At 36.4% G+C, this 1,073,224-nt stretch overlaps 1 long non-coding RNA gene, 2 other non-coding genes and 1 pseudogene across 3 annotated transcripts; 2 read left to right on the top strand and 2 right to left on the bottom strand.

Annotated features, from left to right (window-relative positions):
* The first annotated feature begins 97,927 nt into the window (after positions 1-97,927).
* On the top strand, positions 97,928-97,999 carry TRNAC-ACA (transfer RNA cysteine (anticodon ACA)). Its single transcript has one exon. It is a non-coding gene; the product is annotated as a tRNA-Cys (tRNA).
* Positions 98,000-107,390: 9,391 nt separating this feature from the next.
* On the bottom strand, positions 107,391-970,542 carry LOC139183923 (uncharacterized). Its single transcript, XR_011567418.1, has 4 exons — positions 970,431-970,542; positions 764,765-764,808; positions 419,019-419,170; positions 107,391-107,672 (listed from the first exon to the last, which is right to left on the bottom strand). It is a non-coding gene; the product is annotated as an uncharacterized lncRNA (long non-coding RNA).
* LOC109561121 (mitochondrial adenyl nucleotide antiporter SLC25A23 pseudogene) lies at positions 631,673-671,534 on the top strand (annotated as a pseudogene).
* TRNAC-ACA (transfer RNA cysteine (anticodon ACA)) lies at positions 640,691-640,762 on the bottom strand. Its single transcript has one exon. It is a non-coding gene; the product is annotated as a tRNA-Cys (tRNA).
* Positions 970,543-1,073,224: the final 102,682 nt, after the last annotated feature.

Here is a 1,073,224-nt window from a genome sequence, read left to right as displayed (position 1 = left end):
AAAAGAGATTCCATTTCTCCACATCCTAACCAAGACTTACTATTTCCTGTTTTGCTTTTAAAAAAAATTAAATAGACATCTAAATATGTGTGAAGTAGTATCATTGTGTCTTTGATTTGAATTTCCTTAATGATTAATGATACTGATTGTCTTCATGTTATTATTGATTATTAGTATATCTTCTTTGGATAAATGCCTATTTGCCATTTTAAAAATTTCTTTGGTTGTTTACTGTTGTTGAGTTATAAAGAGTTCTTTATATATTCTGGATACTAACCCCTCATCAGATGTAACTTGCAAATATTTTTCTCCCATTCTGTAGGTTGTCTTTTCACTTTATATTAGTGTTCCTTAACACATAGGGCTTCCCTCATAGCTCAGTTAGTAAAGTATCCACCTGCAATGCAGGAGACCCTGGTTCGATTCCTGGGTTGGGAAAATCTGCTGGAGAAGGGATAGGCTATCCACTCCAGTATTCTTGGGCTTCCTTTGTGGCTCAGATAGTAAAGAATCCTCCTACAATGTGGGAGAGGCCTGGGTTCAATCTCTGGGTTGGGAATATTCCCTGGAGAAAGGAAAAGTTATCCACTCCAGTATTCTGCCCTGCAGAATTCCAAGGACTATATAGACCATGGAATCACAAAGAGTCGGACATGACTGAGTGACTTTCACTTCACTTCTTTAACATATAAAAGGTTTCAATTTTTCACTCTAGTAGTTTTCCCTCTGTTTCTTGTGTTTCTTGTTTCATAGTAAAAAAAACCACTGACAAATCCAATATCATGAATCTTTTCCCTTATGTTTTTTATAGCTTTAACTCTTCAGATCTTTGACACATTTTGACTAAATTTTTCTAGGTGGTATAAGATTAGAGTCCAACTTTTACTCTTTTGCACATGAATATCCAATTTTCCGAATACAACTGGTTGAAAACACACTGTTCTTTCCACGTTGAATGGTCTTGGTACCCATGTTAAAAATCATTTGACCATTCAGATATGAGGGCATATTACTAGGCTCTCTATTTTATTCCTAAAGTCCACATGTCTGTCTTTATGTCAGTGCCACATTGTTTGATTTCTGTAACTTTTTTCTTAAGTTTTGAAATCAGGAATGTGAGACTTCCAGTTTTATTCTTCTTGAAAATTACTTTACATCTAATATTACATTTATGTGTATTACCACCTTATAATTTTCCTGGAGTCTTCAACTCTCTAAATTTTAAACACTATAACTAGAACAGAGCAGATTATTTAGAAGTGGTCATCAGGTATCTGACTAACTCAGTAACTTTCATCCCAAATTTAATTTTAAATTAAATCTTAATTGCACATGTCTGTTTTTCTTAGTACGTTCTTTAATGAAATGTCATTTTTATGTTTATTTTGCAAATTTATACTTTTCAGCTACCTAACAACAGACTGGTTCCAAATAGAGAAAGGAGTCCATCAAGGCTGTGTTTGTCACCCCGCTTATTTAACTTCTATGCAGAGTACATCATGAGAAAAACTGGGCTGGAAGAAGCACAAGCTGGAATCAAGATTGCCGGGAGAAATATCAATAACCTCTGATATGCAGATGACACCACCCTTATGGCAGAAAGTGAAGAAGAACTAAAGAGCCTCTTGATGAAAGTGAGGAGAAGAGTGAAAAAGTTGGCTTAAAGCTCAACATTCAGAAAACGAAGATCATGGCATCTGGTCCCGTCACTTCATGGCAAATAGATGGGGAAAGAGTGGACAGTGTCAGACTTTATTTTTCTGGGCTCCAAAATCACTGCAGATGGTGATTGCAGCCATGAAATTAAAAGACGCTTACTCCTTGGAAGGAAAGTGGTGACCAGCCTAGACAGCATATTAAAAAGCAGAGACATTACTTTGCCAACAAAGGTCCATCTAGTCAAGGCTATGGTTTTTCTAGTAGTCATGTATGGATGTGAGAGTTGGACTATAAAGAAAGCTGAGCACTGAAAAATTGATGCTTTTGAACCGTGATGTTGGAGAAGACTCTTGACAGTCTCTTGTACTGTAAGGAGATCCAACCAGTCCATCCTAAAGGAGATCAGTCCTGGGTGTTCACTGGAAGGACTGATGCTGAAGCTGAAACGCCAATACTTTGGCCTCCTGATGTGAATAGCTGACTCATTTTAAAAGACCCTGATGCTGGGAAAGATTGAAGGCAGGAGGAGAAGGGGACGACAGAGAATGAGATGGTTGGATCGCATCAACGACTCAAGGAGATAAATTTGAGTAAACTCCAGGAGTTGTGATGGACAGGGAGGCCTGGCGTGCTGCGGTTCATGCGGTTGCAAAGAATCAGACATGACCGAGTGACTGAACTGAACTGAAAAACACTGACTACGTTATTTCATGGTTAATTATTTGTTTTAAGTAAGTCATTGACATCATGAACTAAAGCTAATTAATTATATGCATATTTAATATATTATCATCTTTGGGGTCAGTTAAATAGAATATTTATATTGATATTAGAAAACATTAAGGCCAAAAAAAAATCATTCATACAATGTTAAAATCCCTAGTAGGGAGGAGTTAAAATATGTGAGGCAAGGAAGAAGAGAATATTTTTAGCTGAGTTTTAAAGAGTGTTAATGGAATGGAATGTCCTGGAAGTCTGTTCTAGGTGGCAGATGGCCGATGGCAAGAGCTGCAGAGCTGTCCTGATACAGTCCTGGCTGTGACGTTAGTTGAGGGAGTTGGGGTTGGAAGAGAAGCTGGGGAAAAGTAGTGATTCCAGAGTTTGAAGTGGTTTCAAAAGTGTATCTGTAAAGTTCTATGAAATTCTATCATGCTATCAATAAAAAGCAAAACCCTCCTGGTATATTCTCACATGAAAAATTGTCCAAAAATATGATATCTTGTCCATAGTGTCAGAAGTCATAAAATATTAATAGATGACTTCATTGTATGCTTAGTATATTTGAGGTATAGAACTAATGACTTTCTAACAATTTCTTTTTCAGCTAGGAAATGGTGGAGGTAGACCCAGGTCTGTCTCAGTCTTTTGACCTCTCTCCTGTCACCCCTCTCAGATATTTGTGGGCAATGTAACAAAGAAAAGACCAAAGACTCTTCTCCTTATCCTTATTTACTAATTTTTCCTATTTTTTTCTATTTTTAAAGTTAATAGAAATAGGTCACTCTTATTCATCTTAAGAGTTTACATAGGGAATGCACAGAAATAAGAATAAAAGGCAAAATATACACTTGACTATATTTTAGGACAACGTAACTGAAAACATTCCTAGTCTAACTTTTTTTTTTTTGGTCTTTAAGAACTCATATTTTGAAAAGGGAATATTAGAATAAATTTGTTATTATATAGAACTAAAGAGCTAGGCTTTCTTTTTTATTCATAGTCTATTTTCAGATATTCTTTTTCTCTAAATCTGAATATGTCTATTTTAATATTAGGAAACAAATTCAAGAGTAATGATCATTCTGGGTCTTTCTAGTGTTACTGTATCATTTTTGATTCCCTTTTTCCTAATTAGACCATAGTTTGTCTTGTTGGGTGCTTGCAATGATCATGTGGAGCTGTCATTGTGCAGGGCACTCTACTCACTGCTATGGGAGTACAGAGTCTAAGAATAATTCTTGCCCTATGATTGAGTTGAGTGCCTGAGACATAATTTTTTTAAAAAAGGTAAATTGATAAATGTATGATGCAAATGAAAATGTTTTGAATATGGGGTGGAAAAAAATTCACTGTGGCTTTCTCCTCTCTGATGCCTAAAATTTTGAGAGGCTTCTCTTTGTATGTTGCATGGGGGTGTGTGTGGGTGTGGGGGTTGTGGGTGTGGGTATGAACATTTTGGTGATAAATTATATATTTTACTAAGGAGCTCAGAAACTTTGTGCATCCAATTCTTATATGTTATTGAGAACTAGTATTGGAAATTCGAAACAACATATATCTCAGAATGTAGGCCTCCTTCCTTGCTACATTCTGTCATTTTTATTTTTGGCTTTCCTTCCTTAAATGGGAATTTGGAAAATATTCTTATCCTTACTTTCTTAATATAGATCTGACTTTGTCTACTTGTATATGACATGAAGATAAAGAAATAAGATATGATACATTTTAAAATAAGATACCTTTGAATAGAGACTGAATGTATGTTTCTATTCAATAGTCACATTGATTTATACTAAGATTATTTTCAAGTGGATTTCCCACCTATGTGTTATATAATTATTAGCCTTCATTTAGTGAATTAAGTTCCATTATAGAATTGCTCTAGGGTCTGATGAGGCAGTATTCTTTTTTCTGTTTCATGACTGGTATAGTGTAGGCTACTGCTTGATTTAAAAAAAAATGGTAGTCAGTGTGTATAAAATCTGGATGTCACTATGAGTACTTTTGTGGGTATTTCAAAAGTATATAATCTCCCAAAATTTAAAATATAAAAAGTTTATACCTTATATACCCTTTCCAGAATGGAAACAAGTTATAATTTGTTAGTTTTTTTTTTTTGTCTTTTTTTTTCCTATTTTGTCTTTTTTTTCCCTAATGGCAAAGCAGATTGGGCAGGTCAAAACCAAATCCTAGAGTCTGTGTGATTTATTTGGCTATATCTTTAGAGTAACCTCATCAGACATACTCCCACACTACTACATAAAGTCAGTTTAGACCAGAAATCAGGACATTAATCTTGGTATCAAGACCCAACCGGGAATTGACACTAACTAGACAAATGTCCTTGAGCAAGCAACACTTTTTATGGGTCTTAGTTCTGTCACTTATAAAATAAGGGCACTAGATTATGCAATATATAAGCACCACATACTCAGTGGTTCCCCTGGGCAAGGACTTTAAGGAAATAAATGCATTGCTGAAGTATGAGATGGAAGGTAAAGAGTAGGAATTTAAAAAACATATACCATTCTCTATTATTTGACTATGTTAAAGCAAGCGTGCTAATTTCTAAAAACAAAGAAACAAAAAAATAGGAGTTTCAAAGAAGAAAGTAAATACAATTTAAAGTTTTTGAGACTGTTTTTTAGTGTTAGATGATTCATATATATATATTTAAAGTATTATTGGATACTAATGATAAATAAAATGTTCTAGATATAAAACTGAAGCTATGTAAAGAAAATTGAAAGGAAAACTTTATGTTGTCATTTACTGACTAATACAAAATTTCCATTCATTCCTTGGAGATTTTGGTACCTGGTTTACTGTTACTCTCGCCTTTGTTCTTGAATCATTTTAATAGTCACACAGATAATCCTTCCAAATTCCTGGTTCTCAGTTCCTTAAATTCTTCTTTTTGAATGAGTATCCTCTACCTCATGATACACTGTGATATTATCCAATAGCTTTTAGTCTTCTTTTTTCCAAACATTTGTTACATTTTCTCCTTTACCTTCATTTCAGACATTCTATTATTTTCCAGACATCATCTTCTGTCATTCAAGATCGTTTTATTAATTTCCCAGCTGCAACAATTACCATTCCATCTTAGAACTGTAAGCCATTATTCCAGCACATTTCCACTGTTTTTCACACTTTCATGTCCTAACTTCATAATGAGCCAGTTTGAATACCACAGTCCATCATCCCATTTCTAACCTCAACTCTAACACCACCCCCTGTCACTCATAATTGCCTGGAAATGCCCAAACACTGGTTCAATTTAATTCTCCTTTTATTCTGCTATCTCTGTACAGATGAGTAAGGCAGGAGCAAATGCAACCCTGTTGGCTACAGATTCCTACTGAATACAAAACAGTATGATTTGGTATAGATCAAGTGTCATGTTAGAAACTCAAGGATATAGCACCAACATATTTCTCTTCTAAACCATTTAATTGCCCTCTTTACTGGATCATTATGATTAAAATACTACATTATCAGGCCATCCAACATGGCTTTTCTCTTGCTCTCTGAATATTGCTTGCTTCCCATACAACTCCTCACATGACTGATCTTCCCTCTTGTTTTTTACATAAATCAATTATACTCCATTTATAGTTATTATGAAAATTTGACTATATCCCCTGTATTGTGCAATATATCATTATACCTTATTTTATACATAATAGCTTTTCCTTCTTAATTCCCTACCGCTATATTAATTCTCCCCAGTTTCTTCTCCCTACTGGGGACTACTACCTTGCTCTCTCTCTACCTGGGAGTCTGCTTCTTCTCTGTTGTATTTATTAATTTGTTGTATTTTTAAGATTCTGCATATAAGTGACATCATAGAACACTTTTCTTTTTCCATCTTACCTATTTCACTTAGTAAAATGTCCTTCAAGTTCATCCATGTTGTTGCAAATGGCAAAATTTCATTCCCTTTTTATAGCTAAGTAGTATTCCAGTGTGTGTATGTGTGTGTGTGTGTATCACATCTTCTTTATTTGTTGATGGATACTTAAGATCAGTTCATATCTTGACAACTGTTAATAATGCTCCTATGAACATTGGAGTGTATGTCTCCTTTTGAATTAAAAAAAAAATTTTTTTATATACAACACAAACAACAAATGTTGGCAAAGATGTTGAGAAAAGGGAACCCTCTTACACTATTCAGTTCAGTTCAGTCACTCAGTCATGTCTGACTCTTTGCAACCCCATGAACTGCAGCACACCAGGCCTCCCTGTCCATCACCAACTCCCGGAGTTCACCCAAACCCATGTTCATCGAGTTGGTGATGCCATCCAGCCATCTCATCCCCTGTCGTCCCCTTCTCTTCCTGCCCCCAATTTTTCCCAGCATCAGGGTCTTTTCAAATGAGTCAGCTCTTCACATCAGGTGGCCAAAGTATTGGAGTTTCAGCTTCAACATCAGTCCTTCCAATGAACACCCAGGACTGATCTCCTTTAGGATGGACTGGTTGGATCTTCTTGCAGCCCAAGGGACTCTCAAGAGTCTTCTCCAACACCACAGTTCAAAAGCATCAATTCTTCGGTGCTCATCTCTCTTTATAGTCCAATTCTCACATCCATACATGACCAATGGAAAAACTGTAGCCTTGACTAGACGGACCTTTGTTGACAAAGTAATGTCTCTGCTTTTGAATATGCTGTCTAGGTTGGTCATAACTTTCCTTCTAAGGAGTATGTGTCTTTTAATTTCATGGATGCAGTCACCATCTGCAGTGATTTTGGAGCCCAGAAAAATAAAGTCTGACACTGTCCACTCTTTCCCCATCTATTTGCCATGAAGTGATGGGACGGATGCCATGATCTTAGTTTTCTGAATGTTGAGCTTTAAGCCAACTTTTTCACTCTCCTCTTTCACTTTCATCAAGAGGCTCTTTAGCTCTTCTTCACTTTCTGCCATAAGGGTGGTGTCATCTGCATATCAGAGGTTATTGATATTTCTCCCGGCAATCTTGATTCCAGTTTGTGCTTCCTCCAGCCGAGTGTTTCTCATGATGTACTCTGCATATAAGTTAAATAAACAGGGTGACAGTATACAGCCTTGATGTACTCCTTTTCCTATTTGGAACCAGTCTGTTGTTCCATGCCCACTTCTAACTGTTGCTTCCTGACCTGCATATAGGTTTCTCAAGAGGCAGGTCAGGTGGTCTGGTATTCCCATCTCTTTCAGAATTTTCCACAGTTTATTGTGATCCACACAGTCAAAGGCTTTGGCATAGTTAATAAAGCAGAAATAGATGTTGTTCTGGAACTCTCTTGCTTTTTCGATGATCCAGTGGATGTTGGCAATTTGATCTCTGGTTCCTCTGCCTTTTCTAAAACCAGCTTGAACATCTGTTAGTGGGAATGTAAATTGGTGGAGCCACTATGGAAAACAGTATGGGTGTTTTTCAAAAAGCTAAAAATAGAGTTACTATATGATTGATTCTTCACAAACTGAGCTATGAGGGAAGTCCAGCCAGTCCATCCTAAAGGAGATCAGTCCCAAGTGGTCATTGGAAGAACTGATGTTAAAGCTGAAACTCCAATAATTTGGCCACCTGATATGAAGAGCTGACTCATTGGAAAAGACCCTGATGCTGGGAAAGATTGAGGGCAGGAGGAAAAGGGGACAACAAAGGATGAGAAGGTTGGATGGCATCACTGACTCAATAGACATGAGTTTGGGTATACTCCAGGAGTTGGTGATGGACAGGGAGGCCTGATGTGCTGTGGTTCATGGGGTTGCAAAGAGTCGGACACGACTGAGTGACTGAACTGAAGTGAACTGATATGATTGATCTCCCTCTTAGCCATAGAGCTTAATCGCTTGCTACCTATGTGCTCCCTGCCCTCTTCCTCCTAGCCTCTGCCACTCTAGTCAGTGATTGCTCTAAATTTAGACCAGTATGGTTCCACTATAGGAGTTCATCACAGGGAAAACATCTGCCACATGTTGGCTGTTAATGCCAGGGGCTATGAGGTGGCTGGTTTTCCTGGTAAATAATAAGCCAACCTGACATCATTGCCATTTTGCCCTAAACTGGTAACCTACCCTCCACATCTTCTCCCATAAAGAAGCCTTGGTTATCCAATTGTCTACTCATCCTCTCCCTTTGGAAATCTCATCCTTAACCTATTATCTCCAAGGAATCAGTCAACAACAAATTCATCTTTCAGTTGCTCAGATTAGAAACACTGCCTTCATTTTCAACTTTTCTTTTTCCCCTCCACACAGCTCATATCCATTAGCAATTTCTGCTATCTCTACCTTTGAAGTACACTTTAGCTCTGATAACTTTCAATCCTTTTTACCTTTGTCATGCTAAGTGCAGTTGCTCAGTCGTGTCCGACTCTTTGTGACCCCATGGACTGTAGCCCACCAGGGTCCTCTGTCCATGGGATTCTCCAGGCAAGAATACTGGAGTGGGTTGCCATTTCCTTCTCCAGGGGATCATCGTGAACCAGGGATCAAACCTGGATCTTTGGCATCCAGGCAGATGCTTTACCCTCTGAGCCACCAGGGAAGCCCCTCTGTCATGCTAATCTGAGCCATTATCACTGCTCCCTTGGTATTGTTGCAATAGCCTCTTAACTTGCTTCCTTGTTCCATCCACCCCCACTTGTAATCTAGGTAAAGCAAAGCAGCCAAAATTATTTTTACAAAGTTTGTCATACATTGTATTATTAACAACTAAGGCAAGAATAAAGGCAAGCCATATTTGTAATAAATAATTCAAATAATTATTTAATATATTAGGAAAAATAAAGCATATTTTTCCTAATATATTAAAGGTTACTGAAATTAAGAAAAGAGCCATCAATCTAATTTTAAAAATGATCAAAGGGAATAAAAACAAAAGAAACATAATTGTCCCATATGTATACAAAACAATGCACAACGTAATTCCCAAAAAGATAATTCAAATTATATCTTATGTGATGGCTAATGAGTATAAAGATGATGCAAGTCCAAAAAGGAATCTAGCATTTTTTATCAAAACTATATATCTGTAACCTCACAGAAAAACCTCAGCTCTGAGTACATATTCATTTGTAGGAATATAACTACTGTACATGTAAAAAATTAAATAGTTTTTCTGCACCATTGGTAAAATAGCAAAAATTGAAAACAAGATTATTTATAATAGCAACATTATTTATCATAATAAAAACTTGAAACAACTGAAGTGGACAGAAATAGGTCAATGATGATTAAAGTGGTACATCCATGCAATGGAATAGTATACAGCTGTAAAAATGAAAAAATGGTGATTTTTATTTATCCATGTAAAAGTCTGTAGAACACACAGTTAAATGAAAATAGCAAGAAATGGTAGATAAACATTGGTATAAAAATTGAGATAATGGTGATAGAAATATATGTGTAAATATTTTTATTTGCCAGAAAATAAACTTACATGGGTTTGGGTAGACTCCGGGAGTTGGTGATGGACAGGGAGGCCTGGCATGCCGCACTTCGTTGGGTCGCAAAGAGTCGGACATGACTGAGTTACCAAACTGAACTAAACTGAACTGAAACTTGTACAAGCTAATAAAAATGGTTCTGAAAGTGCAGACAAACAACCTACATGTGTTGCCTATTCAAAAATAAATAAATAAATACCATAACTTCAACCACTTCCCTAGTTAAACCTCTCCATTAACGTTGTACCTCACTCAGAGAGAGAGAGAAAAAAAAAGTAGAAGTTTGTATATTGGTTTACAAGATGTTCTGCATTTTCACCTCCACTGCCTCTCTCATCCCATCTGCGACCACTACCCTCTTTGTATTAATCTGCTCAAAACAGACTAACTCCCCTACTCCTCCCAAACATATCAAACACATTTCTACCTCCAGAATTTTGATTATATTGCTTCTTTTCCTTTTAAGACTAATTTTAAATATAATCAAAGGAAGTAAAAAACAAAGAAACACAATTGTCCCATGTGTATATGAAACGATGCTCAATGAAATGCCCAAAAAGGTAAATTCAAATTATATCTTATGTGATGGCTAATGAGATGGCTAATGGTGATGCAAATATTACCCCAGGTATCCTTGGTGCTCCTCCTGTTCTCCTCCTTCTGGTTTCTGTTCACATATCATCTTATCAGTGAGGCCCACATTTACTACTCTACATAAAGCAGTCTGTGGAAAACACTCTACCTTGGCACTTATATTACTTTGATATTGCTTTATTATTGTTTCTTCTTCCAGAGATCAACATTTGATATAGTTTCACTTTTTGGTCATCTTTTTTCCCTCTACCTCTTTAAGATGTAAACTCTAAGGGACTCCCACAGCCTGCCTGGAGATTTTTCAGGGCCTTCAACAGTACCTAGAACATAGGAGGAACTCCAAAAAACACTTCTGTTTTTTTCTTGTTTTTCCCAAAAAAATACTTCTTAAATGAATGAATGTTACATACTTAATAAAGCATAATATTCCCATATGCTCTATCAAAACAGTTCATTTATATTTCCACAGCAATGCATTTATTCTACTCATGTATGTGGCAGTCATGGGCCTCAAGATCTTTGGAAGCACTACATAGAGTAAAAATAGTGAGAAAAAAGGATTTTTTACTTTCCTCCCCCAGCTTGAACCTAAGGAGCACCTATGCTCCTCACATGGGAGCACCATACAAGCCCACATTTGTAGGAAAGAACCGAGTGAACAAATATGAGTAGAGGATCTAGATTAGATCCCCTATCCATGTTTTACCTCTTAGAACAGAGTTTGGCTAGCTCCCAAATACTGAACAACTGTTCCTGAAAACACCACCCGAATGTAGTCATCTAAATTGAGTTTTTCTTTTCTGAAAACTCACAGAATCTTGAGCAAAACAGTCAAATAATTCTATCAGGATAACCCAAGGTAATCATTAACCATTAATGATTAATATAGAAATATTAATATAGAAATCTTACAAGTGTATACATATAATTGTGTTAAGAAAACTGTTTCAAAATACATGTACTTTGTGTATATCATTTAACCATAGACTTTGAAAAAAGTCTCATTGTTGTTCTCTGCCTCATGAGTGAGTTAAGCTATATGCTAAATAAGAAAGGCAGATTTCTCTCCTTCTCCTGGTGGCTCCTACTGTTAGACAATATCTTATTTTTGTGATTTAACTTTAGTTTGAGAAGCAGGCAGACAATCCTTTTCTTTCACTTTCCATTCCAAATGAAAGTGTGACTGTGCCTTAAACTGCCTCTTATCTTCAACTCTATCTGCATGACATTGCCCAAAACTTGCTTCTGCCCTCCCTCCCACTTCAGATCCCTATCTGTTGTACCTGCAGACACCAAGTGTCTTTAGAAAGTGTATGTTCTGTGTAAGTCCTGGGAGTCCTTTCATATGGGGTCGCCTGTAGTTTTCTGACAATCTTGGCTCCCCTGCATTTTGTCCTAGGCCTAGAGTCTTCCTTCTTTGCTTGCTCCTTTCAATTTTCTTTTCTCTTCCAGTCTTTTGTTCTTCATTGGCATGATGGGATCAGAATTCAGATTCTTCATTTCTAGTTTCCCTCTTCTCCTTGGCCCCACCCACTCAGATAGTCACCATACCTTCTTTACTTTTGCTGTTGCTGTTCAGTTGCGAAGTCACGTCTGACTTTTTGTGACCCCATGGACTGCAGCTTGCCAGGCTTCCTTGTCCTTCACCATCTCCCCAAGTTTGCTCAAATACATGTCCATTGAGTTGGTGATGCTATCTAAACATCTCATCCTCTTCTCCTCCTGCCTTCAATCTTTCCCAGCATCAGGGTCTTTTCCAATGAGTTGGCTCTTCCCATCAGGTGGCCAAAGTATTGGAGCTTCAGCTTCAGCATCAGTTCTTCTAATGAATATTCAGGGTTGATTTCCTTTAGGATGGACTGGTTTGATCTCCTTGCTGTCCAAGGGACTCTCAAGAGTCTTCTGCAGTATCACAGCTTGCAAGCATCAATTCTTCAGTGCTCAATCTTTGTTATGGTCCAACTCTCATATCTGTACATGACTACTGGAAAAACCATAGCTTTGACTATATGGACATTTTTTGGCAAAGTGATGTCTCTGCTTTTTAATATGGTGTCTAGGTTTATACCTTCTTTGTTCCCCATGAACTACACTTCCAAGAGTAACTCAAAATGGCACAGGGCTAAGAAGCATAACTAAATTTGGGCCATGTAACCTAAGTTACTGGATCCAGAGGAAGACAAATTTGTACTGCTTTTGATTCTTTGAATGGGACTTTTTTTTTTTTTTTATCTTTGGGCCTTTTAAATTATTCTTTTTACATAAATTACTCTTCTTTCAGCTCTTCTCTTGCTCACTCGTATTTGCAGAAACCAGCAAAGAATAAGAACTATTACCAAAGTCAACTACCCAGATCTCGAGAGAGAAAGGTAAAACTTTACGTTGTCCCTTCTATTCCAAATTCAGGTTAGCAGACAAAACACATTTGTAAGACTTAGATCTTTGAACTATGACTTAAGAATTTACTTTTGCCTACCCATTGATTGCTCATTCTCTTCCAGAGATAGCTATGGCCTTCTTGTTTGTCTTTTGTGTCCTGAGAACTTGGCTTGACAATTGTTAGGTTGGGGGATCCAAAAATATGCCAAGACAAAACTATGGGTCACATCCTAATTGTGGCTAAGGTCCTACTGACTGCTGCCAGTTCTTGAGGGACTTGTCTGAGTCTTTCTTTTGGCTCTCTTAGGGAGTGATTCTGGATGTTGGGAGGGTAGAATCTTTTGCAACATATCTGGGGATGCCTCTGGTGTCCAAAGTGATGTTCAATACTGCCAGAAATATTTATTGTGTGTCCCAGCTGAAACGTGACAAGATATGTGAAAGGATCTTTGCTGGATCATAATTCTAGTTTTAACATTGTGACTATCTGCTGTGTTGTTTTCCACAGCATCTGTACCATTTTTCCACTTAATGGTGCCCAAGTGTTCCAATTTCTTTACAGTCTCACAAACATTTGTTATTCTGCCTCTTTGTCTATTTTTGTTTTTGGGGTAGTAACTGTATTAATGGGTATGAAGTGGAAATTGCTTTGTTGTTTTTACTTATATTTCTCTACTAGTGATGGTAAGCATTTTTTCATGTGCTTATTAGCCACCAGTATATCTTCCTTGGAAAAATGTCTTTTCCTTTGTCCGTTTTAAAATCAAATTGTTACTATTATTATTGAATTTTAGGAGTTCTCTTTATGTTCTGGACATTAATCTCTTACTAGATATATGATTTTCAAATATTTCCCCCCATTCTGTAGGTTCTCTTTTTACTCTGTTGATAGTTTCTTTTGATTCAAATTTTAAAATTTTCAAAACAATCTAATTTGTCAATGTTTTCTTTTGTTGCCTGTGTATTGAAAGTAATTTACAAGTTGATCTTCTTTAAAACTTACAACATAGTAAAAGCATCAGTTCAATTATTTAACTATTCAACTATTTCTCTTAATAACAATTAATTTACACTTTTCTCCATCAGATTTAAAAAATTTATTGTCTAATAAAGACAACTTTGGTTATTATTATGCAGAGATTCTTCTAAATTGATCTTGTTTAGTATGACATGAATGGAAAGTATTTCACTTATAACTGAAGTTTAAATCCTATTTGTTAGTGGAAAAGGAAATGGCAACTGACTGCCATATACCAGGTAAATACTAAGACTTTTAGTTATCATATATATTTTTTACTGTCCACACTTCATTGCTTTGGATGAAATATGTTTAATGTTACAGCAGAATTCAATTTAAAGCATATTTAAATATAATTATCATTTAAAATAAACTTATTAACAGTATAATTAGTGCTCATGATCTTGGTATTTTCATATGCTGACATTACAGTGTTTTGGCATCTTGTATTTCTAGCACTTAAATACTGTTTGGGAAATTTAACAAAATATCAGTCGGATATGGAGATCTGTGGTCTCTGTTTAACAAAGTTAAAGGTTAGAAGTTGTTTCCCCATCTTCTACAAATACCTGCAAAAACTTAACAACTTAAAGGACAAGTGATGCTTTAAGTATATTATATAATACATCAAATAGAAGCTGTTTTTGTTATGTATCCCATATCTGACTCACAAAGTAATTCTATAGTTTTCATTATTGACCTTATTAAAGATGTATTAGGATTTTTTATTACAATTGACTTTTTTCAGGGAATTATCATTTTAAATGGATTTGGGAATCAATGTGTTCGTTTCTAAAGTAAATTAAAATTTCTTTTGGCTCATCTTTCCTTCATTGAAAAATGCTATTTTTAAATTAACCACCTGGAAATTGTTTTGTTTTGTTTTTATAGGAAGATACAAAGTATATTCCTATCTATGTTGCCTTTAACATATAGCTAATGTATATCATTTAATAATGTTGAAAATAGAATATACTTACAAAATTCAGATTCTTTGACATCTCACAGAACAGGCAACTACCGTATGTGTCAGTGGAATGGTTAAAAACACAGGCTTGAATTTTAGTTTTGTCATTTCTTAATGAATTCTTTTTAAAAAATGCAATATTTCTATAGTTTCTTAACTGTTAAATGTTTTCACTCCACGAAATTGTCCCAAGAATTACATGAGGTAATGCATAGCAAGTCACTTGGCCCACAGCCCAGTACACATCAAAACACTTGGCTATTGTCTTTACTAGTAGTATTGATACAGTTACTATTAAATTCTAGTGGTAGTTCCTAAAGAAATATATTTAATAAAAAAGCCTCTCCTTATCTTTCTAATTTAGTCTGTGTGTGTAAAGTTGGCCATCTGAAGGTTTTGTTTCCCATGTAACTGCTCTGTTTGTTAAGTGTGGCAAACTTAATAACACTGTTGAGTTCCCTATTCCTAAATTCAGTTTAACACAGATGTTTATTGCTTTCATACTATTTTCAAGACTCAGAGGTAGGTGGTTTGGGGGGATACAAAGACGAACAAGCCACAGTTACTTTGTTGAGGGAGCATCAAATCTAGTGGAAGAGCTAAAATGTTCTCAAATAACTATATTAGAAAACATAATGAGATAGTAACAACCACGGAGCCACAGAGAACCTCAGGCAGATAGAGGGACGCGCTCAACTGTTGAGTGTTCAGGGCATACAGTGCCAGCAAATAAAAGCTCGAGCAACTTTTTCTATTTGAAGATGACTGAGTCCTGTTACGAGTTGAAAGATGCTGGCTGCTTCCCAACCCCCGAAAGGAGAAATTTGGACACAGAAACAAATATGTACAGGATGAAACAGTACAAGGGAGGAGATGTTCATGTGACCAGCGTGCCAAACCCACAAGCCAAGGATGGTCAGCAAACACCAGAAGCGGCCAGGAGGATTCTCCCCTAGAGTCGTCAAAGAGAGCGTGGCTCTGCAGCCACCTTGATGTCAGATTTCTGGCCTCCAGTAATTTGCGGTGATACATTTTTGTTGTTTAAGCCACCCATTTTTCATCATTTGTTAGGGCAGCCCTGAGAAACTGATAGAAGTCCCCAGCTCAACCTGATACTAAAGAAATAGAAAGGTAGCTGGCACCAGGCAGGGACTACCTGTGGCGGATTCATTTCCATATTTGGCAAAACTAATACAATATTGTAAAGTTTAAAAATAAAATAAAATTAAAAAAAAAAAAGAAAGTACTGACAGTATTCTAACTATATTTAAATCTAATGTTAAGGCCTTTTAAAGATTCTGAACTGTGGAAGTAAAGAACTGTTCAAGACCCTTAACATAAGGTGCTGCTGCTGCTAAGTCGCTTCAGTCGTGTCTGACTCTGTGCAACCCCATAGATGGCAGCCCACCAGGCTCCCCCATCCCTGGGATTCTCCAGGCAAGAACACTGGAGTGGGTTGCCATTTCCTTCTCCAATGCAGGAAAGTGAAAAGTGAAAGTGAAGTCGCTCAGTCCTGTCTGACTCTTAGCAACCCCATGGACTACAGCCTACCAGGCTCCTCCATCCATGGGGTTCTCCAGGCAAGAGTACTGGGGTGGGGTGCCACTGCCTTCTCCTAACACAAGGTAGTTTTTAATATATACCATTTATAGCATCTATCAGCCACACTACTATCTCTACCAGAATTCAAACTATCTACTGCTTATCTGCTTTTTTGCTTTCACATACAAAAACCAAACAAAGAAAAACTTCTCATATTTGCAGTGCAGTACAAATGGTAGGCTTTGAAAATTGTTTTTTGTCAATTAACTCATAAAATTAGAGGAGGAAATGGCAACTCACTGCAGTATTCTTGCTGGAGAATCCCATGGACAGAGGAGCCTGGCGGGCTATGGTCCATAGGGTCACACAGAGCCGGACGTGACTGAAGAGACTTAGCATACAAGTCACAAAATAGCATAAATTATTTAGTAAAACACTAGGGAAATGTACAAAGTATTATGATTACTGAGCAATTTAATGCACAAAAATTATATATTCTTTAAAATGTATATTTACTTTAAATATTGACCATATCTTTAAAAAGGTATTTACTTGAAAATTAAATCATTATTGACTAAGATTCACTTGCATGATTTCTCTTTGTGTGTATCTAGTTTTCACTAAAGAAACCTACTATTACTTGGAGGAGAAATTTGTTCTGATATGAATAAAAGAAAAAAAAAAAAAACAAGATAAAAATGTCAGAGACTAAGATGCAGAGAATAACAGGATGCAAATAAAACTATATTTCTCTGTTACTTACAGAGAAATATTTGATTTACCTGAGGTTTGCATTAATCACATCTCAAAAAACTCAGGAAAAACAGGACAAAAATCTAGAAGAACAAAATAAGGGACTATTGATTTTCTTTGTTTCTCTGGTTAGATAAGAGTTGGATACCTATGCTCCACTGTGAATTATTTATTCCAATTTGATTCAATGAGTATAATGTACAAATTCTTCCCTAGGTTAGACATTTGAGGAAAGCACTAATAAAACTTGACTCCCTCTATCATTACATGGGCTAATTATAAAGAAGTGTGTTTGTTTGTTTATTTGGTAGATAAAAACTCAGTCACTTTTAATCTATGGTAGAAAACTTGAATCTTGAACTCTTGGAACTCTGGAACCAATTGGTTCCCCTTATATGATGTCTCTGACAATCACACCCCGACTCCTTGTCTTCCTCTTTTTCTATACAATTACTTCCAAACATGCAATCACCTTAGCTTCTGTCCTAAATATTTATAAAAATAACCAGTTTAGCCATCACTAATTACTGTCTCTATTCCCCCATCTTGTACATGTTCCCCTTCTCTGTGTTCACTTCTCTTTCGAGGAAAATCTAAGGTGAAACCGAGCTTTCTTCTGAGAGCAGAGCACCCTTTAGAACAGATGGCCTCTTCTCTCCAGCCCTCATATGCCTGGCTAAGGAAGTGAGATTGACATATTTTTGGAACCCCTTACTCAATTCTAGATAATCACACAAAGTTGTACCAGAAATAGTAGGTAAATAGTGGCACGGTATGGTTAGTTGGCCCCCAAAAATCATTATGTTCTTCCAAAAACTGGTTCTTTTTTATTTCTATACCTTGAAGGGAAGATATATAGTTTAATGGCTAACACTGAGACAGTTTTACATTTTCTGGTGACTCTTGATCAATGTATTTAAATTGTCAGGAGAAAACAAAAGTAGTATATTAGAAGAAAAAATTAAGAAAGGGATTCAGGGCAAAATTTTATCACTAATATATTGCTGGCAAAGAAAATTGGGAGAATAATAATTTTTACACGAATCTTGAAAAGGGTTCAGAGAATTTGTTTTATTTCTATGTGGGCTGAATCTAAGTCTGTCTAAGATATTGCAACATCTGGTAATTTAAGCCCTATGAACACTTAATGTAGCAGGAAATATATATTTGTGTGTGTAATTTATATGCTGTTTTAGTCATTGCATAATGTTTTTTATTTACATGATTTTTTTGAGACCTGGGTTTACAATAGATACAATAGAGAAAGAGATATATTGATATATAGCAATTCTATCTTCCCAAAAACATACCACACAAGTCCTAAGAAGTAATACTTACTTGGTTATTCAAACAGTTGTACAATGAGTAGGTCTCAAAGTACACATTGGAGTTTGTTTAAAAAAATTAATAATAATACAACTAATAGCCACCACAATAACCCAAGAAGTAAAAGTAATTTAGACCCACCAAGCTTATGTTAGGTGCTAACAGAGGAAATTAATTGCCAAGTTGGCATCCTACACAGTTATTTAACAAAGATATCTTGATAATTTGTGTATCTCTCTAGACTGCACTTGAGATTATTGGAATGTGTAGCTAATATTTCTTATATTCTCAATGCATTGAGCTTACTGGTTCCTGGATTAATTTAACAGTTTATTAATGACAAATAGTTATCAAAAAAATAAAATAAAACTATTTGCCAGCCATCAGTCTCTGTGCTAGATAAATGGTGTCAATTAGCCCTTTTAAAAGTCCTAGGAAGTAGTACTTATCTCCATTGGTTTATTTCCATTTATGCAAATGATAGGACTTTAGTTGTCAGCATAAACAAACAAATAACAGCAAACATGATTCCGGAAAGGAAGAAAAAAGGAATAAGTGGTGGCAAATACCGTGCAAGGTCACACAGCTTGGTAGTCACTTAAAAATGCCATTGTTTTCCCAGGTGTTTTGGCATTGTAGAAATTTAAGAAAAAGTATCCAAACTTGAATGAATGTACATAGAGACAATATAAGGCATTAGGCTGAAGTGAGAAAGAACAGGGGAGAGGGTGCAAGAGGAGGCCAAAAAAATGAAGGCTTGCCCGGTGCCTGATATAAATGAATAACAAAGCAAATGGGCTTTTCACTTTTGCAAAATTTAAAGACAGAGCTATCTTTCAGGAGAGAGCTCATGAAGTACTTCCACTTTGTGACCTCTCAAAGTCCCTTTTATCTCATGTAGTCTCTGATTCTATAATGACTGCTGCTACAAATAATATTAGTAGATAGATAAGAAACAGACAGGGGAAAAGAAGGGAAATCACCTCAAACAGCGATAACAGAAGGTGGAATTAAGTCATTGTTATACATGGCAGTTCTGCCTTTCAAGACATCATTTTTGTAAAGCTCCTGAGAGAAAAGGGGATTTATAAAAATATTTCATATTAATTAAATTCCATATTGCATCAACCCATCATCCAGTGTATTATGATCATATTACGGGAAACAATTTGTCATTCAAGAACTTGCTAGCAATCTCAATAGCAATGGTCTCTTAGAAACAGATCTTAGGAAGGTGAATAACAACAGGCACGTGCTGCTTGGGAACAGAAGATTTTTCATTTCCCCCACTAGTCTGAATAGCTAGTTGATTTATTTAGGAACAAAAGCAAAACATTCAATATCTTATGAAAGACACCTACATAAAACCCTTTAAAAACTAATGATTTCTAGGTATAATTTGAAAGATGTGTTCAAGTACTAAACCAAAGTATAAAATCAGCCACTTTATCAATTCATACTCGTGGTTAGCCGTAAAAATTAAATGGAATAGTAGGAGGCAGAAAGAAGGCGAAAATGTCTTTAGGGAATAAAATGTCTTTGTGGAAGAAAAACTATGTGTAAATCCTCAAGGGTAGAAACTGGGGAGGAAGGCATGAAGGGGTACTGAAATGTGGACCAGTGTGTAAGAACAAGTGATTTGTAAGCCACAGACACCCAAGTGAATAACAGTTCTTATTACTTTACATATGAATTCTATTCTAATTCAGAAACTTCACTTGAATCATTTTCAGATCTTGCAAAAGGAGGAGTACTGAGTGATATGGGTCTAGAGGAGAAACCTAGAAATCATATGGATCCGTGAACTCCTTCTGATTGTGTGTATGCGGTAAGTTTTCTGGCCTCACCCAGCACTTTGGCACCATGGTTAGGACAGTGTAACAGTGGAGTTACATTAGCTGTGTTTAAAAATCCTGATCCTGGGGCTACACTATTTTTAGCATTGTAGAAATTTATGCATTATACCACTAATGTACTTGTTATGGTTTAGTAGTGTGTTGGGGGGAAGGTACAATTGCAAACCTCAAGGAGGTTCTAGTGGCTTCTAGGCACTTTAGCACTGTGGGCCCCTGGGTCTTTCTGTCTCTCTCTCTATATATAAATACACACACGCGCAGTCTTAATACAATAAAATTACATTTTACAATCATGTTGCTATAAAATGACTACTAACATGTTAAGACATTTTAATCAACCTAAAAATTCATATTTTTCTTCTGATTTTTAAATAAATTAGAACTTTTTTCTTTGAGTCCTAGGTACTGTGCTCACTGTACCTAGTGGAGAAGCCAGCTCTATTTGTCAACTATTTGTCAAATACTATTTGTCAAATACTATTTGTCAAAGGTTAATGCACCCTTTGGCAACTTACCCAAGTCCCTGTGGCTCAGCTTTGTCATCTGTAAAATGGGAGGATAGTGCTAGTATCTAAACACTGGATTGTTGGAACCGAATACAGAGCCCATCTCCAAAGATGGAGGGGGCACAGACTGGAGCAGGGATGAGGACTGATAAGTCTGAGAAGTGTGAGAAACTAACTTGTTAGATAAGGTTAGGGAAAGGGAGCAGAGTGGTCTCAGAGAGGTTAGAGTTTCTAAGTACCATAAGTATCTTGCCCCTTGACTGTGTTTTGGCCATCTAGGCAGCATATTAAAAAGCAGAGATGTTACTTTGTTAACAAAGGTCCGTCTAGTCAAGGCTATTGTTTTTCCAGTGGTCATGTATGGATGTGAGAGTTGAACTATAAAGAAAGCTAAGCGCAGAAGAATTCATGCTTTTGAACTGTAGTGGTGGAGAAGACTCTTGAGAGTCCCTTGGACTGCAAGGAGATCCAACCAGTCCATCCTAAAGGAGATCAGTCCTGGGTGTTCATTGGAAGGACTGATGTTGAAGCTGAAACTCCAATACTTTGGCCACCTGATGTGAAGAGCTGAGTCATTTGAAAAGACCCTGATGGCTGGGAAAGATTGAAGGCAGGAGGAGAAGGGGAAGACAGAGGATGAGATGGTTAGATGGCATCACCGACTCAATGGACGTGTGTTTGGGTAAACTCTGGGAGTTGGTGATGGACAGGGAGGCCTGGTGTGCTGTGGTTTATGGGGTTGCAAAGAGTCAGACATGACTGAGTGACCGAACTGAACTGATGCTCATGTTTTTCAAATATAGCTACCATCGAGTTAAATAAAAGTTCATTCAAATACGTTGTTAACTCAAAGTTATTGACTCATAGTTAATATAAATATGTATTGACTATATACATTTTATCATAGTACATTTTATCAACCAACCCTAAATAAATCAATTACTAATATGAAATTTACAGAAAAAGTTTATAGTAAAACAGGTAATCATGGGTAGGATGGAGATTAGTTGGAGATTAAAGAGTCAAGTTGATAAATAAAAATTTAGAAATTTAGAACTAAAAGAGACCAAGACTTTTTAATGTAAGCCATACATTTTGCAGCTGATATAACTGAGTCTCAGAGAAGTTTGCATATACCATAAATTAAGATTATAACCCAAGCCCTTGATGCTTCTCCTCAGGGTACCACCTGACTCCACACCAAAGGTGAGGCAGTTCTGACAATGATTTACAAAATGGCACTCATTACAAACGAGGGACTTCTGATAGTAAAGCAAAGAGTTTTCATTAATTCAGAAATATTTATTGCACTAGTGATGTGCCTGTTAATGTTTATGTAATTGAAAAGAACATACTACAACCTTTAAGAAATGTCTTGTTTAGTCAGCAGAATGCACGTTCAATAAATCATTGAAGCAATATCAGTGTCACTGTAACCATATTATGTTCTAGGAAAGAGAAATAAAGTCTTCCAGAAAAGCAGAAAACAGGAGCACATAATGTGAATGAAGTGTTCAGGAAATTCTTCCAAGAGAAAACAAAAACAAAAAGAATAGGATGAGACCCGAAGGTTGAATTTAGGCAAAGAAAGTAAGAGGAGGTATTCCAGGCAGAGATTAGGAAGATGCTTCAAAGTGGGAAAGGGAAAGTCACTCAGTCAGTCTGACTCTTTGCAACTCCATGGACTATACAGTCCATGGAATTCTCTAGGCCAGAATACTGGAGTGGGTTGCCTTTCCCTTCTCCAGGGAATCTTCCCAACCCAGAGATCAAACCCAGGTCTCCTTCACTGCAGGTGGATTCTTTATCATCTGAGCCACAAGGGAAGCACAAGAATACTGGAGTGGGTAGCCCATCCCTTCTCCAGGGAATCTTCCCAACCCAGGAATCCAACCCAGATCTCCTGCATTGCAGGCAGATTCTTTACCAACTGAGTGATCAGGGAAGCCAACTGATGGTGGGAAGGTACTCAAAATCATTCCAGAGGCAGAAGGGAAATCATTTTGATTGGAACCTAGTGAATGAGGAATAGAGTGGGGAGGATGAGGTTGGGGCAGGGATGCTGAATGAGGGCCAGATCATGCAGGCATTTATAGAATCTTAGAAGGATTGTGTGGTTTATGCTAATTGTCATGGGCTGCTGGTGAGTATGAAAGATTTTGAGAACAGAAGACAAATGACAGTAGTTGGTGATAGGATGGTAACAGTAGTGGAGATGAAGAAAGAGAAGAAATTAAAATATTTTTAAAGGTAAAATATATAGAACTTGTTTTCTGATTGAAAGGGGTGAGCAGTGTAAAGGAGCTATCAGTTATGACTGAGGTTGTCTGATACAAGTAACTAATGGGTCAGGCTACCTTTTTTTAAAGAGAGTTGACACCATGGTAAGAAGAAGGATTAGACATCTTCTAGTTCATCCTATAAAGTTAGTTTAATAGGATTAGAAGATTCAAGCAAACCTAAGATAGAGTCTAGAAAAACAGGGATAGAATCAACTAGATTAATAATAATTTTCAACAACACTAGCTTGTATTTACTGGTATCTGCTCTTTGTCAAGCCCTTATCTAAGCTAGTTATGTGAATATCACATTTATATTTACTTATCTAAATCCTTAATCAACATGAAGTTAATACTGCTTTTAGTCTTATTTTATGGAGGAAGAAACTATTCAGTTCAGTCACTCGGTCATGTCCAACTCTTTGCGATCCCATGGACTGCAGCACAACAGGCTTCCGTGTCCATCACCAACTTCTGGATCTTGCTCAAAGTCATGTCCATTGAGTCAGTGATACCATCCAACCATCTCACTCTCTTTTGTCCCCTTCTCCTCCTACCTTTAGTCTTTCCCAGCATCAGGTTCTTTTCAAATGAGTCAGTTCTTCACATCAGGTGGCCCAAGTATTAGAGTTTCAGCTTCAGCATCAGTCCTTCCAATGAACACCCAGGACTGATCTCCTTTAGGATGGACTGGTTGGATCTCCTTGTTGTCCAAAGGACTCTCAAGAGTCTTCTGCAACACCACAGTTCAAAAGCATCAATTCTTCAGTGCTCAGCAGGCTTTATGATCCAACTCTCACATTCCTACATGACTACTGGAAAAACCATAGCTTTGACTAGATGGACTTTTGCTAGCAAAGTAATGTCTCTGCTTTTTAATATGCTGTCTAGGATAGACATGGGCTTCCCTGGTGGCTCAGACGGTAAAGAATCTGCTTGTGATGCAGGAGACCTGGGTTCGATCCCTGGGTTGGGAAGATCCCCTGGAGGAGGCATGGCAATCCACTCCAGTATTCTTGCCTGGAGAATCCCCACGGACAGAGAAGCCTGGCGGGCTACAGTCCATGGGGTCACAAAGAATCAGACCCGACTGACTAAGCATAGCACAGAATAGCAGGATAAACATAACTTGGTCATAACTTTTCTTCCAAGGAGCAAGTGTCTTTTAATTTCATGGCTGCGGTCACCATCTGCAGTGATTTTGGAACCCGCCCCCCACCCCAAATAAAGTCTTTCACTGTTTCCATTGTTTCCCCATCTATTTGCCATGAAGTGATGGGGCCAGATGCCATGATCTTAGTTTTCTCAATGTTGAGTTTTAAGCCAACTTTTCACTCTTCTCTTTCACTTTCATCAAGAGGCTCTTTAGTTCTTTGCTCTCTGCCATAAGGGTGGTGTCATCTACATATCTGGGGTTATTGATATTTCTCCTGGCAATCTTGATTCCAGTTGTGCTTCATCCAGTCCAGTATTTCTCATGATGAACTCTGCATATAAGTTAAATAGGTAGGGTGACACAGGGTGACAATATACAGCCTTGACGTATTCCTTTCCCAGTTTGGAACCAGTCTGTTGTTCCCTGTCCAGTTCTAACTGTTGCTTCTTGATCTGCATATAGTTTTGTCAAAAGGCAGGTCAGGTGGTTGTTATCCCCATCTCTTTAAGAGCTAAGGCATGGAGAGTTCAAATAATTTAAACAGTGTGGAAATGATGAATTTTAAGTTCATATATCAGGTATCGCTGCCTTTCTTCATAGGCCCCTGTAGTTTAACCTCACACTAGAGATGTAAAGGAGGCCTTAAACATCCACCTAGGCTCAAATCCAATTTCCTGAGGTTGGGTAAGTATTTGAAGCTGAAATCCTACATAACACAAAACGTGGTATTGTCCCACTGTCCTCTTGGGAACCAAGAAGCAATGCAGTAAGTCTTCAGGTAGGATTGACTGGAAATTGAGAGATGTGTTACTGGCTTTAGTTCTCATAATAAATGCACCCAAGGTGAACACTTGCAATTTTTTTTCAGTCCCTTAGCAACTGCTTTGCCATTTAAGAGCCCTCAGTTTTATGACACAGAAATATTTAGGCATAAGTACAAGAATGAACTTGCTTCTTATGAAGAAATAAGATATTATCTTTATATTTGAAAAAATGTTGAAAAATCATTACTCCTGCTAAAGCATGAAAAGCAGAGACCCATGATCTCCGTCCTCTGCTCTAGAAACATGAAACTTGAGCTTGCTTAGAAGAATAGTGATGTCTTAAGGTACCAAATGGTAAAATTTTATTACCACATGAATTCCACATAATCAGTTCTTAGCACAGCACTTTGCCATAATACGTTTCATGGTTCATTGACAAAAATGATCCTTCAACCCAGGTAAATAATAGCTTATGTCATATATGTGTTATCTGATTCTGAGTCAAGCTTTGAACACCAGAGGTAGTTAAAATTTTAGTAGGGAATGTAATTCATAAATCAGGTCTTTAAAAAGTGTCTGAGTAATATGTCTGCCTACAATATCCTACACTGTTCTTACAACCTGTGAAAATACTAAGTGAAGAGAATGTAGATTGAAGAATGCACCCATGAACAGTGCTGAATCCTTTCTTGTTAAAACCGCTTTTAATGCAATAGCTCATCACCAATTACCAGGTACAAGGCACAATTTAAATGAACCCTATCTTTAATGTATGTTATTTAGCTTAACTTAGAGATTATGGGAAAATGTATCTGACATGGAACAGCATATTTTAGTGACTGCTGATAAAAATCCTAGTATGACCTTACAGTTTGCAGAAATCTGTCTCAGAAGGACAAAACCTTTCCTGTCATGATTGCAACTCTCATTGCAAAATGAGAAAATTAAATCACTTGGGAATGCTAGAAAAGACAGAAAACTTTTTAAACTAAATGCCATTCATAACACTAGAAAGCAGGAATAAATGATGTGTTGGCTTTGATACAGGAAAATATCTGTGACATTATCATTAAGTCGAAAAATCTGTCAGGTATGTTTTTCTTACAGTGATGGTGTGTGTTTTTTAACTTTTAATTTTTAAATTTTTTTTCAAACTAAGTCTGGGATTGAGCTATTTAAATAATAATTGGCACATGTATCAATTTTAAACACACTTCTTAACCCACCTGTAAAACTTAGACCAATAAGAATTTCAAAAGTCTATATCCATCAGCTATTTTCAGGGTGACTTAAAAAACCTAAATAAACCTTCTGTCCCACCTCAGTTCACACCAGCCAATGGTCTCCAGTCTACACATTACCTCAGAAGTTTCCATTATTATCAACCAGTTAGTAGTAACCTTTCCAATCATAAAAGGTAGCATAAGTTCATGGATGCAATAGGAATGAAATTTATTTGGAGAAATAATGGTGCTTGTGGTCAAGTATATATATTACATATATATCATTTTGTGTACACATTCTTAAAAAGTTTAAAATCTTTAAACTTTTTCCAAATTTAAACTTACTTCCAAATTTAACTACATCTGACTGATGTTGAAGCTGAAACTCCAATACTTTGGCCACCTGATGCGAAGAACTGACTCATTTGAAAAGACCCTGATGCTGGGAAAGTTTGAGGGCAGGAGAAGGTGACAACAGAGGATGAGATGGTTGGATGACATCACCAACTCAATGGACATGGTTTTGGGTGAACTCTGGGAGTTGATGATGGACAGGGAGGCCTGACGTGCTGCAGTTCATGGTGTTGCAAACAGTCGGATACAACTGAGCAACTGAACTGAACGGACTGAAATTCAGTTCAATTCTGACAGAATGTGGTCCACTGGAGAAGGAAATGGCAAACCACTTCAGTATTCTTGCCTTGAGAACCCCATGAACAGTATGAGAAGGCAAAATGATAGGATACTGAAAGAGGAACTCCCCAGGTCAGTAGGTGCCCAATATACTACCGGAGATCAGTGGAGAAATAACTCCAGAAAGAATGAAGGGATGGAGCCAAAGCAAAAAGAATATCCAACTGTGGATGTGACTGGTGATAGAAGCAAGGTCTGATGCTGTAAAGAGCAATATTGCTTAGGAACCTGGAATGTAAGGTTCATGAATCAAGGCAAATTGGAAGTGGTCAAACAAGAGATGGCAAGACTGAATGTCGACATTCTAGGAATCAGTGAACTGAAATGGACTGGAATGGGTGAATTTAACTCAGATGACCATTATAGCTACTACTGCAGGCAGGAATCCCTCAGAAGAAATGGAGTAGCCATCATGGTCAACAAAAGAGTCCGAAATGCAGTACTTGGATGCAATCTCAAAAACGACAGAATGATCTCTGTTCATTTCCAAGGCAAACCATTCAATATCACAGTAATCCAAGTCTATGCCCCAACCAGTAACGCTAAAGAAGCTGAAGTTGAACGGTTCTCTGAAGACCTACAAGACCTTTTAGAACTAACACCCAAAAAAGATGTCCTTTTCATTATAGGGGACTGGAATGCAAAGTAAAGAAACACCTGGAGTAACAGGCAAATTTGGCCTTGGAATACAGAATGAAGCAGGGCAAAGATTAATACAGTTTTGCCAAGATAATGCACTGGTCATAACAAATAGCCTTTTCCAACAACACAAGAGAAGACTCTACACATGGACATCACCGAAATCAACACTGAAATCAGATTGATTATATTCTTTGCAGCCAAAGATGGAGAAGCTCTATACAGTCAACAAAAACAAGACCAGGAGCTGACTGTGGCTCAGATCATGAACTCCTTATTGCCAAATTCAGACTTAAACTGAAGAAAGTAGGGAAAACCACTAGACCATTCAGGTATGACCTAAATCAAATCCCTTATGATTATACAGTGGAAGTGAGAAATAGATTTAAGGGCCTAGATCTGATAGATAGAGTGCGTGATGAACTATGGAATGAGACTGAAAATTACATATTAGATATCAGGCAGTAAGTTGTCCTGAAGATATGTTCTGCTAGGACAATAAGACCCATTTTTCCTCTAATTTTTCAAATACCAAAAATTACTTTTATAAGTACTTGTTGTCTTTGTTCCTGGCACCTGTTTTTTAAAATAGCATGTTAAAAAGCTATGATTTAGATCTATCAGAAAAGCTGAAGGTTCAGCAAAGTTAACTGATGGAACAAGAAAAAGAAATATAGAAATTGGAGTGCTCCTTTAAAAAGTTTTCTCAAAGTATTGCAAGATTTGAAACATTCACATAGAAATGAATATATGTGTTATACATGTGCTTTCCCTAAATATCAGACTGCCATTCATGTTTGCCTACGGGGTCAACAAAGGATAGAAGTGGTATGGACCTAACAGAAGCAGAAGATATTAAGAAGAAGTGGCAAGAATACACAGAAGAACTGTACAAAAAAGATCTTCACGACCCAGATAATCATGATGGTGTGATTACTCACCTAGAGCCAGACATCCTGGAATGTGAAGTCAAGTTGGCCTTAGGAAGCATCACTACAAACAAAGCTAGTGGATGTGATGGAATTCCAGTTGAGCTATTTCAAATCCTGAAAGATGATGCTGTGGAAGTGCTGCATTCAATATGCCAGCAAATTTAGAAAATTCAGCAGCAGCCACAGGACTGGAAAAGGTCAGTTTTCATTCCAATTCCAAAGAAACGCAATGCCAAAGAATGCTCAGACTCCCGTACAATTGCACTCATCTCACATGCTAGTAAAGTAATGCTCAAAATTCTCCAAGCCAGGCTTCAGCAATATGTGAACTGTGAATTTCCAGATGTTCAAGCTGGTTTTAGAAAAGGCAGAGGAACCAGAGATCAACAGAAAAACATTTATTTCTGCTTTATTAACTGTGCCAAAGCCTTTGACTGTGTGGATCACAATAAACTGTGGAAAATTCTGAGAGAGATGGGAATATCAGACCACCTGACCTGCCTCTTGAGAAACCTGTATGCAGGTCAGGAAGCAACAGTTAGAACTGGACAGGAACAACAGACTGGTTCCAAATAGGAAAAGGAGTACGTCAAGGCTGTATATTGTCACCCTGCTTATTTAACTTACATGCAGAGTACATCATGAGAAACGCTGGGCTGGAAGAAGCACAAGCTGGAATCAAGATGGCTGGGAGAAATATCAAGAACCTCAGATATGCAGATGACACCACCCTTATGGCAGAAAGTGAAGAGGAACTCAAAAGCCTCTTGATGAAAGTGAAAGAGGAGAGTGAAAAAGTTGGCTTAAAGCTCAACATTCAGAAAACAAAGATCATGGCATCTGGTCCCATCACTTCATGGGAAATAGATGGGGAAAGAGTGGACAGTGTCAGACTTTATTTTTTTGGGCTCCAAAATCACTGCAGATGGTGACTGCAGCCATGAAATTAAAAGATGCTTACTCCTTGGAAGGAAAGTTTTGACCAACCTAGATAGCAACTTAATAGCAGAGACATTACCCTGCCAACAAAGGTCCATCTAGTCAAGGCTATAATTTTTCCAGTGGTCATGGATGGATATGAGAGTTGGTTGTGAAGAAAGCTGAGCACCGAAGAATTGATGCTTTTGAACTGTGGTGTTGGAGAAGACTCTTGAGAGTCCCTTGGACTACAAGGAGATCCAACCAGTCCATCCTAAAGATCAGTCCTGGGTGTTTATTGGAAGGACTGATGCTGAAGCTGAAACTGTAATACTTTGGCCACCTCATGCGAAGAGCTGACTCTTTGGAAAAGACCCTGATGCTGGGAGGGATTAGGGGCAGGAGGAGAAGGGGACGACAAAGGATGAGATGGCTAGATGGCATCACCAACTCAATGGACATGAGTTTGGGTAAACTCTGGGAGTTGGTGATGGACAGGGAGGCCTGGCGTGCTGCAATTCATGGGGTCGCAAAGAGTTGGACACGACTGAGCGACTGAACTGAACTGATGAAATGCTCAGTTAAGAAGTTTCAAATGGAAAAATTTCTATGATGACAAGTCATTATTTCTAAGTGAAATAATGATCTATATCTTGATAAGTGTTCTTTGATTCCTCTAAATAATACGATCAATCCAGTCAATAATAAAAAAGTAGATGTCTCAGGTGATGGAACACCCTTAATCTATATATAGAGAGTATCACATATGCCTCTATATGCTGTACTTAATTTTATTAATATGTTCATTTAATTCTATCACAGAATTTATTCACAGACATACCATCCTGAAATATCATTAGGATTTCTTTTTATTCCTTGTTGGTTTAAAATGGCTAATCGTTATAAAGAAATAAAAGGGCCTCTGTCTAGAGGCTGGGGTCTCACCTATTTTTCATGGTTAGAACCCATGTTCCCCCTCTACTCAGCATCATACCATGGTGGGCAGAGGGGTAACCCTCAAAGGACAACTGGAGGGGCCTAGGCCTGCTATTCCTTCTCACTATCCCGTTTTTGGCATGTGATGAGAAATGTTGCTTTTTGGATTGTCTCCTGGTCTTTATCTGTTTAAAACCATAGGATTCTGATCTCCTTTAAATTTTCCACTTTTCTTTGGTGCTTTAAAATTATTTTTTTCTTTCATTGCACATGCATTTTAAGGAATAATTAGATGTTATTGTGTAAAGAAGGGAGAATTAAATAACTTAAAATAAAATGTGTATAATTATATTTGTAAATGCTTCATTGCAATTCAAGCAAGTAAATTTCTTGCAAAATCTAAATGATGCCAAATTTCTAAAGAGCTATCTCTGCCTGCCGTGTTAATACTTCTGAAAGTATTTTGTTTAAATGGTAAAGAACAGAACTCTTGAACTGTGCTATGCTTAGTCACTCAATCATGTCTGACTCTTTGCAACCCCATTGACTGTAGCCTGCCAGAATCTTCTGTCCATGGAATTCTCCAGGCAAGAATACTGGAGTGGGTTGCCATTTCCTTACTGAGGGGATCTTCCCAACCCAGGGATCGAACCCAGGTCTCCTGCATTGCAGGCAGATTCTTTACCATCTGTGCCACCAGGAAAGCCTAGATGGACATAAGTAGATATAGAAAAAATTTTAATGAACCTACTTTTAAAAACAATTACTGAGGATAATCAGGTTTCTCTGCAAAAACAAAACTATAGGACAGTTTTTGTGGGACAAAGAATAAGGTTCTCTATTATCACAAGATTTTCATCAAAGCTCAGCTAAGTCATAGTTGGCCAGAATACAGAAGTAGTAGAGTAAACCATTGCAAAATCAGATGCTTTTTTTGTAGTCAAGGAACGTTATCTCCTGGACCATATTGATAGAAATCTCAGTATTTGGAGGTGTCCTATTATATGGTTTGCCCATCAATAAACCAATGACTGCTGCTGCTGCTGCTGCTGCTGCTGCTAAGTCGCTTCAATCGTGTCCGACTCTGTGTGACCCCATAGACGGCAGCCCACCAGGCTCCCCCATCCCTGGGATTCTCCAGGCAAGAACACTGGAGTGGGTTGCCATTTCCTTCTCCAATGCATGAAAGTGAAAAGTGAAAGTGAAGTCACTCAGTCATGTCCTACTCTAGCGACCCCATGGACTGCAGCCTAATGACTAGTGCTGGTTAAAGCAAAGTTAAACAGTTTCTCTATTTGACAATTTAGAATTCTCATTCAACTTCTCATTCAACAACTCATTTTTTTGACTTCTCCAGTGGTTGGCAAACTGCCTGCCGATGCAGGGGACGTGGTTTCTATCTCTCATCCAGAAAGATCTCACATGCTGCAAGACAACTAAACCTATGTTGCACAACTCCTGAAGCCCACCCGTTTAGAGCCCATGCTCCAACATCAAGAAAAGCACCACAATGAGAAGCCATGCACCATAGCCAGAGTAACCCCTGCTTGTTGCAACTACAGGAAACCCATGCAGAGCAAAGAAAGCCCAGAGCAGCCAAAAATAACTAACTAGACAAAAAATTACCAAAAAAAACCCTCATTTTCTCCTTTCATCTCTAATAAACAAAGATTATATGATACATAATGCTAACAAATAGAAATTATAATCAAATATTTTAATATCATATAAACAATAGAAAATATTATTTTTTATGCTTTATACAAACTGTAATTCCAAAGCAAGAGAAATAATAATTTGAAAAATTGATACAATTTATACAGCATTTATGCTATACCAGAGTGTGCTTTAAGATATATAAAGTTAGAAAGGTAGATATAGACACAGATATAGATATTACTAAATGGCACCCCACTCCAGTACTGCCTGGAAAATCCCATGGATGGAGGAGCCTCGTAGGCTGCAGTCCATGAGGTCGCTAAGAGTTGGACATGACTGAGCGACTTCACTTTCACTTTTCACCTTCATGCATTGGAGAAGGAAATGGCAACCCACTCCAGTGTTCTTGCCTGGAGAATCCCAGGGACGGGGGAGCCTGGCGGGCTGCCGTCTATGGGGTCACACAGAGCTGGACACGACTGAAGTGACTTAGCAGCAGCAGCAGCAGACCACCTTGTGTGTGTACTCAGTTGTGTCTGACTCTGCAACCCCATGGACTGTAACCCATCAGGCTCCTCTGTCCATGGAATACTTGGGGCATGAGTACTGGAGTGGGTTGCCATTTTATACTCCAGAGGATCTTTGTGACCCAGGGCTCAAACCCGCATCTCTTGCTTCTCAAGCCCACTATATCACTATCTGTTTCTACTGAACAATCTAGACATACATTTATAAGCACATACATACATATACATATACAAATTTATATGTATAAATAAGCTTTCTTAATCCTCAAAATAACTCAGTAAAGCCAATTCTAATATTATGATATGCATTCTGTAGATGTGGAAATTGAGTCCCTGGGCATAGATTTTCCATGTTCCAGGGCTACTAATTGGCAAATTCAATACTGGAACCCAGGTAGTCCATGCTACTAATACGATTTTCACTATGTTACTGATTAAGCTTTCTTGTTCTTTTTTTTCTCCTGTTCCCAAACCTTAATCTCATTAAAAATATTATCTCAAAAGCAATACTCAAAAAATTTTCCTAAACTAGATCATAAAGCTTTTAAAATTTCATATAAAAGTGCTTCCTTATACATCAGAATTTATGACAAAACGATGCCTGTTTTGGGAGGTGATCACTGTTCACACATATATCTGCTAAGATTCTTTTCAAGTATACTTACCCCTCTTGCTAGCAGAGCTACTCAAAACACTTTTTAAAAATTAAAATGGCTTGAATGAATCAGCAAATTAGTCATCAGAACCAAATGTTTATTATTCCCTGGCTCTTTATCAAAAAGAGGCAAATCATGAGAAAAGGAGCATATACATCTTTTCCAAACAACTAAATGGCAATGCATGTTCTAGAGTCAATATACATTTTAGATCAATTATCTCTGACTCCTTTCAGTTAAAGCAGCAAATTTATATAACTAAAACAACCCTTCCCTCTATGTTTTCCAATTAATAGGCTTTTAATATGTTTAGAAAATATCTTGTTGAATTCAGTGAAATATCCAATTATAAACCAGGTGTTTCAATTGTATAAATAGTCTAAGATGTGGACTGCATTAATTATGGCAAGTCTTTATCTCAGCTCCGAAGCATCCTACTGAAAATGTAATAAAGACTTCTGCAAATTTCCTCAATATATCCGGATTCTGTTTTAATGTCTCATTATATTTTTAAAGGATAGAATCAAGATCTCTAAGGCATATAGAGTTCCTGGTAATTATAAATACAAGATAGTATTAATAATAAACTTTTATTTCCATTCATTTTTCTCATTAATTCATTCTTCTAAATTTTGTATATTGCAATGGGATTCTTTTTCTCCCTGTGTTACAGATGTTTGGATTCTGTAATCCCCTGAGGTATCAGGAGCCTGCATATCCCATCTGCAGTGATAAACATATCTGGTGATTAGAATTTCATACAAAGCAAAATACTAATACATCATTAAGTCTACAAAATATTTAGTCCTCCATATGTTGTTTGTGCTTCAGATTTCTCAAACATTTTGCTATAAAATACAATTCAGAATAAATAATAGATAAAAGTAAAGTCAAGGAAAAGTAAAGTGCATGTGGGTTTTTTAACTACTTTGTTTTATATTTTATTTGTATAAAGTATACTATTCAACTCTCAGTACACCTAACTTCCTTGAAATGAAGTCTGAATATTCAGAGTGTATGAGGTTTGCAGAAGATATACATTTGGCATTAAACTGAGCTTAATTTAAGATGCGAAAGTTGTTCAGTGGTGCCCAACTCTTTGTGACTCCTTGGACTACAGAGTCCAAGGAATTCTCCAGGCCAGAATACTGGAGTGGGTAGCCTTCCCCTTCTGCAGGGGATCTTCCCAACCCAGAGATCAAACCCAGGTCTCCTACATTGCAGGCAAACTCTTTACCAGATGAGCCACAAGGGAAGTCCATTTAAGATGGGTGGGAGAAATTCATTAGAAATTTCCTGATTGGGCATTAATTGCCAATCATCTTATATAAAGTAAACTCTGTATTTTCCACTGTTTGGGCAATGGAGGAAAGATTCTGTTTGCTATACAGTTTAAATGCAATGTCATGTCTTGCTGCAACACTTAAGAAATAAATCAATTGTTAAGCAAAACCTAGATATAGTTTATCACATATAATAAGACAACAGAGCTCAAAGGTAAAGGTTCAACAGAAAGAGAGAAAAAAAAAAACCAAAACAGTTCCTTTGATAGCTCAGTATTTGCTATACCTTGCAACTGGGCTAAACAAGAAATGGGGGAAACTACATCCATTGTATGAAACAAGACTATAGGATCAATTCTAAGATTTGGATTGTCTGGTAATTATCCACAGGTAATGTGTTAATTTTTCACTTCAGCATTAGAGTCATTTACTTTTCCACTAGCTTCCTTGACTACCACCTTACATACATCCTACTTACTCCTTCTCTCTGCTGAGTTTATTTCAGCTAGGATTACTTTAGTCTGGGGCTACACTAGAGGGACAAAACAAGCCAGTCTCCTCCAGTGAATAATATAATATTTCACCCGACCGACAAAGAACTGGGTCCAACAGAGCTTGGACCTGCGTATTTTAGTTTGTAATATAAACATAAATATGACCCTGGAGATTAAACAATTTAATATTTTTCACATTTAATGAAGACTGGGGGCCTCCTGAGTGTTTCCTGAGTATAAGCATCTTAGAAGCATATTTTTCATAAAACCAAATTAACCAAAAATGAGAAAGACCTTTCAGGTCAGTCAGACCATCCCCTGGAGACCTCAGAGGGCAGTTGCCTAGAATAAATACTCCAGTGTTTGGTCCCCTTGAGTGTTAGAGTTCCCTAGTGTTAGGCCAGCTTCTGACCTTTTATTTACAGTGTTATTTATTATTCATATTTTATTAAATATTTAAAATGCCACCTATTGTATTTGATAACTATTATAAGAAGAAAAGGTCTCTGTTCTTCAGATCTACCTAGTTAATATCCTGGACTTGGCATTAATTATCTGGCACTTCCTTTCAAAAATTCCTGAAGCTCTGTGTTTCTATTTAACAGCCAGCAGTTGCAAACCCTTTTGGCAGAAACCAAACATAGCCTAGAAGATGGCCAGACTCAGTAATTAGTTCCTTCTTCACCTCTTCTTTCAAACGAATTCATCATTTCTTTCACTTCTCCAGGAGTACCACTGATAACTGATATTAGCAAGCATATACAATAGGCGAGAAGGAGAATTTGCTTAAAGAAAAAAAGGAATTTTCAAATTCAGTATTGGTTCTTTTAGAGGAGTGATTTTTAGGCATAGGAGAAGGAAATGGCAACCCACTCCGGTGTTCGTGCCTGGAGAATCCCAAGGATGGGGGAGTCTGATGGGCTGCCGTCTATGGGGTCGCACAGAGTCGGACACCACTGAAGCGACTCAGCAGCAGCATGTCTTATACAGAATTTATTAAACCAATAGAAGCTTGTGCTTGTCTGTATCTGTCTATCCCATGTCTTTCTCTCTCTCTTCCTCATGGTGTGGGAATTTGAAACTAAAGGGACAGGGTACAGTATCCTGATTCTTTTACAGCTTATCTCCTAAACCAAGTGTCTGGTTCTTCATGCAAAACTCTATATCCTCAAATTAAGAAAAAGTAGAAAATCTCCAAACTTTATCTGAGGAAGTTAATCCTAGGGCTGTGCATAAGAATTCTATAAGGAAAGACAATCAGTTGAGTGAACAATTAATCAGCAACAGAAAACAAAACCTAAAGAGAAAAAAAAGAAAAAAAACACCACAGAACTTTTCTGTCAGGCCAGGAATCAACTTAGACTAGCTACAGAGAAACAAGGGGCTTCCCAACTGGTGCCAGTGGTAAAGAATCCGCCTGCCAATGCAGGAGACAAAAGAGATGTGGGTTTTACCCCTGGGTCAAGGAGATTCCCTGGAGGAGGAAATGGAACCTCCTTGGACATGACTTAGCGACTAAACCACCGCCACCCCCACCAGTATTCTTGCCTGGAGAATGCCATGGACAGAGGAGACTGGCAGGGTATAGTCCATGGGATCACAAAGAGTTAGACACTACTGAGTATCTGAGCACACAGAGAAACAGAGGTGCCTGGATGAATTTACTGCATTTTTCAGATGCAGAGATGCACCTGGCCATGAAGATAAAGTTCGCAAGCAAGGCTGATAACTGGTTGTATAAGGGACCGTGGCATAGCTATAAGCTTATGCAGTAGGTTGAATGTATTTTCTGAAAGGTACCCTGCCTTACTATTGCCATAAAATTTTGTTAAAAACGAGTCTGTCCTCAGTTATGTTCTACATGGTGCCGGAAAGGTCTGGTAGGAGAGCAGCAATATCATCATAGCAGATGCTATGACGTGGAACACATGTAAGAGATCACAAAGAAGAAAATGGCAACGAAGGGAAGACCAGAGGAAAAGCAGCAGATAAAAGAGTTAATTAGTATATGTAGCCTTATGAAAACTTGAACAGGGACTATTTTCCCCTCACCTCACCCCCCAAAAATGTTCATGAAAGCTTATGCCATCATGATCTGAATTATGTAAAATCTCTTCTTGCTGCTTATTGCTAATTCTCATTTCTCAAAACCTTTCTAAATGCCTCCCCAAAATTATCTTATGTATTGTCCCCCACTTTATTTTCTTCCTTACTCCACATCCCTCAACAATTTCAGAGGCTCCTAAGTAACATCAAGTTGGATTTCTGATTCAGTAGAGAAGACATGTTAATAAAATAAACTGGACTTCCTGGGATTAAATCTGAGATCCACCACTGATTATTTGTCTAACCTTGGAGAAAAGAAACTCATCTGCAACTCTGATTCTTCATATACAGCATGTTAAAAAAACAAAAAAAAGTACATACATATAATTGATGTTTTTGAAGAGTAAATGGAGTTACTTGGGAAAATTACTTGGCAGAGTGCCTGGCATAAAATATACCTATATTAGCTCCAATTATTATTAATTATAATTAGTCAGGTGACATTCCTTTTTTTTTTTTTTTTTTGTTTTGTTTTTGGTCTCACCGTATGGCTGGTGGGATCTTAATTCCCTGACCAGGGAGGGAACCTGCACCCCTTGTAATGAAAGCTGAAATCTTAAACACCGAACCTCCAGAGAATTCACCAGGTGATTTTAAATGTGTATCTCAATACATTCGGTTCTTTTATTATAGCTCCATTCCTTATTTCCATCTTTTTTTGTTGTATCTTACTATCACTGAATATTAAGTATTTGTTAAAACTAAACTCATACTGTTTTTTTTTCAAACTAAGCTATTTCTTTATGCTATTATCACATTTTCCTCTATCAGTCTAATCAGTTATGAAAGTCTCCACCTACTACCTATACATCTTGAGCATTCTTTCACTGCTTTTCATTTCCAAAGTCACCACTCTAGTAGAAATGCTCAACCTCTGCCTCTGGTATAACTACTGCCTCCTACCTTTGCTTTCCTTTTCTAATAACTCCCTACTCCAATCACTTGTAACTCTACAGAAATCAATATTCCTAATCACAGATCCTAATCTATAGACAGTTGAAGTTTACAGTAGTTTGAGCCCATTACAAATTTTGTTCCAACCTTCACACTCAGTGTTTACTAAGGATTCGCTAAGTCTTGTCCGACTCTGCAACCCCATGGACTATAGCCCACCAGGCTCCTCCGTCCATGGGATTCTCCAGGCAAGAGTACTGGAGTGGGTTGCCATTTCCTTCTCCTACTTTCATGCAAAAGCTTAAGCTCTGATAAAATATATTTCATTTCTGTTATCTGAATATTCCACAAATTTCTGTCAATATTTATTCTTTCTGAAATACATTTATCATTGAATTTCTGTGTTAAATAATATATGCATTTCAAGGGTCATTTTTAATGAAATATCATGTATAGAACTTTTCTTAATTATGACATTATCTTGACCAAGACTTCTAGGATTTGATTTAAATATTTCCCCTGCCATTTCTTTGTAGCATGAGAAATAATATGTGTTTATATATCTTGTTGCCTCTTTCTTTCATCTCCACTAGGCTTAAGGATCCTTGGAAAAGCTTTCTAGGCATAATTCAGTCTTACATTTATATTAGTGCTCTGCATAATGTGCCTGGTTGACATTCAGATGTATGATTAACTTAACAGCACTTAGTCATTTTAAAAAGGGACACAAAAATAATTTCTTACATCCAGTTAAAATTACTACTCAGTGAGAAGAAAATATTTATTCATTAGTTTTATTATGGATATTAACTCCAGGTAGTAATCTAGCCCAAAGCTTATTAATTTTTATTTCTTAAACAAAGGATTATTTAGGTCAAAGGGAAATTCATTTTTTTTAAACAAAACAGAGTATCTTGAAGATGCAAACATATACATATACTCACATCATGCTTATAAATTTAAAATATCAAAGCTTAATGGTAGAGATTCTGATTCTGGATAGCCAAAAATTATTCCACCAGATCTCACACTCCTATGTATAACAACCACAAAATCTGAGGAAATTTTTAAAATAGCAATGAGCTGAAGATCTTGTAGAATGAAAAGAAAAAAACAATATGTGGAGAAGAGTTGAGAGTTGACACTTGTAAAAAGATATCATCATGCAGTGAGATATTTAGCCTGAGGGTAGATTACTTCCAACCCTATGCAGGGTGGCAAAAACTCTAATAATAGCACACAGATTTTGGGGCATAAACATAAAGCATTTGTGGCAATCAGAGAATCTGAAAAAGGATCCTCGGATTAAGATCCAGAGATTCAAGAACCAAATTTTGTGCACAGACTGTGCAAAATTCTTAGCTGCTCTCTGAAAAATGCCATCATGCATTAGGCTTGGAGATGACTGAAAACAACCTACCTAAGAACAAATTAGCTGAACTGAGATTTGAGCTGCTTTTCTTAGAGACAGAATTTGAAATGTATGTCCAACAAAAATAACTACCTGGTAAAACCACACCAAAAACCAAAAATCAATATTTTCCAGAGAAATGTAACTGAATCTAGAATCTACACAAAATACCACCAATATATCTAACATATAATCTAAAATTACATGGCATATGAAGTACCGGGAAAATGTTAACAATTTTCAAGCAAAAGACAATATGAGATAAATCTTGAGATGACCTAGATATTGGAATCATTACTACACTCAAAAATGCAAAGAATAAGAGGTTTGCAGTGAATAAATGACAACATTTCAGCAGAAAAATTAAAATGGTTTAAAAAATGGAAAATTCTAAAAATTTGAAATTTAAAAATTGCTGAATGTGCTTAGTAATTGTTGTCAAAAATTGTTGAATGTGCTTAACAGCCTAGTAGAGATAACAGAGGAAGAGTCAAGGAATGTGTAGACATGGTAATAGAAATTATCTAATTTAAAGAAAACAGAAAAAAAATATTGTAAAAAACAAGAACAGCTTCAGACCTGTGGAAAAATATTAAAAGGTCTAAATTATGTGTAATTAGAATCTCAGAAAAGAAGAGTAGAAAAGTATTTTAATTTAATGAAAGGTATAAGTTTAAAGTTTTGAGAAACTCAGTGAATGTCAAACAGGAAAAAAAAAAAAGCCTTAAGTGCATGATATCAGAGTCGTAAAAATCAAAAGATAAACTCTTAAAAGGAGCCAGAGAAAAACAATACCTTAATTACAAGAGAACATTTGGATTTTCACTAACTTATCAATCCTCTGGAGTAGGAAATGGCAACCCACTTCAGTATTCTTGCCTAGAAAATTCCATGGACAGAGGAGCCTGGCAGGCTACAGTCTATGGGGTCACAGAGTCAGACATGACTAACTGAACACACACACACAATCAGAAACTGTGGACATCAAAAGACAGTGAAACAAATTTAAAGTGTAAATTTAAAAAAATCTGTTAACCTAGATATCTATATTTAGGAAAAATTTCAAGAATAATAGATAAATATATTTTTCAGATTAAACAAATGTGAAAATTCAATGCCAAAAGTCATGAAATACAAGAATAGCTAAGGAAAGGATACACAGATGTTTAGGAAGGAAGAAAGGATTGGAAATAGTAAATACCTGAACAAATACAAAATACTTTTTCCTCATTGTTTTAAAATAAAATATTAAATTGCCTCATCAGTTTTTTAATATAGAGAGATATTACATAAGTCAAAACTGTAACAAAGAGGAAAGGGGTTAATTAGACTATAAAATTCTCTTGTTTTATAAGTAATGATATAATATTATTTCTATTTTGATTATGAAAATCAAGAAATTATACTATAATTCCAAAATCAATCACTTGAGTCCAAATATAAAACTTATAGCAAAAAATAGATAAATTAAAATGGAATTGTTAGAACATACTTAATTTAAAGAGAAATAAGAATAATCAAAAATTAGAGGGGGAAAAATAAAGACAAGTAGCAAAATGGCAAAACTAAGTCCAACTGTGACAAAATTACCCAGAATGGTCATGAACTATACACTCCTAGTAAAAGTAAGAGATTGTCAAAGAAAAAAAAAAATGACTCAATAATAAGCCTATTCTTCCTGATCCAGGAATCGAACCAGGGTCTCCTGCATTGTAGGCAGATTCTTTACCAGCTGAACTAACAGAGAAGCACATTTAGTACAAATATAATTTCAATAAAAAGACCATAGGTTAAGGGCAAATGAATTGGAAAAGACATACCAGCATAATTCTAATATGAAAATCTGTGAAAGACACTGATGATAATAAAATTATATACCTCTATTTTTCATGTATATAGATGAAGTTATTTCAAATTATTAGAAAGTTTTATCTAGCAATATATACTAAGAAAATACAGCAAGACCTAGCAGAGTTTATCAGAAAATAAAGTTGATTTCAATTTTGAAAGATAATGCAGTTTACTCTATTAGCAGAATAAAGCATTAAAACCGTGTGATCAAAAAAAATAAATAAATAAAACCGTGTGATCAATACATACATAAAATATATTGACAAAATTCAATACCCATTTATGATTAACAATGATGCCAAAAACACACCTCTCAGCCAATTAGTAATAGGAAGAAATTTTCTTAATCTGATAAAAGGCATCATTTATTAATAAAAACAAAACGAAACTACAGCTGCTGCTGCTGCTGCTGCTAAGTTGCTTCAGTCGTGTCCGACTCTGTGCGACCCCATAGACGGCAGCCCACCAGGCTCCCTCGTTCCTGGGATTCTCCAGGCAAGAACACTGGAGTGGGTTGCCATTTCCTTCTCCAATGCATAAAAGTGAAAAGTGAAAGTGAAGTTGCTCAGTCATGTCCGACTCTTAGCGACCTCATGGACTGCAGCCTACTAGGCTCCTCTGTCCGTGGGATTTTCCAGGCAAGAGTACTGGAGTAGGATGCCATTGCCTTCTCCAAACTACAGCTCATAAGTCCCTGAAATCAGGAACAGAGCAAGAATGCTTACAGTATCACCAGTCCTGGCAACATCGTGCTAGAGATCTGAGATGCTAAAATCCAGGAATGCATTAAAGGAAATAAAAATTCTAAAGCTTACAAAGAATAAAATGAAATGTCTCTATTTGCTGATGAAATACATGTTTATATAGAAAATCCTAAGGAATTAACAATCCCTCTGTCCATGGGATTTTCCAGGCAATGATACTGGAGTGGGTTGACATTTCCTTCTCTAGGGGATCTTCCCAACCCAGGGATCGAACCCAGGTCTCCTGCACTGCAGGCAGATTCTTTACTGACTGAGCTACAAGCTTATACAATTCTCAAAAATAATTCAACAATTTAATTACAAAAGCTTAAACTAGTTGGGACAGGAAACCATGGAAAAGAATCTTCATGACTTGGGAGTAGGAAAATATTTTTACATAGGTCATATATATATGTCAGATACTAGGAAATGTAAACTAAGCTTTATAAAATAAAAAAAATAAAGAAAAACTGTGCTTCTCAAGAGACATTATTAATGAAGCTAAAAAGTAAGCTTTCAACTTGGAGAAATTATGTGCAAGGCATGGATCCCTGATACAAAAACAACATTCACAACACAAAAATAAAAGGAAACAGTCTCTCCCCAAAATAACCCAAGCATTTTAACAGCCTCTTCACAAAGAAAGACATCTGACTGGTCAATAAACACATGAAAATAGCTCAATATTGGTAATTAGGGTATTGGAAAACAAAATCACAAAGACATAACTTCATACCAATCAAAATCACTAAAACTGAAAAGATTCTCACAACAAAGTAACAGGAAAGGGACACAAGCCTAAGTTTTTATTAATAGGGATTTAAAATGATACTGACAGTTTTTTACCCAAGAAAAATATTAAAAAGCATGTCCACAAGTAAATTGTATAATAATTTTCATAATAGGTTTATCTTAATAGCCAAACATTATAAACATCTTGGGTACACATCAACTTCTAAATCTATTGTATATTCCTATGCTGTGCTTTGTTGCTCAGTCATGTCTTACTCTTTGTGACCCCATGGACTGTAGCCCACCAGGCTCCTCTGTCCTTGGGGATTCTCCAGGCAAGAATACTGAAATGGGTTGCCATGCCCTCCTTCAGGGGATCTTTCCAACCCAGGGATCAAACCCAGGTCTCCTTCATTTCAGAGAGATTCTTTATCATCTGAGCCATCAGGGAAGCTATCCTATAGTGGGATACTATTCAGCAAGAATGTGAAGGGGAGAGTGAAAAAGTTGGCTTAAAGCTCAACATTCAGAAAACAAAGATCATGGCATCTGGTCCCATCACTTCATGGCAAATACATGGGGAAGCAGTGGAAACAGTGTCAGACTTTACTTTTTTGGGCTCCAAAATCACTGCAGATGGTGATTGTAGGCATGAAATTAAAAGACGCTTACTCCTTGGAAGGAAAGTTATGACCAACCTAGATAGCATATTGAAAAGCAGAGATATTACTTTGCCAACAAAGGCCCATCTGGTTAAGGCTATGGTTTTTCCAGTGGTCATCTATGGATGCAAGAGTTGGACTGTGAAGAAGGCTGAGCACCAAAGAATTGATGCTTTTGAACTGTGGTGTTGGAGAAGACTCTTGAGAGTCCTTTGGACTGCAAGAAATCAAACCAGTCCATTCTAAAAGAGATCGGTCCTGGGTGTTCTTTCGAAGGACTGATGCTAAAGCTTAAACTCCAGTACTTTGGCCACCTCATGCAAAGAGTTGACTCATTGGAAAAGACTGATGCTAGGAGGGATTGGGGGCAGGAGGAGAAGGGGATGACAGCGGATGAGATGGCTGGATGGTATCACCGACTCGATAGACATGAGGTTGAGTGAACTCTGGGAGTTGGTAATGGACAGGGAGTGCTGCCATTCATGGGGACGCAAAGAGTCGGACACGACTGAGTGACTGAACTGAACTGATTCAGCAAGAAACGTGAAAGAACTATTAATATCAATAGATCCAACAGCTTGTGTATATATATGGTAAACAATGGCACCCCACTCCAGTACTCTTGCCTGGAAAATCCAATGGACAGAGGAGCCTGGTAGGCTGCAGTCCATGGGGTTGCTAAGAGTCAGACACGACTGAGCGACTTCACTTTCACTTTTCATTTTCATGCATTGGAGAAGGGAAACGGCAACCCACTCAAGTGGTCTTGCCTGGAGAATCCCAGGGACGGGGGAGCCTGGTGGGCTGCCGTCTATGGGGTCACACAGAGTCAGACACCACTGAAGTGACTTAGCAGCAGCATATACTGTATATAATTAAAATGTCAAGTGATAACAGCATTTCCAGTACGAGTACATAATGCATGCTTTAATTTATATGAAATTCCATAAGAAGAAAAGTTGTTTTATGTTGAAAAAATAAACCAGAACAATATTTTTCTTGGAGAGGAGCTGACAGAGATGGGACATAAAGAAACTCCATAGGTTGATGTTAAGGTTCTGTTGTCTGATAGAAGTTTGGGTTGTATGGTTTATTGATACCTGGCAAAACTCAGTGCATCTATACATAAGAGTCAACCAATACTTGTTCTTTTTACTGTATGTAAATTTTAATTTAAAAGGTAAAGACTGGAAAATGAAAATGAAAAATTCTAAATTCTCAACTTGTATGAAATCTTCATTTTCCATTCATAGTGGCAAATAAAATTGATAGAGGAAGATGTTTCCAAAAAAAAAAAATAAATAAATAAAAGGTAAAGACTGTACACAAATCTTGGACTCTAGTTAATGATCTGCCACATGAACAAGTTAAATTTACTTGTCTACTAATAAGTCTAGTGTCTGAAATTTAGTTTGAAATTCACCAGAAATACAGTGAATAAATAGATGAAGAGAGAGATGAACACATAGGTAGATATGTGGTTTATAAAAAAAAAAAAAGAATAGCATTAAAATTTAATGGTAAAATTTTGGAGGTGAATGTGCAGATTCACTGTAAATTTTTTCAACTTTGATATGTTTTTTAATATTTCATAGAAATATATTGGGAAAAATGAAAGAAATCAATGATAATAGACATTTATATATTAATGTTGGTGCCAGTAGTAAAGAATCTGCCTGTAATGAAGGAGACCCAGACTTGATCCTTGGGTTAGGAAGTTCCCTGGAAGAGGGCATGACAACCCACCCCATCCTTCTTGCCTAGAGAATCCCATGGATAGAGGAGCTTAGTAGGCTACAGTCCACAGGGTCACAGAGAATTGGACATGCCTAAAGCAACTTAGCATGCACACACACACATATATATGTGTGTATATGTGTGTGTATGTGTGTGTGTGTGTGTGTGTGTGCCTGCACATTTAGGAAAAAGGAGCTTGCATAGCCAAACCTTCCAACTTAGAACACTCTTGGAAGCCCTAACAAAAGCAAATAAACAAAAGCAAATAAAACAGTTGGTGTAGCTATTGAGAACATCCTGAGACTATCCAAGGCAGCCAGGACTTAAGGAGTTTCCAAAATAAAATTAAAAAAAAAAAAAAGCCCTGAAAAGAGCCTAGTTTCATTAGTTTTTGAATCAACCTATTTACTGAGCCTTAATTTGTTCAGGATGAGGGACCAGACAAAAGTAGCAGTTTAGAGCTTTTTGTGACCTCACAGGGATTCAGGGACAAAAATTGTATTTCACGTTTACCAAGGAAGCTATGTCTTGAGGGGCCAAGGTTCAAGAGAAATAAAAGATTGTAGAATTTTGCATTATTTTCCCCTCAAGCTGTTTGCGAATTTCTAATTCATTGGGAAAGAGATTAAGAATACAATGAGAAAATGGCATCTAAGAGGGAGGGAAGAATAACAGAGCTTTTGGTGTTCTCACTTTCCTGTGATCATAAAAGTTGGAGTTCAGGAAACTGCATAAAGGAGAGAATCTGCTAAACACTTTGCTCCTCAGCTTTCAGTAGGGAGCCCTGAGGGCTAAGATCAAGAAAGAAGCATGTGCAAACTGGAAATAGTTTAGTCCTCAAAAGACTGAAACACAGAATAAACTATATTAAAATCTGGTTGCCTTTACTCTAAATGCTTTCCAGATGAAAACTAAAGTCTGCTTTGGAGGAAAACATCATAATCAAGATGTGTATATATATATATATATGTGTGTGTGTGTGTGTGTGTGTGTGTGTGTGTATTAATACATGTTATCCAAAAATTGTTTTAAATATACCAGATACATCACTTCCATTCAGAATCTTACTAGTGTTACCCACTGAATAAAACTACAAGGAGAAATCAAGAAAAAATAACACTTAAAAAAATAACTGTCATTATTCCCAGATGAAATGATTATGTGCATAGAAAGTCTAAAGGAATCTAACAATTAATAGTAAGTGTGTTCATTTAGCAAGTATGCGAAGGAGAATGTTAATAATTGAAAATGTACGTCTATATACTAGCAGCTAACCGTTAGAAATTGAAATTAAAAAAAAAAAAAAACGTGTGCACAGATATATTTTAGATTAGTTAAAATATTCTGTACAATACCATAATGATGGATATATACCATTACACATTTGTCTAAATCCATAGACTGTACAATACCAAGAGTGGACCATAAAATTACAGTGTGTCAATGTAGGATCATCTATTCAAAAAATCTGGTGGTAGATATTGGTGATGTGGGAGGCTATGCATGTGTGGGGTCACAGGGTATAAGGGAAATCTGTACCTTCTCTTCAACTTTGCTTTCAGCCTAAAACTGCTCTAAAAATATAGTTTAAAAATTTTACAATAGTATAAAACTTCAGACATCTAAGAAAAAAATTTTGCAATAGATATGAAAAAAGACCTCTATATGGCCTTCTACAAAATATCACTGAAAAAGCTTTAAGATTAAAATACATTGCTGCTGCTGCTGCTGCTAAGTTGCTTCAGTTATGTCCGACTCTGTGCGACCCCATAGACGGCTGCCCACCAGGCTCCCTGCCTGTCCCTGGGATTCTCCAGGCAAGAACACTGGAGTGGGTTGCCATTTCCTTCTTCAATGCATGAAAGTGAAAAGTGAAAGCGAAGTCACTCAGTCGTGTCCGACTCTTAGCAACCCCATGGACTGCAGCCTACCAGGCTCCTCCCTCCATGGGATTTTCCAGGCAAGAGTACTGGAGTGGGGTGCCATCACCTTCTCCGAAAATACATTGAGTATTAGCTAAAATAATTTTGAAAAAGATGACCAAATTGGGCAATTTAACACTATCAGATATCAAGCCTTACCTTACTATAAAACCAGCTATTAAAACTGTGTTGTTTTTATAAAATCATTGTAAGAAAAAAATTCCAGAAATAGACAAATATAAGCACAAGATTGTATTTTCTTTCTTTTTTTTTTTTTTAACAAAAATACAACTGCAGTAAGATGGGAAAAGTATGGTCTTTTGAACAGGTGGTACTGGGTCAAATGGAAAGCAATAAGAAAATAAATCTTGTAGTTTATTTTAAATTATACACAAAAGTAAATTACAGATAGGTCTTGGATCTACATTTGAATGAAACAATGAAATTTATAGAAAATAACAAAGGAAACTACATAACTGTGACATGAGCAGATATTTATTAGCAAAGTAAAAACAGACTAGAAGAAAATAGCTATATGTGACCAACTAACCAGCAATGGCTTGTGGCCAGAATATATAAATCTTTTCTACAAATCTATAGGACAGAATCAGGAAAACCAATTTTAAAACAAAGGGACAAAAAACATCAACAAAATATAGCCAATGAATGAAAAGGACTCAACGCAATTATCAGAAAGAGATAAATTAAAACTTTAATGGAAATATTCACTAGAATAGCTAAAATGTAAGTTTGACAATATCAAGTGTGGATAAAAGTATGGTTCAACTGGAACACTTATGCTATGCCAATGTTAAAGTTAACTGGAAAAAAAAACAAACAACTGATGTATATCCCACAATTGTACTCTTAGGTATATACAAAACATGTGAGCACCATAAGACATATATAAAGATATCAATAGCAGTGTAATTCACAATACATAAATGATAATATATAACTGTTAATAAACAATAGAATCCATAAGCTGTGGCATATTTATCTAATGGAACTCCATAAACAAGTAGAAATGAATGAAATTGCTTTATACTGTAACCTGCATGAATTTCAAAACTGTAATATTAAGAAAGGAAGTCAAACAAAATGATTATTTATTTTCAATAAAAAAAAATGAGAATTTCCTTGGTGGTCCAGCAGCTGAGAATCCCTGCTGCTAATGCAGGAGGTAGAGGTTCAATCCCTGATCAGGAAACTAGATCCCACGTGCCTCAGCTAAGAAATCCACACGCCACATGCTGCAACTGAAAGCTCCCATGTGCCTCAACTAAGACCTGGCACAGACAGATTAATAAATAAATGTTTAAAAAACACATATGAAACAAACCAAGTGGAAAAGGGTCAGGAAAGTGGTTAGTAACAGGATGAGGCTCTCAAGACTGATAGGGGACATGGGTGAATTTCTGGGCTTACTGGAACACTCCATTTCTTCAATGAAATTGTAGTTAGACAAGTGTGCTCACTTTTCAAAAGTTATTGAGGTAAATGAATATGGTCTGTGTAACTTTTCAATAGATGGATCACATTTCAATAAAAAAGTTTTCTTACAAACAGTGGTATAAACTACACAGGTAAATATATAGCCTTTAAAATAAGATTCCCTATTTTCTATTCACTGCAAGACAGAATAGTTTGAATGTCCAGTCATCTGTCTTGTAGTTTCCTTTTAGTCTATATAGATTAAATAAGTTAATATAATGATTTTGGTATATCCTGTAATCATTCATATTTTTCTTGCCTATATATGTTCGTATACCATCTAGGGATCCAGATTTTCTGCTTGAGAATCTGGTCATTTAAAAATATTAATAAAATTCATAGTAGGCACCTGTAAACTTGGCAAGTCATAAATATTCTACAGGTGCTGTCTGAATGGGTATAACAAAGAAGGTATGGTTTTAGAATGGAGCTTTTCTGATAAATCTGAACTGGGGAGAAGAGACCTCTCTTGAGAGAAACTATAAGAAGACATGTTCATTGCCTTGTGTAGATATGTTCCAGCTAATTAGATCTTGCATTTTTAAACATATTTTAAATTGTAACACGGAGAAGGCAATGACACCCCACTCCAGTACTCTTGCCTGGAAAATCCCATGGATGGAGGAGCCTGGTGGGCTGCAGTCCATGGGGTTGCTAAGAGTCGGACACGACTCAGCGACTTCACTTTCACTTTTCACTTTCATGGATTGGAGAAGGAAATGGCAACCCACTCCAATGTTCTTGCCTGGAGAATCCCAGGGATGGGCAGGGGAGCCTGGTGGGTGGCCGTCTATGGGGTCGCACAGAGTCGGACATAACTGAAGTGACTTAGCAGCAGCAGCAGCAAATTGTAACAAAGTAATATACCATTTTGTCCAAATTTAATATATGCTCAACAATGCAACAGTGTGTAGATGCATTACCACATGTATGTATGTGTATATGTATATACATGTGTACTTTATATATATACCTGTTTATATATGTATATTTCTCTCTTCTTAGAATATAGTATTATGCCATACTATAAGTAAAAAAAAAATTTTGGTTTTGAGACTATACAATTAAAAACTCAAAATACAGAGTATCAAAAGCTAAACAATTTGGCCTGGTTAAAACTATTATTCAGTCACTCAGTCATGTCCAACTTTTTGTGACCCCATGGACTACAGCCCACCAGGCTTCCTGTCCTTCACTGTCTCCCGGATTTTGCTCAAACTCATGTCCATTGAGTCAGTGATGCTATCCAACCATCTTATCCTGTCATCCCCTTCTCTTCCTGACTTCAATCTTTCCAATGAGTTCTTCGCATCAAGTGGCCAAAGTATCGGAAGCTTTAGCATCAGCGAAGTCATTCCAAAGAATATTTAGGGTTGATTTCCTTTAGGATTGGACTGGTTTGATCTTTCTGTTCAAGGAACTCTCAAGAGTCATCCCCTCTTTATTTCATATTCTCTCCTTAAATAACTTGTAAGGTATGATATTGGAACACAAATTATCATTATTAGTAGTATATTTATCTATTTTCATTTTTATTTTTTGCTTATTTCCAAGCACAGGGAAATTAGGTTAATAGTGATGCTACCTACGGTTAGGAGTGACTGGTGATAGCCAGGCTCCTGGAGTATATTATTACTACATTTGTGATGTGATTTGTAATGAGAAAAAATAAATAGCAAAAGCATATGATTATTTCTGTAATTTAACTTACATTTTCTAAAACCAGTAATAACCAGTGTAATTTAGATCTCATAAAAGAAACAGAGATGCTCTACTGAATCTAAAATCAAAGCCCATGAAAACCTTTTATATACAATGTAAACAGACATGTTTAATATAAGCATCTGCCAATCTAATCTGATAATTTTGCTCATGTTGTATTTTTTGCCCATTTGGCATGTTTTTATGCAGCAATTTATATACAACACTGTATCAGCATATATGGGGGTATACAACCAGCTGTGTCCTATTATATAATTTGCAGGAAAAAAAAATGTTTGACAAAGAAAATTGCTTTCTAATGAAACAAGGGGTGGGGGTGTGAAAGTCTAAGATGAGAAGAAACCTGTTGACCTATTTTCCAAGAGCATATCCGGTACCAAACCTTGGACTATAATGTTGACTGCCCTTGATCAGATTGGTATATCTACTCCAACGCAAAACTCACACATTTGCTTTACAAAGCAGTCTGTCACTTTTGAAGTCAATCCTTTGAAAAGATAGGAAAGAACAGCATGCATTTTACTCCCCAAAAGGGAGTTGTTTCTGGAACTTTTTTTTTTTTCTTCCCAATCAGAAAATTGTAATTAGTAGTAAACAGAATAAACAGTGGTGGTGAGTAACAATGCACAATCAGAAACATGCATGGGATGAGCAGCTGCCAGTAGTTAGCATAGTTTTTGTTCAGTTTGCCAAAGCACTGTTTATATTACAAAGGGGAAAAAAATCAAGGGAATAAAATTGTAAGAAAGAAATATGGGTCTTAATCCTCCTATCATTGTTGTTCCTCCTATCTTCCACCTCCAATTAATTTTTCCTATTTGTTTTTTCGGAAAGTTTTCCCAAGTAAGAATCCTTTGATCTACTATTAGTTAGCCAGGTATATTTGCTTGCAGACATCTTAGGTTTCAGTAGTCCAGTGACTTTGAATATTACAGACACCTTGACAAGATTTTTCTCTTCTGAAATATGACCACAAAAGGATTAACTTTTCTTAAGACATGTAATTCTTATCTTGTCTAACCCTCTTTATTTTTATCTAAGACTCATCAGTTAGTTTTCTTATATTTGGTGGCCATTGTCTATACACAGAACATGGAGTTTCCTCCTCCTGTTACTGCTGTCTGTGTCCAGATACCTGAAATTAGTAAAAGTGATTTGAAAACATTCCAAGGTGTTTCAGACGCACATTCTATCCATTTTGAATCATAGATATGATGGGCAAGGATGTATATGCTTAATAGACATCTAGTGTTTTGGGTTCCTGGCAGTGATTTGCCTGGTGGATTAATACATCTGCTTCCTTTTATGAATAAAGGCCTTGCCTGGTTGCTCAAATGGTAAAGAATCTGCCTGCCTGTGAAGGAGAGACAGGTTTGATCTGTGGGTTTGGAAGATCCCCTGGAGAAGAAAATGGCAATCCACTCCAGTATTCTTGCCTGCGAAATAACTGGTGGGCTACAGTCAGTCCATAGGGACACAAAGAGTCAGACATGACTGAGTGACTAACGCTTTCACTTTCTTTCAGTTTGATCATAATGATTCAGTGGTGATCATGGTGATGTATTTTTCTTCATGGTGGTTGACCCTATAGTATATTAACATATTTGAATTCTGAGATTTGCTTCTTATGAGCAAATTGTTTCTTTTTAAGATTTGCTTCTTTTGAGTCTGCAAGGCTTTCATAAGATAGGATCAGATCCTGAATCATAAAACTCTCATTGACATAGTACTTCTGAGTCATTGTCCAGCTTTTCATAATCTTGCCTCATCTGAAACCACCACAATCCCATCTTCTTACTGTCAATAGATAAACTCTCAAATAACTGTCCTTTCTATAAAAATCATCAAGTGTCTATGAAGTTATTCTTAGATCATGGGACAGGGTAGCACTAGACTTAGTGCCCTTGTCCAGTTATCTAGTTCTCCTATAGTTCAGTTCAGTTCAGTCGATCAGTCATGTCCGACTCTTTGCGACCCCATGAGTTGCAGCACGCCAGACTTCTCTGTCCATCACCAACTCCTGGAGTTCACCCAGACTCACGTCCATCGAATCACTGATGCCATCCAGCCATCTCATCCTCTGTCGTCCCCTTCTCCTCCTGCCCCCAATCCCTCCCAGCATCAGAGTCTTTTCCAATGAGTCAACTCTTCACATGAGGTGGCCAAAGTACTGGAGTTTCAGCTTTAGCATCATGCCTTCCAAAGAAATCCCAGGGCTGATCTCCTTCAGAATGGACTGGTTGGATCTCCTTGCAGTCCAAGGGACTCTCAAGAGTCTTCTCCAACACCACAGTTCAAAAGCATCAATTCTTCAGCGCTCAGCTTTCTTCACAGTCCAACTCTCACATCCATACATGACCACTGGTAAAACCATAGCTTTAACTAGATGGACCTTTGTTGGCAAAGTAATGTCTCTGCTTTTGAATATGCTATCTAGGTTGGTCATAACTTTCCTTCCAAGGAGTAAGCTTCTTTTAATTTCATGGCTGCAGTCACCATCTGCAGTGATTTTGGAGCCCAGAAAAATAAAGTCTGACGCTGTTTCCACTGTTTCCCCATCTATTTCCCATGAAGTGATGGGACCGGATGCCATGATCTTCGTTTTCTGAATGTTGAGCTTTAAGCCAACTTTTTCACTCTCCACTTTCACTTTCATCAAGAGGCTTTTGAGTTCCTCTTCACTTTCTGCCATAAGGGTGGTGTCATCTGCATATCTGAGGTTATTGATATTTCTCCCGGCAATCTTGATTCCAGCTTGTGTTTCTTCCAGTCCAGCGTTTCTCATCATGTACTCTGCATATAAGTTAAAAAACAGGGTGACAATATACAGCCTTGACGTACTCCTTTTCCTATTTGGAACCAGTCTGTTGTTCCATGCCCACTTCTAACTGTTGCTTCCTGACCTGCATACAAATTTCTCAAGAGACAGGTCAGGTGGTCTGGTATTCCCATCTCTTTCAGAATTTTCCACAGTTTATTGTGATCCACACAGTCAAAGTCTTTGGCATAGTCAATAAAGCAGAAATAGATGTTTTTCTGGAACTCTCTTGCTTTTTCCATGATGCATTGGATGTTGGCAATTTGATCTCTGGTTCCTCTGCCTTTTTTGAAACTAGCTTGAACATCAGGAAGTTCACGGTTCGCATATTGCTGAAGCCTGGCTTGGAGAATTTTGAGCATTACTTTACTAGCGTGTGAGATGAGTGCAATTTTGCAGTAGTTTGAGCATTCTTTGGCATTGCCTTTATAGTAGTCTCTGCCTTTTCAGGATCATGCCCTTTTCCAGTTATCTAGTTCTCCTATAGTAGTCCCTGCCTTTACTACTACTAGTGCCAAAAATGTGATCATTAATATTTTTATTATAAAAAAGAATAAAGTTGAAGTTAAGAGTTTGAACTATTCACTCTGTCCAGGAACTGTATGTGTTAAACACTTTCCACTATTTTATTATAATTGCCACAAAATCCTCTAAGGTAGGTTCTATTGGGTTCTTGGACCCAGTTCTACTATAGCAGGGGATGAGTGGTGTCCCTCATAAGTAATAAGTAATTCTCTGGACACCAGCGAGGTAGTCTTACAATTCAAATCAATTCTGACACTGCCCACCAAGACATAACACCTGAGTCCACAGGTAAGGGGCTTCCCTGATAGCTCAGATGGTAAAGAATCTGGCTGTAATTCAGGACACCCTGGTTCAAATCCTGGGTTGGGAAGATCTGCTGGAGAAGGCAGTGGCTACCCACTCTAGTATTCTGGCCTGGAGAATTCCATGGACTGTATAGTTCACAGGGTCGCAAAGAGTCAGACCTGACTGAGTGACTTTCACTTCACTTTCCACAGGTAAAAGTTTCAAGCCTTCAAGATCACCCTGTTTCCCACTCTAGATGCCAGTCACAAGCCTATGTTATCACCTGTACTTCTGAACTATCACAAGCTCTGTATCAGAAGTTCCAATGACCCCCTCCTTGGGTGTTTCAACTACAAATTGGCACTTGCCAAGGGCATTTGACATCTGCCTCTGCAGGGACTGAATCCTGTGCTGCTGCAGCTGTTAACCTTTGTCATGCCCTGAAGGGAGTTCAGGGTTGAGAACAGAAATGTGGCGTCCACTCTGTGCTCCAGGAAAACTGGTGAGACAGGTTTGGATAGTTAGATATTTTCAGGAACTGATTTTGTGAGCCCAAATCCTTAAATCTCCTCATATGTAGAAGAGCAATAAATCCCTTCACGGTGACAGCTCATCCCTTCAGCTCATCATGACTAGAAGAAAACCTACAGATACGTGCTTGATTGCATGAAATTGTCCTTCAGCAAAATCACAGATATTGACCTTCCCCTCCACCTGTTTGGAGCAGTTTCCCAGTGCTCTCTGAGATTCTGTCTTTGGGGCTACAGTCCTCATTTTACCCCAAATAAAGGTTGGCTCACCACTCTCATGTTGTGCAAGTTTTTCTTTATTTTTCATTTCTTTCTTTTTTTTTAGTGGACAGGTTTCAGACACCATCAGTAGAAAGCCCAAGTTGTCACCTGTACTTTTAACCAATTGAATATGAATCGAAGTTTGCCATGATCCCCATCTCAGGTTTGATTAAATTGTTAGAGCAGCTCTCAGAACTCAGAGACATAGTTTACTTAGCAAATCACTGCTGCTGCTGCGTTTATTATAAAAGGATATTAAGGGAGGGCCAAATAGAAAAGAGTCATAAAGCCTGTGTAGAGAAAGGGTACAGAGTTTCCATGCCCTCTCCAGGCCCACTGTTTTGGGGATTTCTTATGGAGGCCTTATTACATAGACCTAGTTGATTAAATCATTGGCCTTTGTTGATTGATTTCAATCTCCGGCTGAAGACAGCTCCTCTCCCTTCCCTGCGCTTCCCAAGTGGCTCAGATGGTAAAGTGTCTGCCAGCAACGCGGGAGACCCAGGTTCACTCCCCGGGCTGGGAAGATCTGCTGGAGAAGGAAATGGCAACCCACTCCAGTTTTCTTGTCTGGATGGAGGGGATTCCAAGGACGGAGGAGCCTGGTAGGCTACAGTTCACGGGGTGGCAAAGAGTCAGACACGACTGAGTGACTTCACTCACTCCCTTCCCTAGAGGTCAGGAGGTGGGACTAAAACTTCTAACCCTCTAATCACTTGGGTTCTGGAGGCAAGAATTATGGTGTGGAGAAGACTCTTGAGAGAAATTTGGACAGCATGGAGATCAAACCAGTCAATCCTAAAAAATCAATCCTGAATATTCATTGGAAGGACTGATGCTGAAGCTGAAGTTCCAATAGTTTGGCCACCTGATGTGAAGAGCTGACTCACTGAAAAAGACTCTGATGCTGGGAAAGATTGAAGGTTGGAGGAGAGGGGCAACAGAGGATTACCGACTCAATGGACATGAGTTTGAGCCAACTCTGGGAGATAGTGAATGACAGGGAAGCCTGACGTGTTGCAGTCCAAGGGGTTGCAAAGAGTTGAACACAACTTAGCCACTGAACAATCTCTGCAAGCAACCAGCTCCCACCCTTAGGTGGTCCCAAAGTCATCATTAACATAACAAAAGACAACTTTGCTAATCTCAACAAGGAAAATTCCAAGGGTTTTTTGAGTTCTCTGTCAACAACAGCAACAAAGTCCTAATACATCACAAATATAATTATAAATCACGATATCACATATGTACTATCGTTTTTTCCTATTTTAAGGGTTGAGGCACAGAAAGATTAAGCAAATTTCAGGAAGTAATATAAACTGGCATGTCTAGTCTAGGTTTTCTTATACACAGCACAGTTGTGCTGAATCACTAGGTGATTTTACTAAGCAACATACTCAAGGTTAACGTGCTACTGTTCACAAAGAGACTCTGAGACTATGTCTTGGTTTGTTGTGAAGGAGGAGACCGTAGGGCCTGGACTCCAGTGTAGGCCTGTTCAGTGCTGGACATGCTCAGTCACCTTTTCCATGGACTCTGAACTCTGTGCCCAGTGCCTATGGAAACGACACACCAGCAGAAGGGTAAGACCCCCTCCGGACAAAGGACCCCTGAGAGTCGTATCTAGGTTACTCATCACCTAAGAGAAAACATATACTAATCACCCCTGTCTCTGGACAGGTCATACATTTTTCTCTGTACTTACCAAAGTGTAACCTTGGACTTCTCGATTACTGACCAATTGTTTAACTGTTTAAGCACATGACACATGAGTGATGGGGATATTGTGATTGTATCTACCTTTCTTTGTTTATGCAAGTTTCAAGGAATTTGGGGAGATGGGTTTGAGCATGTACACATAGGATAAAAGATTTTCACAGAAGCTGGTCAGGGTCCTTGGCTAAGAGACTCTGCCTTGGGCCCGCCGGTGTAATAAACTGCTCTTCACTATCTGTGCCGTCCTTCTGAGTGAGTTTGTTTCCCAGAATGTGTGGCTACAACAGTTGTTGCTTAGTCACTAAGTTGTGTTCAACTCTTTGCAACCCCTACAGGGTTATAGCTTACAGGGCTCCTCTGTCCAAGGGATTTCCCAGGCAAGAATACCTGAGTTGGTTGCCATTTCCTTCTCCAGGGGATCTTCCAGACCCAGGGATAGAACCCACATCTCCTGCTTGGCAGGTGGATTCTTTACCACTGAGCCATCTGGGAAGCCCCATGTTAAAGGAAAGGGGCATTTGGTATTGCTGGAAGGTCAGAAAACTGTGTGTCTGGAAAGCCTCCTGGAAAGTAGTAAGTATTAAATAAACAGGATTACTAGTCACATAACCTTGTTATGTTAAACTGTTGGCCTAATTTAAATTCCCAGTATATGAATCCAGCCATATGAAGTGATTACCATGCAGGGAATTAAAATACCATTTTGTCATTCCCCCATAGGAAAATAACAATTCTTCCGATATCTATTATCATGGAGTACTCACTATGCACCAGGTACTGTCCTAACTATATTTTAGCTGCACTTTGAAAATTAGTGTTTGGAGAAAATGGTTAAGGCTCACTAATAATAGTAGATAGACTCTTGAGAATTAAGCTAGTAAAATCCACATAGAGGTATATGACGGATCTTCCTCACAAATGCATAATGAAACATTCAGGAATATTCATAATTCTAACACAAGGAAAACTGGAAAAAAATATTCAAGGATACAGCACAGGAATGTTATCACAAGGGAGTAAGCAGATATCAAATCATACATTATGCCCTGTTCAGAGAAGGTTATGATCGGACAGAGGAAAGACGAGGTTGGTTCAGCCAATGAGCTTAAATAAACACACAAGCAAAACAGCAACCATAGTGACACAAACAATGGCAAGCCCCACCCAGCTACCAAGTAAGGGATGTGGTGGCCTGTGACCAGCCCCCTTGAATTGCTACCCACTGGACATAAATCCCCATTACAGAGATTGATTCATCGATCCATCAAAGGACAATACATTTGAATCATATAAATAGCATCTTTCTTCGGAGAAGGCAATGTCAGCCCACTCCAGTACTCTTGCCTGGAAAATCCCATGGGCAGAGGAGCCTGGAGAGCTGCACTCCATGGGGTCGCGAAGAATTGGACATGACTGAATGACTCCACTTTCATGCACTGGAGAAGGAAATGGCAACCCACTCCAGTGTTCTTGCCTGGAGAATCCCAGGGACGGCGGAGCCTGGTGGGCTGCTGTCTATGGGGTCGCACAGAGTCGGACATGACTGAAGTAACTTAGCAGCTGCAGCATCTTTCTTTCTGATTCTAAATTTAGGATTACCATTTTTTTTTTTTTTTTTTTTACCATGTGACTTTCTTTTAAGAGAAAATGTGCTGGTAGGACTGATGCTAGCATCTGGTATGTTTGATGGTTGTTTTTCCTATTGTTAATAATACACTGCTTTACTGACATGTCTATAGAGTTATAGCTGTAAAAGTACACAGATTTAGATCAATAATGTGAGTCAACCCATGGGTGACCACTGTGAAGGAAAGCAGTCTCTCCAGCACAACAGCTGGTCAGATCTGTTACTAGAGGCAATGTCGTTCAGTGAGGCATACTGGCTTGGCCATCACTTGGTTAAGACTCCTCCTGCAGAAGTGGGTTCTACTAACCATTGCATTTTAACGTAATGTTTGCTAATTATCCTTGTGTACAACTCATTCATTTTGCTTTTTAAGATGAGCAAGCTGAGACTCAGAGAGGTGAAATAACTTCCTCTACGTTACTCAGTAAGTACAGAGCTGAGTACTGAATACAGAACTGTATGGCTGAAAATTCCAAGTTCTTTGGACTACTAGCCCGGGTGCATTCTCTGAAATAAATATACTTACACATCACTGATGCCATGGGGAGTATGCCTTAAAAAGGATTCATTGTGAAAACCCCAGAAAAAGCCAAGAGCAACCATTAGTCAGAGAACTTAGCTAATATGGTTTTGGAAGCTTTCACTTCTTTTCTTACTTTTTGTCAATTTTCAGGAGGATAAGAAAAGCTCAAAGCTGTGTCCATGACAGACACCCATGGGGGAAACTCAGTGTCACTCACTGTTCTCACAAGTAGGTTTACTGTATTGGAAGGCTATTGCCTAAATAAAAAAATGCAAGTTGAGGTCCCCTTCTCATATCTGATACCCTAAATTATTCCAGAAGTAGGCGAGAAGCAACAAATTGGCAAGAAACTCAAGGAAAAATACATTTGTAAGAAGAGATTATTCATTATACTAAATTGCGTTTGTCTCTCATGATGAGAGAGAGAGTATTAATATCAGAACTCAAATGACTCTCCCTTCACATAAAAACTATTTTTCAGATGTTTGAGCTAAATTGCACTGTCAGAGAATCGCTCCAAATTTCATAACCATTATTATGACTCAGGAGCAGTACAATCTACTTAAAGTAGAGTTTGCCTTAGGCACAATTGTGAAGTGAGTGGAATTTATCTTCTGGGTCTTTAGCTTTTTTTTCTCTATATTCCACCATCTCTTCTGGTGCAGCCTGCTGTTGTCCCTGTTTTATTTTTCTTTAATGGAAGAGTTAGAAGTCATTTACACTTTAGTATGAATGTATTTTAATTAGCATAATTAGCATGTTTACTCAATTAGTTTACACTCATTTTAAGAATTCTTTAGCTGTGAAACAAAAGGCTGTATTTAAAAAACATGTGAGACATCAGGGAGACGATGGAAGGGCTCTTGAGGAAATTAGTAAGAAAATTTTCGTACAGTTTCGGTAATGATATTATAAAGGCAATCACCTACAGAAATGATAAATAATTGGGGAATATTTTAACCATAATATTTCTTGGGAAAAAATCAATCTTTATCTAAAACTAAAAATTGAAAGGACAGATAAAAGCAGTGTGATGAATTACTTTCTTTCAATAACAGAATTTTAGATCAGACAGAATGTTAAACTCATCTTTTGAAATTTCTATTTTCCATCTTTGCCCCTTCTTCTTCTTTTTTTTCTTTTTTAGGTCTTTACACAATTTGTTACAATATTGCTTCTGTTTTAGGTTTTGGTTTTTTGAGCATGAGGCATGTGGGATCCTAGTTGCCCAACCAGGGACGGAATCCCATATACACTTCATTGGAAAGTGAAATCTTAGCCACTGGACCACCAGGCAAGTCTCTGATTTTACCTCTTTTGCTCGAAGCGTGGAACACTTTCTATCCACATTCCACACACAGTTTCTGTCTCACAAGGCATTGCCCAGAGATTTACAATTATCTCTCATTCTCAGTGATACATTCCTCACAAGCCAAGATTTCAACTTCTCAGTAATCTGTTTCCAACCAATGACTATGTTAGATAGTAATCTGATAAATTAATATTTACCATAATGTGCATGACTCAAAACGGCCTCAAGTTTCAGTCATCCCATACTCCTAAATGTGTTTTCTTCTAAAAATGATTTTGTTAACCGAATGGAAGGTGGTCCAACTTAATTATAAAATTTAAACCATAGGCATATGGCAGATATTAATTAACAGGTGTGCAGGCAGGCGACCCAACTTCATACCAGCAACAAAAATAGCAAGAACAATAACAACAATAGCAAGAGCAGTGGTGAAGCAACATCGCCAACCATTAATACAGAGTGGGCAATTTTCCCCTCTGGATGTGCATAAGGTTGAACCCACCTTGTTGAGACTCTGGTAAGAATGGCATTAATTACAAAGTCTGTCACAAAGAGTTTGATTTGGGAGGAACCTGTCTTCTATGAACACCTTTGAAGCATCTGTTCATTAGGAGTGTTAGAGGATGCAGAGGTGAAGATCATTATCAAACAGCACTGGAACAATTGCATTCACTGGCATCCCCCACCTAGCCATTACAGTCGTTGCTTTAGATTTATTCTGATCGCATTTTAAGTTCCATTAGCGCTAAAGCCTTCCTGGAACAAGCCCTAGGATTCTACGTCTCTCCTAGTAGATATATTGTCTCTCTCTTCCATAACTCCACAATATCTAGAGCTTTTGATCTCTACTGCTGAAAGGAAGTTTGGATTAAAATCTTTAAGCAGTGATAGAAAATAAAGTGAATCCTTCTCTTATACAGGCATAACAAAAAGGAGCTGTGTGCATGCAGATACAATTCTCTTAGTTTGGCAGTTCAGATCCCATGGCCATTTCTCTTTGATCTTCCTCGTGGTCTTGCTATCACTTTGAAGCAGCATGGCACGCACTCTGGGTACCAGCTTATTAAATACAGGTTATTGTTGAAAGAAACTTCCAACTGAGACTGAGCTGATTCATGTATGGTCTCCCTTGTTTACCAAGAATACTTTTGACTGGAAAATATTGAAAGGCAGCTTGCTTTTCATTTTTTTAAGAAGTTTTAACTCCCTTTTATTTAGAAAAAAAATCTTTGAAGTAAATTTTCATCAGTTACTCCCCAAATTTGTTTAATCCCAAAGCCTTTGTGCTTAAAGATATTTCTGCACACAAGTGACTCAGTTAAATATATATCCTACTGTCCCATTAACTAATATTGTCATTTTTTTTTTTTTTTTTACTGGAAAACACTGGTTGCACAATGTAGGTGTTGTTGGAATGAGTGAGATTTGGAAAAGATGGTATAAGGTTTTATAGCTTATATTTTTTTCAGAAGTGTGGCAATTACATGCAATTATTATTAAACTATGACCTTTTTCAAATTCCCAAATATATAATTATTAAATTAAAATCATATTACATACATAGAAAACAATGTGTGCATATATATAACATATATATATATATATATATATACACATATACATGTATTATATATAATGCATGCACTTGTGGAAGTTTGGGTTACAGATTTTTGAATAAAACAGACTGGGGTGGGTTTTATGCATTTTATACCCTGACTTGAGAATGTTTTGTAAATTTTCTGATCTCCATTTCCTCATCTACAGCAGGATTGCTAAAATTCATCTTGAAAACCTGTTGTGAGGGTTGGAAATTGCGAACAATGACTGCAGGAGTACCTGACACCAAACGGGGTCATAGGTTTCCATAAGCATCTGAAGTTAGAACTAACAAAAATAACAACAGTAGCATGCTTATTGGAGAAGGCAATGGCACTCCACTCCAGTACTTTTGCCTGTAGAATCCCATGGACGGAGGAGCCTGGTGGGCTGCCGTCTATGGGGTCGCACAGAGTCGGACACGACTGAAGCGACTTAGAAGCAGCAGCAGCAGCAGCAGCATGCTTATTAATCAGGCATGATTGTAAGGGATATACATATTCAATCCTTCTAACAACCATATGCTGCTGTTGCTGCTAAGTCGCTTCAGTCGTGTCCGACTCTGTGCGACCCCATAGACGGCAGCCCACCAGGCTCCTCTGTCCCTAGGATTCTCCAGGCAAGAATACTGGAGTGGGTTGCCATTTCCTTCTCCAATGCATGCATGCATGCATGCATGCAAAGTCGCTTCAGTCGTGTACAACTGTGCAACCCCATAGATGGCTGCTTACCAGGGTCCCCTGTCCACGGGATTCTCCAGGCAAGAATACTGAAGTGGGTTGCCATTTCCTCCTCCACTAACAACCTTAGAGGATAGGTAATACTATTTTCTCAATTTTTTTCTGATGAGGAAACTGTGGAACAGTGATCCCACAACTAGCAGGAGTGATATTGATATTCACACTCAGGGAATCCACGAAATCTGAGCAGTTAATCTCTGCCAAAGGCAATGCATAACATTTCTGAATGATGTATAGCAAATGAATAAATGAGGTGCATAGAACATAGACTATTTTTAAAGTAATTTTTTCTGCATAGAGTATTAGAGTCAAACACAAGAACTTTACATATAATTTTAAATTAATGTCCCTTTGGAAAGAGAAACAAGTATTTATGATTCTGTCTCACTTTCTATGTTGAATCAGTAGTTCTGCTTCTATACATAGGAGCGTATTATTACACTGGTACCAATTCCAATATGTTCCCTACTATGCACTCAGGCACTTGTTTCTAGCTTCTATTTAATGTACAAGCAGTTCAAATATGAGCAAGTCATTCAACAGAAGAACCATTTGGAAATATTATAATTTATTAAGAGAAAAACTAAGCTTAGTACTAAATTTGAGCGTTCATGTTCTCCTTTTCCAACACTACAGAGGATACAGTACATCTAGCTTAATAAATTTTAGGATAATTAAATCCAGTAATACAATGCATAAGAAATATCAGTTCTAATGAAATGTTCCACTCTCCAAATTTACTTAGTCCGAGATACTGTCTATAAAATGCCAAATTTCTGGAAACAAACTGAAAAAAGTCATCCACCACCTGAATATTTTGTCTACTTTAAATTGAACACTGTGTTATTTATAAATTAGAAAGCTGAGATTTTTTTTTTACCTAGAACCCAGAATATTTGGCAAAGACACTAAGTCAGTGAAATCTGACTCCTTTTGGGTAGAGTAATACTGCCGACCGCATTCTTCTTCCCCTAGCATTTTGCCTAGGTATGTTTGAAATCACAACATATTTCACTACATCTAAATTGGCTTTGCATTGATGTTGTACCTAATTAAAAAGTACATTAGAAGTATTGTTTAATAGGTTAATTAATGATGAATTATACAAAATGTGAATTTTCTTTGCATAACTATTTTGGAAGCTATTTGGCAAGGTAAAGCAGTGCGTGCCTGTGTGCTAAGTTGCAGTCCTGTCTGACTCTTTGTTACCTATGGACTGTAGCCCGTCAGGCTACTCTGTCCATGGGATTCTCCAGGCATGAATACCCGAGTGGTTTGCCATTCCCTTCTCCAGGGAATCTTCCCTAAGGAGATTAAATCTCTAGATAAACATCTTTTATTGGTCTTCTACTTTTATCCCCAAAACTTAGTGTTAATTACAAAATAATCTCTTCATAAGCATCAAATACTTATCTTTATCTTTGAAGCACTGTTAAATTTTATAAAAAAAAATAGTCTCTTTAGAGTCCAGACATACAGGAGAACAAGTTCTTGCTGTAAGGAAGTAAGGAAAGTCAGTTATAGTAATTTCTGTGAACAATGATAGTGATGCACCCAATCTGTTAAGAGTATCATATAATATGAGTAGCTGGGTTTCTTTCATTTGTAGTTATCAATAATTGATTTTTTTTGGGAGCCATTATCATATATAAAGAACATTGCTGGTTATTTAAATTTACTTCAAGATATTATTTTCTGAGGTGAACACTAGTGAAATTTTGAGAACCTAAATGAGGCATTCAATGCAAGTGGAAGTAAATTCTCTCGATATAACTTCCAAATGAAATATAAAACTAAAGATATATATATCCTTCAAGATTTCAGAAAGTATGTTTCATCTGCTAATCAATGTCATTGCTTAGTCTTCTATTGTCAGAGAGTCAATCTGAAACAGATCTCGTGGACACTGAGACCTTATATTTGCAAAAAAAAAAAAAAGAAAAAATGAATTATTTAACATATAACCCCCGGCCTGATCATGACATTAATTTATGGTTTCCTTCCTCTCTAATTAAGATAACCATTAGAAAAGTATGAACAAGAGTCTGCTTTTTTTTACTTTGACAATTTAAGAGTTTGGGAAATATTTGACTAACTTAAAACCTAAGTATACCCATGGTTGATTCATGTCAATGTATGACAAAAACCACAACAATATTATAAAGTAATTAGCCTCCAATTAAAATTAATTAATTAATTTTCAAAAACCTAACTATTTAACTCTGCATCAACTGAAGTATCTTCAAAAAAAAATGATCCTTGTAATTCCTGAAAACATACTTTCCCTAAATATATGGTAACATGTAAATGAATAAATGAACTCATCTCCCTTTTAAATACCACCTACTACCTCCATAAATGGAAATTATACAACCAAGAATGTTAGTTTTTATGTCAGCATATAACTTGATTTAAAGCAAAATTGTGATAACCAAATACTGGTAATTTTTTTTTTTTTTAAAGCCTCAAAGTCATTGACAACAATTGCTAATTCATCATCATAATTTCCTATTGTTCATTTTGCAAAAGGTACAGTGAAATATTTATAACAATTTTAAAATTAAAGTGAGTACAATAAGTCTGGGACCAAAAGTACATGGTTTCTTTAATCATTGATTTTCCTTTTTTACAAAGTGAATTCTAAGTAATTAGAAGAAAATTTCTCTGGCACTTCTAAACAGTATATTTAAAAAATTCACTTCAGAAATCAAAATTATATGTCTATTTCAATTTAAATCCTTTTGAATTAAGAAAATATGAGCAAGCACAAATAAATAACAAGTGGGAGATAGAGTTCAATCAGATACTACTGTTAATAATAATAAGTTAATTGGGAAAATCATGGCCAAATAGCAATACATTAGCAACTTTAAATTTAAAAGTTTGAATTTTTTATCTTCCAAATAATTCTAAGTTTGAGAGTGTTTCATTTTTCTCCTGAAGAATAATACTTACATTGACAAATAGCCATTTTCATCATTATATAATATATATTTATCTGAGCTGAATAATATTTTAAGAGATGATGGACATTTTTATTAAAAAGTTTGAATAGCTGTCTAGGGATAGGTGAAGAGACAAAGATAGCTCAAAGTTATATTCAGGGGTAGTCAACCCCAGCTAGTGGTCATTCACCTTATAACACATTTCATAGAGAGAACACTGATTAATATTTCCAGAAAGTGTCCATACCAGAGATTTTCTGTCATTCATGCAGTTGAAGGAGAGAACAACCTTATTTTATAAGTCATCTGAACAGCTTCCTTGGTGACTCAGATGATAATCTGCCTGTAATGCTGGAGACCTGAGTTCAATTCCTGGGTTGGGAAGATCCCCTGGAGAAGGGCATGGCTACCAAAATGACAGGGTGTTTAAATCAAATTTAAGACAGAGGGCATTTAAATGTTCTCTTTTAACACAACAATATTCAGAATATTTCTCTCTTGGTCTTAATTCTATAACTGTTTCGAAAATTAAAAAATACCACTCATATTCACCTTCCTGGAGTTGTCTCATGTAGGAATCAGCCTCATTTGTAGTAGATGTCTTTGGAGTCTTATCCCAGATAAGGCCTTCTCTATGAGATCTGTAGTCCCACATGCAAGATGGGCTCCCAGCAGCCCTATTTTCACTATTGAGTTGGCCAAAAGTTCATTTTCATAACATCGTATGGTAAACCCAAACGGACTTTTTGGCCAACCGAATACATTATCCTGCTCCCTGACAAGACTCTGCTGGACTAGAAATGGAAACCTGGCCCAGGCTGGACCATTCATATTTGTTCTTTCAGAGTTGGAATTGGACTAGGATAAGCAGATCAAGCTCTAATACTTCCATGAACAAAAGGCATGCTATTTGCAAGTGTGGGATGGATTTTTGCCCCAAAAGTACAATGTAGAAAGCAGAGAAATGATCGAGTGAAGATGCAAGATCACGCATCTTAAAGGAGTCTGAAACTCCAATACTTTGGCCACCTGATGCGAAGAGCTGCCTCATTTGAAAAGACCCTGATGCTGGGAAAGACTGAGGGCAGGAGGAGGAGGGGACGACAGAGGATGAGATGGTTGGATGGCATCGCCGACTTGATGGACTTGGGTTTCGGTGAACCCAGGGAGTTGGTGATCAACAGGGATACCTGGCGTGCTGCGGTTCATGGGGTCTCAAAGAGTCGGACACAACTGAGCGACTGAACTGAACTGATCATTTCAGGTGAACAGCGAAGGTATATTTAACTTTCTTATTCTAATTGGAGTATAGAGGCATATTGACCATTAGAAAGACATTCCAGAGCCTTTTTTGGGTAAAAGTCTAATTAAGATGATATTGCCTCATTCCAATCAAGACAGTAATTACTGTCACAAACTGTATTTCCATCAGTCAATCAGTTGTAGTAAGCTAGTTAATAGTGAACAGAGTACCTAGTTAATTAACCATGAACAGTTATGAAGTAACTAGTGTATAAGAAACACTAGGCTTAGGCACGGTAGAGGTAATATTAAAAAATAAAACTTCGTTCAAGGACTTTTAGGGGAAACTGAACAAGCACAAGTGGGACATGGTTAAATATAAGTAGTTTTCTAACATCATTAAATGGTAGCAAATCCTGCCATGTGTGAGGATTGTAACAGGCCAGTCACAAAGAGGAGGAATCCAAGATGGTCCAGCATACAGAAATAGGGAGTAGAATGGTGGTTCCATGGGATATGGGCAGGGGGAATGTGTATAAAGTTTGTAAGTTTATGCAAGATGTTTTGGAGATCTGATGAATAACTATATCTACAGAGAACAATATTACATTGTGCACTGAAAACTTCATGCAGTAGATAGATCTCATGCTAAGGGCTCTTAACAAACACACACACAGTAAGAAAACGTCTTGAAAGTCATCTATGGTCAATGGAATTCTCCAGGCCAGAATACTGGAGTGGGTAGCCTTTCCCTTCTTCAGGGGATCTTCCCAACCCCAGGATAGAACCCAGGTCTGCCGCACTGCGGGCAGATTCTTTACCAGATGAGCCACAAGGGAAAAACGCCTTAAACCTGCACAAATTCAACTAGGAGCCTGTAACAAACTTATCTGCCCATCTGTGCGGGGAAACGTGCCTATGTCCATGAATGAACAGAACACAGCAGAGAACTGCTCATTATTGCTCTGTTGAGACAAGAGGGAGTTGACTGGTGTGTGCTCATATCATCCCTGTTCCGGGTGTCAGCTGGTGACAGCCCCGCGCCTCGGTGGCAGCAGCGGTGGTGGGGTCTGAGCGTTTCCCAAGCAGCCACCTGCGAGCGCTGCCTGGAGCGCCGGGTGCTGTGCGACGCACCTCCTCTCCTCGGTGGGTCTCTGGCAGCTATTCAAATGCAAGCTAACTATGTTAGGACTGGCTTGCAAAACAGCTCTAAGCAAGAACTCCCACTGAATCGTAAAATGGAAATTCTGCTCTCAGGAAACCTCCAGAATTAGGTTTTATTTCTGACACCTCAGATAACAATAGAAAAAATTTGTCTTCATACATTCAAAGTGCTTCACATATATTATTTACACTTCTACATCCGTGAGGAGTTGGGGGAAAAAAAAAGAAAGAAAGTAAAAAAAAAAAACGAGAAGATCTAAAGCACAGAAATGCTCAGGGATTCTCCGAAGCTGTATTGCTAACAACAATAATTTCCCCTACAAGTGCTACCCCTGCCACTAATACCGCTAGCTCCTACAAAACTTACGATGTTACATGCCAAGGACAATGCAGAACACCTCAGATAGCCTTTCCCTTGATTTTTATGGCATCCCTGGAGGGGCTCTGTCACCCATTTTGTGGTGAGGAAAGTAAGGCTCATAGAGGTAAGTAACTGTGCCTGAGCACACACGCTACAAAGAGGTAAAAGGGTTTATTTGATGCTGAAGCCCACATTTTGAACTACTACACCACCACCAGTCAAGATTTCACAGAAGGCGTTTCCATACAGTCATCCTGTTCTTATGCTTCTATATGTTTATGAATTATACTCAGAATTACTGTACATTTTTTATTCTCACATAGCATGCATACAACTAGCTCTTCAGCAATCCTTTAGTACTATTTCAAATGTCAAACACATGTCCCAGTGCTTCTTTGAAGCACTTACTGTGACATGATATTCAGAGATATACAAATGTGCATGTTTCTTTCTTGCATGTCTTCCTCTTTAGAATGTAAGGTCGATTAGAACAGGAACTTTCTGTTTGAGTCATTATTCTAGACTCTAAGCCCAGAACAGTGTTCACATTCAATAGTATATACATATAGGCATACGTTGAATGAATAACTCATAATCCAGACCCCAAATATCAGGACTATCTCTACTATTATAGATGAAAGTTATAATTACTTTTTATATGCACACATTGTCAACTTATTAGAAATATTCTTACTTGAGCTATTTAACCAGATTCTATAAGGATCACACTATGACGGAGGATGCATGCAGTTGTTGGAAACTGTTGAATAAACAGTTCTTTAAGTAAAGAAAAAATGAACTAGGAGAATATTCAAGAAGCAACACCATGGGGAAGAGATAAATCAAGCTTTGAAATTCCTCAAAATGAAGTTGAAGTCCTAGCTCTGTCACATAATGTAAATGTATCTTTATGTGTAAAAATGGGAAGTAATTAAGATTACATATAGGAATGACTATGAGGATGACATGAGATAAAACAGTCTGACTTTTCAAACATAATTTTCCTGACTTCCTCTAAAAATACTGCAAAACAGCAAAGTATTCTATTTCAAACAATTGCAAATCTCTCGACCAAGTCATCTGCAGCAACAAAACAGAAAGGAGAAAGAAGAAAGATGCTGCAAGGCCCTCAAAGACCTGGAGGTCAACTGAGAAAACATCAGACAGAACATGGCATCCTGGGTGATACCTCAACAGAATGGCAAAGCCGAGAGACTAAAGAAGAGGCATGAAAAGCGGCACAGAAAAGAAAGTGGACAACGTGCCTTTAGAACTCAGAACTGCGTGGGGGGCAAACTTCAGAAGCAGCTTAGTGTGATGGCAAGATAGTGAATAGAACTAAATTCAGACTAAAAAGCTAGAGCTTTTCATTTCAAAGAGAGGGACAGAAGGGATAGACTGGCTTATGTTTCAGGAAAGCACCAAAGAACTTCACAATCCTTGGGAATTCCCCAGGGTGTAAAAGTTCAATAAAAGAAAATTGGATTAAAGCACTCAGCACTAAGTGAACACCTCAAGATTAGTTAGGTAGTCCGCTTCCCTCTCCTCTTAGATCTTTGGACTGGACACAGAGAAAAAATCAGAAACAAAACTATATAGTACTCAAGGAGACAGAAAAGTTTATGGAGTGAAGACTGTGTGAAAACCTCATGATGAGATTATAAACAGAGTTTGAGAGAATCCCCCTCCTCATTCCTGAAAGATAATATTTGAGGTAATGAGCATATAGAACATGGTAGATGGAGATAAAATTAAAGAAAGTTATTCTCTTCTGTGCTTTCTTTCCAGGATTGTACACTTTTGTTTTTCTAGGCCTGGGCAACTTACAAAGAAAAAAAATGCAAGTGGAAGTTTTGTAATTATCCAAGAGATTTGAATACATAGAAAAGTCAGTTTGGAGAATGTCCCTCGACATCATTAGCCATTTTTTATTTATGTTTCTTGAAAGCTGGAGTTTTATCTAACAGCTTAATAAATATTGTTAAGATATTTAAGACAGCAGGGAGTTAATCTTTCTTACAGTGTTTGGACTTTGAGTTAAAAATCTTTAGGCAGAGAAGATATATAACATGTGGATTATTCTCAGAAGGTCCTAAATGAAACACTGTGGTCCATAATCATGTTTTCCATAAACTCTAAGGTACATATTTTTTATTAAAAAATCAAGCAGGACTTCCCTGGTATTACAGTGGATAGGAAATCCACATGCCAATGCAGGGAATGCAGGTTTGATCCTTGGTTCTGGAAGATTCCACGTGATGCAGAGCAACAAAGTTCATGAACTACAAGCGCTGAGCATGCACTCTAGAGCCCATGAGCCCCAACTACTGAGCTTATATGTGCTGCAGCTACTGAAGCCCCTGTGCCTACAGCCTGTGCTCTGCAACAAGAAAAGGCACCAGGATGAGAGGCCCAAGTACCGCAGTGGAAAGTAGCCCCATTTGCTGCAACTATAGAAAGCCCAGAAATGAAGTATGATGTTCCTATGACTGTTTTTAGTGATTTGCATATATTGAAATACTTAATTTGTAAGCAATCCTTTAAGGTAAGAATGACTATACCCACTTTACAGAGGCAGAAACTGAGGTAAGATAGGTTATATAAACTTCAACTGATAAGCTGCAGAGATTAGGTTCAAACAGAGATTTGAGCTATAGATATGTGCTTAAGTATAAACTATACTGACCTAAATCAAATCCCTTATGATTATACAGTGGAAGTGAGAAATAGATTTAAGGGCCTAGATCTGACAGAGTGCTTGATGAACTATGGAATGAGGTTCATGACATTGTACAGGAGACAGGGATCAAGACCATATCCATGGAAAAGAAATGCCAAAAACAAAATGGCTGTCTGGGTAGGCCTTACAAATAGCTGTGAAAAGAAGAGAAGTGAAAAGCAAAGGAGAAAAGGAAAGATATAAACATCTGAATGCAGAGTTCCAAAGAATAGCAAGAAGAGATAAGAAAGCCTTCTTCAGCGATCAATGCAAAGAAATAGAAGAAAACAACAGAATGGGAAAGACTAGGGATCTCTTCAAGAAAATCAGAGATACCAAAGGAACATTTCATGCAAAGATGGGCTTGATAAAGGACAGAAATGGTATGGACCTAACAGAAGCAGAAGATATTTAGAAGAGATGGCAAGAATATATAGAAGAACTATACAAAAAAGATCTTCATGACCCAGATAATCATGATGGTGTGATCACTGACCTAGAGCCAGACATCCTGGAATGTGAAGTCAAGTGGGCCTTAGAAAGTATCACTATGAACAAAGCTAGTGGAGGTGATAGGATTCCAGTTGAGCTATTCCAAATCCTGAAAGATGATGCTGTGAAAGTGCTGCACTCAATATGCCAGCAAATTTGGAAAACTCAGCAGTGGCCACAGGACTGGAAAAGGTCAGTTTTCATTCCAATCCGAAAGAAAGGCAATGCCAAAGAATGCTCAAACTACCGCAAAATTGCACTCATCTCACATGCTAGTAAAGTAATGCTCAAAATTCTCCAAGCCAGGCTTCAGCAATATGTGAACCGTGAACTTCCTGATGTTCAAGCTGGTTTTAGAAAAGGCAGAGGAACCAGAGATCAAATTGCCAACATCTGCTGGATCATGGAAAAAGAAAGAGAGTTCTAGAAAAACATCTATTTCTGCTTTATTGACTATGCCAAAGACTTTGACTGTGTGGATCACAATAAACTGTGGAAAATTCTGAAAGAGATGGGAATACCAGACCACCTGACCTGTCTCTTGAGAAATTTGTATGCAGGTCAGGAAGCAACAGTTAGAACTGGACATGGAACAGCAGACTGGTTCCAAATAGGAAAAGGAGTTCTTCAAGGCTGTATATTGTCACCCTGTTTATTTAACTTCTATGCAGAGTACATCATGAGAAACACTGGACTGGAAGAAACACAAACTAGAATCAAGATTGCCGGGAGAAATATCAATAACCTCAGATATGCAGATGACACCACCCTTATGGCAGAAAGTGAAGAACTCAAAAGCCTCTTGATGAAAGTGAAAGTGGAGAGTGAAAAAGTTGGCTTAAAGCTCAACATTCAGAAAACTAAGATCATGGCATCTGGTCCCATCACTTCATGGGAAATAGATGGGGAAACAGTGGAAACAGTGTCAGACTTTATTTTTGGGGGCTCCAAAATCACTGCAGATGGTGACTGCAGCCATGAAATTAAAAGACGCTTACTCCTTGGAAGGAAAGTTATGACCAACCTAGATAGCATACTGAAAAGCAGAGACATTACTTTGCCAACAAAGGTTCGTTTAGTCAAGGCTATGGTTTTTCCTGTGGTCATGTATGGACGTGAGAGTTGGACTGTGAAGAAGGCTGAGCGCCGAAGAATTGATGCTTTTGAACTGTGGTGTTGGAGAAGACTCTTGAGAGTCCCTTGGACTGCAAGGAGATCCAACCAGTCCATTCTGAAGGAGATCAGCCCTGGGATTTCTTTGGAAGGAATGATGCTTAAGCTGAAACTCCAGTACTTTGGCCACCTCATGTGAAGAGTTGACTCACTGGAAAAGACTCTGATGCTGGGAGGGATTGGGGGCAGGAGGAGAAGGGGACGACAGAGAATGAGATGGCTGGATGGCATCACTGACTCGATGGACGTGAGTCTCAGTGAACTCCAGGAGTTGGTGATGGACAGGGAGGCCTGGCATGCTGCGATTCATGGGGTCGCAAAGAGTCGGACACGACTGAGCGACTGACCTGATCTGATACTGCCACTTGTACCTTTTTTGATGAAGTTCAGCAGAAAGTAGCAGAGGAGATGTCTGTCTGCTGTTGACAGGACAATAAAATCTTTAAATGGGAATATTCATACTATCCAGGGCTTCCCAGGTAGCTCAGTGGTAAAATACCTGCCTGCCAGTGGAAGAGATGCAGGGGACGCGAATTCAATACCCAGGTCAGAAAAACCCATGGAGAAGGAAATGGCAACTCACTCCAGTATTTTTACCTAGAAAATTCCATGGACAGAAGAGCCTGGCAGGTTATGCAGTCCATGGGATAGCAAAGAGTTGGCTGAGCACCAGTATGATATATACCATCTTCACAATGGGGTATAACATTTACTCTCCTCTCAGATGCATCTTTTCCCCCATTTCTGTTTTTTTTTTTTTTTTTTTTTTACCAAACAACAATATTCATAACCATTCTTTGTCACTTATTTAATATTCAGTTCTTTCTTTCTTTATTTTTATACAAGTGGATGACTTAACCTATGAAAGACTTAATCTATGAATCAATGGATGTAGGGATCCAAGGAGACTGGACGTGAGACTGGAGAATTAGATCAAACAGTAGTACCATGACTGGAAATGGGGTTTGAAGGCATTGAGAGAATGTTCAGGAGACACAGAACTGAGCAGAGCAACTGAAGGAAAGCAGGAGAGGAGAACAGCAGAAAGTACAGGCTCTGAGAGTGCCCTAGGTTGAAATCTCAGGTGATTTTTTGACAAATCACTTATCTCTGTTAAGTTTCTACTTTCTTCATTCTGTAAAGTGGGAACAATCGTGGGAGGTCTTTTATGGTGTAGCACCACAGGTCGTAGCCATAATTAACACTATATATTAGAAATGAGATAAGGGATAAAGACTTATATTTGATTAAAAAAAGATTTAATAAATCAATAAATTGTACCCTGTAAGAAATTGAAGGCCACCTGAGAAGTTGATATAACCCTCCAAATCAGAGAAATACAGATGTTAATTACGTTTAAGAACAAAACTGCTTCGTAATTAATTCAAGTATGCCTGGCAAATTAAAAGTGAAACATCATAATAGTTAAACTATTACAAGTCTTTATGTAACCTTAAGTCAATCTAGATTTTTTTTTTTATGGTGAGGAAATATATGAGCATCTATTTGGAAAATAACATCTGCCTAGATACAATTAATCAGTTTAATATTTTATTCTACAGCTATAATTTCATTTTTGTACACAATATTTTAGTATATACAATTTTCAATTGAGATCTTCATGATGAGTTTTATGAAGATTTTTACTTTTAATTTTTAAATGACCTTGCTCAGAATTTATAGTAAATGTATACAAAATATTTAAGAGTTCTTGTCTTTGTGAACAGCTTAATCAAAGGATAACCTAGAGATACATGACTTCATACCTAGAGTTCTAAGTTGATGTTTAAAAACATGTAGAATGGATCATCTCATGATATGTCCGTAAGTGATACATGAAAAATGTTTTAGTAGTTTTCTACTTATTTATATCTCAAAATTATTATTTTCTTTTAAAGCAGGAATACGAAGTTTTTATAAATAATTTTTAATTTTAAAATGTAAATTTTTAAAACTAAATTATCTGAAAAGTACAGTACAACTATTACATAAATGATATTAAAATCCACAAATAATAAATTAGGAAAATGTTGAAAAATATTAAGGATTTAAACTTTAAGTCTCCTCCAAGTTTCTTTTAACAATATTTTGTATTATATAATCTATCATATCTCAAAAGTTTAACAGAAACACAACTATTACTAATTGAATAAAAAATTTCAGTTGACTATTCTGTATTATGTAGGCAAATATGACCTGATTACCTGATTTTCTTTGCACATGTCTTTGTGTGTGTGCACTTGTGCATGATCTTCAGCTAGTATTTAAAGAGATATAGACATTAACTGCAGTCCAACTACTGTCCGCTATTAAAATGATAACCAGCTGTGTCTTTCCATTTTCCCTTTTGGACTACAGGAAATCAGGAAACAACTAAGTTAAGAAGGAAAATTAAAACTACTAGAAGATTTTGTTATTTGAATTTAAAATATTTTACTTCTCTTATGCCAACACTACTTCTGCGGACATGTATTTCTAAAGCAATAGAAGCACATACATCGTATACACACACAACACACTCAAAACACTACCTTGCTCCAGTGGTTCCCCACTTCTAATTAAAAGCCACATTTTGTTAAGCAAATTAGGAGTTACAATAAAGTGGAGGGAGCATGTGAAATGAATAATTAACGTTTTATAGACTTCAGCATCATAATTAAGATTAAATGCTGCATATATTCAAACTAGATTAGCACAGCCATTGAAAGCAGTGATGTGCTCAGTAGGAGAGTATGCTTTTGCTAAATAATGTTTTATGAAGAGTATTCTAAAAACATTAAGCATAAGGTTGTCATATATAAAATGATTAAAGTTTTATACAAAAGAAGCTGTAATTCCGGTAAATGAAGTAATTTCATTTTCCTGCTGTTTTCACCTTTAGGAACATACTGTAAATGGAAAGGAACGCCATGTGATATCTTATTAAATAGAGTATGAATCCCCTTGTTTGAAATGAAAAAACTCTCACTACATAAATTTGGAGTAAAGGACAGTTTCAGGTACTTAACCTCCCTTCTTTCTTTGCTGTTTCTTGGAAAGATTCATTTTGTTTAACTTGTTTATTATATCCCTCAATCTTGCTAGCAAGATTTTTGGGGGTCATTACTCAAGATAAACTTCCATTTAATTTTTCTTTAACTGAAATCTTTCCTGCATTTTGCCGTAATTCTGGAAACTCTTCTTGGCAATGTATATTAATATTTTCCTTGTATGTGCATTTCACTCATGTTGACACCTTTTATGCTGAGATTTGACTTGATTCTGAGCTACTTTCATTCAACTCCTCTCTTGCTTCTTTTTCACAATATTTTAACAAACTAGAATTTTAAAATAAATACAAAGCAAAATGTGATTTTTATGCTAGTTTATTTTATTAGTTACAGTTCTTTCCTGACTAACCTCTCCACTGTTTTTAATGATCTAAAACTGTTTAAAAAGAAAAAAGTAAAAAAGTTCTCTTAAATCTAATTCCATGATAAACCTATACCTTTAATGAGAAAAATCATTGCTCAGAGTGATCACCTAATGAAGAAATAATCTAGTGCATTTATGCATATATATAATTGTAAGCATATCCTTATTTTAAGATCTCACTATTTTGGTATCTATTGACTTGAGAAAAAGTTCATCTTATGTGAAAACCCAAACAAACTTTTTGGCCAATCCAATTAAAAACAAAAATCTCAAAATTAATAAGATAAAAATAAAAGCTATGCTATTGGGATATAGTGGTTTAAGAAAAAGATATATATATATATATATATATACACACACACACACCCACATACATACATACACACACACACACATATACACACACACACACACACATATATATATAAATATCTTGCTTGTTTTTATTTTGGGGAAGTGAGTCTTTTCCTATAGTTACATACACATATTGCAGTGTAAAATATTTCAAACAGTTTTTGGGGAGTATCAATTCAGGGATTGCATTTTATTTTCTAGGTAAGTTTTTGTGGAGTGGGTGGAGTGGAGTGGGAGAAAGAAAACAAAGTATTCCATAAGAGGACAGTATGATCAGATAGGTTGTTATCATTTAAAACAGAGAAGAATTGCAGGTTTTATTCATGTTATGCAAATGTCTGTTTTATCAAAATCATACTATGAATTTGATTTAGCATGGGATGGTTCCTATAAACTGAGGGAGGGACTTTAACTTGTAGATGAATTATTCTCAGGAAATAGCATTCACTACTCTAAAAATAAAGCAAGTTAAAAGAGAGAAAAAGATTTTAAATGCCAAATAAAAAGTTGACTGCTACTGTGGCTAAGTCACTTCAGTCGTGTCCGACTCTGTGTGACCCCATAGATGGCAGTCCACCAGGCTCCCCCGTCCCTGGGATTCTCCAGGCAAGAACACTGGAGTGGGTTGCCATTTCCTTCTGCAATGCATGAAAGTGAAAAGTGAAAGTGAAGTCGCTCAGTCATGTCTCTTAGAGACCCCATGGACTGCAGCCTACCAGGCTCCTCCGTCCATGGGATTTTCCAGACATACAAATAAGCCAAGGGGAAATCCTGAAATATTATCTCAAATATATATCAGGTAAATATTTAGGAAACTCGTATTATGGGTGTATCAAGAAATCCACAAGGTTTATTATTTATGTATTTATTTATTATCAGCTAATGCCAAGGAAATCTTAAACAGAGTGGAAAAAAATAGGTACCAACAAAAACACAAAAAATTGAGATAACCAGTTCTGAAGAGGGTAAAAAAATCTACAACTAGTATCCTTGTCAATTCAACAAATTATTTTTTTAAAATATTACATTAGTCACCAGTTTTTTGTGTAAAAAAAAAAAATCACTGCTTTATGGATTTGAGGTTTGAGATGAAACAGAATTACTGTAACTGTAAATTACATTTATAGCAACATAATTGCAGACCCTACAAGTAGGTAACACTAGGAACTTATCACAGTGCCATAAACATTGTTTATAGCAGTATAAATATTGATAATAATGTAATCAAAAATCAATAGTGGTTATTCAAAGTGTCATGCAAAATATAACTAACTTAGATGAAATATTTAACTTTAAATCTTTGTGGGATGTATATTGCCATAGAAGGAAACTCTGTATGTCAAGTCTAATCAATCTTAAATACTGATTTAAAGTGAAAAGAAAAATTGTTATATTCACTGGACATCCTGGATATGGCAAAGTTTTTATTTTATGAAATGGCCTCCTTAAAAAATGGTATATTTTATTAAGATAGAAAAGCAGCTGGTATACATGACAGTAGTTTGTATGAGTTTCATGTAGCAATCAAAGTCAAGCATCATATTCCATTTTGTTCCTGGAAAAAAGTAACTTGAGAATAGGAGTACAAGTATTTATCAGGGTTCTTATGGAAAGTGTCTACTTAATTCTCTGTTAGACAGAATTCTAAGACTCCAAAATTCCTGCCCTGGGGTGTGCATGCCCTGTAAATCTACTGCCTGTCTCTGAAGGGAGAAGTCAGGGTTTTTAAACTGGAGAGGATGCATTTATGTATGGCATGTTTTAGAGAGAAGCACAGAGCACAGAAGGGCAGGCTGCCTCTAGAAATTGAGAACAATGAGCAGCAAGTATCGGCCCTCATCTCCCAACTTGTGGATAGAATTACCAACATCAGCACTTCATTTGAAAACATTATAATGGTAACATCCTTAACTGCGTAGTCTAGAAAGAAACTCCACATCTGCCATCCCCAGTACCTACAACTCACAGATACCACTGGAAGCAAATGAATTCTGTTAATAACCAGTGAGGATGCAAGGGATTTGTGAGCCTCAGAGGAAAGTATAACTCCAAACAACACCATGACTACAGCCTAAAGAAACCCTGAGTAAGACCGAGTTAGCCTACATTCAGACTTCTGACCTACAGAATGGTGAGATAATATGTTAGTTTATTATACAGAAATATAATTAGAAAGCTAATATAGCTGCTTTAACCTTTCTGTCCAAAAATCTAGGTATTTACTTTGCTATCTGTTCTAGCCTCAAAGCAATTGAAAACTTAAGAACAAAACACACCCCCTCCCATTTTCCCTAAACAAAACAAAAAAACCCATTGTTTTCCCTGATCCTTCACACTAGTTCCAGCTCACAGGGAACATCTAAGACTCCATGCCTCAAATGTGAAATGAATATGCACATGCTGATGGTACCATAAGCATCTATAAGCACCTATGTGACGCTCATATGCAGTAACATAAACTTCATTGGTATATATGCACAGAGGCATTTACCTTTCAAAGGATCAAGTTGTATGGACAGTATAAAACCTAGGAAGACTTCAAAGTCAAGTCCAAATTGTAAGAACAAACCAGCTGTGTGTCACCATATTAGTGGGTAAGAGAATACATGAATAGCTTCAGAACTCGAATAGGATGGCCCATCTCAAATTCAAGTCCTGAGAGAAGGGAGTTCTAGTCCCCAGTTTCACCTACACATTAACATCGTCTAGAAGTACTGAACTCCGGGAGTTGGTGATGGACAGGGAGGCCTGGCGTGCTACAATTCATGGGGTCGCAAAGAGTCTGACATGACTGAGCGACTGAACTGAGAAGTATTATTATTTCAAGCAAACAAGGGAAACTTAAACTTATTATCCTCATATGCCATGTACAGACTGGAAGCTTTTACTTTTGAGATCATTTAATTATCTGCCACATTTTTAGAGCAATTAGAAAGAGATAGTAACAGCAGCCTGAAAGTCAGGTAGTACAAAGCGTGTGTGAATCAAGCAGACACATATAAGAAGAAATGGTATAGAAAGTGGAAAACTGAGGAGTGCCTGCCTACTTAGTATCCAGTTTTTTGTTTTTTAAATAAAAATATCTTCTGATTACCAATTAAAACACTGCTTCCATACACTTGCAAGAAAAGAGAGAGAAATGGTAAGGAAACCAAAGTAACTTATGCTCTGGGACCCTTGTTAGTAAACTACCTAATCTCTCTAGGCCTTACTTTCCTTAACTTTAAAATGAAACACAACACTGTTTGTTCTTAAATTGTCATAAGGATTAAATTAGATAATGCACTGAGAATAACAACCTTAGTATATGTGGTAGCAAGTAATGGAAATAGTGGTGATCAAGTAGGAATATCAATTTGTTCAACTCCAATCATTTTCTCTTCTATTACCAGGCATTCTATCTACATATAATGTAGTAAAATCCATGTACATAAGTAAATGTTTATATATAAATTGGGAAAGTCATGTTAAAATATTAATTGTTGGCTTTTTTTTTCTTTATAAAAGAAGATTAACATTTAAAAGTAGATATTCAATTCCATGGTGATTCCCTGGTGACTCAGATGGTAAAGACCTGCCAGCCAATGCAGGAGACACAGATTCAATTCCTGGGTCAGGAATATCCCCTAGAGAAGGGAATGCCTACCCACTGCAGTATTCTTGCCCAGGAAATCCCATGGACATAGGAGCCTGCAGGGCTGCAGTCCATGGGGTTGCAAAGAGTTAAACACGACTTAGTGACTAAGCAACTACAATAACAAATCCTATGGAGCAAAATTCAAAAGATATAAATTAAATTCAGTGAAAAACAAATCTCCATCACATCCTTGTACCTTAAGCACGGTATTGTTCTCTGGAGGACTCTTGTTACCAGTTTATTGTGTCTATTTACATCCAAGATTTTCTCTAGATTTTTTCCACTTGGGCGTTGAATGGAGGTGTAGAAGATTTTGGATGCAATTTTTCTAATGGTGGCATTCAATGGCTGCCTAACTCTCCCATAACCATATTACTGAGAAGCTAACAGTGAAAATAAATTTAGGAAAAACGATACTTAAAAAGTAGTGTTTGAGTTGATACCATTGTTTCTCACCTCAGTGCCCTAGAGGACACTGATGTTAGAATTGAGTATATTGAAAATGTTTCATTGTTTATAGAGATAAATTGAATAGTTATGTTAGGGGAAGCACACTGATTGAAACCGCCCACCCTGGCCAGGCGCCATAGCAACCATTTGCATGAGTTGTTTTATGACAGGAGATCCTGATAAGGAATACGGAACTAATAAGCCACCACCAACCAGAAGAGTTCAGGAAAGGTTGAAAGGAGACACTGGTTGTCCGTCCACTTCCCAGAATCCCTCTTGCTAGCATCCATCTTGGCTGAGCGATGTGTGTGACACCAGGAAAGACTCTGAATTAGAATGATTGGCCAAAGACCACCGGGAAACTAATCCCATCACCATAAAACCCTAGACTGCAAGCCACGCGGCAGAGCAGTTCTCCTGGGTTCCCTTACCCTGCTGCTCTCCACCCGGGTGCCCTTTCCCAATAAAATCTCTTGCTTTGTCAGCACATGTGTCTCCTCAGACAATTCATTTCTGAGTGTTAGACAAGAGCCTAGTTTTGGGCCCTGGAAGGGGTCCGCCTTCCTGCAACGGTTACATTCATCCAGGCATTATATTTTTTTTCTAGAAAAATCTCAGTGAGTCTTGGAAATGTCCATAGCAATTTTAGATTTTTAAATAAAACATTTTTTTTTCAGTCAAAAGATACTTCATAATATTTCTGGTATTATCTAAGCACTAACATATCCAGAGACTTGAGAGTTCTTCTACCTTCTCAACCTTCTGTTCTAGAGTTGTATCTAGATGTTACTTTTTACAAAGCTGAAACATCTCATTCTTTTAAGACATTTCGGATTAAGTTACCTTGTAATGAAGAATTTTGCCCAATCACACTAAATAGCATTCACTTATTAATTATTTGGAAAATTGAATAAGAATTCATAACATAACTTTCCACTTAAACAACAGAAACAATTTCCCATATACTGTGGTGCTTTGTGAATGCATTTGCTGTAGGTGAATATTCTGTATTGCCGTTGTGAACATTATAACAAACAGAAACCACAATTTAAAATAGAGTTGGGAACCCAGAAGGGGAAGCTGCCATGCCCTGCAACAATGGAAGAATCCAAGAGGAAGAAGGAAGACTTCTTGCCTGACAAGACCTCATTTATAAGAGGCTGTCACAGAAAGTCAGTGAAAAGCCACTACACACTTTGAACTCTAAATTTTCCCAGAGGACTCTTTTCTGCTCCCCCCACCCCCAACTTCCTTTTACCCTCTTTAAAAGAGTTCTCCTCTCCTTGCTATGAGGGGATTTACATGTGGTTCGCTTTGGTTGCAGATTCCAAAAGGCCAATTCTTGGCTAATCTTGAATAAACCTATCTTCTGCTGGAGAAATAACTAGTCATCTGTTTGTTTAAAGTCAACGCCATCTAGCTTAGGGAATTGCTATGAAAATTCTTTTTGTTTGAAACAATTTAATGTCCTCTCTATAGCTCACTGTTGCAATTTAGGCAACTTCCCTTAGTACATGTTGGATTGAGGCCTAATTCCTACTAAAATGACTTTGCACCCACATTTTTAATGACTAAATAATTGGTATGTTGGTGGGTACTCCATGCACATGATTTTGAAACATTAAATATAAAAGGACATTCTAATCACCCTTGAACAAGATTTTTTTAAGTGATATTTTCCATTATAATAAGTGTTAAAAGTGCAGGGAAGTTAAACAGCAGTTAATAACAATCAAGTAATTTATGCTAGCTTCATATTTAGGGTTAAGTACTCTAGCAAAAGCACTTGTTCACCTTGGAGATTATGTTTCATTTCCAACATAATCCTCAAATTAGAAAGATATACATGTTGGCATGAGCCCTCTTTTCTATGCACAGTAGCTCCCATTGTCCTCAAGGGTCCTCTTGGGTTATTTTGCTATGGAAGCAGTTAATTTTTTCCCCCCACATTTTAAACCTGAAAATTACATAGCTGTAAATCAGTAAACAGCTCTGCATATTTAGCATGTTTAATTACAGACTCAAAAACTGTAAGGCAGTGGGGTCACGATTATCCCAGAACAATCATCAAATTGACAAAAGTGGGGCTTCATGACTTTGAAGTAATCCATAATCTCATTTAGGCAACTCATTTAGATATAAATACAGAAAATGGTCTAGATACAGCCTTCTTATAGCATGCCAAGATTTGGCCAAGAAGAAAATAGCAGGCTCTTTTACTAAGATTCCTAGTCTGGGGCCATGTTAATGTTCTCTTTAGAAATCTACAGGGAGGTTTAACCTTCAGATTAACTTGAATACCCAGTGGTATCCAGGCTGTCAGGAAAGGCTGTGGAAAGACTCTCTTAATAAGCATTCAAGAAGGTTATTTACATAAGCTGTCTTCCTTAAACTAAGTATTAAAAAATGATATTGTTGCACAAAGCCAAAGCAGTAAGCAATAAACGTCTGAACCCAGAATTTCCTTTGCTATTATTATTCCATAAACAAAAAGAAACAGTTGTCTCCAATTCTTGCTTCAAGTGAGAGGGCTCTGGATCCAAACAATTGGAACTGTGTACCCAGAATACAAACAGGAATTTGTTACTCAGACCTCAACAGGATAAGGTCTGCGTACTGGTTTAGTAGTACTGCCATACAAAGTACTACAGACATGGGTGGCTTAAACAAGAGAAACATGTTCACATGTTCTCTCACAATTCTGAGGACTAGAAGTTAGAAAAAAAAAAATCAAGCTATCAGCAAGGTCAGTTTCTTTTGAAGCCTTTAGGTGACCATCTTCTCCATATGTTTTAATATTGTCCTGTGTCTGTCTGTGCCCTAATCTCCTCTCATAAGGACACCAGTGACATTGGAATAGGGCCCATCAACGGAATTCTTTGTAACTGAATTAGCTCTTTAAAGATCCTATCCCTAAAACAGTTACATTTGAGGTGCTGGTGATTAAGACATCAACATATAAATTTTGAGAAAACTCAACTTAGTCCATAGTAGTACATAAGAGTGGACAGTAATAACTGAAGATTGAAGTTCAAAGATGTTTTTACCCTGGTGATTCTGCTTACAATGTGCACATTACTTCTACCTTTGCTTTGTCTCATTATCACATAATATATAAAAAAGTGAACTGAACGTATTAGTTGCTCAGTTGTGTCCATCTCTTTGCAACCCCATGGACTGCAGCCTGCCAGGCCCTTCTGTCCATGGAATTCTCCAGGTATGAATAGTGCAGTTGGTAGCCAGTCCCTTCTCCAGGGGATCATCCCCAACCAGGAATAGAACCCAGGTCTCCTGCACTACAGGCACATTCTTTACAGTCTGAGCCACCAGGGAAGCCCAAATAATATATAAAGTGTTTTTCTATTAAAAAAAAAAAAAATCCACTGATAACCTGGCCTTCTTTCCCAGTAACCTAAACACTGAATCTTTCTTAAAGGCCTGTTAAGATCTTTTTTTCTTTTTCTTTTTTAAACAGGCTCCCCAACAGGAATATTTATTTCAGACCAAGATATTTGGACAATAATCCTGCCAAAACATTTTTTATTTTCTGGTTATAACTCCAAGGCTGTAAAACTCTAGATGTATTCGTGATGATACTACACCTCTGATATCATAACTGAGGCAGGACAAAGCTGCTATGGTACACATTTTATTCAGGAGCAAATCTCCTTTAAATTTTCAATGAAGCTGTTTGGTGATGCCCAGGACAAAAAATCAGCCCTTCCCTGCTGTATAGAGAAAATCATTTGGCTCTGAGGGCATTGAGTTAATTGGCAACTACAAGAAAACTTTGTCTCTACTTGCCAGGTACCTCAAGGGTGTGTGTATATATATATATATATATATATATATATATATAGTAACTGACAGACAAAAGATTTACAGATCTGATATTCTAGAAACTTTCTTGAGAATATACCTTGAGAATATTCTTAGTTATACCTACTGAGTAAAATAAAAATAAATATGAAAGCTATTGTCCCCATTATTTCTAAATACCAAACCAAGCTTGTTATAGTGGAATACCTTGCTTCATGTGACTATAGTTAATGATCAAATTGCTATTTGTGTAACAAAAAATAAATGAAGTTAAATCATATTTAGATGATTTAATAGATAATTATATATTTTTAAATTATTAATGCAAATATAATACCAGGAAAAGGTAAATAATTAATGATATGCTTATAAATAATTTCTATTAGTGAAATAGATTAAGAAAATGATTTGTCCTTACCAGTGGGTTCATAAATAATTAACAATAACTACAACTGACATCTTTTAGATTCACCTCAAAACCCTAACATTTAACCCTCTATTTATAATATAAAGTGCAGTTTTAAATGAAAAATAAAATATACTTATGTATAATCTTTATTTACTTCAGATCATTTTAAACATTTTTAAATGAGGGATGTAAACAGCATTACTAACGTGTTTATTATTCATAAAGATAGGGCAATTTTTCTTTTAAATTTTAAATCTGGAAGAAGATGTATGTTTGTTGAAACATAAGTTAATTTTATAGTTCTAATCCATGGCATGCTCAATTTATATACTCCCTAACTTTATATATTGTGTTAAAGAAAAAATAAATACATTTCTGGAAGAACTTTATGGACTTCATTTTCCAGAAGTATGTTTCCAACAGACCCTTCAATATATGTCCAGGAATCAGTTCAGTTCAGTCTCTCAGTCACGTCTGACTCTCTGTGACCCCATGAATCGCAGCACGCCAGGCCTCCCTGTCCATCACCAACTCCCAGAGTCTGCCCAAACTCATGTTTATCAAGTCAGTGATGCCATCCAACCATTTCATCCTCTGTAGTCCCCTTCTCCTCCTGCCTTCAATCTTTCCCAGCAATAAGGTCTTTTCCAATGAGTCAGTTCTTTGCATCAGGTTGCCAAAAGTATTGGAGCTTCAGCTTCAGTATCAGTCCTTCCAAAGAATATTCAGGACTGATTTCCTTTAGGATTAGACTGGTTTGATCTCCTTGCAGTCCCAAGGGACTCTCAAGTCTTCTCCAACACCACAGTTCAAAAGCATCAATTCTTCCGCACTCAGCTTTCTTTCTGATCCAACTCTCACATCCATACACAATTAGCTTTGATTAGACGAACCTTTGTCAGCAAAGCAATGTCTCTGCTTTTTAATATCTCTAGATCTCCCACATTGCAGGCTGATTCTTTACCAGCTGAGCCGCCAGGGAAACCCTGTCTGGGAATGGGGTAGCACATTTGGGTAGGTTACCTACAGTTCACCCATTCAGATAGTAAACAAGCAGAGATGGCTGGTGTGGTTAAGTAGCAGTTTTTTGCAACAAAAGAACAGTTATGATGTAGCCAGCTCCTTAATAACAGTAACTACTTGAAGAGCCAGATGTCCTCACTAATGACAAAGTCCAGCTGGCATCCTTGAATTAGGAGGTCTCTAAAACATCTACTTCTGCTTTATTGACTATGCCAAAGCCTTTGACTGTGTGGATCACAATAAACTGTGGAAAATTCTGAAAGAGATGGGAATACCAGACCACCTGACCTGCCTCTTGAGAAACCTATATGCACGTCAGGAAGCAACAGTTAGAACTGGACATGGAACAGCAGACTGGTTCCAAATAGGAAAAGGAGTACATCAAGGCTGTATATTGTCATCCTGCCTATTTAACTTACATGCAGAGTACATCATGAGAAACGCTAGGCTGGAAGAAGCACAAGCTGGAATCAAGATTGCTAGGAGAAACATCAATAACCTCAGATATGCAGATGACACCACCCTTATGGCAGAAAGTGAAGAGGAACTCAAAAGCCTCTTGATGAAAGTGAAGTGGAGAGTGAAAATTTGGCTTAAAGCTCAACATACAGAAAACGAAGATCATGGCATCCAGTCCCATCACTTCATGGGAAATAGATGGGGAAACAGTGTCAGACTTTATTTTTTTGGCTCCAAAATCACTGCAGATGGTGACTGCAGCCATGAAATTAAAAGATGCTTACTCCTTGGAAGGAAAGTTATGACCAACCTAGATAGCATATTCAAAAGCAGAGACATTACTTTGCCAACAACGGTTCGTCTAGTCAAGGCTATGGTTTTTCCTGTGGTCGTGTATGGATGTGAGAGTTGGACTGTGAAGAAGGCTGAGTGCCGAAGAATTGATGCTTTTGAACTGTGGTGTTGGAGAAGACTCTTGAGAGTCCCTTGGACTGCAAGGAGATCCAACCAATCCATTCTGAAAGAGATCAGCCCTGGGATTTCTTTGGAAGGAATGATGCTGAAGCTGAAACTCCAGTACTTTGGCCACCTCATGTGTAGAGTTGACTCACTGGAAAAGACTCTGATGCTGGGAGGGATTGGGGGCAGGAAGAGAAGGGGACGACAGAGGATGAGATGGCTGGATGGCATCACTGACTCTATGGACATGGGTTTGGGTAGGCTCCGGGAGTTGGTGATGGACAGGGAGAACTGGTGTGCTGCGATTCATGGGGTCACAAAGAGTTGGACACGACTGAGAGACTGAACTGAACTGAACTCCATAGTGGGGCATGCATGCTTTAACAGTTTCTGAATCTTTACATTTAAAGAGACCTGTGTTCCTTAAATGGGTCTGTTCTTTTTTCTACCAATTAACATTAACTTTTTGATGATCACATAATATATGCATGGATCTATATAAATAATACACAAACATTTACTTAAGTCTCCATTGCATAAGTAAGTCTATTAATATCTATATAAGTATACCCAAGTGTTTATTATATATAAATCTTATTAATATACATTATATAAATTCATATAAATATACACAAATCTTAAGACACACATATCAATCTCCTCCATATTCTTTTCTTTTCAAATCTCACTTTGATAACTACTTGTACTTCTTGATGTGATCAGTTTCTCAGTCGTGTCCAACTTTTTGGGCCCCATGGACTATAGACCACCAGTCTCCTCTGTCCATGGGATTTCCTGGGCAAGAATACTGGAATGGGTTGCTATTTCCTGCTCCAGGGGATCTTACTGATTCAGGGATCAAACTTGCATCTCTTGAGTCTCATGAATTGGCAAGCATATTCTTTATATGCACCATCTGGGAAGCCTGTACTTGGTAGATTTCTTAACATATAATGGTCACCTGTTATCTTCAGTGTATATGTCCCAAGATCCCCAGTATATACCTGAAATTGCATATAGTACACAGCCCTACACATACTGTTTTTTCTTATACATACATATCTATGATAAAGTTCTAGGTAGTAGTTCTACATCTAGTTCTGCTTTATTGACTACACCAAAGCCTTTGACTGTGTGGATCACACAAACTATGGAAATTCTTAAAGAGATGGGAATACCAGACCACCTGACCTGTCTCCTGAGAAATCTGTATGCAGGTCAAGAAGCAACATTTAGAACTGGACATGGAACAAAGGGCTGGTTCCAAACTGGAAAGGAGTATGTCAAGGTTGTATATTGTCACCCTGTTTATTTAACTTCTATGCAGAGTACATCATGCAAAATGCCAGGCTGGATGAAGCACAGCTGGAATCAAAATTGATGGGAGAAATATTAATAACCTGTGGTGGATTCATTTTGATATTTGGCAAAACTAATACAATTTGTAAAGTTTAAAATAAAATAAAATTAAAAATTTTAATCAAAATAAAATAAAATAAATTAAAAAAAAATAAAAAGAAAGCAAGAGAAAAAAAAAGAAATATTAATAACCTCAGATATGCAGATATTACCACCTTTATGGCAGAAAGTGAAGAGGAAGTAAAGAGCCTCTTGATGAACGTGAAAGAGGAGAGTGAAAAAAGCTGGTTTAAAATTCAACATTCAGAAAACTAAGATCTTGGCATCCGGTCCCATCACTTCATGGCAAATAGATGGGGAAACAATGGAAAGAGTGGCACACTTTATTTTGGGGGCTCCAAAATCACTGCAGATGGTGACTGCAGCCGTGAAATTAAAAGATGCTTGCTCCTTGGAAGAAAAACTATGACCAACATAGACAGCATATTAAAAAGCAGGGACTGTACTTTGCTAGCAAAAGTCCATCTAGTCAAAGCTCTGTTTTTTCCAGTAGTCATGTATGGACATGAGAGTTGGACTATAAAGAAACTGAGCACCGAAGAATTGATGCTTTTGAACTGTGGTGTTGGAGAAGACTCTTGAGAGTCCGTCAGACTGCAAGGAGATTCAACCAGTCCATCCTAAAGGAGATCAGTCCTGAATATTCATTGGAAGGACTGATGCTGAAGCTAAAACTCCAATACTTTGGCCACCTGATATGAAAAACTGACTCATTTGAAAAGATCCTGATGCTGGGAAAGATTGAAAGCAGGAGAAGGGGATGACAGAGGATGAGATGGTTGGGATGGTTGGGGCATCACCGACTCAATGGACATAAGTTTGAGTAAGCTCCGTTTGTTGGTGATGGACAGGGAAGCCTCGTGTGCTGCAGTCCATGGGGTCGGAAAGAGCTGGACACAACTGAATTACTAAATTGGACTGATGATAAAGTTAACTTATAAACCTGATGCAGTAAGAAGCCATCGGAATTGCCAGCATTACTACTCTTCTGGTTTGGGACAATTATTAAGTCTCAGCACAAATCAAGATGGACAAAATATAAGTAAGGATGTAACAGCAATTAAGATAAGTATAGAGATGGAAAATCTGAACACAGTCATTACAATAGATCTTAATAATATATTTTGAAATTTATACCCTTATAATGGAGGCTCCATCTTCAAGAGAAATAGACCTTTCACTGTAAGTGGTCATGTACTAGAGTCACACTGAATATATCTCTAAGTCACACAATAGAAATAATATAAACAACTCTCTGACCACAATGCAATACAATTATAGAATATGAACAAAACTAAAAAAAAAATCTTTCAGTTAAAAGTTAAGACTAAATGAAAGTTCTATTAAAAGACCTGAGCAAAATAAAATATAAAATATACATTGAAATGATATAACTTCTAAAAATACAAAATGTGTTCCACTTAAAGAAGTAGGAGAAGAAAATTCATAGCACTTAATAGTTTTATCAGGATAGATTAAAAATGAAATACTTAGCTTAAAAAATAAACACAGAAAGACTAAGGAATAGCAAAATAAACCAAAAGAGCACATGAAGGGAAGTAAAGGTAAAAGATTAATCAAAAAAACAATACAAAAACAGTCACCTAATTTTTAAAGTCCTGTTATCATGATATATTAAAAAAAAGACAAGTCAGTAGCAAATCTGATCCAAGAAAATGGGGGTGGGGGGTGGGAATCACACCTATAAACTAATAGGAGAAATTACTGAAAGTGAAAACATTTTTTTTAATCTTGAGAATAATTTATGCATAATTAAACAAATGAAGGAAACAATAAAGCAGAGAGAAAAAAGTGAAACCTGGGAAAAATACATAATTTTCTACGCAAAAAGATTATTATTAAAAAATGACCCCATGAGAGGTAGAAAGCTTCAACAGACCAATTTTCATAGTAGAAATAGAGCATGTTACTAAGGAACCACTTTGCAAACAAAGCACCAGGGCCAGATGCTTTCTCAGAGGAATTCTACCAGCCCTCCATACACTGGCGAGTTTCAGTGCTTTGCTGTCCAAACACTGAAAATGAAAAAAAAAAAATTAATTCATTTTATGAAGCTAATATAACATCAACATGGAATCTTATAAAGATGGTACAAAAAAGAAAGCTGTGTTTCTTTAAAACATCAGTGCAAACATACCCAATGGTGTGTGTGTGTGTGTGAGTCGCTTAGTCATGTCCAACTCGGTGACCCCAAGGACTGTAGCCTGCTTGGCCTCCTCTGTCCAAGGATTCTCCAGGCAAGAGTACTGAAGTGGGTTGCATTTCCCTCTCCAAAATGAAAGGGTGAACCATTCTAATGCTTTGTTAAGAAAATGATACACCATCACTAAATAGAATTTACTCCAAAAGTATCACTAATCCAACATTAAGAAATCCATTGATACTGATATTATACAGTTATTAAAAACAAAAGAAGCCCAAAATGAAAGTTGTCAATGCCCATATCACCAAACTTAGACTTTACTACAGTTTCAGCTCTTCCAGAAATGGTTTAAACCACTCTATCAGGAATTGCTTAATTAACATTAATTAGGTAATCAGCCTAATAGACCCCAGTAGCCATGTATGGATGTGAGTGTTGGACTATAAAGAAAGCTGCTACTGCTAAGTCACTTCAGTCGTGTCCGACTCTGTGTGACCCCATAGACAACAGCCCACCAGGCTCCCCCGTCCCTGGGATTCTCCAGGCAAGAACACTGGAGTGGGTTGCCATTTCCTTCTCCAATGCATGAAAGTGAAAAGTGAAAGTAAAGTCGCTCAGTCATGTCCAACTCTTAGCGACCCCATGGACTGCAGCCTACCAGGCTCCTCCATCCATGGGATTTTCCAGGCAAGAGTACTGGGTGCCATTGCCTTCTCTGAAAGAAAGCTGAGCACCGAACAATTAATGCTTTTGAACTGTGGTGTTGGAGAAGACTCCTGAGAGTCCCTTGGACTGCAAGGAGATCAAACCAGTCAATCCTAAAGGAAATCAGTCCTGGATATTCTTCGGAAGGACCGATGCTGAGGCTGAAACTCCAGTACTTTGGTCACCTAATTTGAAGAACTGACTCATTTGAAAAGACCCTAATGCTGGGAAAGATTGAAGGCAGGAGGAGAAGGGGATGAAAGAGGATGAGATGGTTGGGTGGCATCACCGACTTGATAGACTTGAGTTTGGGCAGGCTCTGGGAGTTGGTGATAAACAGGGAAGCCTGGCATGCTGCAGTCCATGGGGTTGCAAAGAATCGGACATGACTGAGCAATTGAACTGAACTGAACTGAGACCCCTGCCATGTTCTAAAGTAAGTGACTTTTCATTAACTGACCTGTTGCCTATGTTCCCCCTCTCTTCTCCTTATAAAAGGCATTTATTTTTAATATTATAATAAAATACAACTCCTCAGAACCCCTTTCTGTTTGCTAGATTAGATATTGCCCTACTAGAATTAATTTTTACTCAAATTCTTAGTTTTTAATTTGCCTCAGTTTATCTGAGTACATGTTTATATATCCATCATTAAAATATTTTAAGAATCATGATTATCTCAACTGATGCTAAAAAAAGCCATTGATAGAACTAAACACTCATCCTTATTTATAGAACACTCAAGAAAATACACACTGATAGATATGTTAACACATTATAATGTTAATTTTTAGCTCAAAGCTAGTATTTTATTTTATCCAGAACAGTAGAACATATTCATTAAGACCAGGAGAGAAGCAAAAATGCCTGATATTGCCATATTCAAGAAATGACAAAGATATAAAATTGATAAGAATATTCTATTTGCAGATATATGATCATACACCTAAAAAAAAAAAGAAAAAACTAATCAGTGATGAAACTAACAATCAAAAATTCATTATGGTAACAGGATTTTAGTTTCTACATTTAGATTTAATTGATGTAAGGAAACTGAGTCAAGTCCATAGATCCCTTTGGGGACTTCATGTACTGCACTGATGACATCTATGCTGCAATATTCATTTAGAACTGAAAATTTCATGATTCTAATGTAAGTCTTCCCATTGTATGTCACAGAGCAATGTTTTAGATCATCAGTTGAAACAATGGACTTGAAATACTTAGTAAAGGAAGCAATCATTTTATTGTTTGTTGAAGTATGGATTGAGTAGTCTACTTGACAACTTATTAAGTTTACCCTAGTAAATAAAATTTTTATATTCTTCCTTTCATGAGCTTATTATCATAAAAGGGAAGAGTAGAATAAGACTCCTGAGTTTATAATAATCATAAAATGGACATTAATGATCAACTATGTAATTCAAATATTTTCACCTACATAACAGACAAAAAGTATGTATTTCAACTAGTTCAAATATCCAGTCCAACATAATGAAACTTTGAGTTCTCTTTGTATAAATTTGATTTTCTCCTTATAATTGTAATGGTACAGCATTACCATTACAGGCATTTCAGGGATCCATGAAGGAGCCCAGACTATTTCTTCTCTATTAGCCAGAAAGGGACTGAATTATTTTAACACAATTTAATCATGTTTCTTCCACAGTTCTGTGGATGATTTCCATGTCAACAGGTCTAGAACCTGCTCACCAGATACTGAGGTGGAAATAAAGTACTGACTCTTGAATGGCAAGACAAAGGCTGTGAAAAGACCATAATAAGAGAGAACGTACTTTCATTCTCTGCTAAATCTTGTTCTATTGCCTACTTTTTTCTCCTATCTACTAGGCAAATCATTGCCCCTCGATATAACTCATGGGTTTCAAAGAGCATTATTTGCTATTGACAAGTAAACAACAGGAGGCTTGTAATCTTCTGAAGAAACAGCACTCAATATAGTACTATAGCTTACTGATGACTTTTTTAAATTGATATTTTCTCAATAATTTGCTGTTAAGAAAATATGGGCATTTCTACATGGTACTGATTTAACTGTGATTATAAAAAACGTATGTACACATTCATTAAAAAAAATGAGCAAAGTGTGTTGCTGCTGCTTCTAAGTTGCTTCAGTCGTGTCCGACTCTGTGTGACCCTATAGACGGCAGCCCGCCAGGCTCCCTTCTCCCTGGGATTCTCCAGGCAAGAACACTGGAGTGGGTTGCCATTTCCTTCTCCAAGGCATGAAAGTGAGAAGTGAAATTTAAGTCGCTCAGTCGTGCCCAACTCTTAGCAACCCCATGGACTGCAGCCTACCAGGCTCCTCCGTCCATGGGATTTTCCAGGCAAGAGTACTGGAGGCGGTTGCCATTGCCTTCTCCAAAAGTATGTGCTAGGTAGAGGGTATACCAGGGTAACAAAAAAGAAGCAATCTTCATTTTCAAGTGAATTTTACAATCTTATGCATAAAGGTAAAAAATAAATAAGTATGGAAATATGTAAATACAACTTGAAAGGGGAAAGATCACTCTTAAGGTGATGAATATAATCTGAGAAAGCAGTATTTGAGAGACATTAGAAGGATCTATCCATGTGATATTTGGGTATTGTTTTCCAGGCCAATATAACAGCATTTGAAAATGCTCTAAGAAGTATTCTAGAAATTGATAGAAGTTTAGACATGATGCAAGGCAATATCTATGAAAAGAGTAGTTTTATTCATGGTTGGGACTACAGATGATGTGGATTCTCATAAGCTGTGATGTAGAGCTTTTATGTTTTCCTATAATGCAATAAAGTAAAAGTGGTGGGTTCTAAGCAGGTCACCATAATGATCTAATTTATGATTAAAATTTTGACTGCTTTGTGAAACACAGATTAAGTGAGACAAATAATGGAATGTGAAACAATACTCTAGATGAGAAATAGATTACATTGGCCTGGATTAGGTTAGAGGAGATGCTGCTGCTGCTGCTGCTAAGTCGCTTCAGTCGTGTTCGACTCTGTGCGACCCCATAGACGGCAGCCCACCAGGTTCCCCCGTCCCTGGGATTCTCCAGGCAAGAACACTGGAGTGGGTTGCCATTTCCTTCTCCAATGTATGAAAGTGAAAAGTTAAAGTGAAGTCGCTCAGTCGTGTCCAACCCTCAGCGACTGCATAGACTGCAGCCTTCCAGGCTCCTCCATCCATGGGATTTTCCAGGCAAGAGGAGATACAGAGAAGTGTAATTACTCAAGACACTTTGGAATTATAAGTAACAGGACTTGCTTTTAGTTTGGATGCTGTGAATTCAGGAGAAGAAATTGTCCAGCATTATTCCAAGATTCTGAATTAAGCAATGTATCTGTAGCAGTATCAATTCCTGAGATTGATTCCTCTAAATGTCATTAAAGAGAAAGTAGATTATTTTGAGTTTTATTAATTGCTTTCCCATCCTGTAAAATCTCATGAAAATGGCTAACAAGCATAAAAACATAGCTCATTATCTTTAGTTACTAGAGAAATGCAAATCAAGACCACAATCTCTAGGATAGCTATTTAAAAAGAAGAAAAATAGTATATGTTGCCACAGATGTAGAAAAATCAGAATTCTCATGCATTACTGAAGGAAAGGAAAGTGGCTCAGCCCTTGCAATATTCCTTAAGAAGTTGAATATAGGATTACCAAATAATCCAGTAATTCTACATCTAGGAATATATTCAAAACAATTGAAAACAGATACCCAAACAAATATATGCACAGACACATTCACACCAGCACTGTTTCTAAAAGCCAGAAGGTTAAAAAGGCCCAAATGTCCATCAACGGGTGAACTGACCAATTGTAGCATGTACATGCAATAAAAATTTATTCAGCCATAAAGATTTAAGTATTGTGGCATAGTACAACGTGTATGAAATTCAAAAACATTATGCTAAGTGAAAAAAGTCTGACATAAAAGATTACATATTATTTCATTAATATCTAGAATAGGGAAGCTCAGAGAGAATGTAGGTTGGAGCTAGAGGCAGAAAAGAGCAATTTCTTAATGCGGATAGAGTTTCCTTTCAGAGGGTTGAAAATGTTTTAGAACTAGATCAAAGCGATGGTTGTATAACACTATGAGTGTGCTAAATGTCACTGCACTGTTCACTGCAAAACTGTTACTTTTATGTAAGTTTCACCTCAATTAAAAAATATGCAAATGTGATTTTTACATTTTGAGATAAAGCTAATTTCCAAAGGAACATACATAAAGATAGATATTCTTGAGAACAATAAAAAGCTTTAAAAGGCTAACAAGCCATCAAAACATCACTTATTCAACCATTTAGTCAATGAACAAATATTTATTAAGATTTTATCACATGCTGGCTCCTACTAGTTCTAAGTATACATCGACGTATAATCTGCCTTTAAAGAATGGATTGCATAGTAGGTGGAGTAATTATTTTCTAGTCTGTCAATGGAATACAGACATCTACTTCACTGATTTTTGTGGATCAGATGAGAAGACAGGCAAACACAGTAGAGAATCCATTGGCTAGTGCAGTGGTAGATGCTCCATAAGAGCTGTTTGCCATGGCATTTTCCTCTTGTTAATTCCCCATTCATATCCATCAATGGGTAATTTCTAGCTTTAAACTGATAAACACATGGTGTATTATCACTGGTGGTCATTTCTTTGATATATGGTCTTTTATCCCCACCCCTTCTGTGGTTCAAATTAGTCTCACCTTTTTAAAATATAGAAGGCTATTAGAGGCTATTAGAGGCTATTCATTCAGCTGTATTCTACAATTGGAAGAAATTAAAGGTTGCAGAACATATAAGTGGCCATTCTTTACAGTGCTAGTTAATCTGTCCTTCAGCCAAGACCCCTGGGCATCTGCTCAAGGTCTAGTGCTATCATGGTATCCCACATTTTGATTCAAATATGCGAGTTTCTAGTTATGGAGGTGAAATAGTCAGACTATCAGAGGGCCAAATCTAATGTTTTAAGTCTGGAATTCTAATTGTCATTACACGCTACTAATCATCTAATTCTTTATATATATGTTTTTAAGCCTCTTCATGTTTCCAAAGAAATTTTTCTCTGAATTAAAAAAAAAAAAAAGTAGTAGAAAATGCAAATGACAAATGGGTAGGAATAAGAGAAAAGAATTCTATATTAAATTAAATAGCATATACATTGACCTCTAACAACGATAAAAATTACTACAACTCTGTATTCAATGTGCAAAACTTATACTTGAAATCACATTGTGTTGTCCAAACAAATAATTATATTTTAAAATTATAAAACAAGTAAAAGAAATGTCTCATTTTATTTTATTATGTTTTAAGTGAGGTTGTTTTATTTAATGTAAACACTTTATTTTTTTTCTGCCATGTGGCTTGCGGAATTTTAGTTCACCAACCAGAGATAGAACCCATACACACAGCAGTGAAAGTGTGGAGTCTTAATCATTGGACCACCAGGGAATTCCCCCCAAAATGCCTCATTGTAGAAAAATTTGGAAATCTATAAAGAAAGGCAAAATTTTAAAGAAGTGGCTGCTTATGGCATTTAGATCTATTTCCTGTTTTTCTCTTATTATAGTTTATCTTTTGAGTTGCAGCTCTGGGGTAAATTAAGTACAGTTTGATCCAGTCTGTACTCCATGCCTCAGTTGGAACTTTTAACAAAAACCAAAAGATAAAACTAATCCTTAACACATCTGGCCTCTAGGCACTCAGATTTTAATTCCATACTCACAATGATAATTTTACTAAAAATAGATGACCTAATCCTTTGGCTTCTCCCCCTCTTCTAGATGTACCAACCCTCTTGCTGGCATCCCTGGGCTATTAATTAAATGAATGAATATAGATGAGCATACATCTCTAAATGATCTCTATGGTCTTATACTCCAGGGATGGCAAACCCAGATATTACAATACTTCCTACTGTGGAAGATAGGAGTAGAGTGAAAAAGGTATTTTGGGGTTCAACATTCAACTGGCCATTCTAGAATACTGAATAGGAACACTGGGGCTCTGCTGGGTTGTGGGCCTAAGAAGAGTGGAGTCTTGCCCAGTGCATCACTCAACTTGGTTGGGAAAAAAAAAAAAAAATCAAACCAATGACAGCTACATCAGTAAGTAGAATGATGATCTTGAAGAGGCAGAGGATTCTAAATGGAAATACTAAAGATTAAACAGATGTTGGAAGGTGAAGAGATGGAAGGGGAGAATGGTGTGAGTATTCCAAATAGAAAGCAGACAGTCAGGAGACCTAGACAGTATACAAAGTCACATCCTAGGACCTCTATAAGAGTTCACAATTGCAGAGCATAGGATACAGGTTAAAGGAACAGAATATCTAGAGATGAGTCTGAGGGATACAAATAAGACCATGTAAGGACTTGAGAGCTGGCTAAGAAGTCTGAACTTGAACCTTATAATTAGGTTGTTGAGTGCTCAGATTGATAGAGGAACATGAGAGAGGAAGGGAGGGACAAAGGGAAAGAATTGGGGAACAGCAGCCACTCTGACAAGGGCTATCCTCTGCTTTTTCTCCCGATCCCCTGGCTTGGACCCAACTGTTAGTTCCTTTATACTCAATAAGTATTTCTGGAGCACCAATTTTGTGATGAGGATGGTTCCCAAGAGGAACAAAAGACACAAGTAGCATCTGTGTCCTTACCTGGGGCTTAGAATTTATTAGTAGAGCAGATAAATCTATCAACAATTACAAAACAATGTGGTTAGGGCCTAGAAGAGGGATAGAGGGGGTTATGTGAAAACAGGGAAGAGAGAATTCAATATGGCTTGGGTGGAATGAGAGGTTGACAGGAAAGGCTTTGAATAGGACATTGAAGCTTTGGATTAAACATTGTAAAGACAAGAATATCACCAGCAAAGGGATAGGTACAGAAAGGTCAAGGGGTGAGAGCAGAAGGTGGGTGAGAGAGGTTTAGTAGAGACTGAAGGAGCTATTTCAATAGAGCTGCAACTATGAACAGAGCAGGACCCACTCTCCAGGAGACCTCCCAGAGATCTAGCCCAGTCATAGTACAGCCTGGGGTAGGAGGAGGGCCCCAGGGACTGTGCAATGGGCAAGGAAGCCAGAATCAAAGAGTCTGAACATATCCCTTCCACCTACCCACCTGTCTGGTGGGGCTCCTTTGTCCTCTTGTAAATCCTTCCTCCCCTCTGGCCTCCCTTTCTTCCTGCCTTAGTTCTTATTCCCTGACTGCACCCCAGCTTTGTTTCTCTGTCCCTGTACTTCTCTCTTCAGTAAGACAGACCAGATAGTAACTGTTATCTATCACTTTTTAAAATAACTTATTTATAATCCTGAACTCCTTTTTAAGGGAAAAAAGTGGGAAATAAACAGTTTAGTTATACACATATAATGGGCTTCCCTGGTGGCTTAGATGGTAAAGCATCTGCCTACAGTGCAGAAGACCCAGGTTCGATCCCTGGGTTGGGAAGATCCCCTGGAGAAGAAAATGGCAACTCACTTCAAGATTTTTCTCTTGCCTGGAAAATCCCATGGATGGAGGAGCCTGGTAGGCTACAGTCCACGGGGTCACAAAGAATTGGACATGACTAAGCGACTTCACGTCACTTTGTATACATGTACTTTTTTTTTTCAAAATAGGGGAGGGTTGCATAATTTTCCCCCCATATGGCTCTGCACTGATTTTTTTATGCAAATTGAGAATGGGAAAAAACATGGAAAAGAAAAAAGTGTTTTCCTAACTCTACCCCTTAGGTAGCTGTGCTCTGTGGTTTGTGCCCTGACTTTAGTAACAAGAATTTAGTGATGTTACAAATAGTCTCTTTACTGTTCTTATTAGTAATGCCAGTCAATATATTTTATAATTTCAAGGTCACTTAAAAGGAAACTATTAGCAAGGTGAAAAGACAGCCTTCAGAATGGGAGAAAATAATAGCAAATGAAGCAACCGACAAACAACTAATCTCAAAAATATACAAGCAACTCCTACAGCTCAACTCCAGAAAAATAAACGACCCAATCAAAAAATGGGCCAAAGAACTAAATAGACATTTCTCCAAAGAAGACATACAGATGGCTAACAAACACATGAAAAGATGCTCAATATCTTTCATTATCAGAGAAATGCAAATCAAAACCACTATGAGGTACCATTTCACACCAGTCAGAATGGCTGCGATCCAAAAGTCTACAAATAATAAATGCTGGAGAGGGTGTGGAGAAAAGGGAACCCTCTTACACTGTTGGTGGGAATGCAAACTAGTACAGCCACTATGGAGAACAGTGTGGAGATTCCTTAAAAAACTGGAAATAGAACTGCCTTATGATCCAGCAATCCCACTGCTGGGCATACACACTGAGGAAACCAGAAGGGAAAGAGACACATGTACCCCAATGTTCATTGCAGCACTGTTTATAATAGCCAGGACATGGAAGCAACCTAGATGTCCATCAGCAGATGAATGGATAAGAAACCTGTGGTACATATACACAATGGAGTATTACTCAGCCATTAAAAAGAATACATTTGAATCAGTTCTAATGAGGTGGATGAAACTGGAGCCTATTATACAGAGTGAAGTAAGCCAGAAGGAAAAACACCAATACAGTATACTAACGCATATATACGGAATTTAGAAAGATGGTAACAATAACCCGGTGTATGAGACAGCAAAAGAGACACTGATGTATAGATCAGTCTTATGGACTCTGTGGGAGAGGGAGAGGGTGGGAAGATTTGGGAGAATGGCATTGAAACATGTAAAATATCATGTAAGAAACGAGTTGCCAGTCCAGGTTCGATGCACGATACTGGATGCTTGGGGCTAGTGCACTGGGATGACCCAAAGGGATGGTATGGGGAGGGAGGAGGGAGGAGGGTTCAGGATGGGGAACACATGTATACCTGTGGCGGATTCATTTTGATATTTGGCAAAACTAATACAATTATGTAAAGTTTAAAAATAAAATAAAATTAGAAAAAAAAAAAGTGTTTGCTTAACATATGAATCACTGTTAGGGTTTTGATATATGATAATATTTTCATGGTTAAATCCCATACAAAGCTGCCCGTTTCCTAAGGATGTGCTAAAATACATGTAATGTGGGAAGGAGGGATATCTGGTAAAAAGAGCTTAGATCAGGCCCCAGAGAGATTTGCAGATAAATTACATTCCTACTGGTTACCAGTTTTGCCATTTTGGGCAGGTTTCTTGACCTCTACAAGCTTCTTCCTGAATCAGTGAAATGAAGATAATTCTTTCCTTGAAGGTTTTCTTGCACCTACCTGACCAGTCTGTGAGGCTGCTTTCTTCTCTCTCTTCCTTCCCAACTATCCAGTGATCAGTAAACAGGTCCTGTCTAGAAAACTAGCTTGATGCCAAGTTTAAATGAGCTATAAAAAGCTCTTGTTCTAGTACTGATACATCATCAGTACCTAACAGAGGTCAATTATTTTATTATTATTGCCCATGTGGGTGCATGCTCAATTGCTTAGTTGTGTCTGACTCTTTTGTGACCCCTTGGATTGTAGCCTGCCAGGATCCTCTGTCCATGGGATTTTTCCAAGCAAGAATACTAGAGTGGGTTGCCATTTCTTCCTCCAGGGGATCTTCCCAAACTAGGGACTGAATGGATCTCTTGCATTGGCAGGTGGATTCTTTATCCCTGTGCCACCTGGGAAGCCCATTATTGCCCAGATGGTGTGTCAAATAATTTACCAAGCAAACAGCTTTATAACTTCTGAAAAGTGATGAATGCTTTCCTTGCTATGAGTGTTATTTACTACTGCTGCTGCTAAGTCACTTCAGTCGTGTCCAACTCTGTGCCACCCCATAGACGGCAGCCCACCAGGCTCCCTCGTCCCTGGGATTCTCCAGGCAAGAACACTGGAGTGGGTTACCATTTCCTTCTCCAATGCATGAAAGTGAAAAGTGAAAGTGAAGTCGCTTAGTCGTGTCCAACTCTTAGCGACCCCATGGACTGCAGCCTACCAGGCTCCTCCGCCCATGGAATTTTCCAGGCAAAAGTACTGGAGTGGGGTGCCATTGCCTTCTCCGACAGGTTGCCTAAGCTGGATACTATTTTCATTTATTACTATAGATTCTTTAGCTATAGAACTATATTTGTATATATATAGAAATAGATATAGAAAAATTCTATTTATATATATAGATATAGAACTATTCTATACCTATAGTTAATTAGCAATACATTTTAGAAGCTAAGAATAAATTGGCACAGACTAATGACTTTTCACCTATAGAATGTACCACATTAGAAATTTTAAAAATATATTCTTGGCTAATTTCTAAACGATAGAGGTAAAGATCCTTATTAAACTAGAGAAGGGTGGAGCAGACAAAATTTTAAATCATTGCCTTTTAATGTAGTAGTTCAGTCTTTAATGTTTACTGCAAAGTCAACATAAAAATGGCATACATCAGTCTAAATGATGAAATTGTCATTATGACCTTCATGGATTTTTGTCTAGCCTAAGTAATCCCAGTAAACCCTCCAGACGGAAGAATGAATCTTCAATCATTTCACTGCTTTTGCCCTTGATTGTAGATTTTTTAAAAAAAAAATCTCACTAATACATCTTTTCTTTCTTTCTGAAAAGAATGACATTAAAATGGGAGGTTTAAAATAAAAGTTTGTGATTTGTCAACAGCCTGGCTTAGAACCTGATACTATCGATTTTACTTGTTTCAATTTTATTGAATATGTCTAGTGTGTGCTTTGTTGTTTTAAAAGAGTCAGCATCTCTTATTTGGAACGATTTACAGTTTAAGAAATTTATTGTTGTAAATTTTGTCATGCAAATTTCTGTTTGAAGGAACAGACTGGCAAGGAACTAAAATTAAAGTGACCCTATTTCTGGACAATATACCTGAGATTAATGTGAAATCAAGAATGAGCCATGGAATGAGAACAGAAAGAAAAAAGACGTCTAAGGGCCTGACTACGTCATTTTCTGCCTGTATGCCTAGCAAACAAAGATCTCTGATTTTCTTATCCATCTACCAGTATACTATGACCTCTGACCCAGCAATAGGAATGCAATTCACTTCACAACATACTAAAAAAGTGGAGGAACATGGAGAAAATATAGTGTGTTCAACTTGGACACTGGTAGTAATGCAAAAGTCTGCAAGACCGTAGAAGTGAAACATCATTTATTTCCTAGAAAGGGATCTATTAAGGACACTGAGTTATTTAGATTCTGAACATTAAGTTAGGTAGTAAAGATGTGAAGAGAATGAGAAAGGGGGGAATTTAGTAGGGTTATGTGGCACCAGAGGGCACTGAAGATGCTGATGAGGCAGTGACAGGGAACCCCCAAACCAAATCGCACCTACTTGGCAGTTTTGCCAGAGGCCAATCCTATAGTTTAGAAAATAGAAAGAATCACTGCCCCCACCCCTATTGTCCAGGCATGCATTGCCTGCCCCAAAGCAAGCCAAATGGTCTACCTCTCCAACCCAGCGCAAGTCACCATCTGACTTCCAAAAGAGAAGTCTAGTTATCCAAAGAAGAATGGAAGACAGAAATTCAGGCAGCTGTGGTGAAAGAGTTTCTAATTTTGAGTAGGGGGCCACTGCATGTACAGCAAGCCAGCATTGCTAGAGGGCTGCCTTCTGTTCTTGTGGAAATGTATATAGCTGACACTTGAGTGCTACTCCAAATGCATTAGTTCTTCCAAACCTCAGTCATTCTCCCAAAGTTGGCTTTGATACGGAGACTGGAGGTAGGAGGAAGAAGGGGTCTAACTCCTGTCTGAGTCAAGGGCTACCTGCCATTGTACATTCATAGGAGGCATTGTTTTCAGAGCTGGCTTTCTTTTGTAAATACTTCATCAACTGCTCAGCATAAAAAGCTACTTCGTAAGAAGATTCTTACTGTTACTACTATAGTACTAATAATTGGGACTCCCCAGAGAAGCAGAGATATTTAGAAGAGAAAAACCATTTCAACTGGCCATGTTTGTAGCAAAGGTAATAGGAAGTCACTAATGAGTTTTAGTAATTTATTTGTATTGATTGCATATTCTGCATGTGCATGAAATGCAGCACTAAATACACTGTGTTTCCCACCTTCAAGATCATGATCCCAAGGAGCAGAGGTAAGTGTGTCACATGGCCTATGTCCTACAGGACTCACACTTTTATTTAGGAAGATCACCCAGGCAACACTTCACTTACAAAATCTATCATTTCCACCAATAGCCAGGACTGTGATGTGTTCTAATAGCAAATATTCCAGAGAGATCACTTAATGGCTGGAGCTAAACCTCTGTAGATTTATAGTTTTTTATTTGAGGCAGGGACAGGAACTTGGGTGAAAGAAGAACAAAAAGATGCTACTTTCTGCTTGAAGAGGAACAGATATCAGGACTTGATGACAAGAGACCATCAGCTAGGACTCTCCATGGCAGTGCCTGGGCAGTGAACGCCAAAGCAAAGATGACTGATACCCAATTTAAGTCTGTCTTTCTGTTTAATTCTCTCTGGCACCCTCAGATAGTGAATCAAGTTTGCAAAGCAGTGCAGAGTAGGGTCTGCTTTGTCTTAGCTAGGTTTAGGGGAGGAAAGGGTGGAGCTGTGAACACATTTGAGGGTAAAGTGAGTGCAGAGAGCAGAGCAGCTAGAGGTGGTCAAGCATCTTCTAGGAACTGCCCAGCTAGGATATGGGCGCCATCCCAGGAATGTATTTTCTCAAGGTCATATAATAATCAAGGAGCAAAACTAATTCATACCTAGATCTGCCTTAACTTTTAATCATTATGATGTACAAACTTTAGCAGTACAAACAATTTATGAATTTTTGCAGTTTTCTCATGAGAGAAAATTAAACACCATTTATTCCCAAGACAATCCTAAATTGGCCATTGAGTAGGTCAATCCCCAATTCATTTAATTCCTGCCTTCCACTTCAAAGTATAAAGACAAAGGTCATGTATCAAATCGCTGCAGAAGATGAGAGCCTGTGAACCCAATGCGTGACCAAGGCTGAGTTGCAGTTTCCTTCTTAGATATTATTAAATGGCTGCATGTATGCTTAGTCGCTCAGTCATGTGTGCCTCTTTGAGACCCTTTGGACTGTGGCCTGCTAGGCTCCTCTGTCCTTGGAATGTTTCAGGCAATGATACTGGAGTGGGTTGTCATTTCTTTCTCCAGGGGATTAAATGGCTACATGCTATTAAAATTTGCTATTTCCTATAATAACAGATCATTCATGATGCCTCTTGTATAAAGGATGTTAGCAGCAAATAGTAATTCCACAACTCCCAAGCAGTTCAACCGTCTAATGGTACATTTATGCAACTCTGATTAATGCTTTTATTTCAATGATCTTCAATAGTTTCAAGCAATCATTATTTACTAGGAACAATCTGAACAATGTATTTCTAAGGCAAATGTTTTCTGAAATAGAGCTTTCCTCCATTATCTCATGTATTAATGAATAGCACTTACAGAAAGGTATTGTTTAAATATCAACAAAAATACTGAGAGGTTACAGAGATTGTCCCAATTATGGTAAACATCAGATAAAGAGACTAATAAACAAATAGTGGGTTTAAAGGCCATGATAAATTAACAAGGTCTTTGGTGGGGGCGAGAATTATGAGAGAGAGGAAATGGGTCAGAGAGAGAGGGAAGGAAAAAGAGAGGAAGAGAGAATTAACCAGAGAATTCTAAAATAATGGGTTGCTTCCCTTTTCTACTTTACCCTTAACAAATGTCCATTCAGAATTCTTGCCTTTCTACATGTGGATAAAGACCTTTATGTTCTTTTCAAAACTTTTTATGTTTATCAGTTTTATTTTTCCCATTTAGCCAGATTTAAAGTTTGAAATCTTGCTTTGATTTCATTTTTGCTATACCCAAAGTGGCTGGATGTAATGTTAAAAAATACTATTTATTAGAGAAAAAAGCTAATTTAAAAAGCCAATGATAAGAATTATAATTACTTTTCACTAAGATATAATTACACATAGATAACTTCCCATTACAGAAATAGAGGAGAGGCGGGAAGAAAAAAAAAAAAAAAAACTCAATGCATCCAACAATTATTTTCTCAATGACTGTAGATACTCAGGTCCTTTGAGATTGTGTGAATCAGAACTTTCTTGGATTTGCAGATAATTCTGTAAGTATATATATATATATATATATATATATATATATATATCTCCTAAAATGAAAGTGCAAATAAAAGAGAGTCACAAATGCTGGGTTAAAAATTCTCATTCTCTCATTCTAGTGGGTATCTTTAGATTTAAGACTTTGCACTGTACCTCTCCTGGTCAGAGGGAGCATGTGTTTGTATCTGACCACTATATTCTTAGCTGCAAAGAGAAACATATGCTAAACTCTAATAGATATTGTTGGAGAATATTTAATATTTTGCTGATCGATAAAAGGTACTAATGTTCTAATAATTTATTGATATAGCTTGCATATTTTATCTATTTATGAAATACAATACTAATAGGCCATATTCCCTTGCCTGAAAAATCATACCAGCAAGGAATAGAGAAATATGTGTTTGTAAAACTATGTATGTTTACATTTATATTTATATAAAATGGCCTACATCCTACAACACTCATTTTGTGTGTGTGATTTTTTTTTCTTGAGTAGACTGAAATTTACACAGCAGGTGATGTGCAATTGATGGATGATTTCAAATTAAATGATCAAAATATATTTCCATTATTTTGTTACATAAAGTACACTCAAGCTATTGGCAAATATTTAATTTCCAAATCAATAAGCTTCTTTTTCAGACTTTTAAGTCCAATGGACTTTTAAGCTTATGGAATTCATGCTTACAAATGGAGGACTGACCTAAAAGGCTTATTTATGTTTCTGTTTTCCTCTCTTTCTTTCCCAAGTCAAATAATAGATATTTTAATTGAAAATACTGTTTACCTTAACAACCTAGATCTGACTACATATTCACTGCAACCTACTGCATGTGAGAAAGATTTCAGTCATAGGACCAAGGCAGAGTGGCTACTATCATCAGGTCAAACAATATTAATCTGCCATGAATTAAGGGAACATCAAAAATGATGACTGTTATTTTTTAAACAATCACAGCCCAAATGATAGCATTTGTTCTGAAATACATTTCTTCTACTTCCTAAAAAATTGATATATTTTAAAAGTATTAGTGTTGGAGTGACAAAGAATCACAAATGGATGAACCCTCAGAGATGATCTTCAAATATTTCAAGTGGTATAAAACCAGAAAAGTGAAAGTGAAGTCGCTCAGTCGTGTCTGACTCTTTGCGACCCCATGAACTGTAGCCTACCAGGCTCCTCTGTCCATAAAACCAGAAGAAAATGCATTTGTAAAGTTGTGGCCTTTAAAATTATCCTTTCATGATTGATGTGAAGTGTCTAAACATGTAACTTCACTTGAACAATTTTCTGATCACATTCAGCCACTAGCCTCAGCTCTTAGGGCAACTCATCTTTAAAATTAGGGCATCCTCTAAGATGATGAGCTAATGATGATTAGCATGACCATGTGAGGTATCTTAGGGACTGCTTTTGTAAACTTTGACTATGAAACGTTTCAAATATGTTGATAAAGAGAGTAATTAGAAGAATACCAATATATACACTTTCAACCACCCATCTCCAACCACCATCAGTTTTCTGCTTCATATCCTCCTCCAATCACCACTCTCTCCACTACACCCAGTGCATGTGCTTGCACACACACATACCCTTTTCGTTTGCTTCGTACTTGAGTACATGAAGGAAAATCTCAAGCATATTACTCCATCTTTAATTACTTTTGTGTTTATCTCTAAAGACCTAAACTAAGATATTTCTGCATCCAAGAAAATGAAAAATTTACAATAATCATATAATATCCAAAATATTTGAATTGTCTCCAAATGTCTTTTTCCAGATACTTTGAGGGTAACAGAAATTACACTCATAGAGGAAGAAGTGAAATTGAGCTGAAGCTTTTATATTTTAAACAAGTTTGAAGCTATTCAATATATTGCCACCAAGTCATCTTATATGAGAAACAGCGCTGAGGATCCAGTGAAAATAAGGTAGAAATCACCCAGCACGTAATCTAAGAAGCCACAAAGTGCTGACTCAGTAAGTTCTGTTTAAATTTGGTCTTAGCTGTAGTCAAGATCCTTTGAATGTCTCACCCCAGGGAGCTTCACTTTCATTTTAAAAGTTGTTCAAATTCCCTCTTCCATTAGATCTCCTCACTTTCCATCTTCCCAGATTACAGGCCATAGTCAAGCATGATACTTCCTCTACATACATCCTTCTGTTCCATGATCTTCAACTTTAATGTAAAGCTTCACAAAATCACATCAGAATAAAATTCAATATTCTACCTACTCCACCGCTGCACCCATGAAGCTGACAGAGCCTAAAGGAAAGGTCATATTACTAATTGGTTTCACTTTAAATTCAAACTAGACAACTTCAAAGTGAGTCCTTAATGCTGTGAAGCAAACATCAGATGGGCTTTCCTGGTGGCTCGGTGGTAAAGAATTCTCCTGCTAGTGAAGGAGATGTGCAAGATAGATTCAATCTCTGGGTCAGGAAGATTCTCTGGAGAAGGAAATGGCAACCCACTCCAGTATTCTTGCCTGGGAAATCCCATGGACAGAGGAACCAGAAAGGCTACAGTCCATGCAGTCACCAAGAGTTGGACATGACTTAGTGACTCAACAACCACAAAAATGTCAGATAACTTCTCAACCTGCTCACTCTATTTCTCTTATTTACAACTATTGTCCACCTTCATTCCTTAAACCCCTATCATCTCCTCCCATATATCTTCACTTTCCACTGGTGACCTTGCCCCAAATTTCACGAACCAAGTTAGAGTAACATGAAGAGGACTTCTCCAAACTACCACCACCACATCCACCTATACTGGGATGTGCACATTGTTACTCTACATTCTCTCATTGTTTCTTTCCTCTCCAATCACTTAACATTACAGAACTCCAGGACCCAGTCTTTGAAACTAGCTACCTTCATTCTTTTGGTGATCTCTTCCATCCTCTTTGTTTTCAAAAGTATCAACATGCCAATTCCTTGATTCACAGCTCCAACCGGGACCTCTCCCCAGATTTCAGCATCAGCCACCTATAAAGACAAATCAACACCAAAGCTGAACTTCTGATCTTACACCAAAAACTGTTCTCCTAATGTCCATCGCTAGCTCAGCAGGTGTCATCCTTTCAGCTGTTTATACAATTCTTCCCTTGTCCTTCTCTCTCATCCCATATGATCCAATCCGTCAGAAGATCTCATTGTCTTTAACTTCAAAATGCATGCAGAATTCAACAGCTTCAGAGCCCCACTCTCAGGTCCACTCTGCTCTGAATCAGCATATTCTCTTGTCTAGACACTTCATAAGCCTCCTTTTCTCCTCACCCTTTCTCCCCTCACCCATCCACCAGGAATCTATCACTTTTAAAACTTAAAAACATTTCACTGTTCAGTCCAAGTTTGCCAGAAAGTCCCCATATCCCTCAGATTAGAGGCCAAATAGACAAGAAAAAAATAGGTATTGAATAGGCTATGGGGGAAAAAAAGGAACACTTGAACACAGTTGATGGGAATGTAAATTGGTGCAGCCACTATGGAGAACAGTATAGCAGTCTCAAAATACTAAAATAGCCTTATCATATGATCCAGAATTCCACTTCTGGGCATATATCTGTGCAAAATCATAATTCAAAAACATACATGCATCCCAATATTCATAACAGTGCTATTTCAAAAGCCAGGATGTGGAAGCAACCTAAGTGTCCAAAAACAGAGGAATGGATAAAGATGACGTGTGCATGTATGTATACCTGTGTACATGTGTATCTAAGTATACACACAATGGAATGCACACTACACAGCTATAAATGATGAGAAAATCCTGCCATTTGAAACATCATGGATCGACCTAGATGGTATTATGTCAAGTGAAATTAGTCAGACCAAGAAAAACAAACGCTTGATTATTTCACTTCCAAAGTAGAATCTATATACAAAACATAAACAGAAATGGACTCACAGATACAAAGAACAAACAGGTGGTTGCCAGAAGGTAGGGTTTTAGGGGACTGACAAAATATGTGAAGGGGATTAAGAAGAACTTCTAACTATAAAACAAATACATCAGGGGAATGTATTCTACACAGAGGGAGTACACTCTTTAGTACTGTGACAACTTTGTATGGTGACAGATAGTAACTAGGGCTTCCTGGGTAGCTCAGCTGGTAAAGAATCTGCCTGCCATGCAGGACACCCTGGTCGAACTCCTGGGTCAGGAAGCTCCCCTGGAGAAGGAATAGGCTACCCACTCCAGTATTCTTGGGCTTCCCTGGTGGCTCAGTCTGTAAACCATCTTCCTGCAGTGCTGGGGACCTGGGTTCAATCCCTGGGTTGGGAAGATCCCCTGGAAGAGGGCATGGCAACCCACTCCAGTATTCTTGCCTAGAGAATCCTTCCCTATGGACAGAGGAGCCTGATGGGCTACAGTCCATGGGGTTGCAAAGAGTCGGACACAAAGAGTATGTAAGCACAGAGAGTAACAGGAATTATTGAAGTGATCATTTCATACTGAATAAAAATATCAAATCACTATGTTATACACCTAAACTAATATAATATTGCATGTTAATCATAACACAATAAAATTTTAATTTCTTTTTAAAATGGCAGACAGACATCAGAACTATCGATGATCTGCCCCAGTACCATTTATACGCTCATGAGTTGTGATCCTATTTGCTCACAATGGCCTCTTTCTTTTGGGACATGTCAAGCACACTTCTCACTTGAGGGCCTTTGCTTTAGATCTTTCTCTCCCAGGACTGATTTTCTCCCAGATTTCTTGCTAAGTAAACTCCTTCACTCTTCTTGGTTTTGTTTGTTTGTCTTTGTGGCCATGGAAAAGCTCTGCCTCAAGGCAACAAGCAATCCTCCCCATCAACCTCTTCAGGTTGGCAAATGGTCTCTGCTTGTCCTGAATGAACAGTTATCCAGGCTAAGGTGCCAGTAATATTGCTTTTCTTTCCCATTTGTCACTGTGAATATGCAGTTTTGGTGGCAACCATCATAACAGCCTTCATTTATTAGAGAAACTTGCACTTTGCATACATTATTCCTGATTCTGATAGCATTCCTATACGGTTTTAGTTTAAGTATTCTTTTTTTTTTTTTTTTTAGAGAGAGCTATCAGAAGAGAGAGACACATAAAGAGAAAATCACAGCTAATATCCCACAATATGGATAAAATAGTGAGTCATTTGTGTCTGGCTCTTTGCAACCCGTTGGACTGTATGTAGCTCACCAGGATCCTCTTTCTATGAGATTCTCCAGGCAAGAATACTGGAGTGGATAGCCATTCCCTTCTCTAGGGGATCTTCCTGGCCCAGGGATTGAACCCAGGTCTCTTGCATTGCAGGCAGATTATTTACTATCTGAGCCACCAGGAAATTTTTGCATTACCCCTTAATTATGAAATTATCTGTGATTATTTATTTCATTTTTTCTATTTCCTAGTTACTATATATTCCCAAATGTTTTTACAATTAGAAAAAATAAAATCTTAAAATTGTTGCTTAAATCAGTATAGAAAGTCCAGTCACCAGGACAACATACTCTAGATTCTAGCAGTTTCAATTATATTGATTAAAAATAGGTTCCAGTATACCTGCTGCCACAGGACTCCAACCATTCCCTTAGATTGTCTTAGAAACTTCTACATAATTGCCCAAATTTTCAACTACCAATTGGAGCTAATAATTGTAAGGATTTTCTCTGGAAGGGAAGGTTGCAAGCAGAGGTCGAGAGTCAGACTTCAGACACAATTTGTCACTGACTTTTTGGGTAAATCACGTAATCCTGTTAGGCCTCCTGTGTCTCATCTCAGAGAGTTAAGACAAGGTGATTCCCAGACTTCCTTCCAGCTCAAGTCCATGAAATAATAGTAGCTTTTTCTGCCCTATCCATGTTGTCCCAGGAGGTCACCAATGAGTAAATTACATTTGGGATGTGTTAAACCTCAGTTGTTCTGGTTGGAAGAGAGGCCAGTAACTAAAGGACAAGAAGGGCCAACTACACACATTCTGGCCATTCAGCAGTTATCTTTCCAGAAGCCTCATCCCCTGGCTTCTGGGCCCAAACAACACAATCTGCTTAGAGTTCTGCTGTCCTCACAAGGTATGGTTTATCATTGCTATAAATTTTTCAATTTATTTAAAATGAAAAAAAAAAACCACAGTTCATCCATTTCTCCCATCTCCCTCACCCCCATCCTCTGGCAACCACCAATCTATTCTCTTTATCTGTAAGCTTGTTTTTTGTTGTTTTAAATTCCAAATATAAGGGAGATCATATGGCATTTGTTTTTCTGTCTTATGGCTGAATTGTGTGTGTGTGTGTGTGTGTGTACACAAAAAGGGAGAGAGGGGATAGAGGGGAGAGAGAAGACCTTTCCCACTCCGCTAGCATTTTAAAATCCCCTTTCTGTGCTCCACATCTCTTTTCCTTCCACAGCGTAGTCTTATTATTGTTATTACACTCCCATTCCATAATATATACTCAAGAAGAGCAGAACCATTAATTTTTCCCAATAGTCACATTTCTACTATCTAGAACAGAACCTGGAATATATCAAGATCTCAACAAATATATTTGAATAAACTTTCAAATATTTATCTATTTGCTGTTTTATTTGTAATCTATTATGTAATCAAATTTTCTAAATGAGAACAAATATTTACACAAATAAACATACTAAGACTTTGCAATACCCACATTTGTTTTAGCGGTCAATACTGCCCTTTAATTGCTGGCAGAAACTCTCAATTTCCATAATAGAGTTAAAAAAAATAAAAAGACTTTAGATTTGTGAGTCAGTAGCTCATTACCTTAGGTATTAAAAGAGGACATAAATTGAAATTAAATAACTGCTATGTTTTCTAGTGTAAGAGCTTTCTCTAGTTGTTTTACTATAGAAGGTACTAAGAAATTTAAGAAAAACAAACAAAATTACATCTTATGTTTCTTATAAACACAGTGAGAAATCAGCAGAGAAGGCTTGAGCTGATGACTTAATGCACTCTTGGGTGTGACTTTTGACAATTAATAATCTTTAATTAATTTAGTCACTGTTTGTCCTTCAAGATAAAAATGGATATCTATTCATTCTTAGGCCATTATTTTATTTAACACGATGAACTTAAGTTGAAACTCTTCAGAGTGGCAAACTTTATTACAATTATATCCACTTTAAATTAATAACATCTCACACAAGGAGACTTGAAGATATGTAGAGGCCCCAAGCAATGAAATATCATGGCCTCATTATTCCCCCAATCTTATATTTAGTTCAAAATAGAAACCTATTAAGTTTAAATTAAGTATGAGAAATTTGAAATATTTTCATCATAATGGCTAATGTTTTTAAATTACATTGAAAAAATAGGTAATTTCACGTATCACAAAATTTTAGCACTGAATTGAAGAAGTTACCTCAAAAACTTGTAACCGAAACCCCAGATTTCAGTCTTATTTATCTCCTCTTATACAGTCAGCCTACTCCTCAGAGGATGGACAAGAGTTTTACGCATGCTTCTCAAGAGGTTATTGGCTTTCTTGGGAGAAACACACAAGGCTCTTCCATTTCAATTTCTTTTGGGCATATCCAGCCTCTCTCCCTACTCACACAGAGGTCAAACAAGACTTGCTCTCACACCAGCATGCACAATGAAGTGGTTCATGAGATATTTTTGCTCTGCACACCAATCTCCCCAGTTTGGGAAACCTGATGCTTTATACAGGAAAATTGATGTCCTCCCAAACCAAAGTTACCAAACATGCTACTGCTGCCGCTGTTGCTGCTGCTAAGTCATGTCAGTCGTGTCCGACTCTGTGCCACCCCATAGACGGCAGCCCACCAGGCACCCCGTCCCTGGGATTCTCCAGGCAAGAACACTGGAGTGGGTTGCCATTTCCTTCTCCAATGCATGAAAGTGAAAAGTGAAAGAGAAGTCACTCAGTCGTGTCCAACTCTTATCGACTACATGGACTGCAACCTACCAGGCTCCTCCATCCATGGGATTTTCCAGGCAAGAGTACTGGAGTGGGGTGCCATTTCTTTCTCCAATGCATAAAAGTGAAAAGTGAAAGTGAAGTCACTCAGTCGTGTCCGACTCTTAGCGGCCCAATGGACTGTAGCCTAGCAGGCTCCTCTGTCCATGGGATTTTCCAGGGAAGAGTATTGGAGTGGGGTGCCATTGCCTTCTCCAAAACATGCTACTAAACTTGAGTAAATTTCCTTTCAGCAGCAATCCTCTTTCCTTCCTCCAGAACAGCACCTTCCTTCTGAACTCGGGTAAAACACCTCTATTAGCAGCACATCATAGCCTTTGTTTGTAACACCTGGAGATTATAGTCAATTAGCTACCCACTGAATGCCAGGCAGGTCAGGTGTGTTTTATAACTTTAAGTTCCATGCCATGATGAAAAGTATATTTTTTCAGCTGACTGGAGCAAAACTGGAGGCTGATGAGGGAGAAAAAAGAAAAGAAAAAGACACTGTTTTTAATGGTTCCACTGTCCTGTAATAAGTAATGGCTGCAACTCTCCTGCATCCCCATAGTTGAAATGAAAACTAGTGGAGCACTCAGCTTCATTTCAACCTGATGTTCCAGAGGGTTTTAGGAAAAGGTATAATACACATTCTTATTTAAAGAATTTTTAAAGGCATGAAATATAATCTCTGAATTAACTTCAAAGAAACTGAATCCTGATACAGATAAGAGGCACCAAGCTTTAGCAGTCAGTTGGCTCTTTGAAGACCTTCTGCTGTATTTCATGTGCTGTACCCACCACTTTCCTACTTGGGGAAAGAGAAAAGGGGAAAATGATGAACATTTTCTACCTGCATTTTTACCTACAAGAACTAAGATGATGTCTAAGATATTCATGAAGATAATGAACTATTATTTAAGGTTGGTGAAACTTACTCAAATATCAAAGGACTCAGTGACACAAAAGAATGACTGAGGGTGTGTATTATCATACATTTTACTATTTTACCTCTATTACTCTGGCCCAAGCCTATTTTTTTTCCCTCTCTCATTAAATAAGAATCCAGCATCACTATTAAGCTTTAAAAAATTACTTTGTTGATTTCATAATAAGAGACTTTGGTTTCTTATTATGCCTTTCCGGTCTCTGTGATACTTAGACTAAAAAATTTATTGCTTCTTTGCATTTTCAGATCCTGGAAAAAAAATATATAAGGGCTTATGCAAATAAGATGGGGAAAAATGGTTTGTTGTTTGTAGGCCACACACAATCCATTGATTAAGCTACTTTATGTGATAAAGTAATTTTATGTCAAAATATTACCTTCAATGCAGCTGAAATTTAAGTATTTCCCTCACCTCCAAAATAATAGAATCAAATGGGAAAAGAATGCACACATATTTGTCCTTTAATTAAAAACACAATCAGAAACACAACTGCAGACTATCACCTATGAATTAAAATGCTAATTCTTTCAAAAGAAGAATATATTTGATGTCCCCCTTTGAAATATAAGAAATACACAACAAAGAAAGGAAGAGAAAAATGCCATAGGAAGTCAAACACACATTTGCAAAGCTAATTGAGCAAATGCACCACCATTTGACATTTTGCTGAAAGAAAAGCAGCCTTGCAGCCAGATAAAAGAACAATGCAAACAAAGCCAGAAAAATACACAGTCTAAATTGATCTGTTGAACCCCAAAGCACCAAGATAGCCTTGTACAAAGTGTGAAATTGAACTGTGAGCCACAGAGAAAATTTTTGTCCTAACACTTCCCAAGATCAGAGGGAATTGTAGGTGATCTTCCCTTCTTCTTTTATTTTCCTTTGTAAGAAACTAACCCATCTGAAGGACATGAGTCTTAAATCCGGAACCCTCATCAGAGTTCACAAATGAAACACACAAATGAGGATTAAGAAGATTTCCCACCAGGAACATTACAAAGGAGAGTTAGGAATGGGGTGTAATGGGGAAGTCCAAGAGCGAGTACAGACTTAATTACCTTTCCAGCCCATAATAATGCAGTGCACAAATTTGCTAGATTTGGCTTGTTTCTGAATCTAAAACTTTCGCCAAAATTTCACTTTCAAGGGAAACCGAGAAAATCAAATTCTTATTTTGTGTTTCTTATTAAGAACTGAGCCCCTCTGACATCTTTGCACAGCCCTGTTTCCACTCAACCCATTACTGAAATGAAAATGCTATGATTTACATCCTGATTCACACTGGCATGGAGCACATACTGCACTAGGAATGACAGAACCTCATGGAAAATAAAGAATTTCTTATAAGCTCGGCACGGGATGCCAAACAGCTGCCAATTGAGAGGGCCAATCATACTCCCCCTCTGCAAACATCCCCTTGGACCTCATCAAATTCCAAAAAAAAAACAAAACCCACACTGAATCTATAATAGATAGGAACCTGGCTTCAGGTGATACTGTTAACCTCCTAAGGTACTTATAAGACCTTTTCAATTTAACCCATATGTCCTGCAGGTTCTCTCCAGTATCATTGGAAAAATAATGGTTCTTTCCTTTAAAAATGTGGCCTTGGGCATGGACAGCTGCCTGGTGTGCTTACAAAGTTACCTGTCTGCTTTGATACTGGCTTCTTCTTTAATTGCAGTGGTGTTGTGGAGAGAAAAGCCACAGCAGGATTTTTCCCTTTCATTGGCCTGATGAGCACTTTGGGGTCTGCCTTAATAAAGTCCTGTAGGAATATTTTCACCACTGTTCAGAGGAAATGGGGATATCTTGTTAAATTAGTTTCACTCCACAGTGAGGATTTGTGGGGAGGAGGCAGAACAGGAGATGTTTGCCCGGAAAGAACTGTTTCTTGATTCGGCTTCTCCATACATACGGGCCCGGGTGGCCTGTGTACTTTCCCTCTTCATCAGTACCTCCGGGGAGACTTTCCCACACCTCCTGGCAGGGGGAGAGCAATGAAGGCACAGTCTCCTGTGGATCTTGCTTCCTGTGTCAGTGCAGCTTCCCCCTTCCCGATACCCATGTCAGAGTACATTAAATTCAGAAAGGTAGATTGACTTAGCTCAAGATGCAGTGGGGAGGCTGCACACAGAAAACAATACCAACAGCGTACAAGGGGCCCCTTCAAAGAAGTAAATTAACTCAACAACCAGCTGCGTGCAAAGGAGTCGTGTTTGCAGAGCCATCACAATCCTGCCACCAAGGCTTGATTAATATTAAAATAATAATTATGCATATGTAAGATTTCGGAACAAGGGATCCCTCCCATTTCTGAAATCTCCTCAATTTTTTTTTTCCTAACAGCTACTCTGCCTTTTTCCTCCTAGAGTCTATTGGTTAGAGCCAGAAAAAAAGAGGAGTTCTATAGGGAACCAGGTTCTTTGTAGAATTGTAGACTTCTTATGCAGCAAATCCCAGTAGCCAGGAAGCAGTGATTTCACGATTTATTAGCATTCAAACAAACTCTGTATAGATTCTCTCCTTCCCAGTTTCATCCTTAATATTCTATACCAACTCCAATCTTGTACGTGTCTGGGTTTCAGCCTGAATACAGATCCATATGTGAGTCTCTCAGACCCTACAGGCTCACTGTGAAGGTACGTTTTATTTTTACATGGTCAGCTCTGCATTTCACCAAGCAAAACTGATAAATTATTAAGCAAATATAGCATTAAAAGGGAAATGTGGGAACTCAAGAATACATAAAAGAGGGAAAAAAAAAAAAACTTCCCTTATACATCATGAAATGAAAATGTTCACCAAAAATCCTTTTGATTCAGGAAAAAGTACTTGAGAACCAACTGTGTGTCCACTGAACACTAAATTGCATTCCTAAATTATAAATTAAAATTTCATTAACTATTTCCATTCAAATGAGAACTCTGCACATTGAAAATTTAATTGACTTTTCCAAGGTCACTCAATTGATAGAGCAGGAGAGTTCAGACTGAAACCAAATCTCCTTATTCCCCATCCAATTTCCTTTCAACTCCACCACACTCCTTACATCTCAGTGTCTAATTTCCACGTCCAGGTTTTAGAAAGTCCGAGGACAGAACACAGAGGCTTTGATTGTGACTGAACGTCTCAGTTGTATTGTCAGATTCTCTCGGGGAATTATAAATCTCCCCAAGTGCTTAACCAATTACCATTTCTCCCCCCTCATTTTCAACAGGCATAGTCTTTGGAGAAAACACTTGCACTAAATTACTCGGGTCGTTTATATGGAATGACAACTTCTCTCCTAGTCAATTCAGTCTCCTTTTCCAATCACCGTCCTTTCAGGTGATGGATAATTCTTCTATTCTTTCTAAGGAGACATCTCACTCAAGTATTTTATTTTTCCTCCTGAGCTATATCTCTATTATCACTTCAGTTTTGTCTGGGGTCCCTTTTTTGCCCTGAAATGTAAACAGAAGATTCCATTAAAAATATTTTTAAGGGCCTCGTTTAAGGAGAGCCATTTTCTGTGACTATTTAGACCCCCCCCATCTAGATTTATATTGCTTTTTCCCACAAAGAGAAAAGCTGACTGCCTAGTGATAGTTCATATAGGTTCCTTCTTTTAAATGAGAGCTTTCTGAAAAGTGCCACTGATCTACAAACTTTATGGCAAAAGTATTTGGTTTGAGACTAGATAATTACAAAATTAAATAGAGATAGGTGGATAGATAAAAATCTGTGATGTTTAATGTTTAATCTGCTGTCATTAATTAATTAATTTTAAGATATTAGCCATTTGTAAACATTTGACATGCTCATTTTCATTCCAAATATAATTGTCAACACACACACACACAGATACACAATTTTTTTATCTTCCAAAATAGTCAAATTATCTTAAATTCATTATTCTCTAAGAAACAATCACTTATAATTTTTTAAACTATCATTATTTAATACTTTCTACATTCATGCCTCTTGTATTTCTTATTTTTACAAATATATTCTAAGGAAATCCTCATGGATACATAATAAGATTTTCTAGAAGACTGTATAACACAACACTGTTTTAGCAAATTGTTGAACAATAAATGTGAAACACCCAAAAATCAAATAAATATATTATGCTATCTTTTATGTAATTTTAACCATAGACATTTAAAATTATGTGATAGAAGACTGTAAAGATTCTCTTGATTTATTTTGAGTGGAATAAAATAAGAACTACCACACACATCATGATGTCATTTTGGTAAAAGAACACATAGATGGACAAAAGACTTAAAGCATATGCATTTAATATGGTGCATTGTTTTTAAGAATCTATCAACACTATCTTGGTTAGTCTTGCAATCCTGCAAATAAAGCTGGTCTGAGGAAGAGAAGATTACAAGCTCTTATATATGAAATTTGAGTTTTAAGAGTTTGTTCCCTAGTAGGCTCTCTGGCTTCTCTCTTTCCTCTTCTTCATCTTGCAACTCCACAAATGTATGCTTTTATCTTAAGCGTAATGTCATTGTTATCACCAAAATAACAAATACTTCTGGCTAAATAAAGTTATATTTTGTTAGTCATTTATATATTAATGAAACTGAGTTCACCAGAATTTTTCCAAGGAAAAAAGGATTCATAAAGAAGGCAGCAGAGGCATAAGTAACTGGGTACACACCAGTTGAATCTCTTTATTCCATTGAATATCAATTTCCCCTTCAGGGATGAGATCAGACTATGATGGGAGGTGATGTGTATCAAAGGGAGAAAGAGACATAAGAAAGAAAAAAAAAAAAAAAAGGAGCCCAGAGGATCTCTCAACTAGAGGCTATTTTATTATAATGGTTTCCAAATATATATGCCCATCCAAATCATCATCACGAGTGCTTGTTAAAACTACCGGCCTTCCTTTCTGATCCCATCTATCTAAACTTGGATTTTAGTGTCCATATTTTGAAAATCTTAAGTGGCCTTAACATAGCAGGAATGTGAAACAGTGTTTGGAAACCATTGGTCAAGGCAGAATGCGCTAAGCATATTACTTTCTAGCTTAGACTAGTCAGGTAAATAGGATAAGTAATAAAGCATTTGATCAACTTACTGTTTTTGCATCATTGTTTCTCACCCCTTCTATGAAGAAAGGTGGAAAATGCAAGCAAGCTAGAAATGCTATTTGACTAGAAGTATAGAACAATTTCGCCACCATGTTTTGAAAACACTGTTATTCATAGCCATGTCTCAATAAACATTTTCCACTAAGGGTCATAGAGTTAAAAGGCTCTTTGTTAAGTTGATAAGGCACTGAATTACTTAATATTATATCTGCTGAAAAATCTCAGCTTTTAATGTGACCATTACACATAGAAGAAATCAATGATTTCATCAGCTTATTAGGGCCACTGCTCCTGTGTTCAATTCATTATGTGGAACTACAATGGTTGCCAATGGATATGGCTTTGAACATTTCAAACAGATTCATTTTTAGTTTCTGATTCAAAATTCAGTAGATGTTCTGGAAAGGCTGCAGTAGGTAATGAAAAATATACATCAAAATTTTATTTAAAAAAATAAGCTGAAATAGAGTAAAAACAGGGGAATCTAGTCTGGTGATTAAAATCTTGAGCATTAAAAAGGCAAGTGCCTCTGACCTAGCCTCTATTTTTATTTGGGGACAACTGTCATTAAATTTGGAGAAGGCAATGGCACCCCACTCCAGTACTCTTGCCTGGAAAATCCCATGGATGGAGGAGCCTGGTGGGCTGCAGTCCATGGGGTCGCTAAGAGTCGGACAAGACTCAGCAACTTCACTTTCACTTTTCACTTTCCTGCATTGGAGAAGGAAATGGCACCCCACTCCAGTGTTCTTGCCTGGAGAATCCCAGGGACCAGGGAGCCTGTGGGCTGCCGTCTATGGGGCTGCACAGAGTCGGACACAACTGAGGCGACTTAGTAATAGTAGTAGTAGTCATTAAATTGTTGTTGTTCAGTCATGTTGTTATTAAGTCACGTCCAACTCTTTGTGACCCATGGACTGCCGTATGCCAGGCTTCCCTGTCCATCACCAACTCCCAGTGCTTGCTCAAATTCATGCCCATCGAGTCAGTGATGCCATCCAACCATCTCATCCTCTGTCACCCCCTTTTCCTCATGTCTTTAATCTTTCCCAGCATCAGGGTCTTTTCCAGTGAGTTGACTCTTCACATCAGGTGGCCAAAGCATTGAAGCTTCAGCTTCAACATCAGTTCTTCCAATGAATATTCAGGGTGGGTTTGCTTTAGGATTGACTAGTTTGATCTCCTTGCCGTCCAAGGGACTCTTGAGACTTTTTCCAGCACCACAATTGGAAAACATCAGTTCTTCGGTGCTCGGCCTTCTTTATGGTCCACCTCTCACATATATACTTCCCTGGTGGCTCAGATGGTAAAGCGTCTGTCTACAACGTGGGAGACCCGGGTTCGATCCCTGGGTTGGGAAGATCCCTTGGAGAAGGAAATGGCAATCCACTCCAGTACTATTGCCTGGAAAATCCCATGGACAGAGGAGCCTGGTAGGCTACAGTCCATGGGGTCACAAAGAGTTGGACACGACTGAGAGACTTCACGTTCTCACATATATACATGACTACTGGAAAAATCATAGCTTTGACTAGATGGACCTTTGTCGGCAAAGTGATGTCTCTGCTTTTTAATACTCTGTCTAGGTTTGTCATAGCTTTCCTTTCAAGGTGCAAATGTCTTTCAATTTTGTGGCTGCAGTCACTGTCCACAGTGATTTTGGAGACCAAGAAAATAAAATCTGCCACAGTTTCCACTTTTTTCCCACCTATTTGTCATGAACTGATGGGATTGGATGCCATCATCGTAGGTTTTTAAATGTTGAGTTTTAAGCCATCCTTTTCACTCATTAAATTAACCTTCCTTATTTCATTTTTGCCATAAACATATAGAACTCAAACTTGAAATAACTTGTCTTTTTGGTAGCTCGAGGGTAGAGATTAGTCATGCAAATCTAAGCTCATTCTCACGGCAGGCTATGATATGAGAAGCACTGGGGTTAGGTTGTCCATTGCAACCTATGAAGTGGTGAGTGGGTGTATCTGATTTAGAGGAGAAATACCGAAGCCGAATGACCTCACAAATCAGCCATATCCTCAAATTTACTAGCCTCCCAGTTTACCAATAATAAAATCGATATGTTGATTTTTGCCTCTCTAAATTGTATGCCTACTTTTAGTTGATCTAAAGAGAGAAAGGAGGGTTTTATTCAGGGACCCCCATAAAATCCCACTTAGGGCATGCATGGAAGGATTTTGGGGCCCTCTCCAAATTATACAGAAAACCTCTACTTCAAGAACCAGAACTGATTTTTCTAATTCCAAACTTCCTGTATCTACTCTCTTACTCGTGGATACCTTAGGATTCAGCTACAGGTCCTTGTCCAAAAACAAAACCAACCCCAGAGAATATCTTCATAGAAAATGACTTAAAATTTGCAGAGGTAGTTTAACTTACTGGTGAATAGGGTTTGATGGCTATATATATATATATATATATATATATTTTTTTTTTTTTTTTAATATACATTTTCTGGTAATGTGCTGCTGCTCCCACACCTCACCTGGGAATGGGCATGCAGGCCTGGCAAAGGTACAATTAACTGTTCAGAGATGGATATCCAGGGCTCCCCCACCAGGGCCATTTCCACAGATTTGTGTTGTTGTTGCAGCTAGTGGAGAAGATATTCCTTTTGCGTCTCAATTTTAAACTTAATCTCAACCTTAATTTTAATTTTGATTTTAATTTCAGTATGACTTTAATTTCTTTAATTTAAGACAGTATGAGTCTGGAGGCTTTTAGGAGTTATGTTTTCTATCTCTTTTGGAGAAAGTTTTCCTGAAATACAAGATATAAGACCAAATGGAAAGGGCTGTGGCATTTTTGGCCTTTTCGCAAAACAGCTGCACAATCTAATGCAAACTTTACTTTCCTTAAGCCAATATGAGTTGAGCATCTGTGTTAGCAACTGAGTCCTGTGTAAAGCGAGAGGCATATAAACTTAAGATAACTTTTCTCCCACATATGTAATATACACTTAACGACCTTGAAAATTAAGATAATACAGAAACATAAAATACTCGACTGAGGTTAAAATGTTGATGTACATTTTCTTTCAGTATTTCCTACACTTTTTACAAAACATATCTCTGCATGCATGCATACAAATGTCCACTTTTCTTTACTAAACAATTTGTCATGAAAAATTACTTGATACATTGTAATTTGCATGCAGCAGAACTTACTATACAGCAAAGACTGGCTCTTATCCTTCCTTCCACCTTTTTTGCCTTCTTTCCAATGAATATTTGAACCTTACAAGGTTCCAGGAATTGTCCTCTGCACTAAGGATACAATGATGAGCAAGAGAGGTCGGGTTCCTCTTTTTATATGAAAATTAATTTTTGGTGGGTTAGACTATATTAACAAAATAAATGAAATAATCCCAGATAGTATAAATAGTCCTAGAAAAACAAGATGGTGTGATAAAAGTAACAGGGAGGGGAGGAGACAATATTAGGTATGATTGTGAGGTCAAGGTCCTTGGAGAAGGTGAGATTTGAGCTTGAAATTGATGAGAAGAAATAGCCAGTCATTTAATCTTGGGTTGGGAATTTTGCAGGCAGAATGAAGAGCCAGTGCCTGGACTCTGCAGTGGGGATGAGCTGGCTGGGTCTGAGGAATGGAAGAAAGGGGTGGTACCCATGTATAAGGAGTGGAGGGAGCAACAGAAGAACAGGTAAGAAAAAGAGTCTTAGGCAAGGACATACAGGACTTTGGAGGTTGTGCAAAGGAATTTGTATTTTCTTCAAAAAAAAACACATTGCAATGCTTTAAAAAGACAGGTGAAACAATCTGTTTAGGATGTTAATTCACTGGAGACACCCACAGCTTACATGATTGATGCTGGTGGCGGTTGAGATGGAGAAGAGTAGATACATTTGTGTACATTTCTAGGAACCAACAAGACGTGAATTTAGGCATTGGGAGATGCACATCCCGAGCCTCCATCCTTCAGCTAGAAATTGAATCAGAAGTATTAAATGATTCTTGGACTGCCTTCCATGGTCTCTGTCATGCTTCTAGCGAGAGCATAAACATTTTAATCGTACTCTGATCCACAGAAAATTGTGAGAAGGTACGCTGTTTACTTTTTTCCCTTGACATCTGTTTAGTTTCTGGAAAATCACAAGGGTGGAAGGGGAAATGACTGGTGAAGCTGAACTCTTCTGCAGAGAGGCTGCCGGGTTGGAGGGTGGAGAGTTGGCTTAGTGGGTTGAGCAGCTGGTTCAAACATTTCCAATCCCTGTGCTCAGAAGCTCAGATCTCAGCAGGACTCACTCGGCCATTCATCCTTCCAAGGTAGATAAATTGAGTGCTGCACAATTTAGAATGTGTGCGTCTTTCAGATAATGCCTTAAAAGGCAAATTCTGTGTGAACATTAAAGTCTACATAGCACTGTAGAGGAGCAGGGGCCACCCTCGTGTCCTTGGCCTAAATTTCTTCCTTTCTGCAATGCGGTAGGGTGAATGGTTTCACTTATCAATATTTTACTGTTGCTAAATCCAGGTTATTTCTGGCTCTTTGGGATTCCTCAGAAAGAAATGAGTTTTATTAACAAAGAAACTGTTTTGACTTTACTATGAGTACCTCCAAAGTTGACTGTAGCCTCTCTGCTTTTTAATGATGTCCCCATCACAGGGACTCCAGCCCTCTCAGACTGGAACAAACACATTTTGGAGGTGAAAGGTAGCTTGATCTTTCCTATAGGAGGTCTGTAGTCATGTTCTGATACTGGGGGAAGTTCCACCACTGAGGTCTCTCTGCCCTGAAGATAACCCAGCTGAAGGTACTGCAAGCTGTGGAAGAGGACACCGGGAACAGATGACAGGCAGGAAACCCTGGCACAGTCACCAGACTACTGTACCTTTTATATGTTTTTTTTTTTTTTTCCTTTTGCAGATGACCAGACTCTGCAATGAATCTAATAGGTCTCAGTTGGATAATTAACACTGAAATCTCGGTCACTTATCTGGCCATAAGAGCTAATGGTTTAAGATTTTTTATAAGTAAGTCTTTAAACAGTATATTATACATTTTTTTGTTAAAATTATGTAAAATTTTCATCCCTTCAATAGTAATAATAGCTATATATATAGTAATATATGATTACATACAAATGGTGGAAGCCTCATATCTGTATATATATGTGTGTGTGTGTGTGTGTGTGTGTGTGTGTGTTCTTGTCCCTCAGCTCCTTACCTCCACCTGACTCTATTTCTTATTACCTAGTGAGCCATTTTTTTCTAAGAACTTAGTCAAGTGGATACCATCACCAGACAGTCATTCCAAAGAAGTGAGGATTCATATTCTTAACTTTTGAGTTTCAAAAGGTGAATTTAAAGTGTGAAGCAAAAAAGACTCGGAGAAATATTTATTCTGATAGAATAAGTTCTTTCTGCCCCTGGCTTCTAGGGAAAATTGACAGAGCTGATGAAGGGAGAAGGAGGTGAGATGGAGTGATAATAAGGAAAAAGTGAAACCAGAGTTTCATGCAACAGGATTTGAAAGAAATAAGGCCAATATCCACAAATATCTCATTATCTTCTTCAGTGAGCCATGGAGAGTCACACAGAACCTGAATCAGTCTTTAAGGCCAATACATAATTCATTCATTCTACTAGATTTTATTGGGTGCCTTCTATGGGGCCAAACATTGTATGAAGGGATTTACAAAAGAAAAAAAAATGTGGATACAGAACTAACTCTGAAGAGATTCAGATTTGAGTGGAGAGACAAATATAATCATTATAATACAAATAAAATAATCTAAGAAATCTGAGAAGGTTATACTGATTTGAGGACTGCGGTTTATCTGAGACAAAATTTTGGAAGGGTCTCTCTTTAGACACCATAACATCACCTGTACAAGAATTGTGTTTATTCCAAACATAGAACCTCTTTTGGACTGCATGTTCAAAAATAGCATAAGATTATCTCTCACCCTTGCTCCTTTTCCCAATTAAATAGAGAAATTGAAACAAGTAAACTTTGTGTAATGATGGGACACAGATGGAAGGTGTATCATGAAGAATGATTATGCTTTCTTAAAGTGCCAGAGAGAATATGTGATTTTTTAAAAACTGTGGATCACATGAGAATGCAAGCTGATACATTAAGCATTTTGGGGTGTTCTAGGACCTGAATTTATGGGATGTTCTTGGGTGTGGGGTACAATTTCCCTACATCAATTCTTGGACATCCTGCTGGTATCGAAGAAAGCCTAATTCCAGCACTGTTTACCAAGAAACAGCATCGGATTTGACAGGTTAAAATTTCCGCCCTCTGTGATCACATATGGATACACACTCACACACACACACACACACGCACACCCCTTCCTAGTTTAGAAGCCAATTGCAAGCCCAGTTTGTTACCTGTGCTTCTGACTAACCTATGACAGATTGAAGGTGTTTACCACTTACACTCCTTGCTATTGACATACTCCCCAAGCTACATAAACATTTAAACTATGACCTCTTCCCTGAACTTCTACACAGTCTATTTAGGGTTGTTGTTTAGTCGGTAAGCTGTGTCTGATCCTTTTGCAACCCCATGGACTGTATCCCACTAGGCTTCTCTGTTCATGTGATTTCCCAGACAAGAATACTGGAGTGGGTTGCCATGTCCTTCTCCTGGGGACCTTCTCAACCCAGTGAACCCACGTCTCTTGCATTGGCAGGTGGATTCTTTACTACTGAGCCATCAGGGAAGCCCCTATTTAGGGATACATGACCAAAATATATCAAATATCAAATAATAAATATCTAAGATTGCATTAATAATTGTTTAAATTACAAAAACAAAAAAATTTCGGCAAGTAGGACACCGTATGGATGGTTAGAGACAGATGAAATGTGGGGAAACAAATGGGCAGAAAGCTTAGTAATTAAAGGTCTAGGCTCTTATGGCAAATCCACAAGAATCTAAACACTGACTCTTTCAATTACTAATAGTTAAGTCCATTACTTACATATTTATCATCTCAGTTTCCATACTGGTGAAATAAGAGTTATGAGACTTCCACAGTTTTTTGCAGTATTTGAAAATGAAATTAATATCACATAAGTAGTACTTAATGAAAGTTCACTATTATTGCCTATTAAATAAACATTTTCAAAGTGACAACAACTCAATGGGAGAATTAATAAATAAATATATTTAAAGAATTGATAAATAATTACTAGTGCTCCAATGATATATATTAATGGCTTTTGTGCAAAACTGGAGGAATAAAGAAAAGTATAAGATTTCCTGAGGCTATACCTCAAAGAATAAACAAAGTCTTTCAGGTCTAAATTGTTATTACACATGCTATTACACATTAGCCAATTCTTTTAGCCAATATCATGCTAAGATATTTCATGCATGCAATTCAATTTAAACTTCACAACAAACTGTGAGTCAGTAATAGTACTACAATTTTATAGATGAGAAAACTATCCAACAGAAAGTGAAGTGATATTTTTCCAATATTTGTGGGAGGAAAAAAAAAGATTAGAATTTGGAGCCCCTGAATTACAGCCTCAGATTTTTTGATGTATATCCTCCTCATTAAAGAAGGACAGACAAGCAACAGAATATATGTATACATATTTTTTACCATAAAAAATGGGTAAAGGTCTCTATATAAGAGACGGAGCGAATCATCCTAAGATAGAAAATAGAGTGCAGGCCCACCAACAAAACGAAGCTGAGTTAATACAAAAGAGAGAATGCATGCAAAATTAAAATAAAAAAAAAGTCCTCCAGGTAAGAGGCTAGTATATATGAATAAGATTGAAAGGCCCTAGGCAAACGCAGCATATTTTGTCATCAGGTGAAGAGCCACATGTTCGGAAATACAGTTTTCAAATGTAAAGGATAATGATTTTTATGGATAGAGTCACATTTGCTTAGAAGAGTCTGTTATAACCAGTTGTTTAGTGGTATTAAGGAGCATGTCCACTCAAACTGCTTCAGGAGAAATGCTTTTAATAAGAATAGACATGTCTTAAAACTTGTCAGAACCCTCGAGAGCAGCCTTTTTCTGTCATGGCATTTCTGCTTTTCCTTGCACACATCCTCTATCTGCCAACTTAGTTAGGTAACCATTGATTATTTCACCTCCTGTGTCATCACTGGTCTTTCACATGGAGAGTTGGTTTGCCTGGTCAGCCACACTCAAATTCAAGGCATTCTTATTGATTATGTTCCCCATTTCTACCTGGTAAATGTGGTGTTGGAGTCAACTGTTTGGTTATTTGTTTGTTATCAAGGAGATTTAGGGATAGCTTTTGCCAGTAATTTTCCTTTAAAAACAAACAAAAACAATGTTTGAATGGGTTGGGTAAATCACACAATGTAAAACAGATTTATTTGGGCAGTAACAATTGTGTTTCAGTAAGATTGCTTTAGACACCAGTATATGTGAGGCAGGTTATTATATTCTTTAAATCTTGTGTCAGGTAGAAAAGAAGAATATAGCATCTAGAGGAGTTCACTATGTCATATAGATGGAGACTGTATTACACATAATGCAATGATTTTAGCAATGTGTGTTATTTTAAAAAATAGTCACAGGTTTAAGGTTTATAGCAGAAGTCAGATGAATATTAACTGTTGGCATTTATCCCCAAGATGCCATGAAGTCTCAATGAAATAAAACTCAAACAATTTTCCTTTTTAAGAGTAGTTTCAAATATATATAAATTTATAAATATATATATATATTTATATATGTATATGTACACATATATAAAGGCATATAAGTCACATTAGAGTGAACTATATGCTGATTTATAGTTACTACCTTGTGAGGGGAGGGGCATTTAAAAAAAATTGATGTTAGGAAATTCAGAATTATCTCTAAATGATGATACCAGGCATCCTAGGAGAGTTATATAATGTTTTCTTCCTTCTTTTTTTACTTTTCTTGGCATGCAGTTCAGATAAAAGAAATAAAATACTGTTCCCATCAATAATTTGACTCAACTGTATTGTACTATTTGTTTTTCCTTCTGAAGCAAGCTATGCAACTGGAAACATTCAGAGCGGAAGTACAGTTGATAGGAGATCTTGCCCTCACTGACACATGTTACACAGACCATTTGTCTGCATGACCATTTCCTATAGCTTATCACAGCTAACCTACATTCTTATTCCTCTTGTTGGTAGTATTCTTAAAGGCATAGTTCCTGTTCTGTTTTGCCCTGCAGCCTTGTTTGTGCTGCATGCCAGACCCTTTTAGCTTGAGCAAGACACTAACTATTCACTGGTTGCAATCCCAAGGTCATTTCATGAACTATTTTGGATTTACAGATGTCCATCCTTAATCGAAGACTATTCAATTCAAATAAAACAAACAGTGAAGATGTCTTTATCAGTTTTGACTTGTCTAAGTTATATTTTACTTGATATGTAACTGTAAGCAAGCCACCGAAAATTTAAACCAATTTCAGGTGAAAATTATTTAATTTCAATCTGTAAAAAGTAAAGAATCCTCCTACTTAAGAAGTTCTTCAGTCAATAACTGCAGTTCGTTTGCTAGGAGACTTTGAAATATACCAGAAAACAGGCTGGCTGGCAGGTTGGTTTGTGCTGCAAGATATTCTGACAACCTGTCAAAGTTCCACTTTTCTCGCATTCTACCAACTTCTCTTTTCTAAAGAAAGCATGAAATGTCAAAATGACAGGTGCCGAAGCGCAGCAGCATCCAGCTTCTGGGCCTATTATCTTAGGAAGGAAAGAGTTGAAAAGTTGTGCAAGTGACATATGCTGAAGAGTGATATAATTTGCCAGGTAAAGGAGTGGCTTGATGCTGCTTGTGTTAACCCTTTGGATCTGACTAATTTGTGTTACATCCTCTGGGGAGAATTTCCAGGGGTAGCTAGAGAAAAAAAAAAAAAAATATATATATATATATAGCTTTTGGGCAATAATTCCAATAAGTGATTGGGACCATTTTCTTTCTCTAGCTAATTCACTGAATGCAATCAATACTGCATAGTTACAAGGATCTGGTATTAGAGTTGTGTTATCTTTTAAAAGTATGGGTGGAGCAATATGCCAGAAGAAAGATTAAAACACAGAAAACTATTCCAATTACATCTGTATGAAATCCATTTGTTAATGTATGTGTATGTGAATATGTGCCTGCCTGTCTCTGGGCATGTGCTGTTTGTGTACATAACCATGGGGAGATTTAAATATGACTTGATTATATCAGTTAGAGAAAAGTCAACCTAAATTAATGGGCAAGACTGAGTTATGGATTAGAGTTTAACAGTTCTGTTACTTTCAAGTTTAGATCCTATCTTATGAACAGCTATGACTAACTGGAAACTCTCAGTTGTATTTCATTATAATGTACAAAGAAATTAAAAAAGACAGAATTTCCCCTAAATGATGAAGAGAGTTCTTAATTATTTGTTTATCATTGCCATTTTATGTAGTAAACAGTTGTGTTTGAGGACAATTTTGAAGTATATAAGTAATAATATTGTAATCATACGGTTTGCCAGGAGAGGAATGGCCAAAAAAATTTTATAAAAGTGAGAAATGGTTGAAAGGAGGGAAAAAAATGATTGAAATTCCCAGAGAAAGGTGGGAAGGGCTTACATTGATAAGGATGAGACTAGGAAAGGATGCTTCAGGAGAGAGATAAAGATAGAGATAGAGAAGGTGAGAGAGGGAGGGAGGGAGAAAGAGTTATTTTTAGGTTCTGGGAGAAAACAAGATTTAATGGTAGGAGTCTGGAGATGTAATCCTATCTGTACTCTGAGAAGTAATACCATGCAGCAGTTGGGAGTTTAGACTCTGCAGTTGTACTGCTTAATAACTCTGTGAGTTTGTCTCTGCTACTCAATTCAAGTAGTCCACAATTTATCTACCTGCAAACAGAGGTACTTGAAGTATTTACCTCACAATATTCTTATGAAGAATTAAATGTGATCCTGAGTGTAAAGTAGGGCTTCCCAGGTGGCGCTAGAGATAAAGACAGTGAAAGTGAAAGTGAAAGTGACATTTCTCAGTTGTGTCCACTCTTTGCGACCCCGTGGACTGTAGCCCACCAGGCTCCTCTGTCCATGGGATTCTCCAGGCAAGAATACTGGAGTGGGTTGCCATGAGATAAAGAACCTGCCTGCAAATGCAGGAGACCTAAGAAACTCTGGTTTGATCCCTGGGTCAGGAAGATCCCTCTGAGGAGGGCATGGCAACCCACTCCAGTATTCTTGCCTGGAGAATCCCATGGATAGAGGAGCCTGGTGGGTTCCAGTCCATAGGGTCACATACTTGCAGGTATGCAACTGTGTGTAAAGTAGCAGTTATTCTATGCTTGTACCTTTGGGAAACAAGTTTTAAAAGACTTTCCTTCCTATGTCTTCAGAAGTTAAAGAATAATATTCCATTACATTAGAGTTATATCTCAGACAAAGAGAATTTTAGACTAAGGGGAGTTCAGATCAGATCAGATCAGTCGCTCAGTCGTGTCCAACTCTTTGCGACCCCATGAATCGCAGCACACCAGGCCTCCCTGTCCATCACCAACTCCCGGAGTTCACTGAGACTCACGTCCATCGAGTCAGCGATGCCATCCAGCCATCTCATCCTCTGTCATCCCCTTCTCCTCCTGCCCCCAATCCCTCCCAGCATCAGAGTCTTTTCCAATGAGTCAACTCTTCGCATGAGGTTAGGGCTCTATTAATACAAGAGAAAAGGGCTTTAATTAAACAATCCATTATTGTATATCTTGATTATCTTTATACCATAGTAGTTATATGCACTTATAGCAGTTAGAGAGGCAGTTACTTATATATGATATTGCTGGAGAAGAGTCACAATGAGCAACAACTAGTAATTAGACAGCATTTCTGTGAATTGTCAGGTCACGAATTAAGAGTTAAAAACTACCTGAGTAGGTTTCACATGAATACATTACCATGTGTAGAAGAGATAGCTAAATGGGAACCTGTAATACAGCACAGGGAGCTCAGCTCTGTGCTCTGTAATGTCCTCGAGGGGTGGAATAGGGTGTGGAAGGGACATCCAAGAGGGAATAGATATATGTTCAACATATATAATTATATAACTATAATGTAATTATATAAATATAACAATTATATTCCCCCCAAAATAAACTCTAACCAAAAAAAAAAAAAAACAAAACCCTACATGCAATATGTTACTCACCCCCACACATAACCCACATGAAAATGCTTTGCCAGCAGGTGTCTAGCTTATCTTCTAGCAACGAAAGTTATGCAAATTAGACTGAAAGGTGAAAGCCAGGCAGAAGCGATATTGTTGCTACTCCAGCAGCAATAAGCAGGTGGGTAGATTCAAATGTGAAAATTTGCAGGAACCCTTCAGCAAATCATCTGATTCTAGGCTATAGCATACAGTGATCATTCCTTTAACTTCTAAAATTTCTTGGCATTCTGGATAAAATTAAAAATGAAAATTCATAGCAAATAGGAGATACTGGCAGTTTCCCTGAACTTTACCTCTTCACTCTTGCCAACTGCCCCATAAGCACCCAATTTCCTGTGCTATACTCCATCCATTCCTCTGGGAATACCTAGAGGGCTATATGGTTTTGTTCTGATCAGTCTCAAATACAATATTTGTAACCAGAAGTAATTCTAGAAAAGAAACTTTAATCATGGTGATGCAGGATGGTTATTCTTTAATGGTAAGGTTCAAGGAAGTGTCCACAATATTTCAGAGCAGAAAATAAGATAGTGATGCTCCATAGCATTCAGTGTTAAGTAGCTATGTAAATTATTACCTATAGAAGCCTTAAAAGAAACAGATTGAGTAGCTCCTACAACAGTAGAGTGTAGGTTGTGAGGCACTCAAGGGTTGTAAAGTAGCATGGCTAATTCTGATTGCACTGGAGAGCATTCAAGAAGAAAATGTCAAGACCAGTACTTTCAGTTTTCAGCTCCCGATATGGTCAGAAAATCATATAGAGCTTTTATGACTTTCCTAAATAAATATTTCCTTTTATAACTATGGGGTTGATCTATCTGAAAAATAGAAGTCAACTTTTGATTCTGCAGGTTGGGAAATAAATTAATTCATAGATCCACCAGGTCTCCTATGAGAGCTAGGCCACAGTTTGAAAAGGGTTGTACCTAGAGGATTAGAATGGGGATATGTGGGTAGATGTAGATGATTAAAAACTCTAAATCTCATTGGACATCCTTTACAGCACTCCTGCATCCTCATCTGAAGAGACAACATAATTTGCTCAAATACCTTTAATTCAAGGCAGTACATTTTTAAGAGGATGTTAATTCTTTCAATGCCCAATGCTAGTACCCAACTTTGCTTCCAGACTTTGACTAGAATCAGAGTCCAGATTTCCAGTTTAAGGAAAGGACTTCAAAGACCTACACAGAAAGAGCATATATATATGTTGCTAAGTCACTTCAGTCATGTCCAACTCTGTGCGACCCCATAGACGGCAGCCCACCAGGCTCCCCCGTCCCTGGGATCCTCCAGGCAAGAACCCTGGAGTGGGTTGCCATTTCCTTTTCCAATGCATGAATGTGAAAAGTGAAAGTGAAGTCGCTCAGTTGTGTCCAACCCTCAGCGACCTCATGGACTGCAGCCTTCCAGGATCCTCCATCCATGGGATTTTTCAGGCAAGAACACTGGAGTGGGGTGCCATTGCCTCCTCTGATATATATATATATATATATATACACACACATACATATATATACACATATATATGTATATATATATATACACACACACACATACACACACATACATACATATATATTATGTATAACTCTTTATATATGAGGGTTTCAGCATTAAGAAGTATGAGATTATATCTCTATATAGATCATTCTCTATATTGATATATAAGTATATTCTAAGAGTGCTAGATTATAAAATAAGGAAGATTGCAATGGGCTTATCTGAATCCATAATAACTGTGCATATACCAGAGATTCAGAACTTGAGGCCATGGTTCTCACAGTTTCCTACAGAAACTAATACGGACTCATTGTTGACTGACTTTGTAATGTAAAGAATCCAAAGTCTTAGGAGAACAGGAATGCTGGATTAATCTGTACATTCTTTTTACTCACTCCTCACTATGTTCTCTGGAAGGACCCCAAAGAATTTCTTTTCACCAAAGCATTGGTAATTATGTTTCTTAACCCTGTAAGAATCTTTATAACCATCTTCTTATTTGGGGTTACAGTCACACTATCATTTACTAGCAGTGTCCCCTGGGTCAAATAATTAAAAATCTCTGAGACTCAGTTTCCTTAACTCAGGAAATGTAAAATGAGAATAATGATGACCACTTTGTTCAGTCATGATAAATTTGGCACAACATAATTGTTAATGATTTATTGAGTGTTCTCTATATCTATATAATGCAATGCCAAAACTCCACATGCATTATAGTATTTAAACCTCTGATCCAAATGAGGTATGTACTTCGTCTAGTCCCCATCTACAGGTAAGACAACTGATGCTTAGCTAGGTCATGGTAAACCTGGGGTTTGAATTAAGGTAGTTTGACTTTAGGACTTGCATTTTTTAACCACTATTCTCACCTACCTACAGTAAGATAAGTGTTAGTCACTCAGGTGTGTTCAGCTCTTTGCAGCCTCATAGACTGTAGCCCACAAGGCTCCTCTGTCCTTGGGATTCTTTAGGCAAGAACACTGGAGTGGGTTGCCATTTCTTTCTCCAGAAGATCTTCCAAACCCAGGAATGGAACCTAGGTCTCCTGCATTGTAGGCAGATTCTCTACCCTCTGGGCCACCAGGGAAGCCCACCTACAGTAAAGTATCTTAAATACAAATCATTATTAGCATCATCCTTAAGGCCATCATGATCATCAGCATCACTACTAAATGATCATATATCCTTACATACAGTTATACTTTTACTACAATAAAGTGCTTTTGATCATTGACATATGTGTGAGGGTTTTAAATAACAAACAATTGATTAACAGAATATAACCAGAGCCCCAATTCATAACTTTTATGGACTGCCATTTCCTGATCCTAAAAGGAAGATGTATAATTGCATGCGTCCTAAGATCCCTTTTAGTTCTAGTAAGCAAGTTTTAGTAAAATCAGTCTTTGAATGCTGTCAGCTCATGATGCATGGGCATATGTTCATAGCTTCTGTCATAAGAATCATTGGTGGTGGCAATAGCAAAGCCCCTCACTAATATTAATATTAAGTTAATGCAAAGAAATTCATCACAGGGCTCCTAGAGACTTGTCAGAAGCCCAGAGTATGTGATTTTTGTTTTCATTTGATTACAAATAGATTCTTCCTAGAGGATACCCTTCTACCTAGTCAAAGCTATGTGGCCATACATTTTTTTTTGTTTCCATAAAATTTTATACATTAACTGAAATATTGTGTATATATATATATATATATGTATGCTACATATATGCTACACATATATGTATATACATTAACTGAATTTTATACATTATACTGATATTACATATCAGTTAATTTTATACATTAACTGAAATTATGTATATATACACATATGTGTATATATATACATATATGTGTATATATATGTAAAGAATCAGTGGTAAAGAATCTGTCTGCCAAGCAGGAGATGCAGGTTTGATCCCTTGGTTGGGAAGATGTCCTGGAGAAGGAAATGGCAACCCACTCCAGTATTCTTGCCTGGAGAATCCTATGGACAGAGGAGTCTGGCAGGCTACAGTCGATGGGGTCACAGAAGAGTCAGACACAATCTAGTGTCTAAACAACAATTGTGTATATAAAGAATACTGCTGACCCGAAAAATCAGAAGTATGATATTTCCTTAATTTTTATGTAGTGATTTCCTCTACAACCTGAAAGAGAATTTCTTAGATCTATTGGGATATTGTAGCACTTTCTGAAAACTCATAACAGGTGTTTGTTTGAAAGTTTTTGCTTACTTCATTTAAATGTAAAATGATAGAATAGCACAATAAAATGCAGGTTTAAGGAACATAATCTCTTTTATCATTTAGACATCTGATAACTTAAATTAGGTCCAGAATTTTAACTAAATGCATTATAAAATTCAACTTTTAGCATTAATTATCATCACCCCAAAATGCATAAGATACCATTTTTCTAATTATTATAAAACATAGATAATAAAAAGAAAAGAACACATCTTAGTCCCAAAATTTACCAAATGAAAAGACAATTACAAGAGCCTCTTAGATTCTGAATCAGACCAAATCAGTCAGCTGAAGAAGGAGTAATTCATCCAGGAAGTTCATTGTTTGGTGGACACAGTGCCAATTAACTAACTTGACCTAATGCAATTAATAAGTAGGACATTTATTTATTTGTAATGAATTGACTGCCTTGGCTTCTTGTTTCAGTGTCATGTAGATATAGCAGCAGATATCAGTAACAATATTGAACTGAGAGGTTAAGTGATTTAATTTTGAAGACATCACTGTTGCAGAGGCCACATTTAATAAATCAATGTGTTTGAGATGCTTGGAGATCTATGGATTAAAGATTACTTTGCTGGTAGACTGCCTAGTAATCATTATACATTGCAAACTCATGCACAACACTAAAAGCCTGTCTTTCTTAGTTGTCAATAATATGTATCTCCAGGTAGGCCCAAACCTCCTCTCCACACAACACTAACTAGCTTTCTTTAACAGATATTATCCACTTCTATGGTAATAGATCAAACTTCACACCTCCCTGCCTTAGCTTTAATTAAGGGTGTTTGGCTATTTAGTTTAGAATATCAATACAAAAATTATATTAAGCAGTACACAAGTCATTCATTATATAAGCCTAAGACAATACTGTGTTTTGGATTATTTTTCTGCAACCAAGCTGAGTCATTCGTGTGGATGAAGAAAAAAAAAAAAATCAAACGTTTACCATGCAGAGAAATGCAATGTCAGTGCAGACCTCCTGGCCCTGTAGGCAACTATTCAGCACTACTCATTGTTAACTTGCAGGTTATTACATTTATTGTTCCAAAAAGACAAATATTATAGTCCATCTTGTCAATCAATACATTTTGTCAGTCATTTTTCAAAATGAATTCTAGTGGAGAAAAATCTGAACATTTAATTTGAGTGAAATATCAGGAATAATGATAGTAGTCCCAGGATCATCAAATAATGGAATATATGATATGGATAAGAACTTAGAAAACATCTAGTTCAAATGTGATGAAAGTACTAAAGTTTAGGGACTTAGGATTGATTACAACCTCACTGGGAGCAAAACTGAGTCTAGACTTGATTTCTTTCTTCAGTGGTCTTTCTAGGGTCTTTCCCCACCATGCTCTGGAATTATTTTAAAATGTGGGAAATTTCATAGCCAGAAATGACTTTTGCTTTCTGCCCAGAATCTAGTTGTGTGGTGTCACACTTCAGGATAAATCCAAAGTAATTCTGTTCAAAGTGTTCTTCCTCCACTACTTGATCCATTTAAGCAATCATATCCTTCTGTCCTTGGACTTCACCTTGATTAATCATGGCTTCCCTACCCTTACTATTTGATAGAAACTCCATAAAGCCAGAGCCTCTATATTCTGTGTTGCCAATTATTAATCTAAAGAGTATCCAAGTAAAGAGAAAGTGCCGAATAAAAATGAGTTGATTGAATTAAATACTCCAATATCCTGACTTCCATGTTAGCACTCTCCCTTCACATGCTATTGTCCTTTGACATATATATGAGATTTTGTTAAGACAATCTGATAACCCACCCATTCCCATTCCCACCCATACAAGGTGTTACATAACAAGTTTTACTTTCTTGTGAATCAATAGGGAGTGTTTTTGTTCCTCAGAGAGCTTAGAAAGAGCACCAGTGAGAGCATTAGCAACTTCAATGGAAAGAAGCCATTTAATCCTATCATTTTTAATGCAATCTTTAAGGCCTTTTTTGAAAATACATCTGGAGGACATTTCTGTCCTAGTGAAGCTTTCAATGTGATGTAAATTTTTTATTCACAAAATGAGATAACAATATCACCAGATGTCTACGTATTGCTTTTTATACAACTCAAAACAGCTCCTGCAATTTAGTCCATCAGGTCTGATATACAGTCCCCTGTCCCCACTGTTTTATTTGATTCAATTACAAAGAAGCAGTTTTTCTAACCCCAATGCTCTACTAATAATCATTCTGCCCAAATATCACAAGGCAAAGTGTCCTCCTGAAAGCAAATTTGGAAAAGAATGAGACCCCATGTTTGCCATCTATCCTACACAATAATCACAAAGTCTTCTGTTTGTGGAGCATTCTATACAATTTCCCCATATGCTACCACCTTTGAGGTCATAAAGACATTGTGTGGCAGGCAGAGCAGCTCTGATTCTCCCCATTTGGCTGAAGCTGTGGGGCCTCAGATAAGGCAGATGATTACACAGACCAAGGTCACACAACTGAAATGAAGCAGAGTGGGAAGCCATATCCCAGATTTCTAACCACATCTGTTTTCTTGCCTCTGCTTTCTCTGCATTTCCTCAAAGCTATGTGGGTCTGTATGCCAGGAAGGGCATGGCAACCTGCTCCAGGATTCTTGCCTGGAGAATCCCATGGATGCAGGAGCCTGGTGGGCTACAATCCAGGGGGTTGCAAAGAGTCAGACACGACAGAGCAACTAACACATGCCAGGGAATACAGGACATCACTGGATCAACATGGTGTATTCTATACATTGTACATTTTCTCCAGATATTGAGAGGAAACAATTTTACATTAAAATAAACATATGTATGTTAGAAAGGAGCAAAACTTAACCATAAATATATGAAGTACTATAGTTAAAATTTCTCTCTTCAGTTTACATACATGAACCCATGGTTACAAGTTTATTTTCTGTCATGTGGCATGCTTAAGTATTAATACATAAGCAGTCAGGGGCAGGGGACTGCCTCACAAGTGTGGCAGCAAGTCCTTCCATCTTCCTGTCTGTGTTCTCCATTGATTCATTCAGAAGGATGCCGACTTGGAAAACAAAAGACTACTGACAATATCAGGAGGCATGAGGGTTGCTTCTGATCACAGAATGAATCACATGGGAATTAAATCACATGGATATAACTATATAACCCTTCAAGAGAAAAAGGCCCACTGGTTTAGCAACAACAGGTTAAACAGGGGTAAACAGTGGTCTCTACTGTAGAACTTCTCAGGGACTAAATGGACTGCATGCCTGATGAATCCCCTAGAAAGAATAACATGTACTAGTATTGCATTATATTTTGTTTAAATCAAGTATTCTGACTCTTGCTATATTGATAAGGAAAACTTTATTCAAGATTTGTACAGTAGGGTTTTTGCAATTGGGCTCAACTTTGAATCCAGGAAAGAAATCTTGGAATTTATAGCCAGAGAACAGAGGGAAGGGGGTACATAGATGGAAAAGTACTAAAAGGAGACACCAAGGGTGAAGATTTTAGCTAAACTGATTTAAAAGGTGATCACATATCAATAGTGGCAAATTATTGCTAAAGTGACTTAACAGGATTCTTGCTACAACTGGGTTAGGCAGGGTGAAAATAGCCCTGGGGGCTGGGGAGTGGAGAAGGGAGCAAGGTTAAGGCCTAGTAGAGAAGAGGGCTCAGAAAAGGATGGCTAAAGAGAGTTCATGGAGAGTCTATGTCAATTTACTTGATGCACAGCACTTCTGGTGGGTCACTTCACTGGACTAGCTGCCACAGAAGACATTTCAGAAGGCTCTGTCCTTCTACTCCGTGCTTGGTGTTACAGTCTATTTATGATACTACCAGACACATCCTGCAAATTGCTCAGCATTAATTTAATTTGACACACCAACCATGGAAAAGTCAATCCCATCTTACAGAGGTAACTATGCTTGGGTCAAAATATGGAATTATTTTGGTAGAGAAAATAAAGAATGGATTTAGTCCTCCTCCTATTCAGTCTGAGTTTCATTCTAAAATAATGTTTTCACTCATTCTCTGAAAAACTTTGGGTAAGCCACTTAACCTCTGGGTCTTCAATTCCTCATTGGTGCAATAAAAAGGGTTTAACTGAATGATCTCTATGCCCTTTCCATCATAAGAAAAAAAAAATACCTATTAGGTTTTCTGTGCTTCTATGTATCCAATTAATGTTTTACAAAGAATAGATTAAAATGACCAGTGTTCACTGCCCTGGGCTGAGGAAAGGAACAGAAAATTTTAGACAGGAGCAGAAGAAAGCGTCAGTTTCTAATACCTTTTGACAAAAAAAAAAAAAAAAAGTTTTCATTTTAGTTTTAGAGAAATCCTCCACTCCTCCCCCCGCTCCCCCACCCCCCACTCCAAAAAAAAAAAAAACTGGTATTTTAAAAGTAGAAAAACTTCTGTTTCAGGATATAAAACTGAGCCACAAGCATTAAATATAAATTCCAAATGCGCTCTAAAGAGGGAATATTCACCTTCCCCAGTGAGGAGCAACCTCTGCTTCAGAGCTGAAATCTTGTGGCATTAATTCACCACAATAGAAAAGGATATTGACAGGTAAAGACCTATATAAATAAAGGTGTAGACACTTAACAAACTACATTTGCTGGGCAGGCTTACTTGGAGGATGGTGAGTGAATTCCTTCCAAGAAGGCTAACCTTTTGTCTTTACATTTACACAATCAGCATCTCACATTTAGATTTGGTAATCTCCTTCTTTGTCCTAATTTTAAAATTAAAAGTGAGAAAAAAATCATTCAAATATTTATTTCACAGCAGTATATGGATATAGAAATAGAAAGAGATGGATTTTAACTCAGAAGGAAGACTTGAACAGCAGACATTTAAATTCACATCTTCCCTTGTTTTTGTATTTTACAAATGTTACAATTTGATTTTTAGAGTGAGATCCAGAGTTACACTTGGAAGAGACCTTCAAAATCATCTGCTCTAATCCCTTCATTTTACAGAAAGAGCACAGAGCCTCAGAAAGAGGAAGCCTGCAGCTGGTGAGTGGCTGAGTCGGGTCCAGAACTCAGGCTTCCTGACTCTGGGCTCAGAGTTGTTATTTTCTTTTTTTTCCCACTACCAGGAACCAAAGAGGAATTAGGCAAGCGATTCAGGAGGCCTAATACAGGGCTCGCTTGTGGAATCAACGTGCATTTGTCCCATGGAATTTGTTATCTCCAATTGTGTTCCTGTTATGGGATTTGTTGTTCTGTTTTCTGACTCTGCACTTGATTTGCGATTCTGGGCCACAGCAAGATGTTTCCCCAGAGTACTGAGCAGTGGTCAGTGAATTTAATCTGTCACACACTGTGATCTGTGAGCTAAATTGTTACAGCTCCACCTAGTGGGAAAATTCACCTAGAGGGGAATTGTAAAGGCGTCTTGGCCCGCAGAGGACGAATCTGCAGGCAAGGGGACAGACTGCATCAGGCAGAGGTAAAAGCTGCAAAAAGTTGTCTTGAAGACCGGCAGTAAACTAAAGACTGTTATGGAGAAATCAAAGTATAATTATTGGAGATGGAAAAAAAAACCATCAGCTTTCTCATTACTTCAAGGACCTCTAGAGATTTTTATAGCTTCTGAAGGATGCTGTTAGGTATGAAGAGAGACGAGGCAGAGGATGGAATTAATAGAACTCACAAGTGAAAACTAATTCTTGAAATCTTCCTAAAAGTGCACACAGACAAATGCACTCAGTCTTCGGAATCTGATTCCCCCCGCCCCCCAAGATCCCTTAAAACCTAAACAGAAAGGTATGTCCTGGGTCACAATTAGATAAACAACCCTACCTGCCCTCCCAGGTTTGTAACAACAGTACTATGCTTGGTTCAGAGGAGCCCTCACTAGTTTGTATATACCACCTGCCTTTTGCTCTCTTTCTAAAGAAGTGTGGCCAGAAATCAAAGGATACAGTTAATGTATAATGCTCTCCTGAGAATAGACCAGTGCTGTCTCTGAGAAACAGATAGATCTCCAGACATAGTGACACGTGTACATATACACTGGAGGGACAGACAAGAAATTAACCATCATTCAAGATAATTGTCAGCATCACTGCCTTCCCCTTTGCCCCTCTACCCTTTTCGTACATCTTGGGCTTGTGTTACTGAGAATCCGAGTAGCTTCTCCTGCATTGATTTAGTCTCTATGCAAACATCCCTGGGACATTTTGCTCTACATTAAGTGCAACCGCTTTCCGAGAAGAACTGACAAAACAACTGCTGCTGATTTTCTTTTATTCAAATCAAGTTTATTTTTTTCTTTTTATCAACATCCATATAGCATATTCAGAATACTTTTGCATTGATAGCAATTTTAAGAATGTCCTTGACATTAACAGTTTCTATATTTGAGACACAGCCTCTTCTGCAGAAAGTGTATAATGCTCTAAGGCTGAGTTGGCACAAACCCTGCAGAATCACAGGTAAATGACACCTGGCATGTAGCATGCATTCAACGAGTAGTCCTTGAATTGAATTGGAAAGGCAGTTTGTATTCTAATAGGTTTTATTTGACATGGTTCCTGACGCAGCTGGTTGAGCAACTGAAGTGAGTTACTCAGAGGGCCAGCACCTATAGCTTCATCCTAAAGATTGTGGGGTTTGTGAATGAGAGCTGAGATCAAGCCAGTCTGCCCCTTGCTTGCTGGGCAAGTTACCTGAACTCTCTGTGACTCAATTTATCTGATTAAAAATTATCAGTGGTAGGAATACTGTTTAATTCAGAAATTTCCAGTGATGATGCAGAAAGATATATAAAGTCTTTAGCACAGGGTTAGGCGCAATGTAGCAAGTGCTTGAATCCTGGCAATTTGTGCCATACTGAGAAATTAATTTTTTAAATCAAGTGTGTCTTCCATTAAAAGGCTTCACTTAGAAAGGTTTGGGAAAATAATGAGAACAGAGGTAATTGACCAGGAATTATGTATTATTCAGCTAATTATAAAGTACTCTGAAGAACTTCTTTTTTAAGCAAATCTTTATAACTGACATGAGTTTGAGAAAACTATTAGGCAAATATGAACAAAACTGCACTAGAAACTGAAAGAAGCTGAAGAGGCATAGCCTGCACTTTATTCTTGGGAAGCTGCTCGGGTTGGAAAAGAAAGAAGGAATCACACAGCAAATTAGCAAAAGGCCCACATCACAGAGAGATTAAGAGACCCACTAACAGCTGATATTGGGCAAAAAGAAATATGCCCCAGATATTAAGCAGAAGATGCTGATAATACAGACATCTGGAATAAGTGGAGTGGAATGAGATTGGGATGTCAGTATTGGAGCCAAAAGAGTTACCCAGAATGGTAAAGAGAAGACCAAAGGATATTTGGAGATGTCTGGAAACATGGAGACATGTTGATTATAGAAGTGGGCTGACTGAGATCAATAAGAAAGTTCATCTAACTTGCAATTCCATACTCATATAGTTTCTGCTTTTGTAAGTCAGACATTGCTGTCAGTAAAAGGAAAAAAAAAAAAATTAAAGTTCTGAGTTGGTCAGGATGGTAGGCAGAATAACAGCTTCCCCAAAATGGCCAAATCCTAATCTCCAGAATCTGCAACTACGTTACATTATATGTCCAAGGAGATTAAGGTTGCAGATGAAACTAAGGTTGCTAATTAGCTGGCTTTAAAATTAGGAGATTATCCTGGGTTGTGTTCCATCCAATGCAGTCATAAGGGAAGAGAGACACAGAAAACTTAGTGTCCAGCTGATGATATTTGAGAAATCATCTATTGCTGGCTTTGGAAATAGAAGAGAATGATGAGCCAAGGCATGCAGGTAGCTTCTAGAAGCTGGAAAGAGCAAGAAACAGATTTTCCCCTACATCCTCGAGATAGGAGTAAAGCCCTGCTGACACCTTGATTTTAGCCCAGTGATACCTCTGTCAGATTTCTGACTTCCAGAACTGTAAAATAATAACATTCACATTGTTTTAAACTTCTCCATTTATGGTGCTTTGTTACAGTAGCAATAGGAACTGACACATTCAGCTTTCTGCTTCTAGGAGGATGAACGCGGGAACTTCACACCATGGACGTATAGTCGTAGCAAAATACCGAGAGAGGGTTTGAAAGTGAAGAGGAACTAGAGCAGAGATAATCCATTTTAACTGCTAAATATCGAGGTAGTTCTATTTCTCCAGAAGCATCCTTGATGTCCCTAAGGACAGGCTTTCTAGGAGAGGCACGATCAGACACTCTCACTGTGTGCTCTTAGTGATCCAAGATTTAACTGGGGCAGATAGTTTTCACAGAGTGCAACCAGAGAGGTTAGCCATGGCAGCAGTAGGAATAGAGGCTCACAGTAGCAGAAGGATGTAATAATGAATTCCATACAACATGCAAATTATAGGGAATAAGGAAAGAAAAATGGAAAAATCCTTGGAGAACAGGACCAATGACTTTTGCCTTTATAAGGAAAGGTGCCCCACTCCTGCATATACAGAAATTTCAAGAAAATAAAAACAAAACAAGTAAATAAACAACAATGAAGAAAGACAATTCATGCTGAGTTAAGTCTTAGGGAAATAAAGTGACCGGGTAGAGTCAATTAAGAGTCCTACTCTAAAACTATCATTCTTAGGTTTTTATACTCATAAATTCACTGATCTATCCTCTTGATTCTTAGGTGGGCTATTAAGCAAAGTGGAACTAACAAGAAGATCTATGTTGTATCATTATTTTGAGAATTGTACCATGTCTCACAATGAGTATAGTATCTAGAACATAATGAAAGTGAAAGTGAGAGTCACTCAGTCATGTCCGACTCTTTGCAACCCCATGGACTATATAGTCCATGGAATTCTCCAGGTCAGACTACTGGAGTGAGTAGCCATTCCCTTCTCCAGGGATCTTCCCAACCCAGGAATTGAACCCAGGTCTCCCGCATTGCGGGCAGATTCTTTACCAGCTGAGCCACCAGGGAAGTCAGCTATTGTTTAATCTCTCAGTCATGTCTGACTTCTTTGTGACCCTGTGGACTGTAGCCCATCAGATGCCTCGATCCATGGGATTCCCAGGTAAGAATACTGGAATGGGTTGTCATTTCCTTCTCCAGAATGAACTATTACTATTATTGTTGTTAGATCAAGCTAACAAATTATCATAGATACACTCAAAAGGAGTAGTTTAAGGTTAAAGTTCTACTTATAGGTGTATAGCTTTTTATACCTCTATAGCACCCACAGACTAAAACAAGATTTTTCAGATTCTACAAAATGAAGCCAGGCAAAGGCTAACAGAAATTTGCCAACATAACACACTGGTCACAGCAAACACCCTCATCCAACAAAACAAGAAACTACTCTGCACGTGGACATCAACAGATGGTCAACACCAAAATCAGGATTATATTCTTTGCAGCCAAAGATGGAGAAGCTCTATATAGTCAGCAAAAACAAGACCGGGAGCTGACTGTGGCTCAGATCATGAACTCCTTATTGCTAAATTCAGACTTGGATTGTAGCAAGTATGGAAAATCACTAGGCCATTCAGGTATGACTTTAATCAAATGTTTTATGATTATACAGTGGACATGACAAATAGATTCAAGGGATTAGACCAATAGACAGAGTGTCTGAAGAACACTGTACAGGAGACAGTGACTAAAACCATCCCAAAGAGGAAAAAAAATGCAAGAAGGCGAAGTGGTTGCCTGAGGAGTGTTTAAAAATAGCTGAGAAAAGAAGAAAAGAAAAAGGCATGGGGGAAAGGGAAAGATATACCCAACTGCAACACAGAGGTCCAGAGACTAGCAAGGAGACATAAGAAGGCCTTCTTATGAACAATACAAAAAAATATAGGAAAACAATAGAATGGGAAAGACCAGAGATCTCTTCAAGAATGTCGGAGATACCAGGGGAACATTTCATACAAGGATGGTCTTGATAAAGGACAGGAACAATAAGGACCTAAAAGAAGCAGAAGAGATTAAGATGGCAAGAATACACAGGAAAACTGTATAGCAAAAGATCTCAATGACCCAGATAACCCCGATGATGTGGTCACTCACCTAGATCTGAACATCCTGGAGTGTGAAGCCGAGTAAGCCTTAGGAAGCATTATAACGAACAAAGCTAGTGGAGGTGATGGAATTCCAGTTGAGCTATTTCAAATCCTGAAAGACGGTGCTGTGAAAGTGCTGCACTCAGTATGCCAATACATTTGGAAAACTCAGCAGTGGTCACAGACCTGAAAAAGGTCAAGATTAATTCCATCCCGAAGAAGGCCAATTTCAAAGAATGTTCAAACTACAACATAATTGCACTCTTTTCACATGATAGCAAGGTAATGCTCAAAATCCTTCAAGTCAGGCTTCAGCAGTGTATGATCTGAAAACTTCCAGATGTACAAGCTGGATCTAGAAAAGGCATAGGAACCAAAGGTCAAATTGCTAACATCCAAGCAATATAGAAAAAGCCAAGGAGTTCCAGAAGAACATCTACTTCTGCTTCACTGATTATGCTAAAGCCTTTGATTGTGTGGATCACACCAAACTGTGGAAAATTCTTAAAGGGATTGAAATATCAGACCATCTTACCTGCCTCCTGAGAAACCTGTATGCAGGTCAAGAAGCAACAGTTGGAACCAGACATGGAACAAGAGACTGGTTCAAAATTGGGAAAAGAGTACATCAAGGCTATTTGTTGTCACCCTGCTTATTTAACTTACATGCAGAGTACATCATGTAGAATGCTGGGCTGGATGAAGCACAAACTGGAATAAAGATTGCCAGGAGAAATATCAATAACCTCAGATATGCAGATGACACCATCCTTATGGCAGAAAACAAACAGCCTTCATAAAGAGCCTCTTGATGAAGATGAAAGAGCAGAGTGAAAAAGTTGCCTTGAAACTCAGAATTCAGAAAACTAACATCATGGCATCTGGTCCCATTACTTCATGGCAAATAAATGGGGGAAAAAATGGAAACAGTGACAGACTTTATTTTCTTGGGATCCAAAATCACTGCAGATGGTGACTGCAGCCATGAAATTAAAAGATACTTGCCCCTTGGAAGAAAACCTATTGCAAACTTAGAGTATTAAAAAGCAGAGACGTCACTTTGCCGACAAAGGTCCATATAGTCAAAGTTATGATTTTTTCCAATAGTCATGTACAGATATGAGAGTCAGACCATAAAGAAGGCTGAAGGCTGAAGAACTGATGCTTTTGAACTATGGTGCTGCAGAAGACTCTTAAGAGTGCCTTGGACAGCAAGAAGAGCAAATCAGTCAATCCTAAAGAAAATCAACCCTGAATATTCATTGGAAGGACTGATGATAAAGTTTCAATACTTCAGCCAACTGATGGGAAGAGCCGACTCATTGGTAAGATCCTGATGCTAGAAAAGATTGAGAGCAGGAGAAGGGGGTGACAGACGATGTGATGGTTGGATGGCTCAATGGAAATGAGTTTGAGCAAACTCCAGGAGAAAGACAGGGAAGCCTGGCATGCTGCAGTCAGTTAGGGTTGCAAAGAGTTGGACATGACTGCATCACTGAACAAGAATAAGAAAGCATTTAAAACACTGGAGAACTTGTTAAAACAGATTGCTAAGCCCCACCTCCAGGATCAGATCAGTCGCTCAGTCGTGTCCGACTCTTTGCGACTCCATTAATCGCAGCATGCCAGGCCTCCCTGTCCATCATCAACTCCCAGAGTTCACTGAGACTCACGTCCATTGAGTCGGTGATGCCATCCAGCCAGCTCATCCTCTGTCGTCCCCTTCTCCTCTTGCCCCCAATCCCTCCCAGCATCAGAGTCTTTTCCAGTGAGTCAACTCTTCGCATGAAGTGGCCAAAGTACTGGAGTTTCAGCTTCAGCATCATTCCTTCCAAAGAAATCCCAGGGCTGATCTCTTTCAGAATGGACTGGTTGGATCTCCTTGCAGTCCAAGGGACTCTCAAGAGTCTTCTCCAACACCACAATTCAAAAGCATCAATTCTTTGGCGCTCAGCCTTCTTCACAGTCCAACTCTCACATCCATACATGACCACAGGAAAAACCGTAGCCTTGACTAGACGAACCTTTGCTGGCAAAGTAATGTCTCTGCTTTTGAATATGCTATCTAGGTTGGTCATAACTTTCCTTCCAAGGAGTAAGCGTCTTCTAATTTCATGGCTTCAGTCACCATCTGCAGTGATTTTGGAGCCCAGAAAAATAAAGCCTGACACTGTTTCCACTGTTTCCCTATCTATTTGCCATGAAGTGATGGGACCAGATGCCATGATCTTCGTTTTCTGAATGTTGAGCTTTAAGCCAACTTTTTCACTCTCCACTTTCACTTTCATCAAGAGGCTTTTGAGTTCCTCTTCACTTTCTGCCATAAGGGTGGTGTCATCTGCATATCTGAGGTTATTGATATTTCTCCCGGCGATAGGGCCAGTCTAAGATTTTGAATTTCAAACAAGTAGCCATGTGACACTGATGTTAATGGTTCAGCCATCACCCATTGAGAAAACCTGGACTAGACTATACATCTTGAATGTTCACTATGAATTCCTCTGTGTTATCCTCAAATTAGCCCTTTTAGTTTAAGATCCTATAGCAGGTAATTTTACATGTCATTGTAAAGCTGGACAAAGTGAGGGAGGAAAGAGTTCACACGGCTATTTCCATTCAATGAATTTAGAGAGAAAGTAATTTTTACTTGCAGACTAATTCAAAAGCCAATGTATAACTCTCAAGAAGCTTTAACCTTCTTTGGTCAGTGCCAAGGAAGAAATCTTGGGGACATTGTGCTCCAGATGGTATATCTATCCAGATGAAGGGCTATTACTAGCTTGGGTTTTTGAGCAATGACCCTATACTTACCCAAAGAAACATGTAATAAGAATGAGATATAGGCTTTCACCTACTGCTCAACAGCGATGTGACATTCGTATAATCCTCCCCTTGCTAATCTCAGTGCTTTCTACCTAGCAGGGGCCCAAGCATGCTTTATTTTACAGACAGACTATCTTATTTGAAAATGTGCCATAGTAAATGGATATACCTATGTTAGATTTCATAAATGTACACACACACACACACACACACACAACATCCATGCTTATTTTGATACACATCACATTTGCCTTTCTCTTGCTCTTCTGTCATTCACTTTTCTTTCTTTCCTTGAAAAGAAACCTAACCTTAACCCTAACAGTTCCTTGAGAACTGTTGTCTTCTCAGAAGAAAATAGAGAAGCTAATTAGAGAGGGTAGAGACAAGATATCAGACGACTGTGGAGCAACCCTGACGAAGTATTTGCCTGGATTCATTAGTAAATGGAGTCTGTGACACTGAGTCCTTCAGTAACTTACTTTTCTATTATTAATCACTATGAAGATTTTCTAATCTCAACTCCAAATGATCCCTATTAACATTCTCCAGATGTTGCACATACCTGTCCAAAGTTTCAGTCACACAGATGTACAATATGTTTTCCAGAGCTGATTTAAGGCAAACGATGGAAAGAATCAAGAAAAGTGCAATTATTACAGTGCTTATTAAAATATTTATAAAAATTACCATTTGAAATCTGTTACATTCACTTTGTGTGAGATGGTATCACTACCGAAAAAAGAAAATAGTTGGAATCTCTCTTTCTTAGAATCAAAAAAGCAAGTGTTCTATATAAAGTACCCACAGACACACACACACACACCATAGAGTTCTGTGAACCTTTATTCTCATGATACACTTTAATAAACAGAAATCTAAAAATTCTAGCTTAAAATATTTACAAGACTTAGAATATCCTTCTTTTTCCCAATTCACTGGTCTAATTTTTAGACTCTTCTTAAAAAAAAAAAAAAACAAAAAAAAACAACTTCCTTACAGTTATTTTCCCAAAGAAGCCTCTCTCCTTCAGGAGCTGGAGGAAGGTGCACTCACAAGTAATCAAAATCCCTTTGTGTAGTGTTTTGATTCATGTATTGTATGCTTTTACTTCCCCTTTTCTTAATGTCAAGTCTGCTTTCTGCTCTAGATTGTAATTTGCTTGAGGGCAGAGGCTGCACTTTCCTTTGTTGAGCACAAGTTCTTTGAACAAGCCTGCAGTATTGTGAGCACTCAATACAATTCTGCTGATGATAGTGATGTTTCTGAAAATGTCTAAGAAAAAAGCTGACAACTCTGGCCTGCTGCGGCCTTCACATGCTTAATCTTAAGTAAGTACTTTTCCTTCCTCCCATAAACAAGAATGCACCCAGGCAGCGCACATGAAGGAAAGCGAGTCAGAAGAGCAATTCATTTCTCCAGTGCCCTTATGTGACTCCTTCAACGCCTCAGAAATCTGCTTGAGGATTTATTTTAAGTATGCCTGCCATGCAGTTTTTAGACTCCACAAGCCAAGACCTGATTCCATTCTCTCCTCCTCCATCCTCCAATCTTAATTCTTAAACTGTGCCCTTGCGACTTTTCTGTTAGTTAAGAGATGTACAACATAGGGGCAAAAATCAATCTTAATTAAGGCGAACTCTGGAATTATGATCGAAGGAAGGTACATTAGCCCAGTGCTTCCAGACCCCCATACACTGTTGTTATTGATGTTTGGACAGATGGGGAAGGTGAAACAGTAGTCAATACTTCGATCTACTGTGTTCTCTAAGGATCTGAATTTTTAACACATCCATAATGAGTGCCGGTGGTGTTTAATAAATACACAACATCCCCTAAGAGTGGCTCTGTGTGTAAAAGATATCAACAAAGTCTCTAAAGCTTCTGGTCGGTAGGCAGAAGTAGTCTCAGTCTGGTAGAACTGAGAGGTAAGTGTGGTTTTTCCCGATGACTTTAACATCTGGGAGCTGTTTTTCCCAAGGTGATCAGTCTCCTCATATAACCTAGGCTTTTCTCTCAAGTGAGATTATTTACTTGAAGAAGTTAAGAATTCAATTACTTCTCCTATCTAGATGTGACAGACAGTTGTTGCCACGTCCAGCACACCCTCCTCACCTCGTCCAGGACTATTATAGCCCTGCCATGTCACCTCAGAAGTAATTCTACCTCGAAGCTCTCGATTCCTGACCATTGTTAATTTGCTTATAAATGTCATTTGACCTAAGAAGGCCAATCACATTCTCTGGCAAAACCCTGGTGAGGATTCAAGAAGCCTAGTTGTTCTTTATAAAATGACTGAATGGAGAAGGCATTTAATCAAAAGTGTCAGCTTGAAGTATATATCCATTTCCCTCTTTTAACTTGAGATGCAGAGAAACCACTCAAGAAAGAGAGAAAGATGTGGCCAAAGTGACAAAGAAAAGAGATGGAAAAGTTTCCAGTGGTGAGAGACTGAAACAGCCATGACAACAGCTCAACTAGGTATGGCTCCACTTCCCAATTCTCAATGTCATGAAGCACTAATAGATCCTTTTCATATTCTTTTTAAAATTTGCTTAAGCTAGTTTGAGTAAGTTTTGCTTCTTGGAAATCAACTATTACTTTGTCCATTGCTCCCTTTCTCAAAAATTTGCTGAACTTTCGCCAATTTTCTGGGCCCTTTGTGGCTATTTGGGATACAGAGATAAAAAAGACACACTTTCTGCCTCAAGTAGATCATTAGGTAGTTGGTAAAACAAATGATAAAGCAAAAAATTATAATACAATGTTATAAGTAAAATGAAAAGATAATACAAGATTTGGAAGTCACTTAGAAAATATACATTGAAAGTTTGGGTGAGAGATGCAAAGAGGAAGGCAGTCTCTGAGACAGATTTTTACAGTAAAAATAAGTTTTCTAGGTAAATAAGAAGGCTAAGGCCATGCTTTGTAGATGGAACAGAAAGTATAAAAATAAAGAGGCCAAGAAAGTGACATATACTTAATAAAGCAAACAAAAAATATTGTATGGCTCTTAAATACAAAATGTCAGCCAACATGGAAAGCTAAAGAAAGAGAGAAGGGTCAGATTCCATCACGTCCTAGAAAGCTTAGACTTGAGTTATAATAGGTAATTTATGGACACATGGACAAAGCTATCCTCACTGCTAAGGAAAATGCCCCAAATAAGAGTACCTCAAGTAATAACCTCAGTCCAGCAATGGAATTTATTCAGTAAGAATGGACTCAGGAGTCTCCAAGTAGCCAGTTGCTCCTCAGGACCTTATGCAGATTGTTAGAACTCCTGTGGTTTGCACACTCCGGCTGCGCATCTAGTACATGTGGATTTGGCAAGAATCTGTCCTCTACTCTTGGCTGATGGTCAACCCAAGAATGCCCATTTATCTTTGCTTTTCACTAAACCTCAGTAAGTCTCTGGAAAAGGGAGGGACTCTGCAGGCAGGGAATGATCTGCTTTGGCTTAAAGAGACTGAATCCATCTGTCCATGCAGAACAATTTCCCAGTTTTCTCATAGTGCATTGATTATTCAAAAAAAAAAAAAAGAGAGAGAGAACTCTTTCAAGATGGAGTTATTTTAGAAAGAGTTATGGATCATGGAACATGTAGTGATAATAATAATTTATATTATTAAAAAACGTAGTGACTAGCTTACTATTAATAACTTACCAAGTATCAGGCACAGTGCTAAATGCTTAATGAATATTTTCTAATTTAATTTTTTTGAGAATCCTCTGATGTATATAAAATTTTGGACTCCAATTTAAAGATGAAGAATGTAAGATTTAGAGATATTAAGTAGCTTGATTTTATACAAGCAACAATTGTTAGGAACTCTATATACTATGTTTCTAATTTTCATAATAATGTAAAATGTACTAATGCTTTATTTTTTTATTTTACTGGTTAAAGAAAAAACAAACCAACTAGACCCCAAGTACTAAGTAAAAGCTGCTATTTACTAAAAGCTGTGCTTTATGCTTTATTTCTACTAGCTCATTTAACCATCACAAATACACTCTGAAACTGATAATATTATCCTCTTCATAGAATATTAAAAAGAGAAACTGAAGAATCTGTCAATAATAATTAGTATTTGTGGCAGGCAGAATCATAGTCCCTCAAAGATGTACATATCCTACCCCCCAGAACATGGCGCTAAGTTACTTTACATAACAAAGGAGAATGTTGTTTGCAGATGGAATTAAGAGTGCTAATCAAATCACCTTAAAGTAGCTAGGATTATCTAGGTGGTTACAAGGTAATCTCAGGAATCCTTAAAAGTGGAAGAAAGAATAAAAAGTTGGAACTAGAGATGTCAGCATGAGAAGGACATAATCTTACAGTGCTGGATTTTAATATGGAGGAAGAGGCTATAAGCCAAGAAAACTAGGTAGTCCCTAGAAGCTGGAGAAAATGAGAATATAAATTCTCCCCTTGGTCCTCCAGAAAGGAAAGCACCCCACCAAAACTTTGATTTTACACAGTAAGATCCATATCAGACTTCTGTTCTATGGAAACGTAAGAGATTATATGTTGTTTTAAGCCACAAAATTTGTGGTAATTTGTCACCACTGCCACAGAGAACTAACACAGCACTTTATTTTTTATTTTTTTTTAATTTCCCCAGGTACTTTTTTTTTTTTTTTTTTAAACTTTACAATATTGTGTGTTGCCATGTGATCCTCACATCAGTCTTACAAAGTTGACAGAATTACTATTACTGTTTCACAAATAGGAGAATTGAACTTTAGTTCCTTAATTAACTCTTCAGAGGTATTTACTTAGTAAACAGGAACCTACTCTCTCTGATTCCAAATCTCCTTCAGGGCACAAATCAGATTTTGCATGACTCAATAAGTCTAGCAAGGTCCTAAGAGACTTTCTGAGTGACTTATAATTGGGAGTTTCAACACAATAAATTGTTCTCTAAATCCCTGTACTCCCAACCATTTCTCATATCGAACAGTAGAATGGCTGCTATTTCTCAGAGATGTGCTATGAGTAGGAGGGATTTAAAGATAAACGCCTATTTTGTTACATTTTATCCTTTCCCCAAACTTCAAAATTTCAGTAAAAAACGTGGCATGCTCCAAGGCTGCCTAGAAGAAGTAAGAGATTAGTGGAAATTCCTCCACAAGCCCACTCTGCTCTGATGCCCTGAATTGTTTCCTAGTGATCCACTGAATTTTCAGTGAAGTGCCTAACTTATTCCACCTGTGAGTTGCTGAACAGATATTGGCCTCTACCATACAGTGCTTCATTCTGTGCAGTGCACAGTAATTTTCCAGGTAGTAAATGACCTAGGGAAACAAACTATTAACGTTTCCAGTGTACATTACTTAGAAAACCCTTTAAAGATACTAGAATACCTTTAGAATAGATTCTTTCCTTCAAATACCATATCCTTGTGGGATCAAAGAAGGGGATAAAATGCCTCTATTTACATGACACAAGTACTCTTGAGTGAGAAAAGACAAAAACATTCTACTCTTTATTATCACCCCACTCACTCACCATCCACGCATCCATCCATCCACACATTCATTCATCAATCCAATGCATATTTCCTACACTAACACATGCACGTCATTCAACTTTAACTTTGGAAATATAGGTACAAAATATAAAGTGTGTGAACCTAAGGGGTTTGTAAACTATCAGAATAGATAAATTAACGATTGCAACAGTGTAGTAAGCAAGGATTTAGGAAAATATGTTTTGCTAAATATGGTTGTTGTTACATACAGAAATTAGTGGAGCATCCAAATTAAAGAAATGTGGTATCTTTGAGTGTGAAATCACAATAGCAATGCCTGTAAGATTAAAATGGAAATAGTGACTTTAAAGGAGAAAATAGATGGCTCTCTGGCTAGAATAAGAATAAGATTAATTAATTACCTTAAAAGTCCTCTGGTTTAACTTTGAATAAGTTAGAATGCATGCACTACACCCTGTTTCTGTTCTGTTATGAAACTTGGATAAAATGCATGGATGAAATATTTGGGGTCTCTGAAAAGTAAAAAGCAACAGGTAAATTTGGAGTAGGAGGCCAGAATTCAAAACCCCTGAACTAGTGGTAGGGTTAGAATTTTTCCCTTCAGTATCTCCTTGCCTAAATATAATGTTTCAGAACCATGTACTAGGGAGCAAAAAGAGAAAGTTCTGTAGTTCTGATTAAAGGAGTGAGAAAATTAACATTTATTAATACTTATCATAGGGAAGGAAAAAGTCCCCCTACATTTTCTGTTTCTTTTCTCTGATTTTTTTTTTTTTTTTTTGCCCCAGATTCTGTTCACTCTCACAGTGGTAGCATTATCCAGCAGCAGTAGAAGCTTGCTTGCTCATTCACTTACTGCTCAGTTGTGTCCAACTCTTGGCAGATCTTTGGACTGAAGCCCGCCAAGCTTCTCTGTCCATGGGATTTTTCAGGCAAGAACACTGGAATGGGATGCCATTTTCTCCTCCAAGGGATCTTCTCAATCCAAGGATTGAATCCATGTTTCCTACATCACAGGCAGATTCTTTATCTGCTGAGCCACAGGGAAGCCTGGGAGCTTGGGAGAGTCAAGCATCTGAAGGTAAGGAATCTTCCTCTCTGATAGAACTATGGCTCCAAAAGAGTGGGCCCAATCCCTGTTCCATTATTTCTCTCTCTATCTTCCCATTGGTTAGCTATATACGTGGGTATAGTTTCATAAGTATATGGCAGAGAGAGATAACTAGCCCCAGATTTCTCAAGAGAGGATAGAAAAGAGGAGACCCAGGCAACTGGAAAGTAATGGAGAGATTACAGAGAGGGAGATGCTTAATAAAAAACCTCAAAAAGTTGCTTGTGAAATTCTGAGTTTACACCTAAGGAGCACATGGAAGGATCTGCATTATTTAGCAAAGAAAAGGCTGTGAGAGCCACACTAACAGATAGACCATCCCCAAGCACCAACTGACCACTGAATGATGCACACACAAGATAAATCTGACAGTCATGACAAAGACTTTGAAAAATGTCCTGATACTGGAATTATAGCCCAGGGAAAGCAGTATGGAACTTGTGGCATGACTTACCAAAAATATAAGTATTCTGCACAATTTAAACAAAACCCAGGCTCTTATGACACAATATTCATAATGTTCAGGATATAATTCAACATTATTCAGTGTATTAAAAATCAGAACAATATAAATTCACATTAAAAAAAAATGATGCCATAGCTGAGATAATACAGATGTCACAAAGACTTAAACTATGCTGAGTAAGTAACTGGGACAACTGCTGAAACCAATAGAAAAATAAAACTTCTCAAGAAAGGAGTCAAAGATATAAGTAAGAACTAAATGAATATTTTAGAACTGAAAAGTTCAATAACAAAAATGGGCTGAGTGGGTTTGACATCATAATAGAGAAGTCACTAAACTTGAAGATAGACCAACAGAAACTAAGTACTCTCAAGAAAAAAAGGGAAGAATGTTGGGGAGGGAGCAGTCTTGGTCATTTATAGGATAATAATAAAAGGTTCAATATTTGTGCAATTGGAATCTGAGATGGAGAGGAATGTAGTATATGGGACACATATTTAGCAAATAATAGCCACTAAGGAAGTCCAATAACGACAACAACCCCCTCAAACAGATTCATGAAGCTCAGTAAATGCCAAATAGGATAAACTTAAAATTTATACCCAGCTACATCAAAAGAAAGCTGCCAAAAACTAAAGTAAACGATAACAACAAAATTAGGGAAAAAATGTGAATTTCACAGTAAGAAACAAGAATTTTAAAAAAAGCTGTAGATTTCTCATCAGAAACTAAGAAATTCTGAAGAAAGAGTCACAGCAGCTTTAAAGTGATGGGAGAAAAGTATTTCATCCCCAAATGCTATATCCAGTGATGACATATTAAAGGAAGGAAAGTGAAATAAAGACATCCTCAATGAAGAAAAATTAAGAGCATTCATAGCCAGTAAACCTGTTTTAAAAGCACTGCTAAAATTTTTTTTCAGACAGAAGAGAAATAATTTTAGAAGGAAATGCTGAACAAAGTTAATCAAGAACAACAGAGATAATCAATATCTGAATAAATATATTATAATAGACTAATCTATACAGAAAGGATCTTAATGATCTAGATAACCATGTGGTACGATCACTCACCTAGAGCCAGACATCCTGGAATGCAAAGTCAAGCTGTCTTTAGGAAGCATCACTAAAAACAAAGCTAGTGGAGGTGATGGAATTTCAGCTGAGCTACTTCAAATCCTAAAAGATGATGCTGTGAAAATGCTGAACTCAACATGCCAGCAAATTTGGAAAATTCAGCGTGGCCACGGGATTGGAAATTGTGAGTTTGTATTCCAATCCCAAAGAAAGGCAATGCCAAAGAATGCTCAAACTACCACACAATTGCACTCATCTCACACACTAGCAAAGTAATGCTCAAACTTCTGAAAGTGAGGCTTCAACAGTATGTGAACCAAAAACTTCCAGAAGTTCAAGCTGGATTTAGAAAAGGCAGAGGAATCAGAGATCAAATTGCCAAAATCCGTTGGATCATCAAAAAAGCAAGAGAGTTCCAGAAAAACATCCATTTCTGCTTTATTGACTACACCAAAGCCTTTGACTGTGTGGATTACAACAAACTGTGGAAAATTCTTCAAGAGATGGGAATACAGGACCACCTGACGTGCCTCTTGAGAAATCTGTATGCAGGTCAAGAAGCAACAGTTAGAACTGGACATGAAATAATTGACTGGTTCCAAATTGGGAAGGGAGTACATCAAGGCTGTATATTGTCACCCAGCTTATTTAACTTATATGCAGAGTACATCATCTGAAATGCCAGGCTGGATGAAGCACAAGCTGGAATCAAGTTTGCCAGGACAAATATCAATAACCTCAGATATGTAGATGACACCACCCTTATGGCAGAAAGTGAAGAACTTGAAGAGACTCTTGATGAAAGTGAAAGAGGAGAGTGAAAAAGTTGGCTTAAAACTCAACATTCAAAATACAAAGATCATAGCATTTGGTCCCATCACTTCATGGCAAATAGATGGGGAAACAGTGGAAACAGTAAGAGACTTTATTTTCTTGGGCTCCAAAATCATTGCAGATGGTGACTTCAGCCATGAAATTAAAAGATGCTTGCTCCTTGGAAGAAAAGCTATGACCAACCTAGACAACATATTAAAAAGCAGAGACATTACTTTGCTGCAAAAGGTCTGTTTAGTCAAACCTATGGTTTTTCATGTAGTCATGTATGGATGTGAGAGTTGGACCATAAGGAAAGCTGAATGCTGAAGAAGTGATGTTTTTGAACTGTGGTGTTGGAGAAGACTCTTGAGAGTCCCTTGGACTTCAAGGAGATCCAACATGTCAATCTTAAGGGAAATCAGTTCTGAAAATTCATTGGAAAGACTGATGCTGAAGTTGAAGCTCCAATACTTTGGTAACTGAAGTGAAGAAGTGACTCATTGTAAGAGACCCTGATGCTGGGAAAGATTGAAGTCAGGAGGAAAAGGGGATGACAGAGGATGAGATGTTTGGATGACATCACTGACTCAATGGACATGAGTTTCAGCAAGCTCCAGGAATTGGTGATGGACTGGGAAGCCTGGTGTGCTGCAGTCCATGGGGTCACAAAGAGTCAAACACAACTGTGTGACTGAACTGAACTGAATAGACTAAACTATTCTTCTCAATTAAAAAAAAAAAAAAAACTATCTCACAATTAAAAGCAAAGTTGTAACACTTTTTGATGTGACTGTCAATATATGTAGATACGATATATAAAGCAACTCTAAGATAAAGTGAAAAGTGAAAGGTTCAGTCAGTCGACCAGTCATGTCTGATTCTATATGATCCAATGAAGCTCATCATGGAGTTCTGCACACAGAATTCTCCAGGAAAGCATACTGGAGTGGGTAGTTCTTCCCTATCCAAGGGATTGAACTCAGGTCTCCTGCATTGCACTAGATTCTTTACCATCAAGCCATCAGGAGAGATGAAGGAGGGCAATAATAACACTACCATATAGGTAGTAAAATTTCTACATTTCACTTGGAGTGCTAAAGTATTTATTTAAAATAGAGAAAATTTGTGTATGTACACTATAATCCCTAAAACAACAAAAAGAAACATGTACACATATTTTAATTTAAAACACAATATAGAGGGGACTTCCCTGGTGTTCCAGTGGTTAAGAATCTGCCTTGCAGTGCAAGGGACATGGGTTCAATCCCTGGTAGGGGAATTAAGATCCTACATGCTTCAGAGCAACTAAGCCACTGTGTGCCACATCTAGAGAGTCGATGCCCCACAATGAAAGATCTCATCTGCTGCAACTAAGACCCGATGCAGTCAAATAAACAAACATTAAAACAATGAAATGTAACATACAGGCTAGAATGACATATTATGATTTTGAAATACTTATAATAAAGTAAGAAAGGGAAAACAAAAGAACAAAAAGCAGAGGAAATGAATAGAAAGCAAATAACAGGATGGCAGAATGAAATCAAAACATATTAATAGTCATAAATGCAAATGCTTCAAATGCCTCTGTCAAAAGACAGATATTACCAGCATGGATTAAAAATTATACATACCATATATATTATCTGTATAAGAAACTCAGTTTACATATAGTGATATAATAAATGAAAAGATGAAAAGATACAATATATACTCATTTAAAGGCAAACAAATAAATAGGTGTGACTATAATATCAGGCAAAGTTGATGTCAGAGCAAAGACATTATCAAGGACAACTTTGTAGTCTATTATAATGAATTATGTCTATATTCTGATGTAAATGGAGAGTCATTGGATAATTTTTAGCAAGGTAATGATGATATAAATGTGAAATTTAAAGATAATTACTCTAGCTACTTGAAGGAAAGAAGCATTGAAGAGGTTATGTAACTGGTTCGGATGGGAAATCTCACCAGGATGGTTATACTAGAGGTGATAGAAAATGATCAATTTGGAAATATTTTTTAATTAAGAACTTTAGCACTCTTAATGAATAGGTTGGGTGGTTTAAAAGAAGATTAAAAAAACCCCACCATTTTGAGTCTTAACAATAAAAATAATGCAATTGTCATCACTGGAGATTGTCTTAAGGGATATGAGTATGTGGGTGTGTGTATACAGCTTTAGAAGAAGATAGATTAGGAGATCAATTTAGAACATGATAATTTTGAGATGTGTATTAGGAACAAAAGTACACACTGTTCATCTGAAACTATCTAACATTGTTAATCAGCTATAACCCAATACAAAATAAAAAGTTAAAAAAAAAAGAAATACAAGCACAAATTTTAAGTAAAAACCTAATATAGAATGCTAGAATTTCAGAGGGGAGGTCTAGGTGGTAAGTATAAAGTAAGAGAGGTCTGGGATAAGAGGAAAAACAAGCAAAGGAAATTAAAGAAATAATGGCGAGTTTAAAAGGAAAATCAAGACTGTACTGTTCTACACATCAAATGAAGGACTTACACCTGGAAGGAGGGAGTTATTGTTGCTGCCGGATACCTCAGGAAGCAACAGTTAGAACTGGACATGGAACAATGGACTGGTTCCAAATTGGGAAAGGAGGATATCAAGGCTGCATATTGTCACCCCGCTTATTTAACTTATATGCAGAGTACATCATGAGAAACGCTTGGCTGGAAGAAGCACAAGCTGGAATCAAGATTGCCAGGAGAAATATCAATAACCTCAGATATGCAGATGACACCACCCTTATGGCAGAAAGTGAAGAGGAACTAAAGAGCCTCTTGATGAAAGTGAAAGAGGAGAGTGAAACAAGCTGGCTTAAAACTCAACATTCAAAAAACGAAGATCATGGCATCTGGTCCCATCACTTCATGGCAAACAGATGGGCCAAGACTATGACTGAAAAGACTGAAAACTAGCAGAACTGAGGTCATAGGAAGCATAGTTAAATCACTATCAGAAAAAGGAAGCAAGACAATAAATGTAAAAAACCTGAACATCAAAGACATTCTTGAACTAGGTACTAAATACACGAAATAAAAATTTTTTAAAAGTAGACCATATACACAGGAAATTATAAATGCTAGCCATGCAAATAGAAGATGAAAAGACATTTTCTCAGAATAACAATTGTATGGAAAAATCTGAAATACAGCACCTTAACTTGAAATAAATACAGTCAAATGAACATTTTTTTAAAATATAAAAGCACTTTGTTTCAGAAACAGAAAAATCTAAAAGAGAAAATAAATAAATAAATAAAATGAGAAGAATTAAAATTAGTGTTGCTTGAACTAATGACACAAATGAAAGAAAAAGATAAAATCTCATCAGAAATAAAGATGAAATTAGAAGATGCACAAGAAAGAATAGAATTAAGTAAAAAACATACCAAAAAACCCATAAAAAACAAAAGAATAATAATGAGATTTTGTTAAAAAAATAAGGAAAAAGGGATGAAGAAAAATTGATTAAAGTGAATAACATGTAAAGAATGTCAGACTTCATGCACTGGTGTCTCTAAGGAAGAAGATTTAAAAATACTAAAATGAACTAATATTTAAAGTTACAAATCAAGAATTTCTAGAAATTAGGGAAGATCTTAATCTACACATTTAAAAAATCCACTGAGTACAAGGAAAATTCAACCAAAATGATCAATATGTTTCAACATATCCTAGGTAAAACTGCTAGATTTTAAACATAAAGAAAAATCCTCAGGGACTCAAGGCTAAAATATTTATGCACAATTACTTTCCTTGGAGAGTCAAATTGACATCGTATTTTCAAAACACACAGAAAGAAAGGCAAGAGTGTAACTTTTCCACTAATAGTGCTGAAATCATTTTGATATTTGGCAAAACTAATACAATTATGTAAAGTTTAAAAATAAAATAAAATTAGAAAAAAAAAAAAAAAACAATTGAACAGTCATTTGGTAAAATATATGGTTGGACCATTGTCGCACCCCATTGTCTATGCCCCAACCAGTAACGCTGAAGAAGCTGAAGTTGAACAGTTCTATGAAGACCTACAAGACCTTCTAGAACTAATACCCCCAAAAGATGTATTTTCATTACAGGGGACTGGAATGCAAAAGTAGGAAGTCAAGAAAAACCTGGAGTAACAGGCAAATTTGGCCTTGGAGTACAAAATGAAGCAGAGCAAAGGCTAACAGAGTTTTGCCAAGAGAACACACTGGTCATAGAAAACACCCACTTCCAACAACACAAGAGACGACTTTACATATTGACATCACCAGATGGTCAATACCAAAATCAGACTGATTATATTCTTTGCAGCCAAATATGGAGAAGCTCTACACAGTCAGCAAAAACAAGACTGGGAGCTGACTATGGCTCAGATCATGAACTCCTTATTGCCAAATTCAGACTTATATTGAAGAAAGCAGCGAAACCACTAAACCATACAGGTATGACCTAAATCAAATGCCTTTGATTATACAGTGTAAGTGGCAAATAGATTCAAGGGATTAGATCTGATAGAGTACCTGAAGAACTATGGACAGAGGTTCATGACATTGTACAGGAGGCAGTGATCAACCATCCCCAAGAAAAAGAAATTAAAAAATGCAAGAGAAGATCTGAGAAGGTCTTACAAATAGCTGAGAAAAGAAGATAATCTAAAGGGAAAGGAGAAAAGGAAACATATTCCCATTTGAATGCAGAGTTCCAGAGAACAAGGAGAGATAGGAAAGCCTTCTTCAGCGATTAGTGCAAGGAAATAGAAGAAAACAATAGAATGGAAAAGACTGGAGGTCTCTTCAAGAAAATTAGAGATACCAAGGGAACATTTCATGCAAAGATGGGCTCGATAAAGGACAGAAATGGTATGGACCTAACAGAAGCAGAAGATATTAAACAGAGGTGGTAAAAATATACCGAAAATTATACAAAATAAGATCTTCATGAACCAGATAACCACGATGGTGTGATCACTGGACTAGAGCCAGGCATCATGGCATGTGAGGTCAAGTGGGCCTTAGGAAGCATCACTATGAACAAAGCTAGTGGAGGTGATGGAATTCTAGCTGAGCTATTTCAAATTGTAAACGATGATGCTGTGAAAGTGCTGCACTCATTATGCCAGCAAATTTGGAAAACTCAGCAGTGGCCACAGGACTGGAAAAGGTCAGTTTTCATTCCAATCCGAAAGAAAGGCAATGCCAAAGAATGCTCAGACTACTGCACAATTGCACTCATCTCACATGCTAGGAAAGTAATGCTCAAGATTCTCCAACCAGGCTTCAACAGTACATGAACTGTGAACTTCCAGATGTTAAAGTTGTATTTAGAAAAGGCAGAGGAATCAGAGATCAAATTACTAACATCCATTGGATCATAGAAAAAGCAAGAGAGTTCCAAAGAAATATCTACTTCTGCTTTATTGATCATGCCAATGCCTTTTATTGTGAGGATCACAGAAAACTGTGGAAAATTCTTAAAGAGATGGGAATACCAGACCACCTGAGCTGCCTTCTGAGAAATCTGCATGCAGGTCAAGAAGCAGCAGTTAGAACTGGATATGGAACAATAGAGTGGTTCCAAATTGGAAAAGGAGTATGCCAAGGCTATATATTATCATCTTCTTATTTAATTTATATGCAGAGTACATCATGTGAAATGCCAGGCTGGATAAAACACAAGCTGGAATCAAGATTGCAGGGAGAGATATCAATAACCTCAGATGCATAGATGACACTACCCTTAAGGTAGAAGCAAAGAGGAACTAATAGCCTCTTGATAAAAGTGAAAAAGGAGAGTTAAAAGTTGGCTTAAAACTCAACATTCAGAAAACAAAGATCATGGCATCTGGTCCCATCACTTCATGGCAAATAGATGGGGCAACAATGGAAACAGTGAGAAATTTTATTTTCTTGGGCTCCAAAATCACTGCAGATGGTGACTGCAGCCATGAAATTAAAAGACTCTTGCTCCTTGGAAGAAAAGCTATGATCAACCTAGATAGCATATTAAAAAGCACAGACATTACTTTGCTGACAAAGGTCTGTCTAGTCAAAGTTATGGTTTTTCCAGTAGTCATGTATGGATGTGAGAGTTGGACTATAAAGAAAGCTGAGCGCCGAAGAATTGATGCTTTTAAACTGTGGTGTTGGAGAAGACTCTTGAGAGTCCCTTGGACTGCATGGAGATCCAACCAGTCCATCTTAAAGGAAAGCAGTCCTGAATATTCTTTGCAAAGACTGATGCTGAAGTTGAAATTGCAATATTTTGCCACCTGATGTGAAGAACTGACTCATTGGAAAAGACCCTGATGCTGAGAAGGGTGAAGGCAGGCAGAGAAGGGGATGAGATGAGGATGGCATCACCACCTCAGTGGACGTGATTTTGAGTAATTTCTGGGAGTTGTTAATGGAGAAGGAAGCCTGGTATGCTCCAGTCCCTGGGGTTACAAAGAGTCGGACATGACTGAGCATCTGAACTGAACTGATTGTCACAACACACGTAAGGATTAGTTCTTGACATATTAGCATTCTAAATGTATAAGGAAACTTACACAAGGATTAGAGAGATACAAATAAATTCATTTGTTGCACAGTCAGACCTTCTAACTATACCTAAGAATCCATGTGAAACAAAAGAAAATGATAAAGTTTACTATATTAATTAAGAGGAAAGTTGGTAATAATAAAACCATAAGCACTCTTCAAAGACAATGAATACAATTGTAGCACCTATCATAAATGAAGGGTTAATATTAACAATTTAAAAATTTGAGGCTGATAGGACCAAAAGCCATATATTGGAAAGGAACATACATGTTTATGCTATTCAAAAAAAGAAATGTAACTTAGAATAAGATAAATGCAAATCTAAATGACAATGGGTTATCACCTTTTCCTCAGATCAGTTTGACAAAATTCACCACCTGACAATAACTTCTGTTGGCAGTGCTGTGGGGAAGTAGGCTTTTTCATACATTGATGACAGGAATATAAATGACATAGCTTCTATAGACAAAAATTTGTCAATATCTAGCAAAATATCATATCTACCTATACTTCAATATTTTAATGTCACTTCTAGGAATTTATCCTGAAGATTCACCTCTATAAATATAAGTATTCATAAATAAGAGTTATTTATTATACATTTTATAATCACAAAATATTGAAAGTAGTTAAATTTTTAAGCATAGGAGATTGGTTTAAGAAATTATAGTACATATAATATATATAGTACATATAGTACTTATAATGTGGTACCCTGAAGCTAGAACTGTGAATGAATGAAAAAGAAATTGCATTGAGTACTCTCCAGGAGATAATTCAAAGAACTGCAAAAACACATAGTATGCTACCTTTTGTGTGAGAAAAACATATACATAGATTTACTTTTCATTAGCGAATACAGCAAAGAAAGAATAAAAAAGACCACATAGATGGCTCTCTCCAAAAGGTAAGAAATGTGGTGAGAGAGATAGAAGAGGAATGATATTTCTGTGATTAAAATTATTCTGTAGTGTTTCTTGGAAGTATACATTTTACATTTACATTAAAAAAAATTTTTTTTTGCTTAATTCCCACAAGAATGGGAAGAATGAGATATTCTAAAACTGAAAGAAAACTAAAAAAAAGAATCTAATTTTATGACAAAATATGACAATCATATAGACTAGAAGGAGAGAAGCAAGGAAGGGAAGGAAGGAAAATGTAGCTTAATCCAAATAATAATTCATGAGTACAGTATTTGTCTATATACCCTCTGTACTGGGAAGTCCAAGTGGAAGCTTAAACTTTATTTTAGTAGTTTTGCTTGTTATAGCAGTTTGCACATAAAAATTATAAAACTGTTTTAGAATCTTAAATTATATCCACTATTTTAGATGTATTATACTACTGAGCAGAAGAGTAAATGTGTTCAATGTTGTAGAGAGTCAGGATTCTCACTAAAGGAAGAATGGGGAAAAAAAGAGGAATAGTGTAAGGAAGAAAGAACACTGTGCATTAGAATGTGCACAATGCTTTTAATGCATTAGAATTAAAAGTATTGCTATGAATATATAATTTTTAAAATATGTATACATGCAAATTAATGTTTACATGCAATGAATATGTATTTATGCATGTGTATAAGTATAATTGTTTATATCTGTATGCATATGTATGTATATATGTGCGTTGTTGTTGTTTACTCGCTAAGTTGTGTCTGACTCTTTGTGACCCCATGGACCATAGCCCACCAGGCTCGTCTGTCCATGAGATTTCCCAGTCAAGAATAGTGGAGTGGGTTGCCATCTCCTTCTCCATGTATACTCTGTGTGTGTGTGTGTGTGTGTGTGTGTGTGTGTACATATATTTCCTAGTTCGGATGGCTGAAAGGTCTATAGAAGCACAGACACCTCAGTAGCAATGAGCACATTTTGTGCCCAAATCTTGATCACTACATTCAGTCCCCACTGAAGGGAACCAGAATTCATTCTGAGGAATGGTTGAGCTCATAGATAGTTCAGGGTAGGTACATAATGAGCCTGGAATACCATGCTATGCCAGAAAACAAGAAAGCACTCAAAAAATTGTAAGGGCCTGTCACAAGAATACAAATACCAGACTGAAGGGATTTCCAAAGGCCAAACATAGGTAATGTTAGTCAAAAATGATGAAGTACAGGCGTGGACTGTAAACCAAAAATGTATAAGAAATCCTGGGCCCATAATAAATAAATAAATGCATAAATAGGAAGAGATTTTGCTTATAGTAAAATGCTGAATGACAGCTGGTAAATGTGGAAGGAAGGCTGGAGTTGGAAAACAATCATTTTGCAACAATCCTGGTAAAGCTTTCATCAGGCAAAATTATCATGGATGGTAAGTCTAGGGGGAAATTTTGAAAGGGAACAGAAAATTTTCATTAATGTTTCTCTTCACAGACTGTTTACTAGTTTTTTGGAGGAAAAAAAAATAATAACAGTAATCATAAAATGGAGAAATCTGAAGACATTGGATATGTGAGTGAAATTAAAAATTACCAATGCAAGACAGATGGACACTGCATTCCTCCAGATGTGCTGCTGAAAGATGAAAGCAATGCTATTTCAGTCAAAAAGAGGGAAGGTTATTTTTTCATTAGCCAAAATAATCTGCAGTGGGATATATTTTATTTTTATGAAATATCAATGCCATAAAAGATAAAAACCTGTGGAAATTATTCCAATAAGTAGGCTAAAGAGATATGACAATGACATGGAATAACTAACTCTAGGCTAGATCCTGTACTTGGGCAGTAGCAGCGAGGGGTGGGGAGATATAAAGACATTATGAATCAACAGACAAATGTGGAATATGAACAGTAGATTAGATAAATTTATGGTAGCATATAAATGTATGAAGATAATAACTGTGGTATAGTAATAAAATAATATATTCTTACATTTAGGAACTATGCAATGACATATTTAGGATTAAAGGGCCATCAATGATACATGTGAACCACTCTCTAATGTTTCAGAGAAAAAATTAGAGGGTTTCTGTGTGTGTATGTGTGTGTGACAAAGAGAGAAAGCAAGTGGAATAAAAAGTTGGCAATAAGTGAACATGGGTACATGGTATGCTTAGCACTATTGTTACTGTTAGAACTTTAATAAATTTTGAAATCATTTCCAAATTAAAAACTAAAAAACTTAAAAAGCATCAACCATTTGGCAACATAGAAGCTATTGATGATCCTGTCATGGTAATTTTTGAAGGTGTGACAGGATGAAAACAGACTGAAGTATGCTTTGAAAATACAAAAACTGAAAGTGTCGAAACCATAAGGGTATCTTTCAAGAAGTTTTTGCTGCCCAGTAGAGGTTGAGAAACCTATATGCTGGTCAGGAAGCAACAGTTAGAACTGGACATGGAACAACAGACTGGATCCAAATAGGAAAAGGAGTACGTCAAGGCTGTATATTGTCACCCTGCTTATTTAACTTATATACAGAGTACATCATGAGAAACGCTGGGCTGGAAGAAGCACAAGCTGGAATCAAGATTGCTGGGAGAAATATCAATAACCTCAGATATGCAGATGACACCACCCTTATGGCAGAAAGTGAAAAGGAACTAAAAAGCCTCTTGATGAAAGTGAAAGAGAGTGAAAAAGTTGGCTTAAAGCTCAACATTCAGAAAACGAAGATCATGGCATCTGGTCCCATCACTTCATGGCAAATAGATGGGGAAACAGTGTCAGACTTTATTTTTCGGGGGCTCCAAAATCACTACAGATGGTGATTGCAGTCATGAAATTAAAAGATGCTTACTTCTTGGAAGGAAAGTTATGACCGATCTAGATAGCATATTAAAAAGCAGAGATATTACTTTGCCAACAAAGGTCCGTCTAGTCAAGGCTATGGTTTTTCCAGTGGTCAGTTATGGATGTTAGAGTTGGACTGTGAAGAAAGTCGAGCGCCAAAGAACTGATGCTTTTGAACCGTGGTGTTGGAGAAGACTCTTGAGATTCCCTTGGACTTCAAGGAGGTCCAACCAGTCCATCCTAAGCAGATGAGCCCTGGGTGTTCATTGGAAGGACTGATGCTAAAGCTGAAACGCCAATACTTTGGCTACCTGATGCCAAGAGCTGACTCATTGGAAAAGACCCTGATTGTGGGAGGGATTGGGGGCAGGAGGAGAAGGGGATGACAGAGGATGAGATGGCTGCATGGCATCACTGACTCGATGGACGTGAGTCTGAGTGAACTCCGGGAGTTGGTGATGGACAGGGAGGCCTGGCGTGCTGCGATTCATGGGGTCGCAAAGAGTCGGACACGACTGAGCCACTGAACTGAACTGAACTGAGAGCATAAAAAGGATTTCCTGGTAGCTCAGTCAGTAAAGAATCCATCTGCAATGCAGGAAACCCAGGTCAATGCATGGGTCCAGAAGATCCCCTGGAGAAGGGAATGGCAACCGACTCCAGTATTCTTGTCAGGGAAATCCCATGGACAGAGGAGCCTGGCAGGCTATGGTCCATAGTGTTGCAAGAACTGGACATGACTTAGCGACTAAACCACCATCACCAGAGCACAAAAAAGGATTTTAGCTGTTAGGTGGAAGTAGAGTTTAGAGAAGTTTTCATAAAATTGGGAATAGAAGTTGCCTGTTATAAGCAAATTATTCTTTAGAAAATTAAAAGTACTAGTAAGTGAAAGAAAGCTAGTGGAGTGATGTCCTTGAACAGGCTTGAAAGGATAGAATCTACACTGCATGTGGGGATTAGACATGACATCTATGTTTCAAAGATGGTGCTGGAAGGGAGGACAAGTGAACAGTGTGGTTACTGCTGAAGGAGGTGGACATGTTGAGGGGAGGGTGTGAAATTTCTGTACCTGCCACATGTAAGCTACTTCATTAAGTGCCAAAGATGGAAAGATGAACATGATATTATCCCCGCCCTTGAGCAGTCTGTGGTCTAGGGGAGGAGACCAAAAAGAAAAAAAAAAAAAGGCATTTCAATTCGTAAAGTGCTGTACTCTGAGTCAGGAAATGCTTCTAAAAGAAAAATCATCTCAACTGAGATCTGGAGACTATAGAGGCATTGATCAGTTTAAAACAGTGGAACCAAAGCTCTTGGCAGAAGCCTAGAAAGGGGACTGTATGTGATGGGGCCCTGCATGTATCTTGGTAGGGTAAGAATATGGTCTTTCAGGTGCTTTGAGCATAGCATGAAATGAGACAAGAGACAAGAGAGATTAGGTAATAAATGTTCTTCTGTGCCATGTTAAGGAGTTTGATCAGCATCGTCAAGACAATGGTTGGCCTATAAAATACTGGTAAGTAAACAGCATGATCATTTGCTTATTGGAAGCCTACCCTCGCTGCTATTTTGTGTGTCATAATAAAAACAGCTAAAAATTGTGTGCTGACTGCTAAGCCATGTACAAAGCTCCTTATATATGATATCATTGATCTTACAATAGTGCTGTGAACTAGATGCTGTTGCTATTTGCATTTTATAGAAAGGTTAGCAAAAGAACAGGTAATTTACTGATGACCTAAAGTTTACACAATACATTAGGTATTAGGGATAGAGTAGTGAGCAATGCAGAGTAAGTCCTGCCTTTCAGGTGAAAAAAAGTGGGTGAGTAATAAGCAACTAAACTTTGGAAACTGTTCCCTTGCTATGAACAAGGTGAAACAGGGATATTTTTAGAGTATGAATGAGAGTGGAAGTGGAAGCTTTTTCAGTTCAGGTCATTAAAATAGGTAATGCTGAGTTGAAATTTAAATTGTAATCTGACTGATTCAAACCCTTTTTTTTTTTATCCATTCACAAGCCTCTGTTGAGTGCCTACTGTATGTATGCTAGATGCCCTTGTAGATGTTAGAGACACAACAGTAAACAAACATAAAAATTCCTGTTCTATCAAGTTTTATTTATTTAGGGAAATAGGGTAAAAAGAAAGAGGAACCATTCTAAATAGGGAAGAAACTAAAGCTCAGAGAGATTAATGAAGGACAGAATGATAGTAAGAGGTCAAATTTTTAAGGTGCTGATGGGGTTAAAGAATAGACTCAGGGCAAGAAATTAGTAATGAAGTTAAGGGCATGTGCAAATAACAGGTTTGGTTAGAAAAAGGAATGTCAGAATATCAGATTTCAAATGTAAACCAGACAAGATCTAGGGAATCACTTTGGATATGAAACTGGATGTACGTGATATGATCAGAGATAAAGGTGAAACAGAACTGGGACATCACAGTGTTTGGCTGTTTGAAAGCATACAGTATAAAAAATAAAAGGCGATAGCTGGGTTGGGGTGGGGACTAAGACCAACTGCAAAAGCCTTGAACAAATGAAATGTTCATGACAGTAATAAAGAGAGAACCGATGATGGCAATAATTCTCAAAGGACCTGGGATTACTCCAGAAACGCAGGAGAGTCTTAGAAGTCACATTAAAGAGTGATGTCCTTAATGACAGCCAGATTTCAGATCAGTCATGGATATGGTAACCATTCCATTTATCATACAAATTAGGAGGCTTTCTTGAGTGACAAGGAGAATTATTATTAGTATGCTGAGATACCAGGCATAAACTGGAATTTGTGCACCCTAATCACAGAGTGGAGGAACATCTAGTCATTTTTTTTTAGGAACTGAAGATTTTTTTACCTATGAACGTTTTGAAATAGTAAATAGGAAACATCTATATTTTATTACAGACATTTTGTAAATGTCTGTGTCAGTAAGGAAAGAAATAAAACTTTGTCCAAGTTGGCATCTTGCAAAGAAGTCAAAGATATGCTAGAGCCTCTATGAGTAAGATATGCAGATATATACAATATAGATTCATAATTTAAAAAAAATCCCTCATAACTACCAATATAACATAAGCAAAATAGCATGTTTAGAACTTTGTATATATTGGATGACTTAAGAACATGAAATCAAGGAAATATAAACATTTAAGATATCACATGAGTAGGTAATACAGCAAGATAGAGGTCTGTAAGTTACATATTTTGAATTTTTTTTTGGTTGAAAAGAGAACACTGGGTCTAGTCATATCCACCCATGTTAACAGGATATTAATTATTTTACTTAGATTTATTTTTAGTAATAGTAATAAGGAAATGCCCATGATTTCACTCTTTGCTTAATTCTCTTAAATTCCATCTTTAAATGAAAAGAAAAAAGAAGTTTGAAGCAAAGGTACAGACTCTCCAAATTTCGTGGCATTGCTGATGTATCCGACAACCAGGATTAATGAGAAAATGTTTGCAGCCACCAGAAACTACATGCTATTCCGTGATATGTTAAGCTTCACATCCCATTTGAGGCCATTTAAATGGTAACAGAGTGAAGCTGAGTCGATAGGCTGTTAAAAATTCTTCATTAACTCTTCACTTTTTAGGAATGGCTTCTTTCATTGGCTATTTCAGAGCTTATTTCTTCAGCGTATTAGATTTTCTATCACACTACTTAGGCTGGGAACTGATTGGGAACAAAGGAAAAAAAAAAAAAGAAATACAACCCCCAAGGAGAAAAGGAGAAAAGGACTGTAATCTATCTTCCTCAGGCACAATTTCTGGAGGAAGGTCAAAATTTTTCATTTGTTTTCTTGCTCCCTTTTTCTTTAAAACTTCAATATTACTCCTCCCAGAACCACCATCTACAAACAATTGTTCTCCTTTTTCTGTAATTTAACACTTACCATTCATATATATAAATATGTATATATTTACTATGATTATTGTTTTTTTCTGTTTTTTAATATCTGTTTTTATTTTCTACTAGATTTTAAGTTTCTTGGGATCAAGGGTCTGTTTATTAATGTAGCCAAGTATCTAGGACAATATGTGTTGAATGAATAGATCTTTCTTAAAACAAATCACACCATTGCATTTATGAGTCAAGTAAGATCCTCATTGTCCACAAACTGACAGATCAATGAATATTAGAAAAGTGACTACAGTCAGATGAATTAAAGGCTTCATAGGATATAACCTATCTTTTCTTTAAAGGGATGTATAAAAATATCAGATGTTCCCTGTGGCTATAGGTTTTCCCTACATGTGGCATGGGTGAATGGGAGAAAATAAAATCCTATTCTGATAGCTAGGACCACAAAAATAGGATTTATTAAAAAATAATTTAAAATCCTTCTATGACCCAACAATGCCAAGAAAATTCTAACAAAAGAATTCAAGTGTAACTAAATAATATGGACAATGATTCTTTCATCAGCAAGCATTTTTTGTGTATGTATCTAATATAAATCCAGAATAGAGCTAAAACTGAGCAAACAATGTGGGCAGTATTGGTTTCTGTGCTCTAAGGACTTAGAATTTGGGGCAGGCATCATGAATTCCTAGACAATGAGTGTTGAATAATGAGGAAAGATGGAAATGACTGAGGTTTTGGATTAACTGGACACAGTTAATAAGGATACTACTAGTTTAATGATAGTGATAGAAAAAGGTCAAGTTTGAAGGAAAATAAAGTGTGATCAATTTGGGGAAGGATAAGATTAAAATGGCCCCATTGCTGCTGCTGCTGCTGCTGCTGCTAAGTCGCTTCAGTCGTGTCCGACTCTGTGCGACCCCAGAGAGGGCAGCCCACTAGGCTCCTCTGTCCCTGGGATTCTCCAGGCAAGAACACTGGAGTGGGTTGCCATTTCCTTCTCCAATGCATGAAAGTGAAAAGTGAAAGTGAAGTCACTCAATTGTGTCTGACTCTTAGCGATCCCATGAACTGCAGCCTACCAGGCTCCTCCGTCCATGGGATTTTCCAGGCAAGAGTACTGGAGTGGGGTGCCATTGACTTCTCTGATACTTCATCACAAATAGAAGGGAAAAAGGTGGAAATGACAGATTTCCTCTTCTTGGGCTCTAAAATCACTGCAGATGGTAACTGCAGCCATGAAATCAGAAGATGGTTGCTTCTTGGCAGAAAAGCTATGACAACCCTAGACAGCGTGTTGAAAGGCATAGACCTCTGCCAACAAAGGTCCGTATAGGCAAAGCTATAACACTGGTCTTCCCAGTGTTTCACATACGGTTGTGAGAGCTGTACTGTAAAGAGGGCAGAACGTCAAAGAATTGATGCCTTCAAACTGAAGTGCTGGGGAAGACTCCTGAGAGTCCCTTGGAGAGCAAAGAGATAAAGCCAGTCAGTCTTAAGGGAAATCAACCCTAAGTATTCATTGGAAGGACTGATACTGAAGCTAAAGCTCCAGTATTATGGTCATATGATTCAAACAGATGACTCATTGGAAAAGTCCCTGATGCTGGGAAAGATTGAGGGCAGAAGGAGAAGAGGGTGTCAGAGGATGAGATGGCTGGATGGCATCACTGATGCAGTGGACATGAACTTGGGCAAACTTTGGGAAATGCAGAGAGACAGGGAGGCCTGGCGTGCTGCAGTCCATGGGGTTGCAAAAAGCTGGACACAACTGGGCGACTAAACAGAACAGAAGGGTGAAATGCATATAGGTAAAGGAACCTCGTAGATGAAAATACACTTTGATATTACACTAGTTAATAGACAGTTCATACCACAGCTGTGAATACAATTGCTCTAGGAATTTGTACCCAGGTTTCAAAACCAAGAGAAAAGAAAACAGATTGCTCTAGGAGAAGGCATAAAGCAAAAAAAAAAAAAAAAAAAAAAAAAAATGTTACAAGGGTTAAAGGAGAAGGGTTTATGAAAGAGAAAATCTAAACATTACTTAAAGATAAGATTATAATCAGATTTAATAGAGAAAGGAGTAATTAATAGCATTAGACTATGGGATGAAATAAAACAATTAAAAATATGTTGGAGGTTGGTCACTTTCTAATGACTTATATAGCAGCCTTTCCACCATGTGAACTAGAAAAGGAGACTGGACATTTCTAATGATAAATCTGATATGAGAGTTCAGTGGCCACGTGACTCCATAAAACAGGCTTATCCATTCTTTTTACTGATAAATATCTCAACTTATTTATATTCTTTGCTCTGCCATAATCTAAACACTTAGGGAAATGGGTGTCTTGAAGAGTTAATACACTTCCTTAAGCACCTGAGTGATAAACTCACTGGGGAAAACAAGATACCATATGTCTATTTGGGAAATTTATAATGCACATAATTACACACATTACATTGTCACATATGAGTTACTTCTCAATAACAAGTCTAATATTAGGTCTCCCATAATTCAGTATTATCTAAAGAGGAAAACTAGACAAAATTATTATGAAAAAATCAACTTTCAAGTCCTACTCCAAAGGTAACATAATAGAGTGAAGAGCAATGAATTTTTGACACAAAGAATCAAGGAGAATTTATAAGTAATAAAGCACATATTTTAATTGCAAGCAGAACTGCATTTTATTTTGGGAACAAGGGTAAAATTTTCTAATCATACTCTTGCACCCTCCCTTTTTTTCCTGTAATTTCACAGTTTGCTTTTCTTGAATGTCATGATATTTAAAGTTAATTTTCTAAATTTCCATGAACATAAATGAAATTAAGCAGATTATCCAGATATTTTTTTTCTTTGTCACCTTTTCAAATTTGAATTCATGTATATTAGGTGAAAGATGTTGTAGACAAAGATTGTTAGTGGGGCTCATGGGGCCTTTTTTTCTGGTTTTGAATTCCTGGCAAACAGATTGCTGCAGTTCTGACAGTAAAAATAGCAGATGGGATTAATTAACTGGGTGACAACTCTTCAGACCTACCTAAATTAATATTTTTCTCCAAACAATGTATTCTGATTATCATAAAAGTGACGTTTATAGAAATAGATTTTGGTCCCAGTGATTTTCAAAATGTATCTGGAGCTATTTTTTCCCCCTTATAAGAGCTGGCTTAGTCTGTTATTTGCATGTTAATCTCTCTAATCATTTTCTTGAAGAAAGCAATCACATCCAAGGAAATACATCTTGTTTGTGATGCTACAGTTTGTCCTGACCTCGGACATTCCTTCCTCTGCAAGAGTAAAAGGTGCAGAAGATTAATTTATTCACAGAAATTCTTCTCAAACTCAAACCTCCAAGGAGCAATTAATTATCTTCTGTATGAAAACTGCAAATCAACACATCAAAATAACATTTTCACCAGGGCTGTTCAAATTATATAGGGTCTTAGGGTAAAAGATCATTTTGTTAAAAAAAAAGTGCCATAGTTTATCAAATTCAGTATACCATGAAGTGATGGAAAAACCACAACTTCATAGATTTTGAAATATCTATATATATACATATATATAAAATTTTTCTCTGCCTCTGTCCCTCTTTATATATTCATATCAGTATAGATGTGTGTACACATACAGAGGGTTCTAAAGGAAAATCTCATATTTCATAGTGAATATGTATATACACATATATATCCTATGAAAGAGTATTTTCTATGAGATTATATATTATATATTATATTCATGTATATACACATATAGATAGTCTATGAAATATGGAGCTTTTCTTTTTAGAACAATTTGCAAGAGCCAAGTTCAAATAATGCCTTACATAAGATTTCAAAGACCAGTAAAACACTTTTGTTACTAAGAGGCATAACTTTTACTTTGGGGCCATTTTATGTCTGACAATGAGAAAACTGTAGATAAGGATCTCAGTTTGGGGGCTTCCTTAAGAATTGATTTACATGCCCTGTCATTGGCATTATTAACTCTATTTACATTGAGAGGCTGTAACATGAAACATATTAGGAATCTGTTACTAATTTATTGTGTTAGTACTATTGAGAACTGTCTTCTTTTCTGACTCTACTGCAGCACCCTAGCCTTGAAGCCTACTTGGAAAAATTTTCTTTAAATCCAAGGAAGACCTTTATTCAGCCCGAAATATCACTTAAGAGATTGATTAGGTTTCCCTTGATGCTTTGATGGCCAAAGCATAGTACCATATTTATTGCTAATTTTTATTATATTTAGAAACTTCAGGTTATCTGCAATCTAATGTTACTGCTGGTATTGAGACCTTATTCTAGTTTAATACACTGTTCAATAATTCTTTTATAAAATTATATAATATATATACTTAGATACATACACTACATTTATAAACACACATATATACTTTTATCAAATTCAATTTATGATTGTTTTGATCTGTGGGTAATTATACATAGAATCGGTCTGGTACAACAAAAGAAAGAACAAGAAAACAGAATGCTGGATTTCCAAGCAACCCATTTTAACAGGAGATTCCTTGCCATTTACAAATTGTAAGTTAAAAGAAAAAAAAATTTTTTTTTTAATTTTTCCTTTTCCCTCTCTATCCTACTTCTTTTCCTTCCTCCTTCCATCCCTCCCTTACTTCTCTCCTTTTCTTAATTTTTATTTTTGCAGATGGCCCTGAAGTGAAAATATTCTTTCCTCATGTGAGACATCCTCCCCTCAAATTCAGATGTAAATGTAGATTTACAGCTATAGCTAGTTTTGGATAAACAAACAAATGCAGAATTCACAGTAATGGAACTAGCCAGATAAAGAGAAGGACCATAAATAAGGAAAGAAGGAAGCTTTTCCCCCCTTTAATCTAATCTGCAACAAAATGTCTAGAAGAGCTTTCCTAAAATGTTTTATACAAGAGAGACAGTTTATTAAGGATTGTGTTTCAGAATAAGCTAATTTGTACTATGTTCTTACTTCAGAAATCTCTATTAACTCATTCAAACCCCAAGGGCATTATTTAGCAAATGCTTGCTTTAGTCAACCAACAAAGAATGCAAAGGAACTTTAGATATAGCACAGAAAAAATGTTACAGAATACATATTCTAACTTCAGTCCAATATTTCTATTTCTCTTCTGCTTAATGTTTTATCAAGTTTTCTTTGTTTTAAAATATTACTATTTCTTTCGATTATTTTTGAGGAGATCCTTTAATAAGGGGTAAGATAGTGAAAGTGAAATAAGAAAGAACATATTAAGAAAAATATTGAGCACAAACGCTTTCTGGGTCAATTTCCTGAGCTTCTCTGGGTATCAGGTTTTATTTTGACGAGACAGTTTCCACCATCCTCCATTGCAGACATTACTTATTCTAAGCTATGTTAAAATTCACGATTAGTGCTTCAATAATTGCATTAAAGATTCTATGGTCTAAAAAAAAAAAAAAACTAAAGCCAGCTTATTTAAAATAAAAACTTTAAGTGTTACAATAATATGTGACTTTTAAACCAATGACAATAGCTCAATTGCAAGCCAAGTTTCCCAGGCCCATTATTATTCTCACAAGTTCCAACTTATCGGATACGATTTCAGCAAATCTTTAATGTTAAAAACATTACAAATATTAATACATATGACCTGAAATAACAGTATAGTTTCCATTATAACAAAATTTCTTTAAAATATTGCTTAATACAAAACTGTTACTTTTTATGTTACTTGAAAAAAATACATTTTAAAATATTAATCCCTTATGTTTCCTGGCTTTAATAACAAGCAAGAAACTTACAGATTTTTCCAGGATTTATTTCTAATCTATAACTTTTCTGGAGTCTCTCTCACTCCATGACATTTGGATAATTATGCAATACTTTTAAAGTTCCACATTCCCTATTATAATTAACGAGAATCATTAGCAAGCATTGGTAATTCTCTAGGTCCATAATATTTCCAGATGTGTTAGTTGGCATTACAATTAAGGAAAGAAATCCTTTCTGTGTATGTTATGTATATATTTATATCAGTGTGGTCTCATTGATATTTATTTGATTCAGTCATTTTAATTTTTCACCATTGGATGTTCAGATTATGCATCCAGATCATATGCCCGGATTTAATCAGATAATTCACTTTCAAATGGCTCCTGTAGACCTAAATTTTTATCTGCCAGGCTCTATCTTCTCTTACAAATTTTTCAGAAATGATTTTTTTCCCACTTCCATTTACTTAGTTCATATGGAGTGGCCGTGTTTTTCAGTGGGACACTAAGAAACTTGACCTTGTTTACTTTTTATAAATGGCCACATGACTCAAACTAGTGAAATTAAAGTCATCTCTGCATATGCCACAGGCTAATTTGTCAATGGATGTGCATCTAACCCTGCTCGGGATTTGGAAATAAGATTAAATGATAATTACAATTTGGTAAATCCTTTACACGGAAGATAAATTCATTTTTAAGTTATAAGTGACAACTACTTGAACACCTCTTCATGGATCACAGCCTTGTTATGGCAAAGGGGCTTGCCTAACTCAATGACATTATAAGCCATGCCATACAGGGCCACCCAAGACAGCTGGGTCATAGTGAAGAGTTCTGACAAAATGTTTTCCACTGGAATGCAAGCCATGCCAGTATTCTTGCTTGAGAACACCGTGAGCATTATAAAAAAGGCAAAAAGATATGACGCTGGAAGATGAGCCTCTGAGGTCGAATGGTATCAACTATGCTTCTGGGGAAGAGCAGATGGCAATTATTAATAGCTCCAGAAAGAATGAAGCAGCTGGGCCAAAGTGGAAATGACGCTCAGTTGTGGATGTGTCTGGTGGTAAAGTCAAGTCTGATGCTGTAAAGAACATTATTGCATAGGAATCTGAAATGTTAGATCCATGAGTCAAAGTAAATTGGGCATGGTCAATCAGGAGATGGAATGATTGAATGTCAATATCTTAGGAATCAGTGAACTAAAATGAATGGGAATGGGTGAATTAGTTCAGATGATCATTATATCTGCTACTGTGGGCAAGTATCCCGTAGAAGAAGTAGCCCTCAAAGTCAACAAAAGGGTCTGAAATACAGTACATGGGTGAACCTGAAAAACAACAGAATGATCTTGGTTCATTTCTAAGTCAAGTTTCCACATTATAGTAATCCAAGTCTATATTCCAACCACTGATGCAAGAAGATGAAGTTGACAAGTGCTATGAAGACCTACAACAACTTCTAAAACTAACACCAAAATAGACATCCTTTTCATCATAGAGAATTGGAATGCAAGAGTAAGAACTCAAGAATAGCAGGCAAGTTTGGCCTTAGAGTACAAAATGAAGCAGGGAAAAGGCTAACAGTTTTGTCAAGAGAACATGCTGGTCATGCAAACACCCTTTTCCAACAGCACAATAGATGACTCTACACGTGGACATCACCGATGGTCGATGCTGAAATCAAACTGTTATGTTTTTTGCAGCTGAAGATGAAGAAGCTCTATACAGTCAGCAAAAACAAGACCTGGAGCTGACTATGGCTCAGATCATGAACTCCTCATTGCAAAATTTAGGCTTAAATTGAAAAAAAAAAAAAGTGCAGAAAACCACTAAGCCATTTATGTGTGACTTAAATCAAATTCTTTGTGATTATAAAGTGGAAAAAAAGTGAAAGTCAAGTCGCTCAGTCACGTCCGACTCTTTGCGACCCCATGGACTGTAGTCTACCAGGCTTTTCTGTCCATGGGATTTTCCAGGCAAGAATACTGGAGTTGATTGCCATTTCCTTCTCCAGGATATCTTCCTGACCCAGGGATTAAACCCGCGTCTCCTGCTTTGTAGGCAGATGCTTTACTGTCTGAGCCACCAGGGAAGTATTATAAAGTGGAGGTGATGAATAGCAAAGGATTAGATCTGATAAAATGCCTGAAGTACTATAAATAGAGGTTTGTAACATTGTACAGGACACAGTGATCAAAATCACCCCAAAGAAAAAGATATGCAAGAAGGCAAAGTTGTTGTCAGAGGGGGCTTTACAAATAGCTGAGAAAAGAAGAGAAGTGAAAGGCAGGGGAGAAAGTGAAAGACATACTCAACTGCGAGCAAGTTCCAGAGAATATCAAGAGAGATATGAAAGCCTTCTTTTTTTTTTTTCTTTTTAATTTCATTTTATTTTTAAACTTTACAATATTGTATTGGTTTTGCCAAATATCGAAATGAATCCACCACAGGTATACATGTGTTCCCCATCCTGAACCCTCCTCCCTCCTCCCTCCCCATACCAACCCTCTGGGTCATCCCAGTGCACCAGCCCCAAGCATCCAGTATTGTGCATCGAACCTGGACTGGTGACTTGTTCCATATATGACATTATACGTATTTCAATGCCATTCTCCCAAATCATCCCACCCTTTCCCTCTCCCACAGAGTCCAAAAGACTGTTCTATACATCAGTGTCTCTTTTGCTGTCTCGTATACAGGGTTATTGTTACCATCTTTCTAAATTCCATATATATGTGTTAGTATACTATATTGGTATTTTTCTTTCTGGCTTACTTCACTCTGTATAATAGGCTCCAGTTTCATTCACCTCATCACCTCATTAGAACTGATTCAAATGTATTCTTTTTAATGGCTGAGTAATACTCCATTGTGTATATGTACCACAGCTTTCTTATCCATTCATCTGTTGATGGACATCTAGGTTGCTTCCATGTCCTGGCTATTATAAACAGTGCTGCGGTGAACATTGGGGTACACATGTCTCTTTCAATTCTGGTTTCCTCAGTATGTATGCCCAGCAGTGGGATTGCTGGATCATAAGGCAGTTCTATTGAAAGCCTTCTTATGAACAATTCAAAGAAATAGAGGAAAACAACAGAATGGGAAAGTCTAGAGATCTCTTCTAGAAATTTGGAGATATCAAGGGAAAACTTCTTGAAAGGATGGGTGCGATAAAGAACAGGAACAGTAAGGATCTAACACAAGCAGACAAGATTAAGAAGAGGTGGCAAGAGTACACAGAAGAACCATGCAAAAAAGGTCTTAATGACCTGGATAACCATGATGATGTGGTTACTCATTTAGAGCTGAACATCCTGGAGTGTGAAGTTAAGTAGTCCTTAGGAAGCATTACTATGAACAAACCTAATGGAGGTGATCGGCTTCCAATTGAGCTATTTCAAATCCTAAAAGATGATGCTGTGAAAGTGCTGCACTCAATAGGGCAGCAAATTTGGAAAACTCAGCAGTGGCCACAGGACTGGAAAAGGTCAGTTTTCATTCCAATCCCAAAGAAGGGAAATGCCAATGTTCAAACTACCCCACAATTGTACCCACTTCACATGTTAGCAAGGTAAGGCTCAAAATCCTTCAAGCTAGGCTTCAGCAGTACATGAACAAAGAACTTCCAGATGTACAAGCTGGATTTAGAAAAGGTAGAGGAACCAGGGATCAAATTGTTAACATTGGTTTAGTTCAGTTCAGTTCAGTTCAGTCACTCAGTCCTGTCTGACTCTTTGTGAATCGCAACACACCAGGCCTCCCTGTCCATCACCAACTCCTGGAGTTCACTCAAACTCACGTCCATCGAGTCGGTGATGCTATCCAGCCATCTCATCCTCTGTCATCCCCTTCTCCTCCTGCCCCCAATCCCTCCCAGCATCAGGGTCTTTTCCAATGAGTCAACTCTTCACATGAGGTGGCCAAAGTATTGGAGTTTCAGCTTCAGCATCAGTCCTTCCAATAAACACCCAGGACTGATCTCCTTTAGGATGGACTGGTTGGATCTCCTTGCAGTCCAAGGGACTCTCAAGAGTCTTCTCCAACACCATAGTTCAAAAGCATCAATTCTTCAGCACTCAGCTTTCTTCACAGTCCAACTCACATCCATACATGACCACTGGGAAAACTGTAGCCTTGACTAGACAGACCTTTGTTGGCAAAGAATATCTCTGCTTTTCAATATACTATCTAGGTTGGTCATAACTTTCCTTCCATGGAGTAACTGTCTTTTAATTTCATGGCTGTAATCACCATCTGCAGTGATTTTGGAGCCCCAAAAAAGAAAGTCTGACACTGTTTTCACTGTTTCCCCATCTATTTCCCATGAAGTGATGGGACCAGATGCCATGATCTTCGTTTTCTGAATGTTGAGCTTTAAGCCAACTTTTCACTCTCTTCTTTCACTTTCATCAATAGGCTTTTTGGTTCCTCTTCACTTTCTGCCATAAGGGTGGTGTCATCTGCATATCTGAGGTGATTGATATTTCTCCCAGCAATCTTGATTCCAGTTTGTGCTTCCTCCAGCCCAGCGTTTCTCATGATGTACTCTGCATATAAGTTAAATAAGCAAGGTGACAATATACAGCCTTGATGTACTCCTTTTCCTATTTGGAACCAGTCTGTTGTTCCATGTCCAGTTCTAACTGTTGCTTCCTGACCTGCATATAGGTTTCTCAAGAGGCAGGTCAGGTGGTCTGTTATTCCCATCTCATGGAAAAAGTGATATTTACATTTAAATATTATTCATTGACCACACTAAATCTTTTGACTTTGTGGATCGCAACAAACTGAATAATTCTTACAGAGATGGGAGTCCAGACCACCTTACCTGTCTCCTGAGGAATCTGTGTGCAGGTCTAGAAGCAAGAGAGCCAGACATGAAGCAATGGACTGGTTTCAAATTGAGAAAGGAGTATGATAAGACCGTATATTGTGTAGCCCTGCTCATTTAACTTATGTGCAGAGTACATTCTGAAAAGTGTCAAGCTGAATGAATCACAAGCTGGAATCAGGATGCCGCGAGAAGTATCAACAACCTCAGATATGCAGATGGTACCACTGTAATGCCAGAAAGTGAAAAGGAACTAAAGAGTCTACTGATGAGGGTCAGAGGGGAGAGTTTAAAAGTTGGCTTCTAATTGAACATGAAAAAAACCTAAGATCATTGCATCTTGTCCCATTACCTTATGGCAAATAGAGGAGAAAAAGTGGAAGCAGTGACAGATTTTATTTTCATGGGCTCCAAAATCACTACAGGTGGTAACTGCAGCCATGAAATTAAAAGACACTTAATCCTTGGAAGGAAAGCTATGACAAACCTAGACAGCACATTATAAAACATCACTTTGCTGACAAAGGTCTGTATGCATTGTCAAAGCTATGGTTTTTCCAGCAGTCATGTACAGAGAAGCTTGGGCCATAAAGAAGGCTGAGTGCCAAAGAATGGATGCTTTTGAACTGTGGTGCTGACCCGTAGAGTCCTTTGGACTGCAAGGAGATCAAACGAGTCAATCCTCAAGGAAATCAAGTCCGAATGTTCATTGGAAGGACTGCTGCTGAAGCTGAAGCTGCAGTACTTGGCCACCTGATGTGAAGAGCCAAGTTGTTGGAAAAGACACTGATGCTGGAGAAGATAGAAAGCAAAAAGAAAAGAGAGCGACAGAGGATGAAATGGTTACATAGGATTACTGACTCAATGGACATGAGTTTGAGCAAACTCTGTGAGATATTGGAGGACAGAGGTGCCTGGCATGCTGCAATCCATGGGGTCACAAAGAGCTGGACACGACTTAGCAACTGAACAGCGACTTGAACACAGTTAATTTGCTTTTTGAATGTCCTATCATAGTGGATTGAAAACATTTTATATCTCATCTTTAATGTTTATTTATTTATTTTTTGCTTCTAACTAAGACATGGCTGGCAGGAAACATTCAGTCTATACTCTCTTGTCTTTACATCATTAAGATGCTTGCCTTTTCTTACAAATAGCCCTTAGGCAATATTCTTTACACTTAAAATTTCCAGTTTATCCTTTTCTACTCCTATCCCTAATATTAATAGAAATACTACTGTATACTTTTCCCTCTACCATAAAATTTCACCTGTTCTTCTTTTTTACCTGATTTAAAACAATCTTCCTTATGTCTTATGTTCTGAGAGAGGAAGAAAAAGCAAATTAGATTTGAAGTTCACTCTGAGTTAATAACTTGGGGCAGGGAAAGGGTTTATATATAGCCTTTGCTAAAGGAAAATTTGCCTCAACAGAAAGAATCAGATGGCACTGTTCCTTGATAAGATATAAAGGGCATTATGGAGTTCTGATTTACATATCTTATATGAGTATGTAAATTATAAAAGCTATATATAGGCCATTAAGAATAAAATATTCCAGTGTACCTTATCATTTAATTCCTATGTATAATCATACTATGCTGCTCAATCAATATCACCTCTTATAAAATGACAATATTTTTTCCCTTCAGTGCCTCTGCTAATCATTTTAAAGTAACTCAAAAGACAAATTCATGCTTGAATTTACTAGGAAATATGTTTTCTGTGTGTGTATACTACCTATGTATTGTTTTATATTTCCATTCTTACCTCCAAAGATGTATTTTCACTCTTACCTCCAAAGAGCAGAAAACTTTGAATCGATTTTATTGCGTAAATCTGACAATCCAATGAAATAAGCATATGAAAACATATTGGTTTTTCTTTTAATGATTTTTCTTCAACATTATCCTTATATGCATTTCCCCTAAGTTTTATGACTTTAAACAAATAATAAAAATATATAACAACTTATAACATGAGAAACATATTCTTGAGAAGAGATGAGCAAAAAAAAAAAAAAATGTATCAATTATAGATTTTGCCAAAGTTGCTTTATTTCACTATGAACAGAACCTTTAATTTGCATACCCTGGTGACTTAGGTCCTGAGCATTGAGATGATATGGCACACAAATAGTAACCTATGATGTGTGTGTGTCCCTCATTATAGAAAATAATTATTGCTTTTATCCTACCTTTTACTTTTGCATGCCTCACCTGGAGTTCATTTTACCTACTTCTGTACTTTTTTGGTCAGTTCTACTTAGTTTGATTCTACTTAGATTGATTCTTACTTGGAAACTATAGAAATCACACCACTGATTCTATAATCTTAAATGTCAAAAGAAGTCCTTGAGACATTTATAAACATGGTTTTACTTGATCTCCATCATCAAATATATTTTTAATTGTTTTGGGATAGAGCCAAGGCATCTGCCTTTTTAGCAACCTCCTCAGATTATTCTGTTACAGATGTTCCAAGGACCATATTTTGCAAAACACTGCCTTAGAGTAATGTAGACATTAACTTGTTTCTTTGTACCTGAAGGATTCTAAGGGAGTCCCTCACCAGATGCCTTCTTGCCTAGGGCTTGGCTAAGCTAAAGGGAGAGGTGTGTTAACATTCCAGGGAGAGGTGAGTTAACTTCCCCAGGCTTCCTCAAGACTCTATTCAGTCAACCAGAAATTGAATATTCTAATGAGGAGAAGGAACAAGGGAGCATATTCCTCTTCTTTGTAGCAAACCTGAATGAGAGCACTGGCCTCCTGAAAGAAGAAGTATTCAAAGATCAAGGCAACCTTCTCTCAGATTGTGAGAAATGGATGCCCTTCAAGACTGAAAATTCTGTCACTTAATTGGACACAGGAACCAAAAGAAATGTTAAATGATGTGCCAAGTACAAAGATTACAAGAAATACAAAGGTTACTGCGACAAGTTGAAAGTTTAAACACTAAATGTAAGATACATTTTTAAAAGTATAGGGAAGGTGTCACAACTTTTCAAATTGTTCTGATGAAGATATGATGGCAAACTGAAATTGGGTCTTTGAAAACTTAGGATAAGTAGTTAATCTTAGAGAGTCTATTTTTTATATTTTTCACTTTAATAGTATTTATTTTTTAAAACATTAGTAAATAAAATGTAGAATTAAATAAAAATAAAAAATTACTCATAGTCTCATCATGCAAATATATATGCTGGTATCTTTTTATAAGGACTTCCTCAGGATCAGTTTTATTATATATAAAAACATTTTCTAGCTTGGCATATGAATGCTAATTTATATATTAATATTTCAAATATATTTCTGTAAGTACTTTACCGTTTAATAATTTTTATAAAAACTTTCAAATATGGCTGTTTTAATTTTCCAAATATGTGTTATTAATCCATCCCTTGCATTTGGATATTGTAGATGGTTAAGTTTCAATATAGTAATAATAATAATGACAATGATGATGATAATAATAATTCTAATAATATAACAAAATGTCTATTATTTATGAGTGTTAACTATTTGCCAAATACTATTCTTAATGTCTCTGTATCTGTTACTTGATATAAAAATTATTATATTACAGAATATATAGGGATTTGACTCTAAGCTTTATTATATTAGAAGATACATCTAAAATAATCATAAGATTAAATTTTGGAGGATTTGCTCATGTGACAAAAAGGAAACCCTTCTACATAAAAGAAATCTTCTGCCAAGTGATGATTTGTTGTTTTAATACTTAAAATTAACATATGAATTTGCAGGGGGGAAAGGAGACAATTATTCAGTTTACTATTTGAAAAGATAAGACATTTTAATAGCTACATATTTAAGCAGATAGAAAATGTAGCCTTGATGCTTTTCTGTCACTTTTTCCATCAGTACACTGATTTTGTATGAAAGAGGTAACCAGTATAATTGATCTCAAAGCTAACAAAGACAAAAAGAAAAATATAAATAAAATAGCTGATTTCCCTCTAACTTCTCGTCTTTTTTTCTGAACTTGAAGGAGGATCAAAAAACACTAGGATGGACTCATGTAAAGAAGCCCCTCTTTGTCCAGTGGTGGGGTCGCACAGAGTCGGACACACTGAAGTGACTTAGCAGCAGCAGCAGCTGTAGATGGGAAGTGGGTAAAAAGGAGTCACCAAAAGCCTTACCTAGCAGATTAGGGATCTTCAAAGATTTGGAGAAAACATGAGAGCATATATTTTACAGTGGCTAACAAGGACATGGCTTTTGTCTTTGCTAAGGCCTGCACTTTGTATCATTTATTTATTTGTTTTGGCCCTTTGGTACACCTTAGTAAAACACTAAGTGGATTCTCTGTAAATATATGACATAGATTAATATTGGCATCACTGAACAGAAGAAACTTCTAAAATAAACCCTTTGTATTGTGGCTAATCTTAGTTATTTTGTGGATAAAAAACATTTCAGAACCATGAATTCCAATGTTATTAAAAGATCCCCTTTATAAGATCAAAGAAAGAGAGAAAATATTTCAATCTTATCCATCCTTCCTCCTACCGTAACTTAGAGATTTTAGAAACAGAATAATCTTTCTTCTTAACTAGGATAAACTATATTTGGAGTGGGTTAGAGTTTTATACATTTTTACCTTTCTACTCATTTTTTTTTTTAAACTAGAAATTGCCTTTACATGGTGATTTCCACTTGCCCAAATAGTCCTAAAACCACTACTAAGAAAATACTTACATATATAAAATTGCTACCTAGGGTTCGATCAATTATGGAAGAAAAGCTATCATTTCTCATACCCTTAAAAATGACATTTTCAACTGTCTCACACAGAGTATGCCCCAGGGGGTTCTTGGAGATGTAGAAGCAAAAATTATCCATTTTCATTTTTCAAAATTTTAGAAGTATGAGACATATTTTCCTTAAGTTTCTTCACCAAAAATCACAAACCAATAATCTATGTCTTTGTACTCATGAAATAATTCTCACTCACACTTTTTCTTTCTGATCAGGAATATATTTATTTTTGATGTAAGACCTTGGCATCCTTGTGCATTTTTTAAAAGGGTAAAAATTTTTTAAAAAAAGGACTGCACATAATTTACTAAAGTAATTGAATTCAGATTTTATAGTGATAAAAAGTGGAGGGGGTGGTATACAGGGAAGAATAGGAAATTGAATATAAACAAACCAGTTATCGTTTACCTCAGGACTTGACTAGAAGAAATTACACAAGGCCTACATTAATAAAATATAAATTGTTTAACCATTTAAAAATGATTTTATGTATTGTCTCTAATTAAAAAAGAAAAATTAAGAATGTTACAGTTTGAGTGGAGCTCAACGTGTTAAGAAAGCAAAACCAAATACAATTTCTCTTTTCAAAGAGGTATGGGATTCAGTGAATTCTACTTTCTTGAGGAAAATCAGAATATATTCACTATACTAAGGTTTTCTGAAGAGTCTTTAAGAAAACAAACACCCAACTTTATCCAAATATTTGCCAGTTCTATTTGATTATGGAATGGGTTTTTCATGAGACATAAGATAGCTACTTGTGGAAGGACATCTGCTGCCCATTGCTCAGTGGGCACTGATCTAGAATGACGCCCTTATTAATACATGAAGAAGTCAATACCTAGGCTATTCCTTCAGCCACAACTACAGGGGCATTCAAACAAATCAAAAACAAGGCAAAATAATGTAGAGTAAAGCTTCAATGTTCCACTAATTAATTAGATAAAATACTATATTAAAAAATGAATTTCACCAGATGCTTTGCCTCAGAAATCTTTTATTAATATCTCTACTATTTTAAGTGTTAGTAGCATATAAATAAAACTTATGTTAGAGTTAAATTATGTATCTCAGAAAAGGGTAAAGTATTACGTTTATTTGGTAGAAGGAAAATATAATAAGTCATTGAATTCTGGGCAAATGTCATGAAAACGAGACTAGTGTGCCCACATACTTTTAAACATAAGAATGAATGATCTGAGTGGAGAGTTCCAGGTGGACCAAATGGAGTAGGAATCGCAACTACAATTTTCAAATGTGGTAATTGATGGTGTTCAGGACAGGCTAGCTCAATATATGATACCTTGCCATACTGAGTATTTTAAGCTGAAGACATTTGAAAATTAGCAAATAGAGGAAAGGCTTTCTGACCTCTTCTCTTCTTCTCTCCTGAAGGAAGTCAAAAGACCCTCATGTGAGAAGTTCCCTATGCTTGGAGAAAAAGAGTAGCCTTCTATCTGAAGTTACAAGGAAAACAGAGGAATCTGAACAAACAGGCCTACTATGCTTCCCTCAGTTTACTACCATTAGCTCATTCTTCTTTGTTCCATCACATTTTCCCATGACTTTCCATTCTCGTCACAGCTGGTATAAAAATGTTCAGGTTTAACCATATCTGCAGGCCTTCATTTCCTCATTAAGGCTTTTGTGTCATATAAAATTCGTATGAAATAAATGTGTGTGCTTTTCTGTTATTAATCTTTCATCAGTCCCATTTATAGGATCCCAGCCAAGAAACCTAAGATGAGTAGAGAAAGACTTCTCCTCCTCTACACACTTCCAGTTACCTCAATTACTAGGCTCCCTCTTGATATTAACAATAGAAGAATGAAAACTGCTACATCAAATAAAATGAAGAATGAACATGATAATATGTCTAAGCACACTGGTTCAAATTTAAAGGAGATATCGTGGTTTATAAGGGAATTTCACAAAGTCTGCGACCTTGCCACCCTCTTGAGCATTATAGACCTGTGTCTGCTAATGTGGCTGTCATCGGCGTAAATAATTCCATGTTGTCTGACCTCCCATCTATGAGGAAATCCCAGAACTGACCACTGCTGTGACTCTGGTAAATCAGCTTAAGTTATCAGCAATTAGAGGGGCTTCATTCCTTAAATATTCCCCCTTGTCCTTCTTGACACCAAGGAAGTTGCTCATGATCAGACCGTAGTTAAAATTGGCTATTAGAACCATTTTATCTATCTCCTATATTTCAGTCAAACAATTTAAAAAATCTTTGAGGTTGATATAACTCAAAATGAAAACCTGTCTACTTCTAGTCACAAGAAAATAAACTAGCTTTTATAAAGACTTTGAAAAATGGAAATTCCTTAACTATCCTTGGTAATAACAAAACATTGCAAAGTTAAATAAATAATAATAGTTAACATCTGTGTGTAATTTGTTAACACTATCATTCTTCTAAATTCTCATGCAATTCTGAGATGGTTACTATTCCAGCGTGCATGTTCAGTCATGTCCAACTCTTTGCCATCCCATGGGCGATAGCCCACCAGGCTCCTCTGTCCATGGGATTTCACAGGCAAGAATGCTGGAGTGGGTTGCCATTTCCTACTCCAGGGACTATTATTAATAAATTCTTATTTAAAAAGAATGGGCTTCCCTGGTGGCTCAGATGGTAAAGTGTCTGCCTGCAACGTGGAAGACCCAGGTTTGATCCCTGGGTTGGGAAGATCCCCTAGAGAGGGAAATGGCAACCCACTCCAGTAATCTTGCCTGAAAAATCCTATGGATGGAGGAGCCTGGTAGGCTACAGTCCGTGGGGTTGCAAAAAGTCGGACACGATTGAGCGGCTTCACTTAATACAAAAGAAGGGATTTCCTAGGTTGCGCTAGTGGTAAAGACCCTGCCTACCAATGCAGGAGACTTAAGAGACATGGCTTTGGGTTCGATGCCTGGGTGAAGATGATCCCCTGGAGGAGGGCATGGCAACCTATTCCAGTGTTCTTGCCTGCAGAATTCCAAAGGCAGAGGAGCCTGGCATGTTACAGTCAATGGGGTCACAGAGAGTTGGACACGACTAAAGCGACTGAGCATGCATGCACACACATTACAAAAGAAAACTCTGAAATACAGAGAAAGGCATGATTTGCCCAGTTATCATCATTACAAACAGTATTCAGTTTTTGAACACAATTTGACTTTAGAGCTTATTTGCATAAACGTTCTTATATGAATTCGTTTTCAGGGACTGCTGTTAACAAATTACCACAAAGATGGTGCTTTAAAGCAATGGATATTCATTCTCTAATGGTTCTGGAGGCCAAAAATCTGAAATCAGTTTCACTGAAAACCGAGGTGTCAGCAGGGCTGTGCTCTTTCTAGAGGCTCAAGTGGAGAATCCAGTCCTTGTCTTCAGCTTATGGTGGCTCAAGGCATTCCTAGGCCTGTGACTTCAGTTCAGTTCAGTCGCTCAATCGTGTCCAACTCTTTGGGACCCCATGAATCGCAGCACGCCAGGCCTCCCTGTCCATCACCATCTCCCAGAGTTCACTCAAACTCACATCCATCGAGTCGGTGATGCCATCCAGCCATCTCATCCTCTCTCATCCCCTTTTCCTCCTGCCCCCAATCCCTCCCAGCATCAGTCTTTTCCAATGAGTCTTGAATAATCTCATTACCTTTTCTAGATCTGTCAAGAAACCTCCTTCTGCCTCTTTCCTACATGAATATTTGTTATTATACTTAGAGCCTACCAGATTATCCAGGATAATCTCTCCATCTCAAAATTATTAACTTAATCATACCTGCAAAGACCCTTTTTCCATATAAGGTAATGTTCACCGGTTCCGAGGATTAGGACCTTATGTCTTTATGGACGTTATCTGGCCTACCACACAATACATTCTCTTACATGCTTGTGCATATCTAATTTAAGACTCTAATGACACTGATGACAATCAGTGTTCTTCAGTTAGTTAGAAAGAAACTAAACCTAATGATTCGTGAATTCTTATCTTGTGCTTAGTAAAGAGACAAGATCGGGGGGTTAACTTAACAAAAGGGGGTTTTGACAAATTCTCCAAGACATAAAGGAAACATGGACCTGGATTTCCTTTCTAGAAGGCTTAGCCCAGGGCATCTTGTCTATCTAAGGCTGCAAAGCATGGGATTTTGGAATATCAAAAAAGAGCATCCTATTTGGGATTACTCCATGAATCTAGTCAGGCAAACTTACACAGAATCACTCTAAAATAAGAGAGAGAAAAAAAAGGTAAAATAAACAGTATGGGGAAAGAGATTTAAAACCTGGGTGTAATCTTTGAGACACTGAAAGTAGGTCCTGGAGCCTTATTTAGAATAAAGGTAGAGGTTGAAGATAGGATAAAGAAAGTAGAGGGAGTAGGAGAACAAAAGTGAAAAGGAATAATCTGGATAATCAATTCAGTGTTTCTTATCTTTGTTAATGTTACCAACATCTATTCAATTTCTTGCAAAAGAAATATGAGAGTCATATGTGGCATCTTCCTCTCTGCCTCCATATCCATTTCACCCCACTGCTGCTGCTGCTGCTAAGTCCCTTCTGTTATGTCCGACTCTGTGCAACCCCATAGACAGCAGCCCACTAGGCTCCTCTGTCCCTGGGATTCTCCAGGCAAGAACACTGGAGTGGGTTGCCATTTCCTTCTCCAATGCATGAAAGTGAAAAGTAAAAGTGAAGTTGCTCAGTAGTGTCTGACTCCTAGTGACCCCATGGACTGCAGCCTACCAGGCTCCTCCGTCCATTGGATTTTCCAGGCAAGAGTACTGGAGTGGGGTGCCATTGCCTTCTCCAAGTTCATCCCACAGGACTGATAATTTTTGCCCTTAGAGAGCTCCCAAATCCATTTATCATCAGCACTGTCTTTACTCTGCTAAGAATAGCTCGTACCAGGATAATTTTAATAGTCTACCAACCAGCATTCGGGAAGATCCATGGAGAAGGAAATGGCAGCCCACTCACTCCAGTATTCTTGCCTGGAAAATCCCATGGACCACGGAGCCTGGTAGGTTACCGTCCATGGGGTCACAAAGAGTTGGACACGAGTGAGCAACTTCACTTTCACTTTCAACCAGCATTCAACATGAGGTGTAGCCTATTTTCTGTTAATATATTAAAAGTTCAATGTATGTAGTATGATTTAATAAGCTAGAGTGGTTATAGATCTCAGACAGTCTAACAAGAACAGTTATAGTTCTCAGCGTAATAAGAATTCTCTACATAAAGAAAATTTTCTAATTCAGATATAAACTACTAGCCTAGAATTAATATTAATTAGAGTGTAGATGTGAATGTCATGAGAAATGGATCAAAGATATGTGAAAACACATTTTATGATATTAAACTAATGTTTTCCCTTCAAAAATCCATTAAAAATGAGGAAGAGTGAGCTTGTATCCTTTGTTGAAATTTACAAAATGATTTACTAAATTATATTAAGCTCCTGCAAGAAATGACACATATGGGATGACTTTTTATTTGAATTTTTGTTTCTTATACCAGGGTTCATCAAGCTGTTTCATATTTATTTCTCTGATTAATAATATGTCAAAATTCTAATTCTAGTACCAATTTATGGTGTGTTGGCAACTGGAGAATGAAACAGCAATGTAGACAACAGGCAAAATTGATTTTTATCCATCTTCTTTGAATTCCAGTAAATGTTTCCCAAATGTGCTTTTTCTGTTTCAACCAAACTAAATATTATAGTCTTATTTCTCTCAACTATTAATTATGTTACTTCTGAGAATAAGAATTTCTTAAAGCACAACAGTATAGCTGGATGATATGATTTAATGTGTCAGTCATTCTGAATTAGAGGCTGCACATTTAAGACTTCCTACTATTGTTTCCTTATTCATAAAGTCACATCATATCTTTATTTAGTCATTTAGTGCAAATGGGTTTCATAAGAGTTTTTAAAATAAATATGAATGCTCTGAATTAATAAGAAGTGAAATAAAACTGGATGATTATATTACATATGGAGTCAATCGGAAAGTGAAAAAATAAATGAGTTAATTAAAAAAAACAAAACAGAAAATGAGAAAGAAAAACTTACACAGAAAGTGCCTGGAAAACCCAGTGCATCTATTCAGAAGGTGGAACATTTATTCCACCTGTTTAACAAGTAAGATAATATCAAGAGAGTTCTAAAGAAATAAGCACTTCTTCCAGAGGTAATTGTAGCACCATCAAAATGGAGATTAGGACATTGAAACTGCCTGTGTTTTCAATGTTCTTGTGGATTCAGGGCATGAACTACTGAGTCAGATGAGAAAAATAACTATTGGCATTCATGGTAAAATGCTAACAAGACCAACTTCTTATTCTCTTTCTATATCAAACAGTATTAAAAAATATCCCCAAAACCTGTTTGTAAAGATTAATGAGCATATTCTTTCAGACATAACCATCTTTGCCAAAGTTCAAATAGTGCAACCGGGCTTAAAAACACACAATTCATACTTAAGAATCTTGCCACTTTACAAGTAATGACAAAATTGTTATTTCAACAGTATTTATCAAACAGTACTCCTTGGAGACCTGATGATAATGGGATTTTGAATGTTGACTACAGGGAATGCTGCTTAGTCCATTTCAAATCACTGTTGCAACAAGTCATCTTATTCTACCAGAGGTTTAACCTATACTGGAGTTAATTGGTGACATAGAGGTTCACCTTCCTTCCATTAGTCAAGGAGAAACTGGAGTCCTGCATGCACAATCAGTATATATCTAGGGATTAGGGCAGAATGAAAGAGAATGTGACTCAAACTGAGAGACTTAACTTAAAAGTTTGAGATACCTGATTAGTTTTTCAAACAAGATGCACTTCAGGTATAGATGCAAAGAAGAAAATATAAGTCTGTGTAGCTGAAAAGTACTGCACATACCCCTTGTAGAATCATTTCATAATGTTGTAAAGATTTATCATTTGGGGTCACTCGGGTTTAGTCTCTCCTTTTATCTCCTCTATTTTCTTCTTGGGGATTATATCTTCATCCCTGTGTATAGGCTTGGTGGGAAGGTTATATCCATTGCTAGTTTCCCAGATTGGATGATAAAAGGACTGAAGTTGTAATTCGGAGATCCTTTAATCCTCTCCTGTCTGAGGCGATCCAGGGGGCCAGTTTGTGATTTAAACACTGTTAATCTCTAAGGCGCTAGGAAGTAAAGAGGAGGTGATATACACAGGTCATTCAGCAGAGTGTTATCCATTGAACATCCTGACTTCATTGTTTCAGTTATAAGACCACACTGGGCATCTGTGTTCTTGGCTCCTGCTTATTTCAAAGTTTTGTCCTCCAGTTTCCTGTTGATTGACTGAGCCTCCATAATAATTCCAAAAATTTCATTTTACTTAGATGTAGATATCATCAGTGAATTCATATTGAAATGAGCAAAATAGAAAACATTAGAAATGAATTTATTGTCATGGGAACAATCTCTAACATTAATACATTGAGTTAGATTTGAATTTTGTTCACTTTAAAAAATGAACAATTAATTCCTTAAGAGTATAACCGTGGACTTTTATAATTTAAAAGATCCTTAAAACTTTCTAATCTAATCTCTCATGTGTGGTTCCCTTGACTCTGCATGAATAATGGCAGTGGTGTAAGTGCAAGAACACAAAGTATCTATGAAAAAAATTCATAAACTGTGTTTAGAAGGAGGAATAAAAATTCAATTACTTTTATTTCTGTACATTCAAAATGATACATTTAAAAGAGAGAAAATTAATGCTTTTCTTATCTTGCCAAGAATTTTGAGGGGTTTTATACAACTGTTGCAGTGTGCAAGACATTCCTTTACCTTAGGATCTCAATTCATGTCTAACAATGGGGGTTAGACATTTAAGTTTTAAAAATATTCTCAATCAATTCACAATATTTATTGAGCAATTATCATATGATTAACTCTGATACACAAAAAAGTAAGCAATGAAGAAATAGTCAATGGTCACTGTATCTTATTTTCCAGTAAAATACTTTGGGGATTGAGATCCCTTATTAGATAATTCCGTATAGCATCACTACTAAGACCTTAAATGCTAAGACTAAAATGAACTATAGCAACAGCTTATGTATTTTATGAGACATGCAGAACCTCCTTTATAACATGGTAAAAATTGAAATATACCAATAGGTTTAAACTACAGGGACGCAGAGTTGCAGTTTGAGAAAACAGATGTGTACAATAAGATGTATACAATGTTTTCCAGCAGAAAAGAAAGAAAGCAGGAACATCTGCCTAATACCAAAAAGCCCTGCCAGGTCTACATTTCTTTTTCATCACCCTTATGTCCTAGCCAGACTAACTCTACAGATCTGTCACTGGGAGTCTTGAAGTCTATAGCTTTTTGATAAGTGGACACAGAACTCAAACTAAAATGACCTGGCTCATTGAGAATATGGAGTCTGTTTCCATCATGATTTTGGAAAACACTTGCTGTTGATTATGTTGAAGACCACAACCTGGAGTGCAGCAGTGGTGAGAGTCAAAGATATAAGTGCCCAGAAGCCTGGGAGAATAATAGGCATTTTCAGAAAAAATAGTTTCAAATCCTTCTTGCCCCTATATTCAACTGAGAACATGTCCCTCTGCCTCTCTCTCTCTCCCTGGGAAGGAGGGAAAAAAAAAAAAAGAGCTCTTCTGTACTCTTGCCTAATTTAAACACTGGACAGAAAATATGGCATCTATTTTAAAATCCATATAGAGATTCAGGATATATTGGAAGGAGAAAAGCTTTCACAAAGCTAAGCAAGAGGGTGCATCTGTGATTGGAGGAGTCAGACAGATGCACCTGATGCTCAACCAATTTCTGAGGAGCCTTGGAAAAAGCAACACACTTCCCTTTTTATTGGAAATGAATCACAACCATTCTCTGCTTATGGTGTTGGAACACAGTTTCCTATTTTTATTCAAAGAAGCACTATCTGGCAAGAAAAATGAAACAACCCCCATGCACTTAAAGAAAATAAGTGCAAAAGAAAATCGCATTAATTGATCCTTCTTAACAAGTTCCTCCACATCTCCATTTTAATTTTCATCATCATCTCTTTTAAATGAGTCTTTTTCTTCCCTGTTCTGAATTACTGCTTAAATTAATATTGTTCTTTAAAGTCAATGAAAACAAATAAAAAAAGAGGGCACATACAGAAAAGCATAATTTTCTTTGAATATTGGCATTCAGATAGCATAAGCCATGATTATCAGAATTAAACAAAAGGAGATATAAAAATAAGTTTTCTAAGGATTTGAAAACGAGGTACTATAGAAAGTATGGGTCTTATATCATTATACCTGCCTCCTTCATTAACACAGCATATGGTTGCCTATCTGTGCACTTTTGGGTACGTGGTTCTATTCTTGAAATTAGTTTTTGAATCACCTCGGTCAGCTCCCTCATTATCTTTAGTGTCTTCTTCAAATCCTGAATAAACCTCGTTTTTGATCTTGGCTTAAATTTCCCTGGTTTTGACTTTCCTATTTTTCCCCTTTGAATTCACACTCTGGCTCATCCCTAGACTGAACACTCAGAGAAGCAGCTCACACGAAGGGAGCCTTGGCATTTGGGATCCTTCCTAGAGCCAGCCTGCTGGATGGCTTTACATCTCATCCCCACCAAACTCCCCTAACAAGTTAGCAAATGTATGATAGAACAATAGTAGTTATTCAACATTTTAAAATGTGTTTCATATTCTGAACAGTATAAAGGTGAACAAACTCAGTGGGGGCAATTACAGAAAACTCAAAGTAGATTCTTATTGGCATAATGTTTGCTTTAATATGTTGGATTTCCATATATTTGAAATTGTGATAAGTAGGACATTCTGTATCTAGCTGAATAAAATGAAAGGAGAAATTATTCATCTAATAGATTATAATTATTAGCATACTCTGAGGTAGAATGTATTCATTTAATTAACCATTTGATCAGCACAGTTAATTTTAAGTAATTCTTACTATGAGAATAGTATTACTTTGCTGCAATGCTTAGAGTTCCTTGTGGTGCTTTTTGCTTATAGTAGTAATAATGTTGCAATTAGTTTAGTATTTACTACTTTATAATAAAGTAGAATTCTTTATTATGGTTTATATACAAAGCTCACTTTACTTTTACTTCTACACTTACCTCCTTCTTTGCTTAAATATAAAAATACTTGATAAAGCGAATACTTTGGAGTTCCTCTAAGCATTAAGTGTTTTCTGGTGTCATTTTATTATCAAGTGTCTGTCTTCTCCTTTCATGATTCTGATGAACAATTATTCAATTATCTCTCAGGACATATCAGCCATCATTGTCTTTGGAAGCCTCTCCTGACCAAATCTCCAACCAGCCCCTCTAGCATGACTGTTTCCTTTTTCTGTTCTTAAATCATGCTCTGTATATACTTCTATCACTCACAGAATATGTGGCACAAAATAAATATAGCTTTTACTTCTATCTTCTCCAATCTGACCCCAGATAAATTTAAACTCCTGGATCTTATTTTTCCCATTTATTGTCAAATCCAGCACAATGTCTGACATACAGGAGCTACTCAATAAATATTGTTGAACTGAGTAGTATTTTTTAATTATTGCTAGTTTTCAGTGAATAAAATCTTATGCTGTTATTAATGTTTTAAAAGATTTAAAAAATAATTCACATGAAGACTGAGAGGATGCTCTGATGCTTTTTAAAATGTCTACAAATTAGTTGATACCATTCCTTTTAACGTGCTGCGATTCATGGGGTCGCAAAGAGTTGGACATGACTGAGCGACTGATCTGATCTGATCTGATTCCTTTGAAGAAGTAGAGCTTAATTCCTCTTCTCTTGAGTATAAGCTGGACTTAATTAATGACTTGCTTTGGATGAATAACAGGTGATGAAATAGCAATGTGCAACTTTCAAGATTAGGTCATGTAGGCATTGTGGTTTCCTTCTTAGCTCTCTGTCTTGGATCACCTATTCTAAGGAAAGTGATTTGCATGTCAATGAGAACACCCAGCAGTCTATGGAGGGACCCATGCAACAGGGAACTTGAGGCTTCCTGCCAACAGCCATGTGAATGAGTCATCTTGGAAGTGAATATTCCAGCCCCAATTCAACCTTCAGATAACAGCAGGCCCTGCTGACATCTTGAATGCAAATTCATGAGAGACCCTGAACTACTGCTACATGAAGATTTTTTCATCTCTGAAATTGTGAGGTAATAAATGTTTGTTGTTTTATCCCACTAAATTTGGGAGGCATTTTTTTATCGTAACAGTACATAACTAATTGTTGTTGTTGTTTAGTCACTAAGCCACGTCTCTCTTTGCAACCCCACGGACTGTAGCCTGCCACTCTCCTTGGTCTATGGGGTTTCCCAGGCAAGAATACTGAAGTGGGTTGCCACTTCCTCCTCCAGGGGCTATTCCTGATACAGGGATCAAACCCACGTCTCCTGCATTGGCAGACGAATTCTTTACCACTGAGCCACTAGGGAAACCCATACACATTCTTTAAATAACACTTAAATAGTGCAATATAGATTTTTATAATTCTTTTACTAATAGCTAAATATTGTCAAACGTAGAGAGATATAATGGAACAGTTATGAGACCATACATTAATATAAATGGAGAAAAGTTTGAGACCAGAGGATGTTTATTATTTAAAGGGTGACTTTTCTAATAACAGTATGAAACACTAATATAGGCTACTTAAAGGATATTGCTGCATCTGCCAATGCTTCTTAAAATGAAATAGATTGAATTTTGCCTGCATATGACCTCTAGTAAAACATAAGATCTTATCATATAACATCGGAATTAACTGTTTCCATAACGTGATATGTGTGTTGCAGCTCTGTCATGCGTATCATGTAAATTATGAATATTTACTTTAATCTCACTAAAACACAATGAGTAAAATGAAAAATATATAGGGCTTTTTAAACCTATTTGCTAAAAATTAATATGTACAATGAATGCGTTTGTTGAATACTTAAGAAATTTGGAATATGATAATACTAGCTGTACATCACAATTGCTTGAGGAAATTTAAGCGAGAATGATGAATGGATCTCACTCTTATACGATCTGATTCATTAGGTTAAGAAGAGGTGTGGGTATTTGGATCTTAAAAATGTCCCAAGATGATTCAAATGTACAGCTATTTTTGAAAACCAGTGATTTAGAAGAGCCTCATCAACACCTAATTACAACTATGAAGTGGCTCACCAAATTATACATCAGTAGTTCATGAATGGTAGGGTGCGTAAGAATCACTTGCAGAATTCGTGAAATACATAGCATTTTGAGTCATGATTCCAAGAGGTTTCAATTTATCAGACCTAGAATAGTGCCCAAAATACTGCAATTCATAAGGATCTTTGAGGATTTTTGATGCATGTGGGACGAATAATCTGAAACATTGACCTACACAAAAAAGACCAATAAACTCACTAGTAAGATCACTTAAAACCTAACAATAAGCAAAAAACAAAAAAAACAAAAAAAACACAACAACAAAACAAACACTCCCAACTTAAAAATGAGCAAACTATTTGTAGAGACACCTCACCAAAAAAGATGTACAGAAGGCGAATAAATATTACTCAACATAATGTCAGTAAAGAAATACAACTTAAAACAACAATAAATACCACTATAAACTGATTAGAAATAGCTAAAATTAAAAAAAAGAAAACTGGTGGTAACAAGTGCTGACAAGGATGCAGAGCAACATGAATCCTCATTCTTTAGAGAATGAAAAACGGTACTGTCACTTTGAAAGTTGGTTTGGCTGTTTCTTACAAAGCTAAACAAAGACAACACACAACCCATTAATTGCCATCCTAGGTATTTATGAACATGATTTGAAAATGTATGTCTGCATGAAAACTCTCACAGCTTTATTCATAACCACAAAAATGGAAACAACCAAGACGGTCTTGGATAGGTAAATGGACAAGCTAATTGTGAAGTGTCCAAACCCTGCAGTAGTCAAAAGGAATAAGCTCTTAATCCACATTTAAGCATACATAAATCTGAAATGTACATTGCTATGTAAAGGAAGCCAGCTTGAGAGATCTTGATGGAGTATGACTCTATTTATATAACATTCTGGAAAAGAGAAAAGTATACCGACTTCAAATAGATTATTACTTGTTAAGGGCTTGGAAGAGTATTAAATGGAGGGAACATAGGAGATATTTTTAGAACTATGCAAATATTCTGTGTAGTACTGTAGTTGAAGATTCATGACACTAACCATTTGCCATAACCCATAGAATTATGCAAAATACAAAACAATAAAATCAACTAGAGGATAGACAGAGGTAACAAGAGGGAATGAAAACTATGAGAGAAGAATCTAACTGTATTACAAAAATATGACATAATCTCACTGAAGGGAATTAATGAGGAGAAAGCCATGCTGACCTAAGACACTTCAGAAATGAATGAACGCAGATTAAAGGCCTAAAGGAGCTGTACATATAGCTGTACACACTATACTTTAGTTGATAAAGTTATTTTTCATGGGAGTGTAGGTTAGCAATTCTGAAACTGCTGTAAATTCATACCAGGGTTGAACAAATATGTAAATGAATGTCAGTTGGAGGAAATCAGATTTCTTAATATTGGAGTGAGAAGTTACAGATGGGCGAGGGGCATGGCTAGAATGAACCAAAGTGAACCGTGATACTGGTTTAGAATTAGAGACATCAGTATAAACTCAGACTTAGCATAATATAGGGACTGATACACATATATTTCCTAACTTTGTCCACTGAAAAGTTCTAAAAGCAATGATCCCCCAGTAGCAATGAGTGCACCCAAGGTCCGATTTTTTTTCTTACCTCATGCAACTCTCCAATAAAAGGAACCTGAGATTCTTTAAGAAACGGATAATTTCTGGACCTGGGACAAGGAATATACAATATGAACCTGAAGCATTTATCAACCCCGTGCCTGTGTACTTAATTGTTCAGTCGCATCTGACTCTGCAACTCCATGGACTATAGCCCACCATGCTCCTCTGTCCATGGGATTCTGCAGGCAAGAATACTGGAGTGGGTTGCCATTCCCTTCTCCAGGGAATCTTCCCAAATCAAGGATTAAACCTGGGTCTCCTGCATTGCAGGCAGATTCTTTATCATCTGAGCCACCAGGGAAGTCCAGAAAGTAATTAAATGATAAAACAAACAAAAAACAAATATGTCAAAGGGACACAGGAACCAACTGAAATAACTCTCAATGGCAAAGTTACAGCAAACTAAGTATCACAGTATTGGACTGTAATTCAAAATGTAAATATCTATGAATCCATACTGATACAAAAAAAGCACTGAGCTAATCAATCAATGAATATGGGAAGTGACACATTTCTGGTATAGAATTGCAAACAATTTATGTAGATACTCCTCACTCAATAAAGTGGAATATAAATCTTCACCTCTCAACTGTGGTCTACACTTAACAATTTGCTTTCAAAGAGTGTGGTAAAGAAAAAGAAGTGGACAAGGTTACTATCACCAGTAATAAGTCATGATGATAAGATGCATGTTATTCTGCTGCTGCTGCTGCTGCTCTGCTAAGTCACTTCGATGCTATGTTGAGAATAGCATTGTACCTCTCTGATCTTCCTCCTAATAACTCATAATATCAGTTTAACCATAAGAAAAATAGCAGTCAAATTCAGATTGAGGGACATTCTATAAAATACCCAACAAGTATGCTTTAAAAGTGTTAAGAAATCAAAAAACAGGAAAACTATGAAAAAATTTACCAGTCAAAAGGAGCCTAAGAAAACATGATGATCTTGGATATCTTGGATATCTTGGATATCCAAGTATAGTATCTTGGATAGGATCCTGGAATAGACAAGGGACTTTATAAAAAAAAAAAAAAAAAAAGAAAGTCTGAGTAGTGTATGGAGTTTAACATCTGTATATCCATATTTATTCATTAATTGTAACAAATATACTACAGAAGTACATCAGCAAGATGGGAAATTATATACGGGGTGTATAGGAAATCTCCGTACTATCTTTGCGACTTTTCTGTAAATCTAACTCTCCTAAAATAAAAAACTTTATTTACAAATGATAGGCCCAATTCCCCTTGCCTATGGCATAAAGCAAAGCATGGTCCCAGTAAATTATGGTAAAAGAAGCAGCCTTAATTAAGCTCTCTCCCTAGACTTGAGGGCTTAGCTGGGCCTAACATTTTATTGAAAAACAATGAGCAAGTTTGCTCACTATGGCAGCAGTTTTTCAAGTTCACGTAGCTCTAACAGAAATCTATTAAAGATAAAAAGAAGCTTAAACAGCCTATATTACTACTTCTTGCTTTTGTTTATACACAGTGAAGAGTATTCAGAATGGACCTCATCTCAAGCTCGTGTTAATCCTTAAATAATTACAATTCATCTACTCGATGCTGGAAACACCTCCTGGAATGTGACTTTGTTCTGCTGGCTTGTCTAATCCGATTCAATTACTTCAGTTCCCTCTCCCAGAGGCTTCACACTCAGAAACTGAGCTCTGTGTGGAAAGGAAAACTTGGGAGGGGTGATTCAGTTTCAACAGAAATGGGATGAACAGTAAAATAAAATTTTTGTAGTCCTTTCCCAAATATCAGTGCATCAGTAAACACGAGAAACAGCATGTAATTCACAAAGTTTCTGGCACCTCTGTTGTGATAACGGTGGATTGGTCTGGCTGAAAGAATGCTGGAGATGGGAATAGTTCACTGGCTTGGACTAGTTCGAATGGATGGAAATCATAAAAGTCTCTGAAGCTGGAGGATATGAAGTTCTGAAGCTGGCAGAAGCTTGTCATCTGCATGCAGAAAGCGGCAGAGAGATTACAGATTTCCGGTACAAAGGGAACTCCTTCAGTCACCTGTAAAGTGTTCCCTTGTCAATTAGGACCTTCAGAGAAAGGCCGCAACAACTAAGCGGTGCCTCCTTCCTCTCCTTGCCAAGAAGAGCCACCTGCCCAGAATTAAAACTTTGATTTAAAAAGAGAATAAAATATCAGAGTTCAGTGATTGCTCACAGAATTCCATAAAAGAAATTGTAATCCAAAAGAGCCGAGAGGCAGAGCACATGCTCTATCACATGTAAGGATGAGTCTGAGATTGTGTGATCTCAACATGAAAAAAGAAACCAAGGTCTTAATTAATCACCAATTTTTTTGCCAGCAGTAAATGATGTAATGAAATAAAGTGTATTGTCATTTTCTCTTTTGTCCAATTCCTGACCCTTTGTTATATTACTTTCAGTGAATCATGTCTTTTATCTCAAAATCATCTTCATCACTTTCCTAAACTGCCTACAATTTTACAATTGAAGAATGAATAATGAAACATCAGGATGCATGAGAGATGAATTTAGAGACAGTGATCTTTAAATGGAAATTTATATCTTTTTCCAGGTTCCTGCCTGCAGTGAAAGTGAAGAAAAAATTTACTCCTCAGAATTTAAAATGTGTTTTGCTGTTGCTGTTATCTTCTGGGTAATTGGCAAACTTTCATGGATGCTTTTAAAAGCAGCTAAACATTCCAAAATAAATGCTGCTATATGAAAAACACCACAAGCATTTTCACTTCTGGAAGCTTAATTCTCTTCCCTGACATTGAGAGATGATGGTAGACAGATTATCAGGATTAGGGGAGGTGGCTGAACACAGATTAAAGAGCTGTTTCCAGAAGCAAATAGACAGGTGTGTGCTCAGTTGCTAAGACATGTCCGACTCTTAAGTGACCTCTTGGACTGTGGCCTGAAGGCTTCTCTGTCCATGGGATCCTCCAGGGAAGAATACTGGAGTGGGTTGCCATTTCCTCCTCCAGGGGATCTTTCCAACCCAGGGGTCCAACTCATGTCTCCTGTGTCTCCAGCAATGGAAGGTGAATCCTTTACCCCTAAGCCACCTGGGGAGTCCATTGCTTCTCACTGAATGATTTGGGGTTAAATACTTGAATACTTTAGCCTCAACTACCTGTAAAATAGAGACAGCCATAGTACTTAATATAGTATTGTGGGGGTTAAGAAGATTCTTTCCCAGCTGAGCCAGAAGGGAAGCCCAAGAATACTGAAGTGGGTAGCCTATCCCTTCTCCAGTGGATCTTTCTGACCGAGGAATTGTGGATTCTTTACCAACTGAATTATTAGGGAAGTGCAGTAAAATAGAGACAGCCATAATACTTACTATAGTGTTGTGGGGATTAAGAGAGACAATGTCTGTGGAGCACACACCTGCAGAGGTTATCATGTTAGAAAGTATCCAATCTTTATGATAATATTCTGGGGAAAACTACATTTATACTATGGTGAATGTTTCAGATAAGGAAGACACTTAAAAATCTAGTGGGTGACATAAAAAGAGAATGCAACTCATTATCTCATTTATTCATAAAATGTTTACTGAAGTTCTCTTGTATACCTTGTACTGGTTTTTATACTGAGGAAAATGCTACAATGAAAAAAGCTAGACAAGATCATCGTGCATAGAGAGTTTACATTCTGGACTAATATGCTATCATATTAAATCAAATGACTTAAAACTTCAAATTATTTTTGTAAAGAGACTATTCATGCCATCACTGGTTTTTTATTTTCCAAGCAACTATCAGAGAAATTATTTAGAGATATTAAAATCAATTTTTACTATACACTTTGGCCAAGTTGATTTTATTGTCACATTTGGCAAAGAGATTTCACAGACAGCAAGGATTTTAATCAACTGTTTTGTACAAATGTCTTTACAGCTTATATTATTTATTACATCAAGTGATCTACCTGGATTCAATCTCTGGGTCTGGAAAATCCCCTGGAAAAAGAAATGGCAACCCACTCCTGTATTCTTGCCTGGAGAATCCCATGGACAGTGGAGCCTGGTGGGCTACAGTCCATGAAGTTGCAAAGAGTTGGACACGACTGACTAACACACATACACATGCACACACACACACGTGATCTTCAACAAAATCTTGGTCCTTCTGAAATGCAGCCACTAACATAGTAGCATGAAAGAATACTGCAGAGATGTTTTCATTAAATTCCTAGGTGGAATTTTAGTCATAGAGATTTCAAATGCCTAAAGTTCTCAAAAGTTCACGTATGAAGCCTCACATGGAATCCACAAAAAGAGTAAAGCATCCTTCCAAAGAGTCCACCCTGTGGAACTGTAAGGGTACTGAGGCATTCAGTTCAGTTCAGTCGCTCAGTCGTGTCCGACTCTTCGTGACCCCATGGACCATAGCACGCCAGGCCTCCCTGTACCATCACCAACACCCAGAGCTTATTCAAACTCATCTCCATTGAGTTGGTGATGCCATCCAACCATCTCATCCTCTGTCATTCCCTTCTCCTCCTGCCTTCAGTCTTCCCCAGCATCAGGATCTTTTCAAATGAGTCAGCTCTTCACATCAGGTGGCCAAAGTATTGGAGTTTCAGCTTCAACAACAGTCCTTCCAATGAACACTCAGGACTGATTTCCTTTGGGATGGACTGGTTGGATCTCCTTGCAGTTCAAGGGACTCTCAAGAGTCTTCTCCAACACCACAGTTGAAAGCAACAATTCTTTGGCACTCAGATTTCTTTATAGTCCAATTCTCACATCTATCGGAGAAGGCACTGGTGACCTACTCCAGTACTCTTGCCTGGAATATAGTCCAATTCTCACATCCATTGGAGAAGGCACTGGTGACCTACTCCAGTACTCTTGCCTGGAAAATCCCATGGATGGAGGAGTCTGGTAGGCTGCAGTCCATGGGGTCGCTAAGAGTCGGACACGACTGAGCGACTTCACTTTCACTTTTCACTTTCATGCACTGGAGAAGGAAATGGCAACCCATTCCAGTGTTGTTGCCTGGAGAATCCCAGGGACGGGGGAGCCTGGTGGGCTGATGTCTATGGGGTCACACAGAGCCGGACATGACTGAAGCAAATTAGCAGCAGCAGCACCACCACATCCATACATGACTATTGGAAAAGCCATAGGCTTGACAAGATGGACCTTTGTTGGCAAAGTAATATCTCTGCTTTTGAATATGCTATCTTGGTTGGTCATAACTTTTCTTCCAAGGAGTAAGTGTCTTTTAATGTCGTGGCTGCAGTCACCATCTGCAGTGACGTTGAAACCAAAAAAAAAAAAAAAATAAAGTCAGCCACTGTTTCCCCATCTAGTTGCCATGAATTGATAGGACCAGATGCCATGATCTTAGTTTTCTGAATGTTGAGCTTTAAGCCAACCTTTTCACTCTCCTCTTTCACTTTCATCAAGAGACTCTTTAGTTCCTCTTCACTTTCTGCCATAAGGGTGATGTCATCTGCATATCTGACATATTGATATTTCTGCATATTCATCTGCATATTGATACTTCTCTTGGCAATATTGATTCCAGCTTGTGCTTCATCCAGCCCAGCATTTCTCATGATGTACTCTGCATATAAGTTGAATAAGCAGGGTGACAATATACAGCCCTGATGTACTCCTTTTCCTATTTGGAACCATTTGCATATGTATATATTATATATATATGTGTGTGTGTGTATACATATATCAATAACCTCAGATATGCAGATGACACCACCGTTATGGCGGAAAGTGAAGAGAAACTAAAGAGCCTCTTGATGAAAGTGAAAGAGGAGAGTGAAAAAGTTGGCTTAAAGCTCAACATTCAGAAAACGAAGATCATGGCATCTGGTCCCATCACTTCATGGGAAATAGATGGGGAAACAGTGGAAACAGTGTCAGACTTTATTTTGAGGGGCTCCAAAATCACTGCAGATGGTGATTGCAGCCATGAAATTAAAAGACGCTAACTCTTTGGAAGGAAAGTTATGACCAACCTAGATAGCATATTCAAAAGCAAAGACATTACTTTGCCAACAAAGGTTCATCTAGTCAAGGCTATGGTTTTTCCAGTGGTCATGTATGGATATGAGAGTTGGACTGTGAAGAAAGCTGAGTGCTGAAGAACTGATGCTTTTGAACTGTGGTGTTGGAGAAGACTCTTGAGAGTCCCTTGGACTGCAAGGAGATCCAACCAGTCCATCCTAAAGAAGATCAGTCCTGGGTGTTCATTGGAAGGACTGATGCTAAAGCTGAAACTCCAATACTTTGGCCACCTGAAGCAAAGAGTTGACTCACTGGAAAAGACCCTGATGCTGGGAGGGATTGGGAGCAGGAGGAGAAGGGTACGACAGAGGATGAGATGGCTGGATGGCATTGCCAACTTGATGGACATGGGTTTGGGTAGATTCCGGGAGTTGGTGATGGACAGGGAGGCCTGGTGTGCTGCAATTCATGGGGTCACAAAGAGTTGGACATGACTGAGCAACTGAACTGAACTGAACTGATGTATTTATTATCTGTATTTCTCATAAGGAGAAAAAACAACAAAGACATTTACAGACCCAGTAATAGATTTTTAGATACACTTGCATACACATTTTATATACGTATATGCACATACATGTATTTACTTAATACGTTAAGCAGACATTTATGCACGTGTAGGTGTTTCTGTACACAATTACATAGAGAAAAAAATCTCATTTGATCCAATCTAATATCAATATTATTTAAAAAGGAATTTTTAATAATTCCCAGGTGGCCCTAGTGGTAAAGAACCCAGCTGCCAATGCAGGAGACTTCACCATAAAACCCGAGACTGCGAGCCACATGGCAGAGCAGTTCTCTTGGGTTCCCTTACCCTACTGCTCTCCACCCGGGTGCCCTTTCCCAATAAAATCTCTTGCTTTGTCAGCACATGCATCTCCTCGGACAATTCATTTCCGATTGTTAGACAAGAGCCCAGTTTCAGGCCCTGGAAGGGGTCCACCTTCCTGCAACAAATAGCGACTCTGGCAGGACTCTTCGCTGAGACTGACATCCTGACCACTCGGGGTACTCAGGGGCCAGCTTGCCTGCCAATGGACCAGACCCAGCAGCCGCAACTGGGACCCTTTTGTCCCTGGTCTCCTGCTGACGCTGACAACTGGCCAGAGTGCCCCGACTGGCAAGGAACAAGAGACTTTATTAACCTCTCTCCCCTTCCCTCTCTCTTTCTTCTCCTTAACCCTTCCTATCCTTCCCCGTTTTTCTAGTCCCCCGGTCCCGGACGCAGGAATCTGGTCGAAGGGCCCTCAGCCTGAGCTGAGGATTGGAGACTGATCACCTCCTCTTTGCAGAGAACTCGAATTCTGGTTCTGATTTCTGGTAGGGCCGAGATCCAGTCCTCCCTTCTCTGGAGGCCCAGGGAAAAGTCCCATAATGCCTGGGTATCTGTAGGTGGCAGGAGATGTCTGTAAGGCCACCCTTTTGCCCTCCTCTACCGCCTCCTCCCCCTTCTTCTTTCAACCTGGCTTCCTTTCCTCCCTTTGAAATCTTTTATGTTAGCACTTGGATCTGAAGTTCTGTGTCTCTATAGGAGGTTTTCTGAGAGACTGTATTTAAGGGCTTCCCTGGTGACGCAGAGGTTAAAGGGTCTGCCTGCAATGTGGGAGACCTGGGTTCGATCCCTGGGTCGGGAAGATCCCCTGGAGAAGGAAATGGCAACCCACTCCAGTATTCTTGCCTGGAGAATCCCAGGGACGGAGGAGCTTGGTGGGCTACAGTCCACGGGTCACAAAGAGTCGGACATGACTGAGCGACTTCACTTTCACTTTAAGAGAGGCAGGTTTGATTCTTGTGTCCGGAAGATCCCCTGGAGGAGGGCCTAGCAACCCACTCCAGTATCTTGCCTGGAGAAACCCATGAATAGGACACAACTGAAGCAACTGAGCGTACCCACACACACTCTAGATATCACAAGTCTCATTCTTCCTCTCTCAGTCAGGGAGCCTCTCCCCACACGCCTGTAATTCCCTCATCTTTGCTCCTCAGCTCTTATTCTCTGTCCCTCTGTCTGCCTTTTAAGTTAACACTCTTAAAAACCTTCTTTTAAATGTTTACTAAAGCTAGCATAAGACTATGTTTCTTCCCTGGTGTTAAATCAACACTTCCCACTCCATCTAGTTTTTGACTGCTGAGTTTAACACTGGGAGGAGGTGAGGATTTCTGTGTCTGCCAATTGGCACTGCTTGGGAGGAAATCTGGCAACAGAACAATTGCACATTTAAAGTCTATGTCACCCGGCCTCTTTTCACTGGGCATTTTCTCTGTTCTTTTCATGGACTTTTGTTCCCCTGAAACTTCAGATCACTGCCACAAAGAATAATCAAATGAGTGTTAGTGTTTCTAGAAACTATATTTTGCACAAAATGGAATGGGTTATCTGGGCATGATAGAACAGAAAATCAGGAGTGAATATCATAAGAAAAAGACTTATGCTTTAACATGATTTAAAAACCAAACTGTATCTAGACAAGAATAAGCTTTTTGTAAAAGTAAATTGAAATACTTGGTAAACTGACAATTGAAGATCAAGAAAACGAGATAATGCACTTTGAAAAAGTGATTATTCTGAGGTTTGTCCTCTGGCAAGGAGATACTAGGTTAACATTTGTACTGTAAGGATCAGAAAGAAAACTGGATAATTTGTAATAACAATTTTAAGGAGATTATATTTCTAAGGAAAAAAATAAATATTTGATGGAAAAATATTTGAGAGAAGAAATAGCCCTTGCTAGGAAGACTGATAATTATTGTGCTGTGTGCTTAGTCACTCAGTCGTGTCTGACATTTTGCAACCCAATGGACTGTAGCCCACCAGGCTCCTCTGTCCATGGGATTCTCCAGGCAGGAATACTGGAGTGGGTTGCCATGCCCTCCTTCAGAGGATCTTCCCAACCCAGGGATTGAACCCAGGTCTCCTGCATTGCAGGCAGATTCTTTACTGTCTGAGTCAACAGGGAATATTGTGGGTCTTTGCTAATTCTGGTTTTAAGCTAAAGGTTAGGCTTGGGCTGAGCAGAACAACTAAACTAAAGGAAAAGAAAAACTAGCTAATTACTGGTGGTCTGACAGGTTGGCATGATAGATTGAAATCTAGCAAAGTTCCTAAAGCATGGTCAGTTTTCCCTAATTGAAACCGGCTCAGTTCTGAAGCCACATGGGAAATTAAGGTGCTCATCAGAAACTAATAAAAGGCATAAAGAAATCTCTACCTTTATCACAGTACTTAGGAGGCAGAGTCATACTGGAAAGCTATCGTGTGCCTGAGGCTAGATCTCCTTCTCCACAAATGCCACAGCATAAGCTTCTCTGGGCAGGAGTCTAAGGATCTTGATTCAAAATCTCTAAATAGGAGAACTGTATTGCTTTTCATCTTTCAGAGCTAAAGAAACAAAGGATGGTGAGATTCTCAATCAAGAGTCTGCAAGAAAGACTTTGAGGAACAGGGGACACACTGCACATGGATTAAGAGTTATTAAAATTGCCACCCAGACCCAACTCCTACCTGATTGGAGTGATTAGAACCTCATATCTCTTAAGGGGAAACTTCTTTGAAGGGGAAAAATCATCTGTAAATTCTATAGTTCTCCTACCAGGGGTGCCCAACCTCTGGGCCACCAACTAGTGCATCCTGTCAGATCAGGGGCAGCATTAGATTTGAAATAAAGTGCACAATAAATGTAATGCTCTTGAATCATCCCCAAACTATCCCCCATACCCGTCCATAGGAAAACTGTCTTCCACAAAACCAGTACCTAGTGCCAAAAAGATTGGGGACCACTGTGCAATTTCCAGATTGCAATAAAAACTACAAGGCATTCAGAAAAGGGGAAAAACATACTTTGTTTATTGTTTAATGTAAAAAAATAAGACTCATAGATATTCCTGGTATTGACATTTTCACACAAAGACTTTCAAATATTATAAATCTGCTTAAAAACACAAGTGAAAGAATAATGGAATTGATAAAAAGAGTGAGAATTTCAATAGGAAATTGGCTTCTTAAAAATGGAATGAAAATAGAACTCTAGAATTGAAAAGATAATTAGTTTTACATCAGAAAGTATGATCAGTGACCTCAAGGGAAAAAAGAAATAGCTAAACAGGAGCATAGAGATATTCAAGAAGTTTAGCAAACCTTAAGCAAGAAAAATAAACATAAAACCATATTTATGCGCATCTTAGTCAAACTGCTAAAAATCAAAGTAAAATATTAGCAGCTAGAGAAAAAAAAAAGACATCTTTTGTTCAAAGGAGCAATAATATGGCTGGTGGTTGCTTTTCAACCGTTACTGTATTTATCAGAAACAATAATGACAACTATAAAATGAAGAAAGAAAGTAAAAAAAAAAAGAATTTCAAACTAGAATTGTATCATATGGTAAACAATTCTTCAGAAGTGAAAGTGATAGAAAAATATATTAAGGTTAAAATAATGAGAGAATTTGTCACCAAGAAACCTACACAATAAAAGACAAAAATAAATTTCTCTAGATTAAAGCAAAATGATGCTGCAGAAGAGCATGAAACGTCAAGATAAACAAAGATTACTGGAAAAGGAAAAACTGTAGAAAGACCTATAATTACTATTTAAAATAATAATAACTGTTTGTCTGTGGGGCTATATTATACACAGCAGGAAAATAATCTGATGTCAGAAATGAAAGAAGGAGAATAAAAACAGTTAAACTGTCATAAAGTTCTTACATTATGTGGAAATATTTTAAAATATTAAAAAAAATTACAAAATATTTTAATAGGTAAAAATGCATCTGATAATTTCTAAGATAATCCATAACAAAATAATAGAAAATATGCAATAGCAAGGTAATGGAACATATAAAATGGAATACTAAAAGACATCTGATCAATATAAAAAGGAGGCAAAGGTGAGATCAAGGAACACAGAAAACAGAAGGTATAGAAAAAGTCAATTATATCAACAACTGCATTAAATATGAAAGTGAAAATGTGAAAATACTAGTTGCTCAGTCAGTCGTGTCTGACTCTTTGCTATCCCAGAGACTGTAGCCTATCAGGATCCTGTGTCCATGGAATTATCCAGGCAAGAATATTGGGGTAGGTAGCCATTCTCTTTTCCAGGGGATCTTCCTGACTCAGGGATCAAACCTGTGTCTCCTGCATTGCAGGAAGAGTCACCAGGGAAGTCCTACATTATTGCACTTAAATTGAGACACAGATATTGTTATAGTGGATTTAAAAATAATTATATCCTGCTTTTAAGAAACATACTTGAAATATGACAGAGGTTGAACACATTAAGTTGAAAAAAGTAGCATATTTATGCAAACATGAACCAAGAGAAAGTATAGCAGTATTAACATAAATAAAGTAGACTTTAAGGCAAGTAGTAAATGAAGTGTTATAAGGAGGGGTACTTTAATATGATAAAGAAATAACTGGATAGGGAGACAATAATTCTACGTATTTGTACACCTGATAACTTAGCTTTAAAAGAATGGCAATAAAAATGAATGTAACTACTGAGACAGGCAAATTCGTAATTCTATAGGAAAATGATAAACAATCTCCCTAAATAATATAAAAAAACAGACAAAACCCAATAAGATTTAAAAAAGCTGAACATCACATTTAAATAATGTGACCTATTGGCATATTTAGAACAGTACACTCAAAAAACATATAATACATATAAGTTACAGATGTATTTGTGATAATTATCAAAAGAGAGCTTTGAAAAGACAGTTCACCAAAGAGTACAAAACAGTGCCCAAAAAACAATTAAGAAGGTGTTTTTAAAATATCATTACTAATTAAAGAATACAAATTAAAACAAAAAAAAGAGTATGTATAAATTAGAAAACTTAAAATTAATCAAGTGACCAAGAACAAGTGTTGGTGAGGGTATGAAATAAGTGGAATTCACATACAACTGTTGGTGGAAGTGTTAAAGTAGAATAATCACAATGAAAAGTATTTAGCATGATCTATGTAACTACTGCACAATTGCACTCATCTCACACGCTAGTAAAGTAATGCTCAAAATTCTCCAAGCCAGGCTTCAGAAATATGTGAACTGTGAACTTCCTGATGTTCAAGCTGGTTTTAGAAAAGGCAGAGGAACCAGAGATCAAATTGCCAACATCCACTGGATCATGGAAAAAGCAAGAGAGTTCCAGAAAAACATCTATTTCTGCTTTATTGACTATGCCAAAGCCTTGGACTGTGTGGATCACAATAAACTGTGGAAAATTCTGAAAGAGATGGGAATACCAGACCACCTAACCTGCCTCTTGAGAAATTTGTATGCAGGTCAGGAAGCAACAGTTAGAACTGGACATGGAACAACAGACTGGTTCCAAATAGGAAAAGGAGTACGTCAAGGCTGTATATTGTCACCCTGTTTATTTAACTTATATGCAGAGTACATCATGAGAAACGCTGGGCTGGAAGAAACACAAGCCGGAATCAAGATTGCCGGGAGAAATATCAATCACCTCAGATATGCAGATGACACCACCCTTACGGCAGAAAGTGAAGAGGAACTCAAAAGCCTCTTGATGAAAGTGTAAGTGGAGAGTGAAAAAGTTGGCTTAAAGCTCAACATTCAGAAAACGAAGATCATGGCATCTGATCCCATCACTTTATGGGAAATACATGGGGAAACAGTATCAGACTTTATTTTTCTGGGCTCCAAAATCACTGCAGATGGTGACTGCAGCCATGAAATTAAAAGACGCTTACTCCTTGGAAGGAAAGTTATGACCAACCTAGATAGCATATTCAAAAGCAGAGACATTACTTTGCCAACAAAGGTTCATCTAGTCAAGGCTATGGTTTTTCCTGTGGTCATGTATGGATGTGAGAGTTGGACTGTGAAGAAGGCTGAGTGCCAAAGAATTGATGCTTTTGAACTGTGGTGTTGGAGAAGACTCTTGAGAGTCCCTTGGACTGCAAGGAGATCCAACCAGTCCATTCTGAAGGAGATCAGCCCTGGGATTTCTTTAGAAGGAATGATGCTAAAGCTGAAACTCCAGTACTTTGGCCACCTGAAGCAAAGAATTGACTCATTGGAAAAGACACTGATGCTGGGAGGGATTGGGGGCAAGAGGAGAAGGGGAGGACAGAGGATGAGATGGCTTGATGGCATCACTGACTCGATAGACGTGAGTCTGAGTGAACTCCAGGAGTTGGTGATGGACAGGGAGGCCTGGCGTGCTGTGATTCATGGGGTCACAAAGAGTTGGACACGACTGAGTGACTGATCTGATCTGATGAAAGTTGGAGATACACAACCTCCATCCAAGTATATCTATTTCCTAAAAGTGTGTACACCCCTGTATGAAGAGATATATATAAATATGCTTGTAACAGCAATGTTAACTAAGAATAGAGTAAAACTAGAAATAACTCGGATATTTATCAACAGTAAAATATATAAATAAACCAGGATACATCTATAAACTATTATATAGCAATGAAAACAAACTATACAACTGTATAATATGAATCTAGTAACATAATACTGAGTAACTGATGCCAATCACAAAAGAACATATATTGTTTTGTTTCTATAAGTATGAAGAAAAAGCTGAGGTACTAAACTGTAGTGTCTGGAGATAGATACATGCCTAAGTGGTTAAAATATAATAAGAAGAGAAGTCGCTCAGTCGTGTCCGACTCTTTGCGACCCCATGGACTGTAGCCCATCAGGCTGCTCAGTCCACGGGATTTTCCAGGCATGAATACTGGAGTGGGTTGCCATTTCCTTCTCCAGGGGATCTTCCGGACCCAGGGATTGAAGCCGGGTCTCCCCAATTGTAGGCAGACGCTTTACCATCCAAGCTACCAGGAAAATATAATAATGACTAAACAAACAAAAAAAACCTAGAAAGGATTACCATAAAAGAAGAGTGATTACTTTGTGGGGAAAGGAGAGGTATTTTAAGAGTGAATGAGGCAGGCTTCAGGAGTCTACAAATATCTTATTTCTTAATGTTCATGATGACCACAAATTGCTTGTGTAACATTTCATTGAAATTTATATTTCTATTTTGTACCTTTTTCTGTATTGATGTTATATTTGGCACAAAAATTACTAAATAAGACATTTCTGTAGATTTGAATGTCATGTCATCTATATTTGATCTATTCAAGGTCTGCTGCTGCTGCTGCTGCTGCTGCTACTGCTAAGTCGCTTCAGTTGTGTCCGACTCTGTGCGACCCCATAGACGGCAGCCCACCAGGGTCCCCCGTCCCTGGGCTTCTCCAGGCAAGAACACTGGAGTGGGTTGTCACCTCCTTCTCCAATGTATTTTTGTGTAAATGAAAATATCTAATGAAGAAAAATATTAAAACATAATTGAGAAGACCTGATTGTTTAAAGGAATCTCAATGTAGGGGTATCAACATGGAATTACTTTATTTTTCCTAAAGATTACCTCCTAATTTCCTATATTAAAGTACATTCTCTTGATGGCAACTGGTTTCTTACTCTCATTTTGTCCTGATTCTGTAACTCTTCATCTAAGTTCAGTTGTTAGAATGATTGTTTTCTAATACTGAAGAATTGGTGTTTGGAGCATAGGCTACCTACTTCCTCATGAAACACATTCACTGGTTTCCTAGGGCATGTGGCTAGAATAGATATTTATTTATTTATTCCCTTGCAGTTCCCTTCAGTTCAGTTCAGTCGCTCAGTCATGTCTGATTCTTTGCAACCCCATGAATCACAGCACGCCAGGTCTCCCTGTCCATCACTAACTTCCAGAGTCTACCCAAACCCATGTCCATTGAATCAGTGATGCCATCCAGCCATCTCATCCTCTGTTGTCCCCTTCTCCTCCTGCTCCCAATCCCTCCCAGCATTAGGGTCGTTTCTAATGAGTCAACTTTTCATATGAAGTGGCCAAAGTATTGGAGTTTCAGCTTCAACATCAGTTCTTCCAATGAACACCTAGGACTGGTCTCCTTTAGGATGGACTGGTTGGATCTCCTTGCAGTCCAAGGGACTCTCAAGAGTCTTCTCCAACCCCACAGTTCAAAAACATCAATTCTTTGGCACTCAGCTTTCTTCACAGTCCAACTCTCACATCCATACATGACCACAGGAAAAACCATAGCCTTGACTAGACGAACCTTTGTTGGCAAAGTAATGTCTCTGCTTTTGAATATGCTATCTAGGTTGGTCATAACTTTCCTTCCAAGGAGTAAGTGTCTTTTAATTTCATAGCTGCAATCACCATCTGCAGTGATTTTGGAACCCCCAAAAATAAAGTCTGACACTGTTTCCATTGCAGTTAGATGTGAATAAATGTGACATTTCTGGCTAATGGAACTGATCTCTTCCACTTATGGGATAAACCCTTATAAAAAGCACTCATGCAGAATCCTTAACATCAGTAATATCAGAGTCCATGGTGCTCTAGGACACCAGGCGGTACAGATGGCAAAACCTCTGCCAACCTTGGTTCCTGAACAGTAGTTGGAGCATTTCACCCTCTTGTTTCCTTATGGCATGCTAATAGTTTATGAAAGCAAGAAGAAGGTCTGTTGAGTTGAGACAATATTTTAGTGTTTGTTATAGACAGTAGTGTTATCTTCATTTAAACCTCAATCTTACACTTGATTCAAAGCTTTTTGTCTTTACCCTCAGAACTCTGGAACAGCAGCCCAGTGACTTGGGTGAACAGGAACTAAAGGTATATAGGCTTGAAGGATTTCAGGAGCCTCTTTCCTGTTGTCACTTCTAGACTCTTACAGGGATAGGTTACATATTTCTAGCCACTTCCAACACAATAGGAACATTTTACTTGGTGCAAAATACAGTTATTACATCAGCAAAAGTTTGGAAAATAATTCTATGAAATATATTCTGAGAGGAATGCATTTATGGCCTCTAACTTTTGTTTATTTTTTATCCCATTTACTTATTTTTTAATGAAGGATAATTGCTTTACAGAATTATGTTGTTTTCTGTCAAACCTCAACATGAATCAGCCATAGGTACATGTGTATCCCCTCCCTTTTGAACCTCCCTCCCATCTCTTGTCCCATCCCAACCCTCTGGATTGATACAGAGCCCCTGTTTGAGTTTCCTGGGCCATACAGCAAATTCCTGTTAGCTATCTATTTTACATGTGGTAAAGTAAGTTTCTATTTTAGCATCTAAATTCCCATAAATATTTTCTGGAGAAAAATAAAATTTCCAGGTTTATCAGGTAATTAATGAATGAACATTTTAAATCATAATTCCTGCTTTGAATGAAATGTGATTTCCCTTATTTTTTACCCTGAAAAGAAAGAGCTTTAAAAGTGTTTTGTACAGGGCCCCCTAGTGATACCCACAATGGGATCATTGCCTTGTAGTCGTTGCTATTTAGAGTATCACAGAAATCAGTGAAATTCATTGTTGCAGTCTGCCAAAGAGAGTTCCTTTCAATCTGTTCCTGACTGCCAGCAGAAGACAGAGAAGGTACACGAGGGACCAAAGGACGCAGGTTGGAATAATAAACAAGACTGTGATATCTTTTTTTTTTATGATAGAGAGAGCATATGAAACCTGAAGGAGCTGGCAATGTATTCCCTATTACCAAATTAAACCCACCAGAAATGCTGAGGCCTTTAAATTTTTTATTATAAAAACATGTCCCTGAAGATTAAAAATGGAAACTAAATGAAAGATGAGCTCACTCATTTGAGAATAGGTAAATGAACATTACCCTTCTTTTCTTTTAAGGTTTACACACATCGAGACAGCAAACACATGCAAGTGTACACACACGCAAACACACACTGTAATTGGCAACCTGCTGATCAGGAAACTTGCCAACAATCTATAATATGATTCTGTCTCTTGGAAAAGTCATAAATTATGAACATCATAGAAAGTTCTATATCTTTCTTCTTTATATACAATTTAGCAATGTACTGTTGTTTCTTCCTTCTTGAATACCTCTGAGTTTATTCCTTTCCCTTCATTCTCACAACCCTCAATCTCTGAGTTACTTCATGCCTAAATTTCTTCAGTATACTTCTGATTTCAGACCTTCTTGATGTCAATCTATTCAGTCCCACTAGCAAAGACATCTTTCTAAAATAACAAATTTCATTAAGACATACCTCGTTTCCAAGCTCTATAATTAATGGCTTCTTTGGAGAAATCACTTTGGAAATTGCTCAAAATTGCATTGTTTTTTATGTCATGTTTAAACCTATGATACGTTTTACAGCTTGATGGAGAAATGCCTTTAAGATCAGACTACATAACAAAGGAATTTCTATGAGCATTTTCGAGATGGTAAGGTACATGGAACATAGAGTTAATTAGCAAGGCAAATAAATACAAAGTACAGACAAACAGGATGTGGCAGACATCCTGGATATGCATCAACTATTTGAGTACTAAAAAGATGCTTTCTGTATGGGTTGGTGTATCTCTAGTAGTATCTTAAATGCAACATGTTCAAAATTAAATGCAATATACCATTCCCCCCCAAATATTTCTCCTTTCAAGAATGCACAACCAGACTCTGTGCTGACCAAGGTGGAAACTTAGCAGGCCTTACTGTGCCGTGTTCAATCCCTAAGTCACGTCTGGCTCTGTGACCCCATGGACTTAGCCCACTAGACTCCTCTGTCCACGGGGACTCTCCAGGCAAGAAACTGTAGTGCGTTGTGGGTTGCCATGCCCTCCTCCAGGGGATCTTCCCAACCCAGGGATGGGACCCAGGTCTCCCACATTGCAGGTGGATTCTTTCCCATCTGAGCCACCAGGGAAGCCCAAGAATACTGGTGTGAGTAGCCTATCCCTTCTCCAGAGGATCTTCCCAACCTAAGAATCAAACGAGGATCTCCTGCATTGCAAGCAGATTCTTTGCCAACTGAAGTCCTAGCAGGCCTAGTCACATCCTATTAATTCTATTTACTTCACATTTCAGGACCTGCCTCATTTGCTCCATTCATAAGCCATCTCAACTCTAATTCAGTTTCTTGTTTTCCAGTTTCCCATTTTTCCAATGATTCATCACACTTCTTCCAAACCCACATTTCTGCAATATAAATTGTACTTAAAACCTTCAATGGACTGTGATCCATAGGGTAATTCAAAATTAGTAACTAGTCAAATAATGATGATTAGCAGTCATCATATCAACATCATCTTTTTTCTAGGTAACTTCAGTCTTCTTACTTTTTTATTCAGTATCCCCTTAACTTGAGCACTTTATCTAAACTTATGATTCATGAGTGACTTACCTCTATGTTTACACTCTTTTTTCTTCCTAGAATGTCATTCTTCTCTTGTTGAAATAGTTTAAATGCTGTTGCTCTTGTTATTTAGTCAACAAATCTTTGCGACACAATAGACTGTACCCTTCCAGGCTCCTCTGTCCATGGGATTTCCCAGGCAAGAATACTGGAGTGAGTTGCCATTTCCTTCTCCAGGGTATATTCCTGACGCAGAGGTGGAACCTGCACCTCCTGCATGGCAGGCAGATTCTTTACCACTAAGCCACCAGGGAAACCCAATTTATACACTTGTTGCTTTGTATGCCACATTTGCTGATTTTCCATATAGGCATACACATGTCTCTTGGACTGCACACAGTACACAGTACTAATAGATGCAAAACACTCACTTCACTTTCTGTGTATTTTATCCCACTAGTTTCTATCAGTTTTATGCCCACTTGCAATGCTTAGATAAATAATCAGTCCAGTTCAGTCGCTCAGTCATGTCCAGTGCTTTGCAAACCCATGGACTGCAGCATACCAGGCTTCCCTGTCCATCACCAACTCCCAGAGCCTACTCAAACTCATGTCCATTGAGTCAGTGATGCCATTCAACCATTTCATCCTCTGTCATCCCCTTCTCCTCCTGCCCTCAATCTTTGCCAGCATCAGGGTCTTTTCAAATGAGTCAGTTACTCCCATTGGGTGGCCAAAGTATTGGAGTTTCAGCTTCAACATCAGTCCTTCTAATGAACACTCAGGACTGATCTCCTTTAGGATGGACTGGTTGGACCTCCTTGCAGTCCAAGGGACTCTCAAGAGTCTTCTCCAACACCACAGTTCAAAAGCATCAATTCTTCGGCCCTCAGCTCTCTTTATAGTCCAACTCTCACATCTATACATGACTACTAGAAAAATCATAGCCTTGACTAGATGGACCTTTGTTGGCAAAGTAATGTCTCTGCTTTTTAATATGCTGTCTAGATTGGTCATAACTTTCTTTCCAAGGAGTAAGTGTCTTTTAATTTCATGGTTGCAATCACTATCTGCAGTGATTTTGGAGCTAAAAAAAAAAAAAGTCAGCCACTGTTTCTTCATCTATTTGCCATGAAGTGATGGGACCAGATGCCATGATCTTAGTTTTCTGAATGTTGAGTTTTAAGCCAACTTTTTCACTCTCCTCTTTCACTTTCATCAAGAGGCTCTTTAGTTCTTCTTCACTTTCTGCCATAAGGGTGGTGTCATCTGCATATCTGAGGTTATTGATATTTCTCCTAGTGATCTTGGGGATTTCCTCATAGCTCAGTTGGTAAAAAAGTGGCCTGCAGTGCAGGAGACCCCGGTTCGACTCCTGGGTTGGGAAGATTCTTGGGCTTCCTTTTGGCTCAGCTGGTAAAGAACCCACCTACAATGTGGGAGACCTGGGTTCGATTCCTGGGTTGGGAAGATCCCCTGGAGAAGGGAAAGGCTACCCACTCTAGTATTCTGGCCTGGAGAATTCCATGGACTATACAGTCCATAGGGTCGCAACGAGTCAGACACAACTAGCCCAGTTTCACTTTCACTCTCCTGGCAATCTTGATTCCAGTTTGTGCTTCCTCCAGCCCAGTGTTCCTCATGATGTACTCTGCATATAAGTTAAGTAAGCTGGGTGACAATATACAGCCTTGACATACTCCTTTTCTTATTTGTAACCAGTCTGTTGTGGATTATCTTTAAGTCTTCATTCAGTGAATAAACAAACAGAAGGATAATTTTAGAGAGATGGACGGACATGTGAATATTTCTTTCCTAGTCTAAAATTTCATTATTTCATGAGTTCTTAATGCAGTTCTGCTTTAAATTGTGAAAATACTGGATAATGAGATTGAGTAGAAGGACTCAATGTGTCAAGCCCTTAGAAGAGGACAAAAATCACAGGATCTTTCCTTTCCAGAAGTAGAAACCAGAAGAAAAGTTTAGAAAGCCATGCATTAGGTATCTTTTCTTTTTTACCTTGAAAGCTGAGTTACCATGTGAACCAAGATGAGATTAGGACCAGAATGTCTCACACCTTCAGTGTGACTGGCGCCAAGAAAGCAAACAAAACATTCAATTTTTTTTTTTTTTTAATTTTGATTGGAGTATAGTTGATTCACAATGTTGTGTTAGTTTCAGGTGTACAACAAAGTGAATCGGTTGTACAAATACCCACTCTTCTTTAGATTTTCTTTTTTCTCCTATAGGCCATTACCAAGTATTGAGCAGAGTGCCTGTGCTTTACTAGTCCTTGCTAGTTGTCTATTTTATATATAGTAGGTGTGCATATCAATCCCAGTCTCCCAATCTACCGCCCCTTTATCCCCACAGTAACCATAAGTTTGTTTTCTACATCTCTATTTTGTAGATAAGTTCATTTGTACCCCCCCATTTTTTTAGATTCCACATATAATCAATATCATGTATTTGTCTTTCTCTGAGTTACTTTAGTCAGTATGACAATCTCTGCTGTTGCTGCTAAATCGCTTCAGTCATGTCTGACTCTGTGTGACCCTAGAGACGGCAGCCCACCAGGCTCCCCCATCCCTGGGATTCTCCAGGCAAGAACACTGGAGTGGGTTGCCATTTCCTTCTCCAATGAATGAAAGTAAGTGAAAGTGAAGTCGCTAAGTCGATGACAATCTCTAGGCCCATCCATTTGCTGCAAATGGCATTATTTTGTTCTTTTTATGGCTGAGTAATATTTCATTGTATATATGTACCACATCTTTATCCATTCCTCCAATGACGGACATTAGTTTAGGACATCCATGTCCTGGTTATTGTAAATGGTACAATGATGAATATTGGACTGCCTGTATCTTTTCAAATTATGGTATTCTCCTAATATTTGTCCAGGAGTGGAATTGCTGAATCATACAGTAGGTCTATTTTAGTTTTTTTAAGAGTCTCCATACTACTCTCCATAGTAACTGTACCTATTTATATTCCTACCAATGTAATAGAAGAGAACTCTATTCTCCACACCCTCTCCAGCACTTAATGTTTGTAGATTTTTTCAGATGGCCATTTTGACCAGTGTGAGGTGATACTTATCAATCTTTCATTATTAAAAAAAAAAAATCCAAAATCTTATCAGGTTTACATGGCAATGTTTTACCAGAGGATTCAGAACAAAACACTGACTCAGTTCCTTCAAAGAACTTAAAGGCCAGTAGGAGAGGCATATTTAAGTAATTGCATAAAATATAGTTAGTTTTCCCTGAGTGAAAATTATAGAGAAAAACTTCAGGATATTAAGAGACTATGAGAGGACAAGGCACTTTTATGTACCCAGGATTTTCAGGGAAGTGTGGTTTAAGCTGGGACATGAAGAATGAAAAAAAGGCTAAATAGGTTGAAATGAAGGTGTTGTGGTGGGTACGTGGAAGAGGAAAAGATGCATGGTTTCACTAACTTAAGAGATTTCATGGCACGAGTTCCATGATCATTGTCCATGATGGGTAGTAAAAGTCATCTGATTCAAAAACACTCCTTGGCTGTCATTGGATTTGGGTTATAACAAATTATAATAGTCTGAATTTAAGTGGAATTTAGAGAGTTTCCTGTAATTTGGGGATTTTATTACAAATTATTTTTATATAATGATTCTGACCCTTATTAAATCACTGTCACCTCTGCCACCAAGTCAGTGTTAATTAATGGAAAGGCCATGATTTTCAAATCAAGTGATATTCAGAGTTAAATTGACTCTACTGCCTTGTTTGATAAACAGTAGTCTGGCCAAGATGGACTATTGAGAGATAATTTTTTTAGAACAATTATCAACTTGGCATAGCATAAGTACACTAATTTAAGTAGATAGAGTATGTTCGGTTTATTGAAATGAATCTTTTCAGTAGGAGAAAAAACACCCTTGAGAATGTTGTTAAGACAATATAACAAGTTAGATTAATATAGATTTGACCAGCAAATGATTCTTCACTTACTGGCCTTTGGATTTCAATAATATTTAGCCAGAGGCTGTTTTTCAAGTGCTGTCACTTGGGCTTTTTATAATGAAAGTCAGAAAGGAAGCTTTAATGAGCTCTATCCAAGTTCATAACATTCAGACTCCAAACCCAGAAAACAAAACCAGCCACCTGTAAATGTTTGACCTATTGTTCAGAAGGGAATTCTTTGAAGAGAGGTAGAGATTTGCAGAATATAGAAGTGAAGTTGGGAAAATACCAAAAGACAAAACTTCCCTACTTGAAAATTTAACAAAGTCAGCCTGATTCTACTCTTTCAGGTAAAGTTATTCAGAACTATATTCCCAGAGTGATCTAGAAAAATAGCTTGCATTGAAAATTGTGTTCAATGTGCTAATCTGTTATTCCCAAAGTTATAGTGAATGTGTTGAGTATTTTTATCCTGATAACCCCAAATTTCAGTATATTTTTGGATATCTTTAGAAAGAGTGAATCAGGCTATATCTCAGTTCTACATCTACCATTTGCTCAGTGGGTACTGATAGGTATTAGCAAAGGAGATAAAAGACCTTATGATAGTACAAAATAAAATGTTCCACCTATGAAGTGGGTAATGTGAGCACTTCGCTAGAAATTTTATTATGGCCAGTCTACGAAGGAGGTGTTTCTATTTTCAGTTCAGTTCAGTCGCTCAGTCATGTCCGACTCTTTGCGACCCCATGAACCACAGCACGCCAGGCCTCCCTGTCCATCACCAACTCCCGGAGTCTACCCAAACCCATGTCCATCGAGTCGGTGATGCCATCCAACCATCTCTCCTCTGTTGTCCCTTCTCATCCTGCCCTCAATCTTTCCCAGCATCAGGGTCTTTTCCAATGAGTCAACTCTTCGCGTGAGGTGGCCAAAGTAACCACTAACCCTAACCCTGCATTTTATCTGGCAACCGTACTTTAATTACTTTTTTCCTGATGCACCATGAATGAAAAATAAGCTCTTTGCTGTGTCCTATGTGCTTTAAAAAATCATAACTCTGCTGGTCACTGTCTATCTCTGTCACTGCATCTCATGCCATTGTCTTCAAATCAGTGTGTACCAGCTACACTGATTTTATGTCAATTTTTCCAATGCACTTTTTTTTCCCCTGAGAGACTCTGCTCATCATCTCCTTTACTTTTCCTCATCTTTCAGCTCTTACCTTAGGTGGCATGTTTTCAGAGAGGCCTCTTGCCAACTTACCTAGGTAGAGTCCCTATTCACTTGCCTCTAAAACCACAACTTGTAATTATGTTTCTTCAGATCTTGTTTCAAGCATCTTTTATTCTGCAAGTTACTTGAGGGCAAGGACCTTGTCTGGTTCCTTCAGCAATGCTTACTGATCAGTTAGCAGTGCTTTTGGCACACACACAACATCTGCTAAATAAATACTTCTAAATTATTTAAAAATAAATGTGTCCATATTGTTTCAGATAATAGTATCTCCCTCAAACAGACTATTGTGCACACTGAATAATATTCACAGAGTATATAGCTATATACTTGACACATCCTAAGTGATCAATAACTGATCGTTATTTGTTTTACTTCTACTGATGATACTCTATGAAATGATCCGATTCTGGCAGATATAGCCTTGTGATAATATTCTTTTAGGAAACCAACAAATAAACAAAGGAAGTCATCTCTTAAGAGCCTTTCGAATACCTACTAATATTAAAACTGCCCACTCCCGTTTTCTTGGGCTTTCCTTGTGGCTCAGCTGGTAAAGAATCTGCCTGCAATGTGGGTGACCTGGGTTCAATCCCTGGGTTGGGAAGATCCTCTAGAGAAGGGAAAAGATACCTACTCCAGTATTCTGACCTAGAGAATTCCATGGACTGTATAGTCCATGTGGTCATAAACAGTCAGACATGACTGAGCAACTTTCACTTTCAGTATTAAATAACCTCTAAACTAAACTAATATTTTCCATTTATTAGTTTATTTTTAAAGCTTCTATTTTCTCTCCCCTTTCTATGTTTCCAAAATTTTCCCTTGACAATTATTCTCCCAGACCATAGTCAGCTTCAGAAGAGACTAAATTATTTCACCAGTAAACAAACAAACAAACTAAAGTAAACAGAGTATTAAGAAGGGCAGAGACAGTCTGGCCACCTTGAATGATTTTTTTTTTTGGACCATTGGCACAATTAATAGAGTATTATTGGAACATTTCAAATTGCTGAAAATTTATACTACAATTTGTGACCGTTAAGCATGCAGAATGAAAGAACTCAGATCTTCTCATCAAGAGTTTCATTCAATCTCCTTGCAATTATTCACTGAGCAGTCAGTGCATGTAAAGTACTTATGCTAAGGGCCAAGGTGTAATACATGCTTCTCATTTAGTGAGGGACACAAATAAAAATCAATGAGATAAACCTCTTAAGGATTTGAGAAATATATACAAAGATCAATTAATAAGGAGAGAATCAATAAGATTTGGTAGAAATGATGACTTTTCAGGTAGGTTATGAAGGATGACTAATACATATATATGAGGAATAAAGAGAAATGAATGTTCTTACCAACTACATATAGAACATATTTTGTTGTTTGGGCATTTTGAGTTTTTTGTTTTGTTTTGTTTTAATTGGCTATAGACCAGTCTCATAGAGAACCTTTAATAACAATTTAAATTAGTCAGCTCTCTTTAAGTTATAATATAGTAACAAATGATTTCAAAATCTTGGTAGCTTGCAATTACAGAGACTGATTTATCAGTATTACTATATATACTTTGTAGAATGGCTGTAAAATTATTCTGGGACCAAGATTTAAAGTAGATTCCTTACTGAGGAAATGGTTGGGTTTACAGGGAAAAAGTGGTAGGGTCAAGTCAGTTCAGTTCAATTCAGTCGCTCAGTTGTGTCCGACTCTTTGCGACCCCATGAATCGCAGCACGCCAGGCCTCCCTGTCCATCACCAACTCCTGGAGTTCACTCAGACTCACGTCCATCGAGTTAGTGATGCCATCCAGCCACCTCATCCTCTGTTGTCCCCTTCTCCTCCTGCCCCCAATCCCTCCCAGCATCAGAGTCTTTTCCAATGAGTCAACTCTTCACATGAGGGGTCAAGTAATGGCTCTTAAAGTAGCTGCTCAGAAGCGGTATGTGTCACCTCCACATATACTCACTGGCCAGAGAAAGTCACATGGAAAAACCTAATGGCAATGGTGCTCCCAAGAAGCACAAAGTGTACCTGTTAAAAACTCCCCTCTATTGGGGCGTATACCACAGGAAATACAAATATGTTAAATATTAATTAGATAGCCCAGGTTGCTCAACATGTAGCTAATACTAATGCTGATTATAATTTATTTACACATCTTTATTGCCTTTGCCTAGATGCTCTAAGAAATTTAATATTTTTGTAAATCCCTTGAATTTTGGAAATATTTTTTGACAGACATTTTAAGAAATTCATTTTCTAAACCTGTGGAAGCCTGATAGAATAACTCCAATTTTCATAAGAGTAAAGAAGCAACAGTGATAAGGACATGTGGGAGAGCAGGGATGGTTATAAGATTGGCTGGTGAATGGGTACCTGGGTAGAAGGGGGTTTCACAGCTAAGGAGGAGTGGACAACATACTCTATATCACCAACAGGAGGAGAAACAGTGCCTCCATTAGATTGACAGCCACATTCAGTTGATAATTTGCAAATAATTTTCTTTTAAAATCATTCTCTTAACTTGTAATTATGAAAAAAGTAATTAATTCATAGAAACTTCAGTTTTAAATTCCAAACACAACTTGTGATATGGAGTATCACCCTTTTTAGGTCATGTTTTACCCTTTATATGGTTTATCTTTACATTTTATTTGTTTGGGGGACACATAAAACAAGTAACTCTCAACCTGGACGGTAATGTTCTATAGAAATTTTGTGTCATTGTTGATGGCCTTTGAGAATGCACTCAGACTTTCTACTATCTATAGACAATTTTAAATATTCAACAAAAGGGGAACTTATCATACTTACACTGCACAGAAGTTTAAAGCCAAAATGAAAGTGTTTTTATATTCCCTAAATTTGTGCAATGCAAACTACTTGCACTGGCCCTACTTCACTTATTTTTAAAATATAGATATGGATAAGACTCTTGAGAATCCCTTACACTGCAAGGAAATCAAACCAGTCAATCCTAAAGAAAATCAATCCTGAATATTCATTGGAAGGACTGATGCTGCAGCTGAAGCTCCAATACTTTGGCCACCTGATACAAAGAGCCGAATCATTAGAAAAGACCATGATGCTTGGAAAGATTGAAGGCAGAAGAAGGGAACAACTTCACTGGATGGCATCACTGACTAAACGGACATGAGTTTGAGCAAGTTCCACGAGATGGTGATGGACAGGGAAGCCTGGTGTGCTGCAAAGAGTCAGGCACGACTGAGAGACTGAACAGTAACAATGTAAATCCCTCCCATCCTCCTTAAAAACTTTCAGGAATTTCTCATTTTCTTAGGTTAAAGCCTACAGACCTTTAAAATGGCTATAAAATACAACATGGTATTGATCCCCCCCAAAAAATGTCTTTAACACAGTTTCACATGGACACCACGGTCCATGAATCAATTTAAGAGAGGAAAACAGCCAAAGAAGAAGGAAAGAAATCCATATATGGTGAGAATAGAAAGATCTGCAAGTTACTGAAAAGAGCAGGGGTAGATAAAGTTAAGAGGAAATTCATAAATCATATGAATCATAAATTCTGTTGTGTAATGTGGCTGTATTATACATCATCAAATTGATAGGTGGAACAAAATCTACCATTTATTGGGCACTTTTAAATTCTGGACTCGTATACACAATATTTCATTTAACTTCAAAAGAAACCTGCAAGGTGGATGTCAATAGTACCATTACACATAAGGGAAGGAAAGGCTGAGAAGTCAATTAAAAGGGGAAAACTTTATATAGCAAGTAACTGAAAAAGCCTGGGTTACAAACCCATATAGAGCAAATTTCAAAAACCTTTCCAAAACTACATAAGGTTATCTTTTTATAGAGAATAAAATGGCATTTAAACTTTGAAATTCATCCAAGTTAGTGTGTTGACTCTAAATTTGGTCTGTTTATACCTTGAAAATGGAGAGTTTGAAACTAGAACTTTACAAACCATGCCCTCAGCCTTAGCACCTGATTACATTTAGTTATATAGTTTTTAAATTTCTGAAATGGAAAAATATTAATACTAATATCTTAAAACTCTATTTTAGAGGAAAGGTTAACACTAGAAATTCTTAAAAAGTGGGTTTCACTTTTGTTTTCTTTCATTTTATGTGTCAATTTCCCGAGGACCAAAGCATATCACAAAGAGAGCAGGGTAAAATTTTCATGACAAATACTGGTTAACTTCTAGATAAAGACTTTTTTCATCTATTTGTGCATATTAGATGAATGACAAGAAAGACAAGACTAGTGGGGTAATTTGTTAAAAATTATTATTATTACAGTTAATATGGTTCATATTGTATTTTTTTGTAAGAATCACATAATCCTATGTCCTTTGCAAAACATTAATAATAGATACATTATCATATCAAAAAACCACTAGAAAGGGCATTGTAGGAGTGGTTTTTGTCTATTCACATGACACTAATCAACTTTAAAGTTGATTATGAAATTTGATAAGAAAAGCAAACTTCAAATTTATACCCCAGTTACTAAGATGGAGTCTGCTTTTATGCTGTTGGTTGTTGCAATTCTTTATAGTGTGTAATTATGACATTACTGAGACATAATTTTTAGGTTATGTAGTTCTTTTTTTAAATCAAAACAAAACAATTAGGTCTGTCTTAATAGCCTACTGGCTTTTATATTACAGTTCTCTAATTGTAAAAAAGCAAATCAGGAAGTGTTCCAGATTATTTTCACATATAATAATAATTATATGTACTCAATTCTTCCTTAAGGAACCAACAGTAATTCAAATATAAAACAGCAAGGTTAATAAAGCACTCCATTGAGGTCACTAATATAGTATATTATGTATAGTATATCATGATTTCTGTTGATTCTGTTTTCTGGCCTCATCAAAAGCTTCTATCAGCAACAACTTCCTGTATATATTTGAAAAGTAAGATCTTGCCTAAGGATGTTGGCATTCTGCTTCACATTTATCATGTGGTAAGGAACAGACAAAAACAGACCAAATGATCTGCATGCAAGGGCACAGTTAAGAACTGGATGGTTTAAAACATCTGAAACTTCAGAATTGTCCTTGAACTTCCGTCTATTCATTTTTAAATATAATGTTGAAGTAACATGCATTAAAATGCATAAAGGGAAAAAACAGATTCAGAGTGAAATAAGTCAAAATTATTTCAGATTCTTTTCTCTCTGAAACATAAAGCGCATGGATTCTGTAGGATTGAGTACAAAGAAAAGACTTGGATTTAAATCCTCTCTCCTAACTACTGGTTGTGATTCTGAGCACTTGCATATTATGGACCAAAAATACCTCTCTGGAGTGATATACGAAGGCAGGATCACAGCCTCCATATGGAGTAGTTAGTTGGTCTTCTGCATTTCCTCTCTGTTCCTAAATCTTCAGTTGTCTTGGACCCCTGTTTCATCCTTTGTGCTACATCTATGCTATGCACGGTGGATTTAGAAAGGCAGAGGAACCAGAGATCAAATTGCCAACATCTGTTGGATCATAGAAAAAGCAAGAGAATTCTGGAAAACAATATCTACTTCTGCTTCATTGACTATGCTAAAGTCTTTGTATGGATCACAACAAACTGTGGAAAATGCTTAAAGAGATGAGAATACCAAACCACCTTCCCTGCATCCTGAGAAATATGTATGCAGATCAAGAAGCAACAGTTAGAACCAGACATAGAACAACAGACTGGTTCCAAACAGGGAAAGAAGGACATCAAGGCTGTATATTGCTACCCTGTTTATTTAACTTATATGCAGAGTATATCATGCAAAATGCTGGGCTGGATGAAGCACAAGCTAGAATCAAGATTGTTGGGAGAAATATCAGTAACCTCAGATAAGCAGATGACACCACCCTATGGCAGAAAGTGAAGAGAAACTATAGAGCCCCTTGATGAAAGTGAAAGAGAAGAGTGCAAAAGCTGGTTTAAAACTCAACATTCAAAAAACTAAGATCATGGTATCTGGTCCCACCACTTCATGGCAAATAGATGGGAAAACAATGGAAACAGTGACAGACTTTATGTTCCTGGGCTCCAAAATCACTGTAGATGATGACAGCAGTCAAGAAATTAAAAGATACTTGCTCCTTAGAAGAAAAGCTATGGCCAAACTAGGCAACATATTAAAAAGCAAAGACATTAATTTGCCAGCAAAGGTCCATCTAGTCAAAGCTATGGATTTCCAGGAGTCATGTATGGATAGGGCTTCTCTCAGAGCTCAGTTGATAAAGAATCTGCCTGCAATGCAAGAGACCTGGGTTTGATTCCTCGGTTGGGAAAATTCCCTGGAGAAGGAAATGGCAACCCACTCCAATATTCTTGCCTGGAGAATCCCATGGACAGAGGAGACTGGTAGGCTAGAGTCCATGGTGTTGCAAGAGTCAGACAGGATTTAGTTACTAAACCACCATGCATGGATGTGAGAGATGGACTATAAAGAAAGCTGAGTGCCAAAGATTTGATGCTTTTTAACTGTGGAGTTGGAGAAGACTCTTGGGAGTCCCTTGGACTAAAAGGAGATCAAAGCAGTCAATCCTAAAGGAAATCAGTCCTGAATATTCGTTGGAAGGACTGATACTGAAGCTGAAACTCCAATACTTTGGCCACCTTATGTGAAGAACTGACTTCTGGGAAAAACCCTGATGGGAAAGATTGAAGGCAGGAGGAGAAGGGGATGACAGCGGATGAAATGGTTGGATTGCATCACTGACTCGATGGACAAGAGTTTGAGCAAGCTCTCGGAGTTGGTGATGGACAAGGAGGTCTGGTGTGCTGCAGTCCATGTGGTTACAAAGGGTTGTACATAACTGAACAACTGAACTGAACTGATGCTATGCACACCAACCCTCTGCAAATTTATTTACTTTTCTCCAATTTCCTTGCCTCAATCCTCTCAATGAAACTGCTACACTAGTCTTTTAATCTAACCTGCTTCCCTGCATCTGATTTTCTGTCAGTCTGTAACTTTCAAAGACTTCAATAGCCATACTGGGACCTCCTAAATTGTGTCTTATGTGTTATACTCAGAAAATATTGCATTAACTTTTTTCCACAAAGCTCTGTTCTAAGTCGTTTGTCTCAAATGTTGTGTTATTACATGGATGTAAATATTACTCAAGTACAAGTGCTGCTTCTGCTGCTGCTAAGTCGCTTCAGTCGTGTCCGACTCTGTGCGACCCCATAGACAGCAGCCCACCAGGCTCCCCCATCCCTGGGATTCTCCAGGCAAGAACACTGGAATGGGTTGCCATTGCCTTCTCCAATGCATGAAAGTGAAAAGTGAAAGTGAAGTCGCTCAGTCGTGTCCGACCCTCAGTGACCCCACGGACTGCAGCCCACCAGGCTCCTCCGTTCATGGGATTTTCCAGGCAAGAGTACTGGAGTGGGGTGCCATTCTTGCTTCAATTGTGTCTGACTCTGTAACCCCATGGATTATTGCCCTCAAACCATAGAATTCTCTAGGCAAAAATACTGGAGTTGGTTGCCATTACCTTCTCCAAGGGATCTTCCCAACTCAGGGATCAAACCCAGGTCACCTGCATTGCAGGCAGATTCTTTACTGTCTGAACCGACAGGGAAGCCCAAATTGTACTCAGCCTAAAAGGCAATTGCCATCTTCTTCATAGAGAATTTCCAAATCTCTTTAGTTTTGATTACTGCTTCTCCATTCGTGATCTGACTCTCCTCCCTTTTGTAAAATAAAAATGATTCACAATGAGGATATATAACTATAGATTCCATAAAGATGTAATGCTATAAATTTGGTAACATATAAATAACAATGGATGAAGCACAAGCTAGAATCAAGATTGCTTGGAGAAATATCAATAACCTCAGATATGCAGATGACATCACCCTTATCGCAGAAAGTGAAGAAGAACTAAAAAGCCTTTTGATGAAAGTGAAAGAGGAGAGTGAAAAAGTTGGCTTAAAGCTCAACATTCAGAAGACTAAGATCATGGCATCTGGTCCCATCACTTCATGGCAAATAGATGGAGAAACATCTAAAGATTGCTGACTTTATTGTTTTGGGCTCCAAAATCACTGCAGATGGTGACTGCAGCCATGAAATTAAAAGATGCCTACTCCTTGGAATGAAAGTTATGATGACCAACCTAGACAGCACTTTAAAAAGCAGAGACATTACTTTGCCAACAAAGGTCCATCTAGTCAAGGCTATGATTTTTCCATTAGTTATATATGGATGTGATGTTATGTATATATGTTGTTATTATGTATGTATGTATGTTGACATTAGTTACGTATGTATGTTGGACTATAAAGAAAGCTGAGTGCCGAAGAATTGATGCTTTTGAACTGTGGTGTTGGAGAAGACTCTTGAGAGTCCTTTGGACTGCAAGGAGGTCCAACCAGTCTATCCTAAAGGAGATCAGTCCTGAGTGTTCATTGGAAGGACTGATGTTGAAGCTGAGACTCCAATACTTTAGCCACCTGATGTGAAGCGCTGACTCATTTGAAAAGACCCTGATACTGGGAAAGATTGAGGGCAGGAGGAGAAGGGGATGACAGAGGATGAGATGGTTGGATGGCATCACTGATTTGACAGACATGAATTTGGGTAAACTCTTGGAGTTGGTGATGGACAGGGAGGCCTGGCGTGCTGTGGTCCATGGGATCACAAAGAGTTGGACACAACTGAGTGACTGAATTGAACTGAAATAACAATTCTTTTAATTTGGTCCTCTGTTTACTCCACTCAGTACTTTTTTTGTTGGAAAGTGTGTGTTTTGTGTGTGTATGTGGCGGTATGTGAGTATGACTGAATACTTACAAATATCTTATTTCCTTTACTAGATCAGAAGTTAAGTTCCATGCAAAATTCATGTCTGATGTATCCCCTTTTGCCTATTCTAATGCCTTCTACACTGTGGAGACATTTGATGAATGCTTGGTAACTGAGTAAAATTTATTATTCTATTTTCTGATGTTTTTATTTACTCAGTGCTTTGTTTCTAAATAGTTATAAATTAATGTGTTTTCCCTGTCATTTGTATTAAAAGAAGTATATTCATAAAGTGTTCTTAATTGGCTTGTTATATATCTTGAGGGAAAGTTGAGTCTTTTTTGTTAATTCCCCAACCATATTAATATAGAGGAAGTTATTGAATATTGGGCACAGGAACATTAATTCCTTCCCCTTAAGATTTATTGTCAGTCATCCAGATATTCAGCAATATTTAAATGTACTTTTTTGAGAGCGCTAAAAAGGTCATATTTCTCCTTTATTTTTTCTGCAAGATTATTATATTTGTTTTATAAATTATAAATAACTTTAAATTTTTAATAAACTGTATAATCTGAACACATTTGTATGAATAAAATTATAATTTTAAATACACTATGCTTACAACAATTGTAGTAAGCAGCATAAGACCAGTCCTCAAAAGATAAATCTACATTAAACTGAAGCATCATGAAAAATGCATGGGAAAATGCAATAGGAAGAAACATAATTACTATGGATTGAAAATTTTGCATGGGGGTGGAGGAGAATAAAATCTATCAAGTCACTACATTATATTATCTTTATTGTGACACATTAAGAAAATGATTAACACTATTACTCTTAAATTATAGGTTAAAATGGGCTTGAGGCCCTCACTTTATTCAAGTGGCTAACATTTGACATTTGATTCATAAGTCACATAAGGATATGCATAAGAGAGACAGGATCTAGTGAAAATACAGTGCTCCAACCCAGGCTCCAACTATGGATTCCCAGATTTTGATTCAAATAGTGTAGATCTAGAGTGCCTGTGGATTATTTGAAAGGAATTACAAGAAAATATAAGAGCTATCTTTATATTTCTACCACAAAATGGCTTACTACCTTTTCTTACTCATCCCTGCTACTGCTAAGTCACTTCAGTCGTGTCCGACTCTGTGCGACCCCATAGACGGCAGCCCACCAGGCTCCCCCATCCCCGGGATTCTCCAGGCAAGAACACTGGAGTGGGTTACCATTTCCTTCTCCAATGAATGAAAGTGAAAAGTGAAAGTGAAGTCGCTCAGTCGTATCCGACTCTTAGCGACCCCATGGACTGCAGCCAACCAGGCTCCTCTGTCCATGGGATTTTCCAGGCAGGAGTACTGGAGTGGGATGCCATTGCCTTCTCCATGCCTCATCCCTAGGTTTCATAAAATTGATTCAAAGCTATGAATTATAGACTGAAGCAAAAGTACCTTGGTAGCTTTATAGATGACACTGGAAATTGGCATCATTTAACTAACTTTGATAAGCCATATAAATTCCCCTAATACTTAAATTAATCTGGAGAAATATTTCTATTTAGAATCCTTATAAATTGTCCCCTTTCCTTAGACATCTGTCTTGGAAGGTCACTGTATAAATTTGCCATGGATTCTTCAATAGTGTAACAGACTGGGTGACTTAAACAGCTGAAAAATATTTTCTCATGATTTTGGAGTCTAGTAGCCCAAGACTGGGATTCCCTGTTGGCTCAGTGGTAAAGAATTCACCTACCAGTGCATGAAACATGGGTTCAACCCCTGAGTCAGGAAGATCCCCTAGAGAAGGAAATGGAAACCCACTCCAGTATTCTTGCCTGGGAAATCTCATGGACAGAGGAGCCTGGCAGGTTATAATCTGTGGGGTCACAGAGGCAGACATGACTTAGCGACTGAGCACCCATGCAGCCCGAGATCAAGGTGTTGGCAGAATTGTTCTTTCCCAAGGCTTCTTTCTCTCCTTGGCTTGTAGATGGCTGTGTGGTGTCTTCATATGGCCTTCCCTCTCTGTTCTACTTTTCTATTTTTATAATGATGCCAGTTAGATTGGGGTCCACCTAATATCTTTATTTTAAACTTAATTATCTGTAGAAACACCCTATCTCAAAATATGGTCACATTCTGAGGTACTGTGGGTTAAGACTTCAATCATGATTTTTGGTGGGACATGATTCAACCCATAATGAATACATTCTTGAAGAATTTTGCTCCAACGTCCTCAATACTGCCCCCTATCCATTCATGTTTCCAAAAATTACTATCTTAAGAGTCGGACACGACTGAGCGACTTCATTTTTCACTTTCATGCATTGGAGAAGGAAATGGCAACCCCTCCAGTGTTCTTGCCTGGAGAATCCCATGGACAGTGGAGACTAGAGGGCTGCCATCTATGGGGTCTCACAGAGTCAGACATGACTGAAGCGACTTAGCAGTAGCAGCAGCAGAAACAGGATTTAACTTTATTTATATAATCTGCCTTATATCAGATTTTTGTCCTGAAGGGAAACAGGGATCTGTTCTCTCTGTTGCTTTCTCTATAGAGATTTTCAATAATTATATTCATTTCTTAGTACTGTCATGAATGGGGGGCTTCCTCAGTGGCTTAGTAGTAAAAAAAAAACCTGTCTGCAATGCTGGAGCTGCAGGAGACATGGGTTCGATCCCTGGGTCACAAAGTTCCCTGGAGGAGAGCATGGCAACTTGCTCCAATATTCTTGCCTGGAGAGTCCCATGAACAGAACAGCCAGTCCGACCATAGGGTTGTAAAGAGTCTATAGGGTCACAAAGAGTCAGACACAATTGAAGCAACTTAGCATGCACACATGCTCTCTCATGAATATTATATTTCAAAGACAATTTGCCATTGTGTTTAACACATAATTAGCACTCATAATTCAATAAAGGATCATTCTCTCCATCTCCCTGTCCTTCACACCTCTCTCTCTCTCTGTGTCTCTACCTCTCTTACACACGTAGAACATACCACCATTTCCAAAAATCTACCTTTAAGAAGTGGCTAGATACCTGCTCAAACTGACTTTCTTCATTTTCTTCCAGGGAAGCCATGACATAGTCCATAAGAAACATACAGAATTCTGTAAGTTTCCATGGATTTGCTTCAGTTTTTTCTAGGAATGCCGTCAATATCCATAATGACAGAATATTATTTAATGTGAATTTATCTTTTTTTCTAGTTAATTTTAACAAATAACTATATCTACTATTGCCTACATACAACTACGTTCTTGACATTTCACATATGTAATTGGATTTGATATGATAACCATGTAAATAAGGCAGGTATTATGTTCATATTTTACAGAATACAAAATATATTCTAAGAGTGGTTAAATAAAAGGTCACATAATTAAACAGTAAAGGAATTTTAGCCCAGGTATTTCTGTGTCAAAGCTCTCTGCTTTTTTCATTATTCTATTTTTTTTTCTTTGTCTTAAACCAACAATAATCAGCAGACAATGACAACATGATTGTGCATGGCTGAATAACATCACCCTGAAAAATTCATGTCTACCTGAAATATGTGTATTTGAAATACAGCCTTTGCAAATGTAATCAAATTGAGGATATGCTGGATTAGGGTAGACCCTAAATCCAATAGGATTGATGCCTTTATGAGAGTAAAATCCAAAGTTTGCAGCAACAACTTCTGACAGACTTTCCAACCTGCCAACCTGACCTGTGGATTTGGACTTGCAGCCCCCACAATAATGTAAGCCAATTCCTTTCAATCAGATCAGATCAGTCGCTCAGTCGTGTCCGACTCTTTGCGACCCCATGAATCACAGCACACCAGGCCTCCCTGTCCATCACCAACTCCTGGAGTTCACTGAGACTCACGTCCATCGAAGTCAGCGATGCCATCCAGCCATCTCATCCTCTGTCATCCCCTTCTCCTCCTGCCCCCAATCCCTCCCAGCATCAGAGTCTTTTCCAATGAGTCAACTCTTCTCATGAGGTGGCCAAAGTACTGGAGTTTCAGCTTTAGCATCATTCCTTCCAAAGAAATCCCAGGGCTGATCTCCTTCAGAATGGACTGGTTGGCTCTCCTTGCAGTCCAAGGGACTCTCAAGAGTCTTCTCCAATACCACAGTTCAAAAGCATCAGTTCTTCAGCACTCAGCCTTCTTCACAGTCCAACTCTCACATCCATTCATGACCACAGGAAAAACCATAGCCTTGACTAGACGAACCTTTGTTGGCAAAGTAATGTCTCTGCTTTTGAATATGCTATCTAGGTTGGTCATAACTTTCCTTCCAAGGAGTAAGCGTCTTTTAATTTCATGGCTGCAGTCACCATCTGTAGTGATTTTGGAGCCCAGAAAAGTAAAGTCTGACACTGTTTCCACTGTTTCCCCATCTATTTCCCATGAATCTCCTTAAATATCCTATCAGTTTCATTCCTCTGGTGAGCCCTGATAGACATAGTGATCCTATGAGGTCTTGGCCTGTTCTGGTAACTGTCACATTTCTCCATCCCATCTTAAAGACCTACAAAATTCTCATCGTACATATCCTTCATTTCCAAGATTCAATGTATTCCAAGATAGTCTATTTTTTATGAAATCGTAAATGAAATCATTTTCTTAATTTCCTTTTCAGATAGCTTGTTGTTAGTATATACAAATGACTAGAATTCTATATTGACTGTATATCACTGCCATGAACTTTCCTCTTAAATAGCTTTTGTAGCATCCTGTAAATTTTGGTTTGTTGTAACTACATTGTCACTTGTCTCAAAATATTACTTGATTTCTCTTTTGATTTCTTCTTTGACCTATTGGCTATGCATAAGTATGTAGTTTTAATCTCCGCATATTTGTGAATTTTCCAGTTTTCCTTTTGTAACCGATTACTAGTTTCATACCACTATAGTCAGAAAAGATGCTTCATATGATATTCATCTTCCTAAAATTATTAATATTTGTTTCATGGTATAACACATATGATATATCCTGAAGAATGCCCCATGTGTACTTGAGAGGAATATGCTTTCTTCTGCTTTTGGATGGAATGTTCTGTAAATGTTTGCTAAGTCCAACCAGTCTATTATGTCATTTAAGTTCAAGGTTTCTTATTGATTTTCTGTCTGTGTGCTCTATTCATTATCGAAAGTGGAGTACTAAAGTCCCCTGCTCTTATTGCATTTTGAAGGTTTATGTCTGTTATATCCCTTTATGTCTGTTAATATTTGCTTTATATATTTAGGTGCTTCTACACTGGATACATAAATAATTGGAAATATTACTTACTCTATTGAATTGATCCCTTTGTCTCTTTGCCTTAAAGCCTATTTGTATTACATTGTACATCACTAACAAATTACTATATTTATAGTTATTTTTATCACTTTCCATTTTAACCTTCCTACTAGATTTAGCAAGTGATTAACCCACCACCATTACAGCACTAAAATGTTCTGAATGTAACTATATAGCTACTTTCAACTGAGATTTATACTTTCATACGTTTTCCTCTTATTGACTAGTGCTCTTTTGTTTCATCTTAAAGAAGTCCCTTTAACATTTCTTAAAGCTGGTCCAGTGGTGATAAACGACTTCAGTTTTTGCTTGACTCTGCAACTGTTTCTTTCTCTTTCAGTTCTGAATGAAAATTTTGCTGGATAGAATATTCTTGGCTGGGAAATTTTTTGCTTTCTTTTCTTTTTTTCTTTTAGCCCTTTGAATCTATTATACTATTTCCCTCTGGCCTTCAAAATTTTTACTGAAAAATATGCTGCTACTCTTATGGGGATTCTTTTGAACATAAGAAGTTTTTTTTTTTTTTTCCTCTGCTGCTTTTAAGATTCTATCTTTAACATTTGATAATTTAATTAAAATAATCTTCGTGTGAGGTGCTTTGGTTTCATCTTATTTTGAACTTCCTGGAATTCCTGTATATGTATGTCTATTTCTTTCTTCAGGGTTGGGAATTTTTTAGCCTCCATTATCTTTTCAGATAAGCTTTCTGCCCCTTGATTGCTCTTTTCTCCTTGTGGGATTCCTAAAATATGAATAATGGTCCATTTCATAAGCCCCTTAAGTTATCTTAACTCTTTTTCATTTTTTTTTTCTTTTTGTGACTCTTGTCTTTGGGGATGTTGATCCTTTTCTTCTACTTCATCTAGTTTTCTGTTCTTTATTGAATTTTCAGCTTAGCTATTGTATTCTTCAGTTTCATAATTTCTGTTTAGTATCTTTTAATATTCTCTATCTCTTTTTGAAAACCTTGCTTTGTTCACACATTGTTTTCATAAGTTCAATGAGGATCTTTATACTTCTATTTTAAACCTTTTATCAGGAAAATCATTTGTCTCTTTTCACTAAAGTGTGTTCTTGGGGTTTTATCCTTTTCTTTCATTTGGGATATAGTCCTCTATTTCTTCATTATCCTTGACTCTCTGGTGTTTATTTTTGTGCATTAAATAAAAGAGCCACTTTTCCTAGTCTTTAGAAAGTTAAAGTGAAAGTGTAGTTACACAGTCCTGTTCGACTCTGCAATCCCATGGACTGTAAACTGCCAGTCTCCTCTGTCTATGGAATTTTCCAGGCAATAATATTGGAGTGGGTTGCCATTCTCTTTTCCAAGGGAACTTCCTGACCCAGGGATTGAACCTGGGTCTCCTGCATTGCAAGAAAATTCTTTACATCTGAACCACCAAGAAAGTCCCTTTAAAGAGGGGTCTCTTGTTAAAAAAAAAAAGAAGAAAGAAAGAAAAGAATCTTACTGTGTAGCCTGGCCCTAGTTCTTAGCTGTTTCTCTGTGATTATTCAAGCTATCTCCCTTGTTCTTAGTAGTTCCCAGCAGTTGAGGGTATGCCAAGACCTGTTAGCATCCCAAAAGGTAGGATCTCAGCTCGTAACTAAATTCAGCATGTTTAGAAGTCACACCTTCAGGCAGCAGCTTTAGAAGTATAATACACCTGTTTCAGGGAAAGCTGGGCAATTGGTATTTGTCTGTTCATGGTGTGCTAAGTTCTACAGGGATCTTTGGTTAAGAACTGTTTCTTTGTTTGCTATAATCCTGTGGAACTCCTAAGTGCTAGCCCCTCGACTACCAGGGTCAGGTGATCAAACTGGTGTGTTCCCTGTGTGTCAGCCACAAAAGTCAGGGTGCCAGATATCTGTACAACTTCCTTCCAGGGATAAAACGAACATCAGCATTTTAGGAATCAGTGTAGTAAAATGGACTAGAATGGGAAGATTTAATTCAGATGAACATTATATCTACTACTGTGGGCAAGAGTCCCTTAGGAAAAATGGAGTAGCCCTCATAATCAAAAAAAGAGTCTGAAATGCAGTACTTTGGGGCAATCTCAAAAACAACAGAATGACCTCTGTTCGTTTCCAAAGCAAGCCATTCAACATCATAGTAATTCAAGTCTATACCCCAATCACTAATGCTGAGGAAGATGAAGTAGAATGGTTCTATGAAGACCTACAAGAAATTCTAGAACTAATACCCCAAAAAGATGTCCATCTCATCATAGGGGACTGGAATGCAAAAGTAGGAAGTCATGAAGAACCTGGAGTAACTGGCAAATTTGGCCTTGGAGTATAGAATGAAGCAGGGCAAAGGCTAACAGAATTTGGCCAAAAGAACATACTGGTTATAGCAAACACTGTCCTCCAACAACACAAGAGATGACTCTACACATGGACATCACCAGATGGTCAATACCAAAATCAGACTGATTATATTCTTTCTAGTCAAAGATGGAGAAGCTCTATATAGTCAGCAAAAACAAGACTGGGAGCTTACTGTAGCTCAGATCATGAAGACCTTATTGCCAAATTCAGACTCAAATTGAAGAAAGTAGGGGAAGCCACTAGACCATTCAGGTATGACCTAAATCAAATCCTTTATGATTATATAGTGGAAGAGACAAAGAGATTCAAGGGATTCAAGACAAAGAGATCAAGGGATTAGATTTGATAGACAGAATGACTGAAGAACTATGGACGGAGGTTCATGACACTGTACAGGAGGCAGGGATCAAGACCACCCCCAAGAAAAAGAAATACAAAAAGGCAAAGTGGTAGTCTGAGGAGGCCTTACAAATAGCTGAGTAAAGAAGAGAAGCAAAAGGCAAAGGAGAAAAGCAAAGATATACCCATCTGAATGCAGAGTTCCAAAGAAAAACAAGGTGAATAAGAAAGTCTTCCTCAGTAGTCAATGCAAAGAAATAGATGAAAACAATAGAATGGAAAGTTCTAAAATCTCTTCAAGAGAAATTAAGGAAACAATTCCATTCACCATTGCAACGAAAAGAATAAAATACTTAGGAATATATCTACCTAAAGAAACTAAAGACCTATATATAGAAAACTATAAAACACTGGTGAAAGAAATCAAAGAGGACACTAATAGATGGAGAAATATACCATGTTCATGGATTGGAAGAATCAATCAAAAAAAAAAAAGAAAATTAGATACAAAGGAAACATTTCATGCAATGATGGAGACAATAAAGGACAGAAATGATATGGACATAACAGAAGCAGAAGATATTAAGAAGAGGTGGCAGAAAAAACAGAACTATACAAAAAAGATCTTAATTACTCAGACAACAACAATGGTGTGATCACTCACCTAGAGCCAGACATTCTGGAATGTGAAGTCAAGTGGGCTTTAAGAAGCATTACAAAGAACAAAGCTAGTGGAGGTGATAGAATTCCAGTTGAAATAATTCAAATCCTCAAAGATGATGCTGTGAAAGTGCTACACTCAATATACCAGCAAATTTAGAAAACTCAGCAGTGAACACAGGACTGGAAAAAGTCAGTTTTCATTCCAATCTCAAAGAAAGGCAATGCCAAACAATGTTCAAACTACTGCAGAATTGCACTCATCTTACAAGCTAACAAAGTAAAGCGCAAAATTCTCGAAGCCAGGCTTCAACAGTATATAAATCGTGAACTTCCAGATGTTCAAGATGGATTTAGAGAAGACAGAGAAACCAATGATTAAATTGCCAACATCCTATGGATCATCAAAAAAGCATGATATTTCAGAAAAACATCTATTTCTTCTTTATTGATTATGCCAAAGCCTTTGACTATAGATCTCAACAAACTGTGGAAAATTCTGAAAGAGATGTGAATATCACCTTACCTGCTTCCTGAGAAATCTGTATGGAGGTCAAGAAGCAGCAGTTAGAACTGGACACGGAACAACAGACTGGTTCCAAATAGAAAAAGGAGTACGTCAAGGCTGTATATTGTTAATCTGCTATTTAACTTATATGTAGAGTTCAATTCAGTTGCTCAGTCATGTCCAACTCTTTGTGACCCCATGAACCACAGCATGTCAGGCCTCCCTGTCCATCACCAACTCCCAGAGTCCACCCAAACCCATGTCCATTGAGTTGATGATGCCATCCAACCATCTCATCCTCTGTGGTCCCCCTATCCTCCTGCCCTAAATCTTTCCCAGCATCAGATTCTTTTCCAATGAGTCAACTCTTCGCATCAGGTGGCCAAAGTATTAGAGTTTCAGCTTCAATATCAGTCCTTTCAATGAATACCTAGGACTGATCTCTTTTAGGATGGACTGGTTGGATCTCCTTGTAGTCCAAGGGACTCTCAAGAATCTACTCCAACACCACAGTTCAAAAGCATCAATTCCTCGGTGCTCAGCTTTCTTTATAGTCCAACTTCACATCCAAAAATGACCACTGGAAAAACCATAGCCTTGACTAGATGGACTTTTGATGGCAAAGTAATGTCTCTGCTTTTTAATATGCTATCTAGGTTGGTCATAACTTTCCTTCCAAGGAAAGCTTCTTTTAATTTCATTGTGGCAATCACCATCTGAAGTGATTTTGGAGCCCAGAAAAATAAAGGCAGCCACTGTTTCCATTGTTTCCCCATCTATCTGCCATGAAGTGATGGGACCAGATGCCATGATCTTAGTTTTCTGAATGTTGAGCTTTAAGACAACTTTTTTTAATTTAAATTTATTTAACTTTTTCACTGTCCTCTTTCACTTTCATCAAGAGACTCTTTAGTTCCTCTTCACTTTCTGCCGTAAGGGTTGTGTCATCTGCATATCTGAGGTTACTGATATTTCTCCCAGCAATCTTGATTCCAACTTGTGCTTCCTCCAGCCCAGCGTTTTTCATGATGTACTCTGCACATAAGTTAAATAAGCAGGGTGACAATATACAGCCTTGACATACTCCTTTTCCTATTTGGAACCAGTCTGTTATTCTGTGTCCTGTTCTAACTGTTGCTTCCTGACCTTCATACAGATTTCTCAAGAAGCAGGTCAGGTGGTCTGGTATGCCATCTCTTTCAGAATTTTCCACAGTTTATTGTGATCCACACAGTCAAAGGCTTTGGCATAGTCAATAATGCAGAAATAGATGTTTTTCTGGAACTGTCTTGCTTTCTCGATGATCCATTGGATGTTTCCAACTTGATCTCTTGTTCCTCTGCCTTTCTAAAGCCAGCTTGAACATCTGGAAGTCCACGGTTCACATATTGCTGAAGCCTGGCTTGGAGAATTTTAAGCATTACTTTACTAGCATGTGAGATGAGTGCAATTATGCAGTAGTCTGAGCATTCTTTGGCATGGCCTTTCTTTGGGATTGGAATGAAAACTGATCTTTTCCAGTCTTGTGGCCACTGCTGAGTTTTCCAAATTTGCTGGCATATTGAATGCAGTACTTTCACAGTGTCATCTTTCAGGATTTGAAATAGCTCAACTAGAATTCTATCACCTTCACTAGCTTTGTTCATAGTGATGCTTCCTGAAGCCCACTTGACTTCACATTCCAGGATGTCTGGCTCTAGGTCAGTGATCACACCATTGTGATTATCTGGGTTGTGAAGATCTTTTTTGTACAGTTCTTCTGTGTATTCTTGCCACCACTTCTTAATATCTCCTGCTTCTGATAGGTCCCTACAATTTCTTTCCTTTGTTGAGCCCATCTTTGCATGAAATGTTCCCTTGGTATCTCTAGTTTTCTTAAAGAGAAACTAGTCTAGTCTTTCCCATTTTATTGTTTTCCTCTATTTCTTTGCACTAATTGCTGAGGAAGGCTTTCTTATCTCTCTTTGCTATTCTTTGTAACTCTGCATTCAATTGGGTGTATCTTTCCTTTTCTCCTTTGATTTTTGCTTCCCATCTTTTCACATATGTAGAGTACATCATGCGAAATGCAAGGCTGGATGAAGCACAAGCTGAAATCAAGATTGCCGGGAGAAATATCAATAACCTCAGATACACAGATGACACCACCCTTATGGCAGAAAGTGAAGAACTAAAAAGCTTCTTGGTGAAAGTGAAAGAAGAGAGTGAAAAAGTTGGCTTAAAACTTAACATTCAAAAAACAAAGATCATGGCATCCAGTCCCATCACTTCACGGCAAATAGATGGGGGAACAATGGAAATAGTGACAGACTTTATGTTCCTGGGCTCCAAAATCACTGCAGATGGTGACAGCAGCCATGAAATGAAAAGACGTTTGTTCCTTGGAAAAAAATTTATGACCAATATGCATAGCCTATTAAAAAACAGAGACATTACTTTGCCAACAAAAGTCTGTCTGGTCAAAGCTCTGGTTTTTCCAGTGGTCATGTATGGATGTGAGAGCTGGACTACAGAGAAAACTGAGTGCCGAAGAATTGATCCTTCTGAACGTGGTATTGGAGAAGACTCTTGAGAGTCCCTTGGACTGCAAGGAGATCCAACTCATCCATCCTAAAGGAAATCAGTCCTGAATATTCATTGGAAGGACTGATGCTGAAGCTGAAACTCCAATACTTTGGACACTTGATGGAAATAGCTGACTCATTTGAAAAGACCCTGATGCTGGGAGAGATTAAGGCAGAAGGAAAAGGGGACAACAGAGGATGAGATGGCTGAATGGTATCACTAACTCAATGGACATGAGTTTGAGTAGGCTCTAGGAGTTGGTGATGGACAGGGAAGCCTTGTGGACTGCAGTCCACATGGTCGCAATGAGTCAGACATGACTGAGCGACTGAACTGAACGAGAAAATGATGTCTTAAAGCGGGCCAGTGGGAGAACATGGAGGCTGTGCTAACTTCCCTTGGCTCCAGAGAGGAATGGATTCAAATCCTAACTGTGTGTTATAGTAGAATATTGATAGTCATGCTGCAGCTTTTATGCAAATCTGCCTCTTTCTTGGAAGACTGGAAGATAGGTGTTTCTGTCTGTTTCCTCCATATTGTGCTCTTGGGGAGACAGTTTATTAAAAACATTGTCTTTGTTTACTAAAATCCTGTTGGACCTGTGAATGGAAGCCCCCCTGGCTGATAGATAAAAAAGCTGGGGTGCCTGATGTGTATACAAGCTTCTTTCAGTGAGATACCAGTGAGTCAGAGCACAGCAGAGAGTTAGTGCAATAATGCTACCTATCGCCTTCTCAGTATCTGGTGAGCCTTGCAGTTACCGCATAGTTTTTTATTAAATCTGGAGCCTGACTCTCAGGCTACAGCTTATATATATATATATATATATATATATATATATATATATATATATATATTTGGCTGCACGGGTCTCAGTCACAACATGCAGTATCCTTAGTTGCAGCATGTGGAATGTAGTTCCATGACCAGGGATTGAACCCAGGTCCCTTGCATTGGGAGCACAGAGCCTTAGCCTCTGGACCACGAAGAAAGCCCCAGGTTGCAGCTTTTAAGATTCATAAATAGAAGTCTTTCCCGGAAAGACTAGAAGATAGGCATTTCCATCTGCTGCTTCTGCAGTGAGACTACAGGGACAGTTATATAGTCATAGAGAGTCCTCCTTAGCCTATTAAGAATTGTTTCTTTGTCTTGGGAGGAGGTCATGGACACAAACTCTGTTGGCTTTCAGAGCTAGGAGTTTTGGGGGTTCATCTTTCAGATAGATAGAAGTTTTAAACATTCAGGCACTAGATATTAGGTTCAAACACTTTACTATTCAGGGAGAAGCTGGGATTTACTCCTTCTGATCTTGTGTCTTCTGATCCTGTGCCAGGATGGGGTGGGGTTTGTGATGAGACTATATCTCCACCTCTCCTGCCTGTTTTGATGAGTTGCTTTTCTTCTTCCAGATGTGTAGGAGTCACTCAGCTAATTTCAGGATTCCTTTGAGAGGGAATTGTTTTGTGTGTACATTTAGAATTGGTGTGTCCATGAAAAATGAGGTCAGTAGGCTCTTATGTTACTGTCTTGAACTTGGAATCCACCAACTCTTTGCATCCCATGGACTGCAGCATACCAGGCTCCTCTGTCTGTAGGATTTCCTATGTAAGAATACCGGAGTCAGTTGTCATTTCCTAGTCCAGGGGATTTTCCTGACATAGGGATCAACGTTTGTGTCTCCTGCATTTGTAGGTGGATTCTTTACTACGGAACCACCTGGGAAGCCCCAAAACATGTTATAGGATCCTAGAAACCTATAACACAGACTTTAAAATGAGTATAAATTGCCACCTCTGCATTTGCGAACAATGTGTTCATTTGGGCACAAAAGGAATAAGAAAATGGATTCCCTTAAAAACTTCAATAACTGATGGTATCAGAAAATTTTCTCCCATAAGTGCACCTTATATACTTGTCATAGGCACAGAGGAAAAGTAAGCAGATGTCCTTATCCTTCTGTGAGGTGCCTACTGTATACCAGAGTGATAAGGCAAAGAATGTGTAGCCTGCTGTAAAATGTCCTAGTTTATCAGGTTGCAAACTTTACCAGCTCACTGTTTGTTTTTTTCCCCACAATATTCCAGGCATTTCCACATTATCTCATTTAATTTTCACAAACTCTTGTTACATGGGAGATTTGACCATGTGCTAGCCATTTTATGGAAGAGAAACTGAGATCCAGAAAGTGTAAGGTTACACGGCTCTAAGTTAGTATTCAAAGTAATTGTGTCCAATAGTTTTAGCTCATTTGTCATAGATACAGACTCAGCTCAGCTCACTCAGTCGTGTTCCACTCTTTGTGACCCCATTGACTGTAGCTCCTCATGCTCCTCTGTCCATGGAATTTTCCAGGCAAGAATACTGGAGTGGGTTGCCATCTCCTACCCCAGGGAATCTTCCTGACCCAGGGATCGAACCTGCGTCTCTTGAGTTTTCTGCATTGGCAGGCAGATTCTCCACCAGTAGCACCACCTGGAAGCCCCAGTTTAAAGTGTTTTTTAAGTGTTTTATGAGCCCATAGTTTTAAATGTTATATAAATTTTCCATAATTTTGCTTCTCAATCCGAATAGAGAAATTATAATAAAGATGAGTAGGAAAAAAGTTAGTTTGGCATTCCATAAGAATATGCCCTGAAAAAATGATTCCAATTCAGTGGTTTATTTGGAAGGTGAAAAAACTACAGCTAGTTGAATGAAGAGTTAAAACAAAAACAAGACTACCAGGAAAGGCATTATCAAGGCAGATGTAACAATGAACAAAGGATTGCTGTTTGCTAGAGATAACCTGGGAGTCACTGTAAAACTCAGACCCAAGAGTGCTCTTACTTGGGTGAGGATCTAGGGTAGTTAATCCTCAAGTCTCCACATGTCACTGGTTGAGGGCTGCTCCTAGGATGTTGTTATGTAAATTTCCTGCAATCTGGACTGATTATGACAAAGCAGCCTCCAGCAGCAAGGAAAAAAAAAAATATCTGGCTAGTTAGTTCTTAAGTGCTAAGAGCTGGGGATATTCCAGTAGTCCTGTATGCTTGTGAGAGTTGGACCATCAAGAAAGCTGAGTGCCAATGAATTCCTTTAAACTGTGGTGTTGGAGAAGACTCTTGAGTGTCACTTGGACTGCAAGATCAAACCAGTCAATCCAAAAGGAAATCAGTCCTGAATATTCATTGGAAGGACTGATGCTGAAGCTGAAGTTTCAATATTTTGGCCACCTGATGTGAAGAACTGACTAGCTGGAAAAGACCCTGGTACTGGGAAAGATTGGAGGCAGGAGGAGAAAGGGACGACAGAGGATGAGATGGTTGGATGGCATCACTGGCTCAATAGAAATGAGTCTGAGCAAGCTCCAGGAGTTGGTGATGGACAGGGAAGTCTCTGGTGTGCTACAGTTCATGGAGTCACAAAGAGTTGGACCCAACTGTGTGACTGAACCAAACTGAAAGGGCTGGGGATATAGAAGAGCATCACCCATGTTTGCCACAGAGATCTTTGCATATTACCACAACTCAGAGGGGATGGATGGCTTTGGAGAAACAGAGCTAACCTATCTGTAGCAGAAGTTAGTTGGAACTGAAGGGATGGACCACAAAAGGAAAATAAAAGAAGATTAAAACTGTAGGATTATTTTAGGACTGTTTATAAATTCCACTAGAAGAATGGCTTATCTTTGTAAATAACAATACTTTCATTGCTTTCTGAGAATAGATCTAACACTCTTCAGAGAAAATAGTAACTCAGCCATTTATATTATTTTTATGTTTAATTGATTTATGATTTTTTAAGCTATATGTTTTCTAATTTCTTTCACTTTTCATAATATTCAATTATTCAATCACACAGTAGTTTAGCCAGCCAGCATATAAAATTAGTTCACACACAAAAAAACAAAAACCAGTCTTCAATCAAACAATGGCAAGTAATATCTTGCAGGGTCACTACAGCAAGAAGCAGGTTGAAGAATACCTCCTTCCTTTGAGGATTTTTGTGGCATTTTTTTCTGTAAGAGCCAAAGCGTATTTCTACTCATAAACATTTTAACAAGGAAAAAGTAGTGCGCTCATCACTACTAAGTTCCTTCTTTATAGGACCCTGGACATCAAAAGATAAATTATTCACCCCAAAAGAAAGTAGCATACCCTACACAATATTTGAAGTGTTCATCACAGAAGAAGGAAATGCCGCCCTGCTTCTTTCAACCAGAGTAATCTTTGCCAAACTAAGAACAGAATGACCCTCAAAGAAGACAGTCTCTATGCTAATCAGTCCTACACCTTTCAAGTGGAAAAAAAAGAAAACTGATTGCATCAAACTGTGCCAAGAGAAACAAATGGAAAAAAGCAAAAGGAAAAGAAAAATCTATTTGAATTTCCCTTTGAAGCCAGAAGTAACAAGGGATTCCTGCCTTTCAACAATTTAAGTTTGTCATGCATGTGGCAGCTCAGAGCGCACACAAGGACAACAACCCTGAAGCTGCAGAGCCTCTGTTTTCCATTAAAACTGTTATTATCCTATCTTGGGAGGCTGAGAGTGAGAGCAGAGAAAGAACAGAGAGTGCTTCTACGACCTTCTGCAAGAAAAGAAAAAGGCCATGTAGAGCCATTATAAATTCACAGCTAATTAAAGGTTAAACACAAGTTGCCAATTAGTATGAAAGATAATTGTTCTCCTTTGGCAACCTGATTATGTGTACCATTTGGTAAGGAAGAATGACTGTTTTCCTGTTATCGGTGAATGTGGTCACCAGTGCACGCTGCAGCTATAACTTTCAAGAGACTTATCCTTGGAGGCCAAGGTTGGGATGAAATCCTCCACTTTTGTTTGGTAGAAATGAACTCATATAATTTGCAATGCTATGCATTTGTGATGGTTGTTATTATTGTGTAAGATCCTTTAATCCGTGGGGTTAAGTATGAGGGAGTACACAGAAAATTGTCTATTAGAGAACAAGAGACTTTGTCCCATGCATCTTCTTTGTTAAAATCATATAGTGTATCAGAAACACAGTGTGGGCATTAAGCACAGGAACACGAGTAGACAAGGCAAGATAGATAATGAGAAAGACACATAGAGGATTTGTGTCAGCAGCGGGTGTATGCATATTAGCATTTAGAAGAAAATGACAATTATGCAAGGATTGTATAGTGTGGAGAGTCTGCCTAGTGATATCACCACATGCCACTGAGGAAAGGATCTGAGGATGAGAACTCCGAAATACATAGTTTCATAGCATAGCAAACTTCAAGCACCTTGTGAGTACTGCCCAAGGATAATTTTGTTAATGTTGCCATGAATTGTTGGCTCTAAAAACTGAGATGTAGTTGAGGTTGAAAGGCTAATTTTATGAACTGTATTGGTAACCTATTTGTCATTTCTTCATTGTTTTTAAGAACTTTGTAAATCTTTGTATAAGTGGTTGATATATTATTACTACATGCTCACATATAGTAATAATAATAGACTTTTTGTAAAGTTAAATAGACATTTACCTAGGTATATCTAATAGAATAATTACTCTCTTTCATTAGATGTTCAATTTAGTTTAATAATCATTTTATGAGCAACTTCTATGTGCCAAACATTGTTTTCAATGTTGCAATATAGAGAAAATACCCTGGTACTGTTTTCAGCTGTGTGATTTTCAGTATGTTGGCTCATCTCTCTGAACCAACATTTTTTCTTTGCTCAGTCACTCATGCGGGAAGGGGAGGGGGACGTGAGTGTGGGAAGTGAAAGTGAAAGTCACTCAGTCTTCTACTACTTTTTGCGACCCCCATGGACTACACAGTCCATGTAATTCTCCAGGCAAGAGTACTGGAGTGGGTAACGTTTCCTTCTCCAGGGGATTTTCCCAACCCAGGGATTAAACCCAGGTCTCCCACGTTGCAGGCAGTTTCTTTACCAGCTGAACTTCCAGGGAAGCCCAAGAATACTGGAGTGGGTAGCCTATCCCTTCTCCAGTGGATAATAGCTTGCTTTAGGGTTGCTATAAAGAGTACAAAAGGCAATATACATGAAAATATTTAACAAAAAAAAATGAGAAGGATTAAATAGCTATGTTCTCCCCACATCATGTTTTAAGATGTGCTAGATTTCTAGGGAAATAGAGGAAAAAGACCCTGGCTATATTTCCAAGACCTGAGTATTCGAACATAAACATCAAATTCTGATTCTTTTTAGATGTATTCCCAGAGAAAAACTCATAGTACTGGAAATGTATATTAGTTTGAGAAGAAGGGATATTCTGTCTTTAAGTTACATACATCATAAATGTGTGACTTTACTTAAATAGGCTTGAGGAGGAGACAGCTTTTCTCAAATTTTGGAAACTATGGAATGCTTGGTAGGCAGAGCAAAGGAATGAGAGAGAAGTGACACTTTACCCTGATACCGAGCAATCATTTCCCTGGTGACTCAGCAATAAAAATCTGCCTATACTGCAGGAGACAAGGGTTGGATCCTTGGGTCAAGAAGATCCCCCAGAGAAGGTCCTGGCAGCCCACTCCAGTATTGTCAGGGAAATTCCATGGACAGAGGGGTCTGGCAAGCTATAGTCCATGGGGTTGCAAAGAGTCAGACATGACTTAGCAACTATACCACCAAACCACTTCTGAATGTTCAGAGTATGCCAGGAACTGGGACAACAGGTTTACCTGGATTGAGTCACTGACTCTTCACAATAATTCTATTAGATTAGGTAGCTTGACCAAGACACACATAGTACTTTGAATAAACCTCTGAAGAAATAGGCTACAAAATCTCCTGTTTTAATGTATGTTCTTCATTTTGCCAGTATACTATAAAGAACTTACCAAGAAAATATCCAAAAAATATTCAATATAATTGCACATGATAGAGTCAAAAAGATAGTCCAAGTATTTTCCAAGAAAATGGTAGTTCATATAGTCAGTATATTAATAACATGAAGTTCCAGAATATAGACCAAATCACAGACTTCTGAAGTCTTAAACTTGAAAACATTCTACACAAATTTAAAAGTGCAGTTATAACCATGAATATCAAAATTATAATTTTATAGTACAATTCTAATATTAGATAGATGCTGCTATTTAAATACAGACCTGATTTATAATGATTAGTCTAGAGAACATTGATTGTAACTTAACAGTTTCAAGGTAATCACATTTTTTTCTGTTTTCTCCAAATAGTAGTCCAATCATCTCGAAATTAATCATTTCATTGACATACATTATTTTTGGTTATTTTAAAATTATAACTCACAGTCTCTTTCTCCATATAGGTAAAGTAAAATCTGACAATGATATTTTCATGATTTTTATCATGAAATCCCTGGCTGATATGATATATAAATGGCTATGACAATTTAATTTCTGGAAATTAATAATAAAAATAAGGAATATACAATATCTGAGATAGTTATACTATAAAGTTATATTGTTTTATTTGCTAAAGCTTTGATTTTATATATTGCATTAGTAAAAATAAAAAAAAATCATGATCAGAAATTAATATCTTAAAATGTACAACACATTAAAATTACAAGCAATGGAAAGATTTGATCTCTGGTTTATAGTTTTTCAGGTTCACTTATAATTGGAAGTCCAGTTTATGGTAGTTGTGATAGTAAAGACTTTGCCTGCAATGCAGGAAGACTGTATTCAATCCCAGATTTGGGAAGATCCCCTGGAGATGGGACTGGCAACCCACTCCAGTATCCTTGCCTGGAGAATTCCATGGACAGAGGAGCCTGGTGGGCTACAGTCCATTGGTCACAAAAAGTTGGACATGACCTAGTGACTAACACACACATTATTATCGAAAGGTACCTGAGAACTATATGCAAAACTGATTGGATTTAATAAAAACCATGCCAAACCAACCAAAAAAAAAAAAAAAAACCCACCCTTTTTTCCTGAAAAGGAGATATTTCCACATAGTAATTCGATGTTTTGGAGTTCTGGTCCTGAAGATAAATTATGTAGTTTCAACCCTAAATTTTGAAGTTTATTAGTTCTATGATCTTGCAAAATACACCTAAACTGCCTTGTAGGATTCTTCTGAGGTATCAGTGAGTTTATAATCTTGTAAGTAGCATACTGTGCCTAGCAAAGAAATTATCTAATGCCCATTAACTATTATTATTTTTCATGTACTTAAAAATATTGTAGCCAAAACCACTCTTTGCAAATGACCAAATAGGTAAACTGCAGCATTGCATAAATGATGGAGTGTCCTTGTATAATAGAATGCCTCTGATTCCAAGCAATTAAAACCGGGGAAATGAATTATTTGCCACTTATTTTGACTTAACCTGAATGGTTACATCTAAGTCTTGAATTTCTATACAGCTTTCCAACATCCATTCTAGAACCAACTGAAAGGAATTGCTTAGTCATTCTTTATTTCTATCCCTGACACATTTTTCTCTCTGTTTTATAGCACCAAAGGTCTTAACATAAAACAGGAGAAAGTTTTCCAAAAACTAGGTAGATATTTTAGAATTCATTTTCATTTGAACTTCGGCTCAGAAGTATATTTAGAAGAAATATAAATCCTTTCTAACCTCATTCAGTCAGTTGCTTACATTTTACGTTGCAAGATTTCAAACTGCACTCTATATTTATTGAGCTCAGTGAGGCAAATGTCTATTAAAACCTCAGCAAGCAACTTAGAAACTATTAAAAACCCTCCAAAGGGACGTCACTGTTAAAGTCAGTCAATAAATTAACCACTAGGTTAGGCAGGATGGAGACTCATCTGTCTTTCAGAGCACTGTTAATGAAGCCTACATTTTTGTATGTTAGCTCCTGCAGAACTGTCTGTGACACATGTTTCCTAGCTACTCTGCCTCATGTCCAGGCATTAAGTGTCTCATAGTTCATTAGAACATTGATGATGTGTAATTATCTCACAAAGGTTGTCACCAAATGGAAATTTAGAGAACAATTATAAAGTCAGAAATTATCATTAGAGACTCCCATTATCTGGGCATGCTACATGGTTGCTCTTATCCAGATTGAAGAGGCTTCAATGACAAATCTATGTACTGACCACTTATAGTATTACATTTTTTATATATTCCAAGTAAGAATATCTAATATCACACATGCACACACACACATGCAACTTCTCTGAAAATTGTTTTAAATTTTTTCTTAATGTAAATTCCAAAGCCATTTTGATCAATGATATCTGATTTAATATCATTGATCCCTCATTGATGACAATTGTGAGATGTTCTTACATTATGAACCACATCATAAGCAAAACTGATTTTGAAATGGAAACTTATTATCAATCAAATAAACAGAGTGATTGTGCTCAACATATATTTTCTTGCAGGCTTTAATTACGAAAATCATCAAATTTCTAGAAAACTGGTAGGTCTATAGATAATCTTGTGGTGCTGATATGATTTAAAAATGGAGGAAGTACTCTACATTTTAAAAATTTAATTAGGTTTTATGATGGTGTAATGATATTAGAATCTAATGATGTAATCAAATGACATTTCAAAAATGAACGATGACCTGGGATTTAATCCAAAGATTAAATGACAATGACACGCTCAATATGTTTCATATTTAAGCATCTCTCATTACAGAGTTTTGGGGTAAAGTCTCTTTTTTCAATGGTAGCTGTGTAACATTCATAAAATCAGAAAACAACAAATAAGTAGGAGCGATAAATTATATCAAAGAGATCAGGATTTGTGAACCCTAATATTTTTCTAAAGTATTGTTTCCAAGTCATTTTCAGCTTATAAAATGTTATCAAACTGTTTAATAATTAGCATTTTGCAAACTGCTCATATGCTTTCTGTGGGACAAGTTTTGAGGTTTGAATAAAATGGAGAATATTTTCCATTTTTCTGTGGTCCTGTTTCATGGAGATTGCAATAGTTCTTAGACTGAAGACTTTTGCTTAAGATCCATTATTCTGACAGCTTTTTATTAGAAAAAGAAAGTCACCCATCACTGTGAAGATGCAGATGCCACAGAATCACATGACTGATGTCCCAGAAAAGTCCCAGAAAAGAAGGGAAAATGATGGTCTTTTTAATAACTATGTTCTCAGACTCTGGCATGTTTGTAGAACATAGTAAGTGCTGAATATAGGCTGTAGAAAAAACCAGTAAAAGTATGACAAGCAGGAAATAGGAATATCATGTAAGGGCAGAGTTAGATTCATTTTTTAAATTGATTAATCAATAGGACACATTTTATTAAGAATATAGAGAACTAGACAGCAAAAATATTTTGGATATATATGGATGTATTGGGGGGAAGATAATTATATAGGGAGAGAATATGGCATACCAATAATACGTAGATAATACAACTTTTTCAGGGATATATGAGGAATTTATTAAAGCTAACCAAATATTATATAATTCTAAAAATCATGATAAGTTCTATAACATTGGAATAATATGAATAATATTTTCTGACAACAATGCAGTAAAACTAGAAGTGAATTAAAATTTTTATAAACAACATTATACCTGTAAACTTTTAAATGCTCCACTAAATAACTTATCCAAAAGAAGTACAGAACAAAATTGCATATTATTAAAGCTAATGATAATTTTAAAAATCCCTACATCAGAATCTTGTATACATAAATAAAGCAAAAATCATAGGAAAATATAGACCCTTAAAAGTACACGTAATGGAAAATGTTTGATGCCAAAAAAATTATTCATCTCAAAAGTGTGGAAAGAAGAGCAAAGTACATAGGAGAAATGAAGGAAACAATAAATATACAAGTAGAAATAATAAATGATAAACATAAGTAAATGGGATAAAGAAGTTTTAAAAGCTTGTTCTTTTTAAAAAAGTGTCAAAAATAGGTAGAGTAAAGTTAACATAGTAAAAAAGCATAATAATACAAATACTTTTGGAAAGATACGCTAGAAAGAATGACAAAAAACAGTGCTGTATGCCAACTGTATCTCAGTAAAACTGGAAAAAAATAAAAATACCAAAATTGTGGATCAAACTGGATTAATGAAGCCTGAACTAAATGCAAATATATATAATTGTATTTGAGCCACTATTTGAGAAAACAATATTCTTGACAATGAATCCTTATCTTTTTCTGATTATAGTCTCTATTCACTATAAAACATTTCTAAAATAGAAGAAAATATTAAAAAAAGAAAACTCAACCATAATCTCACCACCAAAATATATTTGCTGTTATTTATTGATATAGTGCTTTCTTATCTATTTCTCTTTGGTAAATGGGTCTGTCTTCTATCTGTGTGTGTGTGTGTGTATACACATCTATATGCATATCTACACCTATATATTTTTAGTCCTATCTAGATAGAAAATATAGCCTTTTAAACAAATAGTCTGGGATAACTGTTAGTTCAGTTCAGTTCAGTTGCTCAGTCATGTCCGACTCTTTGCGACCCCATGAATTGCAGCACGCCAGGCCTCCTTGTCCATCACCAACTCCCGGAGTTCACTCAAACTCATGTCCATAGAGTCGGTGATGCCATGCAGCCATCTCATCTTCTGTCATCCCCTTCTCCTCCTGCCCCCAATCCCTCCCAGCATCAGAGTCTTTTCCAATGGGCAACTCTTCGCATGAGGTAGCCAAAGTACTGGAGTTTCAACTTTAGCATCATTCCTTCCAAAAAACACCCAGGACTGATCTCCTTTAGAATGGACTGGTTGGTTCTCCTTGCAGTGCAAGGGACTCTCAAGAGTCTTCTCCAACACCACAGTTCAAAAGCATCAATTCTTCAGTGCTATGCAAATATATAAACTTTGATCCATTCTTCAACTATGTACAAAAATTTACTCAAAATTGAGCAGTGGTATTTAACATGGAAAATCTAAAACTACAAAACTTCTATAGTACCATGATTAATATAATATACTGTTATATAATGCAAAATAATATAATATGCTGTTGTTTTTTAGTAGTTAAATTGTGTCTCTTTGGGACCACATGGACTGAAGCCCATCAGGCTCCTCTGTCCATGGGATTTCCCAGGCAAGAATGCTGAACTAGATTGCCATTTCCTTCCAGGGGATCTTCCCAACCCAAGGATGGAACCCATGTCTCCCGCAATGGTAGGTGGATTCTTTACTGCAGAGACACTTGAAAAGACTATAGTATAGTATAGTATGGTATGGTATGGTATGGTATAGTAGAGTAAAAATAAACAGGAGAAAACTTATAACTTTGGATTAGGCAAATATATCTCAAAGAAAATACCCAGACACAATCTAAAAATAATTGATTAATTTGACTTTGCTAAAATTGTATACACACAATTTTTGTTTTTTAGGATACTGTTAAGAGCCAAACTGTAGTAGAAAACATTTGCATCATAAAGGTGATAAAGGAATTATATCCAGAATATATAAAGAAGATATAAGATTCAATAATTAGTAAATGATGAATAAAATATGAGTAAAGCAGATTTTCACCAGAGTTTTAAAAGTATATACTATATAGTCTTTATATAATTCTTTTAAAAAATGTAATTTCATCTATAATGACAGAGTATGTTAATGTTTATCTTGGATTATGGATGAGTTGAGGTTAGGGGCTAAGAACCCCTCAGAATCCTCACTGTCTTAATTTTATCAATGGTTTCCTAGTTTTTACCTATGCCAAACACATATCAAACCACATAATTTCAATGTATATAATTACTGAATATTAATTATACTTCAATAAGACTACTAAGAATAAATTCATGGGGAGTATATCCTAAGGTTTTCAATAGAGTAAAGTTAGAAATTAAAAAAAACAAAAACAGTAAAAAAAACAGTTTTTTTTTAGGAAAAAAACATGTATTTGGAAATAAATCAACAGACCTCTAAATATAAACACTATGAAGTCAATCTCAAGGGAACATGGAAAATACTTTGAATTGAAAAATAAAAACATGCAACATATGCAAAATAAGGGATTACTTTAAAATAGCAATGAGGAAATATATAGTTTTATGGGCTTTTATTATAAATGAAAGGTCTAGACTCAATCACCTAAGAGCCTATCTTAATAAGCCAGAAAGAAAACAGCACAGTAAATGCACAGTAGGAGAAAAGATAACACTAGATCAGTGAAATATTTGACAGTAAGAAAATAAAAAGTGAAAATATTTGAAAAAAATCAATAAAATCAACAAATCTCCATATTTATCAATAAAAAAATTAGAACACAGATTATCAAATAAGGAACAAAAAAAAATTGTTCTTATTACAAATCCTTTATATACTAGGGAAGTAATAAGGAATTTTATACTTAATTTAACTATATCTGTTTAGTTAAGGCTATGGTTTTTCCAGTAGTCATGTATGGATATGAGAGTTGGACTGTAAAGAAAGCTGAGTGATGAAGAATTGATGCTTTTGAACTGTGGTGTTGCAAAAGACTCTTGAGAGTCCCTTGGACTACAAGAAGAACCAACCAGTCTGTCCTAAAGGAGCTCAGTCCTGGATGTTCTTTGGAAGGAATGATGTTGAAGCTGAAACTCCAATACTTCGGCCACCTGATGCGAAGAGCTGACTCACTGGAAAAGACCCTGATGCTGGGAAAGATTGAGGGCAGGAGGAGAAGGGGATGAGAGAGGATGAGATGGTTGGATGGCATCACCAACTGAATGGAAGTGAGTTTGGGTAGACTCCAGGAGTTGATGATGGACAGGGAAGCCTGGCATGCTGCGGTTCATGGGGTCACAAAGAGTTGGACATGACTGAGTGACTGAACTGAACTGAAGGTAAAAACTTCCTCCCAAAGTACAACAAAATAGCCACAAAAGGAAAAAGCCAAGTCCTTTCGGTTTAACTAGTTAAGTGTTAGTTGCTCAGTCTTGTCTAGTTCTTTGCAACCCCATCAACTGTAGCCTGCCAGGCTCCACTGTCCATGGGATTCTCTGGCAAAAACTTGAGTTGGTTACCATTCCCTTCTCCAGGAGATTTTCCCAACACTGGAATCGAACCCGAGTGTCCTGTATTGCAGGCAGATTCTTTAAATATTCTCTTAATTGGTGGATTCTTTTAAATATTTAAAGAGGAAATGATACTAATCTTAAACTATGTAAGACATTTCATTCATGAAAGAGTATCATCCAAATACAAATCCTGGTGATAAAGAATTTAAAAAATAAAAGAAGAAGAAGAAGAAAAAGAAGTTATTCTGTAATACATCCCATACAGGTAGATACCAAAGTTTTTATAGATAATGGTATACAGTCTTCTCCTAAGATTAGAAACAAAGAATCCCCACACTAATTATCTTGATTCATCATTGTTGGAAGTGACAGAAAATGAATTTCTAACAAGATAAAGAAATAAAATATAATAGTTTGGAAAGAAAAAAGAAAGATATCATTCAGTTCAGTCGCTCAATTGTGTCCAACTCTTTGCGACCCCATGAATCGCAGCATGCCAGGCCTCCTTGTCCATCACCATTATCTGTCTATGATTTCATTGTTTAAGAATCCTAAGCAATCTACAAAATAACTAGGAAAACTAGCCACCATCTAAATTTAGCATGAATCACAGTCTTGTCTAATTCAGTGTAACTGAGCTCTGACAAAATGTGGTCCACTGGAGAAGGGAATAGCAAACCACTTCAGAATTCTTGCCTTGAGAACCTCATGAACAGTACGAAAAGGCGAAAAGATATGACAATGAAAGGTAAACTCCCCAGGTGGAAGATGCCCAATATACTACTGGAAGAGTGGAGAAATACTTCCAGAAAGATTGAAGAGACGCAGCCAAAACGAAAACATTGCCCAGTTGTGGATGTGACAGGTGATGGAAGTAAAGTCCGATGCTGTAAAGAACAATATTGCATAGGAATCTGGAAGGTTAGGTCCATGAATCAAGGTTAACTGGAAGTGGTCAAACAGGAGATGGCAAGAGTGAACTTTGACATTTAGTAACCAATGAACTAAAATGGACCAGAGTGGGCAAATTTAAATCAGATGACCATTATATCTACTACTGTGGGCAAGAGTTCCTTAGAAGAAAAAGAGTAGCCATCATAGTCAAAAAACCAGTCCAAAATGCAGTACTTGGGTGCAATCTCAAAAACGACAGAATGATTTCTCTTCATTTCCAAGGCAAGCCATTCAGCATCACAGTAATCCTAGTCTATGCCTCAACCACTAATGCCATAGTAACTGAAGTTGAATGATTCTATGATGACCTACAAGACCTTTTAGAACAAACACCAAAAAAAAAAAAAAAAAAAAGGTGTCTTTTCATCATAGGGGTCTGGAATGGAAAAGTAGGAAGTCAAAAGATACCTGGAATAACAGGTAAGTTTGGCCTAGTAGTACAAAATGAAGCAGGGAAAAGGATAAAAGAGTTTTGCCAAGAGAACACACTGGTCATAGCAAACACCCTCTTCCAACAACACAAGAGATGACTCTACACATGGACATCACCAGATGGTCAATACTGAAATAAGATTGATTATATTCTTTGCAATCAAAGGTGGAGAAGCTCTATACAATTAGCAAAAACAAGACCAGGAGCTTACTGTGGCTCAGATCATGAAATCCTTACTGTAAAATTTAGACTTAAATTAAAGAAAGTAGGGAAAATCAGTAGACCATTCAGTTATGACCTAAATCAAATCCCCTACCACCCTTATGGCAGAAAGTGAAGAGGAACTCAAAAGCCTCTTGATGAAAGTGAAAGAGGAGAGTGAAAAAGTTGGCTTAAAGCTCAACATTCAGAAAACTAAGATCATGGCATCTGGTCTATCACTTCATGGGAAATAGAAGGGGAAACAGTGGAAACAGTGTCAGACTTTATTTTTCTGGGCTCCAAAATCACTACAGATGGTGACTGCAGCCATGAAATTAAAAGACGCTTACTCCTTGGAAGGAAAGTTATGACCAACCTAGATATCATATTCAAAAGCAGAGACATTACTTTGCCAACAAAGGTTCAACCTGTCAAGGCTATGGTTTTTCCTGTGGTCATGTATGGATGTGAAAGTTGGACTGTGAAGAAGGCTGAACACCGAAGAATTGATGCTTTTGAACTGTGGTGTTGGAGAAGACTCTTGAGAGTCCCTTGGACTGCAAGGAGATCCAACCAGTCCATTCTGAAGGAGATCAGCCCTGGGATTTCTTTGGAAGGAATGATGCTTAAACTGAAATTCCAGTACTTTGGCCACCTCATGCAAAGAGTTGACTCATTGGAAAAGCCTCTGATGCTGGGAGGGATTGGGGGCAGGAGGAGAAGGGGATGACAGAGGATGAGATGGCTGGATGGCATCACTGACTCAATGGACGTGAGTCTGAGTGAACTCCGGGAGTTGGTGATGGACAGGGTGGCCTGGAGTGCTGCGAGTCATGGGGTCGTAAAGAGTCGGACATGACTGAGCGGCTGATCTGATCTGATCTGATGATTATACAGTAGAAGTGACAAATAGATTCAAGGGATTAGATCTGATAGAGTGCCTCTTTAAAAGAATAAAGTTTGAGAATTTGCACTACTTGATTTCAAGACTTCTTATAATGCTAGAGTAATCAAGGTAGTGTGACTCTGTAACAAGTTTTGACAAATATATCAATGACACAATATGAAAAGTTCAAAAATAGAACTTTCCTTATATATATATATTTTTAATAAAACTACATTAGCAATCCAATGGAGAACAGCAACAACAACAAAATTACAAGAAATTATTCTAGAATAACGGTATCTGTAAGAAAATAAACTCCAACTCCACTTACTCCATATACAAACATGAATTTATTAAGAGATGGATATAGACTTAAACATAAGGTCTAAAATCATAAACCTATTAGAACAATATACTGGAAAATGTCAGCATGACTTGTGAGTAATATACTTTTTTGGACAGGACACAGAGAAGAAATACTTAAATCTTATCAAAATTAAACACTTTGTCCTCATCAAATAGTCTACATATAGATAGAGATAATCGTAGTGCTGGCAATGTATTTTATTTTTCCTCCTGTTGATTGAAAAAGCCCAGAGCAATGACAGCTCAGTATCAGTGAATATACTGAGTGCCCAGGTCTTGTTTTCTACATACCACACAAAGTTAAGAGGAATCAATTCTTCTTGGAGAAATGTTTTATTCCAGTTGTGAGTTAGAGAAAGTGAACTTCAGAAACGGATCATGACAGAGGGCATGGCAAGATGGTGGAGTAAGAAAAATCCCAATTTTGTCTCCTTCTACAGATACCAAAATTTATGACTAAATATAGAGAAACTATTTCTGGAAACAACCTGAAGAGTAGCAGAAAGGATTTTCCACAAGTAAAGATAAAAAGGAAAAACTCACTATTTTTGGTATAATTCACAAAAAATTTTTTTGAAGAAAAGTTTTTGATTGACATAGTACATTAATTATTTTAGTTTTTTGCTTCAATATCAATATCAATCTAATTTTTAATATAATACCCCTTTCCCTTAGCCTCTTGGGCCCAAATTAGGATTCCACAACCATTTTCCCATAGAGTAATGATATGACCCAAAATTACAGGATGTAGATGAACGGGATACTTCAGAATTGACATTTCCTATTCTAAAGAATTCACCCCCTAAAGAAGAAAGTCTTGAGAATTCAATAGGAATACGGCAATATGGAGGACCGGAAAGTGTGAGTTTGGAGAAAGAGTAAAATCTTTGTGACTTAGTACCAAACTAAGTCTCTAAGGACCTTGTTTTTGCTGTTGTTATCGTTCAGTAATTAAGTCTTGTCTGACTCTTTGTGACCCTATATACTGTATGCAACATCCCAGACTTCCCTGTCTTTCACTATCTCCCAGAGTTTGCTCAAACTCGTGTTTATCAAGTCAGTGATGCTATCTAACCATCTTTTCCTCTGCTACCCCTTAATCTTTGCCCACCTCTTTATCAATGAGTTGGCTCTTCACATCATGTGGTCAAAGTATTGGAGCTTCAGCTTCAGCATCAGTCCTTCCAATGGATATTCAGGGTAGATTTCTTTTAGTATTGACTGGTTTGATCTTGCTGTCCAAGGGACTCTCAGGAGTCTTCTCCAGCACCACAATTTGAAAGCACCAATTCTTTGGCATTCAGCCTTCTCTAAGACCTTACATTCCTTATTTGCAAAATTAGTATGAAAATGTGTAACTTGTAGATCGGTTGTGAGAATTAAATGAAGAATTAAAGCATATAAAGCATGTACTGTAGAGACTGTCACAGTACACAATACCATTGCCAATGATCTCAGTAAAAAAGACCTCAGGATACATTCCTAAATTGGAAGACAGTTAATATAAGATCGACTGTGCCATTAGTAATAGAAATGCCTTATATTTACAGCTCAGAGTCTCTGTGATGAATGAATGCAGAGTGTGGGAAAAAGACAATCACAGCCATTTCTTTGATGAAGAGCAATGAAACTGCAGTAATCATGGCCTGCTAATGTAAGCTATTAAGGAAACAGCAGGGGGCAAGATTTTGTTCACTGTAAGGGAATGCAGTATTTATCAGTGCTCATTAGACTGTGCACATTATATGGTTTTGCTCTTGCTGAAAAAGCCCACTGTACTAAAAATTAAAGTGAACTGCAAAAAGCAAATATGTTTTGTAGCTAGATTGTCAGATAAATTTGTTTCTGAATAGTCAAAAAAAGGTGGTGGTGGTGGTTTAGTTGCTAAGTCATCTCTGACTTTTGGAACCTCATGGGCTGAAGCCTGTCTGACAGGCTCCAGGACTCCTCTGTCCACAGGATTTCCTGGGCAACAATACTAGAGTGGGTTGCTAGCCCTCCTCCAGGGGATCTTCCTGATCCAGGGATTGAACCTGGGTTTCCTGTATTGCAGGTGGATTCTTTACTGATTGAGTCACCAGGGAAGCTCAGTCAAAGGAGGCTCCTTACTAAATTAAATAGGAGAGGTGATTTTGTTGGGAATCCTATGTGGAAGTGAAGTTAGTTATGTTTAATACATCTTTCAAGAAAAAAGAAAAACAAAACCATATGACAGTGTTTTCCTCTTTGTTCCTATATTGCAGTGCTATAAAATGGTTAGGTTAGATTAGGTTTATTTCAAAAAGCCTTAGGACTCTGGGGTTCCTGAGATCTATGAGGCTATTTGTGCCATCCAATACTAACCCCATTATCATTATTGTCATGTCTGACCATACATATCTTTATATTTTCCCCTTTTCTTACTGTGCTCCAGGCACACTTTCCACTGGCTATTCCTACAAAATTCGAGGACCACTGTCACCTCAGAAATCCACACTTGCTGTTCCTTCTATCTGCAAGTCTCCTATCCCAGGTAGTAACAGTTTATCCCTCATTTTCGAACTCGGCTAAAGGTCACTTTCTTAGTAAGCTCTTCCTTACCAGTCTTAAAATAAGCTTTTCAACTTCTAAAACATTTTGTTTAAGATGGAAAGCAATTCCTGCTAAAATACAGTAAATGCAACTTTCAGTTTCCAGCAAATTTGGAAACTCAGCAGTGGCCACAGGACTGGAAAAGATCAGTTTTCATTCCAATCCCAAAGAAAGGCAATGCCAAAGAATGCTCAGACTACAGCACAATTGCACTCACCTCACACGCTAGTAAAGTAATGCTCAAAATTCTCCAAGCCAGGCTTCAGCAATACGTGAACCGTGAACTTGCAGTTTTTCAAGCTGGTTTTAGAAAAGGCAGAGGAACCAGAGATCAAATTGCCAACATCTGCTGGATCATGGGAAAAGAAAGAGAGTTCCAGAAAAACATCTATTTCTGCTTTATTGACTATGCCAAAGCCTTTGACTGTGTGGATCACAATCAACTGTGGAAAATTCTGAAAGAGATGGGAATACCAGACCACCTGACCTGCCTCTTGAGAAATCTGTATGCAGGTCAGGAAGCAACAGTTAAACTGGACATGGAACAACAGACTGGTTCCAAATAGGAAAAGGAGTATGTCAAGGCTGTATATTGTCACCCTGCTTATTTAACTTATATGCAGAGCATATCATGAGAAACACTGGACTGGAAGAAACACAGGCTGGAATCAAGATTGCCGGGAGAAATATCAATCACCTCAGATATGCAGATGACACCACCCTTATGGCAGAAAGTGAAGAGGAACTCAAAAGCCTCTTGATGAAAGTGAAAGAGGAGAGTGAAAAAGTTGGCTTAAAGCTCAACATTCAGAAAACGAAGATCATGGCATCCAGTCCCATCACTTCATGGGAAATAGAAACGGAAACAGTGGAAACAGTGTCAGACTTTATTTTTCTGGGCTCCAAAATCACTACAGATGGTGACTGCAGCCATGAAATTAAAAGACGCTTACTCCTTGGAAGGAAAGTTATGACCAATCTAGATAGCATATTCAAAAGCAGAGACATTACTTTGCCAACAAAGGTCCGCCTAGTCAAGGTTTGGGTTTTTCCTATGGTCATGTATAGATGTGAGAGTTGGACTGTGAAGAAAGCTGAGCGCCGAAGAATTGATGCTTTTGAACTGTGGTGTTGGAGAAGACTCTTGAGAGTCCCTTGGACTGCAAGGAGATCCAACCAGTCCATTCTGAAGGAGATCAGCCCTGGGATTTCTTTGGAAGGAATGATGCTTAAGCTGAAACTCCAGTACTTTGGCCACCTCATGCGAAGAATTGACTCATTGGAAAAGACTGTGATGCTGGGAGGGATTGGGGGCAGGAGGAGAAGGGTACGACAGAGGATGAGATGGCTGGATGGCATCACTGACTCGATGGACGCGAGTCTGAGTGAACTCCAGAAGCTGGTGATGGACAGGGAGGCCTGGCGTGCTGCGATTCAAGGGGTCGCAAAGAGTCGGACACGACTGAGCGACTAAACTGAACTGATGGAAGACTTGTGTTGAAACAACTAGAAAAGATCTACATAAATTTAACAATTATATATTTTTAAAAAATCAGATGTTTGGAATCAAATAGGACTAGATGAACTAAAATAAGGGATTTTTTTTTTAATCACAGAAAAATAATAGAGAGGAAGCAAAAGCAGATGATAGAAGCTAGACAAATTTTGAGAGATATCAATATGGATTGATATCTGATGTAGCAGAGTGAAGAAGGCTAAAAATGAAGTTCTTTCAAGTGTGTCAAGAGAGTGGGAAGAGCTAAGTAGTGGGCTAAATGTGTTGCAGAGCTATGACAAGACTCTGGATTCAAGACCCAAAAGCTTAAGGCAAATCTGGAGTAGAAGTGAAAACAGAGGGATTGGTTGAATGTTTGAGTAAAAGAGAGGTTAGACCCTGCCTTAGGCAAGGACGAATTTTAAGGAGAATAACCTAAGATGAGGATTCTTCCTTTTTTAATTTATTTGTTTGTAATTGAAGGATAATTGCTTTACAATATTGGTTTCATTTCTGTCACCTCAACATGTGGATTAGCCATAGGTGTACATGTGTCCTCTCCCTCTTGAACCTCTTTCCCACCTTCTACCCTTTTCCACACCTCTAGGTGGTTACAAGGGGCTTCTCTGTTGGCTGAGATGGTAAAGAATCCACCTGCAATGTGGAATACCTGGCTTTGATCCCTGGGTCAGGGAGATTCCTTGGCAAAGGCAATGGCAACCCACTCTAGTGTTCTTGTCTGAAGAATCCCATGGACAGAGGAGCCTGACAGGTAGTCCATGGGGTCACAAACAGTTGGACATGACTGAGTGACTAAGCACAGCACAGGTTGTTACAAAGCCCTGGTTTGAGTTTCCTGAGTCATACAGTACATTTCCGTTGGTTATAAGATGAGGATTCATATGCGGGTGATTCATTGAGAAACATTTTCAGGAGAAATCTATAAGGATACAAGGGAAGCAGGATAGAGCAGAGGAAGAAGCTGAACCAAATGTGGTTTGCTGAAATCTAATCTCAGCCTGATCCCATAGAAAGCTGTAGTGTGAATGTCACAACAGAGTTTTCTCCCCTTCAGGAAAGGAGGTAAGTTTTTGTGCTCTCATATGAGTGGGGCCTGGGCAATATTTTTAATAGAGCTGTATGAACTCAAGTAGGCCATATTGATCGATTGATTAATATTTTGAACAGTGGAGTAGAGAAAATACATGTACATACTTGTTTATTATCTATTCAGTACACATGAAGATTCTTCATAGCCTTAAGGCACTACCTTTTCATCTTCAACTCCAGAATCATATATTCGTATTCTAGACTGTCAAATACATCATTTCTGGGTAATTCATATATTTCACTGAGTGAAAAATGTAGCAATGTTGTTGTTTTTCTATTAAAACAATATAAATCATCTGGCTTCTGAAGTTACTACTATCGTTTATTTAAGGTTAGACCATTTCTCATGCCCACTGTGTTGCTCAGGAATAACAGATATTATTGACTTTCTCAAAGGCTATAACTATACTTTGTTGATGATGAACACAAGTATAAGTCTGACCAGAGCACATTGGAATGTGTGAATGATATTTTTTTCTCATCATTTTAGAATTTTAGCATAAAGGTAACAAAACACTCTTTTCAACTCTGTCTTCTCTTGGGCTCTATTGGCTATAATCACTGTGTTCATGGTCATGATATTACCATACCATCCCAATCACTAAAAAGGAGAGGGTTGGGGCCCATGTGCAGAGTGAGAAGAGCTATCAGCCAAAGGAATGTCCATCTTCTGTTCAATATGGTTGAACACCAACCTAGGGCAATGCAACCTCACCATGTTAGATAGAGGCGAAAGATTAGAACCGTAAAAAAAAAAAAAAAAAAAAGGCCTTAAGTATTTTGGGAGGAAATAGACACAGACACTAGAAGACCACCAGACATGAGATGTAGTTTCTGCAGCAGGCTGATGACACTGACAAAGTATGAATAAAATAAAGAATACCTTCTGCCACCCTAACACCATCGGAGTCCATAGAACAGATGGAGGGCTCTGGGGGGAACATGGATGACCGCAGGCAACACATGGGCTCACCCACAGGCTCAAGCTCACAGGTCAGTGATAAATCATCAGTAGCCAAGAGATCTGATCTCATCTTGTGTCTGATATGAGTAAGAGTCGCCACAAAGTAATATTTTGGTAACATTCCGGTGGCCTGAACTCACATGATTTTAAAAATAATGAAATATCTCAGTGGGAATGAGTCACAGACTCATTGCTCTTTTGGCATTGAAGTCAGCCACAGAGACTTCCACAGTATACCTGGTTGACCTCACGTCAGTGGGTAAGGAAAGTGCCCCGAAGTGAAGAAATGGAATATATATATATATAAAGTTTAGGCTCAGGACTTTACCCATTCCTGAATCTTTCTGGATAATTCTACTAGCCCCAAGTGGCCCAAGACCTAAAGGGGAGATTTCTGCCAAAGAAAGACCTCTGAAACACAGGGGACACTTGGGACACTGGCTTTCACATCCCCCCTAGCCTCAAGGAAGGACACTGTACTTTCCTTCTCTTTGGAAGCTGAGAAGCCCCATATACAAGCTTTTCAGAGACCAAAGCATGGATGATTCCCAAGAAAGTGGCCGTGTCTCCACATGAATCCATGCCAGTAAATAAGGGTTGTACCTGCACATAGCAGATTCAACTTTTTATATAGTTTTTCACTGTTAAGTGTAAATCAATAATCAAAATTTAAAATCTCCTACTTGGGAAAAGAAAACACAAGAAAAACAAGCAAATTCAAAGACACTGGAGGAAGCAAATAAAGTAGGGTAAGCTAAATACTTTAAAACCAGTTTACTCAGAGAAACACACAGACAAAATATTCCATATGAATGACAACAAAAATAACTTTATAGAGAAGAACATTATGAATGCAACACAAGGAGTTTTGTATGAATTAAAATAATAGCATAAATATAATCTAAGTAGATTAAAGGCTTAGAAGCAAAATAGAAAGTTACTCCCAAATAGAACTTAAAAGCCAAAGAGATAGAAAATAAGAGAGCCCCAAAGTCTCATTAAAAAAAAACAAAAAACAACACTATGAAAGGAAAGGATTAACAAGGAAGGTCTATGCCAAATCGAAAGGGATAGCTATTAATATTAGAATGGGAATGAAGTAAATTAAGAGAAAATAATGATAAAATGTAATTTGTCAGAAGCAAATTACAAACTTACAGATTGAATTGAAAAAGGCATATGCTAAAGCATGTTATTAGGAAATATCAGGAAAAGAAGGAATAAAGAAAAAGTCTTAAATTTTTCCAGCTTGTAAACAAATAAAGTATAATAGATGAAAATGATCACAGTAAAAAATTACATATCAGAATAGTATCAGAGTGTTCCACTTCTATCATCGTTGGATTGTTCAATGTCTTTTTATGAAACATATTACCTTGCTTTTCGCTATAAAGTAGATGTTAATTTTCAAAAGGATTACACTTTAACCCATTAAAATTAATTCAGGTGCTTCACATACTGGCTGATAAAAAAAAATGTGGTGTGCTTGGACTTGGATTAATAAATAATATTTTGAAGATGAGAAAGAAGCACATTTTTATCTTGTCAAATTAAAACAGATGATAGATCTACATAATAAAAAGAAGACAAGTAAATTTAACAATTTTACCAAGGAGAATACATCAAGAAATGCTGATGAGGTATATCTTTGACAAGCAAAGAGGAGTCTATAAAACTGAGCCCACTTCCTCCTTGATGTGAAAGAAAATCAGAAAAAAGGATAAGACAATTAGGTGATCAAGTAACATGTTTGAGAGTTAGGTGGCAAATGGATGGTAATTTAGGCAATAACAAGAACATTATTTTGGAGAAGCATCAATTATATTGACACTTGGAAAGCTGCATTATAGAAAGGTGAAGGATCTGGATAAAACCCTCAAAAGTATGAAATGTTCAGTTTAAACCGTAACTCTCTTCTTATGTCTGTTTGCAAAACCTGAAACACTCCATCAGGCATTAATAACTTGGGATTCCCTTTCAGTTCAAAAGTACAGGTTGCCACATTACTGAGGGAAGAAAGGTCACGTGCACACACATACACATGACCCATAATCCATATAACCCCTTAAGTTACTAAATTTTTTTTTTCCTACCAACAAGCTGGCTTTCTCATTTTCTAAATAAAAAACAAAGATTCACTTTTCAGAGACTGGTTTATCCCATTCAGTCCTATGATAAAGTAAAAGAGCAAATGTTTGGCTTTCTGCTTAGACTTAACATTGCCAACTATTTTCCTTTTATTGGTGTTTTTCTATTCCATGAAATCTACAAAATTTCTTTTTCCTTTCAGAAAGTGAAAGGATATGGAAGGCAAAGATGGCATTAGGCTTTATAAGGACAGAAATTAAAACCCTCGGGGCAGTTTTACAGTTAGTCTTGAGTGATTTCCAGGAGCTTTTTAGAACCAGAATCTTAGGCAATAAATTAGGTCTAGTACTTCTTTAACTCCTTGTAAGTTGTAGTAGAAATGTATTATTCTGAAGTTTAAAATCACATTTGGTTAAAATATTCAGCATTTTGACATAAATTTATGACTTTATAGAGCATTTCACTGAAGAAGCAGAATTTGTGTTTTTCCCTATTGCTGTTTTAAATTACATTTAACTGATATTTTAACTGATTTATGGCTGAATTGTTCCTTTTTGGAAGAGGGAAGACAAAGACATCTTAGGAGTATGTATTTGCAAACATTAAAACAGTAAGTGAACTACGAAATTAAATTAGAAATAATATATTATAGCATGAAATGCACTATAAATTACAAATTTAGCAGTGTGGTCAAATTTGTAAGGCTACTCATTGAGGAATATGTCAAATCCTGCTGTGAGAAATCCAGTTTTGCTATTCAAATCATTTTCTTATCCTAGCAGTAGTCAAAATGTGTTTTAATTAAAAAATTACAAAATTTAGGGGCGTGAAAGACCTTGCAGATAATCTAACCCCACAACATCATTTGACAGAATGGGAAACAAAAACCTTCAATGATCAGAATCTTACCTCTTGCAAAATACAATTTACATGTTAATCTAGCAGGTGCTGGTATTGATATTTACAAGATTCCAAATATTTTATTTGACTGATTTTTCTACATTCAACCACCTATTTGAATTGACTAATTTGTAGTCAATATTCAAACAAATCTGGAAAAACATATCAACAATTACTCTATCACCATCTAAAAGAGATCTTGCAGAAAATGTTCACTGAGCTTAAATTATCTTTTTTTTTTTTTTTTGGCTCAGATTTATCAATCTCTCCAGTAAATGATAACTTCCCACTTCATTTAACCTGCCTTAAAAAGGGCCAAAGGTAGGAAAAAAATTGTGTCTGAACAATATGTGACTCCATAAACAACTAGATGTCGAGAGGGAAAACCATGAATAAATAGTGACTCTGTAAACCAAATTAACATATAACTTTAAAAGAGGAAAATAGGAAAAAAAAAAAAAAAAACGAGCCGAGCCGATACTTTTCAAGGGGTAAAAAACAAACCTGTCCATCCCTGCTGAACCCAATTTTGTCTCTTGCCCTATTTGCTGGCAACATGTTTAGAGTTTTGCCTTTTTGTGTGTATGTATTCCTTTATTTCCCGTTATTGTTAGCAGCCTTATCCATTCTTCTAACAATAGAAATCTCAGGAGAACATTTTCTCTAATCCTACTCCCAACTGCTAGTTTGGTTTGTTTATCTACTTTCTTGACTCACAGCCCAAACCTTCTGTATCAGTTTTGTTCCCAACAAGGAGAGCAGGAAGAAGACTCGTATGGCATTTTTAGAGCCATTTGTTATTGTGGCAGTGAGGAATCTGTAACACTCTGCACAGATTGTCAGTTTGTCCTATGACGAGAGAAATGGTAGTTAGACAAATAGAAAATGTGTGGCTTGCTTTCTAAAAACTCATACATTTTTACAATCATGATGGAAATGAAAGTGAAAAGAGCCTAGGAAATGAGAGTTAGGAGATAAGTGTTATATCTTCTCTCGTTATAAATTTTAATCTCAAAGAGGATAGGAGAAGGAGTTTACAGTTTTGCATTCCTCCATTTAATATGTCTGGCTCATTGATAACCCAAAACAGAGGTTCATAATGCCTGCTCAGTATGCATATATGACCTTCTCTGTTTTCTCAACTGCAAAGAGAGGAGAGTGAGATTAACGTAAGGTAAACTTCCAGCTCTACCGTTCTATGAGATGCTGTATCAAATCAATAAAATAGAGTATATGCCATTATTTGGATTCATTATAAAGAACATGATAAATCATTTTTACTCTTTTTATTGAGGCTGGAATTTTTAGTTTCTGAAAAAATCTTTCATGACGTTCATTTGAAAATGAAATTTACTTTGCTTTGTTGTAGTTAGTTTTAAAGCAGAACTTCCTTAACTCAATGTTTTCTTTCATTAATCTTTAAAAAAAGTTTATATTACTGCACTGTGGAAAGTTGGAAAATAAATTTGGGGGCATGGAAACCCACATTTTTAGTACAAATGCAAAAATAATTTTAATATATTTTCCAGTGTCTTTCATATCCATTTTATATACAATCATGCTGCTGCTGCTGCTGTTGCTTCAGTCGTGTCTGACTCTGTGCCACCCCATAAATGGCAGCCCACCAGGCTCCCCCGTCCCTGGGATTTTCCAGGCAAGAACACTGGAGTGGGTTGCCATTTCTTTCTCCAATGCATGAAAGTGAAAAGTGAAAATGAAGTTGCTTAGTCATGTCTGGCTCTTAGCGACCCCATGGACTTCAGCCTACCAGGCTCCTCCGTCCATGGGATTTTCCAGGCAAGAGTACTGGAGTGGGGTGCCATTGCCTTCTCCAATACAATCATGAGGAACTGTATACTATCATTTCATATTTCCACATATTATGAATTAAGTGTTTTCTATGTTGCCTCACAATCCTCAATGCAATTACTATTTGAATGGTTGAAAGTGAAATTTGCTCAGTCCTGTCCAACTCTTTGAAACCCCGTGGACTGTAGCCTACCAGGCTCCTCTGTCCATGGGATTCTCCAGACCAGAATACTGGAGTGGGTAACCATTCCCTTCTCCAGGGGATCTTCCCAACCCAGGGATTGAATCCAGGTCTCCTGCATTACAGACAGATTCTTAACCTTCTAAGCCACCAAGGAATGTTAAAATGGTGTAATTATCAAGAGGAACTATCCACATTTCCTAGTTTATTTCATAGTGTTGGACATATAGAAGGTTTACAACAATTTATTAATAAAAAGTTGGTTCAATTAGCAAGTCTGAGAAACTTTTTTCTATATATAAGATGATTTTCATTTCTAGATAATGAAATTGTGCATACATCTAAAGTAATTACAAATCCATGTAGTCATGAATTATCACTTGTTTTTCCCTCTCCCTGGTGCACTCCTAGACCCATTTTTCTTAGTTAATCTAACTTGAAAATTTTCTCTAAGCCTGAGCCTAAAATATCACTTCCTTAGGGAGCCCAGCTCTGAGACTCTCCATTATAGGTGACTCCCACAATTAGGTACTCCCACTACTTCTCTTTGGTGTTTTTAGATGTTACATGTTTAATATCAGTCTTTTCTAAAATATTCTAATCATTCTGAAGAAAGGAAGATAGCTTTCTTGCTCATCACAGTAACCAGAAGCACCTGCAATAGTGGATTCCTAGTGCCTAGTACATATTTAGCAAATCATAATTTTTAATTTCATTAATGAAGATAAAACTTGTATACATTGATAGGTGACAAAATATTTATACATGTTTAAAATAACTTTTTTGAAGTATTTTAATTACAACAGCTGCTTTTAAGTGAAAGATAATTAAAACTCAAATAGGTTTAATGAAAACAGCCAGAGCCCCCATAGAAATGACTGTGTTTGAACTAGTAAATTATGAAAATAAAGACAAACACTTTTTTTTTTTTGTTAACTCACCAGAGGTGGTTTCTTTCTTTCATAAAATCTTTCCCAAATTGCTTTCGACTTTTCTAGTTGGATCCAAGTACATGTTAGAAGGATCCTTTCAACATTGTTTTAGTCTTTTCTCAGGTACATTGCTTGGAATTCCCATGATCAAGTGTCCACACAGAAGAAGATGATAAAGTCAGTAATGAAAAGAAAACATTTTACAGAAATTCAAATTAAGAATATCACAGGAATGCATTTTGCCAAGAATGGGAGTATTTCTTTTAAGTGAACTGGGTTTCAAATATGAGCTGCCAAAACAATAACAAAAAAAATGAAAATTCATGCAAGATTTTGGCATCATGTGCCTGTGCTTTTTTAAACGAAGTTGCATAGAATCTCAGGGTTATTTGCAGACCACTCTAGGGTATAAGAGAAGGACTCAGTGAGGTGGTCTTACTCCTCCTAGTATATTTTCATCTTTTTTTTTTTATACTGAACTTTAAATGTAAAAATTTTCTTGGTAAAGAGTTTCTACGACTAATCTATGTTTTTTTTTTCCTCTAAAAGATTTGAGAGAAATTAAATATTTGACTTTGCTGGTAGCTCAGACAGTAAAGCGTCTGCCTACAATGTGGGAGACCCAGGTTTGATCCCTGGGTGAGGAAGATCCTCTGGAGAAGGAAATGGCAACCCACTCCAGTACTCTTGCCTGGAAAATCCCATGGACATAGGAGCTTGGTAGGCTACAGTCCATGGTGTCGCAAAGAGTCAGACAAGACTGAGCTACTAAACTTTCTTTTCTTTCAAATATTTGATTAAATACTTAAACTCATTATTTCTTTCCTATAGTGTTTATAAACATAAATTTTGTGGCTAGTAATGTGATACTTAACAGGAATAGAAGATGAATAAAACATGACTGTTGAAAATAGGAGACACATATGTAAATTTCATTGATATATTAGAGTTATTATGTGCAAAGTGCTGTGGAAATATAGGAATAATGCTGCCTTGGAAAAATAACTAAAAACTTCAAATCTGAGCATGTTCTGATGGATAAATAGAGGACTTCAAAGTAGAGACAGTATGCAAGGCTATTTAAGACCAATTCACGAAAAGAACATAGTTGAAGACGAACAATTCATGTTGAAGAACGTGGACAGATTGTGAAAAATTCCCTGTGGCCAAATTCTAGAATATGTGATATTATGTTGAAAGAAATACATTTGAAAAGGTAATTTGTGGGGGCATATTTTGAAGAAATGTAGGTTTTAAGAATACTATGAAAGAAAAAAGAGAGAGAGAAAAAAAAAAAGTAACCCAACACTGAACTGGGAGATAGAAGAGTTCTTTGTTAGGTTTTATGTTAAGGGCACCATATAACACTGAAAATTACACAGATGAGAATTAATGAGGCCTTAGATCATAAGAAGTGTACCATAAGGGTACAGAATGCAAAATAAACTGATGAGCAATTTCTGAAACAGGTTATATAGAAATTTGTGACTGGTTGTGAGTAGCAAAGATGAGAAAAGCATGATTTTAAGTAATCTCACTTGAAAGGAAATCCTGCAGGGTCACAGAGAGGCGATAGAGAGTGATTTAGGAGACAAACCTAGGTTTGTACACTGACTCAATCTCATTTGCTACTCAAGTGGTTTCTTAAAATTTATGTTTATTGGGGCAGAACTGCTTTAAAATGTTGTCAGTTGCTGCTATACAATGAAGTGAGTCAGCTCAATGTATACAAACACCCCCCTCTCTTGGTCCTCCCTCCCATGCTCCCATCCCATCTGTCTAGGTTACCACAGACCACTGAGCTAAACTCCCTGAGCTATATAGTCGGTTTCTATTAGCTATCTGTTTCACATGTGGCAGTACACATACATCAATTCCAATCTCCCAATTCACCCCACTCCCCAACCCGTGTCTCAGAAATAAAACCATGCACCTGTGGTCACTTAATCTATGACAAAGAAGGCAAGAGTATACAATGAAGAAAAGACAATCTCTTCAACACGTGGTGCTGGGAAAGCTGGACTGCTGCTGCTGCTGCTGCTAAGGCACTTCAGTCGTGTCCAACTCTGTGCGACCCCATAAACGGCAGCCCACCAGGCTCCCCCATCCCTGGGATTCTCCAGGCAAGAACGGTTGCCATTTCCCTCTCCAATGCATGAAAGTGAAAGTGAAGACACTCAGTCGTGTCCGATTCTTAGTGACCCCATGAACTGCAGCCTACCAGGCACCTCTGTTCATGGGATTTTCCAGGCAAGAGTACTGGAGTGGGGTGCCATTGCCTTCTCCAGGGGAAAGATGGACAGCTACAGGTAAAAGAATGAAGTTAGAACCCTCTTTAATACCACACACAAAAATAATCCTAAAATGGATTAAAGAGTCAAATGTAAGACCACTATAAAACTCAGACGAAGACATAGGCAGAACACTGACATAAATCACAGCAGGACCTTTTTTAACTCACCTCCTAAAGTAATGAAAATAAAACCAAAATAAACAAATGGGAAATAACTAAACTTAAAAAGATTTTGCACAGCAAAGGAAACCATACACAAGACAAAATCACAACCCTCAGAACAGAAGAAAATATTTGCAAACAAAGCACATGTCAAGTAATTATAGACATGTTTCTTCACCTTTCTAAGACCCAGTCTCCTGATTAAAACAAATGTTTTTGTGAGTACTCAAATGTCTTAAAATGTGTTGTATAGTATCTGGCACACTATTAAGTGTTCATTAAACCTTTAATACTACCATTATTGGCTCAGAGGCCAATATTTTATGTAAAGTCATAAGATCCCCCATTCTTTATGCCAACGGGTTGACCTTTTCTTTTCCAGTATATTAGATGTGACTATCTAGACATGCACATAACAATCCTCCTTCTTTTATTGTTCCAAATGATGGGATTGTAGTGGATTTAACAAATATTTACTCAATTCCAAATACATGTCTGGTACCCTTTTCAGGACACCTACATTAAAAGGGCAAGACTCAAAAAAAAAAAAAAAAGAGAAAATGAATAGACTTTTTTTTTAAAACTAAGGGAGACATGCACATGGCCAACAGGTACCTGAAAATGTGTTCAATATCACTAATCATCAGGGAAATACAATCAAAACCACAGTGAGTTATCACTTCACACCTCTTAAAATCGCTATTAGCAAAAAGACAAGAGATAACAAGTGTTGAGGACGTGGGAAAAAAGGAACACGTGTGCACTCTTGGTGGGAATGTAAATTGGTACAGCAACTGGAAAACAGCAAGGCGATTCCTCAAAATATTAAAAATTACTATATGATCCAGCAATTCCACTTTGGGTGTATATCCATAACAAAATCACTGTTGCAGGGATATGCACATGCCTAAGTTCACTGAAGCATCATATACAGTACTCAAAACATGGAAACAACCTAAAAGTCCATCCACGAATTAATGAATAAAGATAATGCGGTATATATGTATACTATACAATGAGATACTAATCAACAACAACAAAGAAGGAAATCCGGTTATTTGTGATAACATGGATGGACTTTGAGGGCATTACAGTGAGAGAAATAAAGACAAATACTATGTGATCTCACTTATATGTGTAATCTTAAAAGGAAGAAAAAAAAGAACTCATAGAAACAACGGGCAGCTTGGTGGTTGCAACAGGTGGGAGGCGGGGGATGAAGGAGATGAGTGAAAGTCGTCATAAGGTATAAACTTCTAGTTTCAGAATTAATGAGTTCTTGGAATGTAATGCACAACAAGTTGACAATAGCTAAAGATACTGTATTATATATTTGAAAATTGCTAAATGGATAAATCTTTTAAGCCCTTACCACAGCAAAAAAAAAAAAATAAGTGTAACCAGATGAACTGATGAATGTTAACTAAACTTACTTATTGTTATGTAGCAATCATAACACTATATAGATATAGATAATATCAGTAAATTGAGTCACTCAGTTGGTCCAACCCTTTGAAACACCATGGACTGCAGCCTGCCAGGTTTTCTGTCCATCACCAACTCCCAGAGCTTGCTCAAATACATGTCCGTTGAATCAGTGATGCCATCCAACCATCTCATCCTACGTCGTCCCCTTCTCTTCCTATCTTCAATCTTTCCCAGCATCAGGGTCTTTTCCAATGAGTCAGTTCTTCGAATCAGGTGGCCAAAGTACTGGAGTTTCAGCTTCAGCATCAGTCCTCCCAATGAATATTCAGGACTGATTTCCTTTAGGATGGACTGGTTTGATCTCCTTGCAGTCCAAGGGACTCTCAAGAGTCTTCTACAAAACCACAGTTCAAACGTATCAATTCTTTGGCGCTCAGATTTCTTTATAGTCTAATTCTCACATCCATAAATGACTACTGGAAAAACCATAGCTTTGACTAGATGGATCTTTGTTGACAAAGCAATGTCTATGCTTTTTAATATGCCGTTTATGTTGGTCATAGCTTTTCTTCCAAAGTGCAAGTGTGTTTTAATTTTATGGCTAAATCACCATCTGCAGTGATTTTGGAGCCCAAGAAAATAAAGTCTTTCACTGTTTCTGTTATTTCCCCATCTAACTGCAGTGAAATGATGGAACTGGATGCCATGATATTCGTTTTTTGAATGTTGAGTTTTAAGCCAAATTTTCACTCTCCTCTTTCACTTTTATCAAGACACACTTTAGTTCCTCTTCACTTTCTGCCATAAGGGTGATGTCATCTGCATAGCTGAGGTTAATATTTCTCCTGGAAATCTTGATTCCAGCTTGTGCTTCATCCAGCCCAGCACTTCACATGATGTACTCTGAATATAAGTTGAATAAGCAGGATGACAATATACAGCCTTGATGTATTCCTTTCCCAATTTGGAACCAGCCCATTGTTCCATGTCTGTATCTAACTGTTGCTTCTTGACCTACATACAGATTTCTCAGGAGGCAGATCAGATAGTCTGGTGTTCCCATCCCTTGAAGGATTTTCCACAGTTTGTTGTGATCCACACAGTTAAAGGCTTTGGTATACTCAATAAAGCAGAAGTAGATGTTTCTCTGGAGCTCTCTTGCTTTTTCTATGATCCAACAGATGTTGGCAACTTGATTTCTGGTTCCTCTGCCTTTTCTAAATCCAGCTTGAACATCTGGAAGTTTTCAGTTCACATACTATTGAAGTCTCGCTTGGAAAATTTTGAGCATTACTTTGCTAGCTTGTGAGATGAGTGCAACTATATGGTAGTTTGAACATTCTTTGGCATTGCCCTTCTTTGGGATTGGCATAAAAACTGACCTTTTCCAGTTCTGTGGCCACTGCTGAGTTTTCCAATTTTGCTGGCATATTTACTACAGCACTTTAACAGCAACATCTATTAGGGCTTGAAATAGCTCAGCTGGAATTCCATCACTTCCACTAGCTTTGTTTGTAGTGGTGCTTCCTAAGGCCCACTTGACACTACAGACCAGGATGTCTGACTCTACGTGAGTGGTCACACCATTGTGGTTATCTAGGTCATTAATATCTTTCTTGTATAGTTTTTCTGGGTATCCTTGCCACTTCGTTTTAATATCTTCTGTTTCTGTTAGGTCCATATTGTTCCTGTCCTTTACTGTGCCCTTTTTTGCATGAAATATTTCCTTGGTATCTTTAATTTTCTCGAAGAGATCTCTACTTGTGCCCATTCTATTGTTTTCCTCATTTATTTGCATTAATCACTGAGGAAGGCTTTCTTATCTCGCCTTGCTATTCTTTGGAACTCTGCATTCAAATGGGTATATCTCTCCTTTTATATTTTGCCTTTATCTTCTCTTCTTTTTTCAGCTATTTGTAAGGCCTCCTCCGACAACCATTTTGCCTTTTTGCATTTCTTTTTCTTGGCAGTCTTGATCACTGCCTCCTGCACAAGATCATGAACCTCTGTCCATAGTTCTTCAGGCACTCTGTCTATCAGGCCTAATCCCTTGAATCTATTTGTCACTTCCACTGTATAATTGTTTAGGTCATACCTGAATGGTCTACTGGTTTTCCCTACTTTCTTCAATTTAAATCTGAATTTTGCAATAGGGAGTTCATGATCTGAGCCACTGTTAGCTCCCACTCGTTTTTGCTGACTGTATGGAGCTTCTCCACATTTGACTGCAAAGAATGTAATCAACTTGACTTTGGTACTGACCATCTGGTGATGTCCATGTGTAGAGTCATCTCTTGTGTTGTTGGAAGAGGGTGTTTACTCTGACCAGTGTGTTCTCTTGGAAAAACTGTTAGTTTTTCCCCTGTTTCATTTTGTACTCCAAAACTAAACTTGCCTGTTACTCCAGGTATCTCTTGTCGTCCTATTTTTACTTCGAGTACCCTAAAATGAAAAGGACATTTTTTTTGGTGTTAGTTCTAGAAGGTTGTAGGTCATCATAGAACTGTTCAACTTTACATTCTTCAGCATTAGTGGTTGGGGCATAGACTTGGATTACTGTGATATTGAATGGTTTGACTTGGAAACGAACAGAGATCATTCTGTTAATTTGAGATTGCTCCCAATACTGCATTTCGGGCTCTTTTGTTGACAATGATGGCTACTCCATTTTTTCTAAGGGATTCTTGCCCACAGTAGTAGATATAATGGTCATCTGAATTGAATTTGCCCATTCTGGTCCATTTTAGTTCACTGATTCCTAAAATGTTGATGTTCCCTCTTGCCATCTCCTGTTTGACCACTTCCAATTTATCTTGATTCATGGACCTAAAATTCTAGGTTCCTGTGTAATATTGTTTTCACAGCATAGGACTTCACTACCATCACCAGTCACATTCAAAACTGGGTGTTGTTTTTGCTTTGGCTCCATCTCTTCATTCTTTTTGGAATTGTTTTTCCACTCTTCTCCAGTAGCATATTGGGCACCTACCGACTGGAGAGTTGATCTTTCACTGTCATATCTTTTTGCCGTTTTATACTGTTCATGGGGTTCTCAAGGTAGGAATACTGAAGTGGTTTGCCATTTCCTTCTCCAGTGGACCATGTTGTGTCAGAACTCTCCACTATGACTCATCCGTCTTGGGTGGCCCTACACGGCATGGCTCATAGTTTCATTGAGTTAGACAAGGCTGTGGTCCATGTGATCAGTTTAGTTAGTTTTCTGGGGTAATATATACTGTATACAGTATATATATATATGTGTGTGTGTGTGTGTGTGTGTGTGTATATATACTTATATATGTATATGTTGGTGTGTATGCTGTATTGTATATTTGTGTATACGTGTATATATACTGTGTTGTGTATGCTCAGTCATGTCCATGACCCCATGGACTGTAGCCTACCAATCCCCTCTGTCCTTGGAATCTTCCAGGCAAGAATACTATGGTCTGTTACCATCTCCTACTCTAGGGGATCTTTCTAATTCAAGGACCCAACCCACATCTCTTGTGTCTCTTACATTGGCAAGCAGATTCTTTACCTGCCACTAGTGCCACCTGGGAAGACCACACACACACATACACACACACACACACACACACATATACACATTCATTATTTTGCACACCTAAGCTAATACAAAGTTATGTGTTGCTGCTTGCTGCTAAGTCGCTTCAGTTTTGTCCGACTCTGTGCAACCCCAGAGACAGCAGCCCGCCAGGCCTCCCCGTCCCTGGGATTCTCCAGGCAAGAACACTGGAGTGGGCTGCCATTTCCTTCTCCAATGCCTGAAAGTGAAAGGTGAAAGTGAAGTCGCTTAGTCGTTCCCGACTCCTAGCGACCCCATGGACCGCTCATGACCCCATGGACTGCAGCCCACTAGGCTCCTTCGTCCATGGATCTTCCAGGCAAGAGTACTGGAGTGGGGTGCCATTGCCTTCTCCGAAGTTATGTGTTACTTATATCTAAATAAAATTAGAGAAAACAAAGGGGAAAAAAGATAGAACTTATCCAAGAAAACATAAAAAAGCAAGCAAACAAAAACACTCTATTTCAGAACTAGTCTAACCATACAATTTATAAACAATATCTGAATCATGTCAAACAATTTAAAACACTTAAAACATGAAAGTAGTGGTCTTAAAATAGAATGGCCAGGAGGTGTCTCTTTGAGGCATTCTGAAGAGGATAGATATTGATATTCCAATGAATATGAGTCCTATAAAATGTGCTTGAAGATTACATGAGGCAATGTGTTGATCTTGTCTTCAGGAAAATGGAGAGAGCTAATCTAGACCCATTTAATAGAGGGGCATTAAGTCTAAGTTTTTTCTATTAATATCACATTTCTCCTCCCTCTCCAAGTGCTAAGTTCTCTATCTTTCTGTATTACTAATTTTTGAAACAGAAAAACCTGGATAAACTGCACTCCATTTGTCTTATAATATTTAGTCTTGTTCTTTCTAGTTGATACATAGAATCAAAGGGATTTTGGCATTTGCCACACTCACTGAAGCTAAATGAGGACCTCCCCAAATCTGAGGAACACAAGAAATAGGCTAAAATCCATCAATCATTGCATGAGTATATAAATATGGTGCCACAGGTTTATGAGGATGAGATAGGAGGCTTTCAAGGGAAAAGTTTTAAATAAGGAGTGAAAACAGCAGAGGCAAGCTGATGACTCCCTGCCTCCCAATTCTCTTGTCATCATTCTGCCAGGAAGCTGTGGGAACTAGAAGGACTCAAACGTGACCATGAACTTGTCCATCCTTGATCCATTCTTGATCTAGGGCAAGAGATGTCCAAGAACCATACCATGAAAAAACCATCTTCCCAACTTCTACTTACAAGATTTGTAGCTCTTTATTTTCGAAGGCATAGTTTAGAGCTTGACTCCCAGAGACTATTCAATAAAAAGCTAGTAATTATCGTAATTCAGGAATAAAGATATCTCTATTTGTGCTTATTTTCAATATTGAAGATATATATGTGTGTGTAAGTGTGTATATATATATATATATATATATAGAGAGAGAGAGAGATGTGTTAATATGTATTTTAAGGCACTATAAGTATGCTAGATACCACTTTTCTTTAGTTATCACATAATCCTATCTTTCATATATTCTGTGTCAATTTTTGGTCCCCCAATGTCAACAGAACCAGTCATTTCAGAAATTTCTTCCATCTGAGTGCTGTTGTGATATTTTACAGGAGTAGTTCATTTGTTTCTGACATTTTATCAGAACTTAGCTTAATTCACAGAGTACTGAATTTAGCCCTTCTTTTATGTTTCAGCATACAGTACTGAAGGGGTGAGATGGCTGTTGGCCTCAAACGACTGATTTCTACTCAACAAGGCATAAAGGAACAGAACTCCTGGGCAACTTGATATGAAATGTGTCATCCACAGGTCAACAGACTGCAACCACCCAAACTCATTTGTTTAGGCCTGATTAAATCCAGCAGGGGGAGTATGAAAATGAATTCAAAAGGATCAAATAGGAGAGAAGTATCAGGGAAACCAAGTATCGTACGCTTTCATTTCCTCCTACAATAGGAAGCTGTTGCCCTGAGCTGTCAGGTTCATGAACTTGCTAACAGCTTTTTATAGGAACAGTGTGCTTTCTACATTTGATCTAAAAGAGACATATCTGAGTGTTCACCAGTGTCCACTAGCATCCTGAATTGTGGCAGCATGGAACTCTTCACTGTCTGACATTTAGAAACTGGCCTTGGATACCAATGTTTTGTGTGAGGCAAACCTACTGTACTCCCAATCCTTCCTTGAAAAGGTTGACAAGAAAACCCAAATGAGACCATGTTTCATCGTCTGGTTGTCACTGTACAACAGACTGCAAGTTGAGTTTGTGGGGGGAATGGGGTCAGGAAAGAAAAAGATAAAGCATTTGATGAAAGCACTCATATCGATAAGAAAAGACTAGTTTTCTTTGATATATAAAGTGACTTTTTTATCATTAATAAGGGAAAATTATATTTTAATAAAGTATTATTTCTGTTTTAAATACTGAAGTGCTTGATTTATGTGCTTTTATCAGTCTTTTTTTGTTTGGTTTTTGTTCCACTTGTCTTAGACATTTTGGAACAAAGGGGCTCAAATAGATGAAGAGTCTATGTTGCCCCCTAGTGGAATGCAATATTATAAGCCAGGATCTCCTTTCGGAGTTGGAATTCCTGCACTTGTGCAGGAATCCATCTTTGGATGGCACACATCCTCTGGCTCTTTCTTTTAAACAGAATGAGCAGAGCAAAATTTTCACGTTGCCTCACATTCAAAATTTACTAGATTTTGAATGATTTTCTTTTTAAAAAATATTTTTAATTGGAAGATAATTGCTTTACAATGTTGTGCTGGTTTCTGCCATACCTCAAAGTATATATATGTGCCCTCGGTCTTGAACCTCCATCCCACCTACTCTAGGTTGTCATAAAGCACAGGGTTGAGCTCCCTGTGTCAAACCAAATTCCCACTGGCTATCTGTTTTACATATGGTAGTGTATATGTTTCAATGTTACTCTCTCAATTCACCCCATTCTCTCCTTCCCCTGCTGTGTCCAAAGTCTATTCTCTATGAACACTTTTCTTCCTTTCTCTTAGTCATGGTTTCCTCATTCATAAAATGGGAATATCTAATACCACTTATTTCAAGGGGTTGCTATGAGAACTAAATCTGATAATCTAGGTGAAATCCATTGGATAATGCCGAACAAGAGTAAATACTCAGTAAAAAGCTTACTCTAATAATAAGTAACAGTAATATTATTTGAAAACTCACATATGTGGGGAAAAAAAACGACAGAGATTTTCCTACAGAGTCTGCCATTTATTCTGATGAAGAAAGCTCAATTGGGATGATTTGTGAAAGCTGAAATCAACAAGGGTCCTACCTGTTTTCACTGCTTTCCCTTGGCTGCCTCACAACTGAACTCTACACACACTCTAGCAAAATTGTTCTGTTTGGAATGAACTGGTGGGCCATGAAATGTTCACAGTGTGGTTCAGGACCAAACACATGATTAAATTCTCTTATCTTTTGAGAAACTGCCACTTTTGAAAGGCCACACAAAGTGACAGAAGTAATATGGAGACAAGTCTTATTTCACATGGCACTGGCAGATAGATACAAAATATCTATCCGAATAATTAATTCCTCAGCTGCCTCTGCCACCTACTCTCCAATAGATAATTCCATTAAATATGTGCTGAGCGCATATGTTAGAGGCTCTTTGCTGCAATTTACACACGTTGGCTCCTGACTTCTTTTATGAAATTTAAATGGCAAAAAGAGATAAACACTCTGATTATCTATGTGTCTGATAAATGAATGCTGCAACAAAATTTTACAGCTCAAAAGGTTATTTACTTAAGTGAGATTTTTTGTGTGCATTGAAAGGTCAGATTTTTTTCTTCCATGGCTGTGAAATTGCTTCTGCTTTTTAGCAAATCTTCTAAGATGGCTCTTCTCCTTGCAGTGTTGACAAGGACACAAGAAGGATGTGGCCTGAGGAAATCAAATGAGCAGCATAAAATCCTGGCTGGAATCGCAGGCAGCCTACAGTTTGTGGTTTTTGAAAGTCTGTCAAAAAAGTTGCGTAATATGAAAGTGGAGACAGGACTTCTGAACAAAAATCAATAGCTGGATCTTTTGAACTGCCCATGTACAAAGTTCTAATGAAAATGTCCTTGAGGGGAGTTTTAATAGTGGACTTTGAGATCAGCTTCACCACTGGTCTGATAACAGTACAGAGCATTTGAAGTTTTCAAAGAATTCAAGCCCTGAAAAGTTTGGCTCAAACACTGAGGATGTAAATGCCTCTGAGGGGTCTGAGAAATAGCAACCCACCGCTGAAGAATATACGATGTATGTGTTTCCTGAACCATGTCAAATTTTAGCCACAGGATACAATTTACTTCAAGGGGGTTGATAGCTCTCTAAAAAGCAGCACTCCACGTTCAAACTAATAATTGATCAGGCACCAGGTACCATGTAGTAAAGGCATAGGGTGACTAAAAATAAATCACCTGGGAGAGCTGATTAGATGACAATTTTTCTAAATACATTTTATTTAATCTTCTGACCAGATGAGTACTTATATCATATTCATTGATAGTTTTTTTTTTCTTTTTTGCTTTCTTTTTTTTTTTCCTTTAAAAAAAAATTTGTGTATCTCAATTCAAGCTAGAAAATTATTCATGTCTGTAAAAATCACCATGGTAGCACCAATGTACAAATCAGAAGTTAACATTTTAGATCACTTACTGCCAATTCTTTTGTTTTCTCATCTCTGAATCTTAAACACAGAAATATCCATTAGTTGTGGGTGAAAATTTCTTACTTAGTAGATTGGGAAAAATCAAACAATTAAGCAAAATAACATGTACTTGCATTTATAAAATCTGCTTTCCAAAATTGGAAGTGTTTCAGTTCTCAATTGAGCTGCTTTTGGAAAATTTATACTTAAGCTATGCTTGAAAATATCAACCTACTCACTCATCAAAGGCAAGCAAATTTTTTTTTTTTTTTTTTTGGTGGAGTGAGTGATAAAGAAAGTACTTTTTTCTGTTGTTCCCCACTCTGTTAAATCTCCCTATTCCATCAGGGTAATGTCTTAAAAATAAAATCATCAACTAATATTTATAGGATTATTTTTTTAAGTTAGGTAAGCATCACTACGAACAAAGATAGTGGAGGTGATGGAATTCCAGTTGAGCTATTTCAAATCCTGAAAGATGATGCTGTGGAAGTGCTGCACTCAATATGCCAGCAAATTTGGAAAACTCAGCCGTGGCCACAGGACTGGAAAAGGTCAGTTTTCATTCCAATCCCAAAGAAAGGCAATGCCAAAGAATGCTCAAACTACCGCACAATTGCACTCACCTCACATGCTAGTAAAGTAATGCTCAAAATTCTCCAAGCCAGGCTTCAGCAATATGTGAACCGTGAACTTGCAGTTTTTCAAGCTGGTTTTAGAAAAGGCGGAGGAACCAGAGATCAAACTGCCAACATCTGCTGGATCAACGAAAAAGCAAGGGAGTTCCAGAAAAACATCTATTTCTGCTTTATTGACTATGCCAAAGCCTTTGACTGTGTGGATCACAATAAACTGTGGAAAATTCTGAAAGAGATGGGAATACCAAAACACCTGACCTGCCTCTTGAGAAACCTATATGCAGGTCAGGAAACAACAGTTAGAACTGGACATGGAATAACAGACTGGTCCCAAATAGGAAAAGGAGTATGTCAAGGCTGTATATTGTCACCCTGCTTATTTAACTTATATGCAGAGTACATCATGAGAAACGCTGGGCTGGAAGAAGCACAAGCTGGAATCAAGATTGCTGAGAGAAATATCAATCACCTCAGATATGCAGATGACACCACCCTTATGGCAGAAAGTAAGAGGACCTAAAAAAATCTCTTGATGAAAGTGAAAGAGGAGAGTGAAAAAGTTGGCTTAAAGCTCAACATTCAGAAAACGATCATGGCATCTGGTCCCATCACTTCATGGGAAATAGATGGGGAAATGGTGGAAACAGTGTCAGACTTTATTTTGGGGGTCTCCAAAATCACTGCAGATGGAGATTTCAGCCATGAAATTAAAAGATGCTTACTCCTTGGAAGAAAAGTTGTGACCAACCTAGATAGCATATTGAAAAGCAGAGACATTACTTTGCCAACGAAGGTCCATCTAGTCAAGGCTATGGCTTTTCCAGTGGTCATGTATGGATGTGAGAGTTGGACTGTGAAGAAGACTGAGTGCTGAAGAACTGATGCTTTTGAACTGTGGTGTTGAAGAAGACTCTTGAGAGTCCCTTGGACTGCAAGGAGATCCAGCCAGTCCATTTTAAAGGAGATCAGTCCTGGGTGTTCATTGGAAGGACTGGTGCTAAAGCTGAAACTCCAATACTCTGGCCACCTGATGTGAAGAATTGACTCCTTGGAAGAGACTCTGATGCTGGGAGGGATTGGGGGCAGGAGAAGGGGACAACAGAGGATGAGAATGGCTGGATGGCATCACCGACTTGATGGACGTGAGTTTGAGTGAACTCTGGGAGTTGGTGATGGACAGAGAGGCCTGGTGTGCTGCGATTCATGGGTTCACAAAGAGTCAGACAGGACTGAGCGACTGAACTAAACTGAACTGACTGAAATGTGCTATAGTTATTTTGTTAATATTATAACCTAGATAGAAATGTTACTTTTTGTTACTTAGTTTTTTGCCCAAAGTCACTAAACTATATTGCTAAACTATATATATTATATGGCTAAACTATATTGCTGTTGTTTATTTTTTTTCTATTAATTATCCTCATACAAATTATTTGAGTCAAGTAGATTATTTTAAACACAGAGTTAATTTGTTCCCACTGGAACTTGAACCCACACTTACTCCCATCTGACCTCAAGCTCTCAGGGAACTCTTCAGCCAAGCTGCCTCTGGGGAGACTCCATGATCAGCTGTTCAGACTCCAACAAAAACAGCTCAAATTGTATCACCAAATGGTTCTGTGTTTGAATTTGGCAGCTAGGAGTGATGCTTTGAGTCTCAGGGTTGGTTACTGTCTTAGATGGGGCTTCTGAGAAGTAGCATCTAAGACAAGGTGCCTCTGTAGGTGACCTACTGAGGAAGTGCTCTGAGAGCAAAACCATCATCCACAGACCGATAGAGAAAAGGGAGAAGCAGAAAAAAAGAAGCAAGGAATAAAGCCAAGTAAAGATATGGAAATTATGAAAATCTCATCTCAGAACTGATTCCAGAGGGAGCTCTGGAGCACAAGGAATACCATAGTTTTTCCACCTTGACAGGAGGGGGCTGGGCATTAACAGTCATATTGACTACCGGGCACCATGGTTGGGGGTGAGGGAGGTAGGGAGGGGAGTATACTTGCAGATATCTCTGTGTGTAGTGACTCCCATTGGGCAAGGGTAATTCTCCAGAGAAAAGTGTTTCTATGAGCCATTCAGTAATAATCACAGTAGCTGGGGGAAAAGTTGTCCTGTCCAGCAAACAGGATGTGGGAAGGGCATGACAGTGCCTTCTATAGGGAGGAAGAGAAGATAGGAGTCTGGTTGAAACATGACATCTTCAGCGTACTTGGTTTTCCAGTGAGACTACCTGTAATCTAGAGGATGAAACTAGCTTCTTCTTCAAGTCCAATACTAATATTTTCTTTCATTAAATGTTTCTTAACTTTTTTAGATCTCACGAATCTCATTAGTAAAATCTGTGTTGTGGACCAGATTGTCTTTATGGTGGACTGTCACTTTTTAAATTATGGTTCAATAACCAGAATTTTCTCCCTAGAATAATTTCTTTTTTCTCTCCACAAACAAATTGTTTAGTTAATCTGCAATTCTTGTGTCTGGGGTCTAATGATCAGTTTCCTAAAAATAAGAATTAGGTTCCCTGAAGGAACAGGAATTTCCCTTTTATCTATGGGAATAATCTTCTTATGCACTACCTGCTATTCACATCTGCTTAGATTTTATGAAGGTATTGCAGACTCACGGTCTTATCCACCTATAATATTTCTCCTAAAATTGGCCTCAAGAAATACATTGCCTAGATCAGAAGAGTATCATTATTTTCCCTGACAATCAATTTTGAGAGCAAGAATCATTTTGGAGTCATATTCTTCCACTTTTATCACATCACACTTTCCTTCATGCATTTCCAGTTATCGTCATCACCTGGGATCATGCACCTCATCTATGGTGCCTATGAAACCAAGGAGCCACTCTTTGCCCCCAACCCCACTGTACATACTGCTGCAAGATACCTTTCCACTTCATCTTTTTATGGAATTTCCTCCAGTAAAAACAGGGAATAAACAAATGTTTTTTTAAAAAGCATTTCCACATATACACACACACCAGGTAACTATGTGAGGTTCTGGAAATGCTGACTGGTTTAATATGGTAATTACTTCACAGTGCACAGGTACATAAAAACATCAGGTTGTTCATCTTCGGTTCAGTTCAGTAGCCAACTTGTGTCAAACTTTTTGTGACCCAAAGGACTGCAGCACACCAGGCGTCCCTGTCCATCACCAACATCTGGATCTTCCTCAAACTCATGGCCATCGAGTAAGAGATGCCATCCAACCATCTCATCCTCTGCCATCCCCTTATCCTCCTGCCCTCATTCTTTCCCAGCATCAGGGTTTTTTCCAGTGAGACAGTTCTTTGTGTCAGGTGGCCAAAGTATTGGAACTTCAGTGTCAGCATCAGTCCTTCCAATGAATATTCAGGACTGATTTCCTTTAGGAGGGCCTGGTTAGATCTCCTTGCAGTCCAAGGGACTCTCAAGAGTCTTCTCCAACACACAGTTCAAAAGCATCAATTCTTCGGTGCTTGTTTTCTTTATAGTCCAACTCTCACATCCATAGATGGAAAAACCATAGCTTTGACTAGATGGACCTTTGTTGGTCAAGTACTGTCTCTGCTTTCTAATATGCTGTCTAGGTTGGTCATAACTTTTCTTCCAAGGAACAGGTGTCTTTTAATTTCATGGCTGTAGTCACCATCTGCAGTGATTTGGGAGCAAAAAATAAATAAATAAATAAAGTCTGTCACTGTTTCCACTCTTTCCCCATCTATGTCCTATGAAGTGATGGGACCAGATGCCATGATCTTAGTTTTCTGAATGCTGATCTTTAAGCTAACTTTTTCACTCTTCTCATTCACTTTCATCAAGAGGCTCTTTAGTTATTTTTCACTTTCTTCCATAAGGGTAGTGTCATCTGTGTATCTGAGGTTATTGATATTTCTCCTGGCAATCTTGATTCCAGCTTGTGCATATATAACAATTTCTATTTATCAATTATATCCCAATAAAGCTAGAGAAATAAAATTTTAAAAAGGAATACAATAAACCCTAAAATTCTCTTAACTTGGCATCCAATGACTTTCAAAAAATAAAGTACTTCCAAGCCATGTTTACAAATTAATTTAAAAAATAGAAGGTATACTACAGGGTTGAAAGCACATAACACAAAGATAGAGTGGTTGGAATTGCCTATTTACGAGTAATTGCTGTGTGACCCTGGTCAATTTACTTCATTTTTCTGTTTATTGCCTCTACTATGAAATAGAGATAATAAAAGTACTTACCATAGAGGAATTTTATGAGAGTTAAAAGAGTTAATAAATGTCAAGTGTTCAGATTAGTGTATGACACAAAACAAGGACTCAACAAAATTTATTAGTATTATTAACTATTTTCTCAGTTTCAATCAAACTGGTCTATGAAATACTATGTAATATTTCTTAAGCTTTTCAAAAATTTCTTTCATTGTTAATTCTTTCAACAGCTATTTATTGAGTGTTTAATTTGTATAATATATACAATACCAGTTTAGAGGTATAAAAAACAAAAAGGGACCATACCATGCCTTTATGTCACTGCCATTTAAAACAAATGCAGACATTATTAATAAGAATTGCCAGTAAACATCCACACCCTCATACTATGTTCTTGCTCTCTGTCAGTTGGACTGCCTCCCTCCTTGTTCTCTGTCTATTGATTTCTACCCTATTTTTAAAGGCCTACTTCAAACTCCAGGAATTTATTTCCTTGAAAGGGTACTCCCGTCAAAACAAAATTTTTACACTGAATATTCCTAGAGAAATTATGCTCTATTTCATCATGGAGTGACTAATTTATATATTGCCTATACTTTCTTTGAAAATTTAACGTATAACATTATTGAGAGCAAGTCAAGATAGTCTCTTGTGTCCTTGTTCAAGTTCCTGTCAATATCTGGAATAGGAACTGTGTAAAGTATATTAACTGGAGAGCAATCAGTCCTTCGATCTATAACCTCAGACAAATATTGTAGCCTAATTGCTGATTGCCACAGATACTTTCTACCTTGCTTTGTAGAAATGAACTAATAGTGTTGGTAGAAAAGAAAGAATGTGACTGACCCAAATCTATTCCTGGAAGCATGTCAGACCCTTGGCAAAGGAGGACTTCAAGAAGAAGAACCAGAGGATACTGAAGATTAACTCTGATTTTTCCAGTGTAAAACAAGAGGCCCTTGTTACTGAAGGTGTAGCTTTGCTAAGAGGGAGCTCTTCAGGATGGTGAAGAATTTGTCTAGCTTAGAGCTGGCCAAACAGATTACAAGGACCTAGGATAAAGAGTATCATTAACTTCAGATCTTGTGCAAGCAAAGGGATTTCCTAGAACATCTATACTGCTTGCCAAAGAAGCAGAATTGTAGCCTGCCACATCAGCTATCACTCTCACTTCTTAGCTCTGGCTCAAGATCCTTGCCTGGCCATGCATATGATATTAGTCTTGAAATTCCTCTCTTGTATCACTTCCTCATCTTTTTATCCATGCCATCCTCCTCATTCTGAGAGCTTTGAATTCTCCTTGAATCATCTCAGTTTTACTCCAGCTGGAATTTCCCAAAGATCTGAGGGAGGAGAGGCTACTTCAGTCAGACATTGTTCTAGGAACATGGGCTATAACCAAGAACCAAAGAGGCAATGCTCCTGCCCATAAGGACCCACACTCAACAGAGGGAGGATAAAATAGGCAAAGTATTAAATATATAATATAGTACATGCAAGGGCTTATAAAAGCTGTAGGGAAAAAGACAGAATAAGAGGATGTAGAATGCCAACCTGATGGCATGCTCTGTAGGGAGTGATACTGTTTTATATGGAGCAATCTGGGTGGGGAGGCCTCTTTTAATATAGTAGTTAAGAATCCAGGATCTAGAATCACGTTTCCTGGATATGAATCCCAGATCCATTGTGAACTAGTCTTATCATCTTTGGAAATGCTGTATTTTATTTTATTTTATATTTTAGTCTTTTAGTTGGACATGTGAATATAAAATGACATCAACTGCATAAAGTTACAGTAAGGATTAAAGGAGACGATGGACATACAGCACTTAGCAAAGGGGCACAGTATATATTAAGTACTTCACACCCACTCACTGTTACTGTTACTGGGTCAAATCTGACTGCCAACCCCTCAAATATCTAACAGAACACTGCTTCTCTGTCATAGAAAAAATGACATCCTGGTATTTGTGACAATATGAGTGGACTTGAGGGTATTATGCTAAGCCAAATAATTCAGACAGAAAAAGAGAAATACCATACGATGTTACTCACATGTGAAATATGGAAACATACATACATTAACAAACCAAAACAAATAAATAGAATAGAGTACTGGTTACCAAAGGAGAGGGGGCAGGGAAGGAAGAATTGGTGACAATGGTCTACTGTGCGGCGACAGACAGAAACCACACTTTTGGTGTGCGTATGGTGTAGCAGATACAAAAGTCAAAACACAATGTGTACACATGAAACTTCTTATGCTAAAGACCAGTGTTACTTCAGTTGAAAAGAAGAAAGGAAAAGAACACAACTTACCCTTTCAAGAGAGTTTGAACATGAACTTGCCCTTTCATTAGGTTTGAACATGTATAAAGAAACAGTGACTTGAGGCAGTTTGGCTTAGCATTTTACTATCTAGAAACCTCTCTTTCTTTTTCATGAAACATATGATGCAGTTAAAATATTTTTGATATTTAAGGGATTATAGCCAGGCTAAGGTATAATATGTACAATGATCCAGGTTCCATGGAAAACTACCAGGGAAACTAGTTGAAAGAAAAAATAAATATACTTCTCCACACTAGGAATACTTCATTTATTAAGTATTGTACTTAAATTTGGGCTCCCCGGGTGGCTTATTGGTATAGAATTCATCTGCAATGTAGAAGACACAGGAGAAGCCACTGGTTCGATCCCTGGTTCAGGAAGATCCCCTGGAGGAGGGCATGGCCACCCACTCCAGTGTTCTCGCCTGGAAAATCCCATGGACAGAGGAGCCTGGCAGGCTACAGTCCACAGGGTCGAACAGAGTCGAATACAACTGAAATGACTGAGAACACATTCTTAAAATTTAGATTTCTCTGTAAATGCTGTAAAAAATTATAAAGGTGTTCTCATATTCAATACTATGGATAATAGTATAATAAAAGCTATTTCCAAATTCAGTCTTCAAATTAATAGGCATGCTCAGTGACCATTTGTAATTTATTCCCCCAAGACCAGCAGTGGATGCTAAGAATAAGAAAAAGAGCCAAAATCATGCTTTTTGACTCCAGTGGTTAGAGAATACTACCTTTTTTTTTTTTTTTTTTTACCATACCTTCCATAAAGAAAGGAAATTCCAATGGATTGCTTCTTCTTCTATACTGCACATGAATTATTTTAATATTAAGCAAGAGAGAATGAAGTCAAAGAATTAATCATCACTTGCCTCTTGGTTAAGTTTATAAAGTTCATTTACTCTCTTGGTGAATATTCACTTAGCTCTAATTGAATCCGCACTTAAATACAACTGGCAGAAACGTTTGGACATATTTCTTCATCCCAACCATTAAAATATTTTCCGTTTTAACTACGAAATATAAAGGATGTCGTGGTTTCTCACCACTGCAACAAATGTTTAAGGCAGAAATATAAGTAATTTAAGGACAGTTGGAAACGTAACAAGATTTTTGCCATTATTCTCATTCCACTAATCTGTTTTGAAACGCAAAATGCAAATCCAAAGGGGATGCTTAATATAAAACAATGAAAAATGAATGAAATGAATTTTTAATTATGTTTTTCAAACTAGCATAATATACAAAGAAGCAAGTTTTCTGCTCTACTAAAAACAAATCAAAAGACCACCAGGAAATTAAAACATAGTAACACTAAGAATTATAAAAGAAATGCAATTTAAAGTCAAATAAAATGTCAATTACTTTTTTTGACTGAAGTAAACAAATGTGTTCTAGAAAGGCTAAATCTATTTTTTACTATAAAAGAATTAGCAAATTCTGCACGTATAGGACACTGGAGTGTTGACGTGATTTGATAGAGACAGATAAGTAATAGTTATTCCACTCAGTCAGGAAGTACTGGGTAACATTCTCTTTCTATGTCAAGTAACACTAGCATGGCATGAGGATCTATACTGTATTTTCTCTCTAAATATATAGAATTCACTTTCATTATTATTATTAAATTATAATCTAGATGGCATTTACTGAAGCCAATGATATATGGCATAATACTTTATCAAGTGTAGATATGTCCGTCTATCATAACAACATTTTAAAGAACACTTTGCCCAGTTCTCTCCCCACAGCAAAAGGCTGCTTCCATGGAAATCCTGATCTGGCCAGTAATCCATCAAAGATCAAAGCAATGGAATCCTACAAAGAAGCTGATCTGTACAAGCCTGGACAGGGTGGAAGGATCTGTGACCTGTGACTGAACAGAGCCTCTGAGACCAATAGCTTTAGACTTTGAAGTTGCATGGCTTGTTGAAGTGAAAAAAATCAGCTTATTGTAAGAGGTGAGAGGGCAGGCAAGAGAAAGAAAAAAGAATACATCTTCCTAACATTGAATGTTATGAAGTGATGTAACTGGTGAGGGAGAGAGTATCTCAATTTGGGGACAAATTAACTCAGCCGTTTTCTATGAGATTGGATTTTTAAAGAACTAGGTCTGAGCATCCTCTCTTCTCGCTGCCTATTCTACCACCGTGTGATTAGACACTGGAGATCAGTTCAGCAATGTCTTAGGAAGTCATAAATGGGCTCTAAAGTTGGTAATATTAGTTCAAAGTATAAGAAACTGCTATGTAGTGGATCCAAAATCACTATTAGCAACTGCAGGTGGTTTTACTGAAAAGAAACACCAGAATAAAGAATAGAGAACCAGAAATTTTATTTACATGGGAACATTATATACGGCATGTCATTAAATTGTCATGGGGCTAAACTGGCCAGTGGAATAGAGTACTTCAACATTCCAGATACCTGTTACTAGCAGCAAACAATCTTGTTTAAAAGACTGGGTGTATTAACAAGTTATGATATGGGAAAATATGCAAGGTATATTAAATAAAGCAAGTAAATAAGTACATGGTTAAACTTGGTCTAATTTTTATGAAAGCATGTTTATTAGTGAATATACAGGGTAAAAATAAGGCAAAATATACATGGGAGTTTTCAGCAATAATTAGCAATGACTGTCTCAGGTAGTGAGATTACAGAGGATTTTGAATTTCTGCATTGTATTTCTGAAATGTCTACATTTATTTTGCACCACGAGAATGTTACTTTGTGATCAGAGAAGTAAAACTACTTTAAATTTAATAAAGTGGCATTTATAATAAACTATTGACTTGCCAACCACTCTACCTTTTAGAATAAAGAGAAAATGACTAGTTAACTCCTATTCTGAGCAATGCAGAACTAGCTGGGGAAGCAAATAGAGAGTTCATCTAGCTCTCAATCCCTTCCTACATCATGTTTGTTCTCTTTCTTTATTTCTTTCTTTCTTTTATTTATTTATTTTTTTGGTACTCACAGGATTTTTGTCATACTCCATTATCTACATGATTTAACTTTAACTGAGAAAAACACTTGAGACCTGGAGTTAGTTATTCAGCAATATATCCCTGAACACAGAGCCAACAGGAAACCCACCAAAAATTTGAATTTAGGTCTTGAAACACTGCACTATAAGCTTTTTATTTAGTGTACATCATCAAATAAACTTGTTACCTTAAGGTTATGGTATTCAAGTAAGGGAACCTGGGGGAGAGCTACATTTATCAATATTTTAAATCTGATTTCTTAAAAATTACAGACACACAAAATAGTGATAACATTTTTTCAGACAGGGATGCCACTGCAAGAGTTTTGAAAGACTTACAAAATTACTGATAACATTCGACAGTACAATTAGAAGTCCTAATGAGGAAGAAATCAGGAACTCAGTAAAAAAGAAATTCACAACAGGGTACAAAAGGATTAGAATCTTCAGGAATGAAAAGAAATGTTTGGCTAGATTGTAAAAATGGCAATAGGAAACCAAAGTTTTAAATGAATTAAGCTGGTAAATAATAATACAAGTAACAGTTGGAAATATTGTAGTATTTAGAATAGGACTAATAACTAGGCAAAGAACTGATGCTTTATGAAGGGTATACGGTATGATACAGTCAATACTAATTTTGCTCAATATTCTTTGTCAAAACAGATTTTCAAATAAAAAATGTAGAATAATTGAAAGTCAATTAAGTGAATAAATTATTCTTAAGAGCCTATCTAAAATGGATTCAGATACAGATGAGCTGCATTCCAAGGTCCTGAAATAACTTAAAAATGTGATTTTTTTTGGTAGGTAGGTAATATTTAAAGAATTATATACAAGGCTTTTCTTTCTAAAATATGAATAAGTTAGGATTAAATAAACTGTGGGCCAGGGAGCTTGTAATTTACTCTGTGAAAATGTCAAAAAGCATGATGTATGAGTATTTAGAAAAGCAAGAAATGGTATTCAATACCAAATGCTTGCATCACGACTGGCTTAGGGTGTTTTTGGTAATAGAACTAGACTACTAAAAGATGATTTAAACACAGTAAATCTGGAGTTGAGAAAGCATTTAACAACATATTTCATGGTATTCTTATAGGACATGATGAAGAAGTATGCTTTAATAATGATATAGATGTATTTACAATTGGTACTAAATCCTTATCTTGAGGTCCTGATGAAAGGATAGGTGACAACCTGGAGAAAATTCTCTAGTGATGTGGCATATAGCTCTACATCTAAAGTTTGTATGAACTTAACCTTGTACCATTCAACATTTTCTGGATGACTCGCGTGGGGACATTAATCTAATGCTGATTATCTAAATTTGCATATGACCCTAATTTGGAAGATATGACCCATAAAGATCTAAAATATTAAGGATGATAGACCAAATCTAATGACGATACTTCATCAGTAAATGTAATTTTTGCATTTTGATTTATTTAGTAGGCAACTGTAAAAGTAAAGAGCAGATGAGGCTTCTTGTTATTCAGTCACTAAGTCATGTCTGACTCTTAGTTGCTTGGGTTAATTTAAAATATTTTTCTACAAATATAAACATATTTATAATGCATTTTATATCATTAAAATTGTATACGTATAGTTTAAATTACATAGATATATGTGTTTGTACATATACATAAAAAACACATGGTCTTTTTCTTTTTTATATGCCTAAACTCATTCACTCCTCACATAACAGCAACATGGCTTCCATTAAAGAACCAGTTTTATCAACTCTCAAGCCATGATCTGGCTCTTAATGTCTGATCCCACTTCCAGACTTCTGGATGTTTGCATGTAATTTAGGTGTGGGCAATGAGAAATCTGCATCCCTGTAGCCACAGGACTGGTTCAGACATAGGAAAGCAACCAGGCTGAATGAATTAAATAATCTCCAAGATTTTACAAGTACTATTAAAAAGAAGACTAGCTTTCTACTAAGGTTGCTTGGAGCTGCCCGGAGCTTCTGCAGCTACTTTAGTGACCTTTGGGAACAACTTACCTGAGAATCAACCAGCACAGAGGAAAGCCTAACTGGGAAATGGAAAGTCACTTACTCTTGACAGCAACGTCTGAAACTAGGATCTAGACATGTGTAAAGCCAGAGAGCACACCTGAAGCATTATTTACGATTCTGAATCTAATTCAAGTAAAGACAAATGGAAGAATACTACATAGTGATTCAATCATCGTGTGATTGATTTAACTAGATAAATTTGCTTCTAAGCCTTAAATGTAATTTCAAAAATTATTAAAATTTATAATTATAAAATTTCCATTCAAACTCAGCTTCTGCAGATCTTATTAGGAATTGCATTTGCTCCTGAATAAAATTCTTTGTTCATTATTTAAAACATTCAGTTCTTTCATTCAGTAATACACGGCTGCTGCTGCTAAGGCGCTTCAGTAGTGTCTGACTCTGTGCGACTCCATAGACGGCAGCCCACCAGGCTCCCCCATCCCTGGGATTCTCCAGGCAAGAACACTAGAGTGGGTTGCCATTTCCTTCTCCAATGCATGAAGGTGAAAAGTGAAAGTGAAGTCGCTGAGTCATGTCCGACTCTTCGAGACTCGATGGACTGCAGTCTTCCAGGCTCCTCCGTCCATGGGATTTTCCAGGCAAGAGTAATGGAGTGGGGTGCCATCGCCTTCTCCAGTGTGATAATTATGTGCCAAGAATGCATACCTTAATTTAAGCAATATGCAATTGGGAAACAACTGTAACAGATAAACCTAACGCACATACTGTCAAAATACATTTTAAAAACTTTAAAGAAAAATTCAGCAAACTATATCTATACATTTTAAACTCTTCTAGTTAAAAAAAAAATTACAAAAGGAAAGGGCAATAAAGTAACTTGAAAGAATATGTGCAAGAAGCAAAGTGTTACTATGATTGATAAAGAATGCTGGATGCTTGGGGCTAGTGCACTGGGACGACCCAGAGGGATGGTATGGGGAGGGAGGAGGGAGGAGGGTTCAGGATGGGGAACACATGTATACCTGTGGCGGATTCATTTTGATATTTGGCAAAACTAATACAATTATGTAAAGTTTAAAAAATAAAATAAAATTAAAAAAAAAAAGAAAAAGTAAAAAAGAAACAAGCATCTCCCAACTAAAATGGAAGTGGATTAAGCATGGAAGTTAGCTACAGAAAAAGCATAATTATCTATTGAAGCTTATTAAAAAATCAAACTATATGAAAATAAATATTCAAATTAAAATAATGAAATTATTTTGCCCATTTGACAAAAGATCTTCAAATTTTATAATTTTGTTCCTATCAGTCAATGGGAGTGAAAATTGATAGAATATTTTAAGATAAATTTGATAAATGTATCAAAAGCCTCAAATGTGATCATATTATTTGACTTAGTTATCACACTATTTAGATTTAATCCTGAAGAAAATCAGCAATATAGAAGAATGACAGCTGCAGCATTGTTTATGCTACTGAAACTGCACAGCAAAAACTACCCACAAAAAAATTATTTTAAGTTAATTGGTTTTTACTTATATATTTGGATGCCATGTAACCATTAGAAATGATGTCCTTAAAAAAACAAAGATAAATGCACACTACATTATTAAATTAAAAATACAATAAAATTCATGCTATGATTCCAATGATTATGTCAAAATATTGTTAAAAGTTCAAATTTTTTAACAGTTTAAATGGCTTAAAATAATACATTTGTTTTTGTTGGAAAATGCCCAAATCCTAAGCATAAAATTTAATAAACCCTCTGAAACCAACTATGCCCTTTCAGTCACTACATAGAAAAAAAAAAATAAGTTAGTATCATTACTTTTGATACCATGAATTGGCATTAATTGCTTTGGAATTTTATAAATAGAATAATATAATATGTACAAGTTCTTGTGTCTGGCTTCACTGGGTCAAAATTATATTCATGAAATGTATCTATGTTTTGTGGAACTACAATTTACTTATTTTCATCACTTTATTATATTTCATCCTATGACTACATCATAGTATATTTATATCAGTTCTACTATTGATAAATATTTGCTCAGTTTCCAATATTAGTTATTGCAAATAAGGCTATGAAGATCCTCAAGGTTCCTTTCTTCCAGAGCATGTATTTATACATTTCTATAGGTTAGAGTCTTAGGAATGGAGTCATAGAACTCAACTATGATCAACCTTATTAAGCACTGCAGAAGTGTTTTCAAAGTGGTTTTCCAGCTACCATCAATACATTTCCTGTTTTCCACATCCTGATCAGCATTTTACATTGTTCTGCTTTTTTTTTTTTAGTTCTTTGATTCTAGTGGGCATGTAGGAGTATTTTTTTTTTTTTTGTAGTTTTAATTAGCATATTTTTGATAAAGAGTGAAACAGGATTATAAGTAATTTTTATTTGCTTCCTTATAATGTTTTGTTCTTTTATTTATCTCTACTATGAACAAGTAAAAGTCCAGTAATTACAAATAAACATTTCTAAGCAAATGTGAATGTATTATTGCTTTGTTACCAAATAATTTTTCTGCAATCAATTATTGTTTATACACTTTATCTCAGAAATAAAATTACAACTTTAAAAACAAGGACAACAATTCTTGTTACATTCCATATAATTTAGACCAGACTAATTATAATTTGGAAATGCCAGAAATTGTTTACAAGAAATTATTTAAATTTCTTAAACATTATGTGAAGGCTTAGGCTTGATATTATTTATTTCTGAGGGAGGAAAGAAAGAAGTAGACGGAACTATTCCTCCTGCCTTTCCCAATTCAAACTATGGCTCTTGCTATAATGTTAAATAAATGTATACTCCTATGCAGACTTTTTATGATTTTTGCATGTTAACTATGGATAGGCATGAACATTTCAATGAAAAAAATGCATGTACTTTAAAATGAGAAAATAATATAAACTACTGCAAAATATCTGTACAATGATTTATATGTTCGTCAATGATATCAAGTACTTAAGACATGTCTACAATCAAAGGAGTCTGAACTAAAAATTTGCCTGGGAAATTCTACCATAATGCTTAGGCAATAATCAGCCATACTGGTTCAAAATGATCTAGGTTCTAACACATTTCGCTAACAAAGAACTCTGCGAGAGCAAATTATTCCTGGACTTACAGGAGAGAGCTGGCTCTTCCACTCTCTAAATCACAAACATATTTGACTAGAAAGCTGTCACTGTTCTATACTTTTCAGAGTGCAGAGTGAAATATCAAGTTTTCGTAGGCTGGGAGGTGAGGAGAAGGAAAAATCAGGGAGAAGTGTTCATTTTCTTCATTGATATTTGACTATAGAAATTGTTGGTAGAAAGGAGGAAATCATTTTAGGATAAAAAAGCTGTTTCTGGGAAATACAGTGAAAGAAGCTCTACCTGCTGCAAAGGACACACCAAAATGTCAGCAAGTATAAGTGAATATTCGCAAAACTTAAATTAGCAGATCTGTCACCTCTTAAGAATTACCTTTATCTTTCTTATCCCTAATAAAAGATCCTTCAGTAGAGATATGTCCTCTTATCCTTTAGAAGGACACTCGGAGACATTAGAAAATATTTTTTGGTGGGGGAATTTATTTGCTTAAAGAAGAAAAGCATCACTATGTGTGGAAGGATGTCTGATACTTAAATGACAGAGCAAGGGAAAAGATTATGAAACATTTATCATATAAATCATAAGAACTGTTTAGAAACTGAATCAGATTTAAGAAGGTAAACGTGTTGTCATGAGGCATTTTGAATGACATTATTAAATGTCGTAAACTGGAGATTAACTTCCCTCTGTACAAATTTGCTTGTTTCTGAACCGCAAAGATTCTAAATAATCTCTCAAAAGACCGGGTAGACGTTGGCAGCTTGTATAAGCCTTTTAACCTTCCTTAATGTGAAAGTAAACTGCAAACGCTGTTATGTCTAAGAACAGGGTAATCAAGAAAAATATCATTAAAGTGTATTTGAGATTAACTGTTACATGAAAGGGCTCGTCTGCTATCTGACATGAGTAACTGGATTTTGTTTTCCAATGTATGCTGACTGACTCAACGGTCAGCACAGACTGAATTGTATTTTTGTAAGGTTCTTCAATAGGCAGCCAAATAAATAGCTTTTCCCCCGCTGCATGGTTTGCTGTTTGCTTAAGCAAAAATCCAATTTCTGGAGAGGACTCCACAAGGGCTAAATTCCCTGCCATTTACAAGTGTCCCATTAGAGTAGCTTTCTATATGGAAATAACATTCCAAGACAAGGAGAGAAACGTTAGGTCTGAGGTCCGCTGTTCCTGATGTGTTTTATTATTTCTTTTTCATTTGAAGAGTAGAGCTGTTCTCCCAGGAGAAAGAAGGAGAAAGAGAGAGTCATGTTTGAATACAAATGTCTCAAGAAACTGGAGCTTCTTTTAAAAGTGAAATCTCCTTTTTTTTGGTATGCATCAAGGACAGGGGTAGATCTGTCAGCTTCACACTCAGGCTGCTTCTCATTAAAAGATTTTTTTTAATTAAGAATTCAAAGGCAAAAACTCCAAGTGGAGTAGCATATATTAGAGATGGTGAGGCTTGGGTTTGATTACTGTTTCCTTTAGCACATCTGGAAGAAGCTTTTATTTGAAAATAGTCATGATTAGAATGAGACAACCTGTGTCTCTGACTTACCAGGATGCCATAGAAAGACCTGGAAGTTTTGCAAAAGCATTTTTCTAGGAGGTGACAAAAATAAATTTTAATGAAGCTTCATAAACTTCCAGGAATGTCTTAACTAATAAAACTAGTGTCATCAATGTTAAGAAAATGTTCATTGATTTTTAAAATATTGATTATTGGGGTAGGAAAATCTTTGTAGTGGATTCAAATGTCTAATCTAATATATGCTTGCTTTTTAAACAACTGATTTATAGTTCTTGCAAAAAAAATCCATGTACCTTTACATTAGTTTTACTTGCATTTATTTTTTCAATTTAAAGGAACAAAGACAGATTTAGTAATATCATAGTTACTCAGTAAGAATTTACCTAAAAAGAAAAACAAACTCATGGAAAGTCTTCTAGAAAAGGTAATTGTATTACAGTTTTAGCTTGTTTGAATTAAATAAATGACTGTTGACTTGTTGTACATAGCATTGAAACTGAAAGATAAATTGGTGCTTCCTTTAAAGCTTCACTCAAGAAAAAGTTTAAAATATCACCATATGAACAAGATGACTCTGTTTCTGTTTGTCAAATTCCTTTTCATATAGGGTGATATTGAGTTTCTTTATTCAAGATCATCAGGGTTCTACTTCAATATTATTATGTCATTAAAAAAAAATAAAGTAAAACCCAAGCACTGTACATACAACCTTTAGAAAATAACTGAATCTAGTCAAGTAAAGAGTTTGAAAGCTGTTTTTTCCCCTCTTTCTAAGCCCCCTTGTTGTCTGATTTCATCTTAGGAAGTAATTATTGTGAAACATAACTTTAACTGGGAGCTTTCACTTATTACAGAGACAAGCATTCTACTACTTTGAATATCATGATTCCCACTTGGAAGGAAATGAGAAGAGACACATAATTCTAGACAACTAAGAGAACTTGACTATTAGAGAGGTCAAGTGCTTTGACTCTGCCCAAATCCTTATACAAATATACCTAGAGTAGGATTAACTGAAAGCATATGGAATAGAGGAGAAAACAATAGACTAAGGGCAAGATGTTTAACCTTTTTGCTTCCTTATTTGCAAAAGCAAGGAAATTTGACTACTTTTCTTTTCTTTTTTTTTAAGTTCATTTGACCCTCCAACATGATGATCCTATATGATTTATAGGTCTTTATATAAGTTCCTTCTCTCATGCATTAAGCTGTCCTGAATTTTGTCACCTTTTTCTGACTTACTCATAATGTATAAACAAACTTGCTATTTTCTTTAGTATCTCTTTCACCAAGATGGTTGGTGTTAATAAGACAGAGATTTGGCCAAGGTAGATTTGCTTTCACATACCGAGTGATTTTTTTTTATGGTTAGAAATAGGACTTCACTTAGGAGTTGCATTGTTTAGATGGTAGAACTTAATTTTTCAAAACTGTCAAATGTTTGCTCATATTCCCTTCACTTGCTGAAAAAATAGTTGTATTTGATATGCTGTATATATCATATATGAAATTATATCATGCTCTTTAATTACTAGTTGAGCTGAGAAACTGTATCAGCCATAGACCAAGATAATATTTTCAGGTGCTAACTGTATTGCTTTTAAAAAAGAATAAAATGCTGCTTTCAAATTAGATAAACATGCTATTCAGAATTATTTGCAGGTGTCAGGAAAAGGAAAGAAAAATAAAGTGCCCTACACAATCATATTCTTTCCTGTCACCAGGACTTAGAATTTCATCTTTGAGAAGCACCTCTCATCCTTGGACAATTACTGAGCAAGAAACCTATTGCTTCTAATGGCATTTTAAGATGAAGCCAGCAAGGCATATTCGGTTCTGACCACTTAATGGTAAAAGGGAAAATAATACAGAACACTTATCCTTTTGTTTCTTGATTCAAGATTTAAATTGAGTAGTTGGGGAAGATGATATAATCTGCAGAGTCCTGATTCAATCCTCCAAAGACTGTTATCTTGCTTTTGTCATCACTGAGGGCTGGATCCACTTTTGACCCACAACTACCTTAGAATGAAAAACTCACAGGGAAAGCAACAGGGAATTTGCACTGGACCTGCCTCCTCAAAACCAGTAGCTAAAATGAGAATGAGAATCCTGCGGACATTTTCATTTGGCAACATTCTGCCTATTGCTGAGATCCTGGAGGCATTTTGAATGTCTCAGGAGGCAAAGAGGGAGTTGAACAAATCCAGGTTGGATTTTTGCTGTTCTCCTTCTAGTAAGGAAAAATGGAAAGTTACATTTGAGTGAAGCCTGGGTGATCCATGCCAGTGCGTCTGGATTCATCTTGAAAAAAGTATTTTAGGGTGTTCATAAAAGTCAAACAAAAACAAGCCTCTTCACTACTTTATATAATATCCTGTATATTTTTCCATAATATTTAATTATGTCAATTATATTTTGTACCCAGTGACTTTAAGACTACCTTCTCTTAATCATTTCATAAATATTTAAGATTATTTTTTGCATGTCAGTTATGATTAAAAGTACTTAAGGAACTTATGTTGACAGGTCTCAGAATTCTTAAATTTTATAGAATCAAATTATAATGTCATGATAAAATTCATAATAAATAAAATGTATAATAAAAATTCATGATAAGTAAGATATAATTCATATTCATATTAAAACCTCATATGAATGAGGTTTTCATATTGGGTAAGTTTTTATTATAAGTGTAAAATTTTGGAATCAAGGAATTCTTAGTGTGAAAGTATAGAGATAAATGAACACTCTCAGTGTGAGTGTAGGCAATGTTTCTGTGTGCATATTGGATCTGTGGTCTCCTTTCCTTAGAACTGCTTATTACCTACCCTTACCTACAGCTACTGCCCCCAAGTGCCCTGCTTCAATTCTGATCCTATTACTTCTGTTGAATGAATAATAGCACTCTTCCCTGCACTGAATGAACACCTAACTCAAATGAAATCATTGTAGTCTCCTTACCTGTTATTTGGAATTAGAATTAAGAGATTCTGTGTAGTGACAAGAGCCTTTATTTTTCTAAAACCAGGGCACCAAAGCAGAGAAAAAACAGTGTGTAGAGAATGAAATGAGCACATGTCCAAAGAAGAGACTGAAGAGCATATAGCATCAGAGAGACTAAGATACTTTCCTATCATTCCAGTTCTTTTGTGTGTTCCTTTTCAGAAGAACTATACTACACCACCTTTGACTGAGATGGCCCTTATTATTTTGTAAATTCTATTTTTTGTCTTTTTCTTTCAGCACAAGCTAGTCTGATTGAGGTGTCTATTGCTTGTAACCAAAAGAATCTCATCTGATACAGCAGACAAGAGAAAAAAAAATTAACTATCCTCAAGAAAAGAGATAACAAGCAAAATAATTATCCAAAGCAAGTTTCAAAGAGGAATCGAAACTGAAAAATACAGTACATTTCATTAATATATTGGACTGTCAAGCCCAGCACTTTCTTAATTGAACAACATTTGTTTGAGAAAGCTCAAGGGATGTTCTGAGCCGAATCCGCGTTTGTCCATACCACTTCTGATCTCTGCCTTATAAGAAAACGGTTTGAAATCTTACTTCTGAGACTTGCACTTTGAATCAGATTCCTACTTTAATACTCATACTTTGAAAACTTTGAAATAACTCAAAATAGATGTATTAAAAAGTGTGTTCTGAGATAGTACATGTCATCATGGAGTTCTGGATTTTATGCTTAAGGCAGGAATAATAAATATAGAATTGCATTAATCTTGTTCAAAGAATTTTCTACAGCATCTCCTTCTGACAATTATATTTTATACCAAAGTCAAATTTAAATCAAATTTTTAAAGATTAAGAAGCACAGGAAACTTAATCCCTTACAGATCCAGGAGATACAGTAATAGTAGTTTTTTTAGGGAAAATTTTAATCTTTAAAATAAGAACTAAGATAGAAACAAACTCAATTAATTATATTTCATTTCTTTTAGACAGCTTAAGTTTTAGAACTATAACACAGTGTCTTCACTTCTTAATAAAATAGATATTCTCATTAATCTAACAATGTGACCGATTTTCTGTAGCAGTGCAGTGTCAGTTTTAAATCATTATGTTAGCAATGTGATTTATGTGGACATATGTGGATCACCATTCATATACACATATATCAGTCTTTATTTTGGTTTTTGATAAAGTGCTACTTTAAATTAGCACTGTCAAGAGTTTTAATGAATGTGCAGAAACTGCTTTGTGATTTATTTTAAGAATAAATTTTACCTCCATGTAATTTACTCTTGTTTCTCTCCCTGACCAACTGTCAATGCAATGAATATTTTCATAATATATTCAAAAATTGATATTTCAAGTGCCATTAAAGAATCTGATCAACAATTTGCCATGGGCAAATCTAGAAATTCACATTTGAAATAGTAGAGATTCTCAGTTCTTTTTTTTTTTTTTTCCCCACTAAGTTTCCCCCCATCCCTTCAGATTCACATGCATAGTGATTCAATCTCCATATTAAGCTTTGAAACATCTACCAAAAGTACTGAAATTTAATGTACAAAATTTATTTCATGTTTTATTATTTGATTACTATCTTTGAGACACACTTATGGAATAAAACCTTAAGCATGACTGTTGGGCGATTGTCTGTCATTTTATAGCTTTACTGAAACTGCATAGATGGGCCAAAATATGTCAGAGAAAATTATTTCTTTAGTCACTAAGTCAGGTCTGACTCTTGTGACCCCATGGACTGTAGCCCACCAGGCTCCTCTTGTCCGTGAGATTCTGCAGGCAAGAATCCTGGAGTGGGTTGTCATTTCCTTCTCCAGATCTTCCTAACCCAGGGATCAAACCCAGGTCTCCTGAACTGCAGGTGGATTCTTTACCACTCAGCCACCAGGGAAGCTTGAGTTGTACTTCCAGTGCAGGAGACATGGGTTTGATTCCCAGGCTAGGAATATCCTCAGGAGTAGGAAATGGCAACCTACTCCAATATTCTTGCCTGGGAAATTCCATGGACAGAGAAAGCTAGTTGGCTGCAGTCATGGGGTAACAAGAGTCAGAGATAACTGAGCGACTAAACCACCACCACCACAAAGAGCTTACTATTTTCCATGCACTATTGTTTGCCTGTATTAGCTGGTTAATGGCCTTAAATTTTATGTTTTTTTGTTATTGCTATTTAAAGGATGAAGAAATTGAGCCACAGAGATGGTAAACAGCACATCCAGGATGACAGAGCAAGTAAGTGTGTGGAGATGAGATTTGACATCAGGTCAAATGTACTTTGCCAACAAAGGTCCATCTAGTCAAAGCTATGGTTTTTCCAGTGGTCATGTATGGATGTGAGTGATGCTTTTGAACTGTGGTGTTGGAGAAGACACTTGAAAGTCCCTTGGACCACAAGGAGATCCTATTAGTCCATCCTAAAGGAGATCAGTTCTGAATATTCACTGGAAGGACTGATGCTGAAGCTGAAACTCCAATACTTTGGCCACCTGATGCAAAGAACTGACTCATTTGAAAAGACCCTGATGCTGGGAAAGATTGAAGGTGGGAGGAGAAGCGGACAACGGAGGATGAGATGGTTGGATGGCATCACTGACATGATGGACATGAGTTTGAGTAAACTCCAGGAGTTGGTGATGGACAGGGAGGCCTGGTGTGCTGCAGTCAATGGGGTCTCAAAGAGTCAGACATGAATGTATGACTGAACTGAACTGAACTGAACTGAAAAGTCTCCTCAGTTGACAGTTTCATCCATTATATACACTCTGTCACCTCACTCCACCTAAAAAAAAAAAAAAAAAGAGGGGAAAAAAAAGACTCTCATAGCTTTGTCAAGGTATATGCTGAATAATGTATTATTTAACTTATACAAAATTTTCTATTTATAATAAAAGATAAAGTTCCAGGAGATCCAGTAAGTTGTCCATAGACACACATATTTGGTCTTTCCTCTAAGTCACAATGGCTGCCTATATCAGTGGGGATTCTTTTGGTTTATAGCTGATAAAAAAGAAAGCCAAACACAAACTGACCTCAACAGTGTAGCAGCCACTATAATGGACCACCTAATCCCCTTTAGGATCAAATGACTCAGTCTCCCAATTGCTAGGAATGCTTTGGGAATTGGGAATTGCCTTGACCAACCAAGTTGCTGTGACCCAGATGACATCACCTTAGGCCACATCCAGTCTACTTGTCTTAACTTAGGACTGATCCGAAAGAACATAGTCAGTTCAGAAAAATTAGCAATTAGCATTGAAGCTTAATTTCTTCCTCTGCTCAATCCTGCCTTTTTCCTTCCTTTCCATAGATGTTTATCCCATGAATACACCATAATAAATTTCTTACAGGTTGATATCCAACTAAAAGTTTACTTCCCAGAAAGCTCAACATGCATGATAAAGGGAATTTACTGGCTCACATAATTGAAAGTTTAGAGATAACTTTGCCTTCAAAGTTCATTTGATTAGGAGGCTAGGATTAATTTTCCTATTCTTCCTTTCAGTGCCAGCTTCATTCCATGGCTGATTTCTTGCAATGATGGCAAAATCATTACACCATTTCCAGTCTTCACATTTTGCACATCATTCCATCCAGAAGGAGACTCTAAATGAAGTTCATTGTGATTGGACTATTTAAGGTTGAGGGTCAGAAAGTGCTAATTCGCTTAGATAAAAGAGTACCCAACCCAAGAGCCTGAAATGGGGTCACCTTCCCCTCGGTTGTTTTGAGGAAAGGGAGCAAGGCCAAAGGAAAATCTGACTACTTTTAGAAAGGGAGGATTGAGTAGGATTGTGTAGTACTAACAGAAGTACTGTTTGAAAGGAGGATTCAGCTCTGAGGTGTTGAATGCTGGGCCCTTGATAAACAGCATCTATAATGCTCCATAAGGGAGTAAGAGAAACAAAACAGTCCTCTCCTTTTGCATTCAATTCTTTTCACATTTTTCAAGTGAGGCATATTCCCCTCAGTTTTTCACTCGATAACTCAGATTATTCATAGTTTAAAAGTCAATTTGTCCAGGGTAACTTCTTTGTCCTGTCAAAGACAAGTTTAGAGGTCTCCACAATATTCCCACAGTCATATGTTGACCTGATCATATTTTACTTACTCATTTGTTTAATACTTTTTCTCTTCTCATGGACAATTGGTTTCTGCAGGGCATATCCTGCATCTTAATCATCACTGTATGATACCCCTGGTATACCAAGCCTGATAAGCCACACACACACACAAAATTCACTGTTTGGGAAGATATGCATAAATTAAGGGGAATGTTGGCTTTTCCAGGACACATCCCATGAGGTTTTTTAATAATGATGAAGGATCCATAATTCTATGTTCTCTAATGATGAGAATATTAATGAAAGAAAAAAAGAATATGCAGAGATGAAGAAAGCAAAAGACCCCTCTATCTGACTAGACAGTGACTTCCCAGAGAATAGAAAATATAAGCATATGTTGTATTGGCCATTGAGTGTGTGCATATTAAATGTACATTCATGAATCAGAGGAAAAGTCAGACTCATTTATAAAGACGTCTGAACTGCTGGTGAGATTAAAAAAAAACAACACTTTGAAGGAAGCATTTCACAGAGGCAGGTGAGGATTGATCATGGTTTTAAGGTGCTAAATGAGTTTGAGGTTATTAAATTAAATAAGATAGGAAACACAAAAGAGGGGGCATTTGCCTTTTGAGGACGGCTCATAAGTTTATTTTTGAACATGCAGAATTTGGAAACTCTAAGAAGATTTAAATGAACAAATGCAGAAATTAAGGAGAATCTACAGTCTGAAATAGCTGATATATCCATTTTAAGGAAAAATGTAGTACTTCATCTGTAAAAAAAAAAAAAAAAAAAAAAACTATTTCCTTAAAATTTGTATTGTAATTAATGTTACCTGTCTGCTTAAAAGATCAAACATACCCATTCCCTTGCTTGCTTCAATTTATTCCTAGAAACCTTACTGCTATGAAAAAACAGAGTAACATGAAAATATCTTTCTTTAATTCTAATGAGAAAAATTACAATGCAGTCCAACCTAATCCAAGATACACACTTTTATAGGTAGAAATTATATAAATTAACATGTAACATAGTGAATACGTATTACACTTGCCAAAGCTGGATGTGTCATAGTGGCTGGTGACTGGCAGAGAATGTGTGTAAGGGAGTCATTCTTCAGAAAGAAAATTCACTCTTTTTGCTGCATTTTCTTCACCAGTTTTACTAACTTCACAGGCTCACAGTCATCTTGCCCTCAGTTCAGTTCAGTTCAGTCGCTCAGTCACATCCGACTCTTTGTGACCCCATGAATCACAGCACGCCAGGCCTCCCTGTCCATCACCAACTCATAATCACAGAAAACTAGTCTTGCACTCAATTTATACTTAAATATTAAGTTCATGTATTTTTGGTGCAAAATTAGACAAATATCTGGATACTTCAAAACAAGTGCAGAAACTACGTAAAACAGATAAATATTTATAGACAAAGTTATCTCTACATCCTTCTCACTTATTATACACAGACAAAGAAAAGCATGTTGGGATCATTTGGAATTGAATGGTATACAGTTCAATTTTGTTCTATAGGATATGTTCTGAATATAAACTATTGTATCATGAAAATTAATGAGTGTTTCATTGCCTGGAATTGTCATGTGGAAATACCACTTTTCGTAGTATAGTTATTTAGAATGTTTTAGGATTAAAAATTCATTGCACTGAAAAAAGAAGCCATTGTCAATAAATGGCTCAACTTTTAAAGAGTTGCTATTGCAAAAAAAACCAAAAAAACAAAAACTAAGTGAAAAATTGTGTGAAGTTTCTGCAAGTTTTATTATCTATATATCTTTTTATATTAGAATTTAATACATTAAGGAAAATATATTGCTCTCATCACTATTAAGTGTCTTTATTCTCATTATATTTTTCCTATTTGTCAAAATAGTAATAAATATCATACTCAGTTTTATAGATAGTAGTCACTCCATTTCATTATTGAAACAAAAATGAATGCAGTTCTTTATGTGCCTACTATGTCCCAAACATTAGATATTATATATAAAATTATGACCATTAGAATAAAAATATTTGGGATACTGTAATTCTAATCAATTTTCAAAAGTCATACTAAATACTAGTTTTACCTTAAATTCATGTAACCATTCCTGAAATACTACAAACGTTTTGGAATTTTTAAAAAAATATAATACAGACAATGATAAAAGCACAAATCACAGTTTATGGCAGAATGGATTTTTACAAAATTAAGAAAGCCCTGAATCCTATATCCAAGTGAAAAAACAGAGTATTATTGGAACTTCAGAAGTATGCTTCTTTACAAACTGCCTTCTCAAAGGGTAACTGCCATTTTGACTTCTCATGTCATGGTTTAGAATTTATATAATCAGTTTATACAAAAACAGTTTATACAAAGATAAATATATCTCTTCTTCCATTAGATAGTATGTTTCTAGGATTATCCACATTGTTATATATTTTAATAAGTGATTAGTTATCACAATTGTACTGTATTGTTCATTGCAGTAATACAGAATTTATTTTTCCATTCTGCTGAGTATTTTTCTCCCATGTTTTGGACTACTATGAAAATATGTTATTAACATTAATGTACAAGTTATAGATTCTACAATTCCTGTTGATATATTTTCATTCCTTTTGGGTAAATACCTAAGATTTAAATGAAAAGTATATACTTAAATTAATAAGAAATTATTTTTTTCCTGTGTGGTTCTACAATATTCCATTTTCATTGGCATATCATTTTAAATTTCCACTATTTATTGAGGAAAAGTGAGAGGAGAGGACACCTAGCCTTACCCTTCTGGGTGTTTGTACTTACATGCAGTTATAACAGTTTGTCATATATACGTTTTGAAACTATTTTCTCTCTGTTTCTGACTTACCTTCCCATTGTCGTAATTGTGTCATCAAAGGGCAGAAAGTGAAATGTATCCCTTTTTAAATGGCTGCTTTTTACTTCCTAATTAAAAAATATTTATCTATAAAAATATCGCCCCAGCCCCCCTGCCTCACTGTGTCATGAGAAATTTATCAGGTGTTTATATTTAGAGCTAGATTTTTTTTGCCTTTACCTTTAGGTACATCATCCATCTTGAATTAATGCTTGTAAATGGTATGAGATAGGAGAAGTTAAGGATCATCTCTTTATATAGATCTTGAACTGTTTTATAATCATTGGTTGAAAGACTTGCTTTTCACCCATTATATTTCTTTGATGGCTTTGTTGAAAATATACTGACTATGTATGAGTGCATTTACTTCAGGACTCTATTCTCTCTCCCTTTTTTAATTAATGCAATTATTTTTAATTGGCTGATAATAGCTTTATAATGTTTTGTTGGTTTTTGCCATACAAAGTAAATCAGCCATAAGTATACATATGTCCCCTCTCTCTGAAACCTCCCTCTGTGACACCCCTTTAAGCTGTCACAGAGCACCTGGTTGAGCTCCCTGTGTTATACAGAAACTTCCTGCTAGCTGTCTATTTTGCAGATGGTAATGTAATCTATTCTGCTTTATTGGCCTAAACTTATGTGTCGATGCCACATTGGTTAGATTAATGTAGCTTTACAATAAGTTTGAACCAGATAGTAAAAGTCTTCCCAGTATTTTTTTTTTCATTTTTATAGAGTGCTTGACTTTTTAAAGTTGGCTGAATTTTCATATAAATTTTATATTTATGTTATCAGTTTCACCAAAAACAAATTTAAAATCTGATGGGAATTGTATGGAGATGTCATTTTATCTATAGATCAATTTGAAGATAATTGATAGTTTATTTATAGTAAGTGTTCTAAATAATTCATTTAATCAATCCAATTAATTTAGATATTCTTTCATTTCTCTAAGAATTATTTGTACATTTTTTTATACTGTGAACTTCCTAAATATAATAGCTCTAGTATATTTTTGGCAAATGCACTAGGACTTCTAACATTCATGTTGTGTATAAATAAAAGCAGTCTTACTATCCCCTTCGAAGGTCTGTCTTTTGTTTTACTTCTAAGTAGGCCCTATTACATTTTGTTGAAAGAGCTGGTTGCTTGTCTTAACTGCTAAGTAGTGTCCAACTCTTTGTGACCCCATGAACTGTAACCCCCCAGGCACCTCTGTCCATGGGATTTCCCAGGCAAGAATACTGGAGAAGGCTGTCATTTCCTTCTCCAGGGAATCTTTCTCACCCAGGGATTGAACCTGATCTCCTGTATTAGCAGGTGGATTCTTTAGCACTGAGCCACCAGAGAAGCCCATACAAGAAGTTTGGCTGTTAGTAAACATTTATATATATATATAAAATGGTATAAACCTCATTATAAGCTTTATTTCAACAACAACAAAAAATTCATCAACTACTAAAGAGTGTGATACTAGTAGTGCATATACCTCCAAAGAATCACACACACACACACACACACACACACACACACTTTCTAGAGAAGTAAAACGCAATCAGACCCAACTCTCCATTCTCCATTGAAGGAGCAAAAGGAACTTATGAAGTATAGGAATGAGCTTAAAGTTTTAAAGAAAGAACTGGTAAGAGGATTTACATTTGTTTTGTTCCTAATCTTAGAAAGAAAAATTATTCATTCTTTCAATATTAAATATTTTGTTAGCTGCAAGATTTTCTAAGATGATCTTTACCTGAATAAGAAGGTGCTTCTTTCGTTCTAGTTTTCTGGATGTTTTTATCATAAATAGGAATTTATTTTATCAAATGTTTCTTCTGCAATTATTGAAATGATCATATTAATTTTATTTTTCATTTTGTTAGTCTGATGATTGATTTTAAATATTGAACAAACTAGCACTCCTGGATTAAAATGAATTGGCCATGGTGTATCATCCTTTATACATATACTACTATCTTCAAGTTGCTAATGATTTGCTAAGAATGTTTACATGAATGGTCATGAGAGATATTCAGTGTAATTTTTTATACTAATGTTCTTGTCTCATTTTGATGGCACAGTTATGCCGAGGTGTAACATGTTCCCTCTCTTCTTCTCTATTTTCTGAAAGAACTTATGGAGGACTGTTATTACTTATTTCTTATATACAACTGGGCCTGAACATTTCTTTGTAGGAAAATTGTTATTTACAAATACAAATTAATTTCTTTAATAGAAATAAGGCTACTCAGAGTCTTTAACCCTTCCATTGTCAATTTTGATAACATATACCTTTCATTTCAATTGCTAACATAATCAAAATTGTAAAAGGTATCTGTATAAAATTGTTGATAAATTTCCTTATAGTAAATGTAGGCTATTTAATGAATCCTATCTTTGACTACATTTGTTTTCTGATTTTTTTCACTGTGACTAATGGGGTATTATATCAAAGTTTTAATATTTTTAAAATGTCAGTTTTTAATTCACTGTAATTTCCCAGTGGTTTCTACATTTTACATGATTGCACTCTATTGTTTATATTGAATTTAATTTATTATTATGTTTCTGGTTCCTTAAGTTAGAATTTTAGATCATTTATGTTTAGTTTTTTTTTTTTTTTTATATAATCATGTCAAGCCATAAGTTATTCCCTGAGCACCACTTTGCTGTATTCCACAAATTTTGATATATCTTTTACTTTTGTTTCCATTCTAATGATTACCTACTTCATTTTCTAACTTCTTCATTGATCCAAAGGTAATTTAGAATCATTAGGAATATGCAGTTTAATTTCTAAATTTTGAAGATTTTCAAATTTTGTTCTGATATTGACTTTTAAAATAATTCTTTTCTAATCAGTGAACACATCTTGGATGAATTAAATCCTTTGATATTTACTGAAAAATGTTATATGGCATATAGTATGATCATGAAAAATATAAAGTGCACTTTCAAAAAAACATGTATTTTGTTGATGCTGATTGCATTGATTTATGAATGTCAGTTAGCTTACAATGGTTGATAATCCAAGTAGACTGTTTAAATTATGATTAATTTTTTGTCACCTTGGTTTACCCACTTCTGTTAGAGAGATACAAATTCAAATCTGAAGGTAAATTTGTCCTTAGTTCCTGTTAGATTCTATTTTCATGTTTTCTAGTCCCTTTTATTAGGTACATACATATTTAGGGTTGCTATATCTTGACTTATGGTAGGTTTAATCCTAAATAAATTTCCTCTATTTTGCTAGTAAAATGCATTGCCTTTAGGTTTAATTTTTTGATAATAATATATCCAGTTCAGCTTTATTATGATTTACTGTTCACATAGAAATTTTTTTCATCCTTTTACTTTATGCATGTCTCCTAAAATTTAAATTTATTCTCTTGTAATACATTTGAGTCTTAACCACTTTCATTCAATATGACAATTACTCCTTTAAAGGTTTTATCAACTAATATTTAACACAATTATTGAAAGGGTTAATTTTAACTCTACCATGTTACATTTCCCCATTTTTCTTCTCTTCATTTCTCTTTTTCTTTCCTTTCCTGCCTTATTTTGATTACTAAATTATCATTTGGCATTCAACTTTTATCTCCTCTATTGACTCATTAGGTATACTTTTTTTATAATCATTGTGATTTCTGTAAGTATTAAAGTATACCTTAAATAATATTTACAACTTCACATATAATCTTAGAAGTTTACAACAATATCATTCAACACTATCCATTGTTCTGTGTTATTGCTCTAATCTATTTTATACATATTTTAAATCCAAGCATATCACTGCTATATTAGGTGTTAATTTTTAATAAATAATTTATTTACCCACATATTAATAGCTTCCTCTATTTTTCTTCCCTTCATGTAAATCTTAGATTACTTCTAATAACATCTTAATTCATCTTGAGGAGTAAACACCCTTTAATATTTCCTTAATGAAGTTCTGCATATAACAAATATTCCTAGCTTTAGCTTATGTTAAACCGTCATTGTTTCAACTTTATCTTTAAAGAATATAACTCAAAGGATTAGATTTCTATGTGGTTCTTTCCTCTATGGCCTTCAAAAATAGGATTCCATTATCCACTGTCTTACATTGTATCAGATAAGAAGTCAGCAGTTTTTCACTGTTTTCTCATATCAGTTCAGCTCAGTTCAGTGCTAAGTCGTGTCTGACTCTTTGCAACCCCACGGACTGAAGCACACCAGGCTTCCCTATCCATCATCAACTTCCAGAGCTTGCTCAAACTCATGTCCAAAGAGTCAGTGGTGACATCTAACCATTTCATCCTCTGTGTCCCTTCCTCCTCTCACCTTCAATCTTTCCCAGCATCAGGGTCTTTTCCACTGAGTCAGTTCTTCACATCAGGTGGCCAAAGTATTGAAGCTTCAGAGTCAGCATCAGTCCTTTCAATGAATATTCAGGACTGATTTCCTTTAGGATGGACTGGTTGTATCTCCTTGCTGTCCAAGGGACTTTCAAGTGTCTTCTCCAACACCACAGTTCAAAAGCATCAATTCTTTGGCACTCAGCTTTCTTTATAGTCCAACTCTCACATCCACACATGACTACTGGAAAAACCATAGCTTTGACTATATGGGCCTTTGTTGGCAAAGTAATGTCTGTTTTTTAATATGCTGTCTAGGTTGGTCATAACTTTTCTTCTAAGGAGCAAGTGTCTTTTAATTTCATGGCTGCAGTTACCATCTGCCATGATTTTGGAGCCCAAGAAAATAAGTCTGTCATTGTTTCCCCATCTATTTCCCATGAAGTGATGGGACCAGATGCCATAATCTTTGTCTTTTGAATGTTGAGCTTTAAGCAAACTTTTTCACTCTTCTCTTGCACTTCATCAAGAGGCTCTCATATATAAAGCTTCCTTTAATTTATGACTGCTTTTAATATTCTCCCTTTGTTTCTGCTTTTCAAAACTTGACTATACATAAGTTTTCCTTGGATCTGGGAATTTTACATTTTGTCAGGTTTGGAAGTTCCCTCTCCTTTCTTATTTGTTCAATTACATACATTAAAAGACATGACTTTTTTTTTTTTCTACAAGTCATTAACACGTGTTTGTTTTTTCTGGCTTTTTATGTGCTTTGTTTCATTTCTTCTGATATGCCTCTAAGTCTATTAAAATTTCTCTTTTTTATTGTCTAATCTACAGCTCAGCTGTACAGAAAAATTCCATTTCTTAAATGTCCACTTGTTAATAGGTCTATATTATATAATTTTTCAGCTGAACTTCTCCATTTGTCATTCTTTTGTATACATTTTCACTGAAACACTGAATGTCGCCATAATAGCATCTTTAACGTTCTTCTCTGTTAAATCCAATATACTTGGAACCTCTAGTGATATTCTACTGACTGATTTTTTTCATAATTATGGTTCATTTTCCTTTTTCAGTTAGGGGGAAGAGGGAATGGTTACTTATTTTAGAGGTATGGGCACTATTTTTAGAGTCTGAATTGTCTTTCTTTCTTTGCTTTTTTTTTTTAAACCAGTTATTGAGTTGTACAGTTTCATCCCACTGAAGGCTTGTTTAAAGCTTTGTTAGAGTGAAGTTAAAATAACTTACTGCAAAATTTGGGCTTCCCAGGGAAATAAATAGAATGTTTGGTGAGTTTAGAAGCGTTTCTCTGCTGACTGTATGATCACCAGTGTGCCCCATCATTGTGTAATTGCTGTTTGTTATTTTTTTTCCATCTCACAGACCTTCAACAGCTGTTCTCTACCAAGTATAGTGCTTTACTCATGCACATATTTGGCCAAATATTCAAGTGGAAACTTATGCAAATTCCCAAGATTCCTCCCCACAGATCTCTTGTCTCTAAGACACTTATCCACAAATTCCAGCACCCTTCAACAATCACAAAGTGTGATTTTTACTCTCTCCAGTGAATTCCTGGTTTCTATTGGAGCTCCATTCTCTTTCATCACATTTTAGAAAGCATCTCGATGTAAAAATCCGGAATGGAAGTAGAACATATCTTTCACATTTCTCCTTTTTGAAGAACCTTCTCCAATATTGCCTATTTTCCAGTACCTGAATGTTATAACCTTGTATATCTTAACAATTCCACAATGTATATGGAGGCAAGTTGGGGATACAAATTATTCCATCATAGTTGAAATATATCCATGACATCCTAACAATTTTGGCATTCTTTGTGTCATGAGGCACTTGACTAAAATTCTGACCTCTTCTTTGACTATTCACGCTACTGTTTAGTATAACTGCTTCTTTGAAATAAAGCTGAAAAAATGTCAGTAAGCCACAGTAAATATACCCTTCAAAATGAAAGAACTGAGCCTAGTGATTTTTGCATGAGAGGAAAAGAAAAATTAAAATTTAATTCTTATAGATTTTAAATTTCAAAGCATTCTCAAAAAACAAAGAACATGATGACTGTCCTTCCTGATAACTATTTGGCAATTAAAACAACTCAATGCCATACAAACTTTAAAAAGAATAATATCTGAATGGCAAGACTATTAGGTGAATTAATGTAACTACTGGTGATTCATTGTTAACTATCTTCAAACCTTTGGGTAAATTTATCAAATGAAATAAAAACTTTGTTGTTCATATGTTTTTATTGCCTGCATGGTGTCTAGGAATGTCAATCATTGATACTCACTGGCTGAATAAGGAAAATGAAGTTAAGGATTCACAATGTTAGATTAATATCCATTTCCATAACAAATGAATCTTTCCTTATCCAAAGTCTCAATGATTGTTCATCAAGAATGGGGAACACATGTATATCTGTGGCGGATTCATTTTGATATTTGGCAAAACTAATACAATTATGTAAAGTTTAAAAATAAAATAAAATTAGAAAAAAAAAAGAATAAAAAAAAAAAAAGAATTTACAGAATTTGAATGAGACATAGAGTACTATTAATATAACCTAATCCTGTCATTTCACAAAGGAGAAAATGAATGTCAGAGAAATAGCACAGAATGGGAGGAACAGGAACTTTGGGATGAGATAGGTCTAATATGGAATATAATCTCTACTACTTAACAGCTCTATTATATGAGACAAGTTAATGAATATCTTTGAAGTTCAGTTTCCTCATCTCTAAAGTGAGTATAACATTGTTAAACTTACAGAATCATTATGGAGAATAACACTCAAATGTTTGTAATTCTCCAAAGTTCAAATTTTTAAAAATTATATCTTCTTTCTATTTTATTTGTCCAAAGACACATCAAAAGTAATCAGCAGCTCTACAGTGAGGCCCAGTGTTCTTTATTATATACACACACCATGCTTCCCAATGAACAATATTCATTCCTACCTAGAAATTCACCTACAGAAAACAGATAAATTGTATACTTATAATTTCATATGTGTATGACCAAAAATAACAATATACAATGAAACTGTAAAAAAGTTTGCTGCAAGGAAAAGTTCAAGTACTTTTCAAAGGACCTATTGCTACTTTTAGAATATATTTTTTAAGTCTGATTAATGAGAAACTTTTGAAACAGTTTATTCTATCCAGGGATGTGAATGCTAGTTTCTATTTTTCAAGCCTGATTATAGAAGAATTTCTAAAGCAGTTTAATTTGTTCAGGGATGCTAAACAAATATGTCAACATTCATTTTGCATTTATGTCTGCAGCAGTTAAAGGAAGAAATGGTGAAATAAACAGAATTTAGAATTTGCTCTCTCTCTTTTTAGGAACTAAGAGACTCTGGTGCATTTCATTTTTTATGCAAAGAATTCAAAATCCTAACTGAGATAAATGTATTGCAGATTGAAGTTTTTAGTAGCTTTAGCAAGCAGTTTATGGGTTGGCATTCTGCTGTGAAGTGGTCTAAAACCTTATAGTTCACTATTATGCAAATACAAATTTGGCAAGAAGACATGGGTTTTAAGAATTTCTCTATGGACAATCACATATATCAAATTTTGAATACAAAATTATGTTTGACGTTTAATTTGAACCTGGTTTCCCCTTAAAAATAAGTAATATAAAACTCTCCTGTAGTACTTGGGTTGAGACAAATAGTTTTTTTTTTTTTAATTTCAGGTTTATTCCTTTATATCTACAGTACATATATGATGTACATACATATATATGTTTAGGTATATATATAATTTGGAAGTTTCTCTTGAGAGAAACACAAAATGTTGTTTCAAAAAATAATTATATGTTATAAAATATATTTTAAATCATTAAACATATTCAAAATTGTTAAAATGCATATATCTAATCACCATTAATTAAGTTCACATGGATTCAACCATGTTTTACAAAAAGCTAATGCTGGAGATTGACAGGTAAAATGTAATCAAGTTGGATGTGAGTAATTAATCTGGGAAAAGTCAGTTTGGGAAAAAATGTTTTCCCTGCCATCTTCTAAGGTTAGTATATAGGGGTCAGTACAACAGCTGTGGCGGACAATATTTCCATCACTCTTGTACATACTAAGCTGGTATGATGCAGACACAGTCCATTGTCAAATCGCAATGATATCGAATTAAGTTGAATAATAGTTTAATATCTGAAAATATGCAGAACGCATGTGGACTATTTACAGTTTTTCCTAACAATAAAATAAAATACATATCTGACAAGTTTAATTTTGATGTGCTGGATAAAGCAGCACACACATTAAGCAAGATGTATGACTTAAAATTCATTGCAAGTTTGTAGGTTGTTCTGTATTGTTTGGGGATTTTCACTATCAGATTAAATTGCATAATGAAACACCTTCAAAGAATCCAGAGATTCTATAATATAGAATAATGAAATGTACAGCATATGAAATAAACTATTTCATATTTTAACTTTATGCTAAGTGAACATAGCAGGTAGAAGTGGACATGTGTTTATGAAAGTGTTTTCTTAATTTGTTGGGAGGAAAACTTAAGCATATTGTGACATATTATTTAGTCTCTAGGCTCTGCCACACACCAAGTAAAATGCATTATATTGCCAACTTCCCTGGATTTGCACTCACTGAGGCAGTTGAGGTCAGCACTCTCTGAAGACATGACATTTAGTATAATTTAAATGATTTCAAAAAGTCAATCTAAAAATATATTCTCTGCTTGCCATCATTGTAATTGACATTACCATTATTCCTAAGCCTTCTTGATAAGGCCTTCACCAATCCATCAACCTGTGAATCCAGTTACATAGCCTACCGTTCAACCACCCTTTCAGACATGCACACATTTGTATCAGGAAATATTTATTCATGTACATATCCATTCTTTTTTTAAATTCAGCAAAAATTGTGACATATGCTAGTATAATGAGATATATATCATTTAAAGAAAAAAAAAAAAAGATGAAACAAAACAAAGCTCCTGCCCTCGTGGAATTTAAAGTCTAAGGAAATAGGAGAATATTCAGCTATTAAAGGGAAAATTACAAAGTGATATATTCAATGAAATGCGATATACAGGGCATTGATATTTTATGTGGGTCATTCATAAAACCCTGGGTAGAACTACGTGAGAAGCAATGTCTAAGATCAAGCCAAGTATATGGTTAGACAGGAACCAATTTGAGGGGTGGGTTTAAAGAGAACAGTGAAATTTTTTGTTAACTTTCAAGTGATATATAATAATCATCAACACAAACTGAAGTTTTCTATATGTCTGGCAACACACTATACAAATTATCTTTCTTAATTACTAAAATGAATTATAACAATCTTTAAACAGATGAAAATAGGTGCAGAGATGTTAATGCAGTTCTGTTTACAAGGTAACACAACTAACGCAGACTTCAAACCATGGCCTGAGTAACTCCAAAAGTATACTCTTTATCATTGACATCTTTTAAAAGAATCACATTATTAAGCTAAGTCTGAGTGAACTCCGGGTGTTGGTGATGGACAGGGAGGCCTGGCGTGCTGCGATTCATGGGGTCGCAAAGAGTCGGACACGACTGAGCGACTGAACTGAACTGAACGGAAACACCCAAACCCAGTATATGTCTGGCTTTTTACTTTGATCATCCAGCCAAGTTCTAAACTGATGCATGTCTAGGACTGTGGTATTATGCCTCAGAAAGCAAGTGTTTGTGAAAACCTACTCTATCATGGTGCAGTATTATGTGGAGTAGATTGGAGGAATTCATATGGGTTCTGAGGGAAAGTATGAAGGTTTCAGGCTTTTGGGATAGGGTTAGTGTTTATGAGAAGTAGGGGTCACAAAGCAAATCATAGAATAATCAGACATAACAATACCTATTTAACTGTTTTGCCTAAAGCATATGCTTCTTAAATCAGCTACTTTTTAATGAAAACGAGTTGGTACTCTTTAACATTTAGCAAAGTGAAATACTTCTTTTCCTACCTAATTAAAAAGTTTTAAGGACACAATCAATATGTTACATTACACACTATGTTACATTACACCAAACAGGTATAAAGTGTTTTATGAGAACACCTAATGTTTATAATTAATCTGTACAATAGATTTAAATAAAATAATACTGGTATAATAAGAGCTCCATCTGTGGATTTGGGTACTAACACAGATAAATAGATACAGATAATATCAAGATTTATACAGATGTCAGTAGCACAGTTTAATATGGAGAATCAGCATAATCTGATTGGTATTCTGACTCTTACATTTTCTAATGTTTATCATTAGATAATCATAGCATCTCACTGAGTTCAGTTTTCATGATTATAAAGTGGAAATATGAGTTCCTATCTGAAGAATTAAATGAAAAAATGGGAATAGATATAAGAAAAGTAGTTCAAAATTTGTATCATATTCAATATCTGATAAATAATATTACTACTGTAAAATTTACCAGCCCTCTACTGAGCAATGTGGCACCAAGGTGCATAAAACAAAATACTTGCAAAATTTCTCTCTTCCTCTCTTGTATATATATATATAATATCTTATATATATCTTATTATTATGTTTATATATACTATAAGATTATATTATATGTTATAATATCTTAATAATATAAGATATATTATTATATCTTATTATATATATATACATATCTCACCTACATATGGGATTCCCATATACATGGCTCTGTGGTAGACAATCTGCCAGTCAATGAAGGGGTGCAGGAGATGCAGTTTCTATCTCTGGGTCAGGAAGATCTCCTGGAGAAGGAAATGGCAAGCCACTCCAGAATTCTACCTGGGAAAATCCCATGGACAAAGGAGCCTGGTAGGCTACACAGTCCATAAGACTGCAAAGAGTAGGACATAATTAAGTGCTGAGCATGCATGCATGCACACACACATATATATATAAAGAACTCCTAAAATTCAATAGAAGACAATGGTGTTAATAAAATATGGAAATATAATGAACAATAAATTTATAAAAGGAAAATACAAATGACTAATAAGTAGCATTAAAAATGCAAATTTAAACAATGAAATATCTGAAAGAGTGAAAATATCTAATGCTGACAAAGATGTAAGGAAATAAACTATCATGTATTCTTATAAACAAGTTTTTAATTATCAAAATTTTAAAGTGTTTTCTTTTTACTCTGCAATTCTGCTTGTAAATTTCTAATAGAGAATCTTATAGTTTCAGTTCAGTTCAGTTTAGTCGCTCAGTCGTGTCCTACTCTTTGTGACCCCATGAATCACATCACGCCAGGCCTCCCTGTCCATCACCAACTCCTGGAGTTCACTCAAACTCATGTCCATCAAGTCGGTGATGCCATCCAGCCATCTCATCCTCTGTCGTCCCCTTCTCCTCCTGCCCCCAATCCCTCCCAGCATCAGAGTCTTTTCCATTGAGTCAACTCTTTGCATGAGGTAGCCAAAGTACTGGAGTTTCAGCTTTAGCATCATTCCTTCCAAAGAAATCCCAGGGCTGATCTCCTTCAGAATGGACTGGTTGGATCTCCTTGCAGTCCAAGGGACTCTCAACAGTCTTCTCCAACACCACAGTTCAAAAGCATCAATTCTTTGGCACTCAGCCTTCTTGACAGTCCAACTCTCACATCCATACATGACCACTGGAAAAACCATAGCCTTGACTAGACAGACCTTTGTTGGCAAAGTAATGTCTCTGCTTTTGAATATGCTCTCTAGGTTGGTCATAAGTTTTCTTCCAAGGAGTAAGCATCTTTTAATTTCATAGCTGCAATCACCATCTGCAGTTATTTTGGAGCCCAGAAAAATATAGTCTGACACTGTTTCCCCATCTATTTCCCATGAAGTGATAGGACCAGATGCCATGATCTTTGTTTTCTGAATGTTGAGCTTTAAGCCAACTTTTTCACTCTCCTCTTTCACTTTCATCAAGAGGCTTTTGAGTTCCTCTTCACTTTCTGCCATAAGGGTGGTGTCATCTGCATATCTGAGGTTATTTATATTTCTCCTGGCAATCTTGATTCCAGCTTGTGCTTCTTTCAGCCCAGTGTTTCTCATGATGCACTGTGCATATATGTTAAATAAGCAGGGTGACAATATACAGCCTCGACGTACTCCTTTTCCTATTTGGAACCAGTCTGTTGTTCCATGTCTTATAGTTTAGGTAGGTACAAAGGCAGTCACTATTCTTATTATTTATGTAGAAAAGGAAGTCTTCTAAATTCCATGAATATAAAATGCTTCAATAAATGCTTTAACAAAATGTCTACAATGCAGAATAGTATTCATAGATTTGAAATAAATGTACAGATATTAACTACTTATCTATCAACAGAATTTCTCTTCAAGATAATTTATACTGAAAAATGTGCAAAGCTATGATTCAAGAATATTTATGTAAAAACATACATTCACACACACACACACAACTCCAAACTACATTTGTGAAAGTATATTTATATAAATGCAATGTAAAAAAGGTTGTTTTAACATAGAAGATACAATAAATGCACAAGAAAATAAATCTAACCCTTGTGAGTGAAGTGAAAGTCTCTCAGTTGTATCTGACTCTGTGACCCCACGAACTGTATAGTCCATGGAATTCTCCAGGCTGGAATACTGGAGTGGGTAGCCTTTCCCTTCTCCAGGGGATCTTCCCAGAACCCTTGTGAAGAGAATTATAACTTATAGCGATGTGGGGTGAAGAAGATATTTCACCTTTTACCCTAACTTTTTTTTTTTTTTAATTAAAAGAAGACTATTAAGTAATACTTCTGTGATTTAAAAAAAAATAGATTTCAGATCTTTCTGGAATTTTGCTGTAATTTTGAAAAGAAGCAGGCTATAAGCTGGGAGCTTAGACATGAATTGTGAATACCAAAATTTATTTATGGTGCTTAACATTCTTATGGCTCCCTTTCTATTTTTCAAATAAAATATTTTGGAATATAAAGACACAATGTGAATTAAAGAAAACTATTAGCAATCTTTCAGTATCTTTAATTATCATTATTGTTAGTGAGAGATTATAAAATGGTAATAGTGTATTTAGGAGTCACCCCTAAATTTTAGAAGCTAATAATGAATTGACTTAGTATTCTTGAGTTGACAAATTCCATCCTGGACAAGGGGCTATAAATATATATGACAAAAGCTGTATCCTTCAGTGAAATGCCATCTCTGGTTATCATAGCGAACTGAGGTATCTACTTCCTAATCATTTATTATTGTGATTAAAATTCTCTTTTTCACACATCTCTAACTTTTCTTATTTAGGATCAAAACTGACAACATCTCTTGTTTTTGATAACTCCAGTCTTCCAGAGATCCTCTGACAATGCATTTCATCTTCTATAATGCAAGAGACAATAGCTTTGGAATTTGAATCAAAATTTGGATTATTTCCCTTTAGGGAAGGCTTTTCTATTTTATTGATTTAGCTCTGCGCTACTTGAAGCCAAGGATGAAGTCTTGGCTATCTTTCAATTCCTGCCACTTAACATAGTGTCTGCTATTCATTATATGTTAGCTGAATAAATAAATGCTTTACCTAAGATTCAATAATAATGATATAAGGCTAAGGATCTTCAAATTTGGAACCAAGAAAACAACATTAGAATCCTGGACTTATTGTTTATAAAGTAGGCTACATTCAATCTGTCCACTGCTTTGTCTTCAACTAGGTATAAGCATGCTTAACAGACAAGGTTGCTGGTAAGGTTAAATGAGAAAACTAAATGAAATCATTTATATATTTAAGATGATTTTAAACTATATGCCTTGCAATATCTAGTCAAAGGAGATACATTACATAAGTTGGATAGAGTCCCTACTCTAAGGAAACTACCTTCCCATGAAGGAAACAGGTATTAATGAAATAATTATATGATTATTTATAAAGAGTACAAGGAGTCTGAATTTTTAAAAAAATAAATGTAGAATATTCTCCTAATAATATAAAGGACAAGTTATGGAGTATGAGAGAGTTTTATCAAAGGAAGAGCAGGGTGATACACAAGAGAGGGCTAATGCATTCTGAAGGCGAAGGAAAGAAGGGAGGGAGGTAGATGAATTGAGAGGGGCTAGGTTAAGCATACGGAGAAGGCAATGGCACCCCACTCCAGTACTCTTGCCTAGAAAATCCCATGGACGGAGGAGCCTGGAAGACTGCAGTCCATGGGGTTGCTAAGAGTTGGGCATGACAGAGCGACTTCACTTTCACTTTTCACTTTCATGCACTGGAGAAAGAAATGGCAACCCACTCCAGTGTTCTTGCCTGGAGAATCCCAGGGACGGGGGAGCCTGGTGGGCTGCCGTCTATGGGGTCGCACAGAGTCGGACACGACTGAAGCGACTTAGCAGCAGCAGCAGCCGTTTAAGCATAAGAAAATGTACAGAGGACTCTTGGGCAGGAGATCAGGTCTGTGTTAGATAATAAATTATAAGGAGGACAAAGAGAAAAATTACAATGATGATGAAGATGATGCCAATGATAAAACAATTCTCAGAAAAAAAATTAACTACAGATCATCCTGTATGATATATGCTGTAAAGTTACAATTTATTATCCTATGTTCTCTAGGTTTGTCTAGCTACTTAACTTCCTGATCTTCACTTTGTATAAGTATGTGTGTATGTCAGTGGCTGGCTCTAGCTCAACTCTTTGCAATACTATGGACGGTAGCCCACCAGAGTCCTCTGCCCATTGTATTCCCCAGGCAAGAATATTGTAATGAGTTGCCATTTTCTACTCTAGGGCATCTTCCTGACCCAGGGATCAAACCCATGTTTCCTGTGTCTCCTGCATTTGCAGGCGAATTCTTTACTGCTGAGCTAAGGAAGTAAGGACAGATCCAACCATCATCACAGTGGAAGCAACCAGTAAAATCAATGGTTGAACTCACGGCCATGGTGGGTAGTTAGTTATCTTGATGATTCCCTCGACTATGTTTTTTTAAGTTTAGAGAGAAGAAGTGGGAAAAGAGGGGGAGAGAGAATATAGGATCTGATAGTTGATATCATTCAGTCTTGATAAACTGATTCAATGAAAATAAGTGTAAATTTAATTGATTCCAAGAAATACTCACTGAACACCAATTTGGAATATAAGGCCACCACTCTGAATGCAAAGAATTGTCTGAAGTGAGATTTCATCTTGGTTAAAGAGACAGATAAAATAAAATTCCTGTTTGCAAATATATTCTCAATTATCTTGATATGTATGGCAAATATTAAGTCTAGTGCTTGTAATATCTAGAAAGGTTTGGACCATATGACCCTGTCAATAGCTTAAGCATCATTAGGTAGTAGTTAAATTTCATTTTAGCATAAAAATGCTAGAAATTCAAACCAATTATAAAAGCATTTCATCTAAAAGCACAAATGCTCAAAATGTCAGAATATTAATAACTAGTATATTGACCATTTCGAATTCTACACTACATTGTGTGGCTCTGAAAGTTCCTATTAAAGTGTTATCTATATATATAAATTATATGGCAAATGAGTTGCAGTATTAGCACAGCAAATCTTCAATACCAAGTTTCAAGTTTAACAGAACTGTGGAAGATAAAAGTCAAGCTACCACTCTGATCTTATTAACTGAGGCTCATGATTACAGATCACATCATAAAAATATAGCCACCTATACTTTACACAAAGGCGGATCAAGATGTTAAGTAGCTTCCCCAAACACCCAAATCACAAGCTAAAAGATTACAACTTTATAGCACATAATACAAAGTTTCTCAGAAAAGGGTGCTTTGCTTTAATCATATGCTCTTTCAAATTGTAACTTATCCAGAGGGTGGGGGAGGGAAAGTTGGGTTACATATTCACTCTACACAGTTCTGCATAATATGGAAAATGTTAATTATCTAACAGCATGTTCACATTTTCTACTAGTTGGCAAGTACAGAATTTTGGCTGCTATCACTTCTCCAATAGGTATTGGAGTTTTACACATTTGTTATCAGCACAGAATTTGTCTTGTCTAGTTGTACTGCCTACATATTCCACTGTTCCAGGAGTCATTTAAGCATATAATAAATTGAGTTTCAATGAGCTGGAACCTCCCGCTTCAGCCTATTTTTCAGCAAATTATTTTCCAGCTGTAGCTTCAGCAGGAGTTTTTCCCACTCTTGAAAAGATGGCTATAATGGTCACATATTTTATATGCCAATTCTAAAATCATTTTAATCGGCTAGTTATTATGCATTAAATCAGTGATGAGCGAATTTAAAAAGAGTTCACATCACTCTATGGATATGGCAAGTATCTTTAATAGACTTCCATGTTTTGGCACTAAAGCCTGATATGACAAAAACAAGGCCAATATAGTTGGGGCTTTGCCATAGAGCAAGAAATATGTTGTTTTGCCATTTACAGTATACTTTTCTGCATACTGATGTTCCAACAAACATCACTGGAGTATGAAGAAAGCATTGATGTTTGAGGATCAGAAAACTCCAAATTTTGACTCGAATTTAATCGCTTCTATCTGCTTCCATTCAAACACAAGTTCTCTCTTGAAGCAAACAGATATGAAGGGTATTCAGATTAACCCGACTGAGATGGATATTGTATTGTGGATCACCGGAGTATCCTACTTAGGATTCTATATATACTTGGCAATAGCCTAAATGGAGATATAGGTATAGCAGCTTCTATATATCTATGTAAATCTCTATATCTATTGCTATAGATGTAGGTCTATCTATCTGCATATAGCTATACTGTATCTATACACATTTATACAAATATAGCTATAGATATAACTATGTGCTGTGCTGTGCTTATTTGCTCAGCCATGTCTGACTCCATGGATTGTAGCCCACCAGTCTCCTCTGTCCATGGGGATTCTCCAGGCAGGATTACTGGAGTGGGTTGTCATATCCTCCTCCAGGGGATCTTCCCAACCCAGGGATTGAACCCAGAATTTCTGATGGATTCTTTACCATCTGAGCCACCAGGGAAGCCCAGATATAACTATGTTTATATATAAATAAATATATTAGGATGCATCCAACACTAGTCATGTGTAGGAAGAGATACCGAGCAATTTAGTGTCCATTACTGTTATCTGTCTGCTGTAGTTCTCCCCATTCCTTCCTTTTCTTTCTTTCTTTGAGAAATTCTTCCCACCTCTAGGTGGACCCATAATGAATGGCAGAGAAAAATGGGAAATATAGACAGAAATTAAGTAGACTGTGTGTGTGTGTGTGTGTGTTTAAGTTTGCATGGCTATTGAAAGAAGTTGCAAGATATATTTCAATCAGGGAGTTGAAGAAAGCTGCACTCAAGAACTGACAAGCCTAGAAATTAAAAGGAAACCTGATAAAATGTGACCCCTGGACTTTTTCTGTGGACCTGCCTTAATTATTATGGGGATACTTCAGTTTACTAAACATTCCAGGTGCCATTTCAGGCTGCCATCTCAGTTCTGAAGGGAATGCTGTCCTCTGCATGGTTGTGACTGTGGAGCTCTGAAGATGAGCCATTTATGGGAACTTGGTCAAGTGGGAATGTAACTTACCAACCTTGAATTCACATTTCCTTATCAGTAATAAACGTGTTTTGAGTTAAATAATTAAGTTCCTTTCTAGTTCTAAAATGTTTTCTTTCATTTGGGAAGGAGATCACTCTGTTGCTGATTATCTTACTCAAGTTCAGACAACTAATAAATTGTATCAGCAGGGTTTGAGTTCAGGATTTCGTCATTGTTGCTTGTTGTTTAATGCCACATGCCCCTAAGAGCCATGCAACATAACTTTCCATGAGTGTTCTCTGTTCTGAGGAGTGCAGAGCCTAACCTGCTAGAGAGAACCAGCAAAGAGAAAAATTTCCAAAAAAAATTAAAGCTTTCAATAAATTTCTTGTTAATATAATCATTTCTGCATTTTATCTTTCTGAAGTATTCTTCTAAATGACACTTTGGTATTTTGTTTGTTTGCTTTAGGTATTTTGTTCTACCACCCTACAACCTATCTTCTACATCCTCTTCTTTTTATCATTCTGTATTGCTCTGTTTCATTTTTTCTCTTTAGAGGTTATGTTGACCAGCTACAACCAGGGACCATATATAGTATAATGTCATTCTGCAAGGAATTTCATTCTCTTCGCTTGGTCTTTATAAACTGACTATTACTGCTGCTGCTACTGCTGCTGCTGCTGCTAAGTCGCTTCAGTCGTGTCCGACTCTGTGTGACCCCATAGACGGCAGCCCACCAGGCTCCCCTGTCCCTGGGATTCTCCAGGCAAGAACACTGGAGTGGGTTGCCATTTCCTTCTCCAATGCATGAAAGTGAAAAGTAAAAGTGAAGTCACTCAGTCGTGTCCGACTCTTAGCGACCCCCTGGACTGGAGCCTACCAGGCTCCTCCACCCATGGGATTTTCCAGGCAAGAGTACTGGAGTGGGGTGCCATTGCCTTCTCCAGACTATTACTAGTCCATCTAAATTCTTCAGTTTAACCAGTTTAATTCCTTTTCATTAGTTTCTTAAACTCTCATGTGTTATTTAGTTGGTAAATATATTGAGTGACTACAATACCAACATTTGGTCACTGTTTTACTGACCATTCAATAGCCCACTTCTAAGCCACTGTGGGCATAGGCCGTGTTTTCCATTGGGCTCCATTTCCTTCAGCACTTAGTACAATACTGAAAAGTAATCAGTGAATGTTGATAAAATTAAGGGATGAATTCACTTACCCTCTCAATATTTTCTAAAAACAACCCTCCATTTCACAAAGCTGGGAAGAGGAAATCACTGAGTAAAGAAAGCAGAGATGATTCTATGTGCTCCATTTTTGCAGTAATAAATTGGTAGATTGAGAGACATGCTGAAAACCAAATTTAACTTAAATTTCTAATTTACTTTAACCATTAAGAAACATGATCACTATGTCTTGATGAAATCAAAGTAATCATTCAACAATGTAAATTATATCCCACTAAATGCATATTTAAAACTCGCTTGTGGCAAGTTTTTGACCCAAATGTTAAATTTTCACAAATTTCTACTTGAAATTTGTTTGAATACCTGTTTGAATTGATCTGAATCCCACCTTTTTTTGGTTTGTTTTGTTTTTATCTTTACTCCCTATTCTCCAGATGCACTAATTTTATATTCTCAGTTAGAGCGTTGAAATCCACAAATTGCCTGGAACTAGTTCTCTCATGGGCCTGAAATGCTTTTCCCTTTTATTGGCTAGTTTCTGATTATATCCTGGATCTAAGCCTAAACACCATTTCCTTGGAGGAGCTTTCTCTGATCATTCAAAATAGCTATGCAGTCACTATCAATCTTATAGTCTATGGTACATCTTTTTGTGGAATGTATAATGACTTTGTAGGATGTTTAATGATTTGGTGTTTGTTTGTTTCTGTCCCTCTCATCAGAATATAAATTCTGTCTTAAGTGGTGGAGAAAAGTAATTAAAGGCATGGGTTGTAGAGTCAGACTGCTATGGTTTGAATTTAGACACCAACACTTCCTAGATGAATTACTTTGGGCAAGACCATTCCCTTCTCTTAAGATTAAGCCTCCTCCTGAATTAAGAATAATAGTAATAATAATATCTATCTCAGAAGGTTGTTGTGAAGATATAATGATGTAATGCATAGATCATAATAACGTTACTCGTGATTATTCACCATCAGATACCCAGTACATATAGCAGTGCCTAGGGCCTTATAACTTGATAAATATTTAAGTTCAGTTTAGTTCAGTTGCTCAGTCATGTCCCACTCTTTGTGACCCCATGGACTACAGCACTCCAGGCCTCGCTGTCCATCACCAGCTCCCAGAGTTCATTCAAACTCATGTCCATTGAGTCAGTAATGCTATCCAACCATCTCATCCTCTGTTGTCCCTTCTCCTCCCACCTTCAATCTTTCCCAGTATCAAGGTCTTTTCGAAAGAGTCAGTTCTTTGCATCAGGTGGCCAAAGTATTGGAGTTACAGCTTCAACATCGTGATAAAAATTTATCAGATGAATAAATGAATGAGCCTAATAACTCTGGATAGTATTAATAAATCATTAAGAAAGTAAACCTTTCTCCCTATAAGCTTTCTATACCTCCTGTCACATTCTGTCTCATCCACTCAGTGTTTAGTTTTTCCTCATCACTTTTCTCCTCTCTCTTCCTTAGCATCTTTTTCACTCTCCACTGGCACTTAATATCCTCTACATATCAATAACCTCATGATTAAAACAAACAAACAAGCAAACACCCTATTTACCCCTTTCCTCTTTTTCAGTGGCCTTCAAAGGGTAGCTAACCTTGTCTCCATTCATTCCTAAACCTATTACATTATAGCTTCTATCTCATTACTTTCCTGGGATTGCTGCTGACAAGGCCACCAGAAAATTTCTTTGTTCTTAAGTCCATGAGACAATTTCTAATCTTCATCTTACTTAACTTATCAATTGCAGTTTATTCTTAGATAATGCATAGGCACTGAAGCCAGAGAGATCTGAATTAAATTGTGCTTCACACATTAAGGAATTTGAGGCCTTGGGCAAGTTGCTTAATCCTGAGCTTCAGTCTCCTCAAATGCAAAATGATAATGAAACTAATCTACCTTGTTTAATTATTTACTCAACATACATTTATCAAGATCCCACTCTGTGTGAAGCCATGTTGCAAATATTGGCAGCAAATCAGTGAGGAAAAAAGATGAAAATCCTTATTCACTTGGATCATGCAATCTAGAGGCTACTAAGCTAAATAAACAAACACAGTATATAATGTGTTATTACTTGATAGGAGGTGAAAACAAAGTAAATACAAAATGATGAGTTGGTAAGGAATTCTGTTTTAGACAGGTGTTGCCCTTAGAAGGGTGTGTTTTAACCACAGACTTGAAGGAGGTGCAAATGTTGGTGGAGAGAAGGAGCAAGGATGAAGGATGTTCCAGACAGAGAGAACAGAAAGTAGAGAGTTGCTCAGATGGAGGACAGAGAACCTGTTCAAGGAACTACCAAGAAAGCATAGTAGCTATAGTAATGAAAAACAGAAATAAAGATAGAAAACATCAGAAAGGTAATTTGGAATGGGAGGTAAAACAAAGATCATTCATGGACCTGGTGGCAATCACAAGGATTCTGATTCTACACTGAGCAAACGGGAACCCACTGGAGTGCTTTGAAAATAATCAGTTTGACTGCTCTTTTGCAAGCAAGACAAGAGAAATAGCAGAATGGCCACCATAATCAATGTGAACGAAAACAGTAGTTTAAATAAGAGTAATAATGATGGAAATAGTAAAGATATCAGATTCCTGATACATTTTAAAGGTACAGTCAACTAGATTTTCTGATTAGATGCAGTGTTTGAGAAAGTGAAGTCAACGACAACTTGAGCTTTGGGTGATTGAGAGAAAGTGTGTACTATTTACTGTAATGGGGAAGATTTCAGAAAGAACAAACTGATTTGGGGGAGGTGATGAAGAGCTCAATTTTGTCGATGTTAACTTTGAGATACCTTTGCTAACTCCTATAATATCAGTACCTACTCTCTAGTTACTCTCTAGTAGAAGTTTGAAAAGGCTTTTTTGGATAATCTGACCAAAATAAGAAGAGATATAAAAAAATGCTAATCTAAGAAATCCCTTAAAAATGACCTGCCCAGTTAAGTATACAGTCAACAAATGGCACTTACCTATTCATAGCTTCAAATCACCTCTTAACTTTCTTAATCTAATCATGAGAAAGCAACAGAGATTACCAAACATCTGAAAAAATCCTCAATAGGGAAGGCAGATACCAAAACCAGTCAATTCAATTTAAAAAAATGAATGAAATAGAAATTTTGCAGAAAAGAAAACTATTATAATTACCTTCAGATTAATAAATGTGGATGTTAATTTCAAATGATTATTTAGAGAACAAAAATGGTCCTTGTTAATTAAAAACAACAAAAAAATGAAAATATCAATAAATTAAAAATTAAACTTTACAAATCCATGAAACATATCAAATGCAATAACAAGACAAAAGACAAGAAAATTACAGCATATGATATTATCTCACATTTGAATAGGAAAAGCTAAAAAAATTGTGAAAAGAAAAAAATTATAAAAAATAACAAGTAAAATATTTTGAGAAAATTCTCAGCCCTAAAGGATATGAGTTTCTGGATTAAAAGTCCAACAGATTGTCTAAAATGACTAGCAAAAATATGAAAATTCCAGAAACATAATGGCAAAGAGGATATTCTAAAAGTGTCCAAAGAAAAAATTATAGGTCATAATGCAAATTATTAGCAGTCAGAAGGGCTTGAGATCTATCACCATCACTTTCACATGCTACAACACAATGGGGCAATACCTTCAACATTCTAAAGGAAAATAATCTCTAATTTAAGAGTTAAAATTTAAGAATTATAATTAAGAATTACATATTCAGTACTACATTATATATCAAGCTGCTGCTGCTGCTAAGTCGCTTCAGTCGTTTCCGACTCTGTGCGACCCCATAGACGGCAGCCCACCAAGCTCCCCCGTTCCTGGGATTCTCCAGGCAAGAACACTGGAGTGGGTTGCCATTTCCTTCTCCAGTGCATGGAAATGAAAAGTGAAAGTGAAGTCGCTCTGTCGTGCCCAACTCTTAGCAACCCCATGGACTGCAGCCCACCAGGCTCCTCCGCCCATGGGATTCTCCAGGCAAGAGTACTGGAGTGGGGTGCCATCACCTTCTCTGTTATATATCAAGAGGAGAGCATAAAAGAGTCATTTTAAGTTACATAAGAACTTTAAAAATTGTACCTTCCATACCATTATTTTTAAAGTAATTGGAGAATGTGCTTCATCAAAATAAAGGTAGTAAACCAAACTAGAGAAATATATGGCATGCAGAATATCTGAGCCAAGAGAGAACCTAGTCAGGTTTATTATGATGAAGAATAAATAGAAATATCTTTCCATTATACTTTCTTGCTATTCTTCCAGTTCCCTATACTCTTAACTGCAGTATATTCTAGCTCCCAGTTTATTCCATGATTTGCCTCCTTATACTCTGCACATTGCTGCTTCCATGACCCAAGCATGTTTATCTATCTCTTCATCATCCTTTAGCATTTAGTACAGAAATACCCAACTTTCTACCTATTACCTAAAAAACCTTTAGTGATACCCTAGCCTGAGAGTTCCAGAAAAGCACGTATTTCTGCTTTATGGACTATGCCAAAGTCTTTGACTGTGTGGATCACAATAAACTGTGGAAAATTCTGAAAGAGACGGGAATACCAGAACACCTGATCTGCCTCTTGAGAAATTTGTATGCAGGTCAGGAAGCAACAGTTAGAACTGGACATGGAACAACAGACTGGTTCCAAATAGGAAAAGGAGTGCGTCAAGGCTGTGTATTGTCACCCTGCTTATTTAACTTATATGCAGAGTACATCATGAGAAACGCTGGGCTGGAAGAAACACAAGCTGGAATCAAGATTGCTGGGAGAAATATCAATAACCTCAGATATGCAGATGACACCACCCTTATGGCAGAAAGTGAAGAGGAACTCAAAAGCCTCTTGATGAAAGTGAAAGTGGAGAGTGAAAAAGTTGGCTTAAAGCTCAACATTCAGAAAACGAAGATCATGGCATCTGGTCCCATCACTTCATGGGAAATAGATGGGGAAACAGTGGAAACAGCGTCAGACTTTATTTTTCTGGGCTCCAAAATCACTGCAGATGGTGACTGCAGCCATGAAATTAAAAGACGCTTGCTTACTCCTTGGAAGGAAAGTTATGACCAACCTAGATAGCATATTCAAAAGCAGAGACATTACTTTGCCAACAAAGGTTCATCTAGTCAAGGTTATGGTTTTTCCTGTGGTCATGTATGGATGTGAGAGTTGGACTGTGAAGAAAGCTGAGTGCCGAAGAATTGATGCTTTTGAACTGTGGTGTTGGAGAAGACTCTTGAGAGTCCCTTGGACTGCAAGGAGATCCAACCAGTCCATTCTGAAGGAGATCAGTCCTGGGATTTCTTTGAAAGGACTGATGCTAAAGCTGAAACTCCAGTACTTTGGCCACCTCATGCAAAGAGTTGACTTATTGGAAAAGATTCTGATGCTGGGAGGGATTGGGGGCAGGAGGAGAAGGGGATGACAGAAGATGAGATGGCTGGATGGCATCACTGACTCGATGGACATGAGTCTCAGTGAACTCTGGGAGGTGGTGATGGACAGGGAGGCCTGGCATGCTGCGATTCATGGGGTCACAAAGAGTCGGACACAACTGAGCAACTGATCTGATCTGAGCCTGAGAAAAGTGACTGAGCTGTTCAAGACTCGCCAGAAGTATTAAATATTCTGTACTGTGTCTCCTCAATTCTGACTCTTCCTACTGAACTACATATTCCTTGAGGGTAGGGGTCATGTTATATTGTCTTTGTATCTCTATCATCCAGTCTGATGCTCAATAAGAATTGAATGAATAAATGAAGGAACAAAATTAATTTATTACTTAGAGATACACATCAGATTAAGGAGTTAATTTCCAAAGTGATAACAGGACTAAAAATAATAACCTATACTCTATAGCCAGGATTTATTAAGTCCTTATCATATTCTGTGAGTAGCTAACTCACAATCTCTTACTTAAGTGATAGATAGGGATTTGGACATCTGTCTGATGAGCTCTTGTGTTCAAGCTCTGTGCTGCTTTGTAACTCTTCTGAGGAGAAGAGCAGTTCTAGTGCATACGTACATAAAAGCCAATTAGGACATCTTTCAGAGAAAGATGTTTTATAGCAAAAAAAAAAAAAAAAGAGTCTATGAACTCCAATTGTATGAGAACAGACAATTCAGTATATTGTTTTTAAACTGTTGGAAATGGAAAAGGTTAAAACAAACAAACAAAAAAAGCACCTTTCTTCCCTAGATGAGAGTTTTTCTGACAAAACTGATCCTGGAGGTGATTTTATGGCCATGTTATCAACCTCTGTGAAGAATGTAATAGAAATGCTGACAGAGCCCTCCTTATGATGGGTTTGGAAGGTACAGCTATAAAAGAGAAGTAATTTCTAGAATTTGCTAATTATTCATGACTGTAAAGACAAACATATTTGCCATAAATGAAGCCCATACCTGCGTGGCGACAGACTTAATTCAAGGTCAGCAATAACTTTAAAACAAATTCTATTAAACTCTCATCAAGCTGTTCAAGTTAAAACTAAGGGAGGAAAACTCTCTGCAGAACACTAAATCATGCAAAAATTTAAATAAAATCAGCTAAAGAAAACTAAGACCAAATTCTCTCTTTAAAATGTTTCTTCTAAAGCAGGAAAAGAATTCAATACTTTGAAAGCAAAAATAGCAAGAGCTTGTGAGTATTTTACAAACAATCACTGAATCTGGTTTTATAGAAAATGATAATAAAATAAGTTATCAATAGTACAGTCACTCGTCAACTGAGGTCTCTTTGACCAAACTTGTTAAATGTCTGTCTTCTGTGGCCAGAGACACAACAGGGAAAATTTCAAAGAACACATAGTTAATCTGTTGACACTCCTGCTGTGGGTTTTCTGTTCTACTCAAGCACAAATGAGTATATGTTTTCTACTTAAGGGTTTCCTATACAGTTTTTTCTCTGGTTTCCTCCCCTTAAGGTCATGCTTTATAAAACTCACTTTCTGGCCCTTTTGTCCTCAACCAATCTCATCCATCTCTTGATTTTGCTACATGTATAATGTATATTTAAAAGATCTTATAGGCTGTGTAATTAAAGAGAGCTGTATTTGAATTCTGTGTGTATATTGATTGGATAAGACTGGGCAAGTTTTTCATATATCTGCAATGCTCATTGGTTTATCTATAAAATGAGGATAAATAAAACTTCCCAATAGAAATGCCCAGGAAAATCTGATGTTATGGGCCAATGGCCCACTTGTTTGGGCACATGGAAATGGGAGATTTTATTCACTTTAGTCATTCAAATATTTAAATATTATAATTAGGTAAGGTGAATATCTTAAAAGCAGACAGATGCCCTTAGATGGCAAAGAAGCTTGATAAATGTAGATACTAAGGCTAGATTTGAACTCTAAAAGTTTCTCTAACATTCTGCAATGACTTTTTCAAAGCAGTGGTTAGTTTATTTGGGTATAGACAATGTCAACATATCTAAAACCTAGACATATTTGATAAGAGACAGGACTAAAGGCAGAAAGCAGAGATCTCTAGAATTATCTCTTAGATACATCTGTGATAATAGGAGGCATCACATACAAGCTTCTACTGTAAGTTACTATTCCTGTGAAGTCTGTGCTGTTCTTTGTTTTAATCCTGTGACAGCACAAAGCCTGGCATCTAGAAGGTATCAATAAGCATTTTTTGAGTAAATAAAAAAATGGAGTATAGTCAAGACATCCAAGCGGAGAGGCTTTTACTAGCTGGGAAAGCAAGCTGAGTGGTCTGGAAACAGCTGAGATGGAAATGGGGATATTTGGAATTTTTTTTCTTTATTAAATCCTTTTTTCACCCTTTTTTAAGGGTGAAAAAAAGTGTATGTTTGAATGCTGATGTGAGTAACAGAGCAGAGAGAAACAGATTGATAATAGAGATGAAGGAGAAAGAACAAGAATAAATATGACTGACCGATCAATTCCTGAAATGGACAGCAAACAGGATCTCTGTTTGAGAAAGGGGCAGAACGGTCTTTGTTTCCAGAAAATCCACTTTCTCTACCATCAGAAGAGGGAAGAAGACAGTTCAAGAAGCAGATAGGTTCACATTTTCATTAAATGGAAGCTGAAGTTGTTGTAGAAAGCACAATTGCCTGGGGTCTGAAGGTTATAAACATTTTAGGGTGCTTTTAAAAGAAAAGTTCAAAATTACAATTTAAGTCTTTGGAAAGAATCTGTAAAAGCGGAATTAAATCTTGGATTCACATCTCGTTAGCTATGTATATTTGGGTGATCTATCAATCTCTCTATGCCTAGACTTTCTCATCTTTAAAATGGGGACATACCTGGTATCTATCCATCTCATAAGATTTTGGAGGTGACTGGATAAAATAGCTCATGTAAAACAACAGTGAAAAATCATGGAAAGGAGTAGATACAACAATCCATGTAAAGCTAATTTATGTAAAACACCTAGTTATTCTCAATAAACATTGATAATTATTATTAGACAGAGGCCCTGAAGCTATGTAATAGGAAGGACATAATAGATGTTAGTTTCTACTCCAGATAGATAAGTCATTTTAAAGACATCATGTTATGCTTCATTTGAAACCTAATGAATTCCTAGCAAATATTCGACACACAAAATATATATTTTTATTGTTATTCCTCCCCCGCTCCTCTTCCCACTTCTCTTGATTTTCCTCTTTCTCCATTTCTATCACTAGAATGACATAAAAGCAGACAATCTATATGTGAACCCACTAGAATTCCCTCCCTGAGGCTAAGCACTGTGTCATATCTGAAATAAAGACCATTCATTATTCACATGCTATTCAACAAATTTTTGTTGTTAAGAAAATAACCAGGATTATACTATCATTCATCGTTCAAGAATCTAATAAAATTTGAATACTAAGAATTGCTCCAGAACCAACGGGGAATTTAGTGACTGTCTAGAGTATATGACATAATTCTCTCTCATTGTAGCACTAAGTGTGGGCACAATGCACCCCTGAGGCTGACACTGAGTCAACATTCAGCAAATGCTTTACAGATAAATGGTTCCTCATAAGAGAAGGAAAGGTGACTCACTGGAGTTTTTATGCACACCACTAAGTTCTTAAAGAGAGAAAGCCTACTAGGCATTCTCTATCAGAAATTATTCATTTTGATAAGTCTGGCCCCAAAAGAAATGCAAAACAATGCTAAAAATTTCTTACTCCCAATACCCATAACCAAAAAGCTGTTCATTCAATTTTCTGTAATGGCACATACTCAAATGATGCATTAAACATTTATCACTGTTGTTCTCCAGGTTTTATTAATGCTCACTAACTCATTTATTCTCATGCTGATAATCTTGCCTGAAGCATCTCACTTTTCCTAAGGTACTAAAGTGACTTGGGTTGCAACCAAATCTGCAGTAACTAGTGAGCTGAATCTGTAAGAAAGTATTGGGGTACTTTATTACAGAAAAAAAAATTCAGAATTCTGAGTATTTACCTCAGAATATTTCTACCCACCATATGTCTATGCCTGTGCAATTTGAAGGAATAAAGGAGAATCCATGTTTATTTTAAAAAGTTTTTTTTTTTTTTTTTTTGTAAACTCTGTTGGGTTGAGTGATCCCCAATATGCTCTTTGTAATAAGTGAAATAAAAAATGAGAAACAAGAAATAAGAAAGTGGTTGTTTCTAATGAAAATATACATTTTTTCCCACTAAAAGACATTGCAAAAACTTTTATTGAGTAAAATTGGGATGTTAGATAAATCTATTTCTCATAAAGTTTGGATAGAAAATTTTAAGTATTTGAGATAAACAAACTTAAAGTCAGTCAATATATAGCAAGGATAACAATGTATAAAATACCAAATCACAATGAAACTGATGCAAGCCAGAGCTAGTTCTCAGTAAAACCAGATTCTAGTCAGAAGCAGTTCCTGCTCTTTTCATTTCTAGTCTTTTAGAGGCTACTATGAGGGTATTCCTAGTGGCCCAACGGTAAAAAAAATTCACCGGTTAATGTATTAGAAGCAAGGGACTTGGGTTCTGTCCCTGGTTTGGGAAGATATTTTCCAGTCGGAAATGGCTACCCACTCCAGTATTCTAGCCTAGAAAATTCCATGAACAGAGGAGCCTGGTCGCTACAGTCCAGGGGGTTACAAAAAGTTGGAAGTGACTGAGCATGCACACACACAAACACACACACATACATAAGGGTATTAGTCACTGGAATTATGATTTGATACTTAGCATGACATCTTAAAGTGGCAAAGAACCTGCCTGCCAATGCAGGAGACATAAGAGATGCTGGTTTGATCTCTGGATCAGGAAGATCCCCCTGGAGAAGGGCGTGGCAACCCCCTCCAGTATTCTTGCCTAGGGAACCTCATGGACAGAAAAGCCCTACGGGTGGGCTAAAGTCTATAGGGTCTCACAAAGAGTCAGACACAATTGAAGCAACTTAACACATACCCACATGACATCTTACATCAGAAACTAAAAGTAGATAGCATATTGTCCACCTCCTTGATTTAATGAAAAAGTGTATCAAGCTGTGGGAGCTAAGTGACTGACAATGAGTCAACTCAGCTAATTTGAGCACTGTTATGGAAAGTGAGGTAGTGATAGGAGATAAAAAGGGTACACCTTGTAGTTAAGCACTTTAAAGTTGACATCTCTTACAGACTGTCATGAACAGTGTATTATATCGTGTGTTATGTACTATTGCTTAGACAGGAGGATATTATCAAGTTAATATCCAGCTTTTGCATGAGCAGAGAACTACATTTTTGGACCGCATTGCCCTTTTCCAGCCTGCTTCAATCTTTACAATAAAAAATCAAAGTGAAAGCAATATTCAATATCTAGGATGCATTTGCGAGTAATGAATTTGATACAGCCAGAGGCTTGAAAAGAAAGTGAAAATGAAAGTGTTAGTCTCTCAGGCATGCCTTAGTCTTTGCAATTCCACAGCCCACCATGGGCTGTCCGTAGGGTCACATCCTATGTCCATGGGATTCTTCAAGCAAGAATACTGAAGTTGGTTACAATTCCATTCTCCAGAGGGTTTTCCTGACCCAGGGATTGAACCTGGGTCTTCTGCTTTGCAAGCAGACTCTTTACTGTCTAAGCCGCCAGGGAAGCCAGTTGAGAAGAAAAGCCATATATTTATTGTAATTCCCAAAATGTGTTTAGTTCACAGATAAGCTGGGAACTTAGTGAAGAAAGGGAGGAAGTCATCATAATAAGGATCACAGCTAAACAAGTATCCTCCAGGATGGAACTCCATAGGTAACACTCTAACACAGTGTTGACCTTAAGGAAGTTAATACATTCAGATTTGATCCAGGCCAAGGTCAATGTCCAAGAGGATGTTATCTGGTAGACAATAAAGTGAGGGCTTCTGTAAGGTTATAAAACTCAAAGTCAAAGGAATCTAGCCCTCAAAACCTCAGAATAACCTTTCAGGGACAGGCAGAGTTACAGAATTTAATGAGAAAAAAAAGAGAAGCATCCAAGAAGATAATTGACAGAATAGAGACCACCGTTAGGGCCCCACCTAAGGAAGTTGGGGCTTTGAGAGGGACTTAAATTCCTGAGGGAGACAGGAAACCAAGGTAGGAAAACAGTCCTACAAACTGGGATTCAAGCATCAAGTTTCGGGTATTTAAAGTGCTAAGTGCTATTCATTTCGATTTTGGCAAAACTAATACAATATTGTAAAGTTTAAAAATAAAATTAAATTAAAGTAAAAAAAAATAAATAAAAAAAATAAACCAAAAAAAAAAAAAAAAAAAGTGCTGAACCTGCAAAAGCCTAAGGCACTTCCTAAGGCACTCTGACTCATTTTTATGGACTGTGGAAGCTCATAAAGTACTTCCTAAGTTGTTTGGGAGAGACTAAGGAACAGAATATGGCTAAGTCTTTAGGAACAGTTGGAATCCAGTTGGTCTGAGTTGGATAGGGGTTGATCCTAACAACCCACAAATCCTGGGCAAGATTTGGCAGAGAGTGGGTCATAACCAGATGAATGAAAATCACTCAACAGAGAAGAAAAACACAGCTGAATTTCATTGGAATTGGAAATGAGTTCAATTTTGTGTTATACTGCTTTTAAAATAAATACACTTTTCTTCTTAAAATTCCTTTTGAATTAGTCTTACACATAACAATGATAAAGCTATATCCAGGTATTATCACACTTTTTCCTAGCACTTTCCTGCTATTTCACATATCTGTTCATAAAATCAACACTTAAAGCCCAATTTAGGTGCATGTGTGTGTTTCAAGGAAGGTTCCAGAAACTTAACATCAAAACGGCAAAGCTAAGACACAGGCGTAAGAAACCAATCATTTTATGTACATTCTGTATGAGAAGCTAGTTAGTAATCTGGCCAACAAAAAAAGTAAAGAGGATTTCAGAGGCAAAACAGATCTATTTTCAAAGTGGAAATTATCTGAATGATGGCCCTAGATGGAAATTACTTTTTCCTACATAAAAACAAGATAAATTTTGCTAATATTCTTTTACATTTTAAAATACAACATTACTCAGAATCCTCATCAAGGGCATCATGAGCAAGTTAGCATTGTGTTATAGGATGGAAGCAGAAACTGTATATTTTCTCAATGAGAAAATAATAAGATAAAATCCAGATAAAAAGCTACTATGCTATTTTATATAAATATATATTTTATATAAATATGTATATATTTATCAGAAGGCAGTATGAGAATTATAGGAGGTCAACACTTACATAGACAGTAGAGAAAGCATCTTCATAGAAGAATTACCAGGGATCATTTTAATTCTACCTTCATTAGCCGTGAAATCTTGTGTTATTATAACCTTGTTTTGCCTCAGTTTCCACATCTGTAAAATGGATATTGCAAAGCAGCTCATCCCTCATAGAGCTGCTGAAGGGATTAAAATTAAATAATCCATATGAATAATGCATATACACTAATTTATGGTTGTCATTAAATAACTTTTAGTTGCTATTATTAAAGCAGATTTCAAGGAGATGTTCAGAAATTCACCAAAGAAATTAAAACTCATGTTAACACAGCAGTAAATTAGGAAGTCAGCATTAATATGCCCATCTGTATTCACTTGCTTGTCAAAGACTTGCTTACTAAATAAGATAATCCATTTATCAGACCTCTCTAATTAATGAGAACACTGCTCCTCTCCCTGTGCTCTTTTATCAAATATATGACATTAGTAGCAAAATGACATGACAGTGATGTAAAATTACAACATTAACAGGCGCTGAATAAATAAAACCTGAAGCAGAATCTTTCCTGGTGCCAAGAATAGAATAGCTGAGATGTGGATGGATATTTCAGAACTGAGTTTAGAACAGTAAATCGTACAATTCTGGCAGAACACTAGAGAAGATACTTTTCAAAACAAAACTGAAATATTGGTGAGGATACACAGCTCTGCTATTTCATTGTGAATGACAGGGCGAGTCTAATAAAGTAGCTGATTTATTGGAAACCTTATCACATTTTAATGGGAGGTGCTTTTACTGACTCTCTTTACCCACTACAGAACCTGTGCCGTTGTGCCAGAAGAGGGTTTGATCTTTACTCAAGCAAAAATCAATTTCTTCTACATAAGGAAATTCAGCCTTCACTCCTTTGAATATAAAGTTTTCAACATATGCGCTATAAGCAGCATATGCTCATGTTGAAAAAGTGAATCAATTTTTATAACCGATGATCATAGTTGCTTGTGTTATGTAGAAATGTGGTTCTGTTGTGTTTAATACCGTTCTTTCCGTCTCATTCACCTGGTTTTGCTAAATTGACAAAGGGCACTGGTTTCCTTTCATTTCTCTAAAGACAGAACCATAGTACATTTCATGGAAAAGGGGGATGAGGCAGAGAGGTTTGGGAAACTTGGCCATTTCTTGAACTGTATCTTTGTCTACTGGACTCCCAAATATCTCAGCTTAGGCATCCGGTTTTGCAGTCACTAAGAAAAATAGCTACATTCACTTTTACTTGTAGCCCTCTTTCTGACTAATGGAACCATGTTGGGCTAACAACACAAGCATATTAATAAACAGTCCCCGGTTTTCTTCCCAAGAACCCACTCACAATTTTTCCTATTAGATTTGTTTTTCTTGTCCCTGCCTCGCACCCCTCCATACCATCTCTTAGTTCATAGAAGTACATTTCTTATTGTCCAATAGTAAGACTTTGATTCTCCTTTTGGGACCTTCGTTAAATAAATAATGGTCCTTCAAAAATAAATAGACTTTCATTTCCATTTTAGTGGCAAACTGATTTCTTTGGAAAATTGGTAGAAAGTAACTACAAATGTTTATAATCTTTGCTTTAATGCATAGTCTACTTATTGGACATACCTCATAAATATCCTGCTTCAGTTTTCATAAAAGAATGATGCATGGACAACAATTAAGTAATTTCCTAATTAGTTTTGTAACATTTGATAATCATGACAATATAATAAATTAGTCATCAAAAAGTACCTTATTAAACTTTCAAAAATCATACATTGCTGAAAGTAAGGAATTATTTTTATTTTTTTAAATGTCGATTTTTAGTCTCAACATAAAGGGATTTTGATGAAAGAAATGATGTTTCAACAATCTAGTTTAGGAAGCTACTAATTTAAACAGTGTCACTGATGTGATAGATATTGAGAAGCTTTATATTTTATATTTTTTAATTTGATTTTAGAAGGTAGCCATTACCTATGTTACTGATTTTCAGTCTTTCAGCAACAAGACTCCTAAGACAAACTGTCATAGTAACATCAAATATAAAGATACATTGTAAATCTGAAGTCTGTTCTATAAGTGTCACCACTGGTCATAACACTGACTAACCCATTCCTAAAATATTTGACAGGATCCAGCATATCTCTTCCTGAATATTACTTGTCTTCTGTTTCCTCATTTTGGCCAGTTTCTGGAATGAAGAATTATTTTGCCTATCATATCATTTTGCTATTCTTGTTTGTTTTTCTATTGTTCTTTCTCACCCTTACAAGACTCCTCTACTTTAATTAAATGTGGATATTTAATATTTACTTGAAAGGGAAAATATAGAGAGACTCTAAAAAGATACTGAGGCAACAAGTTTTCTCTTTGCTAATATAACTCCTAACCTGATGATTTTGCTAATCTTTTGTAGAATGCTGTAAAGCCTTTATTAGTATTTGAATTATTTTTTACATTAGAGAGATGGGGAAAAGAAGAGAATATGAAAAATAAGATTCAATTAAAAATTGAGCTTAGAAAGTCAACTAACATAGCAGGTCATCCCCAAACTGCATAATCTATTACTGTTGAAAAACACTAATCTTGATAAATCTAATATTTAGCTAGAATTTCAGAAAGTCCTATTACTTAGAAAAATCCAAAGCAGGTCCTAGGAAGCCTTAACCTGGTAGGATTTTATGCAAAATCCTTTTAGGGAAAATGGTTCTTCACAACTATAGCAACTAAAAATGACTCAGGTATTATGTTCACATGCTCTGGCAGACAAATGAGCTTTTAAAAAGTCTTATAATGTGACTATCTATGAAAGAGCTTTTATTCCCCCCTTTAATGAAAATATCCTCTCTTCCTCACCCTCCTGAGCTTTTTATCCTCTTGACATCTATAGAAATCCTTAGGATGAGATCATGCTACCTATGTAAATGGTGAGCTTATATAATGTTATCAAGCTGCCATGTCCACTTATCCAGATGGTTTTGCATATGCAGTTTATAAAGCATTTATGCAGCTCAGAGTATATTCTAGATTTACCAAGTGTCATTTGCCTTACCCTCATCCCTCAATCACCAGTGATTGACATCAGAGTAGTTCTATATGTCTGAATACATAGAAAACACCAAAAATAATCAAATATTTAAAAACAGCTTTATAACGAACTACAATGTCTATAATTTTTGCTGATAAAATAAAATACTTTTCAATTATTACATTTTAATAAAAATAATACAGAAGAAGTCAGCTATTAATCTTACATTTTTTCATAATGATATATAAAACAATTTAATTCATAAGGTCTAAGAAAGCATTATCCAAAAACAAACTCATTTTTGATCAAAAATATATTTGCTATTTTTCTCATATATTTTCTCTTAAATGCTCCTTTGTTCTTGTTTGGCTTCAAGGTTAGATTGTGTCTTTGCTAAAATTAAAATTACATAAAACAAAATGTCATGCATCTAATTCAGACTATATCTTCAATGTCTGAATAGCAAACATTTTGGAGACAATAGGAAATGGAAAACGCTCCTGAATACCGTGAACTTTCGTGCTGGGAAACAGCATGGACTACACTCATACACCACATTATTTCTCAAATATTCATGGATCTCAAGTATATCTGACCTAGAAGATTAATGCAGCTTTATTCTATTTTTCCACTATTAAAATCTTATCTCTATTTTCTTTTTCCTATTTCACTTTGGAATAAACATGTGACCATAATTTGAATTGTGAAAATTTAAGGGAAGAATCAGAAAACCAGAAGTGAACTGTAAATGAGCCACTAATAACACAATTCAGAATATGTGCATTGGAAAAAGAGTCAGGTATCCTGAAGTTTGGCAAGTCTTGTCAGTTTGTATTTTGTCATATATCATTGCCAATAACAAGAATAGGTAATGATTACAATTAGCCCTTGAACAACATGGGTTTGAACTGTATGTGTCCACTTACACAATGATTTCTCTCAACAGGAAATACTACAGTATTACAACCATACACAGTTAGTTGAATCTGCAGATACAGAGGGCTGACTATAAACTATATACAGATTTTTGATGATGTGAAGGATAGTGCCCCTAAATCTCATGGTGTTCAAAGGTCAATGGTACAGCTGTAGTTTTTAAAATCTCTTTTTTTTTAATGGTTTTGTATTTTTGTTAACTTTTATTTTATATTGGAGTATAGTTGATCAAAAATGTTTTGCACGTCAGGTGTACAGCCAAGTAATTCAGTTGTACATGTACATGCATCTATTCATTTTCAAATTCTTTTGTCATTTAGGTTGTTACATAAACTTCTTTATTCTTATCCATACATTTTTTTTCAGAGCTACTTGAAGAAAACAATCTGAAACTTGAACTAGATGGTTGCTTGTTAATATATGTCCTCGGGTTAAGGTTAATTGTGCAACTTGCTGACTGAAGGATCACATCAGTCATCAGCCTAAGAAAATTAAAAAAAAAAAAATCGTACCACTAATTTAATGGCATTTCTGTCTCTTTCTTGTCACATAGCTAGTTTAGATTGCTTTAGTCAATTCATTCAAGAAGATTGATTATTTTTGGATGGCCATTATGTACTTTAAATTGTAGTACATCAATTTTTTTGTTAAGAACCATAGGTCTTATTAAAATACATAAAATATCCTCTTTTTAAAAATCTGAACACAATCTGTACTTTAGTTAGTAATAAAGTATCACATGTCAATTTTCTTTTTTTTAAAACAGCATAATATTTGTTTATATTTTCATAACTGGATTAGAAGTTTTAAGCCTCTTTAATTTCTTTTAAAAATCACTAAAATAATAAGCTTTCTAAACTTTTAGCAGTAATACTAGATGCTGTTATAAATGGAACTATATCAAAGTTTTCAGGGAATATAAATTAGAAGTCTAGTATTCTATTCATTTTAGTCAAATAAGTGGAACCAAAATGTTATAAATTTTTTGTTCAGTTGTTAAGTCATGTTTGACTATTTGTGACCCCATGGACTAAATCATATATGTTTTAGATAAGCAAAAATTCATAATTTTTCTAAAAAATATATTGAATTATATCATACATACTATTCATATATGGGTATGGGCATCTGGTCTCATCACATCATGGGAAATAGATGGAGAAACAGTGGAAACAGTTTCAGACTTTATTTTTTGGGGCTCCAAAATCACTGCAGATGATGACTGCAGCCATGAAATTAAAAGATGCTTACTCTTTGGAAGGAAAGTTATGACCAACCTAGATAGCATATTCAAAAGCAGAGACATTACTTTGCCAACAAAGGTCCGTCTAATCAAGGCTATGGTTTTTCCTGTGGTCATGTATGGATGTGAGAGTTGGACTGTGAAGAAGGCTGAGCGCCAAAGAATTGATGCTTTTGAACTGCGGTGTTGGAGAAGACTCTTGAGAGTCCCTTGGACTGCAAGGAGATCCAACCAGTCTATTCTGAAGGAGATCAGCCCTGGGATTTCTTTGGAAGGAATGATGCTAAAGCTGAAACTCCAGTACTTTGGCCACCTCATGCGAAGGGTTGACTCATTGGAAAAGACTCTGATGCTGGGAGGGATTTGGGGTAGGAGGAGAAGGGGATGACAGAGGATGAGATGGCTGGATGGCATCACTGACTTGATGCACATGAGTTTGGGTGAACTCCGGGAGTTGGTGATGGACAGGGAGGCCTGGCGTGCTGCTATTCATGGGGTCGCAAAGAGTCGGACATGACTGAGCAACTGAACTGAACTGAACACTTGATAAAGGCTTGAGAAAGAACAACAATAACAAAAAATAGACAGAAACTGAAAAACATAAACTTAACGAAATGGGAGTACTGAATATGAAATAGAATTGGTGAAACAAATTAGATAAAAATAAAAGACCATCATACAGTCCAGTTGTTTTTAAACATGGATGCTCATTATAAACATATCTGGAGATTTGGAGAAAAAATACAATACCAGGGCATTTACATTTTAAAAAAAAATTCCAAGACAATTCTAATGTGCATCTGGGTTTTAAAAAGTGATTACAAGGTGTTTTTTTTTTTTTATTATTAAATGTTAGTTTTAGTGATACAGAATTCTATTATTTTCTGTTGACCACTCATGATACAATGGTATTAAAACAAATAATAGTTACATAATCACAATAGTAAAAGATGTTTATCAGTTTTCACAATCAACAGTCAGACAAAAAATAAAAGATAATTACAATCACAAGCCATAATGGAAACATGATTGACCTAAAAGTAAAAAATAACTGGGCATCTCTGGTAGCTCAGCTGGTAAAGAATTTACCTGCAATGTGGAAGATGCTCTAGAAAAGGGATAAGCCACCCACTCCAGTATTCATGGACTTCCCTGGTGGCTCAGGTGGTAAAGCATCTGCTTGCAATGTGGGAGACCTGGGTTCGATTCCTGGTTTGGGAAAATCCCCTGGAGGAGGGCATGGCAATTCACTCCAGTATTCTTGCCTAGAGAATCCCATAGACAGAGGAGCCTGGTGTGCTATATAGTTCATGGACTTACAAAGAGTCAGACATGACTGAGAGACTAAGCACTGCACAGAACATAAAAAATAATTGCATACAATTTGGGCAGTTAAGTAGAGTAATGTGGTAAGTAGAAGTGCATACATGCACAGGTTTTCATCTACCCAGCCAGTCTGTCTTTTGATTGGTATATTTAGTCCATTTACATTTAAGGTAATTATCAGCATGTATGATCTTATTACTGTATTCTTAATTGTTCCCCACCCCCTCCAGGTCTTTTCCTTTCCCTGTATTTCCTGTCTAGAGAAGTTCCTTTAGCATTTGCTATAAGGCTGATTTGGTGGTGCTGAATTCTCTTAACTTTTGGTTAGGTGCAAAGCTTTTGATTTCTCCATTAAATCTGAACAAGAGTCTTGCTGGGTAGAGTATTCTTGGCTGTAGGTTCTTCCCTTTTATCGCTTTAAATATTTTGTTATATTCCTTTCTAGCTTGTACAGTTTCTGTTGAGAAATCAATCAGCAACCTTAAGAGAATTCCCATGTATGTTATTTGTCATTTTTCCCTTGATCATATTTTATCTTTGTCTTTAATTTTTATCAGTTTGATTACTATGTGTTTCAGTGTGTTGCTCCATGGCTTTATCCTGGCTGGGGCTCTCTGAACTTCCTGGACTTAGTTAACTATTTCCTTTACCATATTAACAAAGTTTTCAGCTATTATTTCTTCAAATATTTTCTTGGATTCTTTCTCTCTTTCTTCTCCTTCTGGGACCCCATATAATGTGAGTGTGCACTTAATGCAGAAGTCTGTTAGGCTGTCTTCATTTTTTTGTTTGTGTTTCACTCTTTTTTCTATACTCTGTTTTGTGGCAGTGATTTCCACCATTCTGCCTTTCAAGTCACTAATCCGTTCTTTTGCCTCAGTTATTCTGCTACTGATTCCTTCTAGTGTATTGTTCATCTCTGTTTGATTGCTCTTTAGTTTTTCTAGTTCTTTGGTAAATATTCCTTGTATTTTCTCCATTCTTTTTCCAAGATCCTGGATCACCTTCACTATCATTATTTTGATTATGATTATTACTTTTTTTTTTTCCTGAAAAGTTGCCTAGTTTCATTTCATTTAGTTGTTTTTCTGGGGTTTTATCTTGTTCCTTTATCTGGGAGATAACCCACTGTCTTTTCATTTTGGTTCACTTTCTGTGATGTAGTTTTCTTTCTGGCAGCTATAGGATTGTAGTTCTTGCTTGTCTGTCTGCCCTCTGGTGGATGAGACTAAGAGGTTTGTGCTGGCAGATTAGAAGTATGTGTGCTCATCTCCTCCTGCCAGAGCACTAAAATTGCAGCTAGGTGTTGAACAACCATTGACAGGAGTGCATTGGAATACAACAACCACAAAAGATACCTCTTATCCAAAGATAATGGAGAAGCCACAACAGATGGCACGAGGGGCACAATCATGATAAAATCAAATCCCGTACCCACCAGATGGGCAACCTACAAACTGGAGATCAATAATGCCAAAGAATTTCTCCCACTGTGAAGGTTCTGAGCCCTAAATCAGGTTTCCCAGCCTAGAGATTTGGCAAATGGCCTGGGAATCCCCAGGAAATCTGACTTTTAAGGTCAGCAGGATTTGATTGCAGGACTTCCACAGGACTGGGGAAAACAGAGATGCCACTCTTAGAGGACACAAACAAAAACCTGTGCACACCAGGACCCAGGGGGAAGGAACAGTGACACTATAGGAGACTGAACCAGACCTAGCTGCTAGTGTTGGAGGGTCTCCTGTGGAGGGGTGGGTCAGCAGTGGCTCACCGCAGGGACAGAAGCACAGGCAGCAGCAGGCTTCTTGGCTTAGCCCTCTTGGAGGTCACTGTTAGTCCTACCATAGAGCCTGTAGACTCCAGGGAGGGTTGCCTCGGGCTAAAGAACTAACAGGGAAGGAGGGCAGCTTCACCCATTAGCAGACAATTAGATTCAAGTTTGACTGAGCATAGCCCTGCCCACCAGAACAAGACTCAATTTTCCCCAGCACTAGTCCCTCCCATAAGGAAGTTTACACAACCATCTAACCTTCATCCACAGAGGGCAGACTTTTTTTTTTTTTTTTTTTTAAGATAAACGTGCAAAATGGGAATTTTCAACCAAGAGTTGAGAATGTTGTATTTCATAAGCTTATTTGACCTCAGTTTCTTTTACTAGAGGAAAACTTAATAATATTGTCTGAATTTAGTATCTCCAGTTTCTTGTGTCTCAATAAAGTGACTTGTTAGAAGAGACCATGTGACATACTATAGTACTATACAACCCTGCTGCCTGATATTTTACCTTTTCTCTTCCTCGGATTCCCTATTGGCTAAACAGGGAAAGACTATTGGTACCATTATAGTATCTACCTCATAGTGTTGTTTTGAGTTATCGTACCTACTTCATAGGGTTAATGATGTGAATTCATTAATTCAATTATTTAGTCACTGTGCTTAGAACTCTATTTAGTGCACAATAAATGCTACATGAGTGTTAGCTATTATTATTGAGCAGTACTTACTTTTAGCTCCTTTAAATAAAATCTCATCAAGTTAGAGGTATTTATCTTTCTTTATAATTGCTACTGAAGTTATCTGTCAATGTTGATGAAGTTAAAAAAAAAAATTACGATGTTTATACTCAGACATGTAGTTATGGACTACAGCTTCATAACTGTAGACTCATTTATTTCAAAATCCCATAAACATAAAATGTTAGAATACATGTTTCTTTTGTCACTCTCCATGTTATTGAAGACCTCTGTCTTTGTCATTACTATTAACAATAAATGACAGTAAATTTGTATTTTGGCTAACAAATGTTTGTATTAAAAGGTTTCTTTGGATTATACAATTAATCATTTTATTTTTCTCTTGAGCTGTCAACATTTCTGGAGCCTTTATAATTCTCTCCAACTTGAGATTCAATTTCTGATATTTTCCCCCATGCTTGGTTAGTTTCTTGTTCTCAAATAACTGGTAAGTTTGACATGCCCTATTTAAAATTATGCAGGGATTTCCATATTTTTCTAATGCATGATATAATGCTAAAATATAAAAATGCCATGTCAGTTGCTCTCCACAAAAATTGTTCTCTCTGTGGAAAATAATATTCCTTTCAATATTTTGAAATACAGCTACTCTAGAAATTTTAACAGTACATTAATGTCATGGAGATAGCTTATAAAATGGATTCTCACAAGAAGAGCAACAGTGATTGAATTTCTTGAGGATGAATGAGTTGTCGTAGTCCTGCACATAACATAAAATTACTTTAACTCCAATCAGAATAAAATAATTAAGTATTTTAGAAGCCTAATCACAGTGGGCTAAATGTTGCCTATATTTTAAAAAATCAATTAACCAAAAGGTAGGAGAATAATATATTTTGTTAAACACAAGATACTTCTCAGATCATCTTATATATATATATATATATATACACATATATATATATTTTGGAGAACTCTATTTTTCTAACACTTCAAGGTCTACTTTATGAAAAAGTGAAAATACAATACATATATATTTAATATAGGGGTCCCCTGGTGGCTCAGCAGTAATGAATCCACCTGCCAATGCAGGAGATGTGGATTTGATCCCTGGGTCAGGAAGATACCCTAGAGAAGGAAATACTAATCCATTACAGTATTCTTGCCTGTAAAATCCCATGGACACAGAAGCCTGAAGGGCTACAGTCCACAGGGTTGCAGAGTCAGACATGGCTTAGCAACTAACAAAACAATATTAAATACATATTGTATCCTGCAGTTTCAGTGAATGTGGTAACTATTAAATTTATAAAATTAAATGCCCTCTTTTTAATCCAAATTGCACAGAAATATACTTAAAAGAGAGTTCATCATAATTTCATTTCTAGGAGCAAAGTATTAGTCAGTTCAGTCACTCAGTCGTGTCGGGCTCTTTGTGACTCCATGGACGGCAGCATGCCAGGCTTCCATGTCTAACACCAACTTGTGAAGCTTATTCAAACTCACATCCATTGAGTTGGTGATGCCATCCAACCATCTCATCCTTTGTCATCCCCTTCTTCTGCCTTCAATCTTCCCCAGCATCAGGGTCTTTTCCAATGAGTTAGTTCTTCACAACAGGTGGCCAAAGTATTGGAGTTTCAGCTTCAACATCAGTCCATCCAATGAATATTCAGGACTGATTTCCTCTAGGATGGACTGGTTGGATCTCCTTGCAGTCCAAGGGACTGTCAATAGTTCTCTCCCAGCACTACAATTCAAAAGCATCAATTCTTCAGCACTCAGCTTTCTTTATAGTCCAACTGTCACATCCATACATCACTACTGGAAAAACCATAGCTTTGACTAGACAGACCGTTGTTGGCAAAGTAATGTCTCTACTTTTTAATATGATGTCTAGGTTGGTCATATCTATTCTTCCAAGGAGTAAGCATCTTTTAATTTCATGGCTGCATTCAACATCTCCAGTGATTTTGGAGCCCCTCAAATTAAAGTCTCTCACTGTTTCCACTGTTTCCCTATCCATTTGCCATGAAGTGATGGGACTGGATGCCATGATCTTAGTTTTCTGAATGCTGAATTGAGCATAGTATTGGAAGTGGTCTAAATGTTCAACAACAGGAGACCCACACAAATTAAGATAAATCCACACAATGAAAGAAAAAGCAACCATAAAAAGCATATTAAATAAAAATATTTTATAAGTCTTTAAATTTTACTAGCTTACACAAATAGCATGTATGTATGTCCGTACATCCATATGAATTCTCTAGTATAGTTTTAGATGTAGACAGAGTTAAAAGTGTACATGTGTAAATATAAAAGATTTCTGGCCAAGTGCTTTGTATACACTGAACTAAGAGATAGAAATCTGAAGCTGCTGCTGCTGCTGCTAAGTCGCTTCAGTTGTGTCCGACTCTGTGCAACCCCATAAATGGCAGCCCAACAGGCTCCCCCGTCCCTGGGATTCTCCAGGCAAGAACACTGGAGTGGGTTGCCATTTCCTTCTCCAGTGCATGAAAATGAAAAGTGAAAGTGAAGTAGCGCAGTCGTGTCCGACTTTTAGCGACCCCACGGACTGCAGCCTACCAGGCTCCTCCATCCATGGGATTTTCCAGGCAAGAGTATTGGAGTGGGGTGCCATTGCCTTCTCCAAATCTGAAGCTAGGGGGAATTAATTAATTAGCTGAAGGGTACACATCTAAGTTTATTTTGCAAGGCTCCAAAATCACTGCAGATGGCAACTGCAGCCATGAAATTAAAAGACGCTTACTCCTTGGAAGGAAAGTTATGACCAACTTAGACAGCATATTGAAAAACAGAGATATTACTTTGCCGTTTTTATTTTTTATTATATTTATATTTTATATATATATATATAAATATATATTTATTTATAAATAAAAATTTATATTTTTATTACAAAGGTCCGTCTAGTCAAGGTTATGGTTTTTCCAGTGGTCATATGTGGATGTGAGAGCTGGACTGTTAAGAAAGCTGAGCACTGAAGAATTGATGCTTTTGAACTGTGGTGTTGAAGAGGACTTTTGAGAGTCCCTTGGACTGCAAGGAGATCCAACCAGTCCATCCTAAAGGAGATCCGTCCTGGGTGTTCATTGGAGGACTGATGCTGAAGCTGAAACTCCAATACTTTGGCCACCTCATGTGAAGAGTTGACTCATTGGAAAAGACCCTGATGCTGGGAGGGATTTGGGGGCAGGAGGAAAAGGGGACGATGGAGGGTGAGATGGTTGGATTTCATCACCGACTCAATGGACATGAGTTTGAGTGAACTCCGGGAGTTGATGATGGACAGGGAGGCCTGGTATGCTGCGATTCATGGGGTCGCAAAGAGTCGGACATGACTAAGAGACTGAACTGAACCAAAGACAGCATGTTAAAAAGCAGAGACATTATTTTGCCAACAAAGGTCCATTGAGTCAAAGCTATGGTTTTTCTAGTAGTCATGTATGGATGTGAGAGTTGGACTATAAAGAAAGCTGAGTGCCAAAGAAATGATGCTTATGAACTGTGGTGTTGGAGAAGACTCTTGAGAGTCCCTTGGACTTCAAGGAGATCCAACCAGTCCATCCTAGAGGAAATCAGTCCTGAATATTCATTGGAAGGACTGATGTTGAAGCTGAAACTCCAGTACTTAGGCCACCTGTTGTGAAGAACTGACTCATTTGAAAAGACCCTGATGCTGGGAAAGCTTGAAGGCAGGAAGAGAAGGGGAAAACAGAGGGTGAGATGGTTGGATGGCATCACCGACTCAATGGACATGAGTTTGAGTAAACTCTGGGAGTTGGTGATGGATAGGGAGGCCTGGCGTGGTGCAGTCAATGGGGTCTCAAAGAGTCAGACATGACTGAGCAACTGAACTGAATATATCTATGTTAAGATACAACTCATGTGTGTCTGCTCTCTTGAGTACTATGTTAAACTCCCTATTTGTGGACTAAGAAAAAAATTATCATAGGAATGATAATTGGTATTTTTAAACAGAAAAATTTCACTAAACTTATATTGTAAAGGAAAGAAAAAATTATAAAAAAATTTAATATTTTTCCTGATAGAAGCTAACTTAAATAAAGAATTACTTGGAGGAATAGTTGTGCTTACTATCTCACATCTTAATAGTTTTTATTAAGAATCCATACTATTAAATTCTTCTTACTTAATGTTTCATAAATATCACAGATTATTTTTACATGTTTTATTATTTCATTATTTCCAGTTTTTCAGTCTTTTGGGACAAGAATGCAACTTGTAACCAAGTAATTGTTAGTTTTAAGCAATTTTACTACATTGAATACTGACGTCACAGCTTTTAATTTTGGCATTAAGTAAAAATACAATCCCTGTTTGTCAGTTTTGAAGTGCATATTTGCATAAGTGCACCACTCTGATGGAGGGTGTTAATAGTGGGGAACAGAAAAAAGGAAAAAAAAAAAGAAAGGAAAGGAAGGGAAAGGAAGCCCCACACCTCAAAAAAAAAAAACCCCAAAAAAACCAAGAGAAAGAGTTGAGTTCAATATAGTAAATATTTACACTCTGGGGAAAAATCATGCCCCAGGATAAAATGTGATCTGTGCAAATGATGGAATATTTTTCAGTCATAAAAAGTATTGATGTGCCAATTCATGTTACAGTGTGATTGAACTCTGAATACGTGATGCTCAGTGAAAAGAGCCAATCCCAAAGTTCGATCTCTGGGTCAGGAAGATCCCCTGGAGAAGGAAATGGCAGCCCACTCCAATATTCTTGCCTGGGAAATCCCATGGACAGTGGAGTCTGGAGTCCTACAGTCCAGGGAATCACAGAGAGTCAAATACAACTTAGTGACTAAACAACAACAACAAAATAAGTAAATGCATAGAGACAGAAAGCAAATTGTGGTTGCTAGTGGCTGGGGGAAGGAGGGATATGGAGACAGATTGCTAGATAAATGAATATTGGATTTTCTTTGGAGTGATGAAGATATTTTGGAACTAATTAGATGTTGTGGTCACACAATGTTATGCATGTACTAAATATCACTGTTTATAAACTTTAATATTACGTGAAATTTAAACTAAAAAAAAGGATTAGAAAATACCTAAGTGCAGATTTGATGTACAATTCACTGTAAAAATATAGTCATTCTTAAAGAATAATGATATGCTATATAGTGGGTTACATGGGTCTATGTGTCTATAGACTTGTACACTTGAAAGTATACAGTTGATCAAAATTTACAATGGGCAAATGAAGAATAACATCAGTCAATAAATAAAACAGTAATTGAGCAAGTTTAATATCATGTTTCATTTCTCTGTTTTACTTTTACTATTACTGTTCATTATGGCCTCTATCTTCACTGCTGCCTAACAACAAATGACAATAAATGTGAATTACCATATGTATGACTTTCATAAATTTTGCTGAGCGTTACATGCAGAACTGCTAGTATACTGAAACCTATGATAGAAAGAAAGTCTCACTTTCACAAATTATACTTAACAACATAATATTGAAACCAAGAATAAAATTGACATATGGGGTTATTTTTTTCTTCCTGCTTTAAATACTACTCTTCTTTGGTGACTTATGCTTTGGAAGATCTTAAATGATTCATAGAAGTTGTACCTACCACAGGATAGCCTTATTTCACAGAATATTTTCTAAAGTTCCCATTATTGCCATGTGAATATAAATATAACTTTTTTCAGAAAATGTATCACGTTTTTTATACAAGAATCACAAACTTTTTATAAAAGAATCACAAAGATTCTGAATTCTTACAGAGCTAAAGCAACTGTCTTAAATGAGTAAAGAATGATTGCTAAAGAGGAGAGGCAGGGAAAGGAATTCATTGGAAGTTGCCCTTTAAAGGAAGTACCTACAATCCATTTCTGGTCAATATTTGCTACATGGAAATGGAATGTAGGCTCAACTCTGCTTATGCATAAGATGGATATTCTTATTTCATATGCAAGTAGCCAGTTTCTACATGTTAACAAGTAATTCTCTTTTTTAACATTATAAAAAACCACCAAAATGTATCTGTGAGATGAATGTGTCCAGGGAATTGCTGTTTATGTTTAAAAAAAAACAAGCAAAGGCTTCCCTGGTGGCTCAGAGGTTAAAGTGTCTGCCTGCAATGCAGGAGACCTGGGTTCGATCCCTGGGTTGGGAAGATCCCCTGGAGAAGGAAATGGCAACCCGCTCCAGTATTCTTGCCTGGAGAATCCCATGGATGGAGGAGCCTGGTGGACTACAGCCCATGGGGTCACAAAGAGTTAGACACGACTGAGCGACTTCACTCACTCACTCACCCACCCATTTGCATGGAGGCTCCATTCAGCCAGGTTTAAGTCAGTGTTCTACCATAGCAACTACTTTTTAAAGTTAAATCCATAGATAGGCTAAAACCAAGTACATAGCACTAAACTGTAAAATGGGATATATTTAAAGACAAGAAATATCAACTGTTTCAGAATTAGTCCAGGAAAATATGACTGCATTACTTTAGATGAACAAAGGCAAATATAGAGGTGACCAGGAGGAGTTTGGTTAGAAAGTAACTGAAATAGTAACAAATTGACCTCAGGGGTAATAGATAATTTTTAAAGAACAGTTATTTGTTGACACAATTCTTTGAGTTGAAAAATCTTATGATACACATTAGGTACATTAAAAAAGGACAGGAGAGATAAGCAAATATGTTCATATCAGCTACAATACTATTTAAGTTGTCTGCTTTTATTTTGTGTTATTATATCATGAAATGAACCCATCAACACAACAGAAAGATCACTTACTGAATGGGAAAAGATATTTACAAATGATATATTCCATGATACATTTAGAAAACTAAGATCATGGCATCTGGACCCATCACATCATGGCAAATAGATGGGAAAACAATGGAAACAGTGAGATTTTAATTCGGGAGGCTCCAAAATCACTGCAAATGGTGACTGCAGCCATGAACTTAAAAGATGCTTGCTCCTTGGAAGAAAAGCTATGACCAACCTAGACAGCATATTAAAAAGAAGTGACCTTACTTTGCCAACAAAGGTCCATCTAGTCAAAGCTATGGTTTTTCCAGTAGTCATGTATGGGTGTGAGAGTTGGACTATAAAGAAAGCTGAGTGCCAAAGAACTGATGCTTTTGAACTGTGGTGTTGGAGAAGACTCTTGAGAGTCCCTTGGACTGCAAGGAGTTCAAACCAGTAAAGGAAATCAGTTCTTAATTTTCTTTGGAAGGACTGATGCTGAAGCTGAAGCTCCAATACTTTGTCCACCTGATACAAAGAACTGACTCATTGGAAAAGACCCTGATACTGGGAAAGACTGAAGGCAGGAGGAGAAGGGGACAACAGAGGATGAGATGGTTGGATGGCATCACCGACTCGATGAGCATGAGTTTGAGCAAGCTCCAGGGGCTGGTGATGGACAGGGAAGCCTGATGTGGTGTGGTCCTTGGGGTCGCAAAGAGTCTGACATGACTGAGCGACTGAACTAAACTGAAATTGATGAGAGGTTAATATCCGAAATATACAAAGAACTCATTCAACTCAGCATCAAAAAACAATTCAATTTTTAAAAAATGAGCAGTAATCTGAATAGATATTTTTCCAAAAATGACTAACAACAGATGGCTAACAGGCACATGTAAAGATGCTCACTAATCATCAGGGAAACGCACATTAAAAACCACAATGAGATACCACCTTACACTTGTCAGAATGGCTATTATAAAAAAGACAACAAATAAGTATTGGTGAGGATGTGGAAAAAAGGTAACCTTTATGCATTATTGAGAATATAAATTGGTATAACCTCTATGGAAAACATTGTGGAGATTCACAAAAAATAAATTAGAATTACTATACATGTATGCATGCTCAGTTGTTAAGTCCTATTCAACTCTTTGCAACCCTGTTCACTGTAGCCCACCAAGCTCCACTGCCCATGGGATTTGCTGGGCATGAATGCTGGAGTGGGTTGCCATTTCTTCCTCCAGAGGATCTTCCCAACCTAGGAATCAAATTGGCATCTCCTGGGTCTCCTGAATTGGTAGGTGGATTCTTTTACACTGAGCTACCTGGGAAGCCCTAGAACTAATATATAATCCAGCAATTCTACTCCAGAGTATTTATTCAAAGAAAATGAAAAGACTAATTAGAAAAGTATATACACCCCTATGTTCATTGCAGCATTATTTACAATAACCAAGATATGGAAGCAACCTAAAGGCCCATCAGTTGATGAATGAATAAAAAAGATGTGATGCATACAATGGATATAACAATGGAACATTACACAGCCATAAAAAAGAATGAAATCTTGCCATTTGTGACACTATGGATGGGCCTAGAGGGTATTATGCTAAAGTGAAATAAATCAGACTGAGAAGATTAAAGCTATATGATTTCACTTATATGTGATATCAATCAAACAAAATAAATGAACAAATAAAACAGAAACAGTCATTGATACAGAGAACAAACAGGTGGTTGTGAGAGGGGAGCAAGGAAGGAGAATGAAAGAAATAGATGAGGGAGATTAAAAGTTATAAACTTTCAGTTGCAAAACAAATGAGTCATGGGTATAAAATGTACAATGTGAGGAATAAATAATAACCATCTAACATCTTCATATAGTGATATAGCATAACTAGACTTTTCATGGTGTTCATTTTGAAATATATAAAAATACTTAATTACCATGTTGTGTAACAGGAACTCGTGTAATGCTGTAGGTCAGTTATACTTTAAAAAATAAACAAATGAGTCTGTTCTCTATGTATGCATCTCTATTCTTGTCCTGCAAATAGGTACATCAGTACCATTTTTCTAGAGTCCATAAATATGTGTTAACATACAGAATTTGTTTTTCTCTTTCTAACTTACTTCACTCTGTATAACAGGCTCTAGGTTCATCCACCTCAATAAAACTGACTCGAATGTGTTCCTTTTTATGGCTGAGTAATATTCTGTTGTTTGTATGTGCATGTGTGTGTGTGTTTGTGTGTGTGTGTGTGTATGAAACATACCTTTTATCCATTCATCTATCAATGTAAATCTAGATTGTTTCCATATCCAAGCTATTGTAAATATTGCTGCAGTGAACAGGGGGTGGATAAATTGAGAGAGTAATATTGAAATATATACATTATCATATGTAAAATCTATAGCTAAATAGAAGTGGCTGTGTAACACAGAGAGCTCAATCCAGTGCTCTGTGACAACCTAGAGGGGTGGGGAGAGAAGAGAGGCTCAAGAGGGAGGGGACTTACGTATACTTCTGGCTGATTTATGTTGTTGTTGGCAGAAACCAGCACAACATTGTAAAGCAACCATCCTCCAATTTAAAAATACATTTTAAAAGACAAATGCATAGAAAAAAGAAATCAGACGTGTGGTTATCAGAGATGGGGTTGTGGGAGGGAAAATGGCATAAATGCAGTCAAAATGTACAAGCTTGCAGTTATAAGATGAATAAGTACTAGAGAGGTAGTGCATAGCATGACAAATGTAACCAACACGGCCATAAGTTATATATGAACCTTGCTAAGAGAATAAACCCAAAGAGTTTCCATCACAAGGAAAATTACGTTCTTTTAAAATTTCTTTTATTTTGAATCTACATGAGATGAATGCTTACTAAAGGTATCACACTAATCATTTCATGATGTATATAAGTCAAACCATATGCTGTACATCTTGGACATAAGCAGTGCTGGATGTCAGCTATATCTCAACTAAGCTGAAAGGAAAAAAGCTTGTTTGTAATGACAATACTTTGCTTAAGTACTGAAAGTGTGTTCTTTTCCTTCATAAGTGTATCTGAACATGTCATAAGAAAGTATGTTTGTTGAAATATTTGTTGTAGAAACATGCTTGTACTCACTTCAAAGTTGTAAACTGTGTTTACCATAGTAGGTTGATTTTATCCACAAACCGTCTGGGTAATTAATTCACTATGACATCACTGATCTAGCTTTAATTAACTCAACCTGTATAAAGATAGTGTGGAACTTTTTTTTTTTTTAATTAGAAGCATAGCTAATGACACATTTACTCTTTTAAATAAATATTAGCAAAATACAATGTTTAACAAAATAGCTTTAAAAGCACAATACTTAATCTTCATTTGTCACTGTACCTAAAAGGCTGATATGCACTTAAACATGTAATGAAATAAATTTAAACAGAATCTTGATGATTCAAACAAAGGTATGGTGTCAAGATGATGGAGTATAACAACAACAGTAAATTTTCTACTGGTAAGATATTCCTTAAATATCATACTCAATTCTGACAGATTTTAAGACAACATTAAATAATAAGTGTGTACTCCTAGTAACTCCCTTTGCTCCCACTCTCCCTCCTACTCTCCCTCCCTTTCTTCCTTCCGCCTTCCTTCCTTCTAGTTATTTATTTCTTTTCTGTCCTTTCTTTTCTCATGGCATCACTTTGAAAATCTATTCTCCTTTCCCCAGTTGTATAGAGAAAATTACGACCAGCTCTGGTCAAAATAATGTACCCTCCTATCTTTGCCTTTTTGTCATGTCTTATTTTCAACAAGATACTCAATCTCTCTATGACGCAGTTAACTCATCTGTAAAATGGGAATAAGAGATCTTTGATCATAGAATCTAATTTATTCTTCACGACAATTGTATGATCAAGGAACTGCTTTTATTTGCATCATACATAGGTCATATATTTTTATATCTATAAATATATATAAAATATATATCATACATACACATATAAAACTACCTGAATAATAATAAATGTTCAAAGTATAATAGTTATCATTGCTATTAATTATATTGACTGTTATTATTTTGCTTTTGTGACATATAGGTAATTGGAACTTCTAATAATTGTTAGATTATTCACAAAGGAGATTGATTCTTAGAAAACTTATTTAAGTTATCCTCAAAATGTTTAACATCCTCAAAAGTGAATAGTGGAATTAACCACCGATATTTTGTAGATGTTCATTAAATAATTAATTTCTAAGTAAATATGGACCCCACCATGCCAAAAAGCTCTTCAGTGTTATTATCCAGATAAGCTGATCCAGAGACTACATTTTCATTTACATGGTGATGGTTGTGACATGGGATTCCCCAGGTGGAGCAAGTAGTAAAGAATCTACCTGTCAAAGCAGGAGACATAAGAGACATGGGTTCTATCCCTGGGTTGGGAAGATTCCCTGGAGGAGGGAATGGCAACCCACTGCAGTATTCTTGCCTGGAGAATCTATGGACAGAGGAGCCGAAGGACTCCTGGTGGGCTACAGTCCACAGGGTCACAAAGAGCTGGACTGAAGCAACTCAGCATGCATGCATGGTTGTGACATGTCCCAGGTAACTCTGTAAGACAGTGAGCTAAGGACTTCAGTGGTGATATTCATTAACAAACTCACGATAAAAAAAAAAAATCACTGATACTAAATAATGACAAAAACTTAAACATATACTTTGAGATATAGGATTGGGCACAGTTTCAATTTAACAATGCAAATTTTATCTTGTTTATTGTCTGCGTCACTTTCCAAAAATGTTTTTGAGGTGGCTTAATTTACACAGTTACAGTTATAATACAAATCACCATGTAGAAAACTATATGTAACTTATGGGAAATAGTTTTAGCAAACATTTATCCTCTGAATTAGTTTAAAGATTACTGTAAGTTGAGTGAGTAGCTGTAACATTTTACAATCCATCTGCTTAACTCGCCTCCCGTAAATCTCCAAATTTCAGCTTCGTCTTTGTTCCATTTCCCTTGGTTTCCTATGTGATGTGACACTGTATGTATTTTGGTGTGATTTTACTCATTTGGAGTTTGGGGGAAGCAGGCAGAATGAGAATCGGTAGATAATTTGATATACACAATGTTCTGCACCTCCCCTGAGATGCTATCAGAGATCTTTCTTCCTTATTTTCTTTCACTGAACTTGACTTTAACATGGTTATTGAACTCTTTTTTTCTTTCTTCCCAGTAGGTGGTATAGGTTTTACACAGGCATTCAACAAGGCCTTCCTCCATGCCGAAGAGTTCATCAGATTGAATTCAGAGTTCTCCTTTCAATAGAGTCAGAAAACATCAAACCATAGATATTTCTGTTATAAACAACAAATTTTTATATTTTTATAAATATTCTCAAACCTGGAACAATTTTAATAAAATTAAATTAGCAGTTAAAGAATTTCAATTTCAAATATTACATGACACTGATTCATCAAACGACCACTGTGGGAAAAAAATATAGTCTAACAAATTTAAGCTCTTTTCCTATGGGGAGCCTGAGAGAACTATAATTAGGAGGATTAAAAGTTATGATTTTTAAACTATGAGATATAATTGAAAATAATGTAATTATTAAGTAAAATTAAGAGATCAAGTTTCTTTCTTTTCCTTTAATTTTAGTCTAGTGTGTCCTTGTCCCAAAGCTATTGGTATTAGAGAGGGACAAAGGAAAAGACAAGAAAAGAGATTCATTCTTTCCATGAAGATCAGAATCTGTACTGCACAGCGGTATTCAAAGATCACAGAGCCCTGCTTCTGACTTCTGTGAAAAACCACCAGCTTGTTGATTTTTTTTTTTTAATATACTGCCAGTTGCAGAGGGATATTTTTGTAAATAATTAAATTAATATAAAAATTATCATACACGAATACTGCAACAATGTCAACATGCTTTATATAAAAGCTTCCAAATAGATACTCTTAATTTTGATATCATCTCATTGCAGATCAGCAATAAGCAGTTATTAGATTGGCATCAGTTAACAGGTCACATTTGAATAGGGAATATGAATATTTGGGACTTCCCTGGTGGCTCAGATAGTAAAGAATCTGCCTGTAATGCAGGAGACCTGGGTTTGATCCCTGGGTTGGGAAGATTCCCTGAAGAAGAGAATGGCAGTATCCTCCATATTCTTGCCCAGAGACTTCCATGGACAGAAGAGCCTGGCAGGCTACAGTCCATGGGGTTGCAAAGAGTTGGACACAACTGAACAATAACGCTTTCACTTTATGGTTATTTAAAAGATTTAAGAAATAACTTCTACTAATAAAGGCTGCATGTTTCATAATCGATTTTTAAAATCCTCTTTGTGGGGACTTCCTACCACTGAAAAAATAAATCAATTGATGTTGACATATACAATGACAATATCACAAAAAGTAACACAGCTTTTTATTGCTCACAAAACTCTATGACAATTATAAAAAAGTGATTGCCTGACTCTCATCTATTTTGTGGTTGGACACATGATCTTGAAGAGGCTAAAATAGTTTTCTGAACTTGAAAGTAAATTTTTGATAATTTATCAGAGTCCTTGGAATTTTTTGTATTCTTTGTTGTAGACCAGTAACCTGTAAGCTGAGTATGGTGTTCTACAAACTTTCTGTCAGCTTCCACCCAGAGTTTCCATCTTCAGTCCATGCAGTTAAATGAATGGCATCCAGAGGAAAGTTTACCACCAAAAAAAAATTGTTTAGTTTCAACTTTTCAAACCAAATCAATACTAATAAAAATGTTCTTAAATTTAAAAAAAAGATAAGTTATTGTGATTTTTTCTCTTGATTATATGGCTCTCTATAGATGTTCATATTAAGCCAATAATTTTTTAGAATTGTTATTACTATTTCATTATCATTTCCAATTTTTTTTTACAAAACATGAACTATGTACTGAGATCTTTCAACAGACATTTGTTTTTGATCAAATATAATCTGAATATTGAAAAAGACAGAATATTTGTTTAAACTATAAAATGCCTTCAAAAGATTCTCAGAGTTTACTTTAATAAAATATTTCTTATACCTGGTATCAGAAAAGGAATTCCTCTTACATTAAAACAAAATCCACAATAGGAGAGTTTCAAAATGTAGACTGCTAAAAGGCAGCCCTCTTTACATCAGTGAGAGAACTAGTGAGCTGACCAACAGGTCCCAAGGGAGTTGAAATCACACCATGAATATAGCAATGCTCACTTTCCATTATGCATTGCATTTGTTCATTCATTTCAACACTACACAGGGAAGCAGATGCCAAAGAACATAGAACATCGACCAAAGAGAACTCTCAGATGTGACCAGGGGATATGCCTTTACATTATCAGTGGCATTTCCATGAAAATGATGAAATTTGGTTGAATGACTTAACTCTTGTGAGTAAAATCAGTGGATCTTAAGCATTAGGACACATAGGTAGCACACATATATGATTAGCACACATATATGATTAATTATTTCATGTCTCAGGTATGTTGAAAAGCAAGTTCCTGAGGGAAAAGATATTTTACTATTTAAGATCAGGAGGGACTTCCCTGGTGGGCCAGTGACTAAGACACTGAACTCTCAACACAAAGGGCCCGGGTTCCATCCCTGGTCAAGGAATTCGATCCCACACGTGCAACCAAGACACTGCATGCCTCGACTAAAAGATCCGGCATGCCACAAGGAAGATGAAAGATTCCACAAGCCACAATTAAGACACAGCACAGCCAAAGAGACATTAAAAAAGGAGAAAAAACATTCAAACTGGAAAAGAAAACACATCACAATAGGCGCATAAAGAAAACCGTTTGACGTCATTTAAAACCTATTCATAATAAAAATGCTTAGTAAACTTGGAATAGAAGGCAACTTCATTAATGTCATGGATGGAATCTCAGACACATGGATAGTAATATCAGTATCAATAATTAAAAACAGAAATGTTTCCTTTTCTATAACAGAAAGTTGCAAATATATTAGATTTCACCATTACTGTTCAAATTTGCCCTGGAAATTTTAGCCAATACCATAAGGCAATAAAAATGACTAAAGGGCATGCATTTTAGTATACTAGCCATGAGTATTTAGAAATCAAAATTTAATTAATACCATTTACAGTATTATATAAGAGACTCGGGTTCGATCTCTGGGTTGGAAGATCCCCTGGAGGAGGGCACAGCAATCCTCTCCAGTATTCTTGCCCGGAGAATCCCCATGAGCAGAGGAGCCTGGTGGGCTACACGGTTCATGGGGTCGCAAAGAGTAAGACATAACTGAGGCGATATAGCACAAAGTCCTTAAAAAATGCATTGTCCAAAGTGATATACTGATGTTAGCAAATGGTTTTTCAAAGAGATGTCATATTTTTGCAGAAAACTGAATTAATGAACACTAGAGAAGTTATCTGTAACAAGTAGAAATATCTGATTTTCTTAAACTTCCACATACTTTTTTTTTTTATTTTATTTTATTTTTAAACTTTACATAATTGTATTAGTTTTGCCAAATATCAAAATGAATCTGCCACAGGTATACATGTGTTCCCCATCCTGAACCCTCCTCCCTCCTCCCTCCCCATACCATCCCTCTGGGTCGTCCCAGTGCACTAGCCCCAAGCATCCAGTATCGTGCATCGAACCTGGACTGGCAACTCATTTCTTACATGATATTTTACATGTTTCAATGCCATTCTCCCAAATCTTCCCACCCTCTCCCTCTCCCACAGAGTCCCTAAGACTAGATACTTTTAAAGAAAAGAGCTGATGTTAAGGAACCCAAATTCTCAGGGCTTACTCTGAAATGTTTCAGTATTCTATATTTCTTCACACACAGCTGAGACTGATTTCTTTTCTTCTCTATTCCTTCCTACTCTCACATCTACTTGGCGCTTAGTGACGGAAGCATCTAAAACAGGATATGCAGTGGGTATTTGTTTGGGTGAAGATAAGAGCATCATGATCTAGAAGCCCTCAGCCTCATGGTCCAATTATGTGGTTGGCTTTACCTAACCAATAAACTAAGTTTTGCCTTGGCCTAGAAATAATAAATGGGAAATGAACCCGTTATCCACTCTCTCAAATTCAAAGACAGTATAACATACCTGACAAACTCAGTTTTAAAACCAATCAATAGCATGCCTTCTTAGAAGAAATAGACCAATAATCAGAAATCTATATGAATTAAGAGGCATACTTAGACACTGTGTGCTTAGTCGCTCAGTCGTGTCCAACTCTTTGTGATCCCATGGACTGTAGCCCTCTAGGCTCCTCCGTCCATGGGAATTCTGCAGGCAAGAATATTGGAGTGGCTTTCCATGCCTTCCTCCAGGGCATCTTCCCAACCCAGGGATCAAACTCAGGTCTCCCAAATTGCAGGTGGATTCTTTACCATTTGAGCCACCAGGGAAGCCCTATTTAAGCTTAAATCAAAGACAACTGTACAAGAATAATTTTTTGAATGTATGGGATAACTACAGCAAAACCAGAAAACATCTAAACCTGATGATTGTTATTTTTCTGAAGCACATGTTTCATTTGTATATATATACTCAAATATAAGAATAGTTTAATCCCTCATTAGTTTAGAGCTACATGGAAAAATGCACATGCAGTCTAAAGGTATTATTATGGTCATGATGAAATAGAAACTGCCATTACTTATTGTATTATTTATTTTATTGGACTCCAAAATCACTGTGAATGGTCACTGCAGCTGTGAAATTAAAGGGTGCTTGCTCCTTGGAAGAAAAGCTAAGACTAACCTAGACAGCATATTAAAAAGAAGAGATATCATTTTTCCAACAAAGGTCTACATAGTTAAAGCTATGATTTTTCCAGTAGTCATGTACAGATGTGAAAGTTGTATCATAAAGAATGCTGAGCACTGAAGAACTGATGCTGTCAAACTGTGGTGCTGGAGAAGACTCTTGAGAGACCCTTGGACAGCAAGGAGATCAAACCAGTCAATTCTAAAGGAAATCAACGCTGAGTATTCATTGGAAGGACTGATGCTTAAGCTGAAGCTCTAATACTTTGGTCACCTGATACAAATGGCTGACTCATTGGAAAAGTCCCTGATGCTGGGGAAGATTAAAGGCAGAAGGAGAAGAGGGCATCAGAGGATGAGATGGCTGGATGGCATCACGAATGCAATGGACATGAACTTGGGCAAACTTAAGGAGATGGTGAGGGATAGCAAGGCCTGGTATGCTGCAATCCACGTGTCACAAAGAGTCAAACATGACTGGGCAACTAAACGAGAACAATAACACAATAAATATATCTTGCGGAGTCATATTATTTAAATTCACTGCTACTTGACTACTGTTTGTGTAGAGGTAAACACTTGTAAGTTGTACAAAAAAGATCTTCATGACTCAGATAATCATGATGGTGTGATCACTCACCTAGAGCCTGACATCCTGGAATGTGAAATCAAGTGGGCCTTAGGAAAGGCCCACAACCTTTTGGCCCACAACCAAAGCGAGTGGAGGTGATAGAGTTCTAATTGAGCTACTTCAAATCCTGGAAGATGATGCTGTGTAAGTGCTGATATGCTAGCATATTTGGAAAACTCAGCAGTGGCCACAGGACTGGAGAAGGTCAGTTTTCATTCCAATCCCAAAGAAAGGCAATGCCAAAGAATGCTCAAACTACCACACAATTGCACTCGTCTCACACGCTAGTAAAGTAATGCTTAAAATTCTCCATCCAGGCTTCAGCAATACATGAAGCATGAACTTCCAGATGGTCAAGCTGGTTTTAGAAAAGGCAGAGGAACCACAGATCAAATTGCCAACATCCGCTGGATCATGGGAAAAGCAAGAGAGTTCCAGAAAAACATCTATTTCTGCTTTATTGACTATACTGAAGCCTTTGTGTGGATCACAATAAACTTTGGAAAATTCTGAAAGAGATGGGAATACCAGAGCACCTGACCTGCCCCTTGAGAAACATGTATTCAGGTCAGGAAGCAACAGTTAGAACTGGACATGGCAAAACAGACTGGTTCCAAATAGGAAAAGGAGTACGTCAAGGCTGTATATTGTCACCCTGCTTATTTAACTTACATGCAGAGTATATCATAAGAAATGCTGGGCTGGAGGAAGCACAAGCTGGAATCAAGTTTGCCAGGAGAAATATCAATAACCTCAGATATGCAGATGATACCACCCTTATGGCAGAAAGTGAAGAAGAACTAAAGAGCCTCTTGATGAAAGTGAAAGAGGAGAGTGAAAAAGTTGGCTTAAAGCTCAACATTCAGAAAATGAAGATCATGGCATCTGGTCCCATCACTTCATGGCAAATAGATGGGGAAATAGTGGAAACAGTGGCTGACTTTATATTTTTGGGCTCCAAAATCACTGCAGATGTTGATTGCAGCCATGAAATTAAAAGACGCCTACTCCTTGGAAGGAAAGTTATGACCAAGCTAGACAGCATGTTAAAAAGCAGAGACATTACTTTGCCAACAAAGGCCCATCTAGTCAAGGCTATGGTTTTTCCAGTGGTCATGTATGGATATGAAAGTTGGACTGTGAAGAAAGCTGAGCGCCGAAGAACTGATGCTTTTGAACTGTGGTGTTGGAGAAGACTCTTGAGAGTCCCTTGGACTGCAAGGAGATCCAGCCAGTCCATTCTGAAGGAGATCAGCCCTGGGATTCCTTTGGAAGGAATGATGCTAAAGTTGAAACTCCACTACTTTGGCCACCTCACGCAAAGGGTTGACTCATTGGAAAAGATTCTGATGCTGGGAGGGATTGGGGGCAGGAGGAAAAGGGGACAACGGAGGATGAGATGGCTGAATGGCATCACTGACTCGATGGACATGGGTTTGGATGGAGTCTGGGATTTGGTGATGGACAGGGAGGCCTGGCATGCTGCGGATCATGGGGTCGCAAAGAGTCGGACATGACTGAGTGACTGGACTGAAGCACTTATAAATGCAGAATGCAACAGACCAACTGCACATTTCTAAAACAGCCAGTAGCTGGTTGATTTTTTTTTTTTTTTTTGTAAGAGAATCTTTGTATTTGATTACATACAACTTTAAAGTATAGCACATACAAAATCTATTTAGATCTGTATATCTCAGACTTACTCTGAAACCATCATCATGAAGGAGTCTGGGAAAAGAGAAAGAAGCAGCAAAGGAGATTAAGAAAAGCATCCAGTGAAAGAGAAAGAAAACCAGGAGAAAATGGTGGACTATGAGTCAAGGATGAAAGCTTTTCAAAGGCAATCAGAAGATAAATGTTGTGAAATGCAGCTTCTGGGTAAAATGTGAGATGAAATAACTGAATAAAATATTGTGGAGAGGACTGGGGATCTTGACAAGATAATTTGATGGAGTTGAGGGAGATAACCTGATTGATGGGAATTCAAGGGAATATAGAGAACATCAATTTTTTTGATGAGTTTTGCTATAAAGCAGAAAGAAATGAAGTAATTGTTAAAAAGGCATGTGCGGTCAAGAGAAGGTTATTTTAGAAAGAAACAATTGAATATTCATCTGATAGTGAAAAAGATTTGATTGAGGGTGTGAAAATATAAATATTAAATAGTTTAAAAATGTTAATCTCATACAAACATAGTTATTATCAGTTCTTTATTTAACTAAATAATGAGACAACCTGAACAATGGTAAAGAAGATTCAGTAAAAGGTGAGCTTGCAAAAAAAAGTATATGCGGTAAAATTGTAAAGTATAAAATATATGGGGTAAGACTGCAAAATTACACACAAAACAGATTGATATTTTATAGTAATTAAACTATAATCTTTGGCATCATTTTCCCCCTGTTGGATAGAATTGTTTTTTCCAGATTAAAATAATTTAAATTTTATCAATTTCTTGCAAATTAACATCAAACTTTATAAATGTGGGACCATAATCAATAGTAAATAGTACATCAAACAAAATTATATCATTTTTAATAATCTATTTTAAAATGCACTAAAGATCAGTAAATGGATGGATACTGGGGTAAAAAGACTGGTTCATGTTTAAATAAACAAGTATAAGTGAAGTGAAGTGAAGTGAAGTCTCTCAGTCATGTCTGACTCTTTGCAACCCCGTAGACTGCAGCCCATCAGGCTCCTCCATCCATGGGATTCTCCAGGCAAGAATACTGGAGTGGGTTGCCATTTCCTTCTCCAGAGAAATAAACAAGTATAGTAAAATATTAATTACAGGATTTTGGTTATAAATGTATTGTTTAACACTGTAAAATTATTCTAATTTGCAATATGCTTCATGTGAAGTGAAGTAAAAGTGTTAGTTGCCCAGTTGTGTCCAACATTTTGCGACCCCATGGGCACTATAGCCTGCCAAGTTCCTCTATCCCTGGAATTCTCCAGGCAAGAATTCTGGAGTGGGTTGCCATTCCTTCTTCAGGGGATCTTCCTGACCCAGAGACTGAACCAGGTCTCCTGCATTGCAGGCAGATTCTTTACTGTCTGAGACACCAGGGTTTTTTAGGAAAATGCATTCTCAGGTGTGAGATGATTCTTAAAATACTCTAGTATAATTTTGGGAAAGCACAAAATAATATTACCTTATTTCCAAGTTTGTGTTAATTTTTCTTAACTCTGAAGAATGATAAAATAGAACAGAGAGGGAAGAATTGCTAAAGATCAATATTCACACGTGCTAGAGAAGAAAGGATCCTATGCACAAAGATGTTGGCCTTAGCTAGGATGGCTGTTCATTCAGAACAGTATTTGGAGAGGACAGAGTACTGGCGCTAATGAAGTATATGTGTATTCAGGATCCATGGTGGGTAGTGTTTATAAAATGTCTCTTCTGAATGCTTCTATTGGAAGCAAGGATTGAGATTTGAAAAAAGCAGAGATCTATAATAGTCGGGAAAGTAGCAAAGCAGAGACAATGTGTCTCCTGCTGTGTTCAACTGTGCAGGTATGGGTGTGATATAAGCAGCAGGTTGAATTTAACTAGAGTCATAGTTTAGCCAGATGAGTATAATAGAGGACAAATATCTGCGTAGTTCAAAGAAAACAGACTTCAGAGTTTGGCATTAAGGTTGAGAAAATTATTAATGATAAGAATTTTTTTTTAACCTAGAAAAAGCTAATTCAAGCCAAAATTGAAATGTATGAGTGGAGTAATCCATCTTTTCATTTCAATTATTCAATCTGCATTTCAAAAAAAGATTGTCTGCTTCGTAAAATGAAATAATGGCAATCTTTCTACTTAAAGACACATCTTCTGGGCTGAGCCTATATATACACTTCACAATAATGCTGATTTTTCTTCTCCATTAACACTGGTAGAAGTATACTAATAAACTTGGTGTAGCAAGCAAAACATAGATAATTACACATTGTTCTAGAGGTATAATATTAAACTCAGAAAACTGAGCTCTTGCAATTAAAGCCACATATACAAATACACATTTAAAATTTAGCCCACAAGTAAGACTAAAACATATCCATAATGGAATATCCTACTGGGTTTTCAGAATATATTTCATGAAACTGCATTTTAAGTGACTTTTATCATAAAACTCCAATCAGCTTTTAATTCAAACCTGAGAAATTACCACTTGTACTTTTGCCTTACAAAAATCAGCCTATAATATAAAGTTAACTCACATTCAAACTTTTTGTTTTTAGACGTACACATTTAACTCCTTTTTGTTATTTTTTTTTTAAATCACTTCAAGCCAAGTTAATGAAAAACTAGTTATGGTTTCTCACCAAACACTGTACTCAGACAAATAGTAATTGTATTGGTCTGTCTTCTGTTTCTCTGAAAAGTTGTGTTCCTCAAATGAATAATTACCTACAGATAATTAAATTTTGCTGATATGGTCTACTCATATCCCTTGTACACAAAAACAGCAGAGCCTGTCTTCTTGGAAATCTATCTTGGTCATATCGGATAAATTTACTGTCCATCACATAACTGGCATCAATCCTTATTCAATTATACAAGAATATAACACTATGTTAAAAGACAAATAAGTTTTAATTTTAATAGCCAACAGCCTGTGAGCCCACGTTCCATTATACATTAAGAAGACTAATTATATTTTAAAAATAATGCACTAATGAAAAATCTTAGAGGAGTACATAGGCAGCATTGCTCTGTCTGTTATGATCTTAGGAGTTTCCAGATCATTTAGGCCATCATAAACAGGACCACTGTCTTTGCTGAAAATAAATCTTTTTAAACACATGAGAGGTTAAGACAACACTGCAGTTATCTACAACAACTGACACACTCTGGTGCCAGCCAGCTGTTGGACACACAGGAAATTAGGTGTCGTCATGTCTTGGGTTCTGCTGGGATCTTGTCAGAGATGTAATAAAGGGCTTCCTTCCCAGAAGTGTCTGAGGGACACTGGAGAACATCAGGTCACAGAAATGAGGATGAGAAGGCAATACATTCAGGTACATTCTCAAATTAGAGACTATGAACCTTTTATAGAGTGGTCACCATTGAGTATGTGTGAGTATGCTTGACCTTCAAAAGGATCAAGGATCTCCTTGAACTCCAAAAGTCCAAGACTGCCACATCTCCCTTTCTTGGAGCCAAGAAAGATCCACTCTAGGGTATTCTAGACTCTCTACAAAAATCAGTCCTTTGAAGACCTTTTTGCTTCTCATCGTTGAAAGGATACCTACAATATAAAACACTCCAACAAGAACTGAGCCCAGTGAACAATATAACAATACCAGCCAATCTCAGGGATCCTAACATCAAAATAAAAAATAAGGTAAAATCATTATAGTATTCAGGGAAACAAACTGCTGGACTGTTGGAGGAGCAAGATAAACACCTACTGGCAGCAACAGCATATATGTGTATCCATGTTATACATACATAAGGAGTAATTTAAAAGACTAAAATGTAGCAAATACACATACACACACACACAACTTCCTCAACCTCCTCATTTTATCCACCTCGATCTTTATATATTTTAATAGCACTATTCAAGTATAAAGAAAGCTGAGTGGCAAAGAATTGATGCTTTTGAACTGTGGTTTTGGAGAAGACTCTTGAGAGTCCCTTGGACTGCAAGGAGATCCAACCAGTCCATCCTAGAGGAAATCAGTCCTGAATATTCATTGGAAGGACTGATGTTGAAGCTGAAACTCCAGTTCTTTGGATTGTGATACAGATGTGAAGAACTGACTCATTTGAAAAGACCCTAGTGTTGGGAAAGATTGAAGGCAGGCAGAGAAGGGGATGACAGAGGATGAGATGGCATCACCAACTCCACGGTCATGAGTTTGAGTAAACTCTGTGAGTTGGTGCTGGACAGGGAAACCTGGCATGCTGCAAGTCCATGGGGTTGCAAAGAGTAGGACATGACTGAGCAACTGGACTGAACTGACTGAGGTGGGAATGATATACAATAGATAGAATACATTTAAAGTGCAGAATTTGTTAAGTATACACCAGGGACTCTAACACCATTAGTAAATAAATGAATATGTTCATCACCCCCCAAAGTTATTTCATGCCCCTTAGGAATTACCCAGAGAAGGCAATGGCACCCCACTCCAGTACTTTTGCCTAGAAAATCCCATGGACGGAGGAGCCTGGTAGGCTGCAGTCCTTGGGGTCACGAAGAGTCAGACACGACTGAGCGACTTCACTTTTACTTTTCACTTTCATGCACTGGAGAAGGAAATGGCAACCCACTCCAGTGTTCTTGCCTGGAGAATCTCAGGGATGGGGAAGCCTGGTGGGCTGCCGTCTGTGGGGTCGCACAGAGTTGGACACGACTGAAGCGATGTAGTAGTAGTAGTAGTAGGAATTACCACTTCTCACCATTCCCAGGGGCTTCCCTGGTGGCTCAGATGGTAAAGAATCCACCTGCAATGCAGAAGACTTGGGTTTGATCCCTGAGTTGGGAAGATCCCCTGGAGAAGGGAACAGCAACCCACTTCAGCAGATGACATCACACTTACGGTAGAAAGCAAAGAGGAACTAAAGAGCCTCTTGATGAAAGTGAAAGAGGAGAGTGAAAAAGTTGGCTTAAAACTCAACATTCAGAAAACTAAGATCGTGGAATCTGGTCCCATCACTTCATGGCAAATAGATGGAGAAACAATGGAAACTGTGACAATTTTCTTGGGGTCCAAAATCACACTGCAGATGGTGACTGCAGCCATGATATTAAATGACACTTACTCTTTGGAAGGAAAGTTATGACCAACATAGACAGCATATTAAAAAGCAGAGACATTACTTTGCCAACAAAGGTCTGTATAGTCAAAGCTACGGTTTTTCCAGTAGTCATGTATGAATGTGAGAGTTGGACTATAAAGAAAGCTGAGTGCCGAAGAATTGATGCTTTTGGACTGTGGTGTTGGAGAAGACTCTTGAGAGTCCCTTGGACTGCAAGGAGATCCAATCAGTCCATCCTAAAGGAGATCAGTCCTGGGTGTTCATTGGAAGGACTGATGTTGAAGCTGAAGCTTCAATATTTTGGCCACCAGATGAGAACTGACTCATTAGAAAAGGCCCTGATGCTGGGAAAGATTGAAGGTGGGAGGAGAAGGGGATGAGACAGAGGATGAGATGGTTGGATGACATTACAAACTCAATGTACATGAGTTTGAGTAAACTCCAGGAGTTGGTGATGGACAGAGAGGCTTGGCATGCTGTAGTCCATGGGGTCACAAAGAGTCGGGCATGACTGAGTGACTGAATTGAACTGAACTGAATAGTTGATGGTCATTACTTTTTAATGATAAGTACTGCTCCATTGTATTTACCATGTGTCATTTATTCGTTCATCTATTTAGGGATATCTGGGTCATTTGCAATTTTTGCTTATAAGTTACAAAGTATTTGTAATTATAAACAAGCTTCTCTTAATATAGGTGTACAAGTATTGCATAAACACATACTTTCATTTGGGAAAAGAATAGGGCTGCTGAATCAAGACATATGGTGAATGTACACTTAACTTTTAAGGAAACTACCAAACTGTTTTCCATGCGATTAAATCATTTTACATTCCACTAAATACATGGGGTTATCAGCTGCTTCATGTCCTTGTCAACATTGGGTATGGTCATTCTAAAACTTGAGACATTTTAATAGGTACTTCATGTTATTTCATTGTCCTTTTAATTTTTATTTTCCTAATGATTAATGAGCATTAATTAATTGAAAATGTCTATTTTCTATTCAAATATCTTCAATGGTGAAGCATCTGTTCAATATTTATACATATTTAAAAATTTGTTTGGTACATCATTGTTGTTTTCAGAGTATTTTATATATTCTGATACAAGTTCATGCTTGTTACTTATCTTTCAGTTCTCTTTTTTAATGACTAGATATTAATTTTGATTAAGTCCAAATATTAAAAAAAAAGAACATTATAGACCAAGCTTTTCTTTTTAACAAGAAAAGAGAAACCTTTTCTTGTTATACCAAATATACCTATTTGCCTAAACAGAGGCCATAAAAACTTTCTCTTGTATTTTTCAACTTTAAGTTGTATAATTTTAGCTCTTATGTTTATGATTCATTATGAGTGAATGTATGCATATGGTTCACTCTTGCCATCTCCTGTTTGACCACTTCCAGTTTACCTTGATTCATGTACCTAACATTCCAGGTTCCTATGCAATTGTTTTTTACAGCATTGGACTTTACTTTCACCACCAGACACATCCTCAACTGGGCATTGTTTCTGCTTTGGCTCAGCCTCTTCACACCTTCTGGAGCTATTTCTCCGCTCTTCTCCTGTAGCATATTGGACGCCTACTAACCTAGGGAGTTGATCTTTCAGTGTCATATCTTTTTGCCTTCTTATACTGTTCATAGGGTTCACAAGGCAAGAATGCTGAAGTGGTTTGCCATTCCCTTCTCCAGTGGGACACATTTATTCAGAACTCTCCACAATGACCCGTCCGTCTTGGGTGGCCATACATGGCATGGCTCATAATTTTATTGAGTTAGACAAGATCATATGTTTGTTAGTTTTCTGTGGTTGTGCTTTTCATTCTCCCTGCCCTCTGATGGATTAGGTTAAGAGGCTTGTGGAAACATCCTGATGGGAGGGATTGGCAGTGGGAAAAACTGGGTCTTCCTCTAGTGAGCAAGGCTAAGTTTAGTAAATCTTTAGTTCAACTCCCTGCCAGTGTATGTTCCCTCCCTGTAGTTTTGCCTGAGGCCACACTATAGTAGAGGTAATGGTGACCGACTCCAAATGGACTTATGCCAGCACACTGTGCCTGCCAGGCCTGCTGCAGTCAGTGCCCCAGACCCCATGGCAGGCCACTGTCGACCCAATCTGTTGCCAAAGACTCCCAAGCACACACAGGTAAGTCTGGCTCAGTCTATTGAGGGTTAACTGCTCCTTTGTCCTGGGTCCTGGTACACACAAGTTTGTGTTTATGCTTTTCAAGAGTCTGTTTCCCCAGTCCTGTGGAAGTTCTGTGATCAAATCCCTTTGACCTTCAAAGTCAACTTTCCTGGGGGTTCTTAGTCCCTTTGTCAGATCCTCAGGTTGGCAAAACTTTTGTGGAGCCTAGAACTTTCACAACAGTGTGAGAACTTCTTTGGTATAATTGGTCTCCAGTTTGTGGATCAACTGCCCATTGGCGCTATAGAGGGGGTAATGGCAACCTTCTACAAGAGGACTTATGCTATATAATGCGCCTCCAAGGACTGCTGATGCCAGAGCCCCTGTTCCTGCAGCAGGGTACTGCTGACCTATACCTCTCAAGGAGATCCACAGTCAAAGACAGGTCTGGCTTAGTCTCTTGGGGACATCACTGCTCCTTCCCCCGGATCCTGGTGAGCACAAGGATTTGTTTGCACCCTCCTAGCATCTCTGTCAGTATGAGGTTTGATTTTAAATGTGATTACATTTTTTGCAGCTACCACCCTGCTGCAGCTACTTTTTTGCTCTTGGACGCAGGTTGATCTTTTTTGGTGGGTTCCTCAACAGCTACTTGTGATTTTGAGAGAACATTCTTCTACTCCACCATCGTGGATATGCAAGTCAAGAAGCCACAGTTAAAACCAGACATGGATCAATGGACTGGTACAAAATTGAGAAAGGATTATGTCAAGGCTGTATATTGCCACCCAGCTTATTTAACTTATATGCAGAGTACATCATGTGAAATGCTGGGCTGGAAGAAGCATAAGCTGGAATCAACATTTCCAGGAGGAATATAAATAACTTCAGATATGCAGATGACACCACCCTTACGGCAGAAAGTGAAGAGGAACAAAAGAGCCTACTGATGAGGGTGAAAGAGGAGAGTGAAAAAGCTTGCTTAAAACTCAACATTCAGAAAACGAAGATCATGGCATCTGGTCCCATCACTTCATGGCAAATAAGATGGGGAAACAATGGAAACAGTGACAAACTTTATTTTCTTGGGTTCCCAAATAACTGTGAATGGTGAAAGCAGCCATGAAATTAAAAGACCATTGCTCCTTGGAAGGAAAGCTATGACAATCCTAAACAGACTATTAAAAAGCAGAGACACCACTTTTCCAATGAAGCTCCATATAGTCAAAGCCATGGTTTTTCCAGTAGTCATGTATGAATGTGAGTTGGACCATAAAGAAGATTGAGCACCAAAGAACGGATGTTTTTAAACTGTGGTGTTGAAGAAAACTCTTGAGAGTCCCTTGGCCTGCAAAGAGATTAAACCAGTCAATCTTAAAGGAAATCCACCCTGAATTTTAATTGGAATGACTGATGCTGAAGCTAAAGCTCCAATACTTTGGCCACCTGAGGCAAAGAGCTGACTCTTTGGAAAATACCCTGATACTGGGAAAGATTGAAGGCAGGAGGAAAAGGGGATGAAAGAGGATGAGATGGCTTGATAACATCACTGACTCAATGGGCATACGTTTGAGCAGACTCTGAGAGGCAGTGAAGGATAGAGAAGCCAGGTGTGCTGCAGTCCATGGGGTAACAAAGAGTCAGACACAACTAGTGAGTGAATAACAGCAATGTATATGGTACAAGTTTGAATTGAAATGCTTTTTTTTTTTTTTTTGGTTGAGCAGGACTTTTTAAAAGGTTGATCCTTTCTTCCATGAATTGCTTTTGCATTTTTGACATAAATCTATTGAACACGTAAGTAAGGGTCTATTTCTGGACTCTATCCTCTTCCATTAAACTGTTTATCTTGTAACTAACACAGCCTTTTTCAAGGAAACTTTAAAATAAACTTGAACTGTGAATCCTCCAGAACCATTCTTTTTCAAAGTTGCTTTGCCTAAGTCATTTGTATTTCCATATAAATTTTATAAATTACTTGTCAATTTTATGTAAACTCTGCTTGAACGTTGATCAGGGTTGGAATGAATCTATATATAATTCCAGGAATAACTGACTTCTGAAATACTGTAGAATCTCTCATTCAATATTGTAGAATCTCTCATACAATATATCACTCCATTCATTTCATTCCTCTCAGCACTCTTTTATAAATTTGGCCTACAAGTCTTACATATTTGGACATATTTAGCCCTAAATATTTTATGTTTTTATGTTATCACCAAATAAAATAAGAATTCTACTCTTAGGTATCTACCCAAGAAAATTAAAAATACATGCTTACATAAAGGCTGTATGTGACTGCTCACAGTAACATTATTCACAGTAGCCAAAATGTGGAAGGAGCCCTAACAATCGCACACTGATGAATACATAAATACATTATGGTATATCCATACAATATAATACTATTTGTTAATAAAATGAGTAAGTTGCTAATACTTATTACTACATTGATAAGCGACAAAAGTATTTCACGAAGTAAACTGAGCGGGTCACAAACGACTTCATATTATATGATTCCACTTATATCAGATGGTCAGAATAAACAAATCTACAGAGAAACATTAGTGGGGCTGGAAGCAAATTAAAGATCAGATACTAACAGATTATTGGCACAAGGGATCTTTTTGATGTGATGGAAATATTTAAAAATTGAATTGTGGTGGTAGTGTATAACTCTGTTAATTTACTAAAAAGCATTTAACTGTGCATCTAAAATGAATGAAATAAATGGTTCATAAAGTATATCTCATTAAAGCTATCTGAAAGAGTATATATAAAATAAATACAGAAAACAGAATGTATACCAAATATTAGACGGTATTAGGGTAATAGTAATTTTCTTAAGTGCAATAATTATATTACATTTTGAATAAAAATGCTTATTTTCAAGATATCCATGAGATGAAGTATTATGATGTTTGCCACTTTCTTTCAAGTGGTTCCCTCTTTCTATATTTAATATATATTGTACATATGTACAATGCAAGAAATACAGATATTAAGCAAGTATGGTCAAATGTTCATAGCTGTTGAATATAGGTAGAAATTATGCATGTGTTCATTGTACTAGTGCTCAAGTCTAATTGAAAAATTTTATTTAAAACTTTGGAAAATGTGTTGGATCATATCATTGAAAGGGCTCAGATCAAATTCAGCAGCCATTCTTTGTGACAGTGGAAATAGAGGGAAACGGCTTTAATATTAAAAAAGAAAAAAGACCAATTACTCCAAACCTTCAGCAAATATTATTCTAAGTGCCAAGACACTAATCTTTTCTTATTTTAAATCAGATACTAAAGAGTGATGCCCGTTAGTACAGTTTTTACTTAATATTGTATTGAAAATTTTCATAAATGCAACAGACAGAAACTTAATCACTGGAAAATATATTAAGTTCTTTTTTTTGGGCTGATAACCCAACGGAATCTAGTGAAAGTGACTAGATTTAATAAGAAATTTTGTAATATGGCTGGATAAAAGTCAAATGTAAGAGCGTCGATTTTCTCTACTCCTGTAATAAGTGTAATAAACCAAAGAGAGAGAGATCTCATTTACAGTCATAAGAAAAATTTAATTCATATGAATATGTGTAAAGGAATATATTATGGAAAATTATATATAAATATATCATAAAATGTCAATTCTTCCACATTTAATATAAAAGTTAATTGCAATTCTAATCAGAACACCAAAGAAAGATGATTTGTGTGAAGAACTAGATAAAATAACTTTACATTTCAAATGAAAGAACAGTGAGGGAGAAAAATACCTTGCCAGCAACAATATATGCTATAAAGTCACTGTGATCAAAACAATATGGTATTAGTATAGAAAATTACATATAGGATCAGAACTGAGTAGCTAATCCAGAAGTATAACCCTGTGTATGGATGTGCATGAGCTATGGTAAAGGCTGCCATTTAATGGGAAACCGTCTCAGTAAAATAGTGCTAGCAAAGCTACTAATTCTTCTGGAAAAAAATCCCCAGATACTCACATTTATAAAATTAAATATTATAGATATATTAAATCAAATAATATAAAACATTAAGCTCTTCGAAAGTAATCAAGACTGTGTGTACAATCACGGGTTATCTCATGGTTCATAGAATATAAGTGATTTCTGGAATTTCAAAAGCCACAAAATAACTAGAGCCAAGTATGGAAATATAAAGATCAAAAATGTTAATTGACCAAAACTATGATTAAAAAAGCTCATAAATAGAAAAAAATGTAAACTCAATGCCCACTGTTACTATCTGTGATACACAAAGACATCTTGCCTATTGACAAGCTGACCACAAATATTCATTTGAAATATGGAGAATATAAATGGATATTTCACAGGAAAAGATTATCTTGAACTAACATTAAAATGTTATGATTTACTAGCAGTCACATAAAACAAAATTAAAGTGGCAGGTGTTTTTTTTTTTTTATTATAAACTCTTGTGGGCTGCCGTCTATGGGGTCACACAGAGTCGGACATGACTGACGCAACTTAGCAGCAGCAGCAGTCCTGCAAATATTTTTTAGAAAGCTATAATAACCCATTGGGTTAATAGAAAAGTGGAACAAAGGGTGGCCAACCAGTGATGGTGAAAACATAAGCTACCTTTAGAGACTGTAATCTGGAAACATCAAAATTATATGCACCCATACACATACACACAATCTTTCTCACAAAAAATAACATATTAAATAATACAGCCTTAGCTAAGTTTCCTCCCCAAACAGAGGATATGGTATAATTTTGCTTCTAACAGGTTAGTGGAGATGCAATTCAGATGCAATAGAAAATCAGGGGAGAAGAGAAAGGTGTGTCAAATGTTGTTTAATCAAGGTAACTACAGCTTCACAGGAAATACAGTCCATTGCTCAATCATAAGTGATGGCTATTGAAAAGTTTTATAAACTACTGCCTTCTGAACAGTCGTCAAGGGAAAGACAGGGAGAGCAAGAATTTTCCTGTCGACCTCTTGTCTGCGTTTTCCATCCTACCCATGGAGCCTGTATTCTGAATTCTTCTGGCAGCTGCTAGTGAAAGTTATCACTTTGGAAGTTAGTGTCAGGTGTGACAGAAATCCTGCTTACCTCTAGAGGTAGGATTAAAGAATCAGTAATGAAGATATGAAATAATGGTGGTCACTAGACTTTCTCTGTAGCAAAAAGCTAGTTGTTTAGGTGGGCATATAGATGGGGCTAAGAGTGGCTGGCAAGTCCCATAATTAGGTCATAGATAGCCATGAACAAGAATGAGTGATGCACCATTGTCCACAATGGCAAAAAACTGGAGACACAGCCAATGTTCAGAAAAAAAGGATTGTTAAATAAATTTTAGGATATCCATTATGTGAAAATTTGTATAATATAAGAAAAGAATTAGGAATATTATAGATAACCCAAATGGTTTGCATAAGGTATTACTGAATGAGAAAACAACAGTTTCAAATATTTATGTATAATTTGATTTCCTTTTGAAAAACAATTTAAAAAAACTTCGACGTGTATTATATGTGTACAGTGTGTACAAGTGAGTACCTGAGTATACACACATGGCTGTGAGCACATGTGAAGATAGATAAGATTCTTTATATATGGAAGGAAAATATATTCACGTAGGAACTATGGAGGGGGAGTCAAAGAAAACACTATTCTAAGAATAAAACATACAATCACTTTCTACATTCATATATACTTTGTCCTTATGTATCTCTCTGAATTAAAGTAAAAGAATAAACATTAAAAGGAAAACACACACACACACACACACACACACCAAAAAAAGGAAACCACAAAAACAGTATTGACTGTTTTTGTATTTAATTTTTGAAATTAAATTATTTGAAATTTTATTATTAAATAAAATAAATTTAATTTAATTTGAAATTAAAGTATTGAAATTTAATACAAATCCCAGTGATATCATGTCACATCTCTATTATTCCAATTGCCTCTTTATCCAACTTAATTTCATCACATGCACTGTAGTCAGGTTAAGCTTCTTCCAAAACTATTTTTGCATTACCCTCCCCTCTTAGGCGAATGGCACCATAGGTGTTATACCATCTGCAAATCGAGTCAAACACATTCAAATTATGATGCAAGATTTTGTTTATCACCCTGTCAGATCCACCTTCTTACTTGTCTGTGTATTTCATGAATGCATTTCCATCCTCAACTTTCCAAAATTATCATCACTCCTACCAAACCAATGTTTGCTGTGCCAAGTCGTATATTAGGCTTACTGCTGTTTCTTTGATCACTGCAATTCTTTCAAATAAAATATTCTCCAGTCTCCTCTTTACCAGCTCATGTCACTCAATTCCCTTAAAATACCACTTCATTGCAAATTAAAAGACTTAAACCCATCTGTATTCATTGATCCATTTTTTGGAATAGTCAATGAGGGTCAACAAGATTTAGTGACAAGGATGTTCATTGAAACTTTATAATAGCCACAACATCAGAAACCTTGGTATGCTGAGTAGGAGAGAATTAGTGAAATAAATTCGAGCACATCAATACAACAAAAAATGAGGTATTAAAAATCATGTTGTTGAAATTTTATGATCTCACAGAAAAAAATATATAGTGCTTATCCTTCAATTTAAAAAAAGGTTTCAAAACATAGTAATTGTTTAATTGATGAAGTTCTATATTCTGCAACACTGCAGATGTATAATTTGTAAGAAAACACAGCAATTAATTTCACAGTGTGGTTTCTTATAATATTCTTCATGAATGGATGATGGTACCACTGCCAAGACCAATTTAAGAAAAGCAATTTAAGGACAATTTAAAGCAAAAGGAGACAGACAGTAGAGTGCATGGTGCTAAGCTGGATGTTTACTTACAGAACAGAGCTTAAAGTATTTGAAATGGACAGTCCATATCTTCCAGTTAAGTCTTCCTAATATTGGTTCTCTCAGCCACAATCATGCATAATTATCTAGAGGCAGTTAGTTAGACATTATATTCTCTGGCAAGTACCTAGAGTACAGATACTTTGTTATCAGTTAAACACAATCAACAAAATCTATATAAAATTTCAATCATTAGGTAAAACAGTCAAAACCTGTTATGATAGATGTTGACCCACCTGCCCTTTACATTTATCCCCTGTTCCAACTAAGTACAAAGTTTGGAAAATTAAATACTAATTTTCACAACCACCCTTACAGGTTGCCTTTACCATGCAACATAGTTATATATGGTGAGATGTAAGCAGAATTTTCTTGATGGGTTTCTGAGAATTTCTTATTCAGTAATATAGTGCCAGATACAGCTAGTCCCATTCCTTTCTACTTTTGTCTTGCCTTTAACATAGATAGGATGCCTGAAGCTTTTCAAGCCACCATGAGGGTAGGACCAAGGGGATTAGGCAGACTTTCTCAAATAATTTCAAGTGTTATGAAGTTTAGCTAGGTTCCTCAAGTAAACAGAGGGTCTCCAGTTATTACTAGAATGTTTGATCTTATAAATGATAAATATATTTATCAAATTAAACAAAATATATGGAAAATTTTTCCTTGTAAACATTTAAACTATCAAAAAAAAATGTTAAGTGAAAAACACAGCATCCACCTTTCCTCAACCCCAGCTGCAATTCTCTTTTTAAGACTATTTTTTAGTACAGTTTTAGATTTATAACAAAATTGGGAGGAAGGTTCAGAGATGTATTTTTCTTTTGAAAGAGGATCACTATAAATAGCTAGACCTTTGTTCTTCAAAACCTCTGTTTAAATAATTATATACATATACATGTGGCATTAAAGTATATGGCTTTGTTTTAGATGATATAGTCAGAAATGGTACTCTGTGTATTGTTCTGAAATATTCTTTCCTCACTAATGTGACATGGAAATCATTCCAGATATGTCCATATAGGTTTTACCTCACTCCTGATTTTATCTACTGTATTGTAAGACAGAATATGAAGATACCATGATATGGTATTTCAATATTCTTTGTTGAAGGGAATAGGTTGCATTCAACTTTTTGGCTGTTTTAAATGCTGCTATAATATACATTGATCAGCCCTGGGATTTCTTTGGAGGGAATGATGCTAAAGCTGAAACTCCAGTACTTTGGCCACCTCCTGCGAAGAGTTGACTCATTGGAAAAGACTGATGCTGGGAGGGATAGGGGGCAAGAGGAGAAGGGGATGACAGAGGATGAGATGGCTGGATGGCATCACTGACTTGATGGACATGAGTCTGAGTGAACTCCGGAAGTTGGTGATGGACAGGGAGGCCTGGCGTGCTGCGATTCATGGGGTCGCAAAGAGTCGGACACGACTGAGAGACTGATGTGATCTGATCTGATAATATACATTCATGTATATGAATTTTTGTGCATGTGTGTCAGTAATTATCTGGCCTAAATATCTAGTTTTACAATAGTGGCCAAAAGAATAGGTAGGCAAATTAAGTTGTGTCCAACTCTGTGCCACCCCATAGACGGCAGCCCACCAGGCTCTCCTGTCCCTGGCATTCTCCAGGCAAGAACACTGGAGTTGGTTGCCATTTCCTTCTCCAGTGCATGAAAGTGGAAAGTGAAAGTGAAGTCGATCAGTCCTGTCCGACTCTTCACGACTCCATGGACTGCAGCCTACCAAGCTCCTCCGCCCATGGGATTTTCCAAGCAAGAGTACTGGAGTTGGGGTGCCATTGCCTTCTCTGATAAAGTTTGATAGCTACTGTCAAATTAAATACATAAGAATGTTTTACAAATGTATATTATCATTGGCAAATGAGACGTTTCCCCACAACCTTACCTAAAATTGATATCATTAATCATTTTAGTTATTCTTACAAATGTAACAGGCAAAATAAATCCATTTTAACTTGCATTCCCTAATTATTCAGTTATCTTGACAGACTTTTATTGAAAAACACATTATATTCTTTTTTTGTGATTAAGTTATTCATATATTTGTCTTTTTTCTATAAATCATCATTTAGGTATTTATTTTAATATTTCTTTTTCTATTCCTGATATTAATTTTTAGTCATTTTACACAGAGGAAATAAATATCTTACCTAAGTGTTCAACAGAAAATTTACCTTTGCTAATATAGTTCATTTCTGCAGAGCATTTCATTTTTATATAATTAAACATCATTTTTTCTTTAAGATTCAGGTGCATTCTCAGGCTTAGGCAGGTTTGCTCCTACCAGGAAATTATAACAGTTATTCAAAACTTCTTTCAAGTTGCTTTTTTATTTGGCCCTACATTCAAATATTTAGTTAACTTGGGAAGTATTTTTATGTATACTAAGATTTTGTCTTCTAATTTTGTTTTCTAAATAGAAAATCAGATCATTATTTATTAGTTTAATAAATCACTATCATTTCCCCCTTATTCACTTGTTTATACATTCATTATATTTTATGTTATTGTAGAATATTTCAGACATCTATAAAATCACAATGGATAAGCATAGCACCCAATTAGTGGCCACTATTGGAGAAGGAAATGGCAACCCACTCCAGTTTTCTTGCCTGGAGAATCCCAGGGACGGAGGAGCCTGGTGGGCTGCCATCTATGGGGTTGCACAGAGTCAGACACGACTAAAGTGACTTAGCAGCAGCAGCAGCAGCATTCAGCTATATATAATCTTAACCTTTCTTTGTTTTTTGCATTGAGATTAGAAGGGAAAAAATCAATACTTTTTTTCCATTTTGTTATTCTTTTTTCTCTCACTTTAGAGAACACATTAATTTCCATACTTTTTTCCATTCCTAACGTTATTCCTAATGTTAATGTGTTATATAACACATTAATTTCTTGAAATTATTGTGCATCATTCTTAAGTAAGCGATTATAATTTTTCTACCTGTATGGAGCCATAAACAATAGAATTTCCATGTCTTATGTTTGATATTAAGTGATAGTGTATTCTAACATGACTTCACAATTTCCTTCCCCATATTTTATTTCAGATGTTTCCCCATATGATTATTATATTTTACAATCAAAAATGTTTTCTATTTAATCATATCACTAACTGGTTTTTCATATGCTATTTCTTTTAATATGTGTATGATTTTTGAATTTTAACTCTATCATGCTAACTTATATTCTATTGAAATGTCAGAATATGTCTGTGGGTGGTTAGCATTCTCAGTTCTTGTATTACTGAAATGATTTCTCCTCTCTTGAGCGCTGCTATAGCTGAGTACAGAATATTTTATTATCGCTTTACAGTCATCTAACAGTCAGTGGTCCTCTTGATTCTCTTGGGATGCTGACTCTTATTTTGTAGTAAATTATGTTAAATTTCCTTTAAAAAGCAAAAGATTTTCTCATCAGCTTTGGTTTAATATGTTGTCTGAACGACATGTACGATGTACTTCTTTTTTCATGTATCCCACTTGAGAATTTGCAGTCACTTCCTCTGTGAATAATTATAACTTTATTAGCTCTTGATATTTTCTTCTATTGCCTCTGATTAGTTCCTTCCATTTTTCATTGATTTTTCTTTTTAGAAGTTATATTAGGTAAATATGGTTTTACATTGCCTTTTCTTATAAGCATTTAAATTATCTTTCATATTTTTAAATATTTGTCTTTTATTGTATTTTCAGTAAGTTTCTCCCAGTTTTAAATTTTAAAAAATCTGTCCATTCTACCCAAGTACCTATTCTGAATATTTTTTCTCCTTGATATTTTCCCATTTTCAAGGTATTTATTTAAATACTTTTAAAACAGATACCCCCATCATGTATAATATCATGTATGAAACGAGTCGCCAGTCCAGGTTCGATGCACGGTACTGGATGCTTGGGGCTGGTGCACTGGGACGACCCAGAGGGAGGGGAGGGGAGGGAGGAGGGTGGAGGGTTCAGGATGGGGAACGCGGGTATACCTGTGGCGGATTCATTTCGATATTTGGCAAAACTAATACAATATTGTAAAGTTTAAAAATAAAATAAAATTTAAAAAATGAAAAAAATAAAAAAAATAATAAAAAATAAATAAAACAGATACCCCCAGTAAATATCCAAAAATGTAATATTCATTCCTACTCTAAATGAAAATATAAAATGTCATTTTTAAAATCCTTGCATTTGCTGTATTAACACTGTGGGTTTGTATGTTAGTTTCCCATTTTTAGTTTTGTTGATGTCTTTGATACCACTGATTTTTCTCAAATGCCTATTGTTTAGCTATATGTTATATTTTTATTTGGGATTCAATATTCACCAGTTTTGAGCTGCTATTTCTATTTACTATGAATTGTTTTCAGAAAAAAATGAGTGAGCCACAGAATTGCTGTTAATACAATGTGCTGGTAGTGTGACTACCCCTGTTGAAGCCCCCTGAGTTCCTAACCACTAATAATACCAACTGGCCTTCTGGATGCAGAGAATTTTACCTAATTCTCTAAATCCAGAGTAAATATCTCTGCTATTCACTGCTTAACATAAAGAGGGAATAAAGATTCAAACCAGGCAGATAGCTAGACTGGGCTATTTTCTCAAATATGTTGACAGTCACCTTAGTCTGAAGTCCGCAGACTTCTAGTCTACTTCTTAAATCTACTGCCTTTGAGTGACTAAATGATTGTGACATCAGAGTCATGTTTTCGAGTTCCAGGGATTCTGGATTCATGGAAAAAGCATCCGTTAAAAAAAATAAACATGATATAAATCCTCTTCATGTTACTTGGGGCTTGGGATAACCATGTGGTCATAGATCAGTCAATTAACCCTTCTGAAGGGAAATTTCCATTTATAATAAGGATGATGATAGCTTTATCACAGATTTATAGTGAGGATTAAATACTATGTGCAAAATATATATATGAATAGTTGGCACATAGTATCTGCTTTAAAAGTGATAGTTTACTCCATAATATTTAAAAGCATTAACTATGGTAATTGGTGAACACTTATCTAGCAAGGCATTAACAATTCAGAACATCTATTTAGTTGTTATTTAGTAAAGATAAAATGTTTAAGAAAATGAGGGCACCAGATAGCTAGATTTTATTGGATTAAAAAACTAGAAAATATTAATTGTATGAAGTGCTACAGTGGTAGTTTCAAAGAGTAAAAGCTTAATTTGGAGAAGGCAATCAAAAAAAAAAAAATTCATGCTTTTCAAAATTGGCCTTACATACTGTCTCATCTAGATGCAAATATAGGTGATTAGCATTATTGCTGCTTCAACTTCAGATTTTATGAAGATAAGCAAGTACTTGTGATGAAGCATTCTTACTGAAATCTAAAGGAATTCACAGTTCACCTAGCAACTTTGGATATCAAGTTTAAAGGGAAGAAGGAGAGAAGTGTTGTAGAAGCAGTTTTATTTACAAAGTTAGACAGTTTATTTGGAATACAAATATAATTTTCTTACTATTGTTTGGATCCTATGTTTTACAGGTGAGTGGGTAGCCAAATATGTGACCCCAAAATATTCCACTTTAATACGTGGATTACTTTAGCTGAACATAATCAGCCTAATGGACTCAGAAAGACTTTTTTTTTTTTTCCTAACTTCTCCCTTAACTTCCTAAAGTAATTTAAATAAAGAGTCTGTACCAGGAAGAGACAATACTTTACATCAGAAATTTATCTGCATGGCATGGCAAACCTGTTTTCTAAACATTTGTTCTTCCCATCTGCCTATAAATTATCTTCCTCCCCTAGAAGTCCCAGATCCCTACCTCCTTTTTCTTATCTCAGGATGGCAAATAAGCCTTAAAAATCTATCTGAGAGCTGAATACCTTTGGATACCTATTTGCGTACAAAATTAATTTTTTCTCCTATTAATCTCTCTTATGTCAGTTTAATTAGTAGATCCATTAAAAAAACAAACAAACAAACAAACTAGAAGGGAGTAAGCAAAAACTTTTTCTCCTCTCCAAGACAAGGGTCAGTTTCTGAGGTTGCAAATTAGATCAAATACCATGGGATCAAATACTATGGTATAAATGATTCACCTGTTCCATGGTTAATTTCATACATGTTTCTACAGAAAACAAAACAAATGGACCAATTAGCAGATAATTGTTTCCTTGATCATCTTACTGTCTAAACTAGACTAATACTTTAGTTTCTAATGTTTTACATAATGGTTTGAAAAAAAATCAACCAAGTTTCCAATTTACTGGGTTGTTTTATACGGATTCATTCATATAAATTGAATATGATTAAATTATAGTTTGCATTATTGTAAGCAATTAAAAAATGAGCAAGAGAAACTGTAAAGTTTGCCTAGTGCTGGTAAAATGCATAAATCACTTATTTTAGAGGGTGCATGCATCTCTTTTTTCCTTCAGTAATAATGTTGCAAAAACTAATTTTTAAATTTTAAAGAAAGAAGGGAAGTAGAATTATGGGCTGCTTATACATTCTAGCTCTGGAGAGAAATTATGTGAAGATGAACTCTGATTTACCCATTTCAAAGCTGCATGACTTTAGGCAACTTCTCTAACCTCTCTAGGCCAGTTTTCCATTCTGTCTGTGAAACAGAGATAACAACACTGACTTCACAGGGTTGGCCTGAGAGTTAAAGGAGATAAGGTACCCAAGCACATTAATACAGTGAAAATAATAAGCGCTGAGTAAATATTAGCCATGATGATTTTACTTGCATCTATTAAGCCCTTACATCCCACATTTTAAAGTAAGAATAAGAGACAAGTTTGATACATTTTAAACAGATTTTGTTTTGACAAATGCTTAAATCTGGCAAGGAAATCTCACTCAAAGGCATACTGATTCTGTGTATTTTTGTTCACCTCTAAACCAATGTAGTTAGTATAGAGGAGTGAAAAAGAAAACAAACCCTCTAATTTGTTTCTCATTTAAATCAAGACTGTGAAAATTAGGTCAGTTTTGGAAAAATAATGGTTTTGTAAAACAGACAATTGATTAGCAAGTCAATAGAGACATCAACCCCTTTGGTGTGTGATCCTTCTACTTGCATCTTTACTTAGAAGTGATCAAAGAAAAGTAGAATTTAGGATCAGAAAATCCTTATTATTCTTAATTATAGTATGGAAACTTATAGTATGGAAAGTATAGTATGCTGCCTGACCTCATGTTATAAAAAGGCAAACTACTCTTTAAGTTAAATTTATGCTGATTGGGCCCTTTGATTGTGATTGTATTCTGTTGTTTTCCTCCTTCTAAATAGAACTGAACACTCAACCTCTAATGAAGGGATAATATGGCCTTGAATGCATTCAATGACTGCATAAAAAGCCAGTCAAATGAATAATTTCTTTTACACATTTTTAAGTTTTAAAGGAATTGCTGGATGAGGGTGTTTGAAACAGAGCATAAAACTGTGATGGGCTGATTCCACAGTATCTTAAAATTTTAAGCTTTTATTCCTCTTATTTCTTTGTCAGGAACATATGTTATTTATAAATGATAATGAACTTCATCACTATTTTAACACTTGAGATGAAAGATAAGAGGACCTGAAGGCTGTCAAGATGATGCAAAAGGTATTTATCCCAAATCAGTAGGTAGAGACATTTCCTTCTTTATTTATTCCAGTGTTCACTCCACCAGTTGTTTGTTCCATAGAAACCATAAGAATGACTGAGTGTGGGATATGGGGGAGTGGAGCAGAAAAGAGGAATTTGTAAAATATAAAATTATGAATCTCAACTTTCTTGAGCTTTCCTTACTTTTTAGATAAACTAAATCAACCATTATTAGTCATTTAAAAATAGTTTTAGGTTTACTATTATTACTTTTTTGACATCCACATCTTTCATTTTGGTGGTTAGCTCATCAGACTCTGGCTTTAAGTATATTAAATAACTAAACTTTATTTTAGCCTATTATAACAGTTTATAAGGTATTAAAACTTCTAACAAAAACATGAAACTCTGAATACAATTGTATTATTTTCTTTATTGAAATAAAGTTGATTTACAATGTTGCATTAGTTTCTGGTATATAGCAAAGTGATTCAATTATATATATTTTTATATATATATATATACACACACACACACATATGTAATTGACATACACACACACATATATAAACATGCACATATCTTATATAATAGTGCATATACATATCATATATATATATGTAGTTGACACACTTATATACAAACATGCACTGCACCTATTTATATGTATTATGTGTGTATACATATATGTTCTTTTTCATATTTAACTTATATGCAGAGTATATCATGTGAAATACAAGACTAGATGAAGCACAAGCTATAATCAAGTATGCTGGGAGAAATATAAACAACCTGAGATATGCAGATGACACCATCCTTATGGCAGAAAGCCTCTTGATGAGGGTGAAAGAGAAAACTTTAAAAGTTGGCTTAAAACTCAACATTCAAAAAACTAAGAGGGATGGAATCTAGTCCCATTACTTCATGGCAAGCAGTTGGGGAAACAATGGAAACAGTGACAGACTTTATTTTCTTGGGCTCCAAAATCACTGCAGATGGGGACTGCAGTGATGAAATTAAAAGTTGCTTACTCCTTGGAAGAAAAACTATGACAAACCTAGACATCATATTAAAATACAGAGACATTACTTTGCTGATAAAGGTAGATATAGTCAAAGCTATTGTTTTCCCAGTAATCAGTGACCAAGATGAAAGTTGGACCTTAAAGAAGGTTGAGTGCTGAATAACTGATGCTTTTGAAATGTGCTGTTGGAGAAGACTCTTGAGAGTCCCTTGAACTGCAAGAGATCACACCAGTCAATCCTAAAGGAAATCAGTCCTGAATATTCATTGAAATGACTGATGCTAAAGCAGAAGCTCCAATACTTTGGCCATCTTATGTGAAGAGCCAACTTATTGGTAAAACTCTACTGCTGGGAAAGACTGAAGGCAGGAGGAGAAGGGGAAAACAGAGGATGAGATGGTTGGATGGCATCACTGACTCAATGGACATGAGTTTGAGCAATCTTTGGGAGATGGTGAAGGACAGGGAAGCCTGGTGTGCTGCAGTACCTGGGTTTGCAAAGAATCAGACATGACTTGGCAACTGAACAACAAGAGAAAATATACATCTATTTTTTAGTGATAATATCTCACAGCTACTGGGAGCCAGGGGTCGGTAGGTAGGTTGGACTAATTTAGAAAGGGAACAAGAATAATTTTGTAGATGATAGAAATATTCTTTATCTTGATTATAATGCTGATTATACAAAGTGAATATCTTTCGTAAAGTGTATCAACCTAGAGTTTAAAAGTTTACATGCCATTTTGTGTAAATTCTTTACTCTCTGAGCCTCCAGGGTAGGCTGGTGGCTCAGATGGTAAAAGAATCTGCCTGCAAATCGGGAGAACTGGGTTCAGTCCCTGGGTTGGGAAGATCCCCTGGAGAAGGGAACAGCTACCCACTCCCGCATTCTTACCTGGAGAATTCCATGGACAGAGGACCCTGGCAGACTACAGTCCATGGGGTTGCAAAGAGTTGGACATGACTGAGCAACTTTCACTTTCACATTTTCACTTGTATGTAAATTATTACAATAGAATTGATTTAAAATAAAAATGATTAAAAAGCAATGTGCATCACATTCTACCATTTGTATATAGACAGATGAAAATAGGTATAAAGAATATAAAATAGATAATTGGAAGACTGGGTAGGTATTGCAATATATTCACTGATGCATAGAATACTTTCAACTTTCACAAGAAACTGGTAAAAGTGGTTGCCTCTGGTAAAGGCAGCTAACTGACTTGTTGTGCAGCAAGGTTTACTTTTCACTATAAATCCTATGAAGTTCTTAGATCAGTACCATGTGTATATACCACCAGATTAGTAAAAGAATAATTTAAAATAATAAATTAAAAGTAAAATAAAGATGAGTTTCCCAGGTGGCTCAGTGGTAAAGAATCTGCTTACCAATGCAGGAGATGGGGGTGTGATTACTGGGTCATGAAGAACCCCTGAAGAAGGAAATGGCAACCCACTCCATTATTCTTACCTGGGAAATCCCATGGACAGAGGAGCCTGGTGGGCTACAGTCCACGGGATTTCAAAGAGTCAGATGCAACTTAGTGACTGAGCATCTGCAAGAAAGTAAAGATATTTCCAAAAAGGAGTGCATTTTTCCAGCATGCAAACAGTAAAAGTGATGCTAAAAGGTGTTACTCAATCAGAATAAAAATGCTTCCATTTATGAAATGTATTTCCTATATAAGATAACAAAAATGAAGAGACAGGGAAATGTCAATAAGTGGGTGAATCCAATTGAAATATGAACAATAACAATATATTTTTTTAAAATATGTGCAGAAAAATAAAGCATGATAGCAAAAATTGGAAATGAGGCAGAGTTAACGTGTTCTAATATCTTAGCATTACATGGAAAATGCTAATAGTACTTGTATATTTTAATATATATTTTTAATAAATCAAGACCTAGAGTTACCAGAAAAGAATTCTGAAAGAAACAGAAAGAGAGAGAGAGAAAAGAAAGTATGAAGGAGAGGGGGTGGGGGAGGGAAGAAAGAAAGGGAGCAAGAGAGCAGGGAAGAAAAAGTGAATATAGAAATGGGCTGTGACTCAGTAATTGCACTTGAGGAGAATACACAATAGATATGTACATGTATATGCCCAAATGGCACATATAAGTTTGTTCTTGGCTGCACCATTTGTAATAATAAAACCTGGAAAACAACTAAAAGTTCATCAATAATAAGATGGGTAAATAAATTGTAACTTCATACCAACTCTTGTAAAGTATGAAAATGAAAGGAAAGATACTTAATGCAACATAGATAATTTTTACAAAAATACTATTTAATATAATAGTCAAAGAGCAAAATTTATAAATAGAACTAATCTATAGACAGTAACATCAGATATCAGGGTAATGGTTCCCTTTGGTTTAAACAAGCTAAGTGATGTAATAGTAAAGGTCTAGCTTTTAATCCGGTTGGTAATTGCATGATACGCATGTTCACATTGTAAAACTTCACTGAACTTACGCTGAGTAAACTCTTCTGTATGTGTTATATGTCAGTAAAAATCACTGATAAAAATAAATTAAGTACATCCATTGATATATATTTACATTAAGCTTTTAAAGATATTATCTTTATCATCAGTCTCTTTAATGAAAAACCTCATCAATGATTTAATAGTGTTTTGATGTATATTTAAAGTGGTTACTAATGAACAAATGATGAAATCAACTCTCATGGTTTTATTACCATCAATATATCTATATTAAGCTATTTAAATATTTCAGGCTCTGTAAAAATATCAAATGTATCTATACATATGCTTCAGCAGATATTTTAAACATTATAGGGTACTTAATTATAAAATCAATTTTCCTTAAAATTGAAATATTTACCAAAATGTATTTTAAACAGTATTTTCAAATTAAATAAATCACATTGCTTCATGATCCCTAAAGAGAAGTGATAAAAAAAATAATTAGTTCAATACTTGTGTACTAAGAAAACTTTCAAAGTTGCAGAGACACACATTATAAATAATCCAAATATCTACTTGTGGGAATATTCCCAGCTTTTTAATCATAATTTCTATTATAATAGACATCACAAAGAAAATACAATATATTATATTCATTTTTTGTGTTTGTCACTCAGTCATACCAACTCTTTGCAACCCCATAGACGCCCACCAGGCTCCTCTGTCAATGTTATTAACCACCCCCAAGTAATTATTTTGCAAAAGTAATATTCAATGGTAGTTCACTGATCCCTATCAAATTACCAATGGCATTTTTCACAGAACTAGAAAAAAAATTTAACAATTCATATGGAAACACAAAAGACCCTGAATAGCCAAAGCAGTCTTGAGAAAGAAGAATGGAGCTGGAGGAATCAACCTTCCTGACTTCAGATTACACTACAAAGCTACAGTCATCAGGAATGAATGGTACTGGCACAAAAACAGAAATAGAGACCAATGGAACAAGACAGAAAGCCCAGAAATAAGTCCATGCACCTATGGGTACTTTATTTTTGACAAAGGAGGCAAGAATATACAATGGGGCAAAGACAGCCTCTTCAATAAATGGTGCTGGGAAAACTGGACAGCTACATGTAAAAGAATGAAATTAGAACACTTCCTAACACCATACACAAAAGATAGACTCAAAATGGATTAAAGACCTAAATGTAAGACCAGAAACTATAAAACTCTTAGAGGAAAACATAGGCAGAACACTCGATAACATCAATCAAAGCAAGATCCTCTACGACCCACCTCCTAGAGTAACAGAAATAAAAACAAAAGTAAACAAGTGGGACCTGATTAAACTTAAAAGCTCTTGCACAGAAAAAGAAACTATAAGCCAGGTGAAAAGACAGCCCTTGGAATGGGAGAAAATAATAGCAAATGAAACAACTGACAAAGGGTTAATTTCCAAAATATACAAGCATCTCATACAATTCAATACCAGGAAAACAAACAACCCAATCAAAAAGTGGGGAAAAGACCTAAACAGACATTTCTCCAAAGAAGACATACAGACAGCTAACAAACACATGAAAAGATGCTCAACATTGTTCATTATTAGAGATATGCAAATCAAAACCACAATGAGATATCACCTCACACCAGTCAGAATGGCCACCATCAAAAAGTCTACAAACAGTAAATGCTGGAGAGGGTGTGGAGAAAAGGGAATACTGTTGCACTGTTTGTGGGAATATAAATTGATACAACCACTATGGAAGATGGTATGAAGATTCCTTAAAAAACTAGGAATAAAACCACCATATGATATGACTCACCAGTCCCACTCCTAGGCATATACCCTGAGGAAACCAAGGTTGAAAAAGACACATGTATCCCATTGCTCATTGCAGCACTATTTACAATAGCTAGAACATGGAAGCAATCTAGATGTCCATCGACAACAGATGAATGGATAAAGAAGCTGTGGTACATATACACAATGGAATATTACTCAGCCATTAAATGGAACACATTTGTATCAGTTCTGATGAGGTAGATGAACCTAGAATCTATTATACAGAGTGAAGTGAGTCTTAGAGAAAGATAAATATTGTATTCTAATGCACATATACGGAATACAGAAAAATGGCTCTGAAGAATTTATTTACAGGGCGGCAATGGAGAAACATAGAGAATAGACTTATGGACCTGGGGAGAGGGGAGGAGAGGGTGAGATGTATGAAAGAGTAACATGGAAACTTACATTACCATATATAAATTAGATAGCCAGTGGGAATTTGCTGATGGCTCAGGAAACTCAAACAGGGGCTCTGTATCAACCTAGAGGGGTGGGGTGGGAAGGGAGATGGGAGGGAGGTTCAAAAGGGAGCGGATATATGTATACCTATGGCTGATTCATGTTGAGGTTTGACAGAAAACAACAAAATTCTGTAAAGCAATTATCCTACAATAACAATAAATTAAGAAAAAAATTTTGATGTGTCAAGTTATAAAATAACTGGCATGCAACTCAGAAAGAGCTCAAAGAATTGAGGGAAATTTGCAGTTCCTTTCATTGCCATGCATCTCTAAGACCAATACTGGTTACTATTTACTTGTATAAAGAAGAAAAATAGGAATAGAATTAATTATTTTTAGAAAAGAATAGTTCACTTATCTTTTTCCTTTTCTCATTTTACCTCTTTCCTTTCTTCCTCCTTTTTTTTCTTTCTTTTATCCATTTTTCTCAATTTTTTTCTTTTATCTTAAAAAAAAAAAAAGTCTCCAGATGAGGGGAAATATCACATTTAGCACGAACAATGACTTTCTGTAAATTACCAAAGTTACCCTTGACTCTGAGTAGACACAATCCAGTTTATCTTAGAAAGCAGAAAACAGACTGGATTTCAGATATATTTGCCCCATCATCTGGGTGACCTGGTACAGGACATAAAGCTACCACATAACCTACCAACTATTCATGACCCTGATGAAAGAAAGAGAAAACAAAAAATTAAAAGAGATCCAAACTAGGGCTCTGTGACAATCTAGACAGGGGGTGGGGGGTGGGGGGTTGGGAGGGTGGTTCAAGAGGGAGCAGATGTATGTGTACCTATGGCTGATTCATGATGATGTATGGCAGAAACCAATTATTCTTCAATTTAAAATAAATGAATTTTAAAAATAAGAAACAGCAAAAATCAAAAAAAAAAAAAAAAAACAAACCACAAAACAGAGAGAGAGAAACACCCTTTCCCCTCAATGTGTGACTGACTGTTGTTGTGAGAGTCACTCAGTCGTGTCTGACTCTTTGAGACCTCATGGACTGTAGCCTCCATACATGGAATTCTCCAAGTAAAAATACTGGAGTGGGTTGCCACGCCCTCCTCCAAGGGATCTTCCTGACCCAGGGATCAAATCTGAGTCTTCCACATTGCAGATAGATTCTTTACTGTCTGAGTCAACAGGGAAGCCCAATTCAGGTAGAGTGTGTAGAATAGTGTCTGTACCCATGCAGCACTCAACAGATCAGCCCCTGTGATTTCATGTATCCTGCAGAATTGCTATCATGTTTCTAGTATTAACTGTCTAGCATACTGCCTACCCATGGGGTATCTGCTTAATTAATGAATCATTTTCATTATTGCCTTCTATTTTCATTTTAGAGCTCCTTTCAGCTAATATTGTTACATAAAATAGACACAACTAAAAAGACCCAATTTGTGCTGGAAATAACATGTGACTAGCAAGTAATTAAGTCACTCTAATTCTTGGAATGTGAGAATGGAAAACACTATAACTAAATAAGGGCATTAAATAGAAGAATAAAATTTATAAAAAAAAGCAAAATAAAAATACGAGACCTAAAGAATGTATGAAAAACTTTTTGGAAACCCTGGGGAAGGGGACCATATGATACAGGTCACAAAACAATTGACAGTTTCACAAAGCTATCAAATGGTTATGTCAAGTGATAAATATAACACTTAAAGAGGAAAGGTGATCAAGGTGAGATGAATAATGAAACATATATTATGAGTAAGTGAGTTCAAATTAGATACGAAAACTGACAAGTAAGGTTATCTAATTAGTAATTTTGCAGATATTTCAAAATTAGCAATACGTCTTCTAGAGAACCAGTGTGCCTATTCAGTGGTCCTTAAATAAAAGATACATTAAGATAAAAAGGCTATAGTGTGAAACAAAATAATTTAGACTTCCCTGGTGGCTCAGATGGTAAAGAATCTGCCTGCAATGCAGGAGACCTAGGTTTGATCCCTGGGTTGGGAAGATTCCCTGGAGAAGGGAATGGCAAGCCACTCTAGTATTCTTGCCTGGGAAATCCCATGGACAGAGGAACTTGGCAGGCTATGGTCCATGGGATCGCAAAGAGTTGGACACGACTGAGCAACTAACACACACACACACAGTCTACACTGTAAAGACTTTAGTGAAATTTAAGTTCAAAATGCTTTTGAACTGAGCAGGTAGGGGGTACAGATCTAATCATGCTAAAAGCACAGAAGACCAAGTAGATGAACAGGCAAACTTGAAGTAGATAAATCACTACCTGTGCATGGCACCCATTCAAACCTTTTGAGGAAATTCAAGGGCACAATTTTACTTTTTAGTAAAATAGACAGCCTGCCCTATGAAAAAACTAACAAGCTGGAAAAATGTACAGTGCCAATACAATCCTAAATGGTTCTGGAATGACTCTTCAACGCCAAAGATCTCTTCCACACAAGACATAGTTGGTGGGAGATATTTTAAAATGTAGAAGAAATAGTGACATACTTTTATAAAGGAAAATTATGCTATGCATATTTAATAATAATACTTTTAGGTTATTAATTTACTTATGCCATTATAATATTATTAACACAACTTTACAGGTCAGTGCTACTGTTATCTTCATTTTGTTGAAGAGAAAATTCTAAATACCAAATGAAATATATATTTATTATACAAATTTTTAGGGACTGTATTGACAGCAAGGGCATGAACTCTTGTCTTCTAGTACATAAAAGAAGTTAAATATAAAAGCACAACACACAAAATAAAAATGCTAATAACTCTAAGAGAGGTAATATGATATTGATATTTCAAGAAAGAGGATATTACTTATTGTTGATATTAGTGGACTGTTCTTCATTATAGAGAAAGTGTTTAACCTGGTTCTTACAGTATGCATAGGGTATGTTCATATTAGGAAGGTCTGAGAGGCATCTTGGCAAATAATAATGATTGAGAACATAAGGGAAATACTGAAAATAAGAGCTTAATCATTTTTAATTATTATCCATACACAGATGATATGATTATACCTGTGTAAAATGAATGAACTCAAATCTTTCACAATTAACAAAATAATGTTACAAGATTTACAGTCAGTAGCTTTATTAACATCATCAATATCCAGTTAGAAAATGTGTAAGGAAAAGATTTTATTCACAAGAGCAACAAAATTTAATGTCACAGAAATAAGCTAAATAAGTGATCTATAAAATAGGAAACTATAAAACTTAAAATAGGATTTGAATCGATAGACAGCCTTGGATGATGAAGTCGCTCAGTCATGTCCGACTCTTTGAAAACCCACGGACTGTAGCCTACCAGGCTCCTCCATCCATGGGATTTTCCAGGCAAGAGTACTGGAGTGGGTTGCCATTTCCTTCTCCAGGGGATCTTTCCCACCCAGGGATCAAACCCAGGTCTCCTGCATTTACCATCTGAGCCACCAGAGAAGCCCCAATAGAGATCCTCACCAAGGTAAAAATGGAGATAATCAAGATGGGAATATTGCAATTTTCCCTCAATTATTTAAACGATAGAAATATGTATCAGTCAAAAATTTCATTTTTGGTAGAATATGGGGAATGGCAACCCACTCCAGTATTCTTGCCTAGAGAATTCCATGGACAGAAGACCCTGGCAGGCTGCAGTCCAGGAGGTCAAAAAGAGTCGGACACAACTGAATGACTAACACTTCATAGGGAAATACAAATTATAAAATGTATACTAAATTTTACATGGAAGAATGAGTATATAAGGAATGCCAAGAACATTTTCAAAATCAATAATAATGAAAAATTGTCTTCCCTACTATGATGACATCAGAAACAGCAATATTAATCAAAGGAAAGTTTCTCCAACTAGTGGGAAGATGGAAGGAAGATGGGTTCTTTTTTAAAATTTATTTTTAATTGGAGGATAACTGCTTTACAATGTTGTGTTGCTTTCTGCCGTACAACAATGTGAAACAGCTATAAGTATAGATATAATCCACTCCCTTTGAAACCTCCCTCCCACTCCCTACCCCCCATCCCATACCTCTAGGTTGTCACAAGGCACCAGGTTGAGCTCCCTCTGTTATATAGCAACTTCCCACTAGTTGTTTTATGCATGGTAATATATATATATATATGTTTCAATGCTACTCTCTCAATTCATCACACCCTCTCCTTACCCCACTGTGTCCACAAATCTGTCCATTCTGCCTGCACCTCTATTCCTGCCCTGCAAATGGGTTCATCAGTATGATTTTTCTAGATTCCATTTATATGCGTCAATATATGATATTTGTTTTTCTCCTTCTGAATTACTTCACTCTGTATAACAGGCTCTAGGTTCATCCACTTCATTAGAACTGACTTAAATGTGTTCTTTTTTATGGCTGAGTTATACTCCATTGTATATATTTGCCACTACTTCTTTATCGATTCATCTGTCAATGAACATCTAGGTGGCTTCCATGTCCTGGTTATTATAAATAGTACTAGAGTGAACAATGGGCTACATGTGTATTTTTGAATTCTGCTTTTCTCAGGGTATATGCCCAGCAGTGGGATTGCTGGGTCATATGGTAGTTTTATTCCTAAGTGAAGAAGGGATGCTGGTTCTATAGAAACAATAATATCCAGAACAGATTTGTTCACTGACCTCTGAGGCTAGAAGATGCTTTTAATAAGCATATTTAACAATGATTTTTAAAATGTTACCTTAAACAAAGAGTCCATTTAAGTTACCACCAAATTGGGAAGAGCTTAAAATGTTTATCTAAAATGTTTACTCTTTATGTAAAAGAAAAAATAGCATAAAGATAAGCTAGGATATTGGGGATACTTTCTTGAAATGCTGATCCCAATGGAAAGGAGATTAAGAGGACTTCTTGTCTCTTGATACTGCATCAAGAATGGTTCCAGAGATTAGGTGTTTCTTCCTTTAGGATCACACTGCAGTGGGAATGTCCTATAATACTTGCAGGCTGAGCTCAGTCAGGAGAAAACATCTCAATGTGTCCCCCGTACTTGGCAAGAAAGTGATGTGGCATTATATTTAAATTGTGAAACTCATTTTGGCTGAGAAAGCCGAGTCTTGAAGTATGCTTGCCAAGAGAGTAAAATGATACAAATATGCATGCTGAATTATACATAAATATGCATATATACATAGTCATCCACACACACCATTTTTCAATGATAAATAGACCAACTAGATAGATAGGCAAAGGGTAGTCTAGGAAGGCTCAGGATGCACTGTACTTCAAGAGAACATTACACCGCCACACATGGTAGCATGTTTTCCAGAATCCATTTAATCTGGGTTCAAAGGGATTTGAGGCTCTTGAACTATTAGGACTTGAAGGATGAGAATGGGCTGCCTGTGACACAAGCCACAAATCTTGAGCATATGGAAGGGGCTGACCTGCTGTGCTCCATAAATGAGAAATTTGTCTCTCTTGGCTTTTTAGGAGGTGCTATGTGCTGAGAAGCTGAGAAAGAAGAACTCTACCAGCCCAGCCTGAAGTGAGTCACACGTTATTCATAACACCTTGCAATTTAAGTCTGAGGCTGAATCTAATGTGCCGGAAAAGAGGTCAATTGTAACAAAGGGGAAAAGAGCCCCACAGCTGTACCTTTCACTGTCAAAGCTTTTCCACCAGATTTATATTTCAATAGGAGGAAGAAAAGGATTTGAGGAAATAGTCTAGTTTCCCTCTAAACAAAACAAAATGAAAATATTGGAGTGTATTCTACCTTGTAAAACTGATAATTGACACTAGGAATAGTTAGCTTTGAAAACCTTGGGGGTGATGTCAGGGTGGGATTTGGTTCACATAAAGGGTTACTTGAATTCACTTTCTTTTTTAACTATAATAAAATATTGTTGCTCTGATGTGCTTAGTCATGTTTGACTCTTTGCCAGCCCATGGACTATAGCACACCAGGCTCCTCTGTCCACGGGATTTTCCAGGCAAAAGTACTGGAGTGGGTTGCATTTCCTTCTCCAGGAGATCTTCCTGACCCAGGGATCAAGCCCACGTCTCCTGCATTTCCTGCACTGGCAGGTGTGTTCTTTACCACTTGAGTCACCAGGGACGCTCCCAGATAACTAAAGGTCAAATGCCAAAGGATCCCTAACTCATTTCCATTTACTCCTTCACTTGTGACTTTTAGTTACCGATGGTTTGCATCTTTCACCTCTCCTCTCTGAGGCTGCGAAATACACAAAATGCCAGTGAACTGAAGAAGCTGAGCAATGTTTACATTAATAGTGCTGGGAATTAACCTCATCAGGTGACACTTGTTGCCTTATTAGGTAACAGTGGAAATAATTTGGATCTCTTAATTGCTCTCAGGAACAAGAGGAAACACCTGCATCCCCTTAGCCCTCCCTCATCTCCAAGGCAGGCTTATGGATTCTTCACAAACTAACTGGTATTACACCTCCTCAGATCAATAATTGCAGTCCTTAAATTCTTCTTTCCAGGAGAGCATTTTTTCCCTCCTTGTAAAAATCATCTTTCACTTGTCCCCCTCAAATATATATCTTAATGAAATAACAGGCCCAAACCAATGAGTGTCTCTTTGGATGACACACTGGCCTGGCTTGCTGGATAGAAGATGAGGTAAAACCTGAAGGCGGTGTTGATGATAGTGATTAAAACACCAGCTTTGACAGGCAATAACTATAAAATCTTGCTGCTAGTAATAATCTCTACAATACAACCGCAATACCAGCACACCATATGTCACAGCATAGCAATCTATCTCTACGAGTGTCACTTACTTAAGCAGGTTCCAGAAGAACCTATCATTATTTTTAAGTGGGGGGGAAAGAAGGACACAGTTCTATTGCTATACTGCATTAGTCACTCCAGTTCAATCCTTCAACTGACTTATTTACTTTCATGAAAGGGAATCTATATATATTTCAAACTATTAGATCAGATACCATGAGATCCATAGTTCACACTTTGGTTATTATTCTTTGGATCATTTATTCCTTATCCTGCAGGCTTCAGGAATGTGAGCTTGCTTTTTAAATATCACTTTTAATTTGAACAACAGAAACATTTTTGAAATGTGTTAGTAATTATTCAATCATACATATGTGTGTGCTATATATACATGTATATACATAATTTATTATTATTGTTTGTAAGAGAAACTCAGTACCTACAGTTGTAGTAGCAGATGGAATTTAAGGTCAGTACAGAAACCACCAACAGAAGGTCAAACAAAAATCGATGAAGAGAATCTTAAGAACTTAACAATAATAAAGATAAGTTGTCTTTAAATTATTTTGGACCTTGACAAAGAGAGACTCTTGTATTACAGCAAAAGGATAGTAACTAAAGTAACTATTACCAGGCTCCAAGTTTTCAAAGCAAGAAATATTGATAATATATAACTTAACTGTGTTGCTGGAGTTGAAAGAAGAAAACGCCTTCCCTTGCAAATATTTTTTGGAAATACCATCTATTTGGTATTTAGGAGCTATTATTTGTCTTATAAATGTAAAATTTTAGATTCAGAAAGGCTTGCTTTAGGTTGTGTGCTCTATCTCACATTAAAAAAATTATTGGAGTTAAGTGGACACATTGCATTATGTTTCTGCAACTCAGTTTCCTGCTCTGTCAAATGAAGATAATAATAATACCTACTTCAAAGCATTCTTGTGATTAAATAGTTAATATATGTAAAGTGTTTACAACAGACCCTGGGTCATAGTAAATGCGCTGCAAGTGGTTGCTACTGCTACTTTACTATTGTTATCAATAGGAGTTAATTACGGAGTCAGAGCCAATTTAATTCAAGTCCTAGACCACTAATTACTAGCTGGGTGATAGTGAGATCCATTGACATATTGTCTAACCATTTTAAGTTCCTATAAAATAGGGACAAGAACAGTGTCTTCCGCATGCTAGGAAGAGCAGATGAGATCATTTACAGTAAGCCCTTACACCTGTGTCTGGCACAGAGAAAGTTTCGCTGTTTTTAATCATCGTGAGTGTATAGGTATGATCACATTCTCTGTCATGTTAAGAAACTTAATCTATTCAGGTCTCTAGAATTCGCTTGTGTTTCCCAACTTTTTAAATTAAGCAATTTCACCAAAATCATCTATCTATTCCCTGAATATATCCAGACAATCACTGATTGCTTATATCTGATACGGGGTTTTCTCAAGATTTGATGTAAAGATCTGACACAAATAAATGATTTTAGAGGAACAGGTGAAAATATTTCTGCTCAAATGTAAGGTAAAATGGAGCTGGCTTGTAAGATGAGACAAGTGGTAACATACTCTGCTTTATGCACTTCTCTAGCAAGGTGGTATTTCAAACTCCACGGCAGATGGGTAAAAAAACAAGAGGACAGCTTGTTAGAAAAAGACCCAGACTGCTAAGTCCATCACATCTCTCTTTTTCTTTCCTCATTAATTCTCGGATCCTTATTCCATTGTATAACTTAACTATCTCTATAGGCAAAAAAAGAAAAAAAAAAAAAAACTGTCTAGTACTCACTACCACTCTTTAGAGGCTTGTACAGTTCTTGAGGCATAAGCCAAGAGGTTTTCCCTAAATGAGAAACCGGCAGGAAATTTTCACCTGCTCGGCAGGCGGGCAGCACTTCTCAGTGAATCGCAATGAACTCAGTACAACTGCTCTTTTGTTTCAGTGTTTGATGTTGCAGGTAGAGAAGATATTTCACTCCTATGAGTACTATAGGTCGGACTACCACATTCAAACAGAAAATATCACCAAAGATTGAAAAGAAAAGGCTGAAAGAGAAAATATGGCTAAACACAGAAGGGAAACAATGTGTTTTATTTGGTTTTCACACAGATAGAATATTAGCTACCTAAATCAGACCTACAGAGATGCACACCACATCTGTTATGTACTCCTCAATCTTTCTTATTGAGACTAAGCCAGTGGTGTTCCCATGGAGATATCTCACACTGTTCACTTAGGGTTTCTTTTCTAATTAATGATTAATGCCATCCCCTAATTACAGAGAGTGGCAGACTCAATAACATGAAGGATAGTCAGAAACTTTGTATTCCTGTGGTTTTCTTTTCAGTCTGTTACTAATCAGTCTGGGACTAATATGCAGCTTCGCCTTACATTATCCTTAACTATAAAAAACTACAAATTCTAAAACAAAGAAGGGAACTTCTGGACGTGAAAACCTCAGGCCAAGTCTGGGTGGCCCGTGTGCCAGAGCTAGTCCATGGTGGTATTTCTGATCGCAAATATTTGTAAAACGTTTATATTATAATGCCAATTTTAAAGAGCATTAAGGAGTTATGGATGTGCATTTTGAGTTTCTCTTGAAAAACTTGAAAATCTGGCATCATTACACTGGAACACCTACCTGCATGGCCAAAGTTGGCTAAATGTCTACTGTTCCTTTCATATGGAGCATTTGCTGTTCAGTTTACCAGAGATTCTATAGTCCCCATTTGTCTAATCCATTCTGACTCTCATCATTTACTATACTTGAATGGTATCTGTCAGCCTTCGATTTGATGACCCTACCTCTGATTATCAAAAGCCAAAACCCTTTACCATCAAATAAGCTGAAAGCAAAATAAACGAAAATGACACTTCAGGTCACTCTGTTACTGCTGCAGGGGTCACACTGACCAATATGATCATCTCTGTTCTCAAGAAGAATCTACAAGTGGTGATCAAATGTACTTCAAAGATAGTGTAAGTGGTGCTATAAACCTACTAGAGCAGTTCACAAAGACTGAGGATGTTTTGATAATTTGGACATAGGAGAGGGGAACAGGAAAAAAGTCTATAAACTACTCAAAGCATGTTTTTAGATTAAGTCTGTCAAGAGAAATATAATGCAAGACACAAGTCTAATTTAAAAATTCTAGTTCAGTTTATTTCAGTCGCTCAGTCATGTCCGACTCCGCGACCCCATGAACGGCAGCACGACAGGCCTCCCTGTCCAACACCAACTCCCAGAATCCACCCAAACCCATGTACGTCGAGTCAGTGATGCCATCCAACCATCTCATCCTCTGTCGTCCCCTTCTCCTCCTGCCCTCAATCTTTCCCAGCATCACGGTCTTTTCAAATGAGTCAGCTCTTCGCATCAGGTGGCCAAAATATTGGAATTTCAGCTTCAACATCAGTCCTTCCAAAGAACACCCAGGACTGATCTTCTTTAGAATGGACTGGTTGGATCTCCTTGCAGTCCAAGGGACTCTGAAGAGTCTTCTCCAACACCACAGTTCAAAAGCATCAATTCTTCAGTGATCAGCTTTCTATATAGTCCAACTCTCACATCCATACATGACTACTGGAAAAACCATGTATTGACTAGACGGACATTTGTTGGCAAAGTAATGTTTCTGCTTTTTAATATGCTGTCTAGGCTGGTCATAACTTTCCTTCCAAGGAGTAAGCGTCTTTTAATTTCATGGCTGCAGTCACCATCTGCAGCAATCTTGGAGCTCCGAAAAATAAAGTCAGCCACTGTTTCCACTGTTTCCCCATCTATTTGCCATGAAGTGATGGGACCAGATGCTATGATCTTTGTTTTCTGAATGTTGGGCTTTAAGCCAATTTTTTCACTCTCCTCTTTCACTTTCAACAAGAGGCTCTTTAGTTCTTCTTTACTTTCTGCCATAAGGTGGTGTCATCTGCATATCTGAGGTTATTGATATTTCTCCCAGCAATCTTGATTCCAGCTTTTGCTTCCTTCAGCCCAACGTTTCTCATGATGTACTCTGCATATAAGTTAAATAAGCAGGGTGACAATATATAGCCTTGACAAACTCCTTTTCCTATTTGGAACCAGTCTGTTGTTCCATGTCCAGTTTTAACTGTTGCTTCCTGACCTGCATACAGGTTTCTTAAGAGGCAGGTCAGGTGGTCTGGTATTTCCATCTCTTTCAGAATTTTCCGGAGTTTATTGTGATCCACACAGTCAAAGGTTTTGGCATAGTCAATAAAGCAGAAATAGATGTTTTTCTGGAGTTCTCTTGCTTTTTCAATGATCCAGCGGATGTTGGCAATTTGATCTCTGGTTCCTTTGCCTTTTCTAAAACCAGCTTGAACATCTCGGAGTTCATGTTTCACGTATTGCTGAAGCCTGGCTTGGAGAATTTTAAGCACTACTTTACCATTGTGTGAGATGAGTGCAATTGTGTGGTAGTTGGCACACATTGCCAACTTTGGCATTGCCTTTCTTTGGGATTGGAATGAAAACTGACCTTTTCCAGTCCTGTGGCCACGGCTGAGTTTTCCAAATTTGCTGGCCTATTGAGTGCAGCACTTTCACAGTGTCATAAGCAAAAAGATGTACTTGAAATTGATTTTAATCATAAAGGTTTTTCCAGTTAAATAAGACCAAAATATTGTCATTTCAGTGGGCAATCAATATAAAAATGTTAATGAGATACTGCACTTAAATTTTTCATACAGAATCTTTGAAAGGCAATGTTCATTTACGTCCATTTAGGGACCTCCCAGTTGAGACAAGTCACATTTACAGTATTTAGTGATTATGTGTACCTAGTAAAGAAGAATACTGCAGAAAGTTGCAGAAAGTTCTGACAGCATAGCACTTTCCAAGTGGAGGAAACAATAGAAATATAGACACACCAGATACATGAAAGGCAAATTATTTCCTGGAAATACTATGTCCATTTCAATTTGATTATGGGTCAGATGTGAAAAAGTAAGAGGTATAGATCAGATGCTTGGTAAATTAGTCAAGTTTTTTGGCTCAAAAGCACTACCAGAAAGTATTCAAACTATCGTAAGCAACGTAAATTATTGATGCTGAATAATGAACGTGTAACAGCCAAAATTTTTAAACTCCTAAGAAAAATTTCCAATTCAATTGTGATAAATTCATTTTTATGTATGAAATTATTGGCTTACATAACTGAATAGGCCAGTGATAGTTCCAGCTTCTGGAATAGGTGGATTTAGATCATAATTCCAGAACTCAGTCTTGTTATCTTTTGCTTTGCTTCATTTCATCCATTTATTAAGTATGTGTCTCCTTGATGACAAGATGGTGGGTAGAAGTCCTTAGACTTTCTTTCTATGATCTTAGGTGTCTCAAAGTTTACTTAAAGCAGTTCTGTTTAATCAACAATTTAAGCCCACATGATCTAATTAGTCAGGTTTAGATTATCTGATGGTGGTGATTTAGTCGCTAAGTCATGTCTGACTCTTGTGACCCCATGGACTGTAGCCTGCCAGGCTACTCTGTCCGTGGGATTCTCCAGGCAAGAATATTGGAGTGGGTTGCCATTTCCTTCTTCAGGGGATCTTCCCGACCCAGGGATTGAACCCAGGTCTCCTGCGTTGCAGGCAGATTATTTACCAACTGAGCTATGAGGGAAGCCCCAATTACTCATCCATAAATTAATTACTATTTAGCCAAGGGAATATCTTCTCACTGAAGAAGCCTAAGGTGTGGTCAAGCTATCTGATCACAGGTAGGTCAACTGATAGTCATTGTATAAAGAAAAAATGAAATGTTCTTGCCTGGAAGGTAAGATGCATATATGGAAGACGTGTAGACAAACTCAACTAATGTTTACTAGCTTAAATTGTGAAGAATTTTTGACCCTGTATTGTAACTTTTAGATCAATAACTCTTAGCTAATACCTGGTTTTGCTCCCATGATAAGTTGAAGCCTCTAGAAAGCCTGCATGTTGAACAGTCCTCTGGTAGTTAACAATTTAAGGCAATGATTTATGCAAGCATAACCTGCATATTATGCAGACATGAGTAGACAAATTTTTCAAAGAAACACAAAACTGCTAAAATTCTGCAATAAAAGTGGTTGAAAAGTGGAGAAACTGTCTTTCAATAGATTGACTAACTTTGAATAATTTAATGTTTGAAATGATTAGTTAAGATATCTTACTAATACAGCTAAATTATGATCGCTTCCCTTACAACTGTACTGTACTATTTCCAGGTAATTTGTAATTCTTTTTAAGTTTTTTCACCAAATTTATTCTTGAGTATTTCATTTAAATTTTGGCTCAATATATTACCTATGATTAAATGAAACATATATATATGATTATTTTTTTACTAACAATTTTAAGGTGTAAAGAATAAAAGTGCAATGGTAAGGGTGTAAATAGATAAAACACCATGTAAAGGTATTCTGTGCAATATCTACACTTAGGTCTTACAAGTTTGAGTTTATACAACCATGATTTATTAATTCCAAATGATTTTTTCCCAAAGGTTCTTATGTATTCACTTGATTTCAAAGTTATTTTACTTTTAAAAGGTTCATTCTATTTTATAACACCTTTTAAATTTAGTCATATACAACGATATACATGCATGCTCAGTCAATTCAGTCATGTGTGGCTCTATTTGACCTCATGGATTGTAGCCTGCCAGGCTCCTCTGTCCATGTGATTCTCCAGGCAAGAACACTGGAGTGGATTGCTATGCCCTCCTCCAGGGTTTCTTCCCAACCCAGGAATCAAACCCATGTCTCCTGCATTGCAGGTGGATTCTTTACTGCTGAGCCACCAGAGAAACCCCAACAATGACATATTTAGCTTCAAATAAAATATTCAATACTTTGAGATAAATATAAGCATTAGTGGGGAAACACTTCCAATTTATATAGCTTGATTTTGGTTAACTCATAGTAGTGTTTGTAATAAGTACCCACAAGATTTTTTATTATATCATAATGTAAAATCTAATTTTAATTAATTTAAAAGTGCTGCACTATACTTGCATCATTACATATGATATAAAGTTAGATTTTTAAAATAATGCTCATAAATTTATACCATATTCCAAGTGATCATTTTTCTAGATAATTGTCATAAAATCATTTGTTTTTTGATAATTTGCAAATGCCAACTATTATTCTAATACTAAATATAAGTATTATATAAAAGCATACAGTTGTATAGAAAGAGACTAGGTCTACAAAATTTCAATTACTTAGGAAATTTAGAGCTTTAAAATCAGCTTCTGCTAAGTCCTAATTTAATTCTCATTTAATAGAAACTGAAGAACCCAACAAACTGCTTTACATATTTTTATAGGCAACTGGAATTAAAGTTACAAAATAATTTTAAAATTATATTTTTATTCCATTATACCCAAATAGTGTCTTGAGTCTCTCATCTTAGAGAAGAAGATTATTGAGGCAATTTTGCAGAAGAATCAATGAACACAATATTTTAGACTAAACTATCAAGAAAATTAAGGACTCTTCATGTGCTTATTGAATGAATTACTGTAAAGCTTTACTGTTAAGAAAGTGCTGTAGAATACCAGTCATTTCACCTTCAAAAATGCAGCTGTAATATTAAGAATCCATTATGTGCATTTTAGTTACTTAATAGACAACTGTTGAATGAATGAATATGTATCCAGTAATGGTTATATTTTATTTTGCTTTTATTTGTTATCATTTTTTCTGTTATTACTATTCTGTTTTAATGCAGAGTATTGTGCTAAGATAGAACAGCTCTGAATTAAGACAAGTCAAAGTAAGAGGTTTACTCTTGTTCAGTCAAAGGTACTGAATGCTAACATTTCCTGCACATCATAAAAGTTAATATTTTGAATTGTGTGGTTCGGAATACCAGTTTGAAATTCTAGAAGTTATAAATGTTAGATATCAATGTTTATAGTGCATGATTTTAACTTAGATCTTATAAAAATTCAAATTCCCATACTCCATACTTGCAGATTCTGATTTCATAGGACTGAGTCTATTAATATAATGGTGGTTTCCTAGTGGCTCAGTGGTAAAGAATCCACCTGCCAATGCAGGAGATGCGGATTTGATCCCTGAGTCGGGAAGATCCTCTGGAGAAGGAAATGGCAACACACTCCAGTATTCTTGTCTGGACAAAGGAGTCTGGTTGGGTATAGTCCATGGGGTTGCAAAAGAGATGGACATGACTTGGTGACTAAACAACTATGACAATTCTATCAGGACTAAGAATCTGTAATTTTAACAAGTAACCCACATAACATTTTAGCTGGCAATTCTCAGGCTGTATAAAAAACACGTTATCTATCCACTTAAATATATAATGATCTTTCAGTCACACTGGTTTGTATCCTACCTCCACTCCCCACCCCTAGCCATGTTCAATGAATTACATTTAATGTTATGTTAGCTCTAATCAAAGGTAGTGACATAAAAAAATTGACTACAAAATATTACATATATTAAAAAAATGATTAAAGATGCCATAAAATATTGTATTGTATTAAACACATTTAACATATTTAAAATATTGATTGCTTCTGAATATCAAAAAGAAAACTGTGTTCAGCTGCAATAAATATAATAATTAACATTAGTATATTTCATCCTTCTGTTCATCATGATAAGAGTGTGTGTGTGTCTCTCTCTGCCAATAACAAATGCATATCCGAATTATCAGGGGAATAGTTTGAAAATGCACATGTTTATCCATTCTACTGGAATGGAATCTTATTGAAGGTATCCTCTAATACTAATTTTGAAAGTTGTCTAGGTATTTCAGACTTTGGCCCCTCAATTAAATTGAGAACCATAACTATAAGCAGTGGGAAGCTCAACTAAATTAAGAACCATAGCTACAGGCAAGAGAAGAAATCATCTCTACAGTGCAGATTAATAAAATTTTTACCCTAGTCTTAACCAGTTCCTGCCATCAGATCTGCATGCGTTTATAAAGAAAACTAATAAAACAATTTCCAAATTCTCCTCTAAAAGAAAAACTGCTGCTTTTTCTACTCATAATATTCTGACATCAACTGTGAGCAATTTCCCTGCACGTTGAGAAATTCTGACACTAGCTACCTGGAGTTACCTCTGAACACACAGAAAAAGGACTTAGTCCCACAAAGACTGTCCCTTACTTCAGATACCAATCACAAGTCCAGGCCTCCCATACTTCAGTCAGCTGTAAAGTGGGAGTTTGTATGACCCTCTCTTCTGGTTCAATAATTTGCTTTAAGAGCTCACATAACTCAGGGAAACACTGACATTTACCACCTTATCATAAAGGATCTAATAAAGAATACTGATGAACAGTCAGATGAAATAAGGCAGGACAGGAAATGTGTGCACAGAGCATCATGACTTCTTTGGATGTGATTCCCTCCCAGCACCTCCACCTGTTCACCAACCTGGAAGATGTCCAAATACTTTTTTTTATGGAGGTTATATTACTTATTCATGGTTGATTTGATTAAATCATTAAGTCAAGGTTGGAAATTGGGACTCAAAGTCCTAACCCTCTAACCACATGATTGGTGCCTCTAGCAACTTGCCCCCATCATCTAAGAGTCACCGCTCTATCATAAACTCAGGCATGAACTTCCCTGGTGGCTCAGATGGTAAAGAATCTGCCTGCAATGCAGGAGACCCGGGTTCAGTCTCTGGGTTGGGAAGATCCCCTGGAGGAGAGAATGGCAACCCATTCAGTGTCTTGCCTGGAAAAGCCAATGGACAGAGGAGTCTAGTGGGCTAGTCTAGTCTGTGGGGTGGCAAAGAGTTGGATACAACCGAGCAACTAACATTCACATATACTTGAAACGGGCTTATGAGTAATAAAAGATGCTCTTCCCACTCCTATCATTCAAGACACTACACGGATTTGGGGAGCCATGTGCCAGGAACCAAGGATGAAAAAAATATATATATATATACATTTTATTATATATTTTATTATATCACAAAATCACATTCTCCAATAGCATTGTTGAGAAATTTTTTGATGAGAGTTTTTCCAACTAATGATTTTGTGAAGACATAAATGGAAGAGTGTTATATCTGACATTCTTTATTTTGACTGTACTTTTTCAAAGTTTCTTGCTCTCTTAATCAAGCCATTCCTTTATCCTAAGCATCTAATCCCTTCACCCTATACCCTGACATTTCATTCTGATGTGTAGTAACTGAGTTCTCAGATTGATATTCTGCTCATTCCCATTCCTACAAGAACAAAAGCTGCACTTCTTTGGATCTGGATCCACCCTCTCTTTAGAAGAACAAATTAATTTTTCTTTCTTGTCAATTCACTAAAACAGAATTCACTAAAACATGCCTGTCATGAACATAGTGAAGTCAATTATGTTATTATATTTAAAGTGAGGCGGTATCAAAGAGAGAAAGTTGTTACATAAACGTGGATCAGAAAATCTGAGTTTCAGCAAGAGCATGGTTCCTTTACATTACCTGAAACCCCACTGAGTCTGCTGGGGTTAAAGTGGGTGGTGAGACTTGCTGTTTAGGTCAGGCCTTTATATCACATAACTCAGTGTAGCTGACAGACAATGAATCCAATACAATGAATCTATTCATTGAACTGGTAAATATTTATAGTAACATTTGGACATTTTGGAAGAAACCTCAGATATTATGATCGTGTATGAATTTCCATTTAAAAAAAACCTGCAGAATGATGATTGTTAATCCTGAGTGAAATATGCCCTGAAAGCTTCAATACCTTAATTTCATTTATGTTTGTAGAATACATGTCATATTAAAACATCTTGCATTTCTCAGCACTCCTTTGTTTGGACATTGGTCAACAAGGTACTTTTAAATACTAAAACAGTCGCTAAATACCTACATTCTCAGGGAAACAGAGATGCTCTAGACTTGTATTTTTTACCAAATAAATTAGAGTCTATTACAATGATAACACATAAGATAAACACATCCATAAATAAAGAATGAATTATTAAAGAAATAAAGATTTATTTCAAATACATGGCTATATCTTAAGTAATCAAGCACTTAGGCGAACACTTCCTTTGTTTAGGCATAAGCACTTATTTTGCTATGCAAGGTCACGTGTTTGGAAATGATAATCGAAGTCAAAGTATTTTTGCCCCTAGAGTCTTCATTCAGAGTATTTTCCAGTGGTGTCACAAGTAGATAAATGCACCTAATTACTAGATTGTACATCCTGATATATGTTTATTTGACTATGCAAACAACCCACCAAATGTATAATTTTCCCTTCTTAAAAAAAACACAGTAATTTAAATGCAAAAGATATGTTAATCAGCATTATCATTGAGATTTTTCATATGTCAAGTTAGGATGCTTGGAGTGATCATTTTGCTGTCAGCAATAAAGCAGCTTACACTGGAAATTCATTATGGAAACATCGCATCATAGTCATAGCAAGCACGGTGCCGGCTTTTATATAATAACAATAATAATATGGTACCTACAAACAGTTTACAAGTGTAGGGAAAGAAAGTTAGAATTCAGGCTGTAATACTGAAGAAAGAGTTGATTAAACAATAAGAACAAAATTTGAAAATGAAGGGAGTAAACAGAATATACTCTTTCAAATTACTGTACAAATTCTTTTGAAGTACAAGTAGTCATTACAATATAAAAATTTGAAGTTGAAGGGTTTTAATTATACAATGAGTGGTGGGAATGCACCAGCTTAAGGGTACTCCTATTAGCATTTCTTGCAGCAATTGTTATTTTAATTGGCTGAAATAAACCATAATGCCCCAGGCCCCTGATAAAACTGTGGAGGTTGGCAGCTTTTTTTTTTTTTCTTCCCTTTATGAAAGAGATCCATTAAGAAAGCTTATATTTTGATTTTTTTTTTAAGACCATTGCTACTCATTTTTATCAATGCAATAGTGTCTGGAAACTCTTCTTGTCATGCCCCCTCCATCAAACTATCACACGTCAGATGTGTATTTTATCTTCAGGAAGAAAAATTTCATTTGGGAGTTTGTTTTCTAACTAGGAATTTACTCAAAAGTGCCTCCAACCCCCACCTCTGTCTTTCCACTTCTCTTCCAAAGTCTTGAAAATTCTAAGGCTTTGTAATTTGTTTTAAATTCTAAAATTAACTAATGAGTTGAGTATGTAAAATATACCTATATCCTTTAAAAATACAATCATTTCATTCCTGATACATTAACTATGCATTTTCTAAATATAAAACTATGTACTGATTGTATGAGGTTTCAGTGTAAATGTTATTCTTCTCAAGTTTAAAATTAACATAACGAAATGCATCTAAATTTTTATAAACTGGTAGAAAAAATGGAAGTTCTATTTAAGAAATCTGATAATTTTACCTGGGTGAGCTAAATTTCAGCTTGGGTATATAGAGGTGGCGACCACTTAGGGATAAAATGTGTTAGTTCAGGAAAGAGGTCATGAAAGCTTGAGCAAGGGGAAGGCTGCAGTGGAATTCTGCAAGGAATGGGAAATAGATTTGATTTGAAAATAGAAACAACGGTGTAAATGCCTAATTATGTAATCAGAACAACAACAAAAAAATCTCAGAGGAATCAAAAAATAATGATATAAATGGTAAAAAGTCAGGGAGACCTTGAGAACAGCAGAATTAGAAAAGAAATAACAAAACGAAAGATGGTTAGCTCACATTGACATATTTTAATCAATGGCAAACATATTTGTTTAATATATAGACATCTACATTTCTAGACACGTGAGTGAGAAAGCATGAAAGCAGCAGAAGAGAGATATAGTTACAGATTTACTCCTCTGTGGTTTCAGAGACAAAAGAGTGCTTTGGCCTCTCAAAAGATACCATGCAAATGTTATACAGAAAACATATTATGCACATACCAATTCAGAAAATTTTCTGTTATAAATACTTATGAATTATGCCAAGGTATTGAATATTCAAGCAATATGATAATGTTGATAAATAGTCCTGCAATTTCAAGCACCGTGGTTTGATAACGTGAGAGATTCTGTGATAAATACAACCAAAGCTTTCTCATACCTTCAAGAAAATTGAACAGTGAAATAGTCTCAGAACAAAACTGAAGTTTGATATTCCAGGTACATCTATACATTTCCTTGTACGAGTTTTAATAAGAACCCTGGTAAGTCAGTTTAATCATAACCCCCAACCCTTAATCATGTCCTTCATCCTCCACCATTTCCCAGATGATATCTATTCAGCACACACTCTGCTGGCCACTAGGTCATTTTATCTCCCTTACTTCTGATGTTTCCTCTTGGTAGTTTCCTTGGCAGTAACTTTTCACTTGCCCATGCTGTATTAGGAGTTGAGTACAATCTCTATGCCCCACAGTGAAAACCCACAGTAGTGGTTCTGAATCTATGGCTGTGATCCTTAATAAAGTCTGCCTTGCCATCTTTAACAAGTGTCATTGCCTAAGTTTTTTTTGCTTTAACACCCTCTGTTATGCTGAATCTATCTCCCTCATGAAGACAATGAGACAGTAGTAACTAAAGTTATAATCATTTTACTCTGCTTCAATTTTCATGACCTGAATGGCACCCTGTTCCAGAGAAACAGAATCCTCATGCTCATAGAGATTCAGCAGCTAGATGCAGAAGTGTCAGAAAGGCTGTTGCCAAACTATGTCATTTAAAGCAAACTTCTTTGGAATATATAAGTCATCTGTAGAATTCCCACAGAAGAGACAATAGAGAAGATACTGTATTTCCTATCAAAATTATTCAATTTAGAAGAACTCTAGTAGGATCGTTACAATTTTGAAAGTTAAATTTATGTATTTTTACACTCTAGATATAACAGAGAAACAAAACTTTCTTTCCTATGAAGGACATTTGTAGAAAATCTTAAGAAATGTAGGTTGAAGGACCTACCTTTGGTAAAGAACAGGTTTTCTGATGATTGGAGCCAAGATGAGGATTTCCTGCAGACTGGGGTTTCTTAAAGTGCTTCAGGGTCCCTGTCTGCTATTTTCTTATCTAATGTATCTTCACCTCTCAGCCCTTAATGACAGTGTTCCAGGGACCTAAAAGGGGAGAAAAAGACATTTTGAAAAGACTGCTGAGTTACAGCAAAGTCACCTTGTACTTGCTTCAGATGTGGTGCACTCAGGAATATAAAACAGAAACATCTTGTTACAGCAGTCAACTTGCTGAATACATGGTCAGAATGAAGAGGCTAGAACACATCCAAGTAGTGTAAAACATGGGGAAAAAAGACACTGTATATACAAGACTAGTTTGGCTTCAGGAATTGCTTTTACAAAGGATGCTGCTACATTTTATTTGAGGAAGGAAGTTGCAGGCATGAGAGAAGATGGAGAAAGACACGTAAGCAAGGTCATCATTCAGTACACATGTATGGATTGCCCACTATGCACACTTAAAATGATGAACAAGACTCAGACTGTCTTTCCAGAGTTTCCAATGCAGTTGTATAAAAGATAAGAATATACATCATTTTAATGCAATGGGAAAAATGTGATGGTGGTAGGTTATGCTGAAATCTACATATTTCCTAAATTTGGGAGGAGAAAAGAGAGTAAAGGAAAAAAAAAAATTTCAACCGGAGAGCTGAAGCAAGTGTTCAGTTCAGTTCAGTTGCTCAGTTGTGTCCGACTCTTTGCAACCCCATGAATCGCAGCACGCCAGGCCTCCCTGTCCATCACCAACTCCCGGAGCTCACCCAAACTCACATCCATTGAGTCAGTGATGCCATCCAGCCATCTCATCCTCTGTCGTCCCCTTCTCCTCCTGCCCCCAATCCCTCCCAGCATCAGAGTCTTTTCCAATGAGTCAACTCTTCACATGAGGTGGCCAAAGTACTGGACTTTCAGCTTCAGCATCATTTCTTCCAAAGAACACCCAGGACTGATCTCCTTTAGAATGGACTGATTGGATCTCCTTGCAGTCCAAGGGACTCTCAAGAGTCTTATCCAACACCACAGTTCAAAAGCATCAATTCTTCAGCTCTCAGCTTTCTTCACAGTCCAACTCTCACATCCATACATGACTACTGGAAAAACCATAGCCTTGACTAGATGGACCTTTGTTGGCAAAGTAATGTCTCTGCTTTTGAATATGCTATCTAGGTTGGTCATAACTTTCCTTCCAAGAAGGAAGCGTCTTTTAATTTCATGGCTGCAATCACCATCTGCAGTGATTTTGCAGCCCCCAAAAATAAAGTCTGACACTATTTCTACCGTTTCCCCATCTATTTCCCTAATGGATAATCAGTTGAGGACACTGGAGACACAGGTATGGAAAACTATTTAGAAGACAGAAGTGAAAGAGCTTAAAAATATAAGAGAGAGCTAAGTCTGGGTTCATGTGAGGAGACGAATCTCACCTGACTTCTGGGCTCTGTTTAAGAGAAGGGACCTGAATACAGAATATAAATTACAATCAAATTTTGAGCAATAAAAGCAATGCCTTGTGTAGTGGCAGGCTCACTGGAGGCCTTAAAATCTTGCTAAATTATTTTTGCCAAACTCATTGATATAAGTTTTTCTAAAGTTGATCTCAAAATGTTTTCACTCACATGTGTTTTTGGATCTAAATCAAATGAATATATGTAACATATGTATTTTTTTTTAAGAAATTGGCTTTTATTTTTTAAAGACTGAACAAAGAAGTTTTTCTTTGGGTTTGTTTAAGCTGGGATGCTGATAAGACGGCTCTTTGCAAATGGACCATTTTGTGTCCATGGAGTAATATATATAGGCACCCATATAAATATGCATACACATATGTATACACATATATGATTTTCTTTTCTTTCTTTTTTTTTTTTTTTGACCCTTCTATCTTTTGGAACTAGGCTGGCAAACCTAAATGTTTAGGAATTTGTGATACTTTTGCAAAATGATTTATTTTCATCTAATGAACTTATGCAATAGGCAATTCAGCAAAATAGTAAAAAAAAAATTGGTATATATCAAGTATAGACATCTATTTGATCTAAAGTTGTGAAACAAAGTTATTCAAGTATATCATTGGTTTAAAAGTGTATTTGCAAAATCCTGTATGTAAACTGGGTTTTACAACTAGCGTTCCTTGGAGAGACAGAGGGAGGAGAGGCCCATGATTGAAATGCATAAGCATGTGGTAACTCTTCAAATTTCAGTCCTCTTAAAGAGGGAGAACTAGACACCAGGTGGGTGAACTTTGTTGGCAAAGTGATGTCTCTGTTTTTTTGATACACTGTCTAGGTTTGTCATATCTTTTCTTTCAAAGAGCAAGTGTCTTTTAATTTTGTGGCTACGGTCACTGTCCACAGTGATTTTGGACACTAAAGGAAAAAAAAAAATCTGCCACTGGTTCCACTTTGTCCCCATCTATTTGCCATGAAGTGATGGCATTGGCTGCCGTGATCTTAGCTTTTAAGTTACAGTAATACAAGACCTGATACCTCAGTTGGTAAAGAATCTGCCTGCAATGCAGGAGATCACGCTTTGATTCTTGGATTGGGAAGACTCCCTGGAGAAGGGATAGTTTACCCACTCTAGTATTCTTGGACTTCCCTTGTGGCTCAGCTGGTAAAGAATCCGCCTGCAATGAGGGAGACCTGGGGATGATCCCTGGGTTGGGAACATCCCCTGGAGAAGGCAAAGGCTACCCACTCCAATATTCTGGCCTGGAGAATTTCATGGACTGTATAGGCCATGGGGTCGCAAAGAGTTGGACATGACTGAGCAACTTGCACTTTCACTTTTCACTTTCAGTGTAAGACCTGAGTGGAAAAAACAAATCTCTGCTTTTCAGTCTAAAAATCCCCAAAGAAATGAGGCAATAAAGCAATAACATCTGTTTTATAAAGTTTTTAATCTATTTTTCATGCTTTTAGTCATCAGAAAAGCATGTTTGTATTGTTATACATATGGTATATTTTATTATGTTCTTTAATTGGTCAGGTTCTTTCTCATCTCAGTGAAGCTTGCCATAGCCAAAATTGTTTTGTTTGCCTACCCAGAGTTACTCTCTCTCTTCTGTAAAGAGATGACCTCAGTTATTTGTTAGAGACCACACTCCCTTCATTGGACTGTAGTTTTGGTGGGATATTTATTCAAGGTGTTGATTATAATATTAACATAATATGGGTGGAAAATAACCTAAATTAGGTCAACCAAAATCTCTCTCAGGAAAATGAATCCTGAATACAATGAGCTAATAGAAAACACTTTATTCATTCTGTGACAGTGGAAACCTGATGATACTTTTCATTTTTTTTTAATTCCTAGCTCTAGAAGTTACCTTATTTCAGTCTTTCTTAGAGCCTAGTGGTTCTATTTTTCATCCATTCCATAAACTGCCTCATGTATTGCATTTTTTTTAACTCAAGTTACCCATAGATGGCTTCTATTGCTTATAATCAAAGTATCCCAACTGACACAAACTGATAGAAAAGTTTATATGGGATGAAGCGAGGGCTAAAAAAAAAGTGTATTATGAGAAAAGTAATGAGTACCCAAAGGGAGAAAAAGATAAATATATACATATACACATATATATATATGTGTATATGTATATATATATATATATATATATATGCTGCTAAGTCGCTTCAGTCATGTCCGACTCTGTGCGACCCCATAGACGGCAGCCCACCAGGCTTCCCTGTCCCTGGGATTCTCCAGGCAAGAATACTCGAGTGGTATATATATATATATAATTGTGGGAGGGATAGAAGAGGGAGAGCTTGCTTATGTTTGCTTAAAAATAGTTTCATGGAGGAAGGAAAAAAATGGATGAGATTTTCATACAAGATGATGCGGATCAGAGCCTGTCTAAGGAGGAGAGAGCAGTATCAGTGAAGAGATCAAGGGAAGACAAGTTCAAGACATGACTGGGGATTAGGAACAACCTCGGTTCATACATATGCTTTAGATAGAAATGAAAACTCTAGGAAGAACAGATTATCCATTTTTAAAGTAAATGTTTATTGTGTTCCGTGATGCAATGGTGAATAAGACAGACATGTTCCATGCCTTCAGGAAACTTGCATTCCCCTAGAGGACAGAGATGAACGGCTAACAAAAATATTATCCAGAGAGAAAATAAAAGACTTTAGAAATGCAGTACATTCTGTGAAGGAAACAAGGGGCTAAGATACAGAGGCTAAGGGCATGCATGGAAAGAGATTGAGGGAGAGCTGGAAGAAAGTTGTGATATTTTAGATAAGCGTTGAATTACAGGAAAAGTGGGGGAATGAGCATTCCCAGGCAAAGGAACAGAAAAATATGAATGTCCTAGGGAGAGAGGACTTTGTTCTCAGAACTGATAGAAAATGACTTCAGTCAGATGAACAAAGGAGACTAGCAGAAGACAATGCTGGAGAAACAGGCAGGGGACAGGTTTCTTACGCCTCAGAGGCGGGCTTGGGCTTTATTTCAAACTCATGAGGAAGCTATTTACACTTAATAAAGATCAACTTAGTGGCTAAGAATAAAGGGTAATAGTCTTGAATGATGATTTACATTTGGGGTTATAAAGACATGTGAGAAGTCACGAAGGGCATATCATGATAACATAATGAGAGATTTAAACATGAGCATGAAGTAGTTTTATATTATTATTATTCAGTACAAAACTTACAACTACTGAAAGTATTTACTGAGGTGACAACTACTTTCCATAGGAACATCATCCATAATACGTGTTTCCACCTCTAATCTGCTATATTGCTTATACTTCCTACCATGTAATTTAGCCCTTATATTCTGACTAGATCTATATGTTTTATGTAATATTTTGTTTCCCAACTAGATAGAAAACACCTCAAGGATAAGACTTCTGCCATATATTTCTGTATCATTCACTTACCTAGCTTATATTTTAAATGAATGCTGCCTGTGTTTAGTCACTCAGTTATGTGCGACTCTTTGTGGCCCCATGGACTGTAGCCCGCCAGGCTTCACTGTCCATGGGATTCTCCAGGCAAGAATACCGGAGTGGGTTGCTATGCTCTCCTCCAGGGGATCTTCCCAACCCAAGTATAGAACCCAGGTCTCCTGCATTGCAGGCAGATTATTTACCATTTGAGCCACCAGGGAAGCTCAAGAATACTGGAGTGGGTAGCCTATCCCTTCTCCAGGGGATCTTCCTGATCCAGGAATCAAACCGGGGTCTCCCGCATTGCGGGTGGATTCTTAACCAGCTGAGCTGCCAGGGAAGCCCTCTGTCCAGTATAGATTATGTGAATATGAATTTGTAATAATATTTAATGCTTACTATTTTAATCCACCAGCCAATGCTGGGGACAGCAGTTTGATCTCTAGGTTGAGAAGATCCTTTGGAGAAGGAAATGGCAACCTACTTTAGTATTCTTGCCTGAGAAATCCATGGACAGAGGAGCCAGGCAGGCTATTTAGTCCATGGGGTCACAAGACTGGGAGATGACTCAGTGACTGAACAACAACAAAAACATTCTCTCGGCACTGTGCTAAGGGCTTTACATATACAATTTAGTTTAACTCTCATTCTAAATCTATAAAGAAAGTCGTGTTATCATTTTATAGATAATAGACCAAAATTTACCACAATTAAGTCCCTTGCACAGTTGTTACTAATTGACTTACAACACTTTGGAGATAAAAAAAAAGTATCTGGTCAAGATAAGCTATTTACTGGTCAAATTACTTTGAAAAAATACCTGTGAATGACATTTGTACAGTATTAAACCACTTCCTGGCCCTACTGGGAATCAACTGTGAATCTGTTCATTGTGATAGAATCACACATAGCTTCCTCTGTCTGCATTTGCTAGCTGTTTCTGACAATATCTGTCATTTAAATGGAAAGGTTTATTTAACACAGAGACACTGTCTTACTCTTGTCATCTTTCACTTAATTAAGCTAAAACCATATTTTTCCCACCACAAAATCAAAAAGATGAGTACAGACTCTACAAAAGATATGACTGGTTCATTTTGTCTAGATTCTAAGCATTTCTAACATCTAAATATATATGCAGAAATACCTATCATATAATGATTGTGACACAGATTATGATTGTGGCCCAATTATCTCTACAGATACAGATGCCATAAAATTTAAAAGAGAAAGGAGACAGTGATATGAAGGGAAAAATAACAAACACATGCTAATGGGAATTAGAAGAAAACATAAAGGCTGTCAAGGAAAATTACTGTTGGGCTCGCTACAGGAGGACACAAAAGGGAAAACAAAAATAAAAATAATTTAAAGTCTACCCTGAGGCATACAAATATAAAGAAGAGTAGAAGAATTTTAATTAGGCCAAAGTGCTCTAAATATTTGCTTAAAACTATTTCTCTCCTTAAGACACAACCACAGCGATGACATACTTGACATTTGCTCACAATCCATTTTCCTCATCCAAAGTTTAAATTTTGTAAACAGGCAATTCCAGTTTCTATTTTGGTTCACATTCTGAATGCAAATAAATATGGCCCACACACCCTAAGGAAGAAAGCATTTAAATTGTAAGTGAAGGATGGCATTAGAATAAATATCAACACACCAATTTGTATTAAAAAAAATCAGATCAGACATTTGGCAATAGAAGTAATAAAGATCAAGAAGAAGGGAGAGATGGAGAAGGAGTAGGAAGAAGGGGAGAAAAGGAAGTATACCATCACTACACACACACACTACACACACACACACACACACACACACAGGCCCTCATCCTTTTGAAATGTTTGAATTTCCCCAGGAGAAATCACTCCCGGGCCATATTTAATATCTCTTCCACCTGCACCCCCAACCCCCTGCCCCCGTAACTCTAATTCGGTGGAGGTTTCTTGACTTACAGAAAATTGTGTCATTCGGAAATAGGATCTCAACAGGCTGATTAATAACTGCGCTAAAAAGCTAAATTTTGGTGATAAACCACATAAATCTCTCTTAGATGTCGGCTCTGCAGCCTGTAGGGTTGATAGGGTCTAAGTTGTAGTTTCAGCTGAATTTCTTTAGGAGTTCTGGCTAAGGAGGGCCACAAGGAAAATGCCATTAGAGGCATTCGTATGCTTTGAATAGACAGGCAGAAACTTAGATTAGGAAAACTCTGCAAATCGTCACTGATTATTTGGGTAAAGTAGGAAGAGAGTGGCATAACAACAGGTGAATGAAAATGCTTTTAAAATATTATTTAAATGCAGTCCTTAATTCTTCAAAAATTTAGAGAATTAATCACTTAGTTTCCTCATTTAGTACTCAAAATTCAATTTAGCCTAAAGCATTCTAATAAATATAAAAGACCTTGGAAATATACAAATATAATATTTTGTAAACGTCATATGGCTTCACAATGTGGGACCAATTTACACATTTTACATTCTTTTTCTTATATGTGTTACAAAATACTATTTTTATTTTTAACTTTTTACTCTTCTTTTGTTATACATTGTTTCCACCACATAAGCTTTTTCTTTTTTTTAAAGGAACAACTATCCAAACGTCATGGGACACTGCTGCTGAGTCGCTTCAGTTGAATCCGACTCTGTGCAGCCCCATAGATGGCAGCCCACCAGGCTCCCCCGTCCCCAGGATTCTCCAGGCAAGAACACTGGGTAAGTGTAATTTAAAAGTTATAAGAGCCTTCTCTGGTGGTCCAGTGGTTAAGACTCCGAGCTTCCAATGCAGTGGGTCGGGGAGTGTGGGTTTGATCCCTGGTTGGGAAACTAGGATTCCATATGCTGGGTGGTGAGACCAGTAAGTAAATAAATAATAAAGGTAACAAGATTTTCTTCTTCTCTGAGTAAAACACTACTACTCAGAAATTTGGTCAGGAAAGAAAGGCATCACAAGATGTGAAGGCATTAGTTTAGAAGCTGAAGATTAATTGTAAAGGGAAATTGTTCTAAGCGAGGCCACAAAACTAAAGCCCTGAAACATTCTGGAACTTTCTGAAAACCAGCTACACTTCCTACAAACAGACCAAATTGTGGTTCTATCTCAAATATTGTAGTTCTTTATTCTTAACTCTGATTTGATAGCTTACAATAAAGTCAGCAATCGATTGTGCCAGTAGCATGAATCCTGGAGCTTGGCTGTCTGGGCTCTAAACCACACTCTGCCTCTTACTAGCTCTTTGACTTTTGGCAAGTAACGGAACCTCCCTATACTTCAGTTTCTTCATCTGTAAAATGGGAATAACTCTAAAGCCTATGTCATAATGTGGTTAGATTAGTTAGTATTCATAAAGGGGTTAGAATAATGACTAGGTTATAGTAATACTACATCAGTGTTTAATGAATAAATATATGACATTAAAAATTACATTGTCTGTAAGAATCAGTTAGGCACCTATGCTATTCCAGGTCACGGGAAATACGATGGACCAGGCAGAATAGCTCACGTCCTTGGAATGTTGAGCTCACATTATAGAGACAAATTACAGAAATAGGCATGAAAACAGATAAGCAAGATATTGTTTAATGGAGCTAAGTGCTGTAAAGAAATGTGTGTTAAGTGATTGTGATAGAGGAAAAATTCTGATTTGGGAAGGCTCTTGTGGGACCAAGGGGTTGGAGATGAGAAGCCGTGAGAAACAAGATGAGAAACAAGAACCCTTAAGAACTCAGGGACTGGAATCCTTGTCCTATTTCTGGACAGAACGGATGCCTGAACAAGGAGCATAGAGAAGGACGGGAGAAGCAAATAACGTCAGAGAAACAGGCATGGGTTCCACTGGCCAGGGCTTGGAATTTGACTTTTATTCTAAGTCCAATGGAAAACTATTGCAGGATTTAAAACCAAGATGCACATTGATCTAGTTTAACTGTAAATAGGCTCCTCTGTTTCTAAATGATGACTGAAATTCAGTGCCCCGTTGTTTGACTTTTTTTTTTTTTTGGCATTGGCTTATGCTTTTGACCTTGCATTGTACCCTGTTTTTCACTGACAAACACAGGAGATACTTGCTGGAAGCTTTAAGTATATCTGTCACTAGCAGATTTTTGCCTCCTAATGGCTTGGTAGCTGAACTCTTCTAGCTATACTTAAAACTAGCTATATATATATTTTTTTCTCTCACTATATTTCATTCATCCAAATTTTGGGTGATCATTCTCCTTTAGTTTTTCAGTAACTCCTGAGTAGGACCAGCTGTATACATTAGCTGTAGGCAGCTACCTACATTTTTAAGTTGTGTGTGGAGGTGGGGGCACTAGCTACCTTCATTTTTATGATGTGTGTTGGGGGGGGGAACTAGACAACTTTTACATGAGATACACCTTCTCTATTACTAATCTATTGTGGTGCCTACTGTTGTTAACATTAGATTGATCTCATTGGGTTGCAAAGGCTAAATATCTGAGTAAACAGTGAATATTTTACTGAGAAGATAGAAAAATATTATCAGAGGATAGCAACCTGAGAGAACGAGACAGGGAGCAGGAGAAACTGAACGGAACAGGACTTCTAGCCCATGGTCCCTGTCCTATAAAAAGGGTTTATCTATGGGATATCTGTTTTTGTATCCTGCCTTGATCTACCCATAATTTGAACCTGTAAGTGGATGTTCAAACTTTACATTTACAATTACTTTCCAAAACAATTATACAATTGTATCTACCCCATCCTATTTTAGATGAATTCTACGTATTTCTACTAGTGCTAATCGTATTTTCTAAATTTCTAAAAAAACAAAAAACAACAACAAAAAAAAACTGTTGAATTTTTAAAAATGTCTTGAAATAATAATAGAGGCATATAACATTAGGAAAACACTCTTCAAAACTGAGACGTGAGGGGACAAAAAGCCAATTCAAACAAATACCCTTTGTGCAAAGTACTATAATGAGGACAGTGAGGAACAGTAAGACAGGGCCCTTTCTTTCCAGGAGTTAGTAATGACATTATTTTTTTAAACTCAATGTCTTCATTTCTTCATTTCATTTGAGTCTCTCTGGCTTTGTAAACATTAGCTGCTTGCTTGCTTTTAAAAAATGGTGAAAGTGATAGTTAGTCATGTTCAACTCTGTGCAACTCCATGGACTGTATGTGCCTCTGTCCATGGAATTCTCCAGGCAAGAGTAGTGGAGTGGGTAGCCATTCCCTTCTCCAGGGCATCTTCCCAACCCAGGGATTGAACCCAGGTGGCCAGCATTGTAGGCAGATTCTTTTACCATCTGAGCCACTTAGATATCTTTGAAGTTTTGGGCATAGTTTGCTGGTTGGTTGAGGTTATTAATCATAATATTCAAATATGTAGTATTTAAGTCCAGGACAATTCTGTTTCTCCAGTAAAACCAGGTAGTAGAAACCACATTTTCCATGAAAAATTCCTGTTCAAAGATTCAATAAGGCACCAAACTGTGACTATGTTGGACTTCTAAACACAAGTAAAACCAAACTTTATACCAAAAATAGGCTGAAGTTAGTATTTTTAAAAAGTAGTTACTGTGATCCTATCAGAATGTTTCTCTGCACTCTGTATATCCAAATTCAATAATTACTATCATTCTGTCTTCTGTGTGAACGGGTTTTTCCTTAATTTTTAAAAGTCCTTTGCCACTTGAATATCCATTTTGGAAAAGCAATGTTGGTTAAACATTAATATAGTTCTTTGTTATGTTCCAGCTCTAACAAGAAATTAGGGAGCCTTGTTTTTGGTTTCCAAGTATTTCTCTACTTAGATGAGTAAGCTGATTAACTGCACTCATGTATTAGCTTTTTGAGGTATATGATTTGCTACAGTCTCATGCCTTTTAAAACCTTGATCTCTTTTTTCTTTTCAGTTTTTATAATAAAGACACTTATTTCTTTAAACTTAAGCCATAGAATTATGTGTATGTATAGTATAGTTTCCCTGAGTCTATGTTAAATTAAATATTGACTTTGCAAGCTCTGTATCATTTATTATTTACCATTCTCAATCTGTGGAATTTATTAAAAAATTGATAAGAATGCCTGGTGGTGAAATCCCCACAGGTGTCAAATTGGATGACCCAACCAACCCAATTACAAAATTGACAAATCTATGGGTACTTCGATAAAAATGACACAATTTGATTTTAACAGGGACTGATATTTTTAAAGGACACTTTGAGACATTTTCTTTGAAGGAATAATGTTCTTCAATTTTAGAAAACTATGAGTTTTTTTTTTTTCCTATTCAGAAAATTGCTTTCTTGTGGGCCTTGTTAGCCTTTCTGTTCTTTCTTCCTTTTTCTAGAAGTTGATTTCTCATTCTTCTGCACTTTAGAAAATGTTGGGAGAGAATTTCAAGTATTTTTAAAAAAATATTTTTAGCAGATTTACCTTTTGTGCAAAGTGTCAGACAGTTCAAGGGGGCACCCTGAGCTTTCTCACGTCTTTTGTAAGTGGAACAGAATTTCATTCCTAAAGAACAATTGCTCACATTACAAAAATAAGTCTCCTACGTAGGAGCTCTTGCTGATATCCTCCAGAGAAAGGATAAAAAATAAATGATCCTATAACCTGATTAATCTACTCTCTCCCCTCACCAAATCTAGGGCTCTCCAGAAGGTTGAAATGAAGGGTAAAAATGCTTTGCACTTTCCCAAACAGTTTTTAAACTTCTACCATAGGACTGTTTTCTAATTTAGTTTCTGTGAGCAGAGGTCATATAACAAGTCAAACAAAATAGTCTTAATTGTAGTGATTAAAATATTTGCCACAATTCTTAAATACAATGTTAAGAATATGGATAGCCTCAGTTAAAGGAATGTGGGGAGAGAACTGGTTACTTTCAATTCTACACAATTATCAAGAAAACCTTGTTTCCTCTGTCACTCAATCTATCTGTTCACACATGTACAGCTAGTGCAGTTTCTCAAGTCTAGCTGCACCTTAGAATCACTTGCGGAGCTTCTAAAACTTAGCACTCCTGGAGTTGCTGCTGTGGAGAATCCACTTTAATTGTCCCACAACCTAGAGCAAGCATCAGTATGTGTTAGTGTCTTCCCAGAGGACGCTATGGTGCAGCCATGACTGAGAAATACTGGGTTAGACTGACACTCTTCCTTTAAATGTACCCTTGAAAACAACCAAAAAGTAAAATTATTAGGAAGAATTTTCCTTTCCAATGAAAACGAGACTTGTCTGGGGATGGTTGGTGTGTGCTTCGCTGGCATCTATTTTTTCTAGGTATGCAATCACTCACTCCATGTTTTTATATTCATCTCAGTATCATTATTGGGGTTGCACAGAGTCGAACACGACTGAAGCGACTTAGCAGCAGCAGCAGCAGTATCATTATTATTAGTAGTAGTATCACAGCTTCTGGAAGCCAAGTTTCAATTAATCAGTAAATTGACAGATACATTTAGACCCTATGCTCTGTGGATAATTCTGACCAAAAACATTTAAAACTTCATCTCTGACCTCAGGGTACTTACCCAGTTTGTGATGAAGACAAGCAGGCTGAGGAGCGTAGATGACAAGAAGAAAGGAACTGACTTTATGCAATGTTGCATTGGTAATATTGAGGACTGAAGAGACCAAAAGCCCAATAGCCTCTTCTCAGGTGGCAGGAGGAGAAGCAGGATACTGCACATTCCACCCGTGCCCAGAGCCACCAAGGGGGTGGACAGACCACCTGAGACCGCACTCTGGCCCACCCCACGGATTAGCCCTACCCACACCCCATTTTGGGAACTGATAACCCTCTGGGAATGAACAAGGAAATCTGTTACTTGTTTTCACTACCATGTGCTACAGCAGGAGTCCCAGTAAAGCCTTGCCTGAAATTCTCATCTACCCTCTCATCAATTTCTATTCATTACAGCATTCAAGGACCTGCTTTAGTAACAAGGTCATAAATAAATACAGGTGATGTCTGTTAAGTGTTCACGTACTCTGTTCTATCATTGAAGACATTATAGCCTTAAATTCTTTCAACCTAGGATAGGTAAAAAACTTTATGTTCCTCCCACTCCTGCTTTCCAGGTCATTCAATACTCAATTATAAGGAACTTGTGATAGCAAAGTACCTGCCTGTAGCGTGACTTTTATAGTAGGGAAGGGCTGTTTTGTAATGAAGTGTCAACATACCAGTAATTGGCAGCAAGGTGTGGTTACACCTGTGTTAACTACAGAGCTTAATAATGCATACATGCTCAGGTGTGTTTCCATTCCACTCTTTGTGACCTTGTGGATATAGCCCACCAGGCTTCTCTGTCCATGGGATTTTCCAGGAAAGAATACTAGAGTGGGTTGTCATTTCCTACTCCAGGGGATCTTCCTGATCCAGGAATCAAACCCACATCTCCTACCAGGTCCTGTGTATTCTTTACCACCTGGGGAGTCCAGAGCTTAATAATAACAGGTGGTTAGCCTTTGAAGAGTAGTGCCTATATGAACTGAAAATGTTGTCATAATAAAATGAATTTGAGCATTAACTCTGAAATCTGATTCCCTAGACTCTAGATTTCCTATTTCTGTGTGCTCGGAGTGAGAATTTAATCTTTAAGCCTCAGATTTTCCTATCCCTAAAATGGTAAATATGATAGTACCTATTTCAGATTTTTTTTTTTTTTTTTTGGTAAAATCACATTCTGGAATTCATATCAAATGGTTAATGGTATACATGATACATGTGAATCCTCAAGAAAATGCTAGTTTATATTGTTTTGCTGCCCTTGCATTATGATTATATGTTACTATGAAGTGAAATGTTAGTTGCTCAGTCGTGTCCAAGTCTTTGCGATCCCATGGACTGTAGCCCAATAGGCTCCTTTGCCCATGGAATTCTCCAGACAAGAATACTGGAGTGGGTTCCCATTTCCTTCTCTAGGGGATATTCCCAACCCAGGGATTGAACCCAGGTCTCCTGCATTGTAGACAGATTCTTTACCATCTGAGTCAAACTGGGAAACCCATATATTACTACGCATAGTATTAAATATGCCTCAATGCATCCTGGTGTACCCAAGTAACAAAATAAATTGCAAGTGGTGAAATTTAACTAACAGAATCGTTATTTTGAAAGCTATTAATATATTGGTAGAAAGCCACACACAGTGTAACATAATGTTGAAGATGTATAAATGACAAAATGTGTTTCATAAAAATGGAAACACTGAGTATTCTCACCATCTACTGCTACAAAGTGGCAACATCACCTTTGGTAATGTTGGCAAAACTTGAATGGTAGTCAGACTGTTGGAGAAAATTAAATTTAAAATGTTAATGTTAGCTTTTATACATGTATTTTAGTGATTAAGAGTAATTCCATGAGCAAGAATTAATGAAGACCACTTAGGCGTTCCATTACCAGAAGTTCATGGAGTTCTATAAAGAATATTTTGTATTTCAAATCCAAATACTAGATACAGTGGAGGATATTTCAAGATATCTTAACAGGAACATTTATTATTAAATCTAATATGTAATTTTAACATGTTGAAGGATCAAAACTAAAACCAAAGGGAAAAAGTTCTATTCAATCAAGTTCATATCAGGAGTACTCTCAAAGTCCATCAAAAAGCTAAATGTATTTCTTCAATAAACAGTTTCTAGAGATAAATGTAACATTCCAGATGTCCAGAATCTCTTTAAATATTGAGCTATGATTATACCATACTTAAGTGACTGAGAGACTCACAAGCGTGACTGGTTCAGCTGATGTGAGAAGCAGAGAAAGTCCATTTCCATTGGTGAGTAGGCAAGTGTTTGAGGATAAATAGTGTCTTCAGATTAGGCCTTTGAAATATGGGCCATGGCACTGATCACAAGGGTGAAAAGTTGGAGTGGGAGGTCGCAGAACAGATTTAAATAAACAGGGGATGTGTGCATTTAGAGGGGGATGGTTGAGATTCTGTGGAGGGCTATTTGAACAGAGAACACAAAAGATGAAAATGAGATTGTCATCAGACCATATGGAGCTCTTCACTGTGGCTTCAGGGACAGTGCCATAGAAAGTCCTTGATTAAAGATGCCAAAGACTGGAGTCTGAGTCCTTAAGTTTGTTGTTTAGTTGCTAAGCCATGTCTGACTCTTTGTGACCCTATGGACTGTAACCTGCCAGGCTCCTCTGCCCAAGAGTTTTTCATGCCAGAATACCGAATGAGTTGTCATGTCCTTCTAGAGGGGATCTTCCTTGACCAGATTTCGAACCTGCATCTCTTGGGTCTCCTGCATAGGCAGGCAGATTTTTTATCACTGAGCCACCTGGGGAAGTCCTGAGTTCTTACGTACATTACCTTTAACACTAAGAAATCTGGACAATCATATGATAGATATGCAATAAGCAACTGGTGAATGGAATAATTAATAATGAAGGAAGTTATCCAAAAAAAAAAAGCATCATAGAGAAAGAAAAAGTGAAATGGGAAAAATTCAAATTGATCCAAAGGAGGTAGAAAAAGGACACTATAAGTAAGGAGAGATATATACAAAAATGATGAATACAAATATTTAGAAACAATTACTTTATTCCATTTCCAGGTGGTCAGTTTCACCAAAAGTTTTCCTTGATACTATCAAATCATTCTCCAATAGCATTTGATCAGAAGCAGTGTGTTTTAAAGTGCCTCAGAGGTAACGTTTATGATTTGAGTAAACAGATCTTTACCAGCCAAGATTGACTTTGGGGGAAGGAAAGGAAAAATGATATCAAAAACCTTACTTATTTAGGCATAATATTTGACTCAGGTTTTGCAGGGATCCAGATGAAACAAACAGCATGGCAAGCACAGTTTATGAATTTTCATTTTGCTTGGGTACGCTATTAATATAGCTTTCTCTCTGGTAGATTCATTGCATGTCCTATCTATCAATACCAGACTTCCAACATGAATGCCATCAACAATAAAAGAGTGATCACAATTTCACAACTGCTTATAAACAGATTATAAGCTTTTCTTTGGTAATAAATTACACAGATGGCCTGTGACTCTCTTCATATGTACTGTGTGTGAAAGAGTGAGAGTTTTCCAGAAACCAGGATAAGAATTAGGAGATTCATCTTAAATGTCTATGTTTTGCTCACAACTTAAAAATGCAGAAGAAAATCCATTATATAAAGATGTAAGTAGGAAACTTCTAAGACAACAAGTGCAAGAGTCTGATCTTTTAAATCCTCAAGGAATTATTGTGTGGTTCCAGCTACAGATGTTTAAGGAGAGAGGTGAGTTTGGTGCCTGGCCTTTCTACATGATTCTATTTTATTACTTCTCACTGTACGATAAAAGACCAATTTTAACTCACTTAAATCCATAAAATGGGAAATTCATCTCACCTCAGCTGATTCATTTCCTTCAAAGGAAACATTTTTACCATAATGCTTTTTGTTGTTGTTGTTGGGATAAAACTGAATTCTTAAGGGAATCATTTAATTCTACAGAGAATTTTGATATTGGGATAAGGTCTCAGACTATGCAATCAAAACTAACAATAACATGATTAAAATAAAATAACCAACATGTTGTTTGAAATTACATACTCATAGGAGGATTCCAGGATGTGAATCATCAGTGCTTCAGAATTTTATCTAAGAATAGATTACTAGGAATTAGGATAAAATTGCACCTTCTAAAGTAAATTATAAAGAGCGTTTAGCTTGACAGGCACATCCCCCAAGTTTAGCTTACAATATATGATTTTGTGAAGAAAGTACAACATACTCCAGTTGTTACCCTAGAAACAAACATTTTAAAATAGAAATTAGTTTTTATTCATGTTGGTTTTGATTGCTTTAGGCAACATAATTTTAGTTAGATAAATAAGAAATATCTGAGGATATCTATGACTATTCTAAAGAAAAACTGAGTGGCCTTTTCTAAGTTCCTTAGTCAGATCGGTTGCTCAGCTATGTCCCAACACGCCAGGCTTTCCTGACCATCACCAACTCCTGAAGCTTGCTCAAACTCATGTCCATCGAGTTGGTGATGCCATCCAACCATCTCATCCTCTGTCCTCCCCTTCTTCTCCTGCCTTCAATCTTCCCCAGCATCAAGGTATTTTCCAGTGAGTCAGTTCTTTGCATTAGGTGGCCGAAGTATTGGAGTTTCAGCTTCAGCATCAGTCCTTCCAATGAATATTCAGGACTGATTTCCTTTAGGATTGACTGGTTGGATCTCCTTGCAGTCCAAGGGACTCTCAACAGTCTTCTCCAACACCACAGTTCAAAAGCATCAATTTTTAGCACTCAGCCTTCTTTATAGTCCAATTCTCACATCCATATATGACTATTGGAAAAACCATAGCTTTGACTAGACGGACCCTTGTTGGCAAAGTAATGTCTCTGTTTTTTAATATGCTGCCTAGGTTGTTCATAGCTTTTCTTTCAAGGAACAAGTATCTTTTAATTTCATGATTGCAGTCACCATCTGTAGTGATTTTGGAACCCCCCAAAATAAAATCTGTCACTGTTTCCACTGTTTCCCCATCTATTTGCCATGAAGGGATGGGATTGCATGCCATGATGTTAGTTTTCTGAATATTGAGCTTTAAGTCAACTTTTTCACTCCCTTCTTTCATCTTCATCAAGAGGCTCTTTAGATATTTTTCACTTTCTGCCATAAGTGTCGGGTCATCTGCACATCTGAGGTTATTTATATTTCCCCCAGCAATCTTTACCGCAGCTTGTGCTTCATCCAGCTCAGCATGTCTCATGATGTACTCTTGCATGTAAGTTAAATAAGCAGTGTGATAATACACAACTTTGATGAATTATATACCACTGAAGATTACTTAGGTATTGATAAAGTTCCATTTGGAGCCACTTTCTTTTGTCAGTAAAGAGGAAAACAAGTGTATAGAAATCATGTTTGTATTTTTATGTTCATGGTTTTCAAAGTAGGGATAAACTTAAAAAATAGGTAACAGTGTCAAAGTTTAAAATGATTCTAGTATTATATTTAAAAATTGAGTTCTAGATTGGGTATGTAATTTGGGCTCAATTCTGCTAGCCTCAGTTTTGATGTCTACATAAGAGGATAATACTGTTAATTCTTATGTTGTTCTTGTGAGAAAGACGTGTTAAGACATGTGACACATGTAGCAAAGTGTCTGGCTCATATTAAATGTTCATAAATGCTATTGTTACTATTAAACCAATGAAATATAATTTGTTTTTATTCTACACTATTTATAATTACTTCCATATTTTTGGAACAATCTAATATATAGAAAAAAGTTTTCTATGTACTCGGTAGCAAAAAAATATGTTGTTTTATGAGTTCAAAGTGGATATTGAGAAAAAAAAGAAAGGCTAAATCTCTGTATTCTTGAAACCACTCAGATTAGATGGGCCATGGACACATTTGAGGTTTTATTAAACAAGAAGATGGTCTTATGCAGATGGCCAACAGGCACATGAAAAGATGCTCCATGTCACTGATTATTAGAGAAATGTAAATCAAAACTGCAATGAGTTATCACCTCACACTGGTCAGAAAGGCCATCATCAAAACATATACAAAAATCAAAGAGTGTACATGTACAGTATCCTAAATGCTACACAGGCCAGCCCTATTCACTATATAGGAGAATGCTGCATAAGGCTGGATGTTTATGATTATCATCTCATCATATTTTCTAACCTTAAACTAAAATGTACATTTTACAATAAAACAATACTTGAAGTAAGGACAGTTCCATAGAATTTGAGGTATATATTTTCTACTACATTGCTAACAACTTGACATTTTAAAGCCATACTTCTCAAGTTAATTTACTCTATAGAGGGAATCCAGTATAACAATATGATACTTGTTACACCCATCACAAAGGGATCTCATGTTGTTATCCCTACATTTCTAAGGAATTTCATAAAGATATTCTTTTTTTTTTTATCTTGCATGGCAACTGAGATGTGCAGGGAATTATTAACTACTAAGAATTCCTTTAATTGGACAAGATAACAAGGTTACTTAAAATAGTTGCTTCCAAATTTCAGTGCTTTAAGAAAGCCAATTATTTAGCTGGATTTTATTTACATATTTTCCCCTGTGGTTTGCAAGTTGAAAGGTGCTGACATTTTTATTTTTTACAGTGTTCTTTTTTAAATGATTCTTGAATCTAGTTTAGAGTAACTGCATACACAGAATTAAAAGTAACTATGGTAAAGATGGATTTCCCTGGTGGCTCAGACAGTAAAGCATTTGCCTACAATGCAGGAGACCTGGGTTCGATCCCTAGGTCAGGAAGATCCTCTGGAGAAGGAAATGGCAACCCACTCCAGTACTCTTGGTAAAGACAATGTATGTTCTTAAATCTTTTTGCTCTTAAAGCAGGTGAACAAATTTACACATATATACTGATCAGAATTATAGAACATCTCTCTGTTTTTGCACTATTTCATATATATCTTTTAGAACTCAGCACATCATCTTCTCCATTACTTCTCAATTTTTTGTTACACCTCTGTGCTCTCCTAGCATTTTTGTATCACTCTATAATTCTAGAATTTTACTGAATGATCTCGCTTAATATCTAGACTGAAGCTTCTTATGGACTTGTGGCCTTTATCTCTGCCTCTCTCAACCTACTGTAAAACATTGCAAATTATAGACAGTCAGTAAATGTAGGTTGTTTACTAACAGCTGGAAAGGCTATACAATGTCATCTTTTCCAACCTCCTGCACTAATACAGAGATGTCTTACACAGCTATCCTGGCAGATGACATTCAGTTTCTGTTTGAATAAATTCACTGATGAGAAAGATGCTTGGCATCTTATTAAATAACTCATAGAAAGTTGTTGGTTTTCTATTTTTGTAATGATATTCAAGCAAAATATGTCTTTCTTTGACTTGCAACTATTTATCTTACTAATATTATTGATAGCAATAAATATAGCTTTAAGACTTCTGAGTAGTATCATTTCAAATATTGAGCAGCTCCATCATAACCCTTACATAATATTATCCCTTTGTTTCCAGCTCTGGTCCTTTCCAAAGCAACCTTCATGTATTCTAATACTGAAGGATCTAGATTTCATTTAGTTTAGCTCTTAATAATTATTCATTTACATAAAGCATACTGATTTATATCATTAATATATAGAAGGGACAACTATAACTGAAAACTATGGAGTGGTATCTACATAATTCAATATCATTAATACCATTCTTTTAAAAATTTTATTTAACTGTAGATGATCTACATATTGTGTTATTTTCCAGTGTACAGCTTCAGATTCTTCCCCATTATAGGTTATTACAAGAGATATAATTCTTTGTGCTATACAGTAAATCTCTGTTGTTTATCTATTCTGAATATATTTGTGAGTATCTATTAAATCCACACTCCTAATTTATTGCTCCCTTTCTCCTTTCCCCTTGGGCAAATGGTAACCTTAAGCTTGTTTCCTATGTCTGTGCATTGTTTTTCTGTTTTGTAAACAGTTGATTCATATTATTTTTTTCATACCATGTAGGGCTTCCCTTGTGGCTCAGCTGGTAAAGAATCCGCCTGCAATGCAGGAGACCTAGGTTCGATCCCTGGGTTGGAAAGATCCCCTGGAGAAGGGAAAGGCTACCCACTCCAGTATTCTGGCCTGGAGAATTCCAGACACTGTATCGTCCATGAACTGTATCGTCCAGCAAAGAGCTGGACATGACTGAGCGACTTCACTTTATATACCACATCATATTTTCTTATATATCCATTCATTTGTTGATGGATATAATTTGCTTCCATGTCTTGGTGAATAGTGCTCCTATAAACATTAGTGTGTATGTATCTTTTGGAAGTAGAATTTTTGTCTTTTCTGGATATATGCCCAGGAATGGGATTACTGAATTATATGGTAACTCCATTTTCAGTTTTTTAAGGAATCTCCATACTGTTTTCCATAGTGGTAGGACCAATTTACATTCCCACTGCAGTATAGGAGTGTTCCGTTTTCTCTACACTTTGTAGAAGTGACAATGTATGGCACCTGAAGCTAGTTCATAAGGAGACATTGTGGTTCTTGCCTTCCTCTTTTGTATCATTTGCTTTGGGGAAGCCATCTGCCATATTCTGAAGATTCTTGAGCTGCCCAATGTAGAGACACAAAGTAAGGAACTGATGCCTCCTGCTAACAGCCTTATGAGACAGCAACATTGGAAATGTACCTTCTAGCCTGATAAGGCTTTAAGTTACTGTTGTCTCAGATGACATTTTGATTGCAGTATCACAAAAGACACTATGTCAGGACCAGCTAGGTTGCACTTAAATTCCATAAGCATGAGAATCATAAGAAAATAATTGCTTGTTGTTTCTATTGTAAAATGTCTATTGAGATATAAATTACATATCATAAAGTTCACCACTTTGAAGTGTTCAATTAAATAGTTCTATATTGACTATGCCAAAGCCTTTGACTGTGTGTATAATGATAAAATGTGGAAAATTCTGAAAGACATGGGAATACCAGACCACCTAACCTGCCTCTTGAGAAATTTGTGTGCAGGTCAGGAAGCAACAGTTAGAACTGTACATGGAACAACAGACTGGTTCCAAATAGGAAAAGGAGTACATCAAGGCTGTGTATTGTCACCCTGCTTATTTAACTTATATGCAGAGTACATCATAAGAAACGCTGGGCTGGAAGAAACACAAGCTGGAATCAAGATTGCCGGGAGAAATATCAATAACCTTAGCTATGCAGATGACACCACCCTTATGGCAGAAAGTGAAGAGGAACTCAAAAGCCTCTTGATGAAAGTGAAAGTGGAGAGTGAGAAAGTTGGCTTAAAGCTCAATATTCAGAAAACAAAGATCATGGCATCTGGTCCCATCACTTCATGGGAAATAGATGGGGAAACAGTGGAAACAGTGTCAGACTTTATTTTTCGGGGCTCCAAAATCACTGCAGATGGTGACTGCAGCCATGAAATTAAAAATGCTTACTGCTTGGAAGGAAAGTTATGACCAACCTAGATAGCATATTCAAAAGCAGAGACATTTGCCAACAAAGGTCCTTTGCCAACAAAGGTCCGTCTAGTCAAGGCTATGGTTTTTCCTGTGGTCATGTATGGATGTGAGAGTTGGACTGTGAAGAAAGCTGAGTGCCAAAGCATGATGCTTTTGAACTGTGGTGTTGGAGAAGACTCTTGAGAGTCCCTTGGACTGCAAGGAGATCCAACCAGTCCATTCTGAAGGAGATCAGCCCTGGGATTTCTTTGGAAGGAATGATGCTAAAGCTGAAACTCCAGTACTTTGGCCACCTCATGAGAAGAGTTGACTCATTGGAAAAGACTCTGATGCTGCGAGGGACTGGGGGCAGGAGGAGAAGGGGATGACAGAGGATAAGATGGCTGGATGGCATCACTGACTCGATGGACGTGAATCTGAGTGAACTCCGGGAGTTGGTGATGGACAGGGAGGCCTGGCGTGCTGTGATTCATGGGGTCGCAAAGAGTCGGACACGACTGAGTGACTGAACTGAACTGATGACTCTTTTCATAATGTAATTTAGAGCATTTTCATTATCATAAAAGTAAATATTTATCCAATATCAGTTACTTGTTACCCGATTATCTCCCTACCCCACCCTTCCATCATTTATTACATCCCGCTCCTCAATCCTACACAACAGCTGATTTACTTCCATCTCTATACATTTGCCTATTATGGTCATTCAGAATAAATGGAATACAGTTTGTGCTGTTTTTGTGATTGGCCAACTTTATTTAAATTAGTGTTTTTGAGGGTCATCCATGTAGCATGTATTTTTCCATTCTTTTTCATTTAACCAAATCATATTCCATTGTATGGGTATCTTTGAGGTTATTGTGCTTCATCCAGTCCAGCATTTACCATGATGTACTCTGCATGTAAGTTAAATAAGCATATAAGTTAAATAAGCTAAATAACCTCAGATAGGCAGATGACCCCAATCTTATGCCAGAAAGCTAAGAAGAATTAAAGAGCATCTTGATGAAAGTGAAAGAGGAGAGTGGAAATGTTGGCTTAAAACTCAACATTTAGAAAACTAAGATCATGGCACCTGGTCCTATCACTTCATGGCAAAATAGATGAGAAAACAGTGGAAGCAGTGCCAGACTTTATTTTCTTGGGCTCCAAAATCACTGTAGATGGTGACTGCGGCCATGAAATTAAAAGATGCTTGCTCCTTGGAAGAAAAGTTATGACCAACCCAGACAGCATATTAAAAAGCAGAGATATTACTTTGCCAAAAAAGCCCATATAGTCATAGCTATAGTTTTTCCAGTAGTCATGTGTGGATGTGAAAGTTGGTCTGTAAAGAAAGCTGAGCACCAAAGAATTGATATGTTTGAACTGTAGTGTTGGAGGAGACTCTTGAGAGTCCCTTGGACTGCAAGGAGAATCAACCAGTCAATCCTAAAGGAAATCAGTCCTGAATATTCATTGGAAGGACAGATGCTGAAGCTGAAACTCCAATACTTTGGCCAACTGATGTGAAGAACTGCCTTATTTGAAAAGACCCTGATGCTGGCAAAGATTGAAGGTGGGAGAAGGGGACAACAGAGGATGAGATGGTTGGATGGCATCACTGACTCAATGGGCACAAGTTTGAGTAAACTCTGGGAGTTGGTGAATAGACAGGGAGGCCTGGCATGGTGCAGTCCATGGGGTCGCAGAGAGAAGGACACGACTGAGCAACTGAACTGGACTGATGGGTATCTTTTCATCTGTTGACAGATATTTCCATTTTTTCCATTTTTTGGCTATTATAAATAATGCTGCTTTGATCATTCGTTTATACGTTTTGAGTGGTCATATTTTGGTGGACATATGCTTTTTCCTTTCTTTTGAATATGTGCCTAGGAATACAATTGTGGATCAAATAACTCCCTGCTTAAATTTTTGAGGAACTGCCAGTCTGTTTTCCAAAGTGGCTGCTCCAATTCAGATTCCCACCAGCAGTGTGTGATGGTTCACATTTTTCGACATCCTTGCCAAAATATATCTGCCTTTTGAAACTTGTCATCCTAGTGAATGTGAGGTGGTACATTTCCATAATGACTAATTATGTTGGTCTTACTGTATTTATTAGCCACTTGCATATATATCTTCTCTAGACATGTGACTATTCAAATATTTTCCCAACTTAAAAAATCAGGTCTACTTTTCTTCTTATTAAGATGTTTATTATTTAAAGCCCTAAATTTTCAAATAATCTGGCACATAATAATTGATAACTAATACAAGCAGTACTTCTACATTTTCTTAGAGAAAATGTGATATTGATTATATTTTAATTGATCTGAAGGAAAATAAACTGATGTTTTCTTGAGGGTGAAACAATGCCATTATTTCATTCTTAGTCCTGAGAATAAATACATATAGTTAAGACCCAATAAATAAAGAAAATTTCATCAGAAATAGAAATGAAAACATAATTTCTACAAAGTCTACAAGCAATAAATGCTGGAAAGGGTGTGGAGAAAAGGGAACCCTCTTACACTGTTGGTGGGAATGCAAACTAGTACAGCCACTATGGAGAACAGTGTGGAGATTCCTTAAAAACCTGGAAACAGAACTGCCTTATGACCCAGCAATCCCACTGCTGGGCATACACACCGAGGAAACCAGAATTGAAAGAAACACGTATACCCCAATATTCATCGTAGCACTGTTTATAATAGCCAGGACATGGAAGCCCCCTAGATGTCCATCAGCAGATGAATGGATAAGAAAGCTGTGGTCCTATGCACAATGGAATATTACTCAGCCATTAAAGACAATACATTTGAATCAGTTCTAATGAGGTGAATGAAACTGAAGCCTATTATACAGAGTGAAGTAAGCCAGAAAGAAAAAACACCAATACAGTATACTAACAAATATATATGGAATTTAGAAAGATGGTAATGATGACCCTACATGTGAGACAGCAAAAGAGACCCAGATGTATAGAACAGTCTTTTGGACTCTGTGGGAGAGACAGAGGGGGGGGTGATTTGGGAGAATGGCATTGAAACTTGTATAATATCATATACGAAATGAATCGCCAGTCCAAGTTTGATGCATGATACTGGTTGCTTGGGGCTGGTGTACTGGGACCACCCAGAGGGATGGTATGGAGAGGGTGGAGAGAGGGGGATTCAGGATTCGGATTCATGTTGATGTATGGCAAAACCAATACAATATTGTAAAGTAATTAACCTCCAATTAAAAGAAATAAATTTATATTTAAAAAACATAATTCAAATTAATTTGCTTGCCTAATTACTATAGTAATGATTATGATGATCTAAGGAAATGTATCAAGCCTCATTATCAACCAGAAAAATTTCCTCCAACAATCTAGGATAGAATAACAATGTCCGAATTTTCTTTTCAATCTTCTTATTCTAGGCATTCCTTTGTTTATTCAAAATAAGAAACAATTTAGCATAAAACACATAACTGCATTTTATAGTGCCTTTATAATACACATAACAGACTCATTTTTTTTCTTTAAAAATTATAATTCAAACTAGGAGTGTTTTGAAAGCCATAATTTATTTAAGAGTAGATACTCACTGTGGTCAAATTTAAAAACTAGATTAAGATAAGCATTTTGCAAACCTTTACTGCCATACCCTTCTCCAGGGGGTCTTCCCAACCCAAGGATCAAACCCAGGTCTTCCTCATTCTTTACTGTCTGAGCCACCAGGGAAAGCCCAAAGAAAAAAATATGCAGTATGATTTTAAAAAGTTTTTTGACTTACTTCACTCTGTATAATAGGCTCCAGTTTCATCCACCTCATTAGAACTGATTCAAATGTATTCTTTTTAATGGTTGAGTAATATTCCATTGTATATATGTACCACAGCTTTCTTATCCATTCATCTGCTGATGGGCAACTAGGTTGCTTCCATGTCCTGGCTATTATAAACAGTGCTGCGATGAACATTGGGGTACACGTGTCTCTTTCAATTCTGGTTTCCTCAGTGTGTATGCCCAGCAGTGGGATTGCTGGATCATAAGGCAGTTCTATTTCCAGTTTTTTAAGGAATCTCCACACTGTTCTCCATAGTGGCTGTACTAGTTTGCATTCCCACCAACAGTGTAAGAGAGTTCCCTTTTCTCCACACCCTCTCCAGCATTTATTGCTTGTAGACTTATGGATTGCAGCCATTCTGACTGGCGTGAAATGGTACCTCATAGTGGTTTTGATTTGCATTTCTCTGATAATGAGTGATGTTGAGCATCCTTTCATGTGTTTGTTAGCCATCTGTATGTCTTCTTTGGAGAAATGTCTATTTAGTTCTTTGGCCCATTTTTTGATTGGGTCATTTATTTTTCTGGAGTTGAGCTGTAGGAGTTGCTTGTATATTTTTGAGATTCGTTGTTTGTCTGTTGCTTCATTTGCTATTATTTTCTCCCATTCTGAAGGCTGCCTTTCACCTTGAATCAGTTCTAATGAGATGGATGAAACTGGAACCTATTATACAGAGTGAAGTAAGCCAGAAAGAAAAACACCAATACAGTATACTAATGCATATATATGGAATTTAGAAAGATGGTAACAATAACCCTGTGTACGAGACAGCAAAAGAGACACCGATGTATAGATCAATCTTATGGACTCTGTGGGAGAGGGAGAGGGTGGGGAGATTTGGGAGAATAGCATTGAAACACGTATAATATCATGTATGAAACGAGTCGCCAGTCCAGGTTCGATGCACAATACTGGATGCTTGGGGCTGGTGCACTGGGACGACCCAGAGGGATGGTAGGGGAGGGAGGAGGGAGGAGGGTTCAGGATGGGGAACACGGGTATACCTGTGGCGGATTCATTTTGATATTTGGCAAAACTAGTACAATATTGTAAAGTTTAAAAATAAAATAAAATTTAAAAAAAAGTAAACCATAAAAAAAATAATAAAATAAAAAGTTTTTTGTTGAAAAAAGAAATGTGTATTGTATTTATTGACCTAGTTCTTTCAATGAGATATAAACACAGGTTAGAAATGGACAGATGGCCTAAAATAAGACTGTGAAGTGAGTGAATATATATATTTTAACGCAACATCAGCAAATATATATGTAGTTAAGAGATATGTTTTTCTACTTTTCTTCAATTGATAAGAAAGATTCTTAAAATCCTGCTGTCATATCAAAGGGATTTAAAAATCTTCCAACTATATATATTATCTCTCAACTATCTTATTTTTAATATAATTTACTTCTACTATTCTAGACACATGACAAAGAAAATTCAACCTGTATACTTGGATGTTCCCATTGCTACACAGTACTATATGCTTTTATTTCTAAACGGCTGTTGTAAATAATAAATTTAGCTCAGCACATATACACCCACATGCTTTCAATCTAAAATTACTATGACACATTTGGAGAAAATGGCATCACTAATTGTATTTATTTTAAATAAAAATTCACTAAAAGTATTTTTAAATTTTTTAGCATCTGGATAAACATAAAGAATTAAACTTCAGAGATTGATTATATTATAAAGAATCCACAATAAGTACAAAAATATCAAAAGTAGCTCCCTGTAAAGATATAAAAGGTTCACCCTGACAAAGTATGGCAATAAATTACCCTCATTATTTAAAGAACAGATGTAAGTGATACAAAACAGTCTTTTATATAGAAGTATGAATTCAAAAGGCAGCTCCATAAGCAAAAGAAGAAACTCAGGCTGTATGAAATTTGTCATTATAAGTGTTTTCATGATTTATTTGACAGAAATAACTTTTAAATTATTTATGGTAGAATTTTATGCTTTTTTTTCTTTTATGAAGGTATTACAGTATTGTTGATAAATTACACTCCAGATGCTTACACTTTATACAAACATTTCCTTTTTCAGCACTTTCAAAGTGCTCAAAATGTAAAACTTACTTTTACATTGAAGCATGATGGTGAAACCCACTGTGTTTCTAAGCTGAATGGTGTATTTCCTGTGCTCTTTTAATGAAGGTGAATTTTTATTGGGTGTCCGATGACTGTGTGTAGCCAATCTTAAAAACACTGAAAGAAATCTAGATTGTATTTTCAACTTTACAGATTATTTTTAAACATAAAAATCTCTGGCAATAACTAGATAAAACAATGAGGTTTTACTCAGTGATTTTTTTTTTTACACTATGTAAGCTAGAGTAACATTTTTTTGTTCTAAACATCTTTCCACTCCTGCCATCTTTCATGTAATATGTTTTCCCTTCTGCATACCATACAAATGTATTAATCAATATTTAAAACTAAAACTGCTAACTGAGGTCTAGAAAGCTCTGCAAAATCTGGCCCTGTACCCTTTATCCAAATTGAATAAATTTGTGCACATTGTCTGCCATGTGACTTCAACAAATGTCCTTTTCAACATAGCCAATTTTTTTCCCCCCCAAATTAGGACACTGACACTTTTGATACAAAGACTTTTTCCACATCTGGGTGTTCAATACCATTCATGGCTCAGCTTAGCTTAAACAGTATTTTCACTATTTTCTTAGGCCTCCTTACCCCCTTTAAATAAACCCTCTGCTTCTATCCTTAATCACAGAATCATATTTATTTCCTTCATAACAGTTATGACAATCTGCAATGATTATTTCTATGCTTTTATTTTGTGAGTTCCCCTAGTCCCAGCCCCAGATTTAAAATAAGGTGCAGGAGGGCAAGCTTTGCCTGTTAAGTTCTTAGTTGTATTACAGGAGAAAGACAAATACTCAATGAGGGAATAAAGCTACTTGTACAAAATATTTAGTTGTAACTAAGACTGTCTGCACTGAAATGATCTGTGTACTACAAGTCATGTCCTCAATTTCTTTCCAGTTATAAGGCCAATAAGTGATACATTTTCAAAAAATTTATAGTAGAAAGAGTGACATTTCAGAGGGAGCTTCCTAAAATATTCAAATAATATAATAACGATAAAATAAGCAAGTAATCTCTAAACCCTACATATTAGCTGTTGTTTTCCTTACAAATTAAACCTAGCTTTTTAATATTTCACTTGTGTATAAATGCAACATGTAGGTTTTAATCAAAATATTAAGAACAATTCTCACACAGGTTTACCTCATGACATGCTCTTTGCTAAATGTAGTTTTTAAAGAAAATTGAAGAAGAAAGTCACTTTTTAAAATAAGTAATCAGAGGAATGGATCCAGCTGTTCTTTTTAAAATTCTCATTGTATGGAGAAGAATTTATTTTTAGCTAAGAACAGGGGCTAATAACTAAGGGATCATCTTTTTAATTTAAATTTTAGCAGTGACATGAATTTGAGTAGCTTGACCACATTATCAAATTTGTTTAAGTAGCAAAGATGAGTTTAAAAGTTAAGGAGGTAAAGAGCTCTTCATGGAAAGTCAAGATATGCATCTACATGTATCCATCAAAGTATGTATTTCAATAATTTTTTCATGATATTTAAATACAAAATCCAGAATTTAAAAAATAATCACTGGAAATTCCATACATAACCACTTATATACAAGATATATAAAGAGACAAAATAGGAAGTTAAAAGATATATTTTCTTCAATTTTTCTTTTGGTTTAAAAATTATTGGACTAATTGTTGCAATAATAAGTCTAACAACAGACCATCATAATAAGTCTTCTGGGAAAACCCCTCAGTCTGCCAGGATCCTGGCATTGATATTTTGGGATAAATAACATTTTCTTTCTCAGTACACAGAGCCAAGTGAGAAGGAGGAAAGAGAAAAAAGAAATCAGGGTAGACATACTTTATTTCGTATAAACAAATTACATACTGATAATTTTATATGCCTAAAGAACTTTACAAATTTAATCCATCCTTTCTTAATTGAAAAAACTGGGACTTTTTTTTCATAGTTTATACCACTGATTGTGATATTTCATATAGTTTCCTTCATACTGACATTTGTATAAAGGAATGGAAGGTGAAGAAATAAATCTATTTGTATATTCTCCTTTGGTTATCCCTTCACATAACAGGATAATTTTAGGAGTAAACAAACAGATTCATTGATCTGCTTTGTACATACAAAAAAAGAAAAACAAAGGAAAACAATCAGTGGCTGGTATCCCCAGGTCCTAAGCATTTTTTTTTCAATTAAGAAAATAAAATATTCAAGGGAAACACACCATTCATCCTCTCTTTCTCCACATACCTCCCTCTAATCCTTTCTTTTTAATCCTCATTCCTCTTCCCCTCCTAGCACTGATTGTAGGACTTAGCCCACTGGAGGGTAAAATTAAAACAAAAAAGCAAAGTAAAAAGTCGTTTAAAAAAAAATTAATGGTTTTTTGCTTGAAAGAAAATGCATGGTTAATTGTTAAAAAAAAAAAAAAAGAAAGAAAACTCCTTTCCAGACTCTTAAAATTTACAATTGCTCGATGGTTTTAAATCTCAATTAAATGCAAAGGTTTAATAGGCACACGTGACTTTAATGATGTGAGATGTCCCAACATTCTTTTACATTTATTAAGAAAAATGTAGCAGCATTCTATTAAATATATTGAATGATTATTTTTTAAAGTTTACCATATGCTTTCTCACTTATTCAGATTTTCAACTTTATTCAATTACAAATTAGTCTCTAAGTATTCTTAATAAGGAGAAAAACCTTACTAATAAAATTGCAATTTAGATGAATTTCTTAAACTGGATAATGAAAGTAGTACCTTCAGGGGTCACGTATATTATAGAGTAAGCAATTAAAAGACTCTAGCATCACAGAAGTGAACACTGTCACATCGTTTAACAAGGAAAAATATACATTCATAGGGAAAATCACAGGTCCAAAATGTCAAGGCCATACAGATATTGAGATGTTCCAGGACTATGAATTTATAAGGGAGAGCATTAAAATTAAAAGTTAAACATTAAGTCTAGTCAGAAAACTTGGACATTAGATCATAATATACCAGGGCAGATTAAAGTTCAGTGTATGCGTCTGAATCCTTTTACTGAGTTCTTGAAACTAAAGCAGGGTGAGAAGAGCAGATCTGGGATGTAAACAAATACTTGCAAAGCACACAAATGGGTGAGGCCAAATAGTGTAAGTAATATTTCCCTACCAAACAAAAACAAGCATTCAAACGCAACTGAAATGGCATGAACTCCTCTAGTCAGTATCAGGCAAAGCAATACGGAGTGCGTGGCTAACTGGAGAGCATCAGTCTGGCCCTGTCATTACACAGGCCCGCTGATGCTCCTCTCCCTCTCCAATGGGGCCAAATATCCAGGGTACTCTAGAAGTTCTAAGTTTGGATTTAAGGGGAAACTTCTGATTGCCATCTCAGTGTTTGCTCATTTATAAAAGTAATGTTTTTGCCAGCAAAACATATCTTAACTGCTGGTTTGAGAGAATGATGGGAGAAAAAAAGAATGCAGTTTATTTCCAACCATAGAATTTTCATTTGGAAATGACCTGTGGTATTTTTTACTCCAGTCTAAACATTTTTTTGAAAAAACAAGTTGTACACAGATCATATTGCAGCTCAGCTGCAGAGCTGAATAAAAGTATTCTGCTTTCTTGTTCTGTGTTCTTTGGTATATAAAATGCATTAAAGATATACAAATGTTGGTCTTTCTCTCTCTGAATATTGATGGGTAATAGCAAATAAGAGCTTGGCTACTCTCTTTATAATACTGTAATGTAAATATATACTACCAGTAGAGTTTGGAAAAGTAATTTCTTAACTAATATAAATAACTCCCAAATATTTTCTTTCCTTTGACTCAGTTATTCCAGTTCAGAATCTCTCTTCTAAAAGAGTAATACCAAATTTAAAAATTAATTTTGCATAAAACTAATCACAGTACTAGTTATAACAGGAAAAATTAAGATAAAACAGAAAAACAGAAAGATTTAAGTCTCTAATGATATGAACATTGTGAAAAAAAAACAACCTGAGAATACATAGACAATATAGAAATGTCAGTATTTATTTGGACAGTTTTCTGATTTTTAAAATCATTTGAAAAATACAGACGTATATACAGGGAATATAGGGCCTTTAAGCCTTGCTCCTAGATACAGCCACTCTGCCATAACAGTTTATTATACATAATGAATGTATTCATATGTATATATACATAAATGTATATATATACACATACACATATGTTCACTCTGCTTTAAATATATTGGATAATTAATAATACTATGAAATATTTAAATCCCTGCAACTTTCACTTAAATATATGTATAGAATTCCTTCATGTTAGTAAGCTTAAAATTCTAATTTTTAATAACTAATATAAATAGATTATAAATTCATCACAGTTTATTTATTCAATCTATAAATGATGGACCTATGCACTGACTCTAATTTCCTATTAATAAAAATATTGTAAATGAAAACCTTTAATAAACATAATTTATATTTACTCATTTATTATTTACAATGGTGACTAATTATTAAGTACTATCAGTTGATTTAATTTTTATAGGCTGATCTTTGAAAAATGTCATTTTTTAAGTTTGCATTTCCTAAATGGCTAGTAAATTTTCCCACCATTTTACACATTTATTCTAATTTAAATATTCTCTCTTATAGGAAATTTAAATTACTTATAAGTTTTATAATTGGACATTTAAAAATATTCTTTATGGTTTGTAATTTACTTACTAAGGTTATTAAATCTTCCCTATATGTGTGGTAAATATTTTTCTCCAACTTATTGTCTGTTATATCTTTTCTATCATATATTTTATTATAAGTACATTTTAAATTTTGATGTCATATAATCTGTCAGTTTTATATGCTTTTTAATATTGGTAAAACACTAAAAAACTTTCAGAACCAAAGGCATCAAATTCTTTAAAAATAATGGTGGACTAAACATTTGAACATATGATATTTTACATACTTAAATACAGATGTACAATAAAAATAATTCATATTTTGCCACTAAATGCTTGCTCTTTAATCTGAAGATATATTTGTCAAGAAATAAAAACTTGACAAGTATATAATTTAAAAATGAATTTCCACTCTGTATCAGGACTAATGAATTAATAAGCAATATTGTGAAAAGAACTGCACACTTTGTTCTCTCCAATTTCAGTTTAGTTCTACTGAAATAGTGGATCTAACAAGCAAAATGATTTTTAAAATCCTCAGTACACTTACATGTGTGTTCTCTTTTTTCTACTACATTAGAAACTTATTCAAAAATTATACACACCAAAAACATATACATATGAATATCACATACCACCTAATATATTTTTTATACTTAAGAAATTGCCATATAGATCATTACAGTCCTCAACTGATTAAATAGACAAAATAAATCAAAATTATATTTACAGCATAAGCAGCACAGTCCCATATATTGAACCAGATGTAGAAAAATATTAATCATACTTAAATATGTCTTTCTTTAAGAAGGGAGTAATCTCCATGGTACAGGAATAAAGAGGACAAGAAGACCGAAAGAAAAAAAAAAAAGCCTCCTCTTTTATCATCTAGTAGTATACTGACACATATTAATGCATTAAATTATTATGCCAAAATTTAGAAAGGTGAGTCGGTAATTTTAAATTTATACTAGGACCATATTAAGGGCATTTAACCTAAAAAACATTTGTATAGTTCTTTCTAATATTTGATATTTATGTTAATCTCACCCTTGATTATAGAAAACTAGCAACATTTTATTTAATATACTCTTTTTTGTTGTTAAAATATTATATTGTTCAAATGATCAGTCAAATTTAGATCAATTTTAATAACAAGGCTTTTTTTTCTTTCTTTCTTTCTATTCCTAATAGCTTACAGCACTTAACTTTCTTTTCCTGCCCCCTCCTGTGCATTTTAAAAATGAAAGCCCTTATTCCCAGACTGAAATATTTGTTCTCTTTAGTAAGATTCTTTCTGGCTTCAGGGAGAATAAATTTACAGAGATGTCCTGGGACTTTGAGACTCCAATGATTCAAATTTTTACCTTGAGTATCTATTCTTGACTTTTCCTTCTTTTAAAATAAACATCCCCTAAAGAGAATACTGGCTTTGTGACTTACTTTATTGAATAAATTATGCAGTGCTTCTGTCTGCAACTCATGTGAGTGATGCAAAATAAAGCAGACATAGCTGTTGGACATCATTTTAGCCCCTCCGTCTGATTGGCAGATCACAGGAAGCAAAAAATGTCCCATGAGCCCCTCTGTGAGGTCGTTACCAACTGATTGAGTATTCACCTTAAATATCTGAAACCCAGGTGTGTTGTAGATTAGCACAACTTACAAGCACTGTGTGGAGATTTATTATGATAATTGTTGCTTTTATTTTTTATTTCCCTGAACTCAAAGATAATTAATGTCAGTATGTGTCCTGGTATCTGACTCTCTTAATTGGTCCTATGGTGCCTTGGGTGTTTGAAAATCCACTCACTTAAAGGCTTTTTTTTTTTCTTTTGACTTGTTTTCCTGGAGCTGTTCATTAGTGCCTAAAATATTTGATTACATTTAATTGTGATGTCTTCAATTTTGTGCACCTGCTGCAATTTACATGAGGAGAAAAGGCTTGCAGAAGCAGGAAAAAAAAGTGAGAGAGGGAATTACATTTTTAAAGAATTCCCCAGCACAGGGTAATTGGGGTTAAATATGGAAACAAAATAAACTTAATAGGCAGTTAGATTTTTGTAACTATTATGGTTATACAAAAAAGATTCTAAATCAAAACTGTTCTAACATACATACCCTTAACATATATTTTCACATTTTTCTTCAAAGCCTTTCGTTTCCAAGAGACATCCATATTTACTCTAAGATTAGTATCTTGTATTAAAGAGCCCACATGGAGATAAGAAAATATTGAGTCAGAATCCCAGTTGGAGGTGTTTTTTTCTTTCTTATGCATTTTTTAATGGAGCACACACTGCTTTTTATTTCAACAAATACGAAGCATTTTGTCACCCATTTCACTAATCGTTTTGTTTTTTATGCTACTTTTTCATGAGAGTTGAAATGGGTAAAAGTTTCCTGGGAACCTGTGAAGTTCCTTTTAAAATGTCTTAAAGTAACATATAAGGAACAGATTATATCCACAAAGAATTACCAGTTTCAAAGAATGACTTTGACCTGAATATCAATTCCAGCTGACCACACTATAATTCAACAGAGGCAGAGGCAACAACAGGGTATCTGCTGCATTTTCAGTAGAAGAAATAAATCGCCGTTCTTTCTCTTTTGTAAAACCATCGGTTTCTTTTCCATTTCATTTTAAGGAGCAGTGAAATCTCTAAATCTGCTTCAGAGCCATGTTTTTAGAGGAAAAGTAATTAGATCCAGTCCTTTCAGTTGTAATGGCAGTGATACGATGGGATCTCTATGTTAAATGTATCAAAACAATGCACCGAGTTACTATGGATATTCTTATTCATGAAACATTCCAAAGGTCAGAGGGGCAGAGATATTTCTCTGTCAGTCCCTCAGTCTGTCAGCTCAGGTTTTATCTCCTCCAAGAAAGCTCTCTGTTCCATAGCACTTGAAATGTCTACTTTGCAATCTTACTACATTTGTGGACTAGAGTATGAAGTACACCACCTGGCTCCTCTATCTTTTCTGGTAAATTTATTTTTTGTGTTTTATTGATGTTAGCATTGTTGCCCTGAAACTCTTATGAATTGCTTCACCATGAGAGTGAAGAATAAAATGATTAATGCATGTGTATTTGTCATTTTCAAAGTTCTTTCACACGTACTGCCTCAACTGATTCTCAGAACAATGTTATGCTACTGAATATAATTTCAATAAATGTGGGACCCAAGTTAGTTTTGTCATCATTGTATCCCTGGGACTTCTATTACCTTATAGAAGACATTTAGGAGATATAAAATGAATAAATAAACGGGTAAGGTAGTATCCACACTGAGTATGTGCTCAATAAAATCTTGGCTCATTTTAACATATTTGGGACTTATATTACAACATGTGTTTTAGAATGGAAAGCTGAGCTGTGAATGCACATCATAGGAGGCGGTGGAAATGGCGGTGTATTAAGATTAATGGTTTCACATAAATATATTTTTATATGACTGGCACTGAGGACCCTGATGAAATTCAAATGCCTACATCCAGTTAAGATAGTAAGAGCAGGCAAGTTTAGGGCATGGAAATTGGTGACCGAAGATTGTTTAAAAGATCCGTTACATAAGATGGCCCCTGTACAATTTGCACAAACATTTGCAATGACCCTAGCAAAACATAATGCTCCATGCCAGTCCCAAGCAACAATTTTTAGAATTCAACATAAATACCATTTTTGTGATATAAGGCATTAATAATGCAAATGAAACTGAAGATGATTTTTCTTCCTCCTTAATCTCAGTTTCCATTTGAGCATAAGAGGAAATAGGAAGTAGCAAAGGACACCTGTGAGAAGTCAGAGTCAAAAGAAGCCCACTTTGACCTGGACACCTAAGGCCAACATGTGCTGACTTAATAAAGAACCTCAGGACAAAGTGACTGAAAGAAATGTGGAAACTGTTTTCCCTGTTATTTGTATTGCATTCCACTCCTTTATACGTAAATTATTGTGGTTAGGACTGAATCACGGAAATGCTGTTTGGTTTGCTTTGATAGATGGTCATTGCCATACCATGTATTCAAGGAACCAGGTTGCACACAGTCTCTTTCTGATCTTTCTGTTACATTTTCTGCCCTCCAGACACACTGGGTGAGTTCCTAGAAAAAGTCTCACCCTCTTTCACAACAGTTGCTTCAACCTCAGCTTTTGAGTCGTCGTCTAGATTTCAACTCTGGTCATCTCTTCTAGAGAAGTCTTCAAGACTTCTTCCCCAAAATCCATTTTAGTTTAGATTCCTTTGTTTTATACTACTGAGTATTTCCTAATATGTTCTTGGTTTGTGTATTATTCTGTCTCTTCTACTAGACTGTAAACTCCATAAGTAGAGGTTACAAGTCTGTACTTATTTTTGCTCCCTTATGCTAGAACCATATTTTGGGTTTACTGAATAAAACATAAACATATATTTATAGGAACATGTGTTTATATCACCTCTGGCCCAAGTAACCTCTACCATTTAGAATATAAGAAAATATATATATATAAATGTATATAAATTTTCTTTAATTAAGTGATTTTTGTTATCACACACAATCCTGCTGGCTTTATCTGATTTGGATGAATCTACTAGTAAGTGTAGTGATATTTATATGGACAATCAGAATCTGTGTTAACTACACTCATACAAAACATACAATATAAAATTATGCAGTGGTGAAGGAGATGCAAAGACACATGCATGCCCATATGCATTTTCTTCAACACAGTGATGAAAAGCCATTCTTTTTTTCTATTTTCACTATACACACATAAAGAAACTTAGTGGTCCAGTACCAAAAGCTTATACATATAAAAATCATAGCAAGAAGATTTGGGAATTATAGGCTAGAAGCCAAAAGTTAGGTTTTGTTAGGACAGAGTCTGAGTGGGAATGGTTGTATTTGCCTATGACCCCCGACTTCCTCATTATTCTCTAAGCTATATGAGGTCAGGGCCCACAATTTCTTGTTCACCACAGTGCCTAGCGCATATTCAGTTTAGTTCAGTTCAGTCGCTCAGTCGTGTCTGACTCTTTGCGACCCCATGAATCGCAGCATGCCAGGCCTCCCTGTCCATCACCAACTCCCGCAGTTCACGCAAACTCATGTACATCGAGTCGGTGATGCCATCCAGCCATCTCATCCTCTGTCGTCCCTTTCTCCTCCTGGCACATGTTAGATCCTCATTAGTATCTGTTGTTATCTGACCCCTGCACTATTGTTTTCCAAAGAAGAGAACTGAGAGCAAGATTTTGGGGATGAAGCCACAGGGCAATTATGTAGCAAAAGGAAAGTATCCATGGGCTACGTCAGCCAAGGATGAGTGACACACATTGTTCCTAGGATGAAAGAGGTGAAAAACCAGGTCCTAGGTTTTCCTAATTATATTTTAACAACTCTCATCTCCTGGATTCTGAGGCCTCAACAACATTAACCCCTGTGGTCTTTCTATCTTCCTTCCTCTTCTGTGCTGTGTGTTTCCTCTTTTCTCCTCTCTCTCTCTCCTCTGTGCTCCCATTACCTCTTTTTCCTTTCTTAATGTTAGGCTGCTATTATTTTAATAAAAATTTAATTCTACTGATGTTTCACCCAAGAAAATTAACTAGTTGGAAAAGGTAATATGCTCTAGACTGATCTCTTGATGAAAATTAGAGATGCCAAGGGAACATTTCAAGCAAAGTGGGCACAATAAAGGACAGAAATGGTATGGACCTAAAACAAGCAGAAGAGATTAAGAAGAGGTGGCAAGAATACCCAGAAGAACTATACAAAAAAGATCTTCAGACCCAGATAACCACAATGATGTGATCACTCTCCTAGAGCTAGATATCCTGGAGTGAGAGGTCAGGTGGGCCTTAGGAAGTATCACTATGAACAAAGCTGGCAGAGGTGATGGAATTCCAGCTGAGCTATTTTAAATCCTAAAAGATGAGGCTGTGAAAGTGCTGTACTCCATATGCCAGCAAATTTGAAAAACTCAGCAGTGCCCAGAGGACTAGAAAAGTCAGTTTTCATTCCAATCCCAAAGAAAGGCACTGCCACAGAATGTTCAATCTACCGCACAAATATACTCATCTCACACACCAGCAAAGTAATGCTCAAAATTCTCAAAGCTAGGCTTCAACAGTATGTAAACTGAGAACCTTCAGATGTTCAAGCTGGATTTAGAAAAGACAGAAGAACCAGAGATCAAGTCGCTAACACCTGTTGGATCATAGGAAAAAGCAAGAGAGTTCCATAAAAACGTCTACTTCTGCTTCATTGATTATGTTAAAACTTTTGACTGGTCTGGATCACAACAAACTGTGGAAAATTCTGAAAGAGAAGGGAATACCAGACCACTTTACCTGCCTCCCAATAAATCTGTGTGCAGCTCAAGAAGCAGCAGTTAGAACTGGACATAGAAAAACAGACTGGTTCCTAATTGGGAAAGAATTGCATCAAGGCTGTATCCTGTTAACCTGTTTATTTAACTTATACACACCAGTACATTATGAGAAATGCCAGAGTCGGTGAAACACAAGCTGGAATCAAGATTGCCAGGAGAAATATCAATAACCTCAGATATGCAAATAACACCACCCTTATGGCAGGGAGTGAAGAGGAATTAAAGAGCCTCTTAATGAAAGTTGAAAGAGGAGCGTGAAAAAGTTGGCTTAGAACATTCAAAAAACAAAGATCATGGCATCTGGTACCATCACTTCATATCAAACAGATGGGGAAACAATGGAAACAGTTACAGAGTTTATTTTTTGGGCTCCAAAGTCATGGCAGGTGGTAACTACAGCCATGAAATTAAGACACTTGATCCTTGGAAGAAAAGCTATGACAAAACTGGACAGCATATTACAAAGCAGAGACATACTTTGCCAACAAAGGTCCATCTAGTCAAAGTTATGGTTTTTCCATTAGTCATATATGGATGTGACAGTTGGACCATATAGAAAGCTGAGCAGCAAAGAATTGATGCTTTTGAACTGTCGTGTTGGAGAATACTCTTGAGAGTCCTTTGGACTGCAAGGAGATCCAACCAGTCAATCTTAAAGAAAATCAGTCCTGAATATTCATTGGAAGGGTTGATGCTGAAGCTGGAGTTTCAGTACTTTGGCCACCTGATGTGAAGAGTTGACTCATTAGAAAAGACCCTTATGCTGGGAAAGACTGAAGGCAGGACGAAAAGGTGACGACAGAGAGATACATGATTGGATGGCATCACTGACTTGATGGACATGAGTTTGAACAAGCTCTGGGAGTTGGTGATGGACAAGAAAGACTGGCTGCTGCAATCCATGGGGTCACAAAGACTCAGACACAGCTGAGCAACTGAACTGAACTGAGCTGAGTTAAAAAGTCATATCGATAAAAATGAGAACTGCTTGTAAAGAATATTTCTCTGAATGGCACAGAATTTGTGGAAAGAGCCACACATTTGTTTGTTTGCTTCCAGGTGAGGAGAGAGACAAGCCGTGGTCATACTTCTTATGTTTGGTGGCAGGTGGTGAATAATTGATCATCCTTCCCTTCTTGTTGATGCAATCACTAATTCTCTTCGATGCAATCACTAATTCTCTTAATGCTTACTTCTACATAGGCCATGCTCATGATTAAGCCAGCCAAGGATCCTAAGCAACCCAGGAGACTGCCTTCTCTCTGAGATGCCACTTACAATCCAAATGAAAAATTAAATGGAAAAAGCAGGAAAATTCCCCTGAAGGTTTACTTACTACCTTTTTTTCCTCCACCTTTATTCTACCCTGTATTGTTTGATAAGGCAGGTCACATATTCTCCAAGTAAATGCCATACTCAAGGTGCAAACCAAAAGGGCTTTGCGAAAGAAGACAGAATCTTCTAGTAACTGGTGACAGCTCTGCTTTTAAATTTTTTTTTTTAAAAAACCTCTACTGTGTTTTTAAACAGTGCTGACTCAACCCAGTAACATCCCTTAAGTGCTTGGTAATTTTAGATTATCTCAAATGCAAAGGAATACATAGCTTTGTGCTTTCAAAAACCAGTATTACTTGTGGAGGGGCTTATTTTCAGGCTCATATTTTCAATGGTCATAAATGTATCAGTGACTTGCTGTAAAAAATTTGGAGGCAAAAGAATCATTTTCAAATGTGGAACTTCATTTCAGAACTTAAGTGTCTTCAGAAAGATTTCTGAACCCTGCCTAGGAATTGGATATGGCCATGTCACTTTAAGGACAATTCCCTGTCTTTGGCTTTTTGCCCTCCATTGAAAAGGACAAACCCTGCATTGCCTTCTCATTAAGCAAAAACTAACTGCAAAGACAGCATATTTCTAGAGTAAACAAATCTCCCAGAGGTTGTATTTTTGATAAGTATTTTTGCAGTGCTAGTTTGAAGGTTTAACGGTGTGTAGTGTTTCACTTTAATAGTCAGACCAGCAAGCTATAACAAATGCACTTTACAAACTTTACACACCATGAGCCCTGCTTTGACAAGACATCCTTGGAATCAGGAGGTAATACGGCTTCTCAGTGAGCCATACTTACATTTCGAGCTGAAGAGGAAATTATTCTTGAACCACCAGATCTGCTGGTAATTCATGGCTCAGTTTATGGTGGCCTTTTAAATTCACCCTGTCTCACCTGGTTCGCCTGGATAGAGCTCTGAGTGGAGAGATTATGCAAAGGTGATGACTGCTTACAGAAGGCAGCAGTCCAAATTGGGGATTTGGTTCAGAGAGGTCTGCATGAGCCTGCAAATCAACAGTAGGCACTGACGGCCCAATTATGCCCATTGTACAATCTCACATTTTTTACTTAGAGCTGTAACAAATGAAGGTATTCCAAGAAAACATAGCAAGAAAAAAAGTTATGTGAATTTTTTCATAATAATTTCACATAAAATTTTTCACTTGCAGCCAATAGCCTGATACCATTTGGATGAATGAGTCTCCACATACATAAAGATATAAAAACACACATATACACATGAACAAGAGCACATATAAACACAAATCCTTTTATTGTCACATTTACATGTTGTTTTAATCCCTGATACCATGTACTGGATGGGGGCTTCCCTGGTGGCTAAGCTGGTAAAGAATCTGGAGACGTGGGTTTCATCCCTGTGTTGGCAAGATCCCCTAGAGAAGGAAATGGAAACTCACTCTAGTATTCTTGCCTAGGAAATCCCATGGAGGGAGGAGCCTGGTGGGCTAGAGTCCACAGGGTTGCAAGAGTCAGACACACTTAGCGAATAAACCACCACCAGCACCATGTACTGGGCATAAACTCTGTCATTACTGTCTTATTTTCCAAACTGAATTGGGGTTTAAGATATGAGCCCTCTACAAAATTGCATGCATTCCAACTCCCATTTCATCACAACCACTCCCATAATAGTCTTAACCTGTTTGTGCCTCAGTTTCATCTCTTGTCAAAGAGGGGGGATAATAACAGGACACACTTTAAAGTCATGAGAATTTGATCATGCAAGCAGTTTGCTTCATATATGAAGTGCATCATAATGATATTTGTAAATAACACTATCTTCTCATTTTAAAAAAAGTGTTTCTAGTACAGCAGGTAATAGAGACTTAACTGCTACTTAGTGTGTAAAAGTTAAGATTTTTCTGGCTTCAGATAGCTGAAGTTTACCAGTCCTGGTTTATCATGTTCAAGTATCAAGGTGCACATGATACAATTCAAGAGCAGAAGGTAGAGCTAGGAAAGCCTAGATCAGGAAATGACAGAGCCCTGGGATACCAAGCCTGCCGACCTCTTACTCTCACTCATGGGGTCACATGGGCGTTCCTGAATGGCGTGCTTCCGTCTGTCCCCACCACAGCATCCTCACACCTACTGAAAACGTGTCCTTGGTTCTGGCCGTGTACCACCAGCCAGCCTGAGACAGAGGCTGACTGTCCAGCTTGGCCTGAGTCTCCTCCTGACTTATGCACTTACGCCAAAGGCTTCAGGCTCTATATGCCTACTCTCATGTTACCAGCCTACTCTTGCTGGTAACATGTTATCAGAGTCAGGAAACGCAAAGAGCTGGTCATATTTCCCAGAAGATTCTGAAGATAATGGACACAATGATTTGGTTAAGCAAAAGTGTGAAACAATCAGAGTACAGACTTCATAATATTTCCTATTTAGTGTGTCATGAAATGTTTATTTTTTTTGTCTTCTCCTTCCAGAGGGTGAAATATATCTTAGATGTGTTTGTCCATGTATACCTTGGATATCACATTGTAGAAGACCTAATTCATATTCTCATGATTCATGAGTGACCTCAGAGCTAAAGATTGGTTCACCAGAGATCAGAATTAATCTTGACTGATCCTAGTCACATTGTAGAAGAAATTTTATTCACTTACAATATAATTCTTTTGTTGTTTGTATTGTTATTGATATTAAATTCTTTATCCTTCAACTGGAGCTCAGGAAGAAAAAGAAAACAATGCTGATTAATTGAATTTTTCAGTTAACCAGTGGTTCACTCTATTTAGAATCTCAGTGGGTTTCCTGAGGAAATTCACAAAGAAATCTTGTTGGGTGTGATGAAACTTAGTAAGCATGATGCAGAGAGTGTTTGAAAGAGAAATATTCCATGGGGAGTTTTTCAAAACGTCGTTGACTATAGATGGTACTTAGACATTCATGGATTTGAATGCTGCCTGTGTGTGATAAGAAAACTTCAATTCAGAGAAAGATCAAAGGACCAGTAGTAAACATATTTCTTCCTAAAAATGCAGAGGCATTTAGGGATGAGTATGTCCTTAAGAGTCTATGGTATGTTATTGATCCTAGAGCCCAGGTTCCCTGCACTTCCAAATCATAAACTGATGCACGTAAAGATGATAGTCCTTATTCTTACTTCTAAAAGCTCTCGTAAAATACTTAAATCTACCTTACCAAAAGCCTCTAAGTTCAGTTGCTGGTCTTATATAATAAACATCATTTTAGCTTTATTTATTATTATAAAGAGGCTCAAAATAAATGTAAACATTATTGTCACAGGAGAAAGAAGTACTTTAAGCACACATAAATGGGAAGACTTTGAACCATCACATTAAAACTATTTTTGAAATTTTTGCTAAAGGTGACTTTAGCAGATTTATGAAATACACTCATTCTGTTTATGTAAGAAGTTACTTTTTAAAACAATTTGATTTATATGTGAAATTTTAAGCTATAAACATTGATAAATTTCAAGTGTAAACCTCATGTATTATAATCCCAGCCAGAGAAGAAAATGGGAAGATTAGGAGAATGGGGTGATGTAATTCCTCCCCTAAAATAATCCATGATGTTTTAGGAAATGGGGAATTAGAAAAAAATAAAGGAAAAGAAGTGTAAGAAATCATTTGATGAAGTAGAAGTGCATATATGATAGAGATCACCCTCTTTGAGCTCATGGCCCTGCCTGATGACAGGTGTAAGATGCATTGCTGCATTGGATTGTAACTGTCTACATACGATTTCCAAATAGTAAAATTAGAGGAGCGTTCTACCAGTGATTGTTTACATGGAGCAAAGAGCCATGTGACCGAAAGTGCTGAGAATTCACTGTTATTCGCACAGTAAGAAGGAAAATTATAACTTTAAGATTCTTATTCAGTTTTAGTAGAAAAAAATTAATTAAGGACACTGTAGGTATATACTCTTGTAGAGGCAATCTTACAATTTGAAAAAGTTCATTACTTAGTATTTCCTAATATATTTTCTTGAAATTAGATTTGTTCTAGACAGCTGAAAGTCAGCAGTTTGACTTTAAAGAAAGCAACATAAAGTCTTCTTGCCTTTGGAAAAGAAAGAGACAATGAATCACAGGTAGGATTAGAGCAGTTTTATAAATCAGCAAAGATCAAAGCATGGATGCAACTGGTCCAAGACAGAAAATACAAAGCTACTATACTCTCCAGGATTAGAGTTCCTTTTGATCGTTGTGTTTCTACAATGATGCAGAGATGTTTCTACAATAACCGACAATTAGAGGAGGAAAACTAAAAGTTATGAAGCATGATTATTTCCTGACATTCAACATATTCTGAGTGTCCTGAATTTAAATTGAAGAAATCTGAACACTGATGGTTAAAACATGTATCTCCCATTTTACAAAAAATATTTGTCAGTAACTTAGGAAAAGTAGTCTCTGTAGACTTTTAGGAAACCCAGAAGATCCAGATGTTTAGTAACTGAATGAGGAAGGATACTAGAAAAATCAGTGTTAAGATTCTTAGTACTAGCACTGTTAGTCCCTCAGCCGTGTCTGTCCGACTCTTTGCGACCGCATGGACTGTAGCCCGCCAGGTTCCTCTGTTTGTGGGATTTTCCAGGCAATAATACTGAAATCGGTTGCCATTTCCTACTCCAGGGGATCTTCCCGACCTAGAGATCGAACCCACATCTTTTGTGTCTCCAGTAATAACAGGTGGCTTCTTTACCACTAGCGCCACCTGTCAGCAAACATATGGCATAAACTTTACGGGGTCAAATTTCATTTAAGTTGCTTTAAATTAGAGACATAAAAAGTTACAGCCTACAGAGACTTTTGTCTGAAAAAAAAAAAAGTTCTTTTGAAATTGAAAATCATCAGCAAACCAAATCTAACCTTAGTCTTTTGTTCAAAAATCTTCAGTGGGAACTTACAGAATGTGAAGAGTAGAGCAAGGGCAGAGAAGATAAGTTTCCTTCTCTTTCTGAAAATTGTAAGCAACTCACAAACTGCTGAAGGAGAGAATATTCAGATACTAGTCTCAACTGTGCCATCTTTGTATGCCCTTGTGTGTCAAAATAGGATCATCCTTTACAGATAACACATATCCCTAGGTGGGCAAAGCCAGATCTTGTTACGAAATATGGATTATCAGAGTTTCTATATTTATATGTTTAGAAGAAAAGCAAACTTTTTCTTAAATAAAAATATTCACTAGTAAACTATTTATATCCACTCAAGCAAACTTTCTCACATTAGTCAACTAAAATGCTACTACAAGATACAAAAGCAAGTGAAAGAATCCTAAATGATTCCACAAAGGTATTGACAGTGTATGCTCTACATACAAATTTAGTTTTGTAAGAAAAGCTTATTCTAGAAGTGGGTTCCTTTGGTCAAAGTATGTGAATTTTGGACACTGATTGGGTTCAGATTTTTGCTCTGCTATGTATTAATTCCAAGGCTTTGGGCAGGTTGAAATCTCTCTGTTCTCTAGTTTGGAGTCTCTGAAATGAGCAAACAATATTTTCTATTACATAGTGATGTTGTGAGGATGAGATGAGATAAAGCAAGTAATGCATTTAGAACAGGGTCTGACACATAGTAGGAATTCAATAAATGTTAGATATGATTAAAAGAAAAAGAAAATGCTGCAACTACAGAGTTGACAGATGTACAAATAGTTATCAAAGAAAATAAATTATGCTTAAAGAAGAAAAATTGGTGTGTGTTTTAAAAGGAAAGATTTAGGTATCAAAATATTAATGGGCGCTTTATTAAAAAAACATTAATAAAGCCCTTGAATATTTTTGTTATCTTGAGTCTCATGAAAATCTTACTTCAAAAGTTAAATAAAAAGTAAATTGATGTATATGTATATATATATGTATCATTTAATTTGATATATTGCATATTAAAATTAGCACTTCATTATTTATTTTGTACAATTTATTTAGAATCTAATTTTTTAATATGAAAAAATACTTGTACAGTTCTTAATGTTCCAATCAATCTTGCTTTCATTCTCTACTATGAGATTTTAGTTTTAAGCAGATTATTTTAACTGAGCTTCTTCTGGTACTCTTTGTACTTAATTAGCAAAAGTTGTCAGTACCTATATGTAAACATGCATGCCTGTGTACCATAGTGGGTTCTGGGTGTGCACATGTAACACAAAGTTAAAGTAAAATTATTTATTTTAGAAATAGAAATAGTATCCATTTTTCCAAAAATAAAAATATTACTCAAGTTTGCAGTAATAACTGGTCAGCCATTTAATTAAATATTTCAGTTGACAAGTTTTGCATTATATAATATAAAAGTTTTTATTCAACTGGTTATTTAGAGTATCTCACATACCTGATTACATATATAGTTACACTAGAAGGTCTTTATAAACTAACTAGAGATTATTTTTTATAAAAGGGAAACCAAATTATCAATAATATTGATTGAGAAAAATGCAAAACTTCCTCTTATTGAAGCAAAAGTAAAAACAAGTTAAATCTTTAGTCATAATAGATAAAGTTAGAGGAGAGCGGCCATTGCAACAATTTTCCACTGACAGAAAAAGTAATGAATAACAAGAGACCTGAATTCTTGACCAAATCACTTTCTATCTTCTGATGAATTATTAAATCTCATATCTCTGAAATCCAGTGTCTCTATTCTAAAGACATACCCTTTGAATAGATTTCTAAATGACTAAATTACAAAAACTTGCCAAGGTTTTAGATTAACCCTCCTCACATCAGAAAAACATGTAGACTCATTAAATTCAAATGTGAAATTAATTTTGACTTGACCTGGCACATTGCACAGAACAATGAGCCTATTAAAAATTGCCAGCAAAAAAAAAAAAAAAGGGCTTGAGGATGCTCTGAGATGCTTGAAGAGGCAAAGAAAAACAATAAAAAGCGCTTCCATATTTAATGGGGGAATGTTTGTTTTGCTTAACTTGAGGTGGAAATAATTTTTTATTATTGGGCACTCCTGAATTCATCAAGTACTTTAAATTCTGATTATGTATCAAGCAATATTCTATGTACAGGGTATAGCCATGGCTAAGTCAGAAATTATACTGTCCCCAAGGAGCTTACATTTCAATGGGGAAACATGAACACTGACCAAGTGATACTTTACAATAAGTATAATCAGTGTTTTTAAAAGGGGTATACAATACTATAAGAAATTCAATTTTAAATATACTGCCTTTATAATTTATAGATAGATACAAATAAGATTTTTCTCAAATTTGAGTCACACACACATACAAACACACACACTATTTTTAAAGAAAATAAATCTCAGATCCATAACAGAGTCCACTGATTTTGGAAGCTAAAATGCAGTGAAAGTGTTTTACACCTATGGGCTTTTACTGAAAAACTTTCCTTCATTAACATTAAAAAATTACAGAACGCTGACCTTTCCATCACCCCCAGAATGTATCAACAGACCCAGTTTAAGAAACTGCTTTATAATGCCACTGCCTATAATACCAATGCATTTGAGATCATGCCTTTACAATTATAAACAGTAAAAATCACCATCCAATGGCATTCACTCATTTTTTTATATAATATTTTATCATCCATTATTTAACTACTTCATTTATTTACCAGCCTCATTATACACACACACACACACACACACACACACACACATATATTATATATATATATATGTATACACATATATATCTATAAAACCACTGCTATGATTTTTATCACCTGTATTTGAAGTTAGTATAAACGGAATGGTACAGTATGTATCATTTTGCTTTCTATTTTTTGTACTCAGCATGTTTTTGAGATTCCTCAATATTGCACACATTCCTTTTTAATGCTGAGTGCATTACACTGTATAGAAAAAAAGCACAGTTTGTTAGAGTGACATTTGGGTTGCTTCTAGTATTTGCCCAGTTTGAATAAGATTTCTTATTTTATATGTATTTTATACATATAATTTTATACCTGTTTTCTAGCTAATAAATATTTAGAAGTAAACGTGAAGAAAACCAGAAAAATGGATCTTCACAGATGCCCAGGCCCAAGGAACCTGTGAATATGTTACTTTACATGGTGAAAGGGATTTTGCAGATGTGACAGGGTCTGAAAGAGAAGAGAGCTTTTCAGGCAAGGAGTTCCTGAAAGCTGAAGAGAAGCTACTTTGAATCTGATTGTGTATAAAGATGCATGTGTGCAAGGGGAAATGAAAATTACCTTGGATTATCTGGATGAGTCCTATCTAATGACACAATTCCTGAAATGTAGAGAGCCATTCCTAGCTGGGGTCAGAGAGGGAAATGTGACAAAAGAAATGGAGTTAGAGAAAGGGAACATGGGCTGCTTTTAAGACAGAGGAAAAGAACATGATCTAGCATCCTTTTGGATGGACTGGTTGGATCTTCTTGCAGTCCAACGGACTCTCAAGAGTCTTCTCCAACACCACAGTTCAAAAGCATCAATTCTTCGGCTTTTTTATAGTCCAACTCTCACATCCATACATGAAAGTAAAAAGTGAAAGTGAAGTCACTCAGTTGTGTGCAACTCTTTGTGACCCCATAGACTGTAGCCTACCATGCTTCTCTGTCCATGGGATTTTCCAGGCTAGAGTACTGGAGTGAGTTGCCACTTCCTTCTTCAGAGGATCTTCCCAACCCAGGGATCGAAACTGGGTTTCCCGCATTGTAGGCATGCTTTACCCCATCTGAGTCACCAGGGAAGTCATGACTACTGGAAAAACCATAGCCTTGACTAGATGGACCTTTGTTGGCAAAGTGATGTCTCTGCTTTTTAATATACTGTCTAGGTTGGTCATAACTTTACTTCCAAGGAGTAAGCGTGTTTTAATTTCATGGCTGCAGTCACCATCTGCAGTGATTTTGGAGCCTCCAAAAATAGTCTGACACTGTTTTCACTGTTTCCCATGTATTTGCCATGATCTTAGTTTTCTGAATGTTGAGCTTTAAGCCAACTTTTTCACTCTCCTCTTTTACTTTCATCAAGAGGCTCTTTAGTTCTTCTTCACTTTCTGCCATAAGTGTGGTGCCATCTGCATATCTGAGGTTATTGATATTTCTCCTGTCAATCTTGATTCCAGCTTATGCTTCATCCAGTCTATCGTTTTTCATGATGTACTCTGCATAGAAGTTAAATAAGCAGGGTGACAATATACAACCTTGATGTACTTCTTTTCCTGTTTGGAACCAGTCTGTTGTTCCATGTCCAGTTCTAACTGTTACTTCTTGACCTATATACAGATTTCTCAAGAGGCAGGTCAGGTGGTCTGGTATTTCCATCACATTCAGAATTTTCCACAGGTTGTTGTGATCCACACAGTAAAAGGCTTTGGCATAGTCAATAAGGCAGAAATTAGGTGCCTTTCTAGAACTCTCATGCTTTTTCGATGATCCAACAGATGTTGGCAGTTTGAACTCTGGTTCCTCTGCCTTTTCTAAATCCAGCTTGACATCTGGAAGTTTATGGTTCACGTATTGTTGAAGCCTGGCTTGGAGAATGTTGAACATTACTTTACTAGTGTGTGAGACGAGTGCAATTGTGCAGTAGTTTGAACATTCTTTGGCATTGCCTTTCTTTGGGATTAGAATGATAACTAACCTTTTCCAGTCTTGTGGCCGCTGCTGCGTTTTCCACATTTGCTGGCATATTGAGTGCAGCACTTTCACAGCATTATCTTTTAGGATTTGAAATAACTCAGCTGGAATTCCATCACCTCTGACAGCCTTGTTTGTAGTGATGCTTCCTAATGCCCACTTGATTTCACATTCCAGGATATCTGGCTCTAGGTGAGTGATCACACCATCGTGATTATCTGGGTCGTGAAGATCTTTTTTGTACAGTTTTTCTGTGTATTCTTGCCACCTCTTTTTAATATCTTCTGCTTCTGTTAGGTACATATCATTTCTGTCCTTTATTGAGCCCATCTTTGCGTGGGCTCATATAATGTTTATATATATGTATAAAAATAGTATTTTGTATACACTTACACACACACATGCACACACATACCACCTCCTTCTTAATCCTCGCTCCTCTCCCCTATCCCACCATGCTAAGTCATCACAGAGTCTGGGCCGGGCTCCCTCTTTTATGAAGCCATGTCTTCTAGGTATATATTTTACACATGGTAGTATATATATCTTTATGCTACTTTCTCTATTCATCCCACACTTTCCTTTACCCACTGTGTCAAGTCCATCCTCTATATCTGCATCTCCATAAAGTTGTTTGTTTATAAATGTTTTGCTCGTTTTATATATATATATATCAGATATTTTCTCTCATAATGCAACTTGCCTATCCATTTTCTTAGGGATTTTTTTCTAATGAGCAAATTTTTATGTATTTATGATTTATATTTTTACAAACTTTTATGATTGTTACTGGGTTTTGTGTAAGGAATCAATTTGTCTATTCCAGGTGATGATGATATTCTCATACATTATTTTGGAAAAAGCCATATGAAAACATTTAATTTTTACACTTAGGATTATGGTGTTTCTTGAATTAATTATAGTATATGGAATGAAGCAAGGGTCAAAGTTTACTTTTATCTCGTTGCCCCTAAATATATAACCAGTTGTTTGAGCTCCATTTGTTGAAAAATCCTGTCTTTCTTCATTGGATTACTTTGGTTTATCAGTTGATAATAGAAGGGTGGATCTATTTCTGGGCTCTTAATTTTACTATACACCATTACCACAGTCTTGATTACCAGTTTGACAATGTATCTTGAAATAACAAAGTATAAGTTCAACTTTGTCCTTCTTTTTAAAATTTACTTTGTCATGCTTTACTCTTTTAATTTCTATACAAATGTTAAGATCAGTTTGTAAATTTGTACTCAAAACATGCTCCTCTGGAACTGTGATTGAGATTTTACTGAATTTATAGATCATTTGGGGAAAATAACATTTATTCAGTATTTAACATTCCTAGCCATAAATGTATTGAATACCCTGATTAAGGTACTCATTACTTTCTTTCAGTGATATTTATTGTTTTCATATGGTGATCTTCTATAGCTTTTCTTAGATTCATTTGTACATATTTTATTCTTCCTACTTTTGTAAATGGAATTTTTTTCATGTCCCAGTTTTTCATTGCTTTTATATGGAAATGTAGTCAATTTGTGTCTGTTGATCTTGGGTCCTGTAACCTTGCTTTCCCATTATTTATACTTCTAATTTATTTTTCTTTCATTATTGCACTGGTTGAGGACACTAGCAAATTGCACATAAAAATGATATTATATATTTGACTTGTTCATTATCTTATGTGAAAGGTCTTATGTTAATGAACCAACATTAAACCATGTTAACTCTAACTTTTTTATAGATACATTTTTTTTCAGCTTGAAGAAGTCTCCTTCTAAATAATCAAAACATTTATAATGAAGTGGCATTAAAATACATTGTTATTTTTCTGCATCTACTTGAGATGACTATAGTATTTTTTTTAATTTTATTCTGTTTCTGTGTTCTTTGTACGTTAACCAACATTCTTTGAATAACTCCCATTTCATGATGTATTTTTATTATATGCATGTCCCCATATTTCTGGAGTCCATTTGCTAGAATTTTGTAAGAGGCTTTTGCATCTCTGTTCATAAACAATACTGATCTCTATTCAGTGATTTCTTTGCTGGTTTTACTCAGATATACTATTTTTGTAAAATTAATTCAGGTGTATTCCATATTATTCTAGTTTATGACAGAGGTTGTATAGTATTGTTATTATTATATTTTTCCTTTAAAGCTTTAATGAAATTAATCAGGGAAGTCATCTCAACCTGAAATGTTCCTAGTGAGATTTATTAACTACCAGTTCTATTTCCTCAGTTTGGTTTCCATTTCTCTATTGAGATACCTTACTATATCCCCATTACATTTTAATTTCTCTTAAATCGTTGAACATATTCAAGGTAGTAGCTGCTTTAAATTTCTCATCTGCTAATTCTATCATTTATATTATTTCTGGCCTGGTTCTATTGACTGATTTTTATCTTGGTTATACGCTTCATTTTTCTTGTGATTTTTGCCTGAAAGTTATCTTGTTGATTGCTAGACTTTTATTGTATTCCATAATGGAGGAATTCTTTTTCTAGTAGGCTATTAATTTACTTAAGTATAAGCTTAATACTTTCAAGACTCATTTTCAGATTCATTAGAAAGGGTCTAGAGTATCTTTTTACTCTAATGTTAAATTAGAGCTACTCCCAAGGCATATTTCTTGGGGGTCTCTACTGAATATCTATGGTGTTCAGTGAACTTCCTCCATTTAGCTATTTAGAAGATAAATATCTCCCAGCCTTGTTCAAGCTCCCAGATTTCTGGTGATTGTTCCCTTCCTGCATAATAATCCTTTCACTGATGCTCTTCCACCAGCCACACAGAGTGACCTGTTAAACATGCACATCTTTGTATTCAGCCAAAGACTCAAAGGGATCCGTATGTAGAATTCAGAAGGTTCTTCCTGGATAGATCGCTTCTCTCTGACATCTTGTTCTACAAATTCTAGGTGATCCTTTATCTTCAGCTTAGGGAGACCACTGGACTTAATTTTAATTGCCCTCTCCTCTTCCTTTCATAGTCTGAAAAAGTGATGTCTGGCAGAAGCCCCAGGCAGTTATGGGGTTCACCTCTATTCTTTGGGCTTCCCTGGTGGCTCAAAAGGTAAAGAATCTGCCTGCAATGCAGGAGACCTGGGTTCGATCCCTGGGTCAGGAAGATCTTCTCTCAAGTATCAGATTCATGTGCTGTTAAAAGTCTATTGTCTAAAAAAGTAATTTTGGTCAGTTTTATACTTTTATTTTTTAAAGGCAATAAGGCTGATTTTTGAATAAATTATTTTGCCAAAGCTAGAAGTGGAAGTTAATATCTATAGTTGCTTTTAAATAAAAGTAGCCATCCTTTGATTCTCCAAATGTTATAGTATACACTCTACCAAACTTTCTGCAAGATAGTGACAAACTCCAATCTAGTATTTTTCTACTTTGTCTACATAACAATTGTATAGCTAATCAGATTTCTATTTGCGACTTTTCACTTGAATGTATGACACTGTGTTGGCCTTGACAAAGCACATTTGATATTTAGAATATTTATAAACTTCTACTAAAAACAAAGAAAACATACTAGTCGCCATGCTACTATTTTGAATTAATACTGTTCCTTTTGTAAGCTGAGTTAAATAAGAGTAAGTGTGTTTTTTTTTTTCTCCTTCTCAATCTCTGATCAATGGTGAGTTACTGTCACCTGTAAGCAACTAAATATATCCAAACACAATTATATAGTATGAGCTCATTGACATGGGTCAAGGGTAACAGTAATTCCATGGTGTTTCTTCATGTTCACTTGAGAGCTTGTCACATTTCCATTTCCAACCAATTTGGCTGAATAAGGTTTAATTCAAAACATTTTTGCTCTTTTTTCCTAAGCAAATGTAAGATTCTGTTTACTTATGTGTGCTCACTGGAGGTCATGCTGAAAAATGAGCCTCTGCGTATGCTGGGGAGACCATAAAATATGAAATGGTAATAGTTAGGCTTATAATCTATTATTCTCTTTACATGAAATACTGCAACCCAGCATGTTCATTGAATTGAAGATTATAAACAACTTGCCCAATGCCAAAAGAATGCTCTTTCAACTAAAAATTTATCACCAGAATGCTTGTTATATGTAATGTTTGCTTTGAAATTAGACATAAGAATAAGCACAATATCATATTTTGCTGATTCCTCATCCTAAAAGGCATTTAAGATAATAGGTGGGTCTGAAGAAGAGAAGATACATTTTATGTAGCTTCATAAGCTCTTTCCTTACTGTTAATTCATTCATGAATATCTGAAAATAACTAGATACTATAAACTATTTATATAATGTCAAAAATTTTCCAAAGAACGAATATCTTATTGTATTGCTACAAAGCATATATTTTGATTTGTCTAGTATATTACTTTCCTTTTATTTTTTAAATCTTAGGGCATCCTAGCATATAGTCTTTAAAGCTACTTACTTCTTATGTATTTATGAATTGGTGTTTATGTCATTTCTGCTTCTCAATGCTATTATATTATGCTCAGCTCTATTCAGTTAGCCCCACGTCAAATACATACATATATATATATTTGTGAGAGAGGGAAGAAATAGGTACATAGCTCTAATTTTGATTAGCAATAGAAATTTGTATTATCTGAGCAGGGAGATAGGATAGATCAGAGTTGTATTGCCTTTCAGAGTCCTGGATATAATATTACGGTTAAAATCACAAGTTTTGATGTCATACATATTTGAAGCATTTCTTTAGGACACTCGCAATATATGTGATCATGGGCATATTATTTAAGTTCTCTGAGTCTAGTTCCCACTGAAAGGTAACCCAAATATATCCATGAGGGCAAGGATTTAGGTTTCTTTTATTTTCCCCCTCACCTAAATGAGCGTCTGGTGTATAAGTGACACTCAGTATCAATTGAATGAATACTTGAAAGAAAAAATACTGGTTTCTACAAATGCTGAGAAAATAAAACAGGATAAGTGTATGCAGGAATATAGGGAGGCCTGGTGAGCTGCAATCCATGGGGTCGCAAAGAGTAAGACATAACTTAGTGACTAAACAAAAAAACCCAATAATATTCATGAGAAAAATCCAATACTGAGTGAGCACTAACAATTATCATCTATATATAAATGTCTTGATATGAATGAAGAGTTGTTAATATTTCCACACTTAGTATTCAGCTACCAATTTCCAAAATGAATGTTGATTTGGTGGGAAAAATCCAACACTATTGAATGCCATATTGAGAAAAAATGTGATTAATTAGCTAATTTCTCGTTTTTCAGTTTTACATTAAGGATACCCACTAAATTCCAATTTTGAACCAATGGCTATTTACTTCAAGTGTTTAGTTGAGATTCATCTGGTACAAATGGTTCTCAGTAATAACAAACACGCTCTTCCAACAACACAAGAGAAGACTCTATACATGGACATCGCCAGATGGTCAACACCGAAATCAGATTGATTATATCTTATGCAGCCAAAGATGAAGAAGGTCTATACAGTCAGCAAAAACAAGACCAGGAGCTAACTGTGGCTCAGACCATGAACTCCTTATTGCCAAATTCAGACTTAAATTGAAGAAAGTAGGGAAAACCACTAGACCATTCAGGTATGACCTAAATCAAATCCCTTATGATTATACAGTGGAAGTAAGAAATAGATTTAAGGGCCTAGATCTGATAGATAGAGTGCCTGATGAGCTATGGAATGAGGTTCATGACATTGTACAGGAGATAGGGATCAAGCCCATCCCCATGGAAAAGAATGCAAAAAAGCAAAATGGCTGTCTGGGGAGGCCTTACAAATAGCTGTGAAAAGAAGAGAAACAAAAAGCAAAGGAGAAAAGGAAAGATATAAACATCTGAATGCAGAGTTCCAAAGAATAGCAAGAAGAGATAAGAAAGCTTTCTTCAGCGATCAATGCAAAGAAATAGAGGAAAACAACAGAATGGGAAAGACTAGAGATCTCTTCAAAAAATCAGAGATACCAAGGAACATTTCATGCAAAGATGGGCTCGATAAAGGACAGAAATGGTATGGACCTAACAGAAGCAGAAGATATTAAGAAGAGATGGAAAGAATACACAGAAGAACTGTACAAAAAAGATCTTCATGACCCAGATAATCACGATGGTGTGATCACTGACCTAGAGCCAGACATCCTGGAATGTGAAGTCAAGTGGGCCTTAGAAAGCATCACTACGAACAATGCTAGTGGAGGTGATGGAATTCCAGTTGAGCTATTCCAAATCCTGAAAGATGATGCTGTGAAAGTGCTGCACTCAATATGCCAGCAAATTTGGAAAACTCAGCAGTGGCCACAGGACTGGAAAAGGTCAGTTTTCATTCCAATCCCAAAGAAAGGCAATGCCCCGCACAATTGCACTCATCTCACACGCTAGTAAAGTAATGCTTAAAATTCTCCAAGCCAGGCTTCAGCAATATGTGAACTGTGAACTTCCTGATGTTCAAGCTGGTTTTAGAAAAGGCAAAGGAACCAGAGATCAAATTGCCAACATCTGCTGGATCATTGAAAAAGCAAGAGAGTTCCAGAAAAACATCTATTTCTGCTTTATTGACTATGCCAAAGCCTTTGACTGTGTGGATCACAATAAACTGTGGAAAATTCTGAAAGAGATGGGAAAACCAGACCACCTGATCTGCCTCTTGATAAATTTGTATGCAGGTCAGGAAGCAACAGTTAAACTGGACATGGAACAACAGACTGGTTCCAAATAGGAAAAGGAGTACATCAAGGCTGTATATTGTCACCCTGTTTATTTAACTTATATGCAGAGTACATCATGAGAAACGCTAGGCTGGAAGAAACACAAGCTGGAATCAAGATTGCCGGGAAAAATATCAATAACCTCAGATATGCAGATGACACCACCCTTATGGCAGAAAGTGAAGAGGAACTGAAGAGCCTCTTGATGAAGGTGAAAGTGGAGAGTGAAAGAGTTGGCTTAAAGCTCAACATTCAGAAAACTAAGATCATGGCATCCGGTCCCACCACTTCATGGGAAATAGATGGGGAAACAATGGAAACAGTGTCAGACTTTATTTTTCTGGGCTCCAAAATCACTGCAGATGGTGACTGCAGCCATGAAATTAAAAGATGTTTACTCCTTGGAAGGAAAGTTATGACCAACCTAGATAGCATGTTCAAAAGCAGAGACATTACTTTGCCAACAAAGGTTCGTCTAGTCAAGGCTATGGTTTTACCTGTGGTCATGTATGGATGTGAGAGTTGGACTGTGAAGAAGGCTGAGCACCGAAGAATTGATGCTTTTGAACTGTGGTGTTGGAGAAGACTCTTGAGAGTCCCTTGGACTGCAAGGAGATCCAACCAGTCCATTCTGAAGGAGATCAGCCCTGGGATTTCTTTGGAAGGAAAGATGCTAAAGCTGAAACTCCAGTACTTTGGTCACCTCATGCGAAGAGTTGACTCATTGGAAAAGACTCTGATGCTGGGAGGGATTGGGGGCAGGAGGAAAAGGGGACGACAGAGGATGAGATGGCTGGATGGCATCACTGACTCGATGGACATGAGTCTGAGTGAACCACGGGAGTTGGTGATGGACAGGGAGGCCCGGCGTGCTGCGATTCATGGGGTCGCAAAAAGTCGGACACGACTGAGCGACTGATCTGATCTGAACAATATCAGAATAAATTACTCAAATCAGGCATATTAAAAATGTCACAAAAGTATTAGTTGGTAATACCTAATTGTCATTCTGGAATACCACTGACATTGTGTTTACTCGGCTAACAAACTTAATTATACTTATAGCAAGAGACAATGGCATCCCTGACTCAACGGACATGAATATAAAAAACCCCAGGAGATAGTGAAGGACAGTGACGCTGGGCGTGCTGCAATCCCAGGGGTCACAACAGAACAACAACATGTGTATATGTATTAATGTGCCTCTGCCCCAGATTTTCCCCTTTGTGCCCTGAAATCTATAAAAGGGGTACTTTTTATTTTTAAGTTAAAACTTTTACTGTTTTTTTTTTTTTCTATCTTTCTTTTCAAAGACTGTGACTTCAACTCATTGTTCAATCTTTAATTATCTAATATGCTTGGGCTCTAAACATCTCAAGAACTAAATTTCCTGAAACCAAAAGTATTTCCTCCTTATCAATTTAAGCGTTGCATTTTTTTCACTCTCACTTCTGCTTAGGGGTAGCTTCCACTATGTTGCGTTTCTACAGTGTGCCTCTTGTTGACAAGATGGGCAGAGTTTTCATAGAAGCCTATCTTTTTAATGGAGAGAATGGCTTCCTGATAAGCCTAATCTTAAAAAAAAAAAGTCTGATACCACAACTTTTAAGGTCTGTGATCATTCCTTTATAGCTATATTTAGCAACATATTTTCTATCATGCAATTTGAATCCATTTTATTTTGTTTCCTTTCATTTCACTTTTCCTCTCATTACTGGTACTCATTTTCATTGTCATACTTATGGAGGACTTGTTAAAATCCAGAGAACTAGGTTCTGCCCCTAGTTTTGGATTCAGTACATGGAGGGTAGGCCCTGAGAATCTGCATTTCTAACAAGTTCCCAGGTGCTACTGAGTGAATGAAATCATGTACCTTAAACAAGGTTGAGACTGATGCAATCATTACTAAAGTCTTGCTCTATATTAGGATGTGAACCTCAACCTACAGGTTATCTAAGATAAAGAAACCCCTGGAAACTTGGGCAATTACCTTCTGTAGGAAAAAAATGACCCTCTTGGTGACATAAAATTAAACTCCATTCTTCATTCCAGAAGACTGATTCTTCACACTATATCCAAGCAATGGCTCAGGTAGTTCTCTTTAACCATCATCTCTGAAGGAGAAAGTACTCCTTTGATGTTAACTTTATGATATGGGGCAAAAAAATAAAGATGTAAAGCTTAATATGCAGATTGATGTGGATCCATTAATCATGCATTTCTTTGACCCCTGTTTGAATCTAGTTATTGTACAAGCCTCTATCTAATTCTGGAAATAAAAATTTTTTATCCATTCACATTTCATTCGGTAAAGTAGCATTTTTTTGGAAATGTGTTCTAAAGCTATCCAATCCATGTTGAAAGAGGAAGTCTCACTTAACCCTAAAAATTACATTTTCAGAGAAATTATTTTCTATTTGTCTTCCATTAGCTAAGGGGACTGATGGAAGTCTGAAAGTTCTGCTATATGCCAGCATTTCATTATAATCATATAAGGTTGCCAACCTGACTAGTTTAAATCTTTTACAATTGTAATCTATCACAGCACTGTTTACACTCCACTTTACTCATCAGCTCAGTAGCATTGTTATTGCATTAAACTGAAGAAGGTATAACTTTGCAATTTTTATTTGTATTTATATAATTAGATGCAAATATCTCCTTCAATTGAGCCTTTTCTCAGACTTTGAAGTCAGAGGCAAGATTGGAAGTTGGTAGGTGGGGATTAGAATAAAACAACCACGATAAAGAGAAAGCAGTTTGTTGCAGTTTGAAGGCCTGTGTCACACAGAATATCGATCAGTAAAACTTGGTCCTTAGATATTTTTGCATCTTATGTTTCACTCAACTTAATTTCTAGGAAAATCACAGAATCACACTGGAACATGAGAATGATATGGGAATACTCCATGCCCCCGCAATACATTCTATCTCGGAATACTGTGTAAGGACCATTTTATGAAGCTACTAAAAATCAGGTATGTCTGTTAAAAAATAATGAGCAGCTTAAGGGGATGGACATTAAGTAAGCTGTATAAAATCAATCTACACTGGGGGCAGACAATAGAAATGATTTAAAACAGAGTTTGAAGTTGGGGAACTGAAATCTTTTGATTTTGAGGTTGGGGAACTGAAATGTTTTGAGTCATCTCACGAACACCTATGAAAGGTGGGGAAGCAGGACTCGGCAGAGGGAAAGTTACACGGCATTAAGGTTACAAGACAGATCTCAGAGGATCCCATGAGGAGCTCAGAAGCTGAGATGGCCTGTCAGAGCTGTCCTGCAGCTGTCCTCTGTTCTTACAACAGAGCCATTGTAACCCTACCTTGATTAGTCACTGGACACAGGCTGCCCTTGGGGACAGAGTGTGACCTTGCTAAGACAGCTCCCTTCAGAGAACAATTCTCTGTTCCTAGCCTGTGGCTTAGAAGCAGCCAGCAGTTCCTACAGGTAGAGGAAGAATAAAAGTGATGACCTATAGGCTGTTTTGGGGGATGGGGAGGATATGGCCCACAATCTAAGAATAGCTTAAATTTTTTTAAATGGTTGAAGAAAATCAAAAGCGAAACACTTAGATCCAATATTTTATATAAGATCTCATGTACAATTCTAATTATTTCCCTAGTACACTTATTTCATTTTAATACAATTTTGACAGCTATTGATATCCATTTTATAGACAAGGAACAAAACCTTCTAGATAGGGTGAGTAAGAAATCAGACTACACAGCTAGTGAGTAGTTCAGCCGGAATCCCAGCCCACAGTCTCACTCCAGAGCCTGTCGATTTAACCCGGTTCCTCATGCAAAGTTTTTCAGCACCATGAGGTTAATACAAAAGCACCCAAAGAGTAATGTACATAAGACACTTTGCTGAGATCCAGGAAGATTACTGTGTTTCAGAGAAGCAAGAGGAACTTCGTGGGAGAATGAGGCCACATTTCTACTATGATGATGAGTAACACTAACTCTGAACTACAATTATGCCCAGTGTTAGTCTTCTCTTTAGTAGACTTGTATTACATGATGTTATATTCAGTTGTCACATTTTGGAACACCATCAATACAAATTTGTGAAAAGGCTACCTGCTAGCCTTAATGTTGCCTTTTGGCCCATAAATCCACAGATATGTACTAGCTGTGTCTTTTCAGAGAATCATGTCAATCCTTGCTCTAGAAAAAGGCTTGGTATTTTTTTTTTTTTTTTAATGCTAGATCATCCTACACTAATGAAAAATCCTGTAACCATCAAACTCTAATGGCCTGATTTTGTAGACTGCTTGAGCCTCCTGCAAGGGTAGTAGAAATATCAGACCTAAGGCAAATGGGTCTCCTAAATTGAACAAAGCGGTTTTACCGTTACATACGACCAAACACAAACATGACCTGATATTCGTCTTCTCATGTATTGTTAAGAATGAAGTTGGATCTGGGGTTCATGAAGCATGTCAGCTACATGAGGAACTGTTTTGAAACCTTCTCATAAGCAGAACATAACTTCAACAACAAGGTTTGGTTTAGTGATTTCACTACAGTAGGATACAAAGTTATATAAGCAGTATGATCTCAAGGATGTGTTCATGTATGCTCACTTGCTCAATCGTGTCCAACTCTCATGACCCCATGGACTGTAGCCCACCAGTTTCCTCTGTCATGGCATTTCCCAGGCAAGAATACTGGAATGGGTTTTCACTTGTGTCTCCAGGGGATCTTCCCAACTCAGCAATCAAACCTGAATCTCCTGTGTCACCTGCATTGGCAAACAGATTCTTTACCACTGAGGCACTTGAGAAGTCCCATGGTCTCAAGTATATAAGAAAATATACTTGAAGTTAAACATGAAGTTTAATGCATACTTGCTTTTTTGTATTTTCAAATTTGTTTTATTTTCTTTTACAATTAAATAAGAGTTTTTTGTTTGTTGACTTACATGTGGTGTGGATTCATATCCACATGTAAGGTGCAACTGCTTATGCCCACTGTTTTCAGAAGTGTTATGGTTAATAAGCTGGAGATCTCTCAGGTAAAAGTGGGACCTGAGATTTTCTGCTGCTGCTGCTAAGTCTCTTCAGTCGTGTCTGACTCTATGCGACCCCATAGATGGCAGCCCACCAGGCTCCTCCATCCCTGGGATTCTTCAGGCAAGAACACTGGAGTGAGTTGCCATTTCCTTCTCCAATGCATGAAGGTGAAAAGTGAAAGTGAAGTCGCTCAGTTGTGCCCAACTCTTAGCGTCCCCATGGACTGCAGCCTACCAGGCTTCCCCGTCCAGGGGACCTTCCAGGCAAGAGCACTGGAGTGGGGTGCTGTTGCCTTCTCCGTGAGATTCTCTATACCTATGCAAAAAGGACACTATATCTTATAGGATACCTGACCTGTGATGACCACAAAATGTCCACTGGCTTTCTGAGATGTGGATATTGCAATTGTACCAAAATTGATTAAGTGAAAGACCCTTTCATGAATCCCCTGTGTTGTCAGACAGTCCTGTCATTTGTGGGGAGGGGGACTTACACTTTCCTAATAAAGCATTGACTGATCCATCCAACTATATGACATCTCATCAAATGTTATTATAACTGATTCTTTATAAAATTAATGAGAGAAAGTGGGAGTCAGACAGACAAAGATGGAGAGAGAGAAGGAAGCAAGGAAGAAGAAAGAGAGACTCCTGAATGCTTACAATGGAAAATACTGTAAAGCTGTCTGAAATTTTACACTGAAGCATTCAAAAATTTGTGACCATCTGTCCTTTCTTTCCTACTAGAGTAAAAGAGAGGTCTTCTCTTTTGGGATACCTAAAATATGCTTTCTCTTCTAACTAATAAAAGTTCCATTTTGTTTATTATGGCTTAAGTAAGGGAGGATCAGATTCCCTGTACAATATGTACCAGGCCTATTGAACAGTACATTATAATATTGAAATCTTGGTATTTATTATTATTAGTATGCAATTGGCAAATGTAAAAAATATTTTGCAAATGCAGAGTAAGATAAACCTTTACTTTCCTATTATGATAGCAAACTCTGAAAGAGACGAATATTGATGGTGAGAAATAAACAACCATTATCCTTTAGTTTTTTATTTGAACATAGTTTGGACATAATTGCAGTAATTTGTACATAATCTTCAAATCAGTAAGTAGGCCGTATTAGAGTAAATCAAGTAAAATAAATTTAATGGATTGCCATTTGTGCTCTAAGTATTCACATTTATTTATCTGCGAAGATTAAGATTTTAATGTATTTGATATGTTAAAGACATGGTGATTTTCAAATTGCTCTCTTGCAAATACGCAGAAGTTACTAAAACTCATGGTTTTCGTGAATAACCACCAATGATATAACCACCACTGTGACAGCCACACACATTTGGCTCCTTTCTTCAATTATGTGTGTTCTTTTACACTCTTTGCTGTTTTTGTTTTGTTTTTACATTTTTTAAGGGTGGATATTATTTTTCTCATCTTTCCACTCTGTTATTTGTGCAAGATAAAGCAAATTATCCTCTCTTTGCAGTCTTCCAGCTTCTCTAAACACACCTCTTCTTTTTCCAATCCTGTTCCCATAGTATCTTGAACACGCTTTCAATAAAAAAGCAAAATGATATGTCATGACTTAAATCTTAACTGTGTGCATACATGTGCATTTACATGTAGTTTTGTTACTTAATATAAACATTTTGAAGATGTTCTGTATAGATGCACACAAAAAAATAATACAGCTGAGGATTAAGAAGGTTAAAGAAGGATGTGTATCTGATGAAGCTGAGGTTAAATTAACATATACTTTATATATCAAAATATGTCACAAAAGTAGTGTGAGTTTAAGTGTTGGCAGAACAGGAGTGAATTTATGATCTTCTGTTATAAAATTGAATACAGTCCATCCAATGAGAATAAAGTAGTTGCTTAGAAAGCTAGAGGTTTTCTTGTACCTGAAAGATATTTTCCACTGAGCAGTCATAAGGAGCAAATGGGATAAAATAGTGGGCAGGGTCAAGCAATAATCACTATGAACACATCACTGTATCATTAGTGCAGCCCAGAGGTACTACTACAAACTAGCCTAAGTGGTTAGAGAGGATAATGAGACAAATGAATCCCAGAAATAGCATAAAAAGGACTGAAAGGAGGAAATGAATAGAGATGTGATCAGTACCTGCTGAGTTCCTGACAGTATGATCACTATTTTATATTATATTAACTTATGCAGTAGCCACAAAAATATATATGATTATTACCATCTCAGTATTTAAATTAAGAAAACAAGAGTCCAGAAAATTTAAATAATTTATTGGAGGTAATAGAGCAGATAAGTGTCAGAGCTAGACTAAAACTTAGAAACGTAGACGTAAATGATTTCATTATTTTTACTAGGGGCAGCCATTTTCAGAAAAACATCAAAAGGCAGATCTCATTAATTTAGAGTTTTTATGGTAGACAAACTTAGATTAGGGATCAAGAATAGCATTTTATCCACAAAACAAGATAAATATATGGTCTCCTAAATATAGCTTGAATTATAATATACATGTGACTTCACCAACTTAACATTAAAAATAGAGTGCAGGCAAGAATTCTGTTAATAAGCACATACACATTAAGAAGCAAGATATGAAATAGTGTATTTCTCAATTCAGCCTTACTGAATGCTTCATTAATATAAATATTTCTATATCTACTCATTTCTACAAATAAGATTGTAATATATTGCTAATGTGATTTTCATATAGAGAGCAAAAATATTCAAATTAGCTATAGCTTTCTCATCTTTAAAATGGGATTACGTGTTCGAACAAAAGGCTAGCATATTAATGATGCATTATTCTTATCTTCAAACAGGTATACTGTCAACTTTTCTGGGTACTTTGTGTATTTTTTGAATTATGTGTTAAATGAGTTGTTGTCAAGCAATGATTTTAAGCAGCAGCACAGAGGCCTCCCTCTGTTAAGACGTGACATCCGGCATGATGTAGTAATTGGGAAAAGAATTGAACTTAGGGATCAATGACTTATTTGAGCAAAATGAAAAATCCATGGGCGTAAAAACAGTATGGAGCTCTGGGAAAAATCACCAAGAAAACCAAAGCTAATATTAGTATGTGCTAGGATGTGCCGTCAAATGAAATACCTTTGTTTTTAATGCACACCTATATCCAGAGATTCACACACATTCACACAGGATGCCGTTCTCTTAGATCATGAAGTTTAAAGCAAAATTTCACATGAACACATAAAACATAAAGGCCTGGAATCAGACTCATGTTGTGTCTGCATGTAAATTCCACCTTCACAGAATGAGAACAAAGGGAATCATGATTCTGATACTCTGACTTCCCTTGACATATCCCCCACACAAAATTTTAAATGCTACCAAGTGAGGTAGCATTTCAGTCAACTCATCAAAGTTAAGGATGAATTATTAAGGGCGTATATAGATCTAATAGAGCCATTCTGGTATAAGAAATTATGCCTAATTATGGAAATATATTAGTTTTTAAAAATCATTTAATCACTTCATTTAACCATCTCTCGGTCCCCAAACCCAAATATTTAAATTCTAATTAAAAATAATAAGCTTCACTATTGGTCCTATGGTGCTTTCTATTATTATCCTGATAAAACTGAAACTTCTCTAAAATGTAATCAAATATCACTTTAAAAAAATATGCTTTAGCTTGATTTTAATTTTTAAAGACTTTGAGGTGACTAGTAGCTAATATTAAAAAAAAAAAAAAGGACAAGTTTTCAATTCCTTCCTACTGGAGGTATTAATGCTTAAGCTATTGCATTGCCTCAACAGTTGTGGACGATACAAGTGTAACTTACAGAATAAACGTGTTTATAGTGTAAAAAAGAGCTAATGTGAGTTGTAATGAAATTTAACAGATGAAAGCTTCCATTAAATTTTGTTTATAAAGTGTTGTCCTGGATCTGATAGTGAACTCCTATAGAAATCATTTTTAGAACAGCAGAAATATGACAGGAGAGAAGTGCAATAGAGTGTGCCTAATTCATTCCAATTCACAGAGTAATGCATTTCAATTCACACAGTGATGCATTCTAGTCTCCAACATGAGAATCCAATCTAGCTGATGCTTAGTAGAGTTGAAACAAACTCACAGCACCAGAAAACTGACAATGTCTATTTTGCTAAATAGAGAAATACTTTAAATATTTTTTCACTACTTTCTAAGCTTGGCTATGCCTTATTTCCCAAACTATACATTATAATAATAGGCCTTATAGTACTTACGATGTAAGATAATAAATAGTCTTTGATTGGGAAGTCTTCAACTATTTTCATAGTAATTAAAGGTGTTTATGAGTCAGCTTCTGATGTTCATCTGATTTTCTGGAACAGGTCTGAAAGCCTGATTATAGTCAAATATTTCAAGCTTCTGGAAACCAATTTAGTGTTTACCATGAGCAACTGCCTTACTGGTACAGGAAACCTTTTCTGGGAATGTACTATCATGTATAATTTCAATCATCAAATGCCATCATGAATCTTTAGCAGTTTGATTTAGTGTTATGTATAAAATATTCAGGTTTACTATTTTTTTAATCTCTTACATATATATATATATATATATATATAAAATTTTGTACAAAGTCTCAGACTATTCTTATTAACTTTTGTTTCCATATTAAATTCTTATTTTCCAGTTTAAAAAACTAAATACAGAAAAAAGATACTAATAAATTGACCAGTGATTTTATGGGAGGTAGAAAAGAAAACTGAATCCATAGGATTCTGACACTGACAAATTAGTTCCTTTGAGGGGGAAAATTAGAAAGGAAAATTTAAAAAATCTACACAAAGAGGAGCACTGTAAAATCTGCTAATGGGGCAGAATGGGGCTGTGTATCAGTCTTTATGTTCATCTTTTCATTGAAGGAGACAAAACTGGGTCAAAGGAAAGGTAGATAGATTTCAACATTTAAATATTTCTGCCTTTTCCTCAAGAGCTGATTTATTTTGCCTGGAGGCTGGAAGGGGCATATGAACGTCTGATTTCTTTCATCCATTTGTCACATGTGAAGTAATGATGAAAAGGACAGCCAAAGTCCCTTAAGTGTGTAGATACTACAATACTACTCAGGACATTTTACTCTCAAAAAACCACCATTATTCATCCCATTGACTCATCACACACATCACCTCCATTTTACAGATTGGGTCATTTAAACTGAAAATGTTTAACTGACCTTCTAAGGTCAACCAAGAAATGTCAGTTGAGCTGAGAATTACTTTGAGTGCTTGTGTGGGGACTTGCCTAGCAAATGGATTTCCAATGCGAAGGCTATATTTCCTCTGAATTATAAACAAGGCACTAAAATAGTAGAAACTCTTTAGAAATTTAATTAGAGTAACATATCTTGCTCATTAAATTACACAGATTCAAGATACAGTGTCATTTTCAGCCAATCTTCCTAACATACAATCTTCTCGGTAATTATAGTGTATTTTATAATTAAAATGCCAATTTGATGTTAAGCTATTGTATTGTGTCAACAGTAGATTAAACTAAACGGTATAACTTCTTCTTCAATGGAGGGAGAGGTTATTCTATGCTCATGCAACAAACATTTGTTGAGTACCTACAATATATCACGCAATGTGTGAAATACTGGGATAGACTGAGTAAGACACAAACTGTCTCAGTCTTCTAGAAGAGATAGACTAGTAAAGCAACACTGATACTATTCAGGGGATCTTCCTGATCCAGGGATCAAACCCAAGTCTCCCACACTGCAGGCAGACCCTTTACCATCTGAACCACCAGGGAAGCCCTTTGGCAAGGGCAACAATAAAAATAAACTCAAGGTACTGGGGAAGTATAATGAGGTGCAGCAACTAAACAAAAGAGGGGGCTTGAGCAGTGGGTCACAGGGTGGGGATTTTCTCAGAAAGTATGACCATCTACTCATTCATGCATTCAACTACAATTGAATAACCATCTCCTGAGTGTTAGGACTTGATCTATTTCTAGATACATGATAAAAACCAAAAACATTTACTTGTCCTCATGATGATGATGCTATAGTGAAGAAGAGAGAGATGACATATTAGGCAAAGAAACATATATTGTAGTTTTGAATAAGGAATCAGTATCAGATATTCTTTGATCTTGGCAAAGAGGAGGAAGCCTGACAAGCAGACTGTTTTAAATGGAGAAACCAGGAAAGTCTACTCTGAGAAACTGGCATGTAAGTATACATCACAAGGATGGGATAAGTGATTATAAGGTACAGGAGAACAGAGTTCAGGCAGCAGTAGCACCAAGGACAAAACCTCTGTGGTAGAAATGAATCTGACACGTTTTGCAGAGTGTTGTGGTATTTCTGTGCCAGGATTTGGAGTTTAGGTATAATTCTAAGTAATTCCTTTAGAGGATTTTGAATGATAAAGTGACATGATCTCATTTAGGATAAATATTGCCTCCTATGACTTTGTAGCAATCTACATAAATGTACCAGGACAAAATGTATTCTTCAACAGTCTAAATGAATGAATAATTGGTGCTCAGGCTTCAGACATATGGTAGCTATGTATTAAATCCTCTACATAAAGTGATTATGATATAAATATTATTTATCCATAGTCCAAATCTGGTAATAGAGCCTTCTGAGACTTACAGAATTATTTTAAAATAAGCTAGAAATAAAAATGTGAACAACTGTTTCTCTGTAGGCAGAGTAATCTATTAATGCAGAGCCTCAATGTCAAGAAGGATCAAGTTTATATTTAGACTTTATCACTTAAAATGTGAGGCACACTGGGCAAGGATTTCACCTCTGTAAACTTTAGTTTTATCATATCTAAAATGAGGATAATGATGGCTTTATGTGGATGAATTCACATCATGTATATAAAATTAGCATACAATATGACCTAGTGGAGAGTTAGTATATACTCAGTATTAGGTGCTGCCATCATTACTTTATATAAAATGGATACATTCTTCTCACTTGTATGTCCAATTATTCAAATATATTTGATGGCAGAGGATTTATTCAACAAATATTCACTGTGAATGGACTCTGTGATCAGCACAGTATAAAGCCTTGCAGTTACAACAAGGAACAAGACAATTCTGGTCCCAGGGAGCTTAGAGTTTAATGAAATCACAATAAATGTTATGATAAAACTAAGCATGCTTTGGTATTAGAGCATAAATAAGGGCACCTAAATAGTCTTATGAGAAAAGAGGCATTTCCTGGAGTAAGTCCTACAGCATTACTAGGAGGTATTCTTGTTAAAGATGAGAAGAAGGAAAAGAAGAAGAAACCATCCAAAGTAGGGAAACTGCAATGATAAAGGGCTAATGATAGCACCTTATATACTTAGAATTTGAATATAATCTAGCGGAGCCAGCAAATATTATATACATTGCAGAGCTGTAATTATAAAAATGCAAATTTTCTTTGTAATATGTAGTCCCCAAGGATGGCAACCATCATCCTCTTCCATCTCTGAATGTGTGTACACACTTTCATCTGAAAGTAGACCCCATCTCCCCTTTCTTGAATCTATGCTGATTCCAGGACTCCCCTTAATCAACCAGATGTAGCAAACGTGGCTTCATGGGGAATCGAACTAACATAGACCAAATACCTTGACCTTCCATTTTCACTCTTTAGAAGCAATAACCCTGAGTCCACAATTCTGTGAGAAATTACAAGCTAACTTTGTGAAAAAGCCACCTACAGGACAAATGAGGTGTTAGACTTGATGTGTTAGGCAAATGAGGTGTTGGGTTTTTCTGGTGGTTCTAATGATCGAGTGTCTGCCTGCAATGCGGGAGACCCAGGTTCGATCCCTGGGTCCGGAAGATATCTTGAAGAAGGAAATGGCAACCCACTCCAGTACTCTTGCCTGGAAAATTCCATGGACAGGGGAGCCTGGTAGGCTACAGTCCATGGGGTCACAGAGTTGGACACAACTGAGTGACTTCACTTTAGGCAACCTTCTTGGCTCTTTCAACCCAGTTCGACTATTAGGTAAAATCAGCTTTATGAGTAACCTCAGTCATCACCCTGTGGAACAAAAGAACTGCCATCCTAGTCACGATGCAATGCTGACCCAAATAGCTCTTATAAATTAAAAAAAAATGATGTTTCAAGCTATAATTGTTCTGAAGTGGTTGCTAAATAGCTATAGATAACTAAAATACCTTTTAAAGTATGATGATTATTCAGCAAAGTCTTCTGTTTCTCTTTAAAACCACAATCATGGGAAGTTTTTAGTTGAAAAAGACACTCTTCATAATAGTCAAAAGTTAGAAATAGCCCACATAAAACAGGAGAATACGGATAACTATAACAGGCAAATTTGGCCTTGGAGTACAGAATAAAACAGGGAAAAGGCTAGTAGAGTTCTGCCAAGAGAACACGCTGTCATAGCAAACACCCTCTTCCAACAACACAAGAGAAGACTCTACACATGGACATCACCATATGGTCGACACAGAAATCAGATTGATTATATTCTTTGCAGCCAAAGATGGAGAGGCTCTATACAGTCAGCAAAAACAAGACCAGGAGCTGACTGTGGCTTGGTTCGTGAACTCCTTATTGCCAAATTCAGACTGAAATTGACGAGAGTGGAGAAAACCACTAGACCATACAGGCATAACCTAAATCAAATCCCTTATGACTACAGTGGAAGTGATAAATAGATTTAAGGGACTAGATCTGATAGACAGAATGCCTGATGAACTATGGATGGAGGTCCGTGACATTGTACAGGAGACAGGAATCAAGACCATCCCCAAGAAAAAGAAATGCAAAAAAGCAAAATGGCTATCTGAGGAGGCCTTACAAATAGCTGTAAAAAGAAGGGAAGCAAAAAGCAAAGGAGAAAAGGAAAGATATACCCATTTGAATGCAGAGCTCCAAAGAATAGCAAGGAGAAATAAGAAAGCCTTTCTCAGTGTTCAAAGAAATAGAGAAAAGGAATAGAATGGGAAAAACTAGAGATCTCTTTAAGAAAATTAGAGATACCAAGGGAACATTTCATGCAAAGATGAGCATAGTAAAGGACAGAAATTGTAGGGACTTAACAGAAGCAAAATATATTAAGAGGTGGCAAGAATACACAGAAGAACTGTACAAAAAAGATCTTCACGACCCAAATAATCATGATGGTGTGGTCACTCACCTAGAGCCAAACATCCTGAAGTGTGAAGTCAAGTGGGCCTTAGAAAGCATCACTATGAACAAAGCTAGTGGAGGTGATGGAATATCAGTTGAGCTATTTGAAATCCTGAAAGATGATGCTGTGAAAGTGCTGCACTCAATATGCCAGCACATTTGGAAAACTCAGCAGTGGACTGGAAAAGGTCAGTTTTCATTCCAATCTCAAAGAAAGGCAATGCCAAAGAATGCTCAAACTACCTCACAATTGCACTCATCTCACACACTAGTAATGCTTAAAATTCTCCAAGCCAGGCTTCAGCAATACATGAACTGTGACTTTCAGATGGTCAAGCTGGTTTTAGAAAATGCAGAGGAACCAGAGATCAAATTGCCAACATCCGCTGGATCATCAAAAAAGCAAGAGATTTCAGAAAAACGTCTATTTCTGCTTTATTGACTATGCCAAAGCTTTTGCCTATGTGGATCACAATAAACTGTGGAAAATTCTGAAAGAGATGGGAATACCAGATCACCTGACTTGCCTCTTGAGAAATCTGTATGTAGGTCAGGAAGCAACAGTTAGAACTGGACATGGAACAACAGACTGGCTCCAAATAGGAAACAGACTACATCAAGGCTGTATATTGTCACTCTGCTTATTTAACTTATATGCAGAGTACATCATGAGAAACACTGGGCTGGAGGAAGCACAAGCTGGAATCAAGATTGGAGGGAGAAATATCAATAACCTCAGATACGCAGATGACACCATCCTTATGGTAGAAAGTGAAGGGGAACTAAAAAGCCTCTTGGTGAAAGTGAAAGAGGAGAGTGAAAAAGTTGGCTTAAAGCTCAACATTCAGAAAACTAAGATCATGGCATCCGGTCCCATCACTTCATGAGAAATAGATGGGGAAACAGTGGAAACAGTGTCAGACTTTATTTTTCTGGGCTCCAAAATCACTGCAGATGGTGATTGCAGCCATGAAATTAAAAGACGCTTACTCCTTGGAAGGAAAGTTATGACCAGCCTAAACAGCATATTCAAAAGCAGAGAAAAAATCGCAGCACTGTTTATAATAGCCAGGACATGGAAGCAACCTAGATGTCCATCAGCAGATGAATGGATAAGAAAGCTGTGGTACATATACACAATGGAGTATTACTCAGCCATTAAAAAGAATTCATTTGAATCAGTTCTAATGAGGTGGATGAAACTGGAGCCTATTATACAGAGTGAAGTAAGCCAGAAAGAAAAACACCAATACAGTATACTAACACATATATATGGAATTTAGAAAGATGGTAACAATAACCCTGTGTTTGAGACAGCAAAAGAGACACTGATGTATAGAACAGTCTTATGGACTCTGTGGGAGAGGGAGAGGGTGGGAAGATTTGGGAGAATGGCACTGAAACATGTATAATATCATGTATGAAACGAGTCGCCAGTCCAGGTTCAATGCACGATACTGGATGCTTGGGGGTGGTGCACTGGGAAGACCCAGAGGGATGGTATGGGGAAGGAGGAGGGAGAAGGGTTCAGGATGGGGAATACATGTATACCAGTGGCGGATTCATTTCAATATTTGGCAAAACTAATACAATATTTTAAAGTTTAAAAAAAAAAAAAAAGGCAGAGACATTACTTTGCCAACAAAGGTCCGTCTAGTCAACGCTATGGTTTTTCCAGTAGTCATGTATGGTTGTGAGAGTTGGACTATAAAGAAAGCTAAGCACCAAAGAATTGATGCTTTTGAACTGTGGTGTTGGACAAGACTCTTGAGAGTCCCTTGGGCTACAAGGAGAGCCAACCAGTCCATCCTAAAGGAGATCAGTCCTGGGTGTTCATTGGAAGGACTGATGTTGAAGCTGAAACTCCAATACTTTGGCCACCTCATGCGAAGAACTGACTCTTTGGAAAAGACCCTGATGCTGGGAAAGATTGAAGGCGGGAGGAGAAGGGGACGACAGAGGATGAGATTGCTGGATGGTATCACAAACTCGATGGACATGGGTTTGGGTGAACTCTGGGAGTTGATGATGGACAGGGAGGCCTGGCGTGCTCCAGTTTTGGGGTCGCAAATAGTTGGGCACTTCTGAGCAACTGAACTGAACTGAACTGAAAATTTGGTATATTCATACAACATACTATTGCATAGCAATAAAAATAACCAAATGTTGGCACACTTAGTATCATAAATCTCACAGACATGGCAATGATTAAAGGAAGCTATATACAAAACACTGCATTCTGAATGATTGCATTCAGTCATTGTAGAAGTCAAAATAATAGTTTCCATTATAGTGTGGAATATTCACTGGGAAAATGATTAGGTTAGTTTAAAATGTTCCAATTTTCATTTGAATTGTACATTTATTGTATGTGAATTATTCAGTATATTACACCTGATTTAGAAAGAAAAGCTATTTTAAACACTCAAAAGACAAATAAAAAAGAAAGAAAGAAAACACATAAAAGCTTTCCTATGCTTGAATATTATTATGAAGCAATTTAAACTTACTGAGTTCCAGTGACTTGCCCATACTCACATTGCTAGGAAAGAAAAGATTGAAGGCAAAAGCAAGAGAGGGCAGAAGGGGATGAGATGGCTAAATAGCATCACTGACTCAGTGGACATGAATTTGAGCAAACTTCAGGAGATAGTGCAGGACAGGGAAGCCTGGCGTGCGGCACAGTCCATAAAGTTACAAAGATTCAAACGCGACTTTGACTGAACAACAACAGGAAATATTGTTTTACTGTATTTCCTCCCACCCTTAATATTTGTTAGAGTCCAGTAGTTTCTATAACATGCAAATTTTTGTCTTATTACTTTATTATATTTTATCGAAAGAGAGAAGCAGTTTTGAAGTCCCTAAGACTTACGGATCTATGACAAGTACCTAGGAAACACGATGGACTCTACTAAGTCACGGAAATTTGAGAGAAGGCAACTGAAGAGAATCCATAAGCTTCAACAAATGTATATGCGGAAAATATTGTATATACAAACTATATTTTATGGGAAAGATGTGCTTCTGTTGCATAGGACAATAACAATGGAAAAAGACTGAAAATCACCTTGAATATTACTACATTAGTAGACCTCTTTATGACCTGACATTTTTATCAGGACCATCTAAATGTTGTGAGTATTAGAGAAAGCAAATCCATGATCTGAACTGATTTTAGTTCACAAGAGGTTCCATTTGTTTTTATTGAGGTTAATGGATCTGTATTCACAGATCCATTAACCTCAGAATTTTTAAATGTTAAATCAGCAGATTTAAATAAATGTTAACATGAGACACCAATTACTGATACTGTAATACCAACTAGAGGGCAAGATTTGGAGCATTGCCTAGCAAGAATATGCTAAAAATTCTGAACTCCATTATTAGCAAGATAAAAATGATGTAAAGATATTAATATTTTGTTGGGTCAAGTCCAGTAAAAGTAAATTACTTCCCCTTTAAAAAAGTTATTTAGCAAATAGCTGCATAGTCTTCAGGAGACTTCATGTTTCCAAACTTTCACGGGATTATGATTATCATTATTAATGTTACCATTACTGTACTTGCAATGCCATTACTATGTTAAGAAATTGATTTACTCAGACCTTATGGTTGTAATTATCACATGGACTCATGAAACAGTGCATTGCAAGGATGCGTGGGGCTCATTGCTGTGACTGTGGTTCTGCACACAGTTGCATGCTGGCTGGCATGAGATTTATTTTGCTCTATTTTAAGTTATTTTGTATCAACTAGGTACCCAAAGTGGTATTAATATCCGCCTCTATTTTTGTGGTCAGAATTTCATTACAGTGAAGAGAATTTAATTCAATCTAACATGCATTTACTGGATGATTCTTATGGACCTAGCTAGCCCTGTTATCAAGTAATACTTTTCTCTGGGGAAGTCTCAGCATCTGAAACCAAATTGTTCTAGTACACATTCTCACTGTTCAGTTGCTGAAAGTTACTTAATTCATTTAGGCCCCAGTTTCTTCATTCATTAAATTTGCATACTATCACCTATTTCATGAAGCTTTTGTTGAGGTATTGAAAATATAACTGTTAACACTATATCTGCTGCTGCTAAGTCTCTTCAGTCGTGTTCAACTCTGTGCGACCCCATAGACGGCAGCCCACCAGGCTCCCCCGTCCCTGGGATTCTCCAGGCAAGAATACTGGAGTGGGTTGCCATTTCCTTCTCCAATGCATGCATGCATGCTAAGTCACTTCAGTCATGTCTGACTCTGTACGACCCCATGGACAGCAGCCCACCAGGCTCCCCCATCCACGGGATTCTTTAGGCAAGAATACTGGAGTGGGTTGTCATTTCTTTCTCTGCCATGTAACAAATGATTCATAAATTAAAACTATTAGTAAAGCAATACCATTATCAAATAAGATTGAAGAACTATACAAAGCAGCTACACATTTGTATGTAGGATTGTAGGATGGTAAACACTTTTTCATTAACTTCACTTCCTTTTTAGGCAGCTTAATCTCCCCTATCACTGTATAGTAAGATAACTTTGCTGTATAAAAAAAGAATATGCCATGCAGCCTTAAAATGATATAGACTCCAAAATGGCTCTAATATTGCATTAAATCCTCTTTATTAGGTAATATTTTGAGTCAAACATATGGTCTACTTTGTAAATGTTGCATGTTTGTTCAAAAATAATTTTATTTGCATTTTGATATAGATGTCTGTCTGTCTCATACACAAACACATATACATGCACACACTCATAGTTCATTTAAGATCTTTAAAATAACTATTTGAATTCTACTGTTAAGGCCTTCAATACCTACTTATTTCTGTCTGTTTGAGCGTTACTTTCTGTGAATAATGTGTTAAAATCTTGAGCTAGAATTGTAGGTTTATCTATCCCTCTCTTCAGTTATGACAGTTAAAGCTTTTTATATTTTGAGGTGATTTTGATGGGTGCATACAAGTTTACAATGATTATAGCATTTTATACTTTTAGTCTTTTTAACAATATTATACCCTTCTCTGATATTTTGAGTTATTTTTCTCAGATTATATTTCATCATGTTAGTTGTTTATTACTGTTTTCCACATGCATATAGTAAGTATATGTTTCTCTTTCTTGGCCTTTTTGTTTTAAATATGTCTTTGTAGATAATATGTTGTTAGATCTATTTTTGTTTTATAATTTCATCCTCTTTAATACTCAGGGCTTCCCTGTTGCTCAGCAGAATAGAATCCACCTGCAATGCAGAAGACACAGGAGACGTGGGGTTGATCCCTGGATTCAGGAAGATCCCCTGCAGCAGGGTATGGCAATTCACTCCAGTAATCTTGCCTGAAAAATCCCATGGACAGAAGAGCCTGGCAAGCTACAGTCCATGGGGTCGCAAATTGAAGAATTATCTTATTTATATGGACAATATTTCTGCTGATTTCAAAATAATCTCTTTATTCTTAACTGTTGCCTTCCAGAAATGTTCCTCAATTTGATCTTTCAACACAATAATTCATTTTTCAGCTTTATCCTTCTAGCTATATAGCTCATCAATTGTGTTCACTTATTACTGATTCCTTCATGACTTATTGTTCTCAATTCATATCACTATTATCTAACCTTATAATCTTTGTTTTCATTATATGATATTAAATTCTCAGTCACCTGTTTTAATGATTACTCTGATATTGTTCACTCTGATATCTTTTTTTTTTTTTAATACTCTTTGTACTTCCTAGGTATCTGGTTATTTTAGCCTGTGAATTCATGTCCCTCTATAAATACAGGCTACTCTATCTGATAATATGTAATTGAAAAAGAGTAAAAGATAGGCTTTAGTCTATATCTTCTTTGCTCAATTCAAAGGGAGGGGAAAGGATGTGCCTTAAAGTGGAGGATCTGATAGTGCCTGAGAACTCTCCCTGATCTCTTCTGTTTTCAGCTTCTCTACTTGGTAACTTTCCTATTAGGTTTTTCTTTTAAAACACTTACCAAGAAATGGTTTGCTAGGAAATAGTCTCTCTAGGTTTTAATTCTAATAAATCATCTGTATTTTCTACCCAACACAACTGAGAAGAGAGAAATGGATAGAAAAGGGAAAAAATGTACTGTAATTATGATTTCTAAAGTTTAGTCAAAATCTTTATTTTGTGAATTTGCCAAGGAAAATCTGGTATGATAGAGATCCTTCTTAAAAAAAAAAAAAAAAAACCCTGGAATTTGTCTCATATCCATCAACACCATTTGTGGCCACATAAGGCTGGAACTCCTCATTTACATTCTGGTTTGCATAAGAATATTGTATCACAGAAATTCAATTTGATTTTAATAAGAAAGGATATCTGTTATTTTTCATGTGGAAACTGAGTTACAAAGCTGCTAAATCACATTAAAAATTGTCATAAACTATGCCAGAGGACATAGTTTGTCAGTGATTTTTCAGAGACTTGAACCTCCAGCTATGCAGAAATACAGTCACTCTATGTATGAGATGTAGGGAGTAATACTTAAATATTAATTCATTCACCCACTCCTTTATCAAATCACGATTTATAAAATATTTTTTATTTTCTTGCTCAGCACTCGATTCTATGAATTAAAGACACTGTGATGCATAGAATGAAATCTTTACCCTCAAGGAGTTCATGCTCTTGTGAAGGAGACAAATGGAAATAATTAAGAACAAGACAGTGTAGTAAGCACGTCAATAAGAACACACACACACACACACACACACACACAATTTCTATGATTCACGGAAGAAACATAGAAATGACTAACACCATCCTACAAGTGGATAAAATTTAAGGGACATAACTCAAAAGCCAAAGATCATAAGTTTCAAAGATGTGGTATATATATCTACAGTGGAATATTAGTCAGTCATAGAAAAGAATGAAATTTTGCTATTTGAAACAACATGAATGAACATGGAGGGTATTATGCTTAGAGAAATAAGGCAGTATATGATTTCACTTACACATACACTCTAAGAAATAAATGAGCAGATATAACAAAACAAGCAGATTTATGGATAGAAAATAATCTAGTTGTTACAAGTGGGGACAGGGGTGAACAGAGAAACAAGATAGGTAGAGGGAATTAAGAGGGGAAAATTTCTAGGTATAAAATAAATAAGTTACAAGGATATAATGTACAGAACAGGGAATATAGTCAATACTTTATGATAACTTTGTATGGAATATATTCTATATAAACATTGAATTACTATGTTATACACCTAAAGCTAATATACTAAGTCAATTATACTTCAACAAATAATATAAAGTGATTCTTTAACTATACTATTGATAAACATAACTATTATAAATGGTAATTAATGACAATAGGACAAGGCTTTGAATTGGCAGGGAATTGGAGAAGATATAGTCAAGTAGAAAAAATATTAATCCTCTGAGTTATGTTTCAGATAAAGAAAAAATCAGTGACTCTGATGGGCATGGAAAAGTTTTTTAAAGCTCTGTAAACAGGCAACTCAAGCCAATTTTTTTTTTTTCCACATCACACTGACATTCTAGGCTATTACAGTATATATTCAAATACAAATAGCCAAATTCCGTTTAAAAAGCTACTATAAAAATGCTAGAGAAAATTATAAAAATTACATATATCTTCTCTTATTTGGGAAAAGCTAAAAATATGAAGGCCTTTCCTTATTCAAGAGGAAGTTGTTTTGCACAGAATATACAATAAATTAGTTATCTAATTAATTATCTAATATGCAGCAAGAAAAGATCTGCAACAGATTTAAACCCCTTTGTTGTTCATGAAAAAGCTATACGGAGTAAGAAAGTTGGGAAAAGAAGTCAAGAAGTGAAATGATTGAAAGCATACACGGCCAGCATCAGGAAAGATACTGTGTAATAAGCTCACCATCTGTAGATATGTGTTTGATATTGAACCAAATGACAATATTTATAAGAGGAACCTCTTTTATTGTTCCAGGTTGATGTCAGAACTGATTTCTCTCTGAGAATAGGAAATGTCCTTGAAGACATATGTACAGAAGGATGAGGTGATGAAACATTATTGGGCAGTAAGTTTGAAAAAAAGATCTCAATGATCAGTCATTTGAAAATGCAGGTGCGCTATTCTCACAGTCATGTCCAAAGACAGAAAGCAAGGGTAGGTAAGGCAGTAAAATATTTATCTCCCCTTTCAGAGAGAAGGAATGTATCACTTTCTTGGTTTCTGGTCTTTGTTGTTCAGAACTGGCTCCCGTGATCATCCTCAGCTGCAGGAAAAGCTGGCAAGGTAAATACACTGCTTTTTCAAGCCCTTTAGTGAAAAGTGGGCAAGAGATTGGGTGTAATATTTGGGAACTAATTAAAACCTCCTATCCCAAGGAGTTAGAGGGTAGAAGCATGATTGAGAACACTCCTCTATTCTCATTAAACAATACAAATTATTTAAACATTTCTTTTGTTCATGTAAAAAGTATTTATTAAACACTTACTGTGGCCATTCTGCTAGAAGCCGGGGATACAATGATCATAGTGAAAATAAACAAGCTTTATGCTTTTGGGGCTGAGGGTTACAAGATGGACTTCAGGAACTGAAAACAGGGCCAGGAAACTGGATAGTCGGAGGCAATTCCATCTCAATTCACTGGAAACCTAACAGAATGTACCCATGATTTCTTATGGTGCTTCTCTCCTCCTACCTGACCCTGTTCCAATCCATCCCTAAAATTTGTCAAGCCTGTTCCTTCCTTGGAGCCTACTGTATTAGCTGTTCTCCATGGCTGGGATTATTCTACTTCTAGAACCTACAAGGCTGTGTCTTCTTACTGCTGTCAGTTCTCTGGTCAAAATGGCATTTTCTGGCCACCAGCTCTACATGGATTGCCCTCTGCTTTCCTCACTCTTTCTGAAATAGCTGCGTTAATAGTTCCTTCATGATACCTATGCCTGTCTATATATATCTTGGTTTACTAATTTATTGTCTGTCTTCCTTATTACACTATAAGCTTTATCATTAAGATCAAGGATGTGGACCACTTTCTTTACTGAGGTAATAGTAGCATCTAAAGGACTTCTGGAGAAGGCAATGACAAGCCACTCCAGTACTCTTGCCTAGAAAATCCCATGGACAGAGGAGCCTGGTAGGCTGCAGTCCATGGGGTCCCTGAGGGTCGGACACGACTGAGCGACTTCACTTTCACTTTTCACTTTCATACACTGGAGAAGGAAATGGCAACCCACTCCAGTGTTCTTGCCTGGAGAATCCCAGGGACGGTGGAGCCTGGTGGGCTGCCGAGTCTGGGGTCGCACAGAGTCGGGCACGACTGAAGTGACTTACCAGCAGCAGCAGCAGCAGCAGCAAAGGACTTCCCTGGTGGCTCAGATGGTAAAGAATCTGCCTCCAGCAATTCAGGACGCCCAGGTTCTATCCCTAGGTCGGGAAGATCCCCTGGAGAATACAATGGCTACCTACTCTAGTATTCTTGCCTGGAGAATTCAATGAACAGAGGAGGCCAGCAGACTACAGTCCATGGAGTCACAGAGTCAGACATGACTGAGTGACTAAACACACATGCACGATAGTGTCTAAAATGGCGTGGTCTGTAAAGATGGGCTGGATCGATAACATAAGTCACAATGAATACTTTTAGTCTTTATCTTAAACACAACAGGTTTAACTTGATTTACACTGGAGAATAATACGACAAATAATAATTATGATAATAGTAATAGTATTAATAATTATAATAGGCTGAGCTGAGTCTTGAAACTTCACTGGTTTGATTATTTGGCAATATCATTCTAACACCCAAAATGGCAGCATGACAAAATCATTTTTCAGTTTTTCTAAGAATCAAAATGAAATTTTAATAATAGAAACCCACAGCAACCAATTACAAATTCACAAAGATATTCTTATTTTATACTGAAAGATTTATAGAATAACAAGTTACCATCAGTATATCATCTTCAAATATGAAAGATAGTGAAATATAATTTAAAAAATGATTTAAAGTCAAGCTCTGCATATATTTGAGACTTCAATATGGCAAAATAGCTCTAATTCAGAGTAATAAAAAGCAGTCTATTTAACTAAATGAAAATTACTTTAGATGAGGAATCTGAGTAATGTATCATGTTTACTTCTAGGTAGCCTGAGACCAATTTAATCTTTCATATTATTTTAAGATTCCAGAAAATTAAGTTTTTGAGTTAATAACACATTCTCCCCTCACCTTTTATTTAGAGTCTACTGTTGAAACTCAGTGAAATCCACATCTCTCCATATCAAAAAGCACTACACAACCATATAATCAAAAACATGGAGTCATAAAGTTAAAACCATTTAATCCTATTAAAGCCTCATTAAATCAAGGCAGTATTTATAGGATGGGACTTGATTCCCTTGTACACTAGCAAATCTGCAACCCGAGTCAATGTTCACGAATTAATTAGCAACTGCACTAAGGGCAGGTGTTTGACTGACATTTCCCTTGATCTCTTCCCTCAAGGTTGCACGCTGTACAGTCATGCAATTCCTTGCCATTAATCCTTAACCCCATTGGAATGTTTGTTTACTTAGCTGAATAAGAGCAAGAACATCAGCTACAAAGCAAATATACAGAATGCAGAGGAGTACTTTTCAAGATAATATTTCTTTTAGTAAAAAAATGTGAAGAAAGACAACTTTTCATGGGCCATGTCTACTGTCTGTGTTTAGAAAAAAAAATTATCATTTTGGAGCACATAGGTAATTTTTAAAGTAGTTTTCACATACAATGGCTAAAGCTTCAAGTAGGAAATAATAGGATTTTAAAGCCTGAGAATCTTGAAATATTATTTGGCCAAAAGCCTTCATGTTTCAGTTGGGAAATTGAGACAAAGCAAAATTTTGTTTCTCCAGAGAGATTGGCTACTCCTGGTTTCTCCAGGTTGATCGGTTACTAATAGTCAGGACAAGTCTAAGACTTTGAAATCAACTAAGTTAGATTGCATTTTTATTCTTTTTTTTTTTTTTTTTTGGCCTATTGGTATTCTTCTGAATATAAACCAGGAATTTGACACATGACATTTGTTATTTATGACTTTGTTGGCAGTGGTAATAAAAACATGCTTAGGTCTTGAATGGCATGTGAATAATATCCTCCTCAAACTACTGACAGTGGTCAAGACAGAACTTCAAGTTCAGGTTGATGGGCTTTTAACTATCATGTCACCCAAAGTGGTTGAAGGAATAAAATATACTTAAAAAAAAAATGCTCCTGTGTGTAATGCAAAAGCACTTAGTTTTACATTTTCTTGGCTGAGTTAGCTTTGATTTCTCTTTTCAAACAATGATTCTAATACAGAAAAATAGGTTTTTTATTTGACATTTGGGATCAGAGACTGAAGCTGTATTATCCTATTAAGAACAATATTAAAAATGGCCATGAAATGCACTGCAGTCTGATTATGACTTCTAAAACTACAGCTGATACATTGTTCAATAGGATACTCTTTCTGTTCCTGATACTTGCACATGAAGCAGGGATTCAAGCTATGAATTTTTTTATTTTAATGTGAACACTGTTGCTCATACTTCTAAGTATATTATGGGGATCAAAATAGAAATAATGAAAATAATGAGAAGCATATAAATGTATAAATTGTAAAATGGTTTAAAGAATTAATATTTCCAGTAAACTTTTCATCTTATAGATATTACTTTCAATATTAAAGAAAAGCAGAAAATAATGGCAAAAGCTCAATTGGTTAATTACTAATTCTAACAGTAAAGGAAACTAGCAGAAAGGCATTTTATATATTATTTTTCAGAAAGGGACTTTAAAAGTTTTTTTTTTTTTTATCTTCAATTTTTTTAATAATGGACAAATGTGTAGTATATTTATTTTTAAATTAGTTGTTTTGTTTTGTATATTTAATATTGACCAATGTACCACTAAAATGGCATGCCAAGTCTAAGTACTTTTCTTGTATGCCCAAGCCTCCAGTTTCAGAAGTCAAGCATGGTATATAGAAGCTTATTTACTACTTATTAATGTAGGGGATAGAGGAAATGCATGGGTTCTTATGAGGAGAACTGTTCACAGATTCATCTTTATAACTAGAACAAAGATCAAACTTACCAACTTGTAATGACATGATGGGACAAGAGAGGAACTCTGAACAAATTTCAAAGAGAAATCAACAAGCTGATCAAAAATGTCACTTTAATAAGGCTTAGAGTTCTCTAAGACTGAGAGCCAGAGATGTGTGGTTCATTTTAGAGCAGGTTGAATCAGTGAGAAATTCAACACTGTAGGTAATAAATTCAATATTGCACTTGGCATTATAACATAGAGATAAACTACATGGGCTCTGAAACAAGATTAGGTTGGCATCTTGGTCTCATAATTTACTAATTCTTTCTCCTTTCAAGTTCCTTATTCCAAGTCTTAGTTCTCTTCCCTGTGAAAGACAACAATGCTAAAGGGTCAACCAGAGAGTTCAAGGAGACAACGCCTGCAAAAGGCCCTACAGTGTCCCTGAACTACAGCAGGAGCTTAATTAAGGTGTTTAAGGTGAAAATGGAAATCAGTGAGAAGAATAGAGACTGTAAGGATCATGTGGACAAACACTCTCTGAGCAAGAGCAAAGAAGCAAGCATCTCACCAAACCTAGCACTTGAAACAGGAAAAACACATAATAATATTAAAAGGTATTCATGAAACAGTTCCATTTCTGAAGTTTTATTAACCTGATAGGGAAGCTCATGTGCTATTTCCTCTAAAATATCATAAAAAGAAAATGTATGAAAATCAATTATAACAACATAGAGCAATTTGTTTTCTGATGTAAATTATTTTACACTAGAAAATAAATATACTTTATAATAATTCTTTAAATTAGAAGAAAGGTTTCCTATGCCCATTTATTCTTTTGCTTATTGCTCACTATTATGGTGGTAACATTTCTTTTATATATATATATATTTAATTTAGATAATAGGTAATTCCAAGAAAGTTGTAGCTGAAATTCAAACAAAGGTGAAAATGCTGAAGTTATTGTTAGTTGAGATATTTTGCATAAAGTAACATTTTTCCAGATTCAAAAACCAATCCATTTATACTATAAAGTATGGAGCTTATATTACTAAATTGTAATAAGCATGTACATAATTTCAGAAGTCAATACTATCAAAAACAAACAAGACAGCTCCAGTAAAGAATACAGCTTGGGTGCTGAAACATATTAGTTTGATAATGATAGGAAAAGTGTATCATTAGATTAATTGAGCAATTAGAAAATCTCACAGCTGTGCTTTTTCACAACAGGAGAAAATATTCCCTTCCTTATTAGGAAGATATTTGAAAGAATATTCAAATGGCTGAAAATAATATCTAATCTCTTAGAAAATAATCTTGTATGCCCTAATAATGAAAAAAATAAAAAAAAAAATGAAATAACAACTGCCTTTGAGAGTAACAAGATTTTTGATTTGTGTTTTGCCTGATGGAGACACAAGGCTACAATTCTACTACCTCATTAGTGGTTCAATTATGAAAACCAGTAATAAATATCTTACAACTGAACTAAAGATATGCATATAAAAGTACAAATATACAATACATTTTTGTGTATGATTATGAATAAAAAATACAAAATCAAGACTATAAAAACAGGCCCTTGATTACCATCCACAAGAGTCTAGTTTCTTAGAATACAAAGCCTTTTTAAAATCAGCTTTCACAATAAATATCAGATAAACAAATGTTTCTGTAAATTTAATTTTTGGAGAGTTTATGGTCTGCCTCATTAACACAGAGACACTAAATGTACTGTCAAAGGGTGCAGCTGTGAATTTTTCTAATTATCTAATTAATCTAATAATACATTTCCCATAGCATTTTATACTGAAACATTGCTACAATTGAGACTCTCCAAAAGAGAGATCTTGGTTTTCAATTCAATCAGCCAATGAATAATGGAACGTTAGCAGAAGCCTCATTTCTGGTAGACTGAGGCCCATACCCATAGTGGGAATCTATTTATTTTTATGCTAGCATTGAAGTGGAAAAATGTTTTCAAATTTGCCAAAATCTCAATCTTGCTGTGACTCTTGTATTCACTTCTATGGTTATTATAGCTGAAAACGTATGTTTCATGAGAAGAGATTAAAAAGTCTGATGAAATTGATACAGTTTGTGGAAAATCCATGGAGAGAAATACTAGTTTAAAAGTAAACATTATAGTTACTGGTAAATATTCCTTCAAATAACTTAATAGAAGTTATTGAGGCCTACCAGCCAAATATTCCCTGATGTATTTCTCCTCATCAAAGCACCTTTATAATCATTATATTAATATATTTTATTTGAGAACATCTAGGCCTAGCTTCCTTCTCTCCCTAAGGGCACAGTGCAGTTTCTTGATCTATGCTTTACAAGAATGCAATATTAGAAGAGGCGTTCCATAAAAAGAAAAGTAAATAGAAAACAATGATTCTCTTTGTAAGGTTACACAGAAAGTTGTTCCCTATGAGATTTCATGTTCTATTTTCCAGACTTTGTCAAATTAGATTTAGAAAGTTTTCATTCCTAGTTATGAAATTGATGTTTGTTAAGAAAAATCCTCATGAATATATATTATGGGTAAAGTGTCATTCTAAGGCAAACATGGTATGTATATAGTGATGTTCACGCTATGCAAAACAATGGGTGGAAAAAAGTATTCACCTGGTTTGTATATTTTCGCGGCTTGTCGCCTTGTTTTCTTTTTCTCAAACTATCCTCTTATAGCTTTCTAAAACAGTGGTGTCCTAGCGTTAGTGTGTATCAGAGTCATTGGCGAATCTGTTAAAAGAGCAGGTTTCAGGGCCCCACACCAGAGGATTCAAATTCTCTGTTCATGGCAGGGAGTGGGTGGTGGCCAGATTCTAACATTTTAAAATAAGCTTCCAGGTGAACGCAAAGGAAAGTATTCCTCTGAGCACACTGAAATCTCATTTCCAGAACCCATTTCCAAAGCACATTTTCCAAATTGTTGGGGGGGGAAAAAAGACTAATTTAGAGAACACTGGAAATAAATACCATGGAACAATTCTTAAGGTGACAGAACAAAATTGAAATGGATCTTTAAAGTATGTTGTCCAAGATACAGATGGAAACTTTCTTTTAAATGTCTACATATTAAAAGGAAAACAGAGCATGCAAGTGTCCTATTTAATTCCCAGGAGTGGAAGGAAAAGTTTATATTCCCAGACCATAGTCTGAACCTCTAACTCCCTCTTGCTGAGAGAATATTCAGAGGGCATTCTGACTTGGGCCTCTCCTCACCAAGCTCCCCAGCTCTCCTCTGTAGTTTACATAATCTCCTTACTCCTGGCTATACACACCTCCTCCGGCAAATTCTGAAGGCAGCTTTCAGATCTTGTACAAAGCCTCCCAGATTTATTACCAGGTTTTCTGCAAGGAGTGATCCTACACTCTCAGCCAAATCCCTGCTGAGTTTTGTGGATATTTGTGAAGGATAAATACAGCATGTGCAGGACAAAGAAAATGTGCTCTTCCAATCACCAGGCTGGATTGCTCAGTTACTGCTGACAGAAAGAGGCAGAAATGATACACTTATTTGATCGTGCCAAACTCTCTCAGGCCTCAGCATGGACTTTACAGGCCAGTTGCTGTGTGTTAGTATTTTAATCAGGAAGCAGCTCAACTGGGGGAGTTGAACACAGAGTGCTTCCTTTTCCCTGGCATGTTTACATCCTTTTATCTGTTTTTTTATCGAATTCTCCTTCTGAATAGATGTGTAGAGAAAATGCAGGAATCCAGATGGCCCTGGAAAAGTCACCAAGATGTAGGTTCTGCTGCCAATGCTCATTGTCCCTCCCACATCCACATGTCTGAAAAAGCTCTAATAGCAAAAAGAAAACATGTGATGCCATATAACCGTGGAAAGGACTGACACTCAAAAAGGACAAAAGAAGACTATTCCAATTTAGGTACAAACTTGGTTTCGTAATAAGATGAGGCCTTGATAATCTCCAAAATCAACCTAATTGTATTCATTTTTCCCCTCAAACTCTTCTGTAACTTCCTTTTATTGGGTTGATAGATTTAATATAGGTGTTTTTAGGTTTCTTCTATAAATATAATCTATAGAGGAGATCACTGGGTTAAAAAGGTCAAAAATTAATATGCCATCCTATGTAAAGAGACTATTCATCTTGATGAAAATGCATGGAAGAGAGTAATTTGTAGTTCTAATCAAAGCTCCTCTTCAATCTCTTTTATGGAAAATGGTATTGCCCTTCTCTATCCTATCTGCTTCCCCCAACATGGTTCCATGCACTAAAATTTAGAAGCTTTCCAATTACTTATTATTTTATTTCCAGATAATTGTTAACTATAAAATTATATTTTTGTTAATTTTAACTATTTTAGTAAAAGTTTAAAAAGTTTTAGGAAGAAAATTTATCATTTTATACTCTATTCCTTCAGAGTTGCGTTTCATTTTACTAACTTTTTACTAACTTGCCTGGAAAGGATGCAATATTCTTTACATTAGAACATTACTTTCTAAACTGAGACTTTGCTTTCTAAAATAAGTCATGTCATCTATTTTGTACATTATGTTTTCCTAGTCATAAAGATATTGAATCACTTTATCAAGAAAATAAATAATTTATTTCCAAAATTTGCAGTGACAGATATAAATTTTGCTTTGTATTTGAGCTTGGATGTGGGGGATTAGAATGTCTTTCAAGTCCTACTCAAATTTATTTTAGCCAATGGTGAAAAGTCTATATCTGGGCTCTGCTCTGTGTATAGACCTCCTGGGCAAAGGAAAATCATATTTTCCATGCAGCAATTGGGATGATTTTGGATGAAACTGAAAGAATGCTTAACTAAAAATGAGCTACATTCTAAGGATAGTCTCGTATAACAGAATCTCTAAGATTGGCTGCCTTCAGATTAATTGAGGGCCTCAGTAATGTCAGACACTGGTTTGATTTCTCTGGGATTCTCTTGGTTTTTTGGTCAGAGTTGAGAAATATAAGCAACACGTTCAAGCATGAAATTCTCACATGATAACATCAGAATCTAAAGGAAAGGGGTGATGGAAGATGTTTCTCTGTTCAACTTTCTCTTTTTATCATGGACGGAAAACGTTCCAAGGAGCTGTTCAGTAGGCTTTCTCTTACAGCTATTAGGCAAGGACAGAGTCGGATGCTGCTAAATCGCTTCAGTCATGTCCAACTGTGTGTGACCCCACAGACGGCAGCCCACCAGGCTCCCCAGTCCCTGGGATTCTCCAGGCAAGAACACTGGAGTGGGTTGCCATTTCCTTCTCCAATGCGTGAAAGTGAAGTCGTCAGTCGTGTCCGACTTTTAGCGACCCCATGGACTGCAGCCTACCAGGTTCCTCCATCCATGGGATTCTCCAGGCAAGAGTACTGGAGTGGGGTGCCATTGCCTTCTCCAAAGGAGTCGGATGCCCCTGACTAAATCCATCACTGGCAGAGTGGAATGAATGTTACTGTGACTGGATTTAAAACACGGTTCATCCTTTGTAGCTGGGGAGGGGTCACCATTCCCAGAGGCTCACTGGCTTCTAAATGCTACCTAAATAAAAATAAAGATTACATTAGCAAGGAAGACGCAAGAAGTGGCTATTGGTTAGGTAGTCAATAAGATCAGCCACAGGCCAATACTTCTGTTTTTGCTTTTTTGTATTGTAATGAGCATGTGGCGTGGTAAACTGCTGGCACTATGGGTATGACGATTCTTCACTGCAGGGGACCGTCATTCATAATGCCGGAAATTCAGCATCCTTGACTGTCACCCACCATGTGCCAGTGTCGTTACTTCTCTGATCATTTCTAAAACCCCAACACTAACACTTTGCCAAATATTCCTGTAGCTAGATATTTTCATACTCGAATTCTAGGGTGTTTTGAAGGAAGAAGGACCTACTTAGAAACTAACAAATCCTTCTTGAAGTGGAATATCACAGAATGCTTGAGATCAAGATTTAACAATTCTCACAGTATATTTTACGGCAGGTTATTTATATTCTTACTGTTATGAGGTCTTTGAGATATACTCAATTTTTTATCACAAAAAAATGTGTAGACATTTTTTACACATAAGCATGTATTGATATAAGTTTTGGAAAAGTCTTTAAATTCCAAAGTGAAAGTCAGTCAGTCTTGTTCGACTGTCTAGGACCCAGGAATTCTCCAAGCCAGAGTACTGGAGTGGATAGCCTTTCCCTTCTCCAGGGGATCTTCCCAACCCCAAAATCAAACCCAGGTCTCCTGCATTGCAGGCAGGTTCTTTGCCCACTGAACCACAAGGGAAGCTCAAGAATACTGGTGTGATAGGCTATCCCTTCTCTAGGGTATCTTCCTGACTCAGGAATCAAAGCAGGGTTCCCTGCATTGCAGGTGGATTCTTTACCAACGGAGCTATCAGGGGAGCTTAAATTCCAAAAGTGACACTTAGAACTGACAGACAGTCATCCAAATTTCTTAACATTGCTGCATTTCTCAAAAACGAGGATTATTTTACTGTCCTCAGTATTAGATGATATCACATGCAAGAAAACTGCAAATATTTAGAAGATACTAAATATTCATTAATAATTAATTCCATTTCATATTTAAACAGTCATGATAAGCAATAATAAATAGGTCCATTCTTTGAGTATTATACCAGAAAATATTACCCATTCTTCTGTTTTTCATGGAAAATGTAGTATTGGAGACTGTCTATAAAAGATCACTTTTTAGAACAAGGATTGGCAAAAAAAAACCCCTCTGGTCAAATCTCACCTGCTGCTGGTTTTGCAAATAAAGTTTTATTGAAACATAGCCAAACCCATTTGTTTACTATCAATCATATATGGCTGCTTTCAGAATACAAAAGCAGAGATGAAGAGTCACAGCCAAGATTATCATCTTTGCAAAGTTGAAAATATTTACTATCTGGCTATTTGTAGAAAAAGTTCATTAACTTCAATTCCACAAGACACAATATTTTATCAGAGTGTCTATATGAGAAAAAAAGAGTGAAATGAAAGAAAGAAAGAAAAGTAGGGAAGGAAGGACGAAGAAGGAGAGAGGGAGGAAGAGGAAAAAAGAAGAGAGCAAGGAAAGAAAGAAAGGTCTTTGTTAATGTCTGCAGAGCCTAGGAAACTCCCTGGTAACTTCATAGACTTCACTGATTTACTTCATGTCTTTCTCCTTAACTCATTTCCCTTATTTGAACTGCGTTCTTTATTTACTTTACAACTTCAGCAATGCTCTCTTCTACTTAAATTTCTTGGCAGTTATTAACTGCTTTAAGTGGTCTTTAGATTTTATATCACTGAACAGGTCATTAGCAATTGTTTTTGTGCCAGCCCTTTTCTCTTTAATATTAAAAAGCAAATATTCCATAAGATATTTCCTGTGTTATAAAACTGCCAGCAAGAGCTCCCAAATACCACCATCACTGGGAAATTAATTTAGATTAATATATTCACAAAATATATCATGAATTATTTCTACTTTTCTAGCATCTGTTTGTACAATTTTCAATTTAATTCTGTGCTGTTGAAAGCCAAAATTTTAAACTTTATGGGACTTCCCCAGTGGCTCAGACTTGCCTGGGAAATCCCATGGACAGAGGAGTCTGTGGGGTTACATAGAGTCAGAAACTGAGCGACTAACACTTTCTTTTTTTGCATGCTATGTAAAATGTGTGTGTATATATATATGTGTGTGTGTGTGTGTGTGTGTGTGTATAATTGCAATTAAAAATATTTTGTTATTTGGTAGGATGGTGCTAGTGGTAAAGAACCTGCCTGCCAATGCAGGAGACAGAGAGACACAGGTCCAATCCCTGGGTTAGGAAGACCCCCTACAAGAAGGCACAGAAACTCACCCCAGGATTCTTGCTGGAGAATCCCATGGACACAGGAGCCTGGCAGGCTACAACACATAGGATTGCAAGCAGTCAGACACAACTGAAGTGACTTAGCTCACATGCAAAGAAGATACAGTGCCTTGAAGTGGGGACAGATGCAAGGGCTTAGTTTCAGATTTAGCCTTGCCAATATACTTTACAAATTGCATTCTGTGATGGATAACCCACATTCCTTTTGACCTGTCAATATTTAGATATGATATGTGGCGGCCATTTAGGCAGGTTTTCCTTATCAATTTCAAGCCGTCTTCTGTCATCATATTTTGTGATCAGGAAATATGACCTAGGGTAGCAGATTTTAAGTACACTCTATATGTAATAACTCTGCAGGGACACCTATAGAAGCCAAAAGCTCTGTGGGCTGAACTCAGATTTAACTTTGTGGCTTTATTTGCAAATAACGGACTGTATGCCAGGGTTAGAAATAAAGAGTAAACAACTTGATTTGTATAAATCCTGCCTACCCATGAGCCATATAGTTTTCCAAACCCTTTCTACCTCAGAACACAGAAGGATAACAGCAAAGTAAAAGGGTTTATTTAAAAGATTGCTATAAACAGAGGTGTCTGCGATTTAAGCATCCAGCTCCCTGCACTTTGAATTCCTCTGGGTTTTTATTTCCATTAAATCTAACTTTTCTGAAGATTAGTTTAGATTAAATCCTAGAACTGACATTTGAGACACCTGTCCAAGACTGTACTTAATAAATGATTCAATCCCTCCCTTTGGCATTACTAGAATACATCTCATCTCATGCAGTAAGCAGCAAACATATCAAATAAATTCACCATGCACTTGCTTAGTTCTGGAAAATAAAGTTGCACAAAGATTCAATCCACCAATATCATTATTTGGAAAGGGTACTTTAGCTGATGATTGAGTTAATGGTGATATCAAGTATCCATTTACTGGCAGATGTTAGAATTCACATGCATGACAGTGTTTGAGATGGGGAGCCCACAGAGCAGAAATTTTTGTATTCAGATGCCCATGAGAAACTTGGCCTGGCTTTCAGACCTGCCTTAGCTATACCCACATGGAATTTCACAGGACAGATAGCACCTGCCTCTCAGCCTGCTCACCCCTCACAGAGACGGTAGACAGAGATGTTCTATCATACAGGATAGGAGTAAAAAAGCATTGAAGTTGGAGAAGCAGTAGTGAAAAATAAGAACAAAAACAGTCATCGTTTGTTCATTCTAAGGAGTCACTCTTGGTATTGTGTGCATGCCTGCTAAGTCGTTAAGTCATGTATGACTCTGCAACCCTATTGACTGTAGCCCTGGGAAGTTGTACTCTTGGTATTACTATATATTTTTAGAAAAGGCAGAAGAACCAGAGATCAACGTGCCAACATCCTCTGGATCATCAAAAAAGCAAGAGAGTTCCAGAAAAACATCTATTTCTGCTTCATTGACTATGTTAAAGCCTTTGACTGTGTGGATCACAACAAACTCTGGAAAATTCTTAAAGTGATGGGAATACCATACCACCTTACCTGTCTCCTGAGAAATCTGTATGCAGGTCAAGAAGCAACAGTTAGAATCAGACATGGAACAACAGACTGGTTCTAAATTGGGAAAGGAGTACATCAAGTCTGTATATTGTCACCCTGCTTATTTAACTTATATGCAGAGTACATCATGTAAAATGCCAGGCTGGATGAAAAACAAGCTGGAATCAATATTGCAAGGAGAAATATCAATAACCTCAGATATGCAGATGACACCACCCTTATGGCAGAAAGTGAAGAGGAATTAAAGAGCCTCTTGATGAAAGTGAAAGAGGAGAGTGAAAAAGTTGGCTTAAAATTCAACATTCAAAAAATGAAGATCATGGCATCTGGTCCCATCACTTCATGGCAAATAGATGGGAAACAATGGAAACAGTGACAGACTTTATTTTCTTGGGCTCCAGAGTCATTGTAGACGGCGACAGCAGCCATGAAATCAAAAGATGCTTGCTCCTTGGAAGAAAAGCTATGACCAACCTAGACAGCATTTTAAAAAGCAGAAACAAAGGTCCATCTAGTCAAAGCTGTGGTTTTTCCAGTAGTCATGTATGGTATGGATGTGAGAGTTGGACTGTAAACAAAGCTGAGTACCAAAGAATTGATGCTTTTGAACTGTGGTATTGAAGACTCTTGAGAGTTCCTTGAACTGAAAGTAGATAAAACCAGTCCATCTTAAAGGAAATCAGTCCTGAATACTCATTGGAAGGACTGATGTTGAAGCTGAAACTCCAATACATTGGCCACCTGATGTGAAGAACTGACTCATTAGAAAATATCCTGATGCTGGGAAAGATTGAAGGCAGGAAGACAAGGGGACAACAGAGGATGAGATAGATGGATGGCATTACCGACTCGATGGACATGAGTTTGAACAAGCTCTGGGAGCTGGTGATGGACAGGGAAGCCTGGTGTACTGCAGTCCATGGGGTTGCAAAAACTGGACACAACTAAGTGACTGAATGACTAACTGATTTATTCGTTTCTCTTTGATTTGTTGTACTTTCTCATAGTAAGCTTCTAAGATGAACATGACTCTGTTAAACGTAAATTGGGAAATAAACAGATTTGGGATTCATATTTGGGTAGAAGACCTGTGTTTCCCTATTTCTAGTAGGGTGACCAGGAACCCCTCTTTGCTCATTTAGAAAAAAGCAAGAGTTATATTAGATCTCCTCTGAGGTCTGCCTTTAGAGTCCATACTCTACCAGTTATTTACTTTTCCTGTATAACATAAAACAGTATTCTATTATTGGTACGTTCCAAGTGCTTCTTCATAGTCTAAGAGATCTCTGCTACCCAGTCCCTACCAACTTCTCAAATTCATTTTTCACTTACTCCCTGTCCTCACTCCACTCCAGACAGTCACAACAGCTTCGCTGCTCCGTTTCTCACATTGTTCTTCTCTCCAATTTCCCTCAAAATTGTATTTCCTTTTTAATGTAGAATACTCTCTGTGTGTGCACTCAATAGTTTAGTCATTTCCGACTGTTTGCAACCCCTTGGACTGTAGCCTGCCAGGCTCCTCTGTCCATGGGATTTCCCAGGCAAGAATACTGGAGTGGGTTGACATTTCCTTCTCCAGGGGATCTTCCTGACCCAAGGATGGAACCTATATCTCCTGTACTAGCAGGAGGATTCTTTACCACCAAGACACCTGGGAAACCCAATTCTTACCCTATCTCCCCAAAAACCTCACTTTCAAGTAGTTAATTTCAACTTCTATTTGCTTTCTAAGGCTCAGTTTAAAAGTCTACTTGTCTAGAACTCCTACTCTGATTTCTTCTTTCCCTCCAAACTACCTACTAGTCTTCCTCATGCTTCATTCATCTTAGCTTTATCACATTCTTTTGTAATTATTTGCTTACTTGTGGTTTCCTTGAGGCTGGAGAATGTATTACATTAGAGGTTTTGTCCCCAAGCACCCAGCCAAATATCAGATGCTCAATAAATATTTGTGGAATGAATGAATAAACATGCCCAGCTTACAGTTGTAAGACAGGGCAGCTAATTCTTCAAATCCTGTCTAGGTCGCCCTCTTGTGTGTGAAAAGTAGACAACCTGGAATCTTTAAAAATAAGATGTCAGTCTTAACCTCCAGAAAATTTGAAGTAGCCACGAAAGGACTAAACGTTTTGTGTGCTGTGGATACTGAGGAGAGCAGACTTTAGAATAGAGTCATCAGAAACTTCATCTATTGCAATATATAGTTATAAAGAAACAAACAAACTAAATCTTTAAGAGGAGAATGAGAAAGCATGCTTCTCTTACTCATGGAGTCACACATTTCTCAGGAATCATAAAAATTTCTAAGTAACTGCACACTGATGGTATTCTTTGTTTTCCCTTAGGTTTACTTGGTGCTGATCAGCAACAAGAACTGATACGGTAAAAGACCCTGGAACAGAACTGCCCTAAGTATTGCAAAACAGTTTTTGTGGTTTCCAATTAATTTATTTAAGCAGCCAGAAATGACCCTGAATTGTTCGTCTATATTCTATTTAAAGCTGAGTATCAGGTTTTCTATATGCTGTATGATACATGTTACTTGTATCTGGAGAATACAAGTAACAATCTAATCTAAATTTCAGGTTAGATTAACAGTTGAAAAGTTTCCAAGAAATTTGTGAATACCAGAGAATACATCACAGCAACAAAAAAAAGACCTGGAAAAATACTTTTGAAATTTCTATGTATCCATAATTCAGTTGAAAATGATTCTTCTTTCAAAGATAAGAAAGTTTGGTTAGTTGCTAATTTGTTTCATACATGATTGTTTTTTAGCAAGATGTGAAAAGCAAGAACATTTGTATCAAAATTGAAAGAAATAAAGTATGTGGTTTTGAAATGAGGAGACTCAAATCTCTGATTCCATTCCCTTTAGGCAAACTGATAATCCCCAATTTATTATGAAATATTTCTTCTAGCTAGTTTATTTCTAATTGGGCTCCTTTGTGTGTTTAGTTCCTGGAGGGTTAGAGAAATTTTCTGATCTCACTGGCTACTCTTTACTTCATGTCCAGTTTCCCACACAAATCCTCCTTTTTCCTTGTAATACTTCTTCATTAGTTCCATATTCTCAGCCTCATTATACATTCTCTGGTACTTCTGTATATAATGCCAATAAACTCTGACACATTTTTGCTTTATTGTTTCTTCCAATTACTATGCATTAAAAAAAAAAGAAATAAAAGATGTCCACATCTTACTCTCCTATAGGTAATCAGTTATTTAACCATTTTCTTTCTTCTCTTTCTTTTTTCCATCCTTTTTTCCTTTATTTTTCTCTTTATTTCTTTCTCTTTCTTTTGGGCTTTCTTTAATCTATCATTAAAAAGCATGGTCATGTTCTCCAAAATCAATATTCCATTTAATTTCTTAACCAGCACATCATGACAGACAGATTTGTCTCTCCAACTTGAGTTCCCTTTTAAGCCACAGCCATCCAAAATGTTACCTCGGTTTTTTTCCAATTCCCATAACTGTGAATTATTATGGTTTCATTTCTGTTGTCAAAAGAGTTAGAAACAAAGGGCCCTGTAGTAAAGGTGAGCTTATCAGTCTAGCTCTGGGACAAAATTGCTAGTAAGATAAATATTCCACATATCTTTAAATGTATGCCTATGATAAAAAGGACTATTTGGTTCTAATTTTTGTTTCTATAAAATCAAATGACAGCATGATAACAGAAACTTCAACAAAATTAGAATAAACATAAATTAGAGTTTTTAAATATAAAATCTGCCTGTCTATGGTCTACCAACTTAGGTATTTTTGATATATCTCACATAGTGACTCTTGCTATAATGAAATTTTTCTCAATGATCTTATTTGTAAAACAATAACTACAGAGTTACATGAAATTTCATGGTTCAGTGACTGTCATCTAACAAACTCATATAAGATTGAATCATCCAGGGCAGGGTTAAATAAAACACCTGCCTTACCTAAAGTTGCTCTGATTTTAATCACAGATTCAGCTAGCTGACTTCAGAGATGGGAGGACAGATGAAGAGTAAGAAGGATTTGAGACACTGACTGCAGCAACTTAACCATGTCAGCAAAACATTATACATACTTTTACAGTTTAGGATCAGCCTTTCCAAACCAATAATATCTGAAATCACCAACTCAATACCTCTCAACATTTTGTAAGGAAAAAAAGAGTTGACTTTCATATTCATTATAGAATTAAGACCTAAAAATTAAAACCAATCCAAAAAATTAATAAATTCCATGTAGAGATCCAAAGAAGATAGTTGTCAACAGAGACTTTTTAAAAAGTGTTTTAAATACATTTCTCCTGAGATGCATATGTCCTGCACGTTTACTCTTTAATCAATCAGCTCAATACACATACAGATTCTATAAATGTTAAATGAATGTATCAGTGACTGTTATCTGCTACTTAGTTCCATTCAAAGTCAAGATAGAGATGACAAATCCTCCAAAAACAAATGTGTCCATTTTAGTTTGGCCTTTAGCCCTTTCTTCTATGATCTCTAGTATCCCCATCCTTGTCTCCAGGCTATTGCCCTGTGTTTCAATCACATCAGATTCTGGAAAGATCTCTGAAAACATTATTCACTAATCTGTGTATCAGTTCAGATCAGTTCAGTCACTCAGGCATGTCTGACTCTTTGTGACCCCATGGACTTCAGGACACCAGGCTTCCCTGTCCATCACCAACACCTGGAGCATGCTCAAACTCATGTCCATCGAGTTGGTGATGCCATCCAGCCATCTCATCCTCTGTTGTCCCCTTCTCCTCCTGCCCTCAATCTTTCCAAGAACCAGGATCTTTTCTAATGAGTCAGTTATTCCCATCAGTTGGCCAAAGTATTGGAGTTTCAGCTTCAGCATCAGTCCTTCCAATGAGTATTCAGGACCGATTTCCTTTAGGATGTACTGGTTGGGTCTCCTTGAAATTCAAGGAACTCTCAAGAGTCTCCTCCAACACAACAGTTCAAAAGCATCAATTCTTGGCACTCAGATTTCTTTATAGTCCAACTCCTACATCCACACACGACTACTGTAAAAGCCCTAGCTTTGACTAGATGTACTAGACAGCAAAATAAGGTTTCTGCTTTTTTATATGCTGTCTAGGTTGGTCATAGCTTTTCTTCCAAGGAGCAAGCATCTTTTGATTTCATGGCTGCTGTCACCCTCTGCAGTGACTCTGGAGCCCAAGAAAATAAAGTCTGTCACTGTTTCCATTGTTTCCCATCTATTTGCCATGAAGTGATGGGACCAGATGCCATGATCTTTGTTTTTTGAATGTTGAATTTTAAGCCAGCTTTTTCACTCTCCTCTTTCACTTTCATCAAGAGGCTCTTTAATTCCTCTTCACTTTCTGCCATAAGGGTGGTGTCATCTGTATATCTGAGATTATTGATAATTCTCCTTGCAATCTTGATTCCAGCTTGTTCTTTATCCAGCCTGGCATTTTACATGATGTACTCTGCATATAAGTTAAATAAGCAGGGTGGCAATATACAGCCTTGACATACATACTCCTTCCCAATTTAGAACCAGTCTGTTGTTCCATGTCTGGTTCTAACTGTTTCTTCTTGACCTGCATATAGATTTCTCAGGAGACAGGTAAGGTGGTCTGGTATTCCCATCACTTTCAGAATTTTCCACAGTTTGTTGTGATCCACGCAGTCAAAGGCTTTAACATAGTCAATGAAGAAGAAGTAGGTGTTTTTCTGGAACTCTCTTGCTTTTTCGATGATCCAACGGATGACAATTTGATCTCTGGTTCCTCTGACTTTTCTAAATTCAGCTTGAACATATGGAAGTTCATGGTCCATGAACTGTGGAAGCCTGGCTTGGAGTAGTTAGAGTATTACTTTGCTAGCATGTGAGATGGGTGCAATCGTGCAGTAGTTTGAACATTCTTTGGCATTGCCCTTTTATGGATTGAAATTAAAACTGACTTTTTCCAGTCCTGTGGCCACTGCTGAGTTTTCCAAATTTGCTGGCATATTGAGTGCAACACTTTAACAGCATCATCTTTTAGGATTTGAAAGAGCTCAACTGGAATTCCTTAACCTTCGTCTAGCTTTGTGGGGAGGCTTCCTAAGGCCCACTTGACTTCACATTCCAGGTTGTCTGGCTCTAAGTGAGTGATCACACCATCATGGTTATCTGGGTCATGAAGATATTTTTTTATATATAGTTTTTCTGTGTATTGTTGCTATCTCTTCTTAAATATCTTTTGCTTCTGTTAGGTCCATACCATTTGTGTCCTTTACTGTGCACATTTGCATAAAGTGTATCCTTGTTATCCATTTTCTTGAAGAGATCTCTAATGGTTCCCATTCTATTGTTTTCCTCCATTTGTTTGCACTGTTCCCTATGTCTACATTTTGTATTTTAAAATCCTCTAAATCTTTAAAAGAAGATCTCTTTTTGCCTTCACTCCATGATAACTAAACTGGGTTGAAGTGATCCAGTTAATTAATTGATGTTGCATACAATAGACAATTATAAAATATTTTTTAATATAGTAGGAAAAAGTTAAGGTATAAATTTATGAACAAATATTAATAATGTATCCTTATGACTAAATGTAATTAATTATGGAAAAATTATTCAAAAATGAAATAAATGTTTACATGCTAAAACATAGGATAATGCTTATCAAATAAAATCTGTAATACTTTAGCCTTTATTTCAATTATTTTATAGACAATATAGTTATTGCCATGTTTCCCAACACATACAATTATCCACTAAGCCAAAGTACTTAAGAGTAAGTTGTCTCTTCTTCTTTCCCAGAAAGTAAAAGGTAGAAAAAAAGAAGAACAGCAACAACATATCTAGGAGTTGGCCCATGTGGGGACTTATTGACTGAGACTGACATCAAGGAAATCGAATTCTGTAACCTCATGGCCTCTGAAACCACCACGGAAAATCAGAACCAGCAATCCTGTTAGCTAGTCAACGTGCCTCTCTTTAAGTGTCAAAGAGGAAGTCTCCATTCAGTAAATGACCCCAGGACACCATGAACACCAAATACTTTTAAGGAGTTTATATCTACATGCTAATTTAATTTGCATTCAAAATTAAAACTTTAAATAATGAAAATATTATTCCAAATTTAAAAATAAGATATTAAATCCTACACAATAAAATAACGATTCTGTTTGGTTACATATTTAATTTTATATTGATTAAACCTATCTCTTTTATTCCTTACACAAGTAGTTGCTAAAAGAACACATCTTTACTCTAAAAAATTTAGACACCCTGAAAAAAATGTTTTCATTCAAAGTACATTCAAATTTAAGTTTGGAATTTCTACTTATCCTAAAATCTGCTATTAAAAAACAAAAAAAAAAAAGAGAGACTCTGTGTAATTCATTGGCCTCAAAATATTACCACTTAACATATGCAGCAAAGAAAGAGGAAAAAAATCTTACACATTTGTTCCATAAATAAGAGGCTTAAATATTGCCCGTGATGAGATTATATCCTAAAATTATATTATGACCTTTTCAAAAATTCCATAGTAGCAGCTGAAAATACAATCCCATTGCTATGACCATTTATTTCACCCTGATAGAATTCTTAAAATGGTGCTACCAACTTGGCAGGGGCAGCTTTTTGGTTTATAGTGATCCTAAACCTTCTCAGTTCAGGTATCAACATACATATATTGAGATTTTTGCTGACCAGAAAATCCATCTTGTGGTTTCAGTGATTTTATTTATATAATACAGCCTGTCTTCAGTTCAGTTCAGTTTAGTCGCTCAGTCATGTCCAGCTCTTTGTGACCCCATGAACTGAAGCATGCCAGGCCTCCCTGTCCATCACCAACTCCTGGAGTTCACCGAAACTCATGTCCATTGAGTCGGTGATGCCATCCAACCATCTCATCCTCTGTCATCCACTTATCCTCCTGCCCTCGGTCTTTCCCAGCATCAGGGTCTTTTCAAATGAGTCAGCTCATCATAAAGTTTAATTTTCAGACAGTGCCCTTCATTTCAAATTTTTGAGGGTAAAGATTCATTGTAACACCCAGGTACCGAAAAACAAGGTAGGGTCCACTGGATATGAATCCCAGCTTCACATGTTAATTAGCTGCTTGACCTTGAACAGATTACATATTCTAATTATTTTCTTCCTTCATAGCACTGCCTACTTTGTAGGATTGCCATGAGAAATAAAGAAACCATTTCCCTACCCACCTCCCCCTCCCCAGTAGAAGTACAGAATATAGTACATAGCATCTGCCTGCTAATGCAAGAGATGCAGGCTAGATCCCTGGGTCAAGAAGATTCCCTGAAAGAGGAAATGGCAACCCACTCCAGTAGTCTTGCCTGGAAAATCCCATGGGCAGTGAAAACTGGTGGGTTACAGTCCATAGGGTCGCAAAGAGTTGGTCACAACTTAGCTACTGAGAACGTACATGGTATAGAACATAATTAAATATTTCTATATCTATCTCAGTGCTCTAACTAAATAATATTCTTTATTGCCTGGTTTTAAGTTCCCTCCAATATTTCCCCTTTTTCTACTTTCTTCCATCTTTCCTCAATCTAAGTCCTTTCCCTAACATGTCAAATAATATGACTAAAAACATTGGTTTTCCTTATTTGTTTTATGATAGCTTATTTTATATATAAAATTTGGAATATTAAAAGTCTACAAAAAAAGGTGGTATCACTGGGAAAATATACACTTCTTTTTCAGGAAATATAAGATTTCAACTCATTGACTGTGCACAAAAGTCATTAAAGTTCACAATTTTAGGCTAGAATATTTCTAGAAGCAACAGTAATCCCAGCACTGCTAAACTTTTTATGGGAGGTGGGTGAGAGGGACAGAATTTGCAGTCTTTTCTCAGTACTCCTCTAGTTTTGGGTAAATCCCACTGCTTTCTTAAAATCTCCCCCTATTCCTCCTGTTCATTCATCATTTTATTTACTACTTCAATCAAAATTTTACCAGCCATCTTTTCTGAACATTGTAAACTCAGCCAAGACTCTGATCAATATGTGTGTGTCATACCAATAGGACAAATTACACATTCCAACCAAAAGAGAGCCCTACTAGAATATTTATGAATTAAGAGAAGGCTACCTTTCGCTCTTCCCAAATGTTTTCAAAAGTTTTAGTCTCCACTGTTCACTTTTCAGTAGAACTACTCCCTTGCAGCTAGGGACATTGGAATACTCTACCATTTTACTGAACAAAAATTGTAAATTTCAAATTTTACTGTTGTTTCAAAATGGGGAACAGTGACTGTGTTCTCAGGCACCCTTCCCCCACGATGTGGTATATAGATACCATGTTTTCATATCCATTCATCTGTTGATGGACGCTTAGGTTGATTCCACATTTTGGCTATTGTGAATACTGCTACAATGAACATTAGTGTAAATATGCCTTTTGAGATAGTGACCTCATTGCCTTCAGATATATACTCAGACATGGGTTGCTAGATCGTATGGTAGTTCTCTTGATTACTTTTTGAGGAGCTTCCACACTATTTTCCATAGTGGTAATGCTAGTTTACACTTCCACCAACAGTATGTGAGGGTTCTGTTTCCTCCAAATCCTTGACAGCAGTTGTTACCTTGAGTTTTTTTTATGACAGCCATTCTAACACATATGAGGTGATATCTCACCGTGGCTTTGAATTTGCATTTCCCCTTTGAATTTGCATTTGTATATGTGATTAGTATCTTTCAATGTACCTGTTGATCATTTGAATATTTTCCTTGGAAGAATATTCAGGTCTTTTGCCCAGTTTTTTATTGGATTGAGTTGTATGAGTTCCTTATATATGTTTAGATATTAACTCTTAGCAAATTTGTAGTTTCCAAATATTTTCTCTCATTCTGTAGGTAGGCTGCCTTCTCATTTTGTTGACTATTTCTTTTGCTGTGTAGAAGGCTTTAGTTTGATGTATAGTACTTAAGTATTTTTGTTTTTGTTGAGTGTGCTTTGGTGTCAAATGGTGTTAAATCCATAAATCCAAGACCAATGTCAAAGAATTTTTTTTCCCTATGCCCCTGTGTTTTCTTGTTTAATATGGTTTTAGATTTGGCCTACTAAATTTTTTTGTTGAGAAATTTGCATCTATATCCATCAGGGATATTGGACTAGAGTTTTCTTATCTTGCAGTACCTAGCTTTGGTATCAAGTTAATGCTGATCTCATAAAATAAGTTTGGAAGTGTTCCCTCTTGTTCAATTTTTTTGGAAAAGACTGAGGATAATTCTTCTTTAATATATATATACATATATATTCTTATTACATATTATATATTCTAATAACATATATACACATATATGTGTATAGATATATGCTATTCTTAAAACAATATGAATCATGATCAGTCACTATCAGAAGAAATATAGCTTGACCAATATAATGCTCTTGTCTAAAAACATCTGCCTGTTACTGCTAGTCTAGGCTTTTTTTTTTTTTTTTAACTACTCCAATGTCTTTCAATTTTATTAATATAATTTGAAAATCTGCTGAAATATTACATTATAAAATATTATCGCTAGTATAGTTCTATTTAATGTGGGCAAAATAAACACTATATAGAAATGGAGCTCATTTTAAATATATGTAGAAAAAAGAATAGGAGATTTTAAAGTATTCTTATACTAATATTCTGCTTTGTACCAAATACTCTGCTTATCCCTGAATTATGATCCAGCATTTACAGCCTGATATTTTGTCTTTAACTTTTTTTTAGTTGTGACCTATTTTTTTAAGCTAATCTTGCACTAATTTTATATAATGCCAATACTTTGATTCACATTTCATAGATTTCTCACAATAGTTAAACTGTTAGGTAATGGCTTTAAATTGTTAATTTATTTTTGTTCCTGTATTGCTGCTTGTGTTACTGCAGGATTTATCAACAAAAAGTATGTTAATGAGAAATCTGCTTTGTAAACACTGTAATTTTAGATTGAGTCCTCATTTTTTCAACTTCCCATGCTTCCCAGGTGGTCCTAGTGGTAAAGAATCTGCCTGTCAATACAGGAAACCCAAGAAACATGGGTTGGATCCCTGGATCAAGAAGATTCTCTGGAGTAGGAAATGGCAACCCACTCCAGTATTCTTGCCTGGAAAATACCATGGACAGAGGAGCCTGGAGGGATATACTCCATGGGGCCACAGAGACTGGGACATGACTAAGCAACTGAGCACCATATCCCAAGTACAGAATAATGTAATATATTTATTTTTCATAGAATGTCAATCGCTTGGAAAACAGCTTTCTATTTTGTGTGAAGTACAAATTTTTCATGTGGACTTTTTCACCATAGTTGACAAAGTGGAAATCTTATTTAAAAAATCCAATGAGAAAACAAAATTAAGAATAAGAGAAAATGCTAACAAATATTTGTTGTCTTTATAGGTTTTAGCATTTTAGTCAGGAATTTTGTGTTTTACGTAGAGCAGAATTTGGTAATCAAGGCTATTAATAATGTATAGATTGTTAGATCATGTCTTTCAGATGCTTCCACACTGAGGAATGAAAGCTAATGCACAACTCAGGTGAATAGAACATTTCCCAATAATGAATGATTGCCACTGGTGTTCTATATAATATTAATCAGTTTGAGCAATCTCCTATATAACATTTGTGGGTCTAAAATAGCTAGGAAAACACACCGGAAAATTTTTAAGCAGATCTTAAATGATAGCTGAGGTTCTGTTTATTTTTATTGATTTATTTTTAAAATTTTTATTCAATTGATTTAAACTAAAAATGACAAAAGAACAAAAATAAAACAAAAGCAAAAACCAATAAACAGTTTACCAGTGAAACCAACTGGTCTGGATTTTGTTGGTATGTTTTTAGTAACTGACTCAGTCGATAAGTCTGTGGTGGTGCTTTTCTTTTGGGAGGATATGTGTCTAATAGTCCCATGAGGCTAGAGGCTGTGCTCCAGGGTAAGGCAGTGTTGACATCCTTCCCTAGTTGGGCAGGGCTGTAGGCTGAATTCTGAGGCTGTCCAAGGTCACTGCTCAGGCTCCCTGGTTGTGCAGGAAACTGAAAGTGAAAGTCAGAAACACACAGTTGTGTCCGACTCTTTATGACCCCATGGACTGTAGTCTGTGTCCATGGAATTATCCAGGCAATAATACTGTAGTGCGTATCCATTCCCTTCTCCAGGGGATCTTATCAACCCAGGGACCAGACCCAGGGATGGAACCCAGGAATCAAACCCAGGTCTTCTGCATTGCAGGCAGATTTTTTACTATCTGAGCCACTAGTTTTGTGGGGCTAGAGGCTGTACTCAGTAGTTGGGCAGGATTGTTCATTTGGTTTCCTGCCTAAATTGGCTACAGGATGGAATCAGAAGCTGTCTAGCTTCTCTAGCCTGGAGGGTCTGGAGGCTATATTCAACAGTTGGGGAAAAAAAAAAAAAAAACAGTTGGGTGGGACATCAATTTATTTATTTTTTTCCTCTGCCAAGGTTGAGGTCATAGAAGAGGTTTCATGGCCAACAAAGCTTGTATCAACTGAACTCCTTAGCCAGATGTGGCTATGGACTCAGTTCTACAGATGGGCAGAGCCTGTGGCTGAGATCTCTGCTTCATTGCAGCTTCAGGGAGGGATATGGTTGGCCAAGATATGAGTGTTGGTTGCTGTAAGCCCCATCCCATTTCTCTGCTATCTGATCTCCGGTGATCAAGTCCTGCAGATTTCCTCAGTGAACTCTGTACGGCAAGAAACAGGTGGACCTCTGAGGGAGCTGGATGTCTATTTTGTGCTTTTCTTCCCCTAGAGAAATCATAAGTCTAAAAGGGCACCCTTGACTCAGTGTTGTCCCTGCCAGGGAGAGAGGTATTCTTTCTAATGTGATTTTTCTCAGACTCTGAAATCCAGAAGGGTGCTTCAACCTGACCTCTAGGATTTGGCATTTTCACAGTGGTGTCTACTCTATAAATAGTTGCTAGTTTGTCTTCTGTGAGGGAGATTAAAGTCATGAATGACCTGTGTCATGCACCTTGATAACATCACCCAAGCAAGAACATCTTAACATGTATATTATTGTAGTATCCATTTGATATCATGTTTGTCTGTCCTATATATATATATTTTTTTCTTCCTGTTGGCCACTGCTCTTGTCTATATGACTATGGTAGGGATGACAATAATATGGACCTTGCTACCAATCAAAAGTCTCTCAATCAGCAAATTGAATATCAATCTAGGCACAGTGATTTGTTCATACATGGCATGAGGACTAAATTGTGTTCCTCCAAAATTCATTTCTTGAAGCCTTAGCTCTCAATGTGACTGTATTTGGAATAGGGTCTTTAAGAAGCTAATTCTTAATATGATAAGACTGGTGTCCTTATAAGGGAGGAGGAGACAGCAGAGCTCTCTAACTCTCTCTCTGCTCACCCAGAGGGTAAAACCCATACAAGCACATAACAAGAAGGTGGCCATATGTAAATCAGGAAGAAAAGTCTCATCAAAAACTAACCCTACAGATGCCTTGATTTTGGAGTTCAGACCTCCAGTGCTGTGAGAAAAATAAGTTCTGTTGTTTAAGCCACCTCATCTGGGTATTCTGTTCTGGCAGCCAGGCAGACGGGTAACTCACGTGCATGTCAATTACAGTCCAGGTAGACTGTATTAGAGTGCATGGGCATTGAGGGAGATAGGACAGTTCTTTTTCTGTGAGGACAAAATCTTGGAGCAGAAGCCTCTATACCTTATACAGTGCTATAAAACACCTCTCTCTGTCTCTCACACAGGATTTTTGTTTAATATAATATAAAATCACTTCAGATGGTGACTTCAACCACTAAATTAAAAGACACTTGCTCCTTGGAAGAAAAGTTATGATCAACCTGGACGGCATATTAAGAATCAGAGACATTACTTTGCCAACAAACATCCATCTAGTAAAACTATGGTTTCTCTAGTAGTCATGTATGGATGTGAGAGCTGGAGTATAAAGAAAAAGGGGAGCCGAAGAATTGATGCTTTTGAAATGTGATGTTGGAGAAGACTCCTGAGAGTTCCTTGGGCTGCAAGGAGATCCAACAGGTCCATCCTAAAGGAGATCAGTCCTGAGTGTTCATTGGAAGGGCTGATGTTGAAGCTGAAACTCCAATACTTTGGCCACCTGATGTGAAGAACTGACTTGTTGGAAAAGACCCTGATGCTGGGAAAAATTGAAGGCAGGAGGAGAAGGGGATGACAGAGGATGAGATGATTGGCTGGCATCACTGACTCAATGGACATGAGTTTGAGTAAACTCATGGAGTTGGTGGTGGACAAGGAGGCCTGGTGTGCTGCAGTCCACGTGGTTGCAAAGAATTGGACACGACTAAGCGACTGAACTGAATATAAAATATAAACACTGAGTGAGAGCAACACAGAGATTAGGGAGGAAAGAAGTAGAGACAGAGGCGCAGGAATGGAGACAGAGAGCTGAGGCACTGTTTGAAATTTGGGGTCCAATAATGTCAGGAGCCATGCTTTCCTGGTAGATCAGACAGTAAAGAATCTGTCTGTCATGCTGGAGACCTGCATTTGGTCCCTGGGTCAGGAAGATGCCTTGGAGAAGGGAATGGCAACCCACTCCAGTATTCTTGCTAAAGAATTCCATGGACAGAGGAGCCTGGTGGGCTATAGTCCATGAGGTTGCAAAGAGTAGGATACAGCTGAAGCAAATGAGCATGATGTCAGAAGCCAGTGACACAACAGATTTTTTGGTGATGTGAAATAATAAATCCCCCTTTCCTTTCCTTTCTTCCTTCTTTCCTTGTTTTGTTATGTTTCATTAAGCTGATTTTAATTGAATTCCTGTCTCCTATGATCAAAAGAGTCACAACGTATATATCTTGATTCTGTTTCAGCCCAGTCTCCCACATATACTCTTAAAAAGAACAGGAAGTGAAGGCAGAAAATGAGTTGAATTAGCTCACAAATGCAAAAACAGTAGATAGCTCTTTAGGAAAGATGGGGTGAGTGGGCTTCTCAACACATACTCACATCATGTTTGGTGTTACTGAACAAACTGGGATATTCGTGAGGAAATAAAAGCAAGAATTCTACTAGAATCATATTTTGTGTCTGTAAAAAAAAAAAAAATTGGTAGTTGTCCAAAATGGAAAATGCATATCATAATTATTTAAACTTATTTGGGCACTGTTATCATTAAAGGGGAAAACCTCCTTTGTCAGCATTTTTTATACAAGCAATAACCCTCCATACCATTATACTCACTCTTCATTAAGGCTATTAAATAATTGCTTTATTTGCATATTTATACAATGTCTACCTCATTATGGGTATTCAATGCACCCTTATTAATAGCATTGGTGTCAACAAAGAGGGAAAAAATATCATGATTTAAAAATGGTAAAACAAATTCACACAGACCTGTAGTAATTTCCTTTTAATTCTCTAAGCCAAAGCACACATTTGGAAGCAATCAATATGGTTTTTAAACCTCTACAATAAACAAGCAATCATAAAATTCACAGGCACATTACTACTACTAGCTAACATTTAACATGTGCTCACTACATGCTCCTAAAAGCTTTAAATATTTTAACTCATTCAATTCTCACAGCACCCTGATTCAGTATTGTCTCTATTTACAGATGAAGAGACTGAATTACAGAATTCCAGGATCCCATATGATATCACACAGTTGACTAGAATTTGATTCACAATAGCGTGGAAAGAAATCGTTGTATCCATTATGCAACAAGATCTCCAAGAAATCACCTAGAGCATTCCCTTTATTTTACAGTTGAAGAAATGAAGGCCAGGTAAAAATAAATGACTAACCAAGTTCTCATGTCCAGATGATGATGGAATGATGACAGAAACTCCCAGATCCCAGGATTCACAATCCTGAACTCTGCCTGCTATGCCTGTAATAAATTTCCCCAGACCACAATATGTTGTGATTTCAATCATCTAGGGAGCTACAGTTACTCACAATTTTAAAGGGGCTTTATATTCATTTCGCCAAGACTCAACTGTTATTTTTCAAAATTCCTCTCTTGTATGTTTCTGGTTAGGGCAGGCTAACAAGGAGACTATTCTGAGACTTTGAGAAGGGAAGTAAGACAGCAAAGGTTTTGTAGTTTACACACCTTGTTGCTGATTGGTTTATTGACCTCACTAGTGTGAATCTACAACTGGGTCTGCAAGTGCTTCGCACGTCTTTGGATCCTCCTTCAGCTTCTCTGACTCCTAGCGCAGGTGTGTGTGTTTCAGTTCAGTTCAGTTCAGTTGCTCAGTCATGTTCAACTCCCCGTGACTCCATGGACTGCAGCACGCCAGGCCTTCCTGTCCATCACCAACTCCCGGAATTTACTCAAACTCATGTCCATTGTGTTGGTGATGCCACCCAACCATCTCATCCTCTGTCGTCCCCTTCTTCTCCTGCCCCCAATCCCTCCCAGCATCAGGGTCTTTTCAAATGAGTCAGCTCTTCACATCAGGTGGCCAGAGTATTGGAGTTTCAGCTTCAGCATCAGTCTTTCCAATGAACACTCAGGACTGTTCTTTTTTAGGATGGACCGGTTGGCTCTCCTTGCAGGCCAACTCCAGCACCACAGTTCAAAAGCATCAGTTCTTCAGTGCTCAGCTTTCTTTATGGTCCAACTCTCACATCCATACATACATGACTACTGGAAAAACCGTAGTTTTGATAGACAGACCCTTGTTGATAAAGTAATGTCTCTGCTTTTTAATATGCGTCTAGGTTGGTCATAACTTTCCTTCCAAGGAGGAAACATCTTTTAATTTCATGGCTGCATCAGCATCTGCAGTGATTTTGGAGCCCAAAGAAATAAAGTCTGCCACTGTTTCCATTGTGTGTGTTTAGCTATGCCACAAAAAAGTCTGGTTTCTGTGGAAGACCCATGTCAAAAATTTCAGAAGCAACAAGAACTGTCAGTTTTCTGTCTTGTTTTCATGAGGCTCTAGCTTACTCAATCTCTTTATCTCCCATCCCTAACTGTCTTCCCAGCCACTCCTGTCATTATACAATGGGTTCATGGGTTCATGAATAGAGTGGCCATGAGGCCATGGATGGAAGTTTTTCACAGGGTCAGCAACCTGGGTTTCTACTCACCCTGGCCAATCTTCTTACAGCCGTTGCTAGATGGCCCTTTAGCCAACAGCAAAAACCAACGCTGTCATCTCCATTATAGAACCATTTCCTAAAAAATCAGTCAGCTGCCTGCCAGGTTGATTATAGTAGACCTCTTCCGACATTGACAGATCAGCGCATTGTTATTATTACAATAGACAGTATTTTCTAGATTCACACTCTCTGCTTATAGTGCATCCCCCACAGTACTGTCCAGAAATGTACTGGGTGGTTTATCCATGCTGGTCTTAAGAAGTTCTCCAAATGTTGAAGGGTTTGCAGGGCTTCTGCACAGTCCTCCAGGAAGGTACATGCTTTGTCTAGTCTATGATGTCTGTCTGCTAACCAGGAATCAAAGGATAGAAATAAGAGTGGATCCTCACAGTATTGTCCCTAGCATTCCATGACAAGAATATATACATTCTATCCATATAATTTTAGGTTCTGTTGGTATAGATCTCTTAGTTCCAAAAGAAGAATGCTTCTGCATAAACAAAGGTCTCCAAACCAGAACTATGTGGAGATTTCAGTCTCAAGGGAATTGAAAATTCTCACAATTTTACAATAGCTTGATTACTTATTGTTCAACTTGGCTAGTCTGAACTACATTCTCCATAAATCAGTTTCTTCTATGTTTCTGGTTAGGGTGGACCACAAGGAAATTCTATGAGATTTAGAGAAACAAAGCAAACACCAACCATTTTGTAGCTCACACGTGTTGCTGAACTGTAGACTAACCTCAGGAAACACTAAGAGATTACGGGAAACTACAAACTGAGCCTGCCACCTGGTCACAGTGGGATTACTGAAGTAATCTAAGTCAACAGCCAAAGAAGATAGTTACTGCACTGGCTGGGATTATTGATCTTGACCTTCAAGAAGCTGGGTTGCCGCTACCCAATGAGGGTAAGAACACCATGTCTATAATGCAGAAGTTCCTCTAGATGTTCTTTAGTACTCCTATGTTTTGTGATTAAAGTTGATGGAATAATAAAATGACTCAATTCAGGGTGTCCTGCTAAGGGCCAGAACCTTCAGGAAGAAAATGTCTGGTGTCATAGGCAAGAGACTAATACCAGTTGAGATGTTAACTGAAGAAAAGGGGTAGAAAATGAGTTGAAGTAGCTATAAATAACAGCTGTGACCATGCAGCCAGTTGTAAAAAGGAGGGCTATGATAGTCAGAAATATTTACTCATTATTTTAATATGGCCATGTTTGTTTTTCAACCTCCAATCTTTCTTTTCTTCTTCTCTCTCATCTCCTTATCAGTTATAAGATGCATTAATAGAAAGTCAAATTTATAACCAGTGCAATATATTCAACTTGAAGTATGAATTAGGGGAAGAATGAAAATCATCCAAAAATAAAAGAAGGGCTTCTGTCCTCTCATGAGGAAAAAGTGAGCTTGTTTTATGGTATATTTAAAACAACCAACAAGATAGAAGCTTGAATTTGCCATTATTTTTACTTGGAGGCAAAGTATGATTTAAGATGGTAACAGGTGTCAAGTTGATAAAGAGTGTATTACTATGGGACCTACAATATGACTACACTGAATTGCATTTCCCAGAATCCCTTTTCTTGTATACAATCAGCCCTCTGTATCCACAGGTTCCACATCATGCCCACAAATTTAACCAACCATAGACCAAAAATATTCAGAAAGTTAAAAAAAAAAAAAAAAAAAAAAAAAAAACAGGGACTCTCCCATGTACTAACAACTATTATCTAGCTTTTATGCTGTATTAAATATTATAAATAATCTAGAGATGATTTAAAGTAAATGAGTCTGAGTAAAACTACTCACAATGCAAACACTATACCATTTTCTATGTCCATTTTATATGTATCTGCATTGGTTGGGTACACTCTTGGGCCAGGTGCTTGTTTTTAGCTCTGGGTAAAGGACCCCACATTTTGCAGGATTCTCACATCACGAAGGTCAGAGGCAGTAAGAAATGGTACGTATTTCAGTTCCTCCTCCTAGAGTTCTAGCTTGTTATCTAGGTTATTTTTTATCTTGCCCTTTCTGTATCCATCTTCCCTCCCAATTGTCTTCCCTATGGACTTCTAGTTCCGCATTAGAAGCAAAGATCACAGCTGTGAAGAAACTGCTTTACCAACTTCCACAACTGCCTATGGTCAAATCTGTGTAACAGATATGTGTGTGTACGTATGTGTGTGTGTGTATATATATACACATATATCTTCTTATCTATCATCTATCAATCTACCCATTTATCTCCAGCAGTTCTGCTTCTCTGAATTCTGATACAAGTAGATTATAAATAAATTGTAATTAAAGTGCTCTCATGAAATATTCCTATAAATTTGCCAATATTAAAGAAAACAAAAGTATGTGTTATCTGGCCAACATGATTACATTCCACTAACTCTACAGTGTCTCATTTTGTCAATATAGATCTACTTATTTGAAGTCTGATTGAATTTATCAAGGACTTGAACTAACTAAAAGCCAATTTAGCAAAAATATCTAAACTTAAAATCATAAGCAAATATATCTCTAATAATTCTATAACTGTTTTAATGGCACATATTTCATAATAATATATCTTTTCCTGTGCTCAATAAAATTATGTGAAATTATTTTTAGTAAGGTTATTTCGTAGATTTAGGAAACTGAGGCTTAGAATTGTTTATTTTCTTCCAAATCACATAGCAAGTAAATGACAGTATACTTTGAATACAAGATATTTAACTTCATATGCTGCTCATTTATGTCCAAAATGCTGAATTGCTATTCAGAGTAAATTAATTGAATTTATTTACTATTATTAAATTTATAAGTTAATGAGTTTTGTTGTTAGACACAAACATAACACTCCACAGATCCTCAAGTTTATAGGTCTTCAATGTGTGTGCTTGGCAAATCTTAGTTGTTGATTTTATGATTATCATTATTAATATTTTAATCTGACAGCTCTTGGCATGATTGTTTCTTAATTAGCTTTATGCATCTTGTCATGTCTATTCTGTAATACTGTAAACCTAGTGTATCGGGGGCAGCAAATTTGCAGCAGATCAGTACTTTGGATTTAGACTAGCTGGGCTGAACCACTTGCCAATTATGTATCTTCAATAAAATTAAGTTTTAAAAGCTTTGGCTCCCTTACCTGCAGCCTGGGCATAATAGTAATAGCTACTTTATAATGCTGTTGCCTGAGTTTCATTATTAGGGCAATGGGAAACCACTAAAGTGTTTTAAGAAGGAGAAATTCTATTTACTCTTTTGAAGATTGTCTGACTTATTTGTGAGCAATGGATGGCTGAGAGAAAAGTGGAGATGAGAAAAGAAATTTGCAGATTGTAGCATATTTGGGGGAGAGTGGTGGTTTCTGACTAGGAAGGTGTGTCAGAGAGTTATGATTTCAGTGGTAGAATTCACAAAACCCTGTTGCAAATGGAAGATATGAGAAAGAATTAAGAAAGATCTCCGGGTTTCTGGTTTAAGCAATAGTGTAGATGACGTGGCGACAAACTGATAATAAAGACTAGAAAGAAAAGGAACATATTTTGGCAGTGATGATAGTGTTGCTGAATCAAAAGTAAACTTTTTCACTTTCATTCTATCGCTCCCTAGAGGATGAATTTTTTTTATGACTACCAATATTTTTCCAGTCTAGCATAATACCCAGTGAATATAATATTATGGGAAGCCTATTATAATAAATGCTCAGATATTTTTAAAAATAACTTTTTATTGGATTACACAATGTTATAAATATTGCTCGCTAATTTATTATTAATATATTTAAGGATCAATCAAGGGCTTCTCAGCTGTCACAGTGGTTAAAGAATCTGCCTGCTAAAGCAGGAGATGCAGGTTTGATCCCTGGGTTGGGAAGATCCCATGGAGCAGGGAACGACAATCCCCTCCAGTATTCTTGCCTGGAAAATTCCATGGACATAGGAACCTGGTGGGCTACAGTCCATGGAGTCACAAAGAATTGGGCACGACTGAGCACGCACACACAAGGATCTAAATAGCATGGTCTGCAACAATCCATTGTTCTATTGTTTAAATATAACCCCTATTAAGGAGAGTTATACACTTTTCTGTATGAAGGAATGTTTCATACCCTTTGCTTTAAATTTCATTATTCTTCAGTTTACAGTTAGATTGTCCCACAAATACTAATTAGAGTAATTTTTTCCTCTCTCCTGGTTAATTTCTCACCACTCTGATCACTCCTGCAAATTTTGCTGGATATCCTAAAATATGGAAGTGCTTGGGTTATTCCTGTACTTGTAAATAATGTGATTTTCTGCTGCCTACCAAAATATGTCTAAGCTCTTTCCTGTATTTCAAAAACAGCAAATGATTTACTATGAAAAGACTGTACAGGAATTGGTGGAAAATCAGACTTAAAATGAAATCCATAGGCACTTTATTTTACATATCCTCTAAGCCAAAAATTGGAAATATACATGACTTGAGAAATTAAGAAAGAGGTCATGAGGATTAAACATGAAATACTATACTGTCTTTAAAAGTTCCAGATATAAATTTAGCATTTCATACATACTGGAGCATAGCATTTAACTCTTAAATATTGATAAATTTATGATTTTCCAGACGACACTGTGATCATCTGGATGCCAAGGACTATGATAGTTAACTTTCTATAGACTGTTCCTGGACAAAATAAATGCTCAAGAGACATTTGTTGACAGAATAAAATGTAGATTGAGACTTGATATTATTAGAAGTTTTATGTATTCAATGTATAAATGCTGCTGACATGTCAGTCACATGAAATTTTGTAATTGTCAGGATGATGTTATTATTTACCATTTACCAAATGGAGCACCGGCTTGGCGTAGAGTCTTTTGCACTGTTTTCTTTAGGGTGATGGAACACTTGGAGTTTGTCAGCCAGCATGGATGAATTTGTCTTTGGGTATAACCCTTTCTAGGTCATTCAGGTGTAGGTTAAAAAGAAAAATGATTGTAATGCTGGGGAAAGGTATATAAACCCTCATGCTGAAGTCAGTGTACTGAAAGCAAAGACTGCAGGCAACAGCCTTGAGTCCAGGCTTCTGGCGAACCCTTTATCCCATTGCTCCTTGCTCCCAACCTAACATCCATCTTAAGAGGTGAAGCAAGAGTTCGTGTCCCTAGCTCTTTTGAACTTGGAATTATAGTCCAACTCCCAGTCGGGCTGTCAATTACTGCCAATTCACAGGGCTAAGGGATAAACTTTATGGCCTCTTAGAAGCAGGGAAAGAAAAAAAGTGGGAGTGAGTATGAGCTTAGGAGATACTATCAATACGGATATTTCACTTGCCATTAGTTAATTTTATAAAGCTCTGCCTTATAAAAATCTGCTATCACACTGACAGCTAAAGGAGAAATAGTAAAGGCCATTTAGTGCTCACAAATCAGTTTATGGATAAACTGTAACTTCCCCCCAAATGAGACCTTTAAACCAGTGGATCCCAAACTTTAGTGTATGTTAGAGTCACCTGGAGGGTGTGTTAAATCCCCTCAAAATTTCTGACTCAGAAGATGTAAGAGGTTTTCAACAATTTGCATTTTAAACAAGTTCCAGGTGAGGATGGTGAGGATGCTACTACTAATCAGACTACAGTTTAGGAACTGCTCCTTTAAACACTGTTGCGAAATCTAGCTTTAAGACCATTTTATCAGTTGACATTACCATTAAAAAATAAAAACAACTATGGGAAAAAGGTATTGAATCTAATATACAGAGGTGCATTACAGGAACAGAATCCATAGGCCAGAATTGCCTTTTCAGTGTCCACATATATTCCAGAAGAAAATGAGGAGGAATAAGATGATAGGCATGCCTGACATTAAAGAAAAGCTTATTCGTGCCTAATGCAATGGAGAATTTGTTTAAGAACAATTCACAGGCATGACAGTCTGACCCTTCAGTGAGCCAAGTTCACGAGTGTTTAGCTGTTGGCTGGATTAGTGCAAATAAAGTACAATAGGTGATAATAACAGTCAGAAGTCATGTAAAATATTGACACATCTTCTACTGTTCTCAAAGTTAAAGGACAGAGTATTTGACCTAACCTTCCCTTAAGTTTCTTTTTGATTCTTTCCTGTATCTGTCTTCCTCTTGGAGGAGCTAATCCAGTTGTATAGCTGCAGTTTATTTTGATAGCAACTCGAATTTGAAAAATGATATGCTTAAGTGTTGGAAGAATATACGACAGTTGACACCAGAAGTTCTCAACTGGGGAAATGTTGACCCCTAGAGGATATTTGGCAATGTGTGAAAATATCTTTTATGGTCACAGCTAGGGAGGGGCAACTGGCATCTAGTAGGCAGAGGCCGAGAATGCTGCTAACTATTCTACACCATACAAGACAGCTCCCCAACAAGAAAGAATTATCCAGCCCCAAATGTCAATAGTGCCAAGGTTGAAAACCCTGGTTTATATCCAGAAAATAAATGGACTGAAGAGAATCAATCTTTTCACATGCCTGGCCTTGAATGTGTAAGGGATAATTAGGGTATAGAATAGAAATACAGAAGCTATGCAGATTCTTTGTCACCTCCTGTTCCATCCTTAGGGTTTTACAGACCTGGCATCTTACAACCTTATGCATGAAATGAATATCCTAGAATACTAAATCAAATTCTTGTCTAACATAGAGTGCAATTTAATAGATGCTCATTATGATCAAATATAAAAGGCTCCAACTGACGTATTATTATTTCATTGGTGGTGATACTGATAGCTGCCTTTCTTACAGGCAGACTCTAGGACTGACAGCCAAAGATCCACAAAAACAATCTTTCCAAATCTTACTCAAGCAATTCAAGTTGATTTTTCTTTTGTAATAAAGCTGACATATTAAAAAAATATAAACACAGATTGCTCAAATGAAAGCATTTTGAATAGACTTCTCAACAGTTTTTTTTTAATTTTACATGCTTCAGTGATACTGATTCTTTTTATCAGTCAAAGTAAATCAATATTTATGTCATCCAAGAAATCTGACTAATGCTAGGAATTACTGAATAGGCAATTACATTTCAAATGCAAAATTTAACAAAATAGTGGTAGAATGCAGAAAGCAAATGAAGTAGCAATACAGTAAAACCAAGTGCATTTCAGAGCCCACAGATTTGAAGCTTTTCCACAATCCATTTTCAACCCTTCTTTTTATATTCATAAATTCAAATTAAATAATAGAATTGATGAAAGAAATAAAAGATGTCATAAAGGTATCATCTTTCAACATAACATTCTTGGGTAGTTTATGACTACAAACAGAGTGGCAGCTTTATCTACTTTAACAGCTTTAGGGAACAAGGTTGAAAAGTATGTTCATGAGGAAATATGTCAAATTCATAAATGCTTAACATATCATAAGTAAAGACTTTTTTTTTATAAAAGCATACATCTGTCTCCCCTACTCCACATTCTAACATGCATATTTAATCTAAAATATCTCCTTTCCTACTGTGGAACTAGAAAAATAATATGATTCAATAAAATCTTTCTTCTTTGAATTTACTTACTTAGTGATTATACTTGTCAAATTAGTTTGACAAATTATTCCTATAATATTCATCACAGGGCCTAGAATCTGTAAGTAACAGATAAACTCTGCTGAGTCATACCACTCTCTGTATGGTTTCGCTTATTTATAAATTCAATGTCAACCTATAATTTTATACGTTGATTTTTCTAAAATCAAAAGTCACTCTTTATTACCTGGAAGAAAACATGCAATAAATTATACTTTATTTATACATTCATTTTATTGATAACAATGTTTTCTTTCAGTTTTTCTTTCCTAGGGGCTCTTCCAGGCAACTAAAGTGGCCAAGTGCATGATTTGCCCATGACTTCCCCAGTTTTAGCACTAAAGTTCCATGTAAGCATGAAAGGAGAAACTTATAGAGAAAGATATATAACCTTTTACTCCATCCAGTCATAAAGTCAAGAGTTATAATTCAGTGGGTAGAATAGGAGAGAAAAACACCATATGTATGTAAGTTTACAAAGCAAAAGCAATTGCAAATACAATGATCCAAATAATCCTGAGGCTGAATTCTATGAAATCTTTGGACACAATTCTCCTTAAACCTTAGAGTCTAAATATCAAGAAAGTGACACAGGAATTACAGTTGACTCAAAGTCATGGATTCTGAGCTTGCAGTCTCGGGTTATTTATTCTGTTCAATATCCTCTGCATTTATTTATGTTTTCTCTGGCCTCCAAACCTTCAGTTTTCAGTAAGGAAACTGTCACAACTAGGTTTTTGTATTCTACCCAGAGAATCCATGTCCTACTGATTCTAGCTTTACTCTCTTCCTAAATCTTAACCTTTTTCCTACTCCACACATCTAAAATCACCATGAATTCTCAGGAAAGCACAGAGGCACAATAAATGGCAGAATTGGTAATGGAACAGTTGAGCATTCATTACAAAGTCAGATGAATTCTTTGTCATTTATGAAGACAGGAGAGACTGACATTAAAATACGGTTCATTAAAAGTGAATTTTAGCCTGGCCATTTACAGTGCCAAAACAACTGGAGACTATTCTAATTTATACTGGAGTGCCTTCAAAAATATTTGAACTCTTAACTAAACACAGGGGAACTGGTAAGTTGAAAGCTGTGGGTATTGTACTGAAATGACGTATCTATTTATTTTAAAGAACACTGCCATATATCAGCCTAAGTACCCTTCAACACAAACTCAGTTACACTGTTTAAAAGTATTCTTTTCTCCTCGCCCTTCAGTTTTACCTTACCATTTTTGCTGGGATATGTGTTGACAAATGATTCAGGGAAGTAAGTGGCTAAGTAAGCTAAACTAATCACCTGCATACCCACATACGAACTGCTCATTCTTACCTAAATAAAAAACAGAATCAGAGCTAAGTAAGGGGACATGGTGCAAAGGTCAACATCCACAGCAAAATTGTCTTTGCAAAGCTAACCTATCTCAGGAGCTATCACAAACAACATCCATGCTTTCCTCTCTAATATTTGAATTGAGGCTGCTTTTTTACATGATGCTTTATAATAGCTGTAACCTTCATATTTTTTTTATTCCTCATAATATTTTCTTATTTAACTGATTCACTTTGTTGTACAGTAAAAACTAACCCAACACTGTAAAGCAACTATGCATTAGTTGCTCAGTCATGTTCAAGTCTGTGATGCCACGGACTGTAGCCTGTCAGATTCCTCTGACCATGGGATTTCCTAGGCAAGAATACAGAAGTGAGTTGCCATTTCCTTCTCCAGGGGATCTTCCCAACCCAGGGACTGAATCTGGGTGTCCTGCATTGCAGGCAGATTCTTTACTGTCTGAGCCACCAGGGAAACCCTGTAAAGCAAGTATACCCCAATTAAAAAAAAATGTGAATCTTAGAGTTAGCTTTAGGAAGTATGTGAGTCAACGGTGAGATGAATACCAATTCATAAAGAAACAAACACTTGGGCAAGGGCTCAAAGCGGTTTGATGTCTAATTCTTATTGACTAGGAACATGTAATGTTTTATTCTCTTAATATCTCATTTTACTAGGATAAAAATAATATCTTCCTAATAGTTTCAGTATCCAATTTCAGATTTTATCACAATGGAAGACTTTATTGGCATTACCAATCTGATCAATCAAGTCTTTCTCTGTTTTCTCTCATTGGGCTATTCAAATTGACTCCTCTACTGACTTATTTCCACTATCTTGGATAAAGTTTATGTCTCCCTTCCCAACCCCAAGTTGCTTACATATTTTTCAAGAGCAAAGACTTTGTGACTTCAGTGTATTTCCTAAATACCAAGCCTAGTGCCTTACCCAGACAGGTGCTGAGTGGATATATGAGATTAGGCACAGTATATCACTACAGTTAGTCAAGGATGATTCTTATTTTCTATTTTATGTATACTGTCATTTAGATTACAGTTAAAAAGGAGATTTAGTTGTGTATGTGTATATCCCCTCCCAATATTTGTTTAGAAACATACTTGGACTCATCATGAGCTACTATCAAGTTAAATGACTGACCATTCTTTCATTCATTTAACAAATACCTGTTGCTAAGCAGAGCCCTGAAGTATGCAGAGATGGTGAAGAATCTGCCTGCAATGGAGGAGACCCGGGTTCAATCCCTGGATCAGGAATATCCCCTGGAGAAGGGAATTGACAACCCAGTATTCTTGCCTGGAGAATTTCACTGACAGAGGAGCCTAGAGGGCTACTGTCCATGGGGCCACAAAGAGTCAGACATGACTGAACGACTAACATAATATTGATAAGCATGCATTAATATAAAAGCATTATATAGCTTACTTGGACTATGGTTATTAAACACAACAGTGATCAGAACTCACATTTTAATCCAGATCTTTCTGAAGCTTGGTCTGTTTCATCTCTATCCTCTTTTGTCTTCCAAAACTTTAGGCCAATTCCAGGATGTTAAACTATACACTGAGTCAAATTAGTTTGTTATCTATGTTATATAGTGACAAGTGAAATTCATATTCATATTTCTCTTCTTCTGCTTCTTCAAGTTCCCCTTGTTATAACTTCTTTTCAATGCTAAGGATGACACATATTTTGTATAAAATATTCATACATATACCGGTCAATATTACATTTTATTTGTGTGTATATCCTGAGCTGATATTCATCCAGCACATGTTGATATGAACAGACTGTTTATATATGCTGTCGATCTTATTGTCTAATGTTTGTGCCATACCATTTTATACAGCACCCCCGTATCCTACTATCAGTGTGTCCAAGGGGAGCCAAGACTATTCTATTTCTCATGGTCAGTGAGGCAGTTAAGGGGCCAGTTGCCAATCACTAGGGAAGATAAGATCAGTTCAGTTGCTCAGTTGTGTCCCCACTCTTTGCAACCCCATGGACTATAGCACACCAGGCCTCCCTGTCCATCACCAACTCCCAGTGCTTGCTCAAACTCATGTCCATTGAGTCAGTGATGCCATCCATCCATGTCATCTTCTGCCATCCCCTTCTCTTCCTGCCTTCAATCTTTCCCAGCAGATAAGATAGGACTGACTAAATCAGGTAGACCATTTTATTTTTTATTTTTACTTGCATAGCACTTTCTTTTTTTCTGGTAAACACATCTAGTTTTCTTCTAGGGAACTCCCTCATTGACCATGGGTGAAATTTTGGTAGGACTTGGATCCAAGTGCTCTGTCGACTTCCCTTGTGCCCTGCCAATGGGTAGGCATGCTGTTCAAACATAATCAGTCCAGCTGTCACTCTTAGAAATTTGAATCTTGAGCAAAGAAACAGAAAAACTAAAAATAAATTAACAAATCATTAAGTAACTAAACAGTTTGTCTCACTGACAACATTCTGACAACACTATTTATTAATTTCTATTGCATGGATTCACAACTGTAGGTGTTTTGGTGTTTCCTAGGGGTTGTTTTCCTTACTCCACACCCCCAAGCACTCCATCAGTAGTTGACTTACGAGCTCCAAAAATATATGTTGAAGTCCTAATTCACAGTACTTGTGAATGTGGCCTGATTTTAATAGGATCTTTGCAGATGTAATAAAATTAAGATGAAATCATGAAGGTGGGTCCTCATCTGACTATCATCCTTAAAAGAAGAGAAGAGACCCAGAAACAAATACACAGGCAAGAAATCATATGATGTCAGAGGCAGAAATTGGAGTGATGGGATTACAAGACAAGAATTACATGCAACATCAGAAGCTAAGAAACGGGCTGAGAATAGAGACTCTTTCCCCTAGAGAATTCAAGAGAGCGCATGCCAACACCTAGATTTCAGATTTCTGGTATCCAGAAAGAAAGAGTAAATGTCTTTTGTTTTTAAGCCGACCAGTTTGTACTTCGTTATCTCAGTTCTAGAAAACTAAAACAGCCAGTTACTCCAAAATCTTCAAGAAAAAAGTAAAACGCCTTAACAATTATCTTAGAGAACCTGACAGTCAATATTAGCTGCAACTTAATTTTATTCAGATATAATTTGGATGATCGTATAGATTCAAGGAAGTTGGGTCTCTCCTACAGCCTACTCATAGTAATCCTACTCTAAGTTGCCCCTCACTGATCTAAAAACTAATACAATCCAGCTCGGGCCAATGACTCACAAGGGGAATCTGCTAAGAGCCTTCTGGAAATGGGTTTTCCTCCTGAGGAAAGAGACTGGCATGTAAGAAGAGATGTGTTTCTCTCCACCTCTTTACCCTCTGCTACAGAAATTGTCTCAGAGTACTGCAGATGTCTTGTAACCATGTGGTAAACATCACCAACACATTGAGTGTGTATCAGAAGTGGAATGAACTTGTGTACTTGTGTAGGACACTGCAAAAACCCTGGTATCTGTAGGCTCAGGAATTATATGAGCTGAAAAAGAAAAATATATTATATTAGCCACATTCTATTGTGTGTTCTAGTATTTTTAGTCAAAGCATCTTAACTGTACAATACCATAGATTGGAAATTCTCTAAGAACTTCAATCCAGAAAGTCAGTTGGCTAACAAGAGTGGCATTAGTGATCAGATGCTTGAAGGTAATTTCTGATCAGTGCAAGGACTATCTGTGTTTGTTGTTTGGTTTTATAGTACATGCTGTGGATGTCTACTTACCACAACTAAAAGTAAATAAGGGTTACAGATACTGAATCAGTTATGCTGGAATCTCTAAAATATCCTGAAAGCTGGGCTTTCCTTTAGTCTTTTCCTAATATTTCCAAGATCTCTGGGCCACAGACTTTGAGTATTTTTAGCTTCTATTTAGGGGAGAATAAGAGAGAAAAAACTGAGGCAGGAAAATAAAAAGAGAGTGATAAAACCAAATGAACACCCACCTCCCAGAGTAATGGAAATAAAAGCAAAAATAAACAAATGGCACCTAATTAAACTTAAAAGCTTTTGCACAATGAAGGAAACTATTAGCAAGGTGAAAAGACAACCTTCAGAATGGGAGAAAATAAGAGAAAATGAAGCAACTGACAAAGAATTAATCTCAAAAATGTACAAGCAGCTCATGCAGCTCAATACCAGAAAAATAAATGACTCAGTCAAAAAATGGGCCAAAGAACTAAACAGACATTTATTCAAAGAAGACACACATATGGCTAACAAACACATGAAAAGATGCTCAATATCACTTATTGCTGCTGCTGCTAAGTCACTTCAGTCATGTCCGACTATGTGCGACCCCATAGATGGCAGCCCACTAGGCTCCTCTGTCCCTGGGATTTTCCAGGCAAGAATACTGGAGTGGATTGCCATTTCCTTCTCCAATGCATCAAAGTGAAGTCGCTCAGTCGTGCCCGACTCTTAGCGACCCCATGGACTGGAGCCTATCAGGCTCCTCCATCCATGGGATTTTCCAGGCAAGAGTACTGGAGTGGGGTGCCATTGCCTTCTTCAATATCATTTATTAGATAAATGCAAATCAAAACCACAATGAGGTACCATCTCACGCTGGTCAGAATGGCTGTAAAAGTCTACAAATAATAAATGCTGGAGAGGTTGTGGAGAAAGGGAACTCTTACACTGTTGGTGAGAATACAAACTAGTACAGCCACTATGGAGAACAGTGTGGAAATTCCTTTAAAAAACTGGAAATAGAACTGCCATACAACCCAGCAATCCCACTGCTGGGCATAAACACTAAGGAATCCAGAACTGAAAGAGACATGTGTATCCAAATGTTCATTGCAGCACTATTTACAATAGCTAGGACGTGGAAACAACCTAGATGTCCATTGGCAGATGAATGGATAAGAATGTGGTACATATACACAATGGAATATTACTCAGCTATTAAAAAGGACACATTTGAGTTTGTTCTAATGAGGTGGATGAAACTGGAACCTATTACACTGAATTAAGCAAATCAGAAAGAAAAGCACCAATACAGTATATTAAAGCATATATATGGAATTTATAAAGATGGTAATGATGACTCTATATGTGAGACAGCAAAAAAGACACTGATATAAAGAACAGACTTTTGGACTCTGTGGGAGAAGGCGAGGGGGGGATGGTTTGAGAGAACAGCGTTGAAACATGTATATTACCATATATGAAATAGATGACCAGTCCAAGATTGATGCATGAAACAGGGCACTCAAAGCAAGTTCACTGGGACAACCCAGAGGGATGGAATGGAGAGGAAGGTGGGAGTGGGGTTTGGGACGAGGGGACACATGTACACCTGTGGCTGATTCATGTCAATATATGGCAAAACACACATTATTATAAAGTAACTAGCTTCCAATATAATATATAAATTAATTAGAAAAAAGGACAGTTCTAACATAATGCAAACTTGGCATTGATCAAGAGTTTAAAATTTTATTCCTGAATATGGATATGTAGCCTTGAATCACAGTAGTTTTTCACTAAAAATTTTGTTTGGTAAGGAAGTCTCTCATGTATTTTAAAAACACATAATTTAGTTTGGGAAGAGGTACTAGGAAATGTCCTTGTCAGTCAGAAAGCCCTTATCCTTTCAAGTAAACCAAGCTAACTGTAGGTTAGGAATAGATTTTACCTTCTTTACACCTGTGTTCATTGCATTCTTGCATTCTTTCTCATAATTGCCTCCTCCTGCAATTCCAAATACCATGGGCATGTTCACAGTAGGAAGTGGTTAGTGGGATAGAGGAGCAGCTACGCCTGTAGTGATTTATCAGAAAAAGTTAAAAAAATCCACTTTTCCCAAAATATTTTCCCATTAGATTCATTCACTTTGGACGGTACTCAGGACCATTTTTACTTGCAAGGTAGAACATCAAAGCCAGAAACATAATTCTTACAATTGAGTAATACTAATCACTGTCTATTATCTATCATTTGCCTTGATTCATGGACCTAACATTCTAGGTTCCTTTGCAATATTGCTCTTTACAGCATCAGACCTTGCTTCCATTACCAGTCACATCCACAACTTGGTGTTGTTTTTGCTTTGGCTCCATCTCTTCATTCTTTCTGGAGTTATTTCTCCACTGATCTCCAGTAGCATAGGGGATGGCAAGGGTGAACATTGACATTTTAGCAATCAGCAGACTAAAATGGACTGGCACAGGTGCATTTAACTCAGATGACCATTATGTCTACTACTGTGGGCAAGAATCCCTTAGAAAAAATGGAGTAGCCATCATGGTCAACAAAAGAGTCTGAAATACAGTACTTGGATGCAATCTCAAAAAGACAGAATAATCTCTGTTCATTTCCAAGGCAAACAATTTAATATCATGGTAATCCAAGTCTATGCCCTGACCAGTAATGCTGAAGAAGCTGAAGTTGAATGGGTCTATGAAGATTTACATAACCCAACTAACCTAGACCTAGAATTAACATCTAGAACTAGCACCTAAACTAGTGACCTAGAACTAACATCAAAAAAAGATGTCCTTTTCATTATAGGGGATTGGAATGCAAAAGTAGGAAGTCAGGAAATACCTGGAGTAACAGGCAATTTTGGCCTTGGAGTACAGAATGAAGCAGGGCAAAGGCTAATAGAGTTTTGCCAAAAGAATGCACTGGTCATAGCAAACACCCTCTTCCAACAACACATGAGAAAACTCAACACATGGACATCACCAGATGGTCAACACTGAAATCAGATTGATTATATTCTTTGCAGCCAAAGATGGAGAAGCTCTATACAGTCAGCAAAAACAAGACTGGAGCTGTCTGTGGCTGAGATCAAGAACTCCTTATTGTCAAATTCAGACTTAAATTGAAGAAAGTAGGGAAAACCACTAGACCATTCAGATATGACCTAAATCAAATCCCTTATGATTATACAGTGGAAGTGACAAATAGAGTCAAGGGATTAGATCTGATGACAGAGTGCCTGAAGAAATACGGATGGAGGTTCATAAGCTATTTCAAATCCTAAAAGATGATGCTGCTTAAAGTGTTGTACTCAGTATGCCAGCAAATTTGGAAAACTTGGCAGTGGCCACAGGACCGGAAAATGTTGATTTTCATTCCAGTCCCAAAGAAAGGCAATGACAAAGAATGCTCAAGCTACCGCACAATTGCACTCAACTCACACACTAGCAAAATAATGCTCAAAATTCTCCAAGCCAGGCTTCAACAATATGTGAACTGTGAACTTCCAGATGTTCAAGCTGGTTTTAGAAAAGGCAGGGAAACCAGAAATCAAATTGGCAGCATCTGCTGGATCATCGAAAAAGCAAAAGAGTTCCAGTAAACCATTTATTTCTGTTTTATTGACTATGCCAAAGCCTTTGACTGTGTGGATCACAATAAGCTGTGGAAAATTCTGAAAGAGATGGTAATATAGACCACCTGACCTGCCTCTTGAGAAATCTGTATGCAGGTCAGGAAGTAACAGTTAGAACTGGACATGGAATAACAGACTGGTTCCAAATAGGAAAAGGAGTATGTCAAGGCTGTATACTGTCACCTTGCTTATTAAACTTATATGCAGAGTACATCATGAGAAATGCTGGGCAGGATGAAGCTGGAATCAAGATTGCTGGGAGTAATATCAATAACCTCAGATATGCAGACGATACCACCCTTATGGCAGAAAGTGAAGAACTAAAGAGCCTCGTGAAGAAAGTGAAAGAGAAGAGTGAAAAAATTGGCTTAAAGCTCAATGTTCAAAAAACTAAGATCATGGCATCTGGTCCCATCACTTCATGGCAAATAGAAGGGGAAACAGTGGAAATATTGGCAGACTTTATCTTTTTGGGCTCCAAAATCACTGCACATGGTGACTGCATCCATGAAATTAAAAGATGCTTACTCCTTAGAAGGAAAGTTATGACCAACCTAGACAGCATATTAAAAAGCAGAGGCATTATTTTGCCAACAAAGGTCCATCTGGTCAAAGCTATGTTTTTTCCGGTAGCATGTATGGATGTGAGTGTTGGAGTGTAAAGAAAGCTGAGCACTGAAGAATTGATGCTTTTGAACTGTGGTGTTGGAGAAGACTCTTGAGAGTCCCTTGGACTGCAAGGAGATCCAACCAGTCCATCCTAAAGGAGATCAGTCCTGGGTGTTCATTGGAAGGACTCATGTTGAAGCTGAAATTCCAATACTTTGGCCACCTGATGCAAACAGCTGATTCATTGGAAAAGACCCTGATGCTGGGAAAGATTGAAGGTGGGAGGAGAAGGAGACAACAGAGGTTGAGATGGTTGGATGGCATCACTGACTCAATGGACATGAGTTTGACTAGACTCCGGGATTTGGTGATGGATAGGGAGGCCTGGAGTGCTGCAGTCCGTGGGGTCGCAAAGAGTTGGACATGACTGAGTGTCTGAAATGAACTGACTGATTATCTATCATAAACCAAAACAAGATATTCTAAGTAAGGTAGAAAGAACAGATTTGGGATGTGCAAATAGAGGTTTCTGCGATATTATGTATATTATTAAAAGTGTCTAGAGAGTTCCTTATCTGAATATTTTGGTTAATATAAACTTTGTTTGCCATAATTTCACACGCAGTTAATGTTATCTGCATGACCTAGATGAGTCCAGATAAAATAAACATTTGATTAATGCGTTTTAATGGCTAGACTAGTGCTTATTTGCATGTTGGCATTATAAAATGTAAAGTGCTTTTTAATATAAAACCTGAGATGCAACAAGATAGGGAAAACCTTTTTAATTTACTGAATGCTGCATTTAACATTTTTACAAAATTATCATAGGAAACTATATGGAATTACACATTGATATTTACTTAATAAGATTTCACAGTGTATATAAATATATAAATAGATGCACATTTGTTACAATATCATATTTGGGGTGTCATAGATGCTGAGCTATCTTTCACGGTCATGTTTTATTTTTATCACAGGCATTTTTCATGGTGCCCTATTATCATAGGAATACTTCCTCCAGAGAAAATGTGCTTAAGCCATTATGCTAAATGTATGTTAAGTACTATATCTTCTGTTATGGTTTGCTATATGATTTATCTTATCAAGTAGGAAAACAAAGGATGAATTGTGTCCTCTTTATATAATGTTTACTTAAAATTTCATAAAGTGCAATGTATTTACCTCCTTGGACTCTGTTTTGTTCTTATTCTCAATCATAGTAAATATTTGCACTTGCAGACTGCTGCCTGTAGCTTACATGTGCTGGAGAGTGAATAGATAAAAGGATGAAATCATAGAAGAAGACCAAACTTTAGCAGCAACCTTCATGCAAATGCAATGCACACAAGAGATTCTGATTTATATTCCTATTATGTAAAATGATTTCATTTCTGGCTTTTCACAATTTCAAGGAACTCCTGTTTACCAAGGCAGAGTCATGAGGCTCACCAAGCAGCTGTGTGAGACTGTAACCATCTGAAATCCAGCTGTGACTGTGGAATTTCAAGTATATTAGGATGAGGGAAAACTTTCTGAAAACCATTTCCAGTATCTATGCTTGAATTCAGTCTATGAAGGTTTTATGAAAAATTAGAGATGATGACTCAGCTTGTTGTATCCATGCTTTGCAGGCAAAATTCATCTTTTTGAAAAATAACATAGGCTAAAAATGCCAGGTATAATCATCACTTATAAATCAAACCTAGCAAGTCCTTTTTATTCATGGGCTTCTTATTCATAAAATAAGAAATATTTATATGTATCACTCACTTTCTTCAAACTACCAGAACGTCCCTTGACCTGATGAGAAAGAAAGGTGAAGGCTGTGATGCTATTGTTTTGGTCCATGTATAGAAATCCTTGTTAGGATAGATAAGGAAGGTGGTTTGACTGTGAATGAGCAAGTATTGCAAATCCTGAAAGCCCCAAATAGAAGCCATGTTTTCAGCAATGGTTCATTGAGGTGGAAGAGGACAAACAATTTGATTGAAGCTCCTGATGCTGGGAAAGATTGAAGGCATGAGGAGAAGACGGCTACAGAGGATGAGATGGTTGGATGGCATCATTGACTCAATGGACAAGAGTTTGAGCAAAATCTGGGGGACAGTGAAGGACAAGGAATCCTGGGGAACCATGGGATCACAGAGTCAGACACAACTGAGCAACTGAACAACCACAGCAGCAATCTGTGAAGTGACCAATTTTCATAAAACTATCAAAAATATGTTAATCCAATCCAGGGTAATATTTTAAGCTGTTTATTGCCAGAGGCATGAGCAGGGGCAAAAACAGGTAGGAGGCAGGAGGAGATTCAAATATAAATGCCAGGGCAAATGGGTGGGAGGACAGATTCTGGGGCAGGTGGAGATAAATTGGCTGAATGTTCTCAAAACTAAAGAGGAAAATTTGTGTTTATGGAGAAGTTCATCTATTCTTAGAAAATGTTCAGAAATGAGGAAATGCTGGGTATCTAAAATCATTTCATAAATTCAATATTTGGCAAGTTGATTTTCATTGAATGGACTTTTAACAAATTGATGTTGGCTGAATTTGGTAGTGTCAAAAGCCACTAAACACTCTGGATTAAACTTTTCTGTATGGGAAGTATCCCTTACAATAGTGCTAATGACTTTAATCCAGTCAGATCAACAATTGTGCTCTGAACTAGGGGAGAGGGTGGGAGGTCAAGTTCACCTGGGTGAGAGGGAAGAGATTTTTGACCTCAGGTCTTCCACAGGTTGCAAATTATTGTAATAACAGAAAAAAGTAGTGAAAAACTAAATGTCTGGTTATAGGGCAAAGTTAAATAATATATGGAATGCTGATTTAGGTATTTATATGATAATGAATATTTATCAGCATGGAAAGATATACAACAGACTGTGAGAGGAGAAACTATCTGATATGCTCACTATTAACCTAGCACAGTACATGGAATAAAGGAAAAGGGACCAGATTATCAAAGATAATATAAAAACTTTAAAAAACTGTAAAAACTATAAAAACTGTAAAGAAAACTTTTTGAAAGAAATTTTCCCCAGGTTTTAATAGCACTAAGTATTTTTAAAATTATTTATCTGTAATTTCTAATTTATATCAATAATGTTTTAACTTTTAGAGAAAAAAAATAAACTTATACTAAAGGAATTACATTGTTTTGAAATAGTTTGCAAACTTTTTACTCGCTTTTGATATCATTGAATTCCAATTGTATATGTGACACTTTTTTATTTTTTATTTTTTTTTTACCATTTGGCTAATAGAGTCCATTGGACAAGTTAGAGCAGGCAGTTAGGCAGATATAAGCAGATAAGGGAGGCATGGCATGGATAATGTGGCAGGAAACCATGTATTTTGGGATGACAGAGATTCTAAAGACAAAGAAAGGTGGGAAAAGATGGGTGTCTCCAATTGTAACCTTTTGCTCATTATGGCTTCATTACAATAAAATTACCTTGCATATAAGAAGTAGCAATTATGCCCTGACACCAGGATACTTCTGATCAAGTCTGACTAAATAAGGCCCAAAATCCCTCCTCCCCTTGGGAAAGTGGAGATGGGTTGAAAATCAGGTAATATGACCCCAAACCCGACCCTCTGCTATGAATATCCCACTCAATCATTTTCCCACTCCGTATAACCAGCGTGCCAAAGAAACTCAGAGCAGTTGCTCATCTGAACCTGCCCCATCTGCCTCCTGAGAATGTATGCACTGTGTAGGCTCAGTCGCTCAGTTGTGTCTGACTATTTGTGACCCCGTGGACTAAACCCACCAGGCTCCTCTGTCCATGGAATTTTCCACGCAATAATACTGGAGTGGGTTGAAATTTCCCCCTCCAGGAGATCTTCCCAATGCAGGGACTGAACCTGAATCTTTTGTGTCTCCACATTGGCATACAGATTCTTTACCACTGTGCCGCCTGGGAAGCCTTCCTCAGAATGTAGTGTAGCTCACAAAATTCTGGCTTTGCTTTCTTGGTCTCTCTCTGAACTCCTTCTGCTATGAAACAAGAACCTACTGTCTAGTATCAGACGTATAGAGCAATAATCATGCTGCCCCCACCTCACCAAAACCAACAAAATTCAATTCCATATATTCATCCTGTGCATGTGTGCGTGCTAAGTTGCTTCAGTTGTGTCCAACTATGTGCAACCCTATGGACTGTACCCTTCCAGGCTCCTCTGTCCATGGGGATTCTCCAAGCAAGAATACTGGAGTGGGTTGCCACACTCTTCTCCAGGGGATCATCTTGACCCAAAGACTGAACCCATGTCTCTTATGTGTCCTGCACTGCGAGGTGGGTTCTTTACCACGAGTGCCACCTGGGAAGCCCATATTCATCCTGTAGCCGATACTTAAAAAACAGTATGTTGTATATAGCTTTCTGCTTAGATCTATTAAAGGTATGCATGTCAAGATGATTTCAGTTACATTCTGCTTTTATATATATATATGTTATTATGCAAAGGACAGGTGGGAAAAAGTGGGTATTGCATATCAGATAAATGATGATTATTAATAAGAAAACAAATCCTTTGCTCAAAGAATCCATTTGGAGAGGAGGTAAGAATATAAAAGTTTAACAGTGCTAGAAAATATTCCTTATAAAGGTTGTAGTCATTCAGGAGTCATTGTTAGCATATAGATTTTGGAATAGTGGTTCATTCATATAGATTCATGAATGGCTAAAAATGGGTGTTATTCTTTACTCAACTTTGTGCTCAGCTTCTAAACATATCTTCAGGTCTTCAAGGTAAATTCTGGTTTACTAGAAACCTTAATTTGGAATGCTTTCCTTAGTTTCAAAGCATTAAGACACTCTCCTGAGTGATGTTATTAAAACAATAAAGTATATCCCCTCTTCCAGTCCACTGTAATCCATTGCTTTGTTTAAGGGAAAAATATTTGTATACCATCCTCTGCTAACTTTGGTTTAGGCTTCCCTGGTGGCTCAGAGGTAAAGAATTTGCTTCCCAATGTAGGAGGCACAGGTTCAATCCTTGGATCAAGAAGATACCCTGGAGAAGGAAATGACAACCCGCTCCAGTATTCTTGCCTGGGAAATCCCATGGAGAGAGGAGCCCCATGGGCTACAGTCCATGGTGTCACAGAGTCATTTGTATACTGCCATATTTTCATACACAGCGATCATTTAAAGAAAGATATTTGCAAAGAATCAATTTGGGCTAAAATATATAGAACTATTTATTTTCCTCATAAAGACAGCATATTTTGAAAAAAATATTAGTAGAAAAAAACAGATATTTCTATTAGCAAAGGCCTCTGGGTATGCTCTGGAGGCAAGAGAGTGAGAAAAGAGGAACGGATGATGTTCCATGTAATAATGCAAAGACCTGTATCTATTGCCATTAGGAAATTAAGCTTGAAGTGATAAAGTACACTCTCACACTATTCTCCTAAAAACAGTTATTTTAGACTAATGAAAATGAACTGTGGGAAATAAAATAAAGATTTGGTAACATATGTGTGTGAAAAAATAAATAAATAAATAACTCTAGGGCAGTACCAGTACTTGAAGGAAAGAAGTGAAGATCTGCATTCTGAGGGACTGAATGCAAATGCCCAAGTGACCCTCCCGTTATCATTATCTTTTCTTTTGTTTCATTTTCTTCATTGTATTCTTTATTAGTGTCCAAAAAACTATTGACAGCTTATCTCTTGTTTATTATCTGTCGTCTCCTTGAACTAAAATGTGTTTTATGAGAACTGGCAGTCTGTCTACATTGATTGTTGATACATCCCCTTCTCTCTAAAGATGTTTGGAACAAGATATTTGATCAAAAAGCATATATCATTTGATATATGTATGGCTAATACTATAAGGAATTAAGGAACACAGCAATTAAGACGAGTGGAGGTAACTTTTGAGTTTCCCTGGTGGCTCAGAGGGTAATGAATCTTCCTGCAATGCAGGAGAACCCAGTTCAATTCCTGGGTTGGGAAGATGCCCTAGAGAAGGGATAGGCTATCCACTCCAGCATTCTTGGGCTTCCTTGGTGGCTCAGATGGTAAAGAATCATCTGGGTTTGATCCTTGGTTTGGGAAGATCCCCTGGAGGAAGGCATGGCAACTCACTCCACTATTCTTGCCTGGGCAATCCACATGGACAGAGGAGCCTGTCAGACACAATTGAGTGACTAAGCACACACGAGTTCAGTATCATCATTTACATGTTAGATATATAATGCTGGAGGACCAGAGCATGACAACTAAAGCAAAGAGTAGTGTGTTCTGGTAGAGATGAGAGCAGTTTGTAGGAAAAGGAAGTACAACAAAGCAGCTCTAGTTTCGGCAGTCTCAGATACAGATGTTGGAAACCATTCTAGAGGAAGAAGACCTATGAAGCAGAGGAAATGGATTTCTGATTTACTTTTAGAAGAGATGAACTGCTCAACTTAACCATAAATTCTCATAGGACCTAACTTTTAATTTCTGAGCTCTAAAGAAAGGTTATCCAATCCATATTTCCTGAACTGTGTCTAAGCTATGTTTTCATTGCATGGCAATTGTAGTTTGCAAAGTACATCTGTATAATCCTAAGCATTTCTTGGCTTGCAGTCTGGAAAATGTCAGTGGCTTATATCTCATGGGAAATGTTGTAAACATTTTAATTAGATACCATTCTGCTTCTGTCTTATTTTCTGGAGAAACACGGCTCCTATTACCTTCTACCTCCTGAGAGAATGCTACACGTACGATGTAGAAAACATAGGTCACTTCAACCCACTGTCTGTGGGTGTGAATACAGTCTGTGTCTATGCAAAAATATGTATGTTTACAATGTATGTATGTGAACAATATGTTTGTATGTACAGTGTATGTATGTGAACAGAATATGGGTGCATGTATGGGTTCATATGTAAACATTCCTTTTGTGTGATGTCTTTAGGATAAAAATCCTGATAGAATGAGTTGCTGAAAACCTATCATGATTTGCTAGAAAGTAGAAACCTAAGTTCAATTTAGGCTTTAAATTTCAGGTGATAAAAAGATCTGGAAGTCAGTAAGCATTAAGTGGGGTGTTCTGAATATTATTTGTTCTTTAGAGACCAGAGGAGCAAATGATATTACACAGAGTCAGAGAGACATTAAAGTGACTTGGAATGAGAAAAGAACACTGCAAGCTGCAAAGATTTGCAACATGTTATTCCAGATTGAATAACTCAGTCATTGGGGAACACAGTACATTATATTGTATTCTGCTTATGAAAGAGACCAAAGAAACAAGTATTTGTTTACGCTTGCAATATGATAAAAATATAATGAAATATGAGCACTTTGGGCTTATCATGCAATGACCTCCAATCAAGCCACTGAAAGTATTCCTGAAAAGTTTTAAGGAAAATAAAAATGGGTTTTGCATATAGTAACTTGGCATTACTGGGACACTATATTTGTGAGAAATATTCTTGAGTGTCTTATAAGTACTCTTAAAGGAGTTTTTCAAGGATCTATGTCATATATATCCAGGATTGTTCACCATCAGCACAATCTGTGATCATGGACACGAGTGTATCCAATAGCCTAGCTGGCAACCCTGCTTGGATATTTGAAGGACATGCCAACTGTGGCATGCCCAAAGAAGAGAAAACAAACAAACATAATTTTTAAAACCTCTTAAATCTTATTTTTAGCCTCAAACCTTGCTTTTCCCATCTTTCAAATCTCAGTAAATGTCAGTGCCACCTACCCCATTGTATAAGCCAAAAGTATAGCATTATCATTATCTCTTTCTTTTTCTCTATTTCCCTGTCCATTGTTAACTCATTTTGATTCTACTTTTAATTTTTTTTTGCTGTATGCAACAGATATTTATTTACTATATCAACACATATCTTAAATTCTCACAATTTATTTTCCATATAGCTGCCCCAGTATTCTGTTTGAAATGTAATTCAGATTATATCTATTTCCTGATCAAAATCCTCCAGGGGTTTCTCATCACTATTAGAATAAAATACAGGCATCTTACCACTTATAATGTTGTACCAGTCTATATTCTCGAACTATACACCTCCTCCAATATTTATCACTTGAAGGACTGATGCTGAAGCTGAAACTCCAATACTCTGGCCACCTGATGTGTGGAACTAACTCATTGGAAAAGACCCTGGAGCTGGGAAAGATTGAAGGTGGCAGGAGAAGGGGACGACAGAGGATGAGATGCTTGGATGGCATCACCATCTCAATGGACATGAGTTTGAGTAAACTCTAGGAGTTGGTGATGGACAGGGAGGCCTGGTGTGCTGCAGTCCATGGGCACAAAAAGTCAGACATGACTGAGCAACTGAACTGAACTGATTCTTCTCTGGATACGTTTTAAAATTCTGCTTTTTAAACGGGCCAAGACAGGGAAGTTCCAGTCTCTTCCACCAAATGCAAGCATGACTTGTTGGAAGGAATACAGATACCTGAGGATTCAGAAAAACAAATAGTAACAGGTGGACTGGGAAATAAGAGCAGAATTCAAAGTGCCACTAAACTGGTGGTGAATTTACTATTTTCTCTGCTTCTATATTGCTTGTCCTAGCCTGAACTCAAAGGGAGGACAAAACCGCATACTAAAGATAGACAGAGTTTAAGGAGTTACTGAGAACTGTATAGGGAACTTCTGAAATGCAGAGACACTAGGAGAATTTCCTGTAGGTATTTTTCTTCCTCTTTTCTATTGTCTCTTGTACTCTCTAGCCCCTGGGGAACTCTGTAACTGAAGCTGCAGCTTGGTAGTTGAGCAGGCACCTAAAACTCCGAGACAGTGAAACCTTCTTAACAGTGGAGCCATGATTCTAAGAGCAGGGTGATGAATCTGTTGCTCATTGCTTTCTTTCTATTTTTTCCTCATTGCTTTTAGTTGTTGTTGTTGTTGTTTTTATATTTTCACTGTGTGCTCAGTTGCTGAATCATGTCCAACTCTTTGTGACCCACGGTCTGAGGCCCACCAGGCTCCTCTGTCCATGGCATTTGCCAGGCAAGAATACTGGAGTGGGTTGCCATTTCCTACTCCAGGGAATCTTCCTGATCCAGGGATCAAACCTGTATCTCTTGTGTCTCCTGCATTGTCAGATGGATTCTTTACTACTGCGCCACCTGGGAAGCCCTTTTGCTGCTGCTAAGTCACTTCAGTCGTGTCCGACTCTGTGCGACCCCAGAGACGGCAGCTCACCAGGCTCAGGCAAGAACACGGGAGTGGGTTGCCATTTCCTTCTCCAATGCATGAAAGTGAAAAGTGAAAGTGAAGCTGCTCAGTCATGCTGACTCTTAGCGACCCCAGGGACTGCAGCCTACCAGGCTGCTCCATCCATGCGATTTTCCAGGCAAGAGTACTGGAGTGGGTTGCCGTTGCCTTCTCCTACCTGGGAAGCCCTACTTGCCTCCAAATTTAGACACAGTTGTGGGAAGTACATGGAAGAGCAGGTTAACTAAAGCTCAAGCTCTCTGACCAGAGGATCTAGAAAGGAAGCTGCAGGGAACTGGGAAGTATCATGGAGTGTTTCAGAGAGAAGGGAGCTTAAAAGAGAGAGAGCGAAATCCCATAAAAGTGTGTATGAAACCCTGTGTTTACTTTTGAACTGAACATGTGGGAATCTGCCCCTAAATACAATATCAAAGGCTTTAAAACCGACTATGATGCAGACCAGGCCCAGAACAGCTACTAGAGAGTGAAGCACCAAGTGATCCAAACAGCACTGCCAACACTAAGATCTGCACTGACACTGAAACCCCAGTCGAAAGAATATAGACCAGACTTGTTAGTTCAAACTTGCAAAGAGAAAACCAACCATCTTCCTACGTTTTAAATAGTAGTCAGAGTCTCATAACACATCAATCAAAATGTCAAGGATACAATCCGAAACTACTTGGGATATGAAGAATCAAGGAAATCTTAACACTTGAAGGGCAAAAAAAAACAGATATCAAAACCTATATAACAAAGTGGTTAAAATGGAATTTTTTAACTGAATAATACAACAATTATTAGAAAATGCACCAGATGGCCTATATGAGAGAATGGAGATGACATAATAAACAGGCAGATAACTTCAAGGTAGATTATGAGAAATCAAGCATTCTTAGAAAAAAAGAGAGAGAAAAATAAAAGATTAAAAGGAAAAAAATAAAAAGAGCCTCAATATCCTGTGGAACAGTATAAAAAGGTCTAACATTGGTGTCATCTGAGTCATAAAAAGAGGAAAAAAAATGTATGTGATAGAGAAAAATGTGTTTTAAAGAAAAATAACTGAAAACTTCTCAATTTGGTAAAAGATACAAATTTACAGATGCAAGAGGGAGGCTCAGAAAATTCCAAGCAAGATAAACTCAAAAAAACTCACATGAGGCACAGCATAATCAAACTTCTGAAATTAAAGATAAATTTACAAAATTTTGACTACAAGCCAGGACTCCTTATATAAGGAGACACTAATTCAAATGACTCTATATTTGATATCAGAAACCATAACAGTCAGTGGAAGTAAAACATTTTTAAAGTGCTGCAAAAAAAATTTACATTAAAATTCTATAATCAGTGAAATCACTGGTAAGAAATCTGTAACTAGGAAAAAAGGAAGAGTAACAAAAATGGCAAACATCCATTACATATAAAATACTATCTTCCTTTGCAGTTCTTTAAAATACACATGAGAATTGAAAGGAAAACGTATGACATTTTCTAATGAGTTATTCAATAGATGTAGTTGTAATATCTAAGGACTGGAGGGTAAAATAATTTATGCTTTGGTAAGGTTTCTGCTTATCATTTAATGTAGTAAAATATTAAGTCTTTATAAAATGAAAAAAAGTGTATGTGCCATAAACCCTATAAGCTTCAATAGATAAATTAAAATGGAATGCTAAAATTTGTTTAAACAATTCAAAAGGAAGCAAGAAGGGAAAACAGAAGAATAAATATCAGAAGGAAAACTCAGAAAACAAAGAGTAAGACTAATATGTTTAGATTTAGGCAGACCTTGATCCAAACATATTGATAATTTTATTAAATGCAGTGATTTAAACTCACAAATTAAAAATAGAATTTGTCAAAATGGTTTAAAAATACTTATGCCTTACAACAATCCTATTTTATATGTATTTATGTAATTGACTCCAATACTTTGGCCACCTGATGTGAAGAACTGACTCGTTTGAAAAGACCCTGATGCTGGGAAACATTGACGACAGAGGATGAGATGGTTGGATGGCATCACCAACTCGATGCACATGAGTTTGAGCAAGCTCCAGGAGATGGTGAAAGACAGGGAAACCTGGCGTGCTGCAGTTCATGGGGGCACAAAGAGTCAACATGACTGAGCAACTGAACAAGATAATTAAGTTAAAGGTAAATGGATTGCAGAAACAATGCTAAGCAACTGCTAATCAAAAGAAAGCTGGAGTAACTATATACTAATATTAGACTTCAAAGCAACAGAAATTACTAAGGAAAAAGATGGACAGTATAGAATGATCATTCTCATTTCAAGGCCTTTAAATTCAGTTGTTTATCTGGAACACTGGTGAGCATATGGCTGCCTTATCAAGTATCATCTCTTACAAAGAGTCCTCTCTAGCCCTCTCTAGTCATCTTATCATATTCATACCATCCTATTTATGTTATTCAAAGCACTTTTCACTAGCTGTGGCTTTGTTTTTTTGTCTTTTTTTTTTTTAAAGTTTTTGTGTTTTTTTCTGGTATATAGACTCTTAGAAAGTATCTACCTCATGTTCTCAGCTCTACACACACTGCCTAGCAAACTGATAAACTAGATAAATAATTGTTGAATGAACTATGATGGGCTGACTCAAACATATGACCTTTACCTTAGCAATAGCCCTGCCTTATTATGTTGTGAGAATTCAACAAGATAAACCAAAGAAAGCACACACTGCAGCACTCCTAATAGAGCACCATTCAATAAGTGTTACCAGCTGAGACCGTCATTACTATATAGCATCCAGAACAGTGTAAATTGTGTTTTATAAAGTAAGTCTCTTGTCTTTTGGCATAGGCCATGAGTTAATCTATTGGTAGATTTCTGACCTTAGCTACCTTGATGTATTGTTATGCCAAAAGTTGCTATACTATGAAAGAAGACAGATGGCAAGGGGGGAAGGTAAACAAAATCATTATATGATATTATTTCTATTGCTTGAAACCATGCAGTGATGCTATTTCTATGCTCTCAGTGATTACTTATTAGCAATATAAGCTAGGTAGATTCTGATAAGTATTTCAGGAGTATGGCATTATTACCAATAATCATGCTAGGAACAAGTACTCTTCAAGCATACGTCTTATATTTTTTTTTCCCACCTAAGAAATGCAGATGTGAGTGCGCCTATAATTTGAAAGCATAAGTTCAAGTAAAAGATGTAGAGACTGTGAAAATTTACATTATAATAGTCAAAGATATCAAGAGAACATTTAGCTCCAAAAAGAATTTCTCCATTCAGCACTTAATTTTAACATTTGGTACAGGAAATAAAAAGTCATCTATGTACATTTGGACCAAAACTTCTAAAACATATAATACACAATATCAAAACCAAAACACATGATCCACAATATAAATCAGCAATTATTTATCCGTGTAAATTTTTTTAAAAGAAAGAGACTAGAAGATTTTAAACCAAAAAGTTAAGTAAGGATCATTCTCTTAGTTTTGAAGATTAAAGATGAATTTGTTTGTTCAAATTTTTGTGTTATACATATTTTCTGTATATTTTCAGAAAAGCATTACTTTTAAAATTATAATAAGGAAAATTGAAGGAGTTTCTTGTTTTTATTAAGAGTGCAAATAAGATGGACACTAGGTGTCCTCAACGGAGAAGGCAATGGCACCCCCCCTCCAGTACTCTTGCCTGGAGAATCCCATGGACAGAGGAGCCTGGTGGGCTGCAGTCCATGGGGTTGCTGGGAGTCGGACACGACTGAGCGACTGCACTTTCACTTTTCACTTTCATGCACTGGAGAAGGAAATGGCAACCCACTCCAGTGTTCTTGCCTGGAGAATCCCAGGGATGGTGGAGCCTGGTGGGCTGCTATCTATGGGGTCGCACAGAGTCGGACACAACTGAAGCGACTTAGCAGCAGCAGCAGCAGGTGTCCTCAAAAGTCAACTCTAAGGAATCTACAAAAGTAAAAAAATAAAATAAAATAAAAAGGATCATAGGAATTAATAATTGAACAATATACAAGTGTGTGTTAAGTTGCTTCAGTCATGTCTGACTGTTTGCAGCCCTATGAACTGTAGCCCACAAAGTTCCTCTGTCCGTGGGATTCTCCAGGTAAGAATACTGGAGTAGATTGCCATGCCCTCCTCTAGGAATATAAAAGTAATTAACAATTAAAATGAACACAAGTGAAGAAATATATCAGTAGGCAGGAAAAAGTCACTGTGAAGGAGAATGTATGTGTTTTGAGTGGGGATGGGGAAGACTGGAGTCTAGGTGAAAGAATATATTTAAGGCTCTGATTCATAAAATATGTATCAGAATCACCCAATGAAAAAAAGGCCATGTGAGGACAGAGTGAAAGTGATACTGAGCAGACCTGGAAGAGAGCTCTCATTAGAACCTGAGTCAGCCAGACATTCATCTTAGACTTCTAGCTTTCAGAACAGTGAAAAAATTAATGCCTGTTCCTTAAGTCTGGGTATTTTGCTAGAGTAGCAGGAACTAACTAAGACACTAGTATAATAGAATGATTGCAGATCTCAGACATAAACCCTTGATACAGTACTAATTAGGAGAGAGAATATAAAATCCATATATAGACATATTTTAGTGACATTAAAGAATATCAAGACAGAAGAACTCTAAAAGCTCTCATACAGAAAGATAAGACCACTTAATTGGCATCAGAATTTTTAATATTCACACTGAGTATGGAAAAAATAAAGGAATATACATTTTTAAAGTATTGGAGAAAAGCATTTTATAGATTTGATATATCCAAAAAATAGAAGAAAATATATGTGTAAATCATTGTACAGTACAACCACCAGAAGTACAGCCATAGTGTTTATAACTTATAAATCAACAGATGACAAATTCAATAACAGCAGAAAAGAAAAAAAAATAAGAATGTGTAATATATCAAAATGTGGAATAAGATAGAAAAATAGTTATAAATAGTAATTATATTAGTACTATAATTTAGCACTAACTTCTGGGAGAAGAGGCAATACATTTATAAACAGCTGAAGTTTAAATAATGCGGGGTCAAGTAAGTGTTCTGAATTCAATCATGATAAGATATTGGGACAAGGCCATATGAAAAATTTAAGTGGAATGGCATTTTCTGACACACAGAAGTACAATGCTAACGCAGTCAAGTACTTTTTACTTCTATTTACCAAAGAATCGATGGGACAAAGCAATTTTATAAAATACTATTAGTAATTAGCAGAAACTCTACTTAAGGCTCTATCACAAGGCTATTCATACTAGAATTGTATACAGGTTATATTCATTTTGAAGAATATATAACAAAGTTTTTCTAGCTGATTAATCTGCTTCATGTCAAAAGCTAACATAAGTTCTTATTCATGCATTAATCTGAGAAATACTTAATATTCTAGGCATTGTTCTAAATGCTTGGAAGTACAAGGCTGAACAAGACAGACAAATTCTTTCAACTGATAGAACCTACTCAGGTGATACAAATGAAATTTCATGTCAATTATTATCTCTAATAACAAAAGGTTATATTTGCTGTTAACTTATCAGAAAACACAGTGGTGCAAACCAAACTAAAATAAATTCAACTTTTTTTCAACATAAGGCTAATTTAAGATAATTGTGTATTAGCAAACTATAACAATTTTTTTAAAATGGTATCTCTCCTTATCGCCAAGTACTTTCATGAAAATGGAACCATTTTCCTGTGAATCAATCAGATTTTATTGAGAACATCTTCCTAAAAAAAAAAATTTCCTAAAGTTATATATTATAGTGATTTAAGTATATTATAAATATAAGTATATCCTCTGACTTTGAGATCTCATAATGTAGGTAGAAAGAAAGAAAGTGAAATTGCTCAGTCATGTCAGACTATTTGGGACTCCATGGACCGTAGCCTTCCAGGCTCCTCCATCCATGGGATTTTCCAGGCAAGAATACTGGAGTGGGTTGCCATTTCCTTCTCCAGGAGATCTTCCTGACCCAGGGATTGAACCTGGATCTCCCACACTGCAACAGACTCTTTACCATCTGAGTCACCAAGGAAGCCCATAATGTAGATTAAAAATAATTTCTTTATAGACTGTAAGTTAGAGAATAAATATTAATGACTGTGCAATGTTTTTAAATTGGAGGATCGTAGAATAGGTATAGTTTTCAAAATTATATTTTGAAATGTGTCTACTAAGTACATTTCAAGGCTAAGTTGAAGAAACTACCTTTATAGAGAATATCTGAAAGATATGTTGTCTATCATTTCTCTAAATCAAAAAAAAAAAAAAATTCCCCATCACAACAAATATTCTGCCTCAGATCATTCTGGGGACCCATATATTTAATACCCCTTTGCTAAACTGTTTGGTTTGATGCTGCCAGACTTGTAGTATAAACAGATTAATAGAATTTGCTCATTGTTTAAGGACATTTTCCTGAAATTCAGGGGAGAAATTTATTCTCATTTTTAGTGTTAGGAAATATTCTGATTGCTTTGACAAATAAGGTATATGTGTGTCTGTGTACTTGTATGCTAATTTTAACAATCCTATACATTTAACAATTATATTATCATGTATTTCCTTCTCACACTGTTTATCAGAAAGCTTATGCCTAAATTTGTGGTTCATTAATAAATGGAATATTTTTCTTCACTACATACATACATCTCTGCTTTACTTGGATCAATTTTCTTCTTCATTGCTTTCATTATTTTTAAACTGATTTCATGTATTATATTAATATTTTTATGTCAACTTAAATCTAATAGAGAAGGCAGTATGTAAATAAATAAAATATTAAAATATATAAAAAATAAACTAATGAACATTATAAATTTATAACAAATTTTAGGTTGATAAAATATTTAGATGTAAGAGTGAAACTATAAAAATACAAGAAGCTTTTATGATGTTTACATAGTTCCAGAGTAGAGATACTTTTTTATCGTGTTTTAAAACCTAAGTAATTACAAACAAATTAAGGGCCTTCATTTAAAAGTCTACAAATAACAACTACTGGAGAGAAGGTGGAGGCAACAGAGCTCTCCTACACTGTTGGTGGGAAAGTAAATTGCTACAGCCACTATGAAAAACAGTAGGAGGGTTCCTAGAAGAACTAAAAATATTAATAGAGATGCCGCATGAGCTAGCAATCCCACTCATGGACACATATCCAGACAAACTATAATTTGACCTCTATGTTTTTAGAGTACTATAGCCAACAACACATGGAAACAACTTAATGTCCATCGACAGATGAAGGGATAAAGAAGATACATATACATACAAGGGAATATTACTTAGCCTTAAAAAATAATGAAATGTGATTTGCAGCAGCATTCATAGATCTAGAGATGAATCATTTTAAACAAGGTATACCAAGAAGAGAAAGACAATTAGCAAAGGATATCACTTATATGTGGAATCTAAAATATTACAAAAATTGCTTATCTATGACACAGAAACAGACTCACAGAGGTACAGAACAGACTTCTGGTTGCCAAGGGAGAGGAGGAGGAGGGAGGGTTGGATTGGGAGTTTGGGATTAGCAGATGCAACTATACTACAAAGAATGGATAAATAACAAAGTCATACTTACTGCATATCACAGAGAACTATATTCAATATTCTGTAATAAACCATAATGGAAAAAAAATTTAAAACAAGTTAAGAAATTTTCTCATAGAAGAATAAAAAAAAAAAATTCTACTTGAGGGAAAAAAAAGCACCATACAGAACTCAAGATGAAAGAATGATTTTGTTCATGTTAAGATAAACCTTGAAACCAATAACCTAAAACTAGCAATCCAATAGGAAAGTGGGTAAAGGATATGAGCAAAAGGTATACAAAAGATGAAATACAAATGATTCTTAAGCATAAGAAAATGTGTTTAACCTCATCCCTCAGAAAATATGAAGATTTAGCACCACAAAGTAATCCTTTTTTTTTCACTCATCACATTGATAGCTTTTTAAAATGTTACCAATATGCTATGTTGGCAAGAGAGAAAAAAAGGACTTGCATGTTGTTGGCAGGAGTGTCAAGTCATTCACTCTCTCTGGAGGGTGATCTGCTATTAACTACCAAAATGAAAGATGCCCTATATTTTGGATTTAGCATATCCACTCCAAATATTTATTCTATGGATATCCTCATACATGTGGATATAGTGATGAACAGGCGAATACACTGAAATATTACACCAGGGACCAATTACATAAAGTATGCCACTTTCAAAAAATGGAATACTATGCCATTGTTAAGGAGAAGGAAATGGCAACCCGCTCCAGTGTTCTTGCCTGGAGAATTCCATGGACAGAGAAGCCTGGCAGGCTGCAGTCCATGGGGTCGCACAGAGTCGGACACGACTGAAGCGACTTGGCAGCAGGCAGCTATTGTTAAAGAGAAGGAAACACAATTACATGTTCTGATACAGAAAGGTTTTAATATGTGCTATCAAGTATTAAAAAAAAAAACAATAGTCATATGAGTTTGTGTAGTATCTTGTTTTTTGTATATATAGGGGAAGTAGAGAGATGTTGTTGAAGGAAAAATCCTGTTTATGAATGCATTATCTATAAGGGTGGTATGAGATATGTTATTAGTTACCTCTGGCCAAGACAGCTGAGTGGTTGAGTAACTAGAATAAATGGAGGTTTTGTTTTTGTTTTTTTTAATATATGTGTTTTCTGTCTTTTGAATTTTGTATCATTGGCTTATAACACCCATCATTCCACCCCTTCTCACTAAAAAAAGAAAAAAAAAAAAAACGAAAATGAGTCTTATAGTTGGGGCAGAAACCAGATGCCAGAATTACCGACCATGGCTATACAACTAAAATCACAAGGGCATTAAACCATAGTACTGAATATCTGGGTTGAAGCCTGACTTTACATATATATGTGCATGTATTTATATATATTATATATACATATTTTACACACACACACACACACACATATATATATATATATATATATATATATATATATATATAGGTACTATTGACTGTGTGTGTGTATTAGTCATTCAGTCATGTCCGACTCTTTGCAACCCCAAGGACTGTAGCCTGCCAGGCTTCTCTGTCCTTGGAATTCTCCAGGTGAGAATAATGGAGTGAGTTGCCATTCCCTTCTCTAGGGGATCTTCCCAACCCAGGGATCGACCCTGGGTCTCTTGTCTCCTACAATGGCAGGCAGATTCTTTACCACCAGAAGCCCACTATTGATTGTATGCTACCGTAAAAAATGCCCTTTGAGAAATACTGCAGAGATTCTGGTCACTGTCAGAATAACAAAACCTCATTGATATTTTTGTCTTACACAAGGACAGATGACACTGTGCCAGGCAGCAGCTACGTTTTTCAGCACATAGTAAAACCTAAGGTGATGGGAAGGTAGTGAATGTTCTTAAGGTTGCAAATGTACACTGAGCACTTGACATGTTGCATCACTGAATCTTAATATGTTCCCTTAGAAAGATTTTGTAAGTCAGTCGAATTCAAGCCTGTGGATAGATGTTACAAGTAAATTTTTTTCTCTTTTTCCTTAGGTACATATATGAAGCATTTTCAATTCCCATATCTAAAAAGCTTCTGAAATCTGCCTGCAGCTATGCCCTAGAACACTCAGACAAAATTTTAGGTGAGAAATTCTATGAATCTGTTTACCATAATTCCCTTCTGTGGGCAAGAAGTGGTATTTAAATCATGCCACTGTATAACTAACTTATGCCTCAATGATAAATTTTAATTCCTGAAAAAGTCAAGTTATTTAGCTTTATTATACATTCTAAGGAGAAGGTGTTTTTCTAAAGGCTCTGAGTAGAACTTGGAGGTATTATTGTCACATTTGGTCTTTCAAAATATTCACCCATGACACTTGCAGGCAAAATGGATGTCACATGGGAGAATAAAGTAGAATGGGGAGCTTTTGAAGTAATGCTTACTACGTCAAGCTGTGTGGGATTCATCTTGCGAAGGGAAAAGGTAGTCTCAAAGGTCAAAGCAGTTTCTATGTTCCTTGAAGTAAAGAGGGTACAAGTGGATAGACATAAACTTCAAGGACACTCCGAAACTTTATATTTAATATCGTAGAATATTGATGACAATTGCTGAAAATAGGACAGTGATGGAGACAAAAATTGTGTCACACCAGGGAAGCTTCTTTTTGGTAAAGAAGTGAAGACATGGACTTTTGAGAACTAAGAGCTTGTACTGGTTCAAACTGCGGTTGGCAGGTGGGTGGCCATTAATATTTGGTGAATGAAGTGGTGAGTTAAGGCATCTGTCCACAATGGATGAGGTCTGCCCTAAAATGATCCAGAAGGTAGGGGAAGAGTAATGCCTAAGATGGATTTCTCTGTGGGCTCTCCCAGAAGGACAAGTATCGGAACTTGCACAAAGCAAAAACTTCCTCTGAAAAAATGCTGCTTGGCAAAATTTCTTCTGAAGTAACTGAAGCAAATTTTAGCAACTTCATAAGCCCCTCGATGGGAACAAACCTACAAATTTTATACATTGCTGCTTACTATTTTTACGTACTGCAATTTGTTTCAAAATTTTCTCTTAATTTCTAACATTTTAAAAATTCATTGTAAATAAAAAGGTTCGATGCACGATACTGGATGCTTGGGGCTAGTGCACTGGGATGACCCAGAGGGATGGTATGGGGAGGGAGGAGGGAGGAGGGTTCAGGTTGGGGAACACATGTATACCTGTGGCGGATTCATTTTGATATTTGGCAAAACTAATACAATTATGTAGAGTTTAAAAATAAAATAAAATTAGAAAAAAAAAAAGTCTACCATAATTTGTCAGAATTATGTTCTGCTTCCACATCTTACCCTGCTCCCCCTCAGTCCCTGACATATGTCTTTTTAGTAGAGTGAGTCAAACTCTACTAGTTTAAAACCATCAGAGAATAGACAGTGTCACTATTCTGCATCATAACCCTTTGGAAATGTATTCCTTTTAGTTATCTTAGTTTAAATTTATCAAAAGATGATTCACTTCTCAAAAAGTTATTTACACCATGAATTGCCTGATTGGTTGGTTTCACACATCTGAAATAAAGATATGAAAAAAATATGGCCACAAGTTTCAACATCAAGAAATATACCTATTTATACATGAGGGCAGGCTCTCCTTTTTGTGTTCATCATCCTAGAAATAATCCATTTACTCATACCACTTTATAAAACAGGTTCTTCAGATCACCTGATGATACCAACTCATGAGGTTTCATGAAATAGTTTTGATATTCCGTTACATCAATTACATATTTGTATTGATAAAAAATAAATAGTAAGTTTCCTGTATTTGTCATTCTCCTTGGGAATTCATTTAGGAATGGGAGAGTATGAAAATGAGTACCACTAGATGTCACTATAAACAGACCATTTTCTCTGATGCAGATTTATTTTCATGTATTTCCAGGTTTCCTGGACTGTTTGGGGGAAATTCCTTCTGGCAGTATTGATTCCATCTAAGCCCTTGTTGTTTAGTCAAAGATTGTTAACTACTAAATTTACATCCTTTCTTGTGTCCCTTTACAAATCTGCAAAGCAGTTTGCTTTAAAGAAAAATCACAGTACAGGGATTTCAAAATTGTCACCATTTTATTAATTAGGTGACATGTCATGCCAAGTCAGTCAGTTTATTATTTCTTAAGAAAGATCTTGTAGTGAGTTTGTGTCTCATTAGAGAACTGGAGAAGCAGACAGATTAATGCACATATGCTACAACATTAATTAGAGAGTCAGGTTTTTCAGAGGATAGATAATTTCATTGTGACAATGGCAGCAGCGATTAATTGAGTCTCTTTTAGAAAGCATCTAAGGGGCTTGAGTTGAGAAGGCCCACTATGATTTACCCAAGTTAAATGTAGAAGGGACACAGAATTACAGGGTTATTAAGTAAAAAAGACTATAAAGGCTTTCTAGTCTGTGTAGGCTTCTTGTCCTTTCTTCCATCTGAAGCAGAAACTTCTTCAATAGAACCCCTGAATGGTGGACTTTAAGAGCTTGCAATTTGCGGCTCAGTGGGAGTTTTAACAATTACATTACAATTTTATATTTCTTAGTGCAAATCTACTTAATTCATTTTGTCCAAGAAAGGGATATGAGACTGAACTGTAACTATCCAGCCGATTCTATGCCGTATGATTTTTAAAAATTATGTCACCTTCAATCAATTTACACGAACCAATACTTAATTAGGAATATCAGCAATCAACTGCTAAAACGTCCCTAATAATAGACTGGTAGAGTCAGAATAACAAGAGAGAGTAGTCAAACTTCCTTGTTAGCTGACATTTAAAAATTCACATTTTAAAATGACATTTAGCAGACGAGATGATGATGCAAATGAAATCTATATTTAGGGAGGGGTGAAAACAGCATCTAATTTGTAGTGATTATATATTCTGTTCTACCTGTGGAAATTCTGCTCAAGTCTGTCTAGTGTTCTTTAAAAATAGTTCTTTTTTCCTCTCCCTCCCTCCTCTCTCCTCTCTTCTCTTCTCTGTCTGTCTCTGAAATGAGAGGCAAGGACATGGAGAAACCATGTGTGGTCATTCAAATAAACACACCAGCTCAGCAACCAGTGGATAGCAGGCCCCAGCTGCCAGTCACATAATGAACAACCTTAGAAACAGAACCCAGTCAAGCCTCCAAATATCCCCAACCTCAGGCTCCATCTGAATGAAAAGACCCCAAGCTAGAACCGTTTAGATGAGCTTGCTCAATTTGTAGGACCATAAGAGAGAATAATACATTGTAGTCTTAAGCCAGTAAATATTAGGGTGATTTGTTAGGCAACAATATATAACTAGAACAGAAGGCAGTGTGTTTTTGAAAGCAATGGGGGAAAACTATAAGAAATCCATGGGCAGACAAGTTGAATTTTGGGCTTTTCTGACTTAATTTTGTAGTTGGCAATACATCTTACTGAAATTTTCAGGTGGAAATTCTCAGGTGGAATTTCCTTTATATCTAATGTGAACTCTGACTTACACTTTTCTTTCACATTTGTCATTGCTATCAACTTTATTTTCATCCATTGCCATTTTCAAAAGTTGGTGTGCTTCTTTTTAAAATTTCAATTCTGAATAATATTAGATAGAAGTATGGTCAACACCATGTTTGAGCATACATACAGCATTTAAAAATATCATATTGTGTGAATGTGTATGCTGAAGGAGGCTGAGTAGCAAAAGGACTGCAATTTGCCTCCTAATGTGTACTGGCACCATATCCCACCCCATCTCTGAAATGTTTACTGCATATTTTTAATAGTGATTCTCAAACATGAAATCATATCCAAATCACATGGAGATCTGTTAAAATGCAGATTCTGATGTAGTAGGATTGAGTTTTGAATTTAAGACTCTGCAGTTCTTATGAGCCTTCTGAAAGAGGAGACGACATAAGTGGCAGGACTCTAGGATGTGTTACTTTCCTACATTTTTTACCTCCATTCTCCACGGCCCTTCATTCTCTATCTTCATATCAAATAAATGTTGAGCAGGGCATGTTACTTACATGCACTTAAGGAATAAATATTAAGGAAAGAAGTGCTATAATTTTCTTCTAAAGCTTTTTCTCTCCTTCTCCCCACAGGCACATGTTTTTCTTTCCTTAAGTACTTTGAACTACCTCCTTGCACCAGCACTTTCTATGCTAAGATTTATTTTTATCATAATAAGAACCATTTGAAAGTTGTGAACCTGAACCAGAGAGCCGCATTCATCCTGCAGATGGACTGTCCCCAGCACGGTGAACAGCCTTTGATAAATGTTGCTTTTGGGGGGTGACGGGTGTTACCTGCATTAGCTTGTTTTTGTTGCATGTGTTTGCATACTGAATTTTTCTCTCAAATATATCTAATATTTACCCATTCTCTTAATTCTTTCCATGAGCACCCTGGACCAATCTATCATCATCACTCTTTTTCATTCCTGAAAGTAGCCTCCTTACCACTCAGCCTTTATCTGCTCTTGCTGACTGTAAATTGCTTCTTCACATTTGACTTCCAGTTCTCTTTATGTGGCTTACAGGACCCTGAATAATCATATCTGGGGTCCTCAACTCATTTTCATTCTCTGACTCTCTATTTTTAATCACTCATAACTACTACACCCCCTCCAGTCATGGAGTCTTTAGCATGCAGTTTTCTCTGCCCATACTTTACTTCCTCCCCAGCTACTCTCTTCTTTTAACAAACTGCTCTTTGCCTCCTATCACAGTTAGAAACTCACTTTCCCAAGGATGAATCATCTATATATAATGTGGTTTCCTTATTATTATCTCCATTATTCCATCTCCTTTCTAGTAACAACATAGCTATAATTTTAAATTTATGTGTGTCATTCTTTTTTACCAAAGATTCCAGAGGTTGTGCTTGGTTTTATGCATTATACTATCCCTAGCTCTTTGCACAGTGCCTGAATTAAACAACAACAACAAAAAAAGTGGCTCAATAAGTACTTGTTGAAGAAATAAAACATTCTAAACTACCCATCCAATGCATCTTTATCGCTGTATTTGTCATTCTGAAACATCCTTCTCTTTGTCTGACCTGTAATCTTTTATACTTTATCTCTCATTTTACAGAGAAAGACAGAAAAAGCATTAACTTTTGTATTTAGTAATTTCTTGTTGGTACTCGTTGCTATGTGATCTTGAGGAAAATTTTCCACTCCTCTAATTTTAAAGTCTTTTCAAAATGTCATGTTTGGTTTCACTGGTTGGTTCTGTCTTTGTGCAACTATGCAATCCTCTCATTCTTCCAGTTTTCTAGATCCAGGTCTTTAGCTTTTTCTTAACTCTCCTCAATTTCTACAGTTCCAGTTCCAACCCGAGTTGTAGCCCTTCTTATAAGAGGAGGGAGGCTGACATCTTTGGTCCTGCACTACAAATAATCTGATCAATTTCAGCATTTCCTGGGATTTAGCATTAGTGATTTTAAATGGAAAACAGAGAAAGGGGAACTCTATCTTCAGATTGGAAGGTATTTTTTTGTTTGTTTGTTTTGTTTTAGAGCAGGAAATGAATGGACAATAACCAACATTATTGAGAGGTCAGGAAATAAAATGTCAGAAAGCCTGATTTCTCCATACAGCCTAATGATACCCACTTTCTTTCCTCATTTCTGAGCCTTAGACTGGAAACAATTGGCCAGCAGGATGCTCCTGGCCTAAGGCTTTTCTCTCTGTGGGCCACCCTGGCCAGGCAAAGTCAGAGAAACACTCCTTATCAAGCATTTATAGTTCATGTGAATTTCACCTCAAGCAAAGAAGTGCAGCCTGCATTAACCAGCTGAATTCAGGTGTAGCTGAGTACGTGGTGGGCTACTTTTTTATGGTTAACAATCATTTCAAGTTACCACTGCATCGCAACAGGAGTCTATCTGGCCTTCACAAACTCCATGCACCTGGCTGTACACCTCATCCTAATTTTGCACATTTCAGATCTGCTACTCATCTGACAACACGGTCAGCATCATATATTTAAGAACAGAACTTGCAGCTAGAAAAGCAATCACAGTCAAGGTCAAGTTGAATTGTGAAAAGAATATTGTGTGAAGGAGTTGATATTGTCCTGATGCCTGCTAAAAGTGTTCTTATTTTGAGAAAAAAAATATTTGGGTCACTTTTTTGAGATTATTAAATTTTCAAAAAGAAAAATAAAGACATGCAAATCATGAAAAACACACTTGTGATGAGACTTCCATTTTGGTGAATATAGAATGAAATACCTATATGTGTGTGTGTGTGTGTGTGTGTGTGTGTGTGTGTGTGTGTATGTGTGTGTGTGTTCTCTCTGCCTCTCTCTCATCTGAACAGTTATAGCCCCAACAGAAGGGGATAGTAAGTTATCTAATAAAAAGTACTTTTAAAAATCGGAGACTATAAACATGATTTCCTTTACTATATCTTTGTCTGTGAATTACTGATTTAAACAATGGAATTATATAGAAATGTCTGCAAAAGAATGTGGCTGTGCATATTCCACAGACTTCACACTTTCTGAAAGCATATACCAAACACAAATGCTCTAAAATCAACAATCTACAGTAGTACACATTGTAAATAAATTTACTCATACTGTATTAGAAATTCATATATCTAAGCAACTAATACTAAGCACAATGAATTGTGTTCCAAAATACCCTAACACATATAAGTATACTCTTTTAGATCTAACACATTAATATATATAATGATATAGCAATAATACCTAATCTAGAGGTTTAAATTTTAGTGGTCATTCAGCAACAAGATACAGGGGCCTTGGTCTAGGTGGGGATGTGTTGTGGTCTTCAGCAAAAACAAACAAAATAAAAATAACAGAAAAACACCGAAAACTCTGCTAACCAAAGAAGGGATGAAGGGAAATCCCCTACCTTGACCTTGGCATTGTGTGGAAAAAGAAGTATTTCCCCTTCAAATTCTCTGTTAAGTCTTTTACTGGCAAGGTTTGCTGTTACAATTCTTCTACTTGCAGTTTTTTTTTTTTTTTTTTCCCGAGTTGGTAGATTTCTCTAATCTAGAGAATGCACTATCTATAAATAAATTACATGATTCACACACCACGTCTCACAAAATATGGGTTCACATCGTATACCAAATGATTAAACAGGGAAAATGAGAACAGACAGGGCTAATAAAGGCCATGTAAAAGGTCAAATGGGAGAGTTTGAACTCAGAAACTACACTATCATCGTGCCAGACCAGTTGGGGAGGAGAATGAATTGTTAACAGATGGCCAGTAACTCTCACTGTAAGTATTTTTACAAAATGAGGACCAATAGATACACACTAGATATGTGGACATTTGAACACAGTAATATTGAATTCCTTTGTCTGTTCTGACATGATCAAAATGGTTGCAGTAAAATGTAAAATCATTGTCTGCTTTCTTTGAACCGTGAAATCTGTACAACAAATAAACTTATCTTTATTTTATTTCTTATCCTTACCCAGTCCTGACTATAATCATGTATAATTGTGAACACTTACTACTGACATTACTAATGCAGCTGACATGGATACTAATATAAAGATTGAATTTTTTACCATAATTTTATTATGTACTAGTGGTTACTTATTCAAATTTTTATCCAAAATAATACAAGTTCTATCAGTGTATTTGGCCTTGTTCCATGAAACATTTTTCTCTACACTGTGGATAGAGATAAAAGAGGTGTGCTTATCACATTGTCAGGTGACCTCATTCTGGAAGGGTAAGTTAATAGATAGTTGACAGAATTAAGATTCTGAAAAGGCTCAACAGTAGAATGATGGTGAAAAATCAACACAATAAAATTTTATAGGAATAAATCTAAATGTTATAATTATGTTTAAAAACCAGAGACAAATATATCACAAGAAAGTACAAGCAGAGAAGTCTAGCCTAACATCAGTTTGCTGTTTAAGACTTAGATTTTTTCTTGACTATTCTCAATGATATATCAATTTTAATGATGAATTTTAAAGTTCCTGGTTCATAAATTATTAGGAGATGGAATGGAGTTCAGCAATAGTTATCCGCCCACCCCCCATACCTCTCTAGCCTCCATTCACCTTCCTCATTCTTTTCTAATTTTATTTTTAATTGGAGCATAATTGCTAGATCTTCCCTGTGGCTCAAATGGTAAAGAATTTGCCTGCAATGCAGGAGACCTGGGTTTGATCCCTGGGTCAGGAAGATCCTCTGGAGAAGGGAATGGCAATCCACTCTAGTACTCTTGCCTGAAGAATCCCATGGATGGAGGAGCCTGGCAGGCTACAGTCCATGGGATTGCAGAGAGTTGGACATGACTAAGCAACTAACACTACACTACTGCTTTACAATATTGTGTTAGTTTCTGCCATACATCAGCATGAATAAGCCACAGGCATACATATGTGCCCTCCCTCTGCAACCTCCTGCCCACCTCCCAGCCCATTCCTCTAAGTTGTCAGAGAGCACTGAGTTTGAGCTCCTGCATCATACAGAAAATTCCCTCTGGCTATCTGTTTTACACATGGTAATGTATATGTTTCAATATTACTGTTTCAGTTCCTCCCTCCCTTTCCTTCACTCACAGTGCCCACAAGTGTATTCTCTATGTCTACAACTCCATTGCTGCCCCACAAATAGATTTATCAGTACCAACTTTCTCACTTGCCTTACTCTTAATTGCCTTTTGATTTATCTTCACAAAACCCTTCCTTGATCAACCATCACTATCAGTCATATGGTTTAGATAGAGTTTAAACCACCCTCAGCTCCAGGTCATGCCAATCAGCATATCCCTTTATCTTTCCAGTAACTAGTTCATGTATAAGCAAACATTGCAAATAGGCTGATACAATGTGACATGACTATGTATCTGTTGAGGTTTCCTATGAAGAAAACCTTTTCATTTTCTCTTTTATAGCTTTCTATTATCAGAAAAAAAAAAAAATCCTCTTTTCTCATGCAAGATATAAGGTGTGAATGTGAAACCCGGACTCTTCCATGAGAAGGAAAGCCTAGATAAGGAGCACTGTAGATACATAATGTGGAGTGTGGTGGAGAAGTCAACACCAGTGTGGTCAGATCGGTGAGAAGCCAGATCTCAGCTTACTATACTTGAGCTGCTGAAACAAAGCTTATGTGAAATCATTCTCAACTTTTCACTTGTCAGATAAAGACATCCATTCATTGTTCTTATTTCTAAGTCAGGGTGAGTCAAGTTTTCCATCATGCACAACCCAAGAGACAGGGACTGCATCTTAATAACTTTTCTATTTATCAGGAGCAAGCACATGGTAGGTACTCAATAGATTTTTGTTGATGAATTAGGTTAAAATTGACCTAATGAAAAATCTAACAAAAACTCAAGTTAAATGTACATAAATATACAGAAATACAGTAAAGAAATAGCCTCATTGCATCATTGTGAGAATTATTAATACACAGTATATGAATTATGAAAATTGTATAGGTTAAACATTTCTGGCAAAATGGCAGATGGAAATAGGACAAATCCTCTCATTGAAAACAACTAAAATTACTGAATAAATTATTCTTAAACTAATAAAGTGAATCTGTGACAAGATTCAATGGTAACAATGCAAAGTATACTCAAGTGAGGAACTGACTGATGACAGGAAGCTAGAAAATTAAGATACTTTTTCTTGAGGTATCTAATAAACCAGTTAAACTCAAAAGTTAGTTTGCATAGTTGTATGCAATTTAAGGCACATAAATTTTACAGGCAAAACTAGGAGTGAACAAAGTGGACCTATTAGAAATAATCAATCAAGATTGATTATTATTAGAAATAATCAACCGTAGATGCTCCCTCCATAAAAGATTATATGCTCAATATACATAAACAGTGTAAAAGAACACTTTTTGAAGTACTGATTATTCATTAATAAATATAAAATTTAATATGGCTTTAAATCTAGCAACCCTGATTGAATAATTTATCTATTGACTCTTTTAGGTACTTCAGATAAGCAGTCATCTGAAGACAATGACAGTTTTCTCCCTTCCTTTATAATTCTTTTATAATTTATTTTAATGCATGCATTACTATCTGGCTAGGACCTTCAGCAAAATGTTGAAGACAAATACTGAGAGCAGGTACTCAACTTTTTATGTTTAATGATATTCGTACTGCATTAAAAATAATAAAACAGAGTTATAGCTAAGGAATTTATTAAAAAGAGATAAAACAAAATAATAAAATAAAATATTAAATGAATCCATAAGAAGCTGAAAGGATAAAATGGGACAAAGGCCCATAATACTAACAGAAAATAAATTGTATGATGATACATTTAAACCTAAACATAATAATCTAAATATAAATATTCATACTACTACTGCTACTACTGAAAATCACTCAGTCGGGTCCGACTCTTTGCGACCCCATAGACTATATAGTCTATGGAATTCTCTAGGTCAGAATACTGGAGTGGGTAGCCTTTCCCTTCTCCAGGGGATCTTTAAATTGGTCTGTGTGTGTGTCCAGTTGCTTCAGTCATGTCTAACTCTTTGTGACCCTATGGGCTGTAGCCCACCAGGCTCCTCTGTCCATGGGATTCTCCAGGCAAGAATACTGGAGTGGGTTGCCATGCCCTTCTCCATGGGATCTTCCTGACCCTGGGATTGAACTTGCATCTGCTGGCGTCACCTGCACTATCGGCAGATTCCCTTCCCACTGAGCCACCTGGGAAGCCCCAAAATGGTCTAGATGTCACTAATTATAATGCAAAGGTTATTAGATTGGAAAAGTATATCCACTTACATGCTACCTACAAGTAACATGACTTAAATAAAAAACACAAATGAATTAAAAGTAAAAGAATAGAAAATGACATACCAGATTAATACTAATCAAAAAGAAGCTGAAATTGCCTTTGCAGCATTAGGCATGACAATTTCAGATCAAGTAATGTCATCAGGGATATAAATAGGTATTTTTATAAATATGATAAATGATTAATTAATCAGGAGGATGTAACAAACCTTAGTGATTATGCCCCTAATACTAGAGTTTCAAAATACATGGATTGTAAACTGATAAAAACATCAGGGATGGATACATAATATGAATGAAATGCTTCCATACCCCATCTCAACAACGGATACAAAAGGCAGATAGAAAAATCAGTAAGGTTTAAAAGTCTTCAAAAACAAGATTAACCAACTTTTTATAACTGGCATTATAGACACTCTGCCCAATAACAGCAGAATACACATTCTTCTGAAGTACATGTCAAACATTTACCAAGATAAATGATATTTGGGGCCATGAAACAGTCTTGCTAAATTTAAAATGATTTTAGGCATACAGAATTTGTCCTCTAATCATAATGATGTGAAATTAGACATGGAAATATAAAGATCTCTGGAAAAAAAACAAAAAATTTGGAAATTAGGTAACACATTTTTAAATAATCCATGAGTCAAAAATATAATTCAAAAGGAAAAGCAGTACTTTAAGTTAAATGAAAATAAAAATATAACTTATTAAACATGTCAGATGTTGACAAAGCAAAATTTAGCGGGAAATTTATAGTGTGAAACACCTATGTTAGAAAAGAAGGAAGTGTCAAATCAATGACCTCAGCATCCACCATAAGAAACTAGAAAATAAAAGAAAATGAAACCACATTAGACACAAGTAAGGAAGAAATTAAAGATAAGAGTAGACACTGATTATATAAAGTATAAAAAACTATAATTAAAAACAAAGAAACCATAAAGCTGGTTATTTGAGAAGAATAATAAGATTATCCACCCTTTCCCCAGACCAAATAGGAAAATAGGATGAGATGACACAAATTATCAATCTCAGGAATGAAAGAGTGGCATTAATACAGATTTTTCAAAATTAAAAACATAATGAAGAGTATTACAAAGATATTATGCCAATAAAGTTTACGCCTAGGTGGAAAGGAAAAAGCCTTTAAAATATACAAACTATTAAAGTCCATTCAAGAAGAGATACATAATCTGAATAACCCTACATCTATTAAATAAAGTCATAGTTAATAACTTTTCCACAAAGTCAACAATGTTTCAATGTCTTCACAGGTGATTACCATGAGGCATTTGAGGGCTAATAAAAGACTGATGCTGGGAAGGATTGAGGGCAGGAGGAAAAGGCGACAGCAGAGGATGAGATGGCTGGATGGCATCACCGACTCGATGGACGTGAGTTTGAGTGAATCCGGGAGTTGGTGATGCACAGGGAGGCTTGGTGTGCTGCGATTCATGGGGTCACAAAGAGTCGGACACGACTGAGCGACTGAACTGAACTGAAATCCACTTCTATACAAATTCTTGAATATTGTAAGGAAAGGAATACTTCCCAACTCATTCTTTAAGACTAGCATTATCTCACTACAAAGTCTAATAAACGCTATAGAAAGAAAATAAACTATGAACTAATATTCCTCTTACACATAAGTGCAAAAAATTTACATAATTTAAGCAAATCTAGCAATATATAAATAAAACACATTAGTCTAGGAATGCAAGGCTGGTTTAAACATTCAAAAATTAACATAAATCACCATATTCACAAATTGAAAAAAGAAAAAAAATGATTTTAATAAATATAGAAAAAGCATCTGAGGAAATAAATTGTCCATTCCTGATAAAAGTTTTCAACAAACCAGGAGTGGAAGGGTATTTTTTCAACCTGAGAAAGGTCATCTACAGAAAACCTACAGCTGACATCATACTTAATGTTGAAACACTGAAACCTGTTGTTGTTTTCTGTCAGCTAAGAAATAAGGTAGAGATATATACTTCACTGCTTCTATTTAACATTCTGTCTGAACAGGAGGTTCTAGCCAAATAAATTAAGCAAGACTTTAAAAAGGCACACAAATGAATGCTAATTAGTGCTGATGATTAAAATAAACAATCACCACCAACAATAACAACAAAAAAGCAAGAATTCTGTATAGCTTTTGCAGTTTTACAGCCTGTAACATAATTATATAAATTACTACATTGAAATGTTTAAATTCACAATGAATTCTCTAGAGTATTCTTTAGAAGATATAGAAAATGATGTAGTTAACCAGTAGTGATATACCCTGAAAGAGAATGGCATTAAGGAAACAAATCAAATATTATTTCTTTAATCTACAATTATAATCCTTATTCCAATTCTAACCAGATTCCTGAGTATGGGTGAGTTTCTTAATGCAATTTTATAATCCAAATTTTGTTTCAAGAATTCAATGAGGAAAAAATAGATCTAAACTGCCTAATCAAGGGTCTGGTATAACATAAGTTTTCAAGAAGTGAGAAGCATAAGTCTGAAGGCAGTACAGCGTCTAGAAGATTCCAAATGGGAAAAAATATGAAGGTATGGTATTTAGCCCACTTGACTTCACATTCCAGGATGTCTGGCTCTAGGTGAGTGATCACACCATCGTGATTATCTGGGTCATGAAGATCTTTTTGGTACAGTTCTTCTGTGTATTCTTGCTACCTCTTCTTAATATCTTCTGCTTTTGTTAGGTTCATACCATTTCTGTCCTTTATCATGCCCATCTTTGCATGAAATGTTCCCTTGGTATCTCTAATTTTCTTGAAGAGATGTCTAGTCATTCCCATTCTGTCGTTTTCCTCTATTTCTTTGCATTGATCACTGAGGAAGGCTTTCTTATGTCTCCTTGCTATTCTTTGGGCCTAAGAAAGCATGACTCTGAACAAAGCTAGTGGAGGTGATGGAATTCCAGTTAAGCTATTTCAAATCCTGAAAGATGATGTTGTGAAAGTGCTGCACTCAATATGCCAGCAAATTTGGAAAACTCAACAGTGGCCACAGAACTAGAAAAGGTCAATTTTCATTCCATTCCCAAAGAAAGGCAATACCAAAGAATGCTCAAACTACTGCACAATTGCACTCATCTCACATGCTAGTAAAGTAATGCTTAAAATTCTCCAAGCCAGGCTTCAGCAATATGTGAACCGTGAACTTCCAGATGTTCAAGCTGGTTTTGGAAAAGGCAGAGGAACCAGAGATCAAATTGCCAACATCTGCTGGATCATGGAAAAAGCAAGACAGTTTCAGAAAAACATCTATTTCTGCTTTACTGCCTATGCCAAAGCCTTTGACTGTGTGGATCACAATAAACTGTGGAAAATTCTGAAAGAGATGGCAATACCAGACCACCTGACCTGCCTCTTGAGAAATCTGTATGCAGGTCAGGAAGCAACAGTTAGAACTGGACATGGAACAACAGACTGGTTCCAAATAGGAAACAGAGTCCATCAAGACTGTATCATGTCACCCTGCTTATTTAACTTATATGCAGAGTACATCATGAGAAATGCTGGGCTGGAAGAAGCACAAGCTGGAATCAAGATTGCCGGGAGAAATATCAGTAATCTCAGGTATGCAGATGACACCACCCTTATGACAGAAAGTGAAGAGGAACTCAAAAGCCTCTTGGTGAAAGTGAAAGAGGAGAGTGAAAAAGTTGGCTTAAAGCTCAACAAAGAGTTGAGCAAAGAGTTGGACACGACTGAGCGAATGAACTGAACCGAACTGAACTGACTGAAGCAACTTTCCCACTACACATAAAATTAGCTGTTTTCATACCACTTGCCTGACACTGAAGTGATGTCTTCTGAACAATGGAGGAAGCTATTGCTACACAGAAGATAACACATGGAAACATCAAGATCTGCCTGTATTTACGCTTCATTATTGTTAAAATTGGAGAAAGGAATAAAATGCGTGGAATAGATTCCTTATTCTACACTATATATGTGTGTGTGTGTGTGTCTGTGTAGATAATATGATATATAATATTGCTCCTTATTTTATATCATAAATATATACACATATATACGAACACACATGCATGCATGCATGTATTAACATTTTGAACCTCAAAAAATATCCCCATAAAATATTTTTAACTTAAAATGGCAAGAAATGTCCCATACTCTTATAGTCTTAATTTTGATCAGTAAATTGGTAGTCTTCTTGTTTATACACTTCAAGATTTCAGAGAAATCATCTACTTGAAACTTCCTTCTCAGCCTAAGCTCTGGATCATTTTTGTTTATAAGCACTTCTGACATGAATATCTCTGTTAGTTAGACATTTAATTAGCTTGCTTTTCCTTCATGCAGTGACACAGTATATATTTCTTCATGCATGTGCGCCAGATAATAAATTTTATAAGAACAAAACAAAGGTAAAACTATGTTTTTGGTACCACTCCAACCAGTCCATTCTAAAGGAGATCAGCCCTGGGTATTCTTTGGAAGGAATGATGCTAAAGCTGAAACTCCAGTACTTTGGCCACCTCATGCTAAGAGTTGACTCATTGGAAAAGACTCTGATGCTGGGAGGATTGGGGGCAGGAGGAGAAGGGGACAACAGAGGATGAGATGGCTGGATGGCATCACCAACTCAATGGACGTGATTTTCAGTGAACTCTGGGAGTTGGTGATGGACAGGGAGGCCTGGCGTGCTGCGATTCATGGGGTCGCAAAGAGTTGGACACAACTGAGCGACTGAACTAAACTGAACTGAACCATTCCATCTCATTTTTGGGAGAGGAAGAGCTAATCTCATACACAGTTGAAAGTATAGCATTAATTCTAAAGAATCTAAAACAACTCTCACACTTATATTTGCCTATATTTCTCTTCTTTTTGTAGAGTGTTCCTCTCCAAGAATCCACAGAAAAATAAGACCTATCATCCTTTACATGAGACATTAAGTAATATCAGTGACCAAGGAATGAACATAATGCAACTCAGAAAAGAACAAACATGGATGATTTCATAATCCCTTGTAGTCAACATTGCGTATTCTTGTAAGAATACTTGATTTTGTTTTATAGTGTTTGTAATGCTCCACAATGTTTTTAGAGTTGTCTCTCTTGATAAGGAGACAATTGTTGTGATAGACAATTGTTCAGTTCTATTTGTTTTGCATTTAAACTCATTCTCCCTTTACTAATAAATATAGGAAAAAAGCTTAAAGTTAGGATTATGTACAGAGACCAAAACAAACAAACAAACAAACACATGAACAATTCCCAGGAATGAATCTTGCAATAGCTTAAATAGGAGTTAGTAGCTTAAATAGGAGTGTTTTCTTCTTATTCTGTTTTTCGCTTTTCTTTCTTATATAACAAGAAATCCACTGACAGTTAGTATTAGCCTAGAGCAAGAACTCCGCACTACCCGCCAGGAAGCTGGTTATTTCTATCTCACAGGTCTGTCATCTTTAGTATGGTGGCTTTTGTCCTCATGTTGTCAGTCATTGCTATACCAGTAGGCTTTATCTCTGTAGCTTGGGTAAGAAGAAAGGCAAGAGGAAAATCTATGCAACACTATTTCTTTTATTTAGGAAAAAAATACTAAAATTTCCCCATGATAGTGTCTCTTCCTTGGCAGACTTATGTCTTATGCAACAAATCTGATGTGCATGGCCTCCAAGCTACAAGGGAGTTTGGCAAATTAAAAGGAAAGGAAAAAACTAGTCTATAAAAGTTGTTCAGTGAACCAAATTTCAACGTTTATCACAACTTTAACATTGAGAAATATCACCAAGTTATTAGTAGTATTATCTAGCTGAGGAAAAATACCACATTGATGTTTACTACAGTTAATTATATATTTATGCCCAAGAATCCTGAACATCTTTATATACCACTCACACAAATTCAAGGTATGTGATGCCGAATTTTATGTATCAACTCAGGTAGGCTATAGTACCCAGTTATATAACTAAACAATTGAAAGTTTTCTGTAAAGTTGTTTTGTGGGTATGGTTAAAATCTAGAATCAGTTGTCTTGAATGCAGACATAGAGAACGGACATGTAGATATGGGGGTGGAGGGGAGGGGAGGGGAGGACAAATTAGGAGATTGGGATTGACATATATACACTACCATGTGCAAAACAGATAACTAGTGGACACCTGTTGTATAGAGCAAGTAGTTCAGCTTGGTGCTCTGTGATGACCTAGATGGGTGGGATAAGAGGGGAGTGGGAGGCAGGTTCAAGTGGGAGGGGATATCTGTATACATGTAACTGATTCACTGTGTTATATAGCAGAGACTAGCACAACACTGTCGGAGAAGGCAATGGCACCCCACTCCAGTACTCTTGCCTGGAAAATCCCATGGAAGGAGGAGCCTGGTAGGCTGCAGTCCATGGGGTCCCTAAGAGTCAGACACGACTTAGCGACTTCACTTTCTCTTTTCACCTTCATGCATTGGAGAAGGAAATGGCAACCCACTCCAGTGTTCTTGCCTGGAGAGTCCCAGGGACAGGGGAGCCTGGGGGGCTGCTGTCTATGGGGTCGCACAGAGTCAGACACGACCGAAGCGGCTTAGCAGCAACAGCAGCAGCGGCACAACACTGTAAAACAATTATGCTGCTGTTGTCTTTGAGTCGCTAAATTGTGTCTGACTCTTTTTGGCCCCATGGACTGCAGCACTCCAGGCTTCCCTGTCCTTCACTATCTCCCAGAGTTTGCTCAGACTCATGTCTATTGCATCAGTGATACTATCTAACCATCTCATCCTCTGTTGCCCTCTTCTACTTCTCCTATTGGAGGAGGGAATGACCAACCACTCCAGTGTTGTTGCCACGAGAAACCCATGAACAGTATGATAAGGCAAGAAAGCAATTATACTCCAGTTTTCTAAAAAAAACAAAAAATAAAAAATAAATACATAAAACATACAACTGTGTTTAAAAAAATAAATAAAATAGAATCAGTTTTCTGTAAGTAAGGGTACTAGTCTCAATAATATGGATGAACCTCTTCTAATCAGTTAAAGTTTTTAAGAACAAAACTTGTTTTCCTATGCTAAGTCACTTCAGTCATGTCCGACTCTGTGCGACTCCATAGACGGCAGCCCACCAGGCTCCCCCATCCCTGGGATTCTCCAGGCAAGAACACTGGAGTGGGTTGCCATTTCCTTCTCCAATGCATGAAAGTGAAAAGTGAAAGTGAAGTCGCTCAGTCGAGTCCAACTCCTAGCGACCCTGTGGACTGCAGTCTACCAGGCTCCTCCATCCATGGGATTTTCCAGGCAAGAGTACTGGAATGGGGTGCCATTGCCTTCTCCGCTAAGTTTTCCTAGAGAAGGAGAAATTTTCCAACACTCTAGCATCAACTCTTGCCTGAGCTTCCAGTTTTCTGGTGGCCTACCTCACAATTTCAGACTCAAAACTACAGTACCATCTCCTGCCTGAGTATTCAGCCTGCCAGCCTGTTCTACAAATTTCATTCAGACTTGCCATCTCTCAACCCAAATCAAAAGAGCCAATTCTTAAAAGAAATTCTTAAAATAATTTTCTCTGTAGTAGAAAGATAGACAGAGACACAGAAATTTAGGATATATAGGTAGAGATATCTCCATTTGGCTCTGTTTCTCTGGAGGACCCTGACTAATCAAGGCATAGACTCAATCATATGGATAGGGTCAATCTTGTCAATGTTATATATGAGAATTTATCAAGTGCCTACTAACTGTGCAACCTAGGCCAATAACATTACCTTGTTACGACTTAACAATGTATGTTTGCCATGGTTCAGAAGACAGCATCCAGTATGTAAGAAGATATTACCACTATGACTTTCATAAAAGAAAATTCACAGATACCAATGCATTTATATAATATGTTATTAGATGGGTTATTATATTTAATAAAATTATAACAATGCCTAACACATAATAAGGACTATATAAATGTTCTCCATCTTCTCATTATTATTACAATTATCATCATGGTCATAGGGAAATGCAAAGAACATTGACATGGAGATGATTAAAACAGGGACACCTTTGTTCCTGAGCTGTGTGGCATATGTTTTAAGGCAATAAACTATCAGCTCTACTAATGGAACTAATAGGTTAAGTTTCCCATGTTGCTTGAATTATTTCCCCAGGAAAATTAAATTTTGTTAAATAGAAAATCTAATTTTATCTCTAGTAACTTGAAAAATCTTAATTAGTGACACAAAAGCCATGTTAAAATTACTTAGATCAGAAATAAACACATCATTATACCAAAACAAACAAATTGAAGAGCTACTGTAGTTTAGCTGACATTCCAGACAGAGTATCTTGGTAAAATAAGATATGAACAGGCAATTTCAAAAGGGAAGAATCAACATCAATCACATAAATTAAATTGATTAACTTTCATACTTAATCAATCACAGGCATGAATCTTATACAATCTACTGGTGACCTCAGTTACTTTGTTTAATCATGCACACCAATATCAGTGCAATGCTTGATTTTCCAATTAAAACAACTTTGCAATTAGATCTAATTAACGTGTTCCAATTAAATAGGTTAAATGCAGCAGTATTCAATAAATTTAAGCCCCGTACTATTCTCACAGTGAAAAGGTTCTCTAAAATTGTTTGGATATGTAATCCTTTAGGTGCCACAGCTTAACAAAAGAAGTAAGAAAAGGTCAACAGTTTGGCTCAGAAATAACATAAGCCAGATTGGTAGAGAAGAATAAGCATCCCAAATTTCTCAATTATCTCCTGGATCATCACATAAGCCCTTCATGATAGCCCCATTAACAATTTGCCAGTGGAAGCATTTGTTAAAGGAATATTTGCCCTCTTCACACACAAAAAAAGACATCCCCACTTGGAGTTAGAGGCAGTTTTATTGGTCTTTATTTAATCTGTTATTGGTCTTTATTTAATCTTAAATAAAGGAAATATGGTTTTTTTGACTTTTGAACCAGTAAACTTTTACTTTGACCCTTGGGTTAAATAATACATAATAGATTACCTTTTTAAAGCTTCCTATAGGGAGAAATAGTGGAGAAGGAAATGGCAACCCATTCCAGTGTTCCTGCCTGGAGAATCCCAGGGACGGGGGAGCCTGGTGGGCTGCTGTCAATGGGTTCACACAGAGTCAGACACGACTGAAGCGACTTAGCAGCAGCAGGGAGAAATAGAGGTTAAGAATATTTTGTTTCACTTTGTTTTTAAGCCTTTGATTTATGATTCTGACTTCAGACATCCCTCCATCCTGAACTCCTAGTTTCCTTTCATCAAGAGAGCCCCTGCTCTGATTACTATATTGTAATGTGCATAAGTAAGTCTTCTTGGTGAATTCACTGTTCACAGAGAGCTATCAGTATCTGAGAAGTCACACCAAGTAAAATCCAAGTCTGAGACACCCCTGGAGCATGAAAGAGGAATTATACAGCACTCACTTCATCCCTATGCTAGATAAAATAGAGGGATAACAGAGCCTAGTCTTTCCATTTAGACCATTCTGCTGTATATGTATATTGTTCTTTGAATTCTTCTTCAAAGTTCCCCTTGTCGCTACTCTAATATAAAGTAACCTACAAAACAACTGCACATAGTTGTTAGATTATAAGCATGCAGTATTTGATTGTTTTTCAGGAAGCTACTTTTTTCAGACTTTTTATCTCTTAGTCTTTTTCTCCTTCCTTTGCCTTCACTTCATATTCTCACAATATATAAAAATATATTCTAATTTTGAAAACACCTTAATTTTAAGATTATTAATACAGAAACTGAAGTTCAATAAGTTTATCTTGATCATTGTTTTATATATTTTGATAATTATGTCTAATGCTATATATTATATTATAGCAAAGACACTCCAGTCTAGACATTTACCCAAAAGAGCTAGTGCACACAATCATTCTTGATTTTCAAAAGAGGAGAGACTTGTGTTTTCATGTAGCTTGAAAACTTACACTCATCACTATATAGTTATTGGTGTATCATGCTTTATATGTAAAAAATGACCAGATCATATTTATGAAATTTGCAGTTTTTTTTAATCAAAAACAGATGTAAATATTGTAGTGCTCACTTCAGACAGGACAGGGGTCTCAGTCATTGTTAACGGAGGTTCTTTTGGAATAAAATGTGCTTAGCTGTGCTCTAGCTATATCAAGGTAAGGATACAATATAGGTCTCTCTCAATCACAATACAAATTATTCCTTTAACTTGTCTCAGTGTAACATCATTTGGTTGTAAGGAAATAGCATATATATATACTATATACCTAACAATCATTTATATATATATAAAACAAAATTTTGGGTGGACCTTACAGGATATATCAATTAAATAGATATTACTAGGAACTCTCGTTTTCTAAGGGACATCATGTTCTACTTCTTCTAATAAATCCTAGATGATATAAACTGGTCAAGAGCGTGAGTTCTAGACTTGGAATTCAAACTCCTATTGAGACACTTTCTAACCCTATAATATTCAATGTTTTCAAACTAACTTTTGCCTCATTTTCATTATATCTAAAATTGCACTGACTACGTAGGTTTATTTTCCAAATTATGAATTATTCCATATAAAGAACTTGCAGAAGTATGCAGTTAGTAATAAGCATTCAAGTAACAATGGCCAGTATCCTCTACTTTTCTCTCACTTTTCTCTCACTTACTATTCCAAGTAATTTTAAAATGCAGTAATTTTACTGCAGACTGAAGTTGCCTTTAAAGTATATAAGGACCAAAAAAAAAATCTTTAAACCTTTTCTGTCAAATACTGTTTGTCATAATTCTGAAGATGGATTTTTAAAGCTGTTTTGCTGCATCATAGGACAAAGCAAATGAGTAAATATATTCTATAGTTTCTGTTGTTACTGACAACTTTGACAACTAGGTTTCTGAGCCTGGGGAAAAGGAAATATAGATATAAGGTAGTACAGGTTAGATAAAATTCTTACAGTCCTGAATTCAATTGGAAACAGAAGAATGGATATGCATATTTATTTTTAAAGAGTACATAATGTATTTTGTCTTAAAAAAAAAATCCTGAAACACACCTGGGCAATATCAAACCTGGTAGCAATGAGCCCCTACTACTGAGATTATAGTCTAACAAAATTACTTCTGGATAAAAATAGCCAGAGCTTCCTGGAAAAATAGGTGGTCTCAGATCTAGATATGGAATATGCTTGATATACTGCAACATTTTGTTACACCAGAAAATAAGAAGCTATGAAGAACTCTAAAATCATGAAGAAAAAAAAAAAGACTCAGGAGCCAACTTGAAGAGTTGCCAAAGTGGACATTTGGAGTACTAATATAAATAAAGAAATCAATAAATTGAATCACATCAAACAATTTAAAATTCACAAACTGATATTAATATCCCTCTCTATCTCTATCCCTCAAAAAATATACAACTGGAGTATGCTAGTTACTCTATGATTCTGTAAACTAGCCAATGAAGAGAAAAAGAAAATCAAGCATTGATTCCACTCTTTCTATATGAACTGTTATAAATAGTATTAGAGTATACATGCATGATTTCCATTCTATATAACAATTTCAGTTCATAAGTGGAGAAATGACATAACTAGAATATAATCATTTTGCAACCCTTGGTGAATAACATCTAGATATTGGTCCTAGATGGTTGCTAACACCACAGAGATGAAAGGTTAAATTGCTCCTTGTGAAAGAACACAGCCTCACTCTGAAAAACTACTGACAAAAAAAAATCAAATCTAAGTCTGATAAATCCTATAGATCAGCACTCTTAAGTAGAACTTTTTACCATTATGGGAATGTTTCTATTAATTTTAAATAGATACGTATATCACCATTATAAGGGCTTCCCTCATAGCTCAGACAGTAAAGAATCTACCTGCAATGGCAGGAGACCAGGTTCGATTCCTGGGTCGGGAAGATCCCCTGGAGAAATAAATGGCAACCACTCTAGTAGTCTTGCCTGGAGAATCCTATGGACAGAGGAGACTGGCAGACTACAGTCCATGCGGTCGCAAGAGTCAGACATGACTTAGTGACTAAACCACCATTGCCCTTATGGCAGAAAGTGAAGAGGAACTGAAGAGCCTCTTGATGAAAGTGAAAAAGGAGAGTGAAAAAGTTGGCTTAAAACTCAACATTCAAAAGACTAAGATCATGGCATCTGGTCCATAACTTCAAGGCAAATAGATGGGTAAACAATGGAAACAATGAGAGACTTTCTTTACTAGGTCCAAAATCACTGCAGATGGTGACTGGAGCCACGATATTAAAAGACACTTGCTCCTTGGAAGAAAAGCTATGACAACCCTAGACAGCATACTAAAAAGAGACATTACTTTGCTGACAAAGGTCCATCTAGTCAGAGCTATGGTTTTTCCAGTAGTCATGTTTGGATGTGAGAGTTGGACTATAAAGAAAGCTGAGCATTGAAGAACTGATGCTTTTGAACTGTGGTGTTGGAGAAGACTCTTGAGTATTCCTTGGACTGCAAGGAGATCCAACCAGTCAATCCTAAGGGGAATCAATCCTCAATGTTCACTGGAAGGAAGTTGAAGCTCCGACAATTTTGCCACCTGATGTGAATAACTGACTATTTGGAAAAGACCCTGATGCTGGGCAAGATTGAAGGCTGGAGGATACGGTGATGACAGAGGATGAAATGGTTGGATGGCCTCACTGACTGGATGGACATGAGTTTGAGCAAACTCTGGGAGTTGGTGATGGACAGGGAAGCCTGGCGTGCTACAGTCCATGGGGTCGCAAAGAGTCAGACATGACTGGTCGAATGAACTGAACTGGTAGAATGGTTAGCATATTTGAGAGTGGTTTACAGGAAAATAAGACAGAACACACGAAAAGGTACCATGGGAATGTAATCAGCAAAGTATACACTGGCAATCTCAGATATAAAAGGGTCAAGGTCAGGGGACAGATTCTTATAGACTTATGGGTCATAAGTGACACATTAATGAAGCAAGACAGGTGAACATTTTTGTGATACTGACCAAGAAAATAACATATATAAAAGACAAGATAAACAGCATTTATGAGAAGATTGGCAGTTTCAACACTGACTAAATATTTCACAATATTTAAAAGTTATCTCTTTGTGTACAAGAATGGAACTATGGTTAATTAAAAAAAAATAACAGTTTAAAGATACACAATTTATGAATTTAAAAATATGCTCTCTGAGATTCACTTCAAAATAATAGGAGAAGAGGGGAAGTGAATGTAGATGAATTACAAATGTCCATGTCATGGTAATTACTGAAGCTAAAGTGGTTTGTGTGGATTCAAAATAAGTGTCCATCTGATTTAGTGAATGCAAATAATATATTGCATATAACTAAACAATTGTATTAATGAATATGATATCACAAGTTATTTTAAAAAGGAATGGTTTAAGGAAATAATGAACACTAAAAAAGGAAAGTTTAAGGAAATATGAAAGTACTCAAAATGGTTCCAGTTTAGTATTTTCTAGCAATAAACTAAACATTTGGCGAAGATTCAGTCATTGAACCAATAAAGTTAGGTGAAAAACATTTTAATAAGTTTACTCTTTCCACTTTAGAAAATACTCAGTCTTGGATATGTATAAAAAAAAGGAGTTAGAAACTAAATAAAAAAACTTAGAAGATACATATAATATTCACTCTTTTTTAGATCTGTGATAATACAGCATGCCTAAGTATAATTTTTAACTTTATTGTTGGTACACATGATCTGGAGAACAGTTTGGGACTTCAAGAGCAGCTGGATTCAAATTCTTCCTCTAACTCTTGATTTTGTAACCCACATTTGCTGAGGTAGGTTTTCAAAATAGGTAGTTAACCAGTTGCAGGAGTCTCAGTAGCAGGGTTAGAGATATGATCCCCCAGATTTTAAGCTAGAATACAAGCCTTTAGTTCTAACCCACATTTGATCATCACATAGAAAATAGAAGACAGAAACTTTCAAGTAAGCAAGAGCTTGGGAATGGGTAAGTTATGCATGTGTCCCCTCCTTAAAATCACCTGTTAAAGTCTACCTCTTTTTTGAGGGGAAGTAATGAATAGAGAAGGATAAAAATAAGAGCAGAAGCTAATTTCCTAATACTTTCAAAAAAATAAAAGTTTTAATTTGTAAAGAGAAAGGCAAACTGGAAGAGGAATAATATGATCCCGCTGACCACATATACACCATAATGAACTATGTAAAGATGCCAAGTAAATAGAGAAGAGGGCAAAATGATTCGTGGAAAAAGAAGACTACATAACATTATGTGATTTACATGTAATAGAAATTAGATAAATGGGGAAGGTTATTGAAAATTATTCATAAAACCTATTCCAAATATTTAACATTTACACAAAAATGTTACACACATATACAAACACACACCACAAAAGTAGAGCCTGGCATCTATCACTGTAAGTGCCTTTGAATGCCTACAATGGCAAAAACACACTTTTTCTGTAATCTGAAAATGACTCATCACATCTAAGACACAGGGTTGGACATTTCTTCCACAAGGTAAACATCTGGGATATATCTCTCCTCTTATACACACAAACAAACAAACAATGTTTTTTATATGCTTATTCCAATGCTCCTTATGCCTCCATCTGTCAACAAGTAATATTTTCAAGAGAGCATCCTGTCTCAGACCTTTGCTGTTACCTGAAGTACATTTAATAAATGACTTCTTCACTCCTTCCTTGCTTGCTAACAATTGAAGAGGTAATTGATTCACTTGTTTAAACCACACAACTTATAAATGGCCAAGTATCATTGTGAGTAATGTTCTTCCAGTTCTGCAGAAATTGTACATTTGACCAAAAGAGTGTTGGAGTCACCAGAGTCATAGCCATATATCATCTCACCATCAGAGCACCAGGCTCTGAACACCCATTCTTGACTGCATTCCAAAATTTAACTGCATTCCAGATGCCGAACCCATCAAAGTTTATTCAGCACATGACAAGAAAGTGGTGGAACAGGTTGTGATTAATAGTTAAACTGAGTTCCGTCTCTGCTGATATCTGTAATATAAGTACAAAACGACTTCCTTCTTACTTAGAAGAACAAAGAACCATTTTGTTTAAGAGAGTCTATGTTGGGATAGTTTCTTTTGATTTTATAAAAATGCCAACAGTGAAAATAAATCCACATAAACTGAGTGAACTGGTTGGTCTGGACTTGTTTCACTGAGGGGCTAGGAAAGCGGATATGTATTCCAGGGTAGACAGCAATGAGTGTTAGAGAATAAATAGGAAATTTAAGTAATGGTGAATGGTGAGTGATCTGTTTGGAATATAGGGTGAAAGGTAAGAAGAATAACATTAGGAATATTCATCAGATTCAGAATATGAAGGATCATAGTCTCTAGGATGATAATTTGAGATATTTCCCCTCACAAAGAGAGCCAGTGAGAGAGTTTAAGAAATGAAAGTAACTAATTAAACCTGATTTTAATCACAAAACACTGACATTAGAAGAATAAAAGAGTGGAAGTACAGACATTGGTTAGGAGATTATTATGCAGCAGACCCTGGTTTGATCCCTGGGTCAGAAAGATCCCCTGGAGAAGGGACAGGCTAACCACTCCAGTATTCTTGGGCTTCCCTGGTGGTTCAGATGGTGAAGAATCCACCTGCAATGTTGGAGACCTGGGTTCAATCCCTGGATTGGGAAGATCCCCTGGAGGAGAGCATGGTAACCCACCCCAGTATTCTTGCCTGGAGAATCCATATGGACAGAGGAGCTTTGTGGGCTACAGTCCATGGGGTTGCAAAGAGTCAGACATGACTGAATGTCTAAGCACAACACAACACAGGAGATTACTGCCATAGGTTAGGTGTGAGCTAATAAATGCCTGAAATATGGCAATGAAAATAAATGTAGCTATGACAGGCAAATCAAGAAGACATTACTGGCTTGTATCCAGTGGATTTGGAAGAGAATATATTCTTTGGAAGGAATGATGCTAAAGCTGAAACTCCGGTACTTTGGCCACCTCATGCGAAGAGTTGACTCATTGGAAAAGACTCTGACGCTGGGAGGGATTGGGGGCAGGAGGAGAAGGGGACGACAGAGGATGAGATGGCTGGATGACATCACTGACTTGACGGACATGAGTCTGAGTGAACTCTGGGAGTTGGTGATGGACAGGGAGGCCTGGCGCGCTGCGATTCATGGGATAGCAAAGAGTTGGACACGACTGAGCAACTGAACTGACTGAACTGAACATTTGACATGGTTACTTTAGAGGCAAAGATAGCAATTTTTACAATCAAGTAATGTTGAAGGTGGGAAATTTTAATTGAAAAATATAGAAAATAATGCTAATAAGGAAAATGAGAGTTTTGTGGTATTTTGAGGATACTGGTGATCTTAGCATGTTGCCATTATTATAGTTTTATCAGCTGCTTATTGATTGTAAAATGAACAAACAAAACTCCAAACTACCAAACCGAAATGTTACATGACCTTAACACTGCATATTTTATGCTTGTGTCCCTATTAGAATGGCTCTGAGTCCCATGCATTTTCAAGAACTTAGCTCCCTTAAAAATGTTTCTACTTATTTTTTGGATTCCGGAAAGGCATGTCTGCACGTGACTCACAATTACATATGCATCACCAATTTATGTCTGTAATATTATTTGCCTGCTCTAGAATTCATGTGTTAACATTTAATGCTTTTTGAGTCATTAAAGGCAAATCTCTTCCAAATCAGTGGCTGCAACTGCTCATGGATCTTATGAAGTAAACTCCAGTTGTCATGTCACGAGTCCTGTTTCCTTATGCTTCCAGCACTGCAGTGTTCATGCCAGCCAGAAGTGATGAGGATACTTGCTTCTTCTCTGATGCACATCTCACAACATCACAGGAATCCTGAAAGGGATCTGCTTTGGCCCAAATTCTCAATAAGAAAAAAAAAATTTTTTTCAACTTCTGGTTCATACCCTTCTAAATATACATGGTCAAATCTCATTTGAGCAGAGTACGGAAAAAAAGGCAAAAATATGTTTCTTAATGTTTCTAATTCCTTTCCCTTTTCAAAACCCTGTCTCAAAAAAAAAAAAAAAAAAAAAAAAAACCTCTTCTCAAATCATTGAATGCAAATAGAAACTTGAGTCTATATATGGTCTGGAGTGAAGATGGAGAAGATGTTTCAGGTTTGAGAGGGGAAATTGAGTTCATCTCATATAATATCCCTTATCTGGAGCCCTAGGGGCTTATGTATTTCAGAATTCAAAAGTTTTTGATTTTAGGGGAAAAAAAGCCCATATGTAACACTACCATAGAACCATTTAACTTCAGCTTTTTTGGCATTGGTGGTTGGAGCATACATTTGTATTACTGTGATGTTGAATGGTTTGCCCTGGAAATGAACAGAGATCATTCTGTCATTTCTGAGATTACACCCAAGCATTACATTTTGGATTCTTTTGTTGGCTATGAGGGTGACTTCATTTCTTCTAAGGGATTCTTGCCCACAGTAGTAGACGGAACACTCATCTGAATTAAATTTGCCCATGAAGACCTACAAGACCTTCTAGAAATAACTTCAAAAAAAGATGTCCTTTTCATCATAGGGGACTGGAATGCAAAAGTAGGAAATCATGAAATACCCTGAGTAACAGGCAAGTTTGACCTTGGAGTGAAAAATGAAACAGGGAAAAAGCTAACAGACTTTTGCCAAGAGAACACACTGGTGATAGCAAACACCGTCTTCCAACAACAGAACAGATCATTCAACATGGAAATCACCAGATGATCAATCAGTTCAGTCAGTACAGTTCAGTTCAGTTGCTCACTCATGTCCAACTCTTTGTACTCCCATTGACTGCAGCAAACCAGGCTTCCCAAAGTTTGCTGAAACTCATGCCCATCAAGTTGGTGATGTCATCCAAACATCTCATCCTCTGTCATTCCCTTCTCCTCCTGTATTCAGTCTTGCTCAGCATCAGGGTCTTTTCCAATGAGTCAGTTCTTCTCATTAGGTGTCCAAAGTATTGAAGCTTCAGCATCAGTCCTCCCAATGAATATTCAGGACTGATTCCCTTTAGAATTGACTGGTTTGATCTCCTTGCAGTCCAAGGGACTCTCAAGAATCTTCTCCAATACCATAGTTCAAAAGCATAAATTCTTCAGACTCAACTTTCTTTATGGTCCAACTCTCACATACATATATGATTACTGGAAACATCATAGCTTTGACTATGTGGACTTTTGTCAGCAAAGTAATGTCTCTGTTTTTTAATATGGTGTCTAGGTATCTCATAGCTTTTCTTCCAAGGACAGACATCTTTTAATTTCATGGCTGAAGTCACAATCTGCAGTGATTTTGGAGCCCAAGAAAGTGGTCAATAACAAAATCAAATTGATTATATCCTTTCAGCTGAAGATGGGAAAGCTCTGTACAGTCAGCAAAATCAAGACTGGGAGCTGACTGTGGCTCAGATCATGAACTCCTTGTTGCAAAATTTAGATGTAAGTTGAAAAATGTAGGGAAAAACACTAGACCATTCATAGACCATTCAGGTATGACCTAAATTAAATCCCTTATGATTATACAGTGGAAGTGACAAATAGATTCAAGGCATTAGACCCTATAGATAGAGTGCCTTGAGAACTATGGACAGAGATTTGTGACATTGTACAGGAGGCAGTGATAGAGACCATCCCCAAGAAAAAGTAATGCAAAAAGGCAAAATGGTTGTCTGAGAAGGTGTTACAAATACCTGAGGAAAGAAGAGAAGTGAAAGACAAAGGAGAAAAGGAAAGACATATCCATCTGAATGCAGAGTTCCATGAATAGGAAGGAGAGATGAGAAAGCCTTCCTCAGTGATCACTGTAAAGAAACTGAGGAAAACAATAGAATGGAAAAGTCTAGAGATCTCTTCAAGAAAATGAGAGACACCAAGGGAATATTTCATACAAAGATGGACACAATAAAGGACAGAAATGGTAGGGACCAAACAGAAACAGAAGATATTAAGAAGAGGTGGCAAGGATACCCATAAAAGTACTATACAAAAAAGATCTTAATGATCCAGATAACCATGATGGTGTGACCACTCACCTAGAGCCAGGAATCCTGGAATAAAGAGTCAAGTGGGCCTTAGGAAGCATCACTGCAAACAAAGCTAGTGGAGGTGATGGAATTCCAGCTGAGCTACTTCAAAGTCTCAAAGATGATGCTGTGAAAGGACTGCACTCAAGATGCCAACAAATTTGGAACATTCAGCAGTGACCATAGGACTGGAAAAGGTCAGTTTTCATTCCAATCCCAAGAACGGCAATGCCAAAGAATGTTCAAGATACCACCCAGTTGCATTCATCTCACATGTTAGCAAAGTAATGCTTAAAATTTTCCAAGCAAGGTTTCAACAGTATGCAAACTAGAACTTTCAGATGTTCAAGCTGCATTTAGAAAAGGCACAGATACCAGAGATCAAATTGTCAACATCCGTTGGAACATAGAAAAGGCAAGAAAATTCCAGAAGAACATCTACTTCTGCTTCATGAACTACGTTAAAGCCTTTGACTGTGTGGATCACAAAAACTGTGGAAAATTCTTCAAGAGACGGGAACAACAGACCACCTTAACTATCTCCTGAGAAGCCTCTTGAACCTGTTGCTTAAGAAACAACAGTTAGAACTAGACATGGAACAACAGACTGGTTCCAAATTGGGAAAGGAATACGTCAAGGCTGTATATCTTCACCCTGCTTATTTAGTTTATATGCAGAGTACATCATATGAAATACTGGGCTGGATGAAGCACAAGGTGGAATCAAGATTGCTGGGAGAAATATCAATAACCTCAGATATGGAGATTGCATCACCCTTATGGCAGAAAGCAAAGAGCTCCTTAATGCAAGTAAAAGAGGAGAGTGAAAAAGCTGGCTTTTTAAAGCTCAATATTCAAAAATCTAAGATCTGGTCCCAGACCCCTCACGGCATCTGGTCCCATCACTTCATGGCAAATAGATGGGGAAACAATGGAAACAGTGTGAGACTTTCTTTTCTTGGGCTCCAAAATCACCACAGATGGTGACTGCAGCCATGAAATTAAAAGACACTTGCTCCTTGGAAGAAATGCTATGACCAACCTAAAAGAAAGTGAAAGTGAAAGTCGCTCAGTCCTGTCTGACTCTTTGGAACTTCTTGGACTATACAGTCCATGGAATTCTCCAGGACAAAATACTGGAATGGGTAACTGTTCCCTTTTCCAGGGGATTTTCCCAACCCAGGGATCAAACACAGGTCTCCCTCAATGCAGGCAGATTCTTTACCAGCTGAGTCACCAGGGAAGCCCATGAACAACCTAGGCAGCATATTAAAAAACTGAGACTATCCTTTGCCAGCAAAGGTCTGTATAGTCAAAGCTATGGTTTTTCCAGCAGTCATGTATGGATGTGAGAGTTCGACCACTAGGAAGCCTGAGCACTGAAGAATTATGGCTTTTGAACTGTGGTGTTGGAGAAGAACTTTGAGAGTCTCTGGAACTGCAAAGAGATCAAACCACTCAATCCTAAAGGAAATCAGTCCTGAATATTCATTAGAAGGACTGATACTGAAGCTGAAGCTCCAATACTTTGGCTACCTGATACAAAGAACTGACTCATTAGAAAAGACCCTGATGCTGGGAAAGATTGAAGGCAGGAGGAGAAGAGGATGGCAGAGGATGAGATGGTTGGATGGCATCACAGACCCGATGGACATGAGTTTGAGTAAGCTACAGGAGTTGGTGATGGACAGGGAAGCCTGGCGTGCTGCAGTCCATGGGGTCGAAAGAGTCAGACACGACTGAGCAACTGGACTGAACTCAAAATCACCATTAGTATATCCTTAGCAAATGTGTGGCTATTCACACAAAAAGGAAAATACTATGTATCACTTTCTATCATGTCAAGAGAGGTTTTGATACCAAACGAGTTTTTAAAATATTTTTGATGTTTACAGCTATTTGAATTTTAGAATTGCTGATAAGAGATCATGGACTGTATCTTCGTCAGATAACCTATTCATGAGTCAAAATAGCCCTGCCTGCCACTGCTATTTTCTGCTCTTGGGTGATTCTTTAGCTTGCATGGTGGAAAATGATCTTCAGCTAAATGTCCCAGGGCTTTTCTGTTTCTTTTCACAAATGATTACAACAGTATGATTATTCTTCAAGATAGAAAATACCAGACTTTACTTTACCATCCTTACTTTAGTTTGAATGCATATTTACATTTCAATTAATTTTCCCCTCATATTAAGGTAATGGAATTTACCTTAAAAGTTTCATTTGAATATTCTTACATAGTTTTTAGATTTGTGTACAACAGCCAGAGGATGATTTTTTATAGTATTTATCCAGTATATAATAGAGATGTATTGGATTTTAAAGGATTTAATAAAAATGGACCAAGGCATAATATCTAAAAAGAATGGACACAAAAGTTAGGGTGAAAGCTTAATGTATAATGTAGATAGAAAGACTGAATTCCAGCTTGTCCATCTTTGGTGGGGCCTGACTTCCTTTTTGTTAGCTCAATCTAAACACCACATTTTTGTGAATATGCATCACATTCATTTTGGATTATTTAATTTAACTTCCTTTCCAGATGAACTAGCTTTATTAAATGCTTGCCATGGATGGGCAAACAGAGTTTATGCAGGCTATAAATATCTATGATTAGTTTTGTATAGTATATTGCAATCTAAGGTGTAGCAATTATGCATAATATTTTCTCCCAAGCTTGATAAACCATTTGGGAACAAAAAGAGGAAAAAAATAACTAAAAAGTAATTTATGCAAACCCCATGAATGTGCAACATTTTCAAGCCTTATATTGCTCTGAGATCCTGGTCAGCAGTACATATACATACAGAATTAAGTCTTGTCCCGAGCTAAAAAGAAAAAAAATAAGTTTGACTCTGTATATCTTAAAAATGGATATATTGTAAAAGTTATATTACCTGTGTTACCAGTTTTGATCCTTTCAAACCACTTCCTAAAACTGAAATATTTCTACATATATTTATCTATTATATTTATTCTAATAGATATAATACAGAAATATAGTTTTTAATGTGCCTATATTGTTGACTTTTTGCAAAATCTCTAGTTGTATGTTTCTAACCACTATTCAGTTCAGTTCAGTTCAGTTCAGTTTCTCAGTCATGTCCGACTCTTTGCGACCCCATGAATCGCAGCACGCTAGGCCTCCCTGTCCATCACCAACTCCTGGAGTTCACTCAAACTCATGTCCTTTGAGTCAGTGATGCCATCCAGCCATCTCATCCTCTGTCGTCCCCTTCTCCTCCTGCACCCAATCCCTCCCAGCTTCAGAGACTTTCCCAATGAGTCAACTCTTCGCATGAGGTGGCCAAAGTACTGGAGTTTCAGCCTTAGCTGAAAGCACTATTAGGATAGTATATTGTATGGTATGGGCTTCCCAGGTGGCTCAATTGTAAAGCATTCACCTGCTAATGTAGGAGAAACAGGAGATGCAGAATCAATCCCTGTGTCATGAAGATCCCCTGGAGAAGGATGGCAACCCACTTCAGTGCTCTTGCCTGGAAAATTCCATGGAGAGAGGAGCCTGGTAGCTACAGTCCATGGAGTGACAAAAGAGTCAGACAGGATTGAGAACATGTGCCATTGTGTGGTATGCAATATACATAAATGATATACATTCCTTGCGTGAAAAGTCTAGAACTTGTAAATAAAATTAAAAACGTATCCCTGCTTTTCAAGACATCTAAATGTATGAAGAAGACAGAACTTGAACAAATGAACATGATAAGACAGGGTGGACAGTGCTAAGTGATACCAAAAATGCCTATCTGAAATATAAAGTGATCCAAAATAAAGAGAGAAGCATGCCTTTGGGCAGTACTGGGGTTATATTTGGAAGGATATGGAATCTGAATAGGTTCTTGCAGGACAAAGAGGACTTTGAGTAAAAAAAAGGAGAGATGAAAAAGTAGGGTTATTCCAGGTGGATGAATCACGTAAGTAAAGTTACAGAGAAAAACTATTTCACAATACAACTGAACCATGGCGGGTAGAGGACAAATCATTCTTGGCTAAATTTTCTGACCATTTGGATTTCCTATTGCATCTCAAACTGACTATTTTCCAATAAGATATGTATCATCTACTACCCCCAGCCAGCCTCTCATTTTTCATGCCCAAAAGGTCAGTAATCATTTTTCCTTCATTTCACCCTATCTATTATTCAGTAATTTGTCTGCCCGTTCATTTATTTCACTCATACATGCAACAATATTTTAAATACTTACTATGTAGTAGACAATAAAGATTAAAAATGAATAAAATGGTAAGTTTTATCTTATTAAATTCACAGAAAATAAATTATAATATAGTATATTAGGGATTATAGCAGCGAGTTATAGAGAATGCTATGGGAGTGATGGCACCATTTTTCTCAATTTGGCCAAAATTTGCTACAATGTGGCACACAGTCTGCTCACCACTGAGAATTTAAAGATGAATGCAACTTGGTCATTGTCCTCCAGTTTTTCCCTGTCTGATGGAGAATAAGAACAAATAGATCATTGCCATACGATGACTAAGAGCTGAGATGGATGTATGGCCACAATATGTGTTGACTAAATCATCTGGAGGATAAAAGCAGTTTGAGGTTTTGCCTCCTATGTGAAGCTTTGCCTACTCCACCTCTCATAGTAAACAACAGTGAATCAGCTTAGGTTCATAATTGAAAGAATAAAAAGAGCTATAAGGAATGGAAGCTACACTTCAGATATAGAGAATCCTTGTAATTTTCTTGGAAGAGGTTTCTCTGCACTTTTAAAATCCCATATTCTTAAGAGCAGCATATATATGTCTTAATGACAACATAGCCTATACACTCTACTTACTTTAATGCATAATAGATTTAGTTCTAATTTTCTTCTTAGTGTGGTTAAGTTTTTGCTCTCCATGTATTAAATGTGCTAACAGAAACCTATACTCTTTAAAATGTTAAAATTATTAATTATTCCCCATCTTGATCTTCATCTTTTCTTACTTGAAGTGTCTTATGCTTTTACCTCAGTTTACATGTGCCAGTTTCTTGATTGTTTTTATCACTTATTTTAGTAGCTGATAGTTTGAATTTCTGTTATGATTGTTGACTAAGACTGTAAATGATTTTCATGTTTGAGAAAAATTGGTTTTATTTCTTTTCACTTCAAATCCTTTTCTTGGTGGTGCTTATACTTGTCAATTGTACTTTTGGATGTGAGCAGATAAATAGCAGTTCTAATAATATTAAATACAACTTATTTGATTATAAATGATAAAAACATAACTCAAACTAGTTTAGTCAAAAATAGGTATATTGATTTAAAATATACTAAACTATCTCATAAAATTAAACCGCTAAAAGTACAGAGTTCATCTGGGCTTCAAGTTTAACCAGACACAGGACATCCACAACTCTGCATTGCCTCCATTGCTCTTTTTGTAGGTCTCTTAACTTTTTATTGCATGATGAATTGCTTTATCTTTATAGAAGGAAATGTAGTTGCCAACAGCTGCTGCTGCTGCTGCTAAGTCACTTCAGTCGTGTCCGACTCTGTGTGATCCCACAGACGGCAGCCACCAGGCTCCCCCGTCCCTGGGATTCTCCAGGCAAGAACACTGGAGTGGGTTGCCATTTCCTTCTCCTATAGTTGCCAACAGCTAACAAGTTTCAAATCCCTTAGCTATTACCATCAAGGAAGACAGAGGAGGGACTCTAACTTAGCCTCAGATTTTTAAAAAATATAGTAAAATATTACATGGATTTACTCTCAGAATCCATCTCTAGAAGTATCAGTTGTGAAATAATTGGGAATAACGTAGCAGAAATCAGGCAACTAGAAACTTTCTCTGTCTCTATTGAAGAAGTAGGTGTATCAGCCAGGGAGCCACACCCATTCTTGTCTTCTACAAATGATATATACTACAGAACCTGAACGATGATGTTGGCATTGTTTACCGATGCATCTCCGGAGTCTACACGTTAATTATATAGTTTCTCAAAATGTGGAGTATTGTCAGAGACATACTAGTCATCTTTCTTTAGAAAATGCTTCTTTATTTCTGAACTAAGAAAACAGAAAGTGACATTTCTGTGATTAAGACAATCTACTAGTTTTACATGAATCCTTAAGAGAATTGTGATAACCTAATATCCATACTTCAAGTGAGGAGAGCTATAAAAAGGAATTCTGGGTAACCAATTGGCATTGGGTTTAGCAAAAGATCCTTAAAAAATCAGTGCATGAAGTAAGCAGTGTACTTATCCTAAACTACAGAATGTGAACATCATTTTTAGTATATGAGTAAGTTAATTGTGTTTCTCTGTGTTTACTATAAGTTGATTAATCAGTCCTTCAAGACTATAGGAATATTGAGAATAATTCAGCTCTGTTGAAGAAAATATATAACGAATTCATATAAATAACTCTTTATATTACTTTATCTCATCTAATTATATGACCTGATGTATACATTCTTCAAAATAAGATGTGTAATATATTTTTAACTAGGGCTGATATACTTTGAATTTTAAAATTTCACTTGAGGGGAAAATATTTTATATGTGTTGTTTCTTTCTGTGCCTAGAGTTTATGATGGGAATCTCCAAGTGACTGTTAATTACTGATAATTTGAAAAAAATAGATTCAGCTTGGAATATTTTTTCTTCCTTTTCCAGGAAAACAACGAGGTGTTTCTTTTCTTTAGCAAGATTATTTCTATTATTGGTTTTACCTCAGTTGTTTAAGTCTCTTCAGAGGAATTCAAGATAGTGGATTTTTGCTGTTGCTAAGTCACTTCAGTCATGTCCGACTCTGTGCAACCCCATAGATGGCAGCCCACCAGGGTCCTCTGTCCCTGGGATTCTCTAGGCAAGAACACTAGAGTGGGTTGCCATTTCCTCCTCCAATACATGCATGCATGCTAAGTCGCTTCAGTCGTGTCTGACTCTGTTATCCTATGGACAGCAGCCCACCAGGCTCCTCTGTCCATGGGATTCTCTAGGCAAGAATATTGGAGTGGGTTACCATTTCATTCTCCACCGTAGATTTTTATTTACACTTTAATATATTTCATCATATCTCTTTTGATATTGACAATTATTGTTACTATATTTTTTTATAAAAAATGAACCAACCTCTATTGAATGCTTTCATTGCGCCAGGTACCGTGCTCAACATTAACACTCATCTACTTATTATTTAACATCAATTCATAAATTTCTTCATCTAACAAATATTTATTGAGTTCCCGCAGTGTTTTAACACAACCATTCTCTGTATCCAAGATTTTTATGGAACAGTTAAAGAATATCTATAAACAAATAGATAATATGTGGTGTTGAGTAATGAAAAAAAAAAACTGTGAAAAAATAGGCAGGCTAAAGGAAGAGTAGCAAGGGATGCTTTTTTTAGATGCTATATTGAGCATAGATCTGAATGAAATGAGGGAGTAAAGTATAGGAATACCTGGGAAAAAAGTCAGGCATTGAGGCTAGTAGTTGTGAAGTCTAAAGAGAAAGTTCTGGAGAGTTGTGCATGGGAGAATAACATCATTTGATTTATACTGATAGTGGTGGTTCAAAGTACAGTTTCTAAGATCAGCCCAAGCTCCTGAATTTGGATGTGGGCTAATTTGCCCTGGCTACATGGCCATAGCAAGTTACCTTACCTCTCTGGGCCTGTTTCCCATTTATTGTATAAGGACTTTGCATATTCCTTTCTTGTTTTTTTGGAAATAATAATTAAGTGAGGAAACTCAAATAGATTAGCACAGTATTTGGCACATAGTGAGTGTCTGAGAAATGTTTGCTCTTATTATTATTGTCTTAGTTTTCCTATTGTTGCAAAATGAGATTATTTTCCTGCTTTAAGGTATGGTTGTAATCCATGGTTCCTACCTTATGGACAGAACTTCTAGACCAAATGCACAGCTAAGAAGTATATTTTATCATACACCTGGGTCTACTGAGGCGTGGGCTGTCATTTGGGGGAACTCTACACTCTCTTTAATTGCTTTCCATCAAAGGAAGAATAAATTGAGGATGATTAAATTAAGTGAACTGGAGAAAGCCTATTACTAATGTAAATCATTATAAAAGCTTCAGTAGGCAAAGAAGTAAAAAGCTAGAGAATATAATGTAGTATCTTTGGATAGTCTTCTGGTAGACAATTAAATTGCTAAAAGTGAGACAGTGCCACTAATAATTGCACATTTCGTTTAGGATATAATTATTCACTGTGGCCTTGCTAGCTTTCTTAAGCTTAGAAATGGAAGTGACCCTTTTATTCTGACTGTACTTATTCCTCTGAGTATCTAAAACTGTCTCCATTTATCTTCATTCACCTTGTACATAGTGCATAAGGAGGGAATACTTGTCTCTTTTAAGACTAGAGTGTCAGAGGAAAACATTCATTCCTCCACAAGAGGATAAGGAATACTTACCTCTCTGGAGATAATAAATATGCTGGCTTACTACATGTCTAATATCCCAAGTGAAAAAGCTATTTCTGGACAAAAATGTTTTAAAAACAGTGATGAATTATGGTAAATTATAATGGTTCTAAAACAGCCCAATTCTCTACTCAAAATATGTCATAAATTAAGCAAAAAATAAAATAAAATAAAGACTATTCTTTAGCAAAATGCTTAAGGCCACTACCCAATAATTATTATGTGACTAGTTACCAAACACATAATTATAGCCTCTGTTTATAGAGTTTCTTTCATTTTCAGAGACCTTTTATGGTCACTCTTTTTTTTTCCCTTAAAATAATAGTAATAATACCTAATATTTTTTTGAGAGTACTTTCTATGTGCCAGGTATTTTCCATAAATTATCTCCTATAATTCTCACAATGACTCTTATATGAATTCTATTATTCCATAATTTACAAATCAAAAGCTGAGATTCATAAATGCTAAGTAATTTGCCTAAACTTTCATAGATACTGAATTACAAATCCAGTTCCTAAATCTTCTCCTTCAATATGACCCTATATAGTTTCTCTTGCAAATTTATCCTCTGGCAAGAAAACAGGACAGGGATGACTGTTCTTTAAAATAAAAAGAAAAAGAAAAAACCTTTTAAGTAATTTTTAAAATAGCATCCAAGAACTTAAGTAATTTGAACAAGATGGCATAGTCAATCAGAGGCAAGCAGGACAAAAACATCATCTGAGAAGGATGAAGAGTCCTTGACTTTGTGAGTAACAGCCAGATATTGCCCTTTCATGAAACCACAAAGCAGAAAATAAAAAAATCAAGCCTCAAAATTTTAGATATAGAAAATATGTACCAACCAATTAAAGTTTCTAGCTATATAAAGGTGGACACAATTTCTGCTGCAAGGTTAAATTAAGTTTACTTTGAGCATTTACTTTTCTTTTTTTCCTGAAATCGTCAACTAGCTCACTCCTTCTAATAATTTTGGTCACAGTTTAAATATCATATCTTCTGATAGATCTTCCCTGACTCCCTACAATACCAACACTCTTCCCTATCTCAATCATTCTCTAACCCTACAATATCTTCATAGGGCTCACTGTTCTGTGAAATATATGAACATATTTTATTTACCTATTTTTTGTCCTTATTTGTCTTCATTGCTAGAATATAAGTTAAATTACAGTGTAACTTTGTCTATTTGGTTTGTTACTCTAGTGTTTAGATGAGTACTTTGTGCTCATAACAGATGTTCAAAAAATGTGCAGTGAATGAGTTGAATGAATGAATGAATGGACATGGTATAATCACTGAATCCTAAAAAAGCAATTTAGTTACCAATGTGTGTGTTTGTGTATATGTATCAATCTGTATATGGATAGACACAGATATACAGACACACATATACACACATGGCGTTTTTAAATCTTCAGATCTATTTTTAACTCTAGATCTTTAATTAGTAATCAGATCACCAACCATATTGATAAAACTTGGAAAAAGGCCTAATGGCCTAATGAAAATATAAATTCAAAGTTTTCTTTAATGTCTTTAATGAAGAACAACCAATCAAGAGAAAAATAAAAACCTGTCCTCCAGACTTCATTAGGAAGCGTCTCAAGCCCACCAGATTCACTAGTATAATACTTCAGTGTGTGTTAAGCAATCTAAAAGGATTCAAAAAACAGCAAAATAATTGGACAGAATTTAATAAAGTAATCAGGTTAAAGTTTAGATTTTAAAATAATCCCCAATGTACTGTAGAAATCATTTAAACAAAAGAACATAGAATTGTCACTATATCAGGGTATTTAAACATTTTTGTTGCTTTCCTGTTTAAATCAAAATAGGCAATTACATAGGTTCAAATAAAAAATAAATGACTTGAAAGCTTTGTTTGAATGAATAACAGATACACCAGTTGAATGTAATTATTAAGCTTAGTTAGTCTAACTCATATCCTCAACAAACAAAATCTCTGATTATGGATATGACTCAATTTTTTTCTTCGCATATTACCCATTAGTAGTTCTAAGATGATCTGAGCCAAGTTTTGAAAAAGCTTCATGAAGCTGATTTTTATTACTATTCTTGATCTCCTATGCTTAGGCTTTGTTGGTATTAATCTACAAACTGCAGATGCTGATAAAACTGTGCATGCGAACTGAGATATCACTTTTGAAAGAAAGTAATATAATTTTGATAGGCTCCATAACAAGACAATTGGATCTGGAATTGGATGCAGGGAAGGTTTTCCAAGGAAGTGACCCCAAATTTGATCTTAAGTATGAATAAAATTTCATTGTGATAAACAGGACAAGAGGGAAGTGGAAGCAGGCAAAATAGCTTGACAAAGCTTCCTATGTTGCAGACAACATGGAGCTTTAAGAAAATTGAAAAACCCAGGTGGCCAGAAATGAGAGATTGAAGTAGCAAGAAGTGCTACATGATGTAGGAGAGGTAGAGGGCAGAATCATGTTGGCCCTTGTGGTTTAGGATTTTCTGCCTTTCTTTTTAATAAGAGGCACTGAAAAAAATACAATGTGTGTGTTTGTGTGCATAAATGTGTGTTTGTGTGTACATGAGGCAAAAGGGCAATGTGTTAAGTTTGGGAAATATAAATAGGTATCAGTGGAGAAGAATGAGTTTCATCAGTCAGTTATGATTTTGGGGTGATATCAAGAACAACAATATAAGAAGAAATGCCTTTGCTCTTAATCATTTCCCTTTAAATCCCCCACTATACCTTCGATTTTTAGTTTGTACCCAGTGGCTTCGTTAACTTGAGGATTAATTGTCTAGTATGTGAAGCACTGGTCATTTCACTCTTTTTTCTCTTGATGATTTAGAATGGAGGAAAACCTTTCTAAAGTCAAATAATGAATGAAGTAAAACCTGCTGGAGGTCTACTCGGCATCCCACCCATGCAATCTCTTTTCTTGGAGACTTACAAGTACTACCCATCCCTGCCTCATATAGCCGACTACTTCAGCAGAATACAGAGAATCAGTCACATAATACTGAGAGGCTCAGTGTAAATGAAAACACAGGTCCCTCATTTAAAAATTATTAAGACTTCTTTGATGATAGTAGCAGTATAATAAACTAAGAATGGAACTCTTCCAACCCTAAGTTTTTGTGCTACTGCGTAGACTGCATGACTATATGGTTGGCCTTAGAAACTTGGCCTGTTGCAGCCCAAGGAGTGAACTTGATTGGGTCAGAAATGGTTATGAAGTAAAAAATCTCACCAATGAGGCATGGGAGAAAGGATATTTTGGTCAGTGAGTTCTGGGAATTTTCCTTTTTCTTAGGAGAGGATAAGGGAATGAATGATCTCTTTGTTGCCTTGTGTTATTCTTTCTGGATTTGATGGGTGAAAATTTTGTACCCATCCTGAAAGAAGCAAATGTTTGTGACGGCAGAGATCAGAAATGAAAACAACTGATATAGTTGATCATATTGCTGTGCCAATAAATCAACCAAGCCAGACACCCATCATGAATCAAGACTTTCTACTACAGTAATAATACAAACGTATTATTGTTTGTCATCTTGAGTCAGGGTTTTTGTTATTAGAAGGCAGAAGCATTCCAAATGACAAATATAATAAAGTCTCTCAAACTAAATTTGCTGAATGAAGCATTCCTTTTTCAGTTAATAATATTTACTGCATTGTTAAATATTTTTTAGAGCTTTCCATGCTTAGAAGAAACGGGTATTACATAGGATAACAGAAGTTGGCAGTTTATTTCTCAAAAGATAAAGAGATTATATGACAAAAAATAAAATGCAATAACACTATCTATGCTGGCATATTCTAGGAAAATAAATGTTTAATCACAAGATAGCTGCCAGGTAAGTAACACTATTCCAGTTTTGGTTCCTTTAACATTAAATATGAATATGTATTTTGATGCTATTTTTGTAAGAAAGCTTTGTAATGAAAGAAGATTTCATCCAGAGACCTCGAAAGGAAAAAGAAAATGACCACAAACTGCTATTAGATAAGCTAGCAAAAGACAAGAGAAGAGCTACAAAATTTAATCAGAATAAAATTATGTAAAACAAAAGTGGTAATGTTTTCCCTGAAGAATTAATTAGAGTAGCTCTCCTAATCTGCAACACCCTCTTCCAGCCATCTCCTTCTCAGTTTGTATATATGTGGTTATACATACCCTTTAAACGTGAATAAAAGAAGGAAACACCAAAGGATCTATCTACTTTGCTTTTGTGAATCTACAGGATGACCAAAACTAGGCATTTTGGTTTTGTTTACTTACAGAGTTATTTTTAGGAGCTGAAGTGAGCACAGCATATGATCACATTTAATTGTCTGGATCATAAAGGCAATACAAGTGCAAAGGCAAGTTTGAAGCCAGGTCTAACTCTCAAGCCTGTGTTCTTAATTCCTACAAAGCAGAATTTTTGTTCATACATAAAACAATAGGTACAACAAAAAGGAACCTCCTGGTGCTGATGACAACAATGAAGTAGAAGCAAATGTTACACAGAGAGTTTAGTCACATTTTAATTGAAATGATTCTGTTCCTGAATGAATCTTTAAAGGCTAAGTAGGAATTTTATATGTCAATGGTAATAAGTAAGCTTTTTGCCAGAAAGGATAACATGTATACATATTTACTGCAGCTAAATACTGTGATCCTAAGGTTGGTCCAACCTATTTGCTGTTGTGCTTTGTTGCTTCAGTTGTGTCGGACTCTGTGCGACCCCATGGACTGTAGCCCACCAGGCTCCTCTGTCCCTGGGGTTCTCTAGGAAACAGTACGGAAGTGGGTTGCCAGGCCCTCCTTCAGGGGATCTTCCTGACCCATGGATCAAACCTGGGTCTCCTGCATTGCAGGCAGATTCTTTTACCATTTTAGAGAGGTTAATAATGAGAGAGTCATTTCCTAGGCAGGTTGATAGGGAGTCTAGGGGTCCCCAAGGAGAGAGGGGTCTGGAATTCTCAAGGAGGAAGAAAGGACAAACTTTTTTTCTTTCTCCACATTCCTTAGGATTATATACCAATAATGTATCCTGCCTAAGGACAGTCTTTGGATTCAACCTTCTGTTATCTTAAAATGTTAATTATGGGAGTAGACCTGGTCTTTACAAGGATGTATCTTGCCTGAGGACAGTGTTATCTTAAAATGTAAATTATGGGAGTAGGTCTGATGAGGTCTTTAGAACCTCCAGACATCCTTTGGATTATATAACCTCATTGTTAACACTAGCAAGCGGGTACTCTTTCTGCCCCCTTCTGATGCCTATGTCAGAAGCTTTCTCTATCTCTTTTATACTTTAATAAAACTTTATTACACAAAAGCTCTGAGCGATCAAGCCTCGTCTCTGGCCCCGGATTGAATTCTTCTCATCCAGGGGCCAAGAATCCTGGTGTCTTAGCGTGATTCAACAACAACCTTTCAATAAGGAGAACCTATTTAGGGAGGTTAATTTAACAATACTGCACAAGTTGACCTGGGGCAGCTGAGACTAGGCAGTAGGTTCCTTCCTACACCTTGATTTTATCCTTGCCCCAAAGAGAACCTAAAATCTTCTCAGAGAAAGAGGTGATTGAAAGGCAAAATGAAAAATGAAAATAATGACTTTACAGAATATTTCAATATAAAAGAAGGGAAATGTATTCCATGGAAATACATGATTACTTTCTAAATGAATCACAGAGATGAAGTGTTTAGATGTTTAAAATATGCAGAAGATACTTTTCAATGGATTGGTCAGGGCAGTTGTGTATTGGGGTGGGTGGGGAAGATGTGAGACAGGTTTCAAAGAAAGGATAGGTTAAAGTATGGGAATGGAGAGTATTGCGGGATGGTAGGAAATTGGGCAAAAGTACAAGAGCAGACTAGTGTAAGCAAAAACAAATGTGACAAAAATTGAGACTTAAAAGAAAGAAGAAGAAAGAATAAAGTAGAAAGTTGATTGGTGCCAAGTCCAGATGGCCTTGACTATTAGCTATGGCTTTGAAAGTAAACATCATTAATAACCCAAGAAGTTTATTGAGTGGCATGCCAAAAGTGTAATATAGGGTCGTTCATGTTGCTCGTGTTTTTCACGACATGGCTGGATGGCATCACCAATGCAATGGACATGAACTTTGGTAAACTCCAGGAGGTGATGAGGGACAGAAAGGCCTGGTATGCTGACGTCCATGGGGTCACAAAGAGCTGGACATGACTGGGCAACTGAACAACAACAACCTGTTGCAATACTGGGCAGAATGAATTAAAAAGGAAAAGTCTAGAGTCAGAGAAACTAGTCAATAGCGGGATATGGATATGGCAGTAGGTATGGAGAGACACAACTTAGGGACACAACTTAGAGACATGACACTACATGACTTAGTGACTAAACAACAACAACAGCAATGGAGAAAATAAAGGTTATTATAATAAAAAAGCCAATTCAAATTAACTGATAGGATAAGAGGGCAAGGGCCAAATAAGTGTCTCTGATGATTTCAATACTTTAGCCACTAAGACAGGAATAAATCTGGAAAGTATTAGTTTAAAATGATGAAAAATCATGTAGCTAGAAATATCCAGGAAGCTGTCTTGTAGTGGAAAGCAGAATATAAACCTGAGACATACCTTCTTGGAGAATACTGCTGCAATTATTGATGGACCCTCCAAAGTAGAGAGCATGTGCAAAGAATTGCAGAGTCTTGTGGGCTTTCTTGTTTCAAAGGCTTTGGCTCCTTACTCTGCTTGGAAATTTCACATCTACTTTCCTACCTGTAAATCTTATATTTACCTGTAAAGTAACAGCACAAAAGTCATTCTAACGTAGCTTTCTTTGACAATTGCAGAGTATTATTTTTTTTCTCTTTTGTTCCTTCAACACCTATTTATTCATTAACCAAACATTCACTAAGTATCTGCTGTGGTCCTGACATTGTTCTAGGTGTAAGGGAACCAGTGATGAACAGAACAATGTTTTTGCTATTGCAGGTATGCTTAATCTTCTAGTTTAGTTAGACAATCAACTATTCGATCACAAAGTAGTTAATATTTCAAGTAATGATAAATGTGTTTAATTGAAGAGCTGTTTTAGATTGTGTGTTCAGAAAAGTCCAACTGGCAAAATGACATCTGATCCAGGACCTAAAGGCAGTAAATGAATAAACTTACTGGACAAGGAGAATGTTCCAGGTAGAGCAACCAGCAATTGCAATGACCTGGAGCATGAATGTGTTTAACATGTTTGAGAATCAGCAAGAGGCTAAGATAACTGGAATTGAATGGGTGTATCAGGTGGAGTGATGACTGACAGGAAAGAGTAACAAACTATTAGAGGCCCAGAATTTTAGGGTATGCTAGGTCATACTTAAGGATCTGCAAAGTCATTGGAGGGTTTTCATTAGTGAAGTTAACTACTCTGAGTGGCATTGGCTCCAGTCAGCAATCACATCAACCTAAGTGTTGCAAATGCAGTGAATAAGGTCAAAGGTATAAGCAGAGTTCGCTGAGCAATGTTAAAATGCAGTTGAGAGACATGAAAAGGATAGCATAAAATTTTTTTAAGTGTATGTTTGGATTATTGGGGGAGATAAGAGACTAAGAAGTAAACAGTCAAGGGAAAGAAAGAGAAGAAAAGCCTTACACTAGTTACCCTGTGCCTTTTCCCTTTAGCAGGTTGTATGTTCTTTCTTCCGGCTTACTCATGCTCCCCAGCTGACACCTCCTCTGAAGAATACCCCTAGGTTAGATGGAATCCCCTCACTTGAAGCTAGGCCCTCCCAGCGCCTCCTCATGGCCAATAACTGACTGAGGCAGGAAACAGAGAGCCAGCCCTTCTTCCTCCAGGAGGGAATGATGCTGAACTGTAGTGTTTGTTCTACAGCTTTCCTCTGTACTTTACCTGAGATCCCATCCTTGCTCATCCCCTTTCCCACCAAATCTGTTTTCACTCCCCTACTTCTAAAGAGCTTTTCTAAGGAACACTCCCTCCATCGCATTTAGGCTTTGTTCTCAAAACCTAACTTAAGGCAAGTTTTGTACTGTCTACTATTTACATTTTCCATAGTACCTAATAAAATGCTAAGTATGCCATCAATGCATAATAAATGAAAGATTGAGGATAAGAGGAGAAGGGGAGTGATAGAGGATGAGATGGTTGGATGGCATCAGTGACTCAATGGACATGAGTCTGAGCAAACTCAGGGAGATAGTGGAGGACAGAGAGGCCTGGAGTGCTGCAATTCATGGGGTTGCAAAGAGTTGGACACTACTTAGCAATTGAACAACAACAAAACAAAGGAACAGAAAACAAGTATTATAAACGAGTAGAGAATGCTATCTATTAATATTGTAAAATATCATGTGATGCCTTAGCAATCATGATACTTATTTCCAATTTAAATAATTTGAGCAAACTAACAGAAAAATATTACATATGAATGAATAATCATTTATTCATATATAATCATTTATTCATATTTTATGTGTAAATAATTCAAAATGTTTATAATAACTCACCCATTCTATGTTTAAGATAATCATCCATATTTCCCACTTTTTTGTCTATAAAACAAGTAAGAACTTTTGCAAATTAACTTCAGTACTTTCTGTCTCTTCAGTAGATTCTTATTAGATACTGATGAATATGCTAAACTGTGCCATCTTACCATCTTCCACTACATTTAACTTTAGTCACCTGACTACACAGGAGTCCTGAGGAAGACTTAATGATTTGTTGAGATTGGGAATGTTAAACCTAATGCATATGATCTAATGAGATAAATCATAAGAATATTCTACACTTAGATGGAAGTCTATGATTGCAATATTTGATTTCCTTGGGAAAAATAATAATTAGAAATTTCTCAGAGAATTGTATTCAGAGAGACTAATTCTTTTGTAGTATGTTGCATATCCCTCTCCCTTTACTCCTACCCTCTGCATTCATCCTAATAAACTTCACTTATTTTCAAGAAAAATTTCATAGTTTTCTCAGATGTCATCTAATATACACTTTTAGTTTGGTGTCATGCTTTCATAGGTTTTATTTCATTTTGTCTAATCACTGAACTTTCCACCCAATTAACCCCAGTATTACACATCTCTTACCACGTGGTTTATGATCGTATATCCATTTTGAATTGCCAATCTAAATAAAACTCCTTGCTAATTAGAAAACTATTATAATCATTACATTGTAATATAACCAAAAATTATTAGCCTCATTAGTTTTATAATATTCTTTCAAATTTACTCTTCTGGATCCATTTCTAATTGTTTCAAGTATGGACTGGACAGTACCTGGAAAATGCAGATATATGGTCAATTTCCTAAAAATTATTGATCTTTTAATACGGAAATCATTTTATATACTGGCCACTGGCTATATATTTTCATGGTATATGAGAAATGCTCGGTGTTTAAAGACCTTAATTAGGTGTATATTAGGTTTGCGTTTAACACACTGGTATATTATTCACTGGGAGTAAAATTTACCTATGCTTAAGATAAGAATTGAGAGTTTTTTTTTCTTTTTGCTCTTTTTTTCATATTTTCTTTTGGATATTAAATTCTTTCAGCATCATGTGTTACAAAGATTATTCTTCCCCCTTCAGTCACTTATATTTCTGCTGAAAGTCATTGATCATAGTATACGTGTGGATCTATTCTGTACTTAACATCTTTCTGTCTACATTTATATAAATAGCACACCATCTTGATTACTTAGGTCTGCACAGGTGGAGCTAGTGATAAAGAATCCACCTGCCAATGCAGGTTAGGTGTAAGACTTCAGTTGGATCTCTGGGTCAGGAAGATTCCCCAGAAGAGGGAACAGCAATCCACTCCAGTATTCTTGTCTGGAGAATCCCATGGACAGAGGAGATTGGCAGGCTACAGTCCATAGGGTCGCACAGAGTTGAACATGACTGAAGCAACTTGGCACAGAACAGCACATAATAAAACTTAAAATATGCATAGAAACAAATGAAAATGAAAATGCAACAACCCCAAACCTATGAGATTCAGTAAAACCAGTGCTAAGGGGAAGGTTCATAACAATACAAGTTTACCTCAAGAAATAAGAGAAAAATCAAATAATTAACCTAACTTTACACCTAAAGCAACTAGAAAAAGAAGAAATGGTTATTAGAAGGAAAGAAATCATAAAAATTAGGGCAGAAATAAATGAAAAAGAAACAAAGGAGACTATAGGAAAAAATCAACAAAACTAAAAGCTGGTTCCTTAAAAAGATAAATAGACAAACCGTTAGCCAGACTTGTAAGGAAAAAAGGGAAAAAAAACCCACAAAATTTGAAATGAAAATGGAGAAATCACAACAGACAACACGGAAATACAAAGGATTATAAGAGATTACTATCAGCGACTATATGACAATAAAATGGACAATGTGGAAGAAATGGATGAGTTCTTAGAAAAATATAACCTTCCAAAACTTAACCAGGAAGAAATAGAAAATCTTAACAGATCCATCACAAGCATGGAAATCAAAACTGCAATCAAAAATCTTCCAACAAACAATGCAATCCCTATCAAGCTACCAACAGTATTTTTCACAGAATTAGAACAAATAATTTCACAATTTGTATGGAAATACAAAAAACCTTGAATAGCCAAAGCAATCTTGAGAAAGAAGAATGGAACTGGAGGAATCAACCTGCCTGACTTCAGACTATACTACAAAGCTACAGTTATCAAGAAAGTATGGTACTGGCACAAAGACAGAAATATAGATCAACGGAACAAAGAGAAAGCTCAGAGATAAATCAACGCACCTATGGACACCTAATTTTTGACAAAGGAGGGAAGAATATACAATGGAGAAAAGACAATCTCTTTAACAAGTGGTTCTGGGAAAACTGGTCAACCCCTTGTAAAAGAATGAAACTAGGACAGTTTCTAATACCATACACACAAATAAACTCAAAATGGATTAAAAATCTAAATGTAAGACCAGAAACTATAAAACTCCTAGAGGAAAACATAGGCAAAACACTCTCTAACATAAATCACAGCAGGATCCTCTATGACCTACCTCGCAGAGTAATGGAAATGAAAGCAAAAATAAACAAATGGGACCTAATTAGATTTAAAAGATTTTGCACAATGAAGGAAACTATAAAAAAGGTGAAAAGACAGCCTTCAGAATGGGAGAAAATAATAGAAAATGAAGCAACTGACGAATAATTAATCTCAAAAATATACAAGCAGCTCATGCAGCTCAATACCAGAAAAATAAATTACCCAATCAAAAAATGAGCCAAAGAACTAAACAGATATTTCTCCAAAGAAGACATACAGATGGATAACAAACACATGAAAAGATGCTCAACATCACTCATTATTAGAGAAATGCAAATCAAAACCACTATGAGGTACCATTTCACGCCAGTTAGAATGGCTGTGATCCAAAAGTCTACAAACAATAAATGCTGGAGAGGGTGTGGAGAAAAGGGAACCCTCTTACACTGTTGGTGGGAATGCAAACTAGTACAGCCACTATGGAGAACAGTGTGGAGATTCCTTAAAAACCTGGAAACAGAACTGCCTTATGACCCAGCAATCCCACTGCTGGGCATACACACCAAGGAAACCAGAATTGAAAGAGACATGTGTACCCTAATGTTCATCGCAGCACTGTTTACAATAGCCAGGGCATGGAAGCAACCTAGATATCCATCAGCAGACGAATGGATAAGAAAGCTGAGGTACATATACACAATGAAATATTACCCAGCTATTAAAAAGAATACATTTGAATCAGTTCTAATGAGGTGGATGAAACTGGAGCATATTATACAGAGTGAAGTAAGTCAGAAAGAAAAACACCAATACAGTATTTTAATGCATATATAAATATATATAGAATTTATAAAGATGGTAATATGACCCTATATGTGAAACAGCAAAAGAGACACAGAATATAGAACAGACTTTAGGACTCTGTGGGAGATGGTGAGGGTGGGATGATTTCAGAGAATAGCACTGAAACATGTATATTATCATATGTGAAATAGATCGCCAGTCTAGGTTTGATGCATGAGACAGGGTGCTCAGGGCTGGTGCACTGGGATGACCCTGAGGGATGGGATGGGGAGGGAGGTGGGAGGGGGGTTCAGGATGGGGAACACATGTACATCCATGGCTGATTCATGTCAATGTATGGCAAAAACCACTACAATATTGTAAAAAATTAACCTCCAATTAAAATAAATAAATTTTAAAAAAACTTAAAATAAGGTTAAGTCATCTACTATTTTTCTTTTTTAATATTCTAGGAAAGTCCTTTGTTGTTTCCATTAAAATTTCAGAATCAGTTTGTCAACTTCTGAAAGCAAATTTTGAAAAATAACCATTTGGAAATTTTAACTGGGAATAAACCTATAAATGTATTTACAGAGAATTGATATCTTAATGATATTGAGGCTTCTGATCCATAATTATGAAGCATTTTTCCTTTCCATAGTTTTTCTTTTATTTCTTAATCACTTTTGATGTGTTAAGAGTACAGATTTTGCACATTTTTATTAGTATCTGTATTTCATATATTTAATTCTATTTAAAATTTTAATTTCCAATTATTTTCATCTAGTATATAGAAATTCAACTGGTTTTTCATTAATGATCTGGTACCCTATAGCTTTATTAAACTCCCTTAACAGTCACAGTATTTTTTGCTACTTTCTGTAGGATCTATTTGCACAGATATTTGAACCACGTTCAACAGAAGTTTATTCCTTTTTTCTAATCTGTGTGTCTTTTATAGTTCTTTATTGCTCTCTTATCTTTAATGACCTTTGTTGCTTTATTTAACTGGATAGAATGTGTAAAGTTGAATAGATGTGATGAGAACAGACATCTTTCACTTACTACTGATTTTAGAGGGAACTGTCCAGTTGTAAATTATTAGGATTTTAGCTGTAGGTTTTTCTTAGATACTCTTTTTCAGGTTGAATAATTCCCCTTTTTCTTATATTCTGATAGTTTTTATCATTTTTTTTTTAAATTAAGAATAAATGCTTGGGAGGGAGCTTCAAGAGAGAGGGGACATATGTATACCTATGGCTGATTCATGTTGATGCCTGGCAGAAACCAACACAATTCTGTAGAACAATTATCCTTCAATTAAAAAATAAATAAATTTAATTTAATAAAAGAATAAATGTTCAATATTTTCAAATGCTTTCTCTGGACCTATTCAGAAGATCACATAGTTTCTTTTTAATTTAGTCAGAATTACATTGATTGGCTTTCCAATGTTAAGTGAAATTTTTATTGGTTATATTTGATTTGATCATGATGTATTTATCCTTTGTATTTCTTGTTAGAATTTATTTTGTAAAATTTTGTTTAGATTTTTTTTTCATCTATGCTCATAGAGATACTTCTCTGTAGTTTTCCTGTAATATTCTTGTTTGTGCTTGGCGTCACTGTAATTTAGGCCTTATAGAATGATTTGGGGAAGATAAGTTATTTTTTAATTTTTTGGAAGTTTTGGTAGAGTATGTTTATTTCCTTTTTAAATGTTTGGGAGAATCCACCAGTGAATCCCTCTGGACCTGTAATTCTTTTTTTTTAATTTATTTGTCTATTTGTCTGTATACAGGCTTAAGATTTTTTTTTTTTAAATACAAAAATAAAAAAATCAGGGTATTTATTTTTTCTCCAAATTCCTGGTTTAATAAGGTCTTGTTTACTTTGAGAAAAAAAGGTCCCAAACATCAGGCTGTTCACAAAAATAACCCACAGTATCAAATTAACTTTAGAAAACAAATCTTAAGACTATTACACTAGTTATTTTTCTAGAGGATGCATTTAACATGCCAACTCCCATTCACAAAAACACATTGTTACATTTGTGTTGAACAGCCTCACATAGCACTCTTATGTGGGGTATAACACACATACCTCTAACTCAAAGCTGCTCTCAGGTTCTACTCAACTAATGAGACTGCCTTTGTGGTTAGGGAAGCAACTATTGTATGAATGGAAAGAACTGTACTCCCTGTATATTATTTTGGAGACAGTTGATAAAAACCATACATGCTTTTTATTGTTAAGTCATAAAGAGGTATCAAAATTAAAAGCAAAAATTACAGGGTAAGACTTAACGTAACTACTAGGAGGGTCAAAGGAACTAGGCGCAGGGCAATATGAATTAATGAACATGGGAAGGACAAGGATGGGGAGAACAGTGAGCATATGCTGAAGATACTAGGGGAGAGGATCTGGTGAAAATTTTGATCTTAGACAAGCATCTATGTAAAGAAATAATGGGACAGGCTTAAGATTTTTAACTAAAATTCCAATACATTTATGGTTGTAGAACTATTCTGGTTATCTGTGTCTGTGATATTTGGTAGTTTATGACTTATAAAGAAATTAGTACTTCACTTAATCTTATACTGTCTTTACTATATATGGCAGTTATTCATCATTATCTATATCACATATATGATAACTTTTCCTCATATCTATAGTTGATGCAAGAGGAGAGTGAAAAAGTTGGCTTAAAGCTCAACATTAAGAAAACTAAGATCATGGCATCTGATCCCATTACTTCATGGGAAATAGATGGGGAAACAGTGGAAACAGGGTCAGACTTTATTTTTTGGGGCTCCAAAATCACTGCAGATGGTGACTGCAGCCATGAAATTAAAAGACACTTACTCCTTGGAAGGAAAGTTATGACCAACCTAGATAGTATATTGAAAAGCAGAGACATTACTTTGTCAACAAAGGTCCATCTAGTCAAGGCTATGGTTTTTCCAGTGGTCATGTATGGATGTGAGAGTTGGAGTATAAAGAAAGCTGAGTGCCAAAGAATGGATCCTTTTGAACTGTGGTGTTGGAGAAGACTCTTGAGAGTCCCTTGGACTGCAAGGAGATCCAACCAGTCCATTCTGAAGGAGATCAGTCCTGGGATTTCTTTGGAAGGAATGATGCTAAAGCTGAAACTCCAGTACTTTGGCCACCTCATGTCAAGAGTTGACTCATTGGAAAAGACTCTGATGCTGGGAGGGATTGGGAGCAGGAGAAGAAGGGGACGACAGAGGATGAGATGGCAGGATGGCATCACCAACTCGATGGACGTGAGTTTGAGTGAATTCTGGGAGTTGGTGATGGGCAAGGAAGCCTGGCGTGCTGCAATTCATGGGGTTGCAAAGAGTCGGACATGACTGAGCGACTGGACTGAACTGAACTGATAGCTGATGCTGGCATTTTTCCTATTTATACTCTTGGTCTTTAAAATTGGATTCTGGGAATAGATTAGAAAGATATATGATACAGATTAATTGCATACCTCAGAGTCTTTCAAATACTTTTTAATCTGCACTAGGGTTACTGAGTTTCCATCTAACCTAACATTTTCCCTTCTCTGTCATGAACTATAGAGGGTTCTTTATTGGAGTGGTTTCATTTTTACCATGGTTGGGATATCTAGGTTTTACTACTGCATGGTCAGCTTTCATTTGTAATGTTCACACTAACAAGCTTGAAGCTTAGTGAAACTTCATAGGCCATTTCAGAATGTCCAGAGACTCAGGCTGGGTGACTTACTTTTTTAGCCAGTTCCACTGCTAGTGCTTCAATATTTTTAGTTCTTGTTTCACAGAAAGGGCAACTTCTATAGGGCATCAGCCGTTTGCAGGAAGCCTCATTCCAGCGTTCTGCTATGCACGCTGTCTATTTTCTCTGCTCAGGTTTCCAAGTGGATACTAAGAGCCCAGTTTTTAAATCAGTGACTGATTCTCTCTATTCAACTACAACTCTGGTTTACTACTCATTTCTGGCATTTGAAGAGTTTATTGCTTTTTTGTTGTTTGTTTTTTACCTTTGCAATTACATCTTTCCAAGTGCAACTCAATGCATTTTAAACAAATCTCAATTCTTCTCTCAATTCCTGTTATAATGTATACATATTATACAATATACATTATTATATCTCTTGGGCACTAGTAAGAGATGGCTAAAAAAGAAAAAAAAAAATATGTGTTTTCCTAGCCTCCTACTTTCTGGCAACCATGACTCTCAGGAGCATATATCTCTCTTTAGGACAAATTCAACAACAAAAAACATCAGAATATCTATAAAAACAGTGACTCTCAAATATGGGAAGGAAAAGTTATTTTTCCTGCAATCTACTCAGTATTGGTGGTGTGGATAAAAATATCTCTTTAGAACTATTATCTTGAGAACTTAAGAATTTGAGATCTTATCTTAATTCTGTGTGGGAGGACTGCTTCTGACAAGCTTAATTTTTTTTGCTCCAGATAACTCACCTCTCAACTTGTCAAGTCTCTGATATGAGATTCAGTGTTAAACAAAGAGTCACATTGAAAGACTTACACAAGTAGAAAAGTTTAAAGTAAGGCAAGATATGGCTCTCATTAATGAAGAGAAATATTCTATAACCTCAGAGATGATTTACAAACGGGCTTTCTCTAATTTAGTCAGGTCTTTGTGACAACTCTGGATAAATATGAAAGGGGGTCAGATTAATTTTTTTTCAGTTCAGTCTCAGTTCTTCAATCCTGTCTTTGAAAGATTTTATTTCTTGTTCCATTTCATATTAACATAAGCTGAAAAATAAATGTTCATTATTTAAATTAGCTGAGCCAAGGTATCAACAATGACACCCTGTCATAAAACAGAGAATATCTTCCTTATGAGGACTGTAAGAAAACATCTGTTAGTCAACTGCTTGGTTTTCTGAAGGCCACTCCGGTTTTTTCATTCCCTTTGAAAAATTCACAGGTAGTTCAAAAGCATGAGCATCTACCTTTAACTTAATATATCTACTGCTATTCTGTACTCTTAAGCTTGACATTGTCGAAGGAGAAATATACAATAATGTTGTTTGTAAGAAAACTGTTGTTAAGCCTGTGAAGCAGTTTAATGCCTAATACAAAGTGGTTATCAGCAAAAATTGTTACTAAACATATTAATAGTGTTAATGATATATTAATAGTTACCAATAATTTTAAAATAACCATTTATATCTTCTGTAGTAAAGAATCGTTGCTCTGCTGATGTCTTCCCCTCTACCCTCTTGGCATTATTCTTTTTCCAAATCTTTCAACTTTCTCTTCTCTCCTGCTTTGCAACTCGGTTCTTATAAGCCAATCGGCTCCATGCCTACTGCAAACATTTAAAATAAAGATTTTAAAATTTCTATTGAAAACTATCATTAATATTTTAGTTGCAACAGCATGTATATTGTAAACGGTGTCCCTTTTTATCTTATTTTTTCTTTGAGTATATCTCTGCATGACAACCTATGAATCCAAAATTCGTGAGGTCAAATACTGGATGTTACGTGAGTATATCCAAATCGCCAGGGCACTACTGGGCACAGACCAAAGGTGGAATGAACAGTGGGTGATGATGGTAATGATAACAGAGATGTATCTTACAGCTCTCTGTGGAAGTTAGATTTTTTTCTAATGCTTAGATACAATGAATCTATGACATTTAATAATAGGATTAATGAATTAGGTGTTATTAAGGAGTTCAACTTCAAATAACAAGCTACATCTCATAATATATTATCTTCTGAAAATAAAACTCCTTTAACTCCTTGATCTTCACGCAACCATGCCTTTCTATATATCAAAATAAAAGACTCTGAGTCGTTACACATACTCCCACTTTGAAAAGTCTAGAAAGAACATTTTGAAAGATAAAAATGTTCTCAGCTAAGCCTGTAACGATAAGTATTGTTTGATCATCCTTTCACAAATTTGATTCCTCCTTGTAGTTGAATAACTTACAAAATGCCATTTTTCTATATCTGAGCTGTATTTTGAGTTTCAGAAACTCAAATGAACATCTGAAACAACAAATCATATTCCATACCCTCTCTCCTCAACAAAATATGATTTCTCAAAAATCACTTTCTTACTGAGTGAGGTCTTGTCTTGTATGTCAAGTTTTTGCCAGAAGCCAGTTTTTATTGCCAGGTTATAAGCCTCTAAAATAGTAGCTCTATTATGAAAACACTGACACAACCTTAGCCATAGTGATGTGAATGGCACCAGTATAATACACTGAACACAGCATCAGCCATTAACTCAAATAGCTTGATTTTGCCCCATTGTTGTTCATCGTCCCCTATACATTTGCTATAATGCCTGTGGTGCCTTTCAATACCACTTAACTATAGGCTGTCCTCCAGGAAATGTCAGGCACAGCCACCTCCGGTGACATGCAGACATGTGCTAGTTAGCACTGGTTTGTCACTGAGATTTTAACTTGAACCACTTACTTTTTTTTTTTTTTCTTTAAAAATACACTCTTTTACTGAAAGAACACACACCCCTAAGCTAGGCTGTAATGTGAAGCTGCCAACTTACCTCATTATAGCCTATTGTTTTTAGGTAGTCGACTAAATGAGGAAGATGTCTGAGTCAACCGGCTGTTTACAGAGCAGAGGAAGAAAAACGTGCTTGCCCCCCCATTTTCTACTTAACCGGTTCTTGAATCTTAATTGTGTCAGTGTTTTACTCGAATCGGTAATGTTATAACACTGTTTTAAGTAACAGTGTGATTTAGGATTATAGCTTAATCAGACTGAATTATAAAATGTGGAGCATGTGGTGAGTTATCAGTGTGGGCAGGGTCATCAAACCATGCAAAATGAAACCTTAAGAGAGAGACCCCAGAATCTCAATTGAAGAGAAAGAAATACATTCCTCTCCTCAAGGGTAGTAAGAAATTCTCAGGAAACAGGCTGAGAAAATGTAAAAAAAGATACCACAAGGTTTCTGGCTCATAGCACTAGAGCTAAACAAAGTACAGCTTAATTACATATATGGTTTTCTTACTTTCTCTTTAAATCTACAGACTTCCGGTGGGAAATTTATGTAAGACACACACAAATCTGTGGCAAAGATAGGCACAACAATTTGCATTAACAATACCAATATCCTTACGATAATTTTCTTCCAGAGTGGTTGGCTAATAGTGAAAATCTCAGCAAATTCTAACACTATAATTTTTATGGGTGGTTAATAAATTCATGGGGTTTCCCAGGTGGCACAGTGGTAAAGTAGCTGCCTGCCAATCCAGGAGACTCAAGAGAAGTGGGTTCTATCCCTGGGTTGGGAAGATCCCCTGGATGAAGAAACGGCAACCCACTCCAGTATTCCTGCCTGGAAAATTCAAGCCTGGGGGCCTAGAGTCCATTGGGTCATAAAAAACTGCTCATGACTGAGCAACTGAGCATATACACATGCAATAACTTCATGACATTACATCTGAATCTCCAAAAGAAAGATTGACTAAATGTATGAGAAACAAGTCTCGATTAAAGGACAAAAGAATATTATTTTTGCCCATACCTTGCTAATGTCTTCTAATACAAAATAGAACGTTGGCAGTTTTGATGCATCTGCTTAATTTTTGAAAAATCATGAACTGTGATGTCAGGTCACAAAGAAGTAGATAATATTATTGCTCTTTTCCATCTCTAAATTAGTCTCATAAAATTTTTTAAGTTGGAGAATAAGTTGCAAGTTGTATTAAAAACTGTAAAGGAAGTTAGAGAAATTATTTTTCCAGTCCCAGGTGTACACTGAAGAAGTAGGACCACAACACTTGAGTGCATTGAAATTCTAACACATGCAGAGTTCAAATACAGAAGCAGTGATGGGGCTGATTGAAACAGGAGGGAAGTGTATTTGTTTTTTACGATTAAGAAGTAACCACAAATTTAGCAGCTTAAAACAACATCCATAGTTATCTCATAGTAGCTGTAGGTCAGAAGTCTAATGGGCTCAGCAGGGTGTCTCTTCAGAGTCTAAAAGCAGAAATCAAGGTGTTTGCAGCGTTGTGTTCCTTTGTGAAGGCTCTAGGGGAGAATCTGCATTCTTCTTCACTTAGGTTGTAGGTGGAATTCAGTTCCCTGTAGTTGTATTGCAGTTGTGGGTCCCGGTTCCTTGCTGGCTGTCAGCTGAGGGCCTTTCCCAGTCTTAGAGGCCTCCCACATTCCTTGGCTCATGGCCTCCTTCCTTGCTCTCCAAAGCCAGTAACAGCAGGTTGACTCTTCTTTCTGCCACATTTCTCCAACACACTCATTCTCATTCTGATGTTTCTGCCTCCCTCTTACTTTTCTACAGGCCCATGTGATTAGGAAACTGAGCCTGACCTTATGGGACCTTCTAGGCATAGGCCCTTCCCCCATATCCTCTGCTTCAGCTCTTCTCTGAAGAACCTAGATAACAGTATTTGATGCATATTTCCTAATATTTTACATATTTACAGATGTGCAATCCCTCCTGCATAAAATGAAAGATGTTCACTACTTGATGGTTGTGAGCACATAGCCCCAGGCCTTCTCCAGCCTAGGGATTGATAATGTTAACCCCTGTGACACCACCCTGCTACTTCACCAGCAGCTAGTCAGAGGATTGTGCATGAGCTGATCGCATACCCTGCGACCCCAACCTCTCTTACCTGGCTTTTAAAAATGCTTTGCCAAAAAATCTTTCAGGGAGCTAGGGATTTTTTAAAGAGCGTGAGCCACCTGTCTCTTTGCACAGCCGTGCAATAAACATTTCTCTGCTCCAAACTCCAATGTTTTGATTTGTTTGGTCTCACTGTGCTTTGGGAACACCCACTTGCATTAATAATTACATCGATGGATAATCTAGGACAATCTCCCTTCATTAAGGTGCATAACACTTTCATCATCGGCAAAGTCCTTTTACCATAGACGGTAATACCAAAATAATGTAAAGGGTAGGGGTGAGGGCAGGGAAGAAGACCAGAGAAACCAAAATCCTATCTACCATAGGGGGTATTATATTCTATCTTTTTTCAATTACTCAAAAGGAAAATTTATAACTTTCCTAAGTTAAGTAAAACAAATTGTATTTTCTGAGTGATTTTCCAAAATTTTAGTTTTATTAGTGTTATATAATGCTCAGGACACCTAGTCCAGCAAACCCATCTCTGTTCAATTCGTCTAGCCTCCCCTACAATATTAAACATGTGCTCTGGAATCACATAGGAATATTCATTCTTAGAATCTATGAATAATAAAATCTTAAATCTATTTCAAATAGACTGTGATGTCACTGTGAGAAGGGTCATGTCTTAATTATTGATTTCTAGGGAAAAAAAATCAGGATGAAAGAATTTCTCTGTGATCTGTATCCTGCTGAATTCACTAATTCACTGCATTATACTATAGAAACATTTATTACTTGAAGGTCTATATATTTTACAAAATTTGACTGTACAAAATATAACTCACTTTAGAGTCTAGTCCATCAGCCTATGCTTTCTCTATTACATTTCATGGGGATGCCATCTCTGAACAGAGAAATTTCCAAGAGAAAGTGAAAACTACTCAGAAACTTCCTTCAGTAACTCACAATTATAACCTGGCTTACACAGCAAGTCTGCCATATTCCAAAATAAGATCTACTCACTGAAATTATGTTGCTATGATAGGTACAAGTAAAACAACTACTGCAACAATACACTTTGAGAAACTCAAGGAGGAAACCCTAAGATCAGGATTTCACTTTGGGAATCACATCCATGGGAAAAGGACAGAAGGTAGTAGAACATGATGCCCTATTAACTGAAAGTGAATATTTGAGAAAAAACATTTCAGCTCAAGCAAGTACTAATCAATCATAGATGCTTGGAGGGGAGTAGTTTAGAAGGAACATTAAAAAATTCATTTAGTGTAATCCCTTTGGAGGGAGGGAGGGGGAAAAAAAAAAACCCTCTGACCCTGTTATTATATACATGAGCCATTTGTATTAAAAAGCAGGGGACAACTGCAACTTTTAGATGAGGCTACTATTTTGTTTCCACTGACTCAATGCACATAAGTCTGAACAAACTTCGGGAGATAGTGAAGGACAAGGGAAACTGGTGTGCTGCAGTCTATGGGGTCACAAAGAGTTAGATGCAACTTACCAACTGAATAACAATTGTTGTCTTTATTGCTCCTCCAGAGTTATCAAAGAAAGATGATTACACTGAAAGTTTAAATTATCTGCAGCAAGCAGTCTTAAGACAGTCTTCTTTCTGAGTTTGGAAGGCCATGCTTCCTAAGATAGCCTAATGCTACTGCTAAGTCACTTCAGTCGTGTCTGACTCTGTGCGACCCCATAGATGGCAGCCCACCGGGCTCCCCTGTCCCTGGGATTCTCCAGGCAAGAGCACTGGAGTGGGTTGCCATTTCCTTCTCCAATGTGTGAAAGTGAAAAGTGAAAGTGAAGTCGCTCAGTCATGTCCGACTGTTCGTGACCCCATGGACTGCAGCCCACCAGGCTCTCCATCCATGGGATTTTCCAGGCAAGAGTACTGGAGTGGGGTGCCATTGCCTTCTCCCAAGATAGCCTAATAGATGAAGGAAAATCCACCATTTATATAAATTCATTTGTTCTCTGCTCAAAGCTTATGATAAATGTTCACTAAAAAATTAGGGTTAGGGTTAGGATTAGGATTAGGGTTAGGGTTAGGGTTAGGGTTACCTAACCCTAAACCAAATCCATTTTTCTATTTGTAATCAGAAGCTATTTCCAACTCGGACTACTTTTCTCCTACTGGACAAACTTCTTGAAACATCTCTTTGTAAGAATTCTGCTTCTCTAAGAATAGCTAACTTTACAAAATTTAATATTTTTACATGATGTGAAATAATTATCACTGAACAGACTTTAATTTATCCAGTGGGTATATAAAAGATTTGTTGATATTAACTATAATCATGAATTTCTAATTATCATAAGTTTCATAATAAAATAGATTGAAAATCTAGTTTTAAAGATCATTTTTGAAATAATGAGATATTTTCATATAACCTAGATCTCAAAGCCACTTTTGCTCCCTGGGTATTTTTAACACATACTCAAAGTGGATATACGTTCCACTTGTCACTAATGTTTTATGTATAATAACTCTCTATAACAGAGAGCAATTATTGGGTTAAAGTTGACACCAACACATTCTTTATCAAGCATGAAAATCCTACCTTGACCTTTATACAATTATTCTTTGAAATGAAGAATTAATGCTTTCTAAAATAGTCATACAATGATGTGGGCACTGTATTAGTTTAAGGTTCAAAACTCATGACACTGTGAATGAGATGCCTATTTTCCAGTATTCATTTGCATGATTAAAAGGAAATCTTTGCCTAGTTGAAATCTGGGGGCAAATGGGCATAGTATCTATTCATAGTTAACTATAATGACTTGCTTTTAAAACTTCAGTGCATTCAAATATTAATCAAACTAAAAGATTTCAAAACCATGTAATCCCTGCTTTAGAAAGAATTGCTATAAAGATAATTTAGTCTCACACTTTCCACAGCACAGACTTTCTAAAATTTTTCAGACCCAGTTTGGTTCCTCCCCCTTCCTATCTTCCTATCAGTGATGGGAAATATCACAAGCCTTTGGCATTTTAAAGTAGTTTCAATTTTCAGACAGTTTTGTTCTTATAAAGAGCTAAACCCCGCTCCAGTGTTCTTGCTGGAGAATCCCAGGGATGGGGGAGCCTGGTGGGCTGCCGTCTACAGGGTCGCACAGAGTCGGACACGACTGAAGCGACTTAACAGCAGCAGCAGCAACACTAATTCTCTCTTTTGCTATTGGAGTCAAATAAACAAAGTGTAACATCTCTTTTTCATAAGAAAACACTTCACATACTTTAAAGTTTCTTTATCCTTTGAAGTTATCTTTTCTTCTATGTATGCATCTTAATCATTTTAAGTTTTTGTAAGATTTCCTCATCTTTCTTCTTTGCTCTGGGAGAGTAAGTGAGACAAAGTAGTTAATAACCCAATTTGTAGAGTTAATCATGTTGGACTGTGAAATTCTTTTCTACTCCCATTAACTTGTCTTTGGATCAAACTAGCTAATTCATCTCTCTGAACCTTTATTTCTTCTTCCACTTCTAAGACTGTAAGCAACTTATCCAAATTCTCTGAGCCTTTGTTCAAGTACCTACTATCTGTTTGACCTTGAGTAATACGTTTTCCATTACTGAATGGCAAGGAGAAGCATGAATTGTGTTACCGTTGTATCTGCTTCCCAATTACCTGCAAAGAGAATTAAAAATCACATGGCATATGTGTTTGCTTGTCCTATGGGTATTCAGTGGAAGATTCATGGCAGGAAGAACCTAGAAACTATAGACAGAGTGAAGAAAAGCAGGAAATTTTATCTGTCTGGGTCCCTTCAGTCTCCTGTCTCTCACTGGTCTTTCCATTTCCAGGTTTCACGTAGCTCCCTGAAGGCTGCATAAGAAGCCAGATCTCAGGCATTGTGATATAATATTTTAACTGAATACAAAAGTGCAGGAGTGATTCTGCATGGGTTAGACCAATTAAGGCAGATAAAGAAATCTGAGAAATCACTAGTGAAGACCACATTCTAAATGTAATTCTTTTCAAATTACCTAAAACTAAATGAGGCATTAGTAGATTAAATTGTATTTTTTGTTGCTATTTTGCCATTAATGTCACTTCTATTAAGTTAGTCTACCAATCACAGAGCACATTCACATTGTTTACTTATTTTTCCATGTAAATAAATCATTATTATTACTGCTACTATTATTGTTATCTTAACACTGCTGCTATATGATACGATCTCCCTCATTGAATCTCAAGGCCTTTTTAGTTTAGGATTTTCAAAATATGTTCCAAATTTATTTTTCCATATTGTACACTAATGTAAAATCTCTTTACTCTGATCATCTTGAACTATCCATTCCTATTAAGTTTTTCTTCAATGTTAACTTTTTAAATTATAGACAGAATACACTCTTCAAAACTTTATACATAACTATGTCTAAACCTTTTCTTAACAATCAGTTTTAATGCCATCTTCTTTGTGAAGCTGAAGCATATCCCCAGATGAAAATTTTTCTTTCTCCACTAAGCCCTCATAATAATATTTTCACCTTCAGTTCAATTCAATCACTCAGTCATGTCTGACTCTTTGCAACCCCATAGACTGCAGCACACCAGGCCTCCCTGTCCATTGCTATCTCCTGGAGTTTATTCAAACTCATGTCCATGGTGATGCCATCCAACCATCTCATCCTCTGTTGTCCCCACCTCCTCCTGCCTTCAATCTTTCCCAGCATCAGGGTCTTTTCAAATGAATCAGTTCTTCATATCATGGCTGCAGTCATCATCTGCAGTGATTTTGGAGCCCTCCAAAATACAGTCTGTCACTGTTTCCACTGTTTCCCCATTTATTTGTCAAGAAGTGATGGGACCAGATGCCATGCTCTTAGTTTTCTGAATGTTGAGTTTTAAGCCAAATTTTCATTCTCCTCTTTCACTTTCATCAAGAGGCTCTTTAGTTCTTCTTCGCTTTCTGACATAAGGGTGGTGTCATCTGCATATCTGAGGTTATTGATACTTTCACCTTATATTACAGTAATATATGTGAGTCAGATTTCCTCTATTTCATTATCAATTTCTGCTCATTTATTTGCTGTAGATATTCATTCAGGTGTGATGACACTGATGTAGGGTTCATTTCTGTTTTTACCATTGTACAAAATATTTGGTAAGTGTATACTAAATATTACTGAATGAACTGATTAACCTGGTACTTAGAGTGCTCTTTATATTTCTTAATAATGCATTTTTAACCCATGGGCTACAGAATGTCTCCCTCATCTTTGGGAAAGCTAACTAAACTGATTTCACAGTGTGATGCTGTCTACAGATTTTCAACCTAGTTCAGTTAAGGTATGAGCAGGCATACAGTTATATTCTCCCATACCCTTCAACCATAGGTCCCTATGTCTTTAAGTGACAGTGAATAGTTACCTTCCATTGTCCTGCATGCAACACTGGGCCTTCTCACAAGCAAAGTTTACAAGAAAGGTTTTGGAATTGGTAGTCTGGATAGAATTAGGGCAATAGAAGGTATCACCAAAAGGTATCTTACTATTCCACTGACTCCTTGCCTTTCTCCTCTTCTCCTATCTGCTCCTCAGCTATCCTTCCAAGAAGATCTGGGAGTTCCATATTCTCTATCAGCTCCCCTCTAAAAAGTTTAAAATGTGAGCTATATATGCAATTTAACATTTTCTAGAAGCTGTGTTAAAAAAAAAAGTCTGATAAGGGGGTAAAATGATTTTAAAAATATATATTATTTAACCCAATATATCACAATGTTATTATTTCAACATTAACCAATCAGTATCAGTTCAGTCGCTCAGTCATGTCTGACTCTTTGCGACCCCAAGAACCACAGCACACCAGGCCTCCCTGTTCATCACCAACTCCCAGAGTCCACCCCAACCCATGTCCATTGAGTTGGTGATGCCATTCAACCACCTCATCCTCTGTTGTCCCCTTCTCCTCCTGCCCTCAATCTTTCCCAGCATCAGGGTCTTTTCCAATGAGTCAGCTCTTCGCATGAAGTGGCCAAAGTATTGGAGCTTCAGCTTCAACATCAGTCCTTTCAATGAACACCCAGGACTGATCTCCTTTAGGATGGACAGGTTGGATCTCCTTGCAGTCCAAGGGACTCTCAAGAGTCTTGTCCAACACCACAGTTCAAAAGCATCAGTTCTTCGGTGCTATAGTCCAACTCTCACATCCATACATGACCACTAGAAAAACCATAGCCTTGACTAGACGGACCTTTGTTGGCAAAGGGATGTTTCTGCTTTTTAATATGCTGTCTAGGTTGGACATAACTTTCCTTCCAAGGAGTAAGCATCTTTTAATTTCATGGTTGCAATCACCATCTGCAGTGATTTTGGAGCACAAAAAAATAAAGTCTGACACTGTCTCCACTGTTTCCCCATCTATCTGCCATAAAGTGATGGGACCAGATGCCATGACCTTAGTTTTCTGAATGTTGAGCGTTAAGCCAACTTTTTCACTCTCCTCTTTCACTTTCATCAAGAGGTTCTTTACTTCTTATTCTTCACTTTCTGCCGTAAGGGTGGTGTCATCTGCGTATCTGAGGTTATTGATATTTCTCCCAGAAATCTTGACTCCAGCTTGTGCTTCCTCCAGCCCAGCGTTTCTCATGATGTACTCTGCACATAAGTTAAATAAGCAGGGTGATAATATACAGCCTTGACGTACTCCTTTTCCTATTTGGAACCAGTCTGTTGTTCCATGTCCAGTTCTAACTGTTGCTTCCTGACCTGCATATAGGTTTCTCAAGAGGCAGGTCAGGTGGTCTGGTATTCCCATCTTTTTCAGAATTTTCCACAGTTTAACCAATATAAAATTTCCATATTAACCAGTATAAAAGCTTAAAAAAGTATGTGGCATATTTCATACTAAGGCTTCGAAATCCTCTACACATTTAACATTTAATGGTACATCTCAATTTGCATTGGCCACATTTCAAGTGTTCAGCAGCCATGTGTGACTAGGGACTACTCTGTTAAGTAGCTGACTCAATGTTATGCAAGTCAATTTCTCTTCTCCAAGATCCTACTTCCAAAACTTTATGCCCAAACTTCTTGAATGATTTTTTTCTTGTGCTTAAATTTTCTCTTTAATTATATATGAATTATTTGAAAGCAAGCCTTCATCCTTATTTACTTATTCATTTAGTGTTCTATACCATGCATAATTCAGTGTATAATGTACATTTACCACTTGGCTAATATTTGCTGTGAGACATTTACCGTGTGTGGTCAATCACTCAGTCATGTCCAACTCTGTAAGTCCATGGACTGTGGCCTACCAGGCTCCTCTGTTCATGGAATTTTCCAGGCAAAAATACTGGAGTTGGTTGTCATTTCTTTCTCCAAGGGGTCTTTCTGACCCAGGGGTTGAACGCACGTCTCTTGCTTCTCTGCACTAGCAAGCAGATTCTTTACAACTGAGCCAATTTCAATCTTTTCATTGTATTGTCTAAACTTTCTTGAGATCTACTGTACATATTATCTGATCTCTCATGGTCATTATGAAACAGGTTAGCGCAACAGAAAAAGCAAATATATATCTCCAGGTCTTAGATCCACCGATGATAATCTATTGGATTTTCATCAGTAAATTAATTTCACTGTATCTACATTTCTTAATCTTGTAAAATGAAGAGAACTATTCACAAATTCTCTGCTAGAGGATTTTGTGAGCACATTTTAAAAATATACGTCAATGCATTTTCTAAGTTGCAAAGCACAGAAACAATACAACAAATATACATTTATGATATTTTTGTTTTGGTTTCATTAAGCTAAGTTTTGGCCCTTGACTAAAGTAAAACCTTGTGCCAGTAGTTCACAATGGTTTTTAAAATCCCCTCATAGCTCGTAATTTATTGTTTTGAGTTCAGTAACTTGCAAGACCACTTGGGATTAATTTTTCTTAAGTATATTAATTTACTTGTCTACACTGAAGCTTAATTTTTCCATGTCTTACAGACTGGCAGGAGATTCTTGAAACTAGCTAAATACCTTTATAGTGTTACTAAGCATTTTAATCCTGGGTAGAAAGAAGCAAAAGGAATTTTTTTAAAAAAGAGAAAAGCACAATAAATGTACTTTTGAATAATTGGATTTATTACAAGTAGAGGAATAAGCTTTGCCAAGATTACCATTCATTGCAAATCAATATTGTCAGAGTTCTGAATTCAGTTTAATATTTTGGTAAATTGATTAGCACTGTTGTCAAAATCACAATTTTTTTAAATCTCAAAGCAAAGGAAAAGTAAGGATATGAATTGTTTTAAGATAAAGAAGCTTCTCTATATTTTCAGGTGAATAAGTAACAGAAACAGATTTTCATTTAAATACTACTGGGTTTACACGTTTTATGTTTATTTTTAAAGGAAAATAAATTTGTTTGAGAGTCATTTGGCAAATCTGAAATATGGATGCAAACATACATACACACACACACACACACATACTAACATCCAATTTATGAACACCATTTAAACAGCACACCTGTTCAATTAGAAAGCACCACCAAAGAGGTCAGGTCACATTTCACTGCATTCGTACAATGAGTGAGCTGCTTAATCAACCCCAATGGTGTTTGTTCCAGTCTAATTGTGGTTTGTGCCAGTTATGAACAGGCTCTGGCTCTTGAGTAAAATTTTTTACCATGAGACTTTTGTACATTTTATGCAAATTACTTGCATTATCAGTACTATTTAAGATTTGATCTTAATTTATTATATTTCAAAAATTAGGTTAATGCTCTTGGGAATGATAGTTTTCTAAGCCATTCTGAAATATCAACATCATCCGTAATACTGCATTTTTATAATCAATAGTTTTTCAATTTTTGGTTTTTGCATTTGTTTATAATCTCTGTAATTTAAGAGTTTTTCTTATGCCTCCATAAATGCCTAGCTATATTTTCCACCTTCCAATTTCATTTGCATTCCTAGTTTTGGCCATCACTCCTTAGTTCAGTCTTTGGATGATATTATCTAGGTGCAAATTGGTCATAGCTTGGGTTTCTTTTTGTTTTCTCACAAATTTTTAAATATATAGATAAAAAGAGAAACTAACAAGATTCATAGTCTTTGACTTTTCTTTGATAATAGAACAATATGGTACTCCAGACTATGGCATTAGGGTCCTAAAGCCAAACTAGCAGTCAATAAATATCATGAACCACGACCAATGTGAATTTGATTACTCAGTGGTTATGGAGCTGAAACTGAAAGCCTCTGAAAAGAATCCTAAGCTTGTGACATTTACAAAGCTGTTTCTAAAGACAAAACAGGTATGAAAGGTCATGGCAGACTAAGGCTTTGGGGGCCAGGAGGAGGGGGCAATTCATCCACAGGAAGATTAAAGGATTCAAGTTTTGAGAACAAAGTTTGTAATTTTCCTGTGTACAAGAGAAGATGTTGTTTGTGATGCATATATCTGCCGTGCATCTTAAGTCTGAAAATAAGATGAAGTGAATATAGAATAACTTGCCTTTACTTCAGTTCATTCTATCAGGTACTGTTTCCTTCATGCATTCTATCAATCACATGGTGAAAGCACATATTGGGGGAAAAAAATAGAGACAAAGACAGAGAAAATGAGGAAGTAGAGCTTGCAGAATAAACTTAAAAATGTTTATTGATAATTTCATGTAATGGATATTTGGGGGCTTCTTTGCTAGCATCTATTCCCCATTCGTCCCAGAGGTTGCTGATTGTCTTTAGAAAACAATATGATCCAAGGAAGCTGTCTTGGAATGAGGTCACTAACACAGATCAAGTCAATATGCATAGCTTAGGTCAGTTCCACATCTATTCTTTTCAGCTATTTGCACTAAAAACATTTCACTGTTCTGTATAAAATTGTCTGTGTTGTGTTTCTGCTTATATGCTGTAAACAAATGAATCCTAAATGATCTCTCAATGGAAACCTCTAACAATAGCTAAATTAGGGTTATGGGTGAATAAGCCTTTCCATTTTTGTAACTGTACTACGTAAAACGTGCCACATTCTAAAAGTGTTAAGTTCTTGAAATCATCAAAGACTGACTTTAAATAAAGTTACCAATTTTTAGATTACAAAAGTCTTGACATCAATTATCACAAGCTTTTAATTAATGTCTCAAGGAAAGAATAACCATCAGCATATTAATTAACTGACATTTAAATATATTAGAATATCATCAATTTTAACATTTGTTTTAATTGAAGCCACCTATTTCCATTGTATTAATCAGCATCTGTCATAATTACGCTTTACTGACTTTCACTTTTGTGTTTTTTCAAAGTAATATACTCATCAATATTTTCACTTTCAATAGTATATACAGCCAATTTCAATTGTATATTATATACAGCCATATTTGTATATAACATACAATTTGTATTTACATATACATACATGTACATGTGCATATGCATATATAATATACATATATATGTATATGTAAATTAAGTACTTTATGCAATAAATGCAAAGTATCATTTACTTAATAATAAAGCATTGGTCATCACAATATAAAATTACGAAACAGGACTCAGTTTAATTGCTTTTGTAAAAAATAAATATATATGAAATCATTTCTTGTTTGTAAGAAAATTACTTAATCTTTTTGGATTCTCAATCTTTATCTACATAAAGAGTAAGGTGGACCATATTTTCTTTAGTTTCTCTCCAAATTTCAAACTGCATGAAGTAAGGAATAAAAAATCATTATTGTTCCAAAACTTTGTCACCAGAATGAATTCCTCAGGTCAAGGTAAATAATCAAAATACTTAAAAATATGATAGTTAAACATTTTTACTGGTACTAGTAGTATCTTAAGACTGTTAAATTACAATATGTTTATTTTATTAGAAATTGGTGACAATAAAATGTGTTAACGCTATAGATATTTTTTCAGTAAGCATGTGTATTTTGTCAACAGAATTTTAAGCTAAAGAAAGAGAGTTGAAAAACTATTTAAAAAAGAGTTATACTCTAAATAATAAAAGCTTACTTTGCTATTGGCCCATATGCAAAAGCTGTAGTAAAGATGATTAAAAAGGAGAAAAAGGAAACAGTATTTGCATTCATTCTGGTAATAGAATATGAAATTAAAGCATGAAGGGATTAATGTTTTAAAGCTTGACTTGCAGTGATAAAGCTAAGGTATTAGAACAGACAACATAACCGTTACAGGATAGACAAGCAAAGAAAAAGCAGCAAATGCCTTAAAGATGAGCAAGTCAACCTAGAATGGAATTACAAAATGATTAATCAATACAAATGAGAAACTGTACAAGGAAAGAGAGCTTGGTGAGACTTCTTATGGGACTCAACACTGCGGCCGCTTAAAGATAATGAAAGGAGCCGGGCAAAGCCAAAGAAATGCTTTCATTCCGTGGCAAAGTCATTTGTGAACAGTTTAAATTACCCTAATCACCTCCCCTCCAGCCGTCAGTAGGCTCTGACTCTTTAGTTATTTAAAAAAAGGAGTTTGGGGAAATGAGTTTTGCGAATCTAAGCTGCAAAATAATTATACACACACCATTTTAGCATTTTAACAATGCAATCCCAAACATTTGTTCTCATTAGAATGCAAATCGACTCATTTAATAATCCCACAAGAGAATTCTACCACACTCAGCTTAAAAAGCGCAATGGTATTCAAAATATTATTAATAAATGCCAAGTATGGAAAAGCCAGTTTACTTTGCCAACAGCTCAGGCTAGATAAAAGAAATATACAAACATTTCCAATCTTTTTGTGTGTTGTTTTTCTGACCACATTTAGTTTAATTGAAATTTAACAGTTGAACTGGTCTGGGACAGACTTCAAAAAAGAAAAAAAATCAAGGTGACAATTCCTTCTGTCTGGCACATAAACTTTCACACTCATCACAGAGTTACAGCTTATCATGCAAACGAAAGGCATCCATTTATCCTGAGTAGTGTATAATTTCATTACTCTAAATTGTTGCTAATTGTCTTAGCCTGTGGCAGACAGGAGACAGTTTAGGATTCAGTTTGTCTTAAGTTGCAAGACTTTGGAACAAATCACCACAATGTATGAATGTGAATTTTCTTTAGCAAGAGTCTTTTTTTAAGAATAAAAACTCTTTCAGAAACACAGTTTTGACCCCAAACTTAATGATTTTTATACAGTCAGTACTGGAAATTGTGTTATACATAAGCTGCATTATGACATTAAAAAATTCTCCAGAATTATTATTCTCCAGAACTATTATTTTAAAAGAGACTTCTAGCCAACTTTTTTCAATTAAGAATATTGCTTCCACATTGAATGGACATAATTTTGGCAAAATTCAATCACCAATTCACTCATTTTTTCATTCATATTTTTATATGCAAGTCACAATCTTATTTTATTTCTGCTATTGACTATTTTTCTTTACCTAATTTAATACACTGTTTATATTTGAGCCTCCCTTTCATTGAATCTCAAGAAACTACTAAAACTATAATACTGATCGCTTTTCCTAACTCACCATGCATGCAGTAAGAAAAGAATTTAAAATTTATGTAGTGGTGGTAGTTTTGTTGCTAAGTCGGGATCAACTCTTGCAACCCCATGGACGGTAGCCCACCAGGCTCTTTTTTCCATGGGAATCTCCAGGCAAGAATACTGGAGTGGGTTGGTTGACATTTCCTTCTGCAGGGGATCTTCCTGATCTAGGAATCAAACTAGCGTCTCCTGCTTTGTAGATGGTCTTATGCATTGTAGGCAGATTATTTACTGTTGAGACACTGTGGATTTCCTCAAAATTTATACATGGGGGCAAGTAGCTAAAAAAGTGCTATCCTTCACAGGAGTAATGTCATTTAAAAAATAAAAGAGTGGATTTTCAAACATAAAGATGGATCCAGATATCTGTTGTGCTCATTCTTTGTGAGGGTGAGAGTAACAGTGTAGAGGGCATCCCTTTATTGAATCATCAAAACCAGTAATAATTAAATGACTATGTGTACAAACACACAAAAAACAGGATAAATCCTATAATTATTTCCCCAGTCAACTATAATCAAATGTAAATATTATTCAGTTACAAACTATCAGGCAGAGAGCCAAGCCTGCTAACAAATATACATTCAGACTTTGGCAAGCATACTTGGAATGTAGAACCCACATAGTTTAAATGGTTTATTTTACATAAACAGTTACAGACCAGAAAAAGTACTCTCAAGGGCAGGTTATGAACTGAATTGTATTCTTCCAAATTCATACACTGAAGCCTCGACTCCCAGTGTAACAGTATTTTGGAAATAGGGCCCACCAAAGCTAAGTATGAAATGAGGTCATAAGGGTAGGATCTTAATCCAATATGACTGGTGCCCTTAAAGAAGAGAAAGAAATATCAGTGAAATGGCCACATGAGGTCACAGTAGAAATGTGGCCATCTGCAAACTAAGGATAGAGGCCTCAGGGAAAACCAGACCTGCTAACACTTTGATCTTGGACTTCCAGCATCCAGAACAATGGGAAAAATAAATTTACATTGCCTCAGCCACCTACTAATAGCATTTTGTTATGGCAGATCTAGCAAACAAATAGAGGGTGTCATCTCTTCTCATATCTCTTGGGCACCTTCTGTACCTTTCTCAGAGTATACACATAGTTTAGCAGAAAGAATTTCTGAAAGATACACTCATGGACATGCAAAGAGAGAAGAAGTCTTTTGTTAAATATAGAGTTTATAGTTGTGTTCAAATTAGTAACTTAGGAATCAAAAGATGGAGAATTGAGAACAATTAGGAAAAATTTTATTCATCTAAAAAGCAGAGACATTGTTTTGCCAACAAAGGTCCATCTAGTTAAGGCTATGGTTTTTCCAGTAGTCATGTATGGATGTGAGAGTTGGACTATAAAGAAAGCTGAGTGCCGAAGAATTGAAGCTTTTGAACTGCAGTGTTGGAGAAGACTCTTGAGAGTCCCTTGGACTGCAAGAAGATCCAACCTGTCCATCCTAAAGGAGATTAGTCTTGGGTGTTCATTGGAAGGACTCATGTTGAAGCTGAAGCTCCAATACTTTGGCCACCTGATGTGAAGAGCTGACTCATTTGAAAAGATCCTGATGCTGGGAAAGATTGAGGGCAGGAGAAGAAGGGGACAACAGAGGATGGGATGGTTGGATGGCATCACTGACTCAATGGACATGGGTTTAGGTAGATTCCAGCAGTTGGTGATGGTTAGGGAGGCCTGGTGTGCTGTGGTTCATGGGGTAGCAAAGAGTTGGACACGACTGAGCAACTGAACTGAACTGATTTGAGGTAAGAGTCTAAAATAAATCTCCAAAAGCAGTTGTACTGTAATTCCTAGGTTGAATGTGGATTAGCAGTAAAAGAATCTGCCTGCACTGCAGGAAACACACAGGAGATATGGGTCCAATCGCTGTGTCAAGAAGATACCGTGGAAAAGGAAATGGCAGCCCAGTATTCTTGCTTGGAAATCCTATGGACAGAGGATTCTGGGGGGTACAGTTTATGGGGTCTCAAAGAGTTGGGCATGACTTAGAGACTAAACAACAACAACAATATTACATTTGTTTCTTGGTTCTCAGACACGACTGAGCAACTTCACTTCTTCTGAACAACAGATATGGAGTAAGCTAAAACTAACCCCACTTAGGGAGAAGGCTAAGAATAGGGAATGAAAGAACATGCAACACATCCTTCTTTGTCAACCAATAGTAGAACATCATTGTAATGTAACCAACCTACAGCAAAAGCAAGAGCAGTGTTCTTCTAATCTAATGAAGCCAGAGGAATAAGATGGTCTCCAACAGGGATCACTAGGATAACTCTCCTCTATGGTAATTTATGGGTACCGATATTCAATCTCACTGCAAGCCACTGACAATCAGCTAGTAACTGAATATTAATATCAACCCAGCTGTTAAAACACTCAGATCCTTTTCCTCTTATTTTCTCTCCAATAGAGGATATTTAGATGAAAGTAAAAGGAAAGATGCTACCACAGTGTTTCCTGGGGGCTAGCAATTTTCAAAGTATAAGTAAATATAGATAAAGCTGATGGACAGGTACTGATTTATTTTGAGGAGCACAGTCGTTTAGAATTAAATTCTTTCTAGATGTATTTCTGTGTTACATATACACCTGAGACGCCTATTCATTGGGAATGGAGAAAGACAATTTTCAAAGACTTTTAGAAGGGAGGATGAGAATAAGTCCTAGAAGAAAACTCTCAAAAAGCATTGAATGACAGATGGTCATAGTGAAAAAGGAAGGAATGATCAAAGGCAAACTGCCCACTGTGAATTTGCTTTGTTTGCCTGTGATTTCAAATAAAACACTTTCAGGGTTGTAAGAAAATAAAATGGTTTTTGGTAATTGGAGGATACCCCGAACTGCTGTGCCACAAAGATGAGAGCAATAAGATTGCTTTCAGAAAGCTAAACTGCACACAGCACCTCCTTGAAGTATTCTTACTAAACCCTGAACCCAACCATATTTCTAGAGCTAACATCCATTAACAAGAAATACAAGGGAAAGAGAACACAGTAAAAAAAACACCACAAGAAAGCAAAGAGAAAAAAGCAGAACATGGAATGAATGAAATAGTGTTAACTTTGATAGATGGCCTAAAGGCACTGGGATAATCAATCTTATAAAATTATACTCCTTTTTAGAGATGTATATTGAAATATATAAGGTTTAAATATCATGATATTTGTAATTTTTTTGAAAATGTTTCAGTAAAAGTGAGAAAATATAATACATGAAGCTAATGTGATAAAATCTTGATAATTGTGAATCTGGGTAATGAGTACAGAAGAATCAATTGTTCTAGGGTTATTTCTTTAACATTTTAATTTTTTTCACAATAAAAAAGAAACACGTTAAGCTGAAAGAGTGAAACAATGAATCAGTGTGAAGTTTTACAAATTCACTGGAAGAAGACTGAATAGTTTCCAGGCCAAGCAGAATTCTCTGTATGCTGATGGGATGGACTGTCAGACTGAACGAATATGGCACTCTTCTGTAAGGTCAGAGAGTTAAAAGGAGTCACAGAAGCAAATACTTATCTTTCCAATTATTAAGATAGCAGGAAATCTTCAACATTGGATTCTGAATATTTCTTGCCCCAAGGACAAGATGGTTTCTATACTGAAATAACTAAAGGACAGAGGCATCAAACTGGGTCTTATTTGATACAAAAATACTTTTTTTAAATGTCTTAATTAGTTGGCAACATTTAAAAAGCTAGATTATTTCACATAAACATCCTTTGTTTTAAAAAAAAAAATCATGTCGACTTGGTTCTATTGTCTGATGTGGTCATTCCATAAGACTAACGATCCACTGATGCTTCAGATATGGGCACGCACCCTCCAATCTCCACGAATGGGTAACGATTCAGGATAGTATCACTTCCATGTTAGGCACTATTATCCTGGCTCCTGTATGCATTCAGTTTTGTAACACCTGCTGTGCCATGTTCAGTACTCTTCCGATAAGACCATTCATTACACATGGAATGAAATAACTGTCTAGGCTTTTTGCATCAAATACTACTTAACATTTGTTCGTTATGTTCCATGTTTTTGAATCCAAACTCACTAAGCAATCTAGACATTCTCATGGAGAACTGTCTGGAGGGTGTGAATGTGCAGTACATGTACATTCGTAGAGTTGAATCTCAGTTCTTTTGTTCCCTGACCTCAAACCCTTTGTGTCTAAGTTTACTAATCACTAACATGGGGTTAATAAATTTAGATGGTCATAAAGTTGTTTTAAATATTAAATAAAGCATTTACTTCAATGATTGGCATATCTTAAAAATAGTAGCTGTTGTTTCTTTTACTAGAAGTATAGTAGTAATTGTACTGGTATTTCATGGGATTTGAGTGTTTTTTAGCCTATGACAGAGAGGTCTTGCGGCAAATTAGTAAAATGTTTCTAAGGTATGATTCAACTTTCCATGCTATTTGACTGTAGAAGGAGAAGAGATTGATAAGGCAAAAATGATGTGTGTCAGTTATCAACTTATTTAGTTGCTTAGCTTAGTTCCACAACTACTCTTCTTTGCACAATTCAGTTCGATCCTGTAAACATTTCTCCTTTAGCAGCTGGCCCATTTTTTGACTAATAGTACTGGAGAGACACTGCAACATGAAGAGGCATCTCTTCTTTTAATGCACTTAATATGCTGCTTTTTTGCCCCCACAACAAATGGAGTTGAGCAGGACAGCCAAAGGCTCCAGTGAGTTGTTCCAGCGTACTGTCAGGAAGTCTCCCAGTAAGTTTCCGTGGCAGCCCAGAAGGCTGCTTCCCAGAAAACGTCAGTATCCTGGTGGGAGTCTTCATTGTTAGTGCTTCCAGCAGGTCAAAACTATCCTAGGGGCTCTAGTGTGGTTCTTTGGTTTTATCTGCTGCCAGTACTGGCCTACAGCACCTCAGGAACCATTTCTATCACCTAAAGGACCACAGTTACATCTCTTGGAACGAGGTTTGAACCTCAGCTTTGGGAGGATACAGAGCTCCTCCAGCATGATTCCTTCCTCAGCTGCTCCCTCTTAGCATTTGAGGTAATAGCTGATCCCTAATTTGCTATTCCTACATTCTTGGGACTTTAGACCTCTTAGAAAATAATACATTGTCACTGGTTAACAATTTTTATTTTTAGTAAATTTTCTCTTCATATTACTAGCTTGGTGTCTGTTAACTTACTGGACCCTAACTGACAGAGTACTTAGTATTCACAGGAGTGTCTCGATAGATATATCAAGAACAATTTATACGTATATCTGTACCTATATATATAGTAATATCTCTATGTCTGTTGTTTAGATCCACCTAGCATCCCTGTTCAGTTACTCTGGTAATGTTTATTTCACATCCTTGGAGAACTAACTTCTTCCCAACATTTGTGGTCCTTGAGTAAATAAAAATCACAGTCCTTCAGTCCCATCTTCTCCTCCCAAGTCCCAGTCTTCCCTTCATGTGGTAAACATATGATGTAGACTAGATAAATCAAGCTAGTGCATCTATATTGATTCATTCTGAGATGTCTTCTGATCCAATTTAGGGAAATCATAAGTAAAGTAAAGTCGCTCAGTCGTGTCCGACTCTTTGCGACCGCATGGACTGTAGCTTACAACGCTCCTCCGACCATGGGATTTTCCAGGCAAGAGTACCAGAGTGGGTTGCCATTTCCTTCTCCAGAGGATCTTCCCAACCCAGGGATCGAACCTGGGTCTCCTGCATTGTAGGCAGATGCTTTACCATCCAAGCCACCAGGGAAATCATAGTTTGGATTTATTTATTTAATTTTGGCTTAAAGGGAGAGACACATTTCTCTTTCCTCTTGGATTATCAAATCCAAAGATGTGAAATGCCTTCCTCCAGCCTCTCCAGAAGTAAAATAAGACCCAAATAGAGAGAACTAGAGGAAAGCAAAAAAGAGCAAGTGAATGTTAGACAGCCTGGGAGAAAAAAAGGAAAAGAAAAGAGCTAGACTCTAGGCCAATAGCATCATTAACAATCATGAATTTCCTGAGTCAGTTTTGACCTTAGGACTTACACTGGCATGAATCAACTTTTTGTTTTGTTTTATTTTGTATGGTATTTGTGTTGTTGCAATAAAGGAGTCAGAACCAGTCCCACTGTCAATAAATTGAGATCATATGCTATCTCAATATCATGGTGATGTTAGTTTTTCCTTGAGCCTATATTTCATGGCATGCCAACCAATGATATTGAGAAAAAAAAATCTGGGTATTCAATACAAAGAACTATATCCAAATGAATTTTTCATAGCCAAACATTTGTATTTCTAGGTGTTCTTTTAATTTGTTTACATTTATTGTGCAATATGAGAACCTTCTTGAAGGCATCTCTGAAAAACTAATGTCCACTTCTTGCTAGAATCCTTCCAGATAAAGGGAACTCTGGAGACCAAATAAATTATTGAAGTTAATTTTAAATACAGTTTTTTAAATAAATGAGGTCACTTTTCTCCAACTATTGTATCACTTACAATTATTCACTATTTCTACCCCTGTGCTATATAGAAAAAGTATTATAAATAGCTGTTCAATTAAAAGTTGGATAGCTAAAGAACTCACTGAATGTCATCAAAGTTTATTCAAAAGTTATCTACTTTCTACCTACCCACATTCACCAACTTTTTATAGTTTTTCCAAAGCATCTTTAGTTAAAAAATTAAATTCTACACCATTTTTGAGTTATAATTAGTATATAATGAAATGCACAGATATAAAGCACAGAGCTTGAATCATTTTGACAAATAAATTCATCCTTGTCCTATACTCAATAAAGATAGAGGACATTTCTATAATCTCAGTTACTTAGTGCCTTTTGCAATTAATGTTTATCATACTCAGAAAATACTATTCTAAATACGAGCAGTGTAAGATATCAGTTTTCCCATATTTAAACACCACGTAATGCAATCATACTATTTAGATTCTGAATTCTTCCATTCAACATGATGTTTTGGAGATCCATCCATGTTATCACAAGCATGTATAATATTGCTAAACACTATTTGATTATATGAGTATATAACTCTTTTCTTATCCATTCTCCTATTTGTAGACATTTTTTTATGCTACAGCTGTTCACTATTAGGGATAAACCTGCCTTGAACACTTTTGTATGCAAGTTTTGGGGCATTTTAATTTCATTTATCTTGGATAAATCCTCACAAGTAAAAATTACTAGTTCATAGGAGAGAGGTAACTTTAACTACATAAGAAACATGCAAATATTAGATGAGAATTGTAGTTGCTCCACGTCCACGGAAACATTTGGCATTGGTCTTCTCAGTTTTATCCATTCTGTTAAATACGTAGCAATGTCTCATTGTAATTTTAATTTGCATTTCACTAATAAGTAAGGCTGTTGAGAGTCTTGTATGTGAATTTCCTCTTGTGCTAATTGTGTCTTCGTATCTTTTGTCAAGTTTTATTTTTTATTGGGCTGTTACCTTTATTATTTTGTCATGAACTTCACTGTATATTCTAAATATGCCTTTTGTCAGATATATGCATTGCCAATGTTTATCAGTATATAAATTGTATTTTCAGTGTCTTGTGTTTGTGAGAAAACTATTTAAATTCTGATAAATATTCATTTTAGGTTTTTTTTAATGGCTAGTGCTTTTTGTGTACAATCTAAGAAATCTTTTTCAGTCTTAAACATGGTTTTCAAAAGAAAAGATATTTTATGTTTGGGTCTACAATATATCTCAAATTAATTATTGTTTATGGAGCAATACAGGTGTTGAAGTTACTTATGTTTCACACATCTACCTAGTTTCAGGATGGTTTATTGAAAGGACTGTATTTTCCACCATTAAGCTGTTTTGGTGTCTTTCTCAAAAAACAGTTGAGCGCTATATTAGAGATTTGTTTCCAGACTTTGTATCCTACTTCATTTCATAAGCATGATAGACATCATTGTGTTTCCATAGAAAGGGTCCTGTGCCCTTACCTACTCCTTGTCTTCACCAACAAGATGGGACAAAAGCAGAAACCACAGGAAGTTTCAGGGGCATAACAGCAGAGAGAAATTGTTTTTCACTCAGCAGTTAAAAATTGGCATCAATATTTACAGTGGTGAATAGAGAGAGTGATGTGATACAGTGGAGATGGCTGGTGTAGGAGCATGTCCAGGTAAAGATAGTTTAAAGCATTTCTGTGCCTCCAGCGAAGAACATGAGTTTGAGCAATGAACATGAGTTTGAGCAAAACTCGATGGATGTAAGTTTGAGCAAGACCCAGGAGTTGGTGATGGACAGGGAAGCCTGGCATGCTGCAGTCCATGGTATCACAAAGAGTCGGACCTGACTGAGTGACTAAACTGACTGATGTGCCTCCAACAGAGCATTCAGGTGTTCCCATACTTCTCTAAGAGATCTGAGGCAGCAGCTGAGGAAAAAACCTGTAGTCCTGCAGAGTCCCCAGGATCACTAACTGGAGATTACAGTCATCACCACTGCTCATCAGACAAGGGTATAGATAGCTCAGAGGAAACAGCTTAACAGACAATGCCCTGCAAGTACCACATACCCCTTTCAAATATTGCCATGGCAATAGATACGCCTTCTAGACCTGAGACTCAACCAGGTAGAAATGGAAAGGTAGAGCTTCCATCACGGCTGAGAAGACTCTGAATTCACTGGGTTATTCTTGAGTTCACAAAGATGATGGCATTTTCCTTTATGTTGATTTTCATTTTGCTTATAAAAAATATGTACTTGAGAGTTAAAAAAAAAGAGGAAGGAGATTCTCTTTTCTTTTAATAAAATTTACAATTTAAGAAATTCATGTTAGTTAAATAAAATTTCAATTTGTAAATCTGGCATCTTTCATATAAAAAGAGAAGTGCAGTATATAAGAAAAAAATCAATGTGGAGTCAAAATACTTTAACATAGTCTTAGTCTTGCTACTTTTTAGCTATGCACTGTCAGGAAAACATCTTTAAACTTTATTTTTTTTTACATTGCTTTTTTTTTAATATCAGAATTATTTATTAAATCTCTGGAATATACCAAGCACACTGATATGCTATTTATAATACATGTAAATTTTAATTTATAAAGCAATCCAGAGAGATAGGTATCATGTTATTTCCATTTTATGAAGAGGAACGAACATTAAACCTTTCATTGAAAGGCAAAACGGTAGTCACATTTCTGTCTCAGAAAGTTGTATGTGTCTCATTGTATGTGACAATGCATGTGAACATGTTCCACACATCAAAAAGCCAAATCCTTGCTATCTTTATTATTATTTATATTCTCAGGGTTCTTCAAATTGATTTCTATTTCTCTTTTCTGGATTCATTACTCTACAATGCCCCTTAGCAGCAACTCCAATTCATTTGCTATCCTTTATGCAAACTGTTTGACACACCTATATCCATACATATGAATACAGTTTTTCCTTCATCTGGAATTAGAGAAACTTAAGCCCATTCTGCTGGATCATGGAAAAAGCAAGAGAGTTCCAGAAAAACATCTATTTCTGCTTTATTGACTATGCCAAAGCCTTTGACTGTGTGGATCACAGTCAACTGTGGAAAATTCTGAAAGAGATGGGATTACCAGACCACCTGACCTGCCTCTTGAGAAACCTGTATGCAGGTCTGGAAGCAGCAGTTAGAACTGGACATGGAACAACAGACTGGTTCCAGATGGGAAAAGGAGTACATCAAGGCTGTATATTGTCACCCTGCTTATTTAGCTTCTTTTTTTTTAAATTTTATTTTATTTTTAAACTTTACATAATTGTATTAGTTTTGCCAAATATCAAAATGAATCTGCCACAGGTACACATGTGTTCCCCATCCTGAACCCTCCTCCCTCCTCCCTCCCCATACCATCCCTCTGGGTCGTCCCAGTGCACTAGTCCCAAGCATCCAGTATCGTGCATCAAACCTGAACTGGCATCTCATTTCATACATGATATTTTACATGTTTCAATGCCATTCTCCAAAATCTTCCCACCCTCTCCCTCTCCCACAGAGTCCATAAGACTGTTCTATACATCAGTGTCTCTTTTGCTGTCTCGTACACCGGGTTATTGTTACCATCTTTCTAAATTCCATATATATGCGTTATTATACTTCTATGCAGAGTACATCATGAGAAACGCTGGGCTGAAAGAAGCACAAGCTGGAATCAAGATTGCCGGGAGAAATCTCAATAACCTCAGATATGCAGATGACACCACCCTTATGACAGTGAAGAGGAATTAAAAAGCCTCTTGATGAAATTGAAAGAGAGAGTGAAAAAGTTGGCTTAAAGCTCAACATTCAGAAAACGAAGATCATGGCATCTGGTCCCATCACTTCATGGGAAATAGATGGGGAAACAGGGGAAACAGTGTCAGACTTTATTTTTGGGGGGGGGGGCTCCAAAATCATTGCAGATGGTGACTGCAGCCATGAAATTAAAAGACGCTTCCTCCTTGGAAGGAAAGTTATGACCAACCTAGATAGCATATTCAAAAGCAGAGACATTACTTTGTCAACAAAGTTTCGTATAGTCAAGGCTATGGTTTTTCCAGTAGTCATGTATGGATGTGAGTTGGACTGTGAAGAAAACTGAACACCAAAGAATTGATGCTTTTGAACTGTGGTGTTGAGGACTCTTGAGAGTCCCTTGGACTGCAAGGAGATCCAACTACAAGGAGATCAGTCCTGGGTGTTCTTTGGAAGGACTGATGCTAAAGCTGAAACTCCAATACTTTGGCCACCTCATGCGAAGAGTTGACTCATTGGAAAAGACTGATGCTGGGAGAGATTGGGGGCAGGAGGAGAAGAGGATGACAGAGAATGAGATGGCTGGATGACATCACCGACTCTATGGACATGAGTTTGGGTGAACTCTGGGAGTTGGTGATGGACAGGGAGGCCAGGCATGCTGCAATTCATGGGGTCACAGAGTCGGACATGACTGAGCGACTGAACTGAACTGAAGCCCATTTGAACTCAGGTGGCCTCCTGTTTGAAAACACAGCTAAAAACCCACCATGTCTAGAATCTGTTCTGTTAAGACCTCTACCCATCTCCATTTGTATTTCCTGGTCTCTTTTGGCCTACGTGCATTTAGAATATACTCTATGTATGCATTTCTCTAATCATTAAAACAGAAGAGAGATGTTTTAAACATAGTTCAAACACCCTATTTTATCTTTGGACTTCAATTCTAAATATCTGTAGTGTTCCAAAAAGCTTATGCTCATATACGTATTTGTTTGGAAAGTTTCCCTTCCATTTTTAAAACACTTGATTGCTATAGTTTCTAAGCATTCAATCACAATAATACTTTTTAATTAGCTTAATGCAATACTCTGTTAATTTAAAAGCATTCATGTAATATTGAACAATAAGGTTGTATTTTTAATTAACTATAAACTCCTTGAAGTTAGAGATTATCTCTTAAATTTCTTTGTAGCACACATTTACAGAGCAGTGTTAAGATTTACTGATTGGCAAATTGGGGGTTTTAGTAAGGTGTCAATCATAATACTAGCTGAGAAGTAAAGCAAGCATATGTGCATTGTTTATTCTTTTTAATCTATGAAAAGTATGGGAGTATTCTAGTAGTAGTCATTTACTGCTATTTAATTTCAATTTTTTCTGAGTATGACTGATTTGTGAAGTCTATTTTTGTTCTTTCCTTTTTGTACTACTTAAGCAATCAGACATGACAGAGTATGCAATTATTCTGAGGGGTGGGGCCATGCCCCTACTTGCATAGATTTTGTTTTACTCATGCTTTCAATTATGACAGATATGCAATTATTATACAACTATGTCTTGAAACCATCAAAATAGTCAGTTATTTATAAAAACAAGAAAGAACCTACACATATGCATTTCCAAATTAAACTGCTGAGATATTTTTATTCCAACTTAACATTTGTATTTCTAAGTAATTATGAGCCTGCTCTTTGATAGAATAGATTTCTTAGACTATCCTACAGATAAGTATATTCATTATTGTTTTGTTCATATTTCTCATATATTTAAAAAATGTGGTTTATATTTTGTTTTTATTTAGTCACTAATTTGTGCCTATCTCTTTGCAATTCCATGGACTGCAGCATGCTAGGTTACTCTGTCCGTGGGATTTTCTAGGCCAAAATATTGGAGTGGGTTGCCATTTCCATCTCCAAGAGATCTTCCTGACCCAGGGATAGAAACCAAGTCTCTTGCATTTGCAAATATTGGCAAGTGGATTCTTTACCACTGAGTCACCAGGGAAGCTGATATATATATATATATATATATATATAACTCATTGACTATTCAGAATCATTCTCCCTCTTGAGAGTCCCTTGGACTGCAAGGAGATCCAACCAGTCCATCCTAAAGATCAGTCCTGGGTGTTCATTGAAAAGACTGATGCTAAAGCTGAAATTCCAATACTTTGGCTACCTCATGCGAAGAGTTGACTCATTGGAAAATACTCTGATGCTGGGAGGGATTGGGGGCAGGAGGAGAAGGTGACGACAGACGATGAGATGGCTGGATGGCATCACTGACTCGATTGACACGAGTTTGAGTGAACTGTGGGAGTTGGTGATGCACAGGGAGACCTGGCGTGCTGCGATTCATGGGGTCGCAAAGAGTCAGAACACGACTGAGTGACTGAACTGAACTGAACTCTAATTGAACTATATTCATTTTTAAAGAATAACTAATTGGATGAATATAGAAAACAAATTCAATGAATTTAACCTCAAAATGTAAAAAGCATGGATATTTTGCTATGCATTTGGTCCTGAAATATCTGAATCTGAGTCGATAAATTGAAGTTTTTGCTGAGCAAACACAAATTTAGGCTGATTCTATCTGAAGCATGCTAGACTATGAAATAGTAAATATCTCATTCACGTGTACCTAATGATATGATAAAAATGTGGGCTCCCTACATGGCTTTACAACTAGTACACTAAATGCTTTACTGCCTTTTAATTTGGTGAGCTTCATTGTTCTCTTTTCATCAATATTATAATAAAATTGAAACAAAATGGATAGCTCCATATTTCTATGGAATGCTAGTATGTTCAATTTGAACTTTTCAACATTTAATTTTAATAATTCAATCTTGAGATTATTATTCAATATCTGTTCCAATGATATGCAATGACATATTAGAATACCATTAAAATATATAAATAGTAAGCACTTGAAAGTGATAGCTATTTTCTAATTTTTTAAAAAATTTTAGTATAGACTGACCCATAAATCTATGCTGAGAGTTTTCATGTAACATTAGACAATTCTTGATATCATGTGTATTAAAATTTTTCTGCTACATAGAATTAAAAGTAAAAATAAATGGGACCTAATCAAACTTAACAAGCTTTTGCATGGCAAAATAAATCATTAACAAAATGAAAAGACAACTTATAGAATTGGAAAAAATATTTGCAAATAATAAGAGTGACAAAAGTTTAACTTCCAAATTGTACAAATAGTACATGCAACTCAACAGCAACAACAAAAACACAACCCAAATAAAAAATCTTCTATTTAGAAGATCTAAATAGACATTTCTCTAATGAAAACATAAAGATGGCCAACAGGTACACAAAAAGATGTTCCACATCACTAATTATTAGAGAAATGCAAGTCAAAACTACAATGAGGAATCACCTATGGTCAGAATGGCCATGAGGGCCATGGAAAAAATGGGAACCCTCTTACACTGTTGGTGGGAATGTAAACAGTTGCACTATTATGGAGAAGAGTATGGAGGTTCTTTAAAGAAACTGAAAATAGAGTCATCATATGATCCAGCAAGTCTACTTTTGGACATACATCCAGGAAAGACAAAGGCTCTGATTCAAAAGATATATGCATCCTGATGTTCAGAGCTGCACTATTTACAATAGCCAAGACTTGGAAGCAACCAAAGTGTCCATCCACAGATGTATAAATAAAGAAGATATGGTACTTACACACAATGGAATGTTACTCAGTTATGTAAAATAATGAAATAATATTTGCAGAAACATGGATGGACTTAGAGATTATCATACTAAGTGAATAAAGTCAGACAAAGACAAATATAATATGATATCATTTATATGTAGAATCTAAAAAACAGTACAAGTGAATTTATTTACAAAAGACAACTTATAGACATACAAAACAAACATGGTTACAGGCAGGGGTGGGGGCAGGGAGATAAATTGGGAATATGGGACTAACAAATGCATACTCTTCTATATATAAAGTAGATAAACATAAGGATCTACTATATAACTGGTCCTTATAATAAACTATAGTGGAAAAGAAGAGAATACAAATATATACGGATACATAGACATAACCAAATCACTTTGCTGTACACCTGAAACTAACATAATATTGTAAATCAACTATGCTTCAACAAAAATTATTAATTCCATTACTAATTATCTGAGATCATTTTCTGACCTCATCACCTTCAGTAAAGTAGTGTGCCACCTTTCTTGTTATATCTCTTTACAGCATTTTTTATGATTCATATCCTTTTCTGAAATTATTCAAATGTATATATTATTATATATTTATAATATTCACTTGTAACAACAAATATTATAAATTACTTGTTGTTATTTATATAGTTGTTTATGTTTGTCACTTATAATAGTCATAAGAATAGCACCAATAACAAAAATCTTTAATAGCATTTAATGGTAATTAAGATTTATTGGACACTTATAATAAGTCAGAAACTATCCAAGACCTTTATAGGTAGTAACACATGGAATTGTCATAAGAACCCTCTGGAACTTGCAACTATTATTATCTTCATTTGATAGGTGAAGAATGAGTGACAGAAGTTTCCTGTCCCAGTTCAGTTCAGTTGCTCATTCATGTCCGACTCTCTGTGATCCCATGGACTGCCTTGATTCAATTTACATCATATTTGTTATTTTTCCTCTTCATTGTCTTCTGCCTTAATCACGGTTCACTATATTTCTATAAGAATCACCATTTTCATAAAAGTGAAATAAGTGTTACATTCGCTCAGTCATGTCTGACTCTTTGCAGCCACATGGACTGTAGCCTACCAGGCTCCTCCATCCATGGGATTTTTTAGCCAAGAGTACTGGAGTGGGTTGCCATTTCCTTCTCCAGGGGATCTTCCCCATCCAGGGATCACACCCAGGTCTCCCACATTGCAGGCAGATGCTTTACTGTCTGAGCCACCAGGGAAGCCCTAGTGTTACATCAAAGATGTCTAAAATCCATTTGGGGAGCATAAATATTTTAGTTTATGTGCATGCACACACACACACACACACACACACACACACACATATATATATATACTCATAGTGAATAAAATAAAAGTTATGGAATATTTCCCCAAGATATAGTCCAGTTTGTACTTTGAAAATATTCTTCTGAGTAAACCAGAATATAGAAAGCATTGTCCTCAACATTTTGGTGGCTGTTTCCTATCTGCCTCTAAAATCCCTACATAATTACCTTTATTGAACTGTTTAAGCACAGAAGCATTTAAAGAGAACCCTTAAAAAAAAGGAAAAAGAGTTGCAACATTGCTGTTTCCACTTCCTCTTGTTCCAATCTGGTTTTGGTCTCTCCAAATGCATTGAGGTGTTTTAGTCAAGTCACTGACAAACTCTGTCTCCACTTTCTTATAGCAAATGGTTACTTTCCCCTACTTTTTACTCTCTTACCTTCTCAGATCCCATCATGCTAGTTTTCCACCTAGCTCACAAGCACCTCCATTTCAGTCTCTTCTGATTCTGTACCTCGAAGTTATACATGTGAAGTTATTGAGAAAAAATATATTTCTTCAGATAAAGCTAAGGTATATTAGTAAGCCAAATGTTTAATAGAAAGTTTTACTTATGACTAGAGATGGGTTACAGAATTTGGCTACAAGCCAAAAAATAAATAAATAAATAAAAGACTTTGTTCAACTCTTCTTGATCTGATGACATCTAACAATCCTAAAATGGACTGGAATAACATATTGCACCTTAACTATGGATATAATGTAACTTTTAATTCTGATTATGTTTTAACCTGGTTTAATGACTGTTTTGCCTCACATCTGTAATTGCAGAATAGGGTTCGTTTCCAACCATCTGAAAGTTTTTAGTTACAAATGGTTGTCCAGACTTCTAGGAGTGCCACAGCCTCCTCCAACTATTACTTGGAGCCCCTGGATTAGAAACCCTCAATATAAGGCTTAGGAGAATATGCTGCCCCAATAATTTAGGGACGATGCCCCTCAACAGCAGGAAGTAGTTATGGAATGAAAATGATGCCCCTTTTGCTTGGCAACACAATTCTCCTGAAAGAAAAGGGGGGAGTGAGAGAGTCAATTCCTAGGCAGGTTGATAAGAAGTTCAGGTTCCCTGAGGAGGAGAGGGGGTCTGGGGCTCTTGAAGAGGAGATACATGTCTGGAATTCTCAAGGAGGAGGAAAGGACAAATGTCTTTTTCTTTTTTCTCTTTACAACCCTTCATTTTAGTAACCTAAAAGGTTTTTCTTTAAGCCTGAAACAGATGATTGCACAACAAACAACTCAGTTTAAACTCTGTACTAAGGATTATATAACAACAATGTATCCTGCTTGAGTACAGTTTCTCCTTCCTAAAAACCTGACTAATCCTGATAGTTTAGAATGTATATTATGGGAGTGCATCTGGTAAAATCTTACTATTATTAAGTTCTAATCCTGTTATTTAAAATGTAAATTGTGGGAGTGGGTATGGTAAAATATTTGCAATCTTAAGACATTCTTTTGATTTATTGAAATAATTAATTAACAAAGTATATAATTGCCTTGCTAAAGGTTAGCCAAGGGGACACTCTCAGTCCCCCTCCTGATGTCTATGTCAGAAACTTTCTCTGTCCCTTTTTCACTTTAATAAAGCTCTGCTACACACACACACACACACACACACACACACACACACACACAAAGAAAAGCAGCTCAATTCAAAGAACTACCAGTAATTTGCAATAATTTACTGCTTGTTTCTGCTCCAGTTATCAAATACCTTGCTCCTGGTTGCTAGCTGTACCCTTTTATCAGACTAGTTCAATAAATGATTTCTAAATGCACACCTATCTTTTATACTCAAACATTGGAACCTTTACTTCAAACATCAGACAATCATCTTTAAAGGCTTACAATACATTATGTACTACACAGGGATAAATTATTAAACTTATTCTCACACTCTGGATAGCAAAAAACTGAATACCCAAATATAAGTGTACATGCTGAGACAACATAAGTAAAATAAATATGCTGAACATATGTCCAAAATTTAAATATGTCCATTTAAATTATTATGAAAAATAACAATTACAAAGTGAGGGTTAGATTAAAAAAAAAAAAAAGATATGTTCTGGTCAAATAGGTTTAGTATATGCTGTTTACCATTTTTCTGCTTGAGAGATTCACAGTACACATTTGCATGTTAAATGTTCTGAGAATTACAAAAAAAACAAAAACAAAAAAACCTAGTTTTCTTTATCACATATTAGCAAAACTGATTTGGATATGTATTTTATCTCTACATGTGTCTATTTTTTAGATAGCCATATTTATATACATGGAACATCATTTTGTGTTATGCTACTTTGGAAAAGGTTATTCTAGAAAAATTATCTGAATAAACAAAATCAGAAGCAGTTTACATCAATGTTATCATTTTTTATTACTATAATTTTACTATTATCATCCTTTAGATCTGGGACTTTTACTTAAGTTGAAGGAGAAAGCAGAATTGCGGAATCACTTTTTAAAAATCTCTCTCTTTAGGCCCATCCAATAAGCGTTGAGTCATATCTGAATGAGAAAAGCCCAGGGAGATAAATCCTTTGGAAAAGCTCTACAGATGATTTGAATACTGATATAGTAACACTTCCTCCTCCAGTTTTGTCCTTCCCCTCAACCATTGATCTATGTAATTGTTCCAGTGTTCCGCTTCACTTTGGCTTCCCTGGTGGCTCAGACAGTAAAGTGTCTGCATGCAATTCAGGAGACCCGGGTTTGATCCCTGGGTTGGGAAGATCCCCTGGAGAAGAAAATGGCAACCCACTCCAGTACTCTTGCCTGGAAAATTCCATGGATGGAGGAGCCTGGTAGGCTACAGTCCATGGGGTCGCAAAGAGTCGGACACGACTAAGCACCTTCACTTCACTTTGCTTCACTTCACTTCATTTTGTAAAAGAACATATTAATTTTTCAAAACTAAATCTTACAAACATAAACTTTGAAATTATTCTTTAGCTTGAATTGTTCAGCACAAGAATTGTTCTTATTTCCAATTTTAGTATCATCATCTGAACTGTACAATTTTAGATAGCTATATTTATATATAAGTATTAATATATATGTTATCTAAGTTTACAGAAACATTGGTGCTTTTGTTTTCAAGAGTTCTCAATGTTTCTTGAACCTCAAATATCTACTACACAGAATTTTCCCCTTCAAAAATATAAGCAGTCATTTCCCATAAAGAACACAAATCCCACCAAGGGAGTGCATCAAATATTTCACTTCTGGGAAGACATTTCCCTTATATCTATACTGGGCCCATAGATTGTGCTGCAAACTTTCTTATAGCTAATTAAAAATTATTCAGACCTGTAGTATCCTGGTGGGCTACTATCCAGAAGGTCTGAAAACAGACTCTTAGATTTAATGACTAAGCAGTTAGCCTTAGTGACTAAACAGCAAACCACAACAAAAGTATTTCAGCTAGGTATTACAGCTTAACAAGACCCATGTGAATGTTTCCACTGGGAAAATATAAATAATCACCACATTTACACAATTATAGTTCTATTACTTACAGTAATATTCAAATATGCTGAAGCAGTAGATAGAATTCAGGTAGAATTAGATTTACCAGTGAGGTATTTTTCACATTATTGAGTGGTATGATTCACTTACAGCTAAATGGCTCTGGCATTGATCATCTTGGATTGATTGTCTGTTTTGACCACATTGGCCAAGCTGCTTGTCAGACATTTAACTTCAAGCTCCAGTTGGCTTCTACTATAAATACGTGCATGCGAGGTTCATTCATCTGGCTTTAGCAACAATCCCACTTAATTTGCAAAGGATGTGTCCACTTTGTAAACTGATGCTCATTCATTTTTTTTGACTTCAAATTGGCAAAATATTTCTAGCACCATTACATGGAATCCAAACTTACAAGGCTGATCAAATTTCAGATGCAGATCACAATAAACCATAACCTTCCATTTATCCCTGAAAAATTCACTGAGGACAGAGTTCTTTTCTTGTACTCTGCCCAGTAGGCAGAAGAACAGAGGGGAAGACATTTCATAAGTGTTATGAAGACATGGCTACTCCCCGCAGAAGATTTAGTCTAGTGAATCCTCCCTTTACATTCAATTTGTGTGGCATTCAGTTCTGTCTATGAATTATAAATCAACATTATTTTATAGCCATTTTACTTTAAAAAGCCAACTATCACTAAATTTATAAGCAAAGGAAGCACAAAGATTCTGGTAAATTAGACTGTTGAGTAAACATGAAAACATTTTTATGAAAGAGAAGAATTGGTACAATGCTGAAATACAACTATTTCTTTGTGGCTGGGGTGTGCATATGTAAAGAAGCCATATGCCTACGTTTTATACAGATTCATAAAACATCATCTTGTTTATAATTCCATTACTGACTTATACAACTAATGCTTGGAAGTATATCTCTGCTAGTACATCATACAATTAAAATAGTATCTATTGACTAGAAATATTTTGACACAGTAAATATGTTTTCAACTCATTAGAAGGTTAAAAAAAAATTAAGAAGTCTACCATAACACCTATGGACCTAGATTTGAATATTAACTTTCAATCTCTACCCAGGAAACCTTGATGTGAGCACCAGTGTTTAAAAACTGCCATGTGAGCAGATAGTTCTCTAAAGCAAACTGACCTTTCAGGAAATCCAAATTGGGTTTGTTTCTATTTCCACTGAGCATTTTTCTTTCCAGAGAGAAGAGTCATATCTGCGAGTAGATTGCTGAGAAGATCTGCATGCAGTCAGCATCACGTATCTCCAAAGTCAGTAGCTTGCTTGGGGCAGAGGTGAATTATCTGGTTTATGGGGGCTCAGATAGAGGTCACTGCTTGGATTGCAGTTCTGACTTGTCTGAGGCTTGTTTTGTGTAAATGTGGAAGTAGCAGCTTCTGAATTCCTGTAGTGAAGCAAACCTTATCTTCTGTTTGAAGCTGGATTTACTCCGAGTTTCCATGATGAGATCTTATAAACAGAACTCTCCTCTTAGCAGATATAAATATGAAGAGATGTATCTTTTGACCTTCTCTGTGGAATCCTTATAGGTTCCAAAATGTGACTATTAACATGTCAAAGAATATTTGGGGTAGAGAGTGCACATGCTCATTTTTAAAATGTATAAACTGAGGTTCAAATCAGTTATTTTTCGTGGAAAAAAAATAAAGCACTCAACAGCAGACAGCTTTTCTAAATAATTCAGAATTTCATTATTTGAGAAGAGGATTTACTCTTCTATATTTCTAAAACAACTAGGAAATGATTTTAGCAATGTTATTAAGGCAATAGCGAAATTGGGACTAAGGAAACATTGTTGTATCATTTTCTTGAGAATAAAATGTTGTGCCAACTTTATTGTTCATGGGCAGTGATGGGGCGGGGGGAACAAAACACTTTAGTGTCCTTGCCAATTTCAAAATGCCTAGCCTTAGTAAAGAACTAGCCATGTTTCAAATACCCCTGGAAAGGTCATCATCTTGAGGCAGGATAAGCACATATAACTGATTGTTTTTATGTCACTAAAGAGCATGTTTCAGAACATAATCCTCCAGGTTTCAAAGTTGGAAATTCATGAAGGTAGAGTATATTGCCAAAAATGCTCTTTCGAACAGGAGGTGCTTAATGAAACCATCGTGTTTCTCAGATACTGCTGCTGCTGCTGCTGCTGCTAAGTCACTTCAGTCATGTCCGACTCTGCGACCCCATAGACGGTAGCCCAACAGGCTCTGCTGTCCCTGGGATTCTCCAGGCAAGATCACTGGAGTGGGTTGCCATTTCCTTCTCCAGTGCATGAAAGTGAAAAATGAAAGTGAAGTCACTCAGTCGTGTCCAACTCTTAGCGACCCCATGGACTGCAGCCTACCAGGCTCCTCTGTCCATGGGATTTTCCAGGCAAGAGTACTGGAGTGGGGTGCCATCACCTTCTCCATCTCAGATACTAAGAGGGTTAAAAAAAAAAAATTTTTTTTTCATTAAGTTCAGTTCAATTCAGTTCAGTCGCTCAGTCATGTCCTCTTTGTGACCCCATGAATCTCAGCACGCCAGGCCTCCCTGTCCATCACCATCTCCCGGAGTTCACTCAAACTCACATCCATCGAGTCAGTGATGCCATCCAGCCATCTCATCCTCTGTCGTCCCCTTTTCCTCCTGCCCCCAATCCCTCCCAGCATCAGAGTCTTTACCTATAAGTAATTCCAAATATAGCAAATAGATAATTTACTGGCCTCAGGAGGGAGGCAGGGAAACTTAATTGTTTTATGTCTTAAATGGGGACACTGAGTCACTGATTATTTAACTTTCTCTTTAGAACCACCATTGTTACCCTGTTGCTATTAAGTGGATTTCCCTGGTGGCTCAGACGGTAAAGCATCTGCCTCCAATGTGGGAGACCTGGGTTCGATGCCCAGGTTGGGAAGATCCCCTGGTGAAGGAAATAGCAACCCACTCCAGTACTCTTGGGAGAAGGCAATGGCACCCCACACCCCACTCCAGTACTCTTGCCTGGAAAATCCCATGGACGGAGGAGCCTGGTAGGCTACAGTCCATGGGGTCACAAAGAGTTGGACAGGACTGATCAACTTCACTTTCACTTTCATTATGTGAGCTGTTTGCAATAATGGAAAATCCATTTATTACTGGAGAAGGTATTCAAAGACAATACAATTATAGTCAAACTTGTGTTGGCTTACAGAACATGATTTCAAAATGTCCTTTGTTGAGATTCTCTTTCTATATAACTACTATGAAAATGATGGTAATAGACATAATAAGCTAATCATCATCAGATTTTTAGTGAGCAAGTGTGAACTCTTGGTAGATTTTAAGTAAGGAAAACTGGATTATATCACACAAATCTGAACATCAGGATATTTTAGCCATTAACCACATGTAAATATATGTTTTTAAGTTAGGGTGATTTTATCTGGATAACAAGGAGCTTTCACATAAACTTACTTTAGCTCTAGGTAAAGAATTTAGAATGTCCTTTCCTCTTTGGCCCTCTTAAAACATAGTTATCTTTTTCCTACATTACCTCTCATTCGGAGAGGACAAAAAGTAAACATTGCTGGGAAGAATTCAAAGGTATGAGCTCTAAACTCCAGCTTTCTTGAAGGGCACTGAGGATAGCAGATAGGTTGACCCACTTATTTATTAATTTTTTCATCAAATGATTATAGGCTGTCTGCCGTGTTCCAGGGGTTATTCTGAATGTTAACGGTATTCTAGTGAATAAGACAGACAGATTCCCTCCTCTAGTGGTACTTATATTCTTAAGGAGAAACAGCAACTAGGCAATCAAACTCATAATTTTAGGCAGTACAAAAAGATAAAATAAGGTAGAGGATAGAGAATTAGACGAGTATGGTAAAGAAGTTGATATTTCAGATGTAGCTTATACTGGTTCAAGAAAGTTTATTGTGAAACATTCAGGATTTTTGCAAGTAGGTTTTTAAGTCATCTGTAGCTTGAAATCAAGGGAATTGGCAATGGCTGTAATCAGAACTCCCACCCCTTCTCCGAGAGTCAATTTACCAGCATACCTTTGGAAATGATAGGCAAAGAAAGTGCTTTTCTAGAGAGGACTTTTGAACAGAGACTTGAATGTATTGAAGAAGTAAGTTATGAAAAGATGATAGGGAAGAACATTCCAGGTAGGCTGGAACTCTTAAGTACAGAAGCCCTGAGATAGAAATAAATAGCTTAAAATACGGACATAGTGTGAAAAGCAAGGTAAAATGTATCCAGAGATCTAGGAGAAGTTATATAATGTAGGCCATGATAAGGAATCTATCTTTTAACTACAATAGAGATCTACAAGAGTAGGTTTTGAGTAGGGAAGGAATATAATTTGTTTTCATTATTGTAAGGATCATTCTAGCTGTTCCATGGGGATAAAAAGATGTTTGAGTTGAGACTGAAAATAGGAAGCTGAGTTTGGGTGTTATTGTGATTCTGCCTTGCAAGAGATGATGGTGGGCTCAACTAGCATCACTGTGGATGTGGTCAGAAGTAGTAATACTTAGCATATATTTTAAAGTAGAATCTGTAGAGCATAACGACAGTGTGAGGGTGAGAGAAATCAAAGATAATCTTTATTTTTGCCCAAAGCAAAAAGGCAAGTACTGATATCATTTTCTAAAATGAAAACGTTGGCAGACAGGTTTGATAAGTTGGGGTCTAAGAATTAACATTCTATTTTGTATACAAAATGTCATATTAGGTTTAAAATAATATGAGTCTACGTATACCCCTCTAATAGAATTGTCCTATTGTTTATCATGATAGTGATCTGATGAATTGATTCAATTTATGGGAAAGCTTCCTGTCAATTGTATGGTTCTGTCTGTGATCAACTTTTACCCTGAAGCAAATATTGAAAATATTTGAAAATATTGAATTCTATAGTACTGGACGGAGAAGGCAATGGCACCCCACTCCAGTACTCTTGGCTGGAAAATCCCATGGATGGAGGAGCCTGGTAGGCTGCAGTCCATGGGGTCTCGAAGAGTCGGACACGACTGAGCGACTTCACTTTCACTTTTCACTTTCATGCACTGGAGAAGGAAATGGCAACCCACTCCAGTGTTCTTGTCTGGAGAATCCCAGGGATGGGGGAGCCTGGTGGGCTGCCATCTATGGGGTCGCACAGAGTCAGACAGGACTGAAGCGACTTAGGAGCAGCAGCAGCATAGTACTGGAAGTAATTTCTTCTTACAATTAACATACAATGGTCCAGTATCATTCCTTTTGATTTCCCAGTTTTAGAACTTTATAAATTATGTGGTATATTCTGTATCAAATATTAATTTGAAAGTTCCATTGAATTGTAGGAAAAGATCACAAAATCAATTTTTTAAATAATTAAGATATTTTAAGAGATTCATTTAGAAACTTATCTGATATAGATACATTTGTTTAAAATTACTGAATATTTAAAAATTAAAGTTTTATCTGTGTTCATAGGCAAAGATGAACTGTATGAAAAGTAACATAAAGACAGAAGTATTTAGGACCAGATTACAGATAAATTCTATAAATCTCAAAAAGGCGAGATTTTCATATAAAATGTGTAAACTTGTTTAAATAGATATACAGTTTCTGTTTCCAAATTTTATCCTTCATAAATATTGCATTCATCCAATATTATCATAAAAGATTAAATGCCTGAAAATGAAGTCAATAGTACTTACAACACTCAACTCTTATGAAGCTTAATTTCCATTTGTTATTATAGCCTTCATTATTCTCAATCATTAATTCTTTACATGCATATCGCATGCTATGTAGTATTAAAATACATTTCAACTCAGTTTTAGAATAATGAATTAATTGTTCTAAAATCTGCATTCTATGTATAGAATATGTATTTAATTTTCCTGTATTGATAACTTACTTTGTCAGCAAACATATTTTGTCAGTATTTTATACTTATTTTTGTTTCTGATTAAGAAATTGAAATGTTCCTACTAATCATTTTCAAAAAAAGAAGTGAAAAGGAAATAACAGGTTGTCTTCTTTTGCTGGGTGGCAGATTTAAGAAAAGTGAATATAGATAGAAACGGGTTACCTTCACTAAATATGAATCACCTTGGGAACAGAAGGGTCTGCTTCCTTCCATGTGAAGTTTGTCTCTGTCACTGGTTATCTACAGCTAATACTGATAAATAAACAAACTTCTCGAAATGCAAAATCACATATTTCCTTAAAGAAGCACTCTGATTGAAGAAGGAAGGTTAAAGTATGTGATGAAAATTCACTGTACAATGATGCAAAAGGAAAACTTCAGACCTCTTCCCAAGATTAAAAAAAAAAAAATCAAATTCAAGTTCTAACAAGTAATTGAAAAAGATCCCAGTAAACAGAAGGCATCTTTCATTTTTATCTTCTTTGACTGTTATTGGCAGAACGCTGATATGTGTGACTTTTATTGATTTAATATACACATCTAACATCTAAACTGTCTTATATTTCACACCTCTTATATGAATATAATGTGGAAACTTAGTTTGAGCTACCAGGGGAATAAGAACACTGAAAAAGATCCTGTGTGGCCACCACAGCTGTTGTAGTGGGATGAAGTTATACCTGCCATTATAGGAGATATATCAGGTAAATTAATTTCTATGGAGTTGAAGCTCCCTTTCATGAACATTATCCTCAAAATTATGCTGGACTAGGGGTAGAAATTTACCTGTACTTATAATAACATGACTATAGGGCAAAAGATGATACCATGTTTAACCATGATTACAAGGCAATATTTGAAACAAAACATCTTACCATCAGTCACTCATTCTTTATCTGTAAAATAAGGATAAGAGTACACACCTTATAGAATTTTCATGAAGATTAAAAGAGAAATTACATATAGAGTTCTAAATGATAATTTGCTATTTCTTGAAATAATAGGTCAAATGATGATTTTTCTACTTTGAGTATCAAGAGACAGGTGTATATCATGGGAGGAAAGATTATTTTGTTTCAGTTGAAGGAAAATATACTATAAAGGTAAGTATATTTATTTATGTAATAGTTGAAAGTGAAAGTGGAAGCTGCTCACTTGTGTCCAACTGTTTGCGACCCCATGGATCACACAGTCCATGGAATTCTCCAGGCCAGAATACTCAAGTGGGTAACCTTTCCTTTTTCCAGGGGATCTTCCCAACCCAGGGATCGAATGTACCAGTTGCTGCTTTAAATGTTTTACAAATAACTCATAACAAACCTATGCATAAAGAAGTATTTTTTTTTTTACATTGTATAGGACATAAAACTAAGGCACAGGGAATAACCTCTGTAAGAAGCAGAGCCAGCAGGCAAACCCAAGGTGGCTGGTGCCCAGAACACACTGAAACCACATACTCTGCTACTCTGTCTCTTTTAAGGGTTATAAAACTTCCACTTTAACCTGACACTTTGTCATTTGAGTATCATATGTCATGTATATATGTATGTGTGCCTTTCTATAAAAGTATTGCATCGTTCAAATTCTTTGAATAAGCCCACATTCAAAGCAAATGACTATAAAAGCATGATGATACTCTGTTTCCTTTTGAGGAGAAAACAGATATCATCAGTTATGTCATTGTTCATAATGAGGCATATTTTTCCCTACTGTTGCTAAGTCACTTCAGTGGTGTCCGACTCAGTGTGTCCTCATAGACGTCAGCCCACCAGGCTCTCTTGCCCCTGGGATTCTCCAGGCAAGAACACTGGAGTGGGTTGCCATTTCCTTCTCCAATGCATGAAAGTGAAAAAGTGAAAGTGAAGTCGCTCAGTCGTGTCCGACTCTTCGAGACCCCATGGACTGCAGCCTACCAGGCTCCTCCATCCATGGGATTTTCCAGGCAAGAGTACTGGAGTGGGGTGCCATGGCCTTCTCCGATATTTTTCCCTAAACAGAATTAAATTTGCATTTTAAAGACTCACTTTATCAAAAGTATATTTAAAATTAATCACCTCAAGCTAAACTTGGTTGGTAGTTTACTGTTCTAGGTGCTGTTTTGGTGATTATTTTTTAAATAACTTGTTTCATTTTAAATAAATAAATAGAACCAACTTTTTTTGGTGGTCAGTATTAAACTTCCTGAATAGATTTAGGTTGATCCAGTATCTGAATTATTTTATCTTACTCTGGTTTAACCTAGACTTTCTCTCTTTAATTTTATGGATTTAATGAGAATTTTAAAAAATTAAAAAAGAATATTTATGTCTTATTAAAAATCAGAAGAGGAAAAAATTTCAGCTTCTCTTTATCTTCCTATTTCCCTTCAGTCAGTCAGTTCAGTCGCTCAGTCGTGTCCAACTCTTTGCAACCCCATGGACTGCAGCATACCAGGCCTCCCTGTCCATCACCAACTCCTGGAGCTTACTCAAACTCAAGTTTATTGAGTTGGTGATGCCATCCAACCATCTCATCCTCTGTCATCCTCTTCTCCTCCTGCCTTCTATCTTGCCCAGCATCAGGGACTTTACCAATGAGTCACTTCTTTGCATCAGGTGGCCAAAGTATTGGAGCTTCAGCTTCGGCATCAGTCCTTCCAGTGAATATTCAGGACTGATTTCCTTTAGGATGGACTGGTTGGATCTCCTTGTAGTCCAAGGGACTCTCAAGAGTCTCCTCCAACACCACAGTTCAAAAGCATCAATTCTTTGGCACTCAGCTTTCTTTTGAAAAAGGAAATGGCAACCCACTCCAGTATTCTTACGGAATATCCTGTAGACAGAGGAGCCTGGTGGGCTGTTGTCCATAGGGTCGTGCAGAGTCAGACACATCTGAAGCAATTTGGTATCAGCAGCAGCAGCAGCTTTCTTTATAGTCCAACTCTCACATCCATACATGACTACTGGAAAAACCATAGCTTTGATTAGATGAAACTTTGTTGGCAAAATAATGCCTCTGCTTTTTAATATGCTGTCTAGGTTGGTCATAACTTTTCTTCTAAGGAGCAAGCGTCTTTTAATTTCATGGCTGCAGTCAACATCTGCAGTGATTTTGGAGCTGCCCCCCCGCCCTCAAATAAAGTCTGTCACTATTTCCATTGTTTCCTCATCTATTTGCCATGAGGTGATGGGAGAAGATGCTATGATCTCAGTTTTCTGAATGCTGAGTTTTAAGCAAACTTTTTCACTCTCCTCTGTCACTTTCATCAAGAGGCTCTTTAGTTCTCCTTCGCTTTCTACCATAAGCATGGTGTCATCTGCATATCTGAGGTTACTGATATTTCTCCCTGTAATCTTGATTCCATCTTGTGCTTCAAGCAGCCCAGCGTTTCTCATGCTGTACTCTGCATTTAAGTTAAATAAGCAGGGTGACAATATATAGCCTCGGTATATTCCTTTCCCAATTTGGAACCAGTCTGTTGCTCCTTGTCCAGTTCTAACTGTTGCTTTCTGACCTACATACAAATTTCTCAGGAGGCAGGTCAGGTGGTCTTGTATTCCCATCTCTAAGAATTTTCTACAGTTTTTTGTGATCCACTGTTTAGTTCTGTTTACTTCCCTTCAGTTCAGTTCAGTTCAGTTGTTCAGTCGCATCCGACTCTTTGCGACCCCATGAATCACAGCACACCAGGCCTCCCTGTTCATCACCAACTCCTGGAGTTCACTCAGACTCATGTCCATCGAGTCAGTGATGCCATTCAGCCATCTCATCCTCTGTCGTCCCCTTCTCCTCCTGCCCCCAATCCCTCCCAGCATCAGAGTCTTTTCCAATGAGTCAACTCTTCGCATGAGGTGGCCAAAGTACTGGAGTTTCAGCTTTAGCATCATTCCTTCCAAAGAAATCACTTAAAAGATCTACTCCAATCATTTTACAAATTTAGAATTAAAATATTTGTAAGACAGAAGCAAAATATTAGCTGTCTGTTTTAAGTGCTTCCTTGGTACCAGATCCATAATCACATGTAAACCTTACACTGTTCTCTGTGCTTAGTATTATTATTGTTGTTATTCAGTCACTCAGTCATGTCTCACTCTTTGTGACCCCATGGACTGCAGGATGCCGGGCGTCCTAGTCCTTTACCATCTCCCAGAGTTTGCTCAAACTCAGTATTATTAGCCCTATTTTACTTTTAAGAAACCAGCACAACTAAGCCTCAGAAATACCTCTTAGCTTGCTCAAGTGCATACAATTCCAGAGAAAGGATATAGATATGCTTGTGTCTGTAAAACCTGACTGCTTGAAAAATCCAACCTACTGCCTGCCAAAGAGCTGGTTGACACCCACCTCCTACACTGTGCTTATGAAGAGAAGGCCTCTTGAGATGTAAGCAAGGCTTCCGCTCTTTTAACTCTTGTTCCCTCATGAGTAAAAAGCCAAGATAGACTTGTGGGTATCTCTAAAACATTCAGGCTAAGACAGTGCTATAGTCTCTTTAAGTTTGCCAATTATGATGAAAAATAGAAAGAAAAAAATAAGGAAAAATTTCAATTGTCAATCTCTCTCAGTTGCTCAGTTGTGTCCAACTCTTTGTGACCCCATGGACTGCAGCATGCCATGCTTCCCTTTCCATCACCAACTCCTGGAGATTGCTCAAACTCATGTCCATCAAGTCCGTGATGCCATTTGTCAATAAGCTGACTCAATAAAAGATACACTCCTAAATCTAGTGCCTAATTTTATGTAAAACCTATTTTCTTAATTTTATATTGTTTAGAGGTTTTACACATATATATATATGTATTATTTTAATGGTTTTGAGGTTATATATAGCAGTTAATTATTGCTTAAAACTAGTTTTATAAAGTTATCCACAGGAAAGCATGCATTCATATGCTCTCAATTGCATCATTTGAACTAAAATTATTTTTTTCTTCTTATTAATATTAAAGTAGAAAAATGAAATGTCCCATTTGCCATATATTGTACTCAATATGGTTTGCAGAAAATAATTTTCCACACTCTGCCAAAGAAATCTACATCTGCACAAAGATCACAACCTTAGTCATAATTAACCTATGGAAAAGAAATTAAATAGACAAGTGATAGTGGTACTGAGGAGATTAAAAGAAACATCCTCTATTGTATTTCTCAGAGAATATTAGATTAAAATTCAAATTCTTTCTAGTGACAGATTGTTATAAGAATAAGAAATGGCACAAACAATCCATTTCAGGACAAAGATTTAACAAAAATAGGAAGGTTAATTATAATTGAATATTCCCTATGGATATCTCAGAAGATATGCCTCAGTCTATTTCTTATTGACAGGTGGTACTGTAAATTAAATGTGGTATTATGCATTCAAATTGGATTTCAACTACTCATCATCCATAGTGTAACATTAGAATTAGCCCTGACGATGACAGTCTAAAGATCATAATGAGAACAGGTGCCCTTTTCCATTCATATTGTGGTGGAGAAGGTCGGAGTTAGAGATTGGATTTATAATTTTGGTATAATCTTTGCTGCCTGAAAAATTAATTCTATGTATCAACTATCAAGAATAGTAATACTGTGCTGAATAGTCTCTGAATTAATGACAAAGACCACTTGTCTTCTACAAGTATTGTGCCAAATCAAAAAAAAAAGTGGCATTCAAAATCCTGTCATCAATCACTGTTTATATAAACATGAGGATGTTTTTGTGTTCTTCAGAGCCTCCTGAAGGAAAAAAAAAAACAAAAAACAAACCAAAAACAGCAACATGGAGGCACTGTTAAACAAGATAATCCTTAAAAAAAAAAAAAAAGGAGTGGAAAGAGAGGAGGAGAATGGAGAAGCAATGGATGAAGGGTTTGTGTCTCTGATAATAGTTATGAGTAACTTCAATCGTGTGGATCAGTGCTTCTCATTCAGAGATAATGTGCAGAAATCTGCTGTGGAATTCTATGAAGGTATTTATATACTTGGACATGCAAATGCTCAAATCATTCCCTGTGTAATTCTGATGCATTGCTTGCCTCATGATCCTAGGTATTATTTCTCAGAGCAGGAGTTGTGCATTACCTGCATTAGAAAAGGCACTGGGAGCAGTAAAAGGGGATGCTTGTTGAAAATTATGGTTCCTACTAATTCAGATTCTCTGGAAGTGAGGCCTGTGAGGTTTTATTTTTTAACACCATCTGCAGGTGAGCCTGATGATCCTCAATCATCTGTGGCATCTTGGCCACACACTCTGTGATGAGCTGCTCCCTGGCCTGATGCTTCTGCTCTTCGGCCAACTGCTATCCTTATGGAGTATAAGAATCTCTGGAGCGAGATTGGAGTATTAGTACTTGGCAACTCAGTCATTATGGCAATCTCAAAACGCAAGTAAGAGAGATTAAAGTAGGGATGTCACATGATGAGTTATTCTGGTTGTTTTGTTTGTGAAATTATTATATTATTCCATCTGTTAAAGAATATCTTTATATGACAGGACCATGGCATTTTCAAGCCACAGTCTCATCAGATATTTCATATGTTTCTGGTTAGTCATTAAGACTAACAACCAAGATTGATTTTGTTTAAAATTATTGCTAGTTACCATGTATGAAGATTGAAGAAAAACAGTTGGCACATAATGCTAGATATCTGAACACAAATATAGCACATAACAAGTGGTTTCAATAAAACAAATGTCCATTTTGTTTTAACTTGTCTCCAAACAATTGCCTAAAATTTAAACTGCAAGAAACAGTGATTATAATAGCATCTGGTAGATTTTCTATCTCAACAGAGTATTTTTTTAAATAACTGCATGTAATTATTCATGACATTTGGGATTATTGAACACAAATACAAGAAAGGGAATGAAATATTAAGCCTTCCTGGGGATAAAAAATATTGTATATCTTTATTATAACTCCTAATTTAATTAATATATTCTTAATGCCATCTGGTGAGATTATCTTAAAAGTTAACAAAAGAGATCAATCTGACACTTAACAAATAAATCTGAAAGAGTATAATACTGGGACATTGATATTATGCAGTCAACATAACTAGAATAATGCAAAAAATAATAAAAGAAGGAAACCATCTTAGCTTTAGTGCACATTCACTATCATTTGGGGATGAAGAAGAGTAACTCTTATTACTCTCTCACTCATGACATTAGGTATAATAATAATCATGTGTGTGTGTGTTAGTCGCTCAGTTGTGTCTGATTCTTTGTGACCCCATGGACTGTGGCCCGCCAGGCTCCTCTGACCATGGAATTCTCCAGTCAAGAACACTGGAGTGGGTAGCTATTTCCTTCTTCAGGGGATCTTCCCAATCCAGAGATTGAACCCCATTCTCTTGCATTGCAGGCAGTTTCTTTACCTTCTGAGCCACTAGGAAAACCCCCAATAATAATCATATATTGAAATAAAAATGATACGTGTACCTGTTCCAAATGGTAGAAGGTAGGAATGTGTAGTCAGGAACACTACAAACCTGGAATCAAATACTTAAGATCTCTATCTCTTTACCAGTTGCAGAAGTGCATAAGTTGTTTAATTTCTCTGGACTTTGGAGTTCTCATTTGAAAGATCCATATAATGCATTTAGAAAAGTACTGGGCATATAGCACTGTCTATATCTTTATATACCACGTATAATGTCTTTAAGCATACAAACAACATGACTTAAAATTGGAAAATGCCTTCAGATTCCTTTTCTGTCATGGAGGCAAATCACTTGACTTTTCAGAAATTTGGTGCTTTTATTTGAAATATAAGATATTATTTTACAAGTTTATTATTAGGATTAATAATAATATTAATTATTAATTAATAAATAATAATAAAAAAAGTTCCATGACAGAGGAGCCTTGCAGGATACAGTCCATCGAGTCACAAAGAGTCGGACATGACTGAGCGTGGACACAAAACTACCTTTGCTAAAGTCTCCAGCAAGTTCCTGATGACTATTAGGTGTCTGATGAGTTTTTTCTTTAAGTCTCAGTTTGCTATAGAATTCCAGCCATGACCAGAGGGCAAAGAATATAGATTTCAAAATCTGTAGGTAACTCTGAATTTGTTTTCATAATGAGTACAACTTGGTATGGGAAATAAAAAAGCCTTTTTTCTTAGCTCTGTAATCTGACATCTGAGATCAGCGTAGGAATTTAACCCATTTGTTTAGCTAATTCAGTCTATTTCTTTGAGTTTGTTTCAAAGGCCAGCCTAGTCTTTAAAAACTATAAGGTGCACATATTTGAATATGTCAAAAGAACTGATGTATTCTAGGATTCTGAGCAATGAATCCTATCTGGAAAAGAAGTTAGGCTGTTTTTCTGTTCTTGTGCACCTGAAGCTGTGAAGTGTTAGGACATGTTAAAGTACCACACTTAGCAACCTCAATTATTTATATTTTATACCATTCTAAACACTATTAATTTTTTAAATATTATGGAAAGTTCCACAAAATATTATTCAAGAAAAGTGTTTTCCTCATTTGATTGATACTATATCATGAATATATATTTTTTCAACATAAAGGTAACGTGTGTGCATGCTAAATCTCTTTAGTCGTGTCTGACTCTTTGAGAGCCTATGTACTAGAGCTGCCAGGCTCCTCTGTCCAAGGGATTGTCCAGGCAAAATTACTCGAGTGGGTTGCTGTGCCCTCCTCCAAATGATCTTCCTAACACAAGGGTCAAACTCAAGTCTCTTTGCATCTACTACAATGGAGGTGTGTTCTTTACCACTAGCACCACAATATAACACCAGGCAAATGAATTCAGACAATATGGTATTCTATGATTAAGAACAAGATGTCAGCATACAAATTCATCATTTAGGAAGCTTTATAAAGTAATCAATTCAGTTAAGAACAGAATAAATAAGACATAAACTTGTAAAACTGTGAAAGAAAATCAAGCCAGGTGAAAAGTATCTTTTAATTTTTTTCAAGAAAAATAAGGTTTTTGTTGAAATATTTCAAATTCATTGTTGTACATTGAATTGATTATATTCAAGAATTGTATTGACAGCCTGTAACTTTTTCTTCAACATTAACTTATTTTCCATGCCTTATAACATGCAAATGCATGTATCAATTTGCAGAGAAAGAGTAAATGTAAGTTATTTTTGCTGTTTATTCATATGTTAGATTAACTTTATCAACCCATATATTAAAATGTAATCATTTCATTGTCAGGAGCCTAAAGCTAATGTTAATTACAGTTTGAAACTTCGATTATTAATGCATCTTTACCTACTGAAGTGTGAAATAAGCAATAGTAGTTGAAATTCACCAATTAAATTAGCTTCTGAGACAAGAATTCATAAGTAGGCATTTGTTCATAATGAACAAATGCTGCAGAATTTCATGTTCTAAGCTACGCTCATGAAATATTAGACCCAAGGAGTGAGAACAATTGTTCCAAACAAAACAAAAAAACTGCAGTATATAAAATAAATACAATAGATGTGATAAGCATCCTATATTTTTTATCTTCATATTTCATATGTCACCAGAAAAAAGAATGCATAGGCTCAGTCCACAGAAGAATATAAAAGTTTTTTTATTTTATTTTAAATTAATAGGGAAAAGAGAGAGATCTATTTTGTTCACATAGTAATACCTTAGTCCATTCAGGATATTATAACAATACCATAGACTAGATGGCTTATTAACAATAGAAACATCTCGCTCACAGTTCTGGAGCCTGGGAAATCCAAGATGAAGGAGCCAGGAGATTCAATATCTAGTAAGCCTCTCCTTCGGAGGAGGCAATGGCACCCCACTCCGGTACTCTTGCCTGGAAAATCCCATGGACGGAGGAGCCTGGTAGGCTGCAGTCCATGGGGTCTCGAAGAGTCGGACACGACTGAGCGACTTCACTTTCACTTTCATGCATTGGAGAAGGAAATGGCAACCTTAGTGGTAGAGAATCCGCCTGCCAATGCACGAGAGGTGGATTCGATCCCTAGGTCTGGGATATGCCTGGAGAAGAAAATGGCAACCCACTCCACCACAATATTCTTGCCTGGGGAATCCCATGGAATGAGGAACTTTGAAGGCTACAGTCCATGGGGTCACAAAAGAGTCAGACATGACTTAGCAGCCTAAACAACAACAGAGACCCAGAGGACGCCACTGACCCTTCTACTATGGAAAAACATAGTGAGAATGGCCCTGTGAGCCAGGAAGGAGAGGCTTGTGGTGGTGGTTGTTTAGACTGCTAAGTTATGTTTGACTCTTGCAACCCCATGGACTGGAGACCACTAGGCTCTTCTCGCCGTGGGATTTCCCAAACAAGAATACTGGAGTGGGTTGCCATTTCCTTCTCTGGGTGATCTTCCTGACCCAGGAATCGACCAGAGTCTCCTACTTGGCAAGTGGATTCTTTACCACTGAGCAACCTGGGAAGTCTGGGTCTCTATTATAAGGTCACTGATTGGATGAGATGGTTGGATGGCATCACCGACTCAATGGACATGGGCTTGGGTGGACTCCGGGAGTTGGTGATGGACAGGGAGGCCTAGCAAACTGCAGTCCATGGGGTCGCGAAGAGTTGGACATGACTGAGCGACTGAACTGAACTGAACTGATCTCATTCATTAATCCCATTCCTGCACTTGCAGGAGTCACTGCCTCCTATAAGAGCCAGAGCCTGGGCAGGCAGCGCTGAGGCCTGCGGGGCCCAGGGACGGGTAGGGGAGGGGGAAGCTGGCAAGCCACCGCTGAGGCTGCTGCGGCTGCAGGCTCCCCTCCCCGCTGCGCGCGAGCGCCATGCAGGGTGGGGCTGGGGGCGGGCGAGGCCTAGCGGCATCAGGGCTGGCGTCACCTCTTCAAGGGGCTGGACAGTAACAGGGATGGTCGCCATGAGTTGCCCCTGTGCTCGGCTAGCTGGGTGGGGGCGACCCGGACTGCAGAGCCCAACAGGGCATCTCCCCTGAGGGTGACAATGACCCAGATGGCGACCTTGACCTGGAGGAGTTTATCCTCTACTTGCAGGAACAGGAACGGCGCCTTCTACTTCTGTTCCACAGTCTGGCCCGCGATCAGGATGGTCAGATCGACGTCTCTGAGATCCAGCAGTTTCTGAGCCCTGGGCATTTCCATCTAGCTGGAGCAGGCAGAGAAAATCCTGCACAGCATAGACGCATGATAGTACCATGACCACTGACTGGCAGGAGTGGCGTGACCACGTCTTGTTGCATTCGCTGGAGAACATGGAAGACGTGCTGTATTTCTGGAAGCATTTCACGGTCCTGGGTATTGGCAAGTGCCTGACCATCCCGAATGAGTTTTCAGAGCTGGAGAAGCTGACTGGCATGTGGTGGAAGCAGCTGGTGGTGGGGGCGGTGGCGAGTGCCATGTTCAGGAGAGGTACAGCCCCTCTAGACTGACTCAAGGTCTTCATGAAGATCCACGCCTCCAAGACCAAATGGCTGAACATCCTGGGGGGCCTCCAGAGCGATCCAAGAGCGGGGTGTGTGTTCCCTGTGGCATGGTGACAGGATTAACATGCTCAAGACTGCACCTGAGTCGTTCATGGCCTATGAGCAGATCAAGTGGACCATTCAGGGGCAACAGGAGACACTTCAGGTGCAGGAGCACTTTGTGGCTGGCTCTCTGGCTGGCGCCACATCCCAAACCATCATCTACCCCCATGGAGATGCTGAAGACTTGGCTGATCCTTCACTGGACGGGCCATTATAAGAGGCTGCTGGACTGTGTGCAGCAGATCCTGGAGCCAGAAGGGCCCGGCGCCTTCCACTATGGCTACCTGCCCAACATTCTGGGCATCATCCCTTACGCGGGCATCGACCTGGCCATCTACGAGGAGACCGCTCTTTGATCCCTGGATCAGGAAGATCCCTTGGAGAAGGAAATGGCAACCCACTCCAGTATTCTCACCTGGAGAATTCCACGGACAGAGGAGCCTGTCAGGCTACAGTCCATGGGGTCGCAAAGAGTTGGGACACTACTGAACGACTGACGCACACACAATTCTTTTCATGAGGACTCTGTCCTCCTGATCTAATAACTTCCCAAAGCTTCCACTCCTATTACCTTCATATTAAGGATTAGGATTTAAAATACAAATTTTGGCCAGAAAGATTCAGCTTATAGTATACAATATACTCAGTATCATCTTATACTTTGGCAATAACTTATTGTCTCAATTTTTTTTAATTTAAATATATATAAATGTAAGAATTGCATCATTCATCTGACTCTTTATATGATTTTTCAGATAAAGCCTTGCTTCCTACTTGCTCAGTCAGTTCAGTTGTTCAGTCTTGTCTGACTCTTTGCCACCCCACGGACTGCAGCATGCCAGGCTTCCCTGTCTGTCACCAACTCCCTGAGCTTTCTCAAACTCGTGTCCATTCAGTCGGTGATGCCATCCAACCATCTCATCCTCTGTCATTCCCTTCTCTTCTTGCCTTCAATCTTTCCCAGCATCAGGTCTTTTCCAATGAGTCCAGAATCAGGTGGCCAAAGTATTGGAGTTTCAGCTTCAGCATCAGTCCTTCCAATGAATATTCATTACTATTTTCTTTAGGATGGACTGGTTGGATCTCCTTGCAGTCCAAGGGACTGTCAAGAGTCTTCTCCAACACCACAGTTAAAAAGCATCAATTCTTCCACGCTCAGCTTTCTCATGGTCCATCTCTCACATCCATACATGACTACTGGTAAAACCATAGCTTTGACTAGATGGACCTGTGTTGGCAAAGTAATATCTCTGCTTTTTAATATGCTGTCTAGGTTGGTCATAGCTTTTCTTCCAAGGTAATTGGTTATTTATGCTTCTCTGGTGCCACATGCATAACAAATAGTTTAATTCTTATGAAGGATGATTCTAATATTTATTACAAGTTTATTACTATACATTATAGCACAATAACCCTTAGAGTGCTCTTTGTACATATGTATAGTTTGTATAATTATTTTGTAGGTAAGGAATCAGGACCACAGAAAGATTAAGTAACTGATCGAAGATGCCATGATTTGGAAGGACCACTCCAAACTCTATAAAATGTTTTCTAAGATTTTGTTCCTAATGAAATTTTAAACACAGAACATGATAGAGATTGATGGACTCCTATGTACAACTACCAAGATTTCACACTTTCATAATTTTCTAATGCTTTTTAATGAATGAGAGTATTACAAATGAAGTTAAAGTCCTCTTTGAACTACTCCATAATCGTATTACCCTAGGATTAACTTCTATGAATAATTTGTTGTTTATAATCCTGATGCCATAATTTTATAATTTATCAAGGAATGCTTATATATTTTTCTGTTATAAAACTTGATGTAAATATTATCATGCTCTACTACAGTAGCATTGGAAAACTTTCTTTGTCATTTCATATTTTTCTGTATTTAGATATATTTAATACATATTTTTAGCTTATTTTCTCTGCATTCTCAGTTAATATATCATGGACTATAGTTGAGCAGCTCTTACTAGAAAGCTTCTATGTATGTACTTATGCATATTTTTTACTTGATTTCTGAAGTTATATTTTATCAGAGATTCTTGTCCCTCAGTTCTGGAAAATTCTCTGCTCTAAGATTTATGTCTATGTATGTATGCATTTTATCTACACATATCTATTCCGATTACTTTGAGTTTCTTTGAAATACCTTATGGTTCATAGTTTGGACTTTTTATACCTTTGCACTTTTCTTCTATTCTGTTTGCAATTTAAGAATAAAAAATATTCCAAAGAGTAAAATCTATAATTTTACCATATATATCTCTTAACTTCTACTTTCTGTCTTGGCCCAAAACAGATGCTGAAAGGGTCAGGATACTCTTGCCATATTTTTAGTATTTTGATGAGTTACTAGCAATTCATTTAAAGAAGAAATAAATGCTGAAAAACCTTTCCAAATCAATCATGTATTCTGACATAATTTCAGATATAGTCATACACACACACTGATACATATATGTGTGTGTGTGTAAATATATGTGTATATATATATATATATATGTCATTTCTGTATGTTTAGACTATTGACATATATTGAAATTATACAAAAATTATGAGATATGCATGTAAGAATATATAAACATATATTTATATATTTGGAGAGAAAGAGAAAATGGTATATAGCTACACATCATACATATATATGACAGTGGAAATAAAAATTAACTACTTGATTTCTACAGATTTTTTCTCAACAACAGAAGTACCATTGTTCAAGAATACATCTTTAATAAGTATATTTATTATAAGGATATGGCATTATGGATATATTAGTCTGAATAGCTATAAAAGACAAGCAGACTAATAAACTATTTTCTGTGAGAATGAAACTTTGGGACTTAACAGTGAAGTATATTCTGTTAAAAATATTAATAAGTATATATCAGTAGATAGCAAGTAATAGAAAAAAATGGCTGACAATAATTTCAGTGAGAAAAGGACTAATACCATTATGTTGTATCTATATGTTCCTTACTACTGGCAATTTTTTTTCCAGTCTCATTTTATTCAATTGAACTGGGGCATGTAAGATGAGTAGATGTCAATCTAGATTGCACAAATTATTTCAAGGTTTCCAATCTTTAAATATACATTGGTGATGTTAAAAAATCAGTTCAGTTAATTTGCTCAGTCGTGTTTGACTCTCTGTAACCCCATGGACTGCAGCACACCAGGCTTCCCAGTATATCACCAACTTCCAGAACTTGCTCATACTCATGTCCATCGAGTTGGTGATACCATCCAATCATCTCATTCTCTGTTGTCTCCTTTTCCTCCTGCCTTCAATCTTTCCAAGCATCAGGGTCTTTTCTAATGACTCAGTTCTTCCCATGGGTGGCCAAAGTACTGGAGCTTCAGCTTCAGCATCAGTCCTTCCAATGAAAATTCAGAACTGATTTCCTCTGTTGGTTTGAACTCCTTGCAGTCCAAGGGACTCTCGAGATTCTTCTTCAACACTGCAGTACAAAAGCACCAATTATTTGGCACTCAGTTTTCTTTATGGTCCAACTCTCACATACATACTGACTACTGGAAAAACTGTAGCTTTGACTAGACGAAACTCTGTTGCCAAAGGAATGTCTCCCCCCCCTTTTTTAATTGGAGGCTAATTACATTACAAATTGTGGTGGTTTTTGCCACACATTCACATGAATCAGCCATGTGTGTACATGTGTTCCCCATCCTGAACCCCACTTCCACCTCCCTCCCCATCCCATCTCTGAGTCATCCCAGTGCACCAGCCCTGAGCACCCTGTCTCATGCATGGAACCTGGACTGGAGATCTGTTTCACATATGATAATATACATGTTTCAATGCTATTCTTTCAAATCATCCCACCCTCACCTTCTCCCACAGAGTCCAAAAGTCTGTTCTTTACGTCTGTGTCTCTTTTGCTGTCTTGCATATAGGGTCATCATTACCATCTTTTTAAATTCCATATATATGTGTTAATATACTGTATTGGTGTTTTTCTTTCTGACTTACTTCGCTCTGTATAATAAGCTCCAGTATCATCCACCTCATTAGAACTGATTCAAATGCATTCTTAACATGCTGTCTAGGTTGGTCATAGCTTTCCTTCCAAGGAGCAAGCATCTTTTAATTTCATGGCTGCAGTCACCATCTGCAGTGATTTTAGACCCCAAGAAAATAAAGTCACTGTTTCCATTGTTTCCCCATGTATTTGCCATGAAGTGATGGAACTGGATGCCATGATCTTCGCTGTTTGAATGATGAGCTTTAAGTCAGCTTTTTCACTCTCCTATTTTACTTTCATCAAGAGGCTCTTTAGTTCCTCTTCACTTTCTGCCAGAAGGGTGGTGTCATCTGCATATCTGAAGTTATTGACATTTCTCCCAGCAATCTTGATTCCAGCTTGTGCTTCATTCAGCCTGGAATTTTGCAAATGTACAGTGCATATAAGTTAAATAAGCAGGGTGACAATATACAGCCTTGACATACTCTTTTCTCAATTTGGAACCAGTCCGTTATTCCATGTCCAGTTCTGTTGCTTCTTGACCTGCGTACAGATTTCACAGGAGGTAGATAAGGTGGTCTCATATTCCCAACTCTTTCAGAATTTTCCATAGTTTGTTGTGATTCACACAGTCAAAGAATAATTAAATCAATTTGAAAAGGCATGCATTAAAAAGAACCAAATCCTATCTATATAATGGTATATTATTTGGCAATGAAAAGAAATGAAGTATTGAAACAAGTTATACAATTGAATAATCTTAAAACTTTATTCTACATGAAAAAAGCCAGTCACAAAAAACCATAGCTTGTATTATTTCATTATGGGAAGTGTCCAGACTAGTATCATCTATAGAGACAGATAGTAGAGTAGCTGTGGCCTAGGACTTGGGCTGCTGGAGGCAAATGGAACATGAATTAATGGGTACTAAGGGATTAGTTTTGAGGGTGATAAAAATGTTCTAAATTTTGTTGTGGTTAAAGTTAAGTCTGTGAATATACTAAAAATACTTTATTTTTACAATTTAAATGGGTGAATTGTATGGTATGTGAATTATATTTCACTAAACTGACACAAAGACTGACTCATTGGAAAAGACCCTGATGCTGGGAAAGATTGAAGGCGGGAGAAGGGGACGACAGAGGAAGAGATGGTTGGATGGCATCACCGACTCTACAGACATGAGTTTCAGTAGGCTCAGGGGGTTGGTGATGGACAGGGAAGCCTGGTGTGCTTCAGTTCATGGGGTCATAAAGAGTCAGACACAACTGAGCAACTGAACTGAACTGAAAGCTGGCCAAGAAAAAAATAAAAAACCTTTTGGGTTTAACATATGCAAATATGAAATATTATAGCATGAAAAAAAAGTGTGCTAAGAACTTAAGGAAGTGGTAAAACTAAATTACAGTGTGACTTTCACAAGAGTTTCAAATTCACCGCATTGAAAGTCACAATAGAAGTCCTCCCACTCCACTAAGAGATGAAAATAATGACAATAGGACGATAATTATATAGGGATCCAGGATTCCTCATTTTACTAAAGACAAGTGTATCCTGAAGAACCATATTAAATGAATTAAAATAGATTGTTTATGGTTTACCTCTTATATACCCTTAGAACTCCTACATGCCCTTAGATTAGATCTGGTACAGACTGCCTGAAGAACTATGGAGTGAGGTTCATAACATTGTACAGGAGGTGGTGACCAAAACCATCCCTAAGAAAAATAAATGCAAGAAGGCAACGTGGTTGTTTGAGAACGCTTTGCAAATAGCTGAGGAAAGAAGAAAAGTGAAGGTAAGGGAGAAAAGGAAAGATATACTCAACTGAATGCAGGGTTCCAGAGAAGAGCAAAGAGAGATAAAAAGACATTCTTAACTAAACAATGTGAATAAATAGAGGAAAACAATAGAATGGGAAAGATTAAAGATCTTTTCAAGAAAACTGGAAATATCAAGAGGAAATTTTATGCAAGGATAAGTATGATAACAGAAAGAGTAAAGACCTAAAAGAAGAATTGATTAAGAAGAGGTGGCAAAAAATACACAGAAGAACTATACAAAAAAATATCTTAATGACCCAGATAACCACAATGGTGTGGTCATTCACCTTGAGCTGGATATCCTAGTGCATGAAGTCAAGAGGGTCTTAGGAAGCATTACTGTGAACAAAACTAGAGGAGGTGTAGGAATTCTAGCTGAGCCATTTAAAATCCTAAAAGATGATGCTTCCAATACATCAGCAAAATGCAGCAGTGGCCACAGGTCTTGGAAATGGTCAGTTTTCATTTCAATCCCAAAGGGCAATATCAAAGAATGTTCAAACTATCATACATTTGGACTCATTTCATGTGCTAGTAAGATTATGTTCAAAATCCTTCAAGCTAGACCTTCAGTACTACATAAACTGAGAATTTCCAGATGTACAATCTGGCTTTAGAAAAGACAGAGGAACCAGAGATCAAACTGCCAACATTTATTATATCATGGAGAAAACAAAAGGGAGTTCCAGAAAACATCTACTTCTGCTTCATTTACTACACTAAAGCCTTTGACTGTGTGGATCACAAAAAACTGGAAAATTCTTAAACATATGGGACTTCCAGATCACCTTACCTGTCTCCTGAGAAACCTATAGGCAGTTCAAGAAGCAATAGTTAGAACCAGATATGGAACAACAGAATGATTCAAAATTGGGAAAGGAGTATGACAAGGTTGTATATTATCACCCTGCTTATTTAACTAGTATGCAGAGTACATCATAAGAAGTGCCAGGCTGAATCAATCATAAACTGGCATTAAGACTGCTGGCAGAAATATCAAAAATATCAGATATACAGATGATAGGACTCCAATGGCAGAAATTGAAAAGGAACTAAAGATCCTGTTGAAGTATGAAGGAGGAGAGTGAAAAAGCTGGCTTAAAACTCAACATTCAGAAAACTAAGATCATGGCATCTGATTCCATCTCTTCATGGCAAATAGAAGGGGAAATGTGGAAGCAGTGACAGATTTTAGTTTCTTGGGCCCCTAAAATCACTGCAGATGGTGACTGCAGCCATGAAAATAAAAGACACTTGCTTCTTGGAAGGAAAGCTATGACAAACCTAGACATCATTTTGCTGACAAACGTCCTTATTGCCATAGCTGTGGTTTGTCCAGTAGTCATATACAGATGTGAGAGTTGGACCATAAAGAAGACTGAGTGCTGAAGAACTGATGCTTTTGAGCTAGAGAAGACTGAAACTCCCTTGGACGATAAGGAGATCAAATCAATCAATCATTAAGGAAATCAACACTTAATGTTCATTGGAAGAACCGATGCTGAAGTTGAAGTTTCAATACTTTGGCCACCTGATGAAAACAGCCAACTCATTACAAAAGACTGTGATGGTGGGAAAGATTGAAGGCAAAAGGAGAACAGGGCAGCAGAAGATGAGATGGTTAGATACCATCACCAATTCAAAGGACGTGAGTTTGAATAAACTCCAGGAGACAATGGAGGACAGAGGAACCTGGCATGCTGCAGTCCTTGGAGTCACAAGGAGTCAGACATGACTTAGTGACTGAACAACAATGCCCTTAGAACGTGAGACAAGGGAAAAAGAGCAAAGGTGTAAGAATCAATCTTAAAACAGTTCTAATTATTCATTAAAAATTGATAGGACCAGTAGCCACTTGTTTTGTTTTAAGTGAAACACTTTTAACAGTGCAACAATATCTAATGGCTTCAGTACTGCAATATTTTAAGAGCTGCAATATTTACAATAACTCCTATTTGATGTTAATAAAATTTGTCATTGATATGGGAAGAAGAAGAAAAAAAATAAATTCTTGACACAGAATAGTGGCCAAGTATAGATTTTAAGTTTCTGCAAAACAAGAGTGCTAGAATTTAGTCCAAAGCCCTTGGGCTATCTTGGCAATGAGTTCACCTTCTGGAACAGAGAATACCTCAGATTGCCTAATAAATGGGGCTCTCACTGACCATGAGATAGTTTACTCTGCCAGAAGCAAAATGTTGCAGAACTACTGCCACCTCTGCATTTCTTAAAAAAAAAAAAAAAGAAATGAAAACTAAAAAAAAAAAAAAAAAAAATTAGGAATCCTACTTAGCTTAGAGTTAAGCCAGGGGGAGATTTCCACTATGGTCTCATGGTGGACAATCTGAAGACCAAGCAATTTTGGTAATTGTTTACTATCACCAACAATTTTTTCTAGAAAGCAAACCATGTTTTATTTATCTTTAAGCACCCTATATAGTGACACTTTGTGTCTGCATACCCTCCTTTTTCTTGATAAGAGAATGTTAATTTTCCAAGTATCTGCCCTCAAGTGGTCACCACAGATATAATCACCTTCCATGTCTTTAAATCTAAATTATTTAATTTAATCCATTTCCCTAAATGTTTGGTTTAAGCAAGGACAATAAGCATTTCTTACCTGTAACAAATAGAAGGTGTTTGCTGGGACTCTTTTGAAAAACATTTTATCACTTTAAAGTTAAAATTTTGTATATGGGAGAAACTATATATATATATATATATATATATCATGATTAAATTTGAAAGTCAGATAAATAAAAAACATATAGTGCAACTATATACAAAATATTGCATGGGGCATATATAAATTTTTAAAAAATTAATTGTTTCTCTGAAATTTAAATTGAACAGGATGTCCTATATTATAACTCTCAACCCTAAATGTTTTGCTTTTTTCTTTTATTTCCTATAATGGTGTTACAGTGCCTGGTTTCAGAAAAATCATATTCACTTTTGTTTAAAGATTAATTTAATTCTTAATTCTGAATCTGAAGCTTTCAAACTTGAGTTAGAATAGATAAAATGCAGCAGAGAGTTCTTCATATAGGGGAGCAAAATTTGTCACCCCAAAACGTTTCTTTGGCATGAGTATTATTTCAAGCTGAAAACAATCAAGGCCCAAAATACTTAGGAAGAAACTTTGACTTTCACCATAACTTCCTCAAGAATGTAGATAGAAAATCTGTTCTATGAAAGGAGCTATTACCATCAGATCAGATCAGATCAGTTGCTCAGTCGTGTCCGACTCTTTTCGACCCCATGAATCGCAGCAGGCCAGGCCTCCCTGTCCATCACCAACTCCCGGAGTTCACTGAGAATCACGTCCATCGAGTCAGTGATGCCATCCAGCCATCTCATCCTCTGTCGTCCCCTTCTCCTCCTGCCCTCAGTCCCTCCCAGCATCAGAGTCTTTTCCAATGAGTCAACTCTTCGCATGAGGTGGCCAAAGTACTGGAGTTTCAGCTTTAGCATCATTCCCTCCAAAGAAATCCCAGGGCTGATCTCCTTCAGAATGGACTGGTTGGATCTCCTTGCAGTCCAAGGGACTCTCAAGAGTCTTCTCCAACACCACGGTTCAAAACCATCAATTCTTTGGCGTTTAACCTTCTTCACAGTCCAACTCTCGCATCCATACATGACCACAGGAAAATCCATAGCCTTGACTAGACAAACCTTTGTTGGCAAAGTAATGTCTCTGCTTTTGAATATGCTATCTAGGTTGGTCATAACCTTCCTTCCAAGGAGTAAGCGTCTTTTAATTTCATGGGTAACTATAATATAAACCAGCATGTAGACTAGACAAGCCTAGCAAAGTCTGTGTTAAAACTTCTTTCTTTGTCTCATTACTTCTGTATGAGCCAACAACCATTTATTTATGCCAATTACCTTCCTCCCAGTGGAGGTCCCAAACCACTACTCCCAATATTCTTTTCATCTTTAGCTGAAGATGGCATTTAAGGTGATGGTTTCAGCCATTTTGCTGAGTTATAAGTTTTCCTGAGCGTTTTCCATATATACATATTATTACACTTTTGTTTGATTTTTTTCCTGTTTATCTGTCTCATACCAATTTAATTTTTAGACTAGTCAGAAGAAACTAAAAGATTAGAGGAAAAATTCTTCCTCCCTGACACTGGGAAGGGGTAAACTCTTAAAAAGAGGTACATAAATAGTATACTTATTTCTCTTTGTATCTGTGGCCTTGAGGCAATATAAAATAAAAAATGAAATCTTCAGACTGTTTTGTTGTTGTTACATAAAACCCTACATGCTGCGGAAGTCAAGCAATATTCCAGTTTAAACCTAACACAGGAAGAGAATATGGTAGCCAGGTCCATGAGAATCTGAAAATTAGTCAGCTTCTTTGTGCTCACTTTCCTCATCTATAAAATGAAACATTGATGATATCAGCATTATAGACTGTTATGAGATTAAGATAAAAATTATAACAGGCTTAAGACAGTTATTGAAACATAAGAAGCTCACAGCTGTTGTATTGATACTGTTTTGTAGCTGTTTTAATTATTTTAATTAGTATTATTACTATGTTATGTCTGTATCAAGTTTGTTGGTATAATAGCTGTGACTGACTGAGACTAAAATCTAAAAGCTCGGATTTTTTTTTTTTTTTTTAACAAAAGTGTTGAGTTCTATGAAAACAAGAAAAAGTGATTAGGCAGATATTGGACTCTACAAAGTTATAGCTCCTTAAAGAGCTTTCTAACAATACAGAAATTTTGAAAATTTTCTAGCCTTTACAAATTTATTGCTAATTCTCCTTTTTGTTAGTCTTCCATGTGAACAAAAATATCACAATTGCAAAAAGTAACTCCAAAAATTTCAGGGTTCCAAAAAATACCAAGGAGAGACAAGAAAGCCTTCCTAAGTAATTAATGCAAAGAAATAGAGGAAAACAATAGAATGGGAAAGATTAGAAATCTCTTCAAGAAAATTAGAGACACCCAAGGGAACATTTCATGCAAAGATGGGCACAATAAGGACAGAAACAGTATGGACTTAACAGAAGCAGAAGATATTAGAAAGACGTGGCAAGAATGCACAGAAGAACTATGCAAAAAAGATCTTAATGATGCAGATAACAATGATGGTGTGATCATTCACCTAGAGCCAGACATCCTGGAGTAAAAATCAGTGGGCCTTAGGAAGCATCACTACTGAACAAAGCCAGTGGAGGTGATGGAATTCCAACTAAGCTATTTGAAATTCTAAAAGATGATGCTGTGAAAGTACTGCACTCAATATGTCAGCTAATTTGGAAAACTCACAGGACTGGAAAAGGTTAGTTTTGATTCCAATCCCAAAGAAAAGCAATGCCAAAAAATGCTCAAACTACCACACAAAGGCACGCATCTCACACACTAGCAAAGTAATGCTCAAAATTCTCCAAACTATGCTTTAATGGTACATGAACCGAGAACTTTGAGTTGATATTCAATTCAACTTGTACAGATGTTCAAGTTGAATTTAGAAAAGGCAGAGGAGCCAGAGGTCTAATTGCCAACATCTCTTGAGTCATAGAAAAAGCAAGATAATTCCAGAAAAAGATCTACTTCTGCTTCATTGACTACCCTAAAAGTTTTGACTGTATGCATCACAACAAACTGTGGAAAATACTTAAAGAGATGGGAATACCAGGCCACCTTACCTGCTTCCTGAGAAATCTGTGTGCAGGTCAAGAAGCAACAGTTAGAACTGGACATGGAACAACAAATGAGTACGTCAAGGCTGCATATTGTCACCCTGCTTATTTAACTTCTTCTATGCACAGTACATCATGTGAAATGCCAGGCTGGAAGAAGCACAAGCTGGAATCAAGATTGCCAGAGAAATATCAGTAATCTCAGATACACAGATGACACCACCCTTATGGCAGAAAGCAGGTAGTAACTAAAGAGCCTCTTGATGAAAGTGAAAGAGAAGAGTGAAAAAGCTGGCTTAAAACTCAACATTCAGAAAACTAAGACCATGGCATCCGGTTCCATCACTTCATAGCGAATAGATGGGGAAACAATGGAAACCATGACAGACTTTATTTTCTTGGGCTCCAAAATTACTGCAGATGGTGACTGCGGCCATGAAATTAAAAGACACTGTTCCTTAGAGGACAACCTACACAGCATATTTAAAAGCAGAGACATTCCTTTGCCAACAAATGTCTGTCTAGTCAAATCTATGGTTTTTCCAGTGGTAATGCATGGATGTGAGAGTTGAACCATAAAGAAAGCTGAGAGCCACAGGGTTGATGCTTTTGAACCATGGTGTTACAGAAGACTCCTGAGGGTCCCTTGGACTGCAAGGATTTCAAACAAGTAAAGGAAATCAGTTCTGAATTTTCATTGGAAGAACTGATGCTGAAGGTGAAGCTCCAATACTTTGGCCACCTGATGCAAAGAACTGTGTCATTAGGAAAGACCCCAATGCTGGGAAAATTTGAAGGCAGGAGCAGAAGGGGATGGCAGCAGGGTTGGATGTCATCACCGACTTGATGGACATGAGTTTGAGCAAGCTCTGGGACTTGGTGATGGACAGGGTAGCCTGGCGTGCTGCAGTCCATGGGGTCACAGAGTTGGACACAACTGACCAACTGAACTGATCTGAACTGAGTCAATATTGTGCTGTTTTCTGCCATACATCAACATGAATCAGTCATAGGTATATGCATGTTCCCTCTATCTTTAATCTCCCTCCTATCATCACCCCATCCTAAACCCCTCTAGCTTTCACAGAGCACCAGGTTTGTGCTCCCTGTATCATATTTTTTTTAAAGTAGGTTAAGCTGTACTTTGCCAATTCGTAGTAGCTTTAATCTAACACTTTTCCTCTGAATGTTAAAAAACTGTGTATTTATCAAGCTGTTGCTGTATTTAGTGACAAATTCTATGAAATTCTGTACCTCACAAGCATACATGTACATGCACAGAAAATTACTGCCTTGCCTCATTTTCACACCCACCCAAAATTGGAAGAAATATCTACTAATGATTCTCTCTCTTTTTTTGAATCCATTTGAAACAAACAAATAAAAACTCACAAGGAGAGCACTTTTAAACTATTCTAGTTTCCTGAGGGTCCTAAATTTAATTTTTCATACAACTTATATTTATTAAGCAATCTTAAGAGTCATATTTGAAGTTTTTCATATCTCTTATACTGTAAGCAACAGTAAGGTAAAAACAGGTTAACTTCCTGGCATAACAGTAAGGTAAAAACAGTTTAACTTCCCGGCATAACTTACTAGCAACGGAAGAGCTTCTTATAAATTTACTGGTAAATCTAAAAAAAGATGGGGTATATTTTAGAAAATGGTTGATGAAAATCACTGAGCGTCTACATAAGTATTTATCTTTCCCTTTCCTTGAATCAGATACATCCATATAATTTACATGCTTTTTCCTACCTTCGATAACAGATAATAAATGTTAAGTGGGACCTTAGCATATATTAAGCACTTGGATCCTGTTCAGACAGCTTCCTCACTCTTCCTGAGCATCTTTGTAAACTAGGGAAACAGGATACATCACAGATCAATTCAATCAATCAACTTTAATCATAACAGAAGAATTAAGCTGCTTTTCAGGCATGATGCAATAGAGAAAATTGCTTGGAGCTTTTTTTTAAGCCACCAGAGATCCCACAAGGGCTGTCATTTTGCTTCTGCATCTGCTCTCTATTCCAAAAGTCTGCATTTTCTTGAGAAATATACAAGAAAGGTTGAAGCAGTTGGAATCTGGGGGCATAATGAATGCACTTTATGTCATTTTAAACACACACAGGATCACTGACAAGAAATAAAAACAGAAAGTCAAAATCTTTGCTGAAAGAGAGAGAGAGACCCAGAAGGACTTTTCTGTCCATTATTTGTAGCTTTGGGTTATGTCAGTTTATTTTATGGCTGCACTAATTTTAAATGCATTTTCCTCCCTTGTGAGATGCACTCTTTCAACTTTCCTGGAGGCAAGCTTGAGGGTTTGATTGATGGTCAGATGTGTGCACACATATATGTGTGTGTGCACACATCTGACCATAAAACATACAGTAATTCAGCATTTACTTTTGGAAGGCATGTTCTCTGTTTTATTCCTTACTCATGGGATCAGACCGTTCTTGCTATATAAAACTACTTAATTATTTTTCTGGAACACACACACACACACGCACACGTACACACATACACACACAGAAGGAACATCCAAACAACCTTCAGCAATAGAGTTTTATTTTTTTTTTCTAAAGGAAATACTTCAAATAATTATTAATGGACCTAAGAAAATAAAAATATTTGCTTTTTTAAACACTTGGATAGGAATGCTGCTGCTGCTGCTGCTGCTAAGTCACTTCAGTCGTGTCCAACTCTGTGCAACCCCATAGACGGCAGCCCACCAGGCTCCGCCATCCCTGGGATTCTCCAAGCAAGAACACTGGAGTGGGTTGCCATTTCCTTCTCCAATGCATGAAGGTGAAAAGTGAAAGTGAAGTCGCTCAGTCGTGTCTGACCCTTCTCGACCCCATGGACTTCAGCCTACTAGCCTCTTCCGTCCACGGGATTTTTCCAGGCAAGAGTACTGGAGTGGGGTGCCGTTGCCTTCTCCTGGATAGGAATATTTCAAGTCAAAAAACAACTGCAAAATAAACTACCCTTTAAACAAATAAAACAAAATGCTATAAAGTTTTTTTACCTCTTATGAATTCCAATAACCTATTTAATGAACATAAGAACATTTTCAATTTAAATAATATAAAAGCAAAATAAATTGCCGTGTCACCCTCACATTACATAGTCAAAAAAATGAAAAAGGCAACTAGAATTTCACCTAAACAATAATTTTCCCTCTAATTATAAATTATTTTCAGCTAAAATATCTGACCTGACAATAAAATAGAATAATTAAAAAATACTATTTTTTTAAATATAAAATACAAAATATAAAAGTCAGGGTACTAGCTAATATGCTAATGGTAGAGAATTTCTGACAAATCAACTTAGCAAAATGCAAATAATTCACACAACACCAAGGAATTCAACCAGGAGCAAGGATGAATTATGAGTTAAAAAAAAAAAAACAGAAAAATCAACTTTGCCAATTACTTTTAAGATAAAAATTCATTGTTAAAAATTTTGACAATTCCCACATGTCTTTGTATTTTTCTACTCCAAGGTTAGAGGCAAAAAATACTCCCTCTTGCTGACAGGCATTGCTGCCTAATCAACATTTACTGTACTTCTAATTACAGCACAATTTTCTAGAGTAAGCATCTCTTACTTCTCTCTACAGCCCATTGTGGACCAGCAGGAATTGGTGCCACTTCCAGTTTCATAGCCTGACACTACTGATATTTTGGAATGGATGATTCTTTATTTTGAGCTAGGGGTCTGTTTTGTGTGTTGTAGGATATTTTGCAGCATCTCTGAAATCTACTAACCAGAAATCAATCAAAAACATTTCCCCTATTTTAACAACTAGAATCATCCCTGATGTTATTGTTGTGAAGTCTCTAAGTCCTGCTTGACTTTTTTGCAAACCCATGTTCTATAGCCCAGCAGCAGGCTCCTCTGTCCATAGCATTCTCCAGGTAAGAATACTAGAGTGGGTTGCTATGCCCTTCTCCAGGGGATCTTTCCAAACCAGGGACTGAACCTATGTTTCCTGCATTGGCTGGTAGATTCTTTAACACTGAGCCACCAGGGAAGCCCTATATATGTCCCTGCTGCTGCTGCTGCTGCTGTCACTTCAGTCATGTCCGACTCTGTGTGACCCCATGGACTGAAGCCTACCAGGCTCCTCCATCCATGGGATTTTCCAGGCAAGAGTACTGGAGTGGGGTGCCATTGCCTTCTCCAATATATGTCCCTAGAGATTGTCAAAACTATACTTTCCACTACTCCACCCTTAGAACCAACTCACAGTGTCATGGTTTTGCATGTGGGCTTATTTGGGACAAATCAGGACTTCCAAGAAAGGGAAGTGTATTTTATCACTTCCTATATCAGGGCTTCCAAGAAAGCAGTGTATTTTAGTCTACCAGATTCAAGCTTTGAGTTGGTTGTTGACAAACTTGGAGGAAGTCTCAGTCCTAGAACGCAACCAAAATGGTCAGCAAAACAAAACAAAGTAAAAAAAAAACAAAACAAAAACAAACAAAAAAAAAACACTGAATAGTGGAAAAGCCTGGATCTCTGAAAACATTTGCAGATCTGGGTATAGCCAGCATTATCCAATGAACCAAAAACCCTTCTTTTTGTTTTTTTCGCTTAGGCCATGTTTGAGGCAGTTTCTGACTCGATTAATGGACCTTGTGTGAAAATAAATTACTTCATTCAGAAAGCTTTTCAATTTTCCAACAATAAATGCAATATACACTTTGAATACCTCAAATATGTAGTTTTATGTGTATACTATACACAGGAAAGGGCTTCCCAGATGGCACTAGTGGTAAAGAATCCACCTGTAAGGTAGGCGATGCAAGAGATGCAGCTTCCATCCCTGAGTTGGGAAGATCCCCTGCAGGAGGAAATGGCAACCCACTCCAGTATCCATGCCTGGGAAATCCCATGGACAGAGAAGCCTGGTGAGCTACAGCCCATGGGATTGCAAAGAATCACATACAACTGAGTACACACACACCATACACAGGAAAACATATACCTTATTTTATGATGTTTACATCTGATGACTGAAGTCGAATAATATGAAGTTCTCAACTTTTTCTCTGGCAGTCATTGCAAAGTATGTCTATTTCCAATAAATATGCTGCTATACGTATGCTGGTTACATAAATGGGTAATGGATATATAATGGTCTAAAGATCATCATGCCCTTATGCATGACATTTTTTTCCTGTGTAGAGTCTGGTCAACTTCAGTCAACATTTCAGAACTTCAAATTGGCCTTTTGAAAAGATATGCAAATAAGATTTTCTGCACAATTACTGAATCAAAATCACAGTTAACCAATATTTCTGTCCTGTCATTAAATAGGTTTACACAATTAAAATAAGAATCAGAGAGGAAGGATGGAAGACAATTCATGTGGGATCCCTGCAATCATTCTTCACATGTTAATAATTAAATGAAATGGCATAAATCCCACTGAAGTCTCATAAGTGATAATGAAAATAGAAATTATTTTATAGGGTTTGCTCAATTTGGTGCTCTTTCATCTAAAGAAAGATTCAAGACTTATGACATCTAAATAGAAAATACATGTTTCCATAGAGTATGAATCTACTCTTTCTGACCAAGAGTTTTGCCCCCACCCCCATAGCTAGAAGAGTCTTTATAACCTCAAAAAATTACCTGGCAGAAAATAATTAAAATAATAAATTATGTCAAAATACATGCTTTAGTTATTCAATATTAAATGCAATAAAAGACAAACAAAATTTTTAAGGCAAATTGACTAAGGAAAACAGGTGCCCAGAACACAGAGGAATATTCTCAAATAGTTATTATATTCCAGTTGATTATTTGAATCACATCAATAATATTATATGTGGCACAGGTGGTCCCTGATTTGTTAATCTGTTGTACCTAATAAAATAATTTAGAGAGAAGACAAAATGTTCTCTATCAATATTGTTTTTGCTATTAAAATCAATGTGTATATATTTCCTGTTAGTTGGAGGACTAGCACACTAAGTGATAGTTTTCTTGTTTCTTAATGTTGAGAATCCAGATGTTTTCTTCTTAAAAACACAAAGAAGAAAAGATTCCATTAATGTTTTTCTATCAGAACTGCTTGTTATCATGCTTTACCTAGCCTACCTTATTTAATGTAGCCATCAATTCCAAAAAAGAAAAGCATAATAATGTGGTTTTCCTCTAGGTTCTTAGAGAATTATTACCTTTAAAGTAAAATGCTTGCTATTAGGTGTGAAGGCTGTTTTAATCACTGGAGCCTTTACATATTATACAAATATGCAAGACCTTTTTCACTTTTTCTTACTCCATATTGCTGAAAAACTTCAAGAGACTGTTACCCTTACAATTTCATGAGGGAGAAAATACCAAGAGAATTTTTTGAGCTCATTTGAAGTCTGAGAAGGCTATTGTACCCATTTTTAAAACCTGATCAAAATTCAGTCTGCTGTTTGTTACTAAATTATGTATCTCTGAAGCATAAATGTGTTGGCTTTAGAAAGTTACAAATTAGTATATTTCCATATGACTTGGGAAAATGTAATTTTAACCAATTTTATTTGGGGTGAAAAAATATTGTTTCCATTATTTTATAACACAAGGGAGCTGTCAGCCCACATGGTCATCCAATTTCTGTGGCAGAGAGAGCTCCCTTGCATCTCAAATGGTTAGCAATAAAGCTTACACTTTTCACATTAACGCTACCGATAACCTATACAAATGCTTGCTTTATACACTTTATTTTGCAAAAGAAAATGTGGCAAGTCTAACAGAAGAATTTGGTATCTCCTTGAATAGATATTCCATTTCTCACTCCATTATCTTTAATTCAAAAGTGTGAAACAGTATTTGAAATTGTCCTGAAACTTATTATTTTTAATCCTTTTCAGATATGCTGATTTTATTGTATTCTAGGGGAGTTTAGTTGCACTAGCTTCTCCTTCTGCCATCTCCAGTGTTACTGGGCTGTCATTCTTTGTTCTGTTAGTCACTAGAAGCAGATGTTACTATTTCTAAAAATGTCAATTTGAGACTAAATCATCAGTCCTACACAATATTGATAAAAACTCATTAAATATAACTTTTCACTATGACTATTAGAAAAGATACATGAGATGTACTAAGAAAACAAAAAAGAGTAGGAAATGTAGTGAAAGGACAAAAATCCATGGGAAAATTAAAATAGAGGGAAAAGTATGCAGGAAGGTAAGGAAACAGGTAAAGAATGAATATAAATAGCAAAAGTAAATACATGCATCATGAATCCTATGACATCAGTTAGTGAGTAGAACTTGAAAGGCATTTTTTAATATATATGTACACACATGTGTGTATATATTTGTATATATGTGTGTGTACACATGTGCATATATACATGTGCATATACATATATACAACAATATATATATATATATATATATGTACACACACATATATAGTTCTTATTTAGTCGCTAAATTGTATCTGACTCTTTGCAACCCCCATGGGCTGTAGCCTGCCAGGCCCCTCTGTCCATGGGATTCTCCAAGCAAGCATACTGGACTGGGTTGTCATTTCCTTCTCCAGGGAATCTTTCCAACCCAAGGATCACACCCATGTCTCCTGCATTGGCAGGTAGATTCTTTACCACTGAGCCACCTGAAAAGTCTACATACATATTATGTCTTTGTTCAAGTTCAATGAGTTGAAAATTATGAATTCAATTCCAAGTTAAAGATATAAAACCCGGTAATATCTGTATGATGACAAAAGATAAAATAATATTTACCTATGGCTTTTGCTTTCAGTAAGGGATACTCTTATCTACCAGGGGACATTTTTGGTTTTCACAACTAAAATGTGTGTGTGTGTGTGTGGGTGGAGTGATGCTACTGACATTCAGTGGGTAGAGGTCATGGATGCTACTAATCATCTACAATGCATAGAACAGTCTGCATGACAAAGAATTATCTGACTCCATCATCGAGTCAGTGATGCCATCCAGCTATCTCATCCTCTGTCGTCCCCTTCTCCTCCTGCCCCCAATCCCTCCCAGCATCAGAGTCTTTTCCAATGAGTCAACTCTTCGCATGAGGTGGCCAAAGTACTGGAGTTTCAGCTTTAGCATCATTCCTTCCAAAGAAATCCCAGGGCTGATCTCCTTCAGAATGGACTGGTTGGATCTCCTTGCAGTCCAAGGGACTCTCAAGAGTCTTCTCCAACACCACAGTTCAAAACCATCAATTCTTCTGTGCTCAGCCTTCTTCACAGTCCAAATCTCACATCCATACATGACCACGGAAAAACCATCACCTTGACTAGATGGACCTTTCTTGGCAAAGTAATGTCTCTGCTTTTGAATATGCTATCTAGGTTGGTCATAACTTTCCTTCCAAGGAGTAAGCGTCTTTTAATTTCATGGCTGCAGTCACCATCTGCCATGATTTTGGAGCCCCAAAAAGTAAAGTCTGACACTGTTTCCACTGTTTCCCCATCTATTTCCCATGAAGTGATGGGACCAGAGGCCATGATCTTAGTTTTCTGAATGTTGAGCTTTAAGCCAACTTTTTCACTCTCCTCTTTCACTTTCATCAAGAGGCTTTTGAGTTCCCCTTCACTTTCTGACATAAGGGTGGTGTCATCTGCATATCTGAGTTTATTGATATTTCTCCCAGCAATCTTGATTCCAGCTTGTGCTTCTTCCAGTCCAGCATTTCTCATGATGTACTCTGCATAGAAGTTAAATAAGCAGGGTGACAATATACAGCCTTGACGTACTCCTTTTCCTATTTGGAACCAGTCTGTTGTTCCATGTCCAGTTCTAACTGTTGCTTCCTGACCTGCATACAAATTTCTCAAGAGGCAGATCAGGTGGTCTGGTATTCCCATCTCTTGAAGAATTTTCCACAGTTTATTGTGATCCACACAGTCAAAGGCTTTGGCATAGTCAATAAAGCAGAACTCTGGGAGTTGGTGAGGGACAGGGAGGCCTGGTGTGCTGCAATTCATGGGGTCGCAGAGTCAGACACGACTGAGCGACTGAACTGAACTGAATGTCAATAGTGCTGAGGCAGAGAAACTCTGACCTATGAAATCAATACATTCTTTACGAATGGTAAAGTGAATTAATTTTCTGGTTGATGTTTGATTTCAAAGCACTTTATCTTGCCCAAATGCCCATTTGAATCTCAAGTCAGGGAAAAAACATACAAACAAACCACCCATGGCCTTTGCACTGACTGATGCAAATCACAGTTTAACATGAATTATTGTGAGGGTTCATAGCTCAGTTGGTAAAGAATCTGCCTGCAATGCAGGAGACCCAGTTGGATTCCTAGGTTGGGAAAATCCACTGTAGAAGGGATAGGCTACCCATTCCTTTATTCTTAGGGTTACCTTGTGGCTCAGCTGGTAAAGAATCCGCCTGCAATGTAGGAGACCTGGGTTTGATCCCTGGGTTGGGAAGATCCCCTGGCGAAGGGAAAGGCTACCCATTCCAGTATTCTGGCCTGGAGAATTCCATGGGCTGTATAGTCCAAGGGGTCGCAAAGAGTCAGACACAACTGAGCGACTTTCACTTCTACTCAATAAGCAATCACTGATCATTGGTTAGTAGAGATACAATCAGAGTACTGTGTGCCTCTAATCTCAAATTCAAGTTAATTTGATCAACTGCATCCCAGAGATGATTAAGTATATTTTTAAGTGGAAAGACTGCAAAAGGACAAGTGGCGTTTCCAAAGGTCCCTGATCTAGATATTCCAATATAATCAATAAAATATTTAACATCATTTTAAGTGTAACATGAAGATTATAATTTCTATAGAATGTGGAGTTTTGAGTTTTTCAGTCAAAATATTATATAATTGTTAAGCATCTTACAACTAGTAATCCAAAATATATATGTATTTTCACAAGGACTTGGAAGAGAAAAAAAATCTAGAGAAAAAAAGAGGGGGATGAATCAATAGAGGTACTTCTTGGACACAAGGATATAATTTTCCATGGTTTAAAATTTTTTGAAGATAATACCTAAACCTTTAAAAGCTATGTTTGTTCTTTACTTTGTTAAAGGTTTCCATACAATTGCAGCATGTACAAAGAATGGGAGACAGAAATCTTGGTCCATAATGACAGGGCATATTTGGCTATTTTTGTTAGCCCTAACTTAACCTTCCTAGAAATGAGTTGCTACAATAAAATAATTTAAAGCTATAGTCAAAATCTCTTCTAGACCTACATCTTTTTTAAAAGGCTCAGAAAATATAACTTCAAATTACTATCTTCAAAACATTTAAATTTGTTACCAAATGTATGATATTCAAACATATAATTCTTAGCTTGTCTCTGATTTTGCTGCCGTGTAAGCAAGTCCATGACAGTTTTGACAAATTTAAGCTTTCACCTGGCATTCTGCAAAAGAACTTTTAAGGATCACAGGACGTATGCAGGTTTTGTCATGAACAGTGCCAATGCCGTGTTATTTTGTGCTGATGGTCCGCACACAGTGGCTGCTTTGAGTCAAGCCTGTAGCTCACTTGGGTATCATCTCCATGGTAACTTGTTTACAAGGGCTGAAATACAAGCTGAAAATTCAAGGTTAGCTTTTTCTTTGTTGCTGTTTTGATGTTTTTGGCAGTCGAAATAATGTGGGTATAAGACTTGATTTAAACAGCTTCATGGCAGGCTGAGTCAAAACAAAACTCTATACAAAATGTGCTTTCTTCATCTCCATTAAAAAGGAGAGAATTTAAAATGATTAATCAGAACCATCAGCTCTATCTCCCTTTCATATTCCAAAACAACAGTCCTCCTGACACATTTTGGAATCCCATCTTGGGAAACAGGTTTAAGGCTTCATAGTTTTTGAAGCAATAATTTTGTGTGTGTGCATATGTTCTGTCTTAGATGAAGAATTTAGTTTATTTTAAACCATCACTATGTTGGGGAAGGGGTGGGGTATGAAGAGTTTTAGAACCTATGCTAAAGCATTTCACCCTCCAAGTGGATCAGCCCTTCAAATTATAAAAATTGACTGCATTTTCAATATTATGAAAAACAGTTACTATGCACAATTAGTCTTTCCAAGAAATAATTATAAAATGACTCTAAATGTAACATTAGTTTAATGGAATGCTTATTGTGATTATGGAAAACTTAAATTGCTTAAAAAGAACTGCTATTTTTTGAAGGCAAGTTATAACCCAGAGTGATCTTAAATCTACACAGTATTTGTGACTCTGAATGAATTTTCACTAAATAGTAGCACAGAAAAATACTGCTATATATCTTATCTTCTCTTTATAATGCTTTATGAATTTCATAAGCATTTAAAGAATTCAATATAAACCCCCTAAAACAAATCAAGATCCCTACGGCTTTTCTTTCATTAAAATCTCCATCATGTACAATATAACTGATATGGAAATACAATAATATGCCAATTAGCATAAAGGTGTTGTTTAAGAAAAAAGCAAAGACAACTTTAAGACAGTTAAATTTGGAGTCAGCGTTATTTTAGTTTATGAAACTGATAACACTCCTTTGGACCCAGATCCTCCTCTTCCCTGCTCCTTTCCATACTCTTGACATATATAGATATAGATGTATAAAGAAACATTATCTACTATAATCATTCATTCAACTCCTTGGTCTCACTAATCATGTCATCACAGTATCTGATATAGGATGACAGACAATACTATTTATTGAATAAATATCTGATTTTGTCATCAGTCAGTCAGTTCAATCGCTCAGTCAAGTCTGACTCTTTGTGACCCCATGGACTGCAGCACGCCAGGCTTCCCTGTCCATCACCAAATTCTGGAGCTTGCTCAAACTCATGTCCATTGAGTCAGTGATGCCATTCAACCATCTCATCCTCTGTCATCCCCTTTTACTCCTGCCTTCAACCTCTCCCAGCATCAAGGTCTTTTCTAATGAATCAGTTCTTCGCATCAGGTGGTCAAAGTAAAGGAGTTTCAGCTTCAACATCAGTCCTTCCAATGAATATTCAGGACTGATTTCCTTTAGGGTTGACTGGTTTGATCTCCTTGCAGTCCAAGGGACTCTCAAGAGTCTACTCTAACACCATAGTTCAAAAGCATCAATTCTTTGGCACTTAGCTTTCTTTATAGTCCAACTCTCACATCCATACATGACTACTGTAAAAACCATAGCTCTGATGGACCTCTTTACTTTACTTAGCAAAGTAAGGTTTCTGCTTTTTAATATGCTTTCTAGGTCGGTCATAGCTTTTCTTCCAAGGAGCAGGTGTCTTTTGTCATAGTCAGTATGATTTCTAAGGCTTTGTTAGTAATGTTGACTTTTCTACCACAATATCCCCATTGACTTTGTTTTTGTTTTCCCAATGTAGATTTGTGGAACATTCTATTTTTCTTTAATATTACATGGGAGAAAGAACAGATAGTCATTTGCCCAACACACTCTAAAGCATGTTTTAGATTCAGATCTCCCCTAAACCCTTCCCTCACATGAGAACACTTTTTATTTTCCACACAAACTGCACTTAAACGTCTCTGATTTTTCCCCTAAATAGAGCCAAGGGACAGTGATTCCTCTGCATTTCATTTGGATGTAGCTTTGTTCATTGTTTGAGACTGACATCCACACACTGCTATATTTAAAATAGATTATCAACAAGGACTTACTCTGGGCTTCCCTGGTGGCTCAGCTGGTAAAGAATCCACCTACAATGTGGGAGACCTGTGTTTGATTCCTGGGTTGGGAAGATCCCCTGGAGAAGGGAACAGCTACCCACTCCAGTATTCTGGCCTGGAGAATCCATGGACTTACTGTATAGCACAGGGAACTCTGCTCAATAACTATTTCCTAAAAACCTACTGGAAAAAGAATTTGGAAAAGAAGAGATATATGGACATGCTTTTAAAAATGTCTGTAGTAAAGATAGTCGGTAGGAATGCTAGTGAATGTTAATGTCACAGTACTTGGAGAGATTTAGTTTAACTTAAAATATTCACTTCACTTGATTAAATTTTACCTTGATTAAACTATTTTTTTTTTCAGTTCTGTTCTTAATGATGTTGAGGAAAAAATTTTTTTTCTACCGCATTCTTTCTTTTGCACAACTTAATATTAGGACAGTTTTCCCATGCACTATCCATTCTTATTATTTTCTTACAATTCAACCATTAAACATACAAATATTACTATTAGAAAACATTGTAAATCAAGTGTCTAATTACCAAATAACTTATGTAAGGTATCTTTTAAGCAAGACTGAAGTAAGCTAAAGATGTGCATGTCTGTGTCTGTACTCTTTGCAACCCCATGGACCATATAGCCCATCAGGCTCCTCTGTCCATGGAATTCTACAGGTAAGAATACTGGAGTGGGTAACCATTCCCTTCTCCAGGGGATATTGCTGACCCAGGGATTCAACCCAGGTCTCCCACATTGCAGGCAGATTCTTTATCATCTGAGTCACCAGGGAAGTTAAATGAAAAAAAGAAGGGGAGGGGTGGTTATACATTTACTTCTCACATGGCTACAGCCAGAGACCTATAAATTCCTAAAGAGTAGCATATAGGTGATTTTGACCCATAGATTATGGGTTTAGTTTTGAAATAAACAGCAAAGGAAGATATTTTGATTTTTTTTTTCCTTCATGAACTCCTCAGGCAGATGATATTGTAAAAATGGGAGCATCAGTTTTTAATAATTCTTTATTTAGGGTTTCCTAGCTGCCTATGGCATCCCACTCCAGTACTCTTGCCTGGAAAATCCTATGGATGGAGGAGCCTGGTAGGCTGTAGTCCATGGGGTCGCTAAGAGTTGGATACGACTGAGCGACTTTACTTTCACTTTCCACTTTCATGCATTGGAGAAGGAAATGGCAACCCACTCCAGTGTTCTTGCCTGGAGAATCCCAGGGACGGGAGCCTGGTTGGCTGCAGTCCATGGGGTCGCACAGAGCCAGACACGACTGACGCGACTTAGCAGCAGCAGCTGCCTACAATGTTCTAAGATTTGATAGAATAAACATAAGAATTCTCTCTTCTTTTTGTTAGAATCAATAAATAAATTTTGATAAGAAATGAAGATTCAAATGTAACTTTGTAGCCTCAGAAAATAATATTAAGTTGGTTAGACAGATCTCTTCTGACATTTAAGTGACAGAAATTACTTTTAAAAAGGCAGTCTCTGAAGAGAAGGATTATGGTAATTCAGTAAATCGAATTCACACTAATGATCAGATCAGATCAGATCAGATCAGTCGCTCAGTCGTGTCCGACTCTTTGCGACCCCATGAATCGCAGCACGCCAGGCCTCCCTGTCCATCACCAACTCCCGGAGTTCACTCAGACTCATGTCCATCGAGTCAGTGATGCCATCCAGCCATCTCATCCTCTGTCATCCCCTTCTCTTCCTGCCCCCAATCCCTCCCAGCATCAGAGTCTTTTCCAATTAATCATATGCTTTAAGACAGATAACTAGCAACTGGTAATTTAAAAAATCCCTTTAGCTGGCCCTCCAAAGTGAGTGGTAAGATATACTACATAATACAACATAGTGATAAAGAATCAATACAAAATAGTATACAAAATATGGACTAAATTGTATGATGTACTAAAAGCACAACAGGCTTTCAAAGTAGAGAATTATTAACAAAGGGCCAGTCAAAAAATCTTTCCTGGAAAATAGAACTTCTAATTTTAACTTGAATTTTCAAGTTCTGAATGGGTAAAATTTTATATTCATGTAAAGATAAAAATGAGTACAGAGTTCATGGAGATGGAAGAGTAATTTTTTGTGGAAGAGAAAAGAAAATATTCTGATGAGGGCAGAAATGTCTGTTAGGCAGACATAGCTAAAATAGTTCAGAACTATCTGGGCTCAGATAGTTCTAATCATATAAAACTAGACAGATAATTTTAGATTTAAATCAGAAAGTAATTCATGTTTTTGGAAGGATTAAATTTGTAGAAATTTTTTAGAAGAAAAGAACATTGAAAGAATATTTGCATGGCATATTGAAATAAATTAGTTAAGTCAAGAAGTATATCTTAAAAGACAATTGAAGGGATACTGTTTTGTTTAGTCTGGTATCAATAAAAATAAAACAACCAGAATTTGTTGTCCTACTAATTACAAAGCTGTGTGTTGTCACCCTGCTTATTTAATTTATATGCAGAGTACATCATGAGAAATATTGGCCTGGATGAATCACAGGCTGGAAGCAAGATAGCTGGGAGAAATATCAACAACTTCAGATATGCTGATGATATGACCCTAATGGCAGAAAGTGAAGAGGAGCTAGAGACTCTTGATGAGATGAAAGTAGAGAATGAAAAAACTGACTTGAATCTCAACATTCAAGAAGCTAAGATTACAGCATACAGTCCTATGACTTCATTGCAAACAGAAGGGGAAATGTGGAAGCAGTGACAGATTTTACTTTCTTGGGCTCCAAAATCACTATGGATGGTGACTGCAGCCATGAAATTAAAGGATGTTTGCTCCTTGGAGGAAAGCAATGACAAACCTAGACAAGTGTATTAAAAATCAGAGACATTGCTTTGCTGACAAGGTCCATATAGTCAAAGCTATGTTTTTTTCCAGTAGTCACATATGGATGTGAGAATTGGACCATAAAGAAGACTGAGTGCCAAAGCATTGATGCTTTTGGATTGTGGTGCTGGAGAAGACTCTTTAGCATCCCTTGGACTGCAAGGAGATCAAACCAACCAATTCTAAAGGAAATCGACCCTGAATATTCATTGAAAAGACTGTTGCTGAAGCTCCACTTCTTTGGCCCACCTGATGCGAAGAGCCGACTCATCGAAAAAGACCCTGATTCTGGGAAAGATTGAAGGTAAAGAATGAGGGGGTGGCAGAGGATAAAATGGTTAGTTAACATCACTGACTCAATGGACATGAATTTGAGCAGACTCCAGGAGATAGTGGAGGACAGGGCAGTCTTACATGTTTCACTCTATAGAGTCACAAAGAGCCTGACAGGACTTAGTGGCTTAACAACAACAACAACAACTAATTATATGCAGTGAATAAGAGGAATTTGTCAACATTTCAAATTCCAAGCTTAACAACAAAGAGAATGTGAGAAATAGAATATTTAATATATGTAAAAGTAGTCTTGAACATCTTCTTGTTACACCTGTGAGACAATCTGTTTTATGTGTTCATTCCCTAGTTTTATAGCAAACTCTTGCTTTTAGATCATGTTTCAAAGACCAATGAAGTACTCTTAATTTCACTTAAGTTACACCAATACTCCTGAATTCCTTTAAAGTCTATCTATTATGTGCTATTTATTGATTTTCTTTGCTCAAGAAATCATACTTTAAATATACAAATATAGTTTCAGGATAAATTCATTTACATAATTATTTTTGTGACATTAGTATAGGTTAAATTCTCAATGCTAGACACGATGGTTTACATGCTGATTTAATAAACTAAAGGAGTGAAGGTATAAGAAAGATATTTAGATCAACCTAATTTTCTGTCCTACCACTAACATACTTTAAGAAGAAATGCAAAGTGCTTCAATAAATCACAGATTCTTTACTAGCATTAGGAACATTTCTAACATTTGACTCCCCCCAGATAAGTTGTCTAGTTATTTTAGACTCTCTTTTCATGATAATACTTAAGTAATATACACATTTGAGTTCTAAGAAATGCTGCCCACACATCAAGGCATGAATTCATAGGGCATTAAAATATTTTACTCTGTAGGCAAATGTTTTGATTAGGAAAACACAGAAGTCTATATAAATTCTCCAGTATATGATTTACATCTAGTTTAAAAATACTTTAAGAATTTATTAGCTCTACAAAAAATTCAATGAGTTAGAAATGAAAAGAAAAATGCCTCAGCTTTGCAATCCAATGCAGATCCTACAAATCACTGAATGTGCAGTTCATAGAGAATACAATACAGAATATTTCTGCCCTTGAAGACAGGGCAGAACCACAGGCCAGCACAGACAATAAGGAAATCAAACTAAGTGCTTTGTATGATTGTAACCATCTTTAAATGCACTTGAATAAAGATCAAGTTTAAAATTTTATACTTGCAATACTACAGAGGCTAATTCTCTGCAAATCAGTAATAAGGAAACTGATATAAGGAAATATGTATTCTGGCAAAAGTTAGTACAGTGCAGGAAGAGAAACTACAAACCAGGCAATGAAAAGAGAAACCCATATTCAATATTTCAAAAATTATTGTTTTAGGAAAATTAGGTAAAGAATCTGCCTGCAATGCAGGAGACCCAGGTTCAATTCCTGGGTGGAGAAGATCCCCTGAAGAAGGAAACGGCAACCAACTCCAGTATTCTTGCCTGGAGAATCCCCACTGACAAAGGAGCATGGCAGGCTACAGTCCATGGGGTCACAAGAGTCGGACCCGACTTAGTGACTAAACCACCACCAAACTAGGAGGACTTCCCTAGTGGTCCAGAGGTTAAGAATTCACCTGCCAGGGCAGGTGACATGGGTTCCATCTCTGGTCCGGAAAGATCCCATGTGCCTCAAGGCAACCAAGCCTGTGTTCTAGAGCTCACAAAGGGGAAGTGAAGTCACTCAGTCACCCATGCTCTGCAACAAAGAAGCCATGGCAGTGAGAAGACTACGCCCCACAACTAAAGAGTAGACCTCAGTCACCAAACTAGAGGAAGTCTGTGCACAGCCATGAAGAGCCAGTGCAGCCAAAAGAAGTTAGCAAATAAATACGTTCTACAAATGAAGGAGTCTTATAGGAATCTAAAAGAGGCTCCAGTGAATCCCAGTGGTTATTACTGCTAGGTAACTATATGTTAGGTTTAAATTAACTCTACTACTAATGACAAAGAGTTCTTTCACAATGCGGATTTCATAGTGTGGATTTGGACTATCCACACCACATTTAAAAAACAGCATATATGTGTGTGTGTGTGTGTGTGTGTGTATAAAACCTGTGAAAGTGAAAGTGAAGTCGCTCAGTCGTGTCCGACTCTTTGCGACCCCGTGGACTGTAGGCCACCAGGCTCCTGCGTCCATGGGATTTCCCAGGCAAGAATATTGGAGTGGGTTGCCATTTCCTTTTCCAGGGCATCTTCCCAACCCAGGGATCGAACCCGGGTCTCTCTGTACATAGTCAATATTTCAAATTATGATTCTGGAATAGCAAACGGGGTAAGCACAACCTGGAATGTTTCTTAATGTTTTATAATACTAGCAGAAAACATTTCCTTTTTTTTTTTCTTTTTTTCACCATAATGCATTCAAGGAAGATTTCTTGAGACCTTTAGTATGGATTTTTCCCCTGAAATTAATTAATAACAGTTATCAAAAATAGGTTCATGCCCTGAGTGAAAAGAAACAATTAGCTAGTTTAGGATAATTAATTCCTACAACTTGTATACTTTTCAGGGACTGCTTATATATGCCAATATTCCTTTGGCTGTCTGCCAAATAATGAGCTGCTGGTGTTTTTTTTTTTTTTTTAAGGTTAGCCATATCATCATTGCTAAGAGTACTCTAAGCACTGAGTTGTATATTGGATAATATATGCTCTCCATATTACTTTCAACTCAAACATTTTAGTTTTGTCCACAAACAATTTTAGAAAGTATTTGCCTGTTAGTTTTCTTTCTGATGAATTACTTTAGGCTGCCCTTTAAAATTCATCATAAATCACCAGTGTTTGGTGGTGAAATTTTAAAAACTCATTACGTAGTCCTATCATAAAATTTCTTTTATATTGCATCACACTTAGCAATATGTACAACTGACAAGTAATGGAAACCTAGAAGAGGCATGCTAAGTGTGCAGTACATATGAAAAAGAGGACACTGAGATTAAAGAAGAGATTAAGGGCTGAAGGAAGAGGAAAGAAATGGAAAAAAAAAAAGAAGTCTAGTATAAAAGAAAACTGCTTTCAGTTCGCTGAGTTCTACCACACCACTTTCTCTAATATAGTTGTCACTTTCACTGAACTTCTTTAAGATGCATATCTTAAAGATGCCATTTGACCCGTGAGACACAAAATTTTGATAGTTTTCTCTTAACTATTTGAATTGAATTTCTTATGTGATTGAAGTTGGTTTCATGGGAAGAACAAAAGGCAACAGTGATTCTACGATCAAACAGTGTATAATTCTGGTAGAGTAAAATCAGGGTAAAGACACAAGAGGGGGAGGGGGGGCTGCCGGGAGCCACCACGGGAGATCCCACCCATGACAAGGTCATGTGGAAGAGCCATGACGAGCAAGGCGGATCATGGCTCAAGAGATTCCTTGGATCTGCTAGAGCATCTACCCCAAAACCAAAATCTGTCTGTCTTACTATTTTGTGCCTTTCACCAACTCTTTTGACATTAACAGGGGGCTATCCCCGATCACATTTCTCTGGAAAAAATCAACTTAAGGATTTAGTTAATAAGTCTCATGGGCATGAAAGGAGTGTTTTAATTCAAACCCCTCTGATGGCTTTCTAGCTTGCCTGACAGGTTTATCCAGACTCTTGCAATTAACACACATGATTGCTCGTCATGGCTCTTCCACATGACCTTGTCATGGGTAGGATCTCCTGTGGTGGCTCCCGGCAGTGAGCATTTTAGCACATTCATATTTATTTAAATTTCAAGATAAGACCAAATTTTGTTCAATTTAAGTAAGTAAAATGAAAGTTGCTCAGTCGTGTCTGACTTTTTGTGACCCCATGGACTATATAGTCCATAGAATTCTCTAGGCCAAATACTGAAGTGGGTAGCCTTTCCCTTCTCCAAGGAATCTTCCCAACCCAGGGATCAAACCCAGGTCTCCAGCATTGCAGGCAGATTCTTTACCAGCTGAGCCACAAGAGAAGCCTAAGAATACTGGAGTGGGTGGCCTATCCTTTCTCCAGCAGTTCTTTCCAACCCAGGAATCAAACTGCGGTCTCCTGCATTGCAGGTGGATTCTTTACCAACTGACCTATCAGGAAAGCCTGATATTTGTGACTTGAATATAAAATAACATTAATATTTTGAATATTTCATAAGTTATGAAAATAACTTATGAAACAAAAAACTTACGAGAGGGCCTCAACAGTAGATTTGACCACAAAGAAGACTCAGTAAGTCTGAAGATGCCTCAACAAAGGTCTTCCAATTTGAAATACAAAAAGGAAAGTACATAAAATGAATAGATCCTCAGAGATCTGTGGGGCACAATCAAACAAAAGGACATGTGTATAATAATAGTAAAAAATGAGGAGGAAAAGAGAAAGGGAAAGAAAAATTGTTCAAAGAAGTAACTGGTAAAAAGTTTCTAAGTTAAGTGAAAATGTTACACATCTAAGAACCTTAAAAAACTCCAAAAAGATAAGCTTAAAGAGATTTCCATCTAGTCACCTCAAAGCCAAGAGATATCAAGGGAACATTTCATGCAAAGATGGGCTTGATAAAGGACAGAAATGGTATGGGCCTAACAGAAGCAGAAGATATTAAGAAGAGATGGCAAGAATACAAAGAAGAACTGTACAAAAAAGATCTTCACAACCAACACAATCACAATGGTGTGATCACTCACCTAGAGCCAGACATCCTGGAATGTGAAGTCAAGTGGGCTTTAGAAAGCATCGCTATGAACAAAACAAGTGGAGGTGATGGAATTCCAGTGGAGCTATTTCAAATCCTCAAAGATGATGCTGTGAAAGTGCTGCATTCAGTATGCCAGCAAATTTGGAAAACTCAGCAGTGGCCACAGGACTGGAAAAGGTCAGTTTTCATTCCAATCCCAAAGAATGGCAATGCCAAAGAATGCTCAAACTACCGCACAATTGCACTCATCTCACACGCTAGTAAAGTAATGCTCAAAATTCTCCAAGCCAGGCTTCAGCAATACATGAACCGTGAACTTCCTGATGTTCAAGCTGGTTTTAAAAAAGGCAGAGGAAAACAGAGATCAAATTGCCAACATCTGCTGGATCATGGAAAAAGCAAGAGAGTTCCAGAAAAACATCTATTTCTGCTTTATTGACTATGCCAATGTCTTTGACTGTGTGGATCACAATAAACTGGAAAATTCTGAAACTGATGGGAAAACCAGACCACCTGACCTGCCTCTTGAAAAACCTGTATGCAGGTCAGGAAGCAACAGTTAGAACTGGACATGGAACAAAACACTGGTTCCAAATAGGAAAAGGAATACATCAAGGCTATATATTGTCACTCTGCTTATTATAACTTATATGCAGAGTACATCATGAGAAATGCTGGGCTGGAAGAAGCACAAGCTGGAATCAAGATTGCTGGGAGAAATATCAATAACCTCAGATATGCAGATGACACCACCCTTATGGCAGAAAGTGAAGAGGAACTCAAAAGCCTCTTGATGAAAGTGAAAGAGGAGAGTGAAAAAGTTGGCTTAAAGCTCAACATTCAGAAAACTAAGATCATGGCCTCTGGTCCCATCACTTCATGGGAAATAGATGGGGAAACAGTGGAAACAGTGTCAGACTTTATTTTGGGGGGCTCCAAAATCACTGCAGATGGTGATTGCAGCCAAGAAATTAAAAGACACTTACTGCTTGGAAGTTATGACCAACCTAGACAGCTGATCAAAAGCAGAGACATTACTTTGCCGACAAAGGTCCGTCTAGTCAAGGCTATGGTTTTTCCAGTGGTCATGTATGGATGTGAGAGTTGGACCATGAAGAAAGCTGAGCACCGAAGAATTGATAGTTTTGAACCGTGGTGTTGGAGAAGACTCTTGAGAGTCCCTTGGACTGCAAGGAGATCCAATCAGTCCATTCTTAAAGAGATCAGTCTTGGGTGTTCATTGGAAGGACTGATGCTAAAGCTGAAACTCCAATACTTTGGCCACTTCATGCGAAGAGTTGTCTCATTGGAAAAGATTCTGATACTGGGAGGGATTGGGGGCAGGAGGAGAAGGGGATGACAGAGGATGAGATGGCTGGATGGCATCACCAACTTGATGTACATGAGTTTGAGTGAACTCTGGGAGTTGGTGATGGACAGGGAGGCCTGGCATGATGCAATTAATGGGGTCGCAAAGAGTCAGCCATGACTGAGCAACTGAACTGAACCTCAAAGCCAAATAGGTGAAAGATAAAGAAAAAATAAAATTATGAAAACATCAAGGGAAAATGAGTCATTATGCACAAGAGAAACCCTTTAAGAGTAACAAGAGTAACAATGATTTCTTATAAACAATACAAGCCAGGAGGCTGTGGTCAGGATAACATTTGAAATGATGACAGAGAAACAAACCAAAACAAACAAAAATCCATCAATCAATAATCCTGCTAACTATCTTTCAAAAATGAAGGCAAAGTAATGATACAATCAGATCGAATTTGTTGCTGGCATACCTACCTTACAAGAAAGATTCGGTCTAGATAGGAGTGACATCAGATGACAATTGAAATCCACATGATGAAACAAAAAGTACCAGTAAATGTAATTATAAAAGGGATTATAAAATCTATTACAATTATATATTTTGTCCTCCATTTTCTCTTAATGAGTTTTAACTATAAAAATCTATAAAATTTTATCACTGAAAAAGCTATATTATTAAATGTAATAGATGTAATTTATATGACATTAACGCCACAAAGAAAGGAGGGAAGAATGGAGTTATATTTGAGCAAGAATATGACACCAAGGAGAAATTCAAATATATGGAAGAAAAATGTCTATTCAAATATTTTGTTCATTTTTTAAAATAGTCTTCTCCTAATTCATTCACTTACTCGCCCTACCCACATTGGCTAGTTGTTCCTGCACAAGTCAAGCTCGATTTTCCCTTACGACATTTACTTTCTGATCTGTCTCTGCTTGAGGCACTAGATTTTCAGATCTTCAGAGCATTAGGATTTGTCATGTATGGCTAATTTTATTCAGGATTCTACAGAAAAGTCACATGATAGAAGTCCCCTTTACCAGTCTAAGACATCATTAAAACTTCCGTCATCATTTCTATCCCAGTTAGACACATATTGTATAAATGCTCAGACACAGACAAAAAATTAATCACAAACATCCATAAATAATCATAATTTCTATCAAGAAAGACATAAAAACCTGATACAGAGCTATTCTTTCTAACAGTAATCATTTGACTTTATGTTGATTCATTTAATAAAAAATTAAAATTCTATCCATAATTTCTTTACTTCAATATTTGCTTATTATTTCTCCTGAACAATATAGGTACCCTATTTTTTAGTCACTATTATGTGCTTGTTTTTCTCTTCCCAGTGCAATCTGTACTCAGTGAACAGATGGTATATTTAGGGTGTATCAGGCATTTGAACTGATGATAACTCATTATCTGACAAGTACCAGTCAAAAGGCTTGAGTTTCTTAGGAATTTCCAAAAGATCCATCATAGAACTGAAATGGCCTACTCCAGTGGATTACATAAAGTCCTGAGCCCCATTTCAAGGTATGCACGGCAGCTTTGTGCTGCTAGCCACAATTCTACCTTAAAATCTTTTCAGAACCAAAGGTTTTGTGTTTCATTAGTTGTACTAACACTGAAAGAAGATAACACACAAGTGTGTGTGGTCTAGGCTTTAATATCTTTTACAGTCCGGTATGTGAAATTAAAAGATGCTTACTCCTTGGAAGGAAAGTTATGACCAACCTAGATACCATATTCAAAAGCAGAGATATTACTTTGCCAGCAAAGGTCCGTCTAGTCAAGGCTATGGTTTTTCCAGTGGTCATGTATGGATGTGAAAGTTGGACTGTGAAGAAGGCTGAGCGCCGAAGAATTGATGCTTTTGAACTGTGGTGTTGGAGAAGGCTCTTGAGAGTCCCTTGGACTGCAAAGAGACCCAGCCAGTCCATTCAGAAGGAGATCAGCCCTGGGATTTCTTTGGAAGGAATGATGCTAAAGCTGAAACTCCAGTACTTTGGCTACCTCATGCGAAGAGCTGACTCATTGGAAAAGACTCTGATGCTGGGAGGGACTGGGGGCAGGAGGAGAAGGGGATGACAGAGAATGAGATGGCTGGATGGCATCACTGACTTGTTGGACATGAGTTTGAGTGAACTCTGGGAGTTGGTGATGGACAGGGAGGCCTGGTGTGCTGCGATTCATGGGGTCGCAAAGAGTCGGACACGACTGAGCGACTCAACTGATTGAACTGAACTGAATGTGAAATTAAGAAACAAACAACAAATACCAACAACAGTCTAACTTAAGCTTGTATCTTAATGTCATCAGATAATTTGGTCATACTGAATGGGATTTAATAGAACCTCTGCATTAAGCCCTGGTCAAAGAATGGGGAAAGTGATCATTCATACACAATCCCAATGTTTAAAGAAATTGAAAGACCAAAATACACTTAACCTTAAAACCATACTTAATTAAACTTAATTTTCTTTTGGCTGTAGAAAAGGCACTTGAGAATTTCACAGGGCTTTGGGTTTATTACAGACATTAATTATCACTGCACTGATAAGTATAAAGGAGCCAGCTAATAGGGAATTATTGGAGAAGGAAATGGCAACCCACTCCAATATTCCGGACTGGAGAATCCCATGGACAGAGAAGCCTGGTGAACTACAGTCCATGGGGTCACAAAACAATAGGGAATTATGGTTAATAGGAAGCCCAGAAAGAGTATTTTATTAGATCTTTAATGTTGAACAGTTTTGAAAAAGAAAATTCCAAAAGTCAATTATACAAAGTGTGGTGAAATAGAGGAGGAAAAGAGTGTAAAACGACAGTTACTACCTTGGTTTAAATGCAACAGAAAGATAAAGCAAACAAGCAAACAAAAGAAATACAGCCTGTTTGGCTTTCTATTTGATGAATGCTTTTAAATTGGGAGTTATTTTGCCTCCCAGGGGATCTTTTAAGATGTTTGGACACTTTGTTGTGACAAATTGAAGGTGCTATAGGACAGCCTCTCATGGCAAAGAATTATATGGACCAATGTTAACCCTTATAAAGTTGAGAAAACCTCTGTTAGGAAATTCCATTTTTTAAGAATAAATTAATTGTGTATATTATATTTTGTCTGTCTGCAAATTGCAGAAAAGAATTAGAGCAAATGTGGAAAATTCTAGAACTTTGCTGGAAAGATAATCAAATAGGACTGGCAAACATTCAAAACTTAGATCCAAGTACAACTTTCTGAAGGTTAAATCCTTTTTAACTTCATCCAAATCAAGATGGGATGTGCGTCTTGAGAGATTAGAAATTCTGGTCATCTTTTGACATGTTTCCCTATCTGTTAGAGAGTAATAGCAAATGCTGGTCAGGAATGTATCCCTGTCAATTTTCCCTTTTCTTTTACCTCAGCTCATTTTCTCTAGCTTGATAGAAATAAAGTAGATACAGACAGATTGTGTGTGTAGAAGGGAAAAAGAGCTGGAAAGAAACTGAAAAGCTAATCCACTGTGATGCCAGTCTACACCTTAGATAGTATGCCAGAACACTAAGGAGCCATTGGTTAGAAATGCTGACAGTGTTGTCTCCTATGACAGTCTTTGAAACAGTAACTTTCAATAGCTATGCTCTCAAATTATGAAGGCAACTGTGAACTTTATCCCAACATTTTTTTTTTGAAACTTCTAGCTAAAATAGATCTTTTTTTTTATGTCAAAATTAGTGTTTTCCAAAATATTTGGAGATTGTTTATCTTTCATTCTAATAGTGTCTGGCATATCAGGATTTTATAATATTCTAAAAAATAAGTATTTGTTTATTCTTGGGAATTTCACAGTTGAAATAACTTAGAGCCAACACCATGTCATGAAATATTATGCTTTTGAATCACTATATTAACATATTGTCATATCTGAGAATTAACAACTGTTTTAAAAATAATTTTCATTTACATTCTGTAGAGTATTATCATCCACATAATGAATAGTATCATTACTCTTTATCTTTAGCCTTTTTTTTTGTTAAGAGTTATGTGGTATAGAGGAAAGATGATCCCATTTGCTTCAGAAAAAATAAGGCTGCTCTTGACTACCTGGAGCCTTCCCAGCAACTAGAGGGCACTATGGTTCCCCTCCATAATATAGCTTTGTTTCAGGCATAGGTAGAACTAGGTTGGGTGCTCTTGGCCAATAATACTGTGAAATTTCTGGCCATTTCCCCCTGGTCCAGAGGATCCCAGAAGTAATTTGCCCCACCTCTATACTCATGGACAACTCACCTCCACTCAGATTGTCCTCAGAAGAGCCTGACCAAGGATGTTAAGTCAGCTTTCATCACACAAGCAGATGGAGTATGGCCTATATCTGGCCTTGCTATTCTTGTCACTCCTTTCCAATCCCACTATTTATGCTTAGACAATAACCAGGGTTTGATTGCAGAAAACAAAACCAACAATAACAACAAAAATAAATTTAAAAAGTCACTTTCATTCAAATTATTTTGACATACATGAGTGGTTAAACTCTTCTCAGATCCACTTTCTTGGGTTATAAAGTGAAGATAATAACAATAGCTACTCTAACAAGCTCAAAGTTATTCTCAGGTTCAAAAGAGATATCATTTATTATCTTCAAATTCTAGCATCTCCTTCTCCATTCTCACTTTGTCTCACTTGATGACTTATATCTCTCTCTACTTTACACCTTCAATTGGATGGTAACAGATATTCCAAACTCAACATGTTCAAAATTGAACTGAACTTTCCTCCAAATTTATTCTACCCACAGCCTTTCCAATCTCACTTGATCACAACAACTCTCATTTTCTCAGGCTAAAATATTGGAGGTATAATTCATTTCATTCTTATTCAATCCCAGTTTACTCTCTCAGGAAATGTTGCTTGTTTTACTTTCAAAATATATTTATAATACACATACAGAGAAGATAATCATGTGAAGATGGAAGATTGGACAGACACACACCTACATGCCAAGGAACACCAAGAGTTGAGGGCAATCCACCCAAATCCGGGAAAGGCAAAGGAATGATCTTCCTGTTCAGGTTTCATAGGGACCATTGCCCTACCAACACTTTGATCTCATATTTTGGGACCGCAGAATTGTGAGACAATGTATTTCTTTTGTTATAAGGCTCCTAGTTTGTAATACTTTATTATGGCAGCTTCAGAAACTAATATAATATCTATTATAACCTTTCATTTGGATAATCTCCCTAACCTCCTAAAACATCTCTGCTTCCATTCTGGAACCACTACAGAATGATCTTTTGAAATATATATATAGTATTTTGTCCTATTCAAAACCCTGAAGCAAGCATTATTATAATTCCCTGAAGGCTAAAATGTTATGTTCTCCCACTACCTTTTGACCTTACAGTTGTGTTCTTTCTCACTCCTCTGCTCCAGTCACACCGTCCTCTGCACTGCATTTAGTGTAACCAACTGTTCTGGTTTGCCTGGAGCTGAGCATACAGGACATTCAGTACTAATCAAGATAATGCCAGGAAAACTGGGAAAGTTGCTCACTTTATTGCTATTTACTTAATAGACTAGACACGTTTCTTAGTAAGATCTTTGATCTAGAATTTGCTCTGGGTAGAGCAAGAGTTATTACCTCCCTCAACTACTTAAAGACTGTTCAAATCTTACTTTATTCACAAAGTCTACAATGTTCAGCCTAAATAAATTGTCACCCTCCCTCCTATGCTTCCAAACCTCCTATCTTGTTCTGTTTTCTTTTATCAATCATGTCAATCAACTTCCAATATATTACATATAATCTATCATATATACATTACTTATTATTATTACTAATTTATTATAGATAATAAATCCATACACTAACCTCTGAATTTATAGGGATAAAGTATTTTACAGCAGGGATTGTGTGTTAGTTGCTCAGTCGTGTCTGACTCTTTGTGACCCCTTGGACTGTAGCCCGCCAGGCTCCTCTGTCCATGTGATTCTCCAGGCAAGAATACTGGAGTGGATTGCCATACCCTTCTCCAGAGGATCTTCCCTACCCAGGAATCAAATCCTGGTCTCCTGCATTGAAGGCAAATTCTTTACTGTTTGAGCCACAGGGAAGTCCTGCAGGGATTATATTCTATTTATATTCCTTCCCTTTTATATTAAAAAAATTATCAATACAGGTGCATTTTTTGCTCTTATGAGGGGTAGAATACTCTATTTTCTTTCATTTTTTATGCACTCTATATCATAATTCACTCTCTTTGTTTTCCATATAAGATCACACTCACGTTTGCCTAGCATCCTCATATAGCTGTTTAAGATCTCTACATACACCATTCATTCACTGTATCTTTTACTTGGGCTATCCTAGGTTTAGCACTGGGGTTTAAAGGATGAATATGACATAACCCTTGCTCTCATGAGTAGCTGTACTTACAAACAAACAGAAGTTTAATGTTAAAATTTTAAGGACTATTTGAATTTTAAAAGACATAGTTGTAAGAAAAATGTCTCAATCCAAAGAAAGGTATTTCTATTAAAGATCTGTAGATTAGTAAGCTATTTTAGAGATTTCTAAAATGAATAGTATGCCAAATATGCTAATAATACTTAGGATAATAATAATAATACTGAGAATAATACTAATGATTAATACTTAATAAATATATTATTAGCTAATAATATATTTAGGATATAGTATGGGTTAGGAAACCATGTTCTAGAGTCAAGACTGCATTTTTTTAAGACCTATTTCCTTTATTTAGTAGCTTGCGAATTCAGATGGGCCAAATTCTTTAAGCTCTTGTTTTCTTATCTGTGAAATGTAGCAAACAACTGTATAACACTTTCTGGCTCATAGTACATTGCACAGTGTCAAACACATAGTAATTTGCTCAGTAAATGCCACAGTTCATTATAGTATATAAATATGCTGATTTTATTTTAATATTTAGGTTAATATTATATTAAATATTTTATAATATTTAAAATTTTATGTTTTAAATTGTATGTTTTAGATGTACAGCTTTCAGTGTCTGCATACACTACAATGTGATCACCACAAGTCTAGTTACCATCCATCACCATGCAAGTTACCTCTTTCACCCATCTCACCCACCCTGCCAATATCCTTACCCTCTGGTAACTTGTAAAATCTTCTGAATGTCTTTGAATTATGACATTATATTATATATATATATATATGTGTGTGTGTGTGTGTGTGTGTGCATTCCTACATGTGCACATGTTCTTTTATTTCAGGACTGTAAGAGAATCCACAGATATGCAGATGTAAAACAGACCTCTGGAAACAGGTGCTTATCCTATTTTTGGTGTACAGGAAGGGCTGACATAGTTTAGAGATAGCATTTGTAAATGTAGTTCTATAGCTTAAGGACCTGAATCAGAATTATTCTTCTGTCTGAAAGGATGTGGAATATATATGATGCATGGATGTGAGAGTTGACCATAATGAAGACTGAGTGCCGAACAATTGATGCTTTTGAACTGTGGTGTTGGAGAAGACTCTTGAGAGTCCCTTGGAATTCAAGGAGATCAAACCAGTCAATCCTAAAGGAAATCAATCCTGAATATTCATTGGAAGCACTGATAATGAAACTGAAGCTCCAATACTTTGGCCTTCACTGATGTGAAGAGCCAACTCAGAAAAGACCCTGATGCTGGGAATGATTGATTGAAGGCAAGGGGAGAAAGGGGTGACAGGGTGAGATGGTTGGATGGCATCACTGACTCAATTGACATGAATTTGAGCAAGCTCTGTGAGTTGGTGAAAAGCCTGGCGAGCTTCATTCCATGGGGTCACAAAGAGTCGGACACAACTTAGAGACTGAACAACACCAACAATGCCACAAGTGGTTTCTTCAGGAAGCCTTTTGAAGAGGTAAAGTTGGTATATATCTCTGTTTTGAATATACTAGTTTCTTTTAAATTTCTGGTGAGCATCGCCTGAGTATGTGTCAGACTATGTTCCATGTGTAAAACCTCATACAGGTCTGTTCAACTTGTCTCTCTTCCAAAAGTCACTATATATTCCTACATCTCACAGTTGACACACAGTTCTTAGCATATGAACGCATTCATGTAACTCCTGCAGAAACTCATTCAGATCTATCATTTATTTGAACATTGTGGGAAATTGCCCATCTTCCTAACAAAGTTTTATGAAATTTAGAGAGCATTTTTTTAACCCATTCAATTTCTATTCCCAAATTATTTCATACTTAATCTAGAGGAAATTCTTTTGAAACAGTTCATTATTATTTCCAGGCTACGTTTTGACTTTTTTGATATTATATGATTTGTATGCTACAAATAGAAGGGTAAAATGATGGTTCCAAGTTTTCTTATTTTTTTGGTAATTTTTACTTTCAATTTACTCTGTTTTGATAACTAGAAATTAATAAAATATTAGTCACTAAAGGAAAGTCCTTAAGTTACATTTAAATATGCGATTGTGTATACCCCAAGACAAAGACATTGATTCAACAATTTTATGCATTGATTTTTTTCCACTGAGTAAATTCATAATTTATATAAAGCCATCTTCCCTAAAATACAAGTATTATAACATGCTTAAAAGTCTTCAGATTTTGAGGACATAGTTTATAGCATAAAATAATAATAAATATATCTCCATCTAAATTTATCCTATATATCTGCAGGAAGATTAAACTACACCAAGTTGTACCTGTAATGTATCCATTCCAGTGAGTATTTGTGGGGTTAAATACTTCCTGGTAAGAGCAAGGCATGTGAAACAAGACTACTATCTCTTTTGGCACTGGTTCTGCATACATCTTAGAATTTAAAAGGAGAATTATCTTGTTCATTATGCAGATTTTGATCACAGCATTTTTAAAGCAGATTGAAACAATAATAAATTTAGGAAAATCATTCCCCAATTTCATTCAATCATTCAGTTCATATTTACCTACTAAGTACCATAAAGTATTCATGGTGCTGGGGACTCACCCTATCTCCCCTTGATAAACAAGGGAAGTGAGGCAGTGAGACAGGCAGGTAAAATAATGGTATCAACCAAATTAAATAGTAGTAAGTACTAAAGGGAAAAATAATTGTCACGGCAGATTATGATAGAAAGTGACAAAATTATAGGGCTTGAAGTTTTGCTACATAGGTAGCTGTTCATGGAATATAACTTTAATATGATGGCAACTTAAATGAATAGGAACACTGAGAGAGTCAGACATGGTAAAACATGTAGAAAGTACTAGTAGAGTACAAATATTCAGAAGCAGGGAACATCCTGGGTTTATTTTTTATTTTTTTAACTGATAAAAGTTTTTATATCACTTTTGAGTGTAGGTTTATTTTTTGAAAAGGAGAAAACTAGTGGCTAAGGCATAATGTGGAAGTGGAAAGGTATGAGGAGATACTGGAGAATAAGTAAGGGATAGATAATAAAAAGACCATGTAGATCTCTTGGCTCCACCAGCAATAACATCTCTTCTCAAGAGGCAGGTCAGGTGGTCTGGTAGTCCCATCTCTTTCAGAATTTTCCACAGTTTATTGTGATCCACACAGTCAAAGGCTTTGGCATTATCAATAAAGCAGAAATAGATGTTTTTCTGGAACTCTCTTGCTTTTTCCATGATCCAGCAGACGTTGGCAATTTGATCTCTGGTTCCTCTGCCTTTTCTAAATCCAGGTTGAACATCAGGAAGTTCACGGTTCACATATTGCTGAAGCCTGGCTTGGAGAATTTTGAGCATTATTTTACTAGCATGTGAGATGAGTGCAATTGTGTGGTAGTTTGAGCATTCTTTGGCATTGCCTTTCTTTGGGATTGGAATGAAAACTGACCTTTTGCAGTCCTGTGGCCACTGCTGAGTTTTCCAAATTTGCTGGCATATTGAATGCAGCACTTTCACAGCATCATCTTTTGAAACAGCTCCACTGGAATTCCATCACCTCCACTAGCTTTGTTCATAGTGATGCTTTCTAAGGCCCACTTGAGTTCACATTCCTATGGAAAATTCTTCAAGAGATGGGAATACCAGACCACCTGATCTGCCTCTTGAGAAATTTGTGTGCAGGTCAGGAAGCAACAGTTAGAACTAGACATGGAACAACAGACTGGTTCCAAATAGGAAAAGGAGTACGTCAAGGCTGTATATTGTCACCCTGCTTATTTAACTTCTATGCAGAGTACATCATGAGAAACGCTGGACTGGAAGAAGCACAAGCTGGAATCAAGATTGCTGGGAGAAATATCAATAAACTCAGATATGCAGATGACACCACCCTTATGGCAAAAAGTGAAGAGGAACTCAAAAGCCTCTTGATGAAAGTGAAAGAGGAGAGTGAAAAAGTTGGCTTAAAGCTCAACATTCAGAAAACTAAGATCATGGCCTCTGGTCCCATCACTTCATGGGAAATAGATGAGGAAACAGTGGAAACAGTGTCAAACTTTATTTTTGGGGCTCCAAAATCACTGCAGATGATGACTGCAGCCATGAAATTAAAAGACGCTTACTCCTTGGAAGGAAAGTTATGACCAACCTAGATAGCATATTCAAAAGCAGAGACATTACTTTGCCATCAAAGGTCCATCTAGTCAAAGTTATGGTTTTTCCAGTGGTCATGTATGGATGTGAGAGTTGGACTGTGAAGAAGTCTGAGCCCCGAACAATTGATGGTTTTGAACTGTTCTGTTGGAGAAGACTCTTGAGAGTCCCTTGGACTGCAAGGAGATCCAACCAGTCCATTCTGAAGGAGATCAGCCCTGGGATTTCTTTGAAAGGAATGATGCTAAAGCTGAAACTCCAGTACTTTGGCCACCTCATGCGAAGAGTTGACTCACTGGAAAAGACTCTGATGCTGGGAGGGATTAGGGGCAGGAGGAGAAGGGGACGACAGAGGATGAGATGGCTGGATGGCATCACTGACTCGATGGATGTGAGTCTGAGTGAACTCCGGGAGTTGGTGATAGACAGGGAGGCCTGGCATGCTGCGATTCATGGGGTCGCAAAGAGTCGGACATGATTGAGCAACTGAACTGAACTGAACTGCACCAATGGTATAATGTTCTTGCCTGAGTAGTATAGTGGATCTGAAAAGAATAGGTCAGCACAGACTTAACTTGAGCACAGAGGTTTAGGCAATTCTTTGTCCTAGTAAATAATTTATCCAACTGGAATTTTGAAAATAACTACAATCTTCTACAATACATCTTTCAGTTAGGTTAGTGTATTGGAATATTTACTCCATGGTCTCTGAACTTTGTTGACTAGTACTTCCTGCCAAAAAAACTCTTGTCCAGCTAAAACTTCTGAATGTAACCTTATATGAAAATAGAGACTTTATTGAAACAGTTAAGATGGTGTCATACTGACTTAGAGCAGACCCTAACTCCTATGTCTGGTGCCCATCTAAGAAACAGAGGATATACAGGATCATACACAGGGAAGAATACCATGTAAAGATGATGTCAGAGACTGCAGTGATTCAGCTACTAGCCAAGGAATGGCAAGGTAGCCACAAGAAACTAGGAAGAGGAAAGGGAATAATTTTTCTGTAGATCCTTCAAAGGATGCATCGCCCTGCTGACATCTTCATTTCATACATCTACCTTCTAGAACTACAAGAAGAAAAAGAATTCTGCTGTTTTCAATCACCAACTTAGTGGCAACTTGTAACAGTAGCCCTAGGAGACTAATAAAGACCATACAGTCAAGATTCTAGTTACAACAAGTATCACCAGGGTTTTCGCTCTTCCCGTGGGAATCAGACAATGGGAGACACCAGCATGACATCAGAGGATGCACAGTAAGAACTCAGGATATATTACCCTGGCTTTCTTCTTTCTTCAGCTTTACAGTCTGGCAATAACTTCATCAGTCTACAACCACAGCTCCTATCTGTCTTTCATATTTCAGCCCTCACTGGCGCCTATGACACTGTATCCCTATCCCTTATCCCTTCATCCTGGGTGATGACAGCTACCCTTTGTCGTTTATCACTAGATTCCTAAATATGCCATTTCCACCTCGTCTTTCTCTTTTGTATTAGTATCTGAAATTTTGTTCATTTTTTAATGTGTTCACTTACTATCTGTTTTCCTAATAAGAATATTTTCTATTAGACCTGAATCTCATCTGTTCATTGCTCTATTTCCAGTAATGGCACAGTACCTGGCTCAGAAAAGGAGCTCAGGATACTTCTTGAATGAAGAAAGATGACTGAATGGAAAAGAAATCCAAAATGTCACAAACCATCTTCAAAAGTAAATTGATCAAAATTTATGTCCACTTTATTAGATACTATATATATATGTATGCATGGATGTGTGTGTGTGTATATATATATATATATGCATATGCATATATGCATATGTATATGTCTATATAATACACATACATGTAATAGTTAGCTTGATGCCTTGATTAATTGACTAAAAAAATTAAGTAATTTTACCACACAGTAAAATTTCCCACACAGTAAAAGCTGTGACATAAAACCTAATCTACCAGATCTGATTCAATATTCTTTCTGGTGACAGCAGCATGTCTAGACTACATGGGTCAATATCTATGAATGTTCTCAAGTAACTATACTTAGTAAGTGCCCTAATTTATACTCAAATTTAAAGATCCTGGGTATATTATTTAGACTGCAATGAATTTCTTATTGGTAGAATCTTGATTACAATGTCTATATAATAAATGTCCCAGTGTAGTTTATTTCATTATTGCTTAAAAAAACTGCACAATTAAAGCATGGTGAATGTTGAAATTTCCACAATTGTTTCCTTTTAAATAGCACCACAACAAAATAGCTCAGATAATAAAAGAAAATTTATGTAAAGTAACACATGGACCATTTGGTTATATTTGACTTCTTAATATATTCAAAGGCATCTATTGCCTCAGGGAGAGAGTATATTTTTACAGTGAAAAATAATAACCTAGAGAAGAGCAAACAATAGGGGAAATTCCATTTATGGCTGAGGATAATAATAAGATGATATCTCAACTACCTAAAATAGAGATAATTTAAGGAAAGAAAAGAAACATAATTGGTGGAGAATAAATAGCAGTGCACATCCAAGGGATAGCAATGTGATACACATATTTGAAAGGAATACTAGTAGATTTAGAACAAGAGATGCAAGGAAGTCATAATAACAGAGATGATGCTCTTTGAAGGGTGTCATGAGATCAAGGACAGCATGAGTCACTTTTTCTTAAAAGGTTTAAACAGAAAAGGAAAAATAATAATTTAAAGTATAAAAGAGAATCTAAAATATGTTAAATATGAAATGAGATATGCATATTTAAGAGTAACACCACCAGTCCTCAGATTGATATTCATATTTTTAAGGGTTGCCAGAAAAACCACACATGGAAAAATGAAGATAATATCTATAATGTATATCAAAAGGCATACAGTAGAGGTTTACTTAGATGCTTGGGTTTAAGGAGTATAATGACATGGATAAAAGGAAGGGTATAATAAAATGCATAAATGAAATGGCATAATGAGATGCATAATCGGACAAATGCAACGATATGCAAAGGAGAAAGCTGTAATATTATACACATTTTTAAGGAGTGTAATGAGATGCATAAATAGTAAGGTGTAATGAGATGTGCATGTTTAAGTAATGTAATGAGAAATATAGGTTATAATAACATACATGAAAGTAATTTAGTAACGAGATATACAAGGGAAAGGCTTTAATGAATTCCACAAACGGAGAATATGTAAAGATGCTTAAAGGAGATGTAATGAGATGTACATATTTGAAAGTTATAATGAGACACTTTAATGGAAGCGTGTAGTGAAATGTATATGTTTGAAAGGTGTAATGAGACACATTAAAAGGGAAGAATGTAAAGCAATTCTCTCCTCCTATGGAGAATAATATTTCCTGAAAGCTTTGAAGAGTCATCGTCCTAAAGAATTTCTGTATTTTAACTTCAGCATAAATTAAGACACCAAGAACAGCTTCAACTATTACCACATCAAATAGTTTTTCCCCCTGGGTTCACGTTATTTTTGGCTATATAATTTAAAACACTGCCCCATGCTTGGGGCCACATTCCAAGGACAATTTAGAAATGATGCCCATTATTAGACAAGCATACAAGAAGAGGGAAAGAATAAGGAAAATAAGAAATTAATAGCTACTGAGTCTATTTGACACTGGAGTTTTGCTAGGAATATTTGTGTAATTCCGTGTTGCAATAACCTTATAAGGCAGACATTTTTATCGCTGTGACAACTTAAAAAAGTGAGCTCAGAGGTTAAGTTGGTTGCTCAAGGTCATATGGCTGATTAGTGTTGGAGCCAGAACTTGAACATAGGTCTACCTGGTTCTAAAGTACTCCATTATTTCTATCTCCATTTGTATTTTGGTATTTTTCTTTATTCTCTCTCTCTGTGTTTTTTTTTTCCTTTTCTTTTTTTGTTTGGTTTTATTCTGCTGGGTAATTACTGCTAATTATGGTGGAAATCTCCAAAAAGGCCTTATTAACACCTCCAGTCATGAATGCCACATGTTTATACAGCTAATAGTTTTGCCAAGAGAGTAAGGGATAACAGAGTAACCACCTTGTTACTCGAGGCATCTGAAAAATTATTAATTTTTTTATTTTCTGAACAGTGTTTTTCCATATTTTGCTTCATATATATGAAAACTATTTGAACCCTGGAGAAAGGAACAGTTTGTTGTTGTTATTGTTTGTCAGTTTTTTCTTTTAGTACATATTAGACCAATAATTTTGCAAGGTAATTGTGGAACATATTTCAGCTAGACTGTGATTTTCCTAGAGGATGATTATGAAGTAGAGCAGATGAGACCCGGTTCACTGCCATTTAAAAATCCACGTGAACTTACTCAAGTTTCATAGTGTCTCTTGAAATTTAGTTTTGTTATCTATAAATTGGGAATAATAGAATTTGTCTTATCAAATTGTATTATAGGGAAATAAAATATATGTTAAATGTCTAGAACACTCAACAGTGTATAATAAGTGATAAATTAGTGTCAATTCCTTCTTACCAACTTTTAATTAAGTTTCAGTAAGTAATTATACGGAAATAATCCTGAACTTTAGAAGTCTTTGCATTTAGTTGGTAGTTTATGTCCATAGACTAACTTATGGGGGGGAGGGAACCTAAAAAAAGCTATACAACAATGCTCTCTGTGATGGTTGTGGATGATCATTCATTTTTGGATTAATTGCTTATAGACTGAAAATATATGAATTGGAAGAGAAAATGATTTTTCATAAAATATGAGTATAACAATTATTTCCCCTTTTATTGACATAATTCAAATTAAACTAAGGACATGGTAAATTTGTAACCCTTTACCCTCACAGTAATAACTTTTCATGACCTTAGTCAATCAGCCTAATATAGCAATTATCATCTTGACCACAGTCCCATTGGAGTCCATGATTATTTTAGGATAACTACTTATTGTTCAATTAAGATTCTATGAATGGAGGTCAAACATTGGTCACTTCTACTCATTAAAATTTTGAAGTTTTATCAGGAGTATTTTTCTATACAACTGAGGATCACATTTATAATTAATTATGAAAAGACATTCAACATACAATAATAAAAAAGCTTGACTAGCTAGTTCAGATCTAAGGACTAGTTCATATCTAAGTGTATACTTTAGATTGACATACATTCTATTTAAGCACACCAAACAGTAAGAGTTGTTTTAGATGGGCCAGCAAAAAGATGAACAGAATGATTTCAAAAATTTCACATGGGCAGCTTTTACTTAGTTTGAAAAACTGACAAAACTATCCCCTATTCACCTTCCAGAATTGCACCAAATGACTCAAAAAGGCAGAAGACAGTTTTTGTTTTAGTTTTTACCAGTGTATGACCATTTGAAGGTTACTTCCTTTCCTCAGAAAAGGAAGAGGACATCAGCGTTTAAGAGGATATGTTCTGAAGTTAAGTTGCTTTGGTTCAAATTTCCTCCATAATATTTTCTAGATGTACAACTCTGGAAAAATTTCTAATTCAATTTGAATCTGTCTTCCTATTGCCTATGGCAACTCACTCCAGTATTCTTGCCTAGAAAATCCCATTGACAGAGTAGACACATTTCTGAGATCCAAGGGCACAGTGTCTGGCTAAATCAGATCAAGGCTAAATCAGAACCACAGAGACTGACCCTAACCCTACAACCAGGCTAATAAAAAATGAATAAAAAGTTAATAGTGAAATGTTGCCAGGAGAGTTGCAAGAACATGGTTAAGTACAAACATAAGACCTAAAACAGAGTGAGGCAGAGATTGAGAAAAGCTTTCTAATAAACTAGCCTCCACCACAGCAACAGTTCAGTTCAGTTCAGTTATGCAGTCGTGTCCGACTCTTTTCGACCCCATAAACTGCAGCATTCCAGGCCTCCCTGTCCATCACCAACTCCGGAGATCACCCAAACTCATGTCCATCGAGTTGGTAATGCCACCCATCCATCTCATCCTCTGTTGTCCCCTTTTCCTCCTGCCCCCATCAGGGTCTTTTCCAATGAGTCAACTCTTCTCATGAGGTGGCCAAAGTATTGGAGTTTCAGCTTTAGCATCAGTCCTTCCAATGAACACCCAGGGCTGATCTCCTTCAGGATGGACTGGCTGGATCTCCTTGCAGTCCAAGGGACCTTCAAGAGTCTTCTCCAATACCACAGTTCAAAATCATCAATTCTTGTGGTGCTCAGCTTTCCAACTCTCACATCCATATGTGACCACTGGAAAAACCATAGCCTTGACTAGACAGACCTTTGTTGGCAAAGTAATGTCTCTGCTTTTTAATATGCTACCTAGGTTGGTCATAACTTTCCTTCCAAGGAGTAAGTGTATTTTAATTTCATGGCTGTAGTCACCATCTGCAGTGACTACCAAAAAGTAAAGTCTGACACTGTTTCCACTGTTTCTCCATCTATTTCCCATGAAGTGATGGGACCAGATGCCATGATCTTCATTTTCTGAATGTTGAGCTTTAAGCCAACTTTGTCACTCTCTTCTTTCACTTTCATCAAGAGGCTTTTTAGTTCCTCTTCAATTTCTGCCCTAAGGGTGGTGTCATCTGCATATCTGAGGTTATTGATATTTCTCCCAGCAATCTTGATTCCAGCTTGTGTTTCTTCCAGTCCAGCATTTCTCATGATGTACTCTGCATGTAAGTTAAATAAGCAGGGTGACAATATACAGCCTTGATGAACCCCTTTTCCTATTTGGAACCAGTCTGTTGTTCCATGTCTAGTTCTAACTGTTGCTTCCTGACCTGTATAGAGGTTTCTCAAGAGTCAGATCAGGTGGTCTGGTATTCCCATATTTTTCAGAATTTTCCACAGTTTATTGTGATCCATACTCAAAGGCTTTGACATAGTCAATAAAGCAGAAATAGATATTTTTCTAGAACTCTCTTGCTTTCTCAATGATCCAGCGGATATTGGCAATTGGATCTCTGGTTCCTCGGCCTTTTCTAAAACCAGCTTGAATGTCCACCACAGCATAAGATACCACTAAAGGAATTTGAAACCTGTGATATAATGTAAATAATCTTAGTTAAAAAAAACAACCCATTGTCTAGAGATAGAGTAATTAGCAGAACCTCAGCCAGACATGTTACAAATATTGGAACTATCTCACAGGACACATAAATAACTAAGATTAACAAATTAAGGGCTTCCCTGGTGGTTCAGAAGGTAAAGAATCCACCTGCAATGCGGGAGACCTGGGTTTGATTTCTGAGTTGGAAGGATCTCCTGGTGAAGGGAACATCTACCCACTCGACTATTCTTGCCTGGAGAACCCCATGGACAGAGGAGCCTGGTGAGCTCCAGTCTGCAGGGTCGCAAAGAATCGGACACAACTAAGCGACTTTCACTTTCACTTTCTTTCTTTTCTTTCAATAGAAAAGATGGAGAAGACACAAAATTAAATAAATGACTTCAGCAAAGTAATTTCAGCCAATTTCAGTAAATTTAGAAGTTATGAATCAAATGGTAAAGCTAACAACAAAAAATCATAGTAACAAAGATAAAGAATACCATGCAACTCATTAGTGGACTCAAGATAGTCAAGGAAAAAAAAATCAATGAACTTGATGATATGTCAGTGAAAATTACCCAATGAAAACTGAAACTTGAGAGTAAAGTATTAAAAGAGGGAGAATCTTTAGAACATCTAAGAGGTGTGTAAAAATAGTAAAGAGTCTAACAAATTCTTAACAGGAATCTCAGAAGAAAAGAGAGAGAATGAGGCAGAAAAAATAATTGAAGAAATAATGTCCAATAGTTCTCCAAATAAATGACAAAAATTAAACTACAGAAGAGCTCAAAAAACACCAAAGAGATCATTGGTGGTTTTCATTTGTTTTGTTAGCCTACGAATATCATATTGTAAATGCTGAAAAAGAAAAAGAAAATTTAGTAGTCAAATGGGGGAATAGATCTATACATATAAAGAGAATTATAGCAGAGTTCATATCAGAAACTAGGAAAGAAAGAGGAACATGGACAGTTATCTTTAAAATATTTAAAGGGGAAACAAACAAAAAACTCTATCAAACTAGAATTACATACCCCCCCAAGTATTCAAAAATGTGGAAGAAAATGGATCAATTATTTGAAAGATACAAACTATAAAAACTAACATAAAAAGAAGGTGATAATTTGAATATTGCTTTATCCACTATAAAATCTAATGAGTAATTAACAACACTTGCGGAGAAGGCAATGGCACCCCACTCCAGTACTCTTGCCTGGAAAATCCCATGGATGGAGGAGCCTGGAAGGCTGCAGTCCATGCGGTCACTGAGGGTCGGACACGACTGAGCGACTTCAGTTTCACTTTTCACTTTCATGCATTGGAGAAGGAAATGGCAACCCACTCCAGTGTTCTTGCCTGGAGAATCCCAGGGACGGGGGAGCCAGGTGGGCTGCCGTCTATGGGGTCGCACAGAGTCAGACACGACTGAAGTGACTTAGAAGCAGCAGCAGCAACAACACCTAGTGAGGGCGAAAGCACTAGACCCAGATAGTACTACTATCAGGTCTGATGGTTCACTGGGAGGAAATCACGTCTCAGTATATATTTGTACTCATGGCTATGATTTATTACACTTAAAGGATATTAAGCACAATCATCAAAGGGACAAGGTTCATGATGTGAAGTCCAGTGGAAACCAGGTACAATCTTTCAAAGATCCTCTCCCAGTAGAGTTACACCAAACATTCTCAATTTAAGGTAGTGATGAGTTGTGATAACTTGTATGAAATGTTATCCACCAAGGCAGCTCATTAGAGACTCAGTGCTTAGATCATGTAGGCCCCTGTGACAAGCATATACCAAAATTTCACACACCCAGAAGTAAATTAGATGTTTAGCAGAAACCAGACTGTATAAACTATTTAGGCGCAGTGAGCCACTCTTCTCAGTAGGATGGGTGGCAAACTCCCAAGATATACAAGATTAGTTCAACACCTTAAAATCAAAGTTATGCATCATATAAACAGACTAAAGAAGAAAAATCATATGAACAGATTGACACAAAAATTTAATACTTATTCATGATAAAAATCTTTCAGAAAAATATGAATAGAGGGAAACTTCCTCAATTAAATAGGAAACAGCCACAAAGCCTACAGCTATCATTGTATCCAGTGGTGTGATACTGGATGCTTTCACTCTTGAGAATCTGAACAAAGCAGAATATTCTTTCACGCCACTCTTATTCCAAGTTGTACTGGAAGTCCTAGCTATTTCAATGAGATAAGAAAAAGAAACAAAGTGTATACATAGGAAAGAAATAAACTGTCTTTATTCAGAGAGGATATAATTGTATGTTTATATAGACCATTTTTAAAAATCTATAAAAACACCTGGAATAAAGGAGTATAGTAAAGTCACAGGAAACAAGTTTAATATATAAAAGTAAACTTTCCCTATATACCAGTAATGAACAACTAGAATTTAGACTTATAAAAATTCTAGTCAAAATAGTACCCCTAAAAGGAAATACTTGGGTATTAATCTATCAAAATATGGGTACGATTTATTTACAAAGCATATATATGTATACAAAACACTAATGAAAATAATCTAGGTAATAAATAATGGAGAACTAATTCATGTCCAAGGAATGAAGATTAAATGTTATTAAAATGCTAGTTATTTCTTACTTAATCTATAAGGCCAATGTAATTGCTGTTAAACTCTCAGTAAGCTATTTTTTACATATCTACAAACTGATTCTACAGTATATATGGAAAGGCAAAACAATACAATAGAGAATAAGAAAAAGAAAGTTCAAGGCATCACACTACTCAAGTTCAAGATTTATATTAAGTTACCATAATCAATGCAGCATGATATTGACAAAAGAATAGACACATAAATGAAATGGGAACCCTCATACACTGTTGGTGAGAATGTGAATTGGTGCAAGAGACACAGGTTCAATCCCTGTGTTGGGAATATCCCCTGGAGAAAAGAATGGCAACCTGCTCCAATAGTCTTGCCTGGAAAATCCCATGGAAAGAGGAGCCTAGTGGACTACAGTCTATGGGGTCAGAAAACAGTTGGACACAACTTACCAACTGAGCACACAAGTATGTATATATATATATATATATATATATATATATGTTAATATACATATATTAATGACTTAGCAACTGAGCATGAGGCAAGAGATATATGAAAAAATCCTCAAGTACCTTGTAGTCCTAAAATAAAGTGCTTAAAATCTACAACAATGAGGATACATTAAAGAGACACAGGAGCCAACTGAATGAGTTCTCAAAGGCAATGCTGGAAAATTTGAACAAAATAAAGTATTATTCAGTTCAGTTGCTCAGTCATGTCAAACTCTTTACAACCCCGTGGACAGCAGCACACCAGGCTTCCCTGTCCATCACCAACTCCTGGAGCCTACTCAAGCTCATGTACATCACATCAATGATGCCATCCAACTATCTCATCCTCTGTCATCCCTTTCTCCTCCTGCTTTCAATATTTCCCAGCACCAGGGTCTTTTCCAATGAGTTGGTTCTTCACATAAGGTGACCAAAGTATTGGAGTTTCAGCTTCAGCATCAGCACTTCCTAAGAATATTCAGGACTAATTTCCTTTAGGATGGACTGGTTGAATCTCCTTGCAGTCCATAGGACTCTGAAAAGTCTTCTCCAACACCACAGTTCAAAAGCATCAATTCTTTGGCTCTCAGCTTTCTTTATAGTCCAACTCTCACATCCATAGATGACTACTGGAAAAACCATAGCTTTGACTAGATGGACCTTTGTTGCTAAAATAACATCTCTGCTTTATAATATACTATCTAGGTTGGTCATAGCTTTTCTTCCAAGGAGCAAGTGTCTTTTAATTTCATGGCTGCAGTTACCATCTACAGTGATTTTGGAGCCCCCCAAAATAAAGTCTGTCATTGTTTCCACTGTTTCCCCATCTATTTGACATGAAGTGATGAGACCAGCTTCCCTAATGGTTCAGCGGTAAAGAATCTGCCTGCCATGCAGGAGACATGACCCCTGGGTCTAGAAGATCCCCTGGAGAAAGGAATGGTAACCCACTCCATTATTCTTGTCTGGGAAATCCCATGGACAGAGGACCCTGACAGGCTACAGTTCAAGGGGTTGCAGAGTTATATGCGACTGAGCACACACATACACACAAATTAATATCAGGTTTTATCTTAAGCATGAATTAAATATTCCTGAATCCATTTGCTATAAATACTTTTGGAATAAATATACAAATGTGGGAGAACAGACAAATATCATATGCAGAATTACAAATACATATGTATATTATTTCCCCTCAAGGAGGTGTGGCATAATATTCAATACTGAAGTAATGGCTGCACAAAGACAGTAGCCTCTGCAAAATACAGAAAAGGAACAAAAAAGATAAACTTTACAGTTGAGAAACCTGACAAATGCTTTCTCAGTCTGTTGACCAAGGTTAACATCAACAGTAAGAATCTATGTTGATAGTACCTTCTTTTGATATAATGCGATGAGAATGGCAATTTACCTTTGTGACCTTACTCTCAAAAACCAATAATCTCAGCCTGATAATGAGAAAAACATAAGAGAGATCCCACTAATGACATTCTATAAGATATATGGCTAGTATTCTTCAAAACTGTCAAATCCATGAAAAACAAGAAAAGTTTGAGAAATTGTCATAGCTAAGAGATAGCTAAGGAAACATGACAATTAAATGTAATGGGGTGATCATAAAACAGAAAAAAAGAAATTTGGTAAAAACTAAGGAAATTTGCATGAAATGTTCCCCTGGTATCTCTAATTATCTTGAAGAGATCTCTAGTCTTTCCCATTGTGTTGTTTTCCTCTATTTCTTTGCATTGATCACTGAAGAAGGCTTTCTTATCTCTTCTTGCTATTCTTTGGAACTCTGCATACAGATGCTTATATCTTTCCTTTTCTCCTTTGGTTTTCGCTTCTCTTCTTTTCACAGCTATTTGCAAGGCCTCCCCAGATAACCATTTTGCTTTTTTGTATTTCTTTTCCACGGGGATGGTCTTGATCCCTGTCTCCTGTACAATGTCACAAACCTCAGTCCATAGTTCATCAGGCACTCTATCTATCAGATCTAGTCCCTTAATTAAATCTATTTCTCACTTCCACTGTATAATCATAAGGGATTTGATTTAGATCATACCTGAATGGTCTATGGAAATGGTATGGACCTAACAGAAGCAGAGATATTAAGAAGAGGTGGCATGGATACACAGAAGAACTGTACAAAAGATCTTCATGACCATGATAATCACGATAGTATGATCACTCACCTAGAGCCAGACATCCTGGAATGTGAAGTCAAGTGGGCCATAGAAGGCATCACTACGAACAAAGCTAGTGGAGGTGATGGAATATCAGTTGAGCTATTTCAAATCCTCAAAGATGATGCTGTGAAAATGCTGCACTCCATATGCCAGCAAATTTGGAAAACTCAGCAGTGGCCACAGGACTGGAAAAGGTCAGTTTTCATTCCAATCCCAAAGAATGGCAATGCCAAAGAATGCTCAAACTACTGCACAATTGCACTCATCTCACACGCTAGTAAAGTAATGCTCAAAATTCTCCAAGCCAGGCTTCAGCAATACATGAACCATGAACTTCCTGATGTTCAACGTGGATTTAGAAAAGGCAGAGGAACCAGAGATCAAATTGACGATCATGGAAAAAGCAAGAGAGTTCCAGAAAAACATCTATTTCTGCTTTATTGACTATGCCAAAGACTGACTGTGTGGATCACAATAAACTGTGGAAAATTCTAAAAGAGATGGGAATACCAGACCACCTGACTTGCCTCTTGAGAAATCTGTATGCAGTTCAGGAAGCAACAGTGAGAACTGGACATAGAACAACAGACTGGTTCCAAATAGGAAAAGGAGTACGTCAAGGCTGTATATTGTCACCCTGCTTGTTTAAATTATAGGCAGAGTACATCATGAGAAACGCTGGGCTGGAAGAAGGACTAGCTGGAATCAAGATTACCGGGAGAAATATCAATAACCTCAGATATGCAGATGACACCACCCTTATGGCAGAAAGTGAAGAGGAACTCAAAAGCCTCTTGATGAAAGTGAAAGAGGAGAGTGAAAAAGTTGGCTTAAAGCTCAACATTCAGAAAACTAAGATCATGGTCTCTGGTCCCATCACTTCATGGGAAATAGATGGGGAAACAGTGGAAACAGTGTCAGACTTTATTTTGGGGGGCTCCAAAATCACTGCAGATGGTGACTGCAGCCATGAAATTAAAAGACGCTTACTCCTTGGAAGGAAAGTTATGACCAACCTAGATAGCATATTGAAAAGCAGAGACATTACTTTGCTGACAAAGGTCTGTCTAGTCAAGGCTATGGTTTTTTCAGTGGTCATGTATGGTTACAAGTGTTGGACTGTGAAGAAAGCTGAGTGCCAAAGAATTGATGCTTTTGAACTGTGGTGTTGGAGAAGACTCTTGAGAGTCCCTTGGACTGCAAGGAGATCCAACCAGTCCTTTCTGAAGGAGATCAGCCCTGGGTATTCTTTGGAAGGAATGATGCTAAAGCTGAAACTCCAGTACTTTGGCCACCTCATGAGAAGAGTTGACTCATTGGTAAAGACTCTTTTGCTGGGAGGGATTGGGGACAGGAGGAAAAGGGGACGACAGAGGATGAGATGGCTGGATGGCATCACCGACTCTTGGTCGTGAGTTTGAGTGAACTCCAGGAGATGGTGATGGACAATTCATGGGGTCGCAAAGAGTCAGACATGATTGAGAGACTGAACTGAACTGAACTGAAGGATATGTGACACAGCTGAAAACAATGTGAAATTATAGAAGCGAAAATAGACATTAGTGGGAAAAATTGTAATAATCTGAATAATGTCTGTAGATTAGTCCATATTGAGTATCTGTGTTAACTTTTAGTTCTGAGGAGTACCCCAGAGTTATGTAAGACACTGACATTAAGATAAGCTGAGTGATGTATGTACTACAAATGAACTTTTCTTTAAGTCTAGAATTATTTCAAAATGGAAAGTAAAAAACACACAAACAGAACCTTTAAATTAAAAAAAAAAGTTATTGTGTTAATCATTACTTATGAATATTTATCTACTAAATACAATCATTTAAAGAACAGTACAAAGAACAAAGGAAATAGTTTTTGCATTTATATGAAATGATCACTCGCATGGAAACTTTATTTTTCAGAAAACAAGATGCATACCAGTATGAGGTATATTGGTCAAATCTAATATATTTTTAAACATTTTACTTTTTTAGAACCTCTTCATCACTAATTAATTGACCAAAAAAAGTAGAATAGACAAAGAATATTAAAAAAAATTTTTTTTCAGGGATTTTAAATTAAAGATAATGACAATTCCCATTAACTAAAGTGATGAAGGGAAGATGAATGAAGGACAACTTCAGGATGCAACAAATATAATACGGTTGTTTCACATAGTATTATGGAAATGGAGAGACAAAAGGTCACAGAAGCTGTCATTCCCTGATAATTTATTCATTCTATCTAACACTTAAGAGTGTATTTTCACATGTCTGACTCCATTCCTCCTTTTACCAGTTAAGGATTTTTGAGTAAGTCACTTGGTTTGCTTACCTTTTCCCAATTTTAAAAACTTGAGACTGACAAAATTCAATGTGACAATTTCTGTAAGCACTGAACAAAATTCTAGACCCAAATTAACTGCCCCTTCATCAGGGCAACCATTTTTGCTGCAATTGTAAGAAACTCACTCAAAGATAATTAAGCAAAAAGAATTGATCTATTCAAATAGGGTAAAAATCCAGAGAATATAGTTAGGCAGTCAAGCTCTTGAGAGTCAGGCCTGAATCTAGATCTAAAACTATCATTCAAGTATCTCTAGCTGTCTGTCTCCGTCTCCAAGTTCTCATTCCCTCTGTGTTGGCTTTGTTAAAGAAGCTTTCTTCCCATGGTGGGAGAACTGATCACCAGCAGCTTGTCATTATTTTGCTTTTATTACTAGAAATTTCCAGATGGTAAGTAATATTTTTTGACACTTCCCCAAAAGAACCAGGGCTTCCCTGGTGGCTAGGCTGGTAAAGATTTTGCCCACAATGTGGGAGATCTGGGTTCAATCCCTGGGTTGGGAAGATCCCCTAGAGAAGGGAATGGCTACCCACTCCAGTATTCTGCCTTGGAGAATTCAACGGACTGTATAGTCCATGGGGTCTCAAAGAGCGACTTTCACTTTCACTTTTCTGAAAGAAAAGGAATTCTGGCTTGTTGGGAGATGTGTCCTGAACTGATATCTGTAGCCAGGGATTTAGAATGATAATATTCAATAAGGTCTGAGTTATGTTTCTGCTGCTGGAACAGGACCTGTGATCCCACGTAGCTAACTTACAGTAACAGAGAAAGATTCTCAGAAAGAGTTGTAGTGTCTTAAGGGAAAGAAAACTGAGTAAAACCTGCAATATATGCATTATGGTTATTATTATTAGTCTTTTCCATCATGAGTATGGTTATCATAATCTTTATTTACCCTTGGAATCCACACCCTTAGTTATAGGTTGATTTCTAGTTTTGCTCAATTTTTTAATTGGTACAGACTACTTTTACTTAGATCTCTTATTTATGTCTTATCTAAGTATCATAAAATGAGAGGCAAATGCATACAAAATAGAAATGAAGAAAATTTGCCCTATAATTTAAACATGCAAATAAAATATAGCATTTTTGAACATTTAAATACATTCGCATACACAATAGACAGTATAACTTATGGAGAATATGAACTCTCAAAAACCTGTATCTCACACCTTAAGAAAAATGATGTGCAAGTTCTTTCTTAAAGAATTAGAGCTAAAATATATGCACACTGTTTTTCAAAGTTCATTTTCCATGTGAATGATTTTCTTTTCTAAGCATAGTAATTAGTTGCAAATATTTCTCCTTAGAGTATAAAATATCAAACAAGTAAACAACCTACCCAGACCTCCTGTTTTATGATAAAGAATATTGTGCTAAACCGCAAAGGGTAGGGAGTCAAATAAACATTATTAATGCTTATTCAGCCTACTCATATTCTGGCTGCCTCTATTTCTTTTGTTCTATAAAAGTCATATTTCTGTGAATTTAAGTATACTTTATACAATTACTTCTGCAGAGGAATACTATAGTTTTACATTTTACCTAAAACAGAAACAGTAGAAAATGAAATTTGGTGCCTGTGCTATTGAAGTCCTATTTTTATTAGAGGAAAGATGCATTATAATAGTTAAGCACAGTTAAATTACATTGATCCGAATTTTATCAGAAAGAAAATGCTAAAAAAATTTCAGAAAATAATTTTGGAATATAGAATCCCTCAATCTAAAATAATTGTAGCTTATATACACCAAATTAGAAATATGACTATTTCTGCTTGAAATATCATTTTCATTGTATTCAAGCAATAATAAATTGTTTTAATCTTTAAAAATTAATGCCATACATATGACAGCTCTTTTTAAATTTGTCCTGCATTTTTTTTTTAATTCCCTAAAGACTTGCTTCAATGTGTAAGATATTATTTCAGGGGTATAGAGTCATTTCAAGACCTGGGCCAGTTTTGGCAGGCATTTTGACAATGATAACTGCTCAATTTTCTTTCGACTGTCACTATTGTCCAGATATTCTTCACGTTTTGTATATGTGAAATGGTTGCTAAAATGTTTGTCTCTTCATTCAGTTCATCTGGGGTCCTAACACCTTCAGTGCCTTCCACTTTCTATATATAATGCACTATGCTTGAGCTCCAAAAAGGGAACACAGGCAATGTGAGTTTAAGGGACAGTGCAAGTAAATAGTTATAAAGCAACAGGACTGGTCAGAGGGGAAGGAAGACTTTGTGATCCTGTGAATTTTGGTTAGAGTCTGGAGAGACTAGAGCCTAGCTAATATGTGATATGGGGTTCCAGCATTCCTTTCTCCCTTTCTTTTCTTTCCTCTTACTTTGGTGATTTTCCACTGTTGTGCCATTTGATATCTTTAAGGCTGTGATTGAATGGAGTCACCTACTGACATTGTCAGAGGGTAGTATTCATTGCCAAACAATGATTTCTATCAGTGATGGTCTCTTGGGCAATTTCCCATCAACACACTCAATCACCACTTAACACATTCCTATGATATTAGTCTTGGAGAAGGCGATGGCACCCCACTCCCGTACTCTTGCCTGGAAAATCCCATGGACGGAGGAGCCTGCTAGGCTGCGGTCCATGGGGCCGCTGAGAGTCGGACATGACTGAGTGACTTCACTTTCACTTTTCACTTTCATGCATTGGAGAAGGAAATGGCAACCCACTCCAGTGTTCTTGCCTGGAGAATCCCAGGGACGGGGGAGCCTGGTGGGCTGCCGTCTCTGGGGTCGCACAGAGTCGGACACGACTGAAGTGACTTAGCATAGCCTAGCATAGCATGATATTAGTCTTAAGCATAACTTTCAAACTGTGGCTTTGTGAAATGGGGAGACATTAACAGACTTGTGAGGTTTTATGTTTGTTTCTTTTCTCTTTATCCTGCTTGACATTGACATCTTTCACTTAAACAAATTACTATAGGCTAGAGATGGAGTTGAGTTGAAGTAGAGCACAAAAGGATTATACTCAGGATTAGCTGAGGAGAAGAATACAAATACCAGACAGGTTTGAGAATTTGAGCATGGATGAGTCATGCTTCATCTTTTGGGGGCACACAACCCACAGAGCCCCCCATGCATTCAGGATATGAGAAAAAAGGACATGGAAGCAATCTAAATTTCCATTAACAGAGGAATGAATAAAAAAGATGTGGTACATATATGCAATAGAATATTATTCAGTCATTAAAAAGAACAAAATAATGCCATTTGAAGCAACATGGAAGGACCTAGAAATTGTCACACTAAGTAAAATGAGTTAGACACAGAAAGATAAATATATGATACCACTTATACTGTATGTAGAATCTTTATCAAAAGACAGGGTACAAATGAACCTATTTATGAAACTGAAGTAGAGTCATGGATGTGAAAAAACAAACTGATGATTACTAAGGGATTGGGGGGGTTAATTGGGAGATTGGGACTGACATACACATTACTATAGATAAAGAAGACAGCTAATAAGAACCTGCTATAAAGCACAGGGAACTGTACTTAATACTGTGATGACTTACATGGGAAAATAATTTAAAAAGTAGATATATGTATAACTGATTAACTTTACTGTATAAGTGAAACAAACACAACATTCTAACTCAACTATACTCCAAAAAAAAGAAAAAGAAAAGAAATGCCCTCTAAAGAAACCAAGAGGGTCTCTGTCTTTTATAACCTACATGTAACCCAGTATGTTGCAGTGAGCAGCATTTTTTTTCCCTGTATTTTGAACAGCATGGAATATTGCATTAGCCCCAATAGATCTTAGGTTGGGGCAAGAAAGACGGATCCCCCAATGCTAGAGTGGACATAGAGCTAGTGAGCAAGTGGGAATGTAGACTTCTTGGCAGCAAATATCAACCTTTCATCAGACAAGAGAAGGACCCAGTGGGTGAGTTACATCAGGAGGGACGAAAAAGTGGTGCTGGGACTTTCTTTCGGGCCATAGCATTATGTAGGTCATGGAAACACCACCACCTCCCCCATCTTGGACTGAAATGCCATCTCATGAAAGAGAAGATGAAAAGAGAAAAAATAAAAGCAGGATATGATGGAGTTTAAATCTAAAACAACTGAGAAAAAAAATAGACTACATTAAATTTTCTGAAATCACACAGAGTGATTAATTTGAATTGTAAGGAAAAAAAAATAAAGAAAATGACATTTCTCTTGCACCTGAATATGTTCCCTGAAAATATCACACTTGTTAAAGGAGTTTATCAACTTTCATGCAATTGATCTATGGCCCAAGTTGATTCTTTTTATGGAGTGATTGAATATTCATGAAACTGTAGCTATACTTTAATTATGATTTGCTATCAGTATTTGAAATCCTGACAAGACAGGCACCCACATATTCCCAAGGGAATAGAAGCTGTGTTCCCATTTGAAAACATTAGCTGGTCTTAATAAGCTAAACCTTAAGAAATCCTTGCTTAACTCAAGGAGAAAGTCCCAGGAAAGCTAACGCCCAAGCATGGTGTTGGTAAAAACTCTTCTGAGGATTTAAGTGACCTATAATTTCACAATGATATACTTTTTTCTAAAAGAAAATACTCTTATTCTAAATATTCAACTTTATCCAGAGTATGTAGATGCCATTTGATTAAAATAAAATGTCTATAACTGAAAATTTGTTGAGAAGTCATTACTTCCGGCTATAATATTTTATAACTGTATACTTTTTTTAATCCTGGGGGAAATTTTTACTATAATTTCTAAAAGTGAAATCTCATTTATAAATATACTAAAATATTAAACAATATTTTAGGTAAACTGCTGTATACCTTCTAAAATGAAATGCAGGTCAGGGGGGGGATGAAGGGGTATTGATTAAAAACATTCGCTTTGTATGAATGATGGTGAAAGATGTCAAAGCTTAGTTCTACTAAAACATTCAGTGCCAAATTATACACTGTATTAAACAACATAAGAAGCATTAAAAATTAATAACAACTCAGCATTAAGTCCTGTTTATACTGTCAATAAAGATGATAACTGGGAAGGTTTAAAATAAAATTTGCAATAAAGGAAACAATTTAATTACTTAAAGTGCTTTTATAATATTGTGATTTTGCTTAAATTTTTATTTTAAATTATGTTAATTACTATTTGCCAAGGAAATGAGACAAGGAGAAAATGCAAGTGGAATGTAGTTACATGTGAGTTGTCAAGTGGGGATGTCACAGATACAGACTAGTACGGCTCTTCATTTTTACACTTCATCTTCCCTGGTAGCTCAGCTGATAAAGAATCTACCTGCAATGGAGGAGACCCTGGGTCTATTCCTGGGTCAGGAAGATCCCCTAGAGAAGGGATAGGCTATTCTCTCCATTATTCTTGGGATTCCCTGGTGACCCAGATGGTAAAGAATCTCCCTGTAATGCAGGAGACCTGGGTTCAATCCCTGGGTTGGGAACACCCACTCCAGTATTCTGGCCTGGAGAATTCCATGGACAGAGGAGCCTGGCAGGCTACAGTCAATGGGATTGACTGTAGAGAGCGACTTTCACTTAGGACTAAAGATGTCAGCCCATTTAAAAATTCTGGAGGACAGCATATCATAGGTACTTGGGGTGTGTGTGTGTGTGTGTGTGTGTGTATGTTTTAGTCGCTCAGTTGTGTCTGACTCTTTGCGGCCCCATAAACTGTAGTCCACCAGGCTCCTTTGTCCATGGAATTCTCCAGGCAAGAATACTGGAGTGGGTTGCTATTTCCTTCTCAAAAAAAAAAAAAAAAAGTTGGGATGTGGCACTGTCAATTTAAAGAATACTCCAAGTTAAATAGTTACAGCACTGGGAGTAATAATACCACATTTTCCTTTCAGTGAGAGATATGAAATTACCTAGGACTGACTATTTGACAGCCTAGAACATTAGGAGATAGTTTCCAGACTTGAAAAGACGATACCTGAATACCATGAAGAATCTCCATGTGGACTGACTAGAGAATAGGTTAATTTCCTTTCCACTTCTGGTGTCTTAACAAAGAACTAGCTAGGAAGGTCTGAATTACCTCCATAGAACAGGCTGATGCCAGCTACTGGGTTCCAGAAGTTGTCTCTTTTCTAACCAACAGATTTCAATTGTCCCCAATCTATAAATAGGTAAAGCATAACATGGGCAAGGCCCCTCTCTACTGGCAGAGGGGCCAACTATGCCGAGATTAAACTAAATAAATAGTGTTAACATGATATGCACATTTCTCCCAATAAATCTTGCCTGACTTTTGCAGTGTGTATCTGTGACTCCTTTACATGACAGTATGCTCATCAATGTGATTAGTTAATGGCTTTGCTATCTCTACCATTGTCAAATTATTGTTCAGTTTAAATTAGGTTGCTTAAGTTCATAAATGGATTTATAGGTTAATAACGGGTTTCTACTGACTTCTCTTAATAGAGATAACCAATTGATGCAATGTTTAGATTATAAACTGCACAGGGCAAAGAAAAACAAATTCAATATATAAATGTTTCAAATAGGTAAAGAACAATGTTCAACTAAAAGACAAATGAGCTAAAATAAATAAACTAAGAGATTTAAAAATGTATGAGGTAGGATTTTAAAACTGTGTGTGTTAGTAAAGAATAAAATACACATTTTATTGCAGATTAAGGTACTGAGTGTCATTTAACTTTCAAATTCTTAAAGACAATTAGTCATTTTATTTTAAATTTTCCATAATTAAAAATAAGTGGTTTCAATAATTTCTTATTAAAAAACCTACTAGATAAATATTTTCAAATACTGAGGTTAATAGAAGAGGGTACACTTCTTTCTCCTAAATGTAATTTAACTCAATAACCTGCTTTGTTCCCCTATTTTTTACACTTTACACCTAATCGATGACATTTTCCAATTGCAATTTGTAAGGTAAAATGAAGTAAATTGTAGGGCAAATATCTCAATAAAGGTGAATCTTGATACACAGTGGATCTTGGCATTTTATTTTAAAATTGCAGTCTCCAACTAAATTCAATCAAAAACACACTGAAAATTCACCTACTGATATCCTACAGTAGCTCGATCATCACAGCTTTTCTCTAATAATCCCTCTCACATCTGTTTTCACCAGTTGAGTCGATTTCTTACCAAGATTCAATTCTGTATTTCTTAAAAGTTATCTATGCAGCTTTACTGGTTATTATAATTACAAATTTCAATTGATGATTATTTAAAACAACAAAACATTAATATGAAAATAAAATTGTTGTATTATGAAAACAAGTTGACACTTTGGAAAAGATAAATGTAAGTTGATTTTTAAAAGTGCTAAAGAATTATGTGTGGGTGAGAAAACTGTGAAAGTTCAGTAAGACCATCTTAAACATATGGAAGAATGGTGCCCTCAGAACTGAAGGTAACTATGTTCTCACATTTACACATACACAAGCATGCGTACAAATGAACACAAAGGAATACATCAACATACCACTGAGTAGATTAGCTACCTATTCTCTAATATAAAGAACAATACTTTTATTTTTTAAATTAAAAAAAAAACCTTAAAGAATAGTTGATTTACAGTATACTGTTAATTTCTGCTGTACAGCAAAGTAACTCAGTTACACATATACATATATAAATATATATGTTTACATATATATTCTTCTACATATGCTTTCCATTCTAGTTTATCACAGGATTTTGAATATAGTTCCCTGTTCTCTAGAATAGAACCATTTGTTTATCCATCCTATACCTACTAGTTTGCATGCTAATCCAAAGATTCCAGTCCTTCTTTTTCTCACTTTCCCTCCACAATGGCAATCACAAGTGTGTTCTCTGTATGAATCTGTTTCTGTTTCATGGATAAATTTATTCGTGTCATATTTTATATTCCACATAAAAGTAAAATTATATGGCTTTTGTCTTTCTGACTTACTTTGCTTAGTGTGATCATCTCTAGGTCCATCCATGTTGCTGCAAATGGCATAATTTTATTCTTTTGATGGCTGAATAATATTCCTGTGTGTGTGTGTGTGTGTGTATACCACATGCTCTTTATACTTTCTTGTGTCAATGAAGATTTATGTGGTTTATATGTCTAGGCTATCGTAAACGTCACTGCTATGAACATAGGGATGCATGTATCTTTTCATATTAAGTTTTGCCTGAGTATATGCCCAGGAGTGGGATTTCTAGGTTATACAATAATTCTTTTTACTTTTTTGAGGCACCTCCATACTGTTTTCCATAAGGGCTGCACCACTTTATACTCCCACTAACAGTGTAAGAGGATCCCCTTTTCTCAATACCCTCTTCAACATTTATTATTTGTATACTTTTTAATGATAGTTATTCTATTGGTGTGAGGTGTACCTCGTGGTAGTTTTGATTTGCATTTCTCTTATAATTAGCAATTATGAGCGTCTTTTCATACGCCTATCAGCCATATGTGTGTCTTCTTTGGAGAAATGTCTAAATAGGCCTTCTGCCCATTTAAAAACAATTTTTTTTTTAATTATTGAGTTGTGTAAGCTGTTTACATATTTTGGAAATTAAACCCTTGTCAGTTGTATCATTTGCAAATATTTTCTCCCAGTCTGTAGGCTTCTTCATTTTGTTTATGGTTTCTTTTGCCATGCAGAAGCTCATAAATTTGATTAGGTCTTATTTATTTATTTTTTATTTTACTTCTATTGACTCAGAAGCCTGACCTAAGAAATATAAATATGATTTATGTCAAAGAAAGTTTTGCCTACCATCTCTTCTAGGATTTTTATGATGTCATGTCTTATATTTAAGTCTTTAAGCCATTTTGAGTTTATTCTTTTGTATTGTGTGAGGAAGTGTTCTAATGTCACAGATTTAATGAGGCTGTCCAACTTTTCCTAATACAACTTGCTAAAGAGTCTGTCTTTTCCTCACTGCATGCTTTACCTCCTTTGTGAAAGAGTAATTGTCCATAGGTATGTGGGTTTATTTCCGGGTTCTCTATCCTGTTCCACTGATCCATATGTCTGTTTCTGTCTCAATATCATTCTGGTTTGATTACTATAGCTTTGTAGTATTGTCTAAAATCAGAGAGGGTTATGACTCCTGCTTTGTTATTTTTCTGTAGAATTACTTTTGTGGCAATTCTGCCTTTATATTGATTATATAAATTTTAGAATTATTTATTCTAGTTCCGTGAAAAATGTCATGGGTAATCTGATAGAGATCTTATTAAATCTGTAGATTATTTTGGATGGTATATCCATTTTAACAATATTAATTCTAACCCAGTAGCATGGAAATCTTTCCATTTATTTGAATCATCTTCAATACTTTTTATTACTGTTTTTTAGTTCTTAGCATATACGTCTTTTTGTTTTGTTTTTATATTTCTTTGTTTCTGTTGTTTTGTTTGTTTTTTTAAAAGGACTTTATTTTTTATGGATATTTTAAACCTCTTTATTGGCATTCACGTGTTATATGGATAATTTTGCTTCCTTTCAACACTAGTGATTATAAAAAGAAAATCTCAGTCTTTTCAGCAACTGATTCTCACAGCACATTTGTTGCTATTGTTAAAGTTGTTCATTTTCACAGCATTATAAAAAAAAAATGTGATCCAGGATGAAACCTGGCTTGTAAAGTCACAACTTACAAGTGAATTTTAAACATAGTCTGGAAGATTCTATTCATCCCTTTGTAACATGCAATTCTATGAATCAAATATAAATGTGATAATTTTAGATAGCTTTTGCAATTGCATCACCAACAAATGGTTTGCTTAAAAATATAGTTGTAGTTTTAAAAGCACACATACTTCCATAATCTTTTAATACCCCTTGTGAGGTAGAGCAGAACAAAAAAAGCAGTTTTTTTTTCACTTCTGAAAAATACATCCTCTATCAAAACCTTTCTGTTCTTATTTTTTTTTTTTTTTTTTGGTTTTTGTTTTGTTTTTAATTTTTTTATTTTATTTTTAAACTTTACAATATTGTATTAGTTTTGCCAAATACTGAAATGAATCCGCCACAGGTATACATGTGTTCCCCATCCTGAACCGTCCTCCCTCATCCCTCCCCATACCATCCCTCTGGGTCATCCCAGTGCACTAGCCCCGAGCATCCAGTATCGTGCATCGAACCTGGACTGGCAACTCATTTCATACATGATATTATACATGTTTCAATGCCATTCTCCCAAACTTCTCACCCTCTCCCTCTCCAACAGAGTCCATAAGACTACTTTTGGCCACAGCAATCAGAGCAGAAAAAGAAATAAAAGGAATCCAAATTGGAAAAGAAGAAGTAAAACTCTCACTATTTGCAGATGACATGATCCTTTACATAGAAAACCCTAAAGACTCCACCAGAAAATTACTAGAACTAATCAATGATTATAGTAAAGTTGCAGGATATAAAATCAACACACAGAAATCCCTTGCATTCCTATACACTAATAATGAGAAAACAGAAAGAGAAATTAAGGAAACAATTCCATTCACCATTGCAAAGGAAAGAATAAAATACTTAGGAATATATCTACCTAAAGAAACTAAAGACCTATATATAGAAAACTATAAAACACTGATGAAAGAAATCAAAGAGGACACTAATATATGGAGAAATATACCATGTTCATGGATTGGAAGAATCAATATAGTGGAAATGAGCATACTACCCAAAGCAATTTATAGATTCAATGCAATCCCTATCAAGCTACCAACAGTATTCTTCACAGAGCTAGAACAAATAATTTCACAATTTGTATGGAAATAAAAGGACTTTATTTTTTGAGCAGTTTTTGGTTCATAGCAAAATTGAAGGGGTCAAAGAGAGAGTTCTCATATAATCCAAACATGTGCTTCTATTTATCAGCATTATTTTAACTATTCTAGGTTCTTTGCATTTACATATTAATTTTAGCATCTACACATCAATTTCTTAAATGGGATTTTGACCAAACTTTACATTGAGTCTGTAGAGTAATTTTACAAGTTACCACTTAATAAATTGAATCTTCCAATCCATGAGCATAGAATATCTCTTGATTCATATATTGTTTTTCCCTCTACAGTGTTTTTAAGATTTTTCTTTACTTTTAACTTCTATTTTTTGTTGTTTTTGTTAAATTAATTTTTAGACACTTTTCTGCCTATATTCTTGGCTCTATCTCTGTGACATGCCAAACATACATATCTTAGACTGCTTGATATTGTCCTACAGGTTACTGAGTCTCTTTATTTTTAAATCATTTTTTTTGTGTGTTATGTTTCTATTTGTCTTTAGCTCAGTTTTCATATCAGTAAACTCATTTTCTCATTTTTATTTGTTTCTCCTTATAGTTTTTATTCCTTGTTACAGTAATCTGCATTTCTGTAGAAATATAGGTTGTTGTTTGTTTTTTTTTTAACTCCTTCAGTATTCTCACTATCTCCTTTTTGAATTCAGTGTCTGTTAGACTAAAGATATCTTTCTTATTGTTCTTTCAGGAATATTCTCTTGATCTTTTAATTGGGAGCGTTTCTTCTGCTTCTTCATTTTACCTTTATTTATTTATTTTTCTCTATGAGTTTAAGAGAAACAATTATGACCATGGTCTCAGAGGGCTATCTTTCTATGAGAGTGCCCCTGTGTATCCTGTCTGGGTTTAATATTTTTTGGTGTGAGGGTTGCCTTTAATGTGGTTGCCAGCAGTCTCTTCCAGGAGTATACACTGGCTGTTCATTCCCTTAATAGGAGGTGTGACTGGTGTTGTGGTGACCAAAGCCTGCATTGGATAATGAGAGGGGCCTCCACACTCCAGATCCTTTAAGTTGTCTCCACACAGCCAATAGCAGACCTCTCCCTGGATCTGTTTTCTAAGCCCTATGTTTTAGTACCCAGCCTGTTCATAGCAGAGGAAGCATGTCTTAGGTTGGGGTCTCTCTGTTTTGCCTATCAAAAAGGTGGTTGTGCTCTCCTCTGAGAAGCTCCTTTCTGACTTGGCTGATCTCTCCCACCAGTCAGAGGATCTTCCCAGGGTGTGAGAAACTCCTGTTTTTTAGCTTCCTCCCAGGGTGCAGGTCCCATCCACATCTTCTTTTTCTTCTTCTTTACTTTTTTTTATAAGATATCCTACTGGTTACATGGTGATCTGTCTTGTCCTTTCAGATGCCTGCAGTATTCTGCTGGTGTCAGAAGGTGTTCTGTAGGACTTGTTCCATTTGTAGGCATATTTCTGATGGATTTGTGGAAGGAGATGAGTTCCACATTGTATACCATCTTGCCATCTTGAATTTATATACCTATAATGCTTTTTTTAAAATTTTAAAATGTGGATTAAATCCATTGTCTGTGTATTTTCTATAAAAAGATCAGTATTTGCACAGCATGATTGAAAAAATTATACAATATTCTTGTATATTCTTGTATTCTTAGAATACAAGATGTATTCTAAGAATCACTTGTACATCTTGGTATATTTGAATGAGTGAGTGAGATAATCTTCAGTCATGTCCAACTCTTTGCCACCCCATGGGCTGTAGCCTGCCAGGTTCCTCTGTCCATGGAATTCTCTAGGTAAGAATATTGCAATGGCTAGCCATTCCCTTCTCCAAGGGATCTTCCTGACTTAAAGATCAAACTCAGGTCTCCTGCACTTCAGGCAGATTCTTGACCATCTGAGCCACCAGGGAAGCCCATATTTGAATGTATTAATGCATTTATATACAATATTTGAAGAATTGACTTGAAATGATTACCATAATAAATATGGCAAATATATTCACATTAAAAAAACAAAGATAAAATATATTCAGGAAAGCATAAGGCTGAGTATACAAGTACACATGCCACAAATACTTTTCAGTTAATAAAATTGGATCATTTATTTGATTTTAAGTTTCTTTGCAAGTAGATCAAATAGGATATCAACATAAATTACTGTTTTCACAGGCTCAAAAGGACTTACCTATGGAAAAGAACTGAAAGGTCAATGAGTGTCCTGTGTTTTCAGTCAGTAGCATATGAAAATCACACCGATGGTCTATATCATTGTCACATAATTACTATCACTTTTTTCTTGCTGATAAAGGCACTTCTCCATCTTGTTCAGACATTTTAGAAATATAATTTTACACTAAAATACTGCACCAGAGCTTATACAGTCATACATGAAAATGATATTATGTGCATGCATGGAGAAGGAAATGACAATCCACTCCAGTATTCTTGCCTGGAGAATCCCAGAGACAGGGGAGCCTGGTGCGCTGCCGTCTATGGGATCGCACAGAGTTGGACACGATTGAAGCAACTTAGCAGCAGCAGCAGCATGCATATGAAGCAGTACCCAAACACGCACAGTACACAGAACTAACAGAAGTAAAGTAATTAAAGTTTACAGTTAAGCCTTTTGTTTAAGCTTTAAACTACTCCAGTTATGTAAAATATGGTTCAACAATGGATTCAGCTACATATTAATTAAAAAACGTATGAGTAAAAGGATAAATTGCTTTTAGAGCTATTCTAACTTTCACAACTTGCAAGTTTTCAAAATTCTGTTCAGAACTGAAGTCTTATAACATGAAGTAACATGAAGTGACAACCTCCAAAAGTGTGTATTATGTTTCTCAAAATTAAACATTTGCTAAACTAATGCTCATTACAGCATGACAACTGAGAAATAAAAGACACATGCAACTTAAAACAGAAAACATCTGTTCTGTCTATACTTCATGTGGAGATCATTACTGAAAATATAGGTCAATTAATTTCTTTGTTAGCTTTCACTTCACAGGGATCACTTAGAATGCTGGATTCTACTGAAGATATTCATTAGTGAAAACAAGAAAACTAATTTTTGAATAATTCTCTGTTAGTTAAAAAATAATGACAAAAAGGAACTTCACTGTGTTCTATTCAGCTTCTCTCCACTGTAATCATATCAAAGCATCAGAAACTCATCCTTCAAGCTATCCAATCTCCATCTCACCATGTCATCACATAATATTTCCAGGAAAGGGTGTTTCCTTTCCTTTCATAATTTCCACAATCCCAATTCATATCAGGAAAGGTGAAACTACCAACTGCTCTCATTTTAGATTACTAGCTTACTACATATAAAACATTTATGGCACCCCACTCCAGTACTCTTGCCTGGAAAATCCTATGGTCAGAGGAGCCTGGTAGGCTGCAGTCCATGAGGTCGCTAAGAGTCGGACGTGACTGAGCGACTTTGCTTTCACTTTTCACTTTCATGCATTGGGGAAGGAAACGGCAACCCACTCCAGTGTTCTTGCCTTGAGAATCCCAGGGATGGGGGAGCCTGGTGGGCTGCCGTCTATGGGGTCGCACAGAGTCAGACACTACTGAAGTGACTTACAGTACAGTACAGTACCAGTAAAACACTTGTGAAGACAGTCATTAATATATATATATATATAAAATATACTACATATGGAGATCAAATAGGAAATCAACAGTGTATTATATATGTATATAATATATACATATATATAATATTTATTTATAACACTGTGTCTTGAACTACTGTATTAATAAATTTTTCACATGATGAAACATAATTTATGTACGAGATAAAAATAAAATAGTATTTTAATATTTATTTTAATATTTAATATTTTAATTGCCTGCTAAGCATGATTACTAATTATACCACTAATAATAGTGGGTATTTTTATATACACCAAATTGTCCTCCTAATAATTTGATTTTGGCCACCTTTTACAAAGTTAAGGTCATAATTATTTGACCTCATTATGTTGGTGACCAACACTTTATAATTAAATTTGAGGCATAACTGCCATTTTTTGTTGATTGCCGTGTCTGCAACATTAAAATGTTCTTCAACTACCTTTTAAAATATTCATCCATTTTTCAAAGTTAAGCTTAGTTAAAACTGGATGATATAATCCATGAATCCACTAACCAGGTAGACATAAATATCAATAAGTAACAGTGAACTGAAAGCTAGAAGGAATGAGGGCTACACTGCCATCACTGCCGCTTTGAAATCATACTCCCCTGAGAATGCTTTACTAATCAAGTATGACACAGGACCACATGACACACAGACTAAATCCCAGTGCCTGACCAACCCACATAGTAAGTAATATATCAAACCTCATATAACCAAGCTCACTATTTTAATACTGCAGATTAAAAGCAAACAGAAGAAGTGCTAGTATATATTTTTGATATCCCAATGGGTTGTGATTGCCAAGTCCTGGTTATACATATAACACTTCAGAGATTGTAATTCAATAGCACAGGTCTGATCATATACCTATACTTCCTAAAAGTGTGAGTGGCTGTCTACTGCTTAGTCAAATTATTTTTACACTCAAAACAGTTCACATTATAATTCCATTCTATATTTCCTAATTATTATACATGCACCATTTGTTCTAATCACTTAGAAATACTAATATTTTTTTAAAATACATACCATACCCTCCCATCAATGGGTTTCTGTTCAAGATACACCTTCCGTCTAAAATATTACTCCGATTTCTATTTCCACCTAACAAAACACTTTCCATTCTTCAACGATCACTTCAAATGTTATCTCAATGGAGCTTTTTTAGATTTGATAGATAAATTAATATCTAGTCTTTGTTTAATTTTAGTTATATTTCTCTCATACTAACCATACACTGATTCAAAGAGGATGTGGATTAACACACAGTATAATTGCTATGTCAGGCTTAGGTGTGATGGAGTTGGCAGGTGAAATGAATTGGGGATCTTTTCTTGTCCATTATTGGAGCAAGTGAGGAAATTGGCTGAAGATCAATATCAGGAGCCTCAGGTTCAAAATTTCTGAAATGACACATCTTCAAAATACATATGTTCAGTGAAATGACTAAAGTACTCTGCAGATAAAATTAAATAATCATACTTTCTCCTTTGAATTAATTTTTTTCTAACTTTAAGCATCCCCCTACAGATATTTCTTAAGCCTTTGATATCTGAACATTTACATGTACTACAGTATATAATTTCTCTCTTTTTTTTTTTCAGTTATTTGAGATTGAATATACTGGTATATACTGCATTTTTCAAAGCGCAAAATTATTTCCAGTAGTGAAAAACTGTGGAAGCCCGTATTCCACATTAGTCATTGGCAACATTTATCCATAAAGTGACAGGTAGTAAATGTTTCAGGCTTTGTGAATAACAGGGCAGTTATAACTATTCAGCTCCAATTAAGTAAGCCACATAAACAAATGAGCCTGACTGCATTTCAAGATATATATCTTCCTTCACAGACATTGAAGTTTTAATATACTTTTTATACATAAAGAAATATGCTTTTTAAAAAATCTTTTTTCCAACCACTTAAAGAGGGTAAAAGGTATTCTTAACTCAAGGGCTATACACAAATAGACAATGGGATAAATTTGAACCATGGTCCACAGTTTGCCAGTCTCTGTTCTAGCTCATAGATTTCCAAATTACCTGTGCCAGATGCTAACTTTGGGACAAATCAAAAGTAAAGAGGATGAGACTCCATATCAGAGTGTTATCACCTTATACTTTTGTAGGGAAGCAAGCTTTGCCATCCCAAAATGTGGTTTTTGGCACAAGGATTATTTTAAATGAACAGAAGACTCAGGGAGTTTTTCTTGTTTCCTCCCACTTAGCTGCCTAAGGAATTTAGAGAGAGGGCCTGGCCCAGAAAGAGCACTATCACCAGAGATACCCACAAAGACTTTGGGCTAGGTGTGGTGGGGAACACTTGTCAGGGCCTAGAGATCAGAGTCCCACTCTGTATCACACTGCCTCTGTTAGGCCCAGCAAACATTTGTTTACCAAACATTTGCTTTTCTACCTCCACAGCAACTGCCTTCCTCCCCTTTGAAATCCCAACCCTTCACTTCCACCTCAACATCCTCTTTTGTCTTTAGCTGAAGATAGAATTTAAGGTGAGAGTTCCAGCAATTCTGAAAAGTTACTAAGTTTTCCTGGGTCTCTTCCAAGTATAAACTTGTTAAACTATTGTTTGATTTTCTCCTGTTACTTTTTCTCTTATCAATTAAATTCTTAAACCATTCAGAATAATCCAGAAAGACAGAGGGAAGTTTTTGCCCTCTCTCTCTCTCTCTCTCTCTCTCTCTATATCTATATATATATATATATATAGTTTGTTTGTTTGTTTGTTTTCTTTTGGGCACCAAAGTTGTGAAAGAAGAAAAAGAACTGAGTTAGGGACCTGAATAAGGTGAACTCAAAAACACAAATAAGAAACTAACTTTAGGATAAGCTTAATTAATCCTAATATCTGATTTTATAAGTAGATAAATTAGGGATCCCCAGAGAAGGAGAACCAAGAATGGCTTTCTTGACATTAGAGAAACCATTTTGGCATAAGTCATTTTGTGTTCTATGTCTGGCCATAATGCTTAACCTTGAATAGGACTCAGTAATCAGTGATTATAAGAAAAGTAAGGGAATGCAGTAACAAAGGAAAAACAGTCAAGAAACAATAGTTCAGCAATAAAAGAGTCTTACTTCCTCCCCAAGGAATATACCCAGCAATCTATTACAGTCTTTGAGCTCTGCGGGACTGAGGGCCCTACCCAGGTAGAAGACGGGATGATGCTGCTGCTCCTATGACTTCAATCAACTAAATCTTGGACTCAGTCAATCTTTGCCCCAAGTCAATGGTGAATTCTCCTCTGCTCAATCCCCTCATGAATATGCATATACCCTTAGCTTAAAATTTCCTCAATTATGTTGTTCAAGGAGATATTGCTTTGAGAAAAATTCCCAGGGTTCTCTTTACTTCTTGCAAGTAGCAACAAATCCTTATTTCTCCCAGCTTTGGCTTGGTTGTATCCTGAGTAATTCTAATTAAAAGACTGTGGATTCAAGTCCCAATCAGAGGAATATAGTTTCAAGTCCATTACAGTATTTTAAAGATAATGATATTAATTTTGATAAGTTGATTTTTTTTAAAGTGATTGAATACATTGTTAGACAATACAAAGAAGGCTTGTGTTTTAGGACTCAGTGTGATGATGAATTAAACCAAACTGCTAAATAAATCCATTACCACAGTAACCAAATTGTAAACTTGAATTAGACTGAAAGATGGAATTTTCTTATTTTTGGTTCATATGAATCAAAATACTAAATGACAATGAATCTTAATTTCAAAAGCTCACTTTTAATGTGTTTCAGGAAATTGTAGAAGAGAAGAATTTGCTACCATAAAATAATCCTCTTCAGTATAAGGTTTATTTTAGGCTGATAATTTTTAAGAAACTGTAGCCATAGGAGACCCTGGAGAAGGAAATGGCAACCCACTCCATTATTCTTGCCTGGAGAATCCCATGGACAGAAGAACCTGGCAGGCTATAGTCCATGGGATAGCAAGAGTCGGGCACATCTTAGTGACTAAACCACCACCAGCAGCCATAAGAGAAGCTCTGAACGCGAGTCAAATATACCCTTTGTAAAAGAGTTACATTTGAAAGGGAAATCTTTTGCAAGTGTGTCTCCCCAGTTGTACCAGCAAGATGGAGATGACTCTTATCAGTGGAGAAGGTGCTTGCTGCTGTTGCTCCTAAGTTGCTTCAGTCGTGTCCGACTCTGTGCGACCCCATAGACGGCAGCCCACCAGGCTCCCCCGTCCCTGGGATTCTCCAGGCAAGAATACTGGAGTGGGTTGCCATTTCCTTCTCCAATGGAGAAGGTGCTTAGTCCCTGCCATGTCACCCTTTGTGACTCCGTGAACTGCAGCCTGCCAAGCTTCCCTGTCCTATACTATCTTCCAGAGCTTGCTCAAACTCATGTCCACTGAGTTGATGATGCCATCCAACCATCTCATCCTCCAATACCCACTTCTCCTTCTGCCCTCAATCTTTCCCAGCATCAATGGAGAAGGCATGGACTTAAAATCTGCATAACAACTTTTTACTGTGCTTTTCTAGGTAACCTCTTGTAACAGATTTTCCAATTTTCAACATCTTTGTGTCTTTACCTGGAAAAGAGATTTAAGGTACAGGGTCTGGCCAGGTTAGAGTGTTAGTTTCCCTGTTTCTCCCACGTGTACATGCCCTTTAACTGTGGTTTGTTTTTCTCATGTTAAACTGTTACTTGTGAATTTAATCCTTTGGCAATCAAAAGAGCACAGAAGGAGAGAAGGGAAAGAAATTTTTCCTCTCCAACAAAGTATTCTCAAAGCTGATATATAAGAAGAGTCATAGTTTGAATTTATGGCAGTAATTTGAATATTCTTTCTATTTTCCAAATACTAACTGTTAGGCTATTAAACTGGTGAAATATAAGAGATTACCTTGTCCGTTGTAATATGGCTGAAGATATCTTGGCTAAAGAATTATGAAGTGACACATATAATCTCTTTTCTATCTCTGACTAAATAGAGGGGAAACACAAAATAAATCTGGCAGGTGAAAATAAAAAGGGGAAGGAAAAGAAAAGAGACAAATAAATGTGAAAAAAAAATGAATGTTTGCTTTAATATATTTTAAATACTTAAAAGCACCTTTTGAATAAGCAAACGTTAAGCTCTGAATTCTTAAATAAAATTTACTCTCTTGAAAATACAAGGCATTTTTTAAAAAGTCAGTGAGGACATAGAACCGAGAACTTGTTGAGAGTGTTTCCAGATTTCTCTCAATGGACAATTTGTCTCCCTGATTTAGGAAAATAATAGCTTGCTGTCATTTTCAGCTTTAGGTCATTTGACTTAAGGCTTAGATAAAGATACAAAATCAAGTCACTGAATCTGAGATAAGATCGTACCGTTTGAGACAGAAAGGAAGCGGGTAGGGCACAACCATTAAAAATATGACACAATCATTAAGAAGAACAGAATACTACAAAACCAGTTAGAACCCACTAGGCCCAAGATGGTGGAAGATTGGACTTTCAGTAGACCTTCAGCCTCATTATATGCTCATTGTAATACATTAGTTAAATGAGTCATCATGAAGCTGTTTACCTCAGATTGGGACTTGAACCTATGTGCTTAGGACTTAAACCCAGACAAAACCGAGTTTAGAACTCAAACCCAAGAGGCTAGGACTCGAACTTGGTCAAAACCCTGCTTGAGACTTGAACCCATGTAACTGGAACTCAAATCCAACTCATGGTCTTCCAACTGAGATCACAGACCTGGTCTCAGAACCTGATATAATTCAGGTTCTTGATGGCTCATCACAGAAAGAATTCAGTGAAAGACAAAAGGATAGGTAAGAAGTAGATTTATTCAGTGTGGGCCATAACAGATGGTGAATGTAGCCTCAAAATGTGGTTTGGTTAACTTTTATGCTTGTGTCCACTCATAGTTGCTTCACATATTGGATGACTCTGCAACCCAATGAACTGTAGCCCACAGGCTCCTCTGTCCACGGATTCTGCAGGCAAGAATACTGAAGTGGGTTGCCATTTCCTCCTCCTGGGGATCTTTCAAACACAGGGATCAAACCCACGTCTCTTATGTCTCCTGCATTGGCAGGCAGGCTCTGAAGGGCTGGTTAATTTCATAAGCTGCTGAGGGAGGGAATTTTTTTTCCAACTATTTTGGGGAAGGGTATGGAGATATTCAGGCATTTGGCCACCACCCACTTTTTGATCTTTAAAGGTCAACCCTGGAAGTGTAATGGCACCTCTAGGTGTGTCATTTAGCTTCCTGGTATGTTGTTGCTGTTGTTTAGTAACTCACTCCTGTCCAACTCACTGTGACTCTCTGGACTACAGCACTCCAGGCTTCCCTGTACTTCACCATCTCCTGGAGTTTGTTCAAACTTTTGCCTATTGAGTCAATGACACCATCCAACCATTGCAATCTCTGTCATCCCCTTCTCCTCCTGCCTTCAATCATTCCCAACATCAGTGTCTTTAAAATGAGTCAGCTCTTTGCATCAGGTGACCAGGATATTGGCGCTTCAGCTTCAGCATCAGTCCTTCCAATGAATATTCAGGGTTGATTTACTTTAGGATTGACTGGGTTGATCTCCTTGAGTTCATGGGACTCTCAAAAGTCTTCAGCAATACAGTTCAAAAGCATCAATTCTTTCGTGTTCAGCTTTCTTTATGGTCCAGCTCTCATATCCATGCATGATTACAGGAAAAACCATAGCTTTAACTATAGAGACCTTTGTCTGCTTTTTAATAAACTGTCTAGGTTTGTCATAGCTTTTCTTTCAAGGAGCAAGGGTCTTTTAATTTCATGGCTGCAGTCACCATCTGCAGTGATTTTGGAGCCGAAAAAAAGAAATTATCTCACTATATCCATATTTCCCCATCTATTTGCTATGAAGGGATGGGACCGGATGCCATGAACTTCATTTTTTGAATGTTGAGTTTTTAGCCAGCTTTCTCACTCTCCTCTTTCACCTTCAAAAGGCTCTTTAACTCCTCTTTGCTTTCTGACATTAGGGTGGTGTCATTTGCATATTTGAGGTTATTGATATTTCTTGCAGCAATCTTGACTCCAGGTTGTGCTTCATCCAGCCCAGCATTTCACATGATGTACTCTGCATGTAAGTTAAATAAGCACAGTGACCAAATGCAGCCTTGACGTATTTCTTTCCCAATTTGGAACCAGTCCATTGTTCCATGTACATTTCTAACTCTTGCTTTTTGGCCTGCATAGTGTTTCACAGGAGGCAGGTAAATAATTTCTTTAAGAATTTGTCATAGTTTGTTGTGATCTACAGTCAAAAACTTTAGTGTAGTCAATGAAACGGAAGTAGATATTTTTCTGGAATTTGCTTGCTTTTTCTATGATCTAATGGATGCTTGCAATTTGATCTCTGATTCCTCTGCCTTTTCTAAATCAAGCCTGTACATCTGGATGTTCTCAGTTCACACACTTGAAGGATTTTGAACATTACTTTGCTAGCATGTGAAGTGAGTGCAATTGGATGGTAGTTTGACCATTCTTTGGCATTGTTCTTCTTTGGGATTGGAATGAAAACCGTCCTTTTTTTTTTTTTTTTTTTTTAATTTTATTTTATTTTTAAACTTTACATAATTGTATTAGTTTTGCCAAATGTCAAAATGAATCCGCCACAGGTATACATGTGTTTCCCATCCTGAACCCTCCTCCCTCCTCCCTCCCCATACCATCCCTCTGGGTCGTCCCAGTGCACTAGCCTCAAGCATCCAGTATCGTGCATCGAACCTGGACTGGCAACTCGTTTCTTACATGATATTTTACATGTTTCAATGTCATTCTCCCAAATCTTCCCACCCTCTCCCTCTCCCACAGAGTCCATAAGACTGTTCTATACATCAGTGTCTCTTTTGCTATCTCGTACACCAGGTTATTGTTACCATCTTTCTAAATTCCATATATATGCGTTAGTATACTGTATTGGCGTTTTTCCTTCTGGCTTACTTCACTCTGTATAATAGGCTCCAGTTTCATCCACCTCATTAGAACTGATTCAAATGTATTCTTTTTAATGGCTGCACATCAAAGGAAACTATTAGCAAGGTGAAAAGACAGCCTTCAGAATGGGAGAAAATAATAGCAAATGAAGCAACTGACAAACAACTCATCTCAAAAATATACAAGCAACTCCTACAGCTCAACTCCAGAAAAATAAATGTCCCAATCAAAAAATGGGCCAAAGAACTAAATAGACATTTCTCCGAAGAAGACATACAGATGGCTAACAAACACACGAAAAGATGCTCAACATCACTCATTATCAGAGAAATACAAATCAAAACCACAATGAGGTACCATTTCATGCCAGTCAGAATGGCTGTGATTCAAAAGTCTATAAGAAATAAATGCTGGAGAGGGTGTGGAGAAAAGGGAACCCTCTTACACTGTTGGTGGGAATGCAAACTAGTACAGCCACTATGGAGAACAGTGTGGAGATTCCTTAAAAAACTGGAAATAGAACTACCTTATGATATAGCAATCCCACTGCTGGGCATACACACTGAGGAAACCAGAAGGGAAAGAGATACGTGTACCCCAATGTTCATCGCAGCACTGTTTATAATAGCCAGGACATGGAAGCAACCTAGATGTCCATCAACAGATGAATGGATAAGAAAGCTGTGGTAAATATACACAATGGAGTATTACTCAGCCATTAAAAAGAAAACCGTCCTTTTCTAGTCCTGTGGCCACTGTTAAGTTTTTCAAATTTGATGCCATATTGAGTGCAGCACTTTCACAGCATCACCTTTCAGGATTTGAAATAGCTCATCTGGAATTCCATCACCTCCACTAGCTTTGTTGGTAGTGATGCTTCCTAAGGCCCACTTGACTTCACATTCCAGGATGTCTGGCTCTAGGTAAAGGATCACACCACCATAGTTATCCAGGTCATTAAGTTTTTTTTGTATAGTTCTTCTGTGTATTCTTGCCACCTCGTCTTAATATCTTCTGCTTCTGCTATGTCCATACCATTTCTGTCCTTTATTGCACCCATCTTTGTATTAAGTGTTCCCTTAGTATCTCTAATTTTCTTGAAGAGATCTCTAGTCTTTCCCATTCTATTGTTTTCCTCTATTTCTTTGCACTGATCACTGAGGAAAGCTTTCTTACCTCTCCTTGCTATTCTTTGGAAATCTGCATTCACATAGGTCTATCTTTCCTTTTCTCCTTTGCCTTTTGCTTCTCTCCTTTTCTCAGCTATTTCTATGGCCTCCAGACAACCATTTTGATTTTTTCCATTTCTTTTTCTTGGGGATGGTTTTGATCACTGCCTACTATACAATATTACAAATCCCCATGCATATTTTTTCAGTCACTTTGTCAACCAGATCTATTCCCTTGAATCTGTCTATCACTTCCACTGTATAATACTAAGGGATTTGATTTAGGTCAAAGCTAAATGGCCAAAACTTTCTTCAACTGAAATCTGAATTTTACAATAAGGAGTTCATGATCTGAGCCAGAGTTAGCTCCTGGTCTTGTTTTTGCTGACAGTATAGAGCTTCTGTATCTTTGGATGCAAAGAATATAATCAATCTGACTTAAGTACTGACCATATGGAGATGGCCATGTGTAGAGCCATCTCTTGTGTTGTTGGAAGAGGGTGGTTGCTATGACCAGTGCATTCTCTTGACAAAACTCTGTTAGTCTCTGCCCTGCTTCATTTAATATTCCAAGGCCAAATTTGCAATGAGTGTATACTGAGGATTGAGGTCTAGGTCTCCAAGCTATCATGGACACAGTTGGCTCTAATCAGTTTATGTTGTGTCCTCGGGCTGTGTCATTCTTTCAAAGGCTGTGCCCTGTCCCTTTCCCTCCTATTTAAATCACAGGTGATATAACAGTTCTTGTTGCTGTTGTTCAGTCACTAAGTCCTATCCTACTCTTTGCAGTCCCATGTACTACAGCAAGCCAGGCTTCCCTGTCCTTCACCATCTCCCAGAGTTTGCTCAAACTTATGTTTATTGAGTCAGTGGTCCTATACAACCATCTCATCCCCTGTTGCTTCCTTTTCCTCCTACTCTCAATCTTTCTCAGCATCAGGTTATTTTCTAATGGATTAAGCAATCTGCATCAGGTGGCCAAAGTAGTTGGAGCTTCAGTTTCAGCATCAGTCCTTCCAATGATATTCAGGGTTGAGCTCCTTTAGTATTGACTAGTTTGATCTCCCTGCTAAGGGACTCTCAAGAGTCTTCTCCATACCACACCTGAAGAGCATCAATTCCTCACAACTCAGCCTTCTTTGTGGTCCAACTCTCACATCTGTACATGACTATTGGAAAACCCATAGGTTTTACTATATGGATCTTTGTTGGCAAAGTGATTTTTCTGTTTTGTAATATACTGTCTAAGTTTGTCATAGGTTTTCTTCCAAGAAGTAAGTGTCTATTAATTTTGTGGCTGCAGTCACTGCAGAGACTTTGGAGCCCAAGAAAATAAAATCTACCACTGTTTCCACTTTTTCCCCATCTATTTGTCATGAGTGATAGAACCAGACACCATGATCTTATTTTTTTAAATGTTGATTTTTAAGACAGCTTTTTCACTAATAACCGTTCCTTGGCCAACCATAAAAGACCAAAACATGGGTGATGTCCCAATTCTTAGAAATCCCCATCCCCTTCTACAAGAGAGTTAGAATATTCCTCTTACTCAGACTATGAAATTATGCAATCCATAAATATTAACTACCCCTACACCTCAGGCCTCTCTCACCTTCTCAGATGGCCCACACTCTGTCTGTGGCATGCATATCTCTTTTAATAACCCTGCTTGCAGTTTACTTTGGCTTGCTCTTGAATTCTTTTCTGAGCTGAACCAAGGACCCTCATCCCAGGGACTCAGTTGAGACCTGGAACAAGACCATCCTTTTGTATCCATTTTTTTTTCCCACTTTGATGTCATGATAATAATGACTACTTCTGCTATTGTGTTTACAATCACCTAATAGGGCACCAGTGAAAATAAAACCCCTGGAGATGGGAGTATTCTTTCATATTTTCATTGAAATCACATGTGATATAAGAGAAAACGATTTTGTAGTACTCTAGAGTCCTAGGTAGTGCTAGTGGTAAAGAACGTGCCTGCCAATGTAGGAGACATCAAAGGCCTGGGTTCCTTCCCTGTACCAGGAAGTTCCCATGGAGGAGAGCATAGAAACCCACTCCAGTATTCTTGCTGGGAGAATCGCATGGACAGAGCAGGCTTGCAGACTCTAGTCCATAGGGTCACAAAGAGTTGGACACTATTGAAGTGACTTAGCACAGAATCTAATTTACTTTTTGAACAAGAGCCATGCCGAATAAGATTCCTTGACAAAAACAGATGTTTCTTTAAGAGACACTCAAACAAGGTAATATCCTTAAAATTGGGGAAATATTTAAAGAAAGATGAATCTAAACTGACATTGAAATATTTCTGATGATGGCCAAAATACATGGAACACGTGGTTTCCAACTTATAAAGGATTTACTCATTGAAATATTTCTGATGATGGCCAAAATACATGGAACACGTGGTTTCCAACTTATAAAGGATTTACTTGCATGTTACCCTACCTTCCTCTCCTTTGGACGCACAATTCCCATTCTACCACCTGTACTAGATATTAGTTCCTAAAACACATATTTGAATTTCCTGATTTTATGAAACAAAAAATTTGTATATTTAACAAGAATAAATTATCTCAAAACACTGTATAAATGAAAAGCTTGCTAAATATATTTTCTTTATTTTTTTCTATATTATCTAAGTATTAAATATACATTTCTATTATTTACTATTAATACTTTAAATTTATTTATATTACATGTTATTTTTGGTTTCATTTTTAATCACTTCTTTAAAAGAAGTTATATATCTGATAAAAACATAATAAGTACAGAAGAATAAAAAAAAGGAAAAATTAATATTGCATGTGAAGAGGAGGCAGTGGCAAACCAAAGTATTAATATATTCATGGAAAAGATGTTATCTTGCTAAATGACTGTGAACATTTTCAAAGAGCAGGAGGAAAAACTAAGGCCTAGAAGAGAAAAGGAAAGACTAGAATGTGCATAGCAGCTATGTACAAGTAGAAAAAGGTTGTAGCAAGTTCTGAAATTTCCATTTCCCAAAATTATCAACTAAACTATTTTAGAAATATTAGTGATATTATAAGGGGAAAAAAAATAACCTAGGTGTTACTGTGAATGGAAAACCAAAAACCTTGAATACTAATTGCCCAGAGAGGTTCTTTGACAAATGAGATATTATTTTGACTTTGGTTTGAAGAAAACTGTTTTTACTTAAAATTTATAACAGTACAAATATAATCAGAAATAGAGAAGACTGAATGTGGATTATACAAGTATATGACAAGATTATTTGGCATGATTGCATGTCTTCTTTTGTACAATAAATGTTTGTTATTTCAGAAATGAAATTACTATTACTTTGAAATCTATCTCTCACATGGGTTGAGAGCTAATCTAAGAATTATGAAGTGTTGTGAGTACTTTGGAGTTGGCCAGTGTACTTCACTAAGTTAGGAAAAAAAAAAAAACAACAACAGGTGTTTGATTTCTCTACAGAACACTATGTCTGACACAAGTCTTTTCATAAAGGAAATGAACAAACTGAAAGAATTATTGAGACTCTTCCAACTAAACAAAAATAACTATATCTGAAGAGACCTTTCTTCTTTATGGGTGAGGAATAAAATTGTGATTTCCTAAGAATTTTTAATGATGTACAATTGGAAATAAATTATAGGACATTTGTTGAAGTTTCTTCTTAGGAAAAGAAATAATAAATATGAAGACAAATTGAAGGCCTGCAATCACAATTTTGTTTTTCAAGTGACTCAAGGAGGCCCAAAGTAGGAAAACCTTGGAAAGGTTTCCTACAAAGTAGGAAAGTGGACAATGATAGAGCAAGAGCATTAAGTGAAAAGTATCAGAATTGCATACCTTTATTTATTTTCCAAGTTCACTAACTAAAATCTTATGAAATTTTAACTCATTTTTAAATGGCAGATTTTAGAATATCAGTTCTTATATAAGTTAAATATTCACATAACATTCATTTAAAATTAATCTAAACATCTCCTTTAGTGCTTGCAAAAAAAAAACATTATAATCTACATTTTTTGAAATAAGTTCAAATGTGGAATCTATTTCAATATGTTATGATTTGAGTGTTTTCCAAAATAATCTGGGGTAAATAACATATTGGTAATACTGACTTTATACTCAATGCATTCTAAGGTCCAAATATCAACCTAACATAAATTGGGAATATAACTTCCTTATAACTTGGATATCATTAGAATTTTCTAGGATTTTTAGTACAATGTCTACGTAAGTTTATTTAAAAAATAAGATACCTAGAGAAAAAGCAAAAAATAAATGAAAAAAATTCAAGAAGATAGAAGAGGAACATGATATAATATGTATTTAAATGGATTTAGAAGAAAGAAAAGCTTCTCACCTAAAAGGAAGACACACAATTTCTCAACCACAGGAAAGAGATAACAAGTAAGAACATGCTTAATTACACTGGGAAAAAATTAAGAAATTTAGGTTATATTTATGGAGAAATTTCTATCTTAAGAGACTACAAGTATAGTCTACAGTATAGACAAAATCTCTTTGGAGCAAGAAATGTATAGATAGTCATCTCAAATAACTTAATGCTGTGTCTAAATAAATTCTTTTCTTTCTTTCTTTCTTTTTTTAAACTTTCCTTTCATATTTAGATGTTATAATATATATGAATCATGATAATTCACTAATTTCTGCTTTAGGGGTCTTATTTTTCACCTGTTTTGATTAATGCCTATTAGTTGTAGCTCATCCTTTGTAACATTAAAATACACATAAGGAGGACAGTGGTTCCTGAATATTGTATTGTAGAACACATTTTTATTCAAAAATCTATTTTATATGCAAAGAAAATTTCCATTACACTGACAAAAAATAACATGAATATACAAAACGATTGCTTGGAATCAGCCAGTTAAATTACTGCCTACTATAATGTTGCTTGTGGAAAAAGATTGAGGATCTGTTCTGACACTGTGCCACAGCTAATTAAAAATGTCTTTTGAGAGACTTACTGAGTGGATTATTAATCTAATAAATAAATTTTAAGAAACATGCATATAATAATACTTGAAACACACAAGCATTATTGAATACTTGGAAAACCTGGATGAGTTATTTCTATATTTTAGTTCAGTTCAGTTCAGTCACTCAGCTGTGTCCGACTCTTTGCAACCCCATGGACTGCAGCACACCAGGTTTATCTGTCCATTACCAACTCCCGGAGCTTACTCAAGCTCATGTCTATTGAGTCAGTGATGCCATCCAACCATCTCTGTAGTCCTCTTCTCTTCCTGCCTTCAATCTTTCCCAGCATCAGGGTCTTTACAAATGAGTCAGTTCTTCACATCAGGTGGCCAAAATATTGGAGTTTCAGCTTCAGCATCAGTACTTCCAATGAATATTCGATTTCCTTTATGATGGACTGGTTGGATCTCTTTGCAGTCCAAGGAACTCTCAAGAGTCTTCTCCAACACCACAGTTTAAAGCTTCAATTCTTCAGTGCTCAGCTTTCTTTATAGTCCAACTCTCACATCCATACATGACTACTGGAAAAACCATTGCTTTGATTAGATGGACTTTTGTTGGCAAAGTAATGTCTCTGCCTTTTAATATGCTGTCTAGGTCAGTCATAACTTTTCTTCCAATGAGCAAAGATCTTTTAATTTCATGGCTGCAGTCACCATCTGCAGTGATTTTGGAGCCCCTCCCAAAATAAAATCTCTCACTGTTTTCATTGTTTCCCCATCTATTTGCCATGAAGTGATGGGGCTGGATTCCATGATCTTAGTTTTTTGAATGTTGAGTTTTAAGCCAACTTTTTCACTCTCCTCTTTCACTTTCATCAAGAGGCTCTTTAGTTCTTTGCTCTCTGCCCTAAGTGTGATGTCATCTGCATATCTGAGATTATTGATATTTCTCCTGGAAATCTTGATTCCAGTTTGTGCTTTATCCAGTCCAGCATTTCTCATGATGTACTCTGCATATAAGTTAAATAAGCAGGGTGACAATATACAGCCTTGATGTACTCCTTTCCCAATTTGGAACCAGTTCAATAGTGGTTTTAGTATTTTCTGTTTGCTTTTTGCTTTTGCTATGGCAACGTTTTTCCTTACATTACTATTGTTAATCTTTCTTGAATAGGTAAATCTTAGATGATTCTCTAGAAATGCTACATTTTAATGAGTTATAAAATTTGCATTTTGTTCAAACTAGCTTTTAAAATGCAGTAAAGTTCTTACAGAATATGAATTTTGAATCTGAATGAAGAATGAAAGGGTGCTGGTAAGTATGCATAAATTTAAAGAGTGAATCTTTTTACAAATTATTTTACATTTTTTTGGAAGCCAAATTAATTTTTGAAGAAGCATATATGTGAATAATATGAAAATACTGTCCAGACTGTTCAAGCTATCTTTCATTTAGGATAATTTTCAATTTAAAGAATTAATTGATTCTAAGTTCAAATATAATTTCAGCAAATGATTTAAAATAAAAGCATAAGAATTTTAGTCATTTTGGCTAAAATAATATGACTGATTTTATTTACATGCAAAAATTTCTCCAATCTATTTATTAGCCATAGGGTAATATTTGGAAAAACAGCCAGGTAAAACAAATCTATGTCAAGTAACAAATTCTGACATTGAAAAAAGAAAGTCAATGGGAATTAACTGACTTATATACTTAAAAACTTGTAGCTTCTATTATCTCTCATACTCTGATATATTTAAGAAAATATGATGAGGATAAGTACTTTGGGGTGGATTAAATTTGTTTTCAATGGCTTGACAAATCAATCATGAAGTGAGATTTCTAAGATTTAGGGTGAGTATCTCTCATAAGTAATAAACTGTTTTTACTATGTGTGTGTGCTAAGTCTCTATGACCCGTTAGCTCCTCTGCCCATGGGATTCTCCTGTAAGCATATTGGAGTGGATTGCAATGCCCTGATCTTCCTGACCCAGAAATTGAATTCACATCTCTTAAGTCTAATGGATTGGCAGGTGCGTTCTTTACCACTAGCACCACTCATAGCTCCTCAATTTTAGGTTCAAGTTCTTAAAAAAAAAAAAGAAAGAAAGAAACATAAGTATTTATCCTTACAGTAAAATAGAATTTGAACATTGGACTACATATTCAGAGACCTCCAATAAATCAATACATCCATTTTCATAGTTTAGCAGGAGCCAAAGTTGCCAAAAAATAAGTACTTGTGCCGATTTTTATTTCATAACACAATTTTTTGTTTGCAACTTTTAAAAGATGAAACATAATAATTAAATATCCTTTGTTCTACCTATCATTAATTTTCACATGTACCTCATTGGGAAAACATGTCTTTGTCTTACATAAGCTGAAAGAAAAGCCAAAACCCAGGTAAATTAATATTTCTAAAAATACTTCAAAGGTTGGAAAATATAATTTTTAATTCTACCATTTAGTTTTAAGTTCTTGACAAAGATCACCAAAGTTAGTTTCTATATATCAGAAGAAAAAAATAATCAAGTAAGCAATCATTGCCATAAGTGTTGCCTTTTTTCTTTTGTGTAATCTGTCCACATCAAGACTCAATTTATTAGTCAATAACTACTCTCTGTTTTAAAATGGGATACCTCCTGCCATATCAATAAACAGGAATGTAAGAGCAATCAGTGATTTCAGGCCTTCAAATGTGAATAAGGTCTCCCAAAAGGGAACACAATGCCTGTGATCCAGCAGATTGCTGAGGAGTTAGGGGAACGGGAGAAGTCAAAAACATGGGATGCTGGCTCCAGATAGCCGAGATGCATATAAAAGAAATGACTAATTATCCCAGACTTTTGCATCTTCCCAAAACCTAAAAAAAAGAGTGCTAAGTTCTTTAATTTGATATCTGGTTTTTCTTCCTTAACAATAATCTTTGAGAGGCAGATCGCCTGCCCCTTTTGTTGCAAACTTGTACGAAATAGCCTGACTCCCTGTTCCACATCCTCAGAGCAGTTTCTCAGGCCTACCTGAAACGAAGTCTCCTGGGCTCAGAGTCCTAACATTCCCACCAAATAAAGTAACTCTCTACTTTCAGGTTGGGACTAATTTTGTTTTAGTCAGTGCTGGGAACTCTTCCTTTTTCCTTTTTCCTTTTTCAATAGCAGCATAGAAATAAATTGAAGGAATGAAACATTTGAAAAATATGTCAGGAGAGTTATTTGGAGACTGCTTTGGACAATATTAACATGTTTGTCCTCTTAAAAACAGAAACAAATGATTATGCAAAGCACATGGGAAAAAGAAATATGAACACAGAGAACGGTGACAAGCCTAGCAGGAAAATGAGATGTACCTGAATGTTTTACTCCATTGCACTGGAGAAAAGTCACTAATCACTATGGGAATTAGTAACAATTTTCTTTTAGCTGATATATCACTGGAAATATTTGATTTTCATTTAACCTACTTAAATTGAACATTTTTATTTGAAAAGTTGAATGCATTCAAAAAGTGGAATAAAGTTCCAGAAAGAGTATCCAAATTTTCTGTTTTACTAAAATTATATTAGTATTGCATCTAAATAAATTTTAGCATGTTATAACCATAATTTTTAAATAAATTGTCTTTGGTAACAAATTGTCCTGTAAGTGGAAACTCTTTCAAATTTATTTTTTTCATTTTAATCAGCAATCTTCAATAAAGAGGATTAGAGTATTAAAATATTTCCACATTAAATGTTTTGTTATAATAAAAATAAAATTTGAAATAAATATTAGAGCTATATAAAATAATTTTATAATAGTTACTTGCAATTTTGGAAGTATTATAACTACATTGTTCCTTCAAATTCTACTTTCCAATATCACACATTAATTTAATAAAACTAATACCAAACTGTGTTAGAAGATTCTCTTTGGAATGACGCCATTATGGGATTATTCATCTCATCTTTTTGATGGAAATAATCTCATATAGATATAAATTTTATTGAATAGGGCACCTGGCTGAACAAAATATAACTGCAATATCCTCTAGTCAGCAGTAGAATTTATTGTCTGACAAGAGCCACAGAGTACAATTAGGACATTAAGAAAAATGATCGGAAAGCCAGGCTGACCATCACCGCTACCAGTTCATCTTCTGAGGACCACTTGAACATTTCTCAGCCTGTGTCCCTATGGAGTGGATTTGAAGGATCTAAAACACAATACCTTTATACGGTGTGCAGCTGACTGGTTCAGAAACAAAGTAAACACAAAGTAACAAAAGCACAGTATCTATCTTTAAAAGGCAGTTCTCAGTAATGCTTCACGTTGGCAATTTTTTAGTTTTTACTTTAAAGTTAAGTATATAAAGACATAATTTTGTGTATAGTTGGTAGCTCAAAATAACTTTCATTGTAATAGAGGATCCTTGGAGAATTTACAGAATCCTCTTCAGTCAATTGCAATTCTGATGTTCTACATGGTTACAACATTTTTTTTTTTCATTAACGTCTAATTTACAAGCACAAACCATTCTAAATGTTTCAGAACAGATGTAGGAAATAATTATAATTTATATTGAAATCTTCATCTTCTAGTCACATAGTTTTAAACCATCTATCTTAAGAGAAAAAAATCTTACTGAAGAGAATTATAAAGAAATAAAAAAAGAAAAAGAGGTGCCACAATTTTAGCTATCCAGTCCTACCAATTTACCTATTATTGCACAGATGTGCAATACTTGCTGTTTTGAGCTGTTTGGTTTATAACAAGATGTGCGACACTGATAAGACAATCTGCACTTATTTAGATATGCTTTTTCATGGAACCTCTCATTATAGCCCTTGGACATTTAGTTGAATGCTTTGATGGTTTTCAGATTTTGTTTTCAACTTTCTAAAGGGAGATTACTTGACATGATTGACTTGGAATTTAATATGCTACACATAAAAATAAATATATGGTGGTCCAATGTTTAAGAATCTGTCTTCTAATGCAGGGGACATGGGTTTGATTCCCAGTCAAGGAACTAACATCCCACATGCCTTGAGACAACTAAGCCCATCCACCACAACTACTGAGCCTGTAGGCTCTAGAGCCCAAGCGATCTAGAGAAGCCTTGTGCCACAACTATGACCCGAAACAGTCACATAAATTGGTAAAAAAATATTTTTCTTTAAATACAAATATATAAAAAAAATTGCCATTACAAAAATACTAAAGATTAATGCTTAATATCATTACTCAATTTTTAAAAATCCAGTCAACCTGGTCAAAAAACTAAGAGTCCCACCCCCTATACAGATTAATTTATTTTTTTTAATTTAAATTTATTTATTTTAATTAGAGGCTAATTACTTTGCAATATTGTATTGGTTTTGCCATACATCAACATGAATCCACCATGGGTGTACATGTGTTCCCAATCCTGAACCCCCCTCCCACCTCCCTCCATACCTCAACATAATAAAAGCTATATATGACAAACCCACAGCAAACATTATCCTCAATGGTGAAAAATTGAAAGCATTTCCCCTAAAGTCAGGAACAAGACAAGGATGCCCACTTTCACCACTATTATTCAACATAGTTTTGGAAGTTTTGGCCACAGCAATCAGAGCAGAAAAAGAAATAAAAGGAATCCAAATTGGAAAAGAAGTAAAACTCTCACTGTTTGCAGATGACATGATCCTCTACATAGAAACCCCTAAAGACTCCACCAGAAAATTACTAGAGCTAATCAATGAATATAGTAAAGTTGTAGGATATAAAATCAACACACAGAAATCCCTTGCATTCCTATACACTAATAATGAGAAAATCGAAAGAGAAATTAAGGAAACAATCCCATTCATCAGGTTAATTTCTTGAGTAAACAGAATGACTGTTCTGATCTTGAATAGAAGCAAGTCATATGATTTGGATGAGCTAAAGTAATCCTCATTCAACATCAAATTTCAGTTTTATGTAGTTTGCTTGCCTCAGAATTAGCTATTATGCTTCCATTGGCCCTTACTTATCGAAAATGGAAGGAGAGTGGGGCATGTACAGCATAAAACATAAAAAACACATCTGTCTAAGACCATCTTCCTCCTTAGTTTCAACTCATCTGTATTAGAATTATGGTAACATATACTTACTCCATTTTTTTACTCAGATTTCTCACTTACTATGTGCCCCAAAATAGGCAATATAAGGGTGTTCAAACCCTTCTGTGCATGCTAGTCTTTCTATTACTGACTGCATGGACTTTAGTCTCATGATATTAAGCAAATATATCATGTAAATCATACTATTTTTCCATTAACAAATCAACTTTTATTTTTCTCTTGTATTTGCATGTACTCAGTAAGTGTCTGAAAATGAAGCAGATGAAGGAAAAAATAAATTTTCATTTATTCAAAATTGTAGTAATTTGTAATTTAAGATGACACCAAAGAAAGTTTTGGAGACGGGATATATCTAATTGTCTTTGGAAAGCTTGTCGTAGGGTGAATGAGTTTTTTCCTTTATAATTTACATTTTGATAAGGTCAACTTTCTCATGAGAAGTCCTTCATTATGCTTTTTGCAGAGAGCTCTGAACATAGGACAACACAAAAACCAAGTGTTCCTACCTTAAGGGAAATTTCTGCAGGTCTTCTGCCCAGACTTCATATATCTGCAACATAAACAGAAACACATCTAATAGTTATTTGCAGTATGTAAAAAGCATTAAAAAGCAATATTCTTCAAGTAAGCCAAAACTAAGACACTGTACCCTTTTCTCAGCAGAGATCTCTTTTAGTGGAAAAAAACAGAAGATATGATAGAGCCATTCCATTTGACTAAGACTAAAATAAATAAAATAATAATAAAGTGGAAATTTTTATGATAGTGGAAATTTCATGATATTCTGGAGCACTGAGTCCCTAAGTTTCAACTGATTCTCATATAGCAGTAAAATATAATGATTACATAGAACTTTGTAGTTTACATTTTATGATTTGATTTTCATTAAAAATAAACAAACAAACAAAAAACAGTGAAAGATTCAGGCACTTAGGAAAAAGGTTGGCAAAAATGGATAGTAATCCCTGAGAGGAAACAAGTGTAGTAAGCCTAGGATTGCCTAGTTGGAGAAAGTTTCCAGGCTGGAGTATAGAGAAAGGAACCCTGTCAGATCCTGGTGGTCTCCCTGAGATCTGGAGACAGAGTTGGAAATTTGGACAAATCAAAATGGCTAGAGTTTTCTGGGCAGAGTAGAAGAGAGAACTGTAGAGAGACAAAATTTTGGAGATGTTCAGAGAATCCCGTGAGTACTCAGTTGAGCAATGATTAGTGCATGTTGTGAAGATATTACTCATGGCCAGAAAAAGAAACATATGAAAATTAAGAGGGAGGAATACCTGATTTTCATATAAAAATGAGAACAGTGACTGTTGCTGTCGGGTTGGAAAACCTCGCAATTCAAGGAACACTGATTAAAATATTAAAAAGGGAATCCTAGAAGAAATGTAACTCATCTCATCTAATGGAGCTGAAAAACAAGATCTGAAAAGATCAAGTTGTTTGCACCAACTTAACCACATCTTGAACAAAACTCAAAGATATTTATGGGGATTTAAACAGTCCATGGGATTACAAAGTCAGACATGACTGAGTGACTAACACACACACATATGGAAGTTAAAAATGTACAGCAATGAATAAGTTTATAAATATCCTAATCATGTATAAAAGATCAAAGCTGTTGACAAGTAATTTAACAATTAAGAAAAGGGAAAACAATATTCTCACTCTAGTTTTGCAGTTCATCAATATATAACTGATTTTGTGAAATATCAGCACATTGAGTAATCCATTCTTTTTATTTAGAGAGTTACACCACTGTCCAAAAAAACATATAATGGCATTTCCTAGTTCTGGTAGTTCTTTCTCCTTAAATTTTATTTGCCTGGTTTAAATGAAGTGAACATGTCATCACAAATATGAGCACAATTTTATTTTTTAAACACAAGTTTATTTTTTATATATTTAAGAATATATTATATTTTAGGAAATATTAGAAACTTCTCTCCTTGCATAAAGGCATGGAATAGTGTTGTTACTAAAAAAAAAAAAAAAAAAGGAGTGAGGAAGAATTGGCAAAAAAGAAAAGCAAACAATAGTACTATGCATTGGAATTTAACATTTAAATCATTTTGTCAATCTTTCGAAACTATGATGCCAGTGTTTAGGTGACTCACCACAAATGACTTTAAGTGTTGGTTCTGTGATTAGTATTGTAGATTAACATATTTACTGTCCTATGTAATTCAAGAAGGCCACTTGTTTATAATATGTTAAATAAAGTATCCCTATTGTACAATTCAGAATATTACCTATTTATAAAAATAAAATTCATGATTCAAAAAAGAAATTACAAAGGATATTAGAAGCTATTTTTAATTAAAAGAAAAAAATCATGATATGCCAAAATGTATGGAACGCAGCCAAAGCATACCTTAAAAATATATTCACAGCATTTAATGCTAATAACACAAAATAAAAAGTTTCAAATCAATTATCTATACTTTCACTTTATAAAATTAGAAAAAATAACACAGAAAACTAAAATCAAATAGCCAAGAGGAAGCCATACTGTGAAAAAATTAATAAAACTAGAAAACCCATTGGAGAAGGCAGTGGCCACCAACTCCAGTACTCTTGCCTGGAAAATCCATGGATGGAGGAGCCTGGTAGGCTGCAGTCCATGGGATCGCAAAGAGTTGGACACGACTGAGCGACTTCACTTTCACTTTTCACCTTCATGCATTGGAGAAGGAAATGGCAACCCACTCCAGTGTTCTTGCCTGGAGAATCCCAGGGATGGCGGAGCCTGGTGGGCTGCCATCTATGGGGTCGCACAGAGTCGGACACGACTGAAGCGACTTAGCAGCAGCAGCAGCCGCAGTAAAACCATACAGGAAAGTCAATGAAACTAAAAGCAATTTTTTTTTTTTTTTTCTTCCAATTTTATTTTATTTTTAAACTTTACATAATTGTATTAGTTTTTTAACACTTATTGTTTTAAAGAAGTTTTATGTTTACAATAAAATTGACTGAAAGGTACAGTATTTCCCTGTACCCTGCCTCCACATATGGATGTGTGTGCATGCTAAATCTCTTCAGTCATGTCTGAACCTTTGCAACCTAATGGACTGTAGCCTGTCAAGGTCCTTTGTCCACAGCATTCTCCAGGCAAGAATATTGGAGTGCTGGAGTGGGTTGCCATGCCCTCCTCCAAGAGAACTTCCTGACCCAGGGATCAAACCCATGTCTCCTGCATTGTTGATGGATTCTTTACTGCTGAGCCACCAGGGAAGCCCCCACATAACTACCCCCATTATTAATATCACTCACCAGAGTGGTACTTTTCTTTCCTTTATTTATTCTTTAACCAAAGCTGAATTACATCAATACAGTATCATCACCCACGATCTATAGTTTACTCTGGGATTCACTCTTGTATTGCACATTTCATAGATTTGGACAAATCTATAACGAAATATCAATATATCCATTGGTAAAATATCATACAGTGTTTTCATTACCCTAAAATCTTCTGAGTTCTAACAAATTATCCCTTCTTCCAATCTTAAAAACCACTTATTTTTTATTGCCTCCATAGATTTTACTTTTCTAGAATGTCATATAGTTGAACTCATACAGTATGTTTCCTTTTCAAATAGCCTTTTCAGCCTTTTAACTGAGCAATATCCATTGAAGTTTCCTCCACGTTCTTCCTTAACTTGATGGTTCAGGTCTTTTTAATGCTGAATAATATTCCACTGTCTTGATGTACCACAATTTATTTATTCATTCACCTACTGAAGGAAATCTTGGTTGCTTATACATTTTGATAATCATGAGTAAAGCTGATATTAACATCTGTGTGCAGGTTTTTGCATGGGTTTATTTTTAATTCATATGAGCAGTCACCAAGAAGTATGACTGCTGGGCCATATGGTTAGAGTACATTTAGTTTTGAAAGAAACCACCAAATCATCTTCCAAAGTGACTATACCATTGTGCATTTCCATCAGTGATGTATAAGGGGCAGTTGGGGCAGTTGGATACCATAAAGAGAAAGGAAAAACAACACTTATTCTCTACTGGGTATGACAATGAATTCTAGAATGATTAAACACTGAAATATAAATGATAAGCTAATAAAGTTTTCTAGATGATAATATAGAAGACTATCTTCATTTGTTAAGATAATTAAAAGACAACATTCACATGGCCAATCACCATGCAAAAGGTAGTATAAGTTTGTTAACACTCAGAGCCATGCAAAGTGAAAACACTATTACTAAAAGACATGTAGACTTAATACTCTAACTCTCTAGAAAGACTGAAATATAACAGACAATGATATCAGTATCTGAATGAAAAAAATCCTTCATGCACTTATGAACAAGTGTAAAGTGGCAGAACCACTTTGGAAACAGGTTGGTATCAATTATGCAATTTAATGATTGACACATAACCAGAGCTAGAAATTTCACCCACCATTGAACAGATATGCTTGCATGTATATATCAAGAAATATATACAAAATTGGTAAGAGCCCAAACCTGGAAATAAATGTCTATCAGTAAAACGATGTTAAAATAAAATGTTAAATTATTAAAAAATATTTTAAAAATTTAAATTATTTATATTAACATCACATAGCAATGAAATTCAACAAATCACAACTATACAAATAAAACATGGCTGAATCTCACTATCATAATTTTGAGCAAAATAAAGTATAAGGAGACTATAATCTCTATGCTTTCATTTACATAAAATATCAAAAAAGTAGAAACTGTATGTGGATGCTAGTTCAGGTGGTTAAACATAAAGAAAAGCAAAGAAATAATTACCATAGCATCAAAAATGTCAGCTAAGGTTGGTTGAGAGAAAGCAAGCAACAGTCAAGAGAGGCTATAAAGGGAAATTTTTTGATGTTGGCAATGCTTGTGTCTTTAAACCTAACTGGTGGTTACAAAGTGTCCGCTTTGCTATGATACTGAGTTGCACATTTTTAAAATATGTGTCCTTTATAGCGTTTCAAAACAAAAAACTTAAAAGTAAAGTTAACTGCGGATAATTAATTAATGGACAGATAAATGATGCTCCATCACTGTTTCAAATTTAAGATGTTTAAAAACAACTCAGAATCTTTTTTCTCCAAATTGTTTCCCATGTTGGACTTCCAAATTCTGTCCAGGACATCAAAACTTGTTTTGACTTCTAACTTGAAATATATGCTCCTTATATTGTTGAAGTGGAAAGATTAGGTGCTTTGGAATCTGAAAACCGATGGTTTTAAATTCTAGCATTTCCTTTTATCTGTGAGGTCACAACAAATTACCTTACCGACTCCCACCACTAGTTGCTGCATCTGATAAATGACCATGGAAACTAATATCTATCAATATTAGGATTAAATGAAATGACAAACATAAAAATTTAGCCCATAGTACATATCTTTAAAATGTTGATTCCAATTTTCTCTAAATGCAAGCTGGATATATGATCAGAACTTTTTGAACATGTTTGTAATGTGTTTGAGGAAGAGAAAAGAGCCCTGACCACTGGGAGCTAATATGGCCTTGTCAACTAGGCTGTTTTACTTGACATTAAACAAGGCATTCAGTAACCATGATGAATCTAAAAGACCAAACAAATGCAAAACAAAACCAAAGTCCCACAATTATGTCTCCTGCGCATGTGCATCCTCAGTCATATCCGATTCTTTGCAAGGCCACGGACTGTAGTCCCTCAGGTTCTCCCATGCATGGAATTATGTCAGAACTTGTACAAAAACTAGAATATTGTTCAAATAACAAAAATGACCCTAATATCCCCCTCTTTTTTCTAACATTAGTGATTGCTGATTCTATACAAATTACTGCTTTAGGATTGGTTCATATCTCTTGCTTTCTAAATAAAAATTATTAGGATAAACAATTATAGAATTCTATCTCCTTGAACCATTCCCCAAATCACCCAGCACAAGATCAAATCTTATAAAACCCTTCTAACATCCTATTAACAGACAATTCACAGTCCAGTGTGTACAACTCTTTGCAACAAGTCAATAACTGCAATACCGATGCAGATGTGCCCTTGGTCATCTTTGACTCTGGAGCGCTAGCATATTTCACGCAGCCCCCTTTTTGGAATCCATTGTCCTCTACATGTAAGATCTGTTTCCCTTCTTGCACGAACTATTCTGGCAACCTAAGTTAGATTTCCTCTCCTCCCTTTCTCATGTCCTATCCATATTAGAGATTGCTGAATACTTATTAGTCTAAAAAATTCTCTTCCTAAAATATACTATTTATTAGATATCCAATTTTACACTTCCATTTTAATACTTAGTGAGTGAAAGACTGTCAGTAGCTATTCTCTCAAGAGACAAGATGCATCCTTTGTGCCGATGAACCTATTGTAAACTGTGATATAGCTACGTGCTCCGAGATAAAGAGACAAATGCATACCTGTAAATGGAAAAGCAATTTTCTCTTATGCTTCATATAATAGTGTGTCAAAATTCTCTAATTCCTTTGTTTTGTCTTAAATAAAGAAAGGTTAGATTGTGAGTAAAATTCTGTTTTGATAGCTTGAATCTCTGGAATAACCCCCACAGGAATTAACAGGAAGCAAAGCTAGTCAAAGCAATGTTTGGAAAATAGAAGTTTGTACCTTGTCATTATATTTCACATTTTCAACTAGACCTGCAATGAGAACAGTAGCTTCCTTTTTTTATTATTCAAGAGATACTTTCCAGTTGTGCTTTTTAAAAAGTATTTTTAAAATTATATTTTACATAACATGACACACAAATTGCACACTGTAGAAAGAATTGTCTGCCTTCCTGAATGAAACCATTTTAATCTCAAGAGTTTTATTATCTGTTAAAATCTATTTAAATATAGGCATTCAATTTTACATTACTTGACATTTATGGGGAAGCTATTTTACAGCAGCAGGTTTCTGAATAGACAAGATCACAACAAATATTCATGATTATATGACATGCCAGATTGAAAAATATGGGGAAAGAATGATCTAAATAATCTGGGCAGTTCATATACATGAATATATCTAATCAAACTGTGGATCAGAGGTCAAATAATACATTATATGTGTTTGAAAACTGTAATTATGACTTGTATAAAAACAGTCTACCTATATTCATTTACCATAATATTAATTGAAGCTGTATTATTTTGAATATTAGTAAATATTTAATAATAAATCAAATAATAGAGACATGTAATTGTAATGTGGTATATTCACTTAGTGTTTAAATCTTTATTTTTTAAAAAAGAAAATAATAACAAATTTGCTAGTTGAACTATCTGGAAAGGCAATAAATAATATTTTATTTATGAATTATGATCTATCCATGGGCCAGAAATTATCTTAGCTTTTCCTTCAATGATACAAAAATACCAATCATGAGCAGAGTTTTAGATATGGAAAGAGATGACATTATAGTTTTTTGTACCACTTGCTCAAATTGCCAGCTTGAATTACAGTTTAAGGAAATTGAGAGAATGAGTTTATACATCCAGAGCTTTCTACAATTGGCCTCATGAGTCTGATGTATGACAATTCAAACTGGGATTTTTTTATGAACAAGAAAGGGAACAAATCACCACAAGATTTTAAATTACACAGAAGAATCTGTATGAAACTTCTATCCATCAAATGGCCACTGAAAAATGAGGTAATTACCTAAAATAATTTGCATGTTAAGGGCTAATACAATATTACAAAGTAAAGTCCAGTTGTGAAAGCAATGCATAATTTCCCGATTAATGTCTCATGCACAATATTCCTCCATGCTCTGTCAGAGCCTAAATAACAATATGGCCAATCAATCAAAAAAAAAAAAAAGAAAAAGATAACTCAGACAAGAAATAAGTTCAGCTCTAATTAATCATGACTTGAATTCAGGGAATTTTAGAATTATGACAACTAATCACAGTATATTATCACAGTATATTATATTTTAAGGCAATACATTTAGATTTTAATTGGTCTAATTATAGATTTTCAGTAATTTAAGATTAGTGTGTGAAGGAAAATTTTTTCTTGGTTTATAAATGTCATCTATTAAGTTATTGAAGAAAACTTCACATTAAAATACCAAGTCTGTAACTCCCAACTCTGCCAAAAGTTATGATGAGAGCGATATTTAGTCAGGAAGACTGAGAATGTCAGTGGTGTAATATGGCCAAAATTCCTTACACAAAGATTATGAAACAGTTCCCTTCTCAGTGTAAAGTGGGAGCATTTCTTCTAAAAGATTTAATCTCCTCTGTCGTTTGAAGGCAGGTGTCATGTTGAACAAAGGAGAAGCGGATGAGGCAAAGCTGCACTAATAGATCCAAGGACTGGAGTCACTTAAATTCAAAATGGATTTCCTTTCACTTTTCTACTATTCTGTTCTAGTGTAAAAAGAAAAACTCTTTAAAATCTTAAGGTTATTTATGGAACTTATTATTGAGGTTCCCCCCCCACCCCGCCCCCCGACGCCTTTCTCTTTATTGGTAGGAAGGAGAAAGCAGAGGGAAGAGAAGCCAAAATGTTCTTCTTCCTTGTTGTCGGGTGTGGGATCATGATGAAAGGCAGCCCTTGAAAATGTGTCATAATTATTTTAACCAGCATGAACACTGACTATCTTTTTGCTTCTTGTCAAGAAGCATTAATATTTGGCAAGGGAAGAAAGCAAGTTTGGAGGTCAGACAGGTTGTTCTGTCTGGGCCCTCATACTCATTGATTGTGACCTTAGGTAAATTACTTAACCTCTTTCAAGCCTGGTTTTTTAACCTTATAACTGAGGATAGTAACATAACATACCCTACTGGAGGTTTGTGACTGTTGACTAGAACCAGTATGAATCACTAGTATCAGTTCAGTTCAGTCACTCAGTCGTGTCCGACTCTTTGCGACCCCATGAATTGCAGCACGCCAGGCCTCCCTGTCCATCACCATCTCCCGGAGTTCACTCAGACTCACATCCATTGAGTCGGTGATGCCATCCAGCCATCTCATTCTCTGTCATCCCTTCTCCTCCTGCCCCCAATCCCTCCCAGCATCAGAGTCTTTTCCAATGAGTCAACTCTTCGCATGAGGTGGCCAAAGTACTGGAGTTTCAGCTTTAGCATCATTCCTTCCAAAGAACATCCAGGGCTGATCTCCTTCAGAATGGACTGGTTGGATCTCCCTGCAGTCTAAGGGACTCTCAAGAGTCTTCTCCAATACCACAGTTCAAAAGCATCAATTCTTCGGTGCTCAGCTTTCTTCACAGTCCAACTCTCACATCCATACATGACCACTGGAAAAACCATAGCCTTGACTAGAATAGTAGTAGACTAATGACTAACACCAGTAACTCAACCCAGTGACTGGCTTGTGTAAGTGCCAAGTATACAATACAGATTTTCTTTTCTTTTTTTTTTTTGTAATCAGTGTTGTTATCAAATCATTTATTTAACCTCTTATACTTGTTTCCTCATTTCTGAAATGGCAATAACAGTATATATCTGATACATTGTTTTCAGAATTACATGAGTGAATACACCTAAATTTCTTAAGTAAATAATCATTGCTAGACATTAGGCACATGTAGCCATCCAAGTTAAAATGAATTAAAAAAGAAAAATTTGAAATATCACATGACTTACATTTCAACTGTTCATTAGCAATATATGGCTAATTCCTCCAATATTAGATAATACAGATTAAATATTTCATCATCTCAGAAAATTCTATTGAATAGCCATAATAGATATATACTTAAAGAAAGATTTGTAGGGACAAATGACCATTCATTCACAGTGTTATCCAGTGAGTGGGGTGGAAGGAAGGGGATGAAGAATAGACAGTTTATAGATGATTGATTTGTACTTTACATAACTTCATATTTTTCATACATGGGCTTCCCTGGTGTCTTAGACAGCAAAGAATCTGCCTGCAATGCAGGAGATACAAGATTGATCCCTGGGTCAGAAAGATCCCCTGGAAAACAGAATGGCTATCCACTCCAGTATTCTTGCCTGGAGAATCTCATGGACAGAGGAGCCTGGTGGACTACAGTCCATGGGGTCACAAAGAGTTGGATATGACTGAATGACTAACACTTAACACTTGTATTGTTTCAAGTTGTTTTAGATATGCTTATTTTACATTTAGGCATATATTATTTTAAAAATTAAAAAAATTATGCAATAACAATTATGAACACTAGTTTCATAATAGATTGAATTATAAAATTATCATTTTATAATTATTTTAATAACTATATTACAATTAATTTAATTTAATATATTAAATAAATATATTCATGAGTTGGTAATGGACAGGGAGGCCTGGCGTGCTGCAGTTCATGGGGCTGCAAAGAGTCAGACATAACTAAGTGGCTGAACTAAACTGAACTGAACTGAAACTGTAATTTAATAAATTATAATTTTATTATTAACTAATAGAGTTAGTTAATAATGAAAGAATTATTCAAGGTACCAATTCAACAGCAATGTACCCTGTAGACTTCACTTGATGCAACAACTTAGTTTTCAAAAAATATGCTTTTGAGTAATATGCCAATGCAACAAATCTTTCCAGAGGAATGGTAATCTAAATTCGTGCAACTGTGGTAGCTAAGACTTTTAAAATTTTTTCAGCCATGGAATCGTCTCTTAAGTCACATATGAGTGCCATTCAATTCTCAGAACTTATATAAGAATATGTTTATTTAATATTTACTAACAAATAGTATCAATAATGAAGAGCAATTATATCATCATTTTTCAAGTGATCTAATTTCAACACTCTTGGCCATTTTTTTTTCCATTCTCATCGCTTTGGCCCTGGTTTCTTGGGATATTTTGATGCTAATGATTATTCTTTAATTTTGGAAATATAATATGCCAAAGTCTTGTCCTACAACTCTCTCCCTGCTTCTCTCCTTCCTCCTGTACTGCTCTTTCTCAGGTGAATATGCGGCTTTCTATTCTTCCTCCGCTCCTTAAACAGTGTTTGCCCCAAATTTTATCATTGACTTTTTACTTGTATCACTTCAAATGCTCTTCTCACTATTCTACTCTGTTTTCATATTTCATATATCACCTGTATACTGATTATATTAATTATGTACCCCCGATGAGAATTTTTCATTTAAATTCTAGACTTCTATTGTGTCATGTTTTGTATGCTCCATGGTCTCAAACTTGGATTTTTGTAATATTGAGCTCATCCGTTTTTCTAGAGCTGTATTTACAAAACAAATTCACATGTACACACCAAATTTTCCTCATTTGTTTTCTTTTCACTAGTAATAAAGACCTGATGATTTTCTAGCTATATCTACTTTACACCTTTCCATTAAGTCACTAAATCATGCTCATTCTGCTTTCTATTGTATGTAGTTCATACGCATCACTGTCTTCAGATGCTTAGTTCCCCTGCTTGCATTTAATCCCCCAGAAATTCTCATCTGAGCTACTACAATAACTAATTAACTCATATTACCTAGTATTAGTTTAACCCCCAAATGCTACCAATACAATTCTTTCTAAAACATCAACTTAAAAAAATTACTTGAAAATCCTTAATGATTTTCATCACTTTCAAGGACTTTCACAAACACTTTAGCATGCATGAGAGGTCCATTTTCATGGTACACATTTACCTCCTTAATTCAATTGCTATACCTACATTGTAATGTCCCTGATCCCTGGCTATGTCAAGCTACCTGCTCTTCCCTAAATGTGATATGTCTTCTCGTGCCTCCAATATTCACTGTATATGGTCTTTGCTCTACTTGTAATCTTGTCTTTTTTTTTAAAACAAGCTTCCTTTTATTGAATTATGAAATACATAGAAGACACAGTACACAACACCTGTATGGAGCTTGCTAAATTATTCCTAATTTACATGGAAGTACAACTAGAACCCAGTTAAAGGAAGTAAATTGACCATCCCCCCAGCCAGTCTTTTTTGCTTTCTTGAAAACCTCATAATATTTTAAGCCTCAGAAACATTATTTCATTTTTGGTACATTTTTTCATACTTTTTTTCACCTCTTTCTCTGTAAAATTCGGGTTCTGACATCACGTAAAGCACCTATAATAGTGGATTATAAAGGTAAATCATTCACCTGTTTGGAGAGATAATGAGACCTCTAGAAGTTTCATTCTTAGCATAATACCTATAATGGGTAGAGGTTAACATGTCATGAATAGCAGATTAATTACATAAACTATGGTTGTAAAATATTGTGAATAAAAATATCAAAGATAGCAAAAATCACTGAAAATTAAAAGGAGATATTCAGAAGTATAATTAAAATAATTTGAAGTCTCATTACTCCCCCCTCGGTGAAATACTTTCTTCATTTGGCTTTGAATGTTCACTAATCTCATGGATTTTGCTCGTCTTATTGATTTTTCTTTCTCAATCTACTTTGTGGATTCCTCCTTATATTTACACCTTCCAATATTGGAAAAGTCCAAAACTAAGATTTTGTTTTTGCATATTTTCTTTATTTGAACACTCCTAGAGACCTCATGTGATCCCCTTGCTTTCAATATTTTTGCTATGCTGAAGACTATTAGTTGTATACCAGTTACACACCAAAATTAAATTCAGCTGCCTACTCTTAATGTTATCCTGTCAAACTTCACATATTAGAAACCAAGATCCTCATCTTTCCCACTAAAATGTGCTGTACAATCTAGAAAATTGTAGCTCTCCCCTTCCAATTGTTTAAGGCCTCAAACCTTCAGGTAACTCCTGATTCTTATAGGACATCTTGTTAAACACATACTCAGAAAATATCAGAATCTGACCCTGACCCAATGCCTCCACTGATATAATACTGTTCAAATCATCATTCTCTCTCATCCTTATTTGTGTAGAAAAAACCAGAAGTTATCTCCTGCTTCTGCTCCTATACCCCTGCCCCCATCATTCTAGTCCCTGTTGTTGTTTTTGTTCAGTTGCTCAGTCATGTCTGATTTTTTGTGACCCCATGGAATTCAGCATGCCAGGCTTCCCTGTCCTTCACTTTCCCAGAGATTGCTCAAATGCATGTCTGTTGAGTCAGTGATGCCATCCAACCATCTCATCCTCTGTCGTCCCCTTCTCCTCCTGCCTTCAATCTTTCCCAGCATCAGGGTCTTTTCTAATGAGTCAGCTCTTCGCATCAGGTGGCCAGAATATTGGAGCTTCAGCTTCAGCATCAGTCCTTCCAATAAATATTCAGGGATTGATTTCCTTTAGGATGGACTGGTTGGATCTCCTTGCTTCCAAGGGACGCTCAAGAGTCTTCTCCAACACCACAGTTCAATGCATGAATTCTTCAGTGCTCAGCTTTCTTTATGGTCCAATACTCAGATCTATACATGATACTGGAAAAACCATAGCTTTGACTATACAGACCTTTTGTCAGCAAGGTAATCCTTCTCATCTTCTAGTCCCAGTACAGCAGCCAAAATAATTCTGATAAAATATAAATCAGATCATGCTTCTTTTTTGCTCATAACCTTCCAGTGGCTTTTTTATTCACTTATAATAGAAACCTACATCCTTGAGTTGGCTTGTAAGACCCAAATATATCTCAATTACATATCTGACCCGATCTTCCACTTTTCTTCACCCATGCAGTTCTAGCTTTCTGGTCTCCTTTCTATCCTTTGAATAGACCAACATGAACCTAGATCCAGGCATCTCTGTTCTCTCTGTTTGAGAAACTTCTCTCTCACACATCAACATGACTCAGTCTAAATCTCTCACCTCAAATAATGTGGTCATCACATTATTTAAAATTGAAATTACTGTCACATTTCTTACCCCTCTTTAAACTTTTTCCTTCACAGTAATTATCATGTAATATATTGCACATTTAGTTAGTAATTTTTGTTTGCTTATTCTTTTCTCAATTCTTGTAGAAAGGTAAGTATACAGGACAGGGATTTTTACTGGAATATACTTAGTGCCTAGAAGGGTGCCTGACACACAGTCATCAATAAATATTTACAAGATCAATGATTGTCTAAAACAAATAAGAAATTTGAGAGATAAAACTGATGAATAGATGAAGAATTGGAAAACCTATTAGGCTGAAACATAGCAAAAATAATTCATATCTAAAAAGAAATAAATACATTCCAAAGAGAAACAAAACAGGTAAAGAAACATTTCCCAATAGGGGGTCCGATAAAACTTACAGACTATTGAAGGATAACCATTCCTATTTTTAATAAAGTGAACAATATTGCTGAATAATAATTATTTTCCCTGATACTTTATCTCTCAGACTCCTCAAAATACTGAATAAAGTAGAAAAAGGCAGACAATATTTTCATAATTATTTGACCACATAAACTATATCTGATCTTCTTATGAAACTATAGTTATAGAAAGACTTTTGGGAAATTCTGAAGAAAAAGGAATATTGTATGTGAGCTGTAATTCTGTCTCAGTATGGGAAGATAAAAAATACTATGATACATGAACCTGGGAAACTAGAAAGCTTTTAAAATTTTTCTTAAAGTTGAATAATAATTTGTTTAGTCGTGAAGAAGCAAGGTCTCTGTAGATAATTATTAGTAATATATTATAAGATGCAATCATATTACCTGAAAAATAAGACTTCTGAGGGTTAGAAAAAACATAGAGTGGAAGATTTTGTTTTGTTTTGTTTAAATCTAGGTGAATAATAGCATTTCTTAATTCTACAGAAATGCAATTTATCTCATGAATTACACTTGTATATACTTCCACAAGTTTTTCATCCTAGAGATCATGAAAAGTTCTAGAAAAGATCAACCTACCAAAATTATTGAGAGACTGTAGCATGACATAATAAAAGGAGCTAAAGATTTGGAATCAGAATACTTTCTCAAGTATAGTACGGACATGAGCAGTGAAGTATTATTATCTCTATATTCAACTCCATGGGGAAACAGCCGAGATTTAAGAATTCAGTTTTGTAAGTCTACATCAGAAGTCAAAATCGAAGACATGATTAATGCATAACCCTCTGATATCTAAAGTTGGTTCATTATCATCTTTAGTTGATTTATTTGTCTAATATCAGTTACAATTAGGACCATGTCAGGGATATAAGCTTACATTTAAATAAGGTTATAAAAAGACAAAAAATATGCTGGTTGTATGAATTGCAAATTAGAATATTCCTATGTCAAAAAGATCACAGTTATGATGATATTGCTTTTTTTGCACTAAAAGTTTAAATTTTTTAAAATTTAATTTAATTTTTTAACTTTACAATATTGTATTGGTTTTGCCATATATCAAAATGAATCCACCACAGGTATACATGTGTTCCCCATCCTGAATCCACCTCCCTCCTCCCTCCCCATACCATCCCTCTGGGTCGTCCCAGTGCACCAGCCCCAAGCATCCAGTATCATGCATCGAACCTGGACTGGTGACTCGTTTCATATATGATATTATACATGTTTCAATGCCATTCTCCCAAATCATCCCACCCTCTCCCTCTCCCACAGAGTCCAAAAGACTGTTCTATACATCAGTGTCTCCTTTGCTGTCTTGTATATAGGGTTATTGCTATCATCTTTCTAAATTCCATATATATGCATTAGTATACTGTATTGGTGTTTTTCTTTCTGGCTTACTTCACTCTGTATAATAGTCTCCAGTTTCATCCACCTCATTAGAACTGATTCAAATGTATTCTTTTTAATGGCTGAGTAATACTCCATTGTGTATATGTACCACTGCTTTCTTATCCATTCATCTGCTGATGGACATCTAGGTTGCTTCCATGTCCTGGCTATCATAAACAGTGCTGCGATGAACACTGGGGTACACGTGTCTCTTTCCCTTCTGGTTTCCTCAGTGTGTATGCCCAGCAGTGGGATTGCTGGATCATAAGGCAGTTCTATTTCCAGTTTTTTAAGGAATCTCCACACTGTTCTCCATAGTGGCTGTACTAGTTTGCATTCCCACCAACAGTGTAAGAGGGTTCCCTTTTCTCCACACCCTCTCCAGCATTTATTGCTTGTAGACTTTTGGATCACAGCCATTCTGACTGGTGTGAAATGGTACCTCATAGTGGTTTTGATTTGCATTTCTCTCATAATGAGTGATTTTGAGCATCTTTTTGTCTGTTTGTTAGCCATCTGTATGTCTTCTTTGGAGAAATGTCTATTTAGTTCTTTGGCCCATTTTTTGATTGGGTCATTTATTTTTCTGGAGTTGAGTTGTAGGAGTTGCCTGTATATTTTGGAGATTAGTTGTTTGTCAGTTGCTTCATCCACGCACATATGGACACCTTATTTTTGACAAAGGAGGCAAGAATATACAATGGATTAAAGACAATCTCTTTAACAAGTGGTGCTGGGAAAACTGGTCAACCACTTGTAAAAGAATGAAACTAGAACACTTTCTAACACCATACACAAAAATAAACTCAAAATGGATTAAAGGTTTAAACGTAAGACCAGAAACTATAAAACTCCTAGAGGAGAACATAGGCAAAACACTCTCTGACATACATACATCACAGCAGGATCCTCTATGACCCACCTCCCAGAATATTGGAAATAAAGGCAAAAATAAACAAATGGGACCTAATTAAACTTAAAAGCTTCTGCACAACAAAGGAAACTATAAGCAAGGTGAAAAGACAGCCTTCAGAATGGGATAAAAGTTGACATTTTAATAAAGATTAAATGGCATATCTTTGTAATTTAGAAAAATGATAAAGAAATTAAGTTTCTATTTATGCATGTATATCTGTCTAATTGTTCCTACTTTCCACATGATATACTAAATTTACTAATTGTTAAAATCCTGTTGTTTCTCTACTCTAAATGAAATACAAAGGACATAGAAATTAAGTGCTAACTTTTAACATCAATGAAACAGTGTTATTGAAATATTATACTTTATTTCTCTCCTGTAATAGGCTTACAAATCTTTATATAATTGTTCAATAAAGAAATTTTAATTTTGTATTTTTTAAGCAATGACTGTGTAGATCACAATAAACTGGAAACTTCTAAAAGAGATGGGAATACCAGACCATCTGATCTGCGTCTTGAGAAGTCTGTATGAAGATCAGGAAACAACAGTTAGAACTGGACATGGAACAACAGACTAGTTCCAAATAGGAAAAGGAATACACCAAGGCTGTATATTATCACCCTGCTTATTTAACTTATATGCAGAGTACATCATAAGAAATGCTGGACTGGAGGAAGCACAAGCTGGAATCAAGTTTGCTAGGAGAAATAACAATAACCTCAAATATGCAGATGACGCCATCCTTATGGCAGAAAGTGAAGAAGAGCTCAAGAGCCTCTTGATGAAAGTGAAAGAGGAGAGTGAAAAAGTTGGCTTAAAACTCAACATTCAGAAAACAAAGATCATGGCATCTGGTCCCATCACTTCATGGCAAATAGATGAGAAAACAGTGAAACAGTGGCTGACTTTATTTTTTTGGGCTCCAAAGTCACTGCAGATGGTGACTGCATCCATGAAATTAAAAGATGCTTACTCCTTGGAAGGAAAGTTACAACCAACCTAGACAGAATATTCAAAAGCAGAGACATTACTTTGTCCACAAAGGTCTGTCTAGTCAAGGCTATGTTTTTTTCAGTAGTCATGTACGGATGTGAGAGTTGGACTATAAAGAAAGCTGAGTGCTGAAGAATTGATCCTTTTGAACTGTGGTGTTGGAGAAGACTCTTGAGAGTCCCTTGCACTGCAAGAAGATCCAATCAGTCCATTCTGAAGGAGATCAGCCCTGAGTATTACATTGCAAGGACTGATACTGAAGCTGAAACTCCAATACTTTGGCCACCTGATGCGAAGAGCTGACTCATTTGAAAAGACCCTGATGCTGGGAAAGATTGAGGGTAGGATGAGAAGGGTATGACAGAGGATGAGATGTTTGGATGGCATCACCAACTCAATGAACATGATTTTGGGTAAACTCTGGGAGTTTGTGATGGACAGGCAGGCCTGGCATGCTGCCATTCATAGCGTCACAGAGTTGGACACGACTGAGCAACTGAACTGAACTGAAATGATGGTATTTATTACAAAAAGTCATGCATTCTAGAGTATGTGAAAAAGTAGAAAGTGAATGGGTACTTGTACTCCAGATGAGGACTTCCCTTGTGATTCAGATGGTAAAGAATCTACCTGCAGTGCTGGAGACCTGGGTTTGATCCCTGGATTTGGAAGATCCCCTGCAGAAGGGAATGGCATCCCACTCCAGTATTCTTGCCTGGAGCATCCCATGAACAGAGGATCCTGGCTGGCTATAGTCCATGGGGTCGCAGAATCAGACAAAACTGAGCAACTAACATACACACACACACACACACACACACACTCCAGGTGAATGAAATCAGTGCAAGTTTCTTAGCTTAATTTCTTTTCTGGCTGGGGTCAGTGACGGGAACTAACATTTATTTAAAATTCACTATATATGGAATCTGTACTAATAGTATGCTATGTAACTGTTTAATTCTTAAAATAACCCACGAGGCAATACTATTATTACTATTTTGCTGATGAGAAAAAGGAGATTCTGAAACATAAGAAATTCAGGATGGGGAGGAAGATTGCAACTTGGTCTATTTGATATTAAATGGATTCTTACATACCAAATTCAAATACTGCTCAATGAAATCACAATGGGGTTTTAAGCATATTGTCACATGCAAATATTTGCTAGGGTACAGAAAATTGCATAGAATTAGGCAAATTTGATATTACAAATCACCACAAGCACTTTCATACCGTAAAAACTGATATCTTCTTTAAATGTAATTTGATTAAAATGGAAATTTGCTGTATTATATTACCGATCTTGAAGATAGAAAGATGCAGTATGACATCTGCCACCACATAGTGATAGAATTTGAACATAAGCTTATAATTTCCTAATCCATTACTTTTTCCTATTTGAGTTAAAATAAGAAAAAGTTGTGAATCCTTCATAAGTAAACTTCTGAACCATGTATTTCTGCTTCATTGACCTGGTTGTGTATGTTTTCAACATAATTGTATTATAAAATAGTGCATTTTAAGGACAGATAAAGTTTACAAAATGAAACATACCCATTAGTATATCTAGGAAACTAAACAATAATCACACACATTTTGATAATCTTGTAGTGACATTTGGGGGTGAATAATCTTTAACACTCAGAATCATAAAATTAGGAGTAATTGCAAACATGTCAGTCTACATATTTCAACTCATTCCACATCAGTGATTTGAATAACTTAGTAAACAGAAAGTTACATTTGAAACACTTCTTAACACACATAAAAAGCTTTTCAATCATGTGTGTGTCTGTGTGTTGTGTGTGTGTGTGTCTTAGGTAACATTTTCAAAGCTGTTAAAATACTATCTTTTGATGTGTAAATTAGTTTTAGTTAAGCTTTTATGAAATTTCCATTGTATATTTAGACTCACTTTCTAAAATTATTATTGTAAGATTTAGATCAATGTCTGAACACTAGAGTATACGCATACAAGAAAGGTATATACATTCACAAAGGAAATTTGCTCACTTTGTTGTAAAGGGACAAATCTAATTGTTTTGGATGTTCATTACTTCTCCACCTTTAATAACTTAGCAAGACACTGGTTCTGCAGGTCTGAGTTATTCTGGAGGCTCTTCCTTCCTAATAAGATCAGTTATACTAGAAAGCCTACACTGATGCATAGTCACATAGAGGTTCCTTGTCCCTCTTTTCCTGCAAATACATACAGGATAATAGAGTCAAGGTCACTTTCTATTGGACAGTTTGCATGGTTCATCCATTCTACCTATGCCCACTCTGTGAACGCCTCTCTTACGGGATAATGTGAGCCTGGGAAACGGTGTATTTTCTGCTGCTTCTCTGCTTACAAAATTTTGCCAGATAACCCCATTTTAACTTTATATGGAGTGATAGAAGTGGTGTGTGTGTGTATGGGAGCCTGTGTCTCCAACTGTACAACAGTGGTACAAAAAGGTACATAATGTTGTAATGTGAATTTAAAAATATAAATACATAGTTATTTGGGTTTACATTTGGTAGTTATAACTAGAGAACAAAATAGTTTTCACTGTTGTCTTTCTACTGAGGAAGAATTCTCTATTAAATCAGGAACACACAACCAGTATCTTCTCTCATTTCTTCTAATGCCTATTTCAAACATTCACTAGTAGCCTTGGACTTCTTTCTCATCACCACTCTTCAATAAAGTAGAGAAAAATGCTTCCATTTATATAACTGAATTTGAGGTTTTGAAATACACAACTACCTGCCCAGTTAGTATTCATGCCTGGAGAAACCCTTGGACAGAAGAGCCTGGCAGGCTATGGTCCACGCGGTCACAAAGAATCATACATGACTGAAGTGACTGAACATGCATGCACTACCCGGTTATGGAAGCTGAGGAAGTATCTTTAGCTCCCCCTCTCAGACATTTCCTCTTCTCTTGCCCTGGAGAGTTACTTATTCATCTTCTATATTGTCCCTTTACCTGGATATGTTTCCTATGTGCTACTTTCTTCAAACTCAAATTATTTTTTTACTGACTTATCTTCTCTAGAAGAGACATTTTTTGTCTCTTTTATTCCTTAAAAATTGAACACATGATGGATGATGAACCAAAAGAGACAAAGCTTTATTACACTTAAAATCTGAGAGGAAAGAAATGAAAACAAATGAATAAAAACATAAATGGATAAAAACAAACAAAATAATAATGATAATAATTTGGGCTGAGAAGGAAATAAACAGATAACTATTTATATGCAAAATAGTAAGGGATAATTACCTAAGTAAGGTCTTTGGAAAAGGTGACTCAGGAAGACTTGAGACTGAAACCCAAAAATAGAAAACACTATGGGAACACCTGGAAAGAGAGTTCCAGGAAGAGGTCAGATTAAGCTGAACCTAGAACATGGGAGGGAAATTGAACTTCCTTCCTAAATTCAATCCATTTCTTCCAATAATATTATTTCCAGTTCAGTTCAGTTCAGTTGCTCAGTCGTGTCTGACTCTTTGCGACCCCATGATTCACAGCACGCCAGGCCTCCCTGTCCATCACCAACTCCCGGAGTTCACTCAGACTCACGTCCTTCGAGTCAGTGATGCTTTCCAACTATCTCATCCTCTGTTGTCCCCTTCTCCTCCTGCCCCCAATCCCTCCCAGCATCAGAGTCTTTTCCAATGAGTCAACTCTTTGCATGAGGTGGCCAAAGTACTGGAGTTTCAGCTTTAGCATCATTCCTTCCAAAGAAATCCCAGGGCTCGTCTCCTTCAGAATGGACTGGTTGGATCTCTTTGCAGTTCAAGGGACTCTCAAGAGTCTTCTCCAACACTACAGTTCAAAAGTATCAATTATTTGGCACTCAGCTTTCTTCACAGTCCAACTCTCACATCCATACATGACCACTGGAAAAACTTATATGCAGAGTACATCATGAGAAACGCTGGACTGGAAGAAACACAAGCTGGAATCAAGATTGCTGGGAGAAATATCAATAACCTCAGATATGCAGATGACACCACCCTTATGGCAGAAAGTGAAGAGGAACTAAAAAGCCTCTTGATGAAGGTGAAAGAGGAGAGTGAAAAAGTTGGCTTAAAGCTCAACATTCAGAAAACGAAGATCATGGCATCCGGCCACATCACTTCATGGGAAATAGATGGGGAAACAGTGTCAGACTTTATTTTTTTGGGTTCCAAAATCACTGCAGATTGTGACTGCAGCCATGAAATTAAAAGACGCTTACTCCTTGGAAGGAAAGTTATGACCAACCTAGATAGCATATTCAAAAGCAGAGACATTACTTTGCCAACAAAGGTCCATCTAGTCAAGGCTATGGTTTTTCCTGTGGTCATGTATGGGTGTGAGAGTTGGACTGTGAAGAAGGCTGAGCGCCGAAGAATTGATGCCTTTGAACTGTGGCGTTGGAGAAAACTCTTGAGAGTCCCTTGGACTGCAAGGAGATCCAACCAGTCCATTCTGAAGGAGATCAGCCCTGGGATTTCTTTGGAAGGAATGATGCTAAAGCTGAAACTCCAGTACTTTGGCCACCTCATGCAAAGACTTGACTCATTGGAAAAGACTCTGATGCTGCGAGGGATTGGGGGCAGGAGGAGAAGGGGACGACAGAGGATGAGATGGTTGGATAGCATCACTGACTTGAAGGACATGAGTCTGAGTGAACTCCGGGAGATGGTGATGGACAGGGAGGCCTGGTGTGCTGCAATTCATGGGGTTGCAAAGAGTTGGACACGACTGAGAAACTGAACTGAACTGACTAGACAGAACTTTGTTGGCAAAATAATGTCTCTGCTTTTCAATATGCTATCTAGGTTGGTCATAACTTTTCTTCCAAGGAGGAAGCATCTTTTAATTTCATGGCTGCAGTCACCATCTGCAGTGATTTTGGAGTCCAGAAAAATAAAGTGTTACACTGTTTCCCCATCTATTTCCCATCAAGTGATGGGACCAGATGCCATGATCTTCGTTTTCTGAATGTTGAGCTTTAAGGCAACATTTTCATTCTCCACTTTCACTTTCATCAAGAGGCTTTTTAGTTCCTCTTCACTTTCTTCCATAAGGTTGGTGTCATATGCTTATCTGAGTTTATTGATATTTCTCCCGGCAATCTTGATTCCAGCTTGTGCTTCTTCTAGCCCAGCATTTCTCATGATGTACTCTGCATAGAAGTTAAATAAACAGGATAACAATGTACAGCCTTGACGTACTCCTGTTCCTATTTGGAACCAGTCTGTTGTTCCATGTCCAGTTCTAACTGTTGTTTCCTGACCTGCATATAGGTTTCTCAAGAGGCAGGTCAGATGGTCTGGTATTCCCATCTCTTTCAGAATTTTCCACAGTTTATTCTGCTCCTGATCTCTGGTTCCTCTGCCTTTTCTAAAACCAGCTTGAACATCTGGAAGTTCATGGTTCACGTTTTGCTGAAGCCTGGCTTGGAGAATTTTGAGCATTACTTTACTAGCATGTGAGATGAGTGCAATTGTGCAGTAGTTGGAGCATTCTTTGGCATTGCCTTTCTTTGGGATTGGAATGAAACCTGACCTTTTCCAGTCCTGTGGCCACTGTTGAGTTTTCCAAATTTGCTGGCATATTGAGTGCAGCACTTCCACTGCATCATCTTTCAGGGTTTGAAATAGCTCAACTGGAATTCCATCACCTCCACTAGCTTTGTTTGTAGTGATGCTTTCTAAGGCCCACTTGACTTTCATTCCAGGATGTCTGGCTCTAGGTCAGTGATCACACCATCGTGATTATCTTGGTCCTGAAGATTTTTTTAAGATATTATTATATTATATTAAAATATTATTTAAGAACTTATTATATACCTGAATGTAATGATGCAAATAAAATCTCTGTCTTCAATCAAGCTTATACTGGAGAAATGACATATACAATGAACAGATAATCATATGTTAATAAATAAAAGAATTTCTGCTATCAATAAGATCTTTGAAAAGCAGAGATGTTACTTTGCCAGCAAAGGTCCATACAGTCAAAGCTATGGTTTTTCCAGTAGTCATATATGGATGTGAGAGTTGGACCATAAAAAAAGCTGAATGCCAAAGAATTTATCCTTTTGAACTGTGGTGTTCAAGAAGACTCTTGAGAGTCCCTTGGACTGCAAGGAGATCCAACCAGTCAATCCTAAAGGTAATTGGTCCTGAATATTCATTCAGGAAGGACTGATGCTAAAGCTAATTCTCCAATACTTTGGCCACCTTATACAAAAAGCTGACTCATTAGAAAAGACACTGATGATGGGAAAGATTGAAGGCAGGAGGAGAAGGGGACGACAGAGGATGAGATGGTTGGATGGCATCACCAGCTCAATGGACATGCATTTGAGCAAGCTCCAGAATATAGTGAAGGACAGGAAAGCCTGGTGTGTTGCAGTCCATGGAGTCACAAAGAGTTGGACACAGCTGAGTGACTGAAGAAGATAAAGAAAAATTTTAGTATCATGGAATGGTGGTCAAGGTGGCTTCCCTGAGTGGTAATGTTTGATCAGAGTGCTTAACAATACTTAGGTAAATCAGGTTAAACTGGGGGAAAGGACACACCAGGCCACAATAAATCAGTGTAGAACCTTGAAAGCCTAGAATATGTTTACCTAACTGCAGGAGTAACAGGGATGGTGTTGTGGGAGTACTTAAGTCACAGAGACAGCAGTGGAAAAATGAAGCAAAGTGATAGACCAGGGCCAGTACATAATAGTGCACTGAATCCAACATCTGGGCATAGGAGAGTAAATGTAGAAGTTCAAAGTTTAATTCAAATTCTATCTCCACATTACTTTTTTACTTACATGGAGAGGACAGGCTTCTCACAATGTTTCCATGAAGTCACATACTGCCCAGATACACCTTGCATTCACGTTAACTAGTAATCAGTTATTTTAAGCCCCTGTTGAACATTAATACCTTTTATAAAGAAAGATTTTTATTTATTTTTAAAATAAATATTCCTAGCTCTTTCCCATGAAAAGTAGAAGCCCAGATATATATATAAATATACATAAATTTCTAATGATATGCAGTCTGATGAGCAACAGAAGTAGAAAACCACTGTTTTCTATTCGCTTGGTCTAATTGACCATTGTTCACAGAAAACAGGAATTATCAGTAGGAAATAAGTTGTCATCAAGATGATTTCTTCCTCATTTTAGTTGCGTTTTTATCATGGAGATTACCTTTGCAGAGTGTGTTGATGTGACTTTCAATCACATTTTGCTGCCTGGATGTTATTGAAGATTTCTACATTCTCTTTTCAAACTTGAATTGTTATCACTAATGAAAAGATTAGTTTGTGGGCAATGAATGCCATTTTAATGGTAAAATTTATGAAAGTTATTTTCCTAATACTACAGGGGTTACAAATTATCTAGTCATAACTTAATAGATATTACATCAGGGTTGGAATATTATTAAGTTTGTTCTCATTGATAATTCTATCACAAAAATAATCTTTTAAAGTATAGTTAATAAACGAGATTAATATCTATACTATATGCTCAATAGTTGTAAAATATTACCGGAAATTAAAATGCACAAAGACTTATCTTAATGTTTAATATGAATGAAAATATAGAAAGGAAATGATACTCAGTAATCTTCCAGCTGAACCTAAGAATTCCAATACCAAAATTGCTTTAAAGAATAAATTCTGATAGAAAAAAATATATACTACCACTGCATATGAGCCTTGTGTATATTAAAAGAATGAATTACATTAAATGTGGTATTGTTGCACACATGAAAGAGGAATTCTTTTTGGGAAATAAGATGAGTCAATCAGAGTTCCTCAAAATCAAAATAAAATAAAATGTCCTTCTAAAACAAGTCTGCATCTGAATATCACACCATTCAACAAATATAGTTAGGTTTAGATATTATATATAAAATTTTCCTTAATTACCATAGCAGCTTTCTCTTTAAATATTTTTCAAAGAATATTATAATGTTTAGAAAAGCAATGATAAATTCATAAATGTGTTAAAGGTGACACATTTAACGTCTAACTCTAGACTAGTGATTCTTTTGAGAAAGAAAGAAAAAGGTTTCAATAAAAAGGGACTAAGTGTGGTATATCACAACATAAATCTGTAATTGTTTTGATATTTTAATCTTCACATTTATGCCACTAAAATAAATTTTAAAATACTGTATAACCTCTTTTTAAAGAATATAAGAGCAGGCATATGCTTTAAAAACTTATAAAACATTGCCTTAGAATTCCAAATGACATGTTATATGCTGATGTATGATATGGGGCTCAGTGCTAAAAGCAGGGCATGTGACATCTCTTCCTTCATTAGGGAGAGGAAGCCATATTAGAGACATTAAGGAGAAAGCTTGTGTAACTTTGTAAACATCAACCCTCACTACATATTTGACTGTGGTGGCATTTTAACATATATGTGGGAAAATTGGGATTTTACTCTTATACCATTGCAAATCTCCTTTCTTGCAACACATTCTTTGGAGGGAAAGATAGGGAAGGAAACTTTACTCATAAATATATACAAACCACTAGCCAAAACCCGGAGAAGGCAATGGCACCCCACTCCAGTACTCTTGCGTGGAGAATCCCATGGATGGAGAAGCCTAGTAGGCTGCAGTCCATGGGGTCGCTAAGAGTTGGACACGACTGAGCGACTTCACTTTCACTTTTCACTTTCATGCATTGGAGAAGGAAATGGCAACCCACTCCAGTGTTCTTGCCTGGAGAATCCCAGGGACGGGGGAGCCTGGTGGGCTGCCGTCTATGGGGTCACACAGAGTCGGACATGACTGAATTGACTTAGCAGCAGCAGTAGCACAATTAGAAATTAGGTGAATAAATTTTAAGTACTATTTCTAAATGGGTCTCAATTCTATGCTATATTCCTTGAAAGATAAGAGGATCAGGAGGCATGGTTCAAACATACTAAGATCTCCTGATTTTTAGCATCAGCAGCAGCCAAAATAGTTAAAATACAAATATGAATCCCTGTGGGCTTCTCTGATGGCTCAGTGGTAAAGAATCTGTGTGCCAATGGAGGAAACGTAGGTTGGTTCTCTGGATTGGGAAGATCTCCTGGAGAAGGAAATGGCAACCCACTCCAGTATTCTTGCCTGGAAAATCCCATGGAGAGAGGAGCCTGGGAGGCTATCATTATGGGGTTGCAAAAGAATTGGACAAGATTTATCGACTAAACAAACAACAACAAAAATGAATTCCCATGCTTCATGATATATTTATGTTTTCAACTTATCTTCATTACTTAACAGCAGAATGTGATTATCAAAAAAAAAGAATGTGATTATCAAAGAAAATCAGTCTAGGAGATTTCAGTGATAAATGGCATCAATGACACTGTCTATGTATGTGTATATATATATATATATATGTATATGTATATTTATTTATTTATAATCATGTGTATAATCTGTCTTGGAAATTGAGTTTCTGGCTATGAATCAGTTCAGTTCAGTTCAGTCACTCAGTCATGTCTGACTCTTTGTGATCCCATGAATCGCAGCACACCAGGCCTCCCTGTCCATCACCAACTCCTGGAGTCTACCCAAACCCATGTCCATCGAGTTGGTGACGCCATCCAGCCATCTCATCCTCTGTTGTCCCTTTCTCCTCCTGCCCCCAATCCCTCACAACATTAGGGTCTTTTCCAATGAGCCAACTCTTCGCATGAGGTGGTCAAAGTATTGGAGTCTCAGCTTCAACGTCAGTTCTTCCAATGAACACCCAAGACTGATCTCCTTTAGGATGGATTGGTTGGATCTTCCTGCAGTCTAAGGGACTCTCAAGAGTCTTTTTCAGCACCACAGTTCAAAAGTATCAATTCTTTGGTGCTAAGCTTTCTTCCCAGTCCAACTCTCACATCCATACATGATTACTGGAAAAACCATAGCCTTGACTAGATGGACCTTTGTTGGCAAAGTAATGTCTCTGCTTTTTAGTATGCTATCTAGGTTGGTCGTAACTTTCCTTCCAAGGAGTAAGTGTCTTTTAATTTCATGGCTGCAATCAGCATCTGCACTGATTTTAGAGCCCCCAAAAATAAAGTCAGCCACTGTTTCCCCGTCTATCTGCCATGAAGTGATGGGACCAGATGCCATGATCTTAGTTTTCTGGCTATGGTTTTTTCTTTACAAAACTGCTGTCTCTATGGAGCTGTCTAGGATAGAACACACATTCAGAAATGTCTACTGGACTGCTGATTGCATTGCTATAGGGAAAAACACTCCTGTGTGGATTAGCCAATGGGTGGCAGGAAAAGGGTGAATCACATTTTAAAGATAAGCTATGTTTGGAAACTTTCCTGTATTTGGCATATTCTCCTAATAGGATGCAACTGATGGGGAATATAATTATGATGAAAAGATGCTTTATAATAGAAAGGTACACTATGAGAGGTGGCTACTTCTTTTTTTATATGGCTTTCTTCTAGAGATCTTCAACTTGCATCTGAATACATCCTTAAAATTACTATGCTATAACAGAGTAGGTAAAAGAGATTCAAAGTCTTGAGAAAAATGTTTTTAAACAGTAAATGATTTGAAACAGATTAGAAAATGATCTTCAATGCCATTCAACTATGAATTTGCAAAGGTCATAATAATTATGTTATTTCTGAAATTCAAATGAGCATTAACCTGAACATTAAAAATTAACATACTATCTATAACCGATGATAATCATACATGCATTTTTTTCTGGAATTCAGTAAAGATATTCTAAAGCTCCAAATGTGATACAGATATGTGCTGTACCTTTTAGACTGTATTGAAATGCCATAAAAGGAGCAAAAAAAAAATATCTTATCAAAGGAGGATTAAACAAATTATTACATATTTGGTACATTCTCAATCAATCAGCTCCAGCTTCTCCACCACATTTTCTAATAAATAATCTATCCTCTTCTAAAAGGGTCAAATGCCAAATCTTAGCTCATCCACCATAGTAGGCTTAGTTAGAAATACAACTGCAGAAATACAATTTCAAACTTAAGCAAAGGACATAATTTACATTTAGCCTTTCACATGTCACAGCATTTTAGTCTTGATAAAAATCACCTTGATTATATCCTGCATCTTAAGAACTTAAACTGCCTAGGCAAGTTTTTACTACATACATTTTATTTCTGAGTTCTCATTGGTATAATTAAACAGAATAGGTAATAGTTATTTGATGAAACAGTTAACAATTGCTTATTTGACCTTGAGATATTCTGGAGACCAAATACTTTATGATCATTCCCAAATTAATGGAATATTAAATGTGAACAGAGATGTGAGTTAGTCAATCTATTTTTCCATTGCAATGATGTGGATTTCAAAGATTGATTATTATTCATCCACAAAGTTGGATTCATGTGTGTGTGTCAACAGTAAGTGTTTTTTAAACCATTAAAAAGCTGTATTTAATGCCACAAATCAGTATTATAAAGCTTTTTAAAAATTGAATTGCTACATAAAGCATAAAAATCAAGGCATTTCAGGGTAATGCATTATTAATATTTTTAAATATTTTATTTTGCATCAAAGTTGAAATATGGACTTTGGTTTACCTTACTATATTTGTAAACCTTAAAGATGTATAAATATAGAAAGCTCCATGGTACCAATAAAAAACAAATTACAATGTAACTTTTAGATGTAAAACAACTTTGAAGATTCAGTAATTCATGTATTTTTTTTTTAACATTTTGCAAGTGAAAACTACATTTCATTCTAGATTGCACCAAAGCATAAACACACAAAGCATTGCCTTTATAGAAAAAGGAAATCTATCAATAAAATTTAAACTATCAAGTTAATCTTTAAACTCCTTCAGAGGAAATGAGATATGGAACTGCAAGTAATACCACAAGACTATTCCTATGAATTGCTGTTAAATTTTTATACCTCTGTAATTAGACAGCAAAGACCAATCATTTAAAACTTGGAAAGAAAATCATCTACAGGGTTTATATGAGTTTAAGTATTTTTGTTTTCAGTAGTGGTAGAATATATTCATAAAACATTAAGATGCATATAAACATAATCTAGTGGAATGACCAAAATGCAAGCAATAGTAGTTAAGAAAAATATAGCTGTGGAAAGACATTTTGTAAATAAATCTGATATCTAAATGGTGATGTGAGGATTTGATTCATTGAACAGTATTTGAATATTCAATGAATGGTGTCTTTCAAAATTAATATCACCTTCTTCAGTATGTAGAAAAAGTAGTTTTCATTAGGGACATAGATTTCAATAGGAAAAAAAAAATTATGAGGGCAGTTCACAAGGAAAATCTGAAGTAAGATATGTAGGTCCTTTGTACTTTATCAATAACTTTTTCAGTATTGTCTGTTGTTTTTCTGGACTTTCCAGGTGACACAGTGGTAAAGAATCTACCTGCCAATGCAGGAGATGCAAGAGATGTGGGCTTGATCCCTGGTCAGGAAGATACCTTGGAGAAGGAAATGGCAACCCACTCCAGTACTCTTGCCTGGAAAATTCCATGGACAGAGGAGACTGGTGGGCTACAGTTCATGGGGTTGCAAAGAGTTAGATACTACTGAGTGACTGAGCATGCAAGCATGTTGTCCTTCTAGCTCCCTCTAGGCTTATATTACTTTCAGTTATTTGTCACTAATCCTTGCTAAAGCTGAAACTCCAATACTTTGACCACCTCATGCAAAGAGTTGACTCATTGGAAAAGACTCCGATGCTGGGAGGGATTGGGGGCAGGAGGAGGGTAGGATGACAGAGGATGAGATGGCTGGATGGCATCACCAACTCGATGGACATGAGTTTGAGTGAACTCCAGGAGTTGGTGATGGACCGGAAGACCTGGTGTGCTGCAATTCAAGGGGTCACAAAGAGTTGGACATGACTGAGCAACTGTACTGAACTGAACTGAACTGAATCCTTTCAGTCAAGGACTTGGGGGTACTAAATTTCAGCAGTTTTCAAACTTCAGCATGCATAAAAACCACCCCAAAACTTGGTTAAGAATGCAGTTTAACAGATTAAAATTAATAGGGTTTGTGATTCAGTGTTGCGGGATAAGGGAGGGGAGCCAAGTATCTGTATTTTCAATTATTCTGATGCAGGTAATCTGAGACCAAACTTTGAAAACCCTGCCATGGGGAATACTTGAATGAATAAAAATCTCCAGGACCAAAAATGAAGAATTATATATGTGGGTTTAATGTTGGATATCTTAGGGGTTTCTGAAATTTATAAATAATGTGATCTTGAAAATTCAATTTTCTTGGTTCTCAACTTTCTCATATAAAATTTTGGGTATACTACTAAATGAGGTCTTAGGATATTTTGAATTTTGGGGTTTCCTAAGAACAATAGTTTTCTCTAGCTATCAGGAAATAAAATTGTATGGAGGAAACGCTCAGTATTCTTCAAATCAAAGTAAGTTGATTTTTGCCTGTTTTACTTCTTGCTAATAGAAGAAAAATTATGACCAACCTAGTTGGCATATTGAAAAGCAGAGACATTACTTTGCCAGCAAAGGTCCATCTAGTCAAGGCTATGATTTTTCCTGTGGTCATGTATGGATGTGAGAGTTGGACTGTGAAGAAGGCTGAGCACCGAAGAATTGATGCTTTTGAACTGTGATGTTGGAGAAGACTCTTGAGAGTCCCTTGGACTGCAAGGAGATCCAACCAGTCCATTCTGAAGGAGATCAGCCCTGGGATTTCTTTGGAAGGAATGATGCTAAATCTGAAACTCCAGTACTTTGGCCACCTCATGAGAAGAGTTGACTCATTGGAAAAGACTCTGATGCTAGGAGGGATTGGGGGCAGGAGAAGAAGGGGACAACAGAGGATGAGATGGCTGGATGGTATCACTGACTCGATGGACATGAGTCTGAGTGAACTCCGGGTGTTGGTGATGGACAGGGAAGCCTGGTGTGCTGCAATTCATGGAGTTGCAGAGTCAGACAAGATTGAGCGACTGAACTGAACTGAATAGTAGATGTCTCAGGAATATTGAATATACAGAATAATATATTGTCACATACATAGTTTTCTACCCAAAGTACCAACCCTTTTTCAGATTTACCCTATCTTTCTATTGCAAACTGCTTCTCTGGATACCAAACATGGCTGCCATGGAGACTACTATTTTATAGTGTAATCTATCCCCGGGAGCATTTGATTGATTCCGGTGCCATACTATATCTAAGGTATACCAAAGATTCTCTTCCCTCATTTTTGACCTGAGTCTCAGAACAAGTAGTCACTTTCTAAATACTTGACCTTGTAAAATAAAAATCTCAGATGATACTGAAAGTAGTGTAATCTGAAGCAAGAGATTAGAAATAAAGCTCAGATAAGCAAAGCAAAGTTGAGAGTCAAAGAAATAGTTTGACTATTGCTATCCTTAATCAACATTGCTATCCTTAATTTTCACAACAGATTCAAAGGTCTTGGTATATTTAACTTTAGAATAACCCAATTTAAATCTTGTTTCTATGCCAACCAAACAATAACCCTAATTAATAGAGTAGATTTTGCATGTGAATATTGAAATTTCATTTATGGCTTCCCAAACCATACAATGCAAAGGTAAGGGAAGGTTTGTTTGAACTTGATTGGATTGGAAATTACTAAAATGTAATTTTCATAATCTTGTTCTGTAGCTTCCCTACACGTATGTATTGGCCTTGGGAGTATAATAACCAGTGACTATAAAACACCTGGATTTTGAGGAAAACAGTCTCCTTACTCCAGCATTGCCTGAGGAATTCAAGAATCAAGAAATATTAAATATATAGAATTACTTAGAACAATAAATATAAATTTGCAGGTCTGAATTTAAAATATGAATATTTTAATAAACTAATTATTTATTCTAACTAATATTTAGATAAGACTATAGGAAAGGGATTCAATATATAAACCTCTATATTTTATTTTTGTAAAGCAAGAACATGTCATATTGACAAAATGTTTTAAATGTATATAACTCTCACCAATGATGACAAATGAATAATTTAACTTGTCTTTAAATTTTGCTAGCCTAAAAATACTTGTAAGTGGTACCTTTATCATAGATTTTACAACTTATTAAAAAGGTTATAACTCTCAGTGTTTGCTGCTGCTAAGTCACTTCAGTCTAGTCCAACTCTTAGCAACCCCATGGACTGCAGCCTACCAGGCTCCTCCATCCATGGGATTTTCCAGGCAAGAGTACTGGAGTGGGGTGTCTCAATGTTTAGTGCTATTTTATTTTTCAGGAATATATTATCTATAAATCATTTATATTATTTTTGCATTAAGAAAAAATGAGTTTTGATTATATTAATACACACCTAGCCACATTCTGCCACCTTTCCATATGTCTTTCTTAGAATCATAAAATGACAGACTAAATTGAAATTCTGCTAAAATCTAAAATATACAATACACGAGAATAAAAATTTAGTACGTAGAGTTCATAAGAATCTGTAGAAAGGCTGATAGGGACAATGAATGTAAAAGACCACATGAGGATTATATTTTGCCAATTTCATTATGGAACCTGCTTGGAAGATATTAGTCATTCATTAACAAGAAAGGGAAAAATTACTACCTGTCCTATGAGAGAGACTTTATCCAGCAGAAAGACCTGTTTGGTACTCTCTCATCTCTATATATTATTTCTTTAATAGCATTTTTCTGATGCCTATTTGCTGTATACAATTTAGAGCTATCCCACATTTTTAGGAACAGAAAGTGTACAGATTTATATACAAGGATATTACATCAAAATAAATGAACGGGGAAATTGCCCTCAAGATGGTTAAACAGAAGCATTGCTGCCTTGCTCAACTTCTTGCAAAGAGTCAGACACAACTGATCTACTTTCACTTTCACTTTTCTTTCAGTGAATGGAGAAGGAAATGGCAACCCATTCCAGTATTCTTGCCTGGAAAATCGCACAGACAGAGGGGCCTGGTGGGCTACAGTTCACTGGGTCACAGAGTTGAACACAACTGAGTGACTAAGTCAGTGAATGGGCTATTTGCTTCTTGAACAAGTAATTACCTTCAATTCCTCACACCAGTTGAGGCTCTATAGTTCTAACTATAATCACCTATGCCCATGCTGCCACAGGTGTTATGACTGGGCCAAGTCCAGAGAACTCAGTACAGGGTGATTTGTTACCCCCAAAAATGTAAACTAAAAACATGCTGTAGAGTAGATCTTTTTCTAAAAAATCTGACAAAAATTCATCTCATGCTTCCTGTCACTAAATATGACTATTTTAAAAGTCACAGTGGTTAACTGTTGGCATATGTAGTGAGCCTCTATTTCTAATCATGTAAATGAAAAGTCCATGAGATATCAAAACAGCTCTTAAACTTAATTTTTAATCATACTGTGACCAGTAGACTGTAAATGCTTTTTTCTTAAACCTAGTGTTTTGTATTTGAGACATTTCTTTTTATCCAACATCAAATGTGTAGTTAATTCAATTCATATTTTCACCTTATACTTTCACAGAGCATCTTCTACATACAGAAAACGTTGTTAAGAGCTCTAAGGACTCAAACATGAATAAAATGTCTTTAGCGTTATATGTACTCTATCCATCTCTGCCAAATCCAGTTAACAGGTCTGTGCCTGACTTTCACAATTTTGTCACTCCATTGAAAACACAACAAAATATGTTTGGTATTTAATATGATTTTTCTTACATAAAAGAATACCACAAAAAGTGATCTTACAAAACTCATATTTAATACAGAGATATTCTTGAGGACATTATGTATGATTTTACTCAGGGTATTTTATTTTATCCAGAATTCAGTACAAGGATAATTCCTGTTTCCCCTTTTGAAATTTCTAGGTTTTTTTTTTTTTTTTTACTTTACAATATTGTATTGGTTTTGCCATACATCAACATGTATCTGCCATGGGTGTACATGTGTTCCCCATCCTGAACCTCCCTCCCACATCCCTCCCCATACCATCCCTCTGGGTCATCCCAGTGCACCAGCCCCAAGCTTCATGTATCCTGCATTGAACCTGGACTGGCGATTCATTTCTTATATGATATTATACATGTTTTAATGCCATTCTCCCAAATCATCCCCCTCCTCTCTCCCACAGAGTCCAAAAGACTGTCCTATACATCTGTGTCTCTTTTGCTGTCTCGCATACAGGGTTGTCGTTACCATCTTTCTAAATTCCTAGGATTTTTTAAAAGTTTTTTTTTTTTTTTCTTTGTGTATATGTGTATGTTGTATGGCATTGATGGCAAATATTGTAGCTGGTTGTATTTGTCATTTTGATTTGTCAGTAGAAATGTTAAAGCTAACTCTATGATCAGATCCGGAGAAGGCAGTGGCACCCCACTCCAGTACTCTTGCCTGGAGAATCCCAGAGACGGGGGAGCCTGGTGGGCTGCCGTCTATGGGGTCGTACAGAGTCGGACACGACTTGAAGTGACTTATGATCAGATCAAGGTATTGGTCAGTATTCTTAATTTATTGCTTGTTTCATATTATCATTTTAAAGTTTTTGTATCTGATTTTATAACTTGATTGCAGGTAATTAGTTAAAGTAGGCTACACATATGTATATACATGTAAGCACATAAAAAGAGAAGGATAAATGGAATAAGAAATAGAAGAGAAGCAAGAAAGCAGGTAAGAATGGAGAGAAAAAAATAGTTATGGCAGACATTAGACAGGTAGCCCCTGAGTTGACTGTCATCTCTAGATATGTTGTACTTGATCTTGCACAATATGCAAAATAACTAGAATTTAAATTAATTGGTCAACATTTAAACAATATCACAAAAATCACATTTGATTTATCTTGAAAAACTGGAAGGCATAGAAAAACATTTATATTATTTCCTGGAAACTGTTAATAACTATTGCCCTCTTTAGGCAGGTAGGCACTCTTTAGGTGCTAATACTTAATGTGATTATTTGTTTGTAATGCTAACTTTGTCCTCTCCACATATTTATACTGCTTTGTCACCCTTTACACTCACTTTAGACTTTACCACTGAGGTATGATTCCTGTTTCTTTGGAAACTCAATGATAAAGGGTATACAGGTACACACAAAAATAAAGGCATATCCCATTTACTGTCTTTTAAAATGAAGTGGAAGAGAGTTCCATAAATATGAGTAATAAATAAATCAAAGTCTTGACAGCCCCTTTGGAGATGCATTCTCTACAAAGTGATTGAAAACTAAATTAACATAAAAGTATTGGGATAATTGACTCTCCCTTACTCTATACAGATGTTGAAATGGTAGAGCAAGCAGATAGAGCAAGGTCCCATATCCATCTAAGGTTCACACATGTGATGCTGCATGTCATCCTGTTTGTTCACTATTTGAGAAATTGTCAATATATTTGTTGAAAATCAAATAGAAATTATCATTAGCTTAGAAAGTTTGTTAATAGCAAAGCGACTCAAGAGCATAAACAATGCAGATTGGCAAGTGCCATTCAAACTGAGAAAAGCACAGTATTACACTATACTAAACAGCTATGAATAATTGGTGCTCTAAGGATGTATACCTGTAAATATGCCATTAAGCACACTGCTATAATAGATGCAGAAAGAATGGGGCATAATGGAGGACAAAAGAGAGAGATCAGGAAAGATTAATTCTAGCTGGGAGTTTTGTGGAGACCTTGGAAGAGGGTGGGTATGAACAGGGATTTAAGTAAACCAACATAGGCTAATGAAGAAAATGAAAAGATGTATAATCGCTCATCACTCAGGATAACATTTTTTCTTGATCCTAAATTAAACTTGCACAGAGATAAACATTTATGACAATTAGGGATACAGCCTGAAGCATTTTGGCTCACAAACTAAGTGCAATGGTTAATGAGCAAAAATTTCTGTTCCTTTGCATGCATGAATACTAAGTGTAGAATTTATCATTCACTAAATCATATCCACTTTTTTCTTATGCATTTCACCAGTGGTTACATCAATTGTCATTTAACTGCTCTAAATAATGTGTTCTCTTCCCTGTTGAATTAAGCTTTTCCTATCAAGGCTAATGATTTTCTGATTTTCACATGCCAGTGATTTTTGGCAGTAACAAACGATGCCTCTCTTTTGAGTGTTGCAAGTAGCTTAAATTATATTTTACAAACCCATTTAAAGGATCATTAGTTAAGTTAATATCCTTGCTATTCAAGAGCAGAGAACAGTTTGTAAAGTATAGGCTAACTTAATACTACTATATTCTCTAGTATTTCAATAGCTGAAAAATAGCTTTTAATCTCTATAACTATAGGTAACTCTGGCCTAAATACATCATTATACCTACTTGTTGGTTGATACTCTAATTCTTGTGACTTCTGTAAAAGTTAATGGCACTTGAATAGACTGTAGAGAACAAGTACTCTTTACTACAAACAATAATAAAGTTGCTCTAAGTTGTTCTAGTTCTTAACCATCAAGTTACTATCCAGTTATTTACATAGTACATCTTGTACTTCTCACTATGTTTTATTTCCGCAGACAATACTGCTTACAAAATTTTGATCTGGGGAAGAAGAAATTTTGAAAATGTTAATGAAAGCATCTTGTTTTAAAAATCTATTTATGAAGGTCTTATCTTCTTTAGTCTTGAGAAAATCCATCATGAATATCTATAATATAATATAAAATGGGAGGATTTTGTTTAACATGCCTGATGACTGACATATCAGCAAGGAGTTGGCTTTGTACTTCGAGTAGGAGCAAAAGGGCAACTAAATATCCTTTGTTGAGATAAGCTTAAATCTACATGGATCTGTCTTCCTCCTAATCATAACTCAAACATTAAACACAATATAGTGCCTGATTGTAGCCATGTGTTGAGAGTCTATCTAAATGACACTGTGCCACTAGAGAGGTGATACATTGATTTCTTCATATTGAGGAATGGCTGACACCCTCCACGTTTCATAGCAGTTTGTGCATCTTTATACAGATTATATTTTACTATGGGCAGTGGAAGGACAGTTCATGGGACACTGGAAACTCCGGCATTAACTCATCAACGGCCACTAACCCTGAGAATCTAATGCCAACACTGCACTCAAAAGATCAGGTAGATTCCAGTCATTGAGTTACCACTTAGATGGTTAGCACCATCTAAATATCTTTGGAATAACAATTAGTTACATTAATTACTGAGTATGGGTGAATCCTTTCAGATATCAGATAGGAAGTTTACATGCATGAAAGAAAGGAGGTATAAGAATTGAGTCCACTGAATATCATATAAACTTTACAGAGCCATCAGAAGCCATATCTTTTGCCCTCTTGACTTCAGTCCATTGGTACATGAGAAAAGAAAGCATCATGATTTATGGAGAGAAAGTGAAAGATTACTCTATTAATTGCTATATTTTTTCAAAGGGTTTAGAGTATATCTTCCAGTAAATTTTTGATGACAAAGACCATTAAAAAACATTTGAAAGAATATTAGGGATAATCATAAAAGTTTTTATTTGAATGGTTGTGAACCATAAATTAAAATTGTGAGTTTGTTGAATATTGGAAATAACACCTAGGATGGTGCAGAAAAACTCCTGGGTTTTACAGTGGGTGTCCGTGAAGAAACCTACTAAATATTTAGGAGGTTAGAGGTACTGTACATAATGTGATTATTTTCTAGTAGCAACTAATGCACCAATAGTTCTATGAAGGGAGTGAGTGTAAGTGAACATGTCTAGTATCTTTTTGAGTATAGTTTTAAAGGGTACTTTTTTTATACTGTCGGGATAGAGACAAGCAACTGATTTATAACAAACCCAGCAAGGGAGGAAATGACAATCTTAGTAAGTTCAATAACACATCATTTAAAACTATCTTAGAAGCTATTAACAATAGATACCATGTGTAGTTTGGCCCCACATTTTAGCTTGTTGCACCATTACATCTCAGTTCCCACCTGAAATGGGCATGTGCCCCAAAATAGTTTGCCTCTTGAGTTTCAGGCGCTGATCTTAGTAGATTACAGCAGTGCTGTTGTGACCCATACCTTATAAACTTCATTTGATTTCACTGTGCAGCTAGATTCCTTCATTTTCTTGATACTCTGACCATAATATTCATTTTATATATGATAAATCTCCCTGAAGCTATTTTAATGGAGGGCATGTTCATTTGAACAAATGATATCACTATAACGAAGGATGACAAAAGGAAAGAAGAGAATGTGAGAGGCAAAATGAGGCAACAACAGATTTTATTTATTTTCTACTATGTTATAGCTGAATTAAATGCTTACCCCTCAAAATGTCTCATTCAAATCTCTTAACCATAAACTAAAAATGTAGATGACCTTAAAAATTATCCTGCAATAGAAAAGAATATCTCACCACACGGTGAAGAAAATAGTATGAAATTTATGGTGGGAGCCTAAGACACTGACCTTCCCATAAGGCACAGAGGTAAAGAATTTGCCTGCCAGTGCAGAAGATACAGGAGATATGGGTTTGAGCCCTGACCTGGGAAGATCCCCTGGAGGAGGAAATGGCAATCCACTCCTGTATTCTCTCCTGGAAAATTCCATGGACAGAGGAGCCTGGCAGGCTACAGTCCATGGGGTTGCAATGAATCGGACATGACTAAGCAACTGAGTGTGTGCCTGAGACATTGAGACATTTTAGAAATAAGGAAACAGGCGTAGAGAAGCTTAAGGTACTTGCCCAATATAAAAACCCAACAGTGAATATCAGAGCCAAATACAAACCGAGCTTTTCCTTTAATCAGTTTTAATTATTCCACTATACTGTGTCGCCTCCACAAATTGTATATAAACTACCTTCACACTTTAAATGAACCAATCACATTTCATGATTTTTAGAAACGTAAAAATCATCTTAGCCAATAGCTTCAAATGTTCTTCTTTATTAGTTTTTAGTACAAAATCCGAGCTAAATCTTGATTTTGTTCCTTTATGCACCTGTTGGTTGAAATGTCAATAGGAAGAAAATAAACAATTCAGGATTTGAAGAAGGAAAATGTCATGGCCACCTATTTTTAAAAATTGGCCAGTTTTTAAGAGTTAAATGCACTATGTTTGATTCTGTAATTGGAGAGTACTTAAAAATATTCCCATAGTTCACTGGTCCCTTTGTAAACAACAGTAAGTATATGTTTATAGTATACATATACACATGTGTGTGCGCTAAGTCACTCCAGTCGTGTCTGACTCTCTGTGATTCTATAGACTGTAGCTCACCAGGCTCCTCTGTCCGTGGGATTCCACAGGCAAGGATATTGGAGTGGGTTGCCATGCCTTCCTCCAGGGGATCTTCCTGACGCAGGTATTGAACCCACCTCTCCTGTGACTCCTGCATTGCAGGCAGATTCTTTACTGCTGAGCTACCAGGGAAGCCCCATATATATACACACATATACATATACACATACACATACACTGAAGGTGAATGGAGACACTAAAGTGAGCTAGTAGCTGTACTGAATCAGATTTCAGGAGGAACATCATCTCAAGCAAATATCAAATATCTTTCAGATACAAAGATACAAATATCTTTCAGATCTTCAATGCCTGTACTTAATTATGCACTATCTATTTTTCAAAAGCTTTTATTTTTGCACTTCTACTATGCTAGGGATTGGTGTTTATAAATCGGCACATAAAAATATCAGAGTTTATACATTTATGTGTATAGACATACATTAAATGCTTTCAAAGAAAATAGTATCTGTTGCATTGTGCAAGTATGTTGAAATTAAAATATCTTTGTTAGCATACTACTTCTGTTAGTATTCTTCAAGTTGTTTTGAAATTTAATCTTTTTCTCATCAACACAAAAGAGATTCTAATATTGTGACATAGAAAAGATTATAATTGCTTAATTATTTGTGCAATATGGCAAATACACATTTTGCACATATCAACAGAGATGCTATGTGGATAAAAATGTTTCCATTATGTATTTGAATTCTTAACAAATGTGCTTACATCAAAATCTTAATAAGTTTAAAATGTGTTTTTTTTTTTTTTTTGCTCTGTTAAATAATAACTACTTCCATTTCTCACTACAGTATTTTATAATTCATGCATTCAGGAAATATTTACTTTTCTTGTACTTGGTAACAGGCAGTATAGTAGGCTGTATGGATAAAGCAGTGAGCTTCGCTCACAAAATTGTTGTCTTCAGTGAACTTACAACCTAGCCCTTGCCTCTTAACTCTGTGTTTCCTAGGGTCTCAGGTTCTATTAAAATATACGTGTGGAGTCTTACACTAACCCCACTGAATCAGAATCTCAGTCATTAGTCCTTACCAAATCTATTTTGAAAAATAAAGAAAAAGCTTTATTTTTTAGAATACTTTCAAGTTTACAGAAAAATCACAAAGATAGTACAGAGAGTTCCAATATACCCTATATCTAGCTTCCTCTAGGAGCAACACTATATTCTTATGGTACATTTGCTATAATGAATAAACAAATGGTAAGGATCAGCAGTAAAGAATCAGTCTGCCAAGCAGGAGACACAGGTTTAACCCCTGGCTTGGGAAGATATTCTGGAGAAGGATATGGTAACCACTCCAGTATTCTTGCCTGGGAAATCCCATAAAGAGAGGAGCCTGGCAGGCTACAGTCCAGTGGGTCACAAAGAGTTGGACATGACTCAGTGACTAAACAACAACAATAGCAACAACAGTACATTATTATTACCTAAAGTTCATAGTTTATTCAGTAGTTTTAAACCAATGTCTTTTTCTCTTTCAGGATCCTATCCAGGATCCTATCCAGAATGCCACAGTACAATTAGGCATCATGTCTCCTTAGGTTTCTCTTGGCTGTGACATTTTCTCAGACTTTCCTTGTTGTTGATGATCCTGACTGTTCTGAGGAGTATTTGATGTGTATTTTGAGGAATACTGACTAGTTTTAAGAATGTTTTTCAACTGGGATTTGTCTAACATAATCCTCATGATTAGCCTGGAGTTACAAATTTTGAGGAGGATGGCCACAAAGGTAAAGGGCCGCTTCATCGCATCTTATGAAGGATACATGCTGCCAAAATGACGTGTCCCTGTTGATGTCAACCTTGGCTACGTGGCTGACATAGTGTTTGTCATGTTTCTCCACTCTAAAGTTACTCTTCCTGCCTCCTGCATTCAACACTACACTCTTTGGAGGAAATTACTCAGCAGAGCCCGTATTTAAAGGGCAAAAAGTAAGGCTCTGATTCCTTGAGTGTAGAGTATTTCTATCAAATATTTGGAATTCTCTCTCATATTTGTCTTCTCTCATTCATTTATATATTTATTTGATAATCACCTTATACAGACTCATGCATATTTATTTAATACTTTTGTCTATAATCCAATACCACATTATTTTTTGTATAGATTTTTCTAGTTTTGGCCATTGAGAGCCCTTTCATCTGACTCCTGTGTTCAATCATAACTGCAGTATTTTTTTTAAAAGCTTTTTATTTTGTACTGGTTTATAGCCAATTAACAATGTTTTGATAGTTGCAGGTAAATAGCAGAGGAACTCAGCCATACATATACATGTATCCGTTCTTTCCCAAACTCCCCTCCCATCCAGGCTGTCACATAACATTAAGCAGAGTTCCATTTGCTATACAGGAGGTCATTGATTGTAGCTTTTTTGAGAACATCACATTCTGAAAACTATAAGATGCTACAGACTCATCTTTTATATTTCTTGTCCCAGTCCTAGAATCAGCTATTTCTCCTAAAGTCCTGGGTTTCTTTTTTTTTCGGAGAATAGTATTAGAAACTAAAATCTGTGTGCTAGATATGCTTGCTGCTACCAGGGTACCTCTCAGGTGACAGGGCAAAAAACAATATGTGTATGTACTATGTTATGTTACATATCTGTAAATATTCCTCTATATATCCAAATGTATCTATATTAAGCAAAACATCCATTTACACTGATATCTCCAATTCTAGTCCACAACAACATAGATTATTGAAACTTTCTCCTCTTGTGTTGCTTCAGTCATGTCCAGCTCTTTGTGATCCTATGGACTGTAGCCCGCCAGGCTCCTCTGTGCATGCGATTCTTCAGGCGAGAATACTGGAGTGGGTTGCCATGTCCTTCTCCAAGGGATCTTCCTGACCAGGAATCGAGCTGCGTCTCCTCCTGGTCCTATATTGCAGGCCAATTCTTTTACCTCTGACCCACCAGGGAAGACCACTTTCATTGCTTATCTGTAAAATTCCTACTAACAATGATAATCTGTCTCTGCCATATGCCATACATTTACTTATTTACTTCTAGTACACATATAGCAGTATCACAAATATTAACCAATACTCCCATGGGACACTTTACCAGGAAGAGTTCTTATGCATTCTTTCTTTGCCTTTAGCCTTACACACACCATTTAGTGTCAGTCACTAGGCTGGCCCTTTATCTCACCCACTTAAGTAAGGCTGTTTAATACATGTATAATACAGTTACATTGTTTGGTCACATTTTGCCTTCCATCCAAGTGTAGTCCAATCTCCTAAATTACTATTTTTTACTTCACATGCAGTAAGATTCACTCTTAGTACTACGGTAAAGTTCTACGGGATTTGACAAATGCACAGAATTATGTATCCACAATAATAGTATAATACAGAATAGCTTCACTGGTCTAAAATATCCCCTGCGCTTCAACTATTAACCACTCACCCCTCAATTCCCTGAAATTCATGAACCCTCTATCATTGCTAAAGTTTTTTGTTTTTTGTTTTTTTCTAAAATATCATACAGTTCAAATCATCCAGTATATAAGCTGTTCAGACTAGGTTTTTTTTTAGTCTATCACTGAGCAAAATACATTTAAGAATCATGTAGCCTTTACATGATTTGATAGCTTATTTCTGCTGTATTGACATAACCAGTTTGCTTATCAAGTCACCTATTGAATGACATCTTGATTGTTTTTGGCAAGAATGAGTAAAACTGCTCTTAGCATTCACACAGTTTTTGTGGATATAAGTTTTCAAATTATTTGGGTAAATACCTAAGAGCATGATTGATAGATCTCATGGTGAGACTATGTTCAACTTTCTAAGAAATTGCCAAATTGTCTTCCAAAGTGACTGTACTATTGGATGTTCTCAATAGCAGTAAATTAGAGTTCCAATTGTTTGCACTCTTGCCAGATGTTAGTACAACAGATTTGGGGAGATTTTAATCACTCTAATAGGTATGTACTTATATCTTATTGCTGTTTTAACTTTCAATACCGTAGTTACAAATAACATTGAGCATTCTTTATTTACTTAATTTCCATTTATATCTCTTCTTTGACTAGATGTCTTCAACATATTGCTGATTTTAAAATTGGATTGCTTGTGTTACTATTAGTACACCCATGGCAGATTCATGTTGATGTATGGCAAAACCAATACAATATTGTAAAGTAATTAGCCTGCAATTAAAATAAATAAATTTATATTAAAAAATAAGTTATTTGCATACTTTGGATACAAATCCTTTATTACATATATGTTCTGTGCATATTTTCTCCCAATATTTATATTGTCTCTTCATTCTTTAACAGTATTCCTCTCAGAGCAGACATTTTAATTGTAATAGTCCCAATTATTACATTTCTCTTTCAAGGAACGTGGTTTTGGTGTTGTGTATAAAAGCTCATCACTAAACACAAGATTACTTGAACTTACTTTCTTATGCGCTTCCTTTCAAAAGTTTGTAGCTCTGTGTCTCACAGTTTGGTTCATTATTCTTTTGAGTTTACTTCTGAAAAAAAGGTGTGAAATCTCTATGTTCATTTTTTTGCATATTAATATAGATTGAATATCTGTATCTTTTCAAAATTCATATGTTGAAGCCCTAACCACCAATAGGGTGGTATTTGTAGACAGAGCTTTGGGGACTTAACTAAGGTTAGATTAGGTCACAAGAGTGGGGTCCTTGTTTGATGGGATTTTATAAGAGACACCAGAGAACTTATTCTCTTCCTCTCTCTCTCTCCACTCCATCCCTCCCTCTGTCTCTCTCCTTGCTGGCACTTGATTTTGGACTTTCTAGCTCCTCCAGGATTTTGAAAAATATATTTCTGTTGTTTAAGCCATTCAGGGTATGGCATTTTGTTATGGCAACTTGAACAGAGTGAGGCATGTGAAAGTCTATCATTTCAAGCACCATTCAATGGATTATTCTTTCTCCATTGAACTGCCTCTGTTCCATGGTCAAGATCATTTGACCATATTTGTGTGAGTCCATTTCTGGGCTCTGTACTATATTTTACTGATCTGTATTCTATTCTTTTGCCAGTGCTATCTTGTATTGATTATTGTTTCTTTGTATCATCTTGAAATTGGGTACTATAACTCCTCCAAAATGTATCATTATTCTGTTAGCTATTCTAGGTGTTTTAGCCTTTTTATATAACTTTAAAATCAGTTGGCTGGTATGTATGAAATAGGTTTTCAGGATTACAACTAGTACTGTGTTGTTCTATATAAATCAGCTTGGGAAGACATTGATGTATTAACAATAATTTATCTTCCAAACCATGAATACAAACACTCTCTCCATATGTATCAACAACCTCATATATGCAGATGATACCACTCTAATGGCAGAAAGAGAAGAGAAACTAAAGAGCCTCTTGATGAGGGTGAAAGAGGAGAGTGAAAAGCTGACTTAAACTTAACATTCAAAAAACTAAGATCATGGCATGTAGTCCCATCACTTCAGAGTAAGTGCATGGGAAAAAAAGTGGAAGCATTGACAGATTTTATTTTCTTGGGCTCCAAAATCACTGCAGATGGTGACTGCAGCCATGAAATTAAAAGACACATGCTCCTTGAAAGGAAAGCTATGACAAACCTAGATGGTGTATTAAAAAGCAGAGACATCACTTTGACAACAAAGATTTGTCTAGTCAAAGCTGTTATTTTTTCCAGTAGTCATGTACGAATGTGAAAGTTGGACTGTAAAGAAGGTTGGAGACTGAAGAATTGATGCTTTTTAACTATGGTACTGGAGAAGACTCTTAAGAGTGCCTAGGACAGCAAGGAGGTCAAACCAGTCAATCCTAAAGGAAATTAACATTTAATATTAATTGGAAGTACTGATAATGAAGCTACAATACTTTGACCACCTGATGCAAAGAGTCAGTTCATTCAAAAATAGCTGATGCTGGAAAGATTGAGGGCAGGGGGAGAAGGGGGTAACAGAGGATGAGATGGTTGGATGGCATCACTGACTCAATGGACATGAGTTAAATTCTAGAAGATAGTGAAGGACATGGAAGCCAGTTCATGGGGTTGCAGAGTAGGACAGGACTTAGCAAATGAACAACAATGTGAAGATTAAGTTATTTGTTTCTGAACCTGGACTTTTATGTCTTCTGCCAGCATCCATGAAACCATAACAGACTATATTACTAGCTTACAAGTAGAATAAAAGTCCAGATACTGACAAGAATAAGGTAGAGTAAAAACCTGATATGCTGGTGTACTTGGGTTACTTTTCTAGCTCATGTTGCTAGTATTGACAGTAATTTTTAATTAAGATGTAAGAAGGTTAGAGGGGCTTCCCAGCTGGCAGGTGGTAAAGAACCCGCCTGCCCATACAGGAAATGTAAGAGACATGGGTTTGATCCCTGGGTGGGAAGATCCCCCAGAAATGGGCATCACAACCCACTCCAGTATTCTTGCCTAGAGAATGCCATGGGCAGAGAAGCTTGGCAGGTTACACGTCATAGGCTTGCACAGAGTTGGACAGGACTGTAATGCCTTAGCATGCACACAAGAAGATTAGACAGGTACAGAAATTTGACATGGCATCCAGCTGATATTAAATAAGATGTGGGGGGAGATCATTTTTTCTCCAGGATTATTTTTAATATCATGGAATGGCAGAAGGAAAATAATATAGAACTAAGGATAGGATTTAGATCATACCTGAATGGTCTAGGGGTTGTCCCTACTTTCTTCAATTTAGGTCTGAATTTGACAATAAGGAGTTCATGATCTGAGCCACAGTCAGCTCCCACTCATGTTTTTGCTGACTGTATAGAGCTTCTCCATCTTTGGCTGCAAAGAATATAATCAACCTGATTTTGGTATTGACCATCTGGCAATGTCCATGTGTAGAGTCTTCTATTGTGTTGTTGGAAGAGGGTGCTTGTTATGACCAGTGCATTCTCTTGGCAAAACTCTATTAGCCTTTGCCAAATTTGCCTATTACTCCAGGTTTTTCTTGACTTCCTACTTTTGCATTCCACTCCCCTATAATGAAAAGGACATCTTTTTTTGGTGTTAGTTCTAGAAGGTCTTATAGGTCTTCATAGAACTGTTCAACTTCAGCTTCTTTGGCTTTAGTGACTGGGGCATAGTCTTGAATTACTGTGATACTGAATGATACACTTGATATTGAATAGCCTTGGAAACGAACAGAGATCATTCTGTTATTTTTGAGATTGCACCCAAGTACTATGTTTTAGACTCTTTTGTTGACTATGACGGATACTCATTTCTTCTAAGGGAGTCTTGCCCACAGTAACAGATACAATGGTCATCTGAATTACATTTGCCCGTTCCTGTCCATTTTAGTTCACTGATTCCAAAAGCGGCGATGTTCACTCTTGCCATCTCCTGTTTGACCACTTCCAATTTACCTTGATTCATGGACCTAACGTTCCAGGTTCCTATGTAATATTGTTCTTTGCACATCAGACTTTACTTTCATCACCAGTGTCACATCCACAACTGGGCGTTGTTTTCCCTTTGGATCCTACTTTTCATTGTTTCTGGAGTTATTGCGCCACTTTTCTCCACTAGCACCTACTGAAGTGGGAATTTATTGCAAAATTCAGACTTAAATTGAGGAAAGTAGAGAAAACCACCAGACCATTAAGGTGTGACCTAAATCAAATCCCTTATGATCATACAGAGGAAGTGACAAATAGATTCAAAGGATTAGATCTGATAGCCAGAATGCCTGAAGGACTATGGACAGAAATTCATGACATTGCACAGGAGTCAGTGATCAAGACCATTGCCAAGAAAAACAAAAGCCAAATGGTTGTTTAAACAGGTAGTACAAACAGCTGAGAAAGAAGAGAAACTAAAGGCAAAGGAGAAAACTACTTTTTCCTTTTTCTCTAGAGAGATACAGATTGAACCTGGGTCTCCTGCACTGGTAGGCAGATTCTTTGCCTTCTGAGCCACCTGGGATGCTCCATTCAACACAATCCTCAATTAATTGTAGATATAATTTAGAAAAAATGATAACTCTTTGGAAAATGATTTAAAGTCTATTAAAAGAAAACATGCATGCTATTTTCAACATATGCAAGCCCATAGGTAAACTTTCTTAAACTTAGCAATTTTAATATTTTAAAATTTAGTTCTAGAGGTGAGTATATACAGGGTAATTAAATGTGATTTTGATTTTTTCTAGTTACACACTGATTGCAGATGTTATGGTTGATACTAGGACTCTTGAAAATTCCATGCTTAGTATATTTCAGTTCAGTTCAGTCACTCAGTCGTGTCTGACTCTTTGCAACCCCATGAACCGCGGCACTCCAGGCCTCCCTGTCCATCACCAACTCCTGGATTCTACCCAAACCCATGTCCATTGAGTTGGTGATGCCATCCAACCATCTCATCCTCTGTCGTCCCCTCCTCCTATCCTCAATCTTTCCCAGCATCAGGGTCTTTTCAAATGAGTCAGCCCTTTGCATCATGTGGCCAAAGTATTAGAGTTTCAACTTCAACATCAGTCCTTCCAATGAACACCCAGGACTGGTCTGCTTTAGGATGGACTGGTTGGATCTCCTTGTAGTCCAAGGGACTCTCAAAAGTCTTCTCCAACACCACAGTTCTAAAGGATCAATTCTTCAGCACTCAGGTTTCTTTATAGTACAATTCTCACATCCATAAATGACCACAGGAAAAACCATAGCCTTGACTAGACGGACCTTTGTTGGCAAAGTAATGTCTCTGCTTTTTAATATGTTGTCTAGGTTGGTCATAACTTTCCTTCAAAGGTGTAAGCATCTTTTAATTTCATGGATGCAGTCACCATCTGCAGTGATTTTGGAGCCCCCAAAAATAAAGTCTGACACTGTTTCCACTGTTTCCCCATCTATTTCCCATGAAGTGATGGACCAGATGCCATGATCTTCATTTTCTGAATGTTGAGCTTTAAGCCAACTTTTTCACTCTCCACTTTCACTTTCATCAAGAGGCTTTTGAGTTCCTCTTCACTTTTTGCCATAAGGGTGGTGTCATCTGCATATCTGAGGTTATTGATATTTCTCCCGGTAATTTTGATTCCAGCTTGTGATTCCTCCAGCCCAGCATTTCTCATGACGTACTCTGCATATAAGTTAAATAAGCAGGGTGACAATAAACAGCCTTGACGTACTTATTTTCCTATTTGGAACCAGTCTGTTGTTCCATGTCCACTTCTAACTGTTGCTTCCTGACATGCACACAGGTTTCTCAAGGTGCAGGAGCGGTGGCTGCGACAGTGCAGGAGGTGCTGAGAGGAGCTACCCCACCTCCAAGGTCAGGGGCGGTGCCTGTGCTTTGCTGGAGCAGCCGTGAAGAGATATTCCATGAAAAAGGTAAGAGAAAACCAAGTTAGATGGTAGGTGCTGAGAGGGGGCATCAGAGAGCAGACAGACTGAAACCACAATCACAGACAACTAGCCAATCTGACCACACGGACCAGCGTTGTCTAACTCAATGAAACTAAGCCATGCCGTGTGGGGTCACCCAATATGGATGGGTCATGGTGGAGAGGTCTGACAGAACGTGTTCCACTGGAGAAGGGAATGGCAAGCCACTTCAGTATTCTTGCCTTGCGAACCCCATGAACAGTATGAAAAGGCAAAAAGATAGGACACTGAAACATGAACTCCCCAGGCTGGTAGGTGCCCAATATGCTACTGGAGATCAGTGGAGAAATAATTCCAGAGAGAATAAAGGGATGGAGCCAAAGCAAAAACAACACCCAGTTGTGGATGTGACTGGTGACAGAAGCAAAGTCCAATGCTGTAAAGAGCAATATTGCATAGGAACCTGGAATGTTAGGTCCATGAATCAAGGCAAATTGGAAGTGTTCAAACAGGAGATGGCAAGAGTGAACATCGACATTCTAGGAATCAGTGAACTAAGATGGACTGGAATGAGTGAATTTAACTCAGATGACCATTATATCTACTACTGTGGGCAGGAATACCTTAGAAGAAATGGAGTAGCCATCATCGTCAACAAAAGAGTCCAAAATGCAGTACTTGGATGCAATCTCAAAAACGACAGACAGAATGATCTCTGTTTCAAACCATTCAATATCACAGTAATCCAAGTCTATGCCCAGACCAGTAACGCTGAAGAAGCTGAAGTTGAACAGTTCTATGGAAACCTACAACACCTTCTAGAACTAACACCCAAAAAGATGTCCTTTTCATTATAGGGGACTGGAATGCAAAAGTAGGACGTCAAGAAAAACCTGGAGTAACAGGCAAATTTGGCCTTGGAGTACAGAATGAAGCAGGGCAAAGACTAATAGAGTTCTGCCAAGAGAACACACTGGTCATAGCAAACACTCTCTTCCAACAACACAAGAGAAGATTCTACACATGGACATCACCAGATGGTCAATACCGAAACCAGACTGGTTATATTCTTTGCAGCCAAAGATGGAGAAGCTCTATACAGTCAGCAAAAACAAGACTGGGAGCTGACTGTGGCTCAGATTATGAACTGCTCTTTGCCAAATTCAGGCTTAAATTGAAGAAAGTGGGCTAGACCATCCGTGTATAACCTAAATCAAATCTCTTATGAATATACAGTGGAAGTGAGAAATAGATTTAAGGGACTAGATTTGATAGACAGAGTGCCTGATGAACTATGGACAGAGGTTCATGACATTGTACAGGAGACAGGAATCAAGACCATTCTCAAGAAAAAGAAACGCAAAAAGGCAAAATGGCTGTCTGGGGAGGCCTTACAAATATCTGTGAAAAGAAGAGAAGCTAAAAGCAAAGAAGAATAGGAAAGATATATCCATTTGAATGCAAAGTTCCAAAGAATAGCAAGGAGAGATAAGAAAGCCTTCCTCAGCAATCAGTGCAATGTAACCATATTTGCATCCTCACAAAAAACTTTGTTTTGTATAAACATGAACAAACATGTACATGAAATATAGACATGTGTCCACAGCCTGTTTTTTTCCCCCAAAGTATGGAAACAGTGTGAGGAAGCATTCCATACACAACTTATTCTATGGACATGGTTATAAATACAATTTTCACTATATTAATTTAAATAATTATTATAGACATTTGTGTATGTGATCAAAAGTGAACCTATTTACTGTACTATTTCCTTCATCAAATAGTAATAAGTGATTATAATAAGTAATCTTAATAATAATGACTTTCAGTTCACTTCAGTTCAGTTCAGTCGCTCAGTTGTGTCCGACTCTTTGCGACCCTATGAATCGCAGCACACCAGGCTGTGTGTCCCTGTCCATCACCAACTCCCGGAGTTCACTCAGACCCACATCCATCAAGTCAGTGATGACATCCAGCCGTCTCATCCTCTGTCATCCCCTTCTCCTCCTGCCCCCAATCCCTCCCAGCATCAGAGTCTTTTCCAATGAGTCAACTCGTTGCATGAGGTGGCCAAAGTACTGGAGTTTCAGCTTTAGCATCACTACTTCCAAAGAACATCTGGGACTGATCTCCTTTAGGATGGACTGGTTGGATCTCCTTGCAGTCCAAGGGACTCTCAAGAGTCTTCTCCAACACCACAGTTCAAAAGCATCAATTCTTCGGTGCTCAGCTTTCTTCAAAGTACAACTCTTATATCCATACATGACTACTGGAAAAACCACAGCCTTGACTAGATGGACTTTGTTGGCAAAGTAATGTCTCTGCTTTTGAATATGCTATCTAGGTTGGTCATAACTTTCCTTCCAAGGAGTAAGCGTCTTTTAATTTCATGGCTGCAATCACCATCTGCAGTGATTTTGGAGCCCCCAAAAATAAAGTCAGCCACTGTTTCCACCGGTTCCCCATCTATTTCCCATGAAGTGATGGGACCAGATGCCATGATCTTAGTTTTCTGAATGTTGAACTTTAAGCCAACTTTTTCACTCTCTTCTTTCACTTTCATCAAGAGGCTTTTTCATTCCTCTTCACTTTCTGCCATTAGGGTGGTGTCATCTGCATATCTGAGGTTATTCATATTTCCCTTGGCAATCTTGATTCCAGCTTGTGCTTCTTCCAGCCCAGCATTTTTCATGATGTACTCTGCATATAAGTTAAATAAGCAGGGTGACAATATACAGCCTTGATGTACTCCTTTTCCCATTTAGAACCAGTCATCTGTTCCACGTCCAGTTCTAACTGTTGCTTCCTGACCTGCATATAGGTTTCTCAAGAGGCAGGTCAGGTGGTCTGGTATTCCTATCTCTTTCAGATTTTTCCACAGTTTATTGTGGTCCACACAGTCAAAGGCTTTTATGCACTTCAAATCAAAGGAAACTAATTAGTGAAAACACAATTGATGGTGGGGCAGGAAATTTTTTTCTCATCTAAACCAATTAAAAGCAAATAATTTCTCCCATTTTATAAAAGTAGTTAGATTCAAAATCTCAAACCTCCTTACTAAGTTGTATTCAGCATACATTTTATATACAGCAGCTAAACACTGAGACATGATAATAAAGGAAGCAAATTATGTCCATTTGCAAGGAAACATCACAGACAAACCATTTGAGACCGTTATTAGAATCAAACTGGCTTCATTTAAAATACAAATTGAAAGATTGTCCTGAGTTTGTTGTTTCTATTCCTACCTTTTTGATCAAATCTATTACTGTGCCTCATTCCCTTTATGTCTATCACACAAACACACACATAATCATAATCATACTGGAAAATATGTGGGTTTCTATACTTACATGTGATCTCTAATATTTTTAAATGAATACTGACTTTTCAAAAAAATCTAAATTGAATGCCATAAGCTAAAGGTATCAAAATGAACAGAAATGAAAATATTAGGAATATAGCAGTTAGATTAATTACAAACTTAATTCTTTGCCTCAAAAAGAATAACATGTTGACATTTTAAAAACTCATTTTGAGGGAAAAAACAAATAGATTGAGAAAATTTCCATATAATCTCTGAAAGGATATAGTTTTCAGTGAGTGTGAATTACATTTTATTTTATACAAGGTTTTACTAGTGTGGTATTTTCTGTTATATTGAGTTATAACTCCCAACCCATAGAGGCAGCTTTTGATTTGATTTTCATTGCCTTGGGCAAGCATGATTGAGGACCCACAAGACTGTAGAAGATGTTGATTGATTCTTTTGATCCTAGGAGATAATAGAAAGTGTTTAAATTGGTTTTGTTAAAAAATCTGAGGATGAATTGAGACTTTAGGCAAATTGCACAGAAGATTTTTAATCTTCGATTTGTTCAAATCTGTAACATAGGAAACAGAAAAGATTTATATCTCCTCTTGTCAAATTCCTTTCTATTTCACATCAATCACTTTTTTTTTCCTCTTCACCTTTTCTGGTACTATGTGACTCCTTTATTCCTAGAATTAGAGGCCTCTGAGTTTTATTTAAATTAAAAATGGTATCAAAGTCACACATACAATGAAACTTAAGCCACAGCAAGTCTGGAGATCAGACCAAAGAGAAGTGGACAAAAAATTATCAGTGGCAAAATAAAAAGTGAATCTATGTGCTTCTCTTTAGGAGTCTAAAGCACTAATCATTATATCCCTACCTTGGACAATCTGACAAAATACTTCCAACAGAGCTCTTATGATACACTGCTGTCCTATCAGAGTGTCTCAGCTAGATATTAAGAAGAATGGCAAATAATATGTTACTGTCAGTATATACAGAACTGAAGTTTATATGGTGATTAGAAGATGCATGGTTGTACTGAGAATACTTATTTCCATATTAACAATGAAAGTGAAAGTCTCTCAATCATGTCCGATTCTTTGCCACCCCATGTACTATACAGTACATTGAATTCTCTAGGCCAGAATACTGAAGTGGGTAGCCTTTCCTTTCTCTAGGGGATCTTCCCAACCCAGGGATTGAACCCAGTCTCCCACAGTGAAGGTGATTCTTTACCAACTGAGCTATCGGGAAAGCCATATTAATGATAGTTACAGAAAAAAGCAAAAGCGAAGGGGACTTCTTTGGGGTCTGTAATCCAGAGGTTATTTTACCTCTGTGCCTTAATGGGACATCATCACTCAAAAATATAAAAGTTTGGTGTCTCTACAGGCAAGGAAAACAAGAGAAAAACAGATGAGACTATGTAAAACTAAAATATCTGCACAGTGAGGAAAATTATCAACAAAATGAAAAGGCTTCCTACTGAATGGAGATGGTACTTACAAACAATACATATCAAAAGGTTAATATCCTAAATACACAAAGAACCATATGATTCAACATCAGAAAAAAAAGAAAGAACAAAAAAGCAGATTAAAAAATGGCCAGAGGACCTGAATAGAAAATTTTCCAATGTCAACATAAAGATAGCCAACAGGCACATGAAAAGGTGTGAAATATCATTAATTTTAAGACAAATGTAAATCAAAACTACAATGAGATAACATCTCACACTGTCAGAATGTTCATTAACAAAAAGATGACAAATAATAAGTATTGGAGAGATGTGGAGAAAAGGAGACTCTTGTGCACTGTGTGTGGGATTGGAGACTTGTGTAGCCAATATGGAAAACTATATGGAGATTCTATAAAAAATTAAAAATACAACCACTATATGATTCAGCTATCCCCTATTGGGTATTTATCTGATGAAAACAAGAACTCTAATTTAAAAAGATATATGCATACCTATATTTGTTATAGCATTAGTAGCAAAAACCAAGATGGAAGCAACCTGAGTGCCCATCAGTAGATGGGTAAAGAAGTCACCCCCACACACCCACACAATGGAATATTACTCAGCCATAATAAAGAATGAAATCTTGCCATTTGTGACAACTTGGATGGACCTGAAAGCATTATGCTAAGTGAAATAAGACACTTAGGTAACAGAGAAAGGTAAATTTGTATGTATGATTTCACTTAGGCTTAAACAAATGAAGCAACATAACTAAACATAAACAAAGTCATAAATATAGAGAACAAACAGGTGGTTGCTACAGGAGTTGAGGGTGGAGAGAGGAGAGAAATAGTTGAGGGAGATTAGGAGATACAAACTTCCAGTTACAAAATAAATGAGTCATGGATATAAAATGTACAATGTTGGAAATACAATAAATAATGACATAATATGTTTACATGATGACAGATGGTAACTGGACTTATTGTGGTGATCATTTTGAAATGTAGAGAAACAGTGAATCACTAAATTGTGTATCAGGAACTAACATAGTGTTGCAAGTGAATTATACTTCACAAACTAACAAACAAACTTGGAAAAAAAAAAAAAAAAGATTTAGCGCTACCCAAGTGTGGAAGGAGGAAAGGAAGAGGGCATTGAATGAAGGGGGTTAGATGGTAAAAACTTCCAGTTATAAGTACTAGAATTGTAATGTACAAAATGATAACTATAATTATCATTTAGTATATTATGCATAAAAGTTAATAGAATAAATCATGAGTTCTCATCACAAGGATTTTTTTTCATTTCTTTAATATTATATCTCTATGAGATGATGAAAGTTCACTAAACTTATTGTGAGAATCATTTCATGGTGATATAAAATCATTATGCTCTACATCTTAAATTTATACAGAGCTATGTCAATTTTATCACAATAAAACTGGAAATAAAATAAAATTTTTAAATGTAATAGTTTGGGCACACCAGTACTGAATTCAGTAGTGTTAGGCACTTTCCCAAGCACACTCATAGATATTAACTTATCTAGATTTTTAAATAATTCCACAAGAGAGATTATATTATCCTCATTTTCTGATAAACTACTTGGGAAACATGAAGGATAAATGAGTTGCACACACAAATGAGTAAGGCCAGGAACTGAACAATATGTTCATATTAATAACCACTAACCACTAAGCTGTGCTAAATTAATAGTTCTCTAGGTCTAAGCCCTTCAAAAGCTTCACCAAGCACCCAAGAAGCCTTCTGTCAATATTCATTTTGGACCTTTAGAACTGGTTAATACAATTTTGAAACACCTTTCTCCATTTAGTTTACACTGATTTTGTGCTACTTCTCTGGAAGATATGAGTAAATGGAAATTTTATTTTGTAATTGAAAATGAGATCCTCAACAGTTAGCTTCATCACCACAAACACACTGAATCAACTGGAAGGCCATGTATCATGTAATTGCTCTTGGCCTTCTACATTTGTCTTTGGCATTTATTCTCATGAAAACCAAAATACTAATTTTCTTTGCATTACCAAACAAAGAAAAATCTTTATAATACATAATTTTAAAAACATAAAATTTATATCATGTAAAGTAAGACTTTTGCACGCTAAAAAAGTCCTAAAAAGACATTTTTAAACATGTTAATTTCTTGAATTGCCATTTCTTTGCACATTATGGCATTTTATACCACCAAATATCTTTTCAACTGATAACAGGTGACTATTAAAAAAACAACCCAGTAAATGTTACCAAACTGATAAGCTGTGAAATGGATCTATTTTGTTTTTATTTCCAAAAGGATTGAGAAATTCTGAAGGGAAAAAAAAAAAAAAAGATCCAGGTGATGATACTGAAAATGAGATCAAAATTGTGCCTTTTTCAGTGGGAATCTGGCTATTACAAAACCTTGTTATTTGTTTGTGCGTCTGTGTACGGAAAATTTTTGCATTTCTCAAACTCTAGAAGATCTCAGGTTGTGAAATTTCCCTTCTGTTATCACTGCCTCTGCTCCCAAACGTGGCACGGGTACTATTTGACCAAGTTTGTCTAACAGAGTAAGAAGACTGAACAGGCACTGCTGCCTCTAAAACTTATTCTTTATGTTTATTTTTCCTAGGTGATATCAAGTGTGTGTTTTTTTTTTAATTCTTTAACATCTCTTTGTGAGCTAATACAGTTTTCCTGAACATTCTAAGTTAAGCATAATAATTTAGGTTATATGAGAGTTGTTGTTGTTGTTGTTCGGTCGATCAGTGTGTTCAACTCTGAAACACCATGGACTGTCACACGCCAGGCCTCCCTGTCCTTCACCATCTCCCAGAGCTTGCTCAAACTCATGTCCATTGAGTCTATGATGCCAGCCAACCCTCTCATCCTCTGTCTCCCCCTCCTTCTCCTGTCTTCAATCTTGCCCAGCATCAGGGTCTTTGCCACTGAGTCTGCTCTTTGCATCAAGTGGTCAAAGTATTGGAGCTTCAGTTTCAGCATCAGTTTTTCCAATAAATATTCAGTGTTGATTTCCTTTATGATTCACTAGTTTGATCTCCTTGCTGTCCAAGGGACTCTCAAGTGTCTTCTCCAACACTGCAGTTCAAAAGCACCAATTCTTAGGCTCTCAACCTTTTTTATGGTCCAACTCTCACTTCTGTCCTGTCTATTTATTATAAAGTGATGGGACCAAATGCCATGATCTTTGTTTTATAATGTTGAGTTTTAGGCCAAGAGAGTTAATTAATATTAAACACTCAATGTTTTGAATATAACACTAATTGTATATAAAATAAAGAACACTATAGGTTTTTTTGCCTCTTTTTCCTTATGCATTTATCCTGTAGGACTTAGTAATTTAGGACAAGAGCAATGGATTAAAAAAAACCTGAACTCAAATTTCTGGTTCCCCATTCACTTAATTTTGGGAACTCTGGAGATAATTTTTTCTCATGATAAAAATGTGGTGAAAATATCCACTATATAGAGTTGTTATGAAGATTAGATGAGATTTTGGAGGAAGGTTCTTGTATTTGGCACAAAAGAGACAAACAATCAATAGTGGTTAAACAAAATAATATTAATCAGTTCAGTTCAGTCGCTCAGTTGTGTATGACTCTTTGCCTCCACATGGACTGCAGCATGCCAGGCTGCCCTGTCCATCACCAACTCCTGGAGTTTACTCAAACTCATGTCTACTCAGTCGGGGATGCCATCCAACAATCTCATCCTCTGTTGTGTCCTTCTCCTCCTGCCTCCCATCTTTCCAAACATTAGGGTCTTTTCCAATGAGTCAGTTCTTCGCATCAGGTGGCCAAAATACTGGAGCTTCATCTTCAGCATCAGTCCTTCCAATGAATATTCAGGACTGATTTCTTTTAGGATGCACTGGATGGATCTCCTTGCTGTCCAAGGGTCTCTCAATAATCTTCAACACCACAGTTCAAAAACATCAATTCTTCAGTGCTCAGCTTTCTTCATAGTCCAACTCTCACATCCATACATGAATACTGGAAAAACCATAGCTTTGACTAGATGGATCTTTGTTGACAAAGTAATGTCTCTGCTTTTTAATATGCTGTCTAAAGATCATAGCTTTTCTTTCAGAGAGTAAGCGTCTTTTAATATCATGGCTGCAGTCACAATCTGCAGTGATTTTGGAGCCCAGGAAAATAAAGTCTGTCATGGTTTCCATTGTTTCCCCATCTATTTGCCAAGAAGTGATGGGACCAGATGCGATTATCTTAGTTTTAAAAAACTAATGTTGAGTTTTATTTTTTTATTTATTTTTTTTTCACTTATTTTTTTTAAATTTTATTTTATTTTTAAACTTTACATAATTGTATTAGTTTTGCCAAATATCAAAATGAATCCGCCACAGGCACATGTAATGTTGAGTTTTAAGTCCGCATTTTCACTGTCCTCTTTCACTTTCATCAGGAAGGTCTTTAGTTCCTCTTCATTTTATGCCATAAGGGTGGTGTTATCTGCATATCTGAGGTTATTGATATTTTACCCAGCAATCTTGATTCCAGTTTGTGCTTTATCCAACCTGGCATTTTGCATGATATACCCTGCATGTAAGTTAAATAAGCAGGGTGACAATATACAGCCTTGACATAATCCTTTCCCAATATGGAACCAGTCTGTTATTCCATGTCTGGTTCTAACTGCTGTTTCTTGACCTGCATATAACTTTCTCAGGAGGCAGGAAAGGTGGTCTGGTATTCCCATCTCTTGAAGAATTTTCCAGTTTGTTGTGATCCACACAGTCAAAGGCTTTGATGTAGTCAATAAAGCAGAAGTAGATGTTTTTCTGGAACTCTCTTGCTTTTTCTATGATCCAACAGATGTTGGCAATTTGACCTCTGCTTCCTCTGCCTTTTCTAATACAGCTTGAATATCTGGGAGTTCTTGGTTAGCATACTGTTGAAGCTTCTCTTAGAGAATTTTGAGCACTACTTTGCCAGCATGTGAGATGAGTGCAATTGTGCGGTAGTTTGAGCATTCTTTGGCATTGCCTTTCTTTGGGATTGGAATGAAAACTGACCTTTTCCAGTCCTGTGGCCACTGCTGAGTTTTCCAAATTTGCTGGCATATTGAGTGCAGCACTTTCACAGCATCATCTTTTAGGATTTGAAATAGTTCAGCTGGAATTCCATCACCTCCTGTAACTTTGATTGTAGGCCTATTTGACAGCATTTTAATGCAGTTTGCTGCTGCTGCTGCTAAGTCGCTTCAGTCGTGTCCAACTCTGTGCAACCCCATAGATGGAAGCCCACTAGGCTCCCCTGTCCCTGGGATTCTCCAGGCAAGAACACTGGAGTGGGTTGCCATTTCCTTCTCCAGTGCATGAAAGCAAAGTGAAAATGAAGTCGCTCAGTCCTGCCCAACTCTCAGCGACCCCATGGACTGCAGCCTGCCAGGCTCCTCCGTCCATGAGATTTTCCAGGCAAGAGTATTGGAGTGGGGTGCCATTGCCTTCTCCTTACTGCAGTTTACCTCATCATTTTATCTGTGCAATAGCAGTTCCTTTGTCAAATCTTTTTCCTAACTGGATATCTAATGAGACATATGAGCAAGGGAGTTAAGATGCAGTTTTTTTAACATTTTCTTTTTTTTTTAATTTTTTTTTAAAGAATTATGTGATGGTATTTTTAATTATTAAATTAATGTATAGTTGCTTTACAATGTTGTGTTACTTCAGGTGTATAGCAAATTGATTCAGTTATACATGTACATATACACATACACAAGTATCTTTTTTTCAGATTATTTTCCCTTCAAGATCATTTCAAAATATTGACTATATTTCCCTGTGCTATAAGTAAGTCTTTGTTGGTTATCTGTTTTATATATAGTTGTGTGTATATATTAATCCCAATCTCCTAATTTATCCCCCTCCATTCCCCTTTGGAAACCATAATTTTGTTTTCTATGTCTGTGAGCCTATTTCTGTTTTATATATAAATTCATTTGTATCATTATTTTTTTAGACTTCACATATAATATGATATTGCAGAACTATTTATGATAGCCAAGGCATGGAAGCAACCTAAATATTCATCCACAGATGAATGGATATGACATATATACATATATCATATAATAGTAATGGAATATTACTCAATCACAGAAAAGAATGAAATAATGCCATTTACAGCACCGTGGATGGACCCAGAGATGATCACACCTAGTGAAGTGTACTAGACAGAGAAAGAGCACAGGCTTTTGAGTTGAATCTCAGATTTGTCATGTACTATCTGAATAGTTATGGAAAAGTTACCAAACCTTCATTAATCTCATTTAAGTGGAAATCACAATGTATAACTTATGAGGAAGCTGTGAAAATTAAATCAGGTCATTTATGATAAAGAATTCAAAGAAAAACAACTGGTATAATTATCATTATCATAAATTCACTATAGAAAAGGTTACATATAATATTCATTTCAAAAGGATAGTTGACAGTATTCCATTTTGCTGTGTCAAATGCAGAGGTAAAATAACGCTGTTGACGGCAGGGTAGTAGGAGCCATCCACTCTGGGGCAAGCAATAAAAATCATTGTTTATAGGGAATTTAAAAGGATAATATTACTAACTAAAAACAGGTTGTATTTTTATTATCATCATGTGCTAGAAACTCTAAATAATATTCCTAATGAGGTAGACTGTTTCCACTGCTTACACTTGCCTTGGTGCTCTACTGGTAGCAAACTGCTGGTATATTTTATAATTGTTTTGTACCTTTAAACTTTAGTTTTAGTTACATAAATTCTCATGATCATTTATAGTGTGTTAGTTAAAACAGGGAGTAGATAATTTGTTTATATAAATTCAAAAGCATTTTACTTTTAAACATTTCAACAGACATCTTGAATTCCTTTAATCTTAATGAAACAATCATTGTTCTATTGGCTTTTAAATTTGTTAATAAATGGAATATACTTTTGCTAAGTGCAAAAACTATAATATTGAAAAATTTCAAACTTCAAAATTGACAATTCTCTCAATCTGAAACTATTGCACACAGTTGAATTTGATTTATCTCCTTCTTAGTAAGCAAGAAATTCCATATTTGACCTCTCACATATTTCTTGTATAATCTTCAAAGTTTCTGCCTTAGTTTAATATGCACTGTATGTCTGACTTAAAATGTCTCCCCATTCAAAATGTATTCTGTGAGAAAAACAGACTGCCAGAGAATGACCTTCATAGTAAAATGTATAGAGTGTTTTTAAGAAATAAAATAAATATATTCTGTGTCAAAAATGCTGTGGAGAATATCCTAACATTTTACAAAATAATATACATGTTTCTGTTTCAATTCTATAATTATAAAAAAATTATTTATTTAAAACTTTACAATAAATATATCAGAAATTAGAACATTTAATGCAAAATTTACTTTCTTGCCTTGAGGGATGTATATGCAGGACAATTAAATTCAAACTGAAGTAACAGAGTTATCATGTCACATATTCTATCACCTTTCATAACATTCAGGCAAGAATTGGGAGAATTGAATATCTCTAAAACTGTATTTGTAATACAAGGTAATCTACTTGAATCATCATGTCACTGGAACTCTAATGTATGAAACTTTATACTGGTTCAAACTAAAATATCCCCATGGTAGTGTTTGTATATCTCTGCATCATTTACTTCTTATTTGTCTGTGAACTGATGTGTATATACTCTATTTAAATGAATGAAAATGGTAAGGATGATAAATACTATATTCAACCTCAACACCCACATTATACTTCTTTTTTATGCTGCCTTTACATTTGTAATACTCAAATATAATTCCCCAAACTATATTTTTCCTGCTACTACAATAATTTATGCTTATTTAACTGTCTCTTTTTGACTATGCTTTATTTGAAGGTTGTCCTCATTTTGTCAAAAACATATCAACAGGGGAGTTTAAAAACATATACTTATAACCAATATAAATTCCACCTTATCCCAAGAGTAAATTCTTATTTTGTATTATTTACTATTCTAGAACTTAAAATATCACTGTTTGGGAATTTTTTTTAATGGAAAGAGTATTAAATAATCAACAAGATGTTTTTTATAAATTTCTTTTATTTAAAATGTAGTTCCACAGACTAAATAGCATTATAACCTGGTTCAAATCTATTTTGTTGGACATGTAGAAGCACATGATCGTTATGTAGGCTATATGTCCATTTAATTTTGATAAGGATTTATACTATTAGAAACAAAAAGCTTTGTGTTTTAACAATTACCATGTGAATAATTATCATAATTATGGTCCTAATGCATCAAAGTAGAGAACCTAATGTCAAACTTCATATAATAATAGACTTATGTGATTCTTTTGAAAACTATAGTGCAAGAACACTAAGAAATGTCACCATAATGTTAGAAAAGAGTGTCATTTTCTCTTGCATTTGGAAAAGAATCAATAAGTATTTTACTTTATTTTTTCTCTTTTATATATGTCTTTTTACTTTAATTTTTCACTGGGGGAAAATTGCCCTACAGTGTTGTGATAGTTTCTTCCATACAACAATGCAAATCAGCCATAATTATACATGTATCACCTCCCTTTTGAGCCTTCCTCTCTTCCTCTACATCCCACCACTCTAGCTCATCACAGAGCTCCTGACTGGGCTCCCTGTGCTAGACAGCAACTTCTCAACAGATATCTATTTTACACACGATAGTGTATATATGTCTATGCTACTCTCTCCATTGGCCCACTCTCTCCTTAATGCACTATGTCCATGAGTCCGTTCTCTATGTCTGCATCTCCATTCCTTCCCTACAAATAGCTTAATCAATACTATTTTCCTAGATTCCATTTATATGTGTGATTATACAATATTTGTTTTTCTCTTTTTGACTTCATTCATTCTGTAAGACAGATTCTAGGTTCAGCCACCTCACTAGAACGGACTCAAATTCGTTCCTTTCAGTTGTGTGTGCCACGTCTTCTTCATCCTTTCGTCTGTCAGTGGATATCTACATTGCCTCTCTAGTATTTGCCTTTTGTTGCTACATTTCAAGATACTGTTAATGAGTGTAGGGTGGATACATATGAAGCACAGTTTTGTAGGAACTTACTATAAGCCTGCAGATGATTGTAAGACAGATCAAGTAATGTGTCTTTGGAGAGTACGAGTGTTGGGGTTCAAAGAAAGGAGAGTTTGTGAAGCACATGGAAGGGAACTTTTTGAAGTGAACATTCAAATGTAGATAAGCATTTGGCATGTGAAGATACAGAGAAAGTAAGTGGCAAAGAGCAGGAAGATTAAGAAAAGAAAGAGTGCTGGGGATTGGTGGAGTGGTTCTGTGTGTATGTATTTGTGTGTGTATGTGCTTGTTTGTGGATGCACGTGTGTGTGTGTGTGTGTGTGTGTGTGTGTGTGCTGGAGTACACAAGAGAGATGATTCTAGTATGCACAGAATGATCCATGCATTTTGAAATTTTAAAAAACTAAAAAAATTTAAGTTAAAAAATCTAGGATTTAAAACAAATAGTGCTACAAATTAAAATAACTGTTATGTATCATAACTATTCACAGTATGTCAAGAACAGTTTGGCACATGGAGCTGTGAAATAAACAGCTTACTCTGTTGGTTATGTGCAATTCTTATATTTTATTTGTGTTTTCATTATTATCTGTCCTTTTTACTTCCTCTTCTCAAGAAAAACATTTTGGAAAGCATGGGAATGAATGTGTTGCATGCCTGAGTTCACACTGAATTTTTTTAAAAGTAAATCATTCACAAACTTAAGGTTTAAATTACAATTGATAAGTAATCATAGATGATATACTTCACAACAGTTGTAGTATGGGAGTCTCCTAACATATTCTGGAGGCCAGAGACAATGAGGACTAACTGGAGATTTCACCGTCTCTAAGATTAAGTAAAGCAATGGAAATTGTGCTTTGGATATATGGCTTTGACTTTGTGTGAAATGAATTGGATTGAGGAGAGTTTGGCAATCTAAATAGAGAAGATGAACTTTTAATAAAGGCTGATAGCAATGGATATATTAATAGAAAAGAGGAAGGTATACAAGTGTGACTATATATGGAAAGAACAAGAACAGTCCATTAATGACAGGTAAGGATAAAAGAAGTTTCTGAGAGTAGATTGCTGACAGCATGGTAGTGAACAGAAATAAGGCAGTTAGAAATAGTAGACAGCTGGATCATATCCAGTGTTAGATAAATGAATAGGATAGAGACCAAGATGGCCTACTGACAGGATAACATTTAATTTTGAATCTGGAGAGAGAAGTGTAACTATAATTTGGAGGTAATAGTTATAGAAATAGATTAAAGGAGCAGCAAATAATAAACAAAGAAGAAAGATGAGGACTAATTATTAATCTAAAGTATTTTTATCTAAGTAATGTATCTATTTAGAACAAAGAGAAAGAGGAAGGAAAGGATATCAAAGGAACTTTGGGAAAGAAAAGAACAAGCATGGGATAATTCAAAATAATCCAAAGGGAAATAAATGTAGGATGAATGAAGAAGGAAATCTATCAAAAGCTCAAAGGTTATAGAGTTGTGCTATGAGAAAAGAGCTATCATATTTATCAATTTGGTGGTAACCATAGCACTTGAAAAAATCTCATAGCATATAATACCTGAGCATTATCAATGTGCCAGAAGTTGTACTAGAGTCTGAAGTTATAAGTATAGGGATGAATAAAGAAAATATAATAATATATAAAGATGACAGATTTTTGTACTCATGGTTTTTAAATCACAGAGATAATGGAAAATAAGAAAGTTTTATGAAGTGAATAAAAGGCAAAGACATTAAATAAGTATGTGTATATTACAAGAAGGAGGGGAAAAAAGATCTGTAGTATGAATATACCTTTGTTTTTCGAGGCATATGTATGATTATATTAAAATAGCTTTCTTTTCTCTTAAACAAAACTAATTATCTAGTTGTTAGAGTTCTTTGTTGTTGCTCAGTCATGTCCAACTCTTTGCAACCACATGGACGGCAGCATGCCAGGCTTCCCTGTTCTTCACTATCTCCCAGAGCTTGTTCAAACTCATGTCCATCACGTTGGTGATGCCATCCAACCATCTCATCTGTCATCCCCTTCTCCTTCTGCCTTCAAATTTTCCCAGCATTAGGAGTCTTTTCCAATGTTGGCTCTTTGCATCATGTGGCCAAAGTATTGGAGCTTCAGGTTCACCATCAGACCTACCAATGAATATTCAGTGTTGACTTCCTTTAGGATTGGCTGGCTTGATCTCCTTGCAGGCCAAAGGACTCACAAAAGTCTTCTCCAGCACCACAGTTCAAAAGCATCAATTTTTTGGTGCTCAGCCTTCTTTATGGTCCAACTTTCCTGTCCATACACGACTACTGGAAAAAAAAAACTGACTATACAGACCTTTGTCTGTAAAGTAATATCTCTGCTTTTTAATACTCTTTCTAGGTTGGTCATAGCTTTTCTTCCAAGGAGCAAGTGTCTTTTAATTTCATGGCTGCCGTCACCATCCACGGTGATACTGGAGCCCAAGAAAATAAAGTCTGTCACCATTTCCATTTTCCCCATCTATTTGCGATGAAGTGATGGGACCAGATGCCATAATCTTCGTTTTTTGAATGTTGAGTTTTAAGCCAGCTTTTTCACTCTCCTCTTTCACCTTCATCAAGAGGCTCTTTAGTTCCTTTTCATTTTCTGCCATAAGGGTTGTATCATCTGCATATGTGAAGTTATTGATATTTCTCTCACTATTCTTGATTTTAGCTTTTGCTTCATCCAGCCTGGCATTCCACATGATATACTCTGCACATAAGTTAAATAAGCAGGATGACCATATAAAGCCTTGACATATTCCTTTCCCAATTTTGAACCAATCTGTTATTCCATGTCTGGTTATAACTATTGCTTCTTGATCTGCATACAGCTCATAAGATAGGGCTCTTACTTATGTATATATACTACATACATGGCATGCAATCAGAACCAACAACATAATATGTGAGGTCCATTGAAAAATAAAATGTGAATTCCCCTGTTAAAACAATGTTAAGAATTTTAAGACACTGATAAGAGAACATTAAAACAAGCATAGGGTCCTCTTGAATATAAATTCTGTACATACTTGTTGCTGTTCAGTCACTAAGTTGTGTCTGACTCTTTGTGACTCTATGAACTGCAGCACACCAGGCTTCTCTGTCCTTCATCATCTCCCTGCGTTTTCTCAAACTCATCTCCATTCTGTCAGTGATGCCATCCAATCATCTCATTCTCTGTTGCCCCCTTCTCCTCTTGCCCTCAATTTTTTCCAGCATCAGAGTCTTGTCCAATTAGTCAGTTCTTCACATCTGGTGGCCAAACTATTGGAGTTTCAGTATCAGTCCTTCTAATGAATATTCAGGGTTCAGTGTCCTAACTCTTTATCTCAAGCTAAACTCATCTCTCCTCCAAGTCTTCTACTTGAATATTGCCTTATACACCTCACTGACTGTTTCCCCAGTCTTCCAGTTTCTCAAAGCCAATAAGTTAATAACTGAATGAATGAATGAACTTATTTTAAAATTTCTTCCCATTTTATATAAATTTTTAATTTATGACACCTAGGTTCTAAATTTTAAATGCATATAGAATCTGAACCAGTCTTACTATAGCCTCTGTTCCCACCCTGTACTGAGCCACCATCATCTCACTCTTGGATTACAGTAATTGCTTTTTTTTTTTTAATTTAATTTTTTATTGAAGGCTAATTGCTTTACAAAATTTTATTATTTTTTGTCAAACCTCAACATTAATCATCCATAGGTATACATATATCCCCTCCCTTTTGAACCTCCCTCCCATCTCCCTCCCGATCCCAACCCTCTAGGTTGATACAGAGCCCCTGTTTGACTTTTCTGAGCCATCAGCAAATTCCCATTGGCTATCTAATTTACATATGGTAATATAAGTTTCCATGTTACTCTTTCACACATCTCACCCTCTCCTTCACTCTCCCCAGGTCCATAAGTCTATTCTCTATGTCTGTTTCTCCATTGCTGCCCTGTAAATAAATTCCTCAGTACCATTTTTCTAGATTCCGTGCATGTGTGTTAAAGTACGATATTCATCTTTCTCTTTCTGACTCGCTTCACTCTGTATAAAGGTTCTAGGTTCATCCACCTCATCAGAACTGAGTCAAATGTGTTCCTTTTTATGGCTGAGTGATATTCCATTGTGCATGTGTACCACAACTTCTTTATCCATTCATCTGCCGATGTACATCTAGGTTGCTTCCATGTTCTAGCTATGGTAATTAGTGCTGCAATGAACAATGGGATACATGTGTCTTTTTCAATTTTGGTTTCCTCAGGGTATATGCCTAGGAGTGGGATTGCTGGGTCATATGGTGGTTTTATTCCTAGTTTTTTTAAGGAATCTCCATACTGTCTTCCATAGTGGCTGTATCAATCTACATTCCTACCAACAGTGCAATCACGTTCCCTTTTCTCTCCACCCCCTCCAGCATTTATTGTTTGCAGACTTTTTGATGAGGGCCATTCTGACCAGTGTGAGGTGACATCTCATTGTGGTTTTGATTTGCATTTCTCTAATAATGAGTGATGTTGAGCATCTTTTCATGTGTTTGTTAGCCATCTGTGTGTCTTGGAGAAATGTCTGTTTAGGCCTTTTTCCACTTTTTGATTAGGTTTTTTGCTTTTCTGGCATTTGCTTCTTAACTGAGCTCCTTGATCCTACCTTTGCCCTCTTCAATCTATCCTCAACAGAATAGCCTGGATGATTCCATTAAAGACAAACTCAGATGAATTCACTCCTCAAAGCCCAAAATGGGCCCCTAGGCATCTCATCATAAGAAATAGAATCCATAAATCTCCTCAAATTTCTATGAGATCTGACCTCTTGTTACTTTCTCTCTTCTACTACTCTCTAGTTATCCCCCATTCTGTCTAGCCATGCTCCTTACCTCCTTGACAGTTTTGTTAAATCTCATTTTCTCTATTAGGCCAATCTTGATGGACTGAAGTAAAACTGCCACAACTCCTTGGGCTTCATCTCCTCACACTTAGTCTTCCTTTCTCTGCTCTAGCTTTTCATACCCTCATCACCTGGTAAGGGCCACATAATTTATTAGGTTTGCTTTTCGCTTCTCTTCCTCCAAAAACATGAAAGCACCTTCCGTGGTGGCTCAGTGGTAAAGAACCCACTTGCTAATGCAGAAGCCACAGATTTGATCCTTGGGTTGGAAAGATTCCCTGAAGTAGGAAATGGCAACCCACTCCAGTATTCTTGCCTGAAAAATCCCATGGGCAGAGGGGCCTGGTGGGCTACAGTGTACTGGGTCACAAGAGTCAGACAGGCCTTAGCAACTAAACAACAATAACAACAACGGCTAGGAAAGAGATCTTTATACCCTTCTACAACTGAAGCATCTAACACAGCATGTGGCATATAGTAGGCAATCAATAAATAATCACTGAATGATGGATAATTAAATACATGAAGAAACTAGAAGCTGAAAACTGTATCAAAGTATTATACATTGAGTAATGATGAATAAATCTTGTCAAACCCTGAAAACTCTATAATAAGCAATAAGATATAACTAAAAATATTCTACTTTACTAAGTGGTATTTATAATGATGGTGGTCATAAAATGTATACTTATTGGAGGATAACAAGTAAATTTAATTTAGTTCTATGTTAGATGTTTTTCACTGTCCTTTAATTTCTAATAACAAATATCAACAAATGTATCTCCTTATGAGTATTATTTCTAACATTTAAATTTCTGACCTCTAAAATAGTAGGAATTGATTAACATTTAAAAACATGGAAATGTGAAGAAAATGAGAAAATTAATGATTGTACCTCATAACTCAGAGCTTATGACTCAGCTTCAACATATCATATAAAGGCTTTAGACTTCTGATAATCTACTCAAAATCTATGCTCTTGCCCCTGGGTTGGCAAATAAGGAAAAGTATATAACTAACTCAATTTAATCCCAATCAAAGATCCAGTAATCATTGGAGTTGTATGCAAATAAACTATTAGAAGAGAATCCCATAGTCTCTAATCATTTTTATTTAGGCAACAATATTAGAAGCCAAGTACACATTGTTTAAATGTCATTTTCCCCTGATTTGCTATCATTCACTATGCACTATTATTTGAAACTGTGAATTGTGAGGTTGAGAAGAATGGGAAGCAGCATAATGCAAAGTTTTAGAAAATATGCAGTTAGAGATGATACTACCAGAATGATTCTTTTACAAATATAAAGTTTATTATGTCATGACTGTTGAAAATCCTCCCCTTTGTATTAGTCAAAGCCAAAGTCTTCACAATCCTCCTCAGCCCTATGTGATTAGATCCACCCTACCTGAAATCTGTATCTACCACCTCCTTTTTCTTCTCACCTACCATCCTCTTACTGTTCCTTCAGCCCCAGAAAGACTGGGTCCTTTTCTTTTTTTATTTTTATTTTTAGTCTTTTGTTTTTAATTAGAGGATAATTACTTAACAAAGTTATAATGGTCTCTGCCATATGTCAACATGAATCACCCATAGTTATATATATGCGCCTTCCTCCTCTCAAACCATTTTCCCACTTTCCTCCCTGTCCCATCCCTCTAGGTTGTCACAGACCTCTGGCTTTGGGTTCAGTGTGTCATACACCAAATTCTACTGGCTATCTACTTTACATATGGCAATGAATATGTTTCAATGCTATTCTCTCAAATCATCCCACCTTCTCTCTCCCCTACTGTGTCCAAAAGTCTGTTCTTTATGCCTGCATGTCTGTTGCTGGCAGGTTCATCAGTACAATCTATCTAGATTCCATGTATATGCATTCAGTTCAGTCACTCAGTTGTGTCCAACTCTTTGCGAACCCATGAACTGCAGCACAGCATGCTTCTCTGTCTTTCAACAACTCCCAGAGCTTGCTCAAACTCATGTCCATTGAGACAGTGATGTCATCGAACCATCTCATCCTCTGTCATCCCCTTTTCCTTCTGCCTTCAGGGTCTTTTCCAATGAGTCAGTTCTTTGCATCAGGTGGTCAAAGTATTGGAGTTTCAGCTTCAGCATCAGTCCTTCCAATCAATATTCAGGACTGATTTCCTTTAGGATTGACTGGTTGGATCTCTGAGCAGTCCAAGAGGACTCTCAAGAGTCTTCTCTAAAACCACAGTTCAAAAGCATCAATTCTTTGGCCCTCAGCTCTCTTTACAGTAAAATTCTCACATCCATACATGACTACTGGGAAAAGCATAGCTTTGACTAGATGGATCTTTGTTGGCAAAGTAATGTCTCTGCTTTTTAATATGCTGTTTAGGTTGGGCACAGCCTTTCTTCCAAGGAGCAAGTGTCTTTTAATTTAATGGCTGCAGTCACCATCTGTAGTGATTTTGGAGGCCAAGAAAATGAAGTCTGTCATGGTTTCCATTGTTCCCCTATCTATTTGCCATGAAATGGGACCAGATGCTATGATTTTTGTTTTTTGAATGTTAAGTTTTAAGCCAGAGTTTTCACTCTTCTCTTTCACTTTCATTAAGAAGGTCTTTAGTTCCTCTTCACTTTCTGCCATAACGGTGGTATTATAGTCATATCTGAGGCTATTGATATTTCTCCCAGAAATCTTCATTCCAGATTGTGCTTCATCCAGCCTGGCATTTTGCATGATGTACTCTGCATATAAGTTAAATAAGCAGGGTGACAATATACGCCTTGACGTAATCATTTCCCAATTTGGAAGCAGTCTGTTATTCCATGTCTGGTTCTAACTGTTGCTTCTTGACCTGCATACAGATTTCTCAGGGAGGCAGGAGAGGTGGTCTGGTATTCCCATCTCTTGAAGGATTTTCCACAGTGTGTTGTGATCTACACAGTCAAAGGCTTTGGTAAATCAATAAGGCAGAAAGAGACGTTTTTCTGGAATTCTCGCTTTTTCTATGATCCATCAGATGTTGGCAATTTGATCTCTGGTTCCTCTGCTTTCTCTAAATCCAGCTTGAACATCTAGAAGTGCATGGTTCACGTACTGTTGAAGCCTGGCTTGGAGAATTTTGAGCATTACTTTGCTAGCATGTGAGATGAGTGCAATTGTGCAATAGTTTGAACATTCTTTGGCATTGCCTTTCTTTGGGATTAGAGTGAAAACTGACCTCTTCCAGTCCTGTTGCCACTGTGGAGTTTTCCAAATTTGCTGGTATATTAAGTGCAGCACTTAACAGCATTATCTCTAGGTTTTGAAATAGCTCAATTGGAATTTCATCACCTCTACTATCTTTATTTGTAGTTATGCTTCCTAAGGCTCACTTGACTTTGTATTCCAGGATGTCTGGTTATAGGTGAGTGATCATACCATCATGGTTATCATGGGTCATGAAGCTCTTTTTTGTATAGTTCTGTCTATTCTTGCCACCTCTTCTTAATATCTTCTGCTTTTGTTAGGTCCATACCATTTCTGTCCTTTATTGAGCCCATCTTTGCATGAAATGTTCCCTTGGTATCTCTAATTTTCTTGAAGAGATCTCTAGTCTTTCCCATTCTGTTGTTTTCCTGATGTCTTTGCATTGATCACTGAGGAAGTCTTTCTTATCTCTCCTTGCTATTCTTTGGAACTCTCCATTCAAATGGGCGTATCTTTCCTTTTCTCCTTTGCCTTTCACGTCTCTTCTTTCTCAGCTATTTGTAAGGCCTTCTCAGACAATCATTTTGCCTTTTTGCATTTCTTTTTCTTGGGGATAGTCTTGATAACTTCCTCCTGTGTAATGTCATGAACGTCTGTCCACAGTTCTTCAGGCACTCTGTCTATCAGATCTAATCCCTTGAATCTATTTGTCACTTATACCTTATAATTGTAAGGTTGGTCATACCTGAATAATCTGATGGTTTTCCCTAATTTCTTCAAGTTAAGTCTGAATTTGGCAAAAAGGAGTTCATGATCTGAGCCACAGTCAGCTCCCAGTCTTGTTTTTGCTGACTATATAGAGCCTCTCCTTCTTTGGCTGCAAAGAATATAATCAATCTGATTTCAGTATTGATCATCTGGTGATGTCACATGTAGCGTCTTCTCTTGTGTTGTTGAAAGAGGGTGTTCACTATATAAATATCAATATATGATATTTATTTTTTCACTTTCTGACTTAGTGCACTTTGTATAATGGGCTCTAGGTTCATCCACCTCATTAGGGCCAACTCAAATGTATTCCTTTTTATATCTGAGTAATATTGCATTGCATATATATATATCACAACTTCTTTACCCCCTCCTCTATTGATGGACATCTAGGTTGCTTCCATGTCCTAGCTATTATAAATAGTGTTTCAATGAACACTGTGGTACATGTGTGTTTTTCAATTATGCTGTCCTTAGGATATATGCCTAGTAGTAGTATTGTTGGGTCATATTGTAGCTTTGTTCCTATTTTTTAAGGAATCTCCAGAGTGTCTGTATCAATTTGTATTCCTACCAACAGTGCAAGAGTGTTCCCTTTTCTCCACACCATCTCCAGCATTTATTCTTTGTGGACATTTTGGTGATGGCTATTCTGACTGGTGTGAGATGATACCTCAATGTAGTTTTGATTTAAGTTTTCTAATAATGAGCAATGCTCAGCATCTTTTCCTTTGTTTTTTAGCCATATATATGTCTTCTTTGGAGAAATGTCTCTTTAGGTCTTCTACCTACTCACTCGCATCCTTTTGATAAATGTTCCTCTTCCTGGAATGTGCCTGGTAACTCCACACCATACTTCAAGTCTTTGCTCAATCATCATCTTACTGATGAGTTTATGTGTATATAATAGAAACATATAAACATACATTTAAAACTAGCCAGCCTTGTGCTTGGTGATAAAACCTTAGAAAATCCCTGACAAAGTAAAAATAAAACAAAAAAGTGCACCAGCATCACTACTACCATAAACCACCACGGAAGTGCTACCCAGTAAAACTGTGTATGCTCATGTACACACATGCACATACATACACACGCATCTGTGTATTTATTTTTCTACCTGAAGATATAATTTACTTAAAAACCCAGCAATATAATTCAAAAGACTTCTAGGAAGATGATCATTGAAATGAAGTTAGCAAACATCAAAACTTTTCTGAATGTCTACTGGTGTTTTTTAAGGGATATACTGAATGTGAATCAATAAACTAGAAATGAGCAATATTTATAACAAGAAAACTAGAAGTCTTCACTAAGGAACATAAAAGAACACTTGAATAAAATAAGAGACTATTATAAGAGATTCAATCATGTAAGGAGGTTGAATTTCTTAATTCCATCTGTCATTAAAATGTAATAATATCCCAGTCAAAATCTCCATCACAAAACAATTATATATCTACTCTAAAATGTGAAGATATGAGAATTGGCATAATATATGCATAAAATAAGAGTAATGATTGTGTAATTTCCCTCCAAGTACTAAAATATATTATAAAACTATAATATTAAACATTTTATAATGCCAAGTTTTATTTTTACATTTGTAAATGAGACTACTCAGTCAACTACTGAAGTCTTTCATGTCTAAAATTGTCAGGGTTTTTATTTAATTAAGTGGAGTCTTCAAAGTATAGAGTCATATAATCTGCAAAGATTGAACAATTTACACTTTTCTATCCAATTTTATAATTCATTTCTTTCTCTTGTAGAATAAATTGGTTCATATTTTCAAGGTGTAATAATAATTCCAAAATCAGACAACCCAGTTTTGGAATTTTGTAGCTTACTTGCTTTTAATATTTCTCCATAAATACTCAGAGAATTGTTTGCTTTGTTTTGAAAAAGATATATTTTATTAGTCATCTGTCTCCTCTTAACTCCCCAGTTTTGTTTTGTTTTTTTAATTTTAAACCGAACAATTTCTGAATTTTACTAAACACACCTATAGCATGTATGGAAAAATACTTTTCTTTTGCTGAATTAATATGGTTCTAACAGAGTCCCGGCAGAAAGTGAAGAGGAACTAAAAAGCCTCTTGATGAAAGTGAAAGAGGAGAGTGAAAAAGTTGGCTTAAAGCTCAACATTCAGAAAACTAAGATCATGGCATCCGGTCCAATCACTTCATGGGAAATAGATGGGGAAACAGTGGAAACAATGTCAGACTTTATTTTTCTGGGCTCCAAAATCACTACAGATGGTGACTGCAGCCATGAAATTAAAAGACGCTTACTCCTTGGAAGGAAAGGTATGACCAACCTAGATACCATATTCAAAAGCAGAGACATTACTTTGCCAACAAAGGTGTGTCTAGTCAAGGCTATAGTTTTTCCTGTGGTCATGTATGGATGTGAGAGCTGGACTGTGAAGAAGGCTGAGCGCCGAAGAATTGATGCTTCTGAACTGTGGTGTTGGAGAACACTCTTGAGAGTCCCTTGAACTGCAAAGAGATCCAACCAGTCCATTCTGAAGGAGATCAGCCCAGGGATTTCTTTGGAAGGAATGATGCTAAAGCTGAAACTCCAGTACTTTGGCCACCTCATGCAAAGACTTGACTCATTGGAAAAGACTCTGATGCTGGGAGGGATTGGGGGCAGGAGGAGAAGGGGATGACAGAGGATGAGATGGCTGGATGGCATCACTGACTCAATGGACGTGAGTCTCAGTGAACTCTGGGAGTTGGTGATGGATGGGGAGGCCTGGTGTGCTGTGATTCATGGGGTCACGAAGAGTCGGACACTACTGAGCGACTGATCTGATCTAATCTGAACAGAGTCCCTTGGACTGCAAGGAGATCCAACCAGTCCATTCTGAAGGAGATCAGCCCTGGGATTTCTTTGGAAGGAATGATACTAAAGCTGAAACTCCAGTACTTTGGCCACCTCATGGGAAGAGTTGACTCATTGGAAAAGACTCTGATGCTGGGAGGAACTGGGGGCAAGAGGAGAAGGGAACGACAGAGGATGAGATGGCTGATGGCATCACTGACTCGATGGACGTGAGTCTGAGTGAACTGCGGGAGTTGGTGATGGACAGGGAGGCCTGGCGTGCTGTGATTCATGGGGTCGCAAAGAGTCAGACACTACTGAGGGACTGAACTGAACTGAACATTATTTCCCAAAATTAGCATTCCTGCTTGCAGTATAGTTGCTCATAGTTTATTATTCTTTCAGTGACATTTCAGTTGCAGTTTTTCTAAACATGTTGCAGGTGTTTCTAGAAATGAGAGCTGTCCCTATTTGTTGCTTTTTATCTCTGTTTGTGTCAGTATTAATGGCACACTTGTTTCATTAACAATCATTTAGAAGCTTTCTTTTTTTTTTAATCTCCATGTGTTTCTAACTTTTAATGTTTTATAGAATTAACTTACAAATCAACTGAACTTTACAGTTTTACTGAGAATAAGTGCTTGTTCAGGTTTTTTGAAAACTTTACTTTTTTTTTTGTTTGAATGGCAACTGGTCTGTTTAGATTTTCTCTCAATTTTAGGATAAGTTTCTTCAATTTATTTCTTATATAAATTAGCAATTGTTCCAGATTTTCAGATTAAAATATAGGAAGTTGAATTAACACATAATTTAAAATTTTCTCCTGATAATGGATTGTTTCCAAACTATGACTGTTTTTGTATGTTTGCTTTATCATTTTTTCATGAATCACCAAAAAAAGTCAAACTACTAGCCAACCTCATTTTTTTAAAATTTTATTTTATTTTTAAACTTTACATAATTGTATTAGTTTTGCCAAATATCAAAATGAATCAGCCACAGGTATACATGTGTTCCCCATCCTGAACCCTCCTCCTTCCTCCCTCCCCATACCATCCCTCTGGGTCCTCCCGGTGCACTAGCCCCAAGCATCCAGTATCGTGTATCGAACCTGGACTGGCAACTCGTTTCTTACATGATATTTTACATGTTTCAATGTCATTCTCCCAAATCTTCCCACCCTCTCCCTCTCCCACAGAGTCCAACCTCATTTTTAATGAAAGTAAAAACAGATAAAGAATTGGAGAAAAAGTTGTTGAAACCTAGAAAATCTTTACAAAAAAATAAATTACTAGAAGGCACTACATGGAAATATAGTTGAAAGCACAACAAAGTTGATGTTTCTGAAAATAGGACTCAATAAAAACTGACTACATTTAATAGAAAATTCTAAATTGCCCAGTTTTTATGGAAGAAAAGCAAAAAATTTCTAAGTAACTCACTCACATGAAAAGAACAAGACCCAGATGCTTTTATATTTTTATTCTAAAAATATATATAAATATCAGATAACATATGGTTACTGACCTAATTCCAAAGCAATGAAGAACAAATAAACATTCCATTTTCATATTATGTCAAAAGAATATGATTTCAAAGCATTCAAAAATAACGCAATAAGGAAGCACTACAAACAGATCTCCAGAATTAATAGAAGCAAAAAACACATTAAATATCAAGAAATAAGATCCAACTAAATGTTAACTAAATAATCATTGCAATCTACTTAACTGCTTAGCATGAATGCAGAGGTAATTTAACATTAGGAAATATGTTGATTTAATTTAGTAAATTTAAAAAAAGAAGGAAAGCATATGATTTTATACATGATATACAAAGGAAAGCACTTAACAAGATACTCTCAGGATTAAAACATTAAATAAAGCAAAAAAGAATTAATACTTCATTAACAGAATAAAATGTTTATATCTCAGTTCCAAAGCTAGTATTTACTTACTGGAAAGGTATTTAAAGCATTCCATTAAAGTCATGTACAAGATGTGGTACTCACTACTATTTAACACTGTTTTGGAAGGATTAGACAAAGTACAGTCAGCCTTCCATATCTGTGGGTTCACATCTGCAAATTCCACCAACTGTAGGTCAAAATGACTTGAAAAATCAATTCCATGAATTTCTACAGAGCACAGCTTGATTTGCCTCAGGCTGGCAACTATTTACTCTCAAAGAGTCAGACACAACTGAGCGACTGATCTGATCTGACATTGTTTTGGGCATCAAAAGCAATCTAGAAATGATTTAAAGTATACAGGATGATGTGTGCAGGGTATATGCAAATACTATGCCACTATATATAAGGGCACTGGTGGCTCAGACGGTAAAGCATCTGTCTACAATGCAGGAGACCCAGGTTCGATCCCTGGGTCAGGAAGATCCCCGGGAGCAGAAAATGGCAATTCACTCCAGTACTATTACCTGGAAAATCCCATGGACAGAGGAGCCTGGTAGGCTAGAGTCCATGGGGTCGCAAAGAGTCGGACACGACTGAGTGACTTCACTTTTACTTTCTTTCACTTTCATATATAAGGGGACTTGAACATCTGTGAATTTTGGAATGGTGTTCTTGAACGACTCTCCCTTGAATACTGAGGCACAGTTATATTGGCAGATGAACTGACTGTACACGTGGAAACCCCACAAGTAACAATTCTCTTTTAATTTTGTAAAATGCTATGCTATGCTAAGTCACTTCAGTTGTGTCCGACTCTGTGTGACCCCATAGACGGCAGCCCACCAGGCTTCCCCGTCCCTGGGATTCTCCAGGCAAGAACACTGGAGTGGGTTGCCATTTCCTTCTCCAATGCATGAAAGTGAAAACGAAAGTGAAGTCGCTCAGTCGTGTCCGACTCTTAGCGACCCCATGGACTGCAGCCTACCAGGCTCCTCCATCCATAGGATTTTCCAGGCAAGAGTACTGGAGTGGGGTGCCATTGCAGATACAAAAAGGAAAGAAATGAATTATCTTCAAACAAATGTTAGTAATAAAACAATTTTAGAAAGTACATTTCATAGCAAAATAATGCACAGACATAAACCCTATTAAGAATCTCCCAAAACACTCCTGAAAGTCAAAAAAGGTAGATGTGAACAAACGTCATTCCTCCCTGTTAATGTATAACTTCCATATGATTCCAATAATGCCATTTGTTTTCTTTTTGGAGCTTAAAATATTGATTAAAAAATCTCAAATGAAAGAATAAATTAGCAAGAGTAGTTAGCTAAGCTCTTATAAAGAAGAGTGGTATGTGTTCGTATGTATGTGTGTGTGTGTGTGTGTGGTAGGGGATGAAGTGAAAGTCACTCAGTCGTGTCCGGCTCTTTGCGACCCCATGGACTATACATGTGACCCCATGGACTATACAGCCCATGGAATTCTCCAGGCAAGCATACTGGAGTGGATACCATTTCCCTTTTCCAAGGGGTCTTCCCAACCCAGGAATCAAACCCAGGTTTCCTGCATTGCAGGTGGATTCTTTACCAGCTGAGCCGCAGGGAAGCACAAGAATACTGGAGTGAGTAGCCTATCCCTTTTCCAGGGGATCTTCCCGACCCAGGAATCGAAACAGGGTCTCTTGCATTGCAGGTGGATTTTTTTTACCAACTGAGCTATGAGGGGAGACTGTCGAGGTGAGGATAATCACACAACTATTCAAACATATCTACTCTATCATTAAATCATTATGAGATTGGTACTTGAATTAGATAACAGTCTAATGAATAGGGCTTCCCTGGTGGCTCAGATGGTAAAGAATCCACCTTCATTGTGGGTGACCTGGGTTCAATCACTACAGGGAAGATTCTCTGTAGAAGGGAATGGCTACCCACTCCAGTATTTTTGCTGAAGAATTCCATGGACAGAGAAGTCTGGTGGGCTATAGTCCCTGGGGTCGCAAAGAGTTGGACACGACTGAGCAACTTTCACTTCACTAATGGAATAGAATAAGAAATCTGGACACAGACCCAATGTGTATAGGAATGAGGTAGGTCATTGCATCATGAGAAATCAAAACAGTAAAGCTATTATGCCACTGAAGTGGCCTTCAGTTCAGTTTAGTTCAGTCTCTTAGTCGTGTCCGACTCTTTGCAACCGCATGGACTGTAGCACACCAATGGTCTTAATTCACTGAAATAAATGTGGTTACAATGTTTATTCATTTTATAGGAATATTTTTCTGGTTAGTGTTCTTTATATGTCATTTTACTTTCTTCCTTTCTTCTTCTTTCCCTTTTTCTATATTTCTCTCTCTTTCTCAATACATATGCACTATATTTATTCATGTGTGCTGCTTTTTATGTTTTTTTAAATTGGGGTACAATTGCTTTACAATGTTGTGTTAGCTTTTGTTGTACAACAAAGTGAATCAGCTATGTGTATACATATATGCCCTCCCTCTTGACCCTCCTTCTCACCACCCTCTCCCTTCCATCCATCTAGGTCACCACAGGGCACCAAGCTGTGTTCCCTGCATGATACAGGAGGTTCCCATTAGCTATTTGCTTAACACATGGCAGTCAACATGTGTCAATCCCAATATTCCAATTCATCCTCCCCTCCCCACCATGTCCCAAATATTCATTCCCTACCTCTGAGTATCTATTCCCATCTTGTGAATAGATTTGCTTTGCATGTGCTCTAAGTCACCTCAGTCATGTCCAACTCTTTGTAACCTTATGGACTGTAAGCCCACCGACTTCTCTATCCATGAGATTCTCCAAGCAAGAATACTGGAGTAGGTTGCCAAGCCCTCCTCCAGGGGATCTTCCTGACCCAGGGATCAAACCCAGGTCTCTTGTGTCTCCTGAATTGGCAGATGGGTTCTTTACCACTAGGGCCACCTGGGAAGCCCACAAATAGGTTTAAAGTTGGCTTAAAGCTCAACATTCAGAAAACGAAGATCATGGCATTCGGTCCCATCACTTCATGGCAAATAGATGGGGAAACAGTGGAAACAGTGTCAGACTTTATTTTTCTGGGCTCCAAAATCACTACAGATGGTGACTGCAGCCATGAAATCAAAAAACGTTTACTCCTTGGAAGGAAGGTTATGACCAACCTAGATAGCATATTGAAAAGCAGAGACATTACTTTGCCAACAAAGGTCCGTCTAGTCAAGGCTATGGTTTTTCCTGTGGTTATGTATGGATGTGAGAGTTGGACTGTGAAGAAGGCTGAGCACCGAAGAATTGATGCTTTTGAACTGTGGTGTTGGAGAAGACTCTTGAGAGTCCCTTGGACTGTAAGGAGATCCAACCAGTCCATTCTAAAGGAGATCAGCCCTGGGATTTCTTTGGAAGGAATGATACTAATGCTGAAACTCCAGTACTTTGGCCACCTCATGCAAAGACTTGACTCATTGGAAAAGACTCTGATGCTGAGAGGGATTGGGGGCAGGAGGAAAAGGGGACAACAGAAGATGAGATGGCTGGATGGCATCACCAACTTGATGGACATGAGTTTGAGTGAACTCCGGGAGATGGTGATGGACAGAGAGGCCTGGTGTGCTGTGATTCATGGGGTCGCAAAGAGTCGGACACAACTGAGCTACTGAACTGAACTGAATACCTATTTGTGGAATTTTTCTTGATTCCACATACATGCACCAACATAAAATATTTGTTTTTCTCTTTCTGACTTGTCTTTCTGACTTCACTCTGTATGACAGACAGAGGCCCACCTGCATCTCCACAAATTATTCAATTTCATTCCTTTTCATAGCTGAGTAATATTCCATTGTGTATATGTACCATTTCTTCATTCCTTTCATCTGTTGATTGACATTTAAGTTGTTTCCATGTCCTGGCTATTGTAAATAATACTGTGATGAACACTGGTGTGCATGTGTCTTTTTAAATTATGGTTTTCTCAGTGGGATTGCTGAGTCGTATGGTATTTCTATTTTTAGTTTTTTAAGAAATCTCCATACAGTTCTCCATGGTGGCTATATCCATCTACATCCCCACTAATAGTGAAGAAAGACTCCCTTTCTCTACACTTTTCCCAGCATTTACTGTTTATAAATTTTTTGATGATGGCCCTTCTGACTGGTGTGAGGTGATACCTCAATGTAGTTTTGATCTGTATTTCTCTAATAATTAATAACATCGAGCATCTTCCCAGGGGCCTGTTGGCCCTATGTGTCTTCTTTGGAGAAATGTCTGTTTAAGTCTTCTGTCCATGTTTGCTTCTCTCTGATCTCATCTTTTACATGTGAGGAATGAGCTATGGCCATACTCTGAACAAGTAGAAAGTTTTCTTAGAACTAATAATGAGTATAAGATCTTTTCTCACTTGTCTGTTCACAATGTTACTTTACTGACTTCTACCACCAATAGACTTTTTTTTTTTTTTTTACCAATATGTCTTATATTGATGCCCTGTTTCAGTGGTTGTGTTCAGAAACACAAATCCAGTCAAACTCCTACCTTTACCATAAGAACACCACTGCCAATGTTACAAATAAATAATCGGTTCTGCACTGCAGGGTCTGTCAGGATATGAATTTGTGTTTGTGTGGCTTTTTTTTTTTTTTTAATAACAGAAGACAAGAATCTCCTTTAACATACCAAAACATCACCATTATTGCTGACCGTCATTACTTTTGGAAGACAGCTCCTGTTTCCTGATTCATACTTTCAGATATTCATTAATTGATTTTCCTTTCTTTTGGGTGAAAAAGAATATGTGTATTTAACTTACATTTTAAAAACAAAAATCCCTAAAGGTTTTTTAACATTTTAATTGGATTAATTATTTTATAATATTGTGGTTTACTCTAAAGACTTTTTAATATATATATAAAATATCTTTTACATTTTTTTTAATCCCAAATTGAAAATAAAATTATTCTAAAATCTCAGCGTCATAAGATGAAGGCAAGGGTCAATCTGTTATTTTCAAATGTGGCAATGAAGTTGCCCAGAAGGACAAAAAGAATCTGAAAATAAAGACTCACTGAAAATCTGGTACTAAACCTTAAAAATGTATACCATAACACTTCAGTAGATTCACAGGTGGAAAAATGTGAAGTGTGTTTACACTATTTGCCATAAGCCAATTTTATCTGCATCAAGCCATATGGTTTGGGAAACTGAGAGTTTCATGAGAATCCAGAGTGAAATTTAACAGTACCATCGGAAAGGAGGAAACTGAGGAGTTTATAAGCCATTCTAAGACACAGCAGGATTTTTTTTCTCCCCCCCCCAACTAAAAATATACTATCATACCGATACTATAAAATGATTTCCACAATGTTTTTGTTATTTTCTGAAAATTGTTCCATTGCTACATTGGTCTACAGAAAATTTTGTTGTAAGATTTAGACTGTATTATTGGTAAATTCTCTTCTTATGTAAGAAACTAAAAGGACTTAGTGAAATGTATAGTTAATTATTTAAAACTGTTAATTATAATTTTTAAGGTTTCAAAATTATTACTTAATTATACATATCAAATGGAGAAGGAAATGGCAACCCACCCCAGTGTTCTTGCCTGGAGAATCCCAGGGTCGGGGGAGCCTGGTGGGCTGCCGTCTATGGGGTCGCACAGAGTTGGACACGACTGAAGCAACGTAGCAGCAGCAGCATACATATCAAAACAAACATAATCTGGGGAATCATTCAGAGAAGAGTAAGAAGAAATCTAGTAAAAAATTATATATCATCTAATTTAAAGGTTATCTTGTGAAATTCCCCTTTGATATCCACAGATCAGTTTAATATGAGAGCCAGAAAGTTTCTTTCACACTTTTTTTTAGTATTTCAACTTACTTATATACACTCTAAAGAATCAAATGCAATGTTACTTAGACCAGTAATTTAAGATTTGTAAGTTGGAATTAAATGCATTCCTTAGGCTTTTAAATTTATTTAGGGATTTTGAATTATAACTCAAGCTATATATTAATATAGTTTATATTAATATAAAGTATGTAGATTAATAAATAAATGAAATGAAATAAATATATTCATATAAAATATTAATTCAAAAAAGTAAAATATCTAAAATCTTATAAAATACTTCCAATAATCAAGAAAAAAGTAACTTGCTTGCATAGTCCTTCTGAAATATAAAGAAAACTTGATTCCTCATCATTTACTATGGAATTCCTTAAATTGATAGAAAAACCAAGAAGAAAAGTGAAATTTATACAAAATTGATTAGTTTGAAAAAAAATCACTCCTGTAATTAGGATAGGTCAGGAAAAAAGTTTCTTTATAAATAATTTATCAGAAACTACTCTATGAAAACCTAAGGAAATGTCAAGCCAGGTGCAATCTTTTAAAACTATTCCTGTATAAATCAATTAAGGTGCTTTATTTTGACACCTAGGGTCAGTGTTTACCAAATGTAGATAGACAAGTCCATCCCTGCAGCATGCATTTGCAAATAACTTTACTCATTAATGTTTAATTAAGACAGAGGAAAACTGTCCTTGATATTTTGCTGCAATTAGTGCTCTCTATACCCCACTGACTTCTCATGATGAATTACTTTTCAAATGAAAAGTGAAATGATTAAAACTGGAGACACTCCATCTACTATGCATTGCCCATACCACATTTTAAAGAGGAGAACCAAATAATACTTGCAGAGTGAAACAACTGAAATCATCTGTTGTTGATTTCAAATGTGAAGCTTCTTTCTGATTAAGACTAAAGTGGTAAAAAAAAAAAAAAAAAAGACTAAAGTGGTATAACATGTAAATACCAATTTATTTCTATAAGTCATAAAGTCAGTCAGTCTAGTCACATAATACTAGAGCTTTAGGAGGCTTAGTTCAACACCCTCAATTTAAAACCTTTCGTAAAAGAGTAGTGAATTGTGAAGGTCACATAATTTTCCAAATGATGTCGTCATCATTTCATGTACAATTTTAACATTCTACTCTTTTAAGGGACTCTATAATTCAATGCTTATTTTACCAAACGATCAATATAAACTAACATCACACAACTGCAAAACAAAACAAAACAAAACAAAAAACCTTATAGTCAGGAAAGATCCTTTGACTTGTGTAATGTTACACAGCTAAAAAGTGGTAGATCTAAAAGTACAGTTACAGATGTTCTACCCAAAATCTTTTCCTTACTTTCTACTCAAATATCATTTGTGCTCATTTTACACTGGAAGAGCAACACAATATGAGAAATATTTATGAAATCTTTTATCATTATACTCAGACATCATAGAAGTTGAATTTTTTTTGACATATGAATGCTCCTAGTGCCTTTATTATAATAGCCCCAAACTGGAAGCAGCCTAAATGTCCAGCAGTAGCTGAAAGGCATAAACAAATGATGAAGCCCTAGTCATTCATAAAAATGAACAAACTACTTACATGCATAACAACCCTGATAATCAAAAATATTTTCAAGTGAGAGAAGCCAGACGCAAAAGAATACAGACAAACCAAAGAACCCATTTATATAATATACTATCACAGAAGAAACTAATCTGAGGTTACAGAAATCAAACCACTGCTTATGGTGGGTTTGGTTTGACTGGAAAGTGCATGAAGGAACTTTATTTGGTTGATGGTATGTTCTCTGTCATGATCAGGGTATTGATTAAGTCTGTGTGTAATTTGATCAAAATGCATCAAACTGTGAGAAAAATTTGAGCCTATCAATGAATATAAATTTTCTCACAATTAAAAAATGCTGTGATATTTATATTATCTTAAATTCATTTAAAGACTTATATACCACTGTTGTTTATAATAATTTTAATGAGGTATAAATGACTTACAATAAATTTTGCATATCTAAAGTGTACAATTTAATGTTTGACATATCACCACAACCAAATATATAAAATTATGTATAATTATAATAAATGTATTCATCTCCCTCAAATGTTTCTTCTCATGTCCTTTATAATCCTTCCTTCTTGCTAGTTGAGATATTCTTGAAATAGCATATTATTACATGTGTTTTATGTTTTGTCTTATATTAATGAATTAAGCTGGCAATAATAATAATAAATATTTCCTAGATTCTTTTAAAATGTTCCCTTTTTTATTACTCTCTCAATTCTAGAATCTCCCTTCAAATATATTAAATACTTAGAATTTACAAATAAGCTGAGAACTAGCCTGAGTTCACCAAAAAATGAATGTTTTCTATACACCAAATTATTTGCTAACATAGAAAAAAATTGTGAAATTTTACATGTAAATTCATCTTTCAAAATTCTCTGTAAATAACATTGGAAGGTAAGGCTGATCTTAGCATGTATCATCACATGGCTACAAACCCTCCGCGTTGAGTAACACTGAACCACTTCATGGGAAATAGATGGGGAAACAGGGGAAACAGTGTCAGACTTTATTTTTTGGGGCTCCCAAATCACTGCAGATGGTGATTGCAGCCATGAAATTAAAAGATGCTTACTCCTTGGAAGGAAAGTTATGACCAACCTAGATAGCATACTGAAAAGCAGAGACATCACTTTGCCAACAAAGGTCTGTCTAGTCAAGGCTATGGTTTTTCCAGTGGTCATGTGTGGATGTGAAAGTTGGACTGTGAAGAAAGCTGAGCACCGAAGAATTGATGCTTTTGAACTGTGGTGTTGGAGAAGACTCGTGAGAGTCCCTTAGACTGCAGGGAGATCCAACCAGTCCATTCTGGAGGAGATCAGCCCTGGGTGTTCTTCGGAAGGACTGAGGCTAAAGCTGAAACTCCAATATTTTGGCCACCTCATGCTGAGAGTTGACTCATTGGAAAAGACTCTGACACTGGGAGGGATTGGAGGCAGGAGAAGGGGACGACAAAGGATGAGATGGTTGGATGGCATCACCGACTCGATGGACGTGAGTCTGAGTGAACTCCGTGAGTTGGTGATGGACAGGGAGGCCTGGCGTGCTGCAATTCATGGGGTCGCAAAGAGTCGGACACAACTGAGCAACTGAACTGAACTGAACTGAACCACTTTTAATAGCTCATGTACTCTCCAGTTCTCTATGGAGTCTTCCAATCCCTGTTACTTCCCAGCATCAAGCCTGTAGCTGTTGCCAGCTTGTGCTACTGCTATTTTAACACCTGATAGGCTTTACTCCAGAGAAGGCAATGGCACCCACTCCAGTACTCTTGCCTGGAAAATCCATGGATGGAGGAGCCTGGTAGGCTGCAATCCATGGGGTCGCTAAGAGTTGGACACGACTGAGCAACTTCACTTTCACTTTTTACTTTCATGCATTGGAGAAGGAAATGACAACCCACTCCAGTATTCTTGCCTGGAGAATCCCAGGGATGGGGAAGCCTGGTGGGCTGCCATCTATGGGATTGCACAGAGTCAGACACAACTGAAGCAACTTAGCAGCAGCAGCAGCAGCAGCAGCAGTAGGCTTCGCTCATTTATTTTACCTTCCTTCTCCCAGGAAGCTTTTGCATAATTGCTCTGATGGCAAAACTACATAAAAAAGATATTGCAATAAATTCACACACATTGATACACATCGATTTTTAAAATGATGTAACATGAGCTTATTTACAATTGGATTAAATAATTATTTTTGATCCAAACTATAGGTGATCATTAAAAATAATCTGCATTGTGCAAGTTTAATTTGAATATATGCGAGTTCTTTAAAATCAGAACTAATGCGAAGAGATGGATCACTTTTGCATATAATTGCTGAAAATGTTACATGATATTAGGCCACAGATAAAAGTTATGAATAAGTAACTATCAATAATCAGTGCTCAAGGGTATATTGATATGGATCAGACTGAGGCCACAGGACAGGAAACATCAGTGGTAGGAGTATGGTGTGGAGAGTGGACCTGGATTGTCTAAGCAGAACAGAGGCCATGTCAAAACAAAATGTAGTTAAGGTACAGAGAGTAGACCAACCTGGCTGGAAAGACTAACTTATGTTGAGGTCAGCAGAGCGGTCAGAAAAAAGAAGAAACCTAGTATCAGGAATTTATAACTTAAATATTTAGTCTTCTAAAATATGAGCCTGTGTGTTATGACAATCTAACATGAATGGGGATACAGTAAAGTCTCCTGATTGTTTTTTATCCTCATAAAACATGCTATTCTATTTGGAAAATAGCATCCTATACCCTCCTTCATACCACATCTCTCTCTATCATCACAGGGAGGAAAAAGTACTTAAGTTCTGACAAAAGCTATGCTTGCACTTCTACATGATCTCAATGTCCAAAACAGAATAAACCTATGGAAAGTTCAGAAACACGTACTGAAAAAATATGAAGAGACTCAGTATTGGCCTCACTATTGGGTGCTGGTTATAATAACAATTCAAAGACCTTGGGCTATCCAGCCGGCTTACTGATAGAGGACTCTTATCAGAGTTCCTGCTGTTAGTTCTGACAGATTCACCACACATGGCTGCGCATGGCTACACTTGTACCCACTCAAGTGTGTAAGAAGTGTCTAGTGCTGTGCCATTGAGAATTCGCCTCAGTAATGTTTTAATTGCAGTTCTACTTCAAACCAAAGAAGTTAATCCTGATAGGAAAGTAGTCCATGTCATTATTACTGGTTCTTTCAATGCAAAGCATCGTGCAATTTGAAGGTATATATTTTTAACACTCTCTCATTACATGTGAAAATGAGGATACCCTTTGCATTGCCGAGATACACTTATAGACAAGATTTTTCCTTTTCATTTAAAGGAACTAGACCTACATATATTTTATTAAAGAATAACGTTCAATATAGGAAACACTGATATGCATTTTCCATACACCTGGCAAGGCAAAACAAAATGTTTAAGGTAGAAGGTCAGCACCTTGAAAACCAGGAGCATTTCCAAAGATAATAACCAGAAATCTTGGCAGGGACTCTCAGCCAAATTCAATGTACATAATTTTAGAACTGTGTCATGCAATCCCTCTTTTTAAAGTTAGATTATTGGAATAATAATATCTTAAACCATTAGCATCTTTCATTATTCAATTTATTACTGAGAAAAAAGAATAATGCACTTGAAATATGCACTTAAAGAGATCCAAATTTGAACCTGAGCACTTCCACTTAGCTGGATATGTCACACTTCTAAACTATGAGACTAATGATACTACCCTTCAAATATTTTGAGACTAATTAAAATAATGTATATGAATCATTTTGCACCATGACTAGTGCTCAAGTATATACAAACTATACTATATACTATTATATATAAATGCATATTATGTAAAACATATATAAAAATATAATTTGTAATTTTCCAATAAGTTTTAGATCTAAGTGGTTTATGTGCATGTTACTATGTGTAAATATAAATTATTTTCTAGCTAGTTCCTTTACTAGAAATACAATGGTAAAATTGTTGCTTACAATCTGGTAATATTCATGTGTGTGTGTTTGTAGGTATGTGTTTGTGTGTGTGTGTGTGTGTGTGTGTGTGTGTGTGTGTGTATAGAGAGAGAGAATAAAATCACAAAATGAGTCATGTATACCACAATATAAAGAATTATGACAGAGTTTTATGATTTTTCTCCAAGATAAAATATAATCTCTTTTCTTAAAATGTAAACTACGAAGCCAACAATTTATCTAGTTCTGATTGAGGTAGGGGAAAATCACTAGAAAGGAAAAATACTTTACTAGACATCTTTTTGGAAACTACCTGAAGAGTTTGTTAGAGCCCTGAATTATCATGGGTTCTATGGACAAAATATTTTATGAATATAATAAATATTTATGTAGAGCTTAATTTAAATTTTGTTTTAAACATTACATTGTTTAAAATCATAACAACATTGAAGGTTAAATAATACAGAGATCCAGAGAGCTATAGTCTTGCCCGAATTTATTTTTTTAATTTTTGTAAATTTCAATTTTATATTGGAGCATAGTTGATTAACAATGTTATCTTAATATCAGAAGTACAGCAAAGTGATTCAGTCTTACATAATCACATATCTGTGTGTACATATTAATCCCAAACTCCCATCTATTCCTCCCCAAACCACCCTGGTAACCATAAATTCATTCTTCAAGTCAGTGGGTCTGTTTTTATGTTGTAAATAAGTGCATTTGTATCATTTTAAATATTCTGTATATAGGCAATATCATGATATTTATCTTTTCCTAGCTGACTTACTTCTCTTACTATGATAGTCTCCAGGCCCATTCATGTTGCTGTAAATGGCATTGTTTCATTCTTTTTAATAGCTGAGTACTATTCTATTGTGCATATGTACCACATCATCTTTATCCATTCATCTTGTCAATGGACATTATTTTTTTTTTTTTTAGATTCTTCGCATGTTTTGACTACTGTAAACAATGCTGCAATGAACAGTAGAGTACATCCTTTCAAACCATGTTTTTCTCTGGATACATGCCCAGGAGTGGAATTGCTGGATCATATGGTAGTTTCATTTTTAGTTTTTGTTTGTATGTTTGTTTGTTTTTAAGGAACCTCCATACTGTTCACCATAGGGGCTGTAGCAATTTATATTCCCACCAACAGTGTAGGAGTGTTCCCTTTCCTCTACATTCTTCTCTACATTTATTGTTTGTAGACTTTTTGATGATGGCCATTCTCACTGGTGTGAAGTAATATCTCATTGTAGCTTTGATTTTCATTGCTCTAATAATTAGTGATGTTGCATATTTTTTCATGTGCCTCTTGGCCATCTGTATGTCTCCTCTGGAGAAACGTCTATTTAGTTTTCTGCCTATTTTTTAATGTGCTGCAATACATTAAAAGAAACTTATACCATGATCATGTGGGATTTATCCCAGGGATGCAAGGATTTTTCAATATCCAAAAATCAATCAAAATCACACACCACATCAATAAATTGAAAAACAAAAGTCATATATCATCTCAGTAGACATAGAAAAACATTTTGATGGAATCCAACACTCATTTATGATTTAAAAAAAAAAAAAAAACAACTCTCCAGAAAGTGGGCACAGAGACAACATTCCTCAACATAATAAAGGCCGTGTATGACAAACCAACAGTTAACTTTATATTCAATGTTGAGAGCTTAAAACATTTCCTCTGAGCTCAGGAACAAGATAAAGATATTCACTCTTGCCACTTATATTCAGTTTTGGAAGTTCTAGCCATGGCAGTCAGAGAAGAAAAATAAAAGGAATCCAAATTGGAAAAGAAGAAGTAAAACTCTTTGTAGATTACATGACATTATGAATAGAAAATCCTAAAGATGCTACCAGAAAACTACTATAGCTCAATGATGAATTAAGTTGTAGGATGCAAAATTAATACACAGAAATCTGTTACATTTCTATGTACTAATGATGAAACATCACAAAGAGCATTTAAAGAAACAGTCCCGTTTACTATTGCATTTAAAAGAATAAAATACCTAGGAATAAACCTCCCTGCTGCTTCTGCTGCTGCTGCTAAGTCACTTCAGTTGTGTCCGACTCTGTGCGACCCCATAGACGGCAGCCCAGCAGGCTCCCCCGTGGTTGCCATTTCCTTCTCCAGAAACCTCCCTAAGGAGGCAAAAAGACCTGTACTATAAAAGCTATAAGACACTGATGAAAGAAATTGAAGATGACACAGATGGAAAGATAAACAATGTTCTTAGACTGAAAGAACCCAGTATCTTCAAAATGACTATACAACACAAGGCAATTTACATATTCAATGCAAATCCCTCACAAATTATTAAGAACATTTTCAACATAACTAGAACAAAAAATCTTAAAATTTGTTTCGAAATACAAAAGGCCCCGAATGGCCAAAGCAATATTGAGAAAGCAAAACAGCTGGAGGAATCCGACTACTCCCTTCAGACTATACAACAAAGCTACAGTCATCAAGACAGTGTGGTACTGGCACAAAAACAGAAATATAGATCAGTGGAACAAGATAGAAAGCCCAGATATAAACCCATGAATATATGTACACCTTGTATTTGACAAAGGAGGCAAGAATATAAAACAGCATCTTCAATAAGAGGTGCTTGGAAAACTGGACAGCTATGTGTAAAAGAATAAATTAGAACACTTCCTAACATCCACACGCAAGCTCAAAATGAATTAATGACCTAAATGTAAGACAAGATACTCTAAAACAGTTAGAGGAAAACATAAGCAGAACATTCTTTGATATAAATCATAGTGTATTTTATGTTCTTATATATATATATTTTTTTCCTTACCATAGCCTATTGCCTTTTGGTTGTTCAGAACTCTTTTTTCAGCATTTATAGATTATTATCATGATGATGATTTTGTAGTAAGAACATTTAACATGCTATCAACCTTTTAAAATAAATTTAAGTGCACAATACAGTATTACAGCAGACCTTCAGAGCTCATCTTGCGTGATGGAAACTTCATAGCCTTTGATTAGTAACTTCTCATATCCCCTCCCCACAGCCTCTGGCAACCACCATTCTACTCTCTGCTTCTATGAAGTGGACTGTGTTAGACACCTTCTCTAAGTGGAATCATACAGCATTTGTCCTTCTACAACTGGATTATTTTGCTTAGCATAATATCCTTTATGTTCATCCATGTTGTCACATGTTATAGTTTTTTTTGTTTCTTTTTTAAAGGTTGAATTGTATTATATATCAAAACTTCTTTATCTGTTCATCTCTTAATGGACAATGGGGGCTGTTTCTATACTCTTTTCAATAATCTAATTTTAATTATTTTAAACAAATACCCCAACATGGGATTGCTGGATAAAATGGTACACCTGCTATGGAAAATAGTAGGGAGGCTTCTCAAGAAATTAAAAATAGAGGCTAAGTGCTTCTGCCACAGTTCTCAGTCAAGGTTAATTTTGCCCTGAGGAAAAAATGATTTTACTTTAGCTTCTTTTTAGTTGAATGTGCCATGGACTGTGCATTGCAAGGCAAATATCCATGCAATATTAGCATCAAGCTCAAACTCAACCATGTAGAAATTCAAGATCCCCTTATGATATAAAATATTTTGAAACTTTTATCCTCAAAAATCTTGCAGCTATTTTAAAGAGCCCAACTTCATTTTTCTAAGAGCAAAACTCTAAGGATCCAGTCTAACACCTATAATTTTACAGAATAGTTACAATTCCTGGAATTATTATCCACCACACTCATATTGAAAGTCCTGGTCCTCACTTCCTCTGGATAAAACTGAAAAGTGTTGCCAAATGGGCAGCAGTTTTATTCCAAACCAATACCTGCAATTAAGAAAATCTGTAATTGCACTTATTTTTAGGAACATTTGTGGTGTTTGTCAGAGAAGGCAATGGCAACCAACTCCAGTACTCTTGCCTGGAAAATCCCATGGATGGAGGAGCCTGGTGGGCTGCAGTCCATGGGGTCGTTAGGAGTCAGACATAACTGAGTGACTTCACTTTCACTTTACACTTTCATGCATTGGAGAAGGAAATGGCAACCCACTCCAGTGTTCTTGCCTGGAGAATCCCAGGGACGGGGGAGTCTGCTGGGCTGCTGTCTATGGGGTCGCACAGAGTCGGACACGACTGAAGCAACTTAGCAGAAGCAGCGGTGATGTTTTTAATCACAGGATTTGAATGCACATTTTCCTCTTAATTAGAAGTTACAAAGCCCTGTGATTTAACTTCAGCATCAGTTGCTGTGGAAGATGAACATTCTTAAAGAATCCATTAATATAGCCCAAAGTGAGTTTTTAATTTGCTATCTGACCATATATACTTCTTACCTTGTGCCATTATGTGTCAAATGTATTCTCCAACTTGAGCAAAAACCTATCCAGTTATATTGCACAAATGTGGAAAATAAATTTTAAAATAGAAAACTTAATTTGTAAAATAAAATTGGAAATATTTTGAAAAATTCTTAGACTTTCTTAGAGAGAACACTTGGCTATATTCAAGGAAAAAGGGCTAACTACATTAGGACAGTCATCTTTTCTACATATGTAGTCAGTATCTTAAATATCCACTGTACCTTACTTCAATGGAATTGTTTTGTCTCAATTTAACTTTTTAGTGTAATACTGGAATATATTATAAATCAATATAAAAATTATTCTACAAATGTGAATTTTTTTTCTCTTTCAATGTTGAAGATATCTTAAACTGTAATTGACCAATTTCTATTTTCATAGTGACTGATAAAAAGCTTTGAGCAAAAATTATGAATGATCTTAATATTAAAGTAGCCTATGGTTTACATTTTAGTATTAGATTTATTTTTGGCTTTGTTTTCATATTTATTATCATTTTAAATCTAATTTAATTTATTATATTTTGTGTGTCTTTGTAATTAGTAATAAACTCTTTCTAAAGAAAGGTAGATTTTAAATTAATAAATGACTAAATATATTTCATGGCAGAGAAATCCTTTTATAATATGGTCCCAACTTCTCTCTCTATCCTTCCTACCACCACTCCTTTTCATAATTCTTTCTCTATCCTCACTGATTTTTAAAAACTGTTTAGGTATGATTGACATATAAAAACTAAATAAATACAATTTGATGAGTACATAAGATTTCCCCTTTCTTATTGTTCCCTTCACAATGTTCACAATGCTGAACCATGTCTTACAATACTCCATTGCTGTCATTTCCCTGTAAGTCACATGGTTAAGACTGGTCTTAAAAATCATCCTTCCATGGCTCTTGAAATACATCAATGAAAGTATGAAGCTTGATTAGTGTCTGTGAAAGTGAAGAATATACTCATTAACTTTTACTTTCCTTTGATTTAATACTATTTAAATTCAAAAACTTGTGTGGATAGTAAAAATATAGAATAAAGTAAATGTTACATTCCAAAGAAACAATTAAATTTTAAAATATTGTAACAGAAGGCAATTATCTAAGAAATTATTTCAAGTTCCAAGATGCATATTCTCTCCACTACTGCATATTTTCTTACTATCATGCAGTTTAAACAAATTTTTATTTGCACGTGTTTTAATTATTTTGACACATTAAAATAACTTAGAGAGCCATTTCAAACTTTAAATTATTCTGAAACATTGTTTTAGAAAATACTAACTGAAGTTGGGTAGCCTTAAAAATCATTTCCTAGGTAAAGATTTCTAGTATGAATTGATTGGCTAAATTGACTCACTAAAACAGTATTTCAGTAACCAATTTAAGTAAGAGTAATCTTTTCAGAGTGACTAAAAAAGGAAAAAAGCAATAGGGGGTAAGTCAACCTCCTGGGTTTTCAGGTTCTAATGTGAATGACAGATGTACTTAATATCCTAGAGCTCTCCTAGTGTCTGCTTCTAATCCAAGTTGGCTTTGTTCTGATCTACTTTCAAGTAGAAGAAGAAAAAGGGAACCCAAGTGCTCTATTGAGGGGAAGGCATTTCCTATTTGAGTTCTGACTTGCTTATGTGGTTTGTTTGCTTTATTTATTTATTTATGGTCAGGATCACAAGTAGAAGGTATTGGCCCTTTGAAGAATGAACGCGGCTGTCATCCTCCATTTCCTATGAGATGTCACAGCTGTGACAAGGAAGGGTTTATAATGGCACAGTTCGGTGCCTTCATAATTTATTCTCTCTGATTTTATGCTCTTTTAGTCTCCTGCTCAACCATCCACTAACAAGCGGTGATATTACCCAATAAATCAAAGACGTCTGCTTGTCACTGCCAGATGCTTGGCCACATCGCCGCCGATTATGAGACATACAAAAGGACAATTTCATGTAGGGAGCTCAGCAGAGGTGTTCCACTGATATTCTGTTTGATAGGAAATCAGCGTGAGGTGAATGTAGTAAAATTCAATAACTTTTATGCCTTATAGCAATGAAGAACTAAGTTTAAATAAAACTGGGAAGTAAATTAGGACCTCACCTTCATTGATTCTTTATTTATTCTTTTTATGATTCTAAATCGCTTCCTTTATCACTTCAATACAGGTTAGAGAAAGAAGATATATTTTAATGTAATCAGTTTATTTTTCTGGGTCCAATAATTCAGCTTCCTTTCCTCAATGCATCAAAAAGGACATTTTCATCCATTTATTAAAACATACATTATTTCTAAAGAAATATGATAGCATAGTAAACTTGTGTGAATGGTAATCAATGTACAAGAACTATTAAAAGTTGCTTTCAACTATTCAAAACTATCCATTAGGTATTAATTGCTTGCATTTTCCATTATTTGTCTCATTAGCCAAATTCCTGATCTACCATAATGTACACATACCTTTTTTGTAGTATAAATAAGAACAATAAGAGCAAAATGAATTCATAGTGCTCAAATGACTATGCAAGATATTTTATGAAATGTTCCTTAATAAAATATTGAAGTTTAAAAGGAATACAAGAAGTTCATATTTTTCCTTCCTTCAAATTATGGAAATAAAGTAAAGTAGAGATATTTTTCCTTAAGGAATTACTGTTTTTCTTCCCAGAGAGGTATATTTATACATTGATTATATAACTATATTAATTTAGCATTTTTGCAATATTGACAAATTATTACCAAATAGAGCCTATGTAATAAAGCTAATTTTATGTAGAATTACAAAAAGGCTTATATAATTATGTGTTGTTTTTAATTAGCATGGCTGTTGTTTATCTTATGACCATTTAAGCTGCTGTTGCTTTTCTCCTGTTTCCCTTCAATTTGCTGGGGCCCCCACAGTGCTTCAACCTCAGTTACCAACTCTCACAGGCTAGAAAAAACATGCTTGTTATTTTAGCTTTTCCTCATCATATTTCCTTATGATATACATGTTCCTAAATTACTGTTCTTAACATTAATGTCTTTCAAGGCACCTTATCTGCCTCCTGAGAAATCTGTATGCAAGTCAAGAAGCAACAGTTAGAACCAGACATGGAATAATGGATTGGTTCCAAATTGGGAAAGGAGTATATCACGGCTGTATATTGTCACCTTGCTTATTTAACTTATATGCAAAGTACATCGTGTAAAATGCTGGTCTGCATGAAGCACAAGCTGGAATCAAGATTGCTGGGAGAAGTATCAATAACCTCAGATATGCAGATGACATCACCCTTATGGCAGAAAGTGGAGAGGAACTAAAGAACATCTTGATGAAAGTGAAAGAGGAGAGTGAAAAAAGTGGCTTAAAACTCAACATTCAAAAAACTAAGATCATGGAATCCGGTCCCATCACTTCATGGCAAGTATATGGGGAAACAGTGACAGACTTTATTTTCTTATGCTCCAGAATCACTGAAGATGGTGACTGCAGCCATGAAATTTAAGAAAGCTATGGTACATATACACAATGGAGTATTACTCAGCCATTAAAAAGAATACATTTGAATCAGTTCTAATGAGGTGGATGAAACTGGAGCCTATTATACAGAGTGAAGTAAGCCAGAAAGAAAAACACCAATACAGTATACTAATGCATATATATGGAATTTAGAAAGATGATAACAATAACCCTGTATACGAGACAGCAAAAGAGACACTGATGTATAGAACAGTCTTTTGGACTCTGTGGGAGAGGGAGAGGGTGGGATGATTTGGGAGAATGGCACTGAAATATGTATAATATCATATATGAAATGAGTCGCCAGTCCAGGTTCGATGCACGATACTGGATGCTTGGGGCTGGTGCACTGGGACGACCCAGAGGGATGGTATGGGGAGGGAGGAAGGAGGAGTGTTCAGGATGGGGAACACATGTATACCTGTGGTGGATTCATTTTGATATATGGCAAAACCAGTACAATATTGTAAAGTTAAAAAATAAAATAAATTAAAAAAAAAATAAAAGACGCTTGCTCCTTGGAAGAAAAGCTATGAATAACCTAGACAGCATGTTAAAAAAACAGAGACATTACTTTGCTAACAAATGTCCATATAGTCAAAGCTATGGTTTTTCCAGTAGTCATGTATGGATGTGAGAGTTGGACTGAAAAGAAAGTTGAGGGCCGAAGAATTGATGCTTTGGAATTCTGGTGTTGCTGAAGACTCTTCAGAGTCCCTTGGACAGCAAGGAGATCAAACCAGTCAATCCTAAAGGAAATAGATCCTGAATATTCATTGGAAGGACTGATGCTGAAACTGAAACTCCAATACTTTGGCTATCTCATACAAAGAACTGACTCACTGGAAAAGACTGATGCTGGGAAAAATTGAAGGCAGGAGGAGAAGGGGATGACAGAGGATGAGATGGATGGATGGCATCACTATTTGAAGGACATGAGTTTGAGCAAGCTCTGGGAGCTGGTGATGGACAGGGAAGCTTGGCATGCTGCAGTCTATGGGGTTGCAAAGAGTCAGACATGACTGACCAACTGAACTGAACTGAAATTCCTGTTCTCAACCTGAATGTCTTTTAAGTCTCCTCAGAATAATAGCTCTCACTTCCCAAATAAAGTGCATAAAGTAAACACACATAAATTTAAAAATTACAATTTTTAAAGTAAAATGTTTTTTTATATATTTAAGTAATAAACAAGTATTTCACAATATTGTTAAACTTAGATAGTGATGCTTTATTCTGTTGCTTTTCTTGCTTTGTTGCTGTTGTTTTGTTGTTTTCTATTCTATGATTTTTGTGTTGATGTTTTATAAGATGGTTTTACTTTTATCCAGCTTAATAGGAATTCAAAGGTGCCACTGATTTAGAAAGCTCTAGACAGAGAAGATAATTCATTTGGAAGTGTATGCTTGAAGTCCTCTTTTATTTCTTTGAGCTACAGAATTATTAATTTTTATTAAGTATTTAACTACCACTTTATATTCTGCAAAGTTTTCATAACTATCCTTTCATGTCTCACATTCCTAGGAAGAATAAGAATAATTTCCAGTTATATTAAGCACAAGAAGCCAAGACAGCACACTAAATATATATGGAATAACAAATGAAGAAGGAAAATAGAAACCTCAGAAATATTAGGAAAGTGATAAATTACAGGATACTCTGGCTTCTGTATTGCCACGTATAGAATAGGATACTTGCTTTCATCTAGAGAAGCCTGTCATTTTGTATTGCCCTGCAGTAAAAAAGATAAGCAATGACTTAATATGTAAAGGACTATGAAAACACAGAAAATGAGATGATTAAGGACTTGTGCAGTATTTACTTTTGATGAGACACTCTTAACACTAAGATTATCTTGCTAAGGTAACCCCTAATTTAAAGTGGATCTGATTGAATTATTCAAAATCAATGAAAACTACTAAGTGCTTTGGGTTATATGTTTTTTTCAATATCCAGAACTCAGTAAAGTCAGAATTTTGAATGAATACAGCAAGAATATCAGTTCAAATTATTAATCTAATTTCTCCATTATTTTACTCATTACCTTTGTTACATACATTATCTGTAAAGATCTTGGTATTAGACTGGTGGAAAGTATTGGTAACTTATTATTTCAAAGTTGTAAAAATATATAAAGGGAACCTCTCTTGAAGTGGAGTCAGGAAGTCCCAGAGGGATAACTTTCATGCATGTACCGACCACTTCTTGCTGCCTACATAACCATCAGGAAGAAAAAAAAAATATTATTTTAACAAGTGCTGTTTGTATAGAATTCTAACTCCCTCAGTGTCAACTCCTTATCTATGATAATAAGTTACTTTTCTTCTGGTACAGGGAGGACTTTTTTTTACAGAGAATTTTAAGACAAGGACAGAAGACTGCTCCTTGTCCTGACAACAATGTACAATTATTATTTGCAGCCAAAATGAAAATGTTATAGTCTAAAACTCTTGTTCTTTTCCAATGAACTTTTATTTAAAACACTCCTGCCCAGTTGCCTCCTAAAACCTAATAAAAGCTGACTTCCCTTTGTTTCTTCAAACTTGCCTATGATTGACTTTAGTTTACCCGTCCCAAATTGCAGTTCTCTGTTATTCTGAAATAAACCCATTTCACCATAAACAAACAGGCTATTTTTTTAAGATTAACAAAGGTAAACTCAAATATGAAATCTATACAACTCCTCTCCAATAACTTATGATGAATAAGAATTCTGATTTTATTCTATGTCATTTGTAGCTGCTGTGGAGCATCAGTATGTATCAGTATTATTTTATCTTTCATCTCAGATAGATCTGTAACAGCAGCACTGAGACTACCACCTTATACCAATAATCAAGGCAGGCTCGTTCTTCCCACTGGCGTGAGAGAGTGCTAGACTATATTCTCCTTGTCTCCAGCAAAGGTTGACAGCACAAGAGATGACTTTCTAGTTTCAAGAAGCATCCACCATAGGTAAAGTTTATTTACAAGCTGACATAGACAGTTGCAAATATATCCTACAGACAAAATAGAAATCAAGTTCTTTGCATTTTTTTTTCTCTCTTGTCTTTTAAAATCCTTTGAAATTGAACCAATCTACCACTACAGTTTTGGGCTCCAAAATCACTGCAGATGGTGACTGCAGCCATGAAATTAAAAGACACTTACTCCTTGGAAGAAAAGTTATGACCAACCTAGATAGCATATTGAAAAGCAGAGACATTACTTTGCCAACAAAGGTCCATCTAGTCAAGGTTATGGTTTTTCCAGTGGTCACGTATGGATGTGAGAGTTGGACTGTGATGAAAGCTGAGTGCCGAAGAATTGATGCTTCTGAACTGTCGTGTTGGAGAAGACTCTTGAGAGTCCCTTGGACTGCAAGGAGATCCAACCAGTCCGTTCTGAAGGAGATCAGCCCTGGGATTTCTTTGGAAGGAATGATGCTAAAGCTGAAACTCCAGTACTTTGGCCACCTCATGGGAAGAGTTGACTCATTGGAAAACAGAGGATGAGATGGCTGGATGGCATCACTGACTCAATGGATGTGAGTCTGAGTGAACTCCAGGAGTTGGTGATGAATAAGGAGGCCTGGCGTGCTGTGATTCATGGGGTCTCAGAGTCAGACACGACTGAGTGACTGAACTGAACTGACCACTACAGGACCATTTTTTGCCATTACCCTATGGATTGTGGGTTCCATCTTGATATTCACCTCATGTTTTCACACAAATGGTAGTCTGCCAACATGTTATTTTCCTCATAGCTCAGCAACACAAATCTACCCTTACCTGAATTCTGAGTTTTCATAGTGTGACACTAGGGCAAAGACCCAAGGAAATTTTTCTTCGCGTTCTCACTTTCATGATCACTCCTTTTGAGTGCCTGTAACTTTTACTATCTGTACAGTAGACCTGTCACCTATTATATATTTTGTATAGCATTCCGATTAGAAATATGATCTGGGGTAAGTTATTTATACTCTCTGCTTCATTTTCTTCATGGTAAAATGAGATGAATAATTGTATATACTTTGTGCTGACCTGGAAATTAAATGAGCTAAAAATTGTCAAGTGCTAAGCTAGGGCTGGATGCATAGAAACAATAAGGGTTATTATTATGATGGTAACATTTTATTCTAGAGCATTCTATTTTGATAGAATGTATCAAGAAGAAGAATAATGAGATTATTAATTTGAATTAGAAAGTGTCTTTAGGAGTAAATGTATTGACTCTTGATTTATGCCAGTACAAGTCTCTGATTTTTATGTATTATCTAAACTAATAATATATACCACATACTAAATAAAGCTATATGTTCATGCAAGCTCTATTGAACTCTAAAGCTGCAAAAAATATCATTTGGAATACTCTAATGATTCAATTGCAAATGCACCAATAATTGTGCTGAAAGATTGTTAGGGTACATAATTCATCATAAGAGAGAATCAAGAAAATATGATAAGTGTTACTGACATATCATTTGATTAGCATAATATATTTAAGCTATAAAGTTTAAAATAATTTTATAGGGGAAAAAATGTAAAAATTTTATCAGAAAAAGAAATTTAGAGCATATGCTCTGTGCTATAAATTATTTCTGGGCATTGCCTTAAAGTGGGAAACTCTGGGTTTTAGTCTTTAAATTCTATAACCACAAAAAAAGTCACAACTTCCCTGAACCAGTTATTTGTAGACTATATTGGTTAATTTCCCTCTATATCAGTGGTGTATAAGCTATTTGAGAGTCAGAGTCATTTGTTTATTCATTTATTTAGTAATAAATCTTTTATTCATCAATGCAGCATGCATACATTCATTCATTCATTCATCTCCAATGAATCCCAAGCATCTCATTGAGTGCTGAATAATATTTTTTAAATGAATGATGAATGACCTCATTTTTTAATCTTTTCAATAGTAGAGATAAATAATCTCTCAGCTCCATAACTGTTAAATATTATAAAATTTTAAATGTTTTACCAATGATGCACAAGTAAGAAAAACAGAAATTCTTCTATATTCATTCATTCTTCTATGAAAACATATTTTGAATTTCATAAGAAGATTTATGTGAGTCTGTCCACTCTACTGAGACAGAAGCAGAACTAGTTTAATGCATGGATTATACAATTTTCAACTACAGAGTGAAAGGTATCATAATTATAATTATTGATATTAAAATAATATCAGCCATATATTATTCATTCCTGAGTACCCAAGCCATTTTAGGTGACTTATTTATTAAGTTATATTTAATTATTAAAACCAGTCTCTAGTATTGGAATGGTAACATACAATTATAAAATGGAGCACAGTATGAGTGATAACTTCCTTGATTTTGCACTGTTGGTGACAATTGGGATTCTAAACCAAATTGCTTTGAATGCAAAGATCAGACTCATTCTGTATTGAACAATATTCAAAAAGAATTATGAATGAATTGAAAATAATAAAGGTTTGCTTTCTGTTTATAATACAGATCTCCATGATCCTCTATAAATAAATATCAAAGTCACCAATCTAGGATGCTAAGAGGGGACCTGAACCAAATTTTTAAACCTGTTTTGCATACTGATCTGCACCTCCACAAATTAAATGATTGTTACTCAATGACAATTAAGATAGGAGAACTTTTTTTCTTAAAAAGTAGTAGAAAATGCAAATGACAAATGGGTAGAAATAAGGGGAAAGAACCTTGTATTTGAATTAAATATCATGCTAATTGACCTCTACTTTAAGTATCTTTGCTTCTTAATTTAAATGGCTTTAAAATTTGAATAAACAGTGAATTAAATAAAAGTATATGATTATTTTTTCACACATCACATGTTTTGTTTTTTAAAGTATTATATTTTATCTAAAGAGTGATTATTGTCCTTTAACTTCCTTTTCCTGTCCAACCTTACATGAGTCTTTTGAACATTTCCAAGTATTTTTCACCTCTTACAACCAAGTCCTGATCATTTCTATCATTTTCTGATGATTCCATTTGAGGAGTCTAGTCTATACTTGACTTAGGTTCAGAAACAGAAAGTAGAAGTAGAAATGACTCTTACAGTTCAATTAAGCCATAACTTCCAACCAGTTTCTTTTCCAAAATGAAGACTTGCATGATATATCTAAAACTTAGGTCAGTTCTCAGCAGGGCCCATGTCTCTAATTTCTTACTCTGAAATTATTTACACCATATCCTGCTTAGGAGATTCAAGAAGTTTCCTTTTGTAGCATTATAGAGAACTTCCCAAGAGTCTTAAAGGATCACTGAAGCTGCTATGGACATCCTCAGTGGTATTAAAATATATATTGATTCACAATATTATCTTGGGTATTTTTTATGATTAAGATTATATTGGTGCAATTTTCTACAATAATACACTTTTGTTAACCAATAAACATGTGCATTTATTTTAATGCTACAAAAAATTTGTTCAACTCATTTTATGGTTTATGGTGTATTATAATGTATAATCTGTGAAGTCTCTGAATAGTAAAATAATTTAACTATTTTCACTTTCTAATTTTTTTCTCATGTAATAACTAGCTCCTTGAGAATTTGTCATCAAGTAAATATCCATAATTATAAATAAATTTTATTTCATTTAATATTCAGTGCTATTAATTTTACCTGATCTATACAAATTAAAAAAATAAAATTATGTAACTACAGATGATATTTTTCTGCACAATTTTGACTTTTTTCCAATGGTAATAGCAATTCCTAAACTTTATGTCTTCTGGATGTTAACTGGTTTATGACTAGAACTCTGTAGTGGACAACATTAAGGTATCTTCCAATGATTTCTGCGTCCTTTTGTTTATGCTTTGCACACAACCCTCTCCTTGAGTGTGAGTAGAAACTATGACTTGTTTCTAATTTTAGAGGTCAGCAAAACTGATGAGGTGTCTTTCCCATGATCATGTTAAACTACTGAAGACGTATAACTAGAATTTATCTCATTCTCTGTAGCTGCTTTCAAAGAATCAAGTTGCCTTCAACCCTAAAGCTAAAAAGAGACACATTCTGCCAACAATCTGAAAAGAGGTTAGAAGTGGATCCTTCCCAGTTCGGTTCTCCAGCCACAGCCATGAACTTGGTTGCACTCTTGTAAAGGATCCCAGCTATGGAGTTGAGACTCTGTAAAGTATTTCTGCCTCTAAATTACTACTGAATAGCTTAGATTATTATTTGAAAATCAATGCTTATTGTATAAAAATTGTTGAAAGAATTGGAAATTCTTCTGCAATCAGAGATGAGCAGGGATAAAGATACTATTTTTAGGAATCTAGACTTTATTAGTTTGTCTTTTTCAGTCTGGAATAAAGCTTTCCTACTACTGGAATTTAATTTTGACACTTTTTAGCACCTAAAATCACTTATTATTGCAATAGTTCTTAATAGTACCTATAATATTATGGCTAATACTTAAATATTGGACTTGGGGGACTTTTAAAACAATTATATTATCAAATACTGCAATAATTATTCATATAAAGAGAGAAAGACTGAGGATGGGAAAGAGAGAGAACAGAATATACTATATTACTACATCACACATTGAACCTTATCCTATAACCTACATAAAAGGAAATGGAAGGAAGAGGGGATTAATATTTAATGAGTACTACTCTGTGCCTGGCATTGTGTTAGGCCTTTATATAATTAAGCTAATACTGTTAGCCTTGAATCAATATTTGATAGTAAAAAAGAAGTGAATGATTTCCATCTAAGATTTAGAAGTCATCACTTTCATTATTACAACAAGGAAAACGTTGAATAAACTGGAATTAATGACTTTTCTCAGATCCAATGGAGAAGGGAAGGCAGTGAGCAAATCTTTAGTCTGAAATCTAGAATAGCAGTTGAAGCCAAAGTACCATAGCCAAGATCTGGTTACCTGGAGCAGAATCTGCTGGATCCTTAACTTAGCTATTTTGACAAACTGCTGCAGGCTAAGTATCAAATAGTATAACGTAGAGTCTCGTACCCACAATTGTAGGGAATCCCCTAAATGCCTTTCTTGAGATTAAAAAAAGAGTTTACCTCAAAGAACCCCAACTTTTTACTGTTCTCACAATAAAAAGGTAAGGGGAAAAAGGCTTTGAAGCTCTGTAGGGTAGAGAACAAAAGTAACTATTTAGAATGGGAGATTGGGATTAATATACATGCAGTACTATGTGTAAAATAGATAACTAGTGAGAACATCCTGGAGAAAGAAATGGCAACCTACTCCAGTATTCTTGCCTGGAGAATCCCCTGGACAGAGGAGCTTTGAAGGCTACAGTCCATGGGGTCGTAAGAGTAGGATGCAACTTAGCAACTAAACCCCCACAATGAGAATATGTAGAGCACAGGGAATTCTACTCAGTGCTCTGTGGTGACTTAGATGGAAAGGAAATCCAATAATGAGGGGAAATATGTATATATATATATGGTTGACTATGGTTTTTCCAGTGGTAATGTATGGATGTGAGAGTTGGACCATAAAAAAAAGCTGAGTTCTAAGGAATTGATGCTTTTGAACTGTGGTGTTGGAGAAGATTCTCAAAAGTCGCTTGGACTGCAAGGAGATCAAACAAGTCAATCCTAAAGGAAATCAATCCTGAATATTTATTTTAAGGGTTGATGTTGGAGGTGAAGCCCCCGTACTTTGGCCACTTGATGCAAAGAACTGACTTTTTAGAAAAGACCCTGATGCTGGGAAAAGATTGAAGGCAGGAGGAGAAGGGGATGACAGATGATGAGATGGTTGGAAGACATCACCAACTTGATGGCTATGAGTTGGAACAAGCTCCAGGAGTTGGTGACAGACAGGGAAGCCTGGCTTGTTGCAGCCCATGGGTTCGCAAAAAGCGGGACATGACTGAATGACTGGACTGAACTGAACCAATGATTGATTCAATTTTCTGTACAAGCACACAATAATACAACACTTTTTAGCAACTATACTCCAATACTCTGTGTGTGTGTGTGTGTGTGTGTGTGTGTGTGTGTGTGTGTATAGCATTTCATATAACAAGACTTAATCTTTACCAAAAAAGGTTTTTACCAGGTTGTTCTCTAAGCTGTGGGAAGGGACTTTCTCCCTCTAATAGTTCTCATAGTCTCTTCACTTAAGTGGGAAAGAAAACTGAGTTACACTCATGGGCAAGGAACATAGGCCTATTAAAAGGCTGAGATTTAATCATAAAATTATAAAATGAATCCCCTCCTGTACGCTTTACATTTAAACAAAAGAACTCCAAATCGATAGGAATGATTAAAGCTGAGAGATCTGTAAGACACTGACTCTTTTAACAAAGAGTTCTTATGGAAACCCAAGAAAATAGGTGAAACAAAATATCAAAAACACTAAAGAAATGTAGAAATCAAAAACACTACAACAAAAAGAAAGAATGCTTTTTGGGGGCTTATCAGTAGAACTGGACATGGCAGAAGAATAACTGAGCTTTAATATAGGTCAATAAAAGCATTCAACCTAAAATGCAAAGACAAAAAGTAGCAATTAAAAAAAGGAACATTCAAAACAATTTCAAATGGTGTGAGATACATGATTGAAATAGCAGAAAGAGAAAAAAGAGGGAATGGAGAAAAAGAAATATTTGAAAAAAATAATTACTGAAAATGTTCCAAAATGAATACCAGATAATCACAGATCTAGAAAGCTCAAAAAATATCAAACAGGATAATGACCAAAACAACCTATATCTAGGCATATACTTAAACTGCAGACAACCTGACAAAATTAAAATTAAAATCTTGAAAGAATCCTAAGGATAAAAACATTCTACCTATAAAGGAAAGTGGTAAGAACCACAGTGGACTTCTTGTTACAAACCATTGAAGAAGAGAGTAGAGTAAAACATATATGTTGAAAGAAAATAAACATAAACTTGGAATTCTAAACTTTTTAAAAGTGAAGGAGACACAAGACATTCTCAATTAAACCAAAATTATAGAAATTCATTGACAGCAGAACTACCGTCTATGAAGTTTTTTTTTTTTTTACAGATATGGTTTTCATTTATTTTTGTTAAAAAGTCTACCCATAGTTCATTACATCTCAACTGGGATTTGTAAAATAGCAGCGTCAGAATTATTCTGGGATTATTGTTTAGAAAATAAATAACTCAGGTGCCTATCTCAGACCTACTAAATCAGAAGTATTTAAAGAAGTTAATAGGGAGTAGAAAAATTAAAGAAGTCCATAGGGAGTAGCTCCAATACTTTGGCCATCTGATGCAAAGAGCTGACTCATTGGAAAAGACCCTGATGCTGGGAAAGATTGAGAGCGTAAAAAAAGATCAGTGGTTGATAGAAGATGCGACAAAAGAGGAGAGTTGAATAGGTGAAGAACAGGGTATGTTTTAGGCCAGTGAAACTGTTTTGTATGAGACTATGATGGTGGATACTACACATTTGTCAAAATACACAGAACGTTACAGCACAAAGATTTGAATCTTAATACTAACGCATATATATGGAATTTAGAAAGATGGGAACAATAACCCTGTATACGAGACAGCAAAAGAGACACTGATGTATAGAACAGTCTTTTGGACTCTGTGGGAGAGGGAGAGGGTGGGATGATTTGGGAGAATGGCATTGAAATATGTAATATCATATATGAAACGAGTCGCCAGTCCAGGTTTGATGCACGATACTGGATGCTTGGGGCTGGTGCACTGGGATGACCCAGAGGGATGGTATGGGGACGGAGGAGGGAGGAGGGTTCAGGATGGGGAACACATGTATACCTGTGGCAGATTCATTTTGATATATGGCAAAACCAATACAATATTGTAAAGTTAAATAAAATAAAATTAAAAATAAATAAATAAATAAAATAAAATAAAACACACACACACACACAAATTAACAGGGGCCAGAGTCCAAAGCTGACCAGAATAAAGCTGTGTCTGTAATGACAAAAATATTAAAGATGGGAATGCCTTTAAAAAAAAATTTAGAGAAAAAAAATGAATAAAACACCATTTAGGATGTCAAGGGTTCCGAGGAGGTAATGATGACTATAACAAAAGAATCTAACTCCATTAAAATTATATGAAACCATCTCACTTGAATAGGGAAGGAAAAGGTGCTGACCCAAATAACTTAAAAAGTAGAGCTTGTAAAACTAAAGGCAAAAAAAAAAAAAAAAAATGCATTAAGTAGAGTTGATTTTTTTTTTTCTACTAGGGGTACAAGGTTTATAATTCTGACATTCCTATGTATGTATACTAAAGTGAAAAGTGAAAGTGAAAGTCACTCAGTCGTGTCCAAATCTGTGACCATAGGGTGGAATTCTCCAGGCCAGAATACTGGAGTGGGCAGCCTTTCCCTTCTCCAGGGTATCTTCCCAACCCAGGGATTAAATCCAGGTCTCCCGCATTACAGGTGGATTCTTTACCAGCTGAGTCAAAGGGAAGCTCCAGAATACTGGAGTGGGTAGCCTATCCCTTCTCCAGTGGATCTTCCTGACCCAGGAATCTAACTGGGGTCTCCTGCATTGCAGGCAAATTCTTTACCAAGTGAGCTATCAGGGAAAACCAGAAATATAATCCAAAGAAATATACTTGCCTCTTCTCAAGAAGTAGAGTACAAGCCTTCAGACTTAAGTGTTGGCTCCTCATAGTGACCTCTTTCCAAAAAGTACAGTGAGCAAGCAGGGGAAAAGAGTAATTTAATAGTAGAGAAACCTGCCAAACACTATCAGTTATTCAAGATAATCAAGATATCAACCGTGATGTCATGTTGATAATATGCACCCTGATATAACATGATGAAAATGGCACTTTCTTTCTGTAATCTTCCTACCTAAAATTCACAACCTCACTTTAATCACAAAAATATTACAGACATATCCAAAAAAGGTATTTTCTACAAAATACCTGAGCAGTGCTTCTCAAAACCACCACGTTGACAAAAATAAGGAAAATCTGAGAAACCATCACAGCTAAGAGGAACCCCAAAATATATGACCAAATGTAATGTAGTATCCTGGATGTAATCTTTAGATGGAAAATATAACATTAGGTGAAATTAAAGAAATATGAATAAACTCCCATTAATAATATGGTATCAATATTGGTCCAATAACTGAAACAAATGTACCTTACTAATGTAAAATTCAATAAGAGAAAATGGCTGTAGAGTATGACAACTCTCTATTATCTTCAAAAGTTTTCCTAAGTCTAAAATTATTTTAAAGGGAAAAACTTACTGAGGAAAAAAAAACAAAAAACGAACCCAAAATGTGTTGTTTCCAGGATTTTCAAAATAAAGAAATATACTTGCCTGTTTAAGGATATAAATAAATGAGGACTCAATACAGCAGAATTGTTAAACAATTACTTTTGCTACCTCAGAAAGAGTGTGTTTGAATCCTTGTTCTAAAACTTAAAATATATATTAGCTTGTGAAGTCGCTCAGTCGTGTCCGACTCTTTGCGATGCTATGGACTGTAGCCTACCAGGCTCCTCCGTCCATGGGATTTTTCTGGGCAAAGGTACTGGCGTAGGTTGCCATTTTCTTCTCCAGGGCATCTTTCCGAAGCAGGGATTTAACCCAGGTCTCCCGCATTACAGGCAGACGCTTTACCATCTGAGCCATTAGTGAAGCCATATATAAGCTTGCTAAGTCACTTCAGTCGTGTCCGACTCTGTGCGACCCCATAGACGGCAGCCCACCAGGCTCCCCCATCCCTGGGATTCTCCAGGCAAGAACACTGGAGTGGGTTGCCATTTCCTTCTCCAATGCATGAAACTGACAAGTGAAAGTGAAATCGCTCAGTCATGTCTGACCCTCAGCGACCCCATGGACTGCAGCCCTCCAGGCTCCTCTGTCCATGGGATTTTCTAGGCAAGAGTACTAGAGTGGGATGCCATGGTCTTCTCCCATATATATAAGCTTAAATGCTTATAAATACGAGATGTATGTGATATAAGTTTTTTGTTTTTGTTTTAAACAGACTGCACATTTTATGGGATCTTAGTTCCCTGATTGAACTCAGACCCTCACAGTAAGAGCTCAGAATTCTAAACACTGGACTGAGAAGGAATCCTGTGTTTTATTAATTTAACCAGGATGCTTACATTGAGTAGTTCAGAAAATAATTATGCATTGAAACCTTGAAGGGAAAGAATGCTTTCCTGAGATTAGATTACCTAATTTGATGTTATAAACAAGATAGAGGTTAGTAATTTGAATACCAGTTAGTGTATTTATTTGTGTGGTGTATTTATGTGTGTGGTTTATTTGTACATGTAGAGGCACATGGTTGTATATAAAACAAGGGAAGCAGAGAAATGAAGAAACAGAACAGCTGGCTTCAATAGTGCTTATGGCCTAGTAAGTGAAGAGGATGACCTGAATAAGAACTAGTGTATCTATTATGATCTATAAAACTGTGTTAGCTGAGAACCATTAAAATCCTCCAGTCGATTGCTTTTGTGGTATAGCATGTTCATCAGGACAACTTCAGCTTATTTTCAGAACTTCCATGTACATTTATACAAAGACAGAGCACTGACGAGAATAAAACCGGAGTACCATCACACCTTTATTCTAAAAATCTCTACTTAAAAACGAATGAGTAGATGTCATTTGTATGCATCTAATTTTGAGCATAGTTAACATGTATCATTCTTGAGGTTGATCTACTTGTATTCTGGGACTTTTCCAAGTGATATTCAACCTTTTTGCAACTGCAGCTTCATTCTTCAATCATTCAAATGAAGAAACATTTCTTGATTCATTTAAATCTGTAATTAAACTATTTGTATTGTAAGCCTAAATATCACTATGAGTGCTACTAATATCAGTATAATATTAGTAAGTGGAAATATCTGTTTCAGAGTTACTTGATTTATATGTCACACATATATGACATGATGATTTTCTCAATTTACTCAAGGACTTAAACATAAAATCACATGAAATAAACAGATTCAGAGGCATTTGAGAGGGAAGTTTGGTATGTTCTTTAGTTTGCAGATATTTCTCTAAAGTAATGCCTTTTCTAGGCTAACTCCCAGTCTACTGTTTTAGTTTAAATATATTGAGAGGAAAATGTTCAGTGGCATTTAGTTATATATGATGACTTTAAAGGGAAAGAAGGCTTGAGAAAAACATTCAAGGCTCTCATAAGGAGTCTAATACAGTAGTTATGACACAGACTTTCACCCAGATGGGTGTAAACTGAAGCTCCAGCTACACTTAGTACTTGCTGATGTTAAGCAAGTTTTTCTATATATTTTTTGATGCCTCTTCTTTGTTTCTTATTAAGTAGGGACAATAATACTATCTTTATGATTGTAGCTTATTTCACAGCCAGTTCTCCATGATTTTTAACTATTATATTAGTTTCCTTTGTTAGTATTGCCATTAAGATAATAATTATTACTTTGCCTTGCTTCAAGCACAAAATGTGGTTCACTGATTGGAGAGAGGGAAGGCACACTCTAATAAAATATTAAATCAGATTCTAAGTTGTATAAGACCTTCCAATTAGGCTGTGACTCTACATAGAAACATATGGTTTTCCATCTTTCTTTACATATAGGCCAAAACTGCCACAGAATGATTGCGAGAGAAAATATTTTAGGTATAAGGATTAATTTGTCATCACCAAAAAATGAGCAAAATATTTTGTATAAAATCCAAGATTCATGTAAAGATGGTTCTGTGATTAGTATAATGATTAAAAATATTTGTACTGTGTCAAAAGTAACACTGAAGTTTGAGTATATGGTAGAGACACTGGTCATCAAGAGTTGATGTATTTTCCAACATTTCTACGAGTCAGCCTTGCAGTTCATTTGGTGCCATATGACTAATTCTGGCCAATGGATGAAGAGTATCAGTGATATTTCACTTTGGGGTGTGGCATTTGACAACTTTTGTCTCTTTCTCATCTTTCTGTTTTCCTGCTTTTGCAACACTGGAGATTATAAAGTCCAAAGTGAAGATGGGCTTTTCTGGGAAGCTGACTCTGAATGGAGTTTAGTGTGTAGAATGTTTACTAAGTAGTGCTTTAGGGATCAACAATACACGTGGAAGGGAAGGGAAGGAAACAGGACTGGACAGAGGCACAAATGGAAGCTGAGATGCAGCACGTGCTTTAATTCTTCTGGGAGCTACATAGATTGGTGGGGGAAAAAATGCCTATTTCAAAGTGAAAGTGAAAGTGAAGTCGCTCAGTTGTGTCCGACTCTTTGCAACCCCATGGACTGTAGCCTACCAGGCTCCTAAGTCCATGCGATTTTCCAGGCAAGAATACTGGAGTGGGTTGCCATTTCCTTCTATTCCAATTATATCAAAACAGCTGTCAGTTTCTAACTGCAGTGTGTTCTGCGATGTGATATATCTGCAATGTATCCAAAGAGGATAGCGGCAATGCATCCTCATGTCCACTACATTCCAGAAGGCACAGTTATAAGATGGACAGAGGCTATTAAAACTGGCATCAGACTGCAACATGAGGATGAAGCCACTGAGATTTCAGAGTTCCTCTATTGCTTTACTAGTGTTAATTTTTCTTCTCCAAGTGTATCTTATAATATTTTTATCATCTCAGCTCAGTTCAATTCAGTTCAGTCACTCACTTGTGTCCGACTCTTTGCGACCCCATGGACTGCAGCATGCCAGGCCTCCCTGTCCATCACCAACTCCCAGAGTTTACCCAAACTCATGTCAATTGAGTCGGTGATGCCATCCAACCATCTCATTGTCCTTCAATCTCAAAGCCTTCAATCTTTTCCAACATCAGGATCTTTTTAAAGGAGTCAGTTCTTCACATTAGGTAGCCGAAGTATTGGAGTTTTAGCATCAGTCCTTCCAATGAATACTCAGGACTGATTTTCTTTAGGATGGGCTGGTTGGATCACCTTGCAGTCCAAGGGACTCTCAAGAGTCTTCTCCAACAACACAATTCAAAAGCATCAATTTCTTAGCACTCAATTTTCTTTACAGTCCAACTCTCACATCCATACATGACTACTGGAAAAACCACAGCTTTGACTAGACAGACCTTTGTTGGCAAAGTAATGTCTCCACTTTTTAATATGCTGTCTAGGTTGGTCATAACTTTTCTTCCAAGGAGCAAGTGTCTTTCAATTTCATGGCTGCAGTCACCACCTTTAGTGGTTTTGGAACCCAAAAAGATAACATCTGTCACTGTTTCCACTGTTTCCCCATTTATTTGCCATGAAGTGATGGGACCGGATACCATGATTTTACTTCTGAACGTTTAGTTTTAAGCCAACATTTTCACTCTCCTCTTTCACTTTCATCAAGAGGCTCTTTAGTTCCTCTTTGCTTTCAGCCATAAGGGCGGTGTCATCTGCATATCTGACGTTACTGATATTTCTCCCAGCAATCTTGATTCCAGCTTGTGCTTCATCCAGCCCAGCATTTCTCATGATGGACTCTGCATAGAAGTTAAATAAGCAGGGTGACAATTTACCCCCTTGACACACTCCTTTCCCGATTTGGAACCAATCTGTTGTTCCATGTCCAGTTCCAACTGTTGCTTCCTAACCCACATGCAGACTTCTCAGGAGGCATATCAGCTGGCCTGGTATTTCTACCTCTTGAAGAATTTTCCCAGTTTGTTGTGATCCACAGAGTCAAAGGCTTTGGCATAGTCAATAAAGCAGAAATAGATGTTTTTTTGGAACTCTCTTACTTTTTTGATGATCCAGTGGATGTTGGAAATTTGGTCTCTGGTTCCTCTGCCTTTTCTAAAACCAGCTTGAACAGCTGGAAGTTCATGATTCACATACTGTTGACGCCTGGCTTGGAGAATTTTGAGCATTACTTCACTAGCGTGTGAGATGAGTGCAATCGTGCGGTAGTTTGAGCATTCTTTGGTGTTGCCTTTCTTTGGGATTGGAATGAAAACTGACCTTTTCCAGTCCTGTGGCCACTGCTGAGTTTTATCTTCTATATGAATTCTAATACACACTTAATTTTTTAAACTAAGGCAGTTTTATTTGGATCTACCCTTGCAAAGACATATTATGAAATCATTCTTAGGAAAAAAAGAAAAATTTGTTGGCATCCTAATTTCATTATATTTCAAGTATACCCTGTACAAACAAACCTCTCATAAAGACATATTTACCACATCAAAACTTTTTTTTTAATGATTTGGCAATATAAGTTATTGCTGCTTAACAAAGTAACATTATCATCATCTAATGACCAGTGGATATCGACTTTGCCTGAATAAGCAGTAATTTAGTTTGAAAGATTAAACAATACAAGGTGAAATAAGAAATTTTGTGCAGTTTAAGATTAGCTAGAATATATATTGGAGAAGGCAATGGCACCCCGCTCCAGTACTCTTGCCTGCAAAATCCCATGGATGGAGGAGCCTGGTGGGCTGCAGTCCATGGGGTCGCTAAGAGTCGGATAGGACTGAAGGACTTCACTTTCACTTTTCACTTTCATGCATTGGAGAAGGAAATGGCAACCCACTCCAGTGTTCTTGCCTGGACAATCCCAGGGATGGGGGAGCCTGGTGGGCTGCCGTCTATGGGGTCGCACAGAGTCAGACACGACTGAAGCAACTTAGCAGGAGCAGCAGCAGCAGAACATATATTGCAGGTAAATTCATTCCAGTTGTGTATCATGAGCTGATTTCCAGCTTATAGTAGTCAGATGATGGTCTTAAAGGATTAGAAACTAAGAAAGAGCAGTATAAGATGATTTAAGATCATATGGCCACATAGCCAAAGTGTACATTTTAAATAACATTTCCTCAGTGATAAGAAAAGAAATGTGGGGTGCAGTGACTTTTAAACAGTGACCAAATAAGGTTACAATAAAATAAATCAGAGAAGTGAGATGGTTTAATGGCTTTTTAATGAGCCTAATGTTTTCTGTTTTAATGAGCCCTCTTACATCAGCTTTAATCATTTTATGAGAATGAGAAATGATTGAGAAATGGCTTTCATTAATTCAATTTTCTGTTCAGTCTTCCCACAAGCCATTATAACACAGTGGCTAATGGGAGTCAACTTGGTTAAGTGGGAACTTGTATAATAGGACAAGTCTCAGCTAAATTTAGTTAGACGCTTGATAGTTAACTGATGATAAGGTTATATTTCCTCAATTTGCAAAGAGTGCACACCAAATGCCCACAAAGTACTCTAACATTATAGCACAAGCAAACATTAATTAGGATAGTTTAATTTAAATATAATTTGTCCTAATTAATTCTGAAAAGTTGTATTTAAATATCCTACTTTTTTATTAGTGAAATATTAAGATTAAAAATGAAAAAGGAAACCTGAATTTTGTAAATATGTACTTTTGATACAGTCTGTATTTAAAACTAGGGCTTCCCTGGTGGCTCAGTGGTAAAGAATCCACGTGCAAAATGCAGGAGACACAGGAGACATGGATTTAATCCCTGGATCGAGAAAATCCCTTGGTGGAGGAAATGGCAGCCCACTCTCGTATTCTTGCTGGGAAAATCCCATGGACAGAGGTATCTGGTGGGCTATAGTCCACAAGGTTGCAGAGAGTTGGACACAACAGAGCATACATGAGCATGTACTTGTTAAAGCCATTGTAATAAACTTATATATGTAATACTTACAAGGATATAATTTCTCACTACCTAGAAGGAATAGTAAATAAATTATTTAAGCTACATACCAAATTAAATATGCCATACCTCAAAACTATATCAACATATCATAAGGAATAAGTCATGTTAAAGGAAAAATAAGCAAAAGTAAAATAAAAATGATGATATTCTCTGATATATCAATCAGTGATATTTGCAATGATGAAGAGAAACCAACTGTTCACTAATTTAGTTTAAAATATGGACTGCTACATACAAAATAATCAAGCTGGACTACCATCTCACACCATGCACAAAAGTAAATTCAAATGAATGAAAGACTTAAATGTGATACATGAAACCATAAAACTTCCAGAAGATAACATAAGCAATATGCTTTTCAATACTGGTCTTGGCAATATTTTTTGGAAATGTCTCCTCAGGCAAGGGAAACGGAAGCAAATATACACACAAAAAAGTCAAACTACAAAGGTTCTGCACAGTGAGGAAACTATCAATGAAGTGAAATGGCCACCTACTGAATGGGAGAAGATATTTACAAATGACATATTGCAAGAGGTGAATAGTCAAAATACACAAAAACTTATATGACTCAACATCAAAAAAAAATTTAAAAATGGGGAATCTGAACAGATTTTTCCAAATAAGACATACAGATGGCCAGCAGGCACATAAAAAGATGCTGAGTATTACCAAACATCAGGGAAATAGAAATCAAAACCCCAAAGAGATTCACCTCACACTTGTCACAGTGGCTATTATCAAAAAGACAAGAAATAACAAGTGTTGGCAAGGATGTAGAGATAAGGGAACCCTCATGCACTGTTGGTGGGAATGTAAATTGGTGCAGGCACTATGGAAAACAGTATGAAGATCCCTCTGAAAAATAAAAATAGAAATATCATACAATCTAGCACTTCCAGTCCCTGGGTATTTATCCAAAGAAAACAAAAACACTAATTTGAAAAGATGCATTGACGCCTATATTCAATGCAATATTATTTATAATGACAAAGATATGCAAGCAATCTAAGTCCTCATCAATAAATGAATGGACAAAGAAGATGTGGTATCCAAATGCAATGTAATATTAAAGTGAGTGAGTCAAGCTCAGTCATATCCGACTCTTTGTGACCCCACGGATGGTAGCCTACAAGGCATCTCCATCCATGAGATTTTCCAGGCAAGAATACTGGAGTGGGTTGCCATTGCCTTCTCCAAATGCAGTATTACTCAGCCACAAATCTCACTGTTTGCGACAGCATAGATAGACCTGTAGGTTATTATGCAAGTGAAATAATTTAGATGGAGAAGGACAAATGTTTTGCAATTCCACTTACATGTGAAAACTAAAAAAACAAAACAAGCAAAAATAATAAATCAGAAACCAATTTACAGATACAGAGAACAAAGAGGTCATTGCCAGAGGGGATAGAGCTGGGGGTAGAAAATAAATAAATGATGGAGATTAAGAGTTACAAATTCCCATTTGCAAAAAAAAAAAAAAAATCAAGAGTATGTAATGTAATATGTGGGGAATATCGTAAATAATTATGTAATACCTTTGTATGGTGACATATTATCATTAGGTGTATACTGGTGATCATTTAAAAATGTATAGAGATATCAAATCAATATGTTGTGTAACAGGAGCTAACATATGTTAATTATACTTTAAAAATACATAAAGGGATCATATTTGTGGTTACCAGAATTAAAAAATGAGGGGGGCAGGACTAGTACAAACTTCCAGTTTTAAGATAAATAAGTGCTAGGAATATAATGTACAATATGATAAATATGATTAACACTGATATATGTTATATATGAAAGTTGTTGAGAGAGTAAATACTAAGAGTTCTCATCACAGTAGACCTTTTTTATTCTATTTAATTTCATACCTATATGAGAAGATGGATGTTTACTAAATTTTTTGTGGTAATCATTTTATGATCTATATAAGTCAAATCAATACATTGTACACCTTAAATTTATACAATGCTGGATGTCAATTGTATTTCAATGAAACTGGAGGGAGAAAAAATACTGTGGGTTTCTTTGAATTGCCATGAAAATTTAACAATGAGGCTAAAAAACATGGGCAAGAAAGAATAAAGTTGCATAGTAAAAGTCATACACAACAGTAGTCCAATAAGGACACCCCAAACACTGTAAATTTGAACCCCAGCAGTTCTGCAACAGTACCAGTAACTAGGCACTGCTGCCAGAACCAGAGTCATGGCCCGCCTTAGACTCTGGATATGCTGCTATTTTTACTGCCTCCACAGTCAGAATACAATTTCTGTATTGCTATCATAATACAAATCTTTACCAGCTGTGAAATTTGCACTCATTCATTCTAAAGCCAGCTTTCCAGCTGAAACAGAACAATGAAAATCAGTATGTGACATTTTCAGCCTGCTTCATGGGAGGTGGGTTCCCTTCCCACAAAAATTCTTGATAAAAAAATAGCCCAGAGGTATGTGTAGCTAGCTATATGTTGTAGGTAAATTATAGAAAGAAAGAAAACTGTAGCTAACTATAGGCTGTGTATAAACTTAGAGAAAAATGAAAAAGTAAACATTAACTTTTAATAATTTTAATAATTTTTTTTAAGAAGCAAGTCAGCAGCCTCTTCTCCAAAAATCTAGTTCACTCCAAGAAAATGCAATTTTATCAAATCAACATAAATGGAAGGTACCAAAACCTCTAAGTGACAGGTGACAGTGGTTAGCCCTCTATAACAAGATAAAATGGAAGGGAATAAGGAGAGAAGGACCAAGTAGCTAACATTTTCTAAGGTCAACTAGGTGTTAATATTTAGCCAGTCTTTTTCAACAGGCACTTGACTTCAAGGATTTAACAGTCCGGTAGGGAGCCAAGAGAAGTACATTAATTAAAAATAATTATTATGTAATGTGTTCTAAATACTCCCAAGTATTACAAAAGAGGAAAGATTGTATCTAAAGCAGAGGATACTGTATTCATTTGGGGATATATAAGGAATAGCTCCTGGAACAAATAATAAAATGCAACAGAAAATAAAGATACTGAACCTGTAACAAGATAGAGAAGTTCACATCTTTATATTTTAAAATATTGATTATGTGACTTTTAAAATAAATCAAACATCTGCCTCCTCTAATAAGGAGACTTTGTCATAATTTCATTTTTTCAAATGGTCCTAGATACCCATACCTATCTTAATATCTGTATTGACATATAACACTTCCCTTGGTGGCTCAGATGGTAAAGAACCTGCCTGCAGTACAGGAGACCTGGGTACAATCCCTGGATTGGGAAGATCCCCTGAAAAAGGGAATACCCACTTCAGTATTCTTGTGTGGAGAATTCCATGGACAGAGGAGCCTGGTGTGCTGCAGACCATGGGGTCACAAGGAGTCAGACATGACTGAGTGACTGAAACTATATAATGCTTATGCTACTGCTAAGTCACTTCAGGCGTGTCTGACTCTGTGTGACCCCATAGACGGCAGCCCACCAGGCTCCCCCGTCCCTGGGATTCTCCAGGCAAGAACAATGGAGTGGGTTGCCATTTCCTTCTCCAATGCATGAAAGTGAAAAGTGAAAGTGAAGTCGCTCAGTCGTATCTGACTCTTAGCGACCCCATGGACTGCAGCCCACCAGGCTCCTCCATCTATGGGATTTTCCAGGCAATAGTACTGGAGTGGGGTGCCATTGCCTTCTCTGAATGCTTATGCTAGCAGTAGGCTATATATGGAATTATAACAACAAAACGTAAGACAGGAAAATGGGAAGGAAAAAAGTCAAGTAAGGGGGAAAATCCATCAACAAAATGACAGATAACCTAAACATATGACTAAATTAAGAAACTGCAAAGCACAAAAGAAGAAAATAGGTAAAATACTTCACTAGAATAACATGACTGCTATTCAAGGGAGGTAAATTCAATCACTGCAGAATTTACTGGTTAAGACATTCTTTCCCTTTCTCCTCAACAACAATTCTAACCTTCATTACTTTCCTTGACTTTCAGTTTTCTCTAACACCAAGGAAATTGATCCTGAAATATTGTATCATAAAGTTTCCTTTAGTCTTCCAAGAATTCTTTTTTATATTCAAGCCCAATGTATCCACTAATGTTTTTAACCCCATTCCTTCCTGTTTCCCTAAAACTCATTGTTCTGTGGCTCCTCCATTGTTCTTTTACCTTTTCACCTATAAACAAAGTCCTCACATTCTCTACTCCTCCCTCCACACTTCACTGTCTTAAATTAGTTTCAAACCTTTCTCCTCTACAAGCCATTTAAAAATCCTTGGAAGAAGCATTTCCACCATTTAAATTCCCCACAATTATTTCATTTAATCCTCAGACCTTCAAATCTGACTTCTGCTATCAACAAATTTTGAAAGTATTCTCATCAAATTCTCTGATGAGTTCCAAAGTATTAAAATTAGTGGCAACTGTTTAATAGTCCTCTGGGGCTATCTACTACATTTCAGTATTGTCAGTCACTTTCTTCTTGAAACCTCTAGTCACTTGGTTACTACAATATTGAACTGTTGTAGATTTCCCCATACAGACTTCGTTCTTCCCATCTCTTACTTGGCTCCTCATCAGTTCTCTTTTCTCTCCAATGTCACATAATATTGTTCATCATTTCATACTTCACATTCTTCCTCTGACTAAGGTTCTTTTCTTGAATGATCCTCTCTGATTCCTTATGTCCAACCATTTCCTGTGCATGCTCAGTTGTGTCCGACTCTGCGGCCCCATGGACTGTAGCCCACCAGGCATTTCTATCTAAGGAATTTTCCAGACAAGAATACTGGAGTGGGTTGCCATTTCCAACTTCAGGGAATCTTCTGACACAGAGAGTGTATCCAACTCTCCTGGGTCTCCTGCATTTTCAGGCAGATTCTTTATACCACCCGTGCCATCTGCTGGTAATAACCTTACTCAGCTTCAGTCCCAGTCTTTCCCCTGAACTTCTGACATATTTTCAACGTCTGTTGTACGTGCACTCCTACTGTTACAGGGATAACTCAGTCCCACTGAGTCAAAACAGAACTCACCATCTCCCTGCTTTATCTCCTCCTTTTCTGTATGCATGTTTGATTTTTTGTGCCACCAACAAATATCCTATCACAAGTAATTTCTCTTTTATCCCCATATCCAGTTAGTCACCAATTCCTACTCAGTTACCTATTAAGTATTAATACTTTCAAATCCATATTTTCTCTATTCCTACTACCTCTGTTTGAATTCATTCCCTTATTGCTTGTCACCTGTTATGCAAAAAAGATTGCAAAAAGTAACATTATCCAGTTTCTTCTATAATTATATATCTCTGTGTATTGGCAATAGAATATAGAGAACATACTATGTGCAAAATATAAACTCTTTGTTGTATAAAGATTGTTTTTATAAACTTAATTTTATGTATTTCTGATCTTATTATATCCATATATCAAAATAGACTAGACATTTTTTGTTCTAGTTCTATTAAAAGTATCCCTGGTAGTTTGATAGAGATCACACTGAATCTCTAGATTGTTTGGAATAGCATAGTCATTTTCACAATACTGATTCTTTCAGTCAATGAATACGGGTATATCTCTCCATCTGTGTTGTCTTTAATTTCTTTCATCACCATCTTATCATTTTCTGTATATAAGTCTTTTGTCTCTTTAGGTAGGCTTATTCCTAGGTAGTTAGTCTTTTTGTTGCAATAGTGAATGGGATTGTTTCCTTAATTTCTCTTTCTGATTTTTCATTGTTAGTGTTTAAGAATACAGGATGGACTATAATTCAGCCATAAAAAGAAATGCATTTGACTGAATTCTAATGAGGTGGATGTACCTAGAGCCTGTTAAATAGAGTAGTGTAAATCAGACAGAGAAAGACAAATATCATATATTTACACATATATATGGAATCTAGAAATATAGTACTGCAGGACAGCAATAAAGATGCAGACAAAGAAAACAGACTTGTAGACACAGAAGGGGAAGGAGAGGATGAAATGAACTGAAAGGGTAGCATTGAAACATATACATTATCATAAATAAAATTAGATACCCAGTGAAAATCTGCTGTATGATGCAGGGAGCTCAAATCTGGTGCTCTGTGACAACTTAGAGGGGTAGGCTAGGGTGGGAGGTGGCAGGGAAGTTCAAAAGGGAGGAGACATACATATACCTATGGTTGATTCATGTTAATATGTGGGAGAAACATAATATTGTAAAGCAATTATCTTCCAATTAAAAATAATTTTTTTAAAGTAAACTAGAGGTTTATTTCAAAATTCTGCTCATATTAACAACAGGCTTTTAAGCAACTTTTTAAAGCAGAGATTTATGAATGTTAGGGTTTTAAAACATTTTAATAAGTTTGCAAAAATGTCAAGATTAAATAAATTTAAGAAATATTCAGTTAAATAAATTACAGATTTTTTTTTTTTTTACTATAGGACTTATCAAAGCCTTTCTTAGGTTAACATGTGCCAAGACTATCCACATATATATCATCTTTAGTATTTCATAAGTATTTTGACTGTGGATCCCTTTTATCATAGTATAATTATTAACATAACTGAAATAATCTTAATAACATTATTTGAAAGTATCATTCTAAAGTATTTACAGAAACAATAAACTGGGCTTAGATATAAACAATATATTTTAGATGACAAATCAAAACTGTTTTCATATTATTAATTTGCTGTAAATTGTTTTCTAGTCTCTTCTAAGTATATTGATTTATAAACAGCAAATTAAGATACTTGCAGTATGGATAAAAGATGAGTTTGAAATTATTTTGCGTGTTAAGTATGATTCCCAATGGAATCTATTTAAATCCTTCTGAGATACCCTTAATATTACTAAGAAATATAGGATTAGGCTAGAATAAATTAGTGAGATGATTAATTAAACCGAAATATTTATCATTATTAAAAAGTGACATCTCAGGGAATTTTAAAAACACTCTTTCTAAACTCATGCTTCAGCTCAATTCAGTTCAGTCGCTCAGTCGTGTCCGACTCTTCATGACCCCATGAATCGCAGCACACCAGGCCTCCCTGTCCATCACCAACTCCCGGAGTTTACTCAAATTCATATCCATCGAGTCAGTGATGCCATCCAGCCATCTCATCCTCTGTCGTCCCCTTCTCCTCCTGCCCCCAATCCCTCCCAGTATCAGAGTCTTTTCCAATGAGTCAACTCTTCACATGAGGTGGCCAAAGTATTGGAGTTTCAGCTTCAGCATCAGTCCTTCCAATTAACACTCAGGACTGATCTCCTTTAGGATGGACTTGTTGAATCTCCTTGCAGGCCAAGGGACTCTCAAGAGTCTTCTCCAACACCACAGTTCAAAAGCATCAATTCTTTGGTGCTCAGCTTTCTTCACAGTCCAACTCTCACATCCATACATGACCACTGGAAAAACCATAGCCTTGACTAGACGGACCTTTGTTGGCAAAGTAATGTCTCTGCTTCTGAATATGCTATCTAGGTTGGACATAAATTTCCTTCCAAGGAGTAAGCGTCTTTTAATTTCATGGCTGCAACCACAGCTCATGCTTAATCTAGACTAAATTCAATATTATCAGTTTGTATACTTAACTACAGATTAACTGTATAATATAGACATGGTAGTTTTCTGAAGAACGTGATGGATTTTCAAAGAATGCAAGTGTGGACTTAACTTTACTTCATGCTGAATCTTACAAAAACAAAATGATGATCTTGAGTATCTAGGAATGCTGGAATAGAGTAGAAAATTTGCATGTAATTTAATCTGGTTTGCATGATATATATACATCCATGCTTACCAAGTGGTCTACACCTAAAGTTCAGAATATGTTTCGATCATTTTGGTGGGAAGGAAGAGGAATAGTCTGGATGCCTACCTACACATTATTTATTTATACTCAGGTCTTTCACTTTAGGCATGCAGAACAATTAATTTTCTTTTGGGGTAAAAGTCCATTTACAACCACGTGTCAAAAAGCACAGAATTAACCAAATAAAACAATATTTAGAAAGGTATGGGGAAATTCATTAAAAATCAGTATTTACATATAAAAATGTATATGTATGTAACCTTTTATTATAGAAAATGTATATGTATATAACCTTTTATTATAGAAAATTTCATATGTACAAAAATAGAGCAGTATAATAAACTTCCAAGGTTCCAAACAAAACAACTCTTGGTAAATTTCATTTCATCTATGCCTCAAGTTCTTTCCTAACCCTGATTATTTTGAGCAAATCCCAGATATTTTATCATTTTATCTGTAAATAGTTTCGTGTTTGTTTCTAATAATACTCACTTTAAAATATAAATGCAGTACTACTGTCCCATCTTTAAAAAATCTGACAACGTATTATAAAATATGAAGACATGATTTAGGTTTCATTAGTTATATTATAAATGTACTTACATAATTTTACAACTTATTTGTTTTGATTTGAATTTTTTTAAGTCCATAAATTTGTAAATGGTGTATTTGCCCCATAATTGTTAATTTATGAGGTTCCCTTTCGTCTTTTTACATATTTCTTTCTGCTTGCCCTTTTTCTTTTAAAGACACTAGATTTTTTGTTTTCTAGAGTGTCCCACAGTCTCTTTGATTCTTTGTTAGTTACTTATAACTTTTTCCATATTTTTATATTTATCACCATTTTCTTGCTCAAGAATTTCAGTGTATTAATGTTCATTTCTATAAATTTTAAAGGGTCTCTTAGTCAAATCATCCCAAGATTTTTCACTAAAATACATTTATATTTTACACACATGTAACTTAAATACACTTCAATATACATGCTCAGATAAATTTCACTCTACCAACAGCAAGTTAAAACAGAGCAATAATACCAAATTCTGTCTACCTTCCCACTCAGTGAGGATACACCTTGAGCGAGCATGCATATGAAACATGAATTTGTATACTCTCTATTATTTTTGTACATGATTTCCTCTCACAGGAGAAACTTCCTGTCCAACTGACAGTGATTTTCAGTACGTTGCAAAATGTATGGATCATAACCAGTGACTTGTGCCTAATGATCTGTACAAAGAGGTGCTAAGTGTGAAAGGTGGCAGAATATGCTACCACAAAGTATACTACTTTAGCATAGGATTATTTTAAGCTAGGGACACTTAAAAAACAGCAAGTGTAGGAAGGGTACTGACTACCCCCTTTTCTCCTGAAAGCAGGAGATAAAAACCCCCATGTAAAAGTTGCTCTTTCTAACCCAGGAGGGAAAAAATAATATTCTCAAACCAGTGACAGGGAGTTGAGGCTGACAGGAATCTGAACAAATAAACTTTGTTAAAATAGCTCTTATCTTCTTTTAGTCTTTCCATATATTGTAGTTAACTTTCCACAATCAACTCTCTTTGTTCAACCTAGTACACTAACACAGACCTACAGACTTCTTTGGCTTTTGATTTCTTGTGGGAACTCCCACAGGTATGTAAAACTCAGTATATTTTTCTTCTGTTAATCTGTCTTATGCCAATTTATTTCTCAGTCCCATATGGGAGACCCTAAATGGGGAGAGATAAATTTTTTCTTATCCTACAATAAACAGCTTACATTCTAAACCCCATTTTAGGACTTATTATGTGTTACCTTAACTATCCTTGCCTCCTACCCTCAGCTTAGCTTTAGTCCTTATAAAGAGAAGGGGTAGGAAGGAATGAGAGAAGGAAGAGGGGAGACAGAGTCTCTCAGAAAGCAGTGTTTGGGGACAGAGATTATTACTTCACCTCTTCCCATAATAAAACCAAGGGGGAAGGAGTTCCATTGAAAAAAATCTCTTGTAGAATTTGGGAAAGCTAAAAACATAATGCCATTATTTGTTTTCTAAGTTTGTTGTCTGTTTAAACATTAACTTTTGATAATTCTATGACTATAAGAGCAGAGAAGAAAGATAGAAATGATGATAGGGAGTCGGGAGGCAAAACTGTGGAGCAGCCTGTTCTCTCACTGCTGGAGAAATCCAAGGTACATATTTCTCAGGAGTCAATGGGAACCCATAGAAAGGGCAAGACTAGAGCCCTCTAGCCAGTGCCTCACCCAGATTAGCTACCTACTAGACCAAAGAACCCAAGTAGGAATAAAGCTATGAAAATAACTCCTAATGAATAGAACAGAGGGAAGAAGGGAGATCCATTGTGACCCTCAGAAAAATTTGTAACCTATACCCTGTAAGAGCAAATTACAAGTCAGTATATACAAGCCAAATAATTGGAAATACCAAGAGAAAGTAAAGGATGTAATAACCAACTGAGTGGAAATAGTTGTCTCTTTTCCTCTCCTTCTTCATCTCACCAGCATATTGGTATGGGGAGGACTTGAAAAAAGAGGGCTAAAGTTTCAGAGCAGAAAGCACCTGCCTCTCTTTCCACCCTCTGATACTCCTAATGTAAGCAGGCTCAATTCAAGTCTACATGGGAAGAAGGTGATATTCAAATAGGATTGGAGAAAAGTTCTACATTGACTGAAGTACGCTTTAATTAATCAGAAGAATAGAAAATTATGGAACCTGCCAATGATGTCAATAAGGACATTTTGACAGATTGCAGTTGAAAAAAATGACTGAAAAAAAATTAAACTCTTCATGTTTGTACTGTCACTGAGTTGAGACTACTCAATAAACCAGTTTTATGTGGTTTTCATACCACATGGTCCCTAAACATAAGTCAATTCCTTCTGGGGCTTAACTAAAGAATGAGCAATGTGCCACAGCTCTGGGAGAAAAAACTGGCGGTGTTAGACTTGCGAAGAAAAAATATGCCTGTCTCCATCACTAAATTATCCTGAAGACTTTTAAAGAACAATTTTGACCACGTGGAGTTTTTTTCCTACATGCTTTATTATACAGTCCAATAAAATGTTACTTCTCTATAGAGTACAACACAGACCTTCAACAAATGGGTTGGTCTCATCACTGTTTACTCATGAAGACATAGCCTGACTCACATAGAATCTCAGCCTAGTGTCTCATGGCCAACTGTCCCAATTTGTTTGTAGCTGGAGAGTTTCCAGGATAATGAACTTATTCTCAGTGCTAAGACTGGGAAAGTCCTAGAGTGAATCCAAAAGAACTGGTCATCCACTTACTCTTACTTGTCCTTCCAAGTGTGATGCAAGTGTCATCCCTGTCTTCTCTATTAAGACTTAGAGTGCAGAAACATTTAAGAGCTTGTTATATAAAAGTACAAAAATATAACAGTTTAATATTCCTACACTAAGTGTATTTTTTTTTTACTTCTGACATAACAAATTAACACACATTTTGTGAATAAAAACAACAAATATATTATCATACTCTTCTGGAGATCAGAAGTTCAAAATGGATCACACTAGGCTGAAATCAAAGTGTTGGTAGGTCTATGTTTCTCCTAAGGGCTTTAGGGGAGTCTATTTTTTCTTTTTCTTTTTTTTTTTTTTGCCTTTTCTAGCATCTAGGAACTGCCGCCTATTCTGGCTCTTGACTCCAGATCACTCTGACTTCTGCTTCAGTCATCTCAACTTCTCTGAGCTTGACTCTTCTATCTCATTTTTAATTGATATATACCTTTGATTACATAGGGCCAAACTGGATAATCCAGAATAATTTCCCCATCTCAAGATTCTTTGTCCAATGAGATCTGCAAAATCTCTTTTGCCACATAGGATAACATATTTTCAAGTTTCAAGCATTAGGAGATCTTTAGAGGCCATTATTCACCCTATAATATTAAGCCTTAAGGAAATGCTTTTCCAATGATTACTTTTACTCAAGAAAATTTAATCCATGTTTGTCTCCAACTCAAATTCTGTATATCACTATACAAATTTAACACATTACAAAATGCTACATTTGTCATGACTCGGGATCAACTCTAGTTGGCCAACACGTTTGTTATGTATGTTAATCTTTGGTTAGATGTATATTCCTTCATCATGCAGTGAATCTGGGAAGATTCTGTCCTTAATTCTCAAAATTTCAGGGGAACAAACTTTATAACATCCTAGCACTTTACTTATCCAAGACATAGAATTTACATAAAATTTTCCCACAAAATTCTCACAACTGGAACAAACTTAAGACAGAGAATTTCACTTGCTTCTGTATTTCCATAATGAGTACTGTCAACCTTCAATCTCATTTTTCGATATACTCTGGCTATTTTCTTAAAAACATGATTTCTTTTTATAAGGACATACAATCCATAGCAAACTAAAGATGTTCTTCCTTCTTACCAGCAAATGATAACTGGTCAAATTTAACACGCTGTTTCTCTAACCTCCATGTTTAGAGTTGAGGTGGTGAGAACTGGATAGCTTAGGGCAGAGTTAATTATTACAGTGGCTGATCTTAAAACCCTGTACAAATTCCAAGGACATAAAAGATAATTTTCATATTCATGTGCTATCTTTATGCTTCATTTTTTTCATTTATTTATTAAATAAACACTTAACCAACCTCTTACCAAGTGTGAGGTATCTCAAAAAAAGATAACAGCCTTTGAAGTGAGGATCACATGATGGATAGAGCATAGGTTTTGAAAGTAGACAGATTCGATATGAAACTCCTGATTGACTAAGTAAACTCTTAGTTTCAGCATTACCCTTCTAATTCAGGTTTTATGGGGTCTCAGTCAGAGAGTACTTTGAAAAACTTCAGCACATTGCAGTTGATATCTCATATTAATTTTATGCGGGACCTAACACAGTGCTAAATAAAAAACATTCATTAAAAAAAAGTCCTTAATATTTTATTGAATTATATCATATCTGCCATATCATTCTATCTGCCATAAAGCTTCCAAATGAGAATAGGTTTCTATTCAAATTTTAATACCAATATGGCTGATTAGAAATATATTTTTAAAATATTTTAGTGTTATAAAATATCTCAATATTTTATTTTGTTAATGAAGTGTGGGTATATGTTTCAAGCTTCTTTGCTGAATGTGAAGAAGAAACATACCCTATTCAGTTCTTAGAGTATTTATGACTTGGCCAGCGTCTTTTCTGGTCCCAAATAAAGCTTACTTGGTTCTGGATATTTAGAGGTAGGGTGTGCATGCACTAAGTCGTTTCAGTCATATCAGACTCTTTGCAACCCCATGGACTGTTGCCTACCAGGCTCCTCTGACCATGGGATTCTCCAGGCATGAATACTGGATTTGGTTGCCATTTCCTTGTCCAGGGGATCTTCCTGACCCAGGGATGGAACCAGCATCTCTTACATCTTCTGCATTGGCAAGTGGGTTCTTTACCAATAGCGCCATCTGGGAAGCTCTAGTGGTAAGAGACAACTAAAATATGTCTCATAATGTTTTAGATAAAAGTGGATATTTTTAAAGTACAGGAAATAGATTTCTACCATAAGCAAAAAGTAAGTTCTAAAGATACTAAAATACATGGACCAGGATATTGAAGAATCCTTGCATCCCTGGGGTAAAGCCCACTTGATCATGGTGTCTGATCTTTTTAATGTGTTGTTGGATTCTGATTGCTAGAATTTTGTTAAGGATTTTTGCATCTATGTTCATCAGTGATATTGGCCTGTAGTTTTCTTTTTTTGTGGCATCTTTGTCAGGTTTTGGTATTAGGGTGATGGTGGCCTCATAGAATGAGTTTGGAAGTTTACCTTCCTCTGCAATTTTCTGGAAGAGTTTGAGCAGGATAGGTGTTAGCTCTTCTCTAAATTTTTGGTAGAATTCAGCTGTGAAGCCGTCTGGACCGGGGCTTTTGTTTGCTGGAAGATGTTCATCGCAGCACTGTTTATAATAGCCAAGACATGGAAGCAACCTAGATGTCCATCAGCAGATGAATGGATAAGAAAGCTGTGGTACATATACACAATGGAGTATTACTCAGCCATTAAAAAGAATACATTTGAACTAGTTCTAATGAGGTGGATGAAACTGGAGCCTATTATACAGAGTGAAGTAAGCCAGAAAGGAAAAACATAAATACAGTATACTAACGCATATATATGGAATTTAGAAAGATGGTAACAATAACCCGGTGTACGAGACAGCAAAAGAGACACTGATGTATAGAACAGTCTTATGGACTCTGTGGGAGAGGGAGAGGGTGGGAAGATTTGGGAGAATGGCAATGAAACATGTAAAATATCATGTAGGAAACGAGTTGCCAGTCCAGGTTCGATGCACGATGCTGGATGCTTGGGGCTGGTGCACTGGGATGGCCAGGAGGGATGGTATGGGGAGGGAGGAGGGAGGAGGGAGGAGGGTTCGGGATGGGGAACACATGTATACCTGTGGTGGATTCATTTTGATATTTGGCAAAACTAATACAATTATGTAAAGTTTAAAAATAAAAATTAGAAAAAAAATAAATAAAATACATGGACCAGCTGAAGGAACCAGAAGTATGAGCCTAATACAGCCATAGGGAAGGCAATATTGCAAGACCAACATAAGGAGATGCTGAACAAAAACCTAGGTAAAATCAGACGAAGGAGTGAAGGAAGGATGACTTCTGATAATGACTTTTGCTTCTGCCAGTTAGTTTACTGGTGCGATTATGTTTAAGTATGTGATTCCCAGTTTCAGTGTCTGAGAATGTCTTCAGAACAACAGACCATGTGATTCTCTTTCCATTCCCAGTCAAGTCAAGATATATAATGTGTAATGAAGTTACACGCCCAGAAGCTTGACTTGGTCATCCTGTTCACACTACTGGCTAGAAGAAATGGAGTTCTGGAATATGGCAATGTCCAAAGACTCTTGGTGTCAGGTATGAACACTCTGGACAGCTTGCTTGTATATATCTCCTTGTTCTGTCCTTACTCTGCCACAACAGGATGACATCCAACCAGAGGAAAAATATACCATGTAGTTGACAGATTCTTCAGGTAGTTTTAGGTAATTCTGCAATTTTCTGTCTCTTAGTAAAATTCACAGAAAACAATAGAATATTTCTACTCTACTAAAATGTTCTGGTGTTGATATTTTGCCTTATCTCATAGATCTGCAATGTATGTATATTATATAGTTGAATGATAATATTCATCTGTTTATACTAACATCAATATAGTCTGTGATATTATAGTCTGTGATAATCTTCTGGTTGACACTGTATCAGGAATTCTAAGGATAAAGATAAATTCAAATTTTGAATCCAAACTTGAATATGAATATTCATTTAATTTCTCTCAGAAAGGGTTAATTTTTATAGTGATTTATTTTTTGCCTTAACCTGCTCAAATAAAGTTTACGTATAAAGTTTATGAGGGATCTTTTGTGGCAATAGTCAATTATCACAAAAACACAGTCCTCTCCTTTTCCTTTTGCATACATATGGATAGAAGGACAAGTGCTCAGAATGACTCAGTTAATGGTCTGTGGCCTTAAAATTTGTGAAATATAATCACCTTATTCATCATTTGCAAAACTAAATTTTTTATCTTTTATAACAGGAAATTAGGTGGCTAAAGGCTGAAAGTGCAAATCCATCTTCCACTAATAAGGCCTCAAGTAGCACAAGTAAACAGGATACTTGCTTCTTCCAAATTAGAGACACAGAGAAGTGATACGACACGTGAAATATTCACCACCAGGACTTTTGCGGTAGGCAGATTCACAACAACAGCACACAAGCTTTGTCAGGAATTGTTAGGAGATTGAAAGCATACTTCAAGGATTTATTAAAGCAATAGAGGCAACTTCTACTCCAGTTACCATGATAGCAGGGAATTTTATGGCCATGTGTTTAATCTTCCTGTGCTGTAACAGATAAGTTATACTTTTAGCTGATTTGTGTACAAAGAATTTTCTCAATCTTTTCTCGTACTATATAGTACTGAGGTATTGCTTTTTGACTTGCTAAGTGAAGCATTAATAGGACTGTCTGCAGCAAGACAGAATAGGCAATAAATATTAAGGTTTAATGTTACAATGATTTATACTGCAGGGAGTATTGGCCTAGATTACAAGGTATGATTATCTTTCATAAAAAATGCTGGGAGAAATAGAATGTTGGCAAAGGTAACTTTCCAAAGCTCTCCCATCAGGGAGAAGCTTTTGTAAGAATACATTGGGAGTAAAATTTTGATGTTTCAAACAGTAAAGGTACTTTAAATAGATGTTCAGTAAAATACTACTGTTCTTAGAGAGGCACTTTTTTAAAGATTGACATTGTTTTTGTTTTTTTTCCATTTATAATCATAGCATTCAAAGTATTTAATAGGAAAGTGAGTTTATTTGTGAATGTTTTATGAAAGGATTAAAGATAACTGAGAAAGAAAGCTGAATTCTAAGACACATTTCCCCCAATGTTCATTGAGCACTATTTACAATAGCCAGGTCATGGAAGCAAGCTAGAAGTCCATCTACAGATGAATGGATAAAAATGATGTGGTACATATACACAATAGAATATTACTCAACCACAAAAAAAGAACAAATTTGAATCAGTTCTAGTGAGGTGGATGAACCTAGTGCCTGTTATAAAAAGTGAAGTAAATCAGAAAAAGAAAAATAAATATCATATATGAATGCATATATATGGGATCTAGGAAAATGGTATTGATGAATTAATTTCAGGGAATGAATGGTGACAAAGATGTAGAGACCGGAGTTGTAGACACAGTAGGGGAAGGAGAGAGTGGGATAAATGGTGGAAGTAGCATCGACATATATACTCTGTCATATGTAAAACAGATAGGTATTGAGAGGTTGCTACATAACACAGGAGCCCAGCTGGGCAGTCTGTGATGACCTAGAGGGGTGGGGTGGGGGAGTGGAGGAAGACTCAAGAGAGAGGGGATATATGTATAATTGTATATGTATAATATATATGTATAATTATGGCTGATTCACATTATTCTGTGGTAGAAACCAACACAATATTGTGTTAATTTCCCTCCACTGAAAAAGTAAATTTTAAGAAAAGATAGAAAAATTCTTATAGGAATAGGAAAAAGCATAAAAGATCATTCACCTATTACAAACATCAAGATGATACAGATTTATTTATAAAATGACATGAGTTCCTAACACCCTTATCTCCCTCTTTGCATAAGCTATAGTTCTTTTGCCTAATGTATTATTTATTTTTTGCTGTGAAACAAATTACCCCCAAAATTAGTGGCTTAAAACAATAAACATTTTATCTCACAGTTTTTGTAGGCTAGAAATCCAAGCACACTTAGCCAGGTATCTCTGACTGAAAGTTTCTTGTGTTATATTCAAGCTGTTGGCCACAGCTGTGCACTCATCAGAAGGCTCAACTGGAATAGAAGATTCACTCCCAAGCTCATCTACATGATTTAGTTCTTCATGGGATTTTAACCAAGGGCTTCAGTTCCTTGTGAGGTGTTTAAACAGGGGACCTCTGTTCCTCACCACATATTTTGGGATTCATCCCCCAGAGCAAGACATTCAATGGAGGAGACAGACAGGTAGAGAGCACTCAAGATAGGTGCCACAGTCTTTCTATAACCTGATCCTGAAAGTGAAATCCCAACATCTCTATAGTATTTTCTTAATCAGAAAACAGTCATTAAGCACATCTCCACATCTGGGCAGGGGATCTTAGGATATGAACATCAGGAAGTAGGAATCACTTGGGGCCATTCTAAACTTCATTGCCAAAAAAAAATAAAAAAATAAAATAAATAAACTTCATTGCCACATTTAAATTCTCCATTTTACTTCTTGATTTACTCTGAGTATATCCTTCAAGTTATTGAGCTTGTAGTACATGGACTCTAAAGTTTTTCAAGAATCTTCCTTACTCAAATATTCATTCCAAATTATTTGTAACTATACACAAAATCCTACATTGGAGAGGAGAGATTTCTTGAGGTTTGAACCTGTTATCCTCCAAGTACTTCAAAACATTTTTTCAAAATGGGTTTTAGATATAGATATGTATATTGTTCTAGATTTCCAATTATTTAATGGTATGAGTTCTGTCCCATTTTCCTCATAAGCAATGAAAGCTGTTCATTTGATTCTATTTTGTGTTTGAAAAATATAGATTACAGCTACACTTTAGAAATGACATTCGAAATTGCAATTACATTAGAAGGGGCAAGGTCTTTATTAAAAAGGTCTAAAGTTTAATTTGTAGAAAAATACTCTAAAGGATATGAAACATAAATGGAGCTCAATAGTTAGTGTTCATAACTAGAAAGTATTCAGTACATTTGATATCCTTTTCTTTTGGAATGGTTAGGTGACAAAGGATAGTTATCACTTGTAATATGGCTTTAAACAAAGTTGGGGAAAAACTATAATGTAGTATAACCATTCCTCAGGCTTGTCTCTCAAACTTTTGCATAAACACTCCTAAATAACTCAAATTCTTAACTAGCAAGCCCTTTCCGTTTCTATACGTGTTTATCACTTTCTTCTTTGGGTGATCCCTAACATATACATCAACAGTTAACATGATGTATGTTGTATTAATTTGTTTAAGGGATTAGATGCTGATATTAGATCATTTGTTTTTAGATGTTTTAGATTGTTTTTAGGGAAAAAGGACATTGTATTTTTCTAGTTATATGGCTCCCTTTACTGTAAAGACAGATAAGAAAGAATCTTGCCTGTTCGAAGTAGAGGAAACGCTATTTAATTATATATTTCATTATTTATAGAGAGCCCTCTATTCACTTCAACATGCTATGAACTTGATGCATTTGTCTGAATTCCAGAATATTTATTTTTGCAGAAACCAAACACATACATACACACAAAGATACATAGACAGAGGTACAGGCAATGACACAGATGTGGATGCCATACCTAATTATACTGTATCTGTATCTGTGTCTGTCTCTATCCACAGAGGCACGGGTTTAGAACATCATTAAGACATATAAAGTGGCAAAATCACATTGGAGAACAATTGCTAGAGATTTTGTGTGTGAAGTTTTTCAAATAACTTAATTTTTCCATCCTGCATTTGAAGCCATATGTTGATAAGTTTTACATCAAAACAGAAGTTCTGTACCTAGAAGAGAAACTGCCACATAAAGACACATTTTCATGCTAAATGAATAATAAATTATAGGTTATGTGTTTCTTTGATTTTCGAAGATGCATAATTTAAAATGATAAATAATTAACATATCAAAGCATTCTAATTTAACTGATGTGCAAGAACAGCTAAGACATAAAGTATCCCGCTTGTGCTTAAAACACATCTTCATAGTAGAGAAATATAGCAGCTTTTTATTACTAACAATTATGGTTTCCAAAGAGTAATTTCAGTTTATCATTTTAAAATATTAGGAAATGTCAAAAAGTTCCATTTCTAATCTGGGATGTGTAAGTACATAGTTGTCGAAGACAGAAAGGAAAGCATGATTAACAGTATGTTATTAAAATTCAACATTTAACTTGGCCTATTTTGCTGAAGCATGATTTCTGAGTGGCATTTTCATTTTCATTTCCACACATGTTCCTCTTCCACTCTATTCTACTCTGTAAATATGAAAAAATAATCCTTGATGTATAATCATCAATTTAGTAGCACTAAAACAGTACTCTAAAGATTTGTATGGACCAAGAAAAATATGCTTGTTTGTAATTAAGCTGTTGACAATCTAAAGGAAGTCCTGTTTTTTTTTTTTTTTTCTTAATAGGGCTAAAGGTCAGCTAATCAGAAACAAACCAGGCTTTCAGAACACATAAGTTTTCAGGTGCAAATTAACACAGATTCACCTTGTACTCCTAAAAAAAAAAAAAAGAAAAAGTTTTATATATTTAAAATATAAATTGCTATCATTATCACTTCATATTGATTGTTTTTTAGATTAAAGCATATTTTTTTTTAGTTTATTTTACTTCTGCTGAAATACTTGATGGTCCATCACTTCAAAGAGCAGGCCTTGTAAATGGCAATTAGTTAGTTTCAAAGACTGGCTCAGATGGTGAAGAATCTACCTGCAAAGTAGGAGATGCCAGTTCAGTCTCTGGGTCAGGAAGATCCCCTGGAGAAGGAAATGGCAACCTGTTCCAGTATCTTGCCTGGAGAAATCCATGGATAGAGGAGCCTGGTGGGCTACAGTCCATGGGGTCACAAAAAGTCGGTCATAGCAAATAACACTTTTACTAGTTTCAAAGAAGCCTTTGTTGGAAGCAACCATGTACATCACTGTGTGAGTGAAAACGCAGGACTGTCTAGAAATGTGCCAAGAGCTAGCTGCCAAGAGCTATATCAGGTCTGGTAGTAAGTACATGTTGGCTTAAACAAGAAGCATGAGGAATATAGTTCAAACGAGGATACAGAACTTACTACAAAGCAACCTTCAGAAAAAATGGCAGTGAAAGTCAAGAAATTTAAAAATGAACTCTACTTTTAAAATAAAGACTTGGCTCCTTATCACATTTCAGTACTCTTTTAAGTTCAGATGTCTTCAGTTCAGTTCAGTTCATTCACTCAGTCGTGTCCAACTCTTTGTGACCCCGTGAATCACAGCACACCAGGCCTCCTTGTCCATCACCAACTCCCGGAGTTCACTGAGACTCACATCCATCAAGTCAGTGATGCCATCCAGCCATCTCATCCTCTGTTGTCCCCTTCTCCTCCTGCCCCCAATCCCTCCCAGCATCAGAGTCTTTTCCAATGAGTCAACTCTTCACATGAGGTGGCCAAAGTACTGGAGTTTCAGCTTTAGCATCATTCCTTCCAAAGGAATCCCAGGGCTGATCTCCTCCAGAATGGACTGGTTGGATCTCCTTGCAGTCCAAGGGACTCTCAAGAGTCTTCTCCAACATCACAGTTCAAAAGCATCAATTCTTCGGCGCTCGGCTTTCTTCACAGTCCAACTCTCAGGCATCAATGAATATAAAATATTTTTCACAGGGTTCTTTTGTGATTTCTTTCATTAAAGTTTTATAGATTTCCTCTTGTGGAGCTTGTAATATTTTTTTAGCTTTGCACCTTAGTATTTGATTTGTGGAGGTTCTAATATAATTTTTTTTTTTCAAATTTCACTTGGTCATTATTGGTCTACCAGGAAGCATCTGATTTTGTATAGCAATTTTTATCTATTATACAACAACCATGCTATAATTAATTATTAGTTACAGAAGTATTTTTTTTTTGTCAATTCTTTCTACATAGATAATCATGTCATCTGCAAAGAAAAAGAAGTTTTATTCCTTTCTTCTCAATCTGTCTACTCTTTGTTTCCTTTTCTTGTCTTACTGCCTTGGCTAGTACTTCCACTGTGTTGTTGTTGAAAATGATTTGTGAGACAGGACATTATTCCTTGTTGCTGATCCTAGGGAGAAAGTTTCTAGGTTTCTCACCATTAAACATTTTATTAGCTGTTCCCTTTAAAATATTTCTAAAAGATCTTTAAAATTAAGGATGCCCCCCTCTCTGAGTAGATATATTTTTAAACTTTGGCATGAATAAATAGAACTACAGTTGTAGGAATTAATAAATATATGTTAACCTCGAATAGCCAAAGCAATCTTGAGAAAGAAGAATGGAACTGGAGGAGTCAACCTGCCTGACTTCAGGCTCTACTACAAAGCCAAGTCATCAAGAAAGTATGGTACTGGCACAAAGACAGAAATATAGATCAATGGAACAAAATAGAAAGCCCAGAGATATCCATGCACCTGTGGACACCTTATCTTTGACAAAGGAGGCAAGACTATACAATGGATTAAAGACAATCTCTTTAACAAGTGGTGTTGGGAAAACTGGTCAACCACTTGTAAAAGAATGAAACTAGAACACTTTCTAACACCATACACAAAAATAAACTCAAAATGGATTAAAGATCTAAACATAAGACCAGACACTATAAAACTCCTAGAGGAGAATATAGGCAAAACACTGTCTGACATAAATCACAGCAGGATCTTCTATGACCCACCTCCCAGAATATTGGAAATAAAAGCAAAAATAAACAAATGGGACCTAATTAAACTTAAAAGCTTCTGCACAACAAAGGAAACTATAAGCAAGGTGAAAAGACAGTCTACAGAATGGGAGAAAATAATAGCAAATAAAGCAACTGACAAACAACTCATCTCAAAAATATACAAGCAACTCCTGCAGCTCAATTCCAGAAAAATAAACGACCCAATCAAAAAATGGGCCAAAAAACTAAATAGACATTTCTCCAAAGAAGACATACAGATGGATAACAAACACATGAAAAGATGCTCAACATCACTCATTATCAGAGAAATGCAAATCAAAACCACTATGAGGTACCATTTCACGCCAGTCAGAATGGCTGTGATCCAAAAGTCTACAAGCAATAAATGCTGGAGAGGGTGTGGAGAAAAGGGAACCCTCTTACACTGTTGGTGGGAATGCAAACTAGTACAGCCACTATGGAGAACAGTGTGGAGATTCCTTAAAAAACTGGAAACAGAACTGCCTTATGACCCAGCAATCCCATTGCTGGGCATACACACTGAGGAAACCAGAATTGAAAGAGACACATGTACCTCACTGTTTATAATAGCCAGGACATGGAAGCAACCTAGATGCCCATCAGCAGATGAATGGATAAGAAAGCTGTGGTACACATACACAATGGAATATTACTCAGCCATTAAAAAGAATACATTTGAATCAGTTCTAATGAGGTGGATGAAACTGGAGCCTATTATACAGAGTGAAGTAAGCCAGAAAGAAAAACACCAATACAGTATACTAATGCATATATATGCAATTTAGAAAGAAGGTAACGATAACCCTGTATGTGAGACAGCAAAAGAGACATAGATGTATAGAACAGTCTTTTGGACTCTGTGGGAGAGGGAGGTGGGGGATGATTTGGGAGAATGGAAATGAAACATGTATAATATCATATAAGAAATGAATCGCCAGTCCAGGTTTGATGCAGGATACAGGATGCTTGGGGCTGGTGCACTGGGATGACCCAGAGGGATGGTATGGGGAGGGATGTGGGAGAGGGGTTCAGGATGGAGAACACGTGTACACCCGTGGTGGATTCATGTTGATGTATGGCAAAACCAATACAGTATTGTAAAGTAATTAGCCTCCAATTAAAATAAATAAATTTAAATTAAAAAAATAAATATATGTTAAAAAAATTTCAAAGAAAAAGTGCTGAGAAATTTCTTCACCCTAACAAGTCTTGAAGCAAAGAGTGTAAGTAGGAAATGGAAAGTAACAAAATAGACTTTTCTTCCAGAAGCTAGGTTTTATTTTCATGTTCACTAAAAGAAAATACAATGTGTGTATGTGTGTGTGTGTGTACATAATAATCTTATTTCTGTAGACTGTGGAGGAAGGAATTTAGAGTTGGAAGTTACCAAATTTTGCCAAAATGTTTATTTATCTTGTTTTTTAAACAATGTGCTATTTATTGAGTGTATGCTCAGTGCTGTAGTAAGACCAAAAAAGATGAATAAAATAATTTCTAACTTTGGAGGACACTAGGACATGTCTACATAAAATAATATATAATAACACTGAATGAAGGAAAAGAAGTATGCAATATAATAGAAAGAGATTAGGGAAATCTAGACTAAATATTTTAAGCATACTTTACTCCTGAACTATGTCTTCCATTTAAAAATTCTTTGCATAGCATCACTCACTGGTAGAAATACCTGCTGGTTATGGAAGATGAATGGACTTGATTAAAGAAGCATATTTTCTAATAAACTTCCAAAAGTAATGCTTCAGATGAGGGCATGGCAATCCACTCCCATATTCTTGTCTGTGAATCCCATGGACAGAGGAGCCTGGTAGGCTGTAGTCCACAGCATCATAGAGTCAGACGCCACTGAAGAGACCTGGGACACATGCAGTAAAGCTTCATGCTTAGTTCTAGTGGGAAACAGTTTTATATAAAAGGCATGTCTACTTTTTTTTTTAACATCCTTTCAAGATCAACTGCCTTGTACTTTTCCATGAGAAGGTACTATACTAGGCACTTATTAAAAATCAATTATACTTCTTGTACCAATCCTTATCAGAAAAGATCAGAAGATATCTCAATATCCATAACATAGAAACTAGGAATAATTTTTATAGTCTCTTTCCACACTAGTCTCTCAAATCTTTATTCATCTACCTATAAATTGCTGCATATTTTGCCAGATTCTTTGCTCAGCTGCTCCTTTGATCTCCCATCTGTTCATTTCTTTCTCTCTGATTGAAGACAAGAAGTGTTTGTGGCTATGTACTCCACTGAGAAGCCACAAAACAAAAGATGGATGTGTATGAATGAAATGATTTCAACCTAAAGTGCATTTTTTCTGAAAATACTTGAAATCATGTTGATTTGATTTTTTGTGAAGAACAGAATGACCAGATGCCATATTTTAAGAAACGTTTTCATTTTTAACCATTCTGCTATAGTATTCTATAAATTTCAAAACCCTTTTTATTTTTTTTTTTCAAAACCCTTTTTAAAAGGACAGCAATGTTTGCCAGATGAAAAAAAAAATTTTTTTTTAAATACTCTTCAATGGCTTCTTTTGCACCTGGAATAACATCTAAATTTTTATCATGGCCTGAAAATTTTTTGACCTATCATCACTTGCCTCTTTTGTTCGCAGTTCTCCAAAAATATAAGCCTATTTCAGTTTGCTCAACACACCCTCCCCATTTCCATCCTGAGCTCCTCCTTCATGCAGTTAAACTGCTGCTGCTGCTGCTAAGTCGCTTCAGTCGTGTCCAACTCTGTGCAACCCCATAGACAGCAGCCCGTCAGGTTTCCCCGTCCCTGGGATTCTCCAGGCAAGAATACTGGAGTGGGTTGCCATTTCCTCCTCCAGTGCATGAAAGTGGAAAGTGAAAGTGAAGTCGCTCAGTCATGTCTGACTCTAGCGACCCCATGGACTGCAGCCTACCAGGCTCCTCCGTCCGTGGGTTTTTCCAGGCAAAAGTGCTGGAGTGAGGTGCCATTGCCTTCTCCGCAGTTTAACTATCCTGAAGCAATTTTTTCCAACTCTTTTCACATTTGAATTTCCCTCAGCCCTTAGGTCTTAGATTGGTTGTCATCCATACTTTTTCTATCTCCCTTGAAAACAAGTCTTCCACAGTTTATTGTCTTATGAAAGTGCATGTAGTATCATGATGAAGAGCATGGACTCTATTTAAAATAATAGAATTAGTGCCATTCTGCTACTAAAAACTATGGTTGTGAACAACATATTTAGATTCTCTTTGCTTCACTTTCATAATTTATAAAATGGATGATAATAATACCTCATAGATGGTTAGGTTAAATAAACTAATAAAATAATACTGCCTGGAGTAAAACAAAATCTAATCAATGTTTGTCATCAATATAGTAGCATCCTACTTATTTCTTCCAAATTTCTTATAACATCATGGATTTATTTTTCAAATTAAATTTTGTCTGTCTACCATGCTAGACTTGGTTTTAAAGTTTCTGAGTGGAAGGACTGTACTGATCTTGTTTCATCCTTGTTTTCCCAAATGGATTAAAGTTCCTGACATATAATAGGGTTTGAAAAATATTTATTGAAAGGATGACAGATGTCTGGGGTCGTTATTGGGATAGCCTGTCTATGAATGGGTTGAACTGGTGAATATTTCCTCTTCTTCCCCTTACCAATCAAACTTTTCAATTAAGAACTGATAATAGCGCACTTCAGAATTTAGTTGACTAGTGTAGTTGCTTTCATAATACAGCTAACTTTTCCTGTAGCATGGGTAAAACAGGTACTTCTCTACTCCCTAATACTAGACCATCTATGTGATCAATGCTTCCAAATCAAAGGGCAAAACCCATGTTTAAAGGAAAGAATCTTTACTCAAAATGGCATTATAAAATGTTATCCCTGAAGAAAGGTAAAGACCATTTTTGTAAGATGTGGTTAGTTCACAAATGATTAGAAATGAAACCAGCTGGAACACAGAGGTAAATGGCAGGGTCTGTGTTGGCATTCACTGGTTCTCTTTTTTCCACTTTTGAAAATGAAAGTGTTAGTTGCTCAGTCATGTCCAGCTCTTTGTGATCCCATGGACTGTACAGCCTGCCAGGCTCTTCTACCCATAAGATTCTGTAGGCAAGAATACTGGAGTAGGCTGCCATTCCCTTCTCCAGGGGATCTTCCCTACCCAGCAATCAAACACAGGTCTTCCACATTGCAAGCATATTCTTTACCATCTGAGCCAGAGAGAGACATTTTACATCTGCAATTTCTATAAAATAGAGATAAACTCAAAGTAGAGCTAACCATCGGAGAAGGCAATGGCACCCCACTCCAGTACTCTTGCCTCCATCCTCCCATGGATGGAGGAGCCTGGTAGGCTGCAGTCCATGGGATCGCTAAGAGTTGGACACGATTGAGTGACTTCACTTTCACTTTTCACTTTCATGCATTGGAGAAGGAAATGGCAACCCACTCCCGTGTTCTTGCCTGGAGAATCCCAGGGACGGGGGAGCCTGGTGGGCTGCCGTCTACAGGGTCGCACAGAATCAGACATGACTGAAGTGACTTAGCATAGCATAGCATAGCATAGCATAGCATAGAGCTAACCATTCTGCATGTGTCCCTTACCCTGCAATCTGTGTGACTAAATATCACAAATAGGAACCTTCCAGGGCCAAAAAAAACAACTGCTTCTGCACTCTAAATTCAAATGGTTGTCTATGATGGCTTTAAACTTGCAACTTTGTGTGTGTGTGTGTGTGTTAGTTGCTTAGTTGTGTCTGACTCTTTGCAACCCCATAAACTGTAGCCCACCAGGCCCCTCTGTCCATGGGATTCTCCAGGCTTTGTGGATTACCATTTCCTTCTCCATTTTCTTCTCCAGATAAAATCTGTATCCTCCTAGAAAGGACAGGAAAAGACTTGTCTTCTCACTCAAGCCATTGTTTTCAGGGTCAATAGTTTAAGAAAGAAGCTTAGCAGAAAAGCTTTTGATTTAGTGGTAAATTTCAGGGAACAGAAAGAAAAAGACTGATCACAGTAATTAGAATTGAAGCTTTTAAAATAAGAAGTAAATGACAAGAGGTCCCAGGCTTAGACCTATATCAAAACAAAATTCTGTCTATAGATACTTAACCAAGGAATTAATTGGAAGCAAGGGACTGGAATTCTACTAAAATTTTGGACAGAAATTTGGTGAAAATAAGAAGAGAGAAGAACAAGATAATACAAACCTCACTGATATGGACCTGTAAAAAACAATCATTCGGCTTCAGACCTGAAACAGCAGGAAATGATCTGTGCCATTTCCTTCTTCAACCTGCAGTACCTGGATCTAGGCAAGACAATACTTTGCCAACAAAGGTCCATCTAGTCAAAGCTCTGGTTTTTCCAGTAGTCATGTGTGGATGTGAGAGTTGGACCATAAAGAAAGCTGAGTACCAAAGAATTGATGAACTGTGGTGTTGGAGAAGACTCTTGAGAGTCCCTTGGACTGCACAGAGATCCAAGCAGTCCATCGTAAAGGAAATCAGTCCTGAATATTCATTGGAAAGACTGATGCTGATGCTGAAACTCTAATACTTTGGCCACCTGATGCAAAGAATTGACTCACTAGAAAAGACCCTGATGCCGGGAAAGATTGAAGGTGGGAAGAGAAGGGGACGACAGAGGATGAGATGGTTGGATGGCATCACTGACTCAGTGGACATGAGTTTGAATAAGCTCTGGGCATTGGTGATGGACAGGAAAACCCAGCATTCTGCAGTTCGTGGGGTCACAAAGAGTCAGACACGGCTGTGCCACTGAACTGAACTGATAAGAATATGTTATAATAAAGCTTTTTATATTATGTACTAATAATTTTAAGAAACATGGTATCAGATTATGATTTTAGAACAAAATCTTGGTTTTCTAGGCTATAGTTTAATGAAAGTGATCATAGAATGTGTATGTGTGCCTAGTGTACACAAATGTGTGTATACATATACCTAGACATAGAAAAATATATGCATCTCTGGATATAGTTGAGTATAAACGTAAATTTAACAATTTGTTACAATTCCATTTGTTTTAGTGGGAACTTTTCTGAACCCCAAGATTTTGCAAATTAAATAAATCTATTAGGCTGTCACAGCAGTTTTACTTTCTAAAAAAATGACAGGCTTGATTAGTAAGTATGCCCTTTATCTGTAAAGTTCTTATTTGTCTACCATTTCACAGCAAGCAATTCTGATGAATAGCACAATTAACCTTTCCGTTATTAAAACAATTAATTGCAAAAATTAAAGACATGACAGGGACAAAATATTAATGCATAAATTATTAGGTTCAGAAATTATAATTATTAATCCATGTACTGTAATTGTGGCACAAACAATGAACAATTATTATGCTAAAATCTATGATAAAATTTTTGCTTTTCACTTTCTTCCTTGGTCAAGGTATGACTACTTCATGTTGGGCATGAAGTCTAGAAGAGAATTAGTATCTTCTAGGTACTGCTGAATAATAAAAATAATAATAATAATAAAGAATTAATACTGATTAGATATAAACATAAAGACCTATACATACAAAAGTGTGCTTTTTAGAATAACCATCTTGAAATATATATATGCATGATGTTATACTGATGTCTACCCAAAAAGTTAGGGATATTTTTTTTTAATATGTGCTTCTAAGAATCAGAATATTTAAGCTACATTCACAATCCTGCCTTTTACTAGCCATATAGAGGTAATTTCTTTGAACCTCCAGGTTTAAGAAAACAAAATAGAATTTCTTTACTTGCTTTTCATCAGCTTTGTAATAAATAGGTAATATATGAGAAAGTAGTTTTAAATGTCAAAGTATCACACAAATCTGAACTACTATTATTTTATCAAAAAAATGAGTTCAGAATAATGTTCTATTCTGCACTGCTCAAAATAGTAGCCACTATCCACTTGCGGTCGTTAAGCACTTGATATGTGACTGAGAAACAGAACTTTTGATTTTTTAAAAAATCGTTTCATTTAAATTTAAGCAGCCAAGTGTACTGAACCCTCTACATACTTCTTGTTCTTTATCCAGGAATTGCTAAGTTTATCTGTCAGTTTTGAGGCATGGATTGGACCACAATAACTAGTTGGTTGGATCATGTATTTTGCGGGAGTACATTAACCAGTGTGCTACTCTTTCCAATACCATTGTGATCCTTTTGCATCTACAAGAATTTTAAACAAAAGCAAGTTTTGGCTTTTCCTAAGTCTGTTGCTCATTGCACCATTTACCTCATGACACTTTCACCTTGAATTCATTTGTACAAGATGAAGATTTTTCCACCCCAGAACTAGACTTTTAGGTTTGAAAAGCTTAACACATGAAACTTAATTCCGTACAGAAACAACTGTATAGGTCAACCTACAATGCAAGAAGAATAACTATTTGCTTTAAAGTACTATTCAAATACTTTTCAAGTCAGTCATGTAAAATGTGACAATTTTTTTCAAAATGATACAGCAATTTTGCAATAATAACACTTGATAATTTGTTTTGTTAAAGGAAAATAGGATGATTGAGGATTTTGATTTAAATGCATGTTTGGAAACATAATAAGCTACAAAAAATATTTGAGGAGATAAAAGAGCTAAAGTATTACTTTTATATTTTCTAGATAAATAATAGACAGGCAGGCAGTAAATAAATACTATTTCATTGCTTCTCTGAAAGGAAAATTTTATATTGTACACAGAATACTCTTGAGTGCAAAAAGTTAAAGTAATGGGAATATTTGAAGATTTAACTCAGCGTTTTGTGCTAATTACATATTAGGGTCTAAACACATCTGTGTTGATTCAAAGAATATTTATCTTTTGGGAAGATTTTCAAGTTTTGCATTTGTTTTGTCATTCTTGTAGCAGCAAATGTGAATATACAGGGCAGTTCATCAAGTAGATCAAGGGCACCCAAATTAATTAAAGAGAATATTCAATAGTCACCATGGGTTACATATGCAAATGACAAGATTTTGTTTCAAACAGAAATTATTAATATACTTAGGATGTCCTTTCTTGATGTATGATCAAAAGCAGTTGTTATTCATCTCTTTAATTCAGGTGAAGTTTTGGTGAAGAGGCAAGACACAGGTAGAACATATGGTTCCTGGGGCTTTCTGTTCAATGACACACCTCAAACACAGCAAAACTTTGATCTGCCTGACTTGGAGGAACTGGATGCTGAAAACCAGTGTTTGTTATTTCTTTTTAAGCAGAACAAATTAGCAAAAATATTTTTAAAGTGGACAGAACTTAAGGATGAATATGTTTTATCATATTTTTCTCCTAAAACTAAATTTAAAAGAGTAAAAGGAAGTAGAACTCACATTTCTACTTATAAAATATTATTTGTTCAATACACAAAGTCCTATTTAGATTAAGACTTTACTTTTAGCACTGTGGTAATTTAGAAATAAAGCTAAGTATTTTAACCCATCAAAAGCATACCCTTATCTTAGATAACTCCTACGTGGCTTCATGTGGTACACCTTTATCAAATTCCACTTTTTATCCATTTAAAGGAGAAACATAATTCCACAGTGAAACTTTCAAAAAATTTTAAAAATCACTTATATGCAACTCCTAGCCCATTCTTTTCTCAGAAATGAAACCTATCAAACTAAAAGTAACATCCACCTGCCTCTAACTTATCATGGTGCCTTCAATGAAAATATGAAAAAGTTTTCAGAATATAACTATGGTATCTCAACAGCATCATGTATTAGTAAGAGTTCAGCGTTTTCTAGAGAAACAAAATCAATAGGATGTAGAAGGACAGAGAGAGGGGGGGGAGGAAAGGAGGAAGGAGAGAGGCAGAGATTTTTAAAAATTGTCTCAGGAGATGGTGGAGGCTTGGCAAGTCTACAAATTTGCAGAGTAGGCTGCCAGGCTGGAGACCCAGGGAAGAGGTAACTCTGTAGTTCAAGTCCAAAGATAATCTGCTGTCAGAATTTCCTTTTCTTTCAGAAATATCAGTCTTTTTCTGTCAAGACCTTCAACTAAATGGATAAAGTTTACCCACAATATGAAAGGTAGTCTGCTTTACTTGAAGTCTGACTTAAATGTTAATTCAATCTACAAAAATACCTTCAGAGAAACATCTAGAATAATATTTGAACAAATATCTGAGTACCAAGGACTAAGTTGACACATAAAATTAGTTAACACATATATAGAATATTTAAAGCTAAATAAGCCAGCTACTCCCCCCCCCCAAAAAAAAAGTAGTTCATGTTATTTGAAAAGTTTTGGTAATCACTTTAAATTAGTTTTAAAAATGTATGCTTTTTAGTTTCATAAAATGAGAAGTCACTCAGTTATGATCAATTGATAATCTCAAGTACAGGAAGAATTTACTAATACTTTCATAATCTTCTCTGAAACTCAGCCTGATTTCTGACATGTTTACTAAATGAATAAGGCAGTAAATCAACATTCTCAACATCATTAGTACATTTTCAATTTAATTAAATATGGTTAAATCCCAGGATAATTTTCTAAAATTCACTCTACTTACTACGTTTGTCATAGTTGATCAAATTTTGATTTTGATATAGCAGATTTATATTGAAAAGAAATAAGTAGGCATTATCAAACTAAGATTGTTCTAACTATAATTTAATACTAAATTTCTCAAATATTATCAAGTACCTTATAATACATTTTTGTATTGTTAGTCCTGTGTCCTGGTTCTAACATTACATCATCTACATGCACATAGCAAATGTCAATCATATATATTTATCCATGAGATTTTAGTTTGTAGTTTCACTAATAGGAAAACACATACTAAAAGATTTCAAAGAAGAATGTAACTCATTACAGGCAGCAGTTGAGAAATATGCCATGGTTAGCATTCTACAAATATGCAATCTTGTTATATTGTGAAATGCTATAATACTATGCCCTTTTCTAAAATACAGTTTACTAGAGCATGGCAGGAAGAAGGCAGGAGTCCAAAAACTGGAACAGGCAATTATATAATGTAAGTTATTTTTCTCATTTCTAAAATAAAAATTTCTTTGACTTCTAATCCAATCTTTATCATAATATGTCATGCCTAACACCCCTATGGACATAGAAAATTTAATAGTCATGCTTTACTGCATCCATCTATTTAATTGTTTTTCCTTGAACAGTTTTAAAAATTTAATTCGAGATTTTTCTAACTCAAATGAAATATATAGAAGTTTATTTCCTTTTTTTTCCCTTGTAAGTCTTTAAAAATTTCTGTGTACAATAGTTTTAGCAAATGTTATGTAAGTAAAATTGTTTCCATATTTATTAAAGCTATTACATGTATATACTATAAATTCCAATTTGTTTGGAATTTTCAGGCAAGATTTGTAAGAACCATTTATCAGACTTCACAAAAACTCTATGTTGCACATAGATATAGCATTCCCTTCTTTCGCTTGCCAAGTTTAAATACTTGGACATTGCAAACTCTAGAATTTCACTTAAAATAACAGCCTCTTAAATATTCTATTATACTAAGCCAGTCATATCAGGAACCCAATTAAATTAAAAAGCAATATTTATTGAATCTAATTCTGTTTTATTAAATTTCATAGTAAAGCTTTCTCCCAAATCTTCAAATGTGGTTTGTACTTAGTTTAATGTATGAATTATAATGCTTCAATTTTCTCAGAATTTAGATCAATTTGTATTTCAAAATATAAAAAATTAGGTGATTATAAATCTAAAGCAATAGTTGAAAGATTATGCTGGCTCTAGTATCCATGATATTAATAGACTAAATTATTCATAATTACTAAATTTATTGGAAATAAAAGTAGGTTCTACTTATGTGTTAAATGCTGTTCTACACATTTAGTCTTTAATAAACTCAGTCAATATTTATAGAATTACATATTATATATGTAATTATGTATATAATATGTAATTGCATATTATGTATGTGTATATTATTATGCAGGAGATGCAAAGAGTGAAAATCAACATTTTAGGAATCAGTAAACTAAAATGGATGAAAATGAGCAAATTTAATTAACATGACAATTTACTACTGTTGGCAAGAATCCCTTGGAAGAAATGGAATAGCCCTCACTGTCAACAAGAGTCCAAAATGCAGTGCTTCCGTGCAGTCTCAAAGACGGCAGATTGATCTCCATTCGTCTCCAAGGAAAATAATTCAACATCACAGTGATCCTACTCTATGCCTCAACCACTAATGCCAAAAAAAGATGAAATTGAATGATTCTATGAAGACCTACAAGACTTCCTAAAATTAACAATAAGAAAAGATATATTTTCATTACAGGGGACTGGATGAAACAGAAAACCACAGTGGTGTGGTCACTCACCTAGAGCCAAATACCCTGGAATGTGGACTCAAGTGGGGCATAAGAAACATGACTATGAACAAAGCCAGTGGAGGTGATGGAATTTCATTTGAGCTATTTTTAATTCTAAAAGATGATGCTGTTAAAGTGTTGCACGCAATATGCCAGCAGATTTGGAAAACTCAGCATTGGCCACAGGACTACAAAAGGTCAGTTGTCATTCCAATCCCAAAGAAGGGTAATGACAAAACATGTTCAAACTACTGTACAATTGGGACATTTCATATACAAACAAGCAAATTATCAAAACCTTCAAGCTAGGCTTCAGCAGTACATGAACCAAGAACTTTCAGATGTACAAACTGGGATCAAATTGCTAACATTGGCCAAAAAACTTCTACTGCTCATTGACTATGCTAAAGCCTTTGACTGTGTGGATCACAACAAACTGAGGAAAAATTTTAATGTAAAAGAGAATACCAGACCACATTACCTGCTTCCTGAGAAACCTGTATGCAGGTCAAGAAGCAACAGCCAGAACCAGCCATGGAACAACAGACTGGTTTAAAATTGGGAAAGGAGTACATCAAGGCTGTATATTGTCACCCTGCTTATTTAACTTATATGCAGAGTACATCATGCAAAATACTGGGCAGGATGAATCACAAACCTGAATACAGATTGTTGGGAGAAATATCAACAACCTCATATATGCAGATGATACTACTCTAATGGCAGACAGTGTATAGGAACTAAAGAGCCTGTTGATGATGGTAAAAGAGGAGTGTGGAAAAGCTGGCTTAAAATGCGGCATTCAAAAAACTAAGAGCATGGCGTCTGGTCACATCAATTTGTGGCAAATAGAAAGGGAAAAATTGGAAACAGTGACAGATTTCATTTTCTTGAGCTCCAAAATTACTGTGGTCAATGACTCAAGCCATGAAATTGAAAGATGCTTACTCCTTGGGGAAAACACTATGACAAACCTAGACAGTGTATTAGAAACAAAAGATATTACTTTGCTGACAAATGTCTGTACAGTTAAAGTTATGGTTTTTCTAGTAGTCATGTATGGATGTGATAGTTGGACCATAAAGAAGGCTGAGTGCTGAAGAATCAATGCTTTTGAACTGTGGTTTTTGGAGAAGACTGGAGAGTCAGTTGGACTGCAGGGAGATCAAACCAGTCAGTCCTAAAGGAAATCAGCCCTGAATATTCACTGGAAGGACTGATGCTGAAGCTGCAACTCCAATGCTTTGGCTATCTGATACAAAAAGCTGACTCATTGGAAAAGACCCTGATGCTAGGAAAGATTGAAGGCAGGAGGAGAAAGGGACAATAGGAGATGAGATGGTTGAATGGTATCATTCAATGGATACATGTTTGAGCAAACTCTGGGAGACAGTGATAGACAGGGAAGCCTGGCATGCTGCAATCCATGGGGTTGCAAAGAGTCGGACATGACTGAGCAACTAAGCATGCATAATAATTATATATGTTATTCATTATATATCTGTATGAATCTGTAATACATCATGCTAACCAATATTCTCATGATGCAGCTTTGTTTTGCAACTATTGGTAGTACATTATCTTCAGATTTTTATTTTGCTCATGTCTTTGAACACCTAACTTAAATTTCTTTGGTAACTCTAGTGGGTTGCTCTATTAACATGGTTACACTGAAAACTACTTTTCCCAGAATCTCCTTCCCTATATGATTTCAAGTTTGAGACTGATGAAAGTAAAGTTGCAAGCAATTTGCCAAGCAGAAATGAAACAGCAGTCACAATACAACAGAGATACAGGAAGTGCCAGAGGCTCGTCCAGGATTTCTGATCTCCTGGACAGCTCTTCTTCTCAAATATGATCCTTACTCACCAACCATAATGACAGGATCACTATCCTACAGCTTGGTTGTAAACTCAAGGAGCTGGTAGCCAGGAAGGTTAGTAAACTTATGTAGACCTCCTGGAATCATCTTTTCCAACTCTTCTGTGTTTTGTAAAGAAGCAAAGCAAACACTAATAACATAGCTGAATTCTTCTAGGCCTTCTCAAATCTTGAAAGAAAAATTCTTTATAATATTAAAGCTCAAATTTTTGGATAAGTAGCTAAAAGAATGCAAACTAAAAAGCAGGGCTTATTTGAACTAGAAAGTGTCTGAATGAGAGAAAACCAAAGTTGTGTTTATTTTGAAGCTGGGGAGTCACAATGCAATTCTACAAAAGCAGGGAATACACCAAAGGATTAGTTAGACACAGCTCACTTAGATCAGCTTTTTACATTTTCAGGGGAATGAACACCTTAGTTTTAATGTAGCACAGCTATTAATTAGAGGCACAGGATTTAAGAATCTAAGAGTTTCGCCTTAGCTAAAAGAAGTTACCATGGGTAGCCTCGAGCAGCACAAGGCAAATACTGCAACCACTCAGGCAAAGAGAAAGGCCAACAGAGGTTGAAAGGTTTTAGCAGGCTTCTGATGACTGGACATTTTGTTTTACAACACTACCTCTGAAGAGCAGAGAATTTGTTTAAGAAGAAGTGCTTAAAAACAATGCCTATATTTTTATGCACAGTTCTTTGCAATGCTTAAAAATCCAATTACAATAAGCAGCAAGATGTGAAAGGTGACAAGAAAGTAGAACTTGGAGTGAAAAGTTTTGCATTTTGTTTGGTTTGCATTTAATTTACCACACAAATACATAACTTTCACATTGGAAATAAAATAATGAAAAATCCATACATGGAGTTTATTTATTATATTAATTGAAAACAAGTTACACATGACTAAGGATTCAAGTTAATAAATCCTTCATAAGTGTGTACTATGTTCTAGGCACTGCTTTAGATTCCAGAAATGTTATAAAATCAAAAAATCAAAACATTTATTTTGTTAAAAACTATCATTCTATCTGTATGTTCTAATCTCAATTCATAAGGTGAGACAAAATTTTAGTAATTTAATAACTTATATTGTGTAGTATATAGTTACTAAAGTGAATACTCAAGAGTTATAAAAGTAATTTATGTGATTAAAACAACAGTCAAAATTATGAGAGTTTTTGGTTGTTCTATATACTTCATCAACCAGAGGAATACTGGTAAAATCTCATTATAGAAAATTAAATATGGGGCATAATTCTATGACCAACCTAGACAACATATTAAAAGCAGAGACATTACTTTGACAAAAAAGGTCCGTCTAGTCAGAGCTTTGTTTTTTCCATACTCATGTATGGATGTGAGAATTGGGCTATAAAGAAAGCTGAGTGCCAAAGAATTGATGCTTTTGAACTATGGTGTCGGAGAAGACTCTTGAGAGTCCCTTGGACTGCAAGGAGATCCAACCTGTCCATCCTAAAGGAGATCAGTCCTAAGTATTCATTGAAAGAACTAAAGTTGAAGCTGAAACTCCAATCCTTTGGCCACCTGATGCGAAGAGTTGACTCATTTGAAAAGACCCTGATGCTGGGAAAGATTGAAGGCAGAAGGAGAAGGGGGTGACAGAGGTTGAAATGGTTGGATGGCATCACTGACTCAATGGATATGAGTTTGGTTAAATTCCAGGAGTTGGTGATGAACAGGAAGGCCTGGCGTGCTGCAGTCCATGGGGTCACAAAGAGTTGGACATGACTGAGCGACTGAACTGATATTAATCCTCTGCATCTGCACCTTTGGCTTGATTTCATGAAAGTGAAGTATATCTAACTGCCTATGAATTCTGAGAATGACCATTTGAGTCTCTTTGGCCAATGAGCTACTGGCTCACATAGTACAAATGAGGTGTGTTGTGTGCCTCTGTGACTGAGCTTGTCTGCTCTTTGCTTTCCTGACAATACTGGGGGTGGTTTAGTCACTGTCGTGTCCAACTCTTGAGATCCTGTGGACTGTAGCCTGTCAGGCTCCTCTGTCCATGGGATTCTCCAGGCAAGAATACTGAAGTGGGTTGCCATTTCCTTCTCCAGGTGTCTTCCCAACCCAGGAATTGAACCCGGGTCTCCTGCATTGCAGACAGATGATTTACCAACTGAGCTATGAGGGAAGCCCCAACATTACATTATAATTCCTAACATTACTGGAAGATGTCAAAGTTAGCTTGTTCATCCAGGGAAAAATGAGAACCTTGGACCCAATCTGTAATTAGGCAACTCCAGGTAATTGAAAACTGGATCTGCCAACCACAGTCACCCTAAACATGTGTGAGTAACTAAGTATGCCACTGAATACTTGGCTGGTTGATTAAACAGCACTGTTGTGGCAATACGGAATGGTATAACAATTTATGCAAAAAATCCCTACCATATATAACATTGGTTTTGAAACAGGCAGAAAGTGACTAGAAATTATTATAAGAGGTTAGGAGATTGATAAGGAAACTATTGTATAAGGATGGAAAAAATGGTGACATATACTGTATAGTATTAATAAAGCCATCACCTGAGATAACTGGGAAGAAAGAAAATGTATCCAGTGAATTTATAGGATTGAGGGAGGGATTTCAAGGCCAGCAGCATTTAAAAGGATGCTATGAGAAAAAGTTAGAAACAAACTGGTTGATATGCAAATAAAATTGATCTAATAAGTAGTAGAATTTGGATAATGCAAGAGTTTCTTACTAAATACAAGGTCATCTCATTAAAAGAATCCTAAATCTTTACTAGCAGCAGGGTATCATGTTGCAATATGTGTGTGTATGTGGGTATGGGTGTAGGTGTGTGGCAAATTTGATGTAAGTGTGATACATCATTCCTGTTCAGACATTTACTAGCTGATTGACCTCAGAAAAGTCATAAGTGCTTCAGCTTTCTCATTTCTAACCTGGGGATAAAAGTGAAAATGTTAGCTGCTTAGTGTTGTCCAACTCTTTGCAACCCCATAGACTGTAGCTCTCCAGGCTCCTCTGTCCATGGAATTTTCCAGGCAAGAAGAGTGGAATGGGTAGCCATTCCCTCCTCCAGTGGATCTTCCCTACCCAGGAATCAAACCTGGGTCTCCTTCATTAAAGGTAGATTCTTTACCAGTGAGCCACCAGGGGATACATAGGATTCTTTTGTGTGTGTGTGTGTGTGTGTGTGTGTGTTTTTTGATATATCAAATTAAATAATGCAAATAAAATTTTAAAGGGCCTGACATGAGTTTGGGTAAACTCCAGGAGTTGATGATGGACAGGGAGGCCGGGCATGCTGCAGTTCATGGGGTCACAAAGAGTCAGACATGACTGAGCGACTGAACTGAACTGACACAAACTAAGCACTTGATAAAATTTTATATGTATCATACATACATATGCAAACATATATATATATGTATATAACTGTTATTATTAGTTATGGGATTATAATTAAAATTTTAGCAATAGTAGACTTTTTTTTAGACCTCACTAACTATTTCACCTACATTCTGGTCATATAATAAGATGATCCAATTACCCTGAAAAATGTCCTTAGATATATAAAATACTAAAAAAGAATAAAACCTTAGCTATACATTTGTTCCACAGATTGCCATCCATATTTCATAGTTAGAACATTCTATATAAAATGCTTAATAGGAACCCACTCCTGTGCTCAACACCGTGGCTCTGTATAAAGAGCCTGGCTTACATGGTCCTCTGCCCTGGGAACTTCATGGTAAGTACAAAACAGAACTTAAATTTTCAGAATTCTCTTTGTATTTAAGGAATCATTTTGTATAAATGATTGATTCCATTGTCTTCCTGCCCTTCAGAGCTGTATATCAATCTCTAGTCTTGTCAACTTAAGCACTTTTTATTTCCTCACTTAAATGTTACAACAGGAAAGTATACTTCTTGTATGTGTTGGCTTACTCCAAATTTATAATACCCAACTCCACTTTGCTCCATCTAAGTTCCAGATACAGCAACTTTTTCCAACTTGGGCATCCACTGCTTTCACTGTCAACAGATATCATCAACTACTTTCCTACTAAATGGACTCTCTCATTTCCTGACAAATTTATAAATCTAAGAATCTGTTTTTAGGCATTGCTTGACACATTCCTTTCAAAAGTTTCATGATAACTATTTTTAATTTATCTTTTTTATATTTTAAATTAACTTGTTTAATTATAGCTACACATTGCAGGGGAACAAAATTTGCCAACCCCAAATATCTCTGGCACACAAATTATTTTGAGCTGAAAACAATCAAAGGCTCAAAAGACTCAGGAAGAAACTCTGATCTTCCCTCTTACTGTCTGAAGTAGTTAGACAGCAGACCTGTTAAAAAATAGATCTATTACCAAAGATATCTGCAAAGAATATGAGATAATTGTTGTGGGGAAAAATTCAGAGATCAGCGTCTAATCTGTGTCTCACAGTCTGCAGGGTCCAGCAAATGCTTCTTTATGAAACATCTGTTTTCCTCCTCCATGTGAATTGCCTTCCTTCCCTTTGGAATTTCAAACTACCCCTAATTTCTTTTGTCTTTAGCTGAGGATGGTATTTAAGGTCAGGATTAAATTTTGGAGAGTTACCCAGTTCTCCTGGATCTCTTTGCCACATCAGTTCAGTTCGGTTGCTCAGTCATGTTTGACAGTATGCAGCTCCATTGGACTACAGAACACCAGGCTTCCTTCAGTTCAGTCACTCAGTCATGTCCGACTCTTTGCGACCCCAAGAACTGCAGCACGCCAGGCCTCCCTGTCCATCACCAACTCCCAGAGTTCACCCAAATTCATGTCCATCGAGTTGGTGATGCCATCTAGCCATCTCATCCTCTGTTGTCCCCTTCTCCTCCTGCTCTCAATCTTTCCCAGCATCAGGGTCTTTTCCAAAGAGTCAGCTCTTCACATCAGGTGGCCAAAGGATTGGAGTTTCAGCTTCAACATCAGTCCTTCCAAAGAACACCCAGGACTGATCTCCTTTAGGATGGACTGGTTGGATCTCCTTGCATTCCAAGGGACTCTCAAGAGTCTTCTCCAACACCACAGTTCAAAAGCATCGTTTGGTGCTCAGCTTTCTTTATAGTCCAGCTCTCACATCCGTACATGACTACTGGAAAGACTATAGCCTTGACTAGACAAAACTTTGTTGAAAAAGTAATGTCTCTGCCTTTTAATATGCTATCTAGGTTGGTCATAACTTTCCTTCCAATGTGTAAGCATCTTTTAATTTCATGGCTGCAATCACCATCTGCAGTGATTTTGGAGCCCAGAAAAATAAAGTCAGCCACTGTTTCATGTTTCCCCATCTATTTTCCATGAAGTGATGGGATGCCATGATCTTCATTTTCTGAATGTTGAGCTTTAAGCCAACTTTTTCACTCTCTTCTTTCACTTTTATCAAAAGGCTCTTTAGTTCTTCTTCACTTTCTGCCATAAGGATGGTTTCATCTGCATATCTGAGGTTATTGATATTTCTTCCAACCAACCTAGACAGCATATTAAAGAGCAGAGACATTACTTTGCCAACAAAGATCTGTCTAGTCAAAGCTATAGTTTTTCCAGTAGTCATGTATGGATGTGAGAGTTGGAGTATAAAGAAAGTTGAGAGCCAAAGAATTGACACTTTTGAACTGTGGTGTTGGTGAAGACTCTTGAGAGTCCCTTGGACAGCAAGGAGATCCAACCAGTCCATCCTAAATGAAACCAGTCCTGAATATTTATTGGAAGAACTGATATTGAAGCTGAAACTCCAATACTTTGTCTCCAGTACTTTCATCTGATGTGAAGAGCTGACTCCTTTGAAAAGACCCTGGTGATGGGAAAGATTGAAGGTGGGAGGAGAGGGGGACAACAGAGGATGAAATGGTTGGATGGCATTACTGAGTTTGAGTAAACTCCAGGAGTTGGTGATGGACAGGGAAGCCTGGTGTGCTACAGTCAATGGGGTCACAAAGAGTCAGACATGACTGAGCAACTGAACTGAACTGATCTTAAAAATTACTTGGTTAAATCTGTGTTTTCCAGGTGTAAGAAAAACCTTCCCCTCAAACTAATTATGACAGTAATTTGGTAAAATTATAGTTTATAAACAAGTTGAAACATTTAATGTTTTCTCTCTATCTGAACCCTCCAGAGATTGGAAACGCTCAGTTTCTGCAAATTTATTAGATGAGTTAGGAAATTTATCTCACTAACAGGTACAGAAATTTAATGGAATTTTGGAGACCTTGAGAAGGGAGGAATTCACTTAGATCTTTTAGGCAAAATCTGTGAAAAGTCTTTGGCATGACTTTCCTAACCCTAAAGGTTTTATTTTAAAAGTTCAGTCTGAGACTTTGTAAGAGTTTCAGTAAAGCAAAAAGGTCTAGGATCAATTATGGTTATATAAATCATCTGCTGTTGCTGCTGCTAAGTCACTTCAGTCGTGTCCAACTCTGTGCGACCCCATGGACTGCAACCTACCAGGCTTCTCTGTCCATGGGATTCTCCAGACAAGAACACTGGAGTGGGTTGCCATTTCCTTCTCCAATGCATGAAAGTGGAAAGTGAAAGTGAAGTCTCTCAGTCATGTCTGACTCTTAGCGACCCCATGGACTGCAGCCTACCAGGCTCCTCCATCCATGGGATTTTCCAGGCAACAGTACTGGAGTGGGGTGCCATTGCCTTCTCCCATATAAATCATCAGTCCAAGTCTATTGAGACCAAACCTTTATCACAAACAAGTCTTAATTTGGTTATATTTGGTAAAAGTGATGGGTGATTTTAGGGAGAAAAAGATGTTTCAATGAATGTTAAATCACCATTTGTTAATGGAGGTCTGTCTCTACTAAGACTCATTTCCTTGATAGTTCTTTACTCTTAGGTTATATTAATGCAAAATTTAATTGAATTATTTAGGGATACTCTAGGGTTGTTTCTGAAGCTTAACTCAGTAATCTGTCTTTGGATGAAGACCAGATGCCTCACCCATGACCTACAACCAAGACTGGGAGAAGACATAATTTAAGGAACTGTCTTCAACCTGAATGGAAGGAACTTTCTATCAGGTACTCTTAACTAGCTCATGCACAGTGAAATTGAAGGGAAAATTGACTCTTGCATTAACTCCCACTTCCAAAGACCCCTAAGCTGGGCTAGTCTATAGAGGGGACTGCTGACCTCAAACTCACATGGAAACAATGCTCAGAGGAAACTACACGATACTAGGACGAGAAGAAGACATCAGAAGTAGACCACTTGCCCAAGATGGTGATCTGACTTGTATAATCATTTAAAATGTTTTCTTGATTCTTTGGACCTATGCCTATCAATCAAATGTTTTCTATCATGGACATGATTCTATGCTAATTTAAAACTCAACCCACTTGTTGGGTTGTGGCCAATTACCTGTGTCTAGTACCTCTGGGTTACCTTAGTGGATTTCTGTTCTCTAGGAATCTGATTGGATACCCCCTAGGAAATTTATTTTAGATGAATGTTCAGTCCTGTTCTATCTATTCATGACATTACTAGGGGGGATCCTCTCACCTGGCCAACTAAGAATACTTGCTCTGATTTTGGCCACAGACTTAAATTTTCTCTTAGTGTCATTCAAATTCAGAGTGACGAGATAAGTCTCAAAAAAAACATTAATCTCTCATCTATTGAAAGGGAAACTCCCAAGATTATGGGGTGGATCTACATGGTTAACACCAGGTTATCATTAGAAGGACTGATGTCCAGTGAAACTCCAATACTTTGGCCACCTGATGCGAAGAGCTGACTCATTTGAAAAGACCATGATGCTGGTAAAGATTGAGGGCAGGAGGAGAAGGGGACGATAGAGGATGAGATGGTTGGATGGCATCACCGACTCAAATGGACATGAGTTTGAGTAAACTCTGGGAGTTGGTGATGGACAGGGAGGCCTGGACTGCTGCAGTCCATGGAGCCTCAAAGAGTCGGACACGACTGAGTGATTGAACTGAACTGATGGCCATTTAAGTTTAAAAGCTCCTCTATGTTGGGAAGGCTTAAATCATACTAAAAATGATCAACCTGGTAATTATGAGACAAGACTGGGTGCTTTATGAACTATGCCTATTATTACCCTTAGAGAGAGTGATTGGTATGGAATTCAGTGGATTTGTGGCACTAATTTACAGCCTTGACATCTACAGGGATGAAATTGAAGGTGTAACCTAGTATTCCCATGAATTTAAGGTCATACATATTAATAAATTAGAGGTAACCCCAAACAATCTACCACTAGTATGATCTCAATGGGTCAAAGATCTGTATTCTATTGGTTTGATCATTTAACAGCTTTTTGTACATGTGTACATGTGCCTTCAGTGGGGTTAGAGGATGTAATTGGCCATATCTAACAACTTTCATAAGCTTTAAATGATAGTAATCGGGCTATTAGACTATTGAATTCTGACATCTCTATGCTGAGAAAGACAGTGCTACACAACTGCAAAGCCTTACAGTATCTCAGGGAGATGTCTGTGCTATAATTCAAAGTGAATGCTATATTTTCATACCTGATAAATCCTTTAACACATTTGATGAACCACATGAAAAATCAAATTTCTGCTTTGTGACCCATTCCCTAGTATTCATGATCTTTAAAAAAAATAAATAAAACCAATTTGGTGTGGGAGGCTCATGGTAAAAAATTAAAGTATTTACTTTTAATTCCATTAATATTATTAACTATACCATTTGTATTTGCTTGTTTCACAAGATTGTTATTTCTTGTATTACCAAGTGTATGACTGAGCCTCCAAAGAAAATAATGATGACTAGACTTGAAGCAGTTGATCAAATATATAGCTCAATAGATGATCAATGATTATAATAGCATAACTTTGGATATGGGAAGATGCAAAGAAAGGGAACACTTTCCTGGGCTATAACTAGAAGACAGATGTCCAGAGATCTTTGACCATTAACACCTAGTCCAATAATAGCACACTGAATGGCCTATCAACAAAAACTTTCTTCAGAACTGGGGACGAGCCTTCCCAGCAACACAGTACAAAATGGTCATGAAATGTCCTCCAAAGTATGGTTGGATTTATGACCACAAGGGGGTTGTGTCAACTACAAATTGGCACTTATGGCTGAACAACAAAGGCATTTACCATCTGCCCCTATGGAGATTGAAACCCATGGTGCTGTAGCTGTTGATCTTCAACAACCCCTGAGGGAGTTCCGGACGGGATGAGGCACTCTGTGCTCCAGGGAATCTGGTGGGACAGATCTTTAGGTAGTTGGATATTTTTAGGAACAGATTTTATGATCTCATTCCTTGTATCTCCTCATATCTAGAGAAGCACTAAATCCCTTCATGGTGACATCAGATCCTCATGACTAACAACAACAAAAAAAGCTTTTTGTAAAATGGGTATTTCATGGTATGGAACTCCCCCTTCACCAAAACCTTATATATTGACCTTCCCCCACTGCCGCTTTGGAGCAGTCTCTCAGAGCTATCTGAGATGCTGCCTCCCAGGCTGCAGTCCTCATTTTGCCCCCAATAAAACAACTCACAACTCTCAAGGTGTAAATCTTTTTTAGTCAACAGTGTTCAGGACTGATTTCCTTTAGGACTGACTGGTTTGTTCTCATATACATGTTACTAAATTTATTTTTGATTTCCTTCTATTAATCCGTCTCATGCCAGTTGAATTATTAAAGCAGGCAGAAGAACCTGAAAAGGGAGAGAACGTCTTCCTCTTTAATTTTGTCTCCTCTGTATGTCAGCTTTCTTTTCTCTTCTGTTGTTCTATATTCTTTCAAGTCATACCCACTAGCTGTTTGTTCTCCTGAGGGTTTGTTCTTGGCTCTCAGAAATCTTTATCTAAATGGTTTTAATTCACCTATTTACCCTGACAAATTCCAAACTACCTGCCAACCCTCAAATCTCTTATGCTCCCCACCTAGTTTTTGGGCTGCTTATAGTGCTGTCTTAAAACTCAGTTAGTCCCAAAATTTAATTGTTTCCCTTGAATCTTATTAGTCTTCTTCTCCATTGTATTAGCGATAATTTTTATTACTGTTTCTTTGGCTTTCTAACCTAGAAACACTGATACAACCTTTTTTCTGCCCTGTACTAACCAGTAGTATGGCCTCACAGATAAGATGAACTCTGAGCAGAGAGATGAGTAAACAAGGGAGGAAGTAATACCGGTATCTATCGGTAAAGCGTTTTAGCCAGAGACTGAGAGAGGAGGAAGAACAAAGTGTCGAAGGCACTGGTGTGTCTTAGGAATGCCAAGGAGGTCAGTGTGAGCAGTCAGAAGCAGTGAGAGAGAAAATGTTAGAAGGACACGCAGTCCACAGAAAACTTCAAGTCTTACACGTCTATTCATTTTCTGCCTGAGCCTGAAAAGCAGAACGGCTGCAAATGGGCGCATATTTGCATAATTGTTTTCCTTTGTGCCTTTCTTCCTGGGTGACCTAGAATGCCTTTGCTTAAAAAAAAGAAAAAAAGCCCTCAATACTAGGTCTCAAGCTTCCCTGGTAGCTCAGCTAATAAAGAATCCTCCTGCAATACAGGAGATCCTGGTTCAATTCCTGGGTTGGGAAGATCCCCTGGAGAAGGGATAGTCTACCCAGCCAGGCCAGTATTCTTTGCTTCACTGGTGGCTCAGATGGCAAAGAATCTGCCTGCATTGTGGGAGATCTGGGTTTGAGTCCTGCTTTGAGGAGATCCCCTGGAGGAGGGCATGGCAACTCACTTCAGTATTCTTGCCTGAAGAATCCCCATGGACAGAGGAGCCTGGCAGGGTCACAAAAGAGTCAGACCTGACTGAGCAACTAAGCATAGCACACACAACACAGTAAACAGCAATGAAGGTTACTGGGGTTTTTTTTAGCTTTTTCCCAGTCTTCAGATACAAACAAAATGTTGAATTGTGAACCAACGTTGAGTGTAGTGTTGTTAACAATGTATGTCACAATCTATGTGGAATATTAATAGACAAGGAAAAATTACGGTGTTTGGATTTCTTCCAGTTTCTCCTACAGAAGTGTCAAATAGATGAGAGGGACAACTTGGGAGAATGATAGTGGAAGGAAGTTATGAATTTATTTTTGTAGTATGAAGAAGTTGGCTTAAAGCTCAACATTCAGAAAACGAAGATCATGGCATCCGGTCCCATCACTTCATGGGAAATAGATGGGGAAACAGTGTCAGACTATTTTTCTGGGCTCCAAAATCACTGCAGATGGTGACTGCAGCCATGAAATTAAAAGACGCTTACTCCTTGGAAGGAAAGTTATGACCAACCTAGATAGCATATTCAAAAGCAGAGACATTATTTTGCCAACAAAGGTCCGTCTAGTCAAGGCTATGGTTTTTCCTGTGGTCATGTATGGATGTGAGAGTTGGACGGTGAAGAAGGCTGAGTGCCAAAGAATTGATGCTTTTGAACTGTGGTGTTGGAGAAGACTCTTGAGAGTCCCTTGGACTGCAAGGAGATCCAACCAGTCCATTCTAAAGGAGATCAGCCCTGGAATGATGCTAAAGCTGAAACTCCAGTACTTTGGCCACCTCATGCGAAGAGTTGACTCACTGGAAAAGACTCTGATGCTGGGAGGGATTGGGGGCAGGAGGAGAAGGGGACGACAGAGGATGAGATGGCTGGATGGCATCACTGACTTGATGGACATGAGTCTGAGTGAACTCCCGGAGTTGGTTATGGACAAGGAGGCCTGGCGTGCTGCGATTCATGGGGTCACAAAGAGTCGGACACGACTGAGCGACTGATCTGATCTGATCTGATCTGATCCTGAAATACCCTTAAATGCTCTCTCTGGATTGCCTCAATGATAATTTTGCCAGAGATCAGGAATTTCTTTCACATCATACCTATAAGCTAGTAACTTCTTTCCTGGAAGAAAAACTAAAAATTTCTCCAGGAAGCTCATAAAGTCAGCTGGTTTCTAACACTAGGCTAGCTGACACCAAAAGTAATTTGTCCCCTCATTAACAAGTCCCTCTTATGTATGCCCTAATAAAAGAGAAAAAACAACAGGAAGTCTGATTTCCTTTTCTGGAATATACCTTCAGGAGGCCTGCCAAGAAGAGCACTGCTGTCCTTTCATGAATCTCTTTGCAGAGGATAAGAGACTGGGGGCAGAGGGTACAATCACTTCTTGCAGACTCCTGATTTGTTGTCTCCGATAAAATTTGTTCCTTATTCTGTGTACTCTGTTCTGTCACATGTCAACCCGAGAAGGAAGCAGTCTCATATAAATATTGAATTTTAATTCCCACAAATCTTTGTAAAATCTCCCTTTTTGTTGAGTCAGACTTGATCTTGGATATCGACTTGATTTCCATGGGATGAAGAAATGCCAGGAGGATAATTACACTTTCTAACTGTCTATAGCAAATTGATCTGTATTTCATAGATTTACATTCCTCCATACAGGTAGGGACTGTGGCTATAAAAAGCTGGAGGTCTGGGGAGGAATCCTCCCCAGGGACTCGTACCATCCCTTCATGTAAGCTTTCAAAGTGATATAAGCTTAGCTGAGACTATTACTCTGATTCATCACACAATCACACTTAAGAATTGAAATTGCAAGTAAATCAGAGATATGGCAAAATGAGAGGTTCCTGAAGGAAAAGGAAATGTCCTTTGATATTTCCAAGGACACTCCCTCTGCTATGTTCTAAGCCACACCAATTTGACAATGCTTTCTATAGTTAACAATGAAGCAGAAGCCTACACAAAGCCATCACTGAGAACCCCTTTATCTACATTGTTCAGCTGTCTTCATGTGCCTTTCCTTGATGGTTTTGAATAGAAAACATCCCTTGCTATGACAGACCACAATAGTTTCTTACTTTTTAATAGGGAGCAAGTTCTGCCTTTCTGCCTCTGCTCCTATACCCTGAATAATTTCATCTCAAAATGTTCTTTGTTGACTACAGAGGCAGTGAGAAATTTCATTTTACTATTTAGTAGCAAAACCTATAGTTATTTGCCACACTTCTTTCTGTAGTAAGTGTTTTATATCCTCACAATAATGGAACACTTTTCATACCTAAACAATCCACTGTGCAATATATAATATACAATGATAGGTTATATATATATATAGATATAGATATAAGCATACTCTTTGTACATATAGTTTCTACAGGTAAGTTTGTACCCAAGAGTTGCTTACAGCAGAGATAAGGACAGCCTAAAACTTTTAAATTTCTTATTTGCGTAATGCAATAAAATGATTTTAAAATTGCTAACACCCTGCCCAGGTATGATCAATCACTGCTAACCTGCCTACAACTTAGTAAATTATGAATCTGAAGAGATTACAACTGTCATCTTCATCTCTTGCATTGACAAGAGATTCATATTTCAAATCTGGGCTATCTTTGCATACAATTCAGTGTTATATTGTCCTGCCACCTACTAATCATGATTTGGAAAGATGATGAGTCTTCCAAATGCAAACATACATTTTCCTCTTATCACAGCAGCACAGTTCACTTTAGCAGAGTTAAGGTAGCATCAGTATTTCCATTATAAACTCCTGATTTCAAGGGGTTATGTTATGAAAGTCTGAAGTAGGAAGAAATATGTCATATGCAGTGTGTTCTGGAATACTTAATAAAGTAACACTATACTAAAAAATCTTAAGTCTGAAATTGTGTCTTTTAAATACGTTTTTGTGACTGAAAACTCAGTAAATTATTTTCATCTTACAAATGATATTGCTTTCCTCATCACAAAACGTGAAATTATTTATGAAAGGTAGTTTTGAAACAAAATAGATGGCATTGAACAATAAATCAAAGTTAAACATATCTTTCTACATCATGTGGGTCAACATTTGATCCAAACATAACCAATCAAAAGACTGTGTCCTCCAACCAAATCAGATGTCCTGGGATCCAGGACATGTGATCCAGCCCATGATCTATGCTGGCCGATGAGAATGACGTCCAATAATTTGCGGACGAGCCTACAAAGGTGTCCAGATCTTTTCTGTGAGACATGAGCCTCAGAGAAATTGATGTTGGAGCTCCTGTAGGCATATTTACATCTAGAAAAGAGAGACTGAAACTGGCAGATGTGACGATGTGCAGCTCTAGGTGTAGCCCAGCCCAAAGTGAGGCAGATTCCAGAGGAAACTTAGTCCTAATGGCATCATTTGAGTCCCCAAAGTCATCATTTCTAACTGTAACTCCGCATATGAATGTTTTAGTTACATGACCTGATAAACTCAATTTGTTCTCTCCCTTTCCCTCCCTCCCTCCTTTCTTAAACCATAAAGTTAGTTTTATTTTTTTCTGTGACCTAAAGCTAAATGTCTCTTAATTGATACAGCATCCTAATCCATCTCTTCCATCTGGGCTCTAGGCTCTTTCAGTTCAGTTCCATTCAGTCACTCAGTCATGTTAGGCTCTTTAATCATCTGGAATTTTCTTACCTGACTCATCTTCCTAAGAGCATGCTTAATCATGTCATTCTCTGTTTTAAAAAAAAAGAGTAAGGAAAAAATACACCACCTCCAACAAAGCCCACTGCATCAAGTCTAAAGCCAGATTCTAAAGCCTTCCTTTGTGCCTCACAAAATATGCAAGCTTATTCCAAGTAATCTGTATACATGTTCCAGTTAAAAAAGTATTTCTTTTCTTCTTGCTTTGTTTAAACTCCATGTTTCTGTTCATATTTCCTATTCCTGGAATGACCTATATTATCCTCTTCACATACAGAAACTCTTCTTAAATTTTAAGGACCTATATTCTTCTAAGCCTTTCTCAAATACTACATTTCAATGATCTTCAGCTCCTTCTAATTTCAACTGTCTGTGTACGGTCTATATCTTTGCCCTAAATATTTTCTTACATTTCTAGATAATGTTTTTCCTGAATCCAGTGACCATGTTTTAATAATTAATTTAAATGCCCATATTAGGTAGGACTCTTTTACTTTAGGTAGTAGGATTTACCTTAAACAAGAGAGGAAACCATTTTATAAGGGTTATAAAATGTTTAAAGGAAGCCAGGGAAGGTAATTCAAGGCTAAGAAAACTGTACAAACAAACTTTCTTACTTGTTCAACAGTTTGCTATCCCAAACACAAGTCATTTTGCTAAATCTTCACAAGTAATCATTTCTCTGTCCAAAAATGATAGTGTTGTTTTGGCCACTTCGAGGGTTCCATTTCTATGAGATTTCCAGGCATTGAATTAAATTCTCTTTTTTTTTTCCCTCTCCTGTTAATCTATCTTGTATCAATTTATTTATTATATCATCCAAAAGAACTCATAAGAGATGGGGGGAAATCCCCCCTTCCCTAACAGAGGCTAAGATGGGAGGAGTGAAGCCTAATGAAATGTTTGGTTTCCTATTCCAAGCAGACCAAGAGAGGTGAAGACTGAAATTGACTGATGTTGCAATGATCTGATGATCAAGTAGCACATGCTAGAGGGAGCAGTAGGAATAAGAGCTCATGGAACTAAGACTACACTCAGGGTTCCAATCCTGTACAGATTTGGAAGGAGTTAGAAAATGTTAAACAAATGGATAAAATTTATAGTGTTAATATAATTCATACTAACTCGCTCTAAGTGCAGGAATAAGAAAATCAAAGAAAAAGAAGAGGAGGAAGATGAGGAGAAAAGGAGGAATAAGAAGAAATCCAATTACCTTGCATATGAAAACATGTGCCGTGTTCTCTTCCCACATCCAAGGGATACCCTAGTTCATTGGTTCTCATACTATGACCCATAAACCCAAATTTGTCTGCTAATGACTAGCAGGTGCAGTGGTGTGGAGATGCAGAACAAATCTAGCTTTATAAGTAAAAATGCCATGCTGATCTACATAAATGATAGTATGCTTTTTAAAGAATAATATCTGAGAGGTAACAGAAACCCAGTGTCTTCATTTCAGTTCAGTTCAGTCACTCAGTTGTGTCCAGCTGTATGCAACACCATAGACTGCAGCACATAAGGCCTCCCTGTCCATCACCAACTCCCTGAGCTTGCTTAAACTCATGTCCATCCAGTCATTGATGCCATCCAACCATCTCATCCTCTGTCATCCCCTTCTCCTCCTACCTACAATCTCTCCCAGCATCAGGGTCTTTTTCAATGAGTCAGTTCTTTGCACCAGGTGGCTAAAGTATTGGAGTTTCAGCTTCAGCATCAGTCCTTCCAATGAATATTCTGGACTCCTTTCCTTTAGGATGGACTGGCTGGATCTCCTTGCTATCCAAGAGACTCTCAAGAGTCTTTTCCAACACCACAGTTCAAAAGCATCAGTTCTTCAATGTTCAGCTTTCTTTATGGTACAGCTCTCACATCCATACATGACTACTGGATAAATCATAGCTTTGACTAGATGGACTTTTGCTGGCAAAGTAATGTCTCTGCATTTTAATATGCTGTCTAGGTTGGTCATAGCTTTTCTTCTAAGGAGCAAGCATCTTTTTATTTCATGGCTGCAGTCACCAATTGCAGGGATTTTGGAGCCTGAAAAAATAAAGTGTTTCACTGTTTCCATTGCTTCCGTGTCTATTTGCCATGAAGTGATGGGACCGGATGCATTTACTTTAGTTTTCTGAATGATGAGTTAGCTTGGTGTCTTAGCTTGGTCTATATAACCAAAAATACCATGGCCTGGGTGGTTTAAATTATAGACATTTACCATTTACAATTCTAGAAGCTGAGAAGTCCAAAATCAGGGTGCCACAATGGTTGAGCTTTCTTCCTGGCCTACAGTTGACTGCCTTCTTGATGTATTCTTATAGAGCATAGAGAGCTCCTCCTCTTCTTATAAGGGCATTCATGAATCTCATCAGGAGGCCTTCACTCTCATGATCTCATCTAAACCTAGTTATCTGCCAAAGGCCCCACCTCCTAAAGCCACCATATGCTAGGGCTTCAACGTATGAATTTGGAGGAGACACAAACATTCAGTTTTTAACATTCAGATTTTTTCTGTGAATTCATAATGGAGAATCTCAATTTTTAATTATTTAAATTATTTTTCTTAATGTAAATAAATATCTATCATTACATATTTGAAAAGTAAAGAACACAAAGAAGAAAATAATCTTTAATAGTCATGTATTTGACTATTGAAAATATTCTGGTGAATTTTTTTTTCTTCAGTTTCAAATATATGTGTGGAATTTAAACAAATTCATGTTTAAACACTTAAATTTAAATATTAAATTCATGTTTAAATATTTAAACACTCATATGTCTGGGGTTTAAATTCTATATGTATGGAATTTAAACAAAATAATGGTCACATGCAATATATTATAATCTTTCTTTTTACTTAACATGTTGCATGTCTTTAAATATTGCTTAAATTTTATTTTAATAACTATAACATATACCTTTCATATATTCTATATATTACTTTTTTTGTTTTGCTAACATTAAATTACTGTTTTTCCAATATGATAAATATATTTTTCATACTTATGTATTCCTATCTCTAAATATTTCTTGATAATAAATTTCAATCATAGGCATTTTAAGTATCTTCATTAGTATTTCAAAATTTATGTCAGAACTGTTACAACAAATTTAGACTCTCACTGTTTAGGATAAAGTGCTTTCATACTGGTCCTTTAAAAACCCTAATTCTTATTTTATTTTGTTACTTGCCAATTGTACTGAAATTCTTTCTAATATATTTTAACAAAGTCATAATTGTTTTAGATATTTATGGCAGCATAGTTATTGGTTACAAAACCTAACTCCAAATATAAAATTAAGGACACATTTAGACGCCATTTTACAAAAAGTGTTTTAGTCTACTTTAAAATATTGTTTGAGAAACAGAAATAATTCTTATTAGAAAACTTTCATGAGAGCAAAAGTACAGCAACAAATGTATTTCCTTTAACTACAAACTAGAAAAACATTAATTCAAACCTGAATTACCATCAAGAGCATAAGCTAATGCATTTATAGGTTACCACTTGAATTTTATTTTACATTTAAAAAATAATAAAAAATATAACTTTTCATTGTAGCAGGCTACATTTTAGTTTTAATGTGAGTATATTTCAAAGAAGCATCATTATATATGGAAAACTCCTAGTTTTTAAGAAACCTAAAATCTTATGTTTCTACTATCCCATTGCAATCCCTCTTAAAATAATTTAGTTCCTACTGGGGACTACTCAAGGGAGGGAATCTTTTCTAACAATTCAGATTAACTGTTAGATTAAAATATTGACTTTCAAAAATAATTCTAAAGTAAATTTATTTATTATCAATAAGTCATAAATCAAAGAATTTTAGAACCAGAAATGGCACTAAGGATTTTCTAGTCGAGGACTCCTCAAAAGATTTTTTCTCTCTCTCCCTCTCTCTCTCACAGTTCAGTGTCAGTATAACCATTTATTCAAATGTAGTCTTATAAGGAACCCCAATACAAAGATAACAGCAGAGGCAATCTGGGGTAAATAGTTGATGGGTCCCTCACTCCAGCTTCTGAGGCTGAGCAGGAATTCTATTGCTCCATATGGTGCTTCTGTGCCTATTTGAAAAATATAGTCTCCTTCAAGACTATTCTATTAGTGGACACTCATTTAACATACTAATTTTGTCATAAAATCACTTATTATTATACTTCGCCAATATTTTCTCAGCATGCATGGTATCTATGATGTACAGTGACACTGTTGCGTATAATTGAGCCTGCACATGTGATCAGTGAACCCTGATGTGAACACTGTGGTTCTAGACAGCATAGTAGTCTAAACAACAGATCTGGTCAAACTCGCTTGTTTTTCAAATGGAGATGACCCAGTTCAACTGAGCCAAGAGTCCCTTACTAGACAGACCTGCACTTAGAAAGTACATATTCTGCTGTTTTTTTTTTCCTTTCCATAATATCCCTATAGCTTTGCATGGAATAAAACAACTGAAAGGAAATACAGAGATAACCTTTAACAAAATTAAATTTCATATTGTGATTAATTGCTATCAAAATCAAAGGTGATGAGGAACAAGGGTTTCTTTGGCCTGTGAGGGATTAAAAAGGTAGATGAGGAAGAAGTAGTTGGCCTACTGGAAAGGAAATAGAAAATGCACAAACTCTCTTGAAATAAAGGCAATTCATTTGAAGAGGATAGGAAAAGAATCCCTATAAAAAGCATGATTATGGAGTCATAGGCTAGAAATAAGTGGACAGGATGATGGAAATTTGTCAGAGGCAATAGTATCTAGATGTAAGGTTATTTTGCTTTTCAGGAACAGGATAAATAAAAGTAGCTATAATATAAGTAAAGACATATGAGCTATTTAATTAGACTATTTGGGAAAGATGAGTGAGACAAAGAGAATAACTGACAAAAACATATGGGTGTAATTCCCTTTTAGCCAAAAGTTTCATAGTCTTTTCCATGGTTCCAAAATAAATATAACTACATATTATGATGGTCAGTCAGTTCAGTTCACTCACTCCATCATATCTAGCTCTTTGCGACCCCATGGACTGCAGCATGCCAGGCTTCCCTGTCCATCACCATCTCCTGGAGCTTGCTCATATTCATGCGCATTAAGTCAGTAATGCCATCCAGCCGTATCATCCTTGGTCATCCCTTCTCTTTCTGCTTTCAATCTTGCCCAGCATCAGGGTCTTTCCTAGTAAGTCAGTTCTTCATAGCAGGTGGCCAAAGAATTGGAGCTTCAGTTTCAGCATCAGTCCTTCCAAAGAATATTCAAGACTGATTTCCTTTAGGATTGACTGGTTTGATCTCCTTGCTGTTCAAGGGACTCTCAAGAGTCTTCTCCAACACTACAGTTCAAAAGCATCAATTCTTCAGTGCTCAGCTTTCTTTATGGTCCACCTCTCATATCCATACATGACTACTGGAAAAGCTAAAGCTTTGACTAGATGGACTCTGTTGGTAAAATAATGTCTATGCTTTTTAATATGCTGTCTAGGTTAGTCATAATTTTTCTTCCAAGGAGCAAGAGTCTTTTAATTTCATGACTGCAGTCACCATCTGCAATGATTTTGGAGCCTGAGAAAATAAAGTCTGTCAGTGTTTCCATTGATTCTCTATCTATTTGCCATGAAGTGATGGGACCAAATGTCATGATCTTCATTTTTCAAATGTTGAATTTAAAGGCTACTTTTTCACTCTCCTCTTTCACTTTCATCAAGAAGCTCTTTAGTTCCTCTTTACTCTCTGCCATAAGGCTGGTGTCATCTGTAAACCTGAGGTTATTGATATTTCTCTCAGCAACCTTGATTCCACCTTGTGCTTCATCCAACCTGGTACTGTGCATGGTGCACTCTGAATATAAGTTAAATAATAAACAGGGTGACAATATACAGCCTTGATGTACCCCTTTCCTGATTTGTAACCAGTCTGTTGTTCTATGTCTGGTTCTAACTGTTGCTTCTTGATCTGCATACTGATTTCTCAGGAGGTAGGTAAGGTGATCTGGTATTCCCATCTCTTTCAGAATTACCACAGTTTGTCATGATCCACAAGTCAAAGGCTTTGGCATAGTCAATAAAGCAGAAATAGACATTTTTCTGGAACTCTCTTGCTTTTCAATGACCCACCAGATGTTGGCAATTTGATCTCTGGTTCCTCTGCCTTTTCTAAATCTAGCTTGACATCTGGAAGTTCTCAGTTCATGTACTGTTGAAGCTTAGCTTGGAAAATGTTGAGCATTACTTTGCTAGTATGTGAGATGAGTGTAATTGTGAGGTAGTTTGAACATTCTTTGGCATTGCCCTTCTTTGGGATAGGAATGAAAGCTGACTTTTCCAGTCCTGTGGCCACTGCTGAGTTTTCCAAATTTGCTGGCATATTGAGTGAAGCATTTTCACAGCATCATGTTTTAGGATTTGAAATATCTCAGCTGGAATTCTGTCACCTCCACTAGCTTTGTTTGTAGTGATGCTTCCTAAGGCCCATTGACTTCACACTCCAGGATGTCTGGCTTTATGTGAGTGGTCATGCCATTGTGAGTATCTGGGGCATTAAGATCATTTCTGTAGCGTTCTTCTTCGTATTGTTGCCATCTTGTGCTTCTGTTTTGTCCATACCATTCTGATCCTTATTTGTGCCCATGTTTGCATGAAATATTTCCTTGGCATCCCTAGTTTTCTTGAAGAGATCTCTAGTCTTTCCCATTCTATTGTTTTCTTTTTTCTCTTAGCATTGATCACTTAGGAAGGCTTTCTCATCTCTCATTGCTATTCTTTGGAACTCTGAATTCAGATAGATATATCTTTTCTTTTCTCCTTTGCCTTTCAATTTTCTTCTCTTCTCAGCCATTTGTAAGGCCTTCTCAGACAACCATTTTGACTTTTTGAATTTTTTCTTCTTCGGGATTGTTTTGATCACCACCTTCTGTACAATGTTATGAGCCTCTATTCATAGTTTCAGGCACTCTATCTTTCACATCTAACCCCTTGAATCTATTTGTCACTTCCACTGTATAATCATTTCCATTCTAGGGGTTTTCCTGGTGGCTCAGCTGGTAAAGAATTCTCCTGCAATGCAAATCTTCCTAACCCGATCCCTGGGTTCGATCCCTGGGTTAGGAATATCCCCTGGAAAAGGGAATGGCCACCCACTTGACTATGAGGAGCAGTGACCCCACAAGAGACTAAGCCAGATTTGCCTGTGTGTGTCCAGGCATCCCTAGCACAGGCATGGGTCAATAGTGGCCTGCCCTGGAGTCAGGGGCACTGAATAAAACAGTCTGGGCCTAAGTCATTTTGAAGGAGGACTTAGCTCTACCATTAGCCCTACCATATTTTGGCCTCAGGCCAAACTCCAGGAAGGGAACACAGCCTGACAAATCAATAGAAAATTGGATTAAAGATTTACTGAGATTCTCCCACAGCCAGTCCCTCCCATCAGGAAGCTTCCACAAGCCTCTTATCCTTATCCATTAGAGGGAAGACAGAATAGAAACCAGAAAACTAACCAAACTGATCACTTGGATCACAGCCTTGTCTAACTCAATGAAACTATGAGCCATGTCAGATAAGGCCACCCAAGATGGTTGGGTCATGGTGGAGAGTTCTAATAAAATGTGGTCCACTGGAGAAGGGAATGGCAAACCACTTCAGTATTCTTTCCTTGAGAATCCCATGAACAGTATGAAAAGGCAAAAAAATATATGACACTGAAAGATGAACTCCCAATGTTGGTAGGTGTCCAATATGCTATGGCAGAAGAGTGGAGAAATAGCTCCAGAAAGAATGAAGCAGTGAGCCAAAGCAAAAACACCCAGGTGTTGATGTGACTGGTGATGGAAGTAAAGTCTGATGCTGTAGAGAATGATATTGTATAGGAACCCGGAATATTAGGTCCATGAAACTAGGTAAATTGGAAGTGGTCAAACAGGAGATGGCAAGAGTGAACATTGGCATTTTAGAAATCAGTGAACGAAAATGGACCAGAATGGGTGAATTTAATTCAGATGACCATTATATTATGAGGGTAATTAACTTAAAAAAAACTTTAAAGGAAAAACCACTCCTCAAAACAAGAGAGATAAACCTTAAGATTATTTGCAGTCATTTTTGCCTAGGAAATAGCACAGAAAGTTTTAGAGAAATTTACAGGTATTTAGGGAATAACTAAGAGAGTAATAAAAGCCCAGAAGGGAATAGAGGTCTTCTAAAAAGCAGCAGTAGTAACGGGCTTTGTGCAGAGTGGACATCTGCACAAGACACAAGAAAGAAAACACACTTAGCCGCAGAATGCAGTAAAATGCCAAAGAAAGGAAAGACAGAGAAGGAAAGAAAGAATCTCAGAGGTTAAAAAATGGGAAGCTTATAAAATAAGGATAGCACTGTAATAAACAATAATAATTGGTCTTTGAGATATATTTGTCTGATTCATGAAATGGAGGGAAGGAAGGAGGGAAGAAAGGGAGGAAGGAAGGAAGGGGAAAGAAAAGGAGGTGTACAGGAAAAGGAGGAGGAAAGGAGAGAAAGATGATCAAAATAATAGGCCTAAAACATGACCTCACTAGAGAACATATATCAACTCCCTCCCTCTGTGAAGAAGGCCTCCTGGCCAAAGTAAACTTTACAATTCAATAGTATATTGGTAATTAGTTGAAATGTTTAATTTAATGGTTTAGTAAATTCAGTTAATAGTTTATCTCAAGTGTGTGATTAAGTTATTCTTGAGGAAATTCTTTTTTTTATTACAAATCTCAATTAAGATTTCTAACATGGTATTGGTTCTTTCAATACATCCCAATCCAGAAAAAGAAATAAGATGGATCTCTATCTTAATCTGTGTTTGAAAACATGTTGCAGATGGATCAAAGACCTAGATGCACAAACTAAATTCAGAAAATTGCCAAGAGCAGCAAAACTTACATAGTTGTATATAAAAACTTTTTACATAATCCGAGTAGGAAAGGCAAAATATTATATAAATCCAGGAGCCCTAAGGAAAAGATTGATAAGTTTGTTCACTTTGAGTTTTTAAAATTCTGATTCACAAGAAAAATCTTAAAGTAAAAGAAACAGTTGAATATTAGAAGGAAATACATGTAATGTATGATAGAAAAAAAGTAAATTCTTAATACTTACAAAGCTCTACATAATCAGCCTTTTTAAGAAGAAAAATCATTGGATGATAAAAATAGACAACTCCACAGCTATTAAGTACTTGGTTAATATTTAGATTTGCTTACTGTGTAATATAAAGTAAAACTACATTAATATTCCATATTTACTTAGCAAACTGGCAAATTATCAAAGGTTGGATAACACAATTTGTTAGTGAGATTGGAGAAAGAGAAACAGGCACTCTCAAATATGTTATATAATTATTAAAATTATTATTTTATAAAATTATAAAATTTTATATAATTATAAAATTATAATTATTAAAAATTAAATTTGCAATTTACTTAATCTTTGTCTCCCCCCCACCTCAAATTCCAACTCTAGGACTTTTTGCTACAGATTATCATAAACTATGAAGGGTCTGAGATTTTCCCCTACTTCTGAGAAAACAGTTGGCCTGCCACAGTTTCATGGAAGCTGGCAGAAGACTGGAGATTTCTGAGGCAGAAATGAACCACCTGTTCACTTTATCATGAGACAGAAGCAGCCTGAGTTGCCTGTTTCCATCAGTTTCCTTTCAGGTCCCACAGGGGTGAAAAGGAAGGACTCAAATGGATGTGCTGAGTCCTCTGTGCTTGCGTCACAGCTGAGGAATCTTGAGTTTAGGAATCTGAATCTTTTATGCTGACCAATAACCGCCCCTGCTCTCCTTCCACAGGGACTTGCCATCTCTATCTTCCATGGGCTATTTGCCGTACAAACCTTGACAAAACAGTCTGGAGTAAAATGGCAATGAGTACCTCTACTCACAGGCCCATAGAAGGTTGCCTCCTAATACAGACATCTCACATAGCTTTAAGTATGTGTGTTTCCACTGGAGCTCTGTATAACAACAAACCATTACAAATAGTTAAGTTCTAAATGTACTAGTGAGTTTGTATGTTTGTTGGTGACCAGGGCAGGCCACCCCAAAATATGACATATTGATTATTTTCAGTTAATGTTACTTTAGAGAAGGCCGACGCAAGAGGGACATTTTGACTCTCTTTTCTCTTTCCTTGAAAGCCAGAAACAAACTCTTACCACCAGAATAGAGAATTCTGGGCTAAGAAGCCTGTATAAACAAACTTTGTTCCTTCTTTAATTTACTACCCCATACCCAAACTCTATGTAGAATCTTCACTAAGCTCCCAAACCCTAAATTTCTTTTCCTGTCAATTCCTCATAAATTTATTATTTCTTTGTCTAAAAGGTATAAAACTTGCTTGCTTTGGCTACTTTTCAGGTCCTATTTCTATGAAACCTCCATATGCACAAATTCAAATTTGTTTATTCTTCTCCTGATAATCTTGTGTCAATTTTATTATGAGTCCAATTGATTGGAATTCAAGAGGGGTAGAGGGGGGAATTTCTTCTTCCCTGACACTGGTATTATCAATGTATAATAAAGGCAGGAAATTGGTATATCTCTATCTCTTTTCCAAGTCTTATTTTCCAGAACTTAAGTTCTTCATATAATGAATTAAAAAAAAAAAAACCAAACAGCAAAAGCATTGTACCTAGGAAAGGAAGCTGCATAGTTTGGGGCACGTGGGGAAGAAATTTACTTTTACGACTTTTTTTTGCCTTTTGAATTTTATCATATTTACCAATTCAGAAAATTAGTCATCTTTTAGAAATATCCTGATTTACTTAATTGTTCTTGCCACTGGACTCATGTTGAGGCGTGGCCCCACTCTGATACTCACTTATCCCTAAATAGTAAAGAGAAATAGGTAAAAGGCTTCTAAACCCCTGACTATATAGTGGAATATTACCACCATTATTTTTCATTTCAAGAACCAGTTTTCTTCCTATAAAATACTCATCACAAGTATAAATACTTTATCTAGTGGTTTATTTCATTTTATTCTGCTCCCTGACAGAGAGCACTGTAATCTCTACTATGTAGTTCATACACTAAAGCCACTGTAAAAATTAGAGAAATTATATTGTAACATGTAACTAAACAGTAAACTCCAGTGTATGAGCTTTTTTGTACTGCTATTTTGTTGTACAACTATAAGAGTAGATTAATCAGATTAATAAAAGGGTTGTATTAAGAGATTAATACAAATATTCATCAGGAATTATCCCAACTCTAAGGAGTGATAGCAATATCTCGTATTAATATATTGATGTGAATAAGAGCAATAGATTATCATTAGTTAGATGTTTCTTATTCTGGAGCAGAATTTACAGGACTACAGGCCACAGGCCAAATCCAGCCCACCACCTATTTTTTTTTTTTTAATAGTGTTTTAATAGAACACAACCACATTCATTTATTTAAATATTGTATATGACAGCTGTCACACTACAACAGCAGAGGTGAATGGTTGCAACAGAGATCACAAATCCTAAAATATTTACCATCTGGCTCTTTACAGAAAATGTTTGCTGACTGCTATTCTAGAGGTTCTTTGTGATGCTTCAAATAATGGGGAGGATAGATGCTTCCATCAACATTACAGAGAAACCGGATAACCAACAGCATCAGGACTCAAGCTATTCAAAGTCCTTTGTCTGGAAAGGAAAGGAATAAAATTCTCATATGAATACTCTCTAAAAAAATCCCTTGAAAATAATAGCTATTTAGTCTTAGGTTAAGATACAAGGCAAGAAGCACGGGCAGTGAGAAACTCATGTATGTTTCTAGACATGGTCTCCTGAGGTGATGCTAGTCTAATTGTTTATTCAAGGGATCATTTTGTATTCAGACACAACTCAGTCTCTAGAAATGGAAGGTGATTGCCATTTTCATGTTCTCAATGATTCAGAGTTTAACAGTCTTTTCTTCCTCAACATAATTTCCCTTATTAAAGTACTGATGACCAGCAAGCAATTTAAGCCAACAGGAGAACTAATTGCAAAGCAACATAGCTATATCTTTCAGGCCCACAGGCTCCCTTCTGTTTAAGGTGAGGCTCAAACTCTGAAATAGGTATGATATCTGTTCACCATCATTAAAGGTACTGCTTTGATTATGTGTTGTGAGTGTTTAAACATCCATCTATGAAAATCAGAGCTGAGATTTTCAGCACATTCATTTGGATTATCCTGAAAGAGCTTTGAAAGACGACTTTTAATCAATAGCAACTTAGCTGTATATATTTTTAAATGACCCAGAGGTAAAAATATTCTTCTGAAATCTATATTATTCAAGCCATACATCTCCTCAGCCTGAATGTAACTCATTCATTTTTGTTTATGTTTTATGAAATAATAATGTTCCAGACAGTGGGTAAGAAATGCTTATTTGCCCATGGGTCACACTTGAGCTTATATGCACCCTGATGAATAGGAGAGGGAGCTTCAATTTGCTTTAAAAAGGCAAGATAAAAAAAGATAAAGGAAGGGAAACAGCATTCTCAGTTGATCAGTTTGATCACTTTTATAGATTGCTTGTCAGAGCGAGAAAAGAAATCATAGACATTGCTTCAAGTTTTCAAAGGATTAGCATTGGACTAAGTTGTTCCCTAAACCCCTTCTTACCATTATACCTCAATTATTTGACTTTTCTGTTAGCAAACGCCAATCACTCCCAGGTGTCCTTCATTATCAAGTCAAAGCATTTTCCTTCTCAAACCTCAGAATGCAGCATTTCCCAAGGCTTACTGATGGTTTTAAGGGGGACCAAACTTTCAGATAAGATATTTTATACTTTGAAAATCCTTTTAAGAACAGCATGCTGTAAGTATGTGATATTAATTCTCTCTCCATCACACACAGATAAAGTTGGGGAGGTTTGTCTACTATAATCAAGAGAGCTTTTTCTGTTACAGTAACCCTTTCTGACTGTGATATAGCTTCCGACTGTTCACAAAATAAAGGGGAAAAAAGAGCTTTGACGCTGTAAGTCACAACTGTCTTATACTGTTAAAAACTGCAATGATGACAGGTGACAGATGACAAGTGACATATGTTAAATTATTTCTGTACATCAAATTAACTAGATTTGCTTTTTTTCAGATGGACATCAATGCTAATATTTTGTAGTTCAGTGTATATGTTTAGTTCAGTGTGTATGCAACTCAAATTCAAAGTACTGTAAAACAGAAAGAGCTAGTGTTTATGCATTTCTATTTAGAAATGTCCAAATTCAAGGTAAATATTTGCACATCAATGCAGGCTAATCAGGCATCCTTATTAAGTGGTAAAGCTAGTGCTTTACTCAAAGTTTAACATGGAATGGTTAAAGGCAAGGACAACTTTCAGATGCCCTTATCAACATATTAGCCCCAATTGCATTTTCCAAATATGTTATCAAAATGGTAATTCTGTGCTTTCCTTTCTGTAGCTGGACTAGGTTTCATAAAGGTAGAATTATTACTATAAATATATTGGGGGGAAACTATTTCAATTACTGGGAGAATATGTAACTCCAAGTCTATTTATTTCAATTTATTCAACTGTCTTGATATATTCGTGCACAGAACTTTATAAAGAATGAATAAATTCACCTTGAAATTGTACCAATTGACTTTGGCTGGGCTAGACTGTGAGAGGAATCAGAGTACCTTTTTGAAATAAGCCTTGACAATACTGATCAAAACAAAGAGGCTATTCATTTATTAAACTGACAGCTCAACCCCAGCTTCAAGCTTATGGGATGATGGGGCCTGGGGTGTTAGTCATGGCCTGGGGTGCTGGCCTCTACCAGATACATTTTTGCTACTCACACACTCAGAGCCTATATCTGATAGTGTGACATTTCCTAGGGCATTGGCAGCTGTTCAGATGTCAAGCAGCTGGTGTGAGAACTGTCATCCACTTGAGGTTGTTATTCCATGAGTGACATGTTATCCCACAGAATTTTTTCATAAAACCATATTGGTTTCCCTTTAGTTACTTACAATCTATCAGAAATTTCAGCAAAGAGATATGTTGTGGATAACAACTCTATTAAAGCAAAATTGAGCATGCAACCATCAGGCCAGATAATAGTGTCTATTATTACAGGGTTGTGAAACTTGTTACTACAGTTAATGGACCAAATGTTGTGAATAAATCATTTGTTTTGAAAGTGATAGTGAACCCAACTTTCCCTTTACTAATGTAAAAGATTAAAGCACTGTAATGCCATTCCGGATACTCTCGGAATACTGCATAAACCAGAATAATATCGGGTATGGTAATAAATGTGAGTTGGGCACACAGAAACATCACTATCTACCTATGTGTGACCATCCAAAAGCTGTAAAATCATATGGAATGGCAAAACCATGATAAACGTGGCAACAGTACATTAAGGTTCAGTCATCTAAAGCATTATCTTGGCTTGTTAAGTACAGTTAGCAACATTTTAGTGAAAGCTTTCTCTCTTGGGACACTGGTTATTCTATGCTAAACCAAAGGGTTTCTACGTCTAAGAATATTCTATTTTAAAATCAATACTAATTCACTAAATACAAGTTCTGAACCAGCATAAGTTGGTGTCAGAATGTGATTGTTGCTAGAAAAAGAGTAAAGTATCTTTTTAAAAAAATTAATAGTCTGAAAAGAATGAGGCTGATTAAGGACCAAAATGCTTGTATAAAACCTTTAAACGAGGATAGGAAAGCATAGTAACACTCCCAACTAGAGGCTAGACATCCCCAGAGCTTATAAAACATCTTGGGTCCCGTCAAAAGACAAGCTTACTCACGTTTACTCAAGGTGGCAAAAACAAATTTATAAATGTAAAGCCCTTTTAGTAAAGCTAGAACAATGTGCTGTGATAAAAAATAGATGGTAATATTGCTAATTTCCATTCTTTCATATCATGCTGAACATTCACACATGCTCCTTCATGAACACACAAGTATTCACCATCATATAGTTGACTTTATATTTTTTTTCCTAGATTCCTCTCAAAACTTTTGTAACATTATAAATTTCCCTCAAGACCAAGGGGACAAGCATGTGATCTGAGTTTATATGAATCATTGCCTTGCACACCTCTAAATGTGGCATATGATTCTAATTGGGCCAAACTTAGTCCTGAAATTCTAATATGAATTAGTGAGGCTGTAAGTCAATCTCCTTACTGTGCTACAGAGCGGACTTCTCTGAAAAGTAACTTATTACAGAATGAAAACAAACACAGAAAAGAACCTGGTAACATACACTGAGATCCAGAATTTATCCTTATCTGAAACTAAACATACCTTTCAGTTATGTAAGCAAACAAATTCTCTATTTCATTAAGCCAATTTGCAATGATTTTGTTATTTGTACCTGACAATTGTTTAATTTTTATTAAGTTCTCTTTTGAAAGTTCTTCTACAAACTGTGTTTGGAAAGGAAAAATATCAAAATAGATTTATGTCAATATTTGACAGATTTCACCTACATTTTTTGCCTATGCTGTAAGAGAAAAATATACTTTAAAATGGTGCTAGATAACTGAACATTCAGATGCAAAAAAAAAAAAAAAAAATGTATCTAGACACAGAGCTTATCCCTTACAAAAATTATTTCAAAATGGACCAAAGTCTTAAAAGCAGCCAAGGACAAAAGACAGAGTATTTTCAAAGGACTGAAGTCTAGAATGAAATTGACTTACTAGAAAAACAAAATCCAGAAAACAATGGAATGCTATTCTTCAAAAAACTGAAAATTAAATAAAGTCATTTATACAGAATTCCACATCCAGCAAAAACATCTACAGAGAATGAAAATGAAATACAGATATTCTCAGACAAAAACAATGTAAATAATAAAAAGGGAAACCTGGGAGAATTAATCACCATCAGGCTTGTAGTAAAGAATATTTTGAATAGAATTGTTCAAGTGGAAGAATGTTGAGCACAGAAGGAAGCTAGAATGAAGGAAGGCAAATAATAAAGAGTTGACTAGGTACAAAAACAATCTTAAAATGTATCACAGACCCAAATGTAAAAAATAAAACATTAAACTCCTAGGAGCTAACATAGGAGAAAACCTAGGAAACCTTGTGTATGGTAATGACATTTTAGATACAACACAAAGACATGATCCATGAAAGAAATAGTTGATTAATTAGACATCATTAAAATTTTGAAAATGTCTGTTCTGTAAAAGATAATGTCAAAAAATGAGAAGATGAGCCAAAGACTGGGAGAAAATACTTATAAAAAACATATCTGATAAAAGACTGATGTCCAAAGTATGCAAATAGCTCTCAACAAAAATTAAAAAAACAAAAAACAAAAAACCTTATGGGCCAAAGACCTTAGCAGACACCTCACCAACAAGAGATAGAATATACAGATGACAAATAAACATGAAATATACTTCATGTCAAATGTCACCAGGAAATTACAAATTAAAATAACAGTGAGATACCAGAACATACCTATTAAAATGGTCAAAATCTGAAACTGGCAACATCAGTGCTGGGTGAAGAAGTAGCACTGTAAGACCTCCCATTCATTACTGGCTGGAATGCAAAAGGGCAAGGCCAATTTGAAGATAGTTTGGCAGATTGTTACAAAATTAAACATACTCTTATCATACAATACAGGAATCCCATTCCCTGGTATTTACCCACATGAGTTAAAATTTTTTGTCACAGTCTTAAGTCCTTACAAAAACCTACACATGGACATTTATAGCAGCTTTATAAGTAGGGATGAGTAGACTAAGCACAGAGGGGTTTTAGGGCAGTGAAATTACTCTGTATTTTTTGAAAACACCATAATACCACATAACATGTTGTTATATGTATACATGCATGCTAAGTCACTTCAGTCATGTCTGACACTTCATGACCCTATGGACTGTAGCCCTCCAGGCTCCTCTGTGCATGGGATTCTCTAGGCAAGAGTACTGGAGTGGGTTTCCATGCCCTCCTCTAGGGGATCTTCCTGACCCAAGGATCAAACCCGGGTCTCAAGTCTCCTGCATTGGCAGATGGGTTCTTTACTACTAATGACCTGGGAAGCCTCACATTTTGTTACACATTTTCCAAGCCCACAAAATGTACAATGTCAAGAGTGAACCATAATGTAAGCTATGAACTTTGAGTGATTATGATGTTTGGGTGTCAATACAGATGCATCCATTGTAACAAGTATAACTCTGGTGGAGAATGTTGATAATAAAGAATAATGGAGTGGGCTGTCCTCCTCCAGGGGAATATAAATATATTCTCACTTTTACAGTTATTTTTAATATCTTATTTAATCCTACCTTTTCTTTGAATGTTTCTACTGTTCACTTAACCATGATAACTGTTACCTAAATATTTTTTGCTTGTATTTTGGTTTCTTGATCAGATGTAATATTTAATGAACATGAAAGTGAAGTCACTCAGTTGTATCTGACTCTTTGCAACCCCATGGACTGTATGTAGCCTACCAGGCTCCTCTGTCCATAGAATTTTCCAGGCAAAAGTACTGGAGTTGGTTGCCCTTTCCTTAATATTTAATACTAATCACTAAAACAATATTTATCTGAAATTTTCATTTTATTCTTCTCATTGTTAGATTTTTCCTATTACATATTGAATTATAGTCTTTCAAATAAACATATATATGTATATACATAGGTATTTGTATGTATATATGTATATATATATATATAGATTTTTGTTGTCTGTCTACAGAGAGGAAAAAGGATAGAGAGAAAGAGAAAAACATACAGAGGGAGAGAGCACCATAAGCTAATACTTGCTGAAATTTAGACTATGGAGCTTCTCTCTTCCTTGATTTTAAAATATGCTCTAGTCACAGGAGGCAAGGAGGAGGAAGAGGAACACATTAAGGTATTTGCGTCTACTTTAAGTCAAAGGATTTAACTGTTTTTTGTTTTGTTGTTTTAAGGGAACAAGTGATGCTAGGATAAGGCAGTAGAAGAGTTCATAAGCTTCTTTGACCCCTAGTCTTCTGTGATGTTCAATGTTATTAAGTGGTATCTGCTGCTGCTGCTACTGCTAAGTCACTTCAGTTGTGTCTGACTGTGCGACCCCATAGACAGCAGCCCACCAGGCTCCCCCGTCCCTGGGATTCTCCAGGCAAGAACACTGGAGCGGGTTGCCATTTCCTTCTCCAATGCATGAAAGTGAAAAGTGAAAGTGAAGTCGCTCAGTTGTGCCCGACTCTTAGTGACCCCATGGACTGCAGCCCACCAGGCTCCTCCGTCCATGGGATTTTCCAGGTAAGAATACTGGAGTGGGGTGCCATTGCCTGCTAGACAGAAATAAATTACCATATGAGCAACCATGGTTTTGAAACCATGAAGTACACACAGCAGGAAACGATTACATTAACAAATGTGTTTATCTCCTGTATACTATGTAATATTAGCATGAGATGGAATATTGCAATATATTTGTAATTTTTCACTTTGTCCAAAACTTAAAACAAACTCGATTTTTGACTCAGTTAAAAGTGATAATCTATTCACAATCCAATTCCATTTTGGATTTCATGCAGTCTTCTTCATAATTACTCTGACCAAAGTGAGGAAAATTCAGCTTATGAGGATTCTTTTTTAGTTTATTTTCTTATTTAAGACCAGACTAGGAAAGTGGCCATTTCTTACAATTTTGTTTCTTGTTATATTACTAACAAATTATATATTATCTTTTTAATAATTGGATCTTGAAGAATCAGGCAAAAGCTTGATATTTTCTCTATCTTTTTAAAATATCCAGCTGATGGGAGTCTGATATTTTTATGTTTTCAAAAATCTACATCAAAATCCATACAAATGTCTTGTCTCACATCACAATGAAAATAATTCAACTAGGAAAAAAATCCCTTTTTCTGTGTATGTACAAAGTAGTCATTTATATCAGAGAAGGCAACAATTCTGTGGGGGGAAAAATGTGATTTCTAAAGAATCTTTCATATATTTTTAACTTAGATCCTTATTTATCAAATACAAAGTTTCATGCATATTCCTCAGGAAATAAAGGGTATGAAACATCTCTTTATTATTTAATACTACCAGTTGACTTGATTTATGTTATTGAAAATACTGTTTCCTATTTACTACTTCCAAACATTTATCTTCCTTTCTGTGCCTTCTATTTTTGTCATTTGTTTGCTTGTTTGCTTGTTTTGTTGTTGTTTTTTATAATTTTATGTTTTTTAGAAAGAAGATATAATTGAAGAATTTGAAAATTTTGTGTGGAGCTGAATAGCTAACCTACAGTCCCATCTTCATATCCTCTTACTCTTGAGAGAGAATAAAACTCTCCATATTCTTTAGATAACAAGATTTTCCTTGCATACGGCTGGTTTTTATTTCCCCCTCCTCAGCAAAACTGCTGATCAAGTGTCAGGTTCCATTTGGATAGCTTAAAAGCACATTTTGTCGGTTATAACTCCGGAAAATGTCCCCAGTTTACTTTAATTGTCTTCTCTCAGGTGGCAGCAATCAACTGACAGTGATATCAGAAGTGTTTCCTATTAGAGCAATGCATTTAGATTCTCCAGCCTTCTCAGACATACCATATACAAGTGATAATGAGCAATCTGACAATTAAATAGATACCATTTTTGAGTTGCTATATAAACAGCAGGACAAAGACTTATTAATAATTACCAGAACACCAGCTGATAGAAAGAAGCCAACATTTTTTCTAATGTGTGGATTCCAGAAGAGTCCCTTGGAATTGATTCCTTTATCTACATTCTTGGATTAAAGCATGCTATGGTGAAATGAAAAAACACACTTCATATACTTAGCCTGCCAACATGTTCCCTTTCCCCTACCTAATACTACAGATATTAATTATCCATTATTTACTTGTAACTAAAGATTGAAAAAAAAAGTGTACATAGTTTCATAGTTGCTACTACTTATGAAAAAGGAAAGAAATATATCCTTGCTTTAAAAATCATTTTCTACATTCACATTAAACTAATTCCCCTTCTGAATTCAGTATGAGGAACCAGGAGTAGATTGGAAGTGAAAACTTTTTTAAAAATTTAGTAATTCTAAGAGGTATATCAAATATTCAAATTCAGTTCAGTTCAGTTGCTCAATCACGTACAACTCTTTGCAACCCCATGGACTGCAGCACGCTAGGCTTCTCTGTCCATCACCAACTCCTGGAGCTTACTCAAACTCATGTCCATCGAGTAGGTGATGCCATCCAACCATCTCATCCTCTGTTGTCCCCTTCTCCTCCCACCTTCAATCTTTCCCAACATCAGGGTCTTTTCTGATGAGTGAGTTTTTCACATGAGGTGGCCAAAGTATTGGAGTTTCAGCTTCAGCATCAGCCCTTCCAATGAATATTCAGGACTGATTTAATTTAGGATGGACTAGTTGGATCTCCTTGCTGTTCAAGGGACTCTCAGGAGTCTTATCCAACAACACAGTTCAAAGTCATCAGTTCTTCAGTGCTCAGGTTTCTTTATAGTCTAACTATCACATCCACACATGACTACTGGAAAAACCAGAGCTTTGACTAGACAAACCTTGTTGGTAAAGTACTGTCTCTGATTTTAATATGCTGTCTAGGTTGGTCATAGATTTTCTTCCAAGGAGCAAGTGTGTTTTAATTTCATGGCTACAGTCACCATCTGGAGAGATTTTGAAGCCCCCCAAAATAAAGTTTGTTACTGTTTCCCTTGCTTCCCCATCTATTTGACATGAAGTGATGGGACTGGATACCATGATTTTTGTTTTGTGAATGTTGAGTTTTAAGCCAACTTTTTCACTCTCCTCTTTCACTTTCATCAAGAAGCTCTTTAGTTCTTCACTTTCTGCCATAGGGTGGTGTCATCTGCATATCTGAGGCTATTGATATTTCTCCTAGCAATCTTGTTTCCAGCTTGTGCTTCATCCAGTTCAGCATTTCTCATGATGTACACTCTATATAAGGTAAATAAGCAGGGTGACAATATACAGCCTTGAGGTACTTCTTTCATGATTTGGAACCAGTCTGTTTTTCCATGTCCAGTTCTAACTGTTGCTTCTTGACCTGCATACAGATTTCTCAGGAGGCAGGTAAGGTGGTATGATATTCCCATATATTGAAGAATTTTCCAGTTTGCTGTGACCCACACAGTAAAAGGCTTTGGTGTAGTCAAAAAGCAAAAGTAAATGTTTGTCTGGAGCTCTCTTGCTTTTTTGATGATCAAACAGATGTTGGCAATTTGATCTCTGGTTCCTCTGCCTTTTTAAATCCAGTTTGGCCATCTGGAAGTTCATGATGCATGTACTATTGAAGCCTGGCTTGGAGAATTTTGAGCATTACTTTGCTAGCATGTGAGGTGAGGGCAATTTTGTGGTAGTTTGAATATTCTTTGGCATTGCCTTTCTTTGGAATTGGAATGAAAATTGACTTTTCTAGTCCTGTGTCCACTGCTGTTTTCCAAATTTGCTGATATATTGAGTGCAGCACTTTCACAGCATCATCTTTTAGGGTTTGAAATAGCTCAACAGGAATTCCATTACCTCCACTAGCTTTGTTTTTAGTGATGCCTCCTAAGGCCCACTTGACTTCCCATTCCAGGATGTCTGGCTCTAGGTGAGTGATCACACCATTGTGGGTATCTGGGGCATTAAGATCTTTTTTGTATAGGTTTTCTTGTACTATTGCTACCTCTTCTTAATATCTTCTACTTCTACTGGTCCATACCATTTCTGTCCTTTATTGTGCCCATCTTTGCATGAAATGTTCCCTTGGTATCTCTAATTTCTTGAAGAGATCTCTAGTCTTCCCCATTCTTTTGTTTCCTCTCTTTCTTTGCATTGATCACTGAGGAAGGCTTTCTTATCTCCCCTTGCTATTCTTTGGAACCCTACAATCAAATGTATATATCTTTCCTTTTCTCTGATTTTAGCTTCTCTTCTCTCTCAGCTTTTGTAAGGCCTCCTCAGACAATCATTTTGCCTTGTTGCATTTCTTTTTCTTGGGGATGGTGTTGATCACTGCCTCATGTACAATGTCATGAACCTCCATCCACAGTTCTTTAGACACTCTATCAGATCTAATTCCTTCAATCTTTTTGTCACTTCCACTGTATAATCATAAGGGATTTTATTTAGGTCATACCTGAATGGTCTAGTGGTTTTCCCTACTTTCTTCAACTAACTCTGAATTTTACAAGAAGGGGTTCATGATCTGAGCCAAGTCAGCTCCCAGTCTTGTTTGCTATATAGAGGTTTTCCATCTTTGGCTGCAAAGAATATAATCAATCTGATTTTGGTATTGACCATCTGGTGATGTCCATATGTAGAGTCTTCTCTTGTGTTGTTGGAAGAGGGTGTGTTCTATGACCAGTGTGTTCTCTTGGCAAAACTCTGTTAGCCTTTGCCATGTTTCATTTTATACTCCAAGGCCAAATTTGCCTGTTATTCCAAGTATCTCTTGACTTCTACTTTTGCATTCCAGTTCTCTTTAATGAAAAGGACATCGTTTTTGAGTATTAGTTCTAGAAGGTCTTACAGGTCTTCATAGAACCATTTTACTTCAGCTTTTAAGCATTCTTGGTTGGGGCATAGACTTGGATTACTGTGATATTGAATAATTTGCCTTGGAAACGAATAGAGATCCTTCTGTTGTTTTTGATATTACACCCATGAACTTTGCATTTTGGTCTCTTTTGTTGACTGTGATGGCTACTCCATTTCTTCTAAGGGATTCCTGCCCGCAGTAGTAGATGTAATGGTCATCTGAGTTAAATTCATGCATTCCAGTCCATTTTAGTTCACTGATTCCTAAAATGTCAATGTTCACTCTTGCCATCTCCTGTTTGACCACTTCCAATTTGCCTTGGATTCATGGACCTAACATTCCAGATTCCTATGCAATATTGTTCTTCACAGCATCGGACTTTACTTTCATGACCCATCACATCCACAACTGGGTGTTGTTTTTGCTTTGGTTCCATCTTTTCATTCTTTCTGGAGTTATTTCTTCAGTGCTCTCTAGTAGCTTATTGAGACCTTCCGACCTGGGGAGTTCATCTTTCAGTGTCCTATCTTTTTGCCTTTTCATACTGTTCATGCTATTCTCAAGGCAAGAATACTGAAGTGGTTTGCCATCCCCTTCTCCAGTGGACCATATTTTGTCAGAACTCTTCAGCATGACCCATCCATCTTGGGTGGCCCTACACAGCTTGGTTCATTGTTTCATTGAGTTAGACAAGGTGGTGGTCCATGTGATCATTTTGATTAGTTTTCTGTGATTGTGGTTTTTACTCTGTTATCCTTATCCCTCTGAGGAATAAAGATAAAAGGTTTATAGAAGCTTCCTGATTGGAGAGACTGACTGAGGGCAAGTGGGTCTTGTTCTGATGGGGCTATGCTCAGTAAATCTTTAATCCAATTTTCTGTTGAAGGGTGTGTTCCCTCCCTGTTGTTTGACCTGAGGCCAAACTATGGTGGAGGTATGAAGATAATGGTGAACTCCTTCAAAGATCCTGTGTACACACTGAGGCACTCGGTGCCTCGGACCCTACAGTGGGCCACTGCCATCCCACGCCTCCACAAGAGACTCCTGGACACTCACGGGCCAGTCTAGGTCAGCCTTCTAGGGGGGGTCACTGCTCCTTTCTTCTGAGTCCTGGTGCCCACAAGGTTTTGTTTGTTCCCTCCAAGAGTCTTTTTTCCCAGTCCTATGTAAGTTCTGGTGGCTCTATGGTGGGGTTAATGGTGACCTTCTCCCTTATGCCATACCCCAGCCTGTGGTACCCAGAGCCCCTGCCCCTGTCAGCCCACTGCTGACCAGTACCTCCACAGGAGATGCTCAAACACTCAAAGGCAGGTCTGGCTCAGTTTCTGTGGGGTCTCCTGGTGTACACAAAGATTTTATTTGAGTCCTTGGAGTGTCTCTGGTGGATATGGGTTTTGATTCTAAATACGATTTTGCCCCTCCTACCATCTTGCTGGGATTTCTCCTTTGCCCTTGGACATGGGGTATCTTTTATTGAATTTAATATTTATTTAGATTTAACATTCAAATTAAATTTTGTAAAAATTTTATTCTCTTATTAAATCTCCTACTACTGTCAGTGGATGACTGAATGATACAGAACTAGTAAGTAAGTTCTCACATGTATGATCACTCTCAGATTTCTTCAGACTCTGTTTGAAACCTAAACTCTGAGAATGTTGGGCTTCCCGGGTGGTGCTAGTGGTAGAGAACCCACCTGCCAATACAGGAGACATAAGAGACGTGGGCTCAGTCCCTGGGTAGGAAAGATCCCCTGGAGAAGGGCTTGGTAATCCACTCCAGTATTCTTGCCTGGAGAATCCTATGGACAGAAAACTGGCAGGCTACATAGGGTCGCGTAGAGTCAGACATGACTAAGCAACTAAGACATACATACACACATATATTAGAACTTTAAGTCACAGAATGGTCAGTTAACATGACTAATTGAGTCACCTAGGTTTTTACACTTTAAAACATCATACAATGTATTGAAATGAAAAGTAAGAAAGCCTCTAGTGCTATATTTTGACTTAGAACAACTAATTTACTTGGGAGAAAATGGTTAAATCTTGATTTTTTTCTTCTCAATTTTGTCAAGCTCTTTGTTTAAAGCCTACTTTTATACAGTAAAATGGACAGTTAGAAAATGCCACAAATTTCATATAACTCATGTTTTTATTATTGCTTTGTTTCCTTTTACATTCAAGAAGCTATATGTAATATGAAGTAAAAACAAAAGACATGGGGAATATGCAAAGATGACTAAACTATTTGTTGTTGCTGCTGTTTTGTCACTGTTCAGTTGCTAAATCATGTTTAACTCTGTGACCCCATGGACTGCAGCACACCAGGCTCCTCTGTCCTCTACTGTTTCCAGGAGCTGGCTCAAATTCATGTCCATTGAGTCAGTGATGCTATTTAAACATCTCATTCTCAGTTGCCCGGTTCTCCTATTGCCTTCAGTCTTACTGAGCATCAGGGTCTTTTCCAATGAGTGGGCTCTTCACATCAGATGGCCAAAGTATTGGAGCTTCACCTTCAGCATTATTCCTCCAATGAATATTCAGGGTTGATTTCTATTAGAACTGACTGGTTTGATCTCCTTACAGTCCAAGGGACTCTCAAGAGTCTTCTTCAGCACCACAATTAGAAAGCATCAATTCTTTACCAGTCAGCCTTCTGGACCAACTCTTACATCCATACATGACTACTGGAAAAACCACAGCTTTGACTATAGGGACCTTTGCTCGCAAAGTGATATCTCTGCTTTTTAATATGCTCTCTAGGTTGGCCACAGCTTTCTTTCTGAGGAGCAAGTGGTTTTTTGTTTGTTTGTTTTAAATTTCATGGCTGCAGTCATCATCTGCAGTGATTTTAGAGCCCAAGAAAATAGAACCTGTCATTGTTTCCACTGTTTCCCTTTCTATTTACCATGAAGTGAAGGGACTGCATGCTATGTATGACTTGGTTTTCTTTTCAATGTTGATTTCAAGCCAGCTTTTTCACTCTCACACTCATCAAGAGTCTCTTCAGTTCCTCTTCACTTTCTACCACTTGAGTGGTAGCATCTGCATATGTGAGGTTGTTGATATTTCTCCCAACAATATTGATTCCAGCTTGTGATTCATCCAGCTGGCATTTCGCATGATGTACTCTGCTTGAAGTTAAATAAGCAGGTTGACAATATATAGCTGTGTCATATACCCTTCCCAATTTTGAACCAGTCTAATAAACCTCTGTGAACAATAGCCTCATACCATTAATACATATGTATGGAAGACCTTTACAGAAATAGTTAAAATCCTTGTTTCCCTAAGCATATCTGTTCTTTTACACTTCACTTGAAAGCTGCAACATCATTGCAATTATCTGTCATAATTATAATATGAAATTGCATAAACTGCTTATGATTTTAGGTTAACTGTTTTATTCTAAGAAAGGGGTATATAATAAATTCTTTAAAATGTGCCAAATGTTAAAATATAAAATGAAATAAAGTGAGCAATGAAGAAAATTATTTATCAAATGGAATAATTATTTACTAATTATTCACTTTAAGCTTTCAAAATGTGGTACAGTGTTTGTATTTGTAATAACTCTTTCATTTTTCATATGAAAGCATATCCATAAATATTTGTCTAAGTAAAGACCTGCACTGTGTACAAATGACTGTTGAAATTGAGTGCTTGGAAAAAGATCTTCAATGTTTTCACTGAGAAATAATGAAAACATATTTGATAAATAATTCATTTACACCTGCTGTGCATAATAATCACTCATGATGTTGGAGCTCTTTCTGAAATAGTTCCCCAAACAAGTTGTCCTTTGCAGTGTTGTTTCCAGTGAAGAGACTTGAAAGTTTGTGATATTTCAGTAAGCATGTTGGTCTAGGAAGTAATACAATAAAATTACTCCCTGAAGCTTTGTGTAAATGATTTTATCTTAAATGTGCAAATGGCTTGGTTAAGGTTTAAATAAAAATTCTGTGAAAAGAATAGCATTATGCAGATCCTAAATCAAGCTACACTTTTTACTTTCTTCAAGTATCTATTGATGTGGCATATTAAACATATAGAATGTTTTTAAAATAGATGTGAAAGTATTATTAAAGTATTATTAATATTATATGCCTAAGCTTCCCAATGGGTGGTCTTCTAAGAAGCCTCAACTAGGAATGTGCTAGAAATGCAAAATCTCAGTCTCTTCCTCAGATCTACCACTGTATCAGAAACTTTGAGGGTGAGACCCAGTGATCTGAGTGTCACAAATCCTGCAGGGAATTTTGATGCTTGTTCAAATTTAAGTATTCCCAGTTACATTATGAGGGTGCCATATTGGGGGTGGGGGGCAAAGATTTCTATACTATTAGTATGTCATAAATATTTAGCATGTCTTGAAGATTAAGAATTTATGAAACCAACAATATACACAAACATTTCCATTTGCACTTGAATGTGAAAAAGTATTTTTGTAACTTTCTATTTAAATAATTTTCATATAAGCAGATACTAAGTCTTTTCACCTTTCATTTTCAAAACTTTTTTTTGTATTTCACATTTCATAAGAATCTGCCTGCACTGCAGGAGACCAGGGTTAGGTCCCTGTGTTGGGAAGATCCCCTGAAAAAGGAAATTTCAATCCATTCTAGTATTCTTACCTGGAAAACTCCATGGACAAAGAAGCTTGGAGGGCTACAGTCACGGCGTCTAAAAGAGTCAGACACAACTGAGTGACCGACTTTCACTTTCAAGAACATATATTTTAAGAGGGTTCTGAGGAGGTACAAATATATAACATTTTTCACAGTAAAAAAAAAGACCTTTGTTTGTTTCTTTTTGGTGTTCAGCTACTGAATATAATACAGTTCTTTCATACTTTCATAATATTTATATTGGTGAAAGATCATATAATTAAGATTTCCTGTACTGGAGGGTTAATAAAAAGAATCATGACTCATACACAAAAACAATGAGATTTTTAGATGAAATAAATTGAGATAAAATGTAATAAGCTGCCAACAAATTCAAATAAAGGAGAGCAAAAATTATCCCTTTATTCTGATCCTTGGTTTTGAACAGTTACTCATTGGTTTTGAATCTATATTCCTTAGGCATTTACTTAGTTGAAATTATTTCTTCCTACCCAAACATGCTTTCCCATATACTAATGTCACTGCTAAAATAACTTAGAAGTTTCTTTTCTAACAATAACTGTTTTCAACAAATCTTAGGGTGAATAAATGAAAGAGGTTGCCCTAGCAGTTGCCAAGTTCTGGGATATCTTTGAGGAGTAAAGACTGTTAATATGCATATATTGCTTACTACAGTTATCTAGGGTATAAAAACTGACTTGGTAGCTACTAGTAATAGATGATAATTAAAATTATGGAGTGATTGAGACTCAGGGAAAATAGAGCTAACAGAAAACCTAAGACAAAATGTAGATGCTCAATAACACAGAAAAAGTCAATAACACAGAAAAAATAATAAAATCAGAAAAATACAGGAATAATAAAAATTATATTTAAGGCAAAATGCCAGGCTAGATGATCACAAGCTGGAATCAAGATTGCTGGGAGAAATATCAACAACCTCAGATATGTAGATTATATCACCCTAATGGCAGAAAGAAAAGAGGAACCAAAGAGCCTCTTGATGAAGGTGAAAGAAGAGAGGGAAAACACTGGCTTAAAACTCAATATTCAGAAAACTGACACCCAATCCCATCACTTCATAGCAAATAGTTGGAGGAAAATGGAAACAATGACAGATTTTATTTCCTGGGTGCCAAATCACTGTGGAGAGTGACTCTAGCCATGAGATTTAAAGATGTTTGTTCCTTGGAAGGAAAGCTATGACAAACCTAGACCTATTAAACCTAGCATATGAAAAAGGGAAGACATTAGTTTGCCAAGAGAGGTCCACATAGTCAAAACTATAGTTTTTTCAGTAGTCATGTATGAATGGGCGAGTCGGACCAGAAAGAAGGCTGAGCTCCAAAGAATTGATGCTTTCAAACTGTGTTGCTGGAGAAGACTCTTGAGCGTTCCTTGGACAGCAAGGAGATCAAACCTATCAATCCTAAAGGAAATCAACTCTGAATATTCATTGGAAGGACTGATGCTGAAGTTCCAATACTTTGACCACCTGATGCTAAGAGCCAGATCATTGGAAAAGACCCTCATGCTGGGGGAGACTGAGGGCAAGAAGAGAAGGAGGCAACAGAGGATGTGATGACTGGATGGCATCACTGACTCAATGGACATGAGTTTGAACAAACTCCCAAAGATAATGAAAGATTTATAAGCCTGGCATGCCACAGTCCATGGGGTCACAAATAATCATATACAACTTAGCAACTGAACAACAAAAATAAAAGCGATTGGGTTATAAGACAAATCATGGTTTCATTGCTATGAGTGGCATAAAGAAAACAAAAATGAAAGAAATAGAAAGGAGAGTCTCAAAAATCAAAGACAACCTAAACAGGAATTTGAAAAAAGTAAGAGCAAAATGTTGAGCAGACACTAAATAACAATTGCTATTTTTATGCAGAAAGTCATTTTGGAATTTTATAACCATAAGAGAGAAAATTTTCATAGCAACATGAGAACTTCACTGAATAAAGTGGAGCCTAAATTTAAGGGTGATATAATATCTAAAAGGCTGATATTGTAGAGTTAACCTCATTAGATATATTTTACCATTAAGTCCAGTATACTTCTAATATCTTAATTAGGCTTAATAGCCAAATATTTCAAATATGTTTGTTATATAAAGTTATATATAATCCTCCTTAATAACTGAGACTTGAACCAGATGTTCTGCTAAAACCAGATTTTTAAAACTTTTAAAAACTGCAGGAAAGATTTGATTTTATTTGATCTTAAAAATCCATGTATATCTTTTGACAACAGGGCCTTTTTATTGTAAGTATTGCTAACAAGCTGTGAAACTTTCTCAATTGGTTTAGAAAGTAATTTAATGACCACCATCCCAACCATGGCACAGTCTTAGTGATCAACTAAATACTGGTCATGAAAGCCAATTAATCCCACCCTTGAAAGCTCTGTTTGGCAGGTACATTAGAGATGCATTAGAGACTGGCCACTTGGAGAGACCATGTAGGAGATTTGCATGCAACTGTGCAAAGACATCTCCTGACAGAATGTAAAGCTGAGAACTGCCTTCACAAGTTTAGTTTCTCTGAGTTTTTGTTTGTTGATTTGGTTTGGTTTTTAGTTTGTTTTGTCCAGAGCAGCGGTGCTGAGAGCTGCTGCTGTGAATGTTTGTTTCTGCAGAACTGCACACCTGATTGACATGTCTTGATACTAGTAATTTGCCTTGGTGCAGTACGTTGTCACTTATGGAGGTAACCTTGACCACAGCTCTGGTTTGTTAGTATATATAGTTTTTCCAGATCGTCTTCACCCCAACAATCTATTAGGTGTTTCTGAAAGAAGATACTGAAATTTAAATATATTTTCTTTAACCCTTTTTATTGCAAAATATCACTTGTAAAAAAATATAGCATACAATTTTATCATAAATACTTGTGTATTCATCATTTAGATTAAGAAATAGAGCATTGCGAGCAACCTAGAAATCTAATCCCATACTCCCTCCCAACTATCCACTCCCAACAGCTAAAAGATAACTGAATTTCATAGCAGTCACTTTATATAGTCTTTATAATTTATACAAATCAAGCTTAAAACTCTAATACCCACTTGCTTAATTTTTGAAATATGTATAAATGATATCATAGTCTTTTATGTCTGGTATCATCCAACCAATATTATATTTGTAAGGTTTAGTCATATTGCTCAGTGTAGCTATAGAGCTTTCATTTTCATTAATTTATGGCACTCTTATTTGCATGCATGACAATTCCATTTATCCAAATGTTCTACATAACGTTGCTGTGAATATTCTTGTACATGTCTCGTATACCTATTATTCTTTGCTACATATCCAGGGGTATCATTTCTGGAGGAGGAAATGGCAACCCACTCCAGTATTCTTGCCTTGAAAATCCCACTGATAAAGGTCTGGAGGGCTACAGTCCATGGGGTTGCAGAGAGTTGGATATGACTAAGCGACTGAGCAGGAGTATAATTGCTAGAAAATGGAGTATGCAAGCATTCACAATTAGGAGAGAGCACCACATTGATTTCCTGTTACTCTCTCTTCTGTAATGTTTGAGAGCTCCCAGGGTTCTACACTTTTGCCACACTTTTACATTTTAACCATTCCAGTGGATACATAGTGGTGTCTCATCAGCTTTCCCTGAATACCAGTAAGATTTGAGAATTTCTTCAGATTTTTATTCAATAGCTTGATATCTTATGGGATATCTTTCCCATATTCTTACAAGTTCTTTTGGGTTATTTTCTTATTAATTAGTAGCAGTTCTTTCCATATTCTGGATACTAGTCCTTTGCCTGTTTATGTATTGTAAATAAATTCTCCCACTTTGTGAACTTTTTTTTTCATTTCACTGGCATTGCTTGAAAATAAGTTCTTAAATCTAATGTCCAATTTATCAATATTTTCTTTTATGGTTTACATTTTGTGTGTCCTATTTAAGAAATATTGCCCCATTCCATTATAAAGATATTCTTCAATAGTATCTTTTAGAAGTTTTGTTATTTCCCACCTAAATTTATAATTTCCTGGAATTAATTTAATATATGGCACAAGGTAGCAATCAAATTGCACTATTTTCCATATGGAAAATCAACAGCTGCACCAACATTTGTGAAGACAACTTTATTTCTTATTGCTATACATTACCACTTACAGTTGAATTGGGTCCATATATGAACAAATCTACTTATTCACTGTAGTATTTTATGTTCAACTGATTATTTATTTATTTTTGCAGAAATGACACATGTTCCCTTTACTGCAATGTGATATCAGTTCTGATATCTGATAGAGCATGTCCTCCCTTTTGCCCTTCTTCTTTGAGGCAGAGTGTAATGGCTATTATTAGCATTTGGATTTTCATGTCAGTTTTAGGGTAGGTCCATCATATTCTGTAAAACTCTACTGGAATTTTTATTGAGATTGTAGTGACTCTAGAGGTGAACTTAAGGAAAATTAGAGTCTTTACAATAATGAATGTTTTACTCCATAAACATGATAGACACATCAATATATTTCCTTTACATTCTCTCAATAATGTTTTGTAGTTTCTTCCAGAGAGGTATTTCTCTTTGTCTGCTAGACTTATTATTTGATATGTTTAATGTGATTTTATTTTTAAATATATTTATTTTATTGTATTTTTAAACTTTACAATATTGTATTGGTTTTTCCATACATCAACATGAATCCGCCACAGGTATACACTTGTTCCCCGTCTTGAACCCTCCTCCCTCCTCCCTCCCTGTACCATCCCTCTGGGTGGTCCCAGTGCACCAGCACCAAGCATCCAGTATCATGCATCGAACCTGGACTAGCGACTCGTTTCATATATGATATTATACATGTTTCAATGCCATTCTGCCAAATCATCCCACCCTCTCCCTCTCCCACAGAGTCCAACAGACTGTTCTATACATCAGTGTCTCTTTTGCTGTCTCGTACATAGGGTCATCGTTACCATCTTTCTAAATTCCATATATATGTGTTAGTATACTGTATTGGTGTTTTTCTTTGTGGCTTACTTCACTCTGTACTGTTTTAGAATTTCTTTTCCTTTGCAACTGAGTTTTATGATTTAACTTGCAAACAGAAAATCTGCTAAAGTAGTTTATTGATTTTAATACTTTATTTGTATTCTTTTGTTTATATCTATATATTATCATATGTGGATAAAGAAGATTCCTTTTCAGTTCCATTCAGTTCCATTCCTTTTGTTTCTTCCTTTAGCTTGGTGCACTGTTCAAATCTCCAATAAGATTCTAATGGCTGGTAGTAGCAGGTACCTATGTCTCCATTTTAAAGGGATGACTAAAATATGGTTTTACCAGTAGTCATGTATGGATGTGAGAGCTGGACTATAAAGAAAGCTGAGAGTGGAAGAATTGATGCTTTTGAACTGTGGTGTTGGAGAAGACTTGAGAGTCCCTTGGACTGCGAGGAGATCCAACCAGTCCATCCTAAAGGAGATCAGTCCTGGGTATTCATTGGAAAGACTGACGTTGAAGCTGAAACTCCAATACTTTGGCCACCTGATGCGAAGAGCTGACTCATTTGAAAAGACCGTGATGCTGGGAAAGATTGAGGGCAGGAGGAGGAGGGGATGACAGAGGTTGAGATGGTTGGATGGCATCATGGACTCAATGGACATGAGTTTGGGTAGGCTTCCGGAGTTGGTGATGGACAGGGAGGCCTGGCGTGCTGCAGTTCATGGAGTCACAAATTTGGACAGGACTGAGTGACTGAACTGAACTGAACTGAAAAATTTCAATATCAAGAACTATTTTTGTGATAGCACTTTTTTTTGTCATATTCATTTATTGAAGGCATTCATTTTATTCTTGATTTTCTAGTTTTTTAAAATAATGAGTATATATGAAAGGATATAAATTAAATTTATCAAATATTATCCTGTAACATTTTGAAGATGATACAATTCTTATTTTTCCTGTTAATGTTACATTAATAGATTTTCTGATATTAAACTAACCTTACACTCTCCAAATAATATTAAACTAGTTATGATGTATTACCCTTTTTACTAATTTCCTAAGTTTGCTAATATTTATTAGATTTTGAATTCTATATTCATACTTAAGATAGGCATAAAAATGTCTTTTCCAGAAGTATTGCATTATCACAACATGAATTGAGAAGCATTGGTGCTGTGGGATTTTTAGTTCCCCCAGAGGGTTTTGAACAACACTAAATTATTTATTGCTTAAATATTTGGAATTGTTCACCAAATGAAAGCATCTAGACCTAAATTTTTGTTTTGTGTGGCTTTGTAATGTTTTCCTTAAATTTGAAGAAAAAAAGTTTGTTGAAAGGCTTTTAACTAGGGATTAAATTTAGTCAGTATTCACAGGATTGCTCAAATTACTATTTCTACTGTGTCGGCTAAATTGCCATATTATTGATTTCAAGATTTCATTACATTCTCTTATCTTATATATTTCTGAGAATTTTTCTATTAAAGTTTTATCTTTTAAAGCAGTTTAGGTTCACAGTAAAATCAAGAACATACAGAGATTTCTCATATACTCTCTACCCTCACACATACAGTTATTATTTAGTCCCTAAGTAATGTCTGTCTCTTTGCGACTCCATGGGCTGTAATGGCTCAGTGGTAAAAAAAAAAAAAATAAATCTGCCTTGCCAAGCAGGATATGCAGGTTTCAATCCCTGGGTAGGGAAGATCCCCTGGAGGAGAAAATGGCAACCCGCTCCAGTATTCTTGCCTGGAGAATCCCATAGACAGAGGAGCCTGGTGAGCTACAGTCCATAGGGTCACAAAGAGTCAGACATGACTTACTGACTAAACAACAACACACATGCAAAGCCTCTCCCGTTATCAACAACTCACACCAGAGTGGTCCATATGTTGCAACACATCACAATCACCCCAAGTCTATAGTTTATATTAAGGTTCACTCTTGGTGTTCTATAGGAGAAGGTGATGGCACCCCACTCTAGTAATCTTGCTTGGAAAATCCCATGGATGGAGGTGCCCGGTAGGCTGCAGTCCAAGGGGTCGCTAAGAGTCGGACATGACTGAGCGACTTCACTTTCACTTTTCACTTTCCTGCATTGGAGAAGGAAATGGCAACCCACTCCAGTGTTCTTGCCTGGAGAATCCCAGGGATGGGGGAGCCTGGTGGGCTGCCATCTGTGAGGTCTCACAGAGTCGGACTGAAGTGTCTTATCAGCAGCAGTAGCATCTTGGTATTCTATATTATATGTGCTGCATACGTGCTCAGTCACTCAGTCATGTCCAACTCTTTCCTATTTTATGGACTGTAGCCTGCCATGCTCCTCTGTTCATGAGATTACTCCAGGCGAGAATATTGGAGTGAGTTGCCATTTTCCCTTCCAGGGGATATTCCCAATCAAACCTATGTCTCCTGCATTGGCAAGCAGATTCTTTACCACTGAGCCACCTAGGAAGCCCACTCTGTTATATGGATTTGGACAATGTATATTCATTGTACCCATCATTATAGGATCAGAGAGAATATTTACACTGTCCAAAAATTCCTGGTCCTCCACAACTATGCCCTTCACCCTAACACTCCTAATCCCAGCAACCAATGATCTTTTTACTGTCTCCATAGTTTTGTCTTTTTCAGAATGTCAATTAGTTGGAATTTCTAAGAATTTTATTCTTAAAATTGGCCATTTTCTCTCTCTGCTCTGTCTCTCTTTCCCTAAGCACACCAAAGTTTGTCAGTTTTATGGATCTTTTGATTGTTATTTTATTCTTTCTGGTTTATTAACTCTATTATTTTACTTTAATTCTCCTATATTTGCAAAACATACAAATTACTGTTATATAACTTCTTGAGAAGGATGCTTGGTCCATTGATTCTGTCTTTCTTCTTTTCAAATACATGCATTGAAAGACAAAAATTCTTTCTAAGCAAAGATTTTTCTGCAAGCTTTGGTGTGTTATTTTTATTATCATTCAGATTAAAATCTATTCTAGTCTATATTATGACTTTTCCCTTTGACTTTTGAGTTATTTGAAAGTATTTCCCTTAGTTACCAAATATATTGAGGCTTATTTAACTTTATAACTTGTTTCTATAAAAATAATTTGTGGCTAAAGCATTTTCTTTTTATGATATCTAATTTTTGGCCTTAAATAAAAATTGATTAACAACCAGTATCCGTGTAACTTTTGTAAATGAGTGTACTTGAAAGAATGCTTGTTTCTGTATTTGTTGGGTGTAACATTTTATATATAATATCCATTCTATCAAGTTTGCTAATTGTTTTTCAAATATTCTATAGCATGGCTGATTTTTGATCCAATTGTATAAACAGTTCTCACTATCTGTAGACCTGCTTTTTTCTGCTAGAGTGCTATAAATTTTCCTTTTTATATATTATTGAATACTAAAAATTTATATAATTTTAGACATATATCTCATCAGTGAATTAAAATTGATATGGACTGTTTACCTTTATCTCTTTTACCTTTAATTATAATATTTCTATCATTAATATAACTCAGAATTTAAGTATTTTGTATGAACTACCTTTTGTTCCCTCTTCTTTTGATAATATCTATCATTTTTTAACAACTCACTAATTCAAACTGTATATCTTTATATTTTTGACATGTTATTCTAGAAGTTATTTTCTGCAATCTGAAAATCCTTGTGTTTTAATTGAAACATTTAATCTATTTGTTGTTGCTGCTGTTCAGTTGCTAAGTTGTCTCTGACTCTTTGTGATCCCATGGTCTGTAGCATGTCAGGCTCCTCTGTCCTCCATTATCTCCTGGAGCTTATTTAAATTCCTGACTATTGAGTCAAGGATGCTATCTAACCATTTGATCCTCTACAGCCCCCTTCTTCTACCTTCAATATTTCCCAGCATCAGGGTTTTTTCCAACTAGTCAGATCTTTGCATAAAGTGGCCAAAGTATTGGAGCTTCAGCTTTAGCATCAGTCCATCCAATGAATATTCAGGACTGATTTCCTTTAGGATTGACTGGATAGATCTCCTTGCCATCCAAGAGACTCTCGAGAGTCTTCTCCAGCACCACAGTGTGAAAGCATCAGTTTTTGGCCCTCAGCCTTCTTTACGGTCCAACTCTCACATCCACACATGCCTACTGGAAAAAGCATAGCTTTGACTAATTAGACCTTTGTCAGCAAAGGAACGTCTCTCCTTTTTAAAATGTTCTCTAGGTTTGTCATAGCTGTCCTTCCAAGGAGCAAGAGCCTTTTGATTTCATGGCTGCAGTCACTGTACACAGTGATTTTGGAGCCCAAGTAAATAAAATCTGTCACTGCCTCTACTTTTTTTTTCCCCCCTTCTATTTACCTTGAAGTTATGGGATCAGATGCCATGATCTTGGTTTTTTAATGAGTTTCAAGCCAGCTTTTTCACTTTCCTCTTTTACCCTCATCAAGAAGCTTTTTAGTTCCTCTTTACTTTCTGCCATTAGAGTAGTATCATCTGCGTATCTGCATATATATACACATATATATATTTATATAACTGAATTTAAATATACCATATTTTTCAATCTTCTCTATATATGCCATTTTTCTGTTTTCTTATTTCCCATCTCTCAACTTTTTGCTTGAAAGCTTTATTATTCAATCTCTCCCTCTTTTTATTCTAGTTATGAACTCTTTTTTTTAAACTCATGTGCCTAACCTCTATTACCGTAAGCTGTGCTAAACCTTATAAGACATCACTATTTTTGTTTAATGAAATTAATATTCTTACAGATATACCCAGATATTTCCCCCTTCCTGATATTCTTATGTCTGTGTAATTTCCTGCTGTCTTTGAAGCAAGTTTCCTTCCCCTGAAATAATTTCTTTAGGGTTTTACTGTGCATCTTCCTGTAATAAATTCACTCATTTCTCATTTTTTCTGAAAACATCTTTATTTTTACTATGTTTCTGAATTAAGTTTTGCTGAGTATAAAATTTGTTGAAATTTGTATTCTTTCATCATTTAAAGATGCCATTCCAATGTATTCTGGTTTCCATCATTTTTATTGAAAATCCAATTGTTAATCATACTGTTCTTTGGAACATAACATGTCTTTAATCTCTGATGGATTTTAACTCTGGTTCTTTATATTTTTATCTCAGCAGTTTTTAAATATAAAACTGAGTTTCATTTTATTTTTACCATATTAAGGTTTGTAGTGCTCCCTATTCTGTGACTTGATAACTTGATACCTTTTTCCAGTTTCGTTCAGTTCAGAGCCATCTTCAGATATTACTTCTGCCCCATTTCCTATCCAATTTTCCTTGGATTACAATTTCAGAAAGGTAGGCCTGCTTTCTGTGTGATCTATGTCACATTCCATTATTCTGTAATTTTCATTTTTTGCTTCTCTGTGCTTCATTCTGGACATTTACTTCTAAGATATCCTCTTTGGATTAATTCTCTTTTCAACTGTGTCTGGCATGTGTTGAACTTATCTTACTGGTTTCTTCATTTGAATTTATTGAAATTCTGTATTTTTATTTGGTATTTAAAATTTTCCAGTCTTCTGTAAATACTCAATATTTGCTTTGGCTTCTTTTGACAGAGAGAGATCATTATTTCAAGACCTGTGTCTAATAACCTTACCATTTGAAACTTAGTGGGCTTGTTTCTATCTTCTACTGCTTTTATTACTTCTCTTCATCATGTGTTCTCTACTCCTATTCTTGGTGACTTTTCTACTGTGTACCTTTTTTTTTTTTTAATGTTTATAGATCATTTGACTTTTAAGATGATAACATCTTGCTCCAGAGTTTTAATATTTGTTCTGCCTGTCTCTAGAGAGACCAGCAGTAAGATTACCTCAGTTCAATTCCAGATATGAGAGAATAAAAAACTGAGCTGCAGTCACTTCTGGGTACTACATTCAGCTCTTCCATATCCCTGTGATGTCATCCTGGACACCTATCCTTTCCCTCTTAGTTCAAAGAAGCTTTCAGAAGAATTGTTTAACCCTTTATCAACCCATTCCAGAACTGGAAAACATCCATAGGGAAAAACATTCTGGCATGAATCTTCCTTCTGATAGCTACCTATTAATTCTGTTGCTCTCTATAACATCTCTCCATATTCTATTATTCTAGTTGTCCTCAGCAGAAAAACTTTGTCCGAATTATTTACTCTACCTTTACTAGAAACTCCACTGCACTGATTTTGCTTTTTTTCTTTTAGTTTATGACACTGGCATGGCTCAAAACAGAACCATAAGGGAGCCAATAAGAACACGTAGGTGTTACAAAAACTGCAAAGAATGTTGTTGTGGAATTTTTTTTTTTTTTTAGTTGAGACTATTATCCTCATTGAATCAAACTACTCTTTCCTCAGCCAAAATATCAAAAATAAGAATACAAATAAGATTTCTTGTGAATTTCAAAGTTTTCATATTATTTTCTCTTGCTAAATTTTAAATTAAAAATATGAGTTTATTATAAATCAAAACTATTATAAAATATTTATCAAAATTTTGAATTAAAATGTAAAAGCAACCAACTTTAAACACATTTGCATAAAATACATTTGTTATTTTTTTTTCCTTTTTCATATTGAACTATCCTCAGATGATTTGCATTATAATATTTGAGAGTTTTAGCTTTATACTTGTGTTTCAGGACCAAAAGAGAAGGACATATTTGGAAAATATAAACTTTGGATTTTTTTTTTTTTAATCAAATGATCTTGAAAACCAGTAGGTACTTGCAGAGTAGCAGGAAACTGGGAAGTGAACTGGGAGGCAAAAATAAGTGGAGAAAGAGGCAGAGAAGAGTTCGAGTCAAACTATGATCTTGACACAGAATGCTGCTGCTGCTGCTGAGTCACTTCAGTTGTGTCCGACTCTGCATGACCCCATAGACGGCAGCCCACTAGGATGCCCCGTCCCTGGGATTCTCCAGGCAAAAAAACTGGAGTGGGTTGCCATTTCCTTCTCCAATGCATGAAAGTGAAAAGTGAAAGTGAAGTCGCTCAGTCGTGTCCAACCCTCAGCGACCCCATGGACTGCAGCCCACCAAGCTCCTCCGTCCATGAGATTTTCCAGGCAAGAGTACTGGAGTGGGGTGCCATTGCCTTCTCCATACAGGGGCATAAATGAAAAATGTTGTTTAAAAAATATTCAAGTTAATATATAGTATTTCCACTCTCTGCTGTTTATTATCCACCACCACCAAGTAATTCTACAGTTTACACTGAACCTTGATGGGTTTCCTACAAATTTAGCTCAGTCCTGACTGCCAACCTACTGTCAGAGTCCACAGGTGAAGACGCTGTCCTACAAGACTGCCCCCAGTTCAGAGGCCATCACAAGTTCAGGTTGTTACCTGTTCTTCTGACTGACAGGCTATGAACTGAAGGTTTCTATTGGTCCTTCCTGGGTTCTAATAGCTCTTTAGAGCAGAGGTTTCCAACCTTCTTGGTGCTAGGAACCGGTTTTGTGAAAGACAGGTTTTCTATGGATTGGGTTGTGGGGGTGCTTTCAAGATGATTCAAACCTATGACTTTACTGTGCACTTTATTTCTATTCTTATTACATCAGCTCCACCTCAGATCATCTGGCATGAGATTCCAGAGATTGGGGAGCCCTGGACTAGATTAGCTTACAGAACTCTGGAAACCAGTTTACTAATCAATTTACTGCTTTATTACACAGGATGTTCAAGGATATAAGTGAGTAGGCTAATTAAAAGATGCAGGAATAGTTCATTTTATCACTGTTTGCTTTATTGCACTTCACAGATATTGCAGTTTTTACAAATTAAAGGTTTGCAGCAACCCTGCATTGAGTAAGTCTATGGGGCCACTTTTCCAACACGATTTGCTTGCTATGTATCCGTGTCCCATTTTGGTAGTTCTCACAATATTTCACACTTTTCCACTATTGTTATATTTCTTATGGTGATCCGTGATCTTTGATGTTTCTATCATTATTGTTTTGATGTGTGACAATATTGAATAATGTGTTTTAATGACTGCTCTACCAACCAACTGCTGTCCTCTCCCTAACCCTAAGACAACAATACTGAAATTAGGACACCTGAAAGGCTTCATGGGCAGGGAAGGGTAGCACATCTCTCACTTCAAATCAAAAGCTCTCACTTCAAATCATTAAGTTTACTGAGGAAGGCATGTTGAAAGTTGAGATAAGCCAATGTTAGGTCTCTTGTTAGGTCTCTTCACACTTAACCAAGCTGTGAATACAGGAGACAAGTTCCTGAAGGACGTTGACAGTGCTACTCCAGTGAACACATGACTCATAAGAAAGCAAAACAGCCTTATTGCTGACAACAAGAAAGTTTCAGTGATCTGGACAGAAAACCTAACCAGCGACACATCCCATTAAGAAGAAACTTGATCCAAAGAAAGGCCTTTTCTTCAATTCTATGAATGCTGAGAGAAGGGAGGAAGCCACAGAAGAAAAGTTTGAAACTAGCAGAAGTTGGTTAATGGGGGTTAGGAACAGAAGCCACCTCCATAACATAAAAATGCAAAATGAAGCCTCAAGTACTGATATGAAAGCTGCAGCAAGTTATCCAGAAGATCTAACTAAGAAAATTCATGAAAGTGGCTACCCTAAACAACAGATTTTCAATGTAAGCAAAATAACCTTCTACTGGAAGAACACGCCATCTGAGACTTACACATCTAGAGAAGAGACGTCAACACCTGCCTTCAAAACATTAAAGGAGCGGGCTAATTTTCTTGCTAGGCACTAATGCCACTGGTGAATTTAAGTTGAAGCCAATGCTCATGGACCATTCTGAAAATCCCAGCACCCTCAAGAATTATATTAAAAATACTTTGGTTGTGGAGTAACAAAGACAGAATGACTGCACATCTGTTGATAACGTGGTTTATTGAGTAGTTAAAGCTCACTATTGAGACCTACTCTCAGAAAAAAAAAAAACATCCAAAATAATAGTGCTCACTGATAATATACCTAATCACCCCAGAGCTTTGATAGATATGTTAAATGAGATTAATTCTGCTTTTATGCCTAATAACACAACATCCATTCTGCAGCCCTTGGATCAAGAATAAATTTGACTTCAAGTCTTATTATTAAAGAAATACATTTCATAAGGCTACTGCTGCCATAGATAATGATTTCTCTTATGGATCTGGGAAAATTCATTAAAAATATTCTGGAAAGGATTCACCATTCCTGATTCCATTAATAACATTTATGATTCATGAGAAGAGGTCAAGTCATCATGAACAGAAATTTGGAAGCAGTTGATTACAACTCTCCTGAAGTTTTGGAGAGGATAAAGACTTCAGGGGTGGAAATAATTGCAGATTTGGTAAAAACAGCAAAAGAACTAGATTTGAAAGAATCTGCATATATGACTTGAATTCCTGAAGTCTCATGATGAAACTTTAATAGATAAGGGGTTGCTTCTTATGAATGAGCAAAGAAAATGGTTTCTTGAGATGGACTCTATCCCTGATGATATGCTGTGAAATTTGTTGAAAACAAAGTATTTAGCCTATTATATTAACTTAATTGATAAGTTAAGGCAGCAACCCTTTGAGAGGACTAACTCAAAATTTTCAAGAAGTTCTACTGTGGATAAAAGTTATGGGATGGGGAATGAGGTGGGAGGGGGGGTTCAGGATGGGGAACACATGTACACCCATGGCTGATTCATGTCAATGTATAGCAAAAACCACTACAATATTGTAAAGTAATTAGCTTCCAATTAAAGTAAATAAATTTTTTAAAAAGTTATCAAATAGCACTGCATGCCACAGAGAAACTATTTACAAAGGGAAGAGTCAATAGACACAGCAAACTTCATTTCTGTCTTATTTTACAAAACTGCCACAGCTACCCCAACCTTCAGCAACCACCCTGATCAGTCAGTGGCCATAACATCAAGGCAAGACCCTCCACTAGCAAAAAGATTCCAACTCACTAAATGTTCAGATGATGGTTAGCATTTTTTTAGTGATAAAGATTTTTTACTAAGTATCCACATTATTTTTTTTAGAAATACTGTTATTGAACACTTAATAGACTATTAGTACAAGGTAAATATACCTTTTATATTCATTGAGAAACCAAAAAATCGTGTGACTCACTGTATTGAGAGATTCGCTTTATTGCAGTGGTCTGGAAGCAAATGTGCAGTATCTCAGGGATATGTCTGTGCATGGTGCAAGGTCTGGAAGGGTCTTGAATACTAGAGCTTCTGTTCCAGTCTTTAGATTCATTCTGGTTCAGCAACCAAAGTTCAGGAAGCACATCAAAGCCTGTCCTTTAAAGTTTTTATGAAGTCGTCATTACAGGGGCAGGTATCAGTAAATCATCCTTGAACTCAATGTCCAAGGCTTCTTCCTTTCCTGGATCATTTTTCCTGGCAACCAGCCCCTCCTTAAGGGTTTTCCAAAAGTTACCTCATTAACATAACCTCAGTATTGGTTGAAAGGGACATGTTATGAATCACAAAAGGTATTATTTTCACCCTTATTACTCTATCATTTATATTCCAAGGTTTTAGGATCTCTGGTGATAGAAAAGGACTAAGACCAAATATGTATTTCTTTTTTTAAAAGTATTTATTATAAATCATAGTGTCACAAATGCAAAAACAAAAACAATTTGTGAAAGCTAGAAAATGGCATTAAAAATAACTTAAAAGTAAACTCATCTAATGTTTGTCTTCTTATCTTGTAGACAACCCATCCACTCTAAATATCTGATTTGATTTTATTAACGTATGTGTATGTAAACTTTGATCTATCAAGAAAGGATTTATGTTTATTTCCAAGTATCAGATATTTCAATGACAGCATAGGTCTGTGAGGATACTTGAAGTTTATGAATTCCATCAATATAAGCAGATTAAAGGCAAGTAAGTGTCACAAATGGTAGGAATAATGTTTAAGAAGGAAAATTATTCTTTTCAATTATTTATTTATTTTTGCATGTAAGTTCTATCCTTTTTGTTTACTCAGTAAAGCTGCCTGTTACCCAGTAAGAGACCAGAAACAAACTCTTAGAATTACCTTAAGTTCCTACTGAAAATGAAGATTCCACGGAAAGCCTATCCTACAACTGTTAATAGCATACAACCCAGAATTCCCTTTATAACATGCTCTCAAGATGATTGTTTACCACTGAAGTTTTCAAATCATACTAGTAAAGCCTTAAGGACCCTCTCCATCACCAGTAAAATCCACTGATGAATTCTATAGTGAAGATTGCTGCTGCTTACTATCTGAAGCCCATGAAACAAAAGCAAGACATCCTAATAATACTTTGCCTTAGATATTAACCACATCCTTGGGGTTGTGATTGGCTGAGCATGAAGAACATGGAAACAAAATCTTTTGTTTACTTCTAAAATTGACGGCAACAGTTTGAACTGGACACGGAACAATGAACTGGTTCAAAATTGGGAAATGAGAACGTCAAGGATGTATGTTGTCTCCCTGCTTATTTACTTCTATGTAGAGTACATCATGTGAAATGCCAGGCTGGATGAAGCACTAGCCAGAATAAAAATTGCAGGGAGAAATATCAGTAACCTTAGATATGCAGGTGACACCACGGTTATGGCTGAAAACAAAGAGGAACGAAAGAGCCTCTTGGTGAAGCTAAAAGAGGAGAGTGAAAAAGCTGGCTTAAGACTCAACATTCAAAAAATGAAGATCATGGCATCCAGTCCCATCATTTCCTGGCAAATAGACAGATAGATGGGGAAACAATGGAAACAAGGACAGATTTTTTTCCTTGGACTCCAAAATCACTGCAGATGGTGACTGTAGCCATGAAATTAAAAGATGCTTGCTCCTTGGAAGAAAAGCTGTGACAAACCTAGAAAGCATATTAAAAGCAGAGACATTGCTTTACCAAAAAAGGTCTGCTTGGTCAAACTATGGTTTCTGCAATAGTCATGTATGGATGTGAGAGTCGGACCATAAAGAAAGCTGAGCACTGAAAAACTGATGCTTTTGAACTGCGGTGTTGGAGAAGACTCTTAAGAGTCCCTTTGACAGCAAGAAAATCAGATCAGTCAATCCTAAAGGAAATCAGTCCTGAGTATTTATTAGAAGGACTGATGCTGAGGCTGAAGCTCCAACAGGTGGACTTTGGCCACCTGTTGCAAAGAGCTGACTCATTGGAAAAGACCCTGATGCTGGGAAAGATCAAAGGCAGGAGAAGAAGGGGATGACAGAAGATGAGATGGTTGGATGGCATCACTGACTCAATGGACATGAGTTTGAGCAAGCTCCAGAAGATGGTGATGGACAGGGAAGCTTGGTGTGCTGCAGTCCATGGGGTCACAAAGAGTTGGGCATGAATGAGTGACTGAACAACAAGATGACTCAGTTCTAGGTTCCTGAGGTTGAAACATAATAATTTCTTTAACAGATAAATAGATATAATAGATTATAGATAGATATACTCCTTTCACATTACTCAACTATTTAAATAGAATGTCTCTATTTTCCCTTCTAAAAAGTGACATCACGTAACACATCATTATACGAGATAGGTTTCTAAACTATTGCATAATTACTTAATTTAAATTGTACCCTGAATAATACTTAGCAAACAAGGTCTTCACTTTTTGGGATAGGTTTATTTTGTTTAAAAAGACAAAAGTTTAAACTATTAAAGCAATTCTTTTGACCAGCTTCACCTATAATCCAGCCTCCTGTGTAGTTTATGATTCTCATATTGCTCAATATTTTTATCATAAAGGCAGCACATATAGCGTGTGCACATATCATCCATAGGCAAAAGTACATGAAGCCCAAAAAAGAACTGAGTAATCAGAGATGACAAATGTAAAGCATAATTCAAAAGACAAAGTATTAACACATGAGCTATTTGAATAACATTTTAAATAACATCTGAAGTATAATATTGATGCATGACTAAATAGTATTTTAGTGCTTGTAATTGGGAACCAAACAAACATGAGTTGAATTCTGGCTTTGCAAAGTGATTTGGGAAAGTGACTTACTTTCTGAGGAAACCCTAGAGCTCTCAGCAAAAAAAAAAAAAAAAACTAGGATAAGATGCTATTTATTTCCCAGTAGGTACTGAGGTCCAGCAGAGTATTCATTACATAAAGGCAAAAACTTTTCTGTCTTTTTCATTGCTATATTGCAAGCACCTACAACAATATCTAGGGTACGGCAGGCAGTCAACAAATAATTAATTAATGGATGAAATAACTCAATATGCAAGACGTTTAGTGCACTATGTAGCAATATTAGTAAGAACTAAATAAGTCATAGTTATCATTATTGTTATTGCTATGGGTTTAAAGATCCTTATAATAATATATTGATCATTTAATAAAACCATCTGTGTTTATTCTCTATATATTTCTAACACATTCCAAATAGTTAACTTAATAATAAAAGTGAAAAGGGAAGTTGCTCAGTTGTGTCCGACTCTTTGCTATCCCATGGACTATAGCCAACCAGACTCCTCCATCCATGGAATTTTCCAGACAAGAGTACTGGAGTGGGTTGCCATTTCCTTCTCCAGGGGATCTTTCTGACCCAGGGATTGAACCTGAGTCTCCCACATTGCAAGCAGACACTTTACCATCTGAGCCGCCCTGGGAAGTGAAAAATATTTAGGCTGATGTAGAGAAATGATACAGAAATTAATCTTTTTGGACTCACATCTCTCTAGAGGAAATTGCAATTTACTTTGCATGAACCTTGTATAATCAGAGACTGAGAAGTTTATTAAACATTTGGATATTTCTAAGTTATCAAGAAACATTTAAGGATATACCTTATATTCATATTATTACCATGAGAAATCTAAAAAGGAAAATAAAGAAAATTTTCAGATATAAAGGTTCATTGGAGTTGTTTCATAACAGAATGCACAGATCTGTATTAAAATGGAAAACTATAAAGATATCATCAGTCATATTGGCCTTAAGAAGTAAGTCACAAGCCAGCACAAATTCTGCCTCCGTCCCAAGATTCATGTTTCCTCTATGCACATTTTATATGTCTGATATTATAACACTAAAACATGCAAAAATTATGTATTACTATCTATAGTATTAAAATATCTACATCAAAAAACCCCTCAGCAACACATGTGCTTTGCATTGAGAACCTTGCAAATTTAGAGAACTGAAAGATAAAGATAGATGCATATGAATCTAGCACTGTGGTTAGGAGATTTACATAGGAACCATATATTTTGAACTCAAATGTTGAGATTTTCTCTTATTAGCTGTGTGATTTTGCACAATTTAAACTCTAAAGCCTTAGTTTCTCTATTAAAAGTATATTCCTAAAATAAGAACCTGATAAAAGCCAAATTTACTTTTTATATAAATTCAAGACAATGCACAACTGTACATACATATTCAAGATTAGGAAATTAAAATTAATTGCAAGATTATCGTGGAATGAATCTAGCTGATAAAGTCTTCTTATATACACTATTAGGAAATACAAGTATCTTCTAGGACTATATAAACTATCAATTCCCATAAAAATTCCCAGAAAGGCAAGTAAAATAGAAAAGGCAAAAGGAAAAGATCTACTACATGTTGCCCATGAGAACTCAGCAACTTTTGTAAGCCTTTTGTACTACCAATAATGCTTATTTTATCACAATAAAAAATGAAAATTTATTTCCCAGAAGGACATTTAAGTACAAGATATTAATTGCATGTTATTTTAGTTATTTTTTTTGCAATATCCTTGGATTATACAGAATGAAATATACTAAAACTTCAAGATTTATTAATAGATAAGTTCAAATTATGGGCTGGTCTATTTTTTCTTTCAAATGCGATGTAAAATCCATTCCACAGGTTCAACTTATTTCCACTAAAAAATATCCAAGCTAGTTTTAATTAAACTATACTGTTTTTCATATGTCAGGTCAATTCCTTTCTAACTTGTTTGAATGGTCACTGTCTGTTTAATAACAGCATTAGAAATGAATAGAGACAGCTTTGTTTCTTGGTATATAATCATTATTAAATTATTTACTACTAAATATAAAGACTAGGCTTCTAATAACATCATTCACCAGTCTAAACCACACAATGCCTTCAACTAATCATCAACTATTTAAATAGCTCCCATTTCTGCATAAATTACTAATGCTAAAATTGAGACATTTGTCATGGATATTATCATACAGAATTTTTACCTAACTTTACTTTTCCTACCTAACTTTTACTCTGCTTATCTTGACAAAACAAACAAAATATATTTTGGTTTCTAGTGGAGTAGTGTGAGTGAGAAAGACTAAGAGAAGCTTCATGTTTCTGGATAAGAAATCTTTATCACAAGTAACTTAAATACATGGGCAAAATTTCATTCAAATCATAGTCCTGCTCCAATCCACTTCCCATTCAGATTATTACACAATTTTAACTTCACCAATCTAAATGTAAAATATTCCAGAACAAGCCAGATCTTTTCACAGCTCCTTGACATTGTTTCAGCACCTTCATCTATACATTAATTCTCTACTGTCAAATAAGAATATATTTCTAAGATTCTAGTGGGTTTTACTTAATTTTACAAATGAGTTTATATTTTATAAATTTAAAGATCAGACACATTATCCTTTTGTGTCATTCAATGCATCTGCCCCCATCTTCTTAGAACTTAATTCTATAATAGACTTTCATTTATTTTTATCACTCATTCACCAATAATAGTCTATATGCTTATGGTATTGGAGAAAGAGTACAGTGTGGTGAGGCACTCCAGCTTCAGTGTCAAACTCAAGTTCAACCACAAGTTCTACTTGGTGAAACTGTTTCTCCTTAGTCATGTTCCTTGATATCTCTACGTCTCAGTTATTTCTTCTGTAAAGTATAACAAATAGAAGGCAAAATTTAGCCATGTTAAAATTGTGTAATAGGTTCCTTAAAAGATTATGAAGAGATGTAAATGAAATAATGGGGACAAAGCACTAGGAAAGTGTCTGGAAAGAATGAGCTTTTAATGTCGTTGCCACTATTACTACAGAGTTGCTGCTATTTCAGCATATCTGGCGTGTTTTACAATACTGTCTTTTCCTACTGCTTTAAATGTGTCAGTGAATCAAAAGTCAGTTCTTGTGTATGTAAGGTTAACAACAATCCAACCTAATATGGAGTGGCCCCCAACATTATAATCAGTTTTTCTTCTTTGTGCCTCTCACAATAGCATTCTCATTTTTGAACTCTCTTTCCTCATGCTGTTTTTCAACTTGTAATTTTTCCCTACCACTTGTTGTTAATGAATTTAAGGAAAAGAAAGGGCATGAATAGAGGAGTCCATGGAGGACACTGTCCTTGGTAAACAATATGGATTCATAGGTTATTCATATGGGATAGAGGAGAATATAACTTAAAGAGATACAGCAAATACTAGAGTTGAAGAAGATACTGCAGAAACCAAATTATAAAATAAAGGTGTTGAGAGCTTAGACAAAGTTCATGGCAATCAAAGTGGAAAAATAAAGAATCTAAGAATCCTTGCTAGTAAAGAATTCATAAAATTAGAGGCTGATTATCTATATAGCTCATTAAAATATGAATACGTTTTAAAATAAGAAATATAAGCATGAAGTACACAAGAGTTAGCAAAAACAACAATCAACTAAGAAACATCTGTGTCCTCTAGATATGCTCATTTTAAAATCTGGGTAATGTGTGTGTAAGTGTGTATATTTATATGTGTATGTCTGTGTTTGTATGTCTGTGTGAGTGTTGACAGGGGAGAAAAAGGAATGTGCCAAATGAACACATTTGTGACACTGCATTAAAAATGCTTCAGAAGAGTAAAGTGAGCTGAACCTGTGTTGCTGGGACTCAATATAGTTTCCAACAACAGTTTATTAGGTATTTACTATGTGCCAGGCACTGGTAAAGACTGCTTATACAACACTAAACAAAATAAAATATGTGACTACCTTCACTGTCCTCTATTTTGCAAGGGGAGGCAACTAGGGAAGGTAAGACAATAAACAAATAATATAAACTTGGTTATAAGTATTCATTATATGTGGATATTATTGTAGATTGACTTTTATAGCAGAGAATGGGGTCTGTGTGTATCTATTGTAAGTGTACTACATAATAACATGTGTATGTTTACAGTAAATTAGCAGTGGTGATCAAATTTAACCTGAAATTCAGACTGTACAACTTTACATTACTATACACTACATACAAGAAAATTAAAGAATAACAATATTGTTTTCAAAATTAGTATTGATGGCAGCATCAACACTCTAAAATGTATTTTTAGATCTCAAGAATAAGATGCAAACTGCAGTCATTATTAAGGGCCAGATATATTATATGTGCCATATATTTATTGCCATATTTAACCTTTAAAACAGCCTTATAAGTTTCATAATATTATTCTTCATATGTGATTATATTCTATGACATTTCATTATGGACAAAACTTTTGAGGTAAATGCCTTATTTTTTTCTGAACAATGAAAAAAAGTGACTATACAAATGAAAGAAATTATTACAATTTTCAGATCATGACATTTTCAACATTAGCTTTTATATAAAATTTATATTTTGACAGTAGATTATTAAAACCCTATGAGAAAAGATGGTGTTGCCAGAAAAGAAGCCCCAGTTACCTCTACTTTCTATACTCATACCTCTCTTTCAGAGCTTTCCAATCATGTATAGACTTGATGGGACGGAGTTAATTCCTACCAACAGAAAAAACACCAAATCCTCCTTCTCCCCAGTACATGGAAGAAACAAACTGCCTCACGCTCAGTTAGACAAACTCTTTCTTGACAAATTTTGAGAGTGATATAATCTTAAGAGTGAAAATTTGAGAACACAACATAAGGACATGAGGTCACATTTACTGGACCAAAAGGCAGCTTCTGGAGGACTAGACTGTATAGGGAATGAGATCTATCCTGCTTCTTTCTGTATTTTCTATTAGTCTCTAAGCTGGGCTCCAACTTTAGGCTAACGATGACTCAGTTCAGTTCAGTTCAGTCGCTCAGTCATGTCCGACTCTTTGCGACTCCATGAATCGCAGCACTCCAGGCCTCCCTGTCCATCACCAACTCCCGGAGTTCACTCAGACTCACGTCCATCGAGTCAGTGATGCCATCCAGCCATCTCATCCTCTGTCGTCCCCTTCTCCTCCTGCCCCCAATCCCTCCCAGCATCAGAGTCTTTTCCAATGAGTCAACTCTTCACATGAGGTGGCCAAAGTACTGGAGTTTCAGCTTTAGCATCATTCCTTCCAAAGAAATCCCAGGGCTGATCTACTTTAGAATGGACTGGTTGGATCTCCTTGCAGTCCAAGGGACTCTCAAGAGTCTTCTCCAACTCCACACTTCAAAAGCATCGATTCTTCAGCACTCAGCCCTCTTCACAGTCCAACTCTCACATCCATACATGACCACAGGAAAAACCATAGCCTTGACTAGACGGACCTTTGTTGGCAAAGTAACGTCTCTGCTTTTGAATATGCTATCTAGGTTGGTCATAACTTTACTTCCAAGGAGTAAGCGTCTTTTAATTTCATGGCTGCAGTCACCATCTGCAGTGATTTTGGAGCCCCCCAAAATAAAGTCTGACAGTTTCTACTGTTTCCCCATCTATTTCCCATGAAGTGATGGGGCCAGATGCCATGATATTCATTGTCTGAATGTTGAGCTTTAGGCAAACTTTTTCACTCTCCAATTTCACTTTCATCAAGAGGCTTTTGAGTTCCTCTTCACTTTCTGCCATAAGGGTGGTATCATCTGCATATCTGAGGTTATTGATATTTCTCCCGGCAATCTTGATTCCAGCTTGTGTTTCTTCCAGTCCAGCGTTTCTCATGATGTACTCTACATATAAGTTAAATAAGCAGGGTGACAATATACAGCCTTGACGAACTCCTTTTCCTATTTGGAACCAGTCTGTTGTTCCATGTCCAGTTCTAACTGTTGCTTCCTGACCTGAATACAGATTTCTCAAGAGGCAGGTCAGTGGTCTGGTATTCCCATCTCTTTCAGAATTTTCCACAGTTTCTTGTGATCCACACAGTCCAAGGCTTTGGCATAGTCAATAAAGCAGAAATAGATGTTTATCTGGAACTCTCTTGCTTTTTCCATGATCCAGCAGATGTTGGCAATTTGATCTCTGGTTCCTCTGCCTTTTCTAAAACCAGCTTGAACATCAGGAAGTTCATGGATCATGTATTGCTGAAGCCTGGCTTGGAGAATTTTGAGCATTATTTTACTAGCGTGTGAGATGAGTGCAATTTTGCGGTAGTTTGAGCATTCTTTGGCATTGCCTTTCTTTGGGATGACTTAATTAGACTAAATTCAACTGGCCCATTATGAAACATAATTAAGGATATATGAGATTAACTGATAATATCATCACAGATTCACCCTTTAAATGGCTACATACTGTATCAACTTTCTATTTATATTTAAGATAAATAATATTTTATTGTGTAAGTACAATCTTCCTCTTAATATTACTTAGGATAAAAATTCCATATGTATTTCCAGGTACTACTGCTATTTGCTATTTGATTGCCATACTCCATTTTGAATTATAGGAACAAATCAGAAAGAAAAAAAAAAAAAAAAACACACCAGAAATCAGGAAAAAGCATTCTTAAAAATGTAAATCATGCACATGTATGACACTGATATTTCTTTTACAACAGCATCCCTAATGTCAGCATTCTTCTCCGGTATGTACTTTTCTTGAGAATATAGAGCAATACAGCTAAGTTACAGTGAAGGGCAGGGAAGCCTGCAATGCTGCTGTCCATGGGGTCTCAAAGAGTAGGACACCGCTTAGCGACTGAACAACAACAACAGATAAGCTACAACCTAAAAAGAATCATCAATCTTCTCAAAACCTCTATTTGGAAACCTAATATATCTGTATTTTAAGTTGCCTTCTAGTATTTTCCTATTACTGTTCCATAGCTCTTTCAAAGCATCTGTTTTACTAATTTTGGCTAGAGTTTGGTTGTTAATTGATTTTTCCCATACTGTTTCAAAATTTTTGCATTTGGGTTCATATTAGACAGAGACTAAGGCCATGTGAGAATCAATATCTAATACATTTCTGAATGTAGTTCACAGTATTTTTATCTTGAATTAAAACAACTTCAAGTGTTCACAGTACCACCTTTAATCAAGTGTAACTATAAACTACAAAGAATTGAAAATGAAATGAGTATAAGACATTTCACACCCCAAGCAGTCAGATGATAATAAATTTCCACCTGTTAACATATTAATAATAGTGTTAAAGAGCACAATGTGCCTGAGGTATTACAAGTCTGTGCAATTTTCCATGTGTCAAGAAATGGTTTGCTTGTTAGCAACTGGTTAGAGTATCAAAGCAGAGTGAATTCCATGGGGAAACTGATTGCGTAATAAGGAAATGGGGGAAACCTTCATTTTCTTGAATCATTTCAAATAACCCGTGAAAAGCACAGGATAATACAGCAAGGACTGGCCTCTGGAGGGTATTAGATGACCTACAGTAATAGATCATTTCCATCCTTAATGTCTGTGATTAATATGTCATAATTTTGAATGGTGTATTCAGGAAGAAGAGAGCCACTGAATACTAATACAAAGAGACAAGCCATAGCACAGAGAAGGGGCGTCCAATACTAGTGACTGAAATAATACGGCTAGGAAGAGCGTATGGAGAGATCTTCTCTTCATAAGAGATTGGTTAAACTATGCTTCTAAGATGATTCTATTTTCTTCTTATGTGTTTTTCTCTGCTTATTAGCTTTAAACATGTTTTAGCACTAAGCTCAAAATGTGACTATAAAAAAATAAAGCAGGTCCAACAGAACATGATATAGTTTACCTACAATTTTTAAAAATAATATTCAATGTTAAAGGTCAAAGAAAAAAATCAAAGTGTAACAATATTACCATTAAGCTCTTTTATTGTTGAAAAGATGAAAATAAATGTTTATGAAATGGAAACATTCTACATTAATGTGAGGAACAAGTATTCCTTTTTGTTTATTTGCTTTTATACATTTATTGATGAATAAACCCTACTTTAAAAAAAATCAAGATGACTTTGTTCAGCATATTGTAAAACATTTGGACTTCTCATAATCTGCCAGCATATTTCCTAGACTATATCACATATTTTTTCCTTCAATGAGATAACCCCAAGAATAATACCAATCCCAACTAGTCCATAACTAAAAATTGCTAATTTATTGGTTGACTGCTCATTGATTATTCATTTGGGCTATTATCTATATCTAATTAATATAAAAGAGAATGTTTAATGTTGAATGGAAAATGGAGCTAGCTATTGAATTTTAGGTAACTTTTTACATTTTATATTCCAAAATAATATGAAAACCATGTAAGATCATGACAGAAATCAAATAATGTAATAAGACAAACTACCACAATAAACAGTAAAGAAATTGTTATTAAAATAATCAAGGTTTCCCTAAAAAAAGAGAGGTGGCCTTAACGACCACTTATTGTGCAGCAAGACTGAACCTATATTTCAAGCAACTATAAACAGTATTCATATAAAGCCAGCTATAGAAAAAAGAATATATACATATATTTCTATATATAAGATTTATATACATATATATATATATGTGTGTGTTTATGTATATATGTGTATAGGTATGTATGTATGTATATCTTCCTTGGTAGCTCAGACTATAATAAATCTGCTTGCAATGTGGGAGATCCAGGTTCAATCCCTGGATTGGAAAGATCCTTGGAAAAGGGAATGGCTACCCACTCCAATATTCTTGACTGGCAGGCTACAGGCCACGGGGTCATAAAGAGTTGGACATGACTGAGTGACTATCACTTTGACTTTTCATATATGTGTGTGTGTGTGTGTGTGTGTGTGTGTGCCTTCTCAAATGGTGTTCTGTGGGATAGGGGTGAATAGCACTATTTGAAGCAAAAACTGTCCCATGTGGAAATATGCATGAGAAGTGCAGCTTGTATTCTTTCTTTTAAAACTGTACAGTGATGTAGGTTACCATATTAAAGGCTCAACTGATTCAACACAGGTCGAAATGAGGTCCTCTTTTTGAAGATGTCTATCAAAAATTTTTCTAACAATATTTCTTTAAACAAATCTGAGGAGCTCAATCTAATCAATTACAGAATTGAAGACGGTTTTTAAGAGTTAGAAAAATTAATAATTTTCCATACGTAAGAGAAAGATCAATAGAAAATAATTTGAGTAAAACAGAGTGTTTGAAATATTTTTGGTCTTTATATTCTTTGAAGAGCCTGTTATTCTTTCCAAAAGTCCAACATAAAATCCTTTAGCTTATCCTACAAGAAGCTTGTACTATATAAACTACTACATCTCCTAAAAAATGTTAGCAAGACACACACATATATATGCATATATATATATCATTGCTTTTTTTTACTTTATTATAAAAAGCTGAAAAGTATTGTCAAAAGATTGCATAGAACATAGATTAAACATATCATTCAAACCATCTGAAACTAAAAGAAAAAAAAGATTCAAATCAATTTCTCTCCTAAAATATTTTTTCCCCAGATAAACAGCCCCTGGCAAAGATAATTTTAAACAATTGCAGTATTTGTAGCTATTGCAAACACATTTGGCCTAAACCAGAGTAATAACCTATAACTGGTGTCTGCAATTTATTCTCTATACCAAACTGAAATGCATTTGAAATGTCACTCAGATCATAATGTTCCCTTCCTATTATATAGAGACTATAATTCAAAGTTGTTGCCATGTCACAAAAAGGCCCTTTTAGTAAACTAGTCCTTGTCTACTTTTTCACTATATATCTTACCATTTCCCCACCTTGCTTTTTAGGATTCACCAACACTGGCCTTATAATTGTTCTCATAATGACTACTTTATGGCTCTTGCCCCCATTGTTCATTCTGCCTGAAAAGTTCTTTTTCTAGACCTTGATATAGTCCATTTCTAGAACAGAATTCAGCTCATATAATTTTCATATCTCAAAGAGAACTTTATTAACCACAATATCTAAATAAGTATACCTGCAGGCAGAGTCATTGTACATAATTTTATTTTATCATAGAGATTATTGCTATCTGAAGTCATCTCATTCTTTTTTCTCCTCTCTCCATCAGAATATAAACTCTGAAAAGAAGTAACTGCTCTGACTTCACAACTTCATCTCTAAAACCTAGAGAAAATCACCTGAACTATAAAATATACTCAATAAATATTTGGGGGATTAGTGGCAATCCTAGTGGCAATGTAGTTTAAATCATCATAAAAATGTAAATTTGATTAAATTTTGACTCCTACAAGGCATATAATTAGACAGCAATCTAAAGTAAAGGTATTTTCATTGATATCATATCCCTAAGGTGTATGCATGCGTGCATGTGTGCCAAGTCGCTTCAGTCGTGTCACACTCTTTGCAACCCTATGGACCACAGCCCGCCAGGACCCTCTGCTCATGGGATTCTCTAGGCAAGAATACTAGAGTTCTTTGGCATGGCTCCTCCAGGAAACCTTTCTGTCCCAGGGATCAAACCCACCTCTCTTAAGTCTCCTGCTTTGACAAGTGGGATCTTTACCACTAGCTCCACCTGGGAAGCCCCTAAGGTGCAAAGTTAACTCAAAAATGTAATTTTACTTTTTGTTTAAATTATGTATGCCTTCCCCTCACAGATGTTCATTTAATTTGATGAACATAATAAAAACTCATACTTCTCTTAATCAATTTTATTTCTAAGATTTGTTTTTTGTTAATGAAATATAATTCAACTAATGAAGCATGTGACTCCTAAGAATTTGCTTTAGAAATCAAACTCTGTATTCTATAAATGTATTAGAACAGATCAGATGGATATATATTAACCATGTATGAACAAATACTAGGCCAACATTCTCCAAGCCAGGCTTCAACAGTATGTGAACTGTGAACTTCCAGATGTTCAAGCTGGATTTAGAAAAGGCAGAGGGACGAGAGATCCAATTGCTAACATCTGCTGGATCATCAAAAAAGCAAGAGAGTTCCAGAAAAACATCTATTTCTGCTTTATTGACTATGCCAAAGCCTTTGACTGTGTGGATCACAATAAACTGTGGAAAATGCTGAAACAGATGGGAATACCAGACCACTGACCTGCCTCTTGAGAAATCTGTATGCGGATCAGGAAGCAACAGTTAGAATTGAACATGGAACAACAGACCAGTTGCAAATAGGGAAAGGAGTATGTCAAGGCTGTATATCGTCACCTTGCTTATTTAACTTATATGCAGAGTACATCATGAGAAATGCTGGGCTGGATGAAGCACAAGCTGGAATCAAGATTGCCGGGAGAAATATCAATAACCTCAGATACACAGATGACACCACCTTTATGGCAAAATGTGAAGAACTAAAGAGCCTCTTGAAAGTGAAAGGGGAGAGTGAAAAAGTTGGCTTAAAACTCAACATTCAGAAAACTAAGATCATGGCATCTGGTCCCATCACTTCTTGGGAAATAGAAGGGGAAACAGTGGAAACAGTGTCAGACTTTATTTTTGGGGGGTCCAAAATCACTGCAGATGGTGACCGCAGCCATGAAATTAAAAGACACTTACTCCTTGGAAGGAAAGTTATGACCAACTTAGACAGCATATTAAAAGGACCTTTGCCAACAAAGGTCCATCTAGTCAAAGCTATGGTTTTTCCAGTGGTCATATATGGATGTGAGAGTTGGACTGTGAAGAAAGCTGAGTGCTGAAGAATTGATGCTTTTGAACTGTGGTATTGGAGAAGGCTCCTGAGAGTCCCTTGGACTGCAAGGCGATCCAACCAGTCCATCCTAAAGGAAATCAGTCCTGAATATTGATTGGAAGGACAGCTGCTGAAGCTGAAACTCCAATACTCTGGCCACCTGATGAGATCTGTCTCATTTGAAAAGATCCTGATGCTGGGAAAGATTGAAGGTGGGAGGAGAAGGGGATGACAGAGGATGAGATGGTTGGAGGTCATCACCCACTCAATGGACATGAGTTTGAGAAAACTCTGGGAGTTGGTGATGGACAGGGAGGCCTGGAGTGCTGCAGTCCATGGGGTCACAAAGAGCTGGACACGACTGATCAACTGAACTGAAATGAACTGAAACAGTAGGCCTGCTTGATTCATAGGAAAATATTAAGTTGTGTCCATGGCAATCTAGCAAACCCTCACCGCATAGGACTGCCAATGATGTATTTTGTATATTTAATATTTTTATAATTTAGAATTACAAAATGATCTCTGAATATAAAATTCTAATTATAAAACAGTTCTATCTTAATCTGGAATAAAGCTATTTCATACCAGTGCCAGCCAATGGAACATTCTGTGTGGTGGAACAGCCTAATTTTCAAAAGAAGGGAGTTGTGAATTGCGTTAGAAATAAACAAAAAGGCCATTAACATGATTCTTGAACATGTTAAAATATTAGATGCCATAAATGAAATTTTTGTTTTGATTTTCAGAATATTATAAGCAAATTACTATAGAAATATCTTTCATTTGATGTTCTTCCTATTGTAGCAAACATGTGTGATTCAAAATAATTATTACCAAATGACATCTAAAGGAAGAAAATAATATTCTGTGAGGGAACTTAGATTTTAGAAAACTCCCTATATTATTTTTTATAGGTGATGGCAATATAATGAATTCCAATAGATTTGTTTATTTCTCCTCAAATAGAAAAAGACTGCACCATGCCATATATGATCTTTTTATGAAACTGGCCATCTGTGAGTGGTAATCATGAAACAGTTTGATGCTATCATCCATTATATTTTTGATAAACTTATAATAAATCAAGTTAATTAGGTTTGACATTCTCTACCACATCTTCAAAAGAAGATGCTCTCATCTAAGAATTGGATATTGATTGTTCTTTAAATACAGACAAATAGCCTGTGTAGCTACTGTAGCCATAGTATATACACTTCTAAAATTCAGGCAAAAATACAACTGTACCTACTGTTTTTCAGCAAAAATGTAATTTTATTAATGTTACACTGATCTATTTTTATGATGGTTTGGGAGATGAAAACATATTGTAAAATGGAATATCAATAAAGTTACTGCCACCATTGTTTTATAAATTATTTTTAAAAATCTAATAGAAATACTATTTTAGAATATTAAGTACAGCTTATTTTCAACATATTCATTTTTAAAACCAAAACACAATTTAGCAGTAAACACTCTATTTGAAAGATAATGTAGTTTCTTAAAATTAAAGAATTCATGCAAATATATATAATTAAGTCTAAATCATACCTCAGTGTCTATCTTTCTTTTCCCCAGATGACACAGATTAAACTCAAGGTATGTTTCCAGAAGGTGCAAATGTGTTTGTCCAAAAAAATTTTCTAAATATGATGTATGAAATCTCAAATCAAAGTAATAATCTTTGAAGTACTTGTATTTTGTATCCCTTTGGTACTTGGTCTTACAGCAGAAGATTATGTATACATACATATAATAAATATGAGTATATATATATATATATATATATGTTTTTAAATTAAGACAATTATTGGCAAAATACCCTTTACACAGTTAATTTATCAAGTAGTCTTTGTGAAATGGAGCTGACTTTATCATTTCTGTCCACCTACGTATTATAACCTTTCCAAACTTATCCCTGAGTCCAAGTTACTTTTTAGACTTTATTTTGTAAAATAATACAATAGAGGAAAGTTTATAAAATATAAATGATTAGCTTAGCACATAATTATAAAGAGATTGGCCATGTAATTATCACAGTAAAGATGCCTGTGGTCCAGAAGTGCCTTACCTTCCCTATTACACCTCTTCCCAATTGAACCTTTAAATCCACTTTCACTTTTATCTTAATTCCTCTTTTTCAGTTTTACTAGCTGGTTATTCATACTTCAAATGTTGTTTAACTGTGTTTTCAACTCTATAGTTTTTTTATGATTCATTTCTATATTGCATGGAACTATAATTAATTAATTCTAACTACAATAGAGTATGCTGTGGATATAATATATAATATTTTATTAAGAAAGTTTGCTAAAGCATTTTAACTTTAATAATATGCTTGTTCAGTTCAGTTCAGTCGCTCAGTCATGTCTGACTCTTTGCCACCCCATGAATCGCAGCACGCCAAACCTCCCCGTCCATCACAAACTCCCGGAGTTCACTCAGACTCACGTCCATCGAGTTGGTGATGCCATCCAGCCATCTCATCCTCTGTCGTCCCCTTCTCCTCCTGCCCCCAATCCCTCCCAGCATCAGAGTCTTTTCCAATGAGTCAACTCTTTGCATGAGGTGGCCAAAGTACTGGAGTTTCAGCTTTAGCATCATTCCTTCCAAAGAAATCCCAGGGCTGATCTCCTTCAGAATGGACTGGTTGGATCTTCTTGCAGTCCAAGGGACTCTCAAGAGTCTTCTCCAACTCCACACTTCAAAAGCATCGATTCTTCAGCGCTCAGCCTTCTTCACAGTCCAACTCTCGCATCCATACATGACCACTGGAAAAACCATAGTCTTGACTAGATGGACCTTTGTTGGCAAAGTAATGTCTCTGCTTTTGAATATGCTATCTAGGTTGGTCATAACTTTTCTTCCAACAATTTCCTAACACATATCCATATTACCCACTTCAATGAAAGCTGGCATCTTCTCTTTAGTTCCTTTAGGTTTTATATCTTTTTCCAGCCTGTTTGCTCTAAGACTTCCAGAATGAAATTAAACAGCATTGGTGATACTGAGAACCCACATCTTGAGCCTGTACTTGAAAGTAAAGATTTTAATGTTCTTTTGGGCGATTAAGTATTTTAAGTTTGGTGTCTTCAGTGGAGTGTTATAAGATACTTTTGTTATTTTTAAAGGATTAAAAAAAGTTCCTTTCTTTTCCTACTTTGCTGTTTTTTTTTTTACTATTATTACAAATAGATTATGAATTTAATATTTTTTTCTTTAGGATAAAACTCTTTAGATAATGAGTTATTTTGTAATGTTGCAAATTATAGTTATTAATTTTTAAAAAGCTTAATGAACCATGACTATCTGAAATAAGCACCAAGTGAGCATAGCTTTTATTTGTTTGTTTATGGATATGTCTTTCTCAATTTACTTAATAGATTTAAATTTGTGACTATGACTAAGATTACCTAACAATAGTGCTTTCTTAACCACTCCTTGTTAGGTTTTAGTGCCAAAGTTTTGCCAGCCTGAAAAAATGCAGAAACAAATATCCTTTTTTTGTTTCTGTTTTTTGGAGTAGTTTATGTAAAATCAGTATTTTAAAAATTTCATGCACATCTGTGAGAAATTGCTAGTGAAGGCAACTGAATTGGAAATTTTTGGCCATTTAATTACTCGTTCAATTTATTTAGTTAAGTATACAATATTCAGATTATCCATTTCTTCTTGTGACCATTTTACTCTACATTCCTATAAATTCAAATTTTCATTCTTGGCATAAAGTTCATTTATAACTTTCTTTTATATTTGTAATGTTTACTTTAAGTAGATATTTAGTGATTTTTTTATTTCTAGTATTAGTTATTTTTGTCTTGTTTTCTTTGTTTTGTTCACTCACACCAAGGATTTATCACATTTATTAAAAATGCTTGTGCCTTTTTCTCTTTCTACTGCATATATATATATATATACACACACCCATATATATATGTACGATATATGAATAGAAAAAGAACATAGAAAGACTCATTATTCAGTTATACCAGGGTTAAGTTGCAACCCACTGCATTTAACCATCAATAGTGCACCTTGAAACGAATTCAGAATGAAATAAACAAACGAAAAACAGGATCAGACAATCTATGCTTTGGATAAACAGGCCTCTAGAGTTAGATATATATCTCAGAAGGAATTTCAATGACCCCAGTTTCTTCCATATTCCCATATATAGTAAAGCACTAAAATCATTAACTTAAGATATTTGTTCTTTGTGATACACAGTAATCTTTTACCAAGGCATATGCTTGCCTATATATATTTCCTAACCAAAAAAAAAAAAAAAAAACTCGTATACATACTATGTCCTCCATCTTTGGAGCAGTGTACTCAAAGTTACTAAGTGGGTGTCCCCCAGACTATAGTCTTCAGTAAGACCCTGAGTAAAGCTTAAACTCACAATTTTCATGTTGTGTGCTTTTCTTTAAATATACACACACACACACACACACACATACAGACACACATATATACACTTTTATAGACTTCTTCCAATTACTATAGTTTTATTCATTCCACTAATTTTTACTTATACCTTTATTATTTCTATCCTTTTCTTTCCCATTGGCTTTATATTTCTTGTATTCTAACTTCTTAAAGTGGTTACATCGATTAGTGATATTTAGTGGCAATCCAAAGAATAATAATAGTTTTGTTTTCCTGTTCCTTGTTATCTGTGATGATGTGGTGGATATTATATTCAAAATGTCATTTCTAGAAATGTTTTAAGGTCAAAAACGGTGCTACCTTTAATCAAAGATGATTCTTTCCCTGGATGCTGTTTTGCTTGTTTTCCCCAGCTACTTACAAGAATTAGAAATCTAGAATTATTCTAATTTCTGTTAATAGTTTGAGATGTTCCAAAGTTTCAAAATGTCATGAATATACAGCCCTTGCAACGATAATACAAATTGACTCTGTTTTCCAATTTTGTCCATCTATGCTTGCAAGTTTTCCAAAAGGTCAGCTCAACCTCTTTGCCACCTCATATAGGTTGGCAAATGCCTCCAGGAAATTCTCAAGATCTTCACTTCATTATGCATATATACATACGTACATATATACACAATTGACTGAGCAGAACCTTGTGGGCCAACCCTTCACCAAAGTAAAAAAGGCCCCTCCCTGCCCTCTGCCTCTTGTTTCTGGAAAAACTGAAGTCTCTCAGGCCTCCCAGAGTCACAAAAGAGCAGACTCAAGCAGTTAATGATCAGGACAACAGAGTTACAGCATCTTTCAGTGTCTGATGCCCATTTCCAAGCTGCTTTAAAGATCTGCCACCAGAGGAAATGAACTAGCAGTGTGATGACCAGACTGTATCCATGTCATCAGCTTCACCATCTTGACCAATACTGAATCTATGGCTAGCACAATTTTAAGAACAGGCCTCAGGAGACTTTCCACACAATATTAACATTATTGCTCACAATAATCTATATCTTTGTGGGCATCAAAATAATTATAGCTTTCTCTGCCATATATGTAAGCAGGTAACTAAAATTGTCAGCAAAGACTTGCTAGAGACCGATGCCAACATTTTCCACTCAAAGAATACAGTGCCCTATGTCATCATGAAGAAGTTACAAAAGAGGGACTCTCACCCCTAATCTCATAGAAATGGGATGATGTTTGACAGTGTGGATTTGTAAGCAGCTCTTTTGCCCCTTTCCCACTTGCTCATTCCTGTTTCCCTCTAACCCTAGAAGAACCTAATAATGGGAATGAGATCACCAGGTAGTTTAATCTATCTCCTGATTTATGCTCTACTGAATGCATACGATACCCTTCCTGACCTGTTGATTCTTTTCTTAGATTAAAAGATGTAGAAATGAAGAATTAAGAAGTTAAAAAATGACTGTGTCTTGATCCCCAGCAGCCCCTTTCACAATCCTGCAATCAAACCACACAGGTCATGGGGAGGCGGAAGCAGGGTATGGATTGAGAGTTTGCAATTGACACACAAACTCTGCTATGTGTAAAATGGGCTTCCCAGGTGGCACTGGTGATAAAGAACTCGCCTGCCAATGCAAAAGACATAAGAGATGTGGGTTCGATTCCCTGGTTCTGGATTCCCTGGAGTAGGAAATGGCAACCCACTCCAGTAATTCTTGCCTGGAGAACCTCATGAACAGGGGAGTCTGGTGTGCTACAGTCCATAGGGTCACAAAGAGTTGGACACAATTGAAGAGACTCAGCATGCACTTGTAAAATAGATAGCTAGTGGGAACCCGCTGTATTGCACAAGGAGCTCAGCTAGGTGCTCTCTGGTGACCTAGAGGGATGAGGTTGGGGAGGGTGTTGGGAGAAGGGCTCACGAGGGAGGTGATATATCTATACATAAGGCTGATAAGCTTCATTGTACAGCAAGAACACAACATTATAAGGCAGTTACACTCAAATAAAAAAGTATTAAAAGTAACCCTTTCTTCTAATCACAAATTACAAATTTGTTGTTCATCCTTTTACTTACATTTTACACACGCATATTAATATGTACATATATTATTATTCATTTTATGGCCTGTGAATCATCTTTTAACTTTCATTTTCAATTTAACATATTATTTTGAGACTGTGTCATCATATAAATACACCAAATTTTATAGAGCAAGTCTCTTCTCATGGACATTATTTCACGTTCTACAACTTCAAAATTCTTAGATCACTTAAAGGTTTTTTTTTTTTTTTCTGAGTGGCTGCTTTCAGGAACCAAAACTTCCACAGGGTAGGTGCTTTGAGTTAGACATACAAAGACTCCTCAACATGTAAAAAACCTGTGAAGACAAATCTGAAATGGGTTGTTAGGAGTACTGCTAAAAGATAGATAACTAGTGCCAAAAGAAGGCTCAGAAACCTAGAGGAAACAAAGTCTCCAACTCTCCCTTCAGTAAAGTATCCTAATTTTGATATTAAAACCCCATGATGAGAACTTTAAATACTTATGTATGGAGACTGTATGAGGATTTTTTTTTTTTTAACAATGGTCTCTTGGTACTAGGAACTTATCAGATTCTATTCCTATGCCATTGCTGGGTACAGAGTTAGTTCCTTTAGTAAATATCTGTTGAATGAATTAATTTTAAGTGGAATGTCAGAGTTAAAAAAAACAAAAAGAGCACATGACCAGAAGAAACAACTTGAATCCTCCTAAAATTCTATTAAAACATCACTTGGGAAATGGGTTTCTAAACTAGATTCAAAGATTTCTCAGTAGGGTTAATAGAAAATCAAATGTTCTATTCCAACAAAATTTTCTAAGCACTACTAAAAGACAACAGTAATTTCACAGCAGTAGTTTAATAGAAAAATTATTTTTCTAAAAGCATATGAGTAACTTAATATCTAATTTTCTATATCAAAACCCTTTCAGGTGAAATGGAGCAGAATTGTCACCAGAAAATATGCCCCTTTGGCATAGGGATTATTTTAAACACAGCAGACAGAAGAGAAGTTCTGAAAGTCAAGAAGTTACTTTTTTATAGGAAAAAATATACATTTATAAATTTCCTTATTTTTTTATCCTTCCTATCTACCTGTTAACCTTCCTTCCTTCATGAGAATATTTTTCGTTTTTTAGCTCCTACGCTTTTAGCTCTCCAGATCTGCCTGTTTCTGTTCATTTCTGTTTCCCCCAGATTCTGGACTCTTTTCAAGTCATTGAATTTCTAGATACCCTTTCAATAATTTTAAGAAAAGTAAAGTTAATTTCTATTCTTAAAACCAAGGTAAGAGCTATGAATGACACACCAAGCAGTGTTAGAGTAAATAGTTATAAGATTATACATGTGTATAAATGCATATCTTATGTGTGGAATGTTATCGTTATAGTTACAATGATGCTTGAATTGTCTTTTCATGCATTATACATACTACACTATTACAGTAGTTTTAGATTAAGTTTATATATATATATATATATATATATAATTCTGTCAACAATGAAAGAAAATGTAGGAAATATTCTATGTATAGTTTGAAACTAAAACATGTCATAGCATATTGATTTGATGCTGATAACAACAGGTATGAAAATAAACTTCCTTAAAACTAAGAAGTTTCAATCACAAAGACAAAATTAAGATATGTTTCATATCTATGAAACCAAAGTAACTGGCTTGGAACTTCATTCCAGTTTAGAGGATCTACTTGCTTTGGAAGATAACTCTTTTTGTAGTTCTAAAATGGCTTCTATTGTGCTATGCTAAATGATGAAAACTTTTATCATTATACTGTTAAACATTATTTAACATGATAATATACTAGGTTATAATGAATATTAATTTTGAGAGATATAGTGTGCTGCTGTTCTCTACAAGTGTGGAAATAAGTGATGCTATATTTCAAATTCACCCCTAAGTCTGTTTTAACCTTCTAATTTAAAACATACCCATTATATTCTATTTGTTCAGTTGCTCAGTTGTGTCCAGTTCTTTGACACCCCATGGACTGGGACATAGGATATATACAAAAAATAGCAAAATGGCAGAGGTAGAGCATAACTTAAAAACAATCACATTTAATAAATTTAACTAAAACCTCAAATGAAATGCAGATATTTGAAGAATTTAAGTTCTAACTATATTGTGTCTACAAGAAACATACTTTAAATTAATGTTTAAAAAACCAAATAGGTAGAAAGCAAAATGTTGAAAAGAGACATACCATGTAAATAGTAACCAAAGAGTTCAAATGGCCACAAGAATATATATTTAAAAAGTACTTTAAGACAAAATTGTTTCTAGAGACAGATAAGGACATTTTATATGGGTAAAATAGCCAATTGTTTAGGAAGATATAGGACTTAAAAATTTAAATGAAACTAATAATAGAGACCCTAAGCATGAAGCAAAAACTGACAAAACTAAAGACAGATACAGATATAAAGATATAAAGAGAGATAGATAGTTTAATATTCCACTTTAAATAATGGGTTAAATAACTACATCTAAAATCAGAATGGAATAAAAGGTTTGAAAAAACCTAATAGGCAACTAAGAACACTGTGCCCAACAACAGCAAAATATACATTTTTCTCAAGTGCATGAAACACATTCCATAATAGACTATATGCTAGGCCATTAAACAAAATTTTGTAGACCTGACACAACCCTTGTGACTACGACACCACCCTTATGGCAGAAGAAGAAGAACTAAAGAGCCTCTTGATGAAAGGTGAAAGAAGAGAGTGAAAAAGCTGGCTTAAAACTCAACATTCAAAATACTAAGATCATAGCAACTGGTCTCATGACTTCATGGCAAATACATGGAGAAACAACAGAAACAGTGTCAGACTTTATTTTGGGGGGCTCCAAAATCACTGCAGAAGGTGACTACAGCCATGAAATTAAAAGACGCTTACTCCTTGGAAGAAAAACTATGACCAACCAAGACAGCATGTTAAAAAGCAGAGACATTACTTTACTGACAAAGGTCTGTGTAGTCAAAGCTATAGTTTTTCCAGTAGTCATGTATGGATGTGAAAGTTGGACTATAAAGAAAGCTGAGCACTGAAGATTTGATGCTTTTGAACTGTGGTGTTGGAGAAGACTCTTGACAGTTCCTTGGACTGCAAGGAGATCCAAACAATCCATTCTAAAAGAATTCAGTCTTGTATATTCATTGGAACAATTGATGCTGAAGCTGAAACTCCAATACTTTGGCCACCAGATGCAAAGAACAGACTTATTGCAAAAGAGCCTGATTGGGAAAGACTGAAGGCAAATCTTTGTCCACAAAGAGTCAGACACGACTGAGCGACTGAACTGAACTGAACTGTAGACTTGAAGGATTCAAATATTTAAAAGTATTTTCTTTGGGCACCATGAAATGAATATAAAAATCAGCAACAAAAAGAACTCTGAGAAATCTACAAGTATGTGGAAATTAAAGAACAAATTAATAAATAATGTGTTAAATAACAAATCACAATGAATTCTAAAATATTTTCAGATATATGAAACAAATCCACAATGCATCAAAACTTATGGATAAAGTTAAAGCAATATCTAGAGGAAATTTATAGCTATAAATTCTATTATTAATTCCTATATAAAGCCCCTATATTGAAATGAAGTTCTCAAATTAAGTCCACCTTAATAGGCTAGAAAAATAAGAGCAAACTAAACCACAGAAGAACGATAAAAAAAGATCTTCATGACCCAGATAATCATGATAGTGTGATCACTCACCTAGAGCCAGTCATCCTGGAATGTAAAGTCAAGTGGGCCTTAGGAAGTATCACTATGAACAAAGTTAGTGGAGGTGATAGAATTCCAGTTTCAAATCTTTCAAATCCTGAAAGATGATGCTGTGAAAGTGCTGCACTCAATATGCCAACAAATTTGGAAAACTCAGCAGTGGCCACAGGACTGGAAAAGGTCAGTTTTCATTCCAATCCCAAAGAAAGGCAATGCCAAAGAAGGCTCAAACTACCATACATTTGCACTCATCTCACACACTAGTAAAATAATGCTCAAAATTCTCCAAGCCAGGCTTCAGCACTAGGTGAACCGTGAACTTCCTGATGTTCAAGCTGGTTTTAGAAAAGGCAGAGGAACCAGAGACAAAATTGCCAACATCTGCTGGATCATGGAAAAAGCAAGAGAGTTCCAGAAAAACATCTATTTCTGCTTTATTGACTATGCCAAAGCCTTGGACTGTGTGGATCACAAGAAACTGTGGAAAATTCTGAAAGAGATGGGAATACCAGACCATTTGATCTGACTCTTGAGAAACCTATATGCAGGTCAGGAAGCAACAGTTAGAACTGGACATGGAACAACAGACTGGTTCCAAATAGGAAAAGGAGTACGTCAAGGCTGTATATTGTTACCCTGCTTATTTTACTTACATGCAGAGTACATCATGAGAAACGCTGGACTGGAAGAAACACAAGCTGGAATCAAGATTGCCGGGAGAAATACCAATAACCTCAGATATGCAGATGACACCACCCTTATGGCAGAAAAGTGAAGAGGAACTCAAAAGCCTCTTGATGAAAGTGAAAGTGGAAAGTGAAAAAGTTGGCTTAAAGCACAACATTCAGAAAACGAAGATCATGGCATCTGGCCCCATCACTTCATGGGAAATAGATGGGGAAACAGTGGAAACAGTGTCAGACTTTATTTTTGGGGGGCTCCAAAATCACTGCAGATGGTGATTGCAGCCATGAAATTAAAAGACGCTTACTCCTTGGAAGAAAAGTTATGACCAACGTAGATAGCATATTCAAAAGCAGAGACATTACTTTGCCAACAAAGGTCCGTCTAGTCAAGGCTATGGTTTTTCCTGTGGTCATGTATGGATGTGAGAGTTGCACTGTGAAGAGGGCTGAGCGCCGAAGAATTGATGCTTTTGAACTGTGGTGTTGGAGAAGACTCTTGAGAGTCCCTTGGACTGCAAGGAGATCCAACCAGTCCATTCTGGAGGAGATCAGCCCTGGGATTTGCTAAAGCTGAAACTCCAGTACTTTGGCCACCTCATGCGAATAGTTGACTCACTGGAAAAGACTCTGATGCTGGGAGGGATTGGGGGCAGGAGGAAAAGGGGACAACGGAGGATGAGATGGATGGTTGGCATCACTGACTTGATGGATGTGAGTGGGTGAACTCTGGGAGTTAGTGATGGACAGGGAGGCCTGGTGTGCTGCGATTCATGGGTCGCAAAGAGTCAGACACAACTGAGCGACTAAACTGAACTGAGGAGGAAGAAAAGAATGATTTTTACCAGATACAAATGAAAATGGATATAGAAAAACAACAGAGAAAATAAACAGAAACAAACGTCTTTGAAAGGATCAAGAATATTTACAAACCATTAGCATGTATACCTGTGGCGGACTCATTTTGATATTTGGCAAAACAAATACAATTATGTAAAGTTTAAAAAATAAAAAAAAAAGAAACAAATAAAAGGAAAAGACAACTTCTTATAACCAGAAATAAAAGAGAAATACTCAATTTTACAGATTTTAAAATATAGGCTATTCAGTTCAGTTCAGGTCACTCGCTCAGTTGTCTTACTCTTTGCTCATGGATGGCTGCACGCCAGACTTCCATATCCATCACCAGCTCCCGAAACTTGCTCAAACTCATGTCCATTGAGTCAGTGATGCCTTCAACCATCTCATCCTCTGTTATCTCCTTCCCTTCCTGCCTTCAATCTTTCCCAACATCAGGGTCTTTTCCAGTGAAAGGTCTTTTCTGCATCAGGTGGCCAAAGTATTAGAGCTTCAGTTTCAACATCAGTCCTTACAATGAATATTCAGGACTGATTTCCTTTAGGATGGACTGGTTGGATTTCCTTGCAGTCCAAGGGACTCCCAAGTGTCTTCAAAACCTCACACAGTTCAAACCCATCAATTCTTCAGTGCTCAGCTTTCATTATGGTCCAGTTCGCACATCCATACGTGACTATGGGAAAAACCATAGCTTTGACTAGATGGAACTTTATGGCAAAGTAATGTCTCTGCCTTTTAATATGCTGTCTAGTTTGGTCATAGCTTTTCTTCCAAGGAGCAAGCATCTTTTAATTTCATGGCTGCTGTCACCATTGTCAGTAATTTTGGAGCCCAGGAAAAACAGTGTGTCACTATTTCCCTTGTTTCCCCATGTATTTGACATGAAATGATGGGACCAGATGTCATGATCTTCGGTTTCTGAATATTGAGTTTTAAGCCTACATTTTCTCTCTCCTCTTTCACTTTCACCAAGAGGCTCTTTAGTTCCTCTTCACTTTCTGCCATAATGGTGGTGTCATCTGCCTATCTAGGTTACTGATATATCTTCCAGCAATCTTGATTCCATCTTGTGTTTCATCCAGGCAGGCATTTCACATGGTACACTCTATAAATAACTTAAATAAGCAGGATGACAATATATAGCCTTAACATACTCCTTTCCCAATTTGAACTAGTCTATTGTTCCTTGTCTGCTTCTAACTGTTGCTTCTTGACCTGTATACAGATTTCTCAGGAGGCAGGTAAGGTGGTCTGGTATTCCTATCTCTTGAAGAATTTTTCACAGTTTTTGTGATCCACACAGTCAAAGGCTTTAAAAGGATAGTCAATAAAAGAGTAGATGTTTTTTCTGGAATTCTCTTTCTTTTTTGATGATCCAACGGATGCTGGCAATTTGATCTCTGGTTCCTCTCCTTTTTCTAAATCCAGCTTGAACATGTGGAAGTTCTCAGTTCTCATTCTGTTGAATCCTAGCTCAGATAATTTTTACATTACTTCCCTAGCATGTGCGATGAGCACCATTGTGCAGTAGTTTGAACTTTCTTTGGCATTGCCTTTCTTTGAGACTGGAATGAAAACTTATCTTTTCCAGTCTAGTGGCCACTGGTAAGTTTTCCAAATTTGTTGTTGGCATATTGAGTTCAGCACTTTCACAGCATCATCTTTTAGGATTTGAAATAGTTCGACTGGAATTCTATCACCTCCACTAGCTTTTTTCAGAGAGATGCTTCCTAAGGCACATTTGACTTCACACTCCAGGAAGTCTGGCTTTAGGTGAGTGATCATACCATCGTGGTTATCTGGGTCAGGAACATCTTGTTTTGTATAGTTTTTCTGTGTATTATTGCCACCTCAACTTAATATAATCTGCTTCTGTTAGGTCCATATTATTTCTGTCCTTTATTGTGCCTATCTTGGCATGAAATATTCCCTTAGTATCTCTAATTTTCTTGAAGAGATCCTTAGTCTTCTCCATTCTACTGTTTTCCTCTATTTCTTTGCATTGATCTCTTAGGAAGGCTTGCTTATCTCTCCTTGCTATTCTTTGGAATTCTGCATTCAGATGGAATATCATTTCTTTTCTCCTTTGCCTTTCACTTTTATTTTCTCTGTTCTTTGTAAGGCCTCCTCAGACAACCATTTTGTCTTCTTGCATTTATTTATCTTGAGGATGATTTTGAACACTGCCTGCTGTACAATGTCATGAATCTCTGTCCATACATAGTTCTTCAGGCACTCTATTAGATCTAATCCCTTGAATCTATTTGTCACTTCCACTGTATAATCATAAGGGATTTGATTTAGGTCATACCTGACTGGTCTGGTGGTTTTCCCTACTTTCTTCAATTTAAGTCTGAATTTAGCAATAAGGAGTTTATTATCTGAGCCACAGTCAGCTCCTGATCTTGTTTTTGGTGACTCTATAGAGCTTCTCCATCTTGGCTGCAAAGAATATATTCAATTTGATTTTGGTGTTGACCATCTAGTGATACCCATGTATAGAGGCATCTCTTATGTTGTTGGAAGAGGGTGTTTGCTATGACCAGTGTGTTCTCTTAACCAAACTCTGTTAACCTTTGCCTTGCTTCATTTTGAACTCTAAGGCGAAACTTGCCTGTTACTCCAGGTTATCTCTGAGTTCCCACTTTTTCATTCCAGTCCCATGTGATGAAAAGGACATCTTTTTTGGGTGTTAGTTCTGTAAGTTCTTGTAGCTCTTCACAGAATGAGTCAACTTTAGCTTCTTTGGCATCAGTGGTTGGGACATGGACTTGGATTACTGTGATATTGAATGGTTTGCCTTGGAAATGAACAGAGACCATCTGTCATTTTTGAGATTACACCCATGTGCTGCATTTTAGTCTATTTTGTTGACTGTGAGGAGTACTCCATTTCTTCTATAGAATTCTCTCCCACAATAGTAGATGTAATGGTCATCTGAATTAAATTCACTAATTCCTAAAATGTCAATGTTCACTCTTGCCATCTCCTGTTTGACCACTTCCAATTTAACTTCATTCGTGGACTTAACATTCTAGGTTCCTACACAATTCTGTTCTTTAAAGCATTGGACTTTACTTTCATCACCAGTGGCTGTTGTTTTTGCTTTGGCTCAGCCTCTTCATTTTTTCTGGAGCTATTTCTCCATTCTTCTCCAGTAGCATCTTGTGTACTTACTGACCTGGGGCGTTCATCTTCAGTGGCATATCTTTTTGCCTTTTTGTACTATTCATGGGGTTCTTAAGGCAAGAATACTGAAGTGGTCTGCCATTCCTTTCTAGAGTGGACCATGTTTTGTCAGAACTCTCCACCATGACCTGTCCATCTTGGGTGGCCCTACCCGATATGGCTCATAGAGGGACACATCATGTAGGGTATTAGTTACATGAACTATGCCAACAAATTAGAAAATCTACATAAAATATACAAATTCCTGAAAAATATACCAAGTTCCAAAACTGATTCAGAAAGAAACAAGAAATCTTAAAGGGCCTATAACAAGAACAGTTACTGAACTGGTAATTAAAATCCTAAAGGAAGTTTGGGCTTCCCAGGTGGCTCAGTGGTAAAGAATCCACCTGTGAAGCAGCAGATGCAGGTACAATGCTTGGTTTGGAAGATCCCCTGGAGAAGAGAATAGCTACCCACTCCAATGTTCTTGCCTGGGGAATTCCATAAACAGAGGAGCCTGGCGGGCTACAGTCCTTGTGGTCACAGAAGAGTCAGACACGACTTAGTGCCTAAGCAACATTAACAAAGGGAGTCTAGGATCCTATGGCTTCACTGCAAATTCTATTAAATATTTAAAGATTTATCACCAATTTTTCACAAACTATTAAAAGAAAATAGAAAAGGAAACGATTCTCTACTTATTTTATGTGGCAAATATGATATGAAAATCAGACAGATATCAAGGGGAAAAAAGTACAGTTCAATATCCCCTATATATGCTCAACTAAATACCAGCAGACAAAATTCAGAATGTGTTATGACCAAATGGAATTTATCTTAGGAATGGAAGATTGTTTCTACGTATGAAAATCAATCAATACAATACATAGTATTAATAGAATAAGGACAGAAATCACACGTAATCTCAATAGATCCAAAATGAGCGTCTAACACTCTCATGTTTAAAACTCTCAACAAACTTGGAGTAAAAAGGAAACTTCTAAATCTGGTAAAGAGCATGCACACAAATCTACAGCTAACATACATGATTATGACAAACTAACACTTTCCATTTAAGATTAGCACTATAAATATTGTGCTGGAAGTTCTAGCAAGGATGATTAGTAAGAAAAGGAGAAACAACTTGTCTATATAAGAAAGTAAGAAGTAAACTATCTCTATCTCCAGATGACATAGTTTTTCACATAGAATATTCTAAAAAATATACCAACAATGCATTTTAGACCTAATAAAAGAGTTCAGCAAGGTTGAAAGATAGTGAAAGTGAAGTCACTCAGTCGTGTCTGACTCTTACTTATATTTCTAAACACTAATAATAATTAAGAAATTAAAGCAAAGGAACAATTACATGTACAATAGAACTAAAAAGAGTAAAATAAATAGAAGTAAATATAATAGAAGTGTAAGACTGCAAACTAATATCATAGAAACTAAAAATACATCAATATGTAAAAAAATCCTGCATTCATGGATTTAAAATTTAATGTTTTTATGATAACAACAATCCCCAAATGTACTTACAGGTTCAATGTAATCTTTATCAAAACTACAGTTGCCTTTTGTCTTTCATAAATTCACAATCTGACCCCAAAGTTGATATGGAAATACAGGGGACCCAGAACAGTCAAAAGAATCATGAAAAAAGAACTAAATTGGAGTACTCTCAATTTCCACTGCAAAATTGACCACAATATTGTAATAATCAAGAATGTATGACAGTACTGGCCCAAGGAGATAATTATCAATAAAATAGGATTGAGTCCAGAAATACACATTTACATTTCATTTTCTTTCTTTTTCTTTTTAAATTTTTTTCTTTTTTTAAAAAATTTTTTTTTTACAGTACTAATTTTTTTTTTATTTTATTTTATTTTTAAACTTTACAGTATTGTATTGGTTTTGCCAAATATCGAAATGAAACCACCACAGGTATACATGTGTTCCCCATCCTGAACCCTCCACCCTCCTCCCTCCCCATACCATCCCTCTGGGTCGTCCCAGTGCACCAGCCCCAAGCATTTCATTTTCAAGGTGCCAAAAGCACTCAATGTGGGAAGTATAGCCTTCAACAATGGTGCTGCAATAACTGGACATACATATACAAAGTAATGAACTTGGGTCACCACTTATTTGGACTACCACTTAATATTCAAAAATAATACACCTGAATTAAATACATTAAATATAAGAACTGAAACTACAACTTATTAGAAAAAAGCATAAATTTAAATCTTTGTCACATTGAAGTGGGTAATGGTTTCTTAGATATTATACGAAAAGTACAAGCAACCAAATTAAAAAAACTGAAAATTTGAACATAATTTTTAATAAATGTACTTGAAAGGATAGCATTAAAGTGAAAAGACAACTCAGAGAATGGAAGAATATATTTACAAATATGTTTGCAAATCTGATAAAGGACTTGTGTCTAGAATATATAAATTATTCTGACAAACCAACAATAAAAATAATCCAATTAAAATGGGCGAATAATTTGAAGAAAAATTTCTCTGAAAAAGATATACAAGTGGCAATAAGCACATGAGAGGATATTGAACATTATTAAACATCTGTAAAATTTTGTTGAGTTTTAAGAGTCCTTTATAAACTCTGAATAGATTTCAATTCAATCTGAAAAATACATTCTAAATCACAAATATTAAGTAGTATTAACTGCAAATCATTGAAAGGCAATAATTCTTAAACTCAATTGTGCGTATGAACTATGTGGGGGTCTTGTTAAAAAGGCATATTTTTAAATTTTAATATCAGGCATCAGAGTAAGAATAAGAAGGGTAACAAGGAAAAAAAGTCATTTTTTTCCTTATTTACCATATATTTTAATAAAGATCACTGTGTCCAATACTGTTAACATATCAGAACATGTTTAAAATCTCTTCAATGTCCCCAAGTTTTTTAAGTCAATTAAAATGATATGTATAAAACAGGTTCCTCCATCTATGGGATTTTTCAGGCAAGAGTACTGGAGTGGGTTGCCATTTCCTTCTCCAGGGGATCTTCCCCACTCAGGGATCAAACTTGGGTCTCAGATTGAACCCGGGTCTCCCGCGTTGCAGGCAGATGCTTTACCCTCTAAGCCACCAGGGATTTCCCCTTATAATACATTAAATAATTCAAATATTTATTGAGCACCTAATCTAAAACTCTATGTTGAGTCTATCAGTAAATAAGACACTTAGACCAAAAAAAAAAAATGCTTTAATTATTTTTAATAATTTACAAGTTTATAAACTAAAATATGTTAAAATTAATATTTGGTCTTTATATTGGTAAAATATAAACAATGCAATTTAATAATTTTTTTGCAATTAGTGAATTTAGAGTAGGTTTCTATGTTCAAAACACTATATCTACTTTTCTAATGAAAAACAAAATGGCTACATAAATTGAATTCATCTAGTTATTGAAAAGTGAATGATGAGTTAATTATACCAGTATCTGTTTTTAATATAGTCACAAACTACTTACACCCCCACACACACATACACACAGGTGCCATTCAAAACTAGATGTGGACGCATGCTATCCTAATTAACTGTCAGATGTTAACTGAGAAGGGAGTAGTATTGTAAGAAACTGATAGTAATGAAGAAGGGTTTTTATCCCTCTTTCTGCATATTTTTCAGTTTGAATTTTTGCAATAAGTATAATTGATTTTAAAGTGTAATAAAAATGTATGACTTATTTATTCTGTAATGAAGAGTCATGGAGCATTTGTAGGATGACAAGCATCATAATTATAGCTGAGCTCTATTTTTTTCCCTAGTGAGCTATATAGGATAAATCAGTTGGCAAGTAGGGAAAAAAGAAAACTGAAAAAACAATCCAGGCTGTCTTGATTTATGGAACAACAGAGAGACAGAAATGAACTGGTTGGATGTGTGCCATAGGCGGATTTTAATTCATTATTATTTATTAATGAAAGTGTGAGATGAGGAGAAAGTAGATTTGAATACATGCTTTTAAGTATAAATGACCAAAAAGATCATGTTAACTAATTTTAAAACAAAAAAAGGAATAAAAATGAGAAATTCAGGCTTGTTATTGTGTGTGTATGTATGTGTGAGAAGTGGGAGGAAGAAGAGAGAGGTAGGAAATTTTTAATTGGTTTGTAAGATTTTAAAAAATCAAAGACAAAAAAAGAAAAAGAAAAAAGAAGATAACTTTGGGATGATGAGTGCTTACATATCATTTGTTAACCTGAATTCTCTGAGATAAATTTAGAATTAAGATATAAAGAATCCACATGTAAACAAGTATACAGTCTGTGGAACCCTTGATTTTGCTGTATACTTGCATTTATACAGTTCTTTTGCACACTGAGTTATAATGGAAAATGAAAGAATTACACATTAATTTGCACATATATTCTAACATGCTCACATAGCTGTGTGTAGAAAAAACAGTTTGTAATAAAATTGACATCTCTAAAGTCATGAAGAGTTTTCTCCTTCCAACTGAATTTATATGCATAGAGTTGATATTTCAGATGTTATTTTTGTGGAGAGATAGTCTTTGGGGACTTCAACTACTGGGGATAAAAGGAGTGTGATGTTGATAGAATTCAAAATGCTGTTTGAAGAGGCATGCAAAAGTGGATCTCTCTTATTACCTTCAGAAAAATTGTGGAAAATAGCAATCTAATGTCAATTATATTAAATATACTTATTTTATATTTTCAGCACTAGGCTTTGAAATTTTAACAAGATTTATATGTAAATGATAAGTTATCATGATATGATTTTAATAGCACCAACACATCAGAAAAAGATAATTAGCATCTTACACTTTCAACCATCCTTGGAAAATTTAAAATATGCAGTAGGACTTAGGCATTTGGTAGTTGTCTAATATAGAACATATTTAAATATAAATGCTTTCTAAATACAAATCATTGACAGCTAAATATGCAATGATTCATAAATAAGTATTCTGGCCTTCAAAACTCTGCTATACATGTGTGTATCAACAGCTATCTTCAGTCATAAAAACATAGGAATTGATTTAAATATATTTACCAAGTGGCAACAATACATTAAGCTAACCTTAATCATAAATATCCAGATCACACAACACCCAAGGGTTAAAAAGGGTGTCTATAGATAATTTTAACACAAATTTTTCTACCTCTTAGTAGTATATCTACAAGAATCTTCAGTCCCATGCAGACCTACATAGTAATGACATACACCTATTTAAGTTCTGTTCATCATAATACTAGCTAATGAAGAAACAGCCAAAATCTATCAGCCAAAGTCAGCAAAATGTTAGAGAAAACATTAAATAACATATAATTGTAAAACATTTCCTGAGTATCTAGGCAAATAATTATCTTCTTTGCCTTGGTAAAAGGCTCCATTCCTTCAACAAATGCTTATGGAGTCCTCATTCCAAGTAGATACTAATTTATACACTGAACTATTGAGGACAAAAAGGTTACTGGTCTATACAAATAGCTGGAGACTTACAACAAATAAGAAAAAACAGACAAGATTCTTCCATTTAAACATTTAAGTACTATGAAGAAAAAGACTGTATGTATGTGCACACACAGGCAGTATATGAAACAAAAGGAAATGTTGATCTTTCATCTATCTAATGGGAACAAGTAGGCAGCCATGTAAAATAGGAGCGGGGGGAGCAATGTCCATGGAGGACATACTAAATGTAATGTCTTTAGATTCAAAACAGCCTGGTGTAGCTGAAGAAGAAATACAACGACAATGGGAAACAGTAAAAGAGAGGCAGAGAGGAAAGAGATGAGATAGGAGGGGTAAGTACATCTCAACTCTTCTTTTTAATTTGAAATGACTTATTGAATTCTCAAATACTAGGGTGAGCTACTATGATTATCACAGGAATATACAGTTATTCATATAAAAAAGTTTTTAAATAAAAATTTTGATTGCAACAGCAAATTTTCTAGATCTTTCCAGAGCTATTCAGTCTTTGAAATACCAATACAATTTTCTGAAAGTAAAGTAATAACATGCATATACTGGAACTCTATCCAAATAGGTGGTGACTCAAAAGTATTTGTTACTATTGCCAGGCTTATTTTTCTAAGTTAATTTTTTACTACATCATAGTCAGTGATTGACTAGATTGCCTTAAGTCTATCACAAACTTTATTCTAAGAAATTACCCAAGTAGAACATCTTGTTACACAAATTTCATTTTGTTTGTTGTCACTTAAAAATTTTGATTGACTTTCTTATCCTAGATTTTCTGCTAAGGACATCAGAAGTGAAAGTTACTAGATTTTCAGCTAAGGACATCAGAAGTGAAAGTTCTCCTTTGCCTTTAGTTCCTCTTCTTTTCTCAGCTATTTGTAAGGGCTCCTCAGAAAATCATTTTGCCTTTTTGCAATTTTTTTTCTTGGCAATGGTCTTGATCACTGCCTCCTATACAATGTCATGAACCTCCATCCATAGTTCTTCAGGTATTCTATCAATCAGATCTAATCCTTGAATCTATTTGTCACTTCCACTGTATAATCATAAGGGATTTGATTTAGCTTATACCTAAATGGTCTAGTGGTTTTCCCTACTTTCATTAATTTAAGTCTGAATTTTGCAATAAGGAGTTCATGATCTGAGCCACAGTCAGCTCCTGGTCTTGTTTTTGCTGGCTATATAGAGCTTCTCCATCCTCAACTGTAAAGAATAAAATCAATCTGAATTTTGATATTGACCATCTGGTGATGTCCATGTGCAGATTCCTCTCTTGCATTGTTGGAAGAGGGTGTTTGCTATGACCAGAGCGTTCTCTTCACAAAACTCTGTTAACTTTTGCCCTGCTTCATTTTGTACTCCATGGCAAAACTTGTCTGTTACTCCAGGTATTTCCTGACTTCCTACTTTTGCATTCCAGTCCCCTATGATGAAAAGGACATCTTTTTTTGATGTTATTTCTAGAAGTTTTTTGTAGGTCTTCATAGAATCATTTAACTTCAGCTTCTTCAGGATTAGTGGTTGGGGCATAGACTTGGATGACTGGGAACTTATAGAAGTGGCTTCTGAATAATGTTGAAAATTGGACAAGAAGTTCCTAAGATTTAGTTAAACTCTAGTTCTCCAGGATTTATGTTGATGCATTCTCATAATTTCAATAAATGTATCCATACATTCTTTAAGATGTAATGAGATGTCAGAAGATATTTGGAGAAACCACTTCATTTTTGCCAAAATTTCTGATGGATACCTATATGAAGAATTTCTGATCCCTAAATGAAGAATCACTGAACCCTAATAAATGACCTGAGATTAAGGGTATAAAATAGTCTCTCCATCTACTTCATGACAAAACAAAATATACAGCCTATCAGGTTAAGTTTGACTCAAATGCACCTGTAAACCTATTTACAGAAAAATAGATATTATGTTTTTACACACATCACTATCTAGGGTGAGTACTCTGGTGAATCAATGCCTTTGTAGATCTTGTCCTTCTCAATTTCTATCCTCACACCTGACCTTCAAAATCTGCATTGAGTCATATTTAAACCAATGTTTTCAATAAAAATATAAAATAACTACAAGTATGTTAAAGTGCTTTATTTACCAGGCATATCTGCATTTTAGTAACAAACTGTATGTTATAGAAATAAAAAGTCCTGGTGTTTTTAAAGTTAAATGAGGCAATTCAAATACTTCTCTAAAGCTGTAGAGATGACCATACAGAACGGTGAGAAATTGGAAAATCAAACTCAATGCCATTCTTAAGACACCAAGTCAAACAAATCACATATGAAGTTCAGACATACAGTATGGTTATACCGCATAAATGCTATTCTCTGGGCCCCATATATCAAGCTTCTTCCAATGAAAACACTTAGCTTATATGCAAATTACTTCAAAGCATTACTTAGATAGCCCAAGAAAATAATAGCAACAACAATTAATTTTGAGGAGGATTTTATCAAGAGTTTATCATGTACCAAAACCTGTGTCAAATGCTTTGTGCCCAATATCTCACTTAGTCCTACTGAGCAGCCCATGACACTATTTTGCTTCATGTTTTCTGTTTCCATAGACAAAGAAATGACATTCAGGGAGATCAGATATTTAGTCTCTGGTCTCAAGCTAGTGTATGACAGAAGTAGAATTTAAACCTATATCTCCTTGATGATGAATTACTCTGAAACTTATTCTTAAGTCCCATCCTCGCTGATGATTTCTTTGACCACTTTCTTTGACCTTTTCAGAATTTCTGCACTGTGTTCTGTCCCTATCCCTTAGTCACTGATCTGAATTTTAACTTCTCTCACACCAATATCTTGTCTTCCTACATAGACTTTCCTGCTTCTGAAGCATAACAGGCGTATGTAAACAGCAATGTAAAACTTATTACGAACTTTTTTTTTTTTATTACGAACTTTAAAATATCATTTATTTTCTCTACTAGGAATAATTTCTGGCTTTTTATTTATGTGTTAATCATACTTATAAGGATTTTTATTTAGTTCTATGTTTTGTATGGTAATTATAGTTTAATAATTATATTTAATTGAGCTATTATATTATTGGAATGCACATACATAAATAAGAATTTAATAATAATTTTCTCTTTCTGCAGTTCTTAATTTCATTCATCCACTGGTTGCCTGGATAAGGCCTAAAGTTCAGACATCAATCTGCTGATAAATGCTTTCTTTTCAATATGTCTTTCATATTGCCTTTCTTCCTTCTACTCCACCAAGTCTCTTCTCCAGGAATATCCACTATTTGTAAATATGAATTTAACCTTTTATCTGTTGTCCTTTCCTTTATTAATTGTATTTTCTTATTCTCTCAACAGTTTGAAAGAGATCCTCAACTTTCTCCTTCATAGAATTTCTGAACAAACTTCTGTAATAAAATTTGTCCCCTTTTTGTTCCAATTTTACAATACTTGGGTTGAATGTTTATTTTTTAACATTCATATTTTGAAATATCCAACTCCTAAGCCATATATTTACCAATTCTCTTCTATATTTGTAGTTAAAACTTATTTTTAAAAATATGTTCTGTCTTCTGAATGTTATAGTCTTCATTTATTGTTGAAAAATACATAAGCTTAATGTTATCATTATTTTCCTTTTTGAAAATGTTTATTAGGAACAAAGGCTGAGTTTTTCTCTCGAAAGAAGAGAGATGATTCACTGTGCATAGGGACTCCTCTAACAATATGTTCAGCTGCAAAGCTGTTTTTTCTTTTACATTATCAGTTTTAGGACCCAAAAGCCAGTAGAGAATTTGTAGGGTTATCATATATGGATCAGAGAAGGCAATGGCACCCCACTCCAGTACTCTTGCCTGGAAAATCCCATGGATGGAGAAGCCTGGTAGGCTGCAGTCCATGGGGTCGCTAAGAGTCAGACACGACTGAGCGACTTCACTTTCACTTTTCACTTTCATGCATTGGAGAAGGAAATGGCAACCCACTCCAGTGTTCTTGCCTGGAGAATCCCAGGGACGGGGGAGCCTGGTGGGCTGCCGTCTATGGGGTCACACAGAGTCGGACACGACTGAAGCGACTAGACTTAGCAGCATATATGGATGGGCTTGCCTGGTAGCTCGGCTGGTAAAGAATCCACCTGCAATGCAGGAAACCCTGGTTTGATTCCTGGACTGACCCCAGTTTGATCCCTTGGAGAAAGGATAGACTACCCACTTCAGTATTCTTGGGATTCCCTAGTGGCTCAGGCAGTGAAAAATCTGCCTGCAATGCAGGAGACCTGAGTTTGATCCCTGGTTTGGGAAGATTCCCTGGAGGAGGGCATGGCAACCCACTCCAGTATTATTGCCTGGAGAATCCCCAGGGACAGAAGAGCCTGGAGGGGTAGAGCCTTTGGAGTCTCAAAGAGTTGGACATGACTGAGCGACTATACAGCAGCAGCATATGTGAACAGACCGAAAGAATAAAGTGTTGTCTCTGGATTTGACAAAACTGCTAGATTATTCTTTCTAGTTTTCTGCTTAACCCAAAATCAACTCTGGCTAAATGGTAACTGTGTAGGACCCTCATTCTTGTAATATTGTTCAGAGGATCACAGAAGAATTTGGCTACATCCAGGAGATATTTTGGAGAAGGCAATGGCACCCCACTCCAGTACTTTTGCCTGGAAAACCCCATGGACAGAGGAGCCTGGTAGGCTGTAGTCCATGGGGTCGCTAAGTCGGACACGACTGAGCAACTTCACTTTCACTTTTCACTCCCATGCATTGGAGAAGGAAATGGCAACCCACTCCAGTGTTCTTGCCTGGAGAATCCCAGGGACTGGGGAGCCTGGTGGGCTGCAGTCCATGGGGTTGCACAGAGTCGGACATGACTGAAGCGACTTAGCAGCAGCAGCAGCAGGAGATATTTACAACCAGTTCTATGTTTCCAGTGGCCATTGTATTCTTGGGGCACTCACCCAGAACACTAATATAAAGCTTAAAGGAATTCTAAAAGAAAGAAACACAGCTACCCCAGTGTTCTCTGACCTCCAGATCTTATACAACAAAGTTAATGAATACTGATATGTTCTGTCACACCCCTTGAAAGCTATTCACCACAATCACTTTTGCCAATATTTTATTTCAGTCTGTCTCTACATGTATTGGAGAAGGAAATGGCAACCCACTCCAGTGTTCTTGCCTGGAGAATCCCATGGACGGAAAAGCCTAGTAGGCTGCAGTCCATGGGGTCGCACAGAGTCGGACATGACTGAAGCAACTTGGCATCTACATGTATTATGCATGACAAACATTTAGTGCACGGCAAGAATCCGCCACAAAATTCCACAGTTAACACAAATTTTCTTTACATTTCTCTGATTGTTTTAGTCAGGATTTAGTAGGACAATGTAAGGTTTTTATTGTTTTCATAAATCCCATGGGTATGGATTGAGAGGGCAGGGTAAAAGATCTGGCAATCTAGGCAAACAGTTGGGCATAACTTTATGAAAAAAGTCTAATACAGTGGAAAAGTGTAATCCAATAGGTATTTCAAACATAGGAAAGGGCTGTCTAAAAAGAAGCAACATTGTGAGATTCTAGCAAGTAGGAAAGCAAACAATTAGCATAAGGAAAGTTGGGAAGCAGGTAACAAGGTTTTCGACAGGAACAAAGAGAAAAACAGGGTTCAAGATTCTGAGTTAAGAGGCCTAGAGACTTGTGAGATCTAGATAAAGGGGCTTAAAATTGGGATCTAGTTACTACTGTTACAGAATTCAGGTCATGGCAAATCAATTTTCCAAAACAGAACTAAAAATGGCTTAATATAGATTACTGAGCTAAAGTACCTTAATTCTGTACCAATAGGGTCATGATGACACTGATCATTTAGGGAGAAAGGATAACTTAGTCTGTAGAAAGAACTTATACAAAGACAGATGCTGATATTTTTCTACAATATTATCTTCCATGATTCTAGAGTCCATATGATAAGAATCACAAACAACTCATTGAACTGTTAAAAAATTGAACTTTTCTATGCTTATCCAATAGTTAATCTCTCATTTTGCAAATGCTACAATGCTTCTCATATATGATTTATATTATTTAAAAAGTACAATTCTTCACTACTTAAAGCCCTGTTGTTTCCTTTTAACATATATTTTACACAAGTAAAAATAACCCTTAAATTATATTAAGAAAATGTTCTCTACTACATAAATGCAATTGAGTCAGTTTCTCAACAAGAACATAAGAACTTCTTTTTAATATACAGATTTTTATATAATTTATCGGGGACTTCCCTGATGGCTCAGGTGGTAAAGCGTCTATGTACAATGCGGGAGACCTCGGCTCGATCCCTGGGTCGGGAAAATTCCCTGGGGAAGGAAATGGCAACCCACTCCAGCACTCTTGCCTAGAAAATCCCATGAACAGAGGAGCCTGGTGTCCATGGGGTCGCAAAGAGTCAGACACAATTGAGCGACTTCACTTATCACTTATGTAATTTATAGATTTTAACAATATGCTTATAAATTATTGTATTTTATGTATATTTTTATGCACTGTTATTTTTGTATACTGCTTGAATGTACAATTCTTTGTTAGTTATTATATACTGGAGATAAAATAATTAGAAATGTGATTTCTAGCCTCAAAAAGATAACAATGTTATATCATACATAATACTTGAAGAAAGACAAAATTACATATGAATAACTAATATTATATAGATTGGCTTGATAAGATTGGCAGAATAAATATATAAAATTGCTTATACATGTGGTGTCCTTAGTCACTCAGTCATGTCCAACTCTATGTGACACCGTGGACTGTACCCCTCCAGGCTCCTCTGTCCATGGGGATTCTCCAGGCAAGAATACTGGAGTGGTTTGTCATGCCCTCCTCCAGGGATCTTCCCAATGCAGGGATCAAACCCAGGTATCCCATATTGCAGGCAGATTCTTTACCATCTGAGCCACCAGGGGAGCCCTGTTTATCCATAAATGACTATAAGTAAAAAATAAATAAAAATTTATCAAGAACAGTATTCATGGAAAGTTTATGAAGATAAAAACTTTTGGAAATAAAAATATAGCACTGGTTCAATCCCTGGATCAAGAAGATCCATTGGAGAAGAGGTGGCAACCCACTCCCATAGTCTTACCTGGGAAATCCCATGGACAGAGGAGCCTGGTGGGTTTATAGTCCATGGGGTTGCAAAAGAGTCAGACATGATTTAGCAACTAAATAACTATAACAACAATAAAGGGAAACTTCCTAAATGGAAAAAATAGATGAATATATGTTCAGCACAATGTTTTAATTAGTAATAGTAAGAGTGACTATTGACTTTTTAAATAGAAATCTCAAAGAAAGGACAGAGAGAACTATATACTTATTTAACTTTATTTCATTTTTTTCCATTCCTTTAATGTAAGAATTATAAATGCAAATACATTCACCCTGTCATATTTTCAATCTCAAAACAGCAGATTTTTTGGTCTAAAGATTTATAATTAGATACATAAGTGGAATTAAAATATTTTATAAATCACACATGTTAGCAATCTGGACTATTCAAATTATTAAGGATTATTTATCAGTACATACTAAATGAAGTAAAATAACTTTATTTAATTCTCTTTCAATTGTTGATTTCATATTTTACCGTTACACTCTAACAGAAGAGAATAGTATTCTTAAAATGTAGATTTTATCCAGTCATTCTCTTAATTAAAACATTCAAGGATCTCTTCATTGCCTATTAAGCAACATACACCCAGGGCTGGCATTTAATCTTGAAGTTATATGGACAGACATTAGAAGTCATTTTGTCTTGAGAGTAAATACCATCTATGCATTACATTAAACCAAAGAATGAAGTCAGGAGGGATAATTCACAGATAGGTAGCAATGATGATTCTAATCACAAGTCTGATAAGTAGCTATCCAGGATCTGTTTACATACAATTAGCTCCTGGCAAGTGAATGATGACATCATACCATTTCAGAAAGAATTTGGTGATTCTGCCACCACACAGAACTCTACTTAAATTCCAAGTCTTAAATAGTTATATATTAGTAGAGACTGGATATATGTCTGTCTTCTAAACTCTTCTTCCTATCATTGCACATGACCTGAGTGCCTTTCTCAGGAAGTTACAGGGAGCAGTAAGACTGATTTCAAATCAACTCGAGAGAGAATGATGTATACTGCTTTTAGCTTTTAAAACTACCCAGATATAATCTTCTCTATTTTTCCCATTTTGTAGGCTAAATGAAAGGAACTTGAAGCTATAGAGAAGTGAAAAGTTACAATATGAAGAGCCCAGGGTCTCTAGATTGCCACATAGGTGGTATCTGATAATTAAGAACACATTTTTTGAATTTCACTTAATTATAAATATATTTATAATCATGTACATGCATGCTAAGTCTCTTCAGTCATGTCTGACTCTGTGTGACCCATAGCTCACCAGGTTCCTCTGTCCAAAGGATTCTTCAGGCAAGAATACTGGTGTGGGTTGCCACGCCCTGCTCCAGGGGATCTTCCTGACCCAGGGACTGAACCCAGGTTTCTTATGCCTCCTGCACTGGTAGGTGAGTTCTTTACCACTAGTGCCACCTGGGAAGCCCCTTATAATCATATACTTAACGATGAAGATAATAACTGTTGTGTTTACTATGGAAGCTAGTGCCATTTTTAATTACTACAGTTGTAACATATAATTATGATCTCATCTACATATTATTATTATAAAATTAAAGAAGATATATTTAAATATATCTATGTATTGCCAAGAATAAGCGTAATAATTCTCTGTCTCATGTTTCATATTTCTTTACTGTTTGTTCCCAGAACTTCTACCTGTTGACCCAGGTTTAAGAATATGATGCAATATAAAGCAAGTTTAATACCTCTCCCATATTAAAACAATTTAAATATTTTTTAAAACAGCATGTATTTTTCTTCTCTATTCCACACTGAATACCCTTGATTTCTTAAATTTTCCTTGTACATTATTATTATCAGCCTGGCATTCTACCTGAACCTATTTATCCACAAAACAAGGATTAGTTGAATATCAATGATGTGCTGTGTGTACTATGCTGTGAGAACCAGGAATACAGAGATAAATGAAACAGTGTAAATCAAATTCTAGTATGAGAGACAGGCAATACCAACAGATATGATACACAACATGGGCTATAGTAAATAATCATTTCAGTTTCTTAATATTACATCAGAAATAATTTAATTGTCCATCTATTCTGAAAATTCTAGAGCATGAAAATTCAAGCTATCATTTCCTTTGGGACATTATGTATACAATGTTCACTCAGTAATTCAATAAATATTTAATAGGCTCTGCCATGTACAAGGCCCTGGGCATTGTCTAGAGTACATATATATGGATCATGCCTTTATGGGGTTCACTGATTAATTATGATATTACTGAGTAAATAAAACAACCTAAGGAATGCCATAGGTTTTTGACAAGTATTTCAACTCCTCACTCTTTTCTTTTCTTTTACTGTACCTCTTTTGGCCTTAATTCTATAGTTGTCTAACATCTCTACAGTTGTATGCACCAACAGCTCATAGCATCTTTGAGATACATGTACTCCAACACAGTTCAAGCTTATTGCCTTGCAATTCCCACCTACTTAGCAGAAACTACCTTGTCAACTGATTGGCATTATGACAATGAAAATAAAAAAGAAGGATGTAGCTAAAATAGATTTTTAACAATTAGTGATAATAATTTGGTGGCAGGAGAGTAAAAGAGAACTAAAAAAAGATTCTGCTTTTGATGCATGAAAAATACTGATATCATTAATACACACATTAAAGTGGATAAATAGCATGCAGGTAAGTGGTGAAGATAGCTCTGGTATTTACAAATGATGCTTTAGAGGTCCAATTTTGACAACCAGAAAGAAATATTTAGAAAGAAGATCCAAAAAAAAAAAAAAGGTTATGAATTAAGGAAAATCTGGTAAGTGAAGTACAAAAGTGAATCTTATATGAAGAAAAATGACAAAAAAGGAGATTGGTGAGGACAAAAACATTTCATCCAAATAAGTAGCTACATTTGGGAGTTGCAAAGAGGATTTCCAAATTTTTGTAATCTAAATTTTGAGGAGGCATATAGAAGTCTTGGATGGTGTGCTTTTATCCAACCACATCATACACACTGCAAAATTTAGCTATGTCATTGTTAACAATCAAATAAATAAAGTATGCCCATCAATGGTCAGTTAGGAACATAAAGCTACTGTAGGTATTTCACAATGAAAATTATTTAATACAGAGTATTAAGTACTTACAATATCACTTAACCCAATGTGTGGATGTTAAAGGTCACAAAATTTCCAATTCAAAGAAAAGTCAGCTTGAAATTTATAAGCAATGTCTACTAATAAAGAATCTGTTAAATAAATTACATGCAATAACATTTCAGTTCAGTTCAGTTCAGTCGCTCAGTAGGGTCTGACTCTTTGCGACCCCATGAATCACAGCACGCCAGGCCTCCCAGTCCATCACCAATTCTCGTAGTTTACTCAAACTCATGGCCATCGAGTCGGTGATGCCATCCAGCCATCTCATCCTCTGTCTTCCCCTTCTCCTCCTGCCCTCAATCCTTCCCAGCATCAGAGTCTTTTCAAATGAGTCAACTCTTCGCATGAGGTGGCCAAAGTATTGGAGTTTCAATTTCGGCATCAGTCCTTTCAATGAATACCAAGGACTGATCTCCTTTAGGATGGACTGGTTGGATCTCTTTGCAGTCCAAGGGACTCTCAAGAGTCTTCTCCAACACCACAGTTCAAAAGCATCAATTCTTCAGTGCTCAGCCTTCTTCACAGTCCAACTCTCACGTCCATACACGACCACTGGAAAAACCATAGCCTTGACTAGATGGACATTTGTTGGCAAAGTAATGTCTCTGTTTTTGAATATACTATCTAGGTTGGTCATAACTTTCCTTCCAAGGAGTAAGAATCTTTTAATTTCATGGCTGCAATCACCATCTGCAGTGATTTTGGAGCCCAGAAAAATAAAGTCAGCCATTGTTTTCACTATTTCCCCATCTATTTGCCATGAAGTGATGGGGCCAGATGCCATGATCTTAGTTTTCTGAATGTTGAGCTTTAGGCCAACTTTTTCACTCTCCTCTTTCACTTTCATCAAGAGGCTCTTTAGTTCCTCTTCACTTTCTGCCATAAGGATGGTGTCATCTGCATATCTGAGGTTATTGATATTTCTCCCGGCAATCTTGATTTCAGCTTGTGCTTCTTCCAGCCCATTGTTTCTCATGATGTACTCTGCATATAAGTTAAATTAGCAGGGTGACAATATACAGCCTTGATGTACTCCTTTTCCTATTTGCAACCAGTCTGTTGTTCCATGTTCAGTTCTAACTGTTGCTTCCTGAGCTGCAAATAGGTTTCTCAAGAGGCAGGTCAGGTGGTCTGGTATTCCCATCTCTTGAAGAATTTTTGTTTCTTGTGATCCACACAGTCAAAGGCTTTGGCATAGTCAATAAAGCAGAAATAGATGTTTTTCTGGAACTCTCTTGCTTTTTCCATAATCCAGCGGATGTTGGCAATTTGATCGCTGGTCCCTCTGCCTTTTCTAAAATCAGCTTGAACATCTGGAAGTTAATGGTTTACATATTGCTGAAGCCTGGCTTGGAGAATTTTGAGCATGACTTTACTAGCGTGTGAGATGAGAGCAATTATGTGGTAGTTTGAGCATTCTTTGGTATTGCCTTTCTTTGGGATTGGAATGAAAACTGACCTTTTCCAGTCCTGTGGCCACTGCTGAGTTTTCCAAATTTGCTGGCATATTGAGTACAGCACTTTCACAGTATCATCTTTCAGGATTTGGAATAGCTCAACTGGAATTCCATCACCTCCACTAGCTTTGTTCGTAGTGATGCTTTCTAAGGCAGAGTTTAAGAGGAGTTGTTTTGTTGTATAATCATTAGCTCTGGGCTTAAAGAAAATACCATCTTATGTGACTAAGACTAAGGAATGTAGGGGGAAAAAAGTTATTCTCTCCTCCTTGAGAGCCCCAGACCCCTTTCTCCTTCTTGAGGGCTCTGGACCCCTTCCTCTTGAGGGCCCGAGACTCCTTATCAACCTACTTAAGAATTATCTCAATATGCTGTCTCAGTGTATCACAGCTGTCTTTCTAAGGAACAAGCATCTTCTAATTCATGGACAGAGCCACTGCCCACAGTAATTTGGGGGCCCAAGAAAATAAAATTTGTCACTGCTTCCACTTTTTCCCCATCTGTTTGACATAAAGTGATGGGACCAGATACCATGAATTTAGTTTTTTGAATGTTGTTTTAAGCCAGCCTTTTCACTCTCCTCTTTCACCCTCATCAAGAGGCTCGTTTGTTCCTCTTCACTTTCTGCCATTAGAGTGGTGTCATTTGCATATCTGAGGTTGTTGATATTTCTCCTGGCAATCTTGATTCCAGCTTGTGATTCATCCAGGCTAGCATTTCACATGATGTGCTGTATGTAAAGAAGTCTGAATGCCAAAGAATTGAAGCTTTTGAACTGTGATGTCGAAGAAGATTCTTGAGAGTCCTTTGAACTGCAAGGAGATCAAACCAGTCAATCCTAAAGGAAATCAGTCCTGAATATTCATTGGAAGGACTGATGCTGAAGCCGAAGCTCCAATACTTTGGCCACCTGATGCGAAGAACTGACTCATTAGAAAAGACCCGATGCTTGGAAAGATGGAAGGCAGGAGGAGAAGGGGATGACCGAGAAGGAGATGGTTGGATGGCATCACTGACTCAATGGACATGAGTTTGAGAAAGCTCTGGGAGACGGTGAAGGACAGGGAAGCCTGGCATGCTGCAGTCCACAGGATCACAGAGTCAGACACACCTGAGTGACTGAACAACAACAACTCTATATATAAGTTAAATAAGCAGAGTGACAAAATACAGTCTTGGGGTACTCATTTCCCAATTTGGAACCATCAGTTGTTCCATGTTGAGTACTAACAGTTGGCTTCTTGACTCAAATACAGGGGTCTCAGGAGACAGATACGGTGGTCTGGTGCTCCCAGTTTTTGAAGAATTTCCCACAGATTTTTGTTGTGATCCACAGTCAAAGGCTTTAGTGTAGTCAATGTAGCAGCAGTAGGTGTTTTCCTGGAAGTCCTTTGCTTTCTCCATGATTTAACAAATGTTGGCAATTTGATCTCTTTCCTCTACCTTTTCTAAACCCAGCTGCACATCTAAAAGTTCTCAGTTCATATACTGCTGAAGCTGAGCCAGAAGGATTTTAAGCATAAACTTGTTAGCTTGTGAAATGAGTGCAATTATGTGGCAGTTTGAACATTCTTTGGCATTGATCTTCTTTGGAATTGGAAAGAAAACTGATCTTTTCCAGTCCTATTACTGCTGCTGAGTTTTCTAAATTTGCCAACATATTGAGTGCTGCACTTTTAAGATTTTAAATAGCTCAGTTGTAATTCCATCATCTCCACTAGCTTTGTTCATAGTAATGCTTCATAAGGTCCCCTTGAATGCACACTCCAGGATGTCCGGCTCTAGGTAAGTGACCACACCATCATGGTTATTCAGATCATTAAAACCTTTCTTGTATAGTTCTTCTGTGTATTCTTGCCACCTCTTTTTAATATCTTCTGCTTCTTTTAGGTTCTTATTGTTTCTGTCCTTTACCATGCCCATCCTTGCTTGAAATGTTCCCTAGGCATGTCCAATTTACTTGAGGAGATATCTAGTCTTTCTCATTCTATTGTTTTCATTTATTTTTTGCACTCTTCATTTAAGAAGGCCTTCTTATCCCTCCTTGCTATCCTCTGGAACTCTGCATTCAGTTGGGTGCATCTTTTCCTTTTTCCCTTGCCTTTCATGTCTCTTCTCAGCTATTTGTAAAGCCTCCTTAGACAACCACTAACTTGGCCCTTTTGTATTTGTTTGTCTTTGGGATGGTTTTAGTCACTACCTCCTGTACAATATTACAAACTTCCAACCATAGTTCTTCAGGCACTCTCTCTACATGATCTAATCCCCTAAATCTATTTGTCACTTCCACTGTATAATCATAAGGGATTTGATTTAGGTTGTACATGAACACCCTAGTGGTTTTCCCTACTTTCTTCAACTTAAGCCCAAATTTTGAAATAAAGAGCTTAAGATCATGATCTGATCCACACTCAGCTCCACATCTCATTTTTGATGCCCATATGGAGCTTCTCTAGCTGCAAAAACACATAATCAATCTGATTTTGTTTTTCACTATCTGGTGATGTCCATGTGTAGAGTCATCTTTTGGGTTATTGTAAAATGGTGTTTGCTATAGCCAGTTTATTCTCTTGACAAAACTCTACTAGTCTTTGCCCTGCTTCATTTTGTACTCCAAGGCCAAACTTGCCTGTTATTTTGGGTATCTCTTGACTTCCTACTTTTGCATTCCAATCTTCTATAATTAAAAGGACACCTTTTTTGTGGTTGTTGTTATTTATAGAAGGTGTTGTAGGTCTTAATAGGACTGGTCTACTTCAGCTTCTTTAATATTAGTGGTTGGGGCATAGACTTGGATTATTCTGATTCTGCCTTGGAAAGAAACCCAGATAATTCTCTCATTTTGGGGGTTGTACCCAAGTACTGTATTTCAGACTCTTATGTTGACTATGAAAGTTACTCTGTTTCTTCTAGGGGATTCTTGCCCACACTAATAGATATAATGGTCACCTGAATTAAATTTGCCCATTCCTGTCCACTTTAGTTCACTGATTCCTAAGATGTCGATATTCAATGCTACCATTTCCTGCTTGACCATGCCCCATTTACCTTGATTCATGGATCTAAATTTTACAATTTTACTTTATACTCTAAATAGTCAATTGCATATTCTTTAGAACAAAATTATTACTTAAAATTAACTCATTATGTACATTTCTTATATTTCAGAGAAACTAAATGCTGAGAGAGAATGACTCATAATTATCATATTCCTCAGTTTTCCCAAATTAAACATGCTTAAATAGTTCTTAAAAGATGCTTACTCCTTGGAAGGAAAGCTATGATCAACCTAGATAGCATATTCAAAAGCAGAAACATTACTTTGCCAACAAAGGTCCATCTAGTCAAGGCTATGTTTTTTCCAGTGGTCGTGTATGGATATGAGAGTTGGACTGTGAAGAAAGCTGAGTGCCAAAGAACTGATGCTTTTGAACTGTGATGTTGGAGAAGACTCTTGAAAGTCCCTTGGACTGCAAGGAGATCCAACCAGTCCATCCTAAAGGAGATCAGTCCTGGGTGTTCATTGGAAGGACTGATGCTGAAGCTGAAACTCCAATACTTTGGCCACCTCATGCAAAGAGATGACTCATTGGAAAAGACCCTGACACTCTGAGGGATTGAGGGCAGGAGGAGAAGGGAATGACAGAGGATGAGATGGCTGGATGGCATCACCAACTTGATGGACATGGGTTTGGGTAAACTCCAGGAGTTGGTGATGGACAGGGAGGCCTGGCGTGCTGTGATTCACGGGGTCACAAAGAATCGGACACGACTGAGCGACTGAACTGAACTCAACTAGTTCTAATACACTTAGGATACACAAGACCAAAATTGATTCCTATTATAAGTAGAAACCATTTCAAATTACAATTATGATCACAAAATTATGAGAATCTTGGAATTTTTATTCTACATAGCTTTCTCCATAGAGAATGCTATGTCACCTACTGTGTAACAAGATAGTTTATGTTTAAAGCCATCTTTTATCTTTCCATATTTTCCTTCTTTTGCATCCATAATTACTTGTATTATATGTCCACTTTGCCAAGTTCCCAAGGGAAGTAATATAATGTCCTCATCTGCAACCCTGAAAATATATAACATATTACCTTAACTATAGAGAGCCAAACTACCTTTGTAGATTCAGAGACAACAAATCAAAGCATGATAAATACCCTCAATCCTCTTTTGACTAAAAACTAGGAGGTTAATCTGTTTCCCATTATTACTAGCAAGAAAATCTGCTGCCACTGATAACAGATATGAGTTTGTCTTCTTGACAGAATATGTTTGTTTACAGAAGACATCAAATGTATCCTCACTAGATTTTTGTCATAATAATGTAATCAGGCTCTTTAAAAATGAAGGTAAGGAAAAGACTTTTATGTGTTCTCTAAAAAGTATCTAAACCATTACACGTATCTTAAAATTATGTAATTATATTATGTATAAAAAGAAACATTATTCCTATTCTGTTGTGCTTGTGAGCAGATAGAAATGCATGGGGATAAATATATCACAAGGTATTAGGCATTTGTCATAGTACAAAAACAAAGAAAGAAAAAAATAATAAATTATGATGGTGTCTCCATAGTTGTAGAAGGTAGTGGGCATGGGATGCTAGAAAGAGTAAATGAGGGGAAAAAGGAAAAAAACACTATGAATGAAAGAACATTTAAGATGGATCTTGATAAATGAGTAGAATAGTAAATATGTGCACCACAAAAGCAACCCATGTTAACTGAGTATCATAGGCAAGGCCTGAATACTCTCATCATATAATTTAATTAAGAGACCAAAAGTTGGAGCATATATGTGTCAGAGTGGGAAAGCAAATATATTGGGTCTAGCTTTGGACAATGTTGAGTGCCAAGATAAGGCATTCATCATTAACTTGGTAACTAAGAAAGAGAAGTTGAAAGACTTTGAGCATGAAACCTAACAAGAGAAGATAGGGAGTCCACTGGAATTTGCAGGAATGCTGTTGAAAGACTCTTTTGATAATCTAGGTAAGAAGAAATGATACTCTACTGAGGGGAACTAGTTATAACAGGTGCCAGGTAACTATTGGTGTGACAAACACTTGGTTATAGGTAATTTCCCCAAAGAAATACAATCAGAAAGCAAATATGCTGAAGAAAACCACACATTGTAGGGAGGGCCAGTTGAAGAAACTATGTTTGTTCATGTAATTTCTTTCACTTTCTGTGTACCATAAAAATATTTCAAAAAAGACAAAGGCAACCTTGGCTTACCTATAAATTAACACACACAAATTCATCAAGGGCATTTGTGTGTGATACCTCCCTTACTAATATGTCAAAAAGAGCAGTTACCCTCTCAAGAAAGGCATCTGTAAAAGACAAAGAGGAAACAAGTACTCATCAAAAATGCTTTTTCTTTCTCCTACAGCAACATTAATTACATTGTCGGCTTGAGTCCGAAAGAATGAGATAGGCAGAAGCAATCTGATTCTCATCTTGTTTAAACTTGTCAGTTCCAAAGTGAAGTCAACAGTTAGGGGAAAAGAAGAAGGTCTCCTTCCTCGTTTAGAGAAAAATGGGAAGCCCAACTCCTGAATTTTTTTTTGTTGTTGTTTGTTTGTTTTTTAAAAGGTGGTTACTCTCCAGACGTGCCTCTTTTTTAAAGTATTATTAATTCAATCCCTCACATGACACCCACAGGCTGCAAGCAATGTTTTTCATCAGAAGAGACTCCCACTTACAGCACTGCTATGCATCATCTGTTGTGCCTTTGACCCTCCACTGAAAGAAAATGTATCTCTAAAGTGCTTAGGAGCTGCTAAGACTGACACATAAAATTTTAGGTTGAACTTTTGCTTCAACCCAGTGTTTGCTTTTCCTAGCTCAGCTGTTTTGTGTTGCTTGCCAGGCAACACCAAGGTTAAGGCAACCAAGGTCATTTCAACAAGTGTTCATTTATTAGAGCTGTAATGATAAAATGGTGTAAGTACATATATGTGTGTCTGCAGAGAAATAGAAGAGAGAAGGGAAGAAAGGGGGGAAACCTGAGGAAAGAACCAAATAATATGAACTGTGAATATCTAGAGCACTCAGTGAAGGGAGGGTTAGAGAGTGTGACACATGGATGTGAAATGAAGAGGCCAAGAGGAAAAACAGTATGTGATTTGCACCAGAGACCGAAACCCTGTAACATACCATGTAGTAAAAGGAATATTAAAAAGCAGAGACATCACTTTGCCAACAATGGTCTGTATAGTCAAAGCTATGTTTTGTTTTGTTTTTCTCATTAGTCATGTACAGATGTGAGAGTTGGACCATAAAGAAGGCTAAGCACTGAAGAATTGAGGCTTTCAAATGGTGGTGCTGGGGAAGACTCTTGAGAGTCCCTTGGACAGAAAGGAAATCAACCCTGAATATTCACTGGAAGGACTGATGCTGAAGCTCTAATACTTTGGCCAACTGATGCAAAGAGCTGACTCATTGGTAAAGACCCAGATGCTGGGAAAGACTGAGGGCAAGAGGATACAGAGGTGAAGGAGGATTGGATGGCATCACCAACTCAATGGACATGAGTTTGAGCAAACTTCAGGAGATAGTGAAGGACAGGGAAGCCTGGTATGGTGCAGTCCATGGGGTCACAGAGTCAGACATGACTTAGGAACTGAAAAAAAACAAATGAGTTTAAGTAGAAATTATGTCCAGTCAAGAGATATCTTTTCCTTCTCTGTTGAGTTGTGAATTCATGACTTACTGCCTCCCCAATAAAAGGCTTATATTTAATCAGGTTAGATAAGATGAGTAAAATGAAAAGTAAAGGTGTTTTTTATTACTCATTTCTCTAATATAATTTCTTATCCCAAAGAAAGTAAGTAGATTCAAATAATCACTTATTAAAATTATCTGGGACAAAGTTTCAAAATGCCCAAAACACAAATGATTTTATTAAGATTAATATGTTTCACCAAATACCGCCCACTTCACACCTATACTGCTCTGATGTCTCATAGACATTTTTTTGGTTTAGATATGCTTTTAGAGTACACTCTTTTAAAATATTAGTTTAAATGTCAATTTCTTTTTTAACAGAAGCTCAGATGTACTAGTAGTGAGTATTGACTTTATGGAAATAAGTCTATTCACCAATGCTCTGCCTACTACTCTGATGTGACACTTCAGTGAGACCTGAAAGTGTTACCATTTCCTAAATTCAGGTTAGGGTCTGTGGGCTGGGAGATAATAGTTCTCCATTATCATCTTCATAACCTGAGTCTTAAAGGTCAGTTAATGATGACAAACAGAAATGGGGAAAAAAGACAGTAGAAACAAAACTAACAAAAAAGTGTTATTGTCAATTTTTAAAAAAAATAACTAATCCTGATAAGTAACAAAGAATCTTGATTTTTAAAAAGAAAGTGCATTTACCAATTTTTCTAATCTCTTTAAAGTTTTTCAATAGTTCTAAATTAAATCCCTTTCACCCTTATCTCTTTATCCATCAGAAAATCCAAAGGGTATTTGGATTCAGACATCTATTGCACCAAAGATCTTTCATTACACAGCACAAACAAGCACTTTTATTGAACAAGAACCCAATTACTTAACCCAGCTTCAGCTTTCATTCTACCCTGAAGCGTCTACCCTGACAGAAGCCCACTAATCTCTTCTGATGGACATTGCTACATACCAGTTCTGATACACAGAGATGATTCCTAACCTTCTTGTAGAGAACCACTGATTAAATAAACTGAGATGCCCATCTCGGCTTCCTTGGACCAATGAATAACAATGAGAAAGAGTGCAGGCAGATATGGACCCTTTCCTCTTCTGTGTATGGCACAGGCAGAGAGAAAAGTGACAAAGAGGAGTATTTTCTCTGAGAAAATTACCAGCATTTACCAAAGTCTTGTACTAGCATTGCCTAAGGTTCTCTCTAATTTGTTTCTACTCCTTAAGTTACTCTTATACTCCCCACATTTTGGTAGAAGATACAAAAATCAGTTCCTTAAAGCTCTTGTACCTTGCTGCTGTCATTCTTTTTATTTTTCATATTTACAATGTTAATAACATGACATTTATATCAGTAATTCTCAACACTGAATGTGCATTAGAATACCCAGGAATCTTACAGAGGCCTGAGTCCCATTTCTAGTGGTTCTGATTTAATGCATCAGGGTTGTGACCTGAGGATTCATATTTTTAAAAAACTCTCAAGGTTACTGTAATATACAGTTAAGGTTGAGAAGAACTACTTGGTGTAAATAGCAACAGACAAATTTGTTGATTATTATGTTAGAATTACCAAGAGGTCTTAAGAATCATTTAGTCTAATTTCACTTCCAGTGCAGGAATATCCTAAAGAAAAGCCTCTGAAAAGTTACACTGATGACACCATTGTTACCTCACAAGAAAGTCCATTTCTTTGGTTTCCTTTTAACATCAAATCTTTAGAAAAATTCTCCAAGATAGATATTTCAAAGTATCATGCATGAACAAATATCCTGCCCATAACAACACCGTACACACTCACAAATAAACTCAATATTTTAATATTTACCAATAAGGAACTGAAGTTGGATATTATGTATTTATATAAAAGACAGGAGTTTCAGAACAGGAAACAGGTGGACTATGTTCAGTGTGAAATGTGAATACCTTCATAAATACACACTTATATGCAGAATGCCTTCCTGAAGGATATTATAAAAAGTGGTTTTCAAAAAGATAAGACTAGGCTTTTGTTTTTAGTTTATGTATTTCTAATCATTTCTATTTACTAGTCATTTGTATGAATTACTTTCTTATATTTCAATTAACAGAGGTTATTTAGATACTGGGATAACAGGTTTTTTTTTTTTCTTTAATTCTCACCATCCTTCCAGTAGTGAAATGAAATCTGTTACCTATGCTTTTTCTTGGGTTACCATTTGTAGCTACATATGATGAAGGGCCTATTGCGGCCCTTTAGCCATTTGAAACAACACAATATTTTCCCTTGGTGGAAACTAATTTTTTTCTATTCTTCTTCATATTCCTTCAAAGACTATATATTACGGGCTTAGTATTACTTGTGGGAATTAAAGAATATAGGAATAATTTCACAAATAATTGACATTAAGAAGCTTATATTCAATCAAGGAGATAAAAATTAAAATGTAAAAATAAAACATAGTAATTTCATTACAAGTTTATTTATAACCAGAGGAAATGAGTGCACAGAGGGGAGTCTATTTTTTCAAAATGGTTGGCAGTAAATAGGAGAGTAAAGTTGGTAAAATAGGCATGGAACACTTTTAGAAAAATTTATTTTTCAAGGCAACAAAGCATTTTTATGTGTTATTTTACTGCAGTTTTATAAAAGTACCAGATATTATTATCACCATTTTATAACTGTGGAAATGGAAGTTCATGTTATAATGGCTGTAAGACTTTTTTATTCTCTGTGTGTGCTCTTATTCATCAATGTTGCTCAAGGGTCAAGAATTAAAGATATTTCCTAAATGCTGTCTAATCAGTACAGAGGCAAGTAACACTTCCGGGTCCACTGATATTGACGCTAAACCTCTGGTAATTTGCTTTCTACAGTAGAAAGAGGGGATGAAATGGTCAAAGCTGGTGTGAAAGAATAAGCCCCTAAGTTTGCCTGGGAAGAGTCAATGGCAGCTTCACAGAGGAAGAGTGCTGGTTTGAGCTGAAATTTGAAAGGCAAAGAAGAGCTTTCCAGGAACACAAACAGTGGGGCCTTCATTTTAGGCAGAGGCAACAGCACCACCAGAAACTCCGCATGTTGAGGCAGTTTGGGTGCTTTCACATTGTTTAGAGTTGCAAGGACAGGAACAAAGAGACAAATGGGAATGAGGTTAGAAAGGGAAACAGAAGACTAAGCATAAGTATCTTGGAAATTTGACTCTATTGGCACTAGAAATAAACAAAATAATAACTCAGTTTATGTCCTGGAAAATACTTGTGTGTTAAAAGCTGAAAAGCAAGGAAGGCATGCATAATAGAGAAACTCTCAGCTAAAATAAAATGTCCACATAAATATGGGTAGCTTTTAAGTTGAAATAACAATTTATTACTTTTGTAATTTTTACTCCCTATTGGGAACACAGTTATACACTTCTGTGAGAAAAGATTGTCTTTTTCATTAAGTTATGAATTGTATAGAAGAGTCAACAGGTGCCTAATACGACTGCTGATGGTTAGGATCACTTTCAAATTTGTTTTGACGTAATACTTCCATCAGAACATTCTAAGTCAGTTAGTAAAAAAATATGGCACACTTCCATTAGAGGTCATTTATTGTAGATATTTACTATGATTTCTTTGCTTTCAATTTCTTGTTAAATGAAAGGCCATATCTCAGCTTCTCCTGAACAATTTTGAGCTTTAACTTCAATAGTATAGATATCTACTGCATATTCTAAAATTGGGATCCCTATTGGGAACTATAAGGAAAGAAAATACACAGCAATATATATGAAGGAGATTTTTTTTCCCTCTTAGTCTTAATATTCTTTAAGATAGCATGCTGGTTTCCTCTGATGAGGGCACATTCTTTAAAAGACACTAAACTTAAGATCTTAAATGATACTCTGTTCTTTGAAATGCTTATAAAACATTCATTTTTGAGATGAAAAAGTTATAGGTTAAGAAGTAGTTTCAGACAATAACAGAACAATGCTTTTCTATTTGGAATACAAGGCCAAAATATTTTTATGAGATCCAGTGATCAGGATTATGCTGGTTACTTTTATTTGATAGAAGTATAATTTATAGTATCAGTATATAGATTAATTATGACTGTTTCATGTTTTATTGTCAAATTTCCTTGGCTAATAAAGCCATAGATAATGGGCTGGCAGATGAGATCATTTTGTGGAGTTTTCAAGGTCAATATGTCAATTAAGATTGTGGGCTAATTCATTAGTACTGGAAAAAAAAAATGAACATGCTGAGCTACTGGAGATTGCAAGCCTGGGATATCAAACATGTGCATTGACTTATGACAGCCTCAAATTCTCTATTTTGTGAGGTGATTTAGAGGGACAAATTACTTTTTCACTAATTTGACAAAGATGAAACTTTCTAAAACTACATAATACAATATGGGTTCAAATACTGATGCATAAATCAGTGAACCATGATACATATATTGAGCCAAATTCTCCATGGGCATAAATTTTCCATTTCATATAGCAGCAGCATGAATCTGTTTCATTCACTCATTCATTGATTCATTGGACAAAGATTTTCAGTTTACTGAATATGTTACTCTGCACAAAGTTTTGTGTTAGCCACCTGGGGGGGGCAAAACAAAAAAGAAGTCATGGCTTTACTTTCACATAATTTATAGACAGATATTAAATAACTAAGAGTACAATTATCTGTTAATTATAGTTGGCAAAAGCGCTACAAAGGGAAAGGTCTGCATGATGTGACAGAATACAACTATTTTTACAAAGTACCTACAAAACATGTGGTCTGAACATATTCATAGAATCATTTATAGATGCTAATTTACTAAGTAAATGTAACTAAGTAAGTATTTATCAAGAACCCCTATATTCCACTCATTCTATAGGTGCTGAGGAGATAAGGAAATCATACAATATAACTGGGGGAAAAGATATATGCACAGCAGAATGCAAAAGCCAAGGAAGCACAGGCAGAAGGGCAGTTCCTGAGATTAAAAAAGCAGATTTTAGAGAAGAAATTCATTCATTTATTCATAGTTTCCTTTGACATTTGTCATATTTCCAACATGGAACTTTAGGTCAGAAGTTTCTGTCAATAAAACACAACCTCTGTCTATAAAGGATGTCCATAAAGGATGATTTTCCCCTCAAGGGACTTAAAGCAATGTCTGGAGACATTTTTCTTTGTCACAGCTGGGGAGAGGGTGCTATTGCCTGGATAGAGGCTAGAGATGCTGTTATAAGTCCTACAATGCAAGGACATTTTGCATATACAAGTAATATTTTCCCTCACAGTGGATAATTATTCATACCAAAATGTCAATAGGGGCCAAGGTTGATAAATCCTTGAGAGACATAGAGAAATAATTACAATACAGTAGTATTGGTCTTGAAATGTGATGATGGTTTAAAACACTAAGGAAACTATAGATTGTGATGTGATAGGCAAGGAAAATCAATCGCCTCGGTATACTACTGTTGCACTTTATGATGAGATGATGGAAAGACCTGGGCTAGGACCATTACGAAGAAAATAATAAGGTTAATTTTTAAATGGATATGAGGAGAAATTTGAGGGGTAAAATAAGTACTTATATATTGAGCAATTATGTGGCAGAAATTTGCAGGGGAAAGGGATTGAAGAAGATGAGAGAGTCAATGATTTCCTTAAGATTTGTTTAGTTGGGTGGTAGGTTATAGTATTAACACTAGCAAACATTGGAACACAGGAGAAGGAGCATGTTTTGCGGGATATTAACAATGATAATAAAGATAATCCTTACATCCACAGTCCCTGGCTTACAATGGTTCAACTTACAATTTGACTTTACGATGGTGCAAAAGCAATATGCATTCAGTAGAAACCATCCTTCAAATTTTGCATTTTTATTTTCCTCAGCTAGCAATATGCTGTACAATACTCTTTTATGATGCTGGATAGTGGCAGCAAATCACAGCTCCCGTTCAGCCATACCATCATGAGGGTAAAGAACTGACTCATTTACAACCATTCTGTATCCATAAGACTATTCTGTTTTTCACTTTCAGGACAGTATTCAATAAATTACATGATATAGTCAATACTTTATATACAATAGGATTTATGTTAGATACTTTTGCCCAACTGTAAGCTAATTTAAGCGTTCTGAGCACTTTTAAGGCAAGCTAAGCTAAGCTATGATGCTCAGTAGGTTAGGTGTATCTTTTTCTTTTTTGGCTGTGCTGGGTCTTCAATGATGTATGTGGACTTTCTCTAGTTGTGGGGAGCCAGGCTAACTCTAGTTGCAATGCACAGGCTTCTCATTGCCATGACTTCTCTTGTTTTAAAGCAAAGGCTCTAGGGCCACAGGCTTCAGTAGTCGCATGGGCTCTAGAGCCTGGGGTCTGTAGTTGTGGTGTCCTGGCCCAGTTGTCCCATGGTATGTGGAATCCTTCCAGACCAGGAATAGAACCCATGTCCCCTGCATTGGCAGGTAGACTTTCAGCCACTGGACCGCTAGGGACGTCCCAGGTTAGGTATACTGAATGCATTTTTAGACTTACAACATTTTCAAATTACAATGGGTTTATTGGGACAAGCCCTATCATAAGTTGAGGATGATATGTATGTTATTATGTATTAGTGTGCCAGTCAGAGCAAACATTATTAAATTTGTCCTAACTCGTTGTAAGGAGGTAATGCTATTTAGAATTAGTATAGTTGGGCCTTGAACAACCCAAGGGCTTAGGGGCACTGACTCTCCACCCTAAAAAGTCAAAAATCCATGTATAGCTTTACAATTAACCCTTTGTATTGGTGGTTCCATATCCACTGATCCAGCCCAACCTCTGATTACATGATACTATAGTACATATTTATTGAAAAACATCCAGTTGAGTGGACCTGTGCAGCTCAATTCTGTGTTGTTGAAGTGTCAACTGTACTGTTCTCCACAATTTTTAAGAGAGAGTAAGAAAGATCAAACAACTTGTTCAAAGTCACATTGCTTATGTGGGGCAATATCCAGATTCCAACTGAGATTTCTTTTCTCTTAAAGCCAAGGTTTTTAACCTCTCTGCTCGGAAGGAGACTAGACAATCAAGATGGAGGTTTCACACACTGAATTCAGACTGCCTGGCTTCTCCAAACAGCAAAACCTGGTGTAAAAGCTTAAATACCACTAATTTATTAGGCATACAATTCCAGGGAAGCAGAAGTGAGGAGAAATTTGAATGAGTCATTGATATAGGGGAAGCAAACATTCAATATTAAGTCAAGCACACTTGACACTCTGATTAAAGGAGAATCCTCTAAGAGGCCATTTAAATTTTGCATTTCAAGATAGTCGATGTAGAAGAAGAAAAGGAGACTATTCAACCAGGTCTGAACAACATTAGTGAAATGTTCACTCCAAAACCTGTAATTCCCATGTACAATTATCCTTTAGTTCTCCTATCAGCTTCATACCAAGATACCAAAGGACCTCAGTGGCAGCAGAGACGACCTGGCACAGGAAGCAAGAGAAATACAGCATGCACAGAAGATACTGTTGAGTTGTACCTGTGAGAATCAATCACGAGGAAGATAATACAAAATAAGTCGCCAAGTCCTGGAGACAATGCAGTTGAGAAGCTATGCAATGGTATGTAAGATGTAACTGATATAGCCGGTCTCTACAGATTATCAGCTTTGTCACTTTCTTAAGTTATGCCCTTCCTGGGGTCTTAATTTCCTCATTTTTAAAACAAAGAAAAATCATAGGACCTACCTTGTAATGTTATGGGGACTATAAGACTTAACATACTTGTTATTGGCATCACTACCATCATTGCTATTGAGAAAGAGGGGGAAAAAATCATCTGCTTATACTGAAGAACTATCTGACTCAACAACAAGGAGTTGGTGTTGTTAGGAGCTGACCTGGCATTTGGCTGACCTGGCTAAGGACATAATATTCTCTTGTGAATAAAAGCAATCTCGTGAAAAATGCCAAGATCCAACAAGGTCACTTTGTGACTATGATGAAGTGAGACAAAAACATAAAATTAAGACCACTTCATAATCATGTATAAGCATAAACAAAAATATGGTCATTATACAAACTGGAAATGCCAAAAGCAACCCTTCTCAGGGCTGATATGACAAGCTGCTCTTCTTTATCAATCAGAGCCTTAGCCTCAGTTTATAGTTCCTTCCTTCTAGATTAAGATACTCTATCACAGATTTAGGCCTGATCTCCAATAGCTTCCAATTCAGAGTCAAACTCAATTTCCTTGAACTCTCCTCAAAATTATCTAAGACAAACCCAATCTTTTAATTCCTTTCAAAAGTCCTCTTACTGACACGTCCCTCAGCTCCACTCATGTGTTCTCCTTCACTGGAGTAAACAGTAAATCCAACTGTGTTCAGCTGTAGGAGAGCACTTGGTGGGCTTTGGCTGAAAGACATCATTACCATCATCATCTTTATCATCATCTATAAGGCTAGACATTAATTTAGCTATATATTAGTGAACTTCAGCCCTTAAGTTACATGTGAGACAAAAGTCATGCAAGATATTACTTATAGAAAGAATGCCAAATTACAGAAGTAAATTGACAAGAATTGAACCAGGGAGAATATACCAGCATTGAAGGGACAGGTCAAATAAAAAGGATTGATCCTTTTGTTCAATAAATCAATTTATCTTTAGTCATGTAGAAGTAAGAGTTTAAGCTACAGAATGAAGGAGAGAGTTTTAAGAACACCATAGTCTGATGTGCATGTTTTTTAAGTGTCCAGATATTTAAGCACTAGGGAAAGTCCACTGGATAAGACATAAGGGGAGTACGATAGTCAATACTCCAAAGCATATTTGAAATGGGAAAAATAACAGATGGATTACAGTGGGCAAAGTGCTAAGTAAGAAAAGGAGGAAAGCAGTCATTTTTAAAGTATGAATGTGAATAGGACCAAGATGGAAATTTAACCTGTGGGGAATGTAGCACTGCAGGGGGGATTACTTGTGACAAGGACTAGCAAACATTTTACTTTGTTTTAAGAAAGTGTCTTTGTGAAAGGAGTGTTTTGCAGATCCAAAAAAGTGAGGGAAAGTTTGATGAATTAAGATCCTAGAATATGTGAGAGGAAAAGAGATTAAGAGCATGGGTGAAAAACTAGCCCTAAAAGATCATTTTCTGAAACTGGAGGAATGAAAGCGAGATAAATACTAGTATTGCTGAATGTGAAGGCTCTGTTTTAGAGGCAGCTAAGGCCTTTAGTCACTGTTGACTTGTTTTCTCAGTCAGGACAGTTCAAGACATCTGTTGATGGCATCTGAGCTTGATAACACTAGAATAGCCACATAAAAAAAAAAAAGACAAAAACAAAAACTGGAGACAATAAGCAGGAAAGAAAAAGACTGTCAGGCATTATTAAGAATGCAGCTAGGAGGGAAGAGTCTCTACTCACAGCCCCAGGGGGCCAGATCAACATAGCTATGTGATGTTTCTCTAGCAGTACTCAGAAACTAACGTAAGGATAAGACAAATAAAATGCTTGGACTGATCCTTGTTTTTGTTCAGTCACTAAGTCATGTCTGACTCTTTGTGACCCCATGGATTGTAACCCACCAGGCTCCTCTGTGCATGGGATTTTCCAGGCAAGAGTACTGGAACGGGTTGTTATTTCCTACCCCAGGGAATCTTTCCAACCCAGGGATTGAACTTGGGTCTCCTGCTTTTCAGGCAGATTCTTTACCATCTGAGCCACCAAAGTGATGGATGATGAAGGGGAACAAAAGAGTAGAAAGCCCTATGAGATCATGGTTGAATTGAGAGATGAATGTGTCCAGGCTAGATAAACAGAAAACAAAAACCAGCTACAAAATAACCTATTAAGGGAGCTCAAAGTTCTAAAGGTCATTGGTGATGGAGGAATAGAGGAAGTGTAGAAGGTAATGAGAGGGGATGCTGGGAGAGTCTGAAGTGGGAGGGAAGGTCAATAGCGAGGTTTAGTAGCAGTGCCAGTGAAGGAATTCAAAGGTTGGAAGAATAGAGGATTTCACATGAAGAGTTTAGGATTTTTGGAAATAGAACTGTTATGGAGGATAGTAAGATGAATACAATGGTCTAGAAATTTGGTCTTAAGGTTGGACAGGGACATGGAGGAAAGTGATTAGAAATGAAGGTTTCCAGGACCCTAGGGGGCAGCTAAGGCATTACATGTTAACAGAAGACAAACTTTGAAAAGATTACTAAATATTAGCTATCCTATTTTCACAGGGAAAACAGAATTCCTACTGCACTGTAAAAATGTAAAAGGAAAAAGAAAACCTCTCTAATGTTTCATACCATAAATTCAGAAAATTTATTTCTTGTGTGATAACAATGACGTTAAACTGTAGTGAGAATCATTGTTACATACTATTCATATGCTACATGCTTCCCAGGTGGCTCAGTGGTAGAGAATTTGCCTGGCAATGCAGGAGACTCGGGTTCAATCCTTGGGTCAGGAAGATACTCCGGAGAAGGAAATGTCAATTCACTCCAGTATTCTTGCCTGGGAAGTCCCATGGACAGAGGAGCCTGACAGGCTAAAGTCCATGGGGTTTCAAAGAGTCAGACAACTTAATGACTAAACAACAACAGCAACAACATATGCTACATATAGATGTTACTTTCTGAAGAAGATGTCAAATAGATCTGTGTGTGCCAGAGAAGCCACACATACGGGAAAAAAATCTCACATATCTATTGCATTTTCTAGAAAAGAGCTGAACTAACTGCTGGTATCTACTGATACAACTTTAAAACAGACTCAAAAGATTTAAGAAGCTACTACATTGTCAATAAAATGGTATGGGGTTCTTGTGCTGCTATTCTATACTTGAGATTCTAAATAGTAAAGGTGACTGGATAAATCTGGGGACCTTGAAATACTTGATACTATAATACTAAAGTTTTATTTAGCCCTGCAGACAAATTCAGTATTCTTACTTGGTGAAATTTTAAAGAATGACCCATTATAATTTTAAAGGTTATTGAGCAGGTCAGAAAATAAAACATATAAATATTTTACTTTCTATAAACAAGATGGTACTCTCAATCTATATTTTGAAATAATAAGTCATATTTTCAAAGACAGAAGTTACCTAGTTATATTCCTGAGATAATTCATGTGTGCTCATTTCTAAAATTAATTTTGCTACTTTTGATAATATCTTACTTTAAGGCGTGCTTTGTCCTGCTGCTGATCATAGACACTGGAAATAATCAAAACCACGAAGAGGAGATGGCAAATAAATGCCAAAATAATACTTAGATAGAACATATTGGTAAACCTTGTGCTATCTGGACAGTTTTACTGTAATATATATAATTTTCTTTTAAAAAATTAGGTGATATTTATGGTATATAAAACTAAGAAACAGGAAAAATAACATTTTTATATTTTTTCTTCTGTAATCCCTAGGCAATATTATAATGGACTCTCTTAACTCATTTGAGTGAGTTTTTAATAAGATGTCAAAAAGTAGATCATTTTCAGGGTCTTTCCTGGGAAAAGGAGATAATTAAATATAGGTACAAACCTAACTTCTAAGGATAATTTTGTGGTTAAATTTTGAGACATTTCTAACTAATTTTCATTGAACATATATGTCATTCTGATACCCTCTCTTCTCTCCATTGGTGATTAAGATGCCTGCTTACTTCAGTTGCTCAGTCGTGTCTGACTCTTTGCAACCCCATGAATTGCAGCACACCAGGCCTCCCTGTCCATCACCAACTCCGGGAGTTCACCCAAACTCATGTCCATCGAGTCGGTGATGCCATCCAGCCATCCCATCCTCTGTCATCCCCTTCTCCTCCTGCACCCAATCCCTCATTCACTATCAAATATGAATAACTCTTATTTCAAATTTCTGATTTACCTACAGAACTGAGAGCCTTGTCAGTCAGTTACTACTAGGATTTTACTCTATTATAGTCACAAAAGTTTTTACTCAATGATTTCATACATAAGTAATGAATCAGGGTTGTATGTTAATAGCTAATAACCTACCTCTCTTTTTGGTTTTGAAGTGTTATTAGATTTTAAACCTGAGATCTTTACTCCTGTCTCTTAATTTCCACGTATCTATTGGGATTATTAGAAATTATGAATATGTCATGTTTGAGTGCCTGGAATTATGCATGCAATATGGTATCTATTAATTATTTGTAGCTATTGAGCCCTTGAAATGTGTGGCTAGTCTGAATTAAGATGTGCAACAAGTTTAAAACACAAAGTGGATGTGATATCTTAGTATAGAAACAATGTAAAACATCTGTTTTTATATTCATTAGGTGTTTCAATGATAACACTTTCATGTATTTGTTAAAATAAAATGGACGATATTAAAATAATTTTGCCTACAGATAGGTAGTACAGTTCTAAATTTTTTAAAATTACATCTTGTCATGGGAGTTTGTAATTTCCTCGGTTCTGTCTTGCTGCAGTGAAAATTTGAACCAACAGATGGACCAGTACTACAGCTCAGTTTTATTTGGAAAGCAAAGGAAAATACATACTCATGGTGTGAGGGCAGGCCGACCCAAAAGACTGGAAGAGAAGAAAGACCAGAGGCCCAATTTTGTCTCTTCTTTTTATATGGCTTTCCTCCTCTACCTGAGCCTTCCCTGTGTAAATTGGGCTAGCCAGGAGGGCCGTTTACTTTACCTGAGGGTCTCACTGCAGTCTTGGACTTCCTTTGTTCTATATTCACAGGCTTTTCCCTTGTCTTTTAGCTACCAACATCCTGGATTTCTTTTTCCTATTCTAAGTACCTAGCATTCCCACCCCCCCGAAAAGAGATGGTAGGCCAAATTCTTTGGGAATAGGGGCGTCAAGGTCTCTCTGGCTACTTCCTGCTGAGCTGGGCCTCCCCCTCTTGCTAGTCTCAAGTCTCAGAGTCCTTATAATGATGTATATCTAAGGGTGAGTGATATTTTCTGTGTGCATTGTAGTTTCATACATCCTTGCTGAACTAGCACTGCATGTTGTAGCTTGTTGACCTGGGCAGGACAAAACTGGTTAGACAATTGATGATACATGGAGCAATCATAAGCAGCATCAATATGGGGATAACAGAGATTATTAGGGGTAAACAGTATGTCTCATTCAAGATGGCTCAAGTCCCTCCTTGTTCAGGGATCAGGAGATCTATCACCTGTCTATTTTATCTTGTCCCTACCAAGCTGTGCTGGCTCTTTAGAGCTCTCTTGAGAAATCTTATCCCTTGAAACTTAATTTTGGGGGTGTTCATTAGAATGATACTCATTTGTTGTCCTGAATAGGTATCCAGGATCTCAAGGGGCTCACTGGTGTCTTGAGTGTCCTCTTCCGTTTTCTTCCATGGCTTGACTAGTGAGTAGGTGAAGCTCAGCATCAAGTTCTGGTACCTTGACAACTGTAGGAGTATGAAGTATTACAGGGTAGGGGCCCTTCCATGTGGGCTGGAGTTGAGCCTTTGAGGACCCATCTTTCCAGACTTTAATTAGAACTTGAGTCCCTGGAGCATATAGTGGTGGCTCTTTAGAATCTTTTGGGCCCTGGTTGACACCCCACAAGTGTATATCTTATTGGAATTGCCCAATGGCCATGGTATAAGACCCAATGGTCTGAGCTTCTGGATCTAGAAAAAGGTAATTGACATAAACAATGAGTCTCCTATATAGCATCTCATAGGGACCAAGACCAGCCTGTTCCTTAGAGGCAAAACGGATGTGAAGGAGAGCTATTGGTAAAGCCTCCTTCCATCCCAGGGAGGTCTGCCAGGTTATCTTTTTTATCGCTGATTTTAAGAATTGGTTGGCTCTTTTCTACTTTTCCTGAAGACTGAAGCCTTCAGGCATAATAGAGATAATAAGCAATGTCCAGTGCTTTAGAGACCCCTTGGGTGACCTTGGAAGTAAATGATGTCCCACTGTCACTTTGTAATGATCTGGGCAGACCATATTTTGAAATGATTTCATGGAGCAGTTTTATTTATTTATTTTTTTCTAACCACCTCCTCAGCCTTCTCAGTCTGGGTGGAAAAGCCTTCAATCCATCCTGTGCATGTATCTATCATGACTAATACATATTTATACCCTTGAAAAACTGGCATCTGGGTGAAGTCTATCTACCAGTCCTCTGCTGGGTAGGTCCCATGCCACTGGATGGGCTGGGCCAGCTAGGGGGGAGGGGTGTCTTTGAATTCCCTGGGGGTTGTTTAATTGGGAAGTGGGATAAGAGGAGACCACTTGCCTTATAGTCCTTTGGAGGCCTGTTCCTCTGAAGGACATTTCTAGTAATCTTTGGAGGGCCTTTTCCCCTAGATGAGTGGTGGCATGCAAGGAGTTAACTAACCTTCCTTGGAGGTTCCCAGGCAGAAAAAGGAGTCCCTCCTTTTGGAACTACCCCATACCATCTTGAAAGCCCTCACTCTTGGTATTAAGAGTCTCACCTTCAGTATATGAAGGAGTTTCTGGCAAATTAGTCTGTGGAACTAAGGTGGCAACCCCCATTAGGTCATTGTTCTGTAATGCTGCTCTCTTAGCTGCCTGATTGGTGGCTTGGTTTCCTCATGCCACTTCTGTGTGCCCTTTTTGGTGTCCTTTACAATGGGAGACTGAAACCTCAGCAGATAGATGGACTGCCTCCAGGAGACTAAGGATTTGATCACCATACTTGATTGGGGACCCTAAGGTGGTCAAGTGGCCTCTTTCTTTCCAAATAGCAGCATGCACATGTAGCACCAGAAAGGCATACTTGGAGTCAATGTAAATGGCTATTTTTTTTTTCCTCTTCCCAGGTCTAAAGCTCAAGTCAGGGCTATGAGCTCAACTAATTAGGCTGAAGTACCTGGTGGCAAAGGTTTAGCCTCTATGGTCTCAATATTGGAGACTACTGCATATCTGGCTCTTTTTCCATCCAAGACAAAGCTGTTTCCATCAGTGTACCAGATTTCCTCAGGATTGGTCAGAGGATCTTCTGACAATCCCTCTCAGGGTTTTGTCCAGTGGTCCAATGTTTCTAGGCAAGAGTGAAAGGGGAGAGAGAGCCCTCAGGAGTAGGCAGGAGGGTGGCTGGGTAAGAACCTCACAAGGGGGTAGAGTTGGGCCTGGATTTTCCATCAACACTACTTGTTATCTGAGGATCCTTTGATCATACATCCATAAATGGCCTCTCCCATCCAGGAGTTGTTTCACTTGGTGGCTGGTAAAAATAGTTTGCCCCCAAGAGAGAGTTTTAAAGCATCTCCTATCAGGACTGCAATAGCTGAAAGATTTCTAAGATGGGGAAAGATCTCTTCCCAATAAGGGAGTAGGACACTCAGGGACCACCAGAAACTGGTGGGAAAAATATTCGTCCACCCCAGCAACAAAGTGCTCAGGTGAATCTTTTCGTAATCATTTTTCCTGTAGCACCCCAAATTGTACAGGTTTTGTAGAAGGCGGCTCCGGGGTAGGAGGTCAGGAGAGAGTAGGTAGCCCCTGTGTCAACCAAGAAAGTCTCAGACCTATATGCCACATTCAGTTGCATCCTTGGCTCCAGTGTCATGATGGTTATCTGTGACAGGTGGGCTGGCTGGAGCGGGCTGCTTCAGTCCTATTGAACTATCATGAGGGAAGACTTGGCGCTTGACCTTGAGGCTCTTGGGTCCCAAGGGCAGAGTGCCTTCCAATGTCCCAATTGATGACATTTATAAGCTGTTTTAGGAGACTTGTCATGGTTTGGACACTCTTTGGCCCAATGCCCTGCGTGTCTACAGATTAGACATTTGCCTCGTGCCTTGTACTTCAAGAACTTGGGGTTTCCCATAGGGCTTCCTTGGAGGGTGGCCAGCATCTGAGCATGCCTTGTCTCTTTCCTTTGCTCCCTCTCCTGGCCTTGATTTCCCTCTCCTGTTCTCTGTTATGAAAGGTATTGGTGGCTGTCTGGACCATCTCATCTAAAGACAGGGTCCTGCTGCTGTAGCTGTTATAACTTTATCCTGATGTCTGATGTACATTGGGACAGGAATTTGTCCTTTAAAATCACCTGTCCCTCATAAGAGTCTAATTCCAGATTGGTAAACTTTTGGAGGGCCTTTTTTAGCCTTTCCAGAAAGGCAATGGTGTTCTTGTTGGGCTCCTGAGTTATTGCTGAGACCAGGCAAGTCCCACAACTAATAGGCTTCCTTCTATTTCCATGGGCAGACTTCCTTAGGGATGAGTCTTTTTGAAGCTTATCCTACCCCCACTACTGTTCAACCTGAGAACCAGGCATCCTCAGGTCAGGGTGCAGATCTCCAGGCAGGCTGAGGCATGACAGCCTCCTGGAGATTGAATCCCCAGACAGGTCAAGGCAGGTCAACCTCCTGAGAATTGGCTCCCTGGGCAGGTCAAGGCATGTTGACCTCCTGGGACCCCTGACTGGCAGATTCCCGAGCAGGTTGAGGCGTGTCAACCTTTTGAAGACCAGATCCTTAGGCAAGTCAAGGCAGGTTGACCTCCTGGGATCCCCGGACTGGAGTTGAATATCCCCAATGTCTACAGTGTGACCAGTGCTGGGTAGGATTAAGAGGTTGTAATCTTAACTCATTGCTGGTTTGTCAAGCATGGATGAGAATGGATATCATGATGTAAAGCAATCTGTGCTCTGAGACTGGGAATCTGGGAAATAGCCATAAACCTTATCCTTTTATTGATCTGAGGGAATGTAAGTCACTGATTTCCTCCCCTAGTCCTCCATAAGCACAGCTTAGGGTGTCTCCAATGGTAAACATTTCATTGTCATAGACCCACTTTAGGTAATAACAGAAGTAATGACAAAGAAGTGGGTTATCTGGTCCTGTTAGAGGCATTAAGAGTACTTTAATAATAAGCAGGGTGGAGCAATGTTGCCTACAATGGGGCAGTGTCCTGGGTTTCAGTTCAGTTCAGTTCAGTCGCTCATCATGTCCGACTCTTTGCAACCCCATGAATCGCAGCACACCAGGCCTCCCTGTCCATCACCAACTCCCGGAGTTCACTCAGACTCACGTCCACCGAGTCAGTGATGTCATCCAGCCATCTCATCCTCTGTCGTCCCCTTCTCCTCCTGCCCCCAATCCCTCCCAGCATCAGAGTCTTTTCCAATGAGTCAACTCTTTGCATGAGGTGGCCAAAGGACTGGAGTTTCAGCTTTTAGCATCATTCCTTCCAAAGAAATCCCAGGGCTGATCTCCTTCAGAATGGACTGGTTGGATCTCTGTGCAGTCCAAGGAACTCTCAAGAGTCTTCTCCAACACCACAGTTCAAAAGCATCAATTCTTCAGCACTCAGCCTTCTTCACAGTCCAACTCTCACATCCATACATGACCACTGGAAAAACCATAGCCTTGACTAGACAGACCTTTGTTGGCAAAGTAATGTCTCTGCTTTTAAATATGCTGTCTAGGTTGGTTATAACTTTTCTTCCAAGGAGTAAGTGTCTTTTAATTTCATGGCTGCAGTCACCATCTGCAGTGATTTTGGAGCCCCCAAAAATAAAGTCTGACACTGTTTCCACTGTTTCCCCATCTATTTCTCATGAAGTGATGGGACCAGAAAACTCCTGGTTTTAGGAGTTAGTAAATGGCTGAAGAACAAATTGATGAGAGGCAGCAAACCATATGTTCCACAAAAGTGGAGCTGAGATTTGATTGGGGGTATATTTGTAACTTTAGGAGAAGGGTGATAAGGGTTTGGGCCCAACGGCCTGCAGGACTAACTTCCAAAGTGGCAAACATTATCCCTGGAGGACCAATTGCTCTTGAATGGATGCCACCAACAGATAAAATTCTAGCAGGCATTGTGTGCCTGTCACCCGCCCTAGCAGGTTCACTGAGAGATGTTGTTGTTGCATATGTTGTAGGAAACATGAAAGATGAAGACCTGAATAACTAAAGAGATTGGATACTATACAGTATTTCCCTCCCAAGGGGCAGCTATATTCTGGCTTTCCCTCAAGAAGATTGTAGAGGCAACATTGTTGGCCCAGGTGGGGCTCAAGAAAAGAACAAGAAACAGGAGGGAAGAGGGCAGGGCACAACTTTTGAAAGAATGACATAGCCCAAGGGCATAACATAAGCCAAGTAAAATCAAATGGGTCCAAGAGGACAAGTCAATTTCAACTAAACTTTGATCCTCAATCTGCAAGCTGAATGACACACCACCCAGAGGTACTAGGACAGTTCCAAGACACTGTCAAGAGACCAAGGAGTGGGTGTTTCCCCAACTGTTGGAATGATCCTCCCACTCATTAGCATCTGAAATCACCCAGCTCTAAAAAACTAACCATGCCAGGTTCCATGTTCCCCTGCTCTTGCCCTCTGTGATGGCCTATACCCTGTGGAGTCTGCTTCTCTCTAAATCTGGACAAATCTACTTCGTACCTGTCACTGTGTATCTCACTGATTTTTTTTTTTTTTTTTTGCAATGAGACAATCAAGAGCCTGAGCTTAATTAGGTCCTAAAACCAGGTACCAGGGGTTTTGGCCAGCTCAAGTTCCTATCAGATAAGACTGAGTGACTAAGCATAGCACAGAGTCCCTACAACATGGGTTTGAGTCCCAATCTTAGGTAAATGGTTTCAAGTACAGCTTTCAGAAATGAAAAGATGATGACCTACACAATACTTTGTAAGTAGTGGCATAGATGGAGAAAGGAGCTTAAGGATGGGAGGCAAAAGCAGTGGGAAACACATACTGAGGAATCCCCTTCATAACCTGCCAGAAAATCTGCTAAATACCTGACCTGTGCTCACAGTTTTCATTGGCCTTATTCTTGGCACAAAGAAGATTAAGGACAGAAGAACCCCTACCTGCTTGGGCAACAGCTACTAAGGAGCCTCTGTCAGAGTCCCTCAGTTGTACCCACTGCCACTCTCCTATTTGCAGGGGGTTTGAGAAAACAAGAAATGAGAGATTGTAAAGGAATTAAGATTTTATTAGCCATATGTCCTTCCAGCTGTAGGGATGAGGACTTCTTACCCCAACCAGAGGTCTTCTGGAATCTGAGATTGAGTCGCATGGGCTTTTGGCCGAGTTTGTTTTTGCTGTCCCAGTTTCCAGTATGCTGGGCTTCTTGTCACTTCCACTTAGCTGGATTTTCTTTGCCTTCAGCTTCCACTGCGGGAGCTTTCACTGAGTTGGGCTTTTGCTGTGTCTGGCCTTGGCTTCTTGGGGGCCAAGCCAAGGTTGTTTCAGCCAGGTTAAATCCAAGCAATGGCACCATAGATGTCGTGGGAGTTTGTAATTTCCTTGGTTCTGTCTTGCTGCAGCAAAAATTTGAAGCAATGGATGGACCAGTGTTACAGCTCAGTTTTATTTGGCAAGCAAAGGAAAATACATCATTGAGGTGTGAGGGCAGGCTGACCCAAAGACTTGAAAAAAAGAGACCAGAGGCCCAATTTTGGCTCTTCTTATTATGTTTTTCCTCCTTCCCCTGAACCTGCCCTGTGTAAATTGGGCTAGCCAGGAGGGTTGTTTGCTTTACTTGAAGTTCTCACTCCAATCCTTGGACCTTCCTTTGTTCTATTTTTGAGGGCTTTTCCCTTCTTTGTCTTTTAGCCATCACCATTCTCAACTCCTTTTTCCTAACTACCTAACAATATAATTCATATTTGTGTGTCCCATTATAATCTTACTGGACAATAGTGCTCTAAAAAGAGTATGAAATTAGTACTCTCAGAAAATGTTCTATTCCACAAAAACAATATAAAACAAACAAACAAAAAAAAATAGATATGTGTGGATAATAATGTAAGGAACCCCATGTCATATATGAGGAATAAAAATAAATCTTCCTCTACACTTCTAGATTCTCATGGCTGGTCTAAGAAAATTAAATTGCTATGAGACAGATTAGCAGGAGAAAACAAAAGCTGAATAACATGTATACATGGTAAAAACCCAGGAAAACTTAGAAACTCACCAAAACAACCCAAGCCCTCACTTTAACTATCATCTTCAGTTACAGATAAAATAGGATGTTAGAGTTGTGACTTGAGACTGCAAAGGGGAGGAAGGCAATTTACATGGAAATGGAAAAGCAAATATTTGGTAAACAAAAGTTCACGGGACTGTGCAGAGACAAAGGACACTGGCAGGACTTTCAACAAACAGACTTTTTTAGGTTCCTCCCTATCCACCATACCTAGTTCATAGTACAGTTATCACTAATGATATATCTCTTCCTGGTTCAGGTTCTCTAGAGTCTTTCAAGCACTTAGGGGGAACTCAAAGTTTCTTTCTGAGTATCTGAGGCCTTAAAAACAATCAGCCTAAATTATTCCTCACATCAAAGAAATTCATTTAGAGATGGAAAATTTTGCTCTCCTCTACTTATTAACTACCCTGGCCTTTCTATGGGTTTTGCTTCTTCTTTCTCTTTGAAAATAACCAAGATTTTAAATTTAAGCAGCAATTTAAAGGTATAGATTGACAAGAACCAAGTTTTAAAGTGCTTCAGAGTGGAACTCAATAATTAAGAATATGGTTTTTCTAATGCTTACAACATGATGTGTTATTCTGTAAGAATAACATATTCAATATAGCTGATGAAGTATGAAGTTGAAGAGAACCTCTGTGTCCTGTACCTCTAGCATTCTTCAGACATTAAAATGGTTATGCAAAGGGAGGTAAGATGAAAAACTATTTCTTATATCTGCTTTTCTGGTCACAAACGTGCAATGATTATCCATGCGGCGGTTTGGAAGTACCCCACTGCTGCATGCAGTAAATGATTCAGCACTCCTTTGCTTATGAATAATTCATAGGGGAAGTGTCATATACCAAATTTGTTGGGTTATGTGATTCCTACAGTGCCTTTAAAACTTGATCTACAGACTTATTCCCATTGCGCTATTTTTACCATCTTTGTGGGAAGACAACTACTATGATAGACATAAAACCTAAAACTAGTTAAATGATACTGCAAAATGCTCCATAAAGTTTAAGTGCAACATGGAATGATTTCTCCATTTCTTTAAGTGTGATGACCAACCCTGGGAATCATGGAAACATCAAATCTCTGTTTTAAATAAGGATGCTTTTAAAGCATGGTAATGTTAACTCTGTAACCATTGATAGCCTATTATGATTTTTAAAAATTGAGTTTTGTCAACTCTTTTCCTTATATCTGCCTGTCCTTTTATTTCCTTTTAATAATTTTTATTATTCTTTTAAAATAATAAGGAATCCATATTCATTATACCAAGTTACAAATAAAGTAGAAATACTTGATTTTTTATTTTTATAATGGAAATAATATCTGCTCTAAAAAAAGAAATCTTAAAAGTCTAAAACTTTAAAAATTTGCAAACATTTGATCCTATTATCCATCACATATGTCAATGAAGATTTAATATCTCCAAAGCCAATTTCTTACTCCTAGAGTCATGAGGGTTTAAAAGATCTTTTTTATGCTCATGTGAAATTAACTTATTGGTAGTGTATAATTTATACTGGAACTATGAAAAGCAAGTATGTAAATGGAAATAAATCTTTAACATTTATTTCAGCATTGAATATTACTCTTTAGGCATTCATATGTATATATACATATGAATATTTCTCTTGCCTCTATGCTCTACTCCCATTCAATTTATTAGATGACATTCAACACTTAGTTGTCTTAAGTGTATCTCAAATTCCACATATTTAAAATTAAACTTTTGATATCTATAACCAAATTTGATTAGTGATTACATTCCGACTGGAATCATCCTTAATCTTTCCTTCATTTCCCATATCCTAGTAATCAGCATGTCTTTCAGTCTATCTGCTAAATATTTCTTAAAGCCAGTTTTCTCTCCAGCAACATCTCCAACTCTCTGGACTGATTTCTATCATTCCCTACCCAGATGAAGGTAATAGCTTTCTAAATGGTCTCCTGGCATCCATTATTGTACTCTTTCTTCATCCATGAGCAAAGTATTTATTAATATCTAGATGTGTAAATCAGGTGAAGTAACACCTTGACCAAATTTCTGCATTTTCTTTGTTATTTAGAAAAAGTTCAAAAGACTTAATAGAAATTCAAAAAAAGTTCAAAAGACTTTGTACTTAAAAAGTTCAATAATGTACTTTTGCTACAAATTCTGGGTTCTGCCTACCATGCCACTTCTTAATTCATTATTCCTCACAGTTCAGATATCTAGGAAAAATCTTTTGCCCAAGAAAGCCTTTCTGACCTTCCTGACCATTGTCCTTTCCCTCATAACACCATGTATCTTAACTTCATAGGAGTTAATGTTATAATTACATATTAATTCTGAAAGAAGGAATAAAATAATACATCAAAATTAAATATAGAAAACCCTTATATCTAGAACTAAACTGCAGCCTCTGGTACACATTTATATTTAACAGTATTCAGGCAAGCAACAAGAATTCAACAATTTAAATACATACCCCACCCACAAAAATACATACACAGAATCAACTATTGCAACCCTGGACAGTATAGAAAACTTACACCCTTAGCCTAAAACATACTGAAATCTGAATGGAGGAAGGGGATACTCATTTTCAACACTACCATTCTAATATAGCTGTGGATGAAAGGAAAGAAGAACATTAACCTGAAAATAAGTCAAAGAAAAAATATATCATACAATCTTGCTAAACCTGAAACTCTGCTAGGCTGCTAGATCTACTTTTGCTCACCGTACAGCTACATAGCAGATAATGTGATGGGATTGCCTTAGGGGGTGTCACAATTTTCCCATAAAATCACTTTTATGAATAGATGTTTCAGGTGGATGGAAATTAAAAAAGCAGGGAGCAAAGAAAAAGATCACTTTCTCAGTGGGCACTTTCTCAGAGGGTCACACTACATTTAAAATACATAACAAACGGGAAAGCCATTGAAATAACTATCATCTGTTAGAATGGTCATAGAGGAGTAAATTTTCTTACTGGAAATCTGAGTTGACCCAACAGAATCTGAGAATGAGAGTGGCAGATGGCTCCTAAAGACTACATTTCAAGTGATTTTGTTCTAACCTGTACATATATAAGAAATTATAAGCAGAAGGAAAAAAAAAGATAAACTGGCATTTGCTGTAATTGTTTTGACATAATGTAGGATTTAAGCAACTAACACTTAACTTAATGAAGGATTTAAATTTTTCTTCAAAAGTTCTGATATAGGTTTATACACATTATACATTTTTAAATAAAGTGCACATTTTTGCTTAGTTTGATCAACTGCACTGCAATCTTCCTGAAGAGCAAGAGACAATCCTTATCATCTTGTGGAAAACCCCAGATGAATTTTCTGGCTAACCCAATTGTATGAATTAATTTAGCAAAAGCCCTACATATTTGTTATGGAATGAATTATATCTCCCCAGAATTCTTATGTTCAAGCTCTAGTCCCTTGTGTGACTATATTGGAGATGAGGGCTTTGTGTGTATATATATATGTGTGTGTGTGTGTTGCTCAGTCTTGTTTGATTCTTTGCAACCCCATGGACTATAGTCCACCAGGCTCCTCTATCCACGGAATTCACCAGGCTGGAGTGAGCAGTTATTCCCTTCTCCAGGGGATCTTCCTGACCCAGGAATCCAACTCAGGTCCCCTGCATTAGAGGCATACTCTTTATACCATCTGTCACCAGGAAAGCATGAGGCCTTTAAGAAAAGCTAAATGAAGTCATGAGGATAGGCTCTAATCTGATATAGGTCTAATGTTCTTTTAGAAAGAGAGCTAGTGCTATCTCACACATATTCTCTCTCTTCTTTCCTATCTCTTTAAGCCCAAGCACAGGGAATATGTCATATGAGGACACAGCAAGACAACGGCCCTTTGAAAGCCAAGAGAGTTCTCACCAGAAACTAACTCTGGTAGTACCCTGATCTTGGACTCCTAGGTTCCAGATCTACGACAAAATATATTTCTGCTGTTTAAGCCACCCAGTCTGTTGTACGTTGTTTTCGCAGTCCTGGTTGACTAATATAATATCTGCAGAGAAGCTGGAGCTCTTTGGCTTCTTCGTTGTTGTTGTTGTGTTTTGCTTGTTTGGAACAGATGTGTGATAATTTGGACAAACCCAGAGTATTTCTGAGCATGCCTATAAACATAATGATATGAAGGTTTTGGTGTGCCAAAATTATTTTGCTCTGAAAAGGTTTTTGTCTCATCTCAATTTCTTATTGAACTAAGACATAGTATCAAAATAGAATATCAATAGTAAACTTGAAATTCTAGAAAAAATGTATAGCAATAAAAAGTTCTACTGAAAATGCTTGTCTTAGATTATCTCCTCGTTAATACTGACTTATCCTCAGCAATGACACTAAAATCTCATGTTAGTAGCTTGGAAAAGACCAAGTTTTGCAAATGATATTTTTACCAGCAATGGTAAGGTGGCCACCACTTTACAAATTGGATATGAATGTTACTTAGTTATTTTTATTCAAAGAAGCAGTCTTCCTAAAACATCAAAGTCCTAGTAGATCCTAGAAATGAATATGGGTACTGAAAAAAAGGAATAAAGAGCAATAGGGAAAAAATGGGGCAAATTATATAAATACACAATCAGTATACTATATTTAAATGCTAATTAATTTTATATAATTTTTGCCTATCCAGTTATCATTACTTTTAAATTAAGACTTTATATTTTAGAACACATTTAGCCTCACAACAAAGTAGATGGGAAGGTACAGGGCTTTACTATGCATTCCATGATTCCCTAAACACTCACCCTATCTCATTACCAGCAATCTCCACCATAATGGCTCATTTGTTACAGCCAATGAACTTTACAGTGACATATTAGACAGTTTAGTCCAGTCACTCAGTTGTGCCTGACTCTTTGCAAAGAGTCAGGACTCTTTGGACTGCAACATGACAGGCATCCCTGTCCATCACCAACTTCCAGAGTTTGCTCAAACTCATGTCCATCGAGTAGGTGTCACCATCCAACCATCTCATCCTCTGTCGTCCCCTTCTCCTCCTGCCCCCAGTCCCTCCCAGCATCGGAATCTTTTCCAATGAGTCAACTCTTCGCATGAGGTGGCCAAAGTACTGGAGTTTCAGCTTTAGCATCATTCCTTCCAAAGAAATCCCAGGGCTGATCTCCTTCAGAATGGACTGGTTGGATGTCCTTGCAGTCCAAGGGACTCTCAAGTGTCTTCTAAATCCCTTATGATTATACAGTGGAAGTGAGAAATAGATTTAAGGGACTAGATCTGATAGATAGAGTGCCTGATGAACTATGGAATGAGGTTCATGACATTGTACAGGAGACAGGGATCAAGACCATTCCCATGGAAAAGAAATGCAAAAAAGCAAAATGGTTGTCTGGGGAGGTCTTACAAATAGCTATGAAAAGAAGAGAAGTGGAAAGCAAAGGAGAAAAGGAAAGATATAAACATCTGAATGCAGAGTTCCAAAGAATAGCAAGAAGAGATAAGAAAGCCTTCCTCAGCAATCAATGCAGAGAAACAGAGGAAAACAACAGAATGGGAAAGACTAGAGATCTCTTCAAGAAAATTAGAGATACCAAGGGAATATTTCATGCAAAGATGGGCTCAATAAAGGACAGAAATGGTATGGACTAACAGAAGCAGAAGATATTAAGAAGAGGTGGCAAGAATACACAGAAGAACTGTACAAAAAAGATCTTCATGACCCAGATAATCATGATGGTGTGATCACTGACCTAGAGCCAGACATCCTGGAATGTGAAGTCAAGTGGGCCTTAGAAAGCATCACTACGAACAAAGCTAGTGGAGGTGATGGAATTCCAGTTGAGCTATTTCAAATCCTGAAAGATGACGCTGTGAAAGTGCTACACTCAATATGCCAGCAAATGTGGAAAACTCAGCAGTGGCCACAGGACTGGAAAAGGTCAGTTTTCATTCCAATCCCAAAGGCAATGCCAAAGAATGCTCAAACTACCACACAATTGCACTCATCTCACATGCTAGTAAAGTAACGCTCAAAATTCTCCAAGCCAGGCTTCAGCAATACAGGAACCATGAACTTTCTGATGTTCAAGCTGGTTTTAGAAAAGGCAGAGGAACCAGAGATCAAATTGCCAACATCCGCTGGATCATGGAAAAAGCAAGAGAGTTCCAGAAAAACATCTATTTCTGCTTTATTGACTATGCCAAAGCCTTTGACTGTGTGGATATAGTATAGATAACTATTAATAATAAGAAACTACTGTATGGCACAGGGGACTCTACTCAGTACTCTGTAATGACTTATATGGGAAAAGATTCTAAAAAAGAGTGGATATGTGTATAACTGAGTTTCTATTGTACAGCAAAATGAATAACACAACATTGCAAATCACCTATGCTCCAAGAAAAATTTTAAAAATAAAAAAAAATAACAATAAAAAGCAGATTCAGGTCAAATCTGATGAGATCAACATAATATTTTCTAGCCTATTACTGGATTTATATATTGAAAGCTCATGCTGATATTACTGAGGTGTGAACTTTATGTAGTCCCACACATTTATCAAGACTAGACATGGAAGCAACCTAAATGTCCATCAGCAGATGAATGGATAAGAAAGCTATGGTACATATACACAATGGAGTATTACTCAGCCATTAAAAAGAATACATTTGAATCAGTTCTAATGAGGTGGATGAAACTGGAGCCTATTATACAGAGTGAAGTAAGCCAGAAGGAAAAACACCAATACAGTATACTAACGCATATATATGGAATTTAGAAAGATGGTAACAATAACCCTGTGTATGAGACAGCAAAAGAGACACTGATGTATAGAACAGTCTTATGGACTCTGTGGGAGAGGGAGAGAGTGGGAAGATTTGGGAGAATGGCATTGAAACATGTAAAATATCATGTATGAAATGAGATGCCAGTCCAGGTTTGATGCACGATACTGATCCTGGATGGTTGGGGCTAGAGCACTGGGACGACCCAGAGGGATGGTATGGGGAGGGAGGAGAGAGGAGGGTTCAGGATGGGGAACACATGTATACCTGTGGCGGATTCATTTTGATATTTGGCAAAACTAATACAATTATGTAAAGTTTAAAAATAAAATTAAAAAAAATAAATTTAAAAAAATGACTAGTTTCAGAGAGACAAAGGAAAATTAAAAATTCTATTATACTAAATATTTAGTCATTTCAGATTCTTGACCACCCAAATCTTCTATGCCTGCCCATTCTTTTGTTTGTTTCAAAATACATGAAAGGCCTTTAACATATAAATACCAGAAGCATAAAGACAAACAGAACATTTTCAGTATGTACTAGTACTGGGCAAGTTTTATTTAAGCTATTAAGTTTCGGGGTAAAAGACCTATTCATTCATTTATCAGTTCTTAAGAGTGGGTATATAGTGTCTGATATCTTCTAATTTTCTTGGCTTTAAACCTCTGCCCTCAACATTAAATGAGTAGATCTTTAAGAAATACTTCTTATGGGATAATAACTACTCTGCTGCTGCTAAGTCGCTTCAGTTGTGTCCGACTCTGTGTGACCCCATAGACAGCAGCCCACCAGGTTCCCCCGTCCCTGGGATTCTCCAGGCAAGAACACTGGAGTGGGTTGCCATTTCCTCCTCCAATGCATGAAAGTGAAAAGTGAAAGTGAAGTCGCTCAGTCGTGTCCAACTCTTAGCGACCCCATGGACTGCAGCCTACCAGGCTCCTCCGTCCATGGGATTTTCCAGGCAAGAGTACTGGAGTGGGGTGCCATTGCCTTCTCTGAACTACTCTAGTAGAGTCCAATCTTAAATCACATCAACACAAAATTATGTAAATTGAAAAGAATATATACACATACATACTGATATATCCATACATGTATATACATTGCAGTTCTCTAGTAATCATCTACTTAAATAAGACTGAGTCATCTCTAGTGAATGATATATTTTTAAAGTTCAAGGTATATACTCCTAAAGCTATGGTAGGTCATATAGTAAAATAAATGAACACTTTCTATTACATTTATTTATCTTATTATCTACACTTCAGTTTTTCCAGTGAATGATTAAAATAATTTTTTAAAAAGTAACTGACAATTCTAATTGTATATTTCCCAGTTGTCTAATACATTAAGTAAAATAGACTCTGAGGAAAAGCAAATAGAGATCCATTCAATCTCCCTTTAAGTATCTTCAATACTGAAGATCAACTCCAGTATTTCCCCACAATTGAGTCTCCAAGCATCTATTTCCCTTGCTTTTAATGTTAACTAGAGTCAATGTTGCCTTGTCTTCCTTTACATTTGTTGTGAAATGTTCTGCCACTTTTCTTTTCCCTTTCTTGTTGAAGTTGTCAGAGTCTATATTCTTCCTCAGTATTTCACTCAGTCTAATGAAAATTAACTTCACCGTCAAAATAAAATGAAGTTAATGGAAGAAAAGAAGAAGATAATAAGTTTATAAGAAAAGTGATGCCATACCTAGGAAAATCAGTGTCAAAAGCTGTGATCAAGTTATCACTTGATGATGCAACATCATTAACACAGCTGATGTAAAGCTATCCTGAGTACAAGGGATTGTGCCTGAGAGAAAACAGGTGCAGAGTGCATATGCCACCCACTAGATTCCACTCAGAGTCTCTGAAGGTCATATATTATCATCACATTTCACAACCTTGTGCCAAAATAGAAGCACTGTTGATGATAAAATATAAGGCTGAAGCATGAATGGAAAATCAATTACTTTTTTTTATGTGAAAGCTCAAACTGTAAGGTATTTTTATTCTAACAGAAATATACTTCCTAAATTCTACAGATCAAGAAATAGTTGAAACTCTCATAGAGGATATTTCTTGTTCCAATCTATTTCCCTTTCTCTCTCCCTTCCTCCCACTCAGTTTCCTTCCTTGCTCTCTCCTCCTTGACACCAGAACACATTCCTTGTTAAGTCATACCATGTGCAATAGTTTGATCATTGCCTTAAACAACACATATCAATCAAATCAATTTATTGATCAAGCACCAAAGATTTACAAAAGGCTCTATAAAAAACGGAGAAGGCAATGGCAACCCACTCCAATACTCTTGCCTGGAAAATCCCATGGACGGAGGAGCCTTGTAGGCTGCAGTCCATGGGGTTGCTGAAAGTCAGATACGACTGAGCGACATCACTTTCACTTTTCACTTTTATGCGTTGGAGAAGGAAATGGCAACCCACTCCAGTGTTCTTGCCTGGAGAATCCCAGGGACAGTGGAGCCTGGTGTGCTGCCATCTATGGGGTTGCACAGAGTCGGACACAACTGAGGTGACTTAGCAATAGCTATTAAAAAAAACTGCTGGCATACTGAGTGCAGCTCTTTAACAGCATCATCTTTTAGAGTTTGAAATAGCTCAACTGGAAATTCATCACCTCCCTGAGCATTTTTCTTTTCTTTCTTTCTTTCTTTTTTTTTTTTTTTTTTTTGAGCTTTTTTCTTAGTGATGCTTGCTAAGGCCCACTTGACCTCAAACCCCAAAATGTCTGGCTCTAGGTGAGTGATCACACCATTGTGGTTACCAGGGTCATTATATATTCTTGTATAGTTGGATCACAAAAAGCTGTGGAATATTCTTAAAGAGATGGGAATACCAGACCATCTCATCTGCTTCCTGAGAAATCTGTATACAGGTCAAAAAGCAACAGTTAGAACCAGACATGGAACAATGGACTGATTTCAAATTGGGAAAGGAATATGTCAAGGCTGTATATTGTCACCCTGCATATTTAACTTATATGCAGAGTACACCATATGAAATGCTGGGCTGGAAGAATCACAAGCTGGAATCAAGATTTCTGGGAGAAATATCAATAACTTCAGATATGCAGATGACACCACCATATGGCAGAAAGTGAAGAAGAGCTAAAGAGCCTCTTGATGAAAGTGAAAAATCTGCCCTAAAACTCAACATTCAAAAAACTAAGATCATGGCATCCAGTCCCATCACCCAGGTAAGCTTGACAAGCTGCTGTCCTTGGTGTCACAAAACATCAGCTACCACTCAGTGAATGAACAACTGAGCAGCTATACAACTATAAGAAATAAAACTCAGGTTACAACATCTTTAGGACATAATAATAATCTGGTGTTTTAAATTTAGCCTTTCTTAAACCATTCAAAGCAAATAGAACCTACATACAAAATATGATTAAAAGAAAAATAATCTGAATCTTTCTTTCCTATTTAACTGGAACTTGGAAACATGTAGTTGATTCTGGGATAAATTAATCCATAATATTCAACATGATTAATTATTATTTAGTAAAAATAATTGTTTTAATAGTTTTTATGCATTTGGTATGATTTTTTCTTTATTTTTTAAAAAAGATAAAGTCACTGACAGTAACTTTATTTGTGGCCATGCCAATCAAGATTTTGAATCTTTTACTTTCCATTTTCTTACTTAGCAAAAAGATCATGTTTATTCATTTCTCAAGGCCAGACAATTCCAAGCTTCTTTGTAAAGCCACTCATGCTTTTTCAGCTCTGTCATGTAGTTGATTAATAATGTTTTTGTTTATTGATAGTAATTTGGGGGAAACAGTTATCCCCCATTCACAATACATGTGGTTTCCATATAACTAATTTTAGTCATAGGTGCAAGGCTGGCATGTGATTCAAGCCTGGCCAATAAACATCTCATAATTGTCTTCCTATTGATTGTTTCTAGGATGGGTATATGACTTCATCAGAACCACCTGGACATTCTGCAGCTTTTGCTGAAATTTCTCACACAGAATTTATTCTTTCCCTGAAGCACTTGAACTAGTGGCAGCCACTTTGCAAACACAAGAAGGAAATATGTCTGAGAATTGAGTTAAGATGCAAAAGAACCAAGATTAGGAGAAAACAATTGTTTGAGTCTCTGAATCAAGCAGCCAATAGGTTTATATATATATATATATTGTGAGAAGTCTCAATTAGCATGGATAATGATTACACTTTCTGTGTAAGTGAATGTGAGTTGGATTGCTTGGTACTTTGTAACCAAAAATTTTTTTATATAAATTTATTTTAATTGGAGGTTAATTATTTACAATATTGTGTGGGTTTTGCCATACATCAACATGAATCCGCCACAGGTATACACGTTCCCCATCCTGAACCCCCCTCCCTCAGCCCTCCCCATATCATCCCTCTGGTTCGTCCCAGTGCACCAGCCCCAAGCATCCAGTATCATGCATCAAACCTGGACTGACGATTTGTTTCACATATGATATTATACATGTTTCAATGCCATCCTCCAAATCATCCTACCCTCGCCCTCTCCCACAGAGTCCAAAAGACTGTTCTATACATCTGTGTCTCTTTTGCTGTCTCACATACAGGGTTATTGTTACAATCTTTCTAAATTCAATATATATGCGTTAGTATACTGTATTGGTGTTTTTCTTTCTGGCTTACTTCACTCTGTATAATAGGCTCCAGTTTCATCGACCTCATTAGGACTGATTCAAATGTATTCTTTTTAATGGCTGAGTAATACTCCATCGGATATGACTGAGTGACTTCACTTTCACTTTTCACTTTCATGCATTGGAGAAGGAAATGGCAACCCACTCCAGTGTTCTTACCTGGAGAATCCCAGGGACGGGGGAGCCTGGTGGGCTGCTGTCTATGGGGTCACACAGAGTCGGACACGACTGAAGCGACTTAGCAGCAGCAGCAGCAATACTCCATTGTGTATATGTACCACAGCTTTCTTATCCATTCATCTGCTGATGGACATCTAGGTTGCTTCCCTGTCCTGGCTATTATAAACAGTGCTGCAATGAAGAGTGGGGTACACGTGTCTCTTTCAATTCTGGTTTCCTCAGTGTGTATGCCCAGCAGTGGGATTGCTGGGTCATAAGGCAGTTCTATTTCCAGTTTTTTTAAGGAATCTCCACACTGTTCTCCATAGTGGCTGTACTAGTTTGCATTCCCACCAACAGTGTAAGAGGGTTCCCTTTTCTCCACACCCCCTCCAGCATTTATTGCTTATAGACTCTTGAATCACAGCCATTCTGACTGGCATGAAATGGTACCTCATTGTGGTTTTGATTTGCATTTCTCTGATAATGAATGATGTTGAGCATCTTTTCATGTGTTTGTTAGCTATCTGTATGAAATTAAAAGATGCTTACTCCTTGGAAGGAAAGTTATGTCCAACCTAGATAGCATATTCAAAAGCAGAGACATTACTTTGCCAACAAAGGTCCGTCTAGTCAAGGCTATGGTTTTTCCTATGGTCATGTATGGATGTGAGAGTTGGACTGTGAAGAAGGCTGAGTGCCGAAGAATTGATGCTTTTGAACTGTGGTGTTGGAGAAGACTCTTGAGAGTCCCTTGGACTACAAGGAGATCCAACCAGTCCATTCTGAAGGAGATCAGCCCAGGGATTTCTTTGGAAGGAATGATGCTAAAAGCTGAAACTCCAGTACTTTGGCCACCTCATGTGAAGAGTTGACTCATTGGAAAAGACTGATGCTGGGAGGGATTGGGGGCAGGAGGAGGAGGGGACGACAGAGGATGAGATGGCTGGATGGCATCACTGACTCGATGGACATGAGTCTCAGTGAACTCCAGGGGTTGGTGATGGACAGGGAGGCCTGGCATGCTGTGATTCATGGGGTCGCAAAGAGTCAGACATGACTGAGTGACTGACCTGAACTGTATGTCTTCTTTGGAGAAATGTCTATTTAGTTTTTTGGTCCATTTTTTGATTGAGTCATTTATTTTTCTGGAATTGAGCTACAGGAGTCGCTTGTATATTTTTGAGATTAGTTGTTTGTCAGTTGCTACATTTGCTATTATTTTCTCACATTCTGAAGGCTGTCTTTTCACCTTGCTTATAGTTTCCTTTGTTGTGCAGAAGCTTTTAAGTTTGATTAGGTCCCATTTGTTTATTTTTGCTTTTATTTCCAATATTCTGGGAGGTGGGTCATAGAGGATCCTGCTGTGATGTATGTCGGAGAGTGTTTTGCCTATGTTCTCCTCTAGGAGTTTTATACTTTCTGGTCTTACATTTAGATCTTTAATCCATTTTGAGTTTATTTTTGTGTATGGTGTTAGAAAGTGTTCTAGTTTCATTTTTTTACAAGTGGTTGACCAGTTTTCCCAGCACCACTTGTTAAAGAGATTGTCTTTAATCCATTGTATATTCTTGCCTGCTTTGTCAAAGATAAGGTGTCCTTGAGTGCATGGATTTATGTCTGGGCTTTCTATTTTGTTCCATTGATCTATATTTCTGTCTTCGTGCCAGTACCATACTGTCTTGATAACTGTGGCTTTGTAGTGGAGTCTGAAGTCAGGCAGGTTGATTCCTCCAGTTCCATTCTTCTTTCTCAAGATTGCTTTGGCTATTCGAGGTTTTTTCTATTTCCATACAAATTGTGAAATTATTTGTTCTAGCTCTGTGAAAAATACCGTTGGTAGCTTGATAGGTATTGCATTGAATCTATAGATTGCTTTGGGTAGTATACTCATTTTCACTATATTGATTCTTCTGATCCATGAACATGGTATATTTCTCCATCTATTAATGTCCTTTTGATTTCTTTCAGCAGTTTTATAGTTTTCTATATATAGGTCTTTAGTTTTTTTAGGTAGATACAGTCCTATTTTATTCTTTTCATTGCAATGGTGAATGGAATTGTTTCCTTAATTTCTCTATTTTCTCATTTTTAGTGTATAGGAATGCAAGGGATTTCTATGTGTTGATTTTATATCCTGCAACTTTACTATATTCATTGATTAGCTCTAGTAATTTTCTGGTGGCATCTTTAGGGTTTTCTATGTAGAGGATCATGTCATCTGCAAACAGTGAGAGTTTTACTTCTTCTTTTCCAATTTGGTTTCCTTTTATTTCTTTTTCTGCTCTGGTTGCTGTGGCCAAAACTTCCAAAACTATGTTGAATAGTAGTGGTGAAAGTGGGCACCCTTGTCTAACTGATACACAGCAATAATCACCCTCATTTCAAATTTTCTATGGAAATTAAAACTGGCATTTTAAACTATATGAGCTAAAATTATTTTGCATATATTAAGGAATGCTTGTTTTTCACTGACTGGATTTAATTTTTACAAGGAAATTTTTGTCTTAAAATTAGCCATATTCTCTAGTGTTAAAAGGTAAACTGAAACACATTAAAACCTTCAAAAGTTTATGTCAGCACACATGGTTTTGAATTGTGCAGTGACAAACCAAAAGTAGTTGAATGGGTTCAACTGACAGGTGGTAGGGGTAAGCTTTTTTACAGAGAAGACACTAAAGCAAAGTGAATAAATTATCTGAATGGTTATAGCTTAAGCAGTTGCCTAGCTTGGGAAATCCTATTTGGCTGGTTGTGATTGATTGTTCTTAGATTTCATTTTCTTGGATTTGAGTGCATTGACCCTGGTTTATAGGATTTGACTTGCTTATGTAGACTAGCAAGGCATTAGAGCCATCCCATTCAAATGGCTTCCTTGTTAAAATACTTTAATACCAGCATATTCTCTGTAGCTTTAAGTGCAAATATAATGCAGAGAGACAAAAACAGCCTTACTCAATCAAGTCTGTTGGGGATACTTCTAACCTGACCTGTAATAGTACATAAAGGGCGATTTCCTGCTGTTCAGCTATCTTTCTTGTTTAATTATTAGATATTCTTATTTAGTTATTTAGGAATGAATTTTACCCTAACAACAATACAATTGACTAGGAATGACAGAATTCCATAACAAGATACTTTATTGTGTTAATTAAGCATGCACGTATGCTCAGTTACTCAATTGTGTCTGACCCTTTGCCACACCATGGACTATATAGACCATCGGACTCCTCTGTCCATGGAATTTTCTTAACTCCATGGCTGTGAATGTGTTTTAAGGCACCATTTCTTTACCCCCTACCCCCTATCTTCATTCTCTGATGGCATAGCAATACTTTTAATAACTCTTGCTTCAGTTCTTTCAATGATATAAATTTATTTAAGCCACACCATTTAATTGGAAGAATTCTTTCTACCTTTTCCAACTCTTTTCCACCAGGATAAATGCAAATCCTACCCCAAGCCAAGAAGCCTAGATATCAACTTCTTTTCTATTAATTACATAAAGCTGAAAGTTACAAGGATTTTGTTTTTACTTGCTGCCAAATAAAAACAAGACCCATAATATCTGTGTTCACCAGAGTCACACACTTAAGATGCACTCAATGATTACACATTGACTGACAAGGAAAAGTGCTGACTAATAAAGGGAATGGACACCATTCATTTTCCCTTTTATTTTTATAGGAAAAAGTATGGTATTCAATGTAAGTCCTATTACAGGAAGTGTGCTAAGTTTAGATCTACCTATTAGCTGAAATCAGAATTTCTAGGCTGATAATCAGTTATTTAAAATGTTAAAAAATTCAATTGAATGCATGTGTCAACATCTAATTAAGAAGGTCATCAAGTAAAGAATTAAGAAGTGTGCATCTTCATTGTATTATTAACAACTTCTCAAAGAGCTGCTCTTCAGTCTTCAGGTTTCCACTGAATCTTTTCTTTGGATACAGTTCTTAATCCAAGATTAATTTATTCAAACTTTACCTTTGTGTAACACCTATCAACCTCAAGCAGGCTCTAGTGGGACTAGCAGAACTCAGGGATTCTACAATGTCAAAGTGTAACAATATTAGATGTTAATATGAAAACATTTGTATTTTATTGGAACATGTTAAAAAATCTTCTTCATATGTATTTTGGTTTACCAAATATTTAGTGAAATAATTTTCTCCTGAAAAATCAATTTGGCACAAAGTTTTGTCTGTTCAGGGCTTCCTTTTTGGCTCAGCTGGTAAAAAAATCTGCCTGCAATGCGGGAGACCTGGGTTCGATCCCTGGATTGGGAAGATCCCCTGGAGAAAGGAAAGGGTACCCATTCCAATCTTCTGGCCTGGAGAAGTCCAAGGACTGTATAGTCCTTGGGGTCGCAAAGAGTCAGACGGGATTGAGGGACTTTCAGTTTCACTTTCACTTTGCCTGTTACACACTGCAAAATTATTAATTAATAAGAATTTTAACTTACACAGGTAGTTTCTTTTGAGAAATTTCCAATATTGTTTATAAATAAGTGAAAATTTTCTAACAGTTACTATAGAATAATAACTTTATCTGAGCTCCACTAATGTTATAGTGGGGAGAATGAAGATCTTTATGAAGGCTAAGGGAATGTTTCTTAGAGGTAGAATTTGAACCTGCCTGCCAATGCAGGAGATGCAAGAGAGGTGAGTTTGATCCCTGGGTTGGGAATATCCCCTGGAGAAGGAAATGGAAACCCACTCCAGTAGTCTTGCCTGGAGAATTTCATGGATGGAGGAGCCTGGTGGGCTACTGTCCATGGGGTCACAGAGTTGGATATGACTGAAACAACTGAGCACAAAGATTGGTAAACAGCATTTTGTAAGGCGAATGGAATGAGAGTAAATAAAGATTGATAACAAGTATGAAAGTTTCTGTACCTTATTATCACTCATTGGAAGAGACACATAACTGAGGTGGGTGATACAGAAAAGTAAAATTCAGAAAGATATTTTAAAAATAGTTTTTACAGGCAATAAATTCATACAAATAAAACCTGTGTCAATCATGTACTGTATGTGTGGAAACTTCTTCAGAAACTCTAAAATGTAATCTAGTTACTAGTTTTAACTATCATCATTCCTCTTCTATAATTTGGAAACCAAAATAACAGTATAAGACTTTAAAGAGAACATAATCAAAAAAGTTTATACTGGAGATAAGATCCACCGTTACAGGAGGAGATCCCAAGGTAGGCAAAAAAGAAGCAGATGAAGTAGGAGGAATATTAGGATGCAGGAATTGCAGGAAAATAAGGGGGAAACATATCTTCTCTGCCTGTTTTTTGCTTGCATGAGAATGCACATATCTTCTCTGCCTGTTTTTTGCTTGCATGAGAATGCACATGTATGGTTTTACCTGCACTGTTATTTTTATTTCACAGTTCTTAATAGACAAGCTAACCTATAATTATCAAAGAATGAATAGAGTAGTTTTTCAGATAGCAGGACATTGGAAACCCATTTACACTTAACAGGAGGTGATTAGTTGGTAGGATGTGTTAGAAAAGCTGCAAATCCCATACAACAAGTATCAATCCATTGATTCAAGCATTGTTTTTCCTCACTGTCTGAAAATACAGTCAATACATTAAACTCTGCTTAAGGTTTTTAAATTGTTATCATGTGTGTTTCTGTAATACCACATACCATGGATTGGAGGAGACACAGAAATATTAATACATTGTTGTTGTTGTTAAGTCACTAAGTTATGTCCAACTCTTTGCAACCCCATGGACAAGGTCCTCTGTACTCTACTGTCTCCTGGAGTTTGCTCAAATTCAGGTCCATTGAGTTTGTGATGCAATCTAACCATTTCATCATCTGCTGCCCTCTTGTCCTTTTGCCCTCAATCTTGGCCAGCATCAAGGTCTTTTCCAATGAGTTGGCTCTTCCCATCAGGTGCCCAGAGTATTGGAGCTTTGGCTTCAGCAACAGTCCTTCCAATGAATATTCAGGATTGATTTCCTTTAGGATTGATTGGTTTGATCTTCTTGCACGCCAAGGGACTCTCAAGAGTCTTCTCCAGCACCACAATTCAAAAGCATCAATTCTTAGGTGCTCAGCCTTCTTTATGGTCCAATTCTCATACATGCACATGACTACTAGGAAAACCATAGCTTTGACTATACAGACTTTTGTCAGCAAAATGATGTCTCTGCTTTTGAATATGCTAAGCTTGTCTCACAGAGAAGGCAATAGCAAGCCACTCCACTACTCTTGCCTAGAAAATCCCATGGATGGAGGAGCCTGGTAGGCTGCAGTCCGTGGGGTTGCTACCAGTCGGACGCGACTGAGTGACTTCACTTTCACACAATGGAGAAGGCAATGGCAACCTACTCCAATGTTCTTGCCTGGAGAATCCCAGGGATGGCAGAGCCTGGTGGGGTGCCGTCTATGGGGTCGCACAGAGTCGGACACAACTGAAGCGACTTAGCAGCAGCAACAGCAGCAAGCTTGTCTCAACTTCCTTCCAAGGAGCAAACGTCTTTTAATTTCATGGATGAAGTAATTGTAAACAGTGACTTAGAAGCCTAAGAAAATAAAATTTCTCACCGCTTCCACTTTTCCCCTTTTATTTGCCATGAAGTGATGGGACGGAAAGCCATGGTCTTAGCTTTTTGAATGTTGAGTTTCAAGCCAACTTTTTCACTCTCTTCTTTCACCCTCATCAAGAGGCTCTTTAGTTCCTCTTCACTTTCTGCCAGAAGCATGATTTTATGTACATATCTGAAGTTATTATTTTTCCCAGAAATCTTGAATCCAGCTGGTGACTGATCCAGACCAGCATTTTGCATGATGTACTACTCTGCATATAACTTAAATAAGCAGGGTGGCAATATACAGCTTTGATGTACTCCCTTCCAAATTCAGATTCAGTCAGTTGTTTCATGTACAGTTTTAACTGTTGCTTCTTGACCTGCATACAGATTCCTCAGGAAACATGTCAAAAATATGTGGTCAAAAATAATTGAAAGAACTTGGAAAAGAAATGCTAAAAAGTGAAATGGCTGGCTGAGGAGGCCTTACAAATAGTTGTGAAAAGAAGAGAACTGAAAATCAAAGGAGAAAAGGAAGGATATTCCCATCTGAATGCAGAGTTCCAAAGAATCACAAGGAGAGATAAGAAAGCCTTCCTCAGCGAACTATGCAAAGAAATAGAGGAAAACAACAGAATGGGAAAAACTAGAGATCTCGTTAAGAAAATTAGAGATACCACGGGAACATTTCATGCAAAGATGGGCTCGATAAAGGACAGAAATGGTATGGACCTAACAGAAGCAGAAGATATTGAGAAGAGGTGGCACGAATACACAGAAGAACTGTACAAAAAAGAGCTTCACGAACCAGATAATCACAATGGTGTGATCACTCACCTAGAGCCAGACACCCTAAAATGCGAACTCAAGTGGGTCTTAGAAAGCATCACTATGAACAAAGCTAGTGGAGGTGATAGAATTCCAGTGGAGCTATTTCAAATCCTAAAAGATGATGCTGTGAAAGTGCTGCACTCAATATGCCAGCAAATTTGGAAAACTCAGCAGTGGCCACAGGACTGGAAAAGGTCAGTTGTCATTCCAATCCCAAAGAAAGGCAATGCCAAAGAATGCTCAAACTACCACACAGTTGCACTCATCTTACACGCTAGTTAAGTAATGCTCAAAATTCTCCAACCCAGGCTTCAGCACTACGTGAACTGTGAACTTCCAGATGTTCAAGCTGGTTTTAGAAAAGGCAGAGGAACCAGAGACCAAATTGCCAACATCCGCTGGATCATTGAAAAAGCAAGAGGTTTCCCGAAAAACATCTATTTCTGCTCTATTGACTATGCCAAAGCCTTTGACTGTGTGGATCACAATCAACTGTGGAAAATTCTGAAAGAGATGGGAATACCAGACCACCTGACCTGCCTCTTGAGAAACTTATATGCAGGTCAGGAAGCAACAGTTAGAACTGGACATGGAACAACAGACTGATTCCAAATAGGAAAATTAGTACGTCAAGGCTGTATATTGTCACCCTGCTTATTTAAATTGTATGCAGAGTACATCATGAGAAATGCTGGGCGGGAAGAAGCACAAGCTGGAATTAAGATTGCCGGGAGAAATATCAATAACCTCAGATATGCAGATGACATCACCCTTATGGCAGAAAGTGAGGAAGAAGTAAAAGTGAAAGTGGAGAGTGAAAAAGTTGGCTTAAAGCTCAACATTCAGAAAATGAAGATCATGGCATCTGGTCCCATCACTTCATGGGACATAGATGGGGAAACAGTGGAAATAGTGTCAGACTTTATTTTTCTGGGCTCCAAAATCACTGCAGATGGTGACTGCAGCCATGAAATTAAAGGATGCTTACTCCTTGGAAGGAAAGTTATGACCAACCTAGATAGCATATTCAAAAGCAGAGACATTACTTTGCCAACAAAGGTCCGTCTAGTCAAGGCTGTGGTTTTTCCTGTGGTCATGTATGGATGTGAGAGTTGGACTGTGAAGAAAGCTGAGCACTGAAGAATTGATGCTTTTGAACTGTAGTGTTGGAGAAGACTCTTGAGAGTACCTTGGATTGCAAGGAGATCCAACCAGTCCATTCTGAAGGAGATCAGCCCTGGGATTTCTTTGGAAGGAATGATGCTAAAGCTGAAACTCCAGTACTTTGGCTACCTCATGCGAAGAGTTGACTTATTAGAAAAGACCCTGATTCTGGGAGGGACTAGGGGCAAGAGGATAAGGAGATGACAGAGCATGAGATGGCTGGATGGCATCACCAACTCGATGGACATGAGTTTGAGTAGACTCTGGGAGTTGGTGATGGACAGGGAGGCCCGGCGTGCTGGGATTAATGGGGTCGCAAAGAGTCCTACGTGACTGAGCGACTGAACTGAACTAAAGTCTTTTGTAAATACTATCAAACAGCAGTCTCAATATTAAATATTATGAGTTTGGATTCGAATCTACATTAAAGGATCTCTTTTTAGTTAATATGTGGCAAACACTGCACAGACACAAACACATACACATAAAAATAGATTTTTCTTACTACTTAGTGAAAATAAATAAGCAGGAAACAACTTAAAAAACTAGTAATACAAGTGGTAAAGCATTCTGAAAAGAGGAGAAATTGACTATTTTGAAGGTGAAAAAAGGCAAGTGATAACTGAATTAAATCTTAAGAGTTGTCATCATTTTTTTCTTTTTTTGTTTTTACTTGATGAAAAGGAAGAGTACATGATAGGCAAAGGGAGACAGTGCAAATATGTAGCAAGGTAAATCCACTTCATGTTTTAGTAACACCAAGTTATTCTATGAGGTTGGAGTTTAGACACTGAAAATTGTGGTGATTGATAAGGCTCTTCTACTTGAAACAGGCACTGTATTAGTCAGTTTCTCTAAGAAACTGAATGTATAAGACACATACATACATATATATGAGATTTACTGTAAGAATTGGCATATGCAGTTATGGAGACCTGGAACCAACACAGTCTGCCCTTTACAAACTGGAGAACCAGGAAAGCCAGTGGTGCAATTTAGTCCAAGTCTATACTCTAGAGAACTGGTAGCTCTGATGTTGAGGGCAGGAAAAGTTAGGAATTCCAGGTCAAGAAGAGAAAGAGTGAACCTGCCTTTACTTCACCTTTTTGTTCCATCTTGACCCTCAACATATTGGATGAAGCCCACCCACATGGATGAGGATGGATTTTTTTCTCAGTCTACCAGATCAAACACTAGCCTCTTTCAGAAACACTTTCACAGGAACCAGAAATAATGTTCCATCAGCTATCCAGACATCCCTTGGTCCAGTGAAGTTACAAATAATGTGTTAAATTAACCATCATCACCACCACTAGACCCAAACTTCTCACAAAATGACAGCTTCTCGTCATTCAGGTTCTGATTTATTTATTATAGCCCCATTGTGTTCTTCCCTGACACTCTAAAGCAAAATCACAGCTTCTCCCCAATCTTACCATATCACCTTATTTTATTTTCACTCTATTTTTTTCACCCTATTATTCACCAAAAAAAAACTTGTGACTTCCTCATGATCTTTTGTTATTTACATGTTATTTATTTATTACATGTATATTTCCACTAAGAATATAAGTTATAAAGTACAGGGTTGATATCTTTGTACTTACTGGAATATTCTGGGGGGCTAACCTAGAGATGTATGTTATATGTACATGAAAGTAATACAAAATTTCAATCATCATTTAGGAGACTGATTATTTTAAAAATAAGCAAGCAAATAGTACTATTATCAAAAGCTGAAATAATGAAAGAAATAATAATTCCCCAAAGATCACATTCTCATTCCATAGATATCAATTTCCTATGAAGACATGATATTTACTCCAAATAAAAAGATACTCCAAAAAGTAATACTAATGCATTTCTTTTCAGAATTAACCAAAAGGAAAATGTTTGAGGAAAATAAAAACTGTTACAGTGAAAGCAAAAAATATTTGATGCTAAAAACTTAAATCCAAATTCTCTTTTCAAGTTTCAAGGAAACTGGATACTTACACATTTCTTAATAGATCAAAGAACTTTTATCCTACTACACCCAATCCCAGTAACTTTAAAAAATCACATAATTATCAATATTACACTAACAAAAAAACAACTCCATTAGCATCTACCTTTATAAGTCTATAATTTTCTTTCAGTACTCATTCTGGAAAAAGATTTGTCCCCCAAAGTGTAATGGTTTTAAACATGTCTGCAAGCTCTTTGATATTCCTTTCATCAAGAAGTAGAGTTTATGTTCCCTCCCTTCCTTGACTCTGGGTGGGCTTGTAATTTGCTTACAACTAACAGAATGGGACAGGCTTCCCTTGAGGTTCAGATGGTAAAGAATCCGTCTATAATACGGGAGACCTGGGTTTGATCCTTGGGTTGGGAAGATCCCCTGGAGAAGAGAAAGGCTACCCACTCCAGTATTCTGGCCTAGAAAATTCCATGAACTGTATAGTCCATGGGGTTGCAAAGAGTTGGACTTGACTGAGAGACTTTCACTTTCACAACAGAACGGGACAGAAGAGACACAATTGGTTTCTAAGACTAGGTCATAAAAGTCAACTAATGTAATGCAGCTTCTGTTTTACTCATTGGAACACTCACTCGGGGAACTCGACATGGCCTCATAAGAATTTAACCATTTTGAGGAAGCCATGCTTTGGGGAATCTGAAGACACACAAAGACATCACATGTAGAAACACCAATCCAGAATCCAAGTTAAGGTCCAAGCTGACAGCTAAAATGAACCACCAGATTTGTGAATGAAGATACCTCCATGTAATACGGATATGCTCACCTTCATACGCTTTCTATCTAGCTAAAGTCTCAGACATCACTAAACAGAAAATCTAGTTCTGCTGTGACCTTCACAAATTTTTAAACCAAAGAATCAGTGATCACAACAGAACTGGTTTTAAGTCACTGAATATTGGAGTAACTGTTATTCAGTTGGCACATACTTTTTTTCACTGTGCCTGACTTTGTTGTGCGTCACAGATATTGTGCTTTTTACAGATTGAAGGTCTGTGGAAGTCCTACACCATCAGATCACGGTTAGCATTTTTTGTTTAGCAACAAAGTACATTTTAACTAAGGTATGCACTTTTTTAGACATAATGCTATTGTACACTGGATGGCATCACCCTCAGTGGACGTGAGTTTGGGTAAATTTGGGAGTTGGTGACTGACAGGGAGGTCTGTCGTGCTGCGGTTCATGGGGTCGCAAGGAGTCAGACACGACTGAGTGAATGAACTGAACTGAGTCCCCCTCTCTCCTATGGCAAGGCTCTCATTCTTTCAAATACCTCAAATAATAAGAAAAATATTTGATCTGGATCAATTTATGAAAAATAAAGTAAATAATTTGTTATTTGAAATATACCTTTATTTCTTCCCATTAACTTTAATTCCAAATGCTTGCATGCTACTTTAATTCAATATGCAGATTTAATCAAAGCTTACCAATACTAGCAGCTTCCCTTGTGGCTCAGCTGGTAAAGAATCCACCTGCAATGCTGGAAACCTGGGTTCGATCCCTGGGTTGGGAAGCTTCCCTGGAGAAGGGAAATGCTACCCACTACAGTATTCTGGCCTGGAGAATTCCATGGACTGTATAGTCTATGAGGTTGCAAAGAGTTGGACACTACTGAGTGACTCATTTATTTTTTTTACAAATACTAGAGAAAGAAATGTAATAAATGAATGACTCTTCTGTCTAAATTGTCAGCTATACAGAGAATTCTTTTATGAACCTTCTCCCATTGATCCCATCCTGCATCCCATGAGTCACTTCATCATTTAATCCTGATTAATTTTCATGATTCAGATGACTATTTAAAAATATGCTATTGACTTAAATCAGTTAACTTGCTCATTGTTTATCTCTGACACTATAATACAGGCTCTGTGAACACAAGCACATTTATTCCCTCAAGTACCAATGCTGTTCAGTGCCTGGAAGAGTACATAGCACATCAGAGGTGCCCAATAAATATTTGTTCATATAGTTAATAAATAACCTGATAGCAGTTTAAATGCATAGACACTCTTTAATACAATTTACACTAAGAAAATCAGTTGAAATATTGTTCAGAAAACTTCACCTGTGAGTCACTGACTTCTTAGGCTCTGTTGAAGAAACAATACGATTTTTAAGTTCATATGGTATAATTCCTTTAAAAGCAAGAAATTCAGAGATGGAAACCTTTACATCTGTGATCCTAGGATAAGATAGAAGCTTATCCTTTTCCCCAAATATCACCTATAGTCTATCTAATGCAATGCTATTAATCCAACAAACAATCATGCTTCTTTCTTGCTATTGAAAAAGCCTCTCAAATTTAATTAAAGTCAATAAAGAAATTAAAAGCTTAATGAGAGCAAGAATCCTCTGAGTGTGTTCATGCTGTTATCAGCCTGTGATGCTGTAAAAGACAGGATTATGATTTTATTGCCAGACAACCAAAAGAAGAGAAAGAATAACAAGGAGAGTTGTGAAAAATCTCCTGGTGAGAGACATCTCAGAGTGAAAAACTGTTATGCTTAATCAAGTCAATGGAGAAATTAAATACAAAAGAGATGGCTTTTGAACATAACCACCTATTGTTTTAAACAAAGATGGAAAAATAATTTGAGATTAACCTAAGTAAAATTAAATACAATGTGAAATTGTGCAGGAAATTCTGGGATAGGAACCACCATCCCTTCCCAAGCAGTCTTTAAGTGATTAGAGTTGGCCTGGACCAGAATATAATTTTTTTTTTTTTTTTTTACTATTTCACTTTCAAAATGACTATTATATGAACTGCAAATTCGCTATAAAATTTGTAATTTCTTGTGTTCAAATTAAGACCAGCCCTAATGAGGTGTCAAAATTTCTGCAACCTCAATTGTGAGATATGTGATGACAAAACTGAAGTTTCCTTACCTCCCCATGGTCTCTGGAAACAGTATACAGGGCCCCCCAGATCCCACAAATGATCACCACGTCTACCTGCTTTGAGATCACTACCTCTGCACCCTTTGTTCGTGTTTATTATGGATCACCATAAAAAGCTTTGGGCTTCAGTTCTTATTTCCCACATTTTCGCTCTATAGGCTCTGCAAATCTCCTATTTAGTACCCCTTGCCAAGCTTTCCACACATCCTAAACTTGCCAACTTAGGTTCTGTGGAATTCACAGTGCATCACCTTCAAAATTCCCAGTATTCTCAAGTTCAACTACGAATGTTCCTTTCATATTGCTCAAAGAACCGCTGGATCTTCTCTGAGGATAGTGCTTTCCCAATGGCTTATTGGTCTTTCTCCCTCTTTCCTTATACCCTGGGGCCTAGAGCTGGGCTGAGGGTCCTCTTTAAATATTATCTCTAGTTCCAGATTGTTCCCTCTTCTTTCTCTCTAAAATGCTCTAGCTTTGAACCAGGTCATCAGATATTATCACATACCACCCCTTCTTTTAACCAGTCCCTGTTCCTCTTGGCCTCATTTATTAAAGATTTTAAAACTGAAATGCTTACATTACCCTCACACTTTCCTTGCTTTTTAATTCACAGGTCTTTTTTGGCACCTCAGGTCTTCCGTTCTTTCTGTTGTTGATTGCCCTGTCATTTTCTAGTACATGCCATGGCTTCTCTGCCATGAAAATCATTCTCATTGTTCATTTAGTAAGTAATACTCAGGACTCTGGCCCCAGAAAGTCAGCACTCCAGAAAATTAATTTCTGTAACTGAGAGGGCTAAATTTGCAGATCTTTCAGACAATGTCTCCTGGCTCTTTTCCATCTTAAGCTCTTTGCATTTGCCACTTGCTCTACCTGGAATGCTCTACTTTGTGTTTTTCCATTGCTAGCTTCAATTCAGCATTCATGTCTTTGCTCAGGAAATTGCACTTCAGGGAAGTTTTCTCTTACCACTCTAGCCAGCAGAGCCATAATCACTCTCTCTAGCCATCACCCTGTTTTACTTTTTTCACAGTAAAATATTTGAAAATCCCTCATTTGCTCATTTAATGTATTTTCATGCTCACTGATTACCTCCCCTGACTAGGATGTAAGCTCTAGAATGTGATTCACGGATCTTGTTCACTTTGATTTCCCATCACTAGATCAGTCTTCACAAAGAAAGTCACCAAGAAGCATTTTTAAATATGAATAAATCAGTATTTTTGTCTTTCTTGATTTCAATGGGTGAAATAATAGTGATCAGTACGGTGATTTCTGCATTTTGTCTGAATTTCAAAATTTGGTAGAGAAACATCTACCATAGTCTCTCATAGCTAATATACTAGGTGTATTTCCAGGTTATCTTAGGATATAAATGAGATAGGTACAAGTTTACTAATTCTAGCTCAATGGTAAAGAATCTGCCTGTAATGAGGGAGACCTGGGTTTGATCTCTTGGACTGGAAAGATCCCCAGGAGAAGAACATGGCAACCCACTCCAGTATTCTTACATGCAGAAGTCCATGAACAGAGGAGCCTCGTGGGCTACAGTCCATGGAGTTGCAAAGAGTTGTACATGACTGAGCAAGTAACACTTTCACAGAAGTACTCAGCAAACATAATCTTAGTTTTAGTCTCCTAATCTCAGTCTTTAGAGGTACAAATTTTCTATGAGAGAGCAGTATTTTACTGTTTGTAGCTATATATACATTCAAACATACATCCATGTATGTGTACATAAATATTTATCAACACATACATATAAACATATGCATGCACACAAATCTTGCTTGTTTTCTTACGAGTCAAGGTTAGATGAGTAGAAGCAAGCTGTCAGGCCAGAAAATATACCTCATGAGAGAAATACAATTTTTCAATAAATGCCATAAAACACACCCTGACACTTTGGTATGTCATGCCCCAGAAAATTAGAAGGGCGTTCTTAGTTCTTAAGGTAAATACTAAAAGTCTAATCTTTTATAAAATGATATAAAGCTGGCACTCACTTCAGTATAAATGGGTGGCAAAATAAAGATTGATGACTAGCATATAAACATTCCAAGGGAGAGAACATGATGTGTAAACCTCATGTTTCTTAGAAAAACAAGACAAGATTAATCTCAGAGCTGCACCAGACTTAATAGCAATAATAGTAGTAAGGATGCTAACATACATCAAAAACAATCAATTATTCAATTTCCTTTCAACTTATTCTAAATCTCTAGTCTTGATTAGCTAATTCTTATACTATGAGGGCCCCATGTTAAGGATAATTTTTAAAATCATGCTTTTTTTAGACCTAATATAATACAACTTATTCCAGAGAAAAGAAATTTACATTCCCACAGAAACATGCATGTAAATATCCACAGCAGCTTTATTCATAATAACCAAAGACTAAAACTAACCTAGATGTCCTTTAATGGGGAAATGGTTAAGTAAACCATGGTACAACCATACCGTGCAATGCCACTGAGCAATAAAAAAGAATCCACTGCTGACACACATGATTTGTAAGCATATCCAGAGACTTCAGCTGAGTAACAAAACGTCAGTACGGTCAGGGTACATATTGCATAATTCCACTTACATAGATTTCTTGTAACAACAATCTTTTAGAAATGAAGAAGAAAGTAGTGATTCTAGAAGTTACAGGATATTAGAAGGTATGTCTATAAAAGGGCAATAAAACGGATTCTTATAGTAATGGAAATGTTTTGTATATTAAATGTTTCACTGTCAATAACTTGATGGTTGCTGTGTAGTATAGTTTTGCAAGATGCTACGTTGGAGGCAACTGGATAAAGAACACACAGGTTTCTCTGTATTAGTTCTTACAGTTGCATGCAAATCTATAATTATCTCCAAATAAAAAGTTTAATAAAAATAACATGACAACTGCCAAGATCAATATGCTCTATACTTAGAGTATCAAAATCTGGAAATTAACTCTTTTTAGAATATTTATATTTTTCTTTAACTGTGTCCTGTCAGACTAATGTTTCTAACTATGTACTGATAAGACAAATACTCATTCAAAACTTATTATTATGGTTAATATAAACATTTAAGCAATTAGGAGATCATATTTCAGTTCCAAAATTTTATTCCTTTTGCTAAAGATGTGTCAGACACACATGACTAAGCTGATGCCAGCTCATCAGTTATCCTGCATTATATCTGAGATAGTCAAAGATCAGATATCATTTTGAAATGGAAATTTTGTATTTAAATATTGTTTCTGATTTTGCATAAGCTTTCTGTTTACTTTTGTCTCCTTGGCATTTTAACATTTTGAATTTCAGGATAACTGGTCTGAGAAAGGAAATGTTTAACATTTTCAAACAAGAGTTCAAGTACCTTCTTAATAATAATGTAATGTAGATTAAATAACTTTCCTGCTTTGAGGGCATTTCCTTAGCTCTATAATGGAACTGAGACCTACCTCTTAGGTTTACCAAGAAGAAAAGCAGAAATGTTTCATTGAAACAATTTAACTTGGTGCTGATACATGACAGGTGATCATTTTACTGATCATTAAGGCGTCCAATCAACAAATATTTTATATAGGTCAGACATTTATCAATAAGCAATCATTCTGGTTTGTATAGAAGGTACCTTATAGTGGGAAAGATGAGCAACAAAAGAAAAAATCAAATGAGCAACTGACTATAAAAAAATAAAACTGACTAATGGGCAAAAAGAGTGCCTGAAGAAGAGAAGCAATCTAATTTTTCTCAGCCCTTTGTATATTGGACATTCCATTTGAACAGACAGATTATACTATACAATAAACATGCTATGATCATTTTTATAAAATTCTTGTTGATTAAATGTTCTTACCATGAGAAGGTCTTCATAAGATCGCCAAGGATGATTTCCCTGGTGTAGAAAAAATAAATTTTAAAATTAGAAATAATGAGTATTAAACTATATGAGATTTAGGTTTCATTTTAAATTTAGATTTCCTTTAACTTGATCAGACTTATTCAAATAAAATGATTGTCACCATTTGAATAGTCAAAACACTTTTATATTTATTGTAACACTATTTACTTTAACCAAGTAAAAAGTACACCAAACCCCAGGGTGAAAATCCTCAGAGATTTTCCACTTCTAATTCTACTACGAATTTAACCTGTATTGGCCTCAGTTTCCTTATAACATCATAAAATTTGCTTCAGTTGAACTATAGCATATCTGAAATTCTAATTATGTTCAAAGCTAAGGCAAAGTAATTTTAACTAATTTAAAGAAAAGTTTTATACATGATGATTCTGAGATGCTAATTACACACACACCT

The sequence above is a fragment of the Bos indicus genome, chromosome 7, assembly GCF_029378745.1.
Source record: "Bos indicus isolate NIAB-ARS_2022 breed Sahiwal x Tharparkar chromosome 7, NIAB-ARS_B.indTharparkar_mat_pri_1.0, whole genome shotgun sequence".
Classification (NCBI taxonomy): Eukaryota; Metazoa; Chordata; class Mammalia; order Artiodactyla; family Bovidae; genus Bos; species Bos indicus.
The sequence above is the reverse complement of the archived record's forward strand: the minus strand, read 5'-3'. Positions and strand labels throughout refer to the sequence as shown.